We start from the raw sequence: 1153433 nt of genomic DNA, 5'->3' as shown, positions 1-1153433 counted from the left end.
AAAATCATCCTCATTCAAGTAACTACTAATGTATTTAAGGAATCTTTACAACGTTGGATGCAAAGGGTATTAGAACATTTATCTAAAGAGCTGAAATGAGGAAGCACTTCAGAGTGATATCACCTGGTGAGACATTAAAGCACACATGGAATAACATATTATGGTCAACTTTGACGCTTCACAGAATCTCCAGCCAGTTTAACTTTCTTGTAAAATGATACAGACCATTGGAACCAGTGATGGACAAAGGCATGGGGGGGAGGGGCAATCAGTTTGCTCCTTTTCACAACCTATTCCCATAAAGGAACACACCCACACTGCACACTGTGGTTTAATTACTAAAGTGATGATTACTAAAGTGCTATTTATGTTTCCCCAACAAAAAAAATATGAGAGACCAAAAAAATGCTGGAGCAAGCACTGAAAGGGAGGTTGGGCGATTGCACAGTGGGCACTGATAACCACCTGCCTTTTTGATAGGGAAAAATCAGTTCAAGTGTGTTCACATTGTGAGAAATGTTTCAGTGAAAAACAATGTAGTGAAAGTGTTTTCAGAAACAACAAAAGATGCTAGGAAACATTTTTGGAACCAAAGGGGGGGGAGGGGCGGAGAATGTGCAGAACTCCACAGAGGAAACGTTCCATTAGCGGTCTGGAAACAATGTAAACCATTTGTGCGGAAAAAGCCATAATATACTGCCCTCTAGTGAGACTAGTCTTTTTTCCTACTATGAGATTATACACTTTGCTGTCCATCACTGGTTCCAATGGTCTGTATCATTTTACAAGAAAGTTAAACTGGCTGGAGATTCTGTAAAGCTTCAAAGTTGACCATAATATGTTATTCCATGTGTGCTTCAATGTCTCACCAGGTGATATCACTCTGAAGTGCTTCCTCATTTCAGGTCTTTCGATAAATGTTCAAATACCCATTAGTAGTTGCTTGAATGCGGATGATTTCCTTGCCAATCAGGCAGTTGATAAACATGGCATAGTAAATCAGATCAAAATGATTAAAAACCTTATGTCTTACAATAGGAAAACAGAAAGCTTTTGGAAAGCCACATGAATTTAAGTCTCCAAGAGGTAGCATTCAAATGCTATGTGTAACGAACTTGCCCCCACCCTGAAGGGCTGGCGTCCAGCAGGCCAAAGGGAGAAGGCCTTAGCAACAGCCAGAAAAAGAAAAAAAAGCTCCACAAGGAGAGAACCGACCTGATTGGCTGAAAAAGGTCCAGTAACGTTTGGCAAGAGCTAGGGGGAGCCAGTGGGCTTACAGTACTGAGAGGAGAGTTGAGTGCTGATAGGAGTCGGTCAGAGAGAGCAGAGGAGAGTCTGGCAGAGAGGAGTCTGTCAGCTCTGGAAGAAGAGGATTCTGTCTCAGCAGAGTTGGCTGACAGAAGTCCAGTCCCTGTCTAAGCGGTGTATGCTTGACAGAGAGAGGAGGCCCTGACTGGGTGCAGATTGACGTGCCCTTCAGGAGCTTGGCGGTTTTAAAAACTGCCCAGACCTATCTAGTCTGCCTTGCCCCTGTGTGAATCACCAGAATCACCAGTCTGGGAGAAGCCAGTCCAGAGGCAGTGAAGCCATATTAGGACTAGTGTGCCAGAATCTCCTGGGCTTGGACTGTGTGTTTGGGTGTGATCAGTGGGTATTGGAGCAGTGAGGAATAGTGTCTGTGTGCATAAGGGAATTTATTAGTTCAAAGCTAAATCTTCCCTTAAGAGACACCTGCGTGTGTCGGTGTGCATATGAATCTGAAGTAACATCTTAAGACAAACTTATTCTGAAACCAACAAGCGTTAAACCTCTCCAGTTTACCTGAGAAGCCTTTGTGAAAGCCAGCAAATAAACGTTTCAGTTTTGTTCATTATAAAAACCTCTCCAGTCTTTTATTTGTCTGTGTGTCTGTGTTCCCCAGTCAGGGTGGTGACTTTGTGGAAAATCAGTATTGAGTGGGCTATATAGAGGAAAATATATTATTGGTGGCAGCGCAGAAAGTAGAACTTATATATGAGTGGCTTTTACGTTACACTATGCATCTAAATATACACATGTTGTTTGTATGTGGAAAGAAAACAATTTCTGATATTTTTTTTCTCCTTGGCATGACAACATTCAAATGGCTTTCACATAAAAACAGTTGTTTTGTTACATGAAACTGTCCACCTGATTTCAATTTAAGAATGAGAAACGTCTTCTGAGCATTTCATCCTACGCATCGATGATGTGAGATAAGATACTGTCTGTCAAGGATTCCCATGGGATCTGAACCTATCATGGTGTGCTCAGACACCTCCTTCCACACATTTGACATCAAAATGAAGTGAGGGGGGAGAGTCAGTGGACCATAACACTAACAGCCCGATCCAGAGCTGTGGGGTGGGCGTCCCTCCCCCTCCAAAGGGCTTTTCCTGGAGTGGGAAGCCCCAAAACCCCCTGAGAATGCCCTTGGTATACTGATGGGGTCCGGGGGCACTGACAGCTGGGTGTCCCAGGGTCCCACAGCGGCTGGGTGCCAGCAGATTTGCCCTTGCCCCAGGATACAGGAACTGCAGGAGGGCAAATCCGCCAGCATAGGCCCACCCCAGCTCCAGAGGGAGATTCCCCCCTCCCTCGCTGCAGATTGGGCTGCGTGGAGGCTATCAACATCTTAAAATCTAATGAATTTATTGCAGCATAAATGTTTATGAACAAGAACCCACTTAATCAGATGCACAATTACACATAATTGTGTAATGATGCGACTGGCCTCCACCCGGGCCAGGACCTTTACAGCCCTGGCCCCGGCCTGGTGGAACACTCTTCTGCCAGCTGTCCGGGCCCTGCGGGACTTTGGTGACTTCCGCAGGGCCTGTAAGACCGAGTTGTTCCACCAGGCCTTTGGAGAGACCAGTTCCCTCTGCTCTCCTGGGGTCCTTTAACATCATTGGGACCCACCATTCCCCCCTCCTCCTCATTTTAGGAGGGTTTTAAGTAAGGGTTTTTCGCGGGACGCTGATTTAATGTAGTAACCGCTGTTTTAATGGAAATTAATTTTATAGTTTATGGAGCTTGAGTATTAATTTTAGGTGCTATTTACTGGTTAGTTAGTTATTCGCTCCTCTTGTTATATTTGTGTTTTATGATGTTTTATGTATGATGATTTATGTTGTACACCGCCCAGAACCCTCTGGGATAGGGCGGTATATTAAATAAATAAATAAATAAATAAATAAAGCAAGCAAGCAAGCAAGCAAGCAAGCAAGCAAGCAAGCAAGCAAGCAAGCAAGCAAGAGCTGGAAGAGATGAGAATATTTCAAAGACAGGCCCAAAAGCTCTGTTTCCCAGGAGGTAGGGGCAGTGGTGGGATTCAAATAATTTAACAACCAGTTCTAGTTGTGGGATTCAAATAATTTAACAACTAGTTGTTTACATGCACCATTTTAACAACTGGTTCTGCTGAAGTGGTGCGAACCTGCTGAATCCCACCACTGGGTAGGGGTATTATAAAACAATGCAGAGCCTAGGTGATAACAAGACAGTGGCGTAGCCACCAGGGGATGGGGGGTGCGTGTTGCACCGGGCACTCCCCTGCAGGGGGCGCCAAAAATCAAAAATGTATTTTAAAATATTTTAGTGTTTTTACTTTGTTGGCCAGCAAGGGGCGCAATTTTTAGACTAGCGGCACCCAAAATTTCAGGTTATCATCAGGTGACACTCCTGATGATATCAGCCAGGTTTGGTGAAGTTTGATTCAGGGGGTCCATAACTTAGGGGGTGCCCTGTCCCACATTGTTTCCAATGGGAGCTAATAATAGATGGAACTTCCCTTTGCGGGTCTATAACTTTGGGCCCTCTGAACCAAACTTCACTAAACCTGGGTAGTATCATCAGGATAGTCTCTTGCTGATACCAGCCAGGTTTGGTGAGATTTGGTTTAGGGGATCCAAAGTTATGGACCCCCAAAGGGGATGCCCCATCCCCCATTGTTTCCAATGTGAGCTAATAGTAGATAGGGCTTCCCTTTGAGGGTCCATAACTTTGGACTCCCCGAACCAAACTTCACTAAACCTGGGTGGTATCATCAGGATAGTCTCCTGAAAGTAGCCTGAAATTTTGGTGCTGCTAACTTAAACATTGCTTCCCTAACAGGCACCCTCAAATTGTCCCCAGATTCTGGTCCCTTCTGAGTGGATTTAAAGGGAGAATCTGAGCTCCCTAGATTAAAAAACATTGAAAGTATTGTCGAAGGCTTTCACAGATGGATTCAACTGGTTGTTGCGGGTTTTCCGGCCATGTGGCCGTGGTCTGGTAGATCTTGTTCCTAATGTTTCGCCTGTATCTGTGGCTGGCATCTTCAGAGGTGTATCACAGAGAGAAGTCTGTAATAAGAGAAGTCTGGACACAGTGTATAACAGACTTCTCTTTGTGATACACCTCTGCAGATGCCAGCCACAGATGCAGATAAAACATTAGGAACAAGATCTACCAGACCACGGTCACGCAGCCCGGAAAACACACAACAACCAACATTGAAAGTGATGCTGTTTGGAGGGGGGGGGGATCTACCCTGAAACAGCATCATTTTCAATGTTGTTTAAACTAGACAGCCCAGATTCTCCGTTTAAGGTGGATTTAAAAGGAGAATCTGGGCTCTCTAGTCTAAAAAATATTGAAAGTGATGCTGTTTCAGGGCGGATCCCCCCCCCCCCAAACAGCATCACTTTCAATGTTGTTTCAGCTAGGGAGCCCAGATTTGTGAGTTGGGGCATGTGTTCAGATTTGTGAGTTGGGGCATGTTCTATAATGTGATTGTGACTTTGAGATGACATGGTACAAAAAATGGTTCTTTTGTTGTAGTGGGGGAGGGTGGACTTTGGTCATGGGGAGGCCGTCCATACAAGGGGGGGGTGGGGTGCAGAACTCAGATTTTGCACCGGGCTCCATTTTCCCTAGCTACACCTCTGTAACAAGGCCAAGTCAAAAGAGGGAAGGAACCACACAAAGGACCACTCCCAACTGTTAACAGATAAATGTAGAGTACATAAACCTGAAACAAAAAGGGAGTCTGAGAAAGTGAGCTTTGTCTCAAGAAAGCTTATACCTTGGAAAAATGTTTTTGCCTTAAGGTGCTACTGGAAACGAATTTTGTTCTCTCACAAGACTCTGATATTTGCCTGCAGCAGATTAATGCAGCTGCCATGCTGAATTTTGTTTTTGTAAAACAATGCACCCAATTCCTAGAAATGATATGTATGCTGCTGTATTTTACACTATACTTTCTACTTTCTCTTTCTTGCATTCTGCCATGATTTCCAGGAGTTGCATATGTAATTGCTGTTTATTTTCTTAATTTGTAATATGAAACATTGTCTAATAAGTCCCAGTTGAGCAAGTCTGGTATTGTCAAACCCTCATATAAATTCCAACTCAGCAGCTTCTCCCAGGAGCCTCCCTCTGAAACACACCTGATATACTACAACGATGTAACTGGTTCTATGATATGTCTCATGCACACTGACTTGGAAATAAAGTCCACCACACTCAATGGCACTTACTTTCCACGAATTCATACGAGCTCACAGTTGTTATGCTGAGGAAGTACACCTGATAGATATTTCGCTTTCCACATCATTTTGAAGCCTGAAAATTGTTGCTAAACTGCATTAATGTTAAAGACATGCAACCCTCTAAACATCAAACACATCTGTAGCCTAAAAGCTACAAAGCAAACAAACCAGTTCTTCCCTCTGTCCTGCACAGGTGTTTTGCTTTTTGGTTTTGCATGTTGAACTAAAACATTGGCAAGTACCATGCAGCAGGTGTTATCAGATAAATCAGATTAGACCAGCATCACTGTGATTAATGTGAGATGCTCAGTGATACCAGGAGACATCAAAGGAAAACCATGTTTCTCTCACAAGGGACAAGTGGGATGATGCTAGTACTTAGTATTTATAAAGCAGCATCCTTTAAGAACTTTAAGTCAACATGGATTTTTCAAAAATACTGGTATTTTAGCTAAATGTTCACAAATTAGGTGTTTTTTTCTCCCCTACATTTGCCTCCAGATGTGAACAAGGTTACCAATCGACTAGAAAAACATCAGCCAGGAATTTTCTTCTGCCTTTAATAACAACAGATATCCAGAACTGAGAAATCATTTTTTCTCATGATGCAGAAATAAACCTGCTGATGTCTGCACTAAAAAGTTGGCAAGACAATTTGCAGATTAAGCAACTGTACATTAGCAATTTTTTCATCAGAGAGTTTAAGATTTATGGTACAGAATATATGAAAAATATATGGTTAATATTAATTTGTAGGGGGAAAGCAAAATGGTACAGTTTGGGACAGTTGCAATGAAAGAAAAGCTGGGAGTTAGTAGGTGACTCTGACCCTACAGAGGGTTAGCGATGGGATGTATCCTTCCACACAAACTATCATCATAATTTGCTAATCATAAGAGGGCTTCTGATGATGTGAAAAATATATTTCCTTTCCTGGGCAGCCACAGTTTACCAGCTCATGTGACAATAGGGTGGGGGTATGTCAGAAAGTCAATGCCTCCCGTTTAAAAGCATTAATTCATCGATTGCCATTGGATTATACAATAAGTATCTTCCAGAACTGGATATTGTTAGGAATTCAGACTCCAGCTGACATTAAAGGGGTAGTCGTGTTAGTATGTCCACAGGGAAATAAAACAAAAGTCAAGTGACACCACTTAATATTTATTTTAATATGAGCTGTCGTAGAAAAAAAATCAGCTCTTCAGTGCCTACTATCTACATACTTGTCAGTCCAAAAAACTGTGCCCTTATTACCAAGTTTTTATTGCTACTGTCACTATATTAAATTATTGGATTCCAAGCAAACATTTGTCTTTACAGTAAGAATGATGAAAATGTGCTGCTCCACCTCCACTGCACAACAGGCAGTCCACAAAAGGCCTGTTCCAACACTGGATGACTGTATAAAACCATAAAGAAAACTAAACCCAGGGAAACTAACTTACATAGTTGTTCTAACTGCTGTGTTTTGTTCTACTGAACAAATGAGTGGAGGACATTTGAGGGGAAGGAACTCAAACTCACGCTAGCCTATATTGAGGGCTTTCAACTGGCAAAGGGAGGGAAAAAGAAAACACACCAGACCTGGGCTGCTTTGTTGCCTTCATCAGCTGTTTGACTTACAAGAATGCGCAACAGACTCTTTTCAGGGCATTGAGCTGTTATCAAAGTACTGTATTCTTGAGGGGGGCAAAGGTATACCCACAACGCTGGATCACTTCATTGTTTTAAGTCTAAGACCATCGGAAAACCATCACGGAGAGCGACAGACGTGCCAGCTTACTAAGAAACCCTTAGATGCCTGTCCTTTAAAAGGAATCCCGTTCTTTCATTTTCCTACCACTTTAAAATTTCTTACAGCTTTAGGCTGATGAAGTCAAATGCCAGAAAAACAGATGCACTGCAACAACACCAAAACTCTAATAATTATAAACTTTAATAAACTTCACTAAACTTTAAAAAGTCAAAGTGCCCCCCCCCCCACATGCTACGCATTCCATGGCCCTTTGATCTATGAGGTCTATAAGGACCTACCTTACACATTAAGAGAACTAAAATGAATCCTGGAATCATCACCATCCTCCCCGTTTCTGCAACAGGCGGCTCTTTCAAAAAAAAGCGCTTAATCACACCACCACGGCCCGGGTAGTTTTCATACGGACAGAAAAAGGCCGAGTCAGACAACAGCTGAACTTCCGCTAACAACGCAAAGCCGCCTTTAGGATTTTTTAAAATCCCTAATGGAACCGCTGCCTCTTCATCTATTATAGCTTTATAATGTTTTTATACGCGTGTGCATACGACGAGGTTTTCTGTATCCCGTTGCCCCTCGACCCTGTTGTTTGTTTTTTATCTACCACGTGGACGCAAAATTAACTTCCACTGAGGCCGCGAACTATTTGTTTCCTTTTGCAGCAACTTGGCTCCGCCTCCGGGGCTGCCCGTCCTCGTTCTCTACAGGGGCACAATAGCGCCGCTCCCAGGTCCGCCGGCTCTCCTCCGCTTCGGACGAATAGGGAAGGAAAACAAAACCCCTGGACCGGAAGTGTCAGGCAGGACTGGAACGGTGACGCAGCGCGTGTCTCTATGGTTTCCGTTTCCGGGCAGTAAAGGGAAGGGGCTGTGCTACAGGGGAAGCGTGGAGTAGCTTACCGCTTCAGCACGAGCGGGGTAGCTTTTCTTTGCTGGTGGGCCTGTCGTCGTGGTGACCATGGCTGTTAGCGAGATGTTCACCACTTTGCAGGGGGTCCTCACGGCCGACCAGGATATCCGCGAGGTGAGCCCGGGCAGGGTGTGAGTGCGGCGCCCTTCTCAGAAATGTAGCCACATCCCACTAATAATCATCTACGGGACATCGCTGTTCTCCTGCGAGGGCTTTTGTATCTTGTGTCGCATAGAAGAGGGTAGATGCTGAGCAGGGGGCGTTAGAAAAGCGCTTCCTATGGAATCTCCCCTCATAAGCACCTAAATTAAAGGTAGACAATTCTAGGTAAATCACTGCGTTAGTTACAGCAAACTATTTCCAGGTGTTTAGTGGATCCCGCACAACATATTTATAACGGGTTGCACTTCTTATAAATGAACTCGTTTCCCCTTTTTATGAATGCAAAACGAGTTCATTTACAATGATTGCAACTCGTTATAAATGATCTGTGCAGAATAGTTCTTAGTTACAACAAAATAAACGAGACTAGTGAAAAAGAACACATACTTTTTTGCGAGTCGGAGCTGCACAAATTGTTGGATGTTGCAGTGTCGTTATACAGTAGCAGTCCTTCCCAGCTGCATTGTGTTTTCCACACCGGAAAATTCATTCGTGAATGTCTGCTGTAATGCATCAGTTCTGTGATGTCTGATGATGTGCAGATGCAGCCTTAGTCTCTGAGGTGCCACTTGAGGCCTGTGTTGTTAAAGGAAAAAAATTCCATCCTCCTTGGCTTCTGGTTAGCTGCTCTTTGCCTTTCTCCTGAAAAATAGGTTGAATTAAAAGGTGATGGATTTTTATTGGTCTCTGTAGTACCTCTTTGCTCTCACAGGTATTAAATTGAATCCAGTTCTTTCAGGGCCAGTTCATGTACTGCACAGGGACAAGCCTGGTTTTACTGCTGAGTACCAGGGAGCTGCAGCTAATTACGGCTGTTTGAGTTTGTGATGTATGTCAAGCTGCATAGTATTTACTAATTAATTATGAATACACCAGTATGATTAGCATTCATGCTACCTTTTAGGTGTATATTTGACACATGTGTCTAAAATGGCCCCTGAATTCAAGTATAATACATTACATACTTGTAGATGTTATTGCTGTGTTTGCCCTCATTATGCCAAAGGAGAGGCAACTTTTACTGGAATTGTAGTAATTGCTTTGAGGAAGCAGTCTATGAAATCCCAAACATGGTGGCATTATGTTATAGATCCTGTACTGTTGCCTTGTATATATATTTGTATAATTTATTTTCCTTAGCTTACAGGCGGCCCTTCCCCTTGCGGGTTCGGGGTGGTTTCCAATAATAATATACAATAAAACCAACAAAAACAATAAAACATGAAGCTAATAGTATCAGTGGGTTTATAAGAATTAAATAATGCCCCCATAAAATCATCACTTACACCATCCATCCAAGGAAAAGAGGGAGGGAAAAGAAAATGGGGAAGAGGGAGGCCTGCTATATGGATACTACTGCCGCCTCAATCATAAGCCTGGCGGAACAGCTCCATGTGAAACTGTGCTGAGTCCTGCAGGGCCTGGGTCTCACTCAACAGAGCATTCCACCAGCCCAGGGCCAGAGCTGAGAAGGCCCTGGCCCTGGTTGAGGACAGCCAGACAGCTTTGCTGGCATTTCTATACAGCCTTTCTGCCACTGCCTTCATGTCCCCCCCCCCCCACCCCCCCCCCCCCCCACCCCCCCCCCCCCCCACCCCCCCCCCCCCCCACCCCCCCCCCCCCCCACCCCCCCCCCCCCCCACCCCCCCCCCCCCCCACCCCCCCCCCCCCCCACCCCCCCCCCCCCCCACCCCCCCCCCCCCCCACCCCCCCCCCCCCCCACCCCCCCCCCCCCCCACCCCCCCCCCCCCCCACCCCCCCCCCCCCCCACCCCCCCCCCCCCCCACCCCCCCCCCCCCCCACCCCCCCCCCCCCCCACCCCCCCCCCCCCCCACCCCCCCCCCCCCCCACCCCCCCCCCCCCCCACCCCCCCCCCCCCCCACCCCCCCCCCCCCCCACCCCCCCCCCCCCCCACCCCCCCCCCCCCCCACCCCCCCCCCCCCCCACCCCCCCCCCCCCCCACCCCCCCCCCCCCCCACCCCCCCCCCCCCCCACCCCCCCCCCCCCCCACCCCCCCCCCCCCCCACCCCCCCCCCCCCCCACCCCCCCCCCCCCCCACCCCCCCCCCCCCCCACCCCCCCCCCCCCCCACCCCCCCCCCCCCCCACCCCCCCCCCCCCCCACCCCCCCCCCCCCCCACCCCCCCCCCCCCCCACCCCCCCCCCCCCCCACCCCCCCCCCCCCCCACCCCCCCCCCCCCCCACCCCCCCCCCCCCCCACCCCCCCCCCCCCCCACCCCCCCCCCCCCCCACCCCCCCCCCCCCCCACCCCCCCCCCCCCCCACCCCCCCCCCCCCCCACCCCCCCCCCCCCCCACCCCCCCCCCCCCCCACCCCCCCCCCCCCCCACCCCCCCCCCCCCCCACCCCCCCCCCCCCCCACCCCCCCCCCCCCCCACCCCCCCCCCCCCCCACCCCCCCCCCCCCCCACCCCCCCCCCCCCCCACCCCCCCCCCCCCCCACCCCCCCCCCCCCCCACCCCCCCCCCCCCCCACCCCCCCCCCCCCCCACCCCCCCCCCCCCCCACCCCCCCCCCCCCCCACCCCCCCCCCCCCCCACCCCCCCCCCCCCCCACCCCCCCCCCCCCCCACCCCCCCCCCCCCCCACCCCCCCCCCCCCCCACCCCCCCCCCCCCCCACCCCCCCCCCCCCCCACCCCCCCCCCCCCCCACCCCCCCCCCCCCCCACCCCCCCCCCCCCCCACCCCCCCCCCCCCCCACCCCCCCCCCCCCCCACCCCCCCCCCCCCCCACCCCCCCCCCCCCCCACCCCCCCCCCCCCCCACCCCCCCCCCCCCCCACCCCCCCCCCCCCCCACCCCCCCCCCCCCCCACCCCCCCCCCCCCCCACCCCCCCCCCCCCCCACCCCCCCCCCCCCCCACCCCCCCCCCCCCCCACCCCCCCCCCCCCCCACCCCCCCCCCCCCCCACCCCCCCCCCCCCCCACCCCCCCCCCCCCCCACCCCCCCCCCCCCCCACCCCCCCCCCCCCCCACCCCCCCCCCCCCCCACCCCCCCCCCCCCCCACCCCCCCCCCCCCCCACCCCCCCCCCCCCCCACCCCCCCCCCCCCCCACCCCCCCCCCCCCCCACCCCCCCCCCCCCCCACCCCCCCCCCCCCCCACCCCCCCCCCCCCCCACCCCCCCCCCCCCCCACCCCCCCCCCCCCCCACCCCCCCCCCCCCCCACCCCCCCCCCCCCCCACCCCCCCCCCCCCCCACCCCCCCCCCCCCCCACCCCCCCCCCCCCCCACCCCCCCCCCCCCCCACCCCCCCCCCCCCCCACCCCCCCCCCCCCCCACCCCCCCCCCCCCCCACCCCCCCCCCCCCCCACCCCCCCCCCCCCCCACCCCCCCCCCCCCCCACCCCCCCCCCCCCCCACCCCCCCCCCCCCCCACCCCCCCCCCCCCCCACCCCCCCCCCCCCCCACCCCCCCCCCCCCCCACCCCCCCCCCCCCCCACCCCCCCCCCCCCCCACCCCCCCCCCCCCCCACCCCCCCCCCCCCCCACCCCCCCCCCCCCCCACCCCCCCCCCCCCCCACCCCCCCCCCCCCCCACCCCCCCCCCCCCCCACCCCCCCCCCCCCCCACCCCCCCCCCCCCCCACCCCCCCCCCCCCCCACCCCCCCCCCCCCCCACCCCCCCCCCCCCCCACCCCCCCCCCCCCCCACCCCCCCCCCCCCCCACCCCCCCCCCCCCCCACCCCCCCCCCCCCCCACCCCCCCCCCCCCCCACCCCCCCCCCCCCCCACCCCCCCCCCCCCCCACCCCCCCCCCCCCCCACCCCCCCCCCCCCCCACCCCCCCCCCCCCCCACCCCCCCCCCCCCCCACCCCCCCCCCCCCCCACCCCCCCCCCCCCCCACCCCCCCCCCCCCCCACCCCCCCCCCCCCCCACCCCCCCCCCCCCCCACCCCCCCCCCCCCCCACCCCCCCCCCCCCCCACCCCCCCCCCCCCCCACCCCCCCCCCCCCCCACCCCCCCCCCCCCCCACCCCCCCCCCCCCCCACCCCCCCCCCCCCCCACCCCCCCCCCCCCCCACCCCCCCCCCCCCCCACCCCCCCCCCCCCCCACCCCCCCCCCCCCCCACCCCCCCCCCCCCCCACCCCCCCCCCCCCCCACCCCCCCCCCCCCCCACCCCCCCCCCCCCCCACCCCCCCCCCCCCCCACCCCCCCCCCCCCCCACCCCCCCCCCCCCCCACCCCCCCCCCCCCCCACCCCCCCCCCCCCCCACCCCCCCCCCCCCCCACCCCCCCCCCCCCCCACCCCCCCCCCCCCCCACCCCCCCCCCCCCCCACCCCCCCCCCCCCCCACCCCCCCCCCCCCCCACCCCCCCCCCCCCCCACCCCCCCCCCCCCCCACCCCCCCCCCCCCCCACCCCCCCCCCCCCCCACCCCCCCCCCCCCCCACCCCCCCCCCCCCCCACCCCCCCCCCCCCCCACCCCCCCCCCCCCCCACCCCCCCCCCCCCCCACCCCCCCCCCCCCCCACCCCCCCCCCCCCCCACCCCCCCCCCCCCCCACCCCCCCCCCCCCCCACCCCCCCCCCCCCCCACCCCCCCCCCCCCCCACCCCCCCCCCCCCCCACCCCCCCCCCCCCCCACCCCCCCCCCCCCCCACCCCCCCCCCCCCCCACCCCCCCCCCCCCCCACCCCCCCCCCCCCCCACCCCCCCCCCCCCCCACCCCCCCCCCCCCCCACCCCCCCCCCCCCCCACCCCCCCCCCCCCCCACCCCCCCCCCCCCCCACCCCCCCCCCCCCCCACCCCCCCCCCCCCCCACCCCCCCCCCCCCCCACCCCCCCCCCCCCCCACCCCCCCCCCCCCCCACCCCCCCCCCCCCCCACCCCCCCCCCCCCCCACCCCCCCCCCCCCCCACCCCCCCCCCCCCCCACCCCCCCCCCCCCCCACCCCCCCCCCCCCCCACCCCCCCCCCCCCCCACCCCCCCCCCCCCCCACCCCCCCCCCCCCCCACCCCCCCCCCCCCCCACCCCCCCCCCCCCCCACCCCCCCCCCCCCCCACCCCCCCCCCCCCCCACCCCCCCCCCCCCCCACCCCCCCCCCCCCCCACCCCCCCCCCCCCCCACCCCCCCCCCCCCCCACCCCCCCCCCCCCCCACCCCCCCCCCCCCCCACCCCCCCCCCCCCCCACCCCCCCCCCCCCCCACCCCCCCCCCCCCCCACCCCCCCCCCCCCCCACCCCCCCCCCCCCCCACCCCCCCCCCCCCCCACCCCCCCCCCCCCCCACCCCCCCCCCCCCCCACCCCCCCCCCCCCCCACCCCCCCCCCCCCCCACCCCCCCCCCCCCCCACCCCCCCCCCCCCCCACCCCCCCCCCCCCCCACCCCCCCCCCCCCCCACCCCCCCCCCCCCCCACCCCCCCCCCCCCCCACCCCCCCCCCCCCCCACCCCCCCCCCCCCCCACCCCCCCCCCCCCCCACCCCCCCCCCCCCCCACCCCCCCCCCCCCCCACCCCCCCCCCCCCCCACCCCCCCCCCCCCCCACCCCCCCCCCCCCCCACCCCCCCCCCCCCCCACCCCCCCCCCCCCCCACCCCCCCCCCCCCCCACCCCCCCCCCCCCCCACCCCCCCCCCCCCCCACCCCCCCCCCCCCCCACCCCCCCCCCCCCCCACCCCCCCCCCCCCCCACCCCCCCCCCCCCCCACCCCCCCCCCCCCCCACCCCCCCCCCCCCCCACCCCCCCCCCCCCCCACCCCCCCCCCCCCCCACCCCCCCCCCCCCCCACCCCCCCCCCCCCCCACCCCCCCCCCCCCCCACCCCCCCCCCCCCCCACCCCCCCCCCCCCCCACCCCCCCCCCCCCCCACCCCCCCCCCCCCCCACCCCCCCCCCCCCCCACCCCCCCCCCCCCCCACCCCCCCCCCCCCCCACCCCCCCCCCCCCCCACCCCCCCCCCCCCCCACCCCCCCCCCCCCCCACCCCCCCCCCCCCCCACCCCCCCCCCCCCCCACCCCCCCCCCCCCCCACCCCCCCCCCCCCCCACCCCCCCCCCCCCCCACCCCCCCCCCCCCCCACCCCCCCCCCCCCCCACCCCCCCCCCCCCCCACCCCCCCCCCCCCCCACCCCCCCCCCCCCCCACCCCCCCCCCCCCCCACCCCCCCCCCCCCCCACCCCCCCCCCCCCCCACCCCCCCCCCCCCCCACCCCCCCCCCCCCCCACCCCCCCCCCCCCCCACCCCCCCCCCCCCCCACCCCCCCCCCCCCCCACCCCCCCCCCCCCCCACCCCCCCCCCCCCCCACCCCCCCCCCCCCCCACCCCCCCCCCCCCCCACCCCCCCCCCCCCCCACCCCCCCCCCCCCCCACCCCCCCCCCCCCCCACCCCCCCCCCCCCCCACCCCCCCCCCCCCCCACCCCCCCCCCCCCCCACCCCCCCCCCCCCCCACCCCCCCCCCCCCCCACCCCCCCCCCCCCCCACCCCCCCCCCCCCCCACCCCCCCCCCCCCCCACCCCCCCCCCCCCCCACCCCCCCCCCCCCCCACCCCCCCCCCCCCCCACCCCCCCCCCCCCCCACCCCCCCCCCCCCCCACCCCCCCCCCCCCCCACCCCCCCCCCCCCCCACCCCCCCCCCCCCCCACCCCCCCCCCCCCCCACCCCCCCCCCCCCCCACCCCCCCCCCCCCCCACCCCCCCCCCCCCCCACCCCCCCCCCCCCCCACCCCCCCCCCCCCCCACCCCCCCCCCCCCCCACCCCCCCCCCCCCCCACCCCCCCCCCCCCCCACCCCCCCCCCCCCCCACCCCCCCCCCCCCCCACCCCCCCCCCCCCCCACCCCCCCCCCCCCCCACCCCCCCCCCCCCCCACCCCCCCCCCCCCCCACCCCCCCCCCCCCCCACCCCCCCCCCCCCCCACCCCCCCCCCCCCCCACCCCCCCCCCCCCCCACCCCCCCCCCCCCCCACCCCCCCCCCCCCCCACCCCCCCCCCCCCCCACCCCCCCCCCCCCCCACCCCCCCCCCCCCCCACCCCCCCCCCCCCCCACCCCCCCCCCCCCCCACCCCCCCCCCCCCCCACCCCCCCCCCCCCCCACCCCCCCCCCCCCCCACCCCCCCCCCCCCCCACCCCCCCCCCCCCCCACCCCCCCCCCCCCCCACCCCCCCCCCCCCCCACCCCCCCCCCCCCCCACCCCCCCCCCCCCCCACCCCCCCCCCCCCCCACCCCCCCCCCCCCCCACCCCCCCCCCCCCCCACCCCCCCCCCCCCCCACCCCCCCCCCCCCCCACCCCCCCCCCCCCCCACCCCCCCCCCCCCCCACCCCCCCCCCCCCCCACCCCCCCCCCCCCCCACCCCCCCCCCCCCCCACCCCCCCCCCCCCCCACCCCCCCCCCCCCCCACCCCCCCCCCCCCCCACCCCCCCCCCCCCCCACCCCCCCCCCCCCCCACCCCCCCCCCCCCCCACCCCCCCCCCCCCCCACCCCCCCCCCCCCCCACCCCCCCCCCCCCCCACCCCCCCCCCCCCCCACCCCCCCCCCCCCCCACCCCCCCCCCCCCCCACCCCCCCCCCCCCCCACCCCCCCCCCCCCCCACCCCCCCCCCCCCCCACCCCCCCCCCCCCCCACCCCCCCCCCCCCCCACCCCCCCCCCCCCCCACCCCCCCCCCCCCCCACCCCCCCCCCCCCCCACCCCCCCCCCCCCCCACCCCCCCCCCCCCCCACCCCCCCCCCCCCCCACCCCCCCCCCCCCCCACCCCCCCCCCCCCCCACCCCCCCCCCCCCCCACCCCCCCCCCCCCCCACCCCCCCCCCCCCCCACCCCCCCCCCCCCCCACCCCCCCCCCCCCCCACCCCCCCCCCCCCCCACCCCCCCCCCCCCCCACCCCCCCCCCCCCCCACCCCCCCCCCCCCCCACCCCCCCCCCCCCCCACCCCCCCCCCCCCCCACCCCCCCCCCCCCCCACCCCCCCCCCCCCCCACCCCCCCCCCCCCCCACCCCCCCCCCCCCCCACCCCCCCCCCCCCCCACCCCCCCCCCCCCCCACCCCCCCCCCCCCCCACCCCCCCCCCCCCCCACCCCCCCCCCCCCCCACCCCCCCCCCCCCCCACCCCCCCCCCCCCCCACCCCCCCCCCCCCCCACCCCCCCCCCCCCCCACCCCCCCCCCCCCCCACCCCCCCCCCCCCCCACCCCCCCCCCCCCCCACCCCCCCCCCCCCCCACCCCCCCCCCCCCCCACCCCCCCCCCCCCCCACCCCCCCCCCCCCCCACCCCCCCCCCCCCCCACCCCCCCCCCCCCCCACCCCCCCCCCCCCCCACCCCCCCCCCCCCCCACCCCCCCCCCCCCCCACCCCCCCCCCCCCCCACCCCCCCCCCCCCCCACCCCCCCCCCCCCCCACCCCCCCCCCCCCCCACCCCCCCCCCCCCCCACCCCCCCCCCCCCCCACCCCCCCCCCCCCCCACCCCCCCCCCCCCCCACCCCCCCCCCCCCCCACCCCCCCCCCCCCCCACCCCCCCCCCCCCCCACCCCCCCCCCCCCCCACCCCCCCCCCCCCCCACCCCCCCCCCCCCCCACCCCCCCCCCCCCCCACCCCCCCCCCCCCCCACCCCCCCCCCCCCCCACCCCCCCCCCCCCCCACCCCCCCCCCCCCCCACCCCCCCCCCCCCCCACCCCCCCCCCCCCCCACCCCCCCCCCCCCCCACCCCCCCCCCCCCCCACCCCCCCCCCCCCCCACCCCCCCCCCCCCCCACCCCCCCCCCCCCCCACCCCCCCCCCCCCCCACCCCCCCCCCCCCCCACCCCCCCCCCCCCCCACCCCCCCCCCCCCCCACCCCCCCCCCCCCCCACCCCCCCCCCCCCCCACCCCCCCCCCCCCCCACCCCCCCCCCCCCCCACCCCCCCCCCCCCCCACCCCCCCCCCCCCCCACCCCCCCCCCCCCCCACCCCCCCCCCCCCCCACCCCCCCCCCCCCCCACCCCCCCCCCCCCCCACCCCCCCCCCCCCCCACCCCCCCCCCCCCCCACCCCCCCCCCCCCCCACCCCCCCCCCCCCCCACCCCCCCCCCCCCCCACCCCCCCCCCCCCCCACCCCCCCCCCCCCCCACCCCCCCCCCCCCCCACCCCCCCCCCCCCCCACCCCCCCCCCCCCCCACCCCCCCCCCCCCCCACCCCCCCCCCCCCCCACCCCCCCCCCCCCCCACCCCCCCCCCCCCCCACCCCCCCCCCCCCCCACCCCCCCCCCCCCCCACCCCCCCCCCCCCCCACCCCCCCCCCCCCCCACCCCCCCCCCCCCCCACCCCCCCCCCCCCCCACCCCCCCCCCCCCCCACCCCCCCCCCCCCCCACCCCCCCCCCCCCCCACCCCCCCCCCCCCCCACCCCCCCCCCCCCCCACCCCCCCCCCCCCCCACCCCCCCCCCCCCCCACCCCCCCCCCCCCCCACCCCCCCCCCCCCCCACCCCCCCCCCCCCCCACCCCCCCCCCCCCCCACCCCCCCCCCCCCCCACCCCCCCCCCCCCCCACCCCCCCCCCCCCCCACCCCCCCCCCCCCCCACCCCCCCCCCCCCCCACCCCCCCCCCCCCCCACCCCCCCCCCCCCCCACCCCCCCCCCCCCCCACCCCCCCCCCCCCCCACCCCCCCCCCCCCCCACCCCCCCCCCCCCCCACCCCCCCCCCCCCCCACCCCCCCCCCCCCCCACCCCCCCCCCCCCCCACCCCCCCCCCCCCCCACCCCCCCCCCCCCCCACCCCCCCCCCCCCCCACCCCCCCCCCCCCCCACCCCCCCCCCCCCCCACCCCCCCCCCCCCCCACCCCCCCCCCCCCCCACCCCCCCCCCCCCCCACCCCCCCCCCCCCCCACCCCCCCCCCCCCCCACCCCCCCCCCCCCCCACCCCCCCCCCCCCCCACCCCCCCCCCCCCCCACCCCCCCCCCCCCCCACCCCCCCCCCCCCCCACCCCCCCCCCCCCCCACCCCCCCCCCCCCCCACCCCCCCCCCCCCCCACCCCCCCCCCCCCCCACCCCCCCCCCCCCCCACCCCCCCCCCCCCCCACCCCCCCCCCCCCCCACCCCCCCCCCCCCCCACCCCCCCCCCCCCCCACCCCCCCCCCCCCCCACCCCCCCCCCCCCCCACCCCCCCCCCCCCCCACCCCCCCCCCCCCCCACCCCCCCCCCCCCCCACCCCCCCCCCCCCCCACCCCCCCCCCCCCCCACCCCCCCCCCCCCCCACCCCCCCCCCCCCCCACCCCCCCCCCCCCCCACCCCCCCCCCCCCCCACCCCCCCCCCCCCCCACCCCCCCCCCCCCCCACCCCCCCCCCCCCCCACCCCCCCCCCCCCCCACCCCCCCCCCCCCCCACCCCCCCCCCCCCCCACCCCCCCCCCCCCCCACCCCCCCCCCCCCCCACCCCCCCCCCCCCCCACCCCCCCCCCCCCCCACCCCCCCCCCCCCCCACCCCCCCCCCCCCCCACCCCCCCCCCCCCCCACCCCCCCCCCCCCCCACCCCCCCCCCCCCCCACCCCCCCCCCCCCCCACCCCCCCCCCCCCCCACCCCCCCCCCCCCCCACCCCCCCCCCCCCCCACCCCCCCCCCCCCCCACCCCCCCCCCCCCCCACCCCCCCCCCCCCCCACCCCCCCCCCCCCCCACCCCCCCCCCCCCCCACCCCCCCCCCCCCCCACCCCCCCCCCCCCCCACCCCCCCCCCCCCCCACCCCCCCCCCCCCCCACCCCCCCCCCCCCCCACCCCCCCCCCCCCCCACCCCCCCCCCCCCCCACCCCCCCCCCCCCCCACCCCCCCCCCCCCCCACCCCCCCCCCCCCCCACCCCCCCCCCCCCCCACCCCCCCCCCCCCCCACCCCCCCCCCCCCCCACCCCCCCCCCCCCCCACCCCCCCCCCCCCCCACCCCCCCCCCCCCCCACCCCCCCCCCCCCCCACCCCCCCCCCCCCCCACCCCCCCCCCCCCCCACCCCCCCCCCCCCCCACCCCCCCCCCCCCCCACCCCCCCCCCCCCCCACCCCCCCCCCCCCCCACCCCCCCCCCCCCCCACCCCCCCCCCCCCCCACCCCCCCCCCCCCCCACCCCCCCCCCCCCCCACCCCCCCCCCCCCCCACCCCCCCCCCCCCCCACCCCCCCCCCCCCCCACCCCCCCCCCCCCCCACCCCCCCCCCCCCCCACCCCCCCCCCCCCCCACCCCCCCCCCCCCCCACCCCCCCCCCCCCCCACCCCCCCCCCCCCCCACCCCCCCCCCCCCCCACCCCCCCCCCCCCCCACCCCCCCCCCCCCCCACCCCCCCCCCCCCCCACCCCCCCCCCCCCCCACCCCCCCCCCCCCCCACCCCCCCCCCCCCCCACCCCCCCCCCCCCCCACCCCCCCCCCCCCCCACCCCCCCCCCCCCCCACCCCCCCCCCCCCCCACCCCCCCCCCCCCCCACCCCCCCCCCCCCCCACCCCCCCCCCCCCCCACCCCCCCCCCCCCCCACCCCCCCCCCCCCCCACCCCCCCCCCCCCCCACCCCCCCCCCCCCCCACCCCCCCCCCCCCCCACCCCCCCCCCCCCCCACCCCCCCCCCCCCCCACCCCCCCCCCCCCCCACCCCCCCCCCCCCCCACCCCCCCCCCCCCCCACCCCCCCCCCCCCCCACCCCCCCCCCCCCCCACCCCCCCCCCCCCCCACCCCCCCCCCCCCCCACCCCCCCCCCCCCCCACCCCCCCCCCCCCCCACCCCCCCCCCCCCCCACCCCCCCCCCCCCCCACCCCCCCCCCCCCCCACCCCCCCCCCCCCCCACCCCCCCCCCCCCCCACCCCCCCCCCCCCCCACCCCCCCCCCCCCCCACCCCCCCCCCCCCCCACCCCCCCCCCCCCCCACCCCCCCCCCCCCCCACCCCCCCCCCCCCCCACCCCCCCCCCCCCCCACCCCCCCCCCCCCCCACCCCCCCCCCCCCCCACCCCCCCCCCCCCCCACCCCCCCCCCCCCCCACCCCCCCCCCCCCCCACCCCCCCCCCCCCCCACCCCCCCCCCCCCCCACCCCCCCCCCCCCCCACCCCCCCCCCCCCCCACCCCCCCCCCCCCCCACCCCCCCCCCCCCCCACCCCCCCCCCCCCCCACCCCCCCCCCCCCCCACCCCCCCCCCCCCCCACCCCCCCCCCCCCCCACCCCCCCCCCCCCCCACCCCCCCCCCCCCCCACCCCCCCCCCCCCCCACCCCCCCCCCCCCCCACCCCCCCCCCCCCCCACCCCCCCCCCCCCCCACCCCCCCCCCCCCCCACCCCCCCCCCCCCCCACCCCCCCCCCCCCCCACCCCCCCCCCCCCCCACCCCCCCCCCCCCCCACCCCCCCCCCCCCCCACCCCCCCCCCCCCCCACCCCCCCCCCCCCCCACCCCCCCCCCCCCCCACCCCCCCCCCCCCCCACCCCCCCCCCCCCCCACCCCCCCCCCCCCCCACCCCCCCCCCCCCCCACCCCCCCCCCCCCCCACCCCCCCCCCCCCCCACCCCCCCCCCCCCCCACCCCCCCCCCCCCCCACCCCCCCCCCCCCCCACCCCCCCCCCCCCCCACCCCCCCCCCCCCCCACCCCCCCCCCCCCCCACCCCCCCCCCCCCCCACCCCCCCCCCCCCCCACCCCCCCCCCCCCCCACCCCCCCCCCCCCCCACCCCCCCCCCCCCCCACCCCCCCCCCCCCCCACCCCCCCCCCCCCCCACCCCCCCCCCCCCCCACCCCCCCCCCCCCCCACCCCCCCCCCCCCCCACCCCCCCCCCCCCCCACCCCCCCCCCCCCCCACCCCCCCCCCCCCCCACCCCCCCCCCCCCCCACCCCCCCCCCCCCCCACCCCCCCCCCCCCCCACCCCCCCCCCCCCCCACCCCCCCCCCCCCCCACCCCCCCCCCCCCCCACCCCCCCCCCCCCCCACCCCCCCCCCCCCCCACCCCCCCCCCCCCCCACCCCCCCCCCCCCCCACCCCCCCCCCCCCCCACCCCCCCCCCCCCCCACCCCCCCCCCCCCCCACCCCCCCCCCCCCCCACCCCCCCCCCCCCCCACCCCCCCCCCCCCCCACCCCCCCCCCCCCCCACCCCCCCCCCCCCCCACCCCCCCCCCCCCCCACCCCCCCCCCCCCCCACCCCCCCCCCCCCCCACCCCCCCCCCCCCCCACCCCCCCCCCCCCCCACCCCCCCCCCCCCCCACCCCCCCCCCCCCCCACCCCCCCCCCCCCCCACCCCCCCCCCCCCCCACCCCCCCCCCCCCCCACCCCCCCCCCCCCCCACCCCCCCCCCCCCCCACCCCCCCCCCCCCCCACCCCCCCCCCCCCCCACCCCCCCCCCCCCCCACCCCCCCCCCCCCCCACCCCCCCCCCCCCCCACCCCCCCCCCCCCCCACCCCCCCCCCCCCCCACCCCCCCCCCCCCCCACCCCCCCCCCCCCCCACCCCCCCCCCCCCCCACCCCCCCCCCCCCCCACCCCCCCCCCCCCCCACCCCCCCCCCCCCCCACCCCCCCCCCCCCCCACCCCCCCCCCCCCCCACCCCCCCCCCCCCCCACCCCCCCCCCCCCCCACCCCCCCCCCCCCCCACCCCCCCCCCCCCCCACCCCCCCCCCCCCCCACCCCCCCCCCCCCCCACCCCCCCCCCCCCCCACCCCCCCCCCCCCCCACCCCCCCCCCCCCCCACCCCCCCCCCCCCCCACCCCCCCCCCCCCCCACCCCCCCCCCCCCCCACCCCCCCCCCCCCCCACCCCCCCCCCCCCCCACCCCCCCCCCCCCCCACCCCCCCCCCCCCCCACCCCCCCCCCCCCCCACCCCCCCCCCCCCCCACCCCCCCCCCCCCCCACCCCCCCCCCCCCCCACCCCCCCCCCCCCCCACCCCCCCCCCCCCCCACCCCCCCCCCCCCCCACCCCCCCCCCCCCCCACCCCCCCCCCCCCCCACCCCCCCCCCCCCCCACCCCCCCCCCCCCCCACCCCCCCCCCCCCCCACCCCCCCCCCCCCCCACCCCCCCCCCCCCCCACCCCCCCCCCCCCCCACCCCCCCCCCCCCCCACCCCCCCCCCCCCCCACCCCCCCCCCCCCCCACCCCCCCCCCCCCCCACCCCCCCCCCCCCCCACCCCCCCCCCCCCCCACCCCCCCCCCCCCCCACCCCCCCCCCCCCCCACCCCCCCCCCCCCCCACCCCCCCCCCCCCCCACCCCCCCCCCCCCCCACCCCCCCCCCCCCCCACCCCCCCCCCCCCCCACCCCCCCCCCCCCCCACCCCCCCCCCCCCCCACCCCCCCCCCCCCCCACCCCCCCCCCCCCCCACCCCCCCCCCCCCCCACCCCCCCCCCCCCCCACCCCCCCCCCCCCCCACCCCCCCCCCCCCCCACCCCCCCCCCCCCCCACCCCCCCCCCCCCCCACCCCCCCCCCCCCCCACCCCCCCCCCCCCCCACCCCCCCCCCCCCCCACCCCCCCCCCCCCCCACCCCCCCCCCCCCCCACCCCCCCCCCCCCCCACCCCCCCCCCCCCCCACCCCCCCCCCCCCCCACCCCCCCCCCCCCCCACCCCCCCCCCCCCCCACCCCCCCCCCCCCCCACCCCCCCCCCCCCCCACCCCCCCCCCCCCCCACCCCCCCCCCCCCCCACCCCCCCCCCCCCCCACCCCCCCCCCCCCCCACCCCCCCCCCCCCCCACCCCCCCCCCCCCCCACCCCCCCCCCCCCCCACCCCCCCCCCCCCCCACCCCCCCCCCCCCCCACCCCCCCCCCCCCCCACCCCCCCCCCCCCCCACCCCCCCCCCCCCCCACCCCCCCCCCCCCCCACCCCCCCCCCCCCCCACCCCCCCCCCCCCCCACCCCCCCCCCCCCCCACCCCCCCCCCCCCCCACCCCCCCCCCCCCCCACCCCCCCCCCCCCCCACCCCCCCCCCCCCCCACCCCCCCCCCCCCCCACCCCCCCCCCCCCCCACCCCCCCCCCCCCCCACCCCCCCCCCCCCCCACCCCCCCCCCCCCCCACCCCCCCCCCCCCCCACCCCCCCCCCCCCCCACCCCCCCCCCCCCCCACCCCCCCCCCCCCCCACCCCCCCCCCCCCCCACCCCCCCCCCCCCCCACCCCCCCCCCCCCCCACCCCCCCCCCCCCCCACCCCCCCCCCCCCCCACCCCCCCCCCCCCCCACCCCCCCCCCCCCCCACCCCCCCCCCCCCCCACCCCCCCCCCCCCCCACCCCCCCCCCCCCCCACCCCCCCCCCCCCCCACCCCCCCCCCCCCCCACCCCCCCCCCCCCCCACCCCCCCCCCCCCCCACCCCCCCCCCCCCCCACCCCCCCCCCCCCCCACCCCCCCCCCCCCCCACCCCCCCCCCCCCCCACCCCCCCCCCCCCCCACCCCCCCCCCCCCCCACCCCCCCCCCCCCCCACCCCCCCCCCCCCCCACCCCCCCCCCCCCCCACCCCCCCCCCCCCCCACCCCCCCCCCCCCCCACCCCCCCCCCCCCCCACCCCCCCCCCCCCCCACCCCCCCCCCCCCCCACCCCCCCCCCCCCCCACCCCCCCCCCCCCCCACCCCCCCCCCCCCCCACCCCCCCCCCCCCCCACCCCCCCCCCCCCCCACCCCCCCCCCCCCCCACCCCCCCCCCCCCCCACCCCCCCCCCCCCCCACCCCCCCCCCCCCCCACCCCCCCCCCCCCCCACCCCCCCCCCCCCCCACCCCCCCCCCCCCCCACCCCCCCCCCCCCCCACCCCCCCCCCCCCCCACCCCCCCCCCCCCCCACCCCCCCCCCCCCCCACCCCCCCCCCCCCCCACCCCCCCCCCCCCCCACCCCCCCCCCCCCCCACCCCCCCCCCCCCCCACCCCCCCCCCCCCCCACCCCCCCCCCCCCCCACCCCCCCCCCCCCCCACCCCCCCCCCCCCCCACCCCCCCCCCCCCCCACCCCCCCCCCCCCCCACCCCCCCCCCCCCCCACCCCCCCCCCCCCCCACCCCCCCCCCCCCCCACCCCCCCCCCCCCCCACCCCCCCCCCCCCCCACCCCCCCCCCCCCCCACCCCCCCCCCCCCCCACCCCCCCCCCCCCCCACCCCCCCCCCCCCCCACCCCCCCCCCCCCCCACCCCCCCCCCCCCCCACCCCCCCCCCCCCCCACCCCCCCCCCCCCCCACCCCCCCCCCCCCCCACCCCCCCCCCCCCCCACCCCCCCCCCCCCCCACCCCCCCCCCCCCCCACCCCCCCCCCCCCCCACCCCCCCCCCCCCCCACCCCCCCCCCCCCCCACCCCCCCCCCCCCCCACCCCCCCCCCCCCCCACCCCCCCCCCCCCCCACCCCCCCCCCCCCCCACCCCCCCCCCCCCCCACCCCCCCCCCCCCCCACCCCCCCCCCCCCCCACCCCCCCCCCCCCCCACCCCCCCCCCCCCCCACCCCCCCCCCCCCCCACCCCCCCCCCCCCCCACCCCCCCCCCCCCCCACCCCCCCCCCCCCCCACCCCCCCCCCCCCCCACCCCCCCCCCCCCCCACCCCCCCCCCCCCCCACCCCCCCCCCCCCCCACCCCCCCCCCCCCCCACCCCCCCCCCCCCCCACCCCCCCCCCCCCCCACCCCCCCCCCCCCCCACCCCCCCCCCCCCCCACCCCCCCCCCCCCCCACCCCCCCCCCCCCCCACCCCCCCCCCCCCCCACCCCCCCCCACCCCCACCCCCCCCCCAGAACCTGCGGCTCTCCAGATGTTCAGGAACTACAATTCCCATCAGCCTCTGTCAGCATGGCCAATTGGCCATGCTGGTAGGGGCTGATGGGAATTGTAGTTCCTGAACATCTGGAGAGCCGCAGGTTCCCTACCCCTGCCTTAGAACACTCCACAGGAATCTCAGCACAGGGGAAGAGAGCAGCACGCTAGCCTTTAGCCCTCTCTCACCAGCCTGCAGTCCACCTTCTAATTGCTTAGGTGTGGTTGGGCTGGTTCCCCTTAGACTGTCTTGGCATGGTGGCTAATAAAGGCCAGCCCAAGTCAGGATCTGCCAATGCCTTCCAATTAAAGAGGCATTCCCAGTTTCTCATTCTCAGTTTCTGAATCAATGGGTCTATCTAATTTTTCCCCTCAATCATCAACTTCAGCTGAATAGAGGCTCCAAAACAAACTCTTGCTGAACAGTGGTGTTTTCAGGAAGTCATCATCTCCTGCCTCTGGCTGTCTCCAGCCCCCTCCTATGGTTCCTGGTCCAGCCCCCTCTGCCTTCTCTCTGCTTCCCCATCTCCCAAGCTTTTCATGTTAGACCCGGGCTCACCCTGCCCCCCCCCTTTGCCAGTTGTTTCCATTGCTTTACTACGGCTGTGACGTTCCAACCCTCTGCAAAGCCATATTGGTGTGGGGAGGGTTATATGTACCCAGTAAATGTTGCTGCAGCTGCCTAGTCTTGTCCTGACACTAACAGTGGACATTAAAGAGGCTCCTGCAACCCTGAAGTTGACACAGCCTCCTGACCAGCATTCAGCACTATGGGCCACTGCAGGGAGAGCTTTGCCAGCCCGTGACACTTTTCCTTTTAGTTCTATCATGGGAAGAGCTGAATAGATATGGCTTCAAAAGTACCTCTTACTGCTAGCTTTCTCACTGCGAGGGGCAATGGCTTAGGGGTAGATCATCTGCTGTGAACGCAGGTCCAGGTTTAACCCCTGGTTTCTCCAGTTTGACTAAGTAGTAGATAAAGTGAGACCCTGGACAACCATTGCCAGTCAGAACAGACAGCCCTGACGTTGACAGCACAGTCGGTCTGCATCTATATAAGGGAACTTTCTGCGACTATTCTTCAGTTTCCTGTGTTTGGGGGCTTAAGCTGACTGAGATCAATGGGCTTTGCCATGTCTTTATGTTGGACTGTGCAGCCAAGTAGCCTATCTCCAGTAGGAGGAAATCATATTTGTGAAGGATAAAACTATTGCTTTCATTTTGGTACTCACTGCTGTTTTTTGACAAGAGCAATGGAGAAGATAATGACACTGTACTGAAAACAGTCAAGTTTTCCCCATCTGATTTACAAAGTTCAGTAACAGGACACAAAGCTCTGCGTTGCACACAGGATCCTCGTCTGTCATAATGAATGATCAAGAACGGCTATTCCAACACATTAAATAACCCTGAGTACATTTAAGAAAGGGTGCCAGTTTGGAGCGTAGCTCAAATGGTGCTGTGGGATTTCACCAGCCTTGTGCATATTCTTGGCCACTGGTAATTATTGCCATGTAAAGCTGATTTTAATTGCTTTCCTGCAGGCCAGATTGGTTGCTGCTGTAAAAATGAATTTCATGGTGAAAGGATTTCCTCCTCCCTCCTTCTCCAAGCATGGAATTAAAGTGCAAGGCAAGGTGCGCATATGCAGTGGCATATAACTGCAATTTGCTTTGCTCAGGTGTTAGCTCAACCAGTTGCCTGCGTGCATCATTCTCTTTTAACCGAGGATGAGGTTTGTAGCAGTTGTAGCTGTGGATTGGCTTCGGTGTCCAAATACGGCACCTGGTGTTTGAACAGGGAGCAAAGGGAGCAAAAACATGGCTGTGCGCTTTTTATAAAACCAGCCACACGCTGGTTTGTGAAAGATGTCTGCCTTTCAAGATGTCTGCCTTGTGTTTTCTGAATTTACACATCTGGCTGACACCTACAGGTAAGAGTGAGCAACATGTGGAAGACTGAATGCATCTGATCCAACTCAGATGCCTGCGAAAGGCAAAAGGATGGAATAAAAATCAAGTAATTTAAACCCTAAGCTTGTGCTTTCTAGACCACACACATATGTGCAAAATCTACTTGATTTCTTTACATGGTTGAAATGGGAGGAAAATGCTGGCATGGGATCCTGAGTAATGGTAGCTAGGGAGACTTTCAGAAGGACATTCAGAGGACACAGTGCAAGCCTGGACTCTCAATTCCTTTCTCTAGTCCAGTGGTTCTCAACCTGGGGGTCGGGACCCCTTTGGGGGGTCGAACGACCCTTTCACAGGGGTTGCCTAAGACTCTCTGCATCAGTGTTCTCCATCTGTAAAATGGATAAATGTTAGGGTTGGGGGTCACCACAACATGAGGAACTGTATTACAGGGTCGTGGCATTAGGAAGGTTGAGAACCACTGGTCTAGTCATTAGACATGGTGCCTTTCCAATTAGTGTTACAACCATGCCACAGCAACAACGCCACTGGGAGCATCTGCTTTATATACAGAAGGTTCCAGGTTCAGTCCCCGGCATTTCCAGTTTAAAAGAACAGGTAGGAAGTGATGTGGAAGTCCTTTGCCTGAGATTCTGGAGTGCTGCTGCCAGTCAGAGCAGACAATACTGATCTTGCTAGTGTGATGATCAGGATAAGGTGAGTTCACAAGTTCACAAATGGCAATGCTGGCACAATTCCATAATGACACCATAACAGAAGCACAACTCTACCTTTGAAAATGGTGCGGAAACTTTAACTGGCCAAGAGGTGAAAGCCACAGCACTGTTGGGGGCCAGATATAGAAGCTGTATCACCCTTGTGCCCAATTTTCCAGGCACAATTCAGAGTCCTTGATAAAGCACACAAGAGAAAGGGGGAAGGAAATGGGAGGCCACATACTCTACCTGTTCAAAGGCTTGGTCAATTTCTTCCTGAAGGTACTCCAGAAAGTTTTCATTGAGGTCAATCAACTCCTGTATGTTGCTAAACACCACCAACAGCTGGTCCTGGGTTAGGAGGCCAGCTGCTTGCATGGGGAGGTAGAACTCCTCTTTGATGATGCGCAGATCCTCCCCATAACTGGCTTCAGTATTGACAAATTCTAGCACTGACTCTTTCCGCTCTGTTCGGCATTTCAGGCATTTCTCACAGAGGTTAGCCCGCCTCTTGTTCTGGTTCTGAACATCTGTTTCCACTGGGAAATCTCTCCCCCCACAGTCAGTGCACGGCTGGTGGGCTTCCCACGCTTGTAGGGAAGTCAACATGTCAGAAGCTCGGCTTCTCCTCCACTTCCTAGTCAGCACTTGGCTGATGCCGCTGTCTGCCCTCTCCATCTCAGCTGATCTCATCCTTGGCGCCCCTCCACTGCTGGTGTCCGCATTGTCCCTCTCCTCGTTCCCGCCCACAATGCCGCTGTCGGCGCTGAGACTGCTGACATTGCTCCAACGGTGCTTGGGATGAAGAGAGCCACCTGGAACACCATGGTTCTCATCAAAGCTGCTGCCGTGGTTGATGTTTGCTTTTGTCCTTGCTGGGTCAAAGCAGAAACAGATATGTCAACATCATTTTCTAGCAGTAGTTTGCTGTACTGTACTAAGAGAAAAGCACCTTGTTCTTTCTTTCTTTCTTTCTTTCTTTCTTTCTTTCTTTCTTTCTTTCTTTCTTTCTTTCTTTCTTTCTAACATTAGCAGCTTTTCTATTTTACAGAACTCAAAGCAGTTTTAATATGTACATGAAACACGTAAAAATATTTTTAAAATCACACTTTAGGACTGCCAGCAAACTCATCCAAAGTGGAACTAAATACAAATGTGTTCAACTGCCTCCTAAATATCGATCGTGAGGAGGCCAGGTGCACCTTGCTAGGAAGTTTGTTCAAAACTGTGGGGCTGCCACTGAGAAAGTCACCCCTCATATACCCTCTAGATGAGCTGCTCTGACTGATGGGCAGTCAGGAGAACCTCTTTCTGTGATTTTAATTCTTAGGCAGGAACGTATGGAAGAAGCAATATTGTATTGTCAAAGACATTCATGGCCGGAATCAACTGGCTGTTGTGGGTTTTCCGGCTGTGTGGCTGTGATCTGGCAGTTTTTACTTCTACCATTACACCTGTATCTATGGCTGGCATCTTCAGAGGGATACCAGAGGAAGATGTTTTCCTCTACATGGCACAAAGAGAAAAAAAATCTTACTATGACATGCCTCTGAAGATGCCAGCCATAGATGCAGGCAAAACATTAGGAGCAAAAACTACCAGATCACGGCCACACAGCCTGGAAAATCCACAAAAGCCAAATATGCTCCACCTCACCTCTTGCTCAATGAAAGATTAGTTGTTTTTCCTGATAGGCAGGCAGTATGCTATAAAATATTTGACCCTTTTCCAAACAGCAGGTTTAAGCCTGTGACATTCTAACACTATATTCCACACTGTAAGAAGATAATAACATTAATATGAAGAATTTCCTGTCTTTATTTCCATACAAGGAAATGCCTCACCTCTTTAGCTCCCGAGTATTAGGTTAAATGTAGAGGAGTGCCGGTTACACTGGCTACTAATTGAATTCTGGATCGTCTTCAAGGTTTTGGTGTTAACCTTTAAGACCTTGAGTGGCCTGGGGCCTTCATATCTTGGTGACCACATCTCCCCATACTGCCCATGAAGGGCACCCCATTCCTCTGGTGGTCCCTGGCCCCAAGGACATTCAGCTAGCCTCAACCAGCATCAGAGCTTTGTTGGCCCTGCCCTGAACCTGGTGGAACTCCTTACCAGCCGATGTCAGGGCCCATCTATAGAGCAGCGCCTGCAAGACTGAAATGTTCCACCGGCCTTCGACTGAGACAGCCATGGGTTCAATACATCCTGCTGGCCCCCTGAGTTTTTGTCTCTCACCCCCATCTACCCCAGTTACAACTGAATGTATAATGGGATGGGGTTTAAATCTGGGAAATTAGAATTTAGGCTACCTGAGAGTCCTTTGGATATTTATTTTAGCTGTTGCTTTCATAAATTGTTGATATGTTCTATTTTTAACTTTTAAATGATATGTCATTTTTGTAATTTGCTTTGTAATTGATGTCTTGGAAACTGCATTGTAAGCCGCCTTGAGTCTGGCCTAGGGTGGAGAGGGCAGGGTATCAAATCCAATTTCAAAAAAATGTAATTTCATGGCAATGCATCTCCAGGGTTGCTGTCTAGGCCTTCTCCAGCACTGTCACTTGGGCAGGTCTAGACAACATGAACCACCAAAAGCCAACTCCTCCTTTGAGCGTCACCTATCTCATTAGTTCCACAGCTACAAATGGAACCTGCAATTAGGTTTAGGTGGAGTTTGAATGTCCCGTCTTCCCCCCTCCCTTAAGAATCCATGGAAACAACAGGCAAGAAGCATCTGCTGACTCAATCTGCTGAACACATTTGCCAATGGTTTTGGGTCTTGCTCACCTCTCACTATATTATTCAAGAAGCCATCAGCAAAGTGCTCTCTGCACCAGTCCTGAGCGTGGCACATGAAGATGTGATGGCGCTGCCCTAAGTTGCATTTTCTCATAGCTCCTTTTGCCAGGAGCAAATATGTGTGCATCAGAGCAGCCTCATAACTTGCCAGATTTGGGCCCACCAGAATCTTGGATGTCATTAACTTAACAGTGTAGGAGCAATCAAGCACAAACGGGCAGCTGCTGTGTCCCCTCTCCTCCATACAGCCCCTGTCATAAAAGACTGCTACTGGTTTCAAGACATACTCCAAGATATGTTTTTCTGCAGTCCTGACTTCTGAAACTTATAACTAAGACCAACAAGGACACACAAATATTGGTACAATTCAAAGAGTAAGTAGCGATCATACTGCGCTCTCTCTCTTGTCGGCGTTTTTGAGCATGGTGCCGCGCTGCCGCAGCTATCTTCAGCTCCAGCTGTTTCCTCTTCACAGCATCCGTCGGCATTGGATCGCTGAAATGAGGCCGCAATCGACACTCCCGCTGAGTTTTTGCACAGTCTGGGGTTTCATGGGAAATATCAGAACTGGATCTGCGGCAGTTGGGGCTGGAGTTCTGGTAAGAAAACCGAAGGGGCGTATGTTTGTGTGTGTGTTTTACTCAACAAAATAGGGAGCACTCAATATTCTCAGCCAAATCTGTCATAACTCTCTACCAACATGCAACACTCCTCCCCGCCCCAGCCCACTTTGTCTCTGGAGTCATTTCTGTGGTGAGGGCATAATCATTAAAGCAAGGAGGCAAAACAAGAGCAGTTAAACTAAATACAAATGTTTGAGAAATATGTGTGCGGATGATTGCAAGCATGCAAGCTGAAAAGGAATCTGGGGGAACCTAGCCAGGAACACCCTAGTTTTACAGGGATGTACAAGTGGGATGAAGAATTAAACATAGTCATGTGGAAATCAGGATTTCTCCTTCTACCCTGGTACTTTCTGAAGGCTAAGTGTAATGTCTATGAATCTAGGCAGAGATCAATGGGAACTCAGTGGCCTTATAACTCTGCCTAGGATTGCACTGTAAGTTTCTTTCAAATCTGTTTAACTAGCATAGCTCCCAACCAAACAAGAAGAGCAGCTGAAATTTTGTGAAGGGCTGAGGGGTAGCTTATCAGACAACTTCCAGCATCCTGATAAAAGAATACAACTTACAGTTTGGGCGACAGGGGGGAAGAGCCCTGGCAATAAAACCAGTTTCAAACCAACTTATATTTAGTGGACCTGATGTTTAAAGTTAGTTGTGACTATGATCTGTTGAAATGAATGGAACAAAATGGAAATGCATGGAATAATGGTACAAACTAAGCCCTACTTTGCTCAACGGGATTTAGTCCCAACAACCTTGATAAGGATATCTGCAATAAAGGAGATGAGCCTCAGGTTCTTCAGAATCAGGGAAAGAGAAATGGGGTCAGCAGACTAAGATGGAATGGATGGAGTGGGGAGGAGGGCCACAGCATAGAGGATTATAGACGGGAATATAGAATGGTTGAGAACTGCAACCCACTGCAAGGGTAAGTAAAGTTCCTGGATCAACAGCTGCAAAACTCTTCTCTGCCCCAAGGTATGAAACTCACTGTGGGTTGATGATGGTCTTCTAGAAAAGTGAGACCAGCCTTCTCAAGTTCACTCGGTCCTTTGGATGGAGAATCTGTGGCAGTTTCAGCATTGCAACTGCATGGAAAGAGACAAGACTCAGTTAATGTTTCTGAGGAGGGACTGAAGGTTGGGGCTGGATCATACTGTTAGCATTCAGAAAGTTACAGAACCAGTACTCAGTACCCTCAGTTAAAGGGTGATGGAAAAGACCTTGCTCTGCCAGACACCTTGGAAAACTCAATGCAGATGATACATAACTAGATGGACCAATAGTCTGAACAGGGGTACGCCCATTTCTTACATTCATAGATTATGTCAACCACAGTCTAGAGCCCAGTCCATAGGTAGCAAGGAAAAAACACAATTTTAAAGAAGCCCTTGAAAATGGAGTACAGCAACATTTTAATATAAAAATTTACATACGTTTTAAACTGGGACTTTTTTTTACTCTTTTCATTCTTAACTATTTCCTTTTCACTTTTTTCCTCTGTCATCACAAAAAATGCAAAAATCCAAGGAAGAGAAAGAGAGATTTCCTTAGATTATCAGAAACCACAGTATGCATTCTGCAGAAAATTTCCATTTATGGAAGAGTTTCTGTCAGTAGAGTGCGCCTCCCCCCAATGCAATATTAAATGCCCCCTAATATTCTGCTCTTGAGAGATGAGAAATCCCCAGGAACAGCATGAGGTCTGCAGCTGTAGGGAGGAATCATACAAAATTGCCTGCCTTCTGTAAATGCTCTGCAAGATCCAGTCTTATGTGTAACCGCTCCTCCTTAAATGATAAGGACATATTATGTCCAGGACTAGGGAAGAGAAAGGGTAAAACTCACACTGAGTAGTTACCACCCACAGGATTTTTTAAAAGGCAGAAATAACCATACTATCCTGCTACTTAGTGCATTTTAAGTGTTCAGTATGCTTTGCAGGCATTTGTGAATGCCTTTGCAGATCTTAACGACATAGAAATAGTACACTTTTCTCACTTGTAACATGGGATTCTGACAGGGAAGAGTTTGCAATTTGGGAACATTCTTGTTAATCATACAAAGAATAAAGAATCCTAAAATTCTCTCTTTTATATAATGTTTCAGACAATGGCCTAACATTCAACCTTGAATTCATAAAACAAAGTATTGTCTGACTACTCCCTGTGGGGGTCCTTCATACATTACCGCATGCAACATCTCTTCAATTACCAGCAATGCTTTATGTAGTGTATGAAAATAAAAAATGTTATATTTTGAAGGATGAGCTGAATGAAGGACAATTATCTAGAGCATTGTACTGGGTTTTTTTTAACTCATGTAGGATCCATCCCTTTCTCAATATTGTCCTACCGTATTCATTACAAGAGCACAACATCCAGTGATGTGCGGGATCCAGAAACGTACATAATTTTATTAGAGAATATTTCTTGCTATAAATCAAAATAGCAAACAGCAATACATATGCATTTCACATAAATCATGGTGATTACAGATCTGTAGTCTCTCTAATACTCAAAGGACTGTGGATCAGGGGTTGTGCTGTTGTTATTCTGAAGATACACAATTAACTTCATACACTAAAACACACATATAAGATTCAACAGATTTTTTTCTGAAATATATTAGGCATTCTAAGATCAAGTATGAGGGGGGAGTATTAGAATGATGGATACTGCCATGCAGAAACTTTCCACAATATGAATTTATTATGCCCTTTGGCTGAAAAAAGGATTAAAATAGTTCTGTAGAAGTAATATTTCCAGTTGGCTAATGAGAAACAAAAATCATGCCTGAAGAACCCGGCAAGAAGTATAATAAGCATGAATATCACAGTAACTGTCCTAACTCACTGGAAAATGTATACATTTGCATTCCCCTTGTGGGTTTGGCTCACTTATCCAAATCATATGTGCTCTGAAGGCAGGTTGGTCAGGTGGCATTCAGATATCAGGAACAAAGAAAGAGGTTTTTTTCGTAAGGGGCACAAACCTGACTTTTTGTTATGGCTTCACATACCCTCCTCTTCTCATGGAGTTCTACTAAAGACCTCCAGGCTCCAAAAACTATCAGTCAAACTCCTGTTTGCTGTGACGTTCAAATGTGAATTTAAACTGGAGTTCCCACACATGAAGTGGAATGTTAAAAGATGGCTTAATACTGGTTTAAAATCCTGGCAGTCGATCTAAAGTACTGTCAGCAGAACTCCACTGACATAACAAACCCCACTCCACCCTACGCAGCCAGCTGAGCTCCCTGAAACGCTGCTCCAGGGAATGGGATTCTCAAATGGGGGTCTATAGAGGGAACCGAAAGTTCTGGGGGGTGGGATGTTTCCAGCTGGATCAAACAATTGTTGGATCTAATCCCAGGCTTGCTGGTAAACAAAATACTCAATTTGTCCCACTGCCCACAGTTGGATGTTATGGCAAACATCCTGAGCCCTTCGGGGGAGGGCGGTTTATAAATACAATAAATCAAATCAAATCAAATCAAAATGGAGATTGATTTAAAGCTTTTTAAATCAGGAAGCCTCTCACAGCAAGGGAAGGGAGAAAGAGGGAGAGTTTAAGAGGGAGAAAGAGGGAGAGTTTAAGCATTCCTGGCAATAAGCCAGGTTTATGCCTGCCACAGACAAGCCTCTCTGTGTTTATGATGTCTGAATGTGGCCTATGTGATATACCATGTTTATTCCTGTTTCGACTTGTGCCATAATTGGGTCTGAATTGATACGACATTATAATAAGTGGTTAATCCTACCACAGTGAAATTACAAAACTTTCACAATGTTATTCAGATTGCCAAGGAACAGTTATGGAAGTAGCCAACTGGTGACAGGTCAGTTACCTGAAACTATTGGTAATTTTCATGTGAACTGATCCATCTGCTTATGCATACAAGCAAATAAAACCTATTTCCATATTTATCGTATGATGGCTTACTCATCACTTCCAGACATCTCTTCGCATGATGTAATTTCCATTGCCCCTTAGCAATTCTATATCATCTTCTTTTACAAAATAAAGGAATGTGGCAGCCAGGCAAGCAGAAATTAAAACAGGGGTGATGAGTTCAAGATGAGAACACTTAGAAACAATAAAACATCTACTCAGGTCACGAACAGCTGGGCTACCGTGGTGCCCAATTTCACTTCTGACTGACATGATTAACACATAAGGAAATACAAGTATGTGGTGGGGGGAGGTTGTGGTCTTAATGTTTTTTGACATCGTAACTGGTTTCTGGTTGGGGATGGGCCTGACTGTCAAGCCCCAGTTCTACGGATCAACTCAGACTCTGGCAAGAGACAAGAAGTCAGTTCTGAAAACTGTTTCGAATAACCCATGTATATATCAAACCTGCTTTGCCTTTCCCCCTCCCAATTCCACATCTTCACCCCTCACTTCCCAGAGCTCACGGAAAGGAATGCAAGACAGGCTCAAGGTCAGGAACACAGAGATAAAGTCCCAGGCACAGCTACTTCGTTACACTAGCCAAAAGCGAAAGTAACTTTCCCTCATCCCCTGTCTCCCCCGCCCCTCGGTGTAGTCCTGATGGATGCCTGACACTGGCCCAGTGAAGAAAGGAGTCCCCATCACTCATACTCAGGTTTTCATCTCCACAGCATAGTGGTCCACATCAGTGGTAGGATTCAAATAATTCAACAACTGGTTCCGAAGGGATTCAGTGGTGGGATTACACCAGTTCTCTGAACTAGACAAAAAAATTAGCTACCGGTTCTACTGAATAGGTGCGAATAGGCTGAATCCCAGCACTGGTCCACATCCATTTTTTAATCTGCTTATGGAACCTTCTCCATTCATCTCTCCATCCCTGAACTGGGTGTTGTTTTTGAGGCACTCTGTATTACCACTCTTCATTATCTGTACTGGTTGAGCTTATCAGGTATACTTGGACTCATCAATAAGATCTTCATCATTCCACACTTTCCCTGTATTGCTTTAACACTGGTTGTCCTTTTGATCATGAAACAAATTGGTTCCTGTATGACAACTTAAAGTATTTTAATACACAAGATTCCAAAGAACACCGAACATTCACAGACAGTTTAGTAATGCCTCAGGCTTCCCTCCTTCTCTCTTTTGTAGAATTCAAATTCCTTAGATATTGTGGTCTTGCAATTCTCCTTACAAACATGAAATAAGTAGCACACCAGGGTCCCTTTTTAGTTATGTCCTTTCTGCTTGAGTCAGAAATCCCTAAGCAACTTATGAGAGGCTTTGTACATTTGCATGATAATAAAAATGACATATCAGAGGCTCAGAAATAAAACCTATTTATACAGGAGCTGGGTAAACAACAGTGAATTATTACAGAGTTAAAAATAAAGGACAGAGCTACTCTATAGCATTCTGTGTGCACAGAATTTCAATAGAACCTTGAGATGGAAGTCCTCTCTTTGAGACACACTTCATATGAACAAATGGCATCTATCTATCCCTGATTGCCTTTTTTAACCCCATCCTTCTTCCAAGGAGCTGAGGAAAAAATACATGGTTCTCACCTCCTCTGATGTTTTGCGTACCACAAACTGGTATACTAGATCAGACTGAATGAGAGTTGACTGGCCCATGGTCATCTTTGGCAGAGTGGATACTTGAACTCAGTCTAACTATACCTGGGTCACATGACCAGATTAGTGGCGCCCAGGGACAGAGGGTCCCCCTGTCCCTAGGCCACTGCCTCTAATTTAAAAGCAATTTGCCCCATCTCCATATCATTGGCTGCAGAAGTCCAATGCCTCAACGGAAGAAAAATTCCACAAACCTAAACAAGGAAAGCCATTGAAGCATCAGTTTGCACCCTGTATAACTGACCAACTTCACTTCTACAACACATAGATTCAGATACAGAACATTCTAAAAATTACTAATGCTAACAAAAACTGTAAGTACATTTGTTAAGAATTCTCCACCTGAAAATTTTGTTCAGTAACTCAGACAGAATTGGTTACCTCTTCTTGATGAGGTCCAGTGCAGAACCTATAAATTCATCCTTCATTTTCTGTAGCTTAGCTCCGTAGCTAGATATATCTGTTGCTTCTAACAGTAGTGGGCAGCAAGAAGATTGAGTTTCAGACACAAGGGATGGCCCAGCATGGTGAAGTACTTCACTTAGTTGTCTGGCATACAACCCCTGCTTGTCCCCTTCAGCAAAGTCCTTTTCTCCCTCTGTAGGACCAGCAGCAGACTGTAAAGGTGGTCTTGGAATTGGGCTAGAACAAATCGGGTCTGGGATTCTGTCAGAACTTGGCATCTCACTGTTATGGTCTCTCTCCACCGGCATATTCATCAGGCAGAAGCTCCTGTCCCATGTGGATGAAGAATCTTGATAGCCAGCTAAGCCAGAAGCATTTTGAACATTTTCATGGAACACGTCATCATAATCATCTATGGCTGAAACCGTTTCTTTGCTAAGATTCTGCTGAGCATCTACACAAAGATTCTGGTTTCTCTTTTCTTCTAGTTTTTGGGTTCCTTCCTTCACGTCTTTTGTAGCTTCATTATTACTGTTTTGCAAACACATTTCCTTAAGTCTCATCCGCTTGAACTCCTCAAAAGTGGGTATGTACAGCCTCTCTTTGCAGTATCCTTTTCTGCTCAGTTCCGGTGTCCTTTTGGTGTCCTCTTCCTCCTCGCACCCTTTTAGGGATCCGGTTGTTTGAGATTTGACCATCTCTTGTCCTTCACTAGCACAATGAAGAGCTAAATTGGGTGAGCTGTTTTGTCTTCTGATTTGCAGCCTTTTCTGAGCTTCTTGTTTGATGTCTTCCGGATTGGTCAGTCTGCGAGAAAAACAAGGGCGATGCCTCCCCAATGCCATCCATGGTCCATGGGTGAGGGTAGCATGCTGCACAAATATGGTACAGCAGTTAACTGAACAGCCATTCTTATATTGTTGGCATGCCTGGCATTCTGAACACTCCCTTGTAACCAGGTCGTTCAAGGAAGCTTGAGGTTTGAGAGGCTTGCAAATCTCTGCAGTTTTAGTACTGTGGAGCCTAAGTTTTTCCTTTAGGTTTCTTTTGGCATCCCCATCCACGGATGAGGAAAAAAGCCATGGAGGCACTTTGGCACAAGGAGAAAGGGCGATGTCTTGCGCTGAAGGTGGTATTTGCTCAGAGGGAGAAGGAAAGCGTCGGCAACATTCAGGTGAGCTGAGGGCTAGGGCACCTTCCATGGAACACTTGGACCAATGTTTTGTGCCTTTGTAACGGAAAATGAGTTCATTGTCTACATTCCCACAGTGGGTATGGAAACTTGAGTCAGCCACGGAGGGCCAGTGTAGATTCTCTACACTCCGATAGAGATGTGTCTCTGCATTGCTGTTTGCTTTCCCTACAGGATTAAGATCACCAGTAAAAATCCGAGTGTCTATGTTCTTCAGTGGATGCATGTTGCTAACTGAGAAATCTTTTAAGCCATGTTGTGCATACAGCTGATTATTCTGGCAGCTCAAAATTACCCGACAGTGCTCCTGTCTCTCATCAATGTTTATGTATGTCATAGCAAACTGACATGGATGGTCTAACAGACTGATGATTTTAGAAGTGAGAGGGCAGGGGGATGTTGCCAGACTGCTCAGTTGGTGCTTGGAAATCCTGGTCACGGACAGCAGGGCTCTGCTATCTGGATACTCGCATTAAAGAGAAGAGATATCTCCCCAGTCATCATTGTAGACTGCGTGCCAAAGGAGAACCTGGTAACGCAAAGAAGAAAAACAGCTTACTGAACAGACCTGGCATTCAAGAGACATAACGCATTGTGAAGTGACCACAGAACAAACACAAGTGAAAGTATCATTAAAAAAGGTTTAATTTAGCGCAAAAAGGTAAGGTATAGAGGGAACATAACTAGTGGACACAACAGAAGGAGACCCATTTTCTCAAATGTAGGTTGGTGTCCAGTGTTTGAAGTGGACATCAAACACTGTTGGGCAGCGTAGTGACCTTGTAATGATCTTTGTTACTACTCTTTCCTTCACCACAAAAACAGCCAGGTATAGTTCCATGGCAGATTTCATTATTTGGATGTAGAAGGCTCTAGGAGTGTACCCAATTTTCACTTAATAGGGTCTCAAGTACAAAGACTTCAAAAGCCCCTTGAAAACTACTACTAATCAAGGCAGAAAACAACCAAGTGTTGCTTTTTACCAAATAGTATGGAACTGGTGAATGGTGGTAAACTCAAATTTCCAATATGCGTGAATATAGGTACACAACAGCATGTGTGCACGCATACACGCACACACAGATGATGAAATTGGGAAGTTCCAAAAAGTCTTCAGTTCATTATTTCAGCTTCTGCTTTCTTTAGGGAGTTATTTGGTCATCAAGTCCCAACCGACTAATGGCAACCCTATAGAATTTTCAAGGTAAGAGATGTTCAGAGGTGGTTTTCCATTGTGTGCCTCTGCGAGGCAACCTGGTATTCCTTGGTGGTCTCCCAATTCAAACACTAATCAGGGCAGACTCTACTGAACTTCTGAGAACTAATGAAACTGGCTATTCTAGGCTATTCAGGCAAAAGCTTGGTTGGTTTACCTTGAGTAATTTAGTATATGGCTGTATTCTTCCAGGACCTTAACAGTACAGTCCCAAGCCAAGTATACCCATTCAAGTAAACTGAAGAAGGGTGATTGCACTGTGAATTTACTTGTTGGAAGAATGTTTAGTGCTTTTAAAATGTGTATGTTTGTAAGTTTAGTCTCTGAGAACTTCTGTCCTATGGGAAAACCAAGGTACTCCATCTGTTGTGGTAGCAAACCTGTTTGCCACTCCTGAAAGTCACTGGTCGTGCCACCATCAACAGGGAGACTCTGATAGAGAAGCAATCCCTTCTGAAGGAAAGTGCAAGATAAAAAGGGAGGTACAATATATCCTAACCTCTCCAAACAAATAAAAAGCAGGGTTAAAAGAAACTCTGCTTCTGACAACGGGAGGGCATTGTTTTCCATACGTTCTGTTTAGATCATGTTCAGTTTGTAGGGATAGGGGGAAAGGCCCAAAATGTTTCTGCTTCTTATTCAACCTACTTCAGACTTTTAGCTAACACTCTTGTCAGACCAATGGTAGAACAAGTTCAAACTACCAATTGTTAACACCCCTTAGAAAATTGATAGCAATAATTATATCTCCATTTTTTTACACTCATAGTAACATATACCCAACTTGGGAAATGTGCCATATATCTCTCAGTGGTGGCGAACCTGTGGCACTCCAGATGTTCATGAACTACAATTCCCATCAGCCCCTGCCAGCATGGTCAATTGGCTACTGTCATCATCTATGACATAGATGATGAGTGGTTAGATAATTCTCATTGTAGGTAATGGTGGAGGCACATGCTAAAGCATGGCGAGCAAAATCACAGCAAAGAACTTATCCTGCCTCGTTTTGGACTCCAGTACTGAAGCCAAGTATCGGTGCCAATAACGAATGATCATTCATCTTTGAGTTCCTGCTTGGTCCTTTGAAATACACAGAAGTAGGTCCCAATTTCTTGATTATCACTATTTTAAAAGGGAAAAGCCATAAACAATATAGGAATGTGACCTTTCTTTATTTCACTTATCACATTTGTATTTCACCACTGCTCTATAGAGTTCAGGGTGACATGTATAGTACAATTTTATTTGAATCCTCAAGATGTCTTCTTCAATATCTTTCAAATGAAAATAAATGACTTGCCCAAGGCCATCAAGTGAATTTCCTGTTTGAACTGGGATTTGAACCTGTTCGTTTCACATCCAACATCAGCACCCCAGCAGCTTCATAACAACCATGCTGTGTATGCTTTTTGTACTACCCAAGCATAAAAATGTTCCTCTATAAGCCATCTTAAGAATTATAGCCTCCTGGGACTATATCCACTGCCATGGGCTAACACAAAAAGAAATGTAATTTAGGCATACATAAACTATTCATGTTATTCTAAGGTACCTTTAGTAATTATTCCACGATTTCACATGGTCCTCATCCATCCTGAGTATTCTTGGAGTGTTTTCCCAAATGCTTTAATTACTTGGGCGCTGCTATTCTCACCAACAAAGACCACAGTTAATGACAGAGTTAAAAGTCTGAGCATTTCTTCTGTGATCAAAGATTACAACTTGATCTGTCAGGAAAGAGAGAAAAAGACAGCATAAGAGGAGAACGTTTAGCAGAGATAGAGAAGGTTCACAGCAACTAAGATATAATGATAAAAAGAAAGGGAAAACATTTATAGATTAACAGGTAATATTTTGCAGTCATCACTTGCAATGTGAACCTGACTTCATTTCTAATAATAGAGGTATACACAGCAGCCATCCAGTCATTAGATCAGTGAGTGAATCAGCCTTTAGTCTCTCTGGTCTCCATGTGCATCGAATGCACTTGTCCAACAGTTTTGTTAGAACACACACCTACACTCATCATTACATTAGGAAAATGTTCCAGAGATTTCAAGAAATATGCTGTTGATCCATCACAGTGATCACCAAATAAATCACCAGTTTTCCCTAAATTCAGTTGAAAAGAATGGGTCTCAAAGCATTGGGGAAAAGGAAAGATCTTTCCAGGTGGTTGAGCCACTGGTAAAAATTACCCCTTCTCAATATGTTTCAATTTTAGCTCAATCTTAATACCCTCCTCCCCTGCTTGGGGGTGCCTGAGGTCAAGAGCTGCCATTGTCTTTGGCAAAAGATATTGGTAATCCTTGCCATTAAAAGCTCTGGTAACAGGTTCAGGTGCTTCTGCACCTTCCTCCTCATCTTCAGTGATACTCCCCCTCTTCCCCAGACCCAGCACTGTCAGAGTTGCTATCTATGTATGCAAGGGGGGTGACAGTGCTCCTTTTTTCTGGCAGCTTTAGTCAGCCAGCTTTAGTCAGCCTTTCCACTTCTGAAGACCCTTTGGAGGCAGAGGGGCAGAGAGGCACCAGACCACGCAGCCTTAGCCAAAATGGGAACTGCCTGTTTCATAAGTGCATCTCACTAATTTTGGTGTGCTTTGAAACATACAAAGATGGTGCTGCTGCTTGCATGCGTGGGATTGGAGCATCCCGTAGCCAGGACGTGCCTGCCCCACAGTCGTGTTGAGTGGCTCCAGCCTCTGCCTCCTGATCTCTCTTGTGTTTGGCCTTGATACCTTCTCCCTCATGCTCTTCCATGCCAATTTTTGCCTGCTAACTCACCAAGCTGCCAAACAAGCTGACTTCTCCCTGTCACCCAAACTGGGCAGACTAATGATGTTGGGGAGATAAATGGACAGTGGAGAAGGAATGAGACAACTAGAGAGGAGGAACCAAGCCAGAATATGGAGGGAAAGAGTAAACTGGAGGGATAAAAAGAGTAAAGGAGTTAAAGAATAATTTATAAAATTTAAGATATCAGTGATCAGGCAATGAACACCTGCTCCTCTATCAGGCAGGAAAAGACCTGAAGATTGCTGGGTAATTCCCACAGAACACAGAAAGCAGAACAAGTCTAGTTCCTGCCTCCCAGATGGATGGTGGGAAATACCCAAGAAGATGCCCTCCTAGTTCAGTGAGAGAATAACAGGACTCTCACCACCCGATCCTGATTCATGGCAAGTCTGATTTTCTTCCCTTCCATCACCATAATCAAAGCAGGTTTAACTGATTTGCATTGCAGTGACACTTTTCTGTACGTTAGTGACTCGGAAAGAAGCAAGTAGCCTTTATTTCTCTTCAGAATTCATTGCCCATTGCTGCCCTCACCAAACCATTTGATGTATTTAGAGGATTAAGCTTTACTGGAATAAATTACTTCCTATCTAGTCTGCTTGCCTGACCCTGCCTTTTCAGAGTAAGAAGAAACACCAGCAGGTTGAATCTGACAAAAAAAGGGATATGAAAATCTTGACGCAAATGGAAAAGACTAATCAGGAACAAAGGAGCTTCTTCCACAGATCAGCAATGGCCTGAGATGCACTGGGGTATCATGGCTCAGTCATAAAGAGGACATCTCAAAGCACTTAAGAAAGATGTTGTGCAAATGCAGGTCAAGTTGTTCACTATGCCCATATGAGTGGGCACACAGTTGGATACTGGCGAGATTTTGTTTCTAGGAATGTTAGCCAGGAAGTTGTTCTTCAAACCCTGAAGAAAGTTTATTCGTGAGTATTTTCCCACTTCAGATGAAACCCCTACTTTCTCTCTTCTCCCCAAACACACAGGGAAAAAACACTCTCCTCTCCCCATACATCCAGAGAAGGAATATTACCCCTCCCACATTGCTCCCTTCCTTTTCTACTTCCCGGAATAACAGCTCTCGGTTACTAGAGAACAAAGAACCTTGTGATATAATGCCAACCTAGACCTGAGGGAGAAGAATGCAGGGGCCAGAAATGACAGAAAATCGTTTTCTTTTGACACTGCCTGGCAGTAGGATGGAGGTTTGTCCGCTACTTCTTTAATGTCCACAGCTCAGGTTCGTTGTGGGATGGGATTACCTAGAGCATCCTTAATGTTATGGATCTTCCCCTTAGAATTTAGCTTACATATTTATCTAGCAGGAAGACTGCATCTGATATTCAGATGTAGATTTTATATAGTATGAAATGTATCTCCTGACACACCACTCTCTGGGCAGATACAGATAACGACATTTCTCCTACGAAGAGTGTGATTTTGACCATTGAAAGGGAGAGACCACTTTATGTGTGAGAATGGGGTGATATACATGGAGCGGGTGATAACAAGGATCCAATGTTCCTTTGCAAATGTTCAGATCTATCAGAACTACAGAACAGGACGACAGAAAAAGATTAGAGTGCGGAAAACACATCTGATTACACATCCCCACTCTACTATCAAGGGGGCTTTGTCACATATATTTAACCAACTAATCACAGGCAATAGCAGAATTCCCAATCCTGTAATCAGGGACGTAGGTATAGATTTTTTATGGAGGGGTTGGGGGGGCCACACCCCCACCCGCCCCAGGGCATGGCCATCAGCTCCAAGCTCCCCGCCTCTGGTTCATAGCTTTTATAAAAGCAGCTCTCCAAGGTTGGGGATGACAGACTCCCCCCTCAAGTGCCCTGCCTCCTGCCCTCCTCCCCTCTGGGCTGAGTGCATAGAGGGAAAAATGGAGCCTGGGTGCAAAATCTGAGCCTTTAAGTGCCTCCCCCAGGGCACCCTAACCCCCCCCCAGGACAGCCGCTGTGATAGCGGAACTCCACCCCCAAACAGCATCACTTCTCTAATGTAGTGTTTTAAAACTAGATCCACCTTTTAAAGGGAGAGAATCTGGGGTCCCTGTTAAAACAACATTAGAAAGTGATGCTGTTCTTGGGGGGTGGATTATCCCCCACCCTGAAACAGCATCACTTTCAATGCATGGCTGTAGTGGTTAAGAGCAGGTGCATCTCTAATCTGGAGGAAACCAGGTTTGGATTCCCCTGCTCTGCCACTCTGGAGCTTGTGGAGGCTTCTATCTGGGGAATTCAGATTAGCCTGTGCACTCCCACACATGCCAACTGGGTGGACCTTTATTAGTCACAGCTTTTCGGGAGCCTCCTCTCAGTCCCCACTCCACTCTCAGCAGGGTGTTTTGGTTGTGTAGATGGGAGCAAGGGCAAGGATATTGTAAGCCCCTTTGAGTCTCCTACAGAGAGAAAGGGGGGATATAAATCCAAACCTTCTTCTTCTTCTTCTCTAAACTGAGGATCTCTCAGGATTCTCCCTCTTTAAATCCATGCCGTCAAGGTGGACTTTAGTGCAAGGAGAATCTGGGGAAATTTGGGGGTGCCTCTGCTGTCAGGGGTGCAATTGTTAAGCTTGTGAAGCACCAAACTTCTCAGGGTATCTTTTAGGAGTCTCTCCTAATGATACCACCCAGGTTTGGTGAAGTTTGGTTCAGGGGGTCCAAAGTTATGGACCCTCAAAAGTGTAGCCCCATCTTCTAAGCTCCCATTGGAAACAATGGGGGATGGGGGTACCCCCTTTGGGAGTCCATAGCTTTGGACTCCCCTGGACCAAAACTTCACAAAAAACTCTAGGTAGTATCAAGAAGAGACTCTCTACTTGATCCCTCCAGCAGGTTTTGTGAAGTTTGGTTCAGGATGTCCAAAGTTATGGACCATCAAAGATGTAGCCTTCATCTTCTATTAGCTCCCCATTGAAAACACAATGGGAGGATGGGGCACTCTCTTTGGAAGTCCATAGCTTTGGACCCCCTGGACCAAACTTCACAAAACCTGGGTGGTATCAATAAGAGACTCTCCTGATAATGCATCCCAGGTTTGGTGAAGTTTGGTTCAGGGGGTCCAAAGTTATGGACCCTCAAAAGTGTAGTCCCCATCTTCTATTAGTTCCCATTGGAAACAATGGAGGATGGGGGAACCCCCTTTGGGAGTCGATAACTTTGGACCCCCTGAACCAAACCTCTCCAGACCGGCGTAGTATCATCAGGAGAGTCCCCCAAACAATCCCTGAAAGTTTGGTGCTGCTAGCCCAAACGATGAGCCCCCTGCAGGCCAAAAACCGAAAAACACTAAAAATGTTTTTAAAACCCACAAACGGGTGGGCGGAGCTTCAGACATGAATGGGGGGGTTCAAACCCGAGAACCCCCCCCCCCTTACGTACGTGCATGCCTGTAATTGTCATAGTAAATAAAGAAATAAGATACTGGGAAGGGCTGGGGGCAGATGCTATTTTTTTCAGCTTGGGGCATGAGGAAACACTGAGCATGGAAGCCCACCATTCTCGGCACTATACAGGATTGATACAGGCAAGACACAAGGAAGCCGTGATACTGGCCTTGAGACCCTTCATGCAATTGGTCTGGGGAATGTGGCAAGAGGCACACAAATATCACTACAATCTTATGGAGAACCACGGCGCAGAAACAGTTGTTGACTCAGGCCAAGGTCTGTTTGGTTTTTTAGGCATTGCTCTGGGGATACTGCTGTCATATTGAAGGGAAGATCACCTAGAATTTCATACTTGTCATGAATTTAGGTAGGGGAAAAACTCTATAAAATAAAAGCATTCTGGGAAGTCTAGGAAAAGATCAATTTTTCTGGGGGATTTTGCATATGCAACACTGTTCTTTGGGAAGGTATTAATTTGATTAAATAATAGGCCACAGCCTCGAAAAGAAGCACATCTAAAAGGAAATGTGCAAAGATCAGCAGACAGACAACTAACAATAAGTGAAACAAATGCAGATACACCTCAAAAAAAAAGAGAGACAGAACAGCAGCCTTCTTTTTTTCCCCGGTATATCTTTTTTATTAGTTAAAATTTACATCATACCATTACAGTGTCACAAACATCATCCCCAAAGAACAGCAGCCTTCATAATGAAATACTTTACCAGTGATTGTGGAGAACACTGAAAAACCAAGAATACCACTAAACAACGATCCATCTATCAATGACCATTCATTACAACTTCCAGTAATCTGAGATTTGAGAACATCTCATAAAGTATTGCATAACCAACCGAACACTACAGCCACTAATCAATCTAAACATCATTATTTTTGCCTCTGAATGTTAGCAAAGAGTTTATTAAAGAAAATAGCTAGCAACCAGGCATGCCAATAAACAGGGTCACTTCACTGAATGAGAGGTTTAACCACTAGGAACCCAATACCCAATCCAATTCCCATTCACCATGCAACTATTAATTTTGCTGCCGCTTTGGTAAAAACTAGAGTGTTAAATGTACAAAGTTGTTGCATGTGTGTGCAGTGAAAAAAAAAAGGACACAGGCACTTCACCACATGCTATGCAAAAACACTCAGCCTGCATTCTTGCCAAGGCAGTCTGTCCATATAAAGTGGCCCCAGGTTCCACTGTACCTCCCGTATTTTCGTGATCCAAAATGGCTATAGTGTGCTCAGACAGACATGAGTTGCTGAAATAAGTGTACTGAACCTAGAATACACATTTTATACTTAATTGTTGGGGGGAAAGCTCCTGTTGCAAAACAAAAAGTAAAAAACACTGGAAAAAAAGCATTGATTGGCCATGCACACAGATCCTGAAACTTTTTAAATATATATCCATGATTGCTTGCAAATAAACAAACAAACAAACAAACAAATAAAGCAAGCAAGCAAGCAAGCAAGCCAGCCTGGCTCCCAGGACTTGAAAAATGGACTGATAACCCCACTCGCAATACAATGCACTCAACCACACCTTTGCATAGCAAATTCCACCCAAACACTTAATAATTGGTTCCCCACCCTGGGACATGGACAATATACCACACTTAACTTTCCCTTCTCGCTTAGACACAGTGTGAAACGGACTTTTCTCTGTGATACACCTCTGAAGATGCCAGCCACAGATGCAGATGAAACGTTAGGAACAAAATCCACCAGACCACGGCCACACAGCCCGGAAAACCCACCAGAACCAATTAAATAATTATCAATAATATTCAAACCCGTGAAAGAGAACTCTCCCGCAACCCCAATTTCAGCAATTGTAAAACTTGCTGCTTTTTCAATTGGGAGGGGGGAAACCTCAGAGACGACCAAACTATCACGGGTGAGCTTTCTCATTTCAGTTAGTTAGGCAGCTATATCATCCAGTCAAGACTGAAGTGAAATAAACCAAGTAGCAGGTGGAGATATGTACTAATATATGATATAAAAGTATGGTAATCTATAACCACCTTTCACACCTCCTCAAAACATATCTCATTCAATGGTGTATACAGCTGCTTCTGCCAAGGCAGGTAATGAATTATTTAAAATAATGGCATTAGCAATTTCGTAAAACTATCGTGAGACTTGGCATCTTGATCAGCAAGCTGCTGTTTATTTACTAAAATACAAAACTTGCATAATTTTTGCATCCTGGCACAATCTCCTTCCCTTAAGCAGTTTATCCACTTGCTGTAGATCAGAGCCCTTTCCAAATAGCATCATATTCTCAACTGTCCCACAAATTAAGCCTGTTTAAGCTTTGTACTTCTGTGATCCACAAGAAGCCTTATCATAGAATCATAGAGTTGGCAGAGACCACAAGGGCCATCAAGTCCAACCCCTTGCAATGCAGGAACATATAATCAAAGCACTCCTGACAGATGGCCATCCAGCCTCTCTTTAAAAACCTCCAAAGAAGGAGACTCCACCACACTCTGAGGTAGTGCATTCCACTGTCAAACAGCCCTTACTGTCAGGAAGTTTTTCCTGATGTTTAGGTGGAATCTCTTTTCCTTCTCCTTGAACCCATTACTCCTGGTCCCAGTCTCTGGAGCCGCAGAAAACAAGCTTGCTCCCTCTTCGACATGTCATCCCTTCAAAGGGGAACACAAGCAAGGCCAGCTGGGCATTCCCATTTACTCCATTTATGTACTGAGATTGCAGGTTACATACTAATATCGGGGCTGATCAGCCTCCTGTTTTTGACTCTTACTTAGCTGCCTTAGAATCACTGTGGATATTTGTATGAAGGTTGACTCCACCTGACAAACTGTCTCCTGTAATTTTGATCTTTGCCTAATCACACCTGAACATGATTGTCGCAGTTGTTGTTTTGTTCCTCCCTAGGTCTTGTGCCTGGGAGTATTGCTTTTGTATTGGTTAAATCTTTTAAGTTCTGATACTGCCTGGGGAGTGAATGATTTAACCTTGGGAATTTTTGTTAATAAACTTGTGAACTTCACTTTGACAAAGGTGTCTGGACCTGTGACTGTGCCTGCAAAAGTCCCTATTCATGAACCAATTGTGGGATTCAGCAGGTTTGCACCAGTCTGGCAGAACCAGTTGTTAAAATGGTGCTTGTAAACAACCTATTGTTAAATTATTTGAATACCACCACCGGAACCGGTTGTTAAATTATTTGAATCCCACCACTGTCATGAACCCCTTGGATGCAGAGGATTAGAGGAGAGATCTTTAGCTTGTCCTCAGCAATTGAACTGCTGTGTCTCCCTGGCTGAGCTTCCTGGAGCATCAGGAACGCATGAGAGGAGGGGGAGCAAGTGAGCAGTTCCATACAACATTACACGCAGAATACAGAAATGCCAATAATGTTCCTCCTAACTGAAAAGAAGCCTTGGGAGGCTGTGAATTTGATCAGAAGATTGGTGAGAGTAAGATGATGCTTAACTCCTACTCTGACTGCTGTTTCTTTTAATCACCTGCTCCTTCCAGTGCTTTTCCCAAGAATCTTAGAGGGGTTTTTGAACAGATCAAATCTGTAGCTTTCCATGGCAGCTTCCTGTGAAAAAATACGAGATCCTTAATCAGCACCAAAATTAAGCACTATAGTTGTGCCAAATCATTCCTCTGCTGATCCCAGCTCCACAATGTTTTCTAACACGGTTACTATTACTGCACTGTTCTAAGCACTTCTAAGCACTGTTACTGTTAATTAATATAAGCTAGCAAAGCTTGAGTTGATGCATGAAACAATTTCAGATCAATATTAACTGGGGATAAGTCCTGTTGCCAGCACAACTCCCCCGGTAAGGGACATTAGGGTGATATGAGGATCCAAGCACTTCATCTTTTATCTGATTCATTGGCAAAGCAACGCATAAAACTAATATTTCAATCCTACTTTTAACTTCTGTTTCACTCTTTCTCCTGTTTGTTCACCCTGACCTTAGCGTCTATCCATTTGCAGCATAAACCATTCATTGACATATTTTAGTATCCTGTGGCATTGCGTTTCAGTGGAGGCGAAAGACATGTCTGAAATATGCTGATCTGTACTCTAGGTAAGCAGAAAAGGATACTATAGATCTCATTTTTATAAAGTCTCAATTCATTTGATTAGACTATATCGGGGGACTTTCAGACGTGTACAAAGAATGTAGTCAATAATGTCTTATATTAGACACAGTGGAAGTCATCTTAGCTAGATTCAAGCCATGTTTCTGTGCCAAGTTTCCTGTAGAAACACTGCAGGAGCCATGACAGTGCAGGTTCCCATGTATTGCTAACCGAGTTACATTCTTCTGAGGAGGAGCAGCAGGTTCCTTTCACAGTTAATTGGCTGATCATTATGTTGCTAACCAGTAGAAACAGGTCATTAACCATTTCTATTTGGCTACGTTCAAATTTGTCAGCTAGCCTGATCTGGTCAGATCGCAGAAGCTAAGCAGGGTCAGCCCTAGTTAGTACTTGGATGGAAGAAAACAAGGAATACTAGTGTTGGTACACAGACAATGACAAACCATCTCTGTTATTCTCTTGCTCTGAAAAACCTTCTGGGTTGCTAGAAGTCAGCTGTGATTTGACGGCACTTTATACACACACTCACAAGCATGTCAGGAAAGGGTATTGTTTATAAATAATTGGTTCATTTAAATCTACTTGCTGCTAGTGTGGCAAATTGGTCTAGAAATTGGGTTGGGGTAAGGCCTTCTCATGTCCACCCCTTTCCACTATTTTATCAGATATAAGGAAGCCCCTGGGATACCTTCTGTCACACTCCGACTTTTCCTATGAACTCTGCCTCCTGTCCTGCTGAATGAGGAAGATACAACTTGAATGCAAGGTGTCCTTTGCCTGATATGGGATTCCACCAGGCCATGCCTACTGGCAGCCATGACAGATCCTTGAACCAATAGAGTATAAACATGTGTGTGTGTGAAAAATGCTGTTAAGTCTCAGTTGACATATATATGGCAACCCAGTAGGGGTTTCAAGGCAAGAGATTAGCAGAGGTGGTCTTCCAATGCCTTTCTGTGCATAATAACCCTGAAATTATTTGGTGGCCTCCCATCCGAGAACTAACCGGGGCTGATCTTGCTTAGCTCCTGAGATCAAACAACATCAGGCTACCTTGGATCATCCATGTCAGGACAAGTGTAAACACAGCCTGTCCAGAATAAGATCAAGAGAAGTACAGCAAATTAGAAAGATGTGTTTCAACTTTTATTTGGCCTCTTAAGTGCTGCAGTGTTCCTTTTAATAAAGCAGAAATACTCTGAGATGGTTCTTGTATAAAAACATTACCCAAATTACCTTATTGCCTAACCGTTTCCTATATGAGGATCACAGGCTTCTTATTCCACCTGAGAACTAAATGAAAGGGGAAATGCTGCAGCCGGGCACCAGTTTCAGTGACCGATCAATATTTAGTTCCTCCTAATTCTTGGTCTATTAAAAAATGAAAAGCTGCACTCAGATCTGACCTGGAACTGAGGAGAACAAAACTGGTGATATGATAGGAATGAGACATTCCCTTTATGATAGCTGAGCATCGGTGGATTCTTCTGCAACTGCAAGAAGAACATGTTCAGCATTTACCAAGAGAAGCGTGGCTGCTGGCCAAATAGGTGTCCCCAAAGACAGTGTCCCGCTTAATGAATTGTTGTGCCTATGACATTATGGATGGAAAGATTCAAGATGGTGGGGATTCAAGGAAATCCATAATAAACATGAGGATGTATAACCAAGATCTGCTCACAGGCGGGGTGCATTGTCTAAATTCCTTTTGTAACATTTCATGCCTGTTATTTTAGTATTGTCATTTAAAAATAGAATATAATGCATAATGTATCCAGAGTAGTAGTGAAAAATTGTTACAGAGAGTAGAATCATAAAGATACACAGATGTATTTATGTGTTAGGATGTTTTACAACCTTCTATCCCTTATAATAGACATCATGCTTTTATGGCAATCATTTTGTCCATTATAGGACATGGACGGTACAAAGAATAACATTAATCATTGCTATATATGACAAATAAGAAACATTTATGTACATTCTGGGTTGGATTATGTGGAAAAGTTTATGGAAGTGGTAGAATAGATTTTCAGCAGCCTGCTGCTTCTCCCAAAATCCTCTCAGATTTAGGGACCTTTTCGAGAAAAACTATGAAGAAGGTGCAGTGAGCAGCAGCAGGAATCCCCTCCATCCACCCTCTATCTCTGGCAGTTTGTGTCTTTGGCAAAAGGAAGAGGTAATTTCACACGATTCTATTTTCAGAATGGTTAAATATTTGGAACTGATGTAGCAAACCAGTCCAGAAATATTTTGTTGTAGTTGTTTTTTAAAAAATTGAAGCTAATTTTTGTGCACAGTGTATGTGGTTGGATCCAAGGTCAGTTTGCACCAGCAGGTGGTTTTCACCAATTTACCTCTCACTGCAGCTCTCCCCTGCCCACCCCACACCATTCCTCGTGCAATTCCTTCAACATTTGGGGGGACTCAATGGGCTGCAGCCAGAGGGAAGTTTGGTTCTGCTCATGGAATTGCTTTCTGGGATTGGAAACCAATCTCTTGGATCCAATACAGCGCTCACACAAATTAATACTTCTTCCTAAATCTGGACATATGACTCAAGTCTCAGGTGAGAAATATCTGGCAGCCATAATTATACCTGTCAATTCTTGTCATTGTGTGATGCCAATGTCATATATTACGGTGGGGATTCAAGAGCTCCACACTCATGCTATACAATGCAACTGCTTTTCCTCACCACAGCTGTAGAGACACACTGCCCAATCTTAGCCAATTTTAATGGCAAGCAATTGGGCTGATCCACATATGCATATAAATCACAATGCCTTTTTTCTGAACTAATTACTGAATCGTAACTGGCATCTGAATGTGTCGCCAGTCCACTGAAAAACGCTGAGGTAATATATGAAAGTTCTATTCTATCTGTGATGGTCTAGTCATACATGCAAATCATCACTTAATTGGTTATACTGTCACTTGATGATGTATTCATAAGCTTCACTAAAGGGGAAGCAAAGAAAGACTTGCCTCAGCCTCTTTCTCCCACCAATTTTTGTTATACAATCATGTCACATGCTGCCTGGCATGGGGCTAGAACTGGGGCCACAATATTCTGTGTGATATGGGAGCGTGTTTTATTCATAAGCTTTCAACTGTGACTGCAGAATGCCAGAATGATGCTTTCTGAAGTCAAAAACAAGATCCCGTAATCAGAAACATCCTTGGAGAAAAGGAAATAAAAGGTCCAGAAAGCTATAAAATCAGCCAGCATGGAAATTAATAGAAAGTGCAGCGATAGGAAGGGAAACAATTTATATTGGACACGTCTTCCATTTGCTTGCATTCTAGTTGCAGTGGCACTCTTTCTGAATGCAAAATTAGTTGGATTCAAGAGACAGTAAAACCCTGCATCTAAAGAGGGTGGGAAATCCAGTTCAGTGCTCTGAAATGCTAGTCAGATTTAAACTCTTTGTCCACCTCCACCGGTTATCTGTAGGCAGGCACTGGTTATCTGTAGGCAACAGTCTTCCCCAGGGCCACAAAACAGACTTTTATATACTCATATAGAACCAGGTTTACTCAATTCAACTGCCAGCCCTATACATGAAAGCAAACAGAGGAAACCCACCCTCTATTCTTTGCAAAAGTTACAAGCAGAAAATTGAAACAATTCTATGCACTGATGGGGGGGGGGGGAGATGCATGGCTAAGGAGTGATGATAGAAAGGTGACAAGGACTTTTAATTAATAAACTATTTGCACCTTCTAAATGCAAAAACATCTTTCAGATGATCTTTATTACATTTTTCTCCTACCCTTTTTCATAGGATCTCAGAATTATGCATACAACTCCTCTTTTCCATTTTACCTTCACAACAACTCTGTAAGGCAGAGAGTAAATGGATCAGCATCACCCTGTGAGTTTCAGGGACAGCAGGGATTTAACCTTGGTCTTTGCAGTTATCCCAATGGCAACAACATATTTTATAGTGCCAGAGAATGTATTATAATGAATCAAGTTGGAAGATGTGCTTATGTTTTCATTTTCCTTTCGTAAATTTTACACAACTCCTTTTTGGTTTCCCAGTTAGATTTATATGGAATTTCAACACACAACACTCTACTTTTTGTACCCAACTACTTCCCCCCCCCTTTACTTGGAATATGTTGCTGCTACTTTTTTACTGAACTGTCTGAACACACCCTGCAGATCCTTCAGCATCACAACTTCAAGAATAGAAAATCTTAAATTTTCTGTTCCAGATTTTTGTGCTTGGGTATCTGACTTTTCCTGTCAGGGCAGGATCTGGGGCCACTGTGCCCCCCAGGACACTGCTATATTAACTTTGAGCAGTGGCGCTTCTGACCCCATTCAAACCAGCAGTGACAGCTGTGGACCCCCAAGCTGCTGCAGTAAGTATGGTGACAGAACCACTGGGTTAATACAGGAGTAACCAAAGTGCTGCCATTGAGCCCACACACACCTATCCAGGCAGCCACCGAGTATTGCTAGAAAGTGGGGAGAGCCAGGCAGGGCTGCTACCCAGCAAGCTTCTGATTAGCCACTGAAGATTTAATTAGCTGTTCAAATTTTTTAAACATTGCTTTGGCAGCAGCTGCTATAACAGCACAAGAATCTTCACTGTGTGACTGAAGGGTAGCTATTTGTGACTAGCTCTGCCTCCTGTGGTTGTGCCAGCAGGCTAAAAAGGGTTGGGGACTGCTGAGTTAACATATGGATCTCTGTCTAGGGTTCCGACTAAGCCAAAGGTAGCCTTTGACTTTCTTTTCGTTAAAAGTAGTTCCACAACTAATGGCAGCAGAACTTGTTGGACTATTCAGCCTTGTTTGCATGCAGTGGCAGCAGAAGCAGCAGGGAATTCTGGGAAGCTGCACGAACATTCTAAAGGTGACAGTTAAAATCAGTTGGTAGTGTTCTGTTCCCTCACTGCCTCACTGACTTACTGCCTGACTTGCTCACTCACTCGCCTGACTGACTAAGTGAAAAGATGTTCTCTGTGCTTTGTAAACCAAATGCTATATAAAAGTGCTCCAACAAAGATACTGTATCGCAACCAAACTGTAACAAACTGTGAGCTGTGCATGTAACTATATATATGTGATACTTTGTTAAATATGTATATACTGTATATGTTTTCTTTCTCAGTTAAGTAAAGTTCTCCTTATGCTTATGAACTTCTGAGGTAAAACGGCTGGTCTTTTGAGAGATAACTATTCTTATTTCACGTGCCGCACAATCCATATTTCTGCTCGTTACTTTGCTTGACAGGGTTATATATTCTAAATATACCTGTTGCCCTTCAGAACTCTCCCTGCCACCACCCAGCTCTGGTAATACCTAGTTCCAATTTTTCTAGGCAAACTCTTTCTTTGGTCACTATGACTACTGTAATTTCTGCTTGAACAATTATTAATGGTACCGTTCGGAACAGGCAGACCAACTAAAGAATTAGTCCAAGCAATACAACAGATCCTTCAATCTACATGCCTCTTATTATTTCATTTAGCTTCATGATTTAATTAAAAACTCTACAATTTCTCTGTGGGGGTAGTGCAGGCTAAGAATTGTTCAAGAGCCAAAATTCAGAAGCCTGATGAATAATCTACTTACTTCAATGAAGAATCTAAACAAGGAGGACTCAAATTTGCTCTCTGACATTTTGACATAGCTAACCAAATGTCTAGCTGTTCTTTGGTATTTAGACATCCACTGAACTCAGCAATACTGTATGGATTCTCTGAGTGAAACTTAAACGGTTGACTGTAGACAATTTATTCTTCTCTGTATGGATTCTCTAAATGCTAAGTAAAATTTTGGAACCATCAGAGAAGAGTCTCAAAATGACTAATAATGTCTCAGAAGCCACAGGGTTACTTAACATTTCTGTTGGTCATGAGATGGGGTAGAGTTGCCAAATCGGCAACCTGATTTATTTATTCATTCACTTGCTTTGAACCCTTTTGACACAGTGGGAGATGCTGCTGCTGTGAGGTGAAGTGGTAATACTGAGCTGGAAGCAGCAACGAAGGTGGAAGCATGTCCTTGCTAGTGTGCATCAAGAACAGCAGTATCAGAGGCAGAGGGTACCTGAGTCTGGATCAGACATTGTGCAGCTGCTGAGTGGTTACCGGAGCACCCACTGATGCCGAGTTCAAGACCAAAACACTCCTGGCCTCCAATGCCATGTCTTGATGTCTTCCAATAAGAACATGAGGCTCCCTTCCTCCTTGGTCTTGGCCTTCAATGCATCACTTCACTAGGTTGTCTGTCTTGCAACTCTAGAATGGGGCTTTACTGATCTGCATAAAACTAAGATCCTTCTGAAAGAAACAAAATAAGCAAACATCAAATGTAGAATTTGTCTCAGAATTCCACAGGGTACAACACAGATTCTCAGCATCGACTGGACAAGTCAAGCCAAGTCAAGCAAGCCTTTATTGGCACAGACAACAGTACAACAATAGTAAAAAGACTGATTAAAAAACATATACAGTACAGGAAATAAATGTTAAGTGGAGGGAAATCTACTGGCATTTAGTAATTTCCAGGAGAAAGTCTGCTACTATCATACAGAGAGAAGGATCAGGATTGTCCAGCAAGTAGTGTAATCTAAATAAATCGGGGAGATCGGATAAATGTAAAGGAGTAAGATTCACATACGTGGATCTGATTTCCTTGAATCTGAAACAGTGTAGTAATTGGTGGGCCAGAGATTCAACTGAGCCATCATTACACGCGCACAATCTTTAGCCTTTTCTTGCTTGTTAAATCTGCATGTAACAAGGCAGAAGGCATAACATTACAACCCTTGGCGTAGTATTATGGTCTAGTCCCTTGAGCAGTGGCTCAGCTATTAAACAATACAGGTAGTGTGCCAAGTGGCCCTGTCCAAATGGGAGAGAAAAATACAGGGAGGAGCATGTTTTCTTGGCTGCGGTGATTAAGGTAGAGAACTCTCTATCCAATAGTTGACCTTTTAATTTTCTATAGGCTTCTGAATAGGACAAAGGGCAAAGTGAATCCACTGACAGTCCAATAGAAGCCATTTTTCTTTGATTATGGAAAACCAGGGGTTGGCATGGGTGTCAGAAGCAGATGGTGGACCAGGGAATTACAGTCCGAGAAAAAATGGATTTGCAGTCAGAATCTAAAGCCCTCAGCCAAGCGGCTGATTCCAAGGAGCTTTGACCTAACTCTAGACAAAGGGCTGCATAGGGCATGCAATTTGGGAGTCCAGTTATCTTATGAAAAAAATTGGATTGAAGGGAATTCAAGGAGTGGTTAATAGCTTGAATCCAAATTGGGACTCCGTAAAGCAATCTCAAGGCGACTTTGGCATTGAAAAATTTGAGGGCAGGAGGAATAAAGGAATGGCCACAGCTGTAGAAGAAATGTTTGACTGGACACAGTTTTGAGCACGTTTGACCAAGGCAAGTGATGGTACAGATATATCCCCCCTTGTGTGAAAAAGATAATGAATCAGAACGACTGTTCAACACAGAAGGACGTTGACCTGTTTGTGAACACTCACTGGCCGCCCTAGTACAGACAGTTATACTATCTCAGAGCGTTTAATAATCATTTGAAGAAAGCAAGAGGAAAATGAGCTGTGTGACCTTTGTCTTCCCATATCCTGTAGGTCAGCATTATTTAAGACAACTGGGACAACGAGGAGCTAAACATTAGAGCTGCCAGACGAACAGATGGATGGATGAAAGCCAGCACAATCCATCTTCCTGCTTTCCCCTCCACAGAACCGAGTGACATTCAAACATTTCTCACACAGGGAGAAGAGTACATGGGCTTTTGGTCACTCTTCACTCAGCGTGAGCTACAGCAACATGCTTTATGGCACCAATTTACGTTTACAAGCAAATCTGTAAATGAGGAAGCACTATTAAAGAGGCAAGCACCATAATGGCCATAAGGCTTTTGCGGGCAACTGATACCTAAACTGGGAACTATCGCTATTTCCTTTACCTTGGAATACTTCAAATGATATGGCCTAACTGGGAACTATCGCTATTTCCTTTACCTTGGAATACTTCAAATGATATGGCCTTTTCATCAGAATGTGAAGGCCAACACAACAATTTGTATGCTTCTTTGTTTTCATTTTTTAAAAACTGAAAGTAGCAGCCACCTGTTCTCTGAATTGAAGGAGAGTTGCATGTTTTTCCCCCATAGGTTATTCCCAGGCCTAGTGCGGAAACCCAGTTATGTCATCTACACGTGTAATGACCTCTATCAAATAGGTGGGTCTTGGAGAAATCTCTTTTGGTGCCCTGCCGTTCTGTACTGCACTTAATCCCTAAAAGTACGAAGCCACCAGGACATCTCTTAGACCTCTCTAAAGAGAGAAAAAAAATTAAGACTGCACGTACCACGATAGCTATAAAACTCTTGGACTCATGTTATAACCCAGTTAGGTGAAAATGCATCAAATGTAGTAATGATCAACTTTTACTTCTTGAAAACATACCATCTGCAGACTGCAACATCTCAGAACTAATATCTCCTCAGCAATGGAGTCTCTTTTATACAGAGCTCCATGGTTATTTATCAGAGGAGGAGTAACATAAAAAACAATCAAGGACAAGACTTGCTATTTGACTACCTTCCCTTAATTAACCTCAAATCTACAATAATTGTCTTTCGTATAATATTTTGCCTTTGGTCTTTCACAATTAAGGTTTTAGTCATATGAATAGGAATCTCTTTTCTCTCACCTCCTCCTCTATATTCCCTCATAAAGACGTACCAATATCACTGATTGTTGAAGACAGGACAATATTTCATGCAGCAAGGCGGTCTTTCATGTGCTACTCCCCGAGGTCAGATCATTAAAACTCCCATAACCGCTAAATCCCTTCAGCAAGGTCTATCTTTGATCTATCAATCAAAAAGCTCTTCAGTGTTGGGTCCGCATGTGAGCTACTCCACTTTGACTCACACTGATGACAAATTCATTGAAACAGAAACCCAGTGACACACTGGTAGTGGAATATTTATAAGGAACACAGCAAATCAGAATTGAAAGCTCACTTTAAAACTAGTTTCCTTGTTAAACATTTTATGCTGCATATGTTCTTAGACTTTATTTTCTTCCTCCTAATATTTTCCTTTCAATTAGAAGGTTTCTGCTTCCTTCAGTGATTATACTGTAGCCATTTGGGGCAACTTAATTAAGGTCATTTTAAATATGTCATTTGCAACCAGGTAGCTCCTACGTTTTTAAAATGATATTGTAAACCCATTATGATAGTGTCCTAGAACAAACCTTTATCAGTACTAAGTTTCCACACAATCAAAACCAACTTCCTGCTGGTCTAATTCAATGTCACAATGTCACATGTCACATTAAGAATGATTTCATATCATATTTCTTCACTAGTAGCTGGCCAGCCAAATGATTCTGATGAAACCGCCTATTGAAGGGAGAACTTTTGGAGGCAAATTGTATTCATTGAATAGGTTTCCCAAACAATTCCCACAATTATTTGGCACTACTGGGGATAACAACACAACTTTTTCAAATCCTTTTTTCCAGCATTTTATCATTATACAGCTTGAAAATTCTATTCATCGTTCAATGGAAGCTATTTGTCCCACTCAAATTAAATTTAGCACAGAGAATCTGCCTTATAAGGTTTACTGTTTGGGTGAATTTCAGAGAAGAATGATTGAGTAGGAGCAATTTAAAAAAATGTTGGTTTTTTGTCCACCCAGAGCATATCTATAAACATATATTTTAATAGTTTAGCTTGACATTTTTGTATCTCATGCAATACTGAGTGAATATGATACTGAATCCCATATACTTGAGGTCCACGAACTCAGAACACAGTACCACCACTATCAAATATATCATAATTTATCAGCTGACAGAAACAGGATTTATACTTTATTTCATTTTATACACACTGTAAAAACAGGTGGAATAGCTTTTGTGGGGTTTTATAATTTTGAGCTGTACCTGGGGTGGGGGCTTATGATTTCCAATGCTCTCCCACAACAACAAAAACAGAAAAAAACAGAATAGCAAGAGTGATGGCTAGGATGAATTCTTCTTGTGACATTAATTAGTATTTAGAAAGAGGAAACTGAGTTAATAATTTTATCACCCCTACTATACTCCTTCACTAATCAAAATACTGATACCCTTGATGATCACCCTTTACTTGCCTTGTTAACTGTAAAGGGGAAGCTGTTACCATTACTCTGGAAAAATTATCCTTCCTTGAAACTTGTACTTCTTGCGAAATATTTGACTTAAACTCTTATTTCTTATTCCAGTTGCAAACAAGTCTAGATAGAACAGAACTAATTCCACAAAAGCTAATGTAATAAATTTTTAAGACCGATGAAAATACCACAAAACAGTGTGCAATCTTCCATGTTCTCTAATTAGAAAATACCTATCTCCTTCTATAAATGTCTCTCCATCCTCTCTTCTCCTTCTGTAAAATTTTCCAATTAGAAAGTATCTCCTTCTATAAAGGTCTCTCCATCCTCTCTTCCCCCTTTATAAAATTCAGATTACAAGCTCTCAAGAGCAAAAATCTACCCTTTTTACTTCTGAAATGCTATGAAATGGCACCCAGGCATACTTAAGTACGCAGCTTTTATACAGAAGTTTGTTCTTACCATGTGTGTCAGTAGCAGGGCATGTCGCGTGATGGGGGGGGGAGCGACTTTGTGCAGAATCTCTGCTTTCTATTATTTAAAACTTTTTAATCTAAAGATTAAAGACTAGCCACCCAATGCCTAGTGCGGATTGCAGAGATGTTCATCGGGGGATGTTTTGTATTTTTGTATTTTCGCTGTTTTGTATTTTCGTTGTGTGGACACAAGGCACAATGTGTGTGCACGATGACATTAAAGTTATTCTATTCTATTCTATTATGTAGCATTTAATCTTCTAGAATGGTATAAAATCACTGTACACAGAAGTATCGAATCTTACAATTTTTTTACAGTTTCAATGAACTCCAAACATTGTTCAAGGAGAGTTGTGAAATTTTTTTGGGGTCAAATACTGTTCTCTAGCAGTGAATTTGAACAAATGCCACCCAACAGTAATCTGATAGTTAAATCTCTCATGTTTTCAGTTTTCTTCTGGTGGTCACTTCAGCAACCTTGTAGCTTAGAATGGATTTATCTCCAGACCATGGAATAAATTTGTCTTCACTGTGAGGCAGCTCAGACAAGACTACGCATTGTGTGTATCAGAAAGAAAAAGTGTTTGTGGAACTTGGAAGTGTCGCCATCCTTCCCAGTGGGCACAATGTCCTACCTGACACATATATTTTGAGCACTATGTTTGCACAGGGTAGCACCAATTCTGCCAGACATTCTTCAACAATGGTGTGGCAGCGGGTCTGCCTTTCAACCTAAATGCAACTTAGTGAGTTATGACCATGACTCTCAATAGACCACTGGCTGATTGCCAGCCTCCATCTCTTTATATGTCAGAGTTTCACAGAGGGGGGCACCGCTCCGAGTGCATTCAGATATTGAAGAACGGCACAGATCTTCCATCCTACAAACAACAGTACCTACTAGCAAAACTTGCTGATGCAAAGGTGAACCAGTAAATTTTGAAGACGATAGGAAGCAGTTACAAAAATACTATATCCTTCTCTGTCCACTCCCCCACCCATAACATTCACTCATGCGAGCAACAAAGATAGAGGGAGTAAGGATTGATGGGATAAATGGGGCAACCCTGACCAATACGAGGAGTGAGGTGCCTGAAAATATTCCTCAGAGAGAAAATATTGAAGTATAATTCAGTAGCTGCCAATTGCCAATTATTTTAATTAATATGTATCAAATAAGGGACACTTATATTTTCCAATGTAGCTGTAAAAATGTCTTGGACCATCTTTAGAGACTCACCGCGCCATCCAAACCCAGAGGTGGTGGGACACGGCACCAGTGTAATGCCGCCCCACTGCCTCCAACAGGGCTTTCTGGCAGCGCAAGGAGCTCAGAAAAGCTCGAAAACTTCCCCACCACCAGAAAGCTCCATGGGGTTTCAAGGACACACACCACCAAAAGGGTGACCCATATCCAAGGGTTGGTGCACTGTGCAACCAGCCTTAAACTCTGGAAGGGAATGCCCAGGCCCCCAGGAATGCCCCAGCCTGCCCCTCCCCAAATACTTGTTGTCTGAGCAGGATGCCAGCACAGCACTATCACGGACTGGACTTCTGGGTTTTGCAGCGGTGGGACTGCAGGATGTCCCCCGGGGAGAGCAAAGGTGCCAGTGGAAGATCGCACCATTTCCTTTCACCTTTGGATGAAGCTGTCAGTTTTCTTCTCTCATCCATGTTTCTTTCTCCTTCTCCTGATTGGATCTCCAATTTTCCCTTCTTTGTCCTGTTCCCATTTTTCATTTCACTCTCTTGCCTATGTCCTCACTATCTCAGAAATCTGAGGCCAAGACCAGAGTTTCCATACCTTTATAATCTCGATCTGTTACCTTCATTCACAGGCAAAGAAAGCCTGCCAATATAAATAAGCCAATACTGTGAACCCTCAAAAGAAACAATTTGACAACAGAGTGCCCGCAGATGGTCAGCCAGTCTCTAACCTCCCATTTTTACAGAGGCGAGCTGAAAAAGCTGCAGTGGTACAACAGAATCAGCATCTAGATTCCAACATCTTGAGGAAATTCCATTCTGGGTTCCAGCTTTCCCACAGGGTAGCGATGGCACTTGTCAAGATAACGATCATTCTGCTGATGAGTTTAGAGTGAGGACAGATGGTAACTTTGGCTATGTTAAGACTGTGCAGCCCATTCAATACTATTGACCATGGGCTGCTGCTTCAGCAGCTGAGGGATGTTGCATGGGGAATGACCACCGCTGCTAATGTGTTGCCTACAAGATCAGTCACTCTCTGATGACAGATGGTGATTCATTTATCCCCATGAGGCTCAAAATGTGGCATTCCTTAAAACTGTCATTCTGTGTTCCACGTTGCTCAGTGTACATGTACAGTCCCTTGAGGAATATCGTGGTGGCTCTATTTGAATATCACCAGCATCGGCCTGAGAATTCCTTGCCCTCTGAGCACTGGCAACTCTGCTTCAGAGAAATGCACAGGCAGAAGGGACACTGGCAGCAAGGGGGAAAATGACAGAAGGATGTCATTGCTTTCCTCAGGCCACTGCATATTAAATGGATCTAGAGAAGGTGATGGGTCATGTAAAGAATTTGGGTAACATTCTTGATAACTTAGGTTTTGCAAGTATAAACTAACAACATTGCTTCAACATGGAAGTCTATAGTTGTTGGTAAGAATGATCAAAATGAAAGCAAACACTGCAGCCTGTTCTGCTAAATATTGAACTTGAGCAGTTGCTTACCTGCAGTGTGTGAGTGTGGATGAGTATATGAAAGTAATACAAGGAAGGCAGAATGCTGTGCTGATCACAACTCTGCTCACTTTTCAAGAGCGAGGCCACAACAAAGCAAAACAGATGCTTTGTGGGAAGAAGGTCCAGGTTCAGTCCATGGAACCCCCATTTAAAATGACATCAAGACTCCGAAAGACCATTCAAGGTGGAATAGACAATACTGACCAGAAGGCCCAACGTCCTGTATGTCTCCTCAATGTTATGATGCAGGATCTGGCTGAGATCTGCTGCTCACGTGGTTACATCACAAATTTATCTTGGGTGCACAAACTGCTGTTATCCAATCCTATTCCTGCTGCATAATATCATAGCGCTGCCTCGGCACAGTCTTGAAGCTAAACAAAAAAAGGAACAAAAACAGGGGCAGATCTATAACTGCATTCAACGAGTTCCCATGTTCTTCTCACATAAGAGGCTTCAGCCTGAATGTAAATGAATGACTTACACCACTTGCAAGTTGAATGAGAGCAACATTTCCAAGGCTTGCCAGCTGTACTCTACCAACTTCAGTGAAAGTTTTATCAAATTACTCCAGCTGCAGACTAGTGCCAGTGTGATGTCAGTAATTTCAGAACACACCCTTCTACTAATCTTTATTTTTCCAACCAAGCTAGGCTAGCCTTACTGTGAACACCACCAGCATTCATTAGAGTTCTGGGGTGCTGCTGCAGCATGTGCCGATGCTATGGCTAAGATACAAGCCCCTACCGCTTCCAAATGAAAAGCCCAAAGCAGCATTTGGCAAACTAACTTCTCAGTGATTCAGCCAATGGCCCTGGCTTGCCTAAAAGGGCACTGTGGAAAACTCCAGGCTTATTAAATTTAATGAAGAACGCAGCTGGTTCCTAAATAATTCACTGCTTATCCTGAGCTGCTGCTGTGGTAATAGGAGCTCAGCAAGACACCACTTCAAGACACTATTCTGTACTGCCATGTGTCCAAAACCAATGTGACATAAAAGAAAAAAATGCATCATGCAGAGATACTGAATGTGGATTCAATGTATCAACAGGCATGATGATCATGGACCATGATAATCAGTAGTAAGTTCACTGATATACTACGATATACCTACAGAGTATTTGGTCCAGTCCATATCTACACCACAGAATGCATATTGGTTTTACTACCCAATCCTTCTTCAAGGAACTCAGGGAACTGTACTTCTCTAATAGGGCAGAAAGTAGGGATCATGAACATTCAGCGCCCTTACCAAACTACACTTACCAGAATTCTCTGAAGGAAGCCATAACAAAACTAATACAAACTTGTAACTGGTTTATTCATAAAATAACTTAGTGATTTCATTTCACTTATTAGTTTCGTATGCCACCCTTTTCAGGGTGGCTTCCAACATTTGCATAAAAATAGAACAGCAGTTTTAAAACAGATTTTCTGTCCAATACCAGCATTTCTAAAACAAGATAATAATTTAATTTACAATAAAAACCAGGATGAAAAAAAGAAAAGATGGAAGGGATGGAAGGGGAACCAAGATGAAAAAAAAAACAGAGCTGCCTCAACTGTAAACCTGATGGCACAGCGGTCTTACAGGCACTACGAAATTACATCAGGTCTTGCAGGGCCTGTGTTTCACTCAACAGAGCATTCCACCAGGTTGGGGTCGGGGCTGAAAAAGCCCTAGCCCTGGTTGAGGCAACCTAGGGCCACTCCCCACTCACCATAAGCCACGGGGTCACCTCTTTAAAAGACACGAGGAGGATGGACGTTCCCCACGTCACCAGAGCTCACTGCGCAGCTGCCCTTAATTTGCCGCTCTCCCACCTCCTTGCTGCGCGGCAAATTAGGTCCTCTGAAAAGAGCAACATTTTCAAAAACCCCGCAGGTGCCGCAGGGGGGTGGGGAACTCCTACGGCTGTTTACGCGGCTGCTGATTCGGCTTCCTGACGCCGCAGCTTGTCCTGGACAAATCAGCAGGAAACAGGAACTGCCATTTTGTTTTAGGGAGAGGTATTCCTCGCCAGAAAGTGCTTGGGGGGGGTAATTCGAGAGACGTGTGCACAACAAGACGTGCCAACATTGCTCTTTTTTTGCTCTTTTTTGCTCGGAGCTCCTACTTCGTTTTGGCAGCTTGGCGAAAGTACTTTTGAGTTAATAGGAGCCGAACAACTCAAAATTCAAAATTGGCACACTGTTATACCTGGATTTGTATGTAGACATCATTTTACAAAAGAATTCAAAGCAACATTTGCTCAAAGTTATTTTCATTATTAGTATCACACATGTAAATCCACTTACATAGCTAACCTTATTCTAATATACTATAATAAGAGAATTAAAGTGCATAATATATAAAATGCCAGTGTCAATAAATCATCAAAATACAATTTCATCATTTAGTACAGATATAATGACCCAAGGTCCATATGTGACTCCTAAATGAGTAGTTCCAAAAAATTTTTTTCTAGTATGTCCTATTTTTTGGCATGGTTTTAGATGGAACTACACAATTATTCGTGTGTATTAGCAAACAGTCATTCCTACCTGGGAAAAAGTCCATATGAGATACACTGTTCAATTCCAACAGAATTTTTATATCTCCCATTGTTTTTTTTGTATGTTTCCAAATTGAACTTCACAACAGGCTGATATCTCCTGCCTTGGGTCCATTCATAGGTGGTGCATGGAAAGGCCAGAGAATCTTGCATGAATGCGCTTTTAGCGTCTGAATGAGTTTTTTGAAGGTGTCTTCCTCCAGTATACCCGATTTTCAATGGCGATTTCATCCTGGGGTAAACATTCTTCTACAGTGTCATCTGAGGGGAAGATGACACTGGCAAACTAAGAGATAATCAAGCTCGATACTGAGAAGACTACAACAACATTCAACGTCAGTCTTATTCTATAAAATTCTCATTTCATCAACCATCCTGAGATGAGACTCAGGCACAAGGAAAATTATCCTTCTGTTAATGATTCAATTGGAACAACCACAAACAATGGTACTCATTTCTGTTGGTGATGTGTTCTTTTAATACAGCCAACAATTGTCTGAATACGATGGCTCATACAAAATATGGTTTATCCATAAAAAAAGAACCACGGAAAGCTCGGATAGAAGTCACATATGGTTCTGTCATACTATGAATTATTACAATACTTATTATTTTAAACACTATATATTATGCACTTTTATTATAGTAAGGATATTTGATAGTGTCAAGTGAATTATAATGATAAATAACAATGAAAAAATGGCACAACAATGCTGAAATACAATAATAATCAAGTCAATGAGTAGTTGAACTGATTCTATTACGTATTAGCAGCACACTGTTTTCTATTTTGTGGGCTAAAGTGCTGCTGAGCACAGGGTTACATTACGGTGTAAGCCGAAACCAATATTGCACCATTTTTTCTGCCCAAACAATTTTGCAGCAGGGTAGTGGCGTCAGCGTATTGGAATCTTAAAACAGTTCGAAAGCTTATCCAAGCGAACTTTTCGGGTCCCAGCCAATCCAAAATGGGTGCCCATTTTGGCTGCAACTCCCGCGTGTAAATGATGCACCGCGTAATGGCCAATCGAACCGGCTGGAATTGCCTCTTTGACTCTTGATGTGGAACCCGGCTGTTTCCTGAATGGAAATGAGTGGGGAACAAATGTCTCGTTGTCAAAGAGCCACGGAGGCTTTTCTACGAGGGGTCACTGTGGGGTTGCACTCAGACGAGGTAAGTGGGGAGTGGCCCCTAGACAACCTCCGGGCCAGGGATCCCCAGTAGATTTGCATTTATTGATCATAGCAATCTTTGGAGGACACAGAGGGATGGATGGTCTTGTAGGTACGTGGGCCCCACACTGTTTAGGGCTATAGCAACAAAAAAGAGAAAAAGAAATACAATTATGGTTTGTTGGCTGGTGCTTGTGGCAATAAGATCCCACCATCTGGCCTATCTTCCAGCAAATCAGAAGAAAAGGGATAGTTAAAAGCCTGTATGACTTAAGAATCACTGGAGAAAGAAGCAGGAGCAAGGAAAGAAGAACTCAATGCCACAGTTGGGTCATGCACAGAACAATCAGGGTGAGGTTGTTTGGCATTGAGTGACTCCACTCAGGGTAGGAGAAATATACCCCCAGTGGTCCACAGAACAAAGGCATTGCAAGAAGATGGAAGCCTGGTGGACATCTGGACATGCCTGAGGAAAGCCTAAAAAGGGGTCATTAGGAGGGAGCTGGGGGTGCTTCCCAGTCCAACCCAAAGCTATTTTGCAACTGAGAGATGTGGAATAAAGTAGTGGTGTTTTCTGTAACCTCTGCTGTCCTTCCTCTCATTTCTTTGCTCTGCACCTGGGCAATAGATAGAGTCCATGGACATGAAATGTTACAGTGCTGTGCCTCCTGTGTAAACACACCACAGACACACACTCACACACACACAAGTCCAGACTCCCACTACAATACCAACTTGGGATTTCAAACGAAATGTTGAATTTTGTTTGTTAATAAGCTTGTACAAATTGTAGTTTCTCAAGCCATAGTTTTTTGAGTAGTATCACATCTTAGGCTCCCTGGTCATAGTGACAGCAGTACAGGACAAAGCTACTTGCTGAGTGAAAGTAGGAGAGTCAGAGAAAGCAGACAGGGTTTGTGTACAACCTGAGATTTATCTGCCACAGTTTATCGTGATATTTGAATAATACATGACTCTCAAGCTGTATTCCAACACATATTAGAAGATTTAATTTTACCAGCAACTTCATAAAAGGCATTTCAAGATTGACTGCAATATTGCAGATCAATACAGAATAAACAAAACCTATACCAAATTTCATTTCTCCTCTCATGACCCCCAGCCCACTCAGAGAGTCATGACCCACTAATTCATCATACTTATAATACCATAAATCAAAAGATTATAGTATACTCTTTTCTGGTTGGCTTTAGGACAAACTCAGTTCCTCCTCAACTCTTTTACATTTGCAAAGCCATAAGAATAATGTTTAAATCCAGGTTATTCAAGGCTACTACACTGATATTCTGATATAAATATCCAGGCTTTCTGGACTTCATATGCTTTAACCATCTGATGTGATGGTAAGAGAATCAGGAAGGTTATGATAAAAATAATCATCTATTTATTTAAAATGTTTCTACTGCATTTTTCCGCATAAATATCTTTGAGGCAACACCATTATGAATGACTTCCTATGATTACATATGAAACTTGAACAAAGGAATACATGAAGCTGCCTTATACTGAATCAAAGGTTTGGTCCATCAAGTTTGGTACTATCTACTAGGCGGTTCTCCAGGTGGAGTCTTTGCATCACATATTACCCTAGCCCTTTTTATGTAGATGCAGGCACTTCAGTGGGACCTTCCACATACAAAGGCAGGAGCTCTTCCTCTGAACCATAGACCTTCCCACACATCAGGGGGGAAGTCTACTCCCAAGTGTGCACAAAATATTGATTTTAATGTACCTACAGGTATGGTACTCACAGATCAGCCTTTTCATGAGAAAACAGAAGAAAGCACTGACTTAAATATATAAAAATAAAGCACTGACTTTTCAAGAGATGTTTTGAGCAAAAAGCAAAAAATGAACAACAATACCAAAAAACAGACCACAGCATCACCAAGCTAGGAAAAAATACATCTGCAATGCCAGAGTTATATTTAGAAGGGGCTGTATTCTCTCATCTACAACAATCTGATTAATGGGATGGTTAATTTTTTTTGATAACTAAAAAACTGAGTGAGGAAAAAGGTAAAAGGGAGACATCTTTCGTACTGCTTACCTCCTTGAATGCCTTTCAAATACTGTGCTTGGGGATCCCGGCTTTTTTTGAGCCTGCAGGCACATTTGGCATTATGACACAGCATGGTGGGCAAAAGACTTGTCAGAAGACTTGTTGGGCAAAAGGCCTACTTGGCCTCATTCACTTTCTAAAAACACTACCCTGTTTCCCCGAAAATAAGACATCCCTGGAGAGTAAGACGTAGTAGAGGTTTTGCTGAAGTGCTAAATATAAAGCATCCCCCGAAAGTAAGGCGTGGCAAAAGTTTTTTGTTTGGAAGCATGCCCTTGGAACAGAACACCCAGAGCATACACTAGCTGTTTTAGCGGAAAAAATAAGGCATCCCTGAAATAATAAGACATAAGTGCATCTCTGGGAACAAAAAAAATTAATATAGAACCGACACATCTTTTTAGGGAAATTTCACCGGTAGGTGAGCACCAGTAACAGTGTTAGGGGAGCTCTAGGAAGACACGGTATGATCCTGATGTGGAAAGCAGTAAGAACAGCCAACTCCACCCCCCAAAAAACGAGTAGACTTCTAGACTTAATTATTTAGCAGACAGTGACATTATTAATCATGCATATAAGAGCTGTAAGCTTAAATTGCCATCTTCAGGCCCTTGTATGGCCCAGTTTTCCCTGCTCTCTGAAGCCGCTGTTGACAGGGCCTTAACCCAGCTGCTAATTAGACCTACTACCTGTCCTCTGGATCCATTAGCCCTTCACAACTTGTAAAAAAAAAAAACCTGCCGGGAGGAGCACATTATCTGTTGAGTATCACTTCATGCCTCCCTTGAGCAAGGAGTCTTTCGGATAGGGTTGAAGGAGGCAGTGAGATTACCACTCTTAAAAGACCACCGTTAGATCCGAGAGGATCTAGCCCAATTACCGCCCGTCTCCCCGAATCTTTAGTTTTTTTCTGGGGAAGGTATATGAGAGAGTGGTGTTGGAGCAACTTCAAAGGCACTTTCTGGGATGACACATGCGGCTTTTGACCCCCCCTTCCAGTCCGAAGCTTCCGTGCTGGGCGTATGGAGACGGAGACTGTTCTCAAATCGCGCCCGTCACAGATTACACTCCGTGTATACAGCTTCGACCACGGTGATTCGGCTGCTGGTATTGTATTGGTAGATCTTACCGCGGCGTTTGATATGGTCGATCACTGACCTTTTGACCCACCACCTGGCCGCCTCAGATGCAGGGGGGCATGGTCCTTCAATGGATTGTCTACCCAAAGTTTCTCCGAGGTCCGAATCAACAAGCAGTAGCGGGGATACTGGCCTCCCGGAAGTACCCGCACTTTTCTTCTTAGCGGTGTACCCAGGGGCGCTATTATCCCCGCTATTATTTAACATCTATGCTGACCCTTGCTCAGCTGATGCGGAGTTTTGGGCTGAAGTCTGTCATCAGTATCGCGGATGACACCCAGCTCATTCTATCGATGGAGGGGGGGAGGCAGCCGCCGCCCCTGCGGCTCGTTACAGCGCATTGTTTGGAGGCGGTCTGCTGGTTGGTTGCGACAGAACGCAGGTTAAAGCTGAATCCATAGAAGGCGGAGATCCGCTTTGGCTTGGCAGCGAGGCGGAAGCGGGACACTTCAGCCGCCCGGTGTGGGAGGGGTCACGGTAAACCGACCCCCCCCTCATCTTGCGCAACCTGGGGGGTCCCACCTGCTGGATTAAGTCTCTTTCCTATGGAGACCCAGGTGGCCCATATAGTTTCGGGTTGCCTTTTTCCACCTCCGCCAGGCCGGCTGGCCCCCTTCCTCTCCCAAAGCGGACCCACAGCCACTGTGATCCATGCAGCGGTCACCTCGAAAGAGCTAGACTATGATGTCAAGTCGCTCTACAGCTGTAGCCTTCCGCCTTGCTTTCGATCGGAGATTGAAACTTGGTCAACCTGTCTGTGGCAGCGCCTGCTCACTGAGCAGCGCCAGTTATGGGATCATATTCAGCCTGTGCTCGCGCCCGACTACAGTGGCTCCCAGTAAGAGTTCGGATGGATTTCAAAGGTGTTGGTGTTGACCTTTAAGGCCTTGCAGCGGCCTGGGACCCTCGTATCTTGAGGGCTAGACATCACCCCATTATGTTCCCACACGGCCTCTTATGCCGTTCCGGTGGTAAGAGGCCAATCTACTGAATGGTCCCCGGCCTAGCGATGATGTGACTGGCCTCCCTGCAGCGGGCCAGACGCCTTTGCAGCCCTGGCCCGGCCTGAAATAGGCAGCTCTTCCACCAGCTGTTCCGAACCCTCACCCGGGACCTTGGGTGAGTTCCGCCAGGGAGCCTGCAAGATGGAGCTGTTCCGCCTGAACTTTGGAGGAATCCAGCCGCTGATGGTGCCCCCCCCTTTCCGCTGGCCCCTACATCTGGGCCTATAACATCTATCTAGACCTGCCGTCCCTCCCTGGAAGGAAGAATTGTATTAATAATCTAGGTGCGCGAGCCACTAATGCCTGTATTTATTTTACATTTAAATGTTAATGTTTATGGTTTTAGCTGCTTTTATAAGTTTTAACCCTATTTATGATGTTTTACAAAATTGGCCCATCTATTATCTGCTGTGCACCGCCCAGAGCCCTCAGGGATGGGTGAGTCTAAAAAGCAAAGTATAAAATAATATAATGGTAATTAAAGTGCCGGTAAAGTGAAGTGCCAAAGTAAGTAAGAAATCAAGTAAAAGTAGAAATTAGAGTATTAAGTAAAGAAGTAAAGTGAAAAAATGAAGTAGTGTAAGTAGAGAATGAAGTAAGTAAATAAATAAATAAATATGGAAACTGACCCATCAAAATGATACAAGCCCGTGTCAGTTATGGGAATTTGGTTTTGATTTATAGACTATTCGAATAAACCAGATTTCATAAATTACGAAGCCTTCCAAATACTTGTTTAGTGATCAAAGACAGTTTTATAATTCAGTTACATCTCTCTGAATTTCCTTCTATATGGAAACCTCAATAACTGTTATTAGATTAATCCAATTGGTAAATTGTGACCTGAGCCAATCGCTCAATACTTTCTTTTTATTATTATCATATATCAATGTTGTTTCCTTTTGATGGCTAACCTTGTGTCTTGTATACTGTGGTGATCTGTGATATTAAACTGATATTGCCTGGGAAGAAAAATAAACCTAAATATAAAATTTTGTTTTGGAGTTTGTAATGTATAGTGGTGGTAGTTGGCTAATTAATAAAATGAGAAATATTTATAGTTTTAAAAGTATTTACAGTTACTATGTAAGAAAGGGAAAGCTACTCTGGGCCTTTCCGATGCATCATTTCCACCTGTGTGTAGTCTTAACATAGAGAGATTAGCCTTGACTCAAACATATTTATTTCCCACCTCAAATGTATAATAAGAGGTAACTAGAATGAAGACTATTAGTTTTATCCCACATCCCCCCACCCCCAAAGTGGGTCTGTACAATGAAATACTTTTTTTACAGTAAGAGATCTTGGGTTTTATGAACAGTGTTACGCTCTCTCTCATCATTTAGGCCTAAACTCAAGTTAGGTGACAGTGGTTCTTTTCTGGTGAGAAAGAGATATTTTTGTACATGTTCAGAGGTGTAATAAAGTAGTTCATGCTTAACAATTAGAAAGCAAAGCTTATCAGACAGAATAAGCCACAATACCAATTGCCAAAATTCAGATTTTTGGTAATTTTCCCACAGCCAACAGAGGAGGAAAGCAAACAGAAACTGGCATAGATCTAGTTTATTTTTTCTGTCCAGTGCTTGAATTTGTTCCTTCTGTCAGGCAGGAGAAGAGATGACAAAAAGTGAGAGAATGGGAGCATGGATCAGGAGGACATGGAAGATTGAACTCAGGCAGAAAACACTGACCGGCTCAGAACTGGAGGCTTCTCGCAGCTTCCCTTCCCCTAACCCTTGAAAAGCAATCAGGTGGAAAACTGCTTGCACATTTCCGTTCTATTTCTTCCTAAGAAAAACAAACAGTTATGCTTTAAATAGAAAAGGGATACTAGAAGTATTCTCCCATATGTCATTTGCAGGTGTGGCCCTAGTTGTCATTTGCTTTTGACGTCAAACAATCTGAGATTCCTGACTGTAAAAGAACTCTGTTACACAACTATGTAGATTACTTCTTTCAGCCTTGCTCTCTTTCCTTAACCCACGATCAATCAATCACAAGATTATTAACCCTGGTTCACTATTTGAACTATTGCACGCACAATTCTTCCTAAATTAGACTTTAAAAGCAGAAGTACTTGAGAAATAATTGCTTGTGGAACTCACAGAACAACTGCTGGGTATATACCATTCATGGTCCTTCTTTTCTGAACAAGGAGGACATCTTGTGCGTGTTTCTTGTTATCCAATTAGGGAGGCAGGAAATAACTTTTCTTCTCCTTCCTGTTTGAGGTGAGACCGCCCATGTTCTTCAGCTCAGAAACACCCTAGAGCAGTCTTAAAATAAGTAGAACAACAACTCATGTAATTCAATGTTAACAGTCATGTAATTCAATGTTAACAGTCATAGAAGGAGAGGAAGTATATATACAGAAAAGGATTAGAAAGGTGGTCTTGAAGAGTTATGATGACTATGGGAGGGGCAAGATGTCCTCCTTGCTCAGAGGAGAAGGACCATTCACAGTATGTATCCAATGGTTAGTCTTCCACTGAGTGAAGGACATCTTGTGGGACGTCCCAAAGCAGTGTCCCAAAATACTGGGTGGGTCATCATAAGTAGATAATTAGGTACAGGAGTGAATGTGTTGCAACACCTTTCGGCTGAGTGCAGTATCCGAAGGACTGTAACGTCAATTTTGTAGTGTTTGCAGAAGGTTGACACTGATGACCAAATGGCCAATTCACATATTTCTTCAGTGGAAGTGTTCTTGGCTGAGGTGGCATTGGCAGAAGTGCTATGTTTCGAATGGGCTGTGATTTCAGCCAGAATTTCTAAATGATGAAACCAACATGTCTCTACATGTCTTAAGACATTTGCTAATGGTGTTCCTAGAGATGCTCTGACCCAAGTTCATAGGGGTAACATCTACGAACATAGATTCAGTCTTGCAGATAGATTGAGTTCTGATGATGTAAATCTTTAGGGCTCACCTCATGTCTAAGGCTCCCAAAGAACTTCCATGGGGTGCTTCAGATGTGGGCAGAATAACAGCAGGTATAACTCCTGTTGTTGATGGAATTTGGAGTTGACTTTTGGCTGGAAGAAACTGTGTGTATACCACTTTCTCCTTATGGAACATGCAGAAATCTGGGTGGACCGAGAGGTGCCAAGTTCAGATACCCAATATGCTGATGTAATTGCCACTAGAAATATGGTCTTCATCCTCAGGTATTTCATTGGCACCTCTGACAGAGGCTTGAAGGGACGCTTAGTGAAAGCGCTGAGGACCACTTTAGCCTCCAAATGGGAAAGTGGTGAACAGTCGGAGAGTCTAGTGCCTTTGCTCCTCTGAGGAATGACACTACCTGTGGATATTGAGTGAGAGACCGACTGCCTGATCAAGGCACCGCTCTAGAGGGGGAGGCAACCTGGCGTTTGAGCGTGGCAGAACACAGGCCCGTTCTGAGTCCATCTTGGAGGAAAGCCAGGATGGTGGGGACAATGGAAGGAGAGGGCTCATTTATGTTGGTCCAAATTAGGACATGAGAATGAGAGATCTGTTTGTTGAATGCCTACAGAGACTCATGGACAGCCTTCATCTCCAGTCTGCTGATGAGTAGAGAAGCCTCTGTGGGGGACCATCTTTCCTGGGTCCCTTCCAACATTGCTCCCCAGATGGTCAGGCTGGCATCCATAAAACTCTCATGAAAGGTCAATGTCCAGTATGATTTGCTCTGAAAGGTGTTCACTGATTTGGTCCACCAGGGCAGGCTCTGTTTGGTGTGTACTGAGAATATCAGCAACAATATGCACCTATGTAAGATCTCCTCCTGTTAAGACTGTTTGCAGTGAAGTCTTCCCCAGTGCATGGCATACATGTTGGACAACAGCAGCCCCAGGAGGGACAAAAGTTCCATGAGTTGTGAGGATCTCAAGGAGATAACTGCTACAGCCTGGTTCTTGATCTTTGAGACTTTCTGATTTAGAACAAAGAATTTGTTCTTTCTGGTGTCTATGATGGCACCTGAGTGTTCCAGACTTTGTGCTGGGGTGAAGGAACTCTTTTTGGTGCTCACCATGAAGCCATTGGCCTGGAAGCACTGGAGAACCATTTGCGTGTCCTGCTGGGATTGTTGAAATGACTGGGACCTCACTAGCAGATTATCTAGGAATGATGGAGGTGGATATTTGGTTCCTTTAGGAGTATCACCAGATTTACCAACAGTTTGGTGAAAACCCCTAGAGAGCCCGAATGGTAGGCCTCTGAACTGGAAATGGGACCAATCCACACAGAACCATAGGAACTTCCTATGCCCTTGAAAAATGGGGATGTGGAGGTAGGCCTCTTTCAAGTGTACTGAAATTACAAATTCGTCTGGTTGAAGAGATTCCACAATAGTTCTGAGAGTCTCCATGCAGAAGTGCTGCAGTTCAGTGAAGAAAATAATACAGCATTCACTGAAGATCGGGATCACAGATTTCTTATTTCTCCTCTTAGGCTTCTACATCTCCTCCTAGACTTCTTATCTTGGCTTTTGTGGGTAACACACAATTTTCTTGGATCCAACTCTTAGAGAACAGTGTGAGACAAATCAGCACTCCCGTCAAATACAGAAACTTTTCAAGCACATCTCTTTTCAAGCACATCTAATCTTCCTAGAAAAAAGGTCAGCTAAATATTTTGATATAGGCTGTTTGCCTCAAGGAGAATTTGACCTGGAGCTTCAGAGGAATAAGCAACCTTCTCTTTTTCACTTCTGATTCAAAAATATTGTGTTATTAATCACTTGCTGCAGCTGCTTGAAACAAAGGAACCTGTGTCCTCTCCTTGCCCATTCAACACTTATTAAAGAATGAGCAGTACTTAAACAAAAATATATAGCAACGCTCCCACCAAACTCCACTGTTGACTTTGTGATGAATAGCTTCTAGAAGTCCCAGCCCTCCCTACTACCTCAGGTAGTTGTCAATAGTGGTAGAGAAACAAATCAAAACCAAAAGAAAAGTAAAATGGTAGGACAGAGCAGGTCACATGCTTACATTTCTGCACGGTGACAGTATCTTATCATTTTTAACTGAATTTTGAAATATTTGAAATATTTTGACCAACTTTGGTTTATTTAATATTTACCCACTGATGCTATTAAATGACAACACAAACAGCGCAACCTCTGCACTACATTACCAAATTTGTTACTCATTACATGACAAATTTGAAAAATCATACATTCCTGACTCAGTGTTTATCATCACCAGATCATCACCATATCTGGAATTCATTAAATGTTTATTTTCTGACCTCAGTTTATTCTTTTTACATATTCCAACTGTGCACTAGTGATCTAAGCCCTTGGAGCAACACATTGAGACTGTACTGTTTTACAAGGCAATGAATTCCCCATCAGCCTTTTGCAGCCATGATGTAATGTTACCATTTATATTGTTTTATCTTTTTCCCCTAAGAGGAAGTCATCAATAATTAACAATATGTCCTCTGAGTAGTAAGACATCATCCCTCATACCATGGACAACTGGGCATAATGAAATGATCAAGGGATTATGGTTTGTAAAAGGCAGGCATTCTGATAGTGAGAGAATACAACAACATCAAAAGCTACTTATCTTTAAGTAATTAGGACCCAGTTGTAGATACTTAGCATGAGAAAGTGTTATGTGCTTATCCAACAACAAACTGTACGGGGAGATCTTGATAATAAGTTTTCCATGGGTGGATCTGTTTCACAATATATGGCGGTATATGCAAGAACAGGCAACTCTTGAAGAATTGCAAGGACAATTCACCACCATATTCTTTATACCACTTTCTTAATGGAAAACAAATAACAATTTTCAGCTGTAAAATGATGGATGATTACTGTACTAACAGCGTTTCAGCCTTCAGGTGGTCCTGAAACCAATCAGAAACTCACAACTCCTACAGTTTCCTATTTCTAGTAGGTTGTAACTTCTGCAAGTGCTGACAAATCCTTTAACCTTTTCTAGCTCTAGGTAAACAAATGGGAGAATGCAATCTGCATCCCTTGAAATGAAACTCATGAGAGATGAGTTTCTAAAAACATGATCACAGCCAAGCAAATAGGGTGATGGAAACACTTTCTTCAGATAAAATAGTGACTGCAAGGATAAAAATAAGCAAAGATAATTAGCAACATGGGAGTAAGAACTGAGCTTCAGGTGCAAGTGTTCCAAGGTATACATAAAACAGAACAGCTTCAGTAAACCTTAAATCTGTTTGCTACCGCCAACGGTGTGGATTTTCAAACAATTTGTGAGACTGCTTTAATTGGCTAAAAAATCTGGAACCATAGGCTTCTGGAACCTAAGTCTGGAACAGAATAAACCAAGTGATTACTCTGAAGCAAGTGCACCCTCCTCAGTATTTATACAGGCACTCATACTTGGCTGCATTCAGACACTGCCAGCTCTCATATATTGGCAGCAACAATGAAAGTAGCACAATAGGGAAAGGCTGTTTAGCCCATAAACATAAAATCAGTGGTATGGAAAGATCTGGAGTATTGTATTTGTGCAGTGGTTCTCAAACTTCCAAACTTACTTTGCAAAAGGGTCGTTCTGGCTATAGCAACTCCATACTACTTTCCTTCGCCCCAGACATAAAATGCAGGAATCTCATATCAATTAGCTCTGAGCAAGTTTATTTTATTTTTCACATTTAATATTTATAAGCATATGGCATTACTGTCTCCAGGCCATTTCATACATTATGCAGTGGCAAACCCAAATTTGGCATCAATCCTCTGCACCCAACTCAATATTTCTTCACCTCCCCCTGGGTCACAGCCCCCTTGTGAGAATGTCAGAACCCACTCTGAGGTCTCAGTGTACAATGTGACAATGATTGCATTAGATGGACAATGCCCCACTCCTCCCAATTCTATACATTTTTCAATTTTAAAAATGAACTGCATGATGGAGACAACAAAGCAAATGCCAAAAGCCAATAATATATTTACACTTCACCACACTATCTCCCTTAACATACAAGCAGCACACATACAAATTATACAAAGATACAAAAACAAACATTTAATATTTGAAATCATTGTTCTGACCTGTTTTTTGCCCAGTGAAAATAAAGAGCAACTACTGATGAGTCCGCAACACCAATAAAACATATGTCCCAAAGGCACCAATGACCAGCAGGATCCATGGGAAGATAATTACTAAGGTTGCAGGGTATGTGATAATGGTAATAATAAAGGAAGTCAGAGACACCAGTGGTCTTCTGACTGACAGCTATATCATGCATTTATAAAAGCCAGCTGTTTGAAACACAATCACCTCTTTTAATGATACATGGGGGAACACCAAAAGCTTATTCCTAGCAGATAATACTAAAATGGAATGGATGCAGGTGCACCAAAAGTTCTAACCTGAATATTAGGGTAAAAAATAATCTGCAGGCTGTTGGTCTTGTTCATATGAAACATGGAGAGGAAGCGGTCATGAAGAACATGCAGATGACAGCACGTAGCTATGCGTAGCTGAAATGAAATACCATCTTGACAAAATGTCACAGCAGCAGGATTTTAATGTCTGATCACAAACTGCCATTAATGAGATAGCTGCTCCATAGATACTAAGTAGCCCTGCTCAAAGGGACTCGGGTTTAAAAGGCAGTTCATGCTGTGAGAAGTCATCTGCATCCATTACATTTTATTGTGGCTTTATTTTAAGGAGATCAGGGGTGATGTACATAGTCTTTTCTTCCTCGATTTCATCATCACAGCAACATTTTAAGGTGGATTATTACCATTATTAACTTCATTTACAGGTTAGGCTATGTGAGATTCTTCTAAGGTCAGTCAGTGAGCATCAAGGATGAGTGGGGCTTGAATTTGGGCCTCTGTAGTTCTCACTGGAATCTTTAACTGCTGGTTCTCCATCGTAAGTCATTCATAAATTGTGAAAGGAGACATAGTATTTAGGGGCAAGTCATACATGGTTTGTAAATGCATATGAAGAAACTGAGTAGAGCAGTTAGGCAAGGGACTGTTAGCAGTTATCCTTCCCTCAGTGCAGGATCCAGCCACTACCTGACTGAAGTAATACAGCTTTCATGCTTATGTACACTTACTTAGTGTGGACAGAGTGGACAGAGTTGAGCTAAAATCTAAACATTCAAATGAACTTATGAGTAAACATGCTAAGAACAGTGCTGACTGAAGACAGTGATCATGAGATTCAAGAGGGCTGATGATAAGAAATACAGGTGAGACGTGCACTCCTTTCACATTCTACATTTTTTTCAAGCTGGGAAACCTCACTGACCAGGCTGGCCAGATTTTCCCACCTTTTTCCCTTCAGGAACTGAAGTGCTTCTAATAATGGTAGTGTAAGGTAGAAAGCCTTTTCCCTCAGGCCTATCGTACTTCCCAGAAAGTGAAGGATGCTCATTGACTTTTATTTCTCTTTTCCACAGGCACTCCTTCACAAAGGCACATATAAAATAAATATCTGAGGCAGATTTAAACTTAAATCGAATAACAGATTTATTTAACAAACAGGAGATGGTAACGGGAGAATAACAACTTGGAAATGGAAATGGATAAGGATGAAGTAAACTTGGCAGGATAAATATGTACACTATTCAAAGAGAACTTGGCACAGAGATAGTTTTTGGTTTCTTCAGCACAGCACTTAAGGTTACTTAGTTCAGATTATCTTAGATGTTAGTTTCATAGATAGTTCAGAGTTGCTGTTCCTTCGCTTAGATGTTCTGGATTATGGCTATTTACATACAGGGTCCTAACACTGGCTTAGTATTTTTTCAAAGTACCCTCATACATTCCTCATAATTAGGTAAAACCCTCAAAACAAAACATAAACTCTCTACTGAGGTAAATATAAAGCAAATAACATTAGTACACTAGAACTCTTCTCTACCTAGAATAAATTCCTAACCTGGTTTATATGACTATCACTTGGCTCTCCTATAAACTCTTTTTCCCACCAGTATACTTTGTCAGTGTATAATTGTTTTTGCCCAGCACTCAGGTTGATAACCAGTAGAATCAGTTACTCTCTTTGGCTGATCTACTCCCCTCAGAGTCAGAGTCACATAGTTAAAGCAAGAAGCACTTAACATCAGAAATATTTCAGATCCAAAGCACTCATAGAATGTACTGACAAGGAGTTTTACCTCCTCCCTCACTGCATTTTGTAGTTACTTGCCCAATCAGAGTGAAGGTGGCCACAGCCAATCAGGTGGCTCCCCTGTTCCTAGGCCTTTCTGCGCCTCACTCAAGAGGTAAACCATATTTTACTTTGACAAAACTGGACTTTAAAAATACACATATCTCTGCCACGCCACGTCGCAACACAACACAACACAACCTCTCCGTCACAACAGGTATTGCTATTAATGCTTACAACAACAGGTGTGAATTAATTAACAGATAAAGTAGGCACAAGGTGCATGTAGTCCAGAATTCCATGTTTCCTCACTGATGTCACTGCTATTCACACAAAACACAACCGAGCGGCAAGGTAGAAGGAGCACATCTGGATCCGGTGATCACGGCTGAGCCTATCAAAACATGGCTCAAACTTGCACTTCCAAGCTCAGCCTTACAGTGCTCTGTACCATTTGGTCAGCATCTATAACAATGATAGTGATATATTCCTTTTGTTGGTCCATGCCCGTTTCACAATTTCTCTTAAAGGTTTATCTTATATGAAACACATATGTCTGGTGGGATATGAAAGAAGAGCTACTACTACTGAGAGCAGTTCCTGTTCCATCCATTAACAGGAGAAGGGAATTTCCTTTAAAGAGGCACAACAGCACTAGCTACAGCTTTATCTAGCCCTGTTTGTAGGCTCATCTAGTCCTCTTTGCCTTGCTTTGAGATGGGAAGAACCACAGAAGATGGCTAGTGAAGAAGGAGAAAAGTACAACTTGTGCCACTTTTAAAAGAGGTCCTTAAGGCAAAAGCAAAAAGGAAAGTGAACCTCAGACTGGTGCAAGAATTTTGTGGCTCAAATACTCTTCCTATTGCATTTCAACGAGCATCTTCAGGGAAACTGTAAACCGGTGGAATGCACATTGCACCTGGCATTGTATCCTTGTAAAAAACATATATGTAATCAAATGCGATAAGAATCCTGAATACAGAAATATGCCTGAATAATGCTTTCAACCACACTGACTATACTGCAGCATCAAAGGGGTTTACCTTAATATAAACTATACTGACACAAAAAGAAGAGTCTGGACCTTTTCTGCACCACCCCACAAAGTCACTGAGCCAAAGCTGCAGTGAAAGCAGTCATCCATTTATCACGTTGTATGCTTTTCCCCTCGAGAGGCAAAGCAAAGCAAAATCAATAGAAAACATGGAGCAGGGACAGCTAATCTGCACTCAGAGTGTGGCTACAAATTAAAAAGAAAATGCAATCACAACAGTCCTCTTGCTTTTTTTCATTATTCTATTGGATGATAATTAAAATCCACAGGCCAAATTCAACCCAAGCATAACTCCACAGAAACCAGGTGAGTTCCAAAGACATCCATTTAACAGATTATGTGAATTGTTGTGCGATGGCTGCAAAGAACAGCAGCAACACCATTAGGGATTTGTGGGGAGGGGGAGGGTTTATCAGTAAAGCAGTTCCTACTTTGCTCCTGCCTGCTAGTTGCATGGATCTGAGCTGCAGCCACCTTATTGCTTTTGTCTTCCACGGAAAGGGTCTCAAAAGTGCGAACATTCACATGCTGAGCTCCCACGCTGGCAATTGAGAAAGGCTGCTCTTCTGTCCAACCTCTCAGATCAAAGCACACACAAACATTTCTGTTGTAAAATAGCCACTATGTGTGTCTCTGTTCAACACGGGGCAAAACCATTCTTACCAGTACTCATAATGATAAAGATGCCCACCCTTTCCAATGGTGAATTGAGAGAACCCAACAGAGGCTCATTTATTCTTTACAACAGATGTCCATAACCCTTTTGACAGCAACTTCCCTTGTCCCTACTTTGGCTCTTCTAGTTAATATCAAAAGGGAGACCTTGTGCTTTTCTCAGCCTCGCACATATAGAGTCAGGAAACCAGATCCAAGACAGGATACACAGAAGAAAGAATTTCACTGGTGTAAGTTCTGTAACTGAGGTTCCTTCCGCACATGCAGAATAATGCCCTTTCAATCCACTTTCAATGCATTGCAGCTGGATTTTATTGTGTGGAGTAGCAAAATCCATTTGCAAACAATTGTGAAAATGGATTGAAAGTGAATTATTCTGCATGTGCGGAAGGGGCCTCAGCGCGACAAGCTGCTTCTGCCAAAGTTCCCTCTTCTGTATAACTACTAAAGGTGCAAGACTCCTATCCAGTTCTGTCATCTGGCCATGCTGGCTGTGGTATGGAAATGCTCCACATGTATTTGAAATTTGTGCATCTGCACACAAAGGAGCTGTATGGATTTTCTTTTGCTGTTACACTGGACATGTGTAATAATTTATTAAAATAATTTATGTATTGTCTCTGTTGATTTGATTTTTAGGTTCTTTGCAAACTCCCCAAAGAACATCTTTAGTTCAGAGGTAGGGATCATAATGTCTGAAACAGCCCTCCAGCTCTCATGATCCCAATTCCTTTCTAGGTATGCAGTGAATTCCAATTAACAACTAGCTGCACTGGCAAAGCAGACATCTAATTGCTCTGCCAACTAGCCAGTTCAGTTTTCATGAATTGAAAACTGATTTCACCCTGTGGGAAAGAAGACAAAAAATCTTGGCACCACTGCTCAAAGACTTCTGGTAATGTTGTGATTGGCAGGAACACGTCAAGAACAGGTGGATTTGCGTAAAAGCATAGCACCTCTCTCACCATGAGAAAATGACAAAACAGCTTGCACCTATTGTAAGGTGATCAGATTTTTAATTTTGTAATGCGGGGCGCGCGTGCGCGTGGCCACAGGAGCACACTGCCTTTTGCGGTGCTCCCCGGTTGGGAAACAGGAAAGCGCCCCAGAAGGCAGTGCAGCAGCGCGGGAGGCGCATGCGGCCTTAGGAGCGCACTGCCTTTTGCGGCGCTCCCCGATTTCCTACCCTGTCACAGGGCGGGAAACCAGGGAGCGCCGCAAAAGGCAGTGCGCTCCTGCGGCCGCGTGTGCCTCCCGCGCTGCCGCACTGCCTTCTGGGGCGCTTCCCTGTTTCCCGCCCTGTGACAGGGCAGGAAACCGGGGAGCGCCGCAAAAGGCAGTGCGCTCCTGCGGCCGCGTGCGCACTCCCGCTGGCGCACTGCCTAGTAATCGGGAAAATTTTAAAACCCCGCGGGACGCGTTGCCGAAAAGCGTGACTGTCCCGCCAAAAGCGGGAAGGCTTGTCACCTTAACCTATTGCAGTGAGGGGTGGAGGGGAGGGGCGGAGGAGCGGGGCAGGAATGGCCATGAAGCGAATCTTCCAAGCAGAATTGAACCACAGCACCTTTCAAGATTAAGAAACTGAATATTGTAAAATGACAATTTCAAGAAAAGTAGGCCACAACCTACCAGGGAGTTGGGAAAGCCCTTTGAGTGGGGTTAGTGGACTTCATGGTACTGATGTTGTGTAGTGGTTCAGAGTGACTGACTCTAATCTGGAGAACCAGGTTTGTTTTCCCACTCCTCCACATGAAGGCTATTGGGTGACCTTTTGCCAGTCAGAGTTCTCTCAGAACTCTTTCAGCGTCACCTACCTCACAAGGTACTTGTTGTGGGGGGAGGTGATTGTAAGCCGCTTTGAGACTCCTTGTGGTAGACAAAAGTGGGGTATAAAACCCAATTCTTCTTTTACTGCTGGGAATGAGTATTAGAAACAGTAACATACAAAAGAGAGCTGTGGCTTTTGGGGGCATCACACAAATACTTTACAACATAGTTGTTGTTGTTTTTTGCACTGCATATACAAAAATTGAGCATCTTATGCATCAAGCACCTCAGTGAACTTGCAATATGAAACAATCAAACTGCTCTTCACAGGCTACAGCAAACACGTGTTGCCCACCTGTCCAGGGACGGAGCTGCCTCCCAGCACCTGGCAGCCTGTTCCACCCCCCTCCTTGTCACAAATCCCCACCCAGGGACCCTGGAGCACCCCAAAACAACAGTCCTACCCTGGACTTGCCACAAGGAGCAGAGACTTCCAGGAAGCCACCAGCAAGAAGGAACAGCAGAAAAATAGCAGGAGAGCCTGAATAGCAAGACAAGCCTCAGCCATTTCAGGGAACAGGGTGGAGGCAGCACAGCCCAAGCCAATCAGCAGTCTTCAGCAGCCTTAGAACGTGGAAAGGGGCCGGCACAACCCCTGCCAGACTGCAATCCAGGAGGAGGCCCAGGAAGGCTGAGGAGTCAGTCTCAGGTCAGCAGGGCAAGACAGATAGCTGGCCAGCCACTAGACAGGGGTAGGGAACCTGCGGCTCTCCAGATGTTCAGGAACTACAATTCCCATCAGCCCCTTTCAGCATGGCCAATTGGCCATGCTGAAAGGGGCTGATGGGAATTGTAGTTCCTGAACATCTGGAGAGCCGCAGGTTCCCTACCCCTGCACTAGGAGGATGAGGAGAGCTCCCAGGAGGGAAGGAACCTCCTGAGAGGGACAAAAGGGAGGCAGGGCAAGAGGCTGTTGGTTATTGTGGCGCAGGGGCTCAAGCTTGCAGGAGCGAGGTTAACTACCTGACAAAAGTAAACAGCTTATGAACTGAAGCCAGAGTCATGCTCTGTTTGTTCCAAAACGGTGCCCGAGCTCCTATCTGGCCAAGGGGGTCAACTTTGCACAGGTGACCAGCAGGCAAGCACTCACACCACCCCATGGAGATTAAACGGTGTAGAGGAAAACAGTAATGAGCCAAGTGGTGTGAAGTCATATGGACTACCAATCAAACATCTATTACTTGTTGGTGGTGGCTCTTCCTGCTGAAAGGTTTGGCAGCTGCAGCCAAAATGCACTATATTCTGATGTGATAGGATAGAGTATAATTCTTTTTCCCCCTGAAAGTTGATATTTGCCATAATCAGATTGGAATGAAATGTGTTCAGCTTTCAAGATACACTGCTTTGCTTTATAAAGGTCAGAGTTATCCCCTCTAAATCACTCGGTGGGTCCATGTCTTATCACTTATCCCATATACTGTATTCCCAGTTGCAAAGTTGCCATTGACGTCAATGCAGTTAAATGCTGGTTAATAAATATTGTATGAGGTACATATCAATATACAAGTACTTCATTACTGTGATTTTTAAACATGCCTTTGAATAATTCATAGCACAATATAGATTTTTCCAGAGATAGATAATTCTAATTAACTATGATCTATACTATAATTTATGCAATAATCATATTTAACTTACAAACACTTTCAGAATGGACAGTAATTAAAATACAAAATATTTTCAACCAAGACTAGTGTTGACAACTACCCTGAGGGGAAAAAGTCCCACCTCTTTAAGAGAGGCTTTAGGATGCTATTTACCAGGTGATGTTATTTTTGCCAGGTGATGTCACTTCCATGCCAATACAAGCTTCAGCTGCCCAGTTCCACAAGTAAATCTTCTATCAAAGGAATAGGACTTTTTTTTTGTCCAGGCCAGTGGTGGGATCCAAAAATTTTAGTAACAGGTTCCCATGGTGGTGGGATTCAAACTGTGGCGTAGCGCCAATGGGGCTGGGCAGGGCATGATGGGGGCGTGGCTGGGCATTCCTGGGGCCGAGTATTCCGGGGCGGGGCTGTGGCAAGGATGGTCCTTGGACGGGAAATGAATGCACGCAGGCGCAGGCTGCCATGCACGCCAGTGCACCTCCTGCTAGACTGCTTCCAGTTCTGTGTGCTACTGCTGAGAGGAGGGGCGTAACTAAGGCAAAAATCACGTGGCAAAATCACCAATTAGTAACCCCCTCTCGGCACACACAAATAATTAGCAACCTACTCTCGGGAACCTGTGAGAACCTGCTGGATCCCACCTCTGGTCCAGGCCTACTGGCAATCCTAACCAAGACATTCCAACTTCATAAACTGTTTCATTGCACCCTTTCGGATCTTTCATTTCTAACATTCAGCACCATTCATTCATTTGATCTCTGTACTGCCCTTCCAAAGAGTGGTTTACATATACAATATTTGCAATAAATATAAAATGTAAAACCCACAATTGTTAAAATAACACATTATTCACTACTATGAGTCAAGAGGCACCAAATTGGTGAGGAGTTACAGAGAGGGTAACAGACCAAACTGGTGGCCTAAATCTGGAAGAGGTCTGTTCTGCAGGCCCAGTGAAAATCAGATAAATCCAACAGGCGATAAATCTCCCTTGGCAGAGCATTCCACCAGGAAGAAGATGCCACTGAAAATGCCCTTAATGGGTTCTAAAATTTTCTTCAGTTTCATCTAGAATGACAGAAGCTCTTCGCTGAGTTCTGATCACTATTCTTTAGGAGAACCTAACTAATCCTAGAAAAATGTGACTATGAAGAGATGGACATTTTCATGTGCCCTCACTAACTTTTGGAAAAAGCTCTGCCTATATTCTTATGTGGCGTTTCAACATGTTGTGGGTGTTGATTCTTCCCAGCACAATGATTTCCTTCCATGTTCCAGGGAGGTGACAAAACTCCCTTTACTTACCTGCAACTTTACCTTACTCTGCCTACCTTCTCTCTCTTTTCTCCCTTCCCGCACTCAATCCAAACAGAAGTGAATGGCTTGCTTTTTGACTCATCAGGCATTTACACAAGGACACTTAAAAAAACCCCTTCCTCTCTTGCCAGTAGTTATTTGACAATGCAGCACATACAAAAGCTCTCCCCTCCCCATGATTCTTGCTTGTCCTTTTTATTAATATCCTGAATTTGGTCATACTGGCATTTTCTTTTGCTGCTAAACTGCACAGAACACAAGCTGCGTCTGGAACAACAGCTGAACAACATTTTCACAAGTTGACACTCAGCAAGATTCAGGTGAATCTGGGATAATCCATCTCCTATTAAGGCCATCTGTTCAGGCCACTGGGTTTCAAATGTTCTTCCTTCAGAGACAGTGTGCTGAGCTTTCTAACAGGCAACCCTACGCATCTGTTGGACAACTTCACTAAATTGCAGTGAACCCAGGGGGCACGCTCAGCTTATGTGGGATACTATCCCAGCCTGTTATGCTCCACAGGTGCCCTTTTTGAACTAGGTGTGTCCTAGAAACTACCTAATGTTCTCTTACGGTTACCTGTCCTGCAGAAGATTGGCAGTGAGTATAAAGTTGCCCTTCACAGACGCTTTTCCAACATCATGGATCCTTTCACTGAGAATTCTATGAAAATCTTCCATAGAACCTCTTGGTACATTTCCAAGCAGCCCAAGAATTCTCTGGAATGTAATTTGAGAACGTCATAATCTCATGGGTAAAATAGCACTTCACATGATGTCTGACTGGCATCGCTCAACGATGGACAGATAATTCCCAAAATATGTGGGGAGATAATCTGAAACAGCAGCAGGTTCACAGCCATTGGGCTGTGAATTGATAGAAGGCAAACAAGCTCAGGGATAAAGTTTTGAAGAAACCTTTCTGATTGTCCAAGCTTGAGCTGCCAGGCAGATGTATCAGGTTACAGGAGGGAGCTGAGTTCAGTCAGGTTTCAGCCTCAGAAGTTTGGTCAGAGGGTCATAATGCACAGAATCCACAAGTCAGAGGAAGCACTGTAGCAGTCACGAGCTTTGTTGCGTCCAGGCAGGAATAGAGCTAGCAGGCACGCGCTTCTTCGTTTAACACTCAACAATTCCCTCTGTCTCTGCCTTTGCTGACATGTGGGCTCAGATGAGCTAGGTCAGGGGTAGGGAACCTGCGGCTCGAGAGCCGCATGCAGCTCTTCTGCCCTTGCACTGTGGCTCCACGAGCCGAGCCGCCGGCCCCATCTTTGCCAGCCCTGCAGGCAGCAGGGTGGGCGGACCAACTGCCCACGGTTGGCTGGGCCGCGCCGTGGGCTTCCCCTCTCACCCGCCCTGTTGGAGCGGGGCGGGCGCTTTCCCAGCGGCCGGCGAGGCCGAGCCGCCGGTTTCATCCTTGCCCGCCCTGCGCATCCATGCGCTTCTCAGAATGAGCGGAGTAAAAGGTAAAAAAAACCCTATATATATAGTGTTATCTTTATTTTAAATGTCAAAAATTATTTGCGGCTCCAAGTGTTTTCTTTTCCCGTGGAAAATGGGTCCAAATGGCTCTTTGAGAGTTAAAGGTTCCCTACCCCTGAGCTAGGTGTTTGAGTCTCTGCAGCGGGAGCAGGGCTGGATGCATGGCCTGCTTCTGAAGGCACTTCTGACTCTGAGTCTTGACCTCCCTGTTGTTCCCCCTGTAAAGCCTGCAGGGGCCCTGGCTGCTCCCATCCCAGCCCTTGTTGGTTCCCAACCTGATCTGGGCTTACTGGGCTCTTCTTATCCCCTGAAGACTCATCATTCTCCAGGTGATAGTCCATGACACCAATCCCACTCCAAAACAGGCAACTAGTCAGTGCAACCACATTTTTGTGCCTGCTGCAAACTTCTAACCAGGGTTACAAGGTAAATTTGAACTGCATGGGTCATTTCTTAGGTAAGTTGAACATGGGGTCTGATGTCAGGAAGGGTAGCACAGAAGACTCCTCCCCTCACCCTTCTGGATTGTACCACTTTAGACTGTACAATAAAAGATTACATGTCTGCTCCCCATATTAAAAATTCTTGATAGATGTCCAATGGCCCCATCAAAGGGGAGGAAAATTTGCCTGTGGGAGTGGTGCACAGCTGCACCAGCAGATTTGCCCTTTCTGGGGCACTTGCCCTGTTGGAGGGTGGAATCTGCCAGTGTGCAGCCACCACAGCCCTCCCCAGTGCCAGTGTCCAGAGCCCCTGCTGCCACCACCAGTGTGGCAAAGGCAGGCCATGGGAAGAGCTGAAGTAAGTCGGCTTCCTTTCAGCCATTTGTCACCTTACATTGGCAGCCAACACTTTAGACTTAAGCCACCAAAAAGATGGTATAAAACTACTGAGTCTCACGGGGGCTTCTCAGTGTTGGGGAGGAGGCTTTTTTGTTTTGCAAGCCTCCCCATGCTGCCGGGAAGCCTTTATGAGAGCACCAGGGTAGCGTGGCTGCAGCACCACAACCGGCTGCCGGGCCGCTTGGATGGGGCTGAGAAACATGTGTAGCCCAGGCCTTACCCAAACTAGCTAGTTTTTAACTTGAAGTAAAGCACTTTTCTATCACTGACCTATCAAAGCAGGGAGATTACAGCAGATGAACCAACAACGCAGAGGACTTGAACAACTATGCAAGACCTAAACTACTATGCTGTACTGCACTGATAATACCATATTCACCTGTGAACAACACACCCAATGCATGTTAGGTGAGTGACCAGACTTGCAGTTAGATGTATACTGGCAGAAATTTAATTGGCACTGCCAGGAAGCAGAGCAAGAGGGGAAGAAGGAGTCTCTGTTTTCCCACCTAGCCTTCTTTTGCCAGTGGAAATGGCAACAGGTGGGGGGTTTTTCACCTTTTTCTCTGGGTATGTATGTCCATCCTAAGGCATGTTTAGCCAGCGGAAAAGGGGCAAAAAAGTCCTGCTGCCCTTCCTGCTGGCAAAACCAGAGTGTAAAGAAAACCAGAAAGTCCTTCTTCCAGAATTCCCTGGCAAGGCTCAACAAATGAGCACTTTTTAAGAAAAGTTCCTCCAATGTATGTCTGACTCCGAGTCTTGCCACCAACCCATGACCTGACATGTTCTGTACATATTGTGTCGTTAAAGCCCTAACTCGACACCATTATTGACTTTCCTGGCACCTGTTGTCATAGAGTTGTTGCCCACATTTGATCCAACACATGGAGTATTAAACTTTTAGATATTACAGTTGCTTTGCAAAGTCTCACTGCAGGGAAGTGTTCCTTTTTTTTTGGCAGCCTTCTCATCTGTGCTGCCACACTAAAATAGATCCAAATCTTAAGCTTTTCTCCACATAAGAAAATGCCCGATAACTGCATTAGTGCTGTTGGAAGAAACTTGCAAAAGTAGTCTTCAGCCATGACACAGAACAACTGTGGAAAAGCTCCAAATCTAGGTAGTACAGCTGCATGCAAAGTGAATGTGAAAGGCTGCTGCATTCTGGGAATTCTTTAAAGAACTACAGGATCCTGAGGGCTCCCTTGAAGTCATCAGGAATCTGGAAATGATGGCTTTCAGCTCTTGATTAATGCTAAGTATATTTAAGGATAATGTGTATAGCAATGGGGTTTTTGGTTGTGGCTTCTCTTCCCTTAGTGGGGATGACACTGGGCCAGCAATGCTCCACAGAAAACACTCTGAAACTATTCCCAGACTTCATATCCTTGAGATTTTATTCTGAAAAGCACAATTCACCTTGGCCATACACAAACAATGAACAGTAATAACAATATGTCATCAGCAATCTGTAGATGGACCATGATTTAATAAGGAAATGTTTCATCATGATAGGAAGTCACCTAACCATACTAGTCTACTGACAGACTTGAGTCATTCAAAGCAACTACATCAGCTTTCCTGCTATATGGTTCAATTGCTGTCACCTAGGTATGAGTGACTTGATACGCTGAAGGAATCGAGTTCCACAAACAATCTTCGCTGGACTCACTTCCAAGACTTTTGACCCATAATTTTACCATATCTGATTGGGGGCAGACTAGAAAGTTCTCAAATGCCTGGCTGGAACCCAGCAAACACTCTACTCTGAATAGATGGAGGAGCAAAGACAGCACAATCACAAATCCTGCATTTAGAATATTATTCTCCCCTGGCAATTCCATGTTTGTTCTAAAATAGCAAAATAGGAATGCAGGATGCTCTCTGTGAAATGTGCCCCAAGTGCCGCTATAAGAGTCTACGTGCTCATTCAGAAAATGATGTACCACCAAAATTACTCATTTAAAATCTTTTACAAGTCACGCAAGATACTACAGACTTCATGGTTCTTTCAGAAAGATTTCATTACATCTTGTGTTGATGGCAAATGCACAAGTCCCTGCATATCTGAGGGACTGTCTCTGAGGGACTGTCTCTCCATATATCGTCCTTCTAGGCCCCTCCGCTCATCGGAGGCGGACCTCCTGGTGATCCCTGGCCCCAAGGCAATCCGGCTGGCCTCTACAAGGGCCAGGGCTTTTACAGCCCTGCCCCCTACTTGGTGGAACAGGCTCCCGGGTGAGATCAGGGCCCTGCGAGACTTACAGAGTTTCAGCAGGGCCTGCAAAACGCCAGGTATTTGGCCAGCTGGGGTAATATCGATTCTCGCCAGATAATAAACATCTGGCCCCACATGGGTACAAGTAAGGGGGACGGTGGGAGCTGAGACTATCTGTAAGTTATATATGGTTCTTCTTAATTGTTTATTGGTTGTGGTTACTTGTTTTAATTGTTTTTATGGTTAATGTTGAACACCGCCCTGAGCCCTTTGGGGGAGGGCAGTATATAAATTTGATGAAACAAATAAAGTCTGACAGGTCAGCTGTTGCTCAACAGTGATAGGAGAAATTTGGTTTGAGGAATGCCAAATCAGAAGCAAACTGCATAGTACTGAATCTCATAAAATGTTTTAGAGTCGCTTCTACACAAGGACTCTTCAACTTAACATGAATCAAGCCTTACATTTTTATGTATGTTCCTAGCTATAGTTTCCTGGGCGTGGAAATACTGCCAACAAATTACATCCCTGTGTGGAATTCTGCTCTGTCACAGCACACATATCACAGGAAGAGCTGTTTGCATTCGGCACATGGGCATGAGACAGACAAGATTGTGAATTCTGGCTTCCTAAGAATTTCAGCTTTTATTGTAAGAGAAATTATAGCCTATGCAGTTGCACTGAGTCTGTGTTCACAGTCAGCTGAAGGCACAGAGACTTATGGAATCTCTGGGTAAATCTTCCAGTTATATGGGACTTACCAGAATACATTCAGAGAGTGAACTATGAACAAGTTAACATGTAATTACTTCTAAGGTATATTTCGAGAAATGTGCACATCTGTGCCCAGAACTCGAGGTTCTTGGGTACCAACTATCTTCATGCCCAATGACAACAATGTGAGAAAGAGAACAACTGCATCTTTTGATCTCATCAGCATGGCAAAAATGGACACTTCCAGACAACAACAGAAAGAGAAGGAGGTTTTACTAACGTTATGCTAACATTTCCTCTATTCAGGGCTAACCACACAATATTTAGTCACCAGGCAATGGATAAATATCTTACTTTTCTGCATAGGGAACTTTACTTGGCTCCCCACGTTCCTGTCACCAAAACTGTGAAATTTTTTTTCTTTTCTTCAAAAACTGGGGGTGCATATACAGCAGTGCTGGTACAGTAATCATGCAACCCATTGTACATCTTTGCTCCCTTTCTCATAGTTCAAAGCCCTGTGCTCTCATAATGTATTCCAGGGTTGCAGTGGCAAAAGACTAATTGTTTTAGGAAGAGGAGAAGGGGGAAAATAGCCTCTGGTTTCATCAGCAGAAGCTCCCCTTTCAATTATCTGAATTATGGAACTGTAAATAAAACAATCCAGTCAATAATATGGGTCCATCAGGCTGCATTTGGCATCAATGTAACACAGAGAGGATAAGACTGAGTTAATCAGATGTGACAGGAACCTGCTGTTGCCCCATACTGATGAAGGCCCCCAAGCACTGTACTTTTCCAGAAAACCCATTCAACCCTAAAAGGACAGCAACCTGGCTGGAAAAATCATAACCCTAGTTATCAGTATGTACAATCCTACTCTTAATAATATGATAGACAAAAAGTTTTTCTCAGTAGCACCTCACTAAGATGATTCTAACAAAGAGGGACGGCAACCTAGAGCAGTGATGGCGAACCTTTTCGAGACCGAGTGCCTAAACTGCAACCCCAAACCCACTTATTTATCGCCAATACGGCAATTTAACCTGAATACTGAGGTTTTAGTTTAGAAAAAATGGTCGGCTCCAAGGCATGCGTTACTCGGGAGTAAGCTTGGTGGTAGTCGGTGGCTTTGCTTTGAAGCAACCATGCAACTCTTCCAATGGGTGAATCACACCCCTAGGAGGGTTTACTCAGAAACAAGCCCCATTGCCAGCATCCGAGCTTACTCCCAAGTAAAGGATCGCGCTTTAGTTCTTCGCATGAAAATCAATGGGGTTTAACAGTGCTTAACAGGGTTACCTACACTACTTCCCCAAAAATAGGTCTTAGGTTTAATGCTAATAATCATGCCCAGAGGCCCAGGCAGAGGCGTTCCTCCCATAGGGCAAAGTGGGCAGTTGCCCTGGGCGCAGCCCTGTGGGGGGGCGCAGGTTTGTTTGTGGGATTTTTTGTATTTTCAGTGTTTTTCCATTTTTGGCCTGCAGAGGGCGCAGTTTTTAGGCTAGCAACCCCAAAATTTCACGGATATTTTGGGAGACTCTCCTGATGCTATCACCCAGGTTTGGTGAGGTTTGGTTCAGGGAGTCCAAAGTTATGGACTCCCAAAGGGGGTGCCCCATCCTCCATTGTTTCCAATGGGAGCCAATAGGAGATGAGGCTACACCTTTGAGGGTCCATAACTTTGGACCCCCTGAACCAACCTTCACCAAACCTGGGAGGTATCATCAGGAGAATCTTTTACTGATACCACCCAGGTTTTGTGAAGTTTGGTCCAGGGGGTCCAAAGAGTTGCTAATGGACTCCCCAAAGGGGTGCCCCCATCATCCATTGTTGTTCCAATGGGAGCTTCAACAGAAGATGGGGCTACCTTTGAGGGTCCATAACTTTGGACCCCCCCCCCACAACCAAACTTCACCAAACCTGTGGTAGTGAAATATCATTAGGGGGGAGATCTCCCTAAAGATAAATTCTGAAAGTTTGAGGTGCTGCTAGCTTAACAATTGCACCCTGCCAACCCAGGCACCTCCCAAATTTCCCCAGATTTTCCTTTTAAATCCCGCCCAGCCTTCGACATGGATTTAAAGGGAGAATCTGAGGTCTCCAGTTTAAAACATTGCAAGTGATGCTGTTTCAGGGTGGGGAGAATCAACCCCAAAATAGCATCACTTCCAATGTTGTTTAAACTGGGAACCCCAGATTCTCCCTTTAAGGTGGATTTAAAAGGAGAATCTGGGCTCCCTAGTTTAAATACCATTGAAAATGATGCTGTTTGGGGGTGGATTCCAGCATCACTTGTTTAAACTAGGGAGCCCAGATTCTTCTTTGAAACATTGAAAGTGATGCTGTTTCCCTCAATTGGGGAGACTGGATACAACACCATAAAATGTTTTCATAGCAGTAATAAAACATTTTGAAAGCATTTTGAAAATGTTTCAAAAAATTATTTCTGCTGTGTGGCATGGCTTATTGCTGTGCTCAGATTTGTGAGTTGGGGCATGTTCTATAATGTGATGGTGACTTTGAAACAACCTGGTGTAAAAAATCATTGTTTGGTCACAGTGGGGGAGGGTGGCTGCCCATGGGGGGCACCAAACTCCAGTTTGCCTAGATACACCACTGGGCGCAGCTACGGGGGGGAGGGGGTGCGCGTTGCATTGGGCACGCGCCTGGTGGGGGCATCAAACTCAGGTTTTGCCCAGGGCTACAGTTTGCCTAGTTATGCCACTGGGCCCAGGCCAGCCTAGATGTGTGGGGGGGGGCACTCTGTGCGTGCCCACTGAGAGGGTTCTGAGTGCCACCTCTGGCACCCGTGCCATAGGTTTGCCACCACTGACCTAGAGAATATCATGTTTAAAAAATAGTTACAAATGGTAAGCTTTGGTTATGGTTGCCAGTTTCTGTGCCTTTTAATTCTGACCAGCAGAAATCTTAACAGGCAAAGTTTTCCTGACAATGGCCTAGAGATCAAATGACAGAAAATCTCTTATCTGCTGAACCTGTGAAGATCAAACAACTGCTGTGAAAGCCTCAGGAGCTGGATCAGCTTAAAAACTGGCAACCTTCTGTTTGATTTCCCATTTGTAAACTTTCACACCTTCACTACTCTCCCTTCCTTGTTCTTTCCATATGCCAAAAGAAGAGCATGTTGGAAGTATTGTTCCTCCTCTAGAAATCATTGGGAAACTTGCCCTTAGAGGGATTCCATTTTGTGGTTAGAAACCCGGCCTGGAACTTGATGAGACTGATGGTCCCTCCAGCTCTTTAGCCTTCTTCTCAGCCAGATACCGCAGGAACTTTCCAAACAGGGAAGAGCCTGGTCACTGACAAAGGAAAATATGGCTCCTGCATTGTGGATACTCATGTAGAAAGGAGAATGTCAGCATGGGCAGTCTGTCTCAGACATGTTTGACCAATCAATCAAAATCCCCTCTTCTTCAGAATTATGAATAGTACCAGGCATCTGCCCTCCTTTGATGGAATATTGTTATTTGCCTTAAATATGTTACCTAACCTTCTCCAATACCTCTCACTGTAATCCCCCTGCCCCAAGTTTGGTTCTAGTGACCCACAATATTGAGAAATACTCTATGGAATCTTTAAGTCATTGTATAGCTTTTAAAAAAGGTATGCTGGTTCTTCTGCATTATATGAGCTTTTGTTTTCCCTTTCAGCTGTAGGTATTTAAACCTGGGATGGCCAAAGGTGTACGCCCTCTGGCAAAAGCCAACTGGCTCTTAGTGTGTGGTTGCAGCCTATGAAACAACATGACAGCACCATCCTAACCAGAATTTTGTGTTACACCTTTTTAAATCCACTGAAGTTAACGTGCTTATTGACATACCTGGATTTGCCTCTGCCTAATCAGTGAATTGGTTCTCACAGCGCCAAGGAAGAACTTTTGGGACAAGGGTCTCAAGAACTATAACGTCTTCTTATTTGCATGGATTAAAATGATTTGATGTCTGATCTTGACTTATTCCTTAATTTAATGGCTTCCCTTGTTACTTAATTTAGTTTGGTTAACTCTGAGCCAGTCTTTCCAAAGTCCTGTGCATCTCATTCACATGCATTTATTTATCTCACCTTCAGTAAACATGATGATTTTCAGTGATGATATTTTATACCCTACTGTCTTGGGGAATAGCAAATGGTACCATATTTCTTTCTGCTACCTCAGCATGACCGCAGAACACATATAAAACTTCTTGTCTGACAGTTATCACAATAAAACCACTGACCCTCTAAATCCCATACCTGATCAATTATCATAAAGATATAGTATGTAAACTTGTATTGGTAATACCCTATGCTAAAAAAAAAAGATCGAGATCCTGGTTTTCAGAAAACACTAAGTATGAAATACAATGTATATGGATGCATTTATACCATTTATACAATAATTCAGCATTTTATTACAAAACTGGAAATATGGGATGAAGTCCTTGACAAAATATGCAACGTGATCTCTCAGGCTGCTATTCCCTCCCTGTATGCATTTTGTTTCTCCATGCATAAATCCCCCCCCCATTTGCTGTGCAGAGTAAAGTGAAGATGTAATAATGCAGCTGGGGGTGGGTGGGACATAACTCAGGGGTGGAGCACAAGTTTTATATGCACGTACAGTGAAATAGGCCAGAATATAAAGCTACAAAAGACTTCTGTATGAGACCTTGGAATGCTGCCGCCAAACACCTTAGACAGGGTCTTTCGCCATCCTAGGCTAGCTTGGCCTAGGCCTAAATCTTATATGTTATCTTGTAAATCTAAATAACACACTTGACTCAAGCACCAGCTAGTGGACTTGCTTAGTGGGACTCAGGTTTGCAGAATGAGCACCTACAGCCATGAAACACTTCCACAAACATGCCCTGACAGTTATCTCAGTAATGTCCTTTGGAAAGGCTGTCTAACTTTAAAAGACTCGACTTCATGGTGTGAGGGGAAAAGAAGGAGATCAAAACCCACCTTTTTGCTATCTGTCACAATTTTTTAAAAACACGGTCAAGTCCACATAACAAAAACTGCAATGAATATGCCAAAGGGCCACTTCATATCTTGTCTATGAAGTAAATGTGACACCTAAAATTCATATTAAGTGATGGTAGTGCAACACATGATCATTATTAAAGTTACTTATTTAATTAGATGTTTACGTTTCATTCTTCTGTCCAATGGGGTCCCATTTTTATTTGCCTTAGATATCCTAATGACATAAGGAAGGGGTTATAACATTATAACATTGCTCACCCCTCCTTTGTTTTATGTCTCTACAAATAATCCTATTGAGGAGTAGAGCTTATAGGCTGGGAGAAAGCCCAAGTCATCTTGCAGGGGTAGGGAACCTGCGGCTCTCCAGATGTTCAGGAACTACAATTCCCATCAGCCTCTGTCAGCATGGCCATGCTGGTAGGGGCTGATGGGAATTGTAGTTCCTGAACATCTGGAGAGCCGCAGGTTCCCTACCCCTGAGTGAGTTTCCATGATAGAATGGGGATTCAAGAACAGGTATCTCAGATCCAACCCTGCCCATTATACCATACTTGCTCTCATTAAACATTGGGATCCTTTAATACCTTCCCCAAGTTTCAGTATGACTGTTAAAGTAGGCAAATTTAATTTCTGTACAATAAATTATGCACTGAAGATAAGAGATCCAGACTTGTCAGGATTCAAGATGCGTATTGCCCTGTTGTCTGATAATACAAAACAAGTTCAATAAAAAAACTGATGAAAAACAGCAGAGGTGGCTGAATGAACAAACACTTGTGAATAAAGTTTCTGCTGCGTAATTATGATTCAAGAGCTATACCTTTGGCTATTTATGTATAGATGCATTTTGGAATTCTATTTATATTTGACATTTTTCAATAATGGAAGGAAATAACTGCTTACGAGGATTCACACCGATGACCTTGTCAACACCTTCTGAGGTTTCAAATCCATATGCATAAAGAAAACACCCCAAGAGACAGAATATATTACAAATCAGAGTGGGGAAAGGATTTTTAAAAATGAGTCACATCCTGCTGATTCAAAGGGTGAAATGCTATTCAGCTTTCTTCCCTTTTCTGCCCTTAATGATTGCATCCTAGCTATTACAAGTACAAAAATCAACGATCCTACACGGGTAACCATCACCCACAAACGTACGCATTTTCTGCCCTGCTGTTCTCAGAATGCTTCGTATTTTTGCCCACTACAGATGTTGAGCTACAAATAGTCCAAGAATGGACTGAAAAGTATTGGAATTCTCTTGAAATCTTTTGCACAGACAAGAGAAATCAAACATTTGAACAGAGCCAAAAGGAATACTGTTGCATCTGGTGTGAATAAGCATGCACTTAGGCCAACATCTGCATACAAATTCTCACAAGGAAATGAAAATTCATCCCTGTATATTCATTTTCAGCATTTGGTTTAGAGCTGCATTTTCATTCATGCACAAAACCGGCAGTAACAAGAGGACAATAGATATGTAAGAGAAACAGTGATCCCCACCACCACCACTATAGAACCAGTCTGTTGAGCATCAGACGCAGCAAGGAAAGGAGTTAATGTATTTGGGAAGAAATGTCTTGCCTCTGCAATGTGACAACTGATATAGTCGCAGCCTTGGGTGGCTAGTAGTCAATACCTAGCAGAAACATGATTTTTTTTAAAAAAAAATCCCTATTATTAAAATATTGAGCTAAGAAAATTGTCTCATTTGCTAATCCACGAAGAAAATGACCAGCAGGCAAACTGAGAAAGGAACACACTATTTGCTCACTAACCTCTTGCAGCTTGGTTTCACTCTATGCAGCCATTTGCCTTTGTGGCAGAGCCTGTGTAAAGCTACAGCTCTGTAAGCTTTGGTCACTACAGTCAGGTTTGCTGAGAAATCTCATTTCTCCGACGCTGCCTTTCTCAACAAAGCCACTCTTTTAAACACCTAACATTTCCAAAAATCCTTAACAATATGTCTGATCAAATTCAATGATTCTACAAGGTGAGATCTACTGGAATTGGTTTTTTTTAACGGTCAAGAACAGAAATGGCAGAGATATGAAGATGTGTTAGTTACAGTGTCAAGGAGGAAAAAAGGCACTGATCTGTACAGCAGCGAAGGGAACCGTTTTTAGAAGTCGTAGTAAAGTAGGCTGGACACAAAATGTCTGGTCTGTCAAAGGTGGAAGCTTAGCTCATCTGTTACCTCATGCCATATCATTCAGTAAAGGCACAGTAGAAGGGGCAGAGATGACAGCATTTCCGAACAGGGCATCGCTGGTTAACAAGCACCTCTTATTTCACATGGTGGCACTTTTCCTCAAGGATTGTCTCTTTTTCCAGAACACTGCAGTCCCACAAACCACCACGGATATCCAGCACTCCACAGAGCCAACACCACCGCTTGGTGCAGTCTCTTTATTTCGGGCATTCAGGTCTCTTTTGCATTCCTTGGGCAAACTAGGTAGAATTTTCCTCATTAGCCAAAACACTACCAACACTAGTCAAGCTTCAAGTCCACGGGAGAAGTTTAAGCCCCTCTCAGGGGATCTGAAGCAATTACAACTTCGCCTCCTCGTTCTCCCATCTGAACAAACTCGCTTCCAACTTCACGCGTTTTTGGTCGCTGATGCTCGCCCGAACGCGAAACACGCAGCGCTGTCTACAAAAACCGCAACGACAGGGATGCGCCTTATTGATAGCGGGTGATGCACACAATGGAGATGAAGAAGCACTCGCACGGTAAAGGCAACAACAACCCCCCCCCCCGCCCCGCTCAGCATAGGCTAGCAACCTTCACCACCGCTAGCCCCTCTCTTTCAGTTTTGCAAAGCAGCCCCCGCCCCTTTCTCCTTCTTTGATCTCACCAACCCTCCTGCTTTTGTTCCTCGGCCCTCCCGTTGAACTGCATGTTGATATTACCTGGAGCGCCTGGCTAGGGTGCTCTGTCTCGTACCTTTGTTGTGCATGCTCCGGTTCCAGCCGCCGCAGCACCTTGCGTTGCACGGCGAATCAATGAGGGCCCCCCCTCCCATCCCGGACTGTTGCAAGCTGGAGGCCCGCCTCTGGTTTAGTGCGTCTCCACAGCAACCCGCGTCCAGAGGCGCGCGCACGGAAGGCAAGGGCTCGCCTGATTGGCTAGCAGGGGAAGCCATGCAAAGAAGCCCAGGAGGTGGGGCCTGGCAGGCAGGCAGGCAGTCGAGGAGGGGCGGGGTTAGGATAGCTGGAGAGGCGCACCTGCTGGGATCTCGGAGGCTTTGTGAAGTGTTGTGGACTGGATAAGTCTTACGCCACAACAGACCCAAAACAAGAGGGTAGAGGGGGGACCAAACTTGGCTGGCCTTTGACTTTGCAAATCAAAACGCTCACTTGAAAGACACTTCCTTAGATTCCAAAAGCAGGTTTGGATTGTCAGGTGTTATTAGACAAGGGTTTTGTTTTTTTTTAATGTACGCATCGTCATCATCAAATGTTAACGCTTTTGAGTCTTGAGTGCCCAGGGACTAATTTGACTGGGATTTCTTCTGTAGAATGAATGAGCTCCTTTGACAATTTAGGAAAATAACACGCCTGGTTTAAGCTAGGGTTCTGATTGGAAATCAGAATTTTCAGGGCCAAATTCTAGACTTGAAACAAAGCTGAACTTCCTGAATATATATACAGTCTTTTTCCTTCACTGCTGTTGAAAGTGCTTTCAAAAGTGATGCTAATAAAACACCTCAACCTGTTAAAAAAACCCTCCCATAAAATATCCTATATCTCAGATTAGTGAAAAGCCATGAGCACAATATTTAGCATTTATACAGTGCTTGATCATTTATATTTAAGATTTATAGACTCTCAAAATGTTTGAATGTACCCATATTATCCTCCCTATATTTCAAGGCTGAGACAGATCATCTAATGAAAACTATCTAGCGTGTTAACTTTTCCATCTTGCACTCTTAGGACAGATTTCATCATTCCAATGATTTTTAATAGTATGCAGACTCTGGAGCTTTGATTTCAAGTAGAAGTACAGCATAGTAAAAGAAGTAAATGGTGCCAGTATCTCCCTTTAAGTCACAGAAGCAACAATGACATTCTTTTAAAAAAACAAAGAAAAGACTCATCGATCTGTAGAAGAAAACATCCACAGCGTTATGATTTTATACTAAAATGCTGTTGTTATATGGTTTTAATGGTTATTTTGTATTGTGCTATAATGATGTTGTTCGCCACCCTGAGCCCAGATTGTCAGGGTAGGGTGGGGTATAAATCTGAAATAAAGTAGAAAGAAAAGTAAAAACATGTAACACTATTGCAGCATCAAACCATCAGTGATATCAGGCCATTCACCAGACTGCACCCGCTCTGAAACACAAAACAGTTTCTACCTCTTTCGCTCTGCCTGTGTAATGAGAAGCCCCACTGTTTCTGGATTATGGTTAAATGAGAGCATCCTCTTTCATTTGAAGGAACATCTTTCCTTGTCTACAAATACAAAACAAACAGTTTGTTGGCATTTCTCTCTGCAACTTGCAGCTTCTGAAATGAAAAACGTTAAATGAGATAAGGCACCTCAAACTGAGGAATGCAATGAGGAATGCAAAATTTTCCTAGTCAGCTTCTGGCTTTATTTTGAGCAAATCTGACAAATGCAGGCTTGATATATAGGATTGTAGCATTGCTCACCCTCATGTTTACACCTTTCAGTGCACATACTGGATTGCTCTTTCAGACAACAAGGAAGGGGGCAAGAAATTGAACCACCCAAACACTTCTCTAATTATGATTAGTGAGCATAATTTATTTGGGGGGCATTGGATGTGACAGAGGATTAGTCTGGTCAGAAGTGGGGTGCAATTTTCACCTGTTCCCCCCTTATGTGACAGACCTCCAACCGCCTCCATTATGCTGTCCTCCAGGAGCAGCATTTCAGAGGGAATTCAGAGCTGCAGGAAATGCAAGGGAAGAAAGATACTTGGGTCTGTTTGTTCAAGTCACTGAAAAATATGGATATTGGAGAGAATTTTGTAAAATGGTTGAAATCAATTTATACATCACAAGTCATCTCAACATCTGTGAATGGAAATTTGACAAAACCATGTGAGATGCAGAAGAACAAGACAAGGTTGCCCTTTATCTCCTGTCTTGTTTGTTATAATTCTTGAAGTATTGAATAGACATATGAGACTCAATGAGAGGACTGTGGGTATAAAAATTAAGAAAGAGACCCATACATTAAGAGCATTTGCTGATGAGTGGGTGTTGGTTTGATTCTGCAGTTCCATTCTGGTGGAGGTGCTTTCCTCTGACAGAAGCTGCCTTCCTCAGATCCAACCCACTAGTTTTTATTGTTCTCAAAACAGCTAGAAGATAGCTGCAGAAGAAATCTGCCTCATTTACAACAAGAGGTAGAAGGAAGTAGATGGATTAGAGTCTGTAAAAATGGAGCACTGAAGTTGGTTAAAATGAAAAATGTGATGCAGAAGAGGGGTGGGCAGGCAATGATATGACGACATTCTGATCCCAAGCGCTGCATAATTATTGTCAGCAGAGAAGAATGGCCGCATTAAGTACAGGAATATGGGTGTGCATAATGTTCCAAAACACAGGATTCCAGTTTCAAGAATTATTATTTTCTGCAACCATTGTTGATAACCATTCATTAGTTAAAAATAAAACACAGTGATTCATTTCCCCTTCTCCACATTATTTTCTTTCACAGTAAATAGATCTATCTGGCCTGCTTGTGCGGCCAGTATCTATATTAAAGTATCTAATTTATAAGTTGTCCTAGTTGACCCACTGAAACAGTGATACCTTCATTTCAAGTGATAGTTTTTGTTCTTGTTTCATTTCCAACTGCAGCTAAAGACAAAACAAGCAACGCTGCATCATGTTGAACATTGCAACAATTAAGAATACACTAGCCTAAATGTGTCTCATAGAAATAATTTGGGCTACATTTTTTTAAAAGTATGCATGTGGTTTTCACCATTTATTTGGTAATCTCATACATTTTTTGTGTGCTGTCAAGTCACAACTGACTTATGGCGAACTCATAGGATTTTCAAGACAAGAGACGTTTGGAGGTGGTTTGTCATTGCCTGTCTCCACATCACAATTCTGGTGTTTCTTGGAAATTACTCATCCAAATACTAACCAAGGCCATCCCTGCATAGCTTTGGAGATTTGACGAGATCAGATTAGCCTGCGGCTTTCCTGGTAGACTGTTTTATTTATTAGATGTCATGATCTGTCTGATCAAATCGTTTTTATATTTTATTGTAATCAGCCTTGAGTCACAATGAGAAAGTTGGACAATAAACAAAGCAAATAACTGTTGTCAATGCTTAGGGGCAAGGAAATTTAAAAGGGAAAATGGCATGTCAGAGAAAATTGGGTTTCACTTAAATGTAATGTTCATCAAGCAGTCTTCTTTGCAGGGTGATATGGGACCACAGATGCACAGGCCAGCTGTGGAGATGAAGAATCAAGTCTTTCCAGAATGTTCCACCTAAAGTGCTCCCCCTCCCCTCCATCTTGTGCTAGCATTCCCCACTGTCAAACCAACATGTGGCAGGGACATAGAGAGCACTCGTCCTTCAGTCCTCCTTTCACTACCATGGAGAAGACAGGTCCTCAGAGCAAGCAGCTCATAGCAGAGAAAGGCGAGAGGGATGAGTGCCTGCACAGAAGGCCACTGAATGAACCCGCTGCAGGTAAATGCAACCCTGTCTTCATCTTTGTGGCTTCTATTAAATTTTACATGGCAGAATAGCAAGTTTACTTACTGAGGAGGCAGGTGAGAGCTGATAAGCGAAAAAGTGACTGTAACACCATTTCCCCAAGCAGCTGCTTCATTCCCGGAATCCACATTGATGGAGTTGTGCTTCACAAAAGTGGACAGAGTTGACCAAGTGGCAGCCCTGCAGATGTCATCCAAAGAGTCCTTGCCAAGAAAAGTGACCTACAAGGCCTATGATTTGTGTAGTGAGCCTTGACTGAGAAAGGACCTGGAACCTTGGCTACAGACTATGCGAGTCTGACTACAGAGACAACTCAGCAAGGTAGAGCCTGGGAAAATATAGAATGGCCCTTGTTTGGGTCACAGAAACATATGAATAAATTCTGGTCCTTTTAAAACTCCTTTGGATGTTGCAACTAAAATGTAGAGTTCTCCTAACATCTCATGTGTGCAATGTCCTGCTTGTAAAGGACGGGTGGGAAAAATACCAGTAGTGTTATGTTATGAAAAAGGTGGAATGGAGAAGCCACTTTTGGCAAGAAAGTCAGAGTAGGGCGAAGGACTACCTTGTCCAGCCCTGGATTACTCACTAAGCAAAATAAGCACACGCTTAGAGCCGCAAATAAAGAGGGCCCCATAGAGTTTTTCCCCTTGATCTCCACCATAGAAGCAGATTTGTTGTGTCAGATTATTTTTGAGAATATGATCAAAGACTTTGCAATTAAAAAATGAAGGAGAAAGCTTTTTGTAGTAGAAAGTTATCAGTAAGCAACAGTAAGCATTACAGACAAGCAGCTAGGAACTCCACCAATCTATCAGCAAGGAGCTAATTGTCTGAATATGGCTATATGGCACAGGGCTCTCGATCTAAGATGGTATTGTGGGGCAAAGGCCATTGTTGGAGCCAACCCAAGATGAAGTTTGATGCTGAGGAGGAGACAAAATATGACACTGAGGGAAGCCTGTGGCCATATGCTTCTATTTCTTGTTTGACTTCTTAGGTGGCAACTCTAGTACAGTTCTCAGAACTGACGCCACTCTCAGAGCCTACTTAATGCTTGGATCCAAAGTCAAAGCAAGGGGTACTGAAACGACAGTTGGGGTGTGGGCCCTTTCCCCAGCAGACCTGGGTATTTCAGGCTGATTTTGGGGAAACCTAGTGCTTTTTCTCATAGTGAAGCCTTCAGACATGCAGCCCTTTCACAACAGGCTTTTGGCTAAACTGGAGGCAGATCTCACAGGCTCCAGGTTTATGGCCTTCTCCAAAGAAGAAAAGGCAGGAATCCTGCTCATTCAATAAAGCTATCTTTGCACATCCAATTGAGCCATCTTTGTCCACATTCCTCATGCTTTTTAGAAAGCATCATCATCAAATTAGTGATGAAAAGCTCATCAGGAGAAAAAAATTCAAGGAATGCTTCAGCACTCATACTCTCTCCACGGTGGCAAAGAGAACTGAGGGAAAAGCACTCACCCACCTATGTATGTCACGTGCCCGCTTGGAATGAGAAATGCTGGTGAGAGAGGGAGGGGAATTCTCTAGGTACTTGGAAAATTCTGGAAAGCTTTGGATTCTTCACCTCCACGGCTGGACTGCACAGAAGCTATGAAGATGTTCAGACAAGAAAACTCCAGCATCTGAGTTTTACTTCCATTCACTTTTAGCTGTTCATTAATAGCAATATTAGCAGATATGAGTACACCAGGTCTTCAAAACATGGGACCATGAAAGTGGGAACTGGCCTTCTGACATTTGAATAGCACATTTTTATCCTGCCCTTTCACCAAGGAGCTCAGGGTAGCAAACACAATTCTCCCTTACCCATGTTATGCTCGTAACATACCTGTGCGGGAGGCTTGGCTGACAGAATGAATGGCACAAAGTCACCTAGCAACATTCACATGGGAATGGTCCCTCAATATCATAAAATCTCTTTTAGAAGTTGGTGACATTTCTGATATATATTAGTGCTTAAGAAAGACTAGGGCACTGTTTATTCAAGGTTTTTCAAAATAGTATTGAAAACTCAATAGTGATTTTTTTTCAACCAAACAAAATGTGAAGCACTGATTACCGGTGCTTGGCAAATGGTATGGTATATAAAATGTGCTGTTTGGATAGAAGTAGGTATATCAACTTGTTCACAAAGGGATTACTGATGCTATCACAAAGGCCAGTTCCCATTAAAATTAAAATGCCACAGAAATCCAGTTAATTCTTTCAACCATTATTCAAATGGTATTTACACAAATCAGATTCACCAAATTTACATGTCTCTTGCAGAATGCAGCATAAGAAAAAGCAGACACCACCGTGGAAGCATGGCTGGAATTTCATATGGAGAGCTCTGTCTAGATCAGGGGTAGGGAACCTGCGGCTCTCCAGATGTTCAGGAACTACAATTCCCATCAGCCTCTGTCAGCATGGCCTCCCCCCCCACCCCCCCCCCCCCCCCCCCCCCCCCCCCCCACCCCCCCCCCCCCCCCCCCCCCCCCCCCCCCTCCCCCCCCCCCCCCCCCCCCCCCCCCCCCCCCCCCCCCCCGCCCCCCCCCCGCCCGCCCCACCCCCCCCCCCCCCCCCCCCCCCCCCCCCCCCCCCCCCCCCCGCCCCACCGGCCCCCCCCCCCACCCCCCCCCCCCCCCACCCCCCCCCCCCCCCCCCCCCCCCCCCCCCCACCCCCCCCCCCCCCCACCCCCCCCCCCCCCCACCCCCCCCCCCCCCCACCCCCCCCCCCCCCCACCCCCCCCCCCCCCCACCCCCCCCCCCCCCCACCCCCCCCCCCCCCCACCCCCCCCCCCCCCCACCCCCCCCCCCCCCCACCCCCCCCCCCCCCCACCCCCCCCCCCCCCCACCCCCCCCCCCCCCCACCCCCCCCCCCCCCCACCCCCCCCCCCCCCCACCCCCCCCCCCCCCCACCCCCCCCCCCCCCCACCCCCCCCCCCCCCCACCCCCCCCCCCCCCCACCCCCCCCCCCCCCCACCCCCCCCCCCCCCCACCCCCCCCCCCCCCCACCCCCCCCCCCCCCCACCCCCCCCCCCCCCCACCCCCCCCCCCCCCCACCCCCCCCCCCCCCCACCCCCCCCCCCCCCCACCCCCCCCCCCCCCCACCCCCCCCCCCCCCCACCCCCCCCCCCCCCCACCCCCCCCCCCCCCCACCCCCCCCCCCCCCCACCCCCCCCCCCCCCCACCCCCCCCCCCCCCCACCCCCCCCCCCCCCCACCCCCCCCCCCCCCCACCCCCCCCCCCCCCCACCCCCCCCCCCCCCCACCCCCCCCCCCCCCCACCCCCCCCCCCCCCCACCCCCCCCCCCCCCCACCCCCCCCCCCCCCCACCCCCCCCCCCCCCCACCCCCCCCCCCCCCCACCCCCCCCCCCCCCCACCCCCCCCCCCCCCCACCCCCCCCCCCCCCCACCCCCCCCCCCCCCCACCCCCCCCCCCCCCCACCCCCCCCCCCCCCCACCCCCCCCCCCCCCCACCCCCCCCCCCCCCCACCCCCCCCCCCCCCCACCCCCCCCCCCCCCCACCCCCCCCCCCCCCCACCCCCCCCCCCCCCCACCCCCCCCCCCCCCCACCCCCCCCCCCCCCCACCCCCCCCCCCCCCCACCCCCCCCCCCCCCCACCCCCCCCCCCCCCCACCCCCCCCCCCCCCCACCCCCCCCCCCCCCCACCCCCCCCCCCCCCCACCCCCCCCCCCCCCCACCCCCCCCCCCCCCCACCCCCCCCCCCCCCCACCCCCCCCCCCCCCCACCCCCCCCCCCCCCCACCCCCCCCCCCCCCCACCCCCCCCCCCCCCCACCCCCCCCCCCCCCCACCCCCCCCCCCCCCCACCCCCCCCCCCCCCCACCCCCCCCCCCCCCCACCCCCCCCCCCCCCCACCCCCCCCCCCCCCCACCCCCCCCCCCCCCCACCCCCCCCCCCCCCCACCCCCCCCCCCCCCCACCCCCCCCCCCCCCCACCCCCCCCCCCCCCCACCCCCCCCCCCCCCCACCCCCCCCCCCCCCCACCCCCCCCCCCCCCCACCCCCCCCCCCCCCCACCCCCCCCCCCCCCCACCCCCCCCCCCCCCCACCCCCCCCCCCCCCCACCCCCCCCCCCCCCCACCCCCCCCCCCCCCCACCCCCCCCCCCCCCCACCCCCCCCCCCCCCCACCCCCCCCCCCCCCCACCCCCCCCCCCCCCCACCCCCCCCCCCCCCCACCCCCCCCCCCCCCCACCCCCCCCCCCCCCCACCCCCCCCCCCCCCCACCCCCCCCCCCCCCCACCCCCCCCCCCCCCCACCCCCCCCCCCCCCCACCCCCCCCCCCCCCCACCCCCCCCCCCCCCCACCCCCCCCCCCCCCCACCCCCCCCCCCCCCCACCCCCCCCCCCCCCCACCCCCCCCCCCCCCCACCCCCCCCCCCCCCCACCCCCCCCCCCCCCCACCCCCCCCCCCCCCCACCCCCCCCCCCCCCCACCCCCCCCCCCCCCCACCCCCCCCCCCCCCCACCCCCCCCCCCCCCCACCCCCCCCCCCCCCCACCCCCCCCCCCCCCCACCCCCCCCCCCCCCCACCCCCCCCCCCCCCCACCCCCCCCCCCCCCCACCCCCCCCCCCCCCCACCCCCCCCCCCCCCCACCCCCCCCCCCCCCCACCCCCCCCCCCCCCCACCCCCCCCCCCCCCCACCCCCCCCCCCCCCCACCCCCCCCCCCCCCCACCCCCCCCCCCCCCCACCCCCCCCCCCCCCCACCCCCCCCCCCCCCCACCCCCCCCCCCCCCCACCCCCCCCCCCCCCCACCCCCCCCCCCCCCCACCCCCCCCCCCCCCCACCCCCCCCCCCCCCCACCCCCCCCCCCCCCCACCCCCCCCCCCCCCCACCCCCCCCCCCCCCCACCCCCCCCCCCCCCCACCCCCCCCCCCCCCCACCCCCCCCCCCCCCCACCCCCCCCCCCCCCCACCCCCCCCCCCCCCCACCCCCCCCCCCCCCCACCCCCCCCCCCCCCCACCCCCCCCCCCCCCCACCCCCCCCCCCCCCCACCCCCCCCCCCCCCCACCCCCCCCCCCCCCCACCCCCCCCCCCCCCCACCCCCCCCCCCCCCCACCCCCCCCCCCCCCCACCCCCCCCCCCCCCCACCCCCCCCCCCCCCCACCCCCCCCCCCCCCCACCCCCCCCCCCCCCCACCCCCCCCCCCCCCCACCCCCCCCCCCCCCCACCCCCCCCCCCCCCCACCCCCCCCCCCCCCCACCCCCCCCCCCCCCCACCCCCCCCCCCCCCCACCCCCCCCCCCCCCCACCCCCCCCCCCCCCCACCCCCCCCCCCCCCCACCCCCCCCCCCCCCCACCCCCCCCCCCCCCCACCCCCCCCCCCCCCCACCCCCCCCCCCCCCCACCCCCCCCCCCCCCCACCCCCCCCCCCCCCCACCCCCCCCCCCCCCCACCCCCCCCCCCCCCCACCCCCCCCCCCCCCCACCCCCCCCCCCCCCCACCCCCCCCCCCCCCCACCCCCCCCCCCCCCCACCCCCCCCCCCCCCCACCCCCCCCCCCCCCCACCCCCCCCCCCCCCCACCCCCCCCCCCCCCCACCCCCCCCCCCCCCCACCCCCCCCCCCCCCCACCCCCCCCCCCCCCCACCCCCCCCCCCCCCCACCCCCCCCCCCCCCCACCCCCCCCCCCCCCCACCCCCCCCCCCCCCCACCCCCCCCCCCCCCCACCCCCCCCCCCCCCCACCCCCCCCCCCCCCCACCCCCCCCCCCCCCCACCCCCCCCCCCCCCCACCCCCCCCCCCCCCCACCCCCCCCCCCCCCCACCCCCCCCCCCCCCCACCCCCCCCCCCCCCCACCCCCCCCCCCCCCCACCCCCCCCCCCCCCCACCCCCCCCCCCCCCCACCCCCCCCCCCCCCCACCCCCCCCCCCCCCCACCCCCCCCCCCCCCCACCCCCCCCCCCCCCCACCCCCCCCCCCCCCCACCCCCCCCCCCCCCCACCCCCCCCCCCCCCCACCCCCCCCCCCCCCCACCCCCCCCCCCCCCCACCCCCCCCCCCCCCCACCCCCCCCCCCCCCCACCCCCCCCCCCCCCCACCCCCCCCCCCCCCCACCCCCCCCCCCCCCCACCCCCCCCCCCCCCCACCCCCCCCCCCCCCCACCCCCCCCCCCCCCCACCCCCCCCCCCCCCCACCCCCCCCCCCCCCCACCCCCCCCCCCCCCCACCCCCCCCCCCCCCCACCCCCCCCCCCCCCCACCCCCCCCCCCCCCCACCCCCCCCCCCCCCCACCCCCCCCCCCCCCCACCCCCCCCCCCCCCCACCCCCCCCCCCCCCCACCCCCCCCCCCCCCCACCCCCCCCCCCCCCCACCCCCCCCCCCCCCCACCCCCCCCCCCCCCCACCCCCCCCCCCCCCCACCCCCCCCCCCCCCCACCCCCCCCCCCCCCCACCCCCCCCCCCCCCCACCCCCCCCCCCCCCCACCCCCCCCCCCCCCCACCCCCCCCCCCCCCCACCCCCCCCCCCCCCCACCCCCCCCCCCCCCCACCCCCCCCCCCCCCCACCCCCCCCCCCCCCCACCCCCCCCCCCCCCCACCCCCCCCCCCCCCCACCCCCCCCCCCCCCCACCCCCCCCCCCCCCCACCCCCCCCCCCCCCCACCCCCCCCCCCCCCCACCCCCCCCCCCCCCCACCCCCCCCCCCCCCCACCCCCCCCCCCCCCCACCCCCCCCCCCCCCCACCCCCCCCCCCCCCCACCCCCCCCCCCCCCCACCCCCCCCCCCCCCCACCCCCCCCCCCCCCCACCCCCCCCCCCCCCCACCCCCCCCCCCCCCCACCCCCCCCCCCCCCCACCCCCCCCCCCCCCCACCCCCCCCCCCCCCCACCCCCCCCCCCCCCCACCCCCCCCCCCCCCCACCCCCCCCCCCCCCCACCCCCCCCCCCCCCCACCCCCCCCCCCCCCCACCCCCCCCCCCCCCCACCCCCCCCCCCCCCCACCCCCCCCCCCCCCCACCCCCCCCCCCCCCCACCCCCCCCCCCCCCCACCCCCCCCCCCCCCCACCCCCCCCCCCCCCCACCCCCCCCCCCCCCCACCCCCCCCCCCCCCCACCCCCCCCCCCCCCCACCCCCCCCCCCCCCCACCCCCCCCCCCCCCCACCCCCCCCCCCCCCCACCCCCCCCCCCCCCCACCCCCCCCCCCCCCCACCCCCCCCCCCCCCCACCCCCCCCCCCCCCCACCCCCCCCCCCCCCCACCCCCCCCCCCCCCCACCCCCCCCCCCCCCCACCCCCCCCCCCCCCCACCCCCCCCCCCCCCCACCCCCCCCCCCCCCCACCCCCCCCCCCCCCCACCCCCCCCCCCCCCCACCCCCCCCCCCCCCCACCCCCCCCCCCCCCCACCCCCCCCCCCCCCCACCCCCCCCCCCCCCCACCCCCCCCCCCCCCCACCCCCCCCCCCCCCCACCCCCCCCCCCCCCAGGCTGATGGGAATTGTAGTTCCTGAACATCTGGAGAGCCGCAGGTTCCCTACCCCTGGACTAGCCCAAGGTCACCTAGCAGTAATGTAGCAGTGGAGAAACTAGCAGTAATGTAACAGCGGAGAAACAAATCTGGTTCACCAGATAAGAGTCCTTATCTCATGAGGAGAGCAGGAATCAAAACTGGTTCTCCAGGGGAATCAAAACCGGTTCACTAGAGTAGAGTCCACCTGCTCCACACTGAACTGCACCACACTGGCTCTACAAGAAAAGATACATATTCCTAAAAAGAATGTATCCAAAACATTCAAACGTAAGGATCTACGTTGGCTCAAAGTAAACATGCAGTTGAACACTCTCATCATGTTTGTTCTTCCAAAACATAATGAATAGAGTTCCTTTTTCAAGAAACATATCAGATACTAAACTCTTATTACTTTCAATGTATTGTCGAAGGCTTTCACAGCCGGATTCAACTGGTTGTTGTGGGTTTTCCAGACTGTGTGGCCGTGGTCTGGTAGATCTTGTTCCTAATGTTTCGCCTGCATCTGCGGCTGGCATCTTCAGAGGTGTATCACAGAGAGAAGTCTGTTACACACTGTGTTACACAGATGCAGGTGAAACGTTAGGAAAATAGTCTACCAGACCATGGCCACACAGCCCGGAAAACCAACAACAACTACTTAATACTTTCAGTTTTGTAAGTGTAGGGAAAAATCATCACCCTGTACATTCTAATTCTGAAGAAATTGCCCCTGGCCTCTGTAGAAGCAAATAAAAGCAAAACACAAAAGCAACAACATATTATTATGCAGGATAATAATTTTTTTTACTACTTTTTAAGATCAAGGGAGATGATAGAGAACAAACTAGATCCACATGTTCTTAAAAAACAATCCAGTTGCTCTGGAATAGGTCATCCAGACAGGCTGGGCTATAACTATGACACTGCTACAGGACAGGGGAAAGTTCAGACAGCACTGACCCTATTGTTAGGAAGAAGTTTCAGGCAAGAGGTTTCGAAGAAGCACTATAAAGGCTGCATACTGCGCAATTATATTTTTACCAATGGAGAATGTGGGGAGAGGGAGGTGTTTGCATCTTTTATTCCACACTCAAGTGTCTTGGGTCACTTTTAGGAACAGAAGACCAAATACAAGGATGTTCCAAAAAGAAATAAGAAAGCAGTTGCCCTACATTACACACTGAAGATTTCAAGTACCTTCCCCAAACCAGCCTTGTACAAATGCCCTCAGGATTAAACAGAAAAACAAACCAGATGACATAAGCCAGATTCTAAGTTTCCAACATTACCATAGTATTTTAATAAGATCCCGGGGGGATCAGCAAGTCCTGCTCTCCCTGGGACTGATTGAAGCGCATGGGAATTCAGACAGGGGCAGTACCGCTACATGTATTTAGCAGAAAGGAAGTTTCACTGAACTCAGTGGGACTTAATTCCAAGAGCACATGAATAGAGATGGAGCTGTTCTGAGGCCCTGGCCTGAGGCCCTAGCCTCCCCAATGCAGCACTGACACTGTCGAGTTGGATGTCAAGTCAAGAAGTTCAGAATGATTCCACCCATGCCAGAGCAGCCGGGATGGGAGCCATGGAGTGAATAGGCCACTGTGAGAAGAGAAGCCTGCCAGCAGCTCCAGCAGTAGCCAATGATGGTCCAAGCATCACAGCAGAGATAGAGCAGAGGACAGGATGGGCCAGGCAAGGACAGACAGGGGGACTGGCAGGATTCAGCCTAGCAAAATGGGCACTCTAGAATGGGCCAAGGGGAGGGGGAGTATAGGTAGGGTGGGGAGCAGGCAGGCAAAATGGAGGCATGCCAACCCCTGGCCAAAATAAAGGCCCAGGTTGTGAGGGCGAGGTCAGAGATAGTGGGAAGAGGCTATCAGTGGGGGGTGGGGTGGGGAGAGATGTAAAAAAGCGGTTCCAAAGCAGGGTGAAGAGGAGATGGAGACAGGGTGCTGCCCTGAGAAGCCAGCAGTCTGGGGGAAAGAGGGTTTCCTCAGGCGCTGTGACCCTCATTCCTCCACCTTTTTCCAACCGAGGCCTGGGAAACCAAAGGATACCAGGCTTAATGTCCGAAGGGAAAGAGCATTGCCACCATGGAACAAGCCTCACAGGAGCTGGTAGTCATCACAAGCAGTTAAATAAACCCTGAAGAGAAGTACTAGGCAAACAGCTGCAATATCAACAGGGCATGCAGCTCATCATTCATACTGCCAATGATGATCTCCCCAGCAACTTCACAGCTGGGAAGATTGCTGGTGCATTACTCCCAACATTTATCTCCATCAAAATTTGCCGCAGTAAAACTAAGATGGTGGGACAGAGCTAAAGGAAGAGAGCATGCCTACCCATCAGCTGATCCACATATGTGTGGATCTGGGCTAGCAAAGCCTCCCTGTGCTGCTGAGTCTTGCGATCCAGGCTTCTTTTCATCACGTAGTGGGCCAGCTTTTCCTGGGCTTGCTGATGAAGCTCCCGGCTCATTTCTTCTGACATCTCTGAAGCCTGGAGAAAAATTATTGTGCCTGTCATTGTTAGTGGTTATCAGCTTCAAACCTTTATGGAATGTCTACCACGCAACATTTGCATTCCTTGGGCGCTCGCAAATCTAATAACCATTTCTTCCTGTGTTTTCCCCCCCTGAAGCTACCAATCCATCACTGAATAAATTTAGTTTCCTAATTACGATTCAGGAAGGAGCAAATTCATTTTATTGCATTAACAGGTTTTTTTTAAAAAAAAAAACCTCCAGCAATCCTAACGTCTTATCACAGACCAAATACAGCAGGGTCAGTATATTCACAGTTTATTCTGATCAACAGCAGGTGTTTACACAATATTACATACCAGTAATGTGTAAAAAGTATAGAACTCTCACAAAGGTTGCATAGAGAGTGTAGCTTTTGAAGCTATGGAGGCAATATGGTAAAGTCATCATTGTTTCCAGTACAGGTCAGTTATATCCTGCCACTGTTTCCATCAAACCAGTTCTGAAAGCTTAAAGAAGCTTTTGGAAAAAGCGGAAACTCGGCTCCAAGATCACTACAGGCATACAGCTCTCTTGGATAGTGCTTGAACAACATTACTGCATCCAGCAATGCGCATAAATACACCCAATGCCCAGAGTAGTTTTTAGAGCTTTTCTTGAAATATTTCTGTATTAGTATCCTAAAGGACGTGCACGTACCCACAAGAACACTCTAAAAACAGCTAAGACAAAAATAATACAAAAGCATTCGGCAATACTGCCAAGGATCAAGAATATTTTGGGGGGTATTGTCAAAGGCTTTCGTCGTTCGAATAAATTGGCTGTTGTGGGTTTTCCGGAATATGTGGCCATGGTCCGGTAGTTTTTGTTCCTATTTTTTCCCTTTCTTCTTGCTTTTAGTTTACTTTGGAAGAGAAATTAAGCAGCCAGAAATCGATCAGCTGACTGAAATCTACAAGGTTTCAATATTTCATTATCTTGAACAGGGCTAAAAATTGGCAACAAATAGGATAAGAATTAACAGATTCTCCCTTGTCTCCACTGAGAGGGCACAATTATTGAACTGTTGCTCCTCAATCAGAATTGCTCCCATATAGTGCTAAGGTGAAAGATCCATTCATTGACCCACAGAAGTGAATTTCAACTTCCCCTCTTGCATTTTCTTAAGCATTTTTTTCCTCCACAAGGATTCAAAGAACTTTGCAAAAAGACATTAAAATATAATTCAAACAAAAATACAACACAAGTTCGACATCCTGGGCTGGTCCAAAATACACTGGCCTGGCTCATTTAGAACCACAGGCTTTGAACCAAGGGGTAAGAAAGCACTTTGGTATTTTCCCTTCCTTGTACCAGAAGTCCTGCATCTCTGGTCATACACAGACTTAAATTCCTGTAATAAAGGAGGGAACAGAAGCTCAGCCCTGATCTCAATCAGGTGGTAAAGATGTTCCTAAAACCCACTTCTACAAAGCTCAAGGACACCAGTAAAGGAGGGCTAAGAGCCCCATCCGGGGGGGGGGGGGCTGAATCTGCTGATGGAAGTGTTGCAGGCTTCCACCAGCGGAAATACCCTCCCCAAGGCACTTACACCAGTGGAGAGATGCAGCATGCAGCTGCCACTGGCCTCCCTCGGCACTGGGATCTAGTGCAGGATGCTGCACCAGCTTCCCAAAGCTCCTGCCACAGCTGCAGCAGGGGTGATCTGGGGGAGGAGCAGATATTAGTCATCTTCGTCCCAGCCATTCACTGGTTTACACCGACGGTGGGGAATTCAGCCTTACGGGACCCCTTTGGGTCATGTAAGCCCATTCAGCCTCATGGAGGTTTCTCAGTGGCAGGGAAGCTGTCCTGTTTTGCAGGGCTCCCTGTACTGCTGGGAAGCCTCTCTGGGAGCAGTGGAGCAGTGCAGTTGCAGCGCCAACTGCCTCTCTGTCTGGATGGGGATGCCCATCTCCTAACAGGCAGACCGACCAATTTTTCCTCTGCAATATGAAGTCATAGGAAAAGGAGACAAATACAAAAGCCTAATAAGCCTGGGAGGTACACCATGCAAACTGACAGTTAACTCTCAGGATCCTTTGAAACATACACACTTCAATGACAAACAAAGTAGTGAAAACAAAAGGTGCCCAGGATAGGAGGTTTCAACATATACCGTGTGCAGTTTGATGTAGTCTTTTACTTTTTCCTGCAATGATAACTTCTGCTCATCTGAAAGGGTTTTAGGTGGTTTGCAAAGAGAATAGGCCTTTCTCTTCCTCTGCTTTTCCAAGAATTTAAGCACCTGTTGAAACAAAAATATTGTATAACTCTGTTTTCCTGTCAGTTTATAGAACCTGGGTTTTACACTGGGGCAGTTTCTTAAAAGGTTTTTTTTCTGCTTGCAAACTTTAATAATCCTTACTAAGGAAAATGTCACAGAAGCTTATTCAAGAATTGTCACCTGGATCCTCTGGATCCTCGCTTAAATCATAACATTCTTATGGCAATTTCTCTGTGAAGTCTCCCTGAAACAAAGGCAACAGCCTGACACTCAGTTCAGTGCTTTTAAAAAATATATTAAAAAACAAACCAAGAAATTATCCCAAAGGTGTAACATAGGCTCATTGCTGAGTACTGAATATAAAGCTTGGGCTTTCCATTTTGTTATTCTCTGCATCAATTATATTTTCCCTGTGGTTTTCAGGCTGAATAGAAAGTCCTATGACAAACAGAATGCACAAAACACTACCTCATTGGAGCTTTTAAGGTAGACAATATAGGGCTGCTTGGCCCAGGGCAGTGAGGACAGTCTGCCTTAAGATTAATTCTGCCACTATGTAGTTATCACCTGTAGCGCAGTCAAGTGGGTTACCTCTTATTCTAACAGGTCTAGCTTATGAACTACTACAACCCTCCTGAGAAGGGAAAGGTTATGCATGTGACATTTCACCGAATCACTTCCAGTTCCTGCTGACTTGCCTTTCACAGAATTCTGCATGCATTTTTTAAAAAATTTACACAAGTAGTTACAGCAATACAATGCATCATGTCGAATGCCACTCCCTGGCTGCATACTTACCACTTTCTGAATAATGACAGCTGCCCTGTACTGCTTAAGAGATTGTTTTTCCTGCAGAAATTTTTTCCGTGCCCTGAATGCTCTCCAGTGTCTTTGAATAGTTACAGCTGATTTGTCTTCCATTTCACGCATATGCTTATCTACTTGACCTGGGAAATAAATTACATAGATCCAATTTAAAGAAGCCTGCAATCATATAAGCAGAATGTCTGCGGTTTTCATTAGTGCCCGGGTAGGAGACTCAAGAGATGCCAGGCCCTGCATGAAATAGCTAATCTGAAACCAAAGACAGCAGACTTTTTTCTGATCCACCATCAACTGCTACTTTTACATGCACTCTCTTTCTCTGGGGGAACTGAGAAGAGACACATCCCTGATAAAAGTCCTAGCCATTTAAGGAGAAGTCATTTAGCGGACCACAGGCACAGGGCAATTTTTAAGGATACTAATCTTTTAAGTGAACAAAATATAAGACAAAATGCATTTTTTGTATAGAAATGCTCCTTCAGGCTGACCCTGAATGTCTGCTCAAGTCCAACAGTACTCATACCTGCATGGACAATTTCCAGCAGCGTAAGTTGACGTTCATGAAATTGCCTCATAGCTCGCTGCCTCTGAAGCTGCAACTGCTGGAGGAGGTTCTCCTCTTCTTTCTGCTTTCTTAATTGCTGCAACTCTTGTTCTCGTTTAGCTCTACAGCAAAGTTTTAATGGTTAGTCAAGGCTGCCAGTTTCCCAGACCATGTTTAAAGCTGTTTCCAATTTGCATTACTCTTCAGCTGAATGGCCTAATTCAGGGGTCTGCAACCTGCAGCTCTCCAGATGTTCATGGACTACAAATCCCATCAGCCCCTGCCAGCATTGGCCAATTGTAGCCCATGAACATCTGGAGAGCCGCAGGTTGCAGACCCCTGGCCTAATTCAACAACACAGCAGGAACCCTTGAGTCTGTAACTCCATGACACCAGCCAGTCTCCTCATAGCTAATCAATCATAGCTGATCAATTGCTCAACACCAGCCCAAACCATGACTTTTTGTGAGACTATTAGGACACTACTGCTGGGTTAGGCCAAGAGTTCATCTAGCAACTGGTCACTCATTACCAGGAAATCCACAAGCATGCTATGAAAGTATATTGTTCAACAGCAGTTTGTTTAACAGTGTAACACAGTGGTTCTCAACCTGTGGGTTGCGACCCCTTTGGGGGTCGAATGACCCTTTTACAGGGGTCGCCTAAGACTCTCTGCATCAGTGTTCTCCATCTGTAAAATGGATAAATGTTAGGGTTGGGGGTCACCACAACATGAGGAACTGTATTAAAGGGTTGCGGTATTAGGAAGGTTGAGAACCACTGGTTTAACACCTCTGAATACATGGAAGTTTAATTTAGCCAATATGTCTAAAAGAGATTGATAAACACATCTTCCATGGATCTGTCTTGCCAGTGATCATTCCCAATCTTCCTTATTTGGGTGTCCTCATCTCAGGAATTATCATCATCATCAATAGCACTAATTCTGAAGAGAAAACTTAAGTTTCTGGGAAACTAATAAAGGATACTTTTTAAAGACCAATATTTGTTGGCAAGAATGCAAGCATCTCCCAAACTAGATGTGTGCTCAGAAGCATCTCCTGTGCATGGATTCCATGGCTAGAAAAGCCTCTGCACATGTACACCAGACACAGATAGACATTCAGAGGCATAAATATGATGTGCCTCTCCTTGACAATAGCCGAAATACAATACCATCAGGGACAAATCAGTTCAAAACACTTAACAAAAAAAAAAGATTATGTCAATAACAAATTACCATTAAAAATATGACACCCCAACTTGTCAGATTAATGCGTATGGAAGCACGCCTCGCAGATATCACAACAGACAAAATTTGGCACATGTCACCACAGGGCTAAGATCAGCCAACAGAAAAGAAACTGCCTGGGGTACAGCAGCAAGATAGTATTTATTCACAGTAGGAGAAAGGCAACATTATCATAGCAAAGGCCACTGATTGCCAAATAATGAAACATGATCTATGGTCTCAGTCATGCCAGAGACACAAGGGCAAAGATGGTCGGAAAATAGAACATTAATGAATCACCCTTTCAATTCCACTGTGGGTGGCATGTTCAGTCTGCCAAGCATAAAGGCACGGTGGTTGCTAGCAATGATGAGACAGAAGTAAGACTTACAGGGGGAGAAATGCCAAGAACTGAGGGGGAGCATACCCAACTTGATTAGAGTTCAGTACTAGTTCTATCGCACAGGTGTCAAACTTGCTGCCCTCCAGATGTTATGGACTGTAGTTCCCATCATCCCCTGCCACCACGAACAATTAGCCATGCTGGCAGGGGATGATGGGAACTGTAGTCCATAACATCTGGAGGGCAGCGAGTTTGACACCTTTTTTATCTCTCCGTGGCTTATGATAACCCAAATTTTGGATGATTATAGAGGGGGAAACCAAGGCACCCAAATCTGCTATCTACCTGCTTATTCTAGATACTTTTGAAACTGACTTCTCTCTAAAGATGTAAGAGTCCTCCACTATAGTTTAGGGCTGGAAAAAGGAATTTCAGTTACAGTTTAAAAGCACAGAGCCAAGCCCTGCATTCCAGCGAAAGTTGAGCAAACTCCATTCTTAATACAGGTCCTGCAACACATATGGTACCCCAGGGATTCGCTGAAGATAGGATAAGAGCAGATAGTCAACAGATTCTGAGACACTGTTTAACCAATGCCCATGCCATACAGAAACTGAGGGAGTACCACAGCATGAAAGGCCTTAAAGATTGCAAGTATACATTGCCCACCTTTGGAATAGAAAAAGCATAGAAAAAGAAGAGTTGGTTTTTATACCATGCTTTTCTTGACTTTTAAAGAGTCTCAGAGCAGGTTATAATTGCCTCCTCTTCCTCTCCCTACAACAGACTCCTTGTGAGGTAGGTGGGGCTAAGACAGTTCTGAGAGAACTGTGACTAGCCCAAGGTCACCCAGCAGGCTGCATGTGGAGGAGTGGGAATCAAACCTGGTTCTCCAGATTAAAGTCGGTCACTCTTAACCACTAAGCTATACTTAGACCATTTGTGTCTACTTTTGCGATCTTTTGGGTTAATGAAACATGAATTTTCCATGCCAAATTGTAACTCCTATATATTTAAAGTGAGGCACTTGATCTATTTCATTGTATTCTATGTAGATGGGAAGGCATGTTTTGTTGTATATCACAACACATATAGGAATATAGACCTCAGCTGTCTCAGACTGCATATGAATTGTTATGGAAAACTAGAGATAGCAGGCTACAGTAGTGTATTGGACTTGGAAAACCAGGATTCAAACTGTTGCTTTGGTCACATTACTCAATGGGTAGGATGTACGTTCTCATTTAATTTAACCAACCAGATTAGGAGAAAATATGGGCTCACATCACCTGCATAAGTTGCCCTGAACTCCTTGGGGGGGAAGTGGGATATAAATGTGAAGAATGAACAATACAGGCATAAGGCACAGCAAGCCTTACATTCTTTAAAGAATTAAGATGATTACACTGGTTGGAAAACCACATGTGAGAAGTATGCCCTCTACTGGATTTTTCAAACAAATGTCTGTTGAGATGGCCTTGTCTTTTCAAAAGTTTTATTATAGGCAGAGGTGCTAAAACACTGTGCCAAGAAAACCTTCCGTAATTTTGCAACCTAAAACCTGACTGGACACATGAAAACAGCAGAACTGCATGGCTTATCCTCAGAGCCACTTCTCCACTGCAAAACTTAAGATTTACTGGCCAGTGCAATTTGGTGAAAGAGAAAGAATATGTAAATAGTTCATGAGGGAATAATCTTATAAAACACAGAGAATAAAAACTGATAAGTCCCAGTATCTGATACAGACAGAGATGCTCCATAGCTTTTCATTTCTTACTGGTAAAAATGCACAAACTGATTGGGTCTTAGCGAGTATATCAGCATTTGCTACTTTCCCAAAGCTTCAAAAGAATTAGAGAATATCATGGAGGGTCTCCTCCATTCTGTTGAAAGGTTCCATGAACTTACATCACTGCTTGCAGACCTTGTAAATAAGAATCCTAGATGAGAATTTTTGTTTTGCTATGCTTCACCCTCTTGCTGTCACTCAACCACAACACTTCTCGAGTCACATTCACAACAAAGTTCTCATGCACATTTTCAACAGAGCAGGGTCATTTTTTTTACCTGAAATTCTTTTGCAAGGTAGTCACAGCTTTTGGAAGCTGCTTTAATCTTTTTCGGGTTTGAAATCCTCTCCAGGCAGCCTGGATTATGCACACTGCTCGATGTAATCTCTGAAATCAACAAGCCAGGTGATTATACTCATTTTCCTTGGACAGACTGACAAAGTTAATCCAGCTTTTAAGACTTCCCCAACCTTGTTTGCTTGAATTACTCCTTGGCATTCGAGATCTATTTTTCAGAGCTCTTTCTGCATGAATCCAAATGAATGTGCCTGTTTTACGGCAACAGCAGAGCTCAGCTGTACATGCACCTAACAGAGCTAATCATTGCTGCTCTTATGCCAGTGGCTGATTATGCACAAGGAGTTTGCTGCGTGGTGGAAACAAATGTCTGCTGCAGCAAGATTTCTTCTTGTATGGACATATTTCCCCTAAACCCACTTTCACTTTCCACTCTTTCCATGGCAAGCAAATCTACTTATAACATGATTTTAATCTTGCTTCGCTGCCAGAGCAGGACAGATTTTCCAGGGGGCACATCTTTGCCCGGGACCTCTTCCCTCTGCCCACAGCCAGCCCACCTAGTCTTACCCTCCCATGCTGCTTTGAACAATTCCCCTTTGCCTTCCTCCTTGTTGCTAACTACTTCCTACTTCTTGTCCTGCTGTATCATTTCTATTGCCCGTGGCCTCCGTGCTCCGGCATATCTTAAGAAAAAATTTAAATAACCATAACAGATCGATACAAATACTAAAAAAAAGTTAAAACAATAAGACTAGTCGATCAGTCCAAATACCCGATTTGCCCCTTATCTTATCCACAAAACTGCATGTCTCCAGCCTTGTAGTCTCATACACAATTAGTGATTCCAGACAACACTGGGAAAAGTCCATCAGTCTTGAAGCTTGGGATAACAGCACATCAGTAGATGAACGATCATGAGCCTGGGGAGCTTAGCAAACGGCAGTTCATACTGTCCTTTTGCAGTTTTGCAGTTTACATGCCACCATTACTCCCCCTCACTTCCCGCCGAAAAGACAATCAGCATTTGGGCTAAATGTACAGATGCCATATTCAAGACTTTTCTTTAATAGTTTTCCTTTTCTATGTTGATATATCAATCTATCTGCGAAACATCGTGCCCCCCCAGATGACCCTCGCCCCCCAGATGAAGGCAAAAAGCCAGATGATGGGTAATGCCTGTCCCGCACCCAACAGGGCACTGGATAATAATGCCGAACATGCCAATTCTCTTTGAGCCGTGGGAAGCTTGCAATGCATAACTGGCCAGTGTGAACTATTTTTTAAATGTATGCTCTGTTTTTCTTCACTAACTTGCTTTTTAAAAACTGACAGGTGCAACTGAATGACTCTGATTGTACATTTCTATTTGCCGTTGATCAGGGAAGAAAAGGAATCTCCCTGCCCCTGCATTCTGATGAAAGCACCAGGGAGAAAAACAGGAAGGGCAAGTCACAACTGTTCTGCCTCCTGATTCAGCCTCCACCTTGAAAGGTACAGGGCTGAGGCTAATGCCATTGTAGCACTGAAGGGGGTGTCGTGTCATCCTGTCCCTCCACGGACGTAACATATGTATGTGCTTCATTAGCCTGACATTCTACATTACCTTTTGCTACAGATCAGAAACATGAAAATAGGCAATACAAAACAGATATGAAACAGTGGCCATGTAAACATAACACATCAATACTTTTGACAACTTGAATGCATTCATAGCATTTTCACAATGATATAAATTTCCAATATTACAGGACAGAGAGTGTAGTGGCGTAATGGTCAAGAGCAGGTGCACTCTAATCTGAAGAACCGGTTCTGATTCCCTGCTCTGCCACTTGAGCTGTGGAGGCTTATCTTGTGGAGGCTATCTGTGGAGGCTATCTAGATTAGCTTGTGAACTCCAACACATGCCAGCTGGGTGACCTTGGGCTAGTCACAGTTCTTCGGAGCTCTTTCAGCCCCACCTACCTCAAAGGGTGTTTGTTGTGAGGGGGGAAGGGAGATTGTAAGCCCCTTTGAGTCTCCAACAGGAGAGAAGGGGGGGGGGGCGGCATAAATCCAAACTCTTCTTCTCTTCTTCAGAGTGAGCATGCTATGGCTAGCTGTTGATACTAAAACTGGATGAGTGCTGGATTTTTCTCTTTTATTTGAAATGTATTTTCTTTACTCAACTGAGCTCCTGAAATTAAAATACACAGTGGAGAAGTGATGGTAGAAAACTCTGAATGATCTATTGTGCGTCTATACGAGTGGTTCTCAACACTAATGCCGCTGACCGCTTTAATACCGGTTCTCATGTTGTGGAAACTCACAACCGTGCCGTTTATCGCATTTACAAATCTGGAGAACACAAGGAATACAGAGAGTCTTAAAGACCCCTGTGAAAGATTTAAATTTGACCCCACGAGGGTCCCGACCCTGGAGTTGAGAACCACTGATCTAGCCGAAGCTATTTTCCCCACATATGAAACTCTCAACAATACTTTTGACATACCTGTGTTTTGTCACTCTTGTTGTTTTCCAAGCGCAGCAGATCCAAAAGTTGATCAAGGTTTGTGTCAAAGCCTCTGCCAGCCCACTGCTTGCTGAGAAGAGTTTCTAGCCCTTAACAGGTGCAAGACAGCAAGATAAAATATGTTGCCTTGTAAGAAGAAACATTAATTTATTTCTCTGAGACAACTTGCAAGGCCAGACAACAAACTTTGCATCCTGCTCCCCAAAATGAATGCAGACAAGGGGCCACACGCACCAAGGAACAGAAGAAACATGTGACAAACCTTTGTAGCGGGTAGTCAATGTGGTTACAAGTTGGGAGTCAGATTCTGCAACAGACAGCAACAGTTTTACAACTGCGCTTCCTATGACAGGATTGACAGTAGACAAAAGCTTGTAAACAAGCTCATCTAGGATGCAGTGTAGGGTCTTCTCAGCCACTTGAAGTAACACACCCCTGATAGAAGGAAAGAGATGTGTGATACATCAGCCTTCTCATGGGAGGAGGGAGCTGGAAAAGTAGGTAAGATTAGGGATTCCATGGTACTCTAGTCAGCACATATTTCTCTCAAAGTACTGGTTTCTTTGAAATCTGACCATAATCCTTCATTTTAGCAGTGGCAAGATGGCAAGAGAAGTAGAAATTTCTCTTAGTAATGCTGACAAGGCATCTGCAGAATGGAGGTGTACATATGTAGATTTATTTGAGCTCTTTTTATATCCCTTTAGTTGTACTGGTTTTTATGACAAGCAAATGAAAAGCTCACCAGTGGTATAAAATATTATAGTTTCTGGGTGTATAGTGCTTAAAGAAAGCTATTTTTGAGGTAACTATCCACAATACATTATACCTAAATCTAGAACCTCTCCCCACCTCCAGGTGTGAGTTAAAAATGAGTTTCCAAAACAGCATTCTGCACAGAGACCGTTTACAGTGCCAATAATATAAGTACTACACCTTGTGTGCTAAAGAAATATAAACCTCCCACACAAAAAACCTATATCCCCAAGGAAGAGGAGAGGACCTGGCAATTAATAATAAAGACATGCACACTAAAGCAATTAGACCATTTTTTGATGTTTGTTGTTATCAGTTCTGCTTTTGTGCAACACAGATAGTGATATGATTTGTCACTTATCCAAATTTAGTACAATTATTAGGAAAGAACCTGTGATTCTACAAGGGGTTTTCCTGTGCCTTTAAATCTCTTCAGCCTCAGCACTTACCTTTGCTTGTACATGTAAAGTCACAGTGGAAATGAATTAACAGTTTGTAACTCTGAAAAAACAGTTAACTGCCTTTCATGTTTTAAGCTAAGAATAAGAATGATGTTTAAAGAAGGAATAACTTGACTGCAGCATACCTGTTGATTCTTAAAATATTCTGCAGCACAGACATAATTCCTGTGGAAGTCTCAACATTGTCTGCCATTAGCAACTGCAAGAAGTGTTCATTCTGAAGCACTAGAGTAAAAATAAGAAATATAATTCACACATAAATAACAAAAAAGAAAATCACAAAAGGACAAAATTTGCTCATGAACTGTTATATATTATAGGGCTGATATGGTGAACCTTCAGTGCTTTTTTCTCTTACCATTGCCTGCTAGATGACTATGTCCCGCATATAGCCAGCAGATGGCATCAGTTACTATTCTGAAGTAGTGCAAAAATTCCCTTCTGTCTTCATCCTTTCATTAAAAAAGCAAAAACTACAATTACAGTTATTGAAGCCTATGTTTTTGGGAGCAGTTCTGTCCTTGAACTATGTCATCTGGGCAAAGTAGGGTTGTTCAAAAGCCTTGCAAGAAAGTGGACAAATAAACTAGGCAGAACTGGGTGCAGAAATTTAGATGGACAGACGTTGCTCAGAATCTTACACTGCCAAATCAGTTTCATGAATCAAATGGAATAACATTACTCCTCAAAAGCAGTGGTGTATGCTAACACCTTTCCACTGAAGTTAATGGAAAATCTCAAATGATTCAGCCTCCCACAACGGTAACTCTGCAGCTAATCACAGCACGTCACAAGAGGTTTAAAGACACAGGGAGCTCAGATCCCCACCGACCAAGATGTACAATATGAAGCAACATCATTCGAACCTAAATAACCAGGTGAACAGAAACAAGAATTTTGGTTTGCATTCTGACTTTACTGCTCTTCCTTTTTTCCTACCTGAAGTTACTGTTTGCCAGCAAAGTTATGGTACATCTTGCAGAGGTCACATTCACATCTCCTGGTTTTCTTCTTTTCCACTAAACACTCCAGCTGGGCAATTTACAGTGTTGCCTGATGTGGCCAGGTGGTCACATCACACTTGTGCACACACAGTCAGTGATATAATGATGGAATCTTCCTGCACTGAAGCCCTGCTCCTATTAGAAGACTTCCCCTAGGATGTTTCTGGGCTTTCCAAGCAGGCCTCCTAGCTGTAGAGCTGTGGCAGCTTCTGCTGGGTAACACACCCTGGTATCTTTCTAGCTGCTTCTCTGCACAGAGTTTGGAGAATATGTTTGTGGTTTGTGTCACAGGGTTGTATGGCCATTCTTGTACACCAACTGGTGCTTTCTATACATTGGTACCATCAAATAAATATTGCTGGTATGCAATGCTGTGATTGGTAGATCGCAGCAGAGTTTCCAGGGATGCCACAGAAGCAGTTGTCAATATTTCTAAATTAGCTTTCACTTGTACAGCTACTGTTGTGTTGACTAAGCCAGCACACCACAGTCATGGGATTCTTCTGCCCATACTACAGAGATTATAGTACTGTACATTGGGGTACTGCATTGGTGTACTCGGGACATGCATATTCAATTGAGGTTTATATTTGTGAAAAGCAGATACTGTTCGTTTTCCCCATTCTTTTATGTAGGGTGGATTTGATTTAAATCATACTTTAAATCATGGATTTCTACATAAAAACCGATTCTTGCTGGTATAATCTCAATATTTACAACCCAGATTAAGGTTTCATTTTAAGAATAATGCTGATCTTACCCATAGGTAGAGCAATTTCATTAAAATATTCCGAAATTTGGTTTCTTTTACAGCCTGTTGTCATTACAGAGTTTCTATTCCAGGGAGAGAATAATATGATAAACCTCAGGCGATACACACAAACATCCCAAGATTTGTGGGATATTCTGCTCAAAAGGTTTCACTTTCATTTTTACTACTTGCCCCTCCCTCCTCATTCCTAGCTCCCTGTGCAGATTTATTCCACTCCTAACAATCTTCTATTCATTGAACTTATCAAAATTTAGCACTTAAAGAGGTAAGGGATGATTCTGTGTACATAGATTTGCAAAGGGATAATAGAATTAAGGTTATTTTTTTTGCATCGTTGTATGCTTATTTCATAACATTTTTACTGTGATGAAATGGCATATTATTTCTGCAGACACACATCCATAGTTTTAAGAACTGCAAATAATACCAAGCATCTGTGATAATATCTTCTAGATGGAAAAATTGCCCAAAATAATATTGCAGAAACCACAATGGCATTGTGAATGGATTAATGGAACTTATTTACCAAAAAAATTAAACCTTGCATGAATATACAGAATCAAGTTAGTTCTTATTTCATCATGAATAGCTTTTGGACTACAATGTATCTTAAGCAGAAAACTATTTAAACTATATTTAGATAGATTTTCCTCAAAAGGCCTTTTATTTAAAAACCTTTCATTAAAAAAATTAAAATTAAATCAGCAAAATCTGATTTTTAATTTTTTTTAAAAAAATAATTGATTTTTTAATCCACCCTGCTTTTGTACTAGCCCCTACAAATAAAGGGTGTTAAATTCAGGATCACAGCCATGCAAGCTCAAGTTTACCAGTCCAATGACTTTTGTAGGTAGGAGAAGGGGGGGGGGGAGGGAGATGGAAACATTGTGAATTGTCCAGATCACAGCAAATAGAAAACCCAATCTGTGTTTCTGAATATTCATTGCCATTTCTGTTTATGCACCATCAGCTGTACTGTTTTGCCTAAATTCAATCATCAGTTAGGCTTAGATACTTCTTCATAGAGATATGAATAGGCACACAATGATATGGATACACTTGCTAATGTGTGTTGTGGAAGATAAATGGATATCAGCCTAATCTTTGCCTAAAGGGGGGGGGGGGTCTTAAGGAACCCAATGTTAACCACTCTAAGTTCTGCAAAGAAGACCTCTGTATAAGTATCACAGTGGATAAACAATGTTCAGGCTGCAGATTTGTAAGGTACCAACTCAATCTTTACCTGGTGCTTCAGAGGACTAATTTTTGTAACTTTTAAAGTCTGAGTAATGGAACAACTTTAAAAGGTTAAGATCACTCGGGGGGGGGGGGCATGCAAGTGTGGCATGTTTCTCAAGGAACAACTGACTTCATGCATCACAAAAAAGTCCATGAATTGAGAATCCTACAGTGTAAGAAAGCAGCATTCCACATGCTCTAGTTTCACACAGACCTGATGGAGTGCATCTTCATGGTCATCTCCCATATGCATGCCTTCTCAAATTTCAATATCTGGCCTGGTAGCTGAAAGTGAAAGAACGTTTTAGATCCAGTTGAGATTACTTCCACCATGTACGTCGGTAGATATGTTTAGCAATCCAAAATCTGAGAATTCAGATCCTCATATCTGAAGGCATATGAACCGCAAAATATCGGAAAGCTGCACCAAATTAAACTAGTAATGACGCCTACTGGGATATCATGTACAAAACCTTCACTAGAACAAAATGCACAGGATAATTTACGGAACACAGAGTGAAACACCATCAGTTCCACTGGCCAACAGAGTATGAACACTTATTCTAAAGTGAAAAAGCCAATAAAATGAAAAAAGGGAAAAGACTATACTCAGAGAGGTAACGTTTTTCAGCAAAAACTCATCAACTTGTGCATGTATAGCCAGCAGATGATGATACTTTATATGAAACCAATCAACATCCTACTGTTTGTGAGGTCCAGAAAACTGCTTTTGAAACAGAAAGGAAGCAGAACACGCATGGCTAACGCTGAAGTGATCAAGAGCTTACATTTTGACACTAGGGTTTCTTCACACATCTATCTCACTGTTAACATCACCCTTCCTTCAAGGAGCTCAGAGTGGCATACACAGTTCTCTCCTGTCCTCCGCTTTAACTTCACATCTACCATGTGAAAGTTGATTAAGCTGAGAGACCGTGACTGAGCATCCACTGAGCTTCAGGGCAGAGTGGAGCTTTGAAACTGCATCATCTCCTAGTCCAACACTGGTAATTATACCACAATGGCTCTCTGTACACCATTACTCTTGGTGAGCACACAGGAATCTGCTTCACTGTGTGACTGCTACAGCTAAAAAACCACATTGCCCTAAAAATTCTTCTTGGAATTCATTGTCCAAATACACAAGCACTTGGCAAGTTTCATATCCAACATTTGTATTTAATATTCAATATTTGGCTTTGATTAACAGTTGGCTGTGGCACCAGGAACTGAATAGATGCTCATGATTGACACAGCTGATGCACAACAACATTGAACAAATCCTGGCTTTTATATCCATCAATTCATTTAAGCAACTGGGAAGTATTTCCTTGGGGCCCTGCCAAAAAATATCAGACAAGTTGCATGGGCACAATCAAAATCGGCTATTGGTTCACTCACCGTGAAGAGCCTTTCTCCGGTTAGGCGTAGGAAGTCTGCGATGGGTGTTCCTGTTCTCTGCTACCAGGAGGCAGGATCTTCTTAAAACGAATTGCTTCCCTTTTGACCCCTCGTCAAGGGTTAAGATCCCTCAGTTGCCGGAAGAACTGACGCAATGGTAGTCTAAACAAACAACACTCAAGAGGAAAACGAGTCTTAAAACTTTAAAATTTACCCTGAGGGAATAATATAACTACGAATTGAAGTAGGATAACATTTCTTCGAAGATCTGGATCGAGGAGAAAACTACTTGCTCCGAAATTTGGTCGAGACTTCCTAAGTTAACCGGAGAAAGGCTCTTCACGTTGAGTGAACCAATAGCCCGATTCTCCGGTGAGACGAGGGAAGTTCGCGCGATGGGACCTACAACGCCAGTGGTCTTCTGCTCCCTGGGTGGGAATTTCGTTTTCCTTGACCAGGTCCAGAATCGCTGGAGTCAGAAGGCAGTCTACGTACCAAGCAGACCAGGAATCTAACCTATAGTGTTTGTGAAGGTAGATGAAAGAGGACTTTCATATACGAAAAAACTTCTGCAAATAATATCCTCGACTGGGATTTGCTGTCTAATAGCTGCGTTGGTTGCAGCAATATCGGAGACAGAGTGAGCTGTAATGCCGGTTGGCACCGATAGGTTGGTGGAAAGCATAAGCCTCTGAAATGTCTGGTGCGAATGGCGATTACTTATAGCAGCGGCCGAACATTTGGTCACCCATCCCAGGGATACGGGACATTGATGAACGGTGGCTGTTAGATTTCCTGGATATCCTCCGTACGTAGTAGGAACATGTTTAAGGGACCCGCGTAAAATCTAATTTGATGCCACAATTTTTCTCTTCTTATCATTGGTGGGCTTACGGGGTAGAAGACCGGAAGCACTACTTCTTCGTCTTAAATGTCTCTCGTGGAAATTAGAGGCTGACTTTGGGTCCAAAATGAAGGGTCATCTTAGGATGAATCTCTATCCGGATGTATATTGTGCAGCAGGCCGGAGAGATGCTGAGTGATCTGAGTTCTGAAACTCCTCCTGGCTGATGTTAATGCCATCGCAGGGAATAAGAGTTTCAATTCGCTAATAGCAGGAACGGAGATGATGATGGCCCGGATAGGCTCGAAGGGAGATCTAGGTGAAGAGAGCCAATAGTACTGTGTGCAAGTTCCAGGAGGGGAACCTGTGGGTCTTGGGGAGGCCTGTGTTTGGGAAACTCCTTTCTCAGGAACCGCAGAGTATGTCTGGATGTACTCGATACACGGTGACCCTAGTTTTTGGGCCAGAACCGTTGAGAGGGAAGCTGGGCGAAGGATTGCCTGCGGAGGGTTGATGCTCTAAGGCCTTCTGTTACCCCTCCCTGGAGGAAGTCTAGGATGTGCACCAACCCCGGCTTCTGGGTATTAACCTGTCTTTGGGAGGCCCATTTGACAAACACCTTCCACGTGTAATCGTAGATTCTGGTGGTGGATCTGCGTCTAGAGTCTAGGATGGTTTGTATAACACTGAGTTGAGTAACCTTTTCCCTCTAACCCTGCACCTCTCAATAGCCATGCGGTTAAGGTATGTAACCAATGTCTGGATCCGGGTTATGTCATACTTGGAGCCCTGAACTCAGGAGGTCTGGTCTGGAAGGTAAGGGGATCAGAGCTCCCCTGCACTGCTAGATTCTAGTATGCGGTGGAGAACCAGGGTCTGTGTGGCCAGTATGGGGCTATTGATCACTGTTGCCCGTTCCTAAGGAACAGACGTCGCCAGTAGCTTTGGAATTAGTGGAATGGGTGGAAATGCATAGAGCTGCCTCCTTGGGGCCAGGGGGCTATCAGTGCGTTAACTGCTAAGGCTGTCTTGCAGAAGTAGCGGATGACATGAACTGGCGACTTAGTTGAGCTGTTGTTCTGAGTAGCAAAAAGGTCTGTCTTTGGACTGGGAAAATCGACTCATTAGTTGCTGGAAGGGCATCTCTCCGCAGAAGAATTCACTTCTGCATTGTCTCCGGGTCTGTCGAGTTGAGCTTCGTCCGCTGTGATATTCAATCTGACACCTTTGATGTAGTTCTAAGCCTGTATGGGACAACAGATTGGCCCGGTTAAGCTGATCTTGTCCGCCTCCTTCTGTAGGAGTCGCGATCTGGGAAGCCTCACTGGTGATTTATGTGGGCCCTTGCGGCCTATATTGTCCGTTTTGATTAGTAACTCCATTGTTGAGTGAGACTATCTGATCCTTGAAATGGAAGGAAGAGGCTAGGAGGATTGTACATGTCTCTAAAAGGTTGATGTGAAGGGTTTTCTGAGATTGTGACCAGTGCCCTTGGACCATATGAGTTCCCAGGGTAGCCCCCAGCCGGACAGATCTGGCATCTGTGAAGATTCTGGAATTCCCTAAGTTTCCTCCGGACCAGACTAGATCTTCCCCTGGGAGAGAGATAGTGTGTTTTGGTCCACCGATCTGAGGTTGGTGGACTTCACTGAGAGGGGAACAGTTATTTGTTGATCCCGCTTTGTGGCAGATGTCCCATTGGTACTGGCGTAGGAAGGTCTGCAGGGGTCTTCATGCGTGCATTCTGCCCACCGAACTGCACTCGATGGGTCGCCATCATCATCTGGCCTAGGATCAACATCGCCAGGTGCATTTAGGGGACGGTTAAGCTTTCTGGAGATGAGGAAAGGAAACTTCTTTCTGTGAATCTTCTGGACTTTGGATTTTGGGAGGAAGGCAGCGAATTTAACTCAGGTGTGTCTACCACGAACACCTTTCAAAAGCCTAACCATTCTGAGTGTAGGGTCTGAAGTGGAGCTTTTGGACTCTAAATTTTACTAAGGAAGAGTCCGAATTGTTGAAGAGAAGTTTGGAATTACTAGTTTTGACGCCTGCTAGTGCACTGGTTTTGGTTTTGGACCCAATTAAGATGTCGTCCAAATAAGGGTGGACGTGGATCCACTAGTTGCCGTAAGTGAATTATGGGGGGTAACAGTGTTTTTGGGAGAGAAAACCTCGGGCGCAGATGGGAAAGTCCGAGCAGCGGGCAACAGCCTTGAACTGGAAAATGTTCACTGTTCCAACCGTGAAGCGTTATCTTGGATGGATGGGAAGGACGTGGAGGGTATGCCTCCATGGCGGAGGAGTCCGAGGGGAGATCAGGAATTCTCCTTCCCCACTGTGATGGATGCTGTGAAGTAGTGCGAAGCGTTTCCATTTTGAATTTTGCCATCCTTATGTGTTGGGATTTCACGTATTGCAGATTGAGGATCGCCTCCCAGATCCACCGATTTTTTCGGGACCGTAAAAAAGTGTGTGAGTACACTCCAGTGTGTTTGTGTTGTGCAAGCTACATGTTCGATGGCTTGCATGGAGAGTAGGTGTTGAAGATTCGCGTTTAGGGGTGCTCTGTCAGTCTCTTTTGGTGGGATTGGGCTTAGTGGGGATGGGAGAGAATGTCGGTGTTTTGGGAAGTGCCAGCAACTCTATGGGTGTAACCCGATTGAACCACTTCCCTGGCCCAAGCATCTGGAATTGTTCTGTTCTTCATTGTAGGCTGAAGTGAGACAGCCTCCCTCCACAGGGATCTGAGAGTAGTCATTGCCCTGTTACAGTTTTGCCCGATTTGGAGAATGGGTGCCCCTCTCTCTCTAAAGGGCGAAATGTAGCGATCCCCTTCTTGAAAGGCTCCACTGGGTTAGGTATTGCTGCTTTGCTAATTTGACCTGTTTCCTGTTCTCCGGTTCGGTAGGAAAGGAACGTAAAGGAGCGAAAGGATCTGAAGGAACTGGAGGAACCCCTATTGCTAAGAACTATCTTGTCTAACGTAACGGAGTGGGAGGGTTCTCCTATCATACTTTGTCTTTAGCACTAGGATTTGATCCAGTTCTTGGTCAGAAAAGTTTTCTCTCCGCTGGAAATGGTGAGCTGGTGACCTGCAGCCTTAGATAGAGCATCTGCTTTCCAGGAGCTGCAGCCAAATGGTGCTGCCTAGTAGCAACCTGAATGGAGCCATTGATCTGGCACGCCATAGCCAGGGCATCCAAGGTGGAGTCCCTGGCCTAAAAAATGGGAGGCTCCTATTCTCGACCCTATCTGCATTCACCTTCTTTGATGGCTCTGTGTTTCAGGCGTGGAAGAAGGATTCTGAAATTCTTTTGGAGCCCAAGCTAAGGAGTGCTCCTAGCCACAGTAAAGCGGATGGGAGGAGTACCTTCATGGACATGGCTAAGCACTCTGATGGTGCCCTTTTGAAGTGCACATCTACCTTCCTGTCTTGAGGTCTCTGAGTGGAGCCATCTCCCCATCCCTGGGAACTAAGCTACCTGATTGGATGAAAGTTACGCAGGTGCATCAATTAGGGGGACCTGCTTAAGGATTGGTGTACACACGTTGGGAGAGCGTGGGAAGTTTCTTAGCTGGCTAGAGGAGGAGGATTTTTTTGCTAGAGGTAGTGGTTCTGCCACTCCTTCCTAATTAGCTTTTCGAGAGGCTTCTGGGATTGAGGAGAAGCACAGATTTATACATTCCCATCCTGCCTGGAAATAATCCTGATTTCCCTTGGGTCTGCCTTTCAATAGTTTCCAGAGTTGTTGTGAGAATTTGAGGGGACCTCACTCTGCCTCTGCAGCGAATCTTGGACTTGATCCAGGGCAGAAATAGTTCCTAGAAATCCAGGAATGGAAGGTCCTCTAGCAGAAAAATCTGGGGGTTTTGCTTTCACACTGGGTTCAATCTGACCATCTTCTGTGTCAGAGAACTTTTTCCTCTTCTTCTACACACTCCCCCTCGCAGATGCCTGTTTAGCTCTCTGATTCATGTGTGTAGAGTGGGCTGAAACCAATCCAGCCAGGCAAGTTAGGTGCATGTACCGGAGTGCCCTGCTGTTGGAGTTGTTGGATAAGTAAGTTAGCAAACCGCAGGGGAGAAACAGAATTCCAGGCGCTGGGTTATCTTCCGCTGGTATGACCTGGCCTCCCTCCTGAAGGGAACCGGCGTTTGGTTGCCCGACATTAACACTCCCCTCGGACACATTTACTTGCCGTGGTTCAGGAGTTTGTTGCACCTCGGTCTCGATGTGCTTGCGCTTCTTTGTTGCCTTGCGTCCCTGGGAGGCATCAGGGGGCCCCACGCTTTTAGGGGCTGTGCCCTTACGCGTTTGGGGTTGTTGGTCCGCCGATTTAGAGCGCCCGGATTTGGTTACGGCCTGATCGCTGGACTCTAGCGTCAAGGCTTACTGAGGGAGCATTCCTGCCTGCCTCGGATTGAGTGGAGGAAGCTCTGGCGGTAGACGCTCGAGTGGCCTCCGCCGCTGTGCGGGTGTAGGTTTCCCTCTCAGGGGAAAAACGGCCATCCGCCATCGTTGCCGGCCACTATACTGGAAAAAACGCCTCCGAAAAGAGCTCTGGGGGAGCGCGCGGTTTTCAGCGAAAGAAAAGCGGCGTTCAAAATGGCACCCGTCTGCGAGCGCGCCAAGAAACGGCCGGCCGGATCGTCGACGAGCCTCAGGTTTGCGCGCCAAAAGCGCGGGGCGGCGCTTGTAGAGAGCGCTTGCCTTCGCCCTCTCCGTGTGGAGCGTTAAAGCTCCGTAAGCTCCGTGACGACGGGAGCCCTTCTGAGGTGAAAAATAATCTATCATTCGCTACAGTTGAGGGAAAGGGGGGAGGGGATCACAAACATACATAAGGAAAGATGAAAAGGGGAAGCTAAAAACCTAGAGTCCTGAGCGTATTGAGGAGCTCTGGAAAAAGCCTTGCTCTCCTGTAGAGGCAGGAAGTCAACTGGGGATCTTAACCCTGACGAGGGGTCAAAGGGAAGCAATTCGTTTTAAGAAGATCCTGCCTCCTGGTAGCAGAGAACAGGAACACCCATCGCAGACTTCCTACGTCTACCGGAGAATGTTGTTTTGGCTCTAGCACTTACTGCATAGACAACTGTCAGTTGTGGTTTCTTGAAGTGCATGCCTGCTACAAAAGCTATGCATACATTGACCACCTGCAGTGGCCCACCACTTCCTATATGGACATTAGATCTGTGTAACAATTTGTTTTGCACTAGGCAATCTGTGCGAATACAAGGTTATGCTGGTAAAAGCATCCTGCAACACTTACGGTGCACATTCTTATAAGGGAGACCCACAGGGAGGTTTTATGGACAGTAAGTCTTTGGCCTGCAGCACGCAAGGTAAAGGATGGTCATCATGGCAGAATCTGGACAAAAACTGCCATTCCCTACTTGCATACATTAACAGCTAAATATAAAAACATAAAAACACTCACCAAACATCAAAAATGCATCAGTTCTTACAGGGATATAAGACAACACAGCTCCCACCACATAGCGTTAAGCCATCCAGTTCAAATACCTTGATTGCTCGGATACAGCGTACTTGCAGGCGCTTGCCCAAGAAGAGGAGGTTGTCCACAGCAGAAGGAAGTAACTTATTGTAAAATTCTTCAGGTTCCTCTTTCACCTCAAGGCCCACACAACACAGGCTGGGAAAATAAAAGAAACATTTTCCCCTCCTGAGTCGGCACACAGCACACCACAACCCCAACTTAATATACAGTCGCCAATGATTTTAACACAGAAAGTTTTTAATCAGAGTATGACTAAAGATCTGGAACTGTGGCTGACTTTACCTCAGTATCTCTGCTATGTGGACAGCGGTAGCCCAGCCTCCGAGGACCCTCGTGTAGTCTTGCTTAAGGACCAACAGGCAATATTGAACCAAGTCATAATAGTATAAGTCCTGTTTAATTTTCTGTGATTCTTTACTTCCAGGAGGTATGCTAGTTAAAATACCTGAGAAAAAAGTACATAAATTCCTGAACCGCATGTTACCAAACAGGACTTTTTCAAACAGGGTGCACCCAATCAATCTTTCATTCAAAGTAACTGAAATACGAACTTCACACCTGAAGTGATAACAATACACAAGAACGTGAAATTCCAGCTACTCCTTCTCTGCTCATCTAACTCATTTTTATCTTTTTAACATTTACCCAGCAACAAAGGATGTAGAACAACAAAGTGGTTTTTTCCCTTTATAGCAGTTTGTGCATTTTTAACTTTTTAATCTTCATTATATGATTAAGCTACTACAATCATGTCCCAAAGGAAAAAAACAGTATTAAAACCGCTGCCTCAATGGAACAGGAATTCACAATGGGCCACTGATTCATAACTGCTGGCTGGGAGGTGGTTTGCCATCACTTGCCTCGGCATCATGACCCTGTATTCTTCAGAGGTCTCCCATCTAAATATATGCCAGGATTTAGGCCAGGGGTCTGCAACCTGTGGCTCTCCAGATGTTCATGGACTACAATTCCCATCAGCCCCTGCCAGCATGGCCAATTGGTTTAGGCTGAGTGTAGGTGACTGGCCTAAGGTCACCCAGCAAGACTGTTACCAGACAGACCTGTGGTAGGACAAGGGGGACTGTTTTCAAGCAGTGCTCTACCAGTCTCCCACAGAAGCACCCTGCCAATGCAGCTTAAGATGGATGCCATTTCCAGCCCTGTACCGTGCCTATAAGAAAAAGGATCTGCCTGGATGAGTCCTCCAGCTTGACATTGTGTATGCATACCAGCCGGGTACGTCCTTCCTGCAGCTATTTGGAAAACAATGGATTTATTTTCCTGAGAAACAGCCACAGTTCTGAGACCCAACTGCACCTGGTCTCCTGTTCACAGAAGGTATGTTAACACCAGTCAAGCCTAATGCAATTAAAGCTGACAACTATTCTTTACCTTGCTTATTATATCACACCTTTCCTGTCTTACTTCTGGGATTGGACACCTCACTTTGAATTGGAATAACCACGGAATTGTGATTTCATTAGTTCTATCTGAAAATCTAATAACCGCTGAACACTCCCCAGCCTGATCATTAAGCCAAACATCCCCTGTATTGTTCTCACCTGGAGGACAAGACCATTCTTTGTTTAAGGAAGATTAACTCTCTTAATATTGCTAGAGGGCCAAATTTTCCTATAACTCGCCTGCTCACCCTGCAGTCCATGTCCAGTGTTTCCAGGCCACACTCTGGTTTAGCTACACTGTTCCCAGTGCTGTTTTCACCCTGTCTTTTTGAAACCAATATGGGCCATTGGATCCTCTTCTGCAGGAAAAGGTAACTATTACCTTTCCCACAACGTCTTGCTCTATTTCCCAACCTATCCCCTCAACTCTTCTATATCTTGGACTGTTTGAATGCTCCGTGTGCCTGCATTTTATTATTTGTGTTTGGTTTATTATTTTACTCTTTCAACAAAAAATGTTGCGTTACTTTTCTGACTCATGGGGATTTCTTACAGAAACTACCTTCATAAACTCTGGTGGAAAAGATCTGAAGTTACCCCCTCTTAAATGCAAGATCTGTCCTGCTAATTCCCCATCCTAAAAAGGACAGACCCTACAATTTTGGGTAATATGTTTCCATGGCAGAGTAGTGACTTCAATCTGGGTTTCCCAGATCTGACCTAGTCCAACACCTTAATCACTACACCATGCTAGTTTTCTAAGAGGGCAACAGCACTAAACAAAAACTTAGCAGGGGTTGCAGCTGTTTGTTTTAAGTACCACAACTCAGATGTAAAAAAGAAAGAAGCAATGTAGTACAAATAGTTACCAGTTAACAACATCTGGATTCTCTCATAAAACATTCTATAATTGTCCTATGGATGCTAACTGTCTGGGGAAAAATGCCTTGCCCATTTATAATTGAAGTTTCATGGGTGTCATTTACCAAGTGATATTGTTTATCTTCATGCTCTGAAAAGCTTCAGCTGTTCATTTCTGCACATTAAACCTTTATTATAAAGAGATAGGAAATTTTTCTCCAGGTTTGTTGGCAGTCCTAGATTTTAGACTAAATAGTTAATAGGAAAGTAGCATGAGTTGGGACGGTTTAACTTACAAGACCAAAGAGCAAATTAACACCCCCACCCCACAAAAAACCCCTGTACTTTGAACTATATAAGAAACCAGAAGATTAGGAAGCTATTTATAACAGTGCTACATTTCAGTTGGAATGAGGCTCCTGTGCATTTAATAGCTATATGATAAGAGTTGATCCTATCTGAGTTCTGATAAACTATAATGGAGGATGCAGAATGTACCACAGCAACGTTATGGCTGGATAAAGTAGAGGAATTTCCACAGTTCTGCCTCCAGGAAATAGACATTTTTATGGTCAGAGTTTAGAAACCCAAGAGAGTCAGAATGGTGCAGTGGTTCAGAGCAGGGGACTCTGGAAAACTGAGTTCAACTTCCACACGAAGAGTAGACCTTGGATTAGGAACAGCTCTCTCAGAGCTCCCTCAATCCACACAGAGGGAGGCAGTGGCAAACCACCTCTGAACGTCTCTTGCCTTGAAAACTCTATGGGGTCGCCGTAAATCAGCTGCAACTTAACAGCACACAAACACACACACACACACACAGCTGGGCAAAGCAAGGACTTCTTGTCTTTTGGGTCCCACCCACAAGCTTTTGTTACAGGCACTTTTCATGTTTGTTCAAAGGATTTCCTGAACCAGTTTGGCGTCACCTTTCTTGCACTTTCACTGCTACCTGGCACTCCTGTGTAAAATCCTACTAACAGCTTTGTGTGTTGTGTCTTAACTATCCAATGAACTTTCTAAGCATTCTAGGTATGAATTATTCCACTTAGTTGTTCTTCTCCTGTATATTGTTCTTCTCTGACTCCTGGGGATTTCTAACAGGCTGTTGCTACTAGATAAATGTTAAAAGAGGAAGAGTACTCTATCCCTTTCCAGCCTATCTCCAGCCAATAACAGTATACCTGTTGTGCCCAGGCTTCCCCACCTCCACCCCACACCATGAACCAGGCATACCTTCTGCTCAAGCTCAGAAATCCACCCAATCTCCTGTTCGTGGTGGTTGAAGGAATGAGGCAGAGAACAGAAAGCCTGTCCTTTCTCTCCAAGACTTCCCCACTAGTCCCTCCTTCCTCTCTGTGATGCCCCCATCACTGCCGCCTCTCCCCCTACTTCTGCTGTGTCACCACCTCCTCCTCCTTTGTCTTCCTCCTCTTGCTACTCTGAGGCCATTGTTCAGAAGTAGATGCAAAGATTAAGTGCCGCATGGAATCACACTGTCAATTCTGTTTTCAGGCGCCTGAAGAAATGGGCCAATGCAATTGTAAACAAAGTTAACATTGTTCTAAGCCCACTGACTTCAATGGGCTTGGAAGCGCAGAGCCTTGCTTAGATCACACAAAAGAGGACTAGTGTAGAAGTAGCCCTGTTTACCTTTTATCTTCAGCAGCAATACAGGAACATCCTGATCAGGGCTTTCAGTAACCTCAGCAGCGAGAGACAATATTCTGGAATCTACCTGTAAGGGCTCCATTTCAGTTGAAGGAACTGTACTTTAATAAACAAAGACAGAAAATGTCAGATACTAGCAAGACTTTGGGCTTCAATTAAAACAGAGCATGGATGTGATTTTATAGCAAATGGACTAATTATAATAAGTGGCTCCATAAAGGTGGTGTACAAAAAGACCTCCTAACAGTTCACAGACCAGTTTTCAAAGCAGATTCACATATGATTTGGAGTCAGCAAACCAGGAGTAGAACAAGTTCACAGAACAGATGTCTTTCCCTCCCCACTGTATCCTCCTGCTGAACCAACAGATTTGCTCCTCAAGATTTGTGACCTTTGGGATGTAACCCAGGCACAACAGGAAGAATGGGGAATTGGCCTAAATCACACACTCCTGCATGAGCTCTAGCTCTGCTGGCAGAAGAGTTTGAGTATAAGGCAGTGGTTCTCAACCTAAAGCTGCGACCCTTTAATACAGTTCCTTATGTTGTGGTGACCCCCATGGCCTCTCCAAACTGTTCATGAGTTCATCTGGGGAAGTGTCCCTCCATGAGCCTGCTCTAAAGGCTCTGTTTTCCTGGCCGTTTGAATTGGAGGAAAGAATGGGGGAGGTAGCCCTGCCCACCCGGCAGGGGTTGCTCTGCCCTCCGTATCCGGGGTTGCTCTGCCCTCCAGGGACCGGGTTGCTCTAAGTGGGAGGTTCTCTGCCCACTGGACAACTCGCCTTCCTGGCCCCCCACACTCCGATCTTGCCTGGATCTGGCATCAACTCCAGCTGGAAGGGGTGGATCATCCTCCGCGATGGCGGGAAACTCCTTGCTGGTCCCACCTTGCAGCCTTGCTCCTTCATCGGCCCTATAGGGGCCAGAATCGCGGCGTGGCCAATTGCCAGGCACCAGGAGCCTCTGCTGTGATTTGGGGTTTTACCACTCTTGGCCCAGGTCTTATTCTTTGTTTTCGGTGCAGCAGTGGCAGCAGCTGCTGCTACCTTCTCCCAGACACTATCCCATGTCTTGTCGGAGTTTTTTGCCCCTTGGCAGGTTGCTGCTTGGGTCCTCAGCTGAAGACCTATGGAAGGTCTCAGGTGGAGGCGAAAAAGTCCATGCCTGATCCACCATTTCGGCGTGGCTGTGGCTGAGAGGGTGATGGGAATTTCCTGGTCTAAGGTGGTCTTGGCGACCCCTGTGAAAGGGTTGTTTGACCCCCAAAGGGGTCGCGACTCCCAGGTTGAGAACCGCTGGTATAAGGGGAAAGGGTCATTTCTCTTGATTTCCCCCACTGAGTTGCAGCCTCCTGCAATACATCCCATTCTGTTCCGAAGGGTTTGCCAAGTTTTTGTGGAGAGAGACATGGATAGTTGGAGGGGGAAAGGGAGGAGAGATGCAGCCTATGAACTTATGCTGTTAATTGACTGAAACCCATGTTTTCTCTATTCTTTCCATATTAATAATAATATTGTACACTCCTGCATCCAAGATTAGGGTTAGAGTCCAAGAACACAGCCTCAGTCTAAAGTTACAGGCTTAATCTCTGGCATTTCCAGTTAAATGATCTCAAACAGCAGGTGCTATGAAAGACTCCGGAGAGCTGCAGCCAGCCAAAAATAAATTTGATCCATCAGTAGAAGGTAACTCCTTGTGCCCTTATTGATCAGCTATAATTTATGCAGCTTTCTACAACATGTGACTACAATGCTTGCCACAGTTGGCATTGCTGAGACAAGCCTGGAAGTGGCAAGATAACCACTTTAAAATTACCAGCTCAAATCGAGACCATCTCTAACTTTTTAAAAGGTTTATGGCTAGAAACAGTGAAATCAATAAAGCCAAAGTAAAATGACATCTTGTGATTTTTATGACCACCATGAATAAAACAAAGCAAGGTACAATTTGGAAGACAGCTAAGGACAAATATTTGCATTCGCTTCCAACCAAAGGCTCACAAACCGTCCTATGTATTCTCATTTTTTTAACCTCTTAACAGAGGTTTCAACAGCTAACTGGTATTTCAACACAAGCCTTCATAGAGAATTTATGAAAGTTCAAATGTTAACACTTTTTGAAAAGTATAGCTATTGATTGCCGCTAGGGCTGAACAAGCTAATAAAGAATAATAAGGAAACTGGAATCAAAAGCTAAACTTAGTAGTATCTTCAAGTAACTGTACACAAAAACAAAAATTTCAAAAAATAAACTCTCATCATCTTCTACCACACTTCCTAAAAAAATCAGCTTTAAAAAAAACTTTATTTGAGATTAAGGACAACACAACATTAAACCTTTACCCTGATAAATGAATATGCCTCATGTAGCACTTTCTCCATAAACAGTATGATTGTATTCCTGAGTTACATTGATTGGAGAGAGATACCGTAGTGACTAGTACAGCAGTGCCAATAAACTGGAAGCAGTGGCATGGCAACCGTTTTAGGAGCTTATTCATGACATACCGGTAAGTCTGTCCAAAATAAAAGAATGGTAATTCTGCATTTTAAGATCTTGTGGTAGTGGTGGTGGTGATTTGGAAGACCTGAGAAATCTGCCTTAATTTCCAAATGAATGGCATCATTATCAACACTCCATCTGTTCATAACATAAGAATCCTGTCCATAGAAGCTGGGCATCCAAAGAGAAAGTGGGAGACACAGATTGAGGACCTCTCCCACCTAGCTAGACAGATACTATGACATGCAAAAAATATCTTGGTTTCTGAACAAAAGTTCCACTATCTCCCCCAAATCACCTGGCTCAAAGGGCATGGATGAGGACATTGATCACTAAGACCACTCCATGGAGCTGTCTCCGTATCAGTCAGAAAAGTGAGCATGGGTAGAAAAAAGATCTCTAGTTATTTAGGCATTTTAAATATTTATATTCTGTTTAACAAGATTAATCAGGGCCATAACAATACTGTTTGAAGATACTTTCTGGCATTTTGTTAAAAGATCCTTGTGCTGTGATAGTGGCTGAAGCAACTTTTCAAATATCTCCCAAGCCAATCAGCAGTCCAATGGCTAATCAGAAGCTCGGCTTGGCAAAAACCCTACCACATTCTAAGCACACAGGATAGGTGCCAGGAGAGATGTTGGTAGGTACAATGCTCTTGAGTACCACACTGCAGACCCTGGTATGGAGCTTTAAAGCACCTTGAATTAAGCCTGGAAACTACCTGAGAGCCAGCAAAGGCAAACCCAACCCAGACTGATGTGATCCCTATGATCCACTCCAGCCAACATCCTGGTTGCAGCATTCTGTACTAAATGAAATTTTTGAAAGTTTTTTGCTTGTCTTATTTGTACTATTTATATATACTACCAACCGCTATTTGTCAACAAAAGTAATCCAAGAAAAAAAAATAGGATATTGTTCTGAGCTTATTATTTAAATTTTATTGGTGCGGAGAAAAAATAAATGCTTACAACTCAAGACATAACTATGTCAGCAAAGAAAGATTTCTGGGTTTAAGAATAGGCCTTAGGTTTGGACATTTCCGCATCGGGCTGCATCGGAAGAATACCTTGCCTTAAAGGCCCAGGTAACCCTAACCCTCCTCCAGCATTCCCTTTGACACTGACAGAACTATGGAGTGGCAGCCTCTTACTGGTTAGGAGCCCAAAGCTTCATGGTGCCCCCGTACGTGTTCACCCTCCCGACCAGTGTATTTGCCCCTTATGCCAGTGGGGTGTGCAAATGTGCCAGTGCCAGCCCTGGGCCACTTCCATTACTTTCTGTACTGTTCCCTTCTGCATTTGGGATGCCCTTATACATATTCAGGGCACAACACTAAATTTCTAATTTCAAATTCCAGCTCAACCACCACAAGTTTCCAAATGGGAGAAGAAAACTCAAGAGACAATGCAATGCACCATCTCACTTGAAGACTGAGACAGCAGAATGGAAACTGATATGCTCATTTGAGACACATCGGATCTGGTCCAACCTGCAGTTCCAGTTATTAGCATCAGCTGCCACCTTTGTTTTCAAAGGAAAGAGGAAAATGCAAACACAAGGCAACATTTCCCTTGAGACAGTGAGGCAACAGAACAGAAGCTGGCATACTGCTCAGTTGGCATGCATACACCATTTCCTACCAAAAAAAAAAAAGCACCGTACTGACTGAGATTTATTTTGTTATAATCTTTCATGGGGCCCATTCCATAAAAGCCAGTTTACTGCATCAGAAAATGCACTTTTGACCCACAAAAGCTTACACCATAACAAATGTGTGATGTGTTGAAGGTGCCTGGGGACCTTGTGTAGCAATCTGGTAGTTTAACAGGACAAGAAGATTGACAAAAATGGGGTGGGGAGAGCTTGGGGAAACCCTGAGGATGCTATCGCTCTGGGATTTCCGCGAGAGCACTGAGCCGCTTCCCCACCCTCACGTAAGTCTTCTACAACCACCCCTCCGCACTCACCGCCACCGTCATCCCTTCCCCACACTCCTCCACCCACAACCGGAAGGGTTCACAGGGTTCACGCGCCCGTGGCCTCTTTTCTCTGTGACGTCACACGAGCCGCCCTCTCTTCCCTCCGCCCCGCAAGAGGTAAATTTTGCAACGTCTCGGCTGGCTGACTCCCGCCCCCTAATTTGCACAAACGCCTTCCCTCCTCCTGAGCCCCATCCACTCGATGACTCCAGAAAGAACCTTACCTTTTTTTCTCCCTCAAGAGCACTTTGTAGTGGGCGGGGTTAGTCAGGCTGCGGCAGCCAATGCCAAAATCGAGCCGTCTGTTGCTCGGCTGTTTTCCGGCCTAGATACTCCCCCTACACCGCACTTCGGAAGGGACGAGGATCGCTTCGGCCGCTGAAGGCGAAGGTGTTGGGAGAGGGGGCGCGGCCTCGCGTGGGGAGCGCGTGGCTGGCCCCGCCTCCTCTCCTCCTCCCGCGAGGGAGAAGGAGGCTCCGGCTGAGAGTTCTGGCAGTGCCGGAGAAGAGAGCAGTTGTGGCTGCGGTGCTGCCGCTGCGCTCGCGAAGGCGTTTGTGAGGGGCGCGCGGGATGAACGGGGCGGCCTCGCGCCTGTTCGATTGCAAGGAGCGCGCGCTGCTTCTGGGCGACAGTTTTGAGAGGCAGCCGCGTTGCGCCTTCCACACCGTGCGCTGTGAGTGGCGGAGGGGGGGGGGGAAGCGGCTGGAGGGGGGGGCTGAGAACTCCTCGAAGTGGGTTCGAGGGAGACGGTTTGCGGGGCGCCGCGAGTGCTGCTGGGAGAATCCTTAGATCGGGCAGGTAGTTGGACAGAGGGAAGCAAAGAGGTCGTTTTGCAGACAGGCATCTTTGCGTAGATTTGAAACTCCGTGTTAAGAAAAAACGGCATAAAAGATGGCCTGAGTTCAAAACAAACGCTGAAGCCTTGGAGAAGGAGGAGTTGGCGTGAGCATTGGGGACTGATGCCCAGGTTGTGGCTCAGGAGAGGGAAACACTTTTGGGATAAGAAGTGGTGCCCAAGCAGGACATTTTGGGAAGTGATGGGCACGTCAGGGCTGGATTTTTAATTTTTAAAAGTAGGTTATTATGATACATGTTAATTTTTTAGAAATTATTTGGGAAAGCTCCAAGGCAGTGTGGTCTTGTTTTCAGAGTAAGTGTAATACTTCGTTTGAAAAGGGTCATGTATGAAGACATTATGGAGTATATTTTTTTTGTTTCAGTACTCCAAATGTTATCAAAGCAAAGATTAGCTATTTGTTTAACCAACAGTTTGATCTGTGAATCCTTTTAAAAATCGTTACATGTGTGCATACATGTTCTCCACCAAGTAGACAATGATATGTTGTAAAACAGGGAATCCCTTGAAGTACCTGGGTGTGGTCTGTGGAAATAAGATTTAGGAGATAAGCCCATTTGCCAGATGTTGCCCAAAAATTAGGCTGTGTCCAACAGACAAAAGCAAAAGGCAAAACAGACAAAAGCAAAAGGCAAATAATAATAATGGCTTGTTTCAGCATGGTATTTGTAAACAAATATGTATTTCAGGTTGTTGAAGCCAAGTGGTATAAAAACACACATTTTCTTACCCACCTTACTAGATTTTGTAGATAATACATATATATCCCATGCTATTGAACCTTTCGTTTATGAAAGCATACAAAGCAGGCTTCATCTGTCAAAAATCAGGACATTGACAGGTGTAAGATTCAGTTTCATAATATGTAATAATTGTATAGTTTTGAATAAACCTTGTTCCTACTTTTTTGTACATAACTAGAATAGCAGTTAGGAGTTTCACTTGTTTTAGCAGAGACCCTCTAATTTTATATACTGAAGATAAAGACCCATTGATTTGCAACTATATGGAAGCTGCAGATCTGCTTATTCAAAATATATTTAAACATGTTGTGCACTGTCATTTATTAACTGGCTTAGTTGTCAAGACTATCACCACAGTAAAAATAAAAGCCAACAATAAACATGCTAGATGTGCTGACAATTTCCTAACCTTTTAAAATGTTTAGTAATGAGAAACCATGTGTTACATTTTTTTAATGTGCAGAATTCTTATATTTAAAAAAGAATATTTCCAGTATCTCAACTATTTCTTGTTTTGTAAAGGTATGATCTGACTGTATATTTAAGCTATTGTTGTATTCCCTGCTGTAAGCATTTGGGGATAATTCAAACTGCACTTGCCTTTTTTTTTGGACAACTTGGTAATAGTTTTCTTGAATTTTACTTTTTTCCAATTGTTTCTTGAATGTGGGAAATAAAAAATAATACTCCTTATGGGAAATAATTACCCTTTGTTGGATTTGTTCGGTCCTTGTGTGAAAAAATGTAAGATATATGTTAGCCAGATGTTCTGGACTGTAAATGCTGCAGGTTCTTGGATAAGATTCTAAGTAAATCTGTATTAGAAAAGATATCATTTAAAAGAGTCAGCACTTTTCTATCTTGGCTGTAAATGCATTTAAAGGAGTCCTAAAAAGCACACCCATTACTTGCTTTGTTATTTTCTTCTTAGATGACTTCAAACCTGCGTCAATTGATACATCCTGTGAAGGAGACCTTGAAGTTGGTAAAGGTGAACAGGTGACAATAACGTTACCAAATATTGAGGTAAGAATGAATTAAGAAAAGAGTATCGCTTATGTCTTTTAAGTACTGACCCTTCTGGAATTTAAAAAGTATCATGGCAACCATATTTCCCATCGTTATGCCTGTGTTTCTTATCCCACACAGTGAGAAGGCCCGATGTACTTTTTCTAAAATGTGCATTGGGCAGCCGTAGCCATTTAAAATTCCACAAAAGTGTCCTCAAGTATGTAGGAAACTGTCTGTCTGTTTGTTTAGTCTGTATTTGTTTAATGTTTACTGTTGGAAAACCAGTGTAATTACTGTAGACGTAATTGCTGTATATCCTGTGAAGTAGAACTTCTTTCCCTGTAAGAATGTCTGTGGCTACAGCCTTTGTGAGCTTCTCTGTCACTGACAATCTGAGCTATCAGGAACAGATTCCAAGAGTGTGAATAAAGGAGAACATTATGTTGATACTATAACTACAATAGCAAAGAGGAGCGAATAAATTATATTTGGATAATTGAGCCTGTATTGAGTTTACTCTCTAGATACATTGGTTCTAATTGGATGGTAAATTTTGGAGGAGGATGGCTGTCACTAGAACAGACAGGAAGTTGAAATTTACCTGCCTTCTGATTAATAGTAGGAATCAGCCAGCAATCACCGTGCCCCTCCAGTGAAACAGAACTTCCTCACTTTCCATTTTATGAGGATAACTCCTTGCCCTTTCCCATAGCCTGCCTAATACATTTCTTATTATTTCTCAATATCTGGTATATCATTCCCCTTATTCACTCTGGTGACCAAAAAGTTTTCTACATTCTTGTTTATTGCTAGGACAGATTAGAGAGACAGGTTGTACTCATGAGTGAATTATTCTAGGCAGCGTGGTGATTTGTGTTGGTGAAACAAGCACAGCATCATTTTAAAAGATTTGAGAATATCATTAAAAAAATAGGTAGCTTATTTATGAAAAATTTTGCATTCTTGAAATTTTGCAAGACCAGGTCCCTTGCTTTCTGAAAGCTCTTTGACATGTTGTTTTGGTATGATTTCAGAAAACAAATGGATAGTTCTATCTGTGGTAATGGTTGATTGCTGTTGCTGATGCCAACAAGGACTTAATTTTGGACTGTGACTAGCATATTGTCCCAGTTTTGTATTTAAGTTGATAGTTATGTAATTATGACAAGTGAATAGAATGAGTCACTTCTCTCATATACATGCACATCCCAGATTTGAAATCAAACATCATGTAACAAACCTTGGAACAGCATAAAAATTGGTTTAGTTATTAAGCCAGTTTATTTGAGTTGTAAGTGTGCAGTTTTTTGTGATCATTTCAAATTCCTTCATAACCCATTTGGTATCCAAGAGTGGCTATTTTATAATCATGAAATAGACGCTTGTGAAGCATTGTTGTGAAATGTACAGGATCGTTCATTGTGAAGTCAACAACTATTCCCCTAGGAAAAATGTCACTCTTTAATTGCCTACAGTAGTAGTATTTTTTCTCATTTTGCAAAAAGGGTTCAACTCCACCTGTAACAGTTTTCAAGGGCTCCAAGAAGTCATACCAAAAAGAATGTGTATTGATTGTTAACCATGACACTGGAGAATGTAGACTTGAGAAACTGAGCAGCAACATCACTGTGAAGAAGACCAGGTGGGTGAAAGTTGCTGTTTCTTTACTCATTATGAAAATGTTGTAGTTAAAGTAAGCATAGCCAAATTAGGAAACAGAACAGATAACTGAAACATCCTTAACAGAGCATTTCTTAAACTTTCAACTGCAAAGGTACATTTTGTATTTATTTTGAGGAGAAGTACATTTGTTTCTCATTAATCGATTTAACCATTGAAGCCTTGAATGGAGCCCTGTCTTGGTGTCCTACCCTATCCTCCCACCAAGGGCAGTTTTTACAATATCTCTCTAGCCATTTTTGCATGGCAAAATTGCACCGGTGTGAATCCAGGAAATATCCTTGTGCAGTCAAGAATTCTGCACGGCTCCTGGAGCTGCAGCGTGTCTGCCCCAGCGTCGGCCAATTATATTGCCTTTGCTCCCTTACTTTCAAACATCGCTAGCAAGGTGTTGCTTTTTAAATATCCCTGTGTGACCTCGCTGCCGTACAAACACCACAGGAGAAGAACCAGGGCAGAACTAGTGTATTTTTCCTGCCTTGCCATTCTGGCCCACCCAATATTTTCTGTGCCTCCCCTCCTCCTCTGTCGCACCCAGCCATGCCGTGCACCCCCTGCAGGTGGCTCGCCTAGCCAGCCCGCGCTCTTGCTTTCCTTTCCCGAGGCTGGAGCGGGGAAGGGGCCGGCTGGGGACAGCGGGCCCTTCTCCTCTGTCGCTCCCAGCCAAACCTGGTGCCCACATCTCAGAAAACGTGCCCTGTTTTTAAACAGGACTGCCCCACAATTTCACAACATCGTAAGTCACAGAAACTGGCTCGAAGCCAGAGGACCCAGCCCTTCCCTGGGCATGGGACAACATGCCCCTCAGTCCATTGCAAAATATGCAGGTGCGGCTTGACTCCTTAGAGGGGCAGCTGTGCTGGGGCAGGAAAAGTTGTTTCTGCAGGGAGGCCAGGTTTTGCTGGCAAAGTGGGAAACAAAACCAAGGGAAACAAAACCAAGGTGGAGGGGGAATGCCAACATTCCCCCATTCCCAGGGCCGAAATGCCACCCCCCACCAGGAGGGGTATGCTATCTACATCGGGGGGGGGGGGCATGTAGTAATGCACTGCTGACCCAGCAGCACCGTGGTAGAACGTTGGGACGCCAACGGACCTACGGCCTTCTGGTCGCACCGCACCCCCACTCCTCATCCCCCTATGAGTCACGGGTCATGAACTGTCTGGCTCAGTCACCGGGCGCAGGGACAATGGTCTTGCCCCCAGGTGAGGATTAGGCTCAGCCGGCTCGGCTCCTCTCGCCGCGTAGCCAGGTGAGATCATGCATCACATGATGATCTCCAGGTCTCCCGGTCTCCCGCTCATCTCCCTACCCACCTCCTTTACACGCCCACAATGAAACCCTAATAAAAGGTGCCAGAGACCAGCACCAGGAGGCAGAGTTGTCCAGGATCCACGAAATCCCGCTGGCTTCCTGTTGCTGACGGCTCTCCGCCAGATGAAAGAGCCTCCTCCACGTCTTCTATTCCTCAGCCGGCATTACCCTGCGGGGTTGACGCTACAAGCTGGTGCCGAAACCCGGGAGATCCTCTAACCTCCACCCTGCTCACCGCATTAAGCCTCGGGAAAGGGCCAGCGATACCGAAGTCCGCTGGATCGGCAAGCTCATCCAGGGACCACCGTTTCGACCCAATATCGCCTGTCCTTCTGGATCGGCGCATCCAGAGTCGCATGCGTCCTAGGACACTCTCTCGTCCGACGGAACATCAGAGTATGTGGGGAGCTTGCAAAAGCAGGGCTTATGACAAGCACGCTGATCTAACTGAAAGCTGCTACGCTTAAATGCGGCAGGGTCCCCAGAAAGAGAAGGGAGCCGCGCAAATTGGGTGAGGAGATTGAAGCTCAATGTCCATGGTACCCAGAGGGGGGGACATTGAATCTTAAGGACGGGGAAAACATCGGGCGCACTCTTCGGCATTGAGCCTCGCGCTACCGATGTCGCTGCTAATGACGCGGAGGCAATGTTATGTCGCCATCAGCCTGCAGACCTATGGCTCCCTTTGCCGTAGGCCGCCCTCCTTTCGGGATCTTTCACCTTCAATTTCAACCTCGGAATTTTCTCTATCCACTAAATTGGACGCCTGTCCTCCTTCTGCCCCCCCTTGCTCCTTTTCTTCGCCTATTTCAAACTTCTCCTCGCTGCTCAGCCGCCCCTTCTCCTTGTTCCTGGCCTTTCATTTTCCGAAGGTTACTGCACCTCCGCCAGCGCCATTTAATGGCGCTGGTTTTCAAAACTCTCGTGAGAACGTATTAGCCACGCATCTGCAGAAGAAAGAAACTCCTGACGGAAGACGATGCCGAGAGTTTTGCATTATGCCCCGCCCACTTCACAGATACCGAGGGGGAGGGTGCATGGCGTCATTCAAGGGTTGTCGAGTAAATTCCTTTAAACTATAACATCCTCACTGAGTTCGCGAAAAGCGAAGCGTGACGTGGGAGTCACTCAGCTCCCTATGTGAGAGGCATGCCAGGAGGCGGTCGCTGAGGAATCACTTAATGGCTCCGGACGACTGGAAGACCACCTTCCGCATGCTCCTGAGCCCTGTACAATTTGTAGATCTGGGTGAGCGAAGTTCCCGCCAGCAATGCTTTAGCAGGGCAGTCGGCTCCGGCGGCGCCTACATTGCCGCACAGCTTTACGGCTTCGATGCCTTCAGTAACTCTGCAACAATCAGATTGTTCCGTCGTGGCTCCCCTTACGGTCGCCTTCTTGAATGCGCTTCTACAAGGCGCTTTTGAAAGTCCCCAACACCTAGGCGAGCCAACCCAAAGTTTTCTCTAGCATCTCGCAGAAGCCCTGGTGAGCCCTATGCTGAGTTTGTAAAATGGCTCCAGGAGGCCCTCAAGAGGCAGGTTGACAACTAGGAGGCCCAGGGCTTAACTCCTTAAGCGCTTTGCCAAGGAGAACGCCTCATGGAGTGCCTTAGAGCTATCACAGTAGCTTCCAGGGAAGAACCCGAAGCTGGCCGACATGCTTCAAAGCTTGCCAGGATATCGGGTCTTTTCGCCTATCAAGCCAGCTCTTCTAGCCGCCGCCTTCTCCGCTGCCATGGCTATGAGACAGCCCCGAGACGAAGTGTCTCCACCAGGTGCAAGCCAGGACATTTCCCGAGGAATTAGAAGCTGCCCGGCGGGGGGGCCTACAACTCCTGACGGAAGAGGGTCTCTCCCCAGAGGGCTAAGACCCCCAGGAAAGCCCAAGACCGGGCGCCTCCCAATGCCCGCTGGGGAGGCCTCGCGCTCGGGCATCTCCCCAGCCCGGAACCAAGATCCGCGACCTCAAACCCTTCCCCCGGAGCTCCCTTACGAGATCTTCGGGCTGCCCCAGTTTCAGTATAGTGATCCCATCCCCACGGAGACCATTGGGCTGGTCTTGCCAGCTTGCTCCCCCCCTACGCCTATAGCCTCCTGCTCTGCTAACTACTTCTACTTCCAAAGTCACCATGCCTCCACCAGTGCCCCCCAGAATGGCACGAGATTTCAAAAATTTCTGCAGAGTCCACAGTCACTGAATTGCAACAGAAAGGAATGCTGACGGAAGAGGATCGCCGCTTTTGAGCTCTCCTCAGAATGCCCCATATAGCCAATCTACAGGACAATGAGTAAGTATTGAAAGGGGAAGATGCTCAGACAATGGCCTTAAGCCAAAAGTCCTTCGCGGAAGAAGAAGCCCCCTTGCCCTCTCTCCTTCCAGCTGTAAGGTTCAAACCAGATCTCATAGCCTCTGAGCCTGTGCAAAGCCCTAAGCCTCAAAGCTCCCTTTGGAAATGGCAGCAAAATCGCCAGTACCTCAGAGAGAGAGCAAGATTCCCAAATCAGAGTTGCAACTCTCCTCGGCACTTTATATGTGCTCTGTATGACTATGTATGTCCTGTATGTCCTGCCCCCTTTCAAGAGACTCCCTAAAGTTCTCCCCTCATAAGAGGGATTTTTCCATTGCTTCTAAGCCATGCTTTTGTGCTTCCAATTAAAGTTTTTCTCCTTCTGATTATGTGTGCCAATGCCTTGAAAGGTCCCCGCTTCATTGCTAAGCATCAACTCTAAAATAACAGGACGCAGCTCGTGCATACCTCCTAGGAGGCCGATGGGACTCTGCTTCTGGCCAGCCTCCATCTTAGTTTAAAACCCTCAAAAAACTCTTCTTCAAACCTTTCCCTTTTGGAGAACCTTTTCTCTTCGTTCATCTGAGGCCTACACTGCTACACATTGGCGTGGCGCCAGTTACATATGAAGCCAAAATCATTTTCATGCTCCCACATTCTCTGCTGAGGCGCTCCCTGGCTAAGTCACAGTGCCAAGGGGGGTCTCTCAGCCAATACCTATCTGCATACAGCTCTCCATGAAGGTAGGAAGCTAGCTCAAACCGGCCAAAGTCTCCTTACAGGAGGGGAAGGTAGAGCTGACTTCCAAAACCCTTCCCCACTTCTTTTCCTGCATCAATCTCTCCTTCTCTCCTCATGGGCTGATTCCATCTCTATCTCTAGATCTGGGATCTGACAAAAGGTTTTTCTTGCAAAACCCCTCTCAAATTGCTCACAGGATCAAACCCTCCTCAAGCCCAGGAACTGTTTTCTTTGCATCTTTCTCTAAATCTTTCCTATAGATGCTATAATACGGATATGACTATAATTGTGAATTGTTCAAGCTGCTTTTGGTAAAACCCACACCTCTTAGACGGTGATTGGGATTGTTTTACAAACAAACATCCCCGACCTGGATACATGACCTCTCCCTCTTCTCCTAAGCCTTCGGGCAATTCCCTGCCTTGTATCTCTTAACGTTTTGAATGTTGCAAGTGATCGTTGTCGGAATGGGCCAACTGCTTCTAACGAAAAGCTTCTACAAAATTAAACGAAAGAAAGGGGAGTAGTTCCCCCCCCCCCTATCGCACTCCAATCAAGGTCTCATCCAGCAGACCATATCCAAAGTACTCTTCTCTATTCTCTATCTATCAAAAAAATTGCCTGCCCCCCCCACCTTCAGGGCTCGGACTTTCCCATTGTCATCTATAAGAACTTAACCCAGCCAGCACGCTAAAACCCCTGGGAAAAAAAGCGCTGCCATTTTTCTCTCTATACAGGAGTCCAGCTCGCCATGCCAGGCCAGCTCCCATCCCGGAGATGGGAGCGGGGCCTCCCTGGAGGAATTCCGACCCCGCCGCCCTGTCGAGGGGTCTGGACAGTTCCCCAGCCTGGGCCGAGATGGGAGGGATCTCTCCTGAAACCACCACACCCATTCTTCCACAAGGATCACAGCCCCATGGGGCCACCCCTCTGGGGGGAACGGCATGCCCTGGGCCAGCTGTGGCTCAGAGGCTGATGCCGGGCAGTTGCTCCTCATCTGCTACAATCGCTTATTCTCTCTCCCTCTTCGTCACTCTTCACATGCTGAAGTTTTCTGAGTTGCAGCCAGGGACATCTCTGAGGATTAACCCTTGGAACTCTCCGCTGTTCTCAGCCGCTTGAATATTGCTTGAACACGCTTCTTCTCTCGCTGAACCTTGCTCGTGAGGGGAGCTCACTCGAACCTGCAATGCTAAAGACTATCTGCAGCTCTCCTCCCTACGCTCTTGAGAAACCCATGGACTCTAACGCCATCGCTCTGTAGTTTCGGTGAAGCCAAACAGCAAGAGCCATGCATTGGACAATTATGCAACCACGGGTTGCCTTTCTGCCTTACATCTAGCCTATGCGTACTTCGCTGTTTTAGCTATGATTATTGTTTTCTACTTATATGATGTCGCCCATCTACAAACATGCATGTCTTGTATATATTGCTGCCAACGCAATGTCTGATGCCTTGCTCCCTCATGCCCATTATTGAGCCGACCACTCAAGGGAATTGCTGGAGTACTAAGGACCCGACTCGATTATTGAAGTTACCGTATGCCTTAATTTTAGAAGTTATCGTTTTCGCTGTTGCGTATTCTCGCCCACCCGCCTCGCCGGGACTCACTACCGCCATCTCACCATTGTTTTGCATCAGGCTTCACCTCAGGAGCCCAAGCACCGGTGCCGCTCCGCCCCTCCCCTCGACCCTTCTTTGTCGGAGCGGCGCAGCGGCTCTTAGCCAAGGCGGAGTATGTTTCCCTTGCGACTCCCCTCGTGGGAAGTCCCCGGACTTGTTTCATGTAACACTCAAGATTATCGGCCGCTTCTGGCCTGTGCCCCTTGCGCAGTCTACCAACCCTACCTCCACCGCTCTGGATGCCCTGGCCGCCGAGCAGCAGGAACTTCGTCTTACCTTAGATAATCGTGTCAGCTACCGACATTTATTGCTGCTGCATCACCAAGGTTGTGAGAATGCACGCATATGTGTTGCTTTAATCTCTCTGATAATTCCCAATTGATTCATATGAAAGTGCGCCAATTGCTGGAAGTTGTATCTAATCTTGGAAGTATGATGTTTTGCCCCATTGGTGGTCAGCCCTCTGGAGCTGGCTGTTGGGAGTGATGGTTGAGTGCTATTGTATTGTGCTCTGCATTGGTTTAATTGTATGCCTCAAGTATCGGATCTTGCTCTCGCTCAATGTATGTCTAATATTGCCTGTAAACCCATGTAAGAAGCCCCTCGAATTTCCCTTACCCCAGGAACTGCTCCTCCTAATGTTGTCAAGCAGCTCGGCCAGCTTGACCAGACGGGCGAGGAGACAAGCGGCCCCTTTAAATCACCCCTTAGGCATTTCCTCGTCCTTTCTAAAATAAAAAAAGGAGGAGATGTAGTAATGCACTGCTTTGACTCCAGTTGTTAACCGTGGTAGAACGTTGGGACGCCAACGGACCTACGGCCTTCTGGTCGCACCGCACCCCCACTCCTCATCCCCCTATGAGTCACGGGTCATGAACTGTTCGGCTCAGTCACCGGGCGCAGGGACAATGGTTCTGCCCCCAGGTGAGGATGATTAGGCTCAGACGCCACGCTCCTCTCCGCGACGTGAGCCAGGTGAGATCATGCATCACATGATGATCTCCAGGTCTCCCGGTCTCCCGCTCATCTCCCTACCCACCTCCTTTACACGCCCACAATGAAACCCTAATAAAAGGTGCCAGAGACCAGCACAGGGCAGAGTTGTCAGGATCACGAAATCCCGCGCTTCCTGTTGCTGACGCTCTCCGCCAGATGAAACCTCCTCCGCGTCTCGCCTATTCCTCAGCGACGACCCTGCGGGGTTGACTACAGGGGCATCTCTCCTTTACAGAGGAAATGCCATTTACTGCTCACAGGTGGAATGCCATCTCATTTCTTGCAGGTGTTGTATTTCCTATCTGGGGAATACCATCTCTGCTTGCAGGGATGGAGGAATGTCATCTTACTTCCCTACAGTGGAGGCAATGCCATCTTCTTCTTTTCTTTCTTAATCCACTGTTTCTTTCTCTGTGAAAGTGAGTGGGGGATTGGGGGAGAATGATGCCGTGTGTGACATGACCAGCAGCCAATCAGAATGCGGGAAACCGAGGTTGTCTGCGCATGCGTGGAACAGATTGCGGGGCAAATGAAAAAAGCCCTGTGCTTGTGTGGAAACAACTGGAGCATTACAGGGGCAGAAGTGGAGATCCGTGTAGAGGTACAAACGGGGGCAAAATTGATCTGGTACGTGAGATCCCGGTTCCATTCCGATGCAATTTTGCCGTGCAAAAATGGCCTCTGGCAACTTTCCTGAGACATGCTTGAGATCCCTGGAGCCCTGCACTCAGACAAATGTAGCATTCTCTGTGTTGGTGAGATTGTCAAACGTATTGAACCAAATGTTATTTAGCTCTCAATGGTATTGGGCTGCATATGAAACTATTTTTATGAAGCATAAATCACTTTTAATTCCACGTTCATTCTTATCAATAATGGATGCTTTTTACTGTGACTTTGCTCATTATGGGTAATGAGGGGATGATGTATTAATAAACTGGCTTTCACAGATGGAAAGATTTCTGTCATCTGAATAAGATTTTCTAGCCTGCCTCTGCCTAACAGCCCCAAATACCTCCTCAAATGCTGCTCCCTTTGGGGGGGAGGGGTGCTGCAACAGGTAATGAGAGGCAAAAATTGAAATCTCACCCACAGAAATCATTCTGTCCACAGAAATGCTCCATTGGCTCTGACATCCATGACTTCCACTTCTAGTAAAATGTAGTGAAAGCTATAATTTGATTCACACAGTTGTAACTGGATTTAAGCCTCTTATTCAATTCGGATTGTTTTAAAACATTTAGAAGAGTTCACAGTCTCTAGAACTAGAACTTTGTTCTTTGAAGACATCTGAAAAGTCTAACCCTTTCACACAGAGGTGAAGGAAGCAGTAAGGTCCAGTCTCGTATCGAGCAGCAACAGCAACTAATGCGAAGTGCAAACAAGATTTCAAACAGTGTTAAATGTTCTACTCCCAAAGAAAAGATGTCTCCAACTTCTCCTATGGATGATATTGAAAGAGGTAAATTATGACTACATTTCTTGTTAAAAGCTTATGCTGAGGCTCAAACTTTGCAGTTTCAGAATTTAGAGATTGCAATTTAACTTTCATGTTCTGCAGATGTTACTTTGCATTTCATTCATGTGGAGTGTGAACTTGCTAGCCACATGTTTTAGTAGCACAATATGTGTGATTGCTGTATCATGTGAATTGGTAACAGGAAGTTTCTTTGCATGTATAGCTTCCATTTTCATGAATGAGGTCCGCATGTTGGCCAGTTACTGTGTTAACTGCTATTACGTCTCTGAAATATGGATTGGTGGTCTCTTACCTGACTCTTACCACCTCATTTACCGGATCTGTGTCCCTGGAGACATTTAAGGTCTCATAAATGAATATTATTCTATTAAAAATCTGTTGCAAATTGAAAACTGGCTGAAGTTCTAGTTTCCTTTGGAGATAATTCTTTCTTTCTTTCTTTTTGCCTGCAAGGGCATTAATAATGATCTGTTATTGCAGTCTGAAGTCGTGCAACTCAGTTACAATATGACCAATAAATCTTGCTGCTTTTTGGAAACTTATCTTGACTTGGGGTATTGCAGAGGTGGTATTGGCAGAATCAGTCCTCTGAATGGTACAACAAATCGCAAATTGGTTCACTAATTGTTTGGGTTGGTGGTGGTTTGTAATCCATTTATTAAAGCATAGATTGAGTTATTAGCAATAAACAGACAAAAATTATGTACCCTGTGTAAAAATGTATCACAGAACAAATAAGTGGTATCTTCACCACATATTTCAGATTCAGTTGGTTTTAATCAGATTTAGTAACAATATTGCTTAAGGGGATATCAAAATTATCTATAATTTGCCATTTTTAAAAAAAAGCTAAACCTTGTTTATGCAATGTTTTCCTCCCAGGACAAATCAATGGATTCAGGTAATGATGGCAGTGCCACCCCATTGGGAAAGAGGCTATCTTTATGTATATAACCAAAAAGGAACTGAAGGGTCTTTCTGTACATTCTCCTGCCTTAAAGATCCTTTAATGGAATAACCTTTTTCATCCAGGCAGTCATAATGTGTACTAAGAAAGGAGAGCAACAGGAATAATCCAGTTCACTGAGAAAAGTCTTGGTAAATAAATTACAGCATATGCACATTCATGTTTGATGCCACTGACTGAGTGTTCTGATTGAAGACTTATTTTCACAAACTGAAGAATTTCAGCAGTTGCTCCAGTAACCCATTCTTGGTGCCTTGTATACAACAGACTGTATACAGACTGTGGTATATCTGCTGTGTCTTTGTTTCCAAAAGCAAACTTTGTTTTCCTTTTCAAGACTGTGTGTGCATTGCCTGCTGCTACAGCAGCTTAGTTGCTGTGAAATTGAGAAAAAGGGGGCATTATATGATATGGAAGAATACTGGTGCAGAAATAATTTGGAAGATAGTTCAATTGTTTTAGTCTGTACTTGGATCTCTACCCATATGGCTCCAAAAATGGTGGCAGTATTCTCTTTTTTGTTTTGTTTTTCCCTTGACTTGCTTTTGTAGTGGTCCCACCTCTCAGCCAGGGGCGTCAAACTTGCAGCCTTCCAGATGTTCATGAACTACAGTTCCCATCGGTCCTTCCCAACATGAGCATTGGCTATACTGGCAAGAGCTGATGGGAATTGTAGTTCATGAACATCTGGAGGGCCACGAGTTTGACACCTGTGTTCAGCTATGTCGCTGCTTCTGAGAATGCTTTCTAAAAGATGAAGGTTTTAATGGAAGAATATCTGGTGGTTGAATATTTTTGTTAGTTATCCAAGATACAAATTACACCCATTCATTAAAAAATCTTTTATAACACTAGCGAGAATGGGTTATGAACTTGACTAAATTGGGTTATGGGTTGTAAACTTGACTAAATTGCCTTGTAAATGTAACAAGTATTCTAGTAGCCTAAATACAACCTTCAGTTAGTCTGGTCAATCAGATGGCTAGACTTCAATGATTGCCTTAAATTTAGATGTGTCCACTTACAGGAAGAAGCAGCATTGGTTTTTATACCCTACTTTACTGTAAGGAATCTCAAAGTGGCTAATAATCACCTTCCCCTCCCCATAACAGGTACCTTGTGAGGTAGGTGTGGCAGAGAGAGTTCTGACAAAAATTGTGACTAGCCCAAGGTCACCCAGCAGACTTCATGTGGACAAGTGGGGAATCCAACCTGGTTCTCCAGATTAGAGTCTGCCGCTCTGAACCACTACACCATGCTGGCTGTTTCATTTTATGAAATCAGTTCTGGTCTGTGGTCAGCAAGGTGACTCCAGAAACCTCTAGCGGTTGTAAAATAATGCAATATACTTTATTCTGAAAATATATAATTCATTAGTTGGAATATTTCATTAATTCAAGTATACAAAACATACCACTGGAGCCTGAGGAGGTAGAAGGTGTTAAATTAATGCTAGCAGATGGTATCTATATTTATTGATAATAAGGATATCCTTGTGAGGCAGGATCGTTAAACACAATACCAAAAAAAGGGTCTTTGTGCATTTTCCCCCCTCGCAGATAAATTCTGACCAGAATGTCTTGCCTTTAATTCTCTGAACTACTACTTAAAAGCAGCTGGAACTTAAGGGGAGGACATTCACGAACAAATTAGAACTGACAATTTTCTCTAGGGTTGGTTGGTTCAGTTGGAACTTGTTCTGAGTGACTCGTTAATTCCCAAAGCAATCCCCCCTTGCATACATGCAGAGGCTGTCAATTACACCATTGCACATGAAGCCTGTTACCTGATAGTTTCCTCCTTAGTTTTTGCTTTTATGCAAGCCAATAAAAGTGAAAGGTCCTGGGTGAACATTTACATTATAATAATAAAAATTGGGCATATAAATAACTAAAATGGAATTTTGCTGTAAAAACATTAATGCAAAATTCAAAGAAGAGATTTATTAGATTAGCAAAGGCTCTGATTTTCTGCTAGTCCTTCCTTTTCCCCCACTCTTTGCTTGGATTATTTCATATTTAGTTACTTACCTGATGATTATAAGAGCTTTTCAGAGCAAATCTTCAGATAGATATTAATAATCTGAGTGCATTCACATGGCTGCTTGAGACCATAGCGGTCATGTCAAGCCATGCTAACTTTTACCCATATGAGCAGGAACAGGGCTGGTTATTTTTAAACAGCACTGAGTCTGGGTTGGCTTTTTGCTTGCTAGTGCAACAGGCTCAAAGACTTCGATTGCAAAGTTGACTCAATATGATTGCTCACGGAAGTCATTTTTTAATGTGATCGGCTCATCTTAATCGTGCAGGTATGGTCCACTGAACAATTACTTCTATGGCTGTGATCATTTGATCAAGTTCAAAGGCTGGTGGAATAAGACTTGTTGCCTAATGGGGTTGTCGTACAATGTGGACAGCCTTGTACTTTTTGGTTTTCCCCTGTCACCACCAAAGGTTGTCTTATTATCCAAAAAGTGGTACTATTATCTTTTTCTTTAACCCCCAACCTGCATCCTAGACTAGAATGTTTGAATTTGTGATATATCCCAGTTCAAGATTGCCATACTATCTGTACACTATGGTAGCAGAAATATATACAAGAGAGAAAAACCTTATCTCATTGTCAATTATTTAGTTAACTCCAATATACATTTCCCATTTTAGTTATACCCTTAACTTTGTACAGTAGTTGTATAAAACCATCAACTTTTTCCTGTTCATCTTGGAAATCCTTATTTTCCTTACTTAAACCTTATTTTCAGAGCTCAAGGCAGAAGCTAAACTTATAGAACAGATGAGTAGCGATGATAGTTCGTCAGAATCAAAGAGTTCATCATCATCTTCAACCAGTGAAAACAGTTCTAGTGATTCAGAAGATGAAAAGCCATCCCTTCCTTTGTCAATGCCGCACTTGCAGACACAGCCTCCTGTGTCTGCTATATCACATCATCAGACCTTCCATAATATCGATACTGGATATAACAGAAGTAAAGAGAACAGCGGACACGTGATGAACACATTGCGTAAGTAAGCAAGGAGAACGCATTGCTATAGTTGGACCTCGGGAATGTGAAAGGAAACTGCATGTTTTATAAAAGTTAAGCCATGTCTGGATATAAGGCTTTGGTCTACTAAGATATGGATTAAGAAGTTGCGATAAAAGCTGTGTTGATCACCGATATTCAATTAGAGCTTGTGACATTGTAAATGACTTCTTCAGAGTTGTATGCTTTGAGATAGAAACCAGTAATCTGTACTTGAAGTCCATATTACAATTTCCTCAGAACGAACTGTTCCAACATCTGGTGCAATTTGATCTAGCTTCCATTGAATCACAGAATGATAGATCTGTTTGTAAGACCAAACATGCTTAGTTTCAACATTAGAATATCGACATATGCATTCTTTGTTATTTATGTACATAACACTTATACATGTTATGTATGTACATAACACTTATACATGTATTCTCAACAGTAGAGTTAATAGGGAAAGACTACTAGCAGAACTCCTTTATTCTAGTTTTGTAGTAACATATGTGGCAATTGGGTGAGAATTCGATAATCCGCTGTAGCTCGTATTATTAAAAAAAGCTTTTTTTATTTTGCAGAAGTTACTGTGTTAATACCTGTAGGCTTGCTGTTTCTTTGTGTAGGTTTTTACTAATAGCTTGGTTCTTTGAACTTGTTTTACAAAGACTTGTTACAAGCTGTTTACGTATTACAAGCAATAGTTATCGATTTGACCATGAAAGCTGCACTAAGTTGCAAAAACAAAAAATATACATCAAAGCCCAGCCTCATAGAAACAGCCTCCTGTGGCTACCAAATAATCATTACCTCATCTGCCACTTCTAAGCCATCACAGAAATTTCTTCTGCATTTTGATTTTATTGAAATAATGTCATTGTTCAGTTAATGAGGACATATTTATGATTGCATATGCACTGTAACTGTGGAAACATTCAAGCCGTAGACAGTCATAGAATCATAGAGTTGGACGAGACCCCAAGGGCCAACAAGATCAAGCCCTTGCAATGCAGGAACACAATCAAATAAATGTTTCTGCAAATATTAAATCTGCACATTTGTGCATCATTCAATACACACGTATATGCTTCCGTGAATCAAGGTGTCAAAATGCAAATACTGTGTTTAAAGATTGATTACGTGAATGTAAAACATCTATGTGTTATGTATTTGCTGCAGATAATGCCAGTGTTTTCCCATTAACTGTAATGTGCAGAACTGCCCTTATTAACGGTTCCTAAAACATTTAACTTAAAAGAAATTTCTGTGAAACGTCACTTCTCTATATGCCTAGGATGGGGTGTTAAAGATGTATGCTGTTTATATGAATGGTGGGGGTGGAAATGAAGTACTGAGAACCATTCTTGAACTATGAAAGTTTAACAGCCCAGTTCAGACAGGGCTGGGATGATGCCACTCCAGCACTGTCCCACCAACTGGAAAAGTTTTTAACAATGGGCTGAAAATCCCCCATAGGTTGGAATAGAGATAGGCCATGAAAATCATGGCGTAACTCCACTCCTGGCTCCATCAGTGCATGGGGCCTGGCTGGAGACTTACTAAGGTCAGCCCTGATCCCAGCCACACAGGCACAGCATTCTATGCTGGTGGACCTAGGCCAGGACAGAGTCTTCCAGGTTGGGCGCTATGGATCCCACTCAGGTAAGTTGCCCCTCCGCTGGCCGTTTGCTCCTTTCATCATCGGAATGGGCACTGGCTCCAGAGAGGGGTCTGCCCCTCCCACTCCGGATTGAACTGTAAACTTTCTAGTTGAAAAAAAAATGTAGTGATCTTAAAACCTTGTTTTGAACTTTTACAGGGGCTGTTGTATGAATGCTAGTCCAACAGCACACTAAACTGAAAGGGTACACAAATTCAGTGTTCCATCTCTGACGACATGGCTACTAGAACTGATAGTATCCTCTTGATCACTTGTCTACATTTGTTTTGTAGTCACACTTGCCCATCACCCCTAATATAGTCCTTCATCATTTATGCAATACCAAATTTCTTAAAAATAGGAAGATACCAAAAATAATGGTAGAACAGTGTATTGTCAAAGGCTTTCATAGCCAGAATTGTACAACATCTCAGCTGGATCATTTTGTAATGGACCTTATTGTACATTAAACAAAAGAAAAGGATGGATTGAGAAGAGGCAGAATAATTTCATTAACAAGTTGACACTGTATCTTCATTTAAATAATCATCCTTCCCCACTTATACTTAGGTGTTACTGTTTTGTTCTTATACTAATATAGTTCTATCCTTATATAGTTCTTATACTTCTAAGAACCATCCCATAATCTAACTAAATCCGTTTCACTGATAGGAATGCTTTCCACCAACAGAAGAGTCTCTTCTATCAGCGGAAGAGCCTGTTATGATGGTAAAAGGCTCCTGAAACAGGAGGAATGCATCATTGTTAACAATATGGACCTGTAAGATCCAACCCAATATCTTGTACTTGGCTATCTGGATGTGTTTATGTTGTTTAATTCTCCAAATCTTGCTTGTTAAATTGGATTCTTCTTCCCTTGGCTTACATAACCCATATGTTATGAAGGATTATCTTAAGAACATAAGAAGAGTCTGATGGATCAGACCAGTCATCCATCTTACCCAGCATGCTGTTTCACACAACAGCCAACCAGTTGCCCCAGATGGCCAATCTAACAGGGCATAGAAGCCAAGGTCCTTCCCTACTACTGCTTCCCAGCATTGGAATTCAAAGCTCTGCTGCCTCTATAGATAAAAGCTCCCTCCCATCACTGTAGTTATAGATGGACCTCTCCTCTTCTCAGTCTGCTTTATGTGGGTTGAAACAGTATTTTCCTATGTGAGTTCCTAAAACAATAAACTGCCACAGGACTCTTTTCTCCTTAGCAACAGACTTTTCCAGCTGTTGTTCTGAAATTTTCTGTAGAAATTTTGCCTTAAAACGAGTTAATAAAATGATAAGAATATTTCCACTTATGCCAATATTAACTTTTTGTCATTATTTATAAAATTCTTAATGTTGAAATTGTCACTGACACCTACTAGGGAGTCCAGCCTCACCTCTTTCCCCATTTTTTTGCACCAAAGCAGATTATGCATGCCTTGAGTTATTCATGCCATTATGTAAGTAAAGACTAATTTAGAGATTCATTGATAGTAACTTTTGGCTTTAAAATTGTTTACAGTCCAAACAGGAAGAACTTGAAGCATGCCAACCTGCCAGAGCACCCTTTGCTGATCTGTTGGCTTAAATTGCCACTCAGAATATTTAATGCCATAATTCATGGGAATCTTCTTTTGCAAACTTTATTGAAATAAATGGTAGTTGCATAAGACTACAGCTTCATCATAATTATAAGGGAGGTTTATGTAAGTTCATAATTTATATCTTTATTGATATAGATATGATGAAAAAGAAAGGACTTGTTTTGTTCAATTTATAGGCGGCCCTTCCCCTTATGGGCTCAGGGCAGTGTTCAACATCAATTGACAATAAAATCCATAAATTCTAATAATATCTAAGTTCCAAATTGCTTCATTGAGGGGAATAATAATTAAAATATGGGCTATATCTCCTTAAAACCTCACTCCCAACAGGACTAGTAGAAGGGAAAAGGAAAGAGGGGGAGGGAAGGAAGGAAAGGGAGGCCGTTAGATGAATTTCATTGCTGACCACTTCCATAAAGCTTGGTGAAACAGCTCTGTCTTGCAGGCCCTGCAGAGTTGTACCAAATCCCACAAGCCTGGGTCTCATTTAAGAGAGTGTTCCGCAAGGCTGGGGCCAGAGTCAAGAAGGCTCTAGTCCTGGTTGAGGTTAACCAGATAGCTTTTGAACCAGAGATCATCATGGCCAAAATATTTGGGGTAGTATCTAGCCAGCCACCCATCAACAGATATAACTGATTGTCATCAGAGTACTGGTTACAACACAGTCTGAAACTGCAGACCAACTTGGCAAGAGGGTGCATATAGATGTTAAATAACATCAGAGAGAGAAATGTCCCTTGAGGGACCCCAATGAGTGCGAGAACCTCTTCCCAATCATGATGAATTTATTACTGTCTGGGCGTGATTTGCAGATCAATTTCATTGCTGCCTTCTGATTTTTTGCTCTAGGTATTCCTCACTAGCCCAAAGCTGTTTTCCAGGCAGGCTGGCGTTAGGAACAGTGGAAATCTAGTTGATCATATGATTATAGTTTCTGAAGATGGCATAAGGAACTGCTAACTTATCATACTATTTCAGAATAGTGTTGCTTTGATTCACTGCTCAGTGATGTTTCTTTAATTTCAGGGAATGATCTCCAGTTAAGTGAATCTGGAAGCGACAGTGATGATTGAGAACATCTTGGGATTATAGAAATGCATCATGTCCCTTCTTGAAGATTTGAGAAGGCACTTATTTTGCACTAAGTTTATATTGACCAAGAGAGAGGACTGTTACCAACTTGGACAATAAAAGTGACTTAATTTTTCTGATTGTCATTTAAAATCAAGTTCAGCACATTCCCTTTTCCATAACTTATTTTAATGTGGCTCTACCAAATATCTGAATTTGGTATTTATTCTTTTTAGCCAGACAGAGTCTAGCCTTTACTACTACCTCTTGTACTTAAACTTTCGGTCGGCTAATTATTATGTATAAGGTAGACGTGGAGGAAGTTCTTGTTTATAATAAACACATTTTTGATTAAGGTTTACCTGGGAACCTTTATATGTTTGTGTAAGTACAAGGGAACAAGCTGTTGAGGTCTATATTTTTAATTCTTGCAGCTAATTATGTTAAATAAATTGCCAAACAATATGGCCAACAACCTAATAATGTGGTGTAATTGTTCAGCAATGGCATTAACAAATTCTTAATTTCCTTGTATAGCACAAGTTTTAGTCTGCAGTCTGTCAAATAGGACTTGATAGACTTTGGCCATTTGTGTAAACTTTGATCAACTTATAGCTGCTTCAGCTTGCTAATTAGATAGTTGCACAACATTCTGTTCAGATCAACACATTCCTTTTAGGAAGATTTCATAAACTTAATAAAATGTTATCATTTCAATTGAAGTCATTGTTTTTATTTGATCCTTTATGTTGGCATTAAGAGTGCCTGGAGAAACTTTTTCTGTACAATATGTGGGTAGTTGCATGCAATTTTGAACTTCTTTTCCTGGATCCTTAAACAGGCCATTACACATACACACACAAAGGGTGCCTGTATAAGCTCTACTTCCAGGTTATATGTGACATTATTTGTTTGGCAGCTTTTATGTAAAAAATAGCTCCCAAGTAGTTTTATGGAATTAACTATAAGATCAATTTGTAGACATTATCTTTTTACTGCTTTCAAGGAGGTATTCAAATTGTGCTTTGGTAATTTGTAGTGTATCCTGCTACCTTGGTGCCAGCCCACAAGTGGTGATGTTGTTCCCTGACCTCTACCCTGCTCTCATCCTCAAGGTGAAGCGCTAGTTCAGCATAAAACTTAGTGTAGTCCAACTGGCAGAGGAAGCTGAGCTTTTAGGAGGGAGGAGGTTGAACAAAACTATGTAAGGAATGGTAAGCCTCTTTTTATAGTTGACAGAGAGAAGCGAACAGGGAGCTGTTTGCTATATGAAAGAATCACAGAGCCCATTTTGTGCTAACCACCTAAGAGACCATGAATAGATAATAAAGGCATGGCAACCTGTCTCTTCATCCTTTCTAAGAAGACAGTTGAGTTTTAAGAAAAGTTATCTGCCTCTTTTCCAAAAGCTGTCAGTGTCGGCATTAAAACCAAGGAAAAAAAATAAGCAATTACAAAGCATAAACACTATATTCAGAAACAATTTTAGTGGGACACATAAAGTAATAGTCATAGACCAGAAGCAGACTGTAAAAACAACTAGACAGATATTTGATTTTTGGCTTGGTGTCTAAAAGACAGCAAAGTAATTGCCAGGGGCAAGAGCATTCCAAAGGCAAGAAACCCCCAGTGGCTCTAGTTGCCACCTACCTAATCTCTACAGGCAGAGGCATGGGAAGAGATCTAAGGAGTGAAGAACTCAAAGCTCCATGTCCTTTGTCCTTTTCCTTTTTAAAAGACAGAACTCCCTAGCAATTGGGCAGAATAGATGCATTATTAGTTGTGTACAAATTAATATGGAGGGCCTCCTACACTAACTTCTCTACAGAAGAAAAAATGCTGCTAGTGGCCTTATATCTTCCTTGTTTGTGATATTTAAAACATTTTTAGGTCACCTTTCTACCCAAGATGGCAGGTTAGCTCAAACTTATTTTTACTGCCTTGAATTGGCAAAAAGCTAACTTTTTGCCTTTCTCTATGAAGAGACATTGGGCTTAACTATACAAAATGCTGGACACTTGCGGGTCCCAGGTGCAACCAGACTTGCAGACAGAAGTACGTTAGAGGGACTCACCTTAAAAAAATCTTGATGGCGTGAGGGAACACTAAGCAAGGGGAAGAGAGAGACATGAAATTGGTGTAAAGCCCCCCCCCCACTTTCTGCTGGTAAATGAAGATAGAAAACTGGAACATCCTCCCCCCCCCCCCCAACTCCACTCCTCGTAGCACTATGCTATGGACACGATGAATCCTATAGCTTGGCCCACCGCTAAGCATCAACACACAGTGATATGAGAGAAATAAAAGCCAGTATATCATGTGAGCACAAAAGAAATTTAGTTTGAGGTGAGAATGTGACAGAAGTCACATAAGCAAATATGAAGTGGAATATCAGGGTTACATGCTCATGTTATCAGGATTTTGCTGAGGAGCTTTGTAACCAAATTTCTGAATTAAATTAACAGGGGTGGCAGTTATGAATATGTTGCAAATAGAATGAAACAGATGTTGCATAAACGCCAGGGAAAAGCTTAATGTGTCTGCTGCTTATTCTCTAGCCCATTATGTACTATCCCTGTTTTCATTACAAAGCTTACCAATTGCTTGTTTGGACTTGTTACAGGCTACTTAAACCAAATATAACTGACACAAAATCTTGTGGTACTGCAGAGAGATGATATCTGAGCAAGTTTCTTCATGAGGCGGATAGTTTTCCATATGGATATGGATAATCTAGTAGCTTGTGCTGTAACACACTTCAGAGTATGGCTGTGTCAATCTTTCACAATCAACAAAGTCTCCTGGGCCTGTAGGGTCCAAATGAATGTATTGCACTTTCTATCTGGGTGTGTTTGTCTTTATTTATTTTTTAAATTTTGCAATGTTGACTTGGTTTGATCTTCCCTTTCCACAGATCAAGAATGGATGCTGCACGCCACGCACTAAACAAAGCTCTTTTCCATTATCAAAGTATAAAAATCACTGTGTGGAAGCTGTAAAGTTTTTAAAGGAAGCGTGGTTAAACCGCTCAGTCAAGTTTCTGAAAGCGCCAAGATAATTGTTATCCAGCAGGAAAGCATTACTCTTTGCTCTGGGTGTGTGTACTAATAATATGTTTGAGATACTGGCTCACACCCTAGGTCTGTCCAGGGTAAGTAGCTGGCAAATACATAATCTCATTCAGTAACGCTATGCCTAATACTTCTGAAGAATCAAGTAGTCATAGCGTATTTATATAACAAGGGACAAAAGGCTGATTTCAAAGGCCTATTTACTGTAGTCGACAAAGTCTTGAAAGTATTAGTCTGTTCAACTCCCTAATTTCCCTATATACTTTAGTTAATTAGCAAGCAGCTCTTTCATTTTTTGAGAACCTTAATGAAACTGAGCAAAGTAGGTATGCATTGCGTATCTGGATAATTATGCTCACATTAATATAAGATTAGTCTTTGGCTGATACGAAATATGTATTTTTAAATTATTCTGGAACCATTAGGCCTTTAAATTTTTCAGTAGGTCTTCAAATTATAGTGTATATTTTCTGTTTCTATTTTTACAATTTGAACAAATTTGAACAAAAGAAACAGTTACGCTTTTGACTGAAGTAAGGGCTGGAAACCAGAGAGATTTAGAGTTTGAATCAGCCTACAAACTTTCCAGAATTGTGAAACGATTCATGGCTTCAAGACGGCCCATCTGCATTTCTGAATTCTTGAATTCTTTGGTGCAAGTTTTCATTCCTTAAGTACTCAACAGCAGTGGAAAGACAGAATTATGTTCTCAGATGCCTATTACAAATATATCATTAAATTTTTCAAATTCAACATTACAAATCTGTCTTTTTAAAAAGCATTTGGAATGAGTGGCCTGGATTCATAAATGTGATCATAGTGTCTCCCCTGCCAAGAAAGTAAACATAACATAAATGTTTTGCAAAAACATGACAAAACATAAATGTTTTGCATGAAAGAAAGATCAAATTTCATCTGTCTTTAAACAGCAAAGATGATCCATCTTGGTTGAGTATGGAGGAGATATATTGAAATTCTACCCAAATTCCAAGTCACAGGTTGAAATGAAACCTGTAGTTAGTTTGTCTTGAATTTGTTTATCATTGCCTAAAACTGATTCTGTCTGGAAAGATTGTTTTGCTTGAAGGCTACTGGCAAAAATAATAACAAAAAGTATAACATTCCCAGGTGATCCTAGTGACAGTGTCCAATGATTAATAGGTAATTTTAGATCTTAGATTAGTCTAGTATGCCCATGAAAAGACTTAGTCCACTAGCAGCTTTAATCCTTTAGAATATGTCTTCTTGTGCGCCTGATGCATCAGAGGATCTCAATGCTATAGTGGTTTTTCTAGTTCAGGTGTTTGTTTTTCTCTGAAACTCAGGGAGTGGGATAGGTGTCCCCCAGCACATTTCAGTAGCTAGTCCCTGCCTTTCCTCAAGATGTTGAACCACTATTTTGAAGAAAATCAGTAAGAAACTGTGATGCAATGTTACCCTCCATGCTCCCTTTCAAGGTCCTCAGGCAAAACTACAAACCTAAGTTGGATGCAAGGGATGTGACCCCAGGTCACACTGCTGCTTGTAATGTTGCCTCATGGTAATTTTATTGAGTCCGCTGAGTATGGGCTGCAGCATCGCAAAACTCTGCAAGAAGTATACATGTGCAGCAAGTATACCAGTGGAACACAATGTACGCTGAGCTCTCTCTAGCTGAAGGAAACAGAAAAGGCAGTCAAAGACACTGTTTAGAGAACATGTTTGGAGCAGGGGCATACCGCCGAAGGGGAAGGGGTGTGTGCAAAATCGCCCCCCACCCCCTCCTCTCCCATGATGACCCAGCTCTTCTGAACTGGGTCTGCATGGGAGGAGGGGGTGGGGGGCAATTTTGCAAGGGGGAGGCGCTTACAGACAGCTGGCCAGCTGCCACAGCGCCTGTCTAAGCCGCCTCCTTCCCTCCCCAGGCCCTTGGAGGCAGGGCTCGGGGGGGGGGGGAGATTGGATGGGCACTGCGGTGGCAGGCCGGCTCCTGGGTCGCCCGCTGTGACACCCTGTGCCCCGCAGCACCTTGCCCTCCAGGGCCTGGGGAGGGCAGGAGGTGGCCTGCGGGGGGCGGCTTGGGGGGGGTGACTCGAAACAGGTGCCATGGCAGCAGGGCGGCCCAGGAGCTGGCCTGCTATTGCCAGTCCGAGCCACCCACAAGCCACGCCTCCTGAGCATGGGGGTGCATGGGGAGGCACCCGGAGCAGGTGTTGTCCTCGGGCACCATTTCCCCCTGATACACCTCTGGTTTGGAGGTATGGAAAGGTCTGTGCTCAAAATGAATTAAAGTTTTCTGCAAAGCTAGCACTGCAAAGGTCAAAGATGCGATACAGCTGAATTAGTCTGGTAGTCCATTTAGCCAGCATTGTTTCACACAGAGGCCAATCGGTTGCCTTCAAGGAACAACAAACAGGGCATAGAAATTATGATGATGTCTTCATCACTGTTTTTCAGGTTGCTCCCTCTGGATGCCAAGATTCCCTTTAGTCAATGTGGTTTTGCCTTAAAATGAATCAAGCAAGTAAGAAACAGCCTCCCTATTCATTCTTCCATTATATGAAAAACCACTGTATTTGGTAACTGATGACTATATCCTAACCTGTAATTGTCTAAGGTTTAGAATGTCCTGACAATGAATCCTCAGAGAATCGCTGCATAGGAATTATTTCCAGCCAAGCCCTGTGAGTCCTGCGTGGCAATAGACCAACTCTCTTATGCTGCCCTCATTCCCCTGCCCACCATCTCTGCCCTCCCATTCCCCCTTCCAACCACTTCTGCTCCCCAAACACCAAGCTGGGCAATGCTGAACACTGGTGGTGAGCCACCGATGCTCCACAGGGTCCAGCAGACCTCCCCATTTTCTCACCTGCCCACTTCCATCCCCCCAACCACCAAGCTGGGCACTGCAGAGCACCAATAGTTACCCACTAATGCTCTGTGGAGCCTGGCAGAACCCCTCATTCCCCCTCCTGTCTCTCACACCCCAAACACCAAGCTGGCCCCTGCTGAGCATCAGTGGGGAGCTGCCAATGCTCCCCAGGACCTGGCAAAACATCCCATTCTTCCTTCCACCATCTCCCACCCCCCAAACACTAAGTTGGGTCCTGTGGAGCACCAGCAGTGAGCTGCCTATGTTCTGCAGGGCCCGGCAGAAGCCCCCCATTCCCTCTCCCGCCAACTCCCCCCCCAAAAAAACCAGGTTGGGCCCCACAGAGCACTGGTGAAGAACTGCCAATGCTCTGCAGGGCTGGGCAGAAGCTCCTTCATTCCCCCTTTCACTGAGTGCCCCCCAAAACACCAAGCCAGGCCCTGCTGAGCACCAGCAGTGAGCCACTCATGCTCTGTAGGGCCCAGCAGAAGCCCCCCCCCCATTCCCCTTCTGCCCACTCCCCCCCTCCAACCACCAAGCTGGGCTCAGCAGAGCACAGCAATAGTTATTCACTTTCCTCTAATATATGCTTTAGTTGTTTCCCAAATCATTGTAGTTGACATTCCTTCAGTTTTGTTAATTTTTAAAAACTCTTCCAGATCTTCTTTACATTTTTCAAATTTTTTTGCCACAAAATATTGTCTTCTAGTCTCCACCTTCTTCCTTCTTTGCCATGTTATTTCTACTGGATTATGGTCTGCATAAATCTTTGATTTTGTTTCCATCTTTTCTAAATGAATCAATAATATTTTTGAAATCCAGCACATATCAATTCTTGGATACGACTGATGTCTGAGTAAAATGTGTAATCTCTTACATTTGGATTTTTCACACTCCTTGGGTCCACTAGTTTCAATAGTTTCATATATGAAAAGTTTTGAAAACACATTTTTATGAAATTTGCCTCTGACTTTTTTCGATCTATCTTTATCAGGGTCTATGACCGCATTCATATATCCTAATATAATTATTCTGGTTTCTCTTCAGATCGTATGAATCTTTCAGCTTTTACTAGAAACCGATTTGTTTGGCTGGATGACAGTACAGAAACTAGAGGGTTATGCTACATAAATTAACCCTTTCAACTAGCATTCTTCAATGGTGTTTAGATATATATGCTTTCTTGTCTATGCAATACAATTTCAACATTAAATGCCAGTAATAGCATTCACCTTTCTTTCTTCCTCTGTTCTTTCTCATTTCTTTATGATATTTGTGCATGGACAACTCATGGCCATCTCAAAACTGTTGTAGAAAAACTCTTGAATTTGCTCTGTGTTCATCTATATTTTGCATTTTCACACTTTATGCCAGGAAGGGACTTGCTTTTTTCCATAATGTTCTGTACTTACTACAGTTTTAAGCAATAAACAACACATATTGTGGATTAATTCTAAAATATGATGTTCCAGGTGCAGGTAATAAAGAATGTGTTCAGGAATGAAACAGGCTAGCAACAAAATCCAATTTGCAAATCAGCATGACAACATAGCAGCTTAACTATTATATGTAACTATTATGCTTGAATTATAGTGCACAGCCACAACTCCCTTTGAGGTAGATCACTACTCCCATTTTATCACTAAAGTTGAGATAGAGAGTGAGTACTAAGCTGATGGTTTTTCCAGTACAATAACTATTCTCTCCTCTGAAATAAACTAGAACTTCTTTCCTCCAAAACATTCAAACTGGTATTTTATGTCCTCCTACACATATTCAAGGTAGGTTTGCTTGAAAGATATCTGAGGGAGATAATAGCTGAATGGACACATTTCCCTTTAAAATGTTTTAAACCCACATTCAGTGGTGACTGTGAGGCATGTTCACTGTGAGCTAGGATATTTTTCCAGCCACCTAAACATTCCCTCAAATGCTTTATGTCACATGCATGCTCAGAACAGTTACTGAAGTGAATATCTATGTGTCCCAGTTCTAGATGACATGATATTAATGTCTTTGAAGATATTCTGACTGCATATGAGATGCCACTTGCTTGCTAATGGTTCTCTGTTAGCTGCTCTTGTTGAGTAATCTATGTTAAGATCAGGAGTAAAGTGAAAGTAGACCATGATCTAATTTCCCCAACTGGCCAATTTCCAGTGGACCATCCAGTACCTTTTAATTACTGAAAGTAATGAATAGAATGCTGGACAAAGTGAGTCTGCTTGATGCAATAAGACAGTTTATGTTATTAAGCAAGAATACATACTACATATGATAGTGTATCATGGATTAGTTATGTCTTTTAGTTTTGTACTTATAAAATGTTTTGTACTCTAGTCTTGTACTTATAAAATGTATGCAAACCACATGGATTGTCCTTAAAATAAAAAGCAGATCTTGCAAGACATAGGTCATCCAATCTCATCCAATCACTGAACAGCAGTGATTTCTCTATAAACAAGCGTTAAACACATTTTCAACCAATATAGACAGTAGCTGCATTTTGCCTGCTTTCTGCTCTAACCGGCCAAGCAAAATGAAAGTTGTATTGAGAGACCGTGAAAAGTGGCTATAATAACAAGCGTGTACTTCTTCATTTCTCCAGATGAGATGTTTATATAATCTAGGATGTTCCTTATCACAATGAGCTCAATTTAGAAAGTGCCATCTGGACAGGATATCCTGAACATGATGGGATTAAAAAACAACACCCCATGTTTTTGAATATTTGTGCTTAAAGAAAGGATTTGTTCTGTGCTTTGAGCCTCTTCCCCCCTTCCCCTCACCTAGCTCCTTGTATTCCCTTGCTACCAGTGATGATGAAACACCAATTCCTCGCAGCTGAGTAATTGAACTCCCTGAGAGTGAAACTCGTTAACTTTTTAATAAGGCTCCTGGTCTATTTATAGGGATGAAGAGCTGAGCAAAGCGAAAAAAACAATTGTCAGGCTGCATCAGTCTGTTGTCTTCATTATAATAGCTTTAAAGGTTAGAGTGAACATGCTTCCACCTTAAGCTCTCAGAAGAACAGTGCATAAAGACAGAGGCACCTTTTTATTAATGTAAATAGTATTTGTTAATATGTTGACTCACCATAGTTGGTAGCCAGCTCCAAAGCCCAGGGTCTGAAGGAAATCAGGCAGGGATTTTGCCTGTATATCTCCGCCAAGTTTTGGGCAAAGGGTGTTGCTATATGAAAATAAGACTCTTGAATAGTAATAGGTTGTGGAATATAGTCTGGCCCCTATAAAAACTTTCATGTTAGGCTTGGTCTTTAGGCAAAGCAAAAAGAGGTGCAGAGAACTTAAGCCACTGTGAATATGCAGAGTGTTTTCCAGCTCAAATTTTTACACCATCAAGTCTTCTTCTCAGTGACAGATGGGGAAAGAATCCTGCTCCTCTCTGTCAGTTATCAGTTTCATATATTTTTGTTATGTGTATAGATAGGGTAACAGCCAATGAGAACACGGAGAGTCTGAAGGCCCGATCAGGGGCCCAGATGCCAGGGTTTGGGGCTCTTGAAAATGGTGTGAGGGTTGGTACAGGAGCCTCTCTTTCCCCCATGATCAGCATCAGCTCCCGGCCTGCAACTTTTGTAAACAGAGATAACTTTGTTTCTAAAATGCCAGAGATGTCCCCACGGTGGACTTGGAGATGCTGTTATGTCCATCTGACTCTCAGAGTCTGAATTTTAGGAGTAGCAATCTAGATTATTAGAATGTCTTATACTGAAAGATTGAGAAAAACTCAGGAATCAAAGCTTGGCTGATAGGTGCTCTCTGCACTCCTACCATGTTAACTGAAATGTTAAAACTTTGCAAGCCCACCAAATGCATACTTGCATATAGTTTCAAGGGTTTTTACTGAATAACCCTGTTCCATTCAAGAAAGTTAGTAGAAGTGATTGGTTTTTCCTGTATTTCAAGCCACATTTGGAATTACTGTTTTCCAAAGCCATCTAGGACTTGTCTGTCAGGAAGATGTTGAGCAGAGACCACACTAGTCAAACGACATCATACTATCTCATTTAAAATTGCATTAACAACCGCATCCTTTACACTGTCCATGTCCCCAGTCAAAATTTAAAAACCTTTACAAAACATAAGCTTGCAGTCATTTGGACCAGGGGTTTGGGTGCTTGGGACTTTCTTATGTTGCTTTTGATACAGAGAGCAAAATAGAGCTCAACATTGGGGTGCTGTGTGGTTTCCGGGCTGTATGGCTGTGTTCTAGCAGCATTTTCTCCTGACATTTCGCCTGCATCTGTGGCTGGCATCTTCAGAGGATCTGATAGTAGGAAAGCAAGTGGTGTATATATACCTGTGAGTAACAATGAAGCCAGCAAGCCACAGATGCAGGCAAAACATCAGGAGAGAATGCTGCTAGAACACGGCAATACAGCTCGGACACCACACAGCAACCCAGTGATTCCGGCCGTGAAAGCCTTCAACAATACAGAGCTCAACATTATTTGGGGTGCAAATCTTTTAGTACTGGTAGTGCAGAATTAGAATCAAAAATATAAAATGGATTTAATTGATCATGCTTAAATGGAAGTGATATACAAATATTATAAACAAAACATTTAAGAAAGAAAACCAGAACATTCATGGTATTTACAGGTAGGAAATTTCTAAAAATGCCAAACAGTAAAATGGGCTGTTGGTCTTTGTTTTGTAACCCTGTGAACCACATAGCTGAGAGTGCCAGAAGTTGAAGGTACCATTCCTTGTGAAAAACTATTATCTAACTGTTGGGTGTGAGTCCTGGCTACGTCCAGAGCTGAGAAGCCCAGAACTTTTTTTAAGCTTCAGAAAAGGCACAGCAGAAAATATTTCCTTCCTTATCAGCCAGCTAGAAGGTTCCATAGCAGGGACTTCTGGGAAGACAGTATCAAAAGACACCTGGACCATCAAGGGACTAGGAATAAGGTATAATTTGAATGCCTCTCAGCTGTGTGGGCCTTGGAGAAACCATTTGGTGAGACAGACATCCAGCTGCAGAGATGAGATGCCCCTTCAAAGGAGGCCTAAAAGCAATAGTATCCCTTTATTGCTTTTTGTTACAGTTTGGTGAGTGTGGGATTAGATGGTTCCCTCTTATGAGAGAAGTGGCTGTTGGGGAGGTTGTTTTCTCCATCTTATGGAGATATGGCAGTTGAGTTCGGATGATCCAGAGAAGGAGAAAGAAGCTTAAGACATCTGTGTGCTGTGCTGGCTCTTGATCCTCTTCCCAGCCACAGACACCCTAGTGTTGTACTACAAAATCTTTAGGGTTAAAAGGTTCCGCTGTTGAATGCCAAATCAGTATGCTTAAATAATCAACAGTCATTCAGGATTAAATATGCTGACCTGGTCTGCATTATCAAGATGTGATTGGTTCATCAAGGTATGTGTGTGTTTCTGTTATGTTTGTCAGGATTGTACTGTCAAAGGCTTTCATAGCCTAAATCAATTGGCTGTTGTGGGGTCTGGTAGTTTTTACTCCTAACATTTAACTTGCAAGAATTTGGTAAGATTCTTGGTACAATAGGAGTCATGTTCTAGTGGCCAAAGGCTGTTGCCTTTGGTCTATCATGATTCTGTCACTCTGTGCCATGCTCCTTGAAGTTTGAATGTTTACACCTCTCCGAACTTTCCAGGCAGAATAGAGATTCTCTTGGTATGCTAGAGCTCCCCACAATGTTAATGCTGCGGTACTTCAGTATCCATGCTAAAGCTTTGAGATCTGGAGTAGCTCAAGAAGTAATGTGTCTCAATTAACAAATGGCTAATTTATTGTCCCACTCTAGATTTGGTGCTTTTGGCAAGTCAGAGAAAGCAGGATCTGGGAGTGGGGGAGTTCTGTTAGGTAGGTACAATCTTTTTGGGTCTGCAGAAAAATATGAAATTTGATTTTAAAAAAACCAACCCTCAGCTCTAATTTTTGCAAGAGTGTTGTTTGTGTACACAACTGATCCTGCGCATTCAACTGACCCTGGTAGCAGCTCCTGGGGTGCACTGCAACAATAGACACCTTGCTTTGCGGATGACTGCTGCCACAGAGAACTGAGACCAACCACCTTGCTGTGGTGGCAGAAGCTGAGAGGAGCTTCTGGGCTGCACTGTCACTATGGCAGATGCCTCAGGCTGCTTTGGGGACAGATTGCCCAGCTCTCTGTGGTGGCAGCCATCCCTGCCGCAGAGAGCTTAGCCCAGCCAGAGAATCACCTCCATGATGGGGAGATGGGATTCCTGCCTTCTCACAAGGGGAATATGGAATGGAATACCCCCCACCCCCAGAGAGGAAGATGACATCCCCCCTGCAAGTTTCACAGGGCCCCACTTGTGTGTGTATATGTATGTATCTATATATGTGTGAGTGTGTGTATGTGTGAATTAAATTCTCAATCTGGCTGCACCTGTAGATACTTAATTTCATGGATTGGGGTCAGGTGGAGAAAAAGATTTTCCAGCAAACTTGGGGCACCCTCCAGGTATGTAGCAAAATCTAAAATCTTTGCCAAAATTGATGGGTAGCAGTGGCGTAGTGCCGAAGGGACAAGGCGGGGGGGGGTGCGCGACACACAGAGTGTGTGCCGGTGCGGGGGCACGGTGAGGGCGTGGCGGGGGCGCACATGTGCCCTGGGCACTGTTCCCCCTCACTCCAGCCCTGATGGGTGGTCTTTAATCAACCCCCCAAACAGACCTTTCTACTCATGTACACAACAGTGGGTGCTATTGGGAGCCTCCTCTTTTCTTAGCAGCCTCTAAGGAATCTGAGAGGTGTACACGTAGCATTTCGTGGGCCTCTGCTGCAGACATGGCAGCTCTCAGGGCCCTTCAGCTAGCATGGCACCACTTTCCCAATCACAGAGACTCTTGGGATACCTTGGAGTCAGCCCAAGGTCTTTTAATGCAGCTGCCATAGTAGCTCTTGATGAGTGGTAGCTCATAGGGACTCTGCCATAGTGGCAGCTGCTCCTAAAGTAAAGAGATAGAAGGGGGAGAGATTGTCTGTGGGAGAGAAAGCGAGAGAAGAGAGGATTATCTGATGGAGGGCGAAGAGAATGAAAGAATAGAGGATCATCCAAGGGAGGGGGAGAGAATGAAAGAATGGGAGGTTGTCTGAGGAAGGGAAGAGAAGGAAGGAAGGAAGGAAGGAAGGAAGGAAGGAAGGAAGGAAGGAAGGAAGGAAGGAAGGAAGGAAGGAAGGAAGGAAGGAAGGAAGGAGGATTGTCTGAGGGGGGCATAATAGAAGTGTGGAATGACAGTCTCTGGGAGTAGCAGAAGTGTTCTGGTACTAGAATGAAAGCCCCCAGGGACTTTCATTCCACTCTGAGGACTGACATTCCAGACCCAGGGGCCGTCCATCCATTCTGTAACCTATAATTTCACTACCAGAACACTGATTTTATTGCTAGAGACTTTCTCATTCCACTCAGGGGGCCAGAACACGTCTGCTATACCTAGAGGCTGTCATTCCACTTTGCAACCTGTCATTCTTTTCCAGAGCACTGATTCTATTCTTAGGAACCATCATTGCAGTCCCAGAGGACTTATTATGTACCTAGAGGCTGTCATTCCACTCTGAGGGCTGTCATTCCAGTCCCAGAACAGTTCTGCTACACAAAGGGTGAGGGAAGATAGGCAGTTAGGAGAAAATATTGCTACAAAAGGGAGCAGGAAAGAGACTGACATATAGGGGTTGGGGAGAAGGCAGGTGTGATGTATACAGACACTTAGGTACCTTCAGGCAGTAGAATGTTGAGAGCTTAAAGGAGATCTTACTTGGAACTCCATGTGATTGGCTGGAGGGAACTATGGAGCGTTCTTAGCCAGAGCACTGAGAGTTCTGAGGGGAGAATTGATTTGAATGCCAGAGTGAATGGTTGTTCTGCCATAGCTCCATTTTTTGGAGGCTGAGGCTAGTTCTAAGTGAGCTGAGCTACTTGGATTAAGTGCCAGGATGGACAGATTTAAGTTAGGATCTCTGTGCCAAGGTCCTAGAGTTAACCACAACACAGCGATACTGATTAATCACACCAATGGCGTTGTTAATTTATCTGAGGAAAACTCATCCAGCTATGGGGCGATGAAGCTCCTGAAGGTGGTTTGCGTTTTCTGGATGAAAGTCACAAATCCTCTGATAAGCACTGTAGAGGCGAGACTGTCTTAGAGTTAGTGTTTGAACTGTGTAGGTTATACTTGTCTGAGGGTAGAAATTAAGGTTTTGTTAGCAAATTAACTAGAGAGCCAAACAGAAAACTGAACACCTATTCTGGTTGAACCTTAGTTTGTGGAAAATTGAAGTGACTGTAACAACTTGAAGGCACTAAAGGCAGTGACCTGTGTAAATCTTGTGTCAGTTGTAAAAAGATACTGAAACAACTTGTAAAATAGTAATGTCTCAGAAACCAGCATCTTGTATATAATTTCAAATTTATCATTTGCCAGAAAAACTTCCTGATTTATTTCTTGTAAATAAAGACTTTTGATTCTTTGTTTAAACTTTACAAGCCTCTGGTGACAGTTTATTATTTTTTTCCTGACAGAAAGGAAAAAAAATTATTTTGGTGTCCCTACAGAGCTGCTAATCTTCCTGTCTGTGGAGTGCCTTGGTTGAACAACTACTAAAGACCATTCTTACTGTTTAATTTAATTTATAAAAGTGGGAAAATGCAAAGCGTATACACAATGTCTAAATTACCAAATTCACGCTACTTCATTGCATATTGATGAACAAAAGAATGGCTCAGTCAAAGCATAATTGACCATTAGAATTTTAGAGGGGAAAAAAATCCTCAGGCATAAGGCAGTGGGAAGCTTCTTCAGGGCAGCATTCTGTCTCACCCTCCCTCTCGTCATAGCAGGTGAGCAAAGAGGTGTCTTATTTGTTTATTTATTTGTTCATTTCAGTTTGTAGGCTGCCCTCCGTATGGGCTCAGGGTGGCTTACAGCATTGGTTACAGCAATAAAATTGATAAAACGTAAAATTTATATCCCAGAGCCATTACCCTCTCAGAGGGATGAAAAGTTCAATCAAGTCATACCCTACATAAAATCCACTCACGTCAATCCCCCCCCCCATTAAATACACATTCACACATACATTGAGCAAGAGAAAAGGAAGCAAGAAAAGGAAGGAGGGAAAAGAGAGGCCAGCTAGATGGTAAAGAAGCAATGGTGGGGCAGTAACCCCCCCCCAGCTTTTTTAATGGGTTTCCACTTGTATATTTCAGTAGCCAACTCAGCTTGATCTGCAGATACTTGTATCTGTGGCTCAGGATGAGACGGAGAGAAGGGAGATTTTTATCCAAGCTTGGGGCAACTGTTGTTTAGATACTGAGAAATTCAACATCCTCACAGCAGATGTACCGAATAAAAATGGTTGCATGCTAAGCATACACCCCAAGGTTGTACAAAAAATCTTTAGCGTTTTAACAGTTTTATGCAGTGTGTGCATCTCCGTTTGTTGAAGTTTAAAAAAACTGACCCTTCCCCGCAATTATTTCGTACCCATGAAAGACAATAGTGCTAAATTTGATCAATTTCTCTGTGTAAGTTATAGAGTTTTGAACAATAAGAAAAGGGTGCCCTCTGCTGGATAGCAGTGCATAGATTTATGCTTAATTTTTCACACATTGTTAGAGTGTTGCTACTTCAGTCCACCAGTTATGCCCCCAGCCAATGCTGGTCAAACACAAATCTACAATACTGTATTGCAATTCAGTTTGCAATTCAGATTACACACTGCCATTTGTATTTAAAGAATCGAATACAAGTTCACTTTGTACATAAAATACCTTTATTTTGTATTCCTGGCAAATGGCAGTGATAGTTTTCAGCAGCCAGAATAACAGAAGCACCTTTAAAGACTAACACATTTATTATGGCATAAACCTTTGCGAGCCATGCATTTGATGAAGGCGGCTTTGGCTCAAAAAAGCCATAACAAATTTGTCAGTCTTTGAGGTGCCACAAAGCTCGATTGTTCATTTTATATTATACACACAAATCACGCTGAACAGTGTTACATGACTTAATTAGCTTCTGATGCCAAATATTTAAATGACCAGTCCCCGATGATAACAAGGTCCATGCCTGGAGTAGTCTGGCAATGCATTAATCTTCTGCCACCAAATTTGAGCTGGAAAGACCAATAGTTCTCATGGAGTTTAATTCTAAATACAAATATTGAACTGCTTTTGTGTGAATGTTATGCTGCTTCACACTGGCTTGTTAGGTTGCTTTTCCTCAGGCAGTTTTGGAGTGTTGCCTTATCCATGGCCATTTTGAGTATGCCTGTTTATTAATCAGTATACAGGAAACTCTCAAGCCCAGTTTACCATGCTCTTGTTGCACCAAGCTGCATTTGTCCAAAGCAGAACCCGAAAATAAAAGCTACAATACTTTTTAGTCAACCAAAAAATAATTCCGAACAGTGTGCACAGACTTGCCTGTACATAGTATTCTGAAAGATATTTTGGCCCAAAGGATAAGAGTTTCAGGGTCTTTCTGTATGCATGTATTTATCCAGCTTCAATAGAAAATGAAATGGCTGTGAGAGACCCACTTTTTGGACATAGAACATAGCTGTGAGATGGCACAGATTTCTCTCTATGCTGCCATACCTGCATGGATTGATAGGGTTATACTTGGAGAAGCTTAATCAACCTCCGTGTGTGTGTGTGGGGGGGAAGGGGGTGATGTGCACCATGCAGCCCTAGCACGATGTAGTGGCTATAGTTGGACTAGGAAGTGGCCTATCAAACCCTTCCTCTGCCATGAAGCTCACAGTGTGAACTTGCACTGGTTACTGTATGAATAAGCTGACAAGGTTGTTGTTGTGAAGTTTAAATGAGTGAGGGCAGAATGACATTGTATGCTGCTTTGGATCCTCGTTGGAGAAGCAGGACATAAACATCCAAATAAATCATCAGGTTTCCCTTATAAGGTGTAGGATTGTTGCCTTATGACAGCTCACTGAATTAAGGCAAAGGACTGCAGCTATATATGACAGCTCACTGAATTAAGGCAAAGGACTGCAGATATACAACATGACAACTTCTATTGGGCTAAAGCTGAAGTTACACAGCTAGAGGCTTAAATAAACTGGATTTACTTGTCCCTGTGTAATAGAAATGGAAATAGCCAGCCTTTTTTAGGGAGCAGGGAAGGCAGAATCATGACTTCAGCTTTGTTAAGGAATTGTCATAGGTTTTACCTTCTTATAAGTGGGTTGATCTCTGTAACATAGTTGTGTCTCTTTTTGAGTTATGAAGCATATGCAGAACCAAGCAGTTATGAAGCATATACAAGATCCAGAAGAGCAATAAAACATTAAAGTGTACAAATGAGCCTATTTCTTGTAACTCCAGGTACAGTTCTGTTTTCCTTGGGAATGAAACTCTGGACAAGCTTTTCATTGTTACTCAGTTATAGTTCAGTGAGTCCAGATAAAATTTCTTCAGGGCTGGATTCGACTCACAGGCATCAGTTGGTTACCCCTGGTCTATCATGTTGTATCATGTTTTGCTTGAAATAACCAGCACAAATGCTGATAGTTACCATCCCAAGTGTGGCGGTTGGCCAGAAAAGCACTCAAACATCAAACTATTTGGGCTTTTCTTTCTCTGTGGGCGGGTTTTTTTGTCCTACTTCTCAGCTGAGGGTCATTGAAAGCAGGAGTGATATATCATGCCTGGTAGGGGCAGCAAAGCATTTTGCATGTTGATTACTCAACAATTTAGGGAACTGCCTTTCACAGTCATTATTCATTCAGAGAGCAACTCAGACCAACGTCCTTGGAATGTTTCTGAATTTCATTCCATCTGCTTTATAACGTCTGTCAAGTAATATGCTAATAATGAAAAAAGATGACTGCATGTTGTTTATTTATAGTTGGGGCCAGCAACAACAACAACAACAAAAACCCCCAACACAAGCAAGGAGTAAGCTTGGCTTAGCTCATTTGGTAAAATATTATAGGTGCACTTTTGATTGGTATAGCCATCCAAGCATCTTGATAGTAAGATGTTGGTATTCGGAGTAGAGTCACTATGGATCAGTTGATAACATTCAGCTTGTTCCTTGGTATAAATTGGCCAGTCAGCACTGAATTTATCCTTTTAATGACCTCTGTGCCATCTCTTTCCCCAGCAACAAAAAAAATGTTCTATTTACATATTTCTTCTTAAATGTTCCATTCTTTCCTTGATGTGTGATTCATCAGCAGAATTCATCCAGATTTGATTAGACCAATTATGAGTACAAATGTCAGGGTTCAGGATAAGTCATCATGAAAATGCAATTAGAGTATCTTAAGAAAGATGATAAAGTTATGTGTTAGCTTGGATGGTGTCTGGACAGATCCCTGCCATTTCTGCCTGATTGTAAAAGAACCATAATTAGCCTAGTGCTGTGAAGAGAAACGTGAGGAGCAACCAATCTGTTGCTGTTTGCATAGGCTGTAGAAAAATAAATGGCGGTGTGGATTGCCTGGGAGATGGGTGCAAGGACCATCAATGCCAGGAGGAAAGAGCATAAGGACATTGGTGCTGTCTTTTTCTGCCACTCAGGATAGAGGCTGTGTGTGTCTGTACTCCATATTTGGTTTCTAATCATGAACTTCATGAGGTAACCTAGAGCAAGTCACTGTTTGTTTTCCTTACCTACTTTCTAGGTATGTTACAAGGATCAAGTCTCATAACTCCATGGGCAGTACCCTGAGCTTCCGGGTGGATGGGATATTCTACTATATAAAAGCCCAGCGTGTTTCAGATGACTCACTTTTTAAAGCAGAGCTGATGGGAAATGTAGTCTATGTGCATCCCAGGAGAGCCAGACCCTTTTGCTTTCTGGAGCTCATGGACTATTTTTCCCATCAGCTCCCACTTTGGGAGATGCAACTGAGCATGTGCAACTGCAACATTCGGTTCTTCAGGTCACAGAGGCTGCTGGGAATCGTATTGCATTACCATCCAGGAGATGCAGGGTAATGCAGTACAATTCCCATCAGCCTCTGCAACTTGAAGAACTGAGGCTGCCAGTTTTGGCGGTTTGTTTACAAACAGGAGGGGGTGCCTTTACCAACAGATTTGCAGTATTGCTGTCCACAACTGATTGAACCATGTGCCTTTTCTCCCTAAAAGTGATGCTGTTATTATAGGCTACTACATTTGCTCCAGAAACATTGCTGAATGCCTTGGTGCTTGGCAATGCCAGGCAGTGCTAGCCTCTACATTGCTCCACTGTGAGGCAAGTGAGAAAGACTTGGGGACAGACTCATACAACTTACTCTGCAGATAAAAACCAATCAAGGCAAAAATAGGCTCAAGCAGTAAGAAGGCCACTTTGCCAAGTGCCACAAAAGTCTGTGACGGCTACCTCCCCCACCCGTGACCCTTGCAAAATTTTCCAGCAGGTTCAAAACCAACCCTTCAGATCTTTAACTGCTGCTATCTGGAAATTCTGAATGAAACATATACATACTTTGGCAAGTGCGCAACAGAACCAATGCCAAACCACAAAAGCCCGTGACAACTGCCTCATCTTCCTTCCTGTTCCCTGTAAAACTTTCCCAAGTTCCCTGTAAAATTTTCCCAGGTTCAAAATCAACCCTTTACAACTTTAACACATTTCTTTGCCCGTTGTATCCTCTGGAATCTCTACTAATCTACTCAAAGGTGAGAAAACATATGTAAATCAATTCAAATTAGTACCACCTTTAAATGAAACATCAACTTCCGATATTATGCTTAATTCTCTTATCTAGAATCATTCGATCTTCTAAAGCAATTATTTGGGATGAAGTTTCAATTCCTGCTTTAGTTGCAGTTGACTGTATACTGAAAGAAACTATGAGCAATCAGAAACCTTTTGATCGTAAAGTCCTTTTATTTGGAGGTGACTTTAGACAAACTCTTCTTGCTGTCAAACATGGTGATAGAATTAAAATAGTCAAAGCCACTTTTAGATACCATCAATTCTGACAGAAGGTCCAGATCTTAAGACTTAAAAACAATGTTCAATCAGTTGACCCTTCATTCAGTGAGTTGCTCTTATGAACTGGTGACGGTGACCATGAAACAGCTGATGGTCTACAAGAGCAAATGATATACATACCTTCCCATATTTTATATAATGATGATATAGCCAAAGAAATATTTGGTGACATCTTGAATGTTTTGGATTCTCATATATTTGCTTAAAAAGTCATTCTTTGTCCCCAAAACTTTGATGTCAACATGAGACAGTTCGTGATCACTTAGAGGGCACATCGTGCATAATTATGATCTGATTCCATTGATTCTGATGGAGAAAATATGGAACAGCATTATGCAATAGAGTTTTTAAATGTGCAAACACCCTCAGGAATGTCTCTTCATAAACTGAACTTGAAGGTTGGAGCTCTGATTATGCTTCTGAGAAACCTCAATACAGAATGAAATCAATGAACAAGGGGGATGCCAGAAAATCATGCTCCACAGAAGGAAATCCCTTCTGTTCAAAGAAGTTTCTGATAGATCTAAGTCAGCATGCTCATACACAGTGGTGGGATTCAGCCTATTTGCACCAGTTCAGTAGAACTGGTAGCTAATTTTTTATCTAGTTTAGAGAACTGATTGTAATCCCACCACTCTTTCAGAACTGGTTGTGAAATTATTTGAATCCTACCACTTCTCATACACCTAAGGGAGCAGCTATGGATCACACACTGGCAGAGCACATATTTTGCAGTAACCAAGTCTCATGAATGATCCTGCCACAAATTCCACAAAACTCTGTTTTGGCTGCAGTAGACCAACATGACTACTGTCCTGGAATAAATTCTCATTAGTGTTCTCTTCATAACACTTTCCATGAACTGAAAATAATTTCTGAGTATCATATAAGCCAAGAAGTTCTAGAAAGACAAATATTGCTGCCAGATGAGAAAAATCTGAAATAATATTCCAAGTGACTGATCCTGTTAAGATGAGATAGGCATATTGTCAAACAGCCCCATAGTTAATCAGAGGACTCCATCATTATAGTTGCCTCTGTGACTTTAGCTATGCTTTTAACGTCACTATAAATGGGTTTTCCAAACTGCTTTGTTAGCACTTGTGTATAAGTCTCTTTACCCAGAGGATCAAACTGCAAAATAATACCATCAACAGCATGTAATCTCATGGATCTCAATAATCTCACGGGTTATTATATGTTTTTCTTATGTCATTAACAAATAAGCTTCCAAGGAAGAATGCAGTTACCGGTATTCGTTCTTCAGGCCACATCTTCACTCCCCAATCTGTCAGTTAAATGATTACACAAATTCTTAGAAGTCTAGAGGTTGGAAAGACTTGTTCATTCGTTTGAAAACAGAGTTTTGTTGTTGTTTAATTGGGGGGGGGGTGTCTTGCAAAGAGGTGCAATTTAAACGTACAAGAACTTCTCATTGTTCAGAGAAGCATGTAACATTAATTTCCCTTCAAAAGTCAATTTCCTACCAGATTCCCCTTACATTTTTACAAATTCGTTTCCCCTTCCCATTCTCCCAGCTTCCATCCTAAATTGATTTTCCCCTCTGCTGCCTTGCCTAAGTGTTTTGAAACTAAAAAAAGAAAACCCATTTTGCTATTTTCTTCCATTGCACATGATGTCTATTTCACTTTTTCCCTTTCCCCTATGCCTGATCTTCCCATTTGGTTCTGGCCCTCTTTGTGTGTGAATGCACTTGGAAGAAGGGAAAGTGGTATGTAACTGAATGAGAGTGTGAGAGGATTAAGGTGCACAACAAAAGGATGAGAAAATGCAACACAAAAAGTGAAAATATTGTGTACTTATCAAAGCAGAGTTTCATCCAACCAGAGTCAAGGATTTCAAAAGGGACAGGTGCCCTGCCTCCTTAAGGCTTTGACCAATGGTTGCGGGGGAGGAGGTGGGCTTAGACAGTAATGGCGAACCTATGGCACTCCAGATGTTCATGGACTACAATTCCCATCAGCCCCTGCCAACATGGCCAATTGGCCATTCTGGCAGGGGCTGATGGGAATTGTAGTCCATGAATATCTGGAATGCCATAGGTTGCCACCATGGGCTTAGGAGAATGGCCACATGACTGTGCAGTGCTAATGGTGTTTCAGGAGAAGTGATTGCTAGATATTATAGTTTTTCTGAGTAAAATGACCACTGCTGTGTGTTTGCAAGAGAGTAGTTGCTGACTCTCCAAAACTGGGGAGAGAATTAAAAAGACAGTGGTAGGGAATGTGCTATTTCCAGTTCCCAGACCTTTGCTAGCAGACTTTGGAGGCAACAATGGGGCTTGCACTGTTTTTCCCCTCCAGTCTTTCCATCCCAATGTGTGAAAAAAACAAAAGCAAGCTTTCTCTTTTTTTGCTCTAGGGTGAGAGAGAGAGAACAAATACAAGAACGTGGAAAGATAAAAGCAGAACTATGTAATATGTTTTGAAGAGCATGATACAAGAATTACATTTCACATTATATTTTGGGGTTCCCTAATTTAAAAGTACCCACATGGCTGTTTTTTTATCATCCACAATGATGACAGCATCCAAGAGTTTTAGGTGTTGGCCCTGAGATCAATTAAAAAATGTATAATGCATTACATTTTTAAAATGGGTTTTATTCTACAATATTTGTGTTCTTAATAAAATTAAGGTCTCTAGTTAGGCCCGTGTGTTTGGATCTCTGGACAGTATGGTTGGGACACGTAAGGAGAGGGAGAACACCCTTTGAAGAGAAAGGTCATGCCAGACAGATCTGTAGAGGTACTTTATCTTTTTAAAAGTAAGTTGTTTTAACACTTTTTGTCTCTTCTTTGATGGGGAAACCAAATATGGATTTGCAACAGTATCAGGACCTAAAAGGTATATTTGGGGGGAATAGCGTTGAGAATAAGAGTTCGTTTTCTAGAGTTTCTCTCTGTTCTCTGCTTTTTTTAAAAAAACACATGGCTATACTTGTTCATTCCATTCAGGGCCAGCTGACACCAGTTCTGAACCGCTCCACACAGGTGGCAGCAGAAGTGCATGAAATGAAATAGGTATGGTCTACCTGTTACCTAAGGTGGCCCACTTGTGCTAAAAAAAGTGTTGAGGGGGATCAATGGATTTTTGAACAGAGTGAACTTCTGTTCCCTCATGCTCTTTGAGAGCTTATCTCAGAGGATGAACCTGTAACAACTCCCCAGTATAAGGCAGCTACAGTTGCCAGAGGCTCACCAGTGTCCTGAGAAACCAGTGATTTTTTTAAAAAAACCCTAACTTGTAAAAAGTAATACACTGACTTTTGAGCAGAAAGACCAGAGATATTGGGGATACCACAGATATTGGGGATACTGTTTGTCCCAATGTAATTCTGAAACAGAGCATGAAACATTATAGATACAGCCAGGGGCATATCTGCCAGAGGGACATGGCATGGGGGATCAAGTGACCCCAGGCGCCACCCACTAGATCATGCAAGGGGCGCAAAATCACTCCGCACATTCCTCCTGTGGAGAGGCGTCACCGCCTGGGCCGGGAGCTTGTTGCAGGCTCACTGTGTGCCCCTTGGCCTGGCCCCACTAGGCCCAGCCCCACTAGGCTGCCCAGGACTGCCACCACCCTTGCCTGGGGCGGGGGTTAATATCTTTGACAATCCATAAAGAATCACAGCATGAGGCTGCCCGGGACTGCTGCTGGTCTCCTCCACCAGCTACAGTAAGGGGGGCGCGAAGGGTATGTGCAGGGGAGCAGGGGGCAGGAGGGTTGCCTTGGGTGCCATTTATTGCTGGTACACCTCTGGATACAGCTGCTGAAATGTCAGGCAGTTACAATTTGGATTTTTTTCCCAGGTCACAATTGAACTGCTGTAGGAAGTGTGTGTGTGTGTCTTTGTGTGTGAAAGATTCAGAATCAAAGATTTTAACCAGTATCATAGATTAGTTTTAGTTTAGTGTACAGGTATATTTTACAAAAAAGGTATATTTTTGTATTGGTTTTATAGCTGTGTTTTATCTTTTAAGTGTTTCTTGTGTAAGTTTTTAAAGTTTTAAATTTTATTGCTTATTGGGATTATGTATTTGAAACTATATTGTAAACCAACAATGGGACTCGTAGTGGGATAGGCAACTATATAAATTTAATAATAAATCAAATATGACAGTGTGGTGAGGGATATAACTCTTTCCTAGATATTGAAGCACTGGAAACCCTCAGAGATGGCCAGCTGCCCCCAATACCTGGAGGGAGGGGCTAACACAAAAAAAGGAAGAGTTGACACAGGGGGGGCTGGTGAAGGTCACTCTAAAAAGAAGGTGGGAGCACTACAAAGGTGTTTATGAAATCATGTAATGTATAAAAATGAAATAAACTATTATGGATTGAGAAAACGAGACAGTTTTTGGAACTAGATACTGGTCAGTTCCACAAGTTGATTAACAAATGTGAGTGAAATGAAAAATTGTAACAAGTATTCCGAATTTTCTGATCACACCATGCAGATGGGGGAAGCTCTGCTCAAGAATCTGTATTTGATACTTTTTGCAGAGATGCTGAAGATGCATCAGAGATGTCTTAAATTCTGTCAGCAGAGTCTGAAAACTATGGGTGAAAAGTCGGAGGAGGAAAGGCGGTGGGAGACTCCTCTCTAGAGGTTCTAGACAGCGAAGCCTTCCCTCCTTTTCCTCCTCAGTCTGAAGTGTATATAGAATGTTTGAGAACATGGCATAGGCCTTATGAAAGATACAGATTTGATGATTTGCTAATTTAGAGCATGTTATGTCTTTCAGGCAGGTTGCGACTGCACTCATTGTAACAAGTATTCCGAATTTGCGACTGCACTCATGGGGATGCAACAGGTTTTAGATGAAATTAATGGCCACAAAGATTATGGAGATTTTGTTCCGTTTTGCCTGGAGGGTTCCAAAACCCAGGCCCTTTCTGCACAACCAAAATGAAACGTTTTGAGGCAGGAAATAAAACATATCCTTTGAAGAGTTCTGCATAGTTTTTAGCCTAAAATATTTATTTTAACCTGAAAATGTTTTATATGCATCTTCTCTTTTAGCTATTCTTTTTGTAAAATGTTTTCAAAACATTTTCACTTGTTGAGCAGAGGTCTTTAAAACATTTCCTACTGCTCTCTGCAGTCCCCGTACTTTCTCCTCTGTGCCATTTTCTGAGCTTGGGCCATTGTCTCGCCTGGGTGGTGGTGGTGATATCTTTGAATCTACAAAGACACAATCCATAAAGAATCACAGCATGAGGCCTTGAGGCATCGAAGCTACGAATCCATGGAGACGTTAACATAAAATGCAGAATCACAAAACAGTGGCCAGGAAGCATTTTCGAGCGGGTGAGTGAGAACAAATAGGGAGGATCGAAAACGTTTTGCAAATTTTTAAAATGACTTCTGTAGAAATAGCCCCACTCTTTTCATTTGAGAGAAAAAGAACCAGTTAGATGCTTCTGAATCTTTAGATTTTGTAGTAAGGATGCTCCATAGTAAAAAAGAAATTCTCAGTAATGGGGGACGTCTCCAGAAAATCAACGCTATTTCTTACAGTTTAACAATTGAAGAGGAAGCACTTTCTAGTAGATTTGACTAATGAACCTTTTCTTTGCAGGGGTCTCAAAGGTGTTATGAAAAAAGATGTTGATCTCACTGATGTTGAACTGATAGAGGCTGCTAGAAAATTACATGCCAAACTGGGATGGTCTGAACCATTTAAAAGTTAACATTCAAGTGATTTTGTGCTCAGAGAAAGGTTGGGAAATTTTTAAATTATAAGTTCCAAGGTATCCAGACACCTATTTTGTACTTTTGAACATTATTACGGGGGGCTAAATGTAAAAGCTTTCATAGATTCAATACATTGTTTGTCAGCATTGCCACACCTATACAATCATAAACACAGCAGTTCCATGTTTTATAGAATGTGTGGATCCACTTAATGTAAAGCAATCCAAGGCACAGCTCAGAAATGACCAACCTGTTCTATGTATTGCAGCATCACTTCTGCTTTAAAAGGCATTGTGAGCTAACCACCCAATCTGAAATTCATTGCTGGGTTGGGCAAACCCTGTCTCTACCCATCCCGCCAATCCTTGGGATGCCTAGCAGGGCAGTGCCAAAGTGCCATTTTCTGCATTGGTTCAGTGTTACCCACAAGGACAGAAAGTCCTGTCTGGCCTTGCACTCGTCTATATCACTCTTGCAAAACACCTGCCTCACCCCCTTCCTAAAGGGATTAAAGGAAAACAATATCTTCAGTGGGGAAAGCTAGTTCCCATCTCCAGCCCTAGTCTACTTACCTCAGTGAAACAATGGATATGCTAAAAATTAACTGGAAAAAAACATGATCCCATCAAGGAGTTCTTGCTAGCCAGCCTCCAAGGACAACTAATCTTATTTTTCTAATTTCTACTACCTTCTCCCTAAGACCACCTTCATTAGCATCAGCTTTATTTAGAAGCTATGATTGAATCAGCTTCCTCCCGCCTTCAGGCACTCCCAGGCTTAGAAGATTAAACCAAGTGCCATAGCCATTAAACTATCCAAATATTTAAGTTAATGGTCCTCTCTTGTCTTTCTGCTTTTGTAGAGAAAATTGCATAGTGTAGATATCTTGTCTTCTACTGTGAAATATTTCTGAAAAAGGTGGGTTATGATGAGAAGAGTCAAGAACTTTTTATTGATCTGTTTCCATTTCTAGTACAAGATGCTGACAAAAAGTTTCACCATGGTTTCTGAGGTAAGTAGACTGAAGTGGATATTCCATTCTTTGTTCCTTAGGTATAATGTCCAGTCTTCTGCATTTGGTGACAAAAATGATGTCTGTTGGTACCTGTGCAAGTTTCTTTACAAGGTTGATGGATTTCCATTCTGTTCAAATAAATGTGATGCCTTCAGTTGATGTAAACCATGATAGATATCCATGTTAGTCTGTCTATAGCAGTGAGTCAAAGCTTACTTCCAAAGATACAGTGAAAAACTCAGGCGGGAATAATTATTAGTTTTAAGGTGCCGCTGGACTACTGTTTTGCTTTGCTATCATAGACTAACATGACAGTTAGAATTGGAATTCAAAGGGATAGAACAGTGTGGATCTCTTTGTACTGCTGTTTGTGCACTGTGAGAACACCACACATCCAAGAAGCTGTCTTATACAGAATTAGATCCTTGGTCCATCAAGGTCAGTATTGTCTACCCAGACTGGCAGAGGCTCTCTAGGGTCTCAAGCAGAGGTCTTTTATATCACCTAATGCCCAGCCCTTTTACCTGGAGATGTTGGAGATTGAACCTGGGACTTTCCCACTTGAAAAGCAGATCTCTTCCACTGAGCCCCATCACCTGCCCTGGCTGTCATCTCCTAGAGACCAAAACAAGTAACAGTGGTGAGTGATCTGATTTCCTATCAGTAACGCCTTCTTTCCCATGCAGGAAGTATACATACGGTACTTTATATCCCTGCATGCAATCCCCTCCCCAACTGGAAGACTTTAAATGGGTTAGGTAAAAATTAGGACTTAATGATTTTATTTCCAATCATTATTCATAGTAATTTAATTATTGTCATTTTCCTTGAGTATGACACAAAGCACACATCGTTGCTTGGTTGAAGGTGCAACATATTATAGCTTGGCTGCCAGAGGGGATTAATTGCAACAGACTGAAGTATTTGTTACTTGATTTTCACTTAATTGATTAATGGACCAATTAAAGAAACGTAAAACTTCATTGGCACCTTATGCTTGCTTAGGATAATATGGGTTCTCTGTATCCAGACACCTTGTTTGATAGGAGACTTCTCTGTAAAAAATTCATAGGAAGAAATAGAATATGCACAAATATACTAGAGACTACTGTAACATACATTTCAAACAAGAAAGGATATAGAAAAAGCTAGACTACTAATTATGCCCTAATTCATTCTGCTGTGGTGCTTAGACAGAGGAGTCAATGGCTATGACTTTAGTCTTCATTCAATTACTCTTTTAACAGTTACCGTATATGAACAAATCTGCTGGTCTAAATAATGACAAATCTCTTGCCAAATGAAAAGATGCTTTTTAGCCACAAGCCATTAGATATTTTCTAAGAGACTACCAAGTGGAATAAAAGTGAACATTTTTGCTATCTGCACCAAGATTGGAATATTTTTACTATTTTAATATTTTATTCCTTCTGCTGATATCCTGACCTCCCCTACCCATGAATCTATTTAAAAGTTGCCAATCTACACGAGTCTATATTTCAAAGACCTTCACAACTAGTTTCTTGAGCTCAAAGGGAAATGTAGATGGTTACTGCTTAAATAGATGCACCTTCCGCTCCATTCCATAAATCAAACTGCTGTTGAAACAGTAGTAGTGTCTTTCAAAGGCTATTTGTGATAGGGTATGAGTAGAGGGGAGATCTGCTGTTCAAAGAAAAAATGCAAAATTATAATTGGTTGTACCAAAATCCATGGGCACACCTGAAATTACTCCTTGGATCCCATCACACAGCAGGAAAGTTAACCTTTTTAGAGGGGGTCAGAATGGCCTTCATTGCACACTCCCATCCCTTCTTGATATATTCATAAAAATAAATGTCCAGACTGTTGTGCTGTGTGAAAAAAGCACAACAGACTTTTCTGACATATATCTGTATCAACTTGGATTCCATGAATGAGTTCTGTGTGAGCTAGATAGTCTCTGTCATGGATTGCACATCTTCCTTTTCTGAAACTTCTGTTGGGGCAAGGCCAATGGTTTTCAAATGGCTCTTGGAAGTTTTACTCAAGACATTTTTCAACAAGGTGGGATTGGATTCCCTGCAGAAGCAAAATAGCTGCGGGGAATATTGTTCCATACAGTGGCAAACCAGTTGTCCCCAGAAGGGTTACTAACTCAGAAGGGTTACTAACAGGACACGGAGGCCAAACTCTCTCCTTGTTGCCCAAACCCAAGTATTCAGAGGCTTACTGAGCTTGGAGGTTTCCTACCTCCAGGAGCGGCCTGAAAATCTCCCAGAATTACATCTTGTCTCCAGATTAGGGAGAACATTTCCTCTGGGAAAGTGGATGTTTTGGAGGGTAAACACCATGCCATTGTACCCCACTGAGGTTCCTTGTCTTCCTCAGACTCCACCCCCACATATTCAGAGTTTTCCAAACTGGAACTGGCAACTCTATATTTTCCTGGCCCCTGCCAGTGGCAGGGGGATACCTGGCAACCCAAGTATGGAGGGTTCAATCTGTGTTGCTAATAGACATTAATAAACCTGTATTCTGTGAACATGTCTAATCACACTTTAAAACCAACCGTTCAGCTTTTCTTGGAACACACAAGCAGTTGCTATCAACTCAAGGTTTGCCTATTGATAGCTGAACTGAGTAGAAGGCCTTGAAAGGACAGACTAGCCTTTGACTGATATGGCTATTAATATTACCGATAATTCCCTATAAATCCTTCAGAATATGCTGATTATTAAAACAAGCCTTACCTTCAACTTGATTTCTTTATTTTTAAGAAGAGAACAATTATGTCCTTGTTGGAATATCAGTATTCATAGAGCGGTGCTGTCTAATGGAAATAGAGCTATACATTGTTGTAACACGCTGTAATAAGGTAGTTTGACCTGTGTTCCAGAATCCTTGGGGTGCTCTAAGTACTTTCAAAGGCACCTTCTCAGTTGTTTACAATGTCTCTTCCATGTGCTTTATCTTCCGGTAAATTGCATCTGTTCATAATGTACTGGCTAGATTTGTGTAAGTTGATGCTTGTGACTTTAGCAGGTCATAGTTTTTATGCCCAATGCAGATCAAAGCTGGTGAATCGTGGAGAAATGTGTTTGCTGCTGTTTTGCTCTCCTGTTCCTCCAAATTACATTCTACTGCTCTGTTTCTAAGGTCCAGTGACTATTTCATAAAGTTATAGTCTCTAAAAAGGACCTGCCAGTCCTCCTTATATTTATGCAGGAGTTTAGATACTGACCATTGCACAGAAATGGAGGAAGCTGTTTGAGTTTCTTCCTCTCAGGAGTCATTTCTTTACCAGAATCAAAATGTAAATCAGGGAGGAGGCTTACTAGAGCTTATTTTTTCAAGTGGGTGAAATAAATATATATTTCTTATTCATATGCAGAGTGTTGGAAAGGGGATAGAAACTTTTTTCAATGTAGCACTTCTGTTTCTGGGGCAACATGGCGTAGTGGTATCTGACTAGGTTTGAATCCGCACTCTGTCATGCAAGCTTTCTGGATGACCTTGAACCAGTTATTCTATCTCACCCTAGTGTACCTCACAGGGCTATTGTAAGTATAACAGGAGGAGTTTCAACAGTGTTGAAGCTGTTTGAGGTCTTTATTACAGAGAAAAGTGGGATATAAATAAAAATTAAACATTTTTCTAGTGTGTAAGCTGTGGAAGGAAAGGTGGCATGGAATGGCCAGATCTTATCAGATCTTAGAAACTAAGCATAGTCAGTACTAAGGTACACCACTAAGTAAGACTCTGCAGATGAAGGCAATGACAAACCACCTCTGCTTCTCACTTGCCTTGAAAGCCCCTTGCTGGAGGTCACCATGTTGACCTCAACTTGACAGCACTTTACACACATTCCCAGTGCATAAGATGTACTTCCATTGAAAATGTAAGAGGTATAATATCACTCTTACAGCTGTCAGATACTCCATGAGATATTATCAGTGATATGGATGCGTCCCCAGCACTATGCCATACCACACCATTTCCCCAAGCTTTCAAAAAGACCAGATTTTTAGTCAAGGCCATGTCTTCCTCTGCTGTACTATTCAAGTACCGTAATGTTCCTAAAGGAACTCTTTAAAAGCATTTCTCCCTCTTCTCTTTACAACCATCACCATGTTTTGAATTTTAAAAGAAATGATTCATTTGTAGAACCATGCCTTTCCTCTCTAGTGCTGAAATGCGTATCACACCTCAGCCCTAATTTCAGGTACCCATGTTCTGTCTCCCCTATCTACTTGTTTATGGCTAGTCAACCCACACAGTTGCTCAGAGCTTGGGTGAATATAAAGGAAATGCAGGGAGGGGATCTGACAAACTGTTTGTTGCCTCGCCGAGACGTATATTAAAATATGTCACAGTCAATTCTGATGGTAGCCCAAAGCTTTTATAACTATCTTTGGCACTAGAACATTTCCTGGGACTAGACACAATATAATAGGATTTTCCTGTCACAATGTCTCACCTACCTCACTACACTAGGGTCCCAGCAGGAATTTTAAAAGGTTTGAGAAGATAGAATATGAGCCGGAGTATAAACCCACCCAAGGCCGGACTGATAACTGATAACACAATAAACTGACAGGAACAAGATGAATTGCTTCTTATTGTGAGCAAGGACAACGTTTATTTAGAAAGAAATATACAACTAAGGTACATGTTATTGTTGAGGGTTGTTAAGTTTCAAACAGTATCAGCCCTAGTAGAACAAGCTATTCAGAACTTTTATCATCAAAATACCTTCTACTGTCTCTGTATTAGGAAAAACAGCTCTATGGATATCATAACTGTTTAATTCAATTAGATTTCACTTCCATCAGACACAGCGTGAAGACATTTGTAGTCTTGGCATAGCATAACAGAACCACCATTCTGCAAAAAGGATCATATTACTAGATCTGCCAACCATATTCTTAAAATCCCTGGTGACAGCAACCTTGTCTCCCAAAATCAACTTATTATTGTCTAATAAACAATCAAGTTATTGCAGCTTCAGTTATGAAGAAGCAATTATGCTTTTGATACCTTTTTCTTATTATTTAGAAATTAGGCAGTCTTTCAAGTTCAAGGCAAACCATAATACCATATTGATTTCTCATACATGAAATATGGGAAGAAAGATGTTAGGAATAGTGGCATCAAATTAATGATGAAATGTGGTTGCAAGCAAGGATTACCAAGTAAATTAACATAGGAATAGATTCAGGTAATGGGTTAGATCCAGACTAAATTTTCTGTCAACAGAATGGAGCTTCCCTGACTCCTTGTTTCCACTGAAGCTCTAAGGAAAAATGTGAGGGGGTCTGCAGCAAGACATGGGAATTGGCAGAAATTGCCAACTTAGTCTGGATCCAACTCAGTAGCTTTCCAAAAAGGCATAAAAAAAAAAGACTGGCTCAATTCTGGTAGTTACATCTGGAGCCTTACAGATTTCAACTGAATGTAATCATATTTCAGGATCACTCATAGACAGCTACACCAGATTTTCCCCATAAAGCATCCTCCAATTCTTTCATCTTTTTATCACTTAGATCCAGATTTGTGCAATTTATTGATACTTAGCAGAAAGATAACTGCTGACTTAAACTGATGAAAAGCATTATTTTCAATGAAGGACATGATATATTTTAATAGGCTTAGAAGGGAGTAACTCTATTTAGGACAACATTGTTAGAATCTTAGCACAGATTACATTTATTGTGAGAAATAAGGAAGAGCTGTCCTCTTTCCTTTAAAAATTCAATATTAATAAATAACAAAATCGAGCAACAGGTTCAAGTGAACAATTTAAAACAGATTACAAACTCAAATCAGACAAATATATGGGTTGAATATTATCATTTTGTTCCATCAATGTCTGCATGATTCTCTGGTGCAAGGCAACCTTTTACTGACATCAGGGGCATACTGCCCAGGTAGACATATGGAGTAAAATGTCCCCAAGCTGTGGCCATTTAGTCATGTGGGGGGCAGAAAATTGCCCCCCACACCCCTCACCGCCAGAAAAAAAGTTGTTTGGTCATGGTGGGGGAGGGTGGCAGCCCATACAGGGTAGGGGGAGGAAAACTCAGATTTTGCACTGGGTTACACTTTCCCTAGATACGCCTTTGAATGACACAAAATGAATTTGGGTCGATACAAGAACAACCCAAATCAGTGGAAGTGCCTTGTGCCAGAGGAACATCTGGGAGCTGATGGTAGGATCCAACCCTGTAATACTTTTAACAATACAATAAGCAATTCAGTCTCTGGAACAAAATAGCTGGTAATCAGTTAATAACCAGTGCAATAATCTGAGGGAAGATAAGTCAGAGAAGCAAAAGGAAACCACCAAACTGATGTTTCCAGAGTGAAACATTATGCATTTTACTTTCCCAACCTTATTCTTGCTCAGAAATGTTCTTTATTTTGGCTTCCAATCCATTTGAGACTATACCTGGATCTTGGTCCTATTTCTTCAGCATGGGAATCTAAAGCGCCTCTGTTGATTATAGAGTCCAGGTATAAATTATCTCTGGTGAAAGCTGGTGCTAAATAACAGGCTGTACTACTAATTAGGGTAAATGTCATAGCAAGAGCATGCTGACATTGTTAGGATTAATGGCACAGCACATTACTATTTAAAATACCTTTGGAAGTTAATGGAATTGTATTAATTGTGCAGTTGAAGGGACCAAGAGAAGTGGAGTCCATCATTTCTGAATTTTCTGGAGCGGCACCTCTGTCGTTATATTAGGACTAGATGCCATGCAAGTTCTTTATGCCTTAAAGATTTTCTCTTCCATAGCCATTTTTCAATTTAATATGGAGCCTGTGCTCTGAATTCTCATACAAAGGGAAGGAATCCAGGTGGATTCATGTGGTAGCTCAACAATGCAGTAAAGGAAGATTAAACATTGGTATAAAGTTTAAGCATACTCTGAGTACTGGAATGTACTCTGTTATTCCCAATTTCCCTGCCATTAACACCCATGCTCCAGGCTAATTCCTCTTTCTGGCTGTTTCTTATTTATATTATGTCAGCACAGTCTTCAGCAGGAAATTCTAAATCTCTTATGAATACAGATCATACTAGCAGATAAATTAGGCAAAGGAAATACATTTATGCAAAAGTTCTAAATTTGCTTACAGTTGTATCCCCAAGCTCTGCCAACTTGATAGGATGACTTAGGTTTGTTACACTGTTGTCACTCCTATTTTTAACAAGGTATGGAAGATAAGATGGTATAACTTTGTACCTTCAAAGAGTGGTGTAGTAGTTAAAGTGACAGATTAGGATCTGGGAAACCTAGGTTCAAATTCCCATTCTGCCATGGAAATTTGCTGGGTAACCTTGGGCCAGTCAGACATTCTCAGCCTCAACCCTGTCAAATATTTAGATGGGAAGTTGCCAAGGAATCTGGGGGTGGGGGGTGGGGAGCGGTGATGCGGAGGCAGATAATAGCAAACTACCTCTGAATACCTCTTACTTAGAAAATCCTACAACATTGCCATAAATCAACTGTAACTTGATGGCAACCGCCTTCCCCCAACTTTGAAGCTAAAATAGCATTGTTACTAGCAGTGTGTCTTTTAATAAGGTGTAAAGGTTACTGTCAGGGCTAGGCTGACGTGGCCACGCTGTTCCCAAATTCTGTAATTTTTTTTTGGTGCTGTATAATTGCAAAACACTCTACCTGGGCTGCCAATGAGAGCAACTCAAAAGCTTCAGCTACTTCAACTGTTGCCTTTGGTGAAGGAAACTGAAAAAAAGTCTCCATGCAAAAAAATGAAGTACCTTGTACAAACAACAAGTACAGCCTGATCATGAACACTGGTCAAACGTCTTGCTAATTCTGTCTGCTCAGATTCCCTACAGGTACACACCTCACTCCAGAAAAAAACAATCAGCAGGAGCTTTTACTTCTGGTTCTGGTGGGTTTTCTGGGCTGTGTAACAGTTACAGACTTCCCTCTGTGTTGTTATACCTCTGAAGGTGCCAGCCACAGATGCAGGTGAAACGTTAGGAACAAGATCCAGCAGACCACAGCCACACAGCCCGGAAAACCCACCAGAACCAGTTGAATCTGGCCGTGAAAGCCTTCGACAATACATTGAGCTTTTATTTCATTCCTCCAACTGTGTAAGGAAGTACTCCACACAATTAAGAACACAAGGACCTCTCATACCTCAAAATGTTATTACCACAAATGTCTCTTATGTCTCTCTTCCCCATTCTCCTATAATATGTGGTAACTGTATTGGCTAAACAACCCATACTCTCTCAACAGTTGTTAACAGCCTCTTTTAAAGAAGAAGCACAGAGAATGTATGCACTGCCCTGGAGTTGAACATACAAGAAAGTTTCCATCATGCATCATGGTGAGCATCTTGGTTGATGAACCCTAGGCCCTTGAATTCAAACATTGCTCTTCTGTCCAAACTCTCACACACCCCCTGTGCTCCACACAACCAGGGACTGGGAAATGTCATTACCACTCTAGCAATAACAACTTCACTTTTATGCTGTGATACTGAACCTAGAGCTAAGTTAGCAGCAGAAGTCAGTTAACCTTTGCTCCTCCTTAATGAGCCGGAGTTTATGAGTGCTCAACCCCAAAACCTATTTTCTATGCTTGAGTCGCCATAACAACATAACATAATCTAGGAATAGTGAGCAAGGGAATAAACTGTGTGTAAAAAGCCTATTTGAGGCTATTTCCCATTTACAGAGAGAGAGGGAGATAGGTAGTATCTTTAAACATGCTGAAGAAATCACTGGTCACACCATTTCCAAATTACTCTGCCTCAGGATGTGCAAGAGAAAATGAACAGAGAGGAAAATAAATCCAGATCTGCTAACTTGGGCAGATTATCCTGCTGACTCTGGCTTTCAGTGAGGTGAGAAAAAAATTATATGGGAAAGATGATCAGCAGCCGAGGCAGCCAAAGTAAGGGATACTCATAAAACAATGTATTATATTGCATCATAGCTTTGAGTGCTTCCCTGCATATTTTTTGATATGCAGAAAGGGAAGCAGACCTACGAAAAAAATAGTTCCTTCTCTCCATCTACAACCCTATCCTTTGATCCTTGCCAGGTATCCTTCCTCCTATTTTACCCTCAGAAAGGAAGCAATGCTATAGCAGCATTCCAGTGACTGTATCAAAACTCAATACAGTCCCATTGCATGTCTCCTTGCCTTTTTAATAGACTTGGGTCTTCACAAATGTCATTAGGTTTTAGTGCCAACCTTTTTTTCTGGGAAAGGCTAATATTTTTAAATAGTAGGCACAAATTCAACAGGAGCAGTTTTTAAAACTTCTTACAGGTAAGAAAAGCAGTCCCTGTTGGATTCCTGTCAGGAAAAAGATGGTTCTTCTCCTAGGGTAGCTTCCTACATACACTTGTGGGTTATTCCCTTTTCATATTTTTCAGGAACTGCTGCACTATGTTTTCATTAATTTTTGTTCCTTCTCAAAATAATGAATGCTGAATTTGTCCCCAAATCACCCCCATATTTATCTTTTTATTGCTTTTCTGTCCTCATCCTAGAAAATCCCATGTAAAACCTCAAAGCTGACTTCTGTTTCCTTCTGAATTCATACCAGCCTTGTCTTCTTTCTTTTCTCATTACTTCATAAACCTTACCATATCATACAACGAAAACAATAACTTCCTCCTTTGATTTTATCATCACAATTTTTATTTGTTCTCTGTCTATTGGGAATCACATTTGCAGACTTCTGTTTTTCTTTTTTCTTTTTTAAAAACCCTGTAGCATCTTATGTTCAATATCTCTTTCTGCTCTTTTTACATCTCTTTCTGCTCTTTTTAATAATATTTCTAATTCACTTTGCCTTCTTATTGTAGAACTGGTAAAGCTCTTTTCTCAGTAGTATATATTTTAATACAGTTCCTTTTATTGTTCATACTTCTTCCTTTCCCCCCTTTCTTTTTTGCTCCAATTTGAGATTTTTTTAAAAGATCCCAAGCTATTGAGTCTTGAATAATAGAAGAATGTGCTTCAGGCAGCAGATGCAGCTACTGTACAAGTGACAACTGCAGAATGTCCATCAAGGAATCTAGTGAAGAGGACTCAAGGTCTCTTCAAAGCCTCAGGCCTTCCAGCACTGTGAGATTAAGAGTCATGACTTTCTAGTACCTTATGACAAGCTACATAACACATTCTTGTTCGAACAGCATCCCTGACTTTGTGAAATAGTCCACTCTCTTAAGTGTGCATATAGTCTGGCACTTGATGGGGGAACGATAAGATCTTTATGAATGGCTTTTAATAGATGGTGACTATTCCAAGACTTGTGGATTTGTATTCCAACCATTTGTCTAGATAGGAACTGAAGCAGTTTTTGTAATATGTACAGAAGAATGGAAATTTGGAACCTGATGGACAAGGTATCTATGAGATTTCTGGTTGATGGAAGAAGTTTCTAATGTATAGACTGAAATTTATAAAATTATGTACTGTTTGGAGAAAACGGATAGGGAGAACATGTTATCTTTTCTGCTAATACTAGAACGAAAGGACTCTCAATGAAGTTGATGGGCACTAGATTCAGGAGAGACAAAAAGGAAGTACTTCTTCAAGTAGCATTCTACTTGAATTCACTGCCAAGAGGTATACTGGTATGCTCTAAGGAGAAGTGGCACCTGTATGCCTTTTTGCTTCCCTTCTGTATAACTTATACTTGTTGATAAAAAGTTTACTTTAAAAAAATATCCTTACTCATTATTATCTCTGGCCTTGTAAAAGCTTGCTCTGAAATTTGTTGTTATTCAGAGAAATGGGAGAGGGGAACAATGTAAGATTAACTCACAATGGTGATGCTTCCTTATTCTTTATTTCCTTGTAAAAAAGAAGCCAGGAGAAGCCATTTACTTGCACTCATTCATTACAATGTATGCAAGTTCAGAAATGGAACCATTTTGTAGCCCCTGAGGAGAGCAATGATGAAATCACCCATGACTGATGTCTCAGCAATGGGAACGGAAGATGGCTCTACAATACCTCCTCCAGTGCCATTTCTGCAGTCACTTCACGGCAGTCCACGTTTGGAAAAGTGATAGAGTTTTTGTTTCTTTGTGTAAGAAGTATAATTATTGCTGCAACGAATCCAGATGCTCATCTATTCCTGTGTCACGCTGCTCAATGCAATTACATTCAGCACTAGCTGAGGGGAATTCTCTGTATGGCTGGATCATTAAACGGGTTTAAAGATGAAAACCCAGCACTCCCCCTTGCTTATGTTCATGAGGTAAAAGCAAACTTAGGTCAGGATGTTCGAACTGTAACCCAGTTTCAGTCTTGTAGCTTCATTAGCCCTGGCTATAAAAGTTACAAGTCAGTCTGATTAAATTTCCTCAAAAGATCTGAAGAAGGGCTTAGACAGCAGAGGTAGGTCTATAGTACGGATCTGAAAAATCAGAACTGCTGAGAAATGACCCTGGCTCTGTTAATGGCAGATAGGTAGGGGTCTGTAACCCAACTCCTTTATAATACTTTAACATATTAAAAGATATAGATTCAGCTGAAGGCCTGCTTCTAGTGGTGTCCAAAAAGCTTTGTTGCCGTCCTATTAAAATCAAAGAAAAAATAACTCTCTGTTATTTGAATAGAATCAGTTTACTAGGTATTGATGGGTTTTTGGTGTTAATGGCATTATGGTCTGCCATCATGAACAATGTTGCCTGCCATTGAATATCTGGATGCTATTCTCCAATGAATTTGGTCGAATGTCAGGGAAAATAATAGAAATAATTGTAGATTTTAGTGGTTGTTCACTACTGAGAAAGAAATCATTGTCCAGAATACTAATAACAGAATAAAAGGAAATGTGATTAAGGTGCAAAAAGTTTTTTCAAGGAAATAGTGATGACAATATTGTGAGTGGTCATGCTTATTTGATGATGTGGTCTCATAGTCAAAAGAGAGCAGAAACAAAAAAATCATATTGAACAAAAAGCTAGTGAATGTGCTAGACTATAATTCAATAGTTTCCGTGGCTTTCATGTTTGCAAAATTGAAGGGCGCTGGCTTAGATTGAAACATTACCACATGGTTTTGATAATGGGTTCCAAATCTCTTGCAGAACACTGGACTGTGTAGTAAATTGCCTTTTTTCTTCAGCTCCTAGTAAGAATGCTCTTTTTCTTTGACATGAAGAAGCAGGAATCATTCAACAGAATTGAAAGATCTCTAGAAATCTAAGAATGTCTATTGCCGGTGTTATGAGTATTATATTACTCCCCAATGTGTCTTGTTTTTACACTTAAACTGTAATTCTGCAGGCAGACAGGTTTCATTTTATATAGTACCTATCAATATTGTGCTGTTTGTAAATAATAATGAGATACGGTTTATTTAGGAAATATTGCCTTTATTTAACCTCTTGTACTTCAAACAGGAATAGACTTTTTGGGGGCACTGATTGAATGTAAGTGTTGCATAGCAATTAATTTCACAATCTATTATCTTAATGTCATAGTGCACCTAACTACTTATCACAAAATCTATGAGATGAGTCAATATTTCTCCTAGTTTACATTGTGGAGAAATTCTAGAAGTCCATATTGGATTTAACTCCTATGCTGCTTCCCAACCTTCTGTGTTTACACCCAACTATGCTGATTGTGGATTTTGAAAGTAAAGCTACTGAGTATACTGACTTTGAAAATAAATATATTGGCAACAATATCTACGAGTTAGAATGTCATTAAAGTTCACAGCACCAAGCCCTATCATGAAAGTAGTAAAGCTGTGCTAATAAATAACAGAACACAAGTGCTGTGGTATGATGTTCCCTCTATTTAATAGTGTATTATATTGATATAGAGCAGCAAATTATACTTTTTGAGTCTGTAATATGTATTTTCACTTGGGTCTCAGTTTATGAGGTAATTTAAAAATTCCTCAGATTTATTGATGCTGACTGAACAGAAACCGTTCAGTGATAGCTGTTTAACATATCAAATGGCAAACAGTTTTCCTTTCTGCAGTTTTCTTTCCTTGGTTTATTCCTCCCTATTTTTGTTGAACATTGTTAATCTGTATGCAAACATGATTATCAAATCCAAAACAATTCAATTGCTTTAATTAAAACTTGGCCCGCAAACATACACTTTACTCAGCTTGATGAGGACAAAACTTGGATGGTGAGGTTTTTTCTTCAAGTGGATTAGTCAAAATTATGTGTGTTTAGACCAAACAACTACAACCATTTCTCACAATTTTCTCTTCAAAACATGCACTCTAGTTGGCAACAACTTTCTTCTAATCTGTCAACATCAGTTGCCAGCATGAGGGAAGTTAACTAATAAAGGTAGCTACATTTCAGAAACACAACAATAATTTCATTTGAACTTTTTCAAAGCAAATGCATATGTTGCTGTTTCTTGAATCTTATGTTTTTCACTTATTCAATAAATGTACATCGAATTTACATTTTGTAACTTACATGGAATGTGTGTCTATACAGTAGGATAACTTTTACAACAATGTACAAGGTATGCATATTTTTATTTTTTTTAATTGTATTTATTTGGATACTTTTACCCTGCTTTTCTCTGCTGAATGTGGACTCAATTTGAGAAAACAAAAGATCACACCAATTACAACAAAGCAGCCTGTGGCCATTTATGCATTTGTGGTTTGGACTTTCAATTCTGCCCGTGTTTTCCCCTCTTCAGCAGTCACTGCGCTGTCAGAGCAGACTCTCCTCATGATTTCCTAAGCCTGTGAAAGTTCAACATTCTTCAGGTTTTCCTGCTCCTACTCGCTCTGCCTGCTCACACAGCAGCAGTTCTACCCACTCTTTGGGCCAGCTTTTCAGGATGATCGGAGAGGATTCTCTTTTTGTTTTATTTTAATGCTGTCGGTCTATCACAAGAGTGATGAACCATGTAAAACTCGACTTAAAAGAAGGCGGCAAGCAACCTCCCCAAATGGAGGTTTCAAAAACAACAAGGAAATGAGTGGGCAGGCAAAATGGTGGCTTGGCTGTCTCTACACTTTGCAGAGTGAAGAGAGGAAACCCCACTGTGAAGGAACAGCTGTGGTACTGCATTCATAAATGGCATAAGTGTTCCTTAAAACTCTTCTAGAGAAGGCCTGCTTCAGATTTCTTTTGCTAAATGGGTTTAATAGACTGAAGTATGAATTAGCTTTCTTATTAACAGCTCTTTGAAGTGGCTCACCATACTGTAAGCTGTTTGATTTATTAATAAAAGCCTGGATCTTTGAGGGTTATTTATTCACATTAGCAGTCATTTATATTTTGTATAGTTTGAACTTTTATACTATCTTTTTAACATTTGATTTGATGTAATGCTATCATGATTTGTTGTTAGCCGTTTTAAGTGCATTGCCCATTTTAGATTAGATAGGGTATCAATTAATATTAATTTACGTACAGTCTTCTGCCTTTTTATTTACTTTCTGCATTATAGTATTTACATATGCCCTAGACAGTGTTTTGTTTGCATTCTTTTCTAATTTAGCAACACTGGCTTGATTACATTGTTTACAGGATATGTTTTCTGAATGATAATCCACCAGGAGTTTCAGTGAGAATGGCTGCAGAGAGGGAATATGGTGCACTGGTAGAGCTGGATCTTGGGAGACCCAGGTTTGCATCCCCTTCAAAGCTTGCTGAGCAAACTTGGGCCAGTCAGACTTTCTCAGTTATCTCATAGGATTGCTGTGAGAATAAAATGCAGGGAAATTATATGTCACTTTGAGTCCTCATAAGGTTTCACCTGTATATTTGTAACCACTGGGGATAAATGAAGCAGGTAAGTAAACAAACAATAAAATTGAATTAAAAAACATATAGAATTAAACTCTAAAATATAGATTTCAGAATCTAAACATAGTATCTAAATCTGTGGATCACACTGATGCTAAGCATATTTTTCTGCAAATTTGGGAGAGCCCTCAGGTTTGCTGAAAAATCTGAAATGTAAAAAAATTCCCCAAATTAAAAAAGACTTCTGCGCATGTGCAGACAACATGAGTTTATTCAGCCAGATGAAGCTGGGAGTTGTACCAGGCCCAATCACACTGGCAGACAAAATCCCAGACACCTCAATCACTGCGGCTAGACTCCAAGGTGAGTGGCGGGGCCTGAAGCTATGCTTGATTTGCTAGTGGGCGGGTGGGGGGGAGATGGAATTCCTCCTGTGGGTCATTTGGCACCCTACTTGTTAATTATAGTTATAAAATAATTTGCTTATTTATATCTTATTGATTTATAATAGGAAAAAAGTATGAATCCTAGTTCTGGTCTATGGCATTTTTGAAACCAAGTCAGTATTAAATTTATAATTAATATGGCCTCTAGGTGGCAGCAGCATTATATGGATTTTAAGGCTTTCCAATAAAACAGGTATTCAACAAAACTCCATTATGAAGGCTTCATCATTTTCTTTTCTGAATGGAGGGATGTTCTTTTTTGGTGCAGTTTTAGTAATAGACAGCAGACAATTGAGAGACAGAGAGAGCACACTGAAAACTATGGAAACCATTTCATGGGGCAAAAAGCTTTCAGAAAGAAGATTCACTCATAGATATATTCAATTAAATTTCAAAACCCCAGTTTTGAAAACATTTTTGTGATGGTTATTTAGTACATGGAAATCATAATAGAAATGAAAGCATGTGCACATTTGGCATGTATATGTAGTGCACCTGGCTGTTTAATGTATTTTCAATGGTCACATGAGCTACAAATTGACATTATACTACACAAATCAGTTTCCCTGGGGAAAATGGCTACTTTGGAGGGTGGACTGTATAGCATTATACCTACTGATGTTATTTCCCCTCCCCTCCCTATCTCCAAAGTCAAACCTTCAGGAATTTCCTAAGTCAGATTTGGTAGCCTTACCCAGAAATGATGTCTTGCTTCTCTAGGAATTTGCTGAAACTCTAAGGTAAAACTATAGCATCTTTGGAGGTTTCTAGAGAGGACTTGAAGTTACGTTACGCCATTGGCCAACACCCTCCATATCTCCCCACCCAAGTCTGCCACTGGCTGCCAAATGGTGCCTAAAAACTCTACCCAGTGTGCTCCTGCAAGAAAATATTTTTAACATATGTTCATTTAAAAGGAATCCTGTTAAACAGTATTTCTGACATGCTGAAGAGTTGTGTTAGAGTTATGCAGAACCTCACTCCCTGACATTTTGTGTTGGCTTTGCCTCCTGTAACAGCCATTTTGAGGTTGGGCCTACCATTCTGTGTTGGAGTTCCAAAGGTGCCTGCAGGGGTTGACGCCCCTGGTCTAAGCCTTCATGGCAGAGATCCAACTACTCTAGAATGTAATGCCTCCAAGGAACCTAGTGTAGTATGCATAGATTCCATTTTATACTGCGACTTGCCTAAGACCACCTAGTGAGTATTATGGGCAGGTGGAGATTGGATACACACATACACACAAGACAAACCTGTTGTGTACAGAGTCAAGTAATAGGTCAATGTCCAGCTAGCTCAGTATTATTCAGTACCAGTATTGTCTCCAGCAGTGAAAGGTCTTTCTTAACATGTACTACATAAGACGTTTTAACTCAAGATGCCAGGGACCTTCTGCATGCGCAGATGCCTGCCACTGAGCCATGGCCCTTTCCTCAGATGTATGGAAATATTGTTCATTCATTAATCAGTCTTTGATATCAGTCTTCCCTCCCCTCCCTTGCATGCCACCCCTCCCTCCCTTCCCTCTCCCTCCGCTAGGGTGGGTGAGCCATGTCCAGATGCCAGGCCCCCTTACCTCCCCTCCCTTCCCTTGCATGCCACCCCTCTCTCCCTTCCCCCTCCCTCTGCTAGGGTGGATGGGCCAGGTCCATATACCGGGTCCCCTCCCACCACTCCCTTGCATGCCATTCCTCCCCTCCCTCCACTAGGGTGGGTGGGCCATGTCTAGATGCCGGGACCCCTCCCTTCTCCTCCCTTGTATGCCACCCCTCACTCACTCCCCTCCCTTACATACCACCCCTCAATCCACTAGGGAGGGTGGGCCAGGTCCTGGTAAATAGTCCTTCCTCCAAGGAACTCAGGGCAACGTTAATGGAGATATCAGCGCTGATTCTCACAGCACTCCTGTGAGGTAGGTTAGGAAAATTTTCTCAAGGCTACCTAGTAAATTTAATGGCACAACTAAGCTGTGAACTTAAGTGTGAAGGAATGTGATCTACCAGCATATCACGACCTCTCCCTTGAAATCTTTCTAGTTCTTGGCCAACATTCCTTCTACTATCTACAAAAGCACTGGTAGTGAGGCTATGGACTCATGCTCAGTAATCACATTTACTTATTATTACGTCTACAAGATCTACTCAAAAGAAGGGTAACAGAGCTGTTTGTCTTGTTGACTGTTTATTTGCTCCTTTTAAAAGCAATTAGGTGTTTAATCTCAGTTTATATGGATTTCTGGTGAAAATCTGTAATTAAAATCTGCCCCAGTCTCCACGTACTATATGGCTGCCTTTTCCACAGCTGTGTGGGTATATCTTTAATACTCTTCTAACCCTGTGTTAGCGAGTGTCCCACAAAGTGAGGATCCTACATTGCTCTGCCACCAAGTTGTGAAAGCTACAAATCAGTGATAATAAGCCAGGTTGGAGATTAACCAGTTTGATGGAATCAAAGTTGCTTTAAGAATGAGTAGAAATGTTCCTTTTCATCTTTATTATAGAATAGAGAGAAAAGGAAGAAAGCACACTCAGTCTCTCATTGTGTGGGAAATGAGGTGGCTTCCTTCCCAATGCAGCTTGTTTAAATTTGCAGTTAATTGAAAGCTTATCTTCTCTCTGAAAATAGGAATGATGTTCATATGAAAATGCAATGTAATAACTTAATAGCTCTGCTGGAGGTGACTTGTACATATGGGACAGATAAAGATTAAGAATTGTAGCTGCTCAATTCCTGCTCCAAAAGTACCTCCAGAAACAACAACCAAAAAAGGAAAGAACGTGGTTTTTACTGTTGTTTGATTGTTTGAATGGACAAGAACTGTCAGAATTGTTCTAGTGTTAACTGACCATATTTTGACTTGTTACCGTATCATCAAGCTAATGATGCACGAGGCAAGTATTTTCTGCTGGTCAACTGAAAGACTGTGGGGAGTAGTTATACTGCAGTATTTGGTCATAGTTTCTGTATGGGCTAGATAGGTGAGACTGTCAATATCCTTGTTTGGAGATTCCTGACAAGAAGTCTTCACTTTCTAGAAATTGCTGTTAAAAATGGCATACCATTACTAGGTGTTTGCCCTTCAACCATCTTTATTTTGGGTTGGTGGAAGATATTCCTTATCATCTGCTCCATGAGAGGAATCCTTCTGACCATGAAGCTGCTTCACCAGATCCAAGCCTATGTCTGAAAGGAAATTTAGCAGCAACATATTTTCTGCATTATATTTACAGTGAAGCAGTACTTTAAAAAAACCCCTCCCTATCCTTTCCAATCCAATCTCATGCCCACTCAATAAGACAGAAGATAACCAAGATATATGTGCAAAGTTTCATGTTCCTACCTACAGGAGTGAAGATTGCTATTTCTCTGCCACATACTAGAAACTGATGGGGAAGCTTGGTATGCAATCCAGAAATCATTTTTTCCCTTCAGTATCAAGACTAGACATGCTGTGAACTTCAGCATAAACACAATCACCAGCTGAATGTTTCCTGATCAAACTTCCTCACTTGTATGAAAGGAAACAACATACTCATTGTCTTGACTGAGTGCAAAGGTTTCCTGGAGAAGTATATTTGAAGATGCTATGGAAGTGCAACCTTCAGCATTTCATGGAACATTCAGTGGCGCAGAATATGCATATTACCTTCTGTCTGTACTGTAGCCCTCATTTGCAACCACTGCCCTAAAACCCTGAATATAGATCTTTAAATCACCACTTGGTGGAAAACAAGGCATCTGCAGCAAGTTTATAACTCTTCCCACTCAGTGCTGGTATTTGTCCCTCTCTTGCCAGTTGTAACAAGGATTCCTGGTGTGCCACACAGGTGGCAGGGTGGAGGTGGGGGAGAAGACTATAAATCTTGCATGATGTGTAGGACATTGTGATTAAGGGCAGTGGTGTAGTGCCAAGGGGACGGGGGAGTGGCAGGGGCGCAGGGCGCACGCGTGCTCCAGGCGCAGTTCCCCCTCGCTCCAGCCCTAATTAAGGGTCTATGGAGATATTGCCCTTTTGGCTCCTCTTGCCACTTTGCTGACCTCATTCTCTCCCACCTGACTTTGTTTAGGGATTGGGTTATTTTAACAACATGCAATACAACAGCTTTTACAACAGCTTTTAAAAAAGGTTAGATAACCTAAGAAATTAACAGGAAAATCTATCCCCTCTGTTCACCAAGGCCAATGCTGGGCATAACCTCATATATATATGGACTTTAGAATAAGAAAACTCACATTTGATATTGATTATTTCAGGGGTTCCCATTGTGGTGCCCATGAGCACCATGGCACCTGCTGATACCTTTTCTGGCACCTGTCAAGTGTTTTTAGGACGTGAGTGGGGCCAGGTAGGGCTTTTGCCCAGCAGGACTTATGACTGACTATTGGAAATTTAATTGGCTATGCAGAGTTTTTGAAATGTTGCTTTGGCCGCAGCTGCCACCAAGCACAAGGATTCATACTGAAGTTAAGCTGCAGCAATCATTTTATGGGAGCCATTTTGTTACTGTGCCCACCATGCTGTGGTAGAATTCCAAATGTGCCTGCAGACTAGAAAAGGTTGAGGGCCCCTAGATTAGACAGTCTTGGGGAGGAGGCTGCAACGCATGGACTAAACTTCAGGGGGCTGAGAAGAAATGGAAGATGTCAGATGAGGCAAGGTCCACAGATATTGTACATCTCTGTAACAAAAACTACATAAAGTATGACTGGCATACTTTATGGTGCATACAGATAAGCTAGGGCTCGTTTTATTTTTCCTTGTGCAGCTTAAGCTTTTAAAGACATTAACAGATGTACTGGCTGCATTGCATGCTGATTCAGTAGTCTGCCTTGCTTCAAATGGGTTATCTACCTTTAAAAAAAATTAATTGCCACATGTACATTCATTCTGTTAAATGTATACTAGTCCACTTGCAAAAACTGAAAACACATGCAGCTCCCTTATACTGAATCAGACCCTTGGTCCATCAAAGTCAACTCAAATTGTCAGCACCTCTTCGAGGTTTGAGTCTCTGACATTGTCTGAGTTAATGATGTTGATGGTTTCCAACCAGCACAGCACCCAGCTAGCATTTGCAGTGAAGCACAACTAGGACTCAACTTAACAACAACAATAACAATAATAGGCATTTATTGTCATTGTGCACACACAATGAAAATTACAAACATTCCCCGTTGCACAATATTTCAACCTCACACCCCATCCTCACATTCCCCTTCCTCCAACTATCACTACACAGTCCCAACCATGTCAGCATAACCACACTGAACCTTTCTGCTTTCTCTTTGTTAGACTTTTCACTCAACAGCAGGCCGTTTACTGTTTTTACCTCAGGTATGCTCCACACATACCCGAAGAAGCTTTTCTTGCTGTAGAGAGCCTCCATGGCCAGCCTTGGCTCATTCTGAGGTTTAGCCTCTCTGATGGCAGACCTACAGTACTACTGCAGATACTCTTCTTTAGAGCTATGCCCTTCCTTCCATTTCTTGAACATTTCTTTTTTTCTTTCTTAGCTCATCATGGAGTTCTGTATATTCATCCACATTGGCTTCTTGGATTCCCTACCATGGTTCTATCTTGTTGGAACAGTGATGGCTTTGAGCTCACAAGAGCTCCTGTTTTAGGAGAACCCACTCTTCACTGGCTCCTTTCCCTTCCAGCATTCTTGCCCACGGAATGACTCTCATCAAGCCTCTGTGTTCATTCAAGTCTCCCCTACTCAATCTAACATTCATGTCCAGCTACAAACTTCCTTGACCTTGTACAGGAAAAGGGAATTCTAGGGGGACACAGCCACTTCCTCCCACCTACCAACCCTTGTCTGTTGGTTAATAGTTAGTCAAGTAAGGCTGATCCCCCTTGTAGCTTTCTCCAATTGAAAAGGAAGTTGTCTGTCAGGCAGATCAGGAAGTTGCATGGCTTTGGATGTGTAGCAGAGTTTGTCTCCCAGCACACATCAGGAAAATTGAAACCACATGTAACTACAAGGTTATGTTGCTTGGATACACTGCCAAGCTGCTCAAGGAGGGGTAGTATCTACCTCCACTCTCTAGTCAGGAGGTCTGTAACAAACTCTAACCACAATAATGTTCCTTCCTTCCCTCCAGCCATACTACTGTTTGTCTTTCCTTCCCTTATCCTTACCCAGGTACTTTCCACTGGGCAGTCTCCCATCTCCTCCTTCATCACATATATGTTTTAAAAACACTGGAGAAAATTGAGTTGCAGAATGCCACCACTGGAGGTCCCAGTGAAGGAAAATAGTGTTAATCATGGAGAACAAGGCTAGGGTTGATTGGCCTGAACTCATTGCTTGAAAGAGTAAGCTTGTTTTTAGAATCAGGATTCTACTGCATGTGTGTAATCTCATATCCGTTGGTCAGAACTCTTCCTCAACTCAGGAGAAGGTTATGCACCACACAGGGCGATTATGAACAAGATGTCTGGTGTGTGATGGGGGCAAATGTCCTTATCACAGAAAGATTTCTTGTATGGACACATTTCTTCAAGCCCTGCTTTTACTTTCCATTCTCTCCACAGCAAGCAAGACCACTTGTAGTGCCACTTTTAATTTGCTTTGCAACCAGAGCAGATAGATTTGCCAGTGACTACAGCTTTGTCCAGGCCATGGGCCCCCCTCCCATGGCCAGCCTACCTAGCTCCACCCTTCCCACTCCCTTGCCTCCCCCCCCCCGACAATAACAGAGTGTTAGCTTTTCCACAGAACAGTCCAAGCAGGGTCTCTTTTTGTCTCCACTCCACCTCCTCTAATCTGATTCCACCCTCCCCAATGATTGGGAGGGCTTTTAAAACAAGTATGTATTTTAAAACAATTTTCCTGGGTGCAGTAGCAGCAGGAAGTGAGTGAGAGAAAGAGAGAGAGTGGAAGGGAAGGGAGGGAGACCTAGCACCTGGTCTCATTCTTCAGCTGCATGTGGTCCAGGGAAGTGATTTGCCTCTTTTTTTTGGTGGGGTTATGTTGGGAAAGGGGCTACAATATTGATATACCTGCTATCACAAGTATATTGATATAAATACAATTTAACAAAGCCCTTTATCTTGAAACTACTGGTGTAATAAGATCCGTGTCTTTAAGAGGAGTTGATGGGTGAAGTTAAAAGAACCAGGAAAAGCTTCATAGGCCCATTGAGACCAGCAAGCTAGCTGTAGGGCAGGCACAGAATGGCTCCTTGCATGTAAACAGAAAAATGCGAGGAGATCACACCACACCCTCACTGTGCAGCTAAGACCCAAGAGGTAAGTGTTCCATGCATAATAGGCCACAATGTTGAAGGACAATGCACTCTGCTGCCTCTAAATTCTATCACCTTCTTTCTCATACCCAATTGGCTGGTTGATTTTTTAAAGCTTTTTTTTGTAGTTTGTTTTGAGGACAAGAGATTGGTGGTCTCTCTTTCTCTCAGCAGAACTATTTGGCTTAATAATTAATAGATTGATCAGTATTGGCAACAAAGGGAAAAAACAAGTCATACATAGCAGTGCCGATGTAATAAAAAGCTTGTATTTTATGGCAATTAACAAGAAACTGAACTCCCTCTTCTTTTGATGGGAAGACAAATTTTCTTTTAAATAGAGATGCAGTGCAATTGAGCTAGTTAATGTTATCATACATGATTGTCTTTACTTTCTGCAATCAGCTTTTTATTCACAGTTTTACAATAGGTATAAATTTTTATCACTAAGGCAAGCAGAAGAATGAACTGAACTTCAAGAAAATCATTTAGAACTAGCTACAGTGATATAACAGAGCAAAAGCTGCCAAAAGAAACAACCACCCAGTGAGAAGAGAAAAGTAAGTTATACAGAATACTAAAAGTCCACTAATAGTTACCATAAAGAAAAAAAAGGTACAGAGAGCAAGTAAGAAACACACAAATAGAAAAACATTGTAATGTGCCTACCAAAAACAAAAAATATATAAAATGGTTCATATTGGGTGGGGGATCTTTTTTGGAGGTTCTGAGGAACAAAATCAGAAAGCCTTTATATGACCAACAGGGACAGAGGAAGCTATGTAAACTTAAATTCTGGTACATGAATTATAGATGCCTTGGTAAATCACTGGCTTGTCACTTTTCCCCACCTTTGGGAGCTACTCAGTTAAAACATATTGTTCATGGGATTTGTTAGCATTTTTGGCTTCCAGGGTTCAAGCTGCCTACCCAGGGTCCCTAGAAATGAGATCTCTATGCAGATTGGGGGTGTAAGTGGTTTGCATCTTGACTCTAGTGTACTGGCAAGTAAATCATCTTTTAAGAGGTAGATGTTTCTCCTGTGCAGACTTCTGGCCCAAAGTCCTAGCAACCAGACACTAGCAAGTAAACACTGAAGAATTAGTTGAGCAGACTCCAACTGGAATCCTAGTTTACATGATCAGGATGCCCTGCAGAGATGTGAACTTTCAGCTACTTTTACAAGGCTCGTTTTGATGTATGGATTTCAGCTTTTGTATACACAGCTAATGAAACGCAGAAAGAATGAGAAATATGTTGAAAGTTTTTCTTCACTCCTTGTTTCACTACTCTAATGCTTAGAAATGATTCAAGGTGAATTATTCAGGTTGTGTAGAATCATGTGAAAAAATAAATGAGATCCTTCCCAGAAAGTTCACATTTCTCATAGGTCAAAGCCCTCCTGTTGGTACTGAAGTGCACGTTTATTTCAAAGACCAAAAGCGATTTCACTGGAGGGTCACTACAGTCTTTCCTACAGATACAAGATTAATTCAAGCTGTCTGTGCACCCTCCCTCCCCACACACACACATCTGAGAGCTTTAATAGCCTTAGCTGGTACTCATATTGGATTTAGAAGGAAGACACTTTCATAGTACCTTCACAAGAAACAGCAAACATTACTCATCTTTCTGGTATTGCTAGCTTCAGGGCCTACAATGCACTGAAATTATGCAGTGGGCTGTTGACAATTGAAGCTATTTTTTTTTAAAAAAAACACCACATACATTGTGATTGACCAGTGAAACACCAATCACAATTTTTTTTAACTTATAGACCACTCTTCCCCTGCAGGCTCAGGATGCCTTAACAACAGATAAAGCAGAGACATAGATTAAAACATCAGTTCTTGACGTGCCACCCCAATGGTGCTAAAACCAAACTAATTGAGGGGAATGGGAAAGATGGAAGGAAAAAAGGCAGGGAAGGAAAAGGACAAGGAAGGGGGTGGGAAAACAGGACAAGAGGCCCGCTCTGTTGGAAATACTGTTGCTTTCCTCAACCATAGGCTTGGCGGAATAGCTCCGTATTATAGGCCCTGCGGAACCATACCAATGCACACTTCTAGAAGAGAATGTACTGTCTGGCAGTTTGCAGTTATCAGATTCAAATGTGGAACAGAACACTGGTGGTTCACTGGTGTGCCCATCAGTGAGGATCCCAAACCCTTGGGCATCTGTAGCTGCATATCGGCCTGAGTGTCAGGGTCACTGTAATTAGGCTTGTTTCTTCTGTTACTGTAAGGTAAGGTGAATGTGAGTTAGAGTTGCTTCCTGTTAAATATTTTTGGACTACAGTGAATAGGGGTGAACATCCCTCTCACTACTCACATTTATTATATCCACACGTGGTGCCTTTTGTTATGACATCAGATAGAGTGGCTAATATTTTAAATGTTGTAAGGCTAAAGTGAAGTGAAAGCAACTTTGCCACAAGATTAAATGGCCTTTTAATAGACATTCTTTTCCCCTGAGGAACTTTTCTTATTACCGGTAGCTATTGTAAAGACCATCTCTCCCAGTATAAGAGTTATGCCTTATGCCGAGTTATGCCTTATGCCAAGTTATGCCTACTCAACAACGCCTATTTATTCATTGTGTTTTTATTTTGTTGTTCCTCCAAGGAACGCACACAGGGGTACTTAGTTCTCCTCTCCTTCATTTTATCTTCACAGTGACTCTTTGAATAGATAAATAACAGATGAGGAAATACCTGTAAGAGCAGAAGGAGGCTGTTTTAGCCTTCAAACACAAATTGGAATGGCAAATCTGCTGTTGTTGGGTAAATCTTATCTCTTCTTACTTCAGGACAACTTCAGGTATGTTTTTTGCATTTTCAGAGAAAGAAAGCAACCCCTCTTATACCTGACTGCTTAATCTCTTCTTCACTTTACCTGGCAACCTTTGCACTGGATGGATGGACATCATAGTGGATTACTACAAAATATTGGATGTTCCCCAGGCTGCCTCCTTGGATGATATTAAAAAAGCGTAAGATTTTTTTTCCTTAGTCATCTTCCTTTTCCCTCATAACCTCAGCCACCCAATCCTGAATTGGGTTGTTTCTTCCAAGTATTAACATGTGCTAACAGGAATTGATGTGGCATAGAAGAAAATCTTAGTATCTTGTACTCTGTTTCACACTGTTGACTGCAGCAGTGACAAGAAAACATTGCCAGAGAGGGACTCCTCACTGATGCTTGAGGGAAGAATAGTATGGGAATGAAAAGAAATCCAGAATGAAATGGGGATAATAGTATAGGAGATTATGGTGCTAGCATAGGTGGATAACTTTTCAGTTATGTTTATTGTATCTTGTGCAATTTATACAGGTACAGGAGTAAAGTGCTCAAATGGCACCCAGATAAAAATCCAGATAACAGGAAAGAAGCTGAAAAGAAGTTCAGAGAGATTGTGGAAGCCTACAAAGTGCTGTCAGACAGTAAGACACCTGTCTTCTTTGCCTTTCTAGAGCTGTTCTCTCTTGGGGTCTGCAGGATTAATTCACAATCACATCGCTAAAGTAAAATATGCAAATGTGCCTCTCCCCCCATGAAGTGGACAAAATACATACCCCACCACACAATCACTCCACACTGTGTCATGGAGAGAAATACATCTTACAGTAACATTCCTCTGAAGATGCCAGCCATAAATGTGGGTGAGACGTTAGGAGCAAAAACACGACCGCATAGCTCGGAAACCCCCAGGAGACAGTTGTTTCAGGCAGTGAAAGCCTTTCACAATACATTAAATTACAATGATACATTCCATGAGCCCCAGATATACAAAGTGAACAAATTTCAACCATTTCTTCCATATAATCACGGTAGTTCAAATACATTAAAAATATCTCTGCTCTTTCAATATATTTCTGACATATTTTAATTGTTCATTTCTTCTTGATTAAAAAAAAATCCCCTGCATTGTTCTCATAATCCAGTGGTACTCGCTCAGTGGCGCACGAAGAGTAACACTCTCCCCTTGAGTCATTCCTTACCTGCTTGGCCTCTGGATCTTGGCTTCAGTCCTGGTGTGCAGGCTGCCAAAAATGCTCAGGCACCGGGCTATCAGATTAAGAGGAAGAAAGTGACACCACTTCTAGAGTTAGTGGGGAGGAGGAGAAGTAGCCAAGTGGGAGCACATCCTGCATGAACATCACTAACACAAGGGGAGATGACTGCTCGGCCTGCCCAACAGTGGCATGGGTCAGGGCACCCTCCTTCAAATAGGGGTGCCATTGCCCACCTTAATATGTTGTCCTTTCTTGGATACAACATTTAAGACATTTGCATTCTGTGTTGATTGGATTGTACATGCTTGCCAGCCTGCTAAGCAATATTTTATGTTTTCTTGCCTTCTTTGTTTGTGGTACATATTATATGATGAGCACTCTTGAACGTATTTGTTAAATTGAGCACTTTTTGGCACTATTACCTTATTATGTGTTATTTGTTTCCAGTAGCCTAGGTGTAGCAGGTTCTTCTGTTTTTTTTGTCTAAGGAAAGAGCCATACTTGCCCTACCCTAGATACGCCTCTTGATAATGGTCACAATAAGATTTAAATCAAGGAAGCATACAAAACAATATCTTGGCTATTATTCTGAAGAACATTAATAAATCAGGAATATTTTAAAGCTAAAGAGAAGGATGCATGTACCTCCAAATCTTCTCATATTTTGACTTCTATTCCAGAAAGCACACGTAACCTGTACGATGGAAATAGCAAAGATATTTTCAAAGGAACAAGTAAGTGCTTCAGAGAAAAGAAAGGTCTTATCTGAACAAGCTTAATTACTTCACTAAGATTTTATTGGCTGAAACATGAATTGTTTGACCATTAGGGCCTGTTAATGGTTTTCTGTTCATACCCTGAGAGTTGTGAATTATTTCAAAGTATATGTGGGCTAATATAGCTCAAATATGTTTAAAGAAATTGGAACATTCCCCGCTAAAAAGAAAGTTATACTGGGTGACTGCAAACAGATAATAGTGTTCATGTGAATTATCCTTAGGAGTTCTGGGAGATGGGACTGCAGCCTAGTAGAACAGGATGCATTTTGAAGTCAGGTTGGCTTTCCTCCTGCAAAGAACAGCTTCAGGGACAGATATCCTTTGGAGTCTCCTTTCTATTAGATCTGAATACACTGTTGTAGAAACAGTTTTTAGTGACTAGAACCCATCCATAAGCCAATAGGAGAGTGAGCGAGTTGTGCAGTATAGCCAAGGATTGTTTGGAAGTGCCTCAGTGCACAGCTTCATGGGAAGAATACCTTAATTGTGGAACTTCACCAATTCTAATTGAATTTATTGCCATGGATTTAAAAGGATGTAGCCAAGGATGTAGGTAAGGGGGGGTTTTCTCGGGTTCAAACGCCTCCCATTACATGTCTGGCTTGCTTGAAACAATGCACGGAATGGAACAGCCGGAAAGCCCTCAGTCACCGAACCCACCCATTAAAAACTATACCTATGTCACTGGATGCAGCTCAGTTTAGGATTGCACTGCCAGTTCCTTTCGGCAAAACTATTATGAGACTATAAGAGAAAGTATACATGGGTTACTCACTTTATTAGTCTGGCCTGTATATTAGAGCCACAGATTTGCATCCTTTGATAACATGGTCATATAGAGACACTTTTGAGGCTGAAGTGTGTGTCTGTCCGTAAGTTCTGATAAACAGCAACCAACATCAGTGGCTGTCCACCGAAGAGGTCTGGACAGTCCTGGCCCTAGGTATTAGAGGCAAAAGTTTTTGTTCTTGAAATGTAAATTGTTGGGAAGTAAGAGTGGTTAATGGAAAATAGCGTAGAGTTCCTTTGCGCACAGTTCCCTTGTGGACCTGGTACTTGACATCGAAGACCGACATTAGAGTTTAAACCTGTAGTTTAACCCAATATGGATGTTCTCATTCTTTTATGGTAATATAAAGGAAGCTCATTTTGAAGGAAATCAAATCAAAAACAGGTTATTTTTCCCCTGCTGCTTCTCAGGCAAGCACTAACAATGAAGACTTCTTATAGCATTACACAGGCTGTACTGCATGAAGAAAAGTAATCAGTCTTCTGCCTTCCAGTCAGAGTTGTTTTGCTTCCTGTGCTTGATCCCTGAAGAAGATGCAACAGCCTTGGTGAAGTTATTAGTGTTATTATTTTTTTAAAAAATCATTTCATTTACACAGTCTAAGCAATAATGTTTGTAATTTTCTCCCTTTGCACCTTTAAAGAGAGATCTGAGGCTGAGAAACACCTGTCTGAATTTGATCAGGATGGCATCAAAATATTCTTCACAGGAAAATGTGCCTCTTCAGGTAATTCTTAAATTTTATTTGTAAGGCCACTTAGCTGCAAATTCCTAATCTTCTGTTGCAATCCAATTGAGGTGCCAAATAACTCATTTGTGGTTAGCCTTTTGCCTGGAGCAATATAACCAGATTCTTTTTTGGACAGATTTAAAGAATGTTATGTCAGACCAAAAATAAGTATCAGCTAAAAGCTAAGGGTTAGATTCTGTCCATTTGTTTCCATTGGTGCAAGAGGGAAATGTGATTTTGCCTGATTCTTCCACTTTCCTGTTCTTCATGTTTTCTTCTCCATTCTTCCCTTTTGGAATGTCAAAATGGGTTCTCTCTTGTGCCAGTAGAAAAGCTGGAAACATTCAACCAAAGCCGTGATGCTTGAGAGAATGTGAAAGTAATGACTGTTCTTTAATAAAAATGTATAAAAACTTATAGCTGGATTTTATCATTTGTTCAAATTGCCTTCCAGTAGATTATGCCTTTCCACTCTAAATAGTGACCCTATGACAGTGATGGTGAACCTTTGGCACTCCAGATGTTATGAACTACAATTCCCATCAACCCCTGCCAGCATGGCCAATTGGCGATGCTGCCAGGGGCTGATGGGAATTGTAGTCCATAACATCTGGAGTGCCAAAGGTTCGCCACCACGGCCCTATGACCAAGTGATAGAAACATACTGTGCCGAGAAATACATCTTACCATGACATGCCTCTGAAGATGCCAGCCACAGATGCAGGCAAAGCGTTAGGAGCTAAGACCACCAGACCATAGCCACACAGCATAGCAAACCCACAACAGTTAACATGGGCCTATTATGCATGGAATCTTTACCTCAGGCCTCTTCTCTGTGCAAGGGCTTGCAAGGGGCTCTCCTCACATTTTTCTGTTTACATGCGATGAGGCACTCCCTCCTTTCCCCAGAGTTTTTCTTCAGAGAGCTTTCCAGGCATGGTTCTCTTAACTCAACCCATCAAGTGACTCTTAAATGCACAGATCTCATTACACCCAGTAATGATTTAGGCCTTTAAGCTGCACTTATGTGGATATTACAGTTCCAAAAGTAATCCGCTTCCCCCACCCCCAATGAAAGAGGCAAAGCAATTCCTTGGGACAAAGGCTGCTAAGGAAGGAGACCATCCTAGAGCAGATATTCTCTCCCCATCCCCTCCACACAACACTTCCTGCTGCTGGTATTGCTGCTGCTGGAGGACAGAGGCTTGTTATTTGCAAGCTCTCTCTGTACTGATATCTCAAAATATCAAGAAAATTAGAGGTCAGTGTTGTGTGAGTGAGCTTCTTTTCTGTTACTTGAAGCAGCTGGCAACATGGAAGGAGGGGTGAGAGGGAAGGTGTGCAAAGTGGCACAAGGGAGAGGTAATGCTGGCTGTGGGTAGAGGGAAGATCTCCAGGGTAAAGCAGTGCTCACTGGCAAATCTGTCCTTCTCTGACAGTGAGCAAATTAAAAGTCATGCTAAAAGTGGTCTTGCTTGCTATGGAGAGAATGGAAAGTGAAAGTGGGCTTGAGGAAACAGGTCTGTACAAAAAAATCTTGCTGCAACAGACATTTGCCTGCAAAATGCAGCAAGCACATTAATTGACTACAGTGTATTGCTTCTATTACTGCTATCTGTGGTCAAGTCCTTTCCTCCCTTGCACATCTGCAGCATCTGTTGGAATAAACGACTTCTGCATGCCTGGACACTGGGGGGTGCTGTATATCACTCTAACTGTGATGTTGCCTCTCTTGTTTGCCCTCCTTGTCTGGGCCAGGAGACCGCCCACTAACTTCCTTTCTTCCCCATGCTAGCTTCACTTCTGCTCTAGCCTTTGAACCGAGCGCATGGTCAATGGCAGCCTGCTCAGTGGGGCCTTTGCCACTGCAGCATCCACTCACTTCCACACACGTGATGGCGCGTTAGTTGTGCCCACTTGTCATAGGGAAAGTAATCTCTTTAGTCTAGGGTTCTTTCTATTTACCTTTTCTTGGAACAAAGTTGTGAACTGAAGATGATTGAATAAATGTAAGTTTTACCTTTTACATTTATGTCTCTGGAGAACTTTCTATAAACTGCAGTCACACACACTACTGGGCATATCCATGACTCTAAACAAAATCTAACAGCATCTTTGCCTGGAAATACAAAATGTAGCCTCCGCTCACATAGTACCTAGGGTAAATTACTGTAATATACTCTGGGTAGGTCTACCCTTGAACAGTGTTCGGAAATTTCAGTTGGTTTAGAATACAGAAGCAGGATTGTTGTATGGTAAATATTATTGGGAGATATGCCACCAAAACTAAAAGAACTGCACTGACTAAGAACTGACTAAGAACTGCTAATTTCATATATGGAACCATTCAGTGTGTTGGTTCTTACCTAAACCGGATATTTCAAGATTTGCCTGCTTCCATGTGAATCTGCCCAAATACTGACGTCATCTTCAGAGCTCCTACTTTGTGCATCCCTATTGTCAGAGATGGCTGTCAGAGACCAAATTTCTCTGTTGTGATCCCCCACCTTTGGAATTCCTTTCATGTATCGGTTTGTCTGATGCCTATTCTTATTAGTTTTGAGTATCAGTCAAAGTTTTTTTTTTAATTTTCCAGTCTTTGGTGATTTGTGATGTTTTAATTGGAGTACATTTTATTTTGTTGTGATAATTTGTTTTTATTAATGTTTTTACTGAATTAGCTTTTACTGTTTATAGCTGTTACTATTATGGTTCACTTTTTATGTTGGGATTTTATGCTGCTGGCTTTTGTTTTTTTGTTTTGTTATTGCTTTTACAGGTTTTATTATTTTTATGCTATAAGCCTCCCTGAAAACCTTAACTGAGAGCTCAGGGTGTAGGTATTTTAAACTAACAAATGAATGAGGGTGGTACAGAAAAGCACTGTATATGTCAAAGATTCTGCCAGGGTGGAGGAGAATTTTTGAATCTTGACAAGTGGGGTCAATAACACCTATTTTTCATTTTCATCTCCATAATTTATATTGCTTAATTAGAAAGGATGAAGAATAATTTGGAGGTCATCTAATGTAGGGGGAGGGGCAGGGTACGGAAATTTATGGCCTGGAAGCTGTTATGATAAATATATACCAACCTGTGTTTCAGATTTTTCTGTATCCTTCTTCAGCGCTCCTAAAAGGTTCCACCATTTTTCTGTCATGACTGCATTCATCAGTGGCAAAAAAATCACAACCAAACGGTAAGGGAAGAGAGTGAACATTTCTCTCTTCCATAAAGTTTCAGTCTCCATCCTGCATATTTGTTAGGGATGCTAGAACATCTGCCGGTTTGGCTTATATTCTTTTCACCTTTCACAGATTTTGAACCAATTTTTCATTGATCATATTGCTGTTCACAATCCTATTCATTGGGTTACTTATCATGTATTCAGTACAATGTAATTGCCAGGGTTTCACGCATGAGAGTTCCAGCTCCTCCACCCCACTTCAACACAAACCTGTCATTTCTGCATAGTGCTTAGCAGCAAACTGTGGCATTTTCCCCACGGCCAATATATCTTGGGATAAGGAGGTGAATCATCCTGGTTCAGCCATGACTTCTGTCTAACACAGTCCACCCCGCGAAATTTCCCTTATCGTGTGTCTTTAAAAAAACTATAAAATTGGGGGTTCTTTTTTAAAAAAACATGCCAATCCTGCTCCCATGCAAACACCGCGGGAGAAGGACTGGTTTATTTTTCCTGCCTTGCCAGCTGCAGCCAATCAGAGCGGCGGAAAAACAGGACAGTTTGCACATGCACAGCAACGTTGGTGACGAAAATGAAACTAAACCGAGGGCTATGCAAGTTCTTTCTCCCGGCCTGACCGTGCTGACGGGCTGCCGTGTGGAGGGAGAAACCGAGATAGAAACATCCCAATATGTATGATCCTGGTTTTTCCCTGGGATATTTTGGACGTGGGGAAAATGCCTGTAGAAATAAATAGCAAATCAGTCAGTAAGCCAGTGATTATAAACAAACACTATTTTAAAGTATTACTTACGTTTGTGCTTTCAAGGTTATTTTGCACATGCCCATTTAACACAGCCTTATGTGAGATATAGTTCCCTCCAACATCATTTAATTACCTCACCTGACAATCCATGCCTTTGAGGGAGAATTAGTTTCACTCTACTGCACAAATGCAGAAGTCCCTCTCCTCAACAAGGTAGGGAAATGAAACACGACCACTATACCTACTTCACAGCCACAAAACTGCCGAACAGCTGTTCAGATCAGACAGCAGTGAACATCTGAGATTTGGCTCATGAGTGATCGTGGGTGTCCAGCATGGTATGTTCACCTTCTAAATTTGTTCACCTGGAAGCTTATATCATCCCCAATGATAGCATTTGAAATGAGCTAGTAGTTTCAGAAGCATCATGAAACCTCCAAACCAAAATGTTATATATACATGACCTTCCAGTGCAGTCCTCTTCCAAGACTAGTACATTTTCATCCCACCTTTTCTCCAGCAATGCTTTTCCTTTCCCATGTTATCTAATGTAAAAGAGTATCTGTTCCTTGCAGTTTGGGCAAGAAGTCTTCATATCAAAAGCCTTTATTTAATCAGACTCACAGAAGTCAAGTGGGAGCTGGTTGTGTGACTGAGATAACACAGAGAAGTTCCTGTATTTACCTGAGGTGGCAAAGTCCTCGTGCATATTGTGTTACCTCCATTTTACCTGGGGGATCACTTGCTTCAAATTTACCCATATGAAAATAAATGTGCCAGGAGAAAAGGCTTTCAACATCGAATCATCTATAAGGTATTAAAGTTAAGGATTTTCAGACAAACACCTCCCCACATGAAACTCAAGTTAATATGACTATGTGAAAACTTTACTACTTCATCCCTGAGAGAGCAAGAGTTCTTATGCATTGATAGAACAGCATGAGATAAGATGGAACAACTCCAATGGTTATGGGGCAAGGATATCCTCATGTGAGTACATGAATGAGGTCATAATATGTAGGCTTGTCTTTTTCTTAAATCATCAGTCCATTCTTTGTGGGGTAACCATGTTTTTTTCCTTCTTCCTCAGACACCTTGAGAATGAAAGCAAATATTTGGAAGTAGAGGAGGATGGGAAGACAGTATCTATCTATGTTAATGGTAAAGTAGAATGAGCAAGAATACACTATATTCCCAGCGTTAAATGTTTTCCTCAATATGCATAGGGCATGGAGGAGTTTCATAAATGCTACCGAAAACAAAGAAACACAGACAAATCTCTCAGGTTTTTAAAAATTAAATCCTTGCGGAGGTCATTGGGAAAAAATTAAGTGGTGTTGTTTTGTTAACCTTCTGCTAATGGGTGGCTGAACTTTCCAAAAAAAGAGAAGAAAACAAACCATACCATATACTGTTCCAAGGAAATTTAAATGCAAAGTGAACAATGGAAATGAGAACGTATTTGCCACTTTAAATATTTGCAGTATATTAATATAAACTGAAAAGGCAGTGTGTAAAAATTAGTATAATTATGAGCTTTGTTTATGAAAGATTAGGATTTTGATCACAGTGTAGAATGGTATGTTTATTTTTGGGAGCTTCATTCCTACTAGACTTCTTTAACTTAATGTTGTATGTTAATTGTAGCCCTGACCTGTACGGCCCAGGCTAGCCTAATCTCGTCAGATCTCAGAAGTTAAGCAGGGTCACCCTGGTTAGTACTTGGATGGAAGACCACCAAGGAAGTTCAGGGTTGCTACACTGAGGCTCACAAAAACAAACCACCTCAATTCTTCTCTTGCCTTGAAAACCTTAGGGGTTCAACATAAGTTGACTGACTTGACATCACTTGCCACCACCTTAAATTAAACTATCCTCCATGGAAAATGCAGACATTGTTCCTCATTACCTGTCTTATAACTCTTTAGTGTTCTGCTCATTCTATCTCTCTTTCTGGATTGTTGGATTGCAACGTATATATAGCACATTATACAGAACCATACCAAACCACATTAAGAAAAAGTAATGGCATTTGCATTTTCTTAAAAAGAGGGGCTGTGATTTCTGCCATGTTTTTCTCCCACTGCTGACTCCCAGGATTTTGGAAGGCAAGTAGACTGTAGAAGGAGAAAAGAAGTAGCAGAAATCACTGCCCCTTCTTAAGAAAGCATAAGGGCTTGTACCTTAAAGCCTGCCTTCGCCCATAAGAACCTACACACTCACTCCAGTCATCTTTGGAGGCCCTACTTTGGTTGCCACAATCATCTGGGCCTAGACCAGTGGTAACCTGGGAAAGGACTTGAGAAGCATTGGGTTGACCTGCCCTCTGTTGTCCGACTGAGTTTTTTCTTACTGCACACAAAAACAAAGTTGGTCTGTGGAGCACAGTCAACCCAATGTTTCTCAATGGGCAGTAGACAGGTCTTTTGAGCAGCTATTGTATTTGTGTGTGCGTAGCTACAGAGATAGCACATCAAAAAAATTATATTGCTAAAATTGGCAGGACCAGCTCAGTACAGGTATGTTCTTTTTGTGCTGAAAAGGCACCCAGGATTGTCCTGGAGCAACCTTTGGCAAATCCCTTCAGCTGCACACAAAATATCAGGTGCAAGCTGACAGTGAAACTAGCCAAAGAGCAAAATGGTGGGGTGGGAAATAGCCTCTTTTCCCTTCTGTTGTCTTTGCTGTCTGGAAAGCACATCAGAAGCTGCCTCTTTTTAAGACATCCCACAGATGTCTTTTTGGTTCTGTGTGGAATGGACCAATGATTTTCTGGTGCACTTCTGGTTGTTAGGATTCTTATGAAGAATGATGGACTAAGTGTATTTTAAAATTTTAAAATTTACTTTCTCCAGATTAATGATGTTTCAGCTATTCACCATGCCTGAGCATACATGATTGGTTTATATTTTGAAAACATGTTGTTGGACCATGGAGATAATAATTTTAAGATAAAGACAATATACAAGATATAATGGATATTTGCTAAACCAGGACTGAGGAGACCAATCCACAAACCTCAGCTCAGTCATCTAGCTTCCTGGGTGCTTAAGTGCCAGACTTTGTCTTTGAGCCCCTTACCTTAGTGTGACAATAAAAAGAGTGGGAGGAGTAAGAAGAAAGAGAGAGAGAGAGAGAGAGAGAGAGAGAGAGAGAGAGAGAGAGAGAATTGAAACCAGATTATTCTCCTTTCGGGAATTATGAATGAAAATGAATTTTTGTTGATTAAACAAAATTAATTCTTCTGTCATGCTCCTTCTAACCATGTTGGACCCAACTACACTGAAAGGAGCACAGAAAAATTACTGCTCTGCATACATTAATATAAAACTAAGATCAGCGTAGATTTTGAATATTATAAGTATGTAGTCAGCAATAAAATAAAGTTACCCATCAGCAGCCAGCTAGTTAGTTCAAAGTAACGCAGAAGCATTCCAGCTAATCCCAGTAATGGGAAACTAGTGCTAATGCCAAGAAAAATACATCAACCTTAAAAGATAGCTATGGATTCTCACGCACCAGACTGTTCTGTGCTCTGAACACAAAATGTGGTTCCTTTATCCAGATATTGACATTCTATCTTTAATCCTTATGGCTGTGCAATAACAGTGATGAAAGTGGTGTTTACCTATATAACTGGCAGGAATTGTTACCATATCAGGACTAGAACTGGAGGTCTGAATTATTCACAGTATGGGTTTGGGCCTAATTACCAGTTTGTTCTCCTCCGCCTAATGATTCTAATGGAAAGAGTGGACATTTTTGTCCTTTTTCTGCGAAAGAGGAAGACCAGAGGTGTATGGGAGAGAAATGGTGCCTGGAGACAACTCCTTCTGTGGGCACCTCCTCTGCCCCCCCTGAGCCCCACCCACTGGCCTGCATAGAGGTTGGGGGTATGGCCCCACCCCTGAACCCTGCTCCTTCTGTGCAGGCTCAAAAGTCGGATCTTTCGAAAGCACGGGAGGGAGGGCAAGGTCACGCCACCAACTTCTGTGCAGGTCAAGGGCAGAGTCACGCCCCTGAGCCCCCCCCCCCCTGTTTTCAAAAGCCGGCTTTCAAAAGCTGGCCAACCAGCAGGGAAGCGGGAGCTGGGGCTTGGTTGTATTTTATCATGGGGGGGGGGGTGCCCGGCGCCCCACCACAGGACCAAAAGGCATGCACTCGGGGACATGCGTGACCAGATATGCCACTGGGGAAGACACTCTGAAGGTCTATGCAATTATCTGTCGTGAGTTCTGATTTTCTGGTGGGACGGGTGGCTGATTGCAGTAAAGTACCATTCTCTTAATCTCTCATGCTCCTTCTAGCCATGTTGGAGTTAGCAAAACTGAAAGGAGCATAAGAAAATTACTGCTCTGCTCCCGTCAACATTCTTCCCACAAGGAAATGCAGGGGCATCTGGAATGCTTTCCCATTTCCCATGGAAGCAGTGTTCTAACTTTGTCAATACTACCACAGCTAAATATATGTTCTCAAGCACAATTGGCCATGCTGGCAGGGGCTGATGGGAATTGTAGTCCATGAACATCTGGAGAGCCGCAGGTTGCATACCCCTGCTTCAGAGAAATGTTATCACATGAGAATGCACAGAGGCCACGACGATGAACTTGGATCCCCTCCCCCCCTCTCTTGTTTTGTGACAGGGCCCATGGAGAAGCAGGCGAAGAAATCTTAAAGCTGATTTTAGTTATCTTTGTAAGAAGTCATAGTTGCTAGATGAGTGCTTCCCTCCCCCCAGTCACATTCCTGGACTATCTGGTCTTCCTGCCCAGAATCACACACAGTGGGGGTGGGGCACATTCTCTCTCTCCAGATCTCTTTGCCGCTGTGTGGAGTGATTGTGTTCTACAAATCTGTTAGCTGAGCTTGTTGCTTTGCCTTAATGACATATTGTTAGTGTTTTTGTAGTTTTTCTTTATTATTGAAGTTACTACATTAATGTAGTGTGGTTCTTTTGCATTTTTATTTCTTTTGGACTTAGTTGACTTAGTTGACTGCACTACCTCATGCTTAGGCAAAATCCTGCAGCTCTTACAGCTTCTCTCTCAGGACATTGGATGGCCCTGCCAAATGTGTGATCTCCTTAGGCAAGAGCCATGTCCCAGCTTTCTGCAAGGCATGTAGCTGATTCTCCAGCAAGAGCGCAAGGAGAAAGACCTCAGAACTACCCTCTGTGCCAAAGTTATCCAGCCAGGGCCTTCGGGAGAAGGCCTGACCAGGGATGCCAGACCTTCTACTTTTACTGCCAACTGCTCCCCAGAAGAGGTCTTGGTGTCGCCAAAAAGATTAAGAGAAAGACCAGGCCCCTAGATACTACCTCATCAGAGAGTACTTCATCCCTTCTTGAAGGGGGGGTCACTCTCCCCCTAAAGTTTGCTGCTTCCCTGGGCAGTCTTATTCCCTCGAGTCATCAAAGTGAAAAGACCCCATTATCTGCCTTGCAGTGCGGGAAGAAGGGAGGGAGAGAAGGAGGAGCAGGTATACAAACCCTTGCAGGAGGAAAATCCTGGGTGTAAACAAAAACTGTGAAAACCCCCATTGTGAAGCAAACAGCCATGCATAAGCAGTGCATGCATAAATGGCCAGAGTGAGGTGAGGCAAAGCCACAAAGGACAGAAGACCATGGCAGCTTAAAATTGAAGGTCGATGATGTAGGGAAAATGTCTGATTAATATGATCTAACACTTTAATGGAGCCCAGTTAGAAATAAGTATTTTTCACAGACTATTTTAAGATTACTGTTCACTTTTGCTTGAAGACATATGTGATTCATTTTTATTAACAAGCATGGTAAATGTGAATTATAAGTTATTGTGTCTTACCTATTGAGCTAAAAAGTTAGAAATTTTGTCATCAATGCTGTTTAAGGATAAATAGATCATACTGGTGACAGAATCTCTTTTTTTGTGATTACAAGAACCCTGTTTATTAATATGTTTTTCAAACCTAATTCTACAAAACTAACATGAACAATGATTTAAAAATCTGTGATAGTAATGAAACTCTGCAACACAAGGCTACCTCATAGCCTGCAAATATGATGTATGGCCGTGTGGAGTCTTATTTGATTTAGAACTTCTTTTGGCCAATAAAGAAGCAACTGAGGGGTGGCTGATGGGAATGCTACAGGTGCTGATTGCAGGCTACTGTTACTGTTCTTATTTTATTGTTCTCTTTAGAACAATATTTATTTGACTAATACATTCTGGTTCTCTTATAGGCATACCTATTTTTGAGAGAGACAGAGCAACAGGAAATGAATGGAATTACAAGTTAGACAAGGGGCACCGGTACACAGGGAAGTCAAGAATTTCAACCCGTGAAAGGCATCAGTGGGCCAATGAATGGCGCTGTTGGGCAGAAAAATGGCGAAGTTGGGCAGAAGAGTGCCGTGACTGGGCTGAAGGCAGGCGCCACCCAAAAGACAAGGGCTGTCCTAGGGCTGCTGTGAGGAATTGTCAGAAAAGTACACAGTATCCAAACATCAACAAGGAACATTCAAAGTCTGACAAGAGTTGCCCTAGGCAACAAGGGAGGCCTCCACCATTTTTCATGCCAGGGGAAGGGAAATCTGATCTAAATGAGAGGCAGTGTAAGGCAAATAAGGAACAACCTTGCCCAGAGGAGAAACTTACCAGACCAGAAAAGGAATATTTTGTGTTTCCTGAGATTGTTGAAAAGAATTCTGGTGTGGATGAAATACATATCAAGAAGAACAACAAGGACTGTAGGCCAGAAGAGGGATGTCCCATGTCAGATAAGGGCAACCCTGGCTCTTCTAAGCCAGGGGAAAGACATACTGTCCAGGTTGGCAATACAAACAAGGGACAACCTAAGCCAGAGGAAGGATGTCCAAGGGTGGACCAGGTGAATCATGAATTTCAGAGGCCAAATCAGGAGACTTATGCTCACAAAAAATCTGACCCTGTGCATATTGAATGCCCTATGAAAAAAAAGATAGCTTCTGGATACAGTTCAAAAGCTAAGAATAAAAAAGCTCCTATTAGGAGACACAAGCAACAGTCTGAAGAAAGCAAGCAACAAACTATAAAAAGCAAATACCCTCTAGGAAGAAATGAGCAGATGAACGGAAAGCTGGAACCACAAAGTGAGAATGGAGAGGCGACACTGAGGTCTGAACCAGAGAAGAAAACAGAATTGAATGATACGAAGAAAAAGGTTTCAGCACATGCTAAGCAGGCTGCCAAACCAAAATTGACTGACTGTGGTGCTAAAGAGCTACCACTGATAAACAAAGAGTCCATAATTGGGATAAGAAAACCATGTGCCAAGTGGACCAAATCTCAGATTGGGAGAAGAAGACTGTGTAGCAGGAGAAGTGCATTCCAGACAGGGCGGAATTGGATGTTCAGTGAATATAATAAGACAGGTGCTGTGTGGAATGGCCCCTGTACTAAAAGCAAGGTGGCTCCAGAAAAGAACATACCTGTTGATTGCAAGCAAGAGTCACCGTGTAAGAATAAGTGTTCTCTTCTACCTCTCCAAGAACTTTCTCTCCTGACCAAAAAAAGACTGCGTAGGAGAAGGGTGTATCATCTGCCATCTGAAAAAAGAGACGACAAGCATCCATTTATCACTGCAACTAATCTGCTCCTGGACGCAAACAGCCAGCAGAGGGGGAGACTGATTAGCCTGCCCAAAGACATTTCATACCTTCCAAGTATTCAAGGCCAGAAGCTTAAAATGAATCAGATCCCACATGTAATTCATTGATCATGGATGTGACTGAGGTAGCTTCCATATAAGCAAGTTCAAAGTCTGGGTCACAGGTTGTGGTTTCTTTGATTCCTGCTTTCATACCATGCAGTGAAGAATCTCATATGTGTTGGGCTCCAAGAGAAAAAAGAGATCTACAGGATTGTGGTCAGTAGAATAGGTATTTTTTTCAATAAAGACAGGAGTGTAACTGATATCACTTCTAACAGGTGTACATTATTGGGTGAGGAACAATGTTCAGAAGACACCAACTGTATGCTTGGCAAGGTCTAGATTTCTCCATTAAGCACTTGACACTCATCTATCAGATATTCTTTTCACATTGTGCTGGTGTGCATTTAATTTTCCTAACACATACTAATAAATCTAGGTTTGTTGATTTTAGGTTGAGTTTCTTCGTAGGACATGTAGGCCTTGCTTTTGGTTCCAGTTGAAATGTAGCACCCAAAATTGGAATGAATCTTTTCTTTCACATCTTATCTACATAGATTGAAAGTGGCTACTAACACAATAATAGGTTGCAAGGAGTGAAAAAGCATAATGGCCAATTAAGAAAATTAAAAACAGTACAGCCTTTAAAAGCACAAAGAAATCTGCCACAGCAATTTATCCTCCACCAAATCCCTCTTAAATTTGTCTTGCATGTATTCCTAAAGTGCCCTCTGTACCCACTCTGGTAGATTATTCTAGAAGAATGGAGCTACCGCCGAGAAATCTAGTGACAAAACTATTGCTTTGTGCACAGTCTTATAGGACACCAAAAGGAAAAGGCTGTCTGAAGAGTATAATTGCACGCATAGATATGTTTTGATAAGTATGACAGCCCTAGGCTGTGAAGGCCTTTAAATGTAATAACTAGCACTTTAAATTGGGCCCAAAGCAAATAGGTAACCAGTGCACTTGATGTAGCACTAGAGTAATAATGGTTTGAGTGGAATCTCGCAGCTACATTTTGTACCAATTAAAATTTCCAGGACATCTTCAAAGGCTGTCCTGCATAGCTCAAGTTACAGTAGTCCAGTGTCCAAGGTTGAAGACTTCACTGCTGGACTTACCTCGAGAAACCACAAGTCTCAGCAAAAGTACTCAGTACCAACAAGCCCCAAAACTGAGGAAGTTGTCTTTCATGTCGTAGCAGGGTGTGGCCTTGACAGACTTGGGAATCAGCCAGCTTTAAGGAGCCCAGGTGGCTCTCAGTGGCATGCTCAGCAGCAGAAGCCAACATACCCAAGTTCCTGCCAGCTATGGCCCTGGCATTGAGACCCCAGAGAAGCACTGCCAGGCGGCTGTGGAAAGCCTTTTGGATGATCTTAAGTCAGTCATACACCAAGCCTAATCTTTCTCACACTATTGTTGTGAAGATAAAAGAAAAGAAAATGATGTAAGCTCCTTTGGGTCCACACTGTGAAGAAAGGTGAGGTATAATTGAAATAAATAAACTTAGTTATAAGGCGGGCTGATAAATTTAGGTTGATTAACTGATAGGGAGGAGAGAAGCAGGCAGGGCAAGGTGAGAATATGGGGGCTCCCAGGAAGGCGGAAAGAGAAAATAATATGGGAACGGAGATACAAGGGAAAATGAGGTGCCCCTTGCAAGTCCTTGCAGATTCCCCACTGTGAAACTGGGTCTGCCTTGACAGCTGGAACTGCACAACTTAGCCTGACTTTTTCCCAGGAGATGCTCCCAGAGGTATGTAATAAATGAAAACTGAAGACGGGGGTGAGATAAAGGTAGGTTGATTGGGATGGGGGAAGGGAAGACAATTAGGCAAGAAAAGGGGAAAGACAATGGGGACTTTCAGAAAAGGAAAAGAGAAAATAGGAGATGAGATACTTCCTGCAAGTCCTTGCAGGTCCCCCATCATGTATCTTACTCCTTACACTTGACCCCATTTTGGGATGTTTTAGTCCGCAGATTGGGATCCTGTAGAAACAAGGGTGATCATTCTGCAATTCTGGGGATACAACCTGCTTTTCATTGATCCATCAGTGGCTTCATGACTGAGCTGTTGGATATAAAATGATTAGATGATCCAACATTGGTTGGGCAAACACTCTTAATGTCTTTTATGCTGCTGATTATGACTTGGTTTGGGGCTTCAGTACATGGACAGCTACTCCAAATGATGCTGAGTGATCAATGTTCAGCTGCTGCTGTGGGGAAACCACATGTCTAGACTCAAGGAATGCTTCTGTAATTGGTAGGTCACATTTTCTGAGCGCTCAAAACGAGCTATTTTGTCATGAGGAAAAAGTGAAATTTTTGTTCGCTCATGCAATGTTGACATCGAGCTTCAATTTTTGTGAGTTTTCCTCTCCCCTTCCCCTTTGTCTTGGAGCAAGGCTAGCTTTTCTCTGCCAGACATGAGGCTGAGAAAATGAGTCTTAAGATATCTACAATGTAACAGCTGAAAGCCATCAGAGAAGTGGCAGATTCAAGTGTAATCCCTGCGTAAAGTCATCACCTCACTGACAGAAACTGCAGCCTCAGAGAAAAACCAAACCTCTTACTTTTCCTGGCCAACAGTCAGCATCTCTCAGTGGTTAATAGAAGTATACAAAAAAAATCATAACTGAGCTACTGGGTGTAAAATTATTAGATGATCCAAAGTCCATGGCTGGGCAATATTGTGAATGTCTTTTATGTTGTTGATTATTATTTGTTTCTGGGCTTCATTATGTAGAGGGCCACTCTGAATATTATTTGGAACTCTTTTCAGAATCTGAGACACCCTACTTTTGCACAGTTAGGGATCAAACATGCTACCTTACCCGAACCCCTTCTCACACTACAAGCTTGTGGATAATTTGTTTGTTTGTTTTCGAACTCAAGCCTTTGGCCCTGAAATTGGAGCCAGAATCCATTTCCTAACTGTGTTGGGCTACACTTGTATTTTTTTAAATTGTACTCTGCCTGGACAGGTATCCTGAATATGATGCCTCAACACACTCAGCCCTGCCTTATGATGCCCCTGTGTTCACCTATAGGAAGGGTCCCCAACCTTTTTGAGGCCACCTTTGGAATTCCGGCACAGGGTGGTGGGCGCAAACCACCAAATTAGCTGCCACAAAAAGTCAGAAGAGAAACTGTGCATGACTCTAATCAATACTGTCCAGTATTTCAGGAAGAAGCTCCATTTAAATGAATATATTATTTAAAAACATTTTCTTGCATATGAACATCTTACCTTCAGGCACACAATAAAGACCCCTGGCCTATGGGCTTATTTATGTGTGAGGCGAATGGTGGCTTCCTTGTTCTAGGTATCTCATCACATGCCTTTGTCCTCTAACTGTTTTGCAACCACAATGAGGTTTAGTCCCCACTCTTTTCAGCTTTGGTTTAAGTTCTGAATGACTTGCTTCCTGGATGTTTGGACAGTCTTTAGGAAATTGGAGAACTGCTCAGATAGCAAGCTATTACACCTCCTTTGTCTTTCTGTTCCACCTGTTTTATCTCCTGTCTCCACCTTTTTGAGTAATACAAGTCGCACAGTGTGTGTGGTAATATGGATTCTAACATGGCTATTCAAGTGTTCCGTATTATAATTGTATGCTTGAACATTATTGTGATTGGTTGTGGTGGGTTTTCCGGGCTGTGTGGCCGTGGTCTGGTGGATCTTGTTCCTGTCGTTTTGCCTGCATCTGTGGCTGGCATCTTCAGAGGTGTATCACAGAGAGAAGTCTGTTACACACTGTGTCCAGTTATTGTGACTGTTTGAATGTGCCAATTATTTTTCCTTAATTAACTTATATTTGCTTTAATTCTATCCAAGGTAGTTCTTCCAAACTTGTACAACAGGCTTTGTCACTTTGTCTTTGTTGCTCATTTTGTGCATCATCTCTCGGAGTGGGCATACTCCTTTACCTTGGGTAGAAGACATAAGCCAGCGAGGGAGGAGTGGAAAACCTAGGCCAGGACTGTGATGCAGTGGAAAGAAATTTTTCTTTATTATGCTCAGGCTACCTTGGTGTGAAGTTGTAATCATTTAGAAAAAGAACCACATACATATGAGCTTGGATTCTATGATGTTGTTCTGTCAGCACAAAAACAGCTCCTTCCATGAAGTGAAGAGAAGAACAGTTTGGTTTTATACCTAATTTTTCTTTCATGTATGGGGTCTCAAGGTGGCTTACAAACTCCTCCCCCTTCCTCTCCCCAAAACAGATACCTTGTAAGGTAGGTGGGGCTGAGAGTTCTGAAGAACTGTGACTAGCTCAAGATCACCCAGCAGCAAGTACATAGGAGTGGGGAAGCAAATCTGGTTCACCAGCTAAGAGTCTGACAGTAATTTTACTGTCTATGGAGGATGGGGCAGAGAATTTTGACAATGCCCTTTTCATCCTTCAGTGTCCACTGACATACAGGGGAACAATTGAGGGGAAGGACTGAAGGCTGCAGTAGAAGAGGGGAGGCAGTGACTCTGGTCATGCTGCTTAGGTTCCAAATCATGATTCATGAACATGCCACAGATGGTAACAATATTAATAAGACTAGCCTTTACAGAATTACACTAGCCTAAGAGTTATTGTGATAATTTCTGTAGTTTCAACTAGTTGTGTAAGGACTGAGGTTACATGTTGATTAGTGCACGTTGCTGCACAGATGAGGAGCAAACAGGACAACTATCCTCCTCAGTCTGTTTCATTTTCTTTACAAGCTGAGCATTCCTGTGTGGAATATAGTATGTGGGTGGGATATTGTACCACTGATGCAGGGTTTTCTTTTGAGTGTCTAGGAAATTCAACCAGCCAGTCTCATGAAACTATTGGACTTTACTATGTGGAACAAATAAACTTTAATGTGAATTTTGTACGTAAGACCATGAACTCCAAGGTTCTCTCAGCTGGGTACAGATGGCATTTTTTCCTGAAGCAAGTATTCCTAGACAACAATTCACTACAAACTGTCTAGTGCTTTCTTTCTGCAGAGGTGGTCAATATTGTGGTGACCAGTGAAGTAATTATTTCATAGAAAGAAAGGAAAGAAAGAAAGAAAGAAAGAAAGAAAGAAAGAAAGAAAGAAAGAAAGAAAGAAAGAAAGAAAGAAAGAAAGAAAGAAAGAAAGAAAGAAAGAAAGAAACTTGCAAATGTTCAGGTCATAGGTGATATGAAAGATCTCCAATTACTGCCAGTCTGTATAGTCAATAAATAACTCTGATGGATCAAAGGTCTGATTCAGTATGAGGTAGATTCATGTGTTCATACATGTTCATGTTATCCTCAAAAGGCTGAAAGTGTATTACTGGCCCAAGGTTCACCCAGCAAGCTTGAATGACATAATGGGGATTCAAACCTGAGTCTGCCAGATCCTGGTCCAATGTTCTAATCACTACATCATGCTGGATTCCAGTACTTCCTTGAACTGGAAGCCAGAAGGCCATTCACTACAATAACAATTTTTGGCCTTGCATTTTATACTTTCAAACAGATCTATGCCTATGCTACTCTTCTGTGTAGTTACATGTCTCCAAAAAGCTTTTAAAATGTGTGGACAACCCAGAACAAATTGGGGACTAGGGAGAGAGAGAGAGAGAGAGAGAGAGAGAGAGAGAGTAGCCTATGTTCTGAATAGAGAAAATCCCTCAGCACTCACTCATGGATCAATTATTAATGCACATGTATCTAGAATTAAATTGTTTTAATTTCAATTATTGCAGTTTTAAATATAACAAAACATCTATAAGAAAATGTGGCAAAAGCCAATGAAAGGTGGATATATTCAGTGGATGTTGCACAAAAAAACACCTATTGCCAGGGTACTCAGAGGGGTGCCAGTGGGTATCATGGCACATACCAACATCCTTCTTGGTGCCCACTAAATGTTTTCAGAAAGTGGGCAGAGCCAAGCACAACTTTTGCCCAGTAAGGCTTCTTATTGTCCATTGGAGATTTTATTGATTGTACAGCTTTTTAAAAACATCACTTTGGCAGCAGATGCCACCACAACACAGGAATCTTCACTGTATGAGCGAAGGTAAGCTGGGACAGCCATTTTGTGGCTGGCTTTATCTCATGTAGCAGTCATTTTATGGTAGCCATTTTATGGCTGCACCTGCCACACTGCATCAGAATTCCAAAGTTGCCCACAGGATCAAAAAGGTTGGGAACCCCTGCATCCCAAGGATACATCAATCAGCTCTATTGTTTTCCAGGTAAATTGTGAGGCTAACATACAGAAAATTCAGTCACTAGATCTGATTGATCCAATGTCAGTTTCAGGCCAGGTGAACTTGGCTACAAATTGTGATAGGCTCTATCAATGAACTCCGTCTCCATCCTCTTCATCTGGTTTAACAGGAAGGTTGGTAGTGGGAACATGTAGATAGAGGCATGAAAAACTGAACTTTAATTCTTGGGTCCCGTTGGTAAGGATTTTTTGAAACATTCCAGAGACTATAACATGACTTCTTCATCCTGCCAAGTGGGGCTGCTGTACAAAAGGGACTGAGAGTGTAAAGATATATATAATGGCTGAGAGTTGGCTTTTACCTGAAAAGCTCAGAACTATTGTTGCGTCAAGGACCCTTTGATATTTTTGCAAGTTGCCATAATAAGAGTACTGTCCTGAAGCAGTTATACTTCCCAAGTCTACTGACTTCAATAGACTTTGAAGGATATAGTTCTGTTTATGATAGCACTGTAAACTAATTAACTTTATAATAGCTAAATATGGATAGTGAATTAAAACATATTCAAGATAAGGCAGTCTCTTCACTCTAATGACAGCTTTAAAATTGTTTACCTAGTGCATCAGGAATTATAGGAGGGAAAATTACCAAATAAAATAATCTGTTTTCTTTTTTTTTAAAGTGTTTGATTAAATGTTGTACTGAATTATGTATACTATGGCTGGGTTGGGGCACGAGCAGGGCCAGTTTTAAACAAGTAGGATATGAACCCTTGTATTGCTGAATCAGATAATCAAGATAGCATTATCAAAATGAATAAAGTAATAATAAATAATATATAGTAAAAATTTAGATACATCAGGGTCAGATTCTGCACAGCACACTAATAACTTGCATAACGTGTTATTAATGAAACCAGTTTCCCCTGTTTGCCTTCGCACTGGAGATTTCACCCCTTCATGAAGCAATTTCAAACAGTCCAAGTTGCTGTGGTTCCTTTGGTTTCTCCAAAAAGATTGCTCGTTTAGCTATTTTTGTAAAACCCGGGTTGAGGGAAATATAATGGGATGAACCCATTTTGGGGAAGAGCCCCGTGGAAGGTTCTTCCCCAAAATGGGATAAATAGCTTCCTCCACCCGTCATATTTTGACTGTGCAGAAACTACCACTGTTCCTTTAGTCAGTTCAATAAAATACAGAAAAGAACAAGAGCAAGGATCCAAACTTAGCAGGAAACATCTGCATCAAATGACCAAATAACAAAAAAAATATGTAGCAGGTACAATCTGAACAACTTTCCACAGAAACAAAATGCTATACCTAGGCTAAAAAAATATAGATTTGAGAGTGCCAACTATATGCATATATTTATTATAACAAACTATTAATCATATCACAAAATACTACTTTACATGCAAGTTTACAGAAACATAATTGTGAGATCAAAACTGGGCAGTCCATAAATATATAAAAGAGGATTTTTGAATATATTTGTATAGAAGGTGATCATTAGTAGCTTGCAAGCAAGACACTACAAACTGATGAAGTGGGAAATGAATTAATCCACAAAAAGAGTATGAAAACCTACCTCTACTGCTGTTGTGGCTTTTGCTGCGAGATGAATCTATGTATTCTTGATTGAGAACAATATTTCTTCTCATGGTAATGGGGGGTAGGACTGCTTCAGCCAAAGCTGGACTCAGGGTGGCTAACAACAGTGTCTTACAATACAAATCAACTGCAGAACAACTTCAAAGAGTTCTGGTCCCAGACTGTCATGACAGCAAAAGACTTAGATTTAGAGAGTCCTACTGTTATTAGGAGCAGAAACCCTTCACGACATGTTGTGATCCTCACCAGTTTTCATCTCCTAAGGATTTCTACAGAAAAATATTTTATGAAATAATTGATAATAGCTTCAGCAGTTTACACAATCGTTTTTCCTCGGATGTGTCCCAACGCATGTGCAAAATGGAGACTTTTTTTAACCTTTTCAAAAACTGACTTGGAGGCTACCTGACTACAGCTTCATTGGCCCATGTTTTTGAATACTGCAACGTTAAACTTTTAGCTCTTCGTGATGTGATTGATCTATTCAGTTGAGAACAAGCAAAACGTCTGCATAAGTTAATACCAGAATTAGCTAATCAAAATAGGCCTTGCCAGGCCTGTTTCCTCTTGCACCTCAGAAAGGTCGTTCTCATGCCTAATTAGCATATAGTAGAGACCTTTCTATGGTCAAGCATGAGATTGGCAAGGCCCAATCACATCGCTCTTTTTCATGAGCATAAACAGATCTCTCAGGAAATTGATCTTAATGTTTTAGCTAATGTGCTCATTCAAAGAACATCAATAAGAACAAACACATTCAGTGTCATTTAAGTACAGAGGTTCTTGAACATTTTAACAAGTCGGTTGTATTTAGATGAGGCAATCTGTATAATAAGGGATTGGGAAGGATAGGTGGGATATGGCAGAAGAGGATGCTTGTGGGAGCAGGAGGAAAGGTAATAGGGGATTAGGAAAATATTATATTGTATTGTAATTTTAAAAATGTAGCTAAAAATAGTTCGTGTTTTTAATTAAAAATTAAAGCTGTATTTTACCTAACTGAAGACAATCTGTTGGAAGACAAATATGTTTTATAAGTTGAACCTAAAGAGTGGAAATTAACTATGCACAGGAACGCAGTGATTTCCCATGAACTAGTTTATGTGATTTTAATAATAATTTGTTCTGAATGCCTGTGTTTTTAAGGTGGAGTTTTTAAACAGTTGTGTTAAGAAAGCAAGGTATATAAAATCCTGGGTGGCATAACTGTGGATTTTCTTTGGGGTCATGACTGTGGACACTATTCTGAATTGCCTCAAAATGTGCTTGTACTCACAGGATGTGTTTGAAGTGAGAATAAAATAGCTACTACTCTGAACTCTGTATATTGCCCCTCCCTAAATCCCCCATGGCCCCACCTCCATAGATAGTCCCTCCCTGTGTTGCCTCTGGCCCACCCCCACCCCAGGAAATTGGAAAGTCTATGCCCCTGTTCACTGATAGTTTTCTGTTCATACTACCATATGTTTGAACTATGAATATCAGTCCTATCCAAAGTGTGTGTGTGTGTGTGGGGGGGGGGGGGATCAGCCTGTAGAAATAGCAGGATGGCCAAGCTGGCAGATTCACCCTCTCCAGGTTAGTTACCCTGGTGGAGGAGAGAAACCATGTCTGTGCAGCCATTGCTCCCCACTCTGGTGGTGGGACACAGCAAAGGATCATGTGGCAGCAGCCCTGTGCCTCTGCCACAAGCATAATGGGAGTGGACCGGTGGTGTGGCTGGGGAAGGAGGCAACTCCCAACCCTCTGACATGCTATGCTGACAGCTGCAAGGTGTCATTTATGCAACCCTTTTGGGTGGCGGTGGCCTAAGCCTACTGCTAACTATGGGCCCTTCTCAGAGATGGGGAGGCTGTCACACTCGTGAAGCATCCCAACATCTCCAGGAAGCCCCTTTGTGAGTGGCTTTGCTGCTGGCTGCCTGAACTCATGAATGGGACTTCCCGTAATACTGACCCTGTTTCCCATTCTAGGAGTGTTCATTTAGGAGAATACTTCAGTCTCGTTTCCAATATGCTATTTAGCTAGTTTTGCTCTTTTAAAACCTGCAGTCCTCTTTTCTTTTCACAAAGCCTTAATGGATAGTGTGTTGCTGACCTTCATCTTTGTTTTTCATTGTACAATTGTTTATTGATTCTGCCAAAGGTAAGGTGGTTACATTTTAAATGTCTTGCACTTCGAAATGGTTTAAAATGTGTATAGTGTTACTATATCAAAGAGCAGATAAAAGGAAAACAAACTGAGAAGGTTGTAGTATGTGCTGTTCTAATACATGAACTTCCAAGCGATATTCAAAGTACAGTGGTCTGAGCACTTCAAATTAATCTTGGGCTTTTGTGGTCAGAAGTGGGCCTGACTTTTTAAAAAAATATATACCTTGAGTGTGAAGAATGCAAAAAGCCCTGCTGGATCAGACCAAAAGGCCCATCTAATAAGCATCTCACAGTGACAGAGAATGAGGCTATTCATGCTACTGCTGTTTACCCCAGCAACTGATTTCAAAGGTACACTGCCTGTAAACATGGAAATTTCATGTAGCCGTCATAGCTATTAGTCATTAATAGGTCTATCATCTTTAAATTTGTCCATGGCCTATTAAAATTTTCTACATTAGTGCACACTGTCTGCTACATCTTGTGGCTCCAAATTATAATTCCATGAAAAAAGTACATCCTTTCATCCATTGAAGATCTTCTGCCCATTAGCTTCATCATAGTGTCCCTAAATTCCAGTATTGTGACAAAAGGAGAAAGGAATATCTTTCTCTACTCCCTCCACATCATGTATAATAATTCTCTATTATATGACCCCTTGGTCAATTTTTTTAAAACTAAAATGCCTCCCACTGTATTCTCATAGGTTAGGAGTTCCAACCTAATGATTATTTTGGTTGTCTTTTCAACATAATTTCTGCGTCTGTAATATCAGTTTTAGAATGGGGTGACCAGAAAAGTACAGAGTTGAATGAAGCTACACTATTTAAAGAGAGCCTGGCAAGAGGTCATGCCTTTTTCTGTAACCTGTCCACAGTCCATGAGTCAGACCTTTATTAGTATTCTTCATACTTCTGGCTGGTCCACGGGCTCTATACCCTGACATTGGGCCTATGTGCTTGCTATGCGGAGCCAGAAGTGCAAATAGCCTCTCCACCGCTTCTCTATTAACAACATTTCTGGAATTATCATGAGGGGTTACCAACTCGAGGTTGGGAAATTCCCGGAGATTTGGGGGTTAAGCTAGGCTAGGGGAAGGAGAAAGTCTTCAGAAAGGTATAGTGCCATAGTGTCCATCCTCTGTGGCAGGTTTTTCCTCCAGGAATCTCACATCTGTTAACATTTATAATTTCATTTCCCATAAATATATAGCATTATATTTGTATTTCATGATAATTTCATGCAGAAGCAGACCCCAAACTGCCATTGTGCTTCCCCAACTCACCCTGTTCCTTTTCCTTCCTCCTGGCCAACTCTGGTTTGGGAAATTCCTGGAGGTTTGGGAATGGAGCCTGGGGATGGGAGGGTGGGTGGGTTGGGGGTGAGGCACTACAGCAGAATATAAGGCCATACATTCCACCCTACAAAGCAGCTGTTTTCTCAGTGCAACTGATCTTTGTAGTCTGGAGATCAGGGGTAATTCAGGTAGAACTCCAGGCCCAACCTAAAGGTTGGCAACCCTAAAACCAGTTTAAGAACCACTGTCCTATCATATTGTTTTAACCATTTTAATGTTAGGGATGGTCCATCTTGTTTGTTAACTGTGGTGCAGGGTATGGCATCTCCTTTAGAAAGACAAACTCAGATTAGGATGTTGTGAGTTTTTTGGGTTGTATGGCTGAGTTCCAGTAGTATTTTCTCCTGATATTTCGCCTGCATCGGAAGATCCACAGATGCTGGCAAAATGTCAGGAGAAAATACTACTGGAATTCAGCCATACAACCTGAAAAACCCACAACATCCTAGTGATTCAGGCCGTGAAAGCCTTCGACTAAACTCAGATTTCTAGGTGGTATAGTGCTTTATATAAACCCTAAGTTACATAATACCTATTTATACTCAGATTTCCTTTTACTGAGGGAGATGTCACTATACAGATTTTGCAATTTTTAACCTTAAAACAACCCCTTATTTACTTAAAACAAATCTCCTCATACTTGATTCTACTGAGGCATGTGCATGCCCTGCGCCCTCTGGGGGAGGGCGGTATAAAAATCCAATAATAAAATAAATAAAATAAAAAATAAATAAATACTGTGGGAAAAATCACTACATAGACTTGGCAGTTGTCATCCATGCTTCACAGTCCAATCCAATACTGCCTCCCCAAGGAAGAGTGAGGAGAAACCGCGCCCAGGGTGCATGCGCGTACTGCGCCCCTGCCACAGCATTGCCTGTCCCCACCCGTCCCCGCCTGTCCCTGCCTCAGAACGCCCTCTTGATGGCCCAGCCACTCCCCCACCACTGCTCCACCTGGGGCATCGTACCCCCGTCCCATGGGCGCTATGCCACTGCTGTCTCCAGAGGGGATCTAGATGGTGCAGGGAGGCAGCAAACAGAAGGAAGTCCCAGCCACCAGAGAATCCCCTATACTATGAAAAGTCTGACTCCTGCACTAAGGATGTTCCCAAATCAAAAGCCCAGTGGAAGCTTACTAAGGTCGGCTCCACTCCTGGGAATGCTCCAGTCCACCCCCAGCTGTGCCGGCAGCCAGATTTAGGCTGGCACAGCTCTGGGACCACTACCTGCTTTGGGTTGAGCACTGCGAAGCTCCACAGTGCCCACCTGCCTCCCTGTTTGCCCTTCCCACCAGTGTAAATGCCACTTACACTGGTAGGGTGTAGAAATGTGCTGGTGCATCTCCGTGATGGCTCCAAAAGCCAATTCGCACCCCCTCCATAAAACACTCTGCATGGGGGAGAGCCTACCAAAGGAATGAGTTTACATCCCTTCCCTGGCAGCTCTCCCAGAGCACTCTCCACCAGTGGCATAGCGTCAATAGAGGGCATGGCCGGGGCATTCCAGGGGTATTCTGGGGTGGGGCAGCAGCAGGGGCGCAGGGCGCACACATGCCTCAGGTGCAGTTCTCCCTTGCTCTGCCCCTGATCCCCACCCACCAATCCCCCCTGTGTATGAGGGGCCAAGGTGTGGTGCTTGTCACCTTCACTTAACTGAAACTTTGCTGTGCTCAGGTGTGGGAGGTGGTGTCACTGGGATGACTCGTGACCTTGAGCAAGGGGAATTGGGAAGTATGTTTGGAAACCATGTCCCTACTTACCTGTCTGTGCATGGCTGCCCCTTTGAGTCCTGCCTCCAGAGATACCTGTTTGGTACCTATTTGGGTTCTGAAATTGGAGAGATTAGCAACTGAATATGAACTTTGCCCTTACCTTTGGGAGTTGGCACAAAGTGTTCACCCAGTAGTGCTAAGTGCCATCTCTATGCTTTTCCTACCACCAAAGTGCCTTACTGCTCACCCTAATTCCACATAGCAAGAAACTCTTGAGATGAAATCCCGTGTTGTGTGCCCTATCTCATGATCTGGGACAGTGATGGCGAACCTATGGCACGGGTGCCACAGGTGGCACTCAGAGCTCTCTCTGTGGGCACGTACAAACAGAGTTGCCCCCACCCCCCCACAGATACATTCTAGGCTGACCTGGGCTGCTGGGCTTGATTATTAGCATTAAACCTAAGACCTAGTTTTGGGGAAGCAGCGTAGGTAACCCTGTTAAGTGCTGTTAAACCCCACTGATTTTCATGCGAAGATCCTTTACCTGGGAGTAAGCTCGGTTGCTGGCCATGGACCTTGCTTCTGAGTAAACCCTCCAAGGGTCGTGATTCACCCGTTGGAAAAGTTGCACAGTTGCTTCAAAGCAAAGCCACCAACTACCACCAAGCTTACTCCCAAGTAACGCATACCTTGGAGCCAACCATTTTTTCTAAACTAAAAGCTCAGTATTCAGGTTAAATTGCTGTGTTGGCACTTTGTGATAAATAAGTGGGTTTGGGGTTGCAATTTGGGCACTCGATCTCGAAAAGGTTCGCCATCACTGATCTGGGAGGACTGTGATTGGGTGCTGGGGAGGTGACTTGGCTTACATGGGGAAAATAGACAAATGGTCGCACTTGTAATTGACATCCTAACAGGTCTCATGGGCGTGGGAGTACTTGATTTTTTAGTAAAACTGGGGCATAGAGGCTATGGCATGTTTTTTATTAGAATAATTTTGCCCCTCTGACAGGGAGTTCTCTCAGACTGAAAGGATTTAGGGAGCTGACTAACTCTGGCCCTGACCCCAGAGCGACCTACAAGCATGTCAGCGCAGAGAACCTACACCTCAGTTCTGCTCACAAGCAGCCACTAAGGGGCTTAGTCAGCATCCAAGAGCAGCAGAGCAGTGCTGGGTGTCTATGCAAGTGTAGAAGTCAGACAGCTGCCAGCATATCTACCCCACAACCTAGACTGCACTGTTAATGTTTATTCTGCTTTAATGCTCATCTCCTTGAGGGTTCAGAATTGTGTCAAAAGGTGGTGTAGAAATGTTCTAAAACAAATAACATGGGGAACAACAACATTTCTTACAAAACAACATTAAAATGTTTTTCATGCATTATGGACAACAACATTCCTAAAATAGGAGCCACCCATAAAAATTGTGATGGCAACCCTATCTCTTGTTCAAGAAGGGGAATAAAAGCTAGCCTCTTAAAACTGAAACAAGTTTGTCTCCTTTCTCAGTCTTAATGAGTGTCACATGAAAACATGAAAGATTTAAAGCTCCGCTCTGTAAAATGGCATAACTTCATCCAACCCAAAGAGATTGTGACAATTCATTCCAAACATTGAGTTGGGCATAATTAATCTGGAGCAAACATCCTGTTCCCTCAATAATACAAGAAAATCTTTCAAAAAATCACTGCTGCTGTAACTAATGGTGATTTCTGAAGAAAGAAAACCCCTGAAGGCCTGTCAGGCCTTTTTATCAATAGCCTACATTTAAACACAAATGTAGCCTGTCTGTTCAGGTTTTTTGATTTGACCATGATGAGAATCAGTAACTTCAGTTAGTGTTGGTGGATTAAAAAACCTTTAGCAGGGGAAGAAGGGTGCGTGTAGGAGTTTGCATGTAAATTATATGTGGTCAAGGGGTCGATACTGTAAAGTAAAATATTAACGAGCACAGAGTTGGATTTGAATCTTCTAATGGAAACTGCAGGAATGGCTGAGGAAGAGGACACCATCAAAGGAGGAAAAGGAATGCCAAAAGGTCAGTGCTTATGCTGAGATTCCCCACCCCTGCCCTTGCAGTTTGGATGTTTGTAATTCAGCGCCCCTTTCCTTGCACCTATAGAACTCCAATCCAAACAACCTTCCCACTTCACTTGGCAGATGGTGTATTTCTTTGGGTATGTGCAGCTGTCCTCCCATCCCAAATAGACTTCTTGTGTGTATTGTCCAAAAAGAAGTGCTGGATCCAGTCACGTGGTTACAATGAAATAATCTAGCAAAACCAGTCATTTCTTTGGGATTTCATATGCTGCAGCAAAAACAAACACAAGAGATGTGACATCATAAGTACAGATTTTTTATTATGGCATAAGCTTTTGTGCCTTAGGACCAGAGGCATGGCGATGTGTACACATTCTTAAACAGACTGAGCCTGTCTGACTGAAGAAGAAGGATGTCTGGGCATGTGCAATTCCCATGCTGCTTACCATATTTAGTAAAATGATGTTATCCTTATTACTGCAGTTCTGTGAATGGAGGGTCATTATAGTTATCTTGCATTCAGCTGAGCCTTGCATACGAATGTCACTTAGGATCTTAATGTTTTCAGTAGTTTTATGCAATGTCCATACATGTGTGCTGGGCAAATAAAAAAATCAGTGAAACAATTGATTCTTGGGGCTCAGTCAAACTCATGTTTCTGTTCATTTAATAGCTGAACAAAATAACGGATATCAGCTGGTAAATCTACTAAAATCCCCCTTTCACACAATTGTTGAAGTTATTACAGGAATCCCATAGTGAATGTTTTGCCACTTTCAGCCTAGGTCTTATTTGAAATGATGAACTCGTGATCAGAGCTACTACAGTTATTTAATGACATATCTTGGAATGGATTATTTTTATTGGCAAACAATCCCATTGAAATATTTAAAAAACTGGTGGTACAGAGGCAGTTCCATGTGGCTCGTCAACTCCAGGACTATGTTGTGGTCAGCAGAACTCATATACTGATGACTTTTCACTGCGGCATGACTCCTTCTCCAAAAAGAAGTTTAATTTTTGTAGAAAGTTACCGCGTGAGACACCAGAGTCACAGTGCTCACATGCCGTGGGGCAGTGATAGTTTCTAAGCCAACTTCTCCAGTTCGCCTTCAAAACCTGGGTATGAATTACACCATGTAAATAATTCCTTCAACCACTGTAAAATAAATAAGTGTTCTCCAAGATTTGTGAAGTCTAATCCCCATAGCATGTAAAAGTAATAATCCTGTGAGAAAAAGAAGCATCTAGAATCTGCTCAAAAGGTGGGGGTCTGAATAGTGGTTGGAAATGGGTGAGTCTTGTAGTATTTTTAAGGACACCAGTGGCCATTGGTGAACTCAAAAGGGATAGTTTAAAAAAAATCTCTAAGGCTTCAGCTGTACATTAAAACATCCTCCTGTTTATAAGAAAACAATACGAAGACGTTGCCTCACATGTGGAATGGAAGTTTTGTGCCTCCCAAACATACACTGGCTCATTGCTGTTGTGACCGAAATAGGCAGGGAAAATCCACTTTAGCCTCTCCTCCCTATTTTCACCTCTGCAATTTTCACCTCTGAAAATTTTTCACCTTCTCAAATCTGTGGACCAACTATTGGCTCCATTGTGACAGTTGCATAAAGCCATGTAAGTAATGTGATTTTTACAACCGATACTGGCTACATTTGGCATTTTCCAGATACAGGGGGAGATGCAAAAACTGCTTTTTCCTGTCTGCTTTGGTCACAAGCAAAAGGATTTTTAATGTGTGGAATGGATCCTAAGGAATCCTGCACCTCTTATTTTCACCACTTGTGTGCTCATATTGCATCAGTCCCTCCCCCCCCCATATGTTTTCCTCCCTCTAGTGGTCAGTTTGATATTCCATTGCTGCATCTTCAGCTTAATGAGTGGAAAAGGCAGGGACCCAATGCAGTTACAGGTACACAAGTGACAAAATAGCGTGTGAGGAAAAGTCCTAAGTGTTACTCAGAGGCAGTCTTGGAAACAATCCATGAAAGGAAAACACAAAAAACAAAACAAAATAAGTCTGAATCAACTTGAACTGAAGCCAGATTCCTAGAATAAATCTACAACATTTTTGTGGTATAGAAAGATGATGAACTAATGGTAGAGGTGGGTTAGTACTGTAGACTGATTCATTTGCTGGTGAGGTAATTTGTCATTTAGCTGTGCCTTGCTTAGGGCCACACTAAAGAGGATTCATGAATGGATTTGCTGAGTCTTTTGTGGTAATTAACAGCAGTGTGTGTGTGGAGGAGAGTCAAATTAGGGCCATGATATGCGGGTAAGAGATCTGATATTTTCATTGTTTTAGGAAACGCTCAAATAACCTTCATGTATCTTCTAATGGAGCACATTTACCTTCTGTTGCGATGTCATCATATTGTGTGTTTTCCCACTTCTATCTTTGGTAACTTTATGTGGAGTGGTGGTGGGAAAACTCACATCATGAACACATTATAAGACATGTCTAAATATTACATCACGGGGTGAGGGGAAGAATTAAATATGGGGCTGTCATTTCCTACAGCAGCTCTACAGTGTTTAATGTGTAGTTCTGCTGCCCTTGGGAAATGGCAGACCTTCTTAAATGTCAATGTGTGAATTGCCTTTCTAGTTTTGATGTTATTGCTCTAACTGTCAATTTATAACACCTGGTGAAAACTTCTCCCAAATCAGATATGGTGCTGGAGAAGATCTTTACCTTCTAAGGACACCTTGTGGCTGCATGTCTGCTCTTTAGGAAGTCACTCAAAGCTTTTATGAAAAACCCACAAGGCAAAACTGGTGTGTGTTTGGCAAAGATTACTGAAGCTTCTGATTTTTGGGAGACAAAGTGGCATTCAGCCGCAATCACATATCAGGGGCCGGGAGGGGGGGGGGCACGACGACCCTGATGTGAAAATTATTAGCTAATAAGATCTCTAGTCATGAATAATCCTGAAGTAAACAGTACACAATGGAACTAATGTTTTCCCCCCCTTTGCATGTTGGTATGACTATGGAGGTAATTAGCACTTTGATCCCAGCCCTGATAACAAATGAGTGGGTTGGTGCATGTAACTTGCCTATAGAACTTGAAACTTACACACAAGATAACAAAAACACTGATCACAACTCATTATCTTTAGTCCTCTTCAAACACTAGTGCGCTGTTCCACAGAACAGAGTTAGAGTTAAATTACACCCACTGCCTCCACCACTAAAGGTCAGTCAAACTTCTACAGAGAACCAGTGTGCCTGCAAGTGTATATTCATAGCATGATCTGGACTGCTGCAAAACAAACAATGACTAAAACAGATCTCTAAGAGCCGAAAACATGTACACCTCTATGCACAGAGAATCACGCCAATTGGTTGAATGCACAGAGGTCAGGGTGTAGCCAGTGCATACATTCCTGTTGCTCTCTACGTCTGAAGAAGTTCAGCACTGAGAACTGAAGTGATCATATGCCTAATATTAGCAGCTGCCACAGCAGGGGTGACAATGTATAAAATAGTTAACTGGAACCAAGAACATACCAGCAACTTTCTTTGAAGTTGTTAACAGGCTAACAGGCAGTTCTAACAGCAGTTATTTTCATTTCTTATAAGCCTGTTAGGTGTCCGTACTCTACCCCATCATCAAAATATAAATGCCCTGAGCTATGTTCTTGAAAAATATCAGGGAAAGTAACAGTTTGGGTTTCTTTTAATTCTTATATGTTCTGGGGTATAGATGCAGTGAGGTGTTTTAATTTTGTTTAAAACTGAACTAACGGGAATGAATGAGGAAAATTTGATTCTATTGCTATATAAAAGTGTTTGTAGTAACATGGGCAAATTACTCAGGCCCCTTCCGCACACGCAAAATAATGCGTTTTCAAACCACTTTCACAACTGTTTGCAAGTGGATTTTGCCATTCCGCACAGCTTCAAAGAGCACTGAAAGCAGTTTGAAAGTGCATTATTCTGCATGTGCGGAATGAGCCTCAAAGTTTTCCAGAGTGAATAGTGGGGGAATTGGAAATCTTACATTTTATTCTCTCTTTATTGCAAGTAGTTTAATTCCCCCGTCCCCCCAACACAAACAAATACCACAATCTTTCTTTCATTATTTCTGCCTCTTACTTGTTCAGATTACAAACCTCTCAGAAACAGGGTATCTTTTGGGTAGCATAGTTGCTATTTAAGCCTATGGAAATGAGGCAGGCTATAAATCTCAAACACTAAATAGGGTTCCACACAGTTACAAAAACTAAATAGGGTTCCACACAGTTACAAATATAGGGTTCCACACAGTTACAAAAACTAAATAGGGCTCCACACAGCTACAAAGAAGCCTTGTGCACGGCTTGCATCTTCTCTGACTGGTAGGGGGAGACCCATTTACATCTTCACTAGCATCAGTTTCTGTATGGGTGAAAGCCAGGCAAGAGAGACTTAGCAGAGAATGCAGAAAGTTTTTCACATTTATTTAGTACATATATGTATTTATTACATCTTACTTACTGAGAAACAGTTTAGAAGTCAGTCACCAGGACTTTTAAGGAGCAAAATGCTCAGGAGGAAATGAGCAGCAGAAGGCTAACTGTAAACTGCACAGAGCTCATTGTCTCCGTGCACTCAATGCATTATTTTGTTTCAGCCAGTTACTTTCAAATAGGCAGAGACGCCTGCAGTTCCTGCAGAATAAGCCTACTATTATAGCAGAGATGGCCCAAAGCCACAAACCTTGCACCGAATTATGAGCTTTAGCATTTGGAACAGGGATTATTGTTCAGTCTGTATCTTGCTTAGTTCAACATCTGTCTCCTCAGAATACCTGAAGTCTGTCAAAGCAGCTAAACAGCCCTGCCCACAGGTGCAGATGACAGCTTAGTAATTGCAGGGTAGATTGCTCTGTCCACTTCACCTTTGCTCTTATCCCTCCTAGAATCACTGTCCTCTCCCAGCGCAGCAGAAATGTGCACAATCAGGGTTAACTTAAATCTGAACTAAACTCTAAGCCACATGGGTTGGAAGTCTTCCCAGCAACTCACCAAGACAGCAAACTGTTGTGTGTGTGAGGCAAAGTGAAAAAAAAAAGCAGGATGGACCCCTTGCAGAAAAAAGAATCTAAGGAAAATGCATTCACTTTTATCCCTACAGGAAGGAATCCTCCGAAAGGTGTTTGCCTTCCTGAAATAAAATCCTCGGTAAGTATTAAAGCTGACTTTATTTTTGCTTCTTTGAATTGCCCCAGAATATTCTGGAGAGCTTTCTCTCTTCCTCCTCCCTCGTGTCCTCTGCCTCAGATAGACAAGTGTTGCCTCTTGCTTAATGTTGGAATTAGTATTAAAAAGTTAAAAATGAAATCCTCTCTTGATAACTTGATTAATCTGTTAAAAAGGCAGCTGAGACAAATGAGGAGGGCAAAGAGCCAAAGGTTTCTTTGGGAATTATCTCAGTACTTCTTGTTTGTTGCCCGGAAAAGGCATTGCAAACATTTTATCACTGAAGTCAAAGACAGTGGCATATGTGGATGAGGGAGGTAGTGGGCCCCATCTTTGTTCAGTGTTTCAAAAGTAGAGTTAGTTCCTAAATTCAGCTGGGCAGCAACAATCATTTGACTAGTGCCTACTGTCACACTTTTAAAAACACCCTTTTGTTTTATTTTCTTTGTTCTTCAAAGGGCAAATGTTTCCAGGCTTTTCTACATTATTAGAAACACATAGGTTTTATTCCTAGCACTATATTAATTTATTTTAAACTTCCTAGCCCCCACCCCCCACTCTGCTCCTCCCCTATCAGCATTTTAATGCAAAACAATTGTTTCTGGTGCAAAAACACCCTCAGATAACTACAAAAATCAATTTAAGCCAAACCAAAGTAATGATTAAAACAGTTTTAAAATAGCTTTAAATAACAATGTAATAGCCATGAAAACAAAAAGTTACAGAACTATAAATCATCATTGGAAGTAGCGAGAAGGTTAATTGTTGGTAAATATTTTAACTCAGGAGCTAAAATTTAATAAAATAGGGGTCAATTTCCACAGCTAGAGAGACATTTTGCTAGTGAGACATTTCCACAGTTGGTGGATCACTTCAAAGAAGATCCTGTCTCTGGTAGTTATCTGTCTAGCCTCTGAAATCTGAAGCACTTTGAGAGAAAGGTCCTCTGAATATAATATTAAATACAATGTCTTGAGTGTTGGGGAAAATGTGACAATCCTCCAGCAACAATTCCTTGAGCAAAAATGGTCTGTGCAACAAATTTGTAATGTGAGGATGCTTACTGCATGGGGAAAATTTATCATCTGGCAAAAGACATCCAATTTAAAACTTCCCCATAGATTTAAAACCTTTTTAGTTGAACTTTTTCCATACTATGCAGTTTTGGCATCTGAAGGAGATTCACTGGTATCTGAGAAGATTCAAGTCCCAGCAGCCAACATCCAGATGACTTTTTGGGAAAGATTGTGGACTAACACCAGGGTTTTTTATTCTATTAGTCTGAAACGGTAATGTTTTAATTATAAGCTGCCTTGAGCCAACAGGAAAGTCAGGATATAAACGTGTCAATAAACAAGATATAAATAAAATTATAACAGTAGTTTTTTAAAGTTTGTTTTCCTTCCATTCATCTCTTATTCTGCTTGAACTTTTTTCCCTTCCATTCATCTCTTATTCTGCTTGCACGGCATATGTATAATGGGTTGCAGTTGCTATAAAGGAACCTATTTTCTTTTTCCTTGTTTGCATGTGTGCCCTTCACCTGTTCAGGCAGCAGCAATTGGAACTTATGGAAACAATCTGGGTTGCTTTTGCGCCTTTGCACAGAGCTGCTTAGTTTTTTTGTTTTAATTTCCTATAAAACACACGTAGCTGCCCAGGCATACAGAAATGAACCCCCACTGCCATGCTGATTGTCCCACAATCCACCTGGGTAGCTGTGTATATGCAACACAAAAACGGGGAAAAAGGAAAAAGAGACCTCCCTGCGATGACCAGGTGATGATGAATGTGTTACTGTAGATCTATATGGCGGTCATACTCACTTCCTGTGGAAACCTGCTTGGGGACTTTGTACACTGTTGGGCACTCAGAGAATCTACCCACAACATGTTGGGCAGCCTGCACAGATTGGTGGGTGGCCAGATTCTCCATGATGGTGGATGGCATGGAACATGAAATGAACACATGGAAGGGAGGGACATAAAGCATCTCCTGCCTATAGTGTTTGTGCTGGAGTGCCTCCAACCTAGAATTCTGCAAAAGGAATTCACTGGTTTAGCAGTTTTCAACAATCCTGGGTTGAGGGGAATAAAATGGGCAAAACTCGTTATGGGAATGGGACCTGTGTGAAGTCCCTCCCCCAATAGTTTATTTAACATCCTGCACCTGTTATATTTTGCCTGTGCGGAATCTACCCCTGTGCATAGTAGGGGGAGCAAGATCACACTTTCCAGTCATTGACTATGCATGCTTCTCCTGCCGACCATTCTAGTCAAAGCCAACTTATTTCAGGAGGAACCTGGAAAATGTTGAGTTTCTTTCACAATGCAGGAATCAGTTAGGCTGTTTGGACTGGCTTGCACTGGTCTTTTCATACCTAACATTCTGTTATAGCCTTATGCCCTTGTGTGGACTTTCGTGGGACAGGCACACCCATTGGAAGCAGAGGAAAGGTGTGAATCATGTATAGAGAGATTAGAAAAGACTGTCAGATTTTAAAACAAAAGATGATAAAAGTAATAAAAAAGCATTTTAGATTATTAGAAATCGATCTTGGCTATTAGAAATTAGGGATCCAGAGTTGTATTTACAGAGGTATTTATTTTGTAACCAAACAACATGCAATATAGGAAAAACAACTAGGACAGGTGCATGGTAAATGTTGGGCAAGGAAAAACCTAAATGCTGTCCTCCTGTCCAATGGAAATTGTGGCCTCCTGACCCCACTTTGCATTGGAAGCAGAATGTCTGATCCTGCTATCAGCTATAAGATGAAAAGACTTGGTTAGAAATAATATTAATATTTTAAATTCCATCCTCAGTCACAAGATATGAATCAGCCATCTGTGCATTCTATGATGGTTTTAATCAATGTGTTTCCTGGATCACATCAAATGTGAAGCTCTGTTTTGGACTGCACAAACTACATGAGACAAACTACATGGAATGCCCAGTAATGTATAGATTGTCCCTGTCCAGTTTTGCTTTAAAAATGCAAAGTGCAGAGTGAAATAGCAATGGTCTTAGGGGGCAGGGGAGAAGAGCTAAACATCATTCCCTTCTTTGTAGTGCCTGTGTCACTGTCAAATAGAGCCTGGGACACAACGTAAATGACTATATCAGGTTGCAGCTGATCCTGCAGGGTTTTCAATACCAGAAAAATTCAGAGGTGATTTGCCATTGCCTGCCTCTGCATAAGAAATCCTCGAGTTGCTTGGTTGTGTCCCATGAAAGTGCTAATCAGGGATAACCCAGATTGGTTTCCAAAATCAGAGGTTAGCTTGGGCTATCCAGATCAGGGCATCTCTAAGGGATCCATCCCATAGATGGGGTTCATACAGAGGCATAGCTCCAAGGGGACGGGGGAGTGCACGACGCACCGGGTGTGAGCCCCATGGGGATGTGGTGAGGATGTTCTGGGGGTGTGGCAGGGGCGTTCCAGGGGTTTTCCAGGGCAGGGCGTTCCGGGGCGGGGTGGGGTGGGGGCGGAGGATGCACTGGTGCACCGGGCACTTTCCCCCCTTGCTATTCCTCTAGATTAGTACCAGATGCTTCAGTGCTCTGTTCCATAGCACCTTGGGCGTTTCCCCACTCTCCCCTATCCCCCCTATGCTGCACGCTGCTCTCAGTGCGCGGCATCCCTGGCGCGTGCCCGGGCATCTCCACGACCTTGCGCTCTGTACGGGGTCATCAAAAGGCGCCCTTTGCAAGAGCGCAAAGGATGCTGTGCGCTGAGGGGGCGCGACAGCGGCAGCGTCGGGGCGGCTGTGCTGTCGCCGCCCCTCTCGTGGGGAGTGCCGGGGGACCCCGTGCTACTCTCCTCAAGTAGCGCGGGGCTTAAGGTAAGTGGGGAAAGGCCCCTTGACAGAGGGGCCAAGTGGATTTTTTCTGGCCCTACCACTATCCCATTGAGAAAGGAACAACAGCTGCCAGAGGGTTGGGGAGGTAGGACTGAATCATCATATATACTCCCATACCTTCACCTTCCGTTCAGGAGAAAAGATATATTTTGCCTTGAAAATAGGGGTGTCTTGTCCCTTTTTATTGAAAAAAATGCTTGGAAACAAAGAGTTAAAGATACCTTCCCCCAGTGTACTGATCTTCTACTTTGCTTTTTAATTTCTGCAGCCACATTTTGTGAAACAAAAACGAAAAGGATGAATAACGCACAACTGAGCATTACATGTGGTTTGGCCTTGTAGGTGTACAATGCATTTAGCAATGCTAGGCAGAAGCTTCCTATTTTGTTAGAGGACAATTGTTCCCTGAAAGAAGATAATTATTTCCTGCAATAATGAGAAAATGAGCCCAAGCATGATACAGAATGAATAATGCTCGAAAGAGAGTTCAGTGTGATTATATTATGTTGCATTCGTCCAGATTTTAACAGTATGATTGGATGCACTCAGTAAAGTGAGCTCTTTCTTGGAAGAGAACACACAGGTTTATCCAGGAGTGTTCTCTTTTGGGTTCCAATACAATATCACTTGAGGTGCCTATTTTCAATATTAAGAGTTTAAAATGTGGACCTTAAATTCATTTAGAGAGCACAATTGGTTGCTGTCAGATCCATGAGAGCAACACTGGATTTCTTTTTCACTGACTGATGGACTTAAGTTTCTTTGTACACCATCCTGACCCCGTATGTCCTGGGATAACACCACAATGGTGCAACAGCACTCTGGGACAAATGCCAGGGAACGTTGTTTCCTTGTACAGTGAAGCTTCACAAAGTTGACGACAAGAGAGGGTTGGCCCAGAAAGAAATATTAGTGTCAGTTTGTTTTTCAGTCACGTAGTATTGTCTCAGTGTTTTATGCCTGGAAACCTGAGCCCTAGTTCTGAAATTACCATTCCATTTTTTCTTTTATTTTTCTGTGTTTGAATGTCAAGCTCCATCTACACATTACAAAATCTTTATGTTTGTTGAAAAACAGCATAAACACTTTGAACTACGTATGTGATTGGAGCTTTGTGTTTCCCCAACATGCTCTGGCTCTGTTCTGTTTGTGACAACAGTATGCAGGGAGAAGGGGCTTTACCCTCCCATACATGCATGATGTTTCACATCCATAAACTACCCGTACAATCAGGGCTGTATTTACAGAAAATGGTGCCTGGAGCAAACTCTCAAACTGTGCCTCCCAACCTCTTGCGATCTGGGTGTTATGTCACACCTCAAGATTGCATTAGCCTTTTTTGTTGCTGCATCACACTGACCGCTTTAACTTTAACTTACTTAATATTTTATTTACCGTCCACCCATACCTCAAGATCATGTTCTCAGACTGCTACTCAGTAGTTTGTCCTCCATCCAGAGAGGAAAGGGGGGGGGAAGAGTGAGAGAAAGGGAGAAAGGGAGAGAAAGGGGGAAGAGAAACAGGGGAAGAAACGGGGAAAGGCAGAGAAAAGGGGAAAGAGAGAAACAGGAGAAGAAAGGGGGAAAGGGAGAGAAACATGAAGAAAGGAGAAAGGGAGAGAAAGGGGGAAGAGAGAGAAACAGGGGAAGAAAAGGGGAAAGGGAGAGAAAAGGGGAAAGGGAGAGAAAGCAAGAGGAAGAGAAATAGGGAATAGAGAGAAATGGGTGGGGGGAGGGAGAAAGGTGAAAAGCGAGGGAAACACAAAGGAAGAGAGAAATGAGGGAAGAGTGAGAAACGCGGAAGAGAGAGAATCAGGCGGAAGAGAGAGAAACAGGGAAAGAAAGAAATGAGGAAAAGAGAAAGGTGGGAAGAGACAAGGCAGGAACAGAGAGAAATGGGACAAAGGGAGAGAAAAGTGGAAGAGAGAGAAAGGGGAAAGAGTGCATATCATTATATCAGCTGTACCCTTTAATACTAGAACATGTTTTCTTATGACACCATCTCTTTTTGGTTTGTTTCTATAGAAATTATGTGGTACCAATTACCCTCTCAGCATTGCCTTCATTGTAGTGAATGAGTTTTGTGAACGCTTCTCCTACTATGGCATGAAAGGTGCGTGATGTATTTTTGATTACTTTCCACTGGTTTTTCTGAGGGAAATTCACCTCTTTTGGCAACTGTTTTAATTTTAGTTAAGGGAAGAGTTGGATGAGGGTAATTCATATTTGGAATTGCTAAGAAAAGAACCTTTGTCTGGTTCCTTGCTTTACGATCTCAGGCTCCTTCCACACATGCAGAATAATGCACTTTCAATACTTTCATAATGCACTTCAATACTTTCAATAATTTCATAATTGTTTGAAAGTGGATTTTGCTATTCCACACAGTAAAATCCAACTGCAAAGTGCATTGAAAGTGGATTGAAAGTGCATTATTCTGCATATGTGGATGAACCCTCAGAGGTAGTTTGCCATTGCCTGCCTCTGTGTAGCAACCCTGGTATTCCTTGGTGGTTTCTCTTCCAGGTACTAACTAGGACTCAGAGTAGCCTGGACTATCCATGTCAGGGTGCCAAAATGCGTACAAAGACATAAAAGCCACAAATAAAACACTGGGCAAAAAGCAGGGATAACTGATGAAATGGTAAACCAAAGAAAAAAGTCTTCATCCACTGGTAGAAGATAGCAACAGAATGAGACAGACCAATATCCCTGGGGATAGAGTTCCAGAGTTTTGATGACACAGCCAAGCAGTCCATCTCCTGGGTTGCTACCTGCCTAGCCTCAGAAGGCAGGACGCATGAAGCAAGATGACCATCACGGTTGGACAGGTTCATAAAGATTAGGCAGTCCTTCAGATATGTTGGTCCTAAACCATATAGTGCTTTGTATCACATGTTCAGCAGTACACTCATTGACTATAACATGAGAATTATTCAACAAACATACAAATAGCAATCAAGTATACACTGTACACCATTTGAACATGTGATCACTGTAATGTGTGAACTTGAGTGGAAAAGAGCCAAGTTAGCAGACTGGGATCATCAGCTCCAACCTTGAGAGACTGGGGTGTACAGTTGCAAGCTTTTTCCCTTACACAGGCTCTGTATGTTTTTTGATAACATTACAACAAAAAATTTAGTAATGGCAACTTTACCATTGCTGCAGCTCCATGACAGTAAAAGTCAAATCTTTCCAATGGGTGCCTGCCATAATCCTTGGTGTAAGAATATGGTGGGACAATATGGTTACTTTTTAAAGCTAAGCAAGTCTGGATTGGGTCAGTGCCTGGATGAGAGACCTACTGAAAGCTCTGAGTTCGTTGCCTTGAGTTCATTGATGGAATAAATAAATAACCAATAAAAGAAACTTTCAGAAAAAAATGGTTGTTATTGGTGATTTCACAACAAACATAGTCATACTTGGTACCTCATACATTATTTACCAAAGTAAATTCTCTTTTTTTACTTCAGCTGTTTTGACCTTGTACTTCCTTTACTTCCTCCATTGGGATGAGAATACGTCCACTTCAGTGTACCATGCCTTTTCGGGTTTGTGTTACTTTACACCTGTTATTGGTGCATTTATCGCTGACTCATGGCTGGGGAGATACAAGTAAGGATACAAGTACTTCATGCCTACAGACTTTTTTGCCATTGTGTTAGGGTTCTCTTATGAATAAGTGTTGCTATTTTTAAAACATTTGACAGAAATTCTCACACAAGTTTGCCATTCACTTATAGTGTAGCAGCTCATGAGTATAACTCACAACCCAGTATGCTATGTAATATTTAGATGACCTATATAACTACATGGTTTTCATCACACTGCATTATTGTACATTGTCTCATTGATTTGAAATCAATGAGCTTAACATGCCATCCAAAACAAAGTTACACCCTTTAAAATCGAAGTCAAAGGGATTGGATGGGTATAACATCTCAGGGCTGCAATATAGGCGTGTTTCATTCTGGGCCACATGCATATAATCCTTTAGCCCGTCCACTCTTGTAAGAAATAGGTTTTTAATCTGATATTGGCATCAATTGCAATTTTAAATCATTAATTGCATTTGAAATTTTATGTAAACAAATATAACATTGGATTAATAGTTAATTCTTGGTTAATGGTTGGTTCTGGGATTTTAATGACCCCACCTGTGTTGATTCCCTTGTGTTGATCTTAGAGACCTCTGATGCCTTTCTCAAACATCAGCATAAAGAAACCATTATGCCATCAAATGAGCATTTGTCCCTATACCCCAGTAGTTTTGGACATGTCATATTTCATTTTCTCCCCCTTCACTTGGAGGGCTAATTGAGACCACCACCACCCCTCAGCTCCATGCCCTTTTAGCAAAACCTTCATTTTTAAAGAATGGAATGGGTTGAAATACCACAGAACAATCAACTCCTTTATTGTAAGTGAATACAAGTATAAAGTGGCTCAGATTAGAAGGCAAAATTGTACAGTTCTTTTTATGTTTCTCAAATTGTTGGAATGTTAAAGATAGGGTTGCCAACTGCCTGGAGAAAAAAAATGCCTGTTCCTTTAATAGAGGCTTAATGGCATGTTATTTGCTCAGTTATATTATTTTCCTCTATGCCATAAAAAGTGTCAGCTGCCCATTTCACCATATTAAACCTCTGTTAAAGGGATAAGCATTTTCTCCAGGGATGGTGCATGAATAGTATTGAGAAGCTGAAGAAGGAGAGTGACAAAATCCAAATGTGCTTTTTTTTCTAAACCAGCTGATAGGTGGGATTCTAACATTCTTTTAAAAACTTCATGAACTAATTCCGGCAGCTGGATCAGGTCAGAGAAGGGGTAGGGAACCTGAGGCTCGAGAGCCGCATGCGGCCCTTCTGCCCTTGCACTGTGGCTCCACGAGCCGAGCCTCCGGCTTCATCCTTGCACTTCTCAGAATGAGCGGAGTAAAAGGTAAAAAAAACCCCCTATATATATACAGTGTTATCTTTATTTTAAATGTCAAAAATTATTTGTGGCTCCAAGTGTTTTCGTTTCCCGTGGGAAATGGGTTCAAATGGCTCCTTGAGGGTTAAAGGTTCCCTACCCCTGGGTCAGAGGATTGTAGATATTTGTTCGAGTATAGCTCCAACAGGATTGAAATCTCTGTGATTCATTGTTGTCATTGCACAGTTACAATATTGATCAGACAATATTGTAACTATGCAATGACAACAATTTTTTTTTGAAGATGACATATTGATCACACAATATTGGGTGACCAATTTTTAGGTAGAATGGTATACTGGATTCTCCAGCATTTGATACAGTATAGCTCAGTACCGTCAGAAAATTTGCACATGCAGTAAGAAAAATAGATATTGCTCCTTTTATGAGGAGGTAACAAAGGGCTTTCTTTGTGTGTTTTTAAAAGAAAAATAAGCAGACCTCAAACTGGTGCAGCTGGAAAAACACCCAATGTTATTTCAACAATATGTCATCTTCAAAACAACTGTAAATATCAATGGGTGTATAATCAAATTGTAACAGTAATTATAGTATTCCTTATGTAATGATAAAGTATTTCCACAATAGGTCATCTTCAAAACAACTGTAAATATCATTGGGTGTGTAATAAAAATGTAACAATAATTATAGTATGACTTATAAACGATAAATTATGGTCATGGAACAAGAAGCAAGCAAAAATATTGACAGTGGTACCTGTATTAGAAGATCAACAGGATCATGAGGAGAGTCCTGATGAATCAGACTAAGATCCAGCATCTCATAGTGACTAACTTGTTGCCCTGGAGAAGCACACAAGGAGACATTTTAATTAATTTATTAAAACATTTATATCCCACCTTTTCTTGTGTTTCAAGGTGGCTTAAAATAATAGTTGAAAGCATGTGCAGTTAAAATAAAATAGGAAACCCCAAAACTCTCCCTTTCACACACCCCCAAGAAGCCCTGGCAAACAGTCTGCTCCTGAAGCACCCCCTGAAGCTCTCTAAGGCCCCACCTCACATCTTTAGGGAGCCCAATCCACAGAGCCATGATGGAAAGGGCCTGGACTCTGGTCAATGCCAGATAGGCCAATGTAGATGGGGAAATAGCCAACAGATTGCTGCCTGATGAATGTAGTTGGCACACAGGGACATATGGGAAAAGATGATGTTTCAAATATGGGGGTCCCAGGTCATGATGGCTTTTAAGGTCATAATCAGTACGCTGAATTAAACTTGGAAACAGATCGGCAACCAGAGTTGCTGTTTCAAAATCGGCAACATGTTCTCGGCAGGTAACCCTTCACAATAATCGGGTTGTCACATTCTAGACTAATTATAGTTTCTGGGTTGTCTTCAAGGGCAGCTCCACATAGAACATGTTAATCACAAGGTTACTGGAGCATGGATCAGCACGGCCAGATCAGCAGAGTATAGATAACAAGAGAGTTGGTGAATCAGATGCAACTGATGTAAGGCATTCCTGGCCATCATGTCAGCCTGCTTTTCAAACAGCAGGGCAGGGTCTGTGAGCATCCCCAAGCTCACTACCTGCTCTGAAAAACCCAATACCACTCCATCTAGAACAAGTGGATACAGTCCCTCTAGCATATCAGTCTTCCCTGACAGCATTACCTGGTCTTGTCTGGATTCAGTTTCAGTTAGTTAGACAAATGCACCCGGAGGCCTGGATAATAACATTATTCCCTACTATTATCCCTACTATAATTTTCAGAGATATACATTCTCTGACCAATGTGGCTATCATATCCAGTAGTTGCTGGTAGATACTTGGATTTGCCTAATTTGCTTTTTAAACTATCAAAGTACTGATCATCACCACATTTGAAGCACAAAATCCCATATTAATGATGCATTGTATGAAGAAGTACTTCCTCTTGTGTGCCCTCAATCTGTCACTTTCATTGGATGGCTTCAAGTTCTAGTGTTATGGGAGAAATATATATAGATGCAACGCACAGAATACTAGGTGAACCTAAATTCCATTGAAAAGGATGACACTTAAGAGAGCAAGAGGCTGAACCCCACTGTTTTTGGTCTTTGGACACATCATTTGGGAATAAGAAAAATAATATGCTGATTTCCATCTAAAAAGCAATGTACATTAGATTGTATTGTGAATCTATAATTATGAATCTATAGGAAAATTTAAAATGTAGTAAGGCTTTAAGGCAGAGGTCTTCAAACTATGGCCCTCCAGATGTTCATGGACTACAATTCCCATCAGCCCCTACCAGCATGGCCAAGTGGTAGGGCTCATGGGAATTGTAGTCTATGAACATCTGGAGGGCCATAGTTTGAAGATCCCTGCTTTAAGGTTTCAGTGAAATAAATTGTACCCAGCTATTTATGTGTTTTATTTTCAATGAAATTTAGGTTCATTTAACAATATCTGGATTGCATTTATGGACAATAGTGTAGAACACAAACCACCAAACACTTTGAAACATGGTTTAAATTGGGCTCCTTCTGGTTTTTATTAGGAATGATTGAGGTGCCCCATTAATCTGCCACAATCAGGGGAAGTGTACAGCCACCAACTACAGCCAGAGTCACCACATGCATCAAGATTGTCTCATCATTCCGTTCAGTCATAGCTTTCCTACAACATTCTGAAGAATGATGGAGAAAGAAGAATTACACTTCTGGTGGAAACTGGGAAATAGAAAAATGCTTGCACTTTTCCTATCAGGAAACACAGACACACATTCTGCTTTCAGATTATAAATCAAGGCACTGCATTTGGTTGATAGTGTTTTCCTCCTTTTTTCTCTCTTTTTCTCCACAGAACAATCATTTATCTCTCCGTTGTCTATGTGATTGGGCATGTGGTCAAGTCAGTTGGGGCCATACCATTGGTGGGAAACCAGATTGTTCATGTGTAAGTAGCAGTGAAACAGGCCTGCAGTGTTTTGATAACATGATTATTAATTGTATTATTCAAATGCACATTACAATAAGCATTGTGTGAAGTCTTTTTATCATGGAACAATATGCTTTTATCCCTATCATGTCGGAACATCAGAGCATTGAAAGCTGCGTGCCAGTGCCTTGTGCTAGAAAATTTACCCATCTTCAGTCTGAGGGGACAATGCATCCAAGTCTGTTCCAGAGGACCCCTCCCCCTATTCATTTCAGCGTGCCTTACATTTCAGTGTGTCTTGCTTGGAGGACTGAGCTTTTTCAGAAATCAGCTCACAAATGAGCGACAAGGGAATCTCTGTTCAGACTAAAGGTTTAATGAGCCCATTGATTGCAGCAGTTTGTTACTTTTAACCCTATATCATTTTCATTTCGTTTCATTTGAAAGTACAGATGTGGGGGTGGGATAATGTTTTACTAATTTTTAAAGGTAAGTTTTCTATCATCAATGAGAAAATGTTCTGTACTTAGAAAATGAATCATATGTGGGCAAGTAACAAGAGTCGCACCCAGGAACCCCACAGAAGTTCAGTATTAGAACTGGCTGTCAGGTAGAAAAGTTTCCTTGCCCATATTAGTTGAATTTGCCAGCTGAGCTAGGGAAATTGGACCAATTCACAAGGCAACTTGTACTGTGGCTGGAGACAGGGGCTGTTTCCCCACTCGCCTTTTGTTGCGCGCTACTCGCTCCAAGTAACGCGGGGTCCAGCGGCACTCCCCACTACCGGAGCGGTGACAACGCAGACACCCGATTCTGCCACCCTCGCGACCCCTCAGCGCGCATTCAGAATGGTGCCTTTTGCAAAACCCCGCGCAGAGCGCGGGCAGTGGGGAGCATGACTGCGTGCTCAGAAACACTCACGGTTAACGAAGCCTGGTAAGCCTCGCTTTTCTTTTCAAATGGGGAAACGGCCAGCAATTCATCTCAGGGTGGTTAATTACCACTGAGAGTGTAACAGATAGAACAACTCCCAATTTTTGATAGTAACATTGGCAAATTGGTAATCACTGCCTCCAGTGCCAAGGTCATGACTCTGCTGATGATTTCTGTGCAGCAAAGACATTTCCTTCTTAGCAAGAATGGACTACGTGTTCACAAGTTTAAAAAATCTCAAATTTTGTCATGTCTAACTCCTCTGCCTTCTTTGGAAATTTTCCATAGTTTTTTGGCCCAGTTTCAGAGATAACATGGAAGATGTGACTGAGATAACACCCGAGGCATCTCAGTCCTTCATTCATTTATGTTTCATATAGTGTATATCCTACAAAATTCAATAAGGCAGTACCTATGTAAAATATTGTAGAATCCACGAAACTTGTACTTTGCTTATATGAGCCCTAATAACTAGCCCATAATAACTCAAAAAGGTGGTTTCTGTGCTATTTGTCTTCTTAAGTGACTCATCGTTCAGGAAGCTGAAAATTGTCCCATGGGGCAACCAGTGACATGCACCAGGATGTTTCAGAAGGTGACCAAAATTTCTGTTATGCAAGAGGAGTAGCCCTTATTAAAAGTTTGAAGCTTATGCCTAGCTCCAAGTTTACTGCAACTTCCTTTTCATTCATAGTCTAAAAGATCAGAAGTGGGAGGAAGCACTTTTCAAGACTCTCCTGGGACTATGCTGCTTTACTTTAAATCCTCCTCTACATCAACAACACAGAACAGATTGAAAGCAGCCATGTCACGTTAGAGTAAAAAACTGACATGCTAGCTTATCACTTTTAAGGGATTTTGACACAAGGGAAGCTTTTGACATAAGGAAAACATCTTCCACTTACAGTTTGAAGTGGTACAGTGCTAGGGAAACATATTTAAAGATCCAGAGAACCTTGTGCACAAAATTTAACTTAACTGCATTCCCCATGTTCCATATCACATACTACTCTGAAGTATCCCTGATTCATAAGAGCTGCAGAGGTTCGGGAAAGGTTGGAAAGCCCGGCCCTGCAACAACCCCAGTTTGTTCACTGTGTGGTTCGTTGGACCTCAGTCTTATTTTAAAAATTCATTCCCAGATTATTAAAGGAGGTTGGCAAAGCCAGTATGACACACTCTTATTATAAAAATCAGTGGTGTGTATCTGACGTCATCGTTCCTCCAACAGAATAGCATTTTTATTTGCAGAAGAGGGGGCAGGATTTTTGTCAACTTCCTCTACCACTGCAGGTCCACTTTCCACTCTATTCTGTTACTGGAACCCAGGAACAGCAGTGGCTCATTGGAGAGCAGCAGGAGAGGGAAGCAGGGAAATGCACAGGTGGCTGGATCCAGATCACTGTGAATGACCAATAAAAGAATAAAAACTAAAATATCAACAACACAAATCCCCATTCCTTTTTACAGACAGGCCCAGTTAATAATGATGAACAGCTCAGCTTTCAGAAGTTTGCCTGAGTAACAGAGAGTTGCAAAACTTTCTGAAATTAAGAATCTCACTGGCAACCCTCTGACACCTTTTCCCAAAGCTTCCTCCCAGCATGGTAAATTACCTTTGTTTCGAAGGTTTGAGTTGATGTGAAACCTCTTTCATATAGCTTGGTAGGCTTTCATCCTGGTGTGAAACACAGCTGCGTTTCCAAAACGCTGGACACCTGGATAGACATTCAGCTCACTTGTAACTGTTAACCTGTCCTTCAAGCATTCTATGCACCCTTATGATGAGAATTTATAGATGACCTGTAAGTACTTGGGCAATGGTAATGCCTTGGGGATTCCCTTGTACCTATCAACTGTAGCACAGGCTACATCAAGGAATTCCAGTGCAACTTTGCATATCGGCAGATAAGAAAGTGAGAGTCAGTGTTTTAAAGGCATGGAGTGGCAGAAGCAACCAACACAGGAGTTTGATTTTTGAAGGCAAATTGTTTAGTAAGCCTTAGCCATGCATTTCCTGTATTCAGCTGTTTTGTGCCATGGTGGGAGATGTTGCCACAGGAAAGCGGTTCTCTGACTAGTAGTAAATGTGAATGACTCAAAAGTTCCTAGCGTCCAGCTAGGGAGCTTATCTATTTCCCCAGGTCTTTCTGTGGTGCTGAAGTTTGCATCCTGTTTGAAGGGTTCTGTCGATGACTGGCCTGTCTCTGATTGCTCTTGGAACGGGAGGTATCAAACCCTGTGTGGCAGCATTCGGTGGTGACCAGTTTAAAGAAGAGCATGTAAGACTTTTGCTTATTTCCTCTGTGTAGCTTTTTAATACTATTTTTAAAATTTAAAAAATATTGCTTTGCTTCAGTGTAAATATAGAATTGTGCTCTTTTTGTATAATACATGCCTATAATATATCAGGACAACAATATCACTACTACACAGAAATCCTACACAGATTGCCCAATCTATACAAGATTTCTGTTTATGATATATCTCAGACATTTCTCAAACATAAAAGCACACTATATATAACAATGCATAAAAGTTTCTACCATAGGAATCAGGAAACAGGGCTTTCTGTTTATTTTAATACACAACCAAATGCAATGAAAGTGTGTTGTTTGTATATTGTATATTTGAAACAAGGAAACAGCAAAGAAACTGGCTATTAATAAACAGAGGGGCAGTACTTGTTGATTTTGCATGAGAATCTTTTATCTACTCTGGGACTGGCATTTTTGCCAGTATCTGCAAAACAAAATAATATATGAATATAAGAACAACATATCTAAAATATAAAGTGGAATTCTAGTTTGACAATTAGTGCTTGGTAATGTCAGAATCATATAAATCATGTAAGTCAGACCAAAAACGAAAAACAAACGGTTTTCACTGAGAATGTTAACAGAGAGGTTAGGAAATGGCTGTCACTTACCTTGCAGCAGTAGCTCTTGAGGGTTCTGCTGTCATTTCTACAAGTACACTTATGAAAAATAATAATTAGTAGTAGTTTACAATCAAGTTTTAATTAATAGCTAATTAGTGTGTGATTATAACAACAAAAACACATGCTTTCAAAAGGCCTTACAAATGTTAGCTAATTAATCACAGCACTCTTGTCTGAGAGGTTAGTTTTTACTTTGCTGGGTTGAGTGGTTTTCTAGAGGTTGCCACAGGCTCACAGTTATCCAATCTCCATGGCCTGTGAACATTTCACACCCAAATGCTAATGGAACAGAATCAAGAAATAACGGCCCCAGAATCAACTGGGCCATAATTGTGACAGGGGGGAAGGGCACATAGTGAGCTCTGGAGCAGTGAGCACCCATGCCCTGGCCGGCCGTGCGGCTGAGCCACACCTGGCCTGATTGTGTGATGCGCACGAGTGTTAGGGGTGGAGCACACTCCCTATATATTAGGCAGCACACAGTTGCTTCTTCGACGCCACGAGCAAACTGACCCTCCCTCCCTCCCTATTTGGGCAGGGTTTTGTGCTGCTCACTTTGTCACGGTTTGGGTAGAGGAGTGCATCTTTAGGGGGAGGCCGAGCTTGCACGCCGGTGGGGGGCTCCATAAGAGGCTTGGGGTGGGGTGGGCTCATAACGCATGCCACGGAGGCCTCTGCAATTCGAGCCTGACACCCTAGCAGGAAGGGGGCCACAGCGGGCGGGCGCCCAGGTGGCCCAGTACCTCCTGTCCTCCCCAATATGGATTGGGGTTTGGTGCTGGGGTCAGCCAGGGGTGCTGACTAGCCACAAAATGGATGCACTCCACTTGCTTGCCCAGCTTCTGCCTCAATAAAAGGGCTGCGGCCCAATTTAATTCCAAGACGTGTCTTGTGGAACCTCTGCACATCTGGGCACAAATAGTTACTCTCCTTGCTTTAGCAGCCTTACTATTCTGAAGCTGAGTTATCCTTCATCTTCTACTGAACTCTTCTATTTATATGTTATCAGAAGTTGTAAAAAGAGATATTTGAGTATCCTTGTGTTTTTGTTCTCTTGTGTTTCTGTTTTCTATTCTGCTTGTGATGTGCCAAAACAGAGCAAACTCATGCATCTGTCCTGTGGGGAGATGTTTGGATTCCAGATGCAGGTGAGGGAAGGAACCAGCTCCTACCAGAGGAGAGAGGAGGGGAGTTAGTCTACCATACATTTTCCATGTCTTGCCTAATTGACTGAATGCATCCTGGAAGTGAAGTTACCTTGGTCCACAAAAGTACTCGCAGGGCCACACCCAGTGAAGTCATGTAATGCAAACACAACAGATGCATTCTGCCCAAGGGAACTTCTGAGTGTACTTATGTCAGTCAATCTTAACAAAAATGGGGTGTTACACTTGCAAATCCAAGACATGTTATGAATACATCTGTGTCTTCTGATATAATAGATTCTGTCCTATGCTTTCCTGCATGTGATGCATGCAGTAGTATTCTAGTGACAGCTTCTTTGTGTCTAGACCTCAGCTCACATACTTCTTCCCAATGGTGTCTGATGATCTTGAAATAGGCCTTATTACCTGTTTCATAAAGTGTTTTTTCTGCCAACCTCTTCATGAACTTAGGCATCCTCCACTGTTGCACCAAGAACTTGGTGAGCTCATGCTTGTTAGACAAGCTGCACAGATATCTTTTTAACTGCTGGATTTTGTAATCTGGTGTAATTTTCTTTACCTGCAAGCAAATACTTGTTCCTTGCTTGCATCTTTCAGAATTTTAAAAAGAACTTTCCATCAACAACGACATCTGTTTTTTCACTATGGGCACATTTGTGAAATATAACACAAAATATAAGCAATCAAGGTTTATTATAGGACCAAATACTAAAAGGGCCACACATATATGTAACTGTCCCAGTTCCCAAGAAAGGGTGTATCTGAAGGAATGGGAGGAGAGTGAAAAACAGAAAGGACAATGCGGTTTTATCTTTCTTGTCCTATGTGCCACTTCAGAGGTTTTTCTGAGCCACTCACCTCCTTTGTCTTGCAAATACCTCTAGAACAAAGAGGTTTGGGCCAGTGCTTGTCAGTTTGGTAAAACAGTTGGACTGGTCCGATGCCAACTGAATGACGTCTGAAAGGTCAAAAATCAGATTTCCAATAATATGGTCTTCTATATGAAGCTTGCTAAAGATAAACCTTCTTAAACTTATTGTGGAGCCATGGAAGAATATAAGAAGAGCTGTGCTGCATTACACTATACTCTGTTCCACCAAAAGATAAAAATGTGGTTCTGCATTGTTCAGCAGAAGTGAAAGCAGTGTGCTTCCACTATAGAAAAAAAGTCCCAATATTAAAATGCATGCCACGGATAAAACCATTTGTATCTCTGAAATTCCTTGGGCTATCACAGCAGTTTTAACTGCATTCTGTTCAGTGGTTCCTGAGGATTCTCCCCCATGTGTAGGTTTTTGAAATTTGAACCTCCTCCCCCAATTTTGCCAAAATGTAAACATGCTTGTATCTCTGGAATCCATTGGGCTAGGACAGTAGTTTTAACTGCATTCTGCTTGGGGTCACTAGGGATTCTTCTCCACCCATCAGTTTTTCAAAACTCAAAGCTTCCAATTTCATCATTTTTCCCTGGTTGCCTAAAGATGGCTAACACCTCCTCTCAATAGAAAGAAGGTCCAGGAAGTGGCTGCAGATTAATCCAACATTGAGGTTTTGTCTTTCTGTGAGACCAGATATAGTGGTCCATCTAAGCCAGCATCCTGCCTCACACAGTGATCAAACAGTTACTTTGGAGAGCCAATAATAGTACATAAGGTCAGTAACTTCCTCTGAAGTTGCCTCTTGGCACTGGCTCACTACCTCTGAATGTGGAGATTAACTTTATTCACTTTAGGCACTGATCATCGTCATCAAATCCATCATGCTAAGTAGCATATCGGACAACAAGTGCTCTCCAGCATTTCCAGTCTTGGGCGAGTGTTTCAGCCTGATAGAACTGTCCAATTGCCTTTTAAAGCTGCCTGTGTCTGTGGTCCTCACTACATCCCTTGGCAGAAAATTGAATATTTTAATCACTTATTTAGTAAAGAAGTATTTCCTTCTGTGTCGAATCCACTGCTCATAAACTTTATTGGTTGCCCCTGAATTTTATTATTTTTTGGCATTATAATATTGGATGTTTTGTTTTCAGTCCCTTTCCAAAAAAACCCCAAATAGAGTTTGCCTTTTTCAATGTTGTGGCACACTAGGTTGACATTTTCATTGAGCAATTGACTATGACAGTGAGATCTCTTTCCCTTTCAACCTCAACAAGTTCAGACTCCATTAGTGGTGGTGGGTTTTTTACCAGCGTGCATTACCTTACATTTACCTACATCGAACTTCATTTACCACATAGTTGCCCATATCCTTCTGGACCTCTTCACGGTCAGTCATGGCTTTCACCATCCTCAATAATTTTATGTCATCTGCAAAGATGACCAGTATTCTGCTCACCCCTGGTTTCAGATCATCTTGAACAAATTACCTTGCACCTGCTTCAATGCCATTCCATTTTCTCCACTGCAAGAACTGTCCATTTATTTCTATTATCTATTTCTTTTCATTTAGTCAATTAGTAACCCATAAAAGGACATGTCCTCTTATACAATGAAATGTTAAGCTTACTCAGGAGTATTTGGTGACTCAAAGCCTTTGTCAAAAGCCTTTTAAAAGTCTAAGTATATGTCTACCAATTCACCATAATCTATGTGATTGTTCACTTTCTAAAAAAACTCCAAAACACTGGTGAGTAAATATTTCCCTTTGCAGTAGCCATTCTGATTTTCTTTATGAACCTAATAATTCTATTTTTGATTATAATTTCTTGTCATCATCCTGGAACATATGTTGGACTAACAACCCTGTAATTTCCTGGTTCACTTCTGACATCTTTTTTCAGACTGATGTATTGTTTGCTACTCTCCAGTCCTCTGGTACAGTGGCTGTTTTTAGTGTCAAGCTACATATGCTGGTTAGTAGTTCAACAGTTTAGCATTTGAGTTCCCTAAGAACTCTTTGGTATATGCCATGAGGGTTTAGTGACTTATTGGTTTTTAATTTCCCCAGTAGGTCTAGAACTTCATCCCTTGTCTTCTCAAGTTAACTCAGTTCATCAGACTCCATTCCTGAAAAATAATTGCTCTGGCCTGGGTACAAGCCCTTCACTTTCCACAGTGAACACTGATGTAAGGAATTCATTTAGCTTCTCTGCCCTCTCTCCACCTTCCTTTAGTAATCTGACTGCCTCTCTAGCCAGTTTCCTGCACAGAATATATTTAAATAAGTGTGTACTGTTTGTCTTGATGCTTTTGGCAATCCAGTCCTCACATTCTCTTTCTGTATGGATTCACTTGATGAGGTAGTATTGATATTTTTGGAGCATGGTCATTGCATATGATTGCATATGATTTTTCATTGTTGGTTTAAAGGTGAGATAGTTTAATTTAATTGTATAGCTATAATAACCATTTCGTTTTAACTGTCTACAGATTCTGTTCTAGAATTATACAATTATATGTCTCTACAACTTTCCTCTTTTACCATCTGTTCAGCAATCAGACTACTATTGATTTATCTGTAAAAGACTGTGTGTGTGTGTGTGTGTGTGTGTGTGTATGTGTATGAAAGAGAGAGACCTCTTTTTTCATATTATGCTTCTCATCATATGCACCTGTAACCTCAGCTTGTGGGTTCTGTGGGGCAGTACTTGGAAGGAGTTGCAAAGAACCAAATTTAAACAAAACAGTTTACTTCTCTTTACAAATAACATTAAACATCAACATTTAACATTTACAATTCAAGGTCCTGTTCAGGTTGCATTTCAAGTCCTTCTAGTTACAGTCTACTGATACTGCCAAGTCCAATTCTTCTTTGCAAGTGGGTTGGCTCCTGAAGACTCCAAGGGCTTGATGAACAGGATGCAACATAATGAAGGTTTCCAGGAGAACTCTCACCCATTACAACCACAAAAAGAAACCCTGAAACAATAAACTCCAACATTTACAACATAGCAAAAACAAACAACTACCTTCCCAATAGTTCCCAATAATATTGCAGTTTACCTTAACAAGGTGTTAAGGGCTTATAGAACCAAGGTCCAAGTCTGGTAGCCTTGTCTTCTCCAAAGAGCTCTGCAGCCTTTCTGCTGCTCTGAGTCTCCACCCCCTTACTGGTTCAACCCATTCTGGGCATGGGGGTTACACACCTATGGAAAACAGCACTTTCTCTGGATTTTTAACCCTGTTGCAAGAGAGTATTGTATGTGCTACTTATTTTTGCAGTTGGTGGGACCTAGGGAATCTCCTCAAATGACAGCTCATCTCCAGACTATAGAGATCAGTTCCCTGGAGAAAATGGATGCCTTGTAGGGTGGCCACTTTGGCACTGTACTCCACTGAGGTCCCTGTCCTCCCCAGGATCCATCCCCAAATCTCCAGGAGTTTCCTAACCTGGATCTGGCAACCCTACACCCCACTCCCAACAGTGGTCACGGGGGAGCTGGCAACCCTACCTCCCCATCCCCCACCAGTGGCCAGTGGGGACCTTTTAAGCCTAAAAGGAAAGAAAGCAAAATATGAGGACAACTGCCAATATTTAACACTGGGTACCTTGTTTCTGCTTAGAACATGTGAAACATAACTGCATCTTGAATTCACCTAACTAGGGTGTTATTTTGAGAAATATGTTTCCTTGAAATAAATGGGCTAATGCTACCAAGCAAAGGTACTGAGAACTGACTGAGGGATAACTACTATCTTCCCAATTGGGGCTTCTCACTTGTCTAACTTCTCCCATTCCATTCTATTTTACTTTTTTGTAAGTATGCAGGGAATCTTGTCTAGGCATGATGAACTATCAAGTACTGCCAGCCTGGATTGGTTGAAGCTATATTGGGACTAAATTATGATGCTTGTTCTGAATAAGTAAATGCTCTCTGCAAACTGCTCATCCCACTTTCAGCACAAGAACAAAAGGGCTGCTTTTCTTCCAATTAGATATGCTTGCATACAATACCCTTGAATGTAGAATTCCCAACCACAGAGGTCTTTTTGCATATCGGATGCCAGGTTTGTTTTTAAAAAACCACATGGTGCTTATGTGCTCTTGTTTCATTTAGGCCCAGGAAAGAAGCAAGTTCTTCTCTATCTTCTACATATCAATTAATGCTGGAAGCTTGATCTCCACTTTAATTACTCCTGTGCTAAGAGGTCAGTGTTGATTGTGAATGACCATGGGAGTTAGTTTCAGGTGTAGAAGAGCAAGATTCAAGATTTGAGTCCAGTAGCACTTTACAGGTATCTAACAAAGAGAACTTAGACTCTCAAAAGCTTTACACACTGAAAATATTTTGATTTTTAAGGAGTTATTGGAGTTGAATCATGGGAAATAGCTGGGTGGGTCACAATTATTTTGCCTTAGCTAATTTATCCTTCTGGTTTCTGAATGAAGGAAACTGCACATTCCTTTAGAACAACTAGGAGGTTGTGATTAGGTCTTGCTGATGTGGCTGTTCAGAACGCACAGCAGATGTTTAAAATCAGTGACAGATGTGAGCACCCAGGACTCCACAAAATGAGCACATCTTGTCTCAACTAGGCACGGTGCACATGCATGAACTGATCCCAACACCATAGCAGAAGTTTCTTGCTTTGCATGCTTGTCATTTGAGCACAGGCAAAGAATATGTGCAGATATTTCACTAAGGCAATCTGATAGGGATGGTCAAAAAAATTATCTTTTTTTTTTTTTGGTTCGGGTTTAAAAGACCCAGAAATTTTTGAATAATGTTAAGGGTTTGTTTTTTTTTTTTGGAAAAAAATAGTTTTATGCCTAATAAAGGTTTTTGGATTCGATTGGATTGAAAAAAATTGGGATATTAATCGCAAACCCAGAAATAAGTCTGCCTTCCATACTCCATGTGGGTCTTGGAGGCAGGCAGAGTTGAACAGTGGTCCCAGTCAGACCAAGGCCGCAGTTTAAAGCTAAACCTACCTAGACTGACCTCAGCGTTTAACTGTGCTTCCTGCCCTCCACCTCCCTATGGAGCTTGGGGCAGGGTACACAGTTAAACGCTGGACGCATCCAGGACCTAGATGGAGCCCAGCTGAATGCTGGGCTTGGCCTGGCCAGGTCTACCGTTCAACTGCCAGTGGCAGGTAAGGGAGGGAGATGGGGAGAGGTTTAAAAGGTGGCAGGCCAAAGTCACCCAAAAAATGTCCCCCCAAATTGACATTTTTTAAAAGATCTGCTTATTTAGTTTACCTTAATTGCCACCTCCCCCCCAAAACACCAACAAGGTATTTTTCAGGGTTTTAAATCAGATTTACCAAATGCCCACCCCTACATTCTGATAAAGGGGGGCCTGTTAAAGGGAGGCCCATGCAACTTTCCCTCTTCAGTGTGTCAAGGATCTTGAGCTCAAAGTATCCATTTTTTTAGGAGGAGGTTTGAATGGAGATACACGCATAGGCCTCTTGTATCCAGTAATGGTCTGGCATGCGGAGCCCCCATGTACTCTGGGCATGGGGTCAGGTCTTTTATGCTGCAAGGGACTCTCTCTCCATGTCAGCACAATACCTGTGCCCCAAAATATCATGTTAAATTTTCAAACAGTATTATAAGGGTCTGTGTCGTACAAAGGTTCTTTTCTTTTAACTTGTATTTGTGTGGTTGAAAACTATTTATTTTGATTGATGTGGCATACAAAGACTTCCTTGCTGCTATATTTGTAGTAAAGCAAAAGGCAAAATCAAAGTTGTTTACCAGGGTTAACTGTAGCAAGCTGCTGTCACCCATTACATTTTGACACTGGGTGAAACTCCGCTCTCTCTAAAACTTTACATTTTATCTCAGCACAAATCATAGCCAAAACAAATAAATGTAGTGGCATGGGGTGGAGATGAATGAGGATGTTTTCTCTCTTAACATTCATTTTGACGAGAAGGAGAAGTCCATTTCCTTAGACACTTGGCATTTTCATGTGACCTGAATGGCAACTGTGTTGAGAAATTCAATATCCTGAGCAGCCTCAAGTAGCCCCTGCTGCAGATCAGAAACTATAGTCACAAACCAACATTTCACTTCCTGGACAGTCAAAGTTCAGCTAATCCCACTGCAAACAAAATGTCGCAATTACATGTGCAGACAGAAAGGTAGAATTGTAAACTTGAAATAAGGATGTCACACAGTAATAACTATCAATATTTTATCAGAATGTTTATCCTGTTGGTTGTTCAATCATGTAAGAATTTTGTTTTCCTTTGCTCCTGTTTTATTCAGGGCACTGTGGTGGTTGGTAAATCCTGGCTTTGCAAGCATTTTTACTCAAAATGTTTGCAGCTCATGTTGATATTAGTCAAGTACTCCCATAACAAAGTAATAGTAGTGTGGGTTTTAGAGTACATGTTATGTTATCTTTTGCATAGGTCCGATCACTGAAAGCACTGGTTTGCATACCTAAAGGCAGGGCTGACACCAGCATACCTTGAAGTGGGGCATCTACTGGGTCCAAGAGGGTTTGTTTTTTTGGCAGGGCTTTTTGCTACTACCACCCTGCCTGTACACCTCTCCAGACACCTACTTCCATGCCTTTCCCTTGCCTACTTGCTTACAAATGCTTCCCCTCTTGTGCTACTGGCTCCTGTGTCCAGTTGCCACCAGAAAAGAATGTATAGGTGGTTCAAGTGATGCTCCTGATGGTCACAGCAGTGGCAGTCCATTCACACACACCACCCTGTGTTGTTGAGACTGCAGGTGACTGAAAGTGTGACCAGTTGGTAGGTTCATAAGTAGGCGTGGAAAGTACACACAGGCATGTGCAAGGAGGCAGGAAGCAAAGTGTGAGTGGGGGTCTTGGTGGAGGAGGAGGGGAGGGGGCTTTTGTCTATCCAGGGTCCCTTAAAACCCAGAATTGGCCCTGCCTAAAGAATTTGGCATAGAGGCTAACATATTCCAACAGTTTAGCCATGTTGGCCTGCAGTGGAACAGCTAGATTTGAGTCCTTATAGACCCACAAGGTTTCCTGCTTTAACCCTCAAAAACTCATACCTCAAAAATCTTTTGGCCTCCAAGGGACTACTAGACTCAAATCTAGATATTCCGGCAGTTTAACATATTTTCCAACTCCTTTATCTGTTCACTGGCTAAATATTTTAGCAACATCCACTCTTGAAGAAACTATCACTAGATCCTTTGGATTTTGCCAATTACTGCAGCCCAGTTTTACACTTGCTGTTTCTGGCCATGGGATGGAAACAGCTTTGGCTGCTCTCACAGGCAATCTTCAGATACATCTGAATCAAAATGAGTCAGTGCTGCTAGCTCTTCTTAGTCTAACAGTAGCGTTTGACCTGGTTGATTATTACATTTTGACCCAGCACCTTGCTGACACCAGTGTAAGGGAAATGGCCTTGCAATGGCTGGTCTCCTTTCTCTGAGGTCAGGGCAAAATATAGCATATGGGGAAAGGACCTAATTGTGCCATTTTTAGGTGTGTGGGGTCCTCCAAGGAACAGTCCTTTCTAGGATGCTCTTTAATATCCATATGCAACTTCTGACCCAGCTGGTCTGAAGTTTCAGGCTGGTTTGTCACCACTATGCTGATGACACCCAGCTGTATGCGTTGATGAGCAGCTGGCCAAGTATAATCCCGGATAATTTGGCCAGTTGTTTGGGGGCTGCGGTGGGATGGGTGAAGCAGAGCTGGATTACTGTAACTTTCTCTATGCAGGGCTGCCCTTGGGTTTGATCTGGAGGCTCCAGTTGGTTCCAAATGCAGCTGCATGGGTCCTCATGGGGACACTGTGGAGGATGCAAATTTGTCCCGTTCTCCAACAGCTGCATTGACTCCTGGGGGAGTACTGAACCCATTCCAAGGTTTTTGTTCTGACATTTAGAGCCCTAAACAGTCTGGGACCAGCATACCTGCAGGAGTGTCTCTCCCAATGTGTCCCCTAGAGAGCATTATGCACTGCTGCTAATAATGAGGGTTCAGCTGTCCTCAGCTAGAGTCAGGGCTTTCTTGACCCTGGCCCCAGCCTGATGGAATGCTCTGTCAAATGAAACCACGGCCCTGCAGGTCTTATCTCTGTTCTACAGGACCTGCAAGACAGAACTATTCTGCCAGGTCTACAGTTGAGGGCAGCAAAGAGTAACTTTCCATTTTATCTGGCTTCCCTTGTTTAGTTGTTTTAGTTTTGTTTTGTTTTTTAGTTCATGTTTTTAGATTATAGGGTTGGGAATTTCTGAATTGTTCCATCCTAGTTAGATCAAGTGCAATATTATATGTTGTTAAAGCATTGCAGTTTATTGTATTATAAATTTTATTGTTTTATAATACTTTGAGCAGTTCTGGTAAAGGTACCTGTTTAAAGTTCTGCTCGGTGCAAGATTCTTCAAATGAGGGATTCTTGATGCTTTACTCTCAGGCTGTGCTTTCCTGAGTACTGCTTAACTGATAGAAGAATGAGCTGGTACTGACCAAACCTACATCACCTTTTTCCAGCGTGATGTATTTATAAATTGGAGGACCTTTATGATTGCTTCACATCATGCTCATTAGAACTATTAAACCATTGGTGTTATTAAGGAGACCCATCAAGGTCTTACAGATACTAACATTCTGCCCCTCTGGATAAATGGTTCCCCAAGGTTGAAATCAGCACCCTGAATAGCAATGGACTGTGTCAAATTACAGAGGAACCTCAGTTTTCATCGGTTTCGGTTTTCGATCTTTTCAGTGAAAAATTTGTCTCAGATTTCATCGATTTGCCTCGGTTTTCATCAATTTGCAGTAAGGTGCAGGGGTTTGTGGAGAAAAATCACCCAGACAAAGCTGTTGCAGGCCATGTCTGCAACTTATTTAATGACAATGTCTTTCCCCATTTCAGACAAATCTTAAAGAGGCGTCAGAAACAGACCTCTCTGGACAGCTTTCTGGTGCCAAGCGACATTGGTCCACTGGCTCTGAAGCTGGTCCTAGTGTTATTGTTTGTTGCTGTTTTCAGCATTAAGCACTATGTTTATTCACCAAAAAATGTGTTTTTGGTATGTTTTTTGGAGTGCCTAGAACGGATTAATTGGATTTACATTGATTCCTATGGAAAAGTTTGCCTCGGTTTTCATCGGTTTCGATTTTCATCGATTCTTTTCGGAGGGATTACAAACGAAACCTGAGGTTCCACTGTAGTTTTATGAATGATACAATATATGCTCAGAATGTAAACTTTTTGAATGTATCTGATCCCAGACATATTTCCAGATGGGCATTCATACTGACATTTGGGTAACTAATTCAACACATGCAAAACCACTGGAAAAACAAAATGTGATGACTCTGGCAGTAGGGATGGAGTGATCATGTCAATCCTTTGCATTACAGTACAGGATGAAAGAGACAGAAAACAGAGACCAAATAGATCTTAAATGGAGTCCTGTTTCTCACTGTCTTAGGAGATGTGAAATGCTTTGGCGAAGACTGCTATGCTCTGGCTTTTGGTGTTCCTGCTGCTCTGATGGTTATAGCTCTGGGTAAGTACTAGATGCAGTAATGCATCATTGACAATATTACCACTGACCACTTGGCAATACTTGATTATCTAAAGTATATGAACTTTAAACTGGCAGCCATAGCAGAGACAATATAACAATTTACATGATCTTTTCTATTTTATTCCCACTCACTTGTCACTGGAACTACAACATGCCTAGATTTGCCCTGGACAAATTAATATTTTGACAGTTTTTTGTCTGGGTACTACGGGCAGAGATTGGGTTAAACAAATCCAGCTGCCAACAGTTATTAGGCATCTGCCTATATTATATTCTATATTATAAACTTAGATTAGTTTTATAACAGTAGACACGGCTTCCCATGAAGAATCCTGAGGACTGCAATTTGGATGAGGATGCTAAGAATTTCTTTTTTGAGACCCCCTAACCATGGTCAGAGAACTACAACTTACAGGATCATCATTTAGGAGGGTGAGTGGGGGAAACTGGTGATTCAGGCCACTTGTAAGTATTCTTCAAGGAATAATCTATTTATTATGAGTTATTTCAAGAAGTAAACATACCATAATAAATATTTCTCAACATAGTTAGCTGAACATAGTAGATAGCACAAGCAGCTGCTTAGGGAATCTGAACCAGGTAATTCTGATAAATCCTCAAGGGTTACTTCCTGCCTCAAAAATTTTGTATAACAAATTGCAACCTATTCTCCTGTTCACTTACATGCAACAGAGGAAATGAAACTGGGAAGTTCTTGAAAAAGGTATACATTCCCTCCCATTTCCAAACCTATGTATAATGGATCAGGACGCAGTTGCAACATTAATTTTCCCCTTGGGCAGTAATATCATTTGAGACATCCTTGCTTTTAAAACTCACTGCACACTTGCTGTTTAATCTTGAATGTTTCATAATGCTATGAATTCACACCAACCCTTCCGTACTCTAATACCTAATGAAATTTAACAGTGGTAATTCTGTGGAAAGGATATGATTATAGACCCAATGTAGATCTACGATGCAGACATGCCATTCATTGGCCTATCACATCTTCCTTAAGCAAGGGAATGTTAGCTAGAAAGTCAGGAGATCAAAGATCTGCAAGAAAAAAGGAGGTTAAAATAACACTCACAAAGTGCTGCACACTCATTTTCTTCTTATCATTACAACAACCATGTAATGTATAGTGGTTAAGGATGCATGGTGTAGTGGTTAAAAGCAGGTGGATTCTAATCTGGAGAACCGGGTTTGATTCCCCACTCCTCCACCCGAGAGGCAGAGGCTTATCTGGTGAACCAGATGTGTTTCCGCACTCCTACATTCCTGCTGGGTGACCTTGGGCCAGTCACAGTTCTTTGGAACTCTCTCAGCCCCTCCTACCTCACAAGGTGTCTATTGTGGAGAGAGGAAGGGAACGGAACTTGTAAGCCACCTTGAGTCTCCTTATAGGAGAGAAAGGTGGGGTATAAATTCAAACTACTCCTCCTCCTCCTCCTCTTCTTCTTCTTCTTCTTCCACACCTTATGGAAGATAACAGACTGAATTACCTTACCTAATATAGTTATGGTAGCGGTAACATTAGATACTAGTGTCTCCCTGACCTGAACTCAGTGTCTTAGTGCAATCCCAAGTAGAGTCACACTCTTCTAAGTCCATTGACTTCAACAAATTTTGAATGGAATAACTCCACATTGGATGTCGCTGTTAATCACAATACTGCACCAGCATCAAGGTTTCATATTATTGGGGTGCTGTGTGGTTTCCAGGCTGTATGGCCGTGTTCTAGCAGCATTCTCTCCTGACATTTCGCCTACATCTGTGGCTGGCATCTTCAGAGGATCTGTTAGTAGGAATGGAAAGCAAGTGGAGTATATATACTGTGAGGTCAAAAGGTAAGGCCCTCTGAATAGAGTAGCCTGGTATGTGAGTCACAAAGAAATCTGTAGCCTGGGAGTAACAATGAAGATAGCAAGGTCAATAGGTGAATGCATCTGAATAGAAGTATCCTGGTCTTTGTTTCCTTTGATTGATATTGTCTATAGTTGACCTGTGTTTGTGTGGAGCTGTTTAGTCACTGTCTTGATTCTAGAGTTTTTCAACACTGGCAGCCAAATTCTGTTCATGGTTTCTTCCTTCCTGTTGAAGTTGTCCATGTGCTTGTGAATTTAAATGGCTTCTCTGTGTAGTCTGACGTAGTGGTTGTCAGAGTGGTCCAGAATTTCTGTGTTTTCAAATAATATTCTGTGTCCAGGTTGGTTTATCAAGTGTTCTGCTATTGCTGATTTTTCTGGCTGAAATAGTCTGCAGTGCCTTTCGTGTTCTTTATTTATTTATTTATTTATTTATTTATTTATTTATTTATTTATTTATTTATAATTACATTTGTATACCGCCCCATCCCCTGAGGGCTCTGGGCGGTGAACAACAAAATAATATTCCAGAAACAATAATAACAATAAATAATCAATATAAATATACATATTTAAAACATGAAACTACAGCATTCCACTTGGCGTCCAGGATTTAAAACTAACAATAAAAACCCCTCCCAGAGAGGGGGCGGTAGATCTAATTACAGCTCCCAAGATGTTAAAAGGGAAAGACAAAGAGGGCGCTCACCCTCAACAGCTGGCCTCCCCAAAAGCCCGGTGGAACAACTCGGTCTTACAGGCCCTGCGGAACTCTCCAAGATCCCGCGAGGGGTCTGACAGCTGGAGGTGAAGAGTGTTCCACCAGGCAGGGGAGCCAGGGCCGTAAAAGCCCTGGGTCCGGGTGGAGGCCAGCCGTGTCATTGAGGGGCACTGGGAACCAACCAGTAAATTGGCCTCTGCTGAACGCAGAGGTCGTGTAGGGACATATGGGGTAAAGCGTGGTCCCGCAGAGGTAATGAGGGTCCCAGGTCAGCCATAGAAGGCCTTTAAAGGTTAACACACCATACCTTGTGGATGATTCGAATTCCACTGGAAGCCAGTGCAGCTGGCGGAGTACAGGCTGAATATGGTCACGCGATGTAGGCACCCTCCTGTAAGTAAACGCGCCGCTGCATGCTAGACCAGCTTTTTTTAACTTCCGAATCAGGCGCTAAGGGCAGGCCAGCCGTGAGAGCCTAATTACAATAGTCTAGCCTGGAGGTGACTGTTGCGTGGATCACAGTGGAGCCAGGTCCGCTTGGGGAAGAGGAAGGGGGCCAGCCGTGTCGAGCCTGACAGGAGGTGGAAAACGGGCAACCTGGGTTGTATGGGCCACCTGGGTCTCCATTGAAAAGAGACGCAATCCAGGTGGACCCCAGGCTGCGAACGGAGGGGGCCGGCGCTAATGAGGCCCCTCCCACACCGGCGGCTGAAAATCCCCAACCTCCCCCTCGCACTCTTCAGCCAGAGGACTTCCTCCGGGCTTCGATGGGTTTTAGTTCTTAACCTGCTCTGCATCGCGAACCAACCAGCAACCGCCTCCAAACAATGCTGCAGAGCTGCAGGTAGCGGGCGGCCGCTCCCCCTCTCCATCAACAGAATAATGAGCTGGAGTGTCATCAGCATACTGGTGACAGATCAGCCCAAAGCTTCGTACTCAACTGGAGCAAGGGGTCGCATATAGAAGTAGTTAAATAACAGCGGGATAGGGAGTGCACCTCTGGGGCACACCGCCAATGAAGCGGGCACCTTCGGGAGGCCTGATCCCCGCACCACACTTGCCCTGACCTCCGGTCCCGGAGAAACAGAGACAATCCACTGAAGGACAGTGCCCCGCGACTCCGGAAGCGGCCAGGCGGTGGGTCAAAAGGTGCGTCGATGCGACCACATCAAACGCTTCTGATAAGATCTAATAATACCAGCAGCGCCGATCCGCTTGGGTCAAGCTGCACGCTCTACGGAAGGCGTATCTGTGACGGTGAAAGCCGAGAACGGTCTCCGGTCCCATGCTCAGCACTGGAAGCCGGACTGGAAGGGGTCAAAAGCCAATGTGTCCTCCAGGAAACCCTGAAGCTGCTCCAACACCACTACTCTCAATTACCTTCCACGGCATGAAACGAAAAGATCTCGAGACGATCGGCGGTGGTGGCCAGATCTCCTGGATCTAATGATGGCCTTTCTTTTTAAGAGTGGGCGGACCACTGCCTCCTTCTAACCCACCAGGAAAGACTCCTTGCTCAAGGGAGCCATTGATAATATTCAACAGGTGGGGTCGTAGCTCCTCCCGGCAAACTTTGACAAGGTGGGATGCTTCAGGAGGCTTACGGATCCAGAAAGGACGGAGGTAGTAGGTCTAACAGCAGCCAGGGCCCTGTCAACAGCGGCTTCAAGAGAGCAGGGCAAAACGGGCCAAACAAGGGCCAGAAGACGACAAAGGGAGCCTCCAGTTCACTAATTGTAGTCGAAGTAGCGGGAAGGTCCTGGCGGAGTGACGTGACTTTATCTGCGAAAAAGCTCATAAATGCCTCACAGCTAATAGCCAATTGATCATTTGTAGACCCCTGAGGTAAAGAGGTTAAGGACCGAATCACACGAAACAATTGTGCCAGGCGAGAGCTCGCAGACGCGAGAGAGGAGAAGAAAACTCTCTTCGCCTCCTTCATCGCCAGCTCATAGGCCTTCATAAACGTCCTATAAGATGTTCGCGCCACTCCGTCATGAGACTTCCTCCACTTTCGCTCTAGACGTCTGAGTTCTCGTTTCATCTGGCGTAGCTCCTCGGTATACCAGGGGGCCAGCCGAGAACGTGGACGCAGAGGTCGCCGGGGAGCCACTGTTTCGATGGCATCGGCAAGACGGGAATTCCAATCTGCCACCTGCTCATCAAGCGTGCCGGCAGGATTCAGGTTCTCGCGAGAGCATTCAGGAAACCAATTGGATCCATAAGTCTCCCGCTTGGGCGGACATAAATCAGTCCATCGCCTAGACAGGGGTGGTGGGGCATGTCCACCCGAACCTTCCAGGGCATAATGGAGTCGGACCATGGCACTTCTGTCAATAGAGGATACGGCCATATCAACCCCTGGTGAACCAAAGACCAAATCCAGAGTGTGACCGGCCTCATGAGTGGGGCCAGAGTTCATCAAGGAGAGGCCTAGTGCCGCCATGGATGACACCAGGTCTCAAGAAGCTAGCTGTACAAGAGTGCAGTGTCGACATGGACATTGAAGTCACCCAAGACAACCAGTCTGGGAAACCGCGAATGCCCAGTCAGCCACCACCTCTAGCAACTGCGGCAGGTCAGCCTCCTGGTGCGCTAGGCGACCGGGTACACCAGAAGGACGGCCAACCTCTCCAGAGGCCAACCACTCCAGGCCGACACACTCCATGCCAATGATCTCCGGGACAGGGGCAGCCCTAAAGGGGATAGGAATCTCGGATGAACAATGCGACACCGCCCCCCCGGCCCTGTGTTCGAGACTGGTGGAGGCATCGCGAAACCTGGGGGTGTAACCTCGCGCCAAAGGCAACAGTCTCGCCTTCACATTACTCCAGGTTTCGTTGACACAGGCCAGGTCCATCTTGTAGCTCTCCGAGAAAGGTCCCGGAGTACTGTGGTCTTATTATTGATGGACCTGGCATTAATCAACACACCAGGGACGAAGCAGGGTGTCTCTGAGCTTCTGCCACCTCTGGAGTGCATTGGGATAGGGGACGGAGGTCAGAAGGCCCGAGCGAGCATAGCCGTATCTCGATCGCTGCTTCTCTCCTAATGGCGACGCTTCACCTACCGCTATACTTACCCCGTCCCATCAGTACTGGGATCCCCAGCCCCATAGGTGGCGCCCCCATGTCCCAATCGCCCCCTTTATCTAAAACCTGCTAAAAAAAAACCCACTCTTGCCACTAAACTGACTCTAACTAATTAAAGCTAAAACTATCTATTAAGCAAGATTGATATACCTAACTGCACCTAACCTACACAGTCTGCTAACGAAAAATGAAAGAGGACAAAAGAAACCAGAAAACAGAAAAAACTTTAATTCGTGTCTGTGTTTGGTGGTCCCTATGTAGACTTGTCCAATCTACTTCTGTCCCCTCCAAGTTGCACATGCAGAATAATGCACTTTCAATCCACTTTCACAATTGTTTCCAAGTGGACTTTGCTATTCCACATAGCTGCAAAGTGCATTGAAAGTGGATTGACGGTGCATTATTCTGCATGTGCGGAAGGGGCCTATGACTAGCTGTGCGTTAAGAGCATCCAAAGAACCATGCTGGAGCAAAGGACCAATCTCTGAAGAGTTTACAAGTACAGCATAAAGACTAGAGTCTTTCCCCTAACACTTTCCCTCAATGTCTAATATTGAGACTGTATTGTATCAGAATATGAAGATTCTGTTTACCCAATATGGTTAACAAGTGGGGACTCACAAGAAATTTCTATGGAGTGGGCATCCCATTTCCCCTGCCTTTCCTTGCTACGCTCTTTCACCTCACATTCATCCCTGCTGCTTTGCCTCCCGGCCAAACACAGTTGGTTCTCCGCCTCCCCAAATTCTCACTGCTCTGCCTGACTCCTCCCCATTGCAGGGTAGTTGGGCTGGCCTTCTTGCATGTGCCTAGGCCAATCCTGACTTTGGAGGGCTGGCAGCATGGTGGAGAGCAGCACTGGCCCTGAACTCATGATATTGGGAGCTGCTCTGACTGCATTGGCAATCGTGGTAGTTGCGTCAGGACTGGGCGCCATGATAATGATGATGAGAGCCATGCTGGGTGCAGCAGCAATGCCTGGAGCTATATCAGGCCAAGGGCAGAGCTATGCTGGCTACAGCAGCAATCGCAGGGATTGTGCCTCCTCCGGGGCTGTGGCAACAACAGTGGGAGTCATGCTGACTGCAGCAGCAACACCTGGGTCATGAGGCTGTGGTGGCAGCAATGCTGGGATCTGTGCTGATCCTGAGGGCCATGTTGGTGAAGCCAGATAACTTGGAGGCTACAGCTTCTCCCCCTCACAGCAGCTCCAACAGAGAAACATTGTCTGCTCATGCACAGACAACACTCCTCTTTTTTGAGGGGGAGATTTACACTCTTCATTCCCTTCCCAAGTTTTTATATGTTTCTGCAAATTTGAAGGGCATCCCCCAAATTTGGAGAAAAATCTGCTTTCTGTTGATGGGCTCACAATTGACTATCAGAATATAAGATAGCTATTGATAGACATGCCATCTATACATTTGACTAATCCTCTTTCAAAGTTATATAAACTCCATCATCAGGCATACATTTGTTTCAAAGATATCTCTCCTCGCCACCAATTCCGCAACCCACATGGATATCTGAAGTTGTTTTGTTGTATCATGACCTCTTGGATTAAAATAATTCCACAAAATACCAAGAATGCTTTATCCTTAGTTCTGGTATTAAATTAAGGATCTTTGCAGTGAACAGAAGACCAGGAGATGCTACTGACTAGCAGCTGATGTTACAGGAATGTTTTTAACTTGTTTTGGCTTTCAAAAACAATTTGCCCAGCGAATTCCAGAAACATCTTGTTTGCATGTGGTTTCTTTGTATCAGTTCATTGTGGATGTCATCTGACACTAGTGTTTGAAAAGTACTACATCACAAAAGGAGAAAACATGCAAGCAAATACCACAGTTCCCTTTTAAGAATATACTCATACACATGCTATTGTTACTGTGGCTGTTATAGATCTTTGAGAATTGTGTGGTAGGCAGAATCTGGCCAGATACAAACAAGTAATTTAGGACTAGCTCAAATTTTAGATTTTAGTTCCCTTCTCTCAAAGTTCAGGAGGAAAATTATACTTTTTTTATCAGGACACAAGTTGTCATATAGAAACCATAGACAGTAACATACAAGCCATGATAGATCAAAGATGGTGCAGTTCTTCCTAGCATGAATGCCGGTATCAGATCATACAAAAACGTCTGGCTGCCTTGGATGCAACTTCATCCATCATCTCTCATTCATCTCCAGACAATAGCAATCACTATTGGGGAACGCCTTGACAAAAGAAATCTGTTCCCTGATTTATCCTTCACAGAGGTCTAGAGCAGCGTGCAAACTTTCTACATTTAAACTGCAATTCTTTTACAGTTGTGTTTGTTGCTGGAAACAGGCTGTACAAAAAGACTCCACCCCAAGGAAATATCTTACTTGAAGTTTGCAAGTGCATTTGGGTGAGTATGTTTCCTAATTTACAGTTCTGATACATGGTTCTAAAATAGATTTCCATGCACATAAGCCAAGCATATTGAGAGTGTGCCTGGGAAACAAGTACACTTTACTGGAGCTTGGAGCTTCAGAGGAGCCTGGCCCAGGATGCAAATCCATTGCCTTGACATGCCTTTGAGAAAGGTGAAGTTGTGTAGAAATGGCCTAGATCAAGAAATGAAAGTATATAATTTTAGAAATGATTTTTTTAAAAACTTTAATGAATCATGATGCTGTGTATAATGTTTGGGATGGGTGGGGAAAATGTGAGGGCTCATAGGCACAAAGCATCATTTGTACTGAATTAAGATATCACGAGAAATTGCAATTACACCCCAATCAGTTCCAAATGCAATGTATTGTACTTCCACATGTCCCACAGGCCTTCTCATTTCACATGTGAAGCCTGATTCAAAATAACGCTGGTATGATCATGCTCCAGTTTACCACAATGCCCAAATGCAAACACCTTGGTGAACTGGACTTTGCTTGCTCCAGTCTGGAATTGTAAACCTTAGTTTAATCCTGGTTTAGTTCTGCCTCATGTGAAGTTGCTGTTGTCACTTTCCTTTCTCAGATAACCAGATTTTATGATATGGGAAGTTTTTTATGTCCTGTGTCATCCATTCTGTTTGTTGAAGGAATGAGATTTGGTTCAAGGCATAAGCATAGAACCAAGGAAAAACAATTAGATCCTTTAAGTAATGATGGAAGGGACTTTTGGTAGAGAATCAAGAGTAGCCAACTGGAGGTGACAACTTTGGATAAATGAACCCACACATCTATTAATTGCTTCTGTTCCCTTGCAGTTTGCTTTGACAAACCGCATAAAGAATCGCTCCCAGCAGATTCCCAAGAGGGCTCACTGGCTAGACTGGGCATCAGAAAGATATTCAGTAAGTCACATATTTGAAATATGTTAATGTATACAGATGTATATAGATGTTGGCTCTCAGGGTAAGCAAGGTGGAAGTTTGTTTTTCTTTAAATGTCCTAGCAAAGCTGTCATCCAGCAATATGCATGCCAATGATAATTCATGGATGCTCAGAGATTTGTCATATATTAAGTTGGCAAACTATATGACAAACTGTTCCAAAGATTTAGATCAAAATCAGTCAGACAGACATATCCCAATATGTATTTTTAAACAGGTTTGTCTTACACATTTTGTCACTGCTAAAATCGGTTTGCTTTTGTACAGACTCTTGACAGGAAGCTACAGCCAATCCCAGCTCAATGAAGAGTACACCTGCTTGACAGAAGTGTTTGCATACATATGTTTGGTTGCATTTTTATTTACATTTTACATTGTAGAGAGTAATACATTGAAGTCCTCGCAGATGTCAAAACAAGCCATTCTCTGCACTTGGCCTGCCTTTCTCAGTTCAAAGCCATTCAAGGAAGTAGCCAAAAACATGTCTGAACTCATTGCCACCTGAGGGTGGGAATATTACTGCTCAGAGCCCCCCCCCCACACACACACACACACAGACACAAAATTAATGACACAACACTCTTGACTGAGGGTTAAAATTTTGGCCATAGCCAAACTGTTTTATTGACAAAAGATGAAAAGAAGCATGAAGCGCAGCATGAAATCTGATCTGAACACTGGGCAGCCCGAGTGCTGTCCCCCAGTGAAACCTTCCTCCAACCCGCCTGTGGGAGGAAACCATTAACCTTGTGCAGTAACTGTGAATCCCAGCCGGGCTGCAGTCACTTTCTGGAGATCCGTTTTGCACAGAACAGTGATAGTGAAACTCAGCTGGGCGGCAGCCACTTTCTGAAGAACCATCTTACCACTAAGGGGCGCAAGCCACAGTAGCCCACGCCTGGGCATCCTGACCCATGGTTTGCTCCACCCCAAACCTCTTAAGGAGGTACCACCAAAGAGGGTTAGCTTTGCATTCCCTCTACCAACAGGATCTAGTTCCCTGCGGCGCTTCAACCGGGCCATTTGGCTTGAACTATGACAGTGCAGATTACACATCCGCCATTAACATTGCACAAAAGGGGAGAGGTGGGTGGGAAACTTGAGTGGCTCTGCTGAGGAAGGAGGGGCCAGGGGCTGGTTGAAGCCTTATAAGGCTCCTGCCCGCTTCTCCTGCGGACATCATAACACCACGCCGTCATTATGATGTTGCTGCCCCTAATGGGCATGGCTGCCAACTGCCTCCACCCTTTTAAGGGCAGGCATGGCGGGGGCCTCTTTGCAGTACCCTTCCCAGGCAGCAATGGCGGGCCCTGGTGATTCAGGGCCACTCTATATTGTCCCATAACTGAAAACCAGAAGGGAATCTTTGTGTATAAAAAGCTTCACCCTGCATAATCATTTCTGTTTCTCACGTTTGTCTTGAATTTCCCTTCACAGAAACAACTGATCACTGAAGTGAAAATGGTGACACGAATCCTGTTCCTCTTTATCCCACTGCCAATGTTTTGGGCTCTGTTTGATCAACAGGTATTTGTTTGTTAGTTCTTAATATTTCAGTACTGACTGTCTCAGGCAGTGTGTGTTCAGAAATATGTGCATGTGTGACCAGGTCCAGGAAATTTGATTAGACTGTATCTCACATCAGATATGATGGATGTGTGGGGATTAATTTATTCTGATCTTAGTCCCATTGGAGTAAATCAGAAGTTACTTCAATAATACATCAAATTTTAGTCATCTCAGGATTTTCAGAAGTGTCAATAGCTACTTTCTCTAGTAACTTTCACTAAGGGTTGAAACAAGTTATCTTGGAAATTGCTGTTCAGATCTTCTGACATTTCATTTAACATTAAAACGTAGTCATGGATTGGATGACTGTGATAAGGACTGTAACTCTGGCAACAGTACTGCTCTAGTATTGTTGGTTTTAATTATTTGAGTGTAATAGGTTCAGTTTCAGCCATATCTTCTAAAAGCCAGAATAATACTGTGAAACTAGGATCTAGGTGACATGGTTTGACTCTGCCATAGAAGCTGGTCAGGTGATCTTCAGCAAGTCATATGCTCAGCCTCTTTTGACTCTGTAAGGCTGTTGTGATGATAAAATGGAGAAGGGGAGAAAGTTGTGAACCACTTGGGGTCCCCTACTAGGAAGAAAAGTAGGGTACAAATGAAGTAAATAAATGAAGTAAACAAATATTGTTATAGTCACTTCATAGTAGAATTTTTGTTTTGTTTTCAACTTTGTTATCCATCTTCAGCTGTTTTGAAAAAAGATTAGATAAATTTTTTAATGAAATTTATATCTATCAGGAGAAAGAAAATAAAGGAAGCTGAAAGGGAAAATCAAGAGAGTCAAAAATGTCCAAGGTGCTTGGAGGTTATTTAAAAACACAGTCTTAAAAGCTCAGCTGGAATGTGTTCTGCAGGTTAGGAAAGGCAGCGCCCAGTCCAAAAGAAAGCCACCATGGTTAACAAGGGAGGTTGAGGAAATTATTAGGAAAAAAAAGATGTCTTTTAGAAAATGGAAGTCCAACTTAACTGATGAAGAATACCAGAGAGAACACAAATGGTGGCAAAAGAGAAGCAAGTTAGCTGTAAAGGAGGCAAAAAAGGATTATGAGGAACGCATGGCTGCGAACATCAAGACTAGCAACAAACAGTTCTTCAAGTACATCAAAAGCAGGAAGCCAGCTAGGGAAGCGGTAGGCCCATTAGGTGATCAAGGAACAAAAGGTGTGCTAAAAGATGACAGGGAGATTGCAGAGAAGCTGAATGTATTCTTTGCATCTGTCTTCACCCAAGAGGAGGTGAGGAAAATTCCTGCACCTGAACCAAGCTTCTTAGGAGGTGAATCCGAGGAACTAGCGAAGATAGTGGTAGGCAAGGAAGAAGTTCTGGCAGCCATTGATAAACTAAGTAGAAGTAATAGGACCGGAGCAAATTGGATTCACTAAAAATAAATCAACACTGGATCATGTAACAGTTTTAGCACACTTAGCTACCAAAAGTATAACTCATAATAACCGTAAACTGTTTGCAGCCTTCCTGGATTTAAAAGGGGCATTTGACTCCATATCTAGAGCCCTACTGTGGAGAAAATTGACGGCGTTACACATGGACCCCAGACTACTGTTTCTTATAAAACAGCTACACACTTGCACTAGCTGCAGAATAAGAGCCGCAACAAAAGGACCGCTCACAGAAAATATCATCACAACCAGAGGGGTCAAACAAGGCTGTACATTGGCCCCCACTTTGTTTAATATATTCCTTAGTGATCTAGTGCCAACCCTCCAGAAGGCCAATGGGCATGTTCCCAAACTAAGCACTAAACACGTGCCCGCGTTACTGTATGCTGACGACACCGTTCTTCTTTCCCACACTAAAGTTGGTCTCACTCGTCTCTTAAATTGCTGTGCTGAATATTGTAAGAGGAACGAACTGGTAATTAACTATGAAAAAACCAAAATAATGGTCTTCGCTAGAAGACCCCCCTAGTCATACATGGACCATCAATAACAGACCCATAGAACAAGTTAACCAGTTCAAATATTTGGGCATAACTCTTACTAGCAACCTTAATTGGGCAGTACATAGGAAATTAGCACTCATGCAGCTAACAACAGTGCCCTAGCAATTCAGCCGTTTCTTTTTCACTGTGGGCCACCAGTATATACCATCCGCATTGAAGGTGTTCAATGCTAAATGCTGCTCTCAGCTCCTCTATGGAGCACCTATTTTGATCGGAGCGATTAACAAAAATATAAACACAGCCCAGTCCCGTTTCTTCCACAAAATTATGGGCTTACCAAATTGTGCTTCATATGCAGCCCTATGTTTAGAACTTCGGGCAAATATCATATGCCACGATGGCCTGGCTGAGAACTGTCAGATACTGGCTCACGTATCCACTATTTGCAGGATCACTCCAGTTTGTTACACCTCATGCTTTCCGACTATGCAAATTCTAGGTGGCTGAAACTAGTTGAGGGAAAAATCAACACTCTTGGCTTTTCATTAGAGTCGTTAGTCCCTCTTTCCCTATCAGAAGCATATAGCTGCTTGAAAACTAAGCTATTAGAACAAGAGTATCGGGATATGATAACAGCTGCGAGGAAAACGTGTTCCCCCCTGCCCCTGCTTATTCCAATTGAACAAGGACACATGGCCAATTATTTACAGTGGATCACCAACCCTAAATTAAGAAGAGCTTTAACACTGGCCAGATTCAATCTAATGCCTTCTATGCTGCTCTATGGCAGATATCAACAAATTGATAAACAGAGGAGGCTATGTCCATGCAATATGGGTCAGGTGGAGACACCGATCATACCCTCTTTCATTGTGTAAGGTTTGCCAAAAAAAATCAGAATGTCACAATCTGCACTTATCCCATTTCTGTATAACAATCTAACTGATGCTCTTAAGATACCTATGCTTTTGAACAACATGGATCCCACAGTGTGTGAGAATGTAGCAAAATTTCTGCTAACAATAATAGACGTAAGTCTAGATGAATACCAACCAAAGTCTATGTATTATGACCACATATAGCCAGCAGTAATTTTTCTAGCTTCTGTCAGTATCCGATGACGTTTAAGTGAGTTAACTTAGCTGAAGGAATGTCCTATAGTTACAGAAGGACCATGTATATATTTTAGTATTTAGTATTTTAGTACCAGTGTCTATAATTGTGAGCAATAATGGGCAAATTTTGTATGCTGATTTTGTATGTTTATTTTATGCCAATAAAGGCTTGTGATTGATTGATAAACTAAATGCTACCAAATCCCCTGGCCCAGATTGCATTCATTCAAGAGTTCTTAAAGAGCTCAAGCATGAAATTGCTGATGTTCTCACATTAATATGCAACTTATCCCTGAAATCAGGCTCCATCCCTGAAGACTGGAAGATGGCCAATGTCACACCAATCTTTAAGAAAGGGTCTAGGGGGGACCCAGGAAATTACAGGCCAGTCAGTTTGACATCTGTTCCTGGTAAATTAGTAGAATCTATCATTAAAGATAAAATTATTAAACATGTAGAAAAGCAAGACCTGCTGAGGAAGAGTCAGCATGGCTTTTGTAGAGGCATGTCCTGTCTTACAAACTTACTAGAGTTCTTTGAGGGTGTAAACAGACATGTGGATAAGGGGGAACCAGTGGACATTGTCTACTTGGATTTCCAAAAGGCTTTTGACAAAGTTCCTCACCAGAGACTGTTGAGAAAACTCAGCAATGAAGGAATAAGAGGGGAAGTCCTCCTATGGATTAAAAACTGGTTGAGGAACAGGAAACAAAGGGTGGGTATAAATGGGAAGTTCTCACAATGGAGAGATGTAGGGAGTGGTGTCCCCCAAGGATCCGTATTGGGACCGGTGCTCTTTAACTTATTCATAAATGACCTGGAAGTAGGGGTGGGTAGTGTGGTGGCCAAGTTTGCAGATGATACCAAATTATGTAGGGTGGTGAGAACCACAAGGGATTGCGAAGAGCTCCAAGCGGACCTTGATAAATTAGGTGAGTGGGCTAAGAAATGGCAAATGCAGTTCAATGTAGCAAAATGTAAAGTGATGCACATAGGGGCAAAAAAATCCAAACTTCACATACACGCTACAGGGGTCAGTGCTATCAGTCACAGACCAGGAAAGGGATTTGGGCGTCTTAGTTGATAGTTCCATGGGAATGTCAACTCAATGCATGGCAGCTGTGAAAAAGGCAAACTCTATGCTGGGGATAATTAGGAAAGGAGTTGATAATAAAACTGCAAGGATTGTCTTGCCCTTATATAAAGCAGTGGTGCGACCGCACTTGGAGTACTGTGTTCAGTTCTGGTCGCCACATCTCAAAAAGGATATCGAATAGATAGAAAAAGTGCAGAGAAGGGCAATGAAGATGATTGAAGGATTAGAGCACCTTCCTTATGAGGAGAGGCTGAAGCATTTGGGACTCTTTAGTTTGGAGAGGAGGTGGCTGAGGGGGGATATGATTGAAGTCTACAAAATTATGCATGGGGTAGAAAATGTTGACAGAGAGAAATTTTTCTCTCTTTCTCAAAATACTAGAACCAGGGGGCATCTATTGAAAATGCTGGGGGGAAGAATTAGGACTAATAAAAGGAAACACTTCTTCACGCAACGTGTGATTGGTGTTTGGAATATGCTGCCACAGGAGGTGGTGATGGCCACTAACCTGGATAGCTTTAAAAAGGGCTTGGACAGATTTATGGAGGAGAAGTCAATCTATGGCTACCAATCTTGATCCTCCTTGATCTCAGATTGCAAATGCCTTAGCAGACCAGGTGCTCAGGAGCAGCAGCAGCAGCAGGCCATTGCTTTCACATCCTACCTGTGAGCTCCCAAAGGCACCTGGTGGGCCACTGCGAGTAGCAGAATGCTGGACTAGATGGACTCTGGTCTGATCCAGCAGGCTAGTTCTTATGTTCTTATGTTCTTATGTTTTGGAATGGGAGAGGAGAAGAATCATGAGCCTGTATGATTTATTATATCTCCTGCTGCATTCAGTCAACTATAGTATTTGTGATGGTTTATTCTTTCCTTAGGGTTCTAGATGGACACTCCAAGCCACTAAAATGAATACTGATTTTGTAAGTGCATACAATTATTCAGAATAATGACATTTCTAATTTTAAGTCAATGTTTAAATGGTTGGCTTGCAGTATAATAAAGGGTCACATTTCAATTGATTTAAAAATAAGAATGCTATTAAAGAGACAATAATTGTGATCATAATGACTAGGAAGCCTAATTTGTGGAAGTTCAAGTACTCAGTATATGATGCTGCCTTGTACTGAGTTATACATTTGATCTACCTTTTCTAGTATTGTCTTTTTTGACAGGAGCGTTCCAGATTCTTGGGTGGAGAAACTTCTCAACCCTGTTACCTGAGATGCTTTAAATGGGAAAAGTTGGTGTCCAGACATGGGCTCATGATCAGACTTATGCACCACCACCCATCACAAAGGCCCTGGAACTGTGATACTTTCCTGGTCCCCGGTCATCAGAGTGTGGGGAAAACATGAGGCTATTGGGCTGCCTGTCTAAGATAGACAAGGGAAGCTACAGGAGCCAGTCAGCAAATGATTGAAGAGGAACAGCTGTACCAGAGAAGCCCAGAGGCCAGTTCAGACCTAGGTGTAGTACCTATTGGCTGAATAGTCATGGCTTATCTGGGTGGGATAGAAGGGCAGACAACTCAGGTACCACTTTGAAGTGTCATGGGGGGGTGTGCGTTTGGTTCCCCTGATCTTGCCTCCAGGAGGCACCTGCACCCCGACCCACCAGCTACTGCCTGCCCGCTGCTTTTGCTGCCTGCTGCTGCTTTTGCCGCCCCTTGCTGCTCACCCACCATTTCTCATGCTCACCCACTGTTTCTGCTGCCCCCGCTGCTCGCCTGCCATTCCTGCTGCTCACCTGCTGCTCCTGTCACTTGCCTGCTGCTTCTGCTGCTAGCCCATCATTCTGCCACCCCTGCCACTTGCACATCACTTCTGCCCCCCCCCCCCCCCACTGCTAGCTTGCTGGCACTTCTGCCGCTCACCCACCACTACTGCTACTTGCCCGTCGTTTCTCCTGCTCCTGGTGCCTCCACCACTATGAGTGCTGCATAAATCCATATCTGAATAGAATATGAATTAAGAATTAAATTAATATAATTTCATAAGAACATTAAGACATGGATACAGTTCTTCTTTTAGAAAAATGTATGACAGTAAGCCTACCCCATTTAGAGGTGTTAATGTCTGAGAGGATGATATATGTTGTGCTCTGGAATCTCTCTTGCATCCTGCAGGTGGCCTGCTTCTAAAGCATGGCTCTTTTTGTGACCAGGAGAATGTGGAGTCAGTCATAAAAATAAACACTGAGCAACTGGGAAGTCACTTCAGCTGCTAAGAACCCCACATTTGTTGGCTGTCTGCTTCATTGTTTTCAGCCCTGCCATTGTTGCCTTGTTTTGTTGGCTAACCAATTTCAATGTCATTATATTTCAGGGAGGATTTGTCCTTCAACCTGACCAGATGCAGGTAAAGCAATTACTATTAGCTGGGATTACTATATCTGTCCTCCCCTTGATTGCATCGATGTAGCAACAATTATTTAACTGCTTAACGATTTACAGCTTCATCTACATAATCACAGAACAATATCTTTGTTTTTCACTGACCCAGTATGAACAATCACATCATATGTCACAAAGCATGAGAAACCCCTGCAGTACTATATAGTGGTTTTGGAGGCTTTGGAATGTTTTCCAGTGTCCTTTATCGGTTTTCTATGAATTATCCTTCATTACCATGAATTGCTGATCTCATGCATTGTTTGCTTTTACAGTTTTTAAATCCTCTCTTGATCCTTGTCTTCATCCCAGTTTTTGACTTGGGGCTTTACCCTTTGGTAAACCTGTGCAAATTTAATTTTACGTAAGTACCTGAACAGCCAATGTTATGGTGTTTATGTTGTTTCAGTGCAAATTCCTTCACAGGCATATGCATGGAAGCACCTTAGCATGCATGGGGCAGACACACACAAGCATACATAAGCTCAGAACAGGACCTACATATGTTCTAGGGGCCACATACAGCCTACTAACATAGATAGTGTGGCCTGCAGCCCCAACACTCTTAGTGTGACTTACTGTGGGTATTACTGTGTGCCCCTGATTGGCTTTAGCTCTGTGCAGGGGCCAGCTCTGCAGTGTTGTGGCATTTGGTGAAGAAGAGGAAGAAAAAGAAAAAGAAGAAAAAGAGTTGGATTTATATCCCCACTTTCTCTCCTATAGGAGATTCAAAGGGGCTGACAATCTCCTTTCCCTTCCCACCTCACAACAAACACCCTGTGAGGTAGGTGGGGCTGAGAGAGCTCAGAAGAACTGTGACTAGCCCAAGGTCACCCAACTGGCATGTGTTGGAGTGTACAGGCTAATCTGAATTCTCCAGATAAGCCTCCACAGTTCAGGCGGCAGAGCGGGGAATCAAACCCTGTTCCTCCAGATTAGAGTACACCTGCTCTTAACCACTACGCCACTGCTGCTGTAATGCCACAGTTCTTAGTCAAACTGCTGCTAAAAAGTGCCAATACCTTATTCATTCTTTTTCTTTAACCAGCAAAGCAGGGAGCCAGGTTTTGAATAGTGAAATCAAGTTGAGTTTGAAGGGTTAAACCCACTTCTTCTTTCCCTGCTCATCCTCAAAGCAAATTGAGTCTTCAAGAACCTGAAATTTGTCATTCAGCTTTGAAATTATATGGTATCTGTTTAAACACTAATTATTGCCAAACACTTAGCAACCCAAACCCTAAAATTCATGTTATATTTCCACTCAATTTCAATCCAAGTCAATTATGGCCCAGGTTGCGGTTTCAGTTGCACACCCCGACTCAAAATAAGTGAGCCTTTTAATTCCACATATCAATGTTTTAAGGATAGTAACAGAAAAGAGTCTGCTGTAATTTCTTCAGCTTTTAGATTTGAAGAAACTGGTAGTTGCTTTGGGCAGTGGAAAATCAAGCAAGTCATCCTGCAGTTTGCCAGTGTTACTTGATAGCATGAGGGCAGTGTACATATGCAACAGCCTTGGGCTCTCAGCAGCTCTGGAGTTTGTTCAGACCCCAGTGTTTCCAAAATACCCAGTTTGCTTCTGCAAATGTAAGGCACTATCGAAAACCTCATCTCACTTGCTATTCATCCATTTAAGTTCAAGGGTATCTACAAGCATTTATCCCACTGTAAAAATGTGGATGATGTGCAATTTATTTCTTACATTTCTTTCGGTCTTGTACTTCAATAACCCAAGGCAGTTTTTCTGTCCCCCCCCCCCCTGCCCAAGAAGGAGTTGAAGATGGAGCATCAGTGATGGTTTCCTCCTCCTTACACGTTAATTAAATGCCAGGCACAGTTTCCTCCTGGAAAAGCGAAGTGCAGACCGTATGAATCCTTCAAGCGCAGAAAATTATTAAAGAGCACATCAATTGGAATGGCCTCAGCGCTCTTCTCATATTAATATACCATGCAGGCTTTAAGTTAAAGGATTGCTAAATACAGAAGTGCTAATTGAAATACTACCTGCTCTCAAGGCTTAATATCAGCTGATCTTGGGCTCAGAGGAACGTTATGATCCATTTTAAATGACATGTATTTTGTAATCACATTACATTTATTTACTATCAGGCCCATTAAAAAGATGGCAACTGGCATGATCCTTGCAGGCCTGGCATTTGCAGCTGCAGCTATTGTAGAACTCAAGATAGAGGTAAGCACCAATCTGCTTCATGCGGGGAGGTGGAGAAACATTATTTCTGCACATAGGTAGAGTTTTCCACCATTGGTAATTTGTCTCTTCTTCTGTATGCTGCTTGTTACTGAATGCATGTTTTAAGAAGTGCCAAGATTGTAGGGTTTTAATAATGGAACAGAGATTGGTGACAACAGCTGTGAGGAAATCTGGATCACTAATTATTGGACAGAATTTTTTCTTGGACTTGGCTCATTTTGTTAAATATTTTGCTTGAATACTTTAATTTCATAAGGTTGTATTTTCAAATATGTTAGTGTGGTAGCTCCAACATTCTTCCAGGGAGCCTTCTTTCAGACTAAGGAAATATCCTTCAGCTTTAATAGCAACTTCTTTTCATGGAAGAGACACTTAAGTTGGAGGAAGGCTCCTTGGTTTGGAGAAAGGCTTCAAAAATTGCTCTTTGGAGTGGTAGAATATTGCTAGAATTCAACCCATTATTTTGGGGTGTTATTTAAATTGGACTCAGTGAGAAACACAAACAATATGTGATGAATTCATCAGAGATTGTACCCTTTACTTGAGAGAGCATTACTTTCTAACTTCAATCCAATAAGATGAAGCGCCTCCATTTTACAGGCTGCTAATTTCTTCCTATAAGTATTATTTATTTATTTATTTAGTTGTTTACAGTTTTATTGTTTTATCAAATTTATATCCCACCCTATCCTCACAGGGCTCATAGCATAAAAAACTTCAATAAATAACCATTCAAATATTAAAACAATAAAAAATCTAATGCCAATAAACAGATGGTTATCGATAATATAAATCCCCATTACTACTTCTTCCACCCGCTCCTGCAGGGCTCTGACATCACTTGGAAGCTTTTTCCACTAGGCTGGAGCCAGGGCTGTAAAAGCGGAATGTCTCTCCGGCCGGGGATCTTTAAGAGGTTCCCCTCCAACGGAGGGGCCTTTGAGGGCAATATTATAGAATCATAGAGTTGGAAGACACCACTAGGGCCATCAAGTCCAATCCCTGCCATGCAGGAACACACTATCAAAGCATCCTTGACAGATGGCCATTCAACCTCTGTTTAAAAACTTACAAAGAAGGAGACTCCACACACCCCAAGACAGTGTATTCCACTGTCAAATAAGAACATAAGAACATAAGAACAAGCCAGCTGGATCAGACCAGAGTCCATCTAGTCCAGCTCTCTGCTACTCGCAGTGGCCCACCAGGTGCCTTTGGGAGTTCACATGTAGGATGTGAAAGCAATGGCCTTCTGTGGCTGTTGCTCCCGAGCACCTGGACTGTTAAGGCATTTGCAATCTCAGATCAAAGAGGATCAAGATTGGTAGCCATAAATCGACTTCTCCTCCATAAATCTGTCCAAGCCCCTTTTAAAGCTATCCAGGTTAGTGGCCATCACCACCTCCTGTGGCAGCATATTCCAAACACCAATCACACGTTGCGTGAAGAAGTGTTTCCTTTTATTAGTTCTAATTCTTCCCCAGCATTTTCAATGAATGCCCCCTGGTTCTAGTATTGTGAGAAAGAGAGAAGAATTTCTCTCTGTCAACATTTTCTACCCCATGCATAATTTTATAGACTTCAATCATATCCCCCCTCAGACGTCTCCTCTCCAAACTAAAGAGTCCCAAACGCTGCAGCCTTTCCTCATAAGGAAGGTGCTGCAGTCCCTCAATCATCCTCGTGGCCCTTCTCTGCACTTTTTCTATCTCTTCAATATCCTTTTTGAGATGTGGCGACCAGAACTGAACACAGTACTCCAAGTGCGGTCGCACCACAGCTTTATATAAGGGCATGACAATCTTTGCAGTTTTATTCTCAATTCCTTTCCTAATTATCCCCAGCATAGAGTTTGCCTTTTTCACAGCTGCCATACATTGAGTTGACATTCCCATGGAACTATCAGCTAAGACGCCCAAATCCCTTTCCTGGTCTGTGACTGATAGCACTGACCCCTGTAGCGTGTATGTGAAGTTTGGATTTTTTGCCCCTATGTGCATCACTTTGCATTTTGCTACATTGAACTGCATTTGCCATTTCTTAGCCCACTCACCTAATTTATCAAGGTCAGCTTGGAGCTCCTCGCAATCCTTTGTGGTTCTCACCACCCTACATAATTTGGTATCATCTGCAAACTTGGCCACCACGCTACCCACCCCTACTTCCAGGTCATCTATGAATAGGTTAAAGAGCACTGGTCCCAAAACAGATCCTTGGGGGACACCACTCCCTACATCTCTCCATTGTGAGAATTTCCCATTTACACCCACTCTTTGCTTCCTGTTTCTCAACCAGTTTTTAATCCATAGGAGGACTTCCCCTCTTATTCCTTCATTGCTGAGTTTTTTCAATAGTCTCTGGTGAGGAACTTTGTCAAAAGCCTTTTGGAAATCCAAGTAGACAATGTCCACTGGTTCCCCCTTATCCACATGCCTGTTTACATCCTCAAGAACTCTAGTAAGTTTGTAAGACAGGATTTGCCTCTGCAAAAGCCATGCTGACTCTTTCTCAGCAGGTCTTGCTTTTCTACATGTTTTATAATTTTATCTTTAATGACAGATTCTACTAATTTACCAGGAACAGATGTCAAACTGACTGGCCTGTAATTTCCCGGGTCCCCCCTAGATCCTTTCTTAAAGATTGGTGTGACATTGGCCATCTTCCAGTCTTCAGGGATGGAGCCTGATTTCAAGGATAAGTTGCATATTAAAGTGAGAAGATCAGCAATTTCATGCTTGAGCTCTTTAAGAACTCTTGGGTGAATGCAATCTGGGCCAGGGGATTTGGTAACATTTAGTTTATCAATGGCTGCCAGAACTTCTTCCTTGTCTACCACTATCTTTGTTAGTTCCTTACCCTTACCATCAGGAAGTTCTTCCTAATGTTCAGGGGAAATTTCCTTTCCTATACTTTTAATCCATTACTCCTTGTTGCAGTCTCTGGAGCAGCAGAAAACAAGCTTACTCTATCTTCGACATGACATTCCTTTAAATATTTAAACATGGCTATCATGTCACCCCTTATTCTTCTCTTCTCCAGACTAAACATACCTATCTCCCTAAGCTGCTCCTCATAGGGCATGGAATCCAGACCTTTTACCATTGTGGTTGTCCTCCTCTGGACTCATTCCAGTTTGTCAATATTCTTCTTGAATTGCAGTGCCCAGAACTGAACACAGTATCCCAGGTGAGGTCTGACCAATGCAGGATAGAATGGTACTATTACGGCTCTCACTCTAGACACTATACTCCTATAGATGCAGCCCAGCATTGCATTGGTTTTCTTGGCTGCTACATCACATTGCTTGGCTGCCACATCACAATCTTGGAATCACATTGCTGATGCATATTCAGTTTGTGGTCTAGTAAGACTCCCCAGATCCCTTTCACATTTAGTGTTGTCAAGCCAGGTGTCAGCCATCCTATATCTGTGCATTTCATTTTTTCGGCCTAAGTGTAGAATGTTACATTTATCTCTGTTGGAATTCATTTTGTTAATTTTGGTCCAGTTCTCTAATCTGTCCAGGTCATTTTGAATTCTGACCCTGCCCTCTGGGGTATTAGCTGTCTCTCCTAATTGGTGTCATCTGCAGATTTTATTAGAATGCCCTCTATTCCATCATCCAAGTCATTTATAAAAGTCCTGGGCACAGGACAGAACCTTACAGCACTCCAATAGTCACCACTCTCCAGGATGAAGATGAGCCATTGATGAGCACCCTTTGAGTTTGGTCAGTCAACCTGAGTCATGCTTTTATTGCGGGAATCCTGATGTAGATGAGAAGAATGTCTTACTTTAAACAGAAAATTACATAAAATATTAGCTTCTTGAATTCCCAATGTTTATTCCAGTCCCTACCCTACTTAGATCTATTCCATATGGATGTTTTGCTCCAATCTGGGTCTCAGTTATCTCTAAATTGATCAGAAGTGGCCTAGTTGGTTAAAATCTGAAAGCTGCAGGGAACTTCACTGGGATCAGTTACCTTTCAATGGTTAATAAACAACATGTGTTTGGCTCAGGTTTTGGTTAGTTATGTTGGAATCCATAGAATCACTGTAGTTGTGATGTTGGCTTAATTTCTCAGAATAACGACGCTGTTTTAGCTAAGAAAATTGTGTGCCAAAACCAACTCCAAGACAGCAAAGGTTACATTCTGGTTCTGAATTTTGTAGTCATAATCTTGGAACACATACCAGTCTGAACACATATATGAATCAACACCAAGGGACAGTTGTTGCTGCATTATTTAATTTGTATTTATTTTATTATCTTTGTGGTGCTTCCGTGGTTACATATGAGGGGGTCCCAAACTCAACTATTGCTGTATGAAACAAGAAGACTTTGTGGGACAGTTGGTTCTCGCAGTTCCATGCCATGCCAGCACTGTAAGGCTTTATTAGCCCAGCTTTGGAAAATTCACTCTGCCATCTGCCCTATTCCATATTGCCTTCCCATAGCAAAAATTACCATTGCATAGCAAGACCCAATCACAGAGAACTAATAATTACAGAATAAATAACTGAATGGATCCTGCTTGCTTCCGCCTTTCTGCTGCAACTGGTTTTGTTTCTCCCAAAATGCTGTTCATCAGTTTTTAGGGACTCTTGAAAAAATTTGCTAGGGGAGGGGATATAGGTTTCTGAAATGGAAAAAGGAATTGGTAAAATGCATTCTCCCCAACTTGTATAAATGGAAGTTGCACTTTCACTAATGCAGGAACCCACTGACATGATTATTTTATTTGATGGAGGCAAGTTTTGTACATCCATAAAAAACACCAGTTTTGTACAATGAGCTACTTCAGTACCATCCACAATGTCTAAGTAGGAGCTATTATATGCTGTAGTCATGTATGGTATCTGTAAAAGGGAGGATGAGGGATTGGTGCCCTCTTTTATCACTGTACTATCTACAGCAGGGGTGGAGCAAGGCGGAACTGGGGCACATGACTGCCCCGCGCCCCTACTGCAGTGCCACCTGCCCCCACCCCATCTCAGAACGCCCCTGGAACGCCCCCGCGCTGGTGCGCACTCGGGGCATTGCACCACCACCCCATCCCGTGGGCGCTATGCCACTGATCTACAGTAAAATGTTTTTTTCTTTATTAGGAAAATGCTACACCTGATCCAGTTCCACAAGAAAGTTATGTTCAAGTTGTGAATTTGGCAGACAGCAATATTGAAGTGGCCATTCTACATCATGACCTATTTCAGTCATCAATTGAGCCTTTTCAGGTGTGTTTATTGCTTGTTTCCTTGCTGAATCAGGGCAGTGATCCCATGGGATCCATTTTAGTCAATGGACCTTGGGTAAATTTCTAAGAAAACCACAACAGGAAGCAAAGTGCATGTGATATTTGTTATTTTATATTGCCTCCTAGTATACAAATCCTTTCTCGCTGGCAGTCATTGTGCTGTGACTTCTGTATGACAAAAGAAGTATCAGTTCTTTAATATATGTGTTCAGAATAAATTCAACCTTCCTCTCCTTTCAGCTTCTCTTGCCATATGGAACAGTGACACACATTTACAAGGCCCTATGCCTTTGACAGCAAAAGACCCCTGGTGCATTTCAACAGAAAAGGCACAGATGGCTGGTTACATTTACTTATAATTAGGAAAAAAGGTTGATTCTTCCGGGATGAATATGTGCCAAAAAAGGGTCTCTATGCGATCTATGATTCCTGCTGATTTTACTCGAGCAGCATTTCAGTGTTGTTTAGATTTGAAGATAACGTGTTTCAGCTGGGGAAGGAATTAAAAAGAAAGAGAACAATATCAAGGAGGTGATGATAATATTAAAACCTAGTTTGAAAATATGAATATATTCCATTTTCATACATTCTGTTACAAGGAAATGCAAGCATGTAAAGAGGTCTTTGCTGAAGTCATTAAACTGTCATTCTTCTTGGGTTGCCCTGTCCCTGAAGAGAAAAACAGCCACTCAGATGGGCCCATAAGACGATTAGTCCAGCATCCAGCATCGAGTCACCTTTGAGGAGGATGGAATGTTGGCAGGAAGACAGGAAAAGGGAGAGAGCAATGACAGCTCAGGTGTAGCTCAGGAAAAAGAGCAGTTAGTGTGGCAGAATGGTTTAGCTCTATTGCTGGGGGAGAAGAGAGTGCTCGATGGTTAGACCTGTCTCTGGTGATGATCAGACCCTGTACAATTTGGTCTGACTCTTGGGAAAGAGGAGACTGGTGTGGATGGGATATTGTGTGTAAGAGAGGAGCCAACCTAGTGGTTAGTCAGCAAAAACCTGTTTGTGCCTGAAAACTTTAAAGAAACTTCTAACTACTTTGAAACTATAACTAGATTAAATTTATGTGCCTCAGTCAGGTTTCTCCTTTAGTCTATCTGGAGACCTGTGCTGCTAATTTGTTCCTTTAAACCAACCAGTAAATAAATAAATCTTCTTAATTGTTTATAGACTAATCCGGCCTCAGTGGTCTCAATAATCTCCTTGTGCACTACAAAACTTACCTCACAGCAACGAATGCAAAGCCTGTACACTTGCTATCTTTAGAGCACCTGGTAACTGAGGGAGAGGTTTATAGTTTTAAACAAACTTAGATCCCAAAAATTATAGGAGACTGTGTGCGGTCACATAATTGGTTAAAAGGCCTGTCACCTTCTCTTTTGAGCGTCTATCAATGCAACTGTGCATGATATGTGGACTTTTAGTGTATAGTACAAGGGATTTAGGGACTGGGCTGTTAAAACCAGGAAGTTTTAAGTTCAAATTTCATCTCAGCCATAAATTCAGGACTGCCATCAGCACACTAAGGTGGGGCAACTGCCAGGCCCCAGACTTTTGGACCCACGGTTACTGACTCCTACCCATGCACCAATCCCTGTCTAGCTGTACACCCAGCTGCCCAGCATCATTGAAGAAGGGCCTGTGGGCGGTGCATAGCAATGGAACTTCTGGTGGCAATGGCAGCAGCACTCACAGCTGCATACACTGGTCAGTAATATTGGATAAAAGATTGTTGTTGGTCTAGGGGCATAGGTGTCAAATTCGTGGCCCTCCAGATATTCATGAACTGCAATTCCCATTAGCTCTTGCCAGTATAGCCAATGCTCATATTAGGAGGGACTGATGGGAATTGTAGTTCATGAACATCTGGAGGGCTGGCAGTTGATACCCCTGGTCTAGGGGGTTAGGAGGGTTTGCAAGCAGGAGAAGGATGCATGGTCAGATGGGAGGAATCCGGGGCATGTCTACTTAAAATGGCACCTGGGGTTACACCAGTTGCCATACCCCCTCTACACAGCTGCACTCCACCCCCAGCGGGAATGGGGCGCAGCTGAAGACCAGCAAACCCAGCTCATCCCACCACATGAAGACTGCAAACAAGACCAGCCAGCATCTCCACGTGGAGGTCGACTGTGGAGCTGGCACACCCCAATCGTCACATGGAGATGGCAGCAGCCCATTTGAATCTGACTGGGGAAGTGAAAAGGGTACAACTTTGTCCTGTCCCAGCTATTTCAGTACAGCATGCTTCATCCCCTTACAAGCAGAGGAACGAAGGCTCAGGAGTCACCACCAGGGAGCAGCATATACCCCAGCACAATTCACTGGTATGCTGAAGCATAGTAAAAGGAAGTTCACAAAGTTGTGGAGGTGAAAGCCCTTGGAGCTCTCTTGTCTGAATCACCTTGACTAGCATCGTTTCCCACACCCAGCTAAAATTAAGTGGCGGGGGGTGGGGGTGGGTTACCGACCTATCTTACACTGTATGGCTTAATGAAATAATATGTATGTGGATATTCTACTGTTATAAATGCTAAGCATTGTTATAAGACGCCTTGTTAATTTCCTTCATTCAGTACATTTAGTAAAAGTTAACCCTAGCTTATGTACTGTGGCTCAGTTAAAAAGGACCAGGCAATAGATGATGTTAAAGATTTCTGCCAGAGACCCTGGAGAGCCACTGCCAGTCTGAGTAGAGACCAATGGTCTGATTCAGCATAAGGCAACTTTGTGCATGGGTGAGATTCAGCTGGTACAATGGTGGTGGAGAGTAAATTATTTGGGGCAGTGTGGCTCAGTTGTACAGCATCAACCCCCAGCATCAACCCCCAGCATTTCCAGGTTGTGGGTAATGTGAAATACCTCAGCCTGAGATCCTAGACAGCTGCTGCCAGTCTGAGTAGACAATTCTCACTTCAATAGACCAATAGTATGATAAAGCAACTTTGTATGTATGTCCAAATGTGTATGGAATTCTTTTATTGAGCTTTTACAAGCCTAAGGTTGTCAGTTCTGCCTGGCAACAAAAAAGGGGGGGGACTTACTGGATGGTCAGAGAGACTCAGTGGTAATGTACTGGTGTCATTACCTGTGTTCCACTGGAAGTGACATCAGTACACCCTTGGGAATGCTCTGGCATTTAGTCAGAATTTCAGTGTCTCTCAGACTGGGCTCACAGGAAGTGTGCTCACAGCAGAGGCGTAGCTGGGCCAAACTACGCCCGGTGCGCAGTGATTTTTTTCCACCCCCCCCCCATGGCCCCAAGGTCTCCTGGGAACTGTAGTTCCTCAGGCAGTTTTTAGCCTGAACTGTAAATAGGCCGCTTTTTTCAGCCTGAAAAAAGTACTAGAAAAAGAAAAGGAGCGAAGGTAAATGTGGGAAGGAGGTGGGGGGCACGGGGGGCGCAAGGAAAAGGGGGAGGGGCCAAGGGCGGATTTTCCTTCTCCCAGGCGTGCGCCCAGGGCACAACGCACCCCCTTCCCCTTGCCACTCCGCCACTGTCTCACAGGAAGTGATATCAGCATGCCAGAATGCTACTGATGCCCCCACTCAGGTTTTGGCACCATTTTTGTCCTGGCCAGCCAGCTGAGTAGTGACAGGGAATGCCTGCTGGGGGTGGGGTATCCTCTGCCTCCAGTGGGTGGGTGTATGGCAATTCTACATGAGTATTTTGAATCTTGGGGGGAAAGGGGAGATACTTTTCTTACATGGGTTGTTTTATTGAAGTTTTATTGGATTAATTAAGTCTTGGTAATTTTGAACGTGGAATTTGGTGGTTTCTTGTCCTGGGTCCTGATTTATCAGAAAAAAGATAGGATTATAAATATTTATAAATAAATAAATAATGCTGGTTCAGTAGAGAACATCAAAATGTACTGTTTTACAACCACCTAATGCTGAAACCTATAGTTTCTGCAAAGGAAAGCATATATGTATACTATGCATGTGACTATGAATAAGAAGAAACCTGGGGAGGGGAATTAAACAAGAAGGAGCGCTACTTAAAATGCGCTCAAAAATCTGTTTGTAAAAGCTTGTGAGATATACTGACTCCTAAGAAGCTTTTTGATTCCTAAGGAAGACAATAATTGCCTGCTCTCCCCTTTAATATTTAAGCTCTAGAACTGCCCTCCTCAGATGGAGTTTTTGCACTTTCCCATTTTTGAAGGTTTTAGTGAACTGATTTTAGTGAGCTGGTGGTAGCAGAGTAACTAAGAAGATGAGTTGTGATCTGGGAGGTTACCAGTCCAAGGTATAGAATGAATGACTATCTTGGTGTGTCTGAAGTGTTTTGAATGCTGAAAACTCTATACTTGTGGAAAGTCCTATTAACTATTTGAGGTCCCCCCCCCCCATTATCTTATATTGTTATATGTAACTTCTTGTTGATTCCTCTCCTCCCTTTTTTCTTTCTTTTTCATCAGGACCCTGATGTCTACTCAAAATTAATTTTGACTGGTGCCCAACAAAGCCTTTCTTTTAGGATACAGTATCGAGGATCTTCTTTCTCATTTAACCACACTATCCAGGAAAAGTCGCTGTACAGCTTAATTGTCTACAAGGCAGAGGGAAACCTAACGAGCTATTTGGTAAGTGTGGAAATCATTGGGACAAAATCATGTCTGAAAAAAATCCAATATCCCTCACATATCCTCCGCATTGCCAAGTGAATTCCAAGAAAACATTATGGTACCAACTTCTGATTTCATCAGATATCTGACAACATGAAAATACTGAATCTCATAACCTGGTTTTTTTAACTGTAATTTTTTAGGTTTTAAATCTTAAACCAAATTTTGAAAACCAAGATGTGTTGATTGTCACTGGAATCCAAGATGATAGCTTGATTTTTGTATGCAGACAACAGACACCCCAAACCATTTCTAATCTAGAATGAAATGTTGGCACACTATCAGTGAAATGGATGCAACCAGTCATGGGTAATAAATTCATTAACTGATCTTCTTAACCAAGAAGGTCTTTTGATTCTTTCTATTGACTTTACGAACTGTGCTAAATCTGCTGTTTTTTCTTTTAGGCTTGTCCTTTTATGACATTCTAGATGCTGTATTTGATTTAAATTGCAATCATAAGGGGGAGCAAAAGGGCTGAGGAATTAGCATGACTCCATCACCAGTGTAAATGCCACTCCAAATGGCGAGTGGCATCTATGCCAACAATGGGGAGCTGCTGTTTCTCTTTTCTGGCTCCCTGCACCTCCCCAAACCTTTTTGGAGGCATTAGGACTGCACTGTACCCAGCTCCCAAGATCGCACTGTCCAGCTACTAACACTGAGACCCTTGCAAAGTGACTTGGTCTAAACCTATTTTGATTAATGGGCATGGACCACAGTAACCTTATGCAGGTTTGCGTAGCAAGTGCTGCATTAGGTGGTCAGAATATAATCTACATAGTGATTGGGTTGGAAAGACAGTGGAAGAACTTGCTGTGAAAAGTCTTCAGTTTCCAAAGAGGCTTTAAATTGATCACAGAACAAACTGTCCAAATAAAAACTGACTCTGTTAGTGTAATTCTACAGCAATTAAAAATTAAAGTTGAAGCATCCATAACATAAGCCATGATAATTAATAGGCTTGCAGTGTGACATATCCCTCAAATAGTAAATCACTTTTCAATTGTACACAAGTTGTCACCTAATCCATTAACCATATTTCTTTGACTACAACTGTTCTCCATTTTGGTGGCAGATCTAGAAATTAAGCAACTTTTAAAGTTGTCATCTATCTGAATGGATGCTTTTTGCCATTAAGCTGACAAAGCATGCCAGCTGATTGTGTGTGTAATATTCCTCCAAGTCGCAGCTAAACTATGGTGATTCCCAACAAGGGGTCTTTAAGGCAAATGATAAACCGAGATGGGTTTGCTATTGGCCAGCTGATTAATTTTATTTTTATTTATAAGCAGTAAAATTAGAGCTAATCCCCCCCCCACACACACACACACACACATTTTCATACTGATTCTTGTACAGTGTAGTATACTGCATGATTATAGACTGAGCTTATCTATTAGAGATTCTTGGGAATCAGGCCTTGGCAAAGTATATGACCGTCAGGTCCTTAAGTTCCAAACCACATATTCTCTGATTTGATACTCTTTAATGGCATACTGTACTTCTTCCTAACACATTTTTGCCTGCTTTGCTCAGGAGTTACACTTAAAGGTTGAAGCCACATTACCATGCATGTCCAAAGACATTAGAAAGGCTTTAAGAATTCAAGGTCAAGATGGTTTCTTCTTTAATGAAGACTCTTCGCTTTTGACCAGCATGACTCTTGATTTCATTTGCAAGGCTTCCATAGCTCTGGAGACTTCTCTTTCTTTTTGTTCCTTTCCCCATATTCTTATGAACCTCGTATCAGTCTTTTAAGCATGTGGACATCACGAGGCTGTGCTACAACTCAGGGATTTTAAGCTTGTTTTAACTTCATTCCATTTGTTTTATTTTTCTCCCTCGTATTTTGTTTTTCTTTTTTTCACTTCTCCTTGTTGTAGGAACTAGAGAGTAGACTTAGTGGGTCAGCATTTCTGGCAGTGTTCCTAGTTTTGTCTGCTTTGCTCCATTTTATTTTATTTTATTTTTAGTTCTAATATATTTATTTTGGTTTCAGATTTCTTGTTCCCCCACTGTAGCGGGAAGAAGAAAAGATTGTGTTGTTTTCACTTTGAGTTTCTTGCTAGGGACTCAATTTTTATTTCATTTTTAACTTTTTAGTTAAGCAGTTTTATCTTTTCTGCTGTTATCAGCCCATGTTTCTTTGGTTTATTGATTGTGATCAACACCTGGTGGCTGTGCTTGAAGCAACACTAGGTCCTTCTTGCTCTTCCCCTTCTCTTGATCATCTAATTAAACATAGGAGGGAGGGCTGATTGCAGAATACTGTCAATGACCACTGCTCCTTTTCTCTGTTTTATCTTGTGTTTGTTTCTATCTGTGAGAGTCAGAATGGTCTAGTCTAGCTGGTCTTTCAATCTATTTGAAGAGCAAAATGCTTAGCTTCACGAATATAACTGATTGCTTTTCTCCTTTTTTTTCTTTTTCTTCTATTTATCATGTATATGCTTTGGCTTTTGGAACAATTATTAGGATTCACAGTGCTTTTTTTGTGGATTGGCACTTTAAGTTTTTGGCTTGGGGATTAGGCCATCTTAGCTCTACTCACTAAACAAAGCAGAATTGTAGATGTTTGTGAGACCTTCTTTCTCTGACCCCCCTCCCTCCAATTCAAATCAGTATGCATGTGTTGAAGATGAGGATCCTCTCCCATTCCCAGCAGAAACTAGCCACACTCATTTATTGTTCATGGAGGAATTTGATAAGCTAAAAAATGATGTTAGATTTCAGGAACTCTCAATATCTATTTCTAATGCATGTTCAGGACAAACTGATACTTTTGCCTTGCTGATACTTTTCCTTACTCAGCAAACTTTTATAGCCTAGTCACTTAACCGGGCTATAAAAGTTTGAGTAAATTTTCAAAAAAAATGTTTAGAATTCCAAGGATCTGCTTCTAATAATAAAGGTGGTGAGAGACATCTAGTCGTCATGATGACCATTCCAATAAAAGTGGGTGTTCAATTATATCGTCCTCTCGGAAGAGAAGCCTCAAGTTGGATTCCCACTCAGTTACTCTGAATGTTTATCCCTATCTGGGTAAAATTATAACCTGGACCCCTAAATGGAGAACTCTTCATTTACTAGACAACTAACTAGACAACATCTTCAGTTTCTTCTGAATCTATGCTATGTGAGCCTCAAATGGATTAAGGGATGCCCTTTGTTTTAGTAGGATTTTGCTGTCTTTCCATTCATCCCTTGTTTTAGTAGGATTTTGCTCTCTTTCCATTTACTCCTTCTGGCAGAAGGGGAAAGACTTAGAACTCCTAGCATAGTTGTAACAAGGTTCTCCCCAGACTTCATTATTAGTTCTCTGATTCTGTCTCTGTGGCGTTCCCCCTGCCCCGCCTGCAGCCCGGGCTGGCAAACCGTCCCTCCGTCCCTAACCGAGGTGATGGGCCCCTCGTCAGTGGCCCCGGTCTTTGGGGTCTTCACTGCCAGCTGCCGAAACCACAGGGTGGCTGCCAAGGGAGGAGGAAGAAGGGTCCTCCTCCCGCTCTCCTGCGCCCCGCCTACACCCGGTTGGGGCCGGCTGCCCTGCGAGTGCAGAGCCCACTCTCCCCTGGAGCAGCCTCCCTTCCCTCCTTCACTCCCTTTCGCGCCTCTCTCCCTCCTCCGCTCTCACTCTCCCTTCTCTCCCTGACTTCTCTGTTCCTGCGCCTCCTTTCCACCTCTCCCTCTCCTCTCTTCTTTCTTCGTAGCTCTGTCCCACGTCTGTCTCCCCTTCTCCCAGCCTCCCGCAACTCCCTCCCTCGACCCGTTGCGATCAGCCGCGCCCTTCCCACTCCTCCTCTCTTAAATAGGTTCCCCCTCTGATTGGGGCGGTTCCCGGCCTCGTCTTCGGCCCGTCCGCCGGCTGCCGTCCGCCTCTCCAGCCGCAGCTGTGCTGCGGTCTCGCCGGTCGTTGCCGGCTCAACCAGCCACAGCTGCGGCATCCTGGGGCTGCCTCCCGTCCGGCTGGCCTCCTTGCCGGCGCTCTCCTCGGCGGGCCGGCCGCTGCCGGGTCCCGCCGCCGGCCTCCCGCTGGCCCCGCCTCCCGGCCGGGCGAGTCCGGGGCAAGCCGTCGCGGCAGTCGCGGCGACCCCCGGACAGTCTCATTCCTCAAAATTAGCAACCTTAAATAATAAACCAATTGTTGAAGTTAGAAGGGCTAGGAGAAAACCTGTTGATCATTCAGTTTCAACTGGGGAAGGTGTGATTGAACAGAGAACTTAGGGACATACTACAGTATCCCTGGATAGTGTGCACAGAACCAGTCCTGGTGCCCTTGAACCTGGAGGTTTGTGTGGGCTCAGGTGTAGTGATATTATATGCAACTGAAGCTACCCTTTCTTCTTCTTTTAATTCTCTCACTTCTTCTAGGCAGGATAAAATGATTAAAAGGTTCTACTATTTGCAGGACAATTTGGAGAAATTAAGGCAGAAACCCAGCAGAACCAACTCAGCTATTCCTTCTGAAGTTTTTTCCACCCCACCTCCATCAATGGAACATTTCCAACCCATGGAAACTGAGGGATGTCGACACAGAATTCTATTCCTTCAAACCTGAGATCATAATTCATAAGGGGAATGGCTGTGTTATAGTGGATCCTAGCATAGTTGCAGAGATCCCCCGGCAAGAACATTCTATTGGTCTCCTTGAATACTGCAGAGTGAGGGGCTCAGATACAAATTCCCGGAAATGAGTTATTCCTCTGTGAACACACTATTATTTTGCTTCAGAACACCTGGAGCCTTGAAAGCTGCTTTCTTACGGGACATTTATTTATTTATTTATTTATTTATTTATTTATTTAGAATTAATTTTATATACCGCCCCTCCCCTGAAGGGCTCTGGGCGGTGAACAACAGAATAATAACAGCAATAACATTAAAACCCCAATTAAAACAGCGGATTAAATAAAATTACAGCGGCATCCGACAAAAACTTCATAAAACATAATACACCCACCCTGGAAAACAAACCCAAAAAGCTGAGGGCCCCATAAGAATTAAGGGCCTAGAGCAGGGGTGGGCAATTATTTTTTCCATGGGGCCGCATAAGAAACAGAAAATATTGTGGAGGGCCAGGCGAAAAGGCAGGGGGCGAAGCGCTTTTGAAAGCCCTGCAGAAGCCGGCAGCCAAGGCAACCGGCTTCTGCAGGGCTTTCAAAGACACCTTGCTCCCCAGCAAGGTAAAGCACTGGAAAGCTCCTGGCACAGAAGCCGGCAGCCAAGGCAACCGGCTTCTGCAGGGCTTTCAAAGGCTCCTCGCTCCCCAGCACGGCAGGGGGGCCAGTCAGGGTCATCCGGCGGGCCAGATGTGGCCCGCGGGCCATATAATGCCCAGGTCTGGCCTAGAGCGTAGAAAAGGAGGGGAGGAGGGGGAGGGCGCACATCAGCGGTCGGCCTCTCCAAACGCCCGGCAGAACAATTCGGTCTTACAGGCCCTGCGGAACTCTCCAAGGTCCCGCAGGGCCCGGATAGCTGGTGGTAAAGTGTTCCACCAGGCAGGGGCCAGGACTGTAAAGGCCCTGGCCCGGGTAGAGGCCAACCGCATCATCAAGGGGCTAGGGACAAACAGCAGGTTGGCCTCTGCCGAACGCAGAGGCTGCAGAGGGACATATGGGGTGAGACGGTCCCGAAGGTACGAAGGTCCCAGACCACATAAGGCCTTAATGGTGAGTACCCACACCTTATGAATGATTCGGAACTCAACCGGGAGCCAATGCAAGAGACGTAACACAGGTTGAATGTGTTCTCTAAAGGCACCACCTGTGAGCACACGCGCCGCTGCATGTTGTACCAGTTTCAACTTCCGAATCAGACGTAAGGGAAGGCCCGCGTAGAGCGAGTTATAATAGTCACAATATTGTATGAAAGCACAAAAAAGGGAGGAGGGGGAGTGTCCTACAGCTGGCTGTTTGGTTTTTAATGGGTTGCCTCTAGGAGATGTTCATGTTTTTTTAACTCCCTCCATTGGCTCTTGCAGTATACCTGGAAGGTCCAGATTTGTCCCTTATTATTGTACCATCCTTCCTCCTTTCTCAGGCAAAGATAGGCTGGGAACTTGTTGGAGCAGTCTGGGGAATTTTTAAAGTTCTTTAAGTCAATTTCCCCCAAAACTAATTTTAGTCATTGCTGGAGACATTAATGCACATATTAATGCACAGGAAGAGGACTGGTTGGAACTGGGAATGGAAAGCTTTGGTCCTTTGAAGAGAGGTTATCCCTTCTTTTACAATAGAATCTTCAAGGATCATAAAATCAACCAGATGGGGTTGTGGCATGCTGTGTGGCAGGAACTGCATTGAGAGCATTCTCTAGAGGCAAAGGCCTGGGCATTAGATTTTAGATTTTGGCTTAAGTTAACATCCTAGAAATAGGTGGACTTTTTACTGACAATGGATGCCTTTAGAATGCCTTGATCTAAATTGATAACCTCTCACCTGAACTATTTGAGGACCTCTCCTAAGGATATTGATTTCCTTAGAACTTTGACTCCTCTCAGAATCTGATCTTGAGATGCCTCTGTGCCTTAGACGAGTTCAGTATGAGAATCTAGGCCTGTAGAGTTAGTTCTCTTCTCTGTTTGTGATTGGCATATTCAAACTCCAGTCCATCCAAAACCCATCTTGATTATTTGATACTTCTCAGATAGTGACAAGCTTTTATGTTGGTTCACCTCAATTCAATCCCAATGGCAGAACTTTCTGGCTACTTTGGAAGGATCTTATTTGCGGATATATTTTGCAGCTGCATGACAGGGAGCCTTGACACCTTGCCCCATGGTCTACTGGACTGTACAAAATTCCACAGGTATAGAACCAAATATGTCTCCCCTATTCTAAATGATTTGGTGAGCCTTCTAGTCCATTATAAGCTACAAACCCTCTTGTCTGGATGCAAATACTACTCTGGCAATTGCCATGTTTTTTTCCTACATAATAAAATCTAAGAGATAGATTTGGGCAAAAAGATGCCGTAGTGGCTACTGTTGCATTCATCCTCATCCTCCTCTTTATTGTTATTTCCTTGTTAGAACTGTTAGTGCTCAAGTCTGTAGTCATAACAGCATAAATAAAGAATGAACTTAATATCTCTACTTCAGTGCTTCCAGGTCCTACAATTCTGCATAAACTACAATTGACTAGCATGATGTGAAGGAGGCTTTATTTCTGTTTCTTCCCTTGAGAGCCAGCATGGTGTAATGGTTAAGAATGGCGGACTCTAATCTGGTGAAATGGGTTTGTTTCCCCACTCCTCCACAGTCATAGTTCTCTCAGACATCTCTCAGCCTCACCTTCCTCACAAGGTGTCTGCTGGGGTTAGAGGGAAAGATAATTGTAAACCACTTGGAGATTCCTTATGGTAGAGAAAAGTGGGGTACTAAAAAAAAACTACTCTTTTTTCCCACTCTTCTCTTGCTCTTTAACAGATACCACACAATACAATCCAGCAACTTATTTTCAGCCTCTTTCAAGTATTTTTTTATTTGTGAGATTTAAGCTCTTCAAATATTTGATGGCATTATATAGCCACTTATCAAAAATTTATCAATGCAGGTCAGTACTGATAGCTGGCAAGACATACTAATAGGATGCTAATCAAATCTGAATTCATTACCAAAGGGAACACTGCTGTTGTCTGTTTGCAAACAAGTTTTTTCATTATTAATCATGTTTATCTACTATCTGTTTTACAGTTTATTTTTTGTTTACCAGTTATCACAACCACAGCACTCAACAGCCTTTATAGGAGTAGAACTAAGGGAGTAGTTTAGTGCCAAGAAGAAATCATGATCCTAAAAGGCATTATAAGTAGGGAAAGAAAGCATGTAAATATATGGCATATTTTGGGAACAGCAACTGTATTGACATGTGTATTTCCACCACTAAACATTGCAAAGGAGTATAATGGGAATAATTTTTTCCTTCACACCCTCAATATATCCTCATTCCCTAAAGGGAAAGCCCTAGCCTGAACTACCCTCTATCTGAGCCCATAAATGCCCAGCAACCAGAAAGGCTGGAAGGATAGCTGTTCAGTTTCCATGCCAGGCTGAGGTGTGCATGCATGTGAGGGAAAACTTTCCTCCACACCTTGGCCCTGAACTAGTCATGGGGGATTAACTGTTTTTGGCTTGGAGTTCAAATTCCTTTACCTATGTTAGAAAAAGACTGAAGGGAGATGAGAAAATTCATTCCCTCCACTTCAATTACTGAAGCTTTTGTGTGTGGAAGGATGATGAGAATGGACATTCCATTCCTTACCACCATAATTACCCTTTAATTTGTGAAGGGTTTTCCCCCCCTCACATTTGAACAGTTGGTCGAGGGTTGGTCGGACCCCTTCCAAATGCCCAAATCTCTGTTCATCTTCTCCCTTCACTTCTTTACTTTCCCCCAAAATTCTTCTAGGGCATACACCAAATACTGCTTTCTAATGCCCCGATTTTGTACATCTTGAGGGCAGCACCTTCTCCTTTCTGCTTATTCTTCTTCCATTGACTGACTAGCTAAGCACCTGCTGTTATCACAAAGTGGGTCTGGGTCTGAGGAGACAACAAATGTCTGAGGCAATGGAGTCCAGTTGCAGCCAAGATAACTGAAAGCTTTAAGGAGATGAAAAAGCTATTCCACCTGTGACTGAGCCCTGGGGTGATCTGGATATGATAAGAGGCACAATGCAAGCACATTATTGATAGAAAGCATATTGTAGATATCTCCCTGTATTCAGTGAGCTCATGTTCAGATTTCATGTCTTTATGTGTACACTATTTGATTGTAAGAAAGCTTCATGTTAGCAGAAATTATGTATTGATTTTGTGGGTCTTTCTTTCTAGATTAAAGACATGGGTGGAAAACCATCAGAAGGAATGGCAGCAATAAGGTGGGGACTGGTTTTGTGTGATTTGTTGCTTTGATGTTATAATTTGATTGTACAGAAAAGCAGTAACCCTCTCCCCACAGCTCAGCTAGAGTTTGACTTCATTGATATTCTCATGTGAAGGCTGCTTTATGTGGCGACTGTGTTTATTGCAACGACACCCAGCAGCAGCCAGCAAAGCAATAGAAAGCACAGGAGAGGGAAAAGTTGCCGATATTGTTGAGTTACTAAAGTGGAAAGTCACATCCATACCTATACAAGCAGAAGACAAAAAGAGTGGAGGAGTCAGTGGATGGTCAGGTTCATCGTGGCTGATTGGCCAGGAGGACATGGGTAGATGTCAGCAGTGCATGCTGGGTGCTCTAAATCCTAGCCAGTCAGCTGCAGTTTTTGCTGCAGTAGGCGGTCTCTTGGTTACTACAGTGGTGGCCTATTCCTATCCTACTTCTTGCACTACTTCATCAGCCGACCCTTACCTTGATTTCTCATAGCTAAAAGATAAAGGTCAGTATATGTATATTCCTAAAGATGTGATGAATGTATTCTTGGGAGCTAAAAAGAACTCTATGAGGTTTATCTCCATATGTGCAGTGTGTGCTTGATAGATGTTTCACAGGGGGAAAACCAGGCTGGTGTAGCCATAACAAATATTATCACATAAAGTGTGATATGACTTTCAATGAAATATACACAGATAAGTTACTATGGTTAAATTTCATGTGAACAATAATACAGTCTGTCATGGAAGCTCACTGGATGATATTGGGCCAGTCATTTTTGCCTAACATATTTCACAAGGTTGTTGTAGTGGTAAAACAGATGAGGGAAAATGATGATGTAGGCTACTTTGAGTCCCTGCTGAAAGAAAAAATGTTTGTTCCAGAATAGTGTAAAATTTCAGTGGAGAAAAGGATTATCCCAATCCAGTCTTCCTTACCTGGAATATAAGTTTGTTATATTAATGAAAATTATTCCTTATCTGTCTTGCTAATTGCTCAGTTCAGGGGAGGACAAAGTGACTCCTGGAGGTGGTGTGGGCCCATGCTAGTGGATTTGCGTTTCCCAGGGCACTTACCTTGGCAGACGGGCAAATAGGCTGGTAGGTGACTCCAGCACCACTGTCATTCTCATTGGTGCAGTGGGGGCAAGGCAAAGGTATTCCCAAAGGTGGAGCCAATGTTAATTCGCTTCCACCCCAGTTTGCAGCCAGTAGCTCCACAGCTCCAGGCTTGAACTTATGTCACTCTTTTGGGTGACGTAAGTCCATTAAACCCTATGAAGGGCTTTCAGGTGGTAGGGAGTTGCATTTTTTCCTCCCTCCCCACACCACCAGAAAGTCCTCTGGAGCCAGCTAGGTGGCATCACAGCACCAATATCCCTGACTGCCCAGGACTCTAAATTGAGCTGCCCCTCATATAAGTATAGAATTAATATTACTGTGTCTCAGTGAGGAACATAACTTCCTTTATATTCATGAAGGAAAAGGCAGTCCTATCAAAACAACAACTTCAATAATTTATTCCATAATTTATTTCATCATCATTTCATCTGAATCAAGGTATGTACACAGTTTGTATATTACAAATAATGTTTCTACTGAATTTATGAAGAGTATGTGATTAAACTTAAAAGCCCATGTTTAAGTCAGTGATTAATCTGTTGATTTATAAAAAATTAATTCATTGTTTTCCACATTCTAATTATTGTTGTTCTAAAAGTACACACAGCAGGGACTCCCCACCAGGAGTCCAGAGACTCCACTGCAATGGAAAACATTCCCTGAGACCAAGAAATAGATAGTCTGTTCAATTCTGCAGTCATTAAGCCTTACTATTTCTTTTTCTTTTCATTGTGCAAGGGAGAATAGGGCACCATTTCTCTGAGTTTTGGGTTCCTTCAATCCTAGGGCCTTGTTCCTGCCCAAACTGGGGGTATGAGGTTCAGAGTTCTGTCTGTCAAGAGGCAGGGGAGCTGTCCAGCTGGAAAAGGAACGGGATCCAGATCAGGGGAGCTGTCCAGTCAGCAAGTGAAAGGCATACAGTTGGCCCCAAAGCTCCCTCCCTTCCTGGAGCTTTTGCTCAAAAGAGGGACTAAAAGCGAGGAGGCTCATTTCTGTAAAATACGTGCTGCACATGCCAACATGGGTGTTCACTTGGATTTAGGAGCATCAGCCTTTCTGGAGCCCAAAGGGTTGATCCATCAGAGTCCTGCTGGTGAAGTTAAGTATGCTTCAATAGGCCTGCTTTGGGCTCCTAGCTTTCAACAGGATCAATTATTGCACTATCTCTGACAAGGTTCTTGCAAGCAAGTATTGATTCTTCCTAACCCCAATAGGTACTGGGGGTTTGCAGAGGATCCTTTGCTGGGATGCAAGGATCTTTATAACTCTATCTCTTCTGCAAGATAGGCCATATGTCAGATACTGGAAAGTCACAGGGCATGAGATTTACAACCCAATCCAGGAGGGGGCTGTAGAGTGGTGGCTGGGAATGGCACCACCATACTGCCTCCAAAGAGGCAATAGCATCATGGGCACCAGGGGAGAAGTGGGAAACCATTTCCTGACCAGGAAAGCCCATTGTTCAGAGTGACTTATGCCACACTTTTTGTGCTGTAAGTCTGCACTGCTGGAAGGGGGCATTCCAGGCCTGAAAGAACACTGGGGGCTAACTAGCCAGGTCTCCCTCTGGGAATGTCCTAGAACATCCCCCCACAATGACAGTGCAAACAGCTGCAGCGGAAGTCTACCACCGCAAGGGCCAGCTTTCAAGTTCAGCTGTCATGCATCCACATGGTGGCCCAATGCTGAGGTAAGTGGCCCAATGTCAGCATCCCTGCCACTTTGCACAGCACAGTGGGTACAGGGGTGAAATTAATACTTGGCTGCCTTTAGGAGTTCAGGATTCCAGACTGGAACGATGAAAGAAATTACATTATATCTAGGCTACTGGAATATATGCAAAAAACAGATTTCTTGATTCTTGGGTCCTTGGATCCATCTCCATCCCACTTCCCACAATCCTTTAATTGGTAAAATCAGACTGAGTGTAGAACCTTGTGTAAGCAAGCACAATACTAGCTGTTTCCCAGAAAGTGTGATCCAATTATAGATTTATCTAAAACTGTTACTTTGTTATCCCAAAATGAAGACATTGATTACATAATGGAATATACTTAATTATTCCAAACATATACTGTTCCAGCAAGATAGACAGATACAATTCCTAAATTGGTCGCAAAGGACCAAAAGGAAATATTATTCAGGATTAAAGATAATAATTTGGATGTAGGGAGAGTTACAAGTTCTATTTTCCTGTTTTAGGAAGAAGATTTCATGCAGAAATCTTTCAGATCATCAGATATCAAGCCCGTACAATTTATGATCCATCAGCTAAAAAATGCACACCAAGCCTACCTAGTAGACCCTTGGGGCTTGATAATCCCTCTGGTTTTGCTGGTTGCCCAAGAATGCAAAAATTGAGGTAGATATCAAGCACATGGTAGATCACAGTGTTTGGCTGGTAAACCCTTTACAGGCCTTATGCTTCTGACACTCAAATCATACAGGCTTAGGAAAGCATGTTCTATCGTCTCAGTATGTACAATTGTCATTTTGCCTGAAAATGGCAACATTTGTATTTGCAGCTTTAGTATACACATAGTCTAAATCCGTATTGCAGGTAGCATTACAACTGCAAAAAACTGCATTGCCCCTTGTAAAATGCCAACTGAGCATGCTGAAATGATCATGTGTACGTGTGATAGGAGCACCAGCAATGTAATGCCAAAAAAGGGTTGTAATCTACATTCCCTTTGCTAGGCCACATGCAGACCTGACATATAAGAACTGCTGTTGTGAACCAGGCTAACAGTTCATCTAGCATGGCATCCTTTCTACAGACAGTATTCAGAAGGATGCCTCTGTGAGGAATCACAAGCAGAATACAGAGGGTCTTCTTGTATTGTTGAAAGGTTAAGAGTCACCTCTTCCCATACAATTTTGTCAGCTGTTTATTGAGAAAGGCCCTTCCCTATATTTCCTCTTCTTCAGAAGCAAGATGAGTCAGATTGCCACAGAGACAGGTTTTAAAAATGTTCTATGCCTTCTTTATGGAACTATTCCCTGCATCCTTTAAAAAAAAATTCTAAACACCAGATTAAAATACATCACCCCCTGCCCCGCCCCCCCCCCGGCATTTGATAATAATATTTTTTTAGCTGGCTATTGCTCTTCATTTATTTTAACTAATGCTAATTGCTAGGGATTCCTTTTTAACGGCTCCTAGCATGATTATACAAGATGGAGGTCTGTGAGGAATAATGGGAGGGGGAGATATTTTACACATTCTTCATCTGTCCAGGATTTTCTAAATTCTGAGGGACTGAGTGAGCTGCTTTCTCCTAACATTCTCCCTTCCATCTGGCTTTTTTCCTTTAATGCTCAATATTCAGTCCTTTCTAGAACACACAAAACTAAGGAAAGAAGAATGATACAATCCATTTTGTATCCCCCCTGGGCAAGTTATAAATGAAGTAAATAAATAAATGTTTACCAAATCAGGTATTGAAGTTTTTCTTATTTTTCTTTGGGCTAATTTATAAACGTATATTTTTCTGAATGCCTGGAGATTCCCTAGGTATACAGAAAACTTTACTTTCTTGGAGAGTTGCAAGAAGGCTAGTTTCACCATCTTCATAATCCAGTTGGGGCCAGGCAGTTTACATTTACACATGAGGTTCTGTGAAGATCATAGAGGAGATGGACAATTTAGAAATTTCGAATCCATGCTTCAGATCTCCCCCTCTTAGAATCTATGTTCTTACTGGCTGATTTGTCCACTCCCCCCACGCCTAGTATGTTTTTCAGGTCGCCGTTTCTGAGGCCGCTTCTGCAAATACGACACTGGGTGCTCAGCATTCCTGAATGCGCCCTTCCAGCAGGGCATCTTCTTAGGTGAGGGTTTCAACTGCATGCACGCATTTTTAGAGGGACTCCGTTTTTTTTCTTTGCCTTTTGTTAAATGTACAAGGCAATATTTTCCTGCAACCCCTATACGGAGGTTGAGGGTTTCCGCTAACCAAGCGCCGCAAGAAGACGCTAGTTGTTCTCTTCTTCATCGAGTTCTTCTGCCGCCAGGATGGCGTTTAGCCCCGCCCACACTGTTCCACCTCCAGGGGTCGAGAGGGCAGCGTGGGCGGGGCTGCGACGCCCCGCAGGCTTAACGAGAGCGGCCGACACGGTAAGTGGGAGGGAGGAGGGGGGAACAGCGCCGGTGCCTTCTGCCTTTCTGCTTCGGCTCTTTCCTCTCGCCTGCTCGCACGCCTTCCGCGAGAAGCCTTCCGCCCCCACGCCGGGCTAAATCCGCCGGCAAGGGGCGAATACCGGGAGTCGCGTGCATAAACGGCCTATGTTCTTACTGGCTGATTTGTCCACCCCACTCCTTTTTTTCTTTTTCTGATTCTCAATGGGTCTCAGCATTCCATCCCTTCCACAGCATTTTTAGGTGAGGACCAAACCATTTTAGAGGGGTTTTTTTTCTTTGCCTTTTGTTAAATGTACAAGGCAATATTTTCCTGCAACCCCCATACATACTGATACCCCTCCCCCTCCCTTACCCCTCCCTTATCATCATCATCATCATCATCATCATCATCATCTTCTTCTTCTTCTTCTTCTTCTTCTTCTTCTTCTTCTCTTCCTCCTCCTCCTCCTCCTCCTCTTCTTCTTCTTCATCATTTATTCTATCCCATCATCCCTCAATCAAAATCAGGCTCAAGGCTCATTGAGATGAACCAGATCAGTTTACAATTAGATATGGCAATAATTTCAGTAGTTTACTGTTGTTACAACTATTTATTACAATTATTTGAAATGTTATAATTACTATTAGTATTTGAGTTTTACTGATTTTTATTGTGTCGTTGCATTGTTTGTGCCTCAGACCCTTAGTTTTGATGTGGCCTAAAAATATTCAAAAGAAGTAATCTCCAGTGTAATAGAGCCATTTTGTTGTTATAAATTCTCACATCTGAAATAGCAAGTAACTATCTGAAAATAGCAAGTAACTATCTATTACTTGGACTGGGTGACCTAGGGCTAGTCACAGTTCTTTGGAGTTCTCTCAGCCCCACCTACCTCACAGGGTGTTTGTTGTGAGGGGGGAAGGGAAAGGAGTTTGTAAGCCCCTTTGAGTCTCCTTTCAGGACAGAAAGGGGGATATAAATTCAACTCTTCTTCTTTTTCTTCTTCTTCTTCTTCTTCTTCTTCTTCTTCTTCTTCTTCTTCTTCTATTAAAGTGAAATAGCAAGTAGCTATCTATTAAAGTGGTTTAGGAAAGAGTTATTTGTGAAACAGAACTATGATAGAGAGGTGTACTACCCCCCCCCCCCCCCAAAAAAAAATTCCTCTTGTTGGCTATCAAATTCCACTGAATTTCTTAGATGGGATTAACGGTAGCAGTCATTTTCCTTCTTGTAGAAGGGAGGTTGTATCATTGTATATACTACTGAGGTTACTTAAATGATTATGAGAAACAATGATAAATTGGAAGCATTTTTGGCTGGCAAACTTGCCGTAAAAATTAAGATGAACTGCCTTCAAATAGATTGCATGCCTCTGGCAAAATCTCTGAAGCATTATTTCTCTGTATTCATTTTCTGTCATGATAAAGTCAAGTTTCCTTATAGATTCATTAATACTTTGGCTCAAGATGTCAACATCACTCTTGGCAAAGAAGAGTTTGTAAGAAGTTACAGTGCTTCAAACTACAGGATAGTGGAGAGAGGAAGGTGAGATTTTTGTATAATTTTCTATGTTCTTTACTACCCTCTGTTTTCCCTCTTAGCCTTTCAGTGACACCTCTAGCCAATTTCAGAGGAACTTGGAGTTTGCTTGTCAAAAGAATTAATCATGTGTCAGTTTTGGAAGTATCCTTTGTTGCATCCATTACACATAAAGAGAGAAAATGAGATATGATCGATATCATTGTTTCCAACTTATATATTTGTTCAACTACAATATATTGTTGAAGGCTTTCAAGGCCAGAATCAACTGTCTAGTGTGGGTTTTCCAGGCTGTTTGGCCATGGTTTGGTACTTTTAGCTCCTAACAATTTGCATGCATCTATGGCTGACATCTTCAGACACATGTCACAGTAAGGTGTTTCCTTCCATGGCACAGTGTGGACTGTTTTGTATAATTGAGTTTTTGTCCACCTCTCAGGAAGGAGGAAGTTGAGGCACATTTGTATGTGTCCTGGTGGTTTGAATGTGTATGACTCATCTCAGAACTGGAGAGAGGTGAAGCAGTCGGGGCAGGAGGGAAGGGTTAGGCCTCACTCTGTCATCTCTGCTCACAGAGATCATTAATGTTGAGGTGTCATGGATTAAATTAGTAAAATTTTCCATGCAAAACAAATTCTCTGCCATGCCAACAATTTGCTTCATCTTCTAGTTAAAGTTCTAGTATATGTAGAAAAGGTTAGTATAAATTATTTCATCCCTGCCCAATTCCCATGGTTGGTAAGTTGATAACATTAGTAAAACCAGGCCATCCTCATAGCAAATCAATAGTGGTCCTTTATATTCACATAAATTAACATAAAGGAAGTCCCTTTTTTGGATGTGTACGGGTATGGTCAACCAATCTGAGAGCCACAGATTGACTGAATGAATGTTGTAAAGAGATTTAAAGTTCCTACTAAGCTTTGAACATAAAGTAGCTTAGCAAAAATATGGCATTAAAGCTGAAAAAAAAAGCGAACTCGTAAAATAAGAAAATACATTCCATGAGGAAATACAATTATTGCTAAGGCTGGGAGCCTTGCTAGTTACTCTCTCCCTCTAGCAGCCATTTCTGTCTCCAGGAAATTTATTTCCAAACTATGGGACCCACTCAGAGAAGCAGCCTTGCAAACTGGGAGGTAGCAGTGAAGAAGGGGAAGGCGGTGAAATCATTCCCTCCTGCCTCTTCTACAAGAGGAGCTGTGCTGAGAAAACAGGAAGAAGGAAATTATTTTGTCTTCCTTTCCCGATGCAGCTTTCTGACTGGCAGAGATGTTGCTCCATGTAGTCCTGCAACCCTGGGAATGAAGTTTACCAGGGTAAGAGATGGCTGCTGGTGGGAGGGAAGAGGTGGAAAGATTGTGGATCCTTAAGCAGACTTTGCAAGGTCACTGCTCTGGATCCATCACAATGCTAGCGATTTATTGTTGAATGTAAAATTAATTCTAACATAAAGGGAGTCCCTTTCTTGGATGTGTATGTGTCTTTGATGTATTCATGAAAAGATAGCTCTGAAAGTTAAAGCACTAGTAACATGCAGGACTTAACACAAGACTAGAATCATGAGTTATTTATTATCCCAAAGCATCTTGAAGAAATTTGTGAATGGTTTTTTTGCCATTTTAGGGTAACCAGGATCTATTTTTTTCCTCTTCCTACTAAGATACAATAACGTCAAATGCCGAACTGAAGCAGAAGAATCCATCCTGCACCTAGGCCTGCTTGATTTTGGAGCTTCGTATACTGTTCTTATAACAAGAAATGTAAGTTGACCTTTGGGTTTTAGATGCCGTTTCCATTCTAGCATTAAATTCTTAACTATTAAAAATGCTTGCCTTATGTCCTTATGTCCAGGCATCCACTGGAGTGAAACCACTGAAGGATACATACACACGTGTATGTATATGTATGTGTGCATATTTCTACAGAAGTACATGTACAAACTTAGTACAAGTCAAAATAACACACAGTATTGCCAAACTGGGTGCAAGCAAAACAAATTATACACACTATATATTTTATGCTAATGTTTATTTATTTAGGGCATTTTTATTCCCACAAATTCATTTTTCTTTAGTTTATCGAAGAAAAACATTCCAATTACAAAAACAAGAATAGAAATATTTGTTTTGGCAAACACAAAAAAAATGCTTTCACATTTCACATATGTCACTTCTTACATGCTTGACACTCCTACTGAAATCAGTGTGACTTAAAAGTGACTAGATTGTTCAACTATTGGCAGAAGGGTGATCATTTTATTCTCCATCCATTGTAAGCCCATGCCATTGTAAGCCCATGCCATTGTAAGCCCAGTTACACCCATTGAAGTCAGTGGGCATAGAAGGATGTGACATGGCTAAGGGTGTCACTGATAGTGCATTGCTTAATGTGAAGTAATGGAATAAGTACAGAAGAAGAAGGTATGTTTCAGGTTTCAGCTCTTTAGGGTCAGAGTCTAGGACTGCCATGCCCTCCAGTGTCCTTTCCAGGCAGGATGCAGGAGGCATCTCAGTTGCCTTGTCTACACTTCTTCCCTGCAAAAAGGTAGAGGTCGGGTCTTTCCTCCATGGGTCCTGCTTTTTAAAGGAACCTATGAGAGTGTGACAACCTCACACTCATCCAGTCCCCTGTAACATGGGACAGGGTTCTGTGGGGTTCCTAGTGTCAACCTCCTTCCCCATGCCCTGTTATTCCTCACTGCCTCTAAAGGCCTCCTCCTCAGTATGGGCCCAAGAAAGGCAGGCTTCAACTGCACAGTTGCCAGCACGTGCAGCTCATCTAAAGAGCTTGGCTTCCCTGCTGTGTTGTGTTGCTTGTGGGACAGCAAGTACACATTAAGGGGGGCATTACCAATCATGGCTTCCCTTGGATTGTAAACACACCAGACAATCAAGATATAAAAGAGGTTTCCTATTAATCCCAGTAGTTTATAAATATTTATTCACTGTTATTGCGTCATATGATGCAGTCTTGTTCTTTCAAGTAATTATGTTCTTGTTCAGGTTGATAGCCGAGGAAGATCAAAAGCCAACATAATTCCATTAAATATGAACTGTATGCAGAATAAGGGAGTATTGAGATTATAGTAGTCTGAATAATCAGTGATACATTTGTAGCTGTCAAGATGCTTAAGCCATTTATGGCACTGATCTAGGCCTGTTTCGAAGTTTTAGTTGGCAATATTTCTACTTTTATTCTATGCCTGTTCTTCTTCTTATTGACTAAATAACTGATCTTCTCTAGTCTGTCTGTTGTAATTAATCTTATGCTTTGTCCAGCACCAAATCTATTGTGCATTGTGAGTGTCGGTGATAAGTGCAGTAATATAGCAAAAAAAGTAGTATGTAAATCACTGGGACCATTATTTCCTGTGCTTAAGCTTTTGTCAATGTCAACCTCTTTTTGGGTGTGGGCAGCCTGTTAGTGATTTACGCTTGAGACCCCCACACTTTGCTCTCTTGGTCTCTAGACAAAGTGGGTGTTTAAAAGCTAAATTACTCAACAATCCAACAGAGATTTCATCCACCTAGTGGAGCTTCATCGTGACTGGGGCTACATGGCAGCTATAGGGAAACTTGCCCGAGTAGGCCAGTAGAGGAGCTGGCGCCCTCCTGCATCCAAGCAACAAAATATGAAGCTTGATTTTCTGTTACCTCAGGGTGAGACCTCGGCTACATTTTACTATTTCAACATCAAACGGTTCTCCCCTTTGACTCTGGGAGGCAAAAACACAACCCCTGCCCCCTGGAAAATGAAGGCAGCTGCGTGGCGTCACTAACAATGCTGTCTCCGCTTGAGCTTACCCACGCAGGGACCTACTAACTTAGACTCAGAGGGAGGCTGGCTACGCCATCACAACCCACCTCCAGGGAAGGGCGAGATGCATAACATGCAAGCAGCATGTCTGAGAAGTGTGTCTGACACTGCCTCCTCTTTGCAATCTTGTTGCTGTGAACCTTTAGCAACATTTACAGTGAAATTACAAGTATCCAAAATGAACTTAGACCCACAGGTAAAATTAATCTTTCTGAGCAACATAAGCAGTGGATTCAGGCTCACAGAACAGAGAAATCAAGGGTGAACTAAAGTTGACAGGAACCGATTCTGTTCATCGATTCTCCTTAAATGCAAACAAATCTGGCTCACTTTTTCCGTATGCACCTTTTGTCACCTGCATGTTAACTATCAACAACTGATACTTCCTCTGAGAACAATGTAACCCGTCTCAATATTTTCTTACCATAATGGCTGCCTTGCCTGTCTGGAACTCTTTTGAGTCTAGCTAAGCAGTTCTAATCTAAGTGGTGTTGCCAAAATCTAGAGCAAAGGTAGTAGAGATAGGACTACGATCTCAGTAGAATCAATCAATGCTTCAAATTACCTGAATGACCATCAGAGAAGTAGCCACTAGGATTTGCTTCACCAGTTGGGTTGCTACAAAAAGAACTGTGGAAACGGAGGATTGGCTTCTTAAGATAAAGGTATTCTCCCTCACCGGATGTATTTCACTTATTATTATTGTGTCTCCATTAGTTCCAAACCTCTCAAAAAAGGAGAGCATTCTTAATCCCGATTTGGAATTGCCCTGATACATCTGCAAACAAGGAAACTGATGGGCTTAAGTTCAGTTTGAGGAGTCAACCCCAGTGGGATCCCTCTTCATTCTCCTATGGGTAGGATCTTAAATCCATAGCCCAGGGAAATGGGACTACAACAGGAATGCGCTTGTTGGAACAAACTAATTTAGAACAGACAACAACTTCTGAGCCTTATGGGAACAAAATTCACTTAAGAACTACTATACATTTGCCCCTCCTAAGAACTTCACCAGTCATAACAGTTGGTGAAGACCTTCTGCATCCCTGTTCGAAGCTGGCTCCTCAAACATTCTCTTAGAGTTACCTCAGATGGATTATGGAGCTAGACTTTCATCTCTTCAAAGACTTGGTAAATTGGGATCTCAATAGGACACAGTGGGAAAAAACCTAAATTCAAGAGTTGAGTTTAACTGGATGGAGAAACCTCACCCCTCAGCTTCTAACCCGGCAATTAGGATCTTCAACATGTAGATATTATAAAGAACGGAGATCTCATTGAAGTGCACAATAATGGAGACTCCAGATCCAGTGCTACAAATAACTGTTCGCTTTAGATGCCAACAAATCCCTTGGAGAAACTGAGTAGAACTGGACTGATCGTTCCAGCCCCTCGATGCTGAATTTCCCTTCCCAAATTCAGGTTTAGGTCCTGGAACATTATGGTTGGAACAACAAAGCTGCAAGACCTGAGTTTAGGGAAATGTTAACGGCTATGATGTTATCTTATTGCAGGAGACTCTGGCCTGCATCTCCAGATCTTTTCTCCCGGTTTTATCATATTGTGTCCCAGCTTCCTTAAAAGCAAATTTAAAGGAAGAAGGGCCCAAAGCAGGCTTCATCAATACTAATTAACTCCTAACTTTTGATAAGTCCATGTGAAGGTTCTCCTGGAAGTGCTTTCAAATTTGCACAATCTGTTCTGTTAACTAATGAACACTTTTAACACAATTTTAACAAGTTCTGTGGCATTTACCTCCACTTACAGATAGACTTTCGAGTTATCCAAACCAATGGCAGGACATCTTTGGTAACCATTTTGGAAGATGACTGGTGAAATTCCCTCAGCTGGACTTCATAGTGGCTAGGCATTTTATTTTAAGGACTGGGAAGTCGGAATGTGTCCTATATGCATGGGTTGGGGTTGACCTAGAGTTCTTACCTGGTAGGGCTGCCGTCCATCTTGTGAATATCTCCAAACACATGTAATTAATGTAGAAGGAGCTATTTGCTTCAGTTCTAATTAAGTATCGGTTTAATCTGATCATTTTAAATGGTTTGACCAATTCTGTGAATCTTAGATCAGGTGAGATTTGCATATATCTCAAAAAAGATAGCAGTGCTCCTGACATTGCTGTCCTAGCATCCTCTAAGATCAGGAAACATGTTAAAGAATTTCTTAGATTGGTTTCTGAATCATAGCAGAGCCACCATCTTACCACTAACTATCACCATATCAATAAACAACTCCTTTTCTGAGAGCTAAACTGAAGCTAGTCTATACAAATTGTTGTGGAATAGGTTGAGCTACCCTAAAATAATAGCTACTTGTGAAGTCAGCACCATAATACCTCTATACCCCTACAAGCTCTCATGGCCCTAAGATCACTCACTCTTCAAACTATTAATCCTGTCAGTGTTTACTTATATTCAAAGAGCTAACGAGGGAGATTGTGCTGCCACTACTACTGCCACCAATTGTAGTCAAGTGTGGAAAGAGAACCAAATCGTACAAGTCGACATGACCTAGTACTAAATGATGAATACTACTTCACGACAAAGTGGTCTCTTTACTGAGACATATGCAATCTTTCAGAGGATGCCTCCTGTAGTAACACCTTGGGTACATATTTCTCCTGTTGTTCAACTTCATAGTATTCTCTCAAAGAACGTGAAATTGATACTCTATTTGTTCATCACTGGAGCAACTTGTACAGGTAAGGTCAAACTGTAACAAATTTAGGAAGTTTTTGGTCCCTTGTACCAAATGACTCAGGTTCAATTTTAGTTTCATTTAGCCATACCCAGTCAGATCTAGTAGAAATACTTCGATAAGCTTTTAATGAGACCCCTTCTATTTCCTCCTAATTTGCATGTTTCCTGCCTTCATACAACCATAGTCCTAGAGTGGCCCCTGTCTGTGCAGAAGAAGTGCGTGAAATTGAGCTTAAATTAAAGGACACATTAAGGGCTCCAGGATCCAGGCACTAGAGTCTCTAGAGGTATTTTAGCGAACTTTGTTGGATCTCTGTAATCCCGGTGCAAATATGTTCTTTTTACATCCAAGTTAATCAAACAGCTCTCAGCATCAGATTAACTACACCAGGCGATTATAATCCCTGTCCTCTAAAGGAGATTTTTTGCTCCCTTCCACTACCGGTCCGATTAGTTTATTGTCCATCTACTGGCTATGCGTATGCAAAATATTTGTAATAATAAACTCTCTTTCATGGATTACAGAAAACAAACCATGTAAGCCCAGAAGAAATCAGATTCTTCAAACATGGAAATCTTACTTTAGATCATTGCTTGATCCCAGAATTCCTCGATCACAAACAGGCACCAGCCAGGAAGCTTAAAATCATCCCTGTTCTTGTGGCCTTTTGGACTTAAAGGGGCATTTGAATCGCCCCCAGAGAATCTACCGTATGGAGAAAATCCTATTAATCTAGGAATTGACAGAAGGCTACTTACACTAAAAAATGGCCTTACATCATGACACCTACCATCCAAGTCAAATGCTCTCCGGATGGTGGTACTTAGTCCTTATAAATAATTAATAGGGGTAGTCGTTCAGAGGGGTGTGTTTTATCCCTTGAACCGTTTTAATCTTTTTTTTAAGTGATTCCGGCTTCCTTTTTTTGATGGAGGATTCTCTATGCACTGCCCTGCTTTGAATCATATGACCATACCTTTTACTTTTGTATGCTGATGACCAGCTTATATTACTTCCCATGTTACAAAAGCTTTTGAAAGCGCTTACTGGCACGCTTGTGTTTGAATATTGTAGTCATAATAACCTGACAGCAATTTACTGCAAAGCCGTAATACTGGTTTTTGCTTGTTCTTGGAGACCATTTAGTTGGCCAATAAATAATGAACAGCTTGAACAGGCCTGTAAACATTTGTAACACCTGGGTCTCCATTTCATCTATAACTCCTCTTGCTGTACCAAAGGAACATTGGCCATTGAATTCAAGCAACCTTAGTTGCAAGGCCATTAGCCGCTATTTCTTCGCATCTTCAAAGTGTCATGAATTTGTACCTGCAGCCATTAAGGCATTTAATGCTAAAATCACCTGCACGAGAATTACCTCTGAGGAATCCCACTCTGTGGATACAAGCATGGAGCGCTATGGCGTGGAAAGTGAGCTCAGTGCAAAGTTTCTCTGCATAGTATAATTCGCTTACCTTCACTCAGTCCCATATGCCAGCGGCCCGTTTGAGGGTGGGCCAACATCTACTCCATACAAAGAGCATATGCACGACCTCCAAATTCTGGATAATGATTGTGTTTTAACAACTGTCACAAAAGCTTTACCTACCAGGCTCTTTCTTTCACTTAGCCAAAACCGAGTGAGTGGTCGCTTTGTTGAGGCTTAAAATCCATGAAAATGGGTCTATCCTTGGATGTAATGGTTTCTAATGAATGCCACTGAGCTTGAAAGCTGATCATCAAAAGAGATTGTATAGATCTCGAGTATAGTCTGCCCTGGATGAAAGAGGCTAATAAACGCTTGCTCTCACTTGCATGGGTATACCACTAAAACCTATACCATGGCTGGGCAAATTTCCATTTGGTCTTAGGAACCTCCAAATGCTACGAGCTCCGACCCTGCTAGGTAATATTCTCCCCTTCAGCTACCACTGCAGAATACACAGAAAGTGCCTTACCAAGATTTTGTCCCTGCAGTTCAGCTTACTAAGAATCAATCCAACACGTGATATTACACTGCCCGTTACTACAGTTTAGCTAGGAATAACAAATATCTAAAACCCGGGTGGTTAAAACCCCATTGGATAATATTAATCTATCACCATTGTGAAACGATGTTGGATTGTGGTTCTGCAAGTGCATAAGCTTGTGCCACAACTTTTTTGTGCTCTGTCATCAGCAAACGGTTATAACTGTACTGGAGATTGTATCATTACACTGAGGTCGCCATTTTTCTGGTATATTGCTGCTGTTTTAATTATGCCATTAAAGGTTTATATATATAACCTCTTTTTGAAAGTGTTTGTAACATTTCTCCATAGTCCAGTGAGTAATGCACATAATTACCATCAGTTCCTTTTAGTCTTCTAAAACATGCCTTCTTGTTGGCTCTCCCTTTACGGTGATTAAATGCATCTCATAAACAATGCCGGCACCTTCTTGGTAAAAGCAAAGTTTGCTGATGTTTTTAATGTGATTTTTAGTCTACTTGCAGAGTTTGTAGTTGTTTAACAGGCCCAGGAGGACAGTGTTGTTCTAGTCAGAGAAAAAAAAGCCATCCTGTTCTTTCCTCTGTAAATTCTGCCTTGACATGAATGTAATACACATTTTGTACTCCATGAGTAATTAACTTGTCGTCTCCCCTTACCTTAGATGTCTATAAATTTGCTTGAAGCATGGAAGATAGAAGACATCCCAGCCAATAATGTTCATGTGGCTTGGCAGATTCCACAATACCTATTAATATCAGCTGGGGAAGTTATATTCTCCATTACAGGACTTTCTTTCTCATATTCCCAGGTAAAGTACATGGGACTTAGTGCACGGAAGAAAAGATCTGACATATTGAAGCAACTGGTGAACGTGAGGACAAAAGCTCTGTTCCTACAGTACTAGATTTTCATTCTCAGGGCATTTTTTAAGCAAAGCAGCATTCAAAACTAGATTCTTACCTCCTGAATCTAAAGTGCCACAGTCCATTCTAGGACCTCAACATTCTGCTACCTTATTCTTCTGTATGTGTTAGTGAGACTTGAGTGTGGAAAAGATGAACAATATTTTTTCCATAATCTTGCATTTGCAATATAATCTTGACGAAAAAGGATAGTGCAAGGGGCCCCTGTGCTAAACATGGCACATGGGAGTGATGATGACCCTGGCAACTTATGAATGGGAGAGGACTCAACCAGTGTGGTAGAACAAAAGCTCTGCTTTTGATGGTGCAGTTATTACAGCAGCTAGAACTACCACAGTACAATTAGAGTTGTGTGTATCATGTGCTTAACATACACAAAATTTAAATGTTAAAACACACCCTTGATGCTCACACTTTCGACTGCACACTTTGGTTTGCTGTAGACTTTGATGCAGAAAAGGTTTGATCAAACAAATGTAGTTGTGAATGTGATCTGGAACCTATAGACTATACCCAGTCCAATGGCTACATTGGGGGAACTTACTCCAGTCTTGGTGGACATGGGTGGAAATGTCCTAGAGCCATGGTGGTGAACCTTTGGCACTCCAGATGCTATGGACTACAATTCCCATCAGCCCCTGCCAGCATGGCCAATTGGCCATGCTGGCAGGGGGTGTTGGGAATTGTAGTCCATAACATCTGGAGTGCCAAAGGTTCACCACCACTGTCCTAGAGAGAAATGGATTCTCTACAAGTAAATGTAAGCTTCAGAAAATGTGTCTAGAGTACCCTCAAATACAACTCCTGTGTGCTACACCAGGCAAAGGAGACTGTTGGTCAGCTCATCCTTGGCCATGTTGTTCATCCACCTGAACTTTAAAAATATTCCTTAGTTCTCTCATACTGCTTGTATGTGGGATCCTATCACATTTCTCCTTAATCTTAAGGGCCAGTCAGTTTTCCCAAGTTCGTCCAACATTTCACCAGGAAACTCACATTTTTTTCTCTCTATAAAGAGAAACAGTGCCACAGTAGTAGTAATTCCAGTAACGCATGAAATAATTTCTGCTTCTTGGGCCAACCTTTAATACCCAAGCAAAATTTTTGTACAAATGAAGATAAGGAATGAGAGAGAGAGAGCATCTTTTTCAAGGGCAATGATGATTCAAAGTTTTGGCTTTAGAAAACCGTTCAACATAAATAAAGGTGATTTAATCCAAGTCTAAAAGTATATAATGGGAAGAAGATCTGTGGCTTTATAGGAGCGTTCATTTATCATAGGGTTGGAAGATAAATTATAATGAAAAACAATGGTGCTGAGTCTGAATTAGATCAAGTGGATAGGAAATGTGCTCTGCAGAAGTAATCTGGGGGCAATTACCCTCTGGGACAATATTAAAGGTTCCACGAGCAAATGGAAAAAAAATTAGCTCTGGCTATCTCATTTTAATATAGCTGACCTACAATTTATTGCATGAGAAGAAAAATCTATAGTTCTGGTATACTAAGCAACGCTGAATAATTCCTTTCAACCTTAAGGTCCAAAAATATATGAGGCTTGTTGCAACATGAATAGGAAGATAATAGGGAGCATGTTTGCCTGGGCCTCGTGCCCTCTCAAGTCTTTTTCTTACCACCATAACAAAGAAGTCATATTTTGCTGACATAACCATGGGCTAATTCCCATTTTTTGTCTTCCCTCAGCTATCCATCTCTCTGTCCCTCCTATCTTTCTTTGAAAGAGCCAGATGGTGATTGCTTAGGCCACGTTGTGGGATTGCTCCAGTTTCCCATATTCCCAAAATATCTTGTCATAAATTCTTAGAGACCATGAAGAGAATCCCATGCAATGCAGAATGAGTAAGAGGGAAAGGACAATATTTATATGAGTGCGGCTAGGGGACAAAAGCAGAAACTAACATTCTGCATGCATTTGTTGCTATGTCCCAAGTTGGGCTTATTCATGCATGGAGTATTTATTTATTTACAAAATTTGTAGCCTGCCTCTCTGCCCTTACAAGGGTCACCAAATACTCCTTTGTGAATCTCAGTGCCCTATGGGCTTTTGCTACAGAGCAGCAAAGTGATCAAAGCTTAGTCCCAGTCAGTGTCAAAACTGCAACGGTGCGGGGGGGCGGGTGCCACACCCCGGGTGCACGTCATTGGCGTCATGTGGGGGCAAGAAATCGCTCCCAGACCCCCTCCTGGGGGCAAGGTGGGGCAGGGGGCGGGGCAGGGGCAGGGCAAGGAAGATAATTTGGAATGCTTTAATAAACAAAGCACAATACTTTGTTTAGTACATTTTTGAGCTTACTTTTTTAAAAAAAAATAAAGAAAATACAAATGTGGTATAGTGTAGTGATTGCAGTATGACTAGGATCTGGAAGACCCAGGTTCAAATTCCCACTCTACCACAGAAGCTCACTGGGTGACTTTGGACCAGTCACCCTCTTTCAGCCTAACCTATCTCACAAGATTGCTGTGAGGATAAATTTTAGGACAGAACGCTGAAAGCAGCTTTGAGTCCCCACTGTGAAAAAAAGACAGGATGTGAATGAATGTATTTCTCAATATTTGAATTGTGCTTACCAGTTTCCTATCTTTTTTCAGGCTCCCAACAGCATGAAGTCAGTAGTGCAAGCAGGCTGGCTGCTAACTGTAGCCTTTGGAAATGTTATTGTGCTTATTATTGCCCAAGCTGCACCTCTGGAACAGGTATGGCAGAGAATATATTATTAACAGGACTAGGATTAGGGATGCTGAAAACACTTGCAAGGAATTCCATTCATCTTCCAGAATGCCCGAGGTCCCTTCTTAAAGTGGGAGAGCTTAGGCCAGAAATGACCTTCTGTATGGCCGGACCTGGAGCAGATATTGTTTTTGGAAGTATATATGGTGACTGAAACAAAGCATGGAATCTATTGTTTTTAACAAGTTATGTGCAATATACCACGGGCTCCTCAGTTACTGACGGACCTGAGGAGTGTACTTAATAAGCTGCTCAAGCAGCTGACATTTAATCATGACTAGGACACATTAACATGTATCACACCATGTAACTCCAAAGGTTTAAGTTCTCAGAAGAGGTGGGTTTCTATTGACTTCTTCCTCTCACTGCAGAGCCTCACCTTGCTACCAATACTGTTCCTTAGGGTCTGCTGATTTTAGGTCTCACTGGCTGCAGCAGAAAGCCCTGCTTCACAAGGTTTACAGATGGTTGGATACACACACACATTATTATTATTACATTTGCATCTCACCTAACAGCAACATAAATGTGTTATTGTGGGTCATCCCCCCCCCACACACACACACACACAACAGTGATATGTTAGTCTGAGAAACAATGACTGGCTTAAGAGCACCAACCAAGCTTTGAGGCATCAAGAAGAATAGCCCTGATAGATCAAACTAGTGGTCCATCTAGTCGAGCATTCTGTCTGACACAGTGACCAGCCAATCCCTGTGAAGGGCCAACTACAGGGCAGAGAGGTCCAGACCTTCCCCTGTTGGTGCCTCCTGGCACAGGGATTCAGTGGTTTACTGCCTTTGAATGTGGAGATTTCCTTTCATGACCAATGGCTACTGAATGACCTAACTTCCATTAATCTGTCTAATCCCCTTTTTAAAACTGTCTATGCCTGAATTCCATGTTTTAATCACTCACTGTGTAAAGAGGTATTTCCTTTGTCCATCCTGAATCTACTTCCCATCAGCTTCATTGTATTCCCCTGAGTTTTAATATTTTGAGAGAGCGGAAAGACCTTCTTCTCAACTTCTCTACCCTGAACATAATTTTATAAAGCTCCAACATGTTTCCCCTTAGTTATCTCTTTTCCTAACTGAAAAGTCACAGACTCTTCTGAGGGAATGCCAAACTCTTCTTTTCTCATAGGAAAGGTGTGCCAACCCCCCCAATCAGCTTGACTGCCCATTGGTCAGTTAATTCCACTTTTGTGTGGCATCCTGCTTAGAAACTATTGCCCGGCACCTGACTTGTTTCCTTTCCTAGCTTAGCTCTTTCTTTCCAAACATTGGCTGATATTTTGTACTGCTGAGCAAGGTTATATTCTTATGTTCTAAGATACTCCACATAATGCTATTGTAGTAGTTTTCTAAGCACTGTGGGGGAGGGGCAGAGGGAAAGGAGTTCTTTAAAATTTTCAGGAGGGATATGTCAGCTCATAATATTGTAATTTATGAGTTCCAAAAATTTATTCTTCGAACCAGGTAAGTGTTAAATTTGGCAGTAATACTACTTCCAAATAGCTGAGAATTAAATTAAAATTTCTAGAGAGAGGTTTAAAAACTAGATGATTGCCTATAATTTAATGTATGTTTACGATCTCATTGGGATCGAATAAGATCTGCATTATGTATATTCCAATAGTAATGAATGCACAAGTGACAATGTAAATAACTTGTAGAGAGGGGAAGAGATGCACCTCAGAAGTATCTGATTAACCTGCATAATGGAGAAAGAGGCCACCAAGCAAATGAGCAATTAACTAATTAAGCTGTGGAGGTGACATCAACGAGCAGAGTAGAATGCAATTAGTGCCCCATTCAATTTAGTGTCCTCCCTCACAAATTAATGACTCAAAAAATAACATTGCCAGGGTACTTAGCCAGGCAAATATGTAGTTACAGTCTGTACCAGCAATAATAAATATGCGTTACTGAAAGAAACTAAATAAACCAAATTAAATTTTAATCCAAGAGTCGCTTTATATGTGCAGCAGTAACTCTTAAGTTCTTCTCTGTGAGAACATCAAGTTTACATACACATTCTCTGGTATTCTTGTGCCCCTCATGACTGCGCCAAAGAAGTCTGTGCCTGCTTTGCCTCATGCTATTGCAACAAGCAGTACAATCTCACAGCAGTCCCAAATATTCTGATGTGAGAATGAGAATTTCTGTACTCAAATACTAAAACGTACATGCAATTCTAGTTCATTTAGTATTTCCAGCTCGAGCTTCTACATCAAGGAAACCTGTTGGTGTTTCGCACAGTAACAACATCTCCCACAGGGTGGAGTACCACAGCCAAACTGAGGCTAACAGCTGAATCCAGAGCTGAGGTGGACAGGGATGGCGCTGTTTGAGCGCTGCTCTGCCTGCTCCACAAGACTTTCCTGAAAAAGGTGGTGTTGTTTTTTAAAAAACCCTCCTCCAACTCCCCCAAAGGGGACAATAGAGATATGCTCAAAAATCACAACGTATCTCCACTGGCAGCTCTGCCAGCATATGGGGCCAAAAGGAGTCTGGAGGCCAACTAAGGTCAGCCCCACCTCCCAAAAGACCCTTGGAATGCCCCTGGAATGTCGATGTAGCTGGAGATGACATGCAAGCTCAGATGCGAGGCCAGGCATTGCAGTTGTGCATTAAGGGGCACTGCAGCGGTTGGATGCTGACAACTTTGCCCCTCTGCCAGGGTAAATGCCCCAGAGAGGCAGAAGCCTGCGCCGCATTCAGAAGGGGATTTGCCCTCCCACCCGGATTGCACTGCCCAGCTGAGAAAATGCAACCATCATCTGCTGGTTTTCATTTTGGCAAAGTAGCTGGTTGTCTGAATGGTTTGATGTGATGAACCATATGTCAAAAAAATAACATGCTGCTCTTGGTTGAGGCCATTTTTTAAAGGTTTTCCAGATTTTGCCAAGTGTGATCTCAACACATTCATTCATTCATTCATTCATTCATTCATTCATTCATTCATTCATTCATTCATTCATTCATTCATTCATTCATTCATTCTGCTTGATATACCACCCAACCCCTGAAGGGCTCTGGGCGGTGTACAATAACACATTAAAATACCATAATATAAAATACAATAAAATTATAAATTACTCAGATGATGATAAAAGTACACTGATGGCGGACAACATGTTGTTCCATGGGGTGGTCCAGATGGTACAACCACAAAATAAAATATAGGGTGAGATTAAGCCAGTTTCAGGGATGGCACACAATCAGCAGCTACCCCCTCCCAAAGCCCTGTGGAATAATACTGTTTTGCAAGCCCTGCGGAATTGTTCCAGATCCCACAGGGCTCTAACAAACAATGGTAATGGTAAACAAAGTAATGGTAAACAATGGTAAACAAAATGGTAATGGTAAACAAAGGCAAGGTCACTGAAGGCCCTAGCTCAGGTGGAGGCCAACCATATCATGGAGGGGCCAGGGACCACCAGTAAATTGGCCTCTGCAGAGTGCAGAAGCCGTGTAGGGACATATGGGGAGAGACATCTAAAGACACGTTTACACAAACTTTGAGCACATAGTATTTGTGAGAAAACTACTAGCATGCCCTGTCAGTGACTGCATTCATCATCTGATACTATAACAGGATAAAAATAATTCCTATGGTGGCAGCATATCAAAAACAAATTTTGCATATTGCAGTTGGAGTCACATAACAGGCACACCACAGACTGAGAGCTGGTTAGTTTTCAGTAGAAACTGACACAAGCAGAATTTTCAGCAGCTACCATGTGCTGAAAGATCATATGAATCACCCCAGACGTGTGGTACAGTATTTAGCTGATCGATCAATGCCAAACCATCAGCTGATTATGTGTTTATCACTTCAGCTACCACTTCAAAATGACTCCCACATACAACTGGATTTAAGAACATAAGAGCCCTGTTGGATCAGATGAGTGCACCCTCTCGTCCGTCAACCTCTTTCAAACAGCAGTCAGCAAGTTAATCTGGAGGACCAATGAACAGGGCATATATAAACAGGCCTTTCCCTGATGTTTGCCATAAAATACAGCAAGAGACTGTGACCATGAGTGGCCATCATTCAAAGAACTTCTGTGAAATTAAGGTTCTAATTGTGGAGAAATTCCAGCATATTTGCTGTGCATTCTTACACAAAGTTGCATTTCTGTAAGTCCACTGGCTTAGAAGGTTGTTAACTTTGCTTGGGATTGCTCTGTCAGGCTGCAATCCTAAACACACTTACTAGAGTCACAGTAAATTAATGGAACTGAGCTTAGTGGGTCTTACTTCTAAATCAACGTGCATAGGTGCCTATTAGTCCTACGGGCAATCCTGTGCACGGGTCATATTTTTTTGACTTAGGGATCTCCATTTAAAGTTAAATCTAAGTAGGTCAGATCTATTTAACTGTTTGGGATCTATGTGTATGTCTATCAGAGGGCTCAGATTTGCCATGATCAGTGAAATAAATAATTTCCTTTTTTTTCTTTTTTCAGTGGGCTGAGTTTGTTTTATTTGCTGCACTCATCTTTGTTGTGTGTGTCATCTTTTCCATCATGGGATATTTTTACCATAGCATCGGTCCAGAAGAACTCATCGATAAAGATAACAAGCGAGATACACCAAGCAATAAAAACATGATTGGACTTGTTGCCAAAAAACCCTGAGCTCCAAGATTGCCATGGACTTTGAAGAGAGGTTTTAATGTATTTTTTTTTCCAGAAAAGAACTATAATTAGGAAAGGGACTTCTTGTTCTTAATACCCGTTTGTAATGTTTTATTCTAAGTGGCAAGCTGCGCTCTTTTGCCCAGAAAATGAATATAACTGACACAGCAGTATTCAGAAAAAAATGCAATGTATTGTTAAATCTGCCTATCTCTTCTGCTCCCCATCAATTATTGGGAATAGTTTTTTCAACTTTATATTTAGTTGAAACCTTAGAAATGAATAAGCAAGAATGCTGCAGACCAAATGAGTAAAGTATCAGCTAAAGTACTTTCCAGCCCTACAAGATAAGAAGAAATAAAATAGTTACATTTTTTTTGTTTAATGTACCTTTTCCTCTACTTGTTCCTTTTCTGTGTCTCATAGGCTGGGCTACTACTGGTACCCAATAGCCCTAGGGGGCATATACAGCTTCCTAGGTTTTTTTTTTCAGGAATTCTCTCCTCAATTCAAAAAAAAAATAAGGCATGGGATATATGGAAAAACTGGAGAATCTACAAGGAAAATATTATAAGTCTGCTCACACAAGTTCTTTTTCCCATGCTGTACTTTAATTTTTGCACAGTGCCAAGAAATTTTAAACGCTTTAAATAACAATAGTATCTTTGAAACATGGAGCAAAGCTTGCAGGAAGTCACTCATTTTAACTACCTTGCATATCAAAACTTGCAGAAAGTCATTCATTTTAACTACCTTGCATATCAGACAGTACTAAGATTTTTTTAATAGCAGATCCCATAGTCCTTTTCATGTGCTGGAAGAAATTTATTTACAGAGTGACCATTCAATTCTACCTGGAATCTGTGAGATCAAATACTAGCCACTTCATATGCCCCAGCTCTGAATGGTAAGCACTTTACAGCTTTCAGAGAGTCCCTTTTGCAATTACAATCAATCCAAACAGCCGCGCCAACTTCTGTTCTTTGCACAAGGGCTTCAATCCAAGGATGCTTCCAGCTTACCTGTGTCTCCACTAGCAGCAGTTTCAAGGTGGGAACCACTTGTCCACTGGAAGCCCCAGAAGATAAGGATCTTGTCCACTTTCCTGGGCAGGTGGCAACAGTGCCACTTTGAAGAACAGTGCTCAGAAGATCCGAATGTGGCTTCTAAGCCACTGAATATCACTGGGTTATACATTTCTGGCCCTTCAGGGTACCATTGTCTGAGAGCTACTTTGATTTCTTTAGAACGATTCTAAATCTAATTTCATGTGGAATATTTGTGGCCCATTCCTGTATTAGACCAGAGAACAGTTATGAAGGTCTGTTTGGAACAATATTTGCATGTACAAATTATGTATCCGAAAAGTTAGTGTGTGTGTGATACGTTACAGTTATTGCAGTTCTGGAACAATTGTAGGAGGGGTAATACCTGTAGTGGCCAATGGAAAACCATTGTGTAGTCAGTGGGGGCTCGGGCAGGAAATAAAGAAACCTCATTTACCATATGTCTCCTCAGTTATTTTTACAGGATAGTGGAATTAAAAGTGAATCCAGAGCAAAGGGAAACAGACCTGGCTAAATAACAGAGATGACTTTAAAAAAAAAGGAGCTTGACAAAAAATTATCAACTTAAAGAAGCAATGGAGCTTATGCCCCTGTAATTGAAAGATACTTATATTATTGTATTGTGCTTTGCAAAAGAGCAATTCTGAGAGAAGGTAGTAAACTCTTCCAGTGAGGTCAAGTAAAGTCCTGTGATAAAAGCAACGTTTTCTAATTCAGCCTAAGAAAGATTACATGTTCATTAGCTTTCTTCTTTCTCTTCTTGTGCCCATTGTGTTCAGGCATTATCCTGCATTTTCTTTATGTTTCAGGGAATGGGTTTGTTTTCCTAATTTTGTCTTATGATATAATGCAAATTAACTCAGCAACAGCTGAATCACTCTACTATGATGATTTCTGAGGAGGTTCCAAATTCAACCATTAATAGAAAATAGACTTTCTTTCCGCCTCATTCCAAATCCCAGGTCTGAAAGAACAGATGAATTACAGCAATGGGATGCAAATATGATTTTACATGATTGGAATTTTTACATTTTATATGTCTTGATACTGGACATTTGGTTTTGGAACTCACACACAGCATCAAATGATTTAAATTATGTGAGGCAGTTTCTTTTGATACGAGATTATCAGGACATAAGAGTTTAACATTAATATAAGCAGAATGTGATGCTGCTGCTGCTGCCCTAAAAAGAGATTCCTAAAAACCATGTCATTTTCAAAGGTCTTTTTTTAAAGGAAGGAAAAAATCAGTACGATTAGCACAAATTGTGCCACCCTTGGAGCTTAAATGAACAAAACCCTTCCAAGATAATAAAACAGCCCTTTCACATGCAACATGAATCTATTTTTCATCTGCATCACAAAATGGCTATAATTAGTCATGGGAGAGAGAATTAAAATATGGTTTTAAAAAGTTATTTTATCCTAAGTAAACTACATCCAACACCCTGATTCCACACTGTAGCAAGATCCCAGTCATGGTGCTCACTATATTTATTGCTTTGGAGTTTATAGTATTAGATAGAAAGTGTTTGAGCTGTCCTTCATGACACAGCTGTAGGCTACAGATACTTCAAATCCACTTGTTGGTAGCGATTTTAACCTGTTAGAAAAAAAATTCAAACACAACAGTATGTGTTATATATTTATTATACAAACAGGCACATAAAACCCACAGGAATCAAGTCTGTAAGCTGTGTAATAGCTAAACCACAAATAACGGATTAACGGACATATCACATAAACTGAGTCATAAAAGTCTGTTCAAAGACTGAAGGTTATCAAATATGCCCAGTAAATTCTATATCTTGTACCCATCCAAGGAACAAACAAAATGCATAATATTACGGAATTTGAGAAAATCTGGCTATTATCTGATTTCAACAATGAATGTTGTCAAAACATTTTCAAATTGTTTGTTTTAAATAATCATTTTAGAATTGTTGAAGGACCCTTAGAGGCATTGCCCCCCCTCCCCCCCTCCCACCAGTGGCCGGAGGGACCTAACACCCCTATGAACCCTTTATTTTTTTCTATGGAAGTTGTGTAATGGCTAACATGGAGTTGATGAAAACATAAGGAAAAATATGAGTTATAGTTAAGCCAAAATCAGTAGATTATTTTACAAGGCCCAAGAAGATGGCGTCCGCGGCGGACGCTCAGCAGCGGAGCTCTGCCACAATTGGATTTTAAATATTTTAAATTCCCCTTTTAGTTAGCCTGAGATGAGAGTTTTGCCCACTCTCACTACTGATGTGCTTCTGGGAGTTTGGAAATTAGAAACTAGAAACTAGAAACTTGGTCTACTTGGTGAGCAAAAGCAAGCAAAGCAGCAACAAGCAAGCAGAAGCAGCAATAATAATACAATATAAAACAAACCGGGACTGGGACCGACTGGGGCGAAACGGAGTGCAGCAGCGCGACGGCGGCATGAGGTACTTGGGTCTCTCTGTGCCTCTATCCTGTGCTTCTTGTCCCTCCTGCCTCCTTTGCCTTCGTTTTGGCGGGGCCCCCTACTTCCCTTACTGCCTCCATTACGGCGCCCGCTCCGCGGGGCTGGATGAGTCGACGACTGGGGAAGGAGCGTTTGGGCGGCTGTGTAGCCGGGGGTTGGTGGCAGAAACCCCTGCCAACGTTCTAGCTAGACCCCTATCGGACTGGGAGCCTGCAATTGGAGAGTGTTGGATGTGGCTCCCGTGGTCGGAGCCCGGAGATTGTGACATCGGGGATCGAAAAAACCCCACTTGTTCTCTGGCTTGGATTCTGCCGCCCAGGAGCCCTGCGGGAGAAAAAAGCTGGGTGTGCCGATTGCGATTGTGCTGGAGCCTGCTGTGGGAGACGGCGAGGCGACTGGCCCTGCAGGTGGCGCTGCGGAGGCCGTGTTTGCGGCACCACTCTCTCCTCTGTGGACACAGCCTTGGAAACCTGCTCTGACGCAGCAAAGATTACATCCGTATACCCGCAGGCAGCGGAGGGGAGCACTGGAGGTGAATTGGGCGGCTGGATGCCCGCGACAGCACAGCCGACAAGAACTGTTCGGGAAGTGGGCTATGTGCTGGGGAGTCACGGAGGAACCGGCACCTAGCAACATTACTGCCGGCCTTACATCAAGCGAATCAGCCGTGAGAGGGCTGACTGAACTACACTGCAACAGACAACCACTGAATACGGAGCTTTTTATCCAGGAGCTATCTAGGGTGACTGGTGGCAGCGGCACCCTGACTGCTACCCGGGTTGTACCTCCGTGTTGTTACCCCCCAGTGATTTGTTTTTCCAACTCAGGTATTCTGCACATGAGCAACTGGTCTGGGTGGTGTGAGCCCCATACCCGTGGTCTGTGCAGCAGAAATTATATCATCACTCCATTGACACTACTGGTAGACCACGTAATAACACCGCCTACTCAAAGAGGGCGTGGAGATCTGGTGGCAGCAGCTCCCTTTATTATCTTATGCCCTCGTTTGGTATCTGGTTTATTTATTTCTTAAACTCCCTGATTGTGCTTAATTGTGTTTAATTGTGTTTATAATCTAGATGAGTATAATGAGAGAGTAGTATAGTAGGAATGTAATAGTTTAACTTGTTATAGATTATATTGATTGTATTAGTGTTAGTGGGTAGGTTATCCAGATATTTAACATCATACTGGATATAGTTAGTTACCCAGCTCGGTTGTAGCTAAGGTTTAGCTTAGGCTAGTAATAGTCAATAGCAGAGCTGAGCCCACTTTCAGTGGGGAGTTTAGTTTTAGCCAGGCCCTGGGTGGAGGGAAGTTGATAGAGTTATGGGGGCACCAACTTTGGGGCTAGGGATCCCAGTGCTTATGGGACGGGGAAGATATTCGCATTGGCGGTGGCCGCCCATGATAGAAGGCCCGCGAGATATGGTTATGCTTTCGCTCACCTTCTGACCTCCCGACCTATCCCGAAGAAGCGATAATTGGCGGGATCAGGGACACCCTAACCCAGTCTTTGGTGTTGATCAACGCCATGGGTCCATTAATAATAAGACCAGGGTGCTCCAGGATTTTTCTTGAAGCCCTGCAGCAGGTGGTTATGGCGTGTATCTCACTGGCGAAACCTGGGTGCTTGAAGGTGAGACCCAAATGCATGCTTAATGCGAGGTCCCACAGCCACCAGGGTTTCGCGTGTCTCCACCTGTCGCTTGAACACAGGGCAGGGGGGGGGGTGGGGTGGCTTTGTTCCCCTTCAGGGCAGTCCCCGTCCCGGAGATCGCCCGACGTAGAATGCGTTGACGCCGAGTGTGGTTAGCCGTGGAGAGGCTGGCCGTCCTCCTGGTGTGCCGATTAAGCCCTGGCGCGCAAGGAGGAGGCGGCCTGCGGCGACACTGGAAGTGGTGTCAGACTGGGCGTTGCGGTTCCCCAGGCTTATGGTCTTAGGGGACTTCAACGTCCATGTCGATTTCGCCTCATACTATGGCGACTCTTGAATAGATATCATCCATTAAAGCGACACTGGGCCTCTCCGTAATAAGCTCTGTTGTTCATGAGGCTGGGCATACGCTGGATTTGGTCTTCGGGTCGGGAGTAAGCTTGGTAGTATCCTCTGTTCACAGAGTTGCCATGGTCCGACCATTATGCCCTGAAGGTTCGGATTAGGCGCAGCATAACACCCCTGTCTAGGCTGACCGGGCCAATTTATGCCCGCCCGCGGAGACTCATGGATCCCACTTGGTTTCCTGAATGCTCTCACGGGACCCTGAACCCGCCGGCACACTCGATGAGCCCAGGTGGAGGACTGGGTCCCGGCTCTCCGATGCCATAAAGGTGGTTGCCCCCCGGCGTCCTCTAAGCCCCAGTTCGCCGCGTGCTCCCTGGTAAACTGGAGAGTTGCGCATGTATGAAGCGAGGTGCTTAGGCGTCTAGAGCGAGTGTGGAGGAAATCTGTGTGACGATGCTTGAGAACATCTTATGGGGCGTTTGTAACAGCCTATGAATTGGCGACGAAGGAGGCGAAGAGGGCTTTCTTCTCCTCATCTCTGGCTAGCTAGCTCCCGCCCAGCGCAATTATTTTGCATTATAATTGGGTCTCTAACCTCCCTATCGGAGAGGTCCGCAAATCTAATTGAGCATTAGCTGTGAGGCTTTTATGAGCTTTTTTACGGATAAGGTGGTAATGGCTCCGCCAGGATAAGTCCCCACGTTAGCTACAATTAGTGAACTGGAAACTCCCTTGCCGTCTTCAGGCCCTTGTTTGGCCCAGTTTTCCTTGCTCTCTGAAGCCATGTTGACAGGATGCCTTAGCTGCTGTTAGACCAACTACCTGCCCTCTGGATCCGTGCCCATCCTGGCTTGTAAAAACTTGCAGGGTGGAGCTTCGACCCCATCTATTGAGTATCATCAATGGCTCCCTGCAGCAAAGAGTCGCCCCGGATGGGTTGAAGGAGGCAGTGGTCCGTCCACTCTTAAAAAGACCACCGTTAGATCCTAGAGATCTGGCCAATTACCGCCCAGTTTCGAATCTTTCGTTCCTGGGGAAGGTAATTGTGAGAGTGGTGTTAGAGCAACTTCAAGGTTTCCCTGGATAGCGCATCGACCTTCGACCCCTTCCAGTCCAGCTTCATTTTTAGGCATGGGAGCCGGAGAACTGTTCTCGTCGCCGTCACAGATTACCCCGATATTCAACTTCGACAGAGGCGGATCGGCGCTACTGGTATTGTTATTGAATCTTACCGCAGTGTTTGATGTAGTCGACCACGACCTTTTGACCCACCGCCTGGCATACCTCCGGAGTGCGGGGCACAATCCTTCAGTGGATTGCGCACCGTTCCTCCGGGGTCGAAGTCAGCAAGTGAGGAGTCTGGGGACCAGGCCTCCCGGAAGTGCCAGCTTGATTGCGGTGTACCCCAGGGAGCTCTACTGTCCCCGCTGCTATTTAATATCTACATGCGACCCCTTTCTCGACTGAGTGCGAGGTTTTGGGCTGACCTGCCATCAATTGCGGCTGATGACACTCAGCTCATTCTGTTGATGGAGGGAGGAGCGGTCGCTACGCCCCTGCGGCTCTCCAACACTGTTTGGAAGCGGTTACTGATTAGTTGCTACAGAGCGGGTTAAAACTGAACCCGTCGAAAACGAAGATCCTCTGGCTTGGCGGCGGGGGAGGGGACAGGATTTTCCAGCCGCCAGTGTGGGAGAGGGCCGCGTTGGCGCCGACGACCCTCCGTGCGCAACCTGGGGGGTCCACCTGGATTTGTCTCTTTCAATGGGGAACCCAGGTGGCCCATACAACCCAGACTGCCACCACCTATGCGAGGCCCGGTGGCTGGCTCCTTTCCTCTCCCGAGGCGGACCACAGCCCGCGGTGATCCACGCAACGGTCACCTCCAGATTAGACTATTGTAACTTCGCTCTACGCGGATGTACTTCCCTGCGCGTCTGCTCCGGAGACTAAAACTGGTCCAGCATGCAGCGAAATGGCGCCTACTTACAGGCTGCGCCATCTGTGATCATATTCAGCCTGTACTGCATGGCTACACTGGCTCCCAGTAGAAGTTCCAGATCATTTTCAAGGTGCTGGTGTTGACCTTCAAAGGCCTTCTACAGCGATACCTGGGACCCTTGTATCTTCGAGACCGCATCACCCCATATATGTCCCTGCACGGCCTCTCGGCTTCGGTGGAGGCTAATCTATTAGTGGTCCCCTGGCCCCTCTATGATGCGGCTAGCCTCCGCAGCGGGCCAGACGCCTTTACGGCTCTGGCCCCGGCCTGGTGGAACACTCTTCCTCCGGCTGTTCGGGCCCTGCGGGACCTTAATGAGTTCCGCAGGGCCTGTAAAACAGAGTTGTTCCGCCGGGCCTTTGGAGAGACCAGCCCTTGGCTGAAATGGGTGCCCCCAACTGGCCTTTCATCTTGGCCATCATCAAATGTGACTCGCCGCCCTCCTCCCCTCTCTTTTGGGGAGAATTTTAAAAATGGGGTTGGTCGGACGCCTCCATTATTATTACTATTGTTATTGACATCGCTGTTTTAAGGATTTTATAATTTGTTTATTTATATGTCATGTTGTACTCCGCCCAGAGCCCTTCGGGGATGGGGCGGAATAGAAGCCCAAATAATAAATAAATAAATAAATAAATAAATATTAATCATTATTTATGTTTTAAGTACCATATATATCAACTATTACAGTTCCATATAATTGATAGTCCTTTTTGCATTTTATTGGGTATTTTTGTGTCCTGTTTTGATTAACATACCTTATTATAACCAGCTAAACTCCACAATAAAGAGACAAAATGTTCACATTCACCAGAATTTGATTTATGTTAAGCAACAACAAAGAACTGGGAGTAGAGGGCAGTCATTTTAAGGAAAAGCAGAGAAAGTGCTACACAGACTCAGCTGGGTTACGTTGTGCTGGTTACAAGATGATTTCAGGTTGTCTTAATGATGTTAAGCTTTTGAGACACAAAACACAATAATTCAGATCATTCTCTACCACTAATCAGAACACATGGGACCTAGTAAAGCAAAGAGAACAACTAAATAATGTAGTATGTACTTGTTCTTATATCAGCAATGCTAATTTAAATTGTATGGGTGTGTGTGTATGTATGTGGAGAGAGAGAGAGAGACTTGATTTTCCATCATCCAGCTTGATGAAGAGTTCTGAAGAATCTGAAAGCTTCCACACTGTTTTGTGCTATTTTGGTTGGTCCAAAAGACCTTACATATCTTTTGGTTTTCTTTTTTGCTTTGCACCCAAGTGACAACTTGTAATGCCTTTCTACTTTGAGAATCCAGCTGATAAAGAGTGGAATTTTTCAAATGGAGGAGTAAGAATCTGGAGAAAGACTGGTTTTGGGGTTTCCCTAGCACAAGGAGCACCACCCAACTTGGCTTCTGTTAACTTTTCACCTTCCATTTACTTTTCCCCATCCAGAGGAGGATGACCCCTATGTTTAGTCTGGAGAAGAGAAGGTTAAGGGTGACATGATTGGAATATTTAAATATTTGAAGGGATGTCATGTTGAAGAGGGAGCAAGCTTGTTTTCTGGTACTCCAAAGACTAGGACAAGGAGTAATGGATTCAAAGTGCAGAAAAAGAGATTCCACCTAAACATTAGCAAGAACTTTCTGACAGTAAGGGCTGTTTGATAGTGGAATGTGATGCTTCTGAGGGTGGTGGAGTCTCCTTCTGTGGAGATTTTTAAAAGGAGGCTAGATGTCCTTCTGTCAGGAGTGCTTTGATGGTGTGTTCCTGCATAGCAGGATATTGGACTTGATGGTTCTTGTGGACTCTTCCAACTCTATGATTCTGTATCTATTAAAATCATTCTCCAGAATTGTGAATTTGCTAAGTAGCGCATTGTCCTTTTAAAGGACCTGTATGTTCTGTTTGATGATCAAGATCCATTTTCTCAACAGCTGGTCTTTGTATTTTCAATTGGATTCTTCCATTTTTTGCTTTGTCCTCCCAGAAGTCCAGGCGTGCAACCTGACACCAGCATCAGTTAAAACATCATGAAAACATTTCTTACAGGATTCTTACAACACAAGACCTTATCATGGACTGACACCTCTGGTCATTGTTTTTTAACATCCAGTCTGAGTTCTGAATAACTGCAGAGATCGCGTGTTCGTGGGGAGTGTTTGCTTGAAACCGTGATAGACATTGAGATCTCATTAGACACACTCTGCAGTGGGGAGGGAGAAATCGTAATGAAAAAGGTGCTGTTTCTTTTGAAACTGGAGCGTATCCAGCTTAATTTCTCAGTGGGGAATTCCTCCCTTGTGATGTAGGTGTGGCTGAGAGAGTTCTGAAGAACTATGACTATTCCAAGGTCACCCAGCAGGCTTCAGGTGGAGGAGTGAGGAATTAAACCTGGTTGTCCACAACATCAAACCCAGATACACACTGCTCTTAACCACTACACCTCTACAAACACATACTCCTGAAATTACACCAGAAGTTAATACGGTTGGGCATCTGCTGGAGCTTATAATCCAGGTCAGGTGGTGACTGGGAGATGCTGAGGCAATTTATCCTTTCCTGAGCAATTTACACAATTTCAATGATAGACGGTTGAGGGTCTTGTCTCATGTAGCTCATCCATTAATTTACCTCCAGATGCCTTTCTTTTTCATTTTTCTCTGTCCGTCCGTCCGTCCGTCCGTCCTTCCTTCCTTCCTTCCTTCCTTCCTTCCTTCCTTCCTTCCTTCCTTCCTTCCTTCCTTCCTTCCTCCCTCCCTCCCTCCCTCCCTCCCTCCCTCCCTCCCTCCCTTCCTTCTTTCCTTCTTTCCTTCTTTCCTTCCTTCTTTCCTTCTTTCCTTCCTTCCTTCCTTCCTTCCTTCCTTTGCTTTCTTGTCCTTCCAGGAAATTTTCCATCAAATTCTTCACACAGAAACAAAAAAAGGATATGAGAGACGAGCACAGCACGAAGTTACATTGGCGACCAGTCACAGTTTAATTACTGTTCGCTGTGACGTCTGAATGCAGGCCATGTCACATGTGCAGTGGCACATTAACCTGAGAAAAAACGAAATTGTAGAACTGGAAAGGTCATGTAATTAAATAGCTGAAGACTTGCAACCTTTCAAAAGAGGACTCTGTATAATAACAGCCATAAAAAGGCTCTGCCACCCAGGGAATTCAAAGCTGTTTGACAAGAGTCAGTTTAGAGCAGAACAAATTTCATCGTACTATGAGCATGGCATAACAGCACTGAATTCTTTGTCAAATAGATCCTGTAAGAGTTACCTGACTATTCCACAATTGCTCCATCCTATCACATCAGAATCCATTATGACTTCTGCTGAAGAGGTATTTTCACGGTTCCTGATTGTTCTGAATTGTCATTGGTTATGCCTGATCAAAGCCCCACCATACTCTCCTCAGGATCTGTAGAAAGTAACTGCAAAATTTGAGGAAAGCAGTACTGAGGCTGAGAAAAACCCAGTCACAATATATGACAGTACTTCATACAGTGAATATTTCCCTCACTCTCTTTGTTTTGAAACATGGCAAAGAAATGGTTAGGAATGTAGTCATCCCCGCAGGGTCGTCGCTAAGGAATAGGCGAGACGCGGAGGAGGCTTCATCTGGCGGAGAGCGTCAGCAACAGGAAGCGCGGGATTTCGTGATCCTGACAACTCTCTCGTGTGCTGGTCTCTCGCACCTTTTATTAGGGTTTCCTTGTGGGCGTGTAAAGGGGGTGGGTAGGGGAGATGAAAGCCGGGGAGAACCGGAAGACCTGGGAGATCATCATGTGATGCATGATCTCACCTATGGCACTGCTTCGTCGCGGAGAAGGAGCATCAGCGTCTGGGTCTAATCCTCACCTGGGGGCAGGGACCCATTGTCCCTTTGTCTGAGACACCTAGTGACTGTGAGCCAGATAGTTCACTGACCCGTGACTCATTGGGGGATGAGGGGTGAAGATTGCCCAGTGCGACAGAAGGCATTAGAACACCCGGTGTCTCCAACGCTCTACTCCACGGTGCTGCTGGGTCAGCGAGTTGCGATACTACATCTCCTCACTTTTTTACACATTTTAGAAGGAAGGCGAGAATGCTAGAGGCGATTTAAAGGGGCCTTACCTCCTCGCGCCGTTTGGCCAAGCTGACCCGAGCTGCCAGTACAACATTAGAACAGTTGGTTGCGGGGCAAGGGGAAAGTCGAGGCTTCTTACACATACATTACAGGCAATATTAGATATACATTGAGCGAAACAAGATCCGGCGATGAGGCATACGAAATCAAACCAATGCAGAGCTGGCCACAATAGCATAACCATCCCCGGTAGCCAGCCCCTGGAGGGCTACGACCACCAATGGGGCAACACGTCCTTATTTCAGATTGGATACAACTTCTAGCCACTCCGCACTTTCATATGAATCAACTGGGAATTATCAGAGATTGAAACAACGCATATATATGCGTTCATCACAACCTTGGTGATGCAATAACAACAAATAATCAATGAAGCCACGATTATCTAGAGTGAAGCCCGGCGAAATTCCTGCTGTTCAGAATGATGGAGGTGTTAAGAATTGATGGACCCGCAAGGGAACTGAGCCAGGCAGCCCGATAGTCTTAGTGTTACATGAAACAAGACCCGGGGACTCCCACAAGGGGTAGCAAGAAGCTATACTCCATGTAGCACAGAGCAGCGATACAAGCTCGACAAAGGGAGTCGAGGCGGAGGCGGCACCCGATGCTTGGGCTCCGGTGAAGCCTGATGCAAAACAATGGTGAAGACGGCAGCCATAGAGAGTCCCGGCAGGCAGGTGGCCCGAGAGATGCAGCAGCAGCAAATACGGTAGCTACAAAAAAAAATTAAAGGCGTACGGTAATGCTTCCAATAATCAATTCGGTCCATGGTACTCAGCAATTCCATGGAGAATTAGGCTCCAATGGGCATAAAGGAGCAAGGCATCAGACGTAGATTAGCAACAAATATATACAAGACATGCATGTTTTGTAGATAGATGACATCATATAAATGAAAACAATAAACATAGCTAAACGAGGTACATGGTAAAGTGCTAGATGTAGAGGAGGAGAGGCAACCATTGGTTGCATAATTGTCAATGCATGGCTCTTGCTTGACGACTACCAAAGCTTACAAATGATGGCGTTAGAGGTCCATGGGTTTCTCAAGGCGTAGGAGAGCTACTGATGAATCTTTAGCATTGCAGGTTCGAGTGGCTCTCCGCGGGCAAGGTTGTGAAGGCGTGTTCCAACAATTATTCAGCGGCTGAAAACGGCGGAGAAGTTCCAAGGTTAATCCTATCAGGAATGTTCCTGGCTGCAATTCCAAGTTTCAACAGAGCGACAGAAGGGAGTATGGCGGCTGTAGATGAGGAGCAGCGTGACACACAGCGTCAACTGCTGAGCCGCCAAAGCTGGCCCAGGCTGCCATTCCCCTGGGGGGGAGCAGCGAGGGTTCGGAATCTCCGTGGAAGAATGGGTGTGTACTGGTTCACAGAGGTCCCTCCCATGCTTAGCCCCAGGCACAGGGGTGGTCGGACTCTCTCAACAGAGGCCCGGCCGGGGTCCAGGATCCTCCAGGAGGCCCAGCTCCCATCTCCAGGATGGGGCTGGCCTGGCATGGCAGGCTGGACTCCTGTATGGAAGAGAAAAAAACAAGCGGCAGCTTTTCCCCAGGGTTTCGTGCTGGCTGAGTTAGTTCTTATAGATGACAATGGAAAGCCGAGGAGCCCTGAGGGGGGGGGGGGGGGGGGGCGGGCAATTTTTATAGAGAATAGAAGAGAGTACTTTGGACATGGTCTGCTGGATGAGACCTTGATTGGGTCAATGGGGGGGAACTACTCCCCTTTCTTTCACGTTGTTTTGGCCAAGCTTTCCATGGAGTGCAGTTGGCCCATTCCGACATGTGATCACTTGCAACAAAGTACACAAAGGCAGAGAGGTACCCAAAGGCTTAGGAGAAGGAGAGAGGTCACATCCAACGCGCGGGTCGGTTATTGGGTTTTGCAAAGCCAGCAAACAAATCACAATTATAGTCATATCGTAATATAGCATTCATGGGAAAGATTTAGAGAAAGATGCAAAGAAAACAGTTCCTGGGCTTGAGGTTTGATCACCACGAGAACAATTTGAGGAGGGTTTGCCAAAAAGCCTTTTCCAGATCCTAGATCTAGAGGTGGGGTCGTCCAGCTACATTAGAGAAAGAAGGAGGGTGTGCAGAAAAGAAGCCCGAGGGGGGAGGGAAAGGGTTTGGAAGTCCAGCTCTACCTTCCCCTCCTGTAAAGGAGACTTTTGGCAGTTTGAGCTGCGCTTCCTACCTTCTAGCCCGGAGGCTGTGTAAAGATAGAATGTGGCTGAGAGACCCCCCTAACACTGTGACTAGCCAGGGGGCTCAGCTTCAAGAAATTGTGGAGAGCATGAAAATAATTCTGGCTTCACACACATGTAGACTTGCTATGCCTTAATGTGTGGCAGTGTAAGGCTCAGATAGACAAAGGAAAAGGTTCTCAAGAGAAGGCTTGAAGAAAGATTTTGAGGGTTAAAACTAAAAAATGGAGGTGGCTTGAGGCAGAATGGGTGACACCTTTCAAGACATTAGCACACATGTCAAGAAGAAGAAACTTTAAATTGAGAAAAACATAAGAGCATAGCTTAGAGGCAATGGGGGAAAATTCACTCTCATGAGGGAAGAACCTTAGGGGTCCCTTTTTAAAAGGGCAAGATCCACAGAACATACATAAGCATACATGAGCATATATAATGTAATGAAAGGGATTGCAACTTTGACTCAAGACCTTGCTCTCTCTCTCTTGCTGAAGATGGTTTTCTTGTGAGAGCATTTTAAACAAAGGTGACTCAATCATAGTTGGGATTTCTGTGAGAAACATTTTATCCAATATAATGCCCGAGGTGAAAAGGAAGTGGGGTTAGTCCTTGTCTCTTAATTCCATAGGAAGTGTTTCCAAACTGGATCATTTTATTGAACAGACAATTGAAGGCAAACCTAAGAGGGAAGCTTCTTATGAGTTTAAGCATCAGACCCCCCATTAGAGAGAGTCGGCAGTTCCTCGTGTTGCTGTGGAAGAAAAAAGATTAGGTGGGGGGTCGATGGGGAAGTGCGCCATTGCTTGTCACTCTATGGCGTGGTTCAAACTGGCTCAAACAGGGTCCCTAGAGGCAGAAGCGTGTTGAATCTCTATGAGAATGGCTGCACCCAAACTCGAGAAAGCCCACCATCTGGGTCTACTTAGGCTCACCTCCGCAGGCTGGGGATCCTGCTCCTTCTGAGGTACTGGCCGATTTTGCTGTTACTGGGTGCTTTGAGGCTTAGGGCCCTGCACGTGCTCAAGAGGCTATGAAATCTGGCTTGAACCTTCTACGGGCTGGAAGGAGGGAGACCAAGGGGGCTTCCCTCTTTATGAAGGAGACTCTAGGCTTAAAGGCCATCAGATCTGAGCATCTTCCCCTCTCCATGCCTCTTTGTCCTGTGGTAGGATGTCGGCTTTAGGGGCGTTCTGAGGAGGGTTCAAAGCGGCAGTCCTCTTGTGGTTAGTGGGATGGACTGGGCATAGAGATGTTGGCGTTTTTCTTCCGTCCAGCATTTCTTCGGCTGCAATTCGAGTGGTTAATCCTTGACTTTGCAGGGATTTTGAAAGTCTGGCAGCGCCATTCTGTGGCGCACTGGCGGAGCATGGTGACTCTCAGTAGAAATAGAAAGGAAACGAGCAGAGCTGGGAATGGAAACGCATAAGAGGAGGGGCAGGCAGCGAGATTTAGATCAGCTGAGCTTAGATTAGATTCCCAAGTGAAGGGCATAGAGGCAGGAGGATCGAGGAGGAAAGGCAGGCATTGGACACCGCTGAGGAGGTAGGCATCATCTTCCGTCAGGGTTTCCTTCCTCCGCAGATGTCGTGGGTTATCGCGCTCTGCACCAGGAGTTTGAAACCAGCGCCATTACGTGGGCGGCCTTAGACGAGAGTGCTTGATGGCTTCCAGAAAATGAAGAGGCGGAACAGGAGGAGGCGGCTGAGCGGCGGGAGAATTTGAAAATGGGGCGAGGAGAGCAAGGGGGGCAGAAGGGAGGACGAGGCGTCCAATTTAAGCCCGGATAGAAAAAATTCCGGGGTTGAAATTGAAGGTGAAAGATCGAGAAGGAGGTATTACCTACAGCAAAGGAGCCATAGGTCTGCAGGCTGATGGTGACATAACCATTGTCATCCCCACGTCAGTAGCAGCAGTGACATGCGGTAGCGAGGGGCTCTGTGCGAAGAGTGCGCCCGATGTTTTCCCAATCACTTAAGATTCAATGTCCCCCTTCTGGGTACCCATGGACATTGTGAGCTTCAATCTCCCTCAACCAATTTGCGCAGCTCTCTCTCTTATGGAGACCCTGCCGCATTTAAGCTAACGCTTTCCAGTTGGATTAAGTTAGCGTGCTTGCTCATAAGCGCTACTGCTTTTGCAAAAAGTCTCCCCATACTCACAGAATGATGTTCCACGTCGGACGAGAGAGAGTGTCCTAGAATGGCGCTTGAGTCTCTGGATGCGCGCGATCCAGAAGGACAGGCGATACCGAAGCGGTGGTCCCCTGGATACGCCCGATCCAGCCGGACTTCGGTATTGCTGACCCCGCTTTCCCGAGGCTGCACGGTGAAGAGCAGGGTGCGGAGGTCTCGAGGATTCGGGTTTCGGCACCCAGCTTGTAGTCATCCCCGCGGGAGTCAAATTAAGCTTAAGGAATAGAAGCGCAGGCCCAGACGCTGAGGGAGGCTTCATCTGGCGGGAGAAAGCGTCAGCAACAGGAAGCCTTGAGTTTTATTGATGTCTGACAACTCTCTCGTGTGCTGGTCTCTACGCGACCTTGCTTTATTAGGGTTTCCTTGTGGGCGTGTAAAGGGGGGGGTGGGTATTGCGGGGAGATGAGCGGGAGACCGGGAGACCTGGAGATCATCATGTGATGCATGATCTCACCGCCACAGCTAAGCTCACGTCGCGGAGAAGGTAACATCAGCTGTCTGGAGTCCTAATCCTCACCTGGGGGCAGGGACCCATTGTCCCTTTGTCTGAGACACCTAGTGACTGTGAGCCAGATAGTTCATGACCCGTGACTCATTGGGGGATGAGGGGTGGGGGTGCGGTGCGACCAGAAGGCCGTAGGAGCACCGGTGTGCCAGCGCTCTACTCACGGTGCTGCTGGGTCAGCAGTGCATTACTACATAGGAATTCAGCTCATGGTCTCAATACTGTGTTTCCCCGAAAATAAGACAGGGTCTTATATTTAATTTTGCACCAAAAGATGCATTAGGGCTTATTTTTGGGGTAGGGCTTATATTCAGGGAAATATGGTACCTTCACAATTAAAGCAATTAATTAGGGCTTATTAATTAGGGCTTATATTCAGGGAAATATGGTACCTTCACAATTAAGGCTCTCAGCAACCTGTTGCTTCCCCCGTCACGTGTGACAAAAGCTGCATCCTCGTTGGCAGGGAGCACAGGGCATTCTCCACAATTGTGATCTGTAACTACCAGTAGGGCTTATTTTTGGAGGAGGGCTTATATTTGAAGCATCCTCCAAAAATCATGAAAAATCATGATAGGGCTTATTTTCGGAGTAGGGCTTATTTTTGGGGAAACACGGGATTTATTTGTTTGTTTGTTTGTTTAGAGCTGTTTATAAATTTAGGTATTTTTCTGGAACAGTTCAACAGTTACAGGACATAACACATTCATTCACAGAATTCTGGGAACCCAGCGTGTTATTTCTTCCTATTTCACCATCTCTGTTTCCAGCCAGTTCCAGAGAAAAATTCCACACCAATAGGGTAGCTCATATTACAATAATATGTTTTATCTGAATAAGTGTTTTGTATGATAAAACCTCCTGTTGCTAAAATGTTACAAAACGTACTTCAGAGCCATTTTCTCTACTGTCTACAACATCTATTTTGTTTACTCATATGTGTCTATGTACCCAATGAGGATAATTTTTATGCTCATTATGAAAGTTCATGACACAATAAATGTGTTACACTTTTAAATGCTACAAGATTGTTGTATCAGCTGCCATCAGTGTAGGATCATGCACTGAGACAACTGATTGGACTGAATCTAAACCAGCTTTTCCATTGGTGGAAAAGGAAGAGGGAATCTTTTTTGACAATGAAAATGGCTATGTCATGGGACCTGCATGAATTAAAGCCAAGGAGGAGAACTAGATGAGATTGACCAAAAAAGCTACTGAGATCCAACCCTTTTGGTCCCTCCAGCTCAATCTCATCTTTAAAAATTCTTCCTTAGCAATATGCAAGTTACAACCTACACACAACCTCCTGTCTCTGTTGCTATAAAGTCAAACATCTTATCTGGTAAGTTCCAGTGAATTTGATACAATTTAATTACCACATAAAATATTTGGGATCATGCCTTTGGATTCATATAGGACAGAAGTTTTGTAGTTGCAGTTTCTTGAACTTATCAATTGACTGTAACTGGCGATGACATCTGCCTCCGCGTTTTTTTCATCTTTTCAGTCTCCTCTATTGTTCTTGACTCCTTCTGCGGTTCCTCTTAGATAAAGCTGTCAACAGGCTGACACTTCCATCTTCTCCATCATGGCTTTCCTTATGGCTCCCCTGAGTTCCGTTGAACTGCGTTCTTGGCGCTTTAAGCAAGAAAAACCTGAGTAAATCATTACAGCCATGCTTGTCTGCATAGACACCCTTTTCATCAAATAGCAAGATTAAATTAGACTCCCCTGATAAATTGATTTGATGAGCCAATTTATACGATGTATGAAGTATTTATAAAGTTCCAAAGGGATTCGAGTTCAAAAACCATTGTAATAATAAAGACTTTGCAAGACATTCCTGTTATTTGTGCACGGGCCTTTATGAATTGATTCCTTTTTCCCTGGGCATAGAAATACGATTACCAGGGTTCCTCCAACATCCACTCAGCTTTTTGTTCTAGTTTTTCTAAACTGAGCAAAAAAATTGACTTCTATTGCATTTTAAGTTATTAAATATTGGAATAAAATAGGGGAACAATTCTGCCTACTAGTGCTGAGTACTTCGTATATTTACTACCTGACTCTGAGAACTCCCTTAAAAATCTACAGCTTTATAACATGGTGCATTGGTTACAAAAACAAAAATGAAATGTATTAGCACCAAACAAATTGACATAAAATGTTGAAACCAAAATGATCAAGAGTAAATTGGAGCTGCATCTTAATGGGTATCTAACTGTGCAAAACAAGGCTGCAGTGGAAAAAGTGGATGAGGAATGTTTCCTTCATTGTATTGTTATTTGGGGGATGCTTTGAGAAAGTATATAGATCTTCATAACCCACTGTATAGATCTTCATAACCCACACTGGTCCCTGCTGGTCCCTATGGCTGACAAGCCCCAGTATTGATGTCAAAGCCAGAGAGACTCATCCTCAATTGGCTTGTGGTTCCTGTGGGGACTGAGCAGCCAGGAGCCACAGACAGCCTGACATCATTGGGGACACCAGGGGGGAACTGTGGCACAGCCTGACCAGGAAGTGCGAGCAAAGATGTTCCTGGTGGTACAACAAGGGATGGGTGGGGCTTGAATTGGTATGAGCCAAGTGGTGTGGGTGCATTTCAGCAAGTTAGCGAGTCTTAGCAGGCACTGGCTTCTCTGAACCATCTGCTAGTTTTATATACCTCTGGATGGCAGCAACAGCAGCCTTGGAAGAAAGGGAGGACAAAAACAATGCTTGTACAGCATGCACAAACCTATTAGAAGAGCCCATGAGGGAGACCCAGCTGAGAAGGAAGTGACAGATCATTCGCTAGTGCAGGAGACAGGCTGCACAAGAGAGAAGGAAGGTTCTCCCAGCTATGAGGCCTCAGGAAGCAGGGCATCATTGTGGCAGACTTGAATGACAGGCAGTGGGGCATGAAAGCTTGACACCCCCGCCACCCCCACTTCTCACCATGGAACAACTCAGAGCAGTGGCTGTCATGCAAAAATAGACTTAGGGTAAACTGTGCCATTCAAATGGTGAACATTGTGGAAGTTTGTGGAAACTTTTTTGTAGAATGCTTTCCTGTTTCTGGTTGTGGCTATATGTTGCAAATAACAAAGGAAGCTGCCATTCCCCGCCAAAAAAAAATTATTTCAGGAGGCCAGTAATGATGTACAGAACATACTGATGCAAGCCTTTCATTTGCACCACTATGTTTCTTCAAAAATCTCATGGCTCAAGGAATTATTTAGCCCTGTTTGTAGTGCTGTTATCAGCTAAAGATATCAGAACTCTCTTGCCTCACAAGAACTCTGAGAACTGAACCACCAACAATCATCAGCTCCAGAAATTGGACTAATTTTGTTGCCTAGTCTGAGGCCAGCAGGCAAAGAGCACTTCAAACCACAATGGATTGAGATGTAATTGGGACAGTATCCAGCCGCCCAGACAGATCTGAAAAGTGCATCCTCATTATGAGAAAACCAGATTTTGCTACTGTTTCCAAGAAACGTCTGTTCTTCACTTTAATTAAAGCACAGGAAAAAAAGCATAGTAGTTTGAACTCATCTCAGCCTTGTCTCCCACATCTCACTGCATGATAATAAATGGACCCTAATAAGATATAATGATGTATTGCCTTCATGTGTCAAGCAGGCAACTTCAGGCTTTTTCACTTATGTGCTATAGATGGACCAGTTTTCAAACATTTACCAAATTAACATGCTTGTCTTTTCTTCTTCCTAGATTTTCAGTTCTAGTTTCCTTGATAGCCACAGCTGCAATTAGCTAGTTTTGTGCATAGACAGACAAATAAATAATCACCATGGATAGGCTGAATTAGATCCAGAATTCTGAAAGGTCTTCAATGTTCCTATTTAACATAGGTCGAATCCCCACTACCGTCTTAGCCAGGTTTCAGAACGCAAACTAACCAGGTTTGAGGGATGACCTCCCCGGTCGAATCCTTACTACCGTCTTAGCCAGGTTTCAGAACACAAACTAACGGTCATTTGTGTTCTGAAACCTGGCTAATATGGTGAGTGTAGGCCACTCTCATCTGCTGATGATGAGAGAAATTGTCCTTACATATATATATATGTAAGAACATACAATGCCTCTCAACATGTTTCCAGGTAGCTCCATTGCCATAACCCTAAAGTATAGGCATTTACATTTTTCTTTCTATAAATAAAAAGCCCTCCTTACAAAACAAACCAAGAAGTGTACTTTTAAGGTGCTTTTTTATCCAGTCCACATAAAACACTGGAATACAGTAGAGTTGCCAACCATCAGAAGAGCCTGGAGAATTGGACTTGGCATTATCAATAGACTGTAAATATAAGGACTTTGAATTAAAACTTAAACAGGACGTTGAAGTATTATATTAACTGTTAATGTTTAATAAGTGTCACATGTTAAGGAAAAGTAAACCATTTTGTTTTAAAATTTGTTGTTGCAAACTTGTTTTAAAATTTGTTGTTGGTGGTCCCGCCACATAGGTGATTCTGATTTAATGAAATTTCTAGCCAGTTTTAATATTATCTCATTACAAGAGACTTGGACCAGTAGCGACATTCATCTTGCAGGTTATGCCTCCTTCTCAATTCCAGCATTCAGGTTAAAAGCCAGAGGGAGGATGAGAGCAGGTACTTGTATCCTAGTCTCTCTCATCGCAGAAATCAATGCAGTAGCACTAAACTCGTGCCCGCCTTTGGCCCAAGCCCTATTGATTTCGCAGCTCAATCTGAAATTTTTACTAGTAAATGTTTATTTGCCACCCGCAGAAGAGGCAAGCATTCTTGTAGAGAACTGGTCACGATTCCATCAATACATACTTTCGCTTGAGCAAGAACATCCTCTGACACCTGTCGTCATTGTTGGTGATCTAAACACCAGGATCGGAGAAAATGATTCAGCCCTAAGTCAAAGATGTGGCTTAAATTTGGATGAAATTCAATCTGACACCATATCTCAATACAGGTTGTCCAGCGATCACACCATAAATCAAGCAGCTCCCCATTTGATAGACCTTTGCCTATCAGCAAATAGGGTAATTTTAAATGGTCTTCCTCCCTTTGATTACCCTGGAAAGTTCACGTTTAGATCTGAAAATAGGGTGAGTGTGATCGATTACGTAATAATATCGCCTGAACTAACAAACCACATTGATCACTTTGCAATTATGGCTCGAACGGAAAGCGAGCACTCTCCCCTTCTTCTTAGACTAATAAACAAATCCCTTCGAAGCAAATCAGCTCAGGAAGAAGGGTCTTCCTGTTATGCCCGGCTTCGCTGGACGCAAGAAACTGAACTAAACGTCGCTCATTCTATTTCTGATGATCGGATGGCTAACTTTCTTCAACAGTTAACTGCTGCAAGGACAGCAGAGGAGGTTTGTCAAATCTATAATGAACTGGTTTCCTATCTAACCATTCAGGGTTCCAGTAATCAATCACATCATAAATTTTCACATTCAGTGAATCCTTCCACCTGGTTTGACGGAGAATGTATGAGCAGCAAGTCCCAACTCCGGAAGTTATTTTATCATTATGAACTTAGAGGAAAAGTGTCGCTATCAAAAGAGTACCTCGCAGCTAGAAAGTCCTATCATGATCTTTTAAAGACCAAAAAGAAATTACATCTTACAAAGATTTGGAACAATCTCCATCAGGCCGTTAACTCCAGAGACAGCAAAAGCTTCTTGGCGCATAATTAATTCAAGTGCCAGCTGTTCATGCCCTATACAGCCATCAGTTTACTCAGATTTCCCAGTGGAAGCATGGAGGACAAATTTTTACAGCCATATTTTCTGCAATCCAGAGACTTTTGGATATTCCATGTGCAACTAGAGCAGCAAAGCATTTCTACCAGAATGGCTCTCCTGTCAGCTGCGACGAGGTGGTCACCTCTTATATTTCTCCAACCTAAAACAAGCGAAAGCGCCAGGCCCCTGATGGCCTGCCACCTGAACTCTTTAGAAGATTCCCAGAGTTCTGGGCCCCTATTTTGGCTACCCTGTTTACTAAAATTAATAACAGTGGCTGTATCCCTAAGTATTGGACTGAAGCTATCATTGTACCTCTACATAAAAAAGGCGATCCATCAAATTCATCTAACTATCGCCCGATAAGCTTGCTTTCAGTGGCTAGTAAGCTTTACGCAAGGTACCTTATGATACGTCTCACTGCCTGGTCCTCTTCAGTGCTAGGCCGGGAACAGATAGGATATGCCTTCGGGGATCGGGCGGTATACAAATTAAATAAATAAATAAATAAATAATAATAATAATAATAATAATAATAATAATAATAATAATAATAATAATAATAATAATAATAATAATAATAATAAATCCACCCTTGACCATTGTCTGGTTTTAAATCATTTGGCGGAGAAATATTGCCACCCCAAGGGTGGGAAACTCCTTGCGGCTTTCCTAGATTTGAAATGCGCATTTGACTCTATCCCCAGGAATCAGCTGTGGGAAAAATTGACAGTGTTGGGAATAGACCAGAGATTACTGTTTCTTATTCGCCAGTTGTATTCCTCAACTACTCTGTCAAGTTCAAGCTAGTCATCGCGGTACTGGCCGCCTCTTAACTTCACCTATAGTTTCTAAACAAGGGAGTCAAGCAGGGTTGTATTCTTGCTCCTCTCCTGTTCAATCTTTATTTAAAGCGCACCTTTGCTCCTCATTTATCTCTAGACTGAAAGTCACGCACCCATTTTTGGGACAAAGACCCACATGTGCACTTCTTCTATGCAGACGACACTGTAAGTTACTGTCTCGGTCCAAGGTGGGCCTGCAAAGACTACTTCAAGCCTTTTGCAGACGCATCGTACAAAATAACAGTGCCCTGTCGATTAATTATAACAAATCCAAAGTGCTGATGTTTTCGAATTCAAAAAAATCTCCAGCACGTGGAAAATAAACGTACATTGATTTGAACAGGGTCCATTCATACAGATATTTAGGAATCACCTTCCCACCATTCCTTAACCTTGGACCTCTCTATATCCACCAGACTCTCAATACAAGTAAAACCAAAGTGTTGGTAATATCCAGATTCTTTTCTACACCTGCCAGAGGCGTCAGTCAGAATTTTTTTTCCCGTCAGTAATGGAAGTTTTTCTTCTTCAGCTAAAACTACTGCCACAATTACTTGCTTAACGGAGCTCCAATCTGGGGAGCAAAACCGCTTGAGAAATTAGAGAGTGTTCTAATCTTTGTTTTTTTGTCAATGATTTATTGGGTCTTCCAAACTCAGTCATGTATCAAGTTCTTTGTTTAGAAACCGGAGCCAAGATGATTTTTTTTCCCCGGGTTTGGCTTTCTTTCGTTTAAATACTGGCTTTGCTCTTCATTTTAGAGGCCCTCCGGCAGTCCTGACATATCTTCTGTTAAGCGACCACTTCCACTCCACCTGGCATACACCAAAAAATTATCAATCAAATAAACAAACATAGGTGTATCTTTTGACCAACTCCATTACTGGGATGGATCGAAAGACAGGCTTTCGGAGTTTCCTGAAACAACGTAATTTTGACATTGAAGGGCAGCTTCATCACAGCTGGAGCCTAAGGAGAACTTGTTCTCCCCACATTTTACATGGCAGCATTTTACCACCATTGCCGGGTTTTTGTATGCATAAATATATGAGTAATTTAATCAATCCACATCTCCGTAGATATTTTATGCTTGCTCGGCTTAATGTGCTACCGACTGCCCAAACAAGAGGCAGATATCATGGCATCCCACAGGAGAACAGGACATGTTCCTGTGCAGCGGGCCTACCCGAAACAACTGAACACGTGCTCCTTCATTGTAAAGATTTGGAAGTCCATCAGTTGCTTTTTCTCGAGGCCATCTTGAAGAAATTCTCAGTGAGATCAGACAAGGAAATAGTTTCATACCTGCTTAGTGACCATCATCCCCACATTACTGAATCAGTTGCCAGGTTTTTAACAAAGGCACTTGGATCAAGAGTGAAACCTTTGTGTAAATTTTAGTCAATTGGTTTTAACATAATTTGTATTTTACCACTCTTTACATGCCATTAAAGGTCTTGTATTTGTTTGTAAATTTGTTGTTGCAAACTCCAGATGCCCCACAGAACCCACAAGCAGAGGTTACACCTAGAGTAGCTTCTGGCTTTCTGGAGCAGCTCACACTTTCCACTGCAGAATCATGGTAAATGTGTTGTTTACTTGGGAGGGGGTATTTAAACTCCCCATCTTCTTTTTAAAAAATAATTTTCAGATTTTTCTGCAAATCTGCTGTGTCCCCAAGTTTTCAGGAATATCTGTTTAGTGGCTCTAATGCATGGATTTAGATATCTGCAGATGAAAGTCACATGTCACTATTAGATATAAGAATAAAAGATACAAGCCATAATCTGAGGCAAAAGCTGATGGCTTAAATGTTTATGCTATTCAAAATTTATGAGGAAGATCAAATAAGGACCTTGTTTTTGAATATCAAGAACCCAAATTAATATTTTCCAGGTGACTTTCAAAAATCCCAGCATCTGATCTTTTCTGCTTTATCCCATTAGCAATATCCAAAACACTCTGTGCAGAACATTCACAATCATTCTACGCACAGGCCTTCCCAGTTCAAACCTTTTGGTCAATAGTACTATGTTTCACACAACAAGGACTGGGTCTCAGCACATGTGCTGAAAATAGGGTAGCGAGATTCTCCCAGCCATTGGCCAGGGATGGTGGGGTGGGAGAATTTTATCAGGCTTAAAATGAGACCTAGGTTTCAATGTCTCCTGTGCAATGACATCACTTCTGGAAGTGATATCACTTTGTACTGTCAAAGGCTTTCATGGCTGGAATCACTGGGGTAGCATTTTCTCCTGACATTTTGCCTGCATTTGTGGCTGGCATCTTCAGAGGATCCTCTGAAGATGCCAGCCACAGATGCAGGCAAAACGTCACAAGAAAATGCTACTGGAACACAACCGTACAGCCCAGAAACCCCACAACACCCCAGTGATATCACTTTGACAACAATGAGGAAGACGCTCTGGTGTATGGGCAAAAACTCTATGGTAGAAGCTGTTTTCATCATAGAATCTTGTTCAGCCACCAGAGCTTCTCCCCTACCCAGATACCACAGCTTTTCCTTCCAGATGTTCAGAAGTGACATCACACTGGTGACATTGAGATCTCAGTCTCATTTTGAGCCTGGTAAGACCCCTGCTTGCCAGCTGGATGGTGCCAGAGGAAGGCAGCCCTAAACAGGGAATCTGGCAAAGCAGAGAGCCTGACAACCATAGCTGAAAAGCATGTAAATACCATAATTCAGGTGTGCAATTCCCTGAGCATTGTGGTTGTTCTTCTCCTTCATGGATGATGTGTATAAATTGCCCAGATTCCTCACTAGTTACCCAACAATGTATTGTGCTCGTTTCCAGGCATGCATGGTTCAAAGGCCCCACCACCTGTGACAATGAGTGTCTCAGTTTGACCTTAGAGCTCCAGGACAAAATTATGGGGGTTCAGGCAGCAAAAAAACCAAACAAACCCTATTTTCTTCCCCTGAGAAAAGCCAGCGTGGTATAGTGGTTATGAGCAGTGGACTCTAATCTGGAGAATCAGGTTTGATTCCCCCTTCCTTCACATGAGCAGCAGGGTCTTATCTGGTGGACCAGATTTGTTCCCTGCTCCTACAAATGAAGCCTGCTGGATGACCTTGGGCTAGTTACAGTTCTCTCAGCAATCTCTCAGCCCCTCCTACCTCAAAAGGTGTCTGTTGTGGGGAGCGAAAGAGAAAGGAGTTGTAAGCCACCCTGAGTCTCCTCACAGCAGAAAAAGGTGCTGTATAAATTCAAATTTTCTTCTTCTTTCCTTAAATTCTGTTTGACATATCAGTCTCACTGCACATGGGTTTTAAATTCTTACTGGGAAGATAGTTATTAATTATTTTAAGCATTTGTGGGTTGTTTCAAAAGACAACCACCAAGTAGATGTACCAAAGGTAACTCATCCCAGTTACCAGCTTTGCGCTAACCAGCAGTATCCATTGCAGATTAGGAAGTAAACCAGTGCCAAGGAAGAAAACTATTATAGCAGCGCTCTCGTAATCATTAATTATGAAGATATCATCATTCATGTTTATAATCTATGAAATGTCACACAGTAATTGATTTTTGTAGTTCAATGAATATTAATGGCCAGGCTGCAAACAGTACTTGCAAAATAACTCATTTGGGGGGACATTTCCTCTGACTTTGATCATCCCAAACTATTTCCAGCTTCAGTAAGAGCACAACTTCATCCCCCCAGGTCCATGGTGGTCAGTCTTCTATCAGATATTAATTGACAGTTTCTCAATTTGCTTCAATTTTATTTGCCAGTGACGGCAGACAGACCATACCTACTGGGCAAAGGAATATGGTGAACTTCACAGGCACAGAAAATCACTGGGAGCAGATTACTTTTATTGAAAGCAGATCTGAAACAAATGGAGATGCAGATTTATGCTTATACAAAGCTTTCATGGATGCCAGCCAGGTAGAATATTTCAATGTCCTACACCATAAAAGAACTTCACATGTGATAACTGAAAGCAGCTTGAAACTGTTCGGTTTCTTCTGGCAGTTTAAGGAATGCTGAGAGGGAAAAAAAAGGAATCAAGATCACTGGAGCAGACTTGTAATCTTTAGCAAGAACAACTGCATGTAATTTATGCTTAAACGCCCAGGAAAAGCAAGAGCCAAGTAAATTTTTTTACTGTGCATCCTAAATAAACTAATATATTTGGAAAATTTGTACCCTACTTTTCTGTCCTCAAGGGTATTCAAAATGGCTTACAACAAATAACAATAATAAAATAGTTTGAGTACAGAAAAATCAATTTGTAAAACATATAAAATCCACTATGTGAAAAGCAGTAGAAATACAATAAAATATTAGCAGCAATCCAGGTAACATCACTGCAAACAACACATAATTAACTACAGGATATCCTGAGGGCTCCTAGTTTAATTTTAAATGTTTACAACATTTATGGAGGACAATATTCTGGTGGCCTCTGAAGCGCCACTGGATTTCTGCTACGGGCTAAAATGTCTATCCCACTGGACTTATCAATATATAGGAATAATAATACTGGCCTGATTTACATTTTAAAATAATTATTATTGAGATGTGGGATAATCTAAATTCTTAAGAGAAAATTAGTATTGTAAATATGAAATATTATTATTCAATGTGATTTTTAAAATTGTTTATTTATTTATGATTTTTATACCCTGCCTCATGTTAGCACCTCTAGGCAGCTTGTAGAGGTAAAAAAAACACTACCCAAAAATCATGAATAAAATATAATTAAAATGGCAATAAAAATCACATTACAACAACCCCACCCCCCACACCAAGACCTTAATGTTAGAATTTCTGAACTGCCTTTCTCCCATGTAGAGTTACAAGCTCCAAGTTGGGAAATTCTTGGGTATTTGTGGGTGGAGTTTGGGGAGGGGGTTTCAGGTGGGACCTCAGTGGGTTATCGTGTCATACACTCTCCCTCCAAAGCAACCATTTTCTTCAGGGGAACTGATATATAGTCTGGAGGTCAGTTCAGAAGATCTCCTGGTCCCAACCTAGTTTCTAAAGGCGATGTACATAATTAAATAATTCCAGTAAAGGTCTGAGTTAAAAAATACTTTTAAAAAACTAAGTATAACTGTTATAACTCTTAATTTAATATATTTATACACATTAATGTGACTGATGAACACTGGACTGTATCACGAAAGATACAAAGCACTAATGTTCAACTTGAGGTACTTCAAATTTATATGTATTTTATTAATGCCTTCACTAACGTCAAGCATGGTTCCCAGCACAACTTGAAATTATGAAATTAACTTCCTTTCTAATTTACATAATATAGTGATTTGAACATTTATTTAAATCCTGTTCTACGTATGAAAGTATATTAGACTACAAATGTAGTAATAGATTTCCCTTCAGCTCATCACAGTTTAGTGCTATTCAAATAAAATTGCTGAGGTGAGCAGAAGCTAGGCCGAGGAGTGCAGGGCTCTTTAAACCGTTGTGCTTCACACTCCAGTGCTGCTGATAATCATTCAAAAACATCTGTAGCAGTTAGTGCATCTTTGCCTTGGTGGGCTGGGGAGCGAGTGGGAGAGCTGATGAATGGCTACTGGTCTGAGCAGTGAGTGGGGGATGTAAGCAGGATGGATTGTTTGCCAGTGAGGGCAGCCAGACCATACCTACTGGGCAAAGGAATATGGTGAACTTCACAGGCACAGAAAATCACTGGGAGCAAATTAGTTTTATTGAAAGCAGATCTGAAACAAATGGAAAGCAGAAGCAAGGAAAGCCCCATCACCAGAACAAGAACTCATTTATCAATAGGGGCGGATACCAGGGAGGATAGGATTTGTGGAGGGAAGAGGCTTCAGCAGGGCATAATGTCATAGAGTCCACCCTCCAAAATAGCCATTTTCTCCAGGGTAACTGATCTTGGTAACAGAGATTGATTGATTGTAAATGCAGGAGATCTCCAGGTGCCACCTGATTGGTTGTAATAGCAGGAGATCTCCAGGTGCCACCTGGAGCTTGGCAACCCTATTCACCAAAGTGGGATGAGTCCAAGGTCAGAAAGGAACCCACAGCAGATCACTCTTTCCTTGCCACCCACCAGGCCTCATCTGGCACACCACAGGCATCCTTAACAGCATCAGAGGCAGTTATTTAAAATTTTGCCCATATTCATAGTATCACAAACAAGTTCACCTTACCCAGTACACATTAGTGTGTGATGCATAATGCATGCAGGAGGAAAGAACAGCTTTCCTTCCAGTCAGCTTTCCCTCATCTGATGGCTGCTGTAGTGTCAGAAGATACTTCCTATGAAATTTTGCCTCAGAACACTACTGAGCATGTTCTGTGTCACCAGCTTTTTGTGACCAAATCTGGTATCACCAACCATTTGGGTAATTGAGTTCCCATAGAGCTATCCGCCATTATAAGCTAACACATGTTTACTGGAGTGCCAGGTTGCTAGCTACCCTGCTGCCACACTATATGCTGTCATATGAGAATCTGAAAGGTTGTGCCACATCCCTTCCAGATATGGTTGCCTACTTCCAGGGTGTGCCTGGAGATTTCCTGCTATTACAACTGATCCCCAGACGATGGAAGGTGGACTCTATGGCATTAAGCCCAGTTGAGGTCCCTCCACTCCCCAAACCAGGGACGTAGGTATAGATTTTTTATGGGGGGTTACGGGTGGGGCCATGCCCCTGCCCACCCCTGGGGGCATGACCACACCTCCCCAAGCCCCGCCCCCCAGCCTCAGTGCTTATAAAAGCAGCTCTCCGAGGCCGGGGATGGCAGACTCCCCTGCTCCGCCCGCCCTGCCCCTCCCACCGACTGGGAGGCATAGCTAGGGAGAATGGAGCCCATTTTGCACCCCTTTCCCCCATGGGTGGCCACTGTAATGCTGGAATTCTGAGATGGAAAAAGAAATTAGAGAGGCCAACAAAACAAAAATGGTCGGCCATATTGAATATACATACAACATTATTAAAAATGCAGTTAAAATGTTGTTTCGGCAGCCTCTGTCACTGCAGCCCAAGGCACGACTGAAGGAAAAATGGCTCGAGCCGCTCCAGCATTTTGATAGCTAGCTTCACCTCCCCTGGTGGCCATTTTGTGGCTGTGCCCCTCACTTTGGGTCAGAATTCCCATGGTGCCCGCAGGCCCAAAAAGGTTGGTGACTTGGACTCTCTTGGAACCAGCCCTGGAACCAAGATTCAGCCCTGGCACTGGCACGCAACTTCAGTGCAGGCTGCTGAAAGAAAATCTAAGCATGTACAGAGTGGGTTTCCTGCTGTACTGAGAAGCAACGGCCAGCCTGTCACATTTGGGGTTGTGGGGAAAGGGGACGCCTGGCAGAATGGGACTTCCAAATGCCTTTGGATCCCTGGGTTTTGAAGTCGGCTGCCGGGGTCGCAAGGGAAGAGGCGACGCTGGAGATATCATCCACCGGGTGGAGAGAGTCAGCAGGAAGCGTATGACCGTGGATCTGGTAACTCTGTCACGTGGTGCTAGTCCCTGCACCTTTATTAGGGTTTCATGAGTAGGCGTATATGGGAGGCGGGAGAGTGGGAGAGCGGGAGAATACCATGATACATGACATCATGGGGTTGTCTGCAGGAGGAAACGTGCCTCGCCTGGGTCTAATCCATACCTGGGGGTACCTCTTTGTCCCTTTGTCTGGACATTTGGCACCGGGGTGGAGTCAGGTAGTTCAAGGCGACCTGTGACTCAATGGGGTTCGGGGATGGGTGAGCTGCAGCGCCCAGAAGGACACAGATGGCACAGGCATTCCTGCGCTCTCTCTGAGGCTCTGCTGGGTTCGCAGGGCTCATCCCTACAGGTTTTAGCAGATTAAATGAGGGGCAAGACAGTAGATAATTAGAAAGAACCACCCCTCCTCCTTTCATGAAGCTGTCTTCTACTGAATCAAATCACTGGTCTATCAAGGCCCTTCTTTTTTACACAGACTGGCATTATTCTCTGAAGACTCGGACGGAAGCCTTTTTTTTAATCACATAATGATACACCTCTAACTGAGGTGCTAGGATCAAACCCACAATCTTCTGCATGCCAAAGCAGAAGTTTCACTACTAAACCACAGTTTCATCTTAGCTAACATATATCTGCCTTGTAAGGCAGGGTGAAGGCTGGGGTCTAAGGAAAGGATGGGGACCCAAGTAAGATGAGAAACAGCCCAGTTTGACTCTTCATCCCACCCCAACAGGTATGGATGTACAGTCGGCTCTACCGAACACTGCCCAAGTTCCACTGCCCTGAAGTCATAGAAGCTGCTCGAGCAGGTAATTTCTGTCTTCCCCGCTCTACATGTGGCATGGGATGCCAGTATTTTGGAACAGAGAGGAGGAGGAGGAGAGGAGAATTATTGGAAGGGAATGTGGTATTCAGGGGCTGGTTTATAAGGTATTCTGCTGCCCCTCCTGGACCTGCCCAGTGGCAGAGTGGGCCCAAGGGTGGGAAACACCCTATAACAGTGGTGGCGAACCTATAGCACGCCAAGTGCTAGGTGGCAATTTGCAGCCCTCTGTGGGCACTGCACACAGAGTTCGGGCCATAGGGGAGCGGAAATCACCTCCCCACTCACACACATCTAGACTGGCCTTCTGAGTAAACCCTCCTAGGGTTGTGATTCACCCATTCAAGTGTTGCATGGTTGTTTCCCAAGCTACTCCTGAGTAACGCGGCCTTGGAGCAAACTGTTTTTCTAAACTAAAACCTCAAAGTATTCGTTAAATTTCCGTTGGCACTTCTATGAGCAAATAAGTGGGTTTTAATGTAATTGGCACCTCGGTCTTGAAAACGTTCGCCATCGCCCATAACCTTCCTTTAGAGTTGCCACCCTCCCTTCCCCAAATCCTCCACTCTCAAGACTTCACCCCACACAATCTCCAGAAGTTTCCAAACACAGAGTTGGAAACCCTACCTCCTGCACAATGGATGGCTGGAAACCAGTTCAAGCTCCCCTCACTCTATAGAGACACCATCTTCACAGTCCTGTCTCCAGAAGTTGCTTGTTGGCACCAGAACTGGCTCTGGAAGGACATCGGGAGAAAAAGTCCAGGGAGATGTTTTGTGAAAGGATGGGCTAGCAGTGGTGCGACCGCACTTTTGGGAGTACTCAGTGGTCCAGTTCTAACGCATCTCAAAAAAAGGATATTGAGGAGATAGAAAAAGTGCAGAGAAGGGCAAATACGGATGATTGAGGTGACTGGCGCACCTTCCTCATGAGGAGATGTTTTAGCGTTTGGGACTCTTTAGTTTGGAGGGGAGGCGGCTGAGGGGGGATATGATTGAAGTCTACAAAATTATGCATGGGGTAGAAAATGTTGACAGAGAGAATTTTTTCTCTCTTTCTAACAATACTAGAACCAGGGGGCATTCCATACTGAAAATGCTGGGGGGAAGAATTAGACCTCAATAAAAAGGAAACACCTCTTCACGCAACGTGTGATTGGTGTTTGGAATATGCTGCCACAGGTGGTGGTGAATGGCCACTAACCTGGATAGCTTTAAAAGGGGCTTGGACAGATTTATGGAGGAGGAGTCGATTTATGGCTACCAATCTTGATCCTCCTTGATCTGAGATTGCAAATGCCTTAACAGACCAGGTGATTGGGAGCAACAGTCGCGAGAAGGCAATAAGGCTCACATCCGCACGGAGCTCCCAAAGGCACCTGGTGGGCCACTGCGAGTAGCAGAGAGCTGTACTAGATGGACTTTGGTCTGATCCAGCTGGCTTGTTCTTATGTTCTTCTTATGTTCTTATATCTATTTTTTTTAAAGTGATAAACCTGGATGAGTGTGAATTAGATTAGGTTTGATCCTTAATGATTCTTTGTCTCCACCCTGATGCCAATTTTTCATCTCCATGAATACCTCTGCCTGAAAAAGTTAGGCAACATAAATGAAACAGCATGTTGCTAGGACATAACATTTAAATAATTATTTATATTACATTCAGATATTTAATAATGTTCATGTCGTATTTCTTCCTCCCTAGTATTCAGACTCATTCTTTCCATTCCTGTATCATAATAACTTCATTATTTATCTGTTGGATTACCACTGAACACAACAGGGTTTCTGCCTGAAAAACTCATCTTTCATTTCCGAACAGCACAGACAATATTCTATAAAGGAAATTGTTCTAGAAATCACCATGGCAATCCTTAATGCTCAACAGGATTGATTCTGTTCTTCGTGTAGAAAATATTTTTCTCAAAAGTCTACAAAAACTAAACTGCAAGGATTTAACAGCATATTTTTAAAGCTAATTCACAAGGCTGCCCAATTTTGACAGAATGAAGTCAGGCGCTGTTTACTTCATTGGGCAATGAACAGGCTCTACAATTGTTATCCCATTTCTTCAGATTCAGACCACCACATTTTTGTTCAGTCTTCAAGGACATACTGACAGAACACATCTTAATGGTTTTGGGGTGCTGGACAAAATGGCACCGGGATGGCACTTCATAATTACTGTCATCCCATTGTGCAAGGTGCATGGAAACCACCATTGCCACTGCAAGTCAACTGCCCAAGTCAGAGGCCCCTTCCGCACACGCAAAATAATGCATTTTGAAACCACTTTCACAACTGTTTGCAAGTGGATTTTGCTATTCCGCACAGCTTCAAAGAGCACTGAAAGCAGTTTGAAAGTGCATTATTCTGCATGTGCAGAATGAGCCTGAGATAAGGCAGGTGCAAGCAAGGGTAAGAATCTGCTCTTCTTTCTTTCCCATCTCCTTTGGTAGCTGGACCAACTGGTGGTTGGGTTCCTTTCAGGTGTGGTTGGGTTCCATTCAGGTGTGGGGCTGGTGGCAGCTGCCCCTATTGTCCATTGGCTAAGACCTAAATACTGAGTAGCACAAGAAATTTTGTGAAGGCCCAAGTCCTTATGCTTGAAGAGAAGATTTTGGAAACAATTGAGTGAATTACATTTCCCTCTTTCTCTTGGAACTTCCTATCCCCCTTATCATGACCTTCAATTCATGGCTCCTTTTCCTGATTTTTCTAATATATCACGTTATCCCCTCATAACACTGCTTACTGCCAAATAAATATATCTTTGTGAAACTGCTACAATTCTCATTTAAAATGAATTAGTCAGATGTGCACAAGTTAAAATAAATTAGGCAGCTTGATGTGTAGCCTGATGTGTTATTATTTCAGGCTGAATGAGAATTTTAAACAGCATGCTTAGAGACTACATACTGTATTTTCTGGAATAGTTCCAGTAAAATGAATGGAGCTATTCTAATGTAAATAATTTTGAACCTGAACATCTTCAAAGTATTCTGGGGATTTCTGGATAAAGATAAAATACATGCAGTGGATTTCTGAATAAACATTTATAGCACATGGTACTAGACAGGGAGGAATTGGCAGTGGTGAAAAAAATTAGAACCATAAAGTTGGATGTGTTGATAAATAGGTATCTGCCAAGGGATTGCTTGACCTAAGGGCACTTTTAATGATGATGGATTTCTGTGCGGTGCCAAGCTGGTAGCAACAAACGCCTTAGTATATTGAAATCATTATTTGTATTTATCTCAGAGTAAACATTTCGGATTAAACTGTTTTTCATTTGGAGTTTCTTCATTGTCCTAATAATTGTACATGTGATTGTTTCAAATGGCACATTTAGGAGAATTTCAACTGACAATACATCATAACTTACAGCAAGAATGATTTGGCCAAATAATTCCTAGCCAGGTTGCGGCCGGGCACATTCTGGACAGAGAAATGCCTGGCCGGTTCATTTGAACAGAAAACTGCAATTGATAGTTCTTCCAGAATCATTTTTTGTTGTTAAGGGCTGTCAAGTTGCTTCCGACTTATGGTGACCCTATCAATTAATGACCTCCAAAATGTCCTGTCATTAACAGCTTTGTCAGGCTCTCCTCTGCCACTACATTTCAAAAGAATCAACTTTCTTCCTGGTAGTTTTTTTCACTGTTCAACTTTCACACCCATGTATAGTAATAGGGGATATTATGGCATGAATTAACTTGATCTTGGTGGCCAGTGACACATCCTTACACTTAAGAATCTTTTCTAGCTTTTTCATGGCTTCCCAGACTCAGTCTCCTTCTAATTTCTTGGTTGCAATTTCCGTTTTGGTTGATGATGGAGCCAAGAAATAGAAAATTGTTAACAATCATTGTCAGCCTTAAAGTTGAGTAATTCCCCAGTTTTCATAATTTTCCCCTTCTTTATGTTCTTCTGAAATTCTCTTGCATGCTTCAGTAACCAACATAAATTTGCAATATGCTCTGTATTTCTTTTTCTGAATCTGACTTAAACATCAGGCATTTCTTGTTCTATATATGGTAACAGTCTTTATTGTAGGAGTTTAAGCGTCACTTTACTCATGTGAGAAATTAATTCAATGGCCTCATAGTTGCTGCTGTCTTTGAGATCTCCTTTTTCTAAAGTGAAATGTAAATTGACAGTTTGCAATCCGTGGGCCATTGTTTTGTTTCCCAAATTTGTTGGTATATTCTTGTTAAGATTTTGATGGACTCCATTTCTTGTGACTTAGAATAGTTCTGTTGATATTTCGTATGCTCCTGGTGATTTGTTTCTCCCAGTTGCTTTCACTTCACATTCTAAAAATGTAGGTTCTTCAAAAGATTATTTTTGGAAGGAATCTGTTGTCCTTTTAAGTCTTTTGTATAGTTCTTCAGTGTATTGTTACCATCTTTTCTTTTCTTTTGTCCTGTTCAGTTCATATATTTCAATTTTGACCTTTCAGCATGCCTACATTTCTGGTTGATTTCCTAGATCTTGTGAAACAGATCTCTTATCCTTCCTTTTTTTGTTGTTGTGTTCATCTTTTTTTTTACACTGGTACTCTGGCCATTTATGCCCTTGTGGTCTAACTCACGGTGAGTGTACATTCCCTTTGGGTCAGGTTCTTGTTTGCACACACATTTTCCGCCTCCTGAACTCACTGCGACACACAGCAGAGAAGCCCTTCCAAAACCTCTTTAAGTGTGACTTTTCCTTTCTTTTTACTGAAAAAGCAAAGATCTTTTGTGTGTGCTCAGCCCACTGCACTTCTCCTGTCTTCCCCTGCCCACCCAACAGCAGTTCCTCCCACATTTGGCCAGCAGAGCAGCCTGAAAGAGTTATTTTTGTTTTGTTTTTTTTTCTCAAAGAGTCAACTAGAGAAGCAATAGGTAAGGGAAATGGTGACTGGCTGGCTCTGCTGGAGAAGCTTCACGGCAGGAGAATCCCCAGTTAACACTGAAAAATTTGGTAAAACCCACTGTGAAGAAAAGAGCCACAGAGTAAGCCCTGCATGTATAATAGGCCTTTGTCTCTATGTGCTAGTTGCTAGAATGCTACATTTAGATGTTTTATTCAGTTTCTGTCCCCTTTTACTTTTGCTTCTTGCCTTTCTGAAGTGCTTTCAAGTCACAGCTGACATATGGCAACCCACGGCAAGGGGCTTTCAAGGCAAGTGAAGATAGGGTGGTTTGCCATTGCTTTCCTCTGCAGAGTTTCCCTGGGTGGAATCCCTTCCAACTTGCTTACCTTCTTAGATCTGAAGATATCCAGCTAAACCAGTGATGGCAAACCTTTTCAAGACCGAGTGCTCAAATTGCAACCCCAAACCCACTTATTTATTGCAAAGTGCCAACACAGCAATTTAACCTGAATGCTGAGGTTTTAGTTTAGAAAAAATGGTTGGCTCTGAGGGGTGCATTACTCAGGAGTAAGCTTGGTGGTAGTTGGTGGCTTTGCCTTGAAGCAACCATGCAACTCTTCCAACGGGTGAATCACCACCCTAGGAGGGTTTACTCAGAAGCAAGCCCCATTGTCAGCAACTGAGCTTACTCCCAGGTAAAGGATCGCGCTTTAGTTCTTCCCATGAAAATCAGTGGGGTTTAACACTGCTTCTCCAAAACTAGGTCTTAGGTTTAATGCTAATAATCGAGCCCAGTGGCCCAGGCCAGCCTAGATGTGTGTGGGGGGGAGGCGACTCTGTGCATGCCCACTGAGTGCCACCTCTGGCACCCGTGCCATAGGTTCGCCACCACTGAGCTAAACCATGCCACTTTCCCTCCTCATGAGCCATTTACATTGGGTCCATTACACGTGGTACATAGTGCATTGGAACCACACAGAAAGATCCACACAGCAGGACTTCAGTGCACAGAAGTATGACTTTCTCTTTCCCATGGCACCTCAATTCCCTCCACCATTCTGCTCCTGTAGGATGGAGGACTATCAGGAGCAACACGAGGGAGGAGTTCAAGGGCTGCCGCCAGAAGAAGGAATTCCCCCTCAAAAGCACACACACATCATTACGAGCAGATCATTATGACAGAAACCAGCCCTACATTTTGGATTGTATAGGCAGAATTGTGTGGAGCTGGTAATGCAGATGCTTTGCTGCAGAAAGCTGGGTCAGGGGACCTTTTATTCTGTGATTCAATGACCATGTGAATTTCAGGAATGACTGTCTTAGTATGGCTTTTATCACATAAATGAAACATCAACATGATGTATCATTGTGATCCCCTTTGTTGGATATATCACACCTGTAACTTATAAGTTTATACCACATTAGCACTCATCAAGGTAGCATCCCCTCCATTGGGGTGGCTAATGCCCACATGGAAGTACACACATGGTCTGACCTACCCACGTTGACAAGTCCGTGCAGCATGGAATCAACTATGTCAAGTCAAATTTTATCACCTCAACGCGAAATGGCTATTTCTATGTAATAAAGAAAACCGAAGTTGATTTTTTATTTTAGAGCACTGAACAAATCAATCTAATATATTTTCAAATTGTGAAAGAACTCACACTCTGCAAAATCTTTCAAGCATTACTAGTGAACCAAGAAGTACAAAAGATTTTTTTTCTCATGAAATTAAAAAAGTAGTAATTTTCCCAGCAAAGAGCTATAAGAGCCTTTCCCCCCTTGCTTTCCTTGGCTAAAAGCATTTCGTCACTCTTGACAACTCTGCATTTGTCAAGGTTGTGCTTTTTAAAAAATATATAGAAAGACCAATCTTTGTAATTACATCATTTGTAATATAAACAAAATGTACAAGATGAAAAAGCTGTAGGTCCCATAGTTTTTTCATTGTTTGCCCTTCAGTCTTCTATGATAAATGGAGGCTTAGTGAGACTATTTTTCTTCTATTCACGCTAAACTAGAGACAAGACTATTTTTGCTGCTTTACGAAAGGACACAAAGGAGCTGTTGTGCTTTTCTAGTTTCTGAATGCCGTTCTTTCTTCCTTCTGAGCAATGCAAAGAACAACGGGTACATCAGTGAGGAAGTGTAGACTGAACAACAATTACAACAAAAGATGGAGTCTCATATGTTGTAGCCCGGAGTCTTTACATGATAGAGAAGCGGCATACCCACAGCCCTTTATTGTGCAAATGATATAATGAATGAACTTTAATGGAAGTACTTTGTGGATGCCTTTTCCCCTTTGTCTTAACGTCACATGGAGGAAGAATATGCATGTGTCAAACTGCTGAACCCGGAGTTCCATATGACCGTAGGTGACTGTTCTGTTACAATGGCATGACATCTATTCGCAGAAAAATGGATGGTCAGTTCTATATTGCAGCCAGCGGGCCTGGCCACACGTTGCTGTGGCAATTGTCCTTTTCATCACAGTCCACAACCCACACAGATGTCCATGCAGGTACAATGATCCCCAGTATAGCCTTTTGGGGTGGTCAAACGGAATCCCTCTTTCCCTTTTCAATGCACATCGTTATATGGTGCAGTTGAACATATGCAATCCTGCTTCCTATATAAGTTACTCGGTTTGCCCCACTGTGTGCCCTACTTGGTCCTTTGTCTTGAAACTGGTCAACACCTTTTAGAGACCAGAGCCTGGCTTGCTAAATTTAAGTTCTGGCTACATCTCTGTTTTAACTTTGATGACTCAAGCGTAACATACCAGTCTCTTGTAGACCTTCAAAACTCTGGCCTACTCCACAGGAGCCTACAACACCAGTGCTGGGCCGGTAAAAACACTGGTTGGGGGGAGAACTTTGCAAGGCTGCCACCCCTTGAAAAGAGGCAGCACTGTGCTTCCCCCCCCCCCAACTGGTGTTTTTGAAACTCATTAAATGATCAAGTTTTTTTAAAAACACCAATTTGCACCCCATGCCAAGCGACTGGCACCAGGTGAATCCTTTTTTTAAAAAAATGTACCTTCTCTCCCTGTGCACCTTGCAGGGACAAGGAGACACCCCAGGGTATTGCTGTGGCCGTGGGGGGCGTCTCCTCATCCCTGCAGAGCTACGTAGGGAGATAAGGTACTTTTTTTTAAAAAAAAAGGACACGTCTCGGTGCAGAAGTGCCTCCATAGAAGTGTGCAAACAGCCCTGGGCTGCCTCCATAGAAGTGTGCAAACAGCCCTGGGCTGCAACGGGATCATTTATTCTGGTTTGCAGCCGCTTCACTGACCCATGACTGGTGGACCTTAGTAGAACAAAAAAAAATAACATTGGGATTTATACTAGAGTCACTAGCTATGCTGTCCGCCCATAAAATCTTTAGCTCCTTAAAGCAAAGATTAATTGATCAGGAATTTCAGTATCACAGCAGTGCAGCAAATAAGTCCTGCTCTCCTCTTTTTAAAGGCATTTCCTTTAACATAGCTAGGGAGGCCATACACCTGAGTCAATTAACCTTACCCAACCAGTGAAGAGCTTTCTCCTTGGCAAGCTGCAACATGCTTCCTTCAGCTGTAACAACAAGAAGACGTCTAAAAATTCCCTTCTAGGACAGAATCTGCGATTGCAGCATGAAGCAGACTGAATCTGTAATTCATATGCTTCTATATTGCTCATTTTATTAGACCATTAGGGCCAACCTGCTGACCCCTCTACTCACTAATAAAGGAGGTCTATCAGATCAACAATTTTTAAAATATTTTCAACAATTATTCTTGTGCTATCTCTGAAACAGTGTCTAAGTACCTGTGCTGTGTCACTAAGCTGCAACCATGATTGTTTTACTCTGTGATCACTACTAATATAAATTATTTATTATGTCAGTAAAAGGTTTGATTTGATTTGGGGGGGGGGACGACTTATCTGTGTCTAACATCTGTGTTCAGACTCTCTTCCTCCAGCACAGCCTCAGCATGCACACCCTCAGTTGCCATGTGCCCTGGAGCCTTCCTCTTGCCCCCCCCCCCCATGCCTTTTCCTTCCTGCTTCTCTAAACTGCACATATTGAGAGACTGATGGTGTCTCTTTGTCTCCACCCCCGTTCCCCCACTCTGCTTCTGCCCTTCCTGGTGGTTGGGAGGGCTTTTAAAACTTTATTTTAGGCAACAGTCTGTTTTAAAACAAGTTTCTCTCTTCTCTTCTCTTGCAACGGCAACAGAGATACACACAGAGAGAAACAGTGAATGCATGTGAGACGGGCAAGGGAGGGGTGAGAGAATATCAGCTCTGTGCCTTTAAGGCTGTTCATGGGCAGCAGAGTTCAGCAGACAAACTGTGATGCAAGTTCTGGCTACATCTCTGGAGCCCCACTTTCACTTTCCACTCTCTTCACATGTAAACAGAGAAAAGCAAGGAGAGCCCACTGCACAGGTAATAGGCTTGAGGCAAGTGTTCCATGCTTAATGGGCCAACAATTGAGCTTGCTGACAGCTCCGGGCAGCAGTCATAACCCAGGACTGAAAGACTCTCCAGTCTGTTCTTAAAGTTTGCTAACCTTCAGGTGGCTTCAGAAAAGCCCAATAACCTCCAGAGTCCTGAGGCACTCAGTTTGTATCCATCCTCCCCAGCTAGTTCTCTTCAATCACTAGAAGTCATGACAAATTTGTCTTCTGTAGTTTTCCAGGCAGGAGAGTTTGGCGTTCTTCCAAATCATGCGTCTTGTACAAAATGGACTGGTCAACATCTCTCCTTTGCAGTTCTTCTGGGCCACTTTTTGTTGATTGGGGCAGCAGTTTTTGATCCAGCTGACCCCACAGCCCCGGTCAGCCCCACAGATCTCCTCACTGACTGGGCTCACAGCTTCCAGTTTGAAATGGCAGGATGCTTGGGTCATCCTTTTGTTGTTTGAGCTGTTCAGCATGCCTTTAAATGTCTAACTAGATGGGGTTTCAAAATACTTAACTTTACCTAGATTATGAAATTTAGACATAAAGATGTCTCTGGCTCTGTCAAGTGTATAATCTGGGCAAGTAAAAACAAGGGGGAAAAAGAGATCAAGAGAAGATAAAATTATTTGAAGGGAAAGAACCTCAGGACTGTTGGTCTCATTTTTGGAGGGTTTGTACCTTTTCTTTGTAAAGCCAGACTTTCTTACTGACTCCAGGGATTAAAACCTTTGAATTGGCTGAGTATTTCTGACAGCCTTTCCTTTATATATTTCTTGTCTTATTGTAGATAAATATAGCAGTGTTTTTTTTAAGACTAAAGGGAAATAGGCCTTATTTATTGCCTTAATTTTTCAGATGCATGTGCTGTTTTAGGAATCATGCAATGTGTGGTTTGCGCTGCTAAAGACTTTTTATTTTCCTTTTAAACACAAGAAGCTGATTTAAGAGACTGCAAGGGAGAAAAGGGAGTTTTAACTGAAAAAACATATCGATTTGCTGCAGGATGTGGAGCAAAAGAATTACCACTCTTCTGTAAGTGGGGCCACATCAGTTTTTCCCATATGTTTATGAAGAACTAGCGGGGCCCGGCCACGCGTTGCTGTGGCTATTGTCCTTCTCATCACAGTCTGCAACCCACACAGATGTCCATGCAGGTCCAATGATCTGCAGCATAGCCTTTTGGGGTGGTCAAATGGAATCCCTCTTTTCCTTTTCAATTCACATCGTTATATAGTGCTGTCTTGTTTTTTTAGTATAAGGTAACCCTTTCCTCTGTTTTTTTAGTATAAGGTAACCCTTTCTTCTTTCCATTCCACAACGGAACTGTCCAGAGTGCGAATCCCACTGTCCATGAGGCTGGTTGACACGCACAGTCCTGGCTTGGGTAAGGAAGAACTGGGGCAAGGAGGCTATCCCAGTCAGGCAGCAGAGGCAGGGTGGTGAGGTGTTCAGATCGAGGCCAGCCCCCTGGGTTCTTAAAGGGCCAGAGCCAGTAGTGTTGGTTCGCCCCCACCCCGCGGATTTTCTTAGAAGAAAAAGGCAAACTCCAGCTTGCTTTTAGTAAAAGAGAGCTGTGGCAAATATGGGTGAGGAAGTGGGTAAATGGTGGTTGTATGTGAGGGAGGGCAGAGTGAGGTGTGTGAGGATGAGTCGATTTATGGCTACCAATCTTGATCCTCTTTGATCTGAGATTGCAAATGCCTTAAGAGTCCAGGTGCTTGGGAGCAACAGCCGCAGAAGGCCATTGCTTTCACATCCTGCATGTGAGCTCCCAAAGGCACCTGGTGGGCCACTGCAAGTAGCAGAGAGCTGGACTAGATGGACTCTGGTCTGATCCAGCTGGCTTGTTCTTATGTTCTTATGTTCTTATGAAAGTATGTGTGTTATGTGGTAGCAGTGGGTAAGGCACAGAGAGTGAAAGTTACCTGCGTGTGAAGGGGGGGGAACCCCACCTGGTGTCTCACACGGTAAAGCGTGTATGTGTTTCACTTCCAGTCGTATTACCTAACAGTGTTACCTATTTACTGTTTTCAATGCTCATCTCTGGGCATCTGCGCGAACATTCTAAGCCCTCATCCCAAGCCCTCAGGCCCACAGACAGACAGGCTGCACGAACATTCTAAGGGTGACAGTTAAACACAAACAGCTTCATGGCCTGGTGCGCCAGGAAAAAGACGTTTGGCGATTTGAAGGTCCTATTACTTGCCCGCAACAGGGAGGAACGTCATGGGAAAATTTGGGGGCGATCCGTCCAGCCGTTTTGGCTTTAGGGAGTGACTAACAAAGTCACTGTTAGCTTTTTATATATATAGACTAGCGGGGCCCAGCCACGCGTTGCTGTGGCAATTGTCCTTCTCATCACAGTCTGCAACCCACACAGATGTCCATGCAGGTCCAATGATCTGCAGCATAGCCTTTTGGGGTGGTCAAATGGAATCCCTCTTTCCCTTTTCAATTCACATTGTTATGTGGTGGTGTCTGGTTTTTTGGTATAAGGTAACCCTTTCCATTCCACAATGGAACTGTTCAGAGTGTGAATCCTGCTGTCCATGAGGCTGGTTGACACGCACAGTCCTGGCTTGGGTAAGGCAGAACTGGTGCAAGGAGGCTATCCCAGTCAGGAAGCAGAGGCAGGGTGGTGAGGTGTTCAGATCGAGGCCAGCTCCCTGGGTTCTTAAAGGGCCATGTGCAAAAGAAGCGGAGGCAGTAGTGTTGGTTCGCCCCCACCCCGCGGATTTTCTTAGAAGAAAAAGGCAAACTCCAGCTTGCTTTTAGTAAAAGAGAGCTGTGGCAAATATGGGTGAGGAAGTGGGTAAGTGGTGGTTGGATGTGAGGGAGGGCAGAGTGAGGTGTGTGAGGATGAGCTGGATGTGTATGAGAGTATGTGTGTTATGTGGTAGCAGTGGGTGAGGCACAGAGAGTGAAAGTTACCTGTGTGTGAGGGGGGGAACCCCACCTGGTGTCTCACACGGCAAAGTGTGTATGTGTTTCACTTCCAGTCGTATTACCTAACAGTGTTACCTATTTACTGTTTTCAATGCTCATCTCTGGGCATCTGCGTGAACATTCTAAGCCCTCAGGCCACAGACAGACAGGCTGCACGAACATTCTAAGGGTGACAGTTAAACACAAACAGCTTCATGGCCTGGTGTGCCAGGAAAAGGATGTTTTACGTGGCTCAGGTATGGACTTTTGGCAATTTGAAGGTCTGATTACCTGCCCGCAACAGGGAGGAACATCATGTGAAAATTTGGGGGCGATCCGTCCAGCCGTTTCGGCGTTAGGGAGTGACTAACAAAGTCACTGTTCGCTTTTTATATATATAGATTGGCATCTCCTGCACACTGAAGATTCTATAAGCTTGAACCATTGGTCTAGTCAGGTGAGGCTACTTCAGATGCTTTTCTGTGTTTGTTTTGTTTTATCGATTTTTTTCATGTATACATAAAAGAGAGTACAGTGCTTCAAATACTCTTTGAATTATGCCAAATTAACAACTGTGTGCCCGCACACACACGCCTACTCACAAAGAAAGCAATACTCAGAAGAAAGTGAGAAAAGAGATTCACTTACCCATAATCAATGGTCACAATGTCAAATCAATACTTGCAAGTTTAATATCCGAAAGTCTGATTTTAAATAGAGGGGAGACTTTCCAAAGCAAGTTTCTTTCCATTGTAATTTTAAGAACATAAGAAGAATCCTGCTAGATTAGACTAGTTGTCACTCAATCCAGCATCCTGTCTCACACAGTGACCAACCAGTTCCTCTGGAGGTCCAAAACACAGCATAGAGGCTGAGGCCTTCCCTGAAGTTGCCTCCTGGCAATGGTATTCAGAGTGTACTGCCACTGAATGGGGAGGTTCTTTTTCGTCACTATGTCTAGTAACCACTGATAGATTGATCCTCTATGAATCTATCAAATCCCTTTTTAAAGCTGTGCATGTGTTAGTATATGCAAGTACCAGCTCCTCAGTCATGAAAGAGTTAAAGATACTGTTTGTGAATAAATAGATAGTTAGATAATAGCCACTAGTGCATCAAGTAGCTTACTACCTATATTAATGAAGTGATCTAATGATTTTCTTTGGTGGATGAATATATTGCCATATAGAAAGTGTTACAAGTCATGTGGAGTTTTAACCGAAAAGACATATCGATCTGTTGCAGGATATGGAGCAAAAGAATTACCACTCTTCTAATGGGGTCACAACTTAGTTCTAATTGTTACTATTTCATATCCACATAACCCTCCCTATCTATTTTTCTCAGTAAACTTAATTATAAGCTAATTAGCAACACCTGTGATTATTTACCCTGCTAAACTATATATATATTTACCTAACACTATGCCAGTGGTCATCACTACATCCTCTGGCAGCGAATTCCACATTTTAATGACTTGAAGTGTAAAGAAGTATTTGCTTTTGTCCGTCCTAAATTTACTACCCACCAGCTTCACTTGAGTTCTAGTATTTTGGGAGAAGAAAGTTCTGTTTGTCAACTCTCCTCACCCAGGCATAATTTTTTAAACCTCTATCATGTCCTCCCTTAGTCAGCTCTTTTCTGAATTGAAAAGTCCAGATTATTCAGCATTTTCATGTAAGGAAAGTGCTTCAACCATTAATCGTATTGGTTGCCTTCTTCTGGACTTTTCCAGTTCTGTGATGTCCCTTTTGAGACACTGAGACCAGAACTGGGCACAGTATTCCAAATGACATGCAATTCAGTTTGTATGTCCTTTCTCAGGACACCTGGATTAGAGAGGGGTACTCTCCTGCAAGTCCTTGCCTTACCTGGCTGAGCTCCCAAGCTCAATTGCCCTGTTAGAAACCTTGTTCAAAGCACTGGTGACAAGCCAGCAGAGATCTTCAGTGTCTCTTACAGAATCATCATTCTAATGAGCTCTACTTTACAACTGAGACCTGTGGCTCCACCCCCAGGAGTCAGATTAGCAGGCAGTTGACTCATCTCACTCAAGCAGAACCCCCTCCTAGCTGGACCCTATGATACCAAAATCTAGAAGGAGATTCTCACACACCCTGAACAGTACAGAAACCACACAACCTCAGGCCAGACAGAGGCACACAATGTAAAGACGTAGCTCTAATCCAAGAGCTACTTCTTTGGGGAAGGTCAAAACAAACACTTAAATCCCTGAGGTCTGAATCCACAAACCCCAACTTTAATGCTGCCACCAGGCCCTTTGTCTATCCAACCAGCCAGAATCCAAGGGGCAAGCTTTCAACCATCCTGGAAGTACAAACAAAATCCCCCCTGTGAGGAGGACCACTTGCAAAGCGAATTTCACAAAACTAATTAAACTGGTAGGTATAGACAAAAGTCTAGGACCAGATTTAGATTGAAGCCACCTGAAAACAAAACATCAGAAAATAAGATGAAAGGAATTTTATTAAAATTGTGCAAGAATATAAGCAACAGAGAACACTAGCAGTGAGGAATGAAACAATAAAAAACCTAAACCAGAATGGGCTAATCACAGTACAGTACCATTGTTTCAAAAGGCAAGTTTCAAAGCAAAACCAAGATGTTACCATTTCCAGCTATGATCCTTCAGCTTCACAAAGACCACTCTATCCACAGCAGGAATGCCAAGGTGTCATGGAGCCATAATGCTAAGCATCAAGAACATGTTTATCACGATGCAAAATGATGAGTCAATGAACCATAGTGAAAGGTATCAAGAAGCACAATTTACTAGGCTGAGTATCTAAACTTTATGGGCAGAAAATTTGAGATAGTCAGGACCCATTGACCAATCAAATCCATGCCTGATGATTTAAGACCGTCTTAGATCAACTGGCCATACTGGCAGGGACTGATGGGAATTGTAGTCCATGAACATCTGGAGTGCCATAGGTTTGCCACCACTGATCTAAGACAACCCACAACTGTGTTGCTGACCAGGTGACTTTAAGGGTCAGAATAAGATCACAAGGTAGGAATTATTCTGCAGCCATAAACTCTTCCATCTCCTGATGACACAGCAATAATTTCATCAGCTTAATTAGTTGGAATGATGCGCCACAATTCTGTGGCCTTGGTGACCTAAGGAATCAAGCTTGAGATCATATTTTACTCCCAATACCAGGGCTCTTATTAGAGCTTTGCTACAATATAAGCACACAGCAAACTCTATTATTTTTATGTAGGCCTTAAAGCCTGAACTAGCATTTGAAAGAACAGTAAACTCTATAGCGAAACTTAGTTTCTTGACACGCCACTCTTTTTTACTTGCACCAATTACAAGGTCAATTCCCCTGCTAGAAACACTGTTCAAAGCTCTGGTAGCAAGCCCCAGGAGCAAGCCCCACAGGGATACTGAGTGCCTCTTTGTCAGGTCTTGAGACTGCAGTCAATAAGCAGACTCTGGATGCTAAATCAGAAAGCCAGTTCTGCCAGACTACGAAAGTACAGTTGCCTTTACCCCCTAGAGTTCCCGCCATAAATCCCCCTCCCTGATTCCCACAGAATGTGAGAATAATACAGTGGAAAGAGAGTTGTTTGGGAGTTGAGCATCAAAAGGCCAGCACCAGAGAAGAGATGTGATTTCCCTCATCTCGTGGAATATAGCCGGATGGATCAAGAAATGCGATAATCGTGATTTCCTCACTTATCTACAAAAATTTACGTTTATAGCCTTACAAGAAACTTGGTCCAATTCAGAGCTTGCCTTAAATGGCTACCAACAATACTCTCTTCCTGCTACAAGAGTATCCAAGTTTGGTCGTTATTCTGGAGGACTTTCACTATTTGTAGCCAACAGCATCAAAGCAACTCCTCTCGACTCATGTCCCCCTCTTGCACAGGCTGTTTTGGTAGAGGGGGAAGCTCTTCACATGATTATAGTGAACTTGTATATACCTGCTGGATTGACACGAGACTCCTTAATCAACACATGGAGTAGGATATCATCATTTGTAGAAAATTTAGAAAATAAACAACCATCTACGGAGGTGATCCTGGTAGGCGATTTTAACGCCAGAGTGGGTACGGACCTTTCTACCACTTTGGCCCATTTGAATCAGGAGGACGATCTCGTACAGCTTCTTCTAACCCCAGCTCTTCGCTCCTCAAAGGACTCTCTTGTGAATGCGGCAGGAATTCAGTTAATCAAATTTGCCATCAAATTTAACAAATTATGGTTAAACGGCCTCAAGTGCTATAGGAATGCAGATAGCTTTACCTTGGTAAACTCGCTCGGTGCTAGCGTGATCGATTACATCTTAATATCCCCTATCTACACCAGTGTGTCACATCTTTTAGCTGCTGGGGACTTATTGCTAAGTGATCATCTTCCACTCAATGTAATTTTTCATTTGAGGTAAAGACTAATACAGAGGACCCCACCAACTTTAGGCATCAGAAAATAACATGGTCACCTCAGGTGGCAGCTGCTACAGAAAACACTACTTAGCTCTTTTACATTTAATAAATTAAAAGAGAATATATTACAGGCTGACACACCAGAACGTGGAATACATCACTTTGAACAACTAGTTTCAAATTTAGCAGGGGAACTTCAAGCCGTCTCCTCGACCAAATCTAAGGCTGTAAACGGTCATAGAGAATGGTTTGATCGCTACTGTATTGAATTTAACAACTTAATACGATCACTATATAGAAGTTACCGCAGCACAGGTGAGGAAAAGCTACTCAGCAATATAACCCAACTGAAAAAGGATTTTCAAATTATGGTACAATGGAAACGAAAAAATCAATTCGAACAGCAGTGGGAACAACTATATCAAGCCACTTTAACAAATAACATTAAGCAATTCTGGCAGATCATAAATAGAAGGGCCCAAACGTGCAGTATCCAGTTGCCCCATATTTCACTAGACCGATGGTTCAGTTATTTTTATAATCTGTTCAATGCTAGCCTAACTGAATACCCTGATTCCACTTCAATACCAGAGGAGCTACCAGATTGGCCTGAGGTTAATCCTCAAGAAGTGAGTAAACTAATCAGTGGTTTGAAAAGCGGTAAGGCCCCAGGTCCTGATGCAATAATACCAGAAATACTTAAATCCTCACCTGAGTGGTGGGCTACAACTCTGGCTTCCTTATTTACCCATGTAAATAACACGGGCCGCATCCCAAAGATGTGGCTGGCGTCTATAGTTGTCCCAATCTACAAAGGGTGATTTTACTAATCCTTCAAACTATCGCCCTATAAGCCGATTATCTGTAATTGGCAAACTATATGCAAAACTACTCCTTAGGATAGTGGAGATTGGAGCAAGCAAGCAGAAGTAATAGGACCGGAGCAAATTGGATTCACTAAAAATAAATCAACACTGGATCATGTAACAGTTTTAGCACACTTAGCTAACAAAAGTATAACTCATAATAACCGTAAACTGTTTGCAGCCTTCCTGGATTTAAAAGGGGCATTTGACTCCATATCTAGAGCCCTACTGTGGAGAAAATTGACGGCGTTACACATGGACCCCAGACTACTGTTTCTTATAAAACAGCTACACACTTGCACTAGCTGCAGAATAAGAGCCGCAACAAAAGGACCGCTCACAGAAAATATCATCACAACCAGAGGGTCAAACAAGGCTGTACATTGGCCCCACTTTGTTCAATATGTTCCTTAGTGATCTAGTGCCAACCCTCCAGAAGGCCAAGTTGCATGTTTCCAAGATTAGGCACTAAACACGTGCGGGCGTTACTGTATGCTGGCGACACCGTTCTTCTTTCCCACACTAAAGTTGGTCTCACTCGTCTCTTAAATTGCTGTGCTGAATATTGTAAGAGGAACGAACTGGTAATTAACTATGAAAAACCAAAATAATGGTCTTCGCTAGAAGACCCCCTAGTCATACATGGACCATCAATAACAGACCCATAGAACAAGTTAACCAGTTCAAATATTTGGGCATAACTCTTACTAGCAACCTTAATTGGGCAGTACATAGGAAATTAGCACTCGCTGCAGCTAACAACAGTGCCCTAGCAATTCAGCGTTTCTTTTTCACTGTGGGCCACCAGTATATACCATCCGCATTGAAGGTGTTCAATGCTAAATCCGGCTCTCAGCTCCTCTATGGAGCACCTATTTGGATCGAGCTATAAACAAAAATATAAACACAGCCCAGTCCGTTTCTTCCACAAAATTATGGGCTTACCAAATTGTGCTTCATATGCAGCCCTATGTTTAGAACTCGGGCAAATATCATATGCCACGATGGCCTGGCTGAGAACTGTCAGATACTGGCTACGTATCCACTATTTGCAGGATCACTCCAGTTTGTTACACCTCATGCTTTCCGACTATGCAAATTCTAGGTGGCTGAAACTAGTTGAAGAAAAAAAATCAACGCTCTTGGTTTTTCATTAGAGTCGTTAGTCCCTCTTTCCCTATCAGAAGCATATAGCTGCTTGAAAACTAAGCTATTAGAACAAGAGTATCGGGATATGATAACAGCTGCGAGGAAAACGTGTTCCCCCCTGACCCTGCTTATTCCAATTGAACAAGGACACATGGCCAATTATTTACAGTGGATCACCAACCCTAAATTAAGAAGAGCTTTAACACTGGCCAGATTCAATCTAATGCCTTCTATGCTGCTCTATGGCAGATATCAACAAATTGATAAACAGAGGAGGCTATGTCCATGCAATATGGGTCAGGTGGAGACACTCGATCATACCCTCTTTCATTGTGTAAGGTTTGCAAAAATCAGAATGTCACAATCTGCACTTATCCCATTTCTGTATAACAATCTAACTGATGCTCTTAAGATACCTATGCTTTTGAACAACATGGATCCCACAGTGTGTGAGAATGTAGCAAAATTTCTGCTAACAATAATAGACGTAAGTCTAGATGAATACCAACCAAAAGGAAAAAAAAAATTTAGAAAAAAGGCCAGCACAGTGATAGTTCTCAGCCACCTGCCACCCTTTACTGCTGGGAAGGTGCCAAGGTTGTTTCTTGTTATCTACAGTTACAAGCATCAAAGGGAAACAAAAGGAAAGGATAAAGGTCCATTAACATATCCCCCCAGTCAGGTGTGAGACCTCACACCCCAGTCGTTTTTTTTAGAGTACATGGAACTAAAACATAAGAAATAAATACAGATGGCAACTTAAGTTTCACAAATCTGTTACAGATTGAGTTCTCTAGTGCTTCCAGATTTAAAAAATGCTTTTGTGTGTGTGTGTGTAAACATAGGAATAACAGCCAAAAAAAAGTATTTTAATTGCCCTGGATGGATTCTAATCAAGCACGAAAGATTCCTCAGTATGAAATTGACAAAGAACAGTGTAGCAGTATCCATAATAGGAATCAGAGAGATCAGAATAGCATAAAATTGACAAGTGGCCACTTTAGGGGCTTTAAAACCTTTCTCCCTACCATGTCAATTATGGAAAATTATCAATTTTGCTGCCGTTACATGAGAGCAGACCTATAAGTCTGGGGGGTTTTGTTTGTAATGCCTTGCTAGCAGACAATTGTTAAGGAATAGCAGCATATGCCCAGCAATCTGCTCACTACCACAGGTTTAGCGAAGCAGCAAATAACTTGATTTTCACAGCTAGATTAACACCGTGGCCATGAAAACAACAATGAAACCAGAGACGGAAATGACAAAGGACCATAGAAAAGGGCAGTTCATTCAACACCAGTTCCCATTTTTCACATTTCATTATGTAATAAGTGTAGCATGTGGTGTGTTTATGAGTAAGAATTGTTTATATTCACTGCAGCAAACATTGCTAATGTCCTGTTTCATTTACTAAAATTGAGAAGTTTGTCTGTAGCTCTGTTCAGTCTGTAGGTGGAACCAAGTGGGTCCTTTGAGTGCTCAATCAACATTTGTATTGTAGAGCCATCAATGAATATACCACTTCAGAGAATGTCAGTTGATTGTGAGAAAACAGGTGCTAGAGGCAATGACATATCTTATCAGTTCAACTACTTGATTAGCACTTGTATAGCAACCCACTTTTAAGTACTGTTTTTCTTTTGCCTTCTCTGTTTTTTGAAACCATACAGATGTTCCTCCTTGGATCTAGCCAGTCAGACATCAACATGCAGTGGTGGGATCCAAAAAGTTTAGTAACAGGTTCCCATGGTGGTGGGATTCAAACAGTGGTGTAGCGCCAATGGGGCTGGGCGGGGCACGATGGGGGCGTGGCCAAGCATTTCGGGGGTGGGGCATTAATAATTTCTCTGTTACTGTAAAAAACTCTTACGATAAAAAAAAGTTCCTAATTTCCAGCTGGTATCTTTCTGTCCATAATTTAAACTCATTATAGCAAGTCCTATCGTCTACTGCCAACAGAAACAACTACTTCTCCTCTAATTGACTGCCTGTCAAATACTTAATACTTTCAAATACTTCATTTTGTTTCTAGAAATCAAAAGAAGGATACTTTCCTTAAACAAGGAACTTTACCATATTTCTAAAACATGTTTTTAAAACAGCCCAACAGAGAGAATTATCCCGTTTTCTACCTTCGCTAACCAGCCACATAGGAAACAACAGGACGTTATGATTTTTGGACCTAATGGAATTTCTAATGGAAAAGCAGACCCAATTAGTAACCCCCTCTCGGCACACACAAATAATTAGTAACCCACTCTCGGGAACTGATGAGAACCTTCTGGATCCCACCTCTGTCAACATGTATATAAAAACAATATATTTCATTTTTCTATGTATACCTGAATCTGCACCGGTGGGGCTCAAATACTCTACTTAAATTACTAATTGATTCATTTCACAGACATAGTTCTGTGAAAATCTTCTGTCCATGGGAAGAATTACAAAAGTCACTGATGGATTATGGTAAATGACAATGCCATTCTGAGCAGAGTTACTCTTCTAGATCTATTGAAATGAGCGAACTTCAAAGGAGAGGACTCTGGTTAGAAGGACAGTACTGTGAATATATTCAGATGTACTTACTTACATATCCACAGTCCAAAGTACTCTCTTTCTTCTTGCAGCTTTGATACCAAATGGTGTGATGACCAAAGTCCTCACTCTGAAAATTCTGTTTGTATTTCAAATAGTCTTGAAGTTGTGAACACAGTTCCTTCTTGTTAGGCATATGCTAAGGAATGTTTTCCGAACAACATGAGATCCAGCAGAGATAGGAATTTCAGCATGTAGAGTGCCTCTAAGTAAATGAACAAGACCATGAGCCTTTAATGTCTCATAATGAGTCCAGTTTATAAACTACTTCACTAATGTATAAATTATGGTTAAATTACACCAAAGAGAATACATAGGAAAGACTGTTTAAATTCATTTGTGGAATTTAAGTGTGCAAATTGAATATGTCTAAAAAGTCAATTATATAATGGATTGTAGAATAGAATAACTCTTTGGAGAATTAAAATACATATATGGGAATGCAGATGAAAAATATCAAAAGGCCTTTTGATCAGAAAAGTACTGTGAGCTCCCAACTGGGAACTCAATTTCTAATTGTGCAGGAGACAGAATTACATCAGGACCAGTGCATAGAGAGATGATTCTTGAACCTTTTCCCTCAAGCTGTTTTCTTAGCCCAAAATGGCCCTTGGGAGGTGCTATTTCCCCCACTGGGGAAAACTGCTTGGAGCCACCATTGATCCAAATAGCACTCTTGAGGGATATTTGAGGAAAACAGTTCAGTGAAAAAAGCTTAAGTTAAGTCCAGTCTCCAGACTCATCATGATCCCATTCTAAATTGTCCCAACCCTCTCCCATGCCGGGAAATAAGTTCCTAATAGGGAACTATCAGAATACATAGGCCAGAATACATGCGTAACATGTAGTTAGGCCTTCAGGAATACCCTAGTCTGGGCACATATGAGTTATTAACAGATCTATTTAAAAGTGGCAAGGTGCCCTTACCTATTTGGGAGAAATACTAAGAATCTTTAAATGAGTATAACTGTTTTATGCAGTGTTGGCTTACCATATTCAACTGGGTTTACTTATTATAGCTACTAGGAAAGGTAGGTTATAATTATTTTAAATAAATAAATCTGGTCCAAATCAAAATAAAAAAATAACATGTATCCAGGAAAATGATACAGACTGGTAGGCTGGAGATTTAGCAATCCAGTCAAAATGGTAAGTATTCACTGTAAAAAGTTCCTAATACTAGAAGCTCAAATCAAAAGCCAAATATTCAAAGCACCCAAGCACCCAGTGCAACACACTATATTGGGGACAAGCAAAAGGCCAATGAGGTAGAGTGAGAGAGTAAAGTAGGGGCTACCTGGGCAGGAGTCCATGCATTCAGGCAGCAAATAATCAGAAAGTAATCCAAAACTACAGGAAACATTCATGCGGTTTCATGACAGATGGGGAATTAAGTCTGGTTTATTTTGTAGAAAATGCAAAAAAAAAAGGTTTAGAAAAAGTTTGGAAAAAGTGATTATTGATTTATTATTTTTGAATGTTTACCCCCACCTTATTCAAACTCATTAGTGCTCAGAGGAACTCATCAGTACTCAGAGGAATCTCATAGCTTCGATGAAATTGACACTCTGAGATCAAGAAGTTATCAGAGAAGGCCAAAAAAAAAAAAGTAATTCAAAGAAGACTGTCACAAAGAGGAGCCAGAGAACAAGACCCACAGGCTGGAGAGAGCAGAGCTGTAATAGCATTACAAATAATATCAGGAAAGTCTCAAGTAAACAGAAATTTCTGGATACTCTACTTAAAACATTCTATAATTCACATGGGGTTGTTAGATGTTGTAGATACTGGTCTTATTTCCATTCCACATTCTACTTGTCTGTTTTTATGGACCAAGAACATTATAGCCACATACTGGTCTGATCCACCAAAGTATTCCTTATATTTCTGGGCTATTATGGTCATAGTTTTCAAAATGCTTTAAAGCAAGCACAGGAATTCAGACTAATTTGTTTCTATTATTATTTATAATAATATCAATTATTATTACTGCTATTACTGTTCACTATTGTCTACTATTCATTTTCAAAAATATATTTCATGCCTCCAAATATCTGAACTGGAAGGTAAATTGTCTTAACTTTTAAAAATACTCTGAGGCTCATTCCGCACATGCAGAATAATGCACTTTCAAACTGCTTTCAGTGCTCTTTGAAGCTGTGCAGAATGGCAAAATCAACTTGCAAACAGTTGTGAAAGTGGTTTGAAAGCACATTATTTTGCGTGTGCGGAAGGGGCCTAACAGGTTTATATAGGCACAGAGATCAGATGACCATTTCTTGACCATACCTACCTTCCCTTATAAGAAATCATACTTACAACCATTCCTGCCGCTCCACCATGTTTAAGGGAGAAAAGGCACAGTAGAGTAACATGCATCACTCATATTCCAGATAATGTATGCTTCCCCATTCCTGTAAGTCATAAGGGACGGTTAACAAAAACTTTGTCTTTCTGCGTTATATAAATAATTAATAATGATAATAATAAATTATGAATTGTGTGTACTGAAACCTATTGACTTGTGGGAGTCAGCCCAACAGAACATTAAAAATAGTTAACCAGGTTAATCATATGCATGGTGCTAGGAACATTCTGAATTAAGCTAATAGCAGCATCTGGGGAAATCAGATCTTCATTAATTGGTCTTGATTGCATTGCATGGGTTGGCTTCTATTCCTAACTTCAGCCCACAGGACAGCAACGGAATGCAGCTGATGTGCAAATACTCAGTGGTCAGCCTAATTAATTTTCCTAGGAGCTAATGATAGGATGGGAGTGCTAGGTCTATATCCCCTTCCTCCCTCTAGCTGGCACAGTGCTGTTTCCTCGTGGAGTCATTCTTTTTCCTTAGATGTTCAGTTATTAATATTTGATTTTAAGAGTGACAAGATTTGAACAGGAAGGTGGAACAAAGAATTCCCCTCAGCTTATGGTAAGTGAGAAATTCAGATTGCCAAGCTTCACAAATGTTTGTGCATTTGTGTATTTTAGTTCCTGCCTGCTGTTACAGTATTTTCCTTGGTTAATTTGTGGAATCTAAGGTGTTTTATGCTATTACTATCCAGGCAGTACAAAGTTCCAGATACAGCCTTGTACAGGGTTAATTTTCTCGTAAGAAGAGATTAATGGAGAATTGGGTGCTTTTTTATGGTGGGGTAATGTCTGTTCATTCTCAAATATGCAGTTTGAAAAGTGAGAAATTCCAGGATTACGGACATATAGTGCTGGCTGTGCTTTTGCACTTGCGTGAGAGCAAAATAAGACAGATGGATTGCCTGATTTCTTGGGCTATCAGAAGAAACTGGTATGGTTCAGGATGTAAAGTGTGGCTTGTTCTAGATGGGATTGCACTCCCATTGAGGGTACAGGTCCATAGTTTGGGGGTGCTCCTGAACTAGGGTTGCCAAGTATGGTTGGTAGGATGAAAGCGTGATGTCACTGGAAAAAAAGCTGGAAGGGATGCCATGCCTCTCTAGAAAAACCATAGCATTTTCAGTGATTCCTAAAAAGATGTGACATCATTTCCTGGCTTTCTGAGAAGTGATGTGATATATCATCGCTGATGGTTGCCCCATGTCCTTGACCTACCCGTTATCCCACTTGTTGATAGGCCACGTCTGGTAACCTGATCTGGGGTCTGGTCCTAGAGGGGACAACTGCCTCTAGGGTTGATTCCCCACTTCAAAAATGAAAGTAAATTCAAACCTGTTTGGTTAGATTCGGGACCTTTTGAGCACAGTTTCATGGTCCCCACTGCAGCTTCTGCGCCCTTGTTCCCAGAAACGCCGCAGCCATGCAGGAGTCCCCACTGTCGGCGGATCAAATGCGCGATCTGCTCAGGGGCTCTCCTGATTGGCTGCTGCGTTGTGCTGGGGCGGGAATTTTTTATTTTCAAACTGACGGATCCATGGCTGCACAAGCATGCGCAGAACAACTCTACGTGGAGACAAAGAAACAGGCGATTAAAGCAAAGCCCTGTTTCCACGCACCTCCATGTACTCGGATCCATGTGGATACGACGTGTAGCATAGCTTTGTATTGCCTTCTATTCAGTCAATCAGTCAAAACCAGCCCTATGTAGCTTTGTATCCACGTGGATCTCTGGTCCACAACATTTTTTTTTAAAGGGCTGCGTGCACATTGTGCACAGCCCACTGCGTTCTGATTGGATGGAAGGCTCCACGTCACTCACAAGTGTGGGTAGTTCGAATCTGGACTTACCCACCCCCCAACTTCCGCACCACTCCAGATTGACCACACGTTTTTCAAAAGGTCCACTTTCTTCTGGTGGGGGAGGGAGCGCCGGAAATGGGATGAAAGCGTTTTTGGTGCTTCTTCAGTGGGGAGTTCTGCTGGAAACCTCGATATTTGGAGTCACTAGTTAAAGCTAGTAAAAGGCACTCCTAGGTCGATTCCCCACTCTAATTGTGAATGGGCAATCGACCTAGGAGTGCCTTTTACTAGCTTTAACTATTTAGCCATCTGCTGACTTTCCTGGGCAGATAAGATATGTATAATGCATGTCCTGGTAACATCTAGATTAGGTTATTTCATTGTGTTCTGCTTGGGGCTACCTTGAAAAGTACTAGGAAACTTCAATGGATAACAGAAATCTGCAGCCACACTGTATTGACTGGAATGGATCACAGGGACTATGTAACTCCAGCCTTGGTCATCTACTTTGGTCATCTACATTGGTTTGTTTCTGGGCCAGTTCAAGATGCCAATGTTGACCTTACAGCTTGTGACCAGCATATCTGATAGGCTGCCTAACTCCATATAAGCTAACACAACCACCAAAGCAATTTTCTGAGGCTTTCTAAGATTTAGGTACGTAGCATCCAGAGAAAGCCTTCTCAACTTTGGCAAATTATTGGCCATGGGCACCAAGGCAACGTACAAATTATGTAAATAAAATAAAAATGAATAATCCTGGGCCTGGGTAATTTTGTCACTCCAGCCCCTCCTTGTATTTTTTTGTTTTTGCTGTTGTCACAACTGACTTCTGTTTTAATGGCAACAGACATTCAGTGGTGGTTTGCCATAGGCTGCCTCTGTATGGGCTGAGAGAGTTCTGAGAGGTCACCAACCTGGCTTCATATGGAGGAAAGGGAAATCAAACCAGTTCTCCAGATTAGAATCCACTACTCTGAACCGCTATACTACTGGCTCTGACCCTGTATATATACCAACAACTTTCTACTGACTGAGGTTCATCATTTGTAGAGAAGTATTTCCTTCTCCATTACCTTTGTATAAATCTATTTCTCCCTTCATCACTAAAACCAATATGGCGGACTAATTATGAGTATGAGCCAACTGAACAAACAACAACAAAACCCTAAATTGTCAGGTCTTTCAGTCAGGGAAAATGTCCTATAGGAAAGACCTGTCATCAATACTGATGATAATATTATAGTGTAATAGGAGACTCATGAGATAAATAGCAATGTATACCATTAAAAGTGTGGATGAGGGATGCTGGGTTAGTGGCGGCCCTCTTTAGCATTAGGTGTCTGTTTCTGATGTTGCCATGTGGGATCACATCACAGGTGGGTGTTGTAGCCCTTATAACTGCCCCTAAGGCTTATGGGAGTAATCTACCCACTGATACTGCTAGGGCAGTGGTGGCGAACCTATGGCACTGGTGCCAGAGGTGGCACTCAGAGCCCTCTCTGTGGGCACGTACACACAGAGTTCATCATGTGGGGGGGAATTGTCCCCCACACACAAACACATCTAGGCTGGCCTGGGCCACTGGACTTGATGTGTGTGCACCTCAGTGAGCAGGGAGGACTCAGCTGGCGGGCCTGGTGCCTGTGCTCCAGGTGGCTGCTGCCCGGGGGCGAGGCGAGGTGGCAGAGATGCTAGAGAGGCACAGCACGGCACACGTGGGACTTGCTGGAGGCTACAGCAGGCTGGCCCCTGCTCGAGGGGGTTATTCAGGTTAAATTGCTGCGTTGGCACTTTGCAATAAATAAGTGGGTTTTGGGTTGCAATTTGGGCACTTGGTCTCGAAAAGGTTCGCCATCACTGTGCTAGGGTCCAGAGCACAAATTATTATTAAAGGCATAGCAACAGGGAAAATTGATAAGTTGGCAGTTCTAAGCATTAGAAGGATTTAACCCATGACTGGCTTGAAGTAAGACACACAAAATCAGAGGGGAGAAAGAAGTGTATCTCTTAGCATTTAAAAGCAAAATATACAAGATTAATAATTTTTAAAAGACTGCTACTCCACATTCCTCCTGCTACACATATGGTCAAAGGAAGTCAGGGAAGTGCCCCCAGAAGCCCCTGTGTGGCCAACAAGACCAATTTAGTGGTTGCTTTTTTCAGTTTCAGTCAATGAAAGGAATGCCAGGATGTGTCAGTGAACTACGGCTGCATGGAAGAAAGTGCCAATTTTAACTAGGGCAGGAATCCTCATGTTTTTTGGCAAAGCTCTGAAGGAAAAGTTAAAACACAAAGATGAAACAACACAGTACTGCTCCACAGGAAATATGATAAAACTCACTTAACATGCAGTAGTTCTTAGTTACTAGTTTATTACAATTTTCTTGTTTCAGGCTGCCATACAGCTCCCGCTGGTGAGCTCTACACTAATACAACACTATTTTTCATTTGTGTGACAGTTTTTAGGCAGTTTACCAAAACCTTTTTACTAATTGGATTGGATTCCTTCGCCAAAAAACAAAACAAAACAAGTTTAGCTGTTAGTTTCAGTTGGGGGTGGCAGAATCATATTCAGTTGTCTAATGTTCCTAAGTGTATTTGAATAGATATCCCAAGAGAAAAGGGAGGTGAAGGTCATTGCAGTAAGGGTATGAGAGAATTTACTGCACAAGTGTAATTTAGTTGTTACTAAGGAACAAAAATACATTCTACAATGCAGATGGATTCAAGAAGGCAGTAGGGGAGAAACCTTGATTAAGACAGAGTTTCCTATTAGATCAGGCTTGAGGGCAATTGTGGGATTCTTTGCATGGTAAATATGAGATTAATAGATGAACCAGCTGTTCCATGTGTTGATCCCATTTGATGAGGTGGCAGAAAAAAAGATTATCAAAAATGTCTCTTCCCATATTCTCCCTGCAATCTTCAGATTGCCACTTTCTAGTTGGTTCCTCATTGAAGGTGGCCCATCTGACATTAATACGGGCCTGTGCACTGTCTGTGGTTGCTCCCCCATTATGGAAGGAGCTTCCTGATGTAGTAAGAGGAGAATCACGTTTTGAAACTTTCAGGAGGCACTAGGAGGCTCTTTGATTCACCAGAGTTTTCAGTGTGAGTTAGATTGGCAGTATTTTATCATTTATATTTGGTGTGTTTTCCTCACTGAGACTTGAGGCAGAGTGAAAATTTAGCAATCCAATAGAAACAATATATAATAAAGATTGTTGCAATACATGTGGCAATCTTCCTGGCCCTCTCAGGGAAGCCATCCAACAAAGAGGGAGCCATATTAGGCTTGGGCAGCTGCTGAGTTTACCCATTTGCAAGAGTGGTACATTCAACAGACTTTGCTCAGGTGAGCATAGCTGTCAAAATGGGATGTATCAAGAGAGATTATTGTGATGCGCCTTTTTTTACTCATACAAAGGGCCTTCACAACCACTCTCCACAGGTTCAAAGTAACCGGTAGGTCACACATTAACCCAGTTCCTTTAATAACTGTCCTTAACTCAGACACTGAACAGAATTAATTAAGGGTTGGGAACTCAAACCCTGCTCCATTATGCATGGCACCATGAAGAAACAACACAGACCTTGTAGGGCATAGTTGGTATCTTGAATTGAACCTGGGAACTAAGTGAAATGATTGCAGAACAGATTAAATATGGATGCTTCTTACTTTTGATAAATAATCAAACTGTGACATTCTATACTAGCTGAGTCTAAGTTCTTTGATGGCAGAACTAGCCTTGAAGTTATTGTGGCATGAATCCACACGGCCAGTTCAAGCTGGTCTTGGAAGGTAGCAAGCCATCTATTATTTCTTCTAAGGGTTTACAGAGATTAAATAGTACTTGAATAACACTACAGGACAAAGCCCAAACTGAGGAAAACTAGTATCCAACAGCAACCTTCTGAGTCCAATCCTAAAGAATGATTTCAAGCAATCCAAAGCACTTCCTTTGATATCAACTTCTACCTTGAAATTTTTATAGTGTTTTTACACTGGATATAAAGTAGTTTGATATCAAATTGATCACTCGAGGGAGCAAAACACATGTGGAATACCCCCCCTCCCAAGAAGCAGGAACTTACAAGTGAGGAAACCAAGAATGCAGTATTTACCACCATGTAAATAGTGGTATATGAGGAACTGGGCAGAAAGCTGAATTAGAAATCTGTCTGACCCATTAGCTTCCTGTGCATACCACTATGTCTTTCATTAGTTTTCTGTTTTCCATTACAATAGCCTAATTTTTATAGGAGAACCACTACTTGCTTACTTATACTCCAGTTAACTCTTGTATAAGAGGTAGTAGGCAATGTTTTAATTTATTTTTTAAAAACTTCCTATATGCCTCACTATCTATTATAAGTCTACAAACAGGTGCGCCATTTACCCATGGGTGTGTGTGGAAGATCTCCTGTCCCCAGCTTTATTGCTCATCCACCAACACTTTGACAGCCAGTGGGAGGGGGGGGGGGATTAAAAATCACTGTCAAATGGGATTTGTCCTTGGACTTCCACTTACTAAACCAATACTAAAATTTACATAACACGGCTGCCAAACATTTGAGTTGGAGACTGAGACAGTATGGATTGCCAAAAGCTACCTAGTGTGAGGTTGGTGAGAGGGAAGTTGGCTACTTTGCAAAAGTTGTAAAGATATAAGAGCTATGTCACATCTGCAGGTTCAACTATAGCTAAGATAAGGATGGTGACAGCAACAGAAGTTCTGCATAGAAACAGTCACTGACTGTACTTCTTGCACTTCATAGTCTTTTAGTCCTAGCCTGTTAGAACCGTAACTTCCCCCCCTCCTGTCTTACGTATGCCACAAGTACTTTCTGTCTACACCCCGCCTCCCCCCACATAGGCTAAGCTTCTTCCTACTGTAAAGTATGGTTAACAGTATGACCTGTGTGTGAGTGAGCACTTTGGGGGGTGCCATTACTTTTGCTTGCCAGTGTCAGCTGCAACATTCAACTCGGACTGCATCTGTCTCCTTCTAGTAGGGGGAAGGGGGAAAAGAGCAAGTGGCCAAGTCAAATACTAACAGTGCAATTCTTAACAAAGTTGCACCCTTCTAAGCCCGTGGACTTACGTGTACACTATGAGATCCACACTGGATATCTTCTTCCTGCACCACATTTTGATGCCTATAACAACAAATGCATTCAAGGAAAACAGTGACGATGAACTGAGTAGCAGTTTTGATTAAATGGAGGTTTTGGCAGCCAGTTGGAATTCATTTTTTTAAAAGAAAGCCATGCAGATGAATGAAATGCTTGACTGTCAAAACCTTTTTTCTAAAAGATTCCATGCATAATGATAGGAAACCGAGCATGGCAGCTTATTAGGCAGCTAGATGTACAGGGATGTAGCATTAGCTTTCTTTCCAAAAGGCAGTTAGAGGTAGGTGAAGATTCACATTGCCTTTACAACATACCTGTTGAACCCATCTTTAAGGGGAGTGGGTGGGCGTTCAGAATTGGTTCATCATAAAAGTCTGGCTGAGAAGTTAGACCAATTGCTTGTGGATAAATGAAACCAATGCAAATGCTTCCATAGAGTCTATGGCATATACAAGTACCATGGGAACAAACTTTAATTGGGAGACAATTTACAGTTTGAAGTAAGTTTTAATTTGGAAAGCATGGTATTTTCAATGGAGTAAAAAAGTGTACAAATGAAAGAGGTAAATTCTAATTAGTGTGATTTTTATTAAAATAGTCACTTAACCAGCCTACAGAGAAATTTTATGGCTAGGATAGGAATTAAAAGTATTGTAACACTCTGAGCAAAGAGATTGAATTTAAGCACTCATGGGCTGCCTTCCTAATAACTCTTTCCTGGGAATAAGTTCCATTAAATAAAATGACTAAGTTCTGAGTAAAGGTGGCTGGAACTGTCAAAGGCTTTCACAGCCAGATTCAGCTGGTTGTGGTGGGTTTTCCAGGCTGTGTGGCCGTGGTCTGGTGGATCTTGCAGAATTAACTCTTGGCTACCACTATTTAAAAACACCAGAAGCAAAGGCCAAGGGCATTCTAAGTTTATGGACAATGGACTCCATCCAAACACAGGATTTGCATTCACCAATGCTGCTGCCGCCGCTGCTGCAGGGAATGCAAATGTGAATCACTCCCTAGACTAAAAACCCCACCTGCAATGGTATACTATCAACCACACCTTTGCATAGCAAGTTCCACCCAAACACTGATTGGTTCCCCACCCGGGGACATGACAATTTTATACCCCACTAAAACATTCCCATTCTCACTGGACACAGTGTGTAATAGACTTCCCTCTGTGATACACCTCTGAAGATCTCAGCCACAGATGCAGGCGAAACGTTAGGAACAAGATCCACCAGACCACGGCCACACAGCCCGGAAAACCCACCACAACCAGTGGTTGGAACTGTTCTTATGGTCATAACTATGATGAACAGGAGATTGTCCTGGAAGGAAAAACAGCCACTCGGCTGTTTCATTCCTGAGCCTACTGGAGTGCAGGTCCAGCATGGGGATAGAATGTTAGAGGGAAGCACAATGTTAGAGGGAAGACTGTCTTAGTTCAGATCTGTCTCAAGGACTGTGCAGATTTGGTTTGGGGCAACAACGGAGCATTTTGAAGGATTGCTCTGCCTGGTAGCATGGCAGAGTGGTTTAACTCTACCTCTCGTTAACAACTTGGTTGAGGCCTGTTTCTGGTAATGAGCAGTCCTTGTACCATGAGTCTAACCCTTGAGAAAAGGCAGGCTAGCGTGGGTGGAATCCTGTGTGTGTAAGAATCCAACCTAGTGGCTAGTGAGTAAAAGCCAGTTTGTACCTGGGAGCATTCAAGAGAATTCAAAACACACTCTGAAACCATAACTAGCTTAAATTTATGTTTCTTAGCCAGACTTTTCCTTTGATTGTGTGGAGACTTGTGCTGCTGATCTGTCCTTTAAAAACAACTTGTAAATCTTCTTTGTTATTTGCACACAACTTTTGCCTTAGTTCTTCTTGCTCACTATGAAACTTTCCTCACAACAGTGAACCTAAGCCTTTGAACTTGTTACCCTGAGAACATCTTTCAGCTGAGAGGAAAGCTTACAGTTCAAAATAAACCTCCCAAATCAGAAGAGGCTGTGTGGATCCCCTCAGTTGGTGTGGCCAGCGCCCGTTACGTATCAGTTTCGCTCTATACACAAACCAAGGACAGGAGAATCAGGCCATTTGTTTACATATAATTCAGCGGACCTGGTCTACTACTGTCTAAGATTTAGGAGTGAGGGTTGGTTTGTTTTTTGCTGAAATCAACATAAAAAGGTTCCACGTGTTTCCTTTATTGGGGAGGAGAAGAACAAGCAGGAGAATGGTGGACCTCATGTTAAAGGAAAGCAGAGAAGATCCAATGAACAGTCAAAAGCCCTGGCAGGGGATGCAGCTCTTGCAGTCTTTTGGCTAACTACAGTCAAAATTGCCTTGAACTTAGTCAGTGGTCTGTATCAGTTATGCATGGCAAACACGGCTAACTCTGGACATAAGGTACATTTATTTTAGGCAGTAATTAGAAGGCAAAGTAGCGTCCTATGATTTACAACAGGCTACACCATGGTCTGGCCCTTTTATTGAGAATCTCATTAAAAAGACTAGATCCAATGGTCACCATAATTCAATGCAGAGTATAATGATGTACATTTAAGTGCCAGTGAAAACAACAGAGTCTAACATGTTTTGTGACCAGCATTATTCTGCACTGCTGCTGCAGGTAAGACAAGAAATTTAAAACCCTGCAGGGGACTATAACAGTACCTTATTGCCTTGCATGGTGAAGCTATTGCCAAGATCATCCAGAGATATTTCCCCTGACATGAACAACTAGTGGGTCACAGGACATTAATCCCTTTACTTTTACCATTCTAGGACAATTAATCCACCTTCCAAAAAATTGAGAAAAAACCTTGCTGTAAACCAGAGATCAAAAAGAAAAAAGAAAAAAGAGAGAGAGCACCCATTTCTTTTACCCATCGATTTCTTCCATCTTTCTCTGGCAATTTGCCAGACGTATTTATCAGCAAAGCTTGAACTAGCTAGTAGAGCGGTAACAGATTTTCAGGCCTGCCATGTTTTTTAGACAGTACTGGATCTTACCATGTTTATGCAGCAAGCCTTCACATATTGTTGTTTTAAGGAAGTTGCTCTGCAAAACTTATCAAGCAAATGCCACTGGAAGAATGGAACTGTGGTAAGATATGGCATTTATTGGTAAACACACTGTTTGGTGCTTTTGAGAAAGGCTGTAGCACTACCAAGGTCAGATTACTCATTATAGGCATGGAGTCATCTCCCATTATTTTCAGGTGGATTTGACCAGTCAGCAAGAGCCCCAACTGAAAGTTTCAAAAGGGCAGGGTAATCTGCTCATTTTCCAGAGAGTTCTCAACTACTTGACATTTAATTGGTTAATTGGTCATTTATTTGGTGTGGCCAACTTATGCCATAAATTAATATCCTCAGTTTTTGCAGTAATTTTTCCTTTGTCCTTGGTCTTTTTCGCCTTTACTTTGTTTGAAGAACTCTGCCCTGTGCACTGAGGATTTCTGGGCCTTTCCCCACTTACCTTAAGCCCCGCGCTACTCTCCTCAAGTAGCGTGGGGTCCCCAGGCACTCCCCACGACAGGGGCGGCGACAGCGCAGCCGCCCAGACGCTGCTGCTGTCACGCCCCCTCAGTGCGCGGCATCCCTGGCGCTCTTGCAAACGGCGCCTTTTGATGATGGGGTTGTGGGAATGCCCAGGCGTGCACCAGGGATGCCGCGCGGTGAGAGCAGTGCATGGCATAGGGGGGTCTGTTACATTTTCTAGCCGATATTTCTTTTAGTACATACTTGTCTGTATAAGCACCTTATGATTTTATATTCACTGCCTATTTCTTAAAGCTGTTATTTTACTATCTTTATTTTAAATAAAAATATAAAAATATTGCTTTGTGTTTCTGAGTATTGATTCAGAACCCAGGGCTTGGAATTGCTGCCACCCCAAAGGCCTGGATGAGTATTTGACAGTAGCCCACTAGTTAACAATATGATGCCTAAAGGGAAAACAATATTTATTTACAGCTAGTTAGCATGGTAAATTTCTGTGTTTTTTTTAATTATTGTGGACGGAGGAAATTAGAGTGTGCATTTGACTATCTGTGGCAGTAGGTATTACAGACTGAGTGTTTTCTTGTAGATGAAAATCAGAGCTAGGCTTTTGGGATGTTAGGATCAAACTAGTAGTTTATAAGAAACCTCCCCCCCCCTCCCCCCAAATGGCTAAGAACATAATCATAAAGAGTTGTGAAAATGTGCCGTTCCCTTGTGAATCATAGAGTTGGAAGAAACCATAAGGGCCATCCTGTTCAACCCCCTGCTATCCAGGAGCACCCAATCAAAGCACTACTGACAGATGGCCATCCATCCTCTGTTTAAAAACCTCCAAAGAAGGAAATTCCACCATATTTCGAGGCAGAGTATTCCACTATCGAACAGCCCTTACCAACAGGATGTTGTTCCTAATGTTTAGGTGGAATCTCCTTTCTTATAATTTGAATCCATTATTCCATCTTGCTCCATCTTGGTCATGACATCCTTTCAAATATTTAAACATGGCTATTATGTCACCCCTTAACCTTCGCTTCTCCAGATTAAACATACCCAGCTCCCTAAGTCTTTCCTCATAGGGCATGGATTCTACCGTACAAGTCATTTATAAAACTACTGAATAGCATTGGACCAAAGACAGAACCCTACAGCACCCCACTAATCACTTCTCTCCAGGATTAAGATGAACTATTGGTGAGTATTGGTGAAGATATTGTGGTATATGCTAATCCAACTAGTTGCTTCTGCTGTACAGATGAGCTGGAAAGCAGTATATGGCATGTGAGCCTGGGGAGATTCACAGGTGCTCAAAGGTAGAACCAGATCCCAGGGTTTTCAAAAACCCTCTCTGTCCTGGATTTCTCTAAGTCACCTAAATTTGGCATGTCAGTAAGTAGAGAATGTGACAGTATTAGTATAGCATAGCAGTTCTGAACATGAGCTACAAGCCTCCAGTTTAAACCTTGGCTTAACCATGAACTTTGGCGATGGTCTGTTCCCTCTCTGCATCAGCAATACATGGATAATAATTACACTGATCCCAACTGTAATAAATATTACTGAGATGAGCATGAAGTGCAATGAACATGGGCAACCTAATCCAGGTGTAAGTGGCACTGGTGTAAGTGGCACTGGTGTAAGTGGCACTTAGACCTGGGGGGAGGGCAAACAGGAAGGCGGGTGGGTGCCCTGGAGCTTTGCGGTGCCCAACCTGGAAGTGGCCCCTGAGCTACATCGGCCTATACATGGACACCAGAACAGCTGAGGGAAGGCAGACTAGGGGTGTTCCTGTGGGCAGAGGGAGCCTAAGTCAGTTTCTATCAGGCTTGCAGCCCAGGACTGCCCCCAAAGGAGGCCTCCAACTTATGCCTTCTCAAATGATGGTGTAAGTCCATTTGCCACAATTGTTGCTCTTCAAGCAGTTGGGGGTTTTCTGGTGTTTGCTGCCCTCCTGCACTGCCTGGAGGTGGTGCGGCAGCATGGCAGCAGCGCTGTCCTCGGCCGCCGTGGCCTCTGGAGTGGGCTGTAAATGTTATTACTGTCACATAATTTGTATATGGCCTTGAAATGTACATGCTACTGAAGCACTGACATATGTTGCTGCTATGCTGTTTGAAGGCAGAGCTTTTAAAATGCAAGACAATATGAAGTATAGGAGCTAAAAAGAACATCCCAGATGATACTTCTGATTAAATCTTTATTTTCAAAATGACAAGTAGGTTGACGCTAAACAAGCCTTGTTCTTTCCAACAAAAGCTGACTAATTAAACTGACAACTTGTGGATTTAGCACACAATCTAGCAAATCGTTTGTACAAATGCCTGCTTGTGTGAAGCTGGCTCTACTGCTTGGATCCTTCTCATCAACAAATGTTCCAGAGTTGCTATTTGTTACAGATTTTGTCTCTGCATAGTGCAATTTTCCAAAGTATTCTTCACTTTCACTGAGAAAGGTTTTACAGGCACATTCAGCGGTTCCTGTTGGGTTTGTCTGCTGAGACAAAGGCAAAACCTTAATGAGATTATGTCCAAAAGGGATTTTTTCCAGCTTCTTTGTTTCAGCAGTTGCAAGATTAGATTGACAGGGCACCAATTTGAATCTCTCTTCTGCTTCCACTTGGACTTTTCTTCTTTTACAAGAATCTTCAAAGGTCCCTTCAGTATTATGAGTTCCAGGAACTCTGTGTTCAGTTTTATTTATCTTCTGATGTTCTAGATATCCAGACATAGCTGCATTTAAGTATTGAAGATTGGTTTCATGGGATGTCATTTCAGTCTGAAATATAAAAAATTAACATGTGCAGACATTCAAAACTAACATCTCAACTGTTACTCTTATTACTTACTTGTTCACAGACTCTGTATCCTTTGCTATTATTTTATTTTGATACACTGTCCTTTTTGGATTTTCCCTTGTTGTCCAAACTACAATGTCTTATCTTTTGTTCACAATTTGGGGGGCTTTATGTTGAGGAATGTTGTACCAGTTGAAATCCAGTTGATGTACTACTCAGTCTTATCTTTATTTCCAATTGCTTTTCTTTTTCTGTCTTGCATTTTATTTTAGCTTATGAGCAAGCAGGCACAGAAGTTGTGTGATTTAAAACTTCCATATAGTGCCTGTTTAACTGTATCCAATGAACTGTGAACAAAGGTAAAAGATATTGTCAAAGGCATTCACAACTGGATTCAACTGGTTCTGGTGGGTTTTCCGGGCTGTGTAGTGGTGGTCTGGTGGATCTTGTTCCTAACATTACGCCTGCATCTGTGGCTGGCATCTTCAGAGGTGTATCACAGAGAGAAGTCTGGAAACAGTGAGAAACAGACTTTTCTCTGTGATACACCTCTGAAGTTGCCAGCCACAGATGCAGGCGAAACATTGGCTCCCAGTGGAGTTCCGGATCGTCTTCAAGGTGTTGGTAATAACCTTTAAGGCCTTACGCGGCATGGGGCCCTCATACCTACGGGACCGCATCACCCCTTATGTCCCACGTAGGCCACTACGCTCAGCGGTGGCTGAACTGCTGGTGACCCCCGGCCCCGCGACGATGCGGCTGGCCTCGACCCGGGCCAGGGCCTTTACGGCTCTGGCCCCTGCCTGGTGGAATGCTCTACCTCCATCAGTCCGGGCCCTGCGGGACCTTGGTGAGTTCCGCAGGGCCTGCAAAACAGAGCTATTCCACCGGGCTTTTGGAGAGGCTGGCCGCGGTTTTACTGCCCCCCACTGAAACATCGGAATTGAAACTGAGGCTGCCATTCTCCATCCCTTGTTATTTCGGTCGGGCCCACTGTTGATTCTATCTGGGGCCGCCGCTCCCCCCTTTTTCCTCTTCTATTATTTAATTCTCCCTTTTAGCCTTGGGATTGGGCGCCCGTTTTTACCGTTTTATTGGTTTATTGTTTAAATTGTATATGATTGTTGCTGGATTTTAAATGTGTTAATTTATGCTGGATTTTAAATGTGTTAATTTATGCTGTTGGAGCTGCTGTCAGAGAACAGCCATGTTGGAAGCCGCCTCGAGCCCCTTGGGGAAGAGGCGGCCTATAAATTTGAAATATAAATAAATAAATATAAATTAGGAACAAGATCGACCGGACCACAGCCACGCAGCCTGGAAAACCCACCACAACCAAAGGTAAAATACTTGAATAAAAGAATTAAATACTGGGGACTCTTGGAAAAGTAGAACATTATCTCCAATTTTATTTTCACTTTTCTACTGTAGTGTTCTAGCAAAACGGGTTCAGCAGGCTTTCTATGGGCAGAAAAACTTTCAACATGTAACAAAAAGTATTTGTATGTCTTTCACCCAAAATGCCATCCAATGCATATAGTTTGAGAGAGTTGACATGTTGGTTAGCTGTAGAACAACTAGGTTCAAGTCCACTAGAACATTAGAGACTGACAATATTTTCAGAGTATGAGCTTTTGAGACTCAAAGTTCCCCTGGGCTATGTCAGATAAAAGTTAGAATGCAGATCTGCGAGTCCTTATGTCTCAGTCAGAAGATGCAGAGGTACAATGCAATCACCTTGATTCCGCAAAGGGAAAATGCTTGGGTGTAGAAAATTAGCATCTGTAGTGAGATATAAATCCTATGTCCCTGTTCAACTTGGTGGAGGGGAGGGGCATTTTCTGAACTTGTGAATGAACTTAAATTCAGCAGTCTCACTCTGTAATCTACCCTTGAAGCTTCTCTGATTGAGGACTGACACTCTTAAGTCAGCAATGGAATGACCTGGAGGATTAAAATGTTTCCACACTGGTTTTTGAGTGCTGTGATTTTTTAAATGTTGGATTAATGTCCATTTATTCTTTTTTGTAGGGACTGAACTGTTTGTATGGACTGACCTGTTTGTTTAGCTTTAAAAGGGGCTTGGTCAGATTTATGGACGAGAAGTCGATCTCTGGCTACCAATCTTGATCCTTCTTGATCTGAGGTTGCAAATGCCTTAGCAGACCAGGTGCTCAGGAGCAGCAGCAGCAGCAGCAGAAGGCCATTGCTTTCACCTCCTGCATGTGAGCTCCCAAAGGCACCTGGTGGGCCACTACAAGTAGCAAAGTGCTGGACTAGATGGACTCTGGTCTGATCCAGCAGGCTCTTTCTTATGTCTAATGTCGAGAGGAGAAGTACCCTGCTGACACATAATAACACTGGAAGATGAACAAGTGAATGAAACTGAGATGTTATAGCCCAAGGGTCTGCAACTTGTGGGTCTCCAATTGGCCATGCTGGCAGGGGCTGATGGGAATTGTAGTCCATAAACATCTGGAGACCCACAGGTTGCAGATCCCTGTTACAGCCATTGTTAAGTCCAGTGTTTGTGTGGTCAGAATGAATATGGGGACAGAAATGGCATCTTGATTTATTGCAGGCCTTCATCCCAGAGCACCACCTGGTTCCCAAAGCACCTTCTGACTGGGACATAAGGACTCAGGGATCTGCATTCCAACTCATATCTGATGAAATGAGCTTTGATTCTTGAAAGCTCATATGCTGAAAATACTGTTGGTTTCTAAAGTGCTACTGGTCTCAAACCTAGCTATCCTATGCATCATTACGTCCTTCTAATTCCATTGAAGTAAACTGGCTTAGAAAAGTATAACTTTGCTAACAGCACTGCAAATCAAACAAAGCTTAATCAATTAATTGTATTAGTTTTATCCTGGTAAGTCTAATGAAGCCAATGGGGTAGAAAAGTATAACTCTGCTGACAATTAGCCAATTAATTATATGAGTTTTGTAGCACAATCCTAAACCATATTTTATCCTTCTAAACTCATGAACCTAGAAGAGAACAGCTTTGTTTATGACAAGGGATCAATCTGCACACAGAAAATAACACTCACAGTGAGGACCCTCTTGGAAGAGGTGTTTTTTACTCCCTTCATATACAATGTTTTGTTTTACAAAGATTTACTACTGAATCAATCAAGGATACCTTTTAATTCATCAAACGTTTTAAAAATTAATTAATCTAACTGATTAAATGTTTCGGCTCTAATTACTACTAAGAGTGGCACAGCATGACTGATAAGGAAATCACTAAGGATTTTAACAGCTTCTCTAACAGCAGAAAGCTCAGAAATATGCAATTAGCTACATACACTGATACATTTAGAACTGGTTTCCGATATTACTATATATCTTCCTTTGTCCAGCACTTATTTGAAGGTGCAGGATCTCCAGTGTGCACATGGAGCTTCCCTTGTCAATTGCTTTCCTATTCACAGCAATTGATATGACACGCTGGCACACCTCCCAAAAAGTACCCACGTGGATTTTTCTGTTCCACAGAAGTGAATGAGCCAGCTGCTTAGGGACAGATTCCATGAGCACACTGTAGTTCATATGAAACTCTGGATGTTCTGCCTCCGGAAACAGAATAATCCTAATCTCTTTGTAAAGTATCCCCAATAGCAGGAAAAGTTGTTTGGTCAAATCCATATGGTGGTTTTAAAATGCACCAAATATGCACTGGATGCACTGGCTTAAATCCTTCACCACACATGCCCTGAGGTATTCTTAATCTGCTAGATTTCCACATCCTTCTCTCTGTGCCTCTGTATCTATCAGTCCATATATCCATACAGAAAGATAGCAGCAGTCTACAGCACTGAATCCGTAATCTTGGTGCAGTAATACCCCCAAAGTCAAGGTATTCCCTGTGACAGACTGCCACCTAGAGTGTCTGGGATTTAGGTCCCAAGACAGTAGCATAAGAATGACCCATTCACTTCCATTCCACATCAGACCATCCTTGCAGATTTATTCCCTGTTAGGCAAAGGACAATCTGGTTTGGATCAGACCACCTATTTGTCATGGAATTTCAGAGCCATTACCACGAGCTTGACGTGTGTGTGTGTGTGTGTGTGTGTGTGTGTGTGTTTGTTTGAGTGCGTGAGGTGACCGTATTTCACATGTTTCTGATTAGTTACAGTAGCCTCCACCATCAGAGGAGGACTTTGTGTGGAATTCACTAGAGCAGTTTGCCACTTTTGGAGCTGGCTTAAATCCAACTCCATTTATCATGTATATCAAGACATTTGGGATTGTCTCTTTTCTTTCATTTCAGCCATTAGAGGAAATGGAGTCCACATAAAATTGGGTAAGGGTTAAGGACTCCTTCAACTTCTTGTTACTACAAGGAACCCTGCACATACTCTGAGGAATCTGATACACTTAGGCCAGGGGTCGGGAACCCGTGGCGGAAGAGCCGCATGCGGCTCTTCCGCCGCTGTTCTGCGGCTCCATGAGCCAAGCTGCCGGCCCATCTTTACCCGCCTTGCAAGCAGCAGGGCGGGCGCATCCCTCACACGCGGCCGGCCAGGCCGCGCCATGGGCTTTGCCTCCTGCCCGCCTCGCTCATTGGCCGAGCCGCCGAACCCATCTTCGCCTGCCCTGCAGGCGCGGGGGGGGGGTGAGCGGGCGGGCGGGGGGGCGCGAGCGAGCAAGTGGGCGAAGGGGGGGCATACGAGCGAGTGGGGGGGTGAGCAGGGGAGGGTGAGCCAAATGGCTCTTTGAGGGGAAAAGGTTCCCGACCCCTGACTTAGGCAATGTGTTCATTGTTAGTTCATCTGTACTGATTTTCATTTGGACACCTCTGTGCTGCTGTTACTTGTGTGCCCTTCCCTTTTTGGTCCTTAAAAGTATAATTTAAACTGTTTATTCTTTTGGTTGTGGTGGGTTTTCTGGGCTGTGTGGCTGTGGTCTGGTAGATCTTGTTCCTAACATTTTGCCTGCATCTGTGGCTGGCATCTTCATAGGTGTATCACAGAGAAAGTCTGTTTCACACTGTGTCTAGTGAGAAGGGGAAAGTTTAGTGGGGTATATTGTCCATGTCCCAAGGTGGGGAACCAATCAGTAAGTGTTTGGGTGGAACTTGCTGTGCAAGCCTTTGACAATACATTGTCTATTTTTCCTCAAAAATGGGTCCTTTCCCCACACCTAGAGAATCCAATCACTCTTTCCCTTATTTTTCTCTTGTCTATTAAAACCCGCTTTTTAATAAAGAGTTTTTCTTGGCTTTGCTTAGTACAATTTAGGAAGTTGACAGGAAGAAAGTAGATGCCTTTGAAATGGGCTGCCAGACAAATAAAACAGTGGGTTCTAGATCAAATCATGCCTGAACTGTCCCCAGAAGCTGAAATGACTAAACTCTGGCTTGTAGCACTTTGGTCACATAATGAGAAGAGTCACTGGAAAAGATAATATTGGTAGGAAAGGTTGGAGGATGCAGAACTAGAGGGAGACCTGACACTGATTAACTCTGTAAAGGAAACCATGGCTCTCTGTTTGAAAGGCTTGAGCAAGGCTGTTGACAATAGGATGTTTTGGAGGACACTGATTCATAGGCCTCTTCCACAGATGCAGAATAATGCACTTTCAATCCACTTTCACAATTATTTGCAAGTGGATTTTGCTATTCCGCACAGTCAAATCCAGCTGCAAAGTGCATTGAAAGTGCATTATTTTGAATGTGCTGAAGTGGCGATAGAGTTGCCATGAGTTGGAAGCAGCTTGATGACACTTAACACACACAGTACAATTTATTTCTCTGGGATACTTCTCTTAACCTCTTCCCCAAGCACAAGACTTCACAGGTGCTACCAAATTAGTTACAAGGAATTTTATAGGGTTTCTATCATCACTTTGTTATTACTCTAGTGCTGTGTTGGAAGAATACCTTTTCAGTTGGTCAGTTTAGATGTTTTCAGGTGGTCCTGAATAGTGATGGCAGGTTGCCAGTGTATTCCCCAGGGAACCCTTAGTCTTAGGGAGTTTCCCAGCAAGGGAAAACACCATTCTCCTTTTCCCGCTGTAATACTTCCCTCCTGGATTTATGGTTTTGAACTAAAATGCCAAATTAGGAACACAGGGAGTGGCCATGCAAACTCATGTTCTGTTTTTCTAGGGATACTGAAAATCTTTTCTGCAAGACTGGATAACTGGCACTCGAATTTACAGAAACATTGACAGAAACTGTCAATGGGCAAAAAAAGTTATATAAACCATGGCAAGTAACAAAAAAAAGAAAAGGAACTTAACCTCTGTGGGGTTGAGCCAGGAATCTGAAGTGCTGAGGTCGTCTGCAGATTTGATTGCACATATCAGTATCCGAGTTATTGCCTCTTCTACACGATCCTCATGATCTGTATCCTACACGGAATGAAAGGTAACAAAAGTGGGGTAATTGGCATGCACACTTGTAGAAACAAGTAGAACTTAGGAGAACTCTAATACATAGATGCAATGAAGAAGAAAAGGATGTGCAGCACCAAAGGGGGGGGGGGTTGGGCCACAGTCGGTGGGCATTTTTATAGCTCCAGACATAGCCAATTCCCTGCAAGTTACATGGTATCACTGCTTATCTACAGATAGCCAGAAGAACCAGATAGAGCTGTGAAGTCAACAGGAGTCCTGAAGAGGACCATGTAAAAAAAGGACAACCTGTCTGATAACACGGTGTATTTCCTTTTCAAGGACAGCTTCCTGGGCTTCCAGTTGTGAAAAAATTCTCTTGTGTGATATTTCTTAACTCAGGGACTGGAACACCATTCGGTATTTTTAATTCCTCATTGACATCCCTCTGCTTAATCCTTTCAAGAAGAGATTCCACAAATTCGGCAGAATACAATACGTCCTGATTTGATCTCATCAATTCACTGAGCAACCTGTTTCACTTCTTCTCAAGGACATGATGTTTTTCATAAGGAGAGAAAAATAATCAACCATCTTTGGAGACCTTGCATTCACCTGGAACAGTCCTTTCTAGATTCCTTTCTCGCCAAGAAACTGCAAAGGGAAATTATTGTGCACTCATGCCATTGCCTCTGCAACACTAGTGACCATTACACCAATCCTCACATTCATTTCACATCCATTTGCATGCTTAGCGACCAACATTTAAATCATGCCAAGAGTTGAAGTTTTTACGTTTAATAGACATGGAAGCAAGTGGCCAAGGATTCATATAAACACACACAGGCGGGCAACAACTTGTGCAGGCATTCTACCACTGGGCTGAAATTTTGATAATTAGCTATAATACCCAACAGTTCTGATGCAGCACAAATTTGTTACAGAGACTTCATAAGGACTCCACTATATGAACATCAGGTGTTCGGGAAATAAAATTTTAATGTTAAAGTGTTCTTGAAAATCACCTGGGGGTGAGGAGAAACTAACATTCCTTAGAATCATAGCTGAGTTTTGTTATATAATACACCCATAAAGCCCCATGATCAAGCAATTACATTTTTCCTAATTGGTCGACAATACATTTCATTAGTTCCTTGTTAAGTGAGGCTTGCAAACCTTAATTTATACCACAGGGACAATATCTAATCAGGATTTTTTAATTTAGGAAGATCAAAAAGGCATGTCCAAAATTATTTCTTCAAATGATTTAAGCTCTTAAAACACAAAGGATATTACTGCAAGGCAGCAAATACCTTGGGAACTATTACCAACACAAGACTAGGGCAGACACTGTTATTTGACAGAAACGCCAGTCCACTGATGTATTACTGCCGCCTTAAATAGCAACAGAAAAAAGCAAATGTTGTCTTTAATGAAGGATACCAGCACACAGCTTTTAAAGATGAAACAAGAATTCCCTAATTGATTCTTACACATTACAAGTCGCCATGGCTTTCTTGGTGCCTTCAGGCAGTGAACACAAAGATTAATTTAGAATTTCATCAGAACAAGGCATGAAGACAGAGCCTTCCTTTTGGAATGAATGGCTTTAGATCAGGGGGCTGTTTAGAAAGCAGGAAGAAACGGATCCACATTGTGTGACATGGTGCTCAGGCACTAGAATCCATGGAGATGGATGAAGAAACAAGACTTGCTTGAATTTGCAAGTTGAAGACTGGAGTGAAGGAAGATGCAAACTTACATCCTATTTTTGAAGACCTCACCAAGTCCCCTTTTCCTACGAACTCTAGCATCCAGTTTCTCTTCTACTGTTTCATCATGATACTAGAAAAAGGATGCCGTACTGAGAATAAGCTGCCAATATTGCTGTCGAAGTCATGTATGTATTGACGAATTTAGAACATTCGTATGCTGCCTTTCTACCCAACTAGGGCCCTCAAGATGGTGAACAATTAAAGAGATATTTATATCTTTTTAAAATAGTATGTAATTGGCAATTAGATACAATTAAGGAGGGGTCAGTAACGGTATGCCAGATGAAACAGAAATTCTTCAGCTCTTTGATTTGTGGGGGAGAATAGATAAATCTCCCTTGGGAGCAAACGGTATAACAAATAGATCACACTTCACTTATTTAATTTAACAGTATTATTCATAATTTATTATGTTTCCAAAATGCAAAATTTTGGTTGCAGTGTTTAGCCATACCTGGGTTCCTACATTTCTGATTCAACAGTGCAGCTAGGTATTCTGGGGGAGAAGAATTGTTTTCTTTGTAGTGGAGTCCCACAGTGACCCCATAAGATTGCATAGCCTGCACCAGTCCAACGACAGTAGTTGTCAGCTGTATAGATCAGCTCAGGCTAAATCACTGACAAAGCAGTTTGTACCCACAGGAATATTTCTATAGTTGGCAGGATTTCTGCTCACAGAGTATAACTTTCTTGCCATCCCCCTTCTAGCTGTAGCCCAAAACGTTTCCCCCAAATGCTGCTCCTAGGAGGCAGTTTGGACTGTAGCATGAACAGGGAGAGTAAAACAGTTCTGCTCCATGGGTAGAAACACTTCTGCCCATGAAAACTCTGGTGGATCCAAGCCAGGGTATTTAATCCTTAGCATTAAAGACAGGTAGGCTCTTAGGTGTGTGACAGCTATGGTTTCTTTTGATGTATGTCCTATATTAACAAACATAGAAGCCACTACCCAGATGCACTCAGAAGCCCTAATAACATGGCACAAAATCAAAATCTTGGTCTCAAATCAGGATTCATAGAATTGCTGCTGGATGTCACCTAACATGGAACCCAAAATCAGGATTCATAGAATTGCTACTGGATTTCGTAGACCCAAAATCTCATAATGAGAAAATGGAGTTTGAGATTGTAAGTAGGTCCAACAAAATCCAGAATTATTTCTTTGAAGTTCCTACAGTGGAATGAATACTGCTCCCAGTCACAAGGTACCATGGGTTGTATTGCCTCAGGGCAGCGTAGTTACTGTGTATAACCCTTAGATTAAAATACTCATTATGCAGTCTGACTGTAAGTGAAGCACATCTTCAGGAAATCAGATGGGGTTTGTATTAGAAGCAATCAGAAAGATGGACATTCTGAAGAAATGGGGACACAAGACTTCCAGATAGAATTCCTCCAAAGGGTTTCACACACCCCTAAACTCTTTGACTTTGAACATTATTATAATGCAGTCTCACAAGACTGCCAAACTTCTCGTTTATTTATTGCCTCCATTTTAAAGTATGCACATTGAGGCTTGCTTACTTTGATTGTATGATAACTGTTAAAATCTCAAGGTGCAGCAACCCTGACTGGGAAGTTCATTTAGCCTCACGGAATCTATGAGCAACATCCATCATACATTAGGAAGAAAGGCTGGGAGCATGTTGAAAACAAATTAAAAACTTTCTTTTCTTATTGTAAGGTCTCCACAAAATAATTAATTATGTTGGATGGGGCTAGTGAGGCTGGCATGACGCACACCTCTCACGTCAACGTGATGGCAGCTGGTTATTGCTGGAAGCTAGAACTGCTTTAATGAATAATGAAAATGTTCTTGATATCTTATTCTAACATCCATGTCACGCACTATTTTCCCAAGATGGATAGGCCCACATCTCAAAGGTAATGTTGCTATAATCTCCAAGGATAACATACTATAAGCAACTGTCATCTGCACCACAGAGATTATACACAGACAATTCTAAGGTTAAATACTTGAACCCATTCAGCTTAAGAGCTCAGATCTTCCATGCTATTTATGAGGCTTCCAGTTTGGGAAGATTGATTCATAACCTATGTCAAGCATATGGCACTCCATCAAGAAATGGAACTGTGTAGAACTCTAATAGTTTGTTCTGCGGAAAAAAGATGGATCAACAAGAAGATATTCTATGAAGAACACAATCGAGATTTCAGTTTTAAAGCATAACAACAGTCTCAATCCCAACTCATACCTGAGGCATCATACAAGACACAACAGGTGTTTTTCCTATACTTTGTTAAGCTTAAATGGACACACTAACTCATTTTTGCTTTCTTCCCTTTTGCACAACTAAGGATCTATCTCTTATCAATTACATTTTTATCCTGTCCTCTATCCAGGAAGCTCAAAGTAGAGTACATGGCTCTCCTCGCTCACATTTTATTCTTAAAACAATTTGACAAGGTTGGTTCAGTTGAGAAACTGTCTCTGCAATCCCAAAAACACTTTCCTGAAGAGACCTGAGCAGGATTTTGAGTAGATATATTTAGGATGGCACTGTGTGACTGGCCAAGCTTCATGGCTTAGTGGAGATTTGAACCTATGTCTCTTGAGTCCTAGTCTGAAACTTTAAATGTGACACACCATATTGGCTGTCACAAATTCCATCTCCTAATCTGAAGCCATAGCATTTTCTGGCTGCTTTGGTCTTAAGCAGTCACTGTTGGAAATGTCATGACATGGCTGAAAATACATGCACAGCTTTTTAACTATACAGAGACAAAACCCGAGAGTAATTTCCAGCTCTTCAGTTTGAATAAGTGTACACTCTGCTTCTGATAACGTAAATATTAACATTACTCTGTTTAGCAATAAGCTTACCGTATAAGCCTAGCAAACTGCTAGTTAGGTTTCCACACACGCAACTTTCAATAATATTCACAGTCCCCCACAGCAGTCAGACAATTCCTCAATAGCTTTACTGTGAGTCAGCACCAGAAAAATAAAAAAAATGCAAGCCAATCAGGGGTCCAAGGGGAAACCCTGTGTAAAAGGTTTCAGTTCTGAAGTTCACAGATCACCACAGTGAAAGGGCAGAGCCATGCTGCTATGATGAGGCAAGTGCCTTTCAGTTTCAACAAATGAATGGCAATAATTTCATGATGGAGGTGAGGAGAGTTACCAGTTCAATCCACGAGTTTATGCTCACAGTGATGGGGTCAATGGATTCTACGTAATGCCACCAGTGCCTGGGAACAAACAGGATCTGAAATTAAAACAGAGAAATTACCATTGTCACAGCAGTTTTTCCACTGCAGACATATTTTGTATGATTAAAACATTTCCATTAACTTTTTAAAAGCCACAATTTTCTCTTTTACAAGTTGACATTTTACTACACCGGGGAGTAAAATGGGTCTCTTAGAGACCCAGTTTTAAAACTCTTTGTCAGTAAAGATATCTCCCATTTGTGTTGAAGCATGGGGATGGAATGAATAGACATGAACTAATCTGAAACCATCCAAAAATATTTTTTGAGATGTACTTCGACAATAGATCCCCTTCTGCATTTTGCTGCATTTTGCACAATGTATTCAATCAATTTATATCATCCAGTTTTTCTTCACTAGATTCAAAAAGCAACCTTCCAATTCCTGTATAGCTTTTAATGAATCAAGTATATAATAAACAGAATAAAGAGATAAGGAAATTCTCAGTCACAGCCTACTTTTATTTTATCTTGGAAAGAAGGTGGATAGGGACAGACAGGGATAGATCAGGTCAGATGTCAATCTCTCGCAGACAAACTAAATTAATTATCTGCATCCATCTCTACCATGTCAGATGTTGAACCGAAAACTACATCTGAAATAGCCCTCAGGAGAGCACCTGAAGAATTGGATCGGACAGAGATCATGCTTACCAAAAAGTTTTGGCAGCAAAGGACTTCATGTGTAGTCACTTCCCCTTCCCTTCCTTGCAACCTACACAATTATTGTCCTGCCATCTTCCATAGACTGCTTATAGTTATCCTAGCCCCTTATACCCACCTGCTGTTCTAGGCCCAATTCCTTGGTCTCCTGGTTTCCATCACTCCAATATCTGCCTTATTATTGCTCATTCAGATTAGCAATAATAGCTGAACCTTGTTTGTTTGTTTTTTCACCCAGTCAGCTTTGTCATATTTATTTATTTATTTTATTTTTTATTTATTTTTCAAATTTATATCCCGCCCAACCCCCGAAGGGCTCTGGGCGGTGGACAACATAAAATTCAAATACACTAAGAATAAAAACAATATATAAATTAATCACTAAATAACATATTTAAAATGCAGCAAATTAATACATGATACAGCAATGCCCGCAAAGTCCCTCTTAGACCCTCCCGAGGGGGAAAGAAAAAGAGTGGGTCCTACAGATGGAATGGGCCCTACCTATAAGATGAAAGTGAAGGAGGGAGGGGGGTAACTTCTCAGTGACTGGACAACCCCTAAAGCCCGGGCGAACAACTCCAGATCGTTTTACAGGCCCTCTGAGACTCACTCAAGGTCCCGCGAGGCCCTTTCCGCTGGAGGAAGGAACAGTTCTGTTCACCCAGGCAGGGGCCAGGGCTGTAAAGCGTCCTGGTCACGAAGCGAGTGGAGCTAGCCAGACAGCATCATGGAGGGGGCCAGGGCTATCAAGTATAGTTGGCCTCTGCTGAGTGCAGAGGCCTAGTAGGGACGTATGGGGTAATGCGGTCCCGAAGGTATGAGGGTTCCAGGCCGCATAAGGCCTTAAAGGTAAGCACCCATACCTTGAAGATGATTGCAGAATTAGGGCATAATTTGAGCTATCAGATTATAGAATGCTTTATCACCATGCTTAAAGCAGCACTGACCTTGAAGAGTGAAAGGAAGAATATTCAATAAACCTTTGGAAATTATCTGGCCTTTCAACTCTTACAAAAAATTTTTTACGAGATTAGATCCAAAGTTAGTTTGGACTACAGTTTTGCATGCTTGACTTTCACTTGATTTGTCTATTTCTTAAGCAGAATTATCTCAAGCCTAGAAAATGCCCACAGCCTTCTTCGACCAATATTTATTACAGAGAATAAACAATTATTGGTAGCTTTGCAGTCAAAATCCTTTTATCTGAAAGAGGGCAACGTAAGACAACTGTTTCACACAGAAGGATTAAAAATCATAAAAGCCCCAAAAGCCTAGAGCGGCTCAGTAAACATTTATCAAAATAAAACAAACAAAACAAATCTAGCCTGCTGTGTTTATCAGCTGTTTTCAATAGTTTTTCTAAAACAGCAATCCTTTCACATCCATTTATAAAGAACTGTTTTCAGCATAACATTTTCTTCGACAGAATTCAATTGGGATTATTCACATGGAATTAAACACATACAAAAGATTACACTGATGCTGAAGAGCCACAGAGATTTTTCAGGAAATATCCATGAACAATATATTTGATTTCTGCCAGATCCAGATTCTGTAAATGTTTAAATGGTGCTTTCTATGAAGTATGATATTCTGTTTTATGTTTTCATACACTGATACAAATAAAATTCAGTCAAGTTAAACAAAACACGATAGGTACAATTCACTCTACAGTAGGCATTTTTAGATCGTGCTATGATCAAAGTTAGATAGTTCTTCATTTCACTGAGTAGTACTTCCTTGAACTTCAACCACTTAAACTTAAAAATGCTTTGATTATGGCTGGATCAGTTGCCAAGTCTGTATTCACATTCTAGTAGCTGAGAACCATTAAGTATTTCAATTCTAAAATCTGTGTATTTACATAAAGATAGTACTATCCTGATCTGCCGCTTTCTAACCAATCATCCAAATCTCATGCTTATTTAATACTCTGCCTCATTTTCTTTACGGTGCACAAGATGCTTACAACAAATAACAACAGAAACCACAATAGGCTGTATTCTATCATTCTGCTCAGTTAATGACAAAATCTTTCTCCCCCACAACTGAAAGAGATACTGCTAATACCTGAGCAAAATAGCAGCCAAACAAAAGCAACTGATGTTTGTCGAGGTCTAATGATAGCTACAGAGAAGCAGTATATTTTTGGAACCAGAACTACATAAACAGTTCTTACACAGATCACCACTGAACTGCTACAGGGTTCTAACTGCAAACCAGGCACCATAAATAAATAGTTAAGAGAACTTCTTGGCAAAACAAACATAAGCTTGTTAAAAAAAGAATTTATACCAGTACAGACTACAATGTTATCAAAAGGTGAAGGAAAAATGAGAGGCATATACTAGGGTTGCAGCCTTCAAGTGGGGTCTGGAGATCTCCTGGCATTACAGCTGATCTCTAGATGACACAGATTAGTTCCCTTGGAAAAAATAGCTGTTTAGTTATTATATTCTGCTGAGGTCCCTCCCCTCCCCAAACCCTGTCCTTTGTAGGCCCCACCCACTAAATCACTAGTCCAGAGCTGGAAACCCTTGGGGATACAGAAGAGACAGCAAAACATCAGCTTCTGTCCTGTCTCAAGCCTTAACCAAAAAGACCAAGTCAGCCATTATCTAAAGGAAGGGGGGGGGGGGTTATCTCAGAATATATCAGATCATTAGAGCACTTTGAATGTTCTCAGAAACAGAAACCTATACAAAAATCAATTTAACAATGAAACAATGTAGAACAGAGGAATTTCTTCCCAAGCCCAACTGCTTCAAAAACATTTGTTTAAAGAAGACGATTTCAGATTTAGTATATCTACAATCTTACGTATGAAAGCCATGGTGCTATAGGGGTTAAGATGTCAGACTACAACCTGGAAAACCCTGGTTCAAATCCCCACTTGAGCCATGGAAGGTAATCTTGGGCCAGTCACACACTCTCCGCCCTGATCTTAGCTAGTATTTGGAAGGGAGACCTCCAAATAACAACAGGGGTGTGACATGGAGGCAGGAAATGGCAAGCCTTCTCCAAATATCTCTTGCCTCGAAAACCCTAGTGGGTTGCCATAAGTCAGTCAGGACAGCATTGCAAATATATCCTTCAGTTTTTCCAAAATGTTAATTTTTCCTCTGAGAATAAAATGGAAACATAAACAATTTCCAACCTTAGTATCAAAATTTTTAGAAATTTTACACCTTTATTATTGAATAGTCATGACAGATTAATGTAAACCAATGAAAGGACCAGTTGCACTGATCTCTCGAAGAGAATAAAACACTGTAGCTACATACTAGACAAAGATAGATTTTATATATATATCTCACATTGTGTGATACAACATTAAACAGAAGTCGTGTGGCACCTTAAAGACTATAGTTGTATATCTGATAAAATGAAATCACACTGAAATAAATGTTGGTGGTTTTTAAGATGTCACTAAACTTCTCTTTCATTTTGCTGCAATGTAGTAATATGGCTACCACTCTTAGTTTATTATTATGGAATACAGAATAATACGATCAGAATGTAAAGCCAATGAGCATCTTTCTCTAATCAGAATTACAGCTTTCTAAGCTCATCACAACATCAATGGATTTACAAGGACACAGCTGCATCCAGAACAGTCCCATGTTTAGTCTTCTTCTTCGTATAGATTGAAGAGATAGGGAAATAAAATAAATCCTTGTCTGACACATTTGCAATTGGAAGCTATTCTGTCCCCCAAATTGTGTCCTAACAGTATACCAAAACAATCAGATGTTGCAGTACACCCAATTATTTTAAAACCAACCACAGCTTTTCATAATTCACATAATCAGAAGCTTTGCTGTAATATTTGAAACATGATCTGAGTATCTTTGGAAATTCTTTCATATGGTTCAATAATCAATGTAAATTTGTAATATGATCTGTAGTGCCTCTTCCTTTTCTGAATCCAGCTTAAACATCTGGCATTTCTCATACCATATAGGGTAACAATTGTTGCTATACGATTTTGAGTGTCACTTTACTCACTGAAGAAATTAATCCCATGGTCTACTAGCTGATACAGTTTTTGATGTCTCCTTTTTTCAAAAATGGAAAGTAAATTGGGCATTTCTAGCCTGTGGGCCATTGTTTCGTTTTCCACCTTGATTGGCATGTTGTTAAGATTTTGATGGACTCCCATTTCTATGGCTTGGAATAGCTTTATTGATATTCTATCTACTCCTGGTAACTTCTTTCTTTCAACTGCTCTCAGTACAGCTTTCATTTCACTTCCTAAAACTGTAGATTCTTCTCCAAAAATTTTTATCTTTTAAGGAATCTGTCAACCTTTAATCTCTTTGATATAGTTCTTCAGTATATTTTCCCCATCTTTATTTTGTCCTGTTCTGTATTTCTGCATCTGATGATTAGTTATGGAGTATTATTTCTGGGAGTGTTTATCTCTAAGCATTTGACCTGGGTCTCCCGAGACTTTTTACAATATTCTATCTAATCATTAAACCACACTGAACATATATGAGTATGAATGGTATAAATTAGTGAAAATAAATAGGATTGGATTGATGAGAAACACACTGGCAGATCAGTCTACACAAGTTGTTTCATACTCTTTTTAAAGTCAGCCAGGTAGCTATCAAACCAATTTGCTAAAAGCAGAGACACAAATGAATTTCTCAATTAGCTCCTGTCATTTTGAACACACAATTATCCTCCCAAAGCCACAAACTCAAATTATTGCTTGCAGGTGCAAGTGCTAGACAGAATAAATTCTCCAGTCACTTGGTCATCACTGATAGCATGATATTTTAAATGTTTAACTGCAGGTGCAAGATTGAGGGTGTCACATTAAACCTCCTCAAAAATGTCACCTATAACTAATTACTTAAACGAATCACTTTAACAATGAACTAAATTCAATGCACTGTCTAGGGTTATGTTCCCCGTGTTACGATCTAAGGACCAAGATTGCAATAAAACGTAATTACAATGCATATTGAAACAATTATCCCAAATGTCTAATATAACAGAAATGGGTTGAATGAGACACGCTGACCAGAAAATTAGGTACATTAAGTTTCTTTTGACATTCAAAGCCAGCCAGTACACAGCTTCTTTCCTGAATAGCAAAACACACCTTTATCTTTATTTTTCAATTCTCCATTATTACAATGTCTTAGTCCAAGGCATGGAGTTTCTGGCTGAGCAAGAAATGGAGATTACTATAAATTACCATGGAGTGAAGCTGACTGCAAATCCTCAAGTAATTGTATTTGCAATACATGCTCAATCTTTGCTTTCAGCTAGAACAATGCCTATTAAAGAGGTGCCTTCCTTCTCTATTTAAACAATTCTCTTTAAATTGCTTCCCTGCATCCTTCCCAATACAAAAAGGTTCCGCTGCAGCTAGTAGGCATTACTCTTACATAAAGCAGAGACAAATGAAACTTGTCCTAAAGGGGCTGCCTTGGAATTCATGGTTGTACTTTCTTAGCATTCTATATTCAGAAGAATCACTCAATATAGTCCTCTTGGGACTAGAGCACTTCTGAAGAAGGCTAGGAGGGGGAGAGACACATGACTGAATGCTCTTCCCAAATTACATATGCAGAGCATTCACATGCCAGATGGAAAGCTAGACTAGAACCTTTCCACATTCCAGCTACTTATCTGTGGGCAGTGATTTTTCCTGTGAAATTCCTTTCTCAAATTTCCTGTGAAAATTCCTTTCTCCCTAAATGTTAAGAAGGATTCTTAACGCGTCGTTTGGTTTCAAGTCACTCCATGGGTGTTTTGAGAGATCAAAATCTTAATCCTCATGTGTTTTCTATAGAGGTATCTTGGGGTACTGCTAAAAGTAGCTGTCGGCCATTTTTATTCTTAAGATTAGATTTCTATTGGTTTAAGCTTAATTAAAAATAACGATTGTGTTACTTCATTATCATTCCTAATTACTGTAACTAAGGGCCTACACTGAATTCCCAAACTTCATGGAAAGCTGAACATGAGTGTGCCCCAATATACTGTTAGTATTGTATCTATATATATAAAAAGCTAACAGTGTTTTTGTTGATGACAGTATGCCTCAGTAACTGCTGGGCCAATTCCTCTGAAAATTCCCAGCCACTATAGTCAGCCAGGCGAGAGTGTTTTTAGATGTTCACATACCTGAAATTTCACACCTGGCCCAGGTAAAACACCTTTTTCCTGGCGCTCCCTGGTGAAGGACATGCAGTGTCTGTGTGTAACTGTCACTTTTAGAATGTTCGATGCTGCTTGATGAATGTTCACTCAGATGGCTAGGATATGATGCGTGTGAAAACAGTATTACATAGGCAGTAACTCAGAAAGTGGAAGATAGAGAACACATACACAGACATACACACAGAGGAGAGAGGGAAGGGAGGGAGAGGGAGGGGGCTGCATGCACAGTGGGAGGGGAGTGCAGGGGCCCAGCTTGTCTGTTGGCTATGACCCACCCACCCTAGCGGAGGGAAAGAGAAGGGAAGGAGGGGGAGGGGTGGAATGTAAAGGAAGAGAAGTGAGGGAGGGAAGAGAGTGAGAGGCGACATGCAAGGTACGGGAGGGAGGGGCCAGGCACCCTAGATTCCCTGAATACTGTGGTTACAGTTAAGAAAACCAGGCATGCATTACTCAGGAGTAGGTACAGCAACTGTGACATACTTTGAATGGCTGCGTCGCGCCCCTCAGAAGGTTTCCTCAGCAGCGACACCCATTGCCACCAACCAAACTTTCTCCCAGGTAAAGGATCATGACCAGCCAGCCTAGATGTGTGGGAGGGGTGCCTTTCTATCCCCCCCCAAGGAATGTGGGCCCACACATCAATGACATCGCACAGTATCAGGCTGGCCTCTGTAATTGATTTGCTGCTACTGTTCCTTTTCCATTTCACCTCAATAAGCCACAGCAACGTGTGGCTGGGCCCCGCTAGTTTTTAAAAAATTAAAAGCATCATCCTGCTAAGGGGAAGAACTGAGAAATCAATTCATTTAATTTTTGGCATTTGTAAGACATTCATCACGTGGTACAGAACATTAATATGACATGCAACAATTTTTAAAGTCCCTTAAACCTGAGAAAAAATAGTTTTGTAATTTAAGCTATATTTAGAACAAAGAAGTAATTACCGGTAGTTGTGATAAGGAGAGATCACATTTCAATTTATTTGGAAGGAAGTATGTTGGTGGAATGGATATGCATCTATTCTGATGGTCTAAGCAAAATGTGTGACCTTTGACAAGGCTGCTAGTTGATTACCCTTGCCTCCTTCCCAGTAAAATACGATTAAATCAAGTTCTGCATGTTACAAGACTTTGATATCTTCCATTGAAATACTAATGCATATTGTAAATACTAGCGATGTAGCCAGCTGAGCAAATGTTTCCATTATGGAAGGTCATTTATCACCATGAAAGCATAAATAAGATCTATCTGCTGGCTCTGCACACTTATTCATCAAGTGTACATTGTACAACTCACTAAGCTCAGATGACCAATACTACCATTCCAACATGTTCTGGAGATGATTGTATATTAATGGGTAAGAAGTGAGGCTAAGATCCTCCTCTCATCATTTATAGTTCTCTGTTAACAGGTAAGTGAAACAAAATAAATTATGAGGGTTTCAGATGCAGAGAACTGCATCAAGCATAACAAAGTTAGGCCCAATCCAAAAGCCTGAGGTGGCCGGGGACTGCACCACTGCCACCCTGCTTTACCACTTCCAGATGGCTTTCAGTGAGTGCAAGGAAGCTGGGAAAAAGAAAAATCCCCTGATCCCTGAAGCCCTCCATAGCCTGAAATGGAGTTACACTATCCTTTAGGGTGCTTCCAGAACCCCCTGAGCCATGCTGGTGTCCTCCTGGATGCCAACACAGTTTGGAAGGATAGCCTTTCTTCTGGGTTGGGTGTCAATGAGATCCACGGCACTCACCTGCCTCCCAGTTTGCCACCCCACCAGCACATTTGGCAAATATGCTGGTGGGGTGGGCAAACACACTGGTAAAAAGCCACACCAGCTCCACAGACCCGTCTGCTCGCCACTTGGATTGGGCTGTTAGAGATATAAATATAGCTTCTCTCCACACTGACTCCATCCCATTTACTTGACACTTCTCCCCTTTCTACTGTCTACGTTATATTTCTCGAGAAGTTGCAAGATGAAGGAAAGTCCTAGTTCTGAAATTACCTGGCCAGGATTAACTATAACCGTATGGGCTTGTGCTTTCTTAAACTGTGGGAAGTGTTTCAGATCAGGATTGACTACATTGACTTTGCTGAAGACACTGGATTCTTCATAAGGAATTCTAGTAGGATAAAGAAAACTTGAGTCTTCAGGTGGGTACAAGTGCCACCTTTTCCTGCAAGAAAGAATTTATGTTAATTTACTTCCTGTTGAGAAACTCAAAATAGCAAGTCGTGAAGGGCAGAAAAACAGATAGTTATTATGTATCCTGAGTCACAAATGGTTATGTAACATTTAAAGAAAAAAAGTTCAGATTAAAAAAAAAATTCTATGACTCATGACTAGATTTGCCTGGATATAGCTGGGAAAAGGAAAAAAACATGCATAACAAACTTCAGTGGCTTAGTTACTGCCTCTACTTTTTGAAGAAACATATCTGCCTTATGGCATATGCTTAGTCAGATACAATTGATACAATTTTCTACAAACACATTCTAAACAGTAGGGTCAGCATTAGGTATTCAATATTCCTATGTATAATGTAGACATATGTAACATATATATATATATGAATAATTCGGGGGCCTACTCATGTGTGAAAATGTACTTAATGATAACACAATATTAACGTGATTCAGCGTTTTTAATGCCGTAAAGTTTAACTGGATATCCAAATATGGTGGTATTCCCACCTATCATGATTGTGTGAGAGTGATTCTGTGTAACCACGGTCATTCTTTTGCTTATTACAGATTTTGTTCTATATCTTCACTTTTTTTTCTTCCTCTCAGATGAAAACAAATATGAAAAATTTGTTGATAAGCTTGGTTACAGTATATATTAGGACCATACTTCTCTACCACTTAACTAGTTAATTCCTAGGGTTAAACTATCAGTTCCTAGTGAACTACTGGTTCTCAGTGACCAAACAGCAGTTCTCAGTGACCAAACAGATAGTGCTTGAGGGGAGGAGCAAGTAGATGATGTCCTTTGCTTTATGGAATATAAATGTCTGAATGTCTTTGTTTTCTATAAGGAAAATTGTAAGTATACCTAATACTTTATTAGGTATTGGTACAGAAAAACGCAGGCACAACATTTCTGGCAGCAAAGCCTGGTGGCAAATTGCTGTACCCAAGACCTAATAAAGAATTAGGTATACTTATAATTTTCCTAATAGAAAACAAAGGCATTCAGACATGCAAATTCCACAAATATACCAAAGAATAAAATTGTAGGCGCTAAATAATTTATAAATGATGTATTTTATGTTTTATGTCTGTGCAATATGTTTACGTTTAACAAGAAAGTCTGTATATATTTCAGACTGTCTGTTCCCTACCCACCCACCTACCCACCCACAATTTGCTTGTTGCTTGTTATGTATACTGGTTCTGACTATGTACTGTTATATTTTTATAGAAACTAAAGAGACCAGCTTAACAAAACAAAGAAGTAATGTCCTAAGAAAAGGAAAAAAAGAAAAGCAACTTTGCAAAGCAAGATGAAAGCTGACTTGCTTTCATCGGCCTGGCTTTCATGCTACAGCCACAGCTTTCCCATAGTTCTCTACTTTTATTTAACTTTTTTTCTCTCTAATGACTCCCTATGAGACACTTATTGGTAAACCACTGCAAGTGACCAAAAGAGGCAGGAATAAAGAAGTTGCATTTGACCTCTTCCCAAATGAGATGTGATATCTAAAGAGAAGGAATAAGAAGAGGGGTGGAGAAGCCAACATTCACAAGAAGGCGGCAAACAGAACCTTCTTTTGCTCAGCAGGCTACAGTTTTAGGATAGTTGTTTTCAGCTATAACAGAAGGGCCCAAATACTATTAAGTTCAAATTTTATTCAGTAGGTAGCGAACTCTTTACGAATAATTATTTTAAAATTTCCAGGCTTGACAAAACGGAAATGAATTTCATATGCAACAGCAGCTGGTTTATAGTAAGGCCAAACAGAATCTCAAACATTTGTTTTTACTAAAACAGCTATCACTGTTCCTCAAATACTTCAACCTAAATTGATGTCTCTACAGCAGCCCAAATCAACAGGGTTTTCCTGCATTTGTCATATGCATTTTGAGGCAATGATTTACACAAGTACAATACTTTATAAATGCTTTCTTATACAGCTGTTTGCTGAAATACCTGAGGAGCAATTTATTTTGCTGCAACAATGTGACTAAAGTCTAGCTGACATTGCTGTCATATATCTCTACTCTCATTAGAAAACATTTTTGCTTCTTTATAAAGAATCTTACTCTCCTAGACCTCTAAAAGGATGACAAAATTAAAACATCAAGTTACATTTTAAAAACTCTGAAGAAATTGGTCAGGTTTGGTTGTAGAAGTGGAAACAGTAAATTACCTTCCTTGCACTTGCAACACCAAGTTGCACCCATAGGAATCCAAATGACAAGGAGTATTTGCTCCAGATGAGCCAACCCACAGAGTACTCTCCTTTCCATCTCTTCCTGAAAATCCAAAGTCAGACCACCTCACATCCTGTTGGAAAAACGCATCAGGTAAAACTATCACATCCTATTAACCAGGCCATTGCCAACTTCTCTGATTCTCTCTCATATTTCTTCTCATCCTTTCTGAATAGAGTAATCCCACAGAGTGCTATCTAGCTAAGGTAAGTAACTATCAATACTCGAAAGAGCTCTGAAATTATTTCATCACTAAACACTCTTTGTGATCCATCAATGAGTTGATATAGACCAGGGGTAGGGAACCTGCGGCTCGAGAGCCGCATGCGGATCTTCTGTTCTTGCACTGTGGCTCCACAAGCTGAGCCGCCGGCCCCATCCTTGCCCACCCTGCAGGCAGCAGGGCGGGCGCACCAACTGCCCACGGTCAGCTGGGCCACTCTGCGGGCTTCCCCTCTTGCCCGCCCCGTTGGAGCGGGGCGGGCGCTTTCCCGGCAGTCGGCGAGGCTGAGCCACCGGCTTCATCCTTGCCGGGCACATCCATGCGCTTCTCAGAATGAGTGGAGTAAAAGGTAAAAAAACCCCTATATATATAGTGTTATCTTTATTTTAAATGTCAAAAATTATTTGCAGCTCCAAGTGTTTTCTTTTCCCGTGGAAAACGGGTCCAAATGGCTCTTTGAGTGTTAAAGGTTCCCTACCCCTGATATAGACAGACATTTTCAATGTCTTGTTGAAGGCTTTCACGGCTGGACTCGATTGTTGTGGGCTTTCCGGGCTATGTGGCCATGGTCTGGTAGATCTTGTTCCTGGGACACAGTATGTAGCACACTTCTTTCTGTGATACACCTCTAAAGATGCCAGGCACACGGAAAGCCCTCAACAACCGGACATTTTTGAAGATTCCAAAATAGACATTTAACCATTTGTAAGAAACTGGTTTCTTAAGTGGTTACAAACGAGTGCTCTGATTGATCCCTCCCTTTTTTTTGTGACAGTTCATTACCTACAAAACAGTTTTTATAAAGTGAGTGTGGGTAGGTGGGGGAGAGAGGGAGAGAGAGAGAGAGAGAGAGAGAGAGAGAGAGAGAGAGAGAGAGAGCGCTAACAGTTAACATAGTAGTTAGACTGAGAATAGGGAAACAAAGGTTCAAACCCCATACTGCTACAAAACTCACTGGAAGACCTTGGGCCACTTAAACATTCTTTCACCCTAACCTACCTGGCCAGGGTTGTTGGATGGAGGAAAGCAAAACCATGACACTCTCCTGACTTCAATGGACTATGGAGGGCATAATTCTGTTTAAGATTACATTATGGTTCACTAACCAGATACTGGTCTATTGGTTTTTTATAATTAAAATTTCTTAGTTCTTAGCTTTGAATGCTGGATTTTCAAATGACTTAGGTAAATAATTAAATGTGATTTTGTGCTCAGACAACCTCCCTGTATGTTAGATCAGATACAATTTAATTGAAGCAACTCTTGCCAGAAGACACGTTCTTGATGAACTCCCCTCCCCTTTACTTCCCCTATTGTGAACACTATCCTTTTACATCCTAATGTTCTACTTCTTATCATTTTAATCAGTAACTAATCCACAATATACATTTCACACAAGCAGCTGTGGCATCCCCATGGTGAGAGTAATTTTTACCATGCCCCTGCTCCTTATCAGAAATTCCGAAAGGTTTGTATGTATATAACTAGATTTTTTTTCTTATTTTAGGAGCAGTAGCAGCATATAGTTGTATATTCACCAATGCAATTTACAACCTGAATTTGTTTTTCATTGCCTTCCATATAAAAATGGACTACTTTCATTAGAGGACTACATAGGATATTGGTTGCTACTAGATTATAGAGCAGTGGTGGCGAGCCTATGGCACTCCAGATGTTCATGGACTACAATTCACATCGACCCATGCCAAGTGGCCATGCTGGCAGGGGCTGATGGGAATTGTAGTCCATGAACATGTGGAGTGCCATAGGTTTGCCACCACGGTTACAGAGACATATAACACATTAGATAATCTAATATATTCTTGCAAATGATGGTTCAACATTAGCTTTCGGCCATTAACAATATGCCTAGGTAATATAGTCTCCTTTCTTATTCTTATTATTGTGCTATGAAAGACTATACGGCAGTTCCTGATTTTTTTGGTTAATCCACAATTTGAAGAAACTTTCAAATATTTAAACAGCCATCCGTTGTAGTTATTGGGTTCCATCTGTATTTAGTAGGTCAACTAGAAAAGGGGGCATATCTTAATTTTCCCAAGGAAGGGAAAATAGGATGCACAAAATACACAACGTTTAATGCATAAATCTTCTTTACATTGTAGGAAGCCATGAGTCTAAGTTATTAGAACTGAACTTGAACCTGTTTGTAAGGGAACTGCTTGAACTGTCAGCTTTTTCAGTGCTTCAGATTAATAGAAGCTCTTCCGATTTGTTTAGGTTGAGTTTATGTGCTCAATTTACATATCTATTAGTTCTTGTATACCTGGGCACTTTTCATTTCTTTTTCTGCTATCCTGGCTAATACAATCAATCTAATAGACAATTGGTTCTATGCCAAATAACATAACACAATTTGTTCACAACAATTTCGGCCACAATTTGTTCAAAAGGACAGCTGATCAATTACCTATTTATTCAACAGAATAGTTAAGGCCTGTGGTCAATATTTTTAAAAAGAATTTAAAAAGGTACACCTACCAATATGTATGGACATTATCCTGTTAGAATACATTCATATCCAATATCTTCTATGAAAAAAAAATGCAAGCATAGAGTTCTTTCCGGGGATCTGAACTCGGAAAAGCAAACTGTATGTATTGTCGAAGGCTTTCATGGCCGGAATCACTGGGGTGCTGTGTGGTTTACGGGCTGTATGGCCCTGTTCTAGCAGCATTCTCTCCTGACGTTTCGCCTGCATCTGTGGCTGGCATCAGATCTATCAGCCCACAGACATCCTCCTAACCTTAAAGAAATTGTCATTGTAATCCATTTCTTAGCATGGATTCTGGGACCAGGGCCTGTAATAAACTAAGATGCCAACTCTGTTCCCATATTCCCTTTGACAACAGAATCACAGGATCTAACAATACCAGCCATACTATCTCAGGTTCACTCACTTAGCCATCTTCCAACATGATATAGGCTACCAAGTGTCAGCAACACCCTTCCACTCTCATGTCAGACTGACAGATCAGTCCCTATGCAAAAGAATGGTCATAAATCTGACATCAAAACCCACATCACTAAAAAACCAGTGGGAGAACATTTTAATCTTCCAGAAGATTTCATTGCTCCCTAAAACTAACAGTCTTCAAAGAAGTTTCAAGGGGAGATTACAATGTCAGATTGCTCAATTTCACAAATAGGGACATAAGGTTTTTATCTCACTACAGACGCTAATTTTCTGCGCCTAAGCATTTCTTCCCTACTCTAATTAAGCTTTTGCATTGCACCTTTGCATCCTGATCCCAACCTCTCAACACTCCTCAAAACTTCTAACTGGGATATAAGGACAAATAGAATACAAACAGATTTTACCTAACAAATAGAGCTTCTAACAGACTTTACAAATAGAGTTTCTAACCCCTAACCTTAAGAAATCTACCTAATAAACTTTATTTCTTGCTGTAAAAAGCAAGAATGCAGAAATACAGCTTATTGGTTTTTTGCCCCAGCAGGAGCCCAGGGTTCTCCTGCCTGGCAAGAGCCAAGTTCCATGGCATCTTGCAACAAGGCTGGAAAGCAAGGCTACAAAAGCAAAGAGTAAATGTCTGAGTATCCATCAGTCAGCATTATCTCACTATCCCCTGACCACAATGAGGTCATCTCAAGTCGCCTTCTATATATAAATTAGCCTAAGGTAACTCTCCATTATTCTCGGGCTGAAAGCTGAAAGGGAAGGGATTCAATGTCTCGTCTACAGGCCACATGAGGGACTGCACAGGCCAAATGTAGGACATGTGGCAAGATCTTGGCAGGCCGACAAGACATTTCTCCCGGTTTGCTTCAAAGACACTTAGGATCGTGTGATTTTCACAGTTTAGAAAGTGAAGTAAAAGGTTATAAAAGTTCAAGACAGACTTCCTTGTACAAAACCCCTTTAAAATTTTCAATCTATCAGCCCCCATAAATCTTAAACATTTACATTTAAACATTTAAAACATTTCTACCTTCTACTTATAAAACTATCCTTATACAAAACACAAGGCACTTAATATATTTTTTCGCAGAATGCTATCTCTGCTATATCAAAAGGATCTTTAACTCTTGAAAGTTTTTCCCCAACATTCTTTTTGGTCCTCTAATGAGCTACTGGACTGGAATCCAGCACAAAATAGTGTGCTATCTTTAGAGTTCTCCAGAACTCTTCATCAGACTGGATGTTAAAAACCAAAAATGGGTGGGGAGAACAAAAAGTTGTTTCAGGCCATAATCTTAATGTTTCTTGTCTGCACCTTGAGTAGAATGTCAAGTAAATTTAAACAGCTACTTCTTGGGAAAAAAAACCTAACGAGGAGGATCTAAGCCTCCAAAAAAAGACAAGGCACCCCACAGGGCTTAACACAGAACTTGGATTCCTAAACAGCCCATTTATACAGATGCTAATTTGTTCCATTATCTCACTTTATCCTGCATTAGGCCTGTGTATTTTGCATTGCTGCTGTTAGGAGTATCTTATATCCATTCTGTGTGACAGGATTAGTCCTTCAGTTGTATTTTGTTTTATACAGGCCTCTCTTCGTGCCCTCCTCCCTAGCTGTTTACAAGTTCAGGCCTCACAGTTGTGTTATTCATGCATTTAAAGTAGTAAATTTAAGCTGATGATGAAATAAATAGTATTAGTCTCTAAGGTGCTACTTGGTTCCTATCTAATTTTGAACATGCTGTGTTTTTGTGGATTAGGATTCCATGTCCAAACAGAGACAGTCCCAAAAACAAAGTTGCCCATCTCTGCTCTATATAATGGCTTTTTTCATCTTCATCTAGTTTGCTTAGTTCATCTTCAAACAGTTAACATACATTAAGTTTTGATAAGCAGTGAAGCTGACCTTGCAAATGGACTTGCAGAGGGGGATCTCATTTCCCTCCACTATCTCCCTTTTCACTTTCCTGTAAGCCCCAGCAGTCTCTTTGCCTTTGCTGCTTCCTTCTCTATTTCCCACCCACCAGCCAACCTACTTTTATCAGCTTCCCCCCCTTCCAGGTTTTCCCCACTCCTCTTCTACCCAGGAAAAGTCTGATTCAGTTGCATGGAGCCAAGATTCCTAGTGCTGGATGGGTTGGGCCCTGTTGCATGGTGGGGAGAAAGTAAAAGGATCTCAATAGTCACTGAGAGATAAAAATAAGGCCAAGGCCAATAGTGCAAATAAAGGAAAATATATTTTATTACTCAGCTACAAATCCCTCAGAAGTACATTTATTTAATCCATTTATTGAGCATCTGTCCTGTCCATTCCAACCAGCACTGACTCAGGGCGACTAACAACCTAAAACAAGTAAAACAGTCCAATTTGCATACATTAAACTACAGATAGCAATATCCCTGCCACTATTATTTTTACCAATGTTGTGCCCGTCAAAACCCTTGCTGACACATTCCGGACCAGTTGAGGTTTCTGGAGTAGTCTCAGGGACAGCTCAGAGAGAGAGAGAGTTACATCAGGCTCGCCAACAGGTTTCTTCAGGGGAATCAGTTATTCTTTCAATGTTCCTTCAACAAAAGTCACACAGTGATTGCTGGTGGGCTCAGCCCCAATGACTTTTCCCTCAAAGGCCAAAACAGCCATAATGATACTCCTGCCTTCTCAACCTGCCATCTACTGATAGAAACAAAGGCTAGTGATACTATTGTGGTTGCCTAGCATTGGACACCATGAGCATTGATATCTTAAAGCTACAAGTGTGGCTTCCAATAATTCAGGAGGGTTTGAACTCCCCATTTTTTAAAAGGTAAAGTTAGATTGCAGATTTTTCTACAAACCTGGGGTATGTTTCAGTTTGGTAGAAAACACTGTCTTGTCTGTTCAAGGCTTAAATCCCCAGTTTTAAGAATCCACAAAATAGGCCATGTTGAGAATTAAATGTACTTTTAAATTAAATTACATTAGCTCTGAAGATTTAAAAGGTTGCACACTGCTATGTGTTATTTTAGTTGCTCCTAATGAAAAGGTATTATCTGATTTTATTTTTGGAGTTTTCTTCAGACCAACTACCTGCAATCTCTGACTGTTTCGGAAATACTGAAGTTAGCTGTCAAAGGAAGCATCCTATGAATATTTACTGGGGAGTAAGCACCATTCAACACAGTGGAACTTACTTCAGCATAGCTGTGCATTAGACTGTTGAAAGGAGTTTTGAGTTGAAGGAAGATGTTTGGCACGAGACTGTGCTTTCGTCATTTCTTGCTCCCACTATTCGAGAACATGATTACCTAGTGCATCATTTAAAGCAGAATGGTGTAGAGTTTGGAGAAGTGGAGTATAATCTAGAGAGCCAGGTTTGATTCCCTACTCCTCCACAGGAGTGACAGACTCTTATCTGGTGAACTGGATTTGTTTCCCCACTCCTGCACATGAAGGGTGACCTTGGGCTAGGCATAGTTCTTTGGAACTCTCTCAGCTCCTCCTACCTCATAAGATATCTGTTGTGGGGAAAGGAATGAAAAGGAATTTGTAAGCTGCTTTGAGTCTCCTTACAGGGCAGAAAGATGAGGTACAAATCCAAACTCTTCTAAACAAATCTCCAGTTCTGTTAATGTAATATAAGACTATTTTCCCTCCATTTTTGGCCTTTTAAGGAACCTATTTGTTCCAGTTGGGGCTGGGGAGATATGTGATCAGCTACTGAATTTGTTTTTAATTGGAAGCTGCCATTGTTTTCCTTTCTTCTTCCCAGAAGGCTGAAGTAGTTTCTTGGAAACAGTTCCAAACAGCATCTACCCCGTATATACTCATGTATAAGTCGAATTTTTCAGCACATTTTTAATGCTGAAAAAGCTCCCCTCGGCTTATATGCGGGTCATTAAAAAAAATTGTGTTTTTACTTTGCCGGCCAGCAGGGGGCGCAGTTTTTATGCTAGCGGCACCAAAATTTCAGGGTACCCTCAGAAGACACTCTTAATGATACCAGCCAAGTTTAGTAAAGTTTGGTTCAGGGGGTCCAAAGTTATGGACCCCCAAATGAGGTGCCCCCATTCCCCATTGTTTTCAATGGGAGCTATTAGTAGATGGGGCTACCCTTTTGAGGGTCCATAACTTTGGACCCTCTGAACCCAACTTCACCAAACCTGGCTGGTCTCATCAGGAGAGTCTCTTTATGATACCAGCCAGGTTTGGTGAAGTTTGGGTCAGGGGATCCAAAGTTATTGACCCCCAAAGGGGATGCCCCATCCCCCATTGTTTACAATGGAAGCTAATAGTAGATTTTTCATTTCTGATAATATCCCTCTTAAAATCTAAGTTGGGTTACATTTGGACATACAGATGATGATGAGGAATCCAGTTTTGGAGGATTTTAACTCTTGTGTTTTAGCTTGGTTGCTGGTTGAGCTAAGGTTTTTGTACTTTTAAAGTTATTGTTGATACCATCTTGTTCTTGTTGACCCTCTTTTCCACTTACAGAGCCAGTTTACTGTTTTTCTTTGAAATAAATATTCAAAAACATTTAACCTACTGATGCCTCAATTGATGTAATTTTATTGGCATCTATTTTTATTTTTGAAATTTACCAGCAGCTGCGGCATTTCCCACCCTCAACTTATACGCGAGTCAATAAGTTTTCCCAGTTTTTTGTGGTAAAATTAGGTGCCTCGACTTATATGCGGGTCGACTTATACGCGAGTATATACGGTATTCAAGTTTGCCAGGCACTGCACACTGGATGCAGACAATACAGTTAAAGATCAAGACTCAAACCCTCTTTCCACCCTTCCTTTCTGTTTTTAAACATCCAGCTGATGAAGACTTTTGGAGAGCTCAAAAGTCTGTACATTTTTTAATACCGTCTTGGTGAATAGCATTATGTGATTGGGGGCGGGTGCTGCCTTTGGAGCAATATGATTACCTGCAAACATTATTTAGGGTTAGCATATCTTTTTCTATGATTCCGTATCATCAAGGTGAATGATAAACTTCCAAGTGAGTAACTTAATACTAGAAGATGACTTGCTTTATAGAAAGGAATACAGCAGCCTAATGGAAACATTTGTCAGAAGCTTCAAGAATCCACAAAAGAAAGTTGTTCTAGCTTCCCATAAGTCGTAAAATTTAAAATCCAATATAATTATTTCAGTGATAAAGTTAAAGGTAATAACCATTCCCTGCACTTTAATCTCACACCTAAGTAGTTTCTGTATTCTGTCAACTTGAATAGAAGGAGAAAGAACATAATATTAGATTTAAAAAGAGCTTTGTGAAAATGCTGCTGCCTCGATAAATACCAGATATGATTATGGGTAAAACAGTTTTTAACCAATGAACTGAAAAGAAATTGGCAAGTACTGAAATCCTGGCACAATGGGCTGCTCTTTTATATTAAAAAACCCCAACAAGGCTGAAAGAGAAGCAGTTTAAAAGTATCCCAACCATAACAGATGGCACATTACTTGTGAATTACATTTATTTTGCTTGCTGCTTACAATAGAGCTAATATACCCATATGTCAATTTAAGAGGTCTCATTGCTAGTTAAGCTTCATACATATATTGTGCCTCTGATTTATATCTCAGAATTCTGTAATGCAATATCAAGTAAACAAAAATGTGTAAGAAGTGAGATACTGCTCATATGTTAAAGTAATGGAATCATTACCTTAAGCCACACAACTGTAAATGATAAACAGTGCAATCTAAATTTCAAACAACTTCTAAATGGCTCTATTAATCACTATATATATTTTAAAAACTGGTATTCTTTTAACCTTCAAGTCACCTTAGAAAAAAATCCAAATAAAATCTAAATAAAAACCAGCTGTGAAACATGGGAATGTAAAAAGAGAGAAAAGAGAAAGAGGGGGAAAAAAGAAAATCAATACATGCAAATTTCTTGGCATGTACAGTGACAGCAAGATATTTCTTGGGGTCTTGCTCTGACACTTGAATGCTTCTCCATAGCACAGACAAGCCAGTTTTCAGCTTCAGAATATCTATGAGTTATGTGTTCTGAGGTAATAGTTCAGACCTACTTTGAAGTTAGCTGTAGTATTTTCATGGTCTGCTACTGAGGACCATTTTGTGAAAAATGCAGTTACCAATGTTATTCATGCTCTGGAATAAAAGACTGCAGAACTAAGAGCCAGATCTTGGCCAGGATGATTGCAACGTATCAGTTATAGTGAAGGAATATTAATACCCTACAGTGCCATCTTCAGCCCATAGCAGGGGGAAAATTCTTTCAGATGGCAGCAGTGGCTTACTGTTAATGCATAACATCCATAATCAGAAGATTTCTCAAAGGTTCTTGAGGCTAAATGGATATTTATTTGTTATACCTGTATTCCATCAAAGATTTTTCATCCAAATATTACCCAGGCCCAGATCATACGCCTTGAGAAATGAAATACCATAAAGTTCCTTTAAAGCACTACCCATATAGCCTGTGTGTGTATGATTTCACACAGAAATCCATGAAGAATTAGGATTTGCCAGAAGGGTACAAAGGAAACATTTCATTTCTGCCTTTAAAAGGAATTTCACTCTTACCTTTTATGAAGGCTACTGAGGGTGAAAGTACAGTAGTTACACATATAGTGACAGAAACCCTAATTCTAAATATTCATGTTGGCAGATTTGCAAATCTCTCTTATTTAAAACAATTATATCCTGCCTCTTCCTACAGCTACTGGCTTGGATCTAATTCACTAATGGACAGCTATCTGTTGGTGGAGCATGGTTTTCCTATGTCCTCCCTCCCACTGTATCTCAAATGATTCCAAAGTGCTACTCCTAAGGACAGCAGACCCCCCAGGAACATTGGAAGTCATCCACCTGCATTGAGAAGGGTGGACTCCACCCAAATCTCTCCCCCTTCTGTCAGCAGAAATGTTCCATTAGAGCCACTAATTGAACATTTATTTAGAGCTTTTGAGGATTCATACATGATTCTTTCAGCAGTATGTGCAACAATCCTGCCACTATGTAATAACAGCTCATACTCCCCTCATATATCAACCAAGAATAAATATTTGCTCTGGAAAGGGATCACATAATGATTAGCAGACTTCCTCTTCGAGAAGATTGGGAAAGGCTAACAATGTACAAAGATAGAATTATTAGGCACTCAGAGGAACCCTGAAAGACAGATCAGCATTATCATTGTCACAAATCTGGGACCCACAAGGAAGTGAAATGGAAGATATAAACAGTTTCCCTCTTCCTCAGCCTGTTTTCTTTTTCTTTAATGAAACCTCAACTTCCTTCAACATTCCAGGGCTTTGGGGTATCCTCAATCCTCACCTGGATTGGTTTGAGGTGGGATGGACAAGGATCCTCTTTATCTAATTAACATAACTCATACATTGTTTAGGGATAGTCCCACTTTACTGCCCTACTGATAGGCATATGGATAGACCATGATGTTTGCTTTTAGAGAAAACTGTTTGGGAGTCTGTGAAATGTGCATGTGGGGGAAATGGAGGGAGGGGGGCTTCCAATATGCATCTCATGGAACACACTCCCACTAACATCACTGTGCATTCCATAATAATAAGATGTTACAGGCCTGTCTGCTGAATGAAATTAAGGGCTCCTCTGGAAAGTCCTTTGAGTAGTGAAATTAATTCAGAGACTGTGCTTCTGCTGAGTCTGGGTATGGCTTTGTCTCACGGCCTTAGTGTTAGGCATAGGGGCCTCAAGTTTGCTATTAGAAACAATAGTGCTATTATAGGAGTTACTATTTTACTGGTTGTTTTTATTGACTTGCACGCTGCTGTTGCATGAATTCTCTTGTATCATCTTAGCTGTTTTCAGCTTTTTCAATTGTCATTTAATTGGTCTGATATTTATTTCTATTTGCTTTTAGTTTGTTGTAATCTGTTTTGGGTGTACATTTAATGTTAGAAAGGCTGGATATAAATTGCCAACAACAATACATACTGTACATACTGTAAATTAATAAAGAACATGGCAGCTAGTGGATTCACAGAAGATAGGTCTACCAGTGGCTACTAGTCATGGTGACTAAGGGAACATCCATGCTCAGAGGCACTAAGGCTTTGAATTCCAGTGCTACAAGTCAACATGAGGAAAATGTCTTGGCCTTTATGTCACTGTTGGACCTCCAGAGCAAATGGTTGGCTACTATGTGAGACAGGATGCTGGACTAGATGAACTGCTAGCCTGATCCAGCTGAACTGTTCTTATGTTCTTACCTTGAATTGTTCTGGGTTGTCTTCAAATAGTCTAGCGATATACTTATAGTCAGCATAGGCCCAGTATTTATGTGACTCATAACCACTGAGCAGTCCAGACGAGCAAGAAGACTCTCTTAAACTCCAGGCCAGAAATTCTTCAAGTGTAGCTTCCACATAACTACACTCATTTTCAAACAGTGGAGCTAAAGCAATATAAGAAGAGACAGCATTACATGCACACTGAACACAACACCAATAATAAAGAACAGATACAGAGCTTGGTGGTTTAGCAGATAAAAACAATAACTTTTTGTCAGCTCAGACTGCTAGTTAAATGCAACATAAACCTACAAATGAAATTACAAGAGACTGTCTTGGCTGAAAAACTTTCTAACAATTGATTATTTACAGAGGAACTATACCTCAGATGCTTAGTGTTTCATTTCTGAAGTAGCAGGATAAAACATCATATGAAGCTGCAGAGAAGAGTTCAGTTAAGCTTGCAAAAAACATTCAGACACTACAAGTCATAATGGTCTTTGAACTAAATTTCACTACCCCTAAACCTGAAGTGTGTTTAGCTGGCAGAAAAGAAGCATGACATTTTAAATACATTTTTAATTTTTATATTGAGAAAAGATTCTGCTGGTGGTTGGCCCTGGGCTGGTCAATATTTCTCAGTCTAATTTACCACACAGTGGAATTATGAAGATAAAATTGGGCATAGGACTATGTACAGCACCTCAAGCTCTTTGGGCAAATGAATGAACAAACAAAAACGTTTAAGGTGCTCCCAACAGCTTAGCAAGCTCAGGTTGACCGGACTTTCTTCTGTTTGTGAGAATTTATGTCTCACAAGTGGATTTTGAGACTTCCTTGAGTGTCCAAAGGGCTTTGCCTTGTGGCATATAGAGCTGCTGTTTGAGAAATATGTTCAAATCCCTCTTGACCACATGGAAATAGCTGCATCTCTATATTCAGAATCCTGAAAATGCTCCTTGTTCTCAGCGGGATGTTATTTACCAGATAATGTAATTTACCTTTTTGCCATGAAAAGCTTTACCGCTCTACATTTAAAGCCTCTATTAATATGACAGCACATTTTTCTCCAGGCGTGTTGGCAACCCTATTTATATGGCTTTTAAAAAACAACAACATACAAACTAGACCTCAGGTTAGATGAGTGCAGGCACGGTCATCTTTGTTTCTTAAAAGGAGGAGCATGCCACTACTCATCATTCTAGGAAACAAATCCATTTCTCCCACTGCAGCGAACAGCAACACATATCATTAAACTTGCAAACTGAGATGTTTAGGATGTCAGAATTTTAAGGGCTGGTCTTGTACACTGTCAAAATTGTCAGATTTTGACATCTGAGGATTTGAATACCAAATGCATGTAGTACAATAATAGATAGAAGGGCAGATAGCCTTATGCCCCGGTAGGAAGGAATTAAACATTTCTGGCAAGTCATACATATCTAATGCATATCTGAAGACAACATATAACTGACGGTCCTACAAGATAATTATCTTATACTATTCATAGTCAGCTATATACAAATGTGACTGTTGCTTCCTCTGGGACAAGCACTCTTTTCCCAGAGAACGTATAGTGAGAACCTTTCACCTGCACACCATCAACAGAGAAAATTGACTGTGAAAGCAATTTAATCTCAAAGATACATCTTTAAAAACTAACCAAACACACAGATAGAACACCATGAAACATACTCCACAACAGATAGGAGTAAGCCACAACAGACCTAGGAGCCTGTTTTAAACATATAATTTGACCACATAGATGGATGTGGTAAATGTCACAAAAAATTCAAAAGTAATTACATGATCTATGTCAAAAACATGTACATGAACTGTTGGCTGGTACTTTGATACCTTAATATCGAAATTTAAAGGGCAGAATACATTTTAGAACCTGTTCAGGTATTTTTCAATCTCTACATAATATACTAAAGTGTTTTCAAAGTGGTTTGTTCTATCACTTTTCTGCATTAAGGTTCTGTCTCTTTTCCAACTCTTTTGTTCTGACCTAAATATTGCCCGATTTTGTCAGATCTCAGAAGTGAAGCCGGGTTGGTCCTGCTTAGTATTTGGATGGGAGATCACCAAGGAAGTTCATGGTCACTTTGCAGAGGCAGGCAGGGGCAAACCACCTCTGAATATCTCTTTCCTTGAAAACCCTCCAGGGTCGTCATAAGTTCGCATCAACCTGATGGCACTTTCTACCAGTACTCTTCTGAAGGTTATACCCAAATTGCAATTACCGTATATACTCATGTATAAGTCTACCCGTGTATAAGTCGAGGCACCTAATTTTACCATCAAAAACTGAAAAAACTTATTGACTCATGTATAAGTCTAGGGTGGTAACTCCAAAGCAGGTGGGGGCAGGGAAGAGCCAGGGTGCCGCACCCTACTGGATCGCTCCCCATCCCCGCCTCCTGGATCTCCACAGCAGCTCCAGCCCTTGGCTGCTCTGGCCCAAAAAGCAGACAAAAAGCAGACAAAAAAACCCAAAAAGCAGACAACTGCTCTGTCGGGCATTTCCTTGCTTGCAAGGCCAGAGCAGGTGGGGGCAGGGAAGAGCCAGGGCCACCCATGATGCTGGGCGCATGCTTGTGGGGTGCCCAGCAGGCTCCTACCCACCCACCCCCACCGCCCCACCACCCCACTGCTGCTGCTGCCGCCCCTCACTCAGTCAGTCAGTCATCTTTTTCTTTCGCAGGCTCTGCGGGTTCGATTTCAGGGAAGCTGCTGCTCCGGGCAGCCTGTTTCTATCTTTCTTAAAAGGGCAATGCTCCAAAGATTGCTTAAGCAAGGCTGCCTGGAGCAGCAGCTTCCCTGAAACCAAGCCTGCAGAGCCTGCGGGGGAAGAAAAGATGACTGACTGAGTGAGGGGGACAACAGGTGGTGGTGGCGGCTGCTGGTGGCTCACGTATAAGTCAAGGAGGGCTAAAAACTCAACTTATCCGCAAGTATATATGGTATATGAACCATGGATACCTAGTACAAGTGGAACTGCATTAACAGATCATTCCTACTTCCCACCACATTTTGCTATGGTCGTCAAAGTAGAGCTCCTGGAACTTTGGGGACACCATGGTAAGTAGTGTGTTATCTGCTGTGGGAAAGGAGAAGGAGGTGTGGGAGCAGGCAGAGACATTCCCAGGGATGGAGCTGAGGTAAGCTGGTTTCCACTCTAGCTTTGCAAGCAGGTATGCTGTGGCTGCCCAGATTCAGCTCTCTCTATATGCATATCGCTTTAGTCCAATAGAGTTTTCTGGCAGGGTTTTTTTGGGGGGTGGGGAGGGTATTTTATGCCTCCCCACGCAGCTGGAAAGCCCTTTGCAAGTGGTGGAGTGGCATGGCTGTGGCACCATCCCTGGCCAAATCGGACTATGGACTGGGTTGCCCAGCTCCAGCTCTCCATATATGCGTATATATAAAAGAGTTAACAAGAACAAAGACCAGGGGTTCCTTGTAAAATGTTAACAACATTATTTCAGAGAGTTAGCAGAACATTATGCCTGCTAATATTGAAGTTTTCTTGCAGGCACTGAGACCAGATACAACCATGAAGAAGATTTTTATTTACTAGGAGAACACTCTGGGCATGCAAAAAAAGAAAAAGAAAGACTTGCACTATGTAATCCACCTTGACTCTCAGTAACAAGGATGTAAGAATGTACAGAAAATAAATATGGCTTTTCAAATTAAGTCCACAAAAGGAGGAAGAAATCCAGAGAGACAGAAAAAGGACTCCTTCTTCACAGTACCATAAATTTCTGCTAGGGTGACATGAGTGTAGATGAAACTCTGTCTTGTCCTCCCTCCCACTGTATCTCAAATGATTCCAAAGTGCTACTGAAGTGAAACTAAAGGTTTTTTTCTTCTTCTCTGTAACTCCTTGCTGGTCACACCCTTGTCATTGTAGCATAAAGTGTTTGGCTTCTATGCTAGTCATGAAGATGGTCAAACATCAAGAATGTGAGCTTCAAAGCTGCCACGTTCCAACTGTATCAGCCGGACTAACCTGTTGCATGTCTACCCACAAGCTATTTTGAAGATTGCAATGAAAAAGCAGGATATAATTGAAAAATAAAATAGCGACTCAGGATAATGCTGCACATGATGTCGTTGGTTTCCTTGCTGGTACTGATCTAGTTAATCCTTGCTCTAGCACTAAGACACTGTGTAGTTTTGCACTATTTAAAATGCTGATATTTGGCGGCACATTAAAAAAACTGACATTAGAATGAACTCAACTGCCACTATTTGTTTCTGAGAGATTCAATTCCAATTTTTCATTATACAATTCCTATTTTTCATTATAAGGGGAAGGGGAAAGACACAGTGATTTGCCTGCATTGTGGCACATATTTCCTATGACTAATCAGAGACCTTCATTTGTCAGAGCTAGTACTTCCTCCACCCCAAAAAATAACACACAAAATTACATATTGGACCAAAACCATTGTTATTGGGGAAAGGAAATTGCAAGGGACTGCATGAATGGTAATGATAGAACAATCATTTACCCTTCATTCTGCTACTCAAGTGCCACTGCTTAAATATGAATGCCTTCGTTTCTTATGCACCAGGCAGTGCTCCGAGGGCATTCATTCCTCATTGCTCTGACTCTGCATGGGAATTGCAGCAACACAGTCTCCTACATTTGGTCTAATTTCCTTCAGGCAAAAGAACAAACCCTTATCACTGTCATTTTCTGTCTGACCAGAACAGATTTCAGTTCTTCAATTGAGTTCACTATTAGGTTTACTGCTAAAAATGTTTGAACCTTGTGCTCAGCCATGTAAGATTTAGGCTGGTGCTGTTTTAAGATCAGCTCTATCCCAAATAAGATACAAACGTAGAAATTCACCTTACTTTAAGGCTGGTTAAGATGAATATACATGGTGGATAGGAAATACATGTGGTGGACTTGTTCATGTATTTATCATATTTTTATCACTGCATATACTTTTTAATATAGGACATCACTTTTGTTAGCAGACTCCTATTAATGTGCTTTATCTGCTCCAAAAATGGACTGATCAGAGTCTTCAACAAGTAGATCTGGAGCTTTCTCTCACATGAATCACTTACCAATCTAGGCTATGTGGAAACTGGCCGTTAAATTCTGGTACCCGCTTTCATATGCTGCAACCCAGCACTGCACCTTGATATCCAAACATGAATTAAAGATGAATTATCTAGCTAAAACATGGAGCTGATTACACAAAATCAGGAAGGAAGTTCAAATAACTTTTGAGAAGAACACTGTTCCTGAGATAAGGCAAATATTTGTAAAAGCCAGGAAATATTAAGTCTCTTGCTTGAATATTTTATTTGCAAGATTACAGCTATTAGTAGAGTAGGCAAAAGGTTGTACAGCTAGTTCCTTGATCCTCAGAGCACACGTTTTGATTTAATTTATCAACGATTCAGCAGGAAATACAAAATTGTTAATTGGACACTGAGTGAATAATTAAAAGCTATCTCCCGCACAGTCAGCCGATGATAATGGAAAAAGTAAATTTAAAAAATGCAGGGCTATCTTGGAATCATTACTTCATTTAAAAAAATGGAATAAAAGGAACCAATTGGGCCATGCAACTTTCACAAGAACAGCACATAAGAACACTGTGCCAGTTTAGCTTTCTTTGAGTGTATTCTTCAAGTGTATTCTTCAAGCATAATCTTTTCTTGACTGAAGAAAGACATGTCTAATGATTTCATAACCTCAGACAGGTTACCCCACCAAAAAACTTCAAGTCTGTTTTAGCATATAATGGTGTTTGTCTCAAGAAAGGAAGGTTACTCCTTAGATGGAATTTCTCAAGTAACAGACGGGAAGACACACACAGACTTTAACCTGAAGATATAAACCTTTTTTCCTCAGTTGGACCCATCATTGTGGACTGAAGGCTGCTTTTATCAGATGGTTGTTATCAAACTTACTGGATGTTACCAGTCACCTTTTTGTTGTTTGCCTCAAACCTCAGGAAATCCAAAAGAAAGATGCTTATAAGGTGTCCAGCACTAGGCACTGGAAGTGTCCTTTGCCCACCCCTTTTCACGCTTCAAAACTATTTAAAAAAACCCTGAATTACTCAACAGAATTATGCATGTGCAAATAAATGCATTCATTTGCGGGGTGGGAGGCAAACTGAGATCACAGTTTCCTCTCCCATCTGCTACAAAAAGCATGAGTTTGCCTGTCAAAACCATAAAGGGCCTACATTTTAAGAATCGGTCGTTGCACACTTAATCTAAGTAAGTGCTAGTATTGCAACAGGTGGGATATTGCTCTGGCAAGTGGTAGATTTGTTACAATATTTAGGAGCAAGAGATTAATCACTATTTCCTTATCAGAGCTCTGATATCCTAAAGTGAATCTAGAGGATAAAGGATGATATTTATTTTGCCGATGTCAGGCGTTTTCATAAATGTTTTGTGCAGCATCTTCCATCAAAATATTTTAAAGCTACATAAATTCTCCAACATACTGATGAGGAATATACATTTTTAGAAACAGAACAGTCACTGGATAATTAATTATCCTCAATCTCTGTCCACAACTGTGCTGTTCTATGGTAACATTTCCTTGTCCCTCAGCAAATCAATGTGTACTTGGGGCTCAGAGGCTGCCTGGTTCAGGGGCCACGTAACAACCAGCAATAACTCTATTACTATGGACTAGTCCTGTGAGTTCTAGTCACTCCTGTTCCGACTTGTTCTGACTGCTTTGGCCACTCATAGCAGCAGAGGTGATTGTTTCACAGAAGCTTGAATCATAGCTTGCCAACTCCAACTACGCACGAACCTTGCCGTTTTCAGCTGCCTGAGCATCTGTCAACTTTTCCTAATTAACAAATATCCCAAACAAATAAATAGAACTCTCCAAAATATGAACCATCCAGAACATTCTGGAATGTGACAATCCCTGTATAGAAATGTCTTCTGGGAAAGTGTAATGATGGTTTGTTACAAATACTTCCTGCATTCTTGAATAAAGGAAACTGCTTCGTGGATGTACCTTACACCTACTGTTCAAGAATGACTCACGACAGCTAGCTTAGAATGCAGCACACTGGTTAGTCACACAGGACGGTCAAAGAAAACAGATTTATTTCCCTAGAGATTTCCAATTAGTTCTTTGGTATAAGAATAAGTGCTGATTTTAACCTCTAAAGCCTCAAATGGCCCATGTCTTGGATATTTTCAGGAATACCATGTCACCATGTAAGATCCTACTCTGAATGTCGTGATCATCTACAAGAGCAGGATTTTATCTCTCCTAGCATACATTTTGTGAAATTTACCCCAGAAAAACTCACCTGGTCTGCTCTCTTCTATCTCTTCCAGGGACCATGGCTTAATGGTAGAGAATTTATATGCAGGAGTTACAAGGTCCAAAACTTGTCATCTACAGTAAAACAACCCAAGCTTCCACTGTAACTTTCACTGGTCAATACAATACTGCTCAGACTTTTTCAGTGTTTTTGGTTTTATGGTGTTACAGTTATTCAATGTCTTTTTAGTTTAAGAGATACGTTTTTGTGAGTTTTTCTGGGCTGTGTGGCCATGGTCTGGTAATTTTTGTTTCTAATGTTTTGCCTGCATCTATGGCTGGAATCGTCAAAGACATGTCACAGTAAGGTATGTTTCTCTTGGAAGATGCCAGCCATAAATGTGAGCAAAAAGTCAGGAGCAAAAACTACCTGTCCACAGCCACATAATCCAGAAAACCCACAACAGCCAATTGATTCCGGTCATGAAAGCCTTCAACAATATACAGATATGGTTTTGTGGGTTTTCTGGGCTGTGTGGCTGTGGTCTGGTAGATCTTGTTCCTAACATTTTGCCTGCACCTGTGGCTGGCATCTTCAGAGGTGTATCACAGAGAGAAGTGTGTTACAACAGCTCTGAAGATGCCAGCCACAGATGCAGGCAAAATGTTAGGAACAAGATCTACCAGACCATGGCCATACAGCCCAGAAAACCCACAACAACCAGTTGAATCCAGCCATGAAAGCCTTCGACAATACAATATACAGATATATTTTTGTTTTGTTCTAATCATGCAGTGTTTTGTAGGTCTTGTCACAAGATTTAAAAAATCAGAATGCTGATAAAGATAATTAAAATAAAATGTACAAATGTAGAAGAAGTGAGTAACAAGATTATATATTCACTCCTCTACCTGTGCCTATGTCCTTCATCCCTATCCTAAAAGGGATTCTTTTTCCAGCCAACAGCTTAGCCAGGTGAGTAACATTCCAGTGAAGTGCTGGCCAATCAAAAGCCATGTTGTAGAATACTGCAGGTCCCTGCAGAGACATCACAATTTCTTTGGCTTCTTTTGGTGTAAAAGGCTTGACTTTTTCACCTATTAAAAAAAAGAAACAGATTGTGAAGATGATTAATCATTTTGAGAACAATTATCTGTCATCTCTTGTACCACCAAAAACATGAATTACTAAACCATCTTGATTAAGGCTGATTTGTTCCCCTTCCCTATTCACGTCAAACATTTTCTTTCATCACATTTTTGCTACAGTACTGACAAGGTCATTTTTTAATGTTAAATGAGAATTTAAAGTAGCACATTAACATCTAGAATACAAATATCTTGGTAAATATTTATGATTTTAATTTTCCAATGTGCAGGGTAGTCCTAGTTGTTTAGCATTAGTTTGACATTAATCACAAGTTCCCTAATAGATGAACATTTAAAGGACACATTTGGTGGTCAACATGCATTAATTGCAGAGAAAATTTATCCCCCACCCCAATGCAAAGAATGATTTCCTGCAAAAAATACCAGGACATGCATGGCAGAATACGGCTAATGCAACCAATTTTAGCTACAATTAAATCAACTAAATATTTGTAACTACTTTCTTATTCAAAAAGAGACAAGAAGAATGACAAGCAAGGCATATCCTAATCTCATCTTTCACTCTATCCTTGTGGTGCATATGCCCCACCAAGATGGTGAAGGTAGTAAACTATTGTGTTTCCCCGAAAAGAAGACCTACCCCGAAAATAAGCCCTATCAGGATTTTGGGAGGAGGCTTAAAATATAATAAGAGCCACGTGGCATAGTGGTTAAGTGCTTGCACTGTCACTCACACGGTCAGGAGTTCGAGCCCCCTGTGGGTCAGATATCCTGGCAGCTGGCTCATGGTCAATTCAGCCATCCATCCAATCTTGGTTGGTAAATGAGTACCTAGCTCATAGCTAGGGGGTAAAGAATAGCCGGGGAAAGCAATGGCAAACTACCCCACAAAAGAGGCTTGCCTATAAAATCACTGCTCGCAGTGGTACCCCAGGGTCGAACACGACTGAAGGGGAAACTTTAACTTTACTTTTAAATATAAGCCCTATTCCAAAAACAAGCCCTACCGGTAGTTACAGATCAGGATGGTGCTCCCTGCCAATGAGGATGCAGCTTGCATCACACCTGACGAGGAAGCAACAGGGCTGCCGAGTCCGCCTTAATGAATTGTGAAGTGACCATATTTCCCCTAAAATAAGCCCTACCCCCAAAATAAGCCCTAATGCATCTTTTGGTGCAAAAATTAATATAATTAAAATTTATAATTAAAAATTAATATAAGACCCTGTCTTATTTTGGGGGAAACACGGTATATCTATAGGCTATAAAACAAACAAAAATCCCGAGTGCATTCATTCATAATCCCAATTAGTATCTAATAAAAAGCGCTATTGAAAAAGAAATGGTTATAGCCTTCAATCCAAGCAACTTCGAGACTGGGGCTGTGGCTCAGTGGGATAGCATCTGTCTGCCTACAGAAGGTCCTCAATGCTGGCATGTCCAGGTAAAAAAGATGTGTAAAAATTCCCACCTGAAAGCTGCTGTTAAGAGTAGACAAGACTGACCTTGATAAACCAATGGTCCCTGTTGCTGTGTATTTTGAAAGCCTAACTAAACAATAAAGGTACTGCAAAGTAACCCTGTCCCCCTTCCATATACTTTACAGATTCCTGTAGGAGATAGATAACAAGGGATTATCAATATCTGCAAAATGTATTGACCAGCACAGTTGTATCAAATGCTTAGACTCATTCTCCAAATCCTATGTTGCAAGCATAGGAAGATCCTTCAAAAGGTGGCACAAGAAGACGAGGATTGTGACTAGATCACTATGTTATGTTGTTTAATAATCAGTGCATGGTAGAAAGGCTGTGCTTCTTGCAATGATTAAACTCATCAGCATGCAAGGCTACAGCACAATTCCACACAAACATCAAAGAAACCACGAAAGAGTTCCCCTGTTCTTCTGTGTCAGTTACACCCTGGCAGTCCCATTGAATCAAGAGTCCCTTGAAAGGTTTGTTACTAAGGATCCTCAACCTTGTCATGGCCATGGGTGCTTTTGGAATTTTGAGAACAGGGAGTGGGTGCCACCATAAACTGGCTACTGAGGAGATCAGAGCCAATCACAAAAGGTTGGAGCATTACAAACCAAACATCATTTTACAATAATATTTCTAAATGGGTGCTCTCTGACAACACAAAGCTGATACCACCCTGTTTTTTCTTAATTACCTCTAAGTCCAATGAGGAGAAAGAAACCCAGAAATCCCTTTGCTTTGCAGAAGAAGAGAATTGGTGCCAGGAAACCCATTGGTGGCTACAGCACCCGCCTAAACCATCTGATTTTTTTTTCAAAGAACAGAAAATATTAGCATGAAACCCTCTATTTCAGCAGAGCAGGGACAGAATAATCAGAGCCAGACACCTGCATCGTTCAGTGACCACATTCTTCACCTGAGATCTCAAACTAACTAATTGCAAATGGATATAATCTATAAATGTTTTTAAAATCTCAGCCTTTTACTCAGTCATTTTATAGGGCAGCTTTTATTTTTTATCTTTTATGAGCAGTTGACCAGTTGACAGCATGGCATTTCTAACACTAAGAAGAAGAAGAAAAAAAAATAGGATTTAGCCTTTGGCTTTACCTTCTGCTATCTTACAAGTCCATGGCATACCGAGGTTTCATAGGAGTTATAAGCCCTGTCATATGTTGTTTCATATCTGAGCAAAAGGAAACTTTGGGTTATCAGCCAACAGGCTAAACACACACAAAAGCAAGATCTGAAAGTGTGTCCAGCTGTGTACACTGATTGTAGAAAGACCTGCCAGTACAAGGAAGCTGATTTTCAGGACTGATTAACTAATGACCATCAATCAAATATCAAGGACAACATTTCTCCTGCTGCTATATGGCATAGTGGTGAGATCAAAAGTTGCATGAACTAGAAGAAGCATTCCAAGTCTCAAGTCCTTCCCTCGAAATACATTAACCCCTGGTACCATTTCATTTATTACATTTCTATACAGTTTTTCAACACTCATTTGTTTTACTAAAGTAAGCACAGAGTTAGCCTTTCTTGACCTAGCGGCTTTTCTGGCTTGATTTTTCTTCTGTATTTTCAGAACACTGAATAAAACAAAATTATTGCTGTTTTACAAGTGTATGTAAACTAATCAGAAAAAGTACAACATCATTTCAAACCTCCCCAGCTTTCTCAGGGGACAGTATCCTGCCACTGTTGAATGCAAATGGAAGATACAGAACCTCACATATGCCAATATTTTCTTGATGGGAAGTATTACTAGCACCTATCCCTTCTCTGATGAACTTGAAACGAGGGAGGATAAATAACTATATTCTCCTACAACATGCATGATCTCCACATTTACTATTCTACTCATCTTGGAGTGGAACCAGAGGTCCTTGTGATACTAGTACTTTCAATGCTTAGCAAAATGTCAGAACCTACCTCTCTTCCAAATTGGCGTCCAAGCATTTTAACCATCTGCCCCGGCCAGCCAACATTTATTAAGCCCTGCAGCAGAAGCGTAGCTGGGTTAGAGTGCGCCCGGTGTGCACTCTGTATTTTACACCTCCCCCCTCCACGGTGCCATGCCCCCCCCTCCCCTCTTACCTTAGTGCAGGCTGGAGAAGCAGCCTGTTTCCTTCAGGCTGAAAACAGCCTGATAGGAACGACACTTCCCATGAGACCCTGGGGCTCTCCTGGAAAGTATTGTTCCCACCAGGCCTTTTTCAACCTGAAGGGAACAAGCCACTTCTCCAGCCTGCACTGTTTCACGAAGGTAGTGTATGTCGGGAGCCACAGGGAAGGGGCAGGGGGGTGATCCCCCCCCCGGCACACGCCCGGTGCAACGTGCACCCCCCAGTCCCCTGGTAGCTCCTTCTCTGCCCTGCAGAAACTTTTTCTTTCTCTACCCTTACAAAAACAGGGGGTGAGGGATTCTGTAAACTGATTCTGTAAACTGATACAGTTCTTTACTCTCTGAAAATGCTCCATATGACAACATACGACATATGATGACATACTCAAGTTGTGGTCCAAAAAGGATGAGGTACTTGGGAAGATTAGAAAAACAAACACTTCATATTTATCAAGAGAAAACAAGATTTATCAGCCTGTACTGAGAAGATGTCCTCTTAAGAAACCATCCAAGATGACTTCTGCATGTTTAATAGCCACAATACTTATCTTGCCTTTCAAAAAAACGAAAAAAAATTGCCTCCACATAAAGAAGCAGTCATGTACACAAGAGGTTACGATGAAGAATATTTTCTGGATTTCAACTTGGAGGGTGATAGATTACAGTTTAACTACAAAAGTTCAAAATTAGTAAACAATAGGTCCATGTGATCTGTGTTTCCATAAGCCATAAGTCTGAAATGACTTGATGGCACTTAACACAACACTCATCCGTATTCCTGCTTGATCATTTTTAGTTCAGTTGTATTAACTGGAAAGTTGCCAAGGACACAAGAAGTATTTAACAGGGATGCAAGTGCAGTATAACATATTACAAAGAGAACTGTATTAAGAGAAAATTGCTTTGTACATTCCTTCAAATTCATTCACTTGCACAGAACCTTTCCTCTACATGTCATGCTTTCTTTCCCACTTTGCTTCCTCCAATCTCAAAACACCACAGCTGAATGGCCTTGAATCATAAACTCATGGTCCCTAAGGAATTCTTCCTGCTCGGAGGAACTGCTTGCCAGAAATTGCATTCACTGAACCTGCTTCTCAGATGTCATGGCTCCCATGGACAGGTATCAGGTCCTACTTCCTAGTCCCGTGGTGGCGAACCTTTGGCACTCCAGATGTTATGGACTACAATTCCCATCAGCCCCTGCCAGAATGGCCAATTGGCCATAATGGCAGGGGCTGATGGGAATTGTAGCCCATTACATCTGGAGTGCCAAAGGTTCGCCACCACTGTCCTAGACCAAGGATTCCAGAAAGGGTCATATGTGAACAACAGGCAATACGATCACTTCTTGTTGCTTCTTACTGCTATAGTGCCACTGGCCCATCTCTGGTTGCTTTGCTCTTCCAGTTGCTTTGCTTTATCTTACAGAACTCCAAATTACTGGATAGATCTCCTGCTGACTTCAGACAATACTTGATTTAACTAAATCATCAATCTGTGTAATTGATTTTCCAGGTTCAACTTGCTCTCCCTCTTGCTTTACTCATGCAGAATCTCCATTAGTGCCCAATGCAAAGTCACAACCTTTTACGAGAAGACCCTGACAATTCACATTATCCCAGTATTGCTAGTGCTGCCACTGTACTTATCTTTTGTCATTTATTTAGCGTAAACACTTGGTGAGATGCTAAGGAAAACACAGAAGGAGAGGACTAGTAGGGCTGAAAGCAGAGACTAAGGGTACGGAACACAAAGAGATATCTAAACAAGGAAAAACACTGTGGACAATATGCCTTTGGAGTTCGCCATAAGTTCTATCTAACTGGTCCTCTAAGAATGAAGCTGAGAACATAGAAAGGAATGAAATCAGGCAGCTATGGTTATTGCAGTTCTCCAGTAAATCCATGGGCCTCACACAGGATATAGCAGCAGGCCTCTCACAAATTTCTATTAAACCATGAGCCAAATGCCAAAGAACATAACTAGTATATTATTGCAAAGAGACATCTCCAGAGCAAAACATTTCTCTCCAAATCAAATATTCATCAGTATGGTTGGCAGGACTATGATGTACCCTTGGCTCAGGGAGCCCTGGGACATTTAGCTTCTGATACATCTGATGTTCACAAATAAGGACTCCAGTACACTAGAGAATTACATTGCCAAGGCTGAGTGATGCCTGACACTTGTTCATGTAGAGCTCAAGATGCCAGGGAGGGACTTACAGAGAAGTGGCCCACTTCCCTATTGCTCCCACTGATAGGCAAATTTGAGGGGAAAAGAGTGATGGGGCAGGTACAGGAGACTGTGGGGTGCTGAGGAAACGCATTTGGACTCATTTCCCCAATTATGTCACTGCAAGTGTGAAAGGATCCAGCTGGTTCTGGGGAAAAATGAGCTACAGTTTGATTCCCCTCCTCCCCAAATAGGTTCATTTGCAGAGCCCAATTCTAAGCTGAGGAGAATTTGCTCACCATCAACTGAAGCATCAGTTATGATTACAAAATGCCTTGAAAGCAGAAAATTATTTTGATTGTCATACTTTGAGCAAGTCCAAATGGGTTCCAATGACTACCCTGCAACAGAGAATATTACGTCTGATTGGAGTTAACCTTGCCTCAATGAAAGAAGTAATCACAATTCACACAAGGAAATAAAGATAGTGTACTGGTATTTGAATGGCCACTTACTATAGTACAATTGTGAGTTCCTGTACCACATGAAAAGCTATGTGAAGCAATCACATGATTTGGCCAATTTCCAATATGCACTTCCAAACCTGGAGTTTCAGGATGGTCCTAGACCCTTGTCTGATTTGCAGGCATTAGTATGTAAGACATCCATGCTTTCTCCAGAGAATTCAACTCATATCAGTCTTCTCATAACAAAAAAGAAGGGGAGAAATAAGTCAATTGTAAAACACAGAATATACATACATAAGACTTTATTGGCATAATCAGAAGCAAATACATATATAGATAATAAAAGCAAAAGGCCCTACAAGGACCATAACAGATATGTGCTACTGGGAACTCTCAACTATCTCCATAATAAAATTGGTGACCTCTTCACAAAGACCAGGGTCCGAGTTATTTAGCAATAGAGATAACCTAATCAGATCAGGCAGACCAGATTGGAAGAGAGAATATAAGTTGGTATATTTAGATCTGATTTTATCAAATCTGGTACAGTGCAAAATTTGGTGGGCCAGGGTTTCAACCACATTGGATTTGCAGCTGCATAGCCTTGCAGATTTTTCTAGGTTACTGAACCTACCCTTTAGTAGGGCAGAGGGCATAACGTTAAATCACACAATGGTAAGGGCTCTCCTTGCACGTGGCTTCGTTAGAGCATAGAGGTAATAGGCCATACGGCTCTGCTCAAATGGGATTAAGAATTGTGTTGGGGAGCAGGTTCGTTTAGCTGCTAGATGTAAATTTGCAAATTCCAGATCGAAAAGCCGATCTCTAAGCCTATTGTACGCTTCTGAACAGGACATTAAGTAGAGTGATTCAATAGGCAAGCCGATGGATATGATCTTTCTCTCGATTAGAGAGAACCAAGGGTTAGCCTGCGTGTCCTGTAGTATCAGTGAGACAAGGGAGAGTTCAGATGGTAAAGAGTGGAGGCGGAGCCAGAATCTGAAGGCTCTAAGCCAAGCTTTATGTTCCAGGGTGTTTTGCCCCAGTTCTAAACCCAGGGCTGCGTAGCATACGCAGTTTGGAACTCCCATTACTTGGTGGAAAAACTTAGATTGGGGGACATTCAGAGCATGGTTAACTGCTTGGGTCCAGATAGGGACCCCATAAAGTAGTTGGGATTCAACCTTTGCGATGAAGATCTTTAATGAAGCCGGGACATAGTCCTCTGCTATGAAAGAAGCGAAGAATTCAAGAAATACAAGGGGAGGGCAGAGTGAGCGCTGCCTTTTGGTGCAAGGTCCAGGAAAGGTTGTGCGAAAAGGTGATACTAAGGTATTTAAAACAATAAACCTGCTCAAGAAGAACATTTAATTTCCAATAGTATTTTTTGCGGGATCTGGCAAAAACACAGAATATTGTTCAGCCTTCTCAATTAATTGCTGAGAATGGTGTAGAATTGGGGAAAATAAAGAATATAGCACAGCAGGAGTTCTATATAAAAGAAGACTTGGCGTTCTTAAGAAGTTAAATGTTCTGTCAATTATTTAGAATAATTTAGCAAATTAGAAGGATTCATGTCAGCAGTTGTCTTCTGCCAACATATCCTGCTGATTAAATAGTGGGTTTAATTGAGAGGTTTTCTAATTATTTTCTGAAGGAAGAACCAGTCTTACTAAAATACCACCCTATTTTTAGTGTATATGGCATCCAACTGTTTTTCTAACAAGAGCATAATAATTTATCAGTCTTACATCTCGGGACAGGGAATACGACAACTCCTGGAAGTTTAAAATAGTGCTGGGCTTCTTCTTTCAAAAGACGCAAAACGAACTTGCGTCAGTCTCAGCATTACAATACATCATCAATACCAGAGAGCTAGGTGGCACATGTCTATTACTCCCATTCTGCAGTTACTTCAATGCTGTTACCAGAAAAATTTAAAATACTGGCTGCCACATTAAAAAAAATCCTTCATGGCCTCGGACTTTCAGATTTGTGAGACAGTCTTTCCCTCTATGCTCCACCACGTCAGCTTCGCTCATCCCAGCAGGGCCTTCTGCAGGCGCCAACCTGCAAATGGGCAAAAGCAACAACGGCTGGTGCAAGGACCTCCTTCCTTCCACCTCATGGAATGACCTCTGCCTGAGGAGGTCAGGAAGACTCCCACTTGTCTGGCTTCCCAAAAACTATGTGAAACTGAATTATTCAAGAGGGCTTTCTACACAGATAACAGAATTGCATTGTACACAATGATTCACAAAGACACTTGGATAAACTGTTAGGGATTATTATTACTGTATATTGTTTGTTGTAAGTTGGATCCTGCTATGTAATTTTGCTTCATTTAATGTGTCATGTTAACTATTTCCTTCAGTTCTGTTTTGATATTTCTGTTGGTTCTACAACCCAGAACTTATGTCATTGTTTAATGAATATCCGCCTCATCCTGTTGATTTTATTGACTCACTCTGTGTAATCCACCTTAAGACCCAGTGAGAAAAGCAGACTATAAATAATGTAAATAAAATAAAATAAATAAAAATGCATGACAATGAAAAGGATAACTGTAGTCTTCCAACTGATTTCTCACATAAGTAGAAGATTCTAAAGGCAAAGGCAAAAATCCCTTTCTGCAAATATATCTAATATGGTGGGTAGCTTTTTTACCATGAGGCCAGATCAGTTTTTATATCTATTTATCTATAAATGGTCATGAGAGCAGTTTTTTATTAGTACATCTTGGCCCCATATCATTCATATATCTTGCATGTCCCTCAACCATCCAGAGGCGTAGCTGAGTAGCTGTGTCATCCCCCCACCCCCCCTTACTTTTTGTAGCTGGCAGAAAGCAGCTTTCTGCTGACTGAAAATGGGCCAGGCTGCTGGGGCGAGGCCAGGCCTAGCAAAGTGCGGAGGGGGAAAGAGGTCAGGGTCAATTTTCGTGCCCCCCAGGCACGCACCTGGTGCAACGCGTCCCCCGCCCTTGTAGCTCTGCCACTACATCCATCTAAGCTTGCTACCTAAAGGTAGCTCTCATAAAAACATTCAAGACATTTCTGGAAGGTGGTCAAAAAACCTAGAATGCAAAGGAGGGGAAATTCCTTTGATCTAAGTAAATAAAATTAACGTGAATAGTCAGAAAGCATTTGATTATACAACTGTAGTTATTTTTAAACATTTATTTGTCCTACAGAGCCAGTTCTGTAACATGAAATCACACACTGCGAAGCAAATAACAAAGACTGAACTGTGTGCCGGAAGTTAGGAATGAGACAGGTCTTCAATTGGTTTCAAAATATAACCTGGGCACATTTAAACTGGCTTTCTATTTTACAGTGGGGAAGAGGCTAAAAAGCATTTTAGCTGGCTTGAATGAATTCATTCTTAGCAGGAAGCTGGTTCCTGAATCAGCTGTCTTTGAATTGAATAGATATGCAAATACTTTGTCTAGCTGACACAAGAATCCGGTATGTCTCATTCTGCTTCTCCTTGTCTCTTTCTCCAATAACTCCACAGTGAACCCTGATAATCCTGGGGGGCTGGAATTCTCTCTTGGTAAAACGCCAAGTAGTGGGGGGGGTACTGTAGTAAAGAGGGGAAGTGGATGCCTAATTCTTCTACTACGGTGGCAGAGACCTTTCTTCATCAACCTCCTCTATTAGTGCATGGAGCAAATTTGCCCAATCCCCTCCCCCCTCTGCCACAGCCTTACTGCTACCCCTCATGATATTTTGTCCATCATGGTCCCCATAACACCCAGGGGAATGCTGGAAGATCCAAGTGTACAATCTCCATGGACCTACACTTTTACATCTGTAAGACCCATGCTCACCTAACATGCATGCTTGCTAGCTAGGGGTAGAACTTTCCGCTGTGTTCACTATTCATAGGAAGTCCTGTGAAAAATCCGTCCATGTTTTATTTTTCTTCCCCTAACAACACTTATCTCGGGGTTATATTGTAAGGAAGGCTAACACAGGATGAGATCTAATTCCATTAATATTATAATGTCAATGATGAGAACAGTAAAAATGTCACCCAACTAAAGTAAGTGTGAAATTAGCAGATTTAGAAGATTATTAATCTCATGACTGAAACAATACTATCAGATGGCTGCAAGGTAAAACTAATTTGGCTTCCAACAGTTTATCAACAATGCATATTTCTCTACATTAGCTAATTTAGATGGCTCTGTATCTTGTAATTTACATGAAATGCTACACCATCTTCAATTAACTGTGGAAGAAAGGTCACATCACTAAAGGAATTTGTATGCAGAGACTGGTGCTATGAACCAAAGCAATCTAAAATACTGTAATTAAAATAGTTATTTCATGTAATTAAAACCAGCTATAATGATCTTAATTAATAGGATGTAAATGCAAATAATTTAATATTTATCCTAAAATATTCATTATAAGCAAAGAGATTTAATGTCAAACTCTATTTAAAAAATTAAGATGGCTGGGTGTAAATGACAGAACGTGTGCTGACTTATTTCATCCTAATATTTATGCTGCTTTCTTACTTTTTAAAGAATACAATATTTAAGGCATGGCAAAGTAAGGGTTTTACCAGTTTTCAGATTTTCTTTGGTGTAACTGAGACAGATTAAGTGAATCCAAATGAGAACTTACTTTAGATATCAACAAGTGCACATCAAGAACTATATTAAACCCCCACCTGAAACTGATGGGACTAAGCAGGCTCTGTATTAGACTGTGTGAATGGTATGAGCTCCTTGAAATCACTTGGGGAGTTTGACGTGTTACATATATACCACTATACTCAAAGTCAGTTTCAGTGTGTTACTTTGTATGGAACACTGCAGTTAATCCAAACGTATATTGATGGGATCAATAGACTGCCAGTCATCATACTTCCAATTAATCATAAGTGAAAAAATAATTTAAAAAATACAACTTGTCACGTACAAACTATTATTTGTTCATCATGAAGATGCTTATAAAAGTACATTAAGAGTGACACAACATAATGAAACTAATCGATTAGGCCATTTACTTAATGAATCATTTGGTTTAAACCCCTCCAAAAATAAATTATAAAATGCCAAGGTCCTTATACAATCATCCTTAAACTGAGTCTGATGCCAAGGGTTGGTGGTAGGTTGTGCATTTAACTCTATGTACACACTATGTATGTAACTCTAAGTAAATAAAATATCAAAAATGTCATCAAAATATCAAAAATGTCATCAAAAAAGCACAACAAAGAATGTTCTTTCTGCGCCAACTCAGGAAGCTCAAACTGCCCAAGGAGCTGCTGATACAGTTCTACAGAGGAATCATTGAGTCTGTCATCTGCACCTCTATAACTGTGTGGTTTGGTTCTGCAACCCAACAAGATCGACACAGACTTCAGAGAATAATCAGAACTGCAGAAAAAACAATTGCTGCTAACCTGCCTTCCATTGAGGACCTGTATGCTGCACGGGTCAAAAAAAGGGCTGTGAAAATATTTACTGACCCCTCGCATCCTGGACATAAACTGTTTCAACTCTTACCCTCTAAACGTCGCTACAGAGCACTGCACACCAAGACAACTAGACATAAGAACAGTTTTTTCCCGAATGCCATCACTCTGTTAAACAAATAATTCCCTCGATAATGTTAAACTATTTATTATATACTTATTATATAATTACTGCACTACTTTTTTCATCATTCCTATTACCCATCTCCTCCCACTTGTGACTGTATGACTATAGCCTGTGCTGACATTTTATTTTATTTTATTTTATTTTATGATTTTACATTTTATGTTTTCATTACTACTGATTGTTTCCTGATTGCTTACTAGACCTATATGACAATCATTAAGTGCTGTACCTTATGATTAAGTGCTGTACCTTATGATTCTTGACAAATGTATTTTTCTTTTATGTACACTGAGAGCATATGCACCGGAGACAAATTCCTTGTGTGTCCAATCACACTTGGCCAATAAAGATTCTATTCTATTCTATTCTATTCTATTCTATTCTATTCTATTCTATTCTATTCTATTCTATGTATGTAAAATTAGGCATCCCTAACTGTGACTACCGGTAGTTTGGGAACATCCATTAGTTTGCACAGGATCAAGCAGTTAGAAAGTTTCACTGAACTCCAGTGGGATTTACTTCCATGTCACTCTGCTTACAATTGGGCTGCATAGAGGAGGCAGGCCTATGGCTGATCAATTAAGATTCTTCCCAGTTTTAAATTATGGAAGCAATGAAGAAAAATGAGACAAGAATGGATACATTTTTTCTATCCATTATTCTGAAAAAGCATGAAATACCTGAAAGCATTGTTAGAGTTTTTTTTTTTAAAAAACAACCCTAAAAAGAATATAAGAGAACTTCTCTTACACAGAACTCAGGATCATCCGATGAATTATTATTTGTTTTTTGTTTAGTGACTGAGTCCACAGTTAAGACTTTGAAAGATTAAAAATGTTATTCTCCAGAACTGTCTGCTATGGAATTTCACCCAAAAAATTAAGTCTCTTACTCTTCAAAAGGGAAAGCGAGAGACAGTATGATAGTTGGACAATTTCTTCATGAAGTTCACCGGGTAATTTCTTCATGAAGTTTACCACTGAAGAGTTCTTTAAGAATGCAAGTTCCTAAAGTTCACCGGGTAATTTCTTCATGAATAACTGAAAAGTTATTTAGGAATGCAAGTTCCTTGATAGGATATGGAAGTTCACTTTCTCTCAAGAATGTGGGAACTGTTTCTTCCATTAATTAGGCCAACTTTGCTCACTGACCTTCTCTAGCCAAGTGGCATAAGGATGAACACATGAAGCCGGGGGGGAAAGCCTTATAACAGCCCTCTTCACATGACATGACCAGCACACTGACTGAATGTGCAGACAGAAGTTTCAGGCTGCTGAGTGTGCTGTGCTCAGGAACAAGAGTCTGTACCAAGGTCAGAAGCAGGGCCACTACATTCATCCCTCCATTGGCTCTCGATGCATTCAGTTAGTGAATGGAAGAAGTTGCAAAGCCACAGCAGTATTCAGAGAAACCTTCATGAGTAATGCCACCCTGGGAGGAGGAATAATTTTGAGTTCCAATACATTTTCACAATGCATTTTGAAACAGACATTGAGCCAAGAATCACATACCCTTTGATTTAACCAGTCCGTGGCAATTTATGCCAGACACAATAGCAACAATAGAAGGTGGATAACATACTGGGATTCACAAGTTCAGTATACTATTATATGTACCATGTTTGAACAGTAACTGTACCAGTTTTCAAAGTGGGCATTAAGCCACAAAATACAATATCACTCTTCCCAACAGAAAAAATAAGGATCCCACATCTGTCACCAGTCCAGCAAATTTGGGCCTGCCACAAACAAAGAAGGGATTTCTGTATATTAAGAGTCCCTGCCCAGGTATCTGCCTAAAAAGTAATGCCTGCATTACCTTCACCCTCCTCACTGTCTCCCAGGAACTATGGAGGAGTAGTTAAGCATCACTTAAATTGGGGGTGGTGAAATCAGAGAAAAAAATGGCCTCTTAAAATAAACCTTTGTGGGGTAATTATTTAGAAATGGAAGGAAAGTGATCAGAGAAGTGGAAGTGATCAGAGAATGGAAGTATATACAGTGCTCACACGCAGACTCCCTCAATTTTGCCATGAGCACAGAGACAACAGAATGAACATTGGTACTCGCGCTTAAAATGCAAACCGCAGCTTAACAATCACACTTATTTCAAGAAAGTCAAGGGAGCTGCAACATAAAACATATCTGCCTGACAGATTGTGAAACTGGAATGAAAGTAGCTGTTTGTTGGAATCCCATTATTTGTGTCAAAGACCAGCCTGATTGTAACACGTTTTCAAAGGGGAGAGGAGAATGCAAAATCAATTGTAAAATGCTGTGTTTTACTATTAATTGATGAACCAACTGGTGATGAAAAGGAGAAGAATGGACGAATTGATGACATTGATAAAATGTCATATACTGCCTAAGCTGAATTTAGAATGTGCCTATAAATCAGTCACTTATCAGACATCCTGCAACATGTGCACAATGAACAGGGGATTGCAGATTATTTTTCATGTTTTTCAGTGAATGTGGTAAGCTTCCAAATGATATCAGGTATCATCCAACCATATAATGCCTTTAGGATATAACTGTCCTCTACTTGGAGACTTTGCACATTCATTGGAAAATGTGTGTAATACATTTTCAACCAGCATCTATATTGGTCAGAAACATACACAATTCCCTGTTCATCCACACAATATGTGCACATGCTCTATGATCCCAGGTGAACGTGTACTTAACTGATATTAACCTCAGCACTCACACCCCATGCAGCACCCTGAATGACAGGGAGTAATTAAAATGGAGCTCTTCCTTTGAGCTAGTTGCATGGTTGCCTTAGGGTTGCCAACTTCGGTTTGAGAAATTCTTGGGAGATTTCAGGGGACACTGCCTGGCAGGGTGGAGTTTGGGGAGGGAACTCAGAGGGGATATAAAGCAGTGGAGTCCACCCTCCAAAATTGTCATTTCCTTCAGGGAATTTGATCTCTGTAGTATGGACATTAGCTGTAATTCTGTAAGAACCCCAGCCCTCACCAGATTGGCAATCATACTGCCCATTGACCAAATGGGCCTCCACATTAATTTTTGCAAAGTTTTGCAAGTCCACCAATGTGCTCATTAATATAACTGTCAAACCTCTCCAACAGACTTATTTCACCTAACAGCATGCGCCAAAGAATCCGTATTTTAGAATAATCTAACTAACTGCAGTGGTACGTTTCCTTGTAAAGTGGTTTAGGATGACAGACTAGAGTTATATTTCACACAGCGAAACGTGGTTCAGCAACAAAAACGACATTTCTCTAATTCGTGATTTGTACGCAGATCCACGTCGATCTTGGAATCAAAAGGCACGTGCATTTGCAGGAATGTATGGGATACACAAAAAGCCACAAAAGCTCCATTCTTTTGGGAGACTGAAAAGCATACCTACCAGTTTGTGAAAAATCCAAATCTCCTGTGGAGATTTTTGCCATTTCCCCCTCTTAATCCTCTCTATTCCGAAAGAGAAACCGGTTTCACGCCCTCCTCATTCAAGGCGGCTCATGCTTTTGTCGTCACAACTAACAACCCCCCCCCCCGGGTCCCCAGGATCATGTGAGAGACCAGCTGGGTACAATCACGTGGCTGTGGGTGTTTACGAGTGGAGGAAGCCTGGCAGCAGATCAGCTGGGTTTTTTTTTTCTGCTCGGGTTACGTGGGGACTCGCTGTGCAAAGTAACCTCTGAGTTGCAGATGTACTGTTTACATTTGGTTTACTGTCCACGACCGCAGCTTCAATCTGAAAAAGGAGCAGGCTGGCTGGCTCTCCCTGTTTTCAAAGCTGCAGGACTGCTTTTGCTTTTAATGGATCAGAATTGTAGTGCGGGGTTAATTGACAGAGTTGGTAGGATTGTCAGAAAAAAAGATTTTTCCCCCTTAGCGAAGAAAGACTGTGAAGTAAATGAAACCCGGGCGGGGGGGGGGGGTGTTTCAGATATTTCTCAACACCTGAAATTATTATTGTTCTAAATGAAAATGGCTTTCCAATTCACTGAGGAGTAAAATTTTCGGCACAGCTCTGAACTGAGAGTAGATCTAACGAGAGAGAATGATATCTCTGGAGAAGTGAATGATGTTTCTGGAGAAGCAAGATTTAGATTGATTACATAACCTGCGGAAATTATTCAGATTATCAGACTTTTTTCGGGGGAGGGGGAGGTAAACACTGTAACATGGAATGAAGTAATACGTTTATATAGCATAATCTGTGTCTGCAACAGTAGGAAAGTCTTTTGACTGAATAGTGACAAATTTTTTCAGGTCTGTATGTTCAAAGATAAAATCAAATAATAAGGTTCAAGTTTAGGGCTAATATTAACCAATACAGTGTTAATTAAAAACAATGGAGGTTTCAACTGGGGTGGTATTAAACATGTTTTTACAAATTACCTGCTTATGCTGAAAGTAATGTTGTTTTTAAAAGCTGCGGAACAAGAAAGGCTAGAAGAGGAGTTAGTTATCAGGAGGGTCTTGGTGCCTTTGTCTGGAATATTATTTCCACCTCCTGGGTTTTGGACTGCCCCCCCCCCCCCGTCCTCCACATCCCTTTCAGGGGTCTGAGGGTGGGTGGGAGCTCCTCTGCCTTCTGCTTCCCCTCCCTGCTTCTGGGCTGGCATCACCAGCTCTCTTCTCGTTCCTCCACCTACCCAGTGGATGACAGTCGTCCAGACCCCCAATTGCGATGCCTGATCTGTAACCATGCTTCTCTATTTTGACAAAACCCATGTAACTCAAATGATACTGGGAAAAAGATTCTAGGGAAGCAACTTTGAGAAATTCCTTCCCAAAAGAAACAAAATAATATAAACAACTCCCATACTTGTGTTCTGTCAACCTGATGCACATTTATATTATGAGGAAAAGATAACATATGTTAAGAAAATCAGATTCATATTTTACACATAAGCATGATTTTATCAATGAGATGGAAACAGAAAGTAATCATTTCTTTTTCTATCTTGATTGGGAATAACATAGGCTGCAAACATATCAGTATTGACTTTGATTACTGTGATGTTAACCAAGAACAATTTATCTAAGCTTAAAGACGGTGCCACTGGATTCCTGTTTTAATTTGCAAGGCACTTTACAAATACTAATATTTATTATGCTAATGACTATCATAATGTTTGACCTTCAGCAGAGTTGGTGATGCCTAACTAGCTCCCACTTGCTGTCTTACCTGGACACACACAATACAGTCCTAAATAGAATTATTCCTTTCTGAGCCCATAGTTAGGATCAGATTGTCATGTTATTTTACTTACTTGGCATTAAATCCTATTGAAATTGGGTTGCATTCAGTGCTTTTGGGGGGGTGGGGAGAGCAATCCTAAAGTGTTTGTTACAAGGGGGTAACTAAAATTTATGAATAAGCCTTACATATTAATCAGGGATAGAATTTGCTTATGTGAGTGCATCACTCTGGTATCTCTTATATGAGTTCAGTCATAATACTTGGAAATTGGGATGGTCATATATTCAGATAAATGTAATCTAGACCTGCTCTGCGTATGACTGCAGTATTGTTAAGTTTTACATGAGTGAGTGAGGGTTGCCAACTGTGGGTTGACATTCCTAAAGATTTGGGGAGGAACCGTGGGAGGGCAGGATTAGGGAGGGGAGACATCTCAGCAGGGTATCATACATGAGTCTCCAAAATGGTGCCCATGGGTACCATGGTGCCAGCTGACAACTCTTTTGATGCCCACCAGTGTTTTTAGAAAGTGGGAGGGGCCATGCAAGATTTCTGTGCAACAAAGCTATAGCGGGCCAGTGGAAATGTTTATGGAGTGGGAATGGTTATGGAGATAGTTAAAAACTTTGCTGAGGCAATGGCTGTCACTACAGCACAGGAATCTTCATTGTGTGACTGAAGGTGAACTGTGGCAGCCATTTTGTATCTATCCACGCTGTGTTGAAATTCCAAAGGTTGCCAGACTCAAAAAAGTTGAGATCCTCTGGTATAACGCGACACAGTCCAGTCTCCAAAGCTGCCATTTTCTCCAGGATAACTAATCTCTGAAGTCTGGAAATCTGTTGTAATTCCGGAAGATCTCCAGGTTTCACTGAGCGTTGCCAACCCTTGACGAAGGACGGTAGCCCTGATACCTTCATTTCACCTCACACTGTGCTGCCACTTCGAAGTCACATGCATGCACGGGTGTACACAAATACGCAGCCGTGTCAATGACTCTAAAATGTTCTATAACCAGGATATATGCAAAATGAAACAGCAAAATTCAGGATCTCAGGCGGTAGAATGGAATGAAGCACTGCAGACCACAATTGATGGGATTTGATTTTTGAATGTTCCTTGGCACAAAACAAGAAGTTAGAGGCAGGGCTAGCAGGTGGGGAGGACCTTACGGGGAGGCCCTGTGGCAATGCCAAATGCCGAGGCATGTGGGCAGGGGCATATGATCATCCACATCGCCGCCCCTTCCGCGCCTTCCCTTTGGCACCCTTAGGCGAGAAGGCTGGTGCAGAGAGGAGCTTCGGGTGCGGGTGAGGCCCGACTGAATCGCGCATGCGGCTGGGCAGGTCTTTTCCCAGTGCTTGCCTTCCTTACGCTGCGACGCTCGGGGTGGGTTAAATCGGGTTAAGGCGCCGGGTGGCCGGGGCTCCGCTTGCGCCGTTTTGCCGGCGATGGGCTTGGACTGGAGCAGCCCCGAAGAGCGAGAACCGCTCTTGCCACAACCTCCGCCCGCTTTTGCCTCCCCGGCCCCGTATCACCAACATGCCCAACTCCGGAGGCCGGCGGCTGCGGGCGCATCACGAGTCCTGCCCCGGGGCCGAGCGCTACCGCCGGCAGGGCCCCCGCGCGTGGCCCCGGGGCCCGGCCGCGTGTATGGACGGCGCTGGCTGGTGCTGCTGCTCTTCTCGCTGCTGAGCTTCGTGCAGGGCCTGGTGTGGAATACGTGGGGCCCCATCCAGAGCTCGGCCCGCCAGGCCTTCGACTTCTCCAGCATGGACATCGCGCTGCTCGTCTTCTGGGGGCCCATCGGCTTCGTGCCCTGCTTCGCCTTCATGTGGCTCATGGACAAGAAGGGTAAGCAAGGCCAGGGTGGGAGGCCGTCAGCCGGAGCCTGTGGCTTCCCTGGCCAGCACTTGGAATAGAGAGACGCGCTTAATGTTTGCCTTTTGTTTACTGTCACAACGAACCTGTGAGGTAGGAAGGCCAGGAACTGAGGCCTGTCAGTCCCCCTTGTTGACAGCTGTGTTCTTGAGTGGAAAAGTGTATAAAGTGAACCAGTTTCCTCACACTTAGCTTGAGTTCATGTACATTGTGGAGTTTTATCTTTTGGGGAGGTTACCTGATGAAATAAACATTGGTACCGGCTGGAGTTTTGTTGTTGTTTTGCCATCGCTGTATTAATTCTAAAAAGAACATTAATAACTTCCATAACAGTGACAGGATGTTGGTAAGTGATTCACTTTGATTCACTTTGATTTCTGTCATTGTTCTTAACTGTGTTAATGTTAAGTTGTCATCAAAGTTTTTGTTTAACCCCTGAGGCTCAAGTTTAGCATGGTATGATAATAGTGAAAGAAATAACATTTGTGTAATAATTCCCTTCCTATAGCAAATATTTTGTCTGTACGTGGAAGTCTATTCTGGTCTCCTCAAATATCTGCCTTTTTTGTCATTCTTAGCTCTCCTGAGGCCTGTAGCATCTTGATGTGAATGTAATTTAGGAAATGTCCAAAAGTTATTGTATTGTGAAAGGATGTGAATTATTACTGTAATGACGTACATAGCTATGTTGATTAAAGTTGGTGACTTAATAATGAATAACCAATATCACTTCAATAATGTATTTTAATTAATTATTTATTTATTTTATGTTTTTTCCCTGTCTTTCCATTCCTAAGGTGATGCTGTTGCATCATAGAAGATAACTCTGATGAAACAGTAGACACCATACATTTAGAAAAAGGCAAAACATTTTCAGCAGACCCCCCCCATACAAACATCAATAAGCTTTAACAGTGAAATTAAACCATGAAAAACATTAATATGAATTAATAAAGCAGTAGTCAAAGCCTAAAATTGAAAATAACATGACAAATAAAAATTAGTTAGGCCACCAAAATAATTCCTACTGTTTCTGTAGGGAAGAAATGGTGGATTACTAACCTGGAGGATGGCAATGAAAAAGCCTACTACCATCCCACAGTGAGGAGGGTTTTTCTTCTGATCCTAGATCCAGTGGCGAAGCCACCAGGCGGGGGTGCGCAACACACCGGGCGCACCAATTCTGGTCACGTGGGGGGTGGAAAAATCCCCCCCCCCGCCTCCCGTACAAATTGGGAATCAGTGTACTAAGCACTGGACTTGTTTGTTCATTTTACCAATGCTGGGTTTATGCTCATTTCAAAAAGCCAAGAATATAATCAATGTAATACTTTTTATTAGGACCAATCCAATGACATAGCAGAGTGCAAACTTCTGAGTTGCCCAGAACTCTGCATTATGCTGTGCTTTACAACAAACAAAACACCAGGCCATTTTCAGGCCATGATTCTAGGAAGAACTTTGCCTGCCATAACATTTGCCACATACTGACATGAAATGATATTATGTGGATTATGTTCTTGGCTTTTCCTTTTGGACCAGTGTGACTGTAGACGAGTTACGTTCATTTTGTCATCCTAGTTCTGGGCTATTTAAAAGTTTTGGTAGTCAGTGAAGATCTAGATTCTAGTAGCTACATGAAAATCTGCCTTGTTTCATGCTGGAAAATTCCTATCGGTTATAAATAAAACTAGAAAACACTTGCTGAAAGATGGATTCTAGGGTGAGATTTTTTTTAAGTAATTTGGAAGGTCAGAGAAACATGTATTATTTTCATAATTTGGTTTAATGCATGTGCATTTTTATACCAGTTATACTACTTTTAGAACCACAGCTGTTATATCTTCTTAATTTGTTTAAGTGCAGTGAGTGAGACAGTCAATGGACTCTGTAGAAACGTACTTTCCATTCAGAAAGTGTGAAGAAACACACCATTGAGTAATAAACGAGAATGGATTCTGCATGGCTTATAAATGGACTCCCTTCATTCAGTAACACAGCAGATTGGTCCTACATTTTTGTCTGGGGCTAATGTAGTTATAAATGCCTTCCAAAGGTAGATGAATGCAGAATGTTCCAACTTTCTGAAATGTGATAGCTCCTTGTAGACATATTTTAAAACTGTGTTAAAGAAGATAAGATTCATTCCAGTCTTGTTTTCACAAGCTATGGTATCATATGTGGCTCAGAAAGAGCAAGCTGAGGAGGTCCCACACTGGAATAAGAGCCCTATTTGCCAGAACAAGCTGTGTGCCGCCTTCTTCTCCTTGCTGCGGTTAATGATTTCCAGGCTAATGTTTTTGTGGTGTCCAGATAATGGTGGCAGGGTCTGAATCAGTAGTACAGAACAAAGTTGCATGTGTGTCCTTAATGACAGCAAGCAGTTCAACTGTCCTGCTTGCCAAGTACAGGATGCTGCTGCGCATTGTGGCATTTAAAGTAGCATTAAAAGGTTTTAGATGATTAAATAACAAGCAGAAAGATACAATATGTTAAAAAAAGTCTTAGTGAGAAAATTCCAAGTGGCTTCCCAGGTTGTATATTCTTGGGATATGTTAAGTGTGTAAACCTGATATAGTGGCTCCAAGGGATTTAAAACCCAGGACATCTAGCTTTTCCCAGTTACACAAATTAGACATTACTGCCCCTCTCTTCCACTTTCCTCTAGTTGGGAGTGTACTCACTCTCACGTTCTCCAACCTCTGCAGTTTTGTTTGATCCATCCATCCATCCATCCATCCATCCATCCATCCATCCATCCATCCATCCATCCATCCATCCATCCATCCATCCATCCATCCATCCATCCATCCATCCATCCATCACTTCTGTAAGAACAGGTAGACAGCATAGAAACAAGCCAGGTAGCTTGAATAATTAAAGCTGGAATAAGCCATAATCAAGTACTTTTATCCTAGAGCATCTAGTTTATCTTTTGCAGCAGATGTTCTCCTGACCCTGGAGAGTTTGAACAAGTTGTCTTGTAAATGAGTACTGGAAGCATTCTGACTATCCTTGGAAAATAGATCAGATAAAATAATTCTGCACAGAGTACTTTGCCATGTGGCTGTTTCTTCATCCCCCTTCCATATCCATTGACAGATTTATCTATATCAGAAGAAAAAAAATAATTGAATCAGCCTGGACTTGTGAGGGCAGATGATTCTTGTCTGTCTTTTCTTGACCATAATTCCTAGAGGGGTAAATAGAATGGAAGTTTAGTGGCATGTTTAAAGAATGTCAATTTTTTTGTGAGGCAGAGCTCGGTTAATTATATAGCTGCATTGAATATACATCCAAAGGGATATATTTATTCTTAAAGTTCCAACTATCGGAAAGGTGGTAGTGAAGAGAGATTACAAAGAGCAGCCAGTTAGAAACTACAATGATATTTTTCTTTCAGTAATATTGGGTTGGAGGCCTTTCCATGCTTACAGTCCCGGCCCCCACCCCAAAACTTGTTATTAACAGTGGGCCATGCAACAGAGAGACAAACCCAGGAACCAAACCCTTCAACAAGCCAAGATGCCAATTGTGTACCGATATATACTGTTACAACATTGAATAACAGTGGCTATCCCTTCTTGGGCTCATGCTAATACACCCTATCATGTTAACAGTACTCTCCTTCTGTCCATATTATGCATTCCTGTATAAAAGAATGAATGGACACAAATCCAACAGTAAAAACTGCAATTCCTAGGATCTAATGGGGAAACACTTTTGATCAGGAAGAATATATTCTGGAAGATTAGGGTTAGGGTTTTTGTTCTATGGAATAACTTCAAAGGAAGAGTCCATCATTAAGAGATTTTACACTATCTCTGTCAGGCTTGAAAAGGAACCTGAATTTCTTCACTTACTATAGACTGTGTGAACTTTATAGTAAAAAAAAAACAACAATAATAGGATCAGTGTGTGAAAAATGGGAAAGAGTCTTAAAACCTGAGAGCAAAGTATAAGTTTTATTGGGTTCTGTCTATAGTCAGACAAGTAAAACATGCAGGTTTTGACCATGTCCTTTTGGAGATCAGTTGTAAAAAAGATTGAGGATTTAATAAAAACTAAATGTGAAATGTTAGAAATAGGGAAATAAATGCTATCTTTCCCAATATAGTATGAACAGTCTTGATGATGCAATATTGGGGAGAATGCTGATGGTTTGGTTGAAAGTGCCGGAAAAAACACACAATTATGCTAGAAACATTTTAGAACAGGACATTCCTGTTCCTCCTTTAGAAATATTTCATAAGTTTTAATTAATACATTTGTCTTTCTATGTCTGAAAGGCTTCAGGTAGGTTGCAACATTTTAAAATGAAATATTTTGATAAAATAAAGCCAAATAATTAAATGCATGGGAAGATGATTTGAAATGGGATTGCATCAAATTTTGCAGAAGACAAAATGTTGCAGAAGACAAAAAACTTTACTAAATTAAGACATCTTAAAGGAAATGAGAAAGAAAGTTTCTTATGAGTTATTAAAGAAACAGTTAAATTGCTAAATTCTTCTGGGTTGAAGATAGCGTGACATCCTAGTTTTGCACTTTTGTACTGCATTTACAGTTTAAAAATCTTTGTTTTTATGTGACTATTAAAAAATGAAAATGGCTTCATGCTGAAATTTGCTCATGTTGGCAGTCTACCTTTGAATGAAAACAGCCTTGAAGCTCTGTTCGATCTTAATTGAACTGCATGGTGCTATTTGCCTACTAGTTCTAGTTCACAATAATGTGAGAACTGGTGCTCCAAAGTAGATCTGTGTTGTATGAATTTTATACAGATTGGGCTTGTTACTGATCCTGGCCTTAGAAAACTTGCATTTATGATATTTATGCACATGTGGTCTTTGTAAAGCGAGTTATAATAGTGTAACCTGGAGGCCAACTGCCAAGCCTGCTGGAGGTGGAAGAAAGCAACCCAGGTCACATGGGCCACCTGGGCTTCCATAGAAGAGAGGAATCCAGGTGGACCCCCGGGTTGTGGGCCAAAGAGGTCAGTTTTAAAGGGATCCCTTCTAGCACCGGTGGCTAGAAACCCTCAATCCCCTCCCCACAATCCTCTTGAGGAGGAGATATTGAGGAGATAGAAAAAGTGCAGAGAAGGGCAACAAGGATGATTGAGGGACTGGAGCACCTTCCCTATGAGGAGAGGCTGCAGCGTTTGGGACTCTTTAGTTTGGAGAGGAGGCGGCTGAGGGGGGATATGATTGAAGTCTACAAAATTATGCATGGGGTAGAAAATGTTGACAGAGAGAAATTTTTCTCTCTTTCTCACAATACTAGAACCAGGGGGCATTCATTGAAAATGCTGGGGGGAAGAATTAGGACTAATAAAAGGAAACACTTCTTGATTGGTGTTTGGAATATGCTGCCACAGGAGGTGGTGATGGCCACTAACCTGGATAGCTTTAAAAGGGGCTTGGACAGATTTATGGAGGAGAAGTCGATTTATGGCTACCAATCTTAATCCTCTTTGATCTGAGATTGCAAATGCCTTAACAGACCAGGTGATTGGGAGCAACAGCCGCAGAAGGCCATTGCGTTCACATCCTACATGTGAGCTCCCCAAGGCACCTGGTGGGCCACTGCGAGTAGCAGAGAGCTGGACTAGATGGACTTTGGTCTGATCCAACTGGCTTGTTCTTATGTTCTTATGTTCTTATGTTCTCTGTCTTTGATGGATTGAGTTTTAACCTGCTCTGCTTCAATCAACCAGCGACCACCTTCAAACAGTGCTGTAGAGCTGCAGGGCCATAGGCCTCCCCCCTGCTCCATCAACAGAATGAGCTGAGTGTCATCAGCCCAAAACTCCATACAAGCTGAGCAAGGGGCCGCATGTTACACCCACCTCTTTGTTGTTGCCATGCACATGTTGTTAAATAACAACAAAGCGGGCACCTCTGGGAGGCTTGTTCCCCTTGCCACACTTGCTGACTTTGCCTCCAGAGGAACAAGGCAATCCACTGAAGGACAACGCCTCGCACCTCAGAGACGGCCAGGCGGTGGACCAAAAGGTCATGATCGACCACGTCAAACGCTGCAGTAAGATCCAATAATACCAGCAGCGCTGAACCTCCTCAGTCAACCTACATGTGGAATGTGTCTGTGATGGCGATGAGGATGGTCTCCATCCCATGCCCATCACAAAACCGGATTGGAAGGGATCGCGCTGTGTCCTCCAGGAGGCCCTGAAGCTGCTCCAACACCACTCTTTCAATTACCTTCCCAAGAAACAAAAGATTCGAAACGGGGAGATAATTGGCCACATCACAAGGATCTAACGATGGTCTTTTCAAGAGTGGGCGGACCACTACCTCCTTCAGCCCACCTGGGAACACTCCTTGCTCAAAAAAGTGATTGATGATGCTCTGTATTATGTTCAAAGTCTGTCACTGGAGTGGTGAACCCAGTGAAATTGACAAGGCTGGGTCTGCTCTTGCCTGCCCTCCCATCTTCCTATCCCCACACCAGCTGCCTCCACCACTTTTCCTCTCTTCCTTTCCTCCTGAGCCTCATTCAAAATGTTAATGTTAATGCTCATTCAAAATGTTAATGCTGCTCAGCATTGCAGACCTTGCTAGTGAATTAATATTTCAAGAAACTTTAAATAGATACAAGACAGCTCAAAAAACAACAACCAGAAACAAAATACACACACACACACACAAACCTCAGGCAATTTCCCAGAATGGAAGTTGCATGGCGACAACAAAGAGGTGGGTGTAACGAACTAGTAAAGTCCAGGCAAAAGTAACTGTTCTCAGTTCTTTATTGTACTGGCAGTCATAGTCGAATACAGGCAATGCGAGTTCTGAGAGCCTCAGAACTGTGATAGCCTCCTTCCTGCCACAAGCCTCCTTCCTGCCACAAGAAATCAAACAAATTAAACAAAGCATAGTTTCACACAGGCAAGCTGAAATTCCCCGTCCTAGGCAGACAACCAGGGCTGACAGGTGGGAAAGACTCAAGGACAGTCCACACAGTAATAGCATCCTGAAATTCCACCCCTCCTAAGAACCTCCTCCCCCCGGTTTGCCAGGAAACGCCTTATGGAAAGCAGTAACTAAAATGGGGATGTGTGCATCCGTAGCATAGACCCACTGATCATGGCCTGTAGGAAATCCCACCCACGAAACAAAATATTGTAAGTGATTGCTATGAACCTGGGAATCCAGGATAGTGTCGATTTTGTAATGTTTGTGTCCATCAATCAGAACCGGAGGAGGGCGTTCCGGGGGCCGTGCCAGGCATCGAAATCTGGAGCCCGTTTGAGCAAGCTGAAATGAAAAACAGGATGAATGTTGCTGAGAGGTTTAGGCAAGTCTAGCTTAGCAGTCACATTATTGATCACCTGCACAATTTGAAAAGGACCAATCAACTTTTTTCCCAGCTTAGAATATTTGTGAACATTTCTGAGATTCTTCGTGGACAGATACACCCAATCATTTACATGCAAAGGAAATGGTGTTTGATGTTTATCTGGTTGCATTTTATGAGTCTCTTGGGCTTTGTGCAAAGCAAGCCCAATCGAGTCCCATCCCTTGACAATAGTTTGGATCCAATGATCAAGTTCAGGGGGCTGCAATGGGTCCAAGCCCAACAAAGTAAAAGGTGGTGCGGGTCAGCCAGAAACAATCTCAAAAACAGTGCACCGCATTGTTATACGTATATTCAGCAAATGGTAGCAAGTCCACCCAATTATCTTGGTGATAGTGTAGCAGCGCAGGTACTGCTCCAGTGTCTGATTTGTATGTTCTGATTGGCTGTCAGATTGCACGTAATAAGGAGAAGATAAGGCAGATTCGACCCCCAAGAGGGCCAGGAACGTTTTCCAGAACTTGGAGACAAACTGAGGACCCCTGTCCGAAATTATCTTAGCAGGAGCAGAATTCAATCTATAAATTTGCTGGGTGCGGAGGGAATAATGGAGCAGGGTATAAAATGAGCTTGTTTAGAAAAAAGATCCACAACCACCCATAGCACAGTGTTACCCTGGCTCTCTGGAAGATCCGTGATAAAATCCATGGAAATAATCTGCCAGGACGTTTGGCCAGAGGGATGGGCTGTAATAATCCATGGGTCTTTCCTGGGATGGATTTAGCCTCAGCACAAACAGGGCACTCTTTGACATAATTCTCAATGTCTTTCCGCATGGACCGCCACCAGAACTGGCGCCGTAACAGATGCAGTGTTTTTAAAAACCCAAAGTGGCCTGCCTGCTTGGCATCATGACCAGCATGGAGTACTGTTTCGCGGAGGTGCAGCGGGACATACCAACAATTCCCCTTCCGCCATGCTCTGTCCCGCAACAGCCCCCCTTCATTTTCCGGAACGGGGCTTTTCCCCACCTGGAGAAAGTCTTGCAGAAGGGGCAAGACATTATCAGATACAATGGGGGCGTGGTGAAATGAAGAGGAGTAACTGGGGGCGGATCGAGATGGGTGCGGGCTTGAGCCCGGGTAACCGCCAGACCCAATTGCGATGGAGAAAGCACAGTACGTGGAATGGCGCGTAAGGATGTTTCCGCCCTATGAGGAAGGCGGGAAAGCGCATCCACCAACCGATTGGTTTTCCCTGGAAAAAAATGTACAGTAAACTGAAAACGGGAAAAGAAGTCAGCCCACCGCAGTTGCTTCGCCGACGTTTTACTGGGGGTGGAGAGAGCTGATAAATTTTTATGATCTGACCAAACCTGAAAAGGAAAGGCGGCACCCTCTAACCAATGGCGCCAAGTACTGAGGGCTTCTTTAATGGCCACTGTCTCTTTGTCCCCAACCGTCCAGTTCAGTTCAGGACCGGAAAATTTCATGGAGAGATAGGCACAAGGGGACAGTTTACCCCCCACACCCTGCTGTAGTAGTGCCGCCTCCAGAGCTTGGTCGGAAGCATCCATATGTACTACAAATTGCAGATTAGGGTTGGGATGCACCAGAATTGGCTCAGAAGTTAAAGCAGTCTTAAGTCGCTGAAATGCCTGCTGGCATTTCCTTACTGGTCCCCCAAGGTTTCTAAGAAATGTACATGCATACTCACACACACAGGGCTCTCTTATGACCTGGTTCTATCTTAAGTGCTCATGGCGTGGGGAAGAGCTGAAGCTACAGGACTGCGTTGAGTTAACTTGGAATTTCCTGGCAAGTGCTGATGTTCTGTGTCCACCTGGGAACAAACATAGAAGGAATGGTTGCAACTGAATGCTTGCTGAGAGATCCCATCTGCACCTGGAGAGGAAATATTATGCTGTGTATGTTTAGATGAGGGTCACACAAGGAAAAGTGGAATTGTATTAGTTACAAATATGGACTGTGATCATGTTTGACCGAATTGGGAAGGATCGGTGCCAAATAACAGAGTCCTAATGTAATAAGAGTTGCTTTACCTAAACCAACCAGAAAGTGAAATTATGTTTTACTTACGATAGTTGGCAGAGATGAGATATTTCCATTATAAATAATAACCCTGTACGTCTTAGAACCTTTCATCTTAAAATTCATGCAATTTCAGATTTTAACATGAGCAGAAGTAAGTGAGAACAAAGACATAATTTTGTCACTTAGTTCTACTAAATCAGAGACCGCTAATCTGTCTTGGTCCTATCTGCAATTTAAATTAGTCTATTTGGCAAAACAGTGCCAGAAATTTAAATTAGGCAGTTGCAAGACTGGGTATGTGGTAATGAAGGATGTTCATTTTTCTTTGCAGTCTGTAATCTAACTCTAGAGAAATTACATTAAAATAAATAGCTATATTCTGGACAATGAAAAATTACATAGGTGTGCTGCTAAGCACACTTTAAAACCTATTTTTCATTATTAGAAAAATGTAGTGCATTACACCTAAATGTCATAAACCTCAATATACAGAAATAAATGTAAGCAACAGGAGATACAACTAATCGGGAAAAAGGCAAGGAATAAACCTGATGATTAAAGAATGGTGAGTGGAGATTGTAAGAATTGTAGAGATTTATTTTTACTGCCTTCATTTATTCTTCAGAATCTTTTGGTGCATTAAATTTCTTGCTAGTCACAAATTGTGAATATTTTTGAGCCGTAAACTAAAACAATTTGACATTAAATTTACTGGATGTTGCAACTTAAAAAATACTTACCGGTATGCTTTAGCAGATGTACATCTTAGCTTTTTAAGTGAACATATACTATGTTTTTTGCAGGCTAGGACTGAAAGCTGCCAATTCTCGTTTGTATACATAAGACATGATATGAAGTTTATGAAATTGCCCCGAATATAAAATGTCTTTCTTTCAAAACACCCTCTGCGGGGGAAAGGGGAACGACTCAAAATCCTGCAACTTATTTACTTTTAGACTGTCTGTCCATCTCTTGGGGGTAAAAATGGACTCACTGAGCCCTTACTATATACCTCACAGACTTGTATTGTAACATTGGAAAGATAAATTCTCACCTTCCATATGTCAGTGGACTGAAGGCTTAAGTTTAGAACCCTTAGTATTGGGGTGCATTTGACACAGGTGACAGTTGCACACGGCCTTGTTTTTAGATATCTAGAAACCATTTATAGAAACGTATGCGTAGCTCTTTTCACAGTGTTATATTTTTGTCGCTACCTTATGTATACCTTTTTTCTTTATTTACCTCATAATGGATCTGAACTCAAATCTAGTTTTGTGCTTATAGTTGGCATCAGCATTTCCTTCGCTTTTAGTTCTTGTAAAACTATTTTAGTCCAATCCATTGTTTTCATTTAAATCTCAGATCCTACTATTATTTCTCAATTTGTGTATGTTTTCAGTAGGTAATCCACAAAGGGTTTCCAATCTTTAAGGAAATGTTGATGTGTACTCTTGAATCATAAACATAATTTTATTCAACTTCATTTTGCAATGTTTGAAATTAATCTGATTCATTCCCCAAATGAACGGGTTTTGAAAATGAGAAGTGTGATTTTTTAAAACCCTGTATTTAGAAAAATATTACTGCAAACTTTGCTATTATTATGCATATAAAAGAACTCACTTTAATTGTTTTATCTTGTGCGGTTAACCTGATATTACAAGTCCATCTGACTAGCTCTGCAATAATTTAAAACCCGTAGGAATCATCACGTCACCATTCTGCTGTGCATGCATGGTGCATCTGTGCATGCACGGTGTTGAATGACCTATTTTGTCCTCTCTGACTTTGTGAAATTTGGTTTACCCAGTCACTGGTTTTCCAAATCACAGTCAACTTCTAAATAGCAGAAAATGGAAGTGAATTAAATTGCTTCAGCTCCCTAGACTATCTGCAAAGTAAAGACCAGAGGGCAAAGTCAACATATGGAGTGGAAACATAAAGGGGAATAGGTTTCCGCTCCTGGAATGCATCTTGTTACATTCTTTGAAGACTTGTTATTTAGAAGCAATTAATTTACAGCAAATAACAGATAAATAAACAGGTTTATTTATTCAAACTAATATCCTGCTTTTTTCACAAACAGTATTTAAAAAAGATTTAAGATCAAATAAAAATAAATTTAGCAGAAACATTAGCAATTCAGTAGCATGTACCAAAAACAGCAATAAAAGCTTTAATGAGATCATTAAAAGGCCTGAGACATTAAATAGTTTATACTTGATACCTGAATGCCAGCAATGTGAAAATTGAACTAGTGACTTTTTTAAAAAGATTGAATTCTGAGTGAGAGATTCATGGATGCATTTAAGAAGGCGTTCTTCAGTCCAGTTAGTTTCAATTGTTTGTGATATAAGGGAATAACTAACCAATCATTTTGGTGAACTGTCAGACATGGTGATGCGTTGCCCTCATCAGAAGTTGAAAACTATTATGTTATGTGCTTTTCTGTTGACCTGAGATGAGAATGCTAAAAAGGGATAAAATACTGCTGTAAATAAAAATGCAAATTGATATTAATGTAGTATTGCTACTCTGAAGATTGATCCTCTGAAAATGCCAGCCACAGATGCAGGCGAAACGTCAGGAGAGAATGCTGCTAGAACATGGCCATACAGCCCGGAAACCACACAGCACCCAAGTATTGCTACTATTTTTGTTCCCGATTCTTATAGTTTTATTGGTACGTAGAGCCTTCTTAGAATCCCTAATTCGGATTTGAAAAACATTGATTAAAAATTCAAATATAAGTTTTTCATGATTCTGATATAGATGAGAAAAAAATGAAGCTATGAAATTCATAGCAAGTTTTGAGTTGCCTCAGAAAGAATTCCGAGGATGCCCCAACAAGTATTGGTTCATGTACTTCTGGAGTGAACAGTCAGTCCAACAGTTGGAGAGTAGTGCTTTCTGAATGGGGGGGGGGGTGGCATGGCAGGGGGAGGTGGGGGAGTAATGAAACTGCCTCCAGGCCTGGCTGCAAGCTAACTGTGCCCATGACTCAGTCAAGAAATATGGGAGAATAAGGAACTCATACTCCTCACTGCATTGCTATTTATTCTTTGGAAATAACAAAAATAGCCTTATCTCCCATCATGTTGAACATATTTATTAATTAGTTGCAAATAGAATGCTTAGTTGGAACTGCTACTTTGTTTTATTATCATAATTTTTAAAAATTACAGATAGCAGTGTTCAGATGAGAAAATTCTGTAATGTAAGAAGGGGGTCTGGAAGACAAATTAATATAAGCTAGACTAGGAACATAATTACCAAGAATGTTTCCTATACTAAAATGCTTCTGATTTTAAAACTGTGATTAAGAAAAATAGAAACGGGCCATGGGTTTGCATACTCCTATTCTTTTTCTGTATGAATTCTTCTTCCTTTCCCTCCTCAGCAGTAGCCATGGCTTAGCATTACATTTGCACTGGTGGTAACCATAGTTAATGTTAACTGAGTTTTCTCTTATCCAGGATAACCAACCCTGTTCAAGCTTTGATTTCAAATTCATGTTGTGTGAAATAAGATTGTATTTAATTGAGACTGTGCATAACTGAATAACTGATCAGTGATTCTAGGATGACATCCTCAATGTATTTATGTATTACATTCTATGTCTATTTTCCACTTGCTCAATGAAAATTATGATAAAAACAGATTAAAAACCAACCAGAAACCTAACATATTAAAATCAGTTAAAAGGGTATATGGCTTAGAACAGGAGACAAGATAGTGTTTACTGATTTTTTTAATCTGTTTTATTATCATTTTCAAAGGATAAATGGTGGAAGGAATATTCACTCTATACTGATGAATGGCAGTGTGGATTCATTTCCCTTTGGTATTTGAATTCAGCTTTTGACATTATGATTGGTTTAGATAGAAAGTTTCCAATTATTGACCTGTATAGGGGTCTCTTTTATGACCTGTAGACAGCTTCTGGAAGGAGAGACAACATAATCTGGTTTAAATTAACAATCCCTTGGTGCTTCTTTCTTCTTTGATCTGCATCTTATCCTTTGTTGCAAGCTGCCCTGATACCTCCCCCCCCCCTCGAAAAAAACCTCAATCATATCCAAGGTCTGATGGTTATTACTGGTCATGAGGGTAAATGTTCATGGTGTTTGATTGGTAGGTAGAGTCGTTAACATTTTTATAGAGTGCTAAGCCAATTGCTGAGGTCAGGTAGCTCCCAGATATAAAATAGTAGTATAATGTCACCTAGTCAGATCTGTGGATGATACTTGGGATGAACTGCAGATCAAGCCATAAAATTATTACTTAAATGATTGTTCTTTATGGTTCTGCCAAAACTGTTTTCCCCACAGGTCCTTCTTATAAAGCGAGGCAGCCTTTAATACGAGAATCATATATTTGGTTTTAAACTATCATATGTTTGCGTTAAATTCAGATTGTATTTTAAACCAGATTTTTGAAAAACGAAGTTTATTACAGCTGAAATTTTAAAAAGTTTCAAAATTTTATTTAAAAGAATTATTTTTGTTCACTTTGTCCTTGGCCCAAATGGCCTGAATACCATTTCCAGAACTATTATTTCAGCATATCCTTTTCAGGGAGATAAGCTCTTTAGCAATGCCCTGAACAAAATTCTTGTCAAGGGCGAAGAAAAGTAAAGCCATGTCAAGAAACCTGAAGCATCAGGACAGATGACCTGGAGGGAATATTTCCTTTTGCTCCCATCATATCTTACAGAGGTTCAAGTAGGATGACATGGACACATGTTCATCCCCAGAAATTACAGAATCAGCCAGAACAGCAAATCCAAACATGCGTGACTACCCTTAGTCCACTTCAGAGGAGATGAAGATCCCAGTGAGAGGTCACTGAGGAATATCAGCTTATGCTTTAAGTCATGCATCACCAAGTCTACTGGTCTCAGAAACTGGAACTGCCTATTGATATTATGGCATACTCAGGATGCAGTGCAGTTACTAATGCCTCTCTGAGCAAGAATGCTTTGGTCAAAGAAATTGGTTAAGGCGCCATATGGTCATCAGTATTGACATTCATCAGGCAATATAAAATTAACACCTTCAGCCCGGCAGATGCATCCGTTGAGTGAAGAATTGTACAGCATGTTCAATATTTTTCTCAACGATAATCCACCCACAACTAGAGACACTGCTCTGGGATGTCCCACAAGATTTCCTTCACACAGAGGGAGAACAGTCATTGGAAACTTATCATGAAGGGTCCTTCTTTAGGAGGGCATTGGTCAATGTCATTGGTGAAATTTTCAGGCAACCTCATATTTTACTCTTCTTTACTATAAAGTTCTCCTTCTGTAGTTGAAACTGTTTTTTGTTCGTACTTTTATCATTATGAATAATTTCAGTTAGTAGTGATGGTCGTTTTAGAAACTTCTATATGGAGCAACCAAACTGAAATCAACCAAACAAGGAGCAGTCTCACTGCAACCAGAAAGAAGAAAAAGATAATTTCCTGCCTCTGTGATGGGATAGTGGGAATCACCCACAAGATGTCTTCCTAGACTGAGAGGAGAAGGACCCTTCATGATAAGTTTCCAGTGGTCATTTTGCTTTACTTGATTGTCTAATCTGTTGTATAACCCAGTGTGCCATTCTGCTTCTCTAGGGCATTAGCTACTTCTGAAAAGAGTTCTCATGTTTTCACTAGAGTCACTGGACATATTCATAGTATTCCAGATTGAACACACAGTTTTAGTGCACTGGTGTTCTCATTATTATTATTATTATTATTATTATTATTATTATTATTATTATTATTATTATTGATACAAAACAGTTATACACAGCAAACAAGATCAATATGCTGGATTTTGTATTACATCACACATCGGACACTTCCCAAGCATCTAGGACTGTGTGATGTATCGACGAATAATGCGTGCAGAGCCAAGTAGGGTGGCCTTTTGCAGCTGACATATGGTGATTTTGTCAGCGCCAATTGTTTTTAAGTGCCGTTCAAGATCTTTAGGCACTGCACCCAGTGTGCCGATCACCACTGGGACCACCTTTACTGGTTTGTGCCAGAGTCTTTGTAGTTCAATCCTTAAATCCTCGTATCGTGTAAGTATTATTATTATTATTATTATTATTAATTGAATTTAGTATACCTCCCTATCCCCGAAGGGCTCAGGGCAGTGTACAGATAAAACATCAGCTAAAAACATACATATAATTAAAACCACAGTCATATCTTAAAGCAACGCCCGCGCCCTTACGAAACCCTCCTAATGCGAAATAATGGGTCCTGGTGGTATTAGGGCCTATGGGGGTAAAGAGGAGGGGGCAGGGGAACCCTCAGTGGCCAGTCTCTCCAAAGACAACTCAGTCTTACAGGCCCTGCGGAAATCCCCAAGGTCCCGCAGGGCCCGGACAGCTGGAGGGAGAGTGTTCCACCAGGCCGGCGCCAGAGCCGTGAAGGCCCTGGCTCGAGTGGAGGCCAGCCCCATCATTGAGACGCATCACTGTAGCTGAGAAACAGGATATTAAAGCTTTAAAACTTTGAAAGATAATAGAGTTTATTGAAAACATAAAAAGTTATGAATTTAGCATTTTGGTTCGTAATTTCCTACTGCTTAATTCTATAGCTGTTATCTATGCAAAGAGATTTGGTTTCTGAAGCAATGAAGAAAATTATAACACTTGCACTAATTTGCAATCTAGGTATGAATCTTTTTAATAGCCTTAGCTTACTTCATGTTTTATAAGCTGCAGGTTCCTGTTATGATTGGTATACCACAGGGTTGCTAAACTTGGAATACCGAATAGCCCCAGTGCTTGTAAATGTAAAACTGCATGTTTCTGGAATCTTCTAATTCATTAATAATGTACATTGAACATTTAATGGTGTGTTACTTAAATACTAAATTTTCTTCTTTTACAATTTAGACAAAATGCAATATATAAATTATATTTAGTAATTGAATAGAAATGTTTTTTGCATTGCCCATGGAGGAAAAATCAATATAATGAAATTAGCTCTGTGTATCGTTAGCTGAAGTTGCCTTTTGCCTCCATAGTAAAGATTATAGAGTTAGCTGAGAACACAACAATAGAAGCTACTTAAAAGCATGTCTATAATCAGGGGCCCACAAATTATGGCTGATCTTGGTAACCAACTAATGGGTCCCTATACTATCTGTATTAATTTATTTTTGTATTTTTTAATTAGCAAAACGGTTTGAAACATGTTATACAATGTAGATTTGTTGTAAAAAGAATCAGTGCAATGCTTATTGTCCAAAAGAATTTTCTATGAAACAAGGTTTCCAAGAACTAGGCATTCTGAGGCACCTTAGACACAGTTTTGTTGGCTAGGGTCCACTTTTTCAGGTACAGTTTTCCAGAGAAGAAGAGCAACCATAGGTTTGCATCCAAAGGGTCTTTAGGTTAAGACAGCGCCATCTCCAGGTAAAAAGATCTCCAACAGCGGGACTAGGAATTACCTCCAGTAATACCTTGAAATCTACTGCTATTCCAAAGAAACAAATGCTAGACTAAATAGATAGTTTGACTTGGTATCAGGTGACTTTTTACAACAGTGGATAGCTTTGAAGTGCAATCCTGTGCACAGTTGTTTGGGAGTAAGTGCCATTAAACCCAGTGTAACTTCCTTTTGAGTAAACTGAACATCACCAACTCTCTCAGGCTACTGAGTTTGGAAAAGCATTTTAATAAGAAATCTAAGGTGGGGTTTTTTTTTAGAACAATCCTATAGCCTTACATTCTAGATAGCACAAAATCAGGTATAGAATGAGGTTCTTTTAATATTGGTGCTGAATTTGAACCACAGGGAACTGTCCATAACCAAAAAACCCCTAATAGAACAACAAATCATTGCGTCTGGGACAATTTGGTTATTGCTGTTCTCACAGACCTGTCAATCTTACCCTCCATCATTTCAAAAATGAAAATGGGAAATCTCTTTTCTATTTGTAAGCTTCCTATTGTTGCACAAAAGTTACTGCCCATGGTGTACTTCTGGATGACATCAAAAGTATTTGAATTATTTCTACAGAAGAGATTAAATTCACTCCAGTCTGTCTATTAAAAAAAACTTTATGTTTTACTACTGGCAATTACCTTTAAAAAGATTCAGTTACTTGTCTCTTGATTCAACACTTAATGTCTAAAATAGCAAAATAACAATCACAAAAGGACAATAATCGGGTTTTTTCTGTCATTACAATAGTAGTTACTGCCTGAACTCTGTTTCAAATTTCATTCAGACACTTCTAGTTATTATGGTGGGTTCAGGAATTGAGTAGTACTGTAATTTCAAACTTAATGTCTGCTGCACATAAACAAGGTATGCACATAAACAAGGTATGTTTTAAGAAGAACCACAAATACATTTTGAGAAACTTAAGCTATGGCTTTGTTTTGAAAATGAACTGTAGCATCCAAAGTAGAGCATAAATCAGAAAGAAGCATCAGATCAGTTCTACAACTCAGGACACATAAATGAATTAGGTAAATGAAAACAAGAGTAGGTGAGAGTGAGAGGATGTACATAAAAGGATGCTATCTAGTTTTCAAAATCACTACCTTGCACTTGCTGTGTAATCCAAGAAACTGCCCACTATTACATATTTATAACCACTAACACAGACTAGTATTCCATCCACATGCATGTGATACTGGATGCAGGGGAAAAAACAGCCTTTTAACCCATCAGCCCATTCATAATCATTAGCAGAGATTTAGTACTCTATCTGATATAGGGCCCTGATCTGGATAGCCCAGATTAGACTGATTTTTTCAGATCTCAGAAGCTAAGTAGGGTCATCCTAGGTTACTGTCTGGAACAGGAAAACCCCTAGGAAGTCCAGGATTGCTGCACAGGCTAGCAATGCAGAGCCACGTCTCTTAGTTTCTTGTCTTGAAAACTCTACAGGGTTGCAATAAGTCAGCTGTGACTTGATGGGGAAAAGTAATGTTAAAAAATTGAATATAGGCTCTGGTGGCAGATCCAACATATAAAAGAAAAACGAGTTGCAGAATTTAATATTTTCCCGGATAAGGCACTTACTAGTAGTCTGACCTCGTCAGATCTCAGAAGCTAAGCAGGCTTGCCTCTGGCAAGTATTTGGATGGGAGACCTCCAAGGAATACCATTGTCATGACGTGGAGGCGGGCAATGGCACACTACCTCTGAAGGTCTCTTGCCTTGAAAACCCCATCAGGGGTCGCTGTAAGTCAGATGTGACTTGACACACACAAACACACATTCTAGTAAAGTCTGCAGCCATGGCTGCTGTTGCTGCTTTCTGTATCCCACTTGCTGTGCATGTTTGTTGCTGACCCTTCGTACTTTTAGTGAGAAATGAAAACTAAAATGAATGAAAATGCTAACTTTGAGGAACTTCAGTCTTGAAATGTTTTAGTGCCAAATTGTGAACTATGTTGGTATGATCAGATAGCTACAGAAAATGGGACAGTTGTGAGCCACTTTTTTAGAGACAGGTAATATTTCTTTGATCCTGGGTTTCCCAGGTCTTACTCTCACATTCTAACTACAACACTTTTTTTATAGATTAGGGTAAGAAGGGGAAAGGGAAGGAAAAAGATGGAGATCAGTTTGTTAACACCATATCTAAGTGATTGGATCTGGCCATCCTTCAGTGGAAAATGCATAAATGTTGGCTGTGCCATCTGCTTTTCCTATCAACAGAGCTATGTTACTGGAAGAGAGGAGAGACCTCCTTTTGCTAGTAGGTCACTGGATGTGTGCCATTTTACTGGAATCCATTTCCTGCTCTTGGATTTTCAGGCAGTTCTGGCAGAGAGTAATGCTGGCCTCACTCATATGTTTCAAACATCCCCCAAAGGTAATAGGTATTATGTGGTAAACTGTCAAATTGTAATATATTAGGATTGTGTTGGAAAGTTATAGCTGTGCTATCTACATGCAGAATTTGCTTACCCTTCAGGCTTGACACACTATACATTAATCATAAAACTGTGGCAGAAAAGCCTGGATTCTATTGAATGTTTTGGAGAATGCAAGATGTAGGTCTCTGTCCCTGATCAGCTGAACTGTGGGTGCCTTGATAATGTGTTTGCAGTATATAATCTCTGAAGTGTGGTGCATTGTGGGAGGCAGTAACTAAAAATACTGAGCCCTCATTGGTAATTAAAGCCTTCATTTTAAAATCATCAGTCTTGACTAAAAGTTATGGAGAATCTGAAAGTTTGCACACTTGTGTTGTGTTTTGATTGGTCCTAGTTAAAATATAGTACATACCTTCTGTTTTTTAAGTCTTCATGTTGTTACTGGCCATTATTTTGGCAGAGAGACAACTTATAATTTGCCTTCAATTATTACTTTGCATCACTAGTTTATTTCAAAACAGTTATACATTTGAGTAGTTGTATACTAAATATTATAAATATATTTTAAAAGATTATGGCACATAATATTCTGATTAATCTCTTGTGTAGCATAAATAACCTCTCATTTTAATCATTGCACCTTCTCAGATCAATTACATTTTCTGTTTCTTACACCTTTCATACCATAAATTCTGACAGTGTGATTGACCTGTGCTTGTGTGGTCATAATGTTTTTGAAGAAATCATATTTCTTATCTCATAGTTCTGGTCTGTATCCAAAAGGATCTTTGCAAACTCTTGTGTATACTTTGCAAAAAAACAAAGACTTTTGACTGCATGGTGTCTCTGTTGATTAAAAATAATGGGGAAAACTTTGAATGTGCATGAACTTTGTATGGCCATCTGAGGAAGAGACCTTTGACTCTCAAAAGTTCATACCCCAAAAGCGTCTTGGTCCCTAAGGGTGTACTGGACTCAAATCTAACTCTTCTACTGCACATGTGTATTGGACGCCATTTCCTTGTCTGTGTAATTAGCCTTCAAAGAAACACAGTGACCTACTTTCCTGTTTACAGATGGGAAACTGAGTTTCCCCGCTCCAGGCCATTGGGTAGCTCTGTGAGTCAGTCAGGACATGAACCTGCCTAGTAGTAAATCAGTATTCTATTTGATGTGCTATTAAGTGATGTATGCTGGCATCAGTTGTGTTGTTCCTTCGTAAGGGGAAATGTTGGCTAGTGCTCCATATGAATTTAAATTGAGTTTGAGTGGCAGCTGCAGTCTTCCTTCTTGTGTTCTTTCTTCCTGAATCCTTCTGTAGCATAACAAGTGCAATGTTTCAAAATGTAGAAGTGATGCAGAGATGTTTCAAGCTGTAAGTATCCATCAGCTTTATTCAGGTATTACTGAAAATATTTGGATTAAAAAATCCTGAACCCAAAATTGTTCAGTTCTCTCCCTGCCCCCAAACGGGGTAATGTTGCAAGAGGAGAGCTCCGCTGTGTAAAATATGAATTCTCACAAAATGATTATTCTCTTTCATTTCTATTTTTGCCCACCTTCAGTTTCAGCATTTAAAAAAACGAAAGAAAAAATGAAGCACGATTAACAGGAACTATTTAAATTAGGAAGTAACTTTTGAAGGCAGTTTTGCCAAACAGGCAGCAGCAGTCCAACGGTCATAGCAGATGGCTACGAGAAACTGTGATGCCTGGCCTAGCCTTAGGGAGCAGGTACTTTCCCTCCTGTCCTCACTATAAATTACACTCAAATGCAACTGTTTTTTAAAAAGGAAAGGTGCTACCTACACAGTGGCAGTTTTATTTGGCCGTGATTAATTAATGGCAGGCAATTAACAGTCACTAGACAGTAGCACCAGGTTTCATCTCTGTTTATGCTTACCATACATGATCTTTGCTTGGAATCTTACATAGCTCTCTTAAGTAGAGTTAATGTTTTGATTACAGATGCCGTTGCAGAGGCCATGCAAAACGTTGGGTAGCCAGAAATATAAATTTTAAAAGTGCAGAAAACCAACTTGTGAAAAGAGAACTATGTTCATTATTTTATGGTGTTTTGGATTTCTGTGAAATGGGCTCTAGGAGCCAGTCCCAAAATATGGCAGCCAGACACATTTTTCAGCCTTCAGAAATTTGTATTGCTGAGACCACATTTTACACTAATTGCTACGATAAGACCCAGTGCTAAACTCCTCACAGTTTCTCATAACTTTATTAAAGCTATGACAGAAATGTAGTAGAATAAAATAAATAAATGTAAGTTTATTAAATAAACAAAAGGTAACCCTGGTGCCCTCATCACCACTGCTACAGCAAAACCTTTAACCCTGACTTCTTACAATTTTATTATTGCTTTAAAAAGGTTCATTTAATTGAATGTTGTAGCTAGTATAGAAGCAACTAGTTAAGAAATGTCTGGTCTGTCTGTTCTTTCCACCAAATACAATCCTCATGGTGGTAAACATCAAGACATTAAAACAGCATTTAAAATAAGCTTGTATACAGTGTTTAAAGAAATCATTAAAACATATAAATATGCATAACACTCCATAGTAAAGATACACAGGGCCTCAGTGAATAGATCTTTTGGATGTTTATTTTCAGGCAGTGAATATGTTGTGAACTGGATGATACCCAGCATTGAACTGGATGATACCCAGCATTGAAGTCATAACACTGAGTGTTTTAAGGTCTGGTCTTAAACTTTTAAAAATACATATAAAACCCTACCTTAAAAAAATTACTTGATTTTGAGCTTATTCTTTGTGAGGAATAAGCTCACCATGACTGCAATCCTGATACATCCATTATTCAGAGAGTGCAATTTTGGTACAGCATCTCTGGCCTTGGGAGCTAGCTCTGACCTTTCTGTGTGATGGCCTTAATCAAGCTACCTGCTTGACATTTTTTAAAAAAACAAACAAACTATTTTTCTCTTATGGTTGTTCTTGTCATATAACATTATTCTTTAACTAAATATAATTTTTCTGTGTATATGTGCATATTAACAAGATACAAAAGGTCGTAAAAATCATCATCAGCTGTTTTATAATCTGTAGCTTGGAAACCAAATGGTTTACAGAGGAAGAGCTGTACGGGGAAGAATGGTCAAATACATGCTGATCTAGGAGGTCGATGTATTCTGGCTGATTTTAACAGTCAGATATGACCCATCACTTGAAAGAATGAACTGTTGTGGGGCCTTAAGACATCACACAGCTTGACTGTGAAGGCAAGTCCTCACATTCCTTCCCAGATGGTATCTGAGCAGGAAGTGTGGTGGGAGGGGGGCAGCTGCTTCTTACAGTCTTTCTGCTTTCAAAGGCTCAGCATGCACCTGAAAGATCTCCACTTATGGAGGAGGACAGAAATGTCCTGGACCTGAAGCTGACTTTGAAAGCATCAAAAAGCAGTGAAGCTCATTCTGAGATCTCCTGTTTCTTCATCTAGTTTGAGCTGTGATCAAGAAACAGAATTTCAGATGGGACTACAGAGATAGGAGCAGTTTTGATGAACGGGAGGTTTACCTGGCATTGTCAAGCTTCTGAAGAGGAGGAATTTAAATGTGTAACCATGGCTACTGTAAAGATTCACTGAGTGGGGATAGAACCTGGATCTCCTAGATACTAGTCTGACCCTCTTAACCACTATACCAGCGGTTCTCAACCTGTGGGTCGCGACCCCTTTGGGGGTCGAACGACCCTTTCATGGGGTCGCCTAAGACTCTCTGCATCAGTGGATAAATGTTAGGTTTGGGGGTCACCACAACATGAGGAACTGTATTAAAGGGTCGCGATATTAGGAAGGTTGAAAACCACTGCACTATACCAAGTAATGGGGGTACAAATTACCCCAAAACCGAGGCATATTGTTTGAGTGGGGAGAGGAGGAGGAGGGAACTGCTGGAGAGGGCATCCCTGAAGCTCGACCTGTCACTGTTGACTCTCCTCTGTGGGTGAGGGAAGTGGACCCGGAGCCACGAACTACTCCAACATATGAGCCTTATGGGAGAAAGGGCAGGAGCAGAAGCGGTGCTGCAGATTGGCTGCTATAGCCAGTGTGTAATTCGTCTGGCGGGCAAAGGGGCCTCCAAGGATGTGATCCCCTTTCCTGTGCTTTCCACAAGTCCCCACATTGTGCGTGTTTGTGGATTTATAAAACAAAACACAAACATGTAGCTGAATAAACAGGAACAAGGGTCAGTGATAGAATGGCAAACAAAACAGAAAACAAAACAGAAGACTGATAGAATTGTACAGAAGAATCTTTTGGGAGAGGGAATTTCATAGTAGCACTCTCTTGGGTTGCCTGGAGGTCACCTGAAACAGAGCTTTTTACTAGACTGTACTATCATTACAAGATTTCTGGTCAGAGAAGTTTTGTGTTATTTTCTAAAGGCGCTAGAAGTTGAGCTTTCTGTCTTGGGCACTAGTTGAAGTTTCTGAACATTTTTGAAGGGTCTGAAGCACATTGTGGCAGTTGACGTTTAAAGTTATAACCATGTGGATGATCTCTGCCAAGATCCTATGCTGTCCCCTTAACAGGAAGTAGTCTTTATTACTACTTACCAGTACAACAATAATAGATGTTCTGCCACTGAGCTGTGCCTCTCTGCATCATGTAAGTCTGTTGCAGTTGAAGGAGAAATGGTGCTGTTTATATTTGCTTTCTGTATCAGCAGTCAAAGTCCGATATTAAGAATCTGTAAGTATAATGAAATTGAATTATAAATGCTTTAATGAAGTTCTCTGTCCACCTATATCTCCTTCCTCAAAAGCAGTTATACAGGGATGTGTAAGATTTATCAAATGGCATTGTGATATTTTAAAAATTCTGTGCACAGCACCTGGTAATTGAACCTGTACAAAGCAAGTATTTCTACTCTTTTTCAGTACTGAAAAGTAAGCAAATCCTTCCAAAGGGGGAAAAAAATCATTTTTTCGTTGTTAGAGTTAGTACGTCATTTTAAAACAAGAATAGTTTTAACTGTTTCTGAAAAGGAGACAGTCTATCCATTTGTTTAAACTGAGTATCTAGATTTAACACAAATATAATTCAATTGCATTTCCAATGATTTCTTGGAGTTGTTTATTTTATTTATTGCACTTGCGTGCTGCCTTTCTCCTTGTGGAGACCCAAAGAAACTCACAAAATGGAAAGAAAAACCACAAAACCATTAAGTGGCACTATGTCACACGTGGGCCCCACTCTATGAGCCCCAAGAAGATTTAAGGCCTTGCGCGGTCTGGGACCTCCGTACCTGCGGGACCGCCTTGCCCCATACGTCCCAAATCGGCCTCTGCGTTCGGCAGAGGCCAACTTACTGGTGATCCCTGGCCCCTCAATGATGCGGCTGGCCTCCACCCGGGCCAGAGCCTTTACAGCTCTGGCCCCTGCCTGGTGGAACGCTCTACCTCCAGCTACGCGGGCCCTGCGGGATCTTAATGATTTCCGTAGGGCCTGCAAGACAGAGCTGTTCCGCCGGGCTTTCGGGGAGGCCGGCCGCTGATGGCTCCCCCTCCCTCCCCCCTTCCCCTTCCTCTTATGTCATCTATGGACCATGCCGTCCCTTCCCCCCCCCTTCCTTTTCCTCTGAGGGGATTTAGTAGATGGACGCCATTGATATCTTGTTGTTAGAACGCTGCTTTTAATGGGGTTGGTTTTAATGACGTAGAGCCATTATTTAATGTTATCTAAATTCGGTTTATTGATTTTAATGTGCTCTACCTATCTATCTGTACACCGCCCTGAGCCCTCCGGGGGAGGGCGGTTTATAAATACAAAAATAAATAAATAAATAAATAAATAAAATGGAAGAGGAGTTCACATTTATATCCCACTTTTCTCAACTGTAAGGAGTCTTAAAGCAGCTCACAAACTCCTTCCCCACCCCATAACAGGCACCTTGTGAGATAGGTGGGATTGAGAAAGTTTGGAGAGAACTATGACTAGCCCAAGATCAATCAGCAGGCTTCAGATGGAGGAATGGGGAATCAAATCTGGTTCTCCAGTTTCGAGCCCACTGCTCTTAACCACTTCACCACACTTCTGGCCTTACCTACTCTTTTAGTACTAGTAGGAAAATGAGAACTAATTCTGCTCAGATATAATCCAGCCACTTCTAGGTTGCTGCAGCAGAGTCTTCTTTACGTCTCCTTGTGTTCCCACAATCCACAGAGCTTTCGCCTTTCCCAGGGCTTCCTTTTCTTTTCACTAAATGAATGCAGTTCTCTGTAGTTGAGGAGTGCCTTCATAAAACTAACCTCTTCACCACAGTGACTAGGGCAGTCTGTGTACGTGGCACAATCTGATATTTTCAAGTGCAATATAGTGTAGTTCAGTGTATAGTCCTTTTATTTTAAATATGTATAGATGAGTATTGAAACTGAAAAGAGAGAAATTTATTTGCTTAATATCTCTTCCGCTAGATAATCCTTTATCAAAAGGAATTACTTGTGTTTGTCAATAATTAAGTTTTATGTTCTGCGTTTTGCTTCTACAAAGTCTACTTTTTATTGTAATGAAATTGCTTTTCTGTTTCATTTAGGACTGAGAGTAACTGTGTTGTTAACATCATCCCTCATGGTGTTAGGAGCTGGTCTGAGATGTGTGCCAGTGACAGACCAAACGACAAGGAAATGGTAAGAGAGTTATTCATTTATTTGTTCTCTGGAGGAAAAAAACTTCAAAAATCATTTTATATTAATTTAAGCAGAGGCATATTAAAACATTTTTGCCATGTTGTTCACTCATACCGATAGTTTTCTGACCCCTGTTGCTAAATTAAGAAGTCAAATCTAATAAGAGCGGCTTAAATCTCATCTAGTTTCCAGGTCACTTTTTCATTTTAAATAGCTGTCAACTGAAAAAGACACCTTTTATGTTTTCAGTGTTTTGATTTTAAGAGATGAGGCGGTATTTTGAACAGATATTTTCATCTGCTCTCTAATGTTAAGTGTGCTTCTGTCATTTTCACGCATGCCTGGCTATGCTGGCTTGTCATGCTCAGTCAACCCAATCTAGGCCGAAGGTGAGGAGGGGTGAAGATAGCAAGGGTCCTTTTGTTTACTGTGGTCAACCACTATTTATCAATGGTGCCTTCAGTAAGGAAGATTTTTCAAATCTCAAAACAAGAGATCTGCCGCTTTACAATCTGCTACAAAGTTCGTAGGCCTTTTGTAGCTAGCAGTACTGTGTACTGTGGATTGGTGCAGGTATATAGGTTAATGGGAGGGATGGTAGCATGGTATAGCCCAGGGGTAGGGAACCTGCGGCTCTCCAGATGTTCAGGAACTACAATTCCCATCAGCCTCTGTCAGCATGGCCAATTGGCCATGCTGGTAGGGGCTGATGGGAATTGTAGTTCCTGAACATCTGGAGAGCCGCAGGTTCCCTACCCCTGGTATAGCCTGATCTTGTCCGATCTCGAACACTCAATAAGGTTGGCACTGGAGGGGAGACCATCAAGGAAGACGCTGCAGAGGAGGAAAATGGTAAACCACTTCTGCTTCTTATTTACCTTGAAAACCTCCTGGGGTCACTATAAGTTGGCTGTGACTTGGCAGCACTTTATACACACCTATGAGGAAGTGATATTGCTGTTAAAGCATTGGTGTCTTATGCTCTTGCCATCCTAGTCTTTCTAAAAATTGAGTAACCTAACCCTGTGTCTGCTGAAGATCCTAATGTTTTTCATAGAAAATTCTGCATGTTGCTTTCTTTAGTTGTCAGATTACATAATCATGACTGGCCGAGTACCGTTTCAGCTGAAAACAAGACTGTGCCTTGTCTTATCGACACCTGAGAATTTAGAGATTACACTAAATTTTTTGACTGAATGGAGTGAGTCCAAGGAAAGAAGAAGAATTGGTTTTTATACCCCACCTTTCTCTACCTCAAAGCAGTTTATAACCACCTTCCCTTCCCTTCCCCACAACAGACATCTTATGAGTTAGGTGGGGCTGAGAAAGTTCTGAGAGAGCTGTGACTAGCCCAAAGTCACCCAGCAGGCTTCATGTAGAGGAGGGGGAAATCTGATCTGGTTCTCTATATGAGAGTCCACCGCTCTTAACCACCGCTCTTGCCCCCTCTTACTGCAGTTCTCTGTCTACTTCTGAGGGTTAGGAGCTCATTGGAAGTAGGAGGGGAATTGAATCAAGAATGGTGAACTGGCAGAAATTCTCTTCTACTCCAGCATCACCTATTGCTCGGTTTGTGAGTGTGCTTTTGCAAGACTAGGAAGAAGTGATTTCTGCCAATTTATTTTATTTTATATTCATTTTCTATCCTGCCAAGGTTGGGCTCAGGGAGGCTAACAATCCAAAAATTATGCAAACTTTTTTTATTAAATAAATATTGAAAGATGGTTTCTCTTGGTGCTGCAGCACCTCTTGTCATGGCACCCTTGGGGACAGATCATAGTGAGAAACAGAAGCTGGAACAAGTTTATGTAAAAGAATTTCTCCATTTCTGGAGGATCTGTTTATCTGGTGAATTCAAGAATAATTTAAGCCTGCACCTGTATTGAAAGGTAGTCGCCATCCCTTCACTTTTCCAATTAGCAATTAGATAATTCAATTGCCAATTTTCAATTTAAAGGTTGCCCATCTCAATTACTAGTTCCTTCTTTGTGCTAATTTACTGACTTAGCAGAAAACATTGGCAGTTTACTTCTAGTTTTCTATCCTTTGAGAGCTTGAGATAAAAACTGCCATAAAGGCAGGCATTAGTTACCACCTCTGTTGGATTCTGACAAAGTCGACTTTCGTCAATGAAAGCTTATGCTGGTATAAAATCTTCTTTCTCTTTAAGGTGCTCTTGTTTAGTTTAACTGAGTTACTCACCAGTATAATCCCCACTGGATATCTAGTTCAAAGGTCTATAAAGCTCCTCACACGCATGTAGGTCATGGTGTTGAGATATTTAGTGATGTTGCTAACAATCTAGCTAACTAAACAAGCCTGTACAGTTTTCCACTATGGGAACTTAAATGTGGATAGATTTCTCATAGTTTAAAGCAGTGAAATATGCATTTCTGTGCCTGATAGAACCATGAAACTGTTCTGCTTTTAAATATCATGAGTGTCTGAGGGTTTCATTATAGCAGATACAAAGCATTCCTTGCAGTTTTATTACACCTTTTAATATGAATCCTTGTATTAAGAATCTGAATATTTCTATCTCTTTTAAAAGCAGCCTTCTAGGATTACCGGCTGCAGAAGAAGATCTTAAATTTTCGAGTAATATTTAGGGCGGTCTCAGAAAACCAGGAATATTTGGTTGAGAATTTCATGGTGAATTTTTTACAGTTTTTGTACTCTGTTTATTGCCCTGTGTACTATCTAGCTTGGTCACCTCTTATACCTTGATTTTTTCTTCAAAATTCCTGTTATTGACCAAATACTTTAAATTTTGGGGAGTGCTTGGAAGCATGTTGGTCAGGGAGGGGAAATGTGATTGATAAGCAAGAAAAGGAGGTGAAGGCTGTTTTGTTTCAAAAAAAGAATTTGATGAAGCAGCTCAATGGAATGTGCTCTTGTCAACAGCAAGGAAGCTTACCGTATATACTCGAGTATAAGCTGACTTTTCAGCACATTTTTATGCTGAAAAAGCCCCCCTTGGCTTATACTCGAGTATATACGGTAATTCCAAGATGGCGGCCGGGGCTGGGGCTGCTGTGGGGATCCGGTAAGCATGTTGCTGCTTTTTTCTAACTCACCAGAGAGCCGTAAAAACAAGCTGTAAGGACAGCCTGCATAGCATTACAACTAGGTTGTTTGTGTGTGTTAAAAGAAATCGAGGCATTTCTTCCCTAAGGGTTATTGGTGCATTGCATTCTAGATGAATACAATTCTTCATACAGTAGTTTACTGCCAAATACTGAGGTTGCTGAAGACAAAGACTTTCTTTGGAGCAAATTTTAGGCTGGCATGTCTCTGAATCCCAAAATTATTCTACATTTGGAGGAAAACAGTGGTTCATTTGTGTTCCTAGAGTGCTGGAAAGCTGCTCATCCCTAATGCAAACTCTGTTAAGCAACTCTATCTCATCTTGCTCCCAAATCTTCTGTTTTTAGCTGCTACTGAGTCAAGTTCAAAGGCTTATACTCAAGTCAGTAAGTTTCCCAGGTTTTTTGTGGTAAAATTAGGTGCCTCGACTTCTATTCGGGTTGGCTTATACTATTTGAGTCGGCTTATATACAGGTATTTGCCCTTCCTCCCAGTTATTACGGTCAACAGTGTCATACCTACTGTGTATAAAGTGAGGTTTTGTCAACAGAGGCTGTTGGCAACTCTGTAGAGCTTGGAATAGCATCCAGAGCTTCTGCTTGCCTCCTTGCTATAGACTAACTGAAATGAACTCCGGTCTGTTGTTAACTGGTTTTAACAGAGCAGCAGTTCATTGTGACCTCAAATACAGCCACCTGTATAGAAAAGACAAGTAGCAGCAAAACCATGTTTAAGTTCTTTGAAATTTAAGTTTTATTGTTAAGCCTCTGAGATCAACTCTAGTCTGTTTCTCACTAGGAGCAGCAGTGGCGTAGGAGGTTAAGAGCTCGTGTATCTAATCTGGAGGAACCGGGTTCGATTCCCAGCTCTGCCACCTGAGCTGTGGAGACTTATCTGGGGAATTCAGATTAGCCTGTACACTCCCACACACACCAGCTGGGTGACCTTGGGCTAGTCACAGTTCTTCTGAGCTCTCTCAGCCCCCCCTACCTCACAGGGTGTTTGTTGTGAGGGGGGAAGGGAAAGGAGATTGTAAGCCCCTTTGAGTCTCCTGCAGGAGAGAAAGGGGGATATAAATCCAAGCTCCTCCTCCTCCTCCTCCTCCTCCTCCTCCTCCTCCTCCTCCTCCTCTTCTTCTTCTTCTTCTTCTTCTTCTTCTTCTTCTTCTTCTTCTTCTTCTTCTTCTTCTTCATAAACAGAACTGGAAAGAACAGTGAAATATGTTATAAGAGACCTAAAGCCACCATTTACATGCTTTGCGATTTAATGTTCAGTTGATGTTCTCCATTGAGCAGGATGACATCTGGGTTATTGTCAGCTACCATTCAGGAAGGCAGGGGTTAAATAAAAACTTCCCAGGCTCCTCTCTGTGCTGCGGTTCCGCCCCCTCTCCTGTGCTCCAGTTTGTTCCCTGCCTTAGGAAGAGCAGGCATGGTGGCTTTTAGAGCCACCATTTTTTCCTTTTTTCGGGACGTTATATCAACTGTTTGATTCTAAATTTCACCGGGAGTTTATTAAGCCTTCCTCTCAAGCGGCTGAGCACTCCCATCGCCACCGTACTGACCGGCAGATTGCCTAACAGCTTGAAGCGGTGAGCAATTGATACTTTGATCCCTCCTCCGCTCCTCTTCATGCCTCGGGGAGAAAAGCTTCTGTCCTCTGAGGAGGACAGCGAAGGCTCAAAAGTTATCCCAGGAGAATCTGGGCAGAGCAGCCAGTCACCAGAGTAGTGAGCTCTTCGCGCCAAAATGAAAAGGCTTTCATAAAATGGTGGGACGGCCGGTTCTGCCGCTCCCTGCAACAGTCCGAAGAAGGCACTCTGGTGTACCAAGTCAGGAACTGCTTAATGGCTCAAACAGAACAGGAGGAGGCTTCCAAATCCTGAAAGAAGAGTGGTAAAGATTTCCTTAGGGGATTTAAAGACTGAAATTTTCACCTTCATTAAGGGAGCCTTTCAGCAGGAAAAGGCAGTAATGAGGAGAGGAGAGATGTTAACCCTCTATAGATCACAGATGGATTTCTGTCCCCCCAGTCCCTCTCTCAGTTCCATCTCAACCTCTAAGGACTCCATTAGAGAAAATAAAAGGGCTGGTTCTGCCTGGCAAATCAAGGCTGCTCCCAAAAAGCCAAAACTAATCCCTGTACCCACTGTGGACTCCTCAGATTCTGAGACCCAGGGTAAGGAAGAGGGGGAGTTACTCTCTCTCTCTGATCAGGAGGATTTAGAGGAGATGCAGGTCACTGAGCAATCCTCCCGCCTATTCAAAAGATTGAAGACTACCATTATTTGCGCAAAACCAAATCTGTTGCTGCCTTGCACCTTGGAGAAGCCAAAAGCAGTGAAGGGGTCTTCGCGTAAATCCACTTCTCTGCACAAAAGGTGACGCCGAGTGCTTCCCACCTCACCCTGATGATGATTCCAAAAAAGGGTTTTCCCATTCCCAGAATACTTTGAAACTCAGGTCACTAACCAATGGGACAAGCCCATAGCCAACAAAAGATTGCCCCAATTATTTCTGCAAGTAAGCTATGCGATTTACCTGCTTATGCTAACAACATCTTACAAGTTCCCCGTATAGATGGTCCAGTGGCGGCCTTACGGTCCCTCAGGCCTGAGTGTCCAAGGATGGCAGAAGGCAGATCGAGGACATGCAGGATAGAAAGATCTGATCAATTCTGCAAAAGAACACTGCGAGCTGACGGTGACCATGGCCAATAGAGCATCAGCTACAACCTCCATTGTCTCCAGAACCTCCATGAGTATGGGCAAGAAAGGTTCCTGGAATTGATACCCCCTACTGAGACCAAAGCCATAGAAGGGGTGAACAGAATGCTCAAAGCAGCCGAAAAAACTGCGGCCGTATACACCTTAGATGCAGTCACCTTCTCGGCCCGTTCTTTGGCCTATAATAGAGTGGCCACACGTCGGCTACTCTACGGATTCTGAGCATGGCAGACCGACTGGCGTTCTACAAAACCATGGTTTTGGAGAATGTGCCTTCCGCAGGACACAAGCTTTTTTTGGAGAAGAACTCAATGAGTTCCTGAAAGTTTGATCCTAAGGAGAAACCTAAACATCTCCCAAAAACAGACTTCGTGGCCTTGACAAGAAGCTATCTTCTCAGTCCTTTTTCCGACCCCAACAGAGCACCAGTCAATTTAAAAGAGACAATTTTAAATGCGCCATACTGGAACCAGGGAAGGTAACAATTCAAAAAAAGGTTTATTTCCAAGAAGGATTAGTTCCCTGACCCGACCACCAACAGGTGTCGACAACCCAAGGCATGGCGTCAACAACAATGCAGTGGGGGGCAGGAACCAAAAGTTTCACCAAACTTGGCAAGCCTCTCCATGCAGACGCCTGGTCCCTGGAAATAGTCTGCTTCAGAGTGCGTGTAGAATTCATTCGTAATGTCTCTACCCCCAAGCCGATTTATCGTAATGTCTCCGCTGTCCAGAATTCCAGAAAAAAGAGCCAAGAAAACTAGAAGCCATCGCGCATCTACTAAATGCAAATGCGGTGAAGCCGGTGCCACAAGAACAAGAGGGGCCGAGGAGTACCCGCCCATACTGTTCCACCCGGTTCCCAAGAAAACTGGGGAGTGGCTGACCAATCCACTAGACCTGAAATTATGTCAACAGCAGAAGTAAAGGCTGAAACGTTTCAGAATGGAAACTCTGAGGTCCATCGCAGGCTCGCTTCAACCAGGCGAATTCCTCACCTCCATAGATTTGTCAGAGGCATATCTCCACATTCCCATCTTCGAGAGCCATCGCAGATTCCTGAGGTTTGGAGTGGGGAAAGAACACTTCCAATTCAGAGCACTTCCATTTGGACTATGCACTGCTCCCCGAGTTTTTTCAAAGCTCCTCATCAACCTGATCGTATTTCTCAGGGAAAGAGGCATCAGGATTCACCCTTACCTCGACAATATCCTGATTTGTTCGGACTCCTCGACCCAAACAGAACACTCAGGAAACCATCCGGACTTTAGAAATCCATGGTTTTCTCGTCAATTGGGCCAAGAGTTCCTTAAATCCCTCACGGAGACTGGAACACCTGGGTTTCATCATAGACACCTCCACCTGCAAGATTCTGGTCCCTCCAAAGAAACAACTGATTATGAAAGCCAAAATCAACCAAGTTCTGCACAAACACAAATGCTGCGCTGCTTTTCTCTAGCTTAAGCTTGATGGGCCTCATGGTGGCATTATCAAGAGGCAATTCAGTGGGGAAGGTTCAGATCCAGACCACTACAGAGGTTCCTTAGCCCCTTCCAGGATCTCGCATGTCAGCTCACAAAAGCCACAGAGAAGTAGTGATCCCAAAGAAGACCAGTCAAGGTCAGTCTACTATGGTGGATGAAACCATCCAACCTAAAATCTGGGGCGTGTGTTTTGGAGTTGCAACCACCAAACGAGGTATTCTCAGGCGCGAAGCCTTCTGGGCTGCAGGGAGCTACTCTGGGGAATTCCCATTCGAGGGACTTGCTCAGCCCAGGAATCGGCCCTTCAGATCAAGATGCTGGAACGATCCGGTTGGCTTTGAGCCACGCAACTACCTCCTGAGGGGGTCACCGCGATGCTGATCGGGACAGACAACACAACGGCAAAGTCTTACCTGAACAGACAGGGGGGGGGTCCAGATCTGCACAGAGCTGCAGAAGGAAGCCCTCCTGATCTTTCAGTGGGCAGGGAGCTGCATGTGCTTTCCATCAAATCGAGGAACATATTCAGGGGAATCTAAATGTTCAAAGCAGATTGAAGCTGAGGAGCAGACAAGAGCATTCATCCGGGGGAGTGGAGACTAAAGAAGGGAAATTTTCCTGATGATAGCTCATGCCCTGGGAGGCTCCAATCTTCCTTGGACCTCTTAAGCACCTCCAATCTGAACAAACAAGCTCCCCAGATTCATGTCTCGATTCCATCACCGAGCCGGGAGAATACGGATGCCTTATCCCTCCAGTTGGCCCTCAAAAGAGATCCTGTGCAGCCTTCCCTCCCGCTTCCCCATGATCCCCAGACTCCTCGAAGATCAGGGAAGAGAGGGCGAATGTCATATTGGTAGCACCGTGAGTGGTGGCCCAGGCACGACCTTGGTTCACTAACATATTATTACAGATGTTAGAGCGACACGCGCAAACCCTTGAGAACCTCCCTCTGCACAGGGGACCTCCTGCAACAGGGACCCATTTCCACCACCTGGAACCAAGAGCGTCTCAACTTGACTGCCCTGGAGATTGAAAGGCGTGACAACTAGAGGCTCAGGGGATACTCAAACAGCCGTCCCTCGACACCATAATGGCCTCCAGGAAATCTTCCGCAAAAGAGATTTTACAATACTACCTGGAAGGCTTTTGTTAGGTGGTGCTGGAGGAAGAGAGTGACTCCCTACAGAACCTAGGATCAAGGACATTTTTAAAGTTTTCTACAGGATGTGGCATGGAATCAGGCCTTAGAGCTAATACTTTACATAGGCAAATGGCAGCCCTCATTCTGTATTACCCAGACTGGAGGGCATGCTCCCACTTCACACCCACACATAGGGGTTGCTACACTGAAAGAATAAACCGGTCCAACCATCATTTTCCCACATGCCAAGAGACTGCATATAGTATTGCAAGCCCTGACCAAGAAACCATTTGAGCCCATTATGGAGATTTCCCTTAAAGCATACCTTCGCTTGAAGGCTGTTTTCTTGGTAGCCATCACTTCTTCAGCTAGAAGGGTTTCAGAGCTAAGCTGCCCTTTCCATGAAACCCCCCATTGTTATTGTCTTTCATAAGGAACAAAGGGTGGATGCTCGCAGTATTGACCCTACGCCTTCATTCCAAAGGTCAACTCCACCTTTCATAGGAAACACGAAAATTTCTACCCACCTTTGTCCCAACCCAAAACACCCTAAGGAGGTGTATTGGCGCACATTAGATGTGAAATGAACCTTAAAAGCCTTCTTAATCCAGAACTCAGGAATTCCAGTCCAGATTCCCATGTTCATATCCACTTCGAAAATCACAACAGGAGGTCAGAAATTATCAGCCCCTTCCAATGGTCGGTAAGTGCTTGAGGGAATGCATCAGTGAAGGCTTACAAAGGAACAAAAGCTGTCGGGTTCCAGTAGGGATCTTGAAGGCACACTCCGTCATAGCAATGCTGTCCACGCAATGCGGTAGCCTTTAACAATAATAGCGATACCAGTGGAGGAAATATGCGGAGAGCAGCAACCTGGTCCTCCTTATCACGCTTCAGTTAGGCACTATAGGCTGAGGCGTTTTCCAGCTGCTGCCGATGCTGATGATTATGGACGTGAGAGTCCTGCAACGTATGTGTCATTGGAGAGGATTTCGACCCACCCTGTAAATCTATCTGATACTGCTAAGGGAGTTCACCCAGATGTCATCCATTGCTCAATGGAGAAATAACATTGGTCTTACCTGTGAAGGAGACTTCTCCATTGAGCAATGGACTGACGTCTGCCCTTCCAGATAATTAAGTCGTCATCCTGCTCCAAGATTAGTTAGTTGTTATACAGTTAATAATTGGTTTCTGTTTTGCGATTAATAATGACCCAGGAGGTTTCCTCCCATCTTAGGCTTATTAGTTCAGAGCCCCCTTGTTATTTAGACTCCATAAGGCCTTTGTTAATGACTTCCATGGTTTTTTTCTTATTTGCACATTGGAAGCGAGTTGGAACATTATAAGGTCAAGTTTTTTGCAGATAATCTTTTGAGAGGCGGAATACTGCTTTGTGGAGAAGCCAGAACTGGAGCACAGGAGACGGGGCGGAGCCGCAGCACAGATAGGAGCCTGGGAAGTTTTTATTTAACCCCTGCCTTCCTGAATGGTAGCTGACAATAACCCAGATGTCATCCATTGCTCAATGGAGAAGTCTCCTTCACAGGTAAGACCAATGTTATATCTTGGAAGCAATGGAATGTTTGATTTAACTATTCTGTTTTAAGGGCATTGTAATACAAGTACAACATGGCTATAGCTATAGCTTGGATTTGACTATTTTTATAATACCTGAATTGTGAAACTAAAATTGAAAAATTAGCTGTCCAATTTTCTGTAAAATTATTTCACTGTAAAATTATTTCACTGTAAAATTATTTCACTGTAAAATTTTCACTGTAAAATTCACTGTAAAAATTTTTTTGCGATGAATTGAGTTATTTGCTGTGAGATTGCTAGCATGGATCATTAGGTTTTTTGTTTGTTTTCTGTCTATGAAATGTCTTGTTGAAATATATCTGAATTCAGAAACTTATACAATTGGGCTGAGTTGGGGTTTAAATCAGTCCTGTTGTAGCATACCATCCTGGTATAGCGGGGGGGGGGGGGTATGTGCTTCTCAGATCTCCCTGCCCACTTGCCAGCCTAGAAAGGTGATGTTGGCATTGCAGAGATGGGAAGCCCATTTTCTGGCAATAGCCAGGTCAGCCTAAAAGAATTGTTTTCCTGCTTGGCATGTCAGCACATTTTTAGCTGCATAGCCAAAGCAGAATATGTCTTCGTACTGTTCCCCCTGCAGGATACCCAACGGGGCCCCTGGTGCCAACCCTCTTACCTCTACCCGGGTGCTGGAATCCCCGGCCGCACCCCCGTTCTCAGGGGGGTGGACTAGCCGTGACAGACTTTGAAGCTACAGCGTGGTAATGGGCTCAGTGCTATTGTCCAAAATGTGGTCTGCCTGATGCTGGCCCTAAGGGTGTGAGAGCATGCCGGCTTCCCAGGTCTCTCTCTCTCTTCCCTCTCAGCTCCTGACCCCTTTTCTGATGTCTTAACTCTCCCTGTCTCTTCCTTCTCCTCTCCTCTCCCTTGTCCTGTCTCTCCTTCTCTCCTTTCCACCCTCTCCTCGCTCAGCTGTCTGTCTCCCTCCTTTTCTTCCCCTGACAACGACCCCACCCTTTTGTCTTCCCCGCCTTTTATCCCCTCTCGCCACTCTTCCCTCCATAAAGCCCCCACCCCCACTTTGCTCCGCCGCCCTCCTGTCAGCCTCACCTGTCCCGGCAACCTTGGCAGCCGTGGCAGTCCGCCCCTCCCCCAAAGTTAAAGGCTGGCCCTTGCAAGTGTGCAGCCTTGCGCAGTTGCTCGGGCGGCACTTGGCCTGCCGCATCTGTGGCATTGCCTGGTCCCACCCCCTCGGGCCCACCGTCTCCTGGCCCGGAGGAAGGGGAGTGCTGGTTGCTTGCCTCCTCCCTTCCACGTCCCTGTTCTGGTACGGACCTGACTGGGCAGGGTTTGGCCGGCACGTCAGCAGTAGCAAGCCAGTCCCGGGAGGGGCTCCCCTCTGGCCAGTCCTGGGAGGGGTTGGGCCCAGCCGGCCAGCCCAGAGAGGGGACAGGCTTGGCAGGTAAGTCCGGGGAGGGGTGGCTCCCCGCTCCCAGACAGTTTTCAACATAAAACAATAGCCCTTCTGAATAGATCCTCATTCCAGCCACAAGAAGACTCCTGATGTCAATTCCTTCCCTGGTTATCTTAACCCAGATACTCCCTCCTGTAAGTAACTTCTTCTGACCACTGTATAGTACACCCCATTGTTTCTCAACAACATCCACCCAAACACCTCCCAGAGTCTGTCCAAACATTCCCCAAAGGCTGTTCTGACACCTCCCAGAGGTGTCCTCCAGCCATCCTCTAAAGGTTTTCCTGAGGTGGATCTTTACTCTATAAAGATCCTCCCCCGCAGAAACCTTCGTCCAGCACCATTGACACCTTTCCGCTTTTGTTGCTTTTATCCCCACATGTGCAACACCCCTTGGAACCGGATGCTGGCCGTCTGGCTCTGAACCCTGGATCTTTTTCATTTCTTTATCAGGTTATATCACCCATATTCCCCAGACACTTTTCCTACTCCGAAATCTATTTTCCAACCTATCTATATCATAGGAACTCTGTGTGTGCATGTTTGCTGAATTAAATCAGATGCTTGTGAACCCCTCACTCCTACAATAAAGATTGTCAAATTTGTATTATATTCCTCCCTGTGGATTTTCTTCTACTAAAGATTCCTTACCAGAGGCAAATGGGGGCCAAATGGCGGTCAGAGGCAAAAACTTCTCTGGGTGCCCTCCGGCATGGAGCATGGCTTACTCGTGAGTAAGCCCTGCTTCCCAGCTCAGCACCCGGGACACCAGTTTCTCTGGCGTCCCAGGTGCTGGGCTGGGAAGAGGGGCCGATGGCAGCCCCTCGTCCCAGCCCAGCACCCAGGACGCCAGTTTCTCTGGTGTCTTGGCTGCCAGGGCTCCTAGTCCTTCCTTCCCCAGCTGGGGAAGACAGGACCTTGCGCTCCGGTGGCCAACTCAGCTTTTTGTCTCCAGCTGGAGACAAGAAGCAGAGCCAGCCCCTGGGGCTGCAGTGGCACCCACCCAGTCCTTCCCTCTCCAGGTGGGGAAGGGAGGACTGGGCGCTCCGGTGGCCAGCTCAGCTTCTCACCTCTGGCCAAAGGCACAAATCGTTGGTTGACATGGAGGGGCTTTCAGCGCCCCCCACGTGATCTAAAGGCATGTGCCCAGGGAGATGGGCCATATGTCCCTAGGGCCATATGCCTCTGTTCCTTACCCAAACCTCTTGCAAATAAGCAGTCTGCTCTAAGCTAATATACTCCACATTACTGAAAGACTGTGTCTCCATCTTGAGCAATACTGCAGTCTTAACAGGATAATTTGGAAAATAGCAGACATTCTTTTGTGAGGCATATTTACATAAAATATTGTCTTGAAGCAAGATGCAGTCTTCTGTGGATATATGCCAAGCATTTGTCGTCCATCCTGACTGAATTAAGACTCTTACCAGTAAGGTTTTAATGACCCAGTGAGTATCTTCTAGTTGGGAGCCCTCGTGTGAGGTTTAATGCATTTATTTTTAAAGCACTTTGATTTTTTGGATAGAAGCCTCCAGTAAAGTTCAGATTAGTAATAATTTTTTTATTTGTGAGCAGGATGCAGTTCACTGGGTTACTCTCCCTCATATTAAAAATCAATACAATATTTGGCATAAACTGCTCACTTGCCACATTGCTGTGTAGAAAATGAAACCACTGTGCTGCCAGTATATATACTTATCAGTGAGTAATAAACCTTCAAGGAGGACTATTTTGTGATGGAATTTGTAAATGGAGCCATTAGGCAAAAGTGCTTAGTAGCCAAGCCAAAATTTAAGCAGGCCATTTGGCCCAATTTGTAAAGTCCTTGTGAAATGCTGACTTATATAGAAGTTAAATAGTCTTACATGGGACATTGCTGATATTTTCTTAAGAGAGGCATCTCAGAAATGAGGCATCAAGGATGTGTCCTTGATCTGGCTGCTTATAGCTTTGTCTGTGACCCACATGGGAAAGATGCATTCCATTAACCACTTTTACATTGATTTTGTGCTCATCAGGTTTCTTTCAGTTGCAACGCGCCTTCCATTTTAAATAGCTTCAGTGATTGGAAGACACGAACTGAAAAACAACGTCTGACTCTGATGGAAAATCTTGCAACTGCCATTCTTGTCCGAACAAGCTAGGTAGTACTTCTGGAGGACGATGCCTCAATTTGCTTTATTTTGAAATTTTATGTCATCTCAGCCTGATTAGCCCAGTTTGGCCTGAGGTTGTCAGGAGCTGATCAGGGAGCTTGGAGTGCTCTCCCCATTCCTCTCTAGAGCTGGGAGTAGGCTGGTTTCTTGCCCAAACAGTCAAGGGAAAGGAGGCAGGGAGAGCGCTCATCTGTCAGTTCTCTGTACACCACTGTGGAGAAGACCTGCTTCACTGAGCTCTTTCGTTTTACCTCAGGATTTTCCTTCCTTCACAATGACTTTGTTCAAGAAGTGTTCAGAAGAGCTGCCTTGGTGCCCCATGTTAAAAAGTCCAAAAAGAAGGTGAAAAATACCTCTCAGGCCAAGCCACTGGATTCTTGACATTGGAACTCGTTGCCCTCATATTCACAGTTGAAATCTCTTCATCAGAGTCTTCCATTGAAGTTGTGACTGGAGTCTGGGAATCTCACATCAGAGTTCCCACTCCTCAATCCTTCCATTGTCTTTGTAGCCCATCCTAGGCTCTACTGTTTCTGTCAATCCACAAGGGGAAAAGTCAACATTGGTACAACGTTTGTTTTGTCACCGCAAGATTTCTGTCATTCTTGTCTGTCTTCTCACTCCTGATGTTCCAGGATATATGGGCCCCCATGCACCCATTGGGACATGCCTCCTTCATGTCACATCTCTTCTTGTTGATTGAGATTGACAGTCTGAAATTGAAACATGATGCCCCCTCATTTTACTGTACCTCCATTGATAGTTACCCTCCAAGTCTGGCATTGAGTCTGAGGACACTTCCATGCCTTTTCCTGACGATAGTGCCAGAGATCCAGCTCCAGTTTCTCTAGTGGAGGACCTCAGGCTCTATTCAGAGCAACTGGTTCAAATTGAGAATTTCCATTTTTGAAGACTGGGGATTCCTCCATTATAGACCTACAGTATTTGCCACTAAAGTCAGTGTAAAGTGCATCCTTCTGCTCCAGGGTAGGAATGATCAGGAGCTCCCTGGAAGATGCTTCTCAGCTACACTGGTCAGGTCACCTTTATTACGCTTTCACTCCCTTCTCTCTTTTTCACAAGACTATAGCAAAGGTTAAGAGTAATCCTCATAGGCCCTTATTAGCCACAGTTTTCCACCCTGCTCAGGATATCTCAAGGAAATTTCAGGGTCCTTTTGGTAGAGGATGACCCTCTCATGATAGTGTGTCTGTTCTTCAACCATGACTTCCTTCCCCTGTATCTGATGGCATGGCTGCTCCAGTCCAAATGCCAGAATTAGGAGGCACGTATAGATATTAATAGTATTACAAAAACCATCCATGCAATCCTATGATTCCGAGTGGACATGATATGTCTGCTGATCACATTTCATTCCCCAGGTTTAGAGACTGAAACCTGAAGGAGCAGCAGTGGCGTCGTAGTTAAGAGCAGGAGCACTCTAATCTGAAGGACCAGGTTTGATTCCCCGCTCTGCCACTTGAGCTGTGGAGGCTTATCTGGGAAACTAGATTAGCTTGTGCACTCCAGCACACAGCAGCTGGGTGACCCTGGGCTTGTCACAGCTCTACAGAGCTCTCTCAGCCCCACCCACTTCACAAGGTGTTTGTTGTGGGGGGGGGAGGGGAAGGGAGATTGTAAGCCCCTTTGAGTCTCCTGCAGGAGAGAAAGGGGGGTATAAATCCAAACTCTTCTTCTTATCTGACATTTTTCAATACTTGTTAAATTTTAAATATATTTAGCGACTTCTTCCATCAAGGTACACCTTGCAGCAATTTCTGCATTTCACACACCCTGTTGGCCCTTGTCCTGTATTTTCAGCACCTGATTCTGAAAGATTTTAAAGAGGCCTAGCTAACCTCTGTCCTGCCTTTAAACCTCCTCTCCCTGTTTGGAGTCTGAATTTGGTATTGTCACAGATTATACATAACTTTTTTGAGCCTCTGGCAATGTCTGACTTCTCATTTTTATCTCATAACAGTTACTGCATACTCTTAATGTTAGGGGGGCACCTTTTTCTTATTTAAGTTGTACAAAGTCTTTTCAACAAGACACAGATTTATTTATCTTCTTTTAGAGTATCAAGAAGGGCAAAGCTGCTTCCTCCCAAACTATTTGGGAGAAACCTAATGGCAGATAGTTTCTGCCATTAGGTTAGCCTATGCCAGTGCCAAGGTGGGTTGTCTACTTCAAGTTAGGGCTCATTCCACCAGGGCCCAAGCCTCTTCAGCTGCTTTTCTTGTCACGGTCAATCTTCATGACATCTGTATAGAGGCCGCCTGGTCTGGCTCCATACGTGTTTCTGTGGCAATACTTCCTTGATGTGGATTCCAAGAGAGATGTGTCACTTTACTGACAAGTCCATATCCCACCCCATAGTAACTGAGCTTGTTACTCCCTCATGCAAGACTGTACTGAAGACATAATGAGGAAAACAAAGTGCACTTCCCTGTAACTTCTGTTAATCGAGTGTCTTCTGTGAAGGCACGCATCCCTCCTTCCTTTCCCTACTGTGGACTACTGTTTCTTATATTGGTGCTCTTCCATAGCAGCAAAGAGAGAACTGAGGGAGTTGTATTCTCCCCGCTTCCTTTCCACATGACTACCGGTATTTGGGTGGCAAAACAGCCCACTTTTGGCTCTGGAGCAAAAGGGGAAAGTGCTCAAAAGCTTCTAGAAGCGTTCTGGTCGGATCTCAGTGACTGGCTTACACCTGTGCAGTTCCCATGCATGACTGCATGGAAGATAATTGATGAACAAGTTACAGGTAAGTGGAATTTTGTTTTCACTTCACCTGCTGCCTGATCCTTTTAACTAGAGTTGTCAGAGATTGAATCTACTGTATGTGAGACAACTGCCATATCAGTGAGCCATGAACCCTCCCCAAATCTGTTTGGATGATTTATCCAGGGTGGATAAATGAGTGTATTTTAGCAGAAGGTATTTAATTCACCCAGATCTTGGCTCAACTGAGGGAGTTGTATTCTCCCCCCTTCCTTTCCACATGACTACCAGTATTTGGGTGGCAAAACAGCCCACTTTTGGCTGTTATCCTGATATCCAAGCTGTTGCTGCTTGGATATCTTGATTGTTCTAGAACTTCGCACACCTTCTTCAGGTGTCATGTGTTCTCTCCAGTGAGATGTCCAGCCCACAGTTCTCCAACAGCTGGGCAGGGCTACAATATGAGTGAGTTCTGGGTTCCAATATGAGTGAGTTCTGGGTTCCACTGACTAGTACAGTTGCTTCTGTACTAGTCAGTGGGTGCTATATATCTATGAATTCGCACAGGTAAATGAGTACCTGTTCCTACCACTGGGGGGTGGCCACCTTTGTAGTACTGTTTAGCATTTGGGGTGTTAATGCAGAAAAGTCACCAAGGGGTAGCTTTTCTAAAAAAAACTGAAGTAAGAGTCAACCTTTGCAAGCATATACTGTAGGATGAGGGAATTTTGGTTTCCTTAACTACCACTTGCTATCAAAGCATTTATTCTTATTCTTCAGTGAGTTTTTTTCCAATCCTTAATTATTTTTTGAGACATTATTAGCTCATCTGCCAAAGCATGCTCAAGTTAGTTGCAAACGAAGAAGAGAGGTCATAAAGGACAAGAAGTCAGTCTTGCTGCCTTCCAATTTATCAAAGGTTGCTTCCTGTCTGCCTGGTCGTATGGCATAATTATTGCTTAGCACAGGCAACTAGACAAGAGGGTATTTGCACACCTTTCCTTTTCACCTGATGGTTCATTCATCTGTCTGATCTTCTGTTCTTATCCATCTTTGGCTCCCATTAACTGTTCACTGTTAACTAAATGTGCATCTCACCCTGAGAGAAACTTGTTTATTGGGTGGCAAGTGTGGCACCGTGAAAGGAATCAACACTGTTAAGAGAGGCTTGATGTTGTTTCTCTTACCTCAGTGGTCTTGTAATAACGCTTGTAGCCTGCAAGCTTTGATTCTGTTTGCCCTTGTCTTTCAAACTTAGATGAAGCTTTGACTGAAGAAGCATTCTCAAGTGTGTGACGACTGTGATGGCTGAACAATAACAGGGCACTATAGTGTGAGAATCTGAATTTGTCACTGTACTGTCAGGGGTTTCACTGTATCGTTATGTTGTTGCCTTTTAACTGTCAGGATGTCTGACAGAGATGCTGCTGTGTTGGCCTGGTAGTGCGCTGTTTGTTTCATAGCAAATCTTTGTCTCTTGCTTGGCAGGCTTTCAGTAAAAAACATTTTCAAAATAATAAGACTTCTCAGTTATTTCAGAAACCAGCCCATTGGAGTCTAAAATGCTTAAGGGATCTTTAAAAACAGCTGCAGTAACAAAGGCCTGCAAACATAAGTGAGAGTAGGACCTTGCCTTGTTCAGCATCTAAAAAATACAACACTTGGGACTGAATTTGGCTGTTTTTATGTTTGCTTGTCCTTTTGTAGCTAGTTGCAGGTTATGAGACGTGAAACGAGTTCTTAAATTAACTCCATGGCCAGCATATCTTCATAAAAATCCTGTTTTCCCTCACTGTTCAGCAGCAAGGCCTATGTTATGGTTTCTTTTTTTTCTCTTTGCTATGCATGTTGTGATTTCATTTTCCTGTTCAGTGTTTCTTTTTATGGAGCCAGATTGCTTGTAAATTATCCATCACATATTGGTGACTATATATATTGAAAATGAAACCATATATACAAGTAGCCCAAGTCCATAAATATCTGGTCAGAATACAACTGCTCAGTAAAAATAAGCCATTTTGATGTAACAACTCAAATTAAATTCCCATTTCCATATCAATAGACTTTTTGGTATGCTTATATTAATAGGTCGAAATACTAGGTTCTTCAGAACAAAAGTTACTTTCCAAGGTTCTTATGTAGGTGTGAATGTTAATTTTATGATCATAATCGTAGCAAGGTCACTGTTTTAATTTATGGAACTACCTTCTATTTATTTATATGTCTTTGTATTTATAGGGTTTTTTAAATCATTCTGTACAAGTTTTAATGATCAGCTAACAGAATGATTAAACATTTTCTCCCTCTTATGTGTGTTTTTAAAGGAAAAATAATGCAAGTCTATTAAACTATAATATAAAATTGTTCAGTAATCGTTTTTGAAAGAGGGATTAATATTAATTTTCATGCATGTCACATTTGTTAAATTTGTGAATGGCATATTTCTATTCATTTCTTGTTCATTAGTTTGAACACCAACTAAAAACAACAGTTTTCTTTAAGCAGTATGAAGTTTTGATTCAAAACAGAGCGGCCTAAAAATTATGAATTTACCAGATGAGAAATAATATCTCTGAGAATGCTACCATTGACTTTCAGGAAGAAACCACTTCAAAAATCCTGAGTGTTTTCTTGTAAATATTATCAACAATGTATCAAGCAGTGGCATAGTGGTTAAGAGCAGGTGTACTCTAATCTGGAGGAACCGAGTTTGATTCCCCGCTCTGGCGCCTGAGCTGTGGAGGTTTATCTGGGGAATTCAGATTAGCCTGTACACTCCAACACATGCCAGCAGAGGCGTAGCTGGGCCAGAGTGCGCCCGGTGCGCACTCTGGCTTTTTCGTCCACCCCCCCATGGCGCCCACCCCCACGGCGGTGGCCCCCCCACTCCCACTCCCACTTACTTTAGAAAACCGAGCAGGCTGAAGAACAGGCCTTCCTGTTCTGGTGGGAACTACATTTCCCAGGAAGGCCTGTTCTCCAGCCTGCTCGGTTTTCTAAAGTAAGTGTGATATCGAAGCGCTTCCTAGAGAGGAGGGCAGAGGGATTTAATGCCCCCGCATTGATCCAAATCCGTGCGCCTGGTGCGTCGCGCACCCCCCATCCCCTGGGAGTTTTTTTGCTGCATGCTGGGTGACCTTGGGCTAGTCACAGCTTTTCGGAGCTCTCTCAGCCCCACCCAGCTCACAGGGTGTTTGTTGTGGGGGGGAGGGGAAGGTAAAGGAGATTGTAAGCCCCTTTGAGTCTCCTATAGGAAAGGGGGGGATATAATTCCAACTCTTCTACTCTTCTTCAATCTTACTATTTTACATGAACTTTACTACCACATAGAATAAATAATATGCAGTTCTTATTTATGTAGAAACTTAGGGTACAGTAGAGACAAGGAAAGGATGTAGTTATACACTGCCTCAGTTGGCCAGCTACCCTGTTGCCCCGAAAATAAGACCTATCCCGAAAATAAGCTCTAGCATGATTTTTGAGGATTTTTGGAGGATGCATGAAATATAAGCCCTACTCCAAAAATAAGCCCTAGTTACAGATTCCCCCGTGCAGCTGATCTGGTCATGTGGGGGGTGCAAAATCATGGGGAAAAATAAGACATCGCCTGAAAATAAGCCCTAACACCTCTTTTGGAGCAAAAATTAATTTAAGACCTTGTCTTATTTTGGGGGAAACATGGTATTTGTAAGGTGAGCTTGCTAGGCTGTTCACTGCCTTAAAACAGTTAATCCAGAGTAATGCTAATTCAGTATTTTTACTATGGTTTAATAAGCGGTGTTTAAAACAAATCTGTATTTTTGGTTTGGTATTTATTGACCTCAGTTTTGAGGCAGAGGCTTGGTAATTGATTATTTGATAACTCCCTCTGTTGAAATTTTCCTTCTACATTTCCCCCCTCTTATAGTTCTTTGTTGTAACCTTGTTATGAAAAGCCCTGAGCTGTGGGATTGAACTCTCGGTTCTCCCTGCATTGCCTGATACCTGAAAATAATTAGCTAAATATTGGAAAAATAATGTATAATCCTAAGAGCAGCAGAGCACAGGATACAGAAATCGATCAAAATGCAACACTTAGTCTAGCCATTCTTGAAAATGCTTTCCAGTAGGGCCAGGCAACGAATGAAATTGTCTTCCCACGCTCATCTTTCACACAAAAGACATCTTGCATTACAGAATTAAACTTAAATTACAGTATGAGGCATTGGGGAAAATGTAGTTGCTCTTTGCTCCCTCTGGATAACAGGAACAAGAAGAAAATGGGGAAATAACAGGAAGAAATACTTCTAATCTCTAATCAATTTTTAGAACAGATGATGGTCTGTAAGGAAGAATTCTGATAGTCTTTTCAGGCTGATAACAGGACACTATAACAAACAGAAAAATGCACTGATAACTGTTGTGTTCATATTTCTCTGTCATCTGTATTAGCTGCTGCAAATTTGTCTCCTAGAATAATAGTAGATTACTACATGCGTCAAACCACATTATGAGTGTCTTTTTTGGTCTGTCTCTAAAAAGATAGGGGAGAGACACAAAAAAACCCAATGAAAAGTAGGGTTCATGAATCAATGAATGAATGAATACAAAGAGATTTCAGCAAAGCAATAGTTTGAAAGCATCTGCCCCGCCATGGGGTTGCTGTGCCTGATGCATGTTGCATAAAATACAGAACACATGAAAATGAAGAAATCCAGTTGCAGGCTTTTCACCGGTAAACATCTTTTAGAATGAACCTGATCACTAGCTTAATGCTTAATATATCTACATTTTTGACATCTGCTTTTATAGAATGTGGAACAAAATATCCTCTGATAGAATGTGGAAGGAAATATCCTTAGAACAGTCTTGCAAATATATTTTTACAAATTTGTGGTGCTCAGAAATATTTGTCTGCCTGTGTTAATTTTCCTATCATGTAGTGTAAGTGTTTATTCTGGCAAATTACACAGGATGCTTTAACCCAGTGGTGGCGTACCTATGGCACGCGTGCCAGAGGTGGCACTCAGAGTTTGTCATGTGGGGGACAGAAAATCGCCTCTCACATACATCTAGGCTGGCCTGGGCCGCTGGGCACGACATGTGTACACCACGGCAAGCAGGTAGGACTCAGCTGAGAGGGCTGGTGCCTGTGCTTACTCCTTTATCTGGGAGTAAGCTCGGTTGCTGGCAATGGGGCTTGCTTCTGAGTAAACCCTCCTAGGGTCGTGATTCACCTGTTGTACAGCTGCTTCAAAGCAAAGCCAACAACTACCACCAAGTGTACTCCCGGGTAACACGTGCCTCGGAGCCAACCATTTTTTCTAAACTAAAACCTTAAATTGCCATGTTGGCACTTTGCGATAAATAAGTGGGTTTTGGGTTGCAGTTTGGGCACTCGGTCTCAAAAAGGTTCACCATCACTGCTTTAACCAGTTCTTTTGGGGCAGTACGTGATAACTTCAGGACTATTTCAGACTAAGTATAGAACCTGTAAATCACAAATTTGTGTCTTGTAAAATAACATTAACAAGAAAATTTTACTGAGGGTGTGATACTACCACAAGTCTCCCCCTCCCCCAATTTATCTACCACAGCTGGAAGAGGGGCATCCTGAGCAGTGCCAACATCTGCAGGTGTTGCTCCAGCACTGCTTCATTGAAGAGGGCCTTGAGAAGTTACTCTTGTACCACCCCAGCCAAAGGTCAGATCAATGGAAGGTGGTTGTGGAACTGGCCTCTACACAGGTGAGGGTGGGGACCACAGCCCTCCCATCCCCTCTAGTCTTCTCATTTGCCTTTCCCCCAGGGCCCCATTGCATTCCCTTCCTGCTGCTCATTTTGTCCCTGACCTAAAATCTGTTTAGCTAGTTGAGGGAAGTTCGATATTTAGCTACCTGCACTACAACCTGTCAGAATGAAACCTTTTCACCAACCCTCCTCCCAAAACTAAGTTTTGTTTTGCAAAAATGCACCTAACCTAACCTCGCTTCACTGATTTGCTTTGTTTTTAAGGACTAGTGACTTTCTGTTCTAAAATCTGACTAAGGTTTAACTGAAACTATCCTTGAGATGGAATGTGAAATCCTTTTTAAAAGCATAAAGGTCTGTATCAGACTTCCTCCCTGTTCTGCAAAGAGCACTGCCGTTGTCACTGCCTGCTGAGACTTCCTCAGATGAAGAGGAAACAGAGGCAGAAAGTATGAGAGAACAGAGGAGCAGAAGCAGGTGGAAGTCAGTATGAGAAGAGAGGAGCAGACACAGACAGAGAAGGACTTGTTGTGTCTGCAGCCATCCCCCTCAGGGGGTCCATCTGTGCCTGAGGCTCAGCTGCAGCCACCATCACTGGAGGACTCACTGAAGTCGCTGGAGCAGAGGCGCAGAAGGCTCCAATTGGAAATACAAAATAGACGACTACAAACCCAGCGTAGATCACTAACTGACAGCAGTAATGAGACTGATGCACTCCCATTGGGCTGGGAATGCTAGAACAGACTAATTAGCAACATCTGCTCTGTTATCCCAACAAGTTAAGGTCAATGAGACAGTCCTGCAGTGGGAACAGCATGTTGCTCCCACTCTGAGGGGACTGTTCTTGCTGCTTTCTGGATTCTGACCTCTCAGAACCAAACCTACTTCTGGACTTGGATTGCTGCCTCTTGTACTGACTCCTTGGACTTGGACAAAACAAAGTTGAACCTTGGACTGGTTTACTGACTGTTCTTCCTGCCTCCGGCCCTCGTATTTACCTGCATCAGGACAAACACCTAATTCCTTTTCAAGAATTCAGGCGCTCCCTTCTGAAATACTGAACTACAGGATGGCCTAAACAAGCATTATTTTTCTAAAACCATCGTACCAATTCTTTTGACAAACAAAGATGCCTCTTCTTAATTGCCCAGCATTAGCCTAATTAGGGAGGAACAACACCTATGCTGAAATTTAATTTCAAGATTTTTAAAAACCATTTTCTAACACACTTTTATTAAAGGAAATCTGTTTTTAAAACCATACCAGGCCTGGGGACAAGCAGTGGAAAAGGCGCTGCGGAGCCCCACAGCACTCCGGTATGTTGCTCCTCTGCTGGGGCATTTGCCCCTTGTGCCAGTGGAATGGGGACCCATGTCAGCACACGTGTGCGCTGACTCCAGGGGGGGATTGTGCTGCCCTTCTCTTTGCCCATGCTCAGAAGGACTTGGGAAAAAAACCAAGTTATGAAACAACTCCTGAGATTGAGTTAAAAGTACTACTGTCCCTAATACATTCCTATTTGCCACTGCCTCCCTCCTGTTTCCTGGGAAGCCTGCTAATGGGCAGCGGTGCAGGCAAAGTTGTTGAACTCCATATTTGGTGCCAAACAATTTTGTAAAACAACTAGTGTGATTAGGTAAACAGTACAGTTCCCCCTGCTGTGCTATTCTATTTGCCTGTGAGCAGTGCCTCAGCCCCCCTTCCCTCCTGTTGCTCTAGAAACTAGTCCAAAGGTAGAAAAGAGCACAAAGTATTACTAAATGAACTGGTTCAGCATTCCTGAACCAACCCCTATAAACCTGGATTTTTTTTCTTTGGAGGTGGATGGGGAAATAACCAGCTGGCAGTAGAGATTCTTGGATTGTATTCAGCTGAAAAAAACCCTGAAAAATACTGGTTCACTCAGATATACCCTCCTTAATAAACACCAAAGGCCTTGGAGCAGCAGTGTTCTTCTACTACTACTGAGTGGCCCTACTTGTATTTGTACCTAGAACTCTTCAAAATACTTGCTGGCCTCAGGCACATCTCTAAAATGAGATAGAAACACCCCCTATATGCTTAATTTTTTCCCCTGAATTATGCACAAGAGTTAGTTGACTGCAGTTTGTGACTTACGCTTCTGTCCTTGAGTTACCAACTTGTATAAATCCTGTTGGTTACTGATGGTATCTCAATTTTTAGTCTTAACTGTCTGACTTAGGTTGATTGTCTTAGGTTGATTGTCTTTTGTTCTTTAAAATATTTAAATCACATGTTAAATAAAAATATTTAAATCATGTTGGTCATTCAGGCTCTCAAGGTGTTACAAGGGATCCTGCCCAAGATATGCAAACCGGAGAACTTTCACGTTAAGTGGAAATTATGAGGTCAGAAAATTCTGTGTGTAAACACCATGTCTGGTTTATGTCTTGTGGTCTCTTAATAGCAACATCTTGTCCATCTAATTATGAACTCCTTGGATCATCTGTCGATAATGGCTCAGTGGCAGTTTAATGTGTTTGAACCTTTGGATCATTTGTGTAAAGTTGATATGTGTGTGTCTCTCTTATTGCCCAGATAGTTGGTGCACATGGCAACAGGGTACTTGCAACATGTGATGCTGCAGCCATAAGGATGTATTTATTTATAGCTCTCCTTTCTCACTGAGACTGAAAATGGATTACAGAATATTAAACAATGCCATTAGACAGCATAAGACAACCAGTGAACAGTATTAAAGGACTAGGATTAAAGAAAGACAAAACAATGTGAGAAACAAACTGCCTAAAGCATGATTTACTGTAAGTGCAGAAAATGGAATTACAAAGACTGAAGACAACGCAGTCAAGGAATCTGGATTCAAAAAAAGAACACTGTGGAGTTAAATCCCAATCCCCCTAAATTAACAGAAGCAAAACCTGTACCTTGGAAGAAATGTAAAGCCTTTGAAATCTCAGATCTCGTTGTGGCTGGCACAAGGCATGCCTTTATACTGCCTTTATACTGAATCAGTCCATTGGGCCATCAAGATGAGCATCATCTATTCTGTCTGGCAGCAACTCTGCAGGATCTTGAGTCTTTTATATAACTTACTGTCTTTAAATGGGAGATGCTAAGGATTGAACCTGGGATCTTCCGCATGTAAAGCAGAGCATATTCCACTGAGCCACAGTACCTCCTTGACCTGGTTTCACTCTAAGGAGATGGTCATTATCTCCTGCAGGCAGCATTTCGACTGGTGAAGCCATTTTGATCTAAAATATAACCCTTGCATACACCTGGTTTTCAGTCAGTAAAATTTAGGGAGGAAAGTCCTTCTCAGGACTATATCCCCCGCCCCCATCATTCCTGCCATGAGGGGAGGACTCATCAGAACCAGGCCCAGCAGCAACTACAGCGGAACTTTCTACCATGAAATGTGCATGACTGACACAAACCAAACAGTGGTTACTAGATTTCTTGATACCACACAATTCACCTGGGCCTGTTGGCAGTCTCAACACAAGTTGCGCGACTTGTATGGGCCCAGCGGTGGCCCAGCACAAGTCACCTGGGCCACTTGCCATTGTGCAAGTTTTGCAACTTAGCCAGATGTTTCCAACTGGTGGTGGTGGCGTTGCCAGAGAAGGAAAGGAGGGAGCTGAGAGCCAGTGTAGTGGTGTAATGGTTTCTGTATCAGACTAGATTCTGGGAGACGTTTGTTTAGATCCACTCTACCATGAAAGCTTGCTGGGTGACCTTGGACAGTCTTAATCAACCTCAGAAGGTTGTTGTGAACACAAAATTAAGAAGTGGAAAATGAGGTAAACTGATTGTGTCCCTAATGGGGAGAAAGGTAGGGTATAAATAAAGTAAATAATAAAGCTGGAGATGCGGGGGGGGGGGGGGCAGATAAAACGATTTTGGTGTGGGGAGTAGAGAAGGAAGTAGGGGAAAGGGGAGAGGATATGAGGACTGCCCAGAAGAAAGAAAATAGTGAGGAGAAACAAGGTCTCACCCACAGATCCTAGTAGGGACCCTGCTTGTTCTTTTACCAAAGCAACCTCCTGAGCTCTTCCATTCTTCTACAGCTTTAATCCTTTTTTTAAATGCCCCATTGAACATTTTTGTTTGGGACACTCTGCAGTGTGAAAGTTTGGGAGCTTTCCTGACCACCTTCAGGTAGGGGCTTCCACAAGGTGGGAGACTCTGCTGAGAATTCACATGAGCCGGTAGTGGCTGATCATACCCATTTGCAGGATGGCACCTTTTGAAGTTGTTGCTCAGATCAGTGACATCGTTGTGGCAGAGCATCCCCGGAGAGACAGAGCATCCCCTGTGGGTATATGGGTTCCAACCTCTTAGCTTTGTAGGTAATAACCAGTACTTTCAACTGACCCCAGTCATTGATCAGTAACCAACGAAGTGACTGCAGAATGGGTGTGGCAGGCATGCTTTGCCTTGTACTCAGAAGTAACCAAGCTTCAAGGTTCTGGCATTTCCATTTGACTTTAGTGGCAGACCCACGTAGAGTTCATTACAATAGTCTAGCCTTGAGGTACCATAGCATGGATCCATGTGATCAGGTCACTCGAGTCAAGAGAGGTGGCCATGGGGAAGGGGTAGAAAATGTCTGTTGTGTGTGTACATATACACATATGTGCACTTGGTGTTCGTTTAGGCAGCACTGGATGGGGTAGAAGGATGCAAGTTTCAATCCCTGCTTTTAGCAGCTTCATGTGTCTTTGTGGCCAGAGAATGTTGCCACTGAGAAGGCGCATGTGAGCCTATTTGGTAACAGCGGGAAGTTTTCTTTCCTCTCTTCTCCTAACCTTCCCCCCATTCCTGTCAACTAAAAGAAGAAGTGGCTTAGTTGCGCCACTGTCAATTTTCTATCTGTTTCTTTTCTATTTCCCAAGATATTAAGTAATCACATACCTCCTTATGTGATAGTGCAAAAAAAAGTGACAGTTGCAGATCTTCGGTATACTCATTCTTTGCTGATTGTGATATTGTGATGGAAGACTTTGAAACTGTATAATCTATAGTTTTGCCTACACACAGTCCTCTTCCTTTTTTATTTCTTATGCAGTGTCAGTAATCTTTTCAGTATGTGGGATCTGATAATTCTGCCTTGCACATCCATCATGCAAGGAATTCAGTTTATACACACAGTGCAATTCGAGTTGTGTTTGCAGCTTGCTGATGTATCTGGCAGTATTTGAGGCTGTTACTAGGAAACAGATTTCTCTTCTAGGCAATAACAGAGCAATTTCACCTCTCAGTCCGGAGTGATTTTGCTTATTCAGGTTGTGTTTCTCTAAATATCTCTGAAACGCAGTCATTGCTAGTACAATAGAATATGTTCCCATCCAAAGAGAGACATGCCATTTATTATAAGCCCAGTGCTGAACTATACTGTATGCTGTTAAGCTTCCCAGGGAATTACTCTAGAAACAAGATAATTTACTGCAGTTGGAAGCAGACCAGTGCTCCTCTGCCTGGGAAACTTCTATAAAGGTTTAATAATTGTCAAGCATTTAGGAGTTTAATTTTAAATTGTGATCCAGGAGAAGCATATGGCTCCTTAATACCACACAGTCATGTTATTCAACAGTATTCGTGTTTGTAGGGATTATATGACCTCTGGAATTTGTCATCATTCTGGGCTTTCTCCTGGGCGTTCCCATCTGTCACAAAAAATTTTGGACTGCATCACTGTTCAAAATGCTTATTACCAAGTTAGCAATTTTGTTGTTGACTGCCAATAGAGTAGTGCATACAGGATTTCTTCTGGGTGACTTCTTAATAGAAAAAAATTAGTCTGATTTTTATCTTTTTTGTTGTTGACTGTATTGTTTGCCATTTTTCCTTAATAAAAGAAGTGCAGTACAATATTTTGAGATGTACAGCTGTGACTTTAAACATATTCAGTTTGCTTTAATTTTCTGTGTTAGTTGTATACTCTGTAGTAGAATAATTATCAGCATGTAGGTTCCTTCTCCCACCTTCCCCGTTTGCCTGTAAAGGTAAAGGTAGTTCACTGTGTAAGCACCGGGTCATTGCTGACCCATGGGCTGACACCACTCATGACTTCTACTAAGACTATATTACTATCTCAGTTGGACAGATCTTGTTCACCAATCAAATTTGGCTTTGTTCCAATAATTGGTACACTCCCGCAGCATTTTTCCTACTTCCCAATCCCTAGCTACATCGTGTCTTCATGCAGGCCCAATTAAACTTACCTTATATACTCGTGTATAAGTCGACCCGCATATAAGTCGAGGCACCTAATTTTACCACAAAAAACTGGGAAAACTTATTGACTCCCGTATAAGTCGAGGGTGGGAAATGCAGCATCAATTGAGTCATCAGTAGGTTAAATGTTTTTGAATATTTATTTCAAAGAAAAACAGTAAACTGGCTCTGTAAGTGGAAAAGAGGGTCAACAAGAACAATATGGCATCAACAATAACTTTAAAAGTACAAAAACCTTAGCTCAACCAACCAAGCTAAAACACAAGAGTTAAAATCCTTCAAAACTGGATTCCTCATCATCATCTGTATGTCCAAATGTAACCCAACTTAGATTTTAAGAGGGATATTATCAGAAATGAAAAATCTACTATTAGCTTCCATTGTAAACAATGGGGGATGGGGCATCCCCTTTGGGGGTCAATAACGTTGGATCCCCTGACCCAAACTTCACCAAACCTGGCTGGTATTATAAAGAGACTCTCCTGATGAGACCAGCCATGTTTGGTTCAGAGGGTCCAAAGTTATGAACCCTCAAAAGGGTAGCCCCATCTACTAATAGCTCCCATTGAAAACAATGGGGAATTGGGGCACCTCCTTTGGGGGTCAATAACTTTGGACCCCCCGAGCCAAACTTTACCAAACTTGGCTGGTATCAGCAGGAGAGTCTTCCGAGGGTACCCTGAAATTTTGGTGTCTCTAGCACCGTGGTGGTGAACCTTTGGCACTCCAGATGTTATGGACTACAATTCCCATCAGCCCCTGCCAATTGGCCATGCTGGCAGGGGCTGATGGGAATTGTAGTCCATGACATCTGGAGTGCCAAAGGTTCGCCACCACTGCTCTAGCATAAGAACTGTGCCCCCTGGTGGCCGGCAAAGTAAAAACACAAAAAAAAATTTAATGATCCGCATATAAGTCGAGGGGAGCTTTTTCAGCATTAAAAATGTGCTGAAAAATTCAACTTATACATGAGTATATACGGTACTACTAATGCTGTGTTTATCGGGTGATTTACCATTGCCTTCTCCAGTCATCAGCACTTTATCCCCAACAAGCTAGGTACCCCAGAAAGATGGATGGCTGAATCAACCTTGAGCCAGCTACCTGAAACCCACTTCTGTCGGGATCGAACTCAGGTCATGAGCAGAGCTTTGGCTGCAGTGCTTCAGCTTATCACTCTGTACCACAGGGCTCCTTTGTTTGTAGTTTCAGGGTTTTTTTGGTAGAGTCAACATTCTTTTCCTCCTCTACCCCTTGCCTATAAATAATAGTCAGCCTTGACTATTTAATGCCTCCGGAGCAGCTAAGGATTTGATACCTAAAAAAGAAGGGAGTGGAAAAAAGATGCTTCAAGTTGTTATGGACAGGTCTCTGGTCTTCATGTTCTGTGCAGTCCTGTGCAACATTACTTCAGTCTAAGCCTGTGGAAATCAATGGGCAGACCACAGTAACTCAAGATTACGCTGTTAGATTTTCAAAATGGAATAAAGATGTGTTGCATAGTCAAATGGATTGGACAGTGCTTGATGTATGATTTCAACAGATTTAAAGTTTCCACATGCAGTCCCATCCAAAGGGCAGGCACCTGGGCTCGACACCGCACCCACCCCAGTGTTCCCAGGGAGAGTTTCTGAGTGGGGGGAGGCCAAAACACAAAAAACCCTCCCTGTTCCCCAAAAGCCCCCATTGGGCTTAATGGACTTATGCCACCTAAAAGATGGGTTAAGTTCACAGCCCTGGCCACTGCTGCAACCGGGGTAATGTCTGGGTAGAAGCCAACTAGCATTGGCTTCAACCCCGGCCATGCCCCCGCTACGCTGCCAGGAACACAAAGATGCAGGCACAGCGTCCAGCATTGTGTTGCACCACTGTGGAGGACCATCCACTGGGGCAAGGGTCCTGAGGAGGTCAAATCTACCAATGCAGCCCCACATCGCTCCCAGCGGTTGATTCACCCCCTTCCCCCATTTGAATGGGGCTGAAAGTATTCTAGAATAAAGAATGGGGGAAATGGAAGTTTTGATTTATAAATGCCAACTGGCATCAACTGTCTCTCTAGCGCCAAACTGAATACACAGATCTCCTAAAAGTTGAGAGTACAGGAGAAAATGGTAGTTATCTAAATTGATCTCCACTTTATTCTATGAGGCACTAGAGGCAATGAAAGCCATAAAGTACTACTTTCCACTGGTTGTAGGGAAACAGTGCACCATAAGCAAAGCTCCGTCCCAGTTGATCTTCCTCCAGTTGAATAATCTCCAACTACGAAACTTAGTATTTTCAGAAATAAATAGCAATTATAAATATTCAGCCACTCTATAAAAGCTCCAATATAACTTCAGGCTATAGACATATCCACCATGACCTTGGGATCTCTCCATTCCCATGCTTTTTTGGGGGGTTGTTTTTTGTTTAGAGTGACCATTTGCGTGATGAAGCATACTGAAAGTACTATTTTCAGTATTTTGGGTGGCATTATAGAACTTTTGATAAGGTTTACTTTCCTTCTCCAAGTAAGGACTCTGATTTCACTAGAGGGAAATTTGACAGTACAGTGGAATAAGCCTATGCGGGGCGTGGAATAGAAGAGTAAGATGAGTAAGCAGCATAAAAAATAATAAGATGGACAGCACAGTTGGGCAGTGGAGGGAAGAAAAATAAGGTCAAGTGGCTGCTGCAGATAAAAAGTGCCATTAAAATAACACCTAAAATGTTAAGTCCAAGTAAAAGGTAAATAATATTATAAAGGAAGAATGAGGAATAGTTAAGGGTGAGTCTGTATACTCATTTTTGATGTGGTAACATTTAAGGAAATGGGACGACATTGAACAGGAATCGCAGAAACAAAAGTAAGAGAGGAACAGAAGACAAGAGGGATGGTTGACAATTACTATGGTAGAAATGGTAGTTAGAGCTGAATGAATGATTGGAGTAAGAAGAGTGATGCATATTTTCTTTATAGGAGCTAAGAAAAAAATCCTCCATTTTTAATATGCAATTTGAAACTTTGGATCTGGTGTATCCAGGAAGTGGTGTGTAAGCGTCTCTCTTATGTTTTTTTCTTTTCAGGCTGATTCATGGAGGGCAACTGCTGAATGGACTGGCAGGCCCAACTGTAACAAGTGCTGCTCCATTCCTCTCCACCACATGGTTCTCACCTGATGAGCGTGCCACTGCTACAGCTATTGCGTCATTGATTAGTTACCTTGGTGGAGCCTGCGCATTTTTAGTAGGACCTCTGGTGGTTCCAGGGCCAAATGGGTCATCAACACTTCCACTTTCTTCTGGGAGCAGCCCTGAGTATATCAAGGACCGCATTGAGGCTGTGCTATATGCAGGTATTAAAGAAGTCATTTAATTTCTGTCAAGTATGGAACGTACGTCTATTATGAGTTAGTTGCTGCCCTCTAGTGACTTGTATAGAAATAAATCTTAATCACAATGAGCTTCAGAATTATTTGCCCTTTCTCTTGAAGTGCTAGATACCATGTGTATGCTGTATGGCTGTTGATTTTGCTCTTTGAACACCTTTAGAAGTCTTTCCACAAGTAATAACTTTTTTAGATTTCTGTGTCTTTGTAGGTATTGTGTGCCACTTCAGCCCCAGTCACTTTCACCATCCTAACCAAGGAAACCTTATGCTGATTTTGGCAACATATTTTTTGATTTTAAGGTGATCATGGCCTCGGAATAGATTAGTGTTACCATTTTTTCAGGAGTGATATCACAAGGACACTAACAAGATCATTTCTGGAAAATAAGAACTGCTTTGATTTGATTTCTGCTTTAATTTTTTTGTTTCATATTTAAGAAGCAAGCTGGGAGATAAATTTTAATAAAAATGTGGATGCCAGTCCCAGCATAGCTTTTATGTGTGCATTCATGCTTAAACATGCCTTCTGGTAACCAATATATAAGCATGAAAGAGTTACTTTCCACCACTGTGGGAAAGACATTCTGGAATGTGGAGCCACTAAAATACATCTATGTACAGTTGCTCGTGCATTTGTGCTGCTGTTGTTATGTGGAAAGTAAGAATTGGTTAAGCTAGAACAGGGGTCTGCAACCTGCGGCTCTCCAGATGTTTGTGGACTACAACTCCCATCAGCCCCTGCCAGCATGCTATTTGGCAAGGGCTGATGGGAATTGGCAGGGGCTGATGGGGATTGTAGTCCATGAACATCTGGAGAGCCGCAGGTTGCAGACCCCTGAGCTAGAACATTTCAAGTTGTGTTACATTGACTCAGCTCATTATTCAGTTTCGCTCAGTATTGACTACTTTGACTGGCAGTAGCTCTGTAGGATCTGAGGCAGGGAAAGGTATCTCATAAGAACATAAGAACGAGCCTCCTGGAACAGACCAGAGTCCCATCTAGTCCAGCACTTTGCTACTTGCAGTGGCACATGCAGTGGCCATTTGGAGCTCACATGCAGGATTTGAAAGCAATGGCCTTCTTCTGCTGCTCCTGAGCACCTGGTCTGCTAAGGCATTTGCAATCTCAGATCAAGGAGGATCAAGACTGGTAGCCACTTGCAACTTGAGAAGTCACGGAATAAACCTGAAACATCCTCCATGCAAACCTTATGCTTTATCCCTGACCCACAGTCTATCCCAGTGGTGGCGAAGCTTTGGCACTCCAGATGTTATGGACTACAATTCCCACCAGCCCCTGCCAGCATGGCCATGGCTGATGGGAATTGTAGTCCATAACATCTGGAGTGCCAAAGCTTCGCCACCACGGGTCTATCCCATTAATTTTTGTGTGTGTTACACAGAGTGGTAAGCTGCAATATTGCAGTCAAATACTCTGCTCATGAGCTGTGTTCAATCACAGTGGAAGTGGGAAGATATTCCCAAACTGGGTCTCTTTTATGGCATGCTGCCATTATAGATTTTCTCCTCCAGGGCGGGAATTATATGATGAATCTCAGACTATACAACAAGAATCCCAAGACTTGTGGAGTGTTGTGCTCAAAAGATTTCACTTTTATTTTTACTGCTCGTCCCTCCCTAAGCTTCTTGTTCAGATCTGTTTCCCTCCAAATGATTGGCTATTCATTGAAGTTCCTGCACATGTATAGACAGTGCACCTACTATCTGTTGTGGGTTTTCCAGGTTGTGTGGCCATGGTCTGGTGGTTTTTGTTCCTAACCTGCATTGTTCCTAACCTGCATTTTGCCTTCATCTATGGCTGTTATCTTCAAACGCATGTGACATGCCTCTAAAGATGCCAGCCATGGATGCAGGTAAAGCATTAGGAGCAAAAACTGCCAGATCATGGCCACACAGCCCAGTTGATTCTGGCTGTGAACACCTTTGACAATACAATGCACCTACTTATCCAGGTAGCACCAGCACGGATGGAGGAAGGGGGTGGCCAGGAGCAGCATTGATTGGGAGGGAGAAACCAGGCCTGACACCAATGTGTGTGTGTGGGGGGGGGGGGGCTGGGAGCTGTGTTGACCTTGGCAATGGCAGCAGCAAGTAGGGAGGTAGAAGCCGCAACAGCCTTGGGGATTGAGGTTGGTAGCCCTACCAGACCTGACGCTGCTATAGCAGGAGAGGCAGCTAGGAATTTGTGCTGCTCCAGTGATGACAGCAGTGATTAGGAAGAGAGAAACTTCAGCTTCTGGCCTCTCAGTGATGAGGGGGTAAGAGAAGGAAGCAAAGAGGAGAAAAGAAGGGTGAAATTAAAAGAAAGAAAGTGATGAGGTAGGGGTAGAAACAGAGAGGAGCAGAAAGGGGAAATGATGGGCAGAAAAACAGTGAACAGGGGGAGGCAGAGAGAGAGAGAGAGAGATTGGGTGGGGCAGTCAGAAAGAAAGAGTGATGGGTTAACAAAGGGGATAAAAATCAATGATTTTTTAAAAATCCAGTTTTTATTACATTGTTCAGCCCTATTCACGCATATTAATTTAGTCAAAATCATAGATTTAAGTCAGAGATTTAGCTAGTTACATCTTCCTGGCCCAGCTGCCCCAAGGCCAGTTGCTTAAATGAAGGAATATCATTGAACTGTTCAGATCCTTCTTTGTTTTTAAGCTGGGTCATGTTGTTAGCCGGGGCTTGGAGAAAGAACTGAATCTTGCTGTGGTATTTGTCCTTTAGAAGCAGAAGCACATACATGCCATAGCGGTGCCTGTCCCAGCTGCTTGGTTTTAAAATTTGCTGTCAGGGTAGGAGTGAGAGGGGGTTTTGTGAGCTAGCAGTGTTGTAGGCTCTTTTTATTTCCAGACGTTAGCTATTAGATATTTTGAGATCTCATTCTCCCCTATTCATGCGGGATGTGATTTCACTTTTACAGAAATGTGAGTGCCGTTTTCCCATGGATCAAATAGTATGTTTTATGAATAATGCATTCTGCAATTATCCATTTCTTACTTGGCTCTTTCTTAATTGTTTCCCTTTAGAATTTGGCATTGTGGCTTTGATATTTTCTGCAGCACTAGCCTATTTCCCATCACGGCCTCCATTTCCTCCCAGTGTCGCTGCAGCTAGCCAGAGGCTCAGCTACAGAAGAAGTTTTTGTCAGCATGGCTACTGTCGCTGAAGGTATGTGCCAATTAAAGAGATCAGATCCTGTGGTTTTCCGATAAATAGGGATCCATAATTCTATCAGCTTTGTCAGCATTACACTAGTGCCATGCTGTAGGCTACGGGGATAATTGTAGTTCCTGAACATCTGGAGAGCCGCAGGTTCCCTACCCCTGTTATAGATCATAGCAGCTTCTGGCCTCTCTAATGTCAAGCAATAAAACAAATTATTGATGCAACCTAATGAGGATAGCATATATACTATGGAGAGAGGAATCAAGGTTTTTTAAAACAAAACAAAACAGTGAAACCCAAATAGTGCAAGCAGAATAAATTATGAATAAAACATATTCTGCTCCCCAAAATTGAAGGATTAAGATTTTCCAGTGAAGATGCAGCCAACTTTGTTAGAGCACACAATGTGGACGCTGCAGGTTTCATCAACTACACACCATCTCCAGTTAGACTTCAAGAATAAAGACTTAGAAAAACCTTTTTGTCCCTGAGACCTACTGTTAATAAGAGTAGACTGAGCCAATTCTTTAACTCATAATGGTAGATTCTTATGTCCTTATAAATCTGTACATTTCTATCCAGTGCAGCACTTTAGAAATGGACGAAACTGGTCATTTAGCATACTTAAGTATAATATATGAAAACTCTTATTTCATATATAACTAAAGTAAACTCAGGATTCTGCTACGTGCAGAACTGTGTACTTTTCACTGAAAAGCCTCAAACATTTCTAATCCATTCTTCAGAGAGAACTGAAGTTCTTTGCCAAGAGAAACTCAGTTCTGTGACCTGCTTAATCAATCTGCATGTTACGTGACAGAATTTATTCTGGTTTGCTAGACAGTGGTTCTCAACCTTCCTAATGCCGCAACCCTTTAATACAGTTCCTCATGTTGTGGTGACCCCCAACCCTAACATTTATCGATTTTACAGATGGAGAACACTGATGCAGAAAGTCTTAGGTAACCCCCAGAGGGATCCCAACCCACAGGTTGAGAACCACTGTGCTAGAGGCTACACAGGATTCTGAGAACATCGCCTAATGACTGGAAACTTTGTCCGGCCACTCCTCCAACTTCTGATATTTTATGCAGCATTGCGTACAGTATTTCAAGCTAATACAGTTACAACAATATGGAGTAGGCACTTGCTCTTTTTTAAAAAAAGCTGAGACAAAGTTGAATTCTGTGCTTCTGTGCTTATGCTGTCATTCTACATTATCCTGTAGAGTGACAGAATAAGCATTTGCCCGTCAAATTGTATTTGACTTAGGGTGGTGTTTTCCAGGCAAGAGATATTCAGAGGCCATTGCCTGCCTCCATGTCACGACGCTGATATTCCTTGGAGATCTGTCACCCAAATATTTGCCAGGGTCGACCCTGCTTAGCCTCTGAGTTCTGATTAGATCCTTCTAGCCTGGGCTGTTCATGTTAGGGTAGCATAAGCATGACCTTGGTTATATTTTTGCTAACATAGATCTCTCACATAGATCTCTCACGTATAATCTTTAAAATTCAAGGCATGATTATCTAAAAAATGGATCCTTTCCAGGATACTGAGGACAAATAATGTAATCCATCCATTAAGAAGGAGCCTGTTTCGTATCTCATTTTCTGAGATCAATGCAGTCATAGACTAAATCAAACATCATTCACATCAGGATTAGCCTGACTGATTTTTAGAATATATATATGTAAGCAATTCCTGTTTAGAACGCTTGGTACTAACAGAGGTGCCATCATTTGCAAATCTGCCTGTGGGCTGTGGTGTTAAAATGTTACTGTCAAATAAAAACCTGAATAACAACTGGATCTGCAGGTGAAAAATAAAATGTCAATTGACAGAGCTCCATCTGGGACCCATGTTAATAAAAGGAATGCTTGTTCACAGTTCTCTAAATACCCTATCTTGGAACCCTGTAAAGTTGAATGGTAAGCTACAAAATGTTCAATTTACTATCCTTATAAAAAAAAGCTTAAGAAAAACACTTAAATAATGACTGTCTTTAAGATTCCGCTTTCAAAACTTGACTTGATTAATATTCTAAAAGCAATCCAGTTCTTTTGTACCTGTTTCACAACTATCATCCCTTGATATTTGTTTTCTTTGCTTTATTGTACATACCTTTCAGCATCACACTTCCTTAACATTTTCCTTCTGGGTTGCCTTTTGGCATAGTCCATCAAGGACATATGCTGTGATATGATTCTTGGTGAAATCCTGGTAGTGCATCAAATGGCATTGCTCATCTAGTGCAAAATTCATTGTCCTTGCAGCAGGAGCTATTTTTTAGAAATCATATTCTTTTGTTGTAGCCATGTGATAATGATTTGTAGTACTTCCAGATTTTTTTTCCAAAGTACACTTCCTGATTTGTTGCTTGTTTTGTGTTCTATGTTGGTTGTAGGCAAGTTCTTCTTTTTGTGCCGCATTGTAGATAATATTAAACTGGCCAGTGAATGAGCCCATTTCCCATGAAAAGTATGTTCTAAGCAATCAGCAGAAATGTCTCAACTCAGAAAGTGCGATTAAAATTATTTTCAAAAGATATCAGTTGTTTTCATAGATTACCAATATCACTAATTTTAATCAGTTAAGAGGAGAGTACAGGTTATATTTTAGAGTCATATGTCATAATTGTACATTCATTAGTAAAGTTATGAGTGATATTCTAAGACTTCATGCTGGCAGAGAGCACACGGACTAATTAGTTATTACATTACTATCATGTCAGTGTGTCAACAAGGCTATGGAATTCGATTAGGAACAATTTTTGTGAAATTAAATGGGAGCTGTACACTTTCCTTCTGGCCCCCACTTCCTTTTTTCTGCTGGCTGCCAGGCTAGTGGGGCAGGGGCAGGCCTGACAAGGCGAGGCGAGGCGAGGCGAGGCGAGGCGAGGGAAGAAGCAGGCGGGGTGCACAGCGCACCCCCCGCTTCGTTATAGCTATGCCTCTGTGGATTTCACAAAGGATTTCTGCAGATGTTCCCCCCACCCCAAAAAAGAAAGTTTAATATCAGAACCGCAGTGTCTGTAAATGTGTGGTATAATGATAGTTTCCAATTAGAATAATGTCTTTCTGCAGCTATAAAAGCAATTTTATTTAGAATGCTTAGAAAACTTACAGGCCACCTTTCCAGTGACCTGCTTACAGACTGTATCAAGCCACTCTGCATCTAAAAGAGGTAAAGAACACTACTGTGTGGTTCAGCAACATGTTAGATGTGCGATCGCACGTGGGAGATGTGTGATTGATTCCGCCAGTGTATTTTTAATTGGGAGGAATGCAGTTTGGATTGTATTGGTACACAGTACTTTTCTACAAATTCAGCAGGTGTAAGTAATATAGTGGATACAGTCCTGAAAGAAGGAAAAAACACCAATAGATCAAAGAACTCTGACCAACTTTGCAGACATTTGAATTTTGAAAAGGCTAAGCAAGGAAGGAATGCAAAAAAAGTTGCATTACTTTTTTAATAAGTAAATGAACATGAACATTGTGTGAATGTATGTTTATATAGTTATGAAGCCTGTCCTTTTAGCACATTCAGAGCAAAAAGACTGGAAAATGCAAAAACTGTTTCTAATGGCCCTGTCTGCGAGAAGAAATGTGAAAAAGACCACTGAGATAATAACTTTAACTTCCTTCCCTAGCTTCCTTAATTTCTGTGTTAGTATCATTTTTGTGTAATGTGGCTTGTGTAGGCACTTCCAGTCATGCCTTCTTGAAAAGGGAATTTAGGATCTTTGGAGAAATGAACAGAAGTGCTGAGAAAAGAAGCAAGGTGATTTTCTGTTTCCAGACTTTGGGAGAATGTCAACATTTGGCAGATTGCTTCTCCTCTCCTGTGGAAAGTGGATTAATTTGTCACTTGTCCATCCGCCCCCTCCCCTTTTGGGGGTGCTTCATTGTTCAGAGTTGCCCTAAACCTGCATTCACATTTCGTGGGCCTAATTGGGCTTTCTCTGCTCCTTCTACTGAAGATGCCTGCTTTGCTTCAGGCATCAGAGTTTGCCAACATTTTGATGGCTGACCTGGAGCAGTGCTTCCTCAGCTCGCATCCATTAACAGTCCTCTTGTACCTGAGATTTATTGGTGACATTTTCATCATTTGGACACGTGGGGAAGAAACATGGGAGAAATTCCATCAGGCCTTTAACAATTTCCACCCCACTATCAACCTGATCATAAACCAGTCTGCACAAGAAATACATTTTCTAGACACCACTGTACAGATGTATAATGGAAGTGTAAAAACCATCTTATACCAGAAACCTACTAAAATCATGAAACATCTCTACACGCCTCCTGTCACCATCCTAAACACACCAAACGATCCATTGTCTACAGGATTGGACCACCTGTCAATGGATGGTGAGCTGATATACAGTAGCCACGTCCATAGGTGACATATTACATGATTACATTTATGGACGATTATTAGATGGTTTCCATAAATATTACACTTAGGGTCCACAAGGATTTATACACTGAGGAAAATCACTGTATTGGAAATTATTTGTATGATGATTCATGAGTTAGTATGTGTATAGGAATGTGATACATGTATATTACACATATGATGCATCATATGTGATTGTACCCAATTATATAGTCTGCACTGGTATCAAATACAGATCGGCTGGATGTGACACATTTTCCATTGTAGTGTTATCTCCAGACCTAACAATACCAGCTAAACCATCTCAGGCTGAGTCACTTGATCATCTTCCAGTGTTATATATGCAATCAAATGTCAGCAGTGTGCTTCCATTCTGCGTATTGGACAAATAAGTCAGGTCCACTCCCTATGCAAAAGAATAAATGGACATGAATCCAACATTAAAAACTATAACACTCAAAAAGCAGCATGAGAAACTTTTAATCTTCCAGGTCATTCCAAACCAAACAGAAGCTTTGTGGAGAGATTACAATTCACAAATCCAAAACAAACTACCACCCCACCCTACCCCACCCATGTATGACATGGGATTCTTATCTCTCTACTTATGCTGATTTTCTGCCCCCAGGTATTTCACCTTTGTTCTAATAAAGCTAATTACTCTGTATATTTCACCTCTGTATCCTGAGTTCCTCCTTTGTAACACACTTCCCACTTTCTGGCTGGGATAGGATCGAGATTTCCAGGCCGCTTCCGCAGACGACATCGCGGAAACGGGCCGGGTCGGGTAAGGTTCTTTGACGCCGAACTCGAGCCGATAGTTGTGGACCGGCCCGCGATCGGACGATTCGTCCTAGAAAGAGCCGGGCAGCCGGGCGCCGCTGAGAGCCGCCTCGCCGATTCGAATAGTCGCTCGGGCCGCTTACGCCGCCAAGGCCTACACGCCTCGGCCCTGTGCACCTGCTCCAGCGGGCGCAAGGTAGGGTGGCATATCCCCAGGCCTTCGGGCGACGCGACCGGAGTGCCCGGGACAAGCGTAAGTGCCGGGAGTGAGGAGGGGAGGCATCTCGAAGTCGCCCCGCCTTCGCTCGGCAGCGGCTTCGAGGCGGCTGCTTTTCTCAACAAGAGCGCCCGAAGCTTAAAACGCCGGCTTCATGTAGGGCGTCGGGCGAGCGTGAGGGCTGCGCTGCTGGCCATGCAGCTGCGGCGCCTTCTGTGCAAATGGCAGCCTGGAGATGCTGTTTTTGGCTGCCTCCAGGCTGCCATTAAATGCCCGTGCGGAAACGGCTTTCTCCCAGAGATCAGCATTTCAATTCCATTATCTGGAAGGAAGCTCTAACTCTCAAAAAAGTTTATACCTCCCTAAATCTTGTTTATCTTCTTCACTGGCCCTGGGTCTATCTGCTTGGCTTCAGTATCACTTACATCCCGTTTCCCCTTACAGAATATAATTGCATTCCAAAATTACTAGTGAAACTTGTCAATTGCCAGCTTAAGTCAAAACAGTAGAGTTTTCTATCCTGAGTTGTAAAATGAATCATTATGTTAAAGCAATAAAATGTTCTGAGTTGATAAAATATATTGCGTATCTTTTGAAAAAAATCTACAGTTTTAGAAAGTGAAGTGAAAGCAGTATTAAGAGCAACTGGGAGAAACAAATCACCCGGAATAGATAGGATATCAATAGATCCATTCTAAGACACAGAAATGGAGTCCATCAAAATCTTAGCAAAAATATACCAACGAATATGGAAAACAAAACAATGGCCCACATTCGACTGGAAATGTACATTCCAATTCTGAAAAAGGAGATATTAAGGATGGCAGCAAATATCAGACCATTGCATTAATTTCTCACAAAAGTAAAATGATGCTCAAAATCTTACAACAAAGATATTACCATATATGGAACCAGAAATGCCAGTTGTTCAAGCTGAATAGAAAGAGGCACTAGAGATCATAGTGCAAATTTATGTTGCTTACTGAAGCATGCAGGATAATTTTAGAAGAAAATCAGGTTGTGTTTCAGAGATTACAGCAAAGTTTTTTACTTTGTAGATCAGGAAAAGCTGTGATCGGTTTTGAAAGAAATGGGTGTGCGACAAAATATGATAGCTTTAATGTGCAACATATACTCTGCACAAGAGTATACTATTAGCACAGAATACAGAGAAACAGAATGATTTCCAGTTGTCAAAGGTGTGAAAAACATTTATTTTATCTTTCTGTTAAATCTGCATGCAGAACACATTATAAGGAAAGCTGGATGAGATTTAAATGAAGGTGGAATGAAACTAGGTTTAAATGAAGAAAGGCTTGAAATAATAATTGATGAAGGAAGTGACAAAGCAGGATTATAGCTAAATATCAAGAAGTCAAAAGTAATGACTACAGGGAATTAAACAACTTTAAATATGACAATGAAGAAATTGTTCAAGATTTTTTTGTTACTTGGCTCCTTCATCAACCAGAAGGGAGACTGCAGTCAAGGAACCAGAAGGAGATTGAGACTGGGAAGGGCAGCTGTGGAGGAGCTAGGAAAGATTCTTAAGTGTATCGAAGTGTTGCTAGTGACTAAGATGAAGTTAATTCATGCCATAGGATTCCCTGTTCCTGTGTATGGGTGTGAAAGTTGGACAGTAAAGAAAGCTGGGATGTTCCTGCGTATGGGTGTGAAAGTTGGACAGTAAAGAAAGCTGGGATGCAACCTGAGGATGCTTGGAATCGCATCTTCTGCATAACATGAGCGTGCCAGGTGCTTAAGGGAAATCAAAGTGCAAACTTCTGCTTTGATATGTGATCTGTCGTACACTGGGATAAATAGGCATAGCTTTGGGAAAGTGCAAATGACCTGTGATAGTGAGTGTCATTTGGGAAAATCGCATGCTTGTGACTTGCAAACCCAATGATAAGTTATATTAACTTTAACCTTTACCCTTCCGTAGTTTGGGGTGCAGCTATCCATTAATCTAACTCCAACAGCCAACACATGGATTCTTTGGGTACCCCTTGTTTTCCCCACTACAAGGCGTTCATGGATTGTTTTATTTATTTACAACACTTTCATGCCACCTTTCCATCCAGCTAGGGTCCACAAGGTGACAAACATGAAAACACTGAAACATTTCAGCAATTGAAAACAGCATTTGAAATGTTTTTTAAAAATCAATACAAACATAAACAAACAATACCAGAATCAGAGAGGTGGGCCAATCATTGTTGGGGGTCTCCCAAACAAAACAAGCTTCTTCAAAACAAGAGGGAGTCAGACAGAGAAATCTCCCTGAGGACAGCATTCCAAAGTTTTGCCCAAGTCCTTTCTCAGCATTAGGTTGCAGGCCCTCTAAAGATGACTGGAGCAGCTGGGTGATATGTTCATATCGGAGAAGCCATTCATTATGGTATGTGGTGCAGGATTTCAAATGAAAATACCAGCAGCTTTCATTGAGCCTGCTGTCGGGCTGAACTTAAGTATCCTGTCAAACTGCCCCTTCCCAAAGCACAGTTGATTTTCCTATTAAAAAATCTTTTTCCCATCAGCAGTGATTCTTATATGCTGTTGTTTGGAGGACCAGGGCAAGGAGCACAAAGGGTCTGCACAGACATTACACTCTTTTCGGTTCACTGTTAAACTAGGATGGCTGTATAATGGGGTTAGGGGTAAATTCGGACCCCAAACCCCACTGTCTATGAGGGGAGGTAATTGAAATAGGGAATATTCAAGAAGCTTATAGTGCAAGGCTGAGTATGTATAAAAAGAAGGTTTGGGGCTGCCCGTGGCAAATCAGGGAGGGATAGTCAGTATCAGTTAAATGTGGAAAGGCTTGTGTGAATCCTCCAGATTAACAAAACCCTAAAGACTGGATCCTGTAGAGTTGAGAAACCTTTATTGGGAGAGTGTGGATTTCCTAAGGGAAAAATTGAGAGGAAGAAGAGGAGTGTCAGTGAGGTGCACAATAGGGGGAACATATGTGAATTGGTTTCTTCGTCATCTCCCCCAAAAGTGAATCAGTTTATTGATTCATCAATTATCGCCTACTCAGACTGGCAGCAGCTATCCATCTGTGGCAGAATTTGTGCAACATTCATTTAGTCATCCTATGTGCAGGTTTTTTTCCTCTGCTTTGCTGTAATCTTTCATAGAGTGGACTACAAAGTGAGAGACCTATGTTTGAATTCCCAGTTGTCCCACTGAAGCTCACTGGGTGACCTTGGGCCAGTTATACTCTCTCACCCTAACTCGCAGGGTTGTTATAAGGCTAAGCTGTAGAAGAGGATAATGATGTTAGCCACTTTGAGTCCCCATTTGGGAAGAAGGTGGTGTATGAATGAATGTTAAAAATGACACGTTTCTATTCACAACTGAATCATATCTTTAACAAAACATCAGTTCATTTAACACAAACAACAAGTATTCATTCATAAACATATTCGCTGTCAGAGGAATTGCTCTCAGAATGTGAGAGCAAAGGGATCTTTATCGAGGATGTTTTACGGTTTTCTTGTAGAAAGTTTTATGGTTTTCTTGTACAAAGATTCCAGAACTGCTTCTTCTCATCGATCACATGCTGTACAAAACTGCTCCACATCTCTGTGGTCACTGCATGCACTCCTTCCTCGAATAAATTCTTAACCTCATTCAGTTTGAAGATGGTGTTGTTACGTGCCACACGTCCTTTAATATAACCGCACACCAACTCAATGGGGTGGTACGGAGAGAAGTGAAGCACTTGATGCCCAGCATTAACAGCCAATCTCGTCTGTTTGATACTGAATGAATCTGTGCTTTCCCGATTGCACCAAACAAGAAGCTCAGGCTTAACTTGATCAGGCTCCCAAGATATTCCCTTCTCCGTTAGCCATGACCTGATGGTTTCCTTTTTGCTTGTAGTTGTTGGATCTTCTCAGACCTCACAGAGTGGTAAGATGCACTGTCCATTACAATTAGACTTTCAGGAGTCAGTTTAATCAGCAACTTACCAAACCAATTTTTGAAGTTGTCCCCATTCATTTCCTGATGATAACCACCTGTGGTTTTGAACTGAAACAGAAGCAATGCATCCTTTGCAACTTCTTCCTTGCTCTCACCGTGAGCACAAATCAAGTGACTGCCCCTTGCCTGATGGCTCTTTCAGACCTGTGGACAACCCTTGAAGGAATGCATCCTTAGCCGACTTGACAGTTTTGTCTTGCCAACATTTTGAGACTGTGTGCCCTGCTGAGTGAATCCGTGTGTTCATCCATGTCTCATTCAGAAAAAAATATCTTAACGCCTTGCTGAACGCAACTGGCAAATCTTTCTCAAATATCAGTGCCTCCAAGCAGTGATTTCAGGCTTGTCTGTCACGGTGCAATCCTTGAGGCGCTGATTGCAGGCAAAGCCAATGAATTTTAAAACAGTGTTGTTTGGCAAATACACAACAGATCCGGGACATAGTTGACATCACTGAGTATTTTCTTCAGTGTTGGTGGCCTGTTTCTGAAGGAATACTTATGGACAATACTTCTAATTGTGCAGCGAGAAAAGCTGTCACACTTCACATTGCTTTCCTTTGTCCTGGATTTGCAAAGATGTTTCTTGCCTAGCATCCCAAGAACTCTGCCTGCTGTGTGCCATCACTTCTTTGCCCTGTAGATGGGCCTGGAAGATATTCCAGTTAACCTTGAAGTTTCTTCCATACATTCCTCGATGGTGAGGGCCGGCTGCTCTTCCCTAATGCATGAATTCACATTCAGGATTACTTGCTGAGTCTGGCTTCGGATTGTCTGCTTCCTATGATTCAATTTGAAGTAACACCAAGGAGATTTATCTAGTGAGTTTGAAAAAGGTGTAACTGTTACAACCATTTGAAGTTAACCAGACAATGTGCTTTTATTGACTTCTGCAGAAGCTGCCACTCAAGTTTTTATACTTATAATTTGAGGGTACAATCCAGGCAAAGTTCAGTGCTTCAAAGTACTCACATATTTCAATGGAAAAGGTTGAAGCATTCCCACTAAAATCCACATGACTGAGAAGGGCTGAAGTTGCAGTTGAATAGCACTCTGTGTGTTTTGTGGAATCTTCAGCACATGCTCTGAACAAGGGAGAGAGAAGCCATAGAAAAGAACAGCTCAGTGCTTGCCACATTCAACCAGAGGTTTTCCTGATGTAAATTTGAACTGCTTCCAAATAAGTACATTTACGATTGCAGCCAGATGCTTCTTTCACGTGAGGCTTTTTAACCTTGTGATAGAATGGTTTGGCTGTAGTCTTTTATAGAGCTTGACAGATACCAATATTGTTAATGTGACACTCCGAAACAACTCACTAACCTACCAGTACTGTGACCATGATGATTAGCACAGTATGTGAAACTGAGAGTACTGTGGAAATTTTGAGAAATACTTTTGGAATGCAAAGAGAAGTTGCCACACTCAATTCCTGTTGATAATGCATACAATACACAATAATACATAATATGTATTCACATATAACCACTGAGAAAGAAGGATCTTATAAGCTATACTAAGCAGGGTCATTACTTAGGTTGAAAATGACCAAGTAAGACTTGCTGAGAAGGAAAAAAAGATGTCCCATAAGCTTCAGTTTATGATAGTTTTCTCAGGGTGCAGCACAGGGTACCGTATTTTGTAAAGGCTTCCACAAATACAAGCTACAATACAGAAGGCTTTGTAAAGGCTGTAATAAAAACAACTTGATGTCATGGAACAGAGCAAATTAAAAGCAAGATATTCTTACATGCCATAGATTGGCCACACTTGACCCATTTAAGGTCTCTTTCAATCCAACTTCATCTCAACCCTGGTGCAGGAAATAAGCCCTTTTTAAATAACTATTGTAATCCTCATTCTCATCTTCTGACAATAATTGCGGGACAGGATTTAGAATGCCCAGTCCATTTGTCAGACATTTCTCCTGCTCTGTCAGCCATTTTCCTTAGTGGAGGGAAATGTCTATGTTAGGAAAAAAACCAATAGTTGTTTAAGGCGATAAAAATGCTCTCTTAAAAAACTGCCAAATATAACAGTGCACAAAGGGAATTTTTTGAGGAAAGCAGCACATAAAAATGATTTTTAATGCTTATTGAAAATCAGCACTATTCCCTGGCAGAAACAGGATCCTTTCACTTCCACCACACAACAGACAAACGCACTGTCATCTTTTCATGGAAAAAGGTAGCATCATAGCCAATATTTTTCTTTACAGCTGCAAATTCCAATCTCATTTGTACCTGCATTTCACAAGAAGAAAAATGGAATAAGTATTAACCTCTGGGCCTTTAATTTCTTAGCCAAGTTCTAACTTGGATATCATCTTGGGGTTCTTCGGCTCTTGAAATCTGTGGTTCCTGGAGAAGCATTGTCTACAAAACAAGAGTCTAATATGTTGGATGTAATGCTAAACATTTGGAAGAACCTTCAGTTAACCTTAGAAATTGCAACATAAAATGTGCATTAAGTAAAGCTATATGTACATCTAGAATTCAGAAACTGTAACGTTTTAGAAAGAGCTGTGCACCTCTTAGTCAAAGACTGCCTTTGGTTTTCTACATTTACACTGAAACGGTTCTTTTGGGCTTTTTTGTCAACTCCTGGTTTTTTTGATAGAATAAGGATGATGATGCAGCTTGCACAGTTTCACCTTCAGTGTGCAGTGAAGGTGAACAGTGTTTTAAAAGAAGAAAACTCTGAATCCCATAGCACAGTTTCTTGAGCTTTTCTCACTCTTAATTGAACACAGCAGTGGCCATCTCAGATTCCTTTCTTCTTTCTCCTCCTCCTTCCATATGCTTTCATGCTTGTGTAGATTTATTTGTTCTTGGACTTATTTGCCCATTTTCTCCCTGTGCTATAGATTCTAAGCAATTTACTCTTTTGCAGGGGAAGAGTTGGAATTTGGAGTAGTACATTTATACAGGAGCTTTATTTGCTGTCTCAGCATTTTTTCCTCCCAGCTATTATCTGCTTTAATACCTAAATAGCATTACCTTGCTTCAAGACACACAACGATTCTCTTTGGGAGAGGCTGTGAATGCTTAAAGTGACCCCCTTTTTTTAAAAGGTTGGTTGAAAGTCCCTGGCTTAAGTGAAGCTGTGATTCTTTCCTCCTCGCATGGTTTCTATAGGTCAGAGACATTATTTATTTGAGAAAGGTTAAAGAGTTTTCTGCATAGGGCATTTTCACAGATAATTTGCTGTTTAACTGTGCAATTCCAGACAGAGTTGCACCCTTCCAAGCCCACTGATTTCAATGAATTTAGAAAGTTGGAGCTCTGCTTAGGATTGCTCTGTAAGCACATGCATTCGTAACTGGCACTAAGCCCAAAAAGTGTGTCTTGGGGCTGATTTTGATTGTGTATGCACCAATAAGTGCACAGATGTTGGTGGATGGGTGAATGACCAAGTTTATTTCAGAAAAATTCCCTTTCTCTAAATCCATTCCCTCACCCCCCTTTGCGTCCTATTGTATATTTGAAAAGAGCTGAAGAACATTACTGAATGTGATAGTACCACTTGCTTCTTAGCTGCTTTTCATGGTAGCACCTCAAGTTGCCATTCATTAAAAAAGGTAATTCATTCAGTGGAGATAAGGAAAAATGGGAAGAAGTGAATTTGCTGATTGCTGTAGCATAATGTTTGAACAGCCTTGGGGGTTATGATTAAAGCTAGCTGACCCACTGAGTTTGAAATATCCATATTATACAACCCTTTCCCATTCTTTTGTCTAAATAGCCAAAGTCTGCTCAAGCGCATCAAAATTAGGAGTGGGGATAGAGTTATGAAAACACTCCTTTATATTACTTCCATTCCCAACTGTGCTGGCTCTGCCTGAGACCAAGAGTCCTTTATTGTGTATTTTTGGGAGAGATATAGTGTACTGTAATGTTTTACCCAATTTGGTGAGGAAGAGAAGTGAAAGAGCAGGGGCATAAACCTCAGAGGAGAAAAGCTTCTGAAGGGTGAAAGGGAGAACAACAGGTATGTAGGAAAGGCCTGTGATGGTGAAGATAAAAAGCATAAGATCCAGGCATACTTGTGGGATGAGGAAAGAGAAAGGGGGTGGTGGTCAGTAATGAGAGTACCTTTAGTGCAGGGACAGAAGCTCTGTTTGTAAGGGGGGAGAAGGTAAGTCTATAGAAAAAGCTATAAATAAAGAAATGGAAAAAGCAGGGAAGTTCCTGTAAGTACTGTGAGAAAAGCACTTGTGGCTATTTCAGTATTATCTCCATCTGGATCAGTAGCCTAGGACTTTCCCAAAATAATCCCCCTTCTCCCGCTCATACATGATTAGATCCTCTAATGTATACATCTGGAACAGGAGAGGGAGGAGAGGAGAACTTCTTACTATTTAAGTAGAAAACAGCCAAATCCTGAGTGAAATCACCTTCCAATTACCAGGTGCAATTCAATGAAACCCAACGTGATATCTGTAGTACTGGTTGTTCCTGATGATCAATAATAAGGGGAATTTTTCATTTGGCAGAATTTAAATTGTGCATATTCTGATTTGTCCCAGCTATTTGTAATTTTTCTTTTCTTTTATAGTAATCCTAGGTTCCTTATGATTGCTCTAGCTTATGCTATACCATTGGGTGTTTTCTCTGGTTGGTCTGGAGTTCTTGACTGGATATTAACCCCAGCTCACGTGAGTCAGGTACGTAAGTATGTGATTCTTTGTGTGTCTTGCTTACGTGTGGCTGATATGTTATTGTTTTTGTTACAATGAACTAAAATTATTGAAGCAAAGTACATGAAAACCCATGTAGAAAAAAATATGCCCAACATGTCTGGTACACTTTGAGGTTCAGCAGATACTGGAAAAGTTCCCAAGGTGAGAAAGGGGAGGACAAAAAAAGGAAAGAGGTCAGAATTGGTGTCCATGGTACTAGAAGAACATATTTCATTGGTAAAGAGATGTCTCAGTATTGAAAAGTAGTTTTAAGTGAAAAAATGTAAAATGATTTTTCTTCTAGTTTTGCAAATCATCATTGAATTAAATTGATTAGCATTAGATTCAGCAAGGTCACAACACTCTAATTCATCACACAACACAAGTTCTGGCATTCAAGTGATGATGGCTACTGGCTTAGAAAGTTTTTTTAAAAAATGAAAACAAATTCATGGTTTACTAGCTGTTGTTAGCTGTGATGACAGAGAAACAGAGCCAGAAACACCTAAAATTTGAGTTGCATCTAGCTCACATAACAACAGGGGGGACCCGGGAAATTACAGGCCAGTCAGTTTGACATCTGTTCCTGGTAAATTAGTAGAATCTATCATTAAAGATGAAATTATAAAACATGTAGAAAAGCAAGACCTGCTGAGAAAGAGTCAGCATGGCTTTTACAGAGGCAAATCCTGTCTTACAAACTTACTAGAGTTCTTTGAGGGTGTAAACAGGCATGTGGACAGGGGTGAACCGGTGGACATTGTCTACTTGGATTTCCAAAAGGCTTTTGACAAAGTTCCTCACCAGAGACTATTGAGAAAACTCAGCAATGAAGGAATAAGAGGGGAAGTCCTCCTATGGATTAAAAACTGGTTGAGAAACAGGAAACAAAGAGTGGGTGTAAATGGGAAGTTCTCACAATGGAGAGATGTCGGGAGGTGGTGTCCCCCCAAGGATCCGCTTTGGGACCAGTGCTCTTTAACCTATTCCATAAAATGACCTGGAAGTAGGGTGGGTAGCGTGGTGGCCAAGTTTGCAGATGATACCAAATTATGTAGGGTGGTGAGGGAAACTTTCACAAAGGATTGTGGGAAGAGCTCCAAGCTGACCTTTGATAAATTAGGGTGAGTGGGCTAAGAAAATGGCAAAATGCAGTTCAACGTAGCAAAATGTAAAGTGATGCACATAGGGGCAAAAAATCCAAACTTCACATTAACACGCTTACAGGGGTCAGTGCTGTCAGTCACAGACCAGAAAAGGGATTTAGGCGCCTTTAGTTGATAGTTCCATGGGAAATGTCAACTCAATGGATGGCAGCTGTGAAAAAGGCAAACTCTATGCTGGGATCATTAGAAAAGGAGTTGATAATAAAACTGCAAAGATTGTCATGCCCTTATATAAAGCAGTGGTGCGACCGCACTTGGAGTACTGTGTCCAGTTCTGGTCGCCGCATCTCAAAAAGGATATTGAGGAGATAGAAAAAGTGCAGAGAAGGGCAACAAGGATGATTGAGGGACGGGAGCACCTTCCCTATGAGGAGAGGCTGCAGCGTTTGGGGACTCCTTTAGCTTTGGAGAGGAGGTGGCTGAGGGGGGGATATGATTGAAGTCTGGGCAAAATAATGCATGGGTAGAAAATGTTGACAGAGAGAAATTTTTTCTCTCTTTCTCACAATACTAGAACCAGGGGCATCTATTGAAAATGCTGGGGAAGAATTAGGACTAATAAAAGGAAACACTTCTTCACGCCAACGTGTGATTGGTGGCTTTGGAATATGCTGCCACAGGAGGTAGGTGATGGCCACTAACCTGATAGCTTTCTTCTTAAAAGAGGCTTGGACAGATTTATGGAGGAGAAGCTCCATTTATGGCTACCAATCTTGATCCCTCCTTGATCTGAGATTGCAAATGCCTTTAACAGACCAGGTGATTGGGAGCAACAGCCGCGAGAAGGCCATCATGCTCTCAACATCCTACATGTGAGTCTCCCAAAGGCACCTTGGTGGGCCACTGCGAGTAGTAGAATATTTGGAAGAACATAAGAATAAGCCGGCTTGATCAGGACAGTCTGTTACAAAGCCCAGTCCAGCTCTCTGGGTTACTCTGGAGTAGAGATGGACTAGATGGACTTTGGTCTGATCCAGCTGGCTTGTTCTTATGTTCTTATGTTCTTAACAGCTTTTACTTGCAAGGAAGGCAGCTTTTACAGCAACCAGATAACTGGAAACTGAAACCAAGCGCTCCACCCAGTAGAACCACACTAAATCAGACAATGATAGGGGAGGAGCAGAGTCTTTTATACTCTGCATACATGCACAATAAATGTACCACACTAGCAGAGTCCCTTTTGCCTACAGTATTTGATTTTTCAAGAGTCTTTTTTTCTCATCTAAAGTACTCTGCCAGTCCAACAGAGGCAAAAGTTTAAATCCTGCATGCCTTGTTATTTTCTGCAAACTCCCTACCCATCCCTTGCTCCATCATTAGACTGGTCCTTTGCTCCATCTTTAGGCCAGCACTTAAAAAAAAAACCCTTCTGATCCTTTGGAAATGATGGCCAGAAGGTGTTAGGTGATCTGGGGAAGGCAGGAAGGAGCAATAAATTCCAGATAAAGAATTACACTTCCTGTTTTGCTTTTGAAATGCAAAGTACCATGTTCAATAATACACAAAATAATGGTTTTGACAAAAGCAGTTAGTAAAAAAGAATGATAGTTCCAGAGGTATATTGGGGGGGGGGATGGTGCCCAGAGACAATACCTTCTCCAGGGCCCCCCCCCCCGTGCCCAGGGACATGATTCAGGAGTGCTTAGCCCTTCCCCTGCCAGCTAGCGCGGGGGGGCTTTGGAGCAGGTTCCCCCTATGTTCCCTTGTATTGAGAGGGGCGTAGGTTTAAATTTTTATGTTGTTTTACAGATGGCAGATATTTGATTTCCAGTTTGCTTGAAATGACATCTTATTTCTCACTATTTAATGTTTTCAGGTTGATGCAGGTTGGATTGGATTCTGGTCCATTGTAGGAGGCTGTGTTTTTGGCATAGCACTGGCAAGGTAAGAATTGCATCCTTCCCATGTAGCTTTATTTTTCTCCAGTGGAATAGTTCTTTAGTTATATTAAAACGATACCCCTTGAGATAATTTTCTTTTATCAGTGACAGCTGGGAGAAAACAAATGTGCTTGTCTGAGTTGATGACATGTTCATTTTCTAGAATAGTAATTTTGTATTCAGGGCTGAAAATTCCATTTGCTCAGTGATTGAACTGAGTAGTTCATACTATTGTGTTTGTCAGCTACTCCCCATCCACACCGTCCTGAGGTGGGAAGAACCACTTAAGTAAAATAATCAAGGACCATCAGTCCTTATTTCCCTGTTCACTTAAACCTCCGCTTTTATAGGTGTTACAATTTCCTCAGCCTAATTTTAGAGAAATATACTATCCTGAACTAGACATTAAAGGCCCATTTTTAATGTTCTGTTGCTTTCTGCTTTCTTAAGCTAACTGACCGAAAACGATTGCTAAAATCACCTTAAACCTTAAGCCAGAATGGTGCAGTGGTTAGTGGTCAGACTAGCATCTGGAAAACCCAAGATCAAATCCCTACTCTATCAAGGAATTTCACTGTTTGACCCAGGGCAGGTGACTGTGCCTCAGCATAATGTACCTGAGGAAAATATCCTTTTTTTAAAAAAGTAATCTTCTTGGCATGTGATTGTTACAAAGATATGCTTGAAAGTATGGGCAGTGCCCAGAGAAATAACAGAAATCAGGATCTTGTGGAATAAGATTCCTAGTAGCAAATAGACTTTTTAATGCCAGTTGGTTCTCTGACTTCAGTGGGATTAAGGAAAAAGAATTTCAACTGCAACGAAACCTAGCCGCAGTCCTCTTCTGAGGGAAAAATAACCTCTGGTCCTAAGCATCTGTGTTGTAAAATAATTTCCTGGCTCTTACAGGACATTTTATATACTGCATGGCAGCACGTGCCCAAATTTCCTTTCTGCTCATAAATTATATTGCGCTTTTAAATTGGAGTCTTCTGAAACTAGAGGACCATTCTTTTCTAACCTTAAGGCAGCTCAAGCACAGATTTGCTGACTCAGACCAATCATGTAAATCTTGACCTTTTGTGGTACTATTAATTTGTTTAATATGTAGCTTAGTTTCAACCTCAAATATGTCTTTTAATGTCTCCTAGAACTGCTACAAAATTGGCTTCAAATTCTGTAACAAGGTGAAATCCCTTTGTAGTGCTGGTGCTTAGCTTTGCAGTATATTTATTTGTGGCTTTTTGAGAAAAAAAAAACGAATGCTCCTTCTCTAAATATAACTTTTGGGCTGAGGGATTATATTGTTTCAAACACAGAGTTTTTGTGCACAAAAGGAGTGGTGATTTGTCAGTTTTTGATGGATGATCCCCCTTTTTAGGCTTATTCAGCAGTTATCTGGTGGAGTTGAATCAATGTCTACGCTGACTATAATCTCCTGGAAGTTGTAATTAGGAAAATTAGGTAATGATTCTTGTCAAGCGTGACAGGCCTGTGTATTTCATTGTCAGCCTGTGACTTACTAAGCGGGCAGCTCAGTACCTTTTGTAATAGGCTCAGTGTGTATGTGGGGGGGGTGGGTGGGTGCTGTTTGTACTTTTAGCTGCAAATTTTGTTAGAACCTGAAGTGTTTCCATTTAAGAACTATAGTGTAGTGTTACTTCCCCCAGCCAATGCTTCCTCCCTGCACACCCAGTCACCGCAGCTAAATTACAATATAATTGCACACTACTTGCAGACATTATTTATGTCCCAAATAAAGAGCCCTACACATGAGTGTAGTTCCAATTTTGGGCGAGGCAAAAAGCTATCATTTGAGTGTCAGAAATATGTCTGTATTCGGTAGAAATGTTTGTGCCTGTGGAACAAAATTAGGCCTGTCAAAGGAAGGCACAGTTGGAAAATATGCTCTTAAATTTCATTATTTTGTTACCTGTAGTGTATACAGTGTCTTCCTCCACATGAGATTTATGTGCTCAATCTTGCTACTCTTCTAGCCCAGACCAAAAGCGTTGGGATAATTTATATGAAGTGTGTTTATGATTGAAGAGCTTTGGATATTTTGGGCAGCTGGCGGGTGTTGTACCTTTTTGTTGGCAGCTGTAAACCAAGACTGGTTTGAGGAGAGGAGTCAAAGCAACTTCAAATAGTGATGTCCTTTTTCTATTATTATTACACAGCTACACAAATCAGTCTTTTTCTTCCCTGTCATTTTTCTTGTCACGTTTACTAATGGTCACGGATATTTTTCAGACTTTGTCCTTCACAGATCAGAATTTCCTTCATCTTTTAAATAGCAGCAAAGTCAAAACAAACTTTGTAGGCTGGTATAATATTTATAGCAATCAGCAGTGGGATCAAGAGCAACAAATTATGGTTTTCCACTATTGTAGACATATGGCGTGAATTTTCTGGATCATAAAATACTGATCCAGGCATGTGGGGTGGGGGGGAAGAGTTTCTTGGGCAACTGTTAAAGGAAGGAATTAATTTGCTGCTCCTCCATGTTTCTCAAGTGGCCATTGTTTAACAGAGATCTAAGCACTATGCGGCAGGGGAGAACAAAGTTAATGGCTCTGGAACTGTTGAGTCGCTTTGAGTCACAAAATGGTCCCTTAGAGCCAGTCACAAAATAGCAACCAATAGAAAAGTTATGGTTGTTTAGAGCAGGTCTGCAGTTTTTGGGCAGGGAAACTTTTCCTCTTAGGATTGTCAACATCCAGGTGGGGACTCCTAGAATTACAGCTGATCTCCAGGCTACATAAATTGCTTGTTTATTTATTCCATATTTATCTAAAACATTTATTTCACTTTTCATAGAGAAAATGGCTGCTTTGGAAGGTGGGCTATATGGCATTATATCCTACTAAGTTCTCTCCTTTCCCTAAATCCCATCCTCGCAGGCTCCACCTGCAAATCTTTGAGTATTTCTGAACCTGTAGTTGGCAACCTTATTCCCTCTACAAACTACCATGCTCTACAAGATAGAAATATACAGTTTCCTCTGTGTTTTCCCCCTTGTAAGAAGCAAGGAACAGCTCTGATGCTGGGTGAAAGAGTCAATAGCATGCTCCTTTCCTCTTCTGGAGAAATGGTAACGTGAAAGAAAGGGAAGAAAGGTGAATGGGAAAGGGAGCCAGTGCTGACATTTTCCCATCCAGAGCTTCTTGTCCTTTACATGTTAGAGAGATAGGAGAAGCTGCATTAAAGAGAGAGAGGAGAGAAGTACCTTTGAAGGATAATAAAGTAATTGCAGCATGGCTGAAGGTGGAGAGCTACTTTGAATTGCTTGAAGAGTGATTGGTCATAAATTCGTATCATAAACAAAAATTTCAGTTGCTCTCTTTTTGCTAATTATGAACAGTGCTTCCTTTTTCAAAGGTGCTGGCGCATCATCTTGGACTTGTCCCCCTTCTTAGGTTGCAAGCATCTGAAATGCACCAGGCAAAACACTTGAAGTGTAGGCAGTTAGTTATACTTTTTTTTTTGTAATTGGATGAATGGGTTGGATTCTGAGAATACCAGGCTGTTATTGGAAGCAAATTGTTTCATTCAGTGGCCAACCAGTTGCATTGGAGAATCAACACACAGAAATGAGAAGTCAACACCTTCTGAAATGGCTCCTGGGACTGGTTTTTCAGAGTTTTACTGTCTCTGGATGAGTAGGGAGGGGGTCTCCATTAGTATCCATGGCTATTAGCCTTTGATAAACATATGCTCTGTGAAGTTATCTGATTCACCTTTAAAGCTGTCTATGCTCGTGGCCATCACAATATCTACTGGCAGCAAATTTCACAATGTAATTACTCATCAGGTAAGGGAGTATTTCATTAGCAATGCTTATGAGTCAAGTTTCAACTCATTGAAGATGGTTTAGATACAGTTTTCCGGTATTAAAACACTGTGATATTCGGAAAGGGAACGATATCGTTTGTTGACCTTGATGTCTGCTGCTAGACTAGAGTTGCAAAATACCATTTCAGCAGTCACCATGATAAATAACTTTCCCAGCAATTCAGACTAAAGCACAATGTTCTTGCTATTCCAAGGTGTAAAGTTCTTGTAATGTGTTGTGTGTCTTTTTTTCTAGGTTCGCAGATTTCATCAGAGGAATGCTGAAACTTATACTTATCCTCTTATTATCAGGGGCTACTCTAGCTGCCATCTGGTTCACTTTGACATGTGTAACCACTGTCATTCACCTGCCTTTAACTACAGGTATTTATGTTCATGTTTAGCATTCATTAACAGGTGTGTTATATGATGAATGATTAATATAGAATGTTGTGGAAGTAATTTTTATATTACAGATTAAATAATGTAAAGCTTTTTAAACTCTGAATTGAAAACAGTGGCCTTGGTGGGTTTAAATAATGGGATTGTTCTGCAGTCAGTTCTGATCTGTAGCTCCCCCTCCATCTAAAGACAGTTTACAAATCCCCACTTCAACGAGAAGTTTGTAGAAGTATTTTGCTGTACAGCTAAAGGCAGTGGCATATCGCTAATGGGGACATGGAGTATCCCACATTCCTGGGCACATGCCATTTTGTCATGAGGGGGCACTGGGGTGCAGGGAGGTGGGGGCAGGGCTTGGGGGCGGCACCCCGCCCTTCCTTCAGACTGGTTTCTATCCTCCCCAGGTCCTGGGGAGGGTAGAAGCAGGCCTGCAGTGGGGTGGGGCTTGTCAGCAAGCGGCCCAGGCAGGCGCCACAGCGCAGGCCAGCCCAGGAGCCGGCTTGCTGCTGTGGCGCCCGTACAACCCCCCCCCCCAGCCCTGCTGGCTCCTATAAGTGGGGCGTGGGGGGCACAGGGAGCCGGGCGGGGAGGCGGTCATGCCCCCAGCTGCCATTTAGGCCTGCTACACCACTAGCTAAAGGAACTGAATTTCTGGATTGATAGTATAAGATTATGCTGTGTGTGTACCATCAAGTCACAGCTGACTTATGATGACTCTGTAGGGTTTTCAAGGCAAGAGACGCTGGGAGGTAATTTGCCCTTGCCTGTGTCTGCGTAGTCTGAGAGAGTTCTGAGAGTACTGTGACTGGCCCAAGGTCACCCAGCAGGCTTCATGTGGAGGAGTGGAGAATTGAACCTGGTTCTCCAGATTAGAGTCCATTATTCTTATCCATCATGCTGCACTGGCTCTTTAAGATTATGTTACATATGTGCAAATCCACACAAGCAATTACAGGCCATTATTTTTTAAAAACCTTGGGGGACTTCAACGTCCATGCCGACGCTGCCTCATGTACGGTGGCCACGGACCTAGTGTCATCCATGGCAACGCTAGGCCTCTCCTTGATAAATTCTGGCCCCACCCATAAGGTCGGGCACACGCTGGATTTGGTCTTCGGGTCGGGAATAAATCTGGTCGTATCCTCTACTGATAGAGTGCCATGGTCCGACCATTATGCCCTGAAGGTCCGGGTGGACTTGCCACGCCACCCCCGTCTAGGCGACGGGCTGATTTATGCCCGCCCACGGAGACTTATGGATCCACTTGGTTTCCTGAATGCTCTGCGGGACCCTGAACCCGCTGGCATGCTCGATGAGCAGGTGGAGGATTGGAATTCCCGTCTCTCCGATGCCATCGATGTTGTTGCCCCCCGGCGCCCTCTCCGCCCCCGCTCCCGGCGCGTTCCATGGTATACTGAGGAGCTGCGCCACATGAAGCGGGGGCTTAGACGGCTAGAGCGAGTGTGGAGGAAATCTTGTGACGAAGCCAAGCGAACATCTTATAGGACACTTATGAAAGCCTATGAGGTGGCGACGCAGGAGGCGAAGAGGGCTTTCTTCTCCTCCTCCCTCGCGTCCGCTAGCTCTCGCCCAGCACAACTGTTTCGCATAATTCGGTCGTTGACCTCCCTATTGGAGAGATCCTCAAATTCCCAATTGAGTATTAGCTGCGAGGCATTTATGAGCTTTTTCGCGGATAAGATCACGTCGCTCCGCCATGACCTTCCATCCACGTTTGCTACAATTAGCGAACTGGAGACTCCCTTGCCGTCTTCGGGTCCTTGCCTGACCCAGTTTTCCCTGCTCTCCGAAGCCGCTGTTGACAGAGCCTTAGCTGCTGTTAGACCTACTACCTGTCCTCTGGATCCGTGCCCGTCCTGGCTTGTGAAAACCTGCTGGGCGGAGCTACGACCCCATCTGTTGAGTATAATCAATGGTTCCCTTGAGCAAGGAACCTTCCCGGATGGATTGAAGGAGGCAGTGGTCCACCCACTCTTAAAAAGACCATCGTTAGATCCTAGTGATCTGGCCAATTACCGCCCCGTCTCGAATCTTTCGTTCCTGGGGAAAGTAATTGAGAGAGTGGTGTTGGAGCAGCTTCAAGGTTTTCTAGATGACGCATCGGCTTTTGACCCCTTCCAGTCTGGCTTCCGTGCTGGGCATGGGATGGAGACTGTTCTCGTCGCTGTCACAGATACACTCCGTATTCAGCTCGACCGAGGCGGATCGGCGCTGCTGGTGCTGTTAGATCTCACCGCAGCGTTTGACATGGTCGACCACGACCTTTTGGCCCACCGCCTGGCCGCCTCCGGAGTGCGGGGCACTGTCCTTCAATGGATAGCCTCGTTCCTCCGGGGCCGGACTCAGCAAGTGAGGTGCGGGGACCAAACCTCCCGGAAGTGCCCACTTCAATGCGGTGTACCCCAGGGGGCGTTACTGTCCCCGCTGCTATTTAATATCTACATGCGACCCCTTGCTCAGCTGGTATGGAGTTTTGGGCTGATTTGCCATCAGTACGCTGATGACACGCAGCTCATTCTGTTGATGGAGGGGGGAGCAGCCGCCGCCCCTGCGGCTCTACAGCACTGTTTGGAGGCGGTTGCTGGTTGGTTGCAACAGAGCAGGTTAAAACTGAATCCATCGAAGACGGAGATCCTCTGGCTCGGCTGCGAGGGGGGGTGGGATTTTCCAGCCGCCGGTGTGGGAGGGGGTCACATTGGCGCCGACCCCCTCCGTTCGCAGCCTGGGGGTCCACCTGGATTTGTCTCTCTCAATGGAGACCCAGGTGGCCCACACAACCCAGGCTGCCTTTTTCCATCTCCGTCAGGCCCGGCGGTTGGCCCCCTTCCTCTCCCAAACAGATCTGGCCTCCGTGATCCATGCAACGGTCATCTCCAGATTAGACTATTGTAACTCGCTCTACGCGGGCCTTCCCTTGCGTTTGATCCGGAGATTAAAACTGGTTCAGCATGCAGCGGCGCGCTTGCTAACAGGCAGCGCCGCCTGGGAACACATCCAGCCTGTGCTGCGCCAGCTGCATTGGCTTCCAGTAGAGTTCCGGATCATCTTCAAGGTGCTGGTGTTGACCTTTAAGGCCATACGCGGCCTGGGACCATCGTATCTTAGAGACCGCATAACCCCATATGTCTTCGATCGGCGGAGGCCAATTTACTGGTGGTCCCTGGCCCTTCAGTGATGCGGCTGGCCTCCACACAGGCCAGGACCTTTACGGCCCTGGCTCCGGCCTGGTGGAACGCTCTTCCTCCAGCTGTCCGGGCCCTGCGGGACCTTGGGGAGTTCCGCAGGGCCTGCAAGACGGAGCTGTTCCGCCGGGCCTTTGGGGGAACCAGCCGCTAATAGTGCCCCCTTCCTTCGGCCCTTGACAACTGGGCCACTTGCCATCCAACGAGACTCGCCATGCCTCCCCCTCTGAGGGGGGAGGGATTTTTTATTACTGGAATGCTGGACGCCATTTTAACTTGCTGAGTTTTTATAATTGGAATAGGAACTGATAACTTTTTATCGCTGCCTTAAATGGTCACTTATTTTATATTGTATTTTATATGTTGTGCACCGCCCAGAGCCCTTCGGGGATGGGGCGGTATAAAAGTCTAATAAATAAATAAATAAATAAATAAATAAATAAATAAAAATGACTTGTTAAAATAAGCTAACTGAGCAAAACTTTCTAGCTTAAAGTTTTTTTAAAAAAAACTGCTGTTTTGTACAAATATTGCTTTTGGGGGGTAATTGAGGAAGCCATCATATAAGTATTTTAATTTTTCTGTGGAAATTATGCATGCTTGTACTATAATAATTCTGAAATCTGGAAAAACAAGCAAGTCCAGAAATGTGAGTTATTAAATGTCTGTAGTAAGATGCGTGCAATAAATTGGGTAAATGAACATTGCAAATTATGCTTTACTGATTCAATTACATAGAACAGAGTAGGTCTAGTATACTGTTACGTTGTGCAGAAGTATTGGGTTAAAGCTAGACTGAGTGACATTTCCGGAATTCCTTCATTTTCTGATTTAGCATAATAAATTTCTTCCATTGTCCTGTATTTTTTCCTGCACATTATGTTTTAGGTTTGCATGCCATCTTCTGTCTATAGTCTCTCTGCTGTTGCTGCTGGGATGTTTGAACTGAGAACCAGACTAGAGTTTCGACCTTTGTGTGTGTGTGACCAGACTATAAACTATGGATTATTTATTTATTTACTTGCTCAGCAAGCTAGTTCCACATTTTTAATTCTTGAAGACAATTTGCTGCTGTGCTGAGTGCTTTACTATTTTGCTTCTTCATTCCTGGTTTGCATTACTTTGGGGTGGGGAGCTTTCCCTCCCATTCCTGTAGCTTACCTACTCCCCCCCCCCACCTTTTGTTTCCCTTTGGTAATTCTCAATTTCCTGCAATCACTGATTCACATTTTACTTTTTCCCATTCAATTTGCTGAAAGAGAACTAGCAGTTAAATAGCACATGGAGGCATTTATTGGACTTGAGAGTTAATGCTCTGGGAGGCGGGCAGCAGGAGAGTTCCCACTTTGCGGACCATTGTCTGAAGCTTTGTGCGAGTTCGGTGATCCGTTATCACATCAAATTCAGTTCTCGTCCCATTTTGGAAGATTTTCTTTTGAGGTATCAGGTTTAGAAGACTTTAATTTAAATGCAGATGTGTCACAGCTGGAATGTTTCTTATAGGCTGAATATGAACTAAAATCAGGTTTGAGGGGACTGCTGATCTTGAAGTTCCTTCTTGATGGTTTACCAAACCTAAGTAGACAAATCCATGCTTTCGTACTGTCCTCTGTTTCAAAGAGGTGATTGTTAGTATGGTGACACAGATGGACTCTAGGAGTGACCTTCCTTCATTGTGTGAAATCCATTAATGAACTTGGAGACTTTGTGCCCTTTATTATTGCTGATATATAGACACAGATTACCTCTTTCATAGCTATACCATCTGACTCTGTTTAATTAAGAGAGCTTTTGCTGAGCACTTTCTGTCTGTCATTCTGTGTATCTATATAAATATATATAGTCTGTCTTATTCAAATTAACTTTGAGACTCCAAAATTGTCCTTGGTGCATAGCTATAAACCAGAAATGAGTGCAGCATGTTGAAATTGATGTCTAGTTGAGAGGAAATAGCACCTGAGTTACTGATACTATAAATTTCCCTTGGTCTTTTCTGTGATCTGTTTGTCATATTTAGAGTAATCAGCTCCGATTTTTTTTAGAGCAAAGTGTTTTTAATGGCTGAACAAATCAAGCTTTGCAGCAGTTGCTATCTTTTTGGAATAGCAAATCACTGAACCACAGTTGGTGGTGAAGGGATATGCCAAGAGCTTTTCCCATTGTGCAGAAAGGTGTTGTATAAATGAAGAAAATTTATAATAAACATAGCTGAAGATGGGGAGCAGGTAAAAGGTAGGATAGTGGGTGGGTGGGAAGGAGAGAAAGAAGCAAAGAAAGGACAGGATATGGAGGATATGGGAACTGCTTGGAGGGAGGAAAGAAGAAATAGTGTGGGGAAACAGGTAAAGGGTGAATTTAGGTGCTCCATACAAGTTCTTACTGAGTCTGGTAGCTGGCACTGTGCAAGTCAGCCAGACTTTTCTCAGGAAGAGGGTGACAGGGGTAGGTTAACAAGAAAAACTTGTGAAGGGTGGGCAGATAAAAGTAGGTTTGGATAGTGGATTGGAGGAGGCAAAAAGGAGGGGCTATGGGGGCTATCCACAAGTCCTTCTGGGTTCCCCACTTGTATATCTAATTCTCAGGGTGGCACCATCTGTGAATAATTAAATCCAGCCATTGGGGCGCAGACAAGACCAGTCTTTCTATAAACATGAGAGAAACCCAGGTTTGCTGGAAAAATCTGACATATAAGAATAATTAATTGTGGGGAAATATCCCCCCAAATGATAAAAGGATCACCTGTAATGGATGCCGTTAGTACCTGTTGCTAAGCAACAACAACAGTATTGCCAACCATGAAGCCTTGATTTCTGTTTGTACAAGGCATGACCCTTTCCTGGGCTAGTCTGGCGCTTGGACTCTGTTTTGCAAGATGATGATCTGTAGTGTTCCTGGGAGATTCCCCACTATTACTGTTGATCTCCAGTCAATTAAGATCAGTTCACCTGAAGAAAATGGCTGCTTTGGAAAGTGTACCCTGCTGATGTCCCTTCCCAGGTTCCAATCCCAAAATCTGCAGGTAGTTCCCAAGCAGGACTTGACAACTTAGTGATTTCTCAAGTAGGAGTTGACATCTTAGTGATCTCCTTTTTAAAACTTAGAAAGCAGCCTTTACTCTTTCTGCAACCTTTAGTATTGATGTCTTGAGTTTACTGCTAACATCAGTATGGCAAGCCACTGCAATAAATCTTCAAATTTAAAAGCCTTTTCTTATCTCATTCTCTTATGCCAGTACATATTTTAGCACTTGGCATGAAGTCTTTCAAAAGCAGAATCCATTAGTCTTGATAAGTTGCTAAAGGTCAGATTCTTCTTTTAGTTCCAATGTCTTTTCCTGAAGCTCTTTAACTAATAGAATACTGTTGTTACCTTCAGCAAAGACAATCCCTTAAGGGGTAAAGTACCTGGGTAAAACTGCCACTTCTCTGCAGAATTTGGTTGTATGATTCTGTTTTGGAATAACTGAGTTGGATTCAGCCAGCTTTTTCATTCAACCTCACCCTTTCCCAATATTTACTCTGTATCTAATCACTCGTGCCTTTTTCCTATGCATGTATCATGATCCTTGACATAGTCTTTTTGGTGATCAAAGGGGGAAACTCCCTTCTGTTCCTTTTTACCAGTAGAAAAGCTGGCTGGATCCAACCCTTTGGTCTTTGCAGAATTGTAGGCTTTCGCTGGCTGATCTGTGTGTGCACATTTGAGGACTGAAGCTCACAGTGGGGAAAAAGAGTGAATTTCTGTAGACTATCTATATTCAAATTTAGCACAGTTTTAATTTGTCTTCTAAATTTATTTGTTTGTACTTTATTCTGAAGCATAATTTTTGAAATAGTTTTCTTGGACAAATTAGTGCTACATTGTCTTAATTGATGCCTTTATGCTTTGTGCCTTGAAAATCAGCCTCACATCCACATGAAACAATTTCTTGACGATGGAAACGCACCAGCTATTTAAGTGCTAATTTATAGGGCTTCATGCCGCCTTATTCCTGAATGTAATGATGCAATATAATGAGGACCTCTGCGCTCCAGGGTAATTGGGAGAAATGGCACATTTAAATTGATTTGGTTGAACTTATTCTTTTTTGTGATAATTAAAAGTTTCAGGGTGTCGTGTGAGTAACAGAGACAAAGTATTGGAGTTCAAATGCAGGGCAGTGCTCAGTGACACATGGGCTGTAGGGAGGGAATGTGAGTTGGCTGCTTAAGCTGCCAGCACAACTTCAGGATTAATGCTAAAGCAGGGCTGCATTGACATCTGAGGTTATAGGGGCACTGACAGTTCCTTGAATCGAGAAGAGGGAATGCACTGTGGATAACAAAAACAGTTCATCACTGTGCACAAGCATCTCTCTGAGCAATTACGAGAGAATACTTTACATTTTCAAGGCAATTTGGGTTCATTAAGTGATGGTAAGTACTCCCAGTAAATAGATCCCTACCTGTTAAACATTATCATGCGTACTGTTCAGCCACCAGAAGGCTGAGTGAAAAATGTTACGGTCCAAACTATTTTCTGGGTTATAATTTCAAAGGGCGGACTGTCCCCATTCAAAGTGATTAGAGAGGGTTGAAATAAAATAAAGCTCTTTGTTAGAAGACCTAAGAATTAGTGTATCTTTGCAGCACTGATCCCTCTGACCCGTTTATCTCTCTCTGTTCAATTGCTTGTTTTTTTTACAGTGCAGTCATTCTTTCACTGCTCATAATTTGCACAATATGCAAATATTGTGGTGACAGAACTGCTTCTATAACTGCTCCTCTAATGCATCGTACTTTACAGGTGTCCGACATTCTGCTAAATTGATTTCATTATCAGAGAAGAATGGTCTGCTTTTAATTTTAAACCATCGTGAAAAAAGAAATTTTCAGAAGGGAAGGTCTTGGAAAGATTATAAAAATATCTTGATCTCCTTTCCCAATCAAACACCCCAGTCATCCGGACTAACCCCCAAATAGACCTTATTTCTAGAAGTTCTGCTGTCAGTAATAATGAGTAAAGTCATAAATGACATCATCCTGTTTTACAGCCAGTGAGATTTGGTGGTTTTCTGATGCCACTGAGGATGAATGAGGGAAGAATATGTCAAACAGGAGTAGGTTAGTACAGAAAACTCAGTAGTGAGGCTGAGGAAAGATAGCAATGGATATAAGCCAGGCAAGTTAAGCATTTTTAAATACAATTGCTTTCAGTGGGAGGCATTTAAATACTTTTAAGGCTGTACTCATGTTTACATGAGAATAAGTCTCAATGAGCGAAGTAGGGATTACTTCTGGATTGCAGTGTAAATTTCCTATTGAAATCAGTAGGACTTAGCATTGTTTTGGGAAGAATTGCTGTCAATAAAAATAAAAATCCTTGCTCCCAGAGGTCATGTGAATTGGCCCATAATTGTAACCTTGTATCAGGAACAGCCAAGCTGAAGTTGTGCTGATTTCTTTAGAGGCATATTCCAGTACAGGTACTGAAATTCTCTGCTGATTTCTTTGGTCAAAGAGGCTCTTACCTCACAAACTAGAATGTCCTCAGAGTGGAAATCACCTCAGAGGGTTCAAGCAGGTTTAGGTCTGGTTGTAGCATCCTAATTAAAGGTAGTTATTCTTCAACACTTTAGGTTTTTGGACTCAGAGCTCTTAATTTAACTGAAATAATCTTACTGAAAACCCATAACAGTGACATTGAGAACAAACTGTTATATAAATAAAGGTTCTAATAGAAATAGCAGATGAGTTAATTCTTAGCTCTGAAAATCCTTCTCTTTCCCCTCTAGCATCTGGGCACTTGGAATCCTCCATGCTTTTGTTTTTGACTTACCACCAAGACTGCTCATTTTAAAGAGTGCAGTCTTAGAGAAGAAGCATATTATGGTGTTTTGTCCACTGTTTATTTCATCTGTAAAGGAATATCATTATTTAACAGTCTCCTCCATAAGTAACACTATCTGCATAAACTGAAGTCAGGAAAAACCAGAAGTGATCCTGCTTACCTGTATGTACTTTCGGAATGGTCAGGCTTTCAACATATTTTCTTTCCACATCCCTAGTCATATGAAGAAAACAGGGAAGACTTATGAGATTCTACATGCATGCAAATTCTCATAAGTCTTCCACACTTTCTTCATGAAGGAAGCTCTAAACATAAACTCCCTGTGTCAACTGGCTTAATGGTTTGATTTTCTAACATTAATATTTAAGATTGTAGAGCAAGGGCTTTGTTTTTGTAATGTCCATTACGCATGCTTCTTAGGACTATCCATATTTTTCCATTGAGTAAGTTTGGGTTTGTAAAAATATGGAATTAGGTAACCGAAGAATTAGGTAACTCTCTAAGGCTCATTCTGCACATGCAGAATAATGCACTTTGAAACTGCTTTCAGTGCTCTTTGAAGCTGTGCGGAATGGCAAAATCCACTTGCAAACAGTTGTGAAAGTGGTTTGAAAACGCATTATTTTGCGTGTGCGGAAGGGGCCTAAGATAGATAACTCTTCTAAGATAGCCGACTTTGCCCTGAAAACATCCAAGAAAAGAGTACATCATCTCCATGGTGCAAAAAAAATATTTTTTTTATCTGAATGTAACAACTACCAGTAGTTAGCATTTTTATTGATAGTAGGTTGGATCCTGTGCAGAAGGACAATGACAGGTTCTTGCAAGGACCCCTGATTTTCCCAGCTTTCCCCTTTCTCCTGGCAGCCATTTCCAATTTGGGGAATTTTATTCCTGGAATCATGGATCTACCTGGAATAATAGCTGTGTGGGTTGGGAGGCTTCAGTGGGGAGGGAAAAGAAGGCAAAATCATTCCCTCCTTCCTCTTTCATCAGTGAAGCTGTACTTATGTGAAAGCCAAAAATAGATGATTTTGCCCTCCCCACTACAGTCCCCAATTCCACATTACTATTACTCTACAATTGTCAGAATGAAGAAGAGGAGGAGTTTGGATTTATACCCTGCCTTTCTCTCCTGTAAGGAGACTCAAGGCGGCTTACAAACTCCTTTCTCTTCCTCTCCCCACAACAGACACCTTGTGAGGTAAGTAGGGCTGAGGGACTTCTGAACAAACTGTGACTAGCCCAAGGTCACCCAGCAGGAATGTAGGAGTTCGGAAGCAAATGTAGTCCTCCAGATAAAACTCCACCACTCATGCGGAGGAGTGGAGAATCAAACCCAGTTCTCCAGATTAGAGTCTCTTAACCACTATACTGTGCTGGCACTCTGGGGAGACTGCAAACTGAGAAGATCAGCAGACATCAACTCCTGATGTATTATGGGATCAAGCTATTAATGGGAGGGTGTGAATGTGAAAAAAAATGAGAAGGAAAGTTGCACAATATACATCCAAACAAATGTTTTTGCCATTATCTCTCATAAGTCCATTTAAAGTGACAAGCAGTTTATTTTATTTATTTTTTTGCTTCTAATTCTTAGACAAGGAATGATATTGTCTCTTAGGCTGAAATAGTCTAATTCAACTTATATATTTTTTCTTGCTGTTACTGGAAAGATGCATACTTCCTTTTAAATAAACATGGAATCATATTAATTAGGTTACATAGGAAATATGTTTTACTTAGAAGAACTAAGTCTTGTTCATGCTGCTATTCATGTCATGGCAAAGTCATATTTTCTAACATCTGACATGTTTTGCACTGTGTTTAGGGTAGGGTTCCAAATAATGGATTGGTGCAGTTTCTTTTTGTAGAGAATATTAAGCAAATCAAATTTGTTCTCTAACTGCAAAAACACTTATGACTTTTTCATGTGGATAAAAATTTGATCATTGGGCACCAGACTAGGAATTTTTTAAGTGAACTGCACTAAACTGATAAATAACGAGTAGGGAAAGGCATTTTATTTTTGTTTTCCCCTCTATAAACTGATTATGGGAAAACTTGTTTGCCATTACACTAGTCTAGGTTTTTAAAATAATTGTTAAAACTTTGTTATGTTGCTGCAAGTTTTTATGGTAGCTTACCTTTGCACAGTCTAGACTAAAATAATGGGACTTCAATATAGTAAATATTGCTGATGCGACAATACATCCTGTGAGACCATACAGATTGTTAGTGCTGGACCTTTTTTCCTTTGGAAATTACTGTAATACAAAAATTCTTCCTACTGTACTTCATTTCTCAATTAAAATGTGCCATCCTACAATTGCTGTTGTGCTATAAACTGAAGCAATGTAGTCTTCAGTCCAGGAAGTTTTTAGTACTCTGAAGCCATTCCCAATAGCCAATCTGTGTAAACATTTCAAATGAGATTCACATCTAATTGAGATCACTACATGGCAAAACAGAATTGGAAAAACAAGCCCTGAAATACACAGACCCTGCAGGGATATGCTCTTCTGGAAAACAAGATGTTCTTTTGACAACACTGAGAAAATGTGAGTGACATTCTGCATGCTGTTTGTGGTAGAACTCTGTTCTGTTGTCTACCATAACCATGGTCCAATTACTGTTCTGGTGTTCCTTGAGGAATGAAAGTCGGTCCTACTTGAATTATTGTATGGGTTGTATTGTTGAAGGCTTTCATGGATGGAATCACTGAAGTGTTCTGGGTTTTCCAGGCTGTATGGCCAGGTTCCAGTTAGCGTTTTCTCCTGATGTTTCACCTGCATCTGTGGCTGGTATCTTCAGAGGGTCCTCTGAAGATGCCAGCCACAGATGCAGGTGAAACATCAGGAGAAAATGCTACTGGAACACGGCCATACAGCCTGGAAATCCCACAAAACACCTATTGTATGGGTTTGTGCTTAGAAAGTTATGGGCACTGCAATTATGGTTGTTTGTACTCACATCTACCAGTTTTCCTACAAAAATACTTTTTTCCCTTCTGGGAATAGCTTTATTTGTTCTAAAGCAAGTGACCAGTTTTATATAACCCTAAGCTATGAAACAGAAAAATGAAACCATGATAACATTAAAAAAAGTAAAGTATTAAGGGACTCTTGCCATGCAGAATACTGTTGCTGGCAACAGAAGAGGTCTGTGCAACAGATTTACTGAGCTACAAATCTCAGTAAGGACCTTCTGTTGAGTCTGCGGGTGTCATGGCAAGGGACTGGCTCATTTCACTTCAGCTACAAGAGCTTACTGGCTCAGTGACAATAAATTCCTTCCAGTTCCTCCTGAACTGTATTGAACCTAACTTGGAACAGTTCCTCTGCCTTTTATTTTAGAACAGTAATCGAAGGACTTAGTGAGAATAAAGAGAATTTACAAGTACCCTAATTTTTTTTCTAATAGAAACCTACTTAACATTTTTTAAAACCTGCATAAAGACCAGCCTAATTTGTCCTATTCCAAATTGTCCTATTCCTTTCTCACAGGCTGTTCTAGGTTTTGAATCTAAGCACATCCCTGTTTGCAAAGACATATGCCTCAGGGTCTTTGGAAAGACTGATATTGCACAAATAATCTGATGAATAGCTTTTTTTGCGTTATCTTCTAAGCCGCTGCTATCTGTTTTTAATGGCTTCTGGCATATTAACATATGGGAGCTTTTTTTAAAAAAAATCTCCACTTCCAAAGACAGAAAACAGAATATAGTCTAGCGTACTTTAACTTCAGGAAACACCAGAGGGATAAGGATGACATCAATCTTTGGGGCACTCTTCCCAGTCCTGCTTTTCTTCAATCTGAGAGCCATACACTAGCTTTAATGTTTACTTGAACAAAGTTCTGAACATGATAAACACTACATAGAACTTGTTACGGACTAAAGTAAGCTGTGTATCCTGAAGGAATAGTGGCAAGGGGGAATAATTTGAAAATTGTAAGAATCCTATAAAACACCTTCTCCTTCATGAAGGTGTAGCCGTTAAAGATAGCAGATCCTAATCTGGAGAACCGGGTTTGATTCCACACCCCTAACCCCACACACACAACCAAAAAGCCTGCTGACCTTGGGTCAATCACAGTTTCCTCAAAATTCTCTCATCCTCACCTACCTCACAAGGGATCTGTTGTGGGGAGGGGAGGGGAATGTGATTGTAAGCTGCTTCCAGACTCTTTAGGATGGAGAAAATGATCCTCTAAGCTCTTAGATGCTTGAGCAGACTGGTTTCCTCCCCTTACCCTTTTTTCTTTTAAATGGCAAGTGGCTATTTGCAGCATTCCATCCCTTCTGGAGCACATTTTCTCTCCATCAGACCTTTTCTTAGACTTTGCTTTTGGTTAATTTCCATTTTTTCCCAGTTCCAGTTATACCTAAGAAGTTCCTCAAGTATGGAGATACCTCCTGCCTTGTTTGTAGTTTGCCCTGTTTTTCTGCTCTCATGTTTCACACACAGCCCAGCCCAATACCCATTAGATGTAATGATAGGGGAAGAGGTGAAAGTTAGACTGGAAGAAGGGGTTGCAGGATCGTGCAGTTCTATATCTTGACTGTGGATAACCAGCACGGACCAGATATTCTTTGTATTAAATTATCAGACTGTTTCTGCACAGGTAATCTATCCTTGGTTCAGCACTGTTGAAAAAGCACCCCCCGCTTCCCCACAGCATGTAGTGCATTTGTGCACTTCCTGGGGTTTTCCTGGCTTTTTTTCCCCTCCAACCTGCTTTGCTTTGAAGTTTTTGGAAAGACCACAGTAAAGCCTGGATTTGGATTTTCTCTCCCCACATGGCATCTATTTTCCTTCCCTGCAGCAGCCATTCCTCCCCAGATCCTGGGAGTGTGCTTTTCATATTGTTATATTGATATACCATTGTAACAATATTTGTAACAGGTACTCTGACTTCTCAACTTGCTTTTTAAAAAAATGTAAATGTCTATACTTTTCTCCAGTGGAGATGGAAGGGCATATCTGCATTACAGAAGGGACTAGAGCCTTTTCATCAAAAGCTGAGAATGCATTTAACCCTGTTACACCTACTGTCACACTGATATACCTGTATAATGATATTTTATGGCAGATTTTTAAAAAAATACAAAAGCCTCAGTAGTTTAAGGGAACCGGGGGTGAGCACTGCTGTGGGACTGGACCAGGGAAACTGCAGGAAAATGTGCCACGTGGAAGCCTCTTTGCTTTAACAGTCAAGGGAGAAATGGGGAAACTGCCCAAGCCCTTCTTCGTGTGGAAATCGTCATTCTGTGATGTGTTGATCAGTTTTGAAGTGTGTCTTGTGACACTCAGTTTCATCCTCAGAGCACTTTTTTGGAGTAACACCTGCTCCCTCTACTGATAGATTCTGAACTGACCTGCTTAGGACTGGTCCCATAAAGACTTTGAGGCAGTTTTAAACTTTCTTATGTAACTGAGGTGGTAGACTGCTATGGACTGATTTTTTCTAATAAGATACACCTTTGTGAGTTCCTCATAGTTTTTCTAAAATAACTTGTTTTCTTTTGTCTGAAAAAATCTTCTTTTCTAGTCATTCTTTGGACCTCTTGAGAGTCCTTTAGAACTGGTCTCTAGTACTCAGTTGTCTGGAAACAAAAATATTTGTCAGAAATGAAGCTTTTATTGTCTCTCCTCAACTCGAAACAAATATCCAGATGCCAATAAAAACTATATTACTATCCATGTTGTAACCTGTAATCTAAGCTTTGAATAAGAAAATTGGAAAACAAGTATAAATAATGTATTATTTATTGAGTTGAATAAATTACTACATGAAAATGAAAACCCAAATAAAATAAGAGTGTAACTCATAACTCTTAGACTATGGAGTCTTCCGGCAGTTTTCTTGTTGCTGTACTGGAATTCTTGAAACCCATTTTAGATCCTCAGTTGTAGTTGATTACCTATAGGTCAGTGATGGCGAACCTATGGCACAGGTGCCAGAGGTGGCACTTGGAGCCCTCTCTGTGGGCACGCACACACAGAGTTCGTCATGTGGGGGATGGAAAATTACCCCCCACACACACACACATCTAGGCTGGCCTGGGCCACTGAGCAAGATGTGCAAGCACTTCGGTGAGCAGGGAGGACTTGGCTGGTGGGCCTGGTGCCTGTGCTCCAGGTGACTGCTGCTCGAGGGGGGGGCGCAGAGGAGGAAGAGATGCTAGAGAGGCACAGAGCGGTGCACGCAGGACTTGCTGGAGGCTACAGCAGGCTGGACCCTGCTTGAGCAGGTGGGGCGGAGGAAGAGGGAGCCAACCGTTTTTTTTCTAAACTAAAACCTCAGCATTCAGGTTAAATTGCCGAGTTGGCACTTTGCAATAAATAAGTGGGGTTTGGGTTGCAATTTGGGCACTCGGTCTCAAAAAGGTTCACCATCACTGCTATAGGTGGTGAGATTCACCCAGGGTAGTCAGCATTCACACCTGCCCCTTTGGGTACTGAGGGTGGTCTTATGATCTTCATATTCACTCTCAGTGTAGCAGGTGGATCAGATCTATACTCTTTCCAGTTTTCAATTGCAGTGAGTTGAAGTTGCTTCCAGTACAGTTAATTGATTTTTGTTAAGAAATCTCTGCTTGATAGTATATAACCACTTCTTATCTGTGCCCATTGAATTCCATGGTGGATTTTGAGTACCATCTACTGATCTTCTTCCAGATCAGCAGTCATCTTCCTGACTGATGTAATTACCAAAGGTTTGGTGACATGGGTCTTGTTACTTACCTACTTGCTGTGGCCACAACATTTTTTAAACCAATTTTCAGGACATAACATAAACAACAAGCAAAGAACATTGTTTAAAAACATTTAACATACTTAGAAATATACCCTATGCTGTATGCCTGTAGGCTTTGCAGAGATAATGGGTATGGATATCCATAACTTTCCAACAATGTTTCCCAGCCTAAATTGGAAGGTTAGGAAAAAGAGCCTAAATGTGTCTTGGCTAAGTCTTCCATAGAAAAAGCAGGTACTGGAAGACAAGAACCGAAAGACGGTCTCTGAGCCACATGAAATGGACAGTGAAAGTGAACTGGAGGCAGTGAGTGACTTGGCAGGTACTGAATATTCTTCTGCAAGAGCTGCTGAAGATGGAGATGTGCGTCCAGAGCATGTGTCACCCAGAGGTGTGTTGTTGCAGTAGGTAGAAACAGAATACAGGTTGGGAACCTCTTATGGCATGTGGTGGCATCGAATAAGATGTAAGCTGCTAGGCTATTTTGGTAGACCTGTGTATTTATTCCTCTATAATTCTAATAGCTTGTATCACTTCTGCATTTTAAAAAACTTAATACCACACATACTGAAATAATTTTGACTACTCCCTTTAACCTTTCCCCAGTTTAGGAAAGATTAAGTCCAACTTTGGCATTTAAGTCCTAAAGATGTGTAGCTTATATGTCAGTACATATAATACACGGTCATAGGTGGTGCTCTGTTGCATTTCTGTGAAACCCTGTGAACATGACATTTTTATGGAGGGACTTTGGCAGGAGTGTGGCCAGGCCTTGAGAAATAGCTGTTTCTCCTTCAGTTCATTTGGGGTTCCAGCTTAGAATGATCTGGGCATCCCTCCTTTTCCTGTTGATCCTGAAGCAAATTTCTATTTTACAAGGTCCATCTTTACTGGAGACCAGGGCTTTTGAAATTTGGCAAATCATCAGATCTCAGTGTCCTTTAATGTAGAGGCCAGAATTAATTTTGATCTTTCTAGAGTCAAGTGAATAAGGTTAATTTGCAGTTTGTTCCTAATTTAGCAGAGCAATCAACTGTAGAACAAAAGTGCTTGTTTATTTTAGAGGTAAATCAACAATAGATATTCATTTACTTTTCCTAGAGAATGTTAGTCTTATATTCATTTTGGCGTTATGTAAGGTCTATATCTATGTACCACTGCCCACAGCTTGGGCAACAAGAAGGTGGAGACAGAAGGATATGATTTAGTAGGCATTACAGGGACTTGGTGGAATGATTCCCATGACTGGAATGTAGTAGTGGATGGATTTTTTTCAAGAAAAACCAAAAGGGTTGAAGTGAAGTCAGAGAGCACTGTATGTGAGAAAAGGGTTTGCTTGTGAGGAAATATTAAAGGAGACAGGTGTCAGCCCAGTGAAAAGTGTCTGGGTGAGGATGAGGAAAGGAAGAACAAACAGTATTGTTGTTGGAGTCTGCTACAGACTGCCTAATCAGGGTGAGGAGGTGGGTGGTACCCTCCTTGAGCATCTGGAGTGTGTATCCAAGCAATATGACCTTGTGGTTATGGGTGACGTCAATTTCTCTGATGTGTGTTTTGAAATACACTATGCTAAATGCCACCAGTGACCCAACTTCCTGACCTGCCTGGCCAACAATTTCCTTTTTCAAATGGTGGAAGTAGCTACAAGGGGCTCAACTGTATTGACCAACAGACAAGAATTGAGCAGACAGTGTGATGCAGCAAAAAAAGCTAATGCACCCCTGAGAGGCATAACATCAAAATCACAAGATGTGATAGTCCTTCTGTACACTGCATTGGTCAGGCCGTACTTGGAGTACCATGTGATGTTCAGGGAGCCTTGCTTCAAAAAGGATGTGGACAAAATTGAGTAGGTTCAGAGCAGAGCAATGCGGATGATAAGGGGCCTTCAGACAGGGCCCTACAAGGAAGGCTAGGATACTTGTGAATGTTCACTCTGGAAAAGAGGAGCCCGGGGAGGGCACAATTGCTCTCTTTTAAGTATTTGAAAGGCTGTCACTTATAGAATGTCAGGGAGATGTTCCTGTTGGCAGCAGAGGATAGTACTCTCAATAACAGGTTTAAATTATGAGCGGAAAGGCACCAGCTGGATGGGGGGGGGGGGATTATAGTAAGAATAGTTCAGCAGTGGAATCAGCTCCCTAGGGAAGTGGTGAGCTGCCCCTCCTTGGCAGGCTTTAAGCCACTGCTGGACAAATGCTTGCCAGGGATGCTTTTTAGGCAGATCCTGCCTGGAGCAAGGGGTTGGACTTCATGTCCTATATTGCCCATTCCAACTCTATGATTCTATTATCCTTAAAATTGTAATTTTTAACCCACCAGATCACTAAAAATATAACACAGCCCATTTAATTGGCTTGGCTTAAAGCAAACGAAGCTTTTAAGGGAATGAAATAATTAAATTACCATTTAACCAGATCAGTTATTTGGCTCCTCTTTTATCCAATTAAATAGCAGTTCAGTGATTAGTGCAAAAGGAAGAGCAACAGCTGTTGCTGCTGACGCCATGGATAAATCTGAAGTGATTACAGGAATATTTTTCTGAGTCCACTCAGAGACTTTCCCACTTCAGTGAGGATCAAGCCCTTCGTTTGGAGAATTCTTTTACCCCCGCTTTTCAGTAAGGGCACTTCTTTTGTAATTGCTGCTAGATCAATCAACTTTTATTGACATAAGATATCTACAAAATAATGTATTGCAGTTGAAGCAGATGGTAGTATTTCCAAACGCATCATGTGTCATAGTTGTCATTCATGTATCAGCAATAAGCAGATGAGAAGGACCCCCTCACTTTCCTAACTCACTGAGGCGGGATAACCACTTGCCAGATTCCTGCCTTTTTTTACAGGGACTAAGCTGCTTTAGATAGTAGCTTGAGGTAAAATATAAGCACTTTCCCTCTGCCCTGTGATTTCCTCCCAAACGTATAAGGAACCCGTTATTTAAACATCTGGCAAACCTCTTCTGAAGGCACAGAAAATAATATAGAGGCTGATTCAAACAGAATTAATTTATTAACAGAGAGGAGATGGGAATGAGAGATAACTTGGAGGGAGGGAATGTTGGCAGAAGAAATATAAACAGACACATGCACACAAGAGCTTTGATAATTTTATTTATTCTATGTAGGTATACTTTTAATCTTTTCTTTCTTCCAAGGGCTTCAAGGACCAGTTCATATGTGAACCTTCTATGTATAGTGCACTTGGAGATTTGAATTTTCCAAAAATTTGTAAAGCTGCAGGAATCCAACTATTCTTCCTACAGTTTTTCTGCCTAAAGAAAAACAGAAATTCTTGGAAAATATTTCATTTCAGTGTTACTCCATATTTTTTCAAACAGAATTGATAAGAAATTAAGGTATATGAGTGGAGACTTTTTGTGCCCGTGATTTTACCAGAAACATATTTGTTAGCTGCAGTGGTATAGCTGGTACTATATGTGATAGTCTATACCAAAATGTAAGGTATACATTTTAAAATAAAATATATTCAGATGGGCAAAATCAAGTACTGGGTTCTCCTCACAAACACATCCATAGGGCCTATCAGGTGCATCAATTGAAAATTTTAAACATCCGAATTGGTTATTGTTAGCATTATGCTATAAATGTGCTGTGCTTTTGTTTTGTTTGCAGCCACGTTGTACACATCCTGCATTTTGCTGGGCGTCTTCTTGAACAGCAGCGTACCTATATTCTTTGAACTTTTTGTGGAAACAGTCTATCCTGTTCCAGAAGGGATCACCTGTGGCGTAGTCACTTTTCTCAGTAACATCTTCATGGGAGTCCTTTTGTTTTTTCTTACTTTTTACCACGAAGGTAAGGAGAGCTTCTCTGCTTGCTGACTGTAAATTTGCCAGAACTGTTTGTTTCATATGAGATCTTATTGTTGGCTTCACAAAGATGAACCACATGCAGATCTTGCCTTAATGCTAATGATGTGTATAAATCCCCACAGCGTTTGTAGTGAAGAATAGCCCTCCTAATTGTTTGTCTTTATATGTGTGTCAAAGAATGAAATCCTCACATAGAGGGATTTAAAGACAGTGCTGCAGGATGTCTTTGAGATAAACACTGTGGCAGGATTTTTACAAAGAACAGCATAATGTTATGACCATTAATAACACTTGTAGCTAGACAGGCTAAAACAATGATTGAATTAATCCAGTGTCATGCTTCAGGGTCTAATCTGACTGCATGCTGGGAGTCAATAAAGGTGTGAGGATTTTTCCCTCCTTTCCAATCATGTCTTTGAGAGTATGGCAAGAACATAAAAAAATAATTCAGTCACAGAACAATATTTCACTATTTTAAGCATTCCTCTTAAACTGTGTGGCATGATGGGTACAATCAGAAGTGCTTTGGTAGTTTGGAGAATGAAGTCAGATGTTGGTAGTTGTAAGATTTGTCTTAGATGCAAACAATTTTAGAGATACATGCAAGGCAAAGTCGGGTTTACTAGAACAACCTTAGTCCAAAGAAATACGTGGAGACGTGGTAGAATGTTTCATGGCTTTCTGAGCAGGTTCAGCTTGTGGACTATGAGCTTGGGAAATACTCAGGTTCACATAGATCCATTAGATCACATAAGCGACAAACTACAGTTTGCCCTGTACTTTCCAAGCCATGGCTTTATTCTGGTTTGGAGGAAAGAGAACAAATGAGCTTTCTTTGTTCCCCCAGGATGATTTCCTTAGTGGCCAGTCCATTCCAGAAAAACGAGAGAGAGAAAGAGAGAGAGAGAGAGATGCATGCATGCATGCATGCATGCATGCATGCATACATACATACATACATACATACATACATACATACATACATACATACATACATACATACATACATACATACATACGTGGCCTGGTCTAGAACTGTTTCAGGTTCTGATATTCTAGAGTTATTGGAAAACATTGAGTGGCATTGTTCATGTTGTATTTAGGTCAATGTGTTGTTAAAGGCAGATTATTTTCAGTTCAGTTCATTCACAGGATATGTGATCCCCATATCTGCTCCTGCAGTAGCATGACTGACACTTCTGACACTTCCAGGTAGTTTTCACTGGTGCCCCTGCAGTACTAAGCATCTGCCTGCCCAGGTGCCTTTGATGCCCCTTCATTCCCCTCTGCAGGCTGCCTGCAAATCCCACCCTCTTTGTTATGTAGCAGACTAGAGTTGCTATTGCTCCCTTCCTAATATTATTATTATTATAGCTGCGTAAAGATGAATGCCTCGTGCTTTGTAACTATTGATTTGTGGGTGCAGTCAAGGAAGAATGGCGAGATGTGAATCTTTCGTAGCTGCGGTGCTACAGCAGTCAGCTTTGAAAATCCTACTCCTCGTCAAAGGAGTCAAAATTGACATGACATTTCATTAGACAGTCCCTGCCGCGGTAACGATTCTTCAGTTTGTTTTGAGGCTCCTCAATAATGTGTTGCCTGGGGAGCCTGATGTTTACAAATGAGATGACAAAATCCATGCAAAAGAAGTGGAAGAGCGCGTGAAAGAAAGAATACCTGGAACTGAAGCACGTTTTCTTCAGACCCTGGAAATTGCTTTTTTTTTCATGACTGCAGAAATTGTTTGAAATCATTCTACATGCACTTCCTTTGGAATAAACCTCACTGAATGAACTTCTTGGGATTTCTTGATAATGAAGCATTCAACATTTGAGTTGAATGTGTATGCGTTATGCATGTGTTTTCTGCGTAATGTAAGAATGTAGCGCTGAACACCCAGCTCAGCTGTTTTCATTTTCTTGGTAATTTCAAAATGCAGCTTTAAAAAAAACATTACTGCAAAGTACTGGTTTCCCCTTTTCATAAGCACTCTGGACTAATACAGCTGTTTTTCGAGCTGCATTCATGGTAGGCTCTGGGCATGCCTTGGAAACTTATAGGGGTTTTCTCAGTGGGACAATCAGTGGTAGCGGACAAGTTCTCTGGAAAAGCCGCTTTGCTTAACACGGCTGAGTCTCCCCTGAGTGCTGAGTGTGTTCTGGGCTGTGCTTTCAATTCATACTGGGTCAGCAGTGAGGCTCCAGCAGACACTGCAGGTGTCATGCATGAAACTGATGTGGCTTTTTGGGATGGTTTCATTTAGCCTCTGCAACAGTCCCCCACTGGTAAGTTGATGTAGAAGCATTCCCTGAAGGTAGAATGTTTTTAAAAATCACAAAAAAACCAACAACCCCCCCCCCCCTCCCCGTTCTAATGCATGTAAGATCAGGCAGCCAAACAGCAATAAGATGTAACCTTTTTGGTTTCCTTGAAGAAAAACATGACTTCAGCCAGCATTTGTTTCAGGATAAATGTGTGCAGTTAACATGGGTTCCCTTCTTGGTAACCATTTCCTCTCTCTCGACTTTTGTTCCATTTAGTGCAGATTATGTCTGTGTGTTCTCAGTAATGTATGTCTAGTCTGCTGTTAGTGACACAAGGTCGGTGTTTCTCATATTACGCAGCAGCAGACATGAATTTGTGAGTTCTAATACTGTTCATGGACTTGTAGAATTCATGTTATGTATTGTATATGTTGGGAAGAAGATTCTCATGGATGGATAAAATAGTGTCACCCGCTACTTACACTAGAAGGGGACTCCACATGCCTTTAGATATTGCACTGTTATAACCATTTATATCCTGGATGCTCTTGTCTAGATGGGAAAATGTGAAACCATGTGTGGATCCCTTAGTACAGGGAATGGTAAAGCAAACTGACTGTGCTGAAACTTATTCATTATCGGTACATGTTGATATCTTACATCTTATTTCTTCTGATGCCTCAAAGCCCTTGGGTTAACAGAAGTGTATTTGGAAGACTCATAAAGGCAGTTGCTGCCTTTTTTTAAAGCGTGGCCCACTTGGATGGTTTCCATACTCTTTTATCCTGCCATTCTTGTGGAGGGTGATGAATGGAAATGAGGGGCAAATTAAATTCCCAATGATATCAGATGGCTGGTTTGGATTATATAGAACCCCGTTTAGCACAAAGTACAGTTTTTGATTGAAAAGATTTCTGGGTAATAGAAGGTCAAGAGAGGTAGATTTCTGCAGAGGCATCAAGTTTTTTAAAAAAAAAGTTTTAATTTTGCAGACTTTGATAAAATTAATTGCTGTTATCTGAATTATGGAACTAAACTAAGCCAACATTGCTTGGTAGCTTAGAGTTTTGTGAAAAGAGTGAACATTCACAACAGAAGTGTATTCTGCTTCAATAAACTTGTCGGAGAGAAAATACAACTAAGTAAACTTGGTTTGCTGTTTTTGATTAAAACAGAACATTCGATTCAATTAACTTCAGGTGCTAACAAGATGACTTCATGAGATTTTGCGTACAGCTATTTAAACACCAGCTGCCTCACTTGCTGACCATTTTCCCTTTATCTTCCGGACACACTGATTGGTCAAATCCAATTAGTGATCATCCTTTTAACCTCTGCACTGGGAGCCAAAGGGTAAAGAGGTAGTTCACAGAAATCAAAAAGTCTAAAAAAGTGACCATGAAATAAGTAACCATTCAAATAGCCTTTCTTCTTACTAGATCCTTAAAAAATCCCACAGTTCATTCCGGAATGATCTCTAAGCTCTTTAGATTTGGAATCAAACTTGCAGACCAGACACTGCTATTGAACTTTCTCTGAAATACTTCCTTATACATTCAATTTTCCTTTTGAGGGTTGGACATATGATAGGCTCTAGAGATATTCTGTCTTTGACCAAAGTCTGTTGACAGGAAAGAAGCTATGGAAAGGGCTCCCTCAGACCCGTATTTCCTTGTGCCTGGGATGCAAATGAGTTTGAAGTGAGTGGGAACGACAGCACAGCCGTGTGTGTATGTGCGGGGGGATCTTGCCACAGCTTTGCTCATTACAGATTCCTTCAATTTTTGCAGGGAATGGACGGTTAATGAAAGATAATGTTGAAAGCCCAGATGCTTTCTTGTTTAGGGAGGTGAAGAAAAAGGACTGGTTTAAGGCAAGAAGTAACAAAAATCACTATTCTTGCCTGTTACTAGCCTCTTGGGGCTGAGGTTGACATGCCAGCCTTGGAGATGGCTGTTGGACTCCTTACCTTGGAGACCCTTAAGGGGATCTCTTAGGGTCATGTAGGAAGCTCAGCCCTGCACGAGCCTGTTCTGTACTCCCAGTACAGTGTTCAAGGGCCTACTGAGCCTGTTGTTAGAGCACTTATGATGTTTCATTTGTACAATCAAAGACAAAAACCCCAGATTCCTTTGTCCAAGCTGAACCCATGCAAAACCTCTCCCCGGTCCTTTCTGCACCTGTTGTGCAGATGTAGCAAAGACTGACAACGCAAGATATAAAAACTGGGGGAAATGCTGCCTGAGGAGGCGTGTATCCTGGGAGAAGTTGCTGAATGCCCTGCCCAGCTTGCAACCAGTTTGTAAGTTCAGAACAGACCAAGGGGGATGAAGCCCTCCCTCCAGTCCTTGCTTACCTGCTGCCAACTGCCTAGATGCCACAAATATCCAGTCAGGATGGCCAAGGCCATTTCTCTCAGTGTGATTATTCATATATTGCTTCACTAATGAAAGACTTGGGTACTTTCATAAGTCAGTTGGTATAAAAAAAGACTGCTGTTTAATTCCTAAGTATGGGAAAGAAAGCCGAAGAGGTAATGAGTTTTTAATGTCTGTTGGTTTAGAGAGTGCTGATTTTTGTGTAAATAAATATTTGTGAGGGTATAAAATTTGCTTGCCTTGCATCCAGAGAGGTTGATCCAATCGAAATCATTAACATAACCCAGAGGTAGGTAACGTTTTAGGTCAAGATGCTAGAAAAGCAGTGATTTCTACCTGTGAAGATGGTGGTGTTCTGGCAGACAAAATTGGCAGGGGGACAAGAGTTGTACTTGACAGCATCGGGCGGGGGGGGCATACATCTTCTCTCATGCCATCAGCTCCAGCATCACTTCCAGAACCTAAGAGATGTGCCTAGGCTGCTTGGGGATATAATCATCTCTGTAGGCACTAAGCAAACTGGCCTGGCATTCTACAGTTTGATACATATCATGGGGGTGGTTGGTAGCTGCTGTAGGCTAGATTTTGACTATCTGTAAGAATTGAAGTTTTATTATGGTGAAGTAGGGCACATTGTTCCTATATCTAAGAGAAAACTTTCTTTTTTCTCCCCATACAGAATTCTCTTGGTTTAACTGGTGTCTCCCAGGATCATGCCTCCTGAGTCTTCTTTTCATCCTTTGCTTCAGGGAGTCCTATGATAGACTTTATCTTGATGTCGTCGTCTCAGTTTGATAGCACAAAACAGAGGAGCTCAAGAGCAGGATGGAATTTCGGGTGGTGCTCCTCAGAGCGTCTCGGGAATTGCACAGCCACAGGAAGGCAGCAAGCAAACGGCAACATTTTAACATGGATATTTTAACTGAATGATGAAAGAAGGGTTTTTTTTAAAAAACTATACTCCTTGATTTGGTATTTTATTATGTAGATAACTATGAGTGTTGTACTTGAATGGGAATTAGATTATTTTTTAATTAAACACATGGCAGAATGTGTGTTTGGGAAAAGCTCTAATTTAAGAAGTGATATTTTATTTAATAAGCTATTTAACGGTGTATATTTTTGTGCCACTTCAAACCACTATATACCAAGAATAAAATCATCTTATTTGAGGATGGAAAAAGGAATCTCCAAGATGCCAAAAAAAGAAACAACCACCACACTTTTATTGGTTGCCCAAGATACTGGATGAAATTTTTGACGATCAAAAATGTCTTTTTATGTAACATCCTATTCCTCGTGGTGGCAGAAAATTACTTGTAGCAAAGTGACGGCAAAAACTTGCTGGCCAGTTTATTTTCCCCTTTTAATCATAAATGATTCATCTGGTTTCTTTCTCTAAGAGGAATTCTAAATAGACACATATACCTTGTAAAAACATAAAATTTTAAAATAAGTAATTATGTTTAAATGTTGAATTCCATGTATATCCCTTGTACACTACGTATATTTTCTATTGAAGAGATTTCTGATGTAGTATGTATGGATTTTAACCATAGTAAATACCCTTTGGATAAACATGCTTTCGTTTCACTACTTGACACTGAAGGAAGGAGTAATTTTAACTGTGTAGTAAACTGGTGCTATGAGACCTAATGTGTCACTTCTGTGCTGTGGTATAGAAAGTAAAGATGGGCATCTCAATTGTCAGGGTGCAGTAGCTCCTGGCCACTATCAGTGCTGCTGCAAGTCACTACTATACATTTGCTTGTATTTTCCATCTGCAAAGAATTCCTTGATTTACCTCTCCCATTAAGCTGAAGCTTCCCCAAGTCTACTTAACCAAGGTTATTGTTAAATGTGTGTCATAACTCACAGTTTTTTTCAGATTAGTTTATGACGAGTGCTTCTCCCTTACAGGTGTTTTCCAGGTATTTTATGGCAAAATGACAAACTAAGGGGCAAGTTTCAAGTGACACTGCCAATGTCACTAGCATCTCACTTGTAATCTTTATTTGGAGTCTTCATTTGTTTTTAGCCATCTAAAGCAAGGAGTCCCTTGCCAAACATGGAATATGTTTATCGCTGTGGTGTGCTCTAGAGGGGTGACTGTTACCTCAGACTTATTAAATCATGGCAAGAACCATTCTTTTTTATTGGTCACCTTGATTAGTTTTCTTATAACTCAAATACTGTTTATTCTCCTTTACCGAGTATGTTTGCTCAATCGGTATGCGTGTTTGGGGGGAAAATTGTAAATTTCGTTAACCTTTCTCTCTGCATGGCCTATCTCTGCAGTAAAATATTCAAAGAGAAACTTCTAATGGCATTTTGATCCCATTGTCTATTAACAAATCGGTCTTCAGGAAATGAAACTTCTCAATTGAGTTATGTAAGCTTTGGAATTCATACAGTAATTTTGTTTGTTGTTCTGCTGTGGGTAACACAGCCATTTTACCCATGGGCATTCGAGGATGTTGGCATGTAATATTCTACTTCAGTGAAAACTCTGAATTGGATGTATTTCACTCCTGCAAGAAATTTTAATCTGCCGCTCTTGATTCATTCGGCCACTTAAAACTTGGAAAGTAACAATTTTCCATTGTCATGTGGATGTCATCTTTTTTTTAGCTTGTCTAGTTGTAGTTATTACATAGATAGTTGGAATATGAGTTTAATGTTAGCTGTGATTTACAATTGTGAGTTCAAAGGGAATTGTTTCTGTAATTTTGCAATTTACTGTTAGTGGTCATTACTGCTGCCTTTTTTGTATGCCATAGTGGGCAATGATCTAGGACGTGACAGTTCATTAAATAAGACATCTTTTCCCTTAGAGATACCATCTCATCAAAGCAAATGTTCCTGTTTTATGTCGCAGTATAAAGAAATTCTGTTTTTTTGCTGAAACCCTTTACAGTCTGGTCCTATTACCTGTACAGCAAACAGAAAGGAGAAGAACATGCTTGGGGCTCTTAGCTCATGCAGATCTGCAGCCCTCAACTAGGGCAAAGACGTGTGCCCTCTGAAAATGATAGGCAGGAAGATTTCCCTTCACTTTGCAAACCAGGTCTTTTTTTCGTTGGTTTGTTTTTGTCTCAAAGGGTGGGTTTGGTTGCTCTTTCCACACAGCTCCCTGTTTGGACCGCACAACAAAAAGGAGAAGCAGAGGTAAATTGCTCACAAAAGCATTCCTTCAGAAATTTGCAGTGTCCTGTACCAGTTTCTATATGGAAATAACTTAAAGCTACTATGAAGCAAAGGAGGTCCCATTGATAGCAATTTATAAACTTGGATTGAGGGTCCATTTTATTCATGGAAGGATAGGATATAAATGATCTAAGGGGAAAATGAAATTTCTCTGCCATTTAATAAATGACGCATGGTTACCCTGTTGATGGTTTTCCTTCTGGATATATCCTTTTGAATATCCTTGATGAGAAGTAGATAATGTTTTATAATGCAAGGACTCCCCTGACAGCTGTCTTATTACTTACGTTGCAGTATCTTAAGTTGGTCCAGATGAACATGTTTGAAGCTTAACCTTTGTAGAATGTTTCCTCATTAGCATTCATTGTCTTTGTCAAGGCATTTGTCACTGTTGAGACTTTAGGAAAATAAGCTGTTCTCATACTGCAACAGGGATCTTTATGTACTTTTAATATGCTAATAATCAATAGTTCCAGAGCTTTGAGAAATTCAGATTTGATATTTCATGGTGGTTTTATTCTTGTGTTTCTAATGTTTGACTGGCTCCCCTGTAATTTGAACTGAATAACAGTGACCATGCATCCTATCTGATTGCAGTCACAGGGTTTAATCATTATGGACCATGACGAGTTAAAAAATCAACTATCATCAAGTGAAAATACGAGTGGGCCCTAAAAAAGGAAAGCGTTCTTTTTAAAGTCTCTTGCCAGCTTGATGTTATTTTAAAAAATACCCCAAATGAGAACAGTTAACCCTGAACTCTTAAAATCATAGGCAGGGTCCCATGCTAGTTGTCACTTCCAAATTTATTGTATATATAGACACGATATGTAAAATGCTATCACTTAAGACTTTTGTAAACTGGCCGTCCACCACATGTCTTACATGATTGTTCCTTTTTTAGCAAAGAATATGACTCTGCTTAAGATAGGAAGGTGCCCTGCTTAGTGGAAATCCATCCATTGTTTATGGAGGGCGAATACAAAGGATTGCATCTATGAGACATATTCAGATAAGGGAACATTGTAAAATTTATCTGTTATTGTCAGGATTCTCTTAGTTGTAGTTCAGGCATAATCTAGCTGTAGTTAAGCATTTTGTGCTTCACTAATTTCTGTTAAAATACATGCTTAAATCCTTGCTATCGAAGTCTGTGGGGCTAAAAAAACTGTTTAGATTGTCCAAAAGTTATGGGAGAATATCATGGTGGAATTGACCATTAAGTATGCTTGATTACTATATCCTGCTTCTTTTTATAAAAGGAGTGAGCACCGTGGAAGACCATATAAGTGCCATATAATTTGTTTTGACTTTTTCTTTTAAAAAATCACTGGAGCCTCCATTGGAAATGGGAAAAGGCTAGGTGAGATGGAAGGCTTAATACCTTCCATGTGGAAAGTACATTGAGACCTAGCGTGGGGCAGTGGTTAGTGTGTTTGACTGAGGTCTGGGAGACTCTGGTTCATTAAATCCCCACTCTGCCATGGCAGCCTGCTGGGTAAACTTGGGCCAGTCACACACTCAGCTTAACTTGCCTCGCTGGATTGTTGTGAGTGTAAAAGGGGAAATGTCATAAACCCAGTGGGACTCTGTTGGGGAGAAAAGTGGGGTATAAATTAAATAAATAGCTCCCCAATCACCGCTAATTTACAACGTTAGTGAGGCATAACAGACTTAATTTGCTTTTATTTTAGTACACTAATAATCTGTTATCTATGTTTTACAGAGTGCAAGCGTGCTCGTATTAAAGACATTTGGCAAGCTTGCCATTATCACAAAATATCTAATGATCAGCATAACAAAAAGACCCATGTTATCTTTGTTTTCCTGCACATTCAGTCTTCTATAGATATAAGATACAACTAGCCACCTGTGTGTGTGCGTTTCACTGAAAAGAACAACTGTTGGTAAGTGTTCAGAGAAATTAGTTAAACCCACTATAAAGGCTCTGGCAGCAACAATTTTGGTTTAGTCAGCAACTTGCCTGGGTTACATTAAATAGCTTTTCCTTTTTTTGCTTCAAAAGTTTCTGGGGCAGCAAAATGTTCAGGGAAAGTTTCTTTTTAATGATAATATCAGTTCAGCACTGCAGTCATTTCCTGGCATTACATTAATGCTACACTGTAAGCAACTGTGTGGATAGTAGGAGTATATGACTGGCAATGTCACGGTGAATGTGGGCATGATTCATTGGGAAGTTTTCCTGCACAAATCTTGTTGAGATGCACGTAAAGTCATACTGTTTTCATTTCATTTCAGCAAGGTGTGCAAGGGGGAAAAATTGATGATCTGTAGTAAATCTGTATTTTTTCCTCCTAGGGCCTAGAAGATATAGTCTCTAATGAAGCAGGCTTTATTCTATCTCTCTTTTACTATAGTAAAATTTTATATTGTTGGTTCCATTGGAACTGGTAGGACTTTTGCCATTAACTTGAGTTTGAAAGGAGTAAAGGATCTTAAGTGGAAATATTCTGACATAATTACTTCATTATCTAATTAAATATGAGAGGTGCATGAATTCATTGCAATCAGGCATATATTGTTATTCCTATCATGTGCAGTCCTGATCCACTATGCTGAAGAGAAATATTGCCATATGATACCATAGGATGTGAGCTAAGCTTTCTATAGGCCAGTGATGGCAAACCTTTTTGAGACCGAGTGCCCAATTTGCAACCCAAAACCCACTTATTTATCACAAAGTGCCAACATGGCAATTTAACCTGACAACTGAGATTTTAGTTTAGAGTAGAGGTTTTAGTTTAGAGTAGGGGTCTGCAACCTGTGGCAACCAATTGCCCATGCTGGCAGAGGCTGATGGAAATTGTAGTTCATGAACATCTGGAGAGCCACAGGTTGCAGATCCCTGGTTTAGAAAAAATTGTTTGCTCCGAGGCACGTGTTACTCGGAAGTAAGCTTGGTGAAGCAACCGTTCAACACTTCAAATGGGTGAATCACGACCCTAGGAGGGTTTACTCAAAAGCAAGGCCAGCCTAGATGTGTGGGGGGTGATTTTCCTCTTCCCCCACATGACGAACTCTGTGCACGCGTGCCCACAGAGAGGGCTCTGAGTGCCACCTCTGGCACGCGTGCCATAGGCTCGCCACCACTGCTATAGGCAGTGATTTTATGTGACATCCAGAGAGGTTTTTATACAAAAGTGAATGCTGCAGACATCTCTGAAAAACAAGGCTTGCATAGATTATTATTTTAAAGTACATTTTCACCAGAACTATTTAAATAAATTATTGAGTGTCAGGAACATAACAACTGTAACATAATCAACAGATGCCAGGTCAGACATCTGAGAATTTGCATGTGAAAGCAGTGGTCCTTTATGGGGTGATGCTTCTTCCACACAGTTCAGTTCAGTTACTCTGCTGCATACTGAAGAAACAAGGGGCTTGATTACTCAACTCTCTTTTGGGTTCAAGAGCAAAAAGTGTGGAACTTTAGTCTATAAATAGAGTTCATGACTCAAATGTTGCCTTATAGGTCTGTTTGTGAGGAAGATACTCATGGACCATGACTACTGTACTTCCTTAGGGACTGCATCCTTTCAGTGAAGTGGGACTGAATTCCAATATAACATAGTACGATTGTTGTACCAGAATGTTAACAGATCTGGTCTTCCAGTACTATTATGGGGTCTTCCACTGAGTACTACTAAATTTTGTATGACTAACTGTGTCCATTGCAGAGTTTAGGATCCTATCTTGCATGGATATTTAGGCAAATGGACAATACTGGCTTTATTGATTGAATTGCTTATGCAAAAAGAAGTAAAAATATAAATTCATAATTAAAAAACATGAATTGTAGATTTTTGCATCAACAGAGAACAAAATTTGTATTTGGGACAAATGTATGTATACTATTCCAATTGCTTAGATGCATATTTTCTATCATTCTAACTGCTGAGTTGCATGTCTTTCACAGAATATAGAAAAAATGCAACCAACTGTGATAATGGACAAAGAAAGGTAATAATCTAAGATTGGAAGGGAGAATCAGGGAAACCTTGTTTCACTCAACAGAATCCTCCATTCGGATGCCACTATCCTGGCCAAGGTTCAGGATTAGTGCTTCAAGTAGTGGGTTGTATCCAAACTGGTGTTCTGTGTCTGGAAGAGTATCTGTGTATGTACTGTGGGGAAGGACTTCTGCCAGTCCCCCCTTTTCACTGCATCCCCCCCCCCCTCAGCTGACCTGTTCTTTTCCCAAAGGTTCCTGACCCTCAGGAGTTGCTAGGGCAATGGCAAAAGGAACTGCAGTGAAAAGGGGGAGACAACAATGATCCCATTGGATCCAATCTACCAAACACTGCAGCTACTGAAGGAAGCATTCATTATTGCATATTTAGCACAATTTATTCTGTTTTCTAATACTAGGCAAGGTGCTATAAAGGGCACAAAAGATATGTGCTTGTTCTTTTGCTTCATAGATTTCTGCAGGTGTTTCCACTTCAGGCATATCTTCACACCTGTAAAGCCTAAAAGGTGTGTGCATTTTTTAAAAGAAAGTCAAAATAATATTTAGGAATTTTGCTGGCCAGTGCCCCAGTGTGTGGTTTTTCAGTACTCTATGCAATTAAAGCAAGCACAGCAAACACCCTGCTTTCTGAACCCTCAGCGGAAGAGTCGTTTAGTTCTTGTGTGCTTTTCTTTGGCACAGTGAGAGCTACTTTCAAGAAACCAAATTACATGACAGGTTGCAGAGACAAATGCAGACAACCCTGAAAGGCAGAAGCTGTGAGGAAAACAATCCATCAAATATGTAAGGATATGCATAGACAAATGTCAAGGTTTCTAAACTGGAGTGTAATATTTCCACTCCCCCTCAAGCTTGATTTTCCTCTTCCTCAGAGAGCCCAGAGGTTTTTACCCTGAAACATGAGATTTCATTAATCTGCCTTTCTCATTTCTTTCTTATCTGTAAACAGTGTCCTATTATAGGTGTTTATACTAGCTCTACCTTGAAACTTGATGAATGGTTAAAAACTTTCTCATCCATATTTTGTAAATACCAGCAAAACTTTTGTCTCCTCTTAGGTCAATTCTGCTTTGGTTAATGTCAATAACAAAACTTCCTTCAGTGCCATAGCATTTACCTCTTCTAAATTTTCCCAGTAGCTGTTTTCTAAATTCTGCAGTTTTCTTGGAACGTTTATGCAAATAATTTCTCTGCATGTTCCGCTCTGTGCAATTTTCTTAACTGTTCTGATGAAAGACGGTTTATGTAATGTAAAACTTCTAATTTTAAAACACATTACAGGATTCGTTTTACCTTAGCCTGCTGGTGTGAACATGTTAATAGAAAAAAAATACGGATTTTTGTTTGCGGGCATAAGTTTTTTTGTAACTTAGTCCTGAAATTGTAAAAAAACCCGAAATCGCCTAGTTCCATTTCATTAGAATTTGTAAGCATTTTACTTTTTGTAATTTTGTAAAAGAAATGGATAGATTTTTATTTTAGGGTAAGTTCTACTTTTGTATATAATATGTTGGCATGAGGCACAATCTGTTAGAAGCATATCCTGCAAGTCCCTCTTGAAGTAAATCACCTATAAACATTTTTCTTCTCAGTCAAGTGGGACTGATTTCTCTTGGATTGTGCCTAAAATGTCTTTTTATTTTTTAATAAAACTTATTTAAAACAATGTCTACAATACCTGAAAATGTAAACATCACTTTCGAGTTCTGTGAAAACTGGAATATTATTGTGTAAGTTGTGTGTGAACTTGTATAATATTTGGCACATATTAAACATGTTAATCATAGCTTGTGTGTGTTGTCTTTCGTGCTCAGATTCTAATAATATTCTAGAATATATCTTTAATACTGGCTTGATTTGATATGAGAAATACCCTCATGATCTGGTTAATGTTAATTGACCTTGTTGGTGAAAACCAGCAAGGCAAGGAATCATTGTCCAGGCCCACAGAAACTTCCTTCTTACCAGAATTTTGCATTGTATGATGGTCAAGGAGCATTTCTATGGGGTAATTCCAGAAATTGCCAAATGGACAAACAAGGTAGCGTGATTCCTAACATAGAACTCTTGATATTGCTAAAAATGCTGAGGTCCCATTCCCAATCTTTGTTTATTTTTAATGCAGCTGACCCAAATAGAGGATCTCAAGATAGAGTGTGATGATCATACTTAACATCAGGACATAGTGAAAGCAGTGCGGGAGGATTTTTCAGTCTTAATTGATAAGGGATCTCCCCTCCACTTAGGTACAACTCAAATTTTGATGAATCAGCATGTCCCCTGTCATAGGTCACAAACCAGTTGGCAGGTGTTGAAACTACAGAATTTGTCATGAATGTTTCTGTTTGATGTAAGGGTTGTCAGTCAAAAACAAACGTTTAGATGACTCCCAACTCAATGTAAGGTAATGTTACATATTCCACGGTTTTTACTGAAGGCTTCTACGTTATTTTTGTTTTTTCTATTCTGCTGAATTAGTCTTTGATCTCATCAGTGGCCAGTTCTACAATATGTTCTACTTTTTGAAATAAGAAAAGCTTAATTTGTTCTCAAGAGTAGTTCTGTATCCAGATAGGCGGAATCTTTTGTTAAAATGATTATTCAGGATTAATTATATGGCTGGTTCTTACTCAGTAGCATAATTAGGGGGCTGAGAACCCCACGTCGGTGGTCATGTGAGGGATGCATTGCCAAGCCACCCCCCTCCCCCTTGCAACTGCATGGAGTTCGGGAGCCTGCCAAGCTCGCCAGTGTGGGTTCACCCTGCCCTGAACTCCATGTGGTGTTAGAGCAAGGCGGGCCTGTCCAATGCTGGCCTTGGCTTGGCCAGGTCCAATTTTAACCTCAGGCTTCAAGCCTGCACTTTAAAGCTCAGCCCAAGCTACACTGAGCCCAGGATTGAACTGGGCAGTTGGACTGACCGGCTCCAGCTTTATACTGTTGGTTCCACCCCACAAGCTCCACCTGGCCAGGCAACATTTTAGGCAGTTATGCCCCTGTTCTGACTACAGTAATCTCATGGTGAAAGAGTCCTATGTGTATTGGGCCCCACAGAGAGACAATTGCACAGGGTTATTACAAATGTCATTCCAAGAGGTAGAGAATGAATTGTTTGAAATCTACATTCATTCAGAAAACAATGAGGAAAGTGTCATATCCGCAAACAATTTTGCTCTGTTATTTCAAAGACCAAGAGGAAACTGTTTTTGTGAAAGGTAATAAGTTAGGCTTGAAGTGGAAAGAATAACTTGTTGGTACAAATAACTTAACAATAAAATGATTCATATGCTATCTTTTCTTGAAGCAACTACATCTAGGAAAATGGAATAGTGAATGTTAAAATTTTGCACTTTGTTTAAGACGAACCACCTTAACTCCAAGATCAAGTGAAATAGAACAGTATTGACAAAGACCAATACAAAATGAACTGCAAGCATTGTGAACTGCAAGCACATCAGATTTACCTTGATCTGGAGCAAAGGACCATACTTTACTGATGTCATCTTATGTTTCTAAATATTTAAAACTTGAGATGACTTGTTATAGTGATGTGTAATATCAGGTCCTGATCATTTATTTGGATCTTCCTGTGCAGAACTTAATACTGTCTTGCCTGGCAACATCTCTCCAAGTTGCATACATACAGGGAAATTGGCATGGACCATCATTAACTTGGCCTTTCCATAGATCTTCCAACACATTCATTTGTGACTACAGCAAGTGCAGGTGCTACGCAGCTCATACGACTTGAGAAAGTTTTAAGGACTGGCATGCCCATTCATCATTCCAAAACCTGTTTGTAGAGGAGCTGGATTCCAGAGAAAATGACTGCATCCATCCTTAGAAAAGGGCTTCCTATGTGACATACAGAGGTATTTCTTTGGCCATCTATATATGAGCAGTCATTTGAGAATATGGATTTCATATCTGAATTTCAATGATATCTTAATTTCAATGTATGCAGTTTCTTGGCAGAAGGGTGTCCCATGGTGTCCCAACTAGGAATTGTAGCTCAAGTGACATTTTGGCTACCCTAAGATTAACAGCTTTTCTACACCAAGAAATACAGACTACCCATCCCTGTCACCGAAGAAAGGGAAATGTGGTCATTTACTGTGAATTTCCATTCTTGATGGTATAGGAAAGGTGCAGATTACCCATCCTTATTTTGAGAAATGAAATATCTTTGGAAAAGGTAGGTATGATAACCTTGGGGTAGATTCTGCAGAGATGGTCTGCATAAATAGTAACAGGTTTATAATTGTGGTGCTGAGATGCCTCTTTGGCCCTTTCCGCACGGGCGCTATACAGTGGCACAGGGACAGCAAAAACGCCATCCCTGGACTGCTGTTCGCCGTCCTGGCTGCCCAGGAGCGGCGTGAAGCCGCTGCTGTAAACCTCGCTCAACTAGCAAGGTTTTTGCAAAGCGCCGTCTTCCCATCGGTGTGGTGCGAACAGCACCAGCGGGAAGACCCCACTTTCCCCCTCCCCTCCATTCACCGTCCCGTCCAGCATCGCTCTGGAGGGTTGCAGAGACCCGCCCACGCTGCCCTCCAACCCCTGGAGGTCGGAGGGCAGCATGGGTGGGTCCCTGCAGCCCTCCAGAGCGACACTGGATGGGATGGTGAGTGGAGGGGGGTTACCAGAGCCGCCTCTCTGGCTGAGGGGAAAGTCGGGACCGCTTGCACGCTAGTGTGCCAAAGGTCCCCGAGCCTCCACCGGCATAATTCATGCCAGTGGAGGTGTGTTTCCATGTGTGTGCTGAAAGCGCCTTTGTAGCCCTTATACTTGCCCACTTGGGCCCTTTAAGACGATTGTATTATTTGCTTAATGTGAATAGTTTTTCCATGTAGAGGTTCTTGAAGAAGATGGCCTGGGATTATTGAGGGAATCCCTTCTCTGGAGTTGCCAAAAGTGTAATGATCCTTCCTGTGACCAGAGGCGGGTTTCCCTGAAGTGTTGACTGCTCTACCCCCTGTGCCACCAAAAACAGAACTTTGCCAGAAATGAACATATTTGTCTTTCTCAATTCAATCTAGACACAGTGGAGACATGTCTGTATGCTTCTTGCCTTTCTCTAACCTCAGTTATGGCAGTTGGAAGCTGTTAGTCCACATACTCGATGGCTGATGCCTGATGGGACAGTTAGGTAAGTGTAACTCATACTGTGAAATATGCTGAAGCAGAGATGCTTCTGATGCCCTAAAAGTTTAGAACTTTTGCCCAATTTTATTTTTGTGGTGACTGTGGAAGGCAGCCAAAAAAATAATAATTAAAGAATGCATACCGCGTTACTTCCTAAGAAGAGGCAGTAATTTTAATGTGTTAAAGTGCCAATTAGTAATGCATACATTGTTAAAATCAATTAGCTACAGCTTCAGTATTGGTCCTTTCCTTTAAATAGCACAGAGGTTTGTCTTGATTCCAAACAAACTCAATTTCAAACTCCTTGTGCATGCAAAGGATAAAGGAGCCTATAAGAAACCTCTACCTTGTTCACACCAAGTTTGTTTTTACTGATTTGGTGCCTCTCAATTACTTTCTAATGGGCTGTCTTTAAAATATAAAGTCCCGTAGGTATACTTGTGAATATGAAAACTCTCAAAATTATAGCTGATGATTGACCAGGAATGAAGTATTATGCATGCAGCTGTAGCTGGTTTCAGGTTATTAGAAATCCAATCTATTTTTTATGATATTATGGTGTAATTTTCAGCACAAGACCATGATATAAATTTCCAGTTGCATCGGAACATAAACTAAAGTGTCCCTGACTCTTGTCACTTTTCATGGTCTTTAGTTTGATTAATAAATAGGATCAGAGCTATAACATTTTCCGGTAAGAATCTGTGATCATCCTTCAATCAAAATGGGCCCATTTTATAGTGATATGTAACAATGACAAAATATTTCAAAACCACTAGGACTAGTCTTTCAGGCTTTAAATGTTGGTCATATGTCTGTAGTTTGTGAAGCAAGTAAATAACATTTGAGCTGTAAGAACCTGGAGTCCTTTGAGATGTGGGTCTTTTGCTTTCCTGTGAACAGCAAACGTATATAGAGCTGGAAAGAATCTATTCATTTCCAGTTTTGGAACAGTAGGATTTAGGTTGCATGTTTAATCCAAAGGCTCAAGAGTACAATGTAACCTTATTTTATTCAGCCTCAAAGCCTTGGGATGCAAGAAGGTAAAGAAAGAGATTAACAAAATCAGTGGTGTAGCTACAACGGGGACATCCAGGGACAAATGTCCCGGGCGCCCACCATTGGGTGTGCAGAAAAATCTGGGCTCATTTCTAATTTTGGGGGGTATTTTTAGTATTTTTACTTTGTCGGCCAGCAGGGGGTGCAGTTTTTAGGTTAGAGGCACCAAAATTTTAGGCTATTGTAAGGTGACACTCCTGATGATACCAGCCAAGTTTGGTGAAGTTTGGTTAAGGGAGTCCAAAGTTATGGACCCCCAAAGGGTGCACCATCCCCCATTGTTTCCAATGGGACCTAATGGTAGATGGGGCTGCCCTTTTGAGGGTCCATAAATTTGGACCCCTTGAACCAAAATTCACTAAACCTGGATGGTTTCATCCGGAGAGTCTCCTGCTGATACCACCCAGGTTTGGTGAAGGTTGTTTCAGGGGGTCCAAAGTTATGAACCCCCAAATAGGGGTGTCTCCATCCCCCACTGTTTCCAATGGGAGCTAATAGTAGGTGGGGCTACCCATTTGAGGGTCCATAACGTTGGACCCCCTGAACCAAACCTGGGTGGTTTCATCAGGAGAGTCTCCTGAAGATGGTTTCATCAGGAGAGTCTCCTGAAGATAGTCTAAAATTTTGGTACTGTTAGCTTAAACATTGCTACCCTGAGATGCACCCTCAAATTTTCCCCAGGTTCTCTCTTTAAATCCACCCCCTTTGGAATGGATTCAAAAGGAGAATCTGGGCTCCCCAGATTTAAAAAAAACATTGAAAGTATTGTTGAAGGCTTTCACAATCAGATTCAACTGGTTGTTGTGGGTTTTACAGGCTGTGTGGCAGTGGTCTGGTAGACCTTGTTCCTAACGTTTCGCCTGCATCTGTGGCTGGCATCTTCAGAGGTGTATCACAGAGAGATGTCTGGACACAGTGTATAACAGACTTCTCTCTGTGATACACCTCTGAAGATACCTGCCACAGATGCAGGTGAAACATTAGGAACAAGATCTACCAGACCACGGCCACGCAGCCCCGAAAACCCACAACAACCAACATTGAAAACGATGCTGTTTGGTGGGTGGGTGGGGAATCTACCCTGAAACAGCATCACTTCCAATGTTGCTTAAACTAGGGAGCCCAGAGTCTCCCTTTAAGGTGTATTTAAAAGGAGAATCTGGGCTCTCCATTTTAAACAAACTTAATAGTGATGCTGTTTCAGGGTGGATTTCTCTCCCTTCAAAAATAGCATCACTTTCAATGTTTAAGCTAGGGAGCCCTGGGTTTGTTCAGATTTGTGTGTTGGGGCATGTTCTATAATGTGATAGTGACTTTGAGATGACCTGGTGCAAAAATGTTGTTGGTCGTGGTGGGGGAGGGTGGCTGCCCATATGGGGTGGTGGGTGCAAAACTCAGATTTTGTCCCAGGCTCCATGTGCCCTAGCTACGCCTCTGACTAAAATCTTTGCTTTCAGGGTTTACATTTTTTATTTAGAAATTAGTTCTGGTTGCTAGGCCCTTTAGTTCTCATTGCTAGTCAACAACAGAGTTTCAGAAAATTGCAGTTTGAGTTGCATATCTTCATAGCTATTGAAAGAAATTTGGCTACCTCCACGTTGTATGAGGTAAATCGTCTAAAAGATAGGGCACTATTTCCTTGATGGTAAACAAGGTAACCTGTTTTAACAGTGGTCTGATAAATATTCCCCAGTGGTGTAAGTTGAACTCACAGTAGAGTAGCATATGTGCCATGGTTTCAAGTTGTCTCTGAGAACAGGGGCAAAGTCTTTCACTATGACGTATGTGCAAATACCTAACCAACGGGTGGCTGCAAGGAGAATATTAAAGCGAGCCAACATAGTTAGATGACTAGCTTAATTTACCTAAAATGCAAATTAATAAATTCTTACTTACTTTAAATATACTGCTCAGACAGTTAATTTGGCTCTGAACAATTATGAATTCAGCTGTAATTTGTTTGAAGTTCTACTTTGTTAATTGTATAATTTTTCATTATTTATTCTCAACCAAATATTAAAATACTGACCTAAACTTGAACTAAACATTTTGCTCACACAGCACTAAAGTATAAGCAAATTTAGAAATTATCTTGGAAATATTGTCCTGAAACAAGAAGGATTTTTGCCTTAGTTTCCAATCTTCTGTTTACAAGAATAAGAGGTCCAAATGGAAGTGTTAAAATGTAAAATGGAGTTATTTTAGTTTCATTTCATGTTTTTGTGTTGCAGCTGTAATATTCCAGGCTGGTGGAGTGGAGAGATGAAATCCGAGACTGTAATAAACACCTGTCCTAGTCATATGAATAAGCCTTATTATATTTGCTGCAGTTGAGTCACTGTTTCCCATAGAGAGAGCAGATTGCAGTGTGTAAAAGAATGTGCATATAAATCTTCTGCTTCTGTTGAAGAGGAGTTGGTTTTTATACCCTGCTTTTTTCTACCCTGTCTCAAAGCAGTTTACAAACTCATTCTCTTCCTCTTCCCATAACAGGTATCTTGTGAGTAGGTGGGGCTCAGAGAGTTCTGAAAGAACTGTAACTAGCCCAAGGTCACCCAGCAGGCTTCATGTGGAGGAGTAGGGAAATAAACCTGGTTCACAAGATTAGAGTCCACCACTCTTCACCAGTACACCACACTGGGTTGGCAGAGTACTTGATGTGCACATCAAGTCTTCTATGACTTCAAAATCGGTAAGTACGTTGGGGTAAGTATATTTTCATTCATACTATCTAGATGAAAGTTAACTGTCCAGTCCACAATCTCATAGGAATTCATGGGCCATGAATCGAAAAATATATGCATAATGCATATATCACTACATGCAATTCTGAAATAGGCTGTAATGTGGCTTAAACATATACACAATGAGATCAGGGATAGATTGTATTTTTCTGCAAACATAAGGTTTACAAAAACCCAAATAGGCGAAGCTTAACTAGAAAAGAACCAAAAAAGTGGGGGGTGGGAGAAAAAAAGGGGAGTGACTAGCAGGAGGACTAGTAGCCTCCAAAACTCCCCTTTTGGATGGTTAGAATATAATCTTTCAGCCATGGGACTGGACCATGCCATTTAGCTAATATATTCTAATATAGCATTTCACAGGTTGCATTTGCACTGTCAACAGAGGCCAAAGAAATCCTCTGTGTGGTATGAAAACAAATAAATTGTGTGCCAAGGTAGCTGGCAAATGCACATTTTGAAATACAGTGTCTTTAAAATTCTTCTATGGGATACTGTATATACTCATGTATGAGTCGAGTTTTTCAGCACATTTTTTGTGCTGAAAAAGCCCCCCTCGACTTATACACGAGTCAGGTGTAGTTTAAAATTTTTTTAGGGTTTTTATTTTGTCGACCACCAGGGGGCGCAGTTTTTAAGCTAGTGGCACCAAAATTTCAGTGTCACTCCTGATGATACCAGCCAAGTTTGATAAAGTTTGGTTCAGGGGGTCCCAAGTTATGGACCCCCAAAGGGGGTGCCCCATCCCACATTGTTTCCAATGGGAGCTAATAGTAGATGGGGCTACATTTGGAGGATCCATAACTTTGGACCCCTTGAACCAAACTTCACTAAACCTGGGTGGTATCATCAGGATAATCTCTTGCTGATACCAGCCAGGTTTGGTGATGTTTGGTTCAGGGGGTCCAAAGTTATGTGGGTGCTCCCATCCCCCATTGTTTCCAATGGAAGCTAATAGTAGATGGGTCCATTTTGAGGATGGGTCCATTTTGACAGGTTGTGTGAATGTTCCTTCTAAAATGACACCTGCCATGTGCAATTTTAAAAATATGTACACTAAAAATAATGAACTGTTCTTTTAAAATTCAGGGTAGTTTTGAGTCACAGTGAACAGGCATGTTCATTTCAATTTTTATTGTAAGATCCATTGTTTAAAACCCTTCCTTATAAAAAAGCTAAGGTTTTTGTACTTTTAAAGTTATTGTTGGTACCATATTGTTCTTGTTGACCCTCTTTTCCACTTACAGAGCTAGTTTACTGTTTCTCTTTGAAATAAATAATAAACCTACTGATGCCCAAATTAATGTAATTTTATTGGTATCTATTTTTATTTTTGAAATTTACCAGTAGCTGCTGCATTTCCCACCCTCGACTTATACGCGAGTCAATAAGTTTTCCCAGTTTTTTGTGGTAAAATTAGGTGCCTCGACTTATATGCAGGTCGACTTATACACGAGTGTACACGATAAGTTAAATATCCCATCTTTTCTACACCTCTGAGGGGCACTACTCTATCGCATAACACAAATGCTAATTTAATCAGTAACTATTCGATTATACAGATAACAGAATTCGTCATTTGTGTGAAAGGCTGGAACCAACATGAAGGCAATAAGCAAAGACAAATATTGATAAATTCCTGTCGCAATAAAAACCCAATTCTCATGGTTAGCAGGTTGTTGGGTTTTATTTCTGAATTATTCTTTACATAGTACAATATATAAAAATACAGCGAAGGCCAGCCCCAAAATTCACAGTGTCTAAAGGCAGTGGTTACTTTAGAAAGTCTAAATCACCTTTATTCTAACAGTATAATTGTGTTTAGTTGCATAGGAAAGGTGATATGCCTTCATAACAGACTCCAGTAATACTTCCCACTATACTTTTCTTTATATTCTGAATAGATCAGATCATTCTGTTTTTTTTTCTGCTTCAGCTGCAAAACTGAGCTGAAGTATTTCCTGTCTATCTCCTGTTTGGCTCCCCCCGTGTTTCTTCGTTTGAAAATGAATTGGATGACATGTCAAACATGCATGCGATTGGATAGTGCTTGCACAGCTGATTGGTTTCAGAATTTTTTAAAAAAATATTTTTACCCCTTATTTTTGGTGAATTCTTTGTGACCTCCCCAGAATGCCTGGCAAGCTAGATGCTTAACAAACACAGACATTTTGTTATGTAGCGTTGTCTTTGTAACGACTTGCAGTGCACAAAGGCTCTGAATGGTGGGTTACTATATTCACAATGGCAAACTCATGCTATGGAGGAAAACTTAAGCTTGGTTTAAGGATGAGAATTTCTGAGTTGCTGCTAGAAGTCAAACTCAGTCAAGCTTCTGAGATTTAAAGAGGAGACATGTAATCATTGCTAGCCATCTCTTCTGAGCTGCAAGTTCTCAACTATAACTGTGGATTCAATGGGGGGTGGGGTATTTAAATGGCTGAGCGAGATTATGCTAAAAATACAGATTTCTTTAGACATTCAAGTCAAAGGCCAGATATCAAAAACAGTTTATAAACCAATAATTGAATACTCGCTGTGAATACTCTCCTCTGAGCACAAGAAGCCATCTTCTGGGTGATTTCAACTAATCAATTAGGGAGGCAGATAACAAATTCTTCCTGTTTGGCTTGGGATCATCCCTTTCCTCTCAGCTTGGAACACTTAAAACAGCAGTCAATTGTAATATAATTATCTAAATAGAAAATATTGAAAGGAAATATCAACAGGAAAGAACTGAAGCAACGGTTGAGCAGCAGATAAGGATAGTAAAAGGAAAAAACAATGAAACAGAAAGGCAAGATGTGCTCAGAGGAGAAGGACCCTTCACAGTGAGTATCCAGTGGTCATTCTCCCTCAGAGCCAGGAGGTATCTTCTGTGATCTTCTTAGACGCAGTAAATCTATACTATGAGTGGGTCACCGTTGCAGAATCCTGAATGTGCTGTAACATCCTCCTACCAAAGGTATTTAGCAGAACTGTAAGTATTTATTCTGTAGTGTCAGATGAAGGTCATGATGGACAACCATGGGGCAGCTCTATAAATTTCCTCAACAGAAACTTTCTTCATGAAGGCTGCATTTGTGGCTGCGCTTCTGATGGAATGGGCCATTGGGTACCTCAATAAGCTGTGCTGTCTAGGTCTCAATACAGTTGTTGAGGCATTGGTTGATAACTGATGCCGATATTTTACAACCTAGGTTGGGAGGAGAAACCGAAATAAACAGGGCCTCCATCTTTCTGACAGGCTGAGTCCAAATTAGATATGTCTTGAGGGCTCTTCTCATGTCCAAGATGTGTCACACCTGTTCTTTTGAGTGCTTTGAATCCAGATAAAAGAATGGAAGGGATCCAGGCAAAAGAATGGAAGGAAAATCTCCTGCTATCAGTGGAATTTAGAGTCTATTTTTGGCCAGAATGCTGGATCAGTTCTCAGGACTTTATTCTTATGGAATCTGCACACATTCTGAGACCATTCTAGCTAAGGTGACAGCCACCAAGAATACAGTCTACATTCTTAGAAATTTCAAGAAGATTTCCCTGATAGGCTTGAAGGGAGGTTTCATCAAAGCTTTTTAACATCTACGGCGGGGAAATAATGAATAGAAGTATTGTCGAAGGCTTTCACGGCCGGAATCACTTGGGTGCTGTGTGGTTTCTTTTGGGTGCTGTGTGGTTTTTTCTGTGTGGAAAAAATCAGCAAACTCAAACTCAACCCCAATGACAAACTGATCAGTTTTGATGTGGTGTCCCTATTCACCAAGGTCCCCATAGCAGACACCATGACACTCATTAACCAGAAATTCCCAAAAGACATCACAGCCCTGTTTCAACATTGTCTCACTACTAGCTACTTCCAGTGGGATAATGAATACTATGAACAGAAAGATGGGGTAGCCATGGGTAGCCCTCTTAGCCCTGGAATAGCTAATTTTTATATGGAACATTTTGAGAAACAAGCCCTGAAAACAGCACCAAAAAAGCCCACCATATGGTTCCGTTATGTGGATGACACATTCACCATTTGGAGCCACGGAGAAGAAGAACTAAACAAGTTCCAGGACCATATCAACAAGATCCACCCAAACATCCAATTTACTATGGAGAAAGAAAATGAAGGAAAACTGCCATTTTTAGATGTTTTAGTCATCCGCAAACCAAACCAGCAATTGGGACACACAGTATACAGAAAACCTACACACACACACAGATATCTACACAAAAACTCCAATCACCATCCAGGGCAAAAAAGGAGCACCATAAAAACTTTGGTACATCAAGGCAAACAGAATCTGTGAACCTCACCTCCTACAAGATGAATTGAATCACCTAAACAGGGCTCTACAGGCTAATGGTTACTCTAATACAGAAATCAGAAGGGCTACAAGACCAAGAACAAGCCACATGAACAAAGATAAAGAGCCATCTAGAGGGAAAGTGTTCTTACCATACATCAAGGGAACCACTGCTCGCATAGGAAAACTGATGAAGAAGCACACTCAACAAACAATCTACAGACCCACTAAGAAAATTCAACAGATGCTACTGCTCAGCAAAGGATAAGAGGGATCCTTTAGCTACTGCAGGAGCTCTATCAGATACCATGCAGCTGTGGACAAGTCTACATAGGGAAACCACCAAACGCAGCTCTCAGACATGTATCAAAGAACACGAAAGGCACTGCAGACTATTTCAGCCAGAAAAATCAGCAATAGCAGAACACATGATAAACCAACCTGGACATAGAATATTATTTGAAAAAACAGAAATTCTGGACCACTCTGAAAAGCCACTACGTCAGACTACACAGAGAAGCAATTGAAATCCATAAGCACATGGACAATTTTAACAGGAAGGAAGAAACTATGAAAATGAACAGAACTTGGCTGCCAGTGTTGAAAAATACTAGAGTCAAGACAGTGTCTAACCAGCTCCACACAAACACAGGATGACCATAGACAAAAGAAACAAAGGCCAGGATACTTCTATTCAGATGCTCCCACCAGTGACCTTGCTATCTCCAGTGTTACGCCCATGCTATAGTCTTCATTGTTACTCATACTTCTATTCAGATGCCCTCAACTATTGACCTGGCTGCCTTCTTTGTTACTCACAGACAAGGTTTCTCCACCCACCCTGGACACTCCAACAGATATATATACTCCACTTGCTTTCCCAACATCAGATCCTCTGAAGATGCCAGCCACAGATGCAGGCGAAACGTCAGGAGAGAATGCTGCTAGAACACGGCCATACAGCCCGGAAACCACACAGCACCCAATGAATAGAAGGTCAATCCTGGACTAGGGCGCTCTTCAGGAATCTCTGAATAAATCACTGTTTTGTGGTCACCCAGCTGTCAATCTGAGAAATGACCATTTCCAGAACAGCCACCTATCTTTTAAGAGTGGCTGTTCATAAACTGGACTGAAGACCCTCCTGCAGGAATTCCAGAATTGACTGGCTGAAGAATTCAAAGGATCTATCTATTTCCTCCTGCACCACCTGATGAACCCCATCCAAGTAAAACTGTAGATGTGATTTGTGCACTTCTTTTAGATGCAAGCAAGGCATTGGTGATATCCTTGCTGTATCCCAGACTCAAGAGGAGCTCCTTCTCAACTTCCACACAGTCAGTTGCTATTTGATGGCTATGGATGAAGAATAGGCCCTTGGTGCATCATGCCTCAATGGAATGGGAGCCTAAGTGGTGGTATAGACAACATCGGAGGTCAGAAACTAGGGTCTCCTGAGCCAAAAAGGAACCATGACCACCATGTACTGTTCTCTGATTTTTCTGATGTTTGGGAATGATAGGGATTGGTGGAAAGGCATACAGGAGACCTTGAGGCTGGTGAGAAGTTAGGAGATCTGTTCCCTTTGCTCTGGGGTGGTAGAAGCGAGTGAAGAATGTCCTGGTCTGATGGTTCGATGGAGATGCACCAGACTAACAGCAACCCTAGGTGAAAAGTTTTCAGCTGAAACAGATTCTTCTCCAGGGCTCCCTCTCCCATCATGATGTTTTGGTGGCTCAGCCAATCTGCCTCAGTGTTCTCTGAGCCCTTTATGTGCTCTGCTGTTATAGACTGTAGGTTTCCTCTAACGATCAGAGAATTTTAGAGGCCTCCTTACGGAGGGCAGATTATCTTGACTACCCTTGTTTCTTTAGGTAGGTCTTCGTGGAGACATTATCTGTGTGAATTAGAACATGGGGATGATGCACATGCTCCCAGAAGCTCAGCAGGGCTAGAAATCTGGCACAAAGCTCTAGTTCCGTGGTGGCGAACCTTTGGCACTCCAGATGTTATGGACTACAATTCCCATCAGCCCCTGCCAGCATGGCCAATTGACCATGCTGGCAGGGGCTGATGGGAATTGTAGTCCATAACATCTGGAGTGCCAAAGGTTCGCCACCACTGCTCTAGTTGGTTGATGGGGAGATGTGTCTCTCTGTCCAGATGTCTTGTCAGTTCACATTCCTGCAGCCTCAATGTGTGTCAGAAAAAACAGGGACAGCCCAGAGAAGGTAAAGAGACCGAATGGAGTAGAAGAAATTAGGGTAAGAATAAGTAGAAGAGTAAATGGAAAGTAGAGAAGGCAACCAAGCTAGCTGCAACTCCCTATGAGGCACATAAAGAACAGAAAGGAAGGGGGATGATCCCAAGCTAAACAGGAAGAATTTGTTTCCTGCCAACCTGATTGGTTAGTTGGAATCACCCAGAAGATTTTCACTGGCTCAGAGGGAGGAAAAACCCCTAGTCAACCTTAGAGCAAATCAACATTTTGGAATTTCTCAGGGCAAGTTCCCGCTATCCTGTACAAGAGCCACAATTAAAGTATGGTAATAAATCACTGCAAAATAGGTTGTGCTTTTCAAAGTCAATCTACAGGTGACTACTGAAGTGTGTTTATGGGGAAAGCCTCTGCTACTGTCTCAAACAACATGTGTGGACATTATGTTGGTATTTCAAAGCTGTATTAAAAGATCTGTGTTAATATTTTTGTATTCATGTCCTGTATGAAGGATTCCTTTTCCACACACCGCAGTGAAATTGAGTGGGTATCAGTACGCAACTTGGTAGCTTCTCTACATGAAACGTACCATGTGGAAAGCAAAGCTGAAGTTTTGCAGTAAGTAGGCAATGACACGTGAATTACGGATCCCAATTGTGTGTTTATTATTCCTACCTGCAACTTCATTTTGTTTTCGCACATGCTATGCTGATAATTAAAAACAATAGGACAAATATACTAAGTCAACTTGGGCTGTTTATTCATAAAATATGAGCAAATACAAACATTGTTTACTTTGCCATTCTTAACAGGAATGGATTTTGTGGGCTGGGGAAGATGAACAGATCTAGCTACAAAAGTCAACTTCTCCATTTTCATTAAACAAACAAAAAATCATTTATCTAGAAAAAAGCAAGTGTACTGTTAAAACCTCCTCATTCTCCTTTGACATCTGTCCCCAAGTTCCAGGGCTGCTTATATTATTCTAAATTTATTCTTAAGATATTCTGAAGTACATGTGCCGTGTGTGTTTCAAATACACACAAACACACATATACTAGCTGATTATAAGGACTTTGTAAGCATTACAGTTCTATCCTGCATCTGTAAGAAAAATCTCACATTTGGTATGGCTAATGTACTGGTCTATTAACAGTTTAAGCTCAGAATTTTAAAAAAATTCCCATCTTTAGATTTTGTAATGCTAGGGCTCCAGTTATTCCACTTCTTCCTACACCAGTCTTTCCTATTTGTTTTTTCATTCTCTAAAGAAAGCAATAAGGCAGTAGGTAGACTTATACAACTTAGAAGTTGACCGCAATGCAAGTTCCACTTTACAGCGGCATGACCTCTGTATCCAAAGATGTCTTCCCTGTTTGAACATGCACACTGTTATGAAACAGGGTAGTTTTAAACTGGTTTCCCAGTTTAATGATGAATTCTCTGGATACCTCTGAGATAATACATGAAACTGCTGCTTGGTTCATTGCCCTGGCAGCTCAATAACAGGAGCAAATATACTCAGTTGAGCCTAGTTGCATCATAGCGCACCACTCATGTCCTTTGTACTCCAGTGGGCCTTCACTGAACTAAATGGCCACACTGCAAACAGCCTCTGATCTTGCCAGGGAATGTCTTGAAGAGGCAAGTGGGATAGGTCAATTCAGCAGGATCAGCCTATCAAACATTCTAGTCACTTCCCTTAAGACCCCAAACACACACACACCCCTCAGTTCTCCTGCCGTGTGGGCTGTGCCATCGATTTAAATGTATTATTATTTATTTATTTAATTTGTATACCGCCCGATCCCCGAAGGGGATCTTTAGAGATATACTATATCTTTAGAGATATACTGTGAATTCAAACTTTTTTTTGTTCAAGTACTTGTATAGAGCTCATTCAGCTGGCACTGGAATAGACAAGGCAGTTTTTTCTGATTGGAAAAGGTAGCGGGTGCCTGTAAGAAATCACTAGTTCAGAGGGAAGGAGAGCAAGTGTGATGGTTGTACCAACGCCGTGTCATCCCTGCTGCATAATGGTCATGAAACAAGAGAATGATCCAAAAGCAAAAGGCACACACACACACACACACACACGATGGTAGTCTTGCATAGTTATGTGAACTGATGACAATTAGGATTATGAAAAATATGCTGTCCTACTCAAATATAAAAATCTACACTTTCTAAGGAAAGCAAAGTGCTACCTGGCCTCCAAAAGCTGATCCATCAAGTAGAATCCTCAGCAGAGTTCACATTATTTGGACCTCAGTTCAGACACAATGTGCATGGAGTTCACCCTCGGGATGGCTCACCATCCTCCTACCAAACAATCACGGCTCAAGCTTTGCTTTTGTTTTTTTTACACAGCTTGACTGACTGAATGGTTTAGCTGCGTCAGTGTCACTCAGATAAGTTGTGTTATGATTTTAAAAGCTGGAGAGACTTCAAGTCTGCTAGGAATACAGCTCATTGGCTTTCAATGGTAGAAACTGATGTATCTCTTGATTGTGGGAGTGGGTCACAGTCCAGACTGTGCATGAACCATGGCCAGTCTCTGTATTTATTAGCTTCTCCCTTTACCAAACAACTGCTACTTCTGGATATACCCTCCCCTTCAATTTTCAACAGCAGCATTGTGATGCACTGTAGATCACTCCTCTTTTTAAAAAACAACAATCAAAAGCCTCCCTGAGTGGGAAAAGCTTCTTAAGTTGAGGATGGTGTCATTCACTATAGTATTTGCATGCAGCTGTCCAATGAAGAGCCAGGCCATATCTTCATCCAATACTAGCACATAAGCTTGGTTTCTGTTCTAAAAAGCCAGCAGAAAATTGATACCAGAACCAAATGCATTGCAATGGCCTGGACAATAGGTGATTTGAGCCACTGAAAAGGTCCAGCAAGAGTAACATTCCAATCCACCATGTTCATTAGAAGCATGATGACCAAAGCAGTCAGTCACCTTAAAGGCCAGGGATACAAGTCGGTCTTTAGCCTGCCATATGCTAGACAGCCCAAAGGTAAGTCATCTCTCAGGTCTGCTTTAAAGAATTGTACTCTCTATGCAAACCAACAAGGATAAGCCTTCACACTCCTTTTGCTTGGCTTTCTGGTCATGCGGAACTTGCACACTGAAAACGGGACAGCAAGTAAGAGTTTTTGAGACAGTATAATTATTCCTCTTCAGGGCCTGGTAAAAATGAACTGGACTAGTCTGATTAAAACATCTAAATTGATTAGTGGCACTGGATGAACAAGAATATATAAAATAAGAAATGAAAATCAAGTCATTTTATAAGTTGGAAAACAACCTACCTTATTACATGGCAAAACCCAAACAAGCAAAAAGTAATGGAAAAAATAATGAATGGAACAGTTTGTTTATTCTTGCTTCTGGGAACTGTTGCAAAATTAATTAGTTTTGCAACAAACTCTCCACAATGCTTGGATCAGTTTCCTTGATCTAAGGATTGATGGGAACTCTGATATGTACCTGCATCAAGAGTTAAAAAGAAGATGTGCATTCACTTTTCTCTCCAGCATGACAAACTTAAGCTCTAGAACACACACAACAGTGTCCCTGTATGGCGAGGGATGGGGATCTGCATATGTGTCTGTAGCAACGTAAGTTCTCAATCAGTGTCAGCTAAAAAAATATATTAGAGAAGCAAATCTAATTCCAGAATAATCACGCCCATGCTTCTATTCAACCTACTATGGCCACTGAAATTGGTCACAATTTAGGCACCAATGTTTACTAGTAGACTTTATGACTTGTGTTTGTTGACATCATCACTGGATCTTCTTCCCTTTCAAAAAAGTGGACAGTTTGGCTCATCAACAGAACAGCTTACCAGTTCCCATTTTCTGCTGTACAAATGGATGTGTTGTACTCTGCCACGTCTCAGTTTATTCCTCTAAAAGGTGTTTTCAAAACAACAGAAACCATGGACCTGTTACTGACTGCCGGACAGTAACCCCAACTTTAAACGAAATGGCTTGATAGTTTTCCAAGCCATCTGGAAACAGAGATGGTCACTGCTGAAAGATGCAAAAGAGAATCCCAAGCTCTGGCAGTGCTCTTCATTCATGCACAATTGGCTCACACTCTTTATCACATGCTCTGTAAAGTGGCATTCTCTTAGCACCAGGAGTTCATTAAAATGTATATATATACACACACCAATAAACGCTGAATGACAGTGGAAAACTTGCTTATATGGCCAAACACACTGGATGAAATTATCTATTAAAGCACAGGTGACAGATAAGACTTCCTGCTAGACATCAATGTCAGACATTCATCTGGCCGTAGACATGGCTTCTGCACTGGTCTAACAGTCACACATACACACAGAATTACATTTCAAGGCTGGACTGACTGTTTAATGATGCTACAGACTGCAGGTAAACAACTGTAGCATAATCACACTTTTGTTTTCTTTTTGCTCAGAAACTGTAGAAGATTGGCTATTGATGGTGCACATTGTACTTTCATGGAGTGCTGGCTGGAAGACACTAGCGGAATCTGCAGCAGGCATTCTGGGTTAGGCTATATTATGGAAACAATCTTTAGAGATATACTGTGAATTCAAACTTTTTTTTGTTCAAGTGAATAAAAAAATATAAAAAATAAAATTGGCATTTGCACAAAAGCCTGGTGATTTCAACAGACATTAGGACCACCCATATCACAGTTCCTTAAGAGGCTACTGGAATCAAAATTAGAAGAGAGTGGGGGGTTTCTTGTTTCCTAGCAGGATACTCGATGGCTCTTTGCCCACTATTTTTTTCCCAGTGGGATAAAGCCATATCTCATTCACCGGAAAGCCATGTTAACATCTTGTTTCTTTTTCCTCCAAATGATGACTGGAAATGTTTCCAGTGCTTCTTTTGTAAATCTCACCAGACTCGTTTTCACCATAGGTTGCATATATTGCTCCGTGTTGCAGGAAAATTTGATGATGCGATGATCAACCCCAAAGCTGGAAAACCAAAATCTTTTACCATGATGGTTCCATAAGGCTTGCCATGTGGATAATGTTCATGGTCCCATTAATCTATAGGCATACAAACGATGTGTATCAAAGCATTGGTGGTATTGTCTATAGATGTCTACTGAATTTCTGAGAAAGTGGTGGGTAGCCATGTACCATTTCCCACAAACATAACACATTTTGGTTGATTCCTGGACAACGTTGGCACCCTCCAAAAAGGATAACTGCCATCCATAAATATCCATAGCAGTAAGTGCTACCTCTAACTGTGGACCTCTCAAAATTCCTAGTCAGGACAGTACATCAACAGTGGGACAACCTAAAGAGATGTGCTGCTCAAAAGTAAGCCCACTGATAAAAGATAAAATAAAAGGCCCACTGTATAATATTTACATCTAGAGATTGGGCCAGTATTTGGTCCATAAACTCAATTTTAAAAAATAAAAATCATATAAGAAGCCATCCAGTTCCTGGAGAATCTGTCCATCATCAGCTGTTAGTAAAGGTCCTTCCAGGGGAGGCCTCAGGCCTGTAGTCATATTTATTCAGTGTACTGGGATAATAGGTTGTTGTGTACACATTTGTTTGTTGCAAAGGGTAGAAGTTGGTTCTGTCATCCGGTATCAAATTATTCTTGTTAAGTGTCTGTAGGGGAAAAAAAACAAAAGATATTTATACAGCATATGTCACTTTTTGACCCTTTCACTCATTTCATTCTCTAGCACCACTTTCTGTTAGTACCTTCTCTACATCTGAGATAACAAAATGTGCTTGGTGATTCTGTATGGAGCTCTCCTGTGGATGAGACCACAGCTTCTTTGGCTCTGCCACTGCTTTGGGGAATCTGACCCAAGCCACAAAGATACAGGGATGTCCCTAGAAGCTCTTATCAAGACGACATGGTATTGGGCAGCCATCATCAACTTTGCTAGTCATTATCTCACAGCCATGCTGGGTCTGAGAAGTAATAAATGGTTCCCTTTTACTTCTTTAACTGTTTCTCCCTCCCAGTAGCAACATACCAACGGACATTTCTTTTCATTCTGGAAGAACAGGTGCACATTTACCTGATCTCCATCTCCACTGGTAGATATCCAGGTTTGGACCCCCCGATATTAAGTGTGTCACTTCTGTAAGCTACAGCATAAGTAACAAGGCATGGTCACATTTGAGGGCAAAAAAAGTTTCTGAAGAAAGTTAGCAACCAACTTACAAGTAGTTGTCAATAGCGTGAAGAAAAAAATGGAGGTGAAATGCAGGTGTGCTTTTAACTAAGGGATTTTCACCCTTATTTTCATTGAACCATACCCACTGAACTATTCTCAGTCCCTCCCCTCCCAAGTATAAACATTAATTGTCCGTAATAGATATTCTACAGGAAGAGATGAAGACCCAGTTTAGGGAGAACAGGCTGCTGTAAAAGGTTTACCTATTGTCCAATAAAAACAACAGTAGGGGAAGTCTTTCTAAAATAAGGTGGATGTTATTTGAACCTATATTCAAATATTACCAAAGCATTTGTTCTCAGGGAAGAGAATGTGTGTTTGAACTACTGTCATCCTATTTAGGATGCATCATTGTCTTCACCTTCAGTTATCTAGCCTCATTGAAAACAGGCACAGGATTTAGTCACAACTAATTAAGGTTCCATTTATTTCAGAACTTAGTTGAAATTAACTACTGTTGCATTTTTATCAATTAACTACTGTTGCATTGTTATCAAGTTCATGGAGAAGACAGATGAAACTATAAATTACAGTTTAGTCTGCTTTTACTCTAAGGCGCATAGGGAGGTGCACACAATTCTCTAGTCTTCAGAACAACTCTGAAAGGAATATTAAGCTAAGAGGCAGTGGCTACCCAGAAAGTGATGACCAAGTAAGTGTCACAGTTTAGCGGAAATTTGAGCTCACCCCTATCCCACTCCCCACACTGGCTCTAGTATGCCATTCTAGTCACTGACTATGGAGCACATATGCATTCTGACATTATCACTGACAGTTTGACTTGAGCTATACGGCAGCCAGCTTGAGGCACTTTACATAGTAACAGAGGCTCCTAGACTTTGTGCTTACTGATTCACATGCAGGGCTTGCAAAGCAGTAATTTATTTCCTAGGCAAGAGCTGTTCAGGAATGCAGATGCATGCATAATCAGCTGGGCCTTTCAAAATGTTACCTCCAACGTGTAAAGTGCCTAAGTACATTTCAGCAACCTCCATGTGGTCCTGTTTCCCTGAAGCATTTGTGGGTTCTTGATGTTTCACCACAGGCATCCCCACTTCCTGCTTCCATGACACAGAACAGAAATGTGCCCACCTCTGCTACAGGGGAATTGCTCCAATTCATTCTTATGTTCAAACAGTCTGAAGGGCAAATTAAGTGAGTCATTCTTAATGGTTTCTTTTCCCTGTTTCAATGGGGAAGAGATCTACAGATCTAACAAACAAATAAATATTAATATGAACTGGGGAAGGCGGGGCTGGAGAAAGAGTTTTTAACCCATCCTTACCCACTTTGTAGTTGCTGTTTGTGCTGACAGTTCCATGCTGGGGCAAACAGGTCTGGAGCAGAGGTCTGCAACCTGCAGCTCTCCAGATGTTCATGGACTTCAAATCCCATCAGCCCCTGCCAGCATGGCCATCCTAGCAGGGGCTGATGGGAATTGTAGTCCATAAACATCTGGAGAGCCACAGGTTGCAGACCCCTGGGGTTAATTATATTGCAAAACCATCACAGATAGGAAGGTTTAAATGGTTACTCCTTCAGTGCTGCAGTCCCAATCCTCTCCACAACGAGCAATTAACAGAAACATAATGAGATGGGAGAGCTCGTCATGGATCTCCATTGTCTCATCTGGCTACATATCCCCTTCGAGTATAATTTTCTCCTTCCCTCAAAGCACATTTTTCACTGCTGCTGTTCTATGTAAGGCCAAAATTAAATGACTACATAAAAGTACATTAAATCAGAAGCTGCTGGAGGGACGTGTTCAGCACTGCAATTTGAAACCATGCCCAAGAGATGGCCAAGAGATGAACAACCGGGCCCATAGCGGAAATAAAGTGTCTTTTTAAAAAATCCAGCCATCACCTAGAAATCAAAAATCTAGAGCTTGCAGAAATAATAAGCCGATCTGACTGGTAGGCAGGTGCTCAGAACCGAAGTATGAAAGTTTTTCCGAAGGGAAAGTGATTGAAGCCCCACAGCATGCAAATGACGACAGAAATGGTTTGTGGAGGTGGTTAACACCACCATCATAAAAAGGCAGAGGAGAAGGAGGACAAAGAATAAACAGATGTAAGAGAAGTATTAGGCTGTCACAAAGAAGAAAGCGGATGAAAAGCTCACTTAATTCTCTAGAACTATCTGAATATGCCAGACATGGGGTTCGGCCTGGGTGAAGTGCATTTTTCCTTACCATGCCACCATCTCAGCAAAAGTTTAAATACAACGTCACTACCTTAAGTCCCAGACTTCACAGACTGGGTCCTAATGAGGAGTTACAAAATCATACTTCTCATCTTCCTCAGACTTCAATACATGCAAACTGCAGGATATCCTATAAAACCCTGAAAGCCATTAGGCTCAGTGTTTCATTAGCAAGCTTTGCATTTGCAACTCCCCTCTCTCCTTTACTGCTTAGTGATAACTCTTAATTAACGGGATTCAACAACTGTTCCTTTGCTTCCTTGTATTCGGAAAGGGTCCCGGATGTCTTCACTGAATGCAGTACAAACACATACTTCAAAATCTCATGCAGTTAAGCAAAAGAAGAAGTTTTTTAGTTAAAGGCAGAGTCATAGAGAAAGGTCCAAACAAGCCATATCAGCTTGCAAACATCTTTATGTTCTCTGGCAAATATAAGATTTGGCTTGTTGTTCCTAAAAAAAATTATTTGGAAGTAGGCCATAATTTCCATGGAACTTACTTTGATATGATTATGACTCATACTCCAGTCTGGAGTCCCAAATATGTTCCAGTACACTTACAAGGATCTTGTGTATCTAGGCTACCCCTTTAATATCAATGAAGGGATAAGTTCAACATATAAAGCATGATTTCTGAAATTAAAATAGAGAAGGAACCCATTTTGGACATGGAAATGTCAAACCTTCAATGCTGGAATGATGATGCCGCATGTAGATATGTAGATAGAGGTAATACAGTGACATCCATAAATATTGGAGTTTTATTCTCAGGGCTCTTGGTTTCAGAAAGTTCACCTCCCTACCTGCATGGTCACTTGACATTTTGAATTACACTCCCCTCTCTATCCACACTCATATTGGACGAAATCTGGGTAGACCATCTGTGATGGACTGCTGATTAAGGATTAATTTTAAAGTGCAGTTCTGTCGGTGTAAAAGGAATGTAAGGAGTTGTATAGTCGAAGGCTTTCACGGCCGGAATCACTGGGGTGCTGTTTGGTTTCTGGGCTGTATGGCGGTGTTCTAGCAGCATTCTCTCCTGACGTTTTGCCTGCATCTGTGGCTGGCATCTTCAGAGGATCTGATAGTAGGAATGGAAAGCAAGTGGAGTATATATACTGTGAGGTCAAAAGGTGAGGCCATCTGAATAGAGTAGCCTGGCATGTGAGTCACAAAGGAGTCTGTAGCGTGTGAGTAACAATGAAGATGGCAAGGTCAATAGGTGAATGCATCTGAATAGAAGTATCCTGGTCTTTGTTCCCTTTGATTGCTGTTGTCTATAGTTGTCCTGTGTTTGTGTGGAGCTGATTAGTCACTGTCTTGATTCTAGAGTTTTTCAAAACTGGCAGCCAAATTCTGTTCTTTTTCATGGTTTCTTCCCTTCCTGCTGAAATTGTCCATGTGCTTCTGTGAATTTCAATGGCTTCTCTGTGTAGTCTGACGTAGTAGTTGTCAGAGTGGTCCAGAATTTCTGTGTTTTTCTAAATAATCATTTTGTGTCCAGGTTGTTTTATTATGTGTTGCTGCTACTTGGCTGGATTTTTTTCTGGCTTCGAAATTAGTCTGCAGTGCCTTTCGTGGTTCTTTTGATCTCGTGGTCTGCTTGGCAGCTGTGTTTGAGTGAGTTCCTATGTAGACTTGTCCACAGCTACATGGTATGTGGTAGACTCCTGCAGTAGCTAGAGGATCCCTCTTATCCTTTGCTGAACGTAGCATTTGTTGAATTTTCTTGGTGAGTCTGTAGATTGTTTGTAGGTTATGTTTCTTCATCAGTTTTCCTATGCGGTCAGTGGTTCCCTTGATGTATGGTAAGAACACTTTCCCTCAAGATGGCTCTTTATCTTTCTCACAGAGAAAAAAGAGGGAAAGTGTTCTTACCATACATCAAGACAGCACCCCAATGTAAGGAGTTAATTCGGAGCGCCATCTGATCAGCTGGCTGGCACTGCAGCTGTTTAAAAAGCCAGAGGGTGAGTGTTCATGAGGAGAGAAGGAAGAAGCTCTCAGAACTGAGAGAAGGAGCGAGATTTGGTTCTCAAGAGGCTTGATAGCCGGCTTTTGTTGAAGGACCAAGAAGACCAGGCTGAATGTGAACCCTGAGCCAAGGTCCTAGGGAAACATCATCACAAGGGCAATACTTAAATCACATGGAAGGCTTGTTTGTAGGTCCCTGCAGAAAAAGCATCTAGATATGGGACAGTGAAGTTTCTGAGGATGTGTACTATTTAATTAACAGAATCAGGATAATGATTGGGGATGATTGAGGGATTGGAGCACCTTCCTTATGAGGATAGGCTGCAGTGTTTGGGACTCTTTAGATTGGAGAGGAGACGTCTGAGGGGGGATATGATTGAAGTCTATACAATTATGCTGACAGAGAGAAATTTTTATCTCTTTCTCACAATACTTAGAACCAGGGGGCATACATTGAAAATGCTGGGGGGAAGAATTAGGACTAATAAAATGAAACATTTTTTCACGCAACGTGTGATTTGGTGTTTGGAATATGCTGCCACAGGAGGTGGTGATGGCCGCTAACCTGTGCTTTAAAAAGCTTTAAAAAGGGCTTAGGCAGATTTATGGAGGAGAAGTCGATGTATGGCTACCAATCTTGATCCTCTTTGATCTGAGATTGCAAATGCCTTAGCAGACCAGGTGCTCAGGAGCAGTAGCAGCAGAAGGCCATTGCTTTCACATCCTGCATGTGAGCTCCCAAAGGCACCTGGTGGCCACTGCGAGTAGCAGAGTGCTGGACTAGATGGACTCTGGTCTGATCCAGCAGGCTTGTTCTTACATTCTTAGGAGTGGGTTTCCGGGTGGAATACCCCACAGCCTGCTCTAGGAAGCCCAACGTGCCTCACTTTTGGTGAAAGAAGTTGGTTATTTAAGTATCTGTGAAGGAAAGATTTTCCCTGTGAAGGAAGTTCAGTAAAACTGTTAAAACTAAGCCAGAGAACTGTTTGAAAACGATAATAGAATATCTGAAACAACTAAAGTGTTTAGTAAAATATTCCTGCCACAGAGAAAAAGAAAAGTTTAATTATTTCTGTAACTTATTTTCTTGTAATTCTATAAATAAACATTTCATCTTCGTTTGCCTGTTAATAAGCCTCAAGTCAAGAGTCATTTAAGGGTGCACTAATCCAGCCTGAAAAGCGCAGTCAGTTTTGGAGGGAAAAGTAAAAATCCCCTCACAGAGCTATCAATATACCCAAGAAGTGGCAGTTAGAGTAAGGCTGGCAGGAACTCCTGAGGGGTCTTAGGTGTGTTCCTGTTCGGTCTGTGCTAGTTGACTGTTACATCATCATTTGAAGAATGGTGTGTTTTTCACATGTAGTTTGAGTTTCGATTTGTAAACAGGTAAGGAAGAAGATCTACTGTTAAAGATATAAGAGCAGTGGCCTGGAGAAAAAAGTTTATCTTGTTATTAATAAAGCTCTGTCATGTTTATTTCCTGTATCTATCCATCTTTGGCTCTCAAAGGGTAGCTCAGCAAATTACTCCCCATCCAAAACCCCATTACTCAATGGAATGGTTGTGCACTGTACAAACTTTTTTTTCTTCCTTAAGATGTATTTTACTGCATGACATTTGCATATGAGTATCAAGTACCTGCTGAAGAGAAGCAATTGCTTTCTCTTTTCTGTAATTCTCTCTCTCTCTTTCTCTTAAATATATTTAGTATGGGTTGAATGCAATTATCCTCAAGTAGAGTTCCACTTGAAGAATGGAGCCTTCTCTCTTACTACTGTAGCCTACCATACCCCTTGATGAAGTACTTCCTTCAGCATTTGAGGACCTATAGGAAAAATGCTGGGTGAATTGTGGAGGGAAGGTGAAAATCACCCCCTTTCCGTTCCTGTGCCAGTGGAAGAAAACTGTAGCATCCAAAACTGTATCCTTCATGGAGTTTTTATTGAAGTTAATGATCAGCTCCACAGCCGTCAAGTGCTCCCAAACTATTCAGTGGGTCCCTACAACATAGTGTGTCTTCATATAAGGTGTTTTGAGGCATTTGTTTATAAAATGCTCATTGTTGCACAACAAGTCATGAAACATTTAAAACCAAAGACAGGCATTGTTTATGCTGTTTCATGGCTATCATCTCAAGTCAAAGAAATTTTGCATATTTCTGAAGCACTATATAAGCACACAAAACCTGTTTAAAAGCAGTAAATAGATTGGAGGGGGGGGGGGGGATAAGAAAACATACCAGTATAAAAAAAACTGATATATAGAGTCTCCAGAATGGAAGGGTCTTCCTCCAAAACTGCTTTCTGATATTTTTTAAAGTGGAGATGCTAGAGACCAAACTTGGGGCCTTAGGCATGCGAACTGTGTACTGTACCACCAAGCCAATACTCTGTACTAGTATCACCAGTACTCTGAAATACTAGGATCCACATCCAGCCAGAAAGCGAAATAATAAAAAGCCCTAATCTCCTCCCCCCCTTTTAATGCTAAACCTGAAGTCATACACTGTGATTTGTGCTTGCTGATAGTCACCACAGGTTCTCTGCTTCCAATTGCAGGACAGCAACCTGCAAAGATGCTGAGTTGGGGAATAGCTGTTAATATTCCACAGAAACCTGACAGAGACAAACATTCAAAGCCTTAAGTGGCAGCATTCGCTGATCTAAAATAAGACACATGTGACTAGCCTGACTGGGTCACTGCTGCCATAAGGTAATGACACCTCTGTGAGATGCATTGGTGTTCCTGCCAGTGTAATCTTCACTGCATGAGAGCCACTCCCCCCTAGCATGGCTGACTGCTCAATTTGACTCGAACTATTGAATTAAAGAGGGTCAGGGGAAGACACTAATAGCTTTTGACTAAGCTGTGCAGCTAAATCCTTTTTGTTCCTCCTCAGTAGGCATTCTTGCTTTCCCTTCCTAGCAGGCTTTATGTAAATTGAGCATCCCTTGAAGTAATATTTAAAGCTGTGGGAATAATACAGTTAAAAGAATGCCGCTCTCCTACATAGCTCCCTTCAAACATCCCTACCCACCTATTTCCTTTTCATGCCCCCCTCCTCCAAAACATGTATTGCCACTCAAGTAGTGAACGTTCTTAAATACCGTTTGGTATGAGGTAAAAAAATATTTCTTACACATGAAATTCGCCAATGTTTCAATCTGATTTATTATTTTTAAGGGAGGCAGGGATTGATGCATGAAGTAGTAGATTGCTAATCTAATTGATTTCCTCCACTAAGGCTGCAATTCTAAATATATTTACAGGGAAGTAAGCCAGCCCCATAATGATTGCATTATGATTGCATTGTAACTCCCTGAAAGGAAGGGACAGGCAGAAAACAAAAACTTATATCACAGAAAAAAGTTTCAGCATTTCAAGAACTTTAGTGAGGTTGGCTGACTTTTGATTAATGCCTCAATTGCATACAATTACTGGCTCAAATTAATACAGAAGGTTCACCAAGACAGAAGAGAAGGTCATGCTTCTAGACATATCACTGCTTTTGCCAAGCTACACATGGGGATAGAAGAGCAAGAAAGGAAGAAAGCCAGTGAAATTGAACAAGCAGCATAGCAAATTAAAAGATAGAGGATTGCCATCTTGTGCTCTCCAAGAGATAGAAGGACAATTATCTACAATTGCATTTCTGGCCTAACCATGCACTGCTCCTGGGAGTGGATAGTATGTTTTGCTATCTCTGCCTTGGCAAAAATAGAATTTTAAAAGTGTTATTTTCTGCAGCAGTAAAAATGACCATCCACAAGGGAACTAGACGTTAAGAATTCGGATAATGCTTTGGAACATCACATCTCCTTTCTAGTTTTATTTCTCATTTCACAGTATGAGGGTGCACAGATTTTTTCTAAGATTACCACTTAATCCGAAAAGATTATTTTGGGGGGAGGGGAGGGGAGAGAAGAGTCTCTGTGTTCCCATCTCCAGCAGGGATATTTTGCTACAGCAAAGGATTTTGGATGACTAATGAACTACATGTCATATTAGCCAGTATTCCTTTTGCCAATGGTACTGCACTTAGCTGATGCAACTGAAGCTCATGATGTTATAATGTCCTCTTGGCTACCACTTCTTCAGTTCCTTCTCCCCAACTCACTGTTGCTTTCCCAAAGCACTTTTTCACAGCTGACTTCTGGTGACCCTGTAAGGTTTTCAAGGCAAGAGAAGTGTGGAGGTGGTTTGCCATTGACAGCCTCTGCGTCACGACTGTGGTATTTGTTGGAGGCCTCCCATCCAAATACTAGCCAGGGTAAGGGCAGAGAGTGTGACCGGCCCAAGATCACCAAGCAAGTTTCCATGGCATGAGTGGGGATTTGAACCTGAGCGTCATGGCCAGCCCCCTGCCCTGCTTCTGGTACCTCATCTGACAGCAAGGGGACCTTGCATGGCTTCCAGAGCAAGGCCAGCCTCTCACCCTCAGCCCCTCATCAGACAGCCAACACACATTTTATGGCTTTGAAAGTGATGCCCACTTCTCCACCCTGCCCTCAACGTCTCCACCGACAGCGGGGAAACATTCCACGGTTTTGAAAGAGAGGTGGAGCCTGATGACAGCAGCAGCAGCCAGGATGAAGAAGAAGCAGCAACTGTTAGTAGGGATGCGTTGGGATGTTTAGATCTGCCAATGGGAGATCAGTTGGTCATGCAGGCGCATCATGAAGCATTAGCTGGCAATGACGGTTCCAAGCCAGAACTGTCTTACTGGCTCCCCGGCAATCCTACCCTCTCTTAGAAAATGCTGTCAGCACCCAGAGCAAACCCCCCCCCCCCCCGCCTCCAGCCCACAATCTCCATTGGAATGACGATGACATCGGCTCCATTCCAACCGGGCCGAGCGCCAACAGGCAGCTAGATCATCAGGCTAGTAGTTGTAAGTGGCTCACAGTAATCAGTTCTAAAGAACAAGGGGGAGGGCGGTATATAAATATAACCAATAAAATAAATACATAATAGATGGCATAATCCATGCCCCTGGCCGATAAATGAGAGGCTAAAAATGGCTGCCTCTCTGCAGAAGGCAATGCATCACCTTGTCTTCCTATTTCCTGCACTGTCTAGTTTTTCCCTTCTTTTTTCCCTTCTAATCCTGCCTGCCTATAATCCTGACAACCTCTTAACTTGCAGACTGTGCACCTTTGGCTTCAGCCATCTCCAGCTCTCCTTAAACTTTCCTTCTTTGTTCTGCTCAGCAGGAAAGGGCAAGCTCCCATCTTGAACCTCCTCCTGAAACTGCCTGGGATGCACAGATGGGATTCCAATCATTATGGTCGGCTTTGCTATACTACCAGGGAGAGAGTAATTTTTTTTTCTTTTCATCTCCTATGAGATTCAACAAATAGAATGAGTCATTGCAGCATGGCAGTTCCATTCACAGGTATTCAACATTTTGATGTATAGGTGTGGCATTACAGAGATGTGTCCTGTGCCTAATCCTTTGTAAAAGTTGGAGTGGTTGTCACCAGCAAATTCTCTAAATCAAACGTGTTGCATAAGGAAATACTTTTAGACAGTCTTGCAGGGACTATACATATGCCATGTTTGGAGATTTTTCTAGAATACATTTATGTATTTATTTTCTCAGGGAGTTTCAGGAAATGTACGTGGGATTCCCAGGAGGTCTTCCATGTGGGCACTGACCAGATCCAAGCTGCTTAGCTTGTACCCTGCCACCCAAATGATTTTCAACTCTGTTCTGCCTAATTCCTAACAGGAGTCCTGGCATGAGCTGAAGAAATATACGTTCATGCAAGCAGAAGTGGATGCATATGGATTTCATCCTCATTCTTCACCTGCAGCTTTCCTCACCACAGCCCAATCTGTTATAGTCCTCTAAAGTTACATGACGCTGGTGGGGGAGCACCAAGTCCTACAACAGTAAGGGAATTGGGAACATCTGAGACAGCTGAATAAGCCTTTTGCCAAACATTTGTCTGCAGAGGCAGAGCTCCAAGGGAGCAGGGGGTGCACGATGCATTGGGCGTGCACCCCCGCGGGGGTGTGGCGAGGGCGTTCTGGGGCGGGACGCTCCAGTGCACCACTGAACCAGGCACTTTCCCCCCTTGCTACACCTCTCATTGTCCGTCTCCTTTTGTATTTAACTTATTTAGTGAGGTTTGAGTATGACCAGAGGCACAAGCCAAAGGGCTCTTGGTCGTACCTCACATCCCATGGTTTGCAGCCTGTGTCCTTGTATGAGATGTGCCTGATGCTGCTTAATCTATCCATAAATGATCTTCTATATATGGGTGACTGATAAGATGGCAAAATTTGTGGATGACCCACTAATATTCACAACAGTGACTGTGGCAATTCCGAACACGGGGCTGCAGAGAGCTCCGAAAGGATCACTCTGAAACTATGTGGTACGGCAATAATTCCAGAACAGCCTTAACTTGTTGCAGCAAAAATCAGCCAGCTGTCTGGTTGCACCTTAAAGGCAAAAGCGTCAACTCACCAGAGAAAGCAGGCTCTCAATCCCACCAGAGTTTATGCCCCAACAAATTTGTCTGTCTTCAGCAGGGTGAAAGAAAATCAATGTAAGTAAAGCAAAATTTCTAACTTTCCTTGAACTTACAATGGCAGCTAAGACTCCCTGCACCTAACTCTGAAAGATCTCAGGGTCCTTGTGAGCAGATCAAAACAGAAAGGGTGAATAGAGTGCAGTAGCAGAAGGAATGCAGATTCCACAGTGGAGATTATTCTTAAAAGAGACTGAAAAGAATGCCTTTATGTAGATCAATGGTGCAGTTCTGTTTGGAATACTGTGAATAGTTCTGGTCACCACTCACTCAGTGAGAATACTGTTGTTGGGAATATGGAAAGGTGAAATATCAGGGAAGCAAAACACTGGAGCACCTGAGAAAAGCTCTTTAGGCATAACGATTATGTAGGAAGGGGAGTGACAGCTTTAAAGAGGGACTAAGCAAATTCCTGGTCTATTGATGTTAAGTATATGACATATAGAGGGTTCAGTACCAGGTGCTGGAGACTAAACAATAGCAAGAGACTCTTGTCTTTATGCTTTAGAGGAGCATTTGGCTAGCTACCGTTGTAAATAGGATACTGGATAAAACAGTTCCTTTAAGGCTCTAGTACATCAGTGAACATCTTATGTTCTTATGAGCATATGTCGGTCTAGCCAATGCTGCACATGCTGACTGGCAAGAACTGTCCAAGGTCTTAGACAGAGATTTCCCCCAGATTTGCACTATGAGATCCATTTCACAGGAGATGCTGACTGAACCTTAAGGGGTGTTTTAACATAGTGCTGTAGCCTTTTCTCCCATAGTGTGAAGAGAACCTGTTGGTGTTCTTTACAATCTGCATAAGATGTTGAGATCCTGAATGTTTTGGTGTAGAACTCCCAGACCCCTGGATGCAATGCCCAACCATGAATGAATGAAATTGGACACAGGATTTCTTCACTTTCATTTATTTATTTTTACCTCAGTCATGAAATCCTGCCCCCACTCAGCTGACTTCATAAGAAGAGTAATTTGGTCAGTCAGATTCACTCCGAAGGTGCGCTTGGTATGTCATGATTATAGGCCAGGGTGGGCTATGTGAGTCTTCTAGAACTGTCACTTGCAAAACTCACGAGCTAAAATACCAGGTGCTTACATTTTATACGCTTGTACTGTTAAAATGCAAATAACTTGGCTGAGCTGAGGATGATGCAAGAAACTGTGCCATAATGCATGGTATGAACAACTTGTATTACAACATGCATTTGTGCTGAACAAAATACAGTGCTGTCAAAGCAATGAAGACACTGTGGCTAATTATGAAACATGAATCGCTTATTAGAGGACTTGAAACATTTCCTCCCACACTTGGCTAGCAGATCTGACAACAGAACCCAGAACAAGGCAGGAGGGAGAAAAAAAGGACAAGATCGGGAATGTTTTCCTTCTCTTAATCGTGAGTATCCTGCCATGTTATTGTCAGCGAAATAATCAATGGTCTAGTCCCATCAACAATATTTACATCTCAGCTGCATTAATATTCAGATGTACTTGAATGTACGAGTCACCCTCATACACATACCATCTCACTGTCATTAAATCATCGTTAATTTGAAATCTGCCACAGTTAAAAAGCATGGACAAAGCTATTTAATTAAGAGCAGGCTTCTGAGCAGAGAAGCTGCAGAAGCAAAAATTAGAAATAAAGATAGCTGCAGAATAAAGATGCAGAAATCTCCTTGTCATTAGAGACCAAATGATCCAGAGAACATCTTTAGGCACATTCAGGGACTTACGCATGTCCTCTAATGTGGTGTAATGGTTAGATGGGAACTTCAGGTCCAAATCCCTGGTTGCCATGAAGTTTACTGGGTGACCTTGGGCAAGTTACACACTTTCAGTTTAACCTAACTCATGGGGTTTTTGTGAGGTTAAAGTAGAGGAAAGGGAAAATATGTATATTACCCTGAGCTCCATGAAGGAATGGAAAGATAAAGCTGCACAAATTTAGCTACGTGGTATATCATTACATGCTCAGGAATCATTTGTTAATTTAAAAGGTTATAGTTATATATTTAATACTGACAGCTAGATTATTATAAGTGTGTGCTCAGGATAGCTCACAGGGCACATAGTAGTCCTGTTGCTCTTTTATTTGACGGTAATTGCAAATATGTCTCTCTGTGAGCCACATGATGAGTACTGTGAGACAGAGAATATAGACTCCATTGCCAAACCTGGTTTCTCACAGATTATGCTTCATTAAAATGTTTCATTAATGCTTATATATCTGTTCCTGGGTCTGCAGGGTGAAGAAAAACAGCTTAAGCTGCAATTGTAGCTGTCCCTGAAACTTTCTGTACATTCAGCACTGATGACTTCTTAAGACATGTTTAGAAATAAAGAACGCTTATAGGTGCACGTGGGGAATGTGTATCATCAAGCATCTCACCTCCTGGCCCCGGAACAGATTGTTCCATGATGACATGGCGTGAGAAGTTCTGGCACTTCTCTGTGTGAGCCAGATCTCCCCTCGCCCTGCTACTATTGCAAGAAAAGGAGAAATAACTCTGAAACAGCGAGAAACAGTCAGAGCTGAGGAGCCTGGCTAAATGACAGCAAAGATGTCAACAGGGAACATGTAGTGCTAAGCAAGAACTGGGCACACCAGCATTTTGGAGTGTAAGGAGCAAGGGCAAAAGAGCGGAAGAAAGAGTAGGGAAGAGCTACAGACACAGTGATATTCATCAGCCCTGCAAAGGATAGAGCAAATACAGGTCAGGGAGAGTTCTATTTTCCATTACTAATGGAGCTCCTCTGCTGAGCAGGAGGTCAAAGGGCCAGAGGCGTAATTTTGCTCCTGACAGTACCTCATATTCAATCAAAGGAGTTCAGCCCATGATCCTCTAGATACAGGCACAGATGACTATATTTTCCCAATTTTCAGGTTCCCCCTTAACCATCCTACACTTCTTCACATGGGCTGAAATTTATTACATCTTTACAAACAGCACAATAAAAATACGGACAACTGCAGGATGAAAGTGGAAGTTTAATGGGGTAAGGTTACAGAGCTAACAAGGAAGAAGAATACTTATTTTCAAAGCACTGCTGGCAAGTTATAATGGACTTTAAATTAGTGATCTGCAGTGCAGTTGACATTTATTTTCATTTATTTATTAAATTTTATTAAATTCGCTACCCTGCTCTTCCCAGCCAGACAGCCAGGCTCAGAGTGGCACTTCATGCTGCTGATAGTCCAATTACCTACACAGGACAGCTGTAATTAGGATTTCCCATAGGATTTAAAAAAAAATAGCAAGCCTATGCGGTTACTTTGAAGACCAGAGAAATGGTACAGGGGAGAAGGTGTTTATCCTTCTTCTTTTGTGCAGTCCCCCTGATGCAAATCAATCCATCAACACACTCTATCTACAATTAACTCCAAAGAGGTTAAAAAGTACCCCCATGCTCACCTGGATATTACTGCAGTTTTGGGGGCAGAATAATTACTACCAGAGAAATTGCAAGACAAGAAACAATTAATTACGCCAGTGTAACTGCTCTGAATGTCAAAACAGCTATGTGGGCTGTTAACAATTAGTTAAAGAGGAGAGATCACCGATCTTCAGGACATTGTCTGGTCTCTATCAGAGCAGAAGCTCACCTGTATTTGCTCTAATCTGCCCATTATTTATTCTCGCTTCTTTCTCTGCATTATTATTCTCTCTTCTTAGCTTTACACTTTTTGTCACCTTGGGAAAGTTGTGGGTTACAGTGAGTGTTGACTGAATGTTATTCGATTGCAACTATAGAATTTTCAGGCATATTAAAAATTGTAGGCATAATTAATTCAGTCACATTTTTTCTGCAGTGGCCTTTAAATAATTACTAAATTTACCCCCTTTCCTAACGAAGTGGGTTCTTGTACTTTATTCACAGTGCATTATGGAGAAAGGGCAATTTCTCACCAGCTTGTGATCCTTTCATGAGTAAACCATGACTCCGTGTGAAAAGTGCTGTCAAGTCACAGCCAACTTATGACGACCCAGCAGGGTTCAAGGCAAGAAACTAACAAGGGTGGTTTGCCATTACACGCCTCTGTGTAGCAACCCTGGATCTTCCTTGGTGGTCTCCCATTCAAGTACTATCCAGGGCCAACCCTGCTTAGCTTCCAAGATCTGACAAGATCAGGCTAGCCTGGGTCATCCAGATTCAGGGCTGAATAAACCACACTTGTGTCATTTGGGTACTCAGATGTTTAGAGGCAGACAGCACCAGTCAAGGTACAGATAATCCATCTTGATGGATTTCTTCTTTGCCATACTTTGTTATTCAGTCAGCTCAGAAAAGCCTCTGCTAATATTGCTTTCCTCTAAATTGTACTTCTGTGAGGACACTGAAGGGCCTACAGTTCCCAGAATTCTCTCAAAGTAGCCAAAAATACACGAGACTAGAAGCGTAGATATAGACCCTGAAATCTATTAATCTCTTCACACTCCTATGGCCTTTACAACCTCTTTTTTTTCTGACCCTACTTATCTCTATCTCCAATCCAGGCTTCTATGGCTTTGACCATGCTGCTCTGTATAGAGCAGAATAAAACCCCTTCGTTTCTTTAATGACCCCTGCCAACTGTGATTCATATGTACCTCGGCTGTGATCCAAGTCTCTCCTTTCCCAAAGCTACTATGGCTTCATTTTACTGGCTTGTTTTTTTTAAAAAAAATTGACTAGTTTTTTTTAGCTATTGTGGTGATTTTATCTGAAAGCTTCCTGATGCAGAACTCTGAAGAGGAAGCATAGAAACATCATCAATAAATAGATACACACGAATCATCTAGTAATCCCTGCTCTCTCCATGTATACACATACATGGTAAAACTTCAGCTCATCAGCATAACATCAAACACAACACTGGCACTAAATAAATGATAACCTAAGAATGGAGCCCTCTACTTTTTAAAAAAAAAATGAGTAGGTGGGGAGGGCCCAATGATTTCAGGACAGTGAAAACCGCTCAACTAGATGAAACAATGTCAGAATTTAGATTGTGTTTTACTTTCTATATAGATCAATACTTATTCAATTAGAAGAAAGAATGAAAATCTGGGAGATAAGAGGAGGGGAGGGAACAATCTAATTTGCGTGACATGATTTACCTTTCATAAATTCATGTTGACTTGCACTTAACAGAAGTGCTTCTTGTCAAAGCTCCTTTGCTGTTATAATCTTAAGGGTTTTTCTTTCCCTCCCCCCCCCCTTTTTTTTTTTTTTGCCTTTCATGGAGAGGAATTCCTGAGCTGAATTTAGGTAGTCTAGAATCTCACAATGCAGAAGTCCTATGCAGAATCACATCTTCCTAAGCCCACTGGCTTCACTGGGATTAAAGCTTCGCTTATGAGTGCACTACCAGCACCATGGGTAGTGTATATTGCAACTGCATCCATGAACCTCAAGGAGGATGAGAGCCCTCCTGCTAGACTACAAAGTCAGTGGATGTATACAGAGGTAGGTCATCAGGTCAGGGACAACAAGAGAGACACAACATGTCCAGAACCTGTTATGAGTCAACAGGCCATGTGCAAGGTACAGAATAATTTCTGAGTTCAAGATCAGCTCTGACCTAACCAGTACAAACTTCTCTGTCCCAAGTTTTTTCTGCAGAAAAATTTCTGCCTGCCAAACCAGAGCTTAGACAAGCTCCAGAGATGGAGAGAGCTTGAAAGGGCCCCCTCATTACATTAATCTAAGTATATTACCCATGCTTATCATCATCCTCTATTTCAGACTACTCCCATGGATCTTGCAGGTGCAAGGATTCTGCTCCAAAAACCAACCCACAGGCAACTCTGCTTCCCCTTTTCCCTCAGCATGCCATTTTGAACTGTATATGGGAGGCTGCATGTTTGAATGCTCCTTCACCTAGAAAGCTTTGCATCATAAGGAGAGGGCAACTTCTTTCCTTGACCTACTACAGATTTTGTGTCACCCAGTCTGCATCCAAATCCTCATTCTTTCCCCCTTGCAACCTGTAAGGCCGATTCCGCACAGAAAATGTATAACAAGTTGCAGCTGTGATAAAGGACCCTGTTTTCCTGTTTACAATCATTCTGTGCAGGCAGCAACTGGCGCCCATGGAAACAATGTGGATTGCTGTTGCACCTTCTGCACAGAGATGTTTCCCTTTTTTATTTCTGGCAAAACATGCATAGCTATGCAGGCATGCAGAAATGAACCCCCACAGTCCTGCCGATAGTCCCACAATCCCACTGGCTGCACCTGCATAGCTACGCAGATGCAACCGGCAAAATTTAAAAAGAAAAGAAAAGAGGCCTCCCCGCAATGGCAGGCAGATTCTCCCTGCAGTGGATGGCGCAGTAGAAGGGAGGGAAATAAAGTGTCTCTTGCCTCAGTCCATTTTTTAAGCAAAGCCTGGCTCCCAGTACTTAAAAAATGGACTGATAACCCCACCTGCAATACAATGCACTCAACCACACCCTTGCACAGCAAATTCCACCCAAATGATTGGTTCCCCACCCTGGGACACGGACAATATACCACACTAAACTTTCCCTTCTCACTTAGACACAGTGTGAAACAGACTTTTCTTTGTGATACCGCTCTGAAGATGCCAGCCACAGAGGCAGGCGAAACGTTAGGAACAAGATCTACCAGACCACGGCCACACAGCCCGGGAAACCCACCAGATCCAGCTAGGAACACATCAGCCCCAGTCTAGCCACATTCAAACACGTGGGCGTGACTTCCTGAGCGTGTCCTGCACAGGGCATGGTTGGAAACAGCATAAAAGCGTGCTAGACACCCAGCAGCGTCATTTGATATATGACACGCCGTGCACTGAGCTCTGATTGGCTGGCTTTTTCAAACAGAGGGAATGGCTGTTTTAACCTGTGTTGTCTAGAAAGCTCACCCACCCGCCAACCCTGAACAGGAAGGCCTGCCTACCAACCAATCAGAGTGCACAACACCCTAAACAGGAATGCCCGCCTAACCTGGGGGGAAGTTCCGCCTACTGACCAATCAGTGTGTGCCATGTTAGCAAAACCACAGCCTAAAAACTGTCAAAATTATGTGATGAGAGTAACTATGTCCTCTTACTACTCCCTCTCCTCCACATGAAGCCTGCTGGATATCACAGTGCTTCGGAATCCTCTCAGCCCCACCTACCTCACAAGCTGTGTGTCATGACAAGAGGAAGGGAAGGAGTTTATAAGTCACTTTGAGACTCCTTACAAGAGAGAAAGGCGGAGAATAAAAAACAACTCCTCTTCTTTAGAAGAAAGTTGGAAGAGGAACAGATTTGGAGGGTCTCCAAGGTTTCAGAACCCTGGATGTCAGACTTACATTAAATTCTCACTCAGCCACGAAAGCCAATTGAGCCAGTCACACACACTTTCAGTCTCACTGACCTCACAAACTGTAATTATAAAATAAAAGGAGTGACAATTAAGTGTGTCAACATCTATTGAGGAAGAGCAGGATAGAAATGTGATTGCTTGATTGACTGCATGATCTCCATTACATCTCTTCTTATTGGTTGAAAAACAGCATGGTGGGGTGGAGGAATTCTGGCCTCATGCACTCTGTGATTGGCTACTTGTTATTTACACAAAGTTTTCAATGGGGCATAATCAGCCATGCCATGACACAACTAAATTCTGAAGTGGTCCAGTTCCCAAAAGGGATTTTTCTCAACATGGTAAGCACGTGAAAATCTCCCTAGTCATTTGCTGTTCAAGGTTTCCATTTTTATTTCCTTCTGTACATGCTCCTTCATATCCTGAGTTTTGGACAGCAAGCTCAAGGTTGACTCAGCCTTCTATACTCATCTTTCTGAGGTCAGCTCGCTGCAGGTAAAGTGCAGACAATTGGAGAGGGCAATGGCTACCACTCCATAAACATAATTTGCCTAGTAGTAAACGTCGTGATGTGGTGTCACTCATGGGTCAGTAATGACCCAGTACTTGCACAGGGGACAAGCTTTATCTTTAATGCATTTTTTCAGCTACAGTCAGCAAGATATTCTACATGGGAAACAGGTGATCTCTTAAATTATCAAAATAGATTGACTTCAGATAAAAAAAAGAGCAAATCCTGCCCAATTCCAGTTGGAAAATAATTATGATAGATTATTTTTCTGGACATCTGCTGGGTATCTGCTTTGTTTATCTAGATTCTGAAATGTTGGTCAATGTGCCAGACCTTGGTCCAGGATTAGCATGGCTTAGTTTGATGCCACTAGCACCCCTGACAATGAAGAGAAGGAAAAATCATTTCAAATAAGAGAGGCCACTCTGTGACCCTTTAGTAGCTGCCTTCTTCTCTATGGAGGTAAAAAGGTATCCCTGTGACCAAGAGACATCCATTTAACGAACTGGACCCATGCAGGGCTCTGGACCAATGTGGACTTTTGCCTTTGAGGCAAGATCAGAGCTGTAGCGAGAGGGAACTGCGCCCGGGGCACGTGTGTGCCCTGCACCCCTGCCACGCCCCCGCTCGCTCATGCCATGCTCGTGCCCCTGCCCCGCCCCAGCACGCGTCCAGTGCAAGACAGACACCCCGCCCGCTGAGTGCTACGTCACTGGGCAAGATACACATAAGTGGTATACTTATGAGCCTCAAAAATGGGGATCGTTGTCTAGATTTATTCCCCATGTCTTAGTTGGCAGGATTTTCATTTGGAAACTGTAGGTCAGGTAAGCTGCTTCTGATGAATTTAGCTAACAGGCTTCAAAAATAAAACAAACCGGCCTGTTAAGTTGAAAGTTTGCTGCTAGATGCCAGAACTAATTTTCAGCTCTGAAAGGTGTTTTTAAATTGCTTTGCTGGAACTCAAATGCTCAAACACTGGATGGCTTTTTTTCCGCTTCAGCAATATTATTTTGAATTCTATTTCTGAGGAAGGACTACATTGACAGTGGCCCTAATTGCTTTCTGTATCTTTACCTGCTTACTATTTTTAAAACTATGAGTAATAATCTGTGTGCTTTTGCTTCTGCAAGTTAATTAATTGATTTTAAGTGGTATGATTCCCCTGCTTGCAAGTTACTTTGCTGATTACAGATGTAGATGCTTTATTATGTCTTAATTACTACTGGGACACTTGTTAGCTTGTCAGGTTCATTTCTTGATAACAGAAAAGACAGAGTTCTACTGAAAAGGAGGTTGCCAAGACAACTAGAACTCTAAAAAATCGGGGGGGGGGGGGGGGGTCTACCAAATAAGAACTTGGTCAGGAAAAGACGGTGTTTTTCATTGGTCAAAAAGACCACAGTCATCAATTTATAATATTTTTATTATATTCAGAATGTCAACCATCTGGAGGAAATCCAGATGGGGAACATGAAACAGAAAGAAAAGGAGATAATTACATAAATAACTTAGATAATGAAGGAAACTATATTGTGTATGTCAAAAAACACATGCAAACAAAACTGAGATAATCCAGTTGTTCCAAACCTGCATACTGGCCTTGAACAGGCTACTATGTCCATCTTCAAAATTTAGGTTATTTATATATTTAAGGTCATGCACTGCCATGGCTCAATTAGTACCAACAGGTGCTATGGGAAAACCAAGCCTCCTAACTCAGTAACCACAGCAGCAAAGTTCTCTGTACCTTCTGGCAGCAGAAGGCAGGTAGATAAGTGCTGAATTATACATGCAGCAGAATCACATGGTTTTGTGAGAGCTTATACTTGAATGATCCCTTATATACAAATATTCCCTGCAAATATAATGCAAACATGCCAGGAAGATGGTTAAATAAGATATGCAGCATGCTTCAGCTGATCATGTAGCTCTGTACCAAGTGTACCGTCAAAATCCTGCTGAAATACACTGCAGTGGCATGCATGGTTAATGTGTAGTATACAACAGGTGAAGCCTCCTACCTTGAATTCCATAGGTGTGTATTTCTCATTCTTGGGTGTTGTGTTGCCTTTGTAATGGAGATGGTTGGGAGTGGTGGGGTGAATAACAGTAGATTCCTGGGACTGCCTCTGGCAGCGCTGGCAGTAAATGTAGATCACAAAAGTTAGAAGACTGGAGCCAAAGAAACAAGAGACCCCTGTCGCAATCAGATGGATGAGGCTGAAACCTGGAGAAGACAGCAAGAAGAGATGCTGTGGTGAGAAACAAACCACCATGAGCCATGAGGAAAGATCAGCTATAAATTTTAAATAAATAATCAAACAAATAATTGAAGAAAAAGAACAGGAGGAGTTTGTATTTATACCGTTTCCTAAACCGTAAGAAGTCTCAAAGTGGCTTAAAATCACCTTCTCTTCCCCTCCCCACAACAGACTCTGTGAGAGGTAAGTGGGGCTGAGAGTGTTCTGAGAGTACTGTGACTAGTCCAAGGTCACCTAGCAGGTTTCACGTGGAGGAGTGGGAAAACAAACCTGGTTCACCAGATGAGAGTCCACTGCTGTTAACCACTACATTACGTTGGCTCTCTGTACTAATGGATAACAAGAGCAAATGAGATCTACGCTTTCAACTATAAAAAATTTTAAACAGAGAAATGCTATCAAACAACGTGTTGGTTAATACTAAAGTGATCATTTCCACTGATCTGCTGTTTGTGCTACAGACTCCCTCCTGTCATTCCTCTGGGTCCCCTGATCCCTCAGGAGCAGCATTTTGTGGAGAGCTGTGGGCTGTGGTAGGAGGCACAAACGTTCTATTCTGCCACTGGAAACTTCAGTGTGGATCCAACCCATTATGTTTACTTTGCATTGTAGGCATGACACCACAAAGGAAAATATGAGCTTTGTGCCATATTTATCACCCACTTTGTGCCATATTTATTCACCGTGGTACAAATGATTGTGTTTTACTGGTCCCTTTCCTATTGGTCCTCAGCACCCTTCACTTGTACATATGGCTGTCACTGACACAACTCACTTTATTTTGAGGTCCTCCAAACAATGGTTTGGATCCACGAGAGGATGGCAGGGTGTGTGTGATTTTAGCTAATTTAGCTAATTCTACTTTCTCAGCATGATAAAAAATGGGAATCCTGGTATCTTGCACTGTAATCCGGTTGACTTATACTTCCCCCTGCTCAACATGGTCCTGCCATGGTAGATCTTTAACAAAATCATGTGTCACTTTCCCAAAGCTGCTTCTTGATACTGAAACAAAACATTAAACAATACACAGAAATGGGTTTTGAAGAATGTGTATGTCTTGCAAATAGTGAGGTGGGGAAATGTATGATTTTACTTCTCTTTTTTCCAAAAAAGGTGTTTATTAACAGATATAAAAACTCGATTTAAGTGACATCCCTTCAAACAGTTTTCATCCAAAGATTAATCATCAACATACAGTCCAATGAATACAAGAAACCTCTAAACAGTAAGATGCTTGATAAACAAATTCAATAACTGCATCCTCCTCAATATATACCTAGAACTGTGCATTAATAAATGAACCTCTTGTACTTCATTAATTCATGCTGCTCTGTCCGCAGACATCAGCTTCAATTAGTGCTTTAGTGCCTATATTAATGAACTCATCACAGAGTACTTCTCTTGATTGCTTTAAAATACTACAGGAAGACACCATTAGTATTGTTATATTTATGTATCCTACCTTTCTTTACTATTGTGGAACTCAAGGATAGCTTACATACAGGGTTCCCAGGAGGTGTCCCCTCTCTTAACTTTTGCAAGGCAGCTGCTTTATCATGTTGGCTTTTACCAACCATATCTGGGGACCCTGAGCATTCAGCTAAGGAACTGCAATGGCCAGTGAGGTGGGACAAAAAGATTAAGTCTTTGCTGTTGCTGTGTGGTAGCCAAGAAGGAGAGCAGCCTCTTCCCAAGATGTTGGATGTACCTGATGCAAAGGGCCACCACTGTGCTACCTGAATGTCCCCTTTCTACTGGTTGAAGTTGTTCAGCGGTTGCCATTTACTACATTTCATCAGTTAACACAGAGAAAGATTCTGTGCTTTCTTTATGAAAAGCACATGTGCACTCTTGCTTTGAGACTGAGACATTTCAATGAGTGGACTCCCTCATGTGGCAAATCAAGGCAGTCCCCATGAGACAAAGAGATTCTGTGCACTCTCGCTTGCCTCAAGGCTATTTGCTTCGAAATGGGTTTTTCCCAGCAGTTTTCTGTTTATACAAGAGATAATCTCATATTTCTCAGGTCCATTTGGTAGGGACAAGCTGGTCAATATCAGCAGTATTTACTTGCAAGGAAGGCACCTCTCACATCCAACAGCATTAGCCACAAGAACAAGAAACTGAAACCAAAAGCATTACCCAGTAGGACCAAACAAAATCATGCAGATAGGGGAGAAGCAGAGTCACATACACATATATACCACCCTAGCCCATTTTGCCTACACTAGTAATTTTTCAAGAGTCCTTTTTTCTTATCTAAAGTAGTTCTGCCAATCTAAGAGAGGCAAAAGTGTAAATCCTGTGTGCCTTGTTTTCCTGCAAATTTCCCCTCCCCCTGCCCTTGCTCCAGTATTAGACCAGAAGAGTTCAAAACACACACACACACACACACACACACACACACACACACACACACACACACACACACACACACACACACACACACACACACACACACACACACACACACACACACACACACAACTTCTAATTGTTTGGAAACGGTGGCCAGAAACTGGTGGCCAGAAACTACTATTGGGTGAGTTGGGAAAGGCAGGAAGGAGCAACAAAACCCAGATAAAGGACAATCCTTCCTCTTTGGCTGTTTTGCTTTGCAGGGAAAAGCAAAGCAACAGGAAAGATCCTGTTTTGCCAACATTTGGAAACTGTGTATCTTCTCTGCTCTGTCCCAAGGTGGCTTCAGAAAGGGCAAAAAAATCATAAAAGAAAGCCTACTGAGAAGGAAACATAATCTGGCTGCATGGCAGAATGCAAGACAGCAAGAACAGCAGAGGTGACTATTGTTTGCCTTGATTCCTAATGAGCAATGAATGCAGGACCCTAGCTGGAATCTGCTGCCATTGAGGGTGGTAACTACTGCGTTAAGTTCAAAGAGAATAGCCATGGATACGTAGACATGGAAATTTCAAACACTTCCACCAAGGACATGCATATGCACTGCAAAGAAATGTAGCAGGCAGTGAAAAGTATTTGAAGATGAACATACAGGGAGGAAAGGAGAAAGTTTAAAAGGAAGGAACTGAAAGGTCTTCAGAGTAACTGAGTTGGAAAGAAACTTGAGAGTTCATTTAAGTCCGGAAAAGATTTCTTAAGGCCTATCTATACTGATAGCACAGAATGGTTTTCTGTCAACTTAGTGCCCCCATTTGAACTAAGAATCATGGGAATTGTAGTTTGAAAGGTGGCTGAGAATTCTGTCAGATATCTGAGTACCCCCATCAACTATATTCCCCCTGTCAAGGGAACAAGTTTAATTACAGTTCTTGGCTAGAAATGTAAATGCGTATCTCTAAAAGTTGTTTCGCCTGTATGGGAGTTTGAATTCTGTGCCCCTGGATATTAATGGTGCCCTTATGCTAGGATGTTGTGGGTTTTCCGGGTTGTATGGCTGTGTTCCAGTAGTATTTTCTCCTGACGTTTCGCCTGCATCTGTGGCTGGAATCTTCGGAAGATCCTCTGAAGATACCAGCCACAGATGCAGGCAAAACATCAGGAGAAAATACTACTGGTACACAGCCATACTACTGGAAAGCCCACAACATCCTAGTGATTCCGGCCATGAAAGCCTTTGACAATACAGGGCCCCTGTGCCTTTAAAAGTGACATTTCAGGGGAAATTTCAGCTTCTGCCCCTTTCCTGCGAACTATGACACCTCTGTTTGATTCATTTAAGCAGTGCTGAACATGTTGCATAAGTTAACTGATTTCTGATAACTTTTCCAATTCTCAGTGGCACTCACCCCCATCATCATGAAGTGTTTTGAAAAACTGGTCCATAGGCATATTAGTTCTTGCCTTCCAGATACATTTGATAAACATCAGTTCGCATATCGGACTAATAGATCTACGGAGGACGCTTTACTGCTAATAGCCTCCACACTGCTTTGACGCATCTGGAAATATCAGGGGAATTATGTGCGTATCGCTCTTTGCGGACTTTAGTCCAAGATTTATCACGCTACAATCTCGCCACAAAGACTGGTGATCAAACTCGTGGATCTTGGACTCTCAAGCATCTAAATCTGTTTGGTGGATTAGGGGATTCTTGTCTGGACGCTCCCAGAGGGTTAGACTGGGAAATCGGGTTTCCTCAGTTCTTACTCTAAATAAGGGAAATTTACAGGGCTGTGTGTGTGTTGAGTCCTTTTACTGTTCACCCCTTTATACATATGACTGTACTCCTGTCTATCATAAAATACCATTATCAAATTTGCTGATGACACAACGGTGGTGGGGCTCATCTCTGGAGGGGATGAGTCTTGCCTATCGGAAATGAAGTGAATCGAATTGCCTCTGTGGTGCAGGGAAAATAACCTGGTTCTTAACACTCAACAAGACAAAGGAGCTCATAGTGGACTTATAGAAGGAATAGCTCAGAAATTCAGCCCTTGACTCATAAATGGAGATCAAGTGGAGCCGGTAGCCAGTTTTAAATTCCTGGCTGCTATGATTAAAGAGGACTTGACCTGGGGCGCATAGATCGTTTGCTGGTGGTTGTTAAGAAAGCCCAGCAAAGACTGGTAATTTCTGAGACTTTTAAGGAAGCACCAACTAGATGGAAAACTTCTGGTGTCCTTTTACCGCTAAAAGCTATAGAGAGTGTCCTAAATCCTTACTGCATCTGTGTATGGTTCTCCAGTTGCACAGTATGCGAATAGGAAGGCTTCCAAAGGGTGATCACTACTGCACAAAGGATTATCGGCCGTCTCTTCCCTCCTTTGAAGAAATCTATAATCCCTGCTTCCTAAATAAAGCCCAAAATATTCTGAGGGACCCGGTTCATCCAGCAATACACCCTCTTTTTAAACTGTCACTATCTGGCAGACGCATACAGGGCCCCTTGAACCAGGGACAAAGAGACTTAGAGACAGCTTCTACTCTGAGAGCTGTGGCTATGCTAAACCTCGGCCAAGGTTTCCATATTGATGCATTTGGGGCTGTGTAGGGATGGGCGGAGGAAGGGGAAAGCGAGGATGATGTATGAGTCTGAAAATTGTGTGCATCGAGGGATCAAGTTGCTGTAAATTCCCTGGCGAAGCGTAATAATGACAATAAAATGCTTATGCTTATGCTTATGCTTATGTGCTGCATCTTACAAAGTCTCTCTGGCCATTCAGGTATCCCTCCACATCATTGTTGGAAACATCGAGAAACCAGAAAGGTTTTTACATCTGCAAATACTCTATTTCCATAGAAAGTATGTGTGTGGAAAAAGGCTGTATATGGTGTGTTGTTCCAGGTCTCATTTGTGAGAGGCAACAGCAAAGGTTTCTAGTAATTATACTTTTTGTCAGGTATTGTACAAAGCTCAGGGATTGAATATTATAGTGAATATAATTATAACAACAAATAAAACTGTAATGATAAGAAAGGTGGTGAAAATGTGAATACCAACATATAATGCTGAACATAAGATTAAAAAGGAACCCTACAGATGAGGCACACACAGGATAGAAAAAAATCAGAGACACTGAAAGTTAGCCTGGACGTTAATGGAGCAGAAGTCTCAATTCCACTTGGCTTCCATGAAGTCACACAAACTAGACTGAAAGTTTTGCTAATTGAATCTTTGGCCGTTTCTGCACGGCCAGGAGGTGCCCCCACGCGAAGCAAACGATTTTCTGTTTGGTCATCTATGACTGAACTTGATAACTGCTGAGACAGTGCCATTTCAAGGAAGGACACAGCAATCAGGAAAGCAGTGTTGCACGTGATATTCAAATTACAGCCTAATACCCACCAAGGTGAGGAAGTTTGCTACTCTCCTAATGTAGGACTGCACTGAAGATCCATGAAGATGAAGAACGTTGTTGTGCTTACCTGTAACAGTGGTTCATCAAGTGGGCTTCTGTGCAGGCACACATCCTTCCCTCCTACCCCACCATTGACTGCTATTGGAATGCTGCATCTCACTTCAACATCGTGTCAGCTGTGGTAGCAGTAGAAGAACTGAGAGAACAGCCCTCCGCCTTCTCTCTTTACATGCTACATTTGGGTTTGACTGCTCCCACCTAAAAGAAGGGAGGTGGAGTGAGTGCCTCCAAAAGCTGTAGTTTCAGAAAAGGAAATAAGCTTTCTATTTCTTCTATAGCACACCTGCACATGTGCAGTCCCAATGTGTACCTGCACAGAAGCCTACTCGAGCCACTGTTATGGGTTCGTGCAACAACATTTTTCTCCTTTTTGATTGCAAGCTTGCCCATAAAATGGAGTTTTATTATATTATATTTCCATGCACCTTCTGGTAGTAGACTGAAAAATTATGAAACCCCCAAATAGATGTGGTGTTTGCTATCTAAAAAAATGATAAGATATAAATACGGATTTCAGAACTTGGAGAGAGTAGAGTAAAAGGTAAATAATTTATATACCTGTTGTGCACTGACAGTCTTTATATCTGCTTTGTATTTAAGCAGAATAGTATTCTCTGGTTTGCATTTGCTCACTACTGTGGGAAGCAGAAATATGAATATGCTTTATTTAAATTAAGCAGAATACAAGTGAATTAAAAGTATTCAGAAGTAGTTGCCAAGACAACACCATTCTATGTTTCCAAGCCAGGGCTTGAACAATTGACTGTGACTAATGAATCACTGAAAAGGATAGTAGAATCAAACCAGCAATGGTAATAGGCAGTAAGAAACAAGAACTGAGGTCTATCACTTATTAACAATAGAAAAAATATGGACAAATTCCAGGGACACCATTTTGTCTTGCCTACTGTGTAAAAGAATGAGCCAACTGGGGCTTAGAAATATCTAACTGGGACTGTATATCCCCTTTGCAACCTCAATTTAATATTGTTTCCAAGAGTTGTACTCAAGTGGCCTGTAACATGTCAGTTTGAATGTGGAACTACAAAACGAGTTTGTGAAATGATCATAGCACAGAGCTACAATTCAGTGGCTTTATTTTTTCTTGACCAGTGACCTTGGTACTGAGAACTCATAGGCACTCATTAATAGTGGTCAATAGTCATACCATTTTATTGAATGAAGCAGATAAAAATTTTGTGAGCAAGGGTTGTCTTCTACCCATCTCCAATCCCATGTCAACTATACATGTGGTATACTTCATTATGAACACACAATGCTTTCAGATGCCTGAAAATCTACAAACTTTTATCTTTTTTTAAAAAAAGGCTGGTTTTTTGTTTTTGTTGCCCTAGATGAAGGCATTTTAGGAATTCTGACACAGGGTAATGAGTTCAATCACAAAATGGCTGCAGTAGAAAGAGGAACCAAGCACAAAATAACTACTATAGAAAGTGGAATCAATCACAAAATGTCAGGGAGTGAAGTCACACACAACTCTAACAGTAATGCTTTAACAGTCCAAGCAGAGGTTCCATTTAACAGAATGCTGTTTAAAATGAACATATTGTTTAAAATATGTTCTTGTACACAAACATATCTTCAGACATGCAGTGAAATCTCTTGTGCTGAGCTCGTAGTTGCTCCAAAGAAACTTTTACAACATCTGCATGGCCAATCAGATCTCCACTGCCCAGTCAGAAGCTTTATTGGATAAAAGCTCAATTTAGCCTTGCTCACTTTCTAAAAACACTTGACTAGTACCAGGAAAGGTGTTGGCAGGTGTCAAGTCACCCATGTGTCCTATATTGGGGATCCCTATCCTAGACCTTTTCCACGTACAGCTTTTCCCAGTGGTCAAAATTTATGTCTGGGAAATGTTTTCTTTGAAATCATTCTGCACACCTCCATTCCCCTCATGGTTTTCCCTCTTGTCTCTTCTGTTGCATTTATTCCACACACTACAGCTGAAAACATATTATTCCTGATGGTGGTGGGATGTTATCTGTATTGCGGAAGAACAAGCCTCCCCTTTTATCTTTTGCAAAGCTGCTCTAGCATTTCTGCACAGTTACACTGAAGTGGCAATTTTTAAAAAAGTCTCAGCCTCCATTTCTACCATTGAAAACTACCCACACAAAACAGAAGCCAAAAAAACCCTACCGAAGCAGGTCCCATTACAAATAAGTAACACAAGTACGAACTCACCCCCGCCCAAAACAGCACACATTTCAGCCAAATTAGAGCTGCAGAAATGCATAATCGTTATTGTGGTAGTCCCTTGTCAAGTTTACTGGCTCAAAACTGCAAACACGGTATATCTTTTCCTTAACGTTACATCACAAGCTCTAGGTGGAATGGACAAAGCTAATTCAATCGCTCCTGGTTTTTTGTATTTGTGCCTGAAGAATAACATTGTAAGCTGTAGTTGAAATTGACAAAACTGGTCCAATTGCCCCTGGGATTTTTTACCTGTTCCTGAAGGTTAACATCGTAAGCTGTAGGTTAAATTGACAAAGTTGATCCAGTTGCCCCTACTTTTTTGTATCTTTGCCTGAAGATTAGCATTGCAAACTCTAGGAGAAATTGACGAAGCTGATCCAATCATCCCTGGTTTTTTTAGTATCTGTGCATGAAGGTTAACATTGTAAGTACTAGGTGAAATTGACGAAGCTGATCCAGTTGCCCTTGCTTCTTCAGCATACTGGGTTGACACTTTCATTGAGCTATCTACAATGAACCTAAGATATTTTTCCCTCTCCTATTATCTTTCTCAGTCTTTCTCTTAATGTGCTCCCTAACCTTCCCAATACCAATAATAACATGCCATTTATTTTCAGCCAGTTGGGTATGTTATTTATCTCTTCCTTTATATAGTTTATATTATTGTGGTATTGAAGGGTGGTTTGATTAGATGGCACCTTTTTAAAGCTATGTTCATGTTTTATTTAATGTTATAGTGTTTACTGTTTATTGTCTATGATGTATCTGGTTGTGATCCACCCCAAGCCAACTTTGATAGGAGAGGATGAAACATAAATTATTATTGTTCGCCTTTCCACTGTCAACAAACATAAAGCAATTGATATTGTTTAGGAATGGAAGCTACATAATTAAGCAATTTAAATTCAATAATATTTTCTTTTTTAAATTGGAAGGCTGTCAGTAATGTTATTATTTTATCCCAGAAAACTTTAGTTCTTTCACAATACCACCACATATGGAGGAAATCTGGTTCTGAATTACTATAGAAACCATTATTTACTTGCTGTAAATTCTTACTATTCAAACTGGCAACAAGTTCCATTGATGCAACATTTTACAGACTAACCATTGGATTTTTGAAACATGATAGTAAAAACTACATCTGGCATTATAAGACCTCCCAACTTCTGTTTTTTGATGAGCTTATTTCCAACTAATTCTCGGTAATTAGAGAAGATACCAACAGACTTATCTTGCATATCTCTCATTTGCGAAAAAGACAGCATCTAGTTCCTTAATTACTCCAAAGTTTTTAATATTATAATTGGCATTCTTATATCTGAAAAATAAGTGGAAGGGGAAGTACCACATATATCCTTGGTTCCTTCTTGTCAGCTTATGTTTCTATGTTATTGTGAGGTAACAGGATAAGCTGAAAAATAACTGTATTGTCCCATTGTCAATTTGCAGGAATTTTGTTCTTCAAACTTTTAACAAAGATTCTCGTACTTTAAAGCTATTAAAAAAAATTATGTCCCTATAGACCAGGGGTCCCCAAATTGATGCCCAAGGGCCATATCAGGCCCCCCCCCGAAGAGCTCCATCCGTCTGCCATGGAGTAGAGACCTCTCTCTCCTTTCCTTAATCGGGCTGAGCGTTAGCGTCACAGAGAGTTCCCCCCCACCAGGTGCATCCATTTTCTTCAGGGAGAGCTAACCCCAGCTGCACTCTTGGTGGGGAACCTTCAGGGCCCCTGAAGCTTGGCACCCTAACCCCAGGCTTTACAAACACAGCCTCAACACGTACACTTTCGCTCATTCCAAGCGGCCGGAGGGGACTGTACCAATGCAGCAAGGGGAGAGAGAAAGGCGGCGGCTGCATTCAGGCTCGGCAGCCCGCTTTCAGGATTGTTTCAGATTACTGGCTGGGCAACCCATTTTAAAAGGGAGAAAAAATTTCTTCAGCACATTGGTGCTCAGTGCTTTAAAGTGCTCCAGGCAGCCCCTGGAGCTTGGCACCTCACCCCCCAGGCTTACAAACACAGCAAACGCCGGGCTTTACCGCTGCTCATTCCAAGCTACAGAGGGGACTGTACCAATGCAGCAAGGGGAGAGAAGGCTGAGCTGGGAGCTGGCAGACCCTTGCTGGGAAAGGGCTAGCAGAGCCCCGGATCTTCATGTAAGTTGTTATGCTGCAATCCTGCCTGGAGTTTTTTCCAGTCCTGTTCATTGAATGAAAGGGTTCACCAACCATAATTCTCTTTAGGATTGCGCTTGTGCACCATGTTGGGCCACTGAGACCTTCATAACTCTTGTTTGGGATTGCACTTTCAAAAATAAAAGGCAGCGTGCATGGGAATTTGTTCATAGCTTTTTTTGAGTCCGCCCCTCCAACAGTCTGGAGTCCTGTTTAAAAAGTTTGGGGACCCCCCTTGCTATAGACCTTCCTTTTCTAACAGTTTCAAAATTTTAATTTGAATGCTTTTTTAATCATGAAGGGCTTAGAGTTACATTACAAGATCCCCATCTTGCAGAGGTAAAATGCATTCCTGCCTTTCATAAATTATTTCCCTCTTCAATTTGCCTATTCAGAACAGTAATTATTATGATTTTTGCATCACAGTTCACCTTTTGATCAGATTGTCTTGCATGTTATTTTGTGGCGTTTTTATTTTGGTAGCCTTCTTTTCAGTTCTTTTTCTTCCATTTATGCTGGCCCAAAGATTAGTTCCCTCCTTTGCCATATCTGTAGGTCTACAAGATCAGCACTAGACATTATCTGTATAAATTACATGGAAAATACAGATATGCTAATTTACAAGCAGCTTTGGTTGAAAAATCTCATATATGAACATTTCTTTTGCCAGAGATACCTAAAAGATGAAATGTTGGAGAATGATTGAAACCAAACCTCACCCATACAACAGCTTATATTTCCAGAATTGAAGGGTAAGGAATAAGTAAAATGAGTAAAAAACTTCAGAGTGCAATGTAAACTAGTAAGTACCACATCAGATAGAGAGTTCCCATGTTACAGCCTCCCATCCAGAGTTAAGTTTCAAACGAAAGCAGGACAGTGCAGTTTTGGTGACACTCAATCTATCTCCAAAGCATGCTCTCGCAGTGTGGGGAACCTGAACTGTAACCCTCCCAAAACCAGAATTCTCCTTACAGTCCTCCATAGTTCAGAATAGAGTTACTTGGCACAATCTCAGCTGATGTTACGCCACGGGTCTCAGCTGATGACTTCTCTACTCGGCACAGGGGGCCAAATGCAGTCTGGAAGGTTGACTCTCACCCTTTGTTCTTCAAAATGCCCCTGCCAGGCTGGAACAGCATTTTCCACTGGTGGGCTCTAGGACTATGGACGCTAAGCCCAGATCAGATCGCCAGGGCAGGTAAGTACTTCCTCCACGCACATTTGCCCCTTTGGCGCCAGTGGAACAGGCATTTCCACCACAGCACAGGAGCTCACCAAACAGGATTTCCACCCTGTGGATAAAGCTGCCCATCTGATATGGATAAATGTTCTGGGGAATTACTTTAGTAAAGGTTAGCTGCAGTTTGTTGACTCTAGGAACATAGTGATTCCTTGACCTGTATGTAATAAAACTGTACAGAGCAGCAGTGGCGTAGTGGTTACGCACAGGTGTACCCTAATCTGGAGGAACCAGGTTAATAAAATTGTATGTATATTACACAGACTTTCTTTCATAATTTTTGCTGCAGCTTCCATCACTTTGTAAGGCAAACTGGTATAAAAGCAGCTATCGGTTCTGATGTATAAAGCCCTAAGGATACAGCACTGTTTTTTAGAGCATTTTCCCTTTAGATGTGTGCAAACAATCCTATCACTTCTAACAAACCCCTTAGTAAGTTATCAGCTATATATAGTCTAGTATCTGTTATGTTCTTTTATAGCTTCCTTCCAGGTTTTCCTTTCCAGTTGCAGTTAATATACAAAGTATTCTGTAATTATGCCAGAGAGACTATCCAAGATCCAATATTGTATTTGTTTGTACTGTTTTACTGCTTTGAATTTATGTGTGCATTAAACATAGGTAGATGGGCTGAATGTACACAGAGCAAGATAAATTCATAAAGCAGGTAAACCATTCGGTCCTAATGGGAGTCTGCTTCCGATAATAGTCTATTTCTCATATTTTGATAACCTGTCTTTGTTAAATGTTCAGAAACCATCATTAGGGAAGTCAGAGCCTCCATTGTAACTAGATACCTTCTTACCAACTCCTGTTTTATTAGTTACTAGATTTTTTTTAAGAAGAGGTATTATTTAAACACATTACAGGACTGAAGGGTTTAGTATCAAATCTATAGAAAATAACAAACTTTCTCTGAATAAAAACATCTGCAGCCTTCAAATATTATTACTGTTCTTGCTTAACAATAATATACATTCACTAAAGTACTGTTGTTGACTAGCAAGATTGTCCGGCCTGCAAGTGTCTAATTTTTTTAGAGTTAGTTTTAACTCTAGGTATTCCTAATGTGTATTTATTGTATATGTATTACTTATTATTTCTCATGGGATTAGGTAAAATGTCAATCATCAAATCATAGAATTGAAAGGGGCCATACAGCCCATCTAGTCCAACCCCCTGATCATCAGGATCAAAGTTTAGTAGAACCTGGCGGCGCTTCAGATGGGGACAGCCTCCTTATCAGCTTTCACCAGCATGGCCAATTGGCCATGCCGATGAGGTGATGGGAATTGTAGTTCCTGAACATTTGAGAGTCAGCAGGTTCCTACCCCTGGCCTAGAGCATTCCTGACAACTGTTTTATCCAGCCACTACTTGTGCAGAAGTAACATCTCCTCCCCGAAGTTCTTCAAATAAGGCACAGGAATGACAGGTATTTAAATAAAAAAGAAAGGCTGTGGTGAAATAAACCACCACGCTTGTTACATTGCTTTTGTACATCCCATTGGTTGTGACTGTCCCATCCTGGACCATCAGAATGGAAAGGTTGTTCACTTAATGATAAGTTTCTTTCTCAGGATCCTCTGGTGTAGCACATAGACTTGCTATTGTTGGAATTCCAGGGTGATCTTGTAAGCACAGCCTTTTTGTTTGTTTCCTCCCTATAATGGTTAAGGGTTGTTGGAGTTTTAGTATGTGTTTTGTAGCTATTTAGAATTGCACAGCCGACCAGCGTTCTCAACCTGTGGGTCATGACCCCTTTGGGGGTCGAATCCACTTTCACAGGTCGCTTCTTAAGACTCTCTGCTGCAACAGTGTTCTCCATCTGTAAAATGGATAAATGTTACTGCTTGGGGCCCAACATGAGCAATTGTGGCTAGCACTGGGCTAAATAGAAGGTTGAGAACCCCTGTTCTAGGACCATTCTAGGAGACTGAGAGAGAATCCCTTCCACTAGAGCATCGGATTAACCAACCTGACTGACTTCAGGATGGAGTTTTTCTTCCCATTTGTTGTGACTGCCCCACCCTAGGCACACAACAGAGACAGTAACTTCATGATAAGTGAACTAATTCTCCATTTAAGACACTGTCTTTTTCTCTTCTCTCTTTTTTTGATGTCACACCTGGAAAAAAGTCAAGTTTTCTCTTTGGGTAAATGGAGTTATTTTATAAATCAATGCTTGATCAGCTGTTCATAATGTTAATTATTTGCTAATAAAGTATGAAATGTAGTGGGTTTTTATTTGTAACTTATTCTAATTAAACAAATATGTTTATCATATGCTTGCTGTTTCAAACCCTTGGCCGAGACCTAAGGACTGCTTCCAAGAGCAATGCTGATGGAACAGAATGGATCTTTCCCCACCCCCCCTTCTTGCTATAACATACTATTTTAGCCTGAAAGACTATTGTAGAATTGTATATTAATCCACCATCTCCCTTTAAATGAATACCTCTTTGGGTCCTAGTGCCTACCTAGGTCTCTATTCAAGACATTAGGATCCAAGCTGAGCTTAGAATAAAGGTCCAGAAATAGCAGATTAATGTAGAATTTTACTGTCATATACTCAGTAAGGGTATAAGAAGTCTTCAAGTTCAGGAGGATCAAAGGAGTATATTGATGCAGCTAAGAATGATGCTGCAAGGTAGAAGGGGAAACCATGGAAATCTTAGATCACTCCCTATACAAGTAGAAGCATCTTCCACCCCACAATGTGGGATGGTGACACAATGTGGGTATTTCCTTTTGAGGAAAATGTTGTGCTCTGGATCTGTTTCTGTGTGTACGATAGGAAGCATACATACAAATATAATGGTTGTGTATCAGTTTGTTTTGTGGGCTTTATGTTTTTCTTGCAAAATGTAGCATCTGAAGTAGCTCTCTAGTTATATTATCCATTTCTTCATAGTTTCATTTTAACATATCAGAATATGCTAGTTAATGTTACATCAATATTAATATATTTAACTTGTTCAAAAAAGAATGTTTGCTTTGCCAGTTTCAAGAGTGACTATATTAGATTATTGTTAAAGTAAAACAGAAAAAACAAGTAGCACCTTTAAATTTAACTTAGTTTATTTCCACAGCATATGCATCTGATGAGGTGAGCTGTAAACAAAAGAAAAGTTGTACTCACAATAATTTTGCTTAATTGTAAATGTGCCATTTGATCTTTGTCTTCTTTGCTTTAGCTACTGTCTGCTTCACTCTTTTATGTTTCAATTTCTATTGTGGTAGATAATATAATGGGTTTATTAAATCTATTATTTCCTTTTTAGTAATATGGCCTTTGGTTATGTCAGACTGCTTCATTCTATCTAGAAGGCTCTTCACTAAAAGGATTTGACGCTCCATTCCTCAGGTATTAAGCATTTTTTTGTATCATCTATATATGACCTACTTTATTTCTGAAGGATGCCTCTGGAACATTTTAAAATATTTACTACTAGAACACATTCTGAAAGCAATCATGAAATAATCTTAGCAGTAGCTGTGATTAAACAAGGAATTTAAATATTTTTATTTATTTATTACTCTTTAAAAAATTTATATCCCACCAGCAGGGCTCAGGGCTAACAACAGATAAAACCATATAAATGCAAATACAAAGGAAACCAATACAAAGCAGATATACTAATACAGAGATATACTAATACCTTTAATTATGAATGCCCATATGGGCCCCAATGTGCTGTTCTCATCTATGCCTAGTTACAGTTTTCTTTACTTTCTTCTTTTTAAAAAAAATTGTGTCTACACATTCTATGAAGCTCTTTTCTCAAATTCTCAATTTTAAGCAATATAAAAGATTATTTCAACCAAATTATTCATTCCAATACAAAATTTAAAACTTCTTCCATTACTACACTAGCAGCCAGGGAAGTCGGGCAGTGGAGACATCCCCGTGCTCTTATTTGCTCCCTTCTGATCCTCCTTTCTGGTTTTTCAGCCAGATATGGAGCCCTTGTTGCAGGTCGAAGTTTCATCTTGATCATAGCAAGGTAAGCCAGCTTCATAGGCAGCTCTTTGCCATAGAGCTCTGTAAATCCGCTGAGGATGGTTACAGTTCAACTCTTTTGTTGACCTCCTGAGTCATCTCATGTGCTTCTTTGAGGCACCCCATGTCTCGGCATCCCCCCTCGGCCAGGTGGCTACTGCCATGTTCCCGCCAATGTCTCCTCATAAGGATGAGGTCCTTTAGTCCCTTCCTTTTTTTCCAGTGTAGCATCTTGTCTTTTCCTAGCTCTTGGTTCTTGCCACCTTCAGGCCACCTGCCACCTGTGACCCTGCGAAACTTCCACTACTGATGCCCCTCTGCCAACACAACATGGCCTCATGGCTGGTTGCTTGAAGACCGGTGCTTCGCTGTACGCCTGAAGGAAATGGAGCAAATGTCGTGAAGGGATTTTTTTGATAGCCAACATCAGACCCAATTCATGTTGCAGCTCTTGTGCTGTATGTGGCTTTCCAGGATCCCAAGGACGGTCTTTGTGGAAAGGGGCTTCACTCAGTCTGATGATCCTGATCCAAAGTCTGCACTTCCTGTCCATTTGCCTGACTGATTGCCCCACTGTCCTTCCCCCCCCTCGCCTCTCTTTCCAGCCCTTGGAGACATGGCAGCTGTCCTCTGAAGTCCAAAAGCAGCCCTCTTTGGCTCTTGACAGAGTGTGTAAAATCTGACTGGGTGCCATGGCAGCAATATTCTCGACATAGCCGCCTCCTCAGTCCCAAGCTTGTCGACAGCAGCATTGTTCTATCAGTGGGGCAGGTGCCTCTGGCATCAACAAGTGCTCTAGGTGGGCGCGAAGTCTCCTGAGGGAGAAAGGCTGAGTCTTGCTGGAGGGTTTGATGTCCATCTTAGTTCTGAGGAAGGCCGGGCCAGGGGAAACCCCAGAGGCCTGATGGAACTTCTGGGCTTAGAACGGCAAACCCCAACCATGCTGCAGCTCTGCTCTCACAATACAAGGTGGCTTCCCAGTTGTACCACCAAACATTTTGACAAGGAGAGCTGCCTATAAGACGAATAAGAAGAATCAAGAAGCAACCCCCCTAACAAGAGAAAAGGGACCTCAAAGAGGAAAAAACTTAGAGATGCACCTCTCCATGTCTGTGCAACACAAATCTGTGTTATTTCCAACAACTGTATTCAACTCGTAGCAAAGTTCTGGAGCACATCACAAAGGAGCTGAATCTGGTCTTCATGTAGCTTCTAAAGTTCCTCACCAGAGTAAGTATTCCACAGTCTGGTTGTCTTGTGGCACTAGTTTCCAACTACTGCCCCACACGGCTCTCAAATATGAGTATGCCAAAATATGCCAATTATGAATATGCCAGTTAGATAATAACTAATTGGGTGGCCTGTGCAACAATATCCATTTCATTAATCCATTAATAACATTTTACATTTAAAATGCATTTTTATTAAGTTTCTACAAATACATAATTAAAATTATGAACATTACAAATTTAGAATCATCATTAGTACTAAAAGCAAAACAAGCCCCCAAAACATTTCTTAAACTTAATCAAAAATCAGGTGACTTCCCTCTTCGTCAGCTATGAAGTATTTTTTTCTTCCTCTGAGTTGAGGCGGCATTCCAAAAAATTATTTTATATAACTAACCTTATAAGGTTTCTAAGCAAGTATTTTAGATATTAAAACTGTCCTGATCTTGGCGCCAATCAAGGCCTTCTGATCTGGGAGCAAGCTCGCCCCTTTCTCGTAGCCCCACTAGCCCTTCCTCTCCCCTCTTCTGTCCTGCCCCAGCTTTGCCCCCTCTGTGACCTCCCTCTGACTGCTCCTCTAGTCCAAATGCCAAGGCCTGGTAGAGCAGAGCATGCTGCTGCACCTCATCCTCACTCTTCTGGTTGGCCCACCAGCCTCAGGGTGGGTGTTCTTTTCCTGCAGGGCAGAGTGGCTTCCCAGCTCATCCAGGCCTACCCACTGCCATGCCTGAGATTTCCTTCCTTTCCCTGCCCTCCCTTTGCTGGTGGACTCCTTTGCTATCCGAGGTGAATGCATCCTAGCAGTTCTGACTAAGGGGGAAGGGCGCACTCCCAGCTGCTGTGAGCTCCAGCCTCCATGGCTGTGGCAGGGAAGGTTGGCCACTGAATCCTGTGTTGCGACTGTCTTCCAAATTCCTGAATTACTAATGAGCAGCTCTCCCACAGCTACCAGCATTCTGGGAAAGCTGACCCTAGCTGCAGACATAGCTATCTTTACTGGTTGCTTTTATCCTTAGCTTTTACAAAACTGTGCCTAGAGGTATTAAGCTCCTCGCTCTCCCATGCAGCTCCAGCAACAAGGATTCCATTGATGTTGATTAACCACCAGTGATGGCTATTAGCTTAGGAACAACCCTCCCGGCCCCCCATCCTAGATGACTCAGGGTGCTTACCTGTGTTAACCTTATGGATACTGTAAATATCTTTGTACTATTTCTATCAAAAGAATCCAGCACCTTTCTGATTGCCGCTTCACAAAAGAGCTCATTGAGAACCAATAGTGCTTTAATTTTTTTTATTTAAGATAGGGACTGACACAAACCAGTACTGCAGCCCTGTAGGCTGGGAGCAAAATTCCCCAAGTGTTGGAATTTCTTGACACCAATCTCCACTTCTCATCAGCATCTTTCTCTCTTGAATGCTGCCTATGTATTTAATTGTTTAGGGACTGAATGGATTATTCTTGACTTGTCTTATATATAGGCTAAGGTCCAAAGAGACATAGGTGTGCAGGTGGAACTATTTCTGTGTATGCAGGAGAAAGTGAAGTTGTTTGCCCATATTTCCAGTTATAGTGCTTTTGTTGCTTTGGGAGGCTCTTTTTTGGAATTCTTGCCATGCTTTTCAACTTGTTTGCAGCTTCTATTCAGGCATCTTTTTAACTGTTCATGAAAAATTAGCCATGTAAATCTAAAGGCAAGTATATTTTAGTCAAAAAAATAGTTCTCAGCCCTTATAGTGGCACATTAAGGAGAGGAGGCCCAGATGACCTAAATAAAAGTATCAAATGTTTAGAATAGCATTTATTTTTATCTATTTTATAGTCATGATATGTAATTCCTATTTATTAAATTTATCAAGCTTCAAGAACAAGAATTAACTTTTAGTCTGCCCAAAGTATTAAAACTAATGCAGCAGTTTAAGCAGTGTGGTCTCTTTTGATTATTCTACCTCTTTACAATTGATTTTAATAATTTTGCATCTCTAGATCATGTCATGAATGTTTGTGGAAACGGAATTATCTGCTGAATTTAGTTTTCCAGTGGATATTTTGCGGGAAAGTCTGTTTTCTTTCTTAGTGGTAACACTGCCTTCGAGAAGTAAATTATCCCGACAGGCACAACTGCTATGGTAACTATAGCACATGCCATAACAGTTTCTCCAGTACAGCTGCTCTCCAACATGATGACAGGTCCTTTTGGAAGCAAGAAATCATACAGAATAGAGGAAATAGCAGCATCAGCAAAGTGACATGAAAAACCCTTTGGAGCAGATACAGCAAATAACCTGTTACTGTAAAGAGTTTAAAGTACTGTGGTTTTATCTCTTTACTAACACTGAATAACAATAAAATAGCAACTTCAAAACATATTCCTGATATTTTTATTTTACCAATAAATGGATGAAACCATTTTTAAAGCTTGAGGAAACTTCTGAGGAAAAAACTTTTACTTATTTGTGGTTTTAAAACACAGAAGCAAAATACCTCCTTCCTCTCATTAATTAAAATAAATTCTCTCAGGACCCACAATCCATCGAATCTTGTGCAACCCCAATTACCTATTAAATGTTAGGAGAAGGGGATGCTCTGAGTTCAGGTCCCCTGAACTTAAATAGGTGAAAGCTGCCATCAGAATTGTCATCACTTGGTTAAACATTTCAGCACCAATCCTTCAGGTGCTCACTTCCAGACATTAAGCTTCTGTTAAAGGGACATATATTTTCTGCAGGCCCTAGGGACAGCTCAACAACTGAGTGTCACTAATGAAATTAACATTGTGTGCATTTTGAGAATGGCAGGCATGCACAATCACCCTCCCCACTTTTGTGCCTTCAAAAATAAGTGAACTGTTAAAATACAAAGGAACAGTTATTGAACAATTTGGCTGTTGACAACAACTGGTAAACAGACCATGAGCTGAACCTGTTGGTTTAAGCATTCAAGTACAAGACTGCTGCTTTCCTCCCATGGAAATACTGATACTTCTGTGTTTCTACAAGTAGCAAAATGGTCTGTGGGAAACAGTTAAGTCTTCTGCCACTGCCCTGAAACAGAGTAGGTCACCCAATGGTTTCTATTGGCCTTCAGAGAACAACAAAGTGCAATTCATGATTTTCATGTTCATTTATAATAAAGCTATTTAAATATAATCAAGAAACATAGCATTTAAAAATGATCTGTTCTTAATACCTTTAACATTACAAATTCCACTAATTACTTTTAATTTTTTTTTTTCATATGATAGAAAAGGAAAGAAATGTTTTGAGGATTGGAATTCAGAGTCTTGGTTCAGTACTCATGGGGTGATGATATTTGTTGCAGTGAGAACCACAGAATATTCATAGCCTCAATAAGATTTCTATATGCCTCCAGAGTCTCCCTCAGAACTTCTTTTCTCTGGCCGGCATCATAACCATTCCATCTCATCTTATCCAGGTAGGCCTAGTTCAATTGCTGTTTGTAGTTGGTACTCGAAGATAAAAAAAGTAATTAATGGATAGTTAATAAGCAAAATTTTGCCATGTATTGGAACCTAAAAATGATTTTTATTGTACCTTTCTTTCTTCATTAGTGAATAAATTTCTGTTGTTTTTAAATTTCACATAACATCTCCAAAGCCAGCTCTACTAAATCATACTAATTGTAATGTTTTAATGACTAATCATAACTTTTCAAAAGTCATCCAACGTCTGCTTTAAAGATACAAGCTTTTAAAGTTAAATAGCAATAAGCATATTTGTTTTAATTTTTTTTCATGATCTGAAAAGTACCGTGATATACTTCTGTATATAAGTCAGCTTCAGCACATTTTTTTGTGTTGAAAAGCCCTCCAACTTATACGCGGAGGAGGTGTATTTTAAAAAATATTTTAGGGTTTTACTTTGTCGGGCTGCCAGGGGTGCAGTTTCTTTAGGCTACGCACCAATATTTCAGGGATTTTTTCAAGAGACTCTCCTGATGATCTCAACGGTAAGTTTGGTTCAGGGGGTCCAAAGTTATGAACCCCTTGGCAGTACCCCATCCCCCATTGTTTCCAATGGGAAAGCCAATAGTAGACGGACTGCATTTGAGGGTCCATAACTTTGGGACCCCCTTGAACCAAACTTCACCAAACCTGGTGGTATCATCAGGATAATCTCTGTTGATAATTAAAGAGCAGCTTGGTTTGGTGGATATGTCGGGGTCCAAAGTTATGGATCTCCAAAGTGGGTGCCCCCATACCCCATTGTTTCCAATGGAAGCTAATAGATGGGCTACCCTTTGAGGGTCCATAACCTGACCCCTGAACCAAACTTCACAAACCTGGTGGTATCATCAGGAGGGTCTCCGTAAAGATATTCTAAAATGTTGGTACCGCTAAACATAAACATTCTCTCCCCGACCAAAAAAATCCAGTTTTGAAGGATTTTAACCTTGTGTTTTAGCTTGGTTGCTGTTTGAGCTAAGGTTTTGGTACTTCTAAATTTCTATTGTTGAGACCATATTGTTTCTGTTGACCCTCTTTTCCACTCCTTACAGAGCTATTAGTTTACTGTTTTTTTTCTTTAAATAAATATTCAAAAAAACATTTGACCTACTGATGCCCCCCCACTAATATAATTTTATTGGCATCTATTTTATTTTTGAAATTTAATACTAGTAGTTGCTGCATTTCCCACCTCAACTTCATACACATTTCAATAAGCTTTCCTGTTTTTTTGTGGTAAAAAATTAGGTGCCTCGACTTATATGCAGTATATATACACTTATATATATACTTATATACCTAGTATATATGGTATGTCATGACAGTTCCTCGTATTTCCACATTAGTAACAAAGGTCGAAATGGATATCAGAACTATGTTAATTATACAAATAAATTCATGAGTTCTACTTTATGGATAAATCAGTCAATAGATAATAATAAGTGTATTGTATATCATAACAGCACAGTATAGTATAGGAGTACTCAGACTAGGATCTGGGAACCCAGGTACAAATCCCCATTCCACCATGGAAGCTGTTGAATGATCTTGAGTCAGTCACACACTTTCAGCCTAACCTACCTCTAGTTGGTGGGTTAATGTGAAGATAAAATAGAGGACAGGGAGGCATATGTACCCTTTTGCTTTGCTTTGGGTCCCTAGTGGTGAGACAAGTGAAGTATAATTGTAGTAAATAAATAATTCATAATTTATTATAAAAAGGATAAGCGTATTTTCAAAAGGTAGCATTAATAATTCTAGAAAGTAAATGTCCTTATCAGTAGCCAACTGTAACAAATAATTGTTTAAATATTGCTCTCATAACTTGATTGATTGTTGGTCTTGTTTGACCATTATAAAGTGTTTTAAGTATTACTACCTCTAGCATATGTCAGAGAGATACTGTGATCTAAGGTTAGTCCCTTGAAAAGTTTTGTTGTGCTACTAAATTTGTCCTCGACTGTTACAGGACTATAAACATCCTTGTTCTTGGCTTCCTAATAAATCAGCTTTATCCTACCACTCGATTCTGGAAGATGGAACAGTAATTCCATGTTTGAAGGGGAAGTGATTTTGCCTATTTCCCTCCCATTATAACTCCCCACTTCTCTTGCTGCTTCTGCCAGAACAAAAATTAAATAGTGGGCTGCAATGGGGAGAAGAGTAGAAGTCCATGAGGCCTTCTACACTAGTAAATTTTTTTGTAGGGTAAAACTACAAAGTTTTGAAAGGAAATTAGCCACCTATACTGTGGCATCCAGAGCACATTTCACAATAGTTGACTGGCCATCAGTAGGTGATCAAATGACAAAATTTGACCAGTCAATTCTACAGGCATGCCAACACTACTGTGATCCAGAACAAAAATACTAATGTGAAACTGCTTGAACATTAGGAACATTGATTGTTAATTCATCACAGCTGCATTGAAGGAGTGCAACCATAGAAACAGTTGGAAGGAACCTCCAAGGCCATCTAGTCCAACTCACTGCACAGTGTAGGAAATTCACAACTATTTCCCCTTCACTCCCAGTGAGTGTGTCAAATGAAAAAAGAAGCATGAACAAAACTGGAGCTTTGCAGAGGTTCCCAGCTTCTACCTAACAGAAAAGCCAAGATCGAAAGTTGGTTTAGCAATATAAATGCCTGGTATTCTGTTTGATATACTACTTGTATGAAGACAGGACACTAAGATTTTAGAGTTGGTGGCAGCTGGACAAAGCAAGTGTCTGACTCCTTTGATTCACCTGAACAGTCGTAAGTGCTCTTTTAAGGAATAATATGGAGGTTGCTTCCCAGTGATGATGTTTAAATTGCGATTGTGTTTCCTGGGCATCAGTATATCTTTGTTTGCTTTATTTGCCATTAAGTGGGCAAGTGGGGAAGGCTGAAGGCAATAATAGCTCTTACTCAACATGTTTGATGGTGTGGTTGGCCACAGCTTCTGTTTAATAATTACAACACATCCTAAGAGTGAAGATGTAGTGCAGGGATGGATCCAGTGCAGGAAAATAATCTGCCATCTCAGCCAATACCACCAGCTACCTACCGGGGATTACAAGAATGGGAGACTATGTGGGCATTGGCCTTTATTTGATGCCCCTTATTCCTTAGGATGGAGGCCAGCTGCTTCGCTCCATACCGCTAGAGTTGTTATGTGATCATCAACTTACTGATGCAGAAGATCCTCAAAAAAAGGTTAGCTGAATGCAGCCCAGAACAGGGCAGCCTTGAATGGGGGAAAACACAAGTTGTGGTCTGCAAAGTAACTGACCAGGTGGGCATCGTGGATTAGTGAATTGCTCCTGTCTCTGGGGAAAGGTGTCTCCAACCCTGACAGCCTTGCTCCTAAGCCAGAAATCCACTGGCTAGGGTCCAGCAACCCTCGCTCCTTGCAGTAGCATGCAATCATGACAAGGTGAACCCTCATGGATTTTGGAGCAGAGACATGCTGCCTGCTGGCTCTGCCAGGTACTCCAAAAAAGCAAATAGCCACAAAGGTTAGGGAGAAAGAAACCATCCACTTTTTTTTTGGCCCGCCACATAATGGGAGCTTGGCGACTCCAAAACTTCGGTATTGGCGAGAGTAGCTGCCATGGCTCCAGAATTCCAACAGGAAGGGTCTAGGTGTACCTGAATACTGGGTACAGTAAACTAAACCTGTCCTTCTGGAAGCTGTGACAATGTGCCCGCAATTCTGTTACCAGTGCCTAGAACAAACCTTGTTGAAAATGAGGGGTTAGCTACAAGTAATCACAAGCCCACGGCACTGGCATATTACTGACCCATTGGGCAAGGCAGGGCAGCCGCCCAGGGCATCACCTTGTGGGGCATCAAAATGCTGGGTTCGCTTTTGGGTATTTTTAGTGGTTTTCCATTTTGGCCTGGGCAGGGGTGCATTAGTGGCACTAAAATTTCAGCGTGACATCAGGAGACTCTCCTTATGCTACCCCCCCAAGTTTGGTGAGGTTTGGTTCAGGAGTCCGGTTATGATTGTTCCATGCATTACATAGATGGAGAATAGATATTTCGTTCCGAGAAATCGATCTTCATGAGTCAAGTTCCTATCAGTTATCCAGCCACTATCACTTAGTGAATTTTGGAAGCTATAGACTCTTTTCCTCAGAATGAAATGTATGGGCTCTGGCACAATTGCACCAAACATTCCATGTAATTAGTATCTGGCTAGAATGTAACCTACATCATTGTAGTCACAATCCAGCAAACCCTCTGGTTGTACAAATGAGTTGTGTACTCCAATTTATCTCTGTCTGTCTGTCTGTCTGTCTGTCTGTCTGTCTGTCTGTCTGTCTGTCTGTCTGTCTGTCTGTCTGTCTGTCAATAGTAGTGGCTTCCCTTCTCACCACCATTCTTTGTATTCCATCAGAAGTTGCTTATGAAATTTCTCCTCTCATTTTTGTTTATTGGCACAAAGCACTTTAAAGAAGCATATTTTTACCAACAGAAATAAGAATAAATGTTGGGTCTGGTCTGTATGAATGTTCAACTTTGTACTTAAAGATCCCATGCAGGCAAGCATCAAGGAATCACACAAATTTCTACAAAAGCCAAGTCTTTAATGTCTATCCTCACCTCATTCACCATCACCAACATGAGTACATACGCCTAAGGTGATGGTGGCAAGGATTGGGGTGCACATGAGCAATTTGCATGGCACATGAAGGGTGTGCATATAGAAGGTGTATGTCAGCTTGTCATTTTCAGTAATGCCCTTCTGTGCTTATGCATTTCTACACTCAAAGTTGGCTTGAACAATAGGAAAATTAGAAAATTCGTTGAGCTCATGTCTGTCTCTGGGATCACACTCAATTAAACTAAAGCGTATATTTATCTATGCTTTAATTTCAATATTGGTATTAAGAAATGGAACAAATTGCACATTTAAAACATTACTGATGCTCTTACTATAATTATGCCAAAATAGTCAGAACTGCACTTCTTCACATTGTTGTCAACTTGTTTAGTCTGCTATTTAGAACCATTGTGGACCCACTTTTCCTTGGCATTATCTGCCCCATTCTTGGCTAGATTTGGTAGGGAACTGAAAAATAATTACTGTTTCTTTAATATTTGACATGGTATCCCCAGTAGGCATTATTAAGCATTTCTAGTAATGGTTAAACCAAGCAACCTCTGTCTGGTAAGCAATAACTTAACAGAGTCCTTAAGCTGCACAGTAAACTGCCATTGAGAGGAACAAAGCGATGGCTTCCTAAATCTCACATTACTCTGTTCCCAGAGCCCTGTTGTAGAAGTTGTTCCAGTCTCCAAGAAGCCTGTTAAAGAGCTCCAAAGAACATGTGTCCAGCTCTCCATGCTAATAGTTAATTGGTGAGGATGGCAATTTGAGGACAGCAGAACATGGTGTTTCATCATCGATCAAAACTTGCTCTCCTCGCTATCATGGCTGATACTCTTACAGGGACCTACAGCTCACTATTTTACATCCTAACAATTCCAACCCACTGACGGAGCCTTATGCAGACAAGATTTAATATTTTTTCCCCCCCTGCAATACAACCAGATACAGCAACCCCACATGAAGACAAAATCAGTTAAGGGTACTGAACCCATAAAGCCATATATTATTATATTGTCCAAGATATGATGTTTGGTAAAGTCCAACAAATTTTGCCATTGTTGCAAGAAATGCACTGGCCAGACAAAATAAGAATAAAAATCTCTCCTATCAGATAAGAACCCTGAAATTACAACGAAAAGTGGCTGAATTTTTTAGCAAATGTTGTTGGACAAAGGAACCTGAATCAGTGTGTACTGCATTTCTTTTGTATTTGTTAATGCTTTTTTTTAACATTTCTCTTTGTGCCATTAAACATAGTTGTTGTTGTGTCAATCACAAGACAGACATTTAATTCTAATGACACCTAAATTAATATTAGGGGCCAAGCCAGACCTAAAAATTTGACAAATCTTTTTTTATGCTGTATTTGGACTGATGTGGGATTTTTACATTGATCAGTTGGTTGACTATGATGACTGCTTTTGTCATTTTCTCTGCTGATCCTGATATGACTTGCCACCCCTTCAGGTTCAGTAAGAAAATATAAAGAGTATCTTCATGTAAATTACCATGTGCCCTTTATAAAAAATCCTAATAACCACTTACCGTAAAACCAAAAGCTATGATTTAGTCTGAAAGTTACAGGTAAAAAAAAAGAAGAAGAAGCTTCAAGTGAATGGTTTACATAGTTTTCTACCTTTGGGAAAAATGCAGGGTTTGTGTATACTTTAGGACTGTGATTTTAGATTAATTTTAAAATGAGTTAATAACCTGCTTAAAGTTCGGTATACCATACAAATATGAAACTGTATGAAATTTTTCTGTGAGGGATGACATATTTTCTCTAGCATTAAAAAAATATTTTTGTGTAACTATAGAATAATAGAGAATGTATAATTGACTTTTACATAAAGTAACAAAATGTGTGTGTTAAATTTCTGGGTCAAGTTGCTTCCAACTGAAGCAACCCTGTGGATCAATAAGCTCTCCAAATGACCTGGTCTTTAAAATGGCCTTGCTCAGGTTTTATGAATTGTGGAGTGTGACTTCTTTTATATAGAGTTAATCCACCTAAAGTTGGGTCTTCCCTTTTTTTCCTGCTGTCTTAAACGCTTCTTAGTATTACTTTCTTTCATAACCTGACCAAAACATGTTAGGCCTCAGCTCAGTAATGCGTCAGGATGATGCTGCGTGTTTTTGTACAGCACAATTGTGTTTTTAAACAGCACAATCTGAGGTTGAAGCTGTGCCATGGCTGGGAATGGTGCTGCAAATGGCACCGTGCTGAGTTGCCTTCTAAGCAGTTAACTGCACCACTGCCAGCCTTGGAATGGCACAAAAAAGTAGCAGCAAGGAAAAGAGACTGCAATCCTGGAGCACTGACATGGAGGGAGTGGGACAGGACCCCTGATTATCATGGCCTGCAGCCAGCAGGGGCAATGGATTGGGGCAGATCCAAGATTCAAAAGGCTGCCCAGGGCAGGAAGGGATGGGAACAGGGCAAGCAGAGATAGTGGTGGCCCATAAGCACCCCTGTGGAGCCATCAGATGACAGAGTGGAGAACCCTCCTGCTGCCCCAAAGGATGTTCATGCTGGCTAAGGCAACCCCTCTTCTATAAGAATCTCTGGTGTGAGTATTGTGTATGCCATCAAATACATCATCAAATACACTTTCAAATGTACATCAAGGCATCTGAATTTCAGGACCCTATTGACACTGATAAAGAACCTGCATATTAAGCAGTAAGTGCCAATGAGCTAACCAGAACCCAATGTGGTGACCAGTCTCAGATTCACTTTCTAGGCTAGTGGAACTTGTGAATATAATAGTTAGCAGAACTCATATGGTAAGATACATGTATGCAAACATGCAACAAGTAATCATGTTCTCCGCAACACTTACATGAATTCCATATGATTATACTTCCAAGATTTTGCCAGTACTTCTCTTAGTTCTTCTGGGGAAGAGTTTGAATCTAAAACATGTACCTGGACAGAGCCGCTAAACTCAAAAAAAATCAGGCAAAAAACTCACCCACCACCAGGTTTTTTCAGGGACGCCTCCCAATTGAGATGAAGAAGGAAAGTTTGAATTTAACATTTCATCCAAACCTTAACAGACTCATACAGGAACAGGTATGAACCTGGCATAGGTTTGTCTTCACCCCCAGGTACAATGCCTGCAAACCAGGAATTGTTCTTTTAAATTAACAAGACTTCTGATATTATCCTTTCTTTGACAAATCAAGTGTAGATCAGAGAAGTCCCAGTGGACTGTAGGAAGGCTAATGTTATTCCCATTTTCAAAGGGGGAAAAATGGGGACTCCAAATACCGCCATCCAGTCAGCCTAACATCAATACTAGGAAGATTCTGAGCTGATCATACATGTGATGGTCTGCCAGCACTGAGAAGGAATACTGTGATCATACAAAAGTCACCATGGGTTTCCCTGGAAACAAGTCATGCCAGAGTAATCTTATTTCTTTTTTTTTAATAGAGTGACAGGCTTGGTAGATGAAGGGAATATTGTGGATGTAGATACCTTGTACTTTTTAACATGTAGTTGATGCTGTTCAGGTGGAAGATTAGGAGCACCTGAATCCCCACGCAAGCTTAGGTCATCCACCCAGGAGCTTTGCTGCCTGTGTTCCCCTGTCCAGCAATGGCCTGCCCACTCCCTCCCAATACATGCACAGCGGTCTTGCCTGCCACTACAACAGCATGGCCCACAGGTGCCCCCTCCTCCTCTATTTTCTCTTCTGCCACTCCTGACTACACAGTCAATAACAGGAAAGGTGGCCTTCCCTGCATCCCTCCCCACACACATTCCCCCCCCCCCCCCATGGTCGACCCCATTTATCATCAGGTGTTGTGTCTAAGCTTCACTATGATGTATGGTCTCCCTGTGTGGAACCACCTGCTGGATTGTCAGAACTTGGAAGCCATTGCCATCAGTGATGAAGCTGTAACTCCACCTTGGGCAAAAGTTTGATACCACATTCTGTGGCTTAGCACCTAAACAAAAAACTGCTGGACACCTCAGCCAACCAGGGAAGTCTAATGGAAAGAACAGAGGCTCATTAATTTCCCATATATGTGTGTGTCCCTTGCTGCCATTGCTCTGGAGTCCCCACTCCAAGCTCAGATTGTGTCTCTGTATGGCCACAGATTGGGCAGTGTAGTCCTCTGGCCCTGCAGGCAGTGTCCTCCAGGAGTAAGGATCGGGTGGCTTCCACCCATTTTTTTTTTGATCAACTGGTCCTGGTGCACTGGAGGAGACAACCTTGTCCACTCCTTGATGCTATGGTGGTTTCATAGCATCCACCACATGTCGCCATGGCTGGCCTTGCCCCACATGCAAATGACAGTGACAGCTGCCGGTAGGGTTCAGCAAGCCTTTGTGGGGCAGGAACTTTTAGGATGGTTTCCCGTTCTGTGTGTGAGAGAGATGTTGTGGCTTTCGAAGGCTAGTATTTGGTGATGCAACCTGGTTTCCCTGGTACCGTGTAGTTAGGACAGTACATTTAGTCATCTTATCACCATTCTCCCCTCAGACTTCCTCCCCTCCCACCTCTGCAGGCCTCCCTTCTCTGCCTTGACTCTGTGGATCTCGGTCAGCTTCCACCCTGCTACTAGCTACCTTTGGGTTTTAACAGACATCCAGGAGGACAATTCGCCTGTGGCAGCTCTTTTGTCAGAACCAGCTTCTTGACACTGACCTGGACACTGAGGACTCTAATGTAGAGCCTGAAGACACCGTAGATCTCAGGCCAGTCTTGCGAGGAAAATGCAGGTAGCAGAGCTGCTCCAAACCTTCTTCCTTGCCGTGACAGCTGAGAAAAGCCTTTGGGAATTCTCATAGAAGAGCCGCAGTAATGAGCCAGCTGCAAAGGAGGCAAAGACAAAGTGCTGCACAGCTGCAGAGTGCTCATTCTACTACAGATATGGCAGCTGTCTGCAAGATGGAGAAATCTAAATCTGAGGAGGATTATGGTTTTGCAGGATCACAGTCTCATTAGCCAGGACTTATATAAACCTTGCATTGGGCTTGTTTCTGGCTGGTTGCAAATGAGTGTACATCCTTAGTAAGCTCCCAGTGCCTGGTTTTCTCTAACCTCCCGGCTCTCAGCCTGCCTGCCTGATCTCCTGCATGTGCCTTGACTTTGGACTGCCTTGACCATGCCCTTCCCAGCTGCCTGCCCGACTCTGACTGTTTTGACTACTCTTGCCTGCCTCTCCCTGGGATCTCCAGCCTGACTTGATTATGCCTCTCACTTGCTGCCCACCTGGACTCCTCAGGTCTGACGGGCCATGCCCTACCTAGCACCTTCTCACTTCCACTGTGGATGGTGGATCTCCCAACATCCCATTTCTATGGCCTGCCCCCCTACCAAAGATGCAAACATACATCATGACAAGATGCAACACAGCTTTATTTAAAGGAGCATTTACATTTTCAACCCAACTCCTGAGTCTCCTGGGGGTAGCGTTGGTCCACACTCCGCAACAGGCTGCCATGCCACTTTGTCTTCAGATAGTGAGCATAGTCGAGGAGGCTAGATATGTGCACGGGCGCATTCCTTTGGTTGGCCAGATGAGAGTTGGAGGTGTTCTGTGAAGCTGTACCTCTGTTGGTTCACTTCTAGTGGGGTCTGTCGGAAGAAGAACAGTGTGCACAGACCCAAAGGGAGCCTGGGAATTCCCTGCTGACCCTGTGGCTGACTCAACTGATCCAATCCTTTTGCTTTGAAGGTTGGGTCTGTTACAATGATACCATGGGCTCCAGCCCCCCTCTGTCCTTCCTGTTAGATGGTCTCCTTCTGTTCTGTCTCACCAAAAAAGAAAAACAAAACAAAATTGTAACTTCATTTGCCACATGGTAGGACCCAAACAGAGCATTCTAAAACAAAGACAGTCCTAGCATGTGAGTGGTGTAGTACAAATTTGTTGTGTTGCTTGAAAGTCCATCTGGGCCTGCTGCTTTGTTTTTTTCCAATTTGTTTATAGCTTGTGATGTGATATTTTTTTAATCGGTAATAGTTTGCATCCAGTATGTCCCTATGCCCACGATGACAACTTCTCAGTATGCATTCTTTTATAAACTCATCTATTTTTTCTTCTTCTGAATACTTTTTGTACTATTTTGGTTTGCTCCATTTTTAAGCTATAACTATTCCCTACTTTATATATCCCTCACTGGTTCTCAAAGTGTTGCAATGTGTGTATTGACTGTGTTCAATCTTTTTTAAAAAAATCTTCTATATCTTTTCTCTAATTTTTTTACTATGTCCCTTGTAATAGAAGATTGTCATTTTATCTCCATCTTTTGCCTCTCTGTTTTGTTATTAAGTTACTTCTAATGAATTGTGATTTGTAAAGGTCTTGCTGTATCTTTGCACTGTCTATTTGGTTGGATAATGTTGGACCAGAACCCCTTCCTTGGCCCAGATCAGTCGTTTAAAAGACAGAAAGGAAATTTCCAAAACTTAGGTTTTGGGAAGATGATTTTTACCGTTCAGATTCAGTCTCTTGTAACAGGGTGCCTCTAGATAGACACCATTTCCCAGTCACAGATCTCTGTTCTTATACTTTCAAAAATGCATACGCCAGATTTTCTTATGTACATACTTCCACCATAAAAAAAATCAATTTCCTATTAAATAGTCTAACAAAGTTTAACACAAACACAATTCTTGCTTTGCTAGTTTTGTTTGGCTCCCTTCCATAGGTCAGGCAATAAAACTATTTTCTTTCAACCTTTTCAAACAACTTATCATCCAGTTTCCAACATTCCTGAAGAAGAGGGCTATGGTGCAAAGTAACCTCTTCCAGGATTAAATGATTTCACATACTGGTACATCTTATTCACTAAAAAAAACTGTTAAAATGGGATTATAGCCCTTCTATAATATGTGATTCAAATAGAATAAATGTTATATACATTTTCTATATATTTCACTATTATCATTTCAGAATTCACTTCAAAATACAGAAAACACATTTAATTATCTCATTAGATTTTATTTGTCTTCTTAACCTTTTAAACATTTGTATTTGACATCTGTATTTATTAACTAAGTTTCTGTTTAGCTGAAGTGTATTTGGACTCTGAGAGATGCTGTTTCTTAGAGTCCTAGTCCTGTTTCAGGATGTTATAGCCCTTAGTAATATCTACCACATATACATCCTTGAATATGTTTGATATCTGTCAGAAAAGAAAGTATAGTCTCTAATATTCAGATTTCTGATCATCCAAGCATCTTCCTCGGGACTGTAACATTTCCATGAAGTTTCTTCCTCCTTTAGTTTTTTTTTTGATCTATCTTTTTTTTATCCATTAGCCCATTCATGTTCCTTCCAAAAATTATCTCTCCTTCTGAAATGTTTATCTTGCATTGTTTGGGGTATATATCGTGAATCTTGCCTTCCAGGAGCAGAACGATAAATCTTTCTCAGTCTCTTCGCTTTCTATGACATTATTATGTAAATTGTTTAGGTAAATCAATAATCCCTTTTAAAGTCGTTTGCTAAAGCCACATAGATTTTGCCCAACTTATTATTTCAAATGTGTTCATGTTTTTTTCTTTATATGAGTTTTTTGAATAATGCATTACAATTTGAGTTTTGGGGTTTTGTTAATTGATTAAATATTTTTGTTCATTTGGAAGGAGAATTTAGACTATTAATATTTATCGATATAATCTTCATTTTATCTATTTTATTCAAATGTTGCAGCCTGGATCTAGTTTCCCTTTTCTTTATCTGGTGTACTTTTTTGTTTGTTTACCCCTTGTTTTCAGAAAGGTTTCCTTTAGAACTAATAGGAAATTTTCTTACAGATTCTCTCTCAGAGTATTTTCCACTAATGGTTCTTTTGCCCTTGCACAAGAACAGTAATTATCTTTGTTTACACAAAGAGTCCCGCTTCCCAAACATGTAGTTAAGTCTTGGAAAATCTGTATTTCTTTCCATTTTACTTGGGTGGAGATTCTCTTTGTTTATTCATAGTTTTGCATCTCATCTTTTCATCCATAAACCTGACCAGTGTATCTCATGTCAATTTTATTATTCTTAAATGTGAAATTTGAATTTAGTCGAATATCTGGTCAATATCTAGAAAAGTCTCATTGGATCTTCAGGTAGTCCTGTAATAGCTTGCCAAAATTATCTTCTAAATCTTTCCTAACAAGATCCTCTGAATTCCTCTTAACTCTCAGATTATTACTTCTACACTGTAACTGCTTCAACCCTTTGTTCCACCTCTTTCCATCCAAAAGGTCTTGTCCATTGAAGAGTAGTTCAGTTCCTGCTCCTTTCTTCAATTTTCCCACTTCTTGTGTATTTTCTTGTATCCTTTTTTTATAATTTCTGCTAGTCCTGCTAATATCTCCTGTTTCATGCCACAAACTTCTTATGATCTCTTTTGGAACTTCTTATGATCTCTTTGGAAAGTCTGCTGCCTAACTTTACTGAGTGAAATTTGTCCTGAGAATATAATGATGAGCAAGCCTCATGAGGACAGTGGATTTGATGAGGTTTTCTAAGGGTTCTGCATGTTCCGAGGAACCTCTGAATGGTGGTCTCCAGTCTTAACAAAAAGAAACATTAAGCTTCTGGGTATGAAAACAACTCCTTAGGTGATGGTTTTCTTAGGTGAGGCAAAATATTTATAGTTTTATTTATAGAGAAAATGTGTGCTGTATGGTGTGTTAGAGCAGGTGACTTCTGCAGGTACAACTCTGCAAATTAACAAGATTAATAATTGGTCTGAACAAGTGTGTTCTCTGTAGAGGTTCCCACCTTGTAGAGTGCCCCGAGATCAGGAATCCCACATTTCTGGTGGTATTCTGCACACTATGTATTTAATATCGGCTAATATTACATATCTTTAGGATCTACATTAAACCTTTGGGGGAGCTCACCAGAAAGCTTGGTTGGTGGTGTCATCAATGCAGAGGGTATCCAGTCTCTCACCCTTTCTTTTACACCTAATTTTGAGGGTTGTTGACATTCTGAACTGGTGTTCAGTAATGAGCTGATGCAGGTGAACAAGCTGAAACTAATCCTGCAAGACAGAGGTGTTCTCTGGGTTGGTAGAAGAGCAGATCAGGGACTTGAGATCTCTCATGTCTTGGATGGGGTTATATTCCCTTTGAAAGCTGTTTGCAGCTTGGGAATGTTACTTTGTCACAGCTGTCATCTTAGAAAACCAAAATGGGTGGTGTGGGGTGCTTTTCCCAACAGCTGGTGCACTGCATGATGCTCAGTATGATGTAGCCACAGTAATCCATGCCTACCACATCTAGTTTGAACTATTGTAATGTGCTGTACTGGGTTACCTTTTGAAGAGTGTTTAGGAAGCTGCAGCTAATATAAAACATTATGGCTAGGACTGCTGTTCAGAACCAGCTATCAGGAGCTTGTGACCCCAATTCTACAGCAATTGGACTGGCTAATGATCTGCTCCCAAATCCAATTCAAGGTATTAGTTTTTAACCATTAAAGCCCTTCATAGCTTGGGACTGGGATATCTGAAAGACTGTTTTCATCCATGTTCCTAGCAGGGAGCTAAACCCACAGGAAGATGCTCTCTTAACTGCCCATCAATCAAAGAAGCTCGTGTTGTGGGAATACAAGAAAGCATTTTCAGTGGCAGCCCCACAATTATGGAACAACTTTCCAAGGCATGTGCGCCTGGACTCCTTGCTTTAAAGCTTTAGGACAACTAAAGACAGGTTTATTTAGTACTGTGTTTGATTAAAACAGTTCTAAATTGTGGCTTTGAATTTTGATTTTGTTTTATGTACTTCATTTTATATATTTATATTGTAAGTCCCTTGAACTCAGTAAGAAGATAAGTGACTAATAAATATTTTAAATAAATAAAATTGAATTGTTCTGAAGGGCATTTTTATAAAGGCGATAGGGAATAGTTCAAATGTTTCAAACAAGGAAATAGTGGTATGTTCTGTCTGTTGCCATATGCCTTGTTTAGGTGCACTGGATTTCTACTTAAGTAATACTATTTACTGTTAGCTACATGTCATGCGTAATACTTACATTTGTTTCAGATTTCTGCTTGTTTCAGGTTTCTATGATCACGGTCCTATCACATTGCTTATTAGATCTCTCACTTTAAGGACTGTATTGACACGCACTGTGTAATCTGCCTTAAGTGTCAGTGAGAAAGGCTGACTATAACTGGTATTAATAATTCTTCTTATGCCCACAAACACTGATATTAATGACAGTTATCAAGAGCAGAGGAGTTCCTCCCATAGGACAAAGTGGGCAGTTGCCCTGGGCATAGCCCTGTGGGGGGCGCAGGTATGTTTGTGGGATTTTTTTGTATTTTCAGTGTTTTTTCCATTTTTGGCCTGCAGAGGGCTCTTCAGGCTAGCAGCACCAAAATTTCAGGGATGTTTTGGGAGACTCTGATGCTATCACCCAGGTTTAGGAGAGACAGGGAGTCCAAAGCGGACTCCCAAAGCAATGCCCCATCCCCATTGCTTCCACGGAGCTAATAGGAGATGAGCCTAAACCTTTGAGGGTCGATAACTTTGGACCCCTGGAGAACCAAACTTCAATTAAACTGAGGCATCAGAGAATCTTTACTGATAATTACCCAGGTTTTGTGAAGCAGGCCAGGGGGTCCAAAGTTATGGACTCCCCAAAGGGGTGTGCTCCATCATCCATTGTTTCCAATGGGAGGTAAATAAGATGGGGCTACATTTGAGGGTCCATAACTTTGGAACCCCTGAACCAAACTTCACCAGTTCCGGTGGTATCATTAGAGAGTCTCCTAAAAGATAATTCCTGAAAGTTTGGTGCTGCTAACTTAACAATTGCACTCCCCTGCCAGCAGGCACTTCAAATTTCCCAGATTTCCCTTTAAACTCCTTTGACATGGATTTAAAGGGAGAATCTGAGGTCCCCAGTTTAAACATTGCAAGTGATGCTGTTTCAGGGTGGGGGAGAATCAACCTCAAAATAGCATCACTTTCAATGTTGTTTAAACTGGGAACCCCAGATTCTCCCTTTAAGTTAGATTTAGTGACATGGGCTCCTAGTTTAAACACATTCATTGAAAATGATGCTGTTTGGGGGGGTGGATTCCAGCATCACTTGTTTAAACTAGGAGCCCAGATTCTTTCTTTGAAACATTGAAAGTGATGCTGCTGTTTCCAATTGGGGTACTCGGATACAACACCATAAATGTTTTCATAGCAGTAATAAAACATTTTGGAAAGCATTTTGAAAATGGGTGTTTTCAAAAAATTTCGGTGTGGCATGGCTTATTGCTGTGCTCAGATTTGTGAGTTGGGGCATGTTCTATAATGTGATGGTGACTTTGAAACAACCTGGTGTAAAAAATCATTGCTTTGTCACAGTGGGGTAGGGTGGCTGCCCATGGGGGACGCCAAACTCCTGTTTGCCTAGATACGCCACTGGGCGTAGCTACAAGGGGGGTGCGCGTTGCATTGGGCATGCGCCTGGGGGGGGCATCAAACTCAGGTTTTGCCCAGGGCTCCAGTTTGCCTAGTTACGCCACTGATCAAGAGTTTGAACCCAGGGTAAGAAATTGACTTTGCATCCTGATTAAATGGAGTCCTGGTTGTTCTTACAAGCAATTTAAATCAAGGCTGATTTAATTCTTGTCAGCATTTAAAGCAGATAGTGATTAATTTGAGAGAGGGGAGAAGCTGAGGGGGAAAGTGTGCAGAATCCTTTCTCCTATAACTGAAATGTTGTAATCCACAAACCCTATATCTGCCCTGGGTGAGAAGCAAAATCTTATATGAGGGCTTCAAAACATGCAATAGTAGAAAAACTGTCTCAGGAGAATGCGAAAAATTCTTCCTTAGGTTTTTTTTTTTTTTTTAGTGATGGGGCCTTTCTTTGTATCTGTAGCAGTAAGAATTGAAGGAGATACTCACTAGGTCTTTTCTGTGATTAGCAATGCATAAAATGCATGGTCATTATAGCAAATCTATTTATGTCCCAAGTAGTTTGAAAATAAGGTATAAGGGAACAATAAGATAACTTATTTGGTTTTAAACATGAGGTTTTCAACACTGATTTAAATTCTTAGAAAGCGTTCACAGTAGGCGTAGAATAATTAATCTGGCATATGTATGGAATATTTTACGTTGAGCTAAGTAGTTTTCATAATGCCCAGTGTCCACTCATGAATACAATTGTTACAAAAGCAGAAGGCAAGAGTTTGTATATTGAGCTGATTTGGACTGTGATGAAAATTAGTAATGTACTGATTAGGATTTTGTTTACTTTAGAAAATGAAAAACACGTAGCATTTATATATCACAGATATATCACAAAAACACGTAGCATTTATGTATCACAAATCATAGATCAGATGATGCACTTTTTGGAAATTCATGAACAATTCTGCTGAAGTATAACTTCTTCCCATATATATCAAGGAAACATCAGTTTAAACTTATTTGTTAGATATACCCCAGTTTGCACATTTTTTTACTTTTACTTATTTTCTGAAAACATAACTGCTGATCTTTGTATTTTTGGTCTGTTATATTAATTACATGATAATTGCAATATAAAGGAATGCTGCATCTTTAATGATGTTTTTGTGCCCTGTGTAGTTAAGCTTTAATGCTGGGTTGAGAGGGGGGAGATTAAATTAGCCTTATAACCTCTTTCTGTTCCAGGCTGATAATGGAAAATAAAAGCTCTTAGCCACAAAATGCAACACTTAGAATTAATATTTAATTAGACCAGCAAATTGGACTCTGTGGCTGAAAGCTTCCAAAGAGTTGTTAGTGCCACAATTGACCTACAAGTTTAATAATAACTCACTTCTTGAAACAAGTGCCAGTTCAGCATAGTGGAGCCACTGTAAGAAAGTCCTGTGAGATTAAAATCAGCAGACCAAATGGCAGGCAAGGATTCCTGAGGTGGAGCCTTCTGGAAATCTGGGAGCTGGAATAGCTTCTCAGCCAGAATTCAGATGAGAACAGTAGGCGAAAACTTGGTCCCTCCTGTTCTTGTAGCTCTCTTGGAATCCAAAATCTTACAATCACTGTTTATCAAATGACCTTATTTGAACATATTGATTATGTTGCAAATCAAATAAAAATATTTTTTTTAAAATGCACCTTCTGTTAGCTTTTCATGAAAATCCTTTCCCCTGTTCCTGTTGGTGAAGTAATTGTGCTCTTGGCATATATGATTCAAATATACTGTCATAACACTAGAGTGTGTTTTATATGTTTCAGTTTACTCAAGCTTTTAAAAAATGTCATATGTGATCATATAAATATGTTTTTTAATGTTTTTGTTTACACGAAAAGGTTTTGTATAATTTAAAATAGGAAAGCTATCAAACTGATAAATGCTTCAGTCTTTTTATTCTTACTGATTATTCTAGTAAAATAGGGCAAGATGAGTTCAGCAATGTGAAAACACACAGCAACAGACCAAAGACGGAGCAGCTTGCATTATTTATTGACTACAGCATAAATAATTAAAGAAAAACTAGTCATTAGTTAAAAATTAAAGCAGATGAGGGCTTCTATTAGCAGAGGAGAAATACAATCTGTCAAATTTCCATCATCTCCCCACCTATTTCAGCTTTTTTTTTTCCCAGCCAGTCTCCCATCTGGACCTAGCTTTGCCAGCCTGTTCATTATGACAGGCTATAATTTTATACTCAAAAAGGGATTAGTCAGTGTAAACTGGTTGTAGAATTCAGTATCTTTAACCTGCCACTTAATTACAAACATCAGATGGATTCTCGGTTTGATATTTGGTTCTTGGTAGTTGCTTATGTAGGCAAGTATGTGTTTGGTCTTTTCTGAATTACCTGCCACCCTCTTTTATGAAAATAGTGGAGGTACGCAACAGCTTCTTAGTCCACTGCTTTCCTTAAACTTTAAATGAATCAAAGAGTTTATACCTGATTTTAATACAGTTTCATTTGTTTCTTTAATTCATACTGTCTATAATATATCTTTTGAATACATAAAAATTAAAATTAAATCCATAAAATTCATGAAATTCATAAATCCATAAAATTAAAATTAAAATTTAATCCATAAAATTAAAAATTAAAAAGCAGTTGTCATCGCCCCACTCCAGATCTTTGCAAAATAGGCCAAATTTGTCAAACAGACTTTCCTGAGTAGTCTGTTGGTTTGGGTGTGTCTAGGGGATTGTATCTAGGTGGCTGAAATGCATTCTCTTATCTCATTGTAATTGCTTAGCTACAACCTAATGCTGCTAAAAGATATATGTAACCATCCTGCTAGGTTACCCTATCTGGGACATTCTTTCCTTGATCTTTACTTTATGGCTTCACACGCTTTGTAGATAACTAGGCTTTCCCTTGACATCCTGATCCCATGGGAAAATGGAATCTATCCATTATTTATTTATTTATTTATTTATTATTTGATTTAATATACCGCCCTATCCCCAAAGGGCTCAGGGCGGTGAACAATATAAAAGCATATATAAACATAAACATATAAAAGTTTAAAATTTTCATTCTAAAACAGTATCCCACGAACCCATATGCGGCTGCCATACAAGTGATGGGTCCCGATGATGTTAAGGGACCCTATACAGCAGAGGGAGGATGAAAGCAAGGAGGCACCCTCAGCGGCTGACTATCTCCGAAGGCCTGGTGGAACAATTAGGTCTTGCAGGCCCTGGTGTGAGACTCTCAAAGGTCCCGCAGGGGCCGGACAACTGGTGGTAGAGTGTTCCACACCAGGCGGGGGGCCAGGAAACGTGAGGCCACAGCCCGAGTGGAGGCCAGCCGCATCATTGAGGGGCCAGGGATCTCCAGTAAATTGGCCTCTGCTGAGCGCAGAGGTCGACTCGGGACATATGGGGTAATGCGGTCCCGAAGGTACGAGGGTCCCAGGCCGCGTAAGGCCTTAAAGGACATTATGAAGAGACAAGGCTCATTGGAAAACGCAATAACGCTAGGACAAATTGGAGGCAGCTGGAAAAGAGGAAGACGCAACATCAGATGGATTGACTCAATAAAGAAGCCACTGCCCTCAGTCTCCATGACCTGAGCAAGGCTGTTAAAGATAAGACATTTTGGACAACACCGCTCTGAGCCCCTCGGGGTAGGGTGGTATACAAATTAAATAAATAAACAAATAAATTCACAGGGTTGCTGTAAGTCACTGTAGCTAGGTCAGGGCAAGGCAGGCAGGGCAGCAGCTGCCGAGCCTGGCAAAGATGGAAAACTGCCACTCTGCCTATATTTCACCTGAATCTCCATCAAAAAGGAGGAGTACAGGATCAACCTCAGTCTCCAGACGGTTGATGCTGGTGTTAACTGCCCAACATTGAGAGTCAGGAGCTGGTGTTCTAACCCTGCATCTCTCCGGCTCAGCCACAGGACTTCTATCAGAGGTCGATTCCGCACTTGCGTTATTGATCTAAGTTCGAGCTGCGTTCGACCTGAGTGCTCCGCACAACCACTGGGATCAACATGGTTTTGTACCAGCTTCGCCCCGTGTAACGGTCAAATTTCTGACTCCAGTTGGGAACTACTACTTTTTCAGGGAACCATACTCGAACTCAGCTCGATTCCAGTAAAGTGCAGAATCTCTAGTCCCAGGAGTCCCCCATTCAGCCAATCACAGCTGAGTGTTTCGGGCATGCATACAGCTGGCCAATCAAAAAACGCCACCTTCGTCCCTCCATTCCTGAGGCAGTTTTTTTAATAACGTGTGTGGGGATAGATGGAACATGGCCATAGAACAGTAGCCAATCGGAACAGAGCGGAGAAAAGGCACAGGATGATCCCGCCCTCTGAGCTGGGATCAAGCTAGTTGCAGTGGGGAAAAACAATGGCTTCGACCTAGGTTAGTACCCTTCTCAGGGAACTGGGTCAAACCTATTGTACTCATGTGCAGAATCGCCCTTTGATGGATTCAACTGAAGTCAATTCAGTTTCTTGTGATGAGACTGAACCGCATAGTCATATTATTTCCATTGCAAGGTGGGACTGCTTTATGTTGAAGTTGCTCTCATAATGTTAAGGGCATTGTAGTAAATAATGAAATTAAAACGATGTATCCCCAATAACTTACACAATGCTTGCAGGGTATGTGTTCCCACAAGGTTTCCACAATGGTTTCCTTTCACAGCCTCACTTACCACAGGGCCAAACGACATATTCAGGTTTTCATGGAGTTGTGTCTGGATTCCCTGCAACCACACAGCAACTGCAGGGAAAGGCTTTTAAAAAATAAAGGGGAGCCCAAGAGCCCAGAATGCCACTGTGGGGAGATGAAGAACTCCCCCCGCCCCCCAGCCATTTTCCCCACACCAAAGCAGTGCTAGATGGGAGTAATTTACAAAATTTTGATGTTCCATGTGGAATGTGCATGTGGATCAGCAAAAGTTATTTCCCTCAGTACTGTTTCTACATAGGAAAATGACTGGGGGAGGAAGGAACCCTTCTTCCTCTGCAATGATGTTCCAAGACCTTGGGCTCTCTCTCCCCCCCTCTCTCTTTTTAAAGCCATTCCCAATGAGGTCCGGGAAACCCAACTCTTCACAAACCTGAACAGTTTGGCCCCCAGTCTCATTGTGTTGATTTTGAAATCTTCTGCTGCTATCAACAGAGACCAGCATTAATTCAGCCCTATATGTCACCTCTCCAGTCATAAAACCCTTTGCTTGTTAATCAGATTATCTACAAACAGGAAGGACGTACAATCAGTGTCGCAAACGGCCGAGCCATCGTTTGGGCAGAACCGACTTTCTGTCTTCTTTCTGCCAAACTGGAGATCGTGAGGGTCAGAAAGCTGAGCACGGCAGGTGTAGCGGAAGCGTTGCTCCTGGCGGGCACCACTCTGGGTAATATTGGTGGGCATCCAGGGGGTCCAGGGCGTATTCCTTCGTACTTCTGGGCAGGCCTCTGGGCTACAGGTTTTATATTCCTATCAAGGATAAAGGAAGAGAAGATAATCCTTGTAAATTTGGTTGAGGAGATACAGCCTTCCCAGCACACTGTGTTGTTGCATACTAATATAAGGAGTTATCACATAAATCACTGAATATTTGATTAAAAAAGGAAAACAGTTCTGGCAGAAACAACGCTCAGAAGGCATATAAAGCACGGCTGCTTATTGCTCCCAAAGCTTTAATTACTACAATACAACACTTAGATAGCAAGCTCATACAAATGTCTAGTACAGCGCACATGTGGAAAAATCAGGCAAGCAAAGGCCTTAGTCTCAGTGAAGTGAGAAACTTTTGCTTGATATCTTCAACTCAGAAGTCTAAACTCTTTTTAAATAAACGAATATTCCCTGCACGCAGAAAACCAGATGTCAGGGCAAAGGCTAAGCTAGAAACTTTGTCCTTGATAGTTAGTTTTCTATATAGAGGAAAACGTTTTTCCTATGCAGGGACATTCTCTCTCATGAGACCGCACTTTGACTCGGGAGGGTTCAGCAAGGCTGAGTTTATTACTTCAAGTGAGGCCACAGATATAATGCAACACACACAGTAGAACCTTGAAAGCAAAATTATGGTGAGCAGTGAGTGTGTGTTTACAGGGTTGGAGATATTCTATATTTCTTTGGGTACATTGACTGTAGTCATCATACTGGGTTCCCTGTCAGTGATACTAGAGGGCGAGGTTAGATTCCATGGCAACATTGTCCTCAGGTGACACAATTAAGTGATAAGATAAATTATGCATGTGTACAAGCAGCTGTAGTTTGGATCAGGGCTGTAAAGGAAGAAAGCAACTGAAGCCTTCAACTTGCATGTGCTTTTGTTAGTCAGAACTGGGCTTCCCAAGGTATTATTAGCAGGGGAAAGAGTATCTTTTAAAAAAACATGTGTCTTTTAAAATTGCTAATAGTAGTGTGGGAATTCCAGTTTCAGACAGTGAAACCAAGAAGTTGTTGAAGATAGTGGGCTACAGTGATTGCAGGGCTGGAGTAGGATTTGGGACACCCAGGTCTGAAGCCCCCTTCTGTCAATGATGTTGAAAATTGCTCTGGATCCCCACATTATCTAAACAAAAAGGTATTTAAATAAATCTACTCTTGCTTTCCCACACAATACTAATCTAAATAGGGCTTCACAAGTACTTTTAATAGCCTGCTGGAGACCTATTATCTCTGTCACATCTGTTTTAGTTCTCTTTCATCCTAGATCTAGAATAAGTGGAAATTTTATTGTCTAACTAGCAGTTTAATTACAAAGCATGCACTGGAGCCATACAGAGCTAACAACATGAAATATTTTTATATCTGAAAATCCTATATTTTATATTTTATATCTGAAAATCCTGAAGCTGTAGGATGATGTTTACCACTTGCCCTTGCTACCCAGTTTCCTAAGTTCCTGTTATCCTCTAAGGTAATTGTCTTCTTTATCAGCTCTGTGACCATTAGTAACCTGAAGAATGTAAACAAACCAACAAACACATACCACAGCACAGCCAGGACAGGTGTTTCCATTTTCACATGACCTCTGCCTTGAGTGCACCCCTCCACCACAATTGGCACTACATTTAGTCCAAGGGCCCCATGAAGACCAGAAAATGGGTAATGGGCAAGGACTGTTCTCATTGCAGAACCTAAAGGGGAGGGGGGGGTTGCAAGGAAGGGGGAAAAACAATAATCCAAGTCAATTTCATGGGGAATCCACAGGGCAAAGGAATGCTGGTTGTAAAGGGCTTCTCAAAGAACTATTCATACATGGAAGAAGTCACCTTTTCAAAACACTAACACCAGACTGGCTAGGAACTAAATTTCAGCATCACAAGGAAAGCACAGAGACAGTATCCAACCTGGGGGTCTGGATATATTTTAAAATGGTGAGTTGTTAGAGCAATGAAAAAACAGAACAAGGTTAGTACGGTCAGGTGCCTTAAAAGAACTTTACTTACACTTACTAACTGCTTGATAAGTGTAGCAGAGCAAGGTAAGACCCATAGACTACCTATTGCCAAACTGGGTGTGAATATAAGCTCTACTGGGACAAGTCACCAGTCAATGCTGCTTATGCATCCTTCAAAAGAAAACACAGAGCTCTGAGTCAACAAGTCTGATAGACGGTTAGTTATGGGGAACGACTCTCACCGCTCCTCTCTGCTTTGTCCGACACAGACCCTGCCTCCGTATCGCGGAGCAGGGTTGCTGCACGACCTCTGACGGACCTGAAAGCCAATCCCACAGGAAGTGCTGCAGGGGGCCCAGGACGACCATGGTGTCCAAGCTCCATTCCTGACAGAGGGGAGGGGGAAGGAAGAGAGATAAAACACGGCATCTGGGTTAATTTATTTTTTCCCGACTTTACGCTAAATCCAATACTACTGACTGTGGAGCGCCAGCAGGTTGCAGAACCTGGCCAGCTCTACCAAATACAATTTACTGCACTTAAATCCAGGAAACGGTTGGATGTTTAGTGTTAGAATTTTGCAAGTGTGTCTGTTTCTTTTTCTGAAAAAAAAACTGTGGCTATTTCACTCCGAGTGAATTTTAAGCTTCCATTAAACACAAAAAGGACTGAAGCAGTCCAAAACCATCTTCCAAATTCCCCAGAAATTTGTGTTCTTTACAAAATTCCTCGTGGCATTACAGAAAAACCAGAGGGAGCAACTATAACAGACATTAGAATGGCAATAGTTATATTGGGAGGGGCATGGAAAATTAAAGCCATCCTGATCTCTCTAACACCTTGAAAAAATGTCTCTGATTGTCAAAAGTATCAGTACATAATGGAAATTAACATGCATCTGAACATTTAGTTATTGCATCTGCACTTTCACACATATTCAAATCTCAGAATAGGTTGATATGTTTAAAACCAGTAATATAAAACGAAAACACTAGAACACCATTTGACAGAACACCACTTCACAACATGAGCACACCACCAGTTTAAAACCTCAGCTAGGCTTTCCTAAGCGTGAGTAACAGATTGACATCCACCTTTTAAAAAATTAAAAACCTGGCATTTTCATGAGTCTGCTACCGTTGCTAGGATTAACACCAGATTCTGTGTTTTGTAGCATGAATACGATCAAGTAGATTGCTAAAGCTCACACTCAGGTGTTCTTTTCATCGTAGTATTTCTCAGCCTTTTCAGCAGTTTCAGCTCCTTCTCTAATCTGAACCTTGTTAATTTTTTGTTCATTTTGGCCCTTTCCTTGCCATGCGACAGAACACTGAATCCCCAAAGTATGAATTAACCATGAGGCCCATCCAACAATTGGAGACAGCCACAACCAATCTAGTTACAAGCGATCAAGTCTTTTTAGAAATATTGTGAAGGTATCTCCTATTCCTCAAACACGTCAGTGTTTTCATTGTAATAACAGTATTATGTCAGCGGGAAAAAAATCTCTAATGTACAAAGTTACAACCCCTTAAGAACATAAGAACATAAGAGCGAGCCTTCTGGATCAGACCAGAGTCCATCTGGTCCAGCACTCTGCTACTTGCAGTGGCCCACCAGGTGCCTTTGGGAGCTCACATGCAGGATGTGAAAGCAATGGCCTTCTGCTGCTGCTGCTCCTGAGCACCTGGTCTGCTAAGGCATTTGCAATCTGAGATCAAGGAGGATCAAGATTGGTAGCCCATAGATGCGACTTCATCCTCCATAAAATCCTGTCCAAGCCCGCTTTTAAAGCTATGTCTACGGGTTGAGTGGCCATCACCACCTCCTGTGGCAGCATATTCCAAACACCAATCACATGTTGCATGAAGAAGTGTTTCCTTTTATTAGTCCTAATTCTTCCCCCCAGCATTTTCAATGTATGCCCCCTGGTTCTAGTATTGTGAGAAAGAGAGAAAAATTTATCTCTGTCAACATTTTCTAGCCCATGCATAATTTTATAGACTTCAATCATATCCCCCCTCAGACATCTTCTCTCCAAACTAAAGATCCATTGTTTCCAGTTCTCTCCTTTTACTTCCTTCTCTCCATTTCTCATTGATCTGGATCAAGTAATGTCAATAATTTTTAAGGTTTGTTTAAAAAAATCCCTAACCCTTTACATGTAGCTCCAAGAGGGCGGGGGGGGGGGTGCACGACGCACCGGGCACGTGCCCCTGTGGGGGTGTGGTGAGGGCGTTCCAGGGGCGTGGCATCCCAAGACGGGGGCGTTCTGGGACGGGGCGAAGGACGCACCGGGCGCTTTCCCCCCTTGCTATGCCTTTGTATGAAGGTTGAACTGGTGAACAGATGTGCTAGTATTCAAGGAGCTGACTGAACTAATCAAGGTGCCTAGCAACTGGCTGATTTCCAGCAGGGCACTGGTTGTGGCAAAAAATTAAAATTGAACCCTGAGTAGCCTTCACATATTTCAAGTTTGTTATCTGCTCTCTCATTCTCTTGGCAGCTGACTTTAGAGCAGTAGTGGGTGTTTTATTTTCCCTTCAAAGAGAGATAGAAAAGAAAAAAATACTTTGACACCAGCTGTTTCTTAACACACACTTTGCCTTTGTTGGGTTATGCAGTTGGAAAGTGATGGTATCAAAATCTTATATCATCATAATCTTAAACATCTGATGGATGCAGGGTGAAATACATAGAAAAAGACAAACCAAGATCCACATTTCAGTTATGTAAAATATTTCCAAAATTACAGTCAGTCTGATGTGTAACTTAGATCTGTATAAACGGCACATCTGTTTGTCCAAACACCTGATTACTCATATGTTTTGGAGAGTAGCCAAGGCATTTGGGTAAACTATGTTCTACACTATATATATATCAATCTTGTTCAGAAGATTAAGACTTCAAAAAGAGAACTAGCTGATTTGTATTCAGAGGCAGGTAGTTCTCAATAAGGTTTTCATTAGCATTGTGACATTTCCAACTTTAATCTTTCTTGTTACTAACATTCTTCATTGTGACATGCTAATGAAAACATCACAATACCATATGAAGTCAGTTAAAATGGAAATTTTAGGCTTATGATGATTTTAAGATGATCATATGTTTAACACTGCATGCATTTCTTATCAACTCTCTGCTATACTTTCAGGATCATATTGCTGGCAATGGTTAAATGATTGCCTCTACTATTTTGCTTCAGGCAGACAAGAAGATTCCATAAAGAATTCTACCATCTATGTCTGTCTGAAACATGGAGAATCTAAAATATCACATATGATATTAGAAAGATGACACAACTATTCATATCCCTGCTCTGCTGAATGGGGAATCCACTCCTTGAAGAAGTAGGTATACAGCTTTATGATGCTTCTGGATCCTGCCCTGCTGCTTAAAAACAGGTAGCAAAAGCAGCCAGCTTTTTACATCTGTTTCTGACTTCTGTCACATATAACCCCCTTATGCTGTAGTCTAACATGCTTTATGGGAGACTTCCTTTGAAAATGGTCTTGAAACTGCTTTAGAATGTGGCCACAAGAGTATTACCATGTTGTGAGACCATATCTTCCCTATGCCACAACAACTTCACTGGCTCCTAGCCTGTTTCCAGATCTAGTTCAAGGAAGTGCTCTTGACCATTAAAGGGTTAAAGAGCCTTGGCCCTGGATAGCTGTGGGGTTTTGTCTCATCCTGTCCCCCTGTCCATATTGTAAGATTTTCCACAATTGGCTTCTCTCTGTGCCAAGTTTGCAGGAAGTAAGATTAGTAACTGTATGGAAGAGGGCTTTCTCCACATTTTTCCCTGTCCAGAGGATGGTTAAGATAATTCTTTCACAAGAGTGTCTTTGAAGGGGACTAAATGAATCATCTCCACAAAACATGGCGATACTAGCCCTCTCCCTGATAAATTCTGGCCCCACTCATGAGACTGGGCACACACTGGCTTTGATCTTTGGGGCGGGAGTTGATGTGGTTGTATCCTCTATCGATAGAGTGCCATGATCCGACCACTATGCCCTGAAGTCCAGGTGGACTCACCGCGCCAGCCCTGTCTAGGCGACGGGCCGATTTATGCCAGCCTGCAGAAACTTATGGATCCTATTGGATTCCTGAATGCTCTGCGCGATCCTGAACCCGCTGGCGCCCTCGATGAGCAGGTGGAAAACTGGAATTCCAGACTTTCTGATGCCATCGAGGTGATTGCCCCCTGGCACCCGCTCTGCTGCTGCTCTCGGCTGGCTCCATGGTACACTGAGGAGCTACGCTATATGAAGCAGGAGCTCAGACAGCTAGAGCGAGTGTGGAGGAAGTCTCGTGACGAAGCTGTGCGAACATCTTATAGGATGTTTATGAAGGCCTATGAGATGGCGACGAAGAGGACAAGGAGAAATTATTTCTTGTTTTCTCTCGCATCTGCAAGCTCTCGCCCAGCCCAACTGTTTCGTATTATTCAGTCTTTGTCCTCGTTAAATGAGGGCTCTAAAAATCCTCAATTGGCTCTTGGCTGTGAGGCATTTATGAGCTTTTTTGCGGGTAAAATCATGTCGCTCCGACATGATGTCCCTACCACTCTTGATACAATTCGTGAACTGGAGGTTCCGTGGCCATCTTCAGGTCTTTGCCTGGACCAGTTTTCCCTGCTTGCTGAGGCTGATGTTGACAGGGCCCTGGCTGCTGTTAGACCTACTACCTGTCCTCTGGATTCATGCCCCTCTTGGCTGATTAAAGCTTGCCATGAGGAGTTGCGACCCCACCTGTTGAATAGTATCAACTGCTCCCTTGAGCAGTTGTTTCCTGGTGGGTTGAAGGAGGCAGTGGTCCACCCACTCTTGAAAAGACCATCTTTAGATCCTAGTGATCTGGCCAATTACCGTTCTGTTTCGAACCTCTCATTTTTGGGGAAGGTAATTGAGAGAGTGGTGTTGGAGCAGCTTCAGGACTCCCTGGAGGACACATCGGTGCTCGATCCCTGCCAGTCCAGCTTCCGTGATGGCATGGGACGAAGACCGTCACAGGTACACTCCGCATGCAGCTTGACCAGGGCGGATTGGCGCTGTTGGTATTATTGGACCTTACTGCAGCGTTTGATATAGTCAACCACAACCTTTTGACCCACTGCCTGGCTGCTGCCGGGATGCGGGGCATTGTCCTACAGTGGCTTGTCTCGTTTCTCTGGGAACGGAGTCAGCAAGTATGGTGTGGGGATCAGACCTCCCAGCAGTGCTCATTTTCTTGCGGTGTGCCTCAGGGAGCGCTGTTGTCCTCGCTGTTATTTAACATCTATATGCAACCCCTTTCTCAGCTGGTGCGGAGTTTTGGACTGATCTGTCATCAATATGCTGATGACACTCAGCTCATTCTGTTGAGGGGGGGGGGGGCAGCCGCTGCTCCTGCGGCTCTACAGCATTGTTTGGAGGCGGAAGCTGGTTAGTTGAAGCAGAGCAGGTTAAAACTTAATCCAATGAAGACGGAGGTCCTCTGGCTGGGCCATGAGGGTGGGATTGGGGATTTTCAGCCACCAGTGTTGGAAGGGGTCTCATTGGCACCGACCTATTCGGCTCGCAACCTGGGTGTCCACCTGGATTCATCTCTTTCAATGGAGACCCAGGTGGCTCATGTTACTCGGGTTGCTTTCTTCCATCTTTGCCAGGCTTAGCAGCTGGCCCCCTACCTCTCCCAGGCTGACCTGGCCACAGTGATTCATGCAATGGTCACCTCCAGGTTAGACTATTGTAACTTGCTCTATGCGGGTCTTCCCCTGCGGCTGATCTGGAAATTGAAGCTGGTCCAGAATGCAGTGGCCTGTCTTCTCACAGGTGGTTCAGTTAGAGATCATATTACCCCCATATTGTGCTGTCTGCACTGGCTCGCAGTGGAGTTCCGGATCGTCTTCAAGGTGTTGGTATTGATCTTTAAGGCCCTTTATGGTCTGGGGCCCTCATACCTGCGAGACCGCCTTACCCCATATGTCCCGAGTTGACCTTTTCGCTCAGCAGAGGCGAATTTACTGGTGGTTCCCCACCCCTCTATGATGCAGCTGGCCTCTACCCGGGCCAGGGCTTTTACGGCCCTGGCCCCTGCTTGGTGGAATGCTCTCCCTCCAGCTGTGAGTGCCCTGCGGGACCTTGGTGAGTTCCGCAGGGCCTGCAAAACCAAGCTGTTCCACTGAGCTTTTGGGGGGGGGGCTGGCTGCTGAGTCTGCCCCTCCCTGTTGCCCTATGTATCATCTGTTTATTTGGAAATCTGCCGGTCCCCTCCTGGGGTTAGGGCCGGACGTCATTCGCCTAATTATGGATAGGTTATTGCTGCTACTGATTTTATTGTATTTTATTGATTTTATTGGGGTTATTCGATTTGCTCTTTTTAGTTGTAATGTATTGGTTTTTTGGGCTTGTACACCGCTCTGAGTCCTTCGGGGGTAGAGCGGTCTACCAAATCGAATGAATGAATGAATGAATGAATGAATGAATGAATGAATGAATGAATGAATGAATAATAACAATTCCGTGTTTTTGACCATTTAGAGTGTCGGTTCTGATCCGTGGTGTTATTTTGACTATGGTTGCTTCCAGTAGTTTCAGTTTTAAAGCCAGATGTTTGATGGGCTGTGGGAAAATTTACAACCGCAACTGTTCACTATTGCTTGCTTAACTTAATGTATCCTATTTACATTAAAGTTATTTTTTATCTATTTGCTATGATTTGCTCACTTTTTAACGCTGTCTTGACTGCTTTTCAGAAGCGTGGGATATAAAACTTATTCATAAATAGTAGCTTTAAGTTCTATATAAGCATTATTAATAACAACATAACATACTATATTTAAATAAATAAAATCTTTGTCTTCAATGTTGAAATCCATAAGCTACTTTGAAAGAGCAAAGAAGAGGGGTTCTACAGTTCTGGCTAATAAACATTAAAATATATATAATAAATAATCCCAATTACCATATAATTTCACTTTGTGTTATGCACTAATCTTTTTTGGTTAATATTCTGCTGGGAAAATTGGAAAACAGTCTCTTCCCCAAAGGAAAGATCAAAGAGCTGGTCTACATGAGACAGTCACATGGTGACTACTGAAACAGCTTCAGCATAGTAACTGCAGGACTATTCTTTGGGGGGCACTGTGGGGGGTGGAGTTTCTATGTCATCAACAGTCCGAATGCCTTGGCAGACAAGAGGAACAGTCACAGCAAGAGATCCAAACAAAGAAACAGAAGCAAATTTTTGTATGGTCCGCCAGTAGAACAGCTATGACACAGAGGTGAGTAGACTAGCCCAAAGAGGAAGATCAAATAAGACTGCTGAGAGAACACAAAGGATGCCATCTCTGTCTTTTATGGTGGGTCTGTGAGAACATTTGATAGAAACTGAGATAATCGGAGGGGAGAAGTTTGCATACACAGCAGTCATGACACAGACTAAAGGGACACATAAATATGGAAACAGGCTTTCAGTGATTCAGACAAACAAAAAGCCTACCTTGCATCCTTGTACTACCAGTATTTTAACCCAAAAAGTTTGATTTTTTTTCATGAATCTTTTTTTTCATGAACACACCATGACATTCAGAGGTTTATTTTCTCATTTTGTAAGCTATATGTATCTGTAATGACCATGCCTCATTTGTTGTACAAGTTGATTCATGTTCATTGTACCTGCGTCTCAGTTCAACATTTTTTAAAACTTTAAGGAAAGCTAAGGCTCTCAAGATTCCAGTAAACTGGGACTTTAAAGAAACATCATCCATCTATGAGATTTTCAGATCTGCAGGAAAGTAACACTGCGGCACACAAGGACTGGCATTTTGCAGTTATATTTCTGTAATTTAATTGTATGGCATGCAGTGCAATGTAACATATTACTCTAATGGAATTTAATATAGTATTCTCAGTCAAGCGTGCTGAAATATTGCCCTAACTGAAATCTGGAAATTATGAAAAGAGATCAGGTCTGGAGAAAGAGGCAAAGAAATCCAACTTCTTAATAAGCTTTAAATACCAATCTCCTGATTTCTTAAAAAAAATAAGATGGCTAAAGCATGAGTTAACTAATCTGTATTTAATGATTTTGAGAATGTGATGTACTTGGCTTCCAGAAAGAGCAGAAGGAGCAATAACTCCACAGCACATCACATTTAGAAGGGCCACAGCTCCGTGGCAGACTACATGTCTTGCATACAGAGGACCAATTCCCAGCGTTTGCAGTTAAGGTCAGAAGCAGGACTGAGAAAAGTCTGCAAGGAAGGACATGGTGGTAGCGTAATAGCATGGAGCTCTACAGGGCAGCTTCATATGATTCTGTGTATCAGTTTGTGTCAGAGCTGTTGACCTGTAATTCAGAAAGAGAGCGAACGATTGTGCCTGTACCCAATCTGATCCCTGCTCTTCAACCACCGGCTGAAAGAGCCCATCAAGTACAGAGTTAGACTGTTAACTGGAGCAGTAGGACCCAGGGTAGTATTTATTACAGACGAATCACCCCAGTTTAAAACTACAAACTTGTCAAGGGAGTCATTTGCCCGCAGCTACATAAGGTCAGGTCCCCTGATAAATCCATTGCCATGTTTAAGAAATCTTTCTGGTGAACACATTAGAGACCTTTAGTTCTCCACTCCATCACATCCATTTTAAAACTATTTTTTGTGTTCTATATGAGCAGATAGCTGAAGGGAAAGGAACAGCCTCAGGTATACACACATGGCGCTAAAACAAGAAAAGTACCTTGAACAATTGGCAATCTCTATTCTGCCTCCTTCGCAGTCGCGTCCACCACAGCGAGGCCGAGGGTTGTCACATGACCGTGATCTGCACATGCAAGAGCCTGTGCTGTCTCCATCTGAGTGCTCACATGGTTGCCATGGGGACCAGGCCCCCAAATGCCCATCCATCATCAGATTTTTCACCTAGTTTGAAATAAAGAAAAAGTCATTATGAGGAGTTTACACATCACAAGAGAAGTAAGGGAGAGGGAGCTGTTTCAGAATCCCTTACTTCTTTCCAGGCAACACCATGTCAATATTTGCCTCAGGATTCCATGCTGCATACTTAATTCACACAGACAAGGAGATGTACTGGAAAAAAAACATTCTGCAAGAACATCTGTTGCTCCTCACTACACAGCCACTGTCCCTTAAGCATACTGTAGGTGGGGCTGGAATGTATATTCAATGTGAACAGCAGACTGAACAGCCTGTGCAGAGTCTTCAGATATACATTACATGCTGTTAAGAAACGAGGTCAAAGTAGCCATCAGCGATGCAAATTATCCACCAGCTTGTCAGGCTTAAAGATGAGAGACTAGGTAAAATGCCCACTCAGGTACGAAATTTGGTAGGATGTAACTTTCCTCAACCTACCCTATCTCACAGGATGGTTGTGAGGAGAAGGCCTGGTTTTTGAGACAACTGAATGTGATTATTAGTGATTCAGCAAATTTTTCAGTCCACCCAAATTTTCAAACCCACCAGTAGACGTTATGGTGCCAGAAATGGGAACTGCATTTTAAACTTGGAGTATCTGATTTTATTGTTGTAATTTTGCCTATTGAATTGTGCAAGCCGCCCTGAGCCCACCTTGATGGAGAAGTGTGACCTATAAATAAAATAAATAAAACCAAACACTCTAGATAAATGGGTAAAACTTTTATCTTCACTTGAATGTGAAATCTGACTGAAACTTTGTGAGTGCCTGCGTTTAAGTCCTGCTGTATCAAACTGACTAGTGCTTGCTGACAGGGGAGCGAACAGCACAGCAAGAGAAGCATTTGTTTATTGATGAACACACCAGGCACCCCGGCTTCTACAGTTACTTGGAAGGGATGGCACTTCTTCTACTTCATGAGGCAATCAAAACACTCTTAACCTGAGGCAAATCTGAAAGCACACAACAACTTAGTAATGTAATTAGGATCACAAATCATAAGTTCCTAACTTCTAGTTCCCTGTCTCCCTGGCTCCGTTAAGCACTCCCCTGACACTTCCTAGGAGCCACCATCTCCCATCTGAAGTCTATGAGAAATGACATGGAGATAATTTAGGCCTGTCATTATGCTCATCACACTGTAGTTAGAGGGCATTAAACATCTGTTAGCTTTGTTTTCACTGCGCTGTAATTCAGCCACACACAAACAATAAGCATTGCTGGAAAGCAGCACGCTAATAGTTTTACACTCTGCTTCGGATGAAGCTCAGCTGGACTACTTGGCATAGGAAGCGCTGTACTTTGAAGGAAGATGAAGATAAACTGGGGAAGATTAATTGCTGAAAGATGACAGAGGATTTAAAAAGCTGATGAAATTAGGTGTACTGAGTCTCCAAAAAGAAAGGCCTGAATGAGGTAAGTCGGGTTATGCAAACCTGGTATGCAAGAGAGAAGGCCCAGACTACATTTCTCCCATACACACGAGTTTTCTGTATGAAAGGGTTTTTTGCACAATTGCTTCTAAATGTCGTACTCCCTGAATTCTCTCCCAGCCAGATTCTCTCTACTCCCTCTCCAGATTTAATGGTTCCAATTTGTCACATCCTGCTTGTGCAGTAGCATCCTATGGATCAGATACTAAGAAGAAGCAGACTGTTCCCTACTTTCAGGCTGTCAAATAGGGAGAGAAAAAGGCAGTGATAGTGACTGGGGGTCCCTCATGTACAAAAAGCCATATTAAAGAAAACTGCAGTGAGGAGGAGATTGGGAAGGGGAAAAATCACCTTTCTTCTCAAGCCAACAGAAATGCCACTGGTGGAAAAAAGCAGAGGAGCAATTTCAACCAATTTCTCCACCTCCATTATTCACCCTTCTATTGTTGGATCTTATTCACATGTGTTCTCTGACCCTTAGCTATGTCACAGGGGCTACTGTGGGATAGAGAAGGCTGAGGAAGAGCCACCTTCATGAGCACAAGGAGGCTCCATCCTCATATTTTTGTTTTATGTTTTATGCTTGGACAAATTCCTCTCTGGGATGTTCTAGGCCAAGGGTGTCCAACTCTGGCGCTTTAGATGTTCATGGACTACAATCCCCTTCAGCCAATTGACCATGCCAGCAGGGGCTGATGGGAATTGTAGTCCATGAACATCGAAAGCGCCAGAGTTGGACACCCCTTTTCTAGACTGATCCTGCGTTGAGTAGGGGGTTGTAGATGACCTGTATGGTCCCTTCCAACTCTATGATTCTTCCAACTCGCATTTTCATAATTTGTAACTGTGCTGCAATCACCATGCGCAAGTACGGTTTCACTGGGCTTGTTACAATGCAAATTTACCTTCCTTGAAACCTTTATGAAAATCTTGTGAAAATTTGCGCACACTGTAAAAGTTTTTGTTAAAATCTCACTGCTTTTCTGTGAAAGGTAGTGGGAGGAAGCCATGTTAATGTGGTGGGTTTTTCAGGCTGTGTGGCTGTAGTCTGGTAGATCTTGTCCCTAACGTATTGTCAAAGGCTTTGTCCCTAACGTTTTGCCTGCATCTGCACCACAACCAGTTGAATCCGGCTGTGAAAGCAGTCAACAATACCATGTTAATTTCACCACAGGCATTTTATTTTCTCTAATTAAGGCAGAACTCTGCATGTCACCAATGAACACAGAAGTGCTCATCCATAAAAAAAGATATTTTGCCTTGTCTACCTGTCCAGGGAAAACAGATATTTAGCTGCTGGCTGGGTGGTTCAAGACAATTGCGGCCTCCTTTGGGGTATACAAGATACATTCAATGAGTCACCCAAATTAAGAGAAAGAGATCCAGACAGGATTCCACATGCACAATATTTCCAGGATCAAGACCTCATGGGAAAACATAACCACATACCTCGCATGCACTGAAGCAACCTTCCCACACACACTTAGATGCACCAATACATTGTTTCCGTATGCTGGAAATTATACCATAAAACAGAAGGATACTATTTATTATGAATGGTAAGAAAACTTGTGTATGTAACTCCCTCCATCGGGATGGGGAGATAAAGTTAGCTGTGCCGGATGTATTACACAACCTCTCAATAGTCATGGTAGGAGACATGGAAGGCTAGAAGTTATGAGATGCAAATGAACTATGGACCAGGAGGGAAGTGACCTGAGAATCAAAGAATGGGAAGAGAAGCAGTAGAGCACAGCAGCCACATATTTTAATGTGCAGAAACTCTCCCAAGGCCCTATTTTATTTCAGCAGGCACCCCCCCTCCCACACGCACACACACACCCAAACATTCCATTTTCAGAAATCTGCATTACGTTCCACGCTTTCTGACACAGTTCACATGCATACTGGGAGCCTTTAATTCTTTCCATGCGTACGTAATATTTTAGGCTGGAAGTTGACACATAGGAAATCCAGATCACTGACCACATATTTTTTTGTTCTGATACAACCTTGTGCTTTAGCAAGTTTAACAATCATTACAGCCCAGTCATTCTTAGAGCGTTCAGAGCCTTTCAATGCGCTCACCAATTTTTTCCTCCCTGACAAGGGGATTCATTCTGACTAGCCCTGCTAGTGCCTTTTCAGCTCTCAGTTGAAATGAACAAGCAAACCTACTAATGCTGGAGAAACTGACCCTGTGCCAGTAAGCGCAGAGAGGTCTGGCTTGGGGAAAGTGAAGCTTAGACAAATGTAATTTCCACCCTTCCCCAGATACTTTGAAACATTTTAATTGTTTTGACCTTTAGGACAGACAAGGCAACAGACACAATTTACTGATTTTTCATCAAAGCAGGTGATCCTTCCCCCCAGTAATTTGTAAGCCAAACTTCTTGTTGGTTTTGATTGGAGGAACTTTACTCTGGCTGACTGCTTTCGGAGACAGAATGACAGACCACATGGACCCAGCAGGGCTGTTCTTCTGAACTCACTCAGAAATCAAGAATGTCATTTGGCTTGCTTTAATTAACCAACCAACTCAGAAAAACAAAACAAAACTTAGAAACAATTATTGGCTCATCATTGGCACTGAAAAAAGTAAATTTTAATTAAATAAACATGGAAGGTTTTGAAACAAATCAATTATAAGTGTGGGCAGTATTTTTTTTTCTTCTTCAACAACATATGGATTACAATCGTCACCTCCCCCCACCCCAGTCTGTAGCAGCAGAAATTGTTAAGAATTCGACTTTAGAAAATATATGACGATCTCTTCAAGGAACAGTGCCCACATTTATTCCTAAGTTACTAAGGACCAAACTACATCTTACGCTGGGAGGATCCAAATATAGGTGGTAGATTGCTTGCAAGTGAATGAGTAGGGAATGGCACACGGACAGGTGTGAGGGGTTAGCAACAGAGAGCCCTGTCAGAAACCCTGGGCCTGGACAGCTTTTCTACTTCAAGGTATGCTGATGCTGGCATTGAGCAGAATCAGACATTAGCCATAGCCTTAAATGACAAATGAAGGCCAAATGTTGCATTCCTTTCACAGAATAAGTTCAAAACTGACCTCAGTGTTTGAAACTCAGAAGAAATTATCAGAAACCTGGATGAAAATTCTGGCGCAGACACCTTTCTTAAAATTGCGATAAAAAGTGTGATATGAGGATGCTCTAATTTTGTGTGTAAGGGCCAAATTACAGATGAGGTCTACCATGAAGACTTGTAGCAGGACTGCAGTTGCAAGTTCCACACTGGAACTCAAGTGAGAAGTGCTTCAAGGGCCCCATTCTTGCCAGGACTCTGGTATAGGGGTAAAGCAAGAAACCCGCCACCCCACGAGTTAAAGTCTCTACCAGAATCAGTTTGCCATGGTTTTTCTAGATTGAGTTCCGAGAAAGAGTTCAATTTAGTTCCTATGGCAACAACATGAACAGATACAATGTGTACTTTGGCCTTAAGTACTCTGAGGGTTAACTGTTTCCATCCAAAACCTTAGCCTCATCAGTCCCAGGGCCACAATGCCCCCATTATGTCGTCAACCATTATTCCCACTAGCCTTTTGTATATCTTCGCATTCGAAAACTGTCCTATGATCATTTCCTTCATCTACTAATGCCTAATCTGGAAGTAGCAGCAGAAGGGCACTTTAAGACTACATGAAAAACCATTCATTGACTTTTCTTTTCTCACATACTGTGAAGCCTATTTCTTTTCACAGAGTAGTCAGGTAGTGATGAAATATTAAAACAATGTATTCTTTTCAGCAGGGAAAAAAACCCATTTTTCACATGAAAAAGGACCATCCATATTATTTTGAAAGGGTTTAATCACATTTGTTTCCAGTAACAATTTAGAGTAGGCAGATATCAGAACATGGCCATGGATTCCTAGAAATGTGTAAAAGAACTGGCAGAAAGGAAGGGGAGAACCCTACTATATCTGGGTTTGTATGAAAGCAACTTGATAGTTACTTCACGGGCCCATTGCAGCCTGTGGGAGCCACAGGAAGGAAAAGGACAGTCATTGTTAACTTTAAACAGTGAGGCAGCTGTACACATAAAATCGCTACCTGACCTTAATCAGATACTTTATTTCACAACAAATGCAAATACAGAAATGGAAGACAAGAGACAGGCTGAAGGAAGACGATGCAGTTTCCTTAACATCAGTGTTTTTTAATACACTTTGAAAGCCTTCATTGTAAAAAAAAAAGTCAACAGAGGAAAAATACATTAAATAGCTTTGCAGAACTAGAACATCAACGTTTGCTAGACACTGTCAAAATGGCTATTCCTTTGAAAACTTTCATTCCTCACTGGATATTCTATTTATCCTCATGTAGCTGCCATTTGTGCTCATGCTGAGAACAAGGCTGCTTCCACACAGAGATGATATGATGTGTAGCTCTCATTGTCGTAGCAGATGGAGAGGCATTTCTAGTGGCAGTGGAGCAACTACTGAGCAGTCTTCTCCAAATCTTCCATGCCTCTGCCCCTTGTGTCTGTCAGTTCCTCACTACCACAACAGGAAAGAATTTTAAAAACTGGAAATTGACAGATTAGAATAGCAGCTGCCTCTGAACCAGCCTAGCATGATGTGGAGGCCGAATGGGAGGACTATATATTCATAAGAGTGGTCTCCACAGTAAAACTAAGGTACCTATGACTCTGCTTGCGAATAGCGAAGTGAAAGTTAGTATCTTTGAGGTCTATCAGTGCAAACCATGGTTTAGGGGCAAGCAGTGGGAGGACATCTGTTAGGGAGACCATCCAGAATTTGTGCACTCTCAGATGTTTATTCAAGACCCATAGGTCTAGTATGGGCCACTTATTGCCATCTTTCTTGTCTAAGAAAGTAGCAAGAAAAAAGACGAGCTCAGTCAGTTTTCTCTCCAGTTAACAAGGAGTTAACTTTTTCTATCAGCAATGGAAGAGGACTGGTGGAAGAGAATTCAGGCAAGGCAAAGTCGGGCAATGAGACAAACTTCAAACAGTAACCAACATTAACATTTATTATCTAGATTACCCAGGAATCAGAGGAGATGGCTTCCCAACCAACCATAAACTTGGAAAGCCGATGCAAAAATACACAGCCATATAGTCATGTGGTTGACCCCCTGACCTTTCTGCTATTATTGTTAGGAAAGCAATTGAGCTTCCTACCCTTTTGATGTGGGGTAAAGTGCTTAAACTCTTACACAGATTCGTAGGGACTGGAACATCCCTGAGGAGATTGGGATCCAAAAGGAAGCCTATATTGGTGACTATGATACCCTTGCCTGGAGTAGTACCTTGCTTTAAAAGGAGGCTGATGCTGAGGAACCTGCTGTCACACTGATCTTCTTGATCATATGAAGTATATTGTCAGTTTGTTCATCAAACAGGCTGACTACATTGAATGGAAGATCTTCAGTTTTGTTTCTGGTATCATTTGGGAGACCAGAAGACCTAAGTCATGAAGGATGTCTCAAGGCCACAGCTGAAGCAATTGATTTCATGATTGTGTCTGCCAGATGTCTGATGCCATTTAATAACTGTTTCCTCACCTTGACTCCCTCATTAAGTCCAGTTCTGGATGACTGAATAGGAAATCTGTGCCTTCCCTCCAGACCCAATAGAGATGATCCAGCTTTTTTGTGGGAGGAATACCTTGTAGCAGGCATATACCAGTTCAACTTGGTCATGGCCTGGAAGTTTTTAGTAAGGGACAATGCAATAGGTGCATTGCTGGACTTAGACACCATGTCTATGGCTCCTGGAACTCAGGCTTGTAGTTCAGTTTGAGAGCTTTAGCCATCCCGATTAAGGCTCTTAGGAAAAACCTAAGTCTTCACTCTGAGCTCCAGATGTGGCTTTTCCCAACATGTCCTCTGGTGAAGGTTTGGAAGTGGAGAAATCGACCTCAGAATCACCTTGTGATTCGGGTGGACAAAGCCTTGGTTTTGACAACTGTCAGTCCTTAGGGCTTGCCCTGTCAGATACCAGTTCCTGGTGGCTCTTTTGCATCAACAACTCAGAGCCCCTCACTGCCACTGCCTTTGTATCAATAACTCAGAGCTCCTCACAACAATGATATGAGATGTAGGTGGAGGCAGTACAATAGGAGTGAGGAGAAGGTATCCATGAATGGCCTTGTGTCCTCTCAGGCAAGCGCCAGTCCTGATGCCTTTTCTTCAGAGCTGGCAATCCATGACAGTCCCTTGGCACCAATGCTGAGTGCCTGGCAAATTCAATGGACAAGGACCTGGGGGAAGGACAATGACCATCATTATCCCAATACCTCCAATGATGAGGAGGATGAAAATACGAAAAGTAGATATAAGGTGGAGGCAGTCAAGGTCATGTAGCCTGGGAGTAGAGGTGGCCCGGCAATCTGTTCCAGCACCAGATGCGATGATTCACCTTGAGACAGTGCTGGTGGCAGAACCACGATGACATTGTCATCCAAGGATGGGTGACACTCCTGTGAGTGCACTGAGGAAGGACCCCCCCATTTCAAGCTGTATACCTAATGGATCCACAGGGGATCTGGAACAGGTAGAAGAATGCCTGGATGAAGATCTGCTCCTGCTGAGTGGGGAAATCTGTCAGAACCAGTCTTCTGGTACCAAGGGAAATCCCATGTTGGTTCCAGGCAAGGAAACTTGGTGCTGTGGAGACAGAGATGGAGGCGTTTCTTGACACACCAGAGGGCATGACAATGAGTACTTCAGTTTCAAAGAACTGGAACGGTTCTTTCTTGTGGGGCTCCTGCCCCTTGGCTGCGATCCCAATTGCTGGGGTGACCTCGATATGGAGCAGCACTGAAAGACTTTGGGATGCAGTTAGCTGTGTTCCTTCGATGCAGTACTCTTTTTGGAGTCCTTCTGCTTGTCTCCTCATTTCTTTTTATGAATCTTTTTGGCTGAGTGCTAAGAAATTGTCCTGAGAAGGTTGAGCAAGGTCAAAATGGAAGTACCAGCTGGTATTGATAGAGGATAAAGAGACCTTTCCTATAAGGCCATAATAAGGCAGATGACCCTACCTTGCCTTGATCAAGGAGTCAGCAAGCCTTGCAAGTCAAGGCATTGTGAGCTTACCTGAGACACAGAAGATATTCCCTGTGCAGATCTATCGTCACCATTTTTGTGCTACACATAGCACACTTCTTGAACAAACCAGGCCTGAAGCAACTGACAAAATGCTACACAAATATGATCAAATCTGTGTGGAAGTGAAAGAACTGAGAGATGGCACTCCTCCCCCTCCCTTTTACATGCTGCATTCAGGCAGCACCTTTTCTGCCACATGAAGGGAGAGGGAGTAAGTTAAAGCTACAGAACAGAAATTTAAGCTTTCTATTCTCTCCAAGGAAGGCCTACGCATTCCCTGTCCCAATATAAAGACACAAAAAGATGAACTGCATAATGATCTATTGCAACAATGTAGTAATTCCTGGCTTTCATTTAAAAAAATTAATCCACCGACTCTTTTTCTTCTCGAGTTACAAGGGGAAATGTGCAGGGAGTATGCCTGCCCTTATAACTCACAGAAAAAAGCGCTAGAAACTTTTTAAAGTGAAAGCTTGGAATTGGTATATTTGCAAAATAGATCATTATAATGCTATTGCACTAAAAAGCTTTCCAAAATCTTGGGGTGGGGGGGAGAGGGCTGCTTACTGAGGAAAGGGGACTGAGATAATGAAAATGGCAGCAGTGTGGACAAGACCTGCAAAATTTACATCTTCTCATTTACATGGTATCCAAAAGCTCTTTAATGATCACTGTGATATATATCATCAACATCATGACAACATCATGGAGATGCTACCCCAAAATAGCACTTCTGTAAGGAAACCTAGGTTGGGTGAAACATCTGTGTGGAACAGAGCCATCCAGAAAGTTTTCTGAACTCATGCAGCAAGAACAGAGTGTAAGTGTGATAAATGAACAAATGAGTAATAAGTTTGTCTACTTAATATGATGAACCTTTTGGTTCCAAGCTACTCGCACTGCAAGAATGGATTGCAGCACCATATAGCACATGTTGTAGTCAGTCCTTCAAATGACAGCCATTGTTGCCCTACATGTAGATCACTGCCTCTGATGCCAAACCTCTTCTCACAGTCTAGTGCAAATAGTAGCTATACAACAAACTTGGCCTATTTATTTACTCTACCTACCCAAGTTCCTTTTCCTTCAACTACTGTCTTCCTTCAGCACCTGCTGATGATTAAAGAGACAGCTACACAAGGTGCATTTTTGTGCTGTTCATTTAAGTCCTAAGGTACTTTGAAACAATCTATGGAGACTGCCAGCAGATGGGCTTCATATCGCTATAGGTGCTTTTATGGTTGCAGCACGGGTTACGTAATACAGAGGAAAAGCAATGGCAGCTACATCAAGACACCTGTAATTGGAATGCACATTCCAGCCTTTAGTGCTGAATATTCTAAGCTTTGCACTCCAAATAGTTCTGCTGCAGATTCCTTTCCTTTATGTCTGACAAGCATGAGAGCAATATCCCTGCTCAGGTTTTCCATGTGAGAACTAGGAAGAAGGTAGTACTTTCTACCTTGTTTTGTGTTCAAAGTCTGTTGGTTACATTCATGAAACATATGTTTGCAGGCTGTCCAAGTTTAAGGAGGCCTCGCATAACCACAGCCCTATACTTCATTTATCTTTTCAATTAGCAGCATTAGAACTCCTTTAGCCACACACTTCAGTAATACAGTTTAGACTACTGCAACACACTATATGTAGGGATGTCCTTGAAGAGTGTTCAGACCCTGCAGTTGGTACGGAATGCAGTAGCTGGAATGCTGACTGCGGTGGGTCATAGGAACCACATCATTCTAGTGCTTGTTCCAGCTGCTGTGGCTCCCAACTGGCTTTCAATTCAAGATGCTGACACTGACCTTTACGGCTTGGAACCAACTTACTCTAAGGCAGTGTCGAACGACCCTTTCACAGGGGTCGCCTAAGACTCTCTGCATCAGTGTTCTCCATCTGTAAAATGGATAAATGTTAGGGTTGGAGGTCACCACAACATGAGGAACTGCATTAAAGGGTCATGGCATTAGGAAGGTTGAGAACCACTGCTCTAAGGAGTGCCTACTCCCATATGAACCTACCAAACCATTGTGGTAACTTCATGGTCTCTTCTTTGGGTACCCTTGCTGTCTGAGGCTAGATGGGTGGCAACAAGAGAAAGGAGTTTCTCAATCTTGGCATCAAAATTATGAAATTCTCTCCATTTGCCTCCCAAAATCATGGTATTCTACCAGAGGGTAAAGACATTTCTATTTAATCTGGCATTCCCTCACTGCACATATTTGTTTAATTATTGTTTTAAATGTCTTTTTTCTATGTATTTCAAAAGCTTTAATGTTTTGGTTATTCATTGCTTTGGGGAACATGTTGGTGGTAAGGCAACATATAAAGATAAACATAGCCCCCTGTGCAAGCACCAGGTCATTACTGACCCATGGAGTGACATCACATCATGACGTTTACTAGGCAGACTGTTTACAGCAGGGGTCCCCAAACTTTTTAAACAGGGGGCCAGTTCACTGTCCCTCAGACTGTTGGAGGGCCGGACAAAAAAAAACTATGAACAAATTCCTATGCACAAATGATTGTGAAATGTTTGATTTCACCTTTCAGCCTTTCTGTCATGGTCTATTTTTAGAACAGTGACCAAAGTATGTCAAGTACAGGGTGGGCTCCAAATATTATTGGGGAGGCTGTGGAATACCTTCCCCTGTAAAAAAAAAAAAGCAGAACTTTCCCAATGAAGCATTCCATCTAACCCAGGATTAGGTATCTTCCTGGGTTCTTCCTTCCTAGCAGCCAGCGAGCGATTCACCAGCCAGGCTGATGCCAATGGGAGTGAGGTGGAACAGAAAGCCTGAGAGCAACACATGGGGTAGCCGAGAGGGAAGGGCGGAGCAGGAGTTGCCACGTGTAAGGTTTCCAACTCTGGGTCAGAAAATTCATGGAGATTTGGGGGTGCCATCATGTAATTGCAATCAACAGCCGTTGGGGCCGGTTCCTCCTCTCCCTTGACCCCCCACTGCACATGAATGGAGCCATCGCCGCCATGCCTGGCGGGCTGGATAAATGCCTTCAGGGGGCCACATTTGGCCCCCGGGCCGTAGTTTGGGGACCCCTGGTTTACAGGATAGTTTGTCATTGCCTTCCCCAGCCATCTACACTTTACCGACCTCAGAAGGATGGAAGGCTGAGTCAACCTTGAGTCGGCTACCTGAACCTAACTTCTGTCGGGTTCAAACTCAAGTTGTGAGGAGAGCATTGACTGAAGTAGTGCATCTTACCTCTCTGTGCCACAGGGCTCCTAAGGCAACAGAGAAATGCTTTAAATAAACAATAAAATTAATAAATGAAAACAGGAATCACACGGGATGTGTACGATGGCATCACATCTGCACTGCTCCTTCTGTAACTGATAGTGGGAATGGGAGAAGTTACCTCATTACCATATATATCTGCTCCTAGTTCCTGGTCTTTATGGTACTCAGGTCATGGGCCAGTTGCCATGGACAAGACTCTCATGCCATATACTCAACTTATGAATTCAGCCATAACTATTCATGTGGTAGCATAATTTCTTGAGTTAGCAAGGTTCCTGGTTGAGTTTCCCTCTCTGGGATTATTATCTCCAAGATGATGGCGCACAATAAAAGCCAAGCTGCAACTGCCTGCATAGTGAATTCCCAAGTAAACAATAAACCTTCCAATCATTTCTAAACTCCAAATGGAACTTAAAGAGCTATTTTCAGCAGTTTTCAAAGACCTTGAAATGCTAACTGGCGGGGGGGATGGGGCTCCCAACATGGCCAAGACACACATTTTTCAAGTGGAGGATTAACATTTCACACACCTATCAACAGACAGAGGTGTTAAGTTGAACGAGATAACAGTACGTGCACTCAAGAAGCACTATATCCCATGAACAGCTCAGCAAGGTTATAAACAGACAATCCTTTAAAGCCAGCTTTGAAGACAGGAAAATGTAAGCTTGCCAGGAAGAGGATACATTGAAGGAATGACTAATACTCCCTAGGAAAAGAAATTAGCTTGGGTACTAAGGATGCTAAAAGGAACAAACATTCCAGTGCTGCACCTTCAAAACCAAACTAGCATGATGCAGATGATGCAGATACAGCCTTCTGCAACATCAGCTATTGATCACAGTCAGAAGCCTCAGGATGCTAAATTGCAAAATGGCAGATGGTAAAGTTACTGAAAATATGTAGTGTTTGGGCAAATCTAGGCCTTCTGTTTTCTACCTCAGAATTCACACAGCAGAAGTGCATCTGTAGAATACAGCCATCAACCCATGCCTAGTATGGCATACTTGAGAATAGTGGCAAAGATAGTGCAGTGGCACTTTAATGAAATAATGGCATTTTGAAGAAAAGAACGTTGATATTTAATACTTGCTATTAAGAAAGAGTCTTCATCTCTCGTGTGGATTCCATCTTTCTCTCAAAACCATATTTCATCTCCACATCTCTTAACTACACATTCTTTCCTCCTTCAAATTTTTGCCCCTAATTTCCCTAAGGTGGGTTTACATCTCACACGAACCATGACCCAGTGCATCACCTCACTGCAGTTACACCATTTCTGAGGCTGATTCCATTCAAAGCTCCTAATGATTAAACTACCCTACAATTGCAATTACCTCCTGAATATTATCCTTCCCGATTTAGGACAGTAACTATCACAGCTCCACAGAATGAGGCAGAATAATTAGGTTGACTAGCTGATGGTTATCGTTGTAGGAACATTTCTAAAACAAAGGTGGTATACAATAACTCCTCTTGGACAGCTGGGACTTGATTTCATTTGCAGGAGGGTGGGGTTTTTGTTGCCATCTGTTACAATGTTGCTCCTTTTATGGTATTTTATTCTGAGTCTGGTTTTATTCTGGTTTTACTGTATGTATTTTTAGACTTTTATTGTTTTACTTTATTGTTCACTGCCATGAGCCCTTTGGGGGATGGTGGTTTATAAGTTTAATAAACAATAATAAAATAATGACTGGCAATCATGGAAATGGCATCACTACTTTCCTCACTAGCACAACCAAATCTAGGAAGAGATGTGAAAACAGAATGGAAATCACTATATCATCAACTTGAACATCATGATAACAGAGGCTACCATTGCAGAGGAGGGTGCTTATCAGTGGTGGGATTCAAATTATTTAACAACCAGTTCTGGTGGTGGGATTTAAATAATTTAACAACTGGTTGTTTACAGGCACCATTTTAACAACCAGTTCTGCCAAAGTGGTGCGAACTGCTGAATCCCACCACTGAGTTTACTAAACCAAAGTGCTGCAACAGTTCATACCTATTTGCCCCACTACTCATTTCAATTTAAACTCACCGGGCACTCAGTAATATTCTGAGTCCACAGGCTCATGTTGGAGCTGTCCTCAATAGTTGTGCATCGCTTCTGCTTCTTATCCCAGCCACAATAGGGATCTCTTGCGCCCAGGCACTCGCTGTGTATGGAAAGAGAGGAATGATTAATGCTCTTTCGCAGATTGGGATCCAGTTATTCCAGCACAGTGCTTCTTGTGTGACAGCTGTCAACAATGCTGAGCTTCAGCAGTAGAAACAAATTTCTTCTGGAGAAAGTTTCACCTGCAGGAAAGAACCAAGGCAGTCCAAATAACAAGGTGATGACAGCACAAAATGGTAAATATCACTCAAACAAATGACAAGCTAGGAACCTATTCACGCTATACCAGTATACACGAGGCCCAGAGGATGGCAAAAAAAAAAAAATTGCTTGGCAAATGCAGTCAAAGAATGTTTGTCTTTATGATAGCCGTGCGTTTCTGAATAACAGTGTATTAGCTCATTCTCCTACAAAATGTCTTTTGTGTGAATGTTTTCTGAAACAACTCAAGAGAGGTTAGGTAAGCAGAAGGAGCTGGCTGACCAATATTAAAGGTTATGAGCCTAGGTTTTTCTTTGAAACAATGGAAGCATTTATTATAATAGCCTCATGCTACCAGTCTAGAATAGATACCAGTCTATGCTACCAGTCTAGAAAAGTAATCATTATTTAGAAGCTATTTCCTTTTTTGCTGATGTTCAGTAATGGATGAATTCATATTTATGTCCATGTTTATAATTTGTACATGCACACATATTTTTGTAAACTACTAAAGAAATATATATATGCCCTAACCTGGATAGACCAATCCACCCAATCTCAACAGATCTAGGAAGCTAAAAAGGGTGGGTCAGTATTTGGATGCGAGATTGATACGCAGTTAGGCAATGACAAACCACCCCTCAATGTATCTTGTCCTGAAATCACTATAAAGTCAGCTGTGACTTGATATCTATCTAATCTATCTATCTATCTATCTATCTATCTATCTATCTATCTATCTATCTATCTATCATCTGTCTGTCTGTCTAGTCATGCGGTGTAGAAATGTTCAAACTGAATACACATAACTCTAAATGTAGTTCTCTATTTGACAACTGGAGGAAACTCAGTTTTCATATTGATCATCACTTGTGAATGTTCTTGATATAGTGGTTATTTTATTTATTCATTTTACTTTAAACATGTTTATGTTGCCTTTCCACCTGATCAGGGTTCATAAGGGAATGGACATTTTAGAAAACTTTTAAGCAATTAAAAATACTTTAAAAACTATAAAATAATTCAATTAAATATTTGAACAACACTAGAAGGAGAGGCAGTAACCATTTATTAGGGATATGCCAGATGAAACAAATAAGTCTTCATCTGCTGGTGAAAGTCACCAACAGCAGAAGACAGATTAATAACCCTAGTGAGGGAGTTCCAAAGTTCTGGTGCCACAACCAAAAAGGCCCTTTCACAGGTTGCCACCTATCTAGTTTAGATGGAAGGGGCAACTGAAACAGAGCCTCTAAAGATGACCAGAGTGCACAGGTAGTTTAATATGGCAGAAGGCAGCCTTAATGTCCAAGCCATACAGAGCAGTGTGAATCGAGCCCAGAAACAAACTGGAAGCCAGTATAGGTAAAACAAGACTGGCACAATATGGTCCTGACAACACATTCCAGTTAACAGTGATATAGTAGGCGATATAGGTGGCAACTCAAGAAAAGTCCTTCTTGGTTAGGGCACCAACATTAATGAAATTTCTTCTCCTGGGAGATTTGTCTACCACCCCCCCACCCACCCCCTGCTTTCAACCACATGGATGAAAAAAAAATCATCCATGAATGAAGACTTTTTTCCCTTTCATCTGTCATATCTTTACTGAATGTCCTTGTTCTTAATTGTGTTTTTTATATACACACACATACACACAGAGTTTATTTTTACTCTCTTTTAATTGTTACTGCGTTGAGGGCCCTGATTGGGCAGAATGGCATCATATAAAGGTAGTAAATAATTAAAATAGTCTCTGTAATGAATTTACTTATTTGTCTTTATTACAAAATCGCAAGTGTCTAAAAAAGATCATACAAAAGTAGATGCTCTGCTATCTAGGATGAAATTAAGATGGTACAAGCCAGAACAAAGGACTGGTAAGTAAGCAGATGAAGTGGCACCTTCGGTCTTAAGCTTTGCTCTGAGCCTCATACCCCACCCACCTGTGAGAGACAGTACAGGTGAGAAATTTAAGTTACTTTCACCCGTATTGGCTGCACATTAAATTACCATATGAAAAGCTCTGCAACAGAACACTTCAGAAGGTCCCCCAACCCCCTGCCTCCAGCAAGGAAAAATTGAAGGAAGAAGTTATACACACATAGGAGGAGCTACAAGTGAGCTTTCCCCTTCAGTTGTTTATCTTTCATTCTCTCCTTGGCAGCTAATCTTCCCTGTTCCTGCCACTTCTCAACTATTAAGGAAAAAAATAGTTCTAGGAGGGAGAATAACCAAAAGAAACAACAAAAGGAGATTCTTCCCTACATATAGGACTTCAGCCTAGCACTCGGCCTACTCACAGAAAAAAATGGACTTATGTTCTGTATGTTGATTGTACGTTTGTTAGCGACTGGTTCTACACTTCTTGTGACATTTTATGTAATTTTTAATATAAAATTTAAATGGACAACGTTTAACAAATATACATACATGCAGATTTATCAACATACAAATTCAATGTCAAGAAAACAGAAAATGTTGAGAAAGATAAAGAACTGGAGCTTGATTTGCACTGGGGACATATGAAATTGAAACGGTGGCTTTTCAACCACACGGATGAAAAATTTGAAACCACCCATAATGTGCAGGGATCCCCAAGGTTCTGAATTTCCTGGCTGTTGTTTAGATAGCAAGCCCAATATGCAGCTCATTTCTAGATGACAGCAAAATGCAAATGTAAGTGCCATCATTTAAAAGATGTGTAAACTATGCTTCCTGAATTGATCATTTATTACCAGGCACTCAGCTACGTTCAGCCGTCTCTGCAAACTTGGAAAGGTTTCAGAAACGTCAATTAAACCTGTGGCACTCGACAAATGGGGGTGGGGGAGAGTCCCAATTCAATTGAGGGAAATGAGATTTATTCCAAGCTAAGTTATCAACGTGATAAGTGAAACATCCACTAAAAAGGGAAAAAGAAAAAAAATAAGTGAAATGAGATGTGAAGTATTCACATCCAAAAATCTTTGAAATCCCATTAGTTGGTAATCAGCTACAAATGAAAAAGCTTGTCCCTTAAGCCCTGCTGAACACTCGAGGATGCAGTTCCAGTCTGTACTGATTCCAAAGCAATTTGCCCCATAGCAAACATTAAATTCTTTCTCTGCTGCCAGGTGAAGTGGTGGCTTTTGTTATTATTTACAAGTCTCCAATTTATTCTTATTTTGAGGATGGATTCCTGCCTCGTGCTAGACTGAGACTTGGGAACCATATGGATCGCCAGTGTCTTTGGGCACCTTTAAAAAAAATAAAAGATTCTGGGGCAAAATGCCATTCTGTTGTGTTTTCTTACAAGGGCTGATCAGAAAATGAGAGAGAGAGAGAGAGAGAGAGAGAGAGAGAGAGAGAGAGAGAGAGAAGGAAAAGTAGCAATTTTGTTGCAGCCAAGAGCTAAGTAATAGTGGACAAACAGACGTGGATTTGCTTGCCCAAGAATACTGAAGAGGATTTATGAAGTTAATCTGGTTGGCGAGCATGGCTACGTGTTATGCCAGCCCATTCTGTTTCAGTCCACTGAGTGTCGTGGCTCTCCATTTGCAGTGGATGTAAAATGACAGCAGCTCTTCAGAGCAGGAAAAAAAGGTCAAGAGTGGCTTTGCTGAGACCAATGGAGAAATGCGAAAGAAAAACAGCCTTGAAACTTGAGGTAGCCCAATCACTACCAAGATCGAACTACAGGGCTCCTGCCAATAAGAAGAAGCATATAGTGAAGGAGAAACAAAAGAATACCACATAGATGTCAAACCTGTCTGTAAGGAGTCAAATCACAGGGCCAGAATAAGTAGCCTGTGTCTTCAAGCAGATCAACATTTTTGCAAGATCCAGAAAGGGGAATATTTACTTTTGCAGACCTTTTTTTTTAGATCTGAAAAAGGGATATCTGCATATTTGAGAGAATATGAGACCCAAAACCAACAAAAGAAAGAAAAGAGACCCCCAGTTAATATTGTTTCATGCTTTTCCCAGTTCTCCAGATGAAAGGCTGGTGGTTGGGATAGCCTTTGTACAAAGTTAGTTCTGTTGCTAAGGAAGCACTGGAAAGTATAAATGTATTTATGCACTCTTTATTTAAACCACTTTTCTCCCCAGTGGGAACCTATTACATAATTATCTACTCCTCCATTTTATCCTCACAACAGCCCTGTGATGTGGGTCAGGATGTAGTATATGACTGGCCCAAGGTCACCCAGCAAGCTTTCACGACAGAAGGGCGATTTCAACCTCAGTCTCCCAGATCCTAGTCCTACACTGTAACACTGGCTCATAAAAACAGAAATATATATATTTCATGTACAGATACATACTCTAACCATGAGCAAGCAGATTGGCATCCGGACAGGTGCTTGAGGTAAACCTTTCAGAATAAATAAAGAAGCATTGATTTCTCCCTAAACAGCCAGCATTTCCCAGTCAACTTGAAACAAAATTCGATCTGTTGTCTCTTTTTTCTTACCTAAGTAACAAGTCCTAAATACATACAGTCCCCAAACACATGTGTACACACACACCTGTATGCATTCACCCATCAGCAGAACACTGATCAAGCTTTTCCCTCATAAACTAATCAAAGCCACTGAGCAAGTGACTTCTAGCCATCTATTAAGAAAACACCTTTAGGCATTAGATCCTCACTTGACCACTGCATTATGCTTTGATCTCATGACTGTATGGTCCTCAATAACCATCTCAGTGATTTGGCTGGGAATAAACTGTTATGGTTCTCGGACACCCTCAGCTAGTTGGAAGCTCTGCTGCACTCGCAATTTATTTCATTAATGCTGTAAAAATTGTAGGCAATTTACAATTTAAAAAAACATTTAAAAACTCCAGCAATCAATCAAACAAAACTCAAATAAATCAAAACCTTATCTAAAATGACTGTAACTCCATATTCAAAGCACAAGGCTGACATATCAATTCATAGCTCTTGAGACATCTCAATAATCTCAACAACTGCATTTGTGGAAGATGTATACTAATTATCTTAATTCTGGGTTCATAAATTATTCAGATTATGTTTCAGCCTTCCAGCTCAATGTTATAGTCCTTTCCAACCTGGCCCTCAGTGCTGATCTGGTTGCATACCTCCTTAAAATTATACTCTCCTAAGAAATGAATTCAAGCTGAGATGTTTGTAACTATCCTATTGTTACAGTAACATTCTCCTAGACATTAGTTTATTTAATAACAAAATGGCAATTGCACATATTACAGAAAATTATTTTCATTTCCTAAACGTTGCCCGTCTTCCACTGTTTGTTATATATCATGCTCAAAGGCTTTGATCACTTTGCCGATGCTTTCAAAGACAAGTATCATGGTTGGAGTGAATAAATTACAGAATTTCAAGAATGCAATTAATTAACACAGTTCTAAACCTCTGTTAGCAACATTTCCAAATTCCCTATGATGTTTGGCTTACACAACCAGTGACAAAAGGCTAGACAGCCACAGGATTTTTTTACAGAACATCCTGGAAGAAGCCTTAAAGATGCTTTAGAGATGTTTTAGCCTGATTCTGCATTGAGCAGGAGGCTGGACTAGATGGTTTGAATGGCCCCTTCCAGCTCAATGATTCTAAGATTTGTGTCTCTATGACTGTTAATTTTCTAAACAGGCAGGCACTTGTTAATGTGGAAAAATATTCAATATGGGCTTCCACCAACTGTCTGAAAACAGTACAAATCTAAACAATATGACTGCTCAGTTTGCAATATATCAGAACATTAAAAATATTATTCTCTTCCCCCTTCTTAATGTGCTGCAATTTAAAACCCATTTACATTTTTTTAGTATGGCTGGCCATATGTACATCTCACCCGCACAAAACATTATTCCTTGGGCCATTATCTCATTATTGTATTATCTCATACCCATTCCAAAATCTCATACCCAAAATCTCATACCCATTCCAAAATAACATAATTGGAACAAGGTTCAGCATGGAACAAGCTTAATACAAGCCTGATTATTGGGGAAAAAATCCTAACTAAAAGTTCCTAGTATCAATTGAGAACAAGAATGTAGGTCTCAATCTCCCAGGCATTTTGGAATCATCCATTTACAGGCTTTTCTTCTGGCTACACACCTTGTTTACATCTGAGAAGTACGGTATGTTAAACATTAGAAATAAAATACTTCTGAACTGTAAGAGTAGGTCACTTGGGAACATCATCACGAGAATTTGTAGACTCTCCTTTCTCAGGCAGAAATCTGTTGGGGATTTTAAAAATATTTATTTTGTTTTAATTCAAGACATATGTTTTCAACCAGATGGTACCTTCAAAACAATTTCACTTTTAATTTTTATTATATGAAATATGAAATATTATATGAAATATGAAATTATGAAATACTTAGATGATCCTTAATATTCATTACAATGCTATAATTCCACAAAAAGTAGCAGGTATTCAGAGGACAAATCAATTGATTGATCAAATACTCCCTCTCAGGATCTAACCTACTTCTGTGGAACTTCTCATAATCTGAACCAGGGAATGTCTTTGAAATTGTACTTGGCTCCATGCAGTTGGTTTCAAGAAAAGCAGCAAGCAACATTTCAGATGACCTAGCTCTGCTGAACCGGCAGCAGTCTGCTTTACTGGCCTCCCCCAGATTTGTCTCTGGCACAGTGCATCTTATAGTATGAGCCACATTTTCCAGAGTTCAAGCTGAAAAACAGCAGTACTCAAGTTAGCCAAGGATACTCATTTAACATAAAGAATATATCAGGAACAGACTGGGGAGGGGGAGTCTCCAGGCACTAAGACTGATCACGGTCTGAACACTGATTCCGAAAAAGTCCTCGTTCTCCACATGTATATATTGCCAAACATCCTGAAGGAGTGAAAGTTTATTTGCAAAATACATCTTGCAAGAATAAAGATGCTAAATCTTGAACAGAGGTCCAAAGACTTTGGCTTAACGTAGGAGGAGGCCACTGTTTGTGGCCACCATTAAGTTGTCCTGTTCCTGTGTGAGTTCTTTAGCCCAGCCAGGAAAGTGGTGGGAGGGAAAACATTTCACTTCATACAGAGCTTTGCAGAAGCAGCAAGAGAGACTGCGGCTGTTTCTGTAAATTCATGGGGACAAGACTGGGAACTTTCCTCTGAAGCTCACAAGCAGTTTGCAGGAGTGTTGACACCACCATTTTGTTTGAATAGTTAAAATTTTTAAGGCACAGCTTACTTGAACCATGGAACGGATTACCGTGGAAGAAAATGCATACTAATCCCCTGTGTAAAGTACACACAAGTCTTTTTAAATATTTTCCATTAGTGCGCATACCTTAAAAATGCACATAACATACAAATCCAAAAGCAAAATTAACCTGTGGGAACAGGCCAGAATGTGTATAAAAATTGTATTTGATTAAGTTATAGAACCAAAGAATTGCAAAGAATCAAAATGGGAGCTTCTGTGTAAGTGACCAAAAGCCTGCAGTTTTGCAGCAGGTCAAAAAGGCATGTTACCAGCTTGCTAGTGACTATGCAAACAAGCAAGATAACATCTTTAGCATCTTGTAACTACAGGTTACTACGTGACAGAAGAACTATGCATTTTATAACTTTGGTTTTTGGGTTAGAAATAGAATGTGATTAGTTAAATTACAAAGTGTTTTTCTATATAGTTAAATGAACACATAAATGATAAGGAGAAATTCACATGTATTAGTATTTTACTATAATTTTATTGTGTTAGAATCAGTGTATGTATAACTCATTTAAAATGTTAGAAACATTTCATGCTGGGGAACAGAAAAGTTTTATGAGCCTAAAGAATCCTGCATTGCCTAAGGACAGCTCTCTCTCTCTGGGAGCAACTTAGCCAAACAGGTTTTTCTTGAAGACAGCAAGCTAGTTTTATTACTGTCCTTTGCATATGCATAGAGGGCATAAGCTAACAGCATGTAGCGTTTGAGTAACAGAAGGAATGTGAACACGTAGTAGAATAAGAGGTTGCCTTCATGTGACCAGATCTATCCAATTAGATTTTTAAGGTACATGCTTGTAGCACGTGAAAGGGGTATGGATTATAATACGTGGAACGTAAGGGGATGGATTGTGTGACGTTTTTGCATCTATAAAAATTAAGGCTCTTCCTCTACTGGCCGTGCCTCCTTTGAGAGCCACCCGGGAGGGGTCAACCTCCTGTAACGATCTAAATTCCGTGTCTCTCAATCGAGGGCACCTGGGGCGTGTCTCTCCCTCGGGAGAGGTCACCTTCTGTAACTTGTCTAAATTCTGCTAAGTAAAAATTGTCTGTTTGTTTCTAATGACAGATGTCTTTTGATTTATTTCAAATTTTAAGTTTTTCTTAAAACTAACTCAGCTGTGTAGGACCAGAAACGCAATCCTGGCCCCACAAACCCTTCCTATTTTCCCGTATGGGAAAGCAGAGGGGCCAGAAAAGTTGCACTATCAGCTTTCCAAAGCCACAGATCTTCTATGACCTGGGGCGCAGTTGCTTCAGAGGAATGTTAACATGGTGGTGGTGGTAAAGTGTTCCACAATACATCCACTGCATTAAGAGCTGTTACTATCAGCCACAAAGGACCTAAAAACCATCAGAATTTCAGTCCAAAGTCTACCAGGGTGAATTCTCAGACCCAGGAGACATAAAGCAACACAAGGTCCTCACTCACTTTAGGTCAGTTATTAAAAGTGCTATACATGTTGAAGATTAAGAAAACAACTTCACAAACACATTTAACAGATGAGATTGATTCTGACAGTGCATTAGCCTCAATAGCAGCCCACTTTTAAGTTCTTTGCTTCACAATAAATGTCTTATCTGATACCTAATAGAATTCAGAAGAACATTCAGTTTGTAAACTCAATTTATCTTTCTAATACAAAAGGTATTTTGCCTGTAGTTCCTTTTGCATGGAAATAAGATCAGCTCCTTAGGAATTTCTTTGCCAGCTGTCACTGAGACACTATTCTTATTCAATACTTTAATTTCAGAAGTCACAAGTACAAAAAATAAACAGAAGGTGATGTTTAACTAACTTACAGGACGGAGAACTTCCACCAAGCCCAAAATCAAATGGTGCAAAACAAGCAGAAGACAAATCCAAGAATTTTCAAGAGTTATGACAGTAAAGATTTTTTTTTAAATCTTGCAATTTCGACTTGCTAAACACATATTCACAAGTAAATCACAGAGATAAACTGGTGATCTGTAAAAATCCACTGCCATGCCCACTAAAAAGACAAGCGAAGCAGAACTGAGCTACTTTATCCAGATACCAGTCAAGTGGAAACAAATTAATTTTCGTACTAAAGGGTACGACACATTTCATTGCTACCTTCCAACATCAATGTTCACTTCCACTTGGCACAACAAATTCTGTTCAAATATCAAAGCCAGTACTACAGAAATGTATCACCTCCCATGCAAAACCATAAGAGCATCTTACTGGACCGTACAGCAGTTTCTCTACCCACCTAGCCTGTCTTCCTTGACATCAGACATCTCTCATGTACTTGTGTGATCAGTAATCGAGACACTACTGGAGGTCTTAGGGAAGACCACCAGTAAAAACTATGCTATTGACATCAGCCAGAACTCGATTAATGAGAACAATGTTACACTAATCTGCAGCTCAAAGATGCTCTTTGCAAAACAACTTTGGTCTCCTAGCACCATATTAGTTAACAACCATTGATATTAAATGGATCTGTCTGGCGAACTCCACTGATGGAATTAGCTAGTATTTCATACTGTCTGGGAGAAAGATAGTAAAACAGACACCCCAAGTGTTTCAAAACAAGCCTTCGGTTTTTCAACCTCTGAAATTCTACAGAGTTAATGAAAGGTTATACAATCACATATCATTTTATAGTAAATAAGGAACAGCTGTTTGCCATTCCAAACAATATAAGAATTAGGATAGCTTTTGATAAAATACCTACCCACATGCAGAAACAAATAAACATAAACTCCTGCTGGAGACTCGGTGCCAGGCTGGGAAGAAACAGGCAACTTGCTCAGCAATAAACAAGTCAAAATATATAATGAACTGGAATTATATCAAATTTATCTCAGCCAGCTGGCAATTTTATTAATGGGTGTTTGTGTGTAGTTTCAAACACTTGGGACATAATTTCCATATCATTTTGGTGAATGTAGGAAGCAACAGACTGCATTTTTTGTATAAGCTGCATTTATCTATATACATATTTACCCAAAAAGTCAGCTTTGGATAATTTTTAGAGTAGTTACTATGATAGCAGAGGACCAAATGAGGTATCTGAAGTACAGAACACGTACATTTGCAGAAAAATAATCATTTTAACAGATCATAACAAAAATGGCAAAAGAAGACGAAAGTAGGATAACTCAAGTTCAGATGTCATGAAAAACTGCAGATTAATAGTGCACTTCTGCAAGCATTTATCTAACAGTAAACCCCACTGAACAGACCTGAGTAGGCTTAGACTTGTTCAGGGTTGCTCTCTAAATAAATTAACCATGGCTCATTCCGCACACGCAAAATAATGCACTTTCAAGCTGCTTTCACAACTGTTTTTGCCATTCCGCACAGCTTCAAAGAGCCCTGAAAGCAGCTTGAAAGTGCATTATTCTGCGTGTGCGGAATGAGCCCATGTTTAGTCAGTCTTTTACTGTGGCAGCTTTTGGGGGTAGGGGTACGTTGCATTGTCCCTCCATCCCCCATATTCAGAAGAATATGGACATGGAAGTTGTGGCTATTAGATTATTCAATTCTACTGTAGAATTTGGTTACAGCAAGGAGGGAGGGGAGCTATGGTTACTCCACCCAGGCCTTCTCCACCACCTTCATCAGCCTTGTTCCTTCTCACCCACCTCCAGATATGAGGAACAGGGCTCTTTTGGGGTTTCTTCTACCACAGGGACTGAAATTGAAAACTCAACCCTAGCCATATCCCTGGCTTCCTTTACACAGGGATTGATTTCTTCCCCACTTCCTCATTCCTCCCAGAATTATTTTCCTACTCTTATAATCATAGCCATATGAAGGCAAGTACAAAGGCCAGGGTGCCCAGGTCCCCCTCTAGTCCCTCATTGGCTGTGGCCAGACACTTCCCATAGTTCCCCTGCCAGGTTGGGTGGATGGCATTCTTTCCTTTGGCCTGCCGGCCACCTGATCATTGTCCCTGTGGTATCGTGGGGAATGGCTCTTCATGCTGCTGCCCTGACAGGGCTGATGTTGGAGTAACCAGCCAAACAGAATTTCCCCTCTGAGCCCATAAGCCAGATGACTGGCAGTCCGCAGAAATGAAGGGTACAGATTCTTCTGCTGCTACCCAAAAGACCCAGCACTGGGCCTCACCCTCCATCTCCTTGGCCTGCTTCACTGTGTCCTACTCTGGAGCTGTTCTGCCAGCATTTTTGGTCCTTCCTATCCTCAGGAGCACAAGGGCTCCAGGGGACGAGGGCCAGCAGGAGGGGCTGGGCCTCATATCTAAACACAGGTCAACCCCCTACCTATGGTTACTTAGGGTACATTTAACAAGCATCTGTAGTTTGTTTACTAACAACAGTTAATCTTAACTATGATTCGTATGACATATGAATGAAAACATTCTGGCTTACCCTGGCTTGTTTCCCACTTCCCATATCCTCCAGACTACACAGATGACTGACAAGAACTTCTCAAAATCAAAACCGGTCTTACCTTTCCCTGCCTCTGATTTGCAGTATCCCAGCTTTGTTCCCTCAGCTGCCAACCACTTCCTCATTCTCTCCATCTCCACCCTCTTAAAGATTCAGGAACTCTAACATGTATTCTTCTTTAGGAAAATATAGTAGTATTAAAAGGAAGCTTTGCTTGCACTCCTGTAACAAAGGTATTTCGGCAAGAACCATATTTGCTCTTGGACTTGATGCACTGTGGGTCATTTGTCGGGCTTTGTTGTAAGAAAGCTTCCACTATGTGGCTGGTGGGTAGTGAATGAAGGGAGGAAGGGTAAAAAATTTGCTTCAGAATATGAGGAGAATCAGGAAGGGAGGATGGGTGGATCAGCTATACAACAGTTGCGGCAAGAGTCTATTCTGATAAGAAGTAGACGTGGCATGTTTTGGTGAATGTGTTTGGGTTGACTAAGGATGCCAACTGTGGGATAAAACTCCAGGTATATGTGCTGGAGAAGGGTCTACTGGACTGTAGGCTTTATCAAACGGGGTGGGGTGGGGGGGAGATTGAATTTGAATTCCTCAGGTTTGAAGTGAAGAAAGTGTTAATGTGAAAAGACACACAACTTTCTGAGACAGAAGGCAGGAATCTGTGACCCTCACAGTATCACCAGACAATAGTAAAGGAGTGGTCAGACAATGCTAGTCAGGTCTCTCTACAAGGCATACAGAGGAAAGGGCTGAAACCAGCATTCTTCAGTACAAGCCAGGACAAAATGGTGAGAGCCAAAACTTGGTGTCACAAGCCGTACGGTTTTCCTTTATGTGTGAACCTAGCTCCAGACTTTGAAACAATGTTAGCTGTCTGCTGAAAGAGCTGTAGCTTCACTTGATTTAAATGTTTGTGCACAAGGCATTGGAACATACATACGTGTGTCCTGTGAAGAAGAAGAAGAAGAAGAAGAGTTTGGATTTATATCCCCCCTTTCTCTCCTGCAGGAGACTCAAAGGGGCTTACAATCTCCTTGCCCTTCCCCCCTCACAACAAACACCCTGTGAGGTAGGGTGTTAGGGCTGGAGAGAGCCTCTGAGAAGCTGTGACTAGCCCAAGGTCACCCAGCTGGCGTGTGTGGGAGTGTACAGGCTAATCTGAATTCCCCAGATAAGCCTCCACAGCTCAGGCGGCAGAGCTGGGAATCAAACCCGGTTCCTCCAGATTAGATACACGAGCTCTTAACCTCCTACGCCACTGCTGCTTAGATGGGAACAGTCCAGTAATGCAGTGTTAAAAAAATGCTGGCCAACAGACTGCATGTATGATTACTGGGTGTATGACAACAAAGTTTGCATAGGAATATTAAGTATGAATGGTGTGTGCGTGCGTGCGTGCGTGCGTGCGTGCGTGCGTGCGTGCGTGCGTGCGTGTGTTGGGAGACGGAACAGATAACACAAGAGTGAAATTGAGTGGATAAAAGGTATTACCATCCTTCCAAACCTGCAAATTGGCAAGCATCTCTGCTTGTTCTAGCATATTTTCATTCTAGCATTGTTGCCCTGAAGCACAAGAAAAATGCAGACCCTTGAAAAATCTTGATTCACGACCTTCAATCATGACAGTTAATTATGTGTAAATAATCTGAACTTCTTTTCCTTTTCCCAAAACTTCAACATAATAATTTGTCAAATAAAGTGAAAGAATGTAACTCAGAATAATTTGCTCCGATAAAAAGGCAAACTTTAATACTGTGTACTGAGTTGCATGTCGTCTCCTTCATACCATGTGTACAATCCATTTCGACTACATAAATTCACCACAAACACTCAGTGCTATGCCTTGAATTAAGCATAACTTTCCATGCCACTGTAGGGCCAAAAATCCATGTAAATTGAAAGTTATCGGAGAATGACAGCAAAGACACATTTGGTGTCCACAGGCAATTTTGACTCACACCAACAACAGTGACTTCTTTTAAAGGGTTGGCATTTTCTTCCTATAGTTCTATCATCCATACCTTCGTAAGTGATGACATCTCAGATTATGGCCTCAAACAATATACACAGAAAATTATTCCATTCCTTATTCCCTGACACCACTTTCCATCATTTTGTAACGACAATGAGTTCTTCACTGAGCAATTTATTTTCTAAAAGGGGCAAAATAAAATAAACACCACTTGTGCTTGAATATGAAGATAAATGCTACCCTGAGGAAATTCTGATTAAATCTGGATTTATGTTTACATCAGTAAAAAGAGAGTTATTAAAAATATATGAATAAGCACTGCTCCATAAACACTACAAAAAATTCTCCCCCTGCCTTGCCAAGCAAAACCGACCTCTAATAAAAAGAGAAATACAGAGAGCCTCTGATGACCAGGGACAAGGGTGGTCATCCAGAGGAAAGCTGAGCTGTAGTAAAAGCCCTAATGAAAGAGATGGACATGGATTCTCACGTTGGGCATGGGTCACTCTGGATATTGAAACCCAATCCAAGTCAGGCTTAAACCCAAACCAAGGCAGGCTAAACCAAGTCAGGCTGAAACCTTCATATTACATTTCATGTAAGGAGAAATCCTAAACAATAGAGCAGAGGACAGGGGTGTTGATCACAGGTGAGAAAGAAAGGGGAGATATTTTCTCAACCTGGATTGTCTAAGAGAAGAAACACTTATTTAAATCCAGCATATAATGTAGGCAAAGACTAAAATGGTTGCTGGGGACTATTCTGCTCAGACCATGGATTGAAATGGGAAACATTTTGTTACATCACCAGAGGAAACTGTGGATGAGAACCTTCAAAAGTCAAAAACTATCTCCCCCACAGAGGCTTCTGGTTTTCATTCTAGTTTAGGAAAATTAATTTTTTGCATAGCTTTTTCTCATCTTTTCTCCATGGATGAAAACATCAGGGAGAATTTGAGAAGAAAAACTTACAAAAAATAATGGGTTAACTTGATACCCAAACAATAAGTTCCTTCACTCTGGCCCCTTCCGCACACGCAAAATAATGCGTTTTCAAACCACTTTCACAACTGTTTGCAAGTGGATTTTGCCATTCTGCACAGCTTCAAAGAGCATTGAAAACAGTTTGAAAGTGCATTATTCTGCATGTGCGGAATGAGCCTCTGATTGGCAGAAACCTGCATTTAAAAAATCACAAGGAGATTGTCACAAACCTCACATATAACATACTTTTTGGCTCTAATGTGATCAATAATGTGCCAATAACTAAAGGGCGGAGGAGGGGGAGAGGGGAAGTGGGCCCATCATCTGGGCATGACCAACCTTCCCTGGAGGGAGGGGAGGGGCATGGCCCACCCACCTGGGCCCCCTCCCCCCAGAGTGGGTGGGCAACAACCAGATGATGGGCCCCCTCCCCACTCCCCTTTTGATTATTTCTGCTAATCGAAGAAGAAAAGTGATTTTGGAATTAAACATTAATAGTGGAAACAGATCAGACTTTATTGGAATAACTTTATATGACGAAGCCAGACAAGGGAGATATTCTCGTTCCGCTGGTGGTGTGTCAGTTAAGTTTTTTCTTTAACCTTTGTTTAACTTCCTTAGTTTGACTAGAAACTTTTCTTATGTGCTGTATTCTTTTGACACTTTCACGTTAATAACTGAATGCTTTATTATGCAAAATATGTATGTTTTTATATTTATTACTTTGTAAGTGAATCTGACAAGAAAATAGCGAAGGAGACAGTTACATGAGTATTCCTTTTTCAAAGAATGTTAAGCTTGAAAATGTAAGCAAAATCTAACCTGAATGATTAGAGGTTGCATCCCATACTCTTATGTTACATTATGCAGATATGTAACCATACCTCTCTGCATGTTTCACTGCAGAAGCATTTACTTTGTGGCAGAAGGAGTTACAGGATTGGGATGGTCGCACGCAAATGCAAGACAGATCTAAAGTTGCTCATAAAGCTTGTCTTGATAAAGTTTTCTATTGCATTTCAGGATGTCCTTCAAAGATGCAACATTTGTGAAGTAGATAGAAATAGACAGAACCACCTTGTGTCCTGAGATACTCTGGAGAAAGATGAGTTCATAAATATTATAAAATACATTTGTTTACATCTGAAGCTACCTCACCCCTTATCTTCTTTACATCAGCATGCCATTTTGATCATTCTCAACTCTGGAGACAAGGGGTGTGTGTGTTCACATATGCTAGCCATCTGCAGGTTAGCTAACGGAATTCTAAGAACAGGTTGCAATTATTTTCTTCAAAAACTGATGACTACATTGAGCTATTCATCTTGCTGCCATATCTGCAGGCAACTCAATGTCCTGTCAAGAATACTGCTTAGTCAGTGTCAATCTGCAGGAGAATGAAACTAATTTCACCTTGCACACTAGACACAAAAATGTACTAATAACTCATACCCTCTTGTGATTGTGTTTGGAGATCAGCCAATTAGAGGTAGACACCTCAACATCCCCAGCCTGAGTTTACATCACAACTGCAGCCAACTTTTAAACAAACATTGACCCTAAAACAATCTCAAGAGAACTGGTCATCCTGAGGTGACAGATAAAAAAATGAAAAAATAAAATTCCCTGAAACTGCTCTGTTTTAACATCCAGTCTGTTAAACTATTTATATGCCATTAAAGGTATTCGAAATCGAAATCGAATAACATCCAGTCTTGAGCAGTTTATGAAGTTCATGTCCTTTTTTCTGTTTTACATATCTTAACAGCAAACTTGTCAGGCTTCATAGAGATGAATGTTAGGTAATTTACTGGGATTTCATACACTTGGTTCCAAAGCACAAATTTTCTTAGTGATAAATTATAGTTGGTTAAACATTATTTTAAAAACATTTCTGAATTGAATATTAAAAAAGGACGGTTTTCTGGCAGCCACTGTACACAAAATCCTGACTTATTTCTATCATAACATCATAATCATAAATGCTTCCAAAGGAAAGCATGAGAATTCTTTAAGCAATACAGGAAAATTGAGTCAAACAACCTGTAATCTGTGAGTCATTTCCTTGTTTTGAATGTACTAGAAAAAGGGGGAGTTGGAATGTTTAAACACGTAGAAACCCAAAAGAGTGTCCTACAATCAAGCACAGCTATAAATTTGGGCAACAGATGGTCCAACAACAAAGTCAGCTGCGACACCCACAAAACGATAATTAAGTAAATGCTCAAAAACATAAGACAAGGCCATAGGAACAAAGAAACTGAGAAGAAAATGCTAGAAATGCTGCTTGCCCTTTCTGTTCTTGTTGCTGACATATTGAGAGCCTCCAATTAAGGTTCAAGTATCATTTCTCTGGGATCACTATGAATGGAAAATGTACCCTCCCCCTTCCACAATGAATCACACACCTCATGTACCCAACCTGTTCAACTGTGGAATGTAAAATGTCTGCGTAACTGTAGTAATGGGCACACGGCCTGGGCCAGACCCACAAAGACCCCAATGAAGTAAATCAATTCTCCAACCCCGTTATTTTCCCCTTCTTTCAGTGTGTCCCAGAACGTAACATCCATTGAGAAAGCTAGAACACCTACATGTAATCAATTTTATGCTCAGCTTTTTACCACTGTCTGATCTTTCTTTTAAAAAACAAAAATCCAGACTGAGTGGATTCCAAAAGTGCTGAATGATCCCAATCAACCTTCAGGGTAAAAAGGATATACTGCTATCCTGATAGTGGGATAGAGCCAAAGAAGATAAACAAGACTCTGGTATTCCCACCTTGAGGGCACAAAGTCTCCTGCTGCATGGAAGCCCTGTATTAAAATTACTATAAAAAGTGCTAAAGATAGATTTTCTGAAAAAGACATTTTTTGAAAATCACAGAAACATCATAAAGTAGAGTTGGGACAGGGAAGGTGGGGGAGGGGGAGGGGGGAGAGATCTACCTGCTCCTGCAACTAGTTGACTGGCATGTATTAAATGTAGACTCAACAATAGCCTATAAATCACTGTTCAGAGGAAATGACATATAGAAACTCTACAGATGAAATTGAAACATCTTCTGTGATCCAACCCAGTGTGTAGATATCAACACAAAGGTGGCAGAAAACATGCTGAATTTAAATGTAGGGTAGAGAAGGGCAAATACTTCAAAGGCTAGAATTTGAATTAAACATCCTTATGAGTCTGTTTTCCCTTGAACCTATCTGCAAAATGGAGGGAAGGCAGGACAGTACTACCCAATCTTGACAGATCTCAGCAGCTAAACAGGGAAAGAAGACCACCTTTGGAAAGGAGACCACCAAGGAAGACTTGGCAGAAGAAGGCAATGGCAAACCACCACTGCTACTTTACGGCACTTTACACGTACACCTACAAAACATGCCAGTCTTCTCTGTTTGTTTTCTTAAAGGATTCTGTATAATCAGCAGTTTTTGCTTAAGTTTTAACAAAATACATTCCTGCTATGCAAGACCAGAAGATAAAGTTTGTAAACAACTATTTACAAGTGCCAGTATTCTATTACTTTACTGATCACACTAACTGTATCAAACTGGGTTTAAAGACATTTTATAAATGTATTTAATCATTAAAAGTCATTAACATAACAAACAGCCACAACACTCCAGCTAAAGTGGTGTGATATGCATCACAATTGAGGAAGAGTCATACGACTCATTTTCTGTGAATAAGTCACTAAAACCCCTAAAGGGTCCACAGATACCAGCTGTACAACTACTGAAATAAGGATGGTCTCTGCCAGCCTTGAGCATTCTACATTGGGTCCTGGGTCCTGCACAGATGTGGCCAGCACCACATAATCCCTACTACAGTTCATTAAAACCTTGGCTGTAGAACATCTGGGCTATGCAGGGGCTGGGCATAACACAGGTACAGCAAAAGGCAGCTTATCCAAGGCAGACAAAGAAGTTTAGGGATGGGGTTATGCATCAAAAGTACAGCATAAAGGAAGCCGAGCTCCAATCCTTCCAGCACCTCCAGTTACAAAACCCCCGAGGTGATATGAAAGACCACGGCCCGAGACCCTGGAGCACCACAGCCAATCAGAGTAGACAATACAGACACTGATAAACTGATGATTTGACTCACAAAATAGCTTCATCTGTATGTTAATGTGAAGTTATCACCTTTGTCCCTTGAAAGGATATTTTGGGCTGCTTACAAACACAGCACAGATACAGTTTTCACAGACTCAATTTGATATCCATAACCTCTTCCATCACTGTTTAGCCAGTCATCAAATACACATACAGCTCTACCAGCCTACAATTTTACTCATGGCTGGCAGTATTGTCCGCATGGCCCTTTCTCCTGGTACCCCTATTTTTAGGAACTCTGTTCTAAAAGCTTAGGGCCTCATGCTGTCAGACGCTCAGACAGAGGTAATCCTTGATTTTAAAAAAGCAATGAATCCGATTAGGCCAAGTACAACAAGATAGCAATTGCAAGAGGAAGAGGTTAGAGCTTTGGACCTCTTTCTCCTGTCATTCTCCAAGGCACCTCCCATTTAGTGTGACATATGACCACATAATGGCAGTTTAATAACCTGATCAGACAAATGCACCTAACCTTATTCGAACCATCAATCAACTGTTTGGCCCTGCAGAAAGGGGCAGCTCCTGACCCATCCACACTTTCCACCTGAGGCAAAGGTGCTTTTAACCAATAGCATTTCTCCACAAGTGCTAACAAGGGATTTGTCATACAAAAGGGTAATTCACGTTCTTAATTTTCATAGCTGGCTGTGCTCCCAAGTCTTCTTGAAGTGATGAAATTACATGATCTCTCACCTTCTTCCATAATCATGGGATGCTGAAATCACTGGAACCCTGTCATAAAGACAGATGGAGTACTGCTTCTCCCATTTGGGACGGTCCCTCACCTATCCCCTTGCTATTTTTTCTCCTGCACTAGCCATGTGGGAGGTACACTATTTGGACTAAAAGTAACTGAGTATTTAACTTAAAGTAATCCAGCTGTACAGCAGGATTCTGCAAAGTGAAGGTTTTTTATTGCACTGCCAGACTATTTTTGACATTTAAAAGTTCAGTCTCACTTTCTTATGCTGCTGCCTTGCTGCCCTCCCCCCTTTTCTATTTTGTATGTTAGTTAAGGCAATTTGGGCCATTTCCCCACTGAGAAATTAAAGCCAGATACAACCAGGTTTCAAAAGAAATGGCACCTTTTCATTATGGTTTCACCCTCCCCACTGCAGTGTGTGTGTGATGAGGACATTGAGTCTATCACGATTTCAAACAGTGCAGCACTCCCCATGATTGCCCGATCTGCTCAGTGGCTTTCTTCCTCGTCCTGATTGGCCATTGCACTATGTTGGGGAAGGATTTTTTTTAAAACTTTTTTTTGCACAGCTACATCACCAGATGCATGTGTAGGTAGAATGGTAGCTGTTTTTCACGCTAAGCTACATTTACATGCGGCTTCAGCACTCTTTATCCACCCAGCTGTGCTGGCATGAAAGTCTAATTTTAGTTTACAGTTGGCACAGAAATCACGTCCCACGCAGCCATGTTTCAGCGTAGCCTCCACCGATGTGAAACACAGCCCACTGCGCTCTGATTGGCTGGAAGGCTCCACGTCACTCCCAATGGCGGAAAAACAAACCTACATTCAACCCCTGAACCTCCCCACCGATCCGGCTTCAGCACATGATTTTTAAAAAGGTGCACTTCTATGCAGGTTCTTTAAAAACACGTGATAAGGGGGAGCGGGTGCGCCAGAACTGGGATGAATCTGTGTTCAGCAGTTGAGCGGTGGGGAGTTCTTGCTGAAACCTGGATATTTCGCATGAGTATCACGTGATTAATTGACCGTGGGGATTTCACCAAAGTCACATTCTGGTTAAGACTTTCCCCTTTCCATCTTTCCTTCCCTGGGATATTTACTGTACTAAACATGAGAGTGGTGAATCTGACAGATTAAATGGATTCCTTTCGGCCGCTACATATTTGGGTTCTTCATGTGTTGGGAACAGTCTTCATGGAGCAGGACTCATACATGGACCAATTTTGGTGACAACAATAGAGAAACTCCAGCAAGAATCCATTTCCCATTTCACCAACGTGAATCTGATAATTTTCTGGAATTAAACACTCACATCCAATTCTGAGAACAAAGAACTCGACCCTAACACATTAACTGATCCTGTTCAGTGAAAACATGCATGGTTAAACGGATGCAAAACTTCAAGCGAGAAGGATCTATTGGATACTCACCGTGAAGGGTCTTTCTACTGTAGGTTAGTGGGGCATCTTGTATGGGGGGGTGTGTCTTCTCCACCAGTTGCAGAGAGGCAGGAAATGACAAAATAATTATCCTTGTACTTCCTGTGCAGTCTCCGGGGTCGCTTTCCCTCAGTTCCCCCGCCTGGCACAGTAGTATTAAACGTGTAACGCAAACACATAACAGTAACATGGAGACAAAACTGCTGAACAAGAACTCTAAACTGTTGTCTGTCTGGTGAGTTTACTGAGGAAACTTTAAACATATTTCTGTGGAGAGCAGAATCGGGCACTAATAGAAACTAGGGAGGGCCAAGATGCCCCACTAACCTACAGTAGAAAGACCCTTCACGGTGAGTATCCAATGGATCCTTCTACTGTAGGTGTGGGGCATCTTGTATGGGACCTCCCAGAGCAGTGTCCCGAACTCGGGTGGGTTTCATCAGTCCCCGATAATGCTCTCCAGAACCCTTCTGCCAAAGGCTGATTCTGCCGAGGCCAGGGACTGGATCTTGTAATGACGCACGAAGGTGGAAATAGACGACCAAGTTGCCGCTTTACAGATGTCTTCCACCGATGCGTGATTTCTAAAGGTTGCGTTGGCGGCCACATTACGGACTGAGTGAGCGGTGATTCCCAAAGGCACGGTGAGACCAGACGCTTTGTACGCTTCGCATATGCATGCTTTCAAGGTGTTACTAATAGCTGCCTTGGACATCAGCTCCCCCGATTTGGGGGGATGAATGTTTATGAACATACTTTCCGATTTTCGAATGTTTTCTGTTCTGATAATGTACGCTTTTAGAGCCCGGCGCGCATCTAGTGTGTGCCATAATTTTTCCTTTGGATGAGTGGGATTTGGCAGAAAGTTTGGAATGATGATCTCCTGGCGAGTGTGAAACTGTGAGTTCACTTTTGGAACAAAAGTGGGATCCGTACGGAGGCACACTCTGTCTTTATGAAAGACACAGGACTTGCTGTTCACTGATAAGGCTCGTAGTTCCGAGACTCTTCTAGCCGACGTTAAGGCGATCAGAAATAAGGTTTTCATCCTTACCCATTTGATGTGTACCGTTTGGATGGGCTCAAATGGAGGCTTGGTGAGAGCCGATAAGACTGCATGCAGACGCCAGGAGGGAAACCTGTGGATCACCGCTGGTTGAGACAATTTGACTCCTCTCAAGAAATTTATGATGTCTGGATGTTTTGTAATTGGCTTACTGTCTGCGACTGGAAGGACTGTAGCAATAGCTGCCAATTGTCTGCGTAAGGTGGAACACTTGAGACCCATGGAGTAGCCATGTTGTAAGAACTCCAACAAGACTGTAGTTGCCGGTTGTGTAGGGTCGAGTTGTTTACGCTGGCACCACCTGACGTACGCCTTCCAGGAGGAATTGTAGATCCTGACTGTAGAATCACGTCTGGCCGCTAGAATCGTGGCTGTAACTTGTTCTGAGTACCCTTTACTCCTTAAGTTTGTCCGTTCAAGTTCCACGCGGTCAGTTTTAGCCACGTGGGATCTGGATGAACTATGGGGCCTTGAGTCAGGAACTCGGGCGTGATTGGTAGGGTCAGTGGTTTCGAGACTGACATTTCTAGGATTGTGGAGAACCACGGTCTCCTGGGCCATCGTGGAGCTACCAGTATCACTGATGCGCCTTCCGCTATTATCCTGCGTAGAAGTCGAGGAATAAGTGGAAACGGAGGAAACGCATATAGAAGAGTTGTCGGCCACACTGCGTTCAGAGCATCTGTACCCGTTGCTTGTGGATGGTAATTCCGTGTCATGAAATTCGGAAGTTGTGCATTCTGTTGTGATGCAAACAGGTCGATCTCTGGGTGTCCGAAGGTTTTGCATATGAGGTCGAAGACAGATGGATCGAGTCGCCATTCGTGTTCGCACATTTTCTGCCTGCTTAGCCAATCTGCTGTGAGGTTTTGAGACCCTTTGATGTGTAGCGCCTCCAGGGATGCTAAGTTGGTCTCTGCCCAACGGAGGATTTTCGCAGCTTCCCAGTGCAGTTTGGCTGATTTGGAGCCGCCCTGGTTGTTGATGTGCATCTTGGCGGTTACGTTGTCCGTTTGAATGATGATATGTTGGTGACGAATTTGGGGCAGAAAATGCTGAAGAGCGAAGAGGATTGTTCGAGTCTCCAAAACATTGATGTGTAGCTTGGATTCCTCCTGGGACCAACAGCCTTAGACGTATTGTTGGCTGAGTGTAGCCCCCCAGCCCTGGAGGCTGGCATCCGTAGCTGACATATTTGTTGTCGAGGGGATGGTATCGCTTTCCCTCGCCTCAGGTTGGCTCGGTTCGACCACCATTGCAGACTTTGTCGGACTTCGGAGGGTAGCGTTAGAAGTTTGTCTTTTTTGTTGATGATGTCCAGTTGGTATGACCGAAGAAAGTGTTGTAGTGGTCTCGCATGTAGTCGTGCCCACTGGGTTAGATCGATTACTGATATGAAAAGTCCCAACAGGCTTGCAAGTTTTAGCACGGAGTTGCGTTTGGCAGACATGATTTCCAGTGTCGTCCGACAAATTTTGGAAATCTTCTCTTCTGGGATGAATAGCATGTCTTGAACCGTGTCTATCGCGGCGCCCAGATGTTCCAAACGCGTGGAGGGAGTTAAGGAACTTTTTTCTCTGTTTATGATAAAGCCGTGCTGAGACAAGACGTTTTGGACTACGTTGGTATCTTCGTTGGCTTTGTCGACAGATCGTGAGCGTATCAGCAGATCGTCGAGGTAAGGGTAAACGTGAATCCCTTGTTCTCTTAGAAGAATGACCGGGGCCAGGACGACTTTTGAGAAAGTCCGAGGGGCTGTGGCCAGCCCGAACGGTAAGGTCTTGAATTGGTAGTGCTGATCCTGGACCGCGAACCTCAGGTATTTCCTGTGAGAGTTGTGAATCGGAATGTGTAAATATGGTTCGGTCAGGTCCAGTGAAGTCAACAGGTCTTGATGACGAAGCGATGCTGTAATTGACCTGAGGGTTTCCATCTTGAATTTTGGAACTCGAATGAATTTGTTGAGACGTTTTAAGTTCAGAATTGCTCTCCAGTCCCCATTGCGTTTGGGGACTGTAAAGAAATGTGAATACGTCCCTAAGTACAGTTCCGCTATAGGAACAGGCTCGATTGCAAGAATTTTCGAGAGGTGAGAGACTGCCTCCAGGGTTCTGTTGGCTTTGATCGGGTCATTTGAAAGCGGTGAGATCATCACATGCTGCCGTGGGATGATGTTGAATTCTATCACTTCCCGTGTCCACCTGTCCACGTGATTCCCTTGCCAACTCTGTTGGAAAAATTGGAGGCGACCTCCCACTGGAAGGTCCAGGTAGTCATTGCTTGTTTTTGTTGACGTTGAAGTTCCTCCCTTGTTTGTAGAACTGCTTGGGAGGTTGCTTGTAGTTCCGAAAGGACTGCTGGTTTTGCCAGGTTGTTCTTTGTCCATCCCGTTGAGACCTAGGGAGGGTCTTGTGAGATCTGAAAGTAAATTTGTTAGTATTCGATGTTCTCTCTGGTCCTCTGACAGATTTTGGCATTGTCTTTTTGTTATCTTTTGTTTGGACCAGGACTTGGTCCAGTTCTTTCCCAAATAGGGCTTCTCCGTAGTAAGAGTAACCAGCCACTACGTGCTTGGATTGAATGTCAGCTTGCCACGGGCGGATCCATGCGTTGCGTCTGGCAATCATGTTGGAAGCCATGGATCTCGCCACTAAGGCCATGGCATCGAAGGTGGCATCCGCTATAAAGGAGTTTGCAGATAGAATTCTTTCTATGCCCTCCCTGACACCTTTAGACTCGACTGGAATCATTTCCAGGAGTCTTTTTAGCCAAACCATTGTGGCTCTGGCCACTGTGGAGGAGGGAGTCAAGGTTTTAATGGCCGCTGCCAACCATTCATGGGACCTGCGCAACGCCGCCTCTGACCTCCTATCCAGGGGGTCTTTAATGTTCCCTTCCCCTTCTTTTGCCACCAAGGCTCCAGAATGTAAAACTGTAACAGGAGCATCCACGGGAGGGTTTTGTAAGAGAACCTGGAATTGTTGAGGCATCAAATATTTTTTCTTAAAATTGTTGGGCAAGCCTTTGTGAGAGGTGGGATTCATCCATTCCCTTTGAATCCTTTTTAAAAAGCATTCAGGAACTGGGAAAATTTTTCCTCCTACACTATCCTTGGGTAGATAGTCAGCCTTCCCTTTAGGGAACCCTTTAATTGGTTTTGTGGGGGCAGGTGCCGAGGCTTGGGATAGGAGTTCTTCTGCGTCTTCAGGATCGTGGAGATCCAAAGCAGAGATAGTTTTGGAAATTAGGGCTTGTATTTCCTCTAGTTTGAAAAACTGAGTGGATTGTTCAGGGATTGTTTCAGTGGTCTCCTCTGAGTCAGAGAATTTTTCTCCGTCAGCACTCTCATCCAGGCTAGATAACCCCTCTTCTTCCTCCTCTGGGAAGGCTAAGGGATCCCTTCTGTGAAAAACGGAGCCCTCCCTGTGAGGGCTGCGTGATCTAAGGGATTGGGCTCGGGCGGCAGCAAGCCTTTGATCTCTGGCGTCCAGAGCTTTGTCAATTTGTTTGCTGAGGAACTCTGCAAAGGCCTCTGGGGGCGCACTCATCCAGCTTGCCGCTGGAGTCATTTGGCTTGGGGCTGAGTTTCCTTGCTCTGCCCTTTGCGGGTCTTGCCTGAGTGCAACACAGGAAAGAACCGCGCGATCATCCGTGCCGCCCTCTGAAAGGCACGACTGCTCCGTAACCCTGGGAAGGTTGGAGGAGTCGGCCGTGGAGTTTCCCATAAGGGGCGCGCCCTGGGAAGGCGCGAAACTCCCGTCGGTTTGCAAGCGTCTCTTCTTTGCAGTCACTGCCGACTGCGCATGCTCCTGGGCGCTCGATTCTCCCGCGCCCAACGCTGGGCGGTTTCGCCCCCCCCGTCTTCTCTTCAGCTTTCCCGGGGTTCCATGTGGAGCGAAGGTGCGCTCGGCCGTCAAGGTGAGGCCACGAACGTCTCCCGTTCTGGGGAGAAGGATCTCGCTTCCATTTGGGGTTGTTCTAAAGTCAGCGATTTTAAAGTTAGTGGTTGCCCTGGGGCGACTCTGCAATAGATCCCCTAGCTACGCTGAGGTCCTTCCCTAAACCGGAACGCAGCACTCACCCGGCTTTGAGACAGCTCTCAGACAGACACACAAAACAACACAAAACAAACAGAGGGTTTTTTGCCAGAGTCTCCAAAAAACACGTCTGCTCTCTGCAGAGGCAGGGAAATACTGAGGGAAAGCGACCCCGGAGACTGCACAGGAAGTACAAGGATAATTATTTTGTCATTTCCTGCCTCTCTGCAACTGGTGGAGAAGACACCCCCCCCCCATACAAGATGCCCCACACCTACAGTAGAAATAGCTCTTCAACGGTGGGAAACTCTATAGAGGAAAGACATGAAATTTACAGCCAAATATTAAAAGGAAGTTGGTATAAGTTCTTTTATATGTGGAAAAATTTCTAGAAGCAATGGTTCTAGAAGCAGAATTTCATATCTGGCCACATATCCCTGTACCATATAATAATTCTGCATATAACCACACAATTCCATGCAGCATTTTAATATTTCTAAATAGGATAAAAGAAAGAGATGCCATATAATGGCCAGTGTATTTCTAGCACATTTGTAGGTCAAGGAAATCTTGCATTTCAGCCAAATGGAAAAATATATACTCTTCCCTCACACACACCCTCTGAGAAATCAAGGGGCATTTGGAACCGATAAGATGAATTCACATGAAGTTCAAACAGGCCTACCTACACCTGAAAGATAAAAAAACCTCCTCTCTGCAGGATGACAAATAGAAAGTTTAACTGCCCAAACACAGCATAAAGCCATTAACACTGTCTGCCCAACACCCACTTTGACTTGCTAGAAAAACATAACACCATTCATCTCCAGAAGCTTGGTGCAAATTCAAAGCTTGTCAACATTTTGCAAGTTCTCCACAGGAAGGTCATCTAAGACATGCAAACCTTTTGTCCTCAGGGCTCTTGGATGGCAGGGACTGCAGTCAAGAATAAAAATTGAAAACAAAACATTGTTTTTTCCTTTCCATCTTAGAGCTGACAATATAAACGGGAACTTTCCCAGGCATCACCTCTGCTGGGAATGAACAATTGGCTTCAAAAAGCAATTTTAAAAAATCCCAGACACCTAAGCTGGTGCGGCTGTTCTGAATCTAAAGGACTGTGGACTAGGGAGATGCTGGCAGCCAAGGTGGGGAGGGCACTGTCACACAGGCCGTACTGTGCTTGTTGTCATGATCATGGGCACACTACATTTGCCCATACAGAAACAATACTAGCAGAGGATATATAAGGGACTAGAACAGGGGTAGGGAACCTGCGGCTCTCCAGATGTTCAGGAACTACAATTCCCATCAGCCCCTACCAGCATGGCCAGTGTGTGCTGGTGAAACTGATAAAGTGCTGGTCCTAATTTCGGCCGCAAATTCCCTGGACTAGAAAATGGAAACTCACTCGCTGAACAGTTATAAAATCCTGATGGAATCCCAAATCATAACTGCTCCTCTGTCACTATAGAACACAAACAAAGAAACTGCTTTTCATGCAGTGTTTATTACATACAAATGTGCTGTGCATCCTCAACATAAGCTTGTGCATTCCATCACACATACACAAAGTCAAGAGTAGAATGCAAGTGTCCAGATGTGCACGTAATTCAAGCAGTGAGTGATGTGTGTATTCTTCATTTAAGAATCAGGCCTTGTTCATACTTTTTTTGAGATCATTAAGACTGATAGACACAAACAGTCCAGACGGATATCACAAGAGGGGCCAGAGTATAGAAGTGGTTAGTGTCAGATTCTGCTTGGGGGACCCAGGTTCAGACTCCCTTTCTGCCATGGAGACTTGCTGGCTGAGTTCAGACAGTTCATATTCTTAGCTTAACCTACTTCACAGGGCTGTTGTGAGAATAAAATGGAGGAAGAAGGGAGAATGATGTTGTAAGCCACTTTGGGTCTCCAATGTGGAGAAAAGTGGAATATATAACAAATAAATAAGGACAACCCAGAAATGTATTTCTTCCAAATCTTGTCATTTCCAGTGTCCTGACTGCTATTCAGGTTATTTATTTCTGGTAAATATCATGGAGCGGGCAGTGTTTGTAAAGCCAAAGCAGTTCCACAGAATATGAAAAAAGCATCAAATACAAGCTCATTCAGCTGTATATGAGGCGGTGCCCACTGGTCTTGACCCTTACTAGCAAAGAGGCTATAAGTTTTTTGAGACCATCCAAACCAAATATTTCTGGTCAGAATTGCATGCAAAATGTACAAAAGAACAATATCATTAATTCAGATGCACTGCTAACAAGAACCAGAAAAAAATAAAATGAATATTATAAAATATTCCTTGTTTAACATGGGGTTGATCTCCACCTAGGATTAATGAGCATGTACAATAGACAACTACCTTCAAATTGTTATCTTTGTTTCCACAGGCTATCTGTGCACATCGGTGTCTTCTTCCTGTCTTAGAATGATGAAGAAAGGTATTCTAAAATGAATCAGACTACAATATGTTTCCCCGGTGCTTTTTCTTTCGAGCTGACATGGAATATATCAGAGCCATAAATTTACTCACCCTTCTGTTCTGTACATTGAACACCTCTCCAGAGGAATTTTTAGCACTCCATTATTCAAGCCCACAAACAGTGATCTGTCACTGTGCAGAATCTGCAGGCTCTGGATTGGCTCCTTTTGGCTGGTGGGAAGAATCTGCATTTCCTCTAAGTAACAGCTCCGCAGGCTCTTGTTAGTGGTGGAAAGCGCCTTCAAAATGGTGCCATGCTCTAGCGAGACAAGAGACAAGGGGCAAGTAAATCTCCAAGATGTTGGTTCAGTTTATCATCCAGCAGGAGGAGTGAGAATTAACCGCATCCCATATACTGCTGCCCCCCTTTTAACAGCACAGTAAAAAAGGTGCAAAAAAGAAAAACCAGCGTAGCAAATCTTCAGTTGTAAACCCAACTTCCTTGCAAATCTAACTGTTCAAATCATATCGTAAATACAGAGTGCAATAGGACAAGGTGTAAACCAATGAATCTGCTAACAAGTAGCATGCCCTTTTCATGCATCTTGGATGAGGTGGACTGTGACTATTTATCAAATAACTCTTTGCCAGAACTGCAATTCTCAGAGTTCTTTTAAATAGGTACCGGACTGGTTAGGATTACTGCCTTAATAAATAAAAAAGGTAACATTTCTGATGTAAAAGCTGTTCACTTGGGAGCTGCTACATTACTGGAAATATTATTAGAACTAATATATTCAAAGTGGTAAAAGGTAGATAAATTAAAAACTCAATTTGGTCAATGATAAGTTCTGAGTAAGGAGATTACTCCACTTTCATGGGATTAATTATACTAACACTTAGGAAGGCCATATATCTTATAGTAAGATCAACTCATTCACAAAATATGAAGAAATTATTATGTTAGAAAACTGCAGGGGTTCAGACATTAATAAAATAATTAGTTTCTATCATGTATGTAAAAGCTATTATTTGTAACACTTAACATGGGTTGCCGAAGAAGAAGAAGAGTTTGGATTTATATCCCCCCTTTCTCTCCTGCAGGAGACTCAAATGGGCTTACAATCTCCTTGCCCTTCCACCCTCACAACAAACACCCTGTGAGGTAGGTGGGGCTGAGAGAGCTCTGAGAAGCTGCAACTAGCCCAAGGTCACCCAGCTGGCATGTGTGGGAGTGTACAGGCTAATCTGAATTCCCCAGATAAGCCTCCACAGCTCAGGTGGCAGGGCTGGGAATCAAACCCGGTTCCTCCAGATTAGATACATGAGCTCTTAACCTCCTATGCCACTGCTGCTCCTTGCAACACACCAGGCAATTTCATCAAACAATCCCATTTCCTGTTGGAATGGATGATATCAGGCATATAAGAACAGTCACATTATGTCCCCTGCAGTGCTCCTCCCAGAGGCGTAGCTCTAAAGGGGATAGGGGTGGACATGATGCACCGGGTGCGTGCCTCTGTGGGGGTGTGGCGTGGCGGAGGTGTTCTGGGGCGGGGCAGTGGACACACCAGTGCACCAGGCACTTTCCCCCCTTGTTACGCCTCTGGCTCCTCTCAGTGGGACATGGGACAATGGGAAGGATTTCCCAGTTTTTCAGTAGGAAGGGCTCTTGAAGAAGAGGATCATAGTTCTGTTTCCTCAATTTCTGCACATTAGTCCTCCCTTCAGGAGATGGAACAACTGTCATTAACATGGTCTTTCCAGGTTGTGGACTTTGGTAGATTCCCAACCATGCCAACTCTTGATGATAGATACACAGAATGACCTTAAATACACACGAGCTCAGAAAAAGGGGGAAACAGTACTGAAGTTTCAGTGTATGACTTGAATTTGGGGTATGAGAAATCCCAATAGGATAACTGTATATAAATGAATAATTTAGAAAATGCATATAATTAGTAACTTAGAAAATTTGATAATGCAGTCCCTTGCAATATGTTTTCCATTCCTGGCTGAACCAGAAACTCTGAGATAGTGTTTCATATCTCAAACTTAAAACCTGTTTAGCTCTCTTGATGAAAGTGTATATGTGCTTATGAACACTGCTGGCAGCAGATGCTTACCCTGGCAGGAAATATTCCCATTTCACCAATAAGGTGCAGTGAAGTAGAAAGAAGCTAAATGACCCACCAGATTTTAGACAGCCATCCAGTCATCATTTACCTTCCTATTCCTACCATTGTTACTTAAGCTGAATTCTCAGAGGAAGAATTGGTCCTTCACAGTAGCTGCCTCTTGCATGTGTTCCCATAAGAATTCTAGTTAGGGTATATGACAAACCTAAGGAAAATAACATATAAAAATTTTCCATTCTGTATAATGCTATTTCAAAGCTAGGAGCATGGAGAGGCAGAAAAACTTGACTGTGAAGGGTTAATTCCTCACTGAGCAAATGAATGGGAATAACATGCTGGGAGTGGACAGATTTTGGCACTCAGAGTTGCTGACATAATTATTGAGAGAACAATTCTTGGAGTTAAAGGGTTCAGATGTGTTTAGTGTCTGTGTATAGACTTGTGGTGGTGGAAGGGAAAGAGTATTTGGGGGAAAAGGACCCAACTTCAGCCAAAGAGTGGAATAAACTTCTAGGGAAACAAGAATTTATCCCAGGTTCTAAAAACAGAGCTAGCTCTTCTCCTGAACTTTATGTGCGTAGAACAGAGGTAGCTGAGTGAGAGAGAGTGCATCAAACAGGGACCATTCTTTGGCCAGGAAGGGAATTTAAACTTTGTATGGGAGAAGAATTCCCATCCCTAGTTCTGATGTGATTTACTTCAAAAACTCTGAAGTGATCATACAGTTTGAGCAAATCTGAAGAGAAAAAGGGAGCTGAGTAAATATTCCATTTTACTATATATGACCTTCTGGCAGGGGTGGGGAGGGTTAACCAGTTGTCCCTGTACCTCACCAATGTACCTCATCAATGTATAAATCAGAAGAAGCAAATTTCAGAAGAACTAGGAAATTTCTGCTGATGGGTATAGGGGAGTTGGGAGATATCCCAGCTTGACAAACCACTGTGACTATGGCATTTTCTGGATGGACAAAATATCCCAGGGGAAAACCGAGATCATACATACCAGGATGTTTCTATCTCGGTTTCACCCTCTGCACAGCAGCCCGTCAGTGCGTTCAGGCCAGGAGAAAGAACTCAAGGTGATTACGCACAGCACCTGGTTTACTTTCATTTTTCCTTGCCAATGTTGCTGCACATCATCATCATCATCATCATCATCATCATCATCATCATCATCATCATCATCATCATCATCATCATCATTATAGGGCAAACTGTCCCATTTTTCCAATGTTCTGATTGGCTGCAGGCGCCGGGACGGGAAAAATAAACTGGTCTGCCTCCCGTGATGTTTGCATAAGAGTGGGAGTGGAGTGGGTTTTTTTTAAGAACCGCCAATTTATCATTTTTTGAAAGCCGTGGGATAAGGGAAATCTCGCAGGCTGGGCCTGAGTTAGACCCGGAAGTCATGTGGAAGTCATGACCAAACCGGGGTGTTTCACCTCCTTATCCCAGGATATATGGTCTGTGCAAAAAATGCCTATCATTCTGGGGCTAACTGTGCTCACCATTTGATGCCTATCCTTAAGCTTCTGCAGATGTGGCACTCATTTGTTGAGAAATGAAATAAATGAAAAAATAGAGAGCCTAGAAATTAAAGAACCTCAACAGCTATCCTGAAGCACAGAAGTAATGAACAAAGAATCCTGATTTGCAATATGTATTATATATTCAATCCCTGGAATAAGCTCTGCAAGAAAGACATACTGTTTTACCTACAAATTTTACTTCCATATGTTTATCAGGCCAAAAAAGGACAATGGAGTTAGTAGAAAGGATATTACCTTAGAGGAAGTGCCTTACAGTGCAATCCTAAACAGAGTTGCAGCCTTCTAAATCCATTGGAGCCAATGGGTTTAACTTTGCTAAGGATTGCACTATTAAGAGTGTAAGCCCTTTGTTGTGATTAGGTTACACGTACCAAAACAAAAAATCTCTTTTACTTCTTTACACAATTTCAGCAGCTGCCTACACTTTCAAAATGATCATTCACTTCCACCCTATTGTTAGTAATGGATGAATTTGGACTCTGTAAGGCACTAAGGAATGACCTCAATCATTGTTTAATAAACTCACAAATGAGATGACAGAAGGTCCCTGGGTGTGAAAGGCACGCACCTGTCCCGATGTACATCACATGGTAAAGAACGTCCTTGCCCTGAACAATGTCAACAACGAGCTTAGAAAAACGGATGTTGTCCTGAGTGACATACGGATCCACAGAGACAGGCTGCACCACATCATTCATCAGGAACAAGCGCTGGGCATCCTGTAAGATCCTTTCTGTCAAGTTTTCATTGGGGCTATCATCATTCATCGTTCCACACTAAAGATTGAAGACACAACATCAAAACCAGTTTTTTTAATATACTAAATTGAACTCTTGACTGTTAATTAGTAGTTACTTAGCACATGTTTGGAGTACTAGTTAATGTGCTAGGCTAGGAGTAGCGAGACCTAGGCTCAAATCCATACTTTTCACTCTCTCTCAGGCTAACCTCACAGGTTGGGTCCATAAAATGCAGGAGGAGAGAACTATCTATGTTACCCTTAAATCATCCCCAAGTTGGATACAAATGTGACAGAAAGAGAGTATTCCTGATTACACATAGGTTTTGACTTCCTGTGCTGAAAATATATTACAGTAGGCTATTTTTTAAAAAAATTTCTCTTACATACCCTTTATATAGATATTAATTCTGATCATTTGGATTTGCATTTTGCATAGTGTTACACCGGAGTCAGTTCATCTGTTACTGGACAGTGACTTTACCCCTTAGTGTTCATATTCACCCAATATTTAGAAATAAGATTTAGAATTAGTAGATTCAAAGATCAGATGGTAGTTAACAGTGAAATTTAATGCATGTGTATGTGTGTGTGCACATAAGAGAATTTTTTTCTGTGTTCCGCTGTTGCTGATGTTGTGAATTTTGTGAGAGAGCACTTGTGTGTCAGCAGCGTGAATGTTTGGACATCATGGAAGTGCCTGCCATAAGAGGGCAGCTCCTAGATCACCACTTGCACCCATTACTGAAGGTTTACTATTACATTTTTCCTCTGTCCATACCCAGGTTGGGTCAATGCACACACATGTTCTGTGAGTTTTGTGCTTCCCAGGAGTGTAGCAGCCTGATTTGGATCAGGACTGCAGCATGCCAAGAGAGGGGAGCTTAACCCTCCCCATTTTTCTGATCAATAGGGGGGGGGCTGCTATTCATCCCTTTGTGGAAACTTAATGCGTTCTAGGAAGAGAATGAAGAGGGCAATAAGCCCTTTATTACAGAGAACCATCCTCAAAATCTACCATTCTGCCGCACAGTTGCCATCCAAATGCCTCATATGCTCAGTTATTTGGGCCTTACCCAGGCACTTGAAAAAGATCAGGAGGGTGAGGGAACCTTTAAAAAAGTGATCGCCCTTGTTTTTAGTGGAAAATGGCTGTTTCCAATTGACTTCCAAATAGTCAGAAACTGTGAATTATTAAAAGAAGAAACACAATTTCAAACCCATATTTTGAAATTGGTACATATCCCTAGTATCCATCTACAACAACTAACTATTATCAACCAATTATCTGTGTTAATTCCTCTTTCCTTCTTTCTGATATTACAACATCATCAAAACAACAAACTGATGATTTCCCCCTCCCAATAGTTTCTTCCCAGTTACTAAATTATCTTTGTCATCTCTGAAAGCCCTTCATTGACCTCTGGTTCTTTTGACTTGAAAAAAATGTTCTAATTTCTCTTTCTCTTTTTGGCAATCTTCCTGTCACTCTCCACATGCTCCCTTTTCTTTTAAAGAACTTTCATCTTGGATATGTAATCTTCCCACACTACCCACACTACCTCTATAGGTATGTAGGTATTTTTGCAACCTGGGTGTTTTTCTTTGTTTTTTCTTTTCTCGCCAAGAATCAGTCTTGGCTGTTGCAAATATCTCTGATGGATGAATGAGCTGAGAACACACAAAATAAAAAGCCTCTACTGCGTGCCAGTCTGGAGGGCACCTAATGTGTAGATATGGATTCTAGAGAATTTTACTGAATGGCATACATCTGTTTTTACTGAAGATGAGGAAAATATAATCAAGATTGTTTCAAAATGATGCTAAGCCATAAACATTCCTTTTGTTGTGGTGAAGAAGAAGGAGGGGGAGGAGTTTGAATTTATACCCCACCTTTCTCTCCTGTAAGGAGACTCAAGGCGGCTTTCAAGCTCCTTTCCCTTCCTCTACCCACAACAGACACCTTGTGAGTAGGTGGGGCTGAGAGAGTTCTGAAGAACTGTGACAGGCCCAAGGTTACCTAGCAGGAATGTAGGAGTGGGGAAACACATCTGGTTCACCTGATAAGCCTCTGCCACTCAAGTGGAGCAGTGGGGAATCAAACCTGGTTCTCCAGATTAGAATCCACCTGCTCTAAAGCACTACACCATGCAGGCATTCATTCTAGAGAAAATGGCAATTCACCCGCCATTAGCTCTTTCAGTATAAAGAAATTAATCATAAGCTTAACATGATTCTAGCAAATGCTCCTTCCTGGATCTTCCAAGAAACTCTTGATCCATTTTTCTGGGGGAAAAGGGATCACAGTATCAGATACTCAGATTTAAACTGAATTGAGATGCTGCAGCTGTTGTGTCGCTGAAAATCAAACCATTTGGTCCAAATAACAGAGATTAACATGTATGCTTTCTCTGCTGAGAATTAAGCAACAGAAAGAAGACAACTCCCATGCTGAGGACCGTCAAAGAACATAAGAACATAAGAACAAGCCAGCTGGATCAGACCAAAGTCCATCTAGTCCAGCTCTCTGCTACTCGCAGTGGCCCACCAGGTGCCTTTGGGAGCTCACATGTAGGATGTGAACGCAATGGCCTTCTGCGGCTGTTGCTCCCGATCACCTGGTCTGTTAAGGCATTTGCAATCTAAGATCAAAGAGGATCAAGATTGGTAGCCATAAATCGACTTCTCCTCCATAAATCTGTCCAAGCCCCTTTTAAAGCTATAAAGGTTTGTGGCCATCACCACCTCCTGTGGCAGCATATTCCAAACACCAATCACACGTTGCGTGAAGAAGTGTTTCCTTTTATTAGTCCTAATTCTTCCCCCCAGCATTTTCAATGAATGCCCCCTGGTTCTAGTATTGTGAGAAAGAGAGAAAAATGTCTCTCTGTCAACATTTTCTACCCCATGCATAATTTTGTAGACTTCAATCATATCCCCCCTCAGCCACCTCCTCTCCAAACTAAAGAGTCCCAAACGCTGCAGCCTCTCCTCATAGGGAAGGTGCTCCAGTCCCTCAATCATCCTTGTTGCCCTTCTCTGCACTTTTTCTATCTCCTCAATATCCTTTTGAGATGCAGCGACCAGAACTGGACACAGTACTCCAAGTGCGGTCGCACCACTGCTTTATATAAGGGCATGACAATCTTTGCAGTTTTATTATCAATTCCTTTTCTAATGATCCCCAGCATAGAGTTTGCCTTTTTCACAGCTGCCATGCATTGAGTTGACATTCCCATGGAACTATCAACTAAGACGCCTAAATCCCTTTCCTGGTCTGTGACTGATAGCACTGACCCCTGTCACTTTACATTTTGCTACATTGAACTGCATTTGCCATTTCTTAGCCCACTCACCTAATCTATCAAGGTCCGCTTGGAGCTCTTCGCAATCCTTTGTGGTTCTCACCACCCTACATAATTTGGTATCATCTGCAAACTTGCCCACCACGCTACCCACCCCTACTTCCAGGTCATTTATGAATAGGTTAAAGAGCACTGGTCCCAAAACGGATCCTTGGGGGACACCTACTCCCGACATCTCTCCATTGCTTGAGAACTTCCCATTTACACCCACTCTTTGTTTCCTGTTTTCTCAACCTAAGCTTTTTAATCCATAGGAGGACTTCCCTCTTATTCCTTTCATTGCTGAGTTTTCTTCAACAGTCTCTCGGTGAGGAACTTTGTCAAAAGCCTTTTGGAAATCCAAGTAGAACCAATGTCCACCTGTTCACTCCCTGTCCACATGTCTGCTTTACATTACCCCTCAAAGAACTCTATGTAAGTTTGTAAGACCAGGATTTGCTCTCTTGCAAAAGCCATGCTGACTCTTTTCTCAGCAGGTCTTTGCTTTCTTTCTACATCGTTGTTTAATAATTCTTATCTTTAATGATAGATTCTACTAATTTTACCAGGAACAGATGTCAAACTGACTGGCCTGTAATTTCCCAGATCCCCCCTAGATCCTTTCTTAAAGATTGGTGTGACATTGGCCATCTTCCAGTCTTCAGGGATAGAGCCTGATTTCAGGGATACGTTGCATATTAAAGTGAGAAGATCAGCAATTTCATGCTTGAGCTCTTTAAGAACTCTTGGGTGAATGCAATCTGGATGCCAGGGATTTGGTAACATTTAGCTTATCAATGGCCGCTGCCAGAACTTCTTCCCCTCTGTCTACCACTATCTTCGCTTAGTTCCTCGGATTCGCCTTTCCTAAGAAGCTTGGTTCAGGTGTGCAGGAATGTTCCTCACCTCCTCTTTGGAGTCGAAGACAGATGCAAAGAATTCATCTCAGCTTCTCTGCAATCTCCCTAAGCCATCTTTTTTTTAGCACACCCTTTGTTTCCTCCTTTGTCATCTAACTTGGGGCCTACCACTTCTCTTGCTGGCTTCCTGCTTTTTTGATGTACTTGAAGAACTGTTTTGTTGCTGGTCTTGATGTTCATAGCCATCGCTCCCTCATAATCCTTTTTTGCCTCCCCTTTACAGCTAACTTGCTTCTCTTTTGCCACCATTTGTGATTCCTCTCATATTCTTTCTATCAGCCAAACTGGACTTCCATTTTCTAAAAAGACATTTTCTTTTTTCTGATAATTTCCTCCACCTCTCTTGTTAACCATGGTGGCTTTCTTTTGGACTTGGGTGCTGCCTTTTTCCTAACCTGTGGAACACATTCCAGCTGAGCTTTTATTATCTGTGTTTTTAAATAACCTCCAAGCATCCCTGGATAGTTTTGACTCTCTTTGATTTTCCCTTTTCAGCTTCCTCAAGCACTATCCCCCCTCATCTTTGAGAAATTTCCCTTTCTGAAGGCAAATGTAATCTACATTAGTAGTTGCCACTTGTTCGCATGCTGAGATACTGAATCTGACAGCATTGTGGTCGCTGTTCCCTATCGGCTCAACAACACTGACTCTCCCTGCACCAGGTCCTGGGTCCCACATAGAATTAGATTCTAGGATCACCTCTCCCTGGTTGGGTTCCACAACCATCTGCTCTACCCACCACAGTCATTTTAGCATATCCAGGAATGCTCTCTCCTTACTATGACCTGAACATGCATTTTTCCAGTTTATATGGGGATAGTTAAAACTCACCCATTACCACTACATTTTTTGTTTCTTGTTGGCCTCTAATTTCTTTTTCCATCTCAGAATCCTCTTTGTGCACTTTTGGTCAGGGACGATAATATATTCCTGTATTAAACTGTCCTTTCACACCTGTTATTGATATCCACAGTGATTCTGTAGGGGAACCAGCTCCCTTGCATTGTCTATTTTATGTGATATACTAGTGCTCTCTTTGGATGTAAAGGGCAACTCCACCCCCAATGCGCCTCTGTCCTATCCTTTCCTATAGAGGCCACCTGTAGCTCCTGGGGTATATAACAGCATCCCACTGGTTCTGCTCATTCCACCGTAATGTCTCTGTAATGCCAACAATATCAAAAGTCCTCCTTCAAAACTCTGTATTCTAGCTCCCCCCATTTTAGGTCGTAATGCTTCTACTTTATTAGCATAGAGACACTCTGTATACCCCCCTGTCTCTGTCCTTAACCACTGGGATTCTACATGTGCTTTTACCCTCAAGTCCTTTGCAGACACTATCCCTTGTCACATGTACACATTGCTATGTTCCTCAAGCTTGTATGTGTGGTTGATTTAGAAAAACCTCCTCTCTCTGTCTGCATCCCCATAGATACTGTATTCGAACCCGAAGCTCACCTCAGCTCTCTGTCGGGCTTTCCCCAGTGATCCAGTTTAAAAGCTTGTTCTGCCACCTTTTTTAATGTTGGTATGCCAGCAGCCTGGTTCCTCTTTGGTTAAGATGAAGCCTCGGCCCCGCTTTGTACAGGCCTACCTTGTCCCAAAAGGTTCCCCAGTTCCTGACAAATCTGCAAACCCTCTGCCTTACACACCACCTTCTAATCCACGCATTGAGACCCTGTATCTCCGCTTGCCTAGCTCGCCCTGCGGCGATGGAACGGTAGCATTTCTGAGAATGCCACCTTGGAGGTCCTGGACTTCAACCTGTTTCCTAGCAGCCTAAATTTAGCTTCCAGAACCTCCCGGCTACATTTCCCAATATCGTTGGTGCCAATGTGGACCACAACTGCTGACTCCACCCCAGCACTGTCTAACAGCCTATCTAGACGAAGCGTGACATCCGCAACCTTCGCACCAAGCAGGCAAATCACCATGCGGTCATCACGCCTCTCACAAACCCAACTCTCTATATTCTTAATGATCGAATCACCCACTACAAGGAGCCCCCAGCTCCCCGAGGGGTATCCTCAGTACGAGAGGATATCTGATCGCCAGCTAAGGAAGGGGTCCCATCTAAGGGAGCATCTTCCACCACCTCAGACTGGCACCCCCCGTCCCCAAGGCCTTCATTCTCCATGACATCTGAAGAGATGTCACCTTGGGAGTGGGACCCGGCTGTTAGGTCCCTGAAAGCCTCGTCTGTCACCCTCTCTGCCTCTTTCAGCTTCTCCAGGTCTGCCACCTTGGCTTCAAGAGAACACACACGTTCCTTGAGTGCCAGGAGCTCATTGCAGCGAGGGCACACCCACGACTTCTGTCCTAGTGGCAGATAATCATACATGTGACACTCAGAGCAAAACACTGGAAAGCCCCCATCCCCCTGCTGGCTTTCTGCCTTCATAGCTGATTTGTTTAGATATTTAGATATTAAGCTTTTAGTCACTGCCCCCCTGGAGCTATCTGCATGTACTATCTGTCAAATATGTCCTTATTAATTTTTTTAAAAAAATTAAATTAAAATTGTTGGCAGCCAGCCGTACTGCCGCGCGCCGCTGCGTTAATACAGAGACTGAGTTAAAGCCCCACCTCTCAGGACAAAAGCCCCACCTCTTAGGACAAAGAGGAACAAGAGATGAACTCTGTTAACCCCTGTTAAGCCCCACCTTCCAGATTCAGCAGCCTTACAAGGAGAAAAAGAGATAACCCCTGTTAAAATAACACTGTTTTAAAAGCTGTGGCTTTGAGAAAAGCCCTCCAAAATGAACACCAGCAGGTCACTCTGCTCTTCCTGGCCAAGTCTCTTCTGCTGCTACTCCTCTCTGCTGGTTCCAGAGGAATTACTGTAGGAATTACTGTAGGAATTTGTTGGTTTTCCTCTTTGAATTTTGTCCTCTTTCTCTTTTGTGTCATGTGTATCATATAACATTATTCTGAATTTGCAAACCCCTTATTCATTTTATTAAATTTGCAAACCATCTTTTTCATTTTATTGTTTTAATAAACACTGTAAGCTGCCTCAGAAACATTTTAATGAGAATGCAGGAAGGAAATATTTTAAATAAATCATGTCTCCCCTCCCAACCTGTTGTCCATATTACATACAGTACATTACATTGATAAAATTGGAAACATTAATTTCACTAAGGTAACATAGAACTGGAGCCTCAGAAGCAACTATAAAATGGTCACAGGATGGTAAAAGGAAAAAAATGAGAGTGGGCAATGACAGGTCAACAAGGAGTCAGTTCAGCTAATCCACAGCTCTTTGAGTCACATTAAGCTTAGAGACAGCAATGAGTTCCTTCAGGCCACCCAGTGAGTGGGGATTTGAGGCCTTATGTCTAACAATGCAGCCATTGTACCAGGCTGGCTATCTTCAATGGTACTATCAAAGAGGAAACAAAATGGCCTATCCATGAAAGCTGCCGTGTTAATAAAATACCTGGAAATTGGAGATGGGGTTGATTGTTGGCAGCCATGCGGATCTTGGATTTTCTTGATATCGGAAAGGCCCATTAAAGGCTTGCGTAATAGCACTGAGATTGAAGGCACATACTGCTGAGGCAGCAATACTGTTTCTGGAAACAAGGAGAAATGGAAAGAGAAAGAAAGGAAATCAATTTAATCTTTAGAACATTGGCACTTCCATCATAACACACATCAAACCTCACTAAAATAAATTGAATGTAAATTACTGGGAATGAGTGCACAGGTCTCAGAAGGGAGGGGAAAAAATCCACATGGATTAGATGACTATTAGGAGGCGCTGAAAATCCATTCTTGAAAAATGTATGTGATTTAAGAGTCAAGGAAGTAATTTTGACATGAAAAGTCACACATAGTTTAATTCACATGGAACATTAACATTGATATCCCATCAATCCTGATTGATTATAAGTGGCCTAGTTTCTAAAACTCCAGTTTATTTCTCAAGGTGAGATACAATTTGAAACTCTACAGGCACCACTGCAAGATATTAAGGAATACATCTGAAAAATACAGCTTTGCTAGAGGTAGTCATACTTGTTTCTATCTAACTGGGCTGGGGTGAGAACCTTCAAAACCTCTCACTATTCTCAAGTTCATATCCATGTTGCAGATATTAAAACCTCAGCAGAAGTCTAAAAGCACAGAGTAAAAGAACTGAATGGTAGCCTCATTTTGTGTTCAAAAATGAAAACCTTAGAAACAGAAGTTGCAGGTCACCTATAATCCCCAAGTATTCATAACTACCGGTATTTTTTCCTTCTTCCTGCCTGGTCTGTGCCTCACGTCCTCTCCTCTCCTTCTATCTGCCCCCTCAGAACTCAACTGTTCATCCTATCCAGTTTCTGGACAAGTTCCAGTATCCAAATGACAGGCTGAAGAACATCTCTGCAGTGTTTCCTGTAGATCTGACAACTGCAGTTCCCCATTCAAGTGAACAAGCAAAGCTGTGTACATTTTTAATCTATAATCAAGATCACTTTATAAGGATTGGTTACAAGTAAAATCCAGGTCTAAAAATGTTCAGCATTTAACCAGTGTGAGTGTTCCATGAATACTCCCACTTGCCTCTTGTTGCAGCTTGCTCCATAATCAGTGGTTTGGCTGAACAGGAAACTGATCAGCTGTTTAAACTTGTTGAGAATATATATTTGAGGAACAGAATAGCAGGAGCCTCCCAAGACAATGAGTCCCTGAAATTAGCCTTCCAGTGAGACCTGGGTATCCCCTGGAATTACGTCTTATCTTCAGATTACAGAGATCAATTCCCTGGAGAAAATGGCTTCTTTGGAAGATAGACTCTATGGTACTGTACCCCACTGAGGTCTCTGTCCTCCCCAGCACTCCTTCAAATCTCCAGAACTTTCCCAAACTGGATCTGGGAATCCTACCTCCCATCCCTCTCTGGGGGAACCTGGCAGCCCTATGCTGAGCACAAGCTGAGCATCTGAATGAAGTAATCTTCCTGCATGATCCTTTTCTCAAAAGTATGTATTCTAAAACAGAGCTACACACTATTTAGCACAAGTCCTCTAATAAGACATCCAGAATTATTCAGGCTTAGGAAGGGTGTGTGTGTGTGTGTGAGGTTGAGACATAATTTTCCAGGAGATCCCCTGCCAGTTTTCACCTATCTGTCTCACAGACCATGCTTGTAAAAGCCCAAATTCAGATTCTAAGAATTCACTTAAAAATGGGGTGAGTGGAAATGCAAAGAAGAGAAAATTAGAGATTTCGATTTTTAAAAATACAGAATAAAAATACAGAAGGCCAGTTAGGAGCAATATGTTAAACTTGTCATCGTGATGTATAATTGTATAGATGTTTGCTTCATACATCATGTTGCTAATGGTAACAACTTGAACTGTTACAAAAAGAACATTTCGGGTTTTTTTACTAATCCAGCGATTACTTAAGAACACCTACTCTTAAGTGAAATGAGTTTAGGCAGACAGCAAGCAAACGTTTTTTTAAAAAATGATCCTACAGCTTGGAGAAACAGTTTAAGAGTGGTTCTGTGTCACTCTTCCTTTGTGATTCTAGTAGCCATCATGAGTGTGGTGTATGTCATACTTATACAACATGCCTGCCATTTTGTTTTGCCATATGCAACACATGTGGGCACTCTAGCATTTCTTTTTGAAATGAAATGAAACTTTTAATGGCATATCAGTTATACAATAGAAGTTGTTAATTTAAAATCTATTTGGATGTGCAGCATATAAAAGCTAAAATATTAAGCCACTGAGTTAAAATTGTGTCTAATAAACATTTGTAAACGTTCAGTAATGACAGTGCACAGAAATCTGGCAGTTGGTTCAAGAATGGCAGTTGAATTGCTGCCTAGCAGGAACAGTGTTTTGGCAACATCTGCAGCGTTGCCTAATCCAGCCATAAGAGGGTTGAGTAGTTTTTCCCGCTCAGATTCATATAGGGGACAGCGATGGAGAACATGGTGAGCAGTTTCCTCGAGGCCAAGATTACAGCTGCAAGTTCTGTCAGTAGATAAAAGATGGCACTCTCTATTATATTGTCTAATAGAGGGAAGAACATTGCATCTGGCCAGGGTGACAGCATGGTCGAATCCCCACTACCGTCTTAGCCAGGTTTCAGAACACAAACTAACCAGGTTTGAGGGACGACCTCCCCGGTCGAATCCGTTAGTTTGTGTTCTGAAACCTGGCTAAGACGGTAGTGGGGATTCGACCGGGGAGGTCGTCCCTCAAACCTGGTTAGTTTGTGTTCTGAAACCTGGCTAAGACGGTAGTGGGGATTCGATCATGTCTCAAGTTAGGATCATGTAGAAGATGTAAATAGTTGGCAGGGATGGAGAAACGAGGCAAAATATTCAAGTGAATTGGAGAACAGACTTTATTTGCTTGTGTCATCAATTTTTGAGACTCCTGTTCAAGGAGTCTTTGCTTTATAAACTGGAATATCTCATTGGCAGTCATAAGTCATAGAGCATCCAATTACATTTCTTTTTGCCCAAAGGCTTTTACACCTCTCCTTTCTCATACAAGCAAATATGGTACCACTACATTAAAAAGTTATCTTAAACTTCAAGATGAAAAGTTATCTTGAACTCCAAGATGAATATAGAGCCCTTTGTTGCCATTGGGCAGACAAGACGTCTCTTTTAATTTACTCTTGTAAGCCTGCATGCTCCTCCCCGCCCCCCTAAAGTCACCCTTCCATTTCACTGAGCAATGCAGCAGTTTGCTTTGAAGTTGTCAAAGCACCACATGCTAAACCTTTCTTCACTGGTGCCTGAGTGTTATTGACATGTTGCGTGTTCACAGAAGGCAGTTCTTTAGACAAAGCTAATGACGAGTGACAAGTTAATGCCTTCAGGCACAAGAAGGAGAAAAGGAAAAATAATGGTCTAAATAAAATGGTGAATTGTTTCAGAGTGGAGTAGGGTTTCCAATGCCCAATGCAAGCAACTGAATGTTTCAAAGCATCCCCCCCCCCAAGAGGGCACTGTACTACAACACAGACAGAAGAATGTATGGTGTCAGATTATCTTTCAGCTTTCTGTTATTACCTCTGGCATACTTTCACATGCATTACTCTTGTCAGGATGCCCATAAAATATTTGAGGTGGAAAGCCAGTTATAAGGAATATCTAGCCCAAACTATTTAACAGGTGCTATAAATCAAGTTTGGGTCATATCTGGAATGCCAGTCACCCCACTGGGTCCTTTGGCCTGTCCCATCTACTAGGTTGGACTGTTTCGCAAAATTCCCTCAAAAAGCACGACTGAAGGACTGATCGTCCAATTATATTTCTGGTGACCAACGGAAGGGAGGGGACGGGGCCCAGCACCTGGACATGGCCCACCCACCCTATTGGAGGAGAGGGAGGGGGAGGGGTGGCACGCAAGGGAAGGGGAGGGAGGGAGGGGAGGGAGGGGTGGCATGCAAGGGGAGGGGGGGGAGGGGGGGGAGGCCTGGTGACGGGACACAGCAAATCACCCACAGCAGAGGTAGCTGGGGGGGGGGAATGCAAGGGAGAGGAAGGAGGGGCCGGCATCTGGACATGGCCCACTCACCCTAGCGGAGGGAGGGGAGGGAGGGAGAGGGTGGCATGCAAGGGAAGGGGAGGGAGTGAGGAGAGCCCTGGGGGGACCAGGCATCTGGACATTGCCCACCCACCCTAGCAGAGGGAGAGGAAAGGGAGTAAGGGAGGGGAGGGAGGGAGGGAGGGGTGGCATGCAAGGGAGGGGAGGGAGGGGGTCTGGCATTCGGACATGGCCCACCCACCCTAATGGAAGGAGGGGAAGGGGAGGGAGGGGTGGCATGCAAGGGAGGGGAGGGAGGTGGAGGGGAGGGGTGGCATGCAAGGGAGGGGAGGGAGGTGGAGGGGAGGGAGGGGTGGCATGCAAAGGAGGGGAGGAGTTAATGGAGCTAATGTTCACAGAATGGCTGATACAAAACTGCACAGTTGCTGTCTCTAATAAGGAGCTTGTGTTCTAGTAACAACACTATCTGGATTAAAGTCTGTAGGATCCAATTGAGGCCTTATCTGAGCCTGAACCAGCTCAACCATGGCTTCCAGAAGTCTAGGTGAACAAGACAAATACCAGCAAAAAAGAAGGCATTCTAAGTGGCTGCTGCTTTTATAACTGAGGGGAAAAGATATTAAAGGTTGGATAAGGAAGAACAATAAGCCAGTGCCAAAAAGAAAAGAAAAGGCTGGAAGAAGAGCTGAGGATCTATCCAGTTTTCTTAACTCACTGTCTAAAGTCCCCAGGAGCCCAATTAGCTCAGGATGACAGTATTATGGGAGGAGGGGCTGCTGCCGCTTCCATGTCATTTTCCCAAGCTGAAAAGGAGGGGGGGGGGGATAATTTAAAGATGGGCAGATTAGACCTAACTCATCAAAAAGATTACTTTGGTCCTAATTGTGCCACCAGGGCTAAAATCTGAGTCGCTAATCAGCAATATGCTAGTGCAAGAATGAGGAAAGCCATAGCTGCTCGACATGGTTTTTAAAGTGTGAGGGGCATCATGGCATAATGATGTAATCCTTTTGTCTGTGCTTGTTTTGTATGACTGTGCAATGGTTGTGTACCTCTGTATACTAGTTTGTATCCTACCACTCTGCTTTGCAAAGTGTGAAGCCTTTTTCTAGACTATGAAAGGAAGTAGACTTCTTCTGGTGGAAGAGTCTTTGAATAGAGGAAGGTTTTCTACACCAGTAAGTGGAACAGTAGGATGCGAGCTACAGTGTTGAATTCAGAATTCAGAAGTCAATATATGACTTTGACCAGTCAACGATTCAGTGCTATAATATATACATAATATGAAAGATTATGGAGAGTTTCTATTTCTTTTTCTTCTTTTTCTCACTTGTTGCCTCTCCCCCCCCCCCCAAATCTCACAAGCCCAACAAGAGTAAAACTTATTTTACCGTGTGCATAATTTTGACACTGTATAAAATGTGTTCAGCTACGTATTATAGTAAACCATACTGACACTTAGTTAAAAGGTCAAGAAGTGGGCAATAAAAACCATTTTATTCTAGGATAAATTTCACAAAAAGATAGTGTACTATAAGCTGTCAAGGTAGAGGCAGAACCACAAGAGAACTCTTTTCTCATGCACTTTTTGCAACCTGGGTTCAGCCTCTTGAGACAGAACCAGAAATGTGGAAAATAACACCAGAAATAAAAGATACAATTTGGACAAAGTTTGCGGGGCTTTCTCTTATGTACCTCACATGCTAACATTCACATTCCCCAAATTTTGCCATTTGGGCTACTGGCCATCACGATTATGGTGCAGCTTGCAGAGATGAGCTATAGGCCCATTATGCACCAATTTGTTCCCCGCTTCAAGCAGCTTTTTGTTTTGCTGACAAAGGGTGGAATGTGTCGTGGGTGTGTAATTGGCCATAGTAAAGGAAAGTGGCTAAGTTGAAGGAAATGAGCACGATCCACCTCCTTCTAACATTTTAATCATACCTTTGAAAATGGCCTTATCCTGATACATGAGCTCCCCTTCTAAATTCAAGTCGACAGATTAAGCCTGACCTGAGGAAGTGGGCTAAGCCCAGAAGTTCTAAAACGGGGTTTCAGTGATCCTTCTGAAAACTGTAATAACACCTTCTTGAATATTTCATAAGCTTCTTCCCTAAACAGTCATCTTTCCTGCTGACTTAGCTCTGTATTACACAACAATGAGCAATAAATCAGGCTATAATGTGTTTTTTTCATAATGAAGTGCACCATGCTGGCTGATGCCCATTTTTTGGAAAATTGTTCCTGACCCCATTAAATGAGAAGTTCTGAGATGCAAGGATTTTCCCTCCTCCCCTGCAACAGTAAACATGTCTTAAAATAAAAAAACGAAGCATCTTTTATACATTAGTCATATTGCTGGAGAAAACTTCAGACTTATTTTGCATGCATACAGAAAGCATACAGCATGACACAACTCCTGAAAGAAGGTAAAAGAATAATTACCATTATTTGTCTAGTTGTATGACAAATTGGAACATTTTCTCAACTCTGAGTATTTGAAAGAACAGCGTGTCATAGCACAAAGCCAGTATTTGATCTGACGTTAGCTATTAGCACAATAATAATTTCTCTGCTTCTGCAGAAGTTAGAGAATAATACTTTTTCCCTCCGCAAGGGAGGAAAAAGAGAAAAACATATGTATTTGCTCTTCCTTTTGCAACTGATTCATTACTAAAAAGACAGCAGCCTAAACAGTGATGGAGCAAGACGGAGTGAAATACATTCAATTTTGTATTTATATTGAATAACTGAAGGAATACATTCTTCATGAATGGCCAGGGTTGACTTTAAAACATGACTTTCAGAAAATGACTGAGTAGTCTTAAGCGTATATCCTCATTCTTAATATAACTATCCTGCTTTCTGCTTTGTGACTCAAAACACTGCCAGTATTAAGAATTAACATATGGCAGCCCTTAATTAATACCACACAAAGGAGTGTAAGAAAGTGTTTGTGTGAATGGCTTTTTTTCTGGCTGGAAGCTGAGTGTGGAACTTTCTTTAAGCAGTTTAGTAGATTCAGCAAAGAGAACGTCCTTCAGCTGTGTTAACCATATGATGAGTTTGCCCCATTTCCCAAGTTATTTGTGAGCAAGTTTTTAAATTTAACAAGAGATGAAAAATATGGTCAGGAGATGTGAGATAAGATTTCCTATATTCTTTCCACTGGCCTATTAACTCAGGGAATTATACAGTGTTGTGAACACTCAGTAAGTTTAGAAACATGATGAAAACTATAAGTGGCATTTGTGATAACATTGTATTGGCTACCTTTAAAAAAAAGTTTTTCCAACAGACTTGGACAAAGGCATGTTGCCAAATGATGAAAGGCACTGTTTTCCGGTCACAAAGGCCGTCCTTTTGAAAATCAGCAATAAATGCTCTCAGTGGCCACTAAAATATCCTTGCAGCTGTAGAAGACATGTACCAATTTCAAAAACTTTGTTTTCATACATAAGATTCTGGGTAACTATTATTGCTATGCAGATATACTACACTAACTGATTTGAAAGTTTCCAGCTTCCTTGGATGATTTGTGAATAGCTTTATTGATGAAAATTTAAAGTCACAGCAGAAAAAAACACGAAGTAGTCTGCCTATTAAATACTGTTGTTAGACTTTATAAAGCATGATTAACACATAACCTTCACTTGCAGAGATAAGGAAAAATAACAAAACAAACGTTTTGTGCAGTAGGGCATGGCAAGCAAGTATGCAGCAGCCTTGACATACATTGAAGAATTTACTTGCTTAGCAAACGCGCAAGAGATTCACACACTGAGATCTGCTTCAGACAGCACTAGAAAGTCATCCAGATGTGAACACTAGTATCTTTGATAGTAAGGGTCAAATTATATGAAGCGGCAGAGTGCCTTAATCTTTAAATGAAGGGGAGGGGAGGGGAGGGGAAGTTCCCATATAACTTTGATTTCTGAAGAAAACCTTTGACAAAAGAGAGGGGGGGGGGGAAATAAAGGGCACCAGACCAACTGACAAAGAGTATTTAAAAGCCTTTGTATAAGCTGTGAGCTCTTTGGGTAGGTAAACTTTACAGAGATTGGTCAGACAAGTTCAGAGACTGTATAGCCCTTGGCCACCAAGGCTCTGAAGATTCCATATGCTTGCTCAGTTTTATGAAAACTTAAAAATGACCTTTTGAGGGTGTTTGATTAGCTCTGCCTGAGGCACTATTAATGTCCAGGTATCAAAAAAAGTTTTAAATAATAAATAAAATGTCTTAATTACCAAGATTTTTACCCCACCTTTCTATCAAGGTGACACATTTGAGATGGTCTTATACTGAATCAGACCATCAAAATCAGTATTGTCTACTCAAACTGGCTGAGAGCTTTCACATCACCAGTAACCTGATAGTTTTACTACAGATGCTAGGTTTGAACCTAGGAAGTTCTGCATGACAAGTACTTGCTCCACCACTCACAGTCCCTTCAACTGAATGTGCAGAATTTTGTTTTCAAGTCAATGCAGGACTATCTCAAAACAATAATTTTTAAAACCCATTCTCTAACAATGCTGGTAACTGCTCCCTAAATCCAAATCAAGCAAAGGAAAGTTCAATTATCTTCAATTTGAGCAACGCAAGATCCAACTGTCTGTTGCCAGTTTCTGTGTTCTGCCAGAGGTTAAGTCATGAGCTGCTACACTGTGAGCAGTTTTTCAGATAACTAATTTTAAGAAATCTTCTTCTCCTCAAGTGTCTAATTCAGATGGTTAAAGTAGGAAGATTACATAATCTGGTGTCTAGACAGCACTGTCTTGTGTGGTAACTAATCAGATTTTCTTCTTTTAGTTCATAATTCAGCAGAAGCTCCAAAGTTAATTTTCATTCTATACTAACATACAGATTTGAGACCAATAATCTGTAATTAATATCCCAATCCTGTGCACATTTGTTCAGGAATTAAGGAGCAAATTATGTTACACATGAAATAAATTCTAAACCGTCATTGTTTTCTTATAATGAAAAGCAACCTCAGGATATTGCAGTTTTGAGAGGTGAAGGAAGAGGAAGTGCTCAACTCCCTTTTATCTGACTAGTTTTTACTCAGAACCACACACAGCAGCTTTTGTTCCCATAGGGGTCTAGTTGCCCACTGACCTTTGTAAATAAGCATCTGGAACTCATGAGGTGTAAAGCAACTTAGTGAAGCCAGACTGAGTGGATAAACAGCTGATAGCTGAAGGATTAAGCACACTGCTTCTCCACCCACAACTATATTATTCTTCTACTCAACTTCCTGACACTACTATTCATTTCAGGAAAACTGGGTTGAGGTTTAAGAAACCAAATTTTGTGTTGTATGTGGTTTGCCCTGTCTTTTCCATTGAGAATAAGATCAATGCAGCTTTCTTCAAAGCAAGTGTGCATAGGACATGGTGAATTTCAACCACTAAAGACCCCTTCAAAGAGCAAAATTTCTTTTGGGCTCCTCATTATATCTCATTTGGGCCCCTAGGCATGCTACTACTATTTCTCCCAAGGAAGCTTGCCCAGGCAACCTAAGCCCAACAATGGTCTATGCCCCAGAATTCTGTACCCTGGTTCTGTCTTCTCAGCTTGGACCAAAATACAGTGATAGGGCAATATGGGATATAGAAGAAGAGTTGGATTTATATCCCCCTTTCTCTCCTATAGGAGATTCAAAGAGGCTAACAAACTCCTTTCCCTTCCCCCCTCACAACAAACACCCTGTGAGGTGGGTGGGGCTGAGAGAGCTCAAAAGAACTGTGAGTAGCCTAGGGGTCTGCAACCCGTGGCACCGGAGCCGCATGCAGCTCCTTCAGCCTTATACTGTGGCTCCGCATGGCATGGAGGTTGGAGAGTAGCGTGGGCATGTCCCTCCAGCCCTCCAGAGCAGCGCTGGAAGGAAAGGTGAGTGGAGGGGCCAAGGTGGCTCCATGCGTGAGGACATCACTTTTTGCGTCCCCTCCACTCACCTCTCCTTCCAGCTCTGCTCTGGAGGGACATGCCCACCCTGCCCTCCAACCCCTGGAGGTTGGAGGGTAGCGTGGGCATGTCCCTCCAGAGCAGCCGCCATCCCCGCAGCTGCCATCCCCGCAGCTGCCATCCCCCCTCCGCCCAACGGAGCAGGCAGAGGGGGTTTCCCTGCCTGGCACCGCTGCCTCCCAACGCTGGAAGGAAAAGTGAGTGGAGGGGCCAAACTGGAGGCGGCTCCATGCGGAGCTGCCTCTCCGGCTCAGTAGATCTTCGGGGCCATGGAAAACGGTCCAAATGGCTCTTTGGATGATAAAGGTTGCCGACTCTGGACTAGCCCAAGGTCACCCAGATGGCATGTGTGGGAGTGCACAGGCTAATCTGAATTCCCCAGATAAGCCTCCACAGCTCAGGCAGCAGAGCGGGGAATCAAACCCGGTTCCTCCAGATTAGAGTATACCTGCTCTTAACCACTATGCCACTGTTGCTCCTATATTGTTATCCTTTAATTAGCCCTCTGCTTCAAATGCTCAATGCTGGACAATATAACAGTTCTGTCTATGTAAAGAAGGAAAAATGTGCTACTGCTAATATCACTGTATGGATCAACATTCCTGCTCAAAAAGCAAAGACAATGAACTAGACTAAAGAGCCATAAAATTGTTTTGCCTTCTAATTATTAGGTTTTACTTATCTAATTTCAGGTTCACAATTCGCCAGTATATTGGCTTTGTTTATTTTACATACTGTAAGTTGAACCATGGATGGAGCAATTGTTGAGTGTTGGGGGGAGGGGTGAATCACAAGCATTTATGAGCGGGAATCATTATTACTTTAGAAACCTGCCTCCTTTGGAAAAAACAGTTGAGAGGGCTAAGAGGGCAATCAATACTGTATGTTTGTAAGAACCCCTCTTCTTCAGTCCTCCTGAAGTCCTGTCACTACCACTGGTTGGTTTCCTTGAAGTCAGCAGACTCTTCCAGTCATTAGCAAAAGGCTGGCTGCAGAATGAAGGTACTGGGTGCATGGCAGAATAAAAAGAAAATAAAAGGATTGCCTTCAACAAAGCCCTTGGAATCCACTTGGAGGCAGAGACTGACAACAATCAGGGTAGCTGATCTGCCCTTCAAATTGAACATAAACACTTGGAAAATATTTTTATCTGATTGGGAAGGGATACAAGCTTTATAAAAATCATTTATCATTACGAGTTTAAAACTTTCCCATAATGAATGCTCTTATAGCATATGGGAGGAGAAATTCCTCCTTTGTTTATTCGCTTAGCACAGGTCTTCCACTTGCCATGAGCAAGACTGGTCAAACAAGGATTTTTGAACTTGACTAAGATTGTTGCTGCAGCTAATGTGACTAGGTCTATCAGGGAGACACAAAAATTGCTGGTGGGGGGATGTGGGGGTGGAGAATGAAGCCAAAAGGAGCTTTTAAACTCTTTCTTCACTCTGTCCCTACATCTACCATGAAACTTGTCCAATCCTATTACATGGAATTCTAAACAACTGCAATTACTAGTGATCAGGTCCACGAATAAAAACAGTAGGAATATTTTTAGTTCTCTGTCTCTGAATTCATGTTTTTCCATAGAACAGTGAAATGCCTTTTTGAAACGTGGGGCCATGCATACCTTCTCCCATAATTATATTTTTTTGTAATATTATCAGAAAAAGCAGGTATGAATTAGAAACAGAAGGAAATAAATAGGGAACAACAAACCCACAAACTCACACATTGGTAGTGAATACTCCATAGATCAAATCTTGCTCAGGAAGATAAAAAGTGCTCTGCAGTTCATTGTAGTAAAAAGGGATTTCCCCAGAGCGCGAGCAATTCAGCCGAGCCTTCATGAATGTTGTCCATGTGTCCTCCAACAAAAATCTTCCCCCAATGTCATTTTTGCAAACCCTCGCCACACGAGAATAGACGGTTTTCCCACAGTCGTGCTCAACAGCATTCTCACGGAAAAAGAAGTAAGTGAACAAACCAATGTCATAGGCAGCGATGAAATTGGGCTCTGGAGAGAAATTAAGCCATAAAACACAGTGAGTTTTCATAGCAGAAAAAAAGTGAAATAGATTTACATAGAATGTAGGGCCAGAAGTTCATGATGGGAAAAAGGAATGCAAATCTCTTTTACAGCATCAAAGAAAGAGTGGCACACGATAGACTAATTCACTTTGGCATCAAGGGGGTGTCTGGCACATACCAGATCATACAGATCACACATAAAAGAATTTAAATAGATTCCAATGCAAACCTATGCACAATCTCAGCTAATGGGATTAGATAATCGTAGGTGCACAGAATTTAACTGTAAGTGGTTTGGGCGCATGTAAAAATTGCCCCTATAAAACAAACAAACAATAACAAAGAGCATGTTTTATTTGGGAGGAAAGTTTTTCACATACTATGTAACTGCCTTTTTAAATGGAAGTCTTATTGACATATGAAGAAGCACGTGGTAGAATGTTCCCCATATTAAAAGAAAAACAAGTCCCTAGACATGGAGACTGTCTTAGACACTAAAGCTTCTCCTTGACATCTGTTTTCTTTGGATGGGGCAACCTTTTAAATATGGAGAGCACAGAGTAATGGGATTCCCTGCCTGCAGTCTGAAGTGGTGCACAGTCCAGAAACAGTTTTACCACCTTCCCTGCTGCTTAGGCAGACCTGGCAACAGGCAATAATTACTTTTGGGAAAAAACAGCTTTGGAGACTGGGGAGGGAAAAGTCACATGAAGGCATCCTTCCTGTTTGTGAGGGTGTTCTCCCACCACCTTGTTGGGGCTGACTGAGAGCTAAACCAGTGGCATCTGAGAATAATAACAACGGACTTTAGGTCTGGTTCAAGTAAACAGATGTCAGTTTTTTGTTCGTGTGTGTTACTCAGGAAAACAACCCATAGGTTTAGTGCTTCAGTGGAAAAAACAGAAGTAGAAATATGTAATTAGCAAATGGTAGTCTGCTACCAATAATGTGAAGACAAAATTGCACTGACATGGTTGTTTGTTACCTGAAACTATTATTCATCAAGTGTCTTCTGTGCAGGCACAAATGGGACTGTGCAGACCACCCACGGAGAACTAACTAGAAGGTTTCTAGAAATTTTAGAGTGCTTGGAGTGCTCCCCCTCCCCTCCACCTGGAGCCAAGGGAGGGCTGGTTACCCATCCAGCAGACATGTGACAGAGGCAGGGAGAGCGCTCCCATATAAGAGTACTAATAATGCAACCGGCAGTCCATGGTGGGGAAAGGAGGGATGGATGAGAGTCTGAACAGAATCACTCAATAAACAACAGTTTCAGGTAAGTGCAACTTTGTTTTCATTGTTGTGTGTTCAGTGCAATTCTGCATGAGAGAGTAGCAAGTTCACTCACTGTGGAGGTAGGTGTAGGCTTGTCACCAAAACAATGATTGTAAAACTAATCTCCCAACAGTTGCATCTCTCCTGGAATTCACATTAATAATGAAATGTTGGAGAAATGTGGATGGAGCAGGCCAGGTAGCCACTTTACAGATATCGTACAGATCGATCCTGGCAAGGAAAGAAGCTGAGAGGCTTGGGTCTTGGTGTAATGGACCTCAACCTAGAGTGGACAGTCAAGTTTAGCAATGGCATAGGCCAAATGAACAGCAGAAACTACCCATTTGGAAATGGTCTGCATGGAATCACCTTTACCCTTTTTGGGTCATCTAAAACAAATACATAAATTTTGCCCTTCCTAAACAAACTTATGCAGTCTAAATAAAAAAGGAGTGCCTTGCTGACATTGAGCGAGCAGAGTGATTGTTCAGATGACAACTGCGGATGTGGGGGAAAATGGGTAATATCCTGGGACATAAGGAACTGGGACACTACTTTGGGATTAAAGTCTATCCTAGGACATAGCACCACTTTATTGGGGTGGAATCCGGTGAATCAACCCATAGAACTGACAACTCATCCACTCTCCCAGCTGAGGAGATAGTGACTTTTTAAAAAGGACCTTGTAAGATAAAAAACGCAATTCAGAAATTGCCAGTGGCTCAAAAGGGTTTATGCATAATTTACAACAAAACCAAAGACAAACTCCAAACAACAAGAGGAGGCTTTAACACAGGAAAACAGTTATTCAGTCCTCTCAAAAATATCTTGGAATCAGGAGTTGAAAACACAGTGTAAGAATCAACATGAACATGAAAAGTAGGGACAGCAGCCAGATTGGCTTCAACAGAACTAGCAACTAGACCATTCTCTGTTAACCATAATACCGTGTTTCCCTGAATATAAGACAGTGTCTTATATTAATTTTTGCTCCCCAAGATGCGCTATGTCTTATTTTCAGGGGATGTCTTATTTTTCCGCTCCACAGCTGCATGCTCTGGTGTTCTGTTCGACGGGCATGCTTCCAAACAAAAATTTTGCTACGTCTTACTTTTGGGGGATGCTTTATATTAAGCACTTCAGCAAAACCTCTACTACGTCTTATTTTCAGGGGATATCTTATTTTTGGGGAAACAGGGTAAATAACAAATAACATCATGTAAGGTGCAAGTGCCAGGAACTAGACCTTTGAACTAAGCCCATTACACAAAACATGCCTACTTGGAAGCATAACATTTGCATGTGTACAGTTAATACTTCAATGACCTTATCTAGACCTTGACCTAAGGCCTGATTAGTCATGCCATTAGGTGTAGGAAGGGAACATCATGATGGAGAAGGGATCCTATCATAATAAGTCTGACAAGTGTTGGAAACCAATATCTTTCTGGCCAGGAGCTGGTTATGACAATCTCTGCTGATAGATTTGAAGACATTTTCACTATGGTCTTGTGGAGCACAGGAAAGGGAGGGAAGGCACAGAAGAGGTCATCTGACCAATGGAATTTGTCATCAGTCCCACTGACTCCTTGTCCACCCCTAATTTGGAGCAGAACAGGTAGAATTTTGAAATTGGCACAGGTGGCGAGTAGATCAACCTGAGGGAATTCCTATTCCCTGAAAATGTGGGTTGAGAGTCCATTGTGATTTGACACAACCTATCTGCTCAGGAAATCTACAATAGTATTGTCTTCTCCTGTTATACATGGATGGCTGACAGAGAAATGTTGCATTGCCACAATCAGCAAACTTCAGCTCAATCTCATGTGGGACTGCACTGAAGACACGGCAATCAATAAAGTATTTTGAGATGCTGCTTCCAGGCTCTGTCTGAATCAGGGCTACTTGGGTGTGTTTGCTTGCATGCATGCACATGTCTGCTGGAAAGAGAACTTACATCTTACACAGACCACACAGACAGCAGCTTTAGGGGAGGTGTACTGAACAAGGGAGGCAAAGAAAGGAGAATGTGCAGGTCGAACTATTTTCTTGCCAATTGGGGTTGTACTGAATGATGATACAGAGAAGATACAATAAATCCCCTGAAGCTGTGAAGGGATCTGATTCTATGTAGGCAACAGACTCCTCCAAGGTTTAAGAGGAATTTCCAGCAGAGAAGCCAACATGAAATGTGAGACTCAGAGGAAGGAACAACATATTAAGTGATTCAATATTGTTTTTCAGCCAACAAACTGAGCAGTTCATCAGGCAATGAGCTAAAACAGCATAGTTAATCAAAACAGCAACCAACCAATCCCTTCCTCTCCTTCTAAATAATTTTGTAAGACTCCTTAACTTGATGTAAGATTAAAATATACATCTCACCACCCACTGTGGCATGCATTAATAGCATTGCAGCAATCTACATGATAACGCATATCTGTGCCAAAGCAGTTTTATCTGCTAGATAATGAATAAATACCTTACAGAGTGTTTGTTGTGAGGGCGGAAGGGAATGGAATTTGTAAGCCCCTTTGAGTCTCCTGACAGGAGAGAAAGGGGGGGGGGGGTATAAATCCAACTCTTCTTCTTCTAGAATAGTTAACTGACAACTGACTATTACTATAAGACCTCTTACACTAGTTTGTGAACCATTTTTCTATTCATATAATACATACTTAAATATTTATCTGTAACTCCATGCATTTTAAGATGGCTGTCTCTATACACACATTCCATGTGTTAAGTGGGGAAGGGGAAGTGGGAGAGGGAGGACAGAGAAAAAAGGAATATATACCAATGGTAAAGTCCCCTAAATTGGTCCCAGATGAGGGCTGCACATGAACGCTTCTGCTGGTGAATATCCATCACTGAACAATGCCGGTTGCAGCAAAAAGTACATACTTACCTGGGCCAGGAAGTGAGCCCACTGACTGAGCAGGAAGTGAGTCAAAGTGTACATTTTTTAAGCTCAATTCCCACTCCCCATGACTCCGGGGGGGGGGGGGGCTGATGGAGCCTCAGCCAATATCTAAAACTCTCCCCTTAACTGTGGAATGAAAAAGAGGCTCTCCCTTTCCTCAGTGCAGAAGCCATAGAAGTGGGCAGAAGGGAACCGAGCATGGAGAAAGTACAATCCTGGTAGCTTGATCTGAAGCCAGATCAGAGCCCCTCCTCACTCTATCCATTATAACAACAGGCATTATGCTAGAGTCTATAATGAAGGACAGTGGTTCTTTTTGTACTCCTTTGGAATTTCCTTTCATAATTCTGGAAACAACTTTTGTTTATCAACAACAGGAATAAGTCTGGAGAGATCTGGAGGTTGCAGTTTTCAAAGCACAGGCTTCAGACAAATCCTGCTGAATTTAATTGGACTATTCTGGGGAAAGTGCTTTAAGAACTATAGCTTTCAAGTGTCCAGTCTGACATTCTGAGCAAAGAGAAAAGACTAGACTACAGAAGGTAGAAACAACAGGTTATTAACGGGTACTTTTATGGACCCCAGGTAAAGTGACTAGTGATGACTAAGGTAAGAGCTGTGTTTTGTAGCTCAAAAGTACAGAACAACATGCTAAAACTCTTAGGGTGGAATCAAGATTAAATTCTCCGGTAGCAGAACAGAACTTTCCTGTTTCCACACTCCCAACACAGCCTGTGATCAGTATGCATGGAACACCCACCCACTCTGGACATCTTGGGTCAGGAAAATGGCATGGGGGACAGGGGCAAAAGCCCCTCTTTCCCCCAAGCTGCAGTCAATATCATGTTGGGCTGCCCTTTGAAAATAAGGTTTCCTGCAGCTGCCATTCAGTTGCAGGGAATCCGAATAATGCTGGGAGACCCTCAATCCCACTAATGCACAAATGGCTCATGTAATCAGACCCTGACAGCACATTATATTTGCATGGCAATATTTGCACTGCTTTCTGTTACTTTTGAGCTGAATTCAAGGAGCTAGTTTGGTCTACAAAGCCTGTGAATGCTATGTGGCTTAGGACAGATTTTCAAATACAAATTAATCACCCAATGGACTGTAACACAAGTAATAACCTAATAATGTAAAATGGCCAGCACATTTCAAACACAAAAGCGAAAGATTCTATATCACACACAGTTTGAGTGAAAGCTATTTACATGTGTGACTGCCATTCATTAAGTAATATCATATGCATTTGTGAATCAGTCATTAGCAGCTACCTTTAGGATCAAAAAAAGGGTACTAAGCTTGAACAGCAAAGGTATAAGATGCAGCAGGACACAAGACTGGAAATAAATACCTATAATGTTTACATCTCTGTACTATGCAACTTTTAGATTATTGTTTCCCTATCCTGACCCTATGATTTTTTTTCCTCAGGGAAGAGACTTTAATTTCTTTAAGGAGTCAATGATAAAGGGAATCTTTGCAGGACTGAAATCCCACATGACCCTACTATTGTAGTTCAACTGGCCAAAAGTGGCTGTGGGTCAGTAGTTCCCTCTTCTTGCCTGCTTACTGAGCGCTGTGATAATCTGGCTCCACATTGTGGAAAACAAGAGCGAGAAGAAGACAAAGAGGTGAATAACTGCTGAATCACTTTGTCGTGAAGAATACAAGCTAACATATCATAAAACTTTATTTCATCTACCTAGCATACATGTCCTCATAATACCTAAAACATAAAAATTAACTTCCTTGCTACAATAAAATCTTAATATTAAATTAATTGTCAACCTGAATAATCATAGCATAAAATAAAGAGCGTATGGTTAATAGTGCCTTGAAATGTAATGTAACTATAGCCCATATAGCTTTTAAAGAAAGCCTGTCTCACAGGAGAATCCTAGTAGAGGTAAAATGGAATAGAATTATTTCCAATAAATATACCTGAAATTGAGATACTATTTTATGGGTCTTTACTGAGAGAACAGTCATACGGAAGAAATTTAAGCAATAATCACAATCTTACCCAGAAACAGATAAAATCACCCACCTTACTGCTTAGATCTCCTTACTGTCCTACTCACTACGGCAATAACCCCTCCTCCCATCTCTTGTCAGATCTCCATTTTGAGCAATAGTAGTTGCCTGACTGTTCAGCTAGTGTCAGAGCTCTTCTTCCTCATAGCATTCTTACCATTAAGCCACTTGGAGTTATACTGAGCTGTCCTAAGAGGTGGGACATTTCCAAGACTGCGGTAAATAGCAGGATCCCGTCCAGAGAAATCAATGACAGTCGCAGCATAAAGCTCTCCCTGTGATGTGATCACGGCTGTTGAATTGTGCCGGGGGTCATAAGGGCAGCGAGCGACCCCATTTATTTTCTCAATTATTTTGCTAAGATTTCCTACCTGCATTTAAAAGACAGTGGAAGAACAGAAAGAGAGACAGTAAAGACAATTGTTTGATACATGGCACAAATGGTAAAGAAATGCATCTGTGCATAACATAACACCCTTACATTTATGTAGATTAAACTAATACCCATGAAATTAAGAACACCATGAGAACATGGTACTGAGGATCCAGAGAATACCATTTCTATGAAAGGGTAATTGTTTTCTGAAAACTTACACTAACTTAAATCTAGTATGAAGGGAGTATGAACACTGGAGAAGTGACACCAGAGCATTCCTACTTCCTAGCTGACTCTGGCTACCAACCTAAACATGGGGAAAAAAATCACCAAACTTATTTCTCACATACCAATTTGCTTCTCATGGCTAAGGGGAGAAATGGCCACCAGAATTACCTCACCACCATGATAACTGTATCTTCATCTTAGCAATATTCTTAGTTGTACTCTGCATCTTAGCCTGCTCCTCTAATTTACAGAAGTTAGTGGATAACAGCTATGGCTTGTATCCCACAGAACACGTCTGCTAACAAAAAACAATTTCCATCTGCAAAGCAGGGTTTCTTACTACCCTCCTCCACCTACTCAAGCCCGAAATAATGCACCTGAGGACAGAGGACTCCAGGAACAGTACAAGAGGGGAAATTATAGGAAGGAGATTGACAAAAATTACCCCACTCTTCCATTTGCAGAAATTCACTGTGAGATCCAACCCTACATCTCGTCCATTTTTGCCACCTTCACATGATCTGACATGGAATATTACTTTACCAACTTAGCCATAATGGCCACAAGAATGGATTTTAGATTTTACCTTTTAAAGGACACATTTCTCATTTGCACTGACAACTAAATAATGAGCTTCTTCATGTCATAATTGTGACCAGTCTTGCAATTTGCCAGCCGCCTGGTTGCCAGTAGTCAGTAGCTGTTATCCTCCACTTCACAGCAGTACAAAATGATTTACAATATGCAGTACAAAATGATCTACATGCATAGAGACAGGGCTCTGACCATTTAGGGCAGAAAAGACTGCTTTAAAAAAAAAACCATGCCTGTCTAGAAGAAACAGGTGTCATGGGCTGACTGGCTGCCATCACTCTGAAAATGTTTTTGTCTATACGATCATCAGCACCATTTTGCCATAAAGCACAACTCGCCTCCATTCCACTAACATATTACTGATTCCATGGACTCTGCAGCAACACGCAGGTCAAAAACAAGCAGCAAATGCTGAAGCTTGAAATCACAGGTGGCAAGAATGAGAACTTCTAGAGCTCCAGCCAATCTGAATCAACAGTTCGAGACTGGATTGAATCTTAATTTTACCTAATATATAAGCCAAGTCTTTTAATGTAGAAGAAGAAGAAGAAGAAGACGATGACTTTATTTACAGTCAATGACCAAATATGCTTTTAATGTATATAAGGTTTACTTCCCAGTTGCAAAAGCCAATGCTAATTTTTGTATACCATTAATGTCCCCGACAAGCAACTGCATTTCTTCTTTTGCATTGCTTTTCTTTGGCTTGACCGTCTGATTAATCTGAATAAATCTCATATGTTTCAAAAGGGCCATGGAGAATACTTTTTTAAAAAATAAAATATGCCCTTTGTAAACTTTTTTCTTCACTCCAGTTTAATTCGGCTTGGATTTATCATGAAATCTGAGCAGAACAACCTACCTGTCTGCTGGAACACACTGGTGAAAAGGCATTGGTACCACATGTGAAAACCTTCTTGCCATACACAATCAAGACACGAACATAGTTCTGGCATTCCTCCTGAATCAAAGAAGACACATTTCAATATACATTTAATACGAAGTGGTAGTCATCACCAGTTTCAGAACCTGTTTTCATTACCGTACTTTGCTTTAGCACTAAACAGTGTGCTCAAGGCAACAGTGTTTCCAAACACGTGCACAATGCCTTTAAATAATCACAAAGTCAAACACTTCTAATATTAACATCTAAATAAATAAGTAAAACACCAGGTCATACATTTAAAAATCTACTCTTGAGACCTGTATGATTAAGATACTTTCTCTTCATAGATTAGATTTATGCCATGGATTTGGCCTCCCACATTTCAGACCTTTGAAATGCGGCCAAGGAGAAAGGCTTTGGTGATGTAAATACCTGCCCACAGTAAGGCAGCGGCATCCCTCGTCTGTTGAGAAGAGAGGTTGCATTTTCCGCCGCATCTGCCCTGGAATTTGCTCCTGCCTCAGGGTCGCCCAAAAACTGAGCACTGGGACAGCGTGGATGTCGCCACTGGCTTCGCCGCCAGTGGGAGTGAAGGGGACTCCGAGCTCCCTTTCGGAGCATGTTCTGAAAGCCCATCTTCCTATGATCTGCAGGCTATTTTGAAGATGTAGATTTTGACGCCAAAATGAAAAATGCACTTTTCCTGTTGTTACCGCTGCTGCTTGGGTAACATTAAGTGATTTCAGCTCAGCCAACGTAGCGAGGTGCAGGAAGCCGGTGTTCTTCAAAAGCAAACTGGTTGCTACAGCTCGGGCAGGGGAATCGCGCTTTCGTAACCAAGCACTAGAACTTTTATAAACCCACATCAAAAAGGGCAAGGGGGCAGGTAAGGGGGGGCAGGTAAGGAGGCAGGTCCCTTACCTTGCAACAATAAGGAAATATCAACACATAAAAGAAAAGGTACAATTACAACTTTGTGAATGGGACCATGGGATCTCGCTGTCAGGCGTCTTCCTGCGAGACTTTACAATAGTGCTGAAATGGAGAGCGGAGGGTCCATTCATAAAACTGGGTGAGGCTGTTTAACGCACTCAGGAACCTGGTTATCAGATGGGTGGCTTCCTTGGGTTATGCCTTGAGGCTCCCGTGCTTCAGTCCCACAACAAAAGAAAGTTCAAATGGTCCAATGGTGATCCTGGCACGTCTTTCAACGGCTGGAATATCTGGGGTGCCGTCATCAGATTCAATTTGTAAATCCAAAGGGGTCTTTGTTTTCGCTAAAGAGATTTACCGGGTGTTGGCCCAAACTGAATTCCAAGGCTAGCTTCCTTGGCCCTTAATATCAGCTGCTACAAGCTCTTGCTTATACCAACAGATACAGGTATCTAAAATAACATTTCTAAATTTAAACATTAGAGGAAATCTTAAAGAACCTCCAATACAGTACAAGCACATATACATATAAGCAAGAGTATCCTAAATTAATAGTAACAAACCTTAAATCAACTGGAGAACCTAGCTAAAGTATAATCCTAAACACTGGGCAAAAAATAAATCCAACACTGAGGGGGCTTACATTAAACCTTAAAAGGGATAAAAGCAAGAAGGAAACCAAGTAAAACATTGGCACAATCACATATATACGTCCTCTGCAAGCCTTATGGCGGCTTCTGGACCACACTGGTCTCTTTGCTCTGATCCTTAGCCAGTGTAGTTCAGTGACAGGCTCAGGAAAATATTTTTCCTATTTTCCTGTCGGTAACACTGTCATCCCCTAATACTAAGGACTGAAAAGGGAGAGGAGGAGGAGGATAGATATCTGTGGATAGCCTCTGCCAAGGCACTCTCCCAATATGAAGCTAATACTACAGACCTATCTCACAGAGTAAAAATTAGTGGAGTAATATATGAGGTACTTTGAGCACCTTGGGAACAGTGAAGGAGAAGAAGAAGGAGAAGGAGGAGGAGGAGGAGGAGGAGGAGAAGAAGAAGAAGAAGAAGAAGAAGAAGAAGAAGAAGAAGAAGAAGAAGAAGAAGAAGAAGAAGAAGAAGAAGAAGAAGAAGAAGAGGAGGAGGAGGAGGAGGAGGAGGAGGAGGAGGAGGAGGAGGAGGAGGTATAGCAGGATTAGGTAAGAAGGTAATAAAGGAGTTTGAGGCAAGAAGAAAGTGAAAAGTCCAGAAGCAGTAGGAACATATGGCTAACATGCTCTGCCTATTTGAGGCAGGAAAGAAACTGCTGGCTGATCCCTAAAGAAAGAAGACAGTAAGTAAAGAAATTTGATCCTGCTTCCCTGAGAAAAGGGGTGAGAATTACCCAACCAAGATGTCCTCCTACCCCATCAAAGAACAATAAAGCGCAAACAAATAATTGTACATTAGTTCAAATATCACCAGCCATGAAAAAGGAAGGCTGAGGGCCATGTGGCCTGCAGTTTTAAGCCTCAAACCCATCCATGCCCAGCCTGCAAATCTTTGTGCAGGCTGGCCAATGGTTTGCCTTAAGGACACCATGTGGCCGGCTCAGTTTCCTGCCTTCTCCTCTCTTCTCTGTGTTGGGAGGGGGGTGGGTGGGCAGCAACCAGCAGCTGCTATGTGAGTTCATGCTGCATTTTTAAATTGTAAAAGAGTGTGATCATGCTGTCTCAGAAACACTAACTGTTATGTGCCTAAAACATTTCAACACACAAAGTATTAACAATTTTGCAAGGACTTATTTTGTTTTAATTTTAACTTTGCCTTTTTTGGTACATGTATCCCATAAACATAGGTATACCATGATGCCATAATAAAATCCATGCCTTTAATAGCACAGGTTTTAGCATAAAATATATTTCTAACAATGAAGGGTTCTATTGTGACCGTATAAGCACTTTTGTTCTAATTTTTAATTTAGGCAGTATTATTTCATCTTGACCAAAGTTGTATCCCAGAATCCCTCACAAAGCCAAATTCAGCCCAAACCCCATACCTCACCAAAATGCTGACAAGCAAGTTGACACATACACAGGATGTGATAACAAAAGGGACCATGGAAGAATGAAAAGTCATTTGACTTGCAGGATAGATAGCCCTTCCCTGAAGGAAGGTATCAAAACCCCATATAATCTGCCCCAAGGGTCCCTGAAAAAAACAGATGTATGCCATCAATCTTTAGGGAGAATGATTTCTTTTGTTCAGAAGATCCATGCTTTTAGTCTCAAGACCCCAATGTACCTGTTTTTACTACATTGCATTTCTATTTTTGTATACTTATATTTTGAACCTGAAAGAGAATGATATTATGAAGCCTGTGGTATTACTTGCCTGTTAACCTTTATGAAGATAACTTATAGAATGTATGCCAAATTAAACTAGAATTTCTGTCTCTCTGAATGCTGCTAAGTTGTTCTGTCTCTCCTCCCCCATGTCGCTATAATTCACCCATTGTCTCCTGTAATCAAGTCATTCGAGCCTCCAAATATTGTTGCTAAAGAAACATCTGCATTTCTAAACTACTACCAAGTAATGTAAAAGGCCCCTTTTTGTTGTATTAGCAAAAGTAATTAAGAACCAGGATGTCTAGGTCTAGATGAAACAGAAGTTGAAATCTTAAATACTGCCATCAACGGTACCAACGCTCTGCCAATGGATGTATTAATGTTGCTTTTCATCAGTTTGTTGGTCCCTACCGTTGCTACAGGAAATGTTGTCGGATTCAATACATTTTTTGAACGATTCTCAAGCCTCTTGCCTGTATATTCCCTGTCACTCCCGTCGGGAGTTGGGTAAGCCTGCCTGCTGCCTTCTGCGGCAACACTATCCCTGGGGAGAAATCCAACAAAGGTGGATTCTGAAATATTCCTATTAGATTCTAGATAAATTGTGAGAGGACAAGCATCTGAAATAGAAAACAAAATCAGAATAATTGAATCATTATGACCCTTACTTGGCTGCCTACTTTACTATCCTGCAACATTTAATTCGACATGAATACTGGTGCAAAGCTTTGCAATGCTTGGGCTGCCACAGAGTGCTTGCTGCATGCTAAAAAGTGCTCCCATTGGTTGGAGAAGTATTGCTTCCCTTTAGCCTATGAACAATAGCAAAGCCACACGACTGCTTTGTAGACATATTACTTGCCGCAACGCACAATCTGTAGGAAATTCAGAAGGCTTGGCAAAACAGCAAGCTTTCTCACTGCTTTGGGGCTCTTCCAGACAGGAATGTCACTAATCTGATTGTAGTCATGGTTTATGGTTTTGTGTAAAAATTGATACTCAGACGTGCTGCAGCTCTGAACACTATTGACTGAGCAGTGCAATTTATGTGGCTGCATCAGAAAGGAGTAAAATGAATTTCAACTGTGCTCAAAAAGAAATGATAACTTGTTCAACACATCCATACATAAAATCATCTTTCACTTGCCTCTCCTGGGTCTTCTGGAAAGTATAATTGGCCTGTAAAACAAATGTTCGCAAAAGACCCAGTCCCTCCTTTTGAGTAAAAACTGTTTCCAGCTTCTCATCTCACAGTCCTGCATGTTGTTGAATATTTCCCCAAAGATATCATTTTCCCCTTTCAACAGAGGAAAACTAGTCTAAAACCACCTGGGATGGAAAGCAAAATACTTTCTCAGCCACAGACAGTCTTGTTTCCTCTCATTTGTGATACGGAAATCAACTCACAGAAAGGCTACCTACAGTGAATGCTCCAGATGCCATATACAAACAAGGTACTGAATGCACTTGCTGTTTCTGGAGAAATCTTATCAAGGATGCTAAGAGCTTCTATTGAGCAGATAAGGGGATCTGAACCGCCAGAGCTGGCCTGGGGAGCCCTCAGAATGAAAGCATCAAGATCACAATGTTCCTTGGAGATGCTTCACATGCCTCACTTCTCAGTCCCATTACGTCTTGATCGGATACAGCAGAGATCAGATTTGAAAAGCCTCTCAGCCTGGAAGAAAGGCTTCGTCAACTAGCAATTCAGCGCATAATCTTTCAGAAACAGATAAACTGTGGGTTATTGAACATGCCTATCAGATGGAACCTTGTAAAACAAAAGCCAATGTGCTCTGGCCTGACTTTTGCAATCCCATGTTTCTTACTCTTATTTCCTCTATGTGAGAGGAAACACATCAGATCCTGTCCTGCCCTTAAACCCTTGTGTACTACATGCTGAAAGCTAAGGAACATTCAGAAATGCTATTCCCAACTTACTTATTACAGCCCAGAATTTCACCACCATAGGTTGATACTAGACATGCAGAAGTTACACATGCAGAACAACACATAATAGTTGTCACATTTAAATCAGTCTGACATCTCAATGAATGAAGCATTGATATGGCACAAATGTTTGATCTGACTACCTGATGCACTGGCATAGGAGCAGCAGTGGCATAGTGGTTAGGATCAGGTGTACACTAATCTGGAGGAACCGGGTTTGATTCCCTGCTCTGCCACCTGAGCTGTGGAGACTTATCTGGGGAATTCAGATTAGCCTGTACACTCCAACACACACCAGCTGGGTGATCTTGGGCTAGTCACAGTTCTTCTGAGCCAGCCCCACCTACCTCACAGGGTATTTGTTGTGAGGGGGGAAGGGAAAAGGAGTTTGTAAGTCCCTTTGAGTCTCCTATAGGAGAGAAAAGGGGGATATAAATCCAATTCTTATTCTTCTTCTGACTACAGATAAACACAGGAAAGTTTCTGAAGCATAATTTTCAAGCAGTTCTTCATATTCTCATTTTTAAATTTTCCACATTGGGTTTTTGCCTCAGCTTATCTTCTTAGCTGCACCACACACACACACACCATACTAGATTTTTTTCGCCCAAGTTTTTCAGGAGTATTGAAAAAAAAAGATAATTCATACCGGGGGTGGGGGGAAGGAGTGAGAAAAATATGCAGTTAAGAGGCCAAATGGAAGAAAAAACCTGGAGCAGAAAAGCCTCTAGAAATGTAGATCCAAGATTTATAGTACCTTAAATTGGAACGTTTCATAAAAACAATCCTGACATACACTTATGAAAAGCAAGAAAACTGATGATAGATCTAATTGACAGTGAATGGAACCAACAGCTCAAGATTTTCAGGGCTTAAAATCCAATTCTAGCAATTCAGAACATCTATATTTGAATGAACTGCAATACGATAAGAGTATTGTAAGGCATTTGGTGGAATGAAGAAATCCAAATAGAAAGTTATTTAACATTTACAAGAAGTCTCCACCTTGGCCTATAATTGGAGGCTTGAAATCAACAGCTCTGTTTGTGAGAGAAATTAGACTTGGCATCTACCAGCCTGTGCTGCTGTAGCTATCTTGCTTTAACATGGAAAAGGGCAATGCAAGAATCATCAAATAATGTAACTAGCTTGCTTATTTCATTTGCACATTTCCTGAGTTCCTCATAAGAGAAAAGTAGCTAAGGAGGGACTGTAGATTTCCAGTACAATCCTAAGTAAAGCCAATATTCTTCTAAGTCCATTGAAATTAATGCAGTGTGTCCACATAAGACTATTTATATTCCACCTTTTTCCTCTTAAGAGGGCCAATAGGAAATAGAAGAAATCAGAGGCTCTCTATGTTTTTCTTTAAAGTTTTTATTAAATTTTTGCTGTGCTGAAAATAAGCCAGACAGACTGAGGCATTATCGTAGCCTTGTTCTGCATTTCCATCTTATACTTAGTATTTACATAGCATTTTTCATTTTCAAAGTTATTTTCATTATCACAATGGTCATACAAACAGGGCTAGCATTATCATACAATATTGACTACTAAATGTATAACAGAGGTTGAAAGATAGTGCTTTGTCTAATCTGAGATTTGAATTACTGACTGTCCAGATCTCTTAGCTTCCTCAGTAGCTTCCACTTCCTACACATCTTCACTCTACATGTGATCTAGGGAGATATGTCAGAATGATAAAAATGTTATTCAGGCATTAGGAAAGTGTATACATTTGCTCTTTGTAAACCTCCTCTCTTTATCAGCTTTCTTCTTTATGAGTATGGTTGTGGAAAGTGTTGTCAAGTAGCAGCCAACATGGCACCGCTACACGGTGTTCAAGGCAAGAGATTAACAGAGGTGGTTTGTTATCGCCTGCCTCTGTGTAGCCATTCTGGACTTTCTTGGTGGTCTCCCATCAACATATTAACCAGAGTTGACCCTGCTGAGCTTCTGAGATCTGACAAGATCATGCTAGTTTGGGTCATTCAGGGCTTTTAATAATTACAGACAGTTCAAATATCCAAGTACTCAATATCATTTGGCAAAATGTATTCTAAAAACAACAAATCACATCTCCCTCAGCAGGTGTGATAGCCAACATAGCAACTGAGTCTGACACGATCCTACAGGGTAAGAAGAATTTATCTGTGCAATGTTGTATTCGCCCACCATCTCTCTTAAACTCTTCATGCATCGCTGAAACACCCACATGGGCTACAGATCTCTGCTGTGTAAATGTTGTAGGCAAAGTGACTAAGAGGCTAGCTTAAACAAATTATTTGTATCAATCAGTGCTATATTTAGATCAGGCCTTAGCTGCAATTGTGTTTCTGGATCCAGAGATACCAAAATTCCAAAGGATGCACAGGGTGGGGACACAAACGCATAATTGTTCTGTTCCATTTTATGAACACCATCCTGAGGCACAAGAAACCTCTCCTAACAGTCCTCCCCTAATAGGTCACGTAATTATTTTCAATTGTTTCTCTGTCACCCACAGTATGTTACAGGTTAAATACAGTCACAGTCAATGGTTTCCCAGAAGTACCCTAAGAAAACGTGGTTGTCTCTCATCACTGGGAAAGCAGACTTGAATTTGCTCTGCCTCTTCAAAGAAATTTCATTCAGGAGTGTAGGGAGACAATTTTAATGCATTTGCTGCCGTCTGTACTAATTTCCTTTGAACACCTTGCAGGCTGCAAAGCAGTGTTATTAACACGCTCCTGGATATTTATATTTATTTCTTTAGACAAACAATTTCATTAATCAGTTTTGTCCAGCATCCCAGCCAAGCTTTTTTCTTTTGGCGTGCAGAAGGTACCAAATAGGATTTACTAATGATTTTCTGTCTGTTGTTTGCTTTTAAAGTCTGCAAGATTTTTTATTGCTGAGGCTTCCAAGCAATCGGAGGAGGGGGAAACTGTTAACTTGTAATGCATTTCTCTGTGAAAGAACAATGAAAAGAGGCTCAAAAATGTATGGGGAAAGTGCAGACCCTTGTCTTTTTGAGCTATAGCTGGTTTCTCAAGCTCTGGCCAAGGGACTTTTGCCAAAGAAAAAGTAAATCAAGGCTTTAAATGCAACTAACACAACACACGCGTACTGGCTTATACTCCAGCTGGCACCAGCCAGATCAGTGGGAAAGGGATGAAGTAGTAGAGTCACATTGAACCATGGCATTTATGCTGTAGGCATTAGTGCTAAGCCACAAACAGCTGGTCATATGGAGGACGGAAGGTACAAGGCATAACAGCATTAGGATGGATGATGGAGGGGTGGGATGGAATGCTGCTCTGGAAGTCCTTAGCAAAGGATAGGATGTTTTTCCACATCAAGGCAGCACAGGGGTCAACTCAGAAGCAGAACTGATCGCAGGCACACAACAAAACTAATGCAAGGTTAAAGGACTAGAGCAAGGGATGGTAGAAGCAGATGGCATGGTGGCAGAATGAGAGGGCAGCAGGCAGGCAAAGATGCTGGAAGGAAGGCAGATGGGAATATCTAGGAAGCCACATGGCCAGGACTAGAGTGTGGCATCACCTGCACTATGGACAACAGTTTATTGCTAGGGTAAAATGGGAAGAAACAGAAATGTTTCCAATCAGCAAAGGTTGTAGACAAAGTTGTATTTTATTTCCCCGTCTCTTAAATCACTATGCAGAATATATCATAAAGAAGTTGGAGTAGATGTAGATGAAGGTAGAGTGAAACTCTGCATAAAGCCATTCAGAGCTTCCTTGATCCAATCAAGAAACAATTGGCTATATTATCCCAACCCTTAGAAACAATAGATGAGCCACTGATTAGATCAAGCCAGCAATCTTAGCATGGGAAACCCCAAAAGATCCAGGAAAACTAAACTGAAACTTACTAGCTCCCGCCCCTACCTGTGCAAAGGGGTATAAAATACTGTGCACCCTAGACTCAGCGCTCTTTACTGGCTAAACCTCTCTTGGTATAGTTGGTTGGAGACACGATATATCGTCCTTCGCTTGGGTTCCCATGCTGGCATAGGGATCCTTGTTTTCTTCCAGACTTCTTCAGGTGAACTGAGGTAACGTATAAATCCCCCGCTCCCCCTCCTACTCTATTATCCAAACCTATATTTTCCTCCCTGCTTATATGTAATAGGAACTGTGTGTATGCTTCTCAACGTCTCACTGTATGAATGTTTGCAACCAAAAACTTGTATAAAAATATTTTAACTACAATTTGGTCACTTCTGTATTCTCTGTAGAATGTTTCAAAAGCCAATTCTGGTATAGTTGTCCAAAAGATCCCACCTAGCCTGCCCCTCGCACTGCCAAGCTGAGTTATATTCCCCATTGCTACTTTAAAAATATTCTAACTGTTAAGCTAGGTAACAATTCAGAAGCAGTAAGCACAGAATACCAGTGGTGGAGTGGAACAAGTGTTCTACATATTTCATGTACTTGTTACAGTAACACTTATACATTTCATACTGTGAGCAGATATCATATATTTCTTCATGTAAATTTGAAGTAATATAAAATCAGAAATTTTCCTATGGTTTTTTGGGTTATGATAATGAGGTTGGTGGGAAGCTTACCTCTGTTTTTCCTTTACTCTGACAAGATCTTCTTGTGTCTTCATCAGACCCCCATTCTGTTGCCTAGAGAACCAAAAAATACACATCATATAACTATAACACAAATTATTCTTTTCTGACCAAGAGATTTTTGGGGAATAAGAAGGAAACCAGTTTGCAGCTGTGGTAGACATCTAACTGCTTTGGACTCTAGCTGCGTCCAAACAAAAGGCAGTTGATAAAGAAACCAGTTCTGTAGGGGATGAGGTAACTGCCATATTAATACAGGGGAAATCGTTTTTTTAACTTACAAGTACACATAATAAAGCATTTTAATTAAAATTTAACTAGCTTTAACAACGTGCTTGATATTTGTGGAAGTCTCTGGAATGAAGGACCTTTTGAAATTCAACGATTTCCTAAGCAGGACCACCAAAAGCCATCACAGTCCTCCAAACAAAGATTTCTTCTACTTCCCCTCATATCATTCAGTATATCACACAACAAATCACATGCCTTGGCAAGTTTCATGGCCCCCAGTGTGAACAAGTGTCCTAGAATGTTGTCTCCTCAGTTCTCCCCCTTGACAATTTTGTTTGTGAATTCTTTCAGAATCAGTTCCTCAAACATTTGCTGTTTTTTTTAAAAAAAAATTTGCTCCACCCCCACCCTCAATTTATCTCCTGTAAAATCACTCATACCATCCTAATATCATCTTTGGCTTCAGAGATCTCATGGACTCAAACAATTATATTTTCCAGTTTTAACACGTTTAGCAGTGATCAAAGCCAATGCAATTAAATCGTAATTCAGGTTAGTTATAAGTAGGTACCTAGTTCCAACGCCTCAAGCAATTTGAACCAACTCATGTAAGAAAACACAGTTCGTAAAGATTGCAAAACAGATAAAACACATTAAATAATCTAAATTTGCTACTGCAAACCAGGACACACTCAACTGAATTCTCAACTCATTATTAAGAAAGAATCACCACATTTATTACTACATTGTGTCCACTCCCATGAGACCACATTCTGAACTACCACTAGGCCTGTATCTTCTCCAGTGTCTTCCCTATAGTAGTAGTTTTACACACTTCTTTATTTGATTATGAACCTAACATACATTTGTATCTCATCCTTTTCCTAAGGGCTTCAGGGTGGCATATGTGAAGCTTATCCCATTTTGTTCTCAAAACAACTCTGCAAGGTAGTTATACTGAGGGAAAGAGACAGGCCCAAGCAAGGCAGATCTACAATAAATAGATCCGGGGCAAGCAGTGAAATTGTGCCCCCCTGCCACTGCCGTCCATTGGCATGATGAATGACGCTCTGCACATGCCCCAAGGCATTCAAGGGATGGTGGGAGATCTGGCACAGGCCTGAGAATGAGGCTGGGTGCAGGGGGTGGTAGCTGTCCTCCAGATCTGTTTGAGGTGGACACAAGCACACAGGAGGTAGAGTGCAGCAGGGTGGCTACAACTGGGGTGCCCTATCCAGTACCCAGTCCTGGTGGACAGGAAGGCAGGTGTGGTGCAGGGCATTGGAGGTGCTGGTGCTGCTGTTGAGAGTGCTGCTGCTGCTTGAGGAGATATTCCATCTGCGGGCGTCACTGCTGATATTGCTGGCTGAGGGCGTGGAAGAGGAGGTGGTAAAGGGCGAGGCCGCTTCACTCCCTCCACCACACAGATAAGTCTACCCCATTCCCCAACCCGAATAGCCCAGCCTACACTGCAAGAACATAGGTAAGGGGGGATTCTCGGGTTCAAACCCCCCATTACATGTTTGAAGCTCCGCCCTCCATTTGTGGGTTTTTTGTAATTTTAAAGTGTTTTTTTGGTTTTTGGCTTGCAGGGGGTACAGTTCTTAGGCTAGCAGCACCAAAATTTCAGGGATTTTTCAGGAGACTCCCCTGATGATACCACCCAGGTTTGGTGAGGTTTGGTTTAGGGGGTCCAAAGTTATGGACTCCCAAAACGGGTGCCCCCATTCCCCATTGTTTCCAATGAGAGCTAATAGAAGATGGAGGATACACCTTTGAGGGTCCATAACTTTGGATCCCCTGAACCAAACTTCATCAAACCTGGGTGGGATCATCAGAAGAGTCTCTGAAAGATATCCTGAAAGTTTGGTGCTGCTAGCTTAACAATTGCACCTCTGACAGCAGGCACCCCCGAATTTCCCCAGATTCTCCTTTTAAATCCACCCCCTTTGGCATGGATTTAAAGGGAGAATGTGAGGTCTCCAGTTTAAACTTTGAAAGTGATGCTGTTTCAGGGTAGGGGATAATCCACCCCAAAACAGCATCACTTTCAATGTTGTTTTAACTGGGGACCCCAGATTCTCCCTTTAAGGTGGATTTAAAAGGAGGATTTGGGCTCCCTAGTTTAAACACCATTGAAGGGTAGGGCAGAAGGGACTGCTGGCTGCTGACTGGGAGCCCAGCTGGTGGGAGGGACGGGCCATCCCTGACCTTGGAGAGCTGCTTTTATAAGCACTGAGGCCGGGGGTGGGGGCTTGGGGAGGCTTGACCACATCCCCAGGGCAGGTGGGGGCATGGCCCCACTCCCAAACCCCCCCATAAAAAATCTATACCTATGTCATTGCCTCAGAGCCCATACAGAAAAGCCAGCAGCCTGACAGTGGTCCAGGCGCCCTCCCATACCTCTGCCCCTGTTGCTTTCCACACACTTCAGACCTCAATTGTGCAACATTGAGTACCTGCAGCCACTTGCAGAATACCTGCTGCTGAAACCCAGCAGGTGGCCCTCTGCACCTCTGGTCTCTTCTCGGCTGCAATCAAGGCAGCCCCTCTCTCTCTCTGTGGCTACTCTCTCTGGTTACCCAAAGTGGTGCGAAGTCTCTCCCTTTCAGAGTTGGGAATTAGCAGGAGCAGACTCTTGGCTTTGCAAAAGGCCGATAACATGAGACCTTGATTGCTCATGTATACGAGAGTCAGCTTTCACAAGAAATTTGCAGGATTGTGAATAAAGTTTAACAATTTTTATTGATAATGGGGATACACAAGCACACTATAAAAGCAACAGAACACAAACACAGTCCTAGGATATAAACAATTTTTGAGGGGGTAGGTCTTGAATAGATAAGGAATATATGGGGCAGGGAATGCATATGCACATCGCTTGCCAAGCTGCTAAGTCCTCCACTTGCCTGCCCACATCTTCATGGCCTCTGGGGGGAGGGGGGGCAGGGCGGGTGGGCAAAATGAGCTTCCCATATGACCCACGCGAATGCCACCTGGTTCAAATGTCCCCCCTGCACCCCAGGATACGGCATCATGTCCAAAGCCACTTAGTGAGGTTTATGCCAAAGTGGGGACTCAAGTCCAGATTTTTCCTGGTCCAAGTCTTGTATGTGATCTACTACATCATACTGAAATTACCAGATGAACAATGTAAAGACAAACTGCTTCAATTTGCTGGTATTTATATATTTGTATATGCTGAAGAGGGCTGACCAAGTTCAATATAAAAATTCATCCAAATGTTGTTCTTAATGAGCGAGCACTGGTCTCAGCCCAGACTCTTTAGGAGGGAAATAGGAGTTTAGGAGGAAATAGGAGCCCACTATTCAATTTACATTGACAAATGCTGCACCGTTATATAATCATCTCAAGAGGTTTTAGCAAAATAAAAAAGAAAAATAACCTTTTTGCTCTGGGTGATAACAAATAAACATTGTAGAACTGAACTTAGCATCTTTACATTTTGAACTAGCAAGAAATAGATGCATGTTTAGGCCTCCCCTGTGTACTTTTATTCACAGAAATATGGAAAATATGTTTGCTAAGCTCTTGGCTGCAAGGAATAGACTGATGTATGATATAAATATACAGCAGATGAGATGGAGATGAACAGGAAAAAAAGGGGGGGAGGACCACATTGTATGTGCTTGTGAGTGTAGCCCAATTTAAATATGATGATGGATGGGGGAAAAAACTTACCTGTGCAAGATGGAACAAACCTGGTTTCTCATTTAAACTAGAAACTCGGCCACTATGAATACAATACTGACATACCATAGATATGAAGCTCAATGAGGTTTATTCTGACATTCGCAGCACAGCTGCTCAGTTTAAATGAGACTTTGTTTAATATTTTCAGGTATGACTGTGCCCAACAAGCATTACATTTAAATCAGACCAGACAGATGGGGAGGGGAGGATGGAGACAGGAAGGGGGGAAAAACCTGTGTGTGTGTTTGCGTGCACGCGTGTGCACGTGTTTGAGAAAGGAAGGGGAAGAATAGATTTGAATGGGCTTGGCCAGGTCTAGCTTTCAATTGCAGGCTCTACCTTGAAGCCCACGGCTTAAAGTTGGAGCTTCAGAAGCGGAGCCAGCGACATAAGCCAGGACTGAGCCTGCAGTTCAAGGCTGGACTTGGCCTAGCTGGGCTCAGCTTTAAACTACAAGTTTTATCAGTGAAGCTGGGACTGGCCAAGCGCAGCCTTGAACCATGTGCCCCCCAACTCTAATGCGCAGGCCATATAGGCAGTACTTGCCCTGGATGCTCTCTGAATACACATAGGGAGAAAGCACTAAGATCAATCCCAGATACAAAAGTATACCGGGTGACAACTAGTGTCCTGGTTTGTTTTTTATCAAAAGTTACCCTGACTTGATTATTCAGTGGATGCTCATTTAGTGTTAAACTACTGTTAAATTTACTGTCATGCTCCTTTGTGCTCGCTTTTCTCCATACATACTTTCTAGTTCAGAGAGAATTGGACACACAAATGATGAGTGGCTCTCTGCATGCACGGTAAAGCTATTGTATGATGACCTAACAAGGCCCTGAAAGGAGCCTGACATTAGCACAAATCTGATGACCACAAGCTTATGAGAGGGGAAATTTAGCGCAAAGCAGGTCCAAACAGACACGATTCCACCCAGGCAATGGTACTCCTTAAATTTAAATGAGACATTAGCATCCTCTTGCCACACTGAGACTCTAAATGTTTACCTCACCCCCCATACTAAAACAAAAAAGAAGATAAAACATGATTACACTATTCCACATGCCAGTCTCTGTTGGTAGCAAGTTGCAAGATTTTCTAGCTTCAGATCAATTTTTGACAAGCTAAAAGGAAAATCAAAATCCATACTAACAACTGCATGTGATGGTTTCTCTTTGCACTTCAGAAACACCCAGAAGCTACATTCTTCATTACTATCCTAGTTCAGCTTGACAACTCTTGACAGAACAGCATGAAAACAAACAAAAACATTTGGTTACTTTTAGCAATCAATACAGCTTGGAAGGTAAATATTCTAGACTCTCTGGGAGTGGTAACAATGAAAGTGAGAAAATTTCTGGAAAAATATATCCTTTTTCCACAAACCTTCTGACAGAAGCTAGCAGTATGGGAGAAACACAATCCTTAAGGTCTTGTAACCTAACCAGAAACCCAGTGAGTCTGGTCATAATAGAAACCCTTGACAACAGAGAAAATTATGGAACATGTTGCTGGTGACTGGGCCATTAGTCAATTCAACTTTAATTACAATCAAGGGAACAATTAAGTAGAAAGGAAGGGCAAGCTATGTTTTACTAGACTTCAGAACCTGGCTTCGGTAAAAAAGTCAAAGTCTGAGAAACTAGGGTACTCAAGAGAAATATTAATGCTGTCAGTAAAACAAGACCTGGTGAACATTGACCTTAACAACAATCTAACAATGACTGAGTTTCCTAAACCCACTCTTGTATTCATCCACACACAGTATTACAATAAGCATTAATCATCTTCAAGTAACCTTTTCTTTAACAGCTATGTTCCCCCTCCAAATTTTAGTTCCTCCAGAAAAAACATGCCGATAGGTTTCTATCAATCTAAAACTTTACATCGTATTACGTAATAAGAATTTTGACAACGCATTGCACCATATTCAGTATGCTGAAGAATATACAGTGTCTTTGGATTCATAGCCTGAGACACACATGTCTGAAGACATAATTTTAAAAATCTGACAATGATACCATTACCATGATTGCCACCTCTACTACAATCACCACCATTCCGACTTTATGATTCATGTTTGTTATTTGATACCAGCAGCATAATGGATTAAACAGAAAATATGGAATTTCTGCTATATACGGACTCTAATAGTGCAATCCTATACAGTTATTCCAGTTTAAACCCACTGAAATTTAGACTGCATCAACTCCGCTCTGTAAGTTGGTTCAACATGGCAACCAGTCAAATGTAACAACAGAACAGAGCTCAAGAGACACTATAAAGGGAAATGTGAGGATTTGGAATAATAATGCTGTGAAGACAGCACCACGAGAAGATACAAAAATTAAACAGTATGTTAATCTGTGAATCTTAAAAGCACATTTAACTGCGCATTAGACATTGGCCAGTATCTAGGTAAATGTCAGTTGCAAAGTTCTGGATCGAATCCAAAATTTATCTGTCACTGATGAATAATTAAAGTGGTTCTGCCCCAGCCTTTGCCACAAGGTTTTAAGATCCCACTTCTGTCATAATGCCAATAGTATGTTTGATAACTTTGCCTTATTTTGCAATATCAACAACCTGTCATTCACCAGTCGTCATGTGGTTATATCTGTACAGAGCTCTCAGTTAAAATGTCATGCATTTAAATGTCACCCCCTCCCCCTCCACAATGCTGTTATAAGGCATTAACAAGAAAGTTTTAGCAAACACTAGAAACAATTCATGAATAAATTTCGTTTAATAACACCTACAATAGCAATTTCTCTTTCATATACATTTTAAACTCCAATATCACTAGATATTGGAAATGCAACAATAATTCACATTTCCCTGTTTGAACAGGACAATCCAGGAGGTGAATGAATACTATAGGGCAACAATTCCACAATATCCAGCAATGTATTCAGTTCACTTTTTTAAATGAATGTATTCAGTTCACTTTTTCATCCATACAATCCATTCACATACAGAATGAGCTTAGGGGAAGGAGGAGTAGTAGTTTGGATTTATACCCTGTCTTTCTCTGTTATAAGGAGACTCAAGACACCTTATTAAGTCCTTTCCCTTCCTCTCCCTACAATAGACACCTTGTGAGGTAGGTGGAGCTGAGAGAGTTCAGAGAGAACTGTGACTGGCCCAAAGTCACCTAGTAGGCTTCATGTGTAGGAGCAGGAAAACAAATCCAGTTCTCCAGATAAGACTCCACCACTACTGCAGAGGAGTCTTCTTCTTCTTACTAGCTTTGTCCCACTAATGCTTGGAGTTTTAAACGCCACTTCTCTCGATTGAGCGCAATGTCTCGTAGGCCTGTAATTTTCAGATCCATATTGATGTGGGTTAATGCTGCTGCTGCTGCGATTTTAAGGATTTTAATATTTATATTTGTAATTTATAATTTGTATTTAATTTACTGTTGTACTGTATTTGGATTTGTTGCTGTACACCGCCCAGAGCCCCTTGGGGATTAGGCGGTCTATCAAATATAATTAATAACAATAACGAAACAACAACAACAACAACAGCTTTGATGCTCTGTAGTTCTGTTTAATCAATGCTTCGTTAATTCACCCAACAGCAAAAAAACGAAAAATCACAAAAAGGATAAAAAGAAGAGGCGAAGGGAAAAAGGAGTGAGGTGAGGGATGCGAAAAAATGGTGGGTCAGGCACCAAGGGAAAGTTGGGTGAGGTGTGAAAAACAGCCAGGCTTTTTGGTGGGAAAGAGAAAACATCCATATATATAAAAAGCTAACCATGCGTTTGTTCCTCATGCCCTAACATGGAAATGGGTGGACCGATTCCTCCCAAATTTTCCCATGACGTCCCTCCCTGTTGTGGGTAGGTAATCGGACCTTTAAATTGCTGAAAGTGCATACCTGAACCCAGTAAACTGCACGTTTCTGCAAAACCTGTGGCGGACCAATCAGGGGCCGCCATACCGGGTGGCATGGCTTGCCTGTCTTCGCTGCAGCGTGCACGTGCACGACGGCCTCAACTGTAGGCTGCCGGACTCGCCCACACAGGAAGAGGAAGGAGGAGCATTCCCAGGCACCCGGTAAGAAACAGCAGTAACGCGTCTCCCCTTCCTCCTCCCTTCCCCTCCGAGCTCACCACACAAAGCCACAGCAAAGCGTGGCCGGGCCCGCTAGTTTCAAATATGACTGCACTGCAAAGGAAGTCAGTTTGAAAACTTTTCAGCAAAAAAAAACAACGTAGAAAAAGTGTTTAACAAAATTATGATGCTTAGAAACGTTTTTGAAACGAAACTGGCCAGGGTGTTTGTGTGAATGTGCTGTAACCAATGGAGGAAACAATGTAAACAGCTTGTGCGGAAAAGGCAAACATTAAGCAAAAACAACCTGATCAGGCAGAGAGGAATAACTGAACAGAGTTGCAGCGAACATGTACAGATCTCCCAGTTTCCCTATTAACAAATCAAATGGAAATGTGTATCCATAAAGACTGGAGAAATGTGAAAACAGGGTTCAAGAGATCCTTCACACACTGCGTCCACAACGCATTGTATCCCGACTTTTTGAAGTGTTGTGTCCTCCTCCACCTTCAGCCAAAAAATGTATTCCTTAAAACATTAAATTTCCATTGAAGTAAACAATGTGAAAGAATAGGAAAACCAGGTACAGATTAAATAACCAACTCTAGAAAGAGATATCTGGTCAAAACATGAAAAGGAAATGCAAGCAGCAAAAAAGAATATGCGAGAATAAAGCGTCACAGAAGAGGTGGGAGGGACTGACAGGAAAACAATGTCTCTGTTGATAGCACAGTCTAAAACAATGTAACACATTCTATTTGATACTAGTGGTGATATCTGCAAACACAGATTTACAGAATCCAAAGCAATACAATTTCACTCAGGTTAAGGATTTACATAGTACACACCAGGCAAGAACAGTCCACTTATACCGAAACATTTATATTTGTCCATGTTGCAAAACATAGCTGAAGTTCTCTTTGCATAACTGCAGTTCACAATTCAATTCTGTTGAATAGAAGCAGCTTAAAGATCCCCAGTGGCTGTTGCTAGGTAACCATACAGCTTGCAAGCCTTGGTTTCCATCAGTAAAGGGCAGGGGGAAAGGGCAGGGTCCTTTCCAGGGCTGTGTTGGCTTTTGAAGGAAGCTAGGCCCATCAGTAACTACCTGGCAACTTTCTACCATGCAGCGTGCATGATCAAACAAATCTGCCTGCTAGCTACTGTTCAATAACAACTGCCCCATGAAAGCAAATATGATGTAGATGTTCAACCCAGCATCTAAGAGACCCAGGTCTGAATCACTGTACTGCCATGAAAGCTCATGGGGTAACCTTGGTCTAGTTACACATTCTTAGCCTAACTTACCTCAGAGTTGTGAGAATAAAATGGAGGAGAGAAAAATGATTTAAACTGCTTTGCATCCCAAATTGTGGAGAAAGGGGGGGGGGGTTACAAATGAAATAAGAAATATAGCTGAAGATGTGGAGCAGATTGGTTGATGGGTGGGAAGGGTAGAAGGAAGCTGGGAATTGTTATGACGTGGGATTTGCCAAGAGAAGAGAAAGAGAAAATTCTGAGGGAGAGGAAAATCAAACGTCCCTCACAAGTCCTTGAAAGTCCCTCACTTGTAAATAACTAAATTTTGTCTATTGTTGATTTTTTAAAAGAAAGAGATTTACTATTAAAAAACAAATTATGTTTTGGAGTCAGTTTGGAAAATAAAAAAACAGATTTAATTCCCGAATTCTTTAATTACAAGCAGATCCATCTGCTATTATTCTTGCTTACATTAAATATGCATCTCCACACAAGCTGCTCATAGTCAGTCTGCTGCCAGGCTCAGAACCAAACTGTTCTCTTCATTAAGAAATTGGATGAATGAAAGTTTCTGCCTTGACTTTCATGTTTCCTACAAGATGTACAGCCAAATGCAAGGTCAAAAATATTATGTGCATTTTAAGACCAATCCTATATGCGGCCACTTAAAGGTCATGAACTTTGCTTTCAATTAGTCACAGCAAATATACTGCAAAAAGCTCGCTGCACCTGCATAGCAAGACATCTTAATTCCATACTCGTTCTGTTTAGGAAATTCTGAATAGTGCTTGCCAGCTAAATCAGGCTGTACTACGTTATGCATGTGTGAGGGAGGGCAGGAGGTGGAGTAATATGACAGTTATTGTACACTGGAGACCTGGCCTGGCAGAGTCTTTTCTTTCTTACATCTTCTTTTCTAATAAATTGCACAGATCTCTAGTAAAGCATGACCCAACTGGGAGGGGGGAGGGGGAAGAGGACCTTACCATTACCACTGAGCAACATTAAAACACAGTTTCCAAGATTTAGTTGAGCCTAAACATAATTGTTCAAGTGAATCAGCATTTGTGCTTGCTGCATTAGTATATTTCAGAAACAGAATTCGCCTTTTCCCCCTAACCAATCCAAAGCAGAAGCCTCTACTGTGTATTGCTATGGACTGAAGGAAAAACAGAGTTGCACTTAGCTGAAACTGTTGTTCATGAAGTAGTCACTTATGCAGTCATATGAGTTACTGCACATGTACAAGCCTACCCTGGACAATTTTTGAAGTTCAAAATCTCTACAGGGTACTCCTTTCCCCTCCTCAATACAGCTTTCCCACCTTTTCCGGCATAAAAGGAGAGGGCAGAGTGTCCTTCCCTCTAGTGCCATCAGAGAGAGCTAGTCTTACTTATTATTACCATCAGAACTCGCTTCATGGCAGATGGGAGGGATGTGTGACTCCACAGGTGACCACTTGATACACAACAGTTACAGGTAAGTACAACTCTCTTTTCATTGTTGTGGCACTTGTGCAGTCCTATATGGGGTAGTAGGGAGCAGCCTTACCAAGTCTTGAAAGGAGAGTGTGAGTTCCTAGTTAAATACGGTCTCATGTATCACCTTTCTGTCTGCTACATCTTTCATGGCATCAGTGTAAATGGAGTGGTGTTTGGTGAACTTGCTTGAGGAGGGCCTTCCATACCTTTTCAACCAGGAGTCCTTAATGGATTGCCATGGAAGTCAACTGTGTCCTGGTGGAATTGGCATTGAGACGTATTGAACAGTCAACTCATGCAACTCATAGCAGAGCCAATACAGGAGATACATACGTCTGGAAATGAACTGCATGCAGAATTTGTGGCCTGATTTAAGGCCTGAGCAAGAGATGCTCTTTTTAAAACTTTTGGTTATGTTTAGATAGACAGCAGAGCCCTGTGGACATCTACACATTCAGTTTCATCCTGTGGTAGCAGAGGAAATACATGCAGTATTGGTGCCTCCCTAAAGGGCAGATGCCACCACAGCTGTCATCCCCTTCAGGTTGAGCCACCTCTGTTACCAACAGAGCCCTCATCCCCATCTTAGTTTGCTAGCAGACCAATATCTTCACAGGCATTTCATTTGACACCCAGGTCAAAAAGATTGTCTCAGTCTAATCAGTGAGGCTGCTTCTAATTACATTCTTAAGTCCCTGGAACTCTAGCCCAAGCATGGAAGCAGACATTTCAGGACGGAAGTGTTTCCGTAAGTATGAGCAGTAGGGAGAAAATGAAGTGAAAAATGAACACTTGGAGTACAAGTAATATTTTCTCCTCAGAAATAAAAAAAAATCATTAAAGGGTGTTGGTTAACTCTAATTCCATGTATTGTTTCACAGAAACATGTGCCAGTTTTCCTGGATACAAATTGTCTAGAAGTAGCCATGTTGGGCTGTTGTGACAAACGCAAAAAAGGAGATTTTAAACAAATGTATTGTGATATAAGCTTTCATGGACAAAAGACCATTTCATCAAGATACAATGGGCTTTATTCCACAGATCCTGATGCCAAGATAAATCTGTTAAAAGATTCCCCTTTGGGTCTTGCTTTCATGAGCAACAATTTTTCATTATATACCACTAGTGACTGTTTGGAGAAGAGAATTATCACTTTGTATATAGGGGTGTTATTGTTGTTTTAAAAATATGCTGTTGTCATGAGCATTATCATTTTATCCATGCAATTTTTGATGGTGTTCTTGGTTCATTTGTTTCTTTTACAGGAATTTTGCACTGTTTGTACATTACTTTTATGCTAGAATCACTGGAAACCTAAAATGCCACCCAAACTTCTTTTTCTTTTCTGCAGTGTCTGTTGAATACACAAATGTCATTTCCATTGTTCTGGATTTTTTATTCCATCTGCCCAATATCCCCAGGTTTTCACAAAAATCTGGGAATTGCTGTTAGTTTGCAGAAACGGGTATCCTAGTTCTGGATGGCTCCCTATACACATGTTTTTTAGCCATACAGGGTTTTTAATCCATATTCAATAATGCAGGCTTCCAATTCTATACCACTTGCCACAAGATGACATGTCAACTTTTATATAACAGGAAGAGAAATAAAAAATAATAAAACCTGGACCAATTGCTTCTGGGGATGCAATGAGTAATATTTGAAATCAGTGAAAAATAATGGCAGAGGCTTGGTATTAATTTTCATGCATTGTCGAAGGCTTTCACGACCAGAATCACTGGGGTGCTGTGTGGTTTCCGGGCTGTATGGCCATGTTCTAGCAGCATTCTCTCCTGACGTTTCGCCTGCATCTGTGGCTGGCATCAAAGGATCTGATGCCAGCCACAGATGCAGGTGAAACGTCAGGAGAGAATGCTGCTAGAACATGGCCATACAGCCCGGAAACCACACAGCACCCCAATTTTTATGCAATTTGTAGTTGCATCACTCTGCGTAGTCTGCTGCTCTTTGACCAAACTCGAATTTGGCCTTTCCCCTATTTCCTTGAAACTGATTAATTGGAAAACTGAAAACACTACATAATGTAACCTTTAATATCAATTATCAATCATAAGATGATTATCTTTGATATCAAGTTTGTACCCCTTTCTAGGTGTATGTGTGATGAAAGCCTCTCTCAGTGTTCACTGCCTAGGATCTTTGAAATTCCAAAGTCCATTCATGTTGTACTTGGAACTACCTTATTTTCTGGACTCCAAGTGGTGAAACAGATAAAGAAACAAAACAAGGTGTTATCAGTTACATATAGAGATACTAGGTGCCTTGGGAACAATCCTAAGCAGGTTTACTCAGAAGTAAGTCCTATATTAGTGAGAAGGGGCCTTACACCCAGAAAAATGTATTTGGGACTACAGCCTTACATGGAACAGAAGGCTATCCAAAACTTCATAATGAATAGTGGAAACCTCTGTGCCAAAGCTATATACTCATTTTCATCCAAGCAATAGAATGTCTTTTCACAAAGCATGGAATGAACACATGACACTAAAACATATGACAGTAACCATTTTCTGCACTTTGAAAGGGCAAATGAAGATGACAGGCAATTTATCCATGGTTCTGACAATTACATCTTTGCTTTGGGAAAATAAAATCTACTGGTATGCCTCCAAGATGACACATACAGCAATACGTTCTCCCCAAAATGACATCTAAGGCTCAACATGCCCTGTTTACACTTTGTCAAGCTTAGGGAAAGGGACAGTACAATTGTAAACAAAGAAATTAATGACACTATTTTTCCAGTCCTGCAGTTTCCAGTCCTAAACTGAAGTTCAGTGTACTATAAACAGTGAAAGGAAAAGAAAATTACTTTCTGCCTCAAATGACCATGACTGGATTCCAAATTGCCAAGTTGGGATAAAGAAATACAAGGACCTAAATCACTAGAGCGAGCTATTCTCCTACTGATGCCCATTCCCATGTTTTGCCCAAAATTTATTAGAGGTCAAAGAACGAACCCAGAGCAAGATTAGCAAAAGACAACTTAAATTTGTGCTAACACAGGCTTCAGTAATGAAAGAAGATGCTAATTTTAAGGCATGCTCACCCTTATTCCCCCCCAGTCTCACAACCTCTCCTTAAATCCAGGACCCATTCTGTCATTTCTCAAATAAAAGAGTGCAGTGCTTTTTGTCAATACCCAATTCTCTCCTGCATTTGTTGTAAGCTTTTCCCTGGGAAGCCTCGGGGAACATCTCTTCTGATTGACTGCCTTCTCTGTCCCTACAGCTTGCCTCACTTTGCTATCTTCCTTTTCACCGCCAGACATTAGCACCTGATGCTCCAGCCATCTGTACCAGCCTTCTTCTTCCAGCAAAAAAATGTACTTGCTGCTTCTCCTGAAAAGACAGCTCTAATGTCATCATGGGGAGGGGAGGTTAAATCTTTCCTTGCAAGCCCTTTTAGTCTTTCTCTCACCCTTTCTGCTATTCCATCACACTACGATTTCTCTGTTCCAATCTGCTTCATTTTGAGCACTGTCCTTCATTTCCTACGGCCACCTGTCTCACCTCCTCAAAATCATACTACTGAAGGTCAAAGACTGTTCACAAATGAATGCCAGGGTTTTTTTTGGGGGGGGGGGACTTTTTACATGAAAGGACAAAGCATCATTCATCATTGGTCCTGCTGTCATGATTTCCCCATCTGTCCCTTGGCAGTCTATATTATTTTTCCACTTATCTATGCAGATTTTTCCTGACTGATTCCTTACTTACAAAAATGTTTGTAAAATTTCAAAAGAAAAAAAAAACCCCTTCATTCTTAAATATGTTCATATCAAAAGCTGTTTATCAAGTTCACTTAAACTGAAGCTCATTGCAGGGTAACTATAAAGTGAAGCACATGAAAACAAAAAATTGTAAATATATGCTGCTGAGGTCTGAACTGGCACATACCAAGAGAAAAAGAGGTCTTGGGGTTGTAGGTCAATAAAAACATTGACTCAGTATGCAGCAGTGATGAAAAAGGCAAATTCTGTTGCTGGGGATTATTAGTAAATAAATTGAAAACAAAATGGCTTATACTGTAATGACCCAATACAGCTCTATGATAAGGCTAATTTGGGATACTTTGTACAGCTGTATTTCAAGAAAGATATTTCAAATCTGGGAAAAGTGCAAAAGAAAAGGGATTGGAGCATCTCTCCTTTGAAAAAAGGTGAAAGAATCTAAGACTTTTTACTATGAAAAAAGGTGATTAAAGGGAAACATAATAGAGGTTTATAAAATTATGCGCAGGGTAGAGAAAGTAGATACCAAGAGCTTTCTCTCCCTGCCCCATAATGCATCCAACAAAGCTGATACATTCAGGATGAACAATTCAGTACTATTTTACTCAACAAGCAATTAAATTGTGAAATGAGCAGCCGGTGAACTTAATAATGACCGTGGGCATAGATGGCTTTAAAAAGATAAAAGAAAAATTGATAGACTGGTCCATCAATGACTATTAGCCATTATGACCAAGGAAACCTACACATCCAGAGAAAGTAAATCTCTGAAAATGAGCACCAGAAGGCATCAATAGGGAACTCTATGTCCTGTTTGTTGTCTTTCTAGGGCAGGGGTGTCCAACTCTGGCACCCCAGATGTTCATGGACTACGATTCCCATCAGTCCCTGCCAGAATGGTCAATTGGTCATGCTATCAGGGACTGATGGGAATCTTAGTCCATGAACATCTGGGGCGCCAGAGTTGGACACCCTTGCTCTAGGGAATATGAGTAACCACTGCACTGTACGAAACATGTTTGTGGACGAGGCTGATCACTGGTCTGATTCAACAGGGTTATTCTTATGTTCTTATCAACTGAGTGCAGGAAGCTCCTCACAGGTTTTTTGTGCAAGAATTGTCCTTAGACAGCATTTAGGAAAGAAAAAGTTCAAATAAAAGAAAAGTCATCAGAATGAACAGCAGATTAGAAAACAGATGAGATCCCATATATGTCTATGTAAAGGTCTGTGAGCGATTATCATAAATATGCTTTGATTATTTTGCAGTGTACTTAGCTATTTGATCATATGAACATGAGCATTATTCCACCCTTTGATTCTCAAAATACCTTTGGTTGCAGGAATATAACAATATCCTCACCACCATGTGGCTATCACCAAGCATAGTCTCTATTAACTCAAGCCACACTTTCAGAATTGTATGGATTTGTCTTCCAGAAATTGAGATGTGGATCTGGGTTGAAACAAGGGCTTATATGGCTTTAAAAAAGTTATTAGTCAAGTGCTTCTCAGATGTTTTGAAGTGAGACCTTTTACAAACTTACTGTTTTTCAGAAATTGCTTGCAAAATTACTACACAGTCCTTCCCACTTTCCCATCATAAAACACAGGATTCTCACCTCAGTAAAACCATCAGTGAACAATTCTATATTTTAATGCTTGTAATTCAGCATTACTGAGCACCAGGCTGCATGTGATGGCCATTTTAAACACATTTTATACGAAATAGACTCTGGAAGAATATATTTTTTCTTCTGTAGCAGTGCTTTGGTCTGAGCTGTCTTATTTTCTTTTTTATATTAATGTAGAGCTTTTAAAATGGCATTTTACATTGGTGGATTCAAGTTGATAACACTGATTTTTGCCAATTATCTTTTAAGGCAGGGCAGTGGCCTCTAACCTTATTGAGCCTGCAGACAATTTGTAATGCTGAGAATATGAAATTGGCAACCATCACACACACAAAAAAGGCTTCCATGAGGGACTGGGGCCAAATCAGAACGTTAGAAGTTTCCGAAAAATGTTGGGATGCTTCCAGTCAAGCAGCTTCCTATGAGGGAGCAGCTGTCTCTAAATATATGCTTCCCATAGATGCAAGATAAGCTTCATGGACTCTTCTGAAGCGCTTTCTGGTCTAGTGAGGTGGAGAAGAGCTAGGCTCTTTATTTTGGGAAAGAAGCAAACAAGCACCAGAAAAGGTACTGGTGGGTTCTATGTGTCAGGGGGATAGTATCTATGTGATGGAGATGAATTCCTGAATCAATGTAACTGTTTAAAACAACAAACTAATGCTGCTAAAAGATATATGTAACCATCGCAATTTTGGGGCATCCTTTTCTTGATCCTTACTTTACAGCTTCACACACTTTGTACTTGTACTTGATCCTTACTTTACGGCTTCCCCTATCCCTCAGGTCCCATAAGAGAAAGAATTGCATCCTTTATCTCATGGGGCAGGAAGTCAGGGAGCTCTCTCTTACTATCTGCTGCTGACCTTGAGGCGCCTCAGCTCCAGGGACTGTTTTTCTGTCTTTAACAACTTCTTGGGAAAACAGGAGGGGGGATTTACAACGTGGAATAAAGGGGACAGCAAAGGCTAGGTTTGTCAGAACTGGCTTTGCCAAGTTTGGGTGCTCCGTTATCTCAACAATAAACACTACTGATAAATACCTCAGAGTCTGTTTGTTGCCTTAAGGTTCCAAGAGCTTACATATGGCACCCTCAGGCACCATGTTGGGGTCACTGAAGCAAGGTTATAAAATGGCACCTGAACTCATAAGTCTGTTCAGTTGCATTTACTTAAAAATTTCTTATATTCTGAAGAAGAAGAAGAAGAGGAGGAGGAGGAGGAGGAGGAGGAAGAGGAAGAGAAGGAAGAAGAGGAGGAAGAGGAGGAAGAGGAAGAAGAGTCTGGATTTATACTCTGCCTTTCTGTCCTGTAAGGAGTCTCAAAGTGGTTTACAAACTCCTTCCCTTCTTCTCTCCATAACAGCCACTTTGTGAGGTATGTGGGCCTGAGAGAATTCTGAGAGAACTGACTAACCCAAGGTTACCCAGCAGGCTTCACATGTAGGAGTGGGAAAACAAATCCAGTTCACCAGATAGTCTGCTGTTCATGTGGAGGAGTGGGCAATCAAACCTGGCTCTCCGGGTTAGAGTCCACCTGCTGTTAACTAACTATACCATGCTTAGATAGAGTCCTTAGATACAGAAGTCATCTGTTTGCAGTCCTCTGCGCTATGTTCATAGAGCAAATTTCCATGAGGTTATCATGTAATTTCAACATATTTTCAAGAGGTTTCTAGCTGTTCCAACTTGCCTGAACACAAATGTCCAAAGATATTATCATCTCTTTACTGTTCTGCCAGCTTCCAGTTCAAACCAATCTGGCACCTCATAAATCAGTTACCTCTCAACCAACAAGTATAGATGTATTCAAGAGAGGCATTTGACTTATGTTTCTTCTTTTTAATCCACTCCAACCAGTACCAAATATTTGGGGAGTCTAATTTTTCTCTTGCCTTTTAAATTTGAATATTCTCTCTATTATATGTTTCTTTTAGTTTCACAGCATTCTTCAAAATTAATGTATTATTGAGATATCCGCTGCGCACAACTAATTTTTAAGTACCAGTTTACTCCAACAGTAAAATATTTACTTTCAAGACTACAGTCTTTTCCACAAGAGTTGTTTACATGAATCCTGTCACCAAATGCTACACTTTTTCTTTGAATTCCAGATGTTTTCTCCTCCATTTGGTTCCAGAAATGTGTCCCCTTCATTTTCTGTTTTCCCAAACACTTTTACTGCAGTTTTTCCCATCTATTTCCAAGCCCAGCTTTCTTTGAGCAAGTAAGCATGTTGAAACAAGTCTTTATTTCTCCATATCCACCAAACATCTGGTCCTTATCCACACTATGTAGTTAACTAACAATCACTTCAACTGCTCCAAAAGTTATATGGGATTCCATTTTGGATTGATAGTTGTCAATAGTGGAAATGGAGGCTGGGATATTTTTAAATTGCTGCTTCACAATGTAATTGTGCAGTAACACTAGAACTTCTGTTCATCATAGGGCAGGTTGGTCCTCTCATAGGAATAGGGCCATTGCTACCAGCAAAATCACTGTTAAGGCCATACTGCATTTTTTCTTTAACATGGGCCATGGATTCCTTCCTCCTGCATTTAAGGTTTTCAACACTAAGGCGTGCGCTCAACTCCTATATGGTGTCCCTCTCTGGATCCATTCTTGGAATAGGGATATTGAATGGACCCAATCTACCTTCCTTTATAAAATCTTTGGCCTTCCCCATTCAGTACCCTATGCCATTCTCTGTTTGGAGGCAGGTCAATACCTCCTTGAGACCAGAGCCTGGACTATAACTTTCAATTAGACATGATGATAAGAGCTTTACCTGTCTTGCTTTATCCACTCTGTACTCTTCAGATTCTTACTGAAGCCAAGCTGGCTGCCCTGGGTCTAACTGTGGACACCCTAGCCATGTTACCGCCAAATGAAGTGCTGAAGACAATCACAGGTAAACTTTATGAGTTTGAGTATCATGGCTTGATGGCCCAGGCTAGCAAGTACTGCTCGCCAATTTCCAGGGGCGAATCTAGGCAAACTGGAGCCCGGGGACAAAATCTGAGTTTGGTGCCCCCCCTCACCCCAGGTATGGACGACCACCCTCCCCCACAACGACCAAACAATGATTTTTTGCACCAGCTCACAAAACACCTCCCACCACCAGCAAAACATACATGGCTTTCTCCCCATCAACTCTCTTTCCTAATTGTGTCCTCACACCAACCCTATGAGGTAGGTTGTTAGCCTCAGAAAGAGCTCCAAGCCAGTGCAAGTGGGAATTAACTTTTAAGCATGTAAATCTCTCACAAGTCACCCCATCACATCTGAAGGTTTACCAAGCAAACACATCAGCATCATCTCTCTCACAAATCACCTCCTACCCCCCTTAAAGCAAAAAACAGGCATGGCTCTCTCCACGCCACTTTCCTAATTGTGTCCTCCACACCAACCTCTGTGAGGGTGGTGGCTGCTAGCCTTGAGAAACAGCTCCAAGCCAGTGCAGAGTGGGAATTAACTTCTTAAGCATGTAAATCTATCAAGTCACCCCCATCTGAAGGTTTACTTCAAGCAAAACTGCCAGCATCATCATCTTCCAGTTCTTGCTGCTGCTGCTTCTGGGCTCCCTGCTCAGCTTGCCTTTTCCTGTGCCTGCGGCTGCCAGGGAGAAGGCTTCTGAAATAAGGCGTGCTGGGTTAGAGGGAGGGGAGATGGAGCTCCCCAGTCCTGCTCCTGGGAGCCCAGCGGGACTTCTCCCCCGCCCCCTGGACACTCCAGGCCACCATACAGAGTGGGCGGGGCTACGACAGGCACTGGGAGCAGTCGGCTGCTTCAGTGCCTGCTTTCTAGGGCTTGCTCAATCCCTCCCTGTGTAGGAGGATGTTTTGGCGCCCCCCCACGTGACCTCAATCGATGCGCCCGGGGACAAGGCGTACCCCATGTCCCTAGGCAGGAACGCCAGTGCCAATTTCCATAGGTATTTCACATGATTCCTGGGGCACGGCCAAATATTTGTTCTTACTTCCTGACTCTACGCTGTGTCGTGCACTAACTTTAGCTAGGTGCAATGTCTTACCTTCTGCTGTGAGACAAGGAAGAGGTACAAATATCCCACACCATGAAAGACTTTGTGTATGCAGGTTAAATAGTGAGGAATCATGTTTTGTTCCATGCCCTCTATGTGAGACAGCTAGATTAAAGCTTCTGCTATCTCTCTTGGCCGGTTCTGAAGGCTGGACCAATTAACAAAAGACAACATTTCTTTTGAACAACATTTTGGGTGCTGCTTTAGAGCAAATAGCTAGGTTTCTTAGTATTGTTATAAGAAAGTGCTCTTAATCAAATTTTTGCCTGGTACAGTTCATGTTTGGTTACTGTACCATGTGCTGTTGTTGTTTTATTTGAATATATGCCATTAAAAGTTCTTGACAATATTAGATCTTCATTCTCTTCATTCCATGAAGAGCTCAAAATTATTTCCCACTTTGAATACATTGTTCATTTTTTTCTTCTCCCAAGAGCATCTCTGGCATTTCCCCCCATTTCATTCAAGGAAACAAGACACATTTTTACAAAAAGAATATTTTGAAAATGTTCTTCTGACTCACTGCCTGGTAACATATTCTGCAGAAATATCTACAGTCTCCAGAAAAACACATTTAGAGTCTTGACCCTCAATAACATCAAGCTTTTATAACGTAGCACTTGAAAAACAAGACAGTGGAAACACTTCTTTTAAAAGCTTCAAGATGCAATATTTCTGTCTTTCAAAAATATGAGGTAACATTAATATTACAACACGGGTTTCCTATTATCCTTCCTTTTGGGAATTTTAATAAAAGCTTCAGGCCAGTATTTAGGACAGAGATCCTGATGAGAACTCTTCACCTAGACATTGATGGGGCAGAATGACAGGATTGTATTAACAAGGCCATTACTCTCTGTCCTTTTTCTTACCCTCCAGGGATGTGAAGTTTGAATGGCTTGTATTTGTAGATGGGCATTTGACTGGGATGAAGGAGCATGATATTTTTTCAGTGGAAGGCTACAACTTGTGCAGTTGTTCGTGAGTAAGGTGTGGGGTGTGTGTGTGAAAAACCCAGGCTGCCTTCCAAATATCACAACTTTGTTCATTGGAATATTTAGAAGTGCACAAGTCTATAAGGCTATCTTTAACAGAGCTGACAACTTTGTTCATAGGAATATGAATATGAACAAAGGCTTTCTAGGAATAGGCTTTCTAGATTTTCATTCTGTGTTGCACATGGTTTTTCCTGCTCTCCCCCCCCCCCCCTTTATCCTCACGACAATCCTCTGAAGAAAGTTAAGATGAATCGGTCACAGTGTCAACTGAAAAAGCTTTATGGCAAGCAAGAATTTGAACCTGGGTTTGTTCAGTTCTAGTCCAACATTCTAACTACTACCTCCCTACACAATGACTTTATATAATGTTAAATAAAATCCAACATCTGCTTGGTTGTTTACACTGGGGGTTGTCTTTCCCCTCCATTTTCAAGAGAATGATTGCTAGGTTGGATGATTATTTCAAAATAAGTGTTAGGAGGGAGATAGTTCTCTAACCTGAATTGTTCTTTTGTTCTCTTAATATCTAGTTTTTTAATGTTATTTTTAGCTTGGAGGGATGGGCTACGCTTTGAGTCAAATGATTTGCCAAGGTATAAAAGGACTGAAAGGAATTTGTGTCCTACAGGGTCCTTCAGGGTCATAATCAATGTCCTACACAAGTGATTAATAAACTAGACTTCCAATCCTACTACGTAACCAACTCTAAGAGCAGCTGAGCCATACAGCCTGTGTCAGTGAGTTTGTCTCTTCAGGCTGCAATAACCTCTCCTGTTTAAGTTGTTCATCTGAATGAAGGCGTCAAGCACATGTCAGCTTAAATGGTCACCAGTCGAAAAAAGCATGATTACATTGTCCAAGGAATTAAACTGAAATGAAATGCATATATTGTGGGAAGGTAGGAGGGGAAATGAAAGCTGGAGAGTTGGTTTGTTACGCGGAATTCTCAGTACCATTCTAAGCAAAGCTACACCCTTCCAAGTCCACTGAAGTCAAAGGACTTAGAAGGGTGTAAGACTTTTTAGATTGAAATGTAAAACTCCTGTCTGAAAATATGCTATCTGTATCTATAAATCGCTAGTTCTGGATGAGCCAACAGCTACACTAGCTAAAGGTTACCAAACTTACACCAAGCAAAACTGCACCAGTATTATCCCACTATGCTACAGCAAATAAGAACTGATGCACACCGAAAGGATGTGTGTGTTAAATAAACGACAAATATATTTATAAGTTTCTGTAGTAAACAACAAAATGATTTGAGGGTTAATTAAAATATTTTACAAGATCAATGAATCACTTACCAAACAACAATTATGCATTATTTACAAAGCATGACTTCAACTTCCATGTGCCTTGTTATTAACTTTATTTAAACATTAGACCTTCTTGCACATAGACTACTTGGGAAAGTCAATATGCAGTAGGTGATGCTAAAAAAAGCAGGTTTTGCATAATTAACATAAATCTCTGGAGTATATAGTCATTTGTTTATTCATCTATTCAATTTTTAACCCACTCTTTTCCAACAAGACTGGGCTAAGGCAGCTTTCATCATAAAGTTGCAATTAAAATCACACATTACGCATATTAAAACACTTACAGAATAATATTCGAATGGTGCCATAAAACATAACAAAACAAGAGGTCGTCGGGGGGGAAAAGACGGGAAAGGGAATAACTGAAACTCTAATAAAAAGGGAAAGGAACAGATAACTTCAGAGGTAGATGAAGGGAAGGGGGAAAGAGGAGGGAGGCCAGCTAGATGGCAACTGTTGCTGTCCTTAGCCATAGGCCTACTGGAACAGCTCAGTCTTACAGGCCCTGTGGAATTACAATAAGTCCCACGGGGCCTGGATCTCACTTGAAATGGAATTCCACTAGGTCGGGGCCAGAGCTCTGGCTCCAGTTAGCTGGACGGATTTCGTGCCAGGGACTACCTGTACTTTGTTCCTGGATTAACAAAATGCTCTCTGGGGAGAGATGATTCCATAAATACAAGAGCCCTATACTATTAAGGGATTTAAAGGTTAATACCAGAACCTTGAACCTAAATTTGGTACTCCACTGGTGGAGAACTTGTTGAGTCCCCATAAGAAACCGGGTCACCATTTTCTGTACCAGACAAAGTTTCCAGAACAGTCTCAAGGGAAGCTCTGCCTAAAGTAAGTCACAGTAGTCCAGATTAGACTACTGTGACTGTTGTTTAATCACTGTTGAATGGATCACTGAGGCTAAGTCAGCGCGAATAAGATAGGGGACCAGTTACCAGACCTGGCAGAGGTGAAAGAACACTGTTCTGGCTACATTCGTGACCTGTGCCTCCACTGTTAAGGAGGTATCCAAAGTCATGTCCATTCTGACTGTTGATGGTGATAATGTCACTGGCACGCTGTCAAGGGTGGGAAGCTGGTACCCCAATCCCTAGTCTGCATGGCCCAACCACAGAACCTCCGCCTTCAATTAATGTAATTTCAGTTGACTCCGCCTTGGCCATTTCACTACAGTCTCTAAACAACTGGCCAATATGACCAAGGCAGTAACTGACCAGGGCAGCATCTGGTTGGTCACCTATCAACAGATATAGCTGACTGTAATCTGACAGCCCAGCCTGAAATTCCGGACTACTTGGGCAAGGAGACACATATAGATGTTAAATAACACTGGGGAGAGAACTGCCCCTTGAGGGACACCACACACTAAATGACATGCCACAATGACATCGTCTCCCCTTATGCTATTTTCCGTCCCTGACCTTGGAAAAAAAAGTCTAGTCATTGTAGAGACTGTCCTACATATACTCAAGTTGGCAAGACAGTGGGCCAATCTTTCATGATCGACAGTGTCAAATACTGCTGTCAGACAATAGCATAGGCAATTTAGCTAGATGTTCTCCCTGTGAGGTAGCAAAAGAGCTGAAGGGGTGAGAGGACGATTCCCACAGGAAACAGGAAGAAGAAAATTAATTTTCTGCCTTCCTAACAGAACCGTGGGAATCACTCATAAGATATCTTTCGGCTGAGAGGAGAACCACCCTTTTAGCCCTACTAGTCTTTAAACAAAATATAAAATAAAACCTGGCTTTGTTAGATGCTCAGAACAGAACCATTTTAACTGCGCATGAATGATATTATGTATGCTGGAATGTTTAGACATTCCAATCTGATGACTATGAGAAAGCAATGCACACTACATAAATGTATACTGTATTATAGAATGGGTATACTGAGTAATTTCTTTTTGTCTGATCATTGTTAACACACATATATACTGGATAGCACGGACTCTCAGTTTGAAAGAGCATGTTAAAATGCAAGATTGTGCTGATATAACATAGCAAATACGAAACTGTAGTTCTGTGGCATTCTATCAAGGAACTGTAGCTCATTTCTGAACTGATTACAGATATAAATTTTTCATCTATTTGCAGAGAACTGCTCATTACTGAGCATTCACAAAAAAGGCCTTACATAAATCATAAGGTCAGTTTCACCTCTAGTATATTCAGGTGAGGATCTAAAGGTTGATTCTCCTTTTATGCAGGGTTAATAAATGAACTGAATCTATTTTGAACCTATCATTGGTATGAAAAAGAAAAATGCAGCATGATACTGTCTTTGGCACCCATGTTTGAAAGTAGTTCTGCTGTTCTCAATTACTGTAAACTGAGTATCATTTTTTGATTACTTGGGCTTCATATTCATGGCTCCATCTGCTTCATATACCAACAATTTCCCATCTATGCAGCCTACAATTTCATCAACTTGTATTGCTAGTTCTTGATACCAGATGCATGTATTTTCTCATAGTACAAAGAACAGAACATAGCATGGAAACAAACACTTACAATTGTTCATTTTCTGGGTGAATGAGTGGATGCGTGACAGTAGAGTCCATTAAAATTAACGGGACATAGAAGTGTGCAACTCTGCTTAAGTTTGCACTGTGAGACAATATTAGTGCTAAAGAAATGTAAGCCCTAATAATGTTTGCTTCTTAAAATCAGAAGACAGGGCAGCATCAGGCAAAGAAAAACATAATCATAATATTTGGGTTAGAACATTGTCCAACATCGTGTTTCGAGGATCTGAACGTTATACAGAAACAGAGTCATATCCTAGGGAAATTAGCTGAATGGTATTCCCATAGCAGCTTCTTAGAACTGACTCAAAAACAACACTGTCAATAACAGTTGTAGAAGTGAGCAGACAATCTACTGTGAACATTAGTCAAAATCTTGTACCTGTCAATGCCAGGAAGCAGCCTTGGAGATAAAAGACCAGGCTCAAGCTAGTAGCACTAAGCTGACCTTGAGACGTGAAAACAAATGCTGCTGGAGCTGGTGCCCCCTCTGATTATGATTCCCTGCTCAAAAGGGTCTAAACTAGATAGCAAATATTAAGCCTTGCCTGCCCAGGGCAGCCAATAATCAAGGATAATCTGGCACATATTCACAGCACCTTTTAATTAGCACCAGTAAAGCTAAAATATATTCCAGAAAAAGGAAAGCATGTTGATATCACAAAGTGAGAGGTGGCCTTTTTTTCTCGTCAGTTAGGGGATTGAGAAAAGCATGTTTAATGTTCCCAGCTGTGATCCGAAAAGAACAGGAACATTAGTCTTCATTCCCTACACATAAAATACCTGACAGGGCTCTATCAAATTTTAAAAAGCCAATATGCTGCTGTTGTCACTCTATAATTTCAGCAACTAATTTAATATTTAGGTTCTTTCTTACATAAGTAAGGAACTCACAAAGAATTAGAGAGGGGAAGAAGAATTTGTACTCCCACACACACACTTAAGTGTGCTTTTGAAAAGGGAAGACTGACACATCTTGGCATAGATGGATAAAATTGCAACCTCCAGGCGTGGTCTGCAGATTACATAAAATTTCAAACAATCGCCAGACTATAGAGATCAGCTCTTCTAGAGAAAACAGCTGCTTTGGAAGATGGTCTCTATGGCATTATGCCTTGCTGAGGTCCTTGTCCTCACAAAAACCTGTCCTTCCCAAGCTGGACTATGAAATCTTTAGGAACTGCCCAACCTGGATTTGGTAACCTTATCAGGAAGGCTCCTACAGGTTCTGCGGGTGACCTAGTTTTGCCATTTTCAACATCGGCCCTAGAGGGGAGGTTTCCAAATTATATCAATTACAATTGGGGTCTCGAAAATTTCCAGCCATGACTGGCTATTCCTTGACTCCCAGCATCTGCTGTCACCCCAGCTGGAAGCAACTCCTGGTATCTACTGCCACTGCACTCAGAGCAGCTACCAATGTCTGCTGCTGCTATGGCTAAGTCCAGAGTGGATTGTAGAATCCATGAAACTTGTGGGGAGGGGGGAACCATTTCCCCCTTATTGTCATCTGTTACCAGACAGACCCATGGTGGGTGGGGAAGGTCTGTTTTCTTTTCAGAATGGTGTCTCTACCTATACTGCCAACCTTAGAGGTGGCCTAGCAGTGCCAAGATGGATTCCATTCCTGCATTGGCTCAGTGTTACCAATAAGGACAGAAACCTGTTTGGGCAAGATCTTTCACCAGCATTTACTTGCAAATAGCATCCTCACCTTTTCCTAAAGCAGTTAGGCCTGTAACCTGGGAAAGTCAATTCCCACTTCAACCACAACACACCTGCCTCCGTGAAACAAACTAACATCATCAAGCGTTGATGCCACCTATTCTCCTAAGCACCAATCACATCTTCTAGCTTCCTGACTAACCCCTAAAACAGATCGAAAAGGTCAAAGTTACTACACTAAGGCTGTCAAAATAACAATGGACATAAACCAACTGGTAATATTGTGCTCAATTTAATAAGTGACAAATAGTGCAATGTAAAGTGACAAACAGTGCAACATAAGGAATCACATATAAATATCACATCTAAATATACTTTTACTTTTCTTTGTAACCTCTACAATAAACCACTTTCATTTGCACAGGCATTATCCTGGACATCAATTCCATCCCAAAATCTAATCATATCCAGGCTTATAACATTAACCTGTGTCCTCCTCTTGTTTCTCTTCTGGAGAACAAGAGCCACCTTTGCCCTGGGAAAACTAGGTAACTTAGCATACCCCGAGGGCCCGTTTTTCCCTATAACTAGACTGCCACCCAGCACAAGGTGTCCATAATTTTCTTGGACTGCCCTCTGTCTGGTTAATACTGTTCCCAGAGTTGATTTCTACCCCACCTCTACCAGAGCTCAACGCTGATCATTGAACTCTGCTCATTGGACCACTCTACTTATAGATCAGGTAATATTGCCTTATTCCCCCAAATCCCAATCTATCCCAAACCTTTACCCTCACCTGTTTCAGTATCCTAGGACTCTGTGAATTATCTGTGTGCTTTGACCATGTGTGTGTTTGTACGCTTACTACTTTACTTTTCCTGATTTAGTGTCAGTGTGGTTCCAATCTGCTAATTTCGATATCCACAGGTGGGAACTGCTAAACTTTGCTAAGATATATATGTGCTGACAAAGTCCTGACTTATAATACATTTTAAAGTGGGAAGGAGAGGCACAGTTCTTAGAATGAAACCTATACAGTTTTATAAAAGCTAGCAAATATTAGAGAATTTAGGGGTCAACAAATAGCCATTATTGCATTGAATCAGGACTTCCTTTTTGCATTTCTGCTCTTCACCCATTTGAGTTAGTTGATTCCTTATCCACAGAGGACCACATTTTCTGATGAAACACAGTACAGTACCAAACTGTACTAAGTGTGATTATCTGTTCTTTAATTTATGCCATTAACCTAGACTCAATAACCCAAACAACCAATATTTCAGGAAAGCTATTTAAGGTGATGGGCCATTGCCTCACCCATGATCACATAAAATGGAATGCTGCTTTTTGGGTCACAGAAATCATCTTGCCTATATTTCTTTTGTTTCTAGATTGGAAAGGTGGCAACAGGCAAGACTCCATGTCTCAGAAGATCAAATTTGGCCGTGAGCCCTCCACTCATCAATCTCTGATTCTATGTCTGATTCTATGTTAACTGCATCAACAAAACATTCGTTTATGCCACTTTAGCCACCAAAAATGATTGAGGCAAATATTGTTAATGGAATTCTACTTCCTTATCCAACACGCTGCAGTGGTCTGACAAAGACCAGAGAATCCAACTGTTAAACAGTAGAGGAATCAAGTCATTAAATAAAAAAGGTGTTAATTAATAAAAGTCCAAAGGAATAAAAAGAAAAACAGTGCATGTAATGTACGGATAATTGCTGATTTGTGTCTACACAGATTTGCTTCACTGATCAGTTCCATCTATAAAAATGCATACCAGTAAGAAAAAGCCATTTACTTATGTGTGGAGGCTTGCAAGTCTTGAAATCATGACAAACTATTTTAGCAACAGGAAAAACATCACATATAGATAACATACTAAACTGGGGACAGACTTGTTTAACAACAACAACAACAATAATAATAACAACAGCAGTGCTAAACAGATGTTTCTCAAGAAAATATTTTTGACCTAAGGCACTACCATAGAGAAGGTTCTCCGTCCAATACCTTCTACAAAGGAGGCAGAGAGAATCAAGCTCTAGCAAGCTCCTGTGGAAATTCTCAAGAAGTGGAATTCTGCAATCATTATCTATGCACTGGCCAGACTCTCCTTATTTTGCTCAAAGTGCTTCCCAATGGCTCCCATGGGATATATTCAGTTTTCTACAGTGTTCTAGCATTAAAAGAATCTTTGGCACGTAACCCATTGATAATATTAGGCATAGATCCTGGATTAAAACTAAGTCAGAATGCAGGAGTTCAAGTGTAGCTAATGCAATCTGGTTTATGAATAGATATGCATGTTAATCCATTAATAGAAGTTATCTTTCTGATACAATCAAATAATATTCATAACTACATGGCGATCTAGATTTACTTCTGTTCTTCAGAATACAAAATATACTCACACAAACACATTTAGTGAAAAAAGAGGGCAAATGCAAGAAAGCAGGATTTGTGGATGGGGGTGTAAGGACGAAAAGTTTTGTTAAGGCATTTACAGTTCATCGTTCAATGTAGTATATATAGTAAGGAAGCTATGTCTGAGGTAATTGCAATCAATTATTTATAAAATATCATTTTATTTTGGAAAAATACCAAAGGAGAGTGAATTTTTCATAACGCAGCTCTTGACATGTCATCACGCAAGTAAATAAAAGAAGCTAAAATATTTTTTTCTGCCATTAATCACTACTTGGTTTTAGATAGCACAAAAACCTGTTCTACATATGAATATAACGTTTTCTTCATTGAACCTCCTCACATAAGAGTTGCTAACCTTGAGGTGGGGCCAGAAGATCTTCTGAAATTACAAATGGTATCCAGACGACAGCAGTCAGTTGCCCTGGAGGAAATGGTAGGTTCAAGGGCAGACTCTATTGCATTATACTCTGCTGAGATCCCTTCCCTCTCCAGATCCCACCCCTAAGTCTCCAGGGATTTCTTAACATGGTGCTTGCAATCTTACCCACGCACCTTTATACCACTGCCTAGTACCTACAGTTGCTTCCAATTACTCTCAAGTCAGTATTTCCCCTCTCCTATACATTCCCCACTTTAGGACTGATAGATTTTCTTGTGATTGTGAGCATATTGTACTTATATTTAGGGTGACTGAGATGGAGACAAAACAAAGGAAGATCCTGCATGAGTCGTTCTCCATACTCTACCATACACTGATTTAATGCCTTTACTTCTGTCAAGAAAACAATGCAGTATGTTGCTCCTTCCAATATTAGACAGTGCTTACATGATAGTATATATGCATGCAGGGGGTTTACAAAATAAAATATGGAACTGGATTAAAACGTGTTGCACAAAGTGAAAGGCAGTCCAGGATGACAGGGTTAACAGTGAGCTGAGCTTTAGTACCAACAGTTTTGCTGTTATTTACACAGAATGCAGACCTCAAGGATTACAAAGTCCAGAGCACCTTAAATCACAACTAGTGTTTAAGAGGAAAACAGAAACATTGTGTGTCCAACAACAATGAGCTTTCACACCACTCAGTACCACTCCACATGACTCTGTGCCACCAGCTGACCTCCAAATGGCCCAGTTTTATACTAGTAATGTGCTTTGCTCAATCAGCTCAAACATAATTCACTGTTTAAAACATGCCCATGGGGATTTTAGTTTTAAAAGCAACATTTCCCAACTAATCTCTTAATTGTGAAGTCTACTGTAAAAAGTCCTTATATTGGCCTCTGTGTGAATGCTAAGGATTAAGGTTTAACCCTTTTTAGAGTTCTTAGTAAATGCTGAACAAAGTGCTCTGGAGATGTATGTCACTGCTTACTTTTTGCCTTTTTAGGAAGACAATTGATGCATATACACAATCAGTCCTCCATGCAAAAAAGCTAATTTGGAGATAAGAGCTAAGTTCAGATCCACTGAACACTGTAATTCCATTTTATTGACTGTGTGAAGGCTTGAATGAGAAAGAAAGAAGTATACAAACTATACATTTTGCAAAATGCCACTTTGCATAAAGAATAACATTTGAATCATGAATGTTTAACTAGAGAATTGGGAAGTCCAGAACATCCTTGATCCAGCCTAACGTTCTAGGAGAAATAAGAATGTTCCGAACCAAACAACAGCTTCTTTATTCAAGGGTACAAAAACTTACTCCTTATCTGGAATGAATAATAATACAGTTGACTGTGATGAGCAAATGTCAGGTTTTCTCCATCTGACATGTGGTTGTAAGAAATAGAAGGAAATGCAACCTTGGAAAGCACTTTGATGCACTTTGATAGCACTTGATAAAAGAGCATTTATAGTACCCCGGATAGCTATCAGCAGCACTTTTGTTTTCACACACACACAAACACACACACACACACACACACACACACACACACACTGTTCACATTATATTTAATTGGATTTAATGGGATACTTTATAGTAAATGGCTAAAGATTTATTGCAGAAGGCTGCAACTTCCAACTGATCAATTGCTGTCAGCTCTCACTGATCAACCTTCTGTTAGTTCCAGGCACTATCCAGTCACCTATTCCAATACATTACAATTATTAACTTAAATACATTAAAGATAAAAAATGGATAACGCACGTTTAACACAGATGTTATATCTAGGATCACTGATTTTTAAAATATCAGATTCCCTAATATAAACATGGTTCTTTTAGAGCTAAGAGAAGAACTCACCTATAACTCTCAAATTTCTAAACAGCAGATAGAAAGAAGTGAATGAGACATGCTAGCACAGATAGAGAGCAGAAGTGAATGAGACATGCTAGCAATATGCCAACCTTTTTCTTGAGAGCATGCTTGAAAGCCACTCTGCTGTTAACAATTGTATAATGGAAAGTGAGAATACCTAGGTCTAATCACTAGACAAACACAGGTATAATTTCTTCCCAAATTACACATTTTTTGTGTTAGCAACTTAAGAAAGGTCCTTGCATAAATTAAATTTTTAATCTGAGAGATGCCCTCAAAGGTTCTTTCAAGCTGGGATAATTCCCAGCCACTAAATCATTCATTATGACCTAGTCAGGGTTTTGCCACTTCTATGACAGTCTCTGATACATTTCTATTTGTTAACATACAGCAAGTATCTCCTCAACCAAATTCACATTTTTGAGTGTCAGTAACTATTACTTAGCACAACTAATGTGCTTTATCTCACAAAAAACCACAAATCAAGCAAAAAATATTACTTTCAAGCTCCACAACCGTAGTTCATGAAAAATAGAAGCTGAACATGAGCATGGATTTCAGAAAAACAAGGAGGGAGGGTTAAACCACATGGTAGTAAGGTATAAATCAGTGGCTGGAAAATAAATGTCAGCTACTCAGGGAAATGCATTCTTCAGTTGCAGAAGCTCTGGTTTGTTTGTTTTTTAAAAAGCCACAGTAGATATGTACCCTTAGTCTACCATATCCAAGTTATACACTACAATGGACTGATTTTAATTGTCTAGATATTCATCCCTGTTTCCTCTCAAACACTGTTAGAGGAAGGGATCCATAGCAGTTTGCCTTTCTGCGGTCCGGTCATGGATTGGTTTCTGCCTATTACAAGTTCTGGTTTATTCAAGTTAGCAGCCCAACACAGTTACTTTGAAGCAAAAAGAAAGCACCTCAGGAGAGTGGATCATGGATCTGCTCCAGTAGGTCTGTGGCGGCCCTTCAACCAAAGGTTTGAAGTGCATGTTCTGAACTATTATACAATGGAACAACATGTACATATGATAAGGAAGAGCTTGACAAACTGCAACATTTACTTGCCTACAGTGGTAGTTAAAGCCACATAAAAACAGTCTAACATGACAACATGAAAAATGCTTCCTGTGCTGTGTTTAAATCTACCTTAATAAAGAGTTAACTCTCCCCCTTCTTGAGCAGGGATGCTGCCACCAGGCCAAAGAGACACATATTTGAAATCATGTTGTTACTAAGGAATTCAACAAAATTCAGCCCCTCAGCATTTTATGCTCACTAGGGGCCAACAAAATCTCAAGCACGGTGATGGACGAGAACAGTAAATGGCTCTCCTCCAAGCTGCTGACCTCTGCATTAATGAAAGCTAAGGATTTCTTTGCATTGTTTTCATTAAGCTTGCACTGGCTATCTGTCACAAGACCCACTTTGCTGCTAATACCATTGGATGCCCTTTCCTGGCAACCGTCCATACCTCTTTCGCTCAAACATACAATGGATGAAGAACTAAAATAGAAAAACACTATCCAAGTGTCCAGACACAGGAGCACAAGCACACCTCCCAATATTCTGGCTTTACCATTGCAGTGAGAAAAATACATGTCTGTAAACAGAGAATGTCCAACACTGAGAACCACACTGAAAAAGCATCTTGCAGCAGAGCATAGACATTGGTTTTCATTTGTTCATTTCCTACATTAGGTGAAATATTAACTAGGAAGCAAATCGTGAAAGAAGGTATGAATACAGAAACTATCACATTTATTCTGTCTTAATCTGGAGCAGTCAACCCAAAAGCTATTAGAACCAGGTCTTTGAAATTTTCCAAGAAGGTTGGATAGAGAAAGATAAGGTTCTAGATTTTTTAAAACATTGTTTTAGACAGAAGAGTATTTAGAATGCTCCGATTGAGCCAAACCAGCCAATCTTAATTAATATGAACCTTCAATTAAGCAATGGCATTTAAATAAGTTGCAATAAAACAGAGATGCTACTGAAAGGAGGAAAGTTGGGTCCAGGAATTGGGGTTTCTGCTTTTCTGGATAGGGCTGCAGTTCCTTGGTTTGTAGCTAAAAGATGCAGCTGGACCCAGGTCTCCTGCAGGATAAACAGATGGCAGCAGTAGCTAGGGGTGCCTTTTTTTTGGCTCCTGGACAGGAAAGATTTTGTCAAAGAGGTACATGCCCAGATAATATCTAAACTAGATTACTACAATGTGCTCTGTATGGGGGCCCCCTTGAAGACTGCCTGGAAGCTACATTTAGTACAAAATGCTGTGACAAGAATGTTGGCTGGAGTGGATCTTAGGGATTGTGTCACTCCAGTGTTCTTCCATCTACACTGGCTCCCAATTTCCTTCTGGGTCCACTTCAAGGTTCTGGTATTGTCATTTAAAGCCCTACACAGCTTGGGGTCAGCATACCTGAAGGACTACCTACCCATTCACTCTGGTTATCTTTGGAGGCCCTGCTTCTGGTGCCCTTGTCATCTGAGGCAAGATGGGTGGTAATCCAATAAAGGTCACAGAGCAAAAACATTTGTTTGGCATTTGTTTGGATTACCACCCCCATCCAACAGGCCAGGTGCCCAGATGACACACCACAGCCCTGCTGCCCCACCCTCCCAAGGAGGCTTCCCATTGGTGTGAGGTGGCTTAAAATGCAAAAAAAGTCTCCCTGCTGTCGGGAAGTCCCCATTTCAGTGGGGTAAGTCTGAAGCCCCACTGGGTTTTCCGGGCTGTGTGGCAGTGGTCTGGTGGATTTTGTTCCTAATGTTTCTCCTGCATCTGTGGCTGGCATTTTCAGAGGTGTATCACAGAGAGAAGTCTGTTTCAACTGTGTCTAAGTGAGAAGGGAAAGTTTAGTGTGGTATATTGTCCATGTCCCAGGGTGGGGAACCAATCATTAAGTGTTTGGGTGGAACTTGCTGTGCAAAGGTGTGGATGAGTGCATTGTATTGTGAGTGGGGTTATCAATCCATTTTTTAAGTACTGGGAGCCAGGCTTTGCTAATTTTTAATGTCTCTTCTTTCTTATTGAAGTTGTCCTGGTGCTTGTGAATTTCAATGGCATCCCTGTACAGTCTGACATAGTAAGCTTCTGAATTGTCCAGAATTTCAGTGTTCTCAAATAAAATATCATGTCCAGTTTTGTTTAACACATGTTCTGCAACTGCAGATTTTTCAGGATGGTTAAGCCGACAGTGTCTTTCGTGTTCCTTAATATGGGTCTGAATGCTGCGTTCCTATGTAGACCTTTCCACAGCTACAGGGTATGCGATATACTCCTGCAGAAGTGAGGGGGTCTCTCTTGTCCTTTGCTGAGCGTAGCATTTGCTGTATTTTCCTGGTGGGTTTGAAGATGGTCTGTAGGTAAGACTTTTCTCTGTGATACACCTCTGAAGATGCCAGCCACAGATATAGGCGAAACGTTAGGAACAAAATCCACCAGACCATGGCCACACAGCCCAGAAAACCAACCGAACCAGTTGAATTTAGCCGTGAAAGCCTTCGACAAAAATTCCAGTGTTTTCCACAGGACTAGTTGCAACTAACTTTAGCTAACCTTCTGTGCTATTATGATAAATGTATTTTCTAATTTATTAATTTTCAAAAAGACAAATCATTTAAATAGTTTGTTACCTGTGAATACGTATTTGATTCATAATGTAAACATACCTGAATAAGAGAAACGTTGCGCAGACTAAGTCTGAAGAGGTAGTTCCTGTACGAACAAACAAAAGAAATGAAGTGTTAGGTTATACAGAATTATTACAACAAAGAAAACATTGCATCTTTATGACTAAGTCATAAGACTGCATTTTTTAAGGCAACACACCAACTCTGGAAAGTCAAGCAAAGGAAAGCTAATGAGAGTCTCTTTGTGTGCTGGTTGCTTAATTAGCTTTATAACATCAGTGGAACTTGCCAAGCTTATTTACTATTGCTGTACAAAGAAGCCTCAAATCGCGGCCAAATTTGAAGACTTGCATTGCTTTTGATAAGCACTGGATGTAGCAGAGATAACACAAGGCTACAAAATTCTGATCATTAAAAGAACCTCTCCTAACATGACGGTGTTCACTTAAACAGGGATCTGTCATACACACTTTGCAGGCCACTCTATTTATACTTCCCAGGTGTTCTACACCAGAGCAGAACAAGAGAAATCCTAGAATATATTCTTCTTCTGTTCATATTGCATGTTCGTAAGCAAAAATATTAAGAGGGAACTACAAAATGGGGTTGGACACAAAATTGCCATCTGAAGGAAGTCTTTTCTAATCACATTCAGATTTGGCTACTAAGCAGACAAATAACCTGCCATGTGGAATCAGAATCCGCAGAAGCCATTTCTGAGGCCTCCAGATGATGACAGTATTTTGCATCATGCCCAAGCCTGAGACTGTAAACATATAACTTTCTTAGTCTCTTTCTTTTTGATCCCCTGTAGCTCTCTGTCTTTGAGCCAAGAAAATTGTTTATGAAAGTGCCTGATACTGTTTTACAAGGGAGCAAGGCTTTGATTTATGAGCCCAAATACCACCTCCCAAGAATTGTGCCTGTAAATCTAATCTAGATACATTAATGAAAAGCTTGCTTACAACTGCAGTATCATATGATCAACACACCTGTTTCTCATGGCTCTCATCAAAAAGCTTTTTCTTTACCTGTGTTTCATTCTGAAAAGTCACGAGCTTAATAACTGCTCGACTCACGTGCAACATGTTTTGCCTGTCCACTTCAATCCTGCGTATCTTGGGCTCTGCTGCTACATTGTTCATACACACCCCTTTTAGGTACCATAACAAGCTCTAGCACAAGTGTCAAACTAAGGACCTCCAGGTGTTCATGGACTACAATTCCCATCAGCCCATGACAGCAGGGCCAATTGGTCATGCTAGCAGGGGCTGCTGGGAATTGTAGTCCATGAACATCTGAAGGGCCTGAGTTTGACACCTCTGCCAGAGTCTAGAGTATTGGCAGGAGCCCACAGAGTGGCTCCTCACCATGCCAGCACTCTCCAGCCTCTGAGAGGTGCAATCCTAGCTCAGGGAAGAACAACAATAAAGCTGCAAATTACTAATTTTACTCAAAACGTTCAAGAAGAAGCCACTCTGCAAATCTGCAAATGTACTTTGAAATGAAGTTTTGGGACACTAATTGAGCAGTAGTATGCAATAACTATTCTTCAGGCAGTTACAATTCCTAAAAAGACACTGAACACAGTTTACTTTAGTTGCTTTACAAATCATTTTCACATGTTTTACAACTACTGCAGGTCCTCTAGGGCCCAAAAGCTTGAGGCCAGCCAAAGCTCCGTTATATGACAAATGTGCTTCATCAGACGGCTCAGTAGAGATGAAACTCCATTTATGCAAACATCTGATTATCTGCATGCTTTCAACATCTCCAAGGCACTTCTAATCTTCGAGACACTACATTGAACATTTTCATGCTTATTCTGCAGATTTTCTTGTTTCTTATGAGACTAAAAATTCAGATGGAGTTTTATTGTTTTTGGCTTTGAGTAAAAACTTTCATTCATCTGTAAGGGTTTTTTTTTCCTTTTATCCTTTAGGGAAATCACATCTCACCATCACAAAACTAACACAGAAGACCCAGGCCATGACACATCATGAAATCTCAGCTGCAGTCCTCAGGGACTCAGACCACTCCAAAAGCCTTACGCCCCTCTTCAGCCCCGAGGAAGGCTGCTTGAGATTTAATGATTCTATATTGCTGTACTGTTGTTAAGAATGCTATTTAAATGCATTGGTTTTGAAGGGCTTATAATAATTTTGTAGAAATCCAGGCTTGTAAAAACATTGTATATTTTAACTCAATAAACAGCTTTAATATTACAGATATTCCCTTTGTAGCTATTGGATGGAAATGGATGACCAATCTATCAACAAGTCACTATGAAGAAAGCATACGAAGAACGGGCATTAAATACGGCCAACTTTCGTAGCAGAAGCAGAAAGTCTACTGATAAAAATATAATTGTTAAAGTAGGTTGTGCAGCCAAGTTGCATAGGTCACTACTTTGAGATAAATCACGCCGAAGACCTCTGTGAAAGCTATTCTATATTTAGAATGCCCTGCCCTGTTACACTGTGCGGTTGTTTGAAATTCCAAATTTAGGTTAAGAGAAACAATATGGGTAATTTTTGAGGATATGGAGAACAGGTATATCTCTGATAGAGCTGAGAGTGGAATTCAAATATTTTGTGTTGATTACAGAAATTGGGATGGGAGAGGGGTTTTGTCTGCCAGCCTTACCAGAATGCATGTGTGTTCTCATTAGAGATCTATGGTAATCCATTATGTATTCTTATCCTTCCTGGAATCCAAAGCAAATTTTTCAAACCCATGGGATAAGAATATACATACAGCTGAACTCCACCTTCTGTGCCAAAAGTCTTTGTTCAAGGTAGAATGAAAGGATTTTGGAAACACAGGAAGAGAATCTCGTGGAAATCCACATTTCAAGTCCAAGGCAACCGGAAGTTTTCATCTAACTGCAAATCGTGTTTTATATTATTTAGAACTAATTCTGCATTTTCCTAATACTTTCTTGAAAATCCTGTTTCACCCATTTTATTTGAACTTAATCCTTTGTTTATCTCCCCAAATCCACTTCTGCACAATGCCAAACCAACTAGTCCAATCCCTATCACTTGTTTTTGTGCTGGCATTTACGCAAGTCAGTGGCCACAAACGCTATGAAATAGCAAACATGTATGTACAGCGTTTCAAATGGTATTCGCCTGAGGACTACAAGCCCCATCCTGCAGTGTGACCTCAAGCAAATCTACATGGGCCCCTGAAGAGCAGCAGGTGAAGCCAAGAAGATTAAAAGCTCAGCTGGCCCATATCCCATTGACACAAGTGAAATTTAAGCATAATATGAATCAAATTCATATAATTGAACAAAAGTTCAATCTGTAACAGAGCAGGAAGTGTACGCTAATGCTTTTGCGAGATGATCTCTAAAAAGTTCTGTTTATTTTGGAGCTTCTTCGAGTTAAACAACAGTACAAATCTTGCAGACCAATGAACCTACCATTTGTTTTCTCATTCAGTCTTGGCTGGTGAATACATGACAAAGTGCTTAGTGTTTCTAGCACTATAAGAAAGCATGACTTGGGACAATAAGAAAGCAAAGCCTGATGCATATTTAGAAGAAAGTGTGTGTGTGTGTGTGTGTGTGTGTGTGTGTGTGTGTGTGTGTGTGTGTGTGTGTGTGTGTGTGTGTGTGTGTCCACTTAGCAGTGAAAACAGTGATGTGCCCGCATAAAAGCCATGCCAGCCATAAGCTGTCTGAACTTAGAACATACTACCACTCTCCGTTTTATGGGAAGGATGGAAGGAGAGAAACAAGAATGCTCAGTAAGCAACAAGACAAGCAACAAGATCGAAGACAACCTGAAGGTATCTAAGAAGCCACAACCTATTCTGATTTATAATAAAAGCACTTTTAGAAGTCTGCACATATTTCACAGTGCATTCAGAGCCAACCTGCCTGTTTCTCTGCAAGGCTCAACTATTCAGGCACTGTGCCCATTGGCCATGGGGAAGTTATTTAACAGAAATCTCCCTTTTAATTAAAAAGAAATTATAAACTCAAGCATCCTGCTGGGGTGCAGAGTAAGTATTACTATCCAAGTCACTTACAAACATAGTGCTTGAACTGGCTGGACATGCGTTCTAATTTGATCACTGAGAGAGAATTCTACAAACACACACTACTGAATCGTCATTACTCATATTATTTCCAAATACATACAGCTTGTGAATATGAGTCACCATTCTTATTCAATTGTAGACATCACCCCTTTCTGCTTCTTTTTCTTCATGACCTCAAATTCCGAAGAAGCAAGCAATCACGAGCTTATCCAGGGGCCTCCCCCGCCACCCCATGAACCACCGTGACAGTTTTGCTTAGCTGAGCAAGGTCTTCCGCATGTGCCAATTTCCAAAGGGCAAAATTAACATCTGCCCATAGACGTGTCTTCCCCATTGTGCCCCCTACCCTTTATGGAATGGCCTGCCTGAAGTGAGGAAGAAACCCACTCTTCTGGTTTTCTGCAAACTATGCAAAACTGAATTATTCAAGACAGCTTTTCTGTGCAGGCAATAGAGTTGTACTGTACTAAATTATTCATGAAATTACTTAAATTATTTGGGGTTGTGGTCTATACTATTGTGTTTAGCTTACTGAAACTAAGATATTCCTGGGTAATTTTTGTATCATTTAATGTGTCATGTTAAGAGTTGTGCTTTGCTTCAGTTCTGTTTTTAGATTTCTCATTGATTCCACAATCCTAATCTTGCTGCATTGTTTACTGAATACCCCAACTGATCAACTGTATTGGCCCACTACGTGAATTTGCCCTAACCCTATAAATGACTTTAATTAATTAACTGATAATTAAAAAACCCCTAGGACTACAATCTTTTGATATGAAAACTGGAAAACCATACAGTTGGTCCAGCTCAGTCACCTGTACCACTTCTACAGCAGAAAGCCCTTCTAGACAATTTTCATTGGTCGATTATGGGTAGGGGAGCTTACTTGCTCTGTGCCCCCCACTACGGCATCAGGTGCATGCCTGAAGTGATCCTGCTTTCCATGGGGAAAGCCGACAGCAAGAGCAGTAGGTGCACGGCAACTAGTTTGCTGCGTGCCATTTCCGCTTCCTGGGCATGGCAATTTTCTTGTACCGATATATAAGGAAGTTTGCTGTGCTGGGGTTCAGCTGCCAGTGCACCATAATTGGCCTCTGCGCAATCAGCCGTTGTGTCTGAAACTATTCCTTTGATAAATATGAAAAAGCTAATTTTAACAACCCTGGAACATCCACTACTGAAAAATCAATGCAAAGTACCTCGATGTTTAGTAAGAGGCAGCTAAAGAGCTGACACTGGCAAATAAAACTAGTTCTGCAGCTACTTTGGGAGGAAGGCACAGAAATATTGGGATACAGTATACAGGATATGCATTAGACAATTTCTCATTCAAATTGAGGACATAGCAAAATGGTCTAGCTGCAGTAACGTTCTGGTAACCCCCACTCTAATTTCTCCATTGCAAAACAGTCAGGGTGTATGTGTGTGGGTGCTGAGGATAAGAGACGCAGAGTGTTTAACGCTTTCCTTCCCACTGACTTTATGCAACTGGCTCATACAATACATGATGCTTCTTGATTAAATTTCCACCCAGATGCTAGGTTCAGCTGAAATCCTGTTCTCTGGAGCATAAGTTGAGTACTGTTTTCCTTTTCTCAAGGAATGATGCATTCTCAACATCAGCTACTAGTCTGTCCAAATGTTCATTTTACCAGTATTTGTAGCAGTTACTGTATCACTTAGAAGCTGTAATTTCATCTCTACACAGAACAGTGACTGAAGAGTAAAAATATGTACAGTCAACAAGACCCAGTACAGAATCATCTTACAAAATCAAGGACAAGGGATGGACCAAAATCAAGGAACTAAGAAAGTATGGAAAACTTAGATCCAACCTGGAAAAAGAACCAGCCAAGAGAAAGCCATGTAGCCCGTCACTGCACCATACATCTGGTATCCTTAACTCCCTGTTTTCTACAATCCCATATAATGGTTATGCCAGAGAGAAATACTCTTCATTAATCAAACCCAAAAGTTTCTTTGAGCATGTGCAAAATGAGAAAACAAATAATAAACCAAGTGGAGCAATAAATAAAAAGACTCTAGTTCAGTTGCTGAATTCAAGGTGAGTGAGCGATTCAGTCACTGCCTGGAGCTGTCTGCCTGCCGAATCAAATATCGGTTTCCTAGAGACCTGTCCTCAACCCAAGTCGACCTGATGTTGAACAAAATTCCAAAACATTCTCTTATGAGACATGCATAGTATATTAACATTCCGTAAGATCCACAGAAGCAAAGCAGTGTGTACTATGCTGTTTGAAAAATGTTCTGCAACTTGCAAATTATTAAAATTAAATAGATTTGCACACATTCTTATTTTGTAACATTCATTTTCTTAGATGGAAGATCAAAGAGCACATCACATCAGAGCACAGGAATTGGGCTCCCAATCACAGGAGAGTATCTAACAAGATAACATTATACAATGAAAAGGTCAAAAACCACTGAGCATGGGAGCTAATGCAGTGTTTTGCTCAGGGCTCACTGGCAGAAGTCATTAGTGCAACCCTGTACAGCAAGTTGCTATCTTTCAGGGAACAAGTTTGTTCACCTGAAATCAAGATAGCTCAACTGGAGAAACTATGCACAGAAATGTAGATGAAACAATCAGTGTGCTGAAGACAAGCCCCAGTGTTTTGAGCACTGTGTTTTGGTAAACCCTTCTACCTAGCTGCTGTTGTAGCGCAAGAAGGGAAATAACCCTTAAGAAGAGCCCCGAACTCCAGGAAACATGGGAATTTTAGATTGCAGTCCTTAGCAGCTGTACTCAATAAGGTTGTATCCCAGCAAAGATTGCAGCCACAGTCTTCAGTACATCTGATGTGCTCAGAATCCTACGATGTTTCCCCAAAAATAAGACAGGGTCTTACATTAATTTTTGCACCAAAAGATGCATTGGGGCTTATTTTCGGGGTAGGGCTTATTTTAGGGGAAATATGGTACCTTCACAATTCATTAAGGCGGGCTCTCGGCAGCCACGTTGCTTCCCCTTAGGTGTGAAGCAAATTGCATCCTCATTGGCAGGGAGCACCCTGCTAGATCACACCATCCTGATCACACTGGTAGGGCTTATTTTTGGAGTAGGGCTTATATTTTAAGCCTCCTCCAAAAATACTGAAAAATCATAATAGGGCTTATTTTTGGGGAAACAGGTAGAAGCTACAGATTCCAAGAAGAAGAACCTCCTTCCCTCCCACAGCTGTTGCTGGTAAGTGGGTGATTGACTCACATTACAATCCAATCATGAAAACCAACTATTAGGTGATTGGTGTGCAATTCAGGATATAAGCATGCATTATAAGAATGCCAATTATATACACAAGACAGGATACTATAACTTCCAGTAACATCAATACTTATTTTGAAATAATCAGGATTTTTTAAAAGTTCACACAAAAGGAGGAAGGAAAGTGGGATTTGCAGTCAATGCAGAATTCACATTTACTCTGTACAGATAATTGGCACCACAACACACCTCGCTGAGGACCAGATTAGACTGGATTTAAAACTTTCAGACCATTAAAGGCTTTAAGATAGTTTGACTGTAGGTTCAAAATGTGAACTGGAATTATCCTTTCTGTTTCCTTTTTGGCTTAAAAACCCCCTCAAACCTTTTGATTAAGGCTGTAAACAGATACAAATATATATAACCATATAATTTACCTGCACCTGTTTCTTTTACGTTGTCTTTCAAAGATGTTGTTTCCTAACCAATTTCAAGGGCCCTCTGAAATTTTCTGTAGATTTCAAAAGACGGGCCTTCCTTTCCCACAAGGTCACATTACCAGACATGAGTAGCCTCGTGATGTGACTTTTAAATCAGAACATTCTCTTTGTCTCCCAGGAAACACAAAATGAGCATGTTTAGTAGGAATGAGATTGTTCCCTCCTCATGCCTTGCCTTGACAATTCTACAAGACTTCAGATGTCCTCTTTATAATGTAGATAAAAATCAGACATCCTCATGTTTTTGGCCTCTCCATTAACATGCCAAACAGGCAAGATAATTTCTCAGCGAAACATGACTCAGTAGGAAGTAAACGCAGCAGATTACAAGATAATACTAATGTAACCCACTTGGACATCAATAACCCATCCTAGTATTCTGTTTTATGTAGACATTAGAACAAAAGCTGATGTACATCACGATTCCCTGTTGTTGCTATTAATTTTATTTTTACCACACTCTTCTTCCAAGTGTTTGGGGCAGCTTACAGTTACCTTCACAACAGACTTGCGAAATTGGTTCGGTTCTGAGAAAGTGAATGACCGTAGGTCACCTGGGTGAGCCTAACATCTTACCAGAGACTTGTGAGGATAAAGGTAGAGGGCAATACGTACCCCAAACTGAGTTCTTGGAGAAAAGATGACATACACTTAGTGTATATCAGTTACACTAAAACACAGATTCTGCCTCAAAGAATTTAAAAACTTAAATTCGATACAATTAAAGGGTACAAGATATGGACTGAACTTATAGGATCCATGGGAATAGCTGCAAAGCTATACAGGGTACTTAACCATCATATTATATGTGGCTTCCTTACACTGAGGCAGTGACAAAGAGTACAGTGCTCTTCATGAATAATTAATATTCCAGTCTTTCAAGCCTTGACAGAAGTTTACACTACTAGGCATCTTTTTGTAACTAGTTATTCATGGTTTTAGGGCAAACAAAAGAACATTAATTGTTCAGTCCATCCAAAGATGTTAATTACTTGAATTTCCCATTCATTTATTTTTATACCTATATTTAGGTCCCCTCTGAAAACTCACAGGTCCTTCCAGAAAATTCCTAGACACAGATCAAGTTCAAAAGGTTAATAGCGTCTGGTGTCGTATGACAATTCCTAACTCCAATGTGAAGGAGGAAAGCGCTTTTCATTTCAAAGCTGGAGAATACCATGACTTATCTGATACTCTCAATTGATATCCTGATATCTAGGCAGATACTCTAAACTATATGTCAGTCTTCCAATCCTCCCAAATCCTAATGTGGTTTCTGCCTGGCTGGGTATATCCTGACACCAGAATTCTTCCAACCAGTTTCCATTTATGACAGCCTACCAGAATATATCAAAGAGAAAACATTTTCTAACTTCTTAGCATGCTGGCATTGATTTTGGCAGGTAGAACAGAAGAGTCTTTATTTCTGCTGTGATATATCCTGGTTGCTTCTTGTCTGGCTGCTGTTGCAACTGCTGTAAAAGTAAGATTGTCTTCAAAATGCTTCTCACACCCATATTTCCAGCAGCCTCTAGCACCAGAGTCCACACCTCCTGCTGTTTCTTTTGGGGAGATGATAAATGCTTCTACTTAGGCACTGAGCCGCCTTTTGTGTCCAGCTACTTGTCACTGTCCCACACTGTGCTACCAAAACGTGCCGAAGTGCCTGCCTACCACACCAAGTCTCACAACTGTCCATCTTATTATGCATGTGGAGTTCTTACGCAACATCCATTCTGAACAAAACCCTCTGACAGCAAAGTCTAGTTTGCTAATGACACAGAAGATGTTCCTATGAATCACAAGCACCTTGGATGGATTTGTACAAAACTGCCTCCATAAAGCTTTGGCACCTCAGTCATAAATTCATTGAAGCCAGTTTCCCAGGGGATCTTTGTATGAATAAAACCTCACAACTCGGCACAATTCAAAAGCATTACAGGCGAAAGAAGGGAAATATTTGGAATCCAAACTTTTTTTTATTATATCCATATTTCATGTTCTTAATGGCTAGGTACTTATACTTTTTTCTCTCTCAAAACCTGGTATCTCCTACAGCTCATGTCTTTGGATGCGTCTGAATAAACATGGAACACTGTGGCTGATGTGCAGATATTTGCCTCTTAGACATGTATTTGCCTTTTAGAAACGTTGTCCTTTCAGGGGGGAAAAACAGTTAAATCTTGTTTCCTAGGCTCTCAGGCCTGTAATAAAGTCTGTTCAGTATTCCTAAACAGTGATGAAAGGTTCCGAAAAAGCCTGAAATGATGAAATACATCAGAACAGATACAGGGCGAGGCATTCATAAATAACCTCAAACTGCCTTGACGGGAGAACAGCAGCCTCCAGGGCTTTCCAAATTCACAAATCAAATTTGAATGAAGAAATAGTGAATAGCAGGACTAGGCATTTGACCTTTTGTGCAGGCTAAACTTTCACAGGAAGCAGCCATCATGGCATGATGGCTGAGAGCGTAACTCATGAGACAGGAAGCGCCATGTTTAAATCTCAAGCAACTCTGTGGATAGCCTCTGCCAAGGCACTCTCCCAATATGAAGCTAATACTACAGACCTATCTCACAGAGTAAAAATTAGTGGAGTAATATATGAGGTACTTTGAGCACCTTGGGAACAGAGAAGAAGAAGAAGAAGAAGAAGAAGAAGAAGAAGAAGAAGAAGAAGAAGAAGAAGAAGAAGAAGAAGAAGAAGAAGAAGAAGAAGAAGAAGAAGAAGAAGAAGAAGAAGAAGAAGAAGAAGAAGAAGAAGAGTTGGATTTATATTCCCCCTTTCTCTCCTGTAAGGAGACTCAAAGGGACTTATAATCTCCTTTCCCTCCCCCACCCACAACAAACTTCAAGGTATCGGTGTTAACCTGTAAGGCCTTACGCGGTCTGGGACCTTCATACCTCAGGGACCGTCTGGCCCCATATGTCCCACGTCGGTCTCTGCGCTCGGCAGAGGCCAATCTACTGGAGATCTCCGCCCCCTCTATGATGCGGCTGGCCTCCACTAGGGCCAGGGCTTTTACGGCCCTGGCCCCTGCCTGGTGGAATGCTCTTCCTCCAGCTGTCCGGGCCCTGCGGGACCTAAATGAATTCCGCAGGGCCTGTAAGACCGAGTTATTCCGCCGGGCTTTTGGGGAGGCCGGCTGCTGATAGGTACCCATTAACAACTGAGATCCGCTGTTCCCCTCTCAGAGTTAGAGGTGTTAATGGTTGAACGCCATCTGTTTTAAATATTTATGGATTTGGAGCGCTGCATTTTAACTGGTATTAATTTTTAGCATTTTATCCTGTTTATCCACTTGCCTGTAATTATGTTGTAAACCGCCCTGAGCCCTTTGGGGGAGGGCGGTATAAAAGTGGAATAAACAAACAAACAAACAAACACCCTGTGAGGTAGGTGGGGCTGGAAGAGCTCTGAAGAATTGTGACTAGCCCAAGGTCACCCAGCTGGTATGTGTTGGAGTTCACAGGCTAATCTAGTTCACCACAGCTTCCACAGTTCAAACGGCAGAGTGAGGAATCAAACCCGGTTCTCCAGATTAGAGTGCTTCTGCTCTTGTCCACTACACCACACTAGATACAAAGCATCGTTACAGCAAGGAAAGAGCATTTAGGAATGATAGAATATTAATGTGATGGGCTTCTGAGGTTTTTATAACTTTACTTGTATTTTTTAAAACACTATATTGTGTATTTTTTAAAAAAAACTACATTGCATATTTGCATGAAAAACAATACTCAGAATCATTCTATTTTAGAAGTTTTACTTCATTTTAATTAGAAAGAATAAAAAGAATAAAAGCTACAGTGGGTCACACCATTTTCTATCAAGAACACAAGGGCTTCTTGCCTTTCTAGCCAAGCAAGGCTCCATAAGGCTAAATGATTGACACTTTTGGAATGAAAAGGCATGCCCCACCATCTGGGCATATCGCTTCACCAACGTGCTTGGTCTTTCTTTTAATTTAGGTAGCACTATGCTAGTTCTGAATTTTGAACATGTGGACAATTCCTAACTGAGAAAAGATTTTACAGCAGCTGCGATCCTTGGGAGATGACAGCTTTCTGCTTCATTAAGTAGCCGTTTTTATCGCTTTTTCCCCCCATGAATGAATGGCAATTTTCTCATCTTTAGCATTATTGCAGTGTTTCTAAAATCCTTCTACATAAATTATGGCTTTTCTTTAAAACTAACAGTGAGTGTGCTGCAAGCTGGAAAAAGCAATTTCTTTGGCACACAGTAACCTGTGGGAAATTAGTTGGAGAAGCACTCCTATTCCAGTTGGAAGATTCTCGTTTACCTGGCCCCTACAATGAGCTGATTCCTGTTGGCATCCAGAGCAAGCTGAGAAAAGTCCCACACACCAGGATAAGTGAAATTTGACACCCAGGGCTTCAGATCTGCAAAGAAAATGGGGAAAAAGAGAGAGAGAGTAAAGCACGCTGGCATAAATCTGAGAAGCAACAGGCTGTCCAGGACATTTCACTAATGTGACATTTCCTACTGAGTGTTTCTCAAAAGGTGAATAACTAACAGTTTATTTAAAGGGTCTTTTTACATACAGTGTGCCCCCTCAGGGTAAACAGGAGGTATCTATAAGCATGGAGTGGATTTAGAAGTCATTTTCCTAAATGGGGACTGATTCTCAAAAAGTCAGCACCAGTTTCAAGTCTGACATAATGACCTTTACAAATGCTATGGCATTGCTTCTGGAAATTATTTTAGTGCATGACTTTCCCTCCCTCTTTTCCCCATCGAAGAAAAGGATAAATTATGCTTTTATTTGCTTATTAAAACATTATATTTCTACTTTCCATCCCATAAAAATTTGCAAGATGGCTTACAAGCACTATTAAAAAATGTATTGCAATAATGACCAGAAATAATGGCATAAACCATCAGTTTAAAAATCAAATCAAATGCCAGTTAGTAAATTGAGATATAACAGCCAGATAATCTGACTCAAACTTCTCTAGCACGGAACAGTTTTTACTTGTTGGCAGACCAGGCCATAGAGGAAACTAGCTTCCAATGTAACTGAACCACATGTAACTGACTCAAGTAACTGTATCTAGGTACTATCTCTCACCTGGCCAGATAGAAATGTGGCTCCCAGTTCTCCTCCTGGTGGGAGACAGATGCTAAAGACATGTAATCTTAAAAAAATTAAAGGTCTGGAAACAAACTGGTGGCCAAAGAAGATGATATAAAGGAGAAAGATGTTTCTGGCGGCTTGCCTGGTAACTGCAAGATGCACCATTTGAATCTTCCCAACACTCTTCAAAAACAGTCCATCACAAAGTACAATACAATAGTCTATCCTGAATGTTGTTAAGACATGGCTAACCATGGCCTTTCTTTCTAGGTGTGCCCACTGGTATGACAACTCAGCCACAGACAGTCTTCACTGTGATGATCCAGGAGTATTAAAAGTTACAGATCGACATTTTTAAAAGTGTATCCCAACTTAACTAAGGTGTTACATCTACTTCCAGGTCAACCCTGCTTCCAATCAACAACTCCTAGGTTTAGTTTGGATTAAATGTCAGTTTGTTCTTTCTGAAGTCCATCACTCATTTCCAACACTGAATGAGAACTAACTCTTGCCACTCCAGGATTAGATGGAAATAAGAGGTAAAACCAAATGTTCCACTGGCCATTAGTGACAATGAAACCCAATTTCAGCCCTGCCTGACAGTTTCATGTAGATATTGAACAGACAATACACCTGTGCCTGTTTACTGATTAAAAGACTACACAGCAATAGTCCCCAGCACCATTTTAAAAAATCTGTCTCTCTTCCCCCAAGAAAAATACCTGCTATTAAATAGAGCTACCCAGTTCAAATTTGGTTATTAAAACCTCAATATCAACCAAGGGTAAAATCCAACCCAATGAGAAGTGCCAGCAGTCCCTACAACACGAGATTTCAACAGGTCTCTAGCAAGCACCATATAGTGGTTGAAGGACCCCAGGAGAAGTGAGTTTGCATCCCCACCCTGCCATGGAAGATTGCTGGATAACCTTAAGCTATTCTTAGCCTGCCTGCTTCATAAGTAGGATTGTGAAGATAAAACTGAGAAGTGCAAACTGTCATAAGCTACTTCAGATCCCCAGTGTGGAAAAAAGTGGGGTACAAATATATGAAAATATGTGATTTGGGCTATCTGGTACAATGTGCACACTGGGGTGTTGTGTGGTTTCCGGGGTTCTAGTAGCATTTTCTCCTGACGTTTCACCTGCATCTGTGGCTAGCATCTTCAGAGGATCTCATGGGTGGATCCCACCCAACATATGCAAATCAAGCTTGCTAATTGCACCCTTTACAGTTGTTAACAGGCAAATGGTTCTTTCTCCCACTCTGGACATTCCACAGGTATATATATTCCACTTGCTTTACCACCATCAGATCCTCTCAAGATGCCAGCCACAGATGCAGGCGAAACATCAGGAGAAAATGCTACCAGAACACGGCCATACAGCCCGGAAACCACACAACAGCCTATATTGACAATATTTCCAAAATCTGAGTCTTTTGCACCATCAACTGATGATTCTGTTAAAGTCTGCCTTGTGTAGAATTTCTTAGTCTCTTTCACAAGACCAGACAAAAAATCAAGAATTTTTCTAGAGCAGGACTCCCCAACCTTTTTCAACCTGCAGGCACCTTCTGAATCCTGACATAATGCAACCACAAAATGGCTGCCACAAGAGGTAGAGTCAACCACAGTCAAGAAAGGAAATTATCCATAACTCTAATAGTAGCTCTTCAAAATTTCAGTCAGAAGCTCTGCTTTGCTTATGCACAGCTTACCTTGAATTACACAGTGAACATTCTTGTGCTGCAGATGCTGTTGAAGCATTTTTAAAAATCTGCACAGCCAGCCATAAGTTGTTCTAGACAAATATCCCACCTACATTTTAAACACACTTGGTGGGTATGAGAAAAGGTGGTGGTAGGTATCATAGTGCCCACAGCTGTCATGTTGGGGACATCTATTCTAGAGGAGGAACAACACTTCAAATAAGAAAAAACTAGTTTGCTAGAGTCATTGGAAGAACAAATTTTGTGTACTATGGCTTCCTTTCTGTAAAAAATGTAGGTGATAAAGGCAAAAATAATTGCATTATAAGATAGCCTTAAACGTAGATGTCACCAAAAAATGAAGTGTGCATTGAAGAACTACCAATGTAAAATTCAAAATGTTACCACAGAACGTGTCATATGCTCAGCTGTCTAAATTTCTTTACATTGAAAAATTAAAGCTGGAGGTGGAAGAGAAGGGCAATGGGATTCAAAACTGATATAGGTTTTTTGAGAAAAAGCTGAAACTTGGCAACAAGACTCCTCCCTTCCTTATGTTAATAACTTTTTTCTGCAAATCTTTCTCAATTTGGCATTCCAATGTGATTTTTCATAGATATTTTTCAATGATGGAAATAAATATTCATCAGAATCAGTCTTCTGTGAACTCCTTATCAAGGAAGAGACCCTCAGGTGCCTTATCAAGGAAGAGACGTTTATTTAGGGGCTTGTTTCCTCCATACTGTTTACCTTTGTCACAGTTGTTACAGCTTTTCCTTGGCAAATCTGTGTATTCATCACTAGAAATAATTATTTTCACCCGTTTCCAATGATTAAACTACCCATACTTGGAATTCTCTGCACTAGTGACGAACCAGGTGACTGAGGCAACCTATTAATAACTATTAAGTAAAAAGTTCACACAAGGCACTATTCAAAGACTTGTACCGAAGGGATGTAAAGGGAACCTAATTTTGACAAGCTCTAGCCGGGAAAATAGCAGCAGGCAAGGCAGGGCAGCTAGGAAGTAAAGAGGGAGCAGCCAGATAGCATCAGGTGCAAAATGGCAAGAGGGAGCCCTGCAGATGTTCAGACCACACAGAGTATGAGCACCAGTTAAAACAGCAGTTGCCTTCAGGCAACTAGAAACAGTTTAATGAATCTGGATACAGCACTCACAATCGCAATCTTGAGTTAGTTAAGAAGGCATCACCAATCCCAGTCCATCCTCTGATACCTGCTCAGGTGCTGCCGTGGAAACACATTGTTCCAAAGTATGTTTTTCCCTGTCGTTTCTCACCAGTCGTACATCCCAATTCACCCAGCTCTTTCTTATAACCCCATCTCCCATCTGAGGAATTCCGCATTCCTGTGGAGAATGTCTGGGGACTACCACTCTCCTTCAGTAAGCCATCATTACAAATAAGCAAGAGATGAAGCATAAGCCCCCGTAAGTCCGATCTGAAAAGCATCTCCTCTTCAGTGCCACAAAATCCACTAGGAAGGATTAATGATGTTCAAACACTGGAGAGAGGCAAACATTTCACTTGTGTTACTCAGATTGCTAAGGAGCCTCTCTGCCCTCTTTAACATAGGTCCTTGGTTTCAAGAAATTTGCCAAAGCTTAGGGTAGGAAATAACACATTTCGAGGAGTTAAGCTAGAAAATGCATGTGCTTCCCAGATTCCTGGGCACAGATGTTCTTTGAAGAGGAGTCTCAAAGTGGCTTACAAACTCCTTCCCTTTCTCTCCCAACAGACACTTTGTGAGGTAGGTGGGGCTGAGAGAGTTCTCAGAGAACTATGGCTAACCCAAGGTCACTCAGCAGGCTTCATGTGTAGGAGCAGGGTCATTCTGCAACAAAATACTCTATTTTGTCGTTTTTCTACTTGAGTTTCCATCCCCCTGCAACCCAATTATGATTTAACAGGCAGAAAAATGGGACGTGTCTGTGTGTGTCCCCACATGCAACTACAGAGGTTCCAGCATCACTTCTCCTTTTAAGCAGCAAACACAGACAAAATTACAGGTGAAAAATTGACAGGTGAAAAATATATGCACGGTTGGTAGCTCAATCCTTCCCATTATCATTTTAAATGTCAATCAATCCAGGGAAATAACAGCCAAATGTCCTGATTTCTATTTACAGCCACAGGTGGCAGAGCATATAAAGAAATCTTTTCCAATTATTAAATTAAAGGCTGCAAGACACGCATCTTCATAGCAAAATTCAAGGCTTTATAGCTGTATAGTTGGAGGTGATTAAACGCAGCAGGGCTCTCTCAGCTAAGAGGGATCTAACTACCAGTCCTCAGAATTAATGCAGAACAGCACCATCAACCCTGTGCCTACCTTCCTGTAAGAGGAAAGCGATTAAATTGGGGGAAAGCACAGCAGATGAAGTGCACCAGTCTTTTTCTATTCAGCATATTAAATCTCATTACTCAGGTCACAAGCATCCCTAAAGGCACTGCACAGCTTTTATCTCAAAGAAATAGACTCAGAACCATATGAACATAAGGGGTCTTCTTCGTGTGCTCTACATTAGTCTATATATACGGACCCAATGAATCGTAGAATGTGCTTACATTTATCCTTTCTTGGAGTGGTGCCTTCTCCACTTCAAAAGTTTTTAGTTTTGGCTAAAGCCTCAGAAATCAGCGCACACTTGCATTTGCAAACATAATGCTATAAAAATTTGAAAAATTAAGTCTAAAAAGCCCTAGCTTTGTATCTTTGGAAGTATGGCAGGAAACCTCAACACAAATAGCTTCAGAGGTATCCTTTGTGCACTGACTTCTCAACTCAAAGGGAAAAGAAACACATAAGCGTGATCATTTCAAACAACCACAAACCAGTGGTGTGATTCAGGACTCCAAAATCCTTCTATGGCATAAAAAGACTGCCATTAACACTAAATCCAAAGTTTCAAACACTTCCAAGATGTGATCATGTATCAAGACCACTGGAGCTGAACGTTGGAAGTGTGGTTTGTTCCATACAAAAGCATCTCAAATCTGTCTAACAGGGAAATGATGCATTTGAACAGATGCAGACTGGCATTTGTCTTCTTCACTTTCACCAATTGTTTGAAGTAAGAATTACAAATATCACATAAAAATAAAAAAAATTCAGGAGGATTTTTTTTCTATATTGGATGAGTGTCTTTCTGAGTCGTTCTGTCAGATTGCATATAAGTGGTTGCATAAAAAAAGATCTCTACATGCTCACCTACCAAATAGATATTTAGGGGCCTAGATGGTAGGGAAAAGAAGCCCCATGGTGCTGAGTAGTAAGCTGCAGCACTGCAGTCGAAGCTCTATTTATGAGTTCAAAGGTCCGTTTTAGGGAACCAGCTCAAGGTTGACACAGCCTTCCATCCTTCCAAGATCAGTAAAATAAATACCCAGTTTGCTGGGGGTAAAGTGTAGAGAACTGGGAAGGCAACGGCAAACCACCCTGAAAACAAAGCCTGACCAGGAAATGCCATGATGTGGCATCACCCCCGGTGCTTGCACAAGGAACTACCTGTACCTTTTTTGATGGTATGGAACACTTTGTCCCTGTCTTATGCTGAAATAAACAGCAGACACATTATATGACACAAACTGACACATTCACACAAAATGCCCCAAAGCCTACCTTCTCACTTCCTTTTGGAGCTCAAACAAGAGACAGAAAGAATATAGTGTTGGGATAACAAAAATGCACCAAGTCTCTCCAAAATGCATGCAAATGGAAACATTAATCTAGAGGTGGAGTGTGAATGGGCAGAGAAGATCTCTTGTCTTCAGAGTGTAATGAAGAATCTGAAAGAGATTTAGTTGTCTGGCAATACCAAGTAGAGAGTTTCAGTTCTGCAAGAAGGATGTCAGCATGAATATTTATCATTGAGGTAGTGCCATCCATCCATTTCTCAATAAAGTTACATCAGGTTCTAGTTCAAGGAACTTGTGGGGAGGGCAGAAACAAAATGCATGTGTATTGTTGAGGGCTTTCACAACAGGAATCACTAGGGGTTTCCAGGTTGTATGGCTGTGGTCCAGTAGTATTTTCTCCTGATGTCTCACCTGCATCTGTGGCTGGCATCTTCAGAGGACCCACAAAATGCATATGGGTTGCACTTACACATACTTTGGCATAAAAATTTAGGGGCTAAGCCAAGGTGTTACTGAAAAGTTGAGTCACGAAGAGGGATTTGAAGGAAGAGAGAGGCATGGAATGTCCTACCACCACAAACATTTTAATCACTTTTACGATGCAGTACAAAAGTCTCATCCAAAGTCAAAGTCTCATACAATGCAAAATCAAATTATATAGTGAAAGTCCTTATAAGCACAATGGTTTTAAATACTTGCTTTTTGGGTAAAAGCAAAGCCAGTAAACATTTACAGGGCACGTTAGCACTTAAGGCACGCAATCTATGTTCAACTGTTGCTTGACATTTCAATCCCCTACAGGAGATGGTTGCGTAGCACTGAAAGGCATCATGAAAAGGAAAACAACCTCTTGAAAGACACACCATAAGGAGTGAAAGAGAAAGCTTCCCTGAGGATACAAATCCAAAAAACCGCCTGGACCTCCAGCAAACCCTTTAATTAGCCTTCAAGCTAAAGATTTATATCAGAGAACACTGTCATAAAATAAAGCTGATTCAACAGCAAACACTTGGGCAATAAAGCAAAACATATTATACTGCTGGGTGCCTGCCACATCCAGTGGGCATAAATAAATCCATGCAGTGTAAATGCCCCAGTCACTACTAGAGTCCTAGGAGTAACAGGCCCTTTTTCCATCTTTGGGTACATGGGCGACACAAAGAGAGAATTTAGCTTTCATAATAAGGTGCCTATTTTCTATTCCTAAAGACTCAAACCTTCTGTTTATTCATGGAGTTATGAAAATGTTTTCCTTCAATGCTGTCTAAATAGCCATCTTTATAACTGAAACACATACCAACTTGCCTATTAACTTCTAGGCTGTAGATATTAGAAGGTCAGACCACACTGCTTCTAATACCTTTTCCATTCCCCCACCCCACCAAGATTCCATCATGCTTCATCCACCCCTACTTTCAAAATTTCCATAGGCTAGATATTACTTAATTCCCATATATGGAACTTGCTGTTTCCCTTTTCATTCCAATTCAACTATTCAATAACTCCCTAGTTCCCTTAGTTTTACTTTCCCATAGGGTTTTGTCTTACCTCTGAGGAAAGTGACTCTCTTACCTGTGAGAGACTTGTCTGTTCAGGACATAAGTCCATTTAATATTTTTTAAAAAAACAAGATGGCATTTGCTCAAGCTCTCTAAGTATGCTCCACTGTTTTTCCCCATGACAATCTGTTTTGTAAATTATACAATCATGTTAATAGTGCTCATGCAATACTCAATGAAACCATTCTCTTTTGCATCATGGAAATTTGGCCTCCAACTGTGACGTTTTTGCTAGGTTCTTTGCTGACAAAAGCTCTCTCATCAGTTCCAGTTGGGAAGCGAAGGGAAAATCTTGTCCCTGAGCTGTCAGAAGCGTCTGCTTGTCCCTTTATTATGGATAGTTTCAGAGTGATCCTGTCTAAAGATGCTGGCAGGTTCCTTGGGAGTGTGAGGGCTATCACTTGTGCTCTGGATCCATGCCAATTCAGGTTCTGGAAGCATTAATGAAAAGCATCAATTCCTCTGTGACTGAGAAGGCTTTCCCTTATGCCTTTGAAGGAGGTAGTCATTAGACCTTTGCTAAAAAAACCTTCATTGGCTAGGGATGAGGTGGCCAATTACAGGCTAATCTCCAATTTAGTTTTTGTAAGGAAAGTAAGGCCCGTGATTCTGCCGCGGCCCGTTATTTACGGCGGCCTGGGGAGGCTGCCAAAGCCTGCCCCAGGGTCGGAGGGGAAGCAGTGTATGGCCGAGGGGCTGCTGACGCCCGCGCAGGCGACGAGGAAGACACAGTAAGTGGGGCGGGGGAGGGCGCAGAGGCGGCTCCGTGCGGAGCCGCCCTGACTTCTGCCGGCCTCCCCGTTGCCTGCTCGCACGCTTGCGTGCGAGCAGGCTCCCGCCCCCACGCCGACGGAACTCCTGCCGGCGTGGGGGCGCGAGGGGGCCGTGCAGAAACGGCCTAATAGAGTGTGTGGTGGCAGAGCAGCTCCAGGGCTTCTAAGATGACATATCTTGACCCATTTCCATCAGATTTCAAGCCTGTGTTTGGTACTGAGGCCTTTCCCACACACTGCACACATCCCATTTTGATGGTGTTTTCAATCCCACCATTTTCTACAAAGTTTGTCTGCACTCTCATCCTCAGAACATTGTTTCCTGGTCACCATCTTTTTTTTGTGTTTGTCTTTTTCCATGCATGCACTGCAGCGATGATACACAGCATTGCTTATTCAATGAGGGAAAAAACAGAGGGGGAAAAAGGAGAATGCAAGAAATTATAAAAATAAGAGGGGTGAAGCAGTGAAGTGAGGGAGAAAAAAATTGTGAGGTTGGGCAACTGCACAGGAGGTGTGGATAATGGCCAGGTTTTTTGGTGGGGGAAAAATAATTTCAGTATGATCGCACTGTGAAGGAAACTAGCTCAGAAACATTTCAGGGGAAAACATCATGGTAAAATATTTTCAAAAGTCTTTGATATTTTAATATATTTGTTTTGTTGGAAACAATACACTTTTTTAAAAAGTAAAAGTGATTTCAGAAATGATGAAGCAAAAGGTTTTTGGAAACATTTCCAAAATCTAACAAGAGACAAAACATGCGGAACTCCACAGAAAAATGGAAGCATTTGCAGGCTGGAAACATTGTAAGAAGCTTGTGTAGAAATAGTCTAAGAAGACAGCTTTAGTTGCACTGGTAGATTATCTTCATTGGAGATAATCTTCTCTGTTAATACTGTCTTCTAAGGGCTTCACACAGTACTCTGCAACAGTTGATGAGATACCGGTAGGAGACTCCTATTATACCGGTTTGTGCACTATAATCTCTACTGAAAATCAACAAAATAATCATAATAAACATATGAAGATTCACTAAATTAACTTAATTTCTAGCTGAATAATGGGGGGGGGGGAGAGAAGGAAGAGGAAGAAGAGATGATGGTTTTTATACCCCACTCACAATCACCTTCTCTTCCCCCTTCCTAACAGGCACCTTGTGAGGTAGGTGGAGCTGAGACAGTTCTGCAAGAACAGTGACTGGCCCAAAGGGAGTCAGCAGGCTTCATATGCAGTAGTTGGGAATCAAAACCAGTTCTTCAGATCAGAGACCACTACATAATGCTGGCTCTCATAAGATGATTCTATGCAAAGTAGTTTTTTCCCCTCGGTGTAGATGAATGCTAATTGTGTAATTCATATTGGCATTCCAAAATACAATAAATACAATAAAACAATAAATACAATAAAACCATAAAACAATTGTCCATAAAAGACAGATAGTTACAGCAGCCATTCAGAGTCTCATCAATAGTTTAGTCCAAATGGACTCGTCAAAAGTGCCATTCCTATACACCTCTCCACAGACCTGACTGAAAACCCACCAACAGAGCCCAGGCATCACAACAGCATACAGTATCAACACTCCACTATAAAACACAGAGTTTGTTTTTATTTATTTTATTTTATTTTATTAAACTTATAGGCCGCCTTATCCCCGAAGGGCTCACTGTTAGCGTGGCACCTAACACAGAACAAGGGATAGGGGGCAAGGAAATGGGCAAACAATTGATTTGACTCCCATAGGTTGCCACAGCCTTCATCTAGCAATCAATAACTCCATCTAGCAATCAATAACTCCATCTAGCAATCAATAACAAAACTACGACATCCCTCAATGAATCACCCACATTTGACTTTGGGTGACCGTTACCGTAAACCCAAAGGTTGCTGGCAGAGGTAGGCACTGTGTGCCAGTAGCAAATAGTTAAGGTAAGCAGCATTGTTGTTGTTATGATGATAGCAATCTAGTGCTTAGTATCCATCTAGCGTTGCGTCTATAATCTTGAAAATATATTTTGCTATGCTTTCGCAGAAGTAAGGATCAAGATTATCTAAGATTAGCGGAATCCTAAAAGCGTCAGCTAAATGATTGTATAGAAGTGAAGCAATGATGGGTTGGGACATTCTGATCTTGGCAAATCTTGCACAATGAAACAGAGTGTGCTCCAGTGTCTCTACTTGGCCTGAGTTGCATGGGCATAGCCTCTTTTGTTTATCTATGCGTTGGTATCTGCCTTTAAGGAGCATAGCAGGGGCATTAAATTGAAAAGGAGACCAAAGATATTGCTCTTCTGTGCCTTCTGGATTGGTAAGAAGCCAGAAAGAGCTGTAGCTGGCTGGGTATGTCCCTTGTTCAAAAGGGATAAGCTAAAATTTAGAGGAGAGCATGTTTTCCTCGCTTCAGCTATCATGTTGCAGTACTCATAGTTCCAGCAGCCTGATTTTCAGGCAATTGCATAGGCCTCCGGTAGAGTGGAAGAGTAAAGTGAAGCTCAAGTGCGGAGGCCGATAGAGCCTTTCAATTTTTCTTCCACCAACGCCGTCCATCTGGGAACTACCAAATCCCGAGAGCATTGGAGTGGATTAAGCTTTCGAATGATCTTGTGAAAAAAATGGATCGTGCAGCCAATATTTGATGGTTCCTCAATGCCGCTTCATTTGTGACATGGGATATTTCGCCCCAAAGCTTCTACAAGCATGGGGGGGCTGCGTGATGGGGCACCAAAGTTGGGTAGTTCCATGATTTTATAAAAAAATACGGATTGGGGATCTATATTTAAGATTTTTGTTCGGCCGCTTCAATCCAGATAGGTGCTTCCATAAAGGAGCTTGGTTCCCACATTTGGCATTTCGAAAACTTTCAACGCTGATGGTATATATTGATGGTCCCGATTTGTGGAAAAAAGCCGCGAGGATTGCTGAAGCGCTGTTATTGGCTGCATCAAGTGCTAGTGTCCTGTGTACTGCCCAAGTAAGATTGCTCGTAAGAGTAATGCCCAGATATTTGAACTGTTTGACTTGCTCTATAGGTTTCTTTGTTGATAGTCCATACTCTGCTCTAGAGAATCGGGTTTCTGGCCTAATACTCAATATTTTGGATTTCTCATAGTTGATTTCCAGTTCATTTAACATACAGTATTCCGCGAGACAGCGATCTCAGAAGGCCGAGGGTGAGGCCAACTCTTTTGTGCATGAGAGAAAGAGCAGTGTCATCCGCGATAAAAGCAGGGCAGGGACATGTTTAGAGCACAGTTTCGCAAGTGCGTGTCCGCTTGACAACTTTTGGAAAGAATAATAGGCACTAAATGCGCTGAGAAAGATGTTAAACAAAATAGGGGCCAGTATGCAGCCTTGTTTGACTCCCCTAGTAGTAGGGATGCCCTAGATGTCAAGGGGGGGGCCCATTCGGGGCAACTCTTGATTTTGCACAGCTAGATGCCAGTGTACAATTGTTTTATTAAAAAAACAATAATCTAGGGTCAATGTTCAGGACAGAGAGTTTACTCCAGAGTAGTTCTCTTGAAACTGAGTCAAATGCCTCTTTTTTTAAATCTAAAAAAAAAGCAACAAAAGTTTATGGTTGGCATGAATTGTGATATTTTATTGGCTAGGTGTGATAAAACATGATAAATGATCAAGTGTTGATTTATTTTTTAAGAGAAGCCAATTTGCTCTGGACCAATTACCATCTCTGTTTGTCTAAATCCACTCCCTCAAGTTTCAAAGTATAGAAATTTGGCTGTGATAATTTGCCAGTGACTGAAGAGGAGACTGATAGAGGGCGGTAATTGAGGAAGGGATTAGTAGTGTGTCTCCCTTTTTTGTATATGGGGACAATTATAGCTGCTAACCACTTTCGCTTCAAGTATAAAGGCCTGTGTTGTTAACAATTAAGTGAATAGTGAGGCCAAAAGCGTCGCCCACCATTCTGGAGAAGATTTTAATATTTCAGGTATTATTTGGTCGGGCCATAGGAGCTTTGCCTCTTTTTTAAACCATACATTAATTAAATCTGATCACTTCCTGAGGTTTCTAACACACTTGCGAGCCATTCAGGTAGCCTTCTCAGCTTTGAAGCTGGGGCAAGAACAGGGTTCATAGTAGTACCCACATTGAAAAGGTTGGAAAAATATCTGTGCCAATGAGCCAGAGAGATATGTGAGGCATGGCGTACGGCTACAGGTTGAGGTACTTCTACTCTACTAACCGCTGCAGAATCTTGTTGGATGTTATTAGTTATAGTGGCCTGGTATAATTGATTCCATTGATATTCAATGTAGTTCATGTGTTTCAGTTGAACTACAAGTTGGAACTTTCTTTTTAATTGAGTGATGTTGCTGAGTAGCTCCTCATCCTCCGTGCTGCGGTATCTTCTATAAAGTGTACGAATTATATTATTATGTTCGATGCAATAATGGTCAAACCATGTTGTATTGTGTTTGGAGGCCTTGGATTTGGACAAGGAAATTGATTGTAAATTTCGCACTAAAACAGTAATTAGTTGTTCAAATTGATCTATTCCCAGTTCTGGGGAAGCAGCCTTTGTTATATCCTCTTTTAATTTGGTTATCATAGGAGAGCCAAGCAGAGCCTCTGAGGCGGCTGCTACCTGTGGTGACCATGTTAACTTATAGTGCTTGGGTGTCAAAGAAGGGTCCTCGTCAGCCCCAACCTTATTTGAAAAGGTTAGAGTTAGTGGTAGATGATCACTGAGTAATAGGTCCCCAATACTAAAAGAAGTAACGAACTGGTATAAATAAGGTGACATTAAAATATAATCAATCACACTTGAACCCATGGAATTAACCAGGGTAAAACTATCTGCGTTTCTATGGTGTTTAAGCCCATTCAAGCATAGTTTATTAAATTTTATGGCAAACTTTATTAGCTTGATTCCAGCGGAGTTCACATGTGGATCTTTAGAAGTCCGGCGGGCAGGACATAGGAGAAGCTGTGCAGAGTCACTGAATTGAAACATGTCAGTTAAAAATGACAGAAAATGGACTAGGAATTGTTTATTTACGTATGAGAAATCATGCTGCCTCTCCAAGAACCTACCTACTTGAGGCAACTTACGATAAAAAAGATATTAATTAAAATACAGCATTAAAAACCAAACCCAGCATTAAAGCATGGTACATAAAAGCAGATCATTAACTGCTTAAAATAATAGTTTCCAGACTAATAATAATAGTTTCCAGTTTCCAGTTCATCCCCTTATTCAGAAGCCTGGGTGAACAGAAAATGTTTGGTCTTTTAGACGAGAGCAACACAGGCGACAGACAGAAAGAGATAAGCATTCTATACGTGAGGTGCCTCTACTGATAAAGCTATGTCTGGTTGCCATCAATCTCACTTCTTTAGGTGAGGGGCACAGAAAGCAAGTCTTGTGAGGCAGATCACAACTGGGAGGCTGGACAAAAATAAGGGAGGAGGTCTATAAAGAGCACTATGCAAAACCTGCCACCAAAAACCTATTTTCTCAGACCCCAGTCAGAGGATTTCTGCCTGTTTGAGACAATTCTTCCAATATTAGCAATAATAATATCATCAATAAAATAATAATAAAAATCAATTGACAAAAAGATTTGAATAGTTCCAAGATTTAATGTCTTATTTCACAGTCACACTGCTTTATGGCTTTTTTCCCTTAAGGCTCTATAGACTGCAATCATTCTGTATCTCAGTGTAACACTTAACTTTAATCTCAATATTAATCTCAATATTAATGTCAGAATAATAAGATGATTATAATAGCCAAACAGTAGTAGCCAAAACATCAGAAATACAAGGTTACTGGCTCAAAAACTAGGATCTTCTGTAAAGCACCATTAAGGCATCTGTTCAGAAACAACTCTTTAAAATGTATATGATGTCTTATATTGAGATTCCAAGGAGTTGTCATTTCCCCTTTTTTTGCAAACCTGTGAGATTTAAAGTTGCTAGGTGGAGTCTAAAAAACAAACGTGTTTCCCGCCGTCATAATGAATATGATGCTCTAGAAATCAGAGAACTAGATCTTGGGCACTTTTATAAGCACCTTAATACTTTTCATTGTTTCTGGCAAAGATTCTATGTGTAAGAAATGCACACTACAGTATAGTTGTAAGGAATTCCATAGAAGCAGAAATAAAAGGCTCTTTGGTGAAAAAGACCGTTTATTCAGACATCTTAGAAAGCTCAAGTACACGCAGTGGCAGGAATGACACTTCCCGCCAGAAGCACAGGTTATAACTCTATCCATCCCATCCCCCTTCCTGCTTCCCATGGGAACGGAGACCTCATCTCCCGCGCAGAGATAAGGTCTCACGATGAAAGCTATCGGCTCCATCGCCCAGGCTGTGGAATGCACTCAAAGGTTACTTTGCACCATCAACACCTCATTAGAAACCCTTACACTCTGCACCTCCCTTAAGAAGAAGACCCCTCCCCCCCAGGTTTATGCGCGCGAAGCGCGGTGGAAAGCAAGAAATAAGGGTGGGGGCCTCAATATTTTCGGAATAAACTCCATTGGATTATAAATCCCAGAGGAATATCCCCACCTAAGAGACTAAATATTGCAAAGCCGCCATGCCATTAAAGCGAGAGTCCAGGATGGCGTCAATTTCGTAGTGCTTGTGGCCATCAATAATAGTCGGTGGGGGCCTCTCCGGCGGGTCGTGCCAGGCATCGGAAGCGGGAGCCTCCTTGAGCAAGCTGGAATGGAAGACAGGATGAATGTTACTAAGAGAGTTAGGCAAATCCAATCGGGCAGTGACATCAATATTAATCACCTTTACAAGTAATCATAGAAAAGGTCCCACCTAATCTTTTGCCAAGTTTGGAAAATTTATGCACGCCTTCTGGAGATTTTTAGTAGACAAATACACCCAAGCGCCCACACGCAGAGGGAAATCCGAAATGTTTATCCGCTTGCAGCTTTTGGGAATCCCCTTAGCCTGTTGTAAGGCGGTCTGGACCGTTTTCCACCCCTCGGCTAGGGATGAAATCCATTGTTGAAACTCTGGAGGGTCCAAAGCTGTCGCTGGTAGTTGTGGCAACGGCGGGAAGGAGCCAATTGCATTCGAACCATCAATACCTTCAAAGGGGGTTTTCTTTTGTACTGCTGTGAACTGGCGCATTGTTATATAGGCGTGATTCCTTAAACGGAATGAGCTTCGCACCAATTGTCCCTGGTGGTAGTTGGTGTAACAACGCGTAAATACTGCTCTAGGGTTCTTGTTCGTTCTCTCCGCCTCACCCCGCTCCACTTTGAACGTGGTAGAGCGGCGACCGCTTGGCGCCCCTCTGCAATAACGCTTTCCAGAACTTTTGAAAATGAATTGGGGGCCTTGTCGGAGGACCACCTTTAACGAGGCGAATGTAGATCGCAAACATGTTGGAATGAACAGCCGTCGCCAACTTAGGGAGCGGAGGGGATGAAGCTTTCACCGGAATAAAATAGGGCTTCGGTTTCTGGAAAATAAGTCCACCTCACCACCCACAAAACCGTGTTGCCATGACTGTCGGGCAAATCTGTAATACAAATCCCATGGAGATGACTTCCCAAGGTGCTGGAGGGTCACCGTGGAGAGGTTTCAACAGCCCATGGGGCTTTCCTGGGAATGGTTTCTGGCCTCTCATGCTAAAACCGGAAAGCAACCTTTAATATACGCCTCAATGTCGTCTCTTTTGCGCATTGCAGCCGGGCCACCAAGAACTGACGGCGGGCTAAATGCAGAGTTTTTCAGAAAGCCAAAAAATGTCCAGCCGAGCCGGGCATCGTGGCAGGCTTCAAGAACCTGCTTTAAGTGGAGGGGAGGCATCGTACTAACATTCTCCGCCAAAACTCCCATTCTCCAAAGCGCTAATTTGGGAGTCCACTTTCCTCCGGCTGGAGGCTCACGTGGGCAGCCCCGCCTCCTCGAAGTTCCCGCAGGAAAGCGAGAGCACGAGACTAGGAATGGGCGGTGGAGGAGGAGTGGATCGTTTGAGATCGGGTGACAGCTGAAGCCCCAACTGGAGGGGGAGAGAACAGCATGCGTGGAATGTCTCGTGAAGGCAGCTCCACCCCCCTCCCCAGGTAGGCGCTGAGTAGCTGGCGATCAGCCAGTTTATTGGTTTTCCCGGGGAAAAAAACCGGACTGTAAAAGAGAAACGAGAAAAGAAATCGGCCCAACGGAGTTGTTTTTGCGGACATCTTGAGGGGGGGGGGGGTGGAAAGAGCTGACCAGGTTTTGTGTGATCCGACTTCAAACCTGAAAGGGGTGCTTTAGCCGCCCCCTCCAGCCAGTGGCGCCAAGTGGAGAGTGCTACTTTGATGGCCGCAGTCTCTTTGTCTCCCCTACAGTCCAGTTGAGTTCAGCACCAGAGAATTTCTTAGATAAATAAGCACACGGAACCAGCCTACCATCTTTATTTCTGCAACAGGGCTGCCCCAAGTGCTTTGTCCGAGGCATCCACGTGAACCACAAACGGGAGATCTGGGTCTGGATGCTTTAGGATAGGTTCGGTGGTAAAAGCAGACTTTAAGAGTTGAAAGGCTGTTTGACACTCCTCAGACCAGGAAAGGGGGGCCCCGGGCTTGGCGGACAGTGGATCTTTACGCTTAGTGCGTAAGAGGTCTGTGAGAGGGAGGGTCAGTTCAGCGAATTGGGGAATAAAGTCACGATAGTTTCCACCCCCCTCAAGATGTCCGCAAAACAACTCCGTTGGGCCGATTTCTTTTCTCGTTTCTCTTTTACAGTCCATTTTTTCCCCGGGAAAACCCGTGGGGGCTGAAGAAAGGCAAACAACTGCTTCCCCCTCCTCTGGGTCGCCTTCGATGACCGCTTTAGATGAGCCCGTCGGAGGCGGCCCCGATCTGCGTGGTGGCTTGGCAGATGGAGTGCGCGTAGCTGGAGCGGTTGGTTTTTTGTTTCTTGGGACAGTTGGCGGCTAGATGACCTGGCCCTCCGCAGTAAAGACACAATCCCCAGTCGGGCGCATCACGGGCATGTTCAGAGTGTGGTTTTCGCGCCTCGTAGGGCGCTGGGCTTTGGCAATTGGTGGGCGCAGTGGCAGGTTTGTGGGCTGCATGGGCTGACCTCCCCGCACGAGCCGTATTCCAAACGAGACGTTTCACCTGGGGATCCCAACTTGGATCCAATCTGCAATAGTATCGAAAGTACCCGAATTAAAACACCGCTTTCCACGCGAGCTTCTGTCCGTCCACAGCATCCGGTGAAGCGCATATTCGCCAGGTGATTTCATGCTGTTCAGGCCACTTTCCAGGAGGAAGTCGAGGTCGCCGGGCCAAAGCATCGTAAATTCATGCGGGGCAAAATTTCACTGCAAAACGGTAGCGTTTGCCTTGCTGGATAGTTTTGATGGTAGCGGATAGCTTCATTCTCGGCGCCTGGATGCTTGGAAGCGCGCTCTTGCCAGGCTTGGAGGAATCTCACGGGCACCGTCGCGAGAGTCTTCATCTTTGCAAAATCCAAAAGAGTCCACGAACCAGTCGGGCTGCTTTCGCCCCAATCCAGGACTGGAGCCGATGTCCCGCTATTTTTTTGGCGCTCAGACCCGTAGTATAGAAATCATCATCATAGTCTTCCAAGTGGGCATTGAGTTGCAAAATGAAGTAGGGGAAGCTTTGGAAGCGGTCCCATCAAAACGGGCCGGGTATCAGCCTAAAGTAACCTCGCTCCACGGCTCTTGGCGCCTGCTGGGGCGGCGCTGCCGGGTTGAGCAGGTTGGGCAGGCAGCTGTTGCTGACGGGGCCCGAATCGGGCGAGCTGAGCGGATACAATACGCTGGCGTTTGGGTGGCAGGACCCAGATACTTGGCCCCCTGGCGCCCGGCATTATCAGTAACAGCATAGACCTCCAACTTGCAGGGCTTCCTGGTCTGCCCCGTTGCCTCCTTAGCTCCCTCTCCAACGCAGCCAGCTCCCTCTCCTTGCGGGTCAATGCATCCCTGTGGTAGCAAGCATGCAGAGCAGCTTTTTTCTCGCTCCAATTTAATAGCCAGTTCGATCTCCGCTTAAAAGCTGCAGTGAGCCTACACTTTGCGGCGCGCAAGGCCTTTGAAACAGCTTCCGGCGTTGCCGCTGTAAATCCAGTCTGGAGTGTTCCAGGACCTTTATCATGGACTGACTTGAGATTCTGGCGCCATATTTACCCGTTGGAGCCGCCTATCTTTGGCACGGTCCAACCTCGAAGTTGGACTTCTTGGCGCTATGCTGGTCCCGGTCCCTCTGCGGGTTTTCGCGCTCTTGCTGCAACTGTGCCCTCGTTCCTCCTCCCATAGCTGGCGCTTCACGGTCTCCATGCTGCTTGGGCATCTCGCAGAAGTCGCCTCTGCACTTCCCTCATCCCAGTCCTCTCTCGATGGGAGAGGGAACAGATCCGGCTGGGAATGCAGGCTTTCTTCGGACTCTTCCGTGCGCCTGGAAGCCGGAGACATCGAGAGACAATCCGTAGCCACCGGTGGCTCCTCGGCACCTTTTGCAGGCGCGGTCGCTGGCCCGGGATCAGGGGTCCGATTGGAAGACGGTACGGATACCCTCCCAATCCCAGGTTTAGTCCCAGTGTCCTTTTCCCCGGATCAGGCCCCAGTGCTGTGCCGCCACGGTGGTTCTTTGGGAGCATCACCAAAATACTTGGCAGTCCAGGAATCGTTCAATGGATTCCTGGGTTGCCGCGATGAAAGGTGGTCAAAGGCCCGCCTCCTCCATGACAGGTTGCATCTGAGGTTTGTAATCCACCTACGAAACGGGTAGAGATCCGATCCGGCAGGCGCTCGATCCATAGACAGCGCCCCAAATGACTCATGTAAGTCCTCTCATGGTCGCTCGCCACGTCCCTCGCTCCAACGTGGAGTAAAGGAAGACTCTGGCGTGGCTGATAATGCGAGGATCGTGCGAAAAGAGCCACCAGCGCAGGCCCGCTTCTCCTGCCGGTTCCTCCAGATCCAGAAGGGAAAAGGTCGTGAAGTCTCTTTGGGGGGGGGCTACCGCGACCTCGCGCAGGTAACATTCAACCTTCTCCATGTCGAGACACTAGAGGTCCACTGCACTAGTAAGATAGATGGATTAGGATTCCTGCCACAATGTAAGGAATTCCATAGAAGCAGAAATAAAAGGCTCTTTGGTGAAAAAGACCGTTTATTCAGACATCTTAGAAAGCTCAAGTACACGCAGTGGCAGGAATGACACTTCCCGCCAGAAGCACAGGTTATAACTCTATCCATCCCATCCCCCTTCCTGCTTCCCATGGGAACGGAGACCTCATCTCCCGCGCAGAGATAAGGTCTCCGCCGATGAAGCTGGCCCATCGCCCGGGCTGTGGAATGCACTCAAGGTTACTTTACCATCAACACCATTGAAACCCTTACAATAGTATAGCCAGACCTAATCAAGTCTTGAGATCTAAGCTGGGTCAGTACTTGGAAGGAAGACCTCCAAGGAAGACTCTGCAGAAGAAGGCAACCACCTCTGCTTAATCACTTGCCTTGAAAAACCCACCAGGGTAATTATAAATCACTTGCGACTTGATGGCACTCTACACACACTATATTCTTTCCAAGTTCTAATCCTCTGCCCCACCATTACAAAATTCTACTACCTCTGCTTTCAACTATCCGTCCCCATAACTCTACCTACAGAGCCCAAACCACTTTTACTCCTTTAACAGACTCCATACATCATTTTCTGGCTGCCTTTAGTGCCTCCTCATAGGAACTAAGGAAAAGATAAATCTGTAACTTGTATATAGGGAATATGGACATTGATAACTTATTGCAGCATCTAATTGGCAGAACTGTATAATATCAAGCTAGAGGTCTGTACCACCCATGAGGAAGGGATTAAAAGGATTAGGACATTATTATGAATGACAATATTTATTTAGAAAATGTATGTGCTAGCTCTACAGAAATAGAGCTTTAAAAGTCAATAACAGCACCTTGAACTGGGCCTGGAAGCAAAATGTAAGCCAGTGTAGACAGAAACCCACCAGACTAATATGGTCCCTACAACTCACTCCAGTCAACATTCTGGCCACAGCATTCAATACCAACTGTTGTTGTCAGACATTCTTCGAGGACAGTCCCACATACAGTAAATTCCAGATGTTACCAGGGCATGCATCACAGTGGTAGGATCTTTTCTGTCAGGAAGGGCTGCAGCTGGCTCACCAGCTGAAGTTGCTGAAATGCACCCCTCACCACCACTGTGACCTGTTTATCCAAGAGGAAGCCAGAGTCCAGAAGCACTCCCAAGCTATGAACCTGCTCCTTTAAGGAGTGCCATTCTACCCAGAACATGGGATAACCCATTTCCCAGGTCAGATCTTCCTCCACCTCTTGTACTTCCATCTGGTCAGGATTAAGTTTCAGTTTGTTCGTTTTCACCCATTCCAAAACTACCTTCAAGTACCTGTTCACAGTTTACATAGACTCCCTGTGATCTATTGGTAGCACAAGATTGAGCTGAGTGTCACCTTCATATTGGTGTCAGCTCAACTGGTATTCAAAACACTTTGCAATCATTATCTTGTTTTTCAACAACCTTGTAAAAATAATGACTAATGTATCCCCTTATTGCAGATGGCAGGTTGTGGCTGACAGAGGAAGGACTGACCTAGAAACCTCCTGCCATCTGAGTAGCCAGCACTGACTTTGCTGGACCAATGGTCTGATTCAGTATACGGCAGCTTCTTGTGTCCCTAAGGCTACTTCATGTGTTCGCAGTAGAGGTGAATCTCAAACCAGGGATTTCCTGATTAAGAGCACTAATATGCTACTTCAGCTCACAAAAGCAGCATTATGTGCTGATACATAGATATGGACAAATTACACACGTGTTACATTTAATTTAGAGTTCTCCATTTTGTCCATTTTTCCATGTGTTTTTTCCCTTGACTCACAGCTTACCTCTTCCTTAACATTAGTACTCTTTCTTCTCTGCTACTGGATGCTTCTCTGTTTGACATCCTGTGATTTTTTTTCCTCAGTTGGAGGTCGTCCTTATACTGATGCAGCTTTTTGAAATGATCTCTATGAGAAACACTGAATCACTTCCCTTCTTTAATTCTCACCGTAAAATCTTCCTTTTCTTTCCAGATCATGAGTGACTCTTTGTTCGCAAAGGATTTTGTGAATGAAGGGCAATTTTCCCAGATCTCTCTTTTATGTCAGAGGTCTTCTTAGCTCAGTATGCTGACCAATTTTTATCAGCTCTCATCACAGTTAATGCTAAGTGTTTGAACACTTCAAAGAAATACAGTAACTACAATTACATCAAAATTTTCTCTGCTGATAAAAAAAAGGATTCCACAAACTTGGCCAAGAAATAAATTCCTTTTTGAAAATGACATATTTATAGTTTTATTAGTGGCAATTTCCAAATAAATGTTATATAAACCCCAAGGAGAAAAGAGAATATCAGTATCATTTTCTCCTGTTTCATTTTCACATTAAAATGTTCCATGGGGTTTTGTTAATGGGTGAGAAATTCATAATGAAATACCTTTGGGTTTCCAGGAGACCAGTATGTTGTCAAGTTAGTGCCCACTGCAGCTGCTGATAGTTTATTCATGGCTAAAATTTCAAGATTCCTTATGGAGTTTCCATGCTTGCAAAAAGACAAGGTTAATGGGTAGGTTTCACAGGTAGGTTTCACAGAGACCACCATGTTTTCAGCCCATAGCCATCTCTCTTGTTTATTACTACAGAATCTAAAAGAGAGGATCTATGGGCATTACCATCGCCTTAGTATAGGGATCCCCAACCATTTTGCTACTGCAGGGATTTTTTTGAATTCTGACAGCGTGGGGGGTACAACCACAAAATGGCTGTCACGGGAAATAAAACCAGGCACAAAACATCAGCGAGCGAGATTACATGTAATCTGATAGGAATTTTTAAAAACATTTCAGGCAGAAACACTTTTTAACAGGATGCCTTTTAATCCCAATCAGAACCCTTACCTAGCCCCACTACAATGGAAACCCCTGCCTTAGGAAATAGTCTGTAAATATATCCTTTTCCACAAAAAGAACTAAGTAGAATTGTAACTTCATCCTCCACGTGCTCAGTCATTTTTGTTTTAGAATGCTCCGTTTGGGTCCTACCCATATGCCACGCCTTCTTCTAAAAACGCACATTTCAGAAACCACAAGCCTATAACAACTTTTGTGTCCTTAAAAAAAGTTTAATTAACAATCAGACTTCAGAAACTGGTGAACATTAGATGGTGAACATTAGATGGCTGTGTATGAAGAAAGGTACAATTAATTAAACCAACTGAAACCATTTTTTTTTCAGTTGGAAGGTAGTCTTCCCTTTGGTTTTCCATGACATACCTACACAGACCTCCTAGACACACCAGAGATGTCTGTGTACCCTCAGCTTAGGAAGTATTGATAGGTATGGAGCAAGTATTGATAGGCAGGACACCTTTCCCTCTGCAATTATTATAAAATGTATTTTTGAAGTACTGGATCAGAATCTAGGAAGGACTGAATATGCCAGCCATTCCTTGAAAAATAACTGTTCAGGCAGCCAGAAGTGCTATGACTCTGGGAACGTTTTCAAGCAGGGAGTAAACACAAGATATCTGCAAAGACTTCTCTCACCAGAGTAGGTTACAAATTCCAGATTCTTTGGATCACCTACTTAAGGGAGAAATGCCCATACTTTTCAGCATACATACAAGCGAAATGCAAAAGTTCCAGACAGTGTACTTTAACATGAACTGCATGACCCATGGAGCCACAATAGCTCTCAACCATGCCCTAGTGTGGATTTGCCACTAGTCCTTGAAGCAAGTAAACAGGCAATCACATTGCACAGAAGAAAGATGCAGGGGTACAGGTCTGGTTCTATCCCTATGTCAGAGTCAAGCCCACCCAGTTCCTTCTGCAACACTTCAGGTGTGCTGACAATCCCCCTGAAAAATACCCTAGGTTTGTCATTCTTGGAAGAAAATGAGATGGTATAAATTGTGCTTACCTGCAGACTTCTGTGAATTTTGCTTACAACCTATCCAGTAATGGGCAGGTTTCCAATACATAACAGGATATAATGTGCAAAGATTACAGTTCAGGATTTCACATGTACTGCCCATTTCCTCTCAATGCCAATCTGTCCCTCACTCTGAAAGGAATCTGTCAAAGTCCATATTTATTTGCATGTTTATACACTGATTTTCTTCCCAATGGAGACCAAATGTGACTTGCAACATTTTTCTTCTCTCTTCCATTTTATCCTGAAAACAACCTTGAGAGGTAGCTTAGAGAGAGTGACTGGCCCTGTGACTGGGGATTTGACATTCGGTCTCCCAAGTCCTAGTCTGACACTAACCACTCAGTAGAGTTAAATAGTGTTGAATACGAATTTACACTGTCTCATGTTTCCTGATCTAAACTGGAGGCTGAAGTAAGGACTCTCCCCTCCTTTCAGTTTATGCCCACTGGAAAAGGAAGTTTTACTCTTGTCTTGCATGGACTCTTTGGAAAAAGTGAGATATGTGCATTGCAATACCGCATTAGAGACATAATGTACAATCTAAATAAATACTTACTGCTCAAAAAATTCTTACCATAGATGTGTAAAACGCTGTAAAACGCTGCAAAATTATTAACAGCCATTATCTAACCCACATTTTAAGCCAACTTTTAATCTGAACAAAATAATTAATGTTTGCAGCCTTATTATCATATGCCAACTTTGAATTTTCTTGGTTTTAGGAATGAAATTTTTGGCCCTAACAAAGCCTGAAAGAACATCCTATGTACATCTCAATATTTCAGAAATTCAAACTAGCTTTACACCCTGCACTAGGACAGCAGCAAATTGTGGTACCATAAAGTCACGTTGCTAGGGTGTGATCCTGAAACTCAATTCAGATATCATCTGATATCATCTTTAATTAAACCATGGTAAACTAAATATGGGCTAGTCCACTGATCATGGTTAGCCCAGGGTTCTGTGAAACCACAGTTAACTTCATCCAGGCTTGTTTTTTGGCACCATCACCTTTGAGAAGGTTTGAAGTGATGGAGGTCAAAGTGTTTGTAGAGAAGTCAAACCACAATGAAATCTGACCTGCACATTCAGTAACTAAATGGTTCTTTACCAGCTTGTAACATGAACCTTTTCGTAGTGCTAATATCAGAAGTCGGTTCCTTTTCCTTCTGGCTCCTTGCAACAGCCGTTTGCTGCAACAGAGCAAGTAAAAAGTTGCCGCAAGTCTCAGCTGTTTCCAAAGGCAAGCAAAAGAAACAAAATGCTTAACTATGATTTGGTCCCTTCTCCTTCCCCCAGCTTTATTTATTTTTTAAAAAAACTGCAGGAAATATGACCATTCAATTGCATTCACGTAGCAGATTTCCTATCAAGTTCCCCCCCCCCACCCCAATGGGGACTAAAAGGCAAATTCCAGGAGAAAATTCAATTAGCAAATCCTAAATAAAATTGACATGCTCTCCAAGAAGCTGACAATCTAGCAAGTTAATTATTGCTGGATGTAATAATCGACACACAGGAATGCCCATAGCACTTCTAAGTAGTTAAGTAGTTCATGGAAGACTGAGAAAGATGCACATTAGAAAACTAGTGATTAAACCTGTAGAGAGAAAGCAGTTTGATTAGTACTATTCTCAATTTTGAAAGCAGACTGTACTCATACCAGCTCTTTCCAAATAATTTAACAGGGGAATAACACATATTCATGTTTCTAAGTTCAAGAGTGCTGCTACCTTCCATTGGTGCATTTTTGTTATGCAAACACCATGATTCACATTAGTTTTGTAGACTAATATGTAAATACTTGAAAGTAACACTTTGAAGGCAGGGAGCAGAGTTTTGAGGGGCATGGGAATATTGTTTTCTTTATCCAGTTACCGTGCTTCCCCGAACATAAGACAGGGTTTTATATTTTATATTAATTTTTGATCCAAAATATGTGTTAGGGCTTATTTTCAGGGGATGTCTTATTTTTTCCCATGATTTTGCGCCCCCCACGTGACCAGATCAGCTGTGCTGGGGAATCTGTAACTAGGGCTTATTTTTGGAGTAGGGCTTATATTTCAAGCATCCTCCAAAAATCCCGAAAAATCATGCTAGGGCTTATTTTTGGGGTAGGTTTTATTTTCAGAGAAATGGGGTAAGAAGATAATAAGAGCTCTGACCAGTGGTCAAGCCTCCCGTTTCACACAATGGCCAGTTAGTTGACCTGAATGGCTAAGAAACAGAGCACAGGACTGGGACTGATGCTGATTCCCAGTACTGCCTCTAAGTATGGAGATTCCCACTGATGGACCTAATCTTCATTAATTTCTCTAATCCCCTCTTCAAAGTCATTTATGTTCATGTTCTGCGTTCTATCCCTACAGTGTCACCTGGACGGTGGGGTTGAAGGGAATGCACTCCTACGTCATGCAACTCAGTATGCAATTGTAAAAGAAAGAAAATTCGAGAGACTGGAATTGCCTGTGAATGACACAGTAAGGAAAGAGGCTGAGGCAAAACACATTCGGGAAAAGACATGGCCAGTGAATAAAAATATACCACCTAACAGGACTACAGTCTCAGAAAATCTGATTACTGACATTTTTTCTAGTACACTCTCTATTTGCAAGCCTGCCTGCACTGCTGTGGCTTGGATTCTACTTATAGATCCCATGGGTGTGGGGTGGGAGATGTTGGCTCTTTCTGCACAAATCTCCTAAAATGTTTGTAAAAGGTTTTAAATCCCCCCTTTTGTTGGCACTCAACCCCCTTGAAATGATTCCTGTCCACCATTACATGATTCCTTCCCCTTTTTTAGTTCTGTGTTGAATCAGTGCTTTGATGCTTCACAGCCTCATGCTGCATACACAACGCTTCGAAGATTACCTTCCCACCCCCTCCCATAAAAGAACAAACAGCTAAATGCTGCAAATAAACAGGTGGGGGGGGGGGAACTGAGTGAGCTCAGAAGATGGCACTGAAGAGGAAGTTCAGGGAAGCAGAGAAGGATGGAAAACCTAATCAATAGATTATACAGCAACTGAAGGCATTTTCAAAACACTTCAGCCAGAGAATTATTTTAAAAGGGGATTCATTTAAAACATTTTGAAGTTAAAAATAAAAAAAATTGAAGCAGAGTAAAAACAATGCAGAACCCCATGGAAGAAACATTTTATTTACTGCCTCAAATCACTTTACACGAATTGTGCAGAAAAGCCCGATCTTTCCTGCTTCTCCCTTCCCACAGCAGCCCAAAACACTCAAATGCTGCTACTGGAGGCAGGGGACAGCTAGGTATATCTCAGGCCTTGAGGAGAATCAGAGGTCTCCCACAGAGTGGTGAAAATCATCACTTGCACTGCTGGCTTGAAGTTTACCGTGGTCAGTTATTCACTGCAGGGATCCACCTTTTGCCATTTAGGAGTTCACCACACCAGCAAAAAGAGCAAAACTATTATTTGCAGTCAGGTGTTTAAATAAGAAATGACTGCACCCAAACAATCTACCAGGCTGCATAGGTTCCATTGGGGTTGGATTTCAAGCAGCAACTATCTTGGCCATCTCACACATCAGCGAAGTTTCCACCACAGGTTTCCAACACAGTGCTGAAAAGAGAACCTATACCGACCTCCCCTTCCCATGGCTAATAATTTGCTCTGGAATTAGAGCATGAAACCAAAGCAAGCGAAAGATATCCACCTGGCTTGCAACAGCACATAAGCTGTGATCGTCCAGTACATAATATAAATGGTTCTTTGAACAACAGCTTTAGGCTGTACAAACAGCTTCTATGTTTATTCGTGTACTGCAAACATCTTACGCTGCTTAAGCTGGAGGCAATTTATAAACTTTTTTTAAAACACAAAAAGCTATGCAATCTGGAAAAAAATAACCACAAAACATAACACAGTGTTTCCCCCTCCCTCCTCTCCCTTGCATGCCACCCCTCCCTCCCTCCTCTTCCCTTGCATGGCACCCCTCCCCCTCCCTCCCCTTCACTTGCATGCCACCTCTCCCTCTCCCTCTCCCTCCCCTCCCTCTCCCTCCACTAGGGTGGGTGGGCCATGTCCAGATGCCGGGTCTCCTTCCCCTCCCTCCCCTCCTTGCATGGCACCCCTCCCCCTCCCTCCCCTTCACTTGCATGCCACCCCTCCCTCTCCCTCCCTTCCCTCTCCCTCCACAAGGGTGGGTGGGCCATGTCCAGATGCCGGGTCTCCTTCCCCTCCCTCCCCTCCTTGCATGCCACCCCTCCCCCTCCCTCCCTCCCTCCCTCCCCTTCACTTGCACTTGCTGATAAAAATAATATGTATTTTTTTTGGGGGGGGGGGATTACTACCGATCTAGGTAACTGTCTTTAACCTGGTCCATTAAATGCAACCATTGCCAGAGAATTCAGGAGAATTGAGAAGAGAAGCTGCTTAGCTTTGCCTCTAGCTTCTTATCATATTAACTTCTTAAACAGCCAATCAGGTTCTAACACAGCTTTGAATCCCACAGGGTTCACCTTGCAACTCTACCCAAATAAAGCACATGATCTGACTTATCAAGTAATTGGGAAAAAAATCAAGGTTTATTTCCTGGTTCTACAGGAGGAAGATTACAGCCATCTTTTTATTATGCAGGCTTACGGGTCTTGCTAATTTATTTTAATCCATTTAAGCACAGGTAACAGAATTTTTAAAAATGGAGAAAGAGGAAGCTGCTGACATTTCTGAAAATACGGCAGCAACAGTTCGCTTCCCCGTAGGTATAACAAAGAAGCATCCAGAAAGGTCAGCAAGGTCTGCAAGCCTTCAACGTCTCCTTCTCCAAAGGTCATAGGTATCTCCACTCATTTGTCCTTCCTAGAGAAGTGAATTGCAGACACACTCCCACATCCCATAGGGAAAGCAAAATCAACACTATTTCAGAAACAGTTATAACTAGAAAGTGGGGCTGCTACAGCAATAGCATACTGAGTGCACAAGACACCACAAAAGCACAAACATCACAACGGGCCAATGAAAGCGTAACTGCATTTGAACAAGTTCAAAACACACATACACACACACACACCCCACACAAAAAACCTCGTCCAAAATCTGATCGTCTTTACCACTGGTAGGTGACATCCAATAATGAGGTTGTTATGCTCTTATTCCAGTGATCCATCTTCCCTGCTTTGAAAGTACAGCACTGAGCACATGACATTAGGATTGCAGCTGGAAAGGAGCCTTAACCCTAGGTAAGTCAAAATGTGTAAATATTCAATTTCTCCCTAGGATTTCCGCAAGGAAGGAGGAGTATGTGCTTGTGAACATTTCAACTTAAGTATGGTTAAGTGGGCCATCTGAACACAGCCTGGAGGACATCCAGAAAGTTTTGGCTCTCTTCATTTGAATAAGAATCAAGAACTAGATGGAGTAGTCATATATCATCATCATCATCATCATCATGTATTCTAATATCCTAGTAGTGAACTCAGCCAAATCAAAGAATATTTCACCAGGGAGGCTGGATCTGTGAATAGACAAAAAAGATCTTTCTACAAACCTGAAAAATCTCACAGGTTTGCAAAAAAATCTGAAACCTTAAAAACAAAACAAACAAAACAAACAAGCTAACAAAAAACCTCGAGGGGTTTTTAGTGACCCTCAAATGATAAAAGGAGCACCTGTAGCTTTAAGAAATAAATGCACTCAGTAGCTGTTGCTAGGCAACCACAATAGGCCCGATGGCTTACACAGGGGAAAATGAGATGGCTCTCATAAGTTCTTTGCAGGTTCCTCTATGTGCAATTGACCCAGCAACCAACACCATGCAACTGACAGTAGTTTTCTTGGTTAGAGGCTGCCAGAGGTAAATAAGGAGGAAAAAGTGAAGACAAGGAGCAGAGAAAGATAAATTGGCTAGTGAGTGGTAAGGAGAGAAAGAGGCAGGAAAGGAAAGAGGGTATGGAGGTTTTCAGGAATAGGAAAGTAGAAATGGTGAGTGAGGGAGAAATTAGATCCTGGTGGGTTTCCACTTGTTCAACCTATTCTAAAGCCATTATACTGGCTACAAATATGTTTCTGGTTATCACTTAGGTACTCGTTATCACTTAGAAAATCCTTCATGGTACAGGACCTGCATACAGGGCTGTTTCTCCAAATACGATTTTCTAAGGCAGTAATGGGCCACTCTGCAAATGGGTAAGCTGCTCATACTGAATATTTTGTTGTGATTCTCACCTAGTGGAATTTATCATTATTATCATTATCATTATTTAATTTTGTTTATAGTCACAGCTGCCAGTTCTTTAACTAACTGTTGGTCTTTCATTACAATTCAAGCCCCATTCAGAGGCTTAGGACATTGTAATGTATTGGCGTAGTATTCGTTCAGATCCCAGCAGGGTTGCCTTCTGAATCTGACAGATGTTGATTTTGTTGATTTGAAGATGTTTCAAATGCCACCCTAGTGTTTCCAGAATGGCACCCAGTGCCAATTACCACTGGGACAACCTCAGTTGGTTTGTGCCATATTCACTGAAGTTCCATTTTCAAATTGTGGTATTTAGTGACCTTCTCATGTTCTCTTTCAATGACCCTGTGGTCACCAGGTATTGCTATTTCGATTATGGTCACTTTCTTGTCCTCAATCATGATGTCTGGTGTATTATGCACCAACGCTTTGTCTTTTTGGATTCAAAAGACCCACACGATCTTGACCCTCTCATTTTCCGTGACTTTCTCTGGACAATGTCCCCACCATTTTTAGCTGTCAGAAGAAGAAGAAGAGGAAGAGGAGTAGTAGTTTGGATTTATATCCCCCCTTTTTCTCCTGTAGGAGACTCAAAGGGGCTTACAATCTCTTTGTCCTTCCCCCGCCCCCCCTCACAACAAACACCCTGTGAGGTGGATGGGGCTGACTAGCCCAAGGTCACCCAGCTGGCATGTGTGGGAGTGCACAAGAGTGCACAGGTTAATCAGAATTCCCCAGATAAGCCTCCACAGCTCAAGCGGCAGAGCGGGGAATCAAACCTGGTTCTTCCAGATTAGAATGCACCTCCTCTTAACCACTACACCACTGCTGCTTACAATTAATGTTGTAATTCTTGCATAAATTCCAGTGGATCATCTTGACCACTGAGTTTTGTCTTTATTTGTACTCAGTCTGGGCTATATTTTATAAGTCTCTAATTGGTAATGGTAGCCTCTGACTTCAGAGATAGAGATCTTTTTGCAGCAGCTGAGGACATGATGTACAGTTTTGTTGGCTTTCTTGCACAATCTGCACTTTGCATCATCTGAGAATTTTCAATTCTGGCCTTGATTCCATCATCATCATCACCAGCATCATCATGATTTCCATTTATTTCCAGTTCTTGACAATAATCTCAGGGTGGGTTACAATAAAAAGGTCTGAATGAGGTCATGAAGGACAAAAAATGGAGCTGTTTCAGAGGGAACTTTGATAAAGTGAATAAACCTGTAGTTACTATAGTCAATGTCTATGACGTTTAAGGTAATTTTCACGTCATTTATTCTTCTTTTAAATTGTTCTCTAATTTTGTAATTCTGCCTTAATTCGGCTTTATTACTGCTTTAACTTCATTGCATCATACCCCAACCTCATAATGCTGTTTTATTGGCTGTATACGTGCAGTCTCTAATTTTGTTGGTTCAGTGTACTGCACCATTCTTACTGCATTTTTACCTGTAATCCAGCAAGAAAGTTGAACTGGAAATGATGTAAATCAATCAATCAATCAACAATGTGTGTTTATATTTTGTTACTCATGCCAATCACAGTATTATTTCCAAAAAATAGCACAACTATATTCTATTACAGAATTAAACAAATTTATCAACAATAGTCATATCAGTAGTATTTAACCAAGAGCTGGTTCACACACACTTTCTTCATATGTAATGTAGGGAAGTAGAATTACTGTGAAGAACTGTGCCAGAATCCTGGACATCTTACTAGGACAAGAGCTCCACCTAGAATGTCTGGGTTTTGAACCCCTGGAAATTTTACATTAGAATGATATGTAATCCCCTTCGGGGGTTGAGCGGTCTATGAAGTGTAATAATAAATAAATAAAAATGTTGTCATAAATGGCAAATCAATTGTTTGTTCATACACAAAATTTGTCAATTATGTTATGTTACTGTTTGTGGATCAGATTTATAGGAACATTATGTAACGTCACTTATATTAATTATTCATGTACCACAGTATTTGTTAATGTTTAATGTTGTGTGAAAGACAAAAGTAATAAAACTATTTTTTAAAAGAATGCTACGCTCATTTCTACTCCACAGTGGTCCATCCTAACAGTGTTCATCCTTTTTGGCAAAGGACAATGCAGTTTGGGCCAGATCACCTATTTGTTATGGAAGTTCAGAGCCTTACCAGATGCTTGACGGAAGTGGGATAATATTTTTATAAGTCTCTAATTGGTAATGGTAGCCTCTGACTTCAGAGATGGAGCTTTAAACAGCATTGACTATATCAGCTAGTCACTCTTAGCAAGGAGTGCCATTGACCATAAATACCTGGACATTTAAGATTTTCCCTTTTGTTCAGTTTTCCTTCAGCAGAAAATGAATCCACAGTAAACTGGGACTCCTCTCGTTATTATAAGGATTTACGCAAGTGCTCTGAGAAACCTGCTACAGACTAGTAATGTATGTTCAGCTGAGTTAGTTCAACTGTAAGGCTTTTTATTTGAACACCTTTGTGCTGAATTGCGATGTGCCTTCCCTTTTGCCATCACTCTTTTAAATCTAACCACCCTTTCCCCTCAGAGCAAGTGCATAGTTCCTTATAGTAACAAGAAGAGTTTCTTTTATAATGAACCATCCTATAAAGACCTTCTTGGCTTCAATTTAGTTATCTGGGATATTTCTCAGAATCACTTCCCTGTGTGCTAGACTGCATGGGTACTACATAATTGGTTTTAAGGTATTTTTTAGAGTATGTCTTTCACTGCACTAGAAAGTAACCTTCTCAACAGGTCAGTCCAAATGTTGTCGGGAAGTCCTTGTCACAACTCCAGACTTGACTTGACCAATTAAGTACTTTGAAAGTAGAATTCTCATTTATTGACTGCAAGCACAGAAAATTTGTTGACTTATATTATCAGAACTGAGTACATTAAAACAGGTAAAGCATTATATCCCCCAGAACAGGTACATCAGGCCCACAATCCCTCCTTCCCTACCCTGGAAGGTAGGAAGGTACTGTCTCACACTCACACACTACACACATTCCTCATACGGTGAGAAATGGGACGAAAACACTGCAGCTTCCACCATGACATTAGAGGATCATGACAGTGGTGAATAATGGCAAGCTAATAACCAGGGTGTTTTCCATGACACCTTTGCTCTAAGGAAGTTTCCCAGCAAGAAAAGACAACATCCACTCCCCTTCCTATTGTAACATTTACTTTTCAGGCTTGTCAGACACCCATATTCCAGAAAAATATCAAATGTGTGTATATGAACAGAGAATTTGATCATCAGATTTTAGGAAGTATACTGACAATGTGGATTAAACCACCGTATGTTGGATGATTCAAATGATGTGCCCCTGCAAAAGAGATGCCATCCATAGAGATGGAATTGGAATGCGTGGAATAGGCATTAGAGTCGCAGAGCTATGATCCTGTTTCCCACCATATATAAATGATTTCAAATCAACCCAAAATGATCAAGATAAACCTTCAAAGACACCACCTACTCATGAGTAGCACAGCCCATCATAGCTCCTACCTCCAAAATAATTTTACAAGTCTTCAAGTCTTTTTACAACAGGCAGCAGTAGAGTAATGGTTAAGAGCAGGTGTACTCTTATTTGGAGGAACCGGGTTTGATTCCCCGCTCTGCCGCCTAAGCTGTGGAGGCTTATCTGGGGAATTCAGATTAACCTGTACACTCCAACACATGCCAGATGGGTGACCTTGGGCTTGTCACAGTTCTTCTGAGCTCTCTCAGCCCCATCTACCTCACAGGGTGTTTGTTGTGATGGGGGAAGGGAAAGGAGTTTGTAAGCCCCTTTGGGTCTTCTTGCAGGAAAGAAAGGGGGGATATAAATCCAACTCTTCTTCTTCAAATAAGGATCCGGGAACAAAGCAGTGTCATAGCAAAGTCCCTTTACCTCACAGCAAGAGAGAATAAGTCTCCACATCACCGCAGTGCAGAAATCACTTGGTCTGTTTGGCATTAGACTTATGGTCACAACCTGATATAAACTTGCAACGTGCCCCTTCTCTTAATGATCCTATCCCATTCAGTGAATGTAACGAGTCAGGAAAGAAAACAAATTTAAATTTATATATGAAATGACTAATAGACCATATTGCAGTAATGGATTGCAAGCCAAGGCTGAACCCATACTGGACCTACTGAACTTTCTGAGTCCCCATTTCCCTGCTGCCACCAGAAGATGGCTAGTTGGCAGAATCAGAAGTACCCTAACTGGATTCTAAAGGGAAGAAGCTTCTGAAGAATAAAAAACTTCTGCTTAAGTAATTGGAGGACCCCATCCAGTCCACTCTCTGAGGTGAACTAAGATTCTTAGGGTTCTCATAGATGCCCCAGGCACCAGGCTAGGAGCCAAATTCTAATGGTGTCTACATAACCATGGAGTAAACACCACAAACACCATAAAAAACACAGCTTGAAGGAACAGATATCCATCTGAGTACCCTTTTTCTGCCAATAGTTTGTACCATATAAATACGACGGAATAATCACCATTTTGTTTCCTCCCCAAAAAGAAAGTCAATTAAGAATTTTGAGAATTTCAGTTCAGATTTTATGTCCTCAAGGAAGGAATACTCCATGTGCCTCATTAAAAAATTAAGCTGAGAGAAAAATAACACACGATAATACTTAACGTGGCACTCCGAAGAGATTTAAGCTGCTACTTATCAACCAAGGTCACAGGCTTTAAAAGGAAAGGTCTCTCACCTTCAAAAGAAATCACAGGGTGCTCTTTTCTCGAACACTGTTGTTCATCTTCAGAGTAGTCAAAAATATTCTGCGATGCAGAGAGGTGAAAAGTGAGAAGGAAGAGGCTCGGCAATGACAATGGAACAGCTTTCAGTGTTGAACCAACCATGGCTGAATGTGTACTGCAGATTTAGCATCCAAGGTTGTCCCCTGGAGGACACCTGAAACACAATGAAGAAAGTTAGGAAAGAAGACTTTCCAAGTGTCCGGTAGGTATCTAAGAAACTGAACAGATATAATTAACAACCACCTCACATGATCACTAAAAGAATGACATAAGATTCAAAACTTAGTTACTGAAAATACCTAACATGCCACAGTAGGAGTTTCAGAATCACATTTTTTTAAAGTGTCTGAATGGTTCTCGTAGTTAAGATTTAGTCTGCATGTACCCAAGCATATCTCTACTTAGAGGGAGCATTGCTTTTTGGTACCTGGGTGCAAGTCACTGGTTGGCCTTGGAGACAGATCACCTCCATTGTAAAGGTTCACACAGATACCATATTAAAATGAAAGTGAAGAGCAAGACCAAAAAATCCTAGTAATTTTGCCAGCATCTTACATGCAGATAAAATACAGAGCTATTGGCAATGAAATGGGATTTTGGGTTGTTCTGCAGGCAATTTGATCTACTGCCTATAATGCCCTATAATGTTCTATCCCTACTATAATGGATAGACTTGCTGTTGGCATTTGTTGCTGTTGTTATAGGAGATTGGATGGACTCTGTACAGGTGGATTTACACAGCAAGGCCATGCACAGTCAGCAAGAAAGATTAAATAATATTAAGGATTTTCAAGTGAAAGATGCCTCAATCCAGTATGGGAGGCAGAGGCTTGCAGTATTTGGAAAGTTGTTGTTTTTTAACAAAACAAAACGGCACTCTATGAGTACTACAGAAATGTAATTCACGTAACAACAATACATCACATTATGACATTCATATGACTTAGCCGTTGCCACAGCAATAGTTGAATTAATTTGGGGAGGTGGGCACCACACAATGGCTCTAAGTGACAAAATACAGTGGGCTATCGGCATGACATCCCTGGAAAAATTGAAAGTGGTGTCAATTCCCTCTAGGAATCTCTGGAAACTCTACAAGTTTACCAGTGCCCCTCCCCATGTGTCCACTTCCACTGGGTGCCGGGTCATGTCTGGCAACCCTATTCACAGAAAATCTTGGAAAACCTTCTGATTTATTTAGGATACACATTAACTAGTTACACAGAATGCTTCTTAAGTGAGTTCAGGACCAAACTATTAACTTCTGACATACCTAACGTTTCTAAACAGACTAAAAGACTATTAAAATTATTATTATTCCAACACTGTAAGTACCACTGCCAAAAGGCATTTACATTCCTTTTAAGGAGGCAACAAGAAGAAAAGCTTGAAAGCATTCGGAAAGGCATATGTCAACTGTGTTCAAGAGTTTTTAAAACACAGACGTAAAAATGAGCCACAAGTCTTCACACACTTCCATTACAATTAGCATCAACAATTTCACTTTATAAAAACATACAACTACCAGTATACAACTTCAGGTACCCACTCACTGAAACCAAGGAAACCTGTTACTCAAATTAAAATTTTCTCCACATATCTCGATAAATGAAAGGGAAAACTCAGTATGTCTAGTGACTTCAGTGAGCTGCATCTGAGCTAGAACCTATATTCAGGCACCACAAGAACTCAGCCTGACACTAAGGCTTACTAAAATTAAGGGAAATAGACACTTTGATTGTAGTGAATTGTAAACCATGGTAAAGTGTAATACTCTGTAAAAAACTACATGAGGTAATACAAGATGCCATACACCAGCCTCCCAAATTTTTATTCAGTTTCTGACTACATCTAAAGGCCACATGGCACCTTTGCCAAGGCAGTCATAAAAATACTGAAATACTTTCAGTTTGTTTTAGGTTTTGCCTTTTACTTATGGGGGGAAAATACAAAAATAGGAATATTTGGGAATGTTGTCACGGTCTTCCTAATTTATAGAAAAATCAGCTAGTGGCTAAACTTGAGGAATTGTTTCCCTTACTCTGTTCTGACCAAGAGAGGAGAAGTTTATGAAAATAAACATGTAGGATTGGATATTATGATTCCACACAGTTAAACGCAGAGGTGTCCTCTGATAGAATGGAAATTCAACCAGCACAAGAGGCTGTTCCTCCAGAGGAATGCTCTTTGCACAGCAAGTCATTTTATGTATGCACATGGATGGTAGGATACAACTCAAGAATTGCAATTCATGACAATTATGATGGCAGCCATTAATTTAGCTACTACAACTGTTATTGAATAACATATATTTAACACCAACAATGCATTCTGTTTTATGGGTCCTGCTGCCAAGGAGAAAAACAATCCAGAGATGGTAAAATCAGAAGGTCTTTACACTGCTAGCAAAATACACTGCTATTTCAGTTGTGATCAATGGCACCACAATATTTTTTATTTATTTTATACTTTTATTTATATTTCACCCTTCCAAACAGGAAGCAGGGCAGCAACAACATAGAAACCAATTCAAAATAAAATAATCAACAGAACAATATTAAAACAGTAAAAACCAACCATAGATGGCGTGGCTCCTCCCCCTCCCCCATGTACCCATGGGAGGCCAGTGATAGTAAACGGTCAGGCCGGCTGGCTAGATGGGAATGTCGGGTGGAAAAGCTCTATCTTGCAGGCCCTGTGGAACTCATTCAAGTCCCTCGGGGCCCTGATCTCACTAGGGAGCTTATTCCACCAGGTAGGGGGCAGGGCTGAAAAGGCCCTGGCCTTTGTGAAAGCCAGCCGAACCTCCTTCGGGCCAGGGATCTGCAGTAGCAAGGTGGAGTCAGCAGCAGCAGCAAGTGGCAGAAAGATGAGGTGGATGCCATTTTCACCAGCTTCTACGTTGCTTGCTGCTATAGCCATGGCAGGGGCAGGCACATTTTTGCATCCATATGTGAAAGTAGCCTGTGTGCCGTTTAGTGAAGATGTTTGAGGGACTCTGCTACCTCTTCTCATTGTTCCTTGAATCCAAACCATAAATATCATCATAACTATAATTACACTGTTATTGCACTTTGCCAAAATCAACATGGTCTTAAAGGCACAGTTTTGCGTACGACGTCTCAGGCATCAGATCTACCAAGACCTGCTCCCATATCCTACCAAATCTATACTCCAGGGGACATGAAGAATCAGCCTCCTATTCTACCAAATGATGACACTATGAAATCGGCAGAAACAAATGTTTTTGACTGTTTTGCTACCAGAACGACAGTCACAAGAGCCGGCCAACCTCTGCTACATTTGCCAGTGTTCGACCTAGTGCTCAACTATCATTAGTTTTAATGATACCTAAGTTTTAAAATTATTTTTCTTTGCAAGAACAGTGTCAGCTAAAGAATATTACTAAGTACAGTGGGTGGTAGTCAATGCTCTTCAGAGTTGAGGGCAATCAAAAAGCGCTCCCCTAGAGCATCCACTTCAGAAGAACTGGAGACAGTTATATGAACAATAAGACACTACTGTTCTGCAGTGCCACCTGCCAAGCTTCCACAGCCCATGTGCTCATTAATAATACAAGAAAGCTAAATAAGTAATATGTTACTGCCAACCACAATTTTCTCTTCGGGAAACACTCTTTTAATGAGAAAGGATTCACATTCAGGAATAGCTTGTGCTGCCACAATCAAAAAAAGTAGATATGAGAATTTCCAATTGACTGGTGAGACACACTAGTTTCTGCATAAAGTGGTAATTATTTTGGAAAACCAACCAGGCCCAAACCCCATAAATAAACTCTTCCATACTTCACAGAATGAGATAACAGGAGTAGGGGAAAGCATGCATAGCTTTCCTATGATTTACAGTCAGACTTCAGATGGAATCAGGCAACAAATTACAGCACGATGACAGCTTCGACATTTGCTGCGCGGCTTCACTGCATGCCGTAGGTAGACAAATATCTGTAGCCTCCATCTGTAGCAGCATCACAAAGTGGTTATCAGGTTCCAACAGAAAATAATGTACAAATGAATGTCCACATGTACAGGAAATATGGACTTGGTCAACCTGCAACCACTTAGAAGTCCGGGGGGGGGGAGGGGGGAGGGTATTAGCATTCCTTTATGTCATGTTTAGAGGCTATGAATTACCTCCTTACTATGCAGTTGGAGCCACCAGAAAGGAAGCTTTTAAGCAAGATTTTGCAGACTGGGACTTCTAAAACTGCTGTTGACTTAACTGTCTAATTTTTGTTTGTTAGTTTTTGATTTTAGTTTTTGGTTGACAATAATATCAGCATTTCTTGAACTTTGTGTTTTGCTCTTTCTGAGGAACACTTAAATACAAATAGTGATGTCCTGGAATTATTGAAATCCAAGATTTGTATCAGCAATTAATCACCTATATATCTATTTTAGCATTTAGATCGTAAAGCAGTTGAACCATAAAACAGGCATTAATTTCTGGGTAGAATCAGGGCAGAGCTAAGGAAGCACTAGGTACTGACTTAGCTGTTGAAAATACTTGCTCCCAAAGGAGAAAAGGGAGGAAAATATACCTGTTCCACCTGGCCAGCCAAGTAAATTTTGGGCAGTGTCTATAGGCTTCTGTGTTGTTAGTCTGGCCAAGGCATAGAAGGCAGTGTAACAGTGTAAATATGAATGGAACTCACTTCACACTGCAGAACAATTCCTGTGAGTAAGATCTCTTTACACACACTTCCATGAGCAGGATGTTTGCCTGTACAATTAACCTGCTCTGCTAAACCCCTTCCACATATGTTATAATGCTTGGATAGTTCCCAGTAACTGTTAAAATGTACACATCAAAAACTCAGAGTACTTGGCCTTCTGAATGTTGGTCCCACAAAGGCAGGCTTAGGTATTCTCCTTTTAATACAATGGATGTGAATTATATGGGGTAAGCAATGTCCCTTTTTAAACATCAGGCAAACATGTCATCAAGCCACAACTGATCATGTGGCATTTTCATCTCCATCTATTCTGCACTAAGCCTGCATGCTGTTTGATATAAAAGTACAATCTTGCTGGAACAAATATTGGTTTTACCCATGAAGGGTCATTCTCTGTTGAGTGGAAAGGACATCTGGGTTTTTTGCAGTATCCAATCAGGGAGGCAGGAATCTTCCAATATATTTTTTTACTTCCTTGGTTGCTGGAGACCCTAAGCCCTCACTATCACTTTAGACCCAATGCTTTGGCAGGGTTGAGGTCCTGGTCACAGTCCCTCCTCTTGCAACCACGTGCCCACCTGGTAATCTGTCTTTCTCAGGGTTAAAACCAGCCTCTTTGTGCAAGCCCCGCCCTCTCTTGTTTGTGTCTCTCCTCATTGATGGCATGCCTCTCTTTGGCCATATAGACTACTGTGAGCAAGAGGAGGCAGTCCTGCAACTGAAGGAGAAAATAGCCTCTCAGATGAGTTCATTGAAGTGCTGATGCAGCATCCAATTCACTGTTGAGATGGAACGTTGGAGGGAAATTCTGAAGCCCTGATGGGGGTGGAGAGAAGAAAAAACACAATATTTTTAATTTATTTGAACACTAACTGCCCAATCCTGAGGGCTCTGGTGGCCAGGGACGGTGTCGCTATCATGCAGCTGCACCATCTCCAGAGGTCATTTAGGCGGCACGGGGAGGCAGCAAATGCCAGAAACTCCCTGGCCGCTTGAAAGCCCTCCAAAGCCCAAAATGAACTAGTCAGCTTCGCCCCTGGGTTGTGTGCTGCCAAGCTGTGCAGCGCCTGCCTTCCAGTTTGCCTTCCTGACCAGAAAAGTGCCTATTCCCTCATGTTTTTAGGAGCTTTTCCGTTCTCCATGGCAGGCCTACATACGCACAGTATCTGTGTGTCACTGCACAGTGACCATGATGATGAGCTACTGTTTCTACATTAATAAAGTCTGTCTAATTATCCTGGTGGGAAGGACATGATCCTGGGACCGTGGTGGTGAACCTATGGCACTCCAGATGTTTGTGGACTACAATTCCCATCAGCCCCTGCCAGCATGGCAGCATTGGCCATGCTGGCAGGGGCTGATGGGAATTGTAGTCCACAAACATCTGGAGTGCCATAGGTTCACCACCACGGTCCTAGGAGAACAAAATTTCTTGCCTGTAATTCTGCAGACAGATTTTTTCCCCTTTTGATAAAAAAAAAAATCCAAGGGGGAAAGACGGAGGGAAAACTCTATCCAGGCACTTTTTATGGTTGGCTAACTTCATGGTTTTATTAAACCATGAAACATGTTTATGAAACATTAAAGCTAAAAACAGCAGGAGCAGCGGGTAGAATCAAATGAATAGTAGAATATTCAAAAACCTCATTGGATCCAAAAACACAAAGAAATATAAATGTTATACAACCTGACAGCCATGCCATGCTGCAGTGACAGACTGGTCCAGTGAATTGTACATTGTGAAACCTTTTTTTAAAAGCACCTCTGCTGTATTTGCCTCCATCTATCCATCACCCATCCAGACAGTTTGTCCTGTCAAGCCTTCTCAAAACTTTGGATCACAAATTGAGGGCAAAAGCAGAGGGAACATTCTCCCTTCCAGCACTGGTAATGACAGTACATTTACCCACAGCTATGTTTATGCAGTGAATTGTGGACTGTCTTACAACACTGAGCAATACAGTACAATTACATCGAGCCGTGTGCCAGACCTATCAATCATGTTTATAATATCAGATCCTCACCATGGAAAAGCTTCTTCACCTCCCTCCCGCTTCAAATCCGATCTGTTGTCTCCTTAAAAGCTGTGATGTGCAAAGGAGCTGACATGGTGATTTTTAGTATGCAAGTACTTGTTTTTGTTAGAAAAAAAAATTATGCCACATTTCCACCAGATCAGGGTCCTTATCTGAACTATTAAAAACAACATTTAAAATGATAGCACAATTCAACAAAAACACCAACTAACAAGACCCTAAAATCTTCTCTAAGCTGACCAGGAGCACTGATTACAAAGCATCAGTGATTAAAAGTGAGCACCAATCATTGTTGTGATTCAACAGAGCTGCCACTCACAATAGATCCCAAGTCTACACTCTTTGCTAAGAGGAGCAAGAAGGAAAAGCTGCAGCGCTATTTAAAGCTCTAGAAAACTTTCTGCTGCAGTGAACAGATGCCCTCTTCTGAAAGTGCACAGAGGCCAAGTGACAGAAAAAGGAGCATCTGACCCATAGATTACCACATAGCGTCATTTCTTCTATGGTGTTCTTCTAACAATATGCAGGCAGCATGGAAGTCACTGAAGCAGAGGTTATGAAGGGTAACTGAAGACAAACCTACCAAACTGTTTAAATGGAGCAAAAGGCAATCATAGCTTTTTTTGTAATTGTGCCTAGAGTTGGAATTCCAGCTTGGTAAATTCCTGGAGATTGGGGACAGTGCTTGAGGAAGCAATGGCGTATCTAGGGGGAGCAAGAGGGGACAGGCAACCCAGGCGCCATTCGCCTGGGTCACATGGGGGTCATTTTGGCCACTTTCCCTTCCCTCCCCCTCTCCCTCTGCACCCAACCCCCAGCTGAACGCCCCCTGCCCCAAGCTCCCTCGCCCATTCACACACATACTTACCCTCATGTCCCTCACTCCAAAATCTGTCCTCCTCGTGTCCCATCCACCCAGTGTGCAGTGAACATGCTCTCCTACCAGCCAGCCAGATAAGCCAGGCACCTGCCAGGGTCCCCCCACTCCGATTGACCAGGCTCACCTTCCCCAGGTGGGGAGGGCATGGGGAGGGGGCAGAGGCCTATGGGAGGTGCAAGGGAAAGAAGGAGCCGCTTGGTTGAAGGAAAGTAAGCTAATTGTTTTGTTGGGATGTAGTGGGGGAAATTTGACTGGGAGCTGAGCTCAGGGGAGGTGCACCCTGGCAAGCCCTGGATGCCATTTTGTAAAGGTACACAACTGTGAAGAAGGCTGAGTTTGGAAAAGGCAGGCAACTCAGTGATGTTACAGAGCCCAACCTCTGAAGTCAACCATGTTCTCCAACGGAACTGATTTCTATAGTCTGGAGATCAGATGTAATTCCAGGAGAACGCCAAGCCCCACTTGGAGACTGGTGATCCAATTGTGTCCCATTTTATATAATCCTCTCCAACAGGCATTTCCCCAAGCATCTCTTCTATTTACTGGGGGTACAAAGCTGTCTGCCCTGCTCCTCTGGACCTTGCTTTGCTGTGCATTTTGCAGGTATGCTCCTTATTTTATTTCTGCTTTGTTGCCCTGCATTTCTTTGTTTCCAGCTACTTTCCACTCCAGTCACTATTCTGTTCTAGTTTCACAGATAAGTCTTCAATGTTTTCAAGCTTTGCTTTATTGATCATTAGTAAGCCACATCAAGTCCCATGTTGGGAGAGAGGTGGCTTATATTTTAAAAACAAACAAGCATGATCATGGCGGAGGAGTCCATGTTACAGTTCCTGCCCACAAGTGCAAACCTCAGAAAGGTCTGTTCACTGACTTGGCTCCCGCTCTACCCCCAACTCTGCCGCACTTTGTTTTGCTCACCAGAACAAGATCTGACAGTAAGGGTGAAAGATCTTCTTTCCTGGGTTATGGTGCCTGTTACAAGCTCAGTGTCAGTCATCAACAATTACACTTCAAACAAGGCACTAATAACAAAACTCAATCTCTGTTATTATTTTGCTCAGATTCCAAACAAGAGCATTTGTCAAAACCAAGGATGTAATGCATTGGAATTCCCTCCTAAACAACTTTTAGCTTTCATCCCCATTCTGTTTATTGCTAACGAGAGCCCTACAAATAAACAGTGTGTACAGAAAATGTAATGTAGAAGTTCTCCATAAGGGGCAATAATTCTATTACTATTAAATTCACTTCAATATTAGCCTTCAGTTATATCGGTAACACTATTATGAAAATCATTCATCATGTTACACTACTAAAATGCAACATCCATTATGACTAAGGACAGATTTATCTCCCACCATAGATTTCTAGAAAATCCATTCCATTCCAAAAAGTTATTTTCTTAAAATATCATAAAGAGCAATGGATCTTCTTTTTCCCGCTAATGTATTATGGAATATGCAACTGTTTATTTGGAATTAAACAGTTACTTGCTGAGAGGGAGAGAGAAAAGGTCCTTAGCGTTCTTTGAGCACTGGTACTCCAGTACCATACAAAATAAAAATCACAAACACCCCCCTACAATTTGCATAATTAGGTAACAGTCATCCTTCATTAGCAAGGAAGGGAGAATAATAAAACTTTATAGCTAACAACAAGTTATGAACAAAAGGGATAGTTTTTTTTAAAAACACACTTTTATTTCTATGATATCTATAATAAGTCCTACCAAAGAGTTCCACATCCTTTCCCAAGATTCTAAGAAGTATGTGTTATCTTACTTCATGCTGTTTTTCCAGTGGTGGCAACATATATTACTTCTTTCTGCTCCTCCCCTCCCTATGTTGTTTGGTGTCGGATTGTCTCTCCTGTGACAAAGAGAGAAGGGAGATGTGAAGGAGCTCCATGTCCTCCTTGTCACCTTCTTTCTCCCACAGCCACATCATCCTGCCCCTCCTCTCTGGAGCTATGGATATGGCAGTATTCAACGCACCAGGTACGCTAGGATTGGTAGGGCTTTACCTCAAGGTACCTGATTACTCATATCACCATAGGGAAAAATACACTGCCAGCCTTCCATCTTGGTGTGAGAGCCATCTGTACTTACCACCGCAGAAAACCACAGGGAGCTGAAGGCAAGTAACATGATGCCTCCACCATAAAAACAGCCAAAAGAGTGGAAGCAAGAATTTCTTCTTGGCTCTAATTAAAGTGTAGGCCGTAGGTATGGAAGTTCAGCTGGCTGAAAATGTCCAGCACCTCTGGCCTCTCGTCCTAGGCCTCTCATCTCCAAGGAGACTGATAAGAGCTTGCCGGTTGGCGTGACCTTCCCAAAAAATCCAGCAGGGCAGAAAAGCCTTCCTTACTACTGAAGCATCCACCAACTTCCTTCCCCCCTCCCCTTCTGACCTCCTCCCCATATACTTTCTTTGATTAGTCATCATTAGCAACTGCTCCTATACTTGTTAACTGTTGCAGGTATTGTTGAACTGGGTGGAGGTTCATGAGCTACAGGCATGGCTTCAACTGGTGATGTTCTTATTGGATCAACAGGAGCTTTTCCAAACACCATAATACTCAGTCTCATGTTGAGGGCAAGCATTACATTTCATTGAAGTCTGAATTCCAATAATGAGTAACATAATAATGACCAGAAACTTCAAGTATCATCTCCCCACTTTTGGATGCCAACCATATATGATTCAGACCAATAAAGGGAGCAGAACTGAAAGCCAACATCCCATGTTCATATCAATAATAAACCTAAGATTTAAAAAACAGCTAGTCAAACATATCCATATGTTGTTCCAAAGTTTCTCTTTGAGTTCATTATGAAACTATCCTTGATTTGCATTAGTGGACCTACTGCCATTGTTTTGCTGGATGTCTGGACATTTTTATTCCCACACTTTGAAAGGAGATGTCCACAGCACGATAAAGAGAGAAAACTGAGAATATACAACTGGAGCTAGCAAACAGGGAAACAACCTGGGAACACAGTGGCCCCATTTGGACACTGGAAACAAAATTAGCAATACTTTTCTGCGTGTATACTTGCAAATAAACCAGTATTACAAAAATACTATGACTCTTCAGCAATCAAGGGAAACTGAATTCTGCCGCATTCCCCTAGCTGCTTGGGGAAGTGGGGGCATGTAACACTATAAATCATTTTTATGGCCTTTACTGTCCTTTTTTTAAAGAAGTAAAATGATCAGCTGGCAGAGAACACATGAAATAGTGTTTGAGAGAGTGTCCCAGCAATGTAAATGTGGTACACACAGGTCAAACCCTCCAACCTTCTTCCAGGCCCTGCCATTTTCAAGCTATCTATGACTGCCCTATGGTTTGACTAAAGACAAGAGTTCTAAGAATGCTTCCTCAGTTAAAAGCTCAGTTGAGCAGACTTCAGTAGGATTCCAAGAAGAGCTACTTAGCTCATAGCGTTCCATCACGCCTATAGCCTGAAATATTTTGAACGTGCATACCACAGCTGATGTTAATACAAACAAATTTAAACTGAAGAAGTCTAATACATTTAAAGACACAAAAAAATTAACCCTGCAACATTTTTAAAATGAATAGGTTCACTGGTATCGAGAGCTTTCGTGGGCTGTACCCTATTTCATTAGATGCATGTACTAAAAACTCAGTCAACAGATTATACAACCACACAAAGAGGAAGGATAATGTGAAGAGTTCAGGGAAGCAGGACAATCTGTGACATTTTAAAACTAAAATCAGAAGTGACCATTCACTACAGCTGCAGTTGGTGATAACAGCCACTTCCCCAGCTACACTGAATCCCATAGCAGGTAGGAAATGTGTCATCTCAGTTCAAGCCCTGTTTACCACAATCGAATTCTAATGCTAGGACTTCAGACTGGAATATCTCTTTGAAGCTCCCTTGTTGAAGTCTACTTAATTTTCTGGTGAGCAGCAGTGTCCTTCTAGATTAAACAGTTCTCCCAGTGGTCTCTGATTATGCCATTTTTACGTCAGATTTGTGTCCATTCATTCTATAATGTTGACCAGAATTTATTTGGACTATTAAAATGGTACGCTAATTGCTTTTCATATCACCATTGCACTTGACAGAAAGATCACAGGAAGACGAAACAAGTTTTATTTCATACTGCCTGCATTTTTCCTTCTCTTTAAAAAAACCCCCTGCACGCTTTTTTAAAAATACAGAAAATTCAGAGACAAACTCAAGAGTGTTCCCCCACCCTGCCTGGTAAATGAACCTCTGCAGTTGCAGCAGCAGAAAAACAGAAGAGACACTGATCTACCACAGCCTTTGCTCAAGTAGATTCTCCTTCATATATGCTTGTGAAGAAATAAGCTTTCCTCCTTAACATGTCTGTTCCTCAATGCTTAGATATATCGATGAACAGTCATTGCATAAATGTCTAGAGGTTTATATATATATATACACACAGTAAACCATCAACATAATGCCCATGTGCACTATATGGCATTTCAGAATTTACACAACAGTGATCCCATTTTATATCTGAGGAACACTGACCTTTCAAAGAATCCATGGGAGGGAATTATGCCATTTTTACGTCAAATTGATCATGCATCACTGATACGCCAAATTGATCATGCACCATTACGTCCATTGATCATGCACTTTTCTGTTTTTTAGAAATATTCAATTTTTTTCATTACCCAACTGGGCAATAAGTCTATCTACACACTTATAATTCAAAAATAGGTCACCTGTGATCAGTCAAAGGCCATTCTTAGATAAGGTTTTTAGTACCAACGCTAAGCCACCCTCAGTGCCCCACCTTTCCTCATTCTCATTGTGGTGTCGTGGTTAAGAGGGTTTTTTGGCCACTTGAACCACTGGGTGCTCATTGGGCCAGGCACACTCTCTCAGCCTAACTTACCTGACAGGGGTTATTGTGATGATAAAATGGAGGAGGGAAGAATTATCTAAATCACTTTTTGGGTCCCCACTGGGAAAAAAGTAGCATATACATGAGTTAAGGAAATAAGTATTTATGTAAGTACCGGTACATAAGTAAACAAATTTGGCTGTCCAGTTCAATAACATATTTTTCTTTTTCTTCTTTTAAAGCAGGGGGGTCCAACTCTGGCACCCCAAATGTTCATGGACTACAATTCTCATCAGTTCCTGCTAGCATTGGCCATGCTGGCAGGGACTGATGGGAATCGTAGTCCATAAACATCTGGGGCGTCAGAGTTGGACACCCCTGTTTAAAAGGAACAACTTTTCAGCATGGCAGAAGACCACCCACACAAACTGCAGTTATACTTCTAGCTGCCTTTTTTACAGCAGGGGAGAGGGCGGGGTCAGGGAGAACCAGACAAAATTAGCTATTAGTAAAAGCTTCTAATGTGAATTTAACAATAAGGATTTGGGAGGCTAGGAGGTAGTGGTGTGAAATCAACAACAGCATTTGTAAAAATAATGCTATTTTCTTTGCTTGCTTTGTTGAGAACTTATAGGTATGTGATTAACAGTCACAATTGGTGGCATCACCATGATACTAAATATAAAACAAAAGGAAAGGACTATATATAACTGCTAAGGAGATTCACTGTTGTGCCTACCCTCGACGTCAGTTTTAGCTGCCACAGGCACTTGTAGAGTAAAAAAGCCACAAAGAAATATAGTTGCTGCCTGATAACTGGGACAATTAGAGGGCTGGGATTTCTCATAAGCAGGGCTATGAAAAATGAATTATCCTGGTTGAACTGGCACAGCTGGAGAGTGAGAGATTATGAAGCTTGAACTTTCCGAACACACAAAACAACCATCTTCCTTCTCCAATTTAATTTGTAAACCGTAACTCGCCTTGGCTCTTGTGCGATGAAACAGCTTACCAAGTGACATCTCTGACAGTATTTCAATGCTAAAAAATAAATCAAGAGGGATGGAGGCACATTAAGGGGTGGGTGACATCAAACTTTTGAGAAGGTACTGGATGCAGTGAAAAGGAATATAAGCAGTACTGACCTGATTGGGGCAGTTTGCAAGTTTCTCAATACAACCTACACTCTGAACTAAAAGCTGTTTTCTTATTCTAGGCCAATTTTGATGAATATGACATGGAATGCAATAATACGGCATGGAGTAGCTACACCTACAAACCTTTAAAATTGTTCTCAACTATCATATTTGCTACCAAGATCGTATTTCAATATTGTCACCTATTTTTATATATGGTGACTGTTCTATCTTTTTAAAAAAAATCTGATAAAACCATCTAAGAATTTCTTCCCCATACTCCTGACACAATCTATAACTGTCAAACCCCAGGTGGGAAGAAAAGCATGCACAGCTGGCAGAATTTTGCGTATTTTTACTGCAGCTGATGATTCAGCAGAATGGGCAAGTTATTTCTCCATTTAAGCCCAGTGTCTTGCCCTAGTCTGTGACCAGCAGCTGCATTATAAACTTCCAAAAACAAAAAGTTGTATGCATGCTTCAACAATACCAGTTCTAAAGCTGCCCTAGATTGCACTTGGAGCATTAAGAGGACTTTATACACAGGGAATTCATTCTTCCATAATCTCCTTTTTAAACTGGAACACTCGTGTTTCATTGATTCCAGAATGCACTGGCAGGGCCTCTTAACACCTAAGGTATAACTAATCTAAGCTAAACAACTTTAAAAATGTACTTGGAGTTTTCTAAGGAATGCAAGCAGTGTCGTGCAAGATCAGTCAAAGGTTGACTATCCATGATTCTTTGAAATAATATCTAATCTCAGTATTCGGTACTGGAAGAAACTAGCTGGTCATCTAACCAATAAAACTGATAAAACCCTCGGCTCACCCTCAGTATATATAACTTTATAGTCTCATGTAGCAATTTTCTCCTTCACCCCACCCAAGCTGTACCAAACTCAGGTCCTAAAAACATTTGCAGGTTGTTAATAAAGCTACGTTCTTTGGCAAACTAAACTGCTAGACACCCCACCCCCCAGCTCAACAACATATTTTTCCCTGATGTATTCAAGCATGTAATGTGTTAGCACAAACGTAAACCCACCAAAACTGGCAGAGAACTGCTTTCAAATGATAAATAAACATGCACAAGAATAATAGCAAGCTTCAAATTGCTACAAGAAGAGTTTAATGTGACTAAAGTTTAATTATAAGATCTGAACATTGTTGAAACAACACTCCGCAGCAGTCAGGCCTGTACACATAAATCTGAACATGTCACTATAGAGAATCAAGATTCCAGAGCAGCATCTTTTGAAAAACAGGTTCTGAGCCACAAGGCATCGGAAGAGTCCATAAATGTCCCAGCTTTGGAACAAAACAAACAGATTTGCTTCCCCTCCCACTGTTGTGCCCAGCACTCCCGCTTTATTGTATGCATCCTTCACCAGCAGGCAGCTGCTGTGCTACATTAACTTCCCTCATCCACAAGCCAATGGGGCTACTTTCCACAGTGCCAGCTATCAGGCTCTGGATGGATGTTATTGTAGCAGGAAGCGGCTTCCTTGGAAAGGCACGCCATTGCACAAAGTCACTACAGAGAAATAAACAGCTAGTAAATATGCAAATCAAAATTGCTTCCACGATGCTACCACCACACTGTAACAGAACTTTTCCATTTACTGTTGCCATTAAGAGTTGGAATTGAAACACAACAATAAAACCTAAATTAACAGTACTGGAACCCATGGAAAAAAACTTTTACTAATGTATACATATATTTGTTTAATTTATTGGAATCCTCTTTAAATTCTTATATGATTGTTAAGTAGTTTACATGTATAAGCACAATGGATATCCTGGCTAGAAATCTGAATATGACATGTTAGGATCTCTGCTAGTTGTTTGCAGCAGTGTCATGAATTCTTTACAAATACACACCAGAACTTTGCACACACAGGTAAACTCAGGAGTTACCAGACAAATTATCCTGTGCCTCAAAGGACGTGTAAATTGGCTTAGGATGAGCCCCTCCTTTGGAAAGCAGAAGGGAGCCACTCAAGCCAGAGGGTTTCACCATAAGAACAACATCTGATCTCTCTTAAAATGAAACAGGGGGACTTTGGTCTCAATTTCCAACTCCCAAGGGGAAAACTTGAAATTTCTTTTCCATTGCACAATGATACAGCTGGACTGGCTGTGGCCTGAAGGTATTGTTGGATGGCTCACAAAACTGACTTATAGTCCATATAATCTTGGCTTTCACTTGAAAATAAAGTTTATAGCCCTCGTGGCCAAACAGATAAATTTTAACATGCAATAGTAAACATGTGGTAAAGGTTCAGATACCAGAAGACAAAAAAAAAAGCTGACAAATTTCACTAATTTGTAACTTTACCATTATGCTTTAAGGGGCTTATTTAAAGGGTTTTTTTTAACTTGGTTACCAATCCCAGCATAAAATCATTAAGGAAGCTTTATAACATGTACCTCATATGTGTGTCTGCATACATCACACTGTTGAAAACTGGGATGAAATAAATCCATATATATATTTATGCGCGCGCGCGTGCACACACACACACACACACATATTCTTCCTTTCTCTACTGGAAAAAAAACCCCTTCTGATATGTAATACATTCCCAGTATACAGTTTTGTTGCTTGTGAAATTACCCATCACTTTGACTTCCCATGGGAACAAGAAATTTCACTGGATCAGTACAAGTTATACATACACAAAAGAGGGTCAGACACAGAAATACTTAACTCCTCTGACACCTACTATATCTACAAAGGGAAGCCATTGAAATCCACCAACACCAGGTCAGTTTCAACAAAAAGGAAGACTGTCCAAAAATCAACAAAACCTGGCTACCAGAACTAAAAACCACCCAAATAAAAAACTAGAGACATTCAACTTCAAATGAACTCCACCCAGAAACATGTTAATACAATTGTAAGTGCAGCTGCAAATGTGTCTGCAAATGCAACAGCAATGCAACTGTAAATGAACTCCACCTAGACTCATGCAAATGTGCCTTACCTTCCTTCTGAAATGGGCAAAATATATACCCACCATACAATCCTCTACCCTGTGTCACATAAATACATCTTACTGTGACATGCCTCTGAAGTCATCGTTTCAGGCAAAAAGTTAGGAGCAAAACTATCAGTCCAAGGTCACACAGCCCAGAAAACCACAACAGCCAGTTGGATTTCAGTCGTGAAAGCCTTTGACAATACAAATGGTGGGATATTTGTGTGGGAGAGAGACAGAGAGAGACAGAGAGAAAGGGACAGCTTCCTTTGCCTCTTACTGGAAAGAAGTAATTCAGTAGAGTCAACTGTACCCCACTATTAGCATGGATAGAGTTCTTTCTCTGCCTGAACTTTTCCAACTGTTCATGGAAGCAAATTGGTCTAAGGATATAAGTTATTCAAGGGGCTTAGCTATTCAGTTGGGCTTTAGAGGATTTGCTCTCATTATGGCTTTTATGCAAATTCTGTCCTCCAAATCTCTTCTGAATCTATTATTACCAGATTAATTTACACATGTCCACCTGGGGTGCCTGTATATCATAAGCCTCATGTTAAGAAGTTTAAAAAATGATCACAGATTCAGGAAATGGTTAGAACAGATTCCAGCTGTTTGGAAATATGACCTTTTTGCATAATGTCACAAGAAAAAGACACTCCCCCAAGAAACACAGCAGAGGGTCATCACGCTGATCATCAATTACTCTCCAAAAATTAGCAAAGTACAATAAAATATTAATTTTTTAAAAGCTCTTCAATTCAGAGCAATTTCTGTCATCTCAAAGGCTACTTTCCACAGACCAGGAAAGGTCACCACCATAATAAAAAGGTACCACACAGGAGAAGGAATTTGCATTTATTGAGCTACACTATCAATCATAGCATTACACATGTTATGCACATTCACCTATTCTACACAAAATACAAAAGGGAGCTGTTACAACGTATGATAACTATTTCTCACTATTTGAAAGCATTTCTGGGTACCCCCAGACAAAATGGCTACATCCTGCTTGTATGCTGCAAGCTGGCTATCCCTGGTCCAGAATATTACAGCCATTGGTCAGCAGTTAACTGAAATATAAGGCTTAATTTGCAGTCAGAGAAATCTTATTAATGATTAAAATGAACTAATATCATTAACCAACATGAATTAATATCATTAACTAACATGAATACGAATACCCTAAGGGGTACTGAATTATTAATGGTATCTGAGGCCACACACTGACTTTGTACAAGGTAAAGAGATCCAAAAGCTCTTTACTTTACCAAGGATGGTTTCACACATCATGGCGTATAGATATGACTGCCGTAAGTATGATAGAACCTATGCCTAGTACCCAGGGATATTTTCCAGTATGAACTGATAGTACAGTTCATGGTTGTAAATTTCTTCCCTCTAATTTCTTTTTTGAAACTTAATTTAATTGAAACGATGTACCTCCAGGCTTCAAGCAATAACATTTAATTCCCCCTCATTTCTATTACTTGACACTTCCCTTTCCCTAATTATCACTTCTGCTCCCCAAAGGACAGAAGGACACACACCCCCTTGCCACTCATTTAGTGTAACCTATTGGGTCAAGGTGCTGATTTTAAATATTAGCTATAAACTGCCAAACAAATTAGGCTGCCATCTTCCAGGTGGGGCCTAGATATCTTCTGAAAGTACAACTGATATCTAGATGACAAAGATCAGTTTCCGTGGAGAAAAGTGGATGCTTTAGAAAGCAGACTCTGTGACATTATACCCTACTGAGGTCCGCCCTAAACCCTGCCTCCCCCAAGCACCAGTATCAAATCTCCAGGAGCTCCCCAAATAGAGTTGGCAAACAAATGCATTAAGTACATGCACTGTAGAAATAATAATAAAGTTATGTAGTTAAAAAAACCCTCAGGCTAAAGAAATACCACTTCACCTTAAAGGCTAACATTTGTTATGTTACAAACTTCAGTGGACTAGACTCCATTTCAGCAGACAAAAGAAGTATGAAGAGAAGTATGTAAAGAGAGAGAGAAATTGTGAACAGTAAGATCAAAAGGCCATGAAATGACTTCGCTACAGTCTGCGACATTTTGATGGAAAGCTAAAAAGGATATAAGAACACTGAATAAAGCCTTGTACTGATTCAAGCCTTGAATACCATTAAATCAGATCTTAAATTAGCTTATCAAAACAAAGAAGACGGTGAAAACTAGTAAGTGCTGTGAATGGTTACTGTGCTCAGCTTGTGCGCAACTGAGTTTTATATGAAACAGTTTCTCTTGCATGTCATGGCCTTTTGCCCCACTGTTAACATTTTAGGTCTACGTTTGTATGTGTGTGTGCGTTTGTAAAAAATTCTGCAGAATGTATGCACCAGACCCTAGCTCATGAACAAAATCTTATGATGCAAAAACCTGTTTGTTTCTAAGATGCCACAGAACTCATTTTTGTTTTCACTGCAAGAGACCAAGATGGCTGTTTCTCTGGAACAACCAGATCATGTACATGGCATTGAAAACGTTCAAATCCTAAGCCACAGTGTTCTGATGAAGGAATATAAGCTGTTCAATATAGATCAGACCAAAAAAGAAAAATCTCTTGCAAAATACTGCCCCTGATTAAGACTGCCATGTGATATCTTAGCTCAAATATGTAAGACAGGGACAAAAAAAAAATCAGGCAGGGCAAATGAAGCCTTCTATAAGGTAGCCTGGAAGGAACTTTGCCTCAAATTTCACTCAACCAATTCCATGAATTTCTCAAATCATTTTTTCTTCCTTAAATAAAGAATCAAAGTCCAACGAACTGTCAGGATCAATTCTGCACTTGCATTCTAGTCAAAAAGTATAATTTTAGGCAAGTCAACTGTTCCATGTTTCACAAAAGTATCTGAAAAATTTGGAAATACTGATGTGTATCCTATCTCTTAGGTTTAAAGATATAGGGGTACATTACAATAGAGGAGGGGAGCTTTTCTGATTATTTCTTCACAAAGTGGGGAAGGATTTCTGATTATTTCCCCCCATTTACTACAGATCTCTCATTGCCTTCTGTGCTGTTTCTAAAGATCCACCTCACTGATTTCCAGAATGAAATTTCAGGTGAGGGGCCTCACTGTTCTGTAGCAGGAGTGGGAAGCAGGAAAATCTCATTCTGCTAGATAGGTTCTGCAAGGAGATGTCATCAGATACAAGCCATTCTTTAGCAGTAGATCAACAGCAATTAACAATTCCAAAAGAGCTGCTGCAGTAATCAATAGATTTTTTAATGACAGCCAGAACATACCAAGTTTGATATCAGTAACAGATCAATGATTAAGGGAAAGGAAGACATGATACTTCTTCAAAATAGAAGTGTTGCATAACAATAATCCAATTAAAACTCTTGTGACCAAGCATACATTGCAGCCATGGACAGCAATACATCAGAACAAATAAAGCCAATGTTGCTGAATCACTTAAATATGTCCTACTTGGGAGCCTTAATGACATGGGGATTCAGGCCCTCATTATAAGTGGTTTTTCAGAAATGCTTTACTGTTCTTTCCTGCTCAATACGATGTATGAACACACACACAAAATGTCTTCCAAAAGTAAGTCAATACTCTCCCCGGTTCACAACAGGGGGGGGGGGGGACCATGATTACAGAAAGGTCAACCTTCAGTAATTCAAAGTTAAATTCATAAGATTATTTAAAAACCTCATACTGCCAGAGCTATTACAGAGATAGGAGACACTGTGTATTGCAGCACAACAGGTCACAGCAGTAGTCAATAAGTGTGTGTGGGGGGGGGGGGAGGCTGAACATTCCCTCTGTTGGGATTTACTGATTAAAGTGCCTGAATAGCCAGGAGCCAGAGACAGCACTGGTGTTCATAAAGCCCAGTCTCCCTCTACTGTTAATGGATGTGCCATTGTCACCAGATGAAATGTTTTTGTTGTGGCATGATTAATTGAAAGTCATACCAATGACATATTACTGGCAGGATAAAGCTGTCACAGGAAAGTCATTATTCACAGCAATTCCTGCCAGTCTGTACTATCTGAGATGGTGTAAGCACCGCTACAGACAAGCTCTCAAGCACAAAACACATTACGTATTTTTATATAAATAACGGTGACTAGCAGTAGCTGTCTAAGGTAATCTCTGTAGGCCAGGGAAGGAGACTGAAGAAAGTCTCCACAAACTTAGTAACATTGGTGTTACGTTAATCTCAACCAAAGTGGCCATTTTTATTTCACACATTTTACCCCCCAAATGCAAACTGTATAAATAACAGGGCACAAGGGGCCATAGACGACAACAAAGTGGGTTCTTCTTAAAAGGGCCATTGTTCTAAATCCCAAAACAGAACACAGATCAAAACTAATTATACTTCTACACAGCAGACCTATCAGCAACTGGCCAAATTTACTTTCAGGAGGCCCTTAGATCAAAGATCCTTTTATTCCACTCTTCCTAGCAGCCTTGAGGACATATCGTCACCAATGTTTTTTCTCCTTTCCATCCAGTTTAGTTTAGTTCAAGCTGGATGGTTCTTTGACTGAATCTCACCCTGGCCAACCCTCAAACAAGGCCTATATTGTTCCAGGAGAAGGTTATAGAAATAATGACACAAGGAACTAAGGAGGCTGTGGCCATGTCATAAATGTTGTATGCAACAAACCTGCACCCAATTTTCCGCTTTTGAGCATAGCTGTCTGTTCCATGCAAAAACAGCAGAGAAAAGACAAGAAGGATGACCATTAGGGAAACTCCCATGTTTCTAGACAGTTTATTAAAACTTGCTCTTAACTACATTTGTGTCACTTCCAAAAGGAAATAGCAGTTCAAATCCAGGAAGAGGGGTGGAGGACGAAGAATAAGAAGACTTAAGCTCTCCTGTACAATGTAAACTTTTCCAATTACTTTCCTGCTGCATTAGGTTAGTTATCAAAAATAAACCATTTCAAAAAGGGTTATTGAAAGCACTATCTATCTGCAGGTTGCTAGATAACTTGCACTGGTTGAGAAATAAATTTTGGTATTTGAAACAATCCTTATTCACCAGCATTCAGGTCCCCTGCTCCCTCATGCAGATAAAAGAATCTAAAGGCAAAACTGGCTCTCAAAAAAAAATTAAAACTTCAAGATTAAAACTCTAATGAATTTAACATGCATTTTAGATTTTTTTTAAGTATTACAGATTTTAAAAGATTCTGCTTTTAAATTTCATGCCCAGTTTTTCACATGGTGGGAAGGAAAAAGAGATGAGGAAATTTTTTTACCTGGAGTGAAGATGATCGTCTTGTTTCTCAGACACTTGTAAATCTGCCAATATCAGAGAGGAGCCAACAGAGTCTGGCTACTGCAAAAGTACCGTGAGTGGATGGTCCCGTGGCCTATAGGCAGGCAAACTCCATCGCTACCAATCCAACCAGAACCCTGGAAGCAACAGAATCCGTGTCCACCGGCTCTTTTTAATAGCCACTTAATGACCGTTAACTTTTTTCAGCCAGCCATTGACTCTTATGGCATGTGCATTCACAGTCAAATAATACCTCAGACAGCCTTCATTAATTTACCATGCATAATTTCTCTGAAAGCTTTTGCCAATAGAATACCCCCCTCAAAAAAACTGACTCGCTAACTAGTGAAGATAAAGCACTTTCTGTGTGAGACTACTTATGCAGATGCAAGGCTCTCTCTTAAAATAAATTAAAAAGTAGACATTTTCCAGAGTCTGTCATGTTTACAAAAACAGCAAAAGCTCACAAGTTTTCAAGCTTTTGCTTGAATATCTGGTAATACAATGAATATGTAACATAGTTTCCCTTGGCAATGGGAGGGGGTAGGACATTTTTTAATGAAGCATGTTGACATGAATGGGCCTTTCCCCTCCTTTTAGGTTCCTGAACCTCCTTATAAATGTTAGAAATTCGAAGTCTGAAAAAAGGGGTTCCAAGGAAAAATCTTCAGAAATAAAGAACTCCCTCCCAACTCAGAAATTCTTTTCTATTTAGGTGTAAAGGCAGAGTTGCTGACAGTCCTCATGGGTCCCAGATGAATATTCCCACTGGGCACCCCAACACATAGAGACACACATACACACTCACACCACTCAGACAAAATCTAAACAACATAAGAAAATTAAGCACAGCACATGACCTTGAAATTTTATCTACCATCTCATCCCCTTGGTGGCCCTGCAGAAAGCAGTGTGATGGACCCACACAAATAAATAGGAAGTACCATTGAGTATTTGTGCCAGATAATAAATAGTATTTCAACTAATAAATAGTATCTCAGTATATTAAGCTAGTCAAATACACAGGGGCAGCCCCAGCACTAGGTATAGTTAGGTCATCACTTACAGTGAAATCCTCTATGCAAACTTACTCCAGCCTAAAGGTTTAACTCTCCTTTGGATTTCACTGTTAGGTACCTACCTACCTCAGGTACTGTTACCTCAGGTACTGTTAGGCACTTACCTATCTCAGTACCCCAACAAACTGCAGCCCTTTGCCACAGCCGGACTCCCACTGCAGCTAGAAACTTCTTGGGTGGAAGATAGGACTGCAGAAGGGAAATTTCAGAGTTTGGCAGCTCCAGGAACCTGGGAAAGGGCTAAAAGGCATCTGGAAAATCAGATCTGGGTGTAAAGGATTCAATGGTGTTGATGGTGAAGTAACCTTGAGTGCATTCCACAGCCCGGGCGATGGGCCAGATGCATCGGCGGAGACTTTATCTTTGCGCGGGAGATGAAGACTCCGTTCCCATGGGAAGCAGGAAGGGGGGGATGGGGTGAATGGTGTTATAACCTGTGCTTCTGGCGGGAAGTGCCATTCCTGCCACTGCGTGTACTTGAGCTTTCTAAGATGTCTTAATAAATGGACTTTTACTCCCAAAAGCCTTTTATTTCTGCTTCTATGGAATTCCTTACATTGTGGCAGAAATCCTAATTCATCTATATTCCTGTGCAGTGGACCTCTTGTCTTGCGATGGAGAGGTTGAATGTTACTGCGGAAGGTGCGGTAGCCCCCAAAGAGGGCTCCGACCTTTCCCTTCTGGATCTGGAGGAACCGGCAGGAGAACGGGCCTCGCTGGTGGCTCTTTCCGTCCCTCGTATCATGCACGAGTCTTCCTTTACTCCGTTGGAGCGAGGGGCGTGGCAGCGACCATGGGGACTTCCATGGAAAGTGCGTTTGGAAATGTCTATGGATCGGCCTGTGGTCCCGGATCTCTACCCGTTTTAGGTGTGGATTACAAACCTCAGATGCAACCTGTCATGGAGGAGGCGAGGGCTTGACCACCTTTCATCGCGGCAACCCAGGAATCCATTGAGCGTTTCCTGGACTTCGTATTTTGGTGATGCTCCCAAGGAACCACCGTGGCACAGCACTGGGGCCCGTCAAAGGACACCGGGACTAAACCTGGAATTGGGAGGGGTATCCGTACCGCTTCCCAATCGGACCCCCCCCATCCCGGTCCGGCGACCGCACCTGAGGTGCCTCGGGGAGCCACCGGTGGCTCTGGCGGCTACGGTGTCTCCGATGTCTCAAGCTTCCAGGCGGCGAAGAGTCCGAAGAAAGCCTGCATTCCCAGCCGGACCAGTTTCCTCTCCCATCGAGAGAGGACTGGGATGAGGAAGTGGGGCGACTGCGAGATGCCCAAGAGGCATGGAACCGTGAACGCCAGCTATGGGAGGAAGAGCGAGGCACAGTTGCAGCAAGAGCGCGAAAACCTGCAGAGGGACCGGGAACAGCAGCGCCAAAGAAGTCCAGCTCGAGTTGGACCCGTGCCAAAGATGCGCTCAACGACAATATGCCCAGAATCTGTCAGTCCATGATAAAGTCCTGGAACATTCCAGACTGGATTTACACAGCAGCAGCGTTCAGGCTCTCGCCGACATAAAGTGAGCTCACTGAAGCCCTTAAGCGGGACGAACTGGCTAAATTGGAGCGAGAAAAAAGCTGCTTTGCATGCGCACCAGGATGCATTGACTCGCAAGGAGAGGGATCTGGCTGCATTGGAGAGGGAACTAAGGAGGCAGCAGACCAGGAAGCCCCAAGTTGGAGTCTATGCTGTTACTGATCATGCCGGTGCCAGGGGCCATTACCTGGGTCCTGCCACTAAGCGCCAGCCGTACCGCCAGCGCCCGATTCCGGCCCCGTGCAACAGCTGCCTGCCCAACCTGCTCAACCCGCGCAACCACCTCCCCAGCAGGCGCCAAGAGCCGTCGAGCGGGGCTACTATCGGCCCCCGATACCAGCCCGTTTTGATGGGACCGCTTCCAAACTTCCCTACTTCATCTTGCAACTCAATGCCCACTTGGAAGACTATGATGATTTATACCCGGTCTGGTAGCGAAAAAATCACGGGACATCGGCTCCAGTCCTGGATGGGAGCAACAGCCGACTGGTTCGTGACTCTTTTGGATTTGCAGGATGAGGACTCTCGCACAGTGCCGCATTCCTCCAAGCCTTAAGAGCGCGCTTTCAAGATCCAGGCGCCGAGAATGAAGCTATCCGCACCATCAAAACCATCCAGCAAGGCAACCGCCCGTTTGCAGAATTTGCCCGTGAATTTCATGCGGCGGCTGCTCGACTTCCTCCTGAGTGGCCTGAGCGCATGAAATCGCGAATACTTCTCGGATGCTGTGGGCGGCAAGCTTCGTGAAGCGGTGTTTTAATTCGGGTTCCTCGTACTGTGCAGATTGGATCAGTTGGGGTCCCCAAGTGGCGTCTCGTTTGGAATACGGCTTCGTCAAGGAGGCCGCCCATGCCCAAAAACCACTACTGTGTCCACCAAGTCAAGCCCAGCCGCCCCTACCGAACCCACCTCTGAACGCCGTCGCCGACTGGGATTGTGTCTTTACTGCGGAGGGCCAGGTCATCTAGCCGCCAACTGTCCCAAGAAACAAAACCAACGCTCCAGCTCCGGCGCCTCCGTCATGCCAAACCACCACGCAGGTCAGGGCCGCCTCCCACAGGCTTCGTCTAAGCGGTTACCGAAGGCGACCAGAGGAGGGGGAAGCAGCTGTTTGCCTTTCTTCAGCCCCCATGGACATGGGCCCGACTCCTGGCCAGCGGTGAGTGAAGGCAGCTCCCATTACTGTTCAAGCATTTCTGGCCAACCCCGCTAAACACACTCGCATTATAGCCTGCGGCCCTTGTGGATTCCGGCTGCTCCCACTGCTTAATCGGCCCCATTTGGGTGGCAGAGGAGCTAGGTCTGGACCGAATTCCCTTGGCTAAGCCCATACCATTCACCCAAATGGACGGCAGCCCCCTCGGGAATGAAGGACGACCCAGTACAAAACACAGCCGGTTCTCCTCCGTTGCGCCGACCATTGGGAGAAAATTAGTTTTATTTTGGCGCCAGTGGCCAAACACTCCATAGTTTTGGGCATGCCTTGGTTATTGTTACATGAACCAAAGTTTATTTGGAAAGAACGGATCCTAGAATTCACTGACCCTCCCTGCGGTGAACACATGAATTGGGGAGAAAACCCAACGTCTCCTGACACACACCCCTCCCTGGCTTCCTCAGTGATTGCTCCCGATTCTATTGGCATCCCACCTGCATATCATGATCTAGCCAGAGTTTTTCAGGAGCAGGAATGCGATCAGTTGCCACCCCACAGAGACACTGACTGTAAAATTGTCATACAACCAGGGGCACAACTACCCAAAGGTAGAATCTACGCATGAGTCCCAATGAGGAGAAGGAACCGTGCCTTCTTGGACAAGAACCTTGCTTTCCTTGGGTTCATACGGCGGGCTCCCAAACACACACCCCCTGCTTCCGTTTTGTTTGTCAAAAAGAAAGATGGGTCTTCACGGCTTTGCACAGATTATCGAGGCCTCACTGCGGTCTCCCTGTCCAATAAATATCCTTTGCCTTTGATCAAGGACCTTTTAGATGCACTCGGCAAAGGGCGCATTTTACTAAATTGGACTTGAGAGAAGCTTACTACAGAGTCAGAATTGCTGAAGGCTATGAACACCTGACTGCGTTTAACACAAAGTTTGGACAGTTTGAATATTTAATAATGCCATTCGGGTTAAGTGGGGCCCCCGGAGCTTTTATGGCCCTTATCAACAGAAGTTCTCCATGATTTACTGTACAAGGGAGTTGTTGTATACTTAGATGACGTTTTAATTTACTCACAAACCATAGAAGAGCATGAAATATTGGTTCGAGAGGTATTGAAACGCTTGCTTGACAACTCTCTCTTTGCCAAACTCTCCAAATGCTGTTTTCATCAGACCTCCATTGACTATTTGGGTTGCGGATCTCGCCCGAGGGCTTAAAATGGATCCTGCTAAAATTGACGCGATCCTCCAATGGCCTGCCCCCACCAACCGCAAAGAACTCCAGTCGTTTCTTGGTTTTGCTAATTTCTATCGTGACTTTATACCCCAATTCGCTGAACTGACTCTCCCTCTCACAGACCTCTTACGCACTAAGGGATAAAGATCCACTGTCCGCCAAGCCCGGGGCCCCCCTTTCCTGGTCTGAGGAATGTCAAACAGCCTTTCAACTATTAAAATCTGCGTTTACCACTGAACCTATCCTAAAGCACCCTGACCCAGATCTCCCGTTTGTGGTTCACGTGGATGCCTCGGACAAAGCACTTGGGGCAGCCCTGTTGCAGAAAAATAAAGATGGTAGGCTGGTTCCGTGTGCTTATTTGTCTAAAAAATTCTCTGGTGCCGAACTCAACTGGACTGTGGGAGACAAAGAGACTGCGGCCATCAAAGTAGCACTCTCCACTTGGCGCCACTGGCTGGAGGGGCTAAGCACCCTTTCAAGTTTGGTCGGATCATAAAAACCTGGCAGCTCTTTCCACCCCCCTCAAGATGTCCATAAAACAACCCGTTGGGCGATTTCTTTTCTCGTTTCTCTTTTACAGTCCATTTTTTCCCTGGGAAAACCAACAAACTGGCTGGCGCTCTCGCGCCTGCCGAGGGGGGTGGAGCTGCCTTACGAGACATTGCGCACTGTTCTCTCCCCTCCCAGTTGGGGTTGGCTGTCACCCGATCTCAAGCGTCCACTTCTCCTCCACCCCATTCCCAGTCTCGTCTCTCCTTTCCTGCGGGGAACTGGAGGAGGCGGGGCTGCACGAGCTCTCCAGCGGCCGAAGGAGACTCCCAATTGCGTTTGGAGAATGGAGTTTGGCGGAGGGGGGAATGTTGGTACGTACCTCCCCCCCTCCGCAAGCAGGTTCTTGAAGCTTGCCACGATGCCCGTTCGGCTGGACATTTTGGCTTTTTGAAAACTCTGCATCTAGCCCGCCGGCAGTTCTGGTGGCGCGCAATGCGCAAAGACATTGAGGCATACATTAAAGGCTGCTCGGTTTGTGCAGAAGCCAAACCATCCCGGGGAAAGCCCATGGACTATTGAAACCTCTCCCGGTAGCCTCCCGCCCTTGGGAAGTCATCTCCATGGATTTTATTACAGATTTGCCCGAAAGTCATGGCAACCGCGGTTTTATGGGTGGTGGTAGACTTATTCTCTAAGCAAGCCCATTTTATTCCATGTGCTTCCATCCTCCGGCTCCTAAGTTGGCACGGCTGTTTATTCAACATGTTTACCGTCTCCATTCCGCTCCCGTATAAGGTGGTCTCCCGGACCGCGGCCCTCCTATAATTTCAATCCCAAAGTTCTGGAAAGCCGTTTTTTTTGGGGTTGTTAGTCGCCGCCGTCGCCGCCACTTCCTACCATCGCTCAAAGTGGCGACGGCGAGGACGGGAGAGAACTTAACAGAACCTCTAGGAGCAGTATTTCACGCTTGTTACACCAACTACCACTCAAGACAATTGGTGCGAAGCTTATTCCGCTTTTATGGAGTACGCCTCTACAACAATGCGGTTCATAGTAGTACAAAGAAAACCCCTTTGAAATTCATTGTGTCTGGTCAGCTTCCTTCCCCGCCTGAATTGCCCACAACTACCCGTTATGCAGCAGCTTTGGACCCCCCCAGAATTTCAATAATGGATTTCATCCCTAGCCGAGGGATGGAAGTCGGTCCAGACCGCCTTTACAACAAGCAAAGGACTCCCAAAACTGTGCAAGCGGATAAACACCGCTCCAGATTTTACTTTCCTCTGCGTGTGGGCTCCTGGGTGTATTTATCTACAAAAAAATTCTCAGAGATCGTGCATAAATATTCCAAACTTGGCAAGAGATTTGTGGGACCTTTTTCTAGATTACTAAAGTGATTAATGATGTCACTGCCCGCTTAGGACGGTTTGCCTCTAACTCTCTTTAGTAACATCCATCCTGTCTTCCCATTTCCAGCTTGCTCGCAAAGGAGGCTCCCGCTTCCGATGCCTGGCACGAATTCGCCGGAGAGTGCTCCCCACCGACTATTATTGATGGCCACAAGCACTCAACGTAAATTGACGCTTATCCTGGACTCTCCAAGCTTTGTAATCGCAAACGCTTTGCAATATTTAGTCTCTTGGGTGGGATATCATTCTACTCTGGGTATAATCAATGGGTTTATTCCGAAAATATTGAAGCTCCCCACCCTTATTTCTGCTTTCCACCGCGCCTTTCGCGCATAAATGTCTGGGGAAGGGGTCTTCTTTAGGGAGGCAGAGTGTAAAGGATTCAATGGTGTTGATGGTGAAGTAACCTTGAGTGCATTCCACAACCCGGGCGATGGGCCAGATGCATCGGCGGAGACTTTATCTTTGCGCGGGAGATGAAGACTCCGTTCCCATGGGAAGCAGGAAGGGGGGATGGGGTGAATGGTGTTATAACCTGTGCTTCTGGCGGGAAGTGCCATTCCTGCCACTGCGTGTACTTGAGCTTTCTAAGATGTCTTAATAAATGGACTTTTACTCCCAAAAGCCTTTTATTTCTGCTTCTATGGAATTCCTTACACTGGGTGAGAGAAGGGTGCCTCTCTCTTCTACCAAACCCACAGTTCTGCCTCCCCACAAGGTAGCTTCAACTCAACCCAATTTGCTAGCACCAAATACAGCCCCTTGGGGTGGGACTACCAGTGTATGGGAGAGACCTTCCTTATCCTGTTTAGCGAAGGAGGAAGACTTGGAGATGTTTTTGTGTGCATGTGTGTATTTGAGCTGGGATCCATAGCTTTTGTCAGTGTCCTGAAATGGTTAGCACTTGTTGATGGCAAATTGGGATTTTGTACCAGGAAATACACAAGTCAGATTGGAGTGAGGGAGAAACTCACAATTTATTGTCGAAGGCTTTCACGTCCGGAATCACTTGGGTGCTGTGTGGTTTCCGGGCTGTATGGCCGTGTTCTAGCAGCATTCTCTCCTGACGTTTCGCCTGAATCTGTGGCTGGCATCTTCAGAGGATCATTTGTTTCTGGCATATCACTGTATGTACTTTTTTTGATATTTCCTTCCATTTTATTGATTTGTTTTCATACTTTTCAACTCACAATTGTTTTGGCAGCAGTTTCTACATATCTTAGGTACTAAATGGTCTTAGTGGTTTGAAAGAGGCTGGTAGATAGTCATTTTGGACTTATTCACTAATTGACCAATACTTGAATAAAAATGTCATTCCAGATGGAGTAATAATAGAAAGAAAAAAAAACCTTAGGTTCCATTTTAACAGGAACTTCACAGAACAAAGGCCTGTAAGCATTTCTGACACTTTAGCAATTCCCAATCACATATGGCAAAGGGTATGATTAATGCTAACTGCATTTCAGCTAAGACAAAACTCCCAAATAATAAACAGTAGCTCTCTCTGACTAACCACTTGAGGAAACTTCCTCATAGTTCCTTATAAAACTGAAACCAATTTTGGGGAATTGTCTACAATAAATCAAGTTTGGGGCAGCACTTGACTGATTAAATTTCAAGCACTCTTAAATGGCAAGTTGACTGGGAGAAAGAACAGAGTCCAAATGATTAAAGTGTATCAAATATTTCCGGGGGGGGGGGGGCATTATTGGTTTTCTAAATTCAATCGCTTCAGCTTCAGTATAATTTAGTATATTTTCCCATGATTAATGAAAACTAGATTAATAATTTCATTATTCCCCTATAATACATCTTCCTGGATTCGAACATGACAAGGCATCAACTTTTCTAAACCAATCATTACAACCTCAACCATATTTAGAACATTTTGAGAACTTTTCAGAATAAATGGAACAAAACGGCTAATGATTTGCATCACTAGGGAAACACATAATGAGGATTTTAATTCAGCATATTTCAGTCACTGAAAAAACGAGATAAACCCACAATTTCTTTCCATATACCTCTCCATAAGCTATCTCCCCCCAACTTGGGACACAATATCACCTGTTACTGACCCTGTCTAATCAGTTTATTATTTCTTTCAGATGTTAATTGCTGATTCCAGACTGTCTGCTCTTAAACCATTAATCCTGACCTGGCCCCAAAGTTAATATGTGAGGCTCTGTGGGTATTCTTAGAGGGCAGCAAAAGGTATGCCATCTGTCTTCCTTTTGGTAATTTAAACTGTTAAATAAAAATATACAATTTCATCAATGGAGAGGGGGGAAAACCTAACTTTGTTAGGACTCTGCAAATGAGTTCTGTATTACTTCTAATTAACAGCAGACCTGTTTCTTCTTTTCCAATAAGGTCATTCCTTCGCTAATCAGAAGCGCTCCCACAAGACTGAGTATAAATATTCTGCACTGAAGTCCAAATTACACCAAGTTAAAACTTGCTACATCCTATGATGAGTAGTGAAAGCATTTATAGACGCACTCCATCCCAGATTGCTTTTTCTGGAAACTCAAAAAAAAAAAAAAAAAAAAAAAAAAAAAAAAAAACAAAAAAAAAAAAAAAAAAAAACATAAGAAAAAAAAAAAAAAAAAAAAACAAAAAAAAAAAAAAAAAAAAAAAAAAAAAAAAAAAAAAAAAAAAACCACAGGAAAATACTTTGAAGGTGGGAAAGGGGGGGGGGGGAGCGCAATTGTCCATTGATTTATTTTCAACTACTGGTGTAATAGGACAGATGACTGACTATATCCTAAGATATTTTTCACATTTCAAGTATGAAAATAAATCAATAAAATGGAAGGAAATATAAAAAAAGTACATACAGTGATATGCCACAAAACCCAATCATATTATTTCAAGACGTGTGGACAGTGAACGTCATGTTGGCATTGAAATGGTTCCCATCTGCTGTGAATTTATGTAGAAGCCTTGTCAAGTCTGGCTCAGTGAATCTGTCATGAGATAGAATTATATTTATCCAACAACGTTTCACTATTGTTCTGCAATTCCTTAGATCCTTTAAAGGGCCATCCCATGACCCCTAACTTCTGTGGCAGGAATCCAGACCAATCAACCAGTGGCATTCTTGGGCAAAAGTACTCAAGTAAGTGACGGTCAGACAAAACCAGGCTGTCCTGGATTAATGTTATTAATAATGATGTCAGACTAGAAGTTGTCTAAGCTGCTTGAATGATCACATTTGCTGGGAGAAAAGGGAGTGAGGCCTATTGATAATCCGGAAGTGCTCTTGATAATATCCAAATTATCCTTCTGTACTGGTCAGTTAGGGGGATATTGATAGGAATGGGAATGGCTGCTCAATCTCACAACACATGTTTGGAAGCTTCAGCTAAGCTGCTATGAGATACAAATCTGTTTTATTGTACTGGCGTGAAGCCATGAAGAATTAAAAACAACAAACAAGACAATCAAAGTATCAAATAAAATTTATAAAAGATTAAAATACATATGAATTTAAAGCACAAAGTTTATAGCTAAAATAAGCAGAATTAACAATATCTTACTATTCTTTTGAGAAAAAGAAGTGCTCCAGAGAAAAGCCAGTGAACAAGTAATTGACCAAACTTGCATGAGAGATTCTGGTGGGTTTTCCGGGCTGTGTGGCCGTGGTTTGGTGGATCCTGTTCCTAACATTTCGCCTGCATCTGTGGCTGGCATCGAAAATACATTGCATGAGAGAGTTTTGACTGCGTCTTTATAACTTGGGCCAAAAACCTTGCCAGCTGTAATGTTTCCCATTTATCTCTATCAGTGAGTCGTATCACGAGTTTGTTCTGGTCTGACCTCCCTGAGTTTTGCGATAAAATTTAGTTATTATTTACATGTTTGCCCCCAAACAGGGCTCACAGCAGTTAACAACAATTAAAACAGAACATATACTGCAAATCCCAATATTCAATTTTAAACTTGTTAAAAATAAACAATAGATGGTGTACGAAACTCCCATTGTTATCTCACTCAGTCCTAAGAGGTCACAGCAATCCACTGACACAAACAAGAAGGACAAAGGAGGAGGTTCTGTATGGTGGCTGGTACATTTTGCAGAGTGTATGCCAAGTCTTCAACCGTATACCTGGTGGAACAACTCCCTCTTACAAGTCCTGCAGAATATTCCCAAGTTATCCTTCACAATCTACTGAAAATTTTGGACACCAAAGAATCACATGAGCCAGATCTTTGATGGGCCTATATAGCCACAAGAGCAGACTCGCTCATTATATGAGGTTTCATTATAACAACCTCTTACCGCTGCCAATAGTAAAGTATTCAGATGTGCCTTGGTAAAGGTTTTTCTACAGTCAAATTTTGATAAATCAGTAAAATAGAATGAAAGGGTTAAATGGGGGAGCAGGGACTGCTTACAAAGAGAGACAGTTCTCAGAGGACCTAATAATCCAGTATCCACAATCGTTGTTTTATTGAATGTTTAGCTGCAAAGAAACCAAACCTCCTTAGATATTCCTCTGAGAATCGACGTTTGACCTCCACATTTAGTATATTCCTTCTCCATAAATTAGATTCCATCTCATAATATGCCAAAATTAAGAATCCCAGAGGTAAGCAAAACATTTCATCCAAAACCTTTATGGACTTAAGTCAATTTTGGGAGCAAGAACAACTGTGATCTAACTATAACTGATGCTGTGGAAATAGGAACTGCTCGTAATATGTGAACAAATTTGTTCTGAATAACTTCAGGTGGCTGTCAGTTTCTCAACCCCCAAACTGGCACTCCACGGAACAACTGAAGAAGAATTTTAATTTTTAAATTTCCAATACCGGGGACACCAAACATCCTCCCCTTGTTCTAAAAAATTTGAGGATGGCAAACACAGCCTTTTCAAGATTCTGCTTATCATACTCAATATGTGCTGCTGACCAAGAGATGAAACTTTGAAACACTATTCCTAGATACTTAAAACTGACTTCTAGTAGATTTCCATCCCTTGTCCACTTATGTAGGTAGATCATTCTGCTGAAAATTATGATCTTTGTTTCTTCATAGTTTATATTTCTTACATTACTTCTACAGTAGAGTCTAAACTCCTTTGGCAACCTTCTGAAACCAACTAGTGTATGGGAGGGCGGTCTATAAACCTAATAAATAAATAAATAAATAAATAAATAAATATAAGTATCATCAGCATAAAGGCCTTTCCACCAATCTTGACTGGGAAAAATTGTGCTCCTGACAGATGTTTAACAATATCATTGATATATAGATTAAAAAGCAAAGGGGCCAGAATACAACTCTGTTGCATTCCTTTTGAATTCACGACTGGGCTAGACAACTGACCATTAATACCCAGTCTGACCATTAAAATGGTATTAGTATACAGGTCTTTAATACAGTCCAATAGCTTACAATCAGATTTCTTAACCTACCCCAGAGGTGCTGTCTTGGAATAGAATCAAAAGCAGCTTTAAGATCAATGAATGTAACATAAAGTTGTCTAGACAATCTTCAGGAACCAGCAGGTCATTTTTAAATACCCACTCCTCTAGCTTTGACAGATGGTGTCTTGCATAAAGTTTTCCGATAATATCAAATAAGCTTATTGGCCTATAGTTACATATACAAGATGTGCATGTTAAGTGCTGTCAAATTACTTCCAAATGAGGATATAAATGCCATAATTGGATCAGGATCATATATACCAAACAACAAGCAAGAATTTTAATAAACTGTCTTCTTATTGAAGAACTAGAGATTGAAAAGGGTGCCAGACAAGGATGCCCTCTATCTCCACAGTGTAGAATATAGCACAGCTTCCTTGAATTAAAAATAACTAGGACAGCCTTATCCAAGGAACCGGGTGCTCAGCAGGCCATGTTGGAATAAGCAACTTCTGCATGACTGGACACTGGGGGGTGCTGTGTATCTCACTCTAACTGTGTTGTTGCCTCTCTTGTTTGCCCTCCTTGTCTGGGCCAGGAGACCGCCCACTAACTTCCTTTCTTCCCCATGCTGGTCTCACTTCTGACCTGACCTTTGTCTTGAGCGCATGGTCAATGGCTGCCTGCCTCAGTAGGGCTTTCCCACTGTGGCACTCTCTCACTTGCACACACGTGATGGCGCAGTAGAGTGCCCACTTGTCGTAGGGGTAGTAATCCTTAGATTAGGGTTTCTTTCTATCTACCTTTTTCCTGGAACAAAGCGGTGAACTGTTGATGCTTGAATAAATGTAAGTTTTACCTTTTACATTTATCTCTTAGGAAGTTTCTATAATCTCCACTCACACACACTACTGGGCAGATCCATAATTCTAAACTAAATCTAACAGGCCACTGTTCCCATGGCAGCTTCTCAGTGGCGTAGGGGCGGTTGCAACACAAAAAAGCCTCCCAGGCACCAGAAAGCCACCACTGGGAGTAATGGACATATGCCACCATTTTGGCAAGTCCCAAGCTCAGGCTGCCAGCCTAACAGCAACAGTGGCCAGGAGGGAACTGACTAATGTTGGCTCCTTCCCCAGTCATACTCCCAGCCTGCTCCTGCTATGCCAGCAGCCTGGGCTTGGGACTTACACTCCCAAAAAGGTGACATAAGTCTATTAAGCCCAATGGGGCTTTCCCAGTGGCCAAAAGGCTTTTTTGCACTGCACGACTTCCCACAGCACTGGGGAGCCTCTATGGGAGCAGCGGCCTGGTGCAACCGCTACCAGATGCCCAGTCCCTTGGATGGAGCTGACAGAGTTATTTTTGATTCAAGGAAGCTGGCTATATTCTACACTGTGGATAGACTGAGTATATTCAGCGATGGCCACGTGCCAGTGGATTCACAAGTTCACCGGGAAAGACAGTTGGCCAGCACAGCCACACACTGCTCCCACCAGAAAATTCGGCTCCCCCACTTTGGATGGGGCTGTAAATCTCACCTCAGTTCACTAGAGAAGCACACAGAATTAGATATTATTTTGTAATATTCTATTGTATTTGGATAAACACTGAATAATGTGCAAGTAAGGTCTTACTACTACATGGGACAAGGCCTTTTAGGAAGTAATCCGTGAAAAAGGAATTCAGTGTCTTCTTGCACAGCTTTCTGTCTCTTCCAATAATTTTTTGGTCCACAAAGCCATCCTATTACCTTTGCAGTACCATAATAAACACAACTCAACTTTTCTTAGTCCACTGAAGATTTAGACCTCTACTTAGTGTGGAACTCTATTTAGGATGGTGCTATAAGGTCCTATCTTCCTTATCCTTTATCATACAAGTCTATTTATGATGTCCCAAATTCAGTGAATCCCAAATGTCTGTCTGAGAGTAAATGTAATTAAACTTTGCAGACCTGATTCTGAATGTATTCAACATTTCTTGCTGAAGGGTCTGGGTTTTTTTAAACTCACACCTAACCCTATATGTATTTGCACACATAATCTTGAAGAGGAGCAGGGGAAATAACTGCAAGACTTCCAGACTCGTTTGTAGCCTCCAGATCATAGTTTCAGGAATATCTTCTTTGCCACCTAAAGCTGGACTCATTCCACTGAAATGAGCAGAAAACATCCCGATATACACATATGAAGGAGAGATCATAATCCATTTCATAGCCTCTATGTGAACAATGGCCAAGCAACAAATACATTTCTTTCACAGGCTTTAAAGACACCTCAAATATTAAGAAAAGAGTGGGTTGGAGGGGGAAAAGAACACCAATCTCTCTCTTATAAAGGATTTAGCAAAGCTTATGTTTCTTTATTTTGATTCATTCGATTAAGTCTCTCATTTTCTGAACCTTTTCTTGGCAGCCTGCCAGGAAGAACAGAAAAGAAAAAAGGAAATGAGCAGCATTACAAAATGTGAGGCTGCGTGTGACCAAAAATATATCATCTCCCATTTTCCAGGCTAGTATCAAAGTGGGAAGGGGAACTGTGAGGGAATCTCCCTAGTGAGTATTGTGTAGCTGTACAAACAGAGCAGACCAAACCAACCCAGCTGTTTATGTTCTCTCTAGGCCCAGAGAGGCAAACCCCCCCCCCCTTTCATGCATTATTCACAGTTTGCTGCAAAGTCCAGAACAATTCCTTTAAACACAAAGATAAGATTGAGATGCAGATCTTGGCCCTTAATTTGGTTTGAGTTTTCAGCACACTGGATATGGATTTTTCTTTTCTTTCTGTGGAAATCCCACTCTCTTTTCACAGTTTAGCAAGGGCTTCAAGCGGCAGAAAGACAGCAAATACCTCACAGGAGGATTCTTCAGACACAGGTCATCCTTTTATTTTGCCTTCATTTAATCAGAGAACACATCAGCTTATATGGGCCAGGGAGGAGATCTCTAAAGTACAAAGCGCAGCCTCACAGGAGGATTTTCCATAGCATGTGCAGGTTCACAAATCACAGATGCAAATAAGCAGCTTTCTATGCATCTTTACAACACGGACAGCCAGACTGCAATCCAGAAATTGGTGGTATAATATTAGATCCCTTAACGTAGTAGTGATTACATAAGAATAGCATCTCGTACCAACTTACCTGCCTGCTCTTCTGTCTGCTTATTCCTTTATATAGGTGAGAAACAGGGAGGAAAAACGGTCCCTGTCAAGTCTCCTACTTCTTTTGCGAGTTGTATCTCCAGATTAATACTTGGCTTTTCTACCTTGAGCTATTCAGATGTACTCCTAACAGGGTTGGTAAAGTGTGATTGTATCCATTTCTTCAATGTATGCTTGCCGGTGTAATAAAAATTATAATCTGTTTCAGTGACTGTGGATTTTTGTTCATTCTAGACAAATTACCATGAAGTATAAGGACGTGATCAATGTATGTTGCATTCAGTAATTTAAAAATATGAAAATCAGATTTTAGTTTGGTTCATGGCCCTACAGCCCCATAAATAAAACCTCCTAACACCATTCAATGGAAAACTCCCTTTTTTTATTTTGGCACTGGGCACATTTACATTCACATTTGAATTCTTTCAAATTAGTGAAATTATGAATGACTAGAGTAATGTGAATAAAAATATAACCTATAATTTAGGGTTCCAATAATTATTATAATTTTACACAAGCAATGGCTGCCATTGAAGCATCAGTTTCATGCTGATACCAAAACATCAGTCCCCCAAACAAACTTGGAAAGACTAATTTTAGTGGTAGAAGCACTGTACACAGGGTTGTTTGGATATTTGTCATAAATTATATGAAAAGTTCAATTATCATCTGTGTATGCTGGATCACAGAAAGGGACTAATGTCACCTCTTTTCAAGAGCTTCTTAGATGTAACTGTCCATAGTCTGCATAGGAACAATTCTGTATGAGCCAAATAGAGACCACAAGGAAGAATACCATAATGATCACTACACCACAGGAATGAATGAACAGGACTTTGAGTACCTAACACACGTAGATAGTACTAACTAGACATGGTAAGTAATGAAAGAAAACTGAAAATTAAAGCTCGATATTTAAAAAAACTGAATGTGAGAAGGCATTTCCAATTATGGTGTAAGAGGCGGGAATCCATTCACACAAGGAATACAGAACTTCTCCACTTTCCTCTACCCTTAGCAGCCCTTTATGATACTAAGAAAGTTGATTCCTGGATTCATGGGACCAGCATCGAGTAACAGCCATGTGTTAAGTGGACTGAGGTGAGAAGGGGGAAGAAGGCAAAGTTTCCTTCTCCCTTTACCACCATCCTTCACTGATGAAAGAGGCAGACTCTAACTTCATTACACGATTATTGAGATCCCACAAACCTGGTATTCAACTTACCCACAGTTAGAAGAGACTACTGGGCAGAAAGAAAAACAATTAAGGTCCAGAACCTTCAGCACCTTCTCCAGATGGAACACTACCAGGAATGGCTAAAGACTCTGACTATTTTTTTTCTTTGGAAATTTTCTTTGGAAGACTAGTAGTGGGATGTTCTTAAACGCTCTTTGTATCAACAGACTAAGAACACTTACAATGAAAAATAAGATAGTAAAGACTCACAAATAGTTTCAAAAGCACAACCAGGCAAGGTCACCCAGCTCTTCTGTCAATGGTTTAGCAGTAGGATACAACCCATAGTAATATTTTTCAAATATTCTATTTCTTACTTCTGATTTTAATGTAACTCACCCAGAGGCGTATATGGGGAAATGGAGCCCGGGGCAAAATCTGAGTCCCTCCTCCCTAAGCAATGTGTATCAGTAATACATTTCTGGGTATATACCAATTTTCATGGAGAGGGAGTGAAGCTCAGTGACAAAGTCTACGTATGCTTTGCTTGCAGAAAGTAAAAAGAGAAAGTACACCATTTGACAGGGTGCAAACAGACATGCATAGAAGGAAGGTAGGAAGCAGGCAGAGAAGCAATCAAGTCTGTCCCTGAGCGCTGAATTGCTCCAGTGGTTCCCAACCTTTTTTTCACTTGCGTACCCCCTGAAATTGTACCGCAATATTACCAAAGTGTTTGTAATTAATACAGTTGCTGTTACTTCAAAATTACATGTTGTAACTGTAAATAAATGTTCCAATAATGGGATTAAAAGCAATGGAATAATAAAATGAACAAACTGTATATTTGTTTACACTCAAAACTAAAAAGATAAAATGAACCAAAGTTAATACATAAGTAACATAAACACTACACTGTATATATGTTTTACATTTAAGCAATTTACAGACTTGGTGAATATTTAACATACTTTCTCCGTACAGCACGTTTCCAGTACTTGGCAAAAAGAAGTCCAGCTTCCCTGAAAATGCTTTTATGGATAATTCAATACCCCATTGAACTATGAGAAGAGGAATTCTAGGAAGGTATATGTATATGCATTTTGGTGATAGTAAAGATGTGGAAGTGTACTTTGGCACATAACTGCAAGCAAACACCATTGACTCTCTGTCCCTCCAATAAACGCTAGTGTTCATTAAGTAAACTCAGAGACGTTCCTTCACTTAGGACAGTGATGACGAACCTTTTCGAGACCGAAAAACCGAAAAACCACATTTATCGCAAAGTGCCCACACGGCAATTCAACCTGAATGCTGAAATTTTAGTTTAGCAAAAAACGGTTGTCTTCGAGGCATGTGTTATTCGAGAGTAAGCTTGGTGGTAGTTGGTGGCTTTGCTTTGAAGCAACCATGCAACTCTTCCAACAGGTGAATCATGACCCTAGAAGGGTTTACTCAGAAGCAAGGCCCATTGCCAGCAACAAAGCTTACTCCAAGGTAAAGGATCACGCTTTAGTTCTTCACATGAAAATCAGTGCGGTTTAACAGTGCTTAATCAAGGTTACCTACACTGCTTCACCAAAATTAGGTCTTAGATTTAAAGCTAATAATAACGCCCAGCGGCCCAGGCCAGCCTAGATGTGTGTGTGTGTGTGGGGGGACTCTGTGCATGCCCACAGAGAGGGCTCTGAGTGCCACCTCTGGCACCCGTGCCATAGGTTCGCCACCACTGACTTAGGATGACACAACAGGATTAGAACATGGTCTTTTTATATCTCCCCACCCCATCTCACCTCTGGTTTGGAAATTTTTGGAGATGCAAGGATAGAACCTGGGGTGGGCTGGGTTCAGGAAGAGGGACCTCAGCAGAGTATCATGCCAGGGTCCACCCTCCAATGCAGCCATTTTCTCTCAGGAAAGTAATCTTTGCTGTCTAGAAATCAGATATAATTCAAAGAGACATCCTATCTGGGACTTGTGGGGTGGGGGTGGGGGGAGCTGGAGAAAGGAAGCCAGCTGAGTTATTATGGTAACTAACTTCAAACTCAGCTTGCATCAATACGCCTAAAAAGAGAGGGTGGGTGGAAAGCAACAGGGGGTTGCTTTATCTGGCTCTTAACAGGTGGAAAAGGAAAACGAAGCCTCTCTGTGCCAATTTAGGTGCAGGAAGAGATTTTCTAAAGTGCTTCTCTCAGGTCAGAAGTGTTAGGAAAGGGGAACGAGAAGAATTCACATTACCCAGGGCAGCTGAGCTGTTTCCTGAACTTTCTTCTTTTGCAGGGAAAAGCTGGAGAGGGTGGGGGACAAGGAGACAGGAGGGAAGCGCTTTACTTAAACAAAACCAGCTTTGGAGCTTTGGGGGATAGGGGAAATAAACAATGCAAAACACCAGAGACAAACTGCACAAGACAAATGAAGGTACAGAAGAAACTTTTGAAAGTTGTACAGACACTTACATTGCAAATTTTTGCTTTTAGGGGCAGGGCAGTGACACTCCCATATATATATAGTATGTGCTCTCTTTGCAGGGAAGCCCAGACCCGTGCGCATGCACGCACACACACGCACACGCACACACGCACGCACAAAAAGACCCACTGCAATAGGTCCTAAGAGCAGAGAGAGACTCCTTCACCCTATGCAGAAGATTTGCAAAGAGAAGCACGCACACTCCCTCCTTTTTTCCCTCCCTCCCTCGCAAAGCTGTATCGGGGGGGATGGTGCCCGGGGACAACACCTCCTCCAGGAGCCCCCCACCCACCCTCTGAATTCGGGGGTGGGGGCGGCTTGGACGGACACCACAGCAGCAGCAGGCCGGCTCCTGAGTCAGCCTGCTGCTGCGGTGCCGGTCCGCGTCGCCCTGCCCCTGAGCCACCCTCTGACCTCCCTACAGGCCACCTCCTGGCCTCCTTAGGCCATGGGGAGGGCAGAAGCCGGCCTGCAGGGAGGCGGGGGTAGGGTGCCGCAGCAGGCAGCCAGGAGCCAGCCTGCTGCTGCAGTGCCCATTCAAGCTGCCCCGAGCCCCGCACCCGAGGTCTTGGGGAGAGAAGAAGGCAACCTGCAGGGAGGTGGGTGGGGCAGCTCAGCGGGTGCCGCTGCTGTCTTTAGGCGCCTCCCCTGCGCCAACTTTGGAGCCAGGTCAGGGGGGGGGGCTGATTTTCTGTCCCATGTGACGTGAACGGTGGCCGCCCGGGGCATTTGTTTCCAGGCTGTCCCGTGGAAGCTCTGCCTCTGCACTTACCTGTGACATTAAAAGTTTTGAGTCTAAAATAATATATTAGACTTACACAACAATCTTTTTAAAAGTTATATTTTTCTAAGTGCATTGAAGTCTATGGTCTTAGAACACTGAAAGTTTGCCACCTTCCTTTTGGATTCAACACATACCTCAGATGGACATCAGTAACTTACCACTTTTGCTACAAAGATATATCTCACTTCTAAAGCATATGCTTTGTGCAATTTATAGCTGCTGGTAGAACAACAGGAAGAACAGATTTAGCAGCCTACATTATATGGGTCAGATCCACTGAGTTCAATGTGCACATTATAAATTTGTACAATGTAGGCTAAATTTGTATGACGTAGGTTGCTGTTTTTGTATCTCCTGCCTTCACATCTAGAGCATCCTACCACACATTTTTATAGCTGATACTAACTTGTCCCTGTGTGACTTTGAAAATACTTTTCCTAAATTGACACTGTGACATGCGTTTCACCAGCTGTTTAAAGATGTGAAAACGTTTTTTGCAACAAAACCCTTTTAATGCCTTTGGAGATTAATTTTAGAAATGTAAGTATAATATCACGAAGAAGGAAAGTGGACTTTTGTCTTCTTCAGTGAGATCTAGTTTAGTTAACAGCTCATCTAGGTCTTGAGAAAGGGCCAGACAAACAGAATTACTGCACCCCACCAAGCATTGTGTACTTCACCCCAAAAGTAGAAAATAGACATTGGCCATTTACGCACTTAAGACTTGCCCCGAGTTTAGCACTTCATTGACCAAATGCTTCTTCCCTGGATTATTTGGTTTTAACTTTGCTTTTCCCTTTCCTCTGCCTTTCCCCCCCAATATGTTGTGGGGTATCTTTTTTCCTTTAGCTTTTGCTGCCCCAGGTTTTCCAGGGCTTTTTTTATTTGCATGCAATTGAACCAATATATCAGTGCAGTGTAGAACCAACCAGTTCCATGTTGGTCGCAGGCACACGCGGGCAAGGAGAATTGATTAAATGTTGCTTGTTTATGGGGAACGGTGGGGGGGGGGGGCAGACATGCAAATGGCCACAGAAGGGTCAATCTCAAAATTAGCTATTTTGTGATTGTGTGGTTGCTCGTTGTATAGATGCAATGATAAAAGGAAAAGAGGGAAATTGAACCCCCCTGAGATGGTGTGGCAAGATGGACTTAGAAACAGAAGTGTTAGAGTAGAGGGTTAAGGGGTCAGAAGTCCACATTCAGACTACAAAAATTGTGGCAAACCTCTAAAAAGGCGACAGTTGAAATTATGGCCCAGAAAAGCATGATTCCCAGCGTAACCACCCTCATCCCTGGAGGTTGGGGCGCCAGCACACACCTTTCAGTCATGTGAGGGGTGCCGGAGGCGCCCCCCCATGAGACTGAAGGGTGTGTGCACAGGGACATGGGTATTCCCATCTCCAGGTGCCCCCCACCCCGCAGGTCTCCAGGTATTCCCATGTCCCTAGGCTGGTATGCCTCTGGATCTTACTGTAGTATGTAGAGCGTAAGCTTTTATTATTTTCTTGTATCACTGTGCTGCAAATTTCTGTGTGCCACTGTGTTTTAAGAAGAAGAAGAAGAGTTTGGATTTATATCCCCCCTTTCTCTCCTGTAGGAGACTCAAAGGGGCTTACAATCTCCTTTCCCTTCTCCCCTCACAACAAACACCCTGTGAGGTAGGTGGGGCTGAGAGAGCTCTGAGAAGCTGTGACTAGCCCAAGGTCACCCAGCTGGTGTGTGTGGGCGCGTACAGGCTAATCTGAATTCTCCAGATAAGCCTCCACAGCTCAGGCAGCACAGCGGGGAATCAAACCCGGTTCCTCCAGATTAGATACACAAGCTCTTAACCTCATTACACCACTGCTGCTCCTATATTTATGTCTAGTATGTTTATCTATGTTAGGTCTATGTTTATCTAATAACTTATTTAATTAAGCTTTATTTAATTTTTATATCTGTGAGTTCTGGTTCAGACTCCCTCGCTCAGGGACGGTACAACTCAGGTCAGTAGCTTTTGACATGCAGGCGGACAAAAGGGATGAATATTCTGCTGTGTGCAAGGAGAAAAGGTGGGAGGCAGGTGAAAAAAGGACCCAAGTCAGGCATGGCACACTCATTCAGGTTTACATCCTTGGCTAATTAGGAAAAAAGGTTGGAGTTTGCCCGCATCATGAAAATCCGTCCTTTCCTTCACAAGAAATGCAGCAGCATTGGGACAGCTGCGTAAATGAAAATCAAAGTCAGATAACGTCTCAAATCTGTTGCGTAATTGAAAATCATCCCTGAAGGGAAGGTGAGCTTGCCGAGAGGAGAAGTTCCATGCACAAATGGCCAATGATTACACTGCCATTTCAAAGAAACCAGTTAAGCACAGTGAATGCAGATTTCTTTGATGTTAAGTCAGACTGGCAGATCAGTTCATTCTGTAGTTAGACAGAGGCAGTGAATATTTTGGTTGTTCTTTTAAAAGTTTCTCTCTATAAAACCTATGTTGGAAACCAAGTGGGTGGCTAGATCTTCTGGATAATGCCTACCCCAGTTCTCCAGTTAACTGCTAGCTGCCTCAAATGGCAATCAAAAGCTACCCACACAATATGAACTTTCAAGCTAAGATGCTGTTTTGCATCCTCCCTTTAAAATCACTAAAAGCCAGTAGCTCATACTGATAACAAATGTTAGTCTTCACACTTAACTATTCCCATGAGGAGTAATCACAAACTGAAGGCCAACTATACTTGTGGGTACCAGTGTTTTCACCCAAGAGCAACAACAATCATGGGGAGTAATAATTTCCAGTATAGAGTACGAAAATTCCAGTAGGAACTGGTTTAATCATTTCCCCCCACCCCACCCCCCACACATATTATTGCTCTAAGGCTACCATGTACCTTCTAGCAACTGCTGGGGGAAAATGAGTGGAGGTGCTTACGAGCTATAAATTGAGGCCTCGGCCTGGTCTTCATTGCTACAATGATGTCATCATGTCATTAATAGCATAGGAAATACTCTGACATTTAGCCAAAACTCTATGGTAGAAGCTGTTTTGACCACAGAATTTGGCCACTTTCATGGTATGGGGTTGATGCCAAAGTTTAAATAATACTGGCAGATGCGTTCATGGATTTCCTGTTTTCATTTTTAGTTTGGCCCTGCATTTGCATGTGTTCAAAGGCTAACTAATCATGTAATTTGTTCATCTCATGCCCAGTCTGCTGCTCAATCCACATTTACTTTGCTATCACTCCTGAAATAGTGCTCAGTATCTAAGAGAAAGTTTTTAGAAAGAGTCAAAATGTAAGCAAAAGACAGGCCATGATCTGGTGAAGTCCCTCATCAATTTCAGTTTGGCATCAATGACGGCTGAAGTAGATTTGTACATTTTGTGACCTATCAAACCAAAGACAGACCACTAATCATATTTGACAGTCCAACCTGGGACTAACAGAACAGGACAGTTGTCAAAAATCCACTTGGCTGCAATTGGCCACATTCTGCTTACTGAATCACTACTTGTGAACTGAAGATTTAAGGCAAAGGATTATTGAAACTTCTCCATTCTTTCCCTCAGTTTCAGTCCTAATGTTTCCCCACCCTATTGCCCTGTACAATAAAAATGGCGTTAGAATCACACAAGTGCAGAGAAGTTGTAGCACTCACCAATGACTGCTGACCTGATAGCCATGTACACTATGCTCAGACCAATATTCCAGATAGCGCTGCACTGGTTTCCTAAAACACTCCTAGCCACAATACAAATATGACATTCTAAAGACATGAAGAAGATCCTCCACAACAAACAAGCAAAAAAATACAGATTTCCTACAATATAAAATGATTGTCTGGAAAGACCCTAAATTGCAACATTTAGTGATAGCCAGAATTCATCAAGTTGTCTGTGTTTACTGGCACTGAAATGTATTTAGAGCAACACAGTGCAGTAAAATAATCAAGTCTGGTACTTATCTCTTACGTTCACATGTTAAAAGTGGGTACCATCTCCAAGCAAAAACTTTGCAAATGTCAACTGAAAGGGGGTCTTGTCCTTCTGTCTCCTCCTCCTCCTCTCCACATTCTCAACTGTGAAATGAACAATCTTCCAGGTCTGACAACCTAAAGCGAAGCACCTGAGATTGAACTCCAACCCAAACAATCTGCTTCATGCTTGTTTAGGAGACATCAGAAACAGAACTACCGGTGACACCAACTCAAGGAAGAGCTGACTAAAAGCCTCTGGCAGTTAATTATCAAGGACCATTATAATTAGTAACAGTGGATGTGGCCAAGTCTCCCAGCAACAACTGCTGAGAATTTTCACCTTCAACCCTATAAACAAGAAACCATCTGTCTATCTGGAGAGTCGAAATGAAACACCTACATGCCAAATACTTCCATTAAGTGCGTTATTTGCCACCAGGCCAGCTGTAAAGTATGCCATGCAGGTTTCAAAGGAAGTGTCATATAGTACACACATCAAAGGGAAAGTTGTGTTATCTCATTAATCTCATAAGAAAATGTTAAACTCTTGGAAAAGGCAGCATTCCAAGCTCATTCTTCTATTTCATGCCTTTCTGTTTGTCCATTTTAGATGTACTTCTATATGATGGGCCATTTCGAAAAACAATATGAATGGTACATATTTGTGAAGTGCTGTCTTAGCAGGCCTGAAATCCTGCCTCTGAAATGACCCTTCCCCCACTCCCAGTGGATCGCTTCTAGTCAGGTTAGCCCACTCCCACTGCCTGGGAAGGCCTACTGGGCTCCCTCTGGCCAGTCTTCCTTCCTTCCTGACTCTTCTCTCATCCCTTTGTGCTTCTTCTCCTTTGCTTTGCCTTCTTCCATTTTCTTATCAGTTACCTCCACCCATTACCCCTGTACTCTTCTCTTCCTCCCCATTTATGGTCCTCTCAATCCTTTGCCCTCCTCCCACTCCAGTCCTGTCAAATCTATTTCAGCTGTGCAGAGCCTTTCCCCATTAGCTAGGGGGGTAGCTCTTGGGCTCTTTCTGGCAGAGGCGTAGCAAGGGGGGGAAAGCACCCAGTGAACCGGTGCGTCCTCCACCCCCGCCCTGCCTGGAACGCTCCTGCCATGCCCCCAGAATGCCCTCGCCACACTCCCACAGGGGCGCCCCCCGGTGCATCGTCGCCCCCTGCCCCACCCCCTTGGAGCTACGTCTTTGCTTCCTGGGTCTAGATTGACAGTCAGGCTCTTGTGCCCACCCTCTCCTTTAAACCATCAGAAAGGAAGGCTGGTGTCAATTGGCCCCTGAAGGCCACACCACCCTTACTGGCTGGAGCTTGTCTGCCAAAGCCATTCGAGCCCAGAGGAAAGAATGTTTACACCGAAGACAGAAGCCATCACTCTTCTTAATTTTCCAAGTACAATTAAAACTAGGCTTACCATAATTTCTTAGGCTCAAACTGGGATGACCAGCCACCTGCCTGCAAATCTGCCCCTCTGCTGGGGGAAGTCCACTGGCGCAACTCTGTGCCACCCCCACTGGCGGATTCACCTCCAGCTCTTTGGATGGGGCTGTAAATCTAACAATAGGCACACCTAGTATACATTATTTGGTGCCACACCAAGGCAAAGATTGAGAAAAATACAAAAATTCCTTTGCACCCACATCAAATTGTCATGCACTTGGACATTTCTAACTTCACTTCAAAAGTTATACATATAGCATAAATTATAGCTATAACACAGGGACAGTTATAGCCTGACTTACAGATAAAAAAATTGGAAACATCAGGTTTCAAAACTTCCTGGATGTCATATCTAGGTGCTTTTTCTCATAATCCTATTGTGCTTCCCGAGATTAAAGGAGCGTCACTCTGTGCATGTTCAAAGGCTCTCACTTCATCACATATATCAGAGTCCTTCCACTTAAAACAGGCTAAAGCAAAAGGAAACCACAGAATACAGTCCACTACAATGCGGACATCTCTTTCAAGGGACTATGTTTACCCCTTCCCCATTTAATAACTTTTTTTTTGGGGGGGGGATCTAGTCTTTCACTTAATGTAACTATCTTTCTGGCCTGCTAGCCAGGGAGAGGACAAAGACTTTTTCTTGTTTATTTATGATCTGCAGGGGGAAGATACAGCCAAGGACTATTCAAGTGGTTGTAACACCTTGGTTGAATGCACACTTCGAGTAAGCCCCACTAAAATAAACGTTAGGTACTTCCCAATAAGTACACACAGGATTGACCTGCAAGGCTGCAATCCAAGCAGTTACTAAGAGGCAGGCTCCAAAGGAGCCAGTGAGGCTTACTTATGAGTAGGCATGCGTACAAAGGGGTTACAAGAACATGAGCCATCCTCCTCTCCCCTCTCTCCTCCATCCCCTTCCCATTTCCCTTTAATCAGATGCTTCCATTAAATAAAGTTCTGTGCACTGAAGCCTTCTCTCCCTCTACCACTGTACCAGCTCCTCCAAACCAAGCTTGGAGGGCAGGATTAAGTCTCCGCAAAGGAAGTTTAAATCCCCCCCCCCTCTGTGAATGGACAGAGAACACAGCTATCATTGGAGGCTGCCAGCATCCCCCATCCCGCAAGCCCAGAGGCAGCTGCTCTGGACCAGCAGGATGCTGACAGCTGCCTACAGATTGGGACTAGGGGACTGCTGCCTCAGAAGATTCAGCGATGGATGAGAAGGATCCTCCCCACTAAATTTTGCAAATCCTCACTTCTCTTGGAAATCTAAAGTCTCTTCTAAAGAGGTCGATTTTACAAGAAGGTCGTCTAACTTTCTCAAGGAGACTATTCCACAATATGCGAGCAGCCACCCCAAAACAAAAAAGCCCACGAATGGAGAGTAGCACAATATATCCTTGCAGAGATCACAGAAATCAAAAGACATTGCGGCACTAAGTTTGCATAAGCCCTGTTACACCTCTGAGCTCTTGTGTGAATCCCTTAAAATAATCCCCAGTACGATGGACCCAAATTGAGAAAACTAAAGGCAGAATGAAACTGACAATTTTCTGATGAAGCCAAAGGACTATAACGTACAAGCATCCCCTGGCACTGATTTGCTTTTTTCTCTTTAGCACCTTAAATCACTCTTATGGCTGTTCAGAGAAAATAAGTTTTCATATGACGGTGAGTAACCAACCTCTGGAGTAATGTGCTCCCTACCTAGCTGATTACAACAACTTTGATAACATCAGTAATTGTTTTATTTTTAAAGTAGATTTCTGGGGAAACAGAAAATAAAAAGCTACCTTTGTGAAAACAAGGATCTCTCTGTGCTTATCCGAATGCATTTGAGAGAAGACATGGGTGAAAAAAACAGAAGGTGCTTAAAAAGCTGTCATTTTCTGTACGCAAGCAAGCATGTCTGTTATTAATCCTACCTTTCTTGTCAGATAACCTCATTATGAATTCATCAGCACAATGTTACTGCTGTGTCCCTCTGGGATATATGTGTAATAGAAACTTCAAAGTCACTTAAAAGAATAACTGTTTTACCCTGCTAAAAAGGCACTAAGATTAAAATTCTGAAAATTGATACAGCCATGACCGTGTTGTATAATGCTGTTGATTTAACGTAACAATATTAGACAAAATGCTGAAAAAGTTTTATTTGGGGGGAAGAACATCTTACTAGCCATCTTACTAGCCCTCATATTTTCCAATAGTTTTTTTTAGAAAATATATATCCTATGCTAAAAAACATAATGTAAAAGATGATAACTGGTTTAAATTGTCAGTGTCAAAACTTATTAGTCAAATATCCCAAGGCCAATGAAGAATTACTAGATTCCATGATGATCTTGTGTCTCTCAGAAATCGTCTTCGGTTAAATAATTAGGTGTGCATCTTTACAAAAATAAAGTTATCAAAGATCACACCCAGACTCTTGATGTCTGGCATAGGTGTTAATTGCATACCATCAAGAGTTGGTAGTTGACCACTCCAGCCAAGACTCCCCAACCCAACCACAGGATCTCCAACTTCAATAGATTTAGCTTCAGCTAGCTCCCTTTCAAGCATTTCACCATGGCCTCTAAGCAGCTGGTTAGAATATCTGGAGCGGTATCCAATTGACTTTCCGTATGGCTGGGTGTCATCAGCATACTGATGATATCCCAGCCCAAAGCTGCAGATCAACTTTGCAAGAGGGTGCATACAGATGTTAAATAGTATCGGAGAAAGACTGCTCCTTGCAGGATTCCATACACAAATGAATGGCACATCAAGGTCCTCTCTCTGATTGCTACCCTCTGTCCCCAAACCTGGATGAATGAACACAGCTACTGTTAGACTGTTCCACATATCCCAGCATCCTCTGGTAAGCTGTGTATAATCCTTGTCCTTTAGTAAGCTGTGTATAAAATACCTTAGGCGAAATAGGTTCCATAAGCTGAATTCTGGAACTATATAACAAAATGTTCCACTATACACATTTACTCAGAGTGCTTCTGCATGGAAATTTCCTTGAATTTGCTGGAATTTTGCCATTCATAACTTTGTTTTGCATTTTCATCACCAATGTATCATATATAAAGAATGTTACATAATGTCACTGGGGGAGATGTTTCTGCACATATTTATTTCCTTCCTGTAAAGTCCTCATGGAGGGAGTTTGGCCCAAGTCGAAGAAAAGGGTAAAAGTGGGAGCTTCTACTGATAGTTAAGAAGAGTACTACTGCCACCAGCTGAGACATCATTTATTTATTTCAGATTTATATCCCGCCCTATCCCCACAGGGCTCAGGGCGGGTCACAACAAATTAATACAATTCATTAAAACATTTAAAATGGAAAGCATACAAAAATTAAACCAACAGCACCCAAAACCAATAATATTTTATAAGATCATACTATTCCCCGTCCCCCGCCCCACCCCCACCCCCGGGAAGCTGAAAGAAGATGACTATTTTGTTCAATCCGGCTGGCTAGGTGGAAAAGGCCTGATGCAACAGGCAGGTTTTGCAGGCCCTGCAGAACTGCGAAAGCTCTCGCGGAGCCCTAGCATCACCTGGAAATTTGTTCCATCAGGCTGGAACCAGGGCCGAGAAAGCCCTGGCTGTTGTTGAGGCCAGCCAAATATCTTTCAAGCCAGAGATCAACAAAAGGTTCCCCTCCAATGAGCGGAGAGGGCCTTTGAAGGCAATATGGGGAGATGTGGTCTCTGAGATATGTGGGTTCAATACCACTCAAGGCTCAGTTTAGGTGATCTCAGATAAGCTGTTCTTTCCATCAGAGCCTGGGTGCAGGGTGTTTGAGCCTCTGACTTAAGAACATAAGACTTGGTGGGAGCAGAAGTGGGGAAGGGAATTGAACTACTCTTCCTTAGTTTTTTAACAGTAATTGGGCTAAGAGGTTTTTGAATGAGTATTCAACAATAATACTTCAAATAAAACATTGGCACAAGCAATACAGAATGGATGGGGGGAAGAAATCTGATTTTTTTCCCCTGGTCTTTTTAAAATCACTACTACTTGAACAACTTTACAAAGAGAGAGGGAAAGAGAAAAGAAGCCCACAAAAAGTACATTTACCATAAGTACTCCAAAACTCGTCTGCACCAAATATTAGCACTAAAAGATATTGCCCCCTTGCTCTTTGACAAAGTTACTACTGATAAACATCACACAATTTTTATTTGATCTTATTTTGGCAACTCCCTTACCATCAAAAAACTAATGATCGTCATTAGTGTTTTTGATGGTAAGGGAATTGTCAAAATAAAATCTATCTGTCTATCTATTGATAGGTAGAGTCAGATGTAGATATATGAATTGATCATTAGTGTTTAGTGTATATTAGTGCATATTTCCAACTATCCAAACATTTAATTACGTTCTTCTGTTTAAGTAACAAAGTGAATTTTGGCCATCTCTGCCAACCCTATTACCTTCCCCCACCATTCTTCAATTGTAGGTATAGCTGATGTTTTTAATCTCTGCACATATAGTATTCTTGCTGCTGCTCTCAAATATAAAAGCAATGTTCTATGTTTTCTTTACAGAAATCTGCCCATGAGTCCCAACAGGTAAGCCTCCGGTTTCATTTGTAAATTTGTCTTCAAAATCTTTTCAATTATTGAATATATTAACCTCCAAAATTCCTTGGCTTTTCCACAAGTCTACAATAAACTATAAAGTGTTCCTTCTTGATAATCACATTTCTAATACTAATTCAAAACATTTTTATACATCTTTGCCAGTTTGCCTGATGTCATATACCAGGGGTAGGGAACCTGCGGCTCGAGAGCCGCATGCGGCTCTTCTGCCCTTGCACTGTGGCTCCATGAGCCAAGCCGCTGGCCCCATCCTTGCCTGCCCTGCAGGCAGCAGGGCAGACGCATCCATGCGCTTCTCAGAATGAGCGGAGTAAAAGGTAAAAAACCCCAATATATACAGTGTTATCTTTATTTTAAATGTCAAAAATTATTTGCGGCTCCAAGTGTTTTCTTTTCCCATGGAAAATGGGTCCAAATGGCTCTTTGAGTGTTAAAGGTTCCCTACCCCTGTCATATACCAATGGTACATTATGTCATAAATGTCAAATTACGGTAGAGATTAGCGCGAATTCCACATCTAATCTAAGAACCAATGGGAACTATGACAGAAGTTCACAATTATAATAGAAACAAATGAAAAGCAAAGTAATTCAGCAAGCTATAGGCAATCCCTAGTCACTCCAGGGAGTCTGAACTGACATGCCCCCAGGGACAACCTTCCACCAGTGATGGCCAGTAACAAAACATAGATCAAAGCTGATTTCCCATTTATGCTGCTTTTAAAGTTAGTCCTCAGTTATCCTACTATTTTAATACCAGTGGGAAAGCAGGGGTACACCATCCCTTTTATGACCAACTTGGAAGTGTTTGAGTACTAATTCACAAGTTGTTCAGTTAAGATGTGCTATGTGTAGTAATTGCCAGACCATGGGGTGACTGTTTCCATTGGGGGGGGGGAGGGGATATGATTCCTACATGCCTGTGGAGCCTTCCTTGCTTCCTGCAACAGTACCCTGGGGTTTTGGCTCCAGAGAAAAGCTGTTTCATCTCAATTACGGATGAAAAGGGGGGATTTAAGAAAAAGGAGTTTGGCCTAGCACCACACACCTCTCCCCCACTGATCAAAGCAATCCACCATTCTTCAGACTCCATCACTGCATTCCCAACAAAAATAATGAAACGGGAAAACTAGTGAGGAATGTGAGAGTTCAAATCTATGCAAAATTGCCTTTAAATAATTTATTCTCATTTTAGATTTGGGGCTCACCTCTTATGACTACAAGGGGAAATGAAATAAGTCACACACAAAAATTCTCATAAGGATTTTTTATTATTTCTTATTCTACACATAGACTTGGCTTGTCCAGCTTACAAGGATCAAGGGAGAAGCCGCATCTTCAGTTTGAAAACAATGAGAAAATTGGTTAAGTGTATTTAGCAGCTGGTGTGGAATTACATGATAGCTTTACTGTTGATTTTATTCCAAATTGGTCCAGGTTTCTCTCTCTCTTTCTCTCTCTTTCTCCCAGTGATCTAACTTCCTTTCATTATTACTCTCTAGCCAAGTAAGAAGGTTGAAAAACAGTTACAGCCTATAAATGCAAAGGGAAAAAGCATTTAGCAATAACATTAACAATCTGGCAGTAACAACAAGCAGAAAGTATGTACAAACTTCAGTTATGCAAAATAAACCACAGGGTTCAGTCCTGAGCCCAGTCCTATTCAATATTTTTATCAATATTTTTATCAATGACTTGGATGATGAAATAGAGGGCATGCTAATCAAATTTGCAGATGACACCAAATTAGGAGGAGTAGCTAATACCCTGGAAGACAGAGTCAGGATTCAAAATGACCTGAACAGGTTAGAGATGGGCCAAAGCTAACAATGGGCGTTTTCGCACACACTGTTTGTTGCAGATCTGGCATGTGAGGTCGTTGCCGTATCACACATTTGTTTGCACACACTTAAGCCGAAATGTGTTCCGACTCCCTTTCTGTGCCACATTCCAGCCGTTGTTCCCCATTTTTCCTGTCGCTCGATACTTGTGCAACTTTCTTGGAAAACACAGTTTCCCCCCACAATTTGGTGCCTAGTTGCGAAACAAAAGTGGAGTGAAAGTGGATCAAGCGGCAGCAAGGGTTTACGCCCACCATGTGACGAGATTTGATCCATCCAATGGGAGTGCGACTAAGGCTCTGGTTCGCTGCCAACGGCTACATTCCTTTGTTCCCTTTCGCGTCTCCACTTTCGACCCCCCTCATCCCGTTCGGTCGTGTACGCCTTGTAGCTCGACCCACAGATGGCCTCTTGAAGGGTCCTTAAAAAACCACCACCCCTTTCTGCTTTTCTCTTTGTCCCTCCCATTGTCCGGAACTGAATGGAGGGCGGCTGAAAGAGAAAGCCTGCTTGCTTTGGCGGGGCCTAGGAGATGTTGCTTAAAGGATGCGGATTTTCAAGGAGGGCTGGAAAGAGGCCCGGCTTGCATCTTTGAGAGGAGCAGAGAATATTCTCTTGTGCTGTCATGCACAACGGGTGCCTTATTTGCCTGCAGACCTCCTTTGGGGGTGGGGGGGGATGCGTGTGGGTTTTTCCCCCCGTTTCCCTTCTCATCCTGCTAAAGTAGGGTAGAGAAGAGGGCATTCCACTGTTTTCATCCCCCTCTCTTTCTCAAGGATCCAGTGCCGAAAAGTCCTCCTGGGAAATGGAACAAAGGTATTCCTGTGCCTTCTCCCGGAGCGGGAGAAGAGAACCACTGAGAAAACACCCCGGCCAGTGGCGTAGGGGGTTAAGAGCTTGTGTATCTAATCTGGAGAAACCGGGTTTGATTCCCAGCTCTGCCGCCTGAGCTGTGGAGGCTTATCTGGGGAATTCAGATTAGCCTGGGCACTCCCACACATGCCAGCTGGGTGGCCTTGGGCTAGTCACAGCTTCTCGGAGCTCTCTCAGCCCCACCCGTCTCACAGGGTAACTTAGGCCCCACCCCCGGACTGCCCCAGGACTGCGCGCCAGCCAATCAGATTCGTCGTTTGCGCAGCATTCCTGAGGGATGCAAAAACCCGGGAGTTGCGAAGCAAGCGGAAGATGTGTGACTACCGGGCCATGTGTGAATGCCATCGAGTGACGAAACTACATTAAAAAGGTAAGGAATCAATGCGGTTCGCTTTTATTCTGGAATAAAAAGTGTGTGCGAAAACGCCCAAAATGAACTTCAACAGAGATAAATGTAAGATACTCCACTTAGACAGAAAAAATGAAATGCAGATATAGCATGGGTGACACCTGGCTTGACAACACTACATGTGAAAGGGATCTGGGAGTCTTAGTAGACCACAAGCTGAACATGTATCAGCAGTGTGATGCGGCAGCCAAGAAAGTCAATGCAATTCTGGGATGCATCAATATAGTGTCTAGATCAAGGGACGTAATAGTCCCTCTCTATTCTGCACTGGTTAGACCTCACCTGGAATACTGTGTTCATTTCTGGGCACCACAATTCAAGAAAGATATTGACAAGTTGGAACGGGTCCAGAGGAGAGCTAAAAAGTCTGGAATCCATGCCCTATGAAGAGAGACTTAGGGAGTTGGGTATATTTAGTTTGGCAAAGAGAAGTTTAAGGGGTGAGAATTGTCATGTTTAAATATTTGAAGGGATGTCCTGTTGAAGAGGGAGCAAGCTTGTTTTCTGCTGCTCCAGAGACTAGGACAAGGACTAATGAGTTCAAGATGCCTGAAAAAATATTTCATCTAAACCTTAGGAAGAACTTCCTGACAGTTAGGGCTGTCCGACAGTGGAATAAACTTCCTCAGAGTGTAGAAGAAGGAGAAGAGTTTGGATGTATCTCCCACCTTTCTCTCCTGTAAGGAGACTCAAAGTGGCTTACAAGCTCCTTTCCCTTCCTCTCCCCACTATAGACACCTTGTGAGGTAGGTGGGGCTGAAAGAGTTCTGAAGAATTATGACTAGCCCAAGGTCTCCCAGCAGGAATGTAGGAGTGTGGAAACACATCTGGATCACCAGATAAGCCTCTGCCACTCTGGTGGAGGAGTGGGGAATCAACTCTGGTTCTCTAGTTTAGAATCCAGCTGCTTTTAACCACTATACCCCGCTGGCTCTCTGTAGTAGAGTCTCCTTCTTTGGAGGTTTTTAAACATAGGCTGGCAGGGGGTTGGACTTGATGGTCCTTGTGGTCTCTTCCAACTGTATGATTCTAAGTTACAGTCTAAGTGAAGAAATGGGGAAAGGCAGAATAACATATAAATTTAATCTTCCAGTTCTTTTAAGATCATTTTCTCTCCTTTCTGGCAACTGATTTAGGAACGCTTTCCAGCTTGTTTTTCTTTTTTACAGTAGTGGATGTAACTGCCTCTCATCCTCAGTAAGGTACCATTTCAAAAATAAAGATCTAAGGATGGTGTCCCTATCTACTTTCTTTGGCGATGGCCCAGTTAAAAGCGGCTGCAGATGTTCTATTAATCTGGTAATAAATATACTGGTAGATTTGCAATCAAGGCCCCTTCCGCACATGCAGAATAATGCACTTTCAGTCCCCTTTCACAATTCTTTGCAAGTGGATTTTGCTATTCCATATAGCTGCAAAGTGCATTGAAAGTGGATTGAAAGTGCATTATTCTGCATGTGCAGAAGGGGCCTAAGACTTTACCCTACACATTAACATTCTTGGGCTTAATCTGATCAGGATTTTCCCTGCCCTTGGGGCCCCTGTGGTGATAACACAATCAGGACAATCATTCAATACTGCCTGTTTTTATATGAAAATTCCCCCATGTGTACATCATACTTTTGTTTACAGACCATTCAATTTCCAGCTTTTGTTTATTGTTTTGTTTTTTACACTTGCACTGTTGTGCTGGAGTGACAAGGGTAATTTAATACCCACATTGGTCCCCATTGGTTTATGTAACTATTGCCCTCCCCAAAGTCCATTAGTGAATTTTACCTTGTCTACAAGTTTGTCCTTTTGATTACTTAACCACTGTCCTGTATTAGACTGGGTTAGTTTGGTTGCTGCCACTGTTCCTTCCCCTTTAGAATTATAGACAGTTGCTAAAATGCCTTTTATAAATTTTAATATGCGTTTATGAATTTTAACCAGGTTTTATTGTTATGGTTTTTCATTGTTTTTAGGAAATTTTTTGTGTCTTATGTTGTAACCCAACCTGAGCCATTTGGGCGGAAGGAAGGAAGGAAGGAAGGAAGGAAGGAAGGAAGGAAGGAAGGAAGGAAGGAAGGAAGGAAGGAAGGAAGGAAGGAAGGAAGGAAGGAAGGAAGGAAGGAAGGAAGGAAGGAAGGAAGGAAGGAAGGAAGGAAGGAAGGAAGGAAGGAAGGAAGGAAATCCAATTATGTCCAGCTACAAGACTGAGGAAATATTGCTTTGGAGGGTTATTACTCAAGTTCCCCAAAGCACCCTTACAGTGCTCCAGTTCCATTTATCAATAAAGAATTTTGCTGTGTTTATGCAATGTTACAGTGCACTGATTTTGTTGACAGAAGGCATGCACAAGAGAACCATACATCATAGTGGCACCTATCTTGGCCAGTGGAGATTGGGGGCACAGTCTCAGCTTGCTCCCTCGTTACCAACTCACCTTGCTGCCAACTTTCTTGCTGCTGCCTCAAATTGCCTGTCTACAGTGCACAAAAAAATTGAAAATGGCTCCCAGACATGGTGCCCAAATGTGCTCCAGGGAATGTACCAAGAGGTAGAAAAGCAATGATTGGCTGCTTGACGTTTTTCAATCAGCAACACATGAGTGGTCTGATGCTGAAATGTAATTTTGTTTTAAAAAGGAATCACTGCTCATCCCACCCACAATGGTGAAACTGGTAGAGAACTCGTCAATGGCATGGGCAGTTCACACTGCTGAAAACAAAACAAATCCATTTTGGGGCAGAGGGGAGAAGTGATCAGGGGAAAACAGCTTTCAGAAAGAACTGGAAAAAACAGAAAAATAAAAAACCAGAACAGCAAGGGGGTGCTGTGTGGAAATGAGGGATAAACAGTAACAAAGGGAAATGAAACTGGAGTGTTAAGGCTGTCTGGAAGTTGCCCAGGTGATATTTCAGGATGCAATTTTATTCCTGTAAATCAACTAATTCTGCATGTCTGTCAGTTCCAGCACATTTCACTGGATAATTAAAAATAAAAAATCAAAACAAAAAACTTGCGGCCATCATGATGAAAAGGAAAATATAAAGAACTAGCAGTACAGCCCGCTGTAGTAAAGAACACAATGAGCTCTAGACAGGGCGGGGGAGGAAACTGGGCACACAGGAAAAGTGGCGGAAGGTGGCTGGGCAGGCTGCTTCGGTGCCACACGGCTGAGGGAGGACATGTATGGGGGGGGGGAGTGGCAGGCTTAGGAGGGCAGCTGCCCAGCCAACCTTCCTCGTATTTGAAGGGGAAAGTGCAGGTAGGGGGGATAGAGACGCTGTGGTGGGTTAGGCAGGGCAACGGATGGCAAGGCAGGGCTTGTCTTGAGGTGATGTGGGAGGAGGAATACGGGGCTTCTGTCGGGCTCTGGCTTTGTCCCTGGGGCACGGAGACAGCAGGCGGGGAAGGGGACTTCTGCTGGGTCATGTGGGGTGGGAGATGGTAGACGGGAGAGTGTAGAGACTCAGGTCGCTGCTGCCCCTCCAAGCTTGCTTGTTGTTTGGGGCAGGGGGGGATGATGCTGGGGCACTGGAGAAGGTGCTGGTGGGTCTGGCAGGGAGGCTTCTACCTGTCCTTGCTGCTGGGCCCAGCTTGCTTTTGGGTCAGGGGAAGGCAAGCAGGGGAGTAGATGGAATGTTGCCCACCAATGGGTGTGCTGCGTGCAGGACTCACAAAGTGCGCTGATTGGTGGAAGATTTGTTGTTGCTATATTCCATCCTTTAGTGAATTATATGTCAGGATTACAGCGTCACATAAGTGCAGGGGTTAAGTGCAGGTGGACTCTAATCTGGACAACTGGGGTTGATTCCCCACTCCTCTACATGAGCGGCAGTCTCTAATCTGGTGAACCAAGTTTGTTTCCCCACTCTTACACATGAAACTGCGGGGTGACCTTGGGCTAGTCACAATTCTTTCAGAACTCTCTCAGCCCGACCTACCTCAGAAGGTATCTGTTGTGGGGAGAGGAAAGGAAGGAGTTTGTAAGCAGCTTTGATACTCCTTACAGATCAGACAGGCAGGGTATGCATCCAAACTCTTCTTTCTTCTAGTTATTTTATAACATACTAGCAGGCTCCAGCCACGCGTTGCTGTGGCAATTGTCCTTCTCATCACAGTCCGCAACCCACACAGATGTCCATGCAGGTCCAACGATCCCCAGCATAGCCTTTTGGGGTGGTCAAATGGAATCCCTCTTTCCCTTTCAATGCACATTGTTAGATGGTGGTGTCTTGTTTTTTTAGTATAAGGTAACCCTTTCCATTCCATAACGGAACTGTCCAGAATGTGAATCCCACTGTCCATGAGGCTGGTTGACACGCACAGTCCTTGGCTTGGGTAAGGCAGAACTGGGGCAAGCAGGCTATCCCAGTCAGGCAGAAGACAGGAAGGTGAGGCATTCAGATCGAGGCCAGCTCCCTGGGTTCTTAAAGGGTCACGTGCAAAAGAAGCGGAGCAGGTAATGTTGCCCCCCCCCCCCCCCCCCCCCCGTGGGATTTTGCATTAGAAGAAAGGCAAACTCCAGCCTCGCTTTTAGTAAAAAGCAGAGCTGCATGCATTAAGTGGGTGAGGAAGTGGGTAAGTGGTGGTTGGATGTGAGGGAGGGCAGAGTGAGGTGTGTGGGGATGAGCTGGATGTGTATTGTGTGGTAGCAGTGGGTGAGGCACAGAGAGTGAAAGTTACCAGTGTGTGAGGGGGGGGAAACCCAACCTGACGTCTCACATGGCAAAGTGTGTATGTGTTTCACTTCCACTCGTATTACCTACCAGTCTTACCTATTTACTGTTTTCAATGCTCATCTCTGCCCATCTGCACGAACATTCTAAGCCCTCATACCAAGCCCTCAGGCCACAGACAGACAGGCTGCACGAACATTCTAAGGGTGACAGTTGAACACAAACAGCTTCATGACCTGGTGAGCCAGGAAAAAAACGTTTTACCTGGCTCAGGTATGGACTTTCGGGGATTTGAAGGTCCAATTACCTGCCCGCAACAGGGAGGAACGTCCTGTGAAAATTTGGGGGCGATCCATCCAGCAGCTTCTGAGGGAGACCATCAGGGACAAACACACTGTTAGATTTTTATATATATAGAAGATAAGCAACAATGTTCCCTGGTCTGCATAGCCCAGGCTATTTTGATATAACAAGATCTTGGAAAGATTCTGATCTAATAAAATCACCATAAGTCAGCTGTGATGTGATGGCAAAAAGAAAAAAATAACAATGAAACATACTGATAACCCACTGAAATACTAGAGAGAGACCACCTCGGTCCCATCCTGTTAGCCAAAGAATAAATCTAGTATATGAAAGCACTAACAAATATTATTCCCCCAAAGAAGACTAAAAGAGCTAGCTGAATGATTTACTGTTTTCATAACAATGTTGCAGGCAGCCAGCTAGGATATTCTCACAACTGTGATTTACAGTGCAATCCATGGGGGTGGGGGGAGCAAAAGGGCTGTGAAACCAGTTTGACCCTGGCAACGGAGTCATTGCCAGCCCACATGAAGTAAATGGCACTTGTGCCACTGTGGGGGCCACTTATGCTGGAAAGCTGTGCAGCTTCACATCACACGGGCACCATCACAGCCACTAAGCTGGCGCTCCTCTGCCACAGGAGCCCATGCTGGCACTGATGGGGCCATTCCTGGGGAAGAGTCAACTTTAGCCAGCTTCCTGAGGGCTTTCAGCCCAAGAAACCTCCCTTTGGCTGGTATCAGGTTCCACCAGCCAAAACTTTGGTGCAACCTATTGGGCCGAATAGGCAGTGGTGGGATCCAAAAATTTTAGTAACAGGTTCCCATGGTGGTGGGATTCAAACAATAACGTAGTGCCAATGGGGCTAATGGGTACGGGCGCAATGATATAAGGGGCGCAATGGCATTCCAAGGTGGGCATTAATAATTTCTGTTCACTGTAAAACTCTATACTCGTAAAAGTTCCTAATTTCCAGCTGGCATCTTTCTGTCCATAATTTAAACTCATTATAGCAAGTCCTATCGTCTACTGCCAACAGAAACAACTACTTCTCCTCTAATTGACAGCCTGTCAATACTTTCAAATACTTAATGTTGTTTCTAGAAATCGAAAGAAGGATACTTTCCTTAAACGAGGAACTTTACCATATTTCTAAAACATGTTTTTAAAACAGCCCAACAGGGAGAATTATCCCGTTTTCTACCTTCGCTAACCAGCCACATAGGAAACAACAGGACTTTATGATTTTTGGACCTAATGGAATTTCTAACGGAAAAGCAGATCCAATTAGTAACCCCCTCTCGGCACACACAAATAATTAGTAACCCACTCTCGGGAACTGGTGAGAACCTGCTGGATCCCACCTCTGCGAACAGGGGAATTTCAAGGTGGCCAGGGATATTTTCCTCTTTTCCCACAGCATGCGTCGCCAAGAACTTTTTTGGATACAGTGGGGCTGTCCCATCCCCAGCCACCACAAAACTACTCCCCCTGGATTGGGCTGCCTGCTATTCAGAGAAATACTGCTGTTCTGCAATAATCTGCCCATGCCCCTTCAATAGCAAGATAAACTATAGTAAAAATAAATAACAGATGCTTGCTTGTCCAGCAAGTATGTAGGAAACAAGGAAATGTAAGGCTGAACACCACTCAAAGTCAACATAAAGGCTGTGTGTTGCCCCTCCCCAGGGCATCTGTGGGTAGAAGAGCAGCCCAAATGGATTTAGCACCATCCTGAAAGTCCTCTTAAGTGACTGTGGTAGGAGATCAGGAATAGTAGTGAGTTCCCCTAGGTCTCTTGTCCCGAGAATTTATGGCTAAGGATGCTGCTGCTTCTGTGCCTTGCTCTGATGGGAGTTTCGGTTTTCCTCTGGAACTCTGTTTGGGAGAGTGGGGGGGGGGGGGCAATGGGTGCCTCCAGGGCCCTGGGAGGTCCTGTTCTGGCCAGATCTATTTGGCCGTTCATTGGTCCTGCAGCTGAACCCAAGGAGCTTGGTCAGTGGGACTTGCCCTTTTTCCTCTTGCTTTGTTCAGGAGCACTGGGTGCTTTTACTGGGTTTTGTTCCCTTTCAATTGTTCTTCCTGTGATCTGCTATGAAGCTAGCAGGGCTATAGGAACTGGAAGGGCCCCCTTCCCCCCCCCCCCGCAACATCCAGGAGGGCTTGCAAAAATTGACATAGCCCTGCCTGTAGTGAAGGGAGTGTGATCTAACCAGTATGGATGACTGAACCCCACGGAAGTAGAAGGCCTATGTCTCAACATCTTTCTGTTGATAATACTGATATCCAATTTTTCCTTTCCAACCCAAAGCAGATACCTATCTATTAAAAAAAACTAAGAACATAATTTTATCATTGTGGTTCCATTTTATGGGACTGCCAACTCCAGGTTAGGAAATTTGGAGGTAAAGGTTAGGGATTTGGGGATAAAGCCTGGGGTAAATAGGGGAGAGACCTGAACAGGGTATAATATCACAGAATCCACCCCTCCCAATGTAGCCATTTACTTCAAGACAACTGATCTCTGTAGTGCATAATTTGGGAGATCTCCAGGCCCTACCTAGAGGCACACAACTTTGGTTTCCAACAATGGTTAGGAAGATGCCTCTGGGAAGCACACTAACATAGCATTAAGGCAACAGCCATTTTATGTGGTTTATTCCTGCAGCCAGTCTGGAGAAATTTAATGCCTCTGAATATGGATATTCCCTTCAGCTACTATAACTAAAGCCAATGTATAAACCAGGGATGTAGGTATAGATTTTTTATGGGGGAGTTCGGGGGTGGTGCCACGCCCCCACCCGCCCCTGGGGGCGTGGCCACACCTCCCCAAGCCCCACCCAGGCCTCAGTGCTTATAAAAGCAGCTCTCCAAGGCCAGGGATAGCAGACGCCCCTGCCCTGCCCTCCACCCTCCCCCAGTCGGCAGCCCCTTCTGCCCTCCCCTCTGGGCAGAAGCGTAGCTAGGGAAAATGGAGCCCGGAAGCAAAATCCAAGTTTTGCCCCCCCCACCACATGGGCAGCCACTGTGATGCTGGAATCCACCCCCAAACAGCATCACTTTCAATTGTTTTTAAACTAGAGAGCTCAAATTCTCCTTTTAAATCCACCTTAAAGGGAGAATCCGGGGTCCCCAGTTAAAATATTGAAAGTGTTTTGGGGTGGATTATCCCCCACCCTGAAACAGCATCACTTGCAATGTTCAAACTGGGGACATCAGATTCTCCCTTTAAATCCATGTCGAAGGGGGTAGATTTAAAAGGAAGATCTGGAGAAACTTGGGGGGTGCCTGCTGTCAGGGGTGTAATTGTTAAGATAGAAGCACCAAACTTTCACGGTATATTTAGGAGACTCTCCTAATGATACCACCCAGGTTTGGTGAAGTTTGGGTCAGGGGGTCCAAAGTTATGGGCCCTCAAATGTGTAGCCCCCATCTGCTATAGCTCCCATTGGAAACAATGGGGGATGGGGCACCCGCTTGGGAGTCCATAGCTTTGGACCCCCTGGACCAAACTTCACAAACCCTGGGTGGTATCAGTAAGAGACTATCCTGATGATACCTCCCAGGTTTGGTGAAGTTTGGTTCAGGGGGCCCAAAGTTATTGACGCTCAAAGGTGTAGCCCCCATCTTCTATTAGCTCCCATTAGAAACAATGAGGGATGGGGTACCCCCTTTGGGAGTCCATAGCTTGGGACCCCCCTGGACCTATCTTCACAAAGCCTGTGTGGTATCATCAGGAGAGTCTCCCAAAACATCCCAGAAATTTTGGTGCTGATAGCCTAAAAATTGCACCCTCTACAAGCCAAAAACACTTAAACGGGAGGGGCGGAGCTTCGGACATGTAATGGGGGGTTGAACCCGAGAACCACCCCCCTTACCTACGTCCTTGGTATAAACCCACCCTTCATTCATTATTTTCTATCTAGATATTGTACGAATAAATATTGCAAGTTTTGAGGTTAAATAAGAGTGTCACAGTCTTTGTAATCCAAACCATATGTGCATTCTCAGCATTGATATGTTGTCAAGCTAATGTAGCTCTGAAAGAACAGATTGCATTCGACTGAGCATTACAGTCATTTATTACAAGGAGAATTTCCAGCTAGTTTCTGCTTACAAAATCTTTGAACAGACCAGGTGGAGGCTGCAGTGATGGAAGGCAAATGCAGGGGGAAAGAAAGATAAATACTTGTTAGAACTTGAATACTAACCCAGTATTAATGATATAATTGTTGAGGTTTGGTCACTGGACTCACTTTGCTCACTCCTTCATGATCACTCCTTCATGATCATTATAGAAAAACTGACTGCAAAATTTAGAGAAAACATGTTTTTTTAAGAAGAAATTTCATGAACCATGGGAAAGTTGATGAGGAAAATTCGCATAGACTAAAACAGAGGTAACTTTCTAAACTAGTTAGTGCTAGCACTTAAAGGTCAAATGATAGTACATGATATAAGTAATAACTTATGGTTGGTGAAGTCAATGCCCAAATAGCAGCTGAAAGCCATTTACAAGAGGCAGTACGGGAATAGTAAACCTGTCCAACGAGCATCCAAAAATACCAAACCAACAAGTGCCATGATCTTAAAAATCACTCAGTCACTTCACTGCAAATCAGTTCATCCTTCCTAGGAGAGGAACTGTGTAAAGGAAAAAACACTTGGATCCCAGAAAAGAACCAAGCTGCTGGATTCAATGGTAAATATTACAGAGCAGCTGCTAATAAATAAATAAAATGAAAAGTGTAAAAAAATGCCCAGGTCTAAACTGAAATTCTGAAGCCTTGAAAAACCACCACAGAAGTACAAATCTTAAATCAATGAATAGTTCAAGTATTTCCCAGCTGCTTGTGTTTCTATAACAGGAGAAAAACACAAAAATAAATACAGAGCTGCCTCTAGCAGTTTGAAGCAAACAGGATCTATAATTTAAGTAAAGAGGTTAAGGTATGTAACTCTCTCAATCCTCCCCAGATTTGTGTTCAGGCTGATTACATTCAGCACCATTATTCTAATGTAATCGATGCAAAAACTGATTACAGGTTTCTGCTCTGACAGAAAAAGGTCACGTTCAAGGTTTTGGTCTTGACCTTTGAAGCCCTAAGCAGTCTGGGACCTTCATGGCCTCTCTAAATACGGGAGAACTTTGCTCTGTGGATAACTTGTTTGGGGTCCCCGGCTTGAAAAGTGTCCAGCTGTCATCGACCAGGGCCAGAGTATTCTCAGTTCCCTCTCCCTTGCTTTACCTTACTTGTGTGTTCTTTTCTCCCCTTTATTATTTTGGTTTCACCTTCATGGACTGTAACATCAGAAACTAAAACTGCTTACATTTTAATGTTATTTATGGGCTCAGATTCCCTGAGCCCATAAAAGGGAAGGTGGCCTATAAATCCAAAAATAAAAAAATGAATTAAAAAAGAAAAGGAAGCATATCCTTAAGATAACCCTCTTCTTCTTTTTTTCTGTCAACAGGACTATCATATTCCACCCCATGCCAAACTGGACATGATTCTTCTCCAAGCCATAAGAAAATTAAGAGCCACATATGATGAGGACACCACAATTTTAAAGTAATTTAAAAATGCCACAAGGGCCCAGACTTAATCAGACCTTCAGCATGGTGGGCCAAAGAGGTCTTGTTCCCTCCCCCACCTCCCAATGCCTTATGATGTATGAAATGGATGCATTCCCCTACCTTGGGGTTGCTGTGCTTGAAAAGGTGGTGGGGGGAGGAGAGAAGAGAGCCAGGCTGTGGGCCTGACCACATTCGGGCCCTCACAGTATTTTTAAATGACTTTAAAATGATGGTGGCAAAATCACGGTAGTCACAAGAGCCCTAAGGCATTATATTCAGGACGTTAGGTTCATTATATTCAGGACATTAGGTTGCCAGCCTCCAGGTGGGCCAGGAGGTGTGTTTTTTTAGAAGTACAAATGATCTCCAGGTGGCAGACATCTGTTCCCCTAGGATGTTTTGGAAGGTAGACTCTGTGGCATTATATTTCACTGATCTGATCTGATCTGATCTGATCTGATCTGATCTCTCTCTCTCTCTCTCTCTCTCTCTCTCTCTCACACACACACACACACACACACACACACACACACACACACACACACACACACACACACACACACACACAGCCCTCTATCCCCCCTCAAGCTCTATCCCCAAAACTCCAGAAATTTCCTAACCTAGAGTTGGCAATTCTGAGGACACAGTGAAATTTCACCTCAAAATGAATTTGTCTATTACTTCAACTGGATTAGTTGTGACTGTTGGGATTTTGCCCGATACTGAAGCTTTTCAGGGATTTCCTGGGGCCATGTGTGCAAGGTGCTAATGCAGGGGTGTACAACTCAGGCACTTCAGATGTTCATAGACTGTAATTCCCATCAGCCCCTGCTTGCATGGCCAATTATGCCAGCAGGGGCTGATGGGAATTGTAGTCCATGAACTTCTGAAGCGCCAGTTGGACACCCCTGTGCTAATGCATGAAAGGACAAAGCAGCAAATTTACAGTATCATCAATCTAGATTTCACACTCACATTACAGATTCATTTAAACATCTGATACAGCAAGCAGTGCATGTATTAAGGTTCAATAGATAGTCTCTGAAAGTTGCCATTCTCTAACATGGGGTTAATAATATCGAAAACATCTGAAAGGGGATAAATATAGGGGATTTTTTTTCTTTTGAAGATTAAAATGGAAAAAAATGAAAACTTTAAAGAAATATTTTCTCCCTCACAATGAACACATTCCTTTTTTAAAACAGTAGCTCTTCTTAAATATCCAAGATTCAGAGGTAATATTTTTTATAGAATGTGGGCACTCTGAAGACTAAAAAGCTTATTATGATATAAACATTTGTGGACTGAAGCCCATCTTCATCTGGTTCATCTAGTCCATATAAATTAATGACAATAAATCTATTAGTTTTTAAGATCACAATATTCTTTGCTGCTTTGCTGTAATATTGATATGGTCCTTCCCCAGAAAAAGACAGTAATCTTGGGGATTATAACTTTCATGTGGATAACTAAGTAAACAACTGTCCTATAACTTGAAGCTGGAAAAGAGCTTTCAAATACAGAAGACAGCATTATTTGGGTTTTCCGCCCGCACAGTGCACTCTGGGAGCCTGCCAAGCCTTGTGTCATGGTGGCAAAGCAGGACAGGAGCTTTCCAAGGCACGGCCTTTCATTGAGCTTCTCACTTCCCTCGGATTCTATCATCTTCTGCAACAAGTGAAATTAACTGGCAAGTGCTTGGAAGTATTCCGTCACAAAGAAAACCTTTTCATTGTGGTGGCTCATAGCAGATCATTATGAGGCAGAGCAAAACCTTAGCAAAATTAAGGGGGGTTGCATTACCACCAATTACAACTATTGTGACTGGTCTGTATATTTTTCTTGACTATATTTGCATTTTGAATCATCACGTCTCCCCCTGCAGTTTCTTCATTTCATGGCCCATTGACCTTTTTTACTGCTTATTATATACAGACAGAAGACCTACTGCACACATCCAACAAAGCCAGACGAGTAGGGGCTGACTTGTTTGTCCTATGTAGTCAGCAAAAGCCATTGTTGATATATATATATATGATGGCGCTCATGACACGGGAAAGTAAGCAAGTGGATGAGTCCAAAATAGTACAGCTGATGTTAAGTCCTGGAACAGTATTGCCTGAGAGGTTTTTTTTTATCACTAAATAGAGTTTGTATTTGAAGAAAAAAACTGTCATCTGGGTATCTGTCTGCCTAATAAGGTCTCCCTACATACATACAATGACTTTAGTTCAAGAAAGTGTATGCAAGAATAAAATCTTGATAGTCTTTAAGTGACACAAGATTCCTATTTATTTTTACATCTCTAGGCTTTTGTCATAGGGCTGCTGTTGCAGACCACATGAAACAAATGTTATTGTTCAGCAGAGACATGATCCTCACAAATGAATATATTTTAGTGAATGAAATTAGCATAGAGTTAATACAATGTTATCATTACCATGCTTTTAGTGTCAGTTTCGGGACAAAATGATAATTTCAGACCATGTTAGTGATTGTAAGTACAGGGCAGAGGTGGCAGTTATGTTGAACTCAAGTGAGAGAGTGTGATCTTGAATGCACATCTTTCAAAATTATTCACAGCTAGGAGGGTTATTGCTCCATCAGACCTGCTCCTCCTAAAAAACTAGATAGGATTTCAATTAAATGTTCCTGCTGGACTCTTTTTACTTAGCAATATGTGCTCTCTTGGGCAGCAACAGACTGTCCAGATAGTATTTCTATTTAATAACGGAAATTCCTCAGAGACGCACAAGAATGTACTAAAGTGGATTATTTTATATAAAAATCTACTCTAACTGTTGGGATAAGAGTTAACTTCTGAAGTGTCTAAAATCTTCCTAAAGTTTTCTTCCAGACTAGCCGATATGCCTGCCTTGTTTTGCCAACATTCAGAAGGACACTGTATCTCTAAATCAGTGGTTCTCAACCTTCCTAATGCCGCAACCCCTTAATACAGTTCCTCATGTTGTGGTGACCCCCAACCATAACGTTATTTGTGTCTCGGTTCCTAAAACCATTGGAAATATGTGTTTTCTGATGATCTTAGGCGATCCCTGTGAAAGGGTCGTTCGACCCCCAAAGGGGTCGTGACCCACAGGTTGAGAACCGCTGCTCTAAATGTTATGCTTGAAATAAATAAAGTTGAAGGTGCTTTTTGGTTTGGGTGCTGTGTGGTTTCCGGGCTGTATGGCCGTGTTCTAGCAGCATTCTCTCCTGACGTTTCGCCTGCATCTGTGGCTAGCATCTTCAGAGGATCTGATGTTAGGAAAGCAAGTGGAGTATATATATCTGTTGGAGTGTCCAGGGTGGGTGGGGAAACATTGTCTGTGAGTAACAAAGAAGGCAACCAGGTCAATAGTTGAGGGCATCTGAATAGAAGTATGAGTAACAATGAAGACTATAGCATGGGAGTAACACAGGAGATAGCAAGGTCACTGGTGGGAGCATCTGAATAGAAGTATCCTGGCAAAAGTTTCTTTTGTCTATGGTCATCCTGTGTTTGTGTGGAGCTGGTTAGACACTGTCTTGACTCTAGTGTTTTTCAACACTGGCAGCCAAGTTCTGTTCATAAAAAAAAAATACTAGAGTCAAGACAGAATACTGCCTGTCATCAGCAACACTGAGTTCAGGAACATCACTGATCACAGGGAGGGAAAGTTCATGTAGCTACTTCCTTTGAGCAGAGGAAGAGGCCCATGACCAGGGATACAATCAGGTTATTGCAGAGAGACATATAACCTGGTGATTGCAGAAATGCAGGTGGCGGAGTCAGCATGCTCCCCCCCCCCCAAAGCTCCCTCCCCATGCATTCAGTAAATGTGCAAGATTGTTGTGTGTACCAGGTCTTAGTAATATGAGGGAATGCAGACGCAACCATAAAATTATGATACTGTAGACTACTGGATCTGAATATACAGACATATCATAACAGAAGAAAGAGCTGTTTTCTTATCCACATTTTATCATTATTGATGTGTGATATCATTTGTTTATTTAATTATACCTTACCTTTGACCTCAATGGGGACTAAATTGATGTACATCGTTCTCTACTCCATTTAATTCTCACACTAGTACTGTGAGGTAGTTTAGGCTGAGTGTGCATGACTAGCTCAAGGTCATCTAGCAAGCTTGTATGGCAGAGTGGGGATTCAAACCTGGACACCAACCAATACACCACAAATTCATTGTCTTAAAATAGTTTCTCTCCCCTATTCCAAAAGCCAAGGGGTAAAATCAACACAGAACTCCATGGAGATTTACCATTAAGCTTCTCCAAAATGAATTTTTCAGTAAACCCCAATTTCAAGTTACAGTTTACAAAATAACTAAATCCCCATATAACCTTGCAAAGCTTCAACTGCACTGTAACCATTTCTTTGGTCTTTGGTGCCTGGTCTTTCTTAGCTCTGGCATTGCTACACGCACCTAACTCTTCGTCCCACTCTGGCCTTTTTAACAGATGCCAGAAATGCATGTGTATAAAGTGCTGCCAAGTCATAGCCGATTTATAGCAACCCTGCAGAGTTTACAAGCCAAAAGACTTACAGTGATGGTGTCCCATTGCCTTCTTGTGCATAGTCACCCTGGAATTCCTTGGTGGCCTCCCATCCAAATACTTATGAGGGACAACCCTGAGTAGCTTCCAAGACATGATAAGATTGAATTAGCCTAAGCCAGGGGTCTGCAACCTGCGGCTCCAGAGCTGCATGCAGCTCTTTCGTCCTTGCACTGTGGCTCTGCGTAGCTTGGGTCCTCTCAGTCTCCTTCAGAGAGTCACCCTAAAGGTTAATGGGAAAAAGTCCCCATTCCTAGAGAGGCACAGCCCAAGATGGCTATCCCAAGCCACTTCTGGCTTCCCTGTCCCAGCTGACTGGTTGGCTGATGCTGGTGATGACGGCGCAGGGTGCGGGCAGAGCAATGCTGGTGGATCCTCTTGAACAGGTGAGTGGAGAAGGGCGGGAAACGGGAGCAAGTTGCAGAAGTGCAGATTTTCAGTGCAATCCTAACCTCAGTCTGGCCCCCTTGAATGGGGGGTCAGGGGTCAACCTTGCTTTGGGTGGCCTCATTTCCCGCTCCCCCAGGTTCTTCTTGGGGGGCGGGACCACATGGGGGACCCTGGAAGCACCACCTTGGGTTGCAGACCTCCCAGAAGCCCCACTGAGCTCCAGGGGCTTTCCTGGCAGATGACAGCCTGACTGAGTCCAGGTGAGAAATATGATGTCAGGTTTTCAAGGAGTTATTACCTGCAGCCCTGCAAGGTTGCACTCGTCAGAGCTGTTTGATGGGGAGATGGGGGTGGGTGGGAATTGTTTGCTTCTGCATTGCCAAGAAGGGCAGGAGTGCATGGGGAAAGCCTTGCATACGGATCTTGGAAGATTTACTTCAGAGTTAGCCAGTGGAGGGTAAGCTTGTAGATCGTGGAAGGGAGGAAGGTCGGGATCACCCTCAGCCATGGTTGTCACAGGTTGCCAACTCCCGGCGGGCAAATCCCAGGACATTTGGGGGTAGAGTCTCAGAAACTGTGACTTTTGGGACCAGGGCAGGGTCATACTCAGTGAAGAATATGGCTGTCAAGTCCACCCTCCATGGCAGACATTTTCTCAGGGGGGGGGGGAGAAGTCCAGCCTCCCCCCCCGGAAGTTGACAATCCCATTAAAGGCACCTATTTTGAGGGGGTACTTTTTTGGGGGGGGCATAATCAGTATCTTTCAACTTTTTACCCCCCTTTTTTTGCTTTGATGGATAAAAATGGGCCCCAAAAAAGGGAACTTCTCCCTGCATGAGAATATATACAGTGTTATCTTCATTTTAGATGTCAAAAAGTATTTGTGGCTCCAAGTGTTTTCTTTTCTGTGGAAAACGGGTCCAAATGGGTCTTTTATTGTTAAAGGTTGGCGACCCCTGGCCTAAGCCATCTAGGTCAGGGCAATGCCTGAAATATTCTCCTTTAAATGGTGAATCAATCATATCTTCAGTAGGGTGTTTTTCAGGTAAAATCCTGTAATGGGTTTGATTTAAATACCGAGAAAGAGCACATAGAGAAATCCTTAATGTCACCCTAAAACTCCTCAACACTGTTGTAGATGTGCCATGAATGGAAAGAGAATGACCTGGTCATGGACAGTCTTTTGGGAACTGTCCCAAAATATTCTGCAAAGGACATAGCACACTAGGTGGAATTAGGAGTGGGCAGGCAGGGTCAGATAGAGGAAAGATCAAGGAGGGTGTAGGGTAAATAAATTTGACGGCCAAATAGATTAGTAGGAATGCCAGCTTAGAAGCTAGGCAATAGCTTCTATAAACGCTGTAGGCCGATGAGGAAATCCACCAATGAGATGTTGCAATCTGATATTCCACCACCTGTCAGTATTTTAAAACAGAGAGCTACCAAAGCGTACTGCACTATAAGGGCAGAGACAGCTAAGACAGGCTACTTTGTATTTTCTTCACAGACACAAAACCTAGTAATGACTCCCATCCAAATTACTAGAAGCCATTCCATTCTGGCTCAACGGGAGCTGTATCCCAGAGAAAGATAATTTATCTAAAAGCAGCCAAAAATAGAGGTCTGAAAAGGAAGAGTCGTTTCAATTTTCATTACAACTTTGCTATACTGCTACACGATAGCAATTACAGATAAGATTAAATAAAAGCAGTTATATTAAGGTGTAATGAGTTCCATCAATTGCTGGAGTCCTGGGAAAAAATAGCTTCTATTTTATTAACATTTTAAGGGGACTGCCTAGTTCAGATTATTCACATTAAGTTCTTTTAGGTCATTTGGCCAAATATTGCAAAAAAGTCACCTCCATTAAGATGGGGATTCTGTGCTTGGGTAGAAAATATTAAAAGTCTTGGAAGTGAGGATCTGCAAATGCCAGTAGGCAAGGCAAGACTGGTATTTAAAAAATGTGGATTATAGCCCCTTGCAAAGAAGCACCTCTTCTGAAGAATTAAAAAGGAAAGGGCAGCAATTGCTCAGAGACTGCTGATCAGGCAGTAGAACAGAAGAAGAAAGAACACCAAGATGATCCAGTTCTTGCTTGGTAGCAAGATAATGGGAACAGCATTTCTCTTTTCCCACCCTAGTAATGGCTCATAAAGCAAGAAGGTACCCACTGCACCCACACACCATTTATGTCTCATTTTATGCTGAGTGAGCATCCACTGAACTTTTTACTTATTTATTTAGTAGGCAGGCAGGCAGGCAGGCAGGCAGGCAGGCAGGCAGGCAGGCAGGCAGGCAGGCAGGCAGGCAGGCAGAGACCACCCTCCCCTGAAGGGAGGTGAACAAATCAAAACTACAGTAATACAATATTTTCAATAATTAAGTCATATTACATTTAAAACCTATCTTGATTAAAACAATAAAACCGGAAACATTTAGTGTAAAATGGGAACTGCATAGCAGCAGATGGCGTAAAAACCCACCCCCCTTACTGTGCTGGGGTTTCACAGTCAGACCCGCTGGCACAAACGCCTGGCAGAACAGGTCCGTTTTACAGGCCCTGCAGAAACTTTGTAAGGTCTCTCTAGGGAGCCTGTTCCACCAGGTAGGGGCCAGGGCTGTAAAAGGCTTTGTGGAGGCCAGCCAGATGTCTTTCGGGCCAGGGACCTCCAATAAAACAGACCTGTTCCGAGGAGCGGAGGGACCTAACGGGGCAATACAGGGAGACGTGGTCCCTCAGATATGCAGGTCTGATGCCGCTTATAACCTTGAAGGTTAAAACCAACACTTTGAACATGATCCGGAACTCGATGGGAAGCCAGTGGAGGTGGTACAGGACCTGTGTAATCTGGTCCAGGCTAGATATCCCTGTGAGGATCTGGCTGCCACATGTTGAATGAGTTTTAGTTTCCGGATCACAGTCAAAGGTAGGCCAGTGTAAAGCGAGTTACGATAATCAAGTCTGGAGGTGACCATTGCGTGGATCACTGAGGCCAACCTGGGCCTCTAGCGATAATGCTGGGTCCAGAATTACTCCCAGGCTTCTTACAGACGAGGCTAGGTATAAAGCCTTGCTGTCCAGCATAGGTAGGCAAAAGTCTACCGGTCTCCCCCCACCCCCCCGACCCAGCCACATAGGCTACATCAGGGGTAGGGAACCTGCGGCTCTCCAGATGTTCAGGAACTACAATTCCCATCAGCCCCTACCAGCATGGCCAATTGGCCATGCTGACAGAGGCTGATGGGAATTGTAGTTCCTGAACATCTGGAGAGCCGCAGGTTCCCTACCCCTGGGCTACATAGATTTATTTATGCAAACAGATAAATCACCATTCTGAATTTTGTCTGAATCAATATTCAATCCAAAACTACAATTTGGAACCCTTCACCAATCCTACAGCAAAGCCTAAATTCAAAGACTTACCAATGGAACAAAGCCATAAAAGACATATTTGCAAATCTCCCTTCCCAGTGCAGCCACCAGATACTTTACAGTAGCCCATGGGCTGGAGGACCCTCAGGAACAGAATGGGATACAATAACGGGAAGCTGCAGTAGGATGGGAGAATCGGCTGAAATCATCACCCATCTTGCATGATCATTTGTGCCACAGGAATGGGAATTTTTTACCCCACGTACGCAAGAATAAATGTAGAGGCGATTTCATCTGATTTTGCCATCTCACTGCAACCCCTTCACCCCATGCTGTAGTTGAAGATCCTCTATTCTTTTGGAAGGGCCACAGAACTTTGCAGTGGAAAAGGGAAATCAACCCAGCTCTACTCCATAAACTCTGTTCCATTTACAGTTCTTTGGATCCAAACCAAAAGTTTCAACAGAATGTATGGCCAAAGGAGAATACATATGCGGGCCCAAAAGATTAAGCTTATACAGAAATCACAAGTCACATATGGCTACAGAATTCAGACTAGAGTAATATTTTTGAGCACAATCCAAATAGTTTTAAGAGCTGGGTATCCTGCATTTGCATATCAATATCAATATTTTGTACTAAAAATCAAACATCACATATAGAGAGTACATAACTTCCAAACTTTGAGCAGTGGCTTCCAATAAGAAGGAATACCAAATGCCAAAATACTAGTCTTTGGTATCTGTCTTCTACAAATCCATAACTCGGGTATTCTCTAACATCTGGCAGAGTAAATCCTCTGAACAGAAAGCCCATAGTGCCAATAAGTCAGAAAAATGAGGCAGGGCTAGAATGCGAGTTGAAAGACTGAGCAGCACATACATAAAAGCTGCAAAGTGCATCATGTTTTCCTCAGTCCACTCTCTAATGAGCACCTGCAGTCATGTATCAGGGATAATAAAGAGAAGTGGAATAAATAACTTTGCTATATCATAGTTTTATTAAATCAAGGGGGAGATGACAGGGCAATTGCCCTTCCCCCCAAAGGAAAGTATCTACTCTTCTGGAGTCCCAGTGTTTTAGTTGGAAGTACATGCCTCTAGTGAAAAAGGTGCTGGACAGTGAGAATGGCCAAAAACTGCCGAGAGTGAGTCAATAAGAATTGGATTTAATGTTATATTTGCCTGATTCACTCTTAAAGGTGCCCCCCCCCCCCCGGGATAATATAGCTCAGTGTAAGAGAGTCTTTAGCGTTCTATCTCTAGGTAGTCTGTGATTGATTATGGCTGCCTTTTGCCTCCATCTGCCCAATCCTACTGAGGCATTTCTACCTAAGCTGGTTAAAATCAGCTCCAGAGGCTAAACTGTTCTTTGCATACACCATAAAGGGTTGTTTCTGGAATAAAGGGTCATAACCTTGGCTGTATACAAACAACAGCTGTTTGGAGACACGTGATGGATCCACTATTGACTGTTGTACACCTGTTCATTTGTTCTATTTGTGTATTGTCTTTTGCATTGTCGGTTTTTGAAGAATCTGAAAGAACGTTGTTTGACCAGAGATCACATCAAAATAAAAGAACTGAACTTCTCTCCCTCATTACCCTTGCTTACCTCTTTGCTATCCTATTCTGATTTACACTTTAAACTCCTTGGGGCAAGGAGCTGCCAGCTCTGCTTCCACTGCTTTCTAGCGCATCACATACAAGGCTGATGTGAAAAACAAACAGTCACATACTAGTGCAGCTAACATTACCTTTATGCAGTGGTGGGACTCAGCAGGTTCGAACCAGAACCAGTTGTTAAATTATTTGAATCCCACCACTGGAACCGGTTGTTAAATTATTTGAATCCCACCACTGCCTTTCTCACAACCTCTGAACAATTCACCAGTCTTTGAGAGTGTGACCTAATAAATGCACAAGTGGCTATGCTCCTACAGGAATCTTGACAGAAAGGGGTATGCTTCTATATGTAGCTTGAAGGACTGCATATGGGAAGGAACCACAATACTACAGATAATTGGAGGGAAGGGGGTATGCTCCTGCAGACAGCTTGGGGGACGGACTGTGTGTAGAAAGGACCTATGCTCCTGCCTGTAGCTACCTTCTTACAAGAAGCATAAGGGACTGTGTATGGCTTTTCTACAGAGAGCTTCAGAGACTGCCTGCCTGTAGAGCAAGGAATGTGCATCACATTGTTTGGATGGTAATTTGTTTGGACTGTAATTTGGAGACTGGTATGGAACAGAGCCTCTGTTCTAGTTGTCCAACTTTTTGCCATCTCCTCTTCCCACCCTTGCCAAATACACGTAAATCATTACACTCTGGACTGGACTGGGCGTGCCTGTGGGTTGCTCAGCCAAAACTGTATTCCATCAGCACACTTGCACACTATTATTTCATATTCCAGCTACAGAAGCAGCATTAAAAAAAGGCAAGTGGATGCCGAATGTGTCAAATTTAATAAAGATTCTTTCTATTTTCCATCGTATTATAATCTACATTCATCATTTATTAAAAACCTCTCATTTATTAACATCCTCTAAAGCCTAGTTTAATAATCTGGAATCTTTATTTGAATCACAAATTCTTCTTTTATTACTGTACTAAAATAAAAAAGTAAAAGCATCACAGGCTTTAAATTAATTATTTGAAGTTCTTCTCTGGCCTAGCTTTGAAGCACTGAGATCAGGTACCATTTTCAATCTGGTCTCCATGCACAGCATTTACATTTCATTTGAAGTTTATGCCTGCAAGCAAACAAAGAGTTCTAGCTGCATACAGTAACGCATGACAAAAGTCCATGACTCAACGCAGGTTCTCCCAGCTTCCGGTCGAATTTCGCCATGAAAGCAAATGTAAATGATTTTCAGCAATACCGGCGTTAAGTATGATCAGCAGCCAAAATTAAGTTCCTGAACTGCCAAAAAGAGACTGACCCTGTAGCAACTGCAATAGACATTAAAAGAAAAACATGTACGCAAAGAGCAGCCTGCCACAATCTAAATATATATGTATAAAAGTGGGATGGGGGAAAGTGAAGGACAATGTTTGGAAAAATTCAAACATGGGAGTCTAATGTTTAGATCCTGCAACAGAGGTCACAGAGGATACATCTGGAGGAGAAGGCTGCAGAGCTGTTAAAACGAGAGGGCATAAAATTACATGGGAAAAGAAATAAACTAAAAGGTAAAACATCTTCAGCCAGATCTGTCAGTTTTGTCTGACTCTGGGTTTCCAGCAGTGACAGAAGGAGTCATCTAAGGAGCATAAAGAACATGTTGCCTATCTACTGCCAAGCAGCTTCTCGGTGTTTTTTTCTTACAACCATCAAATAACATTTTTTGCACAGTCATGACATTGATTTTGTATTTTTAAAAAATAGGCACATAGTTGTTAAAACCTAACCTTTTCTATTCCAGGAATGCATAAATGCAACGCCCTAGCAAAGATACAAGAGGAAACATGTACAAGCAGCGTGACTTTACAAAGAGACCACAACATAACTATTCATCTGAAGTTAGCAGCTATTTATATATATACATTAATTTAGAATCTCTTTAGTTAAAATTACATTGGCTGGATCCTGTAGAAGTTCCATTATCCAGAGAAAATTGCTGCCACGAGCTGAACAGAACTGTGAAATTCAACCCACTGGTCTCAGATCTCAGAAGCTAGTCAATTATGTCTTTTGCTAACAGAATTATTATAAAAGATACATCATTATTATTACCTGTTCTCAACTTTTCATGCTAAAAGGCAGCCAAAATGACAATTGAAGTATCAGCACTGGCTTCTTAAGTAAGAAAATACTGTATCAGTATCTTTGGTACAGTGATGTCTGTGAATGAAGCTGTTCTTTCTTGGTTACCTCTGATTGTAAGAACAACAAAATGTCCAATTAGTGTCTAAGCAGTTTCCAAGCACTACATACGATTTAATTTTTTTATAATTAGGTGGAATATTTAGAGCTGTTACATGTGACTTCCACTTCTATGGCCATGGTCAGAGGCACATATGTTTTAGGATAACTTTCTCAAGTATTACAGATTTTATGAGTTACTGGAACTTGAAAATTAGAGATCTATTCTGTTAATGAGTTGTACAGCTTTGATCTGTGGAAAAGCTGTAATTGGGTGATACTTTTCAGCAGACCTTCGTCATTTGAGTCTGCAATCTTAAGGGTGAAACCCTGGCGTTTTTTGCCACACACACAAGACAAGCACACACAAGAATATATATTATAGGGCAACTGGTAGTATTGGCGATCAGTCAGATCCTACAAAAACATCCCAACCTGCCAGAACTATCCTTAGTGCAATGTTAAATTGGTAGTACGATTCTGACTAGACCTGTTAGTCACCTTAGCTGCTAGCTGCCCCTCCTCCCAAATTATTTAGATACGTTACACACCACTTTTCTCCCTAATGAGAACCCAACACAGATTTTATAGTTAAGGTAACCTGGGGTCACCCAGGGGCAAGTCATGACAGAGTGTAAATTAAAACTTGCTTCTTTAATCCAACTCTGCCATCATACAGAGGAACTGATCCTTCTGTGGATGAATGGGCCATATCAAAGTAATGATTTCCCATGGTTTTTCTCTGTACTGCTGGATGGTAAGGATAACATTTAAAAAACAGTTCAGATGAAGCCTGACATATTCTTACTGCACACCTTGAACAGAAGAGTTAACTTTGATTGTGTCAGCATCATGAAAGGCTAAGTCAGTGGGCAGAACCAATGTTCTTGACCTTTCAGTCTTTGCTCAGTTACAAATATGGACCTTGTTAAATATTAGTTGCAGAGCAAGGATCTATACTGAGCAAATTAAGAACACCATCTTAAAATGTCAGCCACTCAAAAGTCAATCTTTCAGCAAGAATGCTCATTCTGATAGTGGGCTTGTGAGCAGATGTTTAAATTAACTGATCAGTTTATACCTCTGAAGCTCAGTGTTTACTCTGTTTTGAAAGTCTGAGGTAAAATGGTCTCAAGTGATGGCTATGCCATATTTTTGTTTATGCTAGAAGTTTTCTGAAATGCAGCACTGGAAAATATTTAAATTGAAAAAATTAACATTTGTCAGATTCAGAAGGCAGCCCTGTTGGGATCTGCACAAATACTACGTCGATACATTACAACTTCCTAGGCCTCTGAGTGAGGCTCGAATTGTAATGAAAGGCCAACAACCAGGTAAAGAACTGGCAGCTGTGATATTAAACATAATTGGAGGAAAACTTCATACAATTGTTTATAATATCTAGTTTGGCTCACAGTTTCAGAAGCTAGTACAACTTGGGTAACGCCACAGTATGATTCTGCATCCAAACAGTTCTCCCTATCTTATCTATTATTCTGTTACTCATCAGAGCTAGTAAGATTGCACTAGAATGCACCTGCCTTATTCCTGGAATATTAATGCAATGATTTGAAATCCAATCCACAATAAGAACGAGAAGAAAATGGAAAAAAATAACCCGTTTTCTGGCAGCTTGTCTTTCTGAGTCACTGATTTTAAAACAAGAGTTCATTACAACAATTTGTGAATATTTCAAATCCTGAGTACAGCTTGAAAATTATTCTCTCTTGGGTTAAAGAGAAGATGACCAGAATTGTATCCAGGGAGAAGTAATTGGGTCATTTATAAATGAAAAATGATTATAATTAAAATAAACAAATTAACCCACACACAAAATTTAATCAAATAACTATAAACATTCTTTTTTTCTTTTTGTTGTTTTATTTTGAGGAATAAAATATAATTTCTGGAAATGTTGCTAATTAGTAATTTGGTACTGATATAAAAAAGCCCAAATCCAGTGAATCTTTGCCTGGGTGGGAAGAGTGTAACTTGGTGCAACAGATTTCTCCTTTCTGGCAACAGCTGTTTTAAAAAAACTCATGTTCAAAAAAACTCTTCCCTTTTAGAAACCATGAAATGAATTATTAGAGGAATAGATGTAGAATTATGCTTGTGGTTTAAAGGACATTGCCACACATCAACCCAATTGTCAGCAGAATAGAAGCTTTGCGATTGGATGGCTCCACAGCATCACCCACACATGTCTGTGGAAACAACTCAGGAATAACTGGCTGTGAAAAGTCAGTTCGTTAACAAATCTCACTCTGTGTTGAATTTTCACATTCCGTACCACATAACTTTCTTTAGGGTGCCAGGGCAGAACAGAAACACATTGTACATACACTATATTTTTTGGCAAGAGGTTTAGTTGCTATAAAAAGATATTTAAATGACATTAAAATAAACTATGGTCCCCATATTTCAAATGTACAGGGATTTTAATGTAATTAAAAATAAATCAAAGGTTCACTCTAACCCTTTCTCACATTCATTTTCAAAACCCAAACATGACAATACTAAGAAGAGTGGATGAAGTCTCTAAAAGCTATATAGACCAACACAGCACTAAACAGAGGCAGGGGTCTGTCATATTCTCATGCTTCTGCAACGCTGTTCCATTGCTGCATAGGCAAGCAAAAGGGACAAATGGTCATTATGTCAGAGAACAAATGAAATCCACTGAGCAAAAGAGGAAATCTGTTGCTGGGGAAAAAAAATACTAGCCACATTTAGTGAAGAGAAAAGATAAGCTTGGCTATTATCAGATGAGCAGGGACATATTTCCTTTTGCCATGTCGTTCCACATATATAGCTTGAAGAGATTTGGAGTGACTCGACTATTCTGTTTGTATACAATACCACTATCATTTCCTTTAAAAATACATGTGGTTAGCCCCTGCTAATAAGAAACAGGCAAGCCCATTTTATGATATCCTCCAGCAGAGAATGAAAACATCTCACCAACATATGTATATACTTGCAGACAATCACATGAAAACACAAAAGCATCAAACCGCTACTCTGTCAAGATCGTATTTTCCACTTTACCTGCCTGTGATTCTCAAGCAGAGGTCTTTCACATCACTTACAACCTTCTTTTAAATGGAGGCGCCGGGCACTGAACCTGGAACTTCCTTCATGCAAAGCAGATGCTCTACCACTGAGCCACAGCCCCATACCAAACACTGTCTACCCATGGCATTGTTTATCTATTCAACAGCAATGCCCTTTCAACTCACAGACACCGCACGACAACAATTGCTATTCAATTTACCACCCAGTATCTGATATTCACAGCTGTCTCTGTACATGGAAGGTTCCAATCAGCTGTTGTGGCTAACAGCTGTTGACAGATCTACCATCCATGAATTTGTCTAATTTTTAAAAAGCCATTTATGCCAGTAGCCATCTACAACATATGCAGTAAACAATTTCAGCAATCAGTCCCTTCCTTGTCCCTTGAAAAAACTTGATACGTATTTTGCAACCAAAATCATCCTCCCCTGCTTCCCATTTTCAGTGCCTCAAAGAAATGACCAGCTAACTCTCATGTCTTCAGAGTGCATCTTTACCCTTGATTGAAGGAGAATGGGTAAAATTGGAGTAAGAGGAATTGATCAAATCACACTGCTCTAGGGGAAAACAAACAAGCATGTACTGTAGCTCTGCTCTGAAATATTTTCACTTATTTAAAAAAAAATCAATAAAACAAATGAACAAACAATCCATCCACGATTTCTGTAAGTTTAGTCAGCCTGGCATTTTTAAGGGATGACACTTATGCAGCATGCATCCTCTAACTCAGTGGTTCTCAACCTTCCTAATGCTGCGACCCTTTAATACAATTCCTCATGTTGTGGTGACCCCCAACCCTAACATTTATCCATTTTACAGATGGAGAACATTGATGCAGAGAATCTTAGGCAACCCCTTTGCAAGGGTCGTTCGACCCCCAAAGGGGTCCCGACCCCCAGGTTGAGAACCACTGCTCTAACTTGTGATACAATATTATTTGTGATACACTAGTTATTCTTTGTGATACGCTACTTCTAGATAGCCAGAACTATCCAGTGACTTCATTTTTCAAAATGTGCAGTTCAGTGTTACCTGCTTGTTTGTACTTGTAGATGAAAAATTCCTCGGTTACAAAACAGCTTTCCAGAAAAGACACCTAAATAGAGCTAAGGGACACCATATTCATTCAATATCCTTACAGATGTTTGTCCGATTTAATATTATAAAGTGAATGCCTGTATTAGTTGAAGGAAAAAAGGTGCTCAAGTCATCCTTTCTAAACATGTTAGTTCAACCTTTTACCATTCCCTCCATACAAGGCCTGCAACTAAAAAGAGAGCCAGGTGCAGATGCTGTACCTGAAAGAGAAATGCTAAGTCAACATTACCTGAATGCTGGTAACATGATAAAACAGCTATTATTGTTTTTTCTCCTGCCAAGCATAACTCTCCAAAACAGCATCTTTACTTCCTTCTCTGTTAGGACTGAAACATGAATAAAAGAACAAGAAGGCTCCGTTTTAACACTGTGGTGAAGGAAAGGTTTTTTATCTGTGGAGACTCCCCATGATGCCATACAGAAATTACAAAAGAAATGGCAGACAGCAGCATGAGTGGAGCATTAGTACCGTGTACCATGGTTGCAACTACCAGAATTGAGAACTTGCTTAAGGAATGATGGAGGGCATTCGTTCCAGATACTGCATTTCCTCTCTGCCAAATGTGATTGGTGTTGTTGCCAGGAATCAGACAGTACATCAACATGCAGGCCATTCCTCTTCATAGCCATTGGATTAGGGCATGAGATGGAAACTGGCAATCTCAGCCACAGGCTTCGAAAAACAGTGATGCTGTATTGAAGGGAGGTTGGCTTTCTTCTGCAGAAACTAATGAGTTAGAAAGGGTAATACGTTAAGAAAAATATCTCTGAGGAAAGTTATAAGTGCACCTTTGATTTTTTAAGGAGGCCAGATATTAGAAAGTGGAAAACATTTTAACAGTTTTTGCATAACTGCAACTGTCATGAGTGTACATGAGAAGAGACATTTCTCTGACATACTGGAAGCCTTGTGGGACGGACCAGACAAAAGAAAGAAGTTTAGAGTTTCCAAGGTCTTGTGGTCTACTTCCTCATCATTCGTGCTGATTTTTTGCTTAAAGGACACCATCTTTTGCTTCAAATCCTTTCCTTTCTCTATAAAGTGAAGAAAAGGGGCCATGGGGGGTGGGAAGGAAGAAAGAAAAGGACTGGAAGCAAATGATGGTGTCTGTAGAGGAAGTATCAGCAAGAAGGATGAGGAAATTGACCATATGAGACCTGAGAAACTCTAGGTGTCTTTCTTTGAGCTGTCCTGCCTGCAAATCTTCCAATGTCAGGGGGGAGCATCCTTTCTGATGTACACTCATGACAACTGCAGTTTTGGCAAACATAATCATAATTAATGTTTGCTGGGTTCTTATACCTGGCCCTTCAAAACTTCTAAACCATGTAGTTTTTCAACTGTCCTCAGTGATATGTTCTGCTATTAGAGAGATTTTGTCAAGCTGGTTAATTAGTAAGCCCATTGTTCTAAGATTGGGGATGGGGCGGTATAAAAGTTTAAATTAAAACAAACAAAAAAAATTGTAACGCATCAAGGCAAGCCTCAAGTAAATAGAAGAAATAACCACTGGGGACTTACTGTGAAGGGTCCGTCTCTTTGAACACAAGGACATTTTCGGGATGATTCCCACTGTTCAGTCAGGGAAGCAGGAACAAATCTTTAACTTCCTGTTGCCCATGGGAGTCATCCAGTCTTCCACAGTTCCAGTAACTGAACTGTAGGTATTAATTTTATAAAGACTAATGAAGGTGGATATTGAGGACCATGTTGCTACCCAAGAAAATTCTTCCACCAAAGTATTCTTGGCAAAGATAGGCTTTTTATTGCAGAAGAGTGCTGTCATGTGCACTATAGCTCAGAAGATACAATTTCAGCTTGCAGTCTTTTCCATGTACATAAGCAACAAGATAACAAGATCGGGTAACTGGCAGCTGAAAAATTGTGAGTTTGGTCTAGAAATATTTCAGCAACTAAAACGTATTACTTGGGAATGTGATACAATTTCGAATACTACCTCTTCTTTCTGCAGATTACTTGTGAGCCCAAGCAGAAATGATGAACTTGACGTCATGAGGGGAAAAAGGGTCTCATTAAAATTCTGTTATCTATGCAGTCCAACTTATGACAATAAGCAAGTTGATAGCACTCTGGGATAGGAGTTACTAGACCTCACCCAAACGATGCATAATAGAGTTTTTCAGATCATTCTCACCAAAAATAAAAGAGTGTTTCAGTTTGCTTAATACAGTTAATAGGGGAGACAATTGTTGCACAAACGTTAGCAACCTACCAGCGGGCTTAATCATTGAGATCAAGGTCACCATCTAGGCTGGTATTCTGCCTCTGGCAGATGCGACTCAAGAAGCTAGTCTCTGGTAATCATTTCAAAGCTTCCAAAATATTTCTGAAGGCCTTTGGCAACAGAATGTACGGCGTTCCACAACAGCTGGTTAGAACCAGGCCAATGTTTCAGTTGCTCAGTTCTAATTACAGAAACAGAGGATAAGCAGCAGTTTCCCCAACTTACACTTCAAACCTTACATGGGATCCAGCACAGAAATTCTACCAGTGGAAGCAATTCCACTCACAGAACACAACTTTTTCAGTTCATCCCTCCCACTATTAGTTTGTTTATAAACAGAACATAAGAACCCAATAATATTTAGAGAGCACCTTCATCACTTAAAGTGCACCATTACTTAAGGGGGCAAGTAAATTAAACAACTCCAAGACACAGAATGTTTGTTTTGCTTAAAGAAAGCAGCATTTACATAGTATATAAAAGTAAAAAGATAAAGAACTAAAAATGGCTAAAGATGTGAAGCAGAAAAACATTATAGCACAAAATTACCTAGCATGTTTTCAAGACATTTCTATTGGCTTAAGAATTTAGTGGAACAGATGGCTGCCTGCCATGGCTCTCAAGCACAAGTTGTTTCAGAATAAAAGATGGAAGACCCAAACCTTGTATCATGGTCAGAATTAGTTCCAGCTGGAATATTCACAGACAAAAGAGAACTTACCCTGCATCAGCTAAGAAAGACTTATTTTGTATCTCCTGAATGTGCTTCCAATTATGATTGACAGGAAAGTTTTTGAGTCAGAGAGAAAAAGACTGGAAACGAAATCCATGGAGAAGTATTCAGCAAACTGGTCAAATCATAACAAAGGCCTCATGCAATGAGATGAAAAACTAACCAACTAGTCTTATAGAAATAAGAGACGTAATGGATTTCCCTATACAGATAGAGACAGAGCAGAACTCACCCGACTTTGTGACACATAACACACATCTGGCTGGCTGTGAGAGACATGCTGTATTAGAAACTGAGCTCAAGCACGCGTCAGCAGACAGAATGTCATCAATTGTGGGGGCGGGGGGGGGGGAGCCTTGCAGGAGAAAAAAAGATGGATGAAGCTAATTTCACCAAACTCTGTAATTCTACCCAAATGAGGCTGTTTCATTTATATTCTCTAATAAAAACCTTCAAAAATCATCAGTATGTCGTTTAGCATAAGCCAAAGCAGCAGCATGGTTTAAGAAAGTCAGAGTAAACATAAATGGAACAAATTACTCCAAGCATGGCAAAAAGCATAAAAAATAGATTCCTCATACATATACCTTTCTACACTGTAATATCAGGGAGGAACCAAACATGGCACGAAAAGCCAATTTATTTCAAACTTCAACATGCATTTTGCCACGTGCTACCCTGTGTCTCTAGGATTACATGCATTTCACCAAGGCATTTTTTTAAAGAACAGACAGAGCTGAATTAGCTGGAAAACTCAGTATTGACAAAAAGCATCCAATACCCTGGCATCAGAGCCAATGCACGCATGATGGATTCCCAAAGGGGCTGTTAAAGAGCCCAGTAATATTTGGCGTGCATAGTGGTAATGTAGAGCCCACCGTGGCTTATCATAGTTTATGAAAAGCCAATCAGAAAAAGGTCATGGAACGAATTAGATCATGTCTTCAGTTAAGGGAGTTTCTGCCAAGTTACATGATTAACATTTGAAATGGCCAAAAGTGGTGGGGTATGAAACAATAAAGCACAGCCAACACTTGCTTCCTGTGAGCGGCAGAATTCCAGAATAGAATAGAATAGAATAGAATAGAATAGAATAGAATAGAATAGAATAGAATAGAATAGAATAGAATAGAATAGAATGCAGTGAGACTATATTGAATGGAGTGGGGGTAGGCTTTAAAAATGTGAAGCTCAGAAAACCTTAGAGATCTAGTTTTTATATGCCATTTTTGTCCCTTCTTGAGTGTTTTTTGAAAAGCCATCTCAAAAGCAATGTTCAGAGGCTGGTTTCAAGTTACCCTTGGTTAAAAGTCAACAGAATTCCTATTTTCTGTTAATCTGATCTGACCTTTATGAAGACCCTTGGTCCAAATCTGTGTATTAAAAGGTGATGACTTGTGAAGTCACAGTGTCTGCTTATCAGGAACATCAGCCTCCGCAAACCATAATGCTCTGCACTGTATCTTAGTAATAACCAAACCCTGGGTGACCAATACTAAGCCATCCCATCAAAATCCTTCCTTGAGAATGTAAACTTTCTTCCATTAACAAGGTAACAAGAACCCTCCCGAGAATCTTACATGATAATTACTTCAATAATATAACCAGAACATCTCACCAGCCTGCTGAGAATTGCCTAACAATTTAACAAAACATTGGACAGTAGAGAGGTAACACAATTGCATGCACAGAAAGCAGCTGAAATGTGTCGCCACACAAGATCATTGCCACCTTCCACATTTTTAGTTGGCATCTGTGAGGAAATGGAAAACAGTTTCTGGGACTTGAATGGTTAAGACAGAACAGCATAAGCCCCACTCAGAGCTCCTCTTGAAACCATGAATAATTAATTTATGGGATTGGCTGTCACAAGTGCAGTCCACAGGTTTAGGACTGACTATCCAAAAAAATAAAAAGCTAAAGAATCGAATGTTGTGACAACGAACCCTCCACCAATGCGGGGAGCAGGACTCAGGTAGTGAGTCCTGCAATCCATTGGTGGGTGACATTTTATTCCCTCGTGTCACTGCTTTGTGAGCCCCCAGAAGCCCTTCTGCCTCCTCCACCTCCAACAGCCAGACTGACTGCAGAACAGCTGATCCATGACCCAGCACCAGGGCCTGAAGAGCAGCTGCTCCAGGGGCCTGGCAAACCCTTGCTGCTTCCCCCTCCAAACCCCAAGCCAGGACTGCAGAGGGCCCAGCAAAGCCTTCTCGGCTCCCCCCCCCCCGCAAACAGCCAGGTCAGGGACAGAGCAAGTGCTCTGTAGCCTGGTAAAGCCCTTCTGCCTCCCCACCCACCCAAATCATCCACATTCACCCCTCCCCCACCCAAGCATCACCTTTTCACTCTCCCACCACCAATGCCCATCTTGCCACCTCCCCCCCAGCCCAATACTTACCTTTCCTTACTCCCCCACTCCTAGCCACACCTTTCAATGCTGCCCCACTGCAAACTTCACCTTGCCATCTTCCACCACCACACTAACCTTCCAACCCTTCCCAATACTTCCCTAATACTCACCTACCAACCCTCCCCCACCCCTAGCCACAACAACTCTCCCCCACCCCAAGCCACACCTTTCCACCCTGCCCCACCCCAAGCCACTCCTCTCCACACTCCTCCTATCCTCACCTTTCTTCCTATCCCAAGTGTAACGGGGTCCCTTAAGTTCAAGGCAAGGGAGAGATATTAAACCACCACTAGCCACCAATTGTAACGGGACGGGTGGCCTATAATCAAGGTTCCCACTAAACTGACCAGTGGGGTTTCCTTTGCCACCCAAAATATCTCAGGCTAGTGTTCAGGGATTTTTTTTACTCTGCTGCCACCATAACAGAGAAGGAACTAGGAATCCCAAAAAACTGCTGCTGTCTGCCAAATATATAAAGGATCCCACCTCACATTCACTCTTGGTCTGAGGGGAATGAACAAAATTGGAGGGAACTCAAAATTGGCTGGGATTCTAGTCTCACAGACAGGCACTCTTCAACCTCTACAGCCACACAAATGCAGAGGCTGGCATGAGGAGGTAACTTGAACACAACAGAATGAAATTTATTTTTTAAAAAAACAAAAAGAAGGAGGCTTCTTAAACTGGCTATTGCCTTCCTGTGAGAGTGTACTCAACACTCTGATGGTTTCAGAGAGGTTTTTTTCACTTAAAAGTTACAGAGCTTCAGTTGTTACTTAGGTTTCTCAGACTTAACACACACACTGCAGACACATGCAAGGTGTCTCCTCAGAAATCTTGACTTGGCTTTAATATATTTTCCTCACAGGAACACAATTCCTTGACACTTATTTCTTCCACTACCCACTGTTTCACACACCCTCAGTTCCCTGGCCCTGTGGAGGTTCTTGCAGCCATTACACAGCCTCCCCTCACTCACTCACACACACCAAACACTCTCTACCTAGAGGTTTGGGGGCTTCCCAGACTGGTATGGTACAGGGACTGGACAGACTCCTAGGTCTGGTCAGTGTCTACTGACAAGCCTCTGGCCGGCGCTTCGCTCTGTACCCAAAAGCCAGTGCCTTCCTTCCTCTCACAAGCTTCCTTCGTTTGAGGAGTCACTAGAATCCTGCCAGCTATCTGAGCTGGACAAGAATTCCTTTACACCAGAGACAGAGAGGAGAGACTTCACTCCACAGACTCTGCTCTCAACTGAACACGAGCTGTTCTCTTCAGAACTCCCAACAAAGAACTGTCTGACAGGCTCTCTCTGTCTTTCTGTTTATCGAGCAGCATTTTAGCGCCCCCTTACATTGGCCAGGGGCAACAGTGCTTTCCATCGACCAATCACCTTGTTTTTATTTAAATTAGGACCTGCTGCCTTACTTTTACTGTCACCCAGGCCTCTTTAAGCAGGCCTGCTTCACACCAGCCCTTCAGGGTGGGGCTAGTCCATTACACCAAGCCATACCGCTCCAACCTCTCCCACCCCCATAGACCCAGAACCAGGTAAGTGGCAAGCGTCACATCGGGAGCAGGGGGGGGGGACACTACAGCCCCAGTAAAGCCCATTGCAGGGGAGATGCTTCCTCTTCCACCCTTAGCTAGGGCCCACTGCATCTCTCCCACAATGGGCTTTGCTGCTAGTAAGCCATAATGGCCAAATGAAACCTCTACTTTCAAAGGTAATATGCCATCAAATAAACTGAAGGGCAATAGCAGGGGAGAGAATATTCTCTTTCTGCTCTAATTTTGGGCTTCCTGGAACACTATGCAAAACAGGATGCAGAAGTAGCTGGACCTTTGGTCCAGTACAGCATGGTTTGTGCTCTTATTTGTTTGATATTTTGGAAAAGTAATATCATCCATGTAAGGAAGGCACATGGAGTTTTTCCACATTCCCCTCTATCATTGCAATTTCCTCCAACTATCAAAAGATCACTCCAAGGGTTACAGGATCTGCATAGAGAAATAGCTTTGAGGATCAGCAGACAGGAAAAAGATGGGACAAAGGATGAAAGTGACTATCCTTTCCTGGAGCTGTGTGTACAAAATGGGGATGAGGAGCAATTTCAGTTCATAATCACTGGCTGATCTCTCCAGGGTTCAAAAAGGCTGGCTGTAATAGAGAAGAACACTGGGAAACTACACACACAGTGGCAGCATACCGCCCAATACTCAAGTCTGAATCTTGCGTGGAGTTGCCATAGTCCTGTGGATACTATTTTTGCCAATATCCTATTCCCAGTGGAGGCACCAAATGATAACTATAGGATCCGGAATACCTCAATTCCATCATTACTAATATAGCAAGTAACCAAATGAATTGAATGATTACTGCTAATAAAACCTATCTGATCCTGCACCTCCTCTTTCCAGTTATATCTTACAGTTATCTTTCTGAGAAAATCCTTTATACCTTTCAAAGATCTTGTCTAGTCTTCCTGATATTCACTAACTTATCCCTTTGTATCCCTCCTCCTTAAGGGAGAAGACTAATGAAGGATTAATGAAGACTGATGAAGGATTAACCAGTATTGCGTCTCACTGCCTCACAAGGTAATTGGGGGGTGGGGGTGTCCTTCCAATTTACACAGTATCAACTTCTCTTCCTTTCAAATGTGGCTCCAAAACCGATGACCTCACAGTTTTTGTTGTTATGTCTGAACTACCAAAGTTGGTTTGTTCCTTGCATACAAATCATTGTCTCCAGACCACAGGTTAATCCTGGTTTGCAATCCTAATTTATAGGCAAAAAACAAACCAGAGACTGTGGCCTGAACGAAATGCACTACAGTTTGTTGTGCACCCAAATGTCTTAAAGCTGTACATCAGGGAAAGAGAAAGGATGAGAAGGCAATACAAGGACAAGTACTTCAAATAACAAATCATTGTTTGTGGATACATCTGAATACAGCCAACCCAAGCTTTTGCAGAAAAAAAAATCTTCCCCTGTTAATAGGCTTTGGAGGAAGAAATTAATGAAAAGATCAATGACAGTTATGGCTGCAAAATCATGCTAAAACTTGCACACACTATAAATGAGACAATTACGGGCAATACTTAAGGAAAAAATACACTTTTAAAATTACTGCACTCTGAAATATTTCATCAACTTTGTTAATAACATCCCCACTGGCAAAAATGATGGCCTGTTATCATTTCAATTTATTGTTACTGCTCTGCTAATGAGAACACAAAGGAAATATAAATGGAAACTCATAAACACATCAGACAAACACTTGGCTACCAGAAACAGTGCTCAATACACAGATGAAGCTGCTAGAGTCCTTTAAAGCCAAGAGTGAGCTCTACCATTGTTCAGCAAGATAAAATACCTGGTAATGCCTATCGGGTTATGGCTGGAACCTGCCAGAATTCAGTGGCTATTTAGACCCATAATATTGATTTATAGAACACGGTGTTGATGAAACTTTAATCAGAGACCAATGAGCGGATTTTGCAAAAAGATGCAAAAAAGCACATACTCCAAATAGACTGTGTGTGACAGAGAAAGTGCCATCAAGTCACAGCCAACTTATGGCTACTCCCAGTGGCGTAGTACAACACAGCAGGGGCATGGTGGGGGTGTTCCAGGGGCATTCTGGGGCGGAGGCCGCCACCGCAGGGACACAGGGCGCGCGCATGCCCCGGGTGCAGTTCCCCCTCACTCCGCCCCGGCTACCGTGGTGGATTTTTCAAGACAAGTGATTAAGCAGAGTTGGTTTGCCATTACCTTCCTCTGCAGAGTCTTCCTTGGAGGTCTCCCTTCCAAGTACCAACCCAGATAAGGTTCCAAGATCTGACAAGATCAGGGTATACTAAATCACTCCACATACACTATGTAACATAAACTGATGCTGCAGATTTGAAAAATAATTAGTTTCCTTGGAGGGAAATCACACCATGTCAAATCACACACTATTATTGTTAGATGTAGGCTTTACATTTAGCTTTTACTAAATTAAAACCAAAGACTAACTTGCTCAAAGAGGGCTACTATTTATGAGGGGGGATATGTCAGCAGCAGAATATATGCCTTCTAAGATCCCCAGCCTGAATCTCTGCCATCTCTAGTCTCTTCCAGCCACTGCACAAATATAAGAACACAAAAAGGGGGCTCATGAGTCTCATCAGACAGGCATCCTAGCCTTCTCCCTCCCCTTGCTCACTCACTGGGCTCACCACCTGCCAGCCAGCCTGCCCACCTATTCATCTGTTGTGCAGCTTTTGACAGCTGCCTGGTTCTCAAAAGGGAAGGAATGGCAGTGGCTGAGGGAAGCTGCTTCACCTATTTTGCACAGGACAATCACCCTGTGGGAGGAGAAGGAGAAGCAGCAGCCATTTCCTCTACTACCATGATTATTTTTAAAAAAAATGCAAGGGGGGAGGGCTTAAACCTAAGAGTTGACCCTGATTTGTGCAAACATCTCCCTACTCTGTAGCTAACCCCAATGAGTGGATTAGGTGATCCACATGCTAAGGTTCTGGGTTCAGAATTAGTACAGGATGACAAAATTGTCTCTGTACTGCTGTTTGCTCTTCAGTAAATCTCTCCCACTCCTTCTGAAACCACTAGTTTGTTGTGTCATGGAACAGAATAGATCTATCCTATAGGCATCCTCATGTTTTGTTTTGTTTTTTAGACTCTAATGGGCATTCTGTGCAATCCTAGCCCTCTGGGACCCCAGGGAAACAGTCTGGGTAGTTGCCCCAGGAGTAGAATTTAAAAGGATTTGTGAGACCAACTGCCTCAGGTCAGTCAGCCCTTTGCTATCTGAACATGCATATGATTGACATGATAGATATTTGGAGGAGATAATCCTAAAACAATATTAAAGCCCAAAGTAAAAATTATACAGGTTTATTCCTGTGCACATGGAAAACATATATTGGGACAAATCTACAAATGTGAAGCACAACAGAGTACAGAAAACCAAATGAAAACACGGTTTCTAAAGCGTACTATCTGCAGAACTCTCTCATCCTGAGATGGGACTTTTCAACATGGGGATTTTAATGTCATTTTTGGCCCCATACTGTATTTGTTCATCCCCTGATTTCCACAAACATTTTTTTTGGCCTTTAGTTTTCACTGAATTTGTTTCCCCTTCAGATGAAATCACTTTTACCTGAACTTCTTTTTGGAAGCTAATTTTGAGCCAGTTTTTTCCTCATGCATAATGTTTCTGTAGGTTTTCTTTGTCCCACCCACTCTCATGCACCTCCAATCCACTTTTCACTGATTGAAGGGCCATCATTGTCAAACTTCTCCCCCTTCCAAAAGATGAGTGGTCCTGGTTTTGATTTTTAATGCACTAAAATACTGATGCTAACAGTACAGACACCACCGATGATGACATTAATGATGGCACAGTTTGTTGAAAATTCTGATTATTAAAGGTACGTGTGAAGAAAATAACTGACTCTACAACTGGAAAAAGGCAGACATATGGCAGGCATGTGGAACAACTGTGCCCCAACCAATTCAAATGCTTGCAGATCAACTGCCAAGAATATCAGCAGTAAGTCAAGGGTGCAGAAAAGCCCATGGATCTGGTTCATTTCACCACCAGCAGAAATTTGGGCTTTGTGAAACATGTCAAAAGCTCACTTCGTGGGAGCCCATATTGCAAGGGCTCATTAAAGTGAGGTTACCTTTTGAATCAACGAGAACGTAGGCTGTTAATCTAAGCTTCCTGCCAAAAGAGAATCTGACCAACAAACTTATTACTCTCAGGATCCCAGGTGGCTTTGCTTGAAGCCTTAATGAGTGGTGCATAAAAAGGGTAAGGAGCAAACACAAGCAAGTTCAAGGGTGGAAGAAGACTGGGAAAAGTATTCATTGGATTCACAGGTCACTGTGACAGATGACCATCAGCATGCTGTTCCCTCTGCCCCAATCTGGGGATGTGGAAGTCTTGGATTTACTGAAAACACAAAACAGGACAAGCTGTTTCTTTTATAAAATGTGGGACTCCATCCAGAACATGGTGTTACTGCTCCTTTGGCACATGGGTTTTGTCACAGTAAAACCTCCGGAAAATATCTTTTTACCTGAGCAAGAACTGAGGGAGACTTATTACACTTCTGCACTCAAGTGACCAACACATTTCTGTCTTTCTACTCCACACGAACACAGAGGAAGCTACCTGTGCTATAAAATTTTCAGTTTGGGGATCAACTTTACTATAATTCTACCAAGTTTCAAGACTGCTGTTATGAATTTTGGGCTCCATATGCTCCTTGACAGAGGAAGAGAATGCTAATGTTTTCCCCCCACAGAGTTGGCATCAAGTCACTTTGCAACATAGGGAAGATCTGATTCATGAAAAAAATATCCATTAATCAGAAGGATGCCGTATAATACATAATGTTTTCCTCTCTAGTGATTTGTTATAAGAAATCGTGCTAGGATTGGGGACACGAGACTCAAGCAACAGCTCAGACTTGCAGTCAGATTTCTTCCACAAGGGCTGCTGTCTTGAGATGAAGAGACTCGTTATTCAGCTGATTTTTGATTTATTTCCCAGGAAAGCTCACTCGAGGAGCTGCAGCATCCATTGCTTCACAGAGATCCTGCTTCCCCAGAAATGAAGAAAGCTGCCAGCCTCTGCCTCCTTCTTTCATATGTTTAACAGTAAAAACAATCTAAATTAGAACGTTGGCTGGAAGTATACCACAGAATTATTAAAAGGAAAAGGAAGGTTATTTTCAGAGAGATGAAACACAGCAAGCTCTACAAGGCTGACTATGAAGGCACATGATATTCTAATAAACCTATTTATTTGATAAGCAGATGGACACCCTCAGCCCTTTTATCCTCTCTCTTTTCAAGGCTGGCTGGGCCTTTTCTCTTGATTCCAAATTTTCTGCCGTTTTCAGTCCATATAAACATTTTAACTCCTGTTTCACCATCCACACAAACCAACAGCAACAAATTCAAATTCCCAGCCAAGATGAGCTCGGCTTTCACCCTAGCCAACAAATTCATGAATAGACATATAGGATGGGTGAGGGAGAGCCAAGTTTGCACTCAACAGCCTGAATATATATAAAACAAAAGGGCAGCCAAATGTACCTTTTTCTCCCTTCACATTAATATGTGAAACTGTGTTACATTAAATCAAATCAGCAGTCCATCTATCTCAGTCTGGTTTACTCTGACTGGCAGTGGCTTCCTATGGTCTCAAGAAGAAAAACTCCTTCCCACCATCTGCAATTGGAGATCCTTTAGCTGGAGATACCAGCGCACAACTTGCATGTGAAGCATGTGCTTTACACCACTGAGCCACAGAACTCTTAACTAAGGTCTCCAGTTCTTCACACAGCCCTCTTCTTTTTTGCAATGAAGTTATCACTGAAGTGACATGCAACGAGATCTGTTTTTTCTATCTATCTGGTGAGACATTCCCTCCAGACTGGGCAAGAAGAGGTACAATCTATCTACCTGCAGCCTTCTCCTGGTGAAGAACTTCCTCCAGTGCCTCTTCTCAAAGACATGTGAAAAGAGAATTCAGGCATCCAAACTGGGATGTTATCCACTAACACCACAACCTGTGCCTTCTTTTTACTTCTGTAATGGACCCCATCTTCTGTTTTTTACATAATAATTCAGGACTACCAAAAATGTGTGTAACACTGTATGAAGGACCTTTGTGCCAACCTGAGGCATAGTAATGGAAAAGCTGTGAGTTATGAACAATACACAGTTAATGGAAACTGAGTATTTCATGCTGCCTTGATCTGGCTGTTTTAGCAAAACAATTCAGAGAGCTATCAACTCTGTTATTAAATAAATTCTTCTGTTGTCTAAACTCCCAGGATCCAGACTGCATTTTACCCTTGTCCTTCCCATTCCTCCTTCCATTATAAACAATCACTAGTTGGCTGGAAATACAGGTCCCAATCAAACACACACTTGCAGCCTTTTATATAATTTTATGACTCTATTTTTTCCCATCAATGTTGCTATAAAAACAAAGTTCCTGATAAAGTGCTGTACTGGCTCTAGCTTGTGCTAAACCAGTTGCCACAAAAAGGAGAGATGCTCATAGATATGGTTCAAAGACTCAGCTAGAAAAGAATCTCAGCTCTGATCCCAATCTGAGTAGGGAGGACAGCTCCTTGACTAAAAGGCTTCAGCAAGCCAAACAGCATTAAAAGCCCTTTGTGCAAACCACAGATCATCACAACAGGACTACCGGTATATGAAGTTTAAAACGTATCCTTCAGTTTACAAGCTTCCTAGCAGTTTGATAAAATTTATATTTCATGCCAAGGATGTGAACAGAATACTGACACCAATACTCTGTAAGGAAACTTAAAACAAATACTTCTCCCTGTTCTCAGACGTCATAAACCGTATGCAATTCCACTGCCTTTTGGACTCACAGGGTTAGAATCTGCTAACATCTCAAGTCCATGTCTGAAGAAATATGTTCAGAAGAGAAAAAAAGAATCTCATTATAAATCTCAGAAACCCTTTGGGGCCAGGAGGATTTTGAAGCCCTTAGTGGAAACTCTGAAGTTACCACTATGCAGAATATGCTACCGTTGCACCTTGTTGAACTCAGGAACTTCCTGTCATTTGGTTGTGGTGGGTTTTCCGGGCTGTGTGGCCGTGGTTTGGCGGATCTTGTTCCTAAAGTTTCGCCTGCATCTGAGGCAGGCAAAACGTTAGGAACAAAATCCACCAGACCACGGCAACACAGCCTGAAAAACCCACCACAACCAGTTGAATACGGCTGTGAAAGCCTTCGACCATTCATGTCATTTGTTCCATGGAAAAGCTCCTGCTGTGCTACAGGACAGTCCAGTATCTGTTCCTTGACTCCAGGAACAACCACTGATAGAAAAACTGGATGAAAGCCATTTTTAGATGGGGGAGCACTTTGCTGACCACCATGGTACTTCATCCCTGCAATTTCTGGAAGACCAAATTCTCACATAAGCATTTGATTTTTCCACCAAAGCAGAAAAGGCTAGGGTTATCCAGGTCCGCTCTAAAATGTCTTTCTGGTACAATGAGGGTGATTGGCAACTGAATCCTCACCAACACACAATTTAGCCACAAGAGGCACTATCTAGAGAAGGGGCAAAGTCCTAGGGAGGGGGTGGTTAACTCCAAGGCATTTCCTGAATTAAAAACCCCTCTGGTAGCTTTTAGGTCTGATAGGGAAAAAAATACCAGAATTTTATAGTGCCTATCTTTGGTATTGTACACGTAAGGGCCACTTTCTCATGGAACGTTCATCCATATTGCTGCCTCATAACTGTTTAAATTACTAATCAGTAGACACATTGGGGTGAATCCAATAATTTACCTCCATCATAATGACTTTGGATATATTCTGCCTTGCTACTTGTTACATATGGGACAGGTCCCCTGCTGCTTCAGCAATCAAGCCCTGAGACCTGAGACTAGCCTTAGGTTTCTCTATAGTGTTGGACAGTTCCCTGGGCTCCAATGGGACACATACACACACATGTCTGGGGGGAGATGTCTAGATGACATCTGGAAAGAATTATATTGATAACACTGACTCCTCTAATTCAGCTAAGCAGTTAGTGCGTGTTTGTTCTTTGTGCTGGTACCCAAACAGAGAAAAGTAAGTACACATAAGCGGATTAACTATGGGGCAGCTGTCAAGCACTGGCAGCTGGAGTGTGTCAGGGCAGGAAATCTTGTCCAGTCGAGCTTCCTCCCTGGCACACGCCAAGAGCAGAAGCACATCAGGACAAATTTTTTTGTCCTGAAGCGCTTTCTTCCTGAGGCGCACTGCGAGAGGAAGCATGTCGGGGCAAGAATTCTTGTCCTGATGCACTTCCTCTTGCCCTGCCTGTACTTCTCGCTTAACACTTCTGCCATGACATTTGCCCTAGAGCAGGGCAAGGGGCAGAGCCACCAGTGGGAAATCAGCCATAGTTGGCCATAATTTATTCTTATTATACCAAAATCTAGAACAACTATGATAGAAAAAGGTAGGAAATAACATTTTGGGGGCAAATGGATAGTGTTCTGATCTTGGACTTGGATATAACTTCAAGTTTTGTTATTGCTGTACTATGGTCACTGTTTATCACTTTCTGTTCCCAACATGTTAACAACTGCGTAAATGAAACACTGAATAAAATCAATATTGTAAAACACTTTTTATATATTATATTTACAGTGGCATCCTAAGCAGACTTAAAGCTTTCTAAGCCCACTAACTTCAATGGACTAAGATGGATGTAAGCTGCTTCAGTTATACATGCTTCTTTTGTCAGGCAGAAGGCCAACCTGAAATATGAAGCAAAAAAGACATTAAGAGAGTATACTTAACACTTCATTATATCATCAAAGTTTTCAAGAATGAATAGTTCTCTTATCCCCTTAGACTCCAGCAAGTTCACATTTTCATATAGACAAATATTTTTCAGACATGATCCAATCTAGATTTAATAAGCAAAAACAACTTTTACTCCTTCTCTAGCAATATACCCAGTTCAGCCTCTTGGGCAAATAGTTGAAATTAATTTTTAAGGTAAGGGACAGAGAAAACAGCATGGGAATTTTACTGAAGCATTTATATAAATAATCAAATGCACAGTGATTGAATTGAAAAAAGCAACCCTTGCTTTTTTTTTCTTTTGACTGTATTAAGCTTCGCCACTAAAGCATTCCATATGTCATTGAACTTACCTACAGGATTTTCTTTGATATACATAATTAATTATTTATATTCAAATCTATAAATCCTATAATCCACTATTTGAATAGGTGAGAGCTTGTAAGATCATTAGTTTAGCCAGGTTACTCTTCTAATTCAGACCATCTGGGGTATTTTAAAGGCCCAGATGACTGATATTGATCAATTATTAAACCAACTAAATTAAATAAACTGAAGTAACTCAAGCACAGTTCGAACAGTTTTGTTGTTTTGCTATTCTGCCCAGAGATTATAAACAGCTTTACAATTCCAGGACATATGTCAGGGAATTGTGACATTCTCCACATTTTTAGAGATCCACTATGATGGCCGGAGTTTCTCAGCATGGACTTGATTAGGTGAACCTGAGATACTCTCAATCAGCCTACCTCACAGCACTTTTGTGAATGTAAAATCATATAGACTGCCGTTAGCTCAGTGGAGAAAGGATGGGATAAAAAAATTATTGATAGATAAACTTTACTAATAATATGGATTCTCAATACTTTTTGCTGGATGCAAATCTAACTTTTAAGTCAAGTAAAGATAAGCACTGGGTCATTACTGACCCATGGGGTGTCATGAAATCACAATGTTTACAGCAGCAGCAGGGGGCAGGAGGAGGAGGAATAATAATAATTTGGATTTCTACCTCACCTTTCTTTCCTGTAAGTAGACACAAGGTGGCTTACAAGCTCCTTTCCCTTCCTCTCCCCACATCAGACACCTTGTGAGGAAGGTGGGGCTGAGAGAGTTCCCAAGAACTATGACTAGCCCAAGGTCACCCAGCATGCTTCACATGTAAAAGCGGGAAAACAAATCCAGTTCACCAGATAAACCTTTAAATCAAATAACAAAGTTATCTACCATCCCCAACATGGTTGCTCTGCCTTGTCTGCATGCTCGTTTATAGGTAATGAAAATCTCTAACATTTACCTACTAAGGGAACACTTAATCACACACTGAAGCAACATTTGTTAAAGCAAAGGAGGATGGGATTATATGAAGAAAATAATTCTCTGTCTTTCTGAGGCTGAAGAATAGGTCTGCTCCAAAACTGTCAAGTACGTTTTGGGAAAGAAAATGTGTGCACATGTGTTTCATTCTTCCTTTACAGACACAAATAGATCTCTGTCAAAAGACACCAAACCTTACCTTTGTTTACACAAATATTGCCTCCATCAAAAAAAGTTCTTTCATCATTTCAGCATGTGAAAAGCATTGTATCTAGCTGCCAGTAAGGTTTCACCCTAGGCTTGGAAGGGACCTGTGCTTCTACTTATCTCTCCCCAACATTACCTGAGGAATTAGCAGCTGGTGGGAAAAAATGAAGAGCTAAAAGAGGAAAAGTTTGGCTTGTGATGCCCAAAATAAAACTAATCCTGCATGTCTCACCCCCACCCCAGCAACTCAGTGGATTCAACACTTGAATGCAACTGAGGGCTGGGAAAATAGAATAAGCTCTTTGTTAGGTTAAAAAAATAATAACTTACTCTTCAATCTTCCCCGTCAGGGGATGTTTCTAAGAACGAATAAACCTCTGCAGGGAGTTTATTATGTGTATATGAGAAGTGTGTCTCCTACTGAATAACAGTAGGGGACAGTTTTCTTCCTGCTACACCGTTTCCCGCCTTTGACTACCTATTTATTTATTTCCCAGACTGCACCTCCCCCCCCACCCCCACCCCCATCCAAAGCTTAACAACAGAAAGGAACATTCAGGTAATTCTACTCAGAGTTGCACAAAATTACACACCACCCCCTTTCGCTATAAATTATCAGTGTGTGGTCCGTGTTTTATTTGCAACTGTAAATGAAACAGACCTACAACTGCGTTTATAATCCCCCTTAATTGAATTTCTGTGACAAAACCCAGAGACAAAGTTATTACCTTCAAGTTAGTGCTAGATATAAGCTCCTGGGCAGATTTTTTTTAAACTCTGGGGCAGACTTGACAATAAAGTGTTAGTTTGGTATTGTAACGGGCCTTTTGCTAGACCAGATAGTTGTACACAAGAAAAATAGCTTAAAATATATCTACTCCCACTTTAACAGGTAACAGATAAGTGATTGTTGAATTTGGGTTAGATCTAGACTAAATTTTATGCTAACAGAAGTGGTGGGATAATTTCCAACAACAATTCCCTTCTCCTGCTGTAGACCCAATTTAAGAGTCCTCTGTCCCCCAAGAGTAGTATTTTCTGAAGAACAATCGGCTGCTATTCCACTGACAGAAGTGACTTCTGTGAAAGGAAAAGTTACTCTGGATTCAAAGCTTTGTCTACGTTCTTGATAATTATTGTTTAACATATCTTCACCTTGAGCCTATTCATGCCACACATGCACTATGAACTTAAACAAAACAGCACAAAGCCCACTGTTGGGAGAGGAAAGGAGCTAGTGCCAGAGGTGGACAAGGAGGTACAGAAAGCATCACTTTCCCATTGACACTAGAACCAAAATCACTTTGAGTATGACCATACCAAACCAGATTTGGGAAACTGAAGAGTGGAGTAGGGGAAACCCAGAAGTCGGACAACAGAACAATACTGTATGAAAATCCCTCCTAAACCACTGCAGTTGGGGTATATGAAGAAAGAACTTTATAAAGAAGTAACCTTGGGCGGATTCCGCATGGGTCAAAAACAGCAGTGTGAAAATGGTGTAAAATGGTTTAAAAAGGTGTAAAAGGGTTTACACTGTTTTCACACCGCTGTTTTTGGTCCATGCATAATCCACCTTCGTTTCATAACAAATGGCCATTTTTACTAACAGCAAATGTGTCCATAACTGATATATGAGGTAAACATAACACAGGCTCATTTCTGAGTAAATCACTGACAAGACCATTGTTGGGGCAAAAGTAAACTGTGCTGAGGTATTCCTGTAGTGAGATATTGGGTGCACTTGCAAGACCATCCACAAAAGTTAAAATGACTTTAGCCAGGCCAATCTGAAAATTAGCTGCAGTGAAGCATCTACAGTTTTCAATGTGATTGCACAGACCCACATAAGTATTCAAAAGAAAACTGGAAAAATATCAGTGGGGGAGGGGGAGTAAAGTTGTGAGTTCTTCTACTCACCACTCTGCAGCTGCAGAAAACTCAGGAGGCCATCCTTAAAAATCTAACTCCCACGTGTGGGAGAGAAACTGGGAAATATTCATAAACTACTTCAAGCTGACTCATGATGCAGCAAAGTTTAAATGTTAATAGCCTGCCCCCGCTCAAATAACCCAGCTTTACTTATACTTGTGAGAATTATTTAAGGCATTATTCTAACAAAAGGTCCCATTATTTGAAAAAGCTTCAGAAAACTGGATCAGTATAATCAATCCCTTTGTATTGTAGAAAAATAAACACGCTTTTGTTAGCTGACAAAAGTAATTCTTGCTGAGGAGAGGTCCTTGAATGTTGAGATGTATATGAAGTCCCCCCAGTGGTCTGTTATATGCACCAATCAAAGCACAAAAAATGGGGTTGGTGTAAATATGAAGCATCAACCAAGCTATTGATGGGCTCAAGTTTTTAAGTTGAAGACTTTGACAATGGATCCCACAACAATAACCCCTCTATTAAGATTTTATATTAAGGCTGACCAGAAACGCATTTGCATCTTAATTGTGGAAAATAGGCGGCCACTGCCCAATGATTTGGCAATAATAAGACACCCCGGTACTACTACTCTTATATGCGGATGATGTAGTGATCAAAAACTGGCCTCAATCACTTACTCAGGGCTTTTGCAGCTTATTGTGAGCAAAATCTACTGACAATACAATTTGAGAAACCAAGATATTAGTTTTCTCTAAGGCTTGGAAACCTCTTATTTGAAAGCTCAATGGCAATCGAATTGAGCAGGTGAAAAATTTCCGATATTTAGGAATTCTCTTCCAACACAATTTAAACTGGAATAACCAGACTCAATATGAACTTCACACGACCAAATCAAACATAGCAGCAGTTAAGCGACTCTTCTTTAAAGATGGCGATCAATATTTTCCAGCAGCAATAAGAATATACAAAATAAAAACTATTACCTCATCTTCTTTATGGTGCACCTCTTTGGGCAGACACAGCTATTAGAAAGCTGGAGGCTTTTCAATAAAATTTTGTACGATCCCTTTTAACGGTCCCAAATTGTGTAGTATTTCAAGTACTATACACATAAATTGGCCTAAACCTCATTCAGTCAAAAGTATGGATAACTGTCCTAAAATATTGGCTGCATATTCATTATTTATTCCATGTTACTGGACACCTATCAATCTATCTGGTACACTCGAATGACAAATAAAATCTCCTCAATTGGAATTGACCGGGCTACCTTGTATAACATGAACAAAGGACAAACTTTTTCTTTATTAAAACAAAGATTTCTCGATATCGACAAACAGATATTACTATCTCAGTTGAGCAGATCTTGTTTACCAATCAAATTTGGCATTGTTCCGAAAATTGGCACGCTCCCGCAGTATTTTTTCTACGTCACAGATCCCCAACCACATCAGGTCTTCACGCAGGCCCGATTAAACATACTGCCAAATGCAATGTTAAATGGTCGCTATTTACAGTTGCTGTTTGAAGAAAGGACTTGTTCGTGCTCGATAAATCAGTAATACATGTTTTGCTATATTGCGAGAATCTGAATCGGATAAGATCTATATATATATTGAACCACATCTCAAACGGTTTTCCCTATTTTCGGATAATGAGTCAGTTCACCATCTTTTGTCAGACAACCAGTCGAAAAAAATATGGAATGGGCCAAGTTCTTAACTGAAGCCTTGAAAATGTCCAGGATAAAGTCAAATAACAGTCCACAGTCTGTTGTTACAGACTCTTGATTTTAAAGTAGCAGAGCTAATTTTTGCATTCATATTAATTTTATATTTTAAATTGAAGTTTGAAGTGATTGTTTTTACCCAAATATTTATTTTACTCTATGACATCTTATAGATTATTGTAACTCACTGTCTTTGTATGCCGTTAAAGGTTTTTTGAAATTTGAAAATTTATAAAAACTGAGCCCAACTTTGGGGAGGGAAATCGCTTATTTTAGACCTACAAAAAATTTTTATGTAAGTATGTTTTCAGTATTCTTTGCACTGTAAATTGTCACGTAATTGTTTTTATCCTCACGTTGGAAACCGCCCTGAGCCCTCTCAGCATGGAAGAGGCAAGACATAAATATAAATTATTATTATATTCCGTTCTCTTTGTTTTGAAATTGGTACCTGTAACCCAGCAATGAAATCACTTGCTTATTCTCCAGTTTTCTGTTGAGGCTTACATGATTTTGTTCACGTATCACAGATGCTGTGTCTCTGTACAGGAATTAGAATACCACTCCCCCCTCCCAAAAAAGTGCTGAAGCAACAGAAGATTTGAGAACAATGAGAGTGAGCAGTTCCCTGAAAGGTAAACATTCTCACAATTAAGAGGAAAAAATAGGGAAAATATTTCGCTCCTTTTCACCCCGGCATAATTGGGGCGGGGTGGGGGAGAATCAACACAGAACATTTGGCACAGACCAAGGCACAGACAAGCTGGGATTCCACTAATCAATTTGTTTTGGCAAGGATAGAGCAGCAGAGAGGGATGAGGGGTGGAGAGAATCCAATCCCTCATCCTATCTCACGAACAGCGAATCAGCGGCATTTAAGATTTTGAAGAAGGGGATACACATGAGCAAATACTGCTAGGAAATCTCACACACAGAATGCAATTTCCCAGCCAGCTAGGATATAGGTACACAGAAGCTTTCCTTCACGTGCATACGATCCCTAGACAGCTTTCTTTTCCAGCCAACAAGCTCTGGGAAACATTCACTTCTTTCTGAACTCTTCCATCTCTCTCCCACTTCAGATCTTTCTGCAGTGATTGCTTGCTCACACCTGTATGTGTGACATCGCTGATTAACTCAGAAAGCTTTCTCTTGCCAATTTCTCTATGAAATCGCTTGGGGTTCACAGCTGATGGGCTGAATTTTCACTTTTTGCTTACCAGCTCTCAAAACATCTGCAGTTAAATGTGAGGGGAAAGGGTGGGGAGTACAGTTATTTTAGCTCAGGGGAAGAAACCAATATCTTCTGAAAGAGAATCTCTGGGGATTAATCAGTTACTTGAGTAGTTGAGTATCAGTCTGGCGGCAGAGGAAAGGAAAAGGGAGAACTTCAGAACAGCAGTGACATGGTGCAAGCAAAAAAGGATATACATTTTTATCTGCTTGTAAAATGCCTTTGGCAACAACCTTCCTGGTTAATTGGTTTCACCTTATTAAACTGAAAAACCTATTAGCTGGGGAAAAAAAGTAAGACCTTTTTTCCCCTGAACACTGGACCAGATAATAAGTCCAAAGCTAGGGAGGAGCTTTTCTATTTTGTAAATGAAAAGTTTACTGCATGAAAAGGAAAAGGAGCACTTGATTTTTCCAAGACTTTTGTCCGTTTGTCTTGTTCCTGCATTCATTTCTCCCATTCTAAGTGGTTCCCATCAGAAAATATATACTCGTTTTCACTGCAATTATTGGAGAGTTTAGTCATCAGTCCTCTGGTCTTCCATTGCACTTGTCACATTTAATTTCTTCTCCCCTATTAAGTCACTCTCCCTTTCATTAAACAGTCTCTCTGTCTGGTTTGCCAAAAACTGCCAATGGGCGCCTTCATTTTACAGAAGGATAGGCCAATTTTACCAGTAGGTAATGTACCATGGACAAAATACAATGAAGTGTGGTAATCTGCCGGTGTTAATGATGCTACTGTGAAAAGATCAGGGAAAACAAAACCATCAGTTGTTTAATGGTACGCAGGCTTTCTATAGCCTGTTGCATTTGAGAAACAGAAGTTGCCAAAAAAATAAAAACCTTGAGGGAAATGGAAAGTTTAAAAAAAAGGAGTTCTAATATTAATTTATTAGGCTGGGCCACTACAGGTGTACTTTCTGAACTGATGTCAGGTGATACCAAAGCTCAATCTTCAGTGTTTGATTTGTGACAGCTGTTTCATGCAGGCAAAACATCTGCTAACAGTTGCAGTCGGCAAAAGATGAGCCCATGTGTCAAAATTCACCTTAATTCAAAATGACCACATACATGTGTCATGCCACACTACCATTAAAATTTAGGACAAAAAGAGAACCACATTTTTCAGTCTGTAGCTATATATATTCTTTCACCCATTGTTAAGCCTTATGTACATCTACCATAAGGTTCAGAGACTCACCATTTCATTATAAGTCTCTCTGTTTTGTACTATAAAACAACTTACATTATAAGAACAATATATCATTCCCCCCAGCTTCTCAAAAAACAAATGAATCACAAAATACATTACACTTTAGCAATGGGAAAAAACTTGGATTAGTGAAAGTTACACCTAATACTCTGTACATGCCTGCTGTGCAAGCTATATATCATAGTTACATTTTATAAGGGCATGATATTTATACTCTCAAAAGGTTAACAAAGTTATTGCCATACCTACGCAACAGACATGAAATGAGTGGACAATTAGCTTCGGACAACTCGATTACTTGAAATATCTGAAAATGGGAACATTTACACCAGAGAAGAACTGACTTCTCTGTGGGAATTTCTGCTTCACATGTATTAATATTACTCAGATTGTTGTGGGAGGAGTCAGAAATGTCTGAATGCAGTCTTTATTTACATAATTTTCTATTACATTCTTCATTACTTAGCAACGTAGCGGGACATTTGGCTAAAAATGAGACAATAACCTGTACAGCTAGGATTGACTGTTGAGACAAGCAGAAAATGAGCTGAATGAAACAAAACAGAGGGCTATCCAGAATTTTCATGGTTAATTTTTCTTTTTACTGAAAAATGTGTCATTTCAGGAAACATAATGATTCCTTCAAAAGAGCAGTGTTCCCCTAGGAAAAATAAACATTTCCTGCAAAATTGATCTCTGCTTCTTTTCTCAGCTAAGTGTTGGTCAAAAACTGCTTATTTTGACCTAATATCATTCTTCCCTCACTCATGGAATCACACCTGCCAAGACAGAGGAAAGCACCACACTGTTATAGATGGGCTGCAAATGGCACTTTTCAGACAGGCAGCTAAAGGATACAATCCAAGCACAATGGAAAGTATAGTCCTTCCCCTGTCTTGACAAGTACTCTACCACAAGAGAAGAAGCCATCACACCAGGTATAGGGTTATATGGAGTGCCTTTTGTAGTATCTACTGGCTATTTGCCATTTTAAAACTAGGTGAACATCCTTGGCTCCTTTTGAATGACCCCCTCAATGATCACCAAGGGGGGGAAGCTCTTTTAGACTGGCAAAATGCTTAGTCTTCTCTTTCAGCTTAATAAAAATTATGTATAAATATGCTTCTTTCAAAAAGAAAAAATACATTGGCAAAAATAATCTGTTACATGCTTGGCTCTTTTTTTAAAAAAATTATTTCTATCCCTCTGTTCCCTTTGCTTGGGACCCAAATCGGCTTTTCAGATCATTCTGCCCTCCTTCACTTAATCCTCATAACAGCCACCTTGTGAAGTAGGTTAAGCTTACAGATTGTGACAGGGCCAAGGTCTCCCAGTGGACTTCTATGGCAGAGAAGGGAATTGAACCTCAATGTCCCAGATCTTAGTCTGATACTCTAACAAGGTTGCTACACCAGCCTCACAATGTTCAAAAAAAGCACATTTTCTATGTTGGCAAGGCACATTATTTCATTTCTCTGTAATTCTGACTGCAGATAATGCCAGCCTTGTGATCTGATACTTCTACTGCCTTTGTAAAAGAAAACAGTGGAGGTATAAAGGCTAAGCAGGCATAGACTAGCTGTCTTGTTTTTAACATCATATTTCTATAGAATTGTACATTTATAAATTGTAATCACACCTTCTTTCACATAAGCTGTTTTGCCCTGTTTGTGGTTTCTATTCTATTCTCCTTTAAAAATTGAACTGATACATGTAGGTGCACAATGAACTCTAACATAACCAGCTTCTGACTTGATCACTTGATGGCTGTTGCCAAAGTTTGTACCAAGCAGCTCTGAGCCTGTTCAGTAGTCCCTCATTCAACTGGCCAAAGATCTACAGTTCTTGCAATAAAACGTCTAAACTGCTTGTCATGGTTACCATTCTAAAAAAAAAGGACACTGCCAATATTTTACCATTAGGTAATACTCCCGATGTCACGGTGGAATAGCACTAATCCACTCAAACTCGGGGGGGGGGGGCTTTCGCTCAGTAAACATACAGAAATGCACATTAATTATCATAAGCAGCAATCATGGAAGGTGCACAGAGACACTGACACTGAGGTGTTTTGCGCACAAACCATATATCCTGGGATAAGGAGGTGAAACATCCTGATTCAGCCATGACTTCCGCATGGTTTCCGGGTCTAACTTGGGCCTGCCCCACAAGATTTCCCTTATCCCGCGGCTTTCAAAAATGATAAAGTGACGGTGGGATAGTTCACAAATGTGCAGCAACATTGGTGAGGAAAATGCAACTAAACCGGGGGCCGTGCGTAATCACCTGGAGTTCTTCCTCCCGGCCAGAACGCGCTGATGGGCTGCCATGTAGAGGGAGAAACTGAGATAGAAACATCCTGAAATGTATTATCCTGGTTTTTCCCCAGGATATTTTGTCTGTACGGAAAACGCCAGAAACTCTCCGTTCCAATGGAATCTTTTTGTTTTAATTATATGCCTTTTTGCAGAAAGTGGGGGAGAAGCTCTTCTGCAAAGAAGCACTGGAATCAATGATCAAATAGTGTTTACACCACAGCAACAGAAATATTCCCTGATGATAATGATACAAATGCCACCCGTTTCATTTTTTTAAAAGCAGCAAGCGACTGGGGCAGTTTGAACAGAGCCTGACAACAAGAACAAGACTGAAAAACCAGTGTGATCATGTGAAACAAGAGTATATGAATTTGTTCAGACATATCGAAGCAGCTTGCTGAACAATCAGCTGCCTCCTTGTGACTAGTGAGCAGCATATGGTGCTTGAGCATCTCTACATGCAAGTGTATTAACTTTTACCAATTCCAAGCTGCAATGGATGGAGATAATAAAAATCAGATGCCTGTATTGCTTTTATTAAAACACTGAAACACAGTAAAATCTTAGTGTGTACAAAGCCAAAGGGCAGTCTTATCTACAAGCGTATGCTTCAATAATTGCTTAAGGTACTTTTTGGAAAACAAAGAATACCTATAAATATTCTTAATCTTCCGTATCTCATAAAACCAGTCCCACAAGCCACTCTGCTAATACATGACATAATCGTACGGACGATCTTTCATTTAAATAGATTATCAGTGAGATGGAAATCTCCCAGACAGGTCATGTAAAATTAGCACCAGATGGAATAAGAACCTAATTCACAGATTAAGTTTGTAATTTTACATTTGTATGCCATTATTTTTGATCCAACCAGTCCCCCCAGAAGGTTGTACCCCATGTTGAAGTGACTGGCATGGCTTCCTGCACAGTTTTGTATTTCATGCCAATGCCCCCACAAAAGAAGGCAAAAAGAGGGATTGATTATGTAACTGAAGCACAAACATCTCTAAGGAGAAAAGCCCATCTTGGGGAAAATGACCATAGGCTCTTACCTATGAAAGATCCTTCTCATCTGAGCACTGGAGGACATCTTCCTGGTACTAATCTAGCAACTGATTTTGGTGTCAACTGCCTAACAATGTCAAATGATGGATACACTGTCAATGTGAATGACCAAGGTTTTAAACCAGGGCTTCTATTGTGCAGTTCAGCAATGCAATAGACATTTTTGGATCCCTATATTCACAATAGAAAGACTTGTTGCCAGGTCCCATAATCATAACGCTTGAAGTAGCATAAACTAGAAATTCGTTTAATACACAAAATCTCATCCTCACAACACGCAAGTGGAGTTTATGAATAAAACTCATTCTTCTGCTGTTGGAAGAATGGAGTGCAATTTTTGCCAATTCCCCTCTCCTATGACAGACTTTCTGGTACTAATCTAGCAACTGATTTTGTTGTCAACAAATTTAGAACGTCCTAACAATGTCAAATGATGGACACATAGTAAATGTGATCAGCTCCCCTACTCATGCCTTTTCAGGGAGGGGGCAGTTTAACACCCAGTATAATGAAGAGTCCTGGAGCATTATAAAGCTTGCACACTGTTTTGTGTCATTTTGGGCAGTCCTAGTAAACAATATTATTTAACAATAGCAGCACCCAACATCCGAACAACTGGTATTACTTTTGGGAAAATGGGAATACAGCAGTACGAAAAGGTAACATAGGTTCAAACTTAGAAATGCTAACAAAAAAGATCCAACCATATTATTCTTTGCTTCCTATTCCTTATTTGTTATTTTCTTCTTCCCAAATGATCTCTCCCATAAGCAAAATGGTCTCCTTTATTGATTAAATCACAATTTTGAATAGCCAGTGATTGAATTATCTGATAGTACCTGACAAAAGCTATCAACAGGGGCTGAAATAAAAGGTGGAATCGATGGGTTTTTCATTACAAGGTATTGATTAAACTGAACTAAATAGAGATCCAATGAGTACATTAAGAGGCACAATGAAAAGCACCATGGAATAACTGACCAAAATATGTCAACCACTTAATTCATGCATACAAACTGAAAAGTTATTTATTCATTCGTTATCTAAATGTATAGCTCCCCAGTTTCAAAAGGTTGGGATTGATAAGAAAAGAGTCTACTAGTCAGTTATACTCCAAAGTATGTGAAAAATCCAAACTTCGATGGGTTTAACTTTGCCCTTCAAGCAGAATTCTCACAAAGATTCAAAAAGAAATTTAGTTTGGCCAAAGTAAAGGCTCAAAATCCATAAGCAGCAGTCAAGAGGACGTCTGTGCTAGTCCTTTCTCCACTAATAAGGCACTTAATGCCAAATACAGCATTAAGAAACAGCAGTAATTTGAACTTTAATGTAGTACACGTGCATCTTAGTGATGTACTCTCCTGCTGAAATTGACTGAATTATTCCAAGGTCTTAAGCTGATAGAAGGACATGAGATATATTGGGCTCATGCCCTTGTTCTTCTTATGTGTGGAGATATCTGAAAACTCCATCATTCATCAGTTGTTGCAAATAGGGCCTTTTCATTTCCTGCAAATACTTTCACACCTATGCCCCCTTCAAGGGTGCTCACAGATAAAATCACAGATGCAATGGATTAATACACACTGCAACCGTCAGTTACGTAGGGAATATGTGTTTTATGTCCTATGCTTACCTGAGCATATGGAGTTGGCTTACACTGAGTCCAATCTTGGGTCTTTCAAAATCAGTACTGTTTACTCTGGGAGTAGCTATGTTTTAGAGTCTCGGGTCTTTCATATCATCTACTACTTGGTCCTTTTGCCTGGAAATGCTGGGGATTGAACCTGCAGTTTTCTGCATGCTTTAACTCTTGAGCCACATCCCTCCCATAGTTCACATGCAGCTCAAAGTCCAGAAGGATCACTGACTGGCACAGTTCAACCCACCAATTCAAGCTGAAAAGCTTGCAAACTTGAGACACCTTCCCCCAGTTTCCAGTTTTTGTTATGGCACTGACAACTGCAATCCTATATAGAGGAACTTCAAGATAACTCCACTGGTTTCAAACAGCTTAGACTGAACTAACTCTACAAAGGACTGCTGTGTCAATCACCTATGCAAGAAGCTGCCAGAGTAGAATAATTCAGTAGCAATACAAGATTTAGAAAGGGTGTCATCACAGCTTTAAAAATAATGTACAGTGGAACCTCGGTTTTCGCCGCTAATCTGTTCGGCGATGTGCGGTGAAAAGGTGCACTCCGAGGTATGCCATTTGCGCATGCGCAACACCGTTTGTGCACCACAAACGGCGCACCAAAGATATTCAAAAGTCACCTCGGAAGCCAAGGCAACCGCCAATCTCTGAGGCGACCAGCGAAAACTGAAACGGTCGATCTCCAAGGGCAACGAAGACCGAGGTTTGACTGTATGTGCTGGAAAGTCAGTCTTAAAATACTCACTGTGTTTGCATCACTGGTTTGTCATTTTGAGATCCATGCTCTGTTGCAATCCTGTTACAACCTACAAGAAAGCAAAGCAGTATAAAAAGTGTGTTGAAAACAATGATTAACCTACCTAATATAAGCAATATGGGGAAGAGCACGTAACGAATACTCAAACCCAATCACAATTTCTCTTATTGCAAACAGTTACAAAAATAATTTCTAGAAAGCTACTGTTCTTCCCATAAAAATATTTTGAAAATCTCCAGTAATCAATCAGAAGCTTTGCTGGGCAAAAGTCCTGCCTGGCTCCACTGACTTCCTAAAAATATTTGGCAGATATCATAAAAGATGGTGAGCACTGTGGCTCCCACTGGTACTATATTGAGACCCCTGCTCTATAGCACTTTTTCATCATTGCTTCAGCATTCCTTTTCCTCCATCCTAAATGGTTATAATCTTGAATGAAAAAGTAACTATGCCAGTCTTGATGATCACCTTGGGCCAGCCACTAGCTACTGCATTGCTCCACTGAGTTGTGGGCACAACCCATAAAAGGTTCTTAGCCTCATTCACCATTCATCCAAAGGTGGAAAAGTCCCTAGCAAGAGTTGGTGCTTCTTACCCCACTCACTGTCAGCTCCTGATTTACTGCATGAACATACACAACTCTGAAGTGTCCTACATTAAGCAATATTGTGCAGAACAAGCCCTGAGAAACAAGCCATATCCATCGGGAACGTTGTAAGGCTTTCAGCCAGTATTATTAGTCGTAAAGTTTCTGGATGATACTGAACTATAATTACATGCTGGAGCAGTTGTGCTTTTAAGAAACACTCAACAAATTAGGTAACATGCACATTAATTCATAACATACAATTCTTAGAGAGTTATCTCCTTCCACTAAGGAAATTGAAATAGAAGTGACCTTTGTATTTGATCCAACTTAAGCAAAACGCAACTCATTTACAATTTCATTGCATCCTCAATGATGATTCAAAGCAGCTGGCAAACATTCTGAAGGAATAAACAAAGCAAACTGCCTGATCACCGTTCAAGAAGAAAGCTGAGCCTGCCATGCAGTCCAGTTTATCCAGAACCAAAACCAACTAATTTTTTCAAGTCAGGTTTTTCTCAGCTAAAGCATTACAACATAGCTTCAGGACTGCACAACTAAATGTTCTTCTTGGACAAAATCAAGCTCCAAATGAAGTAGCCCTTACTCCTGGACATACAAAGTATGGGATGAGAAAATCTACCCTCACCAATCAATGAAAATATTCTAAATAGATAAACTCCTACACTGGTTTGATTCACTGAAAGTGTGGTTTCTCTGTGTATACATGGATGGAATAACTAATTGCTCTTCTCCCAGCCCCAGCTAATCCCTAGCCTAACTAGGTGTTTGGTATTACTGTGTGGTTAAGTAGCTTGGCTCTTGGGGGAAAAATTATGGTCACTATCTTGTGGTCCCTGATTGGGTGGAAAGGCAGCATTACCTAATTCATAGATAGATTAGATAAGATAGAATGGGTGGATGGATAGATTATAGCATAGAACTAGGGAATCTGTATACATGCAGCAAGAACTAGGTGAACAAAAGGTTAAAAAGCATTCTGCCTAAGTTATATTGACTTGCTGAGTTACCTTGGCATTCCACTCCAAGAAACTGACACATGCCAGCAAGAACAATAAATGAAAGAATGATCTCTACATTTGGACAGACTTCTCTCCATTCCTCTGGACTCGGCCACTTCACCCCGAGTTATTTCCTTCCTGTCACATAAGCCTTTAACTAATCAGGCCATGCTATGTGCTACTGGTTATTGGGCTTCAGGCCTTTTCCAGCCAGTGTGCCAACTGTCCCCTGCTTTTCCCTTTCTTTATCACCATAAACCATATTCCTTTTATACATTGGTTTTAAGGTGAGGAAAGTGAAGAAATTTAAGAATTGGGTTTTCATTGTATAGTTTGATTTTAGTTATTGTAATAAACTGTTGCTATGCGATGCCCTGAGCCTGACTTGACTGGAAAGGGCAGAACTTGAATCCAAAAAATAAACAAACTGGTGTGTTTCCTTTCAGGAAGATTTTATTGGCTGGTTCCCATGCAAAAGTGTGATTCCAATGGTTCCTTGGTAAACAGGCCTCTGTGATATTTGGGGCATTCCACATTCCCCTGGCACAAGGCAGGACAACATGAGATATTATTATCATTGCTGGTCAACAGTTATTATTATCATTGCTGGTCAAGTATGATTTATGTGACCCTCTGCTCTGAGACTATTTTGTTCAGATCTGGCTAAGGCAGAGCTAACAGGTGGGATTTCTTAATGCACTAGAGCTCTAGCAATTAGACCGCAGTAACTGCTTGCCCACCCATCATGTGTCCTACTGCTAATACCAGGGCATAAAAGAAAATGACAATCCCTGGCTTAAAATTACACGAGCCACACCAGATGAGAAAAATAAATGGAGAATGAGAAAAGGAAGATGAATGAACTAAAATTTACCAGTGGGCCTGGCATCGACTGGTTTTAAGCAAAGCAGTTAGACAACCAGCAATCACATATTTTCAAAGTAACAGAGTTCCATACTTCTGCTAAAGTGAAACAGAATCTTTCATCATGCACAGCATTTCTTATTGATATCTATTTGAATATTAATTCAGAATAAGTAGCATCATCATCTGGCCGTGCAGCTTGCTTCTTTTTGTGAAAAACAACATGGCTCTGAAAATGCTTGCAGAGAGGATCGCAGTCATGGTCATTTTCTCAAGAAACATCAAGAACACAACAGGAATATCACAGTTGGCTGCTCAAGCAAAGGGTAAAAATTACCACTTCCAACAAGAAGGTTAATTCAGATCTATGCTCCTGTGGTTGCGGGTCCATTGTACAATGCAGAGATGTGCAGCAGAATATCATGAGTTGGATCCAACACAAGGTTAATACTAACATTAACCATTCATCTTAAGGTAGTAAGGACCTTGCCAGTCATTCCACCTATCCTTCTTACTGCTGGCTCCTGATTAACTGCTTGAACATATAACTATTGAAGTTCATTCAGGGAATTATCTAGGACAGGATATTGTGCAGAACAATTTCTAAGAAACAAGCTCCATCCATCTGTAGAGTTGTGATGCTTTCAGTCAAAATTATTAGTTTTAAAGTTTCCAGCTGACACTGGACTGCAACGACAAGGGTTGGCATTGTGTAAAAAAAAAATCCCTACCAATCAGTTAATGTACCCAACCACATTCATTCCTAACAAAACCTTCTGAAGCATTATTTTCCAGGGGTTGTGGAGACTATGTGGTAGAATAATAGTCATACAGGTTAGGACACTACAGTAAGCAGCATGCAAAATCACCAGCTACTAGCTAACGTGGTATAGTAATTAAGAGAAACAGATTGTAATCTGGAGAACCAGGTTTGATTCCCCATTCCTCCACATGCAGCCAGCTGGGCGACCTTAGGCTAGTCACAATTCTTCCAGAACTCTCTCAGCCCCACCTACCTCACAAAGTGCCAGTTGTGTGTAGATGGGGAAATGATTGTAAGCTGTTTGAGGCTGCTTTCAGTAGAAAAAAGCAGAATATAAAAGCCAAATATTATTCATCAATCACCAGAGCCTTCTACTAACTGACAAAAGGATCCAATCTCACTTTAAGTAATATGATTCCATCAGAGAGTTGCTGCTAGGATGATATGGTTTCAACTGATGCTTTGCTAAACACTATCAAAGTAAGCCTTAATGCAGTCTTATAAAACTCAAGGCTTGTTTGCACAACCTACAATATGGAATCCACTTTATTTTTTAATCCTCCACATCCACTTCCTGTTTCTTGTACAAAAGGTAATCAGATGAGACTATCAATACAGTTTCTTAAGAAGGGATCATACATCAGTGGCAGAGCTTGTGATCCACAAGACAATACTTTTAAAAGTTTCTACAGAAGAGAAAACCAGAAGCTTCAAGCAGGGCCAGGATACTTTTAGCCCTGGCCCCTACCTAGTAGAACTCTCTGTCTAATGAGACCCAGACCCTGCAGGACCTGATGGAATTCCTCAGGGCCTATATAAGATGGAGCTGCTCCACCAGAATTATGGGCAAGGAAGCTACAATTGCACCTTCTACAATGGCCTCCCTCTTCTCCTCCCCTCAACTGTTGCTAGTCTCAGGATTATTAATGTATATTTTATTGTAAAGTTGTTTTTTATCTATTATCTGTGATTTTAAATTGTTGTTATTCATGCTTTGTTTCAGGATTGTTTATGTTATGTTGGAAGCATATAATAAATAAATAAGTTTTCTGAAATCTAAGCCTTTTTTCAGATTTGTGGAAAGGTCCCTCTTTTTTATTCATGGCCCCACAAATGTCCACAGATGGGGTCACTTTTAATTTAGATATATTGATTACAGGGAATATGTGTGCATAAAGTGCTTCAAAGTCACGGCTAACTTATGGCAACCCAGTATGATTTTCAAGGAAAGAGTTTAATGGAAGTGGTTTGCCGTTGTTTTCCTCTGAATAATGACTTAGGTATTCCTTGGTGGTCTTCCATTCAAATACTAACCAGGACAACAGTACTAGCTTCTGAGATCTTATGAAATCAGGCTAATCTGGGCATCCAGGGCAGGGAACAAAAATATATCTATATAGTTCTATAGATAATTAATCTATGGATTGATATTTATATTCTGCTTGGCACACAGAAGGCTCCACGTTCAATCCCCAACAATTCCAGATGAAAGAATCCCGTAATAAGTGATGTGCAAGACCTCTTCCCGATACCCTGAAGAGCCTGAGAAAATACATAATACAGTCTTTGATGGGTCCAAATCAGTATAGGCAGCTTTATGTGTTTATTACTTGTTATTACTTATTATTATTTTACTATTACTACATGTTCTTTTTTTCTGAATAGCTGTATTAATTTTATTGGATTCTGTTTAGTCATTTTGGTGTAAGCCACTTTTGAAGCCATGTGGTGAACTCAAAAATTTAAAAAATTAAACATGCAAATGAGCCATAGTATAATTTATTCCACCTCTACCCCCCCTTCCAAAAAAAGCATTAATATCCCATTGTATGCTAGAAGCTAAGTCACCTTCCTTATGAACTCTGCAGAACTTTTAATGAATTGAGTGGACAGCTTTGCATAAAACATAAGTTGACACAAGGCCTAGCTTTTTAGCCTGCGTATCTCAGACGGTTCCTTAGATACCAGTGAAAGCCTGAAGACAGGTCTTGGCTCCCCAAACCCCTTTCTTTGTAACACATTTCTATAAAAGCAAGAAAGACGCTTTTGCTACAAAAGTGATGAGAAATGGAAAGATATTGTTGTAATGCTGGGGAACATGCCAAACCATCTGGAAACAAAGTCATGTAAGGGGGGGAGGAACCCACTGCAACCCTCTTGCCTGCTACTGATTAGGCAGCCAGATTAAAACTGATGATGTGATTGAATAAGATCCAAGGTTATTTTCCTCACATAAATCACACTCGTGTTATAGTTGGTTAGAATGGATGTGGTAAATTTGAAGAGAGCTTTTCCTTCAGTAAACTTGATTACTTGAACAATTAAAATACCATTGAAACAAATGTTCTTGGAAAGAGATAAAAAAATCTACCTAGAGTCCCCAAATACATAAGTTTCACAATGCCAACAGGCTTCCAGTTATACAAGATTAACTCTTCTTTCTCTTCTCCTAAAAGTCTCCTTGGTGGAGTGTTAATTTGTTACTCTTTTCTGGGTTTTGATGTTGAAAGAATTGAACTTCCAAAAATGATTATGCTTAAATTAACTAACTGGACACACCAAAGGGGATCAGACAAGATGGTTGACATATATTTAATATAAACGTGTGCGTTGTGAGCTATAATAACAACAGTAGAAAAACTGTCTTGTCAGGTCAGGCATAGCATTAAAAATGAACCAAAGTATATGACAGTCAAAGCTGTCATTTCCACAGCTATTAATATAAATTGAAAATTGGTAGCAGACACGGGCAAAGGAAGATAAATCACACTTTGTTATATTTCAAAATATAAGTGTCAATTAATTCCTTTTCCCCAACTTCTTCTCTTGTTAGGAACCTGCCCTCTGTCAAACAACTCAGCTTGGAGTATGTCATTTTGCAGCAGAGAACTCCCTGACAAACTGATAAGTGACAATTTCATACTATTAAACAGTTAATCTGCTCATTATAAGTGAGGAAAAGAAAAATCATACAACCCAAACCACTTTTTTCTATTTATCGAAAATACCATCAAGGACATTTTTTGTTGAATTATATTTCACACAGGAATATGTAGGCACATGGCCAAGTTCTGTATCACAGCTGCACGATTAAACTCCAATCCTTCCTCATCCAATTTATAAGCAGAAAGCAAAAGAGAACTGGGCACAATAAAAAAGCAAACATAATAAAGACAATAAACATTGTCAGAAATTATTAGAAAACTTGCAGTATTTGCCACTGAAAGTTCTTTCTGACTATTTTACCTCAGCATGCAAACAGCTTATCTATTCACAATAGTGGAAACAGAGCCGAGCCAAAACACTGGGAGGGATTATTGTGCAAAAATTCTCTGTCGTACCCCACTGATTTACAAATATCACCACGACAGGTGTACCAAAAAAAGTAAAGTCTTAATCCTACTATCTTTATTTTGTATGAAAATTTTACATTATTATATTTTTGTTGCCTTTTTGAAGCAGAATTATTAAGGTAAAGGAAGCATCTACAACTCATAGCACAAGCTATAATTGACAGCATAAAGAGATATCAGATGCAATCCATTCTGACAAATGTTGGGGTAATACTCTAGTGTCCTTCTTTAGACCATTGTAGCAAAGGAAGATGTTCTTTCCAAAAATCTTTGGAAAATTGGATATATAGAGAGAATGGGCTGTTCAGATCATGTGTATGAAGTGCTCTTTTGTCCTCATAACTAAGCCCATGAAAGAAGATACACAGGATGGCATCTTGCAACAAGTCACACTGAAACATCTTTGGTAGGATGTTAGGGTTCAGGTAAAGTGCAAGCTTACTGTATAAAAAACACTGGTGTTTTGGGGGTGTATGTGTGTTTTTTGGGGGGCGGAGGAGTCGTCAGTGAAAAAATAATTTGCTTTCATGCCTGCCAAATGTCATACACACCAACACAGTAGTTTTGAAGAACAGTGCAAACAACTGAGGAAATATAATGAAAAAAGGAGCGTATTTATTTATTAAAACCTTTTTGGCCACCTTCCACCTGATTTGGGTCCACAAGGCAAGGGACATTAAAAATGAAACACTTAGGTGTTGAAGTATACATTTAAAATTATAATATAATCAGAACATCAGAAGGACAGCCAGTAACCTTTACTAGGGACTTGCCAGACGAAACAAAAATGTCTTTGCCTGCTGAGGGACACACATGAATCTCCTTGGGGAGAGACTTCCAAACTTTGGTGCCACAACTAAGAAAGTTCTTTCTCAGGTGGCCACCCATCGAGCTTCAGATGGTAGTGACAACTGAAGCAGGGCCTTTGAAGATGGTAATGTATTGGTAGGTTAATATGGGATAACGTGGGTCTTCAGATATGTTGGTCCCTGGTCAGAGAGGTCAACACGAGCACTTTGAATTTAGTCTGGAGAAAATTGAAAGCGAATTTGATGACATATCTGTATGATGGATTTATGCTTTCTGATTCTTTTCCTTCCTTATCTTACTACCTCAATCTCCAGAATATGTTTGCTTCCACACAGAAGTAGTTCTATGCCTTGTCATGCAACTTGCAGGGCTTTTTGGGGGACTTCTATACAACATCACTCTGCAAGTATCCTGTTTCCTGGTTTTCTCTGTTCTTAATATATTCTTTCCCAAACCTGTTTTACTCTGTCCAAGCACATTAGCATGCCATCTTAAAGGAATAATATTCACTTTTCTGTTCTGAAAAGATCCTGCCCACATTGGTGCCATTTTTCTGCCATCAGCCTTTTGCAGGCACCATTTTTCTAGTACCTTCAGACCCTGACTTTCACAGGCTACCTATATGCACTATTTCACCCACCTAGCTATTATTGCCTTGGAAGCCTTCTTTCTCTTATTCCGTACAACACAAACATTGTGTCCATGAGTCTAAATGGCTGTGTTCTTTCCAAGCAGAATTCTACTGCCTTCCTCACATCAACATTACATCAGAAACCTTTTTACCATATCATTTCTAGCTAGCCCTCTGAATTCTCTCTGCCTCAGGATAGCCAAGAGTGCTGCCACCTGTTGATGTAGAGTATTGGATCATAGCCCTATTTTCCACCCATCATAGAGAAAAGTGAGAATGTCCCATACAGTCCAGGAAAGTAGCAAAAATTTGCATAGCCCTGCTTGATCAGTTGGAGGCTTGGCCTAACCAGCCTGGATGACAGAACCCCACTGAAACAGAACTCTTACTATACAGAACAAAGCTTATATGCCCTAAAAATGGTTATTTGATGGTACTCAGGACTGAAGCATAGATATAGATACGTGAACATCAGCTGTCTGATTTGCAGCCTGGGATGGATCCATGGAAACCATATTTGGAGCTCTGAGTCCAGATGACAGACATCAAAACTTGAGATCACACTATGGACGGGGATAGTTGGCATCACATGAGCCACAGGTATTTTTCCCAGAGTAAAGTTCAAAGGTACAAGATTGGTTATCTTTTCACTTGCTTCATAAGTTGATGCTTTCCCGAGGTTGAGGTCCAGGAAAACTGTTATACACTTTTGGCTGTGCCTCATTCCTGCCTTAACAGATATAGTCCCAGCAAAGACTGAAGGTGAAATGTGCTCTTAAATATTATTTCAAGGAAGTGGAGATACAGGATTCTCCCATCCAACTGCTACCAGGTACTGGTTACAGCAGTGAGTACTGCAATGGGGCTGCAGTGGTTCTGGGCTTTGAGTAGCCTGAAATGGAGATCCGAAAACCTATGGTTCTGCAGCAGGCTCTTGGTTAGATGGTTCAAGGTCCAAATCTGAATCAGAAGGCAGGGTTGTATCCCAAGGTGAGTGAGCTGACTCACGAGTCTTGGGGTTCCTGGAGCTGTTTCAACTACTTCCTTCTTCAATCATGTTAGCTGCCCAGTGTTATCCTCCTCTGAGTCTTTGGCTTCTTTGCATGATTAGCAGAGTCCATATTCTGGTCTATGACAGCTGACCACATGAACAAAGTGCTGAAGTTATGGGCCTTTCCCAAGAACTGAAGACAAAAGTTATTTCAGCTGGTAATTAGAAGTTTGCTGTTATATGATTTGGGGGGGGAAGGCTGATGGAACAATACATGACTTACACAGAAGATGAGCCAGGATAAAAATTATAATGAGGAATGACAGTGAAATCCCATGCAGAATTCCTTCAGACTAAGCACATTAATTTAAATCCACTAAACTACACTATCTACAAACTCTATTACTACTCATAGTATTACTGCTTCTTAAGGATAAAGATAGAAAAAGTAACTGAAGCAAATCTCAGGATACCAACGTGATTTCCTCACTGGCGATTAATCCTGGGGTAGTCACCAGAAATATCTACATTCCCTCGAGATCTCCTCACAGCCAAACGGTGGAAAACAGATCAGTCCCATTTCTGGTGCTTCCCCCCCCCCCCCTTATTACGGGTTTTTCCTGGACCTGCTTGTATATGCACCTTTTTGAAAAAACACTCCACTGGGAGCTAGTAGGAGATGGGGGCTACACATTTGAGGGTCCATAACTTTGGCCCCATGAACCAAACTCCACCAAACCTGGGTGGTATCATCAGGAGAGTCTCCTACTGATACCATCCAGGTTTTGTGAAGTTTGGTCCAGGGGGTCCAAAGCTATGGACTCCCAAAGGGGGTGCCCCATCCCCCATTGTTTACAATGGGAGCTAATAGGAGATGGGGGCTACACATTTGAGGGTCCATAACTTTGGCCCCCATGAACCAAACTTCGCCAAACCTGGGTGGTATCATCAGGAGGGTCTCCTAAAGATACTCTGAAATTTTGGTGCTGCTAGCTTAACAATTGCACCCCTGACAGCAGGCAACCCCCCAAGGGGCAGGGATAGATGTCTTCACTAGAAACATGCTGCAGTGAGGATGTTGGAACCTGGATGAAAAGGTGCCGATTCTTTTGAAACTTGGTTGTATCTAGATTAAATTTTCAGTGGGAATTCGGCCAAAATGATTCTGCTATCTATATATCCATCAGAAGATAACAGAGAAAGAGGGCATTCTGTCTTCTCCTCCAGGCATGCCCAGAGACAAAATTCTTCTTTATGGAAGAAGACTGAACAGTTCTTTGGATAAAGTTCCACAGGCACAGAACCATAAAAGGGTCTGCACAGAGACCACAAAGAAGAATGCAAATGCCCCAAAAGAAGAAACACCATGTTGAAATCTAGCAAGCTTTTACATTAATTAGTGCTGCCCATCCTTCAAATATAAAGCAGCACAACATTCAAAAGCAGTTACTGATTAAAAAAAAAATAAGCTGTCTATCAGAACCCAAGCAGTAAGTAAACATTTAAAAAGTGTTCCTTGGAGAGCAAAGGTTTTTAGATTTGAGTCACAGCATTCATTGAAAAGAAAAATTGCTTCTGTGCTTTGGGACACTGCTTTCCCTCTTGACAACTTTATAAAAAAATAAAGATAATCGCTTTAAAAGGTGCATCTATATGGAAATTCATTATGAGAGGTGTGTCTCTGATTTCCTAATACTTTCAAAACAGTTCTGAAAGTGAGAATAGGGGTTATTCAAAAAGGATAACTGCAGAAGGAAATGGTTTTCCCCATGATTAAGGTAGCTTACCTTAAGATCCTAAAGATCCTTTCACACATTTGGTGTACATTTAATAATATAAGTAATAATGTAGAAGCAAAGGGGAAAAAAAGACTAGCAAAAATTCATGGCATACATGCATGTACACTGACCAGGAAACTAGGCAGCCTACATCTCTCCAGTATAAACTTGGTAACAAACTCAGATCTGCTGCCAATTAAAATTTAAAATAGTCATTATCAATGCCAGATACCATCAGACCTGTGATCAATACTAGCTAGTGCTGAGCAGTAATCAGTTGTGGATGTCCTGGAGGAACAAGATGAGGAACCTCTCTCCTTTCATTTACTGCCTGCTTTCAGAGAAATCTATGGCGATTGAAAAAAGTTTCTAAATGTTTGTTAGACTTTACAAAGTATTTTCTATTTGTTAATTACTTTAAAGTCTTTATTGTATTGACTCTCACAACTCCATGAGCCACATCATTATTTAAATAAAAGATGAAGAACTAAAAACAAAACCTAACTAGACATTAAAAACTGCATGAGTCTGCTCCATGGACATGCAGGTATACTATAGCGACAGGCCTAGTCTAGATCAGAACTACTTGTGTAGGAGAAGGAAGAGTTCCTGCCTTCTCCCATGTGCTATTTTTGCCAACTCAAACAGCCCAGGGGCCACAGGCATATATGCACATACCATCTCCCCCTGGCCCCAGTGATCCTATGTTGTTTCAGCTGCCAAAACAACACAGATGAGAAGGCAGAAATTTTTCTTCTCCCCCATAGTGGTTACTAACTAGTGCAGTTAGTAATGTTTAGGTAGACTTACAGATAAAATTCAGATATTTGTGAGGCCACAGACAAAGTACTGCATACTTTTTCACCTACATAACATTATGTGAGAGGCAGATACTGGACACAGAGACAGCTTTAACTTAGGGAAAGAAACATTGTCAGCTATCGGAAGTCTGGGAAATACCTCTCCAAGCCCCATGATTTCAACCCCATATCCCAGAAGTAATTAGAAGAACAGATTTGACAGAAAAGAATTTCTCAATAAAGGCATGGTTGGATATGGATAAACACTGAGAAAAGTTCTTTGCTCTATGCAAATCAAATCAAAAATATGTTCTTCCAAGGGAAAACAAAAAAAATATATGGGTTGTCCATAGGCCAGACTGTGGGGAGAATAAAAATGAAGACCAAAAGGGCTCAAAAGGCTACAAATTCTTTGATTATATCACTGAGACTATTTGCACGAGACAAAGAACACATTTTATGTTTTTAATACATTTATTCTTTAGGGCTCCAAGCCAGAATTCTACAGGGATATTGGTATGGTTTTGGATTATTCAGACTAGATTAATGTGTGATAGAGCTAAAATATGCTGCTGCACTAAATCAAGAGTTTCAGAAGCCCCTGGAGCCCAAAGATTTTCATTTCCTTTCCTAAAATGATCCAAGCTGTTCCAAGTTATCCAATAAAGACGAATCCATTAGATTCAAGAACAGCTTAGAAAAGCAGGCAATCTGACATCTATTAAACTGATACCACAGGCTTTGTTTTACGCCTCACATTAATAGCAATTTACTTTGATACTGCATTTGCAATATCTGGACTTTTGCAAAATGTGGACTGTTTGGCCAAGAATATAATGGCAAGGGAAAACTAAAGGTATAAGCAAGTATAGCAAGGCAAGAAACCCTGCTGTGCCGAAGTTCCACATCATAACGACCGGTTCCAAGAGGATGGAAATGAGATCAGTGTCTTTGTTCAAGGAATATTATCAGCCATCGGGAGCACCTGAGGTTGCTCTACTGTTGCGAGAAAATATCAGCAGTGGGTCAGTTACTATGAGAGGGACTTCTATAAACATGAGCTAAACAATCCACAAATAGCGGCCTTTGTCCCAGCAAATTTCACTTCCCTTGAGCTCAGTTATTTGGAATTCCACTCCTTTGTAAAACAGCCTGAAGCATACAGAGAACTCCATTGTGGAACAAAGTGCGTGTTCAACGGCTGAGAGGCATTTTCTTTTGGCTCACGAAAGACTAACATTTTCAATGCTAATGAGAGTGTGGATGTGCCCTGGGAGATGAACATACTGTACAGATGCCCCAAAGGGGTCTTTCATTTAATAGTAGCCTGAAAAATCCTTCGTTGGCCATAGTCTAGTTGAGGAGCAAAAAGGAAGTGAATTTTTTTCTGTTTTTGATAAAATGCCTAGGTGCCCATCCATCAGTCTGCCAATGCACATTGTTTGCCTAGGTATCAGCAGTAAGATTATGAGTATTCTCAGGTGACTGAATGGAACATAATTGAGAGAAGTACAGGAATGAATGACAGGTTGAATGGAAAACAATTTCCAAACAGCTGCTGGAGTCATTTAGAAGTTTAGATGAAGTCTCTGTTCCCTGGAGTAAATATTAGGAAGTCAGAGTTACTTTTGTTTGACATCAATAGAGCTCAAAGTGAGAAGCCTTCTCTCATTCTCTTATTGGATTTCAGATCCATAGCCACAGCTTCAGAGGATAGCCACGACCTTTCTTTAGAGCATAACATCTTTGAAAGACTAATCTCTTTGCAGATGACAAGCAGTTGAAACTTTTTGAGGTTTGTTCCTGGTCTTGCCACTAGATATCTCATCATTTCGAATATGCTTTCAACTCTTACAAATTTGTCCTTCCACATCCCCAAAACAGGTCTCATTCCAGACTGATACTTTCTTACAAAGGCAAGCCCCCGTCAGCCTGCCCCCATCAAGAAAATCTGCTCACGTTTAAGCTACTAACTTATACAACTGCTGTTCATCTTAAGTGACTGAAGTCAGGAAAGTGTAAAGGATGGAGCATCTCTCCATGGCTGCCAAGTTCAGAGGTGCCAAAGAAATTCTGCAAGAAAATGCTTCTCTTGCTTGGTGATGACCTCTGCTCCATTCATCTGTGGAGCTTCGGAACAGACAGAAGGATTACAATACCTGACCAGAAAGACTCAGGTGTTTCTTTAAAACAAATGCTGGAAAGTGTACTGCTGGTGCTAAATGGTATTAAACTAGAGCAGTTAAATGATCTGTTGCAACACAAGTAACCACAGGCCATGCTGACAACATTATGCTAGTATGAATTTTCATTTGGAAGGCTGCAAATTATAGGTTTATCTTTCTTCCATCTTTTTTGCATATTCATCTGTTGGAAACAAGATGAAACGTAGTCAGACACATCATACCCTGGTCTGTCACAAGGATGTTAACTATGACTTCTGAGGTCACATGAAAGCTTCTTCTTGCAAGGAAAGGGTGATAGTGCTGCAGCACTATGTGATATTGAGGCACCCTGGCTTAACTACACAGCCCTTGTTAACATAATGTACTGTACTTCAAAAATGTTAAGGCAGAAAATTAGAAGTCTGGGCAGCTGAAAGACATTGGTATGGAGCCTACCACGTGAGTTCTTGGAGTTACCCAACTAATCTTATCAACACTGTCACAGAATTCCACAAAACTGAATTATGCATTTGCTGAAACTCACCTGGTGCCTACCTTCCTCTTCTTTAGGCCCAAGACAAAAAAAGAATTATTTTTCTCAAGATTTTAACTGATTGGTTCCATTGATAAATTGTTTTAAGTGATAATCTGTTAGAGGGCTCAGTGTGTTTTATGTGGCCTTTTTATTTTTAATGCCCTGGCAAGTTTCTACAGTTTGTTATCCATGCTATTGGTTTTAAGATTAACGTTTTACACATAGAGCAGATTTCTGGAGAAGCAACATATAACTTTTCAAAAGAATTAAAATTTTCCAGATATATCACAAGATTGGTCCCAGCAGGAGGTTTACGTTAGTCTATTTCACAGGGTAAAAAGCCCAAACAAGGGACATACTGGCTATCAAGGGGTAATAAGTTTGGTTAAAGTTTGCTCCAATTTTCCCCAAAGAGTTCCTGACTTCTGATAATAAGGGTTCACCTTCATAGTATTTACAGCTGGGAAGGTGGACACTTACATATCAGGAACATCAGGCACCTTACACATTAACATCATCTTCCCTTTGAGCTTTCCTCCAAGACAGTTTACTACCCACGTAACTCAGTTTCATATCTATATCTGTACACATGTAGACTATATTGCAGTTCAGAAACCTGAAACTTAAAGACAAATATAGCTGAATCAGATTGTAGATATTGCGATAAATTTGTGGTTTTCGACAGTCTAACCTTTCTGAACATTCAGTGCTGGAATTCATACTTGTTTAACATTTTCAATAACTTCAAGTGCTGACCAACCTGTGACATATCGGATGTTGGTTCTTGAGCTGTACAAAATTTTTACCTCAGGGAGAAGCTACAGCCTTCCAGCATCAGTTTCCCATCTGTCACTTTTAAATAACAACAATGTACATTCAAGGTGACTTGTACTACTCAAAAAATCTATAAAATATCATAAAATACATTCAGCATCAACATCCTTTACCGGCATAACAATATCATAAAATACATAAAGCAACACATGACAAAAAACCCCAACAAATGTCCATTAATATAGTCCTTTGATCATCGGTCACTAAACGTTTTTCCTATTTTTTTCAAAGGTGAATGTGATGGACACCCAACCCCCCCCCCACCCCTACTTATTTTCTTCAGGCAGGGAACAACACACTGACTTGTGCGACAGATTTCCCCCCCCCCCCAATCTTTTCCACTTCCAGGACTGAAGTACTTCAGAAAATGGTAGTGTTTGGTTGAAAGCACTTCTCCTCAGTCCTGTAACATACCCAGAAGGTCAAGAATGCCTGTTGACTTTATCCCTTTCCAGGCACACCCCTCACTAAGGTGCTCTAAAATAAATACTTGAGACACATGTAAAACTTTAATAGATTAAAGATTTATTTATTTTTTATAAATGCTTTATTAATATTCCATAAAAGATACATTCTGTAAACAGTTTACATCACTTTTACATCCAAAATTATTCATTCATTAAAATAATAAACAAAACATGTTGCAGTCTTAATGTAATCTTGAAGTCAGCCTGACCTCCTCTTACTATCATATTTATCTCAATTCTGTCTCCTCCCTAAGGACTTCCCCTCTAATCCTATCATTGTTAACATTTTTGACAACTTTTTACTTCGTTTCCTTTTTCATTCATTTCTACAGATTTCTTCCTTTATCTATTATATCACTGTCTATTACTTGTGCTTACTAACCGAAACGAAGTTCGTTTCTTTAGATTAAAGATTTATTAACAAATCGAGGAGATGGGAAAGGGAGGAATAATAACTTGGAGATGGGTTTTGATGAGACAAAAAAGGTAGGATAAATATGTTTATCTAACATATTTATTATTCAGTGTCTCTGTGCCTTCAAACCGGCGCTGCATTTTTTTTAGCATGGAGTGCCTGACAGCCCTGCTGTCTGAGCTGCCTCACAGAACCAGATGAGTTGGGGGGACTGCCTGCCCTGTCCTCCACCTGTGTGGCTTCTGGCTGCTTTGGAGATTCAGCCAGCTGAGACTCTGATGGAGCCGGGTCATCATGTCAGTATTCCTCATCTGAGGAATCGTGGCTGGTTGCTGGAGATCCTACAACAGGACCCTTCTGAAATATGCAGGTTACATTGCTAGTAACTGACTTAACTATCAAGTAAGTTTCATTGAATTCAGTAGAACTTGGTTATGAATCAGCGTCCTTATGACTGGGCTACAACTCAATATTTTTTCTCATGCGCTCCCTCACCAGTGAAGATCTTCCTCTTTATGCTAGAGTCCTTACAGCTGTGATCTCCTAAAAGAGGTTTGTAAAATCATTATTTAAGGAACAAAATGTAAAACTCACTGTGACGGACTGTAAGACAATATCATTTTTTTAAAGTGCAGTTTTGTTTAAAACAATTTACTGTTTACAGTCAGAGTGAGGCAGAAAGGCTTAGGAACAGGGGAGCCACATGATTGGCTGTGACCTCCTGCATTCTGATTGGCCAAGTAACTGTGTGATGCAGAGAGCCTAAAAGCTTGAATTTAATATGGATTGTCAGATTAACATGGAACATAAGAGGAGGAGAGATGTTATAGCCAAGGGAAAGAAAAAGAAGCTTTGTACAAATAGTCAAACTATTTAGAGAATGACCATGCTCCTGTGTAGAGCATTTATTTTGCAGGCAGAAGCCCATAAAGTTCAATCACCAACATTGCTGTTTAAAAAGATTGAGTTGTAGGCAATCCAAAAGACCCGTCTAGGATTCTGGATAGCCTGTCTGAGAAGACAGTACTGACCTTGATAAACCAATGGTCTGATTCTATATATAGCAGCTTCATATGTTTAATGGAATCTGAAGAAAAACATGACAAGAATCTGAAAAAATGACAAGAACATGGATAGGATGTTTTGTAGCAAAAAAAACAGAGCTTGAATTTGGTAGCTAAGAGGTAAGAGATAGCAAGCGGAAAAGGGAAACAGGGGTGATATATTAATGATTCTGGGGCCCTAGACAAAATCCCAGGATGAACCCTCAGAATCACTGATTTCTCCCTCCCCACCCCCTGGCCTTCTAAGCAAGAAGTGGCCCTCACCCTGTATAAGGAGGGTTGGAGCCACTGTTGCTGCCAGAAGCCAGCTGCCCGAGCCCCAGACAAGGCAAATGCAAAGCAACAACAACATCATACTCTTCTTCTTCCCGCCCCCCCCTCAACTGTGAGGCCCGAGGCATCTGCCCCTGTTGCCCCTTGACTTCAGACACCGCTGGAGACAGGAAAATACTGCATCAGATTCAGAGACAAAAGATACATTTCGAGCTCGCTCCCTGCTCTTTATCTGAGGAGCATCCTTCTGCAACTACTGTATATTATTTTTAGGAACATTGTTGGTGAATCACCAAGATCACTGAAACTCCATGTTAGCCCAGGCCCACCATCATCAGCTAAAAGACCTACTTTTATGTGTATGCTAAGCAAAACAGTATCTATTTTAACTTGGTTTTCTGTATGCCTTCCAGCATACCTCAATTATGAGTTGGCACCCAAAGGACCTGGATATATTTCTATCTTTGTCTCCATCAACACATATTCAGCCTGCAATCCTGTGCACAGGGTCTTGCTTCCCACTTACTTCACTAGCAGTTAAGCTGCAGGTTACAGCTCTGGCCTTTTAAGTGTTGTCTTTTCATGTGCTCCCTTTTGCAGACAACACATTTAAAGTCATTTCTTAAAGTGGATTTTCTAGTGGGGGAAACCTTCTATAAACCACATTCAATCTAAAGCAGAGTTTAATTAAGAAAATCATGAGAAGATCTGAAATTCAAAAGGCATTTTGCTAAAACAAAAGAGATGTAAGTTTTTGATCTAAGCCAGAAAGAACATTTCCCCTATCTAAGAGTTTAAGGGAAATGATTCAAAGGAATTTACATTCTGAGAGTCACTTTGGCAGCTTATCATAGAGGGCATCAGTCTGGTTTTCAGACAAGCTTTCAGTGAGTCAACTTGCAAGTCATTGATTCTCAGCTCATTCTGAGGCAGGCAGCACTTACCTACCACATCTTCAGCAAAAATGCACATTTTAAAATACTGGAACCAGAACAACAAATGTATATTACATACTGGTAGCTGCAATAGCGTTACCATAATGACAACCCAAATTGTGGGCAGATTTATATGGACCATTGCAGCCCAATATTAACCTTGAGAGCCAATGTGGTGTGGTGTAGTAGTTGGAATGTCAGACTAAGATCTGGGAGATTTAGGTTTGAATCCCGACTCTGCCATGGAAGATTGCTGGATGACCTTCAGATGGTGGCACATGGTGAAGGCTAACCTACCTCACACAGGTTTTGTAAGGATAAAATAAAGGAAAGGGGAGCGACGTAAGCCACTTTGGGTCCCCCCTGTGGAGAAAGGTGGAGCATATTAAAAAAAACTTATACACATCAATAAATAACAACTGGTATTGAGGGGAGAAGACAAATGGATATGAGACACTATGCAAACTATTATTGTTTAGTATATTTTTATTCTAACTGCCCTTCGAGGAGCTCAGGGCAGCATGCACTGTTTCCCTTCCTCTATCTTATTTTCACAACAACCCTGTGAGCTTAGCTAGGGTAATGCAGCACCAATGGCCCAACCCGACTCAACAAGATTCATGGCTAACTGAGGATTTGACCTGGTTTCCCAGGTTTTAAATGGTTTTAAAACTTGGTTTTAAAAGGTCGAATGAAAGAACAGGTCCCCCCCCCCCCCGCCCGCCCGGAACATTTTTGCTAACTGTCAATCAATTAAATCACTTAGTCCAAAATGTTTAAAGTGGTCATTGTCCAATGTGTTCACAGATTACACAAGGAGAAGTGCAAACCAAATTACATGAGCTCAACAAACTCTTGCATGTCCTCCTATATAGTGGCACACTATATTATGTTTTGAGATTAATATTTTATTCACACAGGGATGGATATAAACCCCATGAGTAGAAAAGAATCCTGCTCAAGAACAAATGTTTTCTTTGAGGGAAAGGCTACTGTTCTTACTGTTAAGTACTGCAGTATCAGTAATAATATTGAGTCGTACTAGCTCCACTTCAGAACTAAATGTTTAAAGCAAACTCACATGAATCTGAATAATGTAGCAATTAATTGTGAGTTTAGAATTAAAGCTATAGGTTATTGGAGAAGATAGTAGGCAATTTTGCCCTTGCACATAAACCTGATGAAGCTGCTTGCCTGAACTCACTCATTAACTCTGAGGACCACCTGCAATGTGAAGTGGTACATACATAAATTGTCTTTTGGAGATCTGCATTTTAGCTGCATCCAAATGTCCTTGTCTGTGTGTCAGTATATGCAAGCTTAAGAAAATTTCCATGTAGAAAAAATGTTTTCCAAAACATATCTGCTTTGTACCATATGGAGGATGTTAATAAGAAAGCCAAACTGGTTGCAACCCTCCACAAAATCAACTGTGACACGTTATCCCCATGTCTGTCTACAATCACATCTTGTTGACTGCCAACATTTCCATTATCCTGCACCTGCTATTGTACAAGGCACCCTGAGATATAATATCTATTACCAGCAGTTCCTATAAATCAACTTCTTAAATCAACATGAATATGACTTAAAAGCCACATCAACAACATTCCATGTGGGAATGCAAGGATAGGTTATTTACAAATTATAACTGTAAACCTATTTAATGCCTGAATTTTTAGAGAAGGGACATAAAAATTTTGATGAGATGCAGGTCCTATATATGCTTAGCACTTACATTTATCTTTCAGCAACCTATGCCTGAGGAGAACCACTTCAATTTTCAGATGGGACCACACATGTTTGTAAGCTCTTCCATACAATCTTCACCCAGAGCAGGTGTTGCCCTTGGGCACCATTCTCCTCCCCCCCCCCCATATACCTCTGCACTTATCAGATCAATGTTCTGCATTTTAATACTTCCCAGGACACATATTTACCACAGAACCTTTTAAAATCTATTGTCGCAAACACTCCTGTTACTTTTAAAGCATTTTTTCAAAATTGAGCTGAGTCTAACTCCAGATAATTGTACATGCAATTCTATTATTTATCTGTGTAAAAATCTATATTCCACCTTTCCATAATGCTTACAAAATATAAATATATAGTTAAAAACATAGCCTGAAAACATAGTCAAAACAAATGAGATAATGAATATCAAGTTAAAACTGTAACTCTGACAGCATATATCATCATCAGCTGCCAGACAGAGACATTTATTAGTACCTTTTGGCAAAAGTACCTCAAATAATTCTGCCTTACATTTTTTATGGCAGAGAAAGGGAGAATGTTTAGGAGCTTGCCATATTATATCTGGCAGGCTTTCCTGAAGTGTGGGCCCAAGTGTTGAAAATGACTGAACACCGGCTGTAGATGGAGCAGTTCTCCTGAACTGGGGGACTGCCAAAAGTGAAGTACCTGACAAACTTAATTGGCAAGCAGGATCATAGGGATAAGCAGTGCATGACCACACCTGGGTAAACTGATCAAAAATAATCGAGTAGCAGCATTCATTCCAGCTGAAACTTCAAAACAGTTTTGGGGGGCAGTTCCATTTATAATGTATTACAGTAATCTAGCCTCAAAGGTACAGCGGCATGTAACAGTGTGGCTAGGTCAACACAATTACAATAGGTGGCCAGTTGGCCTACTTGGTAGAGAAAACAAAAAGCACTCCTAGACATTTTCCCAGCTTCTCTTTAAGGAGCTGTTCCTCAAAGCTGCTGGGGGGCTGTAAGAAGCACAAGTTGGTTTCCTAGACCCAACTCTTTAAAAACAGTAATGTTTAGTTTGGCTCACTGTGTTGTTAAATTAAAGCCCAAAATGCACACTACTATATATGGGTTATTGATGCTTTTCATTTTAATTAGAAGAAATCCATTTCAATACGTTTATGTATACACACAATATTGCCCTTGCACATATCAAGTTTTCTATCACACAATTTTCTTTGTCAAGGCACAGAGGCAAAAATTAACCTGTTGAGGATGGATATAAGACAAATTCCACAAGATTTGGGAGCCAACCCTTATAACATATATTCCCTGCTTAACTCCTCGTGGGGTTAAACAAGGTTGCCTACTGGCTCCTACTTTATTCAATTTATTCCTCAATGATTTACCTCATGCTTTGGTGTCTGTGAATGGGCATAGTCCTAAATTACATCTTACCCATGTTCCTTTAATGTTGTATGCAGATGATGCAGTGTTATTGTCCTTGTCCAGTATTGGCCTTAAACGCCTAATGTACAGTTTTGCTAATTATTGCGAAGAGAACAGACTGGAAATTAACTATGCTAAAACTAAAGTTCTCATTTTTGCTAAGAGTTGGAAGCCCATGTCCTGGCGAATTAAGGGCCACAAAATTGAGCAGGTCAAATATTTCCGATACCTTGGCATTTACTATAGGTATAATTTGTCATGGTCCTCACAGCGACTAGCAGTAACTACCTCGCCACATACCAACATGACAGCAATATATCGCTTTTTTATAGTAAAGGCAATCAATACATTCCTGCGGCTTTGAAGGTTTTGAGGCTAGGATTGGCTCCTTGCTACTGTAATGGTTCCCCATTTGGATTTTGGCAATAAATGAATCAGTTAATTTATTACATTCCAAGTTCCTTGGGAATCTAATGGGGCTCCCTAGATGTGTGCCTTATGCTGCTGTGCATTGAGATGGGCCAAACAACTCTAGAAACCTTGGCATGGATAAGGGCCATAAAATATTGGCTGCATATACATTTTCTAGTGGGATCCAATAGCTATATTCCCTCTCTATTATCAGATCACTTTATTTCAGAATGGTATATTTTGATCTTTAGAAAGGTTGAAGCCATTGGTTTCCCCTTGGAATCACTCCTTATGCTCACAAAGGTGGAAGCCTTCAGACTAGTTAAGAATAGGCTCTTGGATCTTGATTTTCATAATTTGACTCGTGCTGCCAAGACAACCTGTTCTCCGACTACATTATTAATCCCATGCGAGCGTGGAATTATGGCAGCATATCTTCGTCTGCTGATGAATCCCACCCAGAGGAGAGCCTTGGCTACTGCAAGATGTAATGTGCTGCCATCAGCTCTGCTGGAGGGAAGATTTAAGAATATGGAACGTTCTAAAAGAGTTTGTTCATGTGATAGGACTACGGTTGAAACACTTGACCATTCTTTGTTTCTATGCCCTAAATACAATAAGATACGCATGAAATACATGAATTCCATTTTCTTGAAATGTTCTCAGTGGCATGAGTGTTATAAGATACCCAATCTCCTGAACAGCTCTGATGTGCTCTTTTGTGAAACTGTTGCAAATTTTATACTGGAAATTAGTAATTTTAGCAATTTTAACTGTATTTCTTAACCTTGTTTTGTTTTAAAACTTTGTCCCGTTTTATATGCCAATAAAGGCTTGTGTGTGTATATTCCCTGCTTAGATCAAACTAGAAGCAGAAATACTTGAGCTGGAAAGTGACCATTTTTAGCAAGTTTAAAATAGTTTGAACAGATTTCACTTCTCCTGATGTTCAAATGCATCTATTTTGCCACAATATCTCTTATGCTGAATCAAGTTTTGCAGGTTTTATAACAGCATAAAAACTTCCAACACCCATTTACCATAAGTAAAAGTAGGGCATACCATGTGGTGAGGTGTGTCTGATCCAGAATGCAAATAGCCTTAATTCTCTAAAAAAAACCTATTTCTGTTTTCAGCCTCAGGCTGCAACTTGAGGCAGTTAAAATGGCTCAAGATACTGGCACATCTGCAGCTGAAGACTAAATTAATCTTCCAAAGCATTTGAAGGCAAGAAAAATAACATCAATTCTGCTATTTAAATAAACTCAACTCTAGCACAGCAGAGCAAGATATTTAACACAAAGGTCAAAGTAACTCAGGATGTCAACCTACCCAGTCACAATGGCTCTGCCCTGTTGAAATATAGAAGACACAGAGTGAGTACTAATGAATAATGCCATCAACCCCCTTTAAAACAAAATAAAACCTTGCATCAGTAGGACACACAAAGGATAACAGTCTCAAACAACCAGCATTTATTCCATCCATTTCTATAAGCTATAAGCAATGAAATGCAATTTTTCTACAGAGTAGGGACAAAAAAAGACATTGCCTATAGTGTATAATATTCAATCTATATTCGATCCTGCGCCTCCACAAAAGAAAACAGGATTTGCCTGCCTACTGTGTTCCTTGTTTGGGTTAAAACCCTGTCGTCCCCCCCCCCCCAAAAGTGTGAAACTTGCACAAAACCCCAAGGAAGTCTTTCACTGAGCAGGATGGTGACAGGTGCCCTATAAATAACAGCAGAGCCAGACAGAAACAGCATACCCTGCAAGCAGGAAGCCTAAGTGGCAAAGACACTTGCACAGGGCATGCCAACTTAATGAGAGTTGTCACCCAAACTCTTCTGCTGTGTCACTAACAGGATGCATCAGCTAATGTTCACAGCTGCTTATGATGGTGTGGGCAGAGGAAGAAAGAATTGAAAAGCTATCTATGAGACCCTATCAATTTTTGTTTAAGTTCCTACCAATGCCAGCCTTGTACAACTTCTGGGCTTGACAACATCCTCTTATAGGAATAAGGATTAGGTAATAATAGGTCCAGAAAGAACATCTGCCCACTCCCAAAAGATATACTCAATATTCCTAGTAGACTGGGCAATGATCATCCAGATTATACTGTGCCAAAAAATTAAACACATAGCAAGATCGTAGCAATCCACTGAGGGCACAAACTACATTTTATAAAGCCAGTTGAATCATGCCATCTATAAGCAAATTGATAATATTTAAATAAATATTAATTATCCCACCCTTTTCACGAGCAGCATACATGGCTGTCCCTTTCTCTTCATGAAAACACGGTGATATTCTTGGGTTAGGCTCAGGTAGCATTGAAAGACCCAAGGCCGGAGTTAAAAAATGTTTTAATTCTACTCATGATGGCATTTTCAGTGAGCCTCACAATTGAATAGGACTTTGACACTTGACCATTCTTTGTTTCTATGCCCTAAATACAATAAGATATGCATGAAATACATGAATTCCATTTTCTTGAAATGTTCTCAGTGGCATGAGTGTTATAAGATACCCAATCTCCTGAACAGCTCTGATGTGCTCTTTTGTGAAACTGTTGCAAATTTTATACTGGAAATTAGTAATTTTAGCAATTTTAACTGTATTTCTTAACCTTGTTTTGTTTTAAAACTTTGTCCCGTTTTATATGCCAATAAAGACTTGTGTTGTTGAATGGGACTTTGAATGCCAGACTTCCCATTCCAAATCCTAATTCTGTCCACTGCACTACACCAGCTCTCATTTATTTCAAGGCATTCCTTCCTGATCCCAAATATGGTAACAAGAAGATAAATGCTGAAACAAACAACATGACTCTCTAAGAACTTCACCAGCTCCATTTACAAAGTTCCATTTAGTGGTCAAAAATGAATTTCCATTTTTTAAAAAACCAGGGCTGTGGAAGCCTTAAAAATCTAGGCTGTCAATGCTTTTTTATGACCTCATATATTACAACTGATAGTTTTGTGATTATTCTCAACTAATTTTGTTTGAGGTTAGAGATAAGCTATGTGAGGTCACCAGCTCAGTGTGAAAGAAGTCACAATCTAAATTACAGCCAGCAGACAAGGGCCTTTTCCACACGTCATTTATAATGTATCTTGCCACCAAATTCTACCTTTTTCTTGGAATTCCACATGGTTTTTCCTCCATTTTGTTACAGGGATTTTTCCCTTCATTTTTCCTCCATTGTTTTCCTGAGTACTTTATCTGCTTCACCAAACATCTGGCCCTTATCCACACCCCATGTAGTTGCCAACCTCTCCTTCAACAATTTTCTCCTCCCCGTCCTCCTCTGTTTTCAAAAGGAATACAATTTTTTTTCTCTTTCTCATAGAGTACGAGGAGTAATCGCTGCACGTAATTGAGAACTGCTATAGTAACTATCGTGATTTACTGCAGATCAAATTTGGCTGGGCAATGTGGTTCTTTGTTGGGGAAGGGCCTATGTGCCTCTGTTCCTTCAGGTAAATGCAACAGCCCCATGACTTGTTTTGGCTTCCATTTTGGGTTGGTAAGTTCTCTATAGTAGAAATGAAGGCTGATACATTTTTGAATTGTTGCTTCAAAATGTAACTGCACAGTAATACTACCGTAGAATGCCTAGCAAAAGGGAAGAGGGTTGTTCTTCTGCATCATGGATCCCATCACCATCCAGGAATAATATGTTTCCAGTAGTAACATGTGGAATAAATGCAACTGAAGAGACAAGGTGGGGGGAGGAAGGGGAGGATTCCAAAATGGTGGGGTGGGGTGAAGGAGGTGTGCAGAATGATTTCTTAAAAAATGTTTCCAAGACATAAGGCTTGACCACTGGGGAAGCTGTGGCAAGCTGTGCATGCCGAAAAGGCCAAGCAGGGGTTGTATACAGGAAGCAAACGAGTTGGAAGCATGTTGTTAGACGCTTAAGGAAATGAGCTATGCAGAAACCAGTGAAGCTCCAAGCAATGAAACCAAATCAGGGACTAAAGATCAATGTAAAACTAGGACAGACACAACAGTCAGTGTAAACTCAGGCATGTATCAGTCAGAATCAAGACCAGCACATATTACTGGCATCTTGTCAAACTGCTTCCTCTTCCTTACTACTACTTGATGAAATCTTTATACCACATGCTACCTGAACAACTGATGCTACACATTAACAAAGGCATAACAAAGGTGCAAAGGCATTCTGTTCTTTGTAAGATTGTGAGGACATACAATTAACTCTTCTGTAGAAAGAGTAGGAAAGACTCACTTTCAAAACAAACTTAAACTCAACTTTTGTTCCACTAAATCCAAGCTGAGGGTGATGTTCCTTCCTGTAAAAAATACTTTTCTAGAAAACAGAGTGCAATAAAACAACAGCCAATTTTCCCCTGCAGAAAGCCAGTTGTGAGTCAGAGGAGGACTGAAGAATCTGCAATATATGAAGCCCATCTGGGGAGTGCATGGCGATAAATTTAATTATAATTCCAGATTCGGGATTCAGGGGAACACCTTCATGTATATTCCTGATTTTCAGGTAGGACAGTACCAATTTGGGATTCAAATTCATGTATTTTTTTCAAGGCCCAGAATTTCAAGGAGAGAACCAGCTCAAGGGTATGGAGCAGCTGTTTTTAAAGATAATAGCAGCAAATTTGCACAGAATAAAGTCCTCCCTCTAATCCTACACCTCCCCCCAAGTTTTAAGCAGGACAAAGGAGTTAAGGGTTTAAAGACCCCCAAAGTAATTGCTTCTCAGAACTAGTGGGCTTCTCTACACTGACTCCAATTGTGGGAGGTGGAGATGACAGCAGCCTGGTAAGAGAGCACCAACTTGCCAGCATTAAAAATAAAATCCTGTCTGCACCCAGTTTCTTTTTCTAATCTTACTATGCTTCACAAACAATTTTAGAAATCTACCTTTATTGTTCTGCAATCTCCTTGCACAAAGAAGGCTTCCTTTGCAATCTTTGTTAGTAGTTTGACTATTTCAAAAACCTATGTGTAACTGCATGTGATGGATCAATCATCCAATTGCTGTGAGGCACATGTCTTCACACTGGGATTCCACTGTTGGTGTACCTTAATTACTGTTTAAGAAGTTCCTCCTGGAGCAGGGGTCTGCAACCTGCAGTTCTTCAGATGTTCATGAACTACAATTCCCATCAGCCCCTGCCAGCATGGCCATGGGATTTGTACTCCATGAACATCTGGAGAGCCGCAAGTTGCAGACCCATGTGACCTGGAGGATGAAAGGAAGTGAACAGTGATGGCTGGGGCACACACTGCTCCAGAGACTCAGAGCACTCTCCCAAGAGTCAAGCTATGAAGAAGTATTTCAAGCCATGAAGGTCTTCTTGGACTTAAATCTGCTCTCAGGAGGCTATCTCCAGAGGTGACTGGCTGGCACTGCTCTCCTTAAGATTCTGACTGGGAGGAATGCCAATCCCCAGGAAAACAGGGTTAATCAAAGAAAAATAAGACATCTGCTACTACTGACAGTGAGCACTCAAACATGAAAAACAGTACAGATTTGGTGGAGGGGTGTGTGTGTTCATAAAGACTAAGACTACTAGATTTGTATTTTTGTAGTGACCCAAAACAGCAATTTTAATATATAATTTTTAGCTTGGTATTTTCAGGATACACATCCCTAAAGCCCATTCCAGCAAACATGGCTCACCAACCATTTGTATCAACACCTCAGGCACAGAATAAACCTTTTAGCATTAGCTACCTGACCGGAGCTGCAAAAACGAAGGATTAGCATGGCTGATGTACTACATTTGGTCAATCAAGTGGGATGAGTGCAGACTCTGGCAAGTGATCCCTTGATAAAAACAAAACAAAAACAGAAGATGGTCAAACACCAGTGACTCCTCCTTGACTGCTGTGTAGTCATTGAACACCAATACAACAATAGTAAATGGCCTTCGAACCCTTGAGAAACTTTTATTTTTATGACAAATAGGGGATCCTGTTCAACAGCTATTTGATGAGCTGTCTAACAGCTGTCAGGGACTAGAGCTGTTGTTGCACAGCTGGAAGCACACACCACTGCATTGTTAAGTGGGTAATAATTCTAAGCTCACCAAACTGTGAAGACTGCCGACACTGGTTTTGATGAGTTATTTGTGGCCCTAATCAGCTATGAAAGCTTTTAAGAAAGATGTACTCTTTCTACAGAGGGATTTATTTAAGAAGGAATGATACAGTTATTAAAAATCAGTTAGGCAATAAACCCCTGACTTGCAAAGGCAGAAGTTTATGTCATACCCATAAATCATTAAAAAAATAAAACACCACCACCATCTCTGGTTTTAAAATGAGACTGAAAGGTGCCCAGTAGCAAATAAATGAACTGTGATTATCAATATTGCCTGGAGGTTGTCAGTCTAAAATCAGCCATCTCTAATATCCTCCTTCAGGATGGTTATCTAAGGAGGAACATCTTATATTATTATAAGCATGGGAGCATTTGGCCAAGGACAAAAGCAAAACAATATTTGTAGTGGAAGACTGCTATTGCTATTTGCAGCCTGACCCGGTTAATGCTTAGTGGTAAAAGAAATTAAATGAGTAGGCCAAGTAGTAAGCAGGAAAAAAGGATGGTCAAAATTTGCCATTAAGCCTGACAAAAGCGACATTTTACTCAGGCTATAAAAGGTCATTCGTTTCATGCTGCAGTCCTTGCCAATCTCTCACACAGTTTATAAAGAGTACACTGGCTGTTCTTATTTACAGGCCAACGGCAATTTAAAAAAAATACACAGAGCAAGAAAAATGGGTTCATCAGCATTCATAGCAAATTAATGAACAGAAATTAAATATATATATATATCTGGGCAGACCTCTGTAACTCACACAAATGTTCAGTTATTCCTATTTTAAAATAACTACATGTGGAAACAGGGGTTTTACAAGTGAACAGGGCCTGCTCGACGCTTTAAACCAAAAAAGGAAGTTCGAGCTGGGCTTTCAGATTTTATTGTGTAATATCATCCTGGTAAATCACTCTAAGATCCTCCAAAACCTCCCGCCATCCCACCCACCCAAAAGAAAAGCATTTTATGGAGATTTTTGCTTTAGAAGCAGTTTCTACCTTTCACTCAGAGAGGTGCTGTGAAATACTGACACATTTCACTGGAACTGTGTTTGTGGGCATTGACGCCATCTTGAATGCCTGTGAGATTTTCTCCTCACAGTATGGGTTCCGCACTAACTTTATTACACTAGGAAAGCCACTGCAGAGTGCAGTACACTCATAAATACCAAACAGCATTTTTTAACAAATAGTGAGCAAGTGTATACAATCTGCGGCACATGCATGGAAAAGTAATTTAAGTGGCAACAGCTGTAGTTCTACCTATGCTTACCTGGGAATAATCACCACTGATTTTAAGGACTTGCTTCTGAGTAAATATGGACAGATTCAAACAGCAAATCCTTGTTTCTGTGTGCTGTCAATTGTGGACATGCAAATGCTTCTTATTTTTGCATGCCTCTCCAATGAAAAGTGGATTTAGCAGTGGGAGTTGAAAAATAAAACTATTCCCTTCCCCTGGTATGGCATATGTCTTTCACTCCTCACTAAGATGTTGTGCTTTCCTGCCTTATACATGCAATGCTCTTCTGAGTGATTTAACAGCAGAACCATGGTGCAGTTGCGATGCTATGAATACCCACTGTCAGAGGAGCCATGTTAATCCACTGAAGGTGCATGTGACACATCCCACTCCGCAACAGCAGAGAATGTGCAACTCAATAAGAGTTTGGCTGCAATACTCCAACTCTGTTTCGACGTGATCCCTAATTTTATCCTTGAACACTTTGAAACAGGTCCATCACACACTAAACCAGAGCTCTGAACCAATTAATAGCTGGAGGACTATGTGCCGACAAATGGATGAGCATGTGGGTTGTTTGTAATCCTAAATGACTACAGCCAAGGTCGTGCCACTGGGCTGCTCACCGAATCATACAACAAACATTAAAATGCCACAGAGAAATTGCGTGATTCTCTGGGGATAATGATGATTATCTCAAGCATAAAGAAAATAATTCATGGAGAAACTCAACAAGATAGCAACTATTATGATTCTGATATTCTTTTGACAACTTGTTTCCTGTAGAAACGACCTTCCAAATAAGGCACCCCACTGAAAAGTTCTACTCTCGGCATGAGTTCCAAGTTTCATGGTTTTATGGTGACTATCAAATGCTATAATCCCACGGTCCTTTTCAGGTATATTAAAAGGGTTTGAACAAAACAGCAGGGATTTAGACTCCCCATCCCACCATAACATACTGCTTGGCAAACTGCTTTTGTAACGCTGTCGTTTTAAAAAGCAATGCATCAATGCAGGAGATGAGAGAAGAACCCAAAGTTCCACTTCATAGTCCTTTGCAAATCACTGCCAAAATTAAAAAATTAAAAAATAGGTAACCTCTGAAAGAAATGAAAACAGAATAAAGGATAACTACCAAAATATCCTAGGACAGAGAGTGAAGTTCAACTCATGGAGAGCTAAAGAACTGAAAGAGGTAATGTGCCATTTGGTCCTCTGCCCAAGAGGCTTATAAAAACATAAACATTGTTAAAGATGTCCAGTATGCTTTCTCTCTCCAATAGTGGCAGTCATATGCTCCTAGGAAGTTTATGAGAAGGTCATGATATTTATATCCAGCACTCACAAAACAAGTCCAATTTACAATTACAGACTCTCTCCCACAATGGCTCACAGCAACTAAAACGGCAGGCCATATACACGTGGCAAGTAGACTGACCAACACTTGCCCTTATAAAGTGCTGACGTTAGAGGCTACACAGAGTGCAACATGTTCTGCAACTTGCCACCATTTCCACGTCATATTTTTTGGGGATTGGAAATCTCACCATGATTTCATCTGTAGTCAGCACTTAAGTCAGGAAGTAAGGAAGTGCGCTCATTTCGAAGTAAAATTTAAAACAAACTGGAAAGGTCCTACTACATTTATCATGATAACTTGACCAATGACCACTGCATTTGATTCACTACATTCCTCCCATTGGCAATCTGGTTTTGCAAATTCTAGGAGCATTCAGAGAGAAGGGTGGAGTAAAACCATTGCCAAAATTTTCTAAGGGAAGGGGAGGCAATCAGAAGATGTGAAACTGACATTATGTTTCCCATTCATTGACGTCAACTATACGAATAAGTCTTTCATTCCACAGGGTTTCTACCATTGCTACATAAGAAGAATTTACGGATTTCAACCCAAGTCCGCACTCACTGCCACCATTGGTCTCTTGATGGCTTACGAAAGACATCATTCTAAGATAGATATCATATATTGTGCCGCCATAAGGGTGATCTGTGGTTTTCATAGAAAATGTGAGGTGGGGCTAATCACCATATATACATGATATTTATATTTGCTTATTTTAGGAGGGGCCTTGGAAGGCTACACGAGGTTAACTAAAAATCCGGAAGGTTAACCAGCCTCACCTCATATTTTCACAGCTTTGAAACTGCTTGCAACTGAAAATTGTTTATGTAAAATTATGTACTTATTTTTGATATGATAAAATGTTGTATGATGAAATGTATATATGAAGTGTATAAAAACACATGATTTATTGTAAACTTTCATTTATAAACTGATTTATTTGTTAAAATATACCACGTGGATGCGGTGATAGCCTTTTGGATACTACCTGCATTTTTGCATTGTTTGTGTAGTCCATCCAGAGGCTGGCAAGAACCATTCTTTTAACAAGGGTTCAGTCCCTGAAAGTTTAATTCAAATTGAAGGGCAAAGATAGTTCAGCCACTGGAAACAAAAACACAGAAAGAAGTGAAAAGGAATATCAAAAATATACCAGAAACAAATGGTGATTTTGAAACAACAACAACAACAACAAAAACAGTTAAAAATGACCCAGCATTTTTACTTAGAACAGAGGTCGGGAACCCACAGCTCCCGAGCCGCAAACGGCTCTTTGCCGCTTGTGATGAGGCTCCCAGCGTGGCTGCCCCTTTCTGCAGGGGAAGGAAGACAAAAGCGGTGCCTGGCTCAGGCCAGGTTGCTGCTGCACGCTCCCCTGCAGGGGAGGGGAGAGAAAAGTGGCACCCAGCTCAGGCCGGGGTGCTGCTGCTCGCTTCCCTGCAGGGGAGGGGAAAGAAAAGTGGCGCCCAGCTTAGGCCGGGTCGCTGCTGCGTGCTCCCCGTTTTAACGGGGAGTGCATAGGTTGGAGGGGAGAGAAAAGTGGCGCCGGCTCATGGATTCTTCAAGCAACACACTATAGTTGTTTTATACAAAGCGTAAAGGTAAAAAAACAAAATACGCAGTGTTATCTTCATTTTAAATGTCAAAAAGTATTTGCGGCTCCATGTGTTTTCTTTTCCGTGGAAAATGGGTCCAAATGGCTCTTTGAGTGTCAAAGGTTCCCGATCCCTGGCTTAGAAAGACAGTCTATGCTTCCCAGGAATCTTAAATTGTGCAGCTTTTTTTTCTCAGAGAATCCCTTTTCTCATAGAAAATCCCATTTTTACAGAGGAAATATAAGTTGGATCTCAGACATATGTCTATACATGCAGAAGGTCTTGTTTTTACAGAAGAATCCTGTTTTAAAATAATGACTAAATATTTGAGGTTTCTTTTAGCTAACATATCACTGTAAGATTCACTTGTTAAACACAGAGCTACCACTAAGAACTCACAGAGAATCCTATGGGGTTACTCAATGCTGTTTTCTTTGGGAAAAGCAGTTTAACTAGTCACAAGTGGTTAGTATTTCAATGGGATATGACATGGGAAATTCTGTATAAACTTCCCTAAGCTTCCAAAAGGACCACATATAGACGGTGCTGAAGACCTAACTGTGGCAGTATGTAAAGATGAGAATGGACAGATCATGTTAGGAACATATTCTTCCAGAAAAAAAGCCAGACATCCCTTCTTGTTTTAATTCTGCAGGGTAGGAGGTAAGTGTCTCAAAATTATATAACTTACAATTACAAGCTCTTGTGATTAAAATTATTGCTGTATCTTAAGTAGTTCCTAGGAAACTGAAATTACGACATACCATGACAAAATCCATAAACTTCTCTAATTTTGTGTTTTAAAGTCAACATGTAATTATTGCCAAGGACCAAAAATTGTGAATACTATAAGACCAGGGCTAGTAAATAGAACATTTTAGATAAATGAAGCAAACAATAAGAACATATTTGTAAGCCTAACTAACAATTTGGTGTACCATAACATGTACAAAGAGTAACAGGTGATACCGCCTGTAATGTCTTGGATTGTTGCAATTCACAGATAACAGTTTTAAGGATGTATGTCTTAATAATAAACCCAGTAGAACTATTTGTTCAGGTATTTTCAGTATAGCATAAATATATTTGGCTCATAACAATTTTTTACCATGACAGTATCCCTGTTAAGATTATGAAACCATCTTGCCTAATTTTTACTCTGATAAAGGAACAATCTGAAGAGTTTATACGAACATGTATAGAGTCAGAGACTATCTCTAGGACACAGCTGCAGAGCAAAATTCTCCAGTGCCACCAGTACTGTACACATTAGGGAGTTTTAAAAACATTACTTGCTAGCTTATATCTAATACAAGTGCCTGCAAAGCATTCTTGCTTTACAAAAACAAACCCTTCCCCCATAATTTGAGAGAAGAGACAGATATATCGACTTTTCACGTGCTACTTTCAAGGTGGCTTTGAAATTCCATAAAAAGTGAAATAAAGGAGGAGCAAGAAGAGGAATTGGCAACTGGGGGGGGGAAAGTGGCACCCGGGGACAAAACATCCTCTGGGTGCCCCCCCATGGGTTGTGTAGCCCCACCCCCCACACATTGTGTAACCCCATCCCCTGCGCATCCCTGCTGCCGGTTCCTGATCGCCCCAGTTGTGTACATTGAAAATAATGCGGGAATCTACTCCCAAACAGCATCACTTTCAATGGTGTTTAAACTAGGGAGCCCAGATTCTTCTTTTAAATCCACCTTAAAGGGAGAATCTGGGGTCCCCATTTTAAACAACAATGAAAGTGATGCTGTTTTGAGGTAGATTCTCCCCCACCCTGAAACACTACTACCTTGGCACTCCAAATCAATTAGCTGGGGCAACCTCATGTTAGGACTGCCTGTGAGCACAAAAGCCCAATACAAAACTCATCACACTTGAAATGCTGATTGCATTAGGCTTGCAGTTTTACAAGTTGTACAGACTTGCTTAATCTAATATTAACCCTCTAAACACCAGCTTGAGCAAAACTTCTGCCATTAATAAGCAGGCTGAAGGAACATTTTTATTCCTCAGGGAGTACGAATAATGTAAAACTATTCAAACAAAGAAAACATAGCAATGGTCTCATTCCCAGGCATGTACTTCGCTTACAGCCCTTCCGAATCCCATCTGAACAGCTTGACTGAGAACCTAAATATAGTTGGATAGGGAGACGTGGGGGTCTAAAGGTCACAATGTTTATTTGGTACTCTTCCCTTTTCATTTTCCCATGAACTTTAAGACTCCTTAACTGCCTTGAAATGCATAGCCTCCTTTCCCAGAAGACCAAGGGTGATTAACATAAATCATGCTTCCATTTTAAAACATACTTTGGGGAGGTGAAAAGATAGTAATTTCCTTTTAATGACACTTAGGCCCTTAATCAGCCTTGGAAATGACTTATTAATTTGAGAGCTTAAAAATTGGTTATTTCCCCTTTCAAGCATTCTGGGACTAATATTTGATAAACTATCCAACAAAAAAGGTATGAAGTGGCTGTTTCTTATTATTTCATCACTGACTCCGTATGATTTGTTTATCAACTGCCAATTCTGAAAAATCAGTTGTAATATGCAAAATACACAAACATATGAAAGCGTTGGTACACTAAAAGAGTGGTGTAAGACAGTTAGTATATGGGACCTGTTCGACCAAATCAAATAGATTACATAATTGGAAGAAGAAGATGAGAAGCTCTAAATGTCTATTAAAACAAGTCCAGGACCCAATTATGGTACAGACCATGAATGTTGAATATCAAAATTCAGAATAAAAAGAAAAGAAAACCACCAAAACATCTCACAGTGCCATGATTCAAGCTAACAAACATTCCTAAAGAGTTTAAAAACCATGTGAAGTATAAATTTGCTTTACTAAGTTCAAGGGTAAACCAGAAGAACTATGGGTTGAAATTAGAGATATTGTCAAGGAAGACTGCAAAGACCATTCCTGTAACCAAAATAAATGAAAAGCCACGATGGATGACTGAGGAAACTCTAAAAACTGCTGAACACAGACAAGAAACCCAAATAAACAGGGACAGAAACAGAACCAAAAGTCTACATGTAGCATTCCAGTGGCACGCACAGAAACAAAGAGAACTATTACAATAACCAGTGTAGAAATAGAAGAGAACAAAAAAAGGAAGAACAAGAGATCTGTTCCACAAGATCCAAAAAATCAAAGGGAACTTCAGATCACTGTTAGGCACGCTGAAAGGTCAACATACATTAACTGAACAGGTCAAAATAAAGAAAAGGTGTGAACAATATACAGAAGAATTATACAAAAGAGATAAAAAGACGACAGATTCCTTCCAAGAACAACCTTTTTGAAGACGACAAGAGTCCCTGGAAAAGACATTAATGCTTGGAAAAGTTGAAGGCAGCAGGGAAAAAAAGGAAGACCCAACCTGAGATAGGTTGACTCTATAAAGGAAGCCACAGTCCTTAGTTTGCAATTAGTTACTGAGCAAGGCTTTCATAATGGAACATTTTGGAGGACATTGATTCATAGGGTCACCATAAGTTGGAAGTGACTTGACGGTACTTAACACACACAAAATTGACTGCTAATTATGTTTTAAATACCGAAACCCAAATCTCTAGCCAAATGTAATAATCTTGCATTTGGCATTGACCAGGAATGTTTGATGACTCATTGGTTTGATGACCCACTCGTCTGTGTGCTGCTCACACATAGCAGTCATGGTGACACAGTGTTGAACATTCAATTCATCTGCTTCTGAACATCTCAGACTTGTCCAATTTCGGGGTGGGACAAGTACATACAGGGTTTTTTAGCCTCCACTCCCCACACATTTACCACTGCTTCCTTCAAAATAAAGATTCATGATTAAAAGTTAAAACAAGTTGCCATCTTTTAATGTCTGTGCATTTTATGACATTGAGTGCCTGTACATTTTATGACAACATCCACCTTGAGTCTCTGTGAGAGAGGTAGATTCTAATCAGTAAATAAAACACTATTTAGTGTCTATCAATGGTTGCCAAACTACATAGATCTAGATCAGTTTGCATATGTGCATTCTTGCACAACTTTATGGGAACTATAACCTCCTGCCCCACATTCCACAAAAAGGTGTTTAAACTTTTTCATAAGTAGAAGAAATAAAGGTGCTTTGGGGGGCTTATTGCACTTACGCAGTATTACCATCCCCATAATGTTAAATAACTCAAAGGAAAGCCAGCTGAGCTGGCCCATGACAATTTACCCAGTGTCAGTCATTTAAAAGATGCATTCAATTGTGAATACTCAAAGAGGGGGGAGCTGTGAATGACTGTGTGCTCACTAAGTAGGTCACTTTAATGATCCCATCATGATACTAGAGAAGGGGTAGGGAACCTGCGGCTCTCCAGATGTTCAGGAACTACAATTCCCATCAGCCTCTGTCAGCATGGCCAATTGGCATGTCAGATAACTGCTTCGTAACACTGGCTGTACCAAAATAGTACACAGTAGTTATACTTCCTCTTTATTTGTTCTTTTATGTCACTTTCTCCTCTGCCTCCTGTAGGTTGGGACTATTCTGAATGCTTCTGTAGACAGAAGAATAGGTTAGCATTGCAAACTCTCCCACTAAAACTGTCCTCAAATTCTTAAAACCAAGTCCTGAGTAAGGATTTAGCAACAACATTTCCTTTGCTTCCAAAAATGGATTGACAAGAAGTTCTCTGTTATCAGCTCTTTGAAGTCTCAAAAGTAAAGGAATGTCAAAATTAGGATTAAATACTAAGAACATACCTTTAGTGATTGATGATAACTTTTTACATTTGATACAACACAGATAAATCCCAGAAAGTCCAGATTCCTGTTACTCCTTCAGTGTCTTGTAATCTCTGCAACAAAGTTAGTGACTGATGAGAATTTTTAATGGAGTTCCTGTTAATGCCAGAGTTTATAAAAGAATACAGAGGAACAGGCTGTGTTGACTAACAATAATTTATGGACTGACTGGAGAGGTGCTAAGTGAAAATGTACTGTATTTTACATATTAATGTTTTAGATTTTCAAACTATTTTTAAACATGTTGCCTGTTTTGAGTCTAATAGATAGGTAGTAACACATTCAAAGAAAATATAAATGATCTTCACAGCATGCCCAGTGCTTCAAGACAGATGTGGAAACCAGGTGCTCGTTTCATTGAGAGTAAAGATTTCATCTTACAAAACTTTTTACTTTGGCACAGATACCCAAATACCTGAATCAACAGCATACTCTCCAGTATACCATAGTTAAAAATAGCTTGTTTTACATTAACTGAATGAATAGTTCCACTCATAATAAGTGAACAGCTGACAGATCATTTCCAAATCCAAAATACTTAGTTCCATAATTTTAAAATTCAGTACAAGCTGGTGAAGTTGTCAGATCCAATTTCTAAGCAATGCAAACAATATTGTGCTGTACCAAATAGGTACCGGTCAGAGTTAAATTCCAGAATGAAGTACGAACACAGTACAATCCAGAAATATGCACACACAATGATAAAAGAATGCATCAAAAAGGAACAGTTGGACAGCCTGCAAGAGGAGTACTTTTATTGTTTATAATGATGCTACCTACAGCAAAAGCCTCTTCACATGAGACAGCTTTGACTAAAATCCAATTAAAAATCCACCTGGGGGAATAGATGTAACTGCTTAACTGGAAAAATGTATCAGGGTCTGGATCATTTTTTCTTTTAATTTTCTAAGTTCATATTATTTGTGTATCATACATTATAGATTGTTACTTTGTTTTGTCTTTTTAGTGTGTGAATTGTTTCTGTAAGAGCAAGGGAAATTGATGTTTAAAAAATCCACACGAAATCTGCATTTAGCTGATCATACCAATTAAGCAAGCTGCATCGGAAGCAATCCAAAGCAAGTCCACCGCAGAAGCAGGTGCCATTTTATTCAGCAGCACTTATTCCCAGACAACTGCTCATAGGATTGTAGCTGTCTTCTGTTCAAGCACAGCCCCACAACCACCATAACACTGAAACCCATCTTGGGTAGTTCACAAGCCTCTTCTCCTGCGGGCTCACTAGAATAAAGACTTGATTGTGGTCACTGAATGCATCTGATAGAAGCTTTCCTCATTCTCCTACCAACTTCATTCAGACCAAACGGCACAACTGAATGGGAAGACAACATTCTTAGTGGCTATTAGCCAGGATGGGGTGCTCATGAATCCTCACATTTGCTGAGGATACAGCCAAGATTGTTAGAAGGTGAAAGAACAAGAGGGAATGAAGAAATCCCAGTGAGTGATCTTGACCTCACATACACTACAGACCATTGATGGGAACAGTATACTAGATGTTCTGATCCTGAAAGGCTTTTTTTATTAACCCATTTTGAGGAAATCAACCCAAAATGTAAACAGAGACATTGGTAAAATGTCAAACCTCAGCCTATCTATGCTCCTTTCCTGAGGCATCCAGCTGAGACAGCTGCAGGCTCTGAAAATAAATGGATACATTTCCAGTGGGAAAATACACTGTTCTAGCATTATGGAGGCTGGCAGGAAAAGTCAGCTTAGAAAAAGATTGGCGCAACACTGAGAAAGCCAAATGATGCTATTCAGCAGCTATGTTTCCCACGGAAGGAGAGCAAAGCCCACGATAAAGAGTCAACAGCAATGAAGCTGAAAAACTGACAATATCACAAGCAAGCCACAAAATACATAAGGTTCAATTTATCACACTGCTGAGAAATCAATTATCCGAACTTGTACAGCAAGATAATATGCATGATTGTTCATTAAGCAATGGGAATAAATAAGAGTCAAAAGTGGATGGAAATGGTATTGTGCAGTAGCCCATGGAGCTTGCTGTGAAAGAAGGGGCTTATATATTCTGCGCTGCCACCGAAAATATATTTTAAAATATAGCCCTCAAAACTGATGTTAACAGACACCACCTCCCTTTCGTTTGGGGAACACACAGACACAGACAGGACAAAAAAAATAACTGGAACGAGTTTTTAAAGTTGAACAAAACTTAAACTTTTATTGCTGGCTTTAACAGAGGCTTCTCAGGTAAACTGGAGAGGTTTTAACGCTTGTTGGTTGCAGAGAAAGTTTGCTTAAGCTTAACGGTTGCTGAATAAGTTTGGTTCTTAAAGCTTAATGGTTGCAGGCACTTCTCTTCAGTTACACAATGTATGAACACTTGCAGGTGTCAAGTTACTTAAAATTTTACTTCAGGAAAAAGATGTTTCATAAATGATGTTTCTTTGGAGGTTTCACACTTCCTCCCAAAAATAAAGATTTCCAGTCCGCTGTACCTCCCCACAAAATAAAACACCCAGTCTACGCCCAGTGGGATTCAGGCATAACAGCCTCCCTCTCCCAAACTCCCAAAATCTGGCTTTTCTGCCACAGGAACTGGGCCTCCCAAGACTGGTGCTAAATGTGGAGGACAGACTTATAGACTTATACAGAGGTTTCCCTCACAAACAAAACAAAACACCTGAGGGCGGACACTCTCCTCCAAATCTCAGGGTTTTAGTTGACTGAATAGCTTCCTCAGCTATTCCTAACAACAGCAGTGATTCTTCCCACTCTGTCACAAAAAGTACCCGAGGGCACACAAGCTCATACCGAGCCCAAAAAGTCACAAGACTCAAAAAAGAAGAACCCCTCAGCACTCTCGCTGACAGTATATATATAGTATCTGCGTTTTTTTCTCTGGCCAATCAGGGCTGGCCAGGGCTTAACTCTTTCAGGGGCGGCTCCACCCTGAAACCTGAATGCAGGATAAATGCATTCGTCACACTTGCCAGCCATGCAACACTAGGAGGGGTTTTCTCAATGAGAATGATTGATACATTATTTGTATTGAGGTTACAATAGGCAAGAGAGCCAATATAATAATTCTGAGTATTATATGTTTACAGGTCCCAAAACACGCTATTCCAGTGGTGGTGAACCTATGGCACTCCAGATGTTCATGGACTACAATTCCCCATTGGCCATGCTGGCATGGGCTGATGGGAATTGTAGTCCATGAACATCTGGAGTGCCATAGGTTCGCCACCACTGCCCTATTCCAAATCCCATAAGAAGGAAACTCCAGTTATACCACCAATATGGTTATAACCCAGCCAGAGTTTGACCCTTTAGGTCCCAATCATCTCAACAGAAGTTTCTCGAGCAGGTGCTTAAGCTTTTCATTGACATCCGTGGATTTGACAGTGTTTAGTTCCAGCTGGACTACATGCTGAACCTGCTTTAACTAATTTGCATAGCTGAATTTGTGATGGTCATTGGATTGCCAGAATATTGCAATCACAAGAAAAGTGGGAGCTTGACTGGATTGCTGGGAGTGTTGATAACAGTAACAGTCTGGGCCCTCCGCGAGGAGAAAGATCCACCATCAGCTGCAACTTATATACTCAACACATACACTTATATGATACGCACACACAAACGTACATTGCATCTGTCCCAAAATAATGGTGACTCCAGTGTACAAAGGAGAACCAAAATTCCCATGGTCCAAACATTGATTTGATTTGATTTATTATATTTATAAACCGCCCTCCCCCGAAGGGCTCATTCCATCCTATGTGTGGCTCTGACTTGCTCTCTCACATGTACTATCAGCTCTAGTAAAGTGACTTGCAGAACCTTGTGCAAGGAATAGATGCAAGGTCCCTGTGTAACTGACCTAGCAGTTTTCCATGCTATTGGTACACAGCTTTAGCACTCTATCAGCTTCTCAGACAAGGGCTGAGAGGGGCCACAGACAAATTCAACAACTGTGCAGCTTTGCTTTAGGATATTTGCCTTCTTTTCCATATCTATATAAGGTACAAGTTGTGACAGACAGGTTCAGTTTCCACCCTCCAGGAGTCTCAGTCAATCACTTTCAAATGGTGGATAGGAATGCTGAGAAGAAAAAGAAGGAGTTTTGACAGATTACCTGCTGGCCAACTGACAGATGCGGCTGTTGAATTTTGGTAAGAGAAGGGTTAGGAGGTCTGCTGGTTAGGCAGGCCATCCATCAGGGACATTAGGTATTTTGAAGATAGGGAGAGTTAAAAGTTGAAAAGCCTTTCTATTCCATGTTATAACTCTACATCAGTCAAACAAGTAAACTGCTTTGTAACTGTTATGTGTTATCAAGCCCCAGATTTCTAATTATTGTAATACTGAAAGGGCTGGAGAAAACAAAAACAACCAAGCCACTCATACCACTGAAATAAACCTGTTTCATACTTGTTTCCATCAAGCCTATTGTGTGATTCCTAATATTAGGCCAAGTGAATGCCAAGTAGCATCCTAAGCCCCCGATTCAGAACTAGAAGACTAAGCAGACCTAAAAGCCTTAGTCATAAAAATGAAAATATAAAGAGGGAGAAAAAAGAAGTTTGTAGGGTATGAAATTTAAGTCCCATTTCCAGGTCTGGAGATAAGGTGTCAATGCAGTAGTGCATAATTATCCATGGTACTGACATGGTATTTGGAGCCAAATTACTTGTTGGGTGCAACTGTCAGTCTTACATGTATGGTGGATGACAAGCCCTTTCCCACCCCTGCCAAGATGATATAATGAGTGACCTTTCATGCAGCCTGCAGTCATTCCATCCTGGCGGGTATAAGGTTTATGGGGACAGATATAACTCATGACACCTGTGGCACAGTGGGAGGAAAGAGTCTGGAGATAATCTCTACTTCATCAATGCAAGAATTTGCCCATTAAATTTGCCCAGGAGATACTATTGAGAAGGCCAGGGATTCTACTTATTCTAGTTTAAAACAAGTTTGTTTCCCAATCATGTTTTTCTTCCTCTTTCAGAAGATGATGACATCTGACTCTAAAGCACTAGAACGACAACATCCTGCATGAAAATGCTGCAATATTTGACATTTTTCATATAGCAGCAAGTCAGTATGACACTTGCAAGCACAATGTAACTAAGAAAAGCTTTGAGACATAATAGGCAGCGAGTGGCAAGTATACTCAGAGATTCCAAAGATTAGAATCCAGAAGTGAGCAAGGAGCAGCATAGGTCTCTTTCTGGTCCTTGAATTCCCCCTGGAAACACACTGCATACTATTCATGTAACCCCTGATGACTGATTAATGAAACTTGGCAAAGGCCAGCCCCGCTGTGCCAAAAGTAGCATAAAATCCAATATTTCCACAAACTGGGAGGGAGGCTAAAAAAAGAAAAGTGACATCTGTGTCTTCACTTACCCACAGCCTTTTGACGTGTTTGTTTACCTTTCACCTTCACAAGTATTCAGTAATATGAGACCTCTCTTGAACACGGTTAAGGCTGTCTTTACAGTCTTAGGCCGTTTCTGCATGGGCAATTCATGGCGGCCTGGAGACGGTAAAAACACCGTCTCCAGGCATCGGCTGGTATCCTGTCTACGAAGCGCAGCTACAGCGCAGCAGCGCCGCCCTCGCGCCGCCCGAAGCGGCATGAAAGCGGCGTTTCCCCAGAGCGCTTCCCAGCGGCTCTTTGAAAGCGCCGACGCAGCCGCTGCCGAGCGAAAGCGGCAGCTGGCTTCACATGCCACCGCCTCCCCCACCCGGCACTCACCTTCTCCCCAACAGGCCTCCAGCCCAGCGTCGCCGAGGCCTGGGGACTATGCCCTGGCCCTCGCGCAGCGCCTGCTTCAGGACCGTCCGTCATCGCGAGGGCCGGTCCAGAAGCGTCGAATTACAGAGTCGGCGCGCATTAATCGCCCGCGACCTGCGCCCGTTTCCGCCCGGCTGTCGCGGAAGCAGGCAGCCTGCTATGCTCACAGCTTTCTGTTACATCCCATGGTTTTCAAGGTATCATCTGCATTACACTGATGGCATTTTGAGATCATTCACCTAGAACTCATGTTATGAAGGCCTTGGTATCAGCATGGAATAAAGTACTCAGATAAGAGTCCTTTCCAAAATATTTCAAGCCATATGGAATCATTAACATACCCAAACTATAAATACCCTGTTTCCCCTAATATAAGACATCCCCGAAAAATAAGACATAGTAGAGGTTTTGCTGAAGTGCGAAATATAAGGCATCCCCCGAAAGTAAGACATAGCAAAGTTTTTGTTTGGAAGCATGCCCGATGAACAGCACACAGAAAAATAAGACATCTCCTGAAAATAAGGCATAGCGCATCTTTGGGAGCAAAAATTAATATAAGACACTTGTTTACTGAGTCTAGAGCACTTATTGTTTACATCAGCTTACCGTGTTTCCCTTAATATAAGACTTGCAATGTCTTAACATATTAAAAGGGGAAGCCCACAATAAGCTGATAAGCTAATAAAGTCTCTAAGGCTCAATAAACTAACTTCAGCTTCTTTCTTTACATGTTTCCTACGAGATATTATGGGAAAAACCTATATTTGGATTAATATTAGACATATTATTAGAATTATTATAAATAATTATTATAAATATTAGCATTATTATTATATATTAGAATTAATATTAGGTGTAGGATTCTCAGTTTTGATTTGAAAAGAGCAAAACAATGTGAAAACATTTCAAATTCCTAGCAGATATGTCTAATTTTAGAAGCACTGGGATCAGGCACCTGGGATTTTTGAAGTCCTCCCTCGAAGACTGAAAATCATAGTTAACAAAAAATAAAACAAAACCGTTTGTATGTAACAAGATCCTCTTGTGGACCAGAATTTTCAGGACAAGACTTTCCCACTTCCTCTTCTAGCTCACTGAGCCTTCTGGAAATATGTTCAGGAACAATATGGAGAATTTGTAGTAGGAATCAGCAGAAACTGCAACTGTACCTTCTTCAAAGGACATAAGTGCCCATAAGTCTTCAGAACTATGTGGTCAGGTGCAAGCTGATGTCCTTAAGATACTATCTTTTGATTTGTGAAAAGTTAATAAGAAATTGCAAGAATCTTCATATCAAACAGGATGAAAGAATCACTTCAGAGGGCTTGCTTGCATGTGAATTATTGCGTCTACCCTTTGCCATGATATAGCCAGTGTATTCGTAAAACAGCACAGCCTTGAATCACCTGGATCTAATCCTGACATCTCACATTCAACCCTTGAATTTTAAATCAACATTTTTTAAAAAGCTAAAAGGTTTCAGATCAGTGTTATGATTATGGCAAGCTGATTCAAAATTTTAATGCACAGGAATAACATTGTCCGTCCAAGACCACAGCTGTGTCCTCCTTGGTGAAGGACTCTGGTAAAAAGGAAGGATATGTTACAACTCTAAGTATGCTGCCACGGCTCTTAATGCACATTATGGTAACTTTCCAACTTAGGTCTTGGCAATGAATTAAATCCCTATTCCCGCTTTAAAGACTTAGGAACCACAAAATAGCAACTAAATGCCTGGATGGGGGTGGGATCCCCTCAACATTTTAAAACTGATTTCAGGACTTTTTTTCTTTCAGGATAACCCACAAAAGCCTCTTTGATACTTGAAGGATTAAGGAGTGATTTAATACAGGGGATATTTAGATCGTGGTTTGGAAAACTACTGGGAGTGACTAAAGAAGGTGTACACCAAAGAAAAATATACTGATTGCTAATTCTACCACATTCAGTAAAAAGACACCAGGGTTCTTTGGTTACAGCTAGTAAATGCTTCTTGTGTCTATAAATATGTAGTTGAAGAGCGTGGTGAGTTTCTCCCACCTACTCTCCCAGTCACCCCACTTGTTTTATTCTCATGACAAGCCAGAACTGACAGAGGGTGTCACATCCAAAGTCACTAAACTTCACGGCAAAATGCAAATTTAAGTCCAAATCTCCCAGTCCTAGTCCGCCATTCCAGTCATTCCATGTTCCACAAAGATCCAAAGTCAGGGAAATTGGCTAAGGGTTACAACAGGTAAGCTAACTATTAGAACCATTACAACAGGTGAGATAACCACTGGAGAAAAACTGTCTTCACAATAGTACTTTGAATCGTGTGTTTGCTAAAGTTTAACTTCCAGAAGGACAGTCCAATGAAGAGTTTGTATGCTTCCTTGTACAACATTTGGTGCAATATAATTAGCCTTCCTTCTTATTTTCTCTCAGGGGATTCTGGGGGATCTGTGATTGTTAAAATCTTTTTTTTTTTAATTTCAGGCGTGCAAGGCCCTGATTCAGATTGGGGCCGATGCAGGAAGGTGATAGAGGGTTTGCTCCTGCAGAGTTTGACCCAGCAAAATTGTTCTTTCCTGGAAAAAAAGGATGACCCAAATAGTCTTGTCTTTTTCCCTATTTAGGGTTAACAGCAGCATGGGGAAGCCCGTTTCAGCAGGCAACACATTGCAAGTTTGGAATAGTTAGGTTCCCCCTTCCTCCTTTTTGTGCAGCTCTGATGCAAATTACAGCTGCATATCGCTTTTGAATTCATCTTTAAAAGATACTGAAGATCTGTGATAAGTCTCATTTAGCCTGATCCCATCCCCGATTTTCTATTACTTCATCTCACGTTAAAGACACATTAAAGACTGAGTGAGAAGGTTCACCTCGTGGATCTCAGCTGTCAGCAGTTTTTAAGGTATTGTCGAAGGCTTTCACGGCAGGAATCATACAGCACTCCAGTTTTTAAGGTATCGGCACAGAGACAACCAGTGGCTGCATCCAATGAAATGAAACATTATTTAGGGTGCCACAAGCATTTTTTTTTAGTTTTAGAATTTTCTTTAAACTATGGCTCAATATTCTCATACAAATGAATAACAGGTTTTTAAAATCTTAATTTTAGGAGCAGCAGTGGCACAGTGGTTAAAACAGGTGCATTCTAATCTGGAGGAACCAGGTTTGATTCTCAGCTCTGCCGCCTGAGCTGTGGAGGCTTATCTGGGGAATTCAGATTAGCCTGTACACTCCCACACATGCCAGCTGGGTGACCTTGGGCTAGTCACAGCTTCTCGGAGCTCTTTCAGCCCCACCTACCTCACAGGGTGTTTGTTGTGAGGGGGGAAGGGCAAGGAGATTGTAAGCCCCTTTGAGTCTCCTGCAGGAGAGAAAGGGGGGATATAAATCCAAACTCTTCTCTTAATCATATGTATTCTACTGTTCATTTACTGTTTGTCTATTGTTCATTTACATATAACTCTAACATTAAAGATAAGCATTAAGACTGTGGCATCTGAAATGCTAACACAAACTTCACCAGATGCTTTTAGCTCATGAAAGCCTGTGTTCAAATAAAAATGCATTCTTCTTTACAGTGTAACAAGTTTCTTACAGCTTTTTGCTGGGAAATGCTAACATAGCTATTGTTCTAGAATTATTTCTAACATTACCTTGTTTCCCCGAATATAAGACATCCCCTGAAAATAAGATGTAGTAGAGGTTTTGCTGAAGTGCGAAATATAAGGCATCCCCCGAAAGTAAGACGTAGCAAAGTTTTTGTTTGGAAGCATGCCTGACGAATGGAACACAGAAAACTAAGACATCCCCTGAAAATAAGACATAGCGCATCTTTGGGAGCAAAAATTAATATAAGACACTGTCTTATTTTCGGGAAAACATGGTAGAAACATACTAAGAGGAAAAAAGCAGCCAAAATGTTAGAAGTGTCAATACAATATTAAGTAACCAATTCCAATGCTTTCCAGAGTAGTTGGATCAACAGAACTGCTTCCATTGCCAGAAATATTTTACTGATAGCTATTGCTAAAAAAAATCATAAGAACATAAGAACTAGCCTGCTGGATCAGACCAGAGTCCATCTAGTCCAGCATTCTGCTACTCGCAGTGGCCCACCAGGTGCCTTTGGGAGCTCACATGCAGGATGTGAAAGCAATGGCCTTCTGCTGCTGCTGCTCCTGAGCACCTGGTCTGCTAAGGCCTTTGCAATCTGAGATCAAGGAGGATCAAGATTGGTAGCCATAGATTGACTTCTCCTCCATAAATCTGTCATAAATCCTACTTTGAAGATTGGAGAAAAGGCTTTAATTCCATCCAGTAGAGGGCAGTAGTGCAAATCCATAAGGAAAGGTACCAGACAAATGCATTTGTAAAGTTATGCACAAGTGGAGGTGAATTTATTTCTAGAAGTGTAGTTACAATACATTCATAACATACCAATATAAGACTGTCAAATATATCCAACCCATCACTGAACAAAAATTGACAGCCTGAAAGTACATCCCCATACAATGGAAATTCAGGTAATACAGCAGCCAACATCTAATTTACAGAACATTCTATGTAATCCAAAATCAAGCTTCTCATATAAAAATCACAATTGTTCTTAAAATGCCCTTATTTTTGACTGGTAAGGGAAATTCATATTCAATTTTGATCTGAGGAGCATTCAAGACTTTGCCTAAAGACACCTATTCTGTACATTCTTGGGACAAACAGAACAAAATATAATGAGGAAGATCATCAACAGCATCTTCCCCAGAGATGCAATAATGTGAACCATCCATCTAAAACCACACAGAGCATCTGTGAGAACCTCCGTATAGTTAGAGTTCTCCTTAAAACAAACTTAAGTAGATCAAGTAAATGATTTTTGAGACTGTTTTGGATTTTGTTTTCATGGTGGCCAATACGAGGAAGAGTTTGGATCTATAAACCCCTTTCTCTCCTGTAGGAGACTCAAAGGGGTTTACAATCTCTTTTCCCTTCCCTCCCCCCTCAACAACAAACACCCTGTGAGGTGGATGGGGCTGAGAGAGCTCTGAGAAGCTGTGACTAGCCCAAGGTGTTTGCCCAGCTGGTTTTGTTGGAGTGCACAGGCTTATCTAGTTCCTCAGATAAGCCTCCACAGTTCAAGTGGCAGAGCAGGGAATCAAACCTGGTTCTTCAGATCAGAGTGCACCTGCTCTTAACCACTATGCCACTGCTGCAACCTAAAAGATAAATCTTTTTGCAAAAAAGAGAAAAAGGGCACTCCTAGATTAAACTTTGGAGAGATCTAGATATATGCTTTGCAGGCCTGGGCATCTCCACTTGAAGGATTTCAGGTCACAAGTGCAGAGAAAAATGTTTCTCTGCCTGGGAGAGACCCTGGAGAGCCCTTTCAGCCAGAGAAAACAATAATGAGCTAGATGGAGCAATGGTCTGACTCAGCATAAGGCAGCTTTACTTGTTTAGTGTTTGAATTTACTTAGCCAACAACCTCCACTGAGTTGAACAATCACTACGCCTAAGTTTCCCACTGCAACAAACAGTAGCTCCCTGGGAGTGATTCAGGATGCAAAAATGGCATGGGAGGGCAAGGCAAACGTGAAACGACTTCTATCTGTTCACTGTGGTTATGATCAGAAACGGGCTCACATCATCTGGAAGGTCCAGCACTCAAGTCACACATCTGATACAAACTCCCAGCGGTGGCCACAAACAGTTTGTATCATGTGAATTAGCCCTGGGAAAGTTGCATTAGACAACATGATTTCTTTTAAAACTTCTGGAAAGTTCTGCTAAGAGGTTTAGCAAAAAAAAAGAAAAGAAAGAAAAAATGATGCTTCACACACTACGAGTTTTCAGGGCCAGTGTTTACTCAAGTCTTCATAGAGAGAATCTGGAAGTTGAGCATACTTTGTAAAAGATTCGCTTTTAATGACCTTGTTGAAGTCACTTCTATTCCCCACTTGTGAAGAAGGTATGAAAAAGCCTACTTATTCCTCCAGCAGTGTTGGGAGGATTTTAATACTTGCAAAGAATTTCAAAGGTGAAGAGACATGTCACTGTGTTTCTGGTTCCTCCACAGTTAGTTGGGCGGGGGAGAAGAGGCACTTATAAGAGAGGAAACAAACAAAAATCTATCAAAGGCAAGAGGTGTTCTGAATATATGACTCATAAACCTACAGAACGAGTTCTGAAAATCAGTTTATGTTAACAGTACTGATAGATAATTCTTCATTAAATTTGCTAATAGGTACATACTATAATGGGGTACATACTATAATGAGAACCAGAGTTTTATTTTTCTTAAGCCTTTAATTTATTAGGAGGTGATGGAGCAGGATGGGGGAAAGAATAAACAAGCAGAGAGATGACAAAACAAAGGTGGTGAGAGACATGACTTTAAAAGCACAGAATATAAATGAAATGCAAAGTGTACGTCTCCAGAGAGGAGCGTGGAAAGAGGGGAAAAACATCATTCCAACGAAAACCGAGAGAAGGCAGAAAAATGATAAATTTTTCATACGTCAGTATATGCAGCATCTCCCCAGGGAAGACGTTTCGGGGGGAAAAAAAACAATCCAGTCCAAATCGATAGACATTATGAAGAGGCTGGAAAGCAGAGTTGTGCTAAAAGAGTTAATGAAATGTGTCTTATGAGATGTTAACAGAAACCCTTGCAGGGAAGGGTCGACCTGCACATTGACACCTGGGCTTGGGTGAAGACAAATGTCAGAAATTGCATCTTGGATTTATCACAGGCACTTTGCTACCCAATAACTATAAAGCTTTGTAGCTATAATTATTCAAAAGGTACAGTTGCCATGCATGTTGGAATAACTTACTTTTGGGGTCCCACTCTGTTCCACACTAAAGAAACCTCACAAAAGAATAAGAATTCCATAAGAAACTAGACATTACTGTTTTTATTGCAGTGTTATTTTACAATGTGATTTTTGTAAGCAAATAATTATTTACACCTTGTTGTCCAATAGGCTTATAAAAATCAGCTTCATGTGCTTCCTTGAGCTATTTCATGTGCAGTGTATACAAGAGGATCTGTGGGGAATGGGAAAATTTTGAAACCCCACTACCACCATAAAACACCCTTTATGGGATTTTATAAGTTCTCAGGGTCTTAAGAAGGCCAATTTCATTAGTGCCCTGTTTATATCTTTCTTCCAGCCTTGTGCTCACAGCATAACAATGTACAAGGCAATGAATGTAAAGGCAAACAACAACACTAACCAACATTCAAAATTGAGTGACTGATCTCTTCTGGGCACATTCATCTGACCACAGGCACAGCAGCAAAGTGCATACCAAATAAGACCTACCCTGAAAATAAGCCCTAGCATGATTTTTCGGGGGGGGGGGGGTGGAGGATGGTTGAAATATAAATCGTACTCCAAAAATAAGCCCTAGTTACAGATTCCCTGGCACAGCCGATCTGGTCACTGGCGGGGGGGGGGGGGGTGAGTGCATACTAAATAAGACCTACTCCTGGAAAAATAAGCCCTAGCATGATTTTTTTTCGGGCTGAGGATGGTTGAAATATAAATCGTACTCCAAAAATAAGCCCTAGTTACAGATTCCCTGGCACAGCCGATCTGGTCACTGGCGGGGGGGTGGGGGGGTGGATCATGGAAAAAAATAAGACAGCCCCTGAAAATAAGCCCTAACGCATCTTTTGGAGCAAAAATTAATATAAGACTCTGTCTCATTTTCGGGGAAACACAGTACAAGCTGTATATGCACAGGCCGCCCCCTAGAAATTGGAAGCTTTCTCTCCTGATTGAACATGGCCAGATTGTACATGTGTATGTGTTGTGCTCACATGCAACAAGTGCACACAAGAAAGAGTGAGTGCACTCATTCACATGCAGGTCATGGCACTCCAGCATCTCTACTACTCCTGTTGGACATACAATAACAACTATACTGTGCTAGTGTCATATAGTCTTTAATATTCTGGATTTCCTGTGATTTATTTAATCCACAGTTCATTTTTGAAAGCTTTTTCTTTTGAATATTTTCCAAAGACATATCTTCATGCAAATCTGGAAATGTCTAGGTATACAGAGACCCCTTGCCTAGCCCAAGTTTTCTTCATTAATGAGAGTCACCAGGTTTGTTATTAAATATTGTGATAAAATGTGTCAATGTGTCAGACAGATTACGATGCGGGAGGGGTGCCCACTGACTCGTTTTATGCTATTTTACAAAGTGCACATGCAATGGAAACTTACACTAAAACAGATCTGATGCACAAAGGTTTACTATGGTGGTGGAAAGTGCCATCAAGTCACTGCTGACTTCAAGCCAAGACATAAACAGAGATGGTTTGCTATTGCCTGCTGCTACCTAGCAACTCTGATGGTCTCCCATCAAAGTATTAATCATGGCCAGCCCTGTTTGACTTCTGAGATCTGATGAGATCAGGCTAGCCTGAGCCATCCAAGGCATGACAAAACCTTCCCCTCACCTATGAATGCTTGTTTAGAAAAACCATACTGGCAGCAGGCTTACCAGAAGCATCTGGTTAACTACAGTTTGGAAGAGGCTGGCCTACCTGAATCCCTAGTCTGATCCAGCCAGGTTCTTATAAACAGAAAATGGTTACTGGTTTTCACTCACCTATAACTTTGGCTAGCTTGTGTCGAAGCAGTTGTCCTAATAGCACAGATGAAGAACCTGTGCCAGGAGGAACTCCATGACCACTGGCAGTTTGTGACAACAGCAGAAAAGATCAAGAACAGCAGTAAGACAGAAAGGATACCCAATAGGGAACTAGGTGGGAACTAAAATCACAACATGAAAGAAAATACGGGAAGGAATATGGCATCCACCACAGAAAAACACAACTGTCACTGAGAGCACACTTTAATCTTTCTAATATTTTCTCTGTTCCTGAAAATAGCTTGGGAGTGACTAAAATAAAGTTTACCCTGTGCCAACAAAATAATTGTTAAGTCAGAATGACAGATTTACATTTGGGAAAGAAGAGAAATACATTGTTCATAAGCCAAATGAAAGTAGGGAGCTGGTTAATTACCTGAAGTGATCTGTGAAGAGCAAACAAGACAATTTACTGCTCATCACAATGTACACAGTAAAGCAAAAAAGATTTTTTTTAACTACTCCATGTCTAACTACATATTTTTTCAAATTCTGCTATACAAAATCAAATTCAGGAAAGATCTCGGGACCAAAACTGCCTGCTCCATCCCCCTGGTGATGATGGAAATTATGTGCAAATCATTTTGTTCCAGACAGAGCTAAAATGCCATAAGAAGTTGGGTTGATAGAGTACTAAAGATGACTGGAAATTAAAAACCTATCTTTCTGAAATTTAACAAGTCCCCTCCTTCTCACCACAAGCAGCCAGACAGATATTATCTTCCAATTTATAATTCATCGTTATGCTAGACCTCCATGCACTTCCCCAAACACTGTTTTGTTTGTACTGTCAAATACTTTCATGACTGGAATAAACGGGCTGTTGTGGGGTTTTCCAGGCTGTGTGGCTGTGGTCTGGCCGAAGTATGGCCACACAGCCCGGAAAACCTACCACAATAACTACAGCCAACTGTTTTGTTTCCACTTTGGAATCCTGATTTGCAGGGAAAGTGAACCGATTGCCAGTTTGGATCGAACAACATGATTTGCCATAAAAACAGAAATCTCTATTAGCTAGTCACACACAAGAGGAGGATCAAATGCACAAGCCAAAGGATCTCCTGGGCTCAGTCATGGTAAAAGAACATTATAAACTTGTTTGGGTAGAAAAAGTTAACCAATGCTCAGGGAGGCTGAAAACTTTGCAACAAACCTGTTTGGCAGGCAAACAGACCACTTGCAATGGCCACAATCACTCTTGAGCTGACCCACAGATCTCTTCACCTCACTAGTGTCCACCTCCAGCCACGTGCTGAACAGCTTTGTGCCTGCAAAGCAGCTGTGGAATTTCATTTCTGCCTGGCAGCCACTTTTACTTATGCACAGTACATGAAATCAATTCTCCCTAAGGCCATGGATTGTTGCCTCAAGTAATTAAATGATGCCAGGCAGCAGGAAACTATAGCTCCCATAATGCTCCAATAATTTGAAAATGCACATGCGTGAAATAATCAAAGTAAAATATCATTTGGTATTTACCTGAGTGTAAGACTTTTGAAAAACTGTGATTGAATTCCTCACTCCTTATTTAAACAACTGGCTCAGGAGATGCAGCCTGTGACAAGAGATTGGGGGGACGAGGACCCTCTCAAGATGAATTGTTTGAATACATGCAAAGAAACTCACTCAATTACACAATGGGGTCTAGTTGTTCATCAGCAGCCCAAATATCCAATGAAAACTTGCACCTTGCTTATGACTGGCAAGCAGAACACGACTGGCAAACCAGCAGATGCTCAAGGATCACTACTAATAATTTTTTAATGAGATCAACTATTTTCCAATGGGTCAGAAGAAACCTGCTACCACATAGTTCTCCCAGGCCCTGGAATGTGTTTGAAAACACTGTCATAGTGGAACTGCTTTTATATCCTCTCACAAGCAACTTGAAAAAATGCTTTTTATTATTTCTTCTGCTCCAAAGGTTCCTGACATATTCACTCTGAGGAATGGTGCAAGAATGAGCTTTACACTCTGAGTAATACACACAAAAATCATTTCCTTATTATAGCATGGCAGCCTCCCACTTATCTATTGCCAGAGGGCTCTCTTGTGTCTTATCAGAGGCTTTTCTCCAAAGGACACATAAACAAACCAGCACTACTATGCCCTAAAATATTTCATCCAGACAAGCCTGGAGGAGACTCCCTTCAGAGTCCATCAGAAGGTTACTGAAGTATTGAAACAGTCATAAAAGGGACCCTGATGAGGAAACTTATTCAGAAGCTGCAAATCATTAAACAGCTGTTTCATACATCCTCATACATGCCGATCCAGCATCTATCCAGAAAGAAATACCTTTCAGTCCACATATATACTTGAGTATAAGCCGACTTTTTCAGCACATTTTTAATGCTGAAAAAGCCCCCCCCCCCCCCCGGCTTATACTCAAGTATATATGTAATTCCAAGATGGCGCCCGGAGCTGGGGCTGCTGTGGGGATCTGGTAAGCATGTTGCTGCTTTTTTTCTAACTCACCAGAGAGCCGTAAAAACAAGCTGTAAGGATAGCCTGCATAGCATTACAACTAGAGTGAGTGAGTGAGTGAGTGTGTGAGTGAGTGAGTCAGTGAGTGAGTGAGTGTGTGTGTGTGTATGTGCGTGCGTGCGTGCATTAAAAGAAACTGAGGCATTTCTCTCCTAAGGGTTATTGGTGCGTTGCATTCTAGATGAATACAATTCTTCATACAGTAGTTTACTGCCAAATACTGAGGTTGCTGAAGACAAAGACTTTCTTTGGAGCAAAGTTTAGGCTGGCACGGCTATGAATCCCCAAATTATTCTACATTTGGAGGAAAACAGTGGTTCATTTGTGTTCCTAGAGTGCTGGAAAGCTGCTCATCCCTAATGCAAACTCTGTTAAGCAACTCTATCTCATCTTGCTCCCAAATCTTCTGTTTTTATCTGTTACTGAGTCAAGTTCGAAGGCTTATACTCGAGTCAATAAATTTCCCATTTTTTTGTGGTAAAATTAGGTGCCTCGGCTTATATTTGGGTCGGCTTATACTCGAGTATATATGGTAATTAAATCTCCAAGGGCTAATCAGAAGCCTTACTAGACAAAAGTCCCACCTTCTAAAAATCCCTGCTGGTTGAAAGGAACATGGGCTCCATGTTGGAGTTTACTAGTTTAAACAACTCCACAGTCTTAGGTGTTGATTGAGAACTAGTAAAGTTTGTTAAGGCATTTGACAGTCATTACATTTGAATTCTTAACATGGGTTCACACTACAAAGCACTGCATAGGGGAAGGAATAAGAGAACATTTATACTTCCTGGCCACATGGAGTCAGGAATTGCCAATCATCAATATAAGGAAGGAAGCACCCAGATGAAACAAAAAGGTTACAGATACAGCTTTCATCTCCTGCAGTGGTTTCAAAGCCAAAACTTGCCTTTCCTTTTATGCACTTGTCATCCGTTTTGGGATGAACACAGCAAGACACATATTGCTCTCTGTGCTCAAGTCAGTAACCCCCTCCCCACATGGCACTGAGGCTAAAGGGATGATGGTAACAGCTTCTTATCTTTTCCATCCAGCCACCCAGCTTTTCCATCAAGCCATTAATATCTGAAGAAGAGTTGAAGAAGAGTTTGGATTTATACATCCCCCCCTTTTCTCAGCTGTAAGGAATCTCACAGCTATTTACAGTCACATTTCCTTTCTCTCCTCATAACAGGCACCTTGTGAGGTAGGTGAGGCTGAGAGAGTTCAGAGAGAACTGTTCCTGGCCCAAGGTCACCCAGCAGGCTTCATGCATAGGAGCAGGGAAACAAATCCAGTTCAGAAGATTAGAGTTTGCCGCTCGGGAGGAGTCTAATTTTTTCCAGATAAGGTAGTCCTCAGGCCTAGTCTTGAGCATTTACACAAAATGGTGTCCAAGTTTCACCTTTCTCAAGATATAATCCCACCAGTGTTCTTCCAGGACTCTAAATCTTCTGAGGACAGAGCTATGCACTACTTGGATGTGCACAGGGCTCTACCTATATCACCAGAACTCTGTCCTTTAGGAAGAATACTGCTCTGTTTGTGTGTTTCAAAGAACCTAAGAAGGGATCCATTGAGTCTACCCCATGTTGTCTCATTGGGTAACATCTACAATTAGAGTGGCTTACCGCAAGGCTAAGGTTTCTTGTCCAATTGCCATTAGAGTGCACTCTATCAGGGCCCTAGCAACTTCTATGACTTTTAAATCACATGTGGACCTTAATGACATATTCATGGCAGCTGTGTTGTCTACTCCTTTGACTTTTATCAGGCGTTACACTGTGGACGTCGAGGTCAGGGCTGAGACGACTGTGGGAAGCTGTATTGCAATCTGTGGTTCACTGACAAGCCACATGAACCTCAACAGCATGTAAGCTTGCCATTCTCCAACATGGGATTGCACAAAAGCCACAACTATGAAAAACAGCATTGCTTACCATAACGGTTCATCTAGTGGTCCTCTGTGCAGGCACATATCCCTCCCACCTTCCCTGCTGGGGGCTGTCATCTAGCTCAAGTGGTGGCTCCCTGCAGTGGAGAAGGGTGATCTGGAGGAAATGGGTGTGCCCCTCCTCCCAGGTCACATGGTCTTGGGTAGGAAAGTGGCTAGCCCAGGCTTGTGACTGGAGGAGAGGAACACTCAACTACAACTAAAAGCTCTTAAAATGCTAACTAAAAAGCTCCGTGGCTGGTCTGCACAAGTTAAGTGCAACAGTTACGGTAAGCAACACTGGGTTTTTTGGGTAATTCACACTGGATACAGGAAACATAAAGGCCTTGTTCCTGCCTCCCTTGTGAATGGTGGAAATTACCCAGAAAGATGTCTTCCAGCTCAGAAGCAGAACTACCCAAGCATCCACTGTTTCCCTGATGGATTTCCCCCCAAGGTCCATGCGATGGTAGCTAGTACAGACCAAGCAGGCACACACCTAAGGTTCCTCAGGAGTTCCTGTCAGCCTTGCTCTTACTGACACCAGTTGGGTATATTCATAGCTCTGTGAAGGGATTTTTACTTTTCCTTCCAAAACTGACTCTTTCCCCCTTAAATGACTCTTGAGGCTTTTAACAGGCAAACAAAGATGAAACATTTGTTTAAAGAATTACAAGAAAATAAGTCACAGAAATAATTAAAATTTTCTTTTCTCCGGCAGGAATATTTTACAAAACACTTTAGTTGTTTCAGATGTTCTATTATAGTTTCCAAACAGTTTTCTGGCACTCTTAACAATCCTATTAAACTTCCTACACAGAGAAAATCTTTCCTTCACAGAACTTGACAGATACATAAATATTTAACTCCTTTCACCAAAAGAGAGGCACACTGGCCTTCCCAGAGCAGGCTCTGGGGTATTCCACCTGCAAACCCACTCCTGACTCTGTTAACTAAATAATACACACCCTCAGAGACTTCACTGTCCCGTATCTAGATGCTTTCTCCACAGAGACCTACAAACAACACACACCCCCACCCCCACCCCCCGTGATTCAAGTATTGCCCTTGTGATGACATCTCCCTAGGACCTTGGCTCAGGTTTCACATTCAGCCTGGCTTTCCTGATCCTTCACCAAAACCTGACAATCCAGCCTCTTGAGAACCAAAGCTCTCTCCCTCTCCCCCCCTTTTCCCCCCTTCTTCCTCACGAACCTCCACCCTCTGGCCTTTTAAACAGCTGCAGTACCAGCCAGTCAATCAGGTGGAGCTCTGAATTAACTCCTTACATTTCTTTTGCTCTTATAGAACTGTACTTTAAAATTAACCCTTAATCAGCAGTCCATCTCAGTCCACATCCAGGTACTCTTGCTTTTACCCTGCTGACCTTTTGGGCTCCTTGTGGGTCAGCATCAAGGTAACAATCGCTCTCCTTCAAACTAAAGCTAAGTTCCCTTCCAATTAGATTTTGAAGTCCAAGGCGAATAGATACCTGCAAAAATGTACTGTAAAACTATGTTCCTTTCCCGCATAGTTTTGACCTCGCCCCTGACCATTTACATTTTCACTTCTTCACACGCCTTTGAATTAGTAATAGCTCATCATTGGCTTTTAAGAACAAATCTGCAAGCTGAGCCTGTTTCACAAACCTAGCATTATCCAATTATAGCTCCTCTCCCCCTCCACTTAATTACAGAGTACCCCTGCCCTATCCCCCCTCTATGTGGGTGAAAAGCATCATCCTTCATTTGAAGAGGCCCTCATTTAAATTCAACAGCTACGCTTGCACGGATTTAACCGTTAAGCTGATTTATGTTGCATAAAAGATCAAACTGGATCACACCTTGTGGCCAAATAACCATTAAAAGGTTTCTGTAAAGATCATTAATTTGCCATCCTGGACAGTTAGTTTAGCAGTAAATATGACAGAGATGACTTTATCCAGTTATCTTTAATCAATCTGTTATGATGATTGGTCACTTTACCCTAAATGACACAAATGTGAAAAAGGACAGGGTACAGAGGGGGCAAGAAGAGAACATAGTTTCAAATGCTGTTAATTAACAAAACCGCAAGATGACCTTGTCTGACACAACACCCATCAAAGTTAGTGAAGAGTTTAAACGGACAGGGCCCTTGAATTGGGCACATGTTAATAACCCTTTGAAAAGTCTTCCTAGTCTCACTCCACAGTGTTTTCCAAAATCAGAACTGGATTACAACAGAAGTGCAACAGATCAGTTGAGCCATAAGACAAAGCCTAGTTCAGCCTGGACAAGATATAATTTGTCTTAAAAACACACATCAAATCCTAATTGTATAGCATGCAAAAATCTAATTTTTCAGTCTCATAAGAAAACAGTTGGTTTTTCACTTATGCAAAGTTGCAGAAAGGCAGAGTTGACCCTTCAGTCAAACAAGTAATCTGCAACTTCAACTAACATTCCGTGTAGAAGATAACAGGTAACAATTAATTCCTCACAATCAAGTCTACCAGATAAAATGGAGATGATGATGGGGAAAGCAGGGTTTTTTGTAAGGGATTGTTCTGCTAAATCTGGATCAAGTTAGTCTACCTTTAGTGGATTCAATTAAAAACCAGATGCTTTAACAGCCTGCCCTGCCCTGATGGAAAAACAGACCTCTTTGGTATTAAAAAGGGTATTTCAACATCAGTTTCAATGGCTTGGTGATTATTCCTCCCATTTAGAGTCACTTCAGCTACACTAACCCATGCCACTATAACCTCAAAAGTCATCTCCCGCCACACATGTCAGGAGATGCTCTTGAATACAACTCAGAAACTTAAACTAGTACCAAACATGAAAGCCTGACTTTGGGCTACAACCATCTCATTTCACCAAATTATTCCAGTTTTGAAACATCTGCACTGGGTACCCATTGGTTTCAAGGCTCAGTTCAAGATGCTAATTCTTACCTTTACAACCATGCAAGTCCTGGAACCTTTATTCCTTAAGAGACCCTAATTTCATGACCCCAGACACCAACTAGGGGACACAGAGAATGGCTCCAACCCATTCACAAGACTTTTCAATGGTACTGTGGAGTGGAGTGGTCTTCTCCTGGAGATCTCACAACAGCTTTGCCAGCCTTTAGCAAGGCACCCAAAATAATGTAAGGACTTTGGCCAGTGCATTTCTGGTTGCTGGTTTTTCTTTAGATAATATTTATGGGGGGGAAGGGTTGTGGATTTGAATTGCCTTTGCTAAAAAAATAGGGCAGTTTACCAAAAGCAATTTAAAATCACAAAATATTTTCCCGATGTACACCACGTCTTATATTACAGTATCTCCAACAATCAGGCTACTGTCAATCAGGCACACAAGGTCTGTAAAGCACGCTGAAGTTTCAACACCATCACTGTGTACTGTAAATGTAGAATGCATCCTTCCAGGTAATATAACCCAGGTACAATTCCCAGTATCTCCAGTTAAAGGATCTTGAGAAGCAGGTATTGGAAATGACCTTCTCAACCTGAAATTTTAGAAAGCCACTGCCAGTCTGAATAGGTCATAATAAATTAGAATCAATTGTCTGCCTTTTCATAAGGTAGCCTTTGTTGTGCTGTCTTTAGTTATCTTGATACTGTGCAGTTGTACAGTCCTTCATACTTTTCCCAAATAAGTAAAATATGTATGTATGAATGAATGAATGAATGTATGTATGTACAAGGTATGTGCATGAGAAAGGGTTTTGGCTTTTACACTAGGACTAATTACACAAGGTGAAGCTTAATTTTCTCTTCTATTTTCTTGGACCTGGAGCCTGAAAATTCCAGTGAAATTTGTATAGTCTAAATGATACAAGACTTAATCTAGATTACTGCATCCTTCCCATATCAGTTTCTTTGTGCACCCACTGGAACAAAGCCTCCCTGCTATCGCACTTTTGCATTTGGTATTCAGTCAGTAAATCACAACTTCCAAATGAAAGGGTTCATTTTGTCTGAATGCAATTTATTCTGTCTCTGTGTTTAATTTGTCCAGGCCAAGACACAAACTATATCCTTCTTGTCTATGCCCAACCACAAGTTTCTCCAACCTTCCCCATACTCTGCATGCAACTCTAAAGATCAGGAATAAAACATCTTCCACACCTACAAGTACTGACTACCTCACTTGTTCTTAAAAATAAAAACACAGACTTCGACCAGCATGCATACTAAATGTTATATTTAAACAGTCCTTTAAACAAACTGTTCTACAAAACAGGTTTTTTGTAGACAACATATGCTTGAGAGCCTGATGTTACTGTCAATAACAGCAACAAGTCATAATCCCCTTCGGGGATCGGGCAGTATATAAATTGAAGAAATAAATAAAATAAATAAATAATTTTCATAGATGGTCAAATTCTGAAAAGTAAACAGTCAACATGTGGTAACAACAACAAAAAACAAATTTATTCTTGGACCAATGTCTTCTGTCATCTCCATACCCACTAGGAGCAGGGTCTAATATTTTTCAACAGCTTCCTGATCTAGCTCTGTTCCTTTCTTGGGGAGAGGTCACATTATGCCTCCCCATGAGATTTTTTAGGGCCATAAAGTCATGGATGACCCACAGGGTTTTCAAGTAAAATATGTTCAGATGTTCAGGAGCAGATGCCTTTGCCTGTCTTTGAATGGCAGCCCTAGACCTCTTTAGTGGGCTGAATCCCCACGGGAAAAATCATCTTGGGACAGGACTGGGACCATAAAGTACCGTACCTTTTGATCCCAATCTGTCCCTCCTCACGGCAGCCGAGGTCTCGAGTTGAATCTGGGATCAGAGCCTGGGATCAGCTCCGCGGCTCTTTTGTTCCTTGTTCCCAATTTGCTGTTGCTTTAGGGCGGGAATGTGAACAGGTGTTCCCTTTTCTTTTTTTCCCCATAATGGCTACATAGCTATGTTGTCACAAACTTCGTAGACAAGAACACCACACAAATGTGTGCCTGTGGCTTCATATGCAAGAAGAAAAAATAAAAAAGGCGTGTTCCTGCCTGCCCTGAGTCTTCCATTCTGCTCATGCCCAGGTCACTGTGCTGTGATTGGCTGATAGCACGAACGGAGATTCAGGGCGGGAAAACGATTCCCCATGATACCGCGCTCATCCCAGGATCGCCAGAAAAGAAGTACCTTCCTGGCGGTTTCTGAAAATCCCTGGTTTAGGGGGGTATCACAGGGCCGGGCCGGGACTGAGCCAAATTTGACACAGGAGCCGTGGGGAGTTCTCCATTGTCCTGGGACACCTACCAGGGCTATCCCAGGATGATTTCCCCCATGGGGAATCGCCCGTGGTCTCTCAAGGAAGCAGTAACAGAAGCTGATGCTGCTTAGCTTTGAAGATGTGAAAAGACTGGAGTAGTTTGGGCTACTCAGCTCAGTGGCTCGCTCAGCAGCCTTCCTTTAAATATTTGTTTTATTACTTTCTCCTTGCCACTGTGGTTAATGGGTTTTTTAGTGATTATATGCTTTGATGTTCAAGTTGCTCTTCCATTACCCTTTTGCCTACTGTTCCCCTATACAGCAAAACAAATAGGCAAACTCTAACAATAAAGCAAGGGAGCATCTGGATGCTTTTGTAGAACAAAATTTGAGATGATTTTCTTTATTATCTGATTCTGCAGTTGGCATTTTTTCAAGCACACCTAACAGAACCTTTTAAAATAAACTTTAAAAGAACAGGCAGCTTGGCATATATGCACTGATAAGGAATTCTTTATTGACCAAGCCTGAAACACATCAACATTGGAAAGCAAATTCTTTAAAGTCGGTTGATTTTAATAGCCTACCATGTTACTTGTCACACAAATAATTAAAATTTGCAAAATGTATAGGATATTAAAGCCAAGCCCCGTTAGACTTGGACAGAATTAAAGCAGATAGCTGATTGTTTTTCATCAGGCCTCTGGGACCTGCAATACATTTTGTTTTGTGGCCAAACAGATCCCTCAAGAACATGCTAATTAACAAACAAGAAATTATCTGAAATCAATCATTACAAAGTCAAATGAATATTACACTTTTTAAAAGGTTACATTCTTTTTTTTCTCCATGCAAAACCAGTAATGTAGCAAAACTTGCTTTAAAAACCCTTCCAATTATAGGTAATTTCTTACCATCCTGTTACCATAAAAACCAACACAATAGGATAAGAGGCTTATTTACATAGGGAACAAATCCTGTAATGGTATACTTTATACAGTCCTTATTCTTAAGAAAAAATAAAGTTGGGAAATTTGTTTTAAGAGGCCTCATTTCCAAGCAACTAAATTAACTTGGGCAGTGGTCAATGTCCTCTTATTTTATGGCTTTTCATTTTAAGATAATGTTGCCAAAGAACTGAGAGCACTGACTAAACACAGTCTCATGCAATCTCAAAATACAGCTCCACCTACTGGGTGGATCATCGGTTGACTCCTCCAGAACATATTGGATAACACGACGACCAAAAGCAGCATCATATGAGCTGAATTTATCAATCCTGAAGTGGCGAATGAATTTAGATGGGCGCATTTGTGGCCAGAGCTGAACTGGCTGCCACACTCCACACCAAGTGCACAGTGATACCCAGTGGTGGGGAAATGCTTCTAGCTCAATAAGTTTCTGTGATACGGTCTCGAAGACATCTCCTGATGGTTGATGCTGAAATTTTGTGCCCTTTGTACAGAGCTGAAACTGAGATGAACAATGCCTCTGTTTTCCTGAACCCCTGGGTCTGAAGCAGGTAAACTTTTAGAATCCTCCAAACATCTAGATTGTGCCAGAGCACCACTTTGGGATGAGCAGGTTCTGAAAAAAGGTGGGAAGGCAAATCTCTTGCTGAAGATGGAAGACAGGGTTGCACTGTAACTGCTGTTTATCAAGGTCTTCTGTGCAGACACACATTGCAACTGTGCCTACACACAGGCCTGCCATTCGGCAGAGCTTTCTTCTAGCCCCTAGCAACAGGAGGGGTGCCCTCCTCTCCAGACCATGACACAATGGCTCCTTCCCACTCAGACCATCACAAGGTCTGGGGGGGCACCCCTCTCCCCTCAGTTCCTGATTGCTGCCATAAACCTGTCCACCAGTCACAAAAGTTCAGAGAGCCAAAAGAAAAATTCTTTCTAATGGAGACCTGAAGAGGATGCACCTGAGGGTGGGGGAGCTTTTGAAAGAATGGGTGCAGCCATTCTAAGCAACATGGTGAACTCTTCCCTCATAAAATTAGCAAGGTCCGCAGGGAAATCAACAAACACCATCTGGGATCCCAGTGGAGTCCCGAGGGAATCTTCCCAGCCCAAATCATCTTTCATTCAAATACGCACCCGCCATGCCATTCCGGAGCCAAATCATCTTTCATTCAAATACGCACCCGCCATGCCATTCCGGAGCCTCTGGCGGCCATCCTGTCTCTGGTTGACATTTGCCTTGCTTTGATTTCTGAGAAGATGGTGCTTCCCTGTGCTGTTCCGAGGCCAGTGCAGCCCGTATTCGGGACCTGTCCAGTGGTGGGATTCAAATAATTTGTCAACCGGTTCTGGTGGTGGGACTCAAATAATTTAGCAACTGATTGTTTACAAGCACCATTTTAACAACCGGTTCTGCCGAAGTGGTGCGAACGGGCTGAATCCCTCCACTGGACGTGTCTGCCTGGTTTTTGCTGCTCACAGCTGCCACCACCTCCAACAATTCCTTTTCAGCCTCTGAGAGAAAAGTAACTTCTCTGTCCTCTTTCTCCATGGAGATAAACAGCCCAGGCAAACAAATGGCTCTGAAAAAGAAACAGATCAGCCTCGAGATGGCTGAGTCCTCTCCCACTCCACACGTAAGCAATGAAAAGAGCAAGGGCAGAGCGAAGGGAAAAAACTCACGCAGGGCTACCAGGGAAAGAAAAGATCACACAAGGACAGGAAAAGAATGGCAGAAAAAGCAAAGCCGAGAATTTAAGATAAAGTCCTATGTCAGGGGTAGGGAACCTGCGGCTCTCCAGATGTTCAGGAACTGCAATTCCCATCAGCCTCTGTCAGCATGGCCAATTGGCCATGCTGGTAGGGGCTGATGGGAATTGTAGTTCCTGAACATCTGGAGAGCCGCAGGTTCCCTACCCCTGTCCTATGTAGTGCAGGCAACTAGCTACTGCTCTCCCCTAAGGAAGGAACAGAACTGAGGAATCCTGGGTAACTCTCACTGAAAACAAGAAACAAAAGATCTAGTTCCTGCTTCCCAGGTCAATGGTGAGAATTACCCAAAAAGATGTCCTCCCGCTCAGAGGGAGAACAAGCCATGCAGCATTTCCACCCCATGACTTAAAAAACAGAGTTGCAGTTTTGCTCACCTTTCCCTACCAGCTTCGCTATATGATGGCTGTCTTCCTTACAGCTGCTTTCCAACATCTGTTGGAGAGCCAAGCCTGGTTGGTCTGATATCTCTGCTGAAAGCTTAGCCTGCAGTGGAATCTGCTTCTAGAGGAAAAAATGTCAGGAATCAAGTCTATCTAGAAAGACCATCCCTAGAAGATCCATCCCCCACCCCGGCCCCTCCCAAACATATGGGTACTGTCTGTAGTTACTCAGTGGTTCAGGGACATTTTGATCTATATTTACTTTATGAATTTCAGGGCCAAGTCCTGGCATTGAAAGTTGACATCAGCAGTGAATTCTGGCAAGTCGAAGCACAAATTAAAGCCCTGTCTTCAATTCTCCAGGTGCTCAGCATTGATTGGCGGGGTTGAAGGGATAAGTGTAAGAAGACAGCAGATGGAATGAGCAGAAGAAAACGCTGCAGATGATCATGAGTGGGGTAGGCAGGAGAGTCACTCTGATTAAATGGCTTTCCAGAGAAGTTTAAACTCACTGTTTGAGATCCAAGAATTAGAACCATCTGGATCACAAATGCAGACAAAATGGACATTAAACTCAGACACTAGTAAACTCCCTTCCTCATCTGCAGACTTCCACCAATTCCATACATGAAAAAGCTGCTTTCCCCAATTAGACAATCAGGTTCTGAAGTTCAACAACAGGCTCTGTCACTAAATGTCAGTGGAGTATAAAGGTTCTGCAATGAAAATATTGTGCTCCCCTGAAAAAGTCACCAAAACTGTACATGGCCCATCAATTTATATGCAATTTCCTAGATTGTTTTATCTATCTATCTTGTACCATTGAGAACAAGTTAATTGCTCTTCTTATTGTCATAATAAATGCCCAAGGTGTTGGAAGTTTAATTTTCTAATGCAGATGAAGCTGCATGGGGCCCTTGTGTGTGTGCCCTAGATAACATTTTTGTGGAAATGTGTTGTTTATCCAAGAGGGCCTTGAAATATTTACACCATAGTTCAGGCAATTGACACACGGCAGTTCACTTGTACTGTCCTACCATCATTTACATTTTACTGTGATAATTTTTTGTTTAGTCATAAATTATTCATGCCCAAAACAAACTCTGTGGCTCGTATGCCAGTATGATTTCTCTGTTACCAATATTTGATCCTTTATACTGTTCTTTGCATAAGATATGGCACACTAAGTAAAATCATCCTGAGTAGAAAACCACTCAAAATCCTGACCATGTTATCAAATAGTACTTAAGAAAAAGTAGCACTACCATTGAAAAAAGAAGTGACATGACACTTTGTGAAATGGAATCGCCTACAAAAGTCAACTACCATAAGGGGTGGGTGACTTGTTGAGTAAAAGATCCCTAAAGCCTTTCATTTTTAAGGTCGGTACAATCTTGCCTGGAATCGGATGGCAGGTCATCTGCCTGGTTCTCCTCCTCCGTCTGTTCAGGCGGCTGCTGGCAGCGCCTCTCAGATGGCTATGTCGTTTTCTTCTTCTTCTTCTCAGGCCCTAGAGTGACCTGCTGGCTGTCTGGGCAAAGAGCATTGCCCACCCCTGGGTCAGCCTGTCGGCCTCCTGGGGGGGGGGGGAGATGGTGCTCTCCATTGGGCTAGTCTGCCAACTTTCCGGGAGAGGTGTGGTTGCTCTGGACTCTGGTTCACCCTGCTGAGTTCCCAAGGAGGCCCCAGTGGCTCTGGCATGTGCAGAGGTTGCCCTGGCCTCTTGTTTGCCCTGATGGGGTCCTGCTGAGGCACCACTGGTTCTGGAGCACTGTTCGAATACTCTGCCCTCCAATCATCCCTACTGGGAACCAAAAGAGGTAGTGGTAGACTTGCCCTTGTGGCTGGTAGACCTGGCCTGGCAAGAATTGTTTCGGGAGGGATTTGCTCTGATGGTAGCCGAACAAGTTCCCTCCACAGTGGATCTGGAGAAGTTTTCCCTTGGTAGGGCAAAGGAGCAGGATGCCATTTTGGGAGCAGAAAAAAGGCGGGAAAGGGAATCTAGCTCTCCTCTCTGCTCTAAGCCACACATGGAGATAGGACAAACTAAGATAAGATCTAAGAAGCAGAATAGAAACAAAAGGACAGAAAAAGAAAGCTAAACAAGTATTATTTATGGCCAAGTAGAAGCGCCTAGTGAAATGTTGTGCTCTCCGTAGCGAGGCAGGAAAAGTACTGGAGAAGATGAGACAGAGAGGAAGTGACAGAGAGGAAGTGACAAAACTCCCAGACAGAAGGGGTAGGAATCACCCACTCCAAGATGAGCTAAGGATAGGATAATTAGAAATAACCAGCCAAACTTTGGGTTTCAAATCTTCATTGTCACTTTTTACACAAATACTGCTGGAAGCTGCTAAATGTCTATAAACAAATATATAAAGAAACAGCAAGGGAGAAGGTTTACAGAACTCAAGTATTTTTCCAAAGTAAGGACAACTGACAAGCATTATGAAATGCTTTAGAACTGAAGTTGCACACAGCCAGCTGTGTAAGTACTCCTACCACAGTCAACTGTGCAAGTACGCAGTCAACTGTGTAAGTATTATACCACAGAAGAACTATATAATTTTCTGCCCAGGATTGGGCCTGAAGAATCATCTTTCTTCACCTGTTTGAAGAAAAGCTAGACTTTCATGACACATATTGATAGCCTTAGGGTAAAGAATAAGTCAAATCCCCACCCTTTTCTCAGAGCCAGATAATGAATTGCAGTGATTGGCTGGTTGTTATGTCAGCAAAGAAACACAGAAACACCTTTCCCGTCCAATTTCTTTCACTGTGGTCGTATGGGAGGAAAGACAATAAGACTCATGAAACAAAACACACACCAACTCATACCCATTCCTGCTTCTCCTGCACATCTCTACATTCCCAAAAAGGTTTCTGTAAGGACTTTTCCAGTACTCAAGGAAAGGGAATCTTCTGAGGTGTTGTGAATTGTTACCTTCACACGAAACACAGATGCAGATCCTCTGATAAAGACTGAAAACTGGGGTCATAGGTTCAAGTCATGAATTTACCAGAAAGTAAAAAACAATTCCTATTCTCCAGACAATAAGCTTACCTCAAGTTATTTAAGGTGAGGAATTCAAATTCATTTTTAGTTTATTTTACAAAATTTATATCTCATCTTTTGCCCTCAAGGGCCACTCAAGGTTGCTAACAAATTAAAACATATATAATAAAAATCACATCTTAAAAAAAATAGAATCAACCAAAAACACATCACTAAAACAATTAAAACCAAAACTAAAATACACACAAAGACATAAAGACTACAATTAAAATACTGCACAGAATGGAACGGTCACTGAGAGAAGCCAAACAAAACAAAAGTCTTCGCCAGATGGCAATAGAAGGGAACAGACAAGTTTCCCTGGGGAGAGCTTTCCAGAGTTTTGGTACCATGACTGAGAAGGCCCTTTCCAGGTTTCCACCTGCCTAATCTCAGAAGGTGAGGGCACCTGAAGCATGACCTCCAAAGATAACTGTAGTGGTTGGGTAGGTTCATAAGGAAGTAGGCAGTCCTTCAAGTTTGTTGGTCCCAAGCCAATCCTTATCACTGGAGAAGGCAAAAGGCACAAGTGCTATGCTAGTGTTAAAGTTGACACCAGAGCACCACCTCTTTAAATTTATTTCAATATCTCCTGAGAGGCATGACTTGGCAGTTATTAGTATCTATCAAGGACGTAGGTAATGGGGTTTTTTTTCCCCTGGGTTCAACCCCCCCCCATTACACGTCTGAAGCTCCGCCCCCATTTGTGGTTTTTTTGCACTTTAGTGGGTTTTTTCAGTTTCTGGTCTATAGGGGGCGCAGCTTTTAGGCTAGCACAGGAATCTGCAACCTGTGGCTCCGGAACCGCATGTGGCTCTTTCAGCCTTATACTGTGGCTCCGCATGGCCTGGAGGTTGGAAGGTAGCGTGGGCGTATCCCTCCAGCCCTCCAGAGCAGCGCTGGAAGAAAAGGTGAGTGGTGAGGCCGAACCAGAGGTGGCTCTGTGCGGAGCTGCCTCTCCAGCTCAGTAGATCTTCAGGGCAGTGGAAAACAGGTCCAAATGGCTCTTTGAGTGGTAAAGGTTGCCAACCCCTGGGCTAGCAGCACCAAAATTTCAGGGATTTTTTGGGAGGCTCTCCTGATGATACCATCAAGGTTTGGTGAGGTGTGGTTCGGGTGTCCAAAGTTATGGACTCCCAAATGGGGTCCCCCATCCCCTGTTTCCAATGGGAGGTAATAGGAGATGGGGGAGCTTACACCCTTTGAGGGGAGTCCTTGGCAATCTTTGGACCCCCTGAACCAAACTTCACCAAAGAACCTGGCTGGTACATCATCAGGAGAAGTCTCCCAAGAATACTGCTGGTGCTGCCTAAGCTTAACAACAATTCGGCACCCCTGACAGCAGGCACCCCCAAAATTTCCCCAGATTCTCCTTTTAAATCCACCCCCTTCGGCATGGATTTAAAGGGAGAATCTGAGGTCCCCAGTTTAAACATTGAAAGTGATGCTGTTTCAGGGTGGGGGATAATCCATCCCAAAACTGCATCACTTTCAATGTGACCCCAGATTCTCCCCTTAAGGTGGATTTAAAAGGAGAATCTGGGCTCCCTAGTATAAACACCATTGAAAGTGATGCTGTTTGGGGGTGGATTCCAGCGGCCACCCATGGGTGGGGGTGGGGCGCAAAAATCAGATTTTACACCAGGCTCCATTTTCCCTAGTTACGCCTCTTCCCAGAGGGGAGACCAGAAGAGGCTGCCGGCTGGGAGCCCAGCTGGTGGGGGGGGGCGCGGGGGGGGGCAGGGGAGTCTTCCGTCCCCAGCCTCAGAGAGCTGCCCCCCGAACCCACCCCATAAAAAATCTATAGCTACATCACTGGGATCTATCAAGGGACACAAAGACTCAGTTGTAATTTGATAAACCCAAAAACACAAAAGGTGAGTTTAGTGTAATTTGATAAACGCTAGTTCCCTCATGAGCCCTCTTAAACCTTTTAATTTCTGAAGTTTCTTGAGTCCACATCCTGCTGCAGATCTTCTCTTTCACAGGGTGGATACCTGCTTAGACCTTGAACAAAGCCCCACCAAACCTCAGTCTAGCTGAAACAGGATATGTAGAACTGAGGCATTTCCCATGATCTACAACTTCTGACTTTCTCTTTTGATAAATATATGACCCCTATTTCTCATGGCCTGTCTTTTCCAGTCCATGATAGCAAAATGAAATGAAAGATTCATATTCTGCCAGAGAAACACAAAAAAAATTGCACTGTCAATATGTATTGACTCAAGGTCTGTTCAAGCCACTTGGCTGAAGGAGGGGGGAGCTTCATTATCTGCATTTCCATCACATATTCCTGGAAATGGCCTGTACAAAGAAGATAGAAGACCCATGTCAGACAGCAACTGGGGCAGAACAGGAACCAAAAAATGCTCTGGAGCAACCTAGGTTGGGTGAACCCTATAGTACTATAAGGCAGTACTGCCAGGTCACTGATCGAAGCAGTGTCAGAACGGACATTGGCTCATGCATTCCCACTCCCTGCACTCTAGCAGCAGGTCACAGTGAGAAAACTAGTGAACTGATACCAAATACCACTGCTGCAGAAACATCTGAGTGAGGAGGCTCTGAGGTACCAGCCAAGCTGCTGTGGTTTGAGTCTGCTTGTTCTTGGTCATCAGCGCCAGTTCTGCGCAGCATTCCAATCAACAATTTCTCTTTTAAATAGTCAGTCCTCCCCTAAACAGCAATCAAAATTCCTAGGCTGTTTCCTTGAATTAAGGTGCTTTTAAACATATGTATATATCCGCAGTTCAGGTAGTTGATGCAAGAATTATGGCTCAACTGAGCCCTCTTAGTGGCAAAAAACATGTCAAAGCATTAGAAAAATAGGAAGCATCCCCAAATATCTAGGAAAAGATCATGGATCATTGTATACCACTGAGACAACAGAAAACTGCACAAGCTAAAAATGAAAAATAACGACAGTTGGAAAATATATATTCATCCTTCTTGAAATGCTTTTTGCATTGTGTCCATTTCATTCCTCCTTGTTGGATTCTCTTTTATTTCTAGAAATTTATACAATAAATTTGCTATAAAATAATGGGAACCCATTCTTTACTTATGGATCATTGTATACACATCAAAAACAGAAAATTAATAAAAACACAAAATCCTGCATGTAATTCCCTAACCATGCCCATCTGTCATCTACAGTGTACCAAAAAAGTCGATTTAAAAGCAGATCCATACTTTTAACACCACAGGGAAGAAACAAAGATCATTAAGCTCCCTTGTGCTCTTCCAGCTCTCAGTTCTATCCACAATACCTCATTGCACATGCAATGAGCAATTTCCAATATACATGCTGATTATGCTCTGGTGGAGCATACCATGATAAAGCAAAAAAAGGTACACAGCACACATTTAGCCTGACTGCACAGAAGTTGCCAATGGCAGGAAAACTTATTCTCAGCTTATAGGCCATCTAGAGAAAGTCACATCAGATACCAGATCTTGCTGAATGGATAATGTAAATGCACCGCACCAAATAGTCCAAGTATTATCTGTTCTCCAGCTACTGAATCAAGCAATATAGCTATACACCCAGTGCATTTTTAATAACCTGACACCACAGAGAGCAAAACAAAACACAATGACTAAAAACAGACAAGAGAACACTGGTGTTTTCTCCCCCTACCCTTAGATTACATCTAATTGCAGGCATCTTATCTGAAATGTAAGTAGACCGGAGTAGAGCAAAAGAAGTTCATGGTAAATTGCTTTTAGTGCAACCTTGCCCAACATACTTTGTTCCTTGGTCTCTTCAATAAAGCTACATCCTTATAAATAAAGTCCATATCCATATCCCAAGTGTTCCTTATTTTAAGAGCTATCTTTCAAAAATCTACACTTCTTTTCACGAAAACTGTTAGCAAGTTTTACGAACAAGTCAACTTTACAACATCAATCACAATTAACATGCATAGTTCAGATGCTTAGTTATCATTATCAGCATAGCTGTTTAATTAACAGGGCATACGGATGCCAAGCTGCAACCAAGTGATAAACTGCTGTTTCTGTACAACATCATGCTTGCTGGAAAATCTCAAATGCAAAAAATCTTCTCAAGATGGGCTCAGAAACAAAAATAAATGAAACCTGAAACACTCATATCACATCAAACCTTTGTTTAGCGAAAGTATTCACCATGCATGGCCATGAATAGTTATAAGAGCTAGAAAACAAGCATTATTTTGAAAGATAAACATTTGTAAGTACCTCACATTATATATGGTAGCAGCAGTGGCGCAGGAGCAGCAGTGGTGTAGTGGTTAAGAGCAGGTGCATTCTAATCTGGAGGAACCGGGTTTGATTCCCCGCTCTGCCAGCGACTTGAGCTTCAATGGAGCTTATCTGGGGAATTTCAGATTAGCTATTACGCTCCACATGCCAACTAGGTGGTGAACGCCTTAAGGAGCTACAGTCACAGCTTTTCGGAGCTCTCTCAGCCCCACCCACCTCACAGGGTGTTTGTTGTGAGGGGGGAAGGGCAAGGAGATTGTAAGCCCCTTTGAGTCTCCTACAGGAAAGAGGGGATATAAATCCAAACTCTTCTTCTATATCCCAGAGAAAAATGAAAGAGGATACTTACATTTCATCACATGCATACTGCATGTACATTTGGTGACACAAAATACGCATATCCACTCACAGATTATGCAGTATGAGCAAGTGAAAGAGCTGTTCAATATTAAGGTCCCTCTTCCTGAATATTATAACGAGGGACCTTTAGCCAGTGTGCTAGAGCAAGCAATTCACACAGCTTATCGTACCATGCTAAGCAGACCTACTCAGAATCCTACTCAAGTCTATTTAATGGGGATAATTCCAAGGAAAGCATACTTAGAACTGTTCTGTTAACCCTACCTTGTGTTCACTGAGGTGAAGAATTTAAAATTTAAAAATTAACTATACCATAGTTGAATTCTGGAACCGCATTCCTGTCACTTATTGCAGTCTTTTTTGGTTTTGTTTTCCTTTCTAACTGCAGTTGTTTTCCAAACTTCCCCACTTTCAGATAGCCCTTTCTACACTGTTGCCTGCTTAGAAACTTGTTTAAAGCAGTCTGGAAGAGTTTTTAAAGTTTAAGCAGTTCTGAAGTGTTCATGAATAGAACTTCCCAGACCTCATGAATTGAAAGTGCATCTAAAAATACACTGAGCACCCCTCTGCGGTAGCATACAGCAAGAAAACGATTGGGAATAGAAATGTTGTTGTTCAGGAAAGTTGGTCCACCATTATTGATCTTCTCATTGAAGAATGCCCTGCTAAGCTTGTACCCTTGAACAAAGAACTCTGATTTTCAAGCTAAAGCGTACCCCTGCTTCACAAAGGTTAGTGCAGTCAAGATGTAAAGAGGCTCTTCACCTTCTTGCTTCCCACTACTATCAAATTCATGCTAATGACAAAGTTCTGTGGTGAGTGGACTTCAGGATATTTGGAGAGATCAATGCAGAAGATTCAGATCTTGAAGACAGCTAGCTCGATATACTTGATGTGTAATAGTACTAAACATGAACAGTCAGTAAAATAAAACAATATTTCAATGCAATTAGTAAAACTTTTAAAAGTGTCCAATGCTCATCAGTCATCCCAATGCCTTTGCACTCCAGGACACAGGAAGTCAGGAGCAGGTTGGCTGTGGGAAAAAGAAGAATTGGATTTATATCCCCCGCCTTTCTCTCCTGTAAGGAGACTCAAAGGGGCTTACAATCTTCTTGCCCTTCCCCCCTCATAACAAACCTGTGAGGTAGGTGGGGCTGAGAGAGCTCAGAAGAGCTGTGACTAGCCCAAGGTCACCCAGCTGGCGTGTGTGGGAGTGCACAGGCTAATCTGAATTCCCCAGATAAGCCTCCACAGCTCAAGTGGCAGAGCGGGGAATCAAACCCGGTTCCTCCAGATTAGAGTACACCTGCTCTTAACCACTACGCCACCTTTGTACACCTTTCTTTGGAGCTCTATAATTTAAAAAAAAAACCCAACTAGAAATGGATTTTCAACAAAGTTCACAATTCCAGGACAGGCCCTGAAATGTCACCAAAGAGTCTAAGTTCCTCCATCGATAAAACCCTCAGACTCTCCAATAGCTGTTTCACTGTGGGCAGCAGCCAGGCATAGCCAAAGCTTCCTCACCACTTCTCCCTACACACCAGTGCAGCATGTATAAGCGACTGCTTCAACACACTGTAGATACTGCACTGATCTTACAATCCATCAGAATGGGTAACACAATCCAGTTGTGATTTTTTTCTAAAGAGCACCATCTGCACAATACGCAATGATGTGCGAATGCGGCCTTTGTAAGCTCAGAGTTAAACATGGGATGTGTCAAGATTTTAACAAGAGGGGGAAAAAAATTCCGAACAGGTCACAGACCAGAATGTCCATTTTGCACATGGTTATTTTCCAGGCCTAAAATGGGCGGGTGGGGGGGGAGTTTTCAGAAATCCACCAACAGGCCTTATTCATAACTATAAATGCTGTGAAGAAGTCAAAGACAATATGAAGCCACAACAGAGGCAGGAAAAAAAGAAGCTCCCCAAATACTCGAGGTTTTCTGAGTACACATCTTTCACAAATACAAGGCCTGAAGAATTTTAGTGCCTCCACATTTGCAAATATTTATACGAAAAGTTTCCATAAGAGGAGCGGGCAGCAGTACACTGTTGAATGTTTCGTTCAGCTGAAATGGTCCGAATGCCCCCAACTCCAGAGCCAGTTTCACAGCCATGTTATTTCAGCAGGCCTCCGCAGAAAGCAAATATATCTCAGAGGCTTACTGACAAATCACAACTGGTTTCTTACCCTGCAGGTAAACTCAAGAAGCCACCTGGAGAGAGGGATGAAAAACAGTTCTCTCAAACAAGCTTTCAAGAGCCCTTCTGGGTTTATCAAAAAGACGTTAAATACCGCTTTGTCCAAACAAGCTGCTTTCATTATGGCAGATGATCAAACAAAAGGTTAAGGTGGTGATTTTCAAACGTTTGGAAGGCAGACCCACTTTTAAACTTATAACATGTTCCAGAACCCACTCACAAGGAAAGTCCAGATACCTTTTCCCTCAACAATGTGAAATACAGAAATCTCACTTAACACTGAACAAATTTACCAGTATAGTTTATTTTTCATGCTTGGTATTTTACTAACACATCATTATGGAGCAACAGGTTATATTTTATGGCCATTTTGCACATTATAGAGAGGCAAACCCAAATTTGCCAGTGACCTTTAAAAAACTACACTCATTCAACTTTTCATTCCTCTCTCCTTCCTCCGCCTCTACCTAGATTAGTGGCGAACCTTTGGCACTCCAGATGTTATGGACTACAATTCCCATCAGCCCCTGCCAGCATGGCCAATTGTAAAGGCTGATGGGGTATCAGTCATCTGAGTATAAAATTATACCCTCTCAATCTAACGACACCCACCAATAAGAGACTTACAACCTGCAGTATGTAGTTCCTGAGAGAACAGGTCCCCAGTGTGTGTCCATGGGTGCCATGGTACTGATCAAACCTTTCCTGGTGCCCACCAAATGTTTTCAGAAAGTGGCCATGATGAAGTGGGGCTCCTTCCCAGCAGGGCTTTGATTGGCTATGCAGATTAACATAATGTGGTTTCAGCCGCAGCAGCCATCACAGTGTGGGTTTTATTCTCTCTCTCTCTTTCCCAGTTTTTTAGCTACTTCTAGTCTCCTGCAATTGAGCTTCTTTTGTGTCCATTATGTGGTTGGCTCCACCTCCTACAGCTGACATTTTGCAGTTGCTCCCACCACCCCATATCAGAATTCCACAGATGTCCACTGGTTGAAAAAGATTTGGGACCCCTAGAGTATACACATGAAACAATATTTCCTGCCTCAAATTATCAGACAATGGCATACAAAAATGGTTCAGGTTGGGCCAATGATAGACAGGAAGCAGAAAAAGGCATTTGTTGAAATGTCTGTTAAAGTTAGACAAAACTGAAGTTTACTTAATGGAGGTTTGGGGGACATTAATTTAATTTCGAAATTCCATTCATTGCATTAATAAGCAGAAGAATTCTAACTGGCTTGTAACTGATCAGCAAAAATTTACAACTGGTTACCAAATCAGAAATGCCCACCTTTGTCATAGGAATGGGGAACAAAAGCAGTATGACAACACGATCTTTCAGTATTGGTGGATAGTACAAACTGACAGGACTGATGGATTGGTGTAACCTGAGAAAAAGCAGATCAAGTACATTTAATTAAATCAGAGAGGCAAGACTATACTCCGCTAACTTGTAGGCTGTACATTACTTTTCAGTATTTATCACAGTTTTTAATCCTGCCCTTCCAAAAAGAAGTATAAGGAAGCATACACAGCTTTCTTCTCTATTTCACTGCAACAACCCTGCCAGAACGCTAAGGGCTAGGAATGAATTGGCTGGATCATCAGACCAGGTTGTAAAGTTCATGGCAGACCAAGAATTTGAACCCTGGTTTTCCCAGTTCTAATTAGGCACTCTAACTATTGTGTCATCCTGACTCACAATATTCGTTCTGTGGAGTTGGTTCTATTTACACAATTAGTGTGACTCACATAGGCTCAATTCTTTTGTTTTAACTAAACCAATTTAATACCAATGTGGTGACCGTAGGCATCATAGCTAACTACGAATGACTTTTCCACCGAATTGCCCGCAAATTATTTTTAGAAATTGGGTGAATCATAGGTGGCACTTTCACCCAGCAGATTTAAAAAACAAATATTACTTTCGGCAGCAGCTGCTACCACAGCACAAGGATCTTCACTGCATGATTGAAGGTATGCTGTGCATATGCAAAAAAATGTTTTGAATAATATGTTCATTTAAAAAAGAATCCTGGTTAACAGACCTTCTGTCTGAAGTGTTAATGTGTTACTATTCAGGTTATGCATAACCTCACTTTCTGACATATAGCACTGGCTCTCTCTCCTTTGGCAACCATTATGGAATTAAGCCCAGCACCCTGTATCAGAATTCCAAAGGTACCCATAGACTCAGAAGGGTCGGGGAGGGGGGCTGAACTAGACAATCAGGTCACTTGAAAACATACTAATAATTTCCTCTCCGATTTTCAAATAGGTTTGATTCTTCAGTAAGTGAAGTAAATCGAAACAGTCATATTAACCTCAGGGCTAGATTACATTATCACTTATATAGGAACAATAATATCTTAACTGAATTCAGCAACTCAGGAGTAAATCCAAATAAAATTATAATTATGGAAAAGACCTATATGCTCCTTTGACTATCCTCTGCCATCATTTTAAAATAACTGCTCTCAAAATAGTTTCACAGACAGCAACAAAGGTGGACAGAAACTGGGGGAAGTATCATTTCTCTACTGGGAGAAATTCAGTACATCCCTTCCACTTGCTTGATATTACCTCAGGGTCTGATACAACCATTTCAATTATGTGCAAACAAGCCTGAGGGGAAATAGCTGATTCAAAATAACAGTGCCAAAATTTAAAACCTCAGGTTGTTTCACAAACCTCCAGTAAGTTTTCAGCTACATAAATCCTCACATACATACACTATTTTTAGAGGATCAGCTACATTTGGAGAAATTTAGGGGTACTGGAAGGAGGGGGTATAAAACATCTCAGAATTTTTAAGTCAAAACTAATTCTAATTAAAAGGTCAATATAACTGAGCTATCAATGCCAAGAACATCTAAGAGGTTTTTTAAAAACTTTTGACCATACTTAAAGATCTTACTAGACAAAAAGCCTTGAATTTAAATTAAACATCTGCAAATTCAGTGGATCCTCTCTCTTTCAACAGTATGACTAGCTGTATGTTCCCAGACTATTAACATTGTTCATTTGCAGTCGTTTCACTGAAACACACGTACACAAGTTATTCTATAGAATGCTTCCTCTCCTAACTCTAGTATGGCTAGTTAGTTTCATTCTCCAAGCCATCAATGGGGATATTGTTTAATCCCACAAAAGACAAATCATTTGTGGGCGAACGAATTTTGATGTTGTTACATTCTTTTGGATTAAAAAGAAATACGCAGTTCACCAAGAGCAGAAAAGCAAAGGGGGAGCAAAGATGCAAGAGAGTGGAAAACATTCATAACAATACCATAGTTCAAACAATTGTGTTCCACTGTCAGAAAGAATTCCTCAGACTCCTGAATATTAGTTTGGCAAGAAAGCTTCAAACGGCCCCCTCAAGTTTGCATACAACATGCTATTTGTCTCCAATCAAGTGGCAGAAGACTGTGGACATGTTTCTCCCTCATGTTCTCAGAGCATAACACAAAAAGTTAAACCTTTCCAAGAACTGTTGGGAGAGGGATGAGTGCACAAGGAAGCCTGGGTTTTGTCAAAAAGCTCTCTTGATTTGTGTGTACATCTGTGCGAACCAATTTTTACCCAGGAGACTATTCCTTTCTTTCCTTTTTTTTTTTGTTGCAAGATCAACCTATTATAGTATATTCATCTTGGATAAGCAGTTCAAAAAGAAAATAGAAACAGTGTGCATTTCTCAGGATAAAATCACGGACTGTTTTTGCAAAAGCTACATAAAAAAAACAACCCAAACCAAAAAGTAAAAACTGGCAAACATTCAAAGGACATTTCAAAGGTAGGGTTGTTCACAAACATGGGCTGAAAATAGGCACAATTATGGCATAGACAATTCCCATTTGCTGTATAAAACAGTCCACTGGTTACGTACCAAAAAGGGTCTTCTCCTAGAAGGATAGGAGGACATCTTGATGGGTGTTTTCCAACCGGATATCAGGGAGGCAGGAACTCAGTTTTTGTCACTTCCTGTATATCTGCTCGGTCGCCCATCTTGATCCTCAGTAGACAACTGTCAAAGCAGTAAAAGAACACTTCCAACACAATATGAAACCAGCAACAGGACCAATAACGGTAACAATCATAAACATTAACCAGGAAACTATAATCAGGCTCGAAAAAGAGTGTGAAGCAACTGTTGGAGATTAATGGAGATCCGGAGAGGGCCAAGATGTCCTCCTATCCTTCCAGGAGAAGGCCCCTTCTCGGAATTAACCAATGGACCATTCTCCTGTAGGCGAAGGACATCTTGATTGGACCTCTCAGAGCAGTGTCCCCAAACGGGTGGGTCTAGATCAATCTCCAACAATACGCTCCAGCACTCTTCTACCAAAGGTAGCTTCTGATGCTGCCATGGAGTGTAATTTATAGCGTTTCACGTATGAAGGTATCTAGGACCATGTGGCCACTCGACAGATGTCTGATACCAAAACTTGTCTGCTACATGACGCATTAGTGGCAGCACTATGTGTGGAGTATGCCAAGATTTCTTGGAGAATGCCTCAATAATGCAAGCCTTGATTGTGCGACTTATGGCTGCTTCGGTCATGGAGGAGAAACATTAATGAAGAGACTGTTCGATGTATGAATGGGCTCCGTTCTGATGATGTAGGCTTTCAGGGCTCGTCTGACATCGACATTATGCCAAAACCTCTCTTTGGGGTGAGAGGGATTGGGGCAGAAGTTAGGGATCACAATGTCTTCAGTTAAATGGAAGTTGGATCGGACTTTAGGGATGAAAGTAGGGTCCAGTCTCAAGACTACCCTGTCCTTGTGGAACATGCATAGACCATTGTTGATTGATAGCGCATTCAACTCCGAAACTCTCCTGGCCGAAGTGATGGTTAAGAGGAATAGCGTCTTCATCCGTAACCATTTTAGATGAATGGTCTGAATGGGTTCAAAAGGTAATTTGGTGAGTGCCGACAGGACCAGATGGAGTCTCCAGGTAGGAAAAAGGTGAACTACTGGAGGTTGAATTTGTTTGACTCCTTTTAAGAATCATATGACATTGGGGTGTCTGGATGCTGGCATGCCCTGAATGGAAGGCCAAACCATGGTGAGTGCCACAATTCGTCGTTTCAGGGTAGTGCTATGTGGGTCCATTTTGAATCCTTCCTGTAGGAATTGGAGAATCTGAGGTAGAGATGGTGACTCTGGGTTGACATTTCTTCTTCTACACGACGTCACAAATGCTTTCCACGAACAGTTATAAATGTTATTGGTGGAGGCTCTGCGGGATGCTAGGATGGTAGACACAATGCTGTCAGAGTACCCCTTCTGTCGTAACATTTGCTGCTTAACAACCATACAGTTAGTCTGAACCACTGGGGGTTTAAATGCAGAACTGGGCCCTGGGATAACATGTCTGGGGTGTGAGTGTGTGTGAAGGCAGCTGTGGTTGCCTGTTCTAGTATGGAGGAGAACCAGGGATGTTGTGGCCAGTGTGGGGCCATGAGTATGACCCTGGCTTCCTCTGTGATGATCTTCTTGAGAACCTTGGGTCGTACCAGAACCGGAGGGAATGCATACAACAAGGTCTTGGCCACGGAGTCGAGAGTGCATCCATCTTGAGGGCTTTGGGGTGATGAAATCTTGCCGTGAAGAGTCGAAGTTGATGATTGTCCACAGAGATGAAGAGGTCCACCTCTGGAATGCCGAATCTCTGTATGATCAAGTTGAAGAATGACAGTTTGAGTTTCCACTCGGCCTCCACTATGGTTTGGTGACTCAACCAGTCCGCCATGACAATGAAGCGTCCCTGGATGTGTTCCACAATTACTGACAGGAGGTGACATTCTGCCCAGGAAAGGATTTTCATCACCTCCTGATAAAGACGGGACGACCTTGACCCTCCCTGGTTGTTCAAGTATGTCTTGGCCACAATGTTGTCTTACGTACTAAGACATGGGTCCCACTGATTACTGGTCAAAAGTGTTACAGTGCCAGGAAGATGGCCCTGATCTCTAGGATGTTGATGGGGAGTGACTTCTGTTCCTAAGTCCGTTGACGCTGAGTAAACTGTCCCTGTATGGTGGCTGCAGACTGACATTAGTGAACAGTTGTAACCATTCGAGATGCAGGTAGACTTTGCCTCTGGAGAGATTGTTGCGATGAGTTCACTATCTAAGACTTTCATGCAGTGAATTTGCGATGAGTCAATTTGGGAGTGTCAGTGCCCAATCCTTGGACATGATCTGGAATTGATAAGGTCAAAGAAAACGCTGGAGTTGTCGAGCATGTAATCTTCCCCACTGTACCTTGTCAAAGACGATACCATCAGTCCTAGGAGACTGGCCAGTTGAAGAAGAAAGGCTGTCTTGCCTGCGATGTTGTGTAGTACTGTCCGTTGGATTTGTGTGATTTTGGATGAGGGAACAAACAGGGCATTCTTGGAGGTGTTGATTATCACCCTCAGGTTTTCCATCCTTTGGGAAGGGTGGAGAGTGCTCTTGGACAGGTTGATTAAGAAGCCATGTTGTCGAAGGACTTCCTGGACTAAGGAGTCATCCCATGTTGCTTGTTGACTGGACCTGGATCCAATTAGGTTGTCGTCCAGGTAGGGGTGAGCGTGTATGGTCCCACAGGAAGATGATTGGGGCCAACAGGACTTTGGAGAAGACCCTGGGTGCCGTGGAGAGACCGAAGGGAAGCGCCCTTTGGAATTGGCGATGCCCTACTGCAAAACGTAAGAATCTCCTGTGCATCACGTTGATAGGGACATGTAGGTAGGCCTCGGTCAAGTCCAGGGATGTTAAGAAGAGTGGAGGGTCTCCATGCGGAATTGATGCAGTTTGATGTGTCGACTGACAAATCAGAGGTTCCATATGGCTCTCCAATTGCTATTCCATTTGGGCACGGTGAAAAAATGCAAGAACACGCCCAAGAATCTCTCTGAAGGGGGCACTGGTTCGATAGCCTTGATGTTGAGAAGGTGCTGAATGGATGATTTGGTTCTCTGAGCTTTTGCTAAGTTGGAACTGGGGAAAAGTTGCGGATGGGAATCTTTGCAAATTTGATCACATAACCTGACTGAATAATGTGTTTGGTCCAATGATCCACATGGCTGCCTGTCCGTTGTTGTTGGAACAACTACAGGCGACCCCCCAAAAAAGGAGAGTTGATGCAGTCAGGATTTGTTGGGCCTGTCGGTCAGAAAGGGTTTATCAGGCTTGGCTTGGGGTCAAAAGGAACTGTTGTAATTGTTTTGTCGTCGTTGAAACCCCTGCTGTGGTTGCTAGCTTCTACCATCTCTAGGTGTTCTAGGTAACGTTTTATGAGAGCGAAATGTGGCATTGGGTCTGGTAGTGGAAGAGTTATGGTCTGACCTAAGGGACTTAGGCATAGCCTTTTTCTTATCCCTTGTGTCTACCAAGATTTGATCTAGTTCCTGGCCAAAGATAATTCCCATCTGGAAGGAGTACCCTGCAACCAGCTGTTTTGAATTAAAGTCAGCTGGCCAAGACCATAGCCAGGCATGGTGTCTGGCGACAGCTGCTCCTGCCATGGCTCTAGATACTACCAGGAAGGAGTCAAAATTAGAGTTTGCTAGATAAGAGGCTCCTAGGAGCACCCTCTCTACCCACTCTCTAATTCCCTGCTCATCTGGAGGCACCATGTCCAAGAGTCTGTGCAACCAGACTATGGTAGCCCTGGCCACCATGGAAGAAGATGCTGGTATTTTTGCTGCCATTGCAAGCCCTTCATGAACCTTTTAAAGCACAGAATCTGAGTGTCTGTCAAGTGGATCTCTTATGGTACCATCACCGTTCTTAGACACTAACCCCCCTGATTGAAGAGCGGCTACTGGTGAATCCACCAATGGAATCTGAAGTATTCTGCTAACATAATCAAGAACGGCATATAGTTTCTTAAAGGTAGAAGGTGACCCCTTATTGGAGGAAGGATTGACCCATTCCTTCCTCATGCATCTCTCATAATATTCAGGGAAAGAGAAAAAATCCTTGTTGGGATCTTCCCTGGGAAAAAAATGTATTTCTTGCCCTTGGGGCACCCTTTTATAGGTTTGTTTGAAGAGGTGGCAGGAGCAGAGGGGTCCACTGCATCCTCAGAATCATTTAGTTCAAGGGCAGAGAAAGTCTTAGAAATCAGGAAGGAGATGTCTTCCATTTTAAAGAACCTGCAGACCTGGTCAACGGTATCAGCCTGAATCTCCCCAGGGTCTGAGAAGTGATCTGAAGTCTCTCCCAATTCCCCCTCACTGATTTCCTCCTCCCCTGGGAAGGCTGTGGGATCTTGTTGATGCCTGACCCTATCATGGGAAGATCTTAGCTTTAAAAGGGGCTTGGACAGATTTATGGAGGAGAAGTCGATTTATGGCTACCAATCTTGATCCTCTTTGATTTGAGATTGCAAATGCCTTAACAGACCAGGTGATCGGGAGCAACAGCCGCAGAAGGCCATTGCTTTCACATCCTGCATGTGAGCTCCCAAAGGCACCTGGTGGGCCACTGCGAGTAGCAGAGAGCTGGACTAGATGGACTCTGCTCTGATCCAGCTGGCTTGTTCTTATGTTCTTATCTTCTGGGGAGGGGGGAAGAGTGGTAGAAGGTTCTATATGGTTCTACGTTGCATGTTATGCTTCTATAGTCAAACACACTACAGAATTCATCTTACAAGAGACTGCAGAGTAGCTTATTTTATTATTTTATTTTACTGAATATATACCGAACCCTTTCCCAGCCAGAGCCAGACTCAACAAATGCCACAACACAAGGCAGTTTACTGAGTCCACTGTTTAGACCCTAAATCTCATTTTCTTTGCAATATTAGAAATCCGTTTTTTCCCACTAGAAGGGTCCATTGAATACTTACTGTGAAGGGTCTTTCTACTGTAGGTAAGGGGGACATCTTAGATGGGGTGTCTTCTCCACCACTAGCAAGGAGGCAGGAAGTGATGAAATAATTTTGCCGTGTCACTTCCGGTTAGTCGTCTCGAGGCCATTTTCCTTCAGTACCTCCGTGACCTAGCAGTCTATATAACCGTTATAGAAGTGACCGGCTAACAACTTTGTAAAACAATTAACACAACTTATTTACAACTATATGAGGTCTCCGGAGTAAGAACCCAACCCAAAGCATCTTCAAGCATTAATAACTTTTAGCAGCCGGGGGGCTAGCATGAAAAGAAGACCAGGGGGGGGGGGGTCAAAGATGTCACACCCCTTACCTGTGACAGTAGAAAGACCCTTCACAGTAGAAGTATTCAATGGACCCTTCTACTGTAGGTGGGGACATCTTAGATGGGACCTCCCCAAGCTAGTGTCCCAAGTGGGGAGGGTTCTTATAAGTCCCCGATAATATGTTTCGAAGCACTCTGCGTCCAGCGAAGGCCCGTTTTCATGCGCTGAGTGCAAAGAGTTTTGCCTTTTGTATTAAATGGCGTACAAAGAGGCTTTATATGGGAGGTCTTCTTGCATATTTCTTCCACCTCGATTGCTCGGTTGCGGAGTGCTGAACGTTGGCCGCTGCACTGCTAGCGTATTGAAAGTGCGCTGCTTGATGCCAGAGGAGGAACTGGGAGACGCTTGGCAGCAGCTTTGTATGCTTGGCCAAATGATTGTAGAAATCGTTTAGGAGTGAAAGTACCTTTCATAGCTGCTGTTGACATGGAGTGCGCCATTACATTAAGGTGGGCTAACGATTAATGAAGAGGGGTTTTCCTGGTTTCGGGCGCACTGCTTCCGTTCTAATGAAAATGCAGAAGGTCCTTGAGGGCCCTGCAGCGCATCCCTAGAGTATGCCAAATTTCTTTTTTCTTTACAGGATGAGATGGGTTAGGCATGAAATTCGGGACCACGATCTCCTATTGTAGATGGAATGTCGAACATACTTTAGGTATGAAGGTTGGGTCCAGGCGGAGTATCACTCTGTCTTTGTGGAAGATGCATAATTTTGCATTAACGGAGAGAGCTCATAGCTCAGATACCCTGCTTGCATTGATGCCAGAAGTGATTGCAATAAAGAAACAGGGTCTTCGATTCGCACTCATGCATCGTGAGAGGAAATGCGTTTGTATAGGTCTCGAAGGGGAGGTTTTGTATCAGTGCCGTTGAGGTACAAATTTAGCCTCCAGGATGGGGAAGCCCGGTGAAATGGCGACAAGGTGGTTGTGGAAGAAGTTTAACTCCCTCAGGAAGTTTGCTACATTCAGGATGCTTGGCGATTGTCTTGCACCACTAATAGGAGTGGCAAACGGAGTTGTGCCAGGAGCAGAAATCTGTCTTTTTTAATGTAAGCCTTGCGAAGTCCCCCTGTCATCAAAAGCCCTGTTGGAGAAAGTTCTAGGATGAAAATATTTACTTATAGATCTGGCTGTTCCAGATCTATACCTCTCGCGACCTGACACCATTTTGCTGAAGGTTCTCCAGGACAGCGTTAATAGATACCTCGACTGTTGATGCGTTTCTGTCTGCCGGCCAAGATGGTTTTTGTGACCTTGTCTGGAAGTAACCCCTTTGTCTCAGTTTTTAAGCTCCGCTCACACGCATACCGCGGTCAGCTTGAGCCAGCCTGTGTTCGGATGGTTGATGAGGCCTAAATGCGTCAGTAGAGTCTGGCTTCTTGGCCGGCAGAAGGATCATTGGATTGGCAAGTCGACAGTGTTTGGTATGATCGCTGAATACCACCGGTCTTCTGCGCCATTTTGGTGCCACCTTTGGTGGATGACCTGGAAACTTTTTTCTGATTTGATGCTTTCCTTAGGAGGCGTCGCGCATCAAGAGGAAATGGCGGGAAGCGCGATACAGCTGGCGAGTGATGTCGGAGGCCATGGTGCTTGTGGGATGGTCGAAACTTGTATCGCTTGGCAGTGATGGTAGTTTTACTGGACGCATGAAGTTCCTGCAGCTGGAGTGTTTTCTGCTGTGGCGAATGGTGGTCCACCTTCGCCGGTTGTCCGAGGCTGTTGGCAGATTTCGAAGAAATACTTGTGGATTGAGTCTCCACTTTCGCCCTCCTGCACCCTGCTTTCGTCTGCACTCAATCAGTCCGCTTGGCTGTTGTTTTATTCCGCGAGTGTACTGGAAGCTCGGATGGATAATAGATGTTATTTCCTGACCAATTGAGCACTTTGTACAGGATCTTCCCTGTGCAGCCTTGGTGATCTCGGGATCCGCCCTAGGTTGAAGCTTATATATATATTTTTGTAGAGAGGTTGTCTGTTCTCACTATAATATGTTGTTGGTTGATTTTCTTTTGGAAATGTTGCAGGGCCAGGAACACTGCTCATGTTTCCAGCAGGTTGATGGGAAGCGATGCTTCTTGTGTGTTCCACGCGCCTTGTACATAGATCACTGGTTGAGGGTGGCTCCCCACCAGGTCAGGCCTGGAGTCAGTGAAGACTTGTAATCTGTCGTTGTGCAAGTAGCGCACACCTCTCTCCCTGTTTGAATAAGACTGTATTTGCAGGTCCAATTCATTTTTAGGCTTCTCTCGGACCTGTGTAGTGTTAAAGGTACACAAAGTTTTCTCTGTCTACGTTTTTAAAATTATGTTCCAGCTGGGGAAATCGCCCTCTTAACGAAATAACTGTAGAGAGTCTAGCGTGGAGTCGCTCCTTGATGAGGATTCTAAGTTCTACTGACTGATATAGAATAGGCCTGAAATGGAGGCTTCAAGCCAATTGGAGTGATGCAGTTTGAGGCTGGTATGCCATAAGATTTTGGATGTCGCCTTAGCTGGATTTTGCACATCTTTTCCTCGGTGGAAGATAGTATAGTGCGTCCCTTGTTGAGTAATCTATAATTGCCCCCCCTAGGTGTTCCTAACAATTTCTTTGGATTCCAGGTATTAGGGAGCTCTTTTGTAAGTTTACTGATGGGAACCCGTATTCCTGCATTATGCTCTTTTGAACCTGGGCGATGTGTCTTGTAGCCCTCTGGGTTTGCGCGTTTTGGAGTCTTTACTAAGAGATGCGCTCTAAATAGGGGTGTATGCTTGAATCCCTGCTCCCTGGAGTTGTATGAGCGGGGGGCCCAGTAACATCTTGGAGGGAATGTTCTGGGAGCGTGCTTAAATGCTGCAGAACCAAATGGGAGAGCCCAGCGGAATTGAAAGTGATGTTCCCCTACCGTGAGAACCTGGAGGAATTTTTTTTGTGTGCCATGTGTATAGGAATGCTGAAGGGGGTATGCCTCCCTTGGAGGTCTAGGGATCGTGGGGGGAGGAAGATTTCCCTGTGTCCTCAGGCAGCTCACCTGTGATTGATCTGAGGGATTCCATTTTGAAATTGTGGTAGCCGAATGAATTTTTCTGTTTGACATATCTGAGAATCTTCCAACACGCGCTCTTGCAGTCCCCATTTCGTTTTGGGGACTGTAAAGAAGTGAGAATAAGTCCTGAGAAATTTCTCCTGGGAGAGGGACTGGTTCCGCGGCCAGGTTGTTCGAGTAGGAATGTGTTACTGCTTCATGTATGGCCCTTTGGAGAAAGGCTTTGAAGTTGGGTTTAAGGGAGGAGAGTGGGGAGGAATTTATCGAAACAGAGAGGTCTCTGGGAAGGGGCAAAGGGAGATTCCTATTCACGTATCCCCTGTGTTGATCACCTCCTTGGTCCATTGATCCCTTCATGTGTGTCCCTGCCAAGTTGCTTGCAGAAGTTGGCAGAAGGCGCACCCTTGCACCGGGTGTCTCTTCCCTGACGGCGTTATTGTCCATTGTTTACGGTTTTATCTGGTTTAGAAAGGTCTCTTTCCCCTTGTCTCTGAAAGCGGGACGAAAAGGAGGAGTTCTTGTTAGCGAAGAAAGGAATTCCCTGGTTTTCGCCAATTAGTTATGATTGGTGTCCCCTGTTAAATCCTGGGCAGAGGATTTTCTGTGTTTCTGTATGAATGTGGATGCGTGAACCCCCCCCTGGAATCCCTGCTTCCAGGTTTTGTCCTGTCTTCTGACCCGATTTTGGCATGGCCTTTCTTTTTTGTGATCTTTGGTTTGGATCCAACACCTCGTTCTGCAACTCCTTCCCAAACACCTGTTCGTTCCGTAATAAAAGAGTATATATACGCTTACTTGCTCTGCGTTCTTAGATTAGCAAATCTGCCTCGCCATGGTCGCCAAGCTAGGTGTTGCGTCTGGCACACCATATTTGAGAGCTATGAGTCCCTGTAGCCACCATGGCAATGGCATCCCTAGGAGTAGCGTCTGCCTATGAGCCCAGCGTTGGCATATGAGGTACACCTACGCAGGTTCTATGCCAACTTCTCTAATGGCGAGTGTTTTCCTGCGGGAGGGATCATTTCTAAAATCTTTTTTTTCCACACCATGGAGGCCCTCACTACCGTGGAGACCGGGGTGAGTGCCTTAATTGCTGCTGCCAACCAATGCGGCGGAGACCTTACGTAGGGCTGGCCTCTGGCTGCGCTCTATCTAGAGGGTCTCTTTACGATGATTACTCTCGCTATTTTTCGCTACCAAGGCTTCAGCAAAAGTGTAGCTGCTGCTACTGGAGCCCTGCTACCGGTGGGACTTTTTTTTAACCAAGGAAATGCGAATTGTGGGGGCAAGAGGTAAACCTTCTTGTATGCTGGTGGCAACCCTTTCCGGCTAGTGGGGTTGAGCCATTCTCTTTGGATGCATTTGACGAAGTATTCAGGGACCGGGAAGAATTTTTGTGCTTCCAGATCCGGTGGAAAATAATCAGTTTTGCCCTTGGGATACCCTTTAATGGGCCTGGTTGGGTTATTGGTTTTGTCTGGGGCAGGCGGTTCCTCAGTGTCCGCCTGGTCCTGGAGGTCCAGTGCAGAAATGGTTTTGTTAATCAGGAGTTGTATGTCCTCTTGTTTAAAAAATTGGGGAGATTGTTCATTTTTCTCAATGGTAGGTTCCTCATTATCAGAGAACCTAGCTATTTCCTCCTCTTCCTCTCCTTCCATTTCCTCTTCCTCCTCCTCTTGTAATGCAAGAGGGTCCCTGAACTGGGTCATGGCAGCCTCCCCTGCAGAGCTCGAGATGGCTCTGGGTAGCGCTTGTTGGGGTCTGGTGGCTGCTGCGCGTTGTTCTCTGGCATCCAGCGCCTTTTCTATTTGGTCGCTGAGAAACTGGGCGAAGACAGCAGGGGGTGCTCTTTGCCACATTGTCAGGTCGTCGCTGCTAGCGGCCTGAGAATGCGCGGGAACTTCCATGGTTGCTGACTCGCTCCCCTCCCCGTCGTTAGCCCGGGGCCCCGGTACCTGCACCTGGCGGCCGCTGACGAGTTCGCCAGTGGGTTGACCCCTGACGGGGTTGGAGGAACTGGTCTGGGAGCTGCCCGTTTGGCCCGCGCCCTTGGAAGGCGTCAAGCTCCCCTGCAGCGTTTTCTTCTTGGATTTCTTGGACAGCGGAGGGCCCTCCGTGCGTCCCGCTGCCTTGTCCGGGACTCCAGTCGTTGCCGCGAGTTCGTTGTGGAGGGCGGTGGGGGCGTTTTCACGTCCCCCTTTTGCCGCTCGCATCCCCTCCGCGGTTGCTCTGGCGAAGTCCTCTCGCGGCGGGGTAAAAGAACCCGAAGCCATGTTGCGTCCGCGTCTCTTGGAATTGGCGGGAATTTTAAATTGGGCTTCCCCTCTATCAAGTGGCTTGTTTTTTGGTGCCCAGTGCTGCTGGCTTTAGCGTGGATCGTCTACACACACACCTAGCACTACTCATACACACACATACGTTGGGACTCAGGAGCCTCTCACTACACTACCACTCCCTGCAAGGCAGGAAAAAATACTGAAGGAAAATGGCCTCGAGACGACTAACCGGAAGTGACACGGCAAAATTATTTCATCACTTCCTGCCTCCTTGCTATTGGTGGAGAAGACACCCCATCTAAGATGTCCCCCACCTACAGTAGAAAACAGGATACAGTCCCCAGAATTTCTGGCAATAGCATGTTCAAGTACACTAAGCATACGGTCCTGTAGTAAAGGGAAAATAAGTCTCCCTAAAGGACTAGATGAACAGTTTTGTGTGCACAACAGGTAGCCCTTATCTTGCATGGACAAATGCTTAGGACATTTATTGTTCCTGTGTTTCCAAGAAGGATGTTAAAAGGAAGAGGCAAGGAGAGCTTAGGTAGGAATTCTATCTGCCTTGGCCATTCTGCTTAAATGGCAAAGGATAAATACATTTGTCATGGAGCAAAGACATAATTCTCAAAGTCATCTATTCCAGTTTTCATCATATTTACACTACTGCTTGCAGCAATTCTTTATCCCTGCTAGATTCATTCAAACATAACTCTAAAACAAAATATGGTCAGAGACTCCTTAGTAGCCCACTGAATTTGTTTAAAGTTCAAAAGTACTATCAGTGGAAATGTTCTACGTGGAAATAAAAGCCAGAGGATCATTTCTTGGAAGATGCAGAGGTTTCAGATTAGCTCATCTGGTTTGCTTACAGAGAAACCAGCTCCATGCTCATTTTGTTTGTTGTGTTCCCAATGTTGCTAGAAGCTCATTTACCAAAGTTAAACATATACAGAATGAGATTTTTATCCCCTAATATTCCTGGCCAAAACATACAGTATTTTCTTAATGAATGATGTTGGAAGGCACAATTCAAATAAGATCAAATTAGCATCTATGAAACATTTACCTTCCCTATTCATTTCTATATCAACCATATAAAGTAGTTTATTTTTATTCCAATGCGTGATATATAGTTCCAGGGTTTGCCCTGGGAATTGTCAAGCAGACAATTGCTGGGAATCCCTGGGTGAAGCTTGATTCCCAGAATTGTCCACACACCCCCGCCCCCCAGCCGCCATTTCCCTAACCTGATATGATATCAGGGATCTGCTATTTCCCCAACAGGGCAAACACTGACTCCCCAGGTTCATTTCAGGTCAGGGAAACAGAATAATACCCTAGTACCAATGCAAATCTGGACCTAGGCATTGAAGATGCTAAAATTTAACCAGGAACTCTTAATTATCTGTCTTTACCATCCCCAGAACAATGTAGTTAGGCTCCCAAAGAGACCTAGCTAGTCCACCCAACATCTTAACAGTGGAACTGAATCTGAATGTAGATCTTCAAAACCGACATCCAATGCTGTATTACCCAAACATGCACAAGTATTCTATTCTTTAACAGTCATCAAGAAAAGATAAAGCGATCAGATGTAGCAAAAAAAAATCCAAGATAGATCAATGTGAGTAATTTCTTATTTAAAAACCTGCAATGTAGATGAGATTTTTTGTTTAGATTTATACTGCAGCTGACTGCATAATTCCATACAGCTTCTAAGATGAATACAAATATCAACGTTGTTCTGAAGAAAACCTCCCAAGAAAAATTATTTCAGAGAGGTTCAGGTATGCCAGCTTTAGAAATAAAACCCCAATTTTTCTCCCCAGTGAGGATTCAAAGTGATAAACAGCATTATTCCCCCTTTCATTTTATCCTCACATGCACCCTTTGAGGTAAATTAGGCTAAGCATGTTTGATCCACCCAAAATCACCCTGCAAGCTTCCATCTAGAGTGGGGTTCAAACCCGTCTCCCAGAGCTTAGTCCAAAACTCTAACCATTATATCTTCCTGACACCAGAACTTTCCCTTGACTACTCCATCTCCCCACCCTCCATCTCTGTTCTCTCCTAAAAAGGGCACAGCAAGGCCTGAAAACCTCTGTCTTCCCAATTCTACCAATCTGGGAATCTTAACAATTGAATAAGGCAAAATCTTACACATGCACCCATAGTTTATTCATGCCCCAGCCATGGGACCTAGTTCCACAGTTTGAGAACACAGACATTAACATGTATTCATAATTTCTGAGAGCCAACAACAGGAAACTGTTCATTGCTAAACAGAAATTCTGATTTTACAAAAGCGTAGACTAGAGTTTTCTTTACAATAGCAAGACAGACATGAGTACTAAGAAGTGAGATAGCTAAGTAAAACTTAGATGCAGCGGGTACATCTTAAGCTAATACTGTTCAGCACTGTTTAATTCAGCAAAGAGAAAGAAAAACAACACATACATGATAGTCAGAAAGTCAAATATTCTAGTGGTGAAGTGGTTAAGGTGTCAGTTTAGGACCACTGAAACTCAGATTCAAATCCCCACTCGCACCATAGGAGCTTTCTGGGTGACCTGAGGATCGTCACTCACTCTCAGCCCTGGCTCTGGCTAATATTTGGATGCAAGACCTCCAAGGAATACCAGGGGTGCGACATGGCAAACCACCTCCAAAGGTCTTTTGACTTAAAAAATCCTACAGGGACTATATAAATCAGCAGTGACTTCTTGGCAAAAAAAAATCATGAACAGCTGCTTCAAGTTCTGAAATAACATGACACTGCACTAAATAGCAATTCAGATTATGGGGTTAGATTCCATCTTCTTCCTGTGTACACCTGCAGTTTCCATTTATGTTGAAAGCAGCAAGAATAATATTAATGTTTTTTTTTCCAGTGGAAACAGTTTATCTCCGCTTTCCCTCCACAGAAGACAATCATCACAATATGACTTGCTTAGCTCTTCTATCATGTTTGTTCTTTGAGATAATCATACAACTACAGTTTTGCAGAGGGGGATAAAAAAAATTAAATGTGTGTAGGCGACTCCAAAAGTTCTGACAAAAGTAAATGGCATTCTGACAGCACATAAGTTGTGCTGCACAGAGGAAAATCACAATTGTAAGGCAGTATAAAAAGAGTAAAACGCTTATAAGAAAAATAAGTAAAATGAATTCTGATCCTATTAAGGCTGGATCACTGGCAGGGACAGGGAGAGGAAGGAATTACAAGTTTCCACTTGCTCCTAAAGCTGATGGCAACTCCTAGAAACTGCAAATGTGCTTCCAGACTAATTTTAAACAGGTATAGAAGCAGAACAACAACATCAGAAGAGACCATTCCCTGTGAAATTCATAGACTCCTTTTAGAGGCACAACCCCCTTCAAGTGCAAGGAAAGAACTTGCAACAGAGAAGGAGGCTCTATAACCCGATCAGAGAAAGAGAAGGAAGAATCCCCAAGGTACAGTGTGTTTTGTTTCTCAGAGGACCAAACTACATGGTACATATTTAAGCAATTCTAGTCTCAGTTTTCTCAGTAAACTGGCTTTCTTGTAACTGTTGGAATGTACAGCCCTGCTTGCATGCAGCAGCAAGGAATTCTGGGAGATCTCTACGAACATTCTAAAGGTGACAGTTGGAAACAGTTGCTCCCTGACTCTTGCTGAGGAAAGGTGTTATGTGTTCTGTTTAACCAAAAAGCCTGACTGAAATGTTTAATATTGTAGACTATGCTTGAAATTGTAATCAAATGATGAATTGTGAATGTATCAGTGTATAAGTGATACTTTATTTATGTATATAGTCTGTTTCTCTCTCAGTTAAGTAAAGCTCTATGATTTCTGAGGTAAAAAGGTTGGTCTTTAGCTTGATAACTATTCCTATCATAAAGTGGCGCACAAAGCTACATTCTGCTTGTTACTCCACAAAACAGGATTATATACAAATATACCTGTTGACCTTCAGTAACCACAAAAAGTTTCAGAGATCTGTATTTGAAAGAACACCAGGAGTCCAATTTAGCTGTGGCATAGTAAAGGAGGGGCTTCTGCCTCCCCCCCAAACAGTTTTCCTGAGGTGAAATGGCCCCCCAAAAGAACCAATAAGTGGGTAAAAGACTAGAATGGGACACTAGAAACTAAGGCCCTTTCCGCACGGGGCCAAAAACAGCGGCCCAGGGACGGAAAAACACCGGTCCCTGGGGTGCTGTTTGCACAGGCGCTGCTGCTGCAACACAGCAGCACCATCCAGTGAGGCCCCGCCATCGCGTCAGTGCGGTGCGAACAGCCCACGCTGACCTCCAACCCCTGGAAGTCGGAGGACAGCATGGGCGGGTCCCTGCAGCCCTCCAGACTGACGCTGGAGGACAAGGTGAGTGGGGGCGGGAAGCAGAAGAGGCGACTCCATGCGGAACCGCCTTTTCTGTGCCGCCTCTGCGGGGGCTGCTCGCATGCTCCTGTGCGAATGGCCCCCTTCCCTCCACCAGCATAATTTCTGCCGGTGGAGAGGCGCCCTTTCTGCCGTGCGGAAAGGGCCTAAGTTAATGTTTGATCAACTAGCAGTTTAATACTCAGTTAGCAAGATCATCACTTATCAGTCTCTAGTTTGTAACAAAACACCCAGCCCACCTCTTATTGTTCTCAAGAAGACATCGAGCTAATTGCAAACGGTGAGTTAAATTAAACCCAACTGAGATCACCTGAAACGCAAGTCTTTAAGGAAGGTGTCCCAAACTCTGTAACAATATCCACAGAAAGAACAAGCAGTTGAATGACTGATATCTTGCCCATGCCTTCCTCCACCCTTCAAATAATGACAAAAGAATAAGTTGCAAGTTCCAGCCCAAATGTATTTACTCCAAATCCAATGAACCCTTGGTAGGATGAGTAAAAACCGAGCCATTCCACTTGTCCTGTGTATATATCCAAGTGCCAAAACAGATTCCCACATTTTCAGTGCAGTCCTAAACAGAGTCAATTGACTTAGAAGGATGTGATATTGTTTAGGGGTGCACTGTAAGAATGCTATTCAAATAGCATTTTTTAACTTTAAACCAATGTTTAGAATGTTTTGAGACAGCAGGTCTAAGAATTTGCTTATAGGTTCTTGTGTAAATCTGAAAACACATTTTCACCATTTTAGCAAACCTACAGCTTCAGTCCTAGAGAAAGACAACTTATGAATCAACGCAGGGACTTACTGCCCACTGGAACAGGGCGGTGTCAAATGACCGTGGGCACACCAGCGAGGTGTGTGTGTGTGTGTGTGTGCAAAATTGCCCCCACTCCCTCACGACGATCCAGAGGTCATTTGAACCCCCCCCCCCGGTCTGTGTAGGCAGTATGCAGCACCCATCCAAGTTGTCTCCTTCCCTTCCCAGGCCTTCGGGGGCAGGGCTTGGAAGCGGAGGCAGCTCGGACGGGCACGGCAGCAGCAAATCACCTCCTGGGCTGCCCACCGTGGTGCCCTGCCCCTCCCACCTCCCTGCAGGCTGGCTTCTGCATGAAGTACAGTCCTAAACTGAATCAATTGATTTAGAAGCATGTGATACTGTTTAGGGGTGGACTGTAAGAATGCTGTTCAAATTCTGTAGCATCTTTTAACTTTAAACCTATGTTTAGAATGTTTTCAGACAGCATGTCTAATAATTTGCTTATAAGTTCTTGTGTAAATCAGAAAACACATACTTTTTCTCCCTGCAGGGAGGAAGGGGGAGCGGTGGCTCTGGGATGGCTTGGACAAGCACCAGAGCAGCAGGATGGCCCAGAAGCCAGCCTGCCTCTACGGAGTCCATCCAAGCCACCCCCACCCAAGCCCCAGCCCCTAACCCTGCCCCTGAGCGTGAGGGGTGTAGGGCAAGGGGGCACCATTTCCCCACAATACGCCTCTGAATCAACGGTTTTATATCCAGAATAAATCCCAGAACAAATGTAACAAAATCTACAACAATTATTCTTTGGAATCCTCAAAGGTATCTAAGATGCTTTTCAAGAAAACAAATTAGATGGTTTAAGAAAATCATGTGAAGCTCACCCAATTGTGTCTATATAAGAAAGCCATCTTAAAACCCCTGTAGTATCTCAACTTATGTTGTGATGAGACTATCTTGACTTCTCTGAAAGGCTTTGGTAAGAATGTTAGAAATTGCATTTTATCTATAAATTCAGGGTAGGTAGGAGAAGGGATGACATGTATACTTTTTATTCATAATCTCATCTACGTAAGCTAGTGTTTTCTGTGTAATTGTGATTCTGGTTCATTAATAACTAGAGTGATTTTAAATAAGGTTTTTAAAAGATAACACGGAGTAATCACTGGCTCAAATACAAGGTTTTCAACAAGACCTAGAATAAATAAACTTCTGACCTCTTTCCAGTCAAAATACTGGTACCTGTACTGAGTTGTCAGTGGGGACAGTGATCATTCCTCACACAGCCTTGTGGCTTAGTGGTTAATGCACCGCTTTAAACAGTCAAAAGGGTTTTTTTCCTTGTGCATGTTTTAAGCAATACTCTCCATGAATGTAACTCCTTAACAGTGCACCCTGACAAAGTAAATGAGACCCCGGGATAATTCTCCTGACTACCATTGTGAATGCTGACTGGGAGAAAATGACAACCTCATGCTGACAAATATTTCTGCAGAAAGTTGTGGGAACACCAGGGACACCTCCTAGGAAAAGATTCCATCTGCCCGTTCCCCTCTTCCCAAATATAAGAATGAGCCAAGGACAGTAGGGGTATTAAAAGAAATGCATTTGGCTTGAGAATCTTCTGAAGTTATACTTTTGGGCTAGATGCCTTGTTACCCTCTGTATATAATTGTTGTGGCTGAAGAAGACTAAGGTCAAAAGTGTGTAACTTACCCAGGTTAGCACTACTATTTGATATTTACATGTGGCCAGCTTATCTCTTGATGCAACATCCAGCTGAACATCTGGCAACTGGAGTACTTCCAACTTTTGACATTTGTTCATGCTTATGCATAGCCAGTTTATTTCTAGATATGGTATCCAAGTAAGTAACATCTGGCACCTGGAGTACTTCAAGCCTCTATCATCAGAGCAACAAGCAGCATACTATCTGGATATTCAAATGTTTTGATGAAGGACAAGCACTCATTTCATCTCAGTTGATTTAATTTACTGGAAGTCTGCTTGATGCTTACAACTGAATTGCAAGGATTTCACTGAAAGGATATTATTTGAACAGAGACTCATTATCTTATGTGTATATTTTGGGATCCCTTTTGGGATTTGTCTGTTAATGGTTGTCAATGTATTGCATTATTTTCCATTGTTGATATTTGGGCTATTGGATATAGTGCTTTCAATCATTTCTGTTAAAGGTTATGGTTTTATTGCTGTTCTTTTGAGGCAGGCAGAGTTAATTTGGTTCCCCTCATCCCACCCAGATCAGAGCTAAACATCATCTCAAAGAAAGTCACATGATCTGGCCTGCTCCATGAACCCAAGGGATTGCCACACGCCCAGTGGTGGGATCCAAAAATTTTAATAACAGGTTCTGATGGTGGTGGGATTCAAACAGTGGTGCCTCCACACACACGCACCTCCAGTCCCTACTGGGCAGGGAGGTTGCTTTAGCAACCCCTTCTCAGCACTCAGAAAAAATTTGTAACCACTTCTAGAAAAGTGTTGAGAACTGGTTGGATCCCACCTCTACACACGCCCCAGAATGTGGTCCCCTTAGTTCCCCCTCAGTGGCCTCATTTGAACAACACACAACAACTACACACAAGCTGTCAGTATGTCCAGAATTCTTTTGCCTCAGCACAGCAAATTATGCTTTTTAAAGCATTTGCCATGGCGTGTATCTATGGCAACTTTGCTAAGGACAAAATGATGAGTCTGGAGCTTTGTTTCATGTAACCTGACTTGTCCCAAGAACAAACCTTTAATTTCAGAAAAAAATGTTCTAGACCAGGGTGTTAATATGCAAAACACCCTGAGTTCTCCGCTACTAATAACACTCAGTATGCTGTGGTGACTCTTTACAGAAAATTTAATTATAAAATATAACTTTGATATATCCATTGTCTTTCTTCAGATGTGACATTCAATGTAAATGTGCCTACAAGACAGATAGTACAGCAATGTTTCATTTACAAAGAATTATTTACGGTGCATGGGTTTCATTTTCAATAAATTCACACTGTGTAGGAGTGTCATTTTCCCCCTGTCAGTTTCATTGCTTTTCTATTTCTGTGCCTTCATCTCTTGAGTCAAGATAGGACAAAAATCAATTGCTAAAAATTATTTTTTAACAAAGAAACTTTCTCTGAAGTGTCACATAATGGATAGTGGCCGAGATTCATTTTATTGGATTGTTTCACTGCAATGTTGTACCTGACTCCTAAAACCCCCCTGTCTTTAAAGTAATACATTTGTACTATGTATTTAAAGGACAGGTACATGTTGGAAATGTGGCAGAAGCATCAGCACACAAACAGTCCAATCCAAAACAGTTATACCCATCAAAGTCTATTGAAGTCAATGGATTAAGAAGAGTGTCGACTTCGCACAAGATTACTCTGCAAGTGTATTTTCATGGAACTTCGGCATTTGGGCATCTTCATTCAGCACACAATCTTCATGATCTACAGCTCTGTGATTTACTTATATTCTCCTCCAATTTCTCCCAAGAAGAGATAGCACAAGGAATAGCACCAATAAGGACTGCATACTTTGCATAAGTCAAGTCCCAGAATGGTTTATACATTTACATTCTTATGTTTTGATTCTTTATGTTGGCTTCAAATACTCGTTCAGCTTCATCACGAAAAAAAGTAAATCAGGTACAAGCACTGCATTAAAACAATCTGATAAAATTAATTTTGCCAACCTTCTTTGGGAGGGTGTTCCACAATGGTGTAGCTGCCACTGAAAAACAGCACTCTTGTGCTGTGGTCAGTCAGCTCAATTTTATCTTTATTTATTTATATCAGGCCTTTCTGTTCATGAAGAGCACCCAAGATGATTAACTAATTTTAAACACCCTGATAAAATACCACCATCAAATAGTTCATCAGTAATTAATGGGAGGGTTTCACAAAGCAAATGCTAACAATGAGGATCAGAGGCCTCATAAGCAAATAAAAAGATTGGGAAATAGAAAAGCACTCCAATAAAGCAGCTTTATATCTCACTATATAATTGAGCAGTCTGTTCCTGATGATGAAATAGTAAAAACGAGGCCTGCTGGAAAGTGTAGTTCTCAGCCATCCAAGAGGGCCCAGATTCTAGATCCTCCCGCAGGGGCAGGAACTACACTTTCCAGTAGCCCTTGCAAAAGTTCCCGTTGTAGGAAATGCTGCTGCCTTTGCGCAGGTGCTTTCCAAAGAGGAGGGGGTGCCATTGCAAAAGCAGTTGCATGAAGGCAACAGGCACACTGCTGGCTCCCCCCCTGTCCCAAAACCTATAACCTAGTTCAGTATAGATCACCTTATACTTTTTTGTGAGTGTTGTTTTTGCCCATAACCAGGGTGTAACTCTGGGTTTCTTGTGGTTGATTGTTAAATCTTGTTACATTGATCTTTTGGTTTCATTGTATGAGAATGATACCATTCCCTCCTGAAGAATTCTCCATTCCAACCGTTGTTCACATTCAGAGAACATCTAGCCAACACACTCTGATATTCATATGGATTATGTCAATGGCAACTCCAAATTCTTCAATGACTACATTCATTTGCAAGCAAAGGCTCTCTTATAAGCAAAGTCAGTGCACAAAATCTGATGTGGAGTAGATGTCAAGGGATTCTTATATCCTTCCCTTAGGTGGATAAAATAGACAGCTTTACACTTTTAATCCATTTTTTAATGAAGTCCCAAACGTACTTTTCTATCTTCAAAAAGGGAAGGAGGGATGAATCCATGCTCTCACCAAGATGAGAGCTGTACGCCAAGTGCCACATGGATAACATCTACCCAGCCAGCTTCTAAGCCCCTACATACACACACACACACGCACACACAGAGAAAGGGGGAGTTAGTAGAAATTTTGACAGAAGCTTAGTACTATAGGCCAAAGCTGGCACTGCAGCAAAAACAGGCAAGGCTGCTAATACTGATGCCTTACAACTCAGCTCCAATTGGACTAGAGCCTGACCTGGCTGAAATATACAGACCTTACACAGACACACCGGAGGCAGCCAGGAGGCGATGGTTCTTTGCTTTGGCATGTGTTGGGATTCCTGTTTCAGGACAGCAGGATGGACTGTACTATGCAGCTTAAGAATTAGCACTGCCTGCGAATCAACGCCTGAGGAATTTTGAGACAGTTTACCATGGGACAGTGATTATGTATTGGACACGTTCACTAGTAACTTTCAAGGCGACAGAGGGTTTTTTTAAAGTATCCCTTTGCTGGCAGAAATTTCTATCAGCAGCCTTTCATTCGAGATGGAACACTGTTGCTTTGTTGTTGGGGTTTTAAAAGAGATAGACCACACAGGATTTTTTTAACATTCCATAAATAGATCATTCCAGCTGGTTACTAAGAAAGCTAGACTTTAGGATGATGCTTGGTTCAGTCAGAGGATGAATAAACTGACCTCAGGGAAAATTACACATTGTGAGTTCAAGGTCACTAAAAATAATAAATCAACAGGATGTCCGTCTGTCCCCCAACTGATTGAAAATAGGATGTCGATTTCTACTTGAGTTTTCCAGTCAGTTTCATACAAACAATGTTAAGTTATTCCTGTCCGTAAGACACCCTAATATTTTTGTTCTTCTTTCCTCTCCCCACAAAAAATTGGTTTGAAATATTTATATTTATATCAATCATATCCCTATATCATGACTGCTTTAGGAAAACACATAGCCCTGCTAACAGCACCGCCCCCCCCCACCCCCCCACCCACCCCCACCCGCTTCCAGTTACAGGGTCAGCAATAGGAAGCAGCCGAACAGTCTGTCACTCTCCTCAATCCAGCTGTAGCAGAGCTCTCCCCTCCACCAAGGCATATATAAGAGGGAGGCCAAGAAGCAGCCAAAGCTTCATGCTTTCCTTCAGCTTCCAGTTGCAATCAATGGGGCCATCAGCAGGAAAGGAGGACAGAGCATCATACTCCTCCACTACAGGATTTGGCTACACTGAGAATATATTTCACAAGGAACATTAGAAGAAATTTTCATGCTCTTGGTTTTGTTACTAGAAACCCATATAAGACTGTTTGGAGTCCAATGTTGGGTGAAAAGCAGACTTAAGTAACATGGTAATGTTAAAAAGAACATACAAATCCCATGCAGTACAACACATTCATCACTTCTGTTGACCCTCAGGGTTTACTACATTAGGTTTGCTAGATACCGAAATCTCTGTAAGTCTCTCAAATCATGAAAATTAGTTTAAAGAAACCTGAAGATACAGAATTCCTTTGGAACAGTGAAAATGAGTGGCTCTTCACCACAATTATGATAGTATTACCTCTGATCCAGCATCAGTAGTTTGATAATTGCTCAAACGTAATGAAGAGGGAAAGTACTTCACTCCAGGGGGAAATCCCACTTGGATCATTTTCCCAATTGCAAGTACCTCCCTCTGTTCCTATACAAGTCTCTGAAATGGAAAAGCTAAGTAGACCAGATAACTACTTTTGTTTCAACCAAACTCACTCCTAAAAAAGGTCTGTCTGAAAACTACCTGTGTGCTCTCTTGATCAGGTATGTGAACATGCTCAGATTCTCTCACCTATGAAGGAAGTCCACAGGCATGAATGCAGGACTGCATTATGGGAGCACATAGATCTAACATTTACTATGAGCATTTGACTGTTACAGCATCAGAAGCTTCTCAGGGATGCTCAGAAAATCAATAATGGCAGGAAAGCCAAAATAACTTTGTACATCTTTCCAATCTTGCCCAGCCAAATAACAGCCTCAACCGTGTCTGGGATTCTCAAGCTAGAATGGCACTGAGTTCCACACAACCTGAAAACTGCCTTGTGCAAACTAAGCACGCTCCACAGAACATTCTCCCAAAACATGTACAACACACTGGGATTCTGTGGGAGGCAAATGTGGTTCTTCAGCTGGCAAGTCAATATTGAAAACGTTCTTTAAAGATAGGAAATTTGAAAACCATCAGTGAGGCATATGACAAAACAATACCCAAGCCTGCAAAAAGTGCTAGAAAGACAATAACCCACAGCAGGCAGTAACTAAGGTACAGCCACACATGTCTAACTCAATGAGTGCCCTGGAGCTAACTATTCAGGAAGTCAGAGCTTGATAATAAGCCACACAATGACTCAGTGTAAAAATACAAGGCAAACAGATCACCAAGAAATCTGGGGTTGAGTGAATAAGGGGAGAAGCATGCAATTAGAGTAATAGAGTCACAGCATGGTAAAGTCAGAGGGACTTTGAAACCATGCATGTTTAAGGCAGGTTAACATTTTCTCCTCTCCTTTGTTTTTATCCTTGTAACAACCCAGTGAGACAGGTTAGACTGAGTGTGACTAGCCCAAGGTCACCCACCAAGCTTCTGTGGCAGAGTGGGAACTCGAACCTGGGTCTCCCAAATCTTAGTCTGACAACCTAACCACTACACCATACTGCAGTGATGGCGAACCTATGGCACGGGTGCCAGAGGTGGCACTCAGAGCCCTCTCTGTGGGCACGCGCACACAGAGTTCATCATGTGGGGTGCAGAAAATCACCCCCCCACACACACACACACACCTAGCCCGGCCTGGGCTACTGAGCACGACATGTGCGCACTGCAGTGAGGGGGGTTGCAGAGGAGGCAGAGATTCTAGAGAGGCACAGAGCGGTACGCATGGGACTTGCTGGAGGCTAGAGCAGGCTTCCCCCTGTTCGAGCAGGTGGGGCAGGGGAAGAGGGAACCCACCGTTTTTTCCTGAACTAAAACCTCAGCATTCAGGTTAAATTGCCGGGTTGGCACTTTGCGATAAATAAGTGGGGTTTGGGTTGCAATTTGGGCACTCAGTCTCAAAAAGGTCACCATCACTGCCATACTGGCTTCATTCATTCATTCATTCATTCATTCATTCATTCATTCATTCATTCATTCATTCATTCATTCATTCATTCATTCATTCAACTTTTTCTTACAGGCAGTTTAATGATCTGTACTTTCAAACGACCAACTGGCATTTAAAATTCTAGAAGGAAAAAATTAAACTACCTCTGAATTAAAAAACAGGCAAGGCTTGAGTAATTGAGGCTTTATATATGTGTAGATCCCAGTTATCGGTAGTTTTATTTGGTTATATTCTAACCGAGAGGAAAATAGACATTTTATAAAGAACTCTGTGAGGAAGCTGTGTTGCAAGCTGTACAAGCTGTACAAATTAAGAAAACAGAAAATGAACACTTAAAGAATGTAGGGCTATATATTTTATACAACAAGAATAATTTTTCTTACTACTATAATGACATCAATGTATCTCAGTATTGCTGCTTCCGGCCAAGGACCATCACAACGAGCAAATGCAACCTCTAGGATGAAAAACAACAATGGCTTTCAATCCCATCCTCACATCACACCCTGAGGGAAAGGATAAAATCACTACTATGTCCTTTATGCCAAAGAAACAACCCATTATGGTAGCACACTAAATTTATGTTGACCTAGGATTTCTATTATGCAGGAAGAAAGAAAGCCCCACTGAATCTAACCAAACGTCCATTCCAGTTCAGCATCTTATTTGCACAGCACAATGATTCTTGAAAGCAGGGCAACTATCTCCTTCTATTGTCATCCAGGGTAACTGGCTTCAAAAGTAGGCTGTCCCTGAATATGGAGGTTTCTTTAAGTAATCATAGGTAATCATTGCAAACAGACCTCTCCTTGATGACTCTTAATCCCACAGGAAAGACACCTAAGCTAGGACTTTTCACCACATCATGTGGAAATAAATTCCTTAAGTTAATTAGGAGTTGTTTGAAGAAGTACTTTGGTCTGTCCATCAACTTCAGTGGGTGACCCTGAATTCTCCTATCAAAAACAACAGTTCCACATAATGCACAGTTTTATAAACTTATCAGATTTCTTCCTGCTCTTAGAAATCTGTTTCTGTTCTTTAAAAAAAAAAACCTCAGTCTTTTCTTGTAGAAAAGGTGCTCTAATCTTTTACCCATTTTGGCTACCTTTTGGGGCAGTTTTTCCATATTTACAAAACTCTTTTTTATCAAAACATCAAATTATTATAAATGTGGCCGTGCCATAGATTGCTACAAGACCATTTTATGTTCAATCACTGTCCTAACAGACCCTACCATGAAATATGCTTGTTACACTGCTGATGATGCACACTTAACTAACCACCAAGATCTCTTTCTGGTTAATCACCACTAGTTCTGAGCCAGGTTGGGATTTGTTGTTGTTGTTAGGTTTTCGTTTTGGGTTCCAGAATACACGACTTTAAATGCACTGCATTAAATTTGGATATGTTTTTGTCCACTCAACAAGTTTGAACACACCTTGTTTGTACAAAAGAGCTTCCTTTGGGGGGGGGGGTGTTAAATAATCAAGAAAAACCACAAAGTAGGGAGCACAAAAGAGTACCACTACATCTTTTAAAAAAATGGGCTGGAGGTCAAGAAAGTCTATGCTACAATAAATGTGCAAGACTTTCAGCACAGAAACAAGATAGGAAGCATTAATTAATTCCTCACATCGTTACTCTTCATTTTTGCAATCTGTAGCCAGTGCCAAGTGTGCGTGCTCCTACTATCTTATGACTGCTTACAAATCTTCACAGGCCTACAGTCTGAGGTAATGTCAATTTCAGGTTATGCACTGTCAACAACATCATAACTAGACATTCCCTAATACCCAATTTCTCTTTAGCAACAATTACACTTATACTAGTGATTACCTAGAGCACTAAAGGAGGGAACAGTATGTCGGAGTAACACCCATCAATTGAAGCAGGGCTCTTTGGAATTAAGGAAAGGTTGCCACTTAATAATCAATTCGCACCTTACATTTTAGTTTAAAACTACTACCAAAGTGTTTATAGCTGAGTCTGTGCAGAGAACAGAAAGCGGAAACAAACCATGTTCCTCCATTCAAAATGGAGCAACTAACTACACGTGGCTCTTTGGTGCATGTCTACTGCACTGTTTTTATGCTTGAAGTTGTTCCCCAGAAGGTACACATTTGCATACAGCAAACATGACTGCCATATAAAGTGTGAACCAGCTTTATGTTAGAAATGAATTCATTTTAACTGCTCTGAACAGCATCCTTTTTAATGCAGGGAGAAGAAATGCTAGAAGTAAACAGAGATGTTTACACTAGAAATATTCAGCAGATTTGCACACTGCAAAGACCACAAGTTGTTAGCCAGCTTCCTATATTTAGATTTCCAAGTAAGCTTGGTTTTTAACAAGAGTAATTTAAATTAAGAATTGAGTAGTAAAACATAAAAAGGAAAATCATATGTATCACAGAACTGATTTCTAATTATTGGTAAGGTTCTTACAAATCACAAAATATTTATCTGCATATAGCCTTTAAATGAAACATTTCAAGACCCAAAAAGCAGACAGGGGCCAATTATGCACAATGTGTTTCCTGTACGGTGGAGGTAAATGTCTGCTGTGGTGAGATTTCTTGTAAGGACCTAGTTCCTCTAGCCCCACTTTCATCTTCCACTCTCTCTGTAGCAAGCAAAACCACGTGTAGCATGACTTTAATTTTACTTCACTGCCAGAGTGCGACAGATTTGTCAATGGGCACAGCTTTGCCCCAGACCTCCTCTTCCCTCCACCCATGGTCAGCCTTCCCTCACGCGCCTTCTTCCTTACCCCCCCCTCTTCATGTTGCCAGCTCCTTCCCGCTTCTTTAGATGCTGCTATCAATATATTGATAGTATTGAATTATAATAACAGGCTCAAGAGGCCATGGCCAGCCTGCCATTCAACAACCTCCACACTCCATGCAGCTACGAGTGCCTGCCCGCCGCCCCAGACCCCCTGGGGACTTTACCTCCAAGAAGAACCAGGCCACAGATCAGCATCACTTGCAGAAACCACTGGAGGAACTGGGATGGAAGGAGGACAACCAATCCTGCCACATGGGGATGCTGTGGGAAGCAGGCAACACTGTCAACCCCCCCAAGCTGAGTGGCGCTTTTACCCCTTAAAGACAACTTGGAGGATTTCATGCTGAGAAGCAGGGTGCCCCACAGACAGCGCCCCAGCTTAGCCCACCCGTCATCTGCCCGAGCCCCGAGTGTGTGTGTTTGTTTGTGTGTGTGGGGAGGGGAGGGGAGGGGAGGGGGAATTCATGGTGTGATGAGCTCTGTGCCTTTAAGGACATTGATGGACAGAGTTAAGAGAACTGGGAGAAGGAGAGGCTGACAGATAAAATATGATACAGGCTGTGGCCTGCCTCCTTGCATGTAAACAGAAAAGCAAAAGGAGAGCCCACTGCAAGCCCAGTGCACAACTGCCAGTTGTGAGGTAAGTCTCCCATGGGCAATGGGCCAGGACCTCATTACCAAGCTATAAAATGCAGCTCCCCAAAACTAATTAAAATAACTAATTTCCTATCTGCCTCTTGGATCACAGAATAGAATTTCAGCTCGGCTCTAGGCAAGTCCTTAGACAAAGGTCTCTGATTCTGATAGAGAAAACTTCATCCAATAGGTCCTGGTTGTAAGGCAATCAGAAATTAAAAGGATGTGGCAAAAGGCAAGCCACAGCAGGGCTAGTTCAGAAACAGCTTAGATTCAGTGTGTACATGCAGTGGAATGAGGGAATACTCATGAGCAGGAGAAAGGAATGCACCATTTCATAGGTGACATTTCTAAACACTCCTACTTGTTTATTTTCAAAAAGAATCTTGCAAATTATAAACTAACAGAACAAGGAGTGGGCTACACTCAAAGCTTTCTCCCTGCTGTAATTTTTTTCCTGGGGTTTTTTTTTACAACAGGAAACATTCCCTTTTATTTAGAACTGGTACAGCCCATTCTAACATCTCATTCTGCTCATGCATAGACCAGATGGTAGCGTATCCCTGTAGAGAACTGGCTTCTAGCACAAGTGCCAGAAGTTCTACGCATTTGATATGGATGGTTCAAAAGCTGTAACCTCTTCCATCTATCCCCAGCCCAATTATGAAGGTTTCTGGACCTCATACCTCATTTGGGTATGATGTCATCTAGTAAGGCTGTCAAGAAGACAACAGTTCAATGTAAGGCCAGAGGAGAGCAAGGATAACTGTCTTTCAGAACAATGTGGGATGGAAAATTTATGGTGGGCCTAAATTTGTCTCTCAAGTGTACACCAGATGTACACAATACAACTCATGAAGCAGTAGATCAATAGATTTTTTTTACTTTATGTGTCTTTCTTGTTGTGATTCAAGGTGGATTTTTTTTTCTGCTGTCAAGTCAAAGCTGATATAATCCAAGTCTTTCTGTATAACTCCTTCATATTATTTCATTTTTTTCCTCCCAGCATTCCCAACATCCTTTCTCTACTTTTTTCTCTCCTTCCCAGTGTCCAACCAGCTCTTCTTTTATCTGCCCCCCCTCAGTCTTTAAACATATTTATTATTTGTTTATTTCATTTGTACATCACCATTCTTCCATCAAGTTACATCTGACTTATGGCAACCCCTGGTGTGGTTTCAAGGCAAGAGACTTACAGTGGTGGTTTGACGTTGTCTGCCTCCAATCTGCTAGGAGTGGCGTAGTGGTTAAGAGCAGGTGCATTCTAATCTGGAGGAACCGGGTTTGATTCCCCGCTCTGATGCCTGAGCTGTGGAGGCTTATCTGGGGAATTCAGATTAGCCTGTGCACTCCCACACACGCCAGCTGGGTGACCTTGGGCTAGTCACAGCTTTTCGGAGCTCTCTCAGCCCCACCTACCTCACAGGGTGTTTGTTGTGAGAGGGGAAGGGCAAGGAGATTGTAAGCCCCCTTGAGTCTCCTACAGGAGAGAAAGGGGGGATATAAATCCAAACTCTTCTTCTTCTTCTTAACAGAGCCTTGGGAAACAGCACAGTATTCACAATAACAGTTGCACTGGGTTCAGCACAGGTGTCAAACTCGCAGCCCTCCAGATGTTATGGACTACAGTTCCCATCATCCCCTGCCAGCATCATGCAAGTTTGACCTATGAGTTAGAGGTTTTGTGGGCCACCTGTGCTTTGCTTGCATAAAAGACCTTTGCTCATTTCCCAAGAACTACTGATGTCCTTTCACTGACTGATACAGAAGCATCTGGTGGAATCTGCACAAAGAAGCCAACAAAGCATTTCCACTCATCCACCTCACCTTGCTTTGAGAGAGATATTAAAGAAAGATGAGTTAAGTTACGCTAACACAGGCGTCAACAGTCACTATAGCACTGGGTTAATGCAAGTAATGTCAATTGCTTCAACTCATTTGATTAAAAGCAATTGCTTTAGCAGTCCTACATTCCAGAAAGAAAGATGGAACCTATTTTCAGCTGGACTTCCATACTTTGAAAGAATTACATTCATATAAATGATTTCCTAGCTTCTCAACAGCTTCTGTGAAAGGAGTTCTGTCTTGAAATGTAATGTGAGTTTTATTTGGCCAGTTTCAGGTAAATGATACAAAGAACCTTTGTTCTTTTAACACCTAGTGCCTTCTGTCTTTTTGAAAAACTGGACTGTATAGCCGCATAAATGGAAATCTTAGGGTTGTTGCTGAGGCTTTAGCTCAAAGGACAGCTCCTGCAACAGTATAACAATAACAACATGAAAGTCTGACTCATGCATTTATTCATGAGTTAGCACTGGTTCCGATCTAACCTGGCACAAACACACTTCTCAAACGCTACATCGTAAGTCAGAAAAATACCCCAAGGAGTATGATAATAGTCATCTGTCTCACTGCTGCATGCTTGGCAAACTGACTTCTGGAACTTTTCCAAATGTACATTTTGGCAGGTAAATGGGGAGGCATCCATCCATCCTTCAGTGACATTTTCACACATCTCAAGGTGCAAGCGTCATGACGCACAAAATAACGTCACTGAACACAAGTACAGATTTAGCGACAGGATGGGGTGAAAGAATCATGACAATGACAAAGGGGCCTGTGCTGCTTCAGTGTGCAACTAAGGCTAGATTTTTTAATGCTTCCCCCCCCCACCCCCAAAAAACCCTCTGTCAAGCTCAAACCAGTTCAGAGGAACAAAAGGACGTAAACCAACCCTCTCACTACTACGTATTTTTCCATCTACGGGAAGTTTTTCTTTACATGCAACAGCATTCAAGACATTGTGTTCTCTACCCACTATCGCAGTGTGAAATAATCACGTCCTACCACAGTGTGCTGCGCGTGTAAACCAGGCCTATTATATCAGGTCAGCTCACAAATATGAGGAAGCTAATGTACTGGAGGCTAAGGAAGCCAGGAAGCCCTCCATTCAAATCTCACCTCAGCCAGTAATTCATCAGACTATCTCAGCCTCAGTTTTTCATTTGTAATATGGGGATATTAGCACATCCCACAGGGCAATGGTTCACAAAATTTCTCCACGCCATTTGCCCCACTATATCAAAAAAAGAATCTCACATTTGTGAGACTTAATTGGGGAAGATGTGGCACTCCATTGCATTGCTCAGTGACCAAATTCTTCCATATATGAGCTGGCGTGAGTGGATGAGAATGGCCCCAGTATTTAATTTTTACACAGCTGATGCTATATCTAATTTAGTATTTGCTAAAATGATTAAGATCAGAGTATCATAATATGTTTGGAGTGGATCCAGTCTAAAAGCTCCCAGAATGAGTTTTCATAAAGTATCTCTTTCTGTCTTTGCTTTCTCCAGAAGCTTGCTGTTTGACCCACCAAGGGAAAAGGGATGACAAAGAGGTAATTCCAACTGTTTTTGCTGAAGTCCTTCACACTGCAATGCATTTTGCTCACAATCTCCAGAGTGGAATTTTGGGACAAACATTAGACCACTGGTGCGAAGGGACTAAAAAGGGAAAATCTACTCTAGCAATTCCTTCTGCACCATTTCTGGTAGATCCCGTTCTGTTTTTTGAGAAAATCTATCAGTCTAGTAGTTTTTTTACCCTGTTGTTTCTCCAAGAAGTTCCACACAGCACACATATCACCCCCATTTTATCCTCACAACACCCCTGTGAAGTAGATTAAGCTGAAAGAGTGATGCTCCAAAGGTCATTCAGCAAGTTCTATGGCAGAGTTGGGGTCTGAACATAGATGTACCAGCTTCAATATTACACCACATCAACTATGATTAGATTGCATCATTATTACATATTGTCCACTGATGGACTTCCTTTTTACTATTTCTTGCAGAGTTAGCGGCACTGTAAGAAAGGGGGGGAAAGGAAATAAGAACAAGGGCATGTAGCTTCCGTAGCACATCGGTGGATTAAGGGCAGAGACACAAGTGTTCCTTATGGGGTTTTTTTGGAGACCTATAAAGCTATTGGTTCTTTAAGTCTAGATGAAAGAATCAGAAGTCTATCACTTCCATATCTGTGCTGCATTTCATTAATATAACTATGGATGCTGCCCATGCTTCTTGCATGAAAGCCAGTAATGTTTCAGATGAGAGGTGGAGAGGAACGGGAAAACAAGCAAAGTTGAGAATGTGGCAAGTGGACCAAAAAATGAACAATTCTGCCCTCCATACTGATTTGCTAGGTCACTACCCAGGATGCAATTCATGGACAGCTCAAGTTGACAGGCAGCCATTTGTGAAACAGAAGCAGAGTCGCAAGAGCTTAAACATCTGCCATAGTTTTGTGAGGGGCACTCAGGATCTCTAATAAAGTCCCCAGGACTCTCTAGTGAAGCAACTGACATTAGACCAGCATAAAACCAACAAGTTTGTTGGGTAGGCATGCCCCACTCCTTCACAAGTCTCCATCCTTCTTATTGCATTATTCCACAAGTATCTATTTAACCTTTCTCTCACTGTTTAACCATTTAACTGTACTTTGGGACCAACAATTCCAGGTTGCATCAAAGCAATAAGTAAACTTAACTAGGTGGAAGGGGGGACCAATCCACATTTCAAAAAATGGGAACAGGGCAAAGAATAAATCAAATCTTTCTGCTAAACAGAGAGGAAAATTAATGAGACATTTAAACACTGAACTAGCAGTGTAAGCAAACTAGAGGAATGCAAAAGTGACCATCTCGCCTGCCAGCCCATTCAGGAGAGCTCTTGAGCCAGTGCTAATATATCAGTGGTTGATCAGCTGGAAATGTAGAAATTCACATTGTTGCAGGATGCTCTTAGAACTTGTAAAAATAGATATCCTAATACCTTTATATTCCACTTACCAACTGGAAAAGGCAGGCTAAGAAAAGGGAAACTAAAATGTCTCAACTATGCTAGCTGCAGTTCTTGCTTACAATGGTGTGCAACATTTTAAAATTCCCATTTTATGCACAGTCTTGAAAATTTCCAGAGATATACATTGCAGTTTCCTCTTGTTCTCAATTTCATTGAAATAATTGTATTTAGCAACTGTCTGAGGTTCATTTGTAGCTGCTTACAAGGCAAATATAGCATTATTTCTTGTTACTAACTAAACAGCAAACACAAGCTCTGGCTGTACTCTACTGCATTCGATGGATCTTCATACTGAGTGTATAACACCAGGGCAGAATTATATATCACAGCAGACTAAGTAATCTAATGTTTCAAAAACAAATCAAAACAAAAATATCTCTGAAGAGATCAAGTTCACATCAAAACCTCATCAATCCTAATTCTGCAGTCAGTGTCTTGCCTGGAAAGATAGGAACCATTTGCAGTCTATGTTAGGACTTCTAATTGCAGTTTGCTTCAAAGGTTTAAATTACTGCCTACCTTGTTATACTACAAGGGAACAAGGAGAGCAGCATAATCTACATTGTACTGGCCAGAATATAAAGCCAAGTGATTTCATCCAACTACATATTTTGCCAAGTGTATCTACTGCTCCATTTATGGAGGACCAGAAATGGTAACTAGTTATAAAAACATTCAGATCACAACCCAGCATATTACTCATAAGAACATAAGAACTAGCCTGCTGGATCAGACCAGAGTCCATCTAGTTCAGCACTCTGCTACTCGCAGAGGCCCACCAGGTGCCTTTGGGAGCTCACATGAAGGAGGTGAAAGCAATGGCCTTCTGCTGCTGCTCCTGAGCACCTGGTCTGCTAAGGCATTTGCAATCTGAGATGATGATTGACTTAACCAAACACTGTGACCAAATACGTGTTTTCTGATCGAATTTGCAAAGTTTTCCAGTTTGGTAGCCTGCACAGTGTTCCTGCACTGTGTAAACAATCAATGTATACCTCTGCATTCAAAATGATATTTCAAAATAACAACATGAATTAACTGATATCTCAGAAATAACTTGCACTCTGTAGTATTGATCACTTAATTGACTCATATAAAATAACTGATTAAAAATCTTTCATTTGTTGACAGTTATAGATTAGACTACAAATCAAGCCACTAACAAAATGCAAGTGTGTAAAAACCTGCAATTAAAAAAAATCTAAAATGACACATAGTAATCCGGAAAGCATTTGAGATACCAAGGATATTCCAATCAAACAAATAATATAAAATATCTGTGACTAGTGTAAATCAGCCCCAACAAAGTCAATGGTTTAGGGAATAGGTCTGAACAGATAGCTGTTCAGCTGTCTCTGAGTAACAAAGTCCAATACAACAACATGCTCTGCCTTAACAGAACTTGCTGATTTAGTAAATGGACTGTTTTTTCCTCCATGAAACATACTTGACAATATGTTTACTTGACACTTGCCTTTCTTTACTCGACAGCATTTTACCACACTTGTAAGTCATATTATTCTGAAAGAGTAGAAAATACAGAAATATAATACAGATGTGCAATAAAGCTATAGATGTGCAATAAAGCTTGACTTGAATTCAAAGGTCCTTTATATTTAGTTCTATAGCTGCAAAGTTAACCCAAGACAAGCAATATATGCCTCTGTTTGTAGCTCCATATTTAAGAATCTAAACCACAGGGTTCCAAGAGGCCAACTCTCACTATCTCCTCATCTGGAGCACTATACAAAATCCTGGAGACTGCTACCCAGTTGAACACTGGATACCATCCTCTGAGATTCAGCATACACAGGAAAGAAATCATGTTGACAAAGCACATCCAGTCCTTTGAACTGTAAATTGGCATATGACTGATTCCTAATCCTACACTGGCAGTTTTGGTGTTATAACAGTTTTCTGAAGTACCATAAATTCCTGGCGAGTGCTAAATTCAATTTGCTATTATGCATTAACCTTGACAGTGCCTCTCCAATCACTAACAACTCTTCCAAGTATGACTACCTGGGAGTACTACCCCTTTTATACACCAATAAAGGTTTTCATATTTATATTTGTATTTGAGTAACTCGACACACCTGCAACTTTTATTTGAACAACACATTAATTCTATCACCATGAGTCTAATTTCCCATAAACACTTTCTGCTGGTATGCACCCTTCCCGTTTCCCTTGCTTAGTTTTGGTGATTTGTGCGGGGTCTGGGAGATGCAGTGGCATTTGCTGAAAGGAAGGAGAAGTTAGCCTGCTTAACTTCTGTACAGCATTACTACTGAAGGGCCAAAGGGAGATACTGAACTGCCCATTCAGAAGGGATCAGGAAGCACAATGGTCTCAGAGTTCAACCTGGTCTCAGGAAACTGCAAACTCTGGTTTGGCTGCTCAGCACTTAGGCATAGACTAAACCGCCTTTGAAGGGCTCACCTTGCCTCCAGATCATGAGTCCTTTTAATGCTTTTACTGCCTGAGGAGGGGAGAATGCGCTCGAGGGTGCAGAAGGACAACATAGACAACCACCTTGTGCGTGGAATAAAATTTCCTCCCCTGAACGGATCAGTCCCCATGTGCAACCCACCAGGCACTGGTGACTTGAGAGGACTACTGTGGTGAAAGAGTTTGCACCCTTGCTCAGAATTGGCTTTGTGAACCTGAACACTGTGCTCTTGTGATGCTTAGCTACCTATACAAGAATGGTTCAGGATCTCTAACTTTATTCAACAGCAGTACAGTTGGAATCTATAGATTGTTTTCAGAAACTTTATCACCTCACTGAATATATTTATTATACTGCATCACATTTAGAGAAGCCAACAGTCTGTGCACTGTAGACTGGAAGGGTTGATTCATACTGCATAAAGAGCTGAAATTCAGAGAAAATTAATGAGAGAACAAGAGAAGTATGATAAAATATTTAAAGAGGGGGATATATACCCCAAGGGAAGAGAAGAATTAATCGTAGCAGTAGAAAGGGTGTAACCAAAAGTAATGGGAAAAGATTAAGAAATGTCAAAGTTTACGCTGAATAACTATAGAAAATTTTTGCTAATGGTGAAATTTGCCAGACTATGGAACAGTTTCCTTGGGGAAGAACTAGAAACTCTATTAATATAACTGCTGACGGTCACACTGCAGAGAGCAATCCTGACATTAGCATGGGTTGAACTGGATGCTCCAGGTTCTTTATTAGAACCTGATTCAATGTTTCAGGATCTTCCTTTCAGAGCTGAAAAATTTAAATATTCCGCGCGTCTCTGAGAGATGGCAGTAACAAGAAACATGCATCACAATGCAGGAATTCCATCCAGTCTTTCCAACATGCAGAACACAGAGACCTGAAACACATCAACAAAGAGATGGAAAGGTCACATATTTTGTTACTGAAGTCTTAGAAGATATTTTGTATTTATTTATTTATTTATTTATTCATTCATTCATTCCACTTTTATACCGCCCTCCCCCAAGGGGCTCAGGGCGGTTTACATCATAATATAACAAGCGGATAAACAAAGTAAAATATTAATACACACACACACACACACACACACACACAAGTAGACAACGTATAGTTATAGGAAATCACCATCTACATTGTTCAAGAGCCCCATGTGTATTCTTAAGGGCAGATAAGTAGATTTACCTCTTTTTCCACTTGAGGAGGGGAGAATGAGCTCGAGGGTGCGGAAAGACAACACAGACAACCACCTTGTATAGAAAACATTTTTTGGCCACAGTCTGTTTATTGGCATGCTGGCTGAAGGAAGCAGAGGCGAAGCATAGGGGACAGATCCGGCCCTGGGCAGCACATGTGCTGTCCCCCAGCGACCACTGAGCAACTTGTCTGCTGTCCCTCAGTATAACCTTTCCCGAAACCAATGCATGGGGGGAAAACAACACCTGGAACAGCAAGATAATAGGAGCCATCTGGGCGCTGGATTCTGGATGAATTCCCCTTGCTGCCAAGGGGCACAAGTCACCCACAGCCCCAGCCTGGGCATGCAGTTCACATGCTCGCTACCACACTCCAGGCCTCTTATGGAGACCCCCACCAAAAGGGTAGGCCCAGCACGCAGACTCTTCCTCCCCTGAACGGATCAGTCCCAATGCGCTACCTGCCAGGGTGTGACAGATGAATGTAAACAACAACAAAACTCAACAAACAATAGGGCAACACAACAAAAAATGAGAGAGGGAGGGTGGGAGAAGCCGTCGTAACTCGACCAGAAGAAAGGCATGGGAAGGCCTTTATAAGGCTACAGCCCTGCCCCTTCCACCTACATCACATGATTGCGCCAGCAGCAGAATGCTGGGCTGGATGCTGGCGCCAAGTCTGCCCCACTCCTTGCCCACTCCCAGGCAGCAATGGTGGCGAAGGTAATTTTCAGCTGCGCTTTATGGTATGCAAGAACTGTTTAAGCAAGTGAGTTATACATATCCATTTTAAGCAAGTGAATTATAAAAATCCATTTTAAAGATCTCATGCCTTCCCATTTTAAAGAACTCACTGGATCAGGACAAGAGTTTAGATACTAGATCCCACAGTTTCTGGAACAACTGATAATTAACAAGGAATATTTCCAGGATAGGTAGCAGTTCATTCTTTTCACAAAAGGTAGTTATTTTATTTATTATGTGCTTTCTGTTTACGGTTTCTGAAGATTTTCTTTCAATTGAAGAAATATTAAGGTGCTTTATACTTCACTGGAAAAAGCAGACCAAATAGTTTCAGGGTAATACATTCTTCTACCTGATACAAAATCACAGGTGCTCACTATTAAAAACCCCAAAATGTTCACAAATCACAGAGAAAACCCTTAAATAATGCAGTGGCGGAGCACCAAGGGGAAAGGGGGGGTGTCATGCACCTGGCGCACGCCTGGGGGTGGAAAATTGCCCCCAGCCCCTCCCCCCTTTTCCCATGTCCCCCCCGCAGCCCCCTCCAGTGGTGCGCGCACACACACACACACACACACACTCTCTCTCTCTCTCTCTCTCAGGCCGTTTCCGCACGGGCGAAATATGACGTCGTGGAAACGGGAAAAGAAACGTCAGAGCGAGGAGCTGTTACAGCATGCATAGACGTTACAAGCGGAGGTGCGAAGCTGCGCTTCATTACGCGAAAACGCTTTAATCGGGCGCTGAAGAGCGCCCGTATTTAAAAAAAAAGCTTTGAAGTGCGCGCTTTCCACATGCTTGACGCACCGACGCCGCAGAAAGTCGTCGGCGTACTACCGCCCTTCCACGGAGCCGCTTCTCAACAATGGCTTACTCGCCAAAGAAGGCAATAAGATCACCGTCTCCCCACACACACAATAACGCTTGTCCCTGGTGATTTCCCTGCATGAGTCAAGCACGCTTTCCCAGATCCATGTCGCCTGTGTGCAGATGGTGGCTGCCCATACACACTCCTGAGTCTCACAGGTAACATGAACTTTAGGACTGAAGCAATTGACTAGAAGCCGAGTGGGAGGCAATGACGGAGATGGGGATGGGCTAAGGACATCAGGGCAGTCACATCAGCCAATCAATACACTGCCATGGAGTCGCGCAGCCGGTACCGATGCGTGGCGCAGATGCCGCTTCCGCAGCAAGCGCTTCTGCGCGTAACCGGGTCACATTTCTGGCGGGGACTGACCCACGCAGCCCGCCTCCACGTCTGTCGCTAACGTTTTCTACGGATCACGCTAGTGCTATTTACCGCACGGCGTCATTGCGTCAAGCCTCCTTGTCGCTTGCGGAGTCTTTCCACCCTAACGCTCCTCTTTCTTTTGTTGAGTAGCTTTTGAGGTTGAAAAAGCTGCCTATTTACAGTTCAGGCTAAAAACTGCCTGAGGAACTACAGTTCACAGGAGACCTTGGGGCTCACAAGGTCTCCTGGGAACTATAGTTCGTCAGGCAGTTTCTTCCCTGAACTGTGAAGAGGCCACTTTTTTCAGCCTCAACATAAGTACCTGTGAAATAGCAAAACAGAAAACATAGGTAAGTGATTAATGGCAGGGGTGAGAATGTGCTGTGGGGCGGTGGCACAAGCGCTGGGAGCCATGGGGGCGGAAAAACACACCTGCGCGCGACCGGGCAGTTTGGCCCAGCTACACCTCTGAAATAATGTAATGGTCGTAAGCTCAACTCTTGTTTCTCTATGCCCCACACCCATTCCAACATACATGATTTGGTGGGCAGTGAGCAATATTTAGATTTCTTGATACATCTGTGAAGATCTCAATATTTGGCAACACCTAAATGCTTGAACTGCCTCCATTTAATAATATAATGAGCTGGCATGAAAGCTTTGCCTGTTCTGTTTGATCCATAGTGGGTTTTTTTTACATATGCAAACAAATCAGCTGATTCTAAACAGAATGATGAGTTGTCCTCTAGAAGAGGGTTTATAAAAGTCTCCATTGTAGGTTTTGAAAACATGTAATTAAAGCAAAATGAGCTCTTGCATGATTTTCATATGTAACCGTGTATACTTTTTCTCCCCTACTTGAAGAAAGATCATCTCTATAAGGAATATATCAGATGTGAAGAAGTTTTTTTGAAAGCTAACAAAGATAAGCAACTAGGACTATAACTTAAGTGTGAAAAAAGAGACAAGAAATTGTCAAAGAATTCCTGGGAGAGAGAGAGTACTTTATTTTCTTTCCTATTTTTAAAAAAAGGGGGAAACAGCCTAATGCTAGTCTTCATTCAACTGAACAAAGTAAATGCCATAGTTGTTTTGAATTTAAGCATAAAAATACAGCGGAGACATGCAGCAAACCAACAAAATTTGATGTAGCTGATAAATGAGTATACATCCCCTAGGCAGGGATCTACTTTTCCTGTAGACCAGGGGTAGGGAACCTGCGGCTCTCCAGATGTTCAGGAATTGGCCATGCTGAAAGGGGCTGATGGGAATTGTAGTTCCTGAACATCTGGAGAGCCGCAGGTTCCCTACCCCTGCTGTAGACCCTGTGCAAAATTCACCAGTTTATAAAAGTAAGATCGGCGTTCTTATTCTGCCCTTTTTAAGTCGGCACTGCAGCAACAGATTTCTCACCCATTCAGGGTACTGTCATGCCATCCTGTGCTGTCAGAACTTTCCTAGCTGTGTCCATCTTTACATGTGAATCCTAATCATTAACTCAGACACTGCATTCCAGGTTTTCTCAGTAAGATGAGAACTACAACAGAACTCTGATGAGGTAGGAACAACTGGAAAAAATAAAAGAACTAAAACTTCCATGCTAGAAAAGCTGGCTTATCCCACTCTGTATCACACCAGCAAATATTGTAATAGACACCAGAACCAATCAGTAGTGGCTAGCTATTTTGGCCACCACTGATTATACCTCCTGATAAGACTACTAGAATGCATGGACAAGATCCCAAATTTCTTCCTGAATTCCATGGACAGGGTGCGCTAATCTTGGTGACACACCATATTTTGGAGTTTCTGAGAACTTCTGAAATGCAGTGTGATATCAGAGAGGAAAAAGGAATGACTGCCAGTAGGGAGGCAGAGGTTGCCATGGTGATCATAATGACGAAAGTTATAGTTCAGTGATGGTGAACCTATGGCACGGGTGCCAGAGGTGGCACTTGGATCCCTCTCTGTGGGCACGCACACACAGAGTTCATCATGTGGGGGTTGAAAAATCACCCCCACACACACACACACACATCTAGGCTGGGCTGGGCCACTGAGCACAATGTGCACGCACTGCAGTGAGCAGGGAGGACTTGGTTGGCAGGCCTGGTCCCTGTGATCTGGGTGGCTGCTGCCCGAGGAGGGGGGTGCAGAGGAGGCAGAGATGCTAGAGAGGCACAGAGTGGTGCGCGCAGGACTTGCTGAAGGCTAGAGCAGGCTGGCCCCTGCTCGAGCGGTGGGGCAGAGGAAGAGGGAGCCAACTGTTTTTTTCTAAACTAAAACCTCAGCATTCAGGTTAAATTGCTGGGCTGGCATTTTGCGATAAATAAGTGGGGTTTGGGTTGTAATTTGTGCACTCGGTCTCAAAAAGGTTCGCCATCACTGTTGTAGTTCTTCAACGATCACCAATATGCACTCGTCCAGCTGTACATGAAGTTTAGTGCAATCAGTCAAATTGCTCATTTGTAGATGGACAACACCAACAATACTACACCCACCCCCAAGAGAGAGACATCCTTCCCTAAACAGAGTGTGGTCCAGCTGCATCACAGCAGATATATGGATCCCAGTCAGTTTAAAACAAAACCACATTGTTAAAATTGCTTGTTTAGTGCTATATCGTGTGATCAACTCCAGATTTAAATTTTTAATGTCTATAATACAAACCACCTGTTGTTGCAAAGCAGCCTAATGGCTGAAGATCCCACATACCAAATACCAAGACGCTGTTTACATGCCACAAACCACCCTACAAATGAACCAAAGCATGTGCCAAACTGACCACAAGCAGACAGCGATTAACACACTACCATGAAAGATAAAGAAGCCGCAAACTTAGGGCATGCGATTTTAAAACAGTGAACAAATGCATGAAATTAATCCAACTATATCACTTCAAAGGAATGAATCCCCAATTCCAAATGCATATTATCCTGAGATCACATATTTACTTCTTGCTTATTTTGTTCTTTTGCTCACATTACATGGGTTAACATGAGTTTGGGGTGGGGCTATAGCTCATCAGAAAACTAAGGAATTTGTATGTAAACAAGAGTTGCAGATTCTGTACCAACAATTTCATGAAGAACATATAGAAAACTCAGCAAAGTCAGTGCCAGTGAAGACACAGTGTACTCTGCTACACCAATCTGGCTTAGGGAACAGCAGCTTCTTGTAGCCTTCAATAAGCAAGAAGAACTTTTCAACTTAATAAGAGTTGCCAAGGCATAAATTACCAATAAAATTAATGAGTAATCCTTTGAAAGCTTTCTTTGCAGCTGTTTTCACACTCTTGAAATGTAACTTTTGCAAAAATATTTGCAGGACTGATATATAAAATTAGGGGGGAAAGTTGATGAAAGGTTTGATTTCAAAGTACCATTTACTTGTGTGTGTACAGTGCCATCAAGTCACAATTGACTTAGGGCAATGCCACTGGATTTTCAAGATAAGAGACTAACAGATGGTTGGTCTGCCACTGCCTTCCTCTGCACAATGACTTTGGCATTCCTTGATGGTCTCCCATCTAATTACTAACCAGGGCTGACCTGTTAGCTTCTTAGATCCGATGAGATCAGACTAGGCTGTGTCATTCAGACAGGGCACCATTTAATTTTTTCCCCCTGTCAAGTCACATCAGACTTGTGGCAACCCCAGGTGGGGTTCTCAAGGCAAGAGACGTTTAGAGATGTTTTGCCACTGACTGTGCCTCAGCCCTGGTATTCCTTGGAGGTCTTCCATCCAAATACTTGCCAGGGTCAACCCTGCTTAGATTTTGTGACTGACAAGATCAAGCAAGCCCAAGCTATCTAGGCCAGGGCTTTTACTTAGGTAATGTGAATGTCAACTTTCCTGAGACCTGCTTATTTATCCTTATTTGGAGGAGATATGTGGGGATGGGGCTAGAACAAGGTATGTTCCAAAATGATGTGTAGGCTAGTGAATACGGACAAATCACAGAACAGAATTATCATGTGACATGGAGCCATCTGCTTTGGTGCCATGGCATCACAGTGCTCTAAGATGTAATGAGAATTACAACAACTCACCCTTACGCATGTTCATCAGAAGCAAGTCCCACTTAGTTAAATGAAGCTAGTGAGTATGCACAGTATTGCAGCGTTACTCTGTGAGACTGGATAGCTTGAGAGAACGTGACTGATCAAAGGTCATATACTGACCTTCAAGCTGAGTAGAAATTTGCTCCTGTAGTCTAACACTGTTTCTGCTGCACCATACTAGCTTTCAACAAGTCCAGTGTACCAAGGATCACAAATCTTCTGCTATTGGTGGATCTCTCCCCATGTAATATACAATCTGCGTAATCTCTTAGCGAGTCCACCCAAATCTTGGTAAATTCTAATTCTTGATCTCAAGCCCCTGCTTTACCGTGTAAATAACAGTGAAAAATGTCAAAATTATTTATAACCCTTAAAATCTTTGCTAATAATTTCAGGCAACCGCGGTACATACATTATTGGGATGGTAGAAATGCCACATGGAATTTTAAAGTACCAGGGGATAGCTCTTTTGCCTTATGGTGACAACAGTGTTGGACTGTCCACATCAAAGTGAAGACAAACTAGCAAAGTTCATTGAGCAATTCCAGCTAGATTTTTGCAGTGGGCACTTGCAGAGCAGAGAATGAAAGACATCATTATGGCAACCGACTTCAAAGACAAGTAAGGCTGGGTATCATGGTAACACAGAACTACAGAAAAAGGAAGGCTTGGCAACATGTTTATAATCTCTTGGATCTGGAAAATGTTGCCACAGGGGAAAAGGGGCTTAATACACTGAAGAGCACACACGTGTCCATTCCAATAGCACACAGGCCAAGGACTGTGGCCAACAGCTACACAAGTCAGCAGCTGATTTCCAGTTTTTAAAACACAGAAGCAAATCCAATCTCCATTTCCAGGAAGAAGAGACTCCAAATTACACTGCCTTTGGATCCTGCCCTCCACCCATTTTTAAAGTCTGCCAGACATCGGAGGTGCCAAGGCTACTAGCCTCAAGAGAGGCTGGGCAGGGGCTTCCAGGCAGCTTGTAACTGGGATCCAAAGCTAAATCCTCTCTTTATTCCACTTCTGGCTGTTACAATGTTCTCTGGAGCAAGCCGAAAGGTAGTTTTCCCACTCTTCTTTGAGGGTTTTTACCCACTTTCTCCAGCTCCCGCTTTCCTCTAGCTATGCTTTTAAGCCTCTGCAGCCTGGACAGTCACAGTTTTCAGAAGCCTCTGCTCTCACGTGTCTCAACAACTGTGCGTCCCCTCATCCCTGGTGTCATGCCCCGAGCTAATCAGTCTCACTTTAAGATCTCTGTACATAGCCATATTCCTACCACCAGGCTTTCTTTCCAGTCTTTCCTTTCATAAGCCCAGAGATTCAGAGACCAACTAGCCCCATGGTGGCGAACCTTTGGCACTCCAGATGTTATGGACTACAATTCTCATCAGCCCCTGCCAGCATGGCCAATTGGTAATTGGCCAGCATGGCCAATTGGTATATCCCTCAGCATATATATATATATCTGGCATATATGCCAGATTCAGTAAAGCTACTAACAGTATACTTCAGACTGCCACCTCCATAATGTTTTCTACAGCCATCCAGTTCAGTTCTTAAAATTCTTGAGTTATTAAAACTCTTGATCCTTGAGCACTCTTTGCACAGAGTCACAATTTCATTTGTTATTCTAGTCTACCCCCTTTCGCTGGCCACATCCAGCTGTAACAATCATTTAACCTTTTTAACATTGCTACTAATAGGTGCCAATGAGCTCAATAAAGCCACCTGGGAATCAGTCTTTACCTAACTGCAAAATCAATTCCACCTGTCACAGACTGGTAATAGCCAGTTCTGCAGACATAGAGCACGGTCTGCTACTCTTTACCATGACCCAGTCTTATGAAAACAGACAGAGCAGCACCTAGAGAGGCCCCAGTCCTAATGGAACATTTGCCATGCAGCCATCTCCAATAAACTTGCAAAAGTTGTTTAAAAGTTTCATTTGTATTACAATTATACAGGAAAACCAAGAGCCTCAGCAACAGCACTGCATTTTTTGGGAGAACTGCCATGAGAAACACAGTAGGTAGCTTGCACCTGCAGCTCACCATACCTAAGCCTGAAGTCTACATGGAGAAAGTAGGACTTGGCTTGAAAAAAACAGCCTGCCCTCTCACCAGCAGACACTCCTCGATCAAAACCATCTGTACTTAGATCAAGCTTGAACAAGACTTTGCCTATTGATTTCTGCTGATCAAGCTGTTGCTAAATGTACAAGAGCAGGCAAAGTCATGTTTTTGACCAGCTGGCAACACCACTACCTCTCTTACAGGATAGTTAAAGAAAAGACCAACAGCTATTCCTGCAGTCTGAGTCACAGAACTCTAATGGACAAAAGGGCTAGTCAGTACAGTTGGTTTCCACCATTTTCTTGAGAGAAAGTGAGATGCATAACTTGCAGGGATGACAAACAACATGCTTGCAGTCTGCATTCATGGCACTTGAGAGCCACTCTGGTGTAGCGGTTAATGAGTTGAGATTGAAGGTCAGATCCCAACTGTACTACAAAACTTGCTGACTGAATTTGGACAAGCCTCTCCCTCAGCATAACCTACCTCAAAAGGTTGCCATGGGGGTAAAATGGAGGACAGGAGATGAATGACCTGAGAAGAAGCAGGATGAAAATGGATTAAATAAGTTAATAAATAAGCCAAAGTTACAGGTTCCCCATAAAATCTTTGAACATCAAGGACTGGATTTTCTGGAGATAGTCAAAGTTAAGAGTTGGCAGAAAGGGGAGGAGATGGCAGAACATTTCATCCCTCATGAAACACATTCCCTGTGCTCTTTTGGACACATCTGCTACAGTACACAATTACCTTTGTTTAACAAGTAAGAATGCAGGACCAGTTTCTGTAGACTGTGCATAATTTCAGAAAACTTTTTACTTTCTCATCCTTCTTTTAAACTGAACAGGCCCAAACAGTTTTCTGATAGGAAACTCTTCCAATCCTTTCATCTTTCGCATTATCCTTTTCTACATCTTTTTCAGCTCTATAGTATCTTTTTTAATAGAGGGAGATCAGAACCATACATGCCATTTCAAACGCAGCTGTGCTATAGATCTATACAAAAATATCACAACACTGGCAATTTCAACCTCAGTCACTTTTCAATCACCTTAACATAAAATATGCCCTTTTTGTTGCTTCTGTACTCTGAGTTGACATTGTCATTAAGCTGCTTACCACAGATCCAAGATGGTTCCTTGCCAGCACCCCGCACTTTCTTAACAGAAAACCAAAAGAAAGAATTTAGCCACTCCACAAAAGCTAGGTCATCATTTAAAAATCTTTTCACCGGTTTGTCCCCCCAGATCATCATGGTTTCCTGCTTCAGATGTATTTTTCAACAATTCTTATTGTTTTACTGACAGTTTTTAGTAACACTCTTCTCTTTTTGCCTATTCATTGTAAACAGGCATTCCAACACATGCCAGCTGGGTGACCTTGAGCTAGTCACAGTTCTTCAGAGCTCTTTCAGCCCCACCCACCTCACAGAGTGTTTGTTGGGGGGCAGGGAGAAGGGAAAGGAGATTGTAAACCCCTTACAGGAGAGAAAGGGGGAAATAAATCCAAACTACTACTACTCCTTCTAATCTTCCTCTTCTTCTTCACCTAGTTTTGCCAGAGCCTATGCTCATTCTCATTCATCTTATTTGGGCAAGACTTGCTCTCTTTAAAAAGAAGTCATCTTGCTTCCTTGCCCTGATACATTAAGCACTCTGACAGCATCTGAGATTTGGTGGTACCCTTCCTCATTTGCAGTACATATTTTACCTGACCTTCTATTATTATGGGTTTAAATGATTTCTAAGCGCCCCAAAGGGATCTGACTCTGCATACTCTCTTTCAGCTTACTTCAGACTAATTTTCTCATCTTTAAAAGTTTCTTTTCTGAAAGTAAATGTGATTGAGTTGGGCTTTTTGGACTACCTTCTATTCATATAAAAACTGAACTAAACAGTAGAGTAACTGCTGATCCCAAACAATCCTGCATCAGTTGACTCATGCACCAGATCCTAAGAAGCAATCTGGACCAAGGCCCCTTCTGCACATGTACAGAATAATGCACTTTCAATCCACTTTCACAATTGTTCGCAAGTGGATTTTGCTATTTTGCACAGTAAAATCCAGCTGCAAAGTACATTGAAAGTGGACTGAAAGTGCATTATTCTGTACATGTGGAAGGGACCCAAGTTCAGGTGCACCTATACGCTCAGCTCCATGAAAACTGCTCTGTGGCTGAATTGTTAACTATTTCAGTTACCAGAGTTTCATCCAGCAACACCAGGGAATGGAGTCTATTTTAACACGCATCAGCAGCAGTTCCCCAACACGACCCATCAACTGGAACTAAAGTTACAAGACTTCTTTTGTGGGACAGGAAATGACTATTAAACAGTGAGTCTTTAACGTTGAAAGATATGCTTCAATCCTTTGGAATAAATAAACCTGCAATGATTTGAAAGGGGTACAGAAAATGCAATCAACCACAAAGGGTCTCAGTCACACAGAGCACAGCCAAGAAAAGCACAGTTATCAGCAACCAAGGCAGACATGGATGGAACTCAAGCTGTGTGGGAAGCTTATACAGCAAACGCTAAATAATGAACTTCTTAATAACCCTTCTATTTGAAAAGATATCTTCACAGACTGCCCTTAAATTTATTTCCCTGATAAACGTGTGATCCATTTTAAATTCCGCTAAAAGCAATGTAGGGGAAACAGTAAATTTTAAAGAACAAACTTCAGTCAAATGCCTTATCCCTATACAAAGATTTCATAAACATTAACACGGCAGGTCGTTAGTGTAATGAATAGGGTGACTGTTTTCATTTTACATATTTATCACTGACATTGTCTATTTAGAAAGGACTTGAAGCAATGTAAAAGCAATAAAAACAGAAATGTAACCAGCATCAATAAAACACCTATTATTCACAGAAAGCACAGTGCAGCAAACAAAACAGCCCTTCACCTTACTAAAAAAGAACTCTAGAACTTCACCAAATCAGGAGGACTTGATTGCTTTCCACAGCTGACTGAAAACAGCCGTTTCCTAATCCTCCGCCACTGATCCATGGACAGTCTTGAGCAAATCACTTAAGCTCCTATTACTTCCACCACTTCCCCCTATCTGTAAACATTACTCCTGAGGGATTTAAGTAATGTCAGCAAACAGCTTGAGTAAAACAGGCAAAAACGTTTTTCATTTAGGGCAAGAGAGTTTCAATGACACAGCAGTGCAGGAATTTGGATAGGATGTTCCTGTCATCCACCGCACTTCGTACACAGCAGCATGAAGTATGTGAAGACTGAGGGAAGTAACATCTGTAAGGAGCTTTCCTCTTCTCATTTGACTTCACTGCCTGGCAATGTTTGCAGCAGCCCATTTATGTATTCCGCATTAACCCCGCTCACATCTCACGACCTAACACTGTCTGCCTTTGTGCCGACAGCCAAGCCATAGTTTCTTCCAGCTGAGATTCAACTATAGATGTGCAGAGAACAGACTGAACTTCATCTTTTGCATGAAATTCTTTTTTTAAACCAAGCTAACACCAGTGTTGGACTAAATCTTGGAATTCTATTCTATTTACATTTAATACTCACTCTTTACTACAGTGTCTCAGGGTGGGTTCCAATAAAAGACCTAGTTTCAAATCCTCACACAGCCATGAAGCTCACTGGGTGGCATTGGGACTACTCCTCTTTTGAGATAGATTGTGAGGCCAAAATGAAGGCAAGGAGAACTCCAGATGCTGCCCTGAGCTCCTTGAAGGAAGAGTAGGATAAAAACGAGACAGAAGGATACAAGAGAGACTTGCAAGGCTTCACCTGACAAACCCCAATCCCCTTAGTAGGCCTCACTTCCTGTTCCCTCACTTTCTCCTCAATTCGTTCTCCTTCCCTCTCCTTTCTGCCAGTACCTTTTTCTCCTCCCACCATCATTTCCTTTACCTCACCCAACTACTACTTCCTGTTTCCTAACCAGTTTCCTTCTCCTTCTAGCACCTCCGTTACCTTATCTCCTTCTCTTCAACCATTATTTTGCTTTTCCTTTAAAAAATATTTTAAAAAATGAATTAGCATTTTAAAGTTGTGATGCTTCTAGGGGGGGTTAGTTTCTTCCCTCTTTTTTACTGTTGTTTTTTCCCCCATATGATAAGTGTATGAACAAATTTCCTTTCAATACCTTGCCTCGCTATGTGAATTTTTTAATCCGCAGTCAGAGGCCAAGTTCAGATTCAGATATATGATAAAAGTTTACTGAGAGTTATTAAAGAATGCTTTTAAGAAAAAAAGCAAGACCTTATCTGTGCAACCACATAGATTTTTCACTGCAGAAACCACCTCTGAACCTACTGTCTGGCAGTGAATATGAGATGGCAAAGAGGCAAATTCATGTGACACATGCAATTTTTTAAATTAGGACAGCTTTTCCTACAAACATTCCTGCTACGTTGAGCTCCTATTCCAACATGCACCCCCACCACAACCTATGAATTGGCATCTGAAGGCAAGCCATTGCCAACTTCCTGTCAGCTAAAACCAAACACATAATTTGAGTTGCTGATATTTAACTTATTAAATAACTTGTTAAATATTTCATTACAGTTCAAGTCTCACCCAGAGGCCTAGGAAGTTGTAATGTGTCAGCATAGTATTTGTGTGGATCCCAGCAGGGCTGCCTTCTGAATCTGACAGATGTTAATTTTGTCAATTTGAAGATGTTTCAAGTGCTGCCCTAGCATTTCTGGAATGGAGCCCAGGGTGCCGATTATCACTGGGACGACCTCAGCTGGTTTGTGCCATAGACACTGAAGCTCAATTTTCAAATCATGGTATTTAGTGACCATTGCGTGTTCTTTGTCAGTGACCCTGCTATCACCTGGTACTGCTATGTCGATGATAGTCACTTTCTTGTCCTCAAACACTGTGATGTCTGGGATATTATGTGCCAACACTTTGTCAGTTTTGATTCAAAATATTATTACTATTGGCATGGCTTTCAATAAACTGTATTTATAATGCTTAAGCTTCTCAGAGGGCCACATGACCAAAAAACTGATTAGCCTGTATAAACTCAAGTATAAGCAGATCCGAATATAAGCCGAGGCACCTAATTTTACCACAAAAACTGGGAAACTTATTGAGCATAAGCCTTTGAACTTGACTCAGTAGCAGCTAAAAACAGAAGATTTGGGAGCAAGATGAGATAGAGTTGCTTAACAGAGTTTGCATTAGGGATGAGCAGCTTTCCAGCACTCTAGAAACACAAATGAACCACTGTTTTCCTCCAAATGTAGAATAATTCTGGGATTCAGAGACATGCCAGCCTAAACTTTGATCCAAAGAAAGTCTTTGTCTTCAGCAACATCAGTATTTGGCAGTAAGCTACTGTATGAAGAATTGTATTAATCTAGAATGCAACACACCAATAACCCTTAGGAGAGAAATGCCTTGATTTCTTTTAACACACACACACACACAACCTAGTTGTAATGCTATGCAAGCTGTCCTTACAGCTTGTTTTTACGGCTCTCTGGTGAGTTAGAAAAAAAGCAGCAACATGCTTACCGGATCCCCACAGCAGCCCCAGCTCCAGCTGCCATCTTGGAATTACCGTATATACTCGAGTATAAGCCGAGGGGGGCTTTTTCAGCTTAAAAATGTACTGAAAAAGTCGGCTTATACTCGAGTATATACGGTATATAAAGTTAAATATGATAAAACACCTAAACATAAAGCAATAGTTTCCCCTCTTTTTTTGGAATAATGCAGAAGCTTATTCTGAAACAGGAGCATGATCAATACAAACTTTCAGACGCCTTGGGGCAAGACATGTCTCCCCCCTCACTTCTCTTACACTGGGAATAGCTAGCCCATCAGTGATGCTGTAGAAATAAGAAGCAATAATAAAGCTGCATAGACACAGAAAGACTGTAGATAAAACACCCAAATGCTTCTAAAAAGGTAAAGGTGCAAGCAAACCTTTTCAAGCACAAGGTCATTATTGACCCTTGTGGTGACGTTACAGCATTTACTAGATAGACTGTGTTTACAGGATGGCTTGCCTTTGCCTTTCCCAGTCATCTACACTTTACTCCAAGCAAGCTGGATCTTTGGTAGGATGGAAGGCTGAGTCAAATATTCCTACATCATGCCCATATTGGTCTTCAACAGGCAAGCGTATCTATGGAATATCTATTTTCCTTTCTCACATGATATTCTGCTAACTCACTGCTAGGGCTGGGAGAACACTGTCTGCTTAAAACAAATATACACATCCTCGCTTAGGTAATTCAAGTTCTGTGCCAAAGAAACCTAAATTCTACAAACTATATAAAACATACAGTTTGAACAAATGTTACTACTGTACATAATTTGAGCCTCCTCTGTGAATTCTGGGGAGCTATACAAACGACTGAAGCCTCACTTCTCCTAACCCCTAGCAATCCCATTCAGCTTACTCTTCTTCCTTGCAAATGCACATGAACAGTGAACGGCAAAGGTCAGGCTCCTGCTCAGATGTACTTGGAAAGAGAAAAGCATTAGTATGCATACATGTAAGTCATTTCTAACCAACACAGGATGTATAAATTTTGGGCAAAACTATTAGAAAGAGAGTACAAAATGTCTCATAGAAAACAACCCCAAGAGATTAATGGATTGTTCGTAGAAATACTGTCACACCTTAACCTTATTAGTAATTAAACTTAAATATCCACTACATTTTATGTAACTAACAATGGTACAAGTTGCTAAGGGGCACCTGGCCTGCCAATTTTTATTTATTTATTTATTACTTAGATTTATATCCCGTCCTACCCCCAAAGGGCTCAGGGTGTCAACAACAATAAAAACTATTACAATGAAACAGAAAAAATCTTAATAAACAATTTAAAACAGTATAACAATTTTAAACAGTATAAAAGCTCAAAAACAGATGGCGACTTTCACTAACTTTACCCACCACCGCCCCCCGGAAGCCAAAACAAATGACAAGCAGATGAAACTGATGGTAAAAAACCGGCTGGCCTACAAAAAAGCCTGGCGGAACAGCTCTGTCTTGCAGGCCCTGCGGAAGCCACTTAAATCCTGCAAAGCCCAAATCTCAGACAGGAGCATGTTCCACCAGGTGGGGGCCAGGACTGAAAAGGTCCTGGCCCTTGTCAAGGCCAGCCAGATGGTTTTGGGGCCAGGGACTACCAGAATATTTCCCCTCAGAGGAGCGGAGGGGCCTGCTTGGGCAATATGGGCATCCTATGTTCTTTTGCCTTTTACTACAGTTTGATCTGCAGACAATACTAAGCCATGAAAAGAGTCATCTACTGATTTTTGCAGATCAGGCTGCTCATATAGGCACAAGGACAGGACACATTTTCTGGTCTTTTGGTATCTGAACGAGCGAGCAAATCCCCTCTCCGCTACCAAACTGCACCCATCAATTTAAGTATTCTTTTTGGTGTGGAAATAGGCAGCTGTTATGGTTTGCCCACAGTTCCCCAAAATTGTCATTTTCAGTCCATTAGAGAAGGGACACCACCACCCAGGCACAGGTTTATCATCAATGAGAACTAGGCCTCAGATGGAACACAACACTCCCATGAAGAACAGCAACAGGCAAGTGTAAAATGACACTGGACACTGCATACATCCACAGTGGCCCATTCTCTTGGTTTAATTGCTGCCATAGAGGTTGAGACTACACATCTGTAATTTCCACTTTGTGAAGGAAGCCAGAAAGTTTTGTGTAAAATATATCTAGTCACATCAGTCCCCCAGTGAAGTCCTTCCTACTATCATTATAATCTGTTCCAGGAGCTGGCCATGAGAAAAGCACATTTCAAAGCCACATATGAAGCATTCTACCAAATGTATTTCGTGCTGTCTCTCAATGGCAAATTTACCGTGGCACCATTTTTCAACTGGTTAGGCTGCCTCTGATAAGCATGCAATTTTTCAAGATCTATTGGTTTTTTAATTATGCCTGTCAGCTCAGTATAGCTGAGAGGAGTGTTAACTTTACAGGTGGAAACAAACAGAAGATGCTTAAATTATCTAATTCTACTGTAATTAGAGGCTGTCAACACACCAAAAAAAGTCCCAAGTTATACCCCCCAACTTCAACCTTAGATGTGAACTGACATCACATCAAGATTTCAACAGATATTATTTCTAAAAATAGTCACCTGAATGCATTTGCTTTTGGCCTATAAGAGACAAATCTGAATCCCCCAAATTTTTCAGGTTAGGCTTGGAACAGTTTTCCAAGAGCTAAAGGCACTTTAAAAAATGAATGTGTATACATATCTACACATTTTCATCTCCGATAAACAGGTTTTTAATTTTTTTTCAGTTTCTTCAAAACTGTTTTGAACTGTAGCTCCATTGGAACGAAGAAATTGTTATGTATACACCACAGAAAGTTGAATTTCTTTCAAATCAGTATCAACCTTCTTAGAAACATCTGTCTATCTCTTTCTCTCTCACACACACCTTATAGTTCCCCACTGCATTGGCAAGAAAAGCAAAACTGCATATTGAGTAGACCTCTTCTTCTCCAGATTACGACCTTCTGATCTTGAGGCATATTTCAGTGTCTTCTAATCTTTTTGACTGACAGTTAAGTTTCTTTATAATTTGCCAATCCATCTTTTCCAATACAATACTTCCTGAATGATCTCGGATATTTATTTAGCTATAATGGTACTGTAGTGCATCACCAAGCCAAAAACAGAAATGTGCAGCACAAACACTGGATCCTAGAGTTTTTATTAACAAGAGTTTTCATTAAGGACCCAAACAACTACTGCCCAGTCAGCCTGACATCAATACCAGGAAAGATTCTAGAGCAGATCATTAAAGAGACAGTTTTTAAGAACTTGGAAAGGAATAATGTGATCACTGAAAATCAACATGGGTTTCTCAAAAACAAGTAATGCCAGACTAATCTTATCTCATTTTTTGATAGAGTTACAAACTTGGTACATGAAGGGAACGCTGTGGAAGTAGAATATCTTGATTTTAGTAAGGCCTTTGACAAGGTGCCCCATGATATTCTTGTGAGTAAGCTGGAAAGATGTGGACTGGACAACAGAACTGGTATATGGATTTGTAATTTTTGATGTGATTTTTGATGTGAGGCAGCTTTTGGACACATCATCTACCCCTTGCCACCAAACATAGTACAATCTCTTCAGGAATGTAAAATGTGTTTTTGTTGACTGAGAAAATAGTCTGCCTGAGATATAAATGAAGAGAATAAAGGACCATTCAGAAACAAGCCTCTGTCTGTCTCACCATATCTGGGGAAAACTCTTAGGACAAACAACCTCAATGTGTGTGATCGTAATTAAATATTACTAGATGTAAGGGGGGGAAATTATGTATAGTTTAAAAGACTGAAAATCACCCACATAATCCAATATAATTATTTGAGAGAAGAAGAAGAAAGCATCTTCCAGCTTCTGTCTGACTCACCATATCTTGGGAATATTCTTAGGCCACACAAACCCAATTTGCATAAATATAATGAAATAGTATTAGATGGGAAGAAAATGGCAGCAAAAATCATGTATAGTTAAAATAAGCCTCAAAATCGCCCACATAATCCATTACAATTATTTGAGAGAATAAAAAACATGACACGAACTAGAAGCAGGGCGTTATCTGATGAGCTTTTTAAGTGGCCGGCAGTTTCACACTACAGCAAGCAAGTTCTGTTCACTCCCATGGATAGGAAACCTCTGTAAAAATAAGGATATTATGCGTAATTACTTTTTCAAAATTAAGACGGGTTTCCCCCCACACTGCTAGCTCTTAAATTCTCCCCAGTGTTTCTATGAATACACATGGGTGTTTTGAAAACTGAGTGAAAAATTACTATTAAGATGCCCTTATCGCTTATCAAATCAGGTGCCAGATTTGCACTTTTCAAACCAAGCCTGACATTTAGAGGTCTATGATGTAAAATATAATGGCCAGGATTTAATGACACTTGCTGGTTGCACACTGGGGTTGTTTTCCTCTCTCCTTGACAGCCAGCATGGTGTAATGGTTAAGAGCAGTGGATGCTAATCTGGAGAATTAGGTTTAATTCTCCACTCTTCCACATGAAGCCTACTGGGTGGCCTTGGGCTACTGTCTGTTCTATCTCCGTCCCACCTACCTCACAAGTTGCCTCTGTGGGGAGAGAAAGAGATTGTGATTGTAAGAGCCAAATGGGGGGGGGGTGAATCCCCCACTGGATGCAACATGGGTTTGTGTTGACTGGAGTGTCTACCCTTCCCTGGGACGTAGTTTTGAAAAAGTTGCCCAAGGCATCGCACCACCCCCAGCTGTGCCCAGTCCCTGACCAAACCACCCCGCCATGCCCCCTCGCAAAAAATAATAATCAGTGTTAGGCCCATTAATATTCAGCAAACCTTTCTTCAAGCTGAGTGCACCAAACCTGGCAAGACACTGAGGGGAGGGACAAAGCCAGGGAGAACGAGTTCCGTTCTGGCCTTGTCTCCATTCACAGTGTCTTGCCAGCCTCAGCACCACTCAGATGGAGGAAAGTAAGGTGAATATTAAAGGCACGGTTCCTTTAAAATCCTGCTAACTCTCCTCCATGTGAGTGCCGCTGTGCTGAGGCAAGCAAGACATTGAGGGCAGAGACAAGGCCAGGGAAAGAGCGCATTCTCCCTGGCCTTGTCCCTGCCCCCAGTCTTACTGGCCTTGGCATGCTTGGCTTGAAGAAAATTTTGAATTTTAAAGGGATTGTCTGGACTTGCCCACGCCTAATATCTGCCTTGCAAAATACCTGCCTCACACTCTTCCTAAAGGGATTAAGATAAAACAATGCCTCTGCCTTGGACAGCATTTCCATCTCCTGGACTATCCACACTACTAAAGGAAAGGCCTGGTTAATATATTTGCCCCAAGTGTTTTTGCCAGTATTGTACTAACTGAAAACTTCTTCCTCTGACTAATATCTCTCTAATGACCACCATATTTACATTCTTATTGTTTTGCAGGCATGATTAAGACACTCATTGGCCTAGTCCAGTGATAGCGAACCTTTTTGAGACCAAGTGCCCAAATTGCAACCCAAAACCCACTTATTCATCGCAAAGTGCCAACACGGCAATTTAACCTGAATGCTGAGGTGTTAGTTCATAAAAAACGGTTGGCTCCGAGGCGTGCGTTACTCAGGAGTAAGCTTGGTGGTAGTCGGTGGCTTTGCTTTGGAGCAACTGTGCAACTCTTCCAACAGATGAATCACGACCCTAGGAGGGTTTACTCAGAAGCAAGCCCCATTGCCAGCAACCAAGCTTACTCCCAGGTAAAGGATTGCACTTTAGTTGCATGAAAATTTGTGGATTGCATGAAAGGGATTGCATGAAAATCAGTGGCGTTTAACAGAGCTTAACAGGGTTACCTACACTTCTTCCCCAAAACTAGGTCTTAGGTTTAATGCTAATAATCGAGCCCAGCGTGCCCACAGAGAGGGTGCTGAGTGCCACCTCTGGCACCCGTGCCATAGATTCGCCACCACTGGCCTAGTCCATTAAGGTTAAGGGTCAAGCATTAGTTTTGATTACTTCACCCATCAACTTGCCACTCAAGTTGATCACCCCTCGCTTTTCTTTCCCCAGAAAGGTGTGCGTGGAGAAAGAGCCCCCTCCTGCCCTCCCAAGATTCTCCTCTGATCCCCTCCAGTGGAGAGGGCACCCACATCTCTGGGGAGGTGCTGCAGTGCTCCATGGCACCCGCACCCAAAAGTGTGGATGCCTGAACTGTTCATCTGGCATGGAATTGCATAATGTTGAGGGAGGGGACATTCCAGGAGCTGGCCCAGGGGTGGAGCCAACTGCAGACGGCTTCCACTGGGCTTTCAGCCCCAGAATGATGACGTGGCTGGCCTTGAACTTGTGTCACGATTTTTGTTGTGCAAGTTCCTTTCCCCTGCGGGGTTTCTTGGGAGCAAAAAGATGTTTGCAGGTATCCTCCTACCTGTGCCACTGGGGAACCTGATAGGAGGAGGCACATCTGCAATGCAGCCACACCTTCCTCAATTACCATACTCCCCTGCCTCTATCTGGATGGGGCTGCCCGCCACCTTGAGATTCCTTAAGGTAGAGAAAAGCAACATATAAAAACCACCTCCTCTTTTTCTTCTTCCCAGCATTAGTATCTCAAAACCTTCCTCTTAAGCACATAGACCTATCAGAGCAGCACTGCGTAAAGCACAAGGACCACTCCCACAAGAAAATCCCTCCCACAAACATGCACCAAAATATATTCCACTCACAGATAAGTCTCAGAGCTTGGATCCCAGATACTATTCTTCAAAGAGCAAGCAGAAGGAACATTACATCCCAGTTATTTTATTATTTCAAAATTGTGAACATCGTTGCACTTGATCCATACCACTGCAACTATTCTCAGTCACAGACTGAAGGAAGCACATTATATTCAGACCTTGGCAAATTAACTTGCTCCAGCTTTTCTCAGTGGTACCATCATTATTGAGAAAATTGTGTCCAAATGCAGAATCAATAAATATGAAGAAGAAATTTAAAGAAAACAAAGTGCTGCTAACATTGCGGGCCTATAATGGACTCATAATTCTCAAAGGCAATGCAGAGATGCCCGAGTTCACAAGGTAACTCATAGATACAGAGGAACAAATAGCTCATTCCAAACGTATGATAATTCAGTATTTCAAAAGACACATTACAAGGAACAAAACACTTTTGCAATGCATTTTTTTTAACATCGAGCCATAAGTAAATATAGAATAGAGCTAGTAAGATAACCTCCCAAGAAAGATATCCTGAAAGTTATGCGCAAAAGACTTAAACCTAATAAAACATCAGTTTTTTTTCTGAATTCAAAAACGACCCAACAGCTTCGTAAAACCACTTTGTCATTTTCTGCAAAAGTTCCAGATAGGGTGAGGAGAATCACGTAATACCTGCTTAGCAAATGATTAATAAATCCACACCCTAGCAACCAAAAGGTAATACTGCATATGTTAAATGCTGTCAAGTCGCTTCTGACTCATGGAAACCCTATGAATCAATGTCCTTCCAAACGTGCTATTGTTAATAGCCTCGCTTGGATCTTACAAACGGAGGGCTGTGGTTTCCTTTATAGAGTCAATTCATCTCATGTTGGGATCTTCCTTTTTTCCTGCTGCCTTATTATTGTCTTTTCCAGTTGACTCTTGCTTTCTCATAATATAAATAAAGTACAACAGCCTCGGTTTAGTTATTTTAGCTTCTAGGGACTGTTCAGGCTTGAACCCACATATTTGGGGGTTTGGTTTCTTGGAGGTCCACAGTATCCATAACATTCTCTTCCATATTTCAAAGGAATCTACTTTCTTTCTATTAGCATTCTTAATTGTCCAGCTTTCACACTCATACATAGTAATAGGGAATATTACAGCATGAATTAGCTCGATCTTGGTTGCCAGTGACATATCCTTATACTCTTCTAGCTCCTGCATAGCTGCCCTTCCTAGTCTCAATCTCCTGATTTCTTTGTTGCAGTCTCCCTTTTGGTTGATGATGGAGCCAAGGAATAGAGTGACTTCAACATTCTCCACCATAAAACTGAGTAGTCATTACTTTTGTCTTCTTCATATTCAGCTGTAGTCCTGCTTTGGTACTTCCTCCTTCACCTTCCAGCAATAGTTGTCTCAAATCTTCTCTCATTTTCTGCCAGTAATGCAGTGGCATAGGAGATTAAGAGCTTGTGTATCTAATCTGGAGGAACTGCGTTTGATTCCCAGCTCTGCCGCCTGAGCTGTGGAGGCTTATCTGGGGAATTCAGATTAGCCTGTGCACTCCCACACACGTCAGCTGGGTGACCTTGGACTAGTCACAGCTTCTCAGAGCTCTCTCAGCCCCACCCACCTCACAGAGTGTTTGTTGTGAGGGGGGGAAGGGCAAGGAGTAAGCCCCTTTGAGTCTCCTGCAGGAGAGAAAGGGGGGATATAAATCCAAACTCTTCTTCTTCATCATCAGCATATATCAAATTATTAATGTTCCTCTTCCCAATTTTCACTCAACCTTCATCAAAATCTAATTCACCTTTCCTTATATGTTCTACATACAGACTGAAGAGATTTGGAGATGGAACAAATTTGACAACTGGAAACCATTCAGTTTCTCATTCTGTCCTAACATTAATCTCTTGGGGTCCAGAGGTACAGGTGCACATATCAAAACAATGAGATGTTGAGATACGCCCATTTCTTTTAAATCCAATCATAGCTCCTCATGATCCAAATAGTCAAAAGCTGTAATCTATGAAACACAAGCTGATTTTCTTCTGAAATTCTCTTATGCTCCAGTAACCAACATAAATTTGCAATATGGTCTCTGGTGCCTCTTCCTTTTCTGAATTCAGCTAAAACATCACATATTTCTCATTCAGTACATGGCAACAATCTTTGTTGTAAGATTTTGAGCATCACTCACCACTTCATTAAATTTCCGAATAAAGCGTTAGTTTAATTATCTACATAAATCAGCTTTTGGCACAAGATCAAAGCATGTCAGCAGATTTGTGAAGTATGGCCTATCTGCCCTGACATAAATATAAAGCAACAGATGTATGACAACCAAAAAACTCTGGCTCTCAGGGCCAGATCTAGGGGCGCGAGAAGGGCAGACTATTCAAGACAGAGAGGGGGCAGCAGTGGGAGGTGGGATAAGCTCAACTGCTTTGAAAAAAGGGGTCATTCTGCAGCATGCATACCCTGTTCTCCTGATTAGGCTGGTGCTAGGAGGTGGAGAAGTCTCAACTGCACAGTAGAGATGGCTCATACTGCAGCTCATGCACCCCATTCCCTCGATTAGGCTGCTGCTAGGAAGTGGGGGGAAGTTAACTGCCCCACAGAGATGTCTCATTCTGCAGTATGCTCCCCATTCCCCTGATTAGGTATCTGCTAGAAGGTGGGAGGAAGGGAGAGAGAGGGAGAGGGAGGAAGACCCCATGACAGGGGCACTGCAGTCATTGATAAGGCAAGACTATGGTAATAGAAGAGGAGGGGAGCTAAAAGTTCCTGAGGAGATGTTCTATCAAGGTCTGTGCAGCTGGGGACACAGACCCTGAGGTAGCCAGCATGTAGTAGTAGTTAAGAGCAGGTGCCCTCTAATTTGGAGAACTGGGTTTGATTCCACGCTCTGCAACTTGAGCTGCGGAGGCTTATTTGGGGAACCAGATTAGCTTGTGCTATGCCAGCTGGGGGACCTTGGGCTAGTCACAGTTCTTTGGAGCTTTCTCAGTCCCACCTACCTCACCGGATGTTTGTGTGGGGGGCTGTGTGAAGAGGGGATATAAATCCAAATTCCTCTTTCTTCTTCTTCCTTGGCCTCGCTAATCTCACTCCTTCCTCTGGCCGAGGCTGACTCCACTCTTGCACCTGCAGGACCTTCTAATTCCTTGTCTACCCCCTCCCCCTTTCAAGGACTGCACAGGATAGGATTTGGGCATGCAAGACTTCTGAGTGGGATTGGGGTGCATTCTAAACACTCACAGGGCTGATGATCATTAACAGTTTAAATGCCTGATACACACCCTCCTTCCCAGCCCCTGCCTGGAGCTCTGCTGAGACACAGCCAGGTGCCCAGTAGGGTAGAAGAGAAGAAGATAGGCTCTCCTCTTGCCAATCCCCCTTGCCACTTTAAACTGGGAGCTGTGTTAGGCTTGCTTTGCCAAAGGACGTGCCCCCTCATTTGATAGGCTTGGCCTTCCACAAAGAGCCTGATTTTACACCTTGGGGAAAAGGCGAGGGAGGGGACAGAGGGCCTGTTCGCATGCATTATGTACAACAGTTCACTTCTGACTTATTAATAAATGATCTCCAAAACATCATCTCATTAAAAGCCTTGTTCAGGCCACGTAAACCAAGGGCCATGGCATCTTTCATGGTGTCAATCCATCTCATGGTGGATTTTCCTCTTTTTCTACTATCTTCAACGTTTCCTAGAATTACAGTCTTTTCCAGCAAGTCTTTTCCAGTGACTGAAGTACAGTAATTTCAGTGTAGTCATTTTAGCTTGTAGCAGAATAACTTCAAGATAAAGTTTTTCTTGGGCTGTACTTTATCAGGCTGAGAAGGAGCATGAGATGTGTTTGGTGTTTCCCCTTGTCAAAATTATGTGCGCTTTATTTTTTAAAAATATCCAGGAAAAGGCTAGGCTACAAAACTTTCTTGCAGAATTTGGTTTTAAGTGTGCAGAGAGGTTGAGGGGCTATTCAGTCACTATAGGTAGATATAATAATGTTAAAATGTAATCATTCATAAGAAGTTCATAGAGGCCAACATAATTTATTACCTCATTTAAAATAGTTGTTCATTATATATGCATATAATCAACTTATATAAAGAAAATTCTATTACATAAAAGGGGTGTCATTTTATACTTTTGTCCCCTTAAAAAGAAATGCAGATCTGGCCCTGATTGCTTGTCTACTTCCAAGGCCTAGCACAGAAAGCTGATGATGTGGGAAAACTGTTCCTGTACCTGTTCAGATTGCAGGTGGCAGACTGCATGATAGAACACAAACTGTTTGACTTCCTACCTACAGGAAAGGAGATGACAGGCCAAAAAGGGTAAGCCTAGATGGTCTTTTCATGGGACACGTCACATAAACACAGCTTCCTTTCCTGCAGTCTGATGCAGTACACTCTAGGAACAGTTTTATCATGCAGACGGCTGCGTATGTAGATTGGGCCTGAATGTGGAGGACACTCTGTTCACATTGACTATGGCTCACTTAAGCTCCATCAGCTCATTTTGATGAGGAAATAAATGAGGCATCACAGCAACATTTTAATTTTTCTTGCAGAAAACTACTTACCGGTAAGTGTCCAAATTTATCACTGAATTTAGGCTCCGTTCACATCTACTGCTGTGTAAACTCAATACACTTCAATTTATGTCACACAAGCCCCACCGAAATAACTGTCCTCAAGCTGCCTTTGCCTATTCCCAATGGATAACAAGGTTAAGTATTTTCCAATTGCCACCTGATTCACGGCTTCTCCTTTGTCTTGCTTGCCCACCAATAATCACACAAAACAGACGTGAGAGGCACAAAACCATGATGATGTGCACATCTCTCTCTCAAGAGTTTTTTTCTGAAAACAATCCATTGTAAAAACAAAACAGGAAATTGGCCCAAATCAGGTCTTAACCGTGAATCCTTGAGGCTAACTCATACAAGCACATTGATTCTTCACTGGACACAGTCACAAATAACAACTTGCTTATGAAAATACAGATCTTTATGATATCCAATTTAATATCAAACAATATTTTTCAATGTAGACCATTCAAACATTCAACTGAGTCTTCTTCACCCTCGCCTGGAAGATGATTTTTTTTTCACAGAACTTCAGGTAGGGTCCTTGTTTGCAGACAACAGAACCTGAAGCAAGTGAAAACTAGCAAAAATAAACCACTCAATGGAGATACAAACCCAAGGTTCAACCAATGCAATAACCTCTGTACCCGTAAGAAGGGACACTATCAGAACATCCAGCAGCTGAAAGGGCTCATTCATCCAAACATCCTCCAATATGATATATGCAGCAATGTACCAGTAATAACTTTCTGTCATTTAATTAGGAGAACTAGATAAACTCTACAAAGGAGAATAAATGGACGTAAATCAGACATTAAAAGTAGAAATGTTCAGAAACCCGTGGGGAACATTTCAATCTCTATGTTCAATGACAGACATTAAAATTGCAGAGCTTGAGCAGAGTTTCAAAAGGTGACTGTATCAAGAAGCTGCCAAGTTGGAATTCACATGAAGATGTGATACCTTATACTCAGTAGGGAGTTGAAGTTATTGGAGCTCTATAAAAAGGAACAGACCCTCTTTTCCAGTCTTTTTACCCAAGGAGTTCAACATTCTCACCTCCCCACTTCTACTACAATGCAGGTGTCATCCAAAGCTGCTTTAGGGGTCTCTTTGGGCTACTGTATGGGAGAGAGATAAGAAAATCATGCTCTAAAGGCAAAATTCATTCTGTCCACAGAAACACTCTGGTGGATCCATGCCTACTGTACACCACTCAGATGCCTTGCTGTTTCGTCAACAGGTAAGAATAGTCCATCTAGGATGATATTTACTAGATATTGCTTTGTGTTGTTATGTAACACTTGGGAAACTTCTGACTTCTCTTTGAAATAGCTCCCACCCACCCACTTGCACAGCTTTCAGATGTTTGTAGCTTAGGGTGGTAAGTAATAATAAAAATTTATTGTGTACGGCAAAAGTCTGTTACAATCTTAATTTAATTCTTAAAGGGTTAGGAAGTTAATAATAAAAACAGATTATATGAAAATTAATAAGGATCAAAAGAGAGCCTGGCCTCAAAACACAAATTAGGCCCCAAGCACGACTTTCGCACGAATTCTCATGGCAACCAATGCAAACAATGAAGTTATGCCGGTGCATGCAGATCTACAAAGGCTAGAAGAAAAATAATTTTCTCCACTACTGGACCTGGGCCAAGGTTGGCTAAGGAATCAAGGTTTGCCTCCTGATCAAACCAAACCATGAGGAAAAATTGGAGATGGATGTGGCATACTTAGCAAAGGCAGGACCCTAAAAGTTCAGAACCATCCAGGATAATGCCCTGGGAATTAGCTGGTAAAGAACACTGATGAAGAATCATGTTGTAGCCAGAAACAGAGGCAGAATATTGCAGGGTGAGGCATTGCCTCGAGAGATGGCCAGCGGACTATTCTTGTGCTTAAGAATAGCAGTGCTTAAGAATTAACAACGCAGCAGTGGTGTAGTGGCTAAGAGCAGGTGCATTCTAATCTGGAGGAACCGGGTTTGATTCCCCGCTCTGCCGCTTGAGCTGTGGAGGCTTATCTGGGGAATTCAGATTAGCCTGTGCATTCCCACACAAGCCAGCTAGGTGACCTTGGGCTAGTCACAGCTTTTTGGAACTCTCTCAGCCCCACCTACTTCCCAGGGTGTTTGTTGTGAGGGGGGAAGGGCAAGGAGATTGTAAGCCCCTTTGAGACTCCTACAGGAGAGAAAGGGGGGATATAAATCCAAACTCTCTTCTCTTAAGCAATTAGTTAATCAAGGCAACATACACATGTACCCTAATAGAGAGGAAGCCAAGTTCAGCTCTCAGAAGGGACCCATGCTAAGCCAAAATCTTCCTTAAAAAGACATATTGGGCAGTCTCCATGTATACCTTGATTCCATCATTACAGCACTGTATAAGAACTGTGCCATACCCTTGGTTTGGAGCAATTTCAGAACAGTAGCAATCAAAAATAGACACGTAAAATTGCTGCACTAATCAATGGGGATATCAACATGCCATTGAAATTTACAAGGCCTTTTCCCTCAAACCATCATCATACTTAAAACTTCATCTTTGCAGAAATTGCTACATTTAGATAACACTTAAATCAAAGTGGGTAAGAGACAGCAGGAACAGGTCATCTGCATGTATGAGGAGGGGCATTTTTTGTGCCATCAAATCACAGCTGATTTGTGGCAACCCTATGGGGTTTTCTAGGCAAGAGACATTTGGAGGTGATTTGCCATTGCCTGCCTCCACATCACACCCCTGGTATTTCTTGGAGGCTGCCCCAGCTTGCTTTGCAATGTAGTCTGTGAATAGCCATCTGCAGAAAATAAAAAAGGCAGAGAATCAAGTTAAAATTCATGTCTGGGATAGTACTGTCTACCTTGAGGGAAGGATATAATGTTGATGTTTGCCACATTCCAGTGGTAAAGCTTGCACTGACTCGCAACGTACAGGATCAGGGGTTTGCTTGCCGCAGAGCTGGGTTTTTTGCTCAGAGGGACTGGAAACAAATTAACAACAGGTACTGTGTTTGAAATTCCAGCCAGCCTTTGTGGACCAGAATGCAGTCCTCGCACCATGATAAATGATAACCGTAAGGGCACCACACCACACTGCAATACCTTTGAGAGGCACCTGGGTAGTAAATCAGGATAATGAAAATTAGAATGCTATATAGCTTCAAAGACTTGCAAGAGCCTATATACTGCTTAAGGCCTTTGCTTTCGGAGCCTACCAACACAAATTTCTGCAATTTATATCTAGTTCCATGAACCATCTAGTTTCAAATTTCTTTGAAACAAGAATCAGACCAGACCACTGGACTTAAGAATAGGGAGGGGCTAGGGTTCTGTGAAAAAGCCTGTGCTTGGTATCCAGAAGGTCCCAGACATTGCTGGCATCTCCAAGTGAAAAGGACTAGGGAGTAGGGTTGTGAAAGACCTCTGCTGGAGATGCTGAAGAGCCAGGGCCAGTCTGAGTAGAGAATACTAACCCTGTTGAACCAATGGTCTGATTCAGTATAAGTCTCCTTCATGTGTTCATGTGATAGACTTAGGAGGCTTGGCTCCAAATCCTAATGTGTCTCATTGTGTTTCCTGTCCATAACACAGGAAACTTTGTCATATCCATATTCTTGTTGTCGAATGAAATAAGGGGAAAAGATAAGCCTTTGTACTCATGAAATTTTTTAGAAATAACAATTGCAAGATTACACGAACATAATGACACAGGTTGTGCAAACAACATACACTCAATCTTCCTCGGCTTGTTCCAAAAGTTGTCCCTGAATTGGAATCAGCACATCTCCCAAGCAGGAAAACCTGAAACTGGTATTTCCAACATGATGATGTAAGGTTCTTGCATTTCCATTTTTTGCACAAAAGATCCAAAGTCTTCATTTTCCACAGGAAGGTAATACAAACTGCACTGAAAAAGATTCAGGAACTGTTAGGGTAATTCTTACCACATAAAAGAACCTGTAAGGATCAAACTTACAGCCCAATCCAGGGGGGGGGGGCAGAAGTGGCATTAGAGAGTGGCACGTTTGCCCCCTCCACCAGGACGGACCCATACGTAGGCACTGCTGGGGAGCTACACTGGTGTCCAACCAATGCCAACAGGGAGGAGGGGGATTGGGGCATTTCTGGGGGTGGAGTTGACTTTAGTTGGCTTCCACCAGCATTCCAGCCTGAGAACGCTGCCCTTTGAGCCTGCAGACTTACACCACACAAAAATAAGGAATAAGCCTATTTCTCCAATGGCGTGATTCAGGCTGTAGGAGAGTTTTTTTATTTCTCTCCTTTCCACACCATTCCAATCACCTTTGGTAGCACTGCAGCACCTCCTCCATCACACTGTACCCAGCCACATCAGTGCTCCCCACATCTGGATTGAACTGTTAGACATGACAGCATTCATGGGTCCAACACATGGATACCACCACCAATTTAGAGTGATTTAAAAATGTCACAAGGTTTGGGTCTACAGTGCAGGTGCTCTTGTTCCCCTGAGCCTTTTCAAATGCCAAAACTGCTATGTGACTGCAGCCACTTTGGCACTTGAAAAGAATAATTAACGGTATTACAAAGGTTAATATCACCATTATGTCAGCAAACACTTAAGGTTACCACCAAGTATGCCAAGCAGAATTGGGTTCACTCTATGGAGCCATACCGAATCGGTATGAATTCAGTGCTGGTCTCCCACTTCTAGGTCTCCTACCTAGGACTTATGCACTGTAATGTAATAATTAGCAGCTTCTGGGACAGTCTGTGATAATGATAACTATTTTATTTATTTACTTTATTTATGTCCCTTTTTCTCCAAAGGGGACCAAAGTTTGTCTGCATAGTGCCTCTCTTTACTGCTTATCTTTATAACAACCACCCTATGGGGTAGGTTAGGCTGAGTGTGACTGGCCCAAAATTCACTCAGCAAGCTTCCACAGCAGGCAGGAATTCAAACCTGATTCTCCCAGATCCTAGTGTGACACTCTAATTACTGCACCACACTGGCTCTCGTGAATAAACTCTGGAATGAACAACAAATTAGACTTTGGAGATTTGAAAAAAAAATGCTCTGTTCGTGCAAATAGCACATCAGAAGAACAAGGGTCTTCTCAATCCTTCTATTGTCCAAATTATGCCTAAGAAATGTGTAGCTGACTTTTGGTAACCCCTGTGTGTTTTCAAGGCAGGAGGCTAACAGAAGTGGTTTGCCATTGCCACCTTCTGCATAATAACCCTGGTATTCCTTGGTGGTCTCCCATCCAAGTATTAACTAGGGCTGACCTGGCTTAACTTGTGAGATCTGGCAAGGTTAGCCTGGACCAGGGATTTGCAACCTGCGGCTATCCAGATGTTCATGGACTACAATTCCCATCAGCCCCTGCCAGCATGGCCAATTGGGCTGATAGGATTTGTAGTCCATGAACATCTGGAGAGCCGCAGGTTGCAGACCCCTGGCCTGGACCATCCAAGTCAGGGAAAGTAAATCAAACCTGTTGATTTCTTATAATAAAATATCAATTAAATAGGTATCTTCAGTTTAAGTTCAACCATAGCTTTTAAATTCAACTCATGACAAATGTTTCCATCACTGAAGTCTGATTCTCAAGCAAGTCAGTAGAATAAATTAGAATCACACTTGCCGGAAACGAATGGGCTTTGGATCAGACGGGTATAAAGGAACTCAAAATAAGCATCAGATAAAAATTAAAGGCATACTATCAATTTAAATTCAAATATGTATTTTTATTTCACTAAAAACAAAACTTAAAAAATGAAAGCAGATCACCTGTATTGACTTAGGATCTCTTTTTCAGGATGTGAAATCTAAAAACATATTTCTGTAAATATTTTGAAAAGCTATTGTCTCTCTATCTCTATTTGGGGGAAAACCATACAATACAGCTGATCCAAAGTTTACCAAAGTTCAGTATAAAGTATGCAACAGTATAGATGTACTTTCATATATTTTTGTTATCCACCCCTCCCAACATTTTAAGTATTCAAGTTGTTTGTATCATTGTGTTCCTTCACAATTAGAATAGAGTCTGTTCCAACTTTGTTGGAAAGGAGGGAGTTAAATATTTTAATGCACTTTGAGAGAGAGAGAAAATTCTGTGTGCCTGATCAATAACATCCTGCTAGGCTGAATTAAATGAGTTCTCAAAAGAAGCAAAGGACAAAAAGAACAAAACGTTCATTCCTCTTTCTAATGTGAAAAGGAATGATGAAAATAATGTGAAAAATTTTTATGAACAGACCAAATGGAGGGCTTGATTCTACAATGCACTTTCACCAGAACGTTTAGGATCTGGATCACTTTAGCATATTGAAAACTGATCGGTATTGCAGGCCATTACAAATAAAGAGGATTTCAAATGGTTGCCACATGGAATCTCTCTTGGCTTAAGATATTAAGTGGGTTTTTTTTAATTAAAACTTGGCCTGAAACCATATAGTATTAATTTTAGCTCAAAACACATTCATGACACATCTAAACTTGCTATGAGCTGATGCAGCATAAGGAAACTGTCCTGTAAATTCTCTTGGATCACAACACAATACATGTCTTCCTCATACAATGTTTACTCAGATGAGCAATACAGCTAAAACAGAAAGTGTTACCTCAGTCGGATCACTCAAAAATATTAGCTAATGGTGTAGGATAGCATATATCACTCACTGTTTGAGCAAGTATATACACATGAAGTGTAAGGCACTGTTTGATGCTGCCCCCTTTTGCCAAGCAACGTCAACAGTCTAGACTCTAAAATTAAAACAAAAACCTTTTCACTGTTTTTTTCCCAGAGAAACATATACATATAAAATAATCATATAACCCTAATAGACGATACAGAAACAGGAAGGTGAAGAGAAATAAGTCACTGTTATAAAGATCTAGGGGTTACATATCTAAAACTTGGTGGCAAGATGGTACTGTCTTTTTCTCAGCAGAAAAAAATTCAGTCACTGTGCCACACACACACACACACACACACACACACACACACCCCGGTTATACTGTGGTCTCATACCTCACTGTTTCACAGATTCCCTATGGACTTCACTACAGGCTTGAACAAATTACCCCATAACAGGAACTAAATGAGCAAAGCCTGCTTCAGTCATATCTCATTACCCATACCCAGGGCTGCCGGGTACCTCCAGAGAAATGTTTCCCTTTGAATCCGTCTTCACACCACTCTGGCCCAACACCAACTTTATATAAAGCCAAATAATTTGCCAGGCGGCTCCATGGTACCCAAAAGTCAACAAGACCACTGAAATCTTGTCAGTCCCCCACCCCCAGGAACCCCTTCTCCAGTCTTGCCAGTATCAACTCTCGCATAAGATTAAGATTAACTAGGTCTAAATCTCTTCAGTGCATACATACAACCAATGTCCTTCTAAAAACTCAGAGAAAAAACACTACTGGATTCTCCACATAGAGTTCACTGCCCCAGTAAATAAGTTTCTGCAACTACAGATAATAATCTACACCAAATCTACTGCTTTAAAAAAAGTTCACCAACTACAAACATGATTCCGGTCATATGCAAGACAAAACGTTACCACATTTCATGATTCCTCTACCCTGAAGATGTTTGATTGGATGTTGAGATATGGTAAAATTCACCTAGCTACATAGCTGGAAGATACCAACAGCTGGGCAGTGATAGCGAACCTTTTTGAGACCAAGTGCCCAAATTGCAACCCAAAACCCACTTATTTATCGCAAAGTGCCAACACGGCAATTTAACCTGAATGCTGAGGTTTTAGTTCATTAAAACCGGTTGGCTCCAAGGCATGCGTTACTCAGGAGTAAGCTTGGTGGTAGTTGGTGGCTTTGCTTTGAAGCAACCGTGCAACTCTTCCAACGGATGAATCACAACCCTAGGAGGGTTTACTCAGAAGCAAGCCCCATTGCCAGCAACCGAGCTTACTCCCAGGTAAAGGATTGCACTTTAGTTCTTTGCATGAAAATCAGTAGCGTTTAACAGAGCTTAACAGGGTTACCTACACTTCTTTCCCAAAACTAGGTCTTAGGTTTAATGCTAATAATCGAGCCCAGCATGCCCACAGAGAGGGTGCTGAGTGCTACCATAGGTTCGCCACCACTGAGCTAGGGACATCAATCATTCATCTCATGCAACAACAACTAGGTGTAATTTGTAAAAAAAAAAAAAAGACTGTCAATTACACAAGCCGCAGCCAGTTCTTCCTGTACAAAAAGCTTGTATTTGGAAGTTCGGCTACTTCCAAATTTACAGAAATCATGTTCTATGAAAGCAACATTTTGACCAGGAAAACTTTGGTAGAGAACATCCTGCAGATGCTCCACTGGTCTAGCTCACCCCTTCCAACATAACTGGGTGCCTCCCCCCTCAAGAGTTCAGGAAGTTCAATCTAGGATACTTTGGGGACAAACAGTTGGGCAATTTATCCCTGTCCTTTTTATTTCAGCTCTTGCTGGGCAACATCCCTCCACTCGTAAAAGACTAAAATAAGACATATACATATACAAAGCTCTCTCCAGAATTGAACTGCCTCTCAACTACAACCCCCTCAGTAAAACTTCTCACACACAGTAAACATGAGATCCAGGAAAAGAGATGTCTTTCCAGAAATTCTGAAGTGTGAATATGGCTGCCACATTGTAATATACCTAAGATATACAAGAACATGCTTGCATACTGCCGCACTAACGCAAATGATGTATGGATGCACAAACATATGTTAGGTGTTGCCACCCCCATCTGCAAGGCACACTGGAGTGCCACAAACACAACATTACAAAGGAGGATCTCTTAAGCTCAGTCTCTCTGCTTTCAGTCACAGTGACAAACAGCCTCAAGGCTGCTTGAAGGAACGCAGTGATTAAGCAAATGCTGGGGTCCAACGAAGAACCTTGTCTTTTGTTACTTAATTCAACCTCTCCAAGTCTGTTCTTCACCAGGTTTTCTGTAGGCCCACACTGTAGACATGACACAAACACACACATACACACATGTGGAAGACAGAAGCTTTTATGAAAATTCCAAGACTTGGGACCCTACAGAGCTGTAGCATCCACTCTATCAAGTTCCATGGAACTGGGATTCTCTCAAACAAGGGATATTGCTTAGGTTCTAACAAAAAAATAAGCCTAAAATACAAGACTACTAAGCACTCTTAACAGCTTCCAGCCTACAGTAGAAAAAATAACTTCTGAACAACCCCTTTTTCTTCCTCACTCCTACTTAAATGCATATGAAGAAAGGTATGAAGAAAACAAATGTGTGCCCTTTTTCCAGTCCTCTCAAGACCTTGTTGTTGTTGTTAGCATAGGACAGGTGCTCATCTGAAGACATGCTACCTTTCCCCAACCTACTAAAGGCCTGGTAGGACAATAAATATTAAATGGACTCCCTCCTCAATAGCAGGAACCCACTGGAATTCTTTAACACTTCTCTTCTAACATACTTTTAGGCTCAATGCTTAGCCTCCAATGATGTTGCTCTGTTGCTTTGCAGAGGTTATCAATCATACACTCAGTTCTGAAAGAGGGAGGAAAAGTTTTAGTTGGAGAAGTCAGAAGGAAATAAATGCAGGATTCAAGGAGATGTTGTAAGAAGAAACAGCTATTTTAAAACCCTGAGTAATTTGGTTAAATACCAGCAGAACTGTTTGCCTCCCACCCTGCTTCCTTTCTGCAGTTTGATAAGAATAATTTTTCCTTAGCTGCCTTACAGATAAGACACACAGAGACAAAATCGTTAACTCTTCTATGAACAGCTTTGATAGGTACACTTCATCAACAATGCTGATTTTTCAAAGGTCACTGGAGCCATCAACACTCCCTTTCTTCCAGTCCCCCTCCCCCCATCACAGGCCATTGAATAACCAAATATTTAGAAAGAAAAGCAAAGAAAAACTGCAGTTCTTATTCAAACTACAGGCTCATTCAGCTGAGATTCTCTCTTTCCTGCCTGCAGGAATCAATCCCACAAATCAGTCACTGCTCACTACACAGAAGTGGGGAGGAGTAATTTGAGAAAAAGAAAGCTTCACCTTTCAATCAAAATCAGATCTTTGGGAAAGAACTTTTTTTCCCGAAAGTAAAATTTGGGATGCAGCTTTCATTCTGCACAAGAAAGTAAAGAGTTACAAAAGCTGAGATTCTGGTTTCAAACCTGAGGGGGAGATGAGGTTGTGTTTGCTTAATTGGGGGAAATGAATTTTAGAAGTCCAAGTTGCATAGAAACCTGCGCCGGCAGCTAACACTCGGCTCTGCCTACCTCCCCCACCCATCTCTCCTCAAATCAGGCAAGTTTCAAGAACAACCACCTTGTTTTGCTGCAAGACTGGAGCTGTCAGCCGGTTCAAAAGGTTCTCCCGCCAGCGCCTTGAATGAGCAACACACACCAAACGCAGCAAGTGGACCGGCTCAGAAATGGAAACCAACAACTTTTGAAATGTGTGCCTAGAGGCCAGGAAGGTCGGGGCACGTCCGGCATCTACTCAGATTTTGTTCGGAATTGGGATTTCTCCCCTCGCTGGATCTCCCCCCCACCCTTATTTCCAACAATGCATGAAACCACAGAGCCATGCAAAGCTTCCTTCCTTCCCTCTCTCTTTCCCCTCCGCTTTTGATCTTCATCAGGACGTGAGCGGAAAGTTAATGGGCCACCCCTACCACAAAGGCAAATTACCATCTGAACAAAAAAAGGGGGAGAGAGTAATATTAATATCTTTTGCTTCTCAAACGGCCCCTCAGGCATCCCACCCTGCTGGATCCCCAAGCTACCTTTTATTTTATTTTTTATTTTTGCTTCCGACACCGATTTAGGGAGAAAGAGATTTTAACAGGATCAGGCAGCGCTAAGCAAGCTCTTGGTTAATTTCTCCTCCGGAATCTGGAGTGCTGGGGAGGGAGCGACCCCAAGTCTTTTTCTAAGCCCTACCAGACTACGGGAAGGGGACCTAGAGTCCATTGCACGCCTAGACGAAAATGCCTCCCGCTAAAACAAAAAAAAATCACACACACACACCCCGCGGCCAATTCTCTGTGCTTTTGTTTCTGGCGACTAACTCCGAAGGAGAAATCGTACAATAGCCAAGCAGTGATCATCGCCGTCTCTTCCAAGTCTCCCCTTTGCTTCTCCATCCTTCATCCCCGGCACTCACGCTGTTTCTCCCACCCTCAAACTCAAGTTCCTACACTTTGCAACTTCCTCCTCCACATGGGCGGGAGGAGAGATTCAAGGCTTCCCCCTCGCCTGCCTGCCTGCCTGCCTGCCACCAATCATGGTGGAAGTTGTCGCACTTACCCTTTTGTGATGCGTGCTGGACGGCGGCGGTGCAGCCATTCACACGCTCATGATCTTGCCCGTTCCGGATACAACAGAGTGTAGAAGATCCCACCGGGAAAAAAAGCACCACTCCGCAGAAGTCCCACGATCTTGGACGCCTCTCCAACCGTCCAGGAACCCCCCACAGCAAAGCAAGCAGGATCCCCTGCAATCTGCAGCCGCCTCGGAGTTTCCACTGGAGCCTTCCAGTCTCCCCCTCTCCTTGCTAGCCCAGGCTCCTATCAGAAACGCTTCAACCCTTTTTCCACCCGAAGGGGAGGAGGAGGTGGAGACGACGGAGAGAGGGGAAGGGAAGGCGGGAGCGAGAGGGCTCAAGGGGCTGGCAATGGCAACCCCACTCCGCGCTGATGGCAACTAACCTATGCAGAGTTAACGCGGGCGCTCGGCGGAATGCGGCTCCCCACCCACAAAACAGGCGTAGGGGAGCCTTTGGCGAAAAGCAGCCGGCGCGTGTGCGGGGAGGAACAATTCCGAAGCTCTTTAAACATTCCTGACTTCGACGTTCGCCCTTTGTCTGATTTTAGCTGGGATGATGCATCTTTTGCATCAGTTGCGCTCCCCAATTACACCTTCACCTGTAGTTGTTAACGCTTCTGGTCTCTTTGAGCTGTCGTTTATAGAGCATGCCCCCCCTTTTTTTTTTACCGGGCGCGTGGATTGCTATTTTGCACCCATGCAAGACCGCGCATTGAAAGAATAACGGAGGCACACAAGGGCGATCGACGCTTGGGGTGAGCTGCGAAGGACAGAAACACAAAGAAATGGGGGAGGTGACTAGGGAATATGCATTTGATTTAACTCCTTAAGATGTGTAGCGTTATTCAAACCAGAACTGGCCGCGCGAGGGGTCCCTTCTGGGAAACCGGATTGAACTGGCGGAGGGAAGAGTGCTTAAGCGAAGAAAGGGACGGCGAGGTGAGACTGGAAATGCTGGGGAGTTGCAGCGTCTGGAAACTTGAACGCCGCACAAACCTGCCTGTGCGATCGCCCTCAAGAGAAACAGCCAACGTGGATCTTTTGCCTGTCTCCCAACCTATCCACTCCCTTTCTGGTCTTTAAGTGCATGCGCAGGTGGTCTGTGTTGCAAAGGAGAGCGCCCGAGACTTCCCTGCAAGAGCAACTTGAACCGTAGAGGGCAGTAAGGGATTAATGAAAGAAACTCTTCTCTCGGAGTGCGGTTTTGCCAATGCAAACTTGGAGATGGCTGGACGCTTTTAAAGAGACGCTTCGAAGGAAAGCCCTCGAACTTGCTGGGGCCTCAGTAAAGCAATTGTGCCCCATGTGCAATCTCAAAAACAGTTGCAGCCGAGGGAAAAGTGGTTACTTGCTCTGAGCATCGTGCTAGAGGGCGCTGGGAAACTAGCATACAAACGTAGGTTGCCAACTAGAAGGGCAACCTTGCCATGGGATTTTAAAGCACCTGGAAGTAAGTCCCACTTATTTCGATGGAATTTACTTCCAGGTAGGTGTGTTTGAGCGTTGCTAAAGGCTACACTCTTTTGCATGGCTGCCTTTATTTGCAAGTTTGGCTACACTGTTTTGGTGGTGGGAAGTAATGTCAAGTCGCAGCCGATGTGGGTTGCTGTTGCTTGCCCCTGGAGTTCTTAATAGGGCCTATGGTATTTTACACCCCACCCCACCGGTTGGCAAATAAACTTTGGAGCGCAAAGCCTTGTGGTCCGCATTCTTAACACTTTTTTGAAAAGATATTCTCAGAAGCATGCAAAAAAGGGTAACTTTTTTTTCTCTTGCAGGCATTTAAAAATGTTTTCAAATTTAGAAATACTTAAAAAATTACTTCAATGGGCATAGTGGTTATAGTGTTAGACTAGACTTGGGGTGCCCAACATAGGACTACCACTACCATACCTTTCCTGGCCCCTGTCAAATGTTTTTACAAAGTGGGTAAGCCCAGGTGGGACTTTTGCAGACATTTAAAATATTTATGGTGTGATGATGATGCTGACAATGGATGTATGTGATGAACTTTGCCTCGGCAAATAGCAGAATGGTATTCTACCAAACACAGCGGGACTTGGTTCTCACTAAACACAATTTGGCTGTATGGCTAAAACACTTAATGCACCTAACTGAAACTTTTACTGAAGTCATGGAAACTCCATAGTTTAAATGTGTTCTTCTAATTCATCTAGATTTGGTAGTGACATCAATACGTCAAATTTTGTTCACTTTCAGACTATTTCTATCAGAATCTGCCAATGATCTCTCTTTTACTGAATTTTGGTTGACCAGAGTTGGCATTGTTTTGTGTCCTGTTCTTGTTTGGTATGGGCAGCTGAAATTTTAGTAACCTCTGTGCTGAGCTTAGCTGGAAAACATGCTAAAACAGCAAAAGTAAGTTTAGACTCGTCTCATTCCAGTCCAGACGGCTGAAACAAAAAAAGGAAGTACTCTAAAACTGTTAGTTCTGAGTTATGTGGTAAGAAACTATTAAAGAGTAATGTTGCTTTGCTAAAGGTCAGATGAGCATTAGTGATTTCTAACAAAATCATTGGATAGTATATGTGGCAACAAGACAAATCATTTTGACTATAAGAGAGAATGTATATAACTATATACATTATGTTCCATATAAAGACCTATGTAAAATCATAACGCAATCATTTCCTCCTGCCCCTCTCCTCCACATGCTCCATGCCCTCCATTAGTCATCTAGTCCGGACCAGGATGCAACAAGTGGAGAGCATGGAGCACGTGGAAGGGCGAGGGCAGGAGGAAATGGAGAGTGAAGTTACAATTTTACTTGGGTCTTTGTTTTGAACAGGGTATAGTCCAAGAATCTCTTGCTGTAGTTCTAATTACAAATAATAATCTTTTTCTTTGAAGTCCTGAGTTTTAATTTGAGCCCCTTGTTGGAATCTGAAATTTCTCCATCACTGTGTACATTCAAAGTGTTCTCACCAGTGGGATCCCTTGCCAATGACATAATGGTATTGCTGATAATGTGTAGATATCCATTTTATTGTAGGCTTGTCTAGGTTTTACCATTGAGTTTCCCGTACAGCTTTTCCCAAATGCTAGAGCTACCCCAGTGTCCTCTGGCATTGTGCTGATATAACTTCTGGGTTTACAGGGAGTGAGATCAGTGCATTGGGATGTCCCCCAATGATTTTCTACCAGTTGGGGGGCAGAAAGGAAGGACTTCCTGAGGGTAGAGGATCCCCCCACCCCCAAAAGAGTGCTTCCAAGCCTCTGGTAAAACCATGTGTGGATGCTTCCAACTTATGACAGTCCTTCCAAAAAGAGGTTCCTTGTTCAGGTCTTGCAAACTGAAGGCTGTGACTTCCTTTATTGAATCAATCCATCTCAAGTTAGGACTTCTTTTCCTCCTGCATTCTATTTTTCCTAGTATTACTGCCTTTTCCTGTGCGTTGTCTTCTCCTTATGTGACCAAAGCCCTCACAACTGCACCCCACCTCCAAACTCGCCATGGAGTTCAGAGAAGGGGCACAGTTGAATGTTAGCCGGTGGGGCCTGCCCCCAAACTCCACATGAAACTTGGGGCATGGGCACAGTTGAACGCCAGCCAGCCAGGCTTGCCCTGCCCCTGAACTCCTCGTGTTGTTTGGGAGTGGCATGGGCCTGTTTGATGCTGGCTCAGCTCGCCTAGGCCCAGCTTTAAACTGCAGGTTTTGAGTAGTTTCAATACGGATGTATTTCCTCAAACCCTGCTTTCACCGCCCCCCTTCCCTCTTCTAGCTCCAATTTAATTTTGTTTAGCCACCAGAACAGGGAGATTTGCCAATCAGCACAGCTTTGCCCCGGATATGTTCCCTCCACCCACAATCAGCCATCCCACGCCCTTGTGTCTCTTTGCACGCCTTCTCCTTGAGCCCCCCCACCCGCTGTTGGTTCCTTCCTACTCCTCTAAGTGCACATAAGTGCATATATCAGCGATCGATATCTTGATCTCTCAGTATAAAACAACAGAGAGGGCTTTTGCAAGGCACAATACAAACAGGGCTTCACCCCACCTCCCCTGCACTGCTTCCACCCTCCCAATGATTGGGAGGGGTTTTAAAACTTTATTTCAGACAAGCCTCTCTCTTCTCTTTTTTTGACCGTAGCAGTAGCCAGAGAGAGAGAAAGAGAGTGTGTGTGGAGAGGTGGGGAGAGAGAATATCTGCTCTATGGTTGAGACTCCCTGATGTGATGATGAGATCTGTGCCTTTAAAGCTGCTGATGGGCAGACTTTAAAAAAACTCAGAAGGAACAGAGTCCCTTTGAGGCTTCAGCAAGTGACTGCGGGGCAGGGGCAGGGGCAGGGGTAGGGGCAGGGACTGGGCTGCCTGCTCATGTGTAAACAGAAAAAGGTGAGGCAAGCCCTCTGCAAGCCCAGTGCGCAGAGAACTGCCTCAAGGTAAGTGTTCCGTGGGTAATGGGCCATTGAGCTTTTTTTCCCAGCAAAATAAAATTCTTGAATATATCCATGGGTACACTTCTGCTGTGTTCTTGAGCTATTATCTGTAGTTTCCTAATGCTGCTTTCAGCAGCCAGTTAAAAAGACCTATTATGACCTAGATAACTAGTACAAATAATATAACAAAATGAGTGCATTAGGCTGTAACGTATTTGTGGTGTGTTATTTTAAACGGTTTTTGCAAGCCTTGCCATTTAAAGGGCACAAATGTGAATTCAGGGTTCTTTTGTATGTTTCCTGGTTTCTTTGGGCAGCAGAGACAGTTCATTTATCTTTTGCAGATTTTCCCCTGAAACTATCAAAAGTTTACTGCTTTCATACAGACATTTGACTAAGAGTAAATCTCACTGTGTAGAGGTGAGGAGGATTCTGAGTAGACAAGTTTAGGATTTCAAAGTCACTAATAAGGTTGCCTACAGAAATGGGGACAGGGGGATGTCCTGCCCCCTTAATAGACACTTAATCTGTAGAAATAGAAAGCTGAAGCTTTTCACAGTAAATAAAATCAGCTGGTAATGAATGTCTCATTAATAGACAGCACATTTTTGCCCTTCAAGCTGTTGGTAACCCTACTCCTCCACATCCCGTACATTAGAGCAGAAGGATTGCCAATGGTTTGGAGGGGGGGGACTGTCTTAACCAGAAAGGTAATATTGACCTCCCTGCCATTAAAAAACTTTCACTTTGGCCAGTGGCAGTTCCTCACATTAAATCTCTGTTAAAAGAACGTTGTTTACCTGCAGGCTGCTGGCCTGGGCCAAGGTATTGTGTGGCTTCAGACCATGATTTGAAATTTCTATTCCCCACCCCCCACCCCATGTCTTTTTTATTTTGTAACATCCAGTCTGATTTAGAGTTCTGGAGAACATGAAAGCTTACATGCTCTTTTGAGTCATTTTGGTTGGTCCTAATAAAAAGCGTTATATGGATTGTGATTTCGTTTTGGATTTTGGTTCAGGACCAGCACAGCTACAAACTACTTTTGTTTACTAAGATATTTCATGCCAGTTCACACAAACGCAGCCAGATTCTCCTGTAAGGCACTGACAAAAAGGTGCCTGTTTTGCATCCTACCACTCACGTTTAGGGTTCAGTTAGTAGGCTCCTGCTTCTCAGTAGAACATTATTGCTCTCACAGTTAAGGGTTGGCTACGTATGCAGAAATCTATCATCTAACTCGAGAGCTCAGCAGTGTTGCACCATTGTGCTGTATGAGAAATTTCATAATTGTTTGTTTACTCCCCACATTTTTTCCAGACCTTCAATTGGTTCCTGTTAATCCTAAACTGTTTCTGTATTGATGATGATATTAGCAAAATGGCAGCACCTACAAAACAGAGGGAGAAACCATGTCAAGAAGAAACCCCAGGTATAAAGAAAATTATTAGGGGGATACTGCAAACCCACCAAAGTAAGGAGTTGAATTGCTGTTTCCCAAACTTTTCTAGCACTCAGTGCAAGTCTAGGCCTCAAGAGGCACACAAACATCTTTGTCACTCACATTTAGCCTATGGGAAACTTGAGAAACAAGGAACTCAAAAGTTCCTGAAGTTCAGGGTCTGGGTAATGCAACTGGGCCTATTCTAAGGCCAGAAAATCCCAGAAGAATCTGTCACTACTTCTAAGTCTTAGAAAAGTTTGCTGTGGAGAAAATTGCAAATTTTATTGCAGGTCCCCACCCTTTCCCTCTAATAGCAACCTTTGTGGTTGAATGCCTGTCAATGGGGTAGTAAAACAGGGTCAGCCACTGAAATAGTAATTGATGTCTTCAGGCTCAGGGGTCTTCCAAGTCATACTACTTTGTGAAGAAAGCTAGCTTCCCCCGTTTGTAAGACCTGAGCAAGGCCGTTAACAATAGGACATTTTGGAGGTCATTAATTGAAAGGGTCACCATAAATTAGAAGGGACTTGGTGGCAATTAACACATACACAAATCAAACAACATACATATATGTCAAATGGCCCGATGAGGACTGAGTATATTTATAGTTCTCCTGTTGCACTGTATGCTAAGTACTGTTGACAGTAAGTTTGTTTTTTTAAAAGGAAGACAAGAGGATGGGAAATTAACCCATTCAGGTATATTCTTATACTATTGTAGAGGAGGTAATTTCCCAATTATTTGTTTTTCCCAGCAATTCCTTATTGACCTTCAATTTGTGATGGCAGAACGAAACCTCCATTCTCTTTCTTTACCAATAATTTCTATGGATTTTAAACTATGGCATTGAACAGGAAAGTAAATGAAGGGGGGGAGTTTAAAGAAATATATATAACGTTCGTCCCAAACTTGAAGGATATGCATCTCTGAATACCAGTTGATTAGGAAGCAACGACAGTAATAGAAACTACTAGCGGGGCCCAGCCACGTGTTGCTATGGCTTATTGTGGTGAAATGGGAAAGGAACAGTAGCAGCAAATCAACTGCAGAGGCCAGCTGTACGTGCTCATGCAAACACGCAGCCTGATACTGTGCGATGTCATTGATGTGTGTGCCCACAGTCCTTGGGGAGGGGGGGGATGGGAAGGCACCCTTCCCACACATCTAGGCTGGCTAGTCATGATCCTTTACCTGGGAGTAAGTTTAGTTGGTGGCAATGGGTGTCGCTTCTGAGGAAACCCTCTGAGGGGCGCGACGCAGCCATTCAAAGTATGTCACAGTTGCTGTACCGAGCTTACTCCTGAGTAATGCGTGCCTGGTCTTCTTAACTATAACCACAGTATTCAGGGAATCTAGGGTGCCTGGCCCCTCCCTCCCATCCCTTGCATGTTGCCACTCACTCTCTTCCCTCCCTCACTTCTCTTCCCTTGCATGCCACCCCTCCCCCTCCCTCCCTTCCCTTTCCCTCCGCTAGGGTGGGTGGGTCATATCAAGATGCTGGGGCCCCTGCCTCCCCTCCCTTGCATGCCACCCCTCACTCTCTCCCCTCTCTCACTTCTCTTCCCTTGCATGCCTCCCCCTCCATCCCTTTCCTCTCCCTCCCTCTCTTCCCTTGCATGCCACCCCTCCCTCTCCCTCGTGTGTATGTGTGTGTATGTGTTTCACTTCCACTCGAGTTACTGCCTATGTACTGTTTACAATGCTCATATCTGGCCATCTGAGTGAACATTCTAAGCTGCATGAACATTCTAAGGGTGACAGTTACACACAGGCAGCTGCATGTCCTTCACCATGGAGTGCCAGGAAAAAGGCGTTTTACCCGGGCCAGGTGTGAAATTTCAGGTATGTGAACAGTGGTGGGATTCAGCAGGTTCGCACCACTTCGGCAGAACCGGTTGTTAAAATGGTGCCTGTAAACAACCAGTTGTTAAATTATTTGAATCCCACCACCGGAACCGGTTGTTGAATTAGTTGAATCCCACCACTGTATGTGAACATCTAAAAACACTCTCACCTGGCTGACTATAGTTGCTGGGAATTTTCAGAGGAATTGGCCCAGCAGTTACTGAGTTATACTATCATGAACAAAAACACTGTTAGCTTTTTATATAGAGAGATTGCTTTTGTGCCTTCTGGGGACATCTGATGGGTCACTCTGGGAATTCAATGGACATTTGGTCTAATCTGACAGGGTTTTCACATATTGTTACTCTAATGTTTTGTTTAAAATAACCACTCCATGAATCAAGCCATCATATTGTACACTTCCACATCCCAGTGAATGAATGTCACTGAATGGATTGTGACTGAGAACATTCAGAATGCACTGGCCTCAACTAACATAGTAATTTGTTCTAAACAATTTATCAAAGGTTTGTGAAACTTGCCATAAAGATGCCAATCTTTGAGTCTTGCATAAAAATTCAGCCTCTCTGTTTTACAAGCAACATTTACATGTGAATTATTTCATAATTTCCCTTAAGATTCCAATACATGTTGCAACATGTATTCAGTATTTTGTAATAAGAAATGGAAGGATTAACCCAACATAGCTACTTTGAAAGCATTTGTCACGCTGTGGTATATCCTTCCTCCCCTATATCCATAGGCAGGAATGTTCCCTAATTCTTCTGAAATCCACTTCTTCTGATCTTCTCATTCATCACCTTTACCATATATAACCTTCTGGAGTTTTTTATTCAGTTGTCCAATCCTGTACCTAAAGTAAATGTATAACTAAATCAGCTTCAGGAACTGAGGTGATCCCCTTTTTCTGTCCTCTGTTTGACCTCAGAGATTAATACACTAGAGGCTTTTCTGTTCAACTATTAAATATTAGAATTTTATTAAACTCCTAAGGGGAGTAGGGTAAGGGCCCAGAGCAAATTGGTGAGGAGGAAAGAAGCAAACTTACATACAAATATAAAAATGTTCTTAATAGTACAGCTCAGGAGGCATTTGGCTGTTTGACAAAATTTCAGTTTGTTAACTGATTTCTAAATTCTTTGAAATAAAATAGACTTTTTGGTTGATATATAGCTTTGACTCACACTTGCACTTAGAGGCTCCCGTGTAAACTCTGGTACCTGAAATCTAGAAGGAATAACGGGTATATCTACAGAAAATGGCACCTGGGACAAACTCTCAAATTGCGCCCCAGCCCCAATTCTTGCTATCTGAATGATATGCCCCTATTGACATACCCCAAGATCGCTTTAGCCTTTTTTGTGGCTGCATCCCCCTGACTGCTCATACTTAACTTACTGTCTACCCGTCCCCTGAGATTTTGTTCTCACGCACTACTACTCACTAGTGTATCCTCCATCCAGAAAGAAACAAGGGAAAATAGAGAAAGCAGAGGAAGAGAGAGAAAATGGAGAAAGGGAGCAGGAACAGAATTTTGGTGATGGCGGGGGGGGGGGGAGGTTACCCATATCCCTCTCTTGCTGCTTTTTTCAGTGGTGGCAGAGGGTGAGAGAAGTGGACCATTTATTTCTTCACCACCACAAAAGCCTCTGGTTGCTTTGAAATTAAGATTAACTTACTTCCAGAGAGGAAGGCTGGGCTAGATCAATCAAGGTGGGTATGGAGTCTAGAGCCCCACCCCACCCCAGTTATGCATATGGGAATACAGTATTCACCCAACTCCCATTTTCCCTTTAGACTTTTCCAAACTGTAGGATCACCCCAGAGCTTTTGAAGTAAAACCACCTCAGAATTAGGGATAGGAATTCTTCCCTCACGCAAAGTATAAATTTCCCCTCTCTAACAATATCTCACTCAGCCAGCTCCCTCTGTTCTACACACAGAGTTCAGGAGATGAACTTGCTATTTTTAGAACATGTGTTAGGAATTTTTCTTCCCAATAATTTTATTCCTTTGTTTGGCTGTTTCCCAAATATTCCTTCCTTGCAAACATTACACGTCTATACACAGACACTATACGTGTCTGAAACCTCCAGTTCCAAGAAATTCGTTTCAGTTATTCCTTAGTAGTTCTAAATTCCCATCAGTCCCAGCATGACACTCCCACACACAGGTTCTTGGAGGAATTAACCCTTCACAGTCAGGTTTCTCTGCCTCTGCATGCTCCTAGTGTTGAAGTAGAATTATACAGAATAGAGTATATTCCATTTTCCTTAGGTCTATCATGGCATTCTTCAATTGTGATGTTTATCAAGCTGATCTGTTTAATTTTGTGCTGTTTTTCCAAGTTTACCTATTACATGTTGTGCTAATTAAAATAATGAGAAATAAACATACTGCTGTACACACAATTGGAGACATGAGTAAATCAATCAAAAGTGGGAAAAGTTAGAAAAAACTTAGGTCTGGTTTCAGATTCAGGCACCCAATCAGCAGAGTCACATGCAGCTTTCATCTATGATTTAGAATTAACTATCATAGAACATACCTTAAAATGTCAGAGGTCAGATATTCAAAGTAATAGTGGGACACAGGGTAAAACAGGACAACAGCCAAATAAGGCTACTCACAGGTAATTCAGAAATCCAATTGCTGTTTGGTAGAATGTAACTTGGAGCTTCAACTGTATAGAAATATTTTAGCCATAATGATCTAACTGTATTTTTGGGAGTCTGGCTTTCTTTAGTGAGGTAGCAGCTTTGCCTTACATATATAGCCCTTGGCTCTTTCATTTTTTTTTCTTTTCCTCTCGCCAGCTATAGCGAGCAGGACATAATTCTCTACATCAGGGAAGGGAGACAGGTAGGAAAAAGGAGATCCAGATTGCAGTCTGGCAATCCTTACCTCCTCCTATGTGTCATTTGTCCAGGTTATCTAAAGCTGTCTAACTCAGCTCTGTAAGCACATATTACAAATCACCTGTTTCCCTGCTTGTGGCACATTGTGGGTCTCATTAAACCAATTTGGGAAAGGTAGTAACTGGATAGGTCTGCATTTGGACTTTTTCAGCAACAAGAAATGCAAAATGCAGCTGTTTCCAATAGTTAAGAGATGCCACACCATATTAATTTTGTGCTGTGCGTCAAGTGAAATGAAATGGACAAATTTACAAAAATGAAGATGTTCAGCAGCTTTCCAATAACCAACTAAATGACTGCTGGCTGATGATTTACAGAGTTTTATATTCTCTCATACAAACCCTGTGTCTCTGCACACTGCACATGGGTTTAACATGCTGAGTGGCTGTGAGAATTCCAGTAGAAATATATCATGGGTCAGTTCCTCAACATACCAAGATAGCATTTTGAAACATGATGCATGAGACAAATATTGACCTTGTAATCATTTGTGTAATGCTTTTTATGATCATTTCTTACAATTCCTCTTATTGTCATTTCTCCATTCTTTTTGTACACGATGGTTTCCTCATTACACATTCTCTACACGGTGAAAGGCACTTCATGTTTCCAGCAGCTCAATGTGTTGCAAAACTGTTCATTTGCCAAAACCAAAATCCCTACACTATTTATTAAAAAAAAAGAAAGTTAGATGAATGCTTTTAACCACTAGATGGAGGTGGTGTGTCCTCATGTTGCCATTGAAAGCAGGAAGGAAGAACCCACTGTGATATTGATGTTTGTGCTCTACTTTTCACATTGTTAAAGAAGCAACCTTTTGGACCAACTATGTAGAAGACATACAACATTATTAATTTGAAAACTCTATTTGCATATAGTGCTCATATTCAGCCGAACAGACTATGCTGCAAACAGGGCAACAATATATTGTCAGGCACTTACTACAGATTTCTTATCTGCAATTTGCCCTAGATCAGAGTATAAACTGAGATCTTTTCTGCACAAGTCATTTATATCATTTCTAGCCCACGAATGAAGAAGATGAGTTTGCATTTATTCTCCATCCTTTCTCTCCTGTAAGGAGTCTCAAGGCAGCTTACAAGCGCCTTTCGCTTCCCCGCCCCACAAGAGACAGCTTGTGATGTAGTGGGGCTGAGAGAGTGAAAGCAGGCTTCATGTGTAGGAGCAGGGAAACAAATCCAGTTCACTTGATAAGAGTCTGCCGCTTATGTAGAGAAGTGAGGAATCAAACCTGGTTCTCCAGATTAGGGTCCACCACTCTTAACCACTACACCACACTGGCTCGTCACAGGTTTCCCCTCCTATTTGGCTCCAAGAGTGATTCCAGGTGACTTCTGGTATGTTGTTCTTAAAGAAAAAAGCTTTTACAGCAATGATTCTTGCTGAAACATGTCAGAGCCAGCTTCCGTCACAGTGTGATCATACTGAAACATTTATTTCCCACCAAAACAGAAAATTGTTTTCCATCCCCCCTGTGTGGTCGCCAAACTTCCCCTTCAGTGCTTGCACTACCACTTCTTCAGCCCTGCTTTGTCCCTCTCTTAAATTTTAAAAGAAATAAGTGAAAGTACAGCTGGAGGCCCATGAAGATGAGGGACAGATAAGTTTGAGTGTAGTAGCACCATAGAGACCAACAAGATTTTCAGGGTGTGAGTTTTCAAAACTCAAAGCTCTCTTCATCAAGTTTGTGGGACAGTTTGAAATCTCAACTGTTCCCAGGGATTTCTCCCCCTTTCTGTATTTCATTTCATTTGCATACAGTTACACTTGGCTGATTTTGCACTTTCGAAATGCCCCGTGACATATCCTCCGGAGCAACAGGGAGGCATTCCAAAAGAACCTCCAATTTGTTGGATCTGGAAAGCCACGGAGCAAAGCCAATGCTCTGGGGTGGTGCCAGGGCAACAGCATGGAGGAGCAGTGCAGAACTCTCCATTGCATTGGGGCATTCCCTGTGCCAACAGAGGAGCAATTTCGCTGTGCAAAACTGGCTCTTGACATGCAAACCCCTTTTCAGATTATCTCTACCATTATTTTAAAGTGTTCCTTCTGAGGAGGGAGGTTAATTTACAAGTCAAAAAATTTACTGCATTTAGGTAGAGACCCCTTCCATGCCTGTAGGTGACCTGGTTGTATCGTCTATCATTCATACAGGAAACAGATAGTTAGCTTTTCTACATAGTGATTGCCCACAAAGTTTAGGTGATTCTGTTGGGGTTCAGCTGTGTGGAATCTCAGTGATCTCTGTTAGTCAAAAGTGTCAGTGGCAGGTTGAGGGAACTAGGGTAGGCAGCTCTGGGTTGGGAAACACCTGGTGATTTGGGAGGTGGAGCTTGAGAAGGGGAGGGTTTGGGAAGCGGAGAGACTTAAGTGGGATTTAAGGCCATCTTTCCAAGCAGCCATTTTCTCCAAGTGAACTGATCTTCATCACCCAGAGATAAGTTGTAATAGCAAGAGATCTCCAGTCACCCCCTGGAGGCTGACTACCCTAACAGGAACACTTTTCTACCTCATTGCAGCAGCGCTGGACACTTTGCATGGAAGCACATGTAACCTCTGCTTGTGGGTTCTGTGGGGCAGAACGTGGAATGAGTTTGCAACAACAATTTTTAAAAACAAAATGGTTTACTTTCTTAACGTATAACATATAACATCAACATTTAACATCGCATTTCAAGGTCCTGTTCAGGTTGCATTTTCAAGTCCTTATATTTACAGTCTAATGATATTGCCAAGTTCAATTCTTCTTTGCAAGTGGGTTGGCTCCTGAAGATTCCAAGGGCTTGTTGAACAGGATTCAACATGATGAAGGTTTCCAGGAGAACTCTCACCCATTACAACCACAAAAAGAAACCCTGAAACAATAAACTCCAACATTTACAACATAGCAAAAAAATAAACAACTACCTTCCCAGTAGTTCCCAACAATATTGCAGTTTACCTTAACAAGGTGTTAAGGGCTTATACAACCAAGGTCCGAGTCTGGTAGCCTTGTCTCCTCCTACTTGAGGTCTGCTGCCTTGTGCTGCTCTGAGTCTCCACCCCTTACTGGATCAACCCATTCTGAGCATGGGGGTTACACACACTCAAGTGAATGGAATAAATTTTACTTACTTTCCAAGGTAGTAACATGAGGGTTTTTTTTCCAGATCCTACATCTTTAAGCAGTGGCATACCGGGCCTAACTGGCACCTAGGGGCATGACTAGCTCCCCATGCCCCACTGGGAGCCATCAGGGAAGGCAGAGCTCGAGCAGGCACCATGGCGGCAGGCTGGCTCCTGCCATCCCAGGCCGCAGTGCGCAGGCATGTGGGAACTATTACCCCATTTTCCTACCTGGATTTCCCCAAAAATAAGACAGGGTCTTATATTAATTTTTGCTCTAAAAGATGCAGTAGGGCTTGTTCTCAGTGGATGTTTTATTTTTTTTGCACCCCAAAGAATGGGGGCAGTCCAGGGCATGGCAGGCCCAGCACAAGTGCCTCAGATACCCAGGCTACACACCAGCCTGCTGCTGGTTCTGTAAGTCACATGGGGAGGTACAATATGGTTTCACTACAAGGCCATATACCCCCTTGCCAGGCCAGGCACAAGTGCCTCAAATGCTTTGTTTCACAGAGGCCTGCTGGCTCTATGCATTTAAAAAGGCTATTTTTTAGCAGGCTTCGTCCTGCCTTTGGACTATCCATTAAGTTATGGCAAGCATTTTTAAAATTATGATTTCTAACTGTAACGTAGGTTTAACATGTTGTTGCCGCCCTGAGCCCTTCTGGGATGGGCAGGATATGAAACTAAAAGTAAAAATGAATTTAATTTTTTTTAACAGCATACCCATGAGCCTTTGCTAAATATGCAAATTATTATTTTGGATACTTTTAGTACCCAAAAATACTAGCTTCCAGCTTCACAGAATCCCAGAAGGGCTCAGGGCAGCAACAACTTGTTAACCCTACATTACAGGTAAACATCATAATTTTAAAAATGCTCACCATTACTTAAAAGATAGCCCAAAGGCAGGATCTACCGCTAAAAAAAACACCTTTATTAACATACAGCCAGTATGGCTCTGTGTAGCCTGGGCTTCTGGAGAACTTGTGTTCAGGGATGTGGGGCCCTGTCAGGGGGTGCTGCAGACAGGCCTGGGTGCCATTTTGTCCCAGGCTCTGGTTCTCTCTTTCCTATGCCTCTGCTCCCTCCAAATACTACCCAGAGCTGATTCTTATATCTGATGAGATTGCATTAGCCTGGGCCATCCATGTTAGGAACTGGTTGCTCTGTCATTTGGCAAAATGGCATGGGATGGAATAAAATCATATTAAAACCACTTGAGTAAATTTGTTTTTTTCCCACTGAACCTGTAATTCGCAACCCTTCATCCATAATCATTGCTACTACTTTGCAGCAATGAAACTGCACAGCACTAAAAAGAGAATAGTTTCTATTGTAACCAGCTAGAGCACTACATATAGTTGTTGATGAATCAAAATGAAAGGAGAGCATTGTTCCTTAATGGGGCCCTCTAAATTTAGACTCTCACTAATCCACAGGAATTGACAATCAGCGCCATTTTAACACAGTTACCCACTCTCCAAAAGCAATGTTTGAGGCTGGAGATACTCAGTTCAGCAAAGCTGAAAGATATGTTTTCTACCATGTAACTGAATAAAGCAAAACATACATCACAGTGTGCTGCACATTGTCCATTCTTGATGGCGAATACATAAAGAGTTGATGTTTATCAACATCAAATAGGTGCTTTCAGTTGACTCAGCCACATCAAAATACATTACCATCACAGCCACAAGGGTCTCTTGGCAGTCAAAACACTGCATATGTCTACCCTACAGGGATCCGGAATACAGACTGGGTTTGGCAACTCACTGTGCCTTTCAATTTCATTTTTTGGATGGTGCTCATCCTCAACCTGCCTTCCTAAGGCCGTCACCTGTTTCATACACCTGCTGTTCTTGGTGGCTGCCAGTATGTTATTCTTGGACACTATGGTTTTTCCTGCCTTTTGAAAGTTTGTTTGGTAGCCATTTGATTCATTAAGAGAGAACATGACACGACTTTTCTGTCACAAGGCATTTCACTTATATGACCTTTTTGTCATTTGGAAAAATATTTTAGCTCAATTTGGGGCATTTTCAGTGGTAAGGTTGACAGCACACATGTCTTCAGCAATGCTGCCAACCATTGTGTCTTTTTTTTCTTGATTATGATTATGCTAATTTGTTCTCTATTTTTTTCACAGGCACTCTAGTGATGATGTGACCTATCACATTATTACTATGCATCCATGTGACTTAGCTCAGTCTGTTCTGATTGGTCACTGCAATCATGGCTCTCTTTTTGAAAAATTACACCCATTCTTCCACAATATTCTCTGATGTGCATTTCTAGCCAATCATCATTTCAAGTGCATGTTGGAGAATTTCTTAGTTGCGTGTATGTTCAGTACATTCTCCTCAGCCTTTTGAATTTGGAAAAATGTGCACTCACAATGGCACAATCCACCATTTTGCACCACAAGCTGAGGTATGATCCACCATCACGCACATCTGCATACCTGCCCAAAAGCCCCACAACCCAGTTCTTGGGAAAAGGAAACTGTATAGGGTGAAGGAAATGGATGAAAGACTGGGAGCACTTAACAAACCGAGCCGTTTACTTCTGCAATATTAGAACTCACTCATCCATTTGCACCAGCACTCTATCAATAATCTTATTTGGATTTTTTTAAAATGTGTGGGAAATAAAGGGAGGAAGGGGAGAGGGGAAATGGCTGACCAAGGGAAAAAGAAAATGGCTGAAAGGGAGAATGGGCTGCCGTGAAGAGAAGGGAATGTCCTATGTGAATCTGACAAATCTAGTCCAATCCACCCAGCCTCTTTGCTTCTCTACCTGAACATTAACTTTGGGAGTTCTATTTGAAATTGACAAAGCTGGTCCAATCCACCTTGAAATTGGAGGGGGAGTAGAAGGGAAACATTAGCTTAGCACTCACACATCCACTCACACCAGTGCACTTAGGGGAAGCTAGCTCAGAAACAAATCATGCAAAACATCACAATATAATTATTCATGAAAACAGCAGATAAACAGCAGATAAAAAGCTAACTGAAAAAAATTCTGGAACCAAACTGAAGAAAAATGTGCAGAAATTCATTAAAAATAGCATTTGCTGACAGGATATGTGTAAATGACTTGGAAAACTCATATAGAGGTTGTACACTTGAAGGGAACAAAAGAAACTACTTCTATGAATTCATCTGGATTTCAAACTGGATAGTCATCATCTTCTATGCCAGTGGTAGGCTTGGATCTTGAAATCAAAAGGCAAGTAATATAGCATAGAAATGTAAAGCCAAGAAACACTGTTCCAAAAACCTATCATCCCTATGCAGGGAGATCTTTTTAAACACTACAGAAATAATATTTCATTATAAAATGCTAGAGGGGAATGGAACTGGGGCTTGAAAATAAGAACAACCTTTTTTTTTTGTGAGACAAACAAAAGCAAACTCTTAGCACAAGACATGCAGGGAAAATAACCTAAATTGTGGTTGTTATTAGCCTTCTGTGAAGCTGGAAGCTGTTTACTGTCTGTCCAATGGACAAATGGAAGCAGAATCTGCACCACTTACTGTACAACAAGTACATCTTGGCTCCTGTCTAGCTCCCTTTCCATGATAATAAAAGTGAAGGGGGTTACAGGTGTCAGACTCAGGATGTAGCTTTCCCAGGAACTACTGGAGGACAAATGTCACTTCAAGCAAATATCTATCACCAAAGCTAGTGGGCTAGCACAACAGATCCAAAAATGATTAAACATCTAAATTCAGTAGCATATGCAAGGTTTTCTTCAGCTTGTTTAAAAAGATGAGGCATGTTACTAAAAAAACCCCTCATTCACACATACTTATAGAACACATGATGCACCCTCATTTTGACGCATCACTCATCTAGATGCACTTAAATTGTATCCATAAAAAGGGAAATGTTGAAATAATGCCTAATTGTATGAAAACTTGTATCTGTGGTACTGGATTTGTAACAATCATTTTCACCTGTGGAATGATCAAGGGATGAACATTTGTGTGTGAACCTGGATCTAGATTTCTTTTTTATTTTTGCCAACACTGGAGTGCTCAATGGGAAATGCTACCACACTCCATTTACTGCTGTTCATCCTAAGTTCCTGCCAAGAACCAGTATAAATGCAATCACAGAAAAGCCATATGGAAAACTGAGCAGTAAGGAAAAATAGGAACAGCTCATTCCTGGCCCAGCCACTCATGTATTTTCCTTAATTCCTGCACTGGTCCCACACATTTTTATTGGTGGGATTTCAGTCTTACCCTGCTGCCCTTGAAACTAAAGTAGCAAGTAGCAACTAGTTGCAAGAAGGAAGAATCTGCAACTGCAGTGGGATATGAGCTGAAGAAATCATTTCACATAGAAATCTCAATTGCATACTCAGTGGGCAACATTTGTAGGAATGGGGAAATGGGGGTCTAATTATTATTCTATCAGAATAATTCAACAAAACACCTGCGTGACACTAGAACCTATTTCATTACCTGAAAGCAGGGCAAAATGCCATCTACTATACATAATCTTAACAAAGTGCCCCAGCTTCCGCCTTACCAGCAGTATCCTGTGATCAGAGCCACCGATAAAGAAAAATGATTGCAGCAAAAGAGTGGAATTCATGCAGGAGCAGAGAGGTCTCCTGCTGTAACATTCAGTGATTAATAACATGCAAACCTTCCCCGCACAGTGTTGTGCCCTATATTCAGCCCAGACATTGCAGCACATGGCTTAAAGACAAAAAGCCATTAAATCACATCTTTGGACATCATATTCAAAGAGGGAAACCTGCAGCTTTCCAGTACAATTCAGAAGTACTGCCTTATAAGAACAAGGCATTGCTCTTTAATACACTGCCTTGAAATGTCAATGAACAATCGAACCCTTGGAATGAATTATAGGAATTCTGAGCAAGGAACACTCTGAACACAGTGTAATCAAGATTGCTGTGTTACCAAACTCACTTAAACTGGGTGGTGTTTCTTAGATGCCATTAAACTATGATGCTAGACAGTTGTAATTTGTCTTCTCAGGTCAGTCTTTCTCTCTATCTCTGCACGTGCGCAGTCTAATTATTTCACTATCTAATTTTTTTTTAGTCAAAGTACTCTATGAATTTTGTGGCAGTGACCAAAGTGATTTCAGGAAGTTGCAGAAAATAAACATCTATCCAAGCCCAAAAGATCTTATAATTTTGATTTTAACCTAGTGCCAGTTCATGCAATCGGATTGTCACAGTGCATCCATGATCCCCAGATTCAAACTTTTATTCTTGCATTAGGGCATTTTCAGATATTTTCTCTATTACCATGAGCAGGCAGATGAAGAACTTTGATGAACTAACCTTCTTTAGACTTTGTTGTTTACATATAAGCTCTTGCTTGGATCACCTCAATGTTCTCTGATGAAATTCATGCTTTGCACAGCACTGTACTGAGCATCTTTGCCCTACACAAAGGTACTCTGTCATTGCACCTTCAAGTCGAATTTTCCTGGTCCCAAAACAAAATCATTTCTTTTATCAGAGAAGGCACAGTGTTCCCCAGGGTCATGGTTCTTTGGACCATTAAATTAATTGACCTGTATTATTATAAAGCCTAGGAGACTGATATTCTCTTTGTACTTCTATGTGCTTCCGCAGTCAGACATATCATTTCAGTTATCAACATTGCATTACCTGTTTTTGTAATTGTGCAGTCAGGAGCATCAGTTTGTCATGTGATCTCCAGAACTGATAACAGCTGGGTGCAAAAGTACTGGCCTCACCCCACTACCTCTGCGCAGTCATCAAGTTTTCTTCATGAAATTAATGCATGGAGGGTGGCCCGCATGCATGGCTCCTCCCCATAAGCAGCAATTATGCTTTCCAGATGTTCAATGATTGGGCAGTGGTGGAGCACTAATGCCCATTTTCCATCCCTGCATGGTGATTCTATGCACAGGCATCGGTCTGCCCACAGCTAAAGAGACTCTAAAAAATAAAGCTCAACACAAAAATCTCAAAGTGATTCCCCCCTCTTTTATTACAAGCCTTCTAAAAATTGAAGGTGGCAGCAGCGGCATAGGGAGACTAATAATATGAAAACGGTATAATCATGCAAAAAAACCAGTGTAATTACACAATCAAATGCATCTAAATGTGCTTGGATGCATCCAAACAGTTAACTCCGTGTGTGGAACAAGTGAGCAGGATGTGAGTCAAACTGCCAGATGAGTGTTCCGCTAGAAGCTCTAGAAATAAGTATTGTTTTGGAATGGATGGTAATATTCCCAAAGGAGCCTGCAGTAGTGACATTAAGGGCTTCTTTCCTTGTGGCCAAATGTCATTCTAAATGAGGGATCCCCAACCTTTTTGAGCCTGTGGACACTTTAAGAAATATAGGATGGTGGGTGCTCCCATAAAATGGGTGACACAAAACGGATGCTTCAGGAGGCACAGCTAGCCACAAAATGGCTGCCGCAGCTTACCTTCGATCCCACCATGAAGATTATTGTACTGCGGTGGCAGCTGCTGCCAAAGCAATGTTGTTAAAAGTCTGCACAACCAGTCAAATCTCCAATTAGAATCGTTGCTGGTCAAATACTCCATCTGGCCCTACCCACTTTCTAAAAACACTTGGCAGGCACCAGGAAAAGTGTGAGAGGATACCATGGTGACCACACGCACCATGTTGGGGAATCCTACTCTAAACACTCCCTTCTCAATAGTTACTGATTGTTTTTCACACTTGCCGTTGCCCTGAACTGAATGGTACAGGCTAACCCGATCTCATCAGATCTCATGATCTAATCAGGGTCATTCCTGGCTAGTACTTGGATGGGAGACTACCAAGAAATACCATGGTGGCTATTCAGAGGAAGGCAATGGCAAACCATCTCTGTAAGTCTCTTGCCTTGAAATCCCTGCAGAGTTTCTCTAAGTCAGCTGTGACTTGACAGCACTTAACATACATATGCAATCGTATTTTGATTCTTAAGACCTGTCTATTAGCATCCATGAAGGAGAACGGTGAGAGGATCAAAGGCCAAGAAGCAGAACATGAGACAGGAAATCTACGTGAATTTGCAGAAACAATAACATTTTTTGCCAGTCATGCATATTTCCTGAGGGGTGTAACCAGGTTGATTCAAAGTTGTTAAGGTTAAGCTCATTCACTTTTTCTAAAGGTTCCATTGTCACTTGACCTTTGCAGTCATCCATCATTCCCTTTCAGGACAGCATTCAGAATAGGAAATTCTCTATTCTAAATCCCAGCTCAGCTATGTTTTTGTTTCCTTTAATTATTTCTGAAGTGATCTGTAAAATTCTCATCACACCTCATAGTACACTAGGCAACTTGTTATTGTTTTCATGGAAAACCAAGGTAATTTGACCAAGATGTCTCAGTCTAACTACATTCTTTATTCCATATTTTCTCCACCACATATCCCTGTGGATCACTTCACAAATCCCTCAATTTCTTTATCTTGCAACATTCTCCTTTCATAAAGTTGCCCCAGCTCATATGTAAACCTTCTACCATACAATTCTTGCCAACTATTAATGTTTTAATTTCCTGTACATTTCAGCCTTTCCTCCATTCCCTAAATTATGATAAATCTTTGCAAAATCCATCCTCCATATCCCATACCTAGCATACCATTACATTTCCTTTTTCCTTTGCCATTACTCATTCTGTAAATGGATTATTGAGTTAAAAATTGGCATCAATTTTTCTGAAATGTGGGATCAGCCCACATTCTGTAACTTTTTTTCTAGTCTTTATTCACTGAGATAGTTTGCAGATGTTATTTCACCATATACATAACTGGGGTCTGCTCTAATGCTGTACTGCTATTCAAAAAAATGAGTTCTAACATACCTACAAAGCCAACAGCACAAATTGTAAAGGTGCATGCATTTTCAACATTGGATAGATACACATTAGTTAAATGTCTCATGCTTGGTAGGAATTTGCTGATTCAAAATTGAATGTTGTATTATATAAGTCTACCAGTTTCCCAGATTCTTCCTTTGATGCTCCCATATATTCAACTTCTCATTCTCCACTCGGCACAACTTCATGCACGACTTCCCTTCTCAAATACTGTTCCTTATGCATGGGCCACCCTCCATGTCTCTTTCCACCATCGTAAATTTTCTGAATCCATCCGTAGTTATTTCTGACATTTGGGAATGGCCGAGATCTTTCCTGCCTGGTGGTTGTTCAGTTCTGGTACTTTGCTTATTTGGATTTTGTTTCTTAGGCAGTGGATGTCAGGAGTGACAACTTGAAGAGACGTACATATGTGACACAGACATTGTTCAGCCAGAACAACGTTAGCCAAGATCAACCTGATGGAAATTTATGTGAACAGAATTTCCACTTGGGAAAGGCTTTCTGGTTCTGTATAAGTATGGGTCCTATTTGGGTGAGCTATTTCAATATTTGGGGTTACGTCTTGTAGGCAGAAGCAAAACATTGGCTATACCTGTTGACAGATAGGCCAGCAGGGATGTGAAATGGGAAGAAACAGAACAGGAGTGGCAAACCTATGGCACTCCAGAATGTTCATGGACTACAATTCCCATCAGGCCAATTGGCCATGCTGGCAGGGGCTGATGGGAATTATAGTCCATGAACATCTGGAGAGCCATAGGTTCGCCACCCCTAGGCTATTTACTGCTGAGAAACAAAATCCACTGCCTAAGAAACAAACAAAATCCACTGCCTAAGAAACAAAATCCAAATAAGCAAAGTACCAGAATTAGTAAAAGGTAGCCACATTTGCAAGGATGTTGGGGGGAGGGGCAAATGTGTTGTTTGTATTGTCTGGAAGGCTATATGAGGGAAAGAGAGAGGTAAAGGCGGAATTTCAGGCTCAGCATCTCTTCAGTTAAATCATTTCCCTCAAATAAATGCATTCTAGCTTCTATTAAGTCCCCAAAAGGAGAAAAGACTGGCAACCTCCCATTCATATGCAAAGAAAATTAGATATCTATTTTTAACCAAAAACAAGCATTCAGCCCAGCCCCATCCAATGTTTTATTGTAGTTCTGACTCTCTATTTCAGAGCAATGGTAGGAAGACAAAGTTGAGAACTGTGTAGTGGAGCTGGTTTCAGGGTTTAGTTTCCTATTCTGCACACCCCATCTTTTGTAAAACAAACAATACATTCACATGTACGCATGCCATATGAGAGTCCTGCTGCAGGTGAGAAAATTCACACACCCATGTTATCACACTTCCTTGATCCTGTTGGTCAAGAGAGAATTTCACAGTGCAATCCTAAGGAGACTTATACTCTTTTAAGACCATTGACGTAAATGGATTTTTAAAACTGTCTTTCATAAGGTTATGAGACTGGGAAAATGAAGAATCACACTGTTTATTGTCCTTGAAACAGCATCCTTTCTCCTCTTTGCAAGTTGGGAGAGTGGGTAAGAGAAACAGCCCCTGAAAATCTCATCTCAAAATCCTTGTGTGCACACCAGAAAATCCATTTCCCAACGAAACTGGTGAACTGTAGGTTGATGAATACAATTAGCTCTAATTCAAATATTAAATAAATCAATTCAAGCACTTAACTCCTTTCCTCCTTTCTGGCACATTGCTATTGTACAGTTGAAATTTAGGCAGCAAAAGAAAAGCAGTCCAGTGACCACCTAACCCACTTGCAAAAACCATGATGCATTTTTCTTGGTAACTTGGAACTCTCTTCCTGGCTTCTCTTTCTGTAAATATAAGACTTTTTAATGTTCATTTTGCAGAAATGGCATTGTTTTAGAAACCTGCAATTAATTGTCAGAATGACTATTGCAGCATGTAGGCTCCAACCCACCCCTAGTTGGTAATTTCTATTTCTGTGGCACAGAGAAGTCCCTCACTAGCCCTTACAACTCAGCCACTTTCCTTATAATAAATCTACCTAAGTTTTCTCCAGTGTACAGCCAGAGATGGGGGACATTTCGCCATCACAGCATTTTTCACTATCAACCTCTATTTTAAAGGTCACAGTTGCTGCATATTTGTGTCTTTTTCAGCAATATCAGTTTTGTACTTTCTATAAATGTGCATTACATATATATTCAGGGTTTTTTCTGGTATGTCTTGTTTTTAAATATGGTTTTCTATCTGGAAGGTTGCTTTCAATAGTTTGTTTTGTCTTGATCACAAGTGGAGCTGTTGAACTTAACCCACTGGGTTACATTTGCATTCCATCCTCTTGTTCTGTGAGATTTCTACTGGCCCGTGTTTTATTAGTATTGTCTCAGGGTTATTCTCGTTTATATTTTGTAGGATGTATACATAGCAAGATTTGTTGTTTATCATTTGGCTCTGTTCCATCACCTGGGATGGACCATGCACTCAACATCAGACATCATAATCATGAGAGGGCTCCATTGTGGCCTCAGGAGATACATGAAAAGGCATGCAAAACACAGAGCAGGGCTGGTGCACTTCTACATCTGGATGGTGGAGAGATTATATCAGCATGCCATCTGCAGAAGTTTTCCTACAGAACACTTGGCAATGGTCTGAGAAACAGACTGATACTCTACCCTTTGTGGGCAAAGATGCTGGAAGAGTACCTGTGGGAACCACTGAAAAACTCCTCTCATACTATCATAAGTTTACAAGAAGAAGCAACTGTGTTATCTTTAGGAAAGCCAAGCAGCAATATCCACTCCAGTTTTGACCAGATTGAAAGTATCACAACAAATGCTCCCGTTTGTGCTGCAAAATGCCAGCAACTGGAGAGATGGTGAGAAGGAGCAACATTTGGCTGGATGGGTGGGCAGGTATACAGATGGGAAGATTCTGGACACATTCAAGTTTCTCTCTGCAACACTGCACAGACTGAATGAAAGCGGTAGGTACTGGAGTGACAACTTGTAGTGGCACAGAATTGATTACTTGGAAATACCTGATTATAGGGATTATGAGGTTTATGGTGTAGGGTGTTTGTATCATAGCTGCTTTTCTTAACAATGATCCAGTTGGTAAAGGAGGTAATTCAGGGCAATGCCACCGAGAGAAACACATCTTACCATGGCAAGCCTCTGAAGATATCAGCCATAGATGCAGGCAAAATGTTATGCAAAAAACTACCAGAAAAAAAATGTTATGCAAAAAACTGCCACACAGCCCAGAAAACCCACAACAGCCAATTCAGGCTTTCAGATTATAGATGTCATGGAACTATAAGCTTGTTCACAATTTGGATTGACTAGATAATCAGTTCAGTGCTCCAAAATGTCTTGAAATATTTGAACAGAAGTCAGGGAAAAATATAAATCTTCATCAACAGGAGACCAAGTCATCTACCCTCCTTCCAAGTATATACAATTTTCATAGCACTTCAAAGAATATTATATTGTGCACAAACATAGATGACTGTAAAAGAAAATCATTAACAGCATTAGGACCCTTTAATAGGAAAGATAGTCAAGCCTGAAAAGTAATAAAACAAATGCAATAGGAGGTATAATTTAAAAAATACAGATGAAATGGTAGATAATAAGACTCCCAAAGTTTTAAACTTATACCCCAGATAAAGTCATATGTGCTTCTAACAACAAAACCACACATTCTCAATTACTTTGAGATCAGGCTAATGGAAATAGCCCAAATGAAATGAGGTAAACATGTCCCAAAAATGAAGCACACATGGACTCGTCTCCAAAACCCTAGATCCCATTTCAGCACTGAGAAAGAACTATGGATATCAGGAGGATAACTATAGATGTACAGAATGAACAAAAAGGCACAAAAAGCACCTAAGTCCATACACCAGTTTTGTAAATCTTATCTTTTGTGCATTTGGGCATAGGATTTTATACCTAATTCATGGTTGTCTGGCTCTTCCTCGCCTGGGGTATAGTCCAATACTCCAGAGTCCTCCAGGTCTTGCTTTCTTTCAACCATACCTCTGGGAAAGTCTCAGAATTCAGAGAATCGGGGGTTTGATAACACCATTAGACCCTCCTTCTGGCCAGCACTCTTTCTCTAACTGATGTAGGATAGGTGTAGCCCTTGCACTCTGGCCTTCCCGGGCTGGCCTAATAAGGGTTTGTGGTGGGGAGTGGGGTAGACTGACCCTGGACTCCACCAATGCCTTCTCTTTAGAAGCGAGCTTACACTGATTGACAGAAACCTGGGCTCTGAGTCTCCCTGACTGGGCCTTCCATTCTCTTGCCCCACCCTCCCCTGAGCATTGAAGAGGCTGGTCTTCCTTCCTGCCCTGAGTCTGGAAGCTAAAGCTGTTGCTGGCCTCTTCCGCCGGCCTGTTGCCAGGTGCAGCACAGGTCTCATCTGAGGACTTGCCTGGCCTTGCCAGGCTCTAAAGCTACTGTTGGGGGCATTTTTGGATGTACGCCTTGACCTTATCCCTTTCTCCTTAGCCTCTTGTTGGACTGCCAGGCTCAGCAGTGCCTTAGCAAGCTGTCCCCTGCTGGAGTCTCTTCTGGAGCAGGTGAGTGTAGGGGTGGGACAATGGTTCTTTAAAATTAACTGAAAATTCTACCCCTTGCTGGATTTTCCTTGACCCATAAAGGAACTTCAAGCTCTGAGAGCTGAATCATGAATTTTCAACAATATCCAGTTCTGTACCCAGATAATCGTTGGCCCTACCCTCTTTGGCACTTATTACCCCTCCACTATTGTTTTGTGGATTGGAACAGGTTGACCTTTATCTGGCTCGGTAATAATACAAACAATAAGGTGAAGTAGCAATATTTTCAAACCCTATTAAAGCCTCACTAGGTTAAAATTATACCACACAAAGAAATCATTACTTCTATTCACCCTCACTCAAGTCTTCATATCTGTAGGGAAGCAGATACTGTTTGGAATTCTGCTTTGCAGTTTGCTCCTGCTCTGCTCTGTCCTGGGAATGTGCATTTTTACTGTTTGGAATAGGGCTAATAATTAGATTTCCTGCAAGGATACAGGAACTGCTTCCTTGCTTGTACCTGAAGTGGTTCATTGTTTATTTACTTTGTTTATATCCTGCTTTTCTCAAGGCAGCATACTATGGAGTCTGTCCAGACACATACCCAGAGCCTAACTAGATCAGACCAGTGTTTCATCCAGTCCTTCATCTTTTTTCATGCTGCTGTCAACCATTTGCCCTGGAGAGTCAACAAATAGTTAATCGAGGCCAAAGCCTTCCCCAACTCTGCATTCTTTCATGGAGATTCAGATGTTTGCTGCCTCTGTTTGTGGAGGTCCCCTTTGCACACCATGATTAGGAGCCATTTATGGACCTATCCTCCATGTATCTGTCTAATCCCTTTTAAAAGCCATCTAATCTCCTGCCCACCATGACCTCTATAGTCTCAGGCTAGCCTTGTCAGATCCCTGAAATTAAGCAGAGTCAACCCTGGCAATATTTAGATGGGATACCACGAAGGAATACTAGGGTTGTGATGCAGGGTCAGGCAATGGCAAACTACCTCTGAATGTCTTTTGCCTTGAAACCCTACAGGGTTGCCACAAGTCAGATGTGACTTGACAGGAAAATAAAACTCATTCCAAACTTTAGCATCTCCTCAGAACTTCCTCACATGAAAAGCACTGAAGCCCCTTCATTGCCCTCTTCTATACTTTTTCTAGGTCTGTAATATCCTTTTTGAGATATGGTGAAGATAACTTTATGTAGTATTCCCAATGAGACTGCCATAGCTGTATACGAAGTCCTTACAATATCAACCATTTTATTTTCAGTCCCTTTCCTAATGCTTCCCAGCATGTAGTTTGTCTTTTTCAGCTCTGTCTCATAGTATTTTAATCAAGCTATTCACTATAACAAAGGAAGGTGACAAGGTATAGCCTGATTGTATCAGATCTTGGAAGCAACTTGAATGGGAGACCACCAAAGAAAACTGTGCTGAGGAAGTCAATGGCAAACCACCAGTGGATACTGATTTGGCAAGGGTTTCCCTGGTATGAGACCACTGTAAACACCACAATAAACTAATTGAGATCCTGACAGAATGTGTACCTCAAATCAGAAAAAGTACCACTCAGTCTAAAATGATTTCTGCTTGGTAATGACCCATCAAAGAATCCTTATGAGACATTTGAAAAACTAACATTTTCCATAAATTTCATAAAGCTAGCCAGGAAGGCCCTTTGGATGGTGAAGAAGTTGGGGAGATGGCAGAATAACTGTATGATTTTTTTTGCATCTGTTTTCACTGTGGAAAATATAGGGCATGTACCCACTTTGGAACTACTGTTTTGAGAAATGGTGTTAGAAGAACTGAGTAGAATTAAAATGACAAGGGATGAAGTTCTAGGATTATTGAGCAAACTGAAAACCAAAAAGTATCTAGGTCCAGATGGTATACACCTGAGGGCTCTTAAGGAGTTCAAATATGAAATTGTTAAGCTACTAAACTATATACATAACTTATCACTAAAATCACCTTCTGTGCCAGAAAACTGGAAAGGAGCAGACATTACACCAATATTTAAAAAGGATCCAAAGGGAATTATAGGACAGCTAGCCTAACATCTGTTCAAATAAATTAGTAAAAACTATTATTAAAGACAAAATTATTAAGCACGCTGAGGAAACAGCATAATTTCTAAAAATGGAAGTCCTGCCTCACGAACCGTTTAGTATGTGATTAAAAGTAATTGACTAAAAATTAGACACTTGGATTTCAACAAGGTATCTCACCAAAGACCCTTAAATGCTTAGGGGTCATGGAACAAGAATACAGGTTCTCTTATGGGTCAACAATCGGTTATACAACAGGAAGCAGATTAATATGATATATGGACTATTTTCACAATCAGGCCTCCAAACATGCCAGTTTAAAATTTGTATGAGCATTCATTACTTTATAGTCATCTTGAATGCAAAGAACAGTGTTCCCTACTCAAGTCTAGGTTTGTTTGTGGCTTACTGCAACATTCAACCATTCTTCCCTCTCCTGCGTGTCAAATTTGAGAGATTTCTTAAAAAGGTTGTATCAGCAAGAAAAACAAAACAGCTCATTCATACTGCTTAGGAGAACTGACTGTGGCATTTCCTTACAACTGATATGCTTATGACTGTTGCGCAGATGTTACAGAGAACATGAGGGATGATCCTATAGGAAGAAAGCAGCTGGTTCTTATTGAGACCAGGTAAGGAGAGTTTAGCAGAAGCAGCGAGAATGGAGGAAATACCAAGATCATTGCCACCCCATATGAGTGTCTGTACTTTTAATCACATACTAAAGTCCTTACAGTTCAAACACATGTTGTGGCAAACTTTTTAGTACATTGCAAAGGAGAGGAAGAATTGTTGCAGTCAATAAATGTATCTCAAGAATGTAATATTGCCCAATGTAGATAAAGCAGAGAACTAGAGTGCTTTGTGGGGTTTGTCAGGTACACATATAACTGCTTCTGGTTCACTTTGAATAGTGTACATTTGTTTAGCAGAAAATTTCCCAGAGAGCATCGAAGTTCTATAAAGTTATAAAGTTCTGCAAGTTATAGTTGGAGAACAAAAGGTAGAAGCTCTGCTCCTTCACCTTGTAAAATGGTAAAGCAAAATATAAGCCATTGATTGACATATAGGTGATGTATAGGAACAACATGCCACCAAACTAGGCATCTATGCTAGCATCTGAGAGACCCAGGTTCAAATTCCTATTCTGCCATGAAGTTCAAGCTAGTCACTCTCTTGTGCTAGCTGCAGGGGCGTAACAAGGAAAACTGGAACCCTGGGCAAAACCTGAGTTTGATGCCCCCCATGGGAGGTGGAAGGAGGCGGAGCTCCCCCGTCCTCCTCCCCTGGTGGCTTGTGGCTTCCCCAATCCCTGCCTCTGAACTTAGGCGCCCCCCTTACCAGCGAAAGGACATGAGATGAAGGGGCAAGTGGGCGGTGGCGGGCAGTGGCGGCATCCAGGGGAGAGCGGTGCAGTCGGTGGGTCGGCCAGGTGTGCGTGCACTCCTGACTGCTAGTCCTGCCACCCCACAAAGATCCATCCGAGGACGCAGAAGGGCTGACAAGAGGTGGAATACAGGCAGCAAGGCTTGGCAGTTCGGCTCGGCTCGGCTCGGCTCGAACCGATCCATGGATCAGGCCGAGCTGAGCCGGTTTGGAGGCGCTTGGAGGGCCAAGGGCCTGAGCCCGCCCCCTCCGAACTCTGCGTGATCCGAACTTGCGGTAACATTCGATGTGTTTTTATTTTTTGGTGTTTTTTCGCATTTTGGCCTGCAGGGGGCATATTTTTAGAGATATTGGCACCAACATTTCAGGGTATCATTGCTCCAGCACATGAAGCCTGCTGGGTTCCACAAAAACAATGGGGGAAAGGGGCAACCTGTTTGGGGGTTCATAACTTTGGACTTCCTGAACCAAACTGCACCAAACTTGGGAGGCATCATCAGGACAGTCTCCTTATGATATCCTGAAATTTTGGTGCCGATATCTCTAAAAGTGCGCCCCCTGCAGGCCAAAATGTGAAAAACACCAAAAAAAAATAAAAACCCAAGAGCATGCCCTGAAAAATTTCTGAGCCCTGGGCAGCTGTCCACATTGCCCAATGGACATTACGCCACTGGCTAGCTGTGCTAGTCAAGTCTTTCACTCTCTCAGCTGTATCTGTCTTTTAGGTTGCTGTGAGGGTTAAACAGAGAAAGAAAGAACCACATACACCATCTTGTATTTCCTGGAAGAAATTAAAAAATGTACTAAGTTAACAATTCACAAGTTATTCAGTGAGACTAAAGGGGTACTGAATATTTATATTGGCAAGTACAATTCATAGCAATATCAAAACAATTAACATATTTGAAGTGCAAGGTCAGAGATTTTTATGGTAGTAGCTGTTGTATAATCCCACGGTAAAGGGATTGTCAATATGTTGTTTTGATGGAAGAAGATAATCAATGTAATTGTCTGCTCACAAAAGGAACTAACAGTTAAACAGGCAACTATGTTTAACTGACCAAGTATTCTATCCCATGGATGTTCTTTCTGGGGTTCTTTCATCAGTCATGAGTTTGGCTTTAAGAGTCCTGAGGATGCCCTTGTGCCAAGTCCCTTACAAAGTCTGAGTCCATGGCCGTTTTTGCACAGTCAAAATATCCTGGGGTGAGCATGGAAAATATCCCTGTGCAGCCGGGAATTCCACATGGCTCCCGAAGCTGCTCAGGGTCTGACCTGGTGTTGCCCTGCAATATTTACCTTAGCCTGGGATTTTTAAAAATCGCCAGTTTGGGTTTTTTTTAAAAAAAGTCCCGGTGTGATCCTGCTTGTTGCCTGTGCCATGCAAAAACCAATCAGGAGCAGGACTGGTTTATTTTTCCCACCCAGACACCTGATTGTCCATTCAAACTACCACTCAAAAACAGCAGCCAATCAGAGTGTGGGATACCGGGCAAGCCCACAGGTCCTTTTAGCTGCCACTCAACAGCAACAGCCAATCAGAACAATCATTTCATCTATTTTCCTCAGTACAGGCTTTATTTTAAATAAATTTGCAGACCTGTTCACTGGTTTTCGTCCTCTGACAGCAAAATCTTATTTTAAACCATTAAAAACACAGATTAATTTATTCCATTCTCAAAAAACATACACAAAAATACCAATTGGGAGCAGACCAAGTTTATTTTCCCCACCCAGCAGCCTGATCATCCATTCAAGCTGCCACTCAAAAACAACAGCAAATCAGAACATGGAACACTGGGCATGCCCAGACATACCCAGAAGTGAATACCAAGAGGTCCAGGTCATCCAAAACAAGCTGGAGAATTTCTAACTCTGCTCCTGGGCAGAAGCAGAGAGCCTTGCGTAGGCAGGAACCAGGATAAAATAGCCCAGGTATATATGATCCGGCTCAACCCCGGTATAATTGTGCCGTGCAAAAATGGCCCATGTCACCTATTTATTTATAACTAAGCAGAGTTAATGCCTGTTCAAATTAGTCCTAACCCAGGGATAAGTTTAGTAAGCAAAAGACCTGAGTAGCACAGGTAATGTCCTCTTTGTTGAACAGCATCAAAACTTGGTGGTTGTACCCTAAATTACCTCTTCTCTGTGCCAGAAAACATATTTATCCAGAGTGAAAGAATTAAACAAATATCGTATAAAAATTGATTCTTTCCTTTTCAATACTGTAAAAAGAGGACCTGGGTCACAATCCATAGAATGCAAATCAGGAACCATCTTCAGAAAAGCGAACTCCTTTTTTCTCCCCAGAATGAATTCTCTTCACCTTTCCTTTGTCAACTGTAACCTACAAAAGATCCATAGTGGAGTGGCTGGAGGCATGCTTTGCATGAAGATGGCATGAAGCTGCTTCACTAGCATTACTAATTAAAAAGGTCTTAGGGCTGAGAAAGACCTCTGCTCGAGACCTTGGAGAGTTACTGTGATTCGAAGTCGACAGGACCACTTGCCTGAATTATCTGAACGCAGCTGTTCAAATCTTCATTCTAAAGAAGACAGTTTAATTGTCATCTATTTTATTTAGAGTAATTCCTGAACAGATGCATAACCCCCCCCCCCATACTACATGTATCAGCAATTCCAAATCACCTCTACAAGTTTCTAATTTTAAATACTATTGCAAACAATCAGCCTCAACAAAAAGCAAGTCAAATAAATCTTAAGTATGTTTTGACATGACTGTTAATATTCAGCAGACATTGTTGGTCCCATAATAAAATAGATTTAATTAATTAATGAAAATATTTCTATGCTGCCTTTTCATCCAAATTAGGGTACTTAAGAGATTAAAATAGCATTTAAAACAGAGTATAAATAATACATTCAAACAATTCAATAAAAAACATATAAACACACAACACCAAAACCAGGGAGGTGGGCCAATCAGTTATGGAGGGTACGCCACACAGAACAAAAATATCTTCACCCACTGGTTGAAGACAACAATAGAGGGAGGCAGATGACTCTCCCTGGAGAGCAAGTTACAAAGTTTTGGGAGCCATGACTGAGAAGGCCCTTTCTTGATTTGCCACCCATATAGCCTCAGATGGCAGGGCACTTGAAGTGGGATCTCTGAAGATAATCAGAGTGAACAAGTAGGCTCATAAGAGATCCTTAAGTTATGCAGACCTTAAGCTATATTGGGCTTAAATGGTCAATACCTTGAACCAAGCCTAAAAGCAAATTGGGAGCTAGTGAAGGTGGGAAAAGATTGAACTGACATGATCCCTATGACCCGCCAAAGTCAACAACTTGGCCACCGCATGCTGTCCAAATTTCAGCATCAAGTGCAACCCCGTGTAGGAGCTAATCTAGATGTTAACAGGACATGCCCAACACCGGCAAGATCTTTCTTGCCTAGGAAGCTAGCTCACTTCCTGAAGCTGGTGAAAGGTACTCTTGGCAAGTGCTGTGCCCTGTTTAACCAATTGGGGTCCTGGGTCCTGCAGCACCCCCAAGCTACAAACCTGTTCCTGTAGGGGGAGTGCAACTCCCTCTAGAACAGGAGATATCCATATGCCTGGACTAAATCTTTCCATATACTTTATCTTTAATTGTTTATACATAATAAATGATACAACCGTTCAATTTTTAAAACTTATTTTAAAGGAGAGTCTAGTATAATTAATAGTTATGAGCAATATTCAGATGAGTTGTCCTTTGAACGTAATGCTTGAATAGGAGGTGCTGTTTTAGAGATTTTACACTCATATAAGAGCTGCCCTGCTTTTCTAATAAGGATCTTGCTAATTGTACATATTTGCTAGTCCTCCTATTTGCTGGTCTTTGACAGTATCAGGTCCATACAGCTGCCTTCCGGGGTAATCTAAAATCGACATAGAGGGCATTTGGGATTTCAGATCCCTTCTTTCTACTTACAGTAGCAACTGACAGTCAGCAGAGGAGAACTGTTTTATTCTGCTCCCCAACTTTGATGATAAAATCCCAAATCCTATTTTTTTCCCTCCAGGCCCTTAAAAGAGTGTCTTTAGCAAATAGGAATTACATCTATCATTAAGGAACTGACTACCAAGCATAAGGATGTATGCACAAGTTCTGCATATTGCATGCACATATAAATCTCTCTCTCTTTCTCCCTCTGTGTGTGTGTGTGTGCCTTCTATAAAGTGCTCTTTGTTTATTTTTAAATTATGATTTGGGGAGCATTTGATAACAATGTTGCATACTGGGTATGTGGTGGTAGATTAAAGATTAACAAGCACTGGGATAGGGTTTTCCTTTCAGGCAAGATAATGTCATGTTTATTTCTCAAGATTTCATATGAAGTCTTGTAAGCCGCTTCTGAAACTAACGAGGAGGCCTTTATATACAGACACTTGTAGCCTATAGTTAGACACTGAGAACTTGCTATTGCATGTTTCATACAATGAAAACCTGAAAAGGCAATGAAGTAGTTGATTGTGAATCAAACCCGAGAAGATGATGTAAGGAACCATGCAGCAGATTCAGTTCAGAATCTAGATCTGGAGTATGGACAAAACCATTGTCTCCAACCAGAGAGTCGTAGAACGTTCAGCCCTGTAGCACAGAACAAAGGCACAAGGTAAACAACAGTTTTGTACATTGGAATTTGGCCCTTGTTATACCTGTAATAAAGCCTTGCTTACCATTTACATTCTGAATGAATGTTCATCCTAAGCTCATTTATTATATAAGTATGGGTGCTGTGACCTGACCTAAATATATCAGGCTTGCCCGGTCACATCTGAAGCTAAGCAGGGCTGGTCCTGGTCAATATTTGGAAGGGACACCATCAAGAAATTCTAGAGTTGCTACACAGAGGCAGACAATGACAAACTGCCTCTAAATGTCTCTTGTCTTGAAAACCTCACAGGATCACCAAATGTTAGCTGTGATTTGATAGCAAATATAAAGGGGTGCTGTAGAACTCTATCTTTGAATCCCAAAGAATACAAAGGACCACACTTGGGGAGGTATCAGCTCTATGAATTAAGAGCAGTGATGGGTTCTCTCTAAATGAGTCATACTCAGGGTGACAAAAATTATTCTGTGCTTTAAGGAAGACAAATTAAGGAAGACAAATCATGGCAATAGTCACTAAGATCCAGGATAGAAACTGAGATCTACAGTATTTCTAAGTCTGTTGAAGTCAGTATGTTTAGAAGGATGTAATTCTGTTTAGGATTGCACGGGATGTCTATTGTACCTAGTTAGATACAGAGCTGTAGGTTCTCCCACCAGATGTCAACCAAGGTCTCAAATAGTGATGTTTAACAAACAAGTCTTCTGCTCTTAGGCCACCTTTCTTATGTTACAGGGATAATATTAAAATGGCAAGGAAGGAAAGACAAGAGACCGTGTCTCAAGAACCTACAATCTTTTACTTGAGAAAGAGTCCCCCTTTACCCTTATATCTGCAAAGGAAATATCACTGCTTTCTCCTGCTTTGAGGAAACATCTGTGACTTTTGTGACATCAGCAGCCATTAAATTGTTCTAGCAGCCAGCATACCTCACAGTAAGGAAGGGGTCAGAGCAAAGTTTGCCGTGTTTTATGAGTTTGGAACCAAAGGGTCATAAATAATGGCGCGTATAAAGGAATGAACAACCATCAGCAAAGCTACAGTCTAGAACACAACTGCATAAAAGGTGAATGACATTAGAAAGCAGGAGACACATTGTCCAAGGCTTGCAACCTGACCCCGTGTTTATTTATTCAGAAGTTCCATTCCCCACAATAGTAGTTGGAGTATGTGCGTATGTATGAAAAAAAGTAAGATTAAACACAATGAAGACTTGCAAAACAGCTCAAAGGATTATGGGAAGAGGAGACTAGAGCAAGCCAACAGAAAGAAAAGCAAGGTATCCATAAAGATTGAACCTGGGCTCTGATTCAGCAAATCATCCTTAGCCATTGATTTACTGAACTGCCTTTGTGAGCTGCAGTTATATCTCTGCTTTCCAACCTGTGAAAAGATTATAATAATAATTATATCCTACCCGAATCATTTTTTAAATCTCTGGATGGAAATTACTGTGCAAGAGCTGAATTACACAGTTCTTTCCTGTTCCTAGGAAATTGTCAAAACATGACATGATTTTCTTCTCTATTGCAGATACACCGTTCCTAAATTTCAATGTCGATTAAACCACTCAGGTTGAAAGAGTCTCTTTCTATCTGTCTTTTTGCTCTTTCAGGGAGCATTTCTTCTTTCCATTCTGATAAAATACATCCTACAGACTTAGCTTGACAAAATTTTTAAACTGAGGTTACTTTTGCATTCTTTAAGAGCAGTGATGGTGCTATAGAGCATCTGAAGATGCAAGCAACACAGAGGAATCAAAGTAGAATTCTGATCATCACCGACGCCTGAGAAATCCAAGTGGAAGTAGAAGCGTGCTCTCAAAATGGGATAATTGTGTCTGTGCAATCTCAGTGCAAATTCATTTAAGGCCGTTTCTGCACGACCTTTTTATGGCGCCCTGGGAACGGTAAAAACGCCGTTCCCAGGGAGCCATTCGCACAGGCGGCTCTGCTGCTAAGCAGCAGCGCCGACCTGGCGTCGCTCCCCCTCCCCCAGGGTGGCGTCAAGCCGCCCTGAAAAACAACCCTTTAAAGGGTTGTTTTTCCCTCAACGGCGTGTTCCCGGCGGCGCGCGCAAACAGCACCGCTGAACACGCTGTTCCCGTCTGACTCAGCGTGTCCGTCGTCGGCCTGCTGGCCATGAAGCCGCCCACACGCTGTCCCTCCGACCCCTGGAGGTCGGAGGGCAGCGTGGGCAGGGCTTCGATGGCCAGCAGGTCGACGACGGGTCACCGGTGAGTCGGACGGCGAAAGAGTATGCTCCATGCGGAGCCGCCTGCTGTCTGCCAGCCTCTCCGGAGGCCGCCCGCACGCGTGTGTGCGAACGGCCTCCGCCTCCACGCCGGCAGAATTCTTGCCGGCGTGGAGGCGCCTGGGGGGCCGTGCAGAAACGGCCTAAGAGTAACGGGGAAGAGTTTGCTGGTTTGAAAGGAATAATTTGGAGAGGATGGACAGGAATTTTTCTGCTTGTATTTCCAGTATCCTGGATAGAGGTTAGCTGAAAATGGTTGTTTTTACATTTGCTTTTGTATTTTTGTATGAACAGCAGTTGCCATGCTCTGTTAACTCCACTATCCAAACAAGGATTATGAAGAATAATTTGCTATCAGCAGAGGTGAGATTACATGTAGGTTTTGCATGCTCAAGCTGCTCATGCATTTAAGGGTCACATTGTGAATGATGTTGGTTTTCTTTAGCTTGTTCAGATGTTACTTTGGGCCATTTTTTGTGTGCGTGGAAACTAGTCACCATTTGCATCTTGATGGATGTAACACATTCACTTAGAAGCAAATGGACTTTTGCAAAAGCAATCACCAGGATCGCCAAGTGTTTGAAATGCCGATATCTGTAATCAGCTCCTGTATTATGCTGTTGATGTAAAGAGCCAACATGATATCGTTGTTAGAATTCTGGACTAGGATCTGACAAGCTCAGAGTCAAATCCCCTGTCATGAAGCTCGTAAGGACAGCCCTATAGGATCCAACCAGTGGTGCAGCTAGTTCATTGTTCTGTTTCACAAGTGACCAACCAGTTACCTTGGAGGATCAGCAGCAGGTCATGGAGACTAAGCCTTTCTCCTGATGCTACCTCTTGGCATAGATGTTCAGAGGTCTGCTGCCTGCCTCTGAGAGTGGAGTCTCCTTGTAGTCATCATGGCTGGTAGCCACTGATATATCAGCAGACTTAAAGCAGAGCTACTTAGAGTAGAAAAGAAGGTCTAGTACACACACTGCAGCCTCCTACATCTTAGGAAAAGAAAACTGTCCACACAAGATGTTCTTTCCAATAGGAAGCAGTTTTACTTAGCAGTTGCAAGGTTACACAAGACTATTCTAGATAAGACTACAAGGCTATATAGAACACTGCAGCAATACTATAGCACTAGAACTAGAACAGACTTGAAGACTAGAATAGAATACCACATATATACAGTGCACAGCTTTATACATTCAAGCGAGGTACTTTTCCCGGCAACAGTCTCCCATTGGACCAGAGTCACAGTTGAATGCACCAATCATATTAAAGGTCAACTGTAGCTGTTGTCCCCAGACTTCCTGGCTCCTGGCCCTTGTTGCTGGGCAAACCTTTTTGCTGCCTAGAAAATGACCTTGTGTACCTTTGTTTTATATATTATGACATGATATACTTATCCCTCTTGAATCTGTTAATTCTCCTTTTCAAGCCATCAATGCCTGTGGCCAACACTACATCTTCTTGCAGCTCACTGGGTGACCTTGGGCCATTCTTGTTCTTTCAGCCTAACCGACCTCATAGGATTGTTGTGAGGATAAAACGTAGGAAGGGAGAATTATGTATGTGCTCCTTGGTTTCTTGGAAGAAGGTAGATTAAAAGTGTCCTAAATCAGTGCAGTCAGCAGCATGAAGGATCATTTGAACAGATATCATTCCAAATACTCTTCTGGCATCCTGTATACTGAGTCCAGATTAAGAAATCTGATTCAATAATGGCCAGTAACAGGGCATTTAAAATTCCTTGACTACTCTGAGCATTAGTATTCCTAGCAGGGTTAACAGGGCAATCCAGACAGAGAGCTCATTCTCTGCATATGATTTGGGAAACGTACCAATTAGTTATCTGAGATGTGATAATCATTCAAATATAACGATCAACATGAAGGTTACAAAAATTGATTCTGAATGAACTGTGCTTCATTTGTTTACTTGAAGGTTTGAGTGTTCCTAATAAATTCCCAAGGTTGGCCTTTTCTCTGTAAAACTTGAATCAGTTCTGAAAGCCTATGAGCTCACCTCCTTTCTGAACTGCCTGATTGCTATCTAAGCACTAGGAAAGCATGAGTGAAGGCTACATCCACATTGGGTAATGACATAGGGAGCTGCTACAGGAAATGTATCAAAGGCTGTTGAGATGAACATATGGAACTGACTTAAACCAGGTCAGACCATCTGTCCGTCTATTTCAGTATTCTCTACTCTGACTGGCAGAAGCTTTCCTGAGTCTCTTGTTCAGAGAAAGGTCTTTCCCAACATCTGTTACCTGAACATATTTAACTCTCTTCTACCACTGAACCAGATCCTCTCCCCAAGATCTTCCTAATACTTATGGCATGAAATATACGTGACATGAGAAAGTTTATTTCTATATCATGCTTGTCTCAACCTATCAAGCCTTCAACCATTTGGGATTAACTTGCCTAACAGAATGTCTCCGTCCCTGCTTCACAGTTGTGATTGTAAATCTAACCAAGTTTGCTCAGAAGTACACTAATCCCTATTTATTTAATTTGGTATATTTAGGATAGCAGTCTTGCTGGATTTGAGTTAAATTAAAATTAATGGAACATATCCAAGTATGTGTGTTTAAAGATCTGGGTATCTGGCTAATTGAAAGCACTTTGTAATCCCTCCCAGAGGTTCATGCTACATGAACAAGAACACCAATTTGTCTTTTAGGCACAGATACCTATATTCTGGGTCACAATGGTGGTGTCACTGGAGAATTAGCTGACCTAGGGCTGTCAACCTAAATGCAGTCCCTGGAGAGGTGTATGCAATACATACATCCTGGAGAGGTGTATGCAATACATACAATGCATACATAAATCCATGGATGTTGTTTTTGTGCCATGTAATTAACTAACATATGCATAGAAACATCACTGGTGACTCCCACACACCAGTGGTCTACGCATCCCTGGACATTCACCAAAGTCTGCCTAACTGTCAGATTAGACTGGGTGAGAAACAAATAAATAATGAATACCTATTAAATATAATATTAGTCATTCTTGTTTGCCTGTGTGCTGTGCTCATTAATGTGGGTTAGAATGGCTATTTTGCATACAGCCTGAAAATCCCCCTTTTGCCTCTTTTAACCACTTTAAGTGGTTTAAATATGTAAGCAATTTTAATTTTTCCTGTAGATTACTGAGATGGGAAAAATAAAACTGCTCTCTAGCTAGTGAAATGTTCAGAAAGGAACTAGTTTGTGAAGCTGTGGGGTTTAATGGTGCAGCTGTTCCATCATTTTTGTATGCAATTTCTGCATGCTTATAGTTTTGGAGGGCTCAGTGGACAGAAAGAATCGTTGAACTGCAACAGATGAGACCCAAACATATGTTTTTTTCCTGGACCTTGTACCAACTTGTAACACCCCTTCTTTCTTCTGATCTCCTCCTATGCATACAAGTTTTTTTTAAAGATCTATTTCATTTTTGAAATGTCATAAACATAATAAACGGGCTGGTATTCAGGGCAGGACACTTTGACTGAAGTACAGCTGTCCCTCATTTAATGCTTCAGGCATAGAACAGGCATAGAACAGGCAAAGACATAATCTAGATCAGGGGTCTGCAACCTGCGGCTCCAGAGCCTCATGCGGCTCTTTTATCCTTGCATTGCGGCTCCGCGTGGCTTGGGTCCTCTCAGCCTCCTTTGGAGAGTCGGCCTAAGGGTTAATGGGAAAGAGTCCCCGTTCCTAGAGAGGCACAGCCCAAACCTATCCCAAGCCACTTCCAGTTTCTCTGTCCCAGCTGCCTGGTTGGCTGATACCGGTGATGACGGGACAGGGCGCAGGCGGACCACTGCTGGTGGATCCTCCTGAACAGGTGAGCGGCAAAGGGCAAGAAACGGGAGGGAGTTGCAGGAGTGCAGATTTTCAGCGTAATCCTAACCTCAGTCCACCTGCCCTTGAATGGGGGTCAGGGGTCGACCCTGCCTTGGGTGGCCTCATTTCCCCCTCCCCCGGGTCCTTCTTGGGGTGTGGGACCACATGGGGACCCCAGCACCACTACCTTGGGTTGCAGACCCCCCCCCCCAGCAGCCCCACTGAGCTCCAGGGGCTTTCCTAGTGGATGGCAGCCTGGCTGAGTCCAGGTGAGAAATACGATGTCAGTTTTTAAAGGAGTTATTACCTGCAGCCCTGCAATGTTGCACCCGTCGGGGCTGTTTGATGGGAAGGTGGGGGTGGGAGGGAATTTTGCTTCTGCATTGCCAAGGAGGGCAGGAGTGCATGGGGAAAGCCTTGCACGTGGATCTTGGAAGGTTTACTTCAGAGTAAGCCAGTGGAGGGTAAGCTTGTAGATCGTGGAAGGGAGGAAGGCCAGGATCATCCTCAGCCATGGTTGTCATGGGTTGCCAATTCCTGGTGGGCAAATCCCAGGACATTTGGGGGTCGATTCTCAGAAGCTGTGGCTTTTGGGACCAGGGCAGGGCCATGCTCAGTGAGGAATTTGGCTGTCGAGTCCACCCTCCATGGCAGACATTTTCTCGGGGTGGTGGAGAAGTTCACCCCCCCCCCACCGGAAGTTGACAACCCCATTAAAGGCATCAATTTTGATCCACCATCCAAGTGGAATTTGAGGGGGTTCTTTTGGGGGGCATAATCAGTGCCTTTCAACACAAGAAAAGAGAAATGTGTGAAATGGGGGTTCTATTGCTGGTCATTTGAATCATGTACAAAACAACAGGCTTTTTACCCCCCCCCTTTTTTTGTTTGCTTTGATGGGTAAAAATGGACCCCAAAGAAGGGAACTTCTCCCTGCATGAGAATATATACGGTGTTATCTTCGTTTTAGATGTCAAAAAGTATTTGCGGCTCCAAGTGTTTTCTTTTTTATGGAAAATGGGTCCAAATGGCTCTTTGGGTGTTAAAGGTTGCTGACCCCTGATCTAGATAATACCTGCCTTTGGGCAGAACATTCCTAAAGAGTCCCTTTCCTACCAGGGACCTGTTTAACCTTATCTTAAATGCTGGAATGGTAGAAGATTCCATAATATGCTTAAGAGGGAATATATTTATGTGGTTTAAGGAACTGGGATATATTTTGTGGCTAACTGTGAAACAACTATATTACAGGATTGGCTACAGCAAGAGCCAACTGGGATTGTCCAGGTGAGAATTCTTAAATGAGTAGGCAGTTGTACAATTAACAATTGTGTTGTATTAATAAAATAATGAAAAAACAAGGAACATATATTAAGCAATTAATATACATACAAGGTATACAAGAGCTGACTAAGAAGTGGGGAGGAGGTTGGGTAGGTTTTGGGGCAGATGATAGTTATCAGTCTTAAAGGGACATCCAGAAAAGAGGGAAAAGACCAGTGTTTCCAGGAGCTAAAGGAAGAACCTGCACACAAGAGGGGTTGCATGCATGAATCCAGAACACCAAGGACCAACATTTATATCTCAAAATAGGTCCTGGGGCAGTAAAATTCTCCTGAGTTTAAACAAAAAGAGAGAGAATGAGTTGTCAGGACACAAGAGAATGTGTTAGGATTTTACAAGTGCCTGCTTCATTCAGTCAAGCAAGAGTTAACTGCTGAAATCATATGCCTGGAATCACATGAGCTTCTAGAAAGATCTCAGACACAAACTGCACAGACACCCAGACTGAGCACTTGCATAGATGATGTTTGTTGTTCCTATACTTAAGCGGATTCCACACAGGCCAAAAACAGTGGTATGAAAACGGTGTAAACCCTTTTAAACCATTTTACACCGTTTTCACACCACTGTTTTTGGCCCATGCGGAATCCGCCTTAGTGTAACTTCATTTGTTATCCAGTAAAGTTCTATAAAACAACTCACTTGCAACTTTGCTATATTATTTACTCTAATAATTTATTGCAATACCAACAAAAGGTTATGGTCCCAGAAGTGTCCACAGCATATATTTTTTGTCTGATATAGTTGCTTATGTACAGAAAACTCCTAAAGAAGCGAGATGTCAGATAAGAAGCCTCTAGCCCAGTGACGACTGTTTCAGCAAATGTGAGTGCAGAACAAACCCCAAATCAATATGCCCTGGCAAGTAGTTCCTCTCTACTTGCTCTCCCTTGGTTAAATGAGTGAAATTTTTTTGATCTGACAATTTTGTATGAAGCATGCTCTTGCTACTCAGAATCTTTCCCATTTGATTCAGGAAGAAATCCCCATGAGTTGGAACTGTTTAAAATGGCTCATTCCAAAGCATGTTATCTTCTGGCTTCAACAATAAGGGATGAAAAGAGTTCCCTTATTATGAACTGCAAATCTGCTCGTGATCTTTGGAAAGGCTTGAAAGAAAAATACTGTGGAAAATTAGTTAAGAAAATAAGACTTCTAAAAAGGAAGTTCTACAGTGCAAGAATGAAAAAAGGCAATTTGAAAGAGTATTTAAAATGGATGAATAATATGGTTATGCAAATCAGGGCAGCTGGACAAGTTTTGGAGGATGAAGATATGATTTCTGGATCCTGGAGTCTTTGCCTGAAAGTTTTAAAAACAAAGTGTCTGTGTTTGAGACTAGGGAGTCACTGGACCAGAATTATGTTCTGAATTATCTAAGAGATCCAGAAAGGAAAGCATCAACTGCAATGAAAGACTTATCTGTGATTAGACTGAATCATGCCAGTGAACTAATTTGCTTTAACTGTGGAAGAAAGGGACATGTGGCTAAATATTGTCATGAAAGAAAATCAACTGGGAGAAGCAGAGGGAAAGAACCAAGCAATGCTTATAGAAGAGGTGAATGTTTATAAAACTTTAGCTGTAAGGAAGGTGAAAGAAAAAGGATAAACCGTGAAAATACGTGAATGCATGGCTACAGATGACTGCAACAGTGAAGTGATACTTTTTTGGTCTCTGGATCTTTTCCCCATTTTTGTAATAATGAAAAAATATTTTGCTACACTGAAAGAAAGAGAAGAAGAGAAACTTATGCAGGCTGTTGGTAAACCACTGAAAGTATATGGAAAAAGAATTGTGAGATGTTTTGAGTTCTATTGGAGAGACAGTAACCTAATAGAGTAACCTAACAGTAACCTAATCTGTATGCACCAGATGCTAGTGAAAACTTAATATCAGTACCTAGATTGCTGAAAGGTGGAAACAAAATAATAATGGATTGAGAAATATGTTGCATTTATAATCCCAAACTTGATATGGAGTTCAAAGCTGAAAAGATTGAAACCTTTTTCGATCTAAGAGATGTTGAAAATGCTGAGAGAGCCATTTATCACATAAAAAAGGAAGACCACTCTCACTCAAGTTGTGCTTATGGTTGGATTGTAAAATTAGGTTACAGAAGTATGGATTCAGTGAGAAAACTTATAAAAGACTGTCATTTAAAACTAATTGAATGCAGCAAAAGTACTGAATACTGTGAAATATGCATTAAGGCCAAATTTACTGCTCCTCACTATTCAGAGTATCAAGGAACAGGAGAGAAAAAAGTGCTAGAAAAGTACACTCATACCTAATTGGACCTCCAGCACCTTCTTTTGCTGAAAACAAATATGTCTTGACTTTTATTGATGCAGCAATCATATTTGCCCATGTGTATTTTCTCAGATCAAAAGATCAAGTATTGAATAAGTTCAAAGCTTATGTAATAGCTGTTAAAAACAAGCATGGAAGAACTCCAGAAATTTTGTTCTCAAATAATGGAACTGAATACAGTGCTAGTGAATTGCAAAATTACCTAGAACAAGAAAGTACACAACATGCAAGATCAGTGATGTACTTGTAACCTCTTTCTGTGGGTTCTGTGGGGAAGAACTTGGAAGGAGTTGCAAAGAACTAAGCTTAAAACAAAATGGTTTACTTCCTTAACAAATAATACTTTTAACATTTAACATTTAACATCAACAATTTACAGTCCTTTTAGGCTGCATTTCAAGTCCTTATATTTACAGTCTACTGATAATGCCAAGTCAAATTCTTCTTTGCTGGTGGTTGGCTTATGAAGACTTCAGAGGCATGGTGAACCGGATCCAAGATGATGAAGGTCCCCAAAAGAACTCCCATCAACTACATACATAGTAAGCCTGATCAGTAAATTCTAACGTTTACAATACAGCAAAAATAAACAACTCCCTTCCCACTAGTTCCAAAAACTTTGCAGTTACCTTAAACAAGGTGTTAAGAGCTTATAAAGAATTAAATCAAGGTCCCAGCCTGGTAGCCTTGCTTCCTCCAACTCAAAATGGTCTAGCAGAATGCTTATTTGTACAATACTTGAAATTGCATGTTGTTTAGTAAAGCAGGCTGGATTACCTGACACCTGTTGGGCAGAAGCTGTCAATATAGCTGTATAGCTTTATAAAAGAACACCATGCAAACCTATTGGAATTACTCCTTTTGAAATGGCAGGAGAAACCCAGTTTAAAACACTTGAAGCCATTTGGAGCAAAAACGTATGTACAAATCCCCAAATCGGGGCGTAATGCCCATTGGGCAAAGTGGGCAGTTGCCCAGGGCGCCCCCTTGTGGCGGGTGTCGAAAATGCAGGGTTTGTTTGTGTGGGGTTTTTTTGGTATTTTAGTGGGTTTTCCGTTTTTGGCCTGCAGGGGGCGCATTTTTAGGCTAACAGCACCAACATTGCAGGGATGTTTCAGGAGACTCTCCTGATGCTATCACCCAGGTTTGGTGAGGTTTGGTTCAGGGAGTCCAAAGTTATGGACTCCCAAAGCGGGTGCCCCGTCGCCCACTGTTTCCAATGGGAGCTAATAGGAGATGGGGGCTACACTTTTGAGGGTCCGTAACTTTGGACCCCCTGAACCAAACTTCACCAAACCTGGCTGGTATCATTAGAAGAGTCTCCTAAAGATACCCGGAAAGTTTGGTGTTGCTAGCTTAATAATTGTACCCCTGACAGCAGGCACCCCCCAAATTTCCCCAGATTTTCCTTTTAAACCCCTCCCCTTTGGCATGGATTTAAAGGGAGAATCTGAGGTCCCCAGTTTAAACATTGAAAGTGATGCTGTTTCAGGGTGGGGGAGAATCCACCCCAAAATAGCATCACTTTTAATGTTGTTTAAACTGGGAACCCCAGATTCTCCCTTTAAGGTGGATTTGAAAGGAGAATCTGGGCTCCCTAGTTTAAACACCATTGAAAATGATGCTGTTTGGGAGTGGATTCCAGCATCACTTGTTTAAACTAGGGAGCCCAGATTCTGGGGTTCCCACTTTAAATAAAATTGGAAGTGATGCTGTTTTCCCCAATTGGAGGGACTGGATACAACACCATAAAATGTTTTCATAGCAGTAATAAAACATTTTGAAAGCATTTTGAAAATGTTTTCAAAAAATATTTCTGCTGTGTGGCATGGTCTATTGTTGTGTTCAGATTTGTGAGTTGGGGCATGTTCTATAATGTGATGGTGACTTTGAAACCACCTGGTGTAAAAAATAATTGCTTGGTCATGGTGGGGGAGGGTGGCTGCCCGTGGGGGGGGGGGGGCTCCAAAATCCAGTTTGCCTAGATACACTACTGGGCATAGCTACAAAGGGGCCGGGGTGCGCGCGTTGCACTGGGCACACACCGGGGGGGGCATCAAACTCAGGTTTTGCCCAGGGCTCCAGTTTGCCTAGTTACGCCACTGCCCCAAATATAGAAGAAGAAAACTAGATCCAAGAGCTGAAGTTGGAATATGAGTTGGCTACAATCCAAACCCAGATCCTAAGACCTGTGATATCCAGATATACAATGTTGCCTGTGTAGATAAAAGAAGGATTCTGCATTCTTCAAAACAAGATGACTCCACAAAAGAAAGCAGACACTGTATTGAAGAAGTCACATTTACAGAGTAGATAACAGCATTGCCTGTCTATACTGTGAGCCTGTAATCAATATGCACTATGACTGGTGCTTTGTGGTGGAATTGCTGTGGCATTAAGTCTTTTATTTTTATTTCTTCTTCCAAGTGAGCATGAGATACCAATTAGTGACATTTGCATTGGGTGCTGAGTATTGGGCTGTCTGTTACTAATATTCTGCTGCTGTAATATAACCACTGTAATTGTGAGAGCCAGTGTGGTGCAGTGATTGGACTAGTATCTGGAGGACTCAAGTTTGAATGCTGACTTGTGCCATGGCTGCTTTTGGGGCAGTCACACTCTCTCCACCTAGCTGTTGTAAGGATGAAATGGAGGAGAGAAAGATGTAAACTACTTGGGGGTCCCCAGTGGGGAGAAGGGCAGTGTATAGGTGAATGAATGAATTAAATAATTGTTATAGAAAACTATTTAAAAACTTAGCGATATATTTGTAGATAAAAGATAAAGCAATATGTGTAGCAGTTCTGTATGAGCAGACCTGAGTCAGGATCTGGAAAATTCAGGTTCATATTCTCTCTCTGCCATGGGAACTTGCTGGCAGACTTTGGGTCAATCATTCTGTTTATACCCAACCTATTTCACATGGTTCTTTTATGAGGATCAAATAGAGAAGG

The 1153433-nt window shown here is 42.9% G+C and overlaps 7 protein-coding genes across 8 annotated transcripts; 3 read left to right on the top strand and 4 right to left on the bottom strand.

Moving 5' to 3' along the window:
* Positions 1 to 27763: 27763 nt before the first annotated feature.
* On the bottom strand, positions 27764 to 99921 carry LOC125426245. Its single transcript, XM_048484506.1, has 7 exons — positions 99827 to 99921; positions 55807 to 56039; positions 40970 to 41144; positions 36983 to 38727; positions 31997 to 32093; positions 30771 to 30975; positions 27764 to 28452 (listed from the first exon to the last, which is right to left on the bottom strand). The coding sequence occupies exons 4-7, from the start codon at positions 38533 to 38535 to the stop codon at positions 27764 to 27766; spliced, it is 2544 nt and encodes an 847-aa protein (XP_048340463.1). The 5' UTR covers positions 38536 to 38727; positions 40970 to 41144; positions 55807 to 56039; positions 99827 to 99921.
* An 11356-nt stretch (positions 99922 to 111277) lies between these two features.
* IQCB1 (IQ motif containing B1) lies at positions 111278 to 143874 on the bottom strand. Its single transcript, XM_048484505.1, has 14 exons — positions 143793 to 143874; positions 139301 to 139419; positions 135666 to 135828; positions 135389 to 135518; positions 124963 to 125056; positions 124730 to 124829; positions 123650 to 123822; positions 123367 to 123476; positions 120856 to 120965; positions 117191 to 117333; positions 116641 to 116789; positions 115735 to 115863; positions 113437 to 113593; positions 111278 to 111324 (listed from the first exon to the last, which is right to left on the bottom strand). Exons 2-14 carry the CDS (start codon positions 139398 to 139400, stop codon positions 111278 to 111280), a joined length of 1605 nt encoding a protein of 534 aa, XP_048340462.1. The 5' UTR covers positions 139401 to 139419; positions 143793 to 143874.
* Positions 143875 to 144079: 205 nt separating this feature from the next.
* Positions 144080 to 165589, top strand: EAF2 (ELL associated factor 2). 2 transcript variants are annotated; one of them, XM_048485617.1, is made up of 6 exons: positions 144080 to 144477; positions 146335 to 146429; positions 147920 to 148056; positions 156373 to 156518; positions 160268 to 160532; positions 164828 to 165589. In XM_048485617.1, exons 1-6 carry the CDS (start codon positions 144375 to 144377, stop codon positions 164832 to 164834), a joined length of 753 nt encoding a protein of 250 aa, XP_048341574.1. In that variant the 5' UTR covers positions 144080 to 144374; the 3' UTR covers positions 164835 to 165589. The 2 variants fall into 2 exon arrangements, with proteins under 2 accessions (XP_048341574.1, XP_048341573.1); XM_048485616.1 differs by having other exon boundaries at positions 144085 to 144477; positions 160268 to 160528.
* An 86304-nt stretch (positions 165590 to 251893) lies between these two features.
* On the top strand, positions 251894 to 342603 carry SLC15A2 (solute carrier family 15 member 2). Its single transcript, XM_048486559.1, has 22 exons — positions 251894 to 252154; positions 258060 to 258147; positions 259511 to 259652; positions 263823 to 263915; positions 267013 to 267112; positions 273934 to 274024; positions 279267 to 279344; positions 287360 to 287442; positions 288286 to 288372; positions 289849 to 289938; positions 294976 to 295020; positions 296425 to 296457; positions 296765 to 296853; positions 298599 to 298680; positions 303813 to 303938; positions 308389 to 308553; positions 317429 to 317475; positions 324160 to 324261; positions 325919 to 326018; positions 333442 to 333588; positions 336314 to 336418; positions 340930 to 342603. Exons 1-22 carry the CDS (start codon positions 252050 to 252052, stop codon positions 341098 to 341100), a joined length of 2169 nt encoding a protein of 722 aa, XP_048342516.1. The 5' UTR covers positions 251894 to 252049; the 3' UTR covers positions 341101 to 342603.
* A 66180-nt stretch (positions 342604 to 408783) lies between these two features.
* Positions 408784 to 467220, bottom strand: HSPBAP1 (HSPB1 associated protein 1). Its single transcript, XM_048486237.1, has 8 exons — positions 467095 to 467220; positions 451639 to 451824; positions 443430 to 443614; positions 431974 to 432110; positions 429606 to 429777; positions 420665 to 420748; positions 415651 to 415761; positions 408784 to 409375 (listed from the first exon to the last, which is right to left on the bottom strand). Exons 1-8 carry the CDS (start codon positions 467135 to 467137, stop codon positions 408827 to 408829), a joined length of 1467 nt encoding a protein of 488 aa, XP_048342194.1. The 5' UTR covers positions 467138 to 467220; the 3' UTR covers positions 408784 to 408826.
* A 2929-nt stretch (positions 467221 to 470149) lies between these two features.
* Positions 470150 to 578077, top strand: SLC49A4 (solute carrier family 49 member 4). The gene is made up of 9 exons (XM_048485712.1): positions 470150 to 470754; positions 496571 to 496664; positions 528020 to 528288; positions 531362 to 531484; positions 545447 to 545562; positions 548560 to 548627; positions 552714 to 552841; positions 572291 to 572473; positions 577812 to 578077. Exons 1-9 carry the CDS (start codon positions 470352 to 470354, stop codon positions 577925 to 577927), a joined length of 1500 nt encoding a protein of 499 aa, XP_048341669.1. The 5' UTR covers positions 470150 to 470351; the 3' UTR covers positions 577928 to 578077.
* A 22452-nt stretch (positions 578078 to 600529) lies between these two features.
* Positions 600530 to 1107238, bottom strand: SEMA5B (semaphorin 5B). The gene is made up of 19 exons (XM_048484504.1): positions 1106470 to 1107238; positions 956713 to 956773; positions 845703 to 845905; positions 811288 to 811387; positions 799239 to 799284; positions 764154 to 764216; positions 754347 to 754445; positions 752444 to 752657; positions 745749 to 746034; positions 733978 to 734113; positions 726101 to 726308; positions 721954 to 722161; positions 693196 to 693313; positions 679162 to 679343; positions 670675 to 670818; positions 670022 to 670169; positions 668289 to 668514; positions 626598 to 626803; positions 600530 to 605436 (listed from the first exon to the last, which is right to left on the bottom strand). The coding sequence occupies exons 3-19, from the start codon at positions 845851 to 845853 to the stop codon at positions 605281 to 605283; spliced, it is 2691 nt and encodes an 896-aa protein (XP_048340461.1). The 5' UTR covers positions 845854 to 845905; positions 956713 to 956773; positions 1106470 to 1107238; the 3' UTR covers positions 600530 to 605280.
* Between the last annotated feature and the right edge of the window lie 46195 nt (positions 1107239 to 1153433).

Source organism: Sphaerodactylus townsendi, linkage group LG02 (genome assembly GCF_021028975.2).
Source record: "Sphaerodactylus townsendi isolate TG3544 linkage group LG02, MPM_Stown_v2.3, whole genome shotgun sequence".
Classification (NCBI taxonomy): Eukaryota; Metazoa; Chordata; class Lepidosauria; order Squamata; family Sphaerodactylidae; genus Sphaerodactylus; species Sphaerodactylus townsendi.
This window is presented reverse-complemented; position numbering and strand designations above follow the sequence as displayed.

Coding starts and splice junctions, on each gene's coding strand:
- LOC125426245 (XM_048484506.1), bottom strand. CDS start 38,535: ATGACATACATAAACATTGATGAGAGACAGGAGCACTGTCGGGTAATT. Junction 32,094..36,982: donor CTGGACCTCATCAAGAAGAG/GTAACCAATTCT, acceptor CTTTCCATGCAG/TTGCAATGCTGAAACTGCCA. Junction 30,976..31,996: donor AAGACCATCATCAACCCACA/GTGAGTTTCATA, acceptor TTTTCTTACCAG/AACTCCAGCCCCAACTGCCG.
- HSPBAP1 (XM_048486237.1), bottom strand. CDS start 467,137: ATGGCAAAAATCTCCACAGGAGATTTGGATTTTTCACAAACTG. Junction 451,825..467,094: donor TTTGGATTTTTCACAAACTG/GTAGGTATGCTT, acceptor TTTTTTTAATAG/GTGAAAAAGTCAAGCCTTTT. Junction 432,111..443,429: donor ACAACCCAGAACAATTCAAG/GTAAGAACATAA, acceptor TTTTTCCAACAG/GATGTGAGGTGGTCTGACTT.
- SLC49A4 (XM_048485712.1), top strand. CDS start 470,352: ATGGGCTTGGACTGGAGCAGCCCCGAAGAGCGAGAACCGCTCTTGCCA. Junction 470,755..496,570: donor GTGGCTCATGGACAAGAAGG/GTAAGCAAGGCC, acceptor TGTTTCATTTAG/GACTGAGAGTAACTGTGTTG. Junction 528,289..531,361: donor TGAGGCTGTGCTATATGCAG/GTATTAAAGAAG, acceptor GTTTCCCTTTAG/AATTTGGCATTGTGGCTTTG.
- IQCB1 (XM_048484505.1), bottom strand. CDS start 139,400: ATGGAGCCCTTACAGGTAGATTCCAGAATATTGTCTCTCGCTGCTGAG. Junction 120,966..123,366: donor ACAAGAGTGACAAAACACAG/GTATGTCAAAAG, acceptor TGTTGATTTCAG/AGATTACATCGAGCAGTGTG. Junction 117,334..120,855: donor ACCTTGCAAAAGAATTTCAG/GTAAAAAAAATG, acceptor ACTTTGCTGTAG/AGCTAAACGAGAACAAGAGT.
- SLC15A2 (XM_048486559.1), top strand. CDS start 252,050: ATGGACCCCTTGCAGAAAAAAGAATCTAAGGAAAATGCATTCACTTTT. Junction 295,021..296,424: donor CTAAAATGAATACTGATTTT/GTAAGTGCATAC, acceptor ATTATATTTCAG/GGAGGATTTGTCCTTCAACC. Junction 336,419..340,929: donor AAGCTGCACCTCTGGAACAG/GTATGGCAGAGA, acceptor TTCTTTTTTCAG/TGGGCTGAGTTTGTTTTATT.
- EAF2 (XM_048485616.1), top strand. CDS start 144,375: ATGAACGGGGCGGCCTCGCGCCTGTTCGATTGCAAGGAGCGCGCGCTG. Junction 144,478..146,334: donor CGCCTTCCACACCGTGCGCT/GTGAGTGGCGGA, acceptor TTTTCTTCTTAG/ATGACTTCAAACCTGCGTCA. Junction 160,529..164,827: donor ACACGTGATGAACACATTGC/GTAAGTAAGCAA, acceptor CTTTAATTTCAG/GGAATGATCTCCAGTTAAGT.
- SEMA5B (XM_048484504.1), bottom strand. CDS start 845,853: ATGGTTGGTTCAACACTGAAAGCTGTTCCATTGTCATTGCCGAGCCTC. Junction 746,035..752,443: donor TAACTCCAAGTGGCTTAATG/GTAAGAATGCTA, acceptor ATTTCTCTCCAG/AGCCCAATTTCATCGCTGCC. Junction 693,314..721,953: donor TCAATGTACAGAACAGAAGG/GTGAGTAAATTT, acceptor TTCCATACACAG/CGAGTGCCTGGGCGCAAGAG.